Below are 1,051,009 nucleotides of genomic sequence, written 5' to 3'. Positions count from 1 at the left end.
TCTCACAACACCAGGTTAAAGTCCAACAGGTTTATTTGGCAACAAAAGCTTTCGGAGTCTCGCTCCTTCATCAGGTGAGTCACCTGATGAAGGAGCGAGACTCTGAAAGCTTGAGCTGCCAAATAAACCTGTTGGACTTTAACTTGGTGTTGGGAGACTTCTTGCTGTTCAAATCCCACCACAGCAGATGGAATGAGAGTAGCTGGAAAATCCTGCCCTGTGCGTGAATGTAAATGAATGGGTGAACCCGTCAATGGGCAGGTTGGTATTATGGGTAAGTGGGTGGCATAAATGGGTAACTTTGTGGGGACGTACAGAAGAATTTTAAAAAATTCATCTGTGGGACATGGCTGTCACTGGTACGCCAGAATTCATTGTCCATTCCTAGTTGCCTGAAGGCAGTTGAGAGTCAACCCCATTGCTGTAGCTCTGCAGTCACATGTAGGCCAGACCGGGTAAGGATGGCAGATTTACTTCCCCGAAGGATATTAGTGAACCAGATGGGTTTTTCCGACAATTCACAACAGCTTCATGGTCATCAATAGATTCTTAATTCCAAACATATTTTATTGAATTCAAATTCCACCATCTGCCGTGACAGGATTCGAACTTGGGTACCCCGAACATTTTGGAAAATCTCAGCAGGTCTGACAGCATCTGTGGAGAGAGAATAGAGCCAAGTCTGGATGACAAAGGGTCTATCACACCCCACCACAATTCTCCCTCTCTTTAACTCTGAAGGAAAGTCATACAGACTCAAAATGTTAATTCCGTTTCTCTCTCCACAGATGCTGCCAACTCTGCTGAGTTTATACAGCATTATTCTATTTATTTTCTCTTTCGTATAACTGTGTTGACAAGCCTGGCTACCCCCATACCACTACCTCAGCATTGGCTGCTGTTTTCCCTCACACGAGGGACTTGAAAGAGCGGGGGGGGGGGTGCACAGTTTAAAAATAAATGGGCCTTTGATTTTGATTTGATTTGATTTATTATTGTCACATGTATTAGTATAGAGTAGAAAGTATTGTTTCTTAGGCGCTATACAGACAAAGCATATTGCCGATAGAGAAGGGAAGTAGAGAGTGCAGAATGTAGTGTTACAGTCATAGCTAGAGTGTAGAGCAAAATGAGCTTAGTGCGAGGTAGGTCCATTCAAAAGTCTGGCCTACATGTGATTCCAGATCCACAGCAATGTGGTTGACTTGCAACTGCCTTCAGGCAACTAGGGATGGGCAATAAAGTTTTTAGATGTCCAGATCACCAACAACCTTTCCTGGTCCCCCCATGCTGACACTATAGTTAAGAAAGCCCACCAATGCCTCTACTTTCTCAGGGGACAAAGGAAATTTGACAAGTCAGCTACAACTCTCTCCAACTTTTCTGGTTGTATCACAGCTTGGTGTGGCTCCTGCTCTGCTCAAGACCGCAAGGAACCACAAAAGCTCCTGAATGTAGCCCAATCCATCACGCAACCAGCCTCCCATCCATTGACTCTGTCTACACTTCCCGCTGCCTCTGCAAAGCAGCCAGCATAATCAGGACCGCACCCACCCCGGACATTCTCCCTTCCACCTTCTTCCATCGGGAAAAAGATACAAAAGTCTGAGTTCACGTACCAACTGACTCAAGAACAGCTACTTCCCTGTTGCTGTCAGACTTTTGAATGGATTTATCTTCCCCAGAGAGATATTGAGGTAGGATTATTGACAAGGAAATCAAAGGGTATAGGGAGTAGATAGGAAAGTAAGTCCTGCAAGCAGATCGGCCAGGATCGTATCAAATGGTGGAGCTGGCTTGAGGGGCTGAATGGCCTATTCCTGCCCCTCAATTCATATGATTGTGTACATGTATGTTCATATGTTCCCCAAGTACTGATAATGGACAAACTGGTCTGCAATTTTGTACCTAAGGAGGAATGTGCCTGCCTTGGAGAGGGTTCAGGGAAGGTTCACAGGAATAGTCATAGAATCACAGAACCCTACAGTGCAGAAAGAGACCCTTCAGCCCATCGAGTCTGCACTGAACACAATCCCACCCAAGCCCTACCCCCGTACCCCTACATATTATACCCACTAATCCCTCTAACCTATGCATCCCTGGACACTAAGGGGCAATATCTTAGCATGGCCAATCAACCTAACCCGCACATCTTTGGACTGTGGGAGGAAACTGGAGCACCTGGAGGAAACCCATGCAGACACGAGGAGAATGTGCAAACTCCACACAGACAGTGACCCGAGCCAGGAATCGAACCCAGGACCCTGGAGCTGTGAAGCAGCAGTGCTAATCACTTTGTCGTACTGTGACCCTGCGAATAAAAAGCTTGACATACGAGGGCCATTTGAGGAGTATAGGATGGAGTTTAGAATGATGAGGGGGGGATCCTATTAAATCTTACAGAATAATGAAAGGCCTGGATAGAGTGGACGTGGGGCAGATGCTTCCATCAGTAGGAGAGACGAGGATCGAAGGGCACGGCCTCAGAGTAAAGGGACAACCCTTTAGAATTCCAAGACGCCACCGGAGTGAGGCGATGTCTTGCAAACTGTGCCCAGCATACCTGCTAATTCCATCTTTTACTCTCGTATGCTCCTAAAACTTCATTTTAACTCTTTTACTACATTCTGCACTCTCTTGTTTCCTTCTCTATGAACGGTATTCTTGCTCTGTATAGCGTGCACAACACAACACTTTTCACTTTATGTTAATGCAGTGACAATAATAAATCAAATCAAATCAAAGATGCGGAGGAATTTCTTCAGCCAGAGTTGGGGGGGTGAATCTATACAATTCATTGCCACAGAGGGCTGTGGAGGCCAGGTCATTGAGTGTGTTTAAGACAGAGTTAGATATGTTCTTGATCAATAAGGGGATCAAAGATTATGGGGGAAAAGGCAGGAGAATGGGGTTGAGAAACTTAGCAGCCATGATTGAATGGCAGAGCAGACTTGATGGGCCGAATGGACTCATTCTGCTCCTATATTTTGTGGTCATATTTCCTAATTTTCTCTCTCTCTCCTGCCTCAAGCATTGGGATTACAGTTTCTGTCTTCCAATCTAAGTGGACCGTTTTCATATCTGGGGAACTGTGTCGATCAGAACCATTGCCATATCTTTTAAAATGCTGGGATTTAAGCTTTCAGAGCCAGAGGATTTATTGGCTTTTAGTGCCATTAAGTCCTCCAGTACTTTTTGTTTCCTAATATTAATTACTTTAAGTTTGTCTCTGACACAGTAGACCTATGTTTCCTCATTATTTCAACTGTGTAGACGCATACAAAATATTTGTTTAACATCGTTGACATTTCCTTATTCTCTATTGCAGTTTCTCCTGTCTCTGCCTGAAAGGGATTTTCATTAATCTCCCCCTTTTTCTTCAGACTGCTCGAAGCATTTACAATCTGTTTCTTTCTTCCTCGCTGGTTTTCTCTCATAATCTATTTGCTTCCTCTTTATCAATTGCTTACACACATTCAGGTCAGAGTTTAATTACTCAACAGTCGTTTGATGAATTGACCCAAAGCACGATTTTGGGAAAGTATTTGCATAAAGCCATGAAAAAAACAACATTTTACTTTCCTTTTTAGACTAGTTGTTCCCTTAGGGGGCAGTGTAGGCAGCACAGTGGTTAGCACTCACCGATTCAGATACCCGGGTTAGATTTCTGCCATGGGTCACTGTCAGTGTGGAGTTTGCACATTCTCCCCGTGTCTGCATAGGTTCCCTCCGGGTGCTCCGGTTTCTTCCCATGGTCCAAAAATGTGAGATTAGGTGGATTTGCCATGCTAAATTACTCCTTAGTGTCCAAAGATGTGCAGGTTAGGTGGATTGGTCATGCTAAATTTTCCCTTATTGTCCAAACTCGTTCAGATTAGGAGAATTGGTCACACTAAATTGTGGTTTACTGTTCCAAGATATGTGGGTTGGGTGGGTTGGCCATGCTAAATTGCTCCTTAGTATCCCAACGTGTGCTTGTTAGGTGGATTGGCCATGCTAAGTTGCTCCTTAGTATCCCAAGTTGTGTAGCTTAGGTGGATTGGCCCTGCTAAGTTGCTGCTTAGTGTCCAAGGATGTGCAGGTTAGGTGGATTGGCCATGGTAAATTGCCCCTTAGTGTCCAAAGATATGCAGGTTAAGTGGATTGGCTATGCTAAATTGCCCGTCAGTTTGTGAGAGTGTGTGCCCTGAAACAGCCTATGTCCCATCCTGGGTGTACCCAGCCTCTGTCAGGATAACCTCTGATTCCCTGTGACCCTGAATTGATGTGAGTGCTGAAGTGTTCTCCGAGGTAAACAAAAAATGCCAACTCAATCAATTTAAGCAGGTTATATTTTGAATTAGTTAATGAGGTCCACCAAGAAAAACAATAGGCTTTCAGTAATAAAGAGTGAAATAATGCACAGTGTTGTTAATGAGCACTGGACGCTTGTACAATGATGTACTTTTTCTCACTGGGTGTCACTGTTGTTATGTGAGAAATGATGCAGCCAATCTGCAGTCAGAAAGCTCTGACAATGAATGACCAAATAATCCATTCTTGTGCTGGGTTAAATATTGACCAGGGAGCCAGCTACGCTTTAAAATAATATCGCAGGATCTTTCAAACCCACCTAACGAAGCAAATGGTGCCTCAGCTTCATCTATTATCCAAAAGACAGTGCAGCACTCCCTCAGTACTGACCCTACGACAATATGGCACTCCCTCAGCACTGACCCTCTGACAGTGCGGCACTCCCTCAGTACTGACCCTCTGACAGTGCGGCACTCCCTCAGTACTGACCCTCTGACAGTGCGGCACTCCCTCAGTACTGACCCTCTGACAGTGCGGCACTCCCTCAGTACTGACCCTCTGACAAGTCGGCACTCTCTCAATACTGACCCTCTGACAGTGCGGCACTCCGTCAGTACTGACCCTCTGACAGTGCGGCACTCCCTCAGTACTGACCTTCTGACAGGTCGGCACTCTCTCAATACTGACCCTCTGACAGTGCGGCACTCCCTCAGCACTGACCTTACGACAATGCTGCACTCACTTAGCACTGACCCTCTGACAGTGCAGCACTCCCTCAGGACTGACCGTCTGACAGTGCGGCACTCCCTCAGTACTGACTCTCTAACAGGTCGGCACTCTCAATACTGACCCTCTGACAGCGCGGCACTCCCTCAGCACTGATCCTCTGACAGTGCGCCACTCCCTTAGCACTGACCCTCTGACAGTGTGGCACTCCCTCAGAACTGGCCTTCTAACAGTGCAGCGCTCCTCAGTACTGGCTCTCTGACAGTGCAGCACTCCCTCAGTACTGACCCCCTGACATTGTGACACTCCCTCAATACTGACCCTCTGACCTTCCAACAGTGCAGCATCCCCTCAGTACTGACCCTCTGACGGTGCAGCACTCCCTCAGTACTGACCCTCTGACATTGTGACACTCCTTCAATACTGACCTTCTGACCTTCCAACAGTGCAGCATCCCCTCAGCGCTGACCCTCTGACAGTGAGGCACTCCCTCAGCACTGACCCTCTGACAGTGCAGCACTCCCTCAGCACTGACCCTCTGACATTGTGACACTCCTTCAATACTGACCTTCTGACCTTCCAACAGTGCAGCATCCCCTCAGTACTGACCCTCTGACAGTGCGGCACTCCCTTAGCACTGACCCTCTGACAGTGCAGCACTCCCTCAGCGCTGACCCTCTGACAGTGCAGCACTCCCTCAGCACTGACCCTCTGACAGTGCAGCACTCCCTCAGCACTGACCCTCTGACAGTGCAGCACTCCCTCAGCACTGACCCTCTGACAGTGCAGCACTCCCTCAGTACTGCACTGAACCATCAGCCTTGACTTTGCAGCCTAAGGTAGGTTTTGAAAATGTGACCCTGCTATGCAGTTGCAAGCTTGCGGCTGTCGGTGCCACAGTTAACACGTGGTGTTTAAGGACGAATTTAGAATCTGAGTGTGTGGGCTGAATTTCTAAGGAGCTGTGAAGGTCGGACTGGAGTGGACGGGACCGGGTGTGCATTGAAACATAGAAGATAGGAGCAGGAGGAGGCCATTCGACCCTTCAAGCCTGTTCTGTCATTCATTACGTTCATGACTGATCATCCATCTCAATAACCTTATCCTGCTTTCTCCCCATAACCTTTGATCCCATTCATCCCCAAGTGCTATATCCAGCCACCTCCTGAATACATTCAATGTTTTGGCATCAACTACTTCCTGTGGTAATGAATTCCACAGGCTCACAACTCTGGGTGAAGAAATGTCTCCTCATCTCTGTCCTAGATGGTCTACCCTGAATCCTCAGATTATGACCTTTGTATCTGGACACCCCCCATTATCAGGAACATTGGTTTCCTGATTTGACTTCCTCACAGTGGCCTGTGCACTCCCGCCTCCGGAAAATACCATTTTATGGGGAGGCATCGGGGTAGGGGGGGTGGAAATGGTCCCCAATCCACAGATGACTGATAGCCCATCAGAAGGGGCATAGTTTTATGGCGAGTGGGGAGAAGTTTAGAGGGGATTTGAGGAAAAGGCTTTTCACCCAGAGGGTAGTTGGAATCTGGAATGCACTGTCTGGGAGGGTAGCAGAGGTGGGAAACCTCACAACCGCCAAAGAATATTTGAGTAGCACTCGAAATGTCAGAACATTCAAAGCTAAGTGCTGGAAAGTGGGACCTGTGTAGGTTTAGTGTAGTTTTTGTCAGTGCAGACTTGATGGGCCGAAGGGCCTCTTCGATACTGTATAACTATATGACACTATACACTCCTGTACTAGTAGATCTTGTGCAAGAGTTGATCCCAAATCTTTCATTTTCATGTATCACGTGCACAAGTCAACCTCCAATACATTGCCCAAAAATTGCCCACCTTTCTGATACCAGGATCTTGTTCATAATTGCACTTGGGATGGCACGGTGGCACAGTGGTTAGCACTGCTGCCTCACTGCGTCAGGGACCCGAGTTCAATTCCAGCTCTGGGTCACTGTCTATGTGGAGTCTGCACGTTCTCCCCCTCTGCATGGGTTTCTCTGGTTTTCTCCCCCAGCCCAAAGATTGATTGGCCGTGGTAAATTAACCACATCAGGGAGATAATCAGGATAAGTATAAGGGGTTAATGGAAATAAGGCCTGGGTGGGATCGTGCCTGGTGAAGATTTGATGCCGTCCTTCTGCACTGGATTCTATTCTATGGTTCCCAGAAATGGATAACCTGGCAGTTCAGCACCATGGACAGCAACCACTAAGACAGTTATTATGGCGTGGAGATGCCGGCATTGGACTGGGGTAAACACAGCAAGAAGTCTCACAATACCAGGTTAAAGTCCAGCAGGTTTATTTAGTAGCAAAATACACTAGCTTTTGGAGCACTGCTCCTTCATCAAGTGACTCACCTGATGCCTGAAGGGGATTTTTCAGTGCTAGCCAGTGAGTGAACATAGAACATAGAACCCTACAGGGCAGAAAGAGGCCCTTCGGCCCATCGAGTGTGCATCGACCACAATCCCACCCAGGCCCTATCCCCATACCCCTATACATTTATCCACTAATCCCTCTAACCTACACATCCCAGGGTGCTAAGGGGCAGTTTTAGCATGGCTAATCAACCTAACCCGCACATCTTTGGATAGTTAGTGGTCAGGGCATCTACCTATCATCCAAGTAAGGATGGTAAGGAATACCTGAGACTGGAGTTCCTGGAGAAAGTCCTTCAGGTCTAAAAGATTGGCATCACCACCCTGAGTTTATGCTCGTCCAAACATCAAGCTTTTGAGGCCAGATATGTAGACAAGATGGGGGGTGGACTCACCTGACAAAGGGGCAGCGCTCTGAAAGCAAGTGGATTTTGGGGGTCAGTGGATTCTGGGGGGAGATCTGTTGGGGATGGGGTGTCCTGCTGCATTTGGGATTGGTGACAGAGGGAGGGATGGGCTGATCGGGTCTGTAAGGGGTGGTGGATTGGGGAGATCCGGACTGCCAGGGGGTAGGGTAGAGGAAATGGGGGTCATGAGGCTGGCCAGTGATTGAGCTGGCCAGCAATTGGAAGGCTGGCAGTGCTGTCTACTGCACGTGCACCAATTTCCGGTCTGAGAGATCAGCGCATGTGCGGTGGCCCACTCAGTGCTATGCTGCTGGCCTCTCCAGCGGGAATCGTGCTGGTTAGGTGCATTGGCCATGCTAAATTCTCCCTCAGTGTACCCAAACAGGCATCGGAGTGTGGTGATTGGGGGATTTTCACAGTGACTTCATTGCTGTGTTAATGTAAGCCTACCTGTGACACCAGTAAATAAATCAACTTTGCCTTATAAAGTGGATACCCATCTGTAATGACTTTAATCAGATGTGGAGATGCCAGCGTTGGACTGGGGTGGGCACAGTAAGAAGTCTCACAATACCAGGTTAAGGTTTATTTGGAATCACGAGCTTTTGGAGCACTGATCCTTCCTCAGGTGAGATCTTGATCAGGTCTTTGCAGTTGGCCTATTTCAATACAAAGACCCCGATTAAGGGGCCAATTGATGGACTAATCAGGGAGACTTTACTTTGTATGTAAACAGGAGTGTCAGTTCCTTTGGCACTCCCGGAGGTAGATCGTTGACTGATGGTACCCTGTTGGAATTGTAAATAAAGAGATTCTAGCGAAGGGATTTCTTCCTTCATGAACTTATTACACCATCTTGCCGTCTCAACTTTCAAATATCACTCCGAATATCAGTCTCCAAGGCCCCTTTTAGGACGCTGGCATGTTTATGACATTTCAAACTCATTGCAAGTGCACATGCAAAAAAAAATCCTAATTTTAGAATTTTCTCTGACAAACCTCTTATTGCTGCATTGCATAGACTGGCAGAGTGCTTTAGAAATTTGATATCAAACACAGCAAAACAGTACCTCAGGGCTCTTTGGTGATAATCTTACAACGACAGATCATCCTTATTATATTGTATAAGCCTTTGGGATGTCTCATGGGGTTCTTGCTTCTAATAACTTTCTCCTTCATGCTGTAGTTGGAGGTGGTTGTTCATCTTACACTCATACAGTGTGGGCGTGTGATCACAGTCCAATGAGAAGTCCCTTCTGAGTGACCTGCATGCAACAGGCAAAAAGAAACTGATCCAGTCCCTGTGCAATTGATAAAGTGACCCTTTCTTCACCGCTGTTAAGTTTTCACATTGGGTTACACAGCACAGAGAAAGGCCATTCAGCCCAACCAGTTCATGTTGAGGTTTATGCTCTATTTCAGCCCCCTCCCAATCTATCAGTGTAGTCCCCTATTTCCACCTCATAAGAACATAAGAAATAGGAGCAGGAGTAGGCCATCTAGCCCTTTGAGCCTGCCCCTCCATTCAATAAGATCATGGCTGATCTGAAGTGGGTCAGTTCCACTTTCCCACTTTCTCCCCATAACCCTTAATTCCCTTGCCTATCAAAAACCTATCTACCCGTGACTTAAATATATTTAGCGAGGCAGCCTCCACCACTTTAACGGGCAGAGAATTCCAGAGATTCACCACCCTTTGAGTGAAGAAGTTCCTCCTCAACTCCGTTCTAACCTGCTCCCCCCTTATCTTGAGGCTGTGCCCTCTAGTCCTACTGTCCTTTCTGAGCGGGAAGAATCTCTCTACCTCTACCCTATCCATCCCTTTCATTATCTTATACGTCTCTATAAGATCCCCCCTCATCCTTCTAAACTCCAACGAGCACAGACCCAGTCTATTTAGTCTCTCTTCATAGTCTAAACCCCTCATCTCCGGTATCAGCCCAGTGAATCTCCTCTGCATTCCCTCCAAGGCCAAAATATCCTTGCGCAAGTGCGGCGACCAAAACTGCACACAGTACTCCAGCTGCGGCCTCACCAGTACCCTGTACAGTTGCAACAAGACCTCCCTGCTTTTATATTCAATCCCCCTCGCTATAAAGGCCAGCATTTCATGCGCCTTCTTCATCACCTGCTGCACCTGCAGACTGGGTTTTTGCAACTCATGCACAAGGACCCCCAGGTCCCTCTGCACCATAGCACGCTGCAGCTTTTCACCTTTAAATAGTAATCCCTCCTACTATTATTTCTGCCGAAGTGGATAACCTCACACTTGCTAACATTATACTCCATCTGCCAGGTCCTCGCCCACTCGCTCAGCCTATCCAGATCCCTCTGCAGACTTTCCACACCCTCCGCACAATTTGATTTTTCGCTCATCTTCATGTCATCAGCAAATTTCGTTACCCTACACTCAGCCCCCTCCGCCAGATCATCTATATAATTGATAAATAGCTGAGGCCCCAGCACCGATCTCTGCGGCACTCCACCAGTCACCAACCGCCAATCAGAATAGCACCCATTGATACCAACTCTCTGCCTCCTATTAGACAACCAATCCTCTATCCACGCTAACACCTTACCCCCAACTCCATGCCCCCTAACCTTCTGAAGCAACCTTTTGTGAGGCACCTTATCAAATATCTTTTGAAAATCAAGAAACACCACATCCATCGGTTCCCCTCTGTCTACCGCACTAGTCACATCCTCATAGAAATCCAATAAACCTCCTTTGTAAGCTTGTCCAGTCTCCCCCTAAATACATCCACACTATTCCCTTCAACACCTCCTTGTGGGAGCAAGTTCCCCATTCCCCCCAACTTCCTGTAGGAGCGAGTTCCACATTCTCCCCACTCCCCGTGGGACCAAGTTTCACATTCTCCCCACTCCCTGTGGGAGTGAGTTCCACATTCTCCCCACAGGGAGTGGGGAAAATAAGGAACTCACTCCCACAGGGAGTGAGGGGGATGTGGAATGTGCTCCCACAGAGCCGGGGGGGGGCGGAATGTTGAACTCGCTCCCACGGGGAGTGGGGAGAATGTGGAACTCACTCCCACAGGGAGTGGGGAGAATGTGGAACTCGCTCATCCATGGAGTAGTGAGAATGTGGAACTTGCTCCCACAGGGAGTGGGGGGAATGTGGAACTCACTCCCACAGAGAGTGTGGGGAATGTGGAACTCACTCATACATGGAGTAGTGAGAATGTGGAACTTGCTCCCACGGGGAGTGGTGAGAATGTGGAACTTGCTCCCACAGGGAGTGGCACTCACTCCCATTATTGGGACTGCCTTTCAATTCACGATGTAATGATTGAATTCTAGTGTGTTGACATTTATTTAAGCAATGACCCTGTGATATCATGTAATAGCTCCCATGTTGACCTTTCTGACCTCTCGTGTGTACTTGACGAACCATCTGCTGTGTAGAGTATAAGATATGAGAAATCTTGCAATGATTGTGACAGTAATTGAATCCAGGATGTTCTGCTGATGTTGAGAAAGTGCCTGGTCTTCATGCCATTATCAGCGTTGCTGAGTTGAATTATTGTGTTGTAACTCAGTGACTGCTCTCTGTTATTGCTAATAATTTCCTCCGTCATGTAGACATGACCAGGATGGTGAAGGACATAATGGCCCTCTGATGCATCCAATATTTTCCCATCAGCACAATTGTCACTCGACACAAGGGAGACGACAAAGCCTTATTGGCTTCTCCTTTATCTAGGTAACCACTCATGAAAGATGTTCTCACTTTTGGTCCTGGGGCTATAACCAGTCATTTACAATAACCCTTCCCCAAATCAGGAACGAAGTGTCCAATGCTGGAAAATCATCCTCAGCTCTTTCAATGACAAAAGGAACTGAATTATTCATGCTCCCAGTTTGACCTCCATTTCTCCTTAAAACACAAGCAATCCATTTTTTGATTACATCTGGAGCCAGTTGTATGGTTTCAGCAATTTTAATTTAGAACCTCTTGCATCATCACCAGCTGTACTTAACCCCCTCACGACTCTACGCCAAACCCAAGATCTTGTGACGGTTCCCATTGCCGAACCATCAGTAAGCTTTCTGACTGACCTCATAGTGCGATTAGATCATGAGACAAAATATAGGAGCAGAATGAGTCCATTCGGTCCATCAAGTCTATTTCACTATGTTTCTCATCTCCATAACCTTTGATCCCCATATCAATCAAGAGCCTATGTATCTCATTCTTAAAGACACTCAATGATCTGGCCTCCACAGTCTTCTGGCAATGAATTCCTTAGATTCACCAAACCCTCTGGCTGAAGAAATTCCTCCTCATCTCAGTTCTGAAGGGTCAGCCCTTTATTCTGAAGCTGTGCCCTCAGGTCCTAGTCTCACCTACTAATAGAAACATCTTCCCCACGTCCACTCTATCCAGGCCTTTCAGCATTCTGTAAGTTTCAATGAGATCCCCCATCCCGATATCCTTCTAAACTCCATTGAGTACAGACCCAGAGAGCTCAGATGCCTACCTACAAACTCCACATAGACAGTGACCCAAGCCAGGAATTGAACCTGGATCCCTGGCACTGTGAGGCAGCATTGCTAACCACTGTGCCATTGTGCTACCCCATAGCCTATCCTCATAGCCAATGACCTCAAGACCAGGCACATCCTGGTGAACCTTCTTTGCACTCTCTTCAAAGCTTCCATGTCCTTCTGGTAGTGTGGTGGCCAGAATTCTACTCTAAATGCAGCCTAACAAGGTTTTATATAGCTGCAACATGATTTCTCAACTCTTGTACTCAATGCCCCGGCTGACGAAGACAAGAATGCCATATGTTTTCTTAATCACTTTGGCCAACATTTAGGGAACTATGGACCTGCACACCCAGATCCCTCTGTACATTAATGTTCCTAAGGGTTCTACAATTTACAGTATAATTCACACCTAAATTTGATCCCCTAAAATGCATCACCTCGCATTTGTCCGAATTAAACTCCATCTGTCATTTCTGTGCCCAAATGTCCAATCTATCTATATTCTGTTGTATCCTCTGACAATTCCTGGCACTATTGGCAACTCCGTGTTGTCCGCAAATTTACTAATCAGACCACCTACATTTTCCTCCAGATCATTTATATATACGACAAACAATAGAGGACCCAGCACTGATCACCACTAGCTACAGATCTCCATTCTGAAAAACACCTTTCCGTCGCTACTCTCTATCTTCTATAACCAAGCAAGTTCTGTATCCATCTGGCCAGCCTACCCTGAATCCCATGTGATTTTAGTTTTCTCACCAGTCTGGGACCTTGTCAAAAGCTTTACTAAAGTGCATAAAAACTATGTCCACAGCCCTTCCCTCAGCAATTATCTTTGTCACCTCTTCAAAAAACTCAATCAAGTTGGTGAAACATGATCATCCTTGCACAAAGCCATGCTGCCTGTCACTAACTTGTCCATTTTCCTCCAAATGTGCTTATATCCTCTCCCTCAGTTTCTTCTCCAATAGCTTTCCCATCACTGATATCATCGGCCTATACTTTCCTGGATTATCCCTACTTCCTTTCTTAAACAATGGAACAACATTGGCAATTCTCCAGTCCTCTGGAGCTTTGCAAGTGCAGTAAAAAGTCTGACAACACCAGGTTTTAGTCCAACCGATTTATTTGATAGTAAACGCACAAGCTTTCGAGGTTTCCCTCTTCGTCAGGTGAATGGAGAGTTCTGGCCTCGGACAGAGCATACAAAGCACAGACAGTTTAGAGATTACTGATTAGAATGCGAATCTTTACACCTAACCTGCTGTTCAAGTCCGAAAGTGGCTGACAATGTGAGTGGAAGGAGCACTGATCACAGGTTAGAGAGATGTGTATTGTCTCCAGACAGCACAGTGAGTGAGGTTTTGCAAACCCAGGCAAGTCACGGGGGTTACAGATAGTGCGACATGAACCCAAGATCCCTGTTGAGACCGTCCTCATGGGTGTGGAACTTGGCTAGCAAAACCTCACTCACTGTGCTGTCTGGAGACAATACACATCTCTTTAACCTGTGATCAGTGCTCCTTCCACACACATTGTCAGCCACTTTAGGACTTGAACAGCATTCTAATCAGTAATCTCTAAAATAAATCGGTTGGACTAAAACCTGGTGTCGTCAGACTTTTTAATGTGTTTACCCCAGTCCAACGCCAGCACATCCACATCATGACTACTATCGGCTTTGCAAGTGGTCAAAGAGGATGTGAAGATATCTGTTAAGGCCCCAGCTATTTCTGTCCTTGTCACCCACAGTAACCTAAGATAGACAACTCCCCAGAATCTAATCTGGCCCTGGGGACTTGTCTACCTTAATGCAATTTAGGATACTCAACATTTCCTCCTTCAATATATTGGCATTCTCTAGAGCACTCATAAACCTATCCCTGCCCTCAACATCCATCATGTCCTTCTCCTTGGTGAATACTAATACAAAATAATCATTAATGATCACTTCTACTTCCTGCGGCTCCACATATAACTTCCCCCCATTGTCCTTGAGTGGGTCTACTCTTTCTCTTGCCATCCTCTTGCTCCTAATATATACATGAAAAGTCTTGGGATCCTTCTTGACCCTGTCTGTTAAAGACATTTTTGGCCCCTTTTAGCTCTCCTAATTCCATATTTAAGTTCTTTCCTATTTTCACTATATTTCACAAGGGCTTCACCAGTTTTTAGATGCCTAGACCTATCGTATGTTTCCTTTATCCTTTTTGCAAAGCTTACAATTTCCCTTGTCTTCCATGATTCCTGAATTCTGCCATTTCTATCCTTCATTTTTGCAGGGATATGTCTGTCCTGCACTTCATTTGGTTCACCAATGCTCTTTAGGGAAGGAAATCTGCCGTCCTTACCCGGTCTGGCCTACATGTGACTCTAGAGCCACAACAATGTGGTTGACTCTCAACTGCCTCCAAGGACAACTAGGGATGGGCAATAAATGCTGGCCAGTCAATGACTCCCATGTCCCACGAATGAATAAAAATAAAAGGTCCATGAGAGATTGGTTGCTGCTGGGCTTCCTGTTGGGGGGAGGGGCAGAAATATCTACCTTAAACCAGGTAATCAGCTGGAATCAGGTCCTCACCCACTTTGGGGAGGCACCTGATCGGGACAGGCACCGTGGGCTAGGGCTAGGAAACGAGTTTGATGCCCAACGAGAACTCCGATTTGGCCCCCATGTCCGATTCAACAGGCAAATCCCAGATGGGGGAAGCGGCCCGGAGAATCACTCCCACCATTTATTCAGTTGCCAAAGAGAAAGGACCCCATGCTATTAGAAAATACAAAGAATAAGTATTTCTACCTCGATATAAAAAGCCTATTAGGCTAGAATTATGACACACGGTGTATCTACAACCACTTAATGTACTGTTTAAACACTTCACCAGTTAAATGCAAATGTACAGCCTCGGGCTGCACTTGCATCAATTTTTTGCGGAGTTTAAGGGTATCTGGCAGAGCATGAGTAAAGTGTCAGAATTCCAGCAAATCATTCATTACAAGCCTCAGAAACTCCAAACTAAGAAGTATTAACTGAGGCCTGGGTGAGTACACCCTGGGAATGAAAGGCTCTCTCTTGCTCTTGAATGTTCAAATCTTTCAAGAAATTAATTTGCGCATTGTTCCTAATATCAGAAAGAATGTGCATTTGTATAGCGCCTTTCACATGTTCAGGGCATTTCCTCCCCACCTACCCACCCCCGCAATGGGAAATCCAGCAGCAAACAATGTTTCCTGGACCTTTCATTTTATTCGCACTTTACAACTACCGATTCACTTTGAAGAGCCGTCATTCCTAATCAGGCAGCGTGGCGGCACAGTGGTTAGCACAGATGCCTCACAGCCCCAGGGACTCTGGTTCGATTCCACCCTCAGGTGACTGACTGTCTGTGCAGAGTTTGCACGTGTCTGTGTGGGTTTTCTCCAGGTGCTCCGGTTTCCTCCCACAGTCCTAAGATGTGCAGGTCAGGTGGATTGGCCATGCTAAATTGCCCCTGAGTCTGCAAAGATGTCATGGTTAGATAGATTAGCCATGTTGACTTGTGTGAGGCTATAGGGATAGGAAGTGGGGTTGGGTCTGGGTAAGATACTCTGTCGGCGAGTTGGTGCAGACTTGATGGGCTGAATGGCCTCTTCCAGCGTGGTAAATGACTGTGACTCTAAAAAAAGTGCCTCCAACACTGCAACATTTGATAAATCCACAGAGGGACATAGAAATGGGAGTAAACCATGCAGTCCCTCATATCGCATGGTCTGGCATAGAACAAAGGCCAATGGAATGTTATAATTTATTGCAAAAGGGAGTGGACTATAAAAGTAATGAAGTTTTGCTACACTTACACAGAGCGGGAATACAATTGAAGTACAATGCATAGTTATGGCCTAACGGTATTGGAAACAGTGCAGAGACTAATTACTAGGTTGATTCCTAAGGTGTAGGTTTTTTTAGTTTATTTATTAATGTCACAAGTAGACTTACATTAACACTGCAATGAAGTTACTGTGAAAATCCTCTAGTCACCACACTCCAGCGCCTGGTCGGGTATACTGAGGAAGAATTTAGAATGCACCTAGCCAGCACATCTTTCAGAATGTGGGAGGAAACTGGAGCACCGGAAGGAAACCCCACGCAGACACAGGGAGAATGTGCAGCCTCCGCACAGATAGAGACCCAAGCTGGGAATTGAACCCCTATCCCTGGCGCGCTGAGGCAGCAGTGCTAAGCACTGTGCCACCAGTTGTTTGAAAAGCAAAGGTTCAACAAGTTGGGACTGTATCCATTACAGTTCTAAAGAGTGGCAGGGAAGGTGATGGCCTGGTGGTATTATCGCTAGACTATTAATCCAGAAACTCAGTTAATGTACTGGGGACCTGGGTTCAAATCCCGCCTTGGCAGATGGTGGAACATGAATTCAATAAAAGAAAAATCTGGAATTAAGAATCTACTGATAACACTGTCAATTGTCCAGAATAACCCATCTGGTTCATTAATGCCCTTTAGGGAAAGAAATCTGCCATCCTTACCTGGTCTGGCCTACATGTGATTCCAGAGCCACAGCAATGTGGTTGACTCTCAACTGTCCTCAAGCAACGAGGCATGGACAATAAATGCTGGCCAATCAGCGACGCCCATGAATGATTTAAAAAAATCAATAATATAAGATCCTGAGGAGTAAGGGGGTGGATTCTGAAATGATGTCTCTCCATGTTGGAAGAACTAGAACCACAGCTTAAACAAAAGATGTCTCCCGTTTAAGACAGAATTTATTTCTCTCAGATGGACACTTGTCTGGAATCCTGTTCTCCAGAGAGTTTTGAAGCAAATTCATTCATTATTTGTGAAGGTGAGCTCGATAAATTCTTGATTGATGGGGTAATCAACAGGTATGGTCAGTACAACCTTTCAGGCTGTATCACAGCTTGGTATGGGCTCCTGCTCTGCCAAAGACCACAAGAAACTACAAAAGGTCATGAATGTAGTCCAATCCATCACGCAAACCAACCTCCCGCCCATTGACCCTGTCTACACTTCCCGCTGCCTTGGAAAAGCAGCCAGCATGATTAAAGACCCCATGCACACTGGACATTCCCTCTCCTACCTTCTTCCATTTGGAAAAAGGTACAAAAGTCTGACATCACGTACCAACCAACTCAAGAACAGCTTCTTCCCTGCTGCCATCAGATCTTTGAATGGACCTACCTTGCACTAAGTTGACCTTTCTCTAGCTATGACTGCAACACTACATTCTGCACTGTCTCCTTTCCTTCTGTATGGGCACAGTAAGAAGTCTCACAACACCAGTGTAAAATCCAACAGGTTTATTTGGACTCATGAGCTTTTAGAGTGCTGCTCCTTCGTCAGGTGAGTCATCTGATGAAGGAGCAGTGCTCCGAAAGTTCGTGATACCAAATAATCCTGTTGGACTTTAACCTGGTGTTGTGAGGCTTCTTACGGTGCCCACTCCGGTCCAACGCCGGCATCTCCACATCTTCTCTATGAATGGTATAGTTTGTCTGTATCGTGCACAAGAAACAATACTTTTCACTGTGTACTAATACATGTGACAATAATAAATCAAATTAAGTAGACAGGAAAATGGAGTTGAGGCTACAATCCGATCAACAAATTGTTCTTCTTGAATAGTGAGAGCAGGCTCGAGGCCTACTCCTGTACTTTGGTCTCACACCTTAGTGTGGATTTATACCAGTGAGTGGTTTAATATCCCAGGCCCTGTAGGATTCTCCCCCAGTAGATGAATGAAATCCATTACATCAAAAGTATCCTTCAGAGCGGCCTTAAGGCTGGATGTGGCTGGTAATTTATGACCACTGTTTTGCATTTATGAATGCAGAAGATCAGAAACCAAAACCATTTCGCCAGGGGATATTCCACAGCTTTCAATTTTAAGCATGAACGGTTTTGGATTCTGCATAATCACAGCACATAATTAAACTCCACACATCAGCGCAAGGAAACCTCAGAGCACTGGACACGAGGCATACATCTGTAATCAGACTATGTTGTTAGACGCTGGGGGGAATGTATCGAACGGTGGACAGATCAAGTATATCCAAGGGGCTGAAGGTCACTTTCTGGATAATAACGAGAATTTTTTTTCTCTCTCTCCTCTTGCTTTTAAGATTAATGAGAAAGTAGATTCAAGAGAGCAGGAAGGGAAAAGTGGTAGAAAATGTTTAGGGATGTTTGGCTGACTTCTGCCGTTCCGTTGTGCCCGTCGTAGAATGTTTGGAAGGAACAAAATCTTCCTTACTTCTTGGTAAATCTCAGTAAAGGAATCTGTTCAGAATTATAGGGGGTGTTTGAGTGGCAGACAATGTGAAGTAAAGGAGAATGATACACTATTTATATGAAGGAAGAGCTGAGATAGAATCCTAGAATTCCCATAGTGCAGAAGGAGGACATTCAGCCCATCGAGTCTGCACCGACCACACACCCACCCAGGCCCTATCCCCATAACCCCATGTACTTACCCTACTAGTCCCACTGATACTAAAGGGCAATTTATCATGGCCAATCCATCTAATCCTTTACATTTTCTCCCACGTCTTTGGACTGCGGGAGGAAACTGGAGCACCCGGAGGAAACCCATGCAGACACGGGGAGAATGTGCAAACCCCATACAGACAGTGACCCAAGTCAGGAATTGAACCCAGGGCCATGGTGCGTGAGGCAGCAATGCTAACCACTGTGCCACCATCCCAGGCGACTGAATTTTTAAAAAAATCATGGAAGGGTTTGATGATTTTTGATCTTTTTATTGTCACATGTTTTAGTCTGCAGTGAAAAGTATTGTTTCTTGCGTGATATACATACTGTTCATAGAGAAGGAAAGGGGAGAGTGCGGAATGTAATGTTACAGTCATAGTTAGGGTTTTGAGGACGACCAGCTTAATATAAAGTAGGTCATTGTATAGAGTGAAAAGTATTGTTTCTTGTCTGTATATTGCGCAAGAAACAATACTTTTTACAGCATACTAATACATGTGACAATAATAAATTAAATCAAGAGACCCATTCTCTCAATCTCAACCCAATCTCTCAATAAATCTGGCTTGTTCTTTTCCCCCAAGGTTTTGAAGCAATTTCCTGGAGTTTGTTCTACTGTGCTGTGTAAGAATGAGTTAAGTCTTTACTCGCTATGCTGGGCTGGCTGATGTTGTGTAGAACCATTCACTTCAACTTCACGTCAAAGTTAATCCATGCAGATTTTGATGGAACGCTGCAAGATTACCGAGTTCCATGGCAGCTGTCAACATGTCACATTAGAGAAGACACACTTGTTGCGTTTGATCGACAATACTTCAAACTGGCTTTTAGTTCTAACTTGTGCGTTTGAACTGCTCCAGTGAATGGTGTGTGTGTGTGTGTGTGTGCTATTTTTAAATAAGTACCAATTTCCTGTTGTTTTCTCAGCTATGAGGAAGAAAAGGTTTAACCTCAGGACTTGCTGGAAATAAATATCCATTACATTGTGCTGTTAACTGTTGAGAGCCATGGCTAGTTATTCTAAGAGAATGGCTTTGCCAGATATAGGGAAACAGGACATAGAACAGTACAGCACAGGAACAGGTCCTTTGGCCCACAATGTTGCCATTTGATTTATTATTGTCACATGTATTAACATACAGTGAAAATTATTATTTCTCACGCACTATATAGACAAAGCATACCATTCATAGACAAGGAAATGAGAGAGTGCAGAATGTAGTGTTACAGTCATAGCTAGGGTACAGAGAAAGATCAACTTAATGCAAGGTAGGTCCATTCAAAAGCCTAATGGAGCAGGGAAGAAACTGTTCTTGAGTCGGCTGGTATGTGATCTCAGACTTTTGTATCTTTTTCCCAACGGAAGAAGGTGGAAGAGGGTATGAACATGATGCCAAATTAAGCTAATCCCTTCTGCCTGCCCTTGGTCCATATCCCTTTATTCCTTGCATATTCATGTGCTGATCTAAAAGCCCCTTAAATGCCTCCATTGTATCTGCCTCCACCACCGCCACCCCTGGCAGCACGTTCCAGGCACCTACCACTCTCTTGGACAGCACAGTGGCAGAGTAGTTAGCACTGCTGTCTCACAGTGCCAGGGACCCAGGTTCAATTCCCAACTTGAGACACTGTCTGTCTGGAGTCTGCACATCCTGCATGTGTGTGGCACAGTGGTTAGCGCTGCTGTCTCACAGTGCCAGGGACCCAGGTTCGATTCCTGACTTGGGTCTCTGTGTGGAACTTGCACAGTCTCTGTGTGAAGAATTGGAATCAGTTACCAACTTTCCAGATGCGTTATTTTCGGTTTGTCTGAACGTGGTCAGTCAAACCACGTCTACATTCGCACTTGTTGCAAAATTATGGACCAGTTTATTTATGTGCATTAAGCTCACCAGACTCTCACTGACAGATATCAGTGGTTGTGTTACTTGTACCAAATGATAAGTTACATTTATTTATTCCGCTGACGATTTCAAAACTTCGCATTTTTACTCAAATCTGACACTTTCATTCAGCCCCTTAAATGTCTTCCTGCTAACTGACCCAATGTTTAGTCTTGTTTAATCAGTCTCCTTCAAGAATATGTCACTGTCTTCTTAAACCATGTTTTAGGATCTTTCAATTCTGATTTTGAGACTCATTTGCTCCTGGCATCTAGATTGGAATTTTTGGGATAAGTTAAGTTAAACATGTACATAGATCCCAGTTTGCTTTATCTTGTAAATGCATTTGACCATAATAGGACCAAACTCTGTCCCATAACTGAAATGTCACAAGTAGGCTTACATTAACACTGCAATGAAGTTACTGTGAAGATTCCCCATCGCCACAGTCTGGTTCAGGTACACTGACGGAGAACTTAGCCTGGCCAATGCACCTAACCGGCGCATCTTTCAGAATATGGGAAGAAACTGGAGCACCCGGAGGAAACCCATGCAGACACGGGGAGAACAGTCTGCACAGACAGTGACCCAAGGTAGGAATCGAACTCAGGTCCCTGGTGCCGTGAGGCCACCCCTTGATTTTGATTTATTATTGTCACATGTTTTAGTATATAATGAAAATTATTGCGTGCTATATAGGCAAAGCATACCATTTACAGCTAGGGTGTAGAGAAAGATCAACTTAGTGTGAGGTAGGTCCATTCAAAAGTCTGACTGCAGCAGGGAAGAAGCTGTTCTTGAGTTAGTTGGTATGTGGTCTCAGACTTCTGTATCTTTTTCCTGACAGGAGAAGCTGGAAGAGAGAATGTTCGGAGTGCATCAGGTCCTTAATTATGCTGGCTGCTTTGCCGAGGCAGCGGGAAGTGTAGATAGAGTAAATGGATGAGAGGCTGGTTTGTGTGATGGATTTGGCTACGTTCATGACCTTCTGTAGTTTCTTGCAGTGTTGGGCAGAGCAGGAGCCATACCAAGCTGTGAAACAACCAGAAAGAATCTTGCCTATGGCACATCTGTTCAAGTTGGTGAGAGTTGTAGCTGACATGCCAAATTTCCATAGTCTTCTGAGAAAGTAGAGGCAGTTTTGAGAAGGTATTTAAAGGTTTGATTTGATTTATTGTGGTCACATGTATTAGTATACAGTGAAAAGTATTGCTTCTTGCGCGCTATGCAGACAAAGCATACCGTTCATAGCGAAGGAAACGAGAGAGTGCAGAATGTAGTGATACAGTCACAGCGAGGGTGAAAAGAAATATCAACTTAATATATGATAGGACCATTCAACAGTCTGAGCACAGCAGGGAAGAAGCTGTTCTTGAGTCAGTTGGTACATGATCTTAGACTTTTGTATCTTTTTCCCGACAGAAGAGAGTGGAAGAGAGAATGTCCGGGGTGCACGGGATCCCTGATTATGCTGGCTGCTTTGCCGAGGCAGTGGGAAGTGCGGACAGAGTCAATGGGTGGGAGGCTGGTTTGTGTGATGGATTGGGCTACATTCGATCAACTTGTTTAGAAAGGCAGTTCCGAAAGTTCTGTAGTCAGACAATAGGATGGGTCTGGATGGAAGAACTACATATTTTGCAAAGAGGAAAGGTCCAATGATTAGAAGTTTTCGATTGTAACATAATTAGAGACACAGTCCAAATGTTACGTTCAAAGGCCAGTGACTCTAAACGTATTTTTTTCATCCTTTCCTTCACTTGCCATCAATCTGTTGTCTGACTTCAGATCAATTTCTTTTCAGTCAAATTAATCAATTTTGTTTCTCTGAAGAACATATCGACAGGAAGTTGGATACGGTTAATGTTTTTAGTGCCAGCTGAGCTTTTTCCTGATGTTGTAAATGTTTGATTTGATTAGAAATATTTGGCCTCATTTTTGATTCTTGGCAGCCAAGGCACAGGGCAAGCTCTGGTTTCCTCCAGGTGCTCCGGTTTCCTCCAGGTGCTCCGGTTTCCTCCAGGTGCTCCGGTTTCCCCTGTGTGCTCCGGTTTCCTCCAGGTGCTCCGGTTTCCTCCGGGTGCTCCGGTTTCCCCTGTGTGCTCCGGTTTCCTCCAGGTGCTCCGGTTTCCCCTGTGTGCTCCGGTTTCCTCCAGGTGCTCTGGTTTCCTCCGGGTGCTCCGGTTTCCTCCAGGTGCTCTGGTTTCCTCCAGGTGCTCTGGTTTCCTCCAGGTGCTCCGGTTTCCTCCAGGTGCTCCGGTTTCCTCCGGGTGCTCCGGTTTCCTCCAGGTGCTCCGGTTTCCTCCGGGTGCTTCGGTTTCCTCCGGGTGCTGCAGTTTCCTCCGGGTGCTCTGGTTCCTTCCCACAGTCCAAAAGATGTGCTAGTTAGGTACATTGGCCTTGCCAAATTCTCCCTCAGTGTACCCTAACAGGCACTAGAGTGCGGCGATTAGGGGATTTTCACAGTAACTTCATTGCAGTGTTAATGTAAGCCTATTTGCGTCAGTAATAAATAACTTTATAAACTGTGTGGCCAGGCCTCGGGTAAATGAGCTGTGAACACGTTGTCTCCAAGCCAACTTTACTTCTGGTGGGAGGGGGCATGCCGCCCCTCTGTGTGATCTGGCCAAGACCGCAGGAAAGTTGTGAACGTAGCCCAGTTCATCACCTCCCATCCATTGACTCTGTCTACACTTCCCAATGCCTGGGAAAAGCACCCAGAATAATCAAGGATCCCATGCACCCTGGATATTCTCTCTTCCACCTTCTTCTGTCGGGAAAAAGACATAAAGGTCTGAGGCCATGTACTAACTGACTCAAGACCAGCTCCTTTCCTCAGACTTTTGAATGGGCCTACCATATATTAAGTTGATCTTTCTATACACCCTAGCTATGACTGTAACACTCCATTCAGCACCCTGCCCTTTCCTTCTCCCTTATGTACTCTATGAATGGTATGCTTTGTCTGTATAGCGCGCAAGAAACAATACTTTTCACTGGATGTTAATACATGTGACAATAATAAATCAAATCAAATCAGGGAACTATTTAGTGTTCAGTTAATTGTATAAACTTAGAGGGAGAGAGAATGTGTGTCTGTCTGGTTTCTGTTGCTCCTTTATCCTGGAACATGTTGCGCTAGCCAGGAGGAGGAGACAGTTGCCCGGGTGCCACCCCACATCAAGCATGGCTGTCTCAGAGCCTCTCTCACTCTTAGCGCCTGCCACAGGAGAAACTGCAGCAATGGTGGGCAATCTGGGAGTGTGACCGGGAGTCACATTAAGCTCTTGTTGGTGCAGCCTATGAGACATTCTGTTGACCGTTTCCAGTATGCAGGGTCGTCACATTCCACTGATTTCCGTCCATGTAGTTTCTTTCTCAACTGGTGTGGCTGAAGTGATTCACACATAAAGCAAGAGCAAGTGAAATGAGGTGCCTGCTGATTGCTCACAACATTGACTGTGAGAGGTGTGTGCCTCCTTCTGTCAATATTTCCTTTGCTTTTACCAGTTCTATTAATATATAAATGATGAAGCATTTTCTATTACTCATTCTGAAATATTCAGTGTGTATTCAATGTATTGAATCTTATTCTATGGGATCACAGTGAGTGAACAAACCCAATTTTAATCTTGCGTCCCATTGAGATGAAGGAGGGTCACTCGTGCTGTCCGCTCACTAGCCTAGGCAACCCATCACTGATTTGCAGTATGATGCTTAACCTGTTTGGCTGTGTTATGAACATATCTTCTGTGGCCATCAAGTCTCGAAGTGGGACTCGAACCTGGAGTTTCAGGCTCAGAGGCAGGGACGCTACCCACTGCACCACAACACTGGCCTCTTAAAAGTTTATTTATTAGCGTCACAAGTAGGCTTACATTAACACTGGTCTAGCAGCGCCAGGTTCAAGTCCAACAGGTTCATTTGGAATCACGAGCTTTTGGAGTGCTGCTCCTTCATCAGATGAGTGGAGAGGTAGGTTTCACAAACACAGCATATTAGACTGGAGTTTGTCTGTCTATAAACAGAACTATGTATACGTATATATAGGTCTATATGTGCCTCGTTTGTGAAACCTACCTCTCCATTCACCTGATGAAGGAGCAGTGCTCCGAAAGCTTGTGATTCCAAATAAACCTGTTGGACTTTAACCTCGTGTTACGAGGCTTCTTACTGTGTTTACCCCAGTCCAACACTGGCAACTCCACATCATGGCTTCCCTATGAATGATATACATTGTCTGCATTGCGCACAAGGAACAATACTTTTTACGGCACACCAATACATGTGACAATAATAAATCAAATCAAGAAAAGGACATTGGGTCATCTTGTGGGGGGCAGCTTTAAAAAAGAAGTTTATTTATTATTCGCAAGTAGGCTTACATTAACACTATAATGAAGTTACAGTGAAAATCCCCTAATTTAGAGCCAACATTGTCCACAGGAGTCCAGCTGTGAGTTTGAGTTTGCAAATGAGGTCAAAGTTCACAGCTGGAGGCCATTCAGCCTCCATCTAAGCTAAAAATCAGCCTCACTATCCGTACCTGACTCCCCACTGTTATTGACAAGCTTACGTTGGCTGGATAATTTTAATGGAATTCACCATCATCCCATCAAAGTTGCTTCTGACTAAAATCCCAAGCACTGGTAATATTTGGTGCTTTAAGTTCCATTGTTACCTTAATCCAAAATTCATCTGTTACTTATTAACCGACACAAAGCACTCCATCAATTTCCTTTGCTCCAGTTACCTGACTGGACTGGTTGGAACTATCTCAAGTTTTATCATATTAAAAGTAGTTCCCTCAATCAAATCGTTTATATGAATAATGGAAGCTGTACAGAAGCTCAGATAATTCCCTGCACTGCGCTGTTCCAAGCCACAGATTGCTTTGTTTTCCAACAGACTCTTAATTCTCTGGGGAGTTAGTTTTCAATCAAGTTCACCTTCCTCCATTAATTCTATGAACCTTATTCCTTATTAAAAGCAGCAAGTTAAATGTTACCACACAAAATGTCATCTGCACTCATTGTCCTCTACTGCTACTCATCAGAGAATCCCTACAGTGCACAAGGAGGCCATTCGGCCCCTCGAGCCCAACAGCAATCCCAGGCCCTATGCCGGTAACCCCACGTATTTACCCTAGCTGTGTTTACCCTGGATAATCAGTGGCAATTTTAGCACAGCCAATCCACCTAACCCTCACATCTTTGGACTGTGGGAGGAAACCGGAGCACCCGGAGGAAACCCACGCAGACATGAGGAGAATGTGCAGACTCCACGCAGACAGTGACCCAAGACCGGAATTGAAACCAGATCCCTGACGCTGTGAGGCAGCAGTGCGAAGCTTTGTGCCACCGTGATGCCTGTTTGTTATATTCAGCATGGAATGCTTTCATAGAACCCCACAGTACAGCAGGAGGCCATTCAGCCCATCAACTCTCTCTCCTAAGGAGCATCTTACTCAGGCCCAACCCCCTGCCCTGTCCCCATAATCCCATGCATTTGCCATGGCTAATCCATCTAACATACATATCTTGGGACACTAATGGACAATTTACCATGGCCAATCCATCTAAATGTACACATCTTTGGACACCAAGGGGCAACTTAATTTGGTCAATCCACCCAATCTGCACATCTTTCAGACTGTAGGAGGAAACTGGAGCATCTGGAGGAAACCCACAAAGACACAGATAGAACGTAAAGACTCCGCACAGGCAGTGACTCAAGCCGAGAATTGAACCCAGCTCATTGGTGCTATGAGGCAGCAGTACTAACCCCTGTGCCACCACTCCACCCAAGTGCTTCCTTTGAGTGTAGAATGCTGGACCTGCTCAAAATTTTTACAGTAACTTCATTGCAATGTTAATATAAGTCTACTAGGTGACAATAATAAATAAACTTTAAACCTACCCAATAAATAATGGAAATTTAAATAAATTCGCTCACCCAAGATCAAAAGTCTTTGCAGCAATCAATGTTTCATCAGAAGAAACTCTTCAAATGCAGACAATACAAATATAACATAACATATTCCAACTTATAAATCAAAGAAAGGAATTAATAAAGAAACTTTATTGCTCCAAACTTGGGGCTACACCCTGGGCCAAACCAAGTTCCCACACAATTTCCAATAGGTTCTTCATAGAAATCATAGAATCCTACAGTGCAGAAAGAGGCCCTTTGGCCCATCGAATCTGCACCGAACACAATCCCAGCCAGGCCCTACCCCCCCATATCCCTACATATTATACCCACTAATCCCTCTAACCTCAACTACCCTGGACACTAAGGGGCAATTTCTTAGCATGGCCAAACAACCTAACTCGCACATCTTATTTTCTTATTTTTGGTGGGTCAGCTGACCCTGACATCATTCTATCATTGGTTCCATGGGTCAGCTGACCCTTACAGCTTGTTACCATTGGTCACCTTACATCTAATGCAAAGTTGTCACCAGTTACGTTTGAACAATCAGAACATTTTATCCACTGCTCAAATTGACCGGAGGAAATTATTTCTGACAGTGTACTTGTCAAAGAAACTTGGTGTGGGTATGCCGGCGTTGGACTGGCGTAAACACAGTAAAAAGTCTGACAACACCAGGTTTTAGTCCAACCTATTTATTTGATAATATACTCACAAGCTTTCGAGGGACACCCTCATTCACCTGACGAAGAGGGTGTCCTTCGAAAGCTTGTGAGTATATTATCAAATAAATAGGTTGGACTAAAACCTGGTGTTGTCAGACTTTTTACAAAGAAACTTGGGTCAGATCCTGGAATTCCAAAAGTTCAAAGGGCAAGTGACACCCATTACAAAACGTTCCAGATTTATTTGCACTCACTTTGCATATTGCAGTAATATCGCTAATTTTGAAAATTAGATATAGACTTAGGCCATTTGTTTTCAAGTTCATCGCTTTGCTCTCACTGAGGTTTATTTACCGAAAACACACATCATTGTGTGACAGATTGAAATTCCTTCAGAAAATTCACAGGAGACGGGCTGAGAATTGTGAAATTTTTCAGTGTTTAGTCTTAAACGGTCAATATTTAGTCCTTTCTAGTTTTATGTGGAATGAGGGGGAAAGCATTCAACCAACACCCCTGTCCTGGTGAAAAACTGACTCTTTATTTAAAACAGAGCACAGCCGAGAAACAGAAATGTGACCAATTCGCACACACAGGGCAAGTGACACTGCGCTGAAGTGTTTGGTATAACTCCCATTTATGTGCATCGATACATTTGCAACCAATTCCATTGTATTTCAGGCCAATGTTTCCTCTAGTCATAGAATTATAGAGACATACAGGTCAGAAACAGGCCCTTCGGCCCAACTTGTCCATGCTGCTCATGTTTCATGGATTCATAGATCATTGACATGGATGCCATCATCTCACGTGAGAACACCATCCACCAGGTACACAGTACATACTCTTGCAACTCAGCCAACATTGTCTACCTGATATGGTGTAGGAAAGGATGTCCCGAGGAATGTTATATTGGGGTGACCGTGCAGACGCTACGGCAACGGATGAATGAACACCGCTCGACAATCACCAGGCAAGAGTGTTCTCTCCCTGTTGGGGAACACTTCAGCAGTCATGGGCAGTCAGCCTCTGATCTTCGGGTAAGCGTTCTCCAAGGTGGCCTTCACGACACACGACAACACAGAGTCACTGAGCAGAGACTGGTAGTTAAATTCCACACACATGAGGACAGCCTCAACCGGGATCTTGGGTTCATGTCACACAATCTGTAACCCCCATGACTTGCCTGAGCTTGCAAAATCTCACTAACTGACCTATCTGGAGACAATACACATCTCTTTAACCTGTGCTTAACCCTCTCTCCATTCACATTGTCTGTACTTTCAAGACTTGATTACCTGTAAGGACTCGCATTCCAACCATTATCCTGTAAATTGAGTTTGTGTCTTTATATGCCCTGTTTGTGAACAGAACTCCCACTCACCTAATGAAGGAGCAGCGCTCCGAAGCTAGTGGCTTGCGCTACCTGTTGGACTTCAGCCTGGCGTTGTGGTCTTACACTCCAATGACATTAATTGGCTCTAGGGAAGATTCCGTCCCTCATTTAGGAGACAGTCTGGCCTTAGAGGGATGCTGGCCAATCTGATTGGACCATTCAGCCCCTCGAGCCCGCTCCGCCATTCAATGAGATCATGGCAGCACAGTGGCACGGTCGTTAGCACTGCTGCCTCACAGCACAAGGAACTCAAGTTCAATTCCAGACTTAGTCACTATGTGGAGTTCGCACATTCTTCCCATGTCTGCGTGGGTTTCCTCTGCGTGCCTCGGTGTCCTCCCACAGTCCGAAAGACGTGCTGGTTAGGTGCATTGGCTGTGCTAAATTCTCCCTCGGTGTACCCAAACAGGCACCGGAATGTGGCGACTGGGGGAATTTCGCAGTAACTTCATTGCAGTGTTAATGTAAGCCTACTTGTGACACTAAACAACAGACCGAAACTTAATGTAAGCGGAGACCGGGTAAACTGTGTATGTTTCTCGCCGTAGACCAGTGAAGGTGCAGCTTTGTAAATATGGAGAGTGAGGTTAATTATGTATGTGACACATTTACAAACCTATAATTATTGGTTTTCTGTAGTTAACAGAGGAGCAATTTTGAAATATTGGCAGTTTGAATACTGAAGGAAGTAAATTGTATTGATTTCTACATAACGTATTTAATGAAATATTATCAGTCAGAATCATAAATAGCAAGCCTTGATCCTCAGCTGATTATTTTTTTATATGCATGTCGCTCACATCAGTGAAGGGATAAGTAAGGTCAAAATGTGTAGCGATGTTTAACGTACCTGAACAGGAGGCCAGAAATCTATTTTTTCTTAATAAAAGTAAATTACCGCAGGTGCTGGAATCTGAAACCAAAAGAGAAAATGCTGGAAAATCTCAGCAGGTCTGGCAGCATCTGTAAGGAGAGAAAAGAGCTGACGTTTCGAGTCCAGATGACCCTTTGTCAAAGCTAAAAGGCAGAGAAAGTGGATCTATCTTTTCCTAAGAGTGTATACATCCTTCAGTAAGGGTTCACACTCAACTCTTGGCTCCCTTGTGCCACTACCTCCGCTCCCTTGTTGTTCACTGCACTGTTGGTGTGCCATGAGAACATCCTTCCACGTTCAGAAGAAGCCGAACAGGGTGGCACAGTGGTTAGCACCGCCGCTGCCTCACAGCACCAGGGACCCGGGTTCAATCCCAGCCTTGGGTCATATTCTCCCTGTGTCTGCACAGGTTTCCTCCGGGTGCTCCAGTTTCCTTCCACAGTCCAAAGATGCGCAGCTTAAGTGGATTGACCATGATAAATTGCCCCTTGATGAACAAAGATGTGTAGGTTAGGTGGGTTAGCCACAGTAAATGCGTTGGGCTGTGGAGACGGCCTGGGTAAGATATTCTGTCAGAGACCAAATGAGAAAATGCTGGAAAATCTCAGCAGGTCTGGCAGCATCTACAAGGAGAGAAAAGAGCTGACGTTTCGAGTTCAGATGACCCTTTGTCAAAGCTAGAAAATGGGAGATTTTTATACTGCAGGATTTACATATGTCTCTCCCCCCCCATCCACCCTCATTCATCTTCCATTCCCTCCTCCTGCAGTATCAATATCTCCCACTTTCTATGCCTTTTCTAGCCATGGTGATTTTATTTGAAGTCAGCATCTTGCAGAACAAAGTGAATTAAATGTTTGGCCATAGCTGGAGTTACGACTTAATTTCCACACACTCACCATCCCGACTTGGAAATATATCAACCGTTCCTTCACAGCCGCTGGGTCAAAATCCTGGAATTCCCTCCCTAATGGCATTGCGTATCAACCCACAGCACGTAGACTGCAGCGATTCAAGAGGGCAGCTCACCACCACCTTCTCAAGGGCAACTAGGGATGGGCAATAAATGCTGGCCAGCCAGTGACACCCATGACCCACGAATGAATAAAGAAATTGGGGTCAGAATAGTCAAAAGGCAGAAAATCTTGCCAATTTCATAGACTCATAGAACCCTACAGTGCAGAAAGAGGCCCTTCGGCCCATCGAGTCTGCAGCCAACACAATCCCACCCAGGCCCTACCCCCCATATCCCTACATATTGTACCCACTAATCCCTCTAACCTGCCCTACCCTGGACACTAAGGGGCAATTTCTTAGCATGGCCAATCAACCTAACCCGCACATCTTTGGACTGTGGGAGGAAACCGGAGCACCTGGAGGAAACCCACGCAGACACGAGGAGAATGTGCAAACTCCACACAGACAGTGACCCGAGCCTGGAATCGAACCCAGGACCCTGGATATACTGGAAAATTACATTCCAGGGGTATTGTTTCACTCTTTTTAAGTTAGGTTGCTCAGATGCCTGAATAAAAAGTTGTGCTCCACCCATTTTCTGTCTTTTGACCATGAGAGCAAATTTGCCTTTATCAAGTGTTTTAAAGTATTTTCATTACACGTGCTTTAGCAGACAATGCAGAGTTATACTGCAGTGAAGTGTGCTCAAAATCTGGTGATTTTGGAATCCACTTTGAATTTATAATGGATTTAAAATTATATTTAAATTTGACTGATGTGAACATTTTTAAAAGTCTGTCCAGCGCACTCATACTCAAAGCTTTCCATCACGCACAATGGATAATGTCAGAATGTCTCATTTCCACATACGGTGAAGCAATACTTTATCCTTTCAATCACTTAGTCGACGGAATGTGCTTCCCACAGGAATCAAAATGAAGCAGTCGCTTATCCCTTTTTAAACAGAATCAGTGCTCACATGAGAAAAATGCGTACGGACGTATTTAAACTAAGGACTGCAGATTTACTCCAATACTGCATCGCGCATTAAATGCATCTGGTTTCAGACATTTAGTGCAGTTTTAAAACAAGATTTCACCTAAGGACAAAGCTTGAGCCAGTGTGGAAACAGAAAATGCTGGAAATATTCGGCAGGTTTGACAGCTGCTGTGGGGAGAGCAAACGTTTCGAGCCCAGGTGTCTTTGTTGGACTCTGACAAATGGTCATCCAGACTGGAAACGTTGGCTCTATTCTCTCCCCACAGATGCCATCAAACCCGCTGAGATTTTGCAACTTTTTCTGTTTCAGATTCCAGCAGCCACAGCATTTACCTTGGGCTTGTTTCCAATGAAGCAAGCTTACAAACCAGGCATGTCCAATCTTACTACTCAAGGGGGGATACATTTGCATGTTCTTCTCACTCAAGTGGCCAATGAGCGCATATCGAAAAGATGCACAACAAGAAGCTGCATTTCAAACCAAGTTTGAAGTTTTAATTGGGAAAAAAATTGCTGAGTAAAGTTACAGTGATGTCTCAGCAATTCATTGTTAAAGCAGACTGACTCAGTCTCTCGCTCTCTCTCTCTGCCTCCACACACTCACTCAGTCTCTCTCCCTCCAAACACTCTCTCAGCCTCTCTCTTTCCCTCCAAACACTCTCTCAGTCTCTCTCTCTCTCTCCCTCCAAACACTCTCTCAGTCTCTCTCTCCCTCCAAACACTCTCTCAGTCTCTCTCTCCCTCCAAACACTCTCTCAGTCTCTCTCTCCCTCCAAACACTCTCTCAGTCTCTCTCTCTCTCCCTCCCTCCAAATACTCTCTCAGTCTCTCTCTCCCTCCAAACACTCTCTTAGTCTCTCTCTCTCCCTCCAAACACTCTCAGTCTCTCTCTCTCTCCCTCCAAACACTCTCTCAGTCTCTCTCTCTCCCTCCAAACACTCACTCAGTCTCTCTCTCTCTCCCTCCACACACTCTCTCAGTCTCTCTCTCTCTCTCTCCCCACACACTCACACTCTCTCTCTCCCCTCCAAATGCTCACTCAGTCTCACACTCCCTCATTCAGTTTCTCACACTCCCTCCTCACACTCAGTCTCTCTCTCTCTCTCCCTCCTCACACTCACTCACACTCTCTCTCGCTCCCTCCACACACAGTCTCTCACACTCAGGGCCCTATTTTATCATTTTAAACTGGGAGTCTTTCAGATCCGACTATTAGACCTGTTCTCAGGCCCCCCCATACACACTCCACCTGAAAAAGTCTCAGCGATTCCGAATCGCGCTGCAAAGCCCTGTGGGCGAGGCTTAACGCCCCCGAAACCCTACAGCTCCAATCCTCCAACTGTGCATGCCCAGGAAGAAATGGTAGAGTACTGCTCCCCCGCCACGTCCCTCCCTCTGGCCCCCTCAGACACTGCCCCAGCCCCACAACATTACTATCCCCCCCCCACACCCCCACCACCCAGACCGATCGCAGCCTCCTCCCCACTTCCCCGTCACTGATCAGAGGTAGAACGGTATCGGATCCCCCTCACTGATCTTGGGCAGGATGGCAGAGGACAACCCCCCCCTCCCCACTTTCCCACCGATCTCAAGCAGAGAGCCATCGGACGCTCAACATTTACCTCCTCACTAACTGGAGGCCCGGATAGGGCTTCTGTGGAGCATGTCTGTTTCCTGCCGATTTTGGATTGGCGAACGCGGTGGTAAAGGGAGAAGGGGTGGTGAGTTTGGGCGTGCAGCCCATTAAGTCAATTTAACTTCACGTAAATGCATTTAAACTGCCGTCGTGCCCGTTTTGGGCACGGTGCCAATCAGGACCATTTTCGGGCCTTGGTAAAAGGGGAACCGGCGCGGAGACGGGTACGGATCGCCCTACTTACCTCACGCCCAACTTTGCCAAGTTTCCACACACCCAAAAATGGTCTCAAGTTGATGGTAAAATCGGGCCCTCTGTCTCTCACGTGCATTTTGAAAGCAGAATCTGGGAGCTGCGAAGGAGGGTCTCATCTTAAGATAAAGTGGGGGGGCAGTTTAGATTGGAGTTGAGAAGGAACTTCTTCATTCAAAGGGTGGTGAATCTCTGGAATTCTCTGCCCATTGAAGTGGTGGAGGCTGCCTCGCTAAATATATTTAAGTCACGGGTAGATAGGTTTCTGATAGGCAGGGGAATTAAGGGCTATGGGGAGAAAGCGGGAAAGTGGAACTGATCCACTTCAGATCAGCCATGATCTTATTGAATGGCGGGGCAGGCTCGAAGGGCTAGATGGCCGACTCCTGCTCCTATTTCTTATGTTCTTATCTTGTTGTTTTGTACAAGCCTGTTTTAAATTTGAAGGATGTGTTTTTTTTTAACTAGATGGGGTGCATCAACATTTGTAACGCCACAAAGAACAGCAAGAGATAGTTGAGGCCATTAGGCTAATCAGTGCATTCTCCAAGGGCTACGCTGACAGTAGAGCAACATTCAGCCATCTGTGGTACCACAGAACCTGTAGGAAACAGGATCTGTTGTGTATGAATCACAGTGCAGTACGCTGCAAGGTACATCCCAGCGACTGACGATCAAATCACAAACCATCTCCGCTCAGTTGTTTGGGGAAGGCAGATTGCATACTGTCCTCAATCAACACACACTGGAAAAACACCAAACAAAAGTCTACTGTTAGATCTGATTCCACGATTGGGCAGCATTTATTGAACAATCCCGAATGTGCTCATAGCTACACTAACAACCAATTTAAAATAATCAGACAAGCCTTTAATATGGCTCATTTATACTCACTAGAAACGTACAGATCCTACAGTGAAGAAGGAGGCCATTTGGCCCATCGAGTCTGCACTGGCAACAATCCCACCCCAGGCCCTATCCCTGTAACCCCACATATTTACCCCACTAACCCCTTTAACCTACACATCTTGGAACACTATGGGCAATTTAGCATGGCCAATCAACCTAACCTGCACATCTTTGGACTGTGGGAGGAAACCAGAGCACCCCAAGGAAACCCACACAGACACAGGGAGAATGTGTAAACTTCACATAGACAGTGACCCATCCAGGAATCGAACCCGGGACCCTGGTGCAGTGCTAACCATTGTGCCACCGCACCGCCAGAAGTGGCATAGATTCATATTCTCTGCAAACAAAAGGAATATGTTCAAGCCTGGCACCTTTTTTGAATTACCCAACAATGTAATTAGAAAGCCCTTTGCTTCCTCCCTGGCAACACTTTGGCCAATCAGAGTTGACTTGCCAACCAATCAGCACCCTTTCCTCCTGTAGTCAAAAATTGTTGTGACGGTTTGAAATTTGGAATCCTTGTGTTTGTTCTGATGAGTGCGAGATACAAAGATTCGGCGACATATCTCTTCAGCAAGATTATCCATTTGTAATGTCTCACATTGTGAATAAATCTAAAACCAAGTAAAGATTGATTTCTTCACCATTTGACTGCCAGAGGTTTAACAATTTAAAAATATTATAACATTTCATTCAGTTTATCTTACGAATAAAAGAATTTTTTTTCTAGGCCACATAAAAAACTATCAGCTTTAGTTAAGTATAAGACCATAAGATACAGGAACAGAATTAGGCCATTCAGCCCATCAAGTCTGCTCCACCATTCAATCATGGCTGATATATTTCTCAACCCCATTCTCCTGCCTTTTTCTCGTAACCTTTGGCACCCTTACCAATCAAGAACCTATCCATCTCTGTCTTAAATATACCCAAAGAATTCCATACATTCACCACCCTCTGGGTGAAGAATTTCCTCCTCATCTCGGCTCTAAAGGGTTGCACTTTTACTCTGAGCCTGTGCCCTCGGATCCTAGTCTCTCCATCTAATGGAAACATCCTCCCCACGTCCATTCTATCCAGGCCTTTCAAGTTTCAGTGAGATGTATTGAAAACATTGCCCAGATTAACTCAGCCTATTCCTATTCTGCATAACAATTAGTTACATAAAGGTTCATTAACCTTCAGAGCTCACAATATAGAACTCAGTGTATTATTGATGCTTCTTCTCAATTAGGCAGTAGTTCTGTCTTGGTGGGGGGTGGGGGGGTTGGGGGGAGCAAATAATTTTTGCAATTGAGCTCAGCTGCAGCTGCATTGTGGTACTTTTACCATTGGGTGTTGCTATGGTTTTACCAAGTGTCTTCCAGAGCAAACTCTTAAAATTCATAAGGAAGATAGAAGCCTATCATTGGTATTCACAAGTAAGGATACTCCCCTGATTGCTACTAGCATCACAAAAAAGCAACAATATGATTAGCCAAATCAACACCAAAGTCTTGCATGTATACAAATCCTAAATGGGTGGCATGGTGGCACAATGATTAGCACTGCTGCTTCACAGCTCCAGGGATGTGGGTTCGATTCCTGGCTTGGGTCACCGTCTGTGTGGAGTTTGCACATTCTCCTTGTGTCTGTGTGGGTTTCCTCTGGATGCCCTGGTTTCCTCCCACATTCCAAAGACGTGTGGGTTAGGTTGATTGGCCATGCTAAAACTGCCCCTTAGTGTCCTGAGATGTGTCGGTTAGGGGGATTAGCGGGTAAATGGGTAGGGATAAGGGGGTAGGGCCTGGGTTGGGATTGTGGTCGGTGCAGACTTGATGGGCCGAATGGCCTCTTTCTGTACTGTAGAGATTCTAAACATACTAAAAATGGCTTTATATTTTAAAAATTCCTTCATGGGATGTGGGAGTCACTGGCTGGGCCCAGAATTTATTGTACATCCCATGGTTGCCCTTGGTAAGGTGGCGGTGAGCCACCTTCTTGAACGGCTGCAGTCACTGAGGTGTAGGTATACCCTCAGTGCTGCTAGGGAGGGAGTTCCAGGATTTTGACTCAGTGATGGAACGGCGATATAGTTCCAATTCGGATGTTGTGTGAGCTGGAGGGGAACTTGTGGGTTCCCACGTGTCTGCTGCCCTTGTCCTTCTAGATGGTAGCGGCCATGTGTTTGGAAGGTGCTGCTTAAGAAGTCTTGGTGAGTTTTTACAGTACATTTTGTAGATGGTTCACACTGCCGCCACTGTGATTCGAGGATGCGGGGAGTGAATGTAGATGTGGTGCCAATCAAGCAGGCTGCTTTGCCCTGGAAGGTGTTGAGCTTCTTGGGCGTTGTTGGAGTTGCCCCCATCCAGGCGAGTGAGGAGTATTCCATCAGACTCCAGACTTGTGTCTTGTAGATGGTGGACAGGCTCTGGGGAGTCAGGAGATGAGATCATCACTGCAGGATTCTGAGCCTCTGACTTGTTCTTACAACCACAATATTTATACAGTTACCTACAGGATGTTGACAGTTGGGGATTCAATGATGGTTAAAGCCATTGAATGTCAAAGGGCAATGGCTAGATTCTTTCTTGCTGGAGATGGTCATTGTCTGGCACTTGTGTGGCACGAATGCCACTTGCCACTTGTCAGCCCAAGCCTGGATATTGTCCAGGTCTTGCTGCATTTGGACATGGACTGTTTCAGTATCTGAGGAGTTGTGAACAGTGCTGAACATTGATCATCAGCGAACATTTCTGACCTTATTATGGAGGGAAGGACATTGATGAAGCAGCAGAATTTGGCCAGGCCTCAGGGATTCCTGCAGAGATGTCCTGGAACTGAGATGACTGACCTCCAAACACCACAACCATCTTCCTTTGTACTAGATGACTCCGACTGTCAGGAGTTTAAGAGAAAATTAGACACCCAAGATCACAGAAGGAAATATTAAGCCAGGTGACCAAAAGCTTGGCCATTGAGCTAAATTTTAAAAAGAAGAAACAGAATTTGAGAGTTGCAGAGATTTAGGGAGAGAATTCCAGAGCTTAGAGCATTGGCAAATAGGCTGCCAATGGTAGAGAGGCTCAAGAGGCCAGATTTTGGTGACGGTGAGGTTGGAGGAGAGTGTACAGTGAGGGAGGGGCAATGTCATATAGGGGTATGAAAATAAGGGTCACTGCTTAGCCACAGGGAAGGGTGATGGAACTTTGTGCAAGTTAAGACATTTGCTTTGGAAAGTCCCAGGCTTCCCAAGGGTAGTTTGTGGGAGATCGGCCAGGAGTGGATTAAACCCTGGAAGTAATGAAGGCCTGATTGAGAGCAGCTAAGCTGAGGTGGGACAAAGTCAGGCAACATTACTGCAATGGACATGGGGGGGGGAGCTGTAATGATCGGATGTGACCTCAGGATCAAAACTAACAGAAAGGTAGAATTGGCCTAGTTCAGCCTCAGAGGGAATGGAGTTTCTGATGAGGACTGAAGGCAATTTAGAATCCCTATGATGCAGAAGGAGGTCATTCGGCCCATCGAGTCTGTACCGACAACAATCCCATCCAGCCCCTATCCCCATAACCCCATGAATTTACCCTGCTGATCCCCCTGACAATAAGGGGCAATTTAGCATGGCCAATCCACCTACCTCGCACATCTTTGGATTGTGGGAGGAAACCCAGAGGAAACCCAGGCAGACACGGGGAGAATGTGCAAACTCCACACAGACAGTGACCCAAGCTGGGAATTGAACCCGGGTCCCTGGTGCTGCGAGGCAGCGGTGCTAACCACTGTGCCGCCGTGCTGCCCAATGGCCTGTGTGCTCCCAATATGTAATTATATTTAATAATAGTCACTACAGCGTACTATGCAAAGAAGCATGCTAAGTGACATTGAGTTGTCATAGTCTCTCCTTGGGGGATATGGAGCTTGACTGGGGAGGGGGAAAGCAGGCTATGAATGAATGGTTTGTACATCCTGTCAAAGCACTTCATCCAGGCTCTGAATAGTTTCAACGCTGTGTGCTCTTTACACTTTTACTCCTATTGGATGGTAATGTAGATGCATTAGTCAAAAGGTTGACACTTATTACTGTGGATAATTACTGCAAGTGAAAACCAAAGTCGTATATTACGCGATGGAACATAAAGACAAGATGATTTACTTCCCACGGGTTTTGGCATCAAAAGGATTTTTAGCTGCCAATCATAGATGTCACTCCAGTTTACGCCAAGATACTTAAATGCTGCAAAGTTCCACAGAAACCTTTGGTAGATTTTACGTTTCAGAACGAGGGTGTGTCATTATCCAGGAGTTGCAACCATTTGAGAAACATTTTTGCTTTAGTTTTTTTTCATTCATTCATGGGACACGGGTGTCACTGGCTGGGCCAGCATTTATTGCCCATCTCTGGTTGCCCAAGGGCATTGCTGTAGTCCTGGAGTTGCATGTGGGCCAGACCAGATCAGGACAGCACGGTGGCACAGTGGTTAGCACTGCTGCCTCACAGCACAGTAAGAAGTCTCACAACACTAAGTTAAAGTCCAACAGGTTTATTTGATAACACAAGTCACAAGCCAAATAAACCTGCTGGACTTTAACCTGATGTTGTGAGACTTCTTACCGTGCTTCCCCTAGTCCAATGCTGGTATCTCCACATCATGGCTACCAACGGCCTCACAGTGCCAGGAATCCGGGATTGAGTGCCGACTTGGGTCAATGTCTCTGCACATTCTCCCTGTGTCTGCATGGGTTTCCTCCAGGTGCTCCAGTTTCCAGTCCAAAGATGTGCGGGTTAGGTGGATTGGCTCTGATAAATTGTCCATTAATGTCAGGGGGATTAGCAGGGTAAATATGGGGATTACTGGGATGGGGCCTGGGCGGGATCCTTGTTGGTGCTCGATGGGCTGAATGGCCTCCTCACAGTCGGGATTCTGTAAGGATGGCAGAGTCCCTTCCCTAAAGGACATTGGTGAACAAGATGGGTTTTTACCTGACAAATGGCAGTAGTTTCATGGTCATCAGTGGATTCTTAATTCCAGATTTTTTTAAAATTGAATTCAAATTCCATCTGCTGAGGTGGGATTCGGACCCGTGTCCCCAGAACATCAGCTGAGTTTTTGGATTAATAGTCTAGCGATTGTACCACTGTACTATTACCCGCCCACCAGATCAGGCAAAGATTCCTTACAATGTATTGTACTTGCAACACCTGATGATATGCATGGAAATTGAATTTAGAAAGACCGGACTGGGTCTAAAGGGTTATTGGTGCTGGAGGTTGAGACTGAGATCTTGGAGCCAGCCTCGCTCTCGGCACTAACCTCCAGAGAACAACCAACAAAAGTCACAGGTCAAAGCAGGAAACACCAGCAGATTATAGCAGCATTTGTGGAGAGAAACAGAGCTATCGGTGGTGGCAGGAATGGGGCAGGCAGATTTATTGCCCCCTGATGGCGTATTTGCAGACGACCAGGTGACCAGCCCACTCTCTTCCCACCAATCCCTGAGCTCTTCTCCATATCGTGGTGGGCAGGTAAGATGTGAGCCTATTGGAACCCTTAAGTGGCCAATTAAAGGCCAGCGAAGGGATCCACTCTCCCTCTGTGGCAATAATACGTATGATTGGGGAAGGCGGAAGAAAAGGGACCAGCATTCTGCTTTTACGACTCAACCAAAAAGGGGAAGGAAGTGGGGGAGCCTCCTGTGGGTGGGAGGGTAGGGGAGGGGAGTCCTGTATCCATTGGGTGCATCACTCACCCAACATGGTACCCCCTTTGCTCCCCCCACTGGTCTCCAAAACTCAGTGCTCACACCCCAAGGCCGTCCCATTGAAGAAAACACGACCTAACTGAGGGTCCGGCATCTGTGATTCTTCCTCTGGGCGATCCTTGTCATCCCAACAATGACCACTAGTGGCTGCTGTTGGGGCAACTCAACCAACCTGGCTGGCCAGAGGCTCTCAAGGGCAGAATTCCTCCCTTGACCACAGAGTGGTTAGCACTGCTGCCTCACAGAGCCAGGGACCCGGGTTCGATTCCCGGCTTGGGTCACTGACTGTGTAGAGTCTGCACATTTTCCTTGTGTCTGCATGGGTTTCCTCCGGGTGCTCCAGTTTCCTCCCACAGTCCAAAAGACGTGCTGGGTTAGGTGCATTGGCCGTGCTAAATTCTCCCTCAGTGTACCTAAACAGGCGCCGGGGTGTGGCAACTAGGAGATTTTCACAGTAACTTCACTGCAGCGTTAATGTCGGCCTACTTGTGGCACTAATAAATATAAATAAAAATAAATCCTGGCTAGCACACCCTACACCACAAGGACTGCAAGGATCCGAAGTGATGATCTTATAGGTCTGTCTCCACCCAGTGGAGGGTCCAGGTAGTTGCCTGGATGTTTTGTCAATGGGATGGGAAATGGTCCCCGTGCGTCTCTTTCAAGGCAATCGTTCCAGGTATGACTTTGCTGACAGGTTGTCTCCATTTCAATCATTTTGGAAAGCAGAAGGTGGTGATATAAATGTGCTTTCACTGTATCCCAATCATAGGGTTTAACGTTTCAAAAAAAATTACATTAGGATTCACTAATTCAAAAATAATTTTCATGATCTAAAGCATGGTTTCAAAACACAAACCTTAAAAGCACAGTGCCTCACTGGTTAGCAGTGCTGCTTCCCAGTGCCGGGGTCCCAGGTTCAATCCTCGGCTTGGGTCACTGCCTATGCAGAGTTCACCACGGAGACTCTATGAAAAACCAGCTGGTTGAATGAACTAGGATTGTTTTAATTGGAAAGGTGGAGGCTGAGGGGGAGACCTGATAGAGGTCTACAAAATTATGAGAGGGCCAGAGTGGATAGTCAGAGGCTTTTCCCCAGGGTGGAAGTGCCAATTACAAGGGGGGCACAGGTTGAAGGTGAGAGGGGGGAAAGTTTAAGGGAGGTGTGGGGGGGGGGGGAGGTTTTTCACGCAGAGAGTGGGGGGTGCCTGGAACGCGCTGCCAGAGGAAGGAGGCACATTAGCGACATTTAAGAGGCATCCGGATGGGTACGTGAATAGGGAGGGAATAGAGGGATACGGACTGAGTAAGGGCAGAAGGTGTTTGTTTTAGTTTAATTAGGGGATCATGGTCAGCACAGACTTGGAGGGCCGAAGGGCCTGTTCCCGTGCTGGACCTTTCTTTGTTCTTTGTCCTTTAACTAATCGGGTGACCAGGTTAGCTATATAAGTGACTTTGTGTCTTTTTTTTATCTTAATCTGTTTCTGTGAAGTGCTTTGGAGAATAGTTAAAAACCCAATACAAACATAAACTTTCGACAATGGCTGTATTTCACTTTATTGCTCCCCAGGATGGTTTATTATATTAAGGATGTTTTATAAATACAAGTTGCTGTTGCATTACAATGTTATTCTGTTTATTAATGCCAGTATTACAATGCTGTCCTCACTCATGTTTCCTACATATGATGATGACTTATTCCAGCTCCTTGCTTCCGTGGGGCACAGTGCGCCATCTAGTGCTACTTCCTAAAACCAGCAGATCAAATGGCATCGCAAAAAGCTTTTCAGTCAACCTTTAATCCTAAACAAACAAATGGAAAGGGATTAATAGCTCTTTGATTTGAGTATTTTCTGCCACCCATCTCGCCCCAAATTCCCCTTCACATATCACCCGTGTAGCTCAGTGACCCTCACTGGCTCTCAGTTCATAGAATCACACAGTGCAGAAGACCGTTCGGCCCATCGAGACTGCACTGGTCCCAATCCCACCCAGGCCCTATCCCACAACCCCATGCATTTAATAAAAGCAAATTACTGCGGACGCTGGAATCTGAAACCAAAAGAGAGAATGCTGGAAAACCTCAGCAGGTCTGGCAGCATCTGTAAGGAGAGAAGAGGGCTGACGTTTCGAGTCCAGAAGACCCTTTGTCAAAGCTCAAAGGCATAGAAATATATTTATCCTAGCTATGTCCCCTGACACTAATGGCCAATTTAGCATGGCCAATCAACCTAACCTACACATCTTTAGACTGTAGGAGGAAACCCATGCAGACACGGGGAGAACATGCAGACTCCACACAGGCAGTCACTCGAGTTGGGAATTGAACCTGGGTCCCTAGCATTGTGAGGCAGCAATGCTAACCACTGTGCCACCGTGCATCCCAGTTCAACGCTGCCTTAATTTTAAAATTCTTACCCTGGCTTTCAAATCCCTCCAGAGCCTCAACAAGTCCCATAGACATAAATCCCTTCTTCAGAACCAGTTATCACAAAAACAGATGCACTCACATAGAGGTTCGATTCCAGCCTTTTCACCCCTCTGGAGAGAGATCCAGACAAACACTTGTCTTCTGTCTCCCATGCAGAAACCTCCAAAGAAAGATCCACCCCCAAACAGCAGAACCTCAGAGAAAGAGATTTATTTCCTGGTAGGTTTCATCTTAAAATCCAGAGAGCGAGACACAGAGAAAGCAACTTTTCTCTAAAGATTCCAAGCAGCAGACTGAGCTTAATTTCCCTGTGTAAACCTAGCCCCACCTGATATTACTGTCAATCAGCCCAATTAAGATCTACTCTGCAAAATCCCAGGGGAAAATGCTAAAATAACAGAATGGCATTAGTCCATATTAAAACAAACATTCTAGTAATTAGGAGCAATTATGCTGCTGCAGTAACAGCATAGGCTGTTGGTTACAGTCACTGGTGTGTAACACGGTTACTGGTGTTAGAACAGATTATTAAAGAAAAATCCTGCGCAGTAACATGACTAAAATACACTTATTGAAGGCACAGTATTGTCGCACATTCCTGGAAACATAGGAACAGTAGCAGGCCATTCAGCCCCTCGAACGTGGTCTGCCACCCAATGAGATCATGGCTGATCTGTAGCCTAATTCTAATACCTGCTTGCAGGGCTTCTGCAGCACAGATTTGGTGAACCATCCAGTTAGTTTAGAGGTTGCTGGGCAATATTTAAAATCTGACATTTTGAAACCCCAGACATAACTTGACTTCATGCATGAGTGAGATTGATCAGTTTAAATTGTTCATTTTCTAAGTCAGGAAAGGTTGTGAACGTAGCCCAACCCATCACACAAACCAGCCTCCCATCCATTGACTCTGTCTACACTTCCCGCTGTCTCGGCAAAGCAGCCGGCATAATTAAGGGCACCACGCACCCCAGACATTCCCTCTTCCAACTTCTTCTGTTGGGAAAAAGATACAAAAGTCTGAGGTCATGTGCCAACCGACTCAAGAACTTCCCTGCTGCCGTTAGGCTTCTGAATGGACCTACCTCGCATTAAGTTGATCTTTCTCTACACCCTAGCTATGACTGTAACACTACATTCTGCACCCTCTCCTTTTCTTCTCTATGAATGGTATGTTTTGTCAGTATAGAGAGCAAGAAACAATACTTTTCATGGGATGTTAATACATATGACAATAATAAATCAAAACAAATCAAATTGATTGGCACTGCATAAACAATTGTCATATTGTAATAGGAATGCTGAACCCATTAAACATAGAAACATAGAAGATAGGAGAAAAAGGAGGCCATTCGGCCCTTCAAGTCTGCTCTGCCATTCATCACCATCATGGCTGATTGTCCAACTCAATAGCCTAATCCTGTTTTCTCTCCATAACCTTTGATCCCGTTCACCCCAAGTGCTTTATCCAGCCTCCTCTTGAATACATTCAATGTTTTGTCTTCAACTACTTTCTGTGATAATGAATTCCACAGGCTCACCACTCTCTGGGTGAAGAAATGTCTCCTCATCTCCATCCCAAGTGGTCTACCCTGAATCCTCAGACTCCGACCCTTGGTTCTGGACTCCCTCCACCATCAGGAACACCCTCCCTGCATCTACCCTGTCTAGTCCTGTTAGAATTTTATAAGTCTCCATGAGATCCCCCCTCATTCATCTGAACTCCAACAAAAATTGAGGGATTGAGTTTAGGAGTTGGGAGATAATGCTGCAGCTGTACAAGACCCTGGTCAGACCCCATTTGGAGTATGGTGCTCAGTTCTGGTTGCCTCATTACAGGAAGGATGTGGAAGCTATTGAAAGGGTGCAGAGGAGATTTACAAGAATGTTACCTGGATTGGGTGGCATGCCTTATGAGGGTAGGTTGTGAGAACTCGATCTTTTTTCCTTAGAGAGATGAAGGATGAGAGGGGACCTGATGGAGGTGTATAAGATGATGAGAGGTATTGATCAAGTGGATTCTCAGAGGCTTTTCCCCAGGGCTGAAATGGCTGCCACAAGAGGACACAGGTTTAAGATGCTGGGGAGTAGGTACAGAGGAGATGTCAGGGATAAGTTTTTCACTCAGAGGGTGGTGAGTGAGTGGAATCGGCTGTCGGTGTGGTGGAGGCAAATTCGTTAGGGTCTTTTAAGAGACTTCTGGATGAGTATATGGGACTTAATAGGATTGAGGGTTATAGGTAAGCCTAGTAGGTAGGGATAGGATTGGCGCAACTTGTGGGCCGAAGGGCCTGTTTGTGCTGTAGTTTTTCTGTGATTCTATGAAAATGATCCTAACCTAGTCAATCTCTCCTCATACATCCGTCCCACGGGATCAGTCTGGTAAACTTTCGCTGCATTCTCTCAAGAACATCCTTCCTCAAAAAAGGTGAATGAAACTGCACACAATATTCTAGGTGGGGCCTCACCAAGGCCCTGGTATAATTACAACAACACATCGCTGCTCCTGTACTCGAAGCAACAGACTTAACTTTCTGTCACAAGTTAAATAGGCGATAAATGTGACAAATGCTTCGTGTTCTTTAAAATAAGAGAGAGTTTAAGAATGACACGTCGATTATAAAAATCAAACAGTCAGTGAGGTAAATCAAACAGCAAGTTCCGGGGATCTGTCACTCAACCTATTCCTCAATCCCACAAATCTGCCACCCGATTTTATGTTTTAATAAAGATGTGCGTTGTCAATGGTTTATCTCGGTTGGCTGGATGGCTGGTTCATGACGCAGAGTAACGCCAACAGCGTAGGTTCAATTCCCGCACCAGCTGAGATGATTCATGAAGTCACCTCCCCCCATCTTTGTCACCCTCGCCTGAGGTGATCCTCAGGTTAAATCGCTCCCAGTCACTGTCCCCCTGAAAGGGGAGTTTAAAGTTTATTCATTAGTCACAAGTAGGCTTGCATTAACACTGCAGTGAGGTTACTGTGAAAATCCTCTAGCTGCCACACTCTGGAGCCTGTTCGGGTACACTGGGGGAGAATTTACTACCCAACCAGAGTGTGGGAGGAAACTGGAGGGAACCCATGCAGACATGAGGAGAACATGCTGCACAGACAGTGACCCAAGCTTGGAATCGAACCTGGGTCCCTGGCACTGCGAGGCAGCCACAGTTGGACAGTAGGTTGTGATCATCAGGAACGATGGTGATTTGACCTTTATTGAAAACATTTTCCTGGCAAAACCTGGCAGATTGGAATGCGCCAATTCCTTCTTTACCTCTGCCCTTGTGGTCGCAGTGAAAGCTCTGGCCACCTGCAAACGAGATGGCGACCATAGATTACTGACAAGAAACTGTGGAGAGAAGCCTCACCTCCTTTTCAAAGCTTTGCCATTGTAGCTGCAGCATTGCCAGGGTGACATTTCCACCCTTTGATCTGAGAGCAACGTCAGTCCGAAAAATGTGCCACTTTGTGACGTACATTTGTTCACCGTTTCGGTTCAGAGAAGGGAAAAAAACCCTGGTTTCACCAAAGACCCAGGTCTGACTGATGGGTTTAATGGATAAACTGAACAAACCCCCTCACAGCAGGGCTAAAGGTGTCAGAAGATGAGTGGGATACTTATAAACGGATGGGCCTGCCAGTGACGAAAGCTGAAGATCTGTTCCAACAACTCGGCGAGGCAAATGGAGCCTGAACTCATGAATACCTAAAATAATAATGATTTCACTCATCTTTCTGTGGTCCCCACATGGGAACATCTCCTATTTTTTTTAGCTATATCCAGTCAAAGTCTAAGGTCTCAGCCAGTGAGATATTACAGATCCAAGGTGACATGACAGGAAAGCCTCTTCCTATAAGATCTACATGATCCAAGCTGATGGGAACAGGCATTACACCCCCTCCAGTGCTTGATCTCATTTGCATCTTAGCCAAAAGGCCTAGATGCCGTTTTAAAAACTTGCTTCAGATGAAGCCTCAGTGTAACTTCATTGAATTCTATCAAGTGCAGGACTGCCGATAATACACTTGACCTTAGCCGAAAGGCCATGTCCTTGTTTTCTTTTTATTTCAAAAATATACTTCATTCACACAAAAAAACTATTGCAAAACGACAGATCCAAAAATTACAAACAGTGCAAAAAAAAGAATCATTTTTCCAGTACAATACTATGCTTATTTACATGACCTTACATTTTGTTGCTTAAAACCATATCCATGCCTCAGATTTCACTGTGCGCTGTTATCTCTCAGTTTCACACACAGCTTGCGCAGGTCGAGGGTATTCTGCAGTTCCCGGGCCCTCGGTCTGCCTCTGTTGAAAGGCTTTACACTGTGGCCTTTCCCCATTGTGCCTTTGCGACGGCTGCCCCAAGCTTGAGTGCGTCCCTCAGCAGGTAGTCCTGGACCTTGGAATGTGCCGGTCTGCAACACTCGGTCGAGGGCAGTTCTTTCAACTGGAAGATCAGCAAGTTTCAGGCAGAGCAAGGCCATGTCCCTGTTTGTAGGCCTGCACACTCAGAGACAAAAATATACTCCACCAATTGGTACCGGGCTTATTCCTTTGTGGAAGATGAGGCACTTTACAGTCTCGCTGACTTAACGGGTGCAGGTTTTCCAGCACTGATCGATTGGTGCAACCAACTGGGAAGAATGAGCGCGAGGCTTTTGCACCAAGAGCAAGCCAGTCCCGTGTCGGAGGCCTTACTCCTAGCCCTGTTTCACCAGAAAGCCAATTGAAACATCCATGTTATCATTTAAAAGACATTAACGGGTCTGGCACGGCTGTTTCTGGCTTCCCGGAATCTTCACACCACTTGCCAACAAGAATCACTCTTGGTCCCCACCAGGGGGAACAGTGCAGGATGGCCGCGCTGGGGGAGAGCAGAGGTCATTGAAGCCCCCCAGGTGATCTGGGGCATAACCAGACAGTTTCCTCGCTCATTCGGCAATCATAATTTCTTTCGTAAGATTGTGCCCAACATTGAGTTCAAGAATTTCAGATTATGAACTCTGTCTTTCACTTCGATTACTTTTTATTCATATTCGTCTCCTGCTATTAACACATTTCACTTTTTGATCTTTAACACCGCTAATAACACCCACTTTAGTCTTTAACTCTATCATTACCACTGCCTTTGACTTGTGTCCAGGGCATCTTTGTCATTTTATCTCTCCCAACCTCCAATCTATTTTTGACCTTCTATAGTAAGCGAAGCGCTGTGGATGCTGGAACCTGAAAGGGGAACAGAGGATGCTGAGATGCTGCCAGATCTGCTGAGACCTTCCAGCATTCTCTGTTCTTAACCTTCTATTTTGCCCCACCTGCTTCACACCTCCCTCTTCACATCTCTTCAACTCCGAAGATGAGTGATATGGGCTTTTTAAAATTCATTTGTGGGCCATGGATGTCGCTGGCTGACCAGCATTTATTGCCCATCCCTAGTTACCCTTGGAGGGCAGTTGAGAGTCAACCACATTTCTATGGTTCTGGAGTCACATGTAGGCCAGAACAGGTAAGGACGGCAGATTTCCTTCCCTAAAGGACATTAGTGAACCAGATGGGGTTTTTCCGACAATGGTTTCATGATCATCAGAAGATTCTTAATTCCAAATACTTTTTATGGAATTCAAATTTCACCATCTGCTGTGGCAGGATTCGAAGCTGGATCCCCAGAACGTTAACTGAGTTTCAGGATTAATAGTCTAGCGATAACACCATCAGCCTCCCAAAACTTTAAACGTTAACGCTATTTTTCTCTCTCTGTAGATGCTGCCAGTCCTGCTGAGTTTATACAGCGTTTTCTGTTTTTATTTCAGTCTTCCAGCAGCTGCAGTATTTTGCTTTTATTTCCTCTGTGCCTTTTGCCTCCTGCCTGGAACTCAAACTGAACTCGAGCCTAAAATATCACAAACACAGACAGATTTCCATTAAATTACCTCTAATATACCTCAGGGGAACACTTCATTTTATTTCTCTAATCAACAAGTGGTACAAAATTGCAAAATAAAGTTAATTTTAATGCAAAGAACTTGTGAATAATACCAATCAACGGTGTAACTCATCAAATTTTCTTTCCAAATTTAACTTCTGATATGTTTATCTTTTTAATGGACAACTGTGGTAATGAGGTTATTAAACGATTGATTCCAGGATTTGCGTAAGACCACAGAGCCAAAAGACATAGGAGCAGAATTAGGCCACTCGGCCCATCGAGTCTGCTCTGCCATTCAGTCATGGTTGACATCTTTCTCATCCCCATTCTCCTGCCTTTTCCCCACAACCCCCGATCCCCCTTATTAATCAGGAACAGGTTGGCCGGAATTCTACGACCTCGCCCACGGCTGGGATTCTCCGAACCCGCTGCTGTGAATGAAGTTTTGGCTGAGCGCCAAGTTCTCCCTTCTCGCTGGCGGAGGCGGCAGGGCGTGGAAGAGCGGGGAATCCTGGCCGTTGTCTTTAATCCCCTTTTTTGAACTTCTTCCCCTTTCCTCTGCGCGCGCGACCGAACACCCGGTTCTTCCACATAACCGACTCCGTCAGTGCTCGGATTCAACACTCAGCTATTGAAAAATTCATAGAGTGCATGACCACCAGACTGGCTTTGATCTGTTTTTGTGCTGAAGCTTAATTTGTTGAAATATCAAAATAGTTGCATGTCATAAGGTCAGATCTTCGCACTCCTCATAAATAATAAATCAGGATTTGTCTCTGGCTTTGCTCTGTTCATTAGTAAGGCATCAGGCTTGAGTCCGTTATATTTTCTGTTATATGTAACCAGAATTCCTTGTTAGTTTTAACACACTGTCCTTACAAATTGGGCATTCTTCAGACCGGTGTTTCAATGCGTTTCTGGTCTAATTGTCCTGGCTAACATTCTTGCAAAACCACTTTCCGTTCCAGCGTTTGATTCTCTTTTTCTTTCTGATTCACGGGCATATTTTGTTTAGCTGGCAGGAGCTTATTTCCAGCCTGGAAGGAAGAATTCGTAAACGTGAGCCGTGTGAGTGACACCGTGGAGAATTATTTATACAATCTGAGTCCGCAGGAGGGTTCGAGCTGTGACACTGACCACAGCCCATCCTGGCTTGGGCCCCCGTTGTTTTGGGTAGTTTGACGAAGGTAAAGCTTTCTCGTCCCGATTGACTGCACGTGTGCGTGATATAGTCAATCCGTCAAGCTGAGGGTCTCTTTAACGAGCTGCGAGCCTGCTCAGTCACAAAGCTGTGGCGTGGCATCTCTTGGCAACTTCCAGGGCTGGCATTCCCGACCTGTCACTCACCCGGAGCCAGCCTTGCTCAACCTGGTGCAAAGCAATGTGACCAATTACTGCCGGGATGGCAACGATGACAAAATCATTAAAACACATGATCAAAGGAAGAGCGATTGAAAACCCAGCTAATGATAATGGGTGGCTTGGTGGCACAGTGGTTAGCACTGCTGACTCACAGCGCCAGGGACCTGGGTTCGATGCGGGAGTTTGCGCGTTCTCCCCGTGCTTGCGTGGGTTTTCTCCGGGTGCTCTGGTTTCCTCCCACACCCCAAAGATGTGCTCTTAGGCTGATTGGTGTAAAAATTGTCCCTAAATTAGTCTTCCCTCAATGTGGAATGCCATAAGCATAGACAAGGGTCATGGGTAGAGAGGGGACTCAATGTTAAAATGGCGGCACGGGCTCGTTGGGCCGAAGGGCCTGTTTCCCGTGCTGTGTTGTTCTTTGTTCTTTGATTCCAGTCTCAGGTCACTGTCTGTGCAGAGTTTGCATGTTTTCCCCGTGTCTGCATGGGTTTCCCCCAAGTGCTCCGGTTTCCTCCTATACTCCAAAGATGTGCAAGTTAGATTAATTGGCCTTGATAAATTACCCCTTAATGTCAGGGGGATTAACAGGGTTAATGTGTGGGGATGGGGCTGTGGTCAGTGCAGACTCAATGGGCCAAATGGCCTCCTTTGGCACTGTTGGGATTCTATGTTTCTTTTCTGGTGGGAGCTGTAACTGAATAAGTCCAGTGTTGCAAATGAGTTACAAATTGAATGGATCAAATTGAATGGGGCATGGGTGACACTTGATGGATTGAATTGCCTGTTCGAAGGAAGAATCATTGTAACGACAGGGACAAACAATGAAATGCCACATCTTTCACAATATTGTGTGAGGAATTTGAAAGGGAGACCTCTCTGGCTGTGGAGGATGTTGGGGAATAGAACATAGAACATAGAACATTGAACACTACAGCACAAACAGGCCCTTCGGCCCACAAGTTGCACCAATCACATCTATACCTACCAAGCCCTAGAACTATCTGTAACTCCCAATCCCATTAGATCCCATATACTCATCCAGAGGTCTTTTAAAAGACCCCAGCGAGTTCACCTCTACCACCACCGACGGAAGCCGATTCCACTCACCACCCTCTGAGTGAAAAACTTACCCCTAACATCTCCTCTGTACTTGCTTCCCAGCACCTTAAACCTGTGTCCTCTCGTAGCGACCATTTCAGCCCTGGGAAATAGCCTCCGAGAATCCACCCTATCTATACCACTCAACATTTTATAAACCTAAATCCTCCATGTGACACACATGGGCAACCCAGTCCGGCCGAACTCTGATGGGCATACTCTTGGCACCAGGAGTATGGTCGAGGATTCTTAAAAATTCATTTGTGGGACATGGGCATCGCTGGCTGAGAAGGTGAAGGACAATTAGAGATGGGCAGTAAATGCTGGCCTAGCCATGAACACCCATGTCCCACAATTGACTAAAAAGAAGGTGGAGTATAATGTGGGGAAATATGATTTTATCACTTTGATCATGAGAATAACAAAGCAGAATACTTTTGAACTCGCTAGGTCATTTCAGAGGGCAGTTGAGAATCAGTCACATTGCTGTGGCTCAGGAGTCACGTGTAGGCCAGACCGGGTAAGGATGGCAGATTTCCTTCCTTAAGGGACGTTTAGAGGACCAGATGGGTTTTTCTGACAATGGTTTCATGGTCATCATTAGATTTTTAGTTAATTCCAGATATTTTTTATTGAATTCAAATTCCACTATTTGCATGGCGGGATTCGAACCTGGGTCCCCAGAAGATTAGTTGAGTTTCTGGATTAATAGTCTAGCAATAATATCACAAGATCATCGCCTCCCCTAGTTGCCTGAGGGCCTTTGAGAGTTAGCCACGTTGCAGTGGCTCTGTAGTCACATGTAGGCCAGACAGAGTAAGGATGAACAATTTCCTTCACTAAAGAATATTAGTGAACCAGATGGATCTTTCCAACAATCAACAATGATTATCAGTAGATTCTCAATCCCAGATTTTTTCCTTTATTGAATTCAAATTTTGTCATCAGCTGTGGTGGGATTTGAACCTGCGACCCCAGAACATTAGCTGAGTTTCTGAATGAGTAGTCTAGCAATAATACCACTAGGCAGGCCATCGCCTGCCCTGAAGTACAGCAAGCACTTAGGAAATCAAATGGCACATTGGTCTTTATTGCAAGCACACTGGAGTACAAGAAATATAGAAGTCTTGCTACAATTTGTACAGGGTTTTGTCGAGACCACATCTGGAATACTGTGTGCAGTTTCAGTCTCTATACTTAAGGACGATATATATTTACATGGGAGGCAGGAGAGCTGGGATGAAAGTTGACATGTGGTGAGAGGCTGAGTGAATTAGATCCATAATCTCTGGAGTTGAGAAGAACAAGAGATGCTATCACTGAAACATTCATGGATTTTGAAGGGGTTTCACAGGGTAGATACCCTGGGAGGCTGCTTCCCCCAGGTGAGTGAGACAGAGGACATGTTCTCACTCATTTAGAACTGAGATGAGAAGTTTATTCACTCAATGGCTTGTGAATGATGAAGCTGTCTCCCATTTCAGTATTTCCAATTGTTCTGCAGAGACATGCCTCATCATTATTTGCTTTTGACAATGTGCTTATATAACCTAATCACAACTCTCAAAGGCATTCCATAGAGCTGCCACTTACAATGGGTTACTCAACAAACCTCATCAATTATAAATAAAACGCATTATTTTCATCCAACTTTAAAAAAAAGTCATTGCATGTGTCACGCTCAATAATGGCATATCATACTTGTAACTTTTAAAACATAAACTGTGTGTACTTAATGCTGACGTTTCTGTTAAAAGTGGACCACAAAATGCTGCAAATGTTGGCCGCTGGCTTGGTCTATAGATTCAAAACTGCCGCACAGTTTCGGCACGTCTGAAGGACTATGGAAGTGTCACTACTCATGTCCTCCAGCCATCCAAAAGTCAAGTAGTTCCTGACTTGAAAAGGTCATTCTGAAATCAGTAAGAAGTCTCACAACACCAGGTTAAAGTCCAACAGGTCTATTTGGAATCACGAGCTTTCAGAGTGCTGCTGCTTTATCAGGTGAGTGATGAAGGAGCAGCGCTCCGAAAGCTCGTGATTCCAAATAAACCTGTTGGACTTTAACCTGGTGTTGTGAAACTTCTTTCTGTGCCCACCCCAGTCCAATGCCGGCATCTCCATATCATTCTGTTAATCATAGAATCTTTACAGTACAGATAGAGGCCATTCAGCCCATCGACTCTGCTCCGCCATTCAATCATGGCTGATATTTTTCTCATCCCCATTCTCCTGCCTTTTCCCCATAATCCCTGATCCTCTTATTAATCAAGAACCTATCTATCTCTGTCTTAAAGACACTCAATGACCTGGCCTCCACAGCCTTCTGAGGCAATGGATTCCACAGATTCACCACCCTCTGGCTGAAGAAATTCCTCCTCATCTCTGTTTTAAAAGATCGTTCCTTTAGCCCAAGGTTTTGCCCTCAGGTTCTAGTTTTTCCTACTAGTGGAAACATCCTCTCCATGTCCACTCTATCCAGGCCTCGCAGTATCCTGTAAGTTTCAATAAGATCCCCCCTCATCCTTTTAAACTCTAACGAGTACAGACCCAGAGTCCTCCACCATTCCTCATATAATGCTACATGCTTTCTTCACCACCTTTTTCACAGGCGCTGCCATTTTTAAGGATCTATGGACCTGTATACAGATACTTGTGACAATAATAAATCAAATGAACAGGGACCATGCACATGGACACCGAGGATCCTACTGTGCTATCTGAGGAAGAGCAGGGCCATTCCTTCTGGTGCTTTGGGTGAAATCGTTGCCTCAATTAACAGATTATCTGGCCCCTTAACTCATTCTTGTCTGAGGCAGTTTACTCTCTGCAAATTGCCTCTTTCTTCCGTTGTGACAATGACGGCACTTCACATGGCGGAATGCCCCGCCTCAGAGAGCTGCTGGCCAATCAGCACCAGACACTGCAGTGGACAGGACTGAGAGTGTATGTGCGGCGTCCACAGCCTCTGTCCCAGGATGGGGGGGAGTACTGGGGGGGGTGGGGTGGTCTTGGTGGGGAGGACAGGTGAGGCCTAGCTGGGCAGACAGAGATGAACGGGGCCATGAGATCATTAGCTATAGGAGCAGAGTTAGGCCGTTCGGCCCATACATTGGGAGCCTCTTCAGTGGACAGACCTTTCAGGCAGGCACTTCCCGCTTCCTGGACAGGGTTAAATGCTAGAACATAAAATCATCGCATCTACAGTGCAAAAGGAGGCCATTTGGCCCATCGAGCCTACAGCCACAACAATCCCACCCAGGCCCTATCCCCAAAACCCCACACATTTACCCCAGCTAGTCCTCCTGACACGAAGGGACAATTGAGCATGGCTAATCAACCTAACCCACACATCTTTGGAGTATGGGAGGAAACCAGAGCACCCGGAGGAAACCCACGCAGACAACATGTAAACACCACACAGACAGTGACCCAAGCTGAGAATTGAACCCAGGTTCCTGGGCACTGTGAGGCAGTAGTGCTAACCACTGTGCCACCATAATTCTAAATACCTCTGCAACTTACTTAGGAACAAGAGTTAGGCCATTCAGCTTGTTGAACCTTTGAGTAAGTCTATTTTGGTGATAAATTTCAACTGTCCAACACTTTCAATGAGGTCTGCCAAACGTGGAATAGGAAACAAGTCCCTCGTAACTACGGTAATCCCTGTACGTCTCTGGGTTTAAAGTTTATTTATTAGTGTCACAAGTAAGGCTTATGTTAACACTGCAATGAGGTTACTGTGAAATTCCCTTAGTTGTCACACTCCTGTGCCTGTTTGGGTCAATGCAACTCACGCGCACATCTTTTGGACTGTGGGAGGAAACCGGAGCACCCAAAGGAAACCCATGCAGACACGGGGAGAATGTGCAAACTCCATACAGACAGTGGCCCAAGGCCAGGAATTGAACCCAGGTCCCTGGCATTGCGAGGCAGCAGTGCCACCATGCTGTCCTATCTGGTTCCATTTTGTTTGGTTACTATGACAATAGGGAAGCTCCTAACACTCTGCCGAGTGGGATGGAAGTCCTGCCCGGTATTTCTAGCCACCTCGTACTCCAATTTGTCCCTCCTTTTTTGTTCGTTCTTTGTTGATCTTCTATATTCTGTCAAAACCTTCCGTCCTGACAGCCCTTGGGCCTACCCCCAGTTGCCATCTTGGCACAGTTGTCCGATGTTTAGGTGTCCATCTCATGCCTGGCGTGTACAGCATCAACAAATATCCAGGCCAGGGTCTTTCTCCTATGGAAAGGATAAAAAAAAATTGCAAATCAAACTGTTCTTGGGACACAGTTGTGGACCTGCATGTGTCTGCTGGAAACAGGCATCTACGAGGACAGAAAACAAATCTCCCATCCCACCTCCTCCCCCATCCTGAGGCAAGTTAATCAGCCAGATCAATTATTGTGAAGTACAGTTCAATTTGCTGGCTGAGATTGCCATAAATGGTAGTAAATAATATACTAACTGTTTACCATTAATTTGTATAGTAATTACAAAGTCATCATTGAATACTACTCCCACACACAGGGATAACGTGCTACTTGAAAATAACACTGGCCTAATAAATATTCATTTTAGACAGCCGCGTGAAAGATTTGAGATTCTAATTTTACAGTGCAATTTCACAGTTAAAAAACTGCGCCCAGAAGTGTTTCTTTCCTCTTTCGGCTGGGAAGCTAACCAGGGCTGGGTGTCACGGTGGCACAGTGGTTAGCTCTGCAGCCTCACAGAGCCAGGGACCCGGATTCGATTCCAGCCTCAGGCGACTCTGTGTGTGGAGTTTGCACTTTTCCCCGTGTCTGCGTGGGTTTCCTCCGGGTGCTCCGGTTTCCTCCCATACTCCAAACACGCATAGGTTAGGTGGATTGGCCATGCTAAGTTGTCCCTTAGTGTCCAAATATTCGTAGGTTAGGTGGATTGGCCATACTGAATTGCCTCTTAGTGTCCAAAGATGCGTAGGTTAGATGGATTGGCCATGCTAAGTTGTCCCTTAGTGCCCAGAGATGTGTAGGTTAGATGGGTTGGCCATGCTAAATTGCCCCTTTGTGTCCAAAGATGCATAGGTTAGGTGGATTGGCTATGCTGAACTGCCACTTAGTGTCCAAAAATATGTAGGTTAGGCAGATTGGCCATGCTAAACTGCTGCTTAGTGTCCAAAGATACATAGGTTAGGTGGATTGGCCATGCTAAATTGTCTCTTAGTGTCCCAAGATGTGTATGTTAGGTGGATCGGCCATGGTAAATGCGCAGGGTTATGGGGACAGATTGGGGGGGGTGTGGGCCTGGGTAAGATACTCTTTCAGAGGGCTGGTGCAAACTTGATGGGCCGAATGACTTCCATCTGCGCTGTAGGAATTGTATGGGTCTAGGACTTTGGGAATCACTTGTTGATGATTGGAGATTTTGTATCAAAGGTCATTGTTTTCAAACTCGAGTGTCTTTAAAAAGTTGCAATCTTAAAAATCTAGCGTACGCTCACAGGTAAAAGGGAATCAAATTCACTTTTAGACTGTGAAATATCTCAGAGATATTGATAACTGTATATAGACGCTTTTGGAAAATAGTTCATTACTTACAACTTGGTTGACCCTTACTCTTTAACCTCCTATCAGTAACATTTTTCTTGCTTTCTTTAATCTTCAATGGCAGCAACCCAACCCTATGTTTTATGGATAGTGCAGTTGGATTGGAATGGACCTTCAGCTTAGTGATGGCATTCCTGTCTCTATGTCAGATACTGGAAGTGTTCAAACTCTTCTTTTTACGTGTGAGACTAAATGGTCTCTAAATGCAAGATTGATATCCAGCTGCATACTCCCATCTAGATGTCCTGACCAGTGGTTAGGGGTAATATTCAATGAACAAATCTTTGGATTACAGAGAGCCATCGAATCCATACACTGCAGACAGAAGGAGGCCATTTGGCCCCATCAAGTCTGCAGCAACTCTCCAAAAGAGCTTCTTAGCTAGGTTAAACACTGAACACTCCTGCAACCCTCCCTACCCCCACCTTATCCCCATAACCCTGTGCGTTTAGCATGGCTCATCCATCTTCACATTCTTTGGACATAAGGGAGCCATTTAGAACGGCCAAAGCATTGAACTTGCACATCTTTGGAGTGTAGGAGGAAGCCGGAGCACCCAGAGGAAACCCACGCAGATACTAAGGGCGGGATTTTCCGGCCACCCTCGCCCCAAAGTTGGAAAATCCCTCCCCCCACCGCGGTCAATGGACCTTCGCATGGTCCGTGCCCTGCCCGCCATGACTCCCGTGGCAGGTGGTGCAGGAAAATTCTGCCTCTCTTCCTTCCCCTGACTCAATAATGCAGCTTTGTGACACGAATTTAAGTTTATTATTGTCACAAGTAGGAAACCCACGTGGACATGGGGGGAATGTACAAACTCTGCACAGACAGTGACCTGAGGCCAGAATCGAACCCGGGGCCCTGGCGCTGTGAGGCAGCAGTGCTAACCACTGTGATCACAATTCACCTGACTAGGTATTAATTAATCACCATTTTGGCAAGTAAATACTTGTGTATGAATACTTCTTGCCAATGGGTTTTGTTGGCCTGCTTTCAAGAAGGCAGCTTAGATTTTTCAAGTAAGTGCAAACGCTGACACCTAGTGGCTGCGACAGGGTATTGAACTGATCCTTTTTCTCCAAGGATCCTGTTAGATATCAAAAATAAAATGAACTTGTATATGAATAGCAAGGGTTAGCACTTTCATAACCACCCCCCCAGTGACTCAAAACATTTTGCAGCCAATGAAGTACTTTTCAAAGTATGTTCAGGGTTGCAAAGCAGGAAACGAGAGGGGAGAGTTATCGAAAGAATTAAGTTCCTTTGTTTCCTATGGTAATGGCAATTTGAGAGATCACTGCATTTAAAATAATCATAGCTAGGGTGCAGAGAAAGATCAGCGAATGCAAATTAAATCCACTCAAAGGTCTGATGGCAGCAGGGAAGAAGCTGCTCTTGAGTTGGTTGGTACATGACCTAAGACTTCTGTATCTTTTTTCGAAGGAAGAAGACAGAAGAGAGAATGTCTGGGGTGCATGGGTTCCTTAATTATGTTGGCTGCTTTTCCAAGGCAGCAGGAAGTGTAGACAATGGATGGGAGGCTAGTTTGTGTGATGGATTGGGCTTTGTTCACCTCCCTTTGTAGTTCCTTGTAGTCTTGGTCAGAGCAGGAACCATACGAAGCTGTGATCCAACCGGAAAGAATGCTTTCTATGATGCATGTGTAAAAGTTGGTGAGAGTCATAATGGACATGCCAAATTTTCTTAGTCTCCTGAGAAAGTAGAGGCGTTTGTGGGTCTTCTTAACTATAGTGTCAGTGTGAAAGGACCAGGACAGGTTGTTGGTGATCTGGACACTTAGAAACTTGAAGCTCTCGACCATTTCCACTTCATCCCCATTGATGCAGACCGGGTCATGTCCTCCATTACACTTCCTAAAGTCAATGACTATTTCCTTCATTTTACTGATATTGAGGGAGAGATTTTTGTTGTTGCACCAGTTCACCAGATTCTCTATCTCTTTCCTGTACTCTGTCTAATCATTGTTTGAGATCCAATCGCGCTGGAGGGGAATTTGACCACACAATCATAGGTGTAAAAGGAGTATAGGGAAGGGGCTGAGCACACAGCATTGTGAGGCACTGATGTTGAGGGTGATTGCAGAAGAGGTGTTGTTGCCTATCCTTACTGACTGCAGTCTCTGGGTTAGCAAGTCTAAGATCCAGTCACAGAGGAAGGTGCTGAGCCCCAGGCCATGGAGTTTGGAGATGAGTTTCGTGGGAATAATAGTGTTGAAGGCTGAGCTGTAGTCAATAAACAGGAGTCTGACATAGGTGTCTTTGTTATCTAGGTGCTTCAGGGTTGAGTGTAGGGCCAGGGAGATGGTGTCTGCTGTGGACCTGATGTGGCGACAGGCGAACTGTATTGGATCCAGGGTACCTGGGAGGCTGGAATTGATTTGTGCCATTTGTAATTTTTTGAAGTACGTCACAATGATGGATGTTAGAACCACTGGACAATATTCATTAAGGCACACTGCCTGGTTTTTCTTTGGTACCAGGGTGATAGCTGGCTCCTTGAAGCAGATAGGGACCACAAAATGGTGTAAAAGGAGGTTAACGATGTCTATTTCTATGTCTAGATTCCCTCCGCTATCCCCCAGAAAAGAGTGCCAGCTTGGCACCTGAACTGATGGATGGGATTTTCCAGTTGCCCTGCAATGTGTTTTCCAGTGGCAGAGGCAGTTCGCCATTGGCTCCCAGCTGCACCTCATGGCCCCACCAATGCCTACAGCATTTTGTGTGGCTCACATTTCCAAATGCCATTGGTGGGTCTGGAGACACCTCTGTGGGAAGGGCTGGAAAATTCTGCCTGGTAGCTTGAGGAGCAGCACTGCACATCAAGCAAGATTGACCACACTCTCCTTCTCTTCACTGTCTGCCCAACTTGAAGGATTTACAGGTTGATGCTCGACCTATTTGACCACATTATTAATGCACCTTCCTTGACCATCAGGCTCTGGGGTGGGACTCAGACCCGGAGTTACTGGCTCAGAGGCAGAGATGCTACCCACTGTGCTACAAGATCTCCAACCAAGGTCAGGTTTATCTCCCCATTGACTGGAGTTTAGATGTTGATGAATCAGAGTTCTCTTTTCCCATAAATGTTCAGAATGCTAAAACATAAGAATTATTTCACATGTTCTATTTTGAATTAATTTTAATTAACGCAGAGATTTAATAAGACAACTTCAATTTGACACTTACTGACAACAAATTAAATTGATTCCTACATTGAATAAATTGCTAACAACACCCTCATTTTGATCTCTACAAACAAGAAAAGATTTGGCGATATCAAAACAACACTCGGTCTTGTGAAGAGGCAAGGTTCCTTATAATGTATTTTCATTAAAGAAGGATGAAAATGGAATCACAGGTGGACAGAGTGGTGAAGGTAGCATTCAGCATGCTTGGGTTCATTGGTCAGAACACTGAATACAGGAGTTGGGACGTCTTGTTGAAGTTGTACAAGACATTGGTAAGGTTACACTTGGAATACTGTGTTCAGTTCTGGTCATCCTATTATAGAAAGGATATTATTAACTAGAAAGACTGCAGAAAAGGTTTACTAGGATGCTACCGGGACTTGATGGTTTGAGTTATAAGGAAAGGCTGGACAGACTGGGACTATTTTCTCTGGAGTGTAGAAGGCTGAGGGGTGATCTTCTAGAGGTCTATAAAATAATGAGGGGTGTAGATTAGCTAGATAATCAATGTCTTTTCCCAAATGTTGGGGAGTCTAAAACTAGAGAGCATAGGTTTAAGATGAAAGGGGAGAAATACAAAAGTGCCCAGAGGGGCAATTTTTTCACACAGAGGGTGGTGAGTGTCTGGAGCAAGCTGCCACAGCTGGTAGTAGATGCGGGTACAATTTTGTCTTTTAAAAAGTATTTAGATAGTTACATGTATAAGTTGGATCTAGAGGGATATGGACCAAATGCAGGCAATTGGGAATAGCTTTGGGGTTTAAAACAAAGGGCAGCATGAACAAGTTGGGCCGAAGAGCCTGTTTCTATGCTGTAAGCCTCTATGACTCTAACAAGATAAAGAGATATTAGAGATAAAAGAGAGAGAGACATAAAGAGAGAGAGATAAAGGGAGAGGCAGTGTGCAACATTCACACACTCACAAACACACAGCCAATAAAACTGTTCTCCTTCAATCCTTCATCCCAAAATGTTCCAATTGTGTTCGTCTATTGTTGCCAGAGCAGGCAATAATACAGTAATTGTCTCACTAAATAGCTTATAGAATCCCTACAGTGCAGGAGGAGGCCACTCAGTCTATTAAGTCTGCACCGACAACAATCCCACCCAGGCCCTATCCCCCTTAATGCCACGTATTTACCCTGCTAGTTCCCCTGACGCTGAAGGACAATGTAGCATGGCCAATCAACTTAACCTGCACATCTTTGGACTGTGGGAGGAAACCCACACAGACACGGGGAGAACGTGCAGACTCCACACAGACAGTGACCCAAGCCGGGAATTGAACCCAGGTCCCTGACATGTTGAGGCAGCAGTGCCAACCACTGTGTCACTTTATTATTAACATTTATAAGCCCAAATTCAGCCTCACTGAAACATGACTGTACAAAAGTATTATTACTTTTAGGGCAGGACAGTCATACTTCCTTGCTTTGTTCAACCCGCTGCCCCCTGAACCATATGGAGGAGGTGCTATGGTCAGGGGTATCAGTTGTGGCAGGAAGGTTGTGGAGGTACGATGTGTCACAGTCACTATCAAACTCCTTCCTGGGTTTCACACAGTGTTCTTCCAATTCTGTGAGAGAGGCAGTAAAGAGGCAGACATCTGTGAGCCTCAGGAGTGAGGGAGAGTTGACACTTTGCCAGAAGGGCAGGAGAATATAGACACAGAAGAACAAGCTTCATTGGATGGCCTTTCCAGTTTTCACATAATCATAGAATCCAAACAATGCCATTTGGCCCATTGAGACTGCACCCACTCCCTGAAAGAGCATCTTAACCCAGCCCAACAGCCTGCCTATCACATTTACCCTGGCCAATCTATGTAACCTGCACATCTTTGGACATTAAGGGGCAATTTACCATGGCCAATATGCCTAACTACACGTTTTTGGACACTAAAGGGCAGTTTACCACGGCTAATCCCTCTAACCTACACACCTTTGGACTCTAAGGAGCAATTTTATATGGTTAACCCACTCAACCTGCACATCTTTGGACTATGGAAGGAAACTGGAGGAAACCCATGCAGTCATGGGGAGAATGTGCAAAGTGTGCACAGTCAGTGACCCAAGCTGGGAATTGAACCCAGGTCCCTGGCACTGTGAGACTGCAGTGCTAACCACTGTGCTGTCCATAATGTGTCAGAGTCTTTTTAATCACTCATAGGTGCATTGTGATATTATCATCCACGCATCACAAATTGATATTTAAAGCTGTTTAGACATAATAAGTGAAATCAGTGACTGAAGATACTTGGTATTGGTAATCCTCCTCAACTTTATACCTCAGGAGTGAATCAGTCTGAGATAGATGGCTAATGTAGATGCACCATTAAACTCTCACACGGTAAAGGTGGGGTGAAGATCAGTCTTCAACATGGAAGCCCTTTCATTCGAACACGTGCAGCATTTTATAACAGGGAGATATTGCTGGGGAATTGCTGCCAGCTGTATGCCAGTGCAGTTCTATCCGAGGCCACAAAGAGGTGCAGATGAGCAACTCAGTCATTTGTTGCTGGATATATTCATCGGTGAAGAAGGAGTTCCGAAACTACCCGGGTTCGGTCACGACAGGGAACGTGCCGTAGGGGGAGTGGGGAAACCAAGGAGTTACTCCATCTCTCGCCCTTTCCCTGATACTCTGAGCAAAATCATCGGGCCACCTTCCATGGAAGATCTTTGCATCTGTGACAAATTAGATATATTTTTAAAAATAAAGGAATATTTGACTAAATCGCAGCACAAATCTAAAGACAGACGCAGTTCAAGAAAATATCAGAAAGGAAGACCAGAAGAAATCCACAATCATGCCTCCCACGTTAGGTAGTGGAATAAAGTAATAAAAGGCTAAAAAACAGACTTAATTACTCAATTGTTTGTTTTCAGGGTTGGGGTGAGTTACATGAATGTGAGTGACATCCAATTCTCATAGCAGCATAAAAATGGGCAACACAATGGCACAGTGATTAGCACAACTGCCTCGCAACGCCAGGGATCCAGGTTCAATTCTGGCCTTGGGTCACTCCACACTAAGAACATAAGAACATAAGAAATAGGAGCAGGAGTAGGCCATCTAGCCCTTCGAGCCTGCCCCGCCATTCAATAAGATCATGGCTGATCTGTCGTGGCTCAGTTCCACATTCCCGCCCTCTCCCCATAACCCTTAATCCCTTCTCTTATCAAAAACCCATCAAATCTTAAAAATATTTAGCGAGGCAGCCTCCACCACTTCAACGGGCAGAGAATTCCAGAGATTCACCACCCTTTGAGTGAAGAAGTTCCTCCTCAACTCCGTTCTAAACCGCCTCCCCTTTATCTTGAGGCTGTGCCCCCTAGTCCTACTGTCTTTTTTGAGCGGGAAGAGTCTCTCCACCTCTATCCTATCCATCCCATTCATCATCTTATACGTCTCAATGAGATCTCCCCTCATTCTTCTAAACTCTAACGAGTACAAGCCTAGTTTATTCAGCCTCTCCTCATAGCTCAACCCCCTCAACTCCGGTATCAGCCTAGTAAACCTTCTCTGCACTCCCTCCAGGGCCAAAATATCCTTGCGCAGGTGCGGCGCCCAAAACTGCACACAGTACTCCAGCTGCGATCTCACCAATGCCCTATACAGCTGCAGCAAGACCTCCCTACTTTTATATTCAATCCCCCTCGCTATGAAGGCCAGCATCCCATTCGCCTTCCTGACCACCTGCTGCACCTGCAAGCTGGGTTTTTGCGATTCATGCACAAGGACCCCGAGGTCCCTCTGCACCGTCGCCTGCTGCAGTTTTTCGCCACGTAAGTAATAGTCCTTCCTACCATTCTTCCTACCTCTGTGTGGAGTCTGCATGTTCTGCCCGTGTCTGCATGGGTTTCCTTCGGGTCCTCTGGTTTCCTCCCGCAGTCCGAAAGATGTCTCAGTTAGGTGGATTGGCCATGCCAAATTGCCCCTTAGTGTCCCAAGATGTGTAAGTTAGGTGGATTGGCCATGGTAAGTTGCCCCTTAGTGTCCAAAGATGTGTACATTAGATGGATTGGCCATGGTAAATTGCCCCTTAGCATCCCAAGGTGTGTAGTTTAGGTGTATTGGCCATTATAACTTGAAACGTCGTGTCCCAAGATATGTTGGTTAGGTGGATTGGCCATACTAAATTGTACCTTAGTGTCCAAAGGTGTGTAGGTTAGGTAGATTGGCCATGATAAATTGCCTTTTAGTGTCCCATGATATGTAATTTGGGGGATCAGCAGGGTAAATACATGGGGTTATGGAATAGGGCCTATGTGGGATACTCTGTCAGACAGTTGGTGCTGAGTCGATGGGGTGAATGGCCACCTTCTGCACTGATGGGATTCTATGAAACAATCAGTGCTCCCTGCTAAATTCCCTATCCTTTTTCACCAAAATGCCATCCCACATTTCCAGATGAAATCGTATGGAATCTATCCTGAGGTGGAATCACATTCAGTCAAGGTAGGAGCCCAACTATTGCTCTCAGTTTACATGGCCTCTTGTCCCTTGTGGTCCTTGTTACTCTTCAGATTGACTTCACCTTGCGAGAAAATCACACTGCCTTTCTCTATAGAGACCAGAGTTAAACTGCAGCTGGGCCGACATATCGCAAAAGTCTCAAATTATTGTTAGCCAAACAACCACATTAAATCAGTATCGCAACTGGTTAATTTCATAGGTCAGTATTAGGGAGAAAAATACAGCTATTCAGTGATGTTGTATTTCACTTTCTCACTCAAAAACTAGACAAAGACTCTTGGAGTTTCAGATAAGGCCTTTATTATGAACTATAGTTCTGGCCAAAGCCCACCAATGCCTCTACTTTCTCAGAAGACTAAGGAAATTTGGCATGTCAGCTACGACTCTCACCAACTTTTACAGATGCACCATAGAAAGCATTCTTCCTGGTTGTATCACAGCTTGGTATGGGCTCCTGCTCTGCCCAAGAAGATCACAAGGAACTACAAAAAAAATCATGAAAGTAGCCCAATCCATCACTCAAACCAGCCTCCCATCCATTGACGCGATCTACACTTCCCGCTGCCTCAGCAAAGCAGCCAGCATAATCAAGGACCCCACACATCCCAGGCATTCTCTCTTCCGCCTTCTTATTTTGGGAAAAAGTTACAAAAGTCTGAAGTCACATCCCAACAATCTCAAGAACAGCTTCTTCCCTGCTGCCATCAGACTTTTGAATGGACCTACCTTGCATTGAGTTGATCTTTCTCTACACCCTATCAATGACTGTAATCCTACATTCTGCACTCTCCCCTTTCCTTCTCTATGAACAGTATGCTTTGTCTGTATAATGTGCAAGAAACAATAATTTTCACTGTATACTAATAGATGGGGCAATAATAAATCAAATCAAAACTAGTGGGTTCACCAGGGAGAGTGCTGATTCAAGAATTGTACAGAAAGTTATTATTAAGATTCAGTTACAAGAAATGATCATATACCAATCAAAAGATGCACATTTGCACTGGTGTTTATCAAAATTGTGATTACACTGTGTCTTTAAGAAATGTTTTTCCATCATGTTTCTTCTTTTATACTTCAACCTGGATTATGGTGCTTAATTGTCTGCGGTTGGCACCCATCTATTGATCCTGCAGAAGGTTAATTGCTCCTAATTACTGGAGTGTTTGTTTTAACCGGGCTAATGCTGTATTGTTATTCTTAGAGTTGTTTCCTGGGGTTTTCAGAATGACATTTGATTAGGTTGTTTGACAGAGGAAAATCAGGTGTGGGGGTGGAGCTAGGCTGACAGTGGGAGGAAAAGTAGGCAGTTATAGCATGAATTTGACAAGAACAGTCGCTCTTGTTCTCTCTTTCTCTTTCTGAGTGGAAATTGAAGTCTGAGGACCTACGAGAAAAGAGGTATCTCTCCAGAGGGCTGGAAAAGGCAAGAGGCATTTTCCTCCACTCTCGCTCTCTCTCTCACTGGAGTTCTGCTCTGTGAAGATAGATATGCACCTGGAGACTGCTGTCTGGGGGTCAGAAGATGAGTGTCTTTCTGTATTTCTGTCCAGTGAGTTTACAAGGCTGGAAGACTGGAAATTCATGTAAGCCCATGTATCTTGCTAACTGATTCTTAAGATGTTTGTATCTATGGGAATATTGCTTAAATTGGATATAATAGAACTAGCTAGCAGTTAAGAATTGTAACTTGTCAATTGGTAAAAGTAATGCTAATTATTTTTGATATATTGTAACTGTTTTCTTTAATAAAGTTTGTTTTGATAAAAGCTTCCTGGTAGGTCAATGGAATCACACCTGGAGTGAAACACCTTATGCTTACACTGATGCCAAAATCAAAAAAAATCTAATATCCACTCACAATTATTGATTACGTTTACATTATGCCGAAAGTACAAATGTAATTGACCGATGACAACACGTGCACATCCACTTGATAATAATATGCAATCAGTGTAAGGATTCATGCATGTTATCAATTCTGATTTATGGTGGCACTGTGGTTAGCATTGCTGCTTTATAATGCCATGGACCTGGGTTCGATTTCCAGCTTGGGTCAAAGTCTGTGTGGACTCTGCATGTTTTCCCTGTGTCTGTGTGGGTTTCCTCTGGGTGCCCTTGTTTACTCCCACGGTGCAAAAGATGAGCTGGATAGGTATAATGCCCATGCTAAATTCTCCCCCAGTGCACTCAAACAGATATTGGAGTGTGGCAACTGGAGGATTTTCACAGTAGCTTCATTGCAGTGTTAATGTAAACCTATTTGTGACTAATAAATTAACTTTAACTATTGGCAACCATTGGTTTTTAACATAACTTGTGTCTAGCTTATGATATCAATTACACTACCTCGTCCAGTTTTCCCAGTGCTTAATAAGTTCTATAACATTACCTCCCTAAGTTATCTCCAGATGATTTGGTTGTCAGGGCAGATGGTAAAGCCACCTCACACTGTTTTTATAGGCACATGTGAATTCCTGACTGGGAACTAGCCCCGGCTGACTGGATATTATAATCAAGTAGATGTGTACGAGTTGTCATTGGACAATTATATTTGCACTTTAGGCATGATGTGAACCTAATCGATAGTTGTGAGAGGATATAGTTAGGGACCAGATCAGAAACTCCAAGGAATATTATGAAAAGTTGAAAGTTAAAGTTTATTTATTAATCATGGGCAGGCTTATATTAACACTGCAATGAAGTAATTGTGAAAATCTCCTCGTTGCAACACTCTGGCATTTGTTCAGGTACACTGAGGGAGAATTTAGCATGGCCAATGCACCTGGCCAGCACTTTTTTTTTCGGATTATGAGAGGAAACTGGAGCACCTGGAAGAAACCCACACGGACATGGGGAGAATGTGCAGGCGCCACACAGACAGTGATCCACGCCATGAATCAAACCCGGATCCCTGGTGCTGTGAGGCAGCAGTGCTAACCACTGTGCCACTGTGCTGCCCCTAGTTCATCTAGGCCCCAACTTTTTTTGATTTTGGTATTAGTGTGAGTGTAAGATGCTTTGCTCCTTGGGGTGCCTGCTTGCAACTAACAGCTTTGTCTCTTGCAGACTGATCTGAAGATTTTCAAATCATGGTTAGCACTGCTGCCTCACAGTGCCAGGGACCTGGGTTCGATTCCTGGCTTGGCTCACTGTCTGCGTAGAGTCTGCACATTCTCCCCGTGTCTGTGTGGGTTTCCTCCAGGTGCTCTGGTTTCCCCCCATAACCCAAAAAGAAAAGTGCTGGCCAGGTGCATTGGCCATGCTAAATTCTCCCTCAGTGTACCCGAACAGATGCTGGAGTGTGGCAACTGGGAGATTTTCACAGTAACTTCATTGCAGTGTTAATGTAAGCTTATTTGTGACAATAAATAAACTTTAAACAAACCCCTTTAGTAAATAGCGGAGATGACAAACATATAAAAGTTAATTTATTCATCACAAGTAAGGCTTGCATTAACACTGCAATGAAGTCAGTGTGAAATTCCCTCAGTCCGGTGCCTGTTTGGGTCAATGCACCTAACCGGCATGCCTTTCAGAATGTGGGAGGAAACCCATGCAGACACGGGGAGGATGTGTAAACTCCACACAGACAGCGACCCAAGCTGGGAATCGAACCCAGGTCCATGGTGCTGTCAGGCAGCAGTGCTGAACACTGTTCCACCATAGAGTTGGAAACTAATCTTTCTGATATAATGTCCAACACCTGCTTTCCCCACCTTCCCACATCAATCAGTCCATTCGTCAGCCAATGTTCATCTCACTGCTACTGAACTGCATAAATGTCAGATTTAATGGGTTACTTTGATTTAAGAATCATTCAACAAGTTGGAGTGCTGAGAGGAAATACTGCCTTTTAAATCTTCCATAGCATTGCTCGTTAGTGTCATTAAGTATGAATGAGGTGATATAATTCCTTCCCACACACATGAGAAACAAGCTCAATGTGTATTTTGTTGCAGGATTTCACAGTTAATGCGAGCCAGGGATATCCGTCACTGGACTCTGAAAGGTTTGTATGAACTTTAATGTAATGTGTTCAGATGGTGTGTAAAATTTGGAGCCTGCTTTCGTTGTTTATTGAACACTGATTGGAAAGTTTGCCATCCAAGAACCAAAACCTTCAAATGAAATTCTGGACAAATGTGAGCTAAATGCATCTTGGAAGGTCTAACACTTCATATGGGAATATACAGTAAATGGCAGAACCCTTAAGAGTACTGATAGGCAGAGGGATCTGGGTGTACAGATATACAGGTCACTGAAAGTGGCAACGCAGGTGGAGAAGGTAGTCAAGAAGGCGTATGCCATCCTTACCTTCATTGGCCGGGGCATTGAGTTTAAAAATTGGCAAGTCATGTTGTAGCTTTTTGGTCACCACACTGCCAGAAGGATGGGGAGGCTTTGGAGAGGGTACAGAAAAGATTTACCAGGATGTTGCCCAGTATGGAGAGCATTAGCTATGAGGAGAGGTTGGAGAAACTTGGTTTGTTCTCACTGGAACGACGGAGGTTGAGGGGCAACCTGATAGGTGTCTACAAGATTACGAGGGGCATTGGACAGAGTGGATAGTCGGAAGCTTTTTCCCAGGGTGGAAAAGTCAATTACTCGGAGGCATAAGTTTAAGGTGTGAGGGGTAAGGTTTAAAGGAGATGAACAAGGATGGTGAGTGTCTGGAACTCGCTGCTGGGGAAGGTAGTGGAACCAGAATATGCTGGTGACTTTTAAGGAGCATCTTGACAAATATATGAATAGGATGGGAATAGAGGGAGAGTAGGGGGTTTTAGTTCAGATGGGGCAGCATGGTTGGTGCAGGCTTGGAGGGCCGAATGGCCTGTTCCTGTGCTGTAATTTTCTTTGCTCTTCTTTGTTCCTTAAAATAGAGAAAACTAACAGGCTGTTAATCTTTAGAAATAGCGGGTGGGATTTTCTGTGCCCTCCCCTCAACTTTCTGGTGGTGGAGGTGAGTCACTGATGGTCTTTTCTATGCCATTTTTGCGAGGCTCAATCTTCCTACTGCAGCTGCAGATCATCCTCAGTGGGACTGGAAGATCCCAGCGGCAGGAAGGGCAGAAAAATCTCAACCAGTCAAATCAGTTCTACATGAAACAGAATATGTGAGCAATGGGGAGGCAATGTCCTGGGGTAGTATCCCTAGACAATTAATCCAGAAACTCAGCTAATGTTCTGGGGACCTGGGTTCAAATCCCACCATGGCATATGGTGGAAATTTTTATTCAATGAAAAAAAATCTGGAATTAAGAATCCACTGATGACCATGGAACCATTGTGGGAAAAACCCATCTGGTTCACTAATGTTCTTTAGGGAAGGAAATCTGCCATTCTTACCTGCTCTGGCCTACTTGTGACTCCAGAGCTACAGCAATGTGGTTGACTCGCGACTGTCCTCTGAACAAGGAAAACTAGGGATGGGCAATAAATGCTGGCCCAGCCAGCGATGCCCATGTCCCACTCACAAATTAAAAAATATACTCAACCTGTCAGCTAGCCTCTGCAAAGATTATATCTTATGCACATCCGTAATCAACAGAGGGAAATCTGAATACTTGAGATTCCATGCTTAAAGTTCAGACGCAACATATTTCCAGTGATAGAATGGCTTCTGCATTAATCTTTAAGTAGTGGTTGCCATAAGTTTAATGAGATCTGAATAATGTTTTCCAGCTCCAACACACTCAAAGATCTAAGCATCCATCTCACTCTGGCCTTCCCAATCCCCGATTTTAACCACTCCACCAATGGTTGTCATGCGTTCCACTATCTATTTCTTTTAGAAACTACAAAGGTTTATGAACGAAGACCAGTCCCATCATGCAAACCAAGTTTCCCATCCAATAACTCTGTCTACACTTCCCGCTGCCTCGGGAAAAGCAGCCAATATAATTAAGGACTCCATACACCTTGGACACACTCTCTTCCGCTGGGAAAAAGATACAAAAGTCTGAGGTCACGTACCAATCGACTCAAGAACAACTTTGTCCCTGTTGCTGTCAGACTTTTGAGTGGATCTACATCGCACTAAATTGATCTTTCTCTACACCCTAGCTATGACTGTAACACTACATTCTGCACCCTCTCCTTTCCTTCTCTATGAACGCTATGTCTCGTCTGCATAGCGTGCAAGAAACAATACTTTTCACTAATACATGTGACAATAATAAATCAAATCAAAGCAAATTATCCAAGCCTTTAGCCAGCTGCATTAATATATTTTATTGAAAATTGATTTTCTGAGATGTGGGCCTTGCTGGCTAGACCAGCATTTATTGCCCCATCTCTTAAGAGTCATTATATATAATTTTGCTGTATAGCAGTCCTGCTAAGTGCCTTGGGATGTTTTATTTTGTTAAAAGTGCGACATAAATACCAATTGTCAAAACTAGATATTTCATTCCCTTCATTGCAGCAGCACTTTGAAAGTATTTCATTGGCTATAAAACATTTTGGTCACTGACTGGCATGATATAAATGCAAGTCTTTCTTTTCATAGAAGATGCAGCTAAACAATAGACCAGAAGATCAGGCTGCCTTGTTGAGAACTTACATAAGAATATAAGAACTAGGATCAGGAATAGGCCATCTGGCCCCTGGAGCCTGCTCCGCCATTCAATAAAATCATGGCTGATCTTTTCATGGACTCAGCTCCACTTACCTGCCCGCTCACCAAAACCCTTAATTCCTTTACTGTTCAAAGATTTATCTATCCTTGCCTTAAAACCATTCAATGAAGTAGCCTCAACTACTTCACTGGGCAGGGAATTCCACAGATTCACAACCCTTTGTGTGAAGAAGTTCCTCCTCAACTCAATCCTAAATCTGTTTCCCCTTATTTTGAAGCCATGCCCCCGAGATCTAGTTTCACCCGCCAATGGAAACAATCTCCCTGCTTCTATCTTATCTATTCCCTTCATAATCTTATATGTTTCTATAAGATCTTCCCTCATTCTTCTGAATTCCAATGAGTATAGTCCCACTCTATGCAGTCTCTCCTTGTAAGCCAATCCTCTCAACTCCGGAATCAACTTAGCGAATCTCCTCTGCACCCTCACCTGTGCCAGTATATCCTTTCTCAAGTAAGGAGACCAAAACTGTACACAGTACTCCAGATGTGGCCTCACCAGCACCTTATACAGCTGCAATGTAACCTCACTGTTTTTAAACTCCATCCTTCTAGCAATGAAGGACAAAATTCCATTTGCCACCTTAATTCCCTGCTGCACCTGCAAACCAACTCCTTGAGATTCATGCACAAGGACACCCAGGTCCCTCTGCACAGCAGCATGCTGCAATTTTTTACCATTTGAATAATAAGCCATTTTGCTGTAATTCCTACCAAAATGGATGATCTCACATTTACTTGGCTAACATCACCTTTTGATTCTTATTCCATCATAATAAAGAGCGCAAAGAAGATTCGCGAGGATGTTGCCAGGACTAGTGGGCCTGAGTTATGGGGAGAGGTTGGCCAGGCTAGGACTTCATTGCTTGGAAGGTAGGAGAATGAGGGACAACCTTGTTGAGGTGTATAAAATCATGAGGCTAGGGTGAACGTTGGTCCTTTAGAGGATGAGAAAGGGGACCTAGTGGTAGGGGATGGGGATATGGCTAAGGTCTTGAATAACTTTTTTGTTTCTGTCTTCACGGAGGAGGACGTGAATAATTTGCCGGGTGTTAGCGATGGAAAGGTGGTAGGAAAGGAGGGTCTTAATGACATTACTGTTACTAGAGAGGTGGTGCTCGACAGACTGGAGGGGCTGATTGTGGACAAGTCCCCAGGACCGGATGGAATGCATCCGAGGGTTCTGAAAGAAATGGCGGAGGTTATAGTGGATGCCTTGGTGGTTATTTTCCAGACGTCGCTGGATTCCGGGGAAGTGCCGGAAGATTGGAAAACGGCTAATGTTACGCCGTTGTTTAAGAAGGGTGCCAGGCAAAAGGCGGGGAATTATAGGCCGGTTAGTTTAACGTCTGTGGTAGGTAAAATGTTAGAATCCGTCATTAAGGAGAAAATTGCGAGGCATCTTGAAGGGAATTGCTTGATAGGGCGGACGCAACACTGTTTCATTAAAGGGAAGTCGTGTCTGACAAATTTACTGGAGTTCTATGAGGATGTGTCTAGGGCGGTGGATAGAGGAGAGCCGGTGGATGTGGTCTTTCTGGATTTTCAGAAGGCGTTTGACAAGGTACCTCACAAGAGGTTATTGCAGAAGGTCAGGGGACATGGAGTTGGGGGTAGGGTGTTAGCGTGGATAGAGGATTGGTTGTCAAATAGGAGGCAGAGAGTGGGGGTCAATGGGTGCTATTCGGATTGGCGGTTGGTGACTAGTGGAGTGCCCCAGGGGTCGGTGCTGGGGCCTCAGCTATTTACCATTTATATAGATGATCTGGAGGAGGGAACCGAGTGCAGGGTGTCGAAATTTGCTGATGACACCAAGATTGGGGGAAAGGCAAATTGTGCGGAGGGTGTGGAGAGTCTGCAGAAGGATCTAGATAGGCTGGGCGAATGGGCCAGGAAATGGCAAATGGAATTTAATGTTGGCAAGTGTGAGGTGGTCCACTTTGGTAGGAAGAATGGTAGGAAGGACTATTACTTACGTGGCGAAAAACTGCAGCAGGCGACAGTGCAGAGGGACCTCGGGGTCCTTGTGCATGAGTCGCAAAAACCCAGCTTGCAGGTGCAGCAGGTGGTCAGGAAGGCGAATGGGATGCTGGCCTTCATAGCGAGGGGGATTGAATATAAAAGTAGGGAGGTCTTGCTGCAGCTGTATAGGGCATTGGTGAGGCCGCAGCTGGAGTACTGTGTGCAGTTTTGGGCACCGCACCTGCGCAAGGATATTTTGGCCCTGGAGGGAGTGCAGAGGAGGTTTACTAGGCTGATACCGGAGTTGAGGGGATTGAGCTATGAGGAGAGGCTGAATAAACTAGGCTTGTACTCGTTAGAGTTTAGAAGAATGAGGGGAGATCTCATTGAGACGTATAAGATGATGAATGGGATGGATAGGATAGAGGTGGAGAGACTCTTCCCGCTCAAAAAAGACAGTAGGACTAGGGGGCACAGCCTCAAGATAAAGGGGAGGCGGTTTAGAACGGAGTTGAGGAGGAACTTCTTCACTCAAAGGGTGGTGAATCTCTGGAATTCTCTGCCCGTTGAAGTGGTGGAGGCTGCCTCGCTAAATATTTTTAAGAAGCGGGTTGATGGGTTCTTGATAAGAGAGGGGATTAAGGGTTATGGGGAGAGGGCGGGAAAGTGGAACTGAGCCACAACAGTTCAGCCATGATCTTATTGAATGGCGGGGCAGGCTCGAAGGGCTAGATGGCCTACTCCTGCTCCTATTTCTTATGTTCTTATGTTCTTATGAGGCGCATAGAGTGGATGAACACACGTAGGACGGGATTCTCCAGCTGTGTTTGGCCCAAACTCAGAAAATCAAGCCCACAGCGGATCTCTCCATGGTCCACCCCACCCCACCAACCTCCCCCCCCCCCCCCAACAACCACCACCAAAACCCCCCGCCTCTCCCCCACCCCACCAACTACGATTCCTGTGGCAGGCGAGACAGGAAAAATCCCCCCATACTTTTTTCCCAGGGAAGGGGAATTGAAAACTCGACGGCATAAGTTTAAGGTGAGAGGGGAAAAATTTGAAAGGGACCTGAGGGGCCACTCCTTCACGCAGAGGGTGGTGTGTCCATAGAATGAGTTGCCAGAGGAAGCGGTTCGGGGAGGTACAAAAGCAACATTTAAAAAGGGTTTGGATAAGTACACGGATGGGAAAGGATTTAAGGGATATGGGCCAAACGCGAGCAACTGGGAGGGCACCAGGGTTGGTTGGCATGGGCTGGTTGGGTTGAAGGACCTGTTTCTGCGCTGTTTTGCTCTCTGAGTCTAGGTTGGGAGGTCAAGACTTACCTTGGCCAATTTAACAGCGGGAATATGTTGAAATATCCATTTCAGGATCGAAATCAAGCCTTGTCGACCAGGCAAGGCTTATTTCATCTGCGGTGAGCAAGGGTGGGATTTTCTGGACGTTCTTGCCAGCAGGTTGGATATCAGCGGGACTGGAAGACCCTGCCACCAACCAATGGCAAGCTATCTCCAGCTTTGCTGCAGGGGTCTGGGGGGGAGGAAGCAAGGGGGGATGGAGTGGGGGGAGGGAGGGGCAGGGTGGGTGGAGTGGGGGTGGGGTGGTACTTAACTCCCCAGTACTTTACAGTAAATACAGATATTTGTAAAGCGCCATTAAGCTAATAAAACATCCCAAGGCCCTTTACAGGAGCATTTTTTAAAATAATACTGAACCACATAAGGAAACATTGAGTCAAAAGACTAGAACTCGAGGCCAGCGTTTCACTGCCGGCGGGTCTGGAGAATCCAACCGGTGTGAGCAGCCGGAGAATTCCAAAGAGTATTGGTAAAATGTTAAAATATCAATTTCTCACGAGTTTCCTTATTTGGGACATAACTGTGGTACAGAGGGATCTGGGTGTCTTAGTGCATGAACCGCGATAGGCTTATATGCAGGTACAGCAAGCAATTAGGAAAGCTAATAGTAAGTGTTGGGAAGGAAATTGAATACAAAGATAGGGAGGTTCTGCTTCCATTGTACAGGGCTGTATTGAGGCAACATCCAGAATATTTTGTACAGTTTTGGTCTCCTTATTTAACGAAGGATGTTCAGAGAGGTTCAGAGAAGCTTACCTAGACCAATACCAGGAATAGGAGGGTTGTCTTCCAAGTAAAATTTTTCATAGAATCCCTACAGTGCAGAAGGAGGCCATTCGGCCCATTGAGCCTGCACTGACGATAATCCCACCCAGACTCTATCCCCTTAACTCCACATATTTACCCCACTGAGTCCCTGGCACTAAGAGGCACATCTTTGAACTGTGGGAGAAACCGGAGCCCCTGGGGGAAACCCACGCTGACACGGGGAGAACGTACACACAGACAGTGACCCGAGGCCAGAATTGAACCCGGGTCCCCGGTGCTGTGAGTGCAGCACTGCTAACCACTGAGTCAGCGTGCCACCCTAAATCACCAGGTTACAAAGAGTCGGATAAAAGTTAAAGGCGGGGGAGAGAGAGGGAGTCTAACAGGTGGCGTGGCGGCACAGTGGTTAGCACTGCTGCCTCACAGTGTCAGCAAATCAGGTTCAATAATCGGCTTGGGTCACCGTCTGCACAGAGTCTGTACGTTCTCTCTGTGCGTTTCCTCTGGGTGCTCTGGTTTCCTCCCACGATCCAAAAGAAGTACTGGTTAGGTTGCATTGGCCGTGTTAAATGCTGCCGAAGTGTACCCGAACAGGTGCCCGAGTGTGATGACTAGGAGGCGACACAGACAGTCATCCGAGGCAGGAACTGAACCTGGGTCCCTGGCGCTGTGAGGCAGCAGTGCTAACCACTGTGCCACCATGTCACCCAACTAAGAGTATTTCAGAAATATTGACAAGGTGACTCGATTCACATCAAACCATTGAAGTGTCCTCTTTGTTAATTCATGAGACATGGGTGTTCCTGGCTGGCCTGCATTCCTTGCCCATCCCTAGTTGTCATAGCGTCATAGAATCAGAGTATCCCTACAGTGCAGAAGGAGGCCATTCGGCCCATCATGTCTGCACCAACCACAATCCCACCCAGGCCCTACTCCCATAAGCCCACATATTTACCCTGCTAATCCCCCTGACGCTAGGTTCAATTTAGCTTAGCCAATCCAACTTAACCCGCACATCTTTGGAGTGTGGAAGGAAACCAGAGCACCCGGAGGAAACCCACACCGACACGGGGAGAGACCTGGGTTCAATTCTGGCCTTGGGTCACTGATGGACCAGCTGGACCCTGGATCGAAACCCTGAAGTGTCACAAGAGGCTGGTTGACTTCACGAGGGCCTGATTATTTAGGTAAGGAGCAGCTCCAGATTCCCGCAGTGATTTTCAGTGATCTGAGGCCGCTCAAATACCGTCATTCACCTACCACCGGGTCAGATCTCTGCTCCACAAAATAAATTGGAAAATAAAAATTCTAAATTGTAAGGTTTAACTGCTAATGGCTGCTTGAGATTAGCACTAAGGTTAGCCTTACAGGCATAGATTACTTTGCTATAAGCGCTGGGCGGTTTAATTAATGGCTTACAAAATTTCTGCTCAAAATAATGAGCACATTTTCTGCTTCAGTGAAGAATTGGCTGTAATCTTAACTTGAAATCACTTGAAATAAAAGCCCATTTTATCTCCCAGCTGAAATGAAATTATCTCTTCCCGTTCCAGTTCTTGAAATTAAGTGACATTTTCAAAAGAGTTACAAGAAAGTATTTCACTCACAATGGGCTGTCTCCGGTTTAGTTCATTGACGCAAATATTAAATCTTGGTTTAAAGTGTCTACTTTACGAACAGTGAAAGTTGATAAGTCAGGCGATTACTGAAGTTGTGTCTCCTCATGCAAGGTTTTGCCAATTAATAACAGTAAAACTGCAGTGTTGGGTTAGCTTTGCTCCAACTTGGGCGGCACGGTGGTTAGCACTGCTGCTTCACAGCGCCAGGGATCCGGGTTCCATTCCCAGCTTGGGTTACTGTCTGAGTTTGCAAGTTCTCCCCATGTCTGCCTGGGTTTCCTCCGGACACTCCAGTTTCTCCCCACACTCCAAAGATGTATGGGTTAGGTGGATTGGCCGTGCTAAATTCCCCCGTAGTGTCAGGGGGACTAGCTAAGGTAAATACATGGTGTTATGGAGGTAGGGCGTGGGTGGGATTGTGGTCAGTGCAGACTCGGTGGGCTGAATGGCCTCCTTCTGCACTGTAGGATTCTATGACTCAGTGCTAAGTTCACTTCGCTTTGGTTTAACACTGTTCTTTTTGATTTTCTAAAATTTGATTTATGTTATTGTTGTCACATGCATTGGGAAACAGGGAAAAGTGTTGTTTCTTGTGCACGATACAGACAAAACATATGGCTCTTGGCAGCATGATGGCACAGTGGTTAGCATTACTGCCTCACACCTCCAGGTTTGATTCCAAGCCTGGGTCTGTGTGGAGTTTGCATGTTCCCCCCGTGTCTGCGTGGGTTTCCTCTGGGTGCTCCGGTTTCCTCCACAGTCCAAAGATGTACAGGTTAGGTGGATTGGCCATGCTAAATTGCCCCTTTGTGTCCTCAGATATGTAGATTAGAGGGATAAGTGGGGTAAATATGTGGGGTTAGGGGGATAGGGCTTGGTGGGATTGTTGGTGCTGCAGACTCGATGGGCTGAATGGTCTCCTTCTGTACTGCAGGGATTTTATGATTCATAGACTACATAGGGAGAAGGAAAGGAGAGGGTGCAGAATATAGTCACAAGAAGAGAAAAGGCTGGAAAATCTCAGCAGGTCTGACAGCATCTATGAGGAGAGAACAGAGCCAATGTTTCAAGTCTGGGGTGGCACAGTGGTTAGCACTGCTGCCTCACAGCGCCAGGGACCAGGGTTTGAATCCTGGCTTGGGTAATTGTCTGTGTGGAGTCAGCACATTCTCCCTGTGTCTGCGTGGGTTTCCTCCGGATGCTGTGCTTTCCTCCCACAGCCCAAAGATGTACAGGTTAGGTGAGTTGGCCATGCTAAATTGCCTCTTACAGTCAAGGGGATTACCAAGGAAAATGCATGGGAATAGCACCTGGGTGGGATTGAGGTTGGTGCAGATTTGATGGGCCAAATGGTCTCCTTCTGCACGGTAGGATTCGCTGATTCTATACAGATGACCCTTCGTCAGAGCTGGAATTGAACCCAGGTCTGACAAAGTGTCATTCAGACTCAGAACTTCTATTCTCTGCCCTGTCAAACCTGCTGAGACTTTCCAGCATTTTCTGTTTTTGTTCCAGATCCCAGTATTTTGCTTTTATCTTAGTGCAGTATATAATGTTGCAGTTACAGCTTAGGGTGTGGAGTAAAATCAACTTAATATATGATCATTTCATTCAAAAATAGCAAGGAAGAAGTTGTCCCTGCTCTGTGATACAGGAAGCCAAAATGACGTCTGCAATGATAGCTGCCCCTTCAGCACCAACGCATGACTTGGACTGTCACCTCCTTCAACACAGCTTGTCTTGAATGTCTGTCTTTTTAGAACAAAAGAAAACAAAAAACAAGCCTGTGCCGATCATGATTCCCTAACTAAGCTGAAAAAAAACCTCTGTCCTTACTTGGTCCAAATTCCTCTATTCCCCCCTATTCATTTTGATTTGATTTGATTTATTATTGTCACATGTATTAACAGACAGTGAAAAGTATAGTTTCTTGCACGCTGTACAGACAAAGCATACCGTTCATAGAGAAGGAAAGACGAGGGTGCAGAATGTAGCGTCACAGTCAAAGCTAGGGTGTAGAGAAGGATCAACTTAATGCGAGGTAGGTCCATTCAAATGTCTGACGGCAGCTAGGAAGAAGCTGCTCTTGAATCAGTTGGTACGTGACCCCAGAATTTTGTATTTTTTTACTGATGGAAGAGGGAATGTCTAGGGTGCGTGGGGTCGTTAATTAAGCTGGCAGCTTTGCTGAGGCAGCGGGAAATGTAGACAGAGTCAATGAATGGGAGGCTGGCTTTCAGAGAACAAAAGCTGATACTGCACAATCTAACATTTATGGTGCAAATATCTTAGGCATCACGTTACATAATATACAGATGTCATCTCCCCCAGATTTTGCATACCCTTGTCCAAATGGAGTTTCCAGCCTCCATCCATCTCGGAATGGAGGAGAAAGCTTTCAATAATCTGAAGAGCCCAATTACAGGGTTTCCATCCAATTGCTATTTCCAGCTATCTTTGCTGGCATGGGATGAGGATGTGGGTAGCATGCCCGCACATAGCACGCCCAGTGTTGCCTGAGAGATGTGTATTTCAGACCCTTCGGAAGTTTGAGGGAGTTGGGCAGGCTTTTACAGTAAATCATCGGAGTCATGAACCATGGGGAACCTTTGAAAGACCCATTGAAAAATACTTAGTCTCATCCGAATAAACACACAGACGTTGAAGCTCACTTTAAAGAAATATCAAGTTATTACAAGATAATAAAACTGTCAATCGAACCAAGTATGCAAATCCCTTGCACCTGTGTAAAGAACCGTGTAAAGGACTGTTAAAGGTCCAAAGTTGTGCCGGTTAAGTGGATTGGCCATACTAAATTGCCTCTTAGTGTCAGGGATTAGAAGGTAAATACGTGGGATTGTGATCAGTGCAGACACAATGGGCCAAATGTCCTCCTTCTGCACTGTAAGAATTCTATGAATCTATGATTGCCTCATAGAGTTACGTGAGTAATTATTGGAGCTCAGCCAAGCATTCGTAAGAAAATAATTTGAGAGCTCTATCAAGAGAGCAGATGGAAGAGATGGCCTTCTTATGAATTCTTGGCTGAGCTGCAAAGCTGTATTATGCATTTAGCCCTGTGGGATGTTGTTCACATAGCTTGCAGGGAATGCTATCTTTATTTAATTGACAATATTATTAACTCACCATAACTTTATCTTTCTTTTCAATGCCTATGTGTTTATTTGGACAAGATAAAGTGCTGTTGAGGGGAATAAAGATTGCTTCATACACACTCAAAAGATTTTGATGCACGACTGAAGAAAGTTGGAATCAGAGTGCTTCAACTTTGATTATTTTGTATTTTTTAACATCATTCTAACTTGGGTTACTGGTGCAAATGTTTCAATTTTTGTTTCATATCAATTATACTAGTTATCCTCAATTCTTAAAAGAAGACCTAGTTAAGGAGTACTAAGAAGAAAAGAGTCAATAATGCATTTTATTGGCGTGGCAATCCAACGGTTTAAGGATCTTTCTTTCATTGAGTCCTTGTCAGTAGACGCATTAACACATCTTTCAAATGCAATTGTAAGTTAATTTAAAATCAATCTCACTTTGTCAGGAGATCATCAACTCCATTTCACGTCAGTGACAGCAGTGGTGTGGAATCTAATCTAACGAGAGGAAATTCACAAATGTCTTTGATGTTATTGGGGTGGGAGAGGTGGAGAAATGATTAAACTATTACTTTCTCACTGGGCTAAGCGCGGAGTCCCAGGAAAAGCTGTGGTTGGATTTTATGTTCATTTGCTGGTGGGTTTGAAGGCAGGATGGCATGTGGCACCCATGCCCACCCACTGCCTATACGCCAGCCTCCAACCTCTCTGGAGGATAGTGCAAGCAATGGGAGGCCTGACCATCATTGGGCCTACCGCAACCCTTATCCAGCCAAATAATGATGATGTAAGGGCTTTATCCTGCCACCACTGGCATTTTACCCATGGCAGGGAGGTGTATACCAAGTGGGATGCCTGGTAGCTTGAGCTCCACGGATATATATTGGGCAAGTAGGGAGGGACTTCTGCTTGGTGTCTCCTCAACCCATTGAAGGCACTTCCCCCCACCCCCTCCCACAAGGTTAGTATGGTGGCACACTGCTGCCTCTTAGTGTCAGAGATCCAGGCTCAATTCTAGCCTCGGGTGATGATCTGTGTGGAGCCTGCATGTTCTCCTCGTGTCTACGTGGGTTTCCTCCGGGCGCTCCAGCTTCCTCCCACAATTCAAAGACGTGCGGGTGAGGTTGATTGGCTATGCTAAATTGCCCCTGAGTGTCAGGGAGACCAGGAGGGTAAATATGTGGGATTACGGGGATAGGATCTGTTGTCAGTGCAGGCTTGATGGGCCAACTGGCCTCTTTCTGCATTGTAGATTTTATAATTCTATGATTCTATAAAATCATATCTCTTCTAGGGGAGGCGATGGCCTGGTGGTATTATTGCTAGACTATGAAACCAGGAACTCAGCTAATTGGGGACCCGGGTTCGAATCCCACCACAGCAGTTGGTGTAATTTGAATTCACTAAAAAATATCTGGAATTAAGAATCTACTGATGACCCATTGTCGCAAAAACACATCTGGTTCACTAATGTCCTTTAGGGAAGGAAATCTACTGCCCTTATCCAGTCTGGCCTACATGTGACTCCAGAGCCACAGCAATGTGGTTGACTCTCAACCGTCCTCTGACCAAACGCAACTAGGGTTGGACAATAACTGCTGGCCAGCCAGTGACGCGCATGTCCCACAAATGAATAATAAAAAAAAGTCCACCACCATGGCCTCTTGAACCCGATGCTCCTCTCTCACTCAACCCTTGTTCACAAGCTCAATTGCCCCATTAAGATTGAGGGTGAGCTGCTGATTTTGGCACCTGGGCCGATCTGGTTCTATGGGGGGGACCAGAGCGGGGTTGGACTGGCCAGTGATGGACCAGCCACCTTGGTATATTTTACGAGCCCGTAAAGTGGTAATTGGGCAGTTGTTGAAATCGGCAAAAACAAAACTTAACAGGTCGGTTGAGATTGCGAACACTCCAATTAATCTGCCAACAGCGTAATTCTGTTGGTACAGTGATCAAAGGCCCTTTAGTAACCCAACTGGTTCCAGGGTGGGAAGGAATGGGGAAATATTCCTTTGAGGGCGAGGAGGAGTTGTTCTTTGCGTATCAAGGCACCTCAGACACTCTGCAGTCCATCAAGATGTTACCCCTCCCCTTTGTCACAACGCTGACCCATTTAATTCTAAAAGAAATATGTTTGGCATTGAACTCCAATTCTGGCTGATTGTAATAGCTGTATTTTTAAATGAACAAGCTTTGGAGAAGCCGTACAAAAGCAAAATACTCCGGATTCTAGAAATCTGAAATACCCTAGCCAACAACCATCCGCCCCTCCCTGCCTGAAGCAAAGCTGGCAGAGACGGGGGGAGTATAAAATCGTACCCCATGCAAATGAAGTTTCGACAAAGGTTATTATAGAATTCCTACACTGCAGAAGGAGGCCATCTGGCCCATTAAGTCTGCACCGACCACAATCCTACCCCCATAACCCTACGCATTGACCCTAGCTAGTCCCCCTGACACTAAGGGCCAATTTAGCATGGTCAATCCACATCTTTGGACTGTGGGAAGAAACCAGAGCATCCAGGGGAAACCCACACAGACACGGGGAGAATGTGTAAACTCCCCACAGACAGTGACCCAAGCCGGGAATCGAACCCAAGTCCCTGGCACTATGAGGCAGCAATGCCAACCACTGTGCCGCCGTGCCACCATTGTCACATGACTTCTATCAATGGAGGGAGCCACCCAAGTCTCTCCCTAAAGCTAAGTCAAGTATTAATTTATGGTTATTGTATTTCTAATATCCAAACGTTCTGTCTTTAGAATAATCCACGCACCGTTGGTGTGTGGAAATTGTTTTAAGGTATGGCCAACTTTGCAATTATCTCGGAGTACAATTAAGAAAGATAAATTATACCGCAATCTGCTGTGCTCTCCAACCCTATCCAATTATACCGTACATGTTTTGTCAGCTTATTAGAACAATAGTCAAACATCAGCACTTAGTCACGAATCTTAAAGCAACAATCTATAATGAAAGGGACATAGATTGAAATAATGGCCACGATTCTCCCATCGCGACCCACAACTTTACTGGTGGGTCGCGGTGGGAGATGTGCGTTGCCAGCCTTGTACTGGGATTTGCGCGTGTGCCGGGAACACATCTCCCAGAGCTGGAGAACGGTTGCCTGGTCAGACCATGCAAAAACCAGTGGGAAGGCACGTAAGAAATTTGAATCTTTTCAAAATGTATTTTCAATATGTTTTAAATCTAATTGTCCCCGTTGAATCTCCCACCCTCCCAAGAAGTACTTCATTCCGGTGGGGTTTATAATAGCTCCCCAAATTCGGGGAACTAGTGGGAGACCCTGCCGGAATGAAGGGTGGGGAATCGGAGCCCCCGAGGGGGTCCGGCAGCGGGGAGGTGGTGTCCCTGGGCATGGGCAGCCCAGGCAGTGTCAGCCTGTGCCAGCGATCGAGCTGGCCAGCAAGCAGGGACTCTGACAGATTGGGACCTCTGCACATGCGCAGAGTTCCAGAACCGTCAGACTCCAGCGTGAATAGGAACCCCCCACACCCAGGGTTTTTAATGATATTCACGACTGGGACTTGTGCACAGAGTGGGCAGAGTCAAGTCTGAAGCTTCATTGCAGTGTTAATGTTAGCCTACTTGTGACACTAATAAATAAACTTCAGAAAATTTGGTCAGTCGTTTTACAGCTTTCTGCTCTCAACTGTGAAACAATAATTTCAGATCATAAGAACATAAGAACATAAGAAATAGGAGCAGGAGTAGGCCATCTAGCCCTTCGAGCCTGCCCCGCCATTCAATAAGATCATGGCTGATCTGTTGTGGCTCAGTTCCACTTTCCCGCCCTCTCCCCATAACCCTTAATCCCCTCTCTTATCAAAAACCCATCAACCCGCTTCTTAAAAATATTTAGCGAGGCAGCCTCCACCACTTCAACGGGCAGAGAATTCCAGAGATTCACCACCCTTTGAGTGAAGAAGTTCCTCCTCAACTCCGTTCTAAACCGCCTCCCCTTTATCTTGAGGCTGTGCCCCCTAGTCCTACTGTCTTTTTTGAGCGGGAAGAGTCTCTCCACCTCTATCCTATCCATCCCATTCATCATCCCTGCTCCCTTTCCTTCAGACAACATCCATAGGTAATAATTCTACATTTGCTGTTTTCTATCCCTTTATCTCCCATCTTTTCTTTTCCCAATTTTTCTCCTCGCTACACCGATCGTAGAATCTCTACAGTGCAGAAGGAGACCATTTGACCCACTGAGTCTGCACCGATCACAATCCCACCCTGGCCCTATTCCCGCAACCCCACATATTTACCTTGCTAATATCCCTGACATTAGGGGGCAATTTAGCATGGCCAATCCACCTAACCTGCACGTCTTTGGAGTGTGGGAGGAAACCAGAGCACCCTGAGGAAACCCATGCAGACATGGTGAGCATGTGCAAACTCCACACAGACAGTGGCCCAAGGCTGGAATTGACCCTGGGTTCCTGGTGCTGTGAGGCAGCAATGCTAACCACTGTGCCAGCGTTCCACCCATAATGAAGCAATGGTAAGACGTTGATGGTGATTTGGACACCTGTGAACTTGAGGCTCTCAACCATTTTTATTACTTCGGCTCCTTTATCTTGAAGGGTGTTTTCTGGTTAAATTATCTTATAAATTGATACCAAGTGAAACTCTGTTAACAAAGTGTTAATTACCAGAATCCCAACAAAATCAAACTTATGACACTAAAATAGTCTTCAGGCACTGGGCAATGTTTGTATGCACTCATTTTGGTAGATTGAACCAGGGCAGGAGTTACTCAGTTAATGGTAGGGTGTTGGGGAAAGTTACAGAACAAAGAGATCTAGGGGTACATGTTCATAGTTCCTTGAAAGAGGAGTCACAGGTGGACAGAATGGTGAAGAAGGCATTCGGCATGCTTGGTTTCATCGGTTAGAGCATTGAATACAGGAGTTGGGACGTCTTGTTGAAGTTGTACAAGACATTGGTAAGGCCACACTTGGAATACTGTGTGCAATTCTGGTCACCCTATTATAGAAAGGATATTATTAAACTAGAAAGAGTGCAGAAAAGATTTACTAGAATGCTACCGGGACTTGATAGTTTGAGTTATAAGGAGAGGCTGGATAGACTGAGACTTTTTTTTCTGGAGCGCAGGAGGCTGAGGGGTGATCTTATAGAAGTCTATAAAATAATGAGGGGCATAGATCAGCTAGTCAATATCTTTTCCCAAAGGTAGGGGAGTCTAAACCAGAGGACATAGGTTTAAGGTGAGAGGGGAGAGATACAAAAGTGTCTAAAGGGGCAATTTTTTCACACAGAGGGTGATGAGTGTCTGGAACAAGCTGCCAGAAGTAGTAGTAGAGATGGGTACAATTTTGTCTTTTAAAAAGCGTTTAGATCGTTACATGGGTAAGATTGGTATTGAGGGATATGGGCCAAATGCGGGCAATTGGGATTAGGTTAGAGGTTTAAAAAAAGGGGCAGCATGGATAAGTTGGGCCAAAGGGCCTGTTTCCATGCTGTAAACCTCTGAGTCTATGACTCATAGAGAAGGGAAGGAGAGAGTGCAGAATGTAGTGTTACAGTCATAGTTAGGGTGTAGAGAAAGATCAACTTAATGCTTCTAAAATTCATTTCAGAAAAGGTAGGAGTCTTAATAGAGATGATGCACGCAAGGTTAGTGTATCAAGTCCGCACAAGGAGTCTTAACATTAAGATCACTGGGTTATGTTACTGCTTAACTAGACATTGAGCAGGAAAGGCATGTTCCAGATCATAAGGGTTGCCAGGTCCATTCGCAATAGTGATAGGTGACATTGATCCCAAAAGGATGTCTATTTTAGAGTCATGAACAATGATTTTCCAACAAAGTGTCCAAATACAAATACAGAGGATTTAAATTGACAGCATTTAATTCCAGTCCTTCTCCCGGCCTGTCACACAATAACAGATAAGAGCAGGATGAAGTGGAATTATGGCCGGGATTTTCCAACTCCCTCCTCCACTAGTGGTGTGTTTTCCAGCCATGATGGCGGCTCACCAGTGGAATCTTCCAGTCCTGCCAAAGTCTATGGCATTTGGTATGGCTCTCCCACTGCGTGGGTTGCCTTTGGCAGGACTGGAAGAACCTGCTGGTGGTAAGGGACTGGAAAATCCTGCCCTGAGGGGTGAGATTAGAACCCGAGTCTCCCGAATATTAGCTGAGTTCCTGATTTAACGGTCTAGCGATAATACCACTAGGCCATCGCCTCCACTGGTGATTTTATCAGCCCAGCCACTCTCCATTTGTCAAACAGAATTTAAATAAGAGAATATGGAAGTGAGGGAGATTTTTAAGATTCTTTCTCTTCATGCCTTATTGGCTTGACAATTTGCATCGCTTTTAATCCTAACACTTTTTCATTACAAAATCGTGAATGAAGTCATTGCAGGTAGTATCTGGTAAAGAGCCACTTCCAATTGTCAATATTGCCGCACTTGTCAAATGTTCCTGACTCATCACGTCTCGCAAACACTTCTTAACTTGTTTCAGTGCAAGAAAAGAATGCTCAGCAGAAACAATTTTGTGACAGGTGTTGTTAAAAATATTTTCAGAATGGTTTTTACATTTGGAAAGGTTGTCTATCAATCATCATGTACAAGTCTGTTGAAATCAACTGGCAGTGTGGAAGTCCAGACCTCATCACATCTGATAAAATGAATGAAATGTTTCATTTCACCTCCAAAAAAGATTTGTGCCTTTTTCCTCTCGATAGAATTCACTTAGTTTCTTACTGCAGCGGCTTTGGGCATTTTTGTTCCCACCTCTGTCAAAAGACACACCAAATAAATCAATAGCTTTCTTGTCCAGACATTGTGCCATGCTGGAATTAAATACAAGTGAGGGGACAGTAGTTCGTGAACAGACATGTTTTCCCCACTGCTAGTCAGAAACCTGATGAATCAATACAGTCCTACATCCCAACACTGAAAATTCTGGCAAAAATAATTGGGTGCTATCACGCATGAGCTTGTTAGAGAGCATATAGTATGCGGAATATAGAGTGACAGTGTGCGCAAGCAGCAGCTCTGCAAGAAGACTCCACATTGGAATCCACCATTAATATTGAAAGAACAGGCCAAGAGTGACACTAAAGAATGAAGAAGGGAAGCTGACAACTTTCCAATCCAAACTCTGCAGTTGCAGCATTAATGTGTCGCAAATAACATTGACGGTCTCAATGATGATCTTCTCTTTTTCTTGTAAATTGATCCCATTGTCACTAGTTCAATCAAAAAATAACTTCCTGCTTTTTTGACGCTTCTCACGAGATCAGCAAAATTTATTTATAAAGTTTATTTATTAGTCACAAGTAGGCTTACATTAACACTGCAATGAAGTTACTATGAAGTTCCCCATTCATTATTGCTGAAGAAACTGGCCTTGATTTTTGGCAGTCAACATAATGCCTGCGGAACAGGATTTCACATGGACAATCCCGTGCTGTGGGATTTGTCTTTTAACAATGAGGCCGTGATACCAATATTGGATATCCTCTAACACTTCCTTTTGATTTGATTTAGGAACATAAGAACTAGGAGCAGGAGTAGGCCATCTGGCCCCTTAAGCCTGCTCTGCCATTCGATAAAATCATAGCTGTTCTTCTCATGGACTCAGCTCCACTTACCCGCCCGCTCACCATAACCCTTAATTCCTTTACTGTTCAAAAGTTTATCTATCCTTGCCTTAAAAACATTCAATGAGGTAGCCTCAACTGCTTCACTGGGTAGGGAGTTCCACAGATCCACAACCCTTTGTGTGAAGAAGTTCTTCCTCAACTCAGTCCGAAATCTGCTCCCCCTTATTTTGAGGCCATGCCCCCTAGTTCTAGTTTCACCTGTCAGTGGAAACAACTTCCCTGCCTCTATCTTATCTATTCCCTTCATAATCTTATATGTTTCTATAAGATCTCCCCTCATTCTTCTGAATTCCAGTGAGTATTGCCCCAGTCTACTCAGTCTCTCCTCATAAACCAATGCTCTCAAATCAATTTGATTTATTATTGTCACATGTATTGGGATACATTGAGAAGTATTGTTTCTTGTGTGCTGCACAGACAAAGCATACTGTACATACAGTGGGAAAGGAGAGGGTGCAGAATGTAGTGTTAGAATCATAGCTAGGGTGTAGAGGAAGAGCAACTTAATGCGAGGTAGGTCCATTCAAAAGTCCAAACTAAACGCAAAATACTGGTTGATGCTGGAATTCACAGCTCTGACGAAGGGTAATCCAGACTCGAAATGTTGGCTCTGTTCTCTCTCCACTGTCAGAGCCTGCTGAGATTTTCCAAAAATTTCTGTTTTTGTTCCATTCAAAACCCTGACAGCAGTAGGGAAGAAGCTGTTCTTGCTTCGGTTACGTGTCCTCAGACTTCTGCATCTATTCCCCGACGGAAGAAAGTGGAAGAGAGAATGTTTGGGGTACGTGGGATCCCTCCTCCCCCTCGCACCCCACTAACCTCAGACTTTCTCCCTATACAACTCTCGGGCTTTTTCTCTCATTTCAACTGGGGTCCACTGATTCATCTTGGATCAGCTGCCTTGCCTGGTGTTCTGTACACTGCTCCTAATTATTCTTGTTTGAACTTCCTTTCTTAAATACTTGCCCACTCACTTGCTGAGAGATATCGGCAAAAGAATGGGAGATCATAGAATTCCTGCAGTGCAGAAGGAGGTCATTTGGCCCATCAAATCTGTACCACCTATTCCCGTAATCCCACATATTTATCTTGCTAATCCCCTGGATCAGTTTAGCATGGCCGATCCACTTAACCTGCACATCTTTGGACTGTGGGAGGAAACCGGAGCATCCAGAAGAAACCCCCACGCAGACACGGGGAGAAAGTGCAAACTCCACACAGACAGTGACCCAAAGCCAGAATTGAACCCAGGTCCCTGTCACTGTGAGGCAGCAGTGCTAACCACTGTGCCACCCACTCAGTGGGGTCTGAGTGCCAAGTTAAAACTGATACTACAGGGGCAGCGAATGACTGCCTGGCTCACTACTGAGCCAATCAGCAGCAAAGCCGGAGAGGGATTTGCCTGTCATTGGCTGAATAGCTTCATTCACATTTTTCAAACAGTGGGCTGGTCTGTCGTGACTGCTCGGAAGCAGGGAATATCGGTTTAATCCGACACCCAGGCACCTCATGTTACTTTGCTGATATCTCACGGCTGGGTTCAGGAGGAGGGAATTGTATTCGTTTCAAAGACTTAACAAGAGGGAATGTTTTGAAACTCCTGGAAGCCCTGCACCACTGAACCATTCTGAAACCATTGCACAATCCCTACAGTGCAGAAAGAGGCTATTCAGCCCATCGTGTCTGTACTGACTCTCTGCCAGAGCATCCCACCCAAGACCTATCCCCACAGCCCCACATATTTCCCCCACAAATCCCCTGAATCTACACAAGTAATGATAACCTGTAAAGACTCGCATTCCAACCATTATTTTGTAAATTGAGTTTGTGTCTTTATATGCCCTGTTTGTGAACAGAACTCCCACTCACCTGATAAAGGACCAACGAGTGCTCCGGAAGCTAGTGGCTTTTGCTACCAAATAAACCTGTTGGACTTTAATCTGATGTTGGGAGACTTCTCACAGTACCAGACCCAGGTTCAATCCTGGCCTCGGGTCACTGTTTATGCAGAGACTGCACATTCTCCCATGCCTGCATGTGGTTCCCTCTGGGTGCTCCAGTTTCCTCTCACAGTCTGAAAGACGTGCTCATTAGGTGCATTGGCTAGATTGCCCCTTAGCGTACCTGGACATTTGTGAGAGTGTGGCCATTAGAACATTTTCACAGTAACTTCATTGCAGTGTTAATGTGAAAACTAAAATTAAAGTTTATTTATTAGTCACAAGCAGGCTTACATTAACACTGCAATGAAGTTATTGTGAAAATCCCCTAGTCGTCGCACTCCAGCGCCTGCTTGGGTACATTGAGGGAGAATTTAGCACGGCCAATCCATCTAACTTTGGAGTGTGGGAGAAAACTGGAGCACCCAGAGGAAACCCACGCAGACATGGGGAGAACATAAGAACATAAGAAATAGGAGCAGGAGTAGGCCATCTAGTCCCTCGAGCCTGCCCCGCCATTCAATAAGATCATGGCTGATCTGTCGTGGCTCAGTTCCACATTCCCGCCCTCTCCCCATAACCCTTAATCCCCTCTCTTATCAAAAACCCATCAACCCGCATCTTAAAAATGTTTAGCGAGGCAGCCTCCACCACTTCAACGGGCAGAGAGTTCCAGAGATTCACCACCCTTTGAGTGAAGAAGTTCTTCCTCAACTCCGTTCTAAACCGCCCCCCCTTTATCTTGAGGCTGTGCCCCCTAGTCCTACTGTCCTTTCTGAGCGGGAAGAGTCTCTCCACCTCTGTCCTATCCATCCCATTCATCATCTTATACGTCTCAATGAGATCTCCCCTCATTCTTCTAAATTCTAACGAGTACAAGCCTAATTTATTCAGCCTCTCCTCATAGCTCAACCCCCTCAACTCCGGCATCAGCCTAGTAAACCTCCTCTGCACTCCCTCCAAGGCCAAAATATCCTTGTGTAAGTACGGCGCCCAAAACTGCACACAGTACTCCAGCTGCGGCCTCACCAATGCCCTATACAGCCGCAGCAAGACCTCCCTACTTTTATATTCAATCCCCCTCGCTATGAAGGCCAGCATCCCATTAGCCTTCCTGATCACCTGCTGCACCTGCAAGCTGGGTTTTTGCAACTCATGCACAAGGACCCCGAGGTCCCTCTGCACCGTCGCCTGCTGCAGTTTTTCGCCACGTAAGTAATAATCCTTCCTACCATTATTCCTACCAAAGTGGACCACCTCGCACTTGCCAACATTAAATTCCACTTGCCAGTTCCTGGCCCATTCGCCCAGCCTATCTAGATCCTTCTGCAGACTCTCCACACCCTCCGCAACTCCACACAGACAGTCATCTGAGGTTGGAATTGAATCTGGGTCCCTGGAGCTGTGAGGCAGCAGTGCTAACTGACTCAAGAATAGCTTGTTCCCTGCTGCAGTCAGAATTTTGAATGGACCTACCTTGCATGAAATTGATCTTTCTCCATAACCGAGCTATGACTGTAACACTACATTCCACAATCTCTCCTTTCTTTCTCTATGAACAGTATGTTTTGTCTGTATAGCGTGCAAGAGACAATATTTTTCATTGTATGTTAATACACGTGACAATAATAAATCAAATCAAATCAAACCACTTTCCTGGCCCTGCAAATAAAGAGATGACAGGGACACTAAAGAAATGTTTCGTAGCTGCCTGTAGGATCCATTTATTCCTTTGAATAGGTGAGGACAGCACTGGCACGATGAATTTTTTAAAATTGAACAGAACTTAAAGAAAATTAAATTACTACAGAAGCAGAGAGAAAGCAAACTGTACTGTACTGGACAGGATCTTGTAAAACAAACTGCGACTGAACACACTGTTCCAAACTATACGTGAACTCTTATCTTGTTATTGTGAGTGTCCTTGTCTCTATCTAGAGAAAGCATGTTTTTCAGCTGTTGTTATCAAAACGTGTTTTGCTCGCTATGTACATTTCAGGAATGTGGTCTATTTTCAGCTAACCCAGCAAGCCTTCTGAGTTTTAAAATGTAGTCAATTTAGCTTTATAAGTTAGCAGTGTTAGCTAACCCCTACAGTCTAGCATTTCAATGTTATTGCATAGGCAGCAATATCTTAAAATGAAGTCTTTGCATAGACTGGAGCAAACAGAGCTAAGCATACATAGGATCTCTCATTGCCTCGTCATGGAACATGACATTCTGCAAATAGTGGGAAACCTGGGGTCGAGTGAGTATGGTAAATTTAAGGAATAAGGCTTGGATGTGAAGGGAGTTAAGGGATCTGGAAAAAATGTGAGTAGCTGGAGTTGAGGTTGAAAAATCAACTGCAATCTTGTGAATATCAGAGCATGTTTGCTTCCTTGTTCATCTCAGCCCATGAGTGAAATCCTCCGTCCCTTCGCTCTCAAATATTTATCGAATTTCTTCTTAAATGTACATTGACAGTTGACCTTACCCTGCAGTAGTGAGTTCTGCGTGCTCACCACTCTCTGGGTAAAGTGTGCTGTTCTGAAACTCTGAATTGGTTTCTTGCTGACTATTGTACATTCATTATTTATCCCGAGCTACAACGTTTAAGCTGTGAAAAAAAATCAGAAATGAGTTGATTAACTAAGAGCGCTATTTCTTGTGTTCATAAATAATCTATCTGGTTCTGAGTTGAAAATATTTTCTTGTTGCCATGGTAGTTGCAAAAGGTTAGTTAATCTTGCCCGCCACTTATAAATTGTCAGAATAATCCAAAGGCAAATATTTATCATTCGGAGTGGGTGGCACAATGGTTCACACTGCTGCCTCGCAGCACCAGGGACCTGGGTTCAATTCCCACCTGGGGTCACTGTCTGTGTGGAGTCTGCACGTTTTTTGAAATAAAATGCAGACAAGCTCCTCTAGGTTTGATGTATGAGATGGGATAGGCAGCCATGTGTTTAGAAAAGGAACAGCTAGTTATTATAATGTTATCTGATAGAGTTTGTCAATATGGTGTTGTATCAAGTTAGTTGTCAGGGTGAACTAAGCCCACTTTTCAAAAACTGGAGGGTAATTCCTGACTAGTTAGAGCTCCTTCCTTGAGATAAAATGATAAATTTCTTACTAATGTGATCAGTGGGTTGGTGCACAGTGCCACAGAGTGGCAACATTCAGGTCTGCACCCATGGATAACCCGACATTTATTCCTGTGATGATTTCAGCCAGGCTAACAAGGTTGGCTTGCTAGAGTATAAACTACTTAATGAGCCTTGCACAAAAAGGGGTACCTGTGAGTCTTAATTGATGGTTAAATCAGGGAGCCTCAAGCTCCCTATTTAAAGCAGGTGCGTCAGACTCCCTGCCTGCATTCAGCAGGGAGCAACTGGAAAGCTGGCTGTGTATAGATATATGATGTAAATAAAGAAACTTGGTGATGGGACTGTCGCCACCACACCCCCCCCCCCCCACCACACACGCCCTCTCCCCACCCCCGCTATGGAGGAATTATAATAACTCCATGGGGGTGTGGGGGGGAGGGGCAACAGACCTGTCACCAAGTTACTTTATTTACACCATTTTTTTCGTATTGTGGCCTTTCTTGCAGTTGTTTTATCCATTAATAAACCTTCCTTTATTTGAGTGGTCACAACAAGACTGTGTTTTCCCTCCACGGTTTGCATATCTTTCCTCACGAGATACCAAACTGAAAAAAAACACACTTGAGAACTAGCTTTCTAAATTTTGAGATATCCTGGCATCAAACATTGTCAGGGTTCTTCGCCTATCTTTCAAGTGGACAAGCTTACCCTCACCATGGCAAACAGAACAAAGTTTAAAAGTTAAAAGTTTATTTATTAGTCACAAGTAGGCTTACATTAACACTGCAATGAAGTTACTGTGCAAATCCCCTCGTCGCCACACTCCAGCACCTGTTCGGGTACATTGAGGGAGAATTTAGCATGGCCAATTCACCTAACCTGCACATCTTTTGGACTGTGGGAGGAAACCGGACCGCCCAGAGGAAACCCACGCAGACACAGGGAGAATGTGCAGACTCGCACAGACAGTGACCCAAGCCGGGAATCGAACCCGGGTCCCTGGCGCTGTGAGGTAGCAGTGCTGACCACTGTGCCACCGTGCAGCCCAGAATGCAGAACATCCGCTGCAGCAGCAATGGGTCAACAAAACAAAAGGGATGAGTGATCTTCCCGCTATCCTGAAGGACTTGCAACATTTTGTGCGTTTCATTTCAATCCCCGTTACAATGTGCAGCTGGATAATTATGCAAAATATTTTGTCAGGTAATCATAAAGCAGATAGCATAATCGTGCACTTCAGGTGCTGCGGAATATTCATTGTGTGAAGGGCGACCCTTTGCTCCACATCCTACACTTCCATCAGATTTCAAGTGCTATTTAGAGGAGTAATTCCGGCTGGATAACAGGGGTCACAGTGATGAACGACAAGGATCATTGAATACAGCTGATTATATTAAAATGAATGTCGTTGTGATCAAACCTGTAAGAAACCAGTAAATTGAAAAGCTGCCTCATGCTCCGCTATGACAACAGAACGCGTCTGAATTTTATTAAAATAAAACAGCAACTGTGAGCGTGGCTTGGCTCACAATTCTGGGTCAGTCTGACCTGAACTGGCCACAGCTGACCCGATGATTTGATTTTGATTTATTATTGTCACATGTATTAGCATACAGTGAAAAGTATTGTTTCTTGCGCGCTTTACAGACAAAGCATACTGTTCATTGAGAAGGAAACAAAAGAGTGCAGAATGTACTGATACAGTCATAGCTAGGGTGTAGAGAAAGATCATCTTAGTGTCCAATCAAAAGTTTGATTTGATTTATTATTGTCACATGTATTAACATACAGTGAAAAGTATTGTTCCTTGTGCGCTGTACAGACAAAGTATTCTGTTCGTAGAGAAGGAAATGAAAGAGTGCAGAATGTAGTGTTACAGTCATAGCTAGGGTGTAGAAAAAGATCAACTTAATGTGAGGTAAGTCCATTCAAAAGTCTGACAGCAGCAGGGAAAAACATGTTCTTGAGTTGGTTTCGTGACCTCAGGCTTTTGTATCTTTTCCCTGACGGAAGAAGGTGGAAGAGAGAATGTCTGGGCAGCATGGGGTTATTAATTATGCCGGCTGCTTTGCCAAAGCAGTGGGAAGCGTAGACAGAGTCAATAGATGGGAGGCTGGTTTGTGTGATGGATTGGGCTACATTCATGACCTTTTGTAGTTCCTTACGGTCTTGGGCAGAGCAGGAGCCCATACCAAGCTGTGATACAACCAGAAAGAATGCTTTCTATGGCGCAAAGTTGGCGAGAATCATAGCTGACATGTCAAGTTTCCTTTGTCTCCTGAAAAAGTAGATGCGTTGATGACAATGAGGCCATAGATAGATAACCATTGAAATAATGAATTCATTGTTATCCAACGGAACATACTGTTCTCCCCCACCCCCTCCACCACTGGTTTCAAAGAACAAAGAACATAAAACAAGGAATGTTACAGCACAGGAACAGACCCTTCGGCCCTCCAAGCCTGCACCGACCATGCTGCCCGTCTGAACTAAAACCCCCTACCCTGCCAGGGACCATATCCCTCTATTTCCATCCTATTCATATATTTGTCAAGACGCCCCTTAAAAGTCACATGAGGCATTTCTTAAGAGAGCTGAACCCAAAACATGAATTAACCCCTCCCAGGGTTTGGGTATAGACTCCACTTACATCTAGAAGGACAAGGGCAGCAGATACATGGGAACACCACCACCCGCAAGTTCCCCTCCAAGCCACTCACCGTCCTGACTTGGAAATATATCACCGTTCCTTCGCAGTCACTGGGTCAAAATCCTGGAATTCCCTCCTTACCGGCATTGTGGGTCAACCCACAGCACGTGGACTGCAGCGATTCAAGAAGGCGGCTCACCACCACCTTCTCAAGGGCAACTAGGGATGGGCAATAAATGCTGGCCAGCCGGCGACACCCATGTCCCACGAATGAATAAAAGAAAACACTTCTCTACACCGTCCAGTTACCTAATCAATTAAAGAAAAAAGATGATTACATTTTTCTGTAGAGTTGATTCTTTTGAAATCTACTTAGAAGTTTTATCCCAAGGCCTTGATATGTCTCAAGTCCAGAAGGCAGAGCTCCGATAAAATCCAACTTAGCCTATTTTTAGACTTTTATCTATCTGATTTGCGACGCTTGGCTTGAAGCTGACTCGAAAACCATTTGGAGAGGTTCTGAACGTGACGTTTGGGTAATTCTCCAACAGAAATGATTACAAACTGCTCATGCACAGAGAAAAAAGATAGAATGTGGCTCCCCTGCCACATCGCTCTCGGATAATGCCTCCCCCTGGCCCCCACAGGCATTGCCCAGCCCCCAAAATGTTATTGACTTCCCCCCCCCCCCGCCATTCCCCACCTCCTCTGACACCCAGACCGATCGCGGGCCTCTCCCCCTTCCCCCCTCACTGATGTCAGGCAGAGTGCCAGCACCGCACTCCCCTCCCCCTGCCCCCCCACCGATCTCAAGCAGAGAGTCGTCGGACGCTCGGCACTTATCGCCTCAGGAAGGATGTGCTGGCTTTGGAAAGGGTCCAGAGGAGGTTCACAAGGATGATCCCTGGAATGAAGAGTCAGGTCATTGAGTGTCTTTAAGACAGAAATAGATACGTTCTTGTTTAATAAGAGGATCAGCTGTTATGGGGAAAAGACAGGAGAATGGGGATGAGAAAAATATCAGCCATGATTGAATGGCAGAGCAGACTCGATGGGCCGAGTGGCCTAATTCTGCTCCTATGTCTTATGGTCTGATAGTACTGAACCGCAGATGGGTTTGTTTTAAATGTATCATTAACTGCTCTTTAAATGCTATAATTTATTACTAAACGTCACATCCCTACTTCTAATGGGCTATATATTGTCTGGAAACTTCCAGGTTAACAAAACAAGACTTTTAAAATAAGTAAGCGCTCAAAAGAAATACATTACACCGATCAGTTAGGGACCATCATTCATGGTTCCCATAAAAAAAGGGAGCAGAATGTGGGATTTAAATCCCAAATCACCAATAAAAATTCCATAATAGCGAGCAATGAAATGGATGTATTCATGGTTAGGCACTGTCCTGATTGTATATTGTGCATTACACAGTGTGGCACCAGGCACTGTAACAGTGTGAGACACTAACTGGCTATGGGCAACTCTGCGGGCGTTCCGCTGGGTAATTTCCCAAAAATGGCACATCTGGCACTTATTTCCTGCCATAAAAACATGTAGCAAAGGCTGAAAAGATGGAAAAATTGCAGTTACAGGGATCTGCCTGGCGCTCCAAGGAAATCGATTGGTACCCACTCATTTTTGCATCATTATTTCACGCATGTGTTAGCTGTTTGCAGACAAGTTTGGGGAACGCAGTTTTATTGTGCGCCGTTTAGAAAATCACAATCATAGAATCCAGTGCAGTATAAGGCCATCTGACCCATCAAGTCTGCACCAACCACAATCCCACCCAGGTCCCTATCCCCATATATTGACCCTGTTAATCCCTTGACAATAGGGTCAATTTACCATGGCCAATCCACCTAACTCATGCATCTTTGGAGTATGGGAGGAAACTGGAGCACCTGGAGGAAACCCACACAGATACGGGGAGAATGTGCAAACTTCACACAGACGGTGACTCAAGCCGGGAATCGAACCCGGGTTCCAGGAGTTGTGAGGCTGTAGTGCTAACCACTGTGCCACTGTGCACAGTGATCGAAGATGATGGAGAAAGCCAGCCAAAGGAAAGGACGACGTGGGAGCAAAATCAGACAGAGTTGAGGGTGGATTAAAGGAGGAGATGTTAGGAGAGTTTTTAAGCAGGGCCTTAAAGGTGGATAAAACGGTGGAGAGGGTTTTACAAAGTGTCACAAGAAAGCTTACATTAACATTGCAATGAAGTTACTGTGAGAACCCCCTAGTCGCCACACTCCAGTGCCTGTTCAGGGACGGTGGGGGAGAATTTAGCCTGGTCAATGCACCTGACCAGCATATCTTTCGGACTGTGGGAAGAAACCAGAGAACCCGGAGGAAACCCACGCAGGCATGGGGAGAATGTGCAGGCTCTGCACAGACAGTGATCCTGGGAATCGAACCCAGATCCCTGGTAGCTGTGAGGCTGTAGTGCTAACCACTGTGCCACCCTCACATTTATGCAAAAATCGCAAATTGTTGGAGTCTGGTCTGACTTCATAATGTACCTCGCGCTTTCTGATCTATACTCTAATACAGCTTAAAGGGAGCGCACTCTGGTGAGCTGTCGTCTTGCTAAGAGCTTCTTGAAAGAGGATGAGTGATGTTACAAGTCAGGTCGGATACTTCAAGGTGTGACGTTTTGTGTTGAATTTGGCTAGGATGAGCATGGGAGATTTCACTCCAGGTATGATTGAACTGACCCACGAGAAGCTTTTATCAAATTAAGAATATTGTTGACACGTACAATAAGACAATTAGCAAGAACAAAGAGCAAAGAAAATTACAGCACAGCAACAGGCCCTTCAGTCTGCACCGACCATGCTGCCCGACTGAACTAAAACCTCTACCCTTCCAGGGACCATATCCCTCTATTCCCATCCTATTCATGTATTTGTCAAGATGCCCCTAAAAAGTCACTATCGTATCTGCTTCCACGACCTCCCCCGGCAATGAGTTCTAGGCACTCACCACCCTCTGTGTAAAAAAACCTGCCTTGTATATCTCCTTTAAACCTTGCCCCTCGCACCTGAAACCTGTGCCCCCTAGTAATTGACTCTTCCACCCTGGGAAAAAAACTCCTGACTACCCACTCTGTCCATGCCTCTCATAATGTTGTAGACTTCTATCCAGTTGCCCCTCAACCTCTGTTGTTCAATTACAAACAAGAAACATAACAACCACGATAAGGTATAACTCTTTGGAAGTATCTCTGTGTTCCAATCAAAGCCAACCTTCAATACACAAAGCCCTTCAAATAAGTATAGTACAGCATAGATTAATACACACTTGTTACAGGAATCCAGCCTACTGGGTTGAATACTGCAAATTCTTTGTGAACGAACTTAGAAGAGGTTGTAGTCGAATCTGTTTCCCAAAACACAGCTTCTTAAAGAGAAGAACCAAATAAAGAGAAAAACACAGGGTGAGAGGGAGAGGGAGACTGCATCTTAGCTTTCTGCTAAACTGCTTCCCAAAATGAACCTGAAAGCTTACTCACCTGACTGCCACAGCTTAGATCCACCCCCTAATGGAATCGCTGAAACTCCATGATTTAAAAAAAAACAAGCTTTCTTAAAGGTACATGACAGTGACAATGCCCATCCTACATTGCATGTAAATGCTGTGCATTTGTTCGCAGGGATGGAGAAAGGGGGGGAAGAAAATCAAAGCTCATTGTGGCATTTTGTCTCCTGCTGAGAGAAATAGAGTCAAACACAGAGACTGCTTTTAGATGTCCTTTGTTTCTCCACATAAACATTAGCTGTAGCTAATTTGACAATAATTGATGTGGTTCAGTATCTTTCTGCTGTAGCAGGTTGGCTGATTTATAGATTTTGATCACTTAGCAAACGCTTTTCATTGAGCAACTCAATCTGAACAAAATTTTACATGTGATTGAAATTGAAATTGTTCTGATCACCGAATGTGCTAATTGTGTGGAACATGAGGGAATTGTATTTCTTTTTCAATTTTCTAAGCCATTCTGTACGATCTAAGTCAATTGGCAGAGGTTTAACACAATGTAAATCAATGTTTGCTTTGGACCTGAGCCACCATTAAGTTTTATTTCAGTTGGAATTGAACAGCTTGGGTTTGCAAGTGGCTGCACTGTTCCAACCTTCTCGGTTCAGGGGCCAAAGATGAAGACGAGGCAACTCCCTCCACTTTCCAAGGGCACTGAATCTTACTAATGGGACATTTTGGTTTAAAAGGTGCCTACCATGGTTCGATTCACTTTTGGGTCTGTAACAACATGTCATCTCTGTTTGGGTTTTCAGCAGTTAACTGCATTCCTCTTTGGGCATGAGTAATTCAATCATCTGTTCACCCACGGTCTTCCAAAATGGAGAGCTGTATGCGCTGTCATAGAATCCCTACAATGCAGAAGAAGGCCATTCAGCCCATTGAGTTTGCGATGACTCTATGATAGATCATCCCACCCAGGCCCTAACCCCCAGAACCCCACTACAAAGGAGAAGAAGATCATTCGGCCCATTGAGTCTGTACTGACTCTCTGACAGATTATCCCATCCAGGCCCTATTCCAGAACCCCCTTACCTACACGCCCTGGAATGCTAAGAGACAATTTAGCATGGCTGATCCCCCCAACCTACATATCTTGGGACGCTAAGAGGCAACTTAGCATGGCCAATCCCACTAACCTATACACCTTGGGACTCGAAGAGGCAATTTAGCATGGCCAATCCCCCTAACCTACGCATCTTGGGACACTAAGAGGCAACTTAGCATGGCCAATTCCCCTAATCTATACATTTTGGGACGCTAAAGGGCAATTTAGCATAGGGCAAACAACCTAACCTGCACATTTTTTTGGACTGTGGAAGGAAACCAGAGCACCCAGAGGAAACACACAGAGAGAACTTGCAATCACCAGAATTGAACCTGGGTCCCTGGTGCTGTGAAGCAGCAGTGTTAACCACTGTGCCACCGTGCCACCTCGGCCTGACTCTGGTCTTGACTAGGCTTCACTGTAGATGCCTTGCCCTTGATGTACCATTTCTTGCAGTTCCACCATCATCACAGATGTGTGTGCTGTCGACACTCAGTCGCTGCACCCTCTCCAATAAAAGCACAGAACCAGGGAATTTCTACAGTGCAAAAGGAGGCCATTCAGCCCACCAAGTCTGCACTGACCCTCCGAAAGAGCATCTTATCTAGGCCCAAGCAACCCTCTGCCCTATCCCCGTAATCCCCATCATTTACCATGCCTAATCCACCTAACCTAGACATCTTTGGAGTGCGGGGAGAAACTGGAGGAGACCCACACAGGCAAGGGGAGAATGTGAAAACTCCACCCAAGGCTGGAATCAAACCCGGGTCGCTGGTGCTGTGCAGCAGCTGTGCCAACCACAGTGCCACCGTTCTGTTCCAATATTTAGCCTATCTCAAACTCTCCCTTTCTACTTATGGGCTTTGGAACACCTCCAAGCCCAGCTCTTTCTCCAGCCCCGATTTGAATCTTTCCAGGAAGGCCACTGTCCTGTCCATGGCGATTAAGACTGACCTATTACTGACAATGACAGATTATTACTGCTGGGCTTGGATGGCTTGGTGGCACAATGGTTAGTACTACTGCCTCACAGCGCCAGAGATCCGGGTTCAATTCCCGGCTTTGTTCACTGTGGAGTTTGTACATTCTCCCCATGCCCGTGTGGCTTTCCTCCCACTCCAAAGCTGTGTGGGTTAGGTGGATTGGCCATGCTAAATTGCCCCCGAGTATTAGGTGGATTGGCCATGCTAAATTGCCCCCGGGTGTTAGGTGGATTGGCCATGCTAAATTGCCCCTGAGTTTCAGGGAGACTAGCTGGGATAAATGCATGGGGCTGTGGGGACATGGCTTGGGTGGGATTGTGGTTGATGCAGACTCGATGGGCTGAATGGCCTCCTTCTGCACTGTGTGATTCTATGACCTCTGCAGCTTTTAACATTATCTTACCTTCCGTTCTCCTTCACCCCATTGCTAAATTGCCCTTAGTATCAGGGAGATTAGTCGGTTAAATAGGTGGGGTTATGGGGATAGGGCCTGGATGGGATTGTTGTCGGTGCAGGCTTGATGGGCCAAATGGCCTCCTTCTGCTCTGTAAGGAGTCTATGATTCCACCTGTCAAATGTACCCAATGCATTTCCTACAATGGCTTCTGTTCTGCCCACATCCTCCTATTCCAAGTATTGGACGCAATGGCCTATTGATATTACTACTAGACTATTAATCCAGAAACCCTGCTAATGTTCTGGGGACCTGGGTTCGAATCCCGCTGTGGTAGAATTCAAATTCAATTTAAAAAATCTGGAATTAAGAATCTACTGATGACTGTAAAACCATTGTCAATCATCATAATAACCTCTCTGGTTCACTAATGCCCTTTAGGGGAGGAAACCTGGTTTTATTTTTGTTAGTCACAAGTAGGCTTACATTAACACAGTTCCTGTGAAAATCCCTCCAGTCGCCACATTCCGGGGCCTGTTCGGGTACACTGAGGGAGAAGTTAGCATGGCCAGTGAACCTAACCAGCACGTCTTTCGGAGGAAACCGGAGCACCCGGAGGAAACCCACGCAGACACGGAGAGAATGTGCAGACTCTGCACGGACAGTGACCCAAGCCTGGAATCGAACCCGGGTCCCTGGTGCTGTGAAGCAGCAGACCTAGCCACTCTGCCAACGTGCCTTCACCACTTTACCCATCTCATGGCCCTTCCCCCAATCCTCACTCTTCCAACTCAGCCACAAGGCTTGCTCTCAGCTCCCCAGCTCTTTGGTGTTGGAGCCTTCAGGTATTTTGTGCCTTTAAAATCCTTACCCTTGCAGCAGACTTTTGAATGGACTTACCTCGCAGTAAGTTGATCTTTCTCTACACCTTACATTCTGCACTCTCTCCTTTCCTTCCCTATGTACGGTATGCTTTGTCTGTAAAGCACACAAGAAACTGTATACTAATACATAAATACATGTAAACTGTGTCCTTTTCACTGTATATTAATACATGTGACAATAATAAATCAAATCAAAATCTTTGGCCATCTATGAACCCTTTCCCAATAACGTTGTTAACCCCTTCTAAACTCTTTCCAACTCAACTCAACTCTCCAATTATGAGGTCCATCTACTTCTCTTAGGACTGAGGGAGGACAAATTTGATTCTCTCGCACAGTTGTATCTTTGCTGTGAAGACTTTCATTCTAATACAACACCCGCGGGGCAAACTTCTTTCTGTTTAAGGATTCTCTGCACCACTTGTACCATTGAGGAAGCAGTGAGGAATGTATTCATGCATTACTTGTTTGATTTTACTTCATGGTAAATAGTGTGAATCAATAACTGGAACAAAAACTCCACTCATTGTACTGAAACAGTACAGAAAAAGGGGCTGGTGGTTTTGCACTTGCCTACGGCTAACCAAACAAGAACTTTAGCAAAAGTTGCCTTTCTCAAAACTTTTGATGGGACAATGAAACAGGAGGAACTGGTTGAAAGAACAATGGGGCTATTTTAACTGCTCCCGTTCAGTGGAAAGGGAATTATAGAATCTCTACAGTGCAGAAGAAGGCCATTCGGCCCACCGAGCCTGTATCAACAACAATCCCACCCTAGCTCTATTCCTGTAAACCCATATATTTACCCTGCTCACCCTCCCTGGACACTAGGTAATTCTACCATAGCCAATCAACCTAACCCATACATCTTTGGGCTGTGGGAGGAAACTGGAGCACCCGGAGGAAATCCACGTGGACAATGTGCAGATGCTACACAAACAGTGACCCAAGGTTGGAATTAAAACCTGGTCACTGGTGCTGTGAGGCAGCAGTGCTAACCACTGTGCCACCATGCTGCCTCCATGGAAATTCAAAGAATGAGGGGTGACCTCATTGAAACTTACAACATTCTTATGGAGCATGGCTGGGTGGATGTAGCTGAGATGTTTCGCTCAGTCGGTGAAAGTGAAAAGGGGACGTAATCTCAGGATAAAGGACTGAGGTGAGAAGGAATTTCTTCACTTACAGGGTGGCGAATCTTGGGAATTCTCTACCCTAGAGCGCTGTGAAATCTCAATCATTGAGGGCATTCAAGGCAGAAATCCATAGATTTCTGGATGTGAATGATACCTGGGAGATATGGAGATAATTTTTGACCAATAAGGGAATTAAGGGTTATGGGGAGAAAGCGGGAAAGTGGAACTGAACCACTATCAGATCAACCATGATCTTATTGAATGGCGGGGCAGGCTCGAGGGGCTAGATGGCCTACTCCTGCTCCTATTCCTTATGATCTTATAATGTGGGAAAGTGGTGTTGAGTTGGGTGATTAGCCATGATTTACTCGAATGGTAGAGCAGACTCGATGGGCTGATTGGCCTGTTCCTTTATTGCAATGTTCTTAGCAATTGGGATGGCTTTCTTTCCCACTGTGTTCCCGCCAATCTATAAATTCTAGTATGCCTCGTTTTGATGCCAAGTGAGGTGCCTGTGGAATTTTGACCAACTCCAGAAAAATTACACTGTCAAAGATGTGATATTTTTAATAAGTCATTAAACCAGCACTTCAGGGAGGCGTTGTCCCCGGTGGTATTATCGCTAGACTATTAATCTAGAAACTCAACTAATGTTCTGGAGACCTGGATTCGAATCCCACCACGGCAGATGGTGGAATTTGAATTCAATTAAAAAAATCTGGAATTAAGAATCTACTGATGACCATGAAACTGTTGTCGATTGTTGGAAAAACCCATCTGGTTCATTAATGTCCTTTAGGGAAGGAAATCTGCCGTCCTTACCTGGTCTGGCCTACATGTGACTCCAGAGCCACAGCAATGTGGTTGACTCTCAACTGCTCTTGGGCAACTAGGGATGGGCAATAAATGCTGGCGAGCCAGCGACACACATGCCCCACGAATGAATAAATTAAAACAAAACTTCATCCCTCTCTCGGTTGGACATCAAGTATTCCATGGCATTGTATCAGAGAAGAGTGAGGGAGTTGAATCCTAACCAATATTCATTCCTTAACTAATAAAATGTCTTCCCTGAGCATTATTAGCTGTCTGTGCAAGTTTGCTGTGTGAACACTGGCTTCTGCGGTTCCTACTTTGCAACAGTACTACATTTCAACAGTACTGTAACACACTTCGGCGCATCCCGTGCTCATGAAAGGCGCTATATGAATGCAAGCCCTTCTCACTTAGAGTGCCACTGCAACCACATACAAGTAAATCCAGCTGGAAGTGCGTGAGCCTCACTGAGGCAAATTAAAAATAACCTGCCTTGGTATAGAGCACAGAAGAGCAGGAATGCTGTAGTGCACCTCATTAAAGCAGTTAGCACTGCCGCCCCACAGCTCCAGGGACCCAGGTTCGATCCCGGCCTTGGGTGACTGTCTGTGCGGAGTCTGCATGTTCTCCCCGTGTCTGCGTGCCTTTCCTCCCGGTGCCCCTGTTTCCTCCCATGGTCATAAAGATGTGCAAGTCAGATGGATTGGCCATTCTAAATTGCTCTTCAGCGTCCCAAGATGTGTAGTTTAGGGGGATTAGTAGGGACAGGGCCTCAGTAAAATATTCCATTAGAGGGTCAGTGCAGACTTGATGGGCTGAGTGACCTCTGTCTGCACTGAAGGGATTTTAAAGGATTCTAAAGGAGTCTTTACTCCTTTTCCCAGTTGTGACTTAACTTCCAATTGCAGTGAGGAGCCTGAAGGCTGGTCTGCGACTGCTTTAGAACCAAAAAAACCATAAAATCCCTGCAGTGCAGAAAGAGGCCATTCAGCCCATTGAGTCAGTACCGACCCCCTAAAAGAGCATCTTATCAAGCCCTTTCTTTCTACCCAATCCCTGTAACCCTGTACATTCACCATGGCCAATCCACCTAACCTACACATCTCTGGACACTAAGGGGAAATTTAGCATGGCCAATCTACATAATCGGCACATCTTTGGACACTAAGGGACAAATTAGCATGGCCAATCTACATAACCTGCACATCTTTGGACACTGGGGGCAAATTAGCATGGCCAATCCACTTAATCTACACATCTTTGGACATGAAGGGGCAATTTAGCATGGCCAATCCAGCCAACCTGCACATCTTTGGACACTAAAGGATAAGTTAGCATGGCCAATCCACCCAACCTACACATCTTTGGACACTAAGGGGCAATTTACCATGGCCAATCCACCTAACCTGCACATGTTTGGACTGGGGGAGGAAACCGGAGCACCCGGCTCTTACTCATGGATCTGTCCTTGCAGTCTCTTTATCTCCTCCTACTTCTCTTTGCCAAGCTGATCTGTTCAGTAGGATCAGCAGTTGGGTGCGGAGCATCTCAGAACATATGATCAGGAGGAGGCTATTTAGCCCCTCACACTGTACTACCATTAAATTGGATCTTGAAAGTGGAGATGGACACCTTTGCTCCCCATGCCTTTGTTCCATAACCTTCAACATCTTTCACCAACAAAAATCTATTCACCTCGTATTTTAGAATTCCACCTGAAGGAAACTCAGTATCTTTTTGGGAGAGAGAGAGCAAGGATTCCAGGATCTTTTTCTGAGCAGTCGTGTTTTCTGATATCATTCGCAAAGTGGTCCATCTCTCATTTTGAGGTTATTTCCTCTTGTTGGACTCTTTACCAGAGGAAATAGATTCTCTTGGGCCACTTTCTCCTTTAATCAGCTTAAAGATATTATTTGAATTATAGAAACATAGAAACACAGAAGATAGAAGCAGGAGGAGGCCATTTGGCCCTTCGAGTCATTCATCACGATCATGGCTGATGTTCCAACTCAATAGCCTAATCCTGCTTTCTCCCCATAACCTTTGATTCCATTCGTCCCGGAATATACGTTCTGGCCTCAGGTCACTGGCTGTGTTGAGTTTGCACATTCTCCCTGTGTCTGCATCTAACCTGTCTAGACCTATTAGAATTTTATAAGTCTCTTTGAGATCCCCCCTCATTCATCTGAATTCCAGCGGACTGTATCCCTACTTACGCATTATCTATCTCCATGGACGGACAGTGAGAGCGCCTTACCCCATCTTCCCTTTCTGTGACGCTGTCTCTTCCCATCCATTCTTCTTGCAGCCATGTCCTTCTTGCCCAACCTCTTGCCGTCCGTAGACCTCCGTCAGCTGCCCACCTTCCTGTGATCTGACCTATCGACCACTGTGCATCTCATCACCAAGGGCAACACGATGGCACAGAGGTTGGCACCGTTGCCTCACAAACTGTCACCCAAAGCTGGAATGGAACCTGGGTCTCTGGCGCTGTGAGGCAGCAGTGCTAACCACTGTGCAACATATAATAACAAGGCAGTGTGCTATTTCACACCCGCCTACCCACTACCCCAGCCATGCTGGAACATATAAATGCATTAATTGGCAAAGATAAGTCATCTATTTCCTAAGGTATTGTACCATGCAATGTGACTGTTCTACTTGACAGACACAGTGGACTTATTTGGAAGTTACGGTAATGTTTTCTAATGAGTAGATATTAAAATGCACTCTGTATTGTGCTATGGGTTCCAGCACAATGCATCTTTCTAAATTAGTTACACTGATGAGCATCTGCTAAATGAGAGCTGTTATTAGCCTTAGACTTTTAAACTATTAATGTTTAGGAGAGAAATTTAACCAATTTATTTCCTTTCTCCATCAGAAAGATTCCTTTCTCTGTTAGAGCAGAGCAGCTTATTAACAATCTACTTTTAGCGTAGTTTTAAATATATCAGATTGACTTCAGTTCAATCAGAAGTAGGTATCTGTCAAAACAAAACTTATATAGAATCCCCACAGTGCAGAAGCAGGCCATTCGGCCCGACAAGTCTATACCAAACTCAACATCTAATCACCGCCCACCCATTGCCCGCATCCCCCAACATCTTTGGACACTAAGGGGCAATATAGCATGGCCAATCCACCTAACCCACACATCTTTGGTCTGTGGGGGGTGGTGTTTATCAGAAAAACTTAGACCGTAATGAACATGAAATTAGGAGGAGATTTAATAGAGGAATATGGAACGCATAGAGGCAATAGGTCTTTAATTTAGAAAGGTGTTGTGTGTCAGCGCAGGCTTGGTGGGCTGAAGGGCCTGTTCCTGTGCTGTTCTTTGCCCTTTGAAATGAAATTCCTGGCTTGAGTGGGAGCAGCGTTATCAAGTCAAGGGATGGCACGGTGGCACAGTGAGACACTGCTGCTTCACTGTCGCCAAGGACCCAGGTTCAATTCCCAGCTTGGGTCATTGTTTGTCTGGAGTCTATGTGTTCTTCCCGTGTCATAAGAACATAAGAACATAAGAAATAGGAGCAGGAGTAGGCCATCTAGCCGCTCGAGCCTGCCCCGCCATTCAATAAGATCATGGCTGATCTGAAGTGGATCAGTTCCATTTTCCCGCTTTCTCCCCATAACCCTTAATTCCCCTGTCTATCAGAAACCCATCTACCCGTGACTTAAATATATTTAGCGAGGTAGCCTCCACCACTTCAACGGGCAGAGAATTCCAGAGATTCACCACCCTTTGAGTGAAGAAATTCCCCCTCAACTCTGATCTAAACTGCGCCCCCCCCCTTATTTTGAGGCTGTGCCCTCTAGTCCTGCTATCCTTTCCAAGCGGGAAGAATCTCTCTACCTTTACCCTATCCATCCCCTTCATTATCTTATAAGTCTCTGTAAGATCCCCCCTCAGCCTTCTAAACTGTAACGAGTACAGACCCAGTCTATTTAGTCTCTCTTCATAGGCTAACCCCCTCATCTCCGGTATCAGCCTAGTGAACCTCCTCTGCATTCCCTCCAAGGCCAATATATCCTTTCGCAAGTGTGGCGACCAAAACTGCACACAGTACTCCAGCTGCGGCCTCACCAGTGCCCTGTAGAGTTGCAACAAGACCTCCCTGCTGACAGACGCACGTGTCTGCGTGGGTTTCTTTCAGGTTCATTGCTTCCCACCCCAGCACTTTTCCCCTCAAACTGAATGACAAAACCAGAACCAATAGCTCTCATTTTCACAAGAGTAGAGTTGTTTATTGGGGTAAGGGAGATGATGGAGTTGATGAACCTCATCCAAAACGTACCTATATTTAAAACACGTTTTCTCTAGTGAATGCCACAGATGAGGCAATTTTCCTCTTACTCATTGATTAATTGCTCTGGGTTTAATTTTGACCTCCACAGATACAGGAATGACCAATGCTGTCCATCGAATTCATCTGGTTTCCTCCCACAGTCCAAAGATGTGCGGCTAAGGTTGATTGGCTAAATTACCCTTGGTGTCCTGGGGTGTGTAGGTTAGAGGGATTAATTAGCAGGGTAAATGTGTGGGGTGATGGGGATAGGGCCTAGGTGGGATCGTGGTCGGTGCAGACTCGATGGGCCAAATGGCCTCCTTCTGAACTATAGGGATTTTAAGTCACGGAGCTCATAGTGGGAAAAGACTCTGAAAACTTAATCCAATTGAAGGAATTGAGCGGTGAGGTGGCAGGGGTTTGCAGATTACTTTGCCAACGTATGTTAAATTCAAAGCCCTGAAGGGAATGAAGAGATGATTTGAGATGGCTGAGAACACTAGTGACTTAAATTGCCTACTCCAATTGATGAGCATAACCTGATTCCGGTCCACAAATGATTTTAAATGCATCATCCATCGTCCCTGGGGGACTGTGCAACTAAGAACCCCCAAAGTGCGTTTTAACTGTGTCCATTTGCTGCCTTACAGCGCTGACATCCCAGTGCTGTTGCACTTAATGTGAAAATCTTCACTTGCCATTATGTTCGGTGCGCTTCAGTGAGGTTTGATGCCTTGTTGTCATCAGCCTGCGTAATTGAATGAGTGCAGTAAAAATAAATTTGCTGGTGTCCTCTGCAGCCGTGATCATTTGAAATGATCAGATAGGTTTTAGTTAATTAAAACATTTCCTAAGAAGAGGGCTCTTTGCTTTGAACCTGCCTTCAGAGTCAATGCAGAAGGCCACCGTGTAAAGGGTAGTTTGATTACTTGTTTCATTTCAAAAGTACCACCAGCGTTTTTGCAGTCGCCTCGATACATAGCTGATTTTATTCTCGTAATGTAATTAAAACCCAGTTCTTTTGAAGCAGATTGGAGACCCGTGTTGGTCCAAAGTTTAATGCAAAATACATGCCGCTGACAAATGAACTCATCCTCTTTAGATTTGCTTTTGACTGTGCGAACAAGAGAATAAAAACTTAACCTGAGTGTGTGTAGCAATCATGGACTTGTCAGCCGTTGGTTACGACACTGCTCACTACACGCACAATTAGAAAGTTGCTAATTAACGATGGTATAGTGGGAAATGCTAAGAGGTTACAGATATTCCTGATGTAAGATGTGACAAGAAATATCTTCCAGTGCCTGAGGTTGGCCCTCTGATACTTTCTTGACACATTCACAGGGTGTGGGTGTCAATCACAAGGCAAGGATTAGTGTCTATCCCTGTGCTGGTGGTTTATTTCAGAAAGCAGTTAAGATTAATCATACTTAGAACATACATAGAGCAGGGAACAGTACAGCACAGGGACAGGCCCTTTGGCCCATGATGTACCAAACATGACGCCAAATTAAACTATCCCTTCTTCCTGTCCTTAGTCGATATCCCTCTATTCTTTGCATATTCATACACTTATTTAAAAGCTCCGCAAATGCCGCTATCCTATCTGCCTCCAGCAGGTTTATTTGTTAGCACGAGATTTCGGAGCTCATCTGATGAAGGAGCAATGCTTTGAAAGTCCAGTTGGACTTCAACCTGGTGTTGTGAGACCTCTTGCTGTGCCCACCCCAGTCCAACGCTGCCACCACCACCCGAGGCAGTGAGTTCCAGACACTTCTCTTGTGTAAAGTAATTTGTTCCTCACATCTCCTTTGAACTTTTCCCCTCTCGCCTCAAGTGCATGCTCCCCTAGTATTAGACATCTCAGCTGGGATTTTACCACCCCGCTCCACCCATCACGGTGCGGGCAACGGGTGAACAACGGGAAGGTCCGTTCACCTCGGGTGGGGTTTCGGGAAGAGCGAGACTGTGACATCCTGCCCTTCAACTTTGGCTAAAAGATTCTGGGGGGAGTTTTCCCATCCCACATGCCATAGGAATCGGAGCAGGGGGCGGGGGAGGAGGGGGTGGGGGACGGAGAGGCAACCATCGACCTCACGGAGGGGGGTGGGATTTTCCAGTTTTGGAGTGAAAGTGGCTGGAAAATCCCACCCTCTGAATGTCAACTCTATCTGTCCCTCTCATAATTTTATAGACTTCTATCGAGTATCTTCTCAGCCTCCAGTGCTCCAGGGAAAATAACCTAGTTGTCCAGCCACTCCTGATAGTTCATACCCTCTAATCCAGGCAGCATCCTGCTGTATACCTTCTGCACCCTCCCCAAAGCCTCCACATCCTTCCTGTTTTGTGGCAACCTACAGTCACCATCGCCCAAAGTACTAGAACTAGAGTGCTCCTGGACTTGAAAAGTTCAGCGTTTGTTTATTAGTGTCACAAGTAGGCTTACATTAACACTGCAATGAAGTGAAATGCAATGTGCAAAGTATATATATATCAGACAAAATATATGGAATGAGAAAATAGATTTTCCAGAATCATCCTTGAGTTGAGGAGGGTTCAAACGTCACTAATGTTCTGTTGAAGGGACAGTTATGAAAGCCGCATACAATATTGCAAAATTGACCTCAAATGATCTGTTTCAACCACTAATGATGTGTCCTCAGGATTCAGTCCCACATTATTAACCTTCCTGATGCAGCTTTACTCTGTTATTGCTTAAAGTTTATTAGTATCACAAGTAGGCTTACATTAACACTGCAATGAAGTTACTGTGAAAATCCCCTAGTCGCCACACTCCGGCACCTGTTCGTGTACACCGGGGGAGAATTTAGCATGGCCAACGCACCTAACCAGCGCTTTTTTGGACTTTGGGAGGAAACCCACAGGAGCACCTGGAGGAAACCCACGCAGACATGGTAAGAATGTGCAGTCTCCACTCAGACAGTGGCTCACTCCGGGAATTGAACCTGGATCCCTGGTGTTGTGAGGTAGCAGTGCTAAGCACTGCACCACCATGCCACCCACATGATCACAACATCATCAATGAGAGAATTAATCACAGGTAAAGTGGTTCTCAAACATTTTGCCTCCTGTGCCCATGGCTGCAGGTCTTTGAACATTCGCCTGGACACACTTTGTTAGCATTGGTTGTTAACGGGAACTTAGTAACATTGGGGGGTGTACTTCAAAGTTATGATGATAGATAATTCAGTTTTTTGGACTGCACAAAGAGCCCTGGGGGCTGCCCAGGGCATTTTATGTCGATATTCAGAGCAAAACCAACGAAGCAGGAAACAAACATTCACATTCATCATCTCTCTCAGATTAACTGCTCTGGAGTGAGTTCAGAAGATGGCTATGTGGACACCACCAATGTGCAGTTGGAAAAATAGACCAATTTCAGCACGGACTGTGTGCCAAAGAGCTTTAATTTTGAACAGGTATTGAAACTGTTATTCAAGTAGCATCAAGGACAGCAGTGTGGCACAGTGGTCAGCACTGCTGCCTCACAGCGGCAGGGACCCGGGTTCGATTTCCCCGGCTTGGGTCACTGTCTGTGTGGGGTTTGCACATTCTCCCTGTGCCTGCGTGGGTTTCCTCTGGACGCTCTGGTTTCCTCCCACACTCTAAATTTGTGCAGGTTAGGTGGATTGGCCATGGTAAATTACCCCTTAGTGTCAGGGGACTAGCTAGGGCAAATGTATGGGGATAGGGCCTGGGTGGGATTGTGATTGGTGCAGACATGTTGGGCTGAATGGCCTCCTTCTATACTGTAGGGATTCTATGAACACATTAAATAGATGGCACATTGCACCCCTCAACATCGAACCCTATCAACATATCCTTCATTGCCATTCATCCTCATTGACTTATGTCCGTAAGTGCATCTACGCTATTCACCTAAATTACTCCCTGTGGCCATTTGAACCACTTTTTGGATGAAGAAGTTTCTCTTGACTTCCCTATTGGATTTATTAGTTACTGTTATAGTCGTGAGCTTTCACATCTGATAGAACTATAGAATCTCTTAACGGCAGAAAGAGACCATTCGGCCCATAGACCCTGCACTGATGACAATCCCACCCAGATCCTATCCCAGTAACACCACATATTTACCATGCTAATCCCCCTGGCACTAAGGAGCAGATATGGAAAGAATGTGCAAACTCCGGGCAGACAGTCGTCCAAGCCGGGAATTGAACCCGGGTCCCTGGCATTGTGAGGAAGCAGTACTAACCACTATGTCACTGGGTACTGCACATAGTCATCAAGGACTTAAAAGGTTCAATTATGGCACCACGTTGCATAAACTTAGCATGGATTTGTTTGACTTAAGAATGTTGAGAGATGATGGCTGGAAAGCTCCAGCCATTCACGCCAGCGGGATTCTCCAGTCCCGCTGCAGTAAACGGCGATTTGGCGGAGCTCCAAATCCTCTGTCCTCGCTGGCAGCTGCGGCAGAGCATGAATGGATGGGGAATTCCGGTCAGTGTATTTGAGGGAGTTAAAGTGATTCAATAGGAGAGAAATTGGGAAGTGTTTCTTTGGCCAACATGCAGTTAAAATCTGGAACTCTCTCCTCCAAGAGGCCACGGATGCTGAGCCCATTGGGAACCTTCAAGTTTGAGATCTGGCTTTTTGGTTGGGATATGGGGGCAGAGAGGAAACTGGAGTAGAGGCCAGAACAAACTGGAAGGACTGAATGGTCTACATCATAGAATCATAGAGGTTTACAGAATGGAAACAGGCCCTTCAGCCCAACTTGTCCATGCCGCCCCTTTTTTTTGAAACCACTAAGTTAGTCCCGATTGCCCACATTTGACCCATATCCCTCTATACCCATCTTACTCATGTAACTGTCTAAATGCTTTTTAAAAAACAAAATTGTAACCACCACGACTAACACGTTTGGCAGCTTGTTTCAGACACCCACCACCCTCTGTGTGAAACAATTGCCCCTCTGGACACTTTTGTATCTCTCTCCCCTCTCACCTTAAACCTATGCCCTCTAGTTTTAGACACCCCTACCTTTGGGAAAAGACATTGACTATCTAGCTGATCTGTGCCCCTCACTATTTCATAGACCTCTATAAGTTCATCCCTCAGCCTCTTACGCTGTCCCAATGTTCCACGGCCTGACGTGTGAGTGATATCCCTCTGAAAAGATTTAAATCTGCAGGAAAGTGGGCAAGCTTATTCATGATTCTCATTGTTTCAAGGCAGGGTTTGAATAAAAATCGAAATCAAGGCAGGAGAAATGCGCTGAGAGACTTATTAACATTTTGCCTTTATTTATTTGACTTTGCTCGCATCGTTAAAGGGGGGGGGGTCAGGTTTTTCTCTCAACAGATTAAGTCAACTGGTTTGCTCTGCTGCTGGTGAGACAGAGCAAATCCTCTGAACAGTCCAGATAATGGACAGATATAATGGTGTCATCAATAACTGACAATTTGCGGATTGCAACTTGGTTGCAGACACCTCCTTCTTACACGTAATTTATTACCTCGGTAATGATGGAGTGGAAAAGTTGGCAGTTGGTAGTAAAGTAATCCTTATGCTACATGGCAGCGTTTAATAAATGGTCGGATCATAACTGTCGTCATTTCATTAAAGCCCTCTCGTACATTTCAACAGGCTGTTCCAGCTGTTTGGCATCTTTCCATTGACCTTCCCTGACAAGACCATGTAACTTCCTGCAATGAATTAATTTTCCATGACTGCATCCTACACACAGCATTAATCACGTCTTATTCATTTCAATTCTAATCTGTCCAAAAATTCCGAAAATACCACATTTGCGCACCACAGGGGCGGGATTTTCCGGCCTGCACTCGCTGAAAATCCAGCCTGAGGCCAATGGATCTTTGCACGGTCCCCCTCACCCCCTGGTGGGACAGGAAGACTCCCTCCCAAGTATTAGAGTAGGGCGCAAAGGTGCGCAGCCTGAGTTTCAGGGAATTAAAAGTTTATCAACACTGCGATTATTAAAAAATCTCAAGGTAATGACTCAAACTAAGTTTTAAACGTCAACTCAGAACTTTGACAAGAGTAATAAAGTCCTTCTGTGATGTTTTCCTATTCTGCAGTCTTTGGTTACATGTGCCTCAGGCCATTTCAATCTCCTAGATGCTCTGAACCTGTTAGCACAGTTTATACGGGCAACTAAGGAAATTTGGCATGCCCGCTACGCCTCTCACTAACTTTTACAGATGCATCATTGAAAGCATTCTTTCTGGTTGTATCACAGGTTGGTATGGCTCCTGCTGTGCTCAAGATCACAAGGAACTACAAAAAGGTCATGAATGTAGCCCAATCCATCATGCAAACCAGCCTCCCATCCATTGACTCTGCCTACACATCCTGCTGCCTTGGCAAAGCAGCTTGCACAATTAAGGACCCCTTGCAGCCTGGGCATTCTCTCTTCCATCTTCTTCTGTAGGGAAAAAGATCCAAAAGTCTGAGGTCACGTACCAACTGACTCAAGAACAGCTTCTTCCCTGCTGCTGTCAGACTTTTGAATGGACTTACCTCGCATTAAGTTGATCTTTCTCTACATCCTAACTAAGACTGTAAAACTGCATTCTGCACTCTCTCATTTCCTTCTCTATGAACAGTATGCTTTGTCTGTATAGCGCGCAAGAAACAATATCCCAACAATATCCCACTGTATCCCAATACATGCGACAATAATAAATCCAATCAAATCCAATCAATTTTTTACTTCCTTTATCGGACTCGTCCTTAGTACATTAAGTAGCATAACATAGTGGAAATGGAAACCAGTGGAGAGTGAGGTGATATGAACACGACTTTGATAATTGGAGGACTTGGAAAAGTTACTGCTGTCTGCAATACTTCCTGTAAATATTCTAATAATCATGGTTCAGTGAAATATGGGCTTGAATACCGAGAGACCGAGATAGAGTGAATGTGGGGGAGGATGTTTCCACTAGTGGGAGAGATTACAACTCGAGGGCACAACCTCAGAGTGAAGGGAAGAACCTTTAACACAGAGATGAGGAGGAACTTCTTTAGCCAGAGGGTGTTGAATCTGTGGAACTCTTTGCCACAGAAGGCTGGAGGCAGATCATTGAGTGTCTTTATGACAGAGATAGATAAATTCTTCATCAATAAGGTGGCAAGGGTTATGGAGAAGGCAGGAGAATGGGGTTGAGAATCATATCATAGAATAGAATCCCAAACATGCACAAGGGGGGCCATTCGGCCCATCGAGTCTGCACCGACCACAATCCCACCCTGCCCCTATCCCCGTGCTTATTTATCCTATTAACCCCTCTGACACTAATTTAGCACGGCCAATCAACGTAACCTGTACTTCTTTGGACTGTGGGAGGAAACCGGAACGCCCGGAGGAAACCCACGCAGACACGGGGAAAACTTGCAAACTCCACACAGACTGTGACCCAAGCTGGGAATCGAACCCAGGTCGCTGGAGCTGTGAGGCTACAGTGCTAACCACTGTGCCACCGTGCCGCTCCATATCAGCCATGATTGAATGGCAGAGCAGACTCGGGCTGAATGGCCTAATTCTGCTCCTCTGTCTTATGGTCTTATGGAATTCTCTGGCCATTCATGCCCCACCATCAGGATGGAAAATCTGATGCTCAGCCGAATCTCTGTTCACTGCAGTAGAATGGGAGGCTCCCAGCAGTGAGCAAAGTCGGAGAGTGATTTCCTCTTTGTTGAGATGTGTGCAACAAGGATTCTGCATATTCTTAGACAGCTGCATGGATGGAGAATGGCCAGAACTTTACACTGATCGAGTGGACGCACAGCTGATCCAGCACTGCATGAATTTGCACAGGAGGAGGTCAGGTGCGTGTCCGGTGTCACCTTGCTAGTGTGCAACACTACACTCCGCAGGGACATGGGCGAGTCTGAAGTGTGCCCAACAATTGGCAGCAAATGGCGGTGATTTTTCGTGGTCTCTCCACTTTCTTTGGCTGGCAAGCAAGCCAATCAGCCAGACAGCCTTCATGTATTCACAGCAAACACAATCAAAGTGATCTGAGATAAAATAAACTGCTTTGACAATATTAACATTCACAATATTGTCCATAGCCTATTTCCCCTCACCCACCTACCTCCCTCCCTCCAGTTCCTTGGGTCATGGAATCCCTCCAGTGCACAAAGAGGCCATTCAGCCCATCAAGTCTGCACTGATCGCAATCCCACCCAGGCCCTATCCTCCAAAACTCCACACATTTACCCTCCTAATCCCTCCAACATACACATGAATTGACCCTAGTGTCAGGGGGATTAGCAGAATAAATGTGTGGGGCTATGGGGTTAGGGCCTGGGTGGGATTGTGTCCAGTACAGATTTGATGGGCCAAATAGCCTCCTTCTGTACTGTAGGGTTTCTATGATTTCTATTACATCCTGGGACACTAAGGGGCAATTTAGCCTGGCCAATCAACCTAACCCACACATCTTTGGACTGTGGGAGGAAACGTGAGCACCCAAAGGAAACCCACATAGGCACAGGGAGAATGTGCAAACTCCACACTGATAGTGACCCAAGCCAGGAATCGAACCCAGGTCCCTGGAGCTGTGAGGCAGCAGTGCTAACCACTGTGCCACCGTGCCACCCTCTTCTGGAACGGTTGTGCCTGCAAGTCTCTCTTTCTTTGCACTTAGAGGTTTGGGTGGTCTGGATGCCTTGTAATCCTTCCACATCTTGTTCACTTATCCAGTTGGGAGAGTGGTGTAGCTTGTTCTTTATGTTTGCTCAGAGGTTGGACTGGTGTTTGGGTATGCCTTCATCCATTTGCGATGATCATAGTGCAATTGGGTAGAAATATCTTGTTACTTTGTGTTTAGGGGAATATTTAAAAAATCAGTTTTCTTCTACAGGTAACTGGTATGTCTGGTCGGAATGCAGCTCATTTTTTTGGGACATCAGGATAATTACTAGTTTTAACCTTGCATGTGTTTATTTTAAGTAGAACTAATGGACTTTGGTTACTTAAGCTCCCCTGGGATTTCTGAATAGAATGATTGACAGGGTCATGTGATGATGTGGTTAATGAGCAGAGTGAAAAAAAGCTTTTGCAGAAAACAGGTGGTTGCAGAGGAAGTCTGGTTGAAGGTAGAAGGATTTTGCATGGTCTATTTCTATATTATAATGTTCTATGTTTTAGAACTCTATCTCTCTCTCTCTGAAGGCAAATATGCCTGGTTTTGCTAATTGCATTAATTTAAAAATGTGTTTGATTTATACATGAATGAGGCTTATTTTGAACTGGAACAGTCAAGGTAGAATATTAAGTTTCTTCCTTTCATGTTTAAATGTTGTTCAACTGTGAATGGATAAGCTCATTCATTTGTGAGAGTTATATCTACACTGTGTTATTAATTATAGTTTGTTTCACAGTAAAAAATCCCTACATTATTGGTGGAATTATTCCAGGAGTGAAATATTTTATCCTCACACTAATGCTGAAATAGAAATATTATTGGGGTTGACTCTGGCTTTGTAATATACTTTGGGGTTCTGGTATATTGCTTAAGGTTAATCAACTCCTGGTTGGTTTGATGGCAGATGGCTGTTGTTACTCCTTACTGGGGTGGACAAAAATGTTATGTGTCTGCTTGGTGGTGTGTTTTCTTCCTTCTCCTCCAGAAGCTTGCTGAGGCTAAGGAAGAGCATTCCCATCTAGGCCCCATTTCTGTAACCCCACATATTTACCCCACTAATCCACGCCTTCCAGGACACTGAGGGGCATATTGGCACACTGAGTGGCATGATGGCACAGTGGTTAGCACTGCTGCCTCACAGCGCCAGGGATGGCTTCAATTTTGGCCTTGGGTCACTGTCTGTATGGAATTTGTACATTCTCCCTGTGTCTGCGTGGGTTTCCTCCAGGCGCTCCGGTCTCCTCCCACAGTCCAAAGGTGTGAGGGTTAGGTTGATTGGCCATGCTAAATTGACCCTTAGTGTCAGGAAGACTAACAGGATAAATATCTGTGGTTACAGGGATAGGGCTCGAGTGGGATTGTGGTCAGTGTCAATCCAATGTGCCAAATGGCCTCCTTCTGCAATGTAGGGGTTCTATGAATTTAGCATGACCAACGCACCTAACTGGCACATCTTTCGGACTGTCGGAAGAAACTGGAGCACCCGGAGGAAAGAACAGAGAGAACTTGCAAATGCAAACTCCACACAGACAGTGACCCAAGCCAGGAATTGAACTCAGGTCCCTGGTGCTGTGAGGCAACAGTGCTAACCACTGTGCTGCTCATGATGTATCTCTTAACCCAACAGTGTCCATCTCCAAACGAACCCTCGCTCTGGATCAAGTATCCTCATGTTGTTGTGTGAGTCCCACCTTCACTTTTTGTGTGTGTGTGTCTTGAACATGGCAGAGAACCAGGAGATTTGCACAAGTGCAACTTACTTTTCACCACAGAGATGTGTCAGTTAGAGATCAAAAACATGCTCCAGAAAAAGATAACACTTGGGACTAAGAATGATTGATTGGGAAAGATCTAGAGACAAGGGAACAAAGCTGAGCTTAAGGTCTAATTCACTTTCTCCATCTCGCCTGCGTTCACTTCACACTGTATGTACACCATCCGTCACACTGCAATTGGTCTGATCCTCTATCTCTCGATGAGGTCTGCAGCAAAGTGACTCGATACTTCTCGCCTTCCCTGATGTGTTGGGGTACCTTCAACAAGCACTCTAACTCAATGACACTGGCATTTCGATGGCATGGTGGTTAGCACTGCTGCCTCACAGCTCCAGGGACTCGGGTTCGATTCTTGGCTTGGGTCACTCTCTGTGTGGGGTCTGCGCATTCTGCCCGTGACTGCGAGGGTTTCCTTTGGGTGGCCTGGTATCCTCCCACTGTCCAAAGATGTGCAGGTTAGGTGGATTGACCACGCTAAATTGCCCCTTAGCTGGTTAGGCAACCAAGTGCAAAGATGTGTAGGTTAGGTGCATTGGCCATGCTAAATTCTCCCTCAGTGTTACCCGAACAGGCACTGGAGTGTGGCTACTAGAGGATTTTCACAGTAACTTCATTGCAGTATTAATGTAAGCGTACTTGTGACTAATAAATAAACTTTATTGGTTTGGGATAATCTCATGAAACACAAACGCCCACCTACTGCAGTCCAGAGACCTTAACAACTTCAAGAAGGCCAGAATTCAATGCTTGCAATGTTCAGAGTGCCCATCTGCATTCAGACTTGGGCAGCATACTGTTTGCTATGGAGATCCCTCTAATTCCAATAGCCACAGTCAATTGAACTTAAACCCTTATAAATTACTGGCAGCTAACTTACAAAATCTCTTTGTTATACTGGTGCAAAAGCTTTGTATCCTGGAAAATATTATGCACATAAATCTCACAAAGCCTCAACAGAGGAATAATGCAGAATGGCCCTTCAGCATAAGTTTCGTAATGATTCATAATTTATTTGTCGACTGTAAATCAATCACAATTCCTCATGGCAGGATCCATACAATCATTTCTTTCACTCTGCTGAATTCCTCTCAGCATTGACATAATGCTGTAATTATTGTCAAAATTGACACATTGTACAATTATTTTCATTTAATTCTCAACTCCGAGTAAAAATGCCCGAGAGATCTTGTATAATTCATTGGTGCGGATGGTTAAGGGGAAGGGAGGGGGGAGAGGACAGAACACACACTCCTTTGCAGCAACGTTTAAGCTGGAAAGTGTTCGAGGTGCGGTGGCGCAGTGGTTAGCACTGCTGCCTCACAGCACTAGGGACCTGGGATCGATTCCGTGCTTGGGTCACTGTCTGTGTGGAGCCTGCACGTTCTCCCCGTGTCTGCGTGGGTTTCCTCCGGGTGCTCTGGTTTCCTCCCACACTCCAAAGGTGTTCAGTTCAGGTAGATTGACCATGCTAAATTGCCCCTTAGCGACAGGGGGGGCTAGATAGGGCTTGGGTGGGATTGTGGTTAGTGCAGATACGATAGGCCAAATGGCCTCCTTCTGCACTGTAGAATTCTATAAAAGTTTTAACACTGCGAAAAACGCATAACTGCACATGTATAAATAATCAGTTTGCGATCCTGCACGGGTGATGTAATGACCCCAGTGGAGCGTGATGCCTCCAGTTGTCAGAAATCAGCTGCCGTTATGTCTTGCTAAGCATCGATTCCCTCATCCTTTGCTGCATGCAGAGAAGATACAATCAATATTAGCTGGTCTCCTTGGCAATGCTCCTCCAAACACTTAAAAGGAAGCATTTCCCCTCTAACTTCTCCTCTCTTCATTGCCCACGTCCTAATTCTTTGTCTCAGCCTCTCTGCCTTCATTATCTGTGCAGTTTGGCACTCTGGTTATCTGTGTGTGTGTGTCTCTCTCTTCCTTTCTCACTGTCCTGATTGCTAACTTCTCCCTACTGCTATATTTCTCTTTCTGCCATTTGTTTATGTCTCAAATACTGTTCCTTCCCTTTTGTAAATCATCAGCAGCTTGTAAGACTCAGATTGGTTTAAACAGAACTAGCCAAGAGCTAATTGCATCTTTACTTTCTCAGAGCCTAAGGAAATTCAGCATGTTCGCTCTGCCTCTCACCAACTAACTAAAGCATTCTTTCCGGATGTATCACAGCTTGGTATGGCTCCTGCTCTGAACGAGACCATGAGAAACTACAAAGGGGATTTTCACAGTAACTTCATTGCAGTGTGAATGTTAAGCCTACTTGTGACTAATAAACAAACTTTAAAGGGTTGGGAATGTAGCCCAATCCATCACGCAAACCATCCATTGACTCCGTCTACACTTCCCACTGCCTTGGAAAAGCAGCCAGCATAATTAAGGACCCCACGGACATTCTCTCTTCCACCTTCTTTTGTCGGAAAAAAGATACAAAAGTCCGAGGTCACATACCAACCGACTCAAAAACAGCTTCTTCCCTGCTGCCATCAAACCTTTGAATGGACCTATCTTATATTAAGTTGATCTTTCTCTACGTCCTAGCTATGATTGTAACACTACATTCTGCACCCTCTCCTTCTCCCCTATGTACTCTATGAATGGAATGCTTTGTCTGTATAGTGCGCAAGAAATAATACTTTCCCTGTATCCCAGTGCATCTGACAATAATAAATCAAATCCAATCTAATTGAAAAAATCATTCGCTTTATTGATTGGATACATGCTCGTGGACTGTGAGGGGAAACCAGAGCACCCGGAGGAAACCCGCACAGACATGGGGTGAACATGCAGACTCTACACAGACAGTGACCCAAGCTGGGAATCAAACCTGGGTCCCTGGCACTGTGAGGCGGCAGTGCTAACCACTGTGCCACCAGGTCTGTGATGCAGAGCGACTCCAACAGCGCGGGTTCAATTCCCTCAGTGGCTGAGGTTATTCGTGAAGGCTCAACCTTGCACACCACCACCCCCCTCCCCCTCCGTCAGTGGTATGGTGACCCTCGGGAGAATGGGTCAGCTTTCACCTTTGAAGGGGAAAAGCAGCTTATGGTCACCTGGGGCAATGGCGACTTAACCCTTCACAGTACTGTAAAATAAAGGCTCATCCAGACTCGGAGCTCTATTCTCTCTCCACAGATGCTGTCAGACCTGCCGCGATTTTCCAGCGTTTTCTGTTTTTGTTTCCGATTCCACCATTTTGTTTTTAATTAAAGGCCCTTTTAAAGTTTGCTGACTCGATTCTCTGAATGCACAGCTAGGCCTTACCCACAATTCCTTCCCGCAGCCAAGTAATAACTGATTAAATATCAGGGGCGCTTGCTGCCTTTCATATTTTCCTGTTTCTTTTCTTCATCAGGACATGAGTTGTTCGAAAAGATGTGAGCGTCGAGGGACGGAGAGGGACAATGTAAAATTGATTTCTTTTTTAAATTGAGAGTTTGTTTTGGGCTTAATCTCAATTTGATTGCCGATTTGGTCTGAAGCAAGTCTAACGTTTCATAATTTGGATCTCCCCGGGCAGCCCAAAGCACATTATCAATTAAACAAAATCCGTTTTATATTCTCCCTCTCCATTCGTCCTTTTTGAACACCTCGTGCCCGGTTGGACAATGATTCATTCAAGCTGCTGTCAGTCAGGTTCATCGATCGCTTCGTGATTGTCTTTTGACGACAGATGTAAGAGTAGAATCTGTAGAAGCAATTCCATCGGGCTCCCCACAGATCATTCTGGGCATGAACCAGGAGCAGAAACTGTTATTTTTCTATAAAGGATGGTGCGCGTACAAATGAAATTACTCGATTCCCGGTTTGGGTCACTGCCTGTGTGGAGTCTGCACATTCTCCCTCTGTCTGACTCATAGAACCCTACAGTGCAGAGGAAGGCCATTCGGCCCATCGAGTCTGCACAGTCGCACCCAGGCCCTATCCCCGTAACCTCGTGCACTTACTCTAGCTAGTCCCCCTGACACTAAGGGGCAATTTAGCATGGCCAATCCGCCTAACCCACATGTCTGTGGACTACAGGAGGAAACCCAGGCAGATGTGAGGAGGATGTGCAAACTCCACACAGACGCTGGCTTGAGCCAGGAATTGAATCCGGGTCCCTGGTGCTGTGAGACAGCAGTATTAAACACTGTGCCACTGTGCTGCCCCAGTTTGCTCCCATGGCCTGAAAGATGTGCTGGTTAGTTGCACTGGCCATGCTAAATACTCCCTTAGTGTATCTGAACAGGTGCTGGAGTGTGGCGACTAGGAGATTTTCACAGTAACTTCATTGCAGTGTTAACGTAAGCTGATTTGTGATCTTAAATAAATTTAAAAACTTCTACTCCCTCAGAATTCTTTTAACAAAGATCCACTGTGCCAGTAACAGCTGTACAATATATAGGGAATGATTTTAACATCTGTACAAAGCAGTTTCCGATTCAGTCAGAATGCAATAGAATTTCTGAGTCAAATCCATGCAAGGATCAAAAAAAAGCTAAGCTGAGATTCCATGTTGGATTTGATTTGATTTGATTTTATTTGATTTATTATTGTCACGTACTGGTATACAGTGAAAAGTATTGTTTCTTGCACTCTATACAAACAAAACATACGTTCGTGGAGTATGTAGGGGAGAAGGAAAGGAGAGGATGCGGAATATGGTGTTGCAGTTACGGACAGGGTGTGGAGAAAGATTAGCTTAATAAAAGGTAGGCCAATTCAAAACTCTGATGGCAGCAGGGGAGAAGCTGTTCTTGAGTCGGTTGGAACATGGTCTCAGACTTTTGTATCTTTTTCCCAATGGAAGAAGGTGGAACACAAAGGAACTTGGGAGTCCTTGTTCAAGATTCTCTTAAGGTTAATGTGCAGGTTCGGTCGGCAGTTATGAAGGCAAATGCAATGTTAGCACTGATGTTGAGAGGGCTAGAATACAAGAGCAGGGATGTACTTCTGAGGCTGTATAAGGCTCTGGTCAGACCCCATTTGGGGCTATTGTGAGCAGTTTTGGGCCCTGTATTTAAGGAAGGATTACTGGCCTTGGAAAGGGTCCAGAGGAGATTCACAAGAATGATCTCTGGAATGAAGAGCTTGTCATATGACAAACAGTTGAGGACTCTGAGTCTGTATTCGTTGGAGTTTAGAAAGATGAGGGGAGATCTTATTGAAACTTATAGGATACTGCGAGGCCTGGATAGAGTGGACATGGAGAGGATGCTTCCACTAGTAGGAAAAATTAGAATCAGAGGGCACAACCTCAGGCTAAAGGGATGATCCTTTAAAACAGAGACGAGGAGGAATTTCTTCAGCCAGAGGGTGGTGGATCTGTGGAACTCTTCGCCGCAGAAGGCTTTGGAGGCCGGGTCATTGAGTGTCTTTAAGACAGAGATAGGTAGGTTCTTGATTAATAAGGGGATCAGGGGTTCTGGGGAAAAGGCAGGAGAATGGGGATGAGAAAAATATCAGCTATGGTTGGGTCTACTCAGCCGTTCAATGGGCCAAGTGGCCTAACTCTGCTCGTGTGTCTTATGGTTTTATGGAAGAGAGTATGTCCAGGGTGTGTGGGGTGCCCGATTATGCTGGCTGCTTATCTGAGGCAGCGGGAAGTGTAGACAAAGTCAACGGATGGGAAGCTGGCTGACATGATGGACCGGGCTATGTTCGCAACTCTTTGTAGTTTCTTGCAATCTTGGTCAGAGCAGGAACCATTCCAGGATCTGATGCATCCGGAATGAATGCTTTTTATGGCACACCTGTAAAAATTGATGGGAGTTGTGCCAATTTCCTTATCCTCCTGAAAAAGTGGAAGCATTGATGGGCTTTCTTAACTATAGCGTCACCATGGAGGGTCCAGGACAGGTTGTTGGTGGTCTAGACCTGGAAACCTGAATCTGTCGACCGTTTCCACTTCATCCCTGTTGATGTAGACAGGAGTATGTCCTCCACTGCGCTTCCTAAAGTCAATGACTATCTCCTTCGTTTTATATCCTTCTGTAAGGACCTCATGACGCTTGGGTTTGATTTACACTGATTAAACTCTGTGTGATGTCAAATGGAGCTGGAAAAGTACTTGTAAAAAAAAACCCTTTGTTCTCCCAAATACTTTCCCATTTATCTGGGAGTTAATGAACATTTCAGTACAAGTGGGCCTCACACTCCCAGGCAACAGAACTGGCACTTGCAGAAGGCAATAACAGTATATGAAACGTTAAGGAACCACTCATTTAATCCTTCAGGCATCAGGTGACTTAATCAACTTATTCTCATATATACTTGAGGACAGATCCTGGTTGATAATCTCCCCCTCCCTTTTTTTCAAATTGAAACGTTATCCCTGGATGGCATTTTTCCCTCCCACTGACCACGGGAATTGTAACGGGCAGGACGGGACCATGCAATGAATTCCAGCGGAATTTTCTGGCCTTGGGGTGAACGTGGCAGGAAAATCTCACCCTCTGTTTCTCTCTCCGCGGATGCCGCCAGACCTGTTGAATATTCCCAGCACTTCCCATTTTTATTTCGAACTCTCCCTCCAGGTAGTCCGGTTAAGAGGGAAAGCAGTGATCCCGTTATATCTTGATTACGTTTCGTTCGGCTGCTGGAGAGATGCATTTCAATTTGTTGAACGGAAGCGTCGCTTGCTAAATACTTTAAGAAGTGGGGCCTCGCTTAGCAACCCTTGCACATTATCTTCCAAATCAGTAACAGACAGGGCAGAATTTTCCCACCTCGCCTGCCATGGGAACTGCAGCAGGTCCATGCAAAGATCCGTTGAGCTCCGGTGGGATTTTCTAGCCTGGGGGATGAGAGCAGCCGGAAAATCCCACCTCTAGTCTTCATTCTCAGCTTTCTTTCTTCATCAAAGCATCTATTTTCTTGGGTACCGTTCTGTCTCACCCACTCCGAAGAGATCACATCTGAAGTGTAGCGTAAGCAAAGGGCACAATCGCCCTGAGGGGATCATGAATGTACCAAGAAGAGCTGGTGCTTGTTTGCATTAGATTTTACTTAAGCTCACATATCCTTTTGAAAATATGTAACATTTTTGAACGGTTTTGCCTGGGCAACATAGCACTTGGGCCTGTCGTTGTCACCTTATCTTACATTTTAACACTCTTGTTCCATTACAGTGTGCCTAGAAATAATCTGCCTCCCTCTTCACGAAACTGAGTCACTAAATGGACTCAGACTGCTGCTCCGGATATTTAACCAGTCCCCTCTAAGATTCCAAATCTCTCTGGTTTTAATAGGGGTGGCATGGTGGCACAGTGGTTAGCACTGCTGCTTCATGATGCCAGGGACCTGGGTTCAATTCCAGCCTCGGGTGATTGTCTGTATACTGTTTGCACATTCTCTCTGTCTCCTGTCCGGTTTCCCTTCATAGTCCAAAGACGTGTGATTTAGGTGGATTGGCCATGCTAAATTGCCCTTTAGTGTTCAAGTAGGTTAGGTTGATTGGCCATGCTATATTGCCCCTTAATGTCTAAAGATGTGTAGGTTAAGTTGATTGGCCATGTTAAATTGACCCTTAGCGCCCAAAGATTAGGTTAGGGAACTTTGAAAAGCTAACCACGTAACCATCTCAAAAATCTAATGGCTGGCCCTACACTGAGGCTAGTCAATGTAGCCCAGTCCATCCATTAACTTTGTCTGTAATTCCTGCTGCCTCAGAAATGCAGCCAGCATAATTAAGGACCCCACTCACTCCGGACGTTCTCTCTTCCCACTTTTTCCATTGGGACAAAAAGATGCAAAACTTTGAGGTCAGTACCAACCAACTCAAAAACACCTTCTTCCTTGCTACCATTGGATTTTTGAATGGACCTCCCTCTCACTAAGTTGATCTTTCTCTAAACCCTAGCTATGACTGTAACACTACATTCTGCGCTCTCCCCTTTCCTTCTCTATGAACGGTATGCTTTGTCTGTGTAGCGTGCAAGAAACAATACTTTTCACTATATGTTAACACATGTGACAATAATAAATCAAATCAACTCAAATGAAACGCTTACATTCTGTCCCAGGCTTTACTTAACATGAGCTGATGCTGCTTGTAGTTACTCCTACCAGGAGATCTGTTGTCATGATTTAACACATTGATTTGTCTTGCAATATCCTCACACATCTACTGTAGCTCATCTGTAACCGCTCTGTGGTGTCTGTCATCCAGTTACACCGAGGTCAATCCCTCTTTCTGCTCTCTCCACGTAACCCTCTGGAAAAGATCTCATTAACTTCTCAGCTCTGATCAAAATACTGACTTTTTTTTCCCCTGGAGGTCAGTTTTTAAAACACAAACAGAAAATGCTGGAAAATCTCAACAAGTCTGACAGCATCTGTGGAGAGAGAATAGAGCCAACATTTTGAGTAGGGATCATCCTTCGTCAGAGTTAATAGTCGTCTGTCGAAGGGTCACCAGACTCAAAACATTGGCTCTATTCTCTCTCCACACATGCAGTCAGACCTGTCACGATTTTCCAGTATTTTTGTTTCAGATTCCAGCAACCACAGTCAGTTGCTTTTACCTTAAGTCACCTGGGGGGGGAAGTTTTCCCCTTTGGCCCACCATGGGAATCGTAGTGGGGGGGTAGTGGGTGGACCATGCAAAGGTCAGAAAATCCCGCCCACTTTTTAAGAGTTCTTTTTGTTCTCCCAATTTCAAACAGCTCTTCATTTTGTCTTCTGGTCTGTGGTGGAGTTTTAAACACACGTCTTAGCACCCACATTTCAAAGATCTCAATTTCCTTCCACAGATCTTTAGTCACTGTCCAGGTTTCCAACCGACAGAAAAGTGGATAGAATGCAGCATCTTTTGATTTTCTTTTTCTCTCTTGGTACCAGCTTGGGTTGGTCAATTCCATTCTGCTGTTGGTGTGGGCTCGATGGGCCAAAGGGCCTCTCTTGCGCTGTACGATTCTATGAACAGTTTGCCTGAGAACAATTGGATGAGCTCATGGCTGCTGTGAAAGTGAGCCAACGTTGCATGAGAGGCAAGTGTTACGAAGCAGAAGTGTGGTCCCCCCCCTCTGAGAACTAACACCTAACCACTCGCCTCATAATCTGTTGAAGTGAGTATGACATGGTACGATCTGCTCTTCAATAACTTTTAGTGGTTATATCAAAATAACACCCTGACAATCAACAAGTAACAATTTATTTATCCAACAGTGAACAAGTTAATAAACTATTAACAAACCGAAAAAGAAAGATTCTAATGGAATGCTGTTTAGATAAATACAATTCCTACTTATCAGCAGAAAAAATAGAATTTTAGTTACTCTCTGAATTACAATCAGATTTGGCTTTTTTTCTGGAATATTCTAGGCTTTCTCTGTGGATTCTTTTGTCTGGAACTTCTGTCTTCTTTGAGACTTTCTCTTAAGACATTAATGAGGCAAAGCCAGCAATTGCTCTCTACTTTTGTCCCACTGCCGCCACCTTTTATAACTGTGATGACATATCAATATCTTCCAAATAGATTGGTCTCAGGTTGCGAAAACAATCAAATCTAAATCTAATAGATTGTTGGTATCCAAGTGCTGGATTTAAACTGGCTGAATTTTTAAAAAATTCAGAAGCCTGTTTGTTGTCGTGGAAACACTGCTGCCTGGCCCTCCAACACAAATGTTTCATTTTGGGCCCCCTGTGTACTTGCATTTTTTGAACTTTCTAAGCACAGAAAAAAACATCACTTTTTTAAAGGGACCAATGCAATATTTCCACATCTTAGCATTTTGCAATTTTTTTCTATAATTTTACAAACAAATTTTAACATTCTACTCAATGTCGCAACACAAGTTAGAGCTCAACTTCAGTAATGAATGTTTCAGTTGGAAAGCAGATGAAGAGATATCTTATCACTTAGAGCAGAGTCTGGCAGGTGTATACAGCAAGATGATAGAATCCCTACTGGTTAAAGTTCTGATCACCCTATTATAGAAAGGATGTTATTAAACTAGAAAGAGTGTAGAAAAGATTTATTCAGGTGCTACCGGAACTTGAAGGTTTGAGTTATAAGGAGAGGCTGGATAGACTGAGACTTTTTTCTCTGGTGCGTAGGAGGCTGAGGGGTGATCTTATAGAGGTCTATAAAATAATGATGGGTTTAGATCAGCTAGATAGTCAATATCTTCTCCCAAAGGTAGAGCCTAAAACTAGAGGGCATAGGTTTAAGGTGAGAGGGGAGAGATACAGAAGTGTCCAGAGAGGCAATTTTTTCACACAGAGGGTGCTGAGTGTCTGGAACAAGCTGCCAGAGGTAGTAATGAAGGTGGGCACAATTTTGTCTTTTAAAAAGCATGTTGGTAGTTACATGGGTAGGATGGGTATAGAGGGATATGGGCCAAATGTGAGCAATTGGGATGAGCTTAAGGGTTCAAAAAAGGGTAGCATGGACAAGTTGGGCTGTTTTCATCTATAAAACTCTACGATGTTATGACAGTGCAGGAGGAGGCCATTCAGCCCATCGAGTCTGCACTGACCACAATCCCACCCAGCCCACATATTTACCCTGCCGATCCCCCAACACAAGAGTCAATTTAGCATGGCCAATCAACCTAACCCACGCATCTATTAGACTGTGGAAGGAAACCGGAGCACCCAGAGGAAACTCACGCAGACATGGGGAGAACATGCAGACTCCACACAGACAAGTGACCCAAGCCGGGAATCGAACCTGGGTCCTTGGTGCTGTGAGGCAGCAGCACTAACCACTGTGCCGCCCACAAAGATGTTGAGTAATCTCTGTGTTTGCTTTAATAAATCTCTGAGCGCCCTCAGGGCACGGTGCAATCAAATTGTGGCGCCGACCCATGTTGCTTTATGATTTGGCAATGGCAAGTCAGTGTAGGGGAGTCATTGTCCTCTAACAATCCTATGAATGCCCTGGTGTAAGAACCTTTATTCAAATGGGTTAGCCACACTACAGCACTTCCCAAACTATTCCCCAATGCCATTTTAATGGTTGAAAATGAATGCAGCCTAAATGCCAGCAAAGCAAAACAGCAATAAAACAGCTTAGCAACATTCAGGATGTAATTATTAAAGTTCACTCTGATAAATCAACATATAATTCATCATGTAAATAGGAACATCTGTGTGTTTAATGTGTTTTGTATGAAATATTATTATTTAATGTGCTCCCCACCACCTTATTTGAGCTGATGGGGCAACTTTACCAAATTAGTAACCCAGAGATCCCAGTTAATGTCTCAGGATCATGGGTTCAAATCCCAGCATAACAACTGGTGGAACTGAAATACAATCCATTAAGTAATTCAATTTTACAAAAATAATCTGCAGTTGAAGGCTGTTCTCAGTAATGTTGCTGTGAAACTTTCATTAATTGTGGCAAAACCAGAATGCCTTTTCCAAAAGGATTTGATTTGATTTATTATTGTCACGTGTATTGGGATACAGTGAAAAGTATTGCTTCTTATGCACTATACAGACAAAGTATACCGTTCATAGAGTACATAGGGGAGAAGGAAAGGAGAGGGTGCAGAATGTAGAGTTACAGTCATAGCTAGGGTGTAGAGAAAGGTCAACTTAATGTAAGGTAGGTCCATTCAAAAGTCTGGCAGCAGGGAAGAAACCGTTCTTGAGTCTGTTGGTGCATGATCTCAGACTTTTGTATCTTTTTCCCGATGGAAGAAGGTGGAAGAGAGAAGGTCTAGGGCGCGTGGGGGTCCTTAATTATGCTGGCTGCTTTGCCTAGGCAGCAGGAGGTGTAGATGGAGTCAATAGATGGAAGGCTGGTTTGAAGATGGACTGGGTTTCGTTCATGACCTTTTGTAGCTCCTTATGGTCTTGGGCAGAGCAGGAGCTGTGATACAACCAGAAAGAATGCTTTCTATGGTGCATTTGCAAAAGCTCGGCGCTGGTCTAGGGCTTTGTCTCGGAGGACGGGAAGCTTACGGCCCAAGCTGTTGTTTCGGTGACCCCAGCTGGGTCACAGCTTGCAGTTTGGGAAGCATTGCTTCATTGAATCTTTCTGAAGAGGCTTGATTAACATTGGTTACTTCAACCAGGGTGCTTTGTTTCAGACTGTGTGGTCCGATGGATTCTGAGATAGCTGAGAAGTTTGAAGCAGACCCTATCACGTGCAGGGCAGGTGGTGCTTGGAGTATTGGGTAGATGAGGTGTTTGGAGGTGAGTGCGTTGCCTCAACTTCACCTGGACTTGTTCTCTCCGTGTGTTCGGTGTCTTCCCAAATAAATCTTCCCGGTTTGATTGGTCACAAAGCCAGAGAGACTCACATGAATCAGTGGGGGAAACTTGATCACTTCAGAGGACATTCCTAAACTGTTTCTGCTGCCCCCCTGAGAATCCCCCATCATGGCCACGTTCCGAGTTGAGCAATTTTGAGAGTCTAGTGTCGAGCAAATAAGCTATCCAGCTCAGTGGAGTTGCTTTTGAGAGATCAGTACCTTCATGCTGGCCTTGTTAGCTTGGGGGAGGTCACTGATGTTGGGCTATCTTTATATGGTAATACTGTGGCATTCAGTGTAATAACCTAAACTTGAAGGGGTGGCATGGTGGCACACAGTGCCAGGGACCCGGGTTCGATTCCCGGCTTGGGTCACTGTCTATGCAGAGTCTGCACGTTCTCCCTGTGTCTGCATGGGTTTCCTCTGGGTGGTCCGGTTTCCTCCCGCAGTCTGCAAGATGTGCTGATTAGGTGCATTGGCTATGCTGAATGCTCCCTCAATGTACCCGAACAGGCACCGGAGTGTGGCAACTAGGGGAGTTTCACAGTAATTTCATTGCACGGTGGCATAGTGGTTAGCACTGCTGCCTCACCAACGCCAGGGACCTGGGTTTGAATACTGGCTTAGGTCACTGTCTGTGTGGAAACTGCACATTCTCCCTGTGTCTGCATGGGCTTCCTTCGGGTGCTCGGGTTTCCTCCTCCAGTCTGAATGACGTGCTGGTTAGGTGCATTGGCAATGCTTGAGTCACTATCTGTGCAGAGTCTGCACATTCTCCCCGTGTCTGCGTGGGTTTCCTCTGGTTTCCTCCCAAAAGACACGCTGGTTAGGTGCATTGACCCGAACAGGCGCCGGAGTGTGGCGACTACGGGATTTTCACAGCAACTTCATTGCGGTGTTAATGTAAGCCTACTTGTGACATTAATAAATAAGTAAAAAGAGGTGGAAAAACTGGAAAAATACACATCAGTTTGCCAGTGTCGTTAACTTCACATCCAGTCAGTTCTCCCCAGTTAAAACAGAAAGGGTGGGGGGCAGGGGGGGGGGGAAGGTAGATCAGTAGTTCATTAGGTACAGTGAAACTTTAAGTGTACAGGGAAGAGGCATGTACATCTTGAAGCATAGCAGATGGGTATAAACCATGTACAGAGATAATCAAATCATTGTCGCTCTTGGCACACTCAATCTGAAACAGTTGGCAAGTCAAGAGGGCTTTGAAATGTTAAACATTATGAGTATGCTAGACTGAACAGATGTATTATACAAGTTTTTAATTAAAAATTAAGTTTCAAACGGGCTTACTATTGGAGTACATCCAGCTCTTCATCACCAGAAGAAACTGAGTGATTAAACTGGTTCAATGTAGGAGAAAATCTCTTTGATTGAATCTGTTCACCAAGTGAACTCTGGACAGGGTACGGAATATGTTTTAGTGGAGGAGACATGGCAATCTGTATCAAGAAAGAACAAGAACATGGTGGCACAATGGTAAGCACCGCTTCCTCACAGCACCAGGGTCCTGGGTTCGATTCCCAGTTTGGATCACCATCTGTGTGGAGTTTGCAGGTTCTCCCTGTGTCTGCGTGTGTTTCTTCCAGGTGCTCTGGTTTCCTCCCACAGTCCAACGATGTGTAGGCTAGGGTGATTCGTCATGCTAAGAAATTGCCCCCTTGTGACAGGGGGGGTTAGTGGGCTAAATATGAAGGGTGACAGGGGTAGGGCCTGGGTGGGATTGTTGTCAGTGCAGGCTCAATGGGCCGAATGGCCTCCTGCACTGTAAGGATTCTGAAACAGTAATTTATAATACACTAAATTGCCCCTTGGTGATAGGGGGATCAGCTTGGGTAAATGTATGGGATTATGGGAATAGAGCCTGGGTGGGATTGTGATTGGTGCAGACTTGATGGGCTGAATGGCCTCCTTCTGCACTGTAGGGATTCTAATATTTTGGTCAGGGGAAGCATGATTTGTGTTACAAGCTTCCTACTCAGATATTGATAGTTTGCACTTAATCTCAGAAGTACAAGTTAGGATTTGTGGCTGAAATAGTTTTAGAAATATCCATAGAATTTTTAATTTGAGATTCTTTCCAATTGTCTCAGCATTTGCTGCCCATCCCTAATTCCCCTTCAAAAGATGGTGATAAGCCGCCTTCTTGAATTGTTGAGTTGTTGATGTACCTACTGTTCTCCGTGGAAGAGAATTCCAGGATTTTTATCCGGTGATGTTGAAGGAATAGTAATGCAGTTCTAGCTTGGGATGGCGTGTGGCTCAGAGGGTAATTTACCAGAGCTGATGTCCCCATGCATCAACTTATCCTTATGGGACTCACCTGATGAAGGAGCAGCACTCTGAAAGCTCGTGATTCTAAACCTGTTGGACTTTAACCTGGTGTTGTGAGACCTCTGTGTGTGCCCACCCCTCTCCAACGCTGGCATCTCCACATCATATACTTATAGGTAGCAGAGATTGCAGGTTTGGAAGGCACAGTTGAAGGAGGCTTAACGAGTTACTTCAGTGCATCCAGTAAATGGTACACACTGCAGTCCCCATGCATCAGTGATGGAGGGAGTCAACGGTTAAGGTTGTGAATGTGTTGTCAATTAAATGGGTTACTTTGTCCTGGAAGGTGTTGAGCTTCTTGAGTGTTATTGGAGCCACACCCACCAGGAAAGTGGGGAGTAACCCTCTGACTTGTGCCTTGTAGATGGTAAACATGCTTTGGGGAGTCAGGAAGTGAGTAACTCTTTGCAGAATTGCTCTTGCAGGAACTTATATGGCTAGTCCAGTTCAATGGTAACCCCCCACAATGTTGATAGCGGGAGATTCAGTGAGGGGAATGGTTCTGAACATGAGGAGGAAATGTTTAGATTCTCTCTTGTTGAAGATGGTCATTGCCTGGCACTTATCAGTGCAAGCCTGAATGTTGCCCAGGGCTTGCTGGAATGTGGGCAATGTTTCATTATTGGAGAATGGTATTGAACACTGTGCAATCATCAGTGAACTCCTGTACTGCTGATCTTATGACGGAGGGAAGCTCATTGACAATATAACTGAAGATGGGTGGACACTACCCTGAGGAATTCCCATGGTGGTGGGCAGAATGGTTTCCAGAAACCCCAGCCTTTGTGCTCAGTATAACTCCAATCAGTGCAGAGTTTCTGCTGATTCCCATTGAGTACACATTTCCTTGGGCAGTCTCTCAAAAAAACAGATACAATAGAGCCCAAATTCACTCCCCCATGTCTCTTTACTGAGTGAGTTTACTCCACTTAACCACCCACAATGTAAATGACACTACTTCAGACCAATCCCATGAGGTCAAGTTAAGCCTGAGGACGGCCTCAACCGGGATCTTGGGTTCATGTCACACTATCTGTAACCCCCCTGACTTGCCTGGACTTGCAACATCTCACTTACTGTCCTGCCTGGAGACAATACACATCTCTTTAACCTATGCTTAGTGCTATCTCCACTCACATTGTCTGCACATTGACTTGATTAGCTGTAAAGACTCGCAATCTGATCAGTATTCTGTAAACTGTGTGCCTTTCTATGCCCTGTTTGTGATTAGAACTCCCCACTCACCTGACGAAGGAACAGCGTTCCGAAAGCTAGTGGCGTTTACTACCAAATAAACCTGTTGGACTTTAACCTGGTGTTGTGAGATTTCTTACTATGTGATGCCTACTCTACACCGGTGAATGCTATTTTCTTTGTATTTGCAACCTGCCCCAGTGTGATTTTTAATATCAATCTGTAGCACAATTCAAATAGCTTTTATTTGAGTTCCTTGAGTAATTGAAATTCAGTGCAAGATTCACACCTATGATAGTCTAGTCTGTCACTGCGCTCTATTAATGGCAATAATTATGTTTTGGATAGGAAGTGGACTGAAAGATGTAAAGATAAGCAAACATTGAGACAGTATACACAGCACGACAATCCTAAACCTTGGAAATCTTCAGGTTGAGCATGGGAATGGGTTTGTATAGATATTGCATGTTGCTGGAAAGAAAGGCAAAGTTTTTCATCTCGCACTCATCAGGACAAAAGTATCAAAGAAGGAGATTGAAGCACTTGGATTTGATTCCCACCTTGGGTCATTGTCTGTGTGGAGTCTGCATGTTCTCTCCGTGTCTGCTTGGGTTTCCTACGGGCGCTCCAGTTTCCTCCCACAGTCTGAAAGATGTGCAGCTTAATTGGATTGGTCATGCTAAATTGCTGCTTAGTCTCCCAAGATGTAGATTAGATGTCTTATCCGGTCCTCCCCCATAACCTGCGTATGGCCCATGGCTAATCCACTCTAACAGAGAGTTGGCAGACTCGATCAGCCAAGTGACCTCCTTCTGGATAGTAAACCCATGCAGTCACGAGGGGAATGTGCAAACTCCACATGGAAAGTCACCCAAGGCTGAAATTGAACCTGGGTCCCTGGCGCTCTGAGCCAGCAGTGCTAACCACGGTGCCACCAGGCTGCTCCATCAATCTTTGATTTCCTCCAAGCTTCACAAATAATATTCAGGTATAACAAGTGCACTCGAGGTCTTGCTGCAGATCACCTGAGATGTCCTCCCGCACAAGCTTGCAGCCAACCCTTGCCCTCCCCGTTTACAATCTCGATACATCCTCAGCCACCGCTCTGCTACGTACCAGCCCCATCCCTTCATTGGGACAATGGCTTAACAGTGCGGGGAAAAGAATGGCAGTATTACACCACTGGATTTCCAGAGACTTTGGGTGAAATTTTCTCACCTTTCCTGCTATGGGAATCGTAGGAAACTTTGGGTGGGATTTTCCGGTGTTGGGGAGAGTGCGGCTGGAAAATCCCACTCCTTGTGTCTCATTCCGTTCTCCCAGAAAAATCTAAATCCCAAAGATGTACATTTTGTGACTGGCTGCTGCATGATTGGATATCAGTTAAAGACAAGGGAAGTAACAGTTTAATGGAAAAAGTTGGTAGGACTTCTGCAGCACTCGGTCAGAAAGGTTACACAAAGCTACAGCTCAGGAGCAAATGGTCAACAATGATATTTTTTAATATTCATTCATGGCACATGGGTGTCACCGGCTGGCCAGCATTTATTGCCCATCTCTAGTTGCCCAAGTCAACCACATTCCTGTGGATCTGGAGTCACATGTAGGCCAAACCAGGTAAGAATTGCAGACTTCCTTCCCCAAAGGGCATTAGTGAATCATATGGGTTTTTACAACAATCAATAATGGTTTCATGGTCATCTTTTAATTCCAGATTTTTTTTTTTATTGAATTCAAATTCCACCATGATGGGATTCAAACCCAGGTTTTGATTTGATTTATTATTGTCACATGTATTAACATACAGTGAAAAGTATTGTTTCTTGCACGCTCTGCAGACAAAACATACCGTTCATAGAGAAGGGAAGGAGAGAGTGCAGAATGCAATGTTACAGTCATAGCTAGGGTGTAGAGAAAGACCAACTTAATGCAAGGTACATCCATTCAAAAGTCTGACAGCAGCAGGGGAGAAGCTGTTCTTGAGTTGCTTGGTAGGTGACCTCAGACTTTTGTATCTTTTTCCCGAAGGAAGAAGGTGGAAGCGAGAATGTCCGGGGTGCGTGGGGTCCTTAATTATGCTGGCTGCTTTACCGAGGTAGCGGGAAGTGTAGACAGAGTCAATGGACGGGAGGCTGGATGGATTGGAGTACATTCATGACCTTTTGTAGTTCCTTGCATCTTGGGCAGAGCAGGAGCCATACCAAGCTGTGATACACCCAGAAAGAATGCTTTCTATGGTACATCTGTTCCAGATCCAGTTTCCCAGATCATTAGCTTCTGGATTAATAGCCTGGCAATAATACCATTAGGCCATCGCCTCCCTTTATTGTCCCAGTTGCTTGGGGAGATGATGGTACTATTGGTATCAATTATCTGGTATTATCAATAACATTAGGCCATCACCTCCCAGGGGAAATGGGACTAGCTTAGCGAATAAAGAAAAGGGGCGGTATGGACGAATTGGGCCAAAGGGCCTGTGTCCATGCTGTAAACCTCTCTGACTCTTTTGACTTTCGCATTTTGGGGTGTACAGTATATCAAGTTCAGAATGACCCATAATGGCTTCAATGTGAATATGAAGCTGAAAAATCTCCTTTACGGTTGTTCTATTAACTTTGAAATTAAATTCAGATTCAACCCTTGGCGCTACACGATTAACATAAACCATTTCACTGCAGAGCTGATAAATCACCTGTCGCCGGGGTACATCAGATCAGAATGCATATTAAGAGGCGTATTTCAGGCACCACTTTTTTCTCTCCCCATTTTCAAGCCTTCACACGACGAGCACTTTGCTGAGAGTACCTCAGCAGCTTGTAGCAAAGAACAAGGACACTGGCACTATACAATGAGAGTGCTTGTGTCGCAGGCAAAGCTGTTAAGAGCACTCCACGCACTGCTTAAGTGGCTCTCTACTTATGGACCTTTTCTCACACCCTGGTGGACCCCAATTGAAAACTTGGTGGAGACTAACCCAGCTGTGCTTTATTTTTCAAATCTTAGTCCGTCTTGGTAGGATACAGTTTTGCAAAATGGGTCAAGAAGGTAAAGCATTGTTATTTTTGTACCAATTACAGCGAATTTCAATCTGAAGCTCTGAATTATTTTCTCCCTTTTGGAAGACATTGACAAAGGACGTGGAGACTTTGGAGAGAGCACAGAGAAGAGGAGAGATTGAATAAACTGGGATTGTTCTCCCTGGGAAAGAGAGAGGCTGAGGGGCGACCTGGATAGAGGTTTATAAAATTATGAGGGGCATAGATAGGATGAACAGTCGGAAACTTTTTCCCCAGGGCAGAAGTGACAATTACAAGGGTGCATAAGTCCAAGATAAGAGGGGAAAGGTTCAGTGGAGATTGCGGGTGAAGTTTTTTACACAGTGGGTTGGTATGGGCTTGGAATTAACTGTGAGGTGGTTGAGGCAGATATGTTAGCAACAGTTAAGACTTTTCTTGATAGGCATATGAACAATCGGGGAACAGAGAGAGATATAAGCAGTTGGTTTAGATAGGTAAACATGATCGGCGCAGGCTTGGAGGGCCGAAGGGCCTGTTCCTGTACTCTGCTGTTCTTTGAATGAGTACTAAGCACCGCACAGATTGTCTGCCCCAGGGTGTGTGACTGAATGTTCCACTGACTGAAATCAGGCACTGCCTTTCTCAATACTCTCCACAACACATACGTACGCACAGATATAACAATCAGAAGCACTGGGGAGTAAAATTTGGCCAGACGCGCAGCCTCTTATTTAACTGCAGAACTCAGCATTAATCTCCATCAGAGTATTGCGTGCTGGCACATTGGTTAGCACTGCTGCATCACAGCGCCAGGGACCTGGGTTCAATTCCGCCTTGATTCACTATCTGTGTGGAGGTTGCACGTTCTCCTCATGTCTGCGTGGGTTTCCTCCTGGTGCTCCGGTTTCCTCCCACAGTCTAAAGATGTGCAGTTTAGGTGGATTGGCCATGCTAAATTGCCCCTCAGTGTCCAAAGATGTGCAGTTTAGGTGGATTGGCCATGCTAAATTGCCCCTCAGTGTCCAAAGATGTGCAGTTTAGGTGGATTGGCTATGCTAAATTGCCTACAAGTTAGCATGGCCAATCAACTTAACCCGCACATCTTCACAGCGCTAGGGACCTGGGTTCAATTCCGGCCTTGGGTGACTGACTGTGTGGAGTTTGCACATTCTCCACATGTCTGCATGGGTTTCCTCTGGGTGCTCTGGTTTCCTACAACAGTCGAAAGATGTGCAGATTGGATGGATTAGCCATAGTAAATGCCCAGTGTTACGGAGATAGGATGCGTGTGAGGAGTTGGGGGGGGGTGTGGTTAGTTGGGCCTGAGTAAGATGCTCTTTGGAGAGTTGGTGCAGATCGTTAGCAGAAAGCTACAGAACAAACAACAGATTTTGAAAAGAAAACAGATATATCAGTGTGTGAAACATTGCCAGGCATAAGTCATTGTATCTGGAAGGGCTGCACAGAGTCACTGTGACCTTTCAAATTTAATTCTTTGAATTTCTCAATTTCCATGAGGCTTTGCACAATTTGAGTTTGGGCTAACAGAGACTGACCTCATCTGTCTCTCGCCATACATCTGTTTCTGTCATTCTGCATTCACTTGTGTCACAATCCCGGCGAACAGAGGGATAGAAACCATGTATCGGTACGGGCTTGGTGGGCCGAAGGCCTGTTCCTGTGCTGTATTGTTTAAGTGGTGGACGTTCCCATGAAAAATTCTTTAAAGTGAGCTGCCATCTGCTGGAACGTCACGGTCACCGATTTCATCTCTGTGTGATATTTTTGTTAGCCTGCGGGGGGAAATCTCACCAGAAGTTTGTGTCAATCCTGTTGAGAAAACTGGTATGGAGCTCTCCCGCTCCGATGGCCTGTTTTCTCCTGGAATATTCACACTTTGACGACTAAGAAAAGAGTGGGCGGTGTTTGTGCCAGCTGTAAACAAAATAAAGTTTAAAAAAAAAGTCAAGAAATACACTTTCCACCACCATACGTAAACGTTCCCCGAGAGTCTCCCGCTAATGCCCACCCTGGCAATGCAGCAGAACTGCCACCCCGGCACAGGTTGGCACTGCCAGGCCTGTACCAATAAGTGGTTTGTATCCCTCTGTTCACCTCCGATTCATGTGTCTACCAAGATACCTTGAATGTTGCTAATGCGCCTGCTTCCATCACCTCCACTGGCAGTGCATTCCAGACACCCACCACCACCCTCTGTGTGGAAAAACTTTCCCCGCACCTCTCCTCTAAACCCATCCCCTCTCACCTTATACCTATGTCCTCTTATAATTGACCTTTCCACTCTGTGAAAAAGCCTCTGACTGTCCACCCTATGTATGGCTCCCATAATTTTGTAGACCTGTTTACGTCCCCTTCCCCTGAAGGTGGCACTGTTACCTCAGCGCCAGGGATCCGGGTTCGATTCCCGGCTTGTGTCACTGTCCGTGCAGAGTTTGCACGTTCTCCCCGTGTCTGCGTGGGTTTCCTCCGGGTGCTCCGACAGATGTGCTGGTTAGGTGCATTGGCCGTGCTAAATTCTCCCTCAGTGTACCCGAACAGACGCCAGAGTGTGGCGATTAGGGGATTTGCACAGTAACTTCATTGAGGCGTTAATGTGAGCCTACTTGTGACTAATAAATAAACTTTCAACTTTAAGTTGTTGCTTGTGAAGTGTGTCAGGCAAAGGTTGATTGGAAGAGAGGCCAACGTGAACGAAAGTTCTGCAGTTTTGTTTGATTGCATTGTTAAATCTAAAGTGCTGCCATAAATCAGTTCGAATTTATGCCAAACTTTTCTCCTAGAGATTAATTAAATGCAATGAAGTCCATTATAAAGTAAATTGTCCTTGTCCTTCAGAGGAGAAAGTGTGCATGTACCTGTTCCATTGTTTCTTTGAAAAATTGGCAAATAATAAAAAGCTGGTCAGATTTTAGAAAGAGATTTTAGATATAATATAATATAAGACCTAGGAGCAGGAGTTGGCCATCTGGCCCTTTGAGTCTGCTCCGCCATTCAATAAAATCAGGACTGATCTTTACGTGGACTCAGCTCCACTTACCCGTCCGCTCATCACAACCCTTAATTCCTTCACTGTTCAAAAATTTATCCACCTTTGCCTTAAAAACGTTCAATGAGGTCACCTCAACTGCTTCACTGGGCAGGGAATTCCACAGATTCACAATCCTTTGTGTGAAGAAGTTCCTCCTCAACTCAATCCTAAATCTGCTCCCCCTTATTTTGAGGCCATGCCCCCTGGTTCTAGTTTCACCCGCCAGTGGAAACAACTTCCCTGCTTCTATCTTATCTATTCCCTTCATAATCTTATATATTTCAAAAGATCTCCCCTCGTTCTTCTGAATTCCAATGAGTATAGCCCCAGTCTACTCAGTCTGTCCTCATAAGCCAACCCTCTCAACTCTGGAATCAACCTAGTGAATCTCCTCTGCACCCCTTCCAGTGCCAGTGTATCCTTTCTCAAGTAAGGTCCCAATCTGCCTACCATGTTTTGAGGACATGGGAGGGTGGCAAAGAACGTAGGACAGGAGTAGGCCACTCAGCCCTTCGAACCTACTCACCGCTCCGCCATTCAATTCGAAGATGGCTGATCTTCCCCTCAACACCTTTCTTCCAACACTATCCCCATATTCCCGATGAAATCTTTTGCATCTGGAAACCTATTGAGCTCTATTCCCATCACACCCGATGGCTGAGCCTCCACAGGTTCACCGTCCCTTGAGCGAAGAACGTCCTCTTCAACTCAGTCCTTGAATGTCTATGAGCTAGCCGCCTGTTTCACATACCCCACCCACTCCAGCTAAAAACACTGGGTGGGGGAGGGGGCTCGTCAAACCAGCTCTACACTTTAGAGGTAGTTTATTAGCCATGATTCTTTTTGGAGTTTCCGGAGATTGTGAAATGCATTATCACGATTTCTTGTATTTACATTCAGGAAAACAGATTCAGAAGTTTGTTGTAAGAATCAGATGGCGCCACTACGCAAAAATCCATTTCTTTCATGCATAAGTTTGGAATGGCAGGAACTCCATAGAATCCTTACAGTGCAGCAGGAGGCCATTCAGCCCATCAAGTCTCTGACAGAACATCTTACCCAGGTCCACCTCTGCCCTATCATTGTAACCCCACACATTTACCCTGATAATCCCCCAACCTACACATCTTTGGACACTAAGAACAATTTAGCATGGCCAATCCACCTAACCTGCACATCTTTGGACACCAACGGGCAATTTAGCATGGCCAATCCACCTAACCTGCACATCTTTGGACACCGAGAAGAAATTTAGCAGTGCCAATCCACCTAACCTGCACATCTTTGGACACCGAGAAGAAATTTAGCAGTGCCAATCCACCTAACCTGCACATCTTTGGCATGTGGGAGGAAACCTATGCAGACACAGGGAGAACTTGCAAGCTCCACACAGACAGTCACCCAAGGCCAGTATCAAACCCAGGTCCCTGGCGCAGTGAGGCAGCAGTGCTAACTATTGTGCCACTGTGCTGCTCTGGAAAACTGCTAACAGTCAGTGCGGTTACCGGAATATCATAAGCATTGTCAGGGAACGGGATCACGGTTCGGAAATATATACTTCCTCCCTCTCCACGCAATGTAAAACCAGGTGGACACTTTACATGGAGCCACTGTCCTATTGAAAGCAGTTGATGTTCAATTTGCAAAGCGTACGAAGTGTATCAGGCAATGCAGTGTTCATTGTCTATCAGAGACACAGTACAATAATATCTCCAATGTGTTCCTTAAACTTCCAGTTTATTTTCCAAAACCGTTTCCATGAAATTTTGTTAATTCACGTCAGGTTGTTGTGAAAATGAGATTTCTGATAATATTGCTTTCAATATTTGCTTGTAACAGTAAGAATTCATTTTACAACATTTAAGAAGGGGAGGCAATGGCCTGGTGGTATTATCAGTAGACGATTGATTCAAAAACTCAGCTGATGTTTTGAGAACCCAGGTTCAAATCCCACCACGGCAGAAATTGAATTCAATAAAAAAAAAATCTGGAATTAAGATTCTACTGTTGACCGTGAAACCGTTGTCGATTGTTGGAAAAACCCATCTGGTTCACTAATGTCCTTTAGGGAAGGAAATCTGCCGTCCTTACCTGGTCTGGCCTACATGTGACTCCAGAGCCTCAGCAATGTGGTTGACTCTCAACTGCCCTCAGGTAACTAGGGATGGGCAATAAATGCTGGCCAGCCAGTAATGCCCATGTCCCATAAATGAATTTAAAAAACCCATCAGATTCACTCATGTCCTTTAGAGAAGGAAATCTGCTGTCTTTAATGGTCTGGTCTATGTGTAACTTCTGAGCCACAGCAATGTGGTTGACTCTCAATTGGTCTCAGTAGCTAAGGATGGGCAATAAATGCTGGCCAGCAATGCCCACGTCCCACGAATGAATAAAGAAAATTGAAACCAAAAAAAAAGCCTCCTTCAATGATAGGTTTTGAGTATTCTTGGTTACACCTGGAAATTCTGGCTTAACAGATTGCCCTATGTAAAGCCCTCAAAAATCTCATTAGTTCACAACAACCCTGAGCTAACAATCATTTCATGAAACGAAAGACAGAGATAAATACAAGAACGATATCGCCTAAGCGAGTAAAACTCCATCCCATTTCTCCTGTCTGAGATTCATAAATACTGCATGCAAGAGAGAGCGAGCTCAAGGCAAGGACTGTAACTTTCTGCTCACTATATATTATTAAACCGGGGAAAAGTTTATCAAACCTGAGTAAGTACAAAGTTGTAAGCAACAACAGAATTACAGAGCTCTCATGTATGTTTAAATTATTATTTTTAAATGCAGAAAGCTTCATCTGCTCAGTTTGATGGATCTTTTTCTCTGACTGTTACAAAATGACTGGTTAGTGATGCAGAGAGACACCAACAGCGTGGGTTTAATTCCTGTATTGGCTGAGGTTATTCACGAAAGCCCCTTGTCAACCTTGTTCCTCGCCTGAGACGTGGTGATTCTCAGTTGCCTCAAAAGGGAGAGCATCCTATGATCATCTGGGATAAGGCGACTTTACCTTTTTACCGCTCCATAGTTAATTCCAGCTGGAATTAGTTTATCCACCGCCAGTGAGTGACAGATGGTTCTGGCTTTGCACGGTGGCACAACGGTTAGCGCTGCTCCCTCTCCGCGCCAGGGACCAGGGTCCAATTCTGGCCTCGGGTGGCTGTGGGGAGTTCGCACATTCTCCCAGTGTCTGCGTGGGTTTTGTCTGGTTTCCTCCTACACTCCGAGGATGTGTAAGTTAAATGGATTGCTAGATTGTCCCTTAGTGTCCCAAGGTACGTAGGTTAGGGGGAATAGCAGGCTAAAGGTGTGGTGTTCCGAGGATGGGGGGAAGGAGATTGGCGAGGAGGTTGGGCCTGGGTAAGATATTCTAACAGAGTCGATGCAGATTCCATGGACAAAATGGCTTCCTTCTGCACTGTAGGGATTCTAATGTTCAGAGTGCAAAACACACGGGTTGTAGGTACAAGGTACTACAGTGCTAGGGACCCTGGTTCAATTCCAGCCTCAGATGACTGTCTTGGGTGGAGTTTTTATGTTCTTCCCATGTCTGTGTGGGTTTCCTCCGGGTGCTCGGGTTTCCTCCCACAGTCCAAAGATGTGCAGGTTAAGTGGATTGCTAAATTGTCCTTTCATGTCTCAAGATGTGTAGGTTAGGGGGATTAGCGGGGTAAATGCGCAGGGTTGGGTGGGAAGGGGTTGGACCTGGGTAAGATGCTCTGTCGGAGAGTTGGTACAGACTCGATGGACCAAATGGCCTCCTTCTGCATCGTAGGGATTCTATGATTTTAACTTGAGAGTCCAAAACACACAGGTGTTTTCGCTACAAGGTGGCACAGTGGTTAGCACTGCTGCCTCAAAGCCAGGGACCCAGGTTCAATTCCCAGCTTGGATCACTGTCTGTGTGAAATTTGCACATTCTCCCCATGTCTGCGTGGGTTTCCTCTGGTTGCTCCAGCTTCCTCCCACAGTCCGAAAGATGCGCTGGGTAGGTGCCATGCTAAATTCTCCCTCGGTGTACCCGAACGGGTGCCAGAGTGTGGCGACTAGGGGATTTTCACAGTAACTTCATTGCACAGTTAATGTAGGCTTGTGACACTAATAAATAAACTTTAAACTTACAAATGGCCCCTGCCCTGGGCCTGCTCACTGCCTTTTCAACAAGAGTGTACACGTTTCGATCGATAGAGCAAATATTTTTAGGAAGTTAAACCTGATTCTGATAAAAGTCTTGATGACTTGAATTATAGCCTGATTTGCCCCAGTGTTAGCAGAAACTCAGTGATCTCTGAGTGACCCACCGAATCTCAAAGGGGAACTGAGAAGCCCAGTCGCGCCCGAACGCTGTTTCATTCCCCTATCGGCTCTGTAGGAGGGAAATAAAATGAGTTGAGCCTTGGAGACAATGTCAAACTTCAAGAAAAGCTTTACTCCACATACGTGAGGGAAAGGCTGAAATCTCAGGCTGCCTGCGAGATCGCCTCTGTCCCAGTAGATTGGATGAGCAGATACCAGAGTTGGACTGGGGTAAACACAGTAAGAAATCTCACAGCACCAGGTTTATGTCCAACAGGTTTATTTGGTAGCATTTGCTCGATTGGGTGGCACGGTAGCACAGTGGTTAGCACTGCTGCTTCACAGCTCCAGGGTCCTGGGTTCAATTCCCAGCTTGGGTCACTGTCTGTGTGAAGTTTGCACATCCTCCTCGTGTCTGCGTGGGTTTCCTCCGGGTGCTCTGGTTTCCTTCCACAGCCCAAAGATGTGCAGGTTAGACTTAGACTTAGAATCTTAGAATTAGACTTAGACTTGGAATCCCTACAGTACAGAAAGAGGACACTCGGCCCATCGAGTCTGCACCAAACACAATCCCACCCAGGCCCTACACCCATATCCCTATAACCTATACCTCCCAGGATACTAAGGGCAATTTTAGCATGGCCAATCAACCTAAGTTTAGATTGATTGGACATACTATAAATTGCCCCTTAGAGTCCTGAGATGCGTAGGTTAGGGAGATTGGCAGGTAGATATGTGGGGATATAGGGATGGGGCCTGGGTGGGATTGTGGTCAGTACAGACTCGATGGGCCGAATGGCCTCCTTCTGCACTGTAGGGTTTCTATGATTTCTATAGATTGGTACAGTTTAATATACTGTTTTGAGTCAGAAAGGTTTACATTAGCATATTAATTCCTCGAGTTGGATACAAGATGGTTCTTCTAATCTCATTATGCAGACTGCATTGTTCAGTACAACTTTGTTAATCGTTTCTTGGACAGTTCCGTTTACCCAATTATAATGATAGAGCATTGTATTTGCCCAACCAATTTGCACTGATGTGTTAATAGGTTCCCCCCCCACCCCACCCCTCTGCTAGATGATCGTGTTTTACAGAAGATTATACCCTCCCTAGACTGTATGGAACCTGGCCGTCTTAATGCCGGTTCTCCCATTGCCGTGATAATTCGGAATGATCTCCTGCACATCAGAAGTTGATGGCATACATTTGTTGTTATTTGATCCCTAGCTGCCTGCGTTAACCCTTTCCTTCCCTCTGGCGAGGCCTGGCTCTCTGGGCCTGCTCAATGTAGCCCTACATGTATTACACAGAAATTAAATAAAACATGAACGGATATATAAATTAGAATATAAAAGACTCCATCCCTGATATTGCCTCACAACAAGCTAGAAGCTTGTTTCTCGCAGTCTGCTGCGTTTGATAAATAGACCATTTATATCCCATCCACTGCTTTATACCTCTGGTTATAGATACTTTTCTTACTAAAGACGCCGGATGCTGCTATCCTCAGTATTTAATCGATACTAGAAAATAAAAAAAAGTCAACAATCGCCGGTTATGGTGCAATTGTCAATGATTTCTGAAGTGGAGCCTTGGTAGTAATCAAATACACATCAGGGAACTGCTCACTGAGTCATCACTGCTGACATTTCAATTTTGTCTTGTGAGCTCCTTGCATCGTCGTGTAGAAACAGCAAGAAAGCCCCGGCACAAAACGGCAGATAATGAAGGATGAAGGTCACTGGCGATTGGAAGTATGTGTTTCAAACTCATCTTGAAAATATCCTCAAGAAGCTGAGAACGAGTAAAATACCAGCGATTTTCCCTGTACGGCAGCCTCTCGCAGCTTACATCTTTAGTGTTACATTGACCTGGGGGAAGCTAACGCTGGCTTCAGTGACTGTCCAATGATGCAGTTTTACACATTAATCCATGGAGTGGAAAATCTCACAAATCGCCATTAACTTTCACAGCTCGGCTGCCAGCCAGTTATCTATTCTCGGGTCGTGGAAGCAGCCACTTGCATGTGTAGCTGTGGCTAGCAATAGCTTTGGAGACAGTACGTTCAATTGTAGAATTCCTACAGTGCTGAAGGAGGCCATTTGGCCCATTGAGCCTGCACTGACAACAATCCCACCCAGGCCTTTGAGTGAAGAAGTTCCTCCTCAACTCAGTCCTAAACCCGCTCCCACTTATTTTGAGGCTATGCCCCCTAGTTCTAGTTTCACCCACCAGTGGAAACAACTTCCCTGCTTCTATCTTATCTATTCCCTTCACAATCTTATATGTTTCTATAAAATTGCCCCTCATTCTTCTAAATCCCAATGGGTATGGCCCCAGTCTACTCAGTCTCTCCTGATAAGCCAACTCTCTCTACTCCGGAATCAATTACATCTTCCTGTCCTGATCACCATATCTGCCTGCTATCAGAACAAAAAGGGGCCAGCTCCAGGGAGCTGGTCAACACTACAGCAATCACAGCCTCTCTGACTCATTGCAAAAGCGAGCTTTAAGAATCCTCTCTTTTAAAGTTACAACGGTCTACAAAGCCCTTCTCAGCAAGAGGAAGTTCTCAATGCTAAATGTGAACCTGTCTTTATAAATGCCAACAGACACTTTTAGTGAATCATAGAATTCCTACAGTGCAGAAGGAGGCCAATCGGCCCATCAAGTCTGCGATCACTATCCCGCCCAAGCCCTATTCCCATAACCCCACACATTCACCCTGCCAATTGCCCTGACACAAGAATCAATTTAGCATGGCCCATCAACTGAACCTGCACATCTTCGGACTGTGGGAGGAAACTGGAGGAAACCCCTGCAGGTACGGGGAGAACATGCAAACTCCACGCAGACAGTGACCTGAGGCCGGAATTGAACTCGGATGCCTGGCGCTGTGAGGCAGCAATGCTAACCGCTGTGTCACCGTGCCAGCCCCAAGTTCTTTGATTATATCTTATATCTCCAATTATTTTCTTGGTATACCATCAAGTGCATTAACCCTACTACCAGTGTAGAGTTCTGAGTCGCAGGAGCTTGTTTCCATATGACACCGTGCCATTAAGTAAGTGGAAAATATCATAGAGCATCTCGTCACATTAGTTCAATGTAGTTATTTTCAGAATCATCATTATCAAATGAAACAGATTTATGCAACAGAGGGTTCTGACCTCTTTAGCATGATTAATTCCACAATTATGCATAGATTTTCCAATGATCAACCATTCTTTCACTGAAATTAAGTTCAATTGAACCTTTGGTCAGTTGGAGATTAAGTACAATTGAGTGGATAAAATCCATGTCGAATTGTAATGAATGGGTGAATTAAACGCGTTCACTCCTCTCCCTGGCCAGTTAGGATTCAGACCAGAGATAATAGGCAAACAAAAATGTATCGTCCTTAAGCTGGATATTTGGAAAGCAGAGGAGATAACGGAAAACAAGTGGGGAATGTGTACGCATGACGTAATCCTGGGCAGGCCACATCACTGGGACACCTCTTCACGGAGGCCAGTCAGCCCATCAAGTCTATACCGACCACAATCCCACACAGACCCTATTCCCGTAACCCTCATTTACCCTACTAATCTCCCTGACACTAGGGTCAATTTAGAATGTCAACCTAACCCCGCAAATCTCTGGGAGGAAATCGGAGGAAACTCACGCAGACACGGGGAGAAAGTGCAAACTCCAGACAGACAGTCACTCGAGGCCGGAATTGAACCCGGATCCCTGGCGTCGAGGCAGCAGTGCTAACCACCCTGCTGCCCATCATTGGCGCCGAGGAGACACCTTTTCAAAAGCTACAACTAGGATTATATGAGGTGGAGTTGAAAGCAGGGCAAACTGTGTCCTCATTCAGAGTAATGTCAGCACTTTCGAGATCTTTGGTAACAGAAATGAGCCTTTTGTGTAGATTTGCATTGCACTGCAGATGTCACGTCTAGAATATTACATTTGTACTCTCAGCATACTCACCTAGAATGCTTTCCTATCCTTCTGATTTGATTTATTATTGTTACAGTATTAGCACACAATGAAAAGTGTTGTTTCTTACATGCTGTCCAGGCAAAGCATACCATTCACAGAGAAGAAAAAGAGAGGGTGCAGAATGTAGTGTTACAGTCATAGCTAGGGTGTAGAGAAAGATCAACTTAATGCGAGGTAGGTCCTTTCAAAAGTCTGAGCAGCAGGGACGAAGCTGTTCTTGAGTCGGTTGGTACGTGACCTCAGACTTTTGGATCATCAAATTCAATATCTTGATCCCCCTTTCCCTCCAACTATCTCCTATCCCTTGATCCCTTTAGCCCCAAGAGCTATGTCTAATTTCTTCTTGAAAGCAGACAACATTTTGGCCTCAAACGTTTTCTGTGGTTAAAAAATTTCACATCCGTTAGAAACTCCATTCCTAGCCTTGTTTATATTGTCATGTTTATATCTCCCCCCGACAAAGCTTAAAACCACAGAATCCCTACAGTGCTGATGGAGGCCATTTGGCCCATTGAGTCTGCACCGACTCTCCAAAACAGCATCTTAACCGGACCCATTCCCACGCACTATCCCCACAACCCCACACATTTGCCACGTCTTTGGACACCAAGGAGCAATTCAGTACAGCCAATCCACCAAACCCGCACATCTTTGAAGTGTAGAAGTAAATTGGAGCACCCGGAGGAAACCAACGCGGGGAGATCATGGAGTGACACGGTGGCACAGTAGTCAGCACTGTTGCCTCACAGCACTAGAGACCCTGGTTCAGTTCCAGCCTCAGGTCACTGTCTGCGTAGAGTTTGCACATTCTCCCCATGTCTGTGTGGGTTTCCTTTGGGTACTCCAGTTTTCCACTCACAGTCCAAAAATATATGGGTTAGGTTGATTGGCCATGCTAAATCAACCCTAGTGTCAGGGGATTAGCAGGACAAATATGTGGGGTGACAAGATTAGGTCTGGGTGGGATTATGGTCAGTGCAGACTCAATGGCAGAATGGCCTCCTTTTGCACTGTAGGGATTCTATGAATGTGCAAACTCTACACAAACCAAGGCTGGAATCAGATCCGGGTCCCTTGCGCTGTGAGGCAGCAGTGCTGACCACTGTGCCACCGTACTAGTCAGTCATCACCATGTGCACATTGCAGCCCAAGGAACCGGAAACCACGAAGAGAAGTTAAAGGGAATATGGGATCTCTGAATTTCTAGGCCCTGTCATGTCAGACCATGTCTGGTCAATCATGATCTCATTGAATAGCGGAGCAGGTTTGATGGGCCGAATGGTCTCCCTTTTTCCCCTAGGTCTTACAGTCTGTCGCATGCTGAGAATCTGAAATTGGATAATGTGTAACTATTTGGAGAGGGTGATGAGCCTGAAGCTGCTGGTTAGTAAGCAATTGTTTTTCATTGCCTTCCATCAAATGATGGGCTGGAAGGTTGATAGGTCAAAGAAAACTGTAAGAAAATCAAAGCCATCAGCCAAGTGGCTCCTGTTCAACATCTAGTCCTTAAAATTCTCATCCTTGTTTTCAAATCCCACCAGTGCCTCTGCGGAAATTAAGTTATGACAAACAACTCTGTTAAGTAATGGAAAATGATTATGAGTCGACTAGGCCTTTAGTGAGGCCATCGCTTATGTATTCAGGACAAGGGACTAATATAACCTTGCTTTGACAAATGGTCATCTGGACTCAACGTCAGCTCTTTTCTCTCCTTACAGATGCTGCCAGACCTGCTGAGATTTTCCAGCATTTTCTCTTTTGGTTTCAGATTCCAGCATCTGCAGTAATTTGCTTTTAATTTAACCTTGCATCAGTTTCATAAGCGCTGCATTCCAGGCTAGGCCACAGGATGAAAACAGGGACAAGTTACTGTGACAAATTCCAAATAACAAGATATGATGCTAATGAAAGAGATGGTTTTTCTATTGGATAAGAAAGGGCAAAAAGCTATGATTGGTGGACTATGTATGTATAAAGGATGAATGAAGTGACTGCTAATTATATGTATGAATCAATAGAACACCATAGTGAAATTCATTATGTCTGTTCTTCCCACTAGCAGTTAATAAAAAAGCTTAAAGGATTTGCATACTCTTCATTATTTAGGGTAATTCTCAAAACTTCCTCCCTCCCTATGTCTGTAATCTCCCCCAGCCCACCAACCCTCTGAGAGGTGAGCCTGTGGAATTCATTACCACAGGAAATAGCCGATGCCAAAACATTGAATATATTCAAGAGGCAGCTGGATATAGCATTTGGGGTGAATGGGATCAAAGGATATGGGGAGAAAGCAGGATTAGGTTATTGAGTTGGACGATCAGTCACGATCATAAAAAATTGGTAGAGCTGGCTCGAAGGGCCAAATGGACTTCTCCTGCTCCTATCTTCTATGTTTCTATGAGATATCTGCGCTCCACTACTTCTGGCCTCTTGTGCATTCCCTATGTGAGTAGCGTTGCCCCTAGTGGCCATGCCTTAAGTTGCCTCAGTCCCAAGATCTAGACTTCTACGCTCCCCATCCCCACTACACCTCTTGACCTCACTTTCCTCCTTTGAAACAGTTCTTAAAACTTAGGTCATCGGACCTAATAATGCCTTATGTAGCTTGCTGTCATACTCCGTTTTATAATGCTCTAATGAAACGTCTTGGGATGATTCATTACATTAAAGATATTAAATAAATATACATTGTTGTACATTCATTAATAAAGAAAGGATCTGTATTGTGATTCCTTAAATCCTGATAAATTTAACCAAGAGATTTGAAGTCCCAGTGACAAATGCTAAGGAATTGCATGATGACATTTCATGCTTTAAGACATTGACTGTAACAAACAAATTAAAAACAATATTGACTAAACATTATCTAGTATGCAATGAATACTCTAAACTATAGAAACGTTAGCCCTTATCAGTGCCTTGACATGATCAATAAGCCCATGCCGCATATATATACACATCACAACATGCTCTCCACAGGAATAGCCTTTACAAGGAACTTTCCATCATCATTTCCAGCTTCAGCAAGTTCTCATTTCCCCACTTCACTGAGCGATAACATCAAGTAATCATTGAAAGGTGCTTCCCTCAGTTTCTGGAGAATTTTCAAACCATCAGTAAGATCCAGTGATTTCTTCTCCTTGCATTGCCAAAGCAAATCTTCCTGGGTCTTTAGACTGCCATGGAATGCATCACTTCAACATCCTCCCTTCCAAAAATCTGCAATGTGACTTCAAAAGAAGTCATAGCCTCTTATTGTCACTGAAGGGTGTGTCCAGGACCAGAGGTCACTGAGAATACAGGGTAGACCATTTAGAACAGTGACAAGGAGAAACTTCTTCACCCAGAGAGCCGTCAGTCTATGGAATTTGCTACCACAGAGAGTAGTTGAGGCCAAAACATTGAATGTTTTCAAGAAGTAGTTAGATATTGCAACTGGAACGAAGGGGATCAAATGATTTGGGGGGATGGTGGGATGAGATTATTGAACTGGATAATTTACCATGATCATCAGGAATAGTGGAGCAGGCTTGAATGGCCTCCTCCTGCTCCTATTTTCTATGTTTCTATGACCACACTCACTCGGAGACTTCCCTCGCTCTCTCAACCTTTCAGTCCGAAATCTCAGAGACTACAAGTCCACCCGTAGTCAGCACAGCTGCTCTTGCCTGTTTTCCTTTGAGACTTTACTCCTAGTAAGTCACACCTTGTGGCCTCCCTAACCCCATTCTAACCAGGCTTGTTGTCAGCCAGAATTTGGATCAGATCACCTGACCCTCTTTACAACTTCATTGACCTTTAAATTAAAGAGACAGTTTAAAGTATAACCATCTTATAAACTCTGCGTTCATAACACCAAGTAAATCTTTCACCAGAGCTTCTCACTAAGGAACATGCTGACCGTGCTGAGCTGATTATTCTGTTAAATGTGACTCAGTTCAACAATCTTACCCAATCTGTCAAAACCAAATTTTATTAACCCTTATGCAAACCATTTTCAGAGATTAACTGCAGACCAAGTGAATGAGTTAACCTCAGTTTGCCCATTAACGTCATCAGATAGAAAATCAAACTCAAGGGGAAGGTGATGGCCTAGTAGTATTATTACTAGACTATTAATCCAGAAACTCAACTAATACTCCGAGGATCTGGGCTCCCAAACTTGCTATGGCAGGTGGTGAAATTCGAATTTAATAAATGAAATCTGGAATTAAGAATCTACTGATACCATGAAATCATTGCCAATTGTCAGAACAAGGCATTTGCTCCACTAACATCCTTTAGGGAAGGAAATCTGCCATCCTTACCTGGTCTGGCCTACATGTGACTCCAGAGCCACAGCAATGTGGTTGACCCTCAACTGCCCTCTGAATAAGGGACAACTAAAGTTTATAAAGTTTATTTTATTAGTGTCACAAGTAGACTTGCATTAACACTGCAATGAAGTTACTGTGAAAACTCCCCTAGCCGCCACACTCCGGTGCCTGTTCGGGTACACTGAGGGAGAATTTAGCACACACCTAACCCGCACGTCTTTCCAGACTGCGGGAAGAAACTGGAGCACCCGGAGGAAACCCATGCAGACTCCGCACAGACACTGACCCAAGCCGGGAATCGAACCCGGGTCCCTAGCGCTGAGAGGCTGCAGTGCTAACCACCGGGCCACCCTGGGGATGGGGAACAAATGCTGGCCGACCAGTGACGCAAACACTGGGAGGGCATGCAGACTCTGCACAGACAGTGACCCAAGCTGGGTATCGAACCCAGGTCCATGGCGCTGTGAGGCTGCAGTGCTAACCACTGTGCCGCCCTGGAGATGGACAATAAATGCTGGCCAACAAGCGATGCCCACGTCCCACGACTGAATACAAAAATGTCAGGATCTAACTCCCTCACTTCAGTTTCTCTGCACCAATTTCTCCTTGCTTCTCCTGCCCTGAAGGTACTGTCTCCCACTGAAGTAAAGATCAATAAATGTCAATCACTGTCACTTTCTCCTTCATATGTGCGCACACACACAAAATAATCTGGACCTGAAGCACTAATTGTGTCATTGCTTTATAGCCCGGGGCCGCCTCTTGAGGTACCGAGAAAACTGATGCAACTCGCTGACTAAATAGGCCATCAGTTCTCATTATTTAAATCAATTCTTTTCCTGTTGTTTAAATGAATAAGGAATTCTCATTTACTGGACATAAATAATGTATGTTTTTCAACTGATTTGCTTGCATTTTATGTTGTCAGAAACAAAATTACAAACATCAATATTCCCTTATCTTTCTACAAATGTAATTTGTTGAATTGCGGGGGTTTTTTTTTGCAGTTGAGAAATAATGTTATTCTATTTCGGTAATGAAGTGGGACACTTTCCAAACAGACCATCGTTTCCTTCCCCTCCCCAAACTATTGAGACCATCCTTTTTAATCAGGTAAATTTGCTGATTCCCGTCTCTCTGCAATGTAGTTTTAAATAACCATGGGGAGAGTGGGGGGGGGGGATGTAAATCGATTGCTGTAATTTAACAAAAAAAAAGCAAAATACCATTTGTTCATTTTCACCTCAACATTATACAGCAGCAGGACAACCTATTTTTCCCCTGCAAACTAGTTGCAATTGCCTAAATAATTTAGGCAAATAATGTTCTCCGTTAAATACATATATATGGGCTTCATTTTGGGGCAATGTGGTTTATCACTGTCAAAGATAATGCAGTCATATTTTAATAATCATAGAATACAATCCATACAGTTCAGAAGGAGGCCATTCGGCCCATTAAGTCTGTATCCCACAGAGAGACTAACCCATAACCCCACATATTTATAGAATCATAGAATCCATACAGTGCAGATGGAGGCCATTTGCCCCATCAACCCTATACTGACAACTATCCCACCCAAGCCCTAACCCGTAACCCCACAAATTTATAGAATTAGAGGATTCATACAGTTCAGAAGGAGGCCATTCGGCCCATTAAGCCTGCACTGACAACAATCCCATCCAGACCCTAACCTCTAACTCCACAAATTGAATCATAGAATCCATACAGTGCAGAAGGGGGCCATTTGGCCCATCAAGTCTACACCAACAACTATCCCACCCAGGCCCTAACCTGTAACCCCACCTATTTACCCTGCTAATCTCCCTGACACGAAGGGGCAATTTAGCATGGCAAATCCACATAATCTGCACATCTTTGGACTGTGGGAGGAAACCAGAGTACCCAGAGGAAACGCACGCAACATGGGCAGAATATGCAGACTCCGCACTGACAGCCACTCGAAGCCAGAATTGAACCCGGGTCCCTGGTAGCGTGAGGTAGCAGTGCTAACCACCGTGCCACCCCACTGCCCAGTTGCAATAAGTAGGGAAGGTCAGTATTTTACATCAACACCAGAATTTTCCCACCTCACCTGCCAAGGGATACAGAGCTGGTGGGATCAGACCATGTTTGTTGACAGCAGACAGGGTTTTCCAGTTGTGGGGTGAGCGTGGCTGGAAAATCCCACCCTTAGTGTCTGGTGGTACAATGGTTAGCACTGCTGCCTCACAGTGCCAGGGGCCCGGGTTCAATTCTGGCCTCAGGTTGCTGTTTGTGTGGAGTTTGCACGTTCTCCCCATATCTGTATGTGTTTTCTCCAGATCTCCGATTTTCTCCCACACTCCAAAGACGGGTCAGGTTGATTGGCCATGCTAAGTTGCCCCTTAACGTCAAAGGATTAGCAGGGTAAATATGTGAGGTTAAGGAGATAGCGCCTGGGTGGTTCTGTGGTCTGTGCAGATTTGATGGGCCAAATGGCCTCCGTCTGCACTGTAAGGTTTCTCTGATTCTATGGCTGCTATCATTTGCTTGTCATTAAAAACCAATCTGGTTCACTGATATCTTTTAAGGAAGGAAATCTGCCTTCCTCATCTGGTCTGGCCAACATAAGACGAGTCATATGGTTGACTCTTTACTGCCCCCCTGAGGTAGTTTGGAGATCCACTTGATTCAAGGGCAATTAGGGATGGTCAGCGAATACTGACCTTGCCAGCGACGCCCACAGAAGAATTATTAAAAATTAAATGTGACGATACTCTGGTTGGCCATTCCCTTCACAAACCTCAGCTCATCTGAAATTTTGCTGCCCTTGTTCTGTCATCAGAGACAGTTAAAATCAGGTCAGTCACATTTCTCAGGAGGTGTTTGGGACAATGGTGCAATAAATCCTCAGAGGCCGGTGTCCCTTCACCAGGTTCCCTTTATTTATAACCTTACCTCCGCTCCTCAGAGTGCTTCAGGTATGAAGTCAGAATCCAGAGTGTCAGTAGCCCTGACACTCTTCAATATATTTGCACGGGTGAGACTCCCTGATTGGGCAGGCAACCATTACCTCAATCGGGGACATTTTTTATTAACATAGAACACTACAGCACAAACAGGCCCTTCGGCCCACGAGTTGCGCCGATCACATCAACACCTACCAACCTACAGACCTATCTATAACCCTCAATCTCATTAAACCCCATATACTCATCCAGAAGTCTTTTAAAAGACCCCAGCGAGTTCGCCTCCACCACCACTGACGGCAGCCGATTCCATTCACTCACCACCCTCTGAGTGAAAAACTTACCCCTAACATCACTTCTGAACTTCCCTCCCTGCACCTTAAATCTGTGTCCTCTCGTAGCAACCATTTCAACCCGGGGAAATAGCCTCTGAGAGTCCACCCTATCTATTCCTCTCAACATTTTGTAAACTTCTATCAGGTCGCCTCTCAACCTTCGTCTCTCCAGGGAAAAGAGTCCCAGCTCCCTCAACCTAACTTCATAAGGCATGCCTCCCAGTCCAGGCAATTAAACAACAATTATTACAAAACAATTGCAAAATACAAGTGCAAAAGTTACACTATTCAATAACACTGACGGCCAACGCCATCCATTTACCAATAACCGCCAATAACTACCTTTCATTAAGGAAGAGTTTGTTGTAAGTTATCTTTCTCCAGGGCGTTGCCCTCTAAGTACACCCCGTAAACCGAAAAGTATGATAAACTAACTCTATACACTAGAAATTAACATTAAAGATTATCGGGTACAGTCCAGGGCAGGGTGTTTCCCCTGCAGGGGGGCTGGGGGCCTCCTGAGGTACTAGTGTCTGGGGGTTACACCTTACGGGGGTTCAGCTGGAGGAGGGGAGGGGGCAGCACTGCTCTGTCCAGATCTCCCTTCTGGATTTTTCGGTGGGGGGGGGGCTCTCCGGTATACTCAGTCCGGGCTACCCTAGTCAGGAAGCTCATACTCCAAGAGGCCCACCTCATGGGCCTCGTTGCGATCATTGCAAATGGGCTCCAGAGAACTCGTTCCCTTTTCTCATTTCATCGTTTAACTTTTTGCAAACAGCTGGAGAGCTGTTCACTTCGCAACATTTGGAATTAACTGAGTGTAATGTCCGTCGCCGGCCGTCAAGCTATTTAAATACATCAGCGGCGGATACAATGGTAAAGCTGGAAGTTAACTTGCATGTGGGGAAGTGGTGCTTGAGCAGGGAGACAGCGAAAGGTTAAACATCTCACCAAATTGTACATTGCTACAACAGCCCCACTTGCATAATTGATGAATGCTGATTAAGTCTGATTAAGATTAATGATTAGTACAGCTTTCTACACAGCGGCATGTTTTCGCACTGTATTCTGTAATTATAACAATTAACCGCTATTGTTGGTTTATCCGATTTAAAACTATAATCCTCTTCCAAACATTCTCATCTAGGAGATAATGTCATAGTCATTTTGTATTGTAAACGCGATGGACTGGAGTTTGGACAGAATGGCAAACAGCTGCAATAATGGACCAGAGTGTGCCTTCCATGTAAAGTTAAAACGATTGAATGGTGGAGCAGACTCGATGGGCCAAATGGCCTAATTCTGGCCCTATATCTTATGGTATTATGGGCTTAGCACGAGCAGCTGTAGGAAGATTAACAACTATTATATTGCGACTGGCAAACTGTTGTTTCTATTCAGGAAATCCTGCACTGTAAAAGGTTCTGTATGTTTGCAGATTACTTTGTGCCTTGATACACAGTCGTGCAAAAACACTTGCTGCTTAACTGGGTGTCGATGTAGGTCAGTGCGTACAGGGTGAGTGGGACTCGGTACGAATACCGACATAAGAACTAGGAGCAGGAATAGGCCAATTGGTGAAGTTTCAAAGTAATTTTTCACTCTGCTCAGCAAAAATATATACCAGTGATAAGGAAGGACTGTAGGAAAAAGAAAATCAACCATGGATATCTAAGGAAATACAGGAGAGTGTCAAATTGAAAGAAAATGCATTCAAAGCGGCAAAGATTAATGGGAAGCTAGAGGATTGAGAAATCTTTAAAGGTCAACAGAAAGCCACGAGAAAAGCTATAAAGAAAAGTAAGATTATAAGAGAAAAGTGGCTCAGAATATAAAAACAGGTAGCAAAGGTTTCTACAAATATATTAAACGAAAAAGAATAGCTAAGCTAAACATTGGTCCTTTAGAGGATGAGAAGGGGGATTTAATAACGGGAAATGAGGAAATGGCTGAGGCATTGAACTGGTATTTTGTGTCAGTCTTCACAGTGGAAAACACAAATAACATGCCAAAAATTGATGACAGGAAGGCTATGGCAGGTGAGGACCTAGAAACTATCATTGTTACTAAAGAGATAGTGTTGGGCAAGCTAATGGGGCTAAAGATAGACAAGTCTCCTGGCCCTGATGGAATGCATTCCAGGGTACTAAAGGAGATGGCAGGGGAAATAGCAAATGCACTAGTGGTAACTTACCAAGATTTGCTGGACTCTGGGCTGGTTCCCACAGGTTAGAAAACAGCAAATGTGACGCCACTGTTGTAAAAAAAAAAAGATAGACAAAAGGTGGGTAACTATAGGCCGGTTAGCTTAAATCCCTTCATGCGGAAAGTTCTTGAATTTATCATCAAGAAATAAAGTGCAAGACATCTAGGTATAAATTGTCCCATTGGTAAGACGCAGCATGAGTTCATGAAAGGCAAGTCACGTTTAATTAATTTACTGGAATTCTTTGATGACTTTATGAGTGCAGTGGACAATGGGGAACCTGTGGATTTGATGTATCTGGATTTCCAGAAGGCATGCAAAAAGGTGCCTCACCAAAGACTGTAGCATAAGATAAAGGTGCACACTGTTACAGGTAACGTATTAGCATGGATAGAGGATTGGTTAACTAACAGGAAACCAAAGAGTGGGGGTAAATGGGTGTTTTTCTGGTTGGCGATCAATGACTAGTGGTGTGCCTCAGGGATCAGTGTTGGAACTGCAATTGTTTACAATTTACATAGATGCATTTTCTTTCAATTTGGTACCCAGCCAGCAATACCCACGTCCCAGGACGAATACTTAAAAAAAAGATGAGGGCCGAGTTAAAACAAGGTGACCTAATTTTTGAAACTTCTCCTCCTCCACCAGCTACCAATGGAATATCAATCAGTACACAATACCTCCAAAGATGTGGGGGTTAGGTGGATTGGCCATGCTAAATTGCCCCTTACTGTCAGGGGGACTAACTAGGGTAAATGCATAATGTTATAGGGATAGGACCTGGGTGGGGTTGTGATCAGTGCAGACTCAATAGGCCGAATGGTCTCCTTCTGCACTGTAGGGACTTTATGATTCTATGATTGTGACTGAATCGCTAATAGATAATATTCCCTAATTGTGGGAATATTGTCCCACAATTAGCAGTGACGGATACACCATTATTTCATCAGCTTCTCCGATGACAAACAGTTGAAATGACAATCTAATTGAAGGGTTGGTAATGTTCCTGTTTTCTCATTTTCCCCAGCATGACTAACCATCCCCGTTGTTTTATTTTACTGAGAGGATCATCACTCTGGACTCACTAGGGACGATTCCATGACCAAAACCTTCACAATGCATGAATCACAAAAGATGAGTATGCATCCATCTCATAATTAGAAAAGCTAACAGAATGTTACCATTTATTGTGAGAGAAATTGAAATTGAGTTAGGGACGTTATGCTTCAGTTGTTCAGGGCTTCCCAGTGTGACAGGACAGTTGGAATCAGCATTTCCGCCTCATGAGTTGAGACACCGCAATGCAAGCTCTTTTTCAAGTTGTTCAAACCTCCCCAAACAATCCATCAAGCCCATAAGGGTGGCATGGTGGCACAGTGGTTAGCACTGCTGCTTCACAGCACCAGGGAGCCGGGTTCGATTCCTGCCTTGGGTCACTGGGAATAGAGGGATACAGTGCCCAGAAGGGTAGAGAATTTTAGTTCAGTCAGGCAGCATGGTCGGTGCAGGCTTGGAAGGCCAAAGGGCCTGTTCCTGTGCTGTAATTTTCTTTGTTCTTTTGTTCTTTAGGCTTACATTGACTGCAATGAAGTCACTGTGAAAATGCTGTCCATTAAAAGCAACACACCTAGTCCCACTCCCTTGTTATTTTCTGTAACCCTGCTTACTTCTAGATAAAGGGTCAGCTCAAAGCTTGGTATCAGCAAACAAAAATGTGAATTTCTCTCCACTATGTTTATTGGATGAAAATAAATTGACACAAGAAAGTCACAAAATCATTTACCCTTGTGCAGAGTGAATTGTGCTTTAGTCAATGGGTCTATCATTGTTGGTAGCAAATTTGCCTATCAATGATGCTTTTGTATTAAGAAGTCTCACAGCACCAGGTTAAAGTCCAACAGCTTTATTTGGAGTCACGAGCTTTTGGTCCTTCGTCAGGTGAGTGGAGGTTAGTTTACAGACACGACGTATCTAGACAAAGACATGTGAATGTTCCAACCATTCTTCATATTCCAATCTGTAATTATCTTGCAATTGTATCTCTGCCTATATAGGCTGTGTTTGTGAACCCAACTCTCCATTCACTTGATGAAGCTCATGCTACCAAATAAACCTGTTGTACTTTAGCCTGGTGTTGTGAGACTTCTTACTGTACCCACCCCAGTCCCAACGCTGGCATCCCCACATCTTGATTTTATATTAGGAAATGACTAGCAGGAGTTAAAGTTCCACCATCTCCATGGATGACAGGGGGCAAGTCCACTGAAATGGGTAAAATACCAAAGAGCTCAGGGCTATTTGTAATCCTGCTAAACGTGTTGCTTCAACAAAAGATGTGCCCAAAGAATCAAAAGCTCAGACTGCTGCGACTAATAAATCCTTGAAACGTTTGATTGGGAACTAAGAGTTAAACTCAACCTGTCTGCTTTCAACTTACTCCAACAAAAAGTGTCCAAAAAGAGAGAGAGGGATGTCTTAACCCAAAATTATTTGGGTAACTGATGTAGTTAAGAAGTGGAGATGCCAGCATTGGGACTGGGGTGGACACAGCAAGAAGTCTCACAACACCAGATTAAAGTCCAACAGGTTTATTTGGAATCACAAGCTTTTGGAGCACTACTCTTTCCTCAGGTGAGTGGTAAAGTTCCCCTCCTGACTCTCGAACAGAGCATCACTCACCTAATGAAGGACCAGTGCTCCAAAAACTCACGATTCCAATTAAACCTGTTGGACTTTAACCTGGTATCGTGAGATTGGATTTCATTTGATTTATTATTGTCACATGTATACAGTGAAAAGTATTGTTTCTTGCATGGTATACAGACAAAGCATACCATTCATACAGAAGGAAACAGGAGAGTGTAGAATGTAGTGTTACAGTCATAGCTAGAGTGTAGAGAAAGATCCTGGGGGTCTTGATTATACAAACTTCTTTTCTGAGGCAGCAGGAAGTGTAGACAGAGTCAATGGATGAGAGGCTGGTTTGGGTGATGGATTGGGCTACATTCACAACCTTTTGTAGTTCCTTGTGGTCTCGGGCAGAGCAGGAGCCAATACCAAGCTGTGATACAAGCAGAAAGAATGCTTTCTATGGTGCATCTGTAAAAGTTGGTGAAAGCCGTCACAGCTGACATACCAAATTTCCTTAGTCATCTGAGAAAGTAGAAGCATTGGTGGGGCTTTCTTAACTATGGTGTCAGCATGGGGGGTCTCAGTAGTTCCCCACTAAGGAGCAGGAATGCAGTTGCCTTGAACATCCACCTCAGGTTGGTGCCCTGTTTAACTTGTAGCTCTTCTGGGCAGCTTTTAGACAGGAAGTGACTGGAGATCAGCTCCTCATACAATAGAAACAATAGACAAGGGAAATGTATCCTTTGGGTCAGTTGTTAAGTTGGACTGAGAGGAACAGGTAAGGGTTGACACAAATGTACCATCAGAAGAGAGCTGACCAAGTATTAGCTTTGGATTGGTTCAGTATGTGTCATAAGAACATAATAATAAATAGGAGCAGGAGAAGGCCATTTGGCCCCACGAGTCTACTCTGCCATTCAAGAAGACCCAGGCTGGTCTCATTGTAGCCTTATTGCAATTTTCTTGCCACTTCCTCATAACCCTTGTTGTGAAGTTGGTGTTTATAAAATTATTTTCAAAATGTAAAATGCTAAGACTTCAAAAATTCTGTTAAAAGAAAATGGTATTTTTGCAAGAGACGTAGGTGCAAGTGCAAGTACACAGAGAGCGTAGAGTGAAACATTGTTTCGCGAGGCTAGGCAGTCATGTTTCCAGGACAACAGGCTGTTTTTGAATAAAAAGCAAATTACTGCGGATGCTGGAATCTGAAACCAAAAGAGAAAATGCTAGAAAATCTCAGCAGGTCTGGCAGCATCTGTAAGGAGAGAAAAGAGCTGACGTTTCGAGTCTATCTGGACAGGATGTTTTTGAAGTTTGCTCCATCAGTTTAAACTAGGCACTTGAACAACAGCAGCCTATAAGATTTGATTTTGATGTTTTGGTAACCTGAGATCCAATTCTATTGTTAGGATGTTGCGATGTAGAACAGCGTGCTCCCAGCTCCAGAGAGCCAGCTGGCAACTGTCACTGCCACTGCCTCTGCCACATTCATGTCTTAAAAGAAAGCCTAATCTCAATAGTGAAGGCAGAAGAAATCAGCGAAAAAGACAGAAGATTCTGGAAGATAAAACCTGATTGTATTTTGATAGTGACTGGAATTTCTATTTTTTTGTTAGTAAGTGGGAATTGTAATTATCCAAATAGCATTTAATTAGAATTATGTTTTATTTGGTTTGCTAATAGGTCAGTTAACCTGTTCATGTTAGTTAGGTAAATAAATTGTTACTCATTGATTTTACAGCAGGAGTCTCAGGTAGTTATTTCGACTTAACCACTAAAAGTTGCTGAAGTGCTGATTATCCCCCTTCTCACACTCACTTTAACAGATTATGGAAGGAGGTACTCCTCTTTGAGTGAATGAGTGTTAGTTCTCAGACAGGGGATCAATCTCCCCCTTCATAACACCCTTTGTCAATCTGTCTAAATCAGCCTTGTATATATCCAGTGATCCAACCTGCACTACTCTCTGGGGAAGAGGATGACTAATGACCCCCTGAGAGAAGAAATTCCTCCACACCTCCGTCTGAGATGGGAGAACCCTTATTCTTGAACCGTGTCCCCTTTTTCATGAAGCCCCCATGAGAGGCAACATTCTCTCAGCATCTAAGGGTAAAAGCTGCCAATAGTCCCAGCTGACTTTATCTGCTGTTTCCCTCAAAGAGAGAGGTGACTGCTGGCGATGTAACCTGAGAATCGCCACACCTCAGGCGAGGGGGCAAGGCTGAGAAGACAGGGCCTTCGTGAGTAACCTCAGCCGGGATGGGAATTGAACCTACGCTGCTGGCGTCATCTGCGTCACTAACCTGACGTCCAGCTAACTGAGCTAACCGCCTCTGTCTAATGAAGGATTGACCAAAATAAGGTTATTTAGCCTGTAAACAGGACTGCGCGGTGCCGTGGAGTTTGTTGTTTTCTTTATTCAGAGAAGGGGCTGAAATTAGATTAGAAAAAGGTGAGATTTTGTACAATTGTTATTCTAGGCATTTAGCTACCGACAGTAATATAGAGCAGCTTAATGATATGCATCTGGCCTTGTATTAATCCATGGCAATGATCTTTCTTGGCAAGAACACGGCACAGATGGTGCAGCGCTGTCCTAGATTACAAGTGAGAGTTGGCAACCTCCCATGTACAAAACTTGGATCCGTGTACCTGCAAACCCCTTTGGGCATTGATACTGCACAGAAAGAAAGGTCAGTTTGGCTACAGTTTGCTATTCACCATCTGTTCACAGTTTCAATCAAACTCTGAACTCCCATCCATAAAATACAATCACCTAATCTGACATTCACAATGTCACTTACTGCCATGAGGATGGGGGGGGGGGGGAGGGGAAAGAACAAATAATTCTTTGGTTGGCTGGTCCGATTTGTGTTGGGTGGGTCGTATGGTTAGAATGTGGACAATTTTTTAAAGACTTTTTTATTTTTCATTCCGGCAAGGCTAACGTTAAGTTCCCGTCGCGATTGGCATTTGAGAAGGTGAGCTGCCTTCTTGAACCGCTGCAGTCCATGTGGTGTTGGTACACCCACAGTGCCATTGAGAAGCAAGCTCCAGGATTTTGACCCAGCGACAGTGAAGGAGTGGCGATACTGTTCCAGGTCAGGATGACGAGTGGCTTGAAGGAGAACTTGCAGGTGGTGGTATCCCCATGTGTCTGTACCCTTGTCCTTCTAGGTGATAGAGGCTGTGGGTTTAGAAGCTTTGGTGAGTTGCTGCAATACATCTTAAGTCATAGAAGTTTACAGCATGGAAACAGGCCCTTTGGCCCAACTTGTCGATACCACCTCTTTTTTAAGCTAGTCCCAATTGCCCATGTTTGGCCCATATCCCTTTATACCCATGTAACTTCTAAGTGCCTTTTAAAAGACAAAACTGTACCCGCCTCCACTACTATTTCTGGCAGCTTGTTCCAGGCACACTCCATTCGAAAAAAGTGCTCCTTTGGACCCTTTTCTATCTCTGCCCTCTCACCTTAAACATATACCCTCTAGTTTTGGACTCCCCTACCTTTGGGAAAAGATGTTGACTACCCAGCTGAACTATGCCCCTTGCTATTTCACGGCCCTCTATAACTGTGTGGGTTCGATTCCCGGCTTGGGTCACCATCTGTGCACAGTCGGCACTTTCTCCCCGTGTCTGCATGGGTTTCCTCTGGGTGCTCCGGTTTGCTCCCATAGTTCGAAAGATGTGCTGGTTAGGTGCATTGGCCATGCTGAATTCTCCCTCAGGTTCCCGACCAGGCGCTGGAGTGTGGCAACTGGAGGATTTGTATCTCTTCCATGTTGGAAGGAGGTGGAAGAGAGTATGTCAAGTGTGTTCTTGATTATGCTGGCTGCTTTCCTGAGGCAGCAGGAGGTGGCGACGGTTGGGAGGTTGGTTTGCGCGATGGACTGGGCTCTGTTCACAACCCTTTGCAGTTTCTTATGGTCTTGGTCAGAGGGGGAGCCACCCCAAGCTTGATGCATCTGGAAAGGATGCTTTCTATGGTGCACCTGTAAAAATTGGTGAGAGTTGTAGCGGACATGCCTACTTCATTGCAGTGTTAATGTAAGCCTACTTGTGACACGAGTAAGTAAACATAAGCTTTGAACTTAAATGGTCTAGCAAGCCACTCAGCTCAAGGGCAATTAGGGATGGACAGCATCAACGCCCACACTCCATGAAAGAATAAAGATTATTGAAAGTTGCTTTGACATTGTGCTGGATTGATGTCAAACCCAAGCAGCATGAGGTGACCTTCATGTTTTCCTTTATTGAAATGTTTACACTAAAAGAGCAATTCAATTTGAATTAAGTACAGGCATGAGTGTGCTATCTGTCAGTACTAATTACATCAAACCTTCACCAAGTAAATGGAAGATTTTAAAATTGATGGTTTTCATCATTTCGGTAAGATTAGTTCAGACCATATTGAAGTCTCCAAAATGAAATTACTATCATCCGTTGCAGTTTTAATATTTAGTTTATCATGTTATGTATGGGGGTAATGTGTCAGAAAGGTCAACGCCTGTTGTGATATTTGCCCATATTTACTTAAAATTGCCAAGCTATTTCATTAAAGGCTTTTCAAATAATGGCAGGGATTAGCTTAACAATTCAAATCAAACATTTCTGCATGCTTGGTAAGAATTACAATCCGACAGGATGGGAATGTAATTATAGATAAATATTTAAACAAGTATTAAAATAATCAAATCAAAGGATGCCATAACTCTTTCTGTGCCTGCGAGGGAGCGAGAGATAATTTTTCTGCTTTTCTAATGAGCATGGAGTAGCAGAGGACGCTGAAAGAGCACTGTGTAATATCGCAAAAAAAGGGATTTCTGAGGAACACATACGTGGATGGCAACGTGGCATAGTGATTGGCACCGCTGCCTCACAGTGTCAGGGTCCCAGGCTCAATTCCAGCCTCAGTCACTGTCTGTGTGGAGTTTGCACATTCTCCCAGTATCTGCATGGGTTTTCTTCAGGAGCTCCGGTTTCCTCCCACAGTCCAAATCTACACAGGATTGTCCCTTTGGGTCCTTGGCTATATAGGGTAGAATAATTTGTCATGTCCGCTTCAACTCTCACCAATTTTTACAGATGCACCATAGAAAGCATCCTTTCCGGATGCATCACAGCTTGGGATGGCTCCTGCTCTGACCAAGACCGCGAAAAACTACAAAAGGTTGTGAACAGAGCCCAGTCCATCACGCAAACCAGCCTCCCAGCCACTGACTCCATCGACACCTCCTGCTGCCCCAGGAAAGCAGCCAGCATAATCAAGAACCCCACCCATACCAGACGTACCCTCTTCCACCTCCTTCCACCATGAAAGAGATACGAAAGTTTGAAAACATGTACCAACCGACTCAAGAACAGCTTCTACCCTGCTGCCATCAGACTTTTGAATGGTCCTATTTCATATTAAGCTGATCTTTCCTCACCTTAGCTATGACTGTAAAACTATATTCTGCACCATTACCTTTCCTTCTCTCCAAGTACTCTATGAACAGTATGCTTTCTCTGTATAGTGCACAAAAAACGATACTTTTCAATGTATCCCAATATATATTTAGCAACAATATGTCAAATCAATTCAATAATTAGCCATGGTAAATGTTTGAGGTTACAAGGAAGCATGGGAGAGGGCTTCGTTAGAACCGTAGAAATTTGCAGCGCAGAAACAGACCTTTTGGCCCTTCTTGTCTGTGCCGAACCATTTTTTGCCTAGTCCCTCCGACCTGCACTTGGACCATATCCCTCCACACCCCTCTCATCCATGAACCTGTCCAAGTTTTTCTTAAATGTTAAAAGTGACCCCGCATTTACCACTTTATCCGGCAGCTCATTCCACACTCCCACCACTCTCTGTGTGAAGAATCCCCCCTAATATTCCCTTTAAACTTTTCTCCTTTCACCCTTAACCCATGCCCTCTGGTTTTTCTCTCCCCTAGCCTCAGTGGAAAAAGCCTGCTTGCATTCACCCTATCTATACCCATCAAAATTTTATACACCTCTGTCAAATCTCCCCTCATTCTTCTACGTTAAGATGCCCTGTCAGAGAGTCAGTGCAGACTCAAAGAACAAAATCAGCCCGGGAAACAGGCCCTTCGGCCCAACGAGCCCGCACCGCCATCTCAAAACCACCAGTCCACCTCTCTACCCATGACCCCTATCTAATGTTTTATGGCCATCCAGATTGAGGGAAACTGATTTAGGGACAATTTATTCCTGCCAATCAGCCTAACAGCACATCTTTTGGGTGTGGGAGGAAACCGGAGCACCCAGAGAAACCCACGCAAGCACGGGGAGAATGTGCAAACTCCCACAGACACCGGCCCAAATCCATGTGTCTGCACAGCAATCAGCGATAGTCACTGAGCTGTCGTCTTGCCCAGTATCTTGTCCAGTTTAGGCACACACTAACAACATGAAGCACTAGGCCAATCTCGAGCAACCAAGAGCAGCCCCAGTATGACCCATCGCCCGTACGCACCTCGTTGGACACGAGGTGGACCGACTTAAAACCTGTGAATGAAAGAGAAAAAAAACATTATTATCATACTATACCCATTTACATTACCAGGGACGCCCCAAAGCTAATGACCCTTATTTAAAAGGTTCTCCTATATCCACCCATCTCCAACTCAGTCATGTGCCTGTCTAAGTTACTCTTAAAGGATTCTAGCGTGTTTGTCTCCACCACCTTACTTGGCATAGCATTCCATACCTCCACTACCTTCTGTGTGAAAAACCTCCCTCTAATATCTGTGTTGTACCGCTCCCCCCTCACCTTAAGTCCATGGCCCCTTGTCCTACGTGTCTCTATTATAGGAAATAGCTTACCTCTGTTTACTGTATCTATACCCTTCATAATCTTATATACCTCTATTAGATCCCCCCTCAGTTGGCGTCTTTCAAGGGAAAAGAGCCCCAATTTCTTCAATCTTTCCTCATACCTCAGTCCTTCCATACCAGGCAACATCCTGGTAAACCTCCTCTGCACTCTCTCCAGATGGGCTAAACAGCCTCCTGCTGCACTGTAGGAAGTCTATGAAATTCTGTGGCACAAATTTCTTTCACATTCTTGGTGTGGTTTTGTGTGCAAAATGACACACACACACACACACACACACGATTCTGACCCAGTGACAGTGAAGGAACACACTATTGTGCCGAGTCAGGATGGAGAGTGGAGGGAGATCTTGCAGGTCATGGTGTCCCCACGCACTTGCTGCTCTTGTCTTTCCAGGTGGCTGAGGTGACAGGATTGGAAGGTGATGTCGAAGGAGCCTTGGTGAGTTGCTACAGTGTGTTGTGTAGATTGAATTAAGCATGATGAGGGCTGTAAGGCAGTACATGCTGAAGAATGGAAGCAGAAGGAAGATATTTTATTAACAGTGCAGTGAGATCTGTCGAACACAACTTCCAATGAGAAGAAAGTATGTCACAGAGCACATGAAGCTTTATGCTTTTTAAAAAGCTGTTTTGCGAACTCAGAAAATATTTCACTGGGCAGGATCTGACTATTTGATTTGATTTATTGTCACATACATCAGTATACAGTAAAAATTATTGTTGCTTGTGCAGAATATAGTGTTACAGTCATAGTTAGGGTGTAGCAAAAGATTAACTTAATGTGAGGTAGGTCCATTCAAAAGTCTGATGGCAGCAGGGAAGAAGCTGTTCTTGAGTTGGTTGGTGCATGGCTTCAGACTTTTGTACCATAAAGATTTACAACATGGAAACAGGCCCTTCAGCCCAATTTGTTCATGCCACCTTTTTTTTAAATCCCCAAGCTAGTCCCAATCTTTTTCCCAAAGCAAGAAGGTGGAAGAGAGAGCCTCTGAGGTGCATGGGGCCCTTAATTATGCTGGCTGCTTTTTCACAGCAGTGGGAAGTGTAGATGGAGTCGATGGATGGGAGGCTGGTTTGTGGGATGAACTGGGCTACATTCACGACTGCTTGACCGTGATGGGACTGTTTCACAGTCAATGCGATGCACAATTCCACTTCAGTAACCTTGAATGTTGCAAGGAAGTGGTCGATGTTCTCCTACAGGGTCCTAAAAATAAACTACAAGGTTATAAAGAAAAAAGTTACCAACCTGTGACAACAGCAACCAGAAAAAAGAACATTTCTCCCACTGTCACATTGTGATGCATCAGCTACTAGTTCCTAGTCTTTGATTTGTTATTGTCACATGTATTAACATATAGTGAAAAGTATTGTTTCTTGCACACTATGCAGACAAAACATACCGTTCATAGAGAAGAAAGGACAGAGTGCAGAATGTAGTGTTACAGCCATAGTGAGGGTGTAGAGAAAGATCAACTTAATGCAAGACACGAGGTGCATACGGGCGATGGGTCGTACTGGGGCTGCTCTTGGTTGTTTGAGATTGGCCTAGTGCTTCATGTCGTTAGTGTGTGCCTAAACTGGACAAGATACTGGGCAAGACGACAGCTCAGTGACTATCGCTGATTGCTGTGCAGACACATGGATTTGGGCCGGTGTCTGTGGGAGTTTGCGCATTCTCCCCATGCTTGCGTGGGTTTTCTCCGGGTGCTCCGGTTTCCTCCCACACAACTCTCCAAGTGTCCTTAGACTGCACCTTCCAAACCCAAGAACACTTCCATCTAGAAGGACAAGGGCAGCAGGTACATGTGACCCCACCATCTGCAAGTTCCCCTCCAAGCTACTCCCTGTCCTGACTTGGAAGTATATCGCTGTTCCTTCGCAGTTGCTGGATCAAAATCCTGGAATTCCCTCCCTAACGGCATTGTGGGTCAACCCACAGGACGTGGAGTGCAGCTCACCACCACTTCTCAAGGGCAACTAGGGATGGGCAATAAATGCTGGTCTGAACAGGTGCCAGAGGTGCATATTGCAATGTTAATGTAAGCCTAACTTGTGACACTAATGAATAAACTTTAACTTTAGAAATGTTGAAACATAGAAAATAGAGCAGTAGTAGGCCATTCGGCCCTTCAAGCCTTCCCTGCCATTCAACACCATTATAGCTGATCCACAGCACCGCACTCTAGTGCTCTCCCAAACAAGCCATATCGTCTGGACCTGCTCCTACTTCTTGTATTACTAATTACGGATCCTCGTCTTAAGCTATGTAATATAGAAACCTCAGTGCTGATACATTTCCTAAAAACAAAACGCTGCGTATTTATTGTGATCCAGCTGCGTTCAAACTGACCTGCCCACGCTTGGCAACCCCCAAGAGAGTTGGATGTTCAAGACCACGCCTGGCAGCTCTTGCAATGGAAGCTCTCGGAGGAAATCTTCCAATATTGGAGACGTCAGTGCTGGCGGCAGAGAGTTCAGTTTTTATCCATTGCTCAGAACTCAAATAGACTGATATCAGTGTGCCAGCAGAGCAAAAGAACAAAATCCATCAGCATCCCCTCTATTTTGAGCTGGTTTCCTCCAAGAAGCCACCTTGGCAGGAAGGAACAGTGGAAGTTTCTCACCAGCCATCTCAAAGCCAGCCAGCATTTTGATGTTGGGTTTGGCTTCACGTATCGAGGAGTTCACAATCTCAAGATGTCTCAGTGTGTCAAAACTCTTCGGCAGTTGAATAAATCTGCTTACTCAGCCGAGAAAAAGAATATCATTTTGTTGATTTGAATTGATTGGTTTGATTTGATTTATTATATTAGTGCATATATTAGTTTAAAGCGAAAAGTATTGTTTCTTGTATGCTGTACAGACAAAACATAATATTCATAGAGAAGGAAAGGAGAGAGTGCAGAATGTAATGTTACAGTCATAGCTCGGGTGTAGAGAAAGATCAACTTAATGCGAGGTAGGTCCGTTCAGAAGCCTAACAGCAGCGGGGAAGAAGCTGTTCTTGAGCTGACATTTCGAGTCCAGGTGACCCTTTGTCAAAGCTCATCCAGACTCGAAACCTCAGCTCTTTTCTCTCCTTGCAGATGCTGCCAGACCTACTGAGATTTTCCAGCATTTTCTCTTTTGGTTTCAGATTCCAGTCATTTGCTCTTAAGCTGTTCTCGAGTCAGTACATGACTGCAGACTTCTGTATCTCTTTTCCTGGTGGAAGAGAGAACGTCCGGGGTGGGTGGGGTCCTTGATTATGCTGGCTGCTTTCCCGAGGCAGCAGGGAAGTGTAGACGGAGCCAATGGACGGGAGGCTGGTGTAGTTTTTCAGAGTGCGAGAAACATCAGATAAATGATGAGGGATGCCTCCACTGTCTGTCCTGTCTCGAATTTCAATCTAACAGTTTGGATAGCTGTCAGTGGATGAGTCAAAACTCTGACATTGTCAGAGTTGATTACAGAGTGAGGGGAGCCCTTTGACAAACTTTGAAAAAGAGATGGAACATTGAAATCTTGAAATTGAACAACTGAACTTTGATTCTGCCTATTTGATATTAGGCTCTAGGATTGTCATTGCGAATCTCTCTGAATTTCAGATCAATAATGCCCTCAAACACTCTCGGCCTCTTTGAATGATTTTCTGATCTGTAGATCTGCCACAGTTGAGTTCCCCACTGGTCTCACAGTTCCCTTCCAGCAATAACATAATCTGATCTTTCATTAACTTCCTGTGTTCATTATTTTGATTAATAAAATTATGTAGAAACAAAGACATCTCTTCATAGAATCCCTACGGTGCAAAAGGAGGCCATTCAGCCCATCACTGGATACAAGCAAATTACTGTGGATGCTGGAATCTGAAACCAAAAGAGAAAAATGCTGGAAAATCAAAGGGTCATCTGGACACACAATGTCAGTTCTTTTCTCTCCTTACAGATGCTGCCAGATCTGCTGAGATTTTCCAGCATTTTCTCTTTTGCATTGCGCGCCAACAACAATCCCACCCAGGCCCCCATTCCCCCTAACCCCATGTATTTACCTTGTTAGTCGCTCTCAAGTAAGGGGCAAGTTAGCATAGCCAATCCCAACTGACCCACACATCTTTGGACTGTGGGGGGGAAACCGGAGTACCTGGAGGAAACCCACGCAGACACGGGGAGAACATGCAAACTCCACATCGACAATGACCCAAGGCCAGAATTGAATCCAGGTCTCTAGTGCTGTGAGGCAGCAGTGCTAACTACCGGGCCACTGTGCCAAACCAAGAGATAGATCTTGTATTTTTCACTGTATGATTATAAGAGTTTGTCACATATTAGATGAATGAAGGTTCTATCACATAGAATCATAGAATTCCAACAGTGCAGAAGGAGGCTACTCGGCCCATTGAGTCTACACCAACAACAATCCCACCCCGGCCCTATCCCCATAGCCCCACCTATTTATCCTGCTAGTCCCCCAACAGTAAGGGGCAATTTAGCATGGCCAAACCACCTAACCTGCACATCTTTAGAGTGCTGGAAGAAACCCTGGCAGTCATGGGGAGAACATGCAGACTCCATACAGACAGTGACCCAAGCTGGGAATCGAACCTGGGTCTCTGGCGCTGAGAGGCAGCAACGCTAACCACTGTGCCACTGTGCTGCCCATGATTAATGCTGATTAATTGAATGGAAGAGCAGACAAGACGCTTTGATTATTTCATACATAATGGGTAGGGATTTTTTTGACCACACTCGTCCCAAAACTGAACAATCCCGTTGCGGTCAACGAACCTTTGCATGATCTGCTCCCTCCCCTGCCCACTAGGATTCCCATGGCTGGCGGGACGTGAAAATTCTGGTGATGGCATACTCCTGCTCCTATTTCTTATGTTCTTATGCCATGGAGATATGTAGAGATGACACACCAGCTGTGATGGGTGCAGCAGAAATTTTACTCAGTGCTTTACAATGCCTGCTGTCTCACTGCTTAGAGCAATCTTGCCTCGGTTTAGTTTGGTTTTTGTTTCTAAGTGGCCAGTCCCAGGCTTAACTAATCACGTACGATGAGCACAGAACAGATAGCAGACACACGTAATTGAATAATGAGCAACTGAGCACTACATCCACATTCTGGATATCTTGAGCAAACACTGGTCTTTTTTATTGTTGAAATGGAATACAGATCGAGTCAGACTTTGAATCTTCCTGTTCAGTGGTAAAGAGCTAAACGTTTGGGCTTTGGAAAAATGCCAAGGATTTCTGCCATCCTTTGTTGCCAAGGTGAGGTTTTCTTTCCAGTGATCCTTTTGGAATTCATACGAGAGGGTCTAACACTGAATGTGAGTCTGACCCTTTTTCTTCCTTACTGTTATCTAAGCACTGCACACTTATTTGTCAATGTCGGCGGAAGATTCTTTAGATTCCCATTGCATCGTTCAAGGGATTGTTATTGACTGCAATCCGCTGAGGTTTAGTTCCCTGTCGGAAGTAGCTATCTATTCCTGCAATGTGTTGCTTTCTGGAGTGTCCCTTTATGTCAGAGTGACATACTTAGTCCCCAAACATTAATTCTCCAATGTGAGAAGAATTAAAAACATTTGTGTTCGTATATCAGATGCAATTGCTTTATAGGGACTCTATAGGAGTCCCTATCCAATTTTGTTGTTTAGATATTGAAGATTGTAGCAATGTTTGAGAGTTTTCGTAGGAAGGATCTATCGTGCTAAATCTCTCAGGCTATTCATTTCTTGGATAACCGTGTCTTGTCTGACAAATAAATAGTCTTGTTTTTCTTGGTCAGAATTGCAACGGTTATTGGAAGTTTATTTCACCATGATGTGGCGATGCTGGCATTGGACAGGGATGGGCACAGTAAGAAGTCTCACAATGCCAGATTAAAGTCCAACAGGTTTATTTGGAATCATAAGCTTTCGGAGTGCTGCTCCTTCTTCAGGTGAGTGGCTCCTTCATCATCTCAGGAAGGAGCAGCACTCCGAAAGCTTGTGATTCCAAATAAACCTGTTGGACTTTAACCTGGGGGTTGTGAGACGTTTATTTAGAATCAGGATTTTGAAATGCTATCATGCATCTGTAAAAGTTGGTGACAGTTGTAGCTGACATGCAAATTTCCTTAGTCTTCTCAGAGAGTAGAGGCATTGGTGGGTTTTCTTAACTATAGTGTCAGCATGGGGGGACCAGGACAGGTTGTTGGACACCTAAAAACTTGAAGCTCTCGACCCTTTCTACTTCGTCCCCACCTTTGGTGTCCTTATCTGAGGAAGGATGTCCTTTTTATAGAGGGAGTGCAGCAAAGGTTTACCAGGCTGATTCCTGGGACAGCGGGTCTGTCATATGAGGAGAGGCTAAGTCAGTTAGCATTATATTCACTGGAGTTTAGAAGAGTGAAAGGGGATCTCATAGAAACTTATAAAATTCTAACAGGGTTAGACAGGATAGTATCAGAAAGAATGTTCCTGATGGTGGGGAGTCCAGAACTAGGGGTCATAGTTTGAGGATAAGAGGTAAACCTTTTACAACTAAGAGGAGAAATTTCTTCATCCAGAGGGTGGTGAATGTGTGGAATTCACCTCCACAGAAAGTAGTTGAGGCCAAAACGTTATTTGATTTCAAGAAGAAATTAGATATAGCCCTTGGGGCTAAAGTGATCTAGAGATATGTTGGGGAAAGGCAGGATCAAGTTATTGAATTTGATGATCAACCATGATTGAAATGAAAAGTGGGAATAAGTTTGAAGGACTGAATGGCCTATTTCTGCTTCCATGTTTCCCACTTTGACAATCCATAGGGTCCAGTCCAATGGGTGTGGGGTGGGGAGAGCAGTCAAGTATTCATCAATCTGCGTTTGGGACTTAATCTCTGATCCTAAAAGTTCAGTGTGCCTAATCCACTGAATCTGTGGCTTTAAGAAAATGTAATTTAATTGTCCTTGCTACAGTTAAAAGTATCTCCACATGGATTAAAAGAAAACACATTACTCTGCCAATTTGGCAGCCACCGTTGTATAAAGATAGACAAAATAATAAAGTTTGACACTTGTGTTTATATTATTACACCAATAAACATGATGTAGCACAGTTATTTACAGTGCCAATTAACACTGTTTTAAAACTCAATGGTGCTTTCCAGCTGCTTTAAATGCAATTATAATCACTCAGATATCTAACCATTTCAATCAAAAGGATATCTGGTTCCAATGTCTTGAAACCCAATAAAATGCCTCAATTATGTATTAACAGCAAGCTACAACCATGTTAGCTGCAAGTTAATTACCTGTAAGTCGTAAGCTCAGGTTTTATTAATTTATTTATTAGTCACAACTAAGCTTACATTAACACTGCAATGAAGTTACTGTGAAACTCCCCTAGTCGCCACACTTCGGCGCCTGTTTGTGTCACTACACTTAACCATCATGTCTTTCTGACTGGGAGGAAACTGGATTACCTGGAGGAAACCCACACAGACATGGGGAGAATGTGCAGACTCCACACAGATGGTGGTCTAAGCCAGGAATCGAACCTGGGTCCCTGGTGCTGTGAGGCTGCAGGGCTAAACAAATCGAACCTGGGTCCCTGGTGCTGTGAGGCTGCAGGGCTAAACACTCTGCCGTCCCTGAGGTAGTAATTGAGGGCTACATTCAATTTAAACATTGAAGATACTTTCTCAATTCCCCACAATTACCTCAGAGGTAGCAGCACGCTCTGTTCCACACAATCCAGACTTGATTCACAGAATGACTCAGTGCGGAGGAAAGCCGTTTGGTCCTTTGTATCTGTTCCAGGTCTACGATGGAGGTATCCCATTCCCTTGTTCCTTTCCCATCACCCTGCAAAACATTCCTTCTAGTAAAATGAAAGGAAATAGCTGTGGATGTTAGAATCTGAAACCAAAAGAGAAAACGCTGGAAAATCTCAACAGGTCTGGCAGCGTCTGTGAGGAGAGAAAAGACATGCCCACGTGTCTGTCCTTGACCTGCTGCAATGTTCCAGTCAAGCTCAATGCAAACTGGAGGAACAACGTATCTTCTGGCTTGGCACTTTACAGCGTTCTGGTCTCAACATCAAATTCAGCAACTTCAGATGATACGCTCTACCCCACCTCATGTTTATTTAATTCTTAATTGTTCTCTACCTTTTATTTCTTTATTGTCTTTCTTTATTTTTCTTTCCTCCCACACTCTTTCCCTCCCTTTGCTTCCCCTTTCTCTAAATTTTGCCTCTCTCCCACCCATTTTCCTCCTCCCTCCATATCTTCATCTGTCCCAGTTTACCCTCACATTTCAGCTTCTCTGCTGTTTAGACAGTCACACCTTCTATTCTCTCTGTGGACCGTCATTAGACCCTCTTTGCCTTTTCCAATGCTTTTGTGACTATGACTCATCTTTTATTCTCTCCTTACAAAGTGCTGCCAGACTTGCTGAGAATTTTCTCTTCTAGTATTTATCCAATGTGCTTTTGAAAGTTACTATTGAATCTGCTTCCATTGCACACACAGGCAAAACATTCCAATGCAATGGTTCAAGATCTTGTAGGGTTCTATTTGTTATTGTTTAGCTCAACAACTTGTATTTATGTAAGAATTTGAATAAGATCTCTCAAGGTGCAGCATATATTATTGCGCTGCTGAGTTAGCACATTATAGAATTCCGACAGTGCGGAAGGAGGCCATTTGACCCATCAAATCTGCACTAACTCTCTGACAGAACTGGGGAGCTGATGACCTCATGGTATTATTGCGACACCATTAATCCAGAAATGTACCTAATGTTCTGGGGACCTGGGACTGAACCCTGCCATAGCAGATACTAGAATTTAAATTCAATAAAAATATCTGCAATTAATAATCTACTGAGGACAATGAAATGATTGTCAGAAAAACACATCTGGTTCACTTGTCTCCTTTGGAGAAGGAAATCTGCCATTCTTACCTGTTCTGGCCTACATGTCTCTCCAGAGCCATTGCAATGTGGTTGACTCTCAACTGTCCTCCAAGGGCAACTAGGGATGGGCAATAAATGCTAGCCAGCCAGTGATGTCCATGTCCCACAGATGAATTAAAAAAAAAACTTACCTAGATCTTATCCCTGTAATCCCACTAATTTAACCGCTAATCCCCCTAACCTACTTACCTTGGGACACTAAGGGGCAATTTAGCATGGCCAATCAACCTAACCCGCATGTAAGAACATAAGAACATAAGAAATAGGAGCAGGAGTAGGCCATCCAGCCCCTCGAGCCTGCCCCGCCATTCAATAAGATCATGGCTGATCTGTCATGTCTCAGTTCCACATTCCCGCCCTCTCCCCATAACCCTTAATCCCCTTGCCTATCAAAAACCTATCAACCCACGTCTTAAATATATTTAGCGAGGTAGCCTCCACCACTTCAACGGGCAGAGAATTCCAGAGATTCATCACCCTTTGAGTGAAGAAGTTCCTCCTCAACTCCGTTCTAAACCGCCCCCCCCTTTATCTTGAGGCTGTGCCCTCTAGTCCTACTGTCCTTTCTGAGCGGGAAGAGCCTCTCCACCTCTATCCTATCCATCCCATTCATCATCTTATATGTCTTAATGAGATCTCCCCTCATTCTTCTAAACTCTAACGAGTACAAGCCTAGTTTATTCAGCCTCTCCTCATAGTTCAACCCCCTCAACTCCGGTATCAGCCTAGTAAACCTCCTCTGCACTCCCTCCAAGGCCAAAATATCCTTGCATAAGTGCGGCAACCAAAACTGCACACAGTACTCCAGCTGCGGCCTCACCAGTGCCCTGTACAGTTGCAGCAAGACCTCCCTGCTTTTATATTCAATCCCCCTCGCGATGAAGGCCAGCATCCCATTCGCCTTCCTGACCACCTGCTGCACCTGCAGGCTGGGTTTTTGCGACTCATGCACAAGGACCCCGAGGTCCCTCTGCACCGTCGCATGCTGCAGTTTTTCGCCATGTAAGTAATAGTCCTTCCTACCATTATTCCTACCGAAGTGGACAACTTCATACTTGCCAACATTAAATTCCATTTGCCAGTTCCTGGCCCATTCGCCCAGCCTATCTAGATCCTTCTGTAGACTCTCACCACCCTCCGCACAATTTGCCATTCCACCAAGCTTGGTGTCATCAGCAAATTTCGACACTCTACACTCAGTTCCCTCCTCCAGATCATCTATATAAATGGTAAATAGCTGAGGCCCCAGCACCGACCCCTGGGGCACTCCACTAGTCACCAACCGCCAATCCGAATAGCACCCATTGACCCCCACTCTCTGCCTCCTATTTGACAGCCAATCCCCTATCCACGCTAACACCCTACCCCCAACTCCATGCCCCCTGACCTTCTGTAACAACCTCTTGTGCGGCACCTTATCAAACGCCTTCTGAAAATGAAGAAACACCACATCCACTGGCTCTCCTCTATCCACCGCCCTAGACACATCCTCATAGAACTCCAGTAAATTTGTCAGACACGACTTCCCTTTAACGAAACCGTGCTGCATCTGCTCTATCAAACAATTCTCCTCAAGATGCCTCGCTATTTTCTCCTTGATCACGGATTCTAACGTTTTACCTACAACAGACGTTAAACTAACCAGCCTATAATTCCCTGCACATCTTTGGAGTTATAACCCCATACTGTTACCATGGTTAATGCTACCCCCCTCCCCCAATCTACACATCTTGGGATACTCAGGGGCAAGTTAGCATGGCCAATCCAACTAACCTACACATCTTGGAACTATAGGAGGAAACAGGAGCACCTGAAGGAAATCCATGCAGACACGGGAGAACATGCAAATTCTCAGTCACCCAAGGCTGGAATTGAATCCATGATTTTTGAAGACTGCTGGGGTCATAATACTGTAGAAAAAAAAATCAAATTACAACTGCAAATATTGGACTTTTTTTTTTTATCATATAGGCACAGACCTACTGGCTGAATTGTTGCATGGTAATTTTCTAAGAGACAATGGAATCCCACCCTATTACCAGTCAAGTTACTTCTAAAAACATCCAGAATCTAACTACCATCTCCTGTGGAGACAATGGGGGCATAATGGTCATCTTATTGAAAGAATTCCATGTAATGCCCAGGCAGATTTAATTGATTCACCTTCTAACATGGAATATACAAAGAATGGGTTGAAGACTAGCTGATAAGCTGCCCCAGCTTGTAAATCTGCACGTTCTATGAGAATAAGCGCTGGAAGTTTGACGCAGAAGTAAAAGCTAAAATCTTACTCAAAGCACTCCTGTGAGTAGCCATGTGCAGGTATATTCACGATCTCGCACTCTTTTGCCTGCCCCAAGTCAAAGCAAGGACCTCAGATGAGAAGAGAACTGGGAAGCCTCCTCACTAACGATAGAACACTGGAATCACAAAACCAGCTATTCGCCTGCTGAAGTCAACTCTACTGGAATCTTGAATCGCAACAGTTGCAATGCTTAATCATCGATTTCTCACAAGCCAAAGACTGTTCTGTATGCCTTTTTAAAAATATTTACTTACATAGAACTCAGTTCTGCCTTCTGTTCTGTATCAATGTCTATGCATGTGTTTTACCATTTTCTCACCTTAATAAACTCACTCTAACTCGAGAATGCCTGGTTTACATTAGCTCCTTTTCGAACATAATTATTGAGTCTGAGAAAATGGTATCCATGGAAAGGGATTCTTTCTAGATTCAATTTTGCTGAGACCCTCTGTAGCATCAAAGTCATTCGAAACTGTGGGCAGCACGGTGACACAGTGGTTAGCACTGCTGCCTCACAATGTCAGGAACCCGTATTTGATTCCCAGATTGGGTCATCGTCACTGCGGAGTCTGCATGTTCTCCCCGTGTCTGCCTGAATTTCCTCCCACAGTCCAAAGATGTGCAGGTGAGGTAGATTGGTTGTGCTAAATTGCCCCTTAGTGTGAGGGGGACTGGCTAGGTTAAATGCATGGGGTTACAGGGATAGGGCCTGGGTGGGATTGTGGTCGGTGCAGACTCGTTGGGCCGAATGGCCTCCTTCTGCACTGTAGAATTCTATGATTCTATGAATCTCTGCTGCCCGTGTCTCTATTCACACAATATCCCACTGTCCCATCTTGGCTGCACCATGAAGTTACGAATCCTCACATTTTTCAGGTCCTCAAAACCATGTAACCACTTGGATGAGTTGAAAATCCCAATGACTCAAAACCATAACAAAACTATCTGTAAAATTCCCCTTTAACTCCATCCCGATAAATGTATTTACCCTGTTATACATAAAACCATATTACAACAGTTATATCAGACTGCCTCTGCCAAGTACTGTTACACTCAGCAACCTCTTCTCTTTACTACCCTGCACCTTGGCACGGTGGTTTGCATTGCTGTCTCACAATGCCAGGGCCCTGGGTTCAATTCTGGCCTCGGGTCACTGTCTGTACAGAGTTTGCACATTCTCTCCATGTCTGTGTGTGTTTCCTCCAATTTCCTCCCACAGTCCAAAGATGTGCGAGTTAGGTTGATTGGCCATGCTAAATTGACCCTAGTGTCAAGGGGATTAGCAGGGTAATTGTGTGAGGTTACAAGAATAGGGCCTGGGTGGAGTTGTGATTGGTACAGACTTGATGGGCCAAATGGCCTCCTTCTGTCCTCCAGAGATTCTATGGACCAGCATCGATGTACTTCCTCACCAACTTCTCCCAAAGCCATACAGAGCGTCTTCCAAAACACTTGTGAACCTATTCCATTCCTCCCCAAATCAGGATTCTCCAAATCTGACCATGTCTTCCTGCAGCAATTCACCAAGGCTCCTTCAACAGCACCTTCCAAAGCCACAACCGCTACCAACTGGAAGGACAAGGGGCAGCAGAACATGGGAACACCACCACCTGCAAGTTCCCCTCCAAGCCACTCACCATCCTGACTTGGAAATACATTGTCTGCTCCTTCACTGTCGCTGGGTCAAAATCCTGGGAATCCCTCCCTAACAGCACCGCGGGTGTACCTACAGCATAAGGACTGCAGCAGTTCAAGTTAACGACTCACCATCACCTTCTCAAAGTCAATTTGGGACAGACAAAGAACGCTGGTTTCGCCAGTGACATGCACATTCCATAAAAGGATAAAATAAAACACCGATAGCCCTCTCCTAACTTGAACAGATATTTGTATTCTTCTTCACCCACCTCACTGCCCTCAACGTGTTCCCACATTCAGCCACCCATCTCTTTATTCACAGTGTTTCTTTCTCTCAACAACATTGATTCACAGAGCCTACTTATGATCCACTAAATTGAATGTAGTTCTTCCATCCTACCCACCTGTAATGTGGACCATCGTATTCTTCAAGCTGCGCTTTGAGGAAAAAGTTAAGACAAAGTTAACTGTAGAACTAAACCAATTTAGTGAAACAGTAAGAGGTCTCACAACACCAGGTTAAAGTCCAACAGGTTTATTTGGTAGCACGAGCTTTCGGAGTGCTGCTCCTTCATCAGGTGAGTGGAGAGTTGGGTTCACAAACAGGGGACATAAAAGACACAGACTCAATTTACAAGATAATGGTTGGAAAGCCCATTCAGCCTCTGATTTTTGTGTAAGCTTTCTCCAAGGCGGCCTTCACGGCTCTTGACAACACAGAATCGCTGAGCAGAAACTGATAGCCAAGTTTCGCACGCATGAGGACAGCCTGAACTGGGATCTTGAGTTCATCTTACACTGCCTGTAGCCCCCCCCCCCCGACCCCTCAACTTGCCTGGGCTTGCAAAATCTCACTAACTGTCCTGGCTGGAGACAATTCACGCCTCTTTAACCTGTGCTTAACCCCCCTCTCCACTCGCATTGTCTGTACCTGTAAAGACTTGATTACCTGTAAAGACTCACATTCCAACCATTATCTTGTAATTGAGCCTGTGACTATATAGACCCTGTTTGTAAATCCAGCTCTCCACTCACCTGATGAAGGAGCAGCACTCCGAAAGCTCGTGTTACCAAATAAACCTGTTGGACTTTAACCTGGTGTTGTGAGACTTCTTACTGTTTCATTAAGTTGGTTTAGCTCTACAGTTAAACTTTGTCTTAACTGTTTTCTTAAAGCGCTGCTTGAAAAATACGATGGTCCACATTACAGGAACTCCAAGCCTGCGCCAATCACATTTACCGATCTAAACCTACTGCTTATATCCCGCTATTCCCCGTTTGTTTGTATGCCCATCAAGATACGTCTTAAGTATCGTTGACGTAACTGCCCCAACCACCTCACTTGGCAGTGCATTCCAAGCCCCCACCACCCTCTGTGTAAAAAAAAAACTCCCCCTGTACATCCGTTGATCTCAGATTGTGCTTACTGAGGTGTCAGAATTTGTTGGTGTCACAAGTAGGTTACATTAACACTGCAATGAAGTTACTGTGAAAATCCCCTAGTCGCCACACTCCTGTGTCTGTTTGGGTACACTGAGGGAGAATTTAACACGGCCAATGCACCTAACCAGCACGTCTTTCAGATCAAGGGAGAAAACCCACGCAGATACAGGGAGAACATGCAGACTCCGCCCAGTCACCCAAGCTGGGAATCGAACTGGGGTCCCTGGTGCTGTGAGGCAGCAGTGCTAACCACTGTGCCACTCCCATCACCATATCCGTGTCGACGAGCATGGATAGCTTCATGACAGCTACACAATGCACGCCGCATTGGAGACCGGGGCATTGTGGTAACATCGCTGGGCTAATCATGCAGAAGCCCAGGCTCTTGCTCAATAATATAAATTAGGTTGACTAATTAAAAAGAAAATCTGGAATCGAAAGTTCATCTCAGTCCATCTGTGTCACTAATACAGTTTTAGGGAAGGAAATCTGCCATCCTTAGGTGGTCTGGCCTACATGTGACTCCAAACCAGCACCATCGCCCCCAACTCCCCAGCAATGTTGTTGAATCTTTATTGCCCTCTGAGATGGTCCCAGCAAGTCACTGAGTGCAAGGATGGGCAGTAAATGCTGGCCTTTCTGTCACCATACGACAGAACAAAAACATGTGAAAACAATGCATCAGCTGATAGACGGTGAGCGATAAACCAATGGGTTATCCTCACGCTTCCAAATGTCCCCAGTGACTCAGCCAAATAGAACAGTGAGTCCTGGTGCCATCCCATCAGCAACAGTAACAGGCTGGGTTTGACTCCAGCCTGCGCCGGGTTTACTGATAAAAGCAAAATCGCCGCAGATGCTGGAATCTGAAACCGAGAGAGAAAATGCTGGAAAACCTCAGCAGCTCAATGCTAACTGGAGGAACAGCATCTCATCTTCCAGCTCGGCACTTTACAGCCTCCCGGTCTCAATATCAAATTCAACAACTTCAGATGATGCGCTCTACCCCACCGCAACCCTTTTGTTTTCATTTTATTTCATTTTTAGTTGTTCTTTACCATTTATTTCTTTATTGTCTTTCTTCACTTTTCATCCCCCCACCTTTCCCCCGACTTTATCCCCCATTTCCTTACCTTTTCTCTCCCTTTGTTCCCTCTTTCCTCCTTTCTTTCAATTTTACCTCTCTCCCATCCATCTCCCCTCCACATCTTTATCTGTCACAGTTTACCCTCCGATTTCAGCTTCTCTGCCAGTTGGCCATTCACACCCTTTATTCTGTCTGTGGGCTGCCATTAGCAGCCTTTCCCCTTGTTTCAGTGGCTGTGACTCATCTTTCATTCCCTCCCCCTGCAGTATAAACATCTCCCACTTTCTACGCCTTTCAGCTTTGACCAAGGGTCACCTGGACTTGAAACATCAACTCTTTTCTCTCCTCACAGGTGCTGCCAGGCCTGCTGAGATTTTCCAGCATTTCCTCTTTTGAGTTTACTGATGTCAGCCTTGGCAAAAGTAAAGCTGCCCTGCGCTGGGGGGAGAGGGCTGAGAGGAGTGATCATAGAAACTCTACAGTACAGAAAGAGACCCATCGAGTCTGCACCGATCACAATCCCACCCAGGCCCAACCCCCAATCCATACATATTTTACCCACTAACCTATGCAATAACGGTCAATTTAGCACGGCCAAGCAACCTAACCCACACATCTTTGGACTGTGGGAGGAAACCGGAGTACCCGGAGGAAACCCATGCAGACACGAGGAGAATGCACAAACTCCACACAGACAGTGACCCAAGCCGGGAATCGAACCTAGGTCCCTGGAGCTGTGAAGCAGCAGTGCTAACCACTGTGCTACCGTGCCGCCCATAGTGGGGGGGGAAGAAATGTCCTGACTATCTGCTCCCAATCATTATCCAGTGAGTCTCGCCAGAATGCTACAGCATTAGGCTCGAGTGTTATTCAGAACCTGGTGAGTAGCGATAGTCAAGGCTTGTACACAGAAAAGCTCATACACATACAATCAAACCCACCCACAAATACCCTGAAAAGCAGTCAGCAGCCAGAGGAAGATAGTTTTTGATGCTCAATTCTGCATCCTCTTTCTTCATAATTTATTTTCAGAACATTGAAGACAGGAGTTGGAATGTCTTGTTGAAGTTGTACAAGACATTGGTAAGGCCACACTTGGAATACTGGGTACAGTTCTGGTCACCCTATTTTAGAAAGGTTATTATTAAACTAGAAAGATTGCAGAAGAGATTTACTCAGATCCTACTGGGACTTGATGGTTTGAGTTATAAGGAGAGGCTGGATAGACTGAGACTTTTTTTCTCAGGAGTGTAGGAGGCTGAGGGGTGATCTTATAGAGGTCTATAAAATAATGAGGGGCATAGATCAGCTAGATAGCCAACATCTTTTCCCAAAGATAGTGGAGTCTAAAACTAGAGGGCATAGGTTTAAGGTGAGAGGGGGGAGATACAAAAGTGTCCAGAGGGGGAATTTTTTCACACAGTGGGTGTCTGAAACAAACTGCCAGAGGTAGTAGTAGAGGCGGGTACAATTTTAAAAAGCATTTAGGCAGTTACATGGGTAAGATGGGTATAGAGGGATATGGGCCAAATGCAGGCAACTGGGACTAGCTTAAGGGTTTAAAAACAAGGGTGGCAGGAAAAGTTGGGCTGAAGGGCCTGTTTCCATGCTGTAGACCTCTATGACTCTATAAGAGGCGAAGGACTCTGAAGGAGCGGTGGCTGGAATTCTCCACCCTTGCCCGGGGCTGGGATTCTCCAGTCCTGCCAAGTATTCCGTTCTCGTCGGCAGCGGGGTGTGCGAGACTGGAGAATCCCGGCCGTGACTCCCTGTTAATCATCAAATGATTGTTAATTTTGAACTTTTAAAACATTTGCACACAAAGCTTGAGATGAGATGTTACAGGACACCGGACCTATTAATCTATCAACATGAAACAAAATCAATAAATGGCTGTAAGCGTTGTGAGCTGATGAATGAGCAGTGAAAATATTTTGAGACCACACCCCCATGCCGACACTACAGTTAAGAAAGCCCACCAACGCCTCTACTTTCTCAGAAGACTAAAGAAATTTGGCATTCACGCTGTGACTCTCACCAATTTTTATAGATGCACCCGAGAAAGCATTCCTTCTGGTTGTATCACGACTTGGTTAAGACCTCAAATAACTACAAAAAATCATGAATGTAGCCCAATTCATCACGCAAACCAGCGTCCCATCCACTGACTCTGTCTACACTTCCCACTGCCTCAGAAAAGCAGCCAGCGTAATTAAGGACTGCACGCACCCCGGACATTCTCTCTTCCACCTTCTTCCATCGGGAAAAAAGATACAGAAGTCTGAGGTCACGTACCAACCGACTTAAGACCTGCTTCTTCCCTGCTGCCGTCTAACTTTTGAATGGATCTACCTCGCACTAAGTTGATCTTTCTCTACACCCTAGCTATGACTGTAACACTACATTCTGCACTCTCTCCTTTCTTCTCTATGAACAGTATGCTTTGTTGCAAGAAACAATTCTTTTCACTGTATGTTAATACATGTGACAACAATAAATCAAAACAAATCAAAATGGTCAGGGCTTCTTCATAGAATAAAATCATAGAATACCGACAGTGCAGAAGGAGGCCATTCAGCCCATCGAGCCTGCACCGGCCACAATCCCACCCAAGCCCCATTTCTGTGAACTCACATATTTACCTGCTAATCCCCCTGACACTAAGGTCAATTTAGCGTGGCCAATCAACCTAACCCACACATCTTTGGACTGTGGGAGGAAACTGGAGCACCCGGAGGAAACTCACGCAGACAGTGACCCGAGGCTGGATTTGAACCCAGGTCCCTGGCGCTGTGAGGCAGCGATGCTAACCACCTTGCCACGCCGGGTTCTGTAGCCTCATATTGCAGTTGAATAGCGCCTCACTGACCATGTCATTATCAAAGATTTAAAAAAAACGTCTACTTAACTGGTTTAATTTAGATTTATTTATTTTTTGTTATCAAAGACAGTGTCTGGAAACATTATGTATTAAAGTTTCTGTCCATGATTTTTGCTTTTACAAAAAACTTGTGAAATGGCGATGGACACTGGATTATTCAGGCTTTTCCTTCCTCTACCCTCAAGTCAGGAAAAACTCTTATCACTTCTTGAGAAAAAAGAGAGAGAGAGAGAGAGAGAAAACGTTCGAACAGGCTGTGGAATAGATTCAAGTCTTTGCGATCGAATCTCGTGTTTGATAAGGTTCAACCTCTTTTGTTTCGAGAGGTCAGGGTTCAAATGCACCTCGGAAGGTTAAAGGGCGAAGAGTGTTAGGCACCATGATCGAACACACACTTGCTCATGCTCTAACCTGCACAACGGGAGGAAGGGGCAGTGTCGTTCACTGAGGGTTACAGTGAATTAATGGCAGACAACAAGAAACACGGTCAACAGCGGGACAATGGAGGGAGACGGGTGCATCTGCAGAGGCCAGAACATTTCAAAGTGAAAAGTTGGCTGGATTCCAGATTTATGGCAAGAATACATTCACTGAGGCTGCGGAGTGTCTTTGTCGCTACTGTGGCTTCTCGTTGTCAGCCTCTGGGTAGGTTGGATATTTAATAGTCTCGACATTTTCCTTCACTTTGTACGACGGGTACAGGCCCGTTCGTCCATTTTTCCGATTGATGCCTTTAGAATAACCGTCCCAGTGGTTGCCAGCGACTCCGATCAGATCCCCGGGATCCAGTACAATTTCCTCCGGAGTCTGCGGCTTGTGGGGGTAAATTGCAATCTGATTGTGTGCGTTCTGCCCGCCAAAGTAGTAGATGTCGTCCAGAGAACGGAAATTGGCTGAAGCGTCTGGGTGTAACGTCTGCATTATCTCGTAGGCCACGCGACAGACCTGAGGAGGAGAGGCAGAGGTTAGTCAACGGGACGTAACTTCATTTAAAGTTGCCATAACGCAAGCAATAAAAACGGGTAACGTCTCAGTTGGAACGCACTTAAATTCACTTGGCAAGCTTATAAAAGAATTCAGTTTACATACTGACTGTAGTGAAACAAAAACGCACAGGGCGGCATGGTGGCACAGTGGTTAGCATTGCTGTCTCACAGTGCCAGGGATCTGGGTTCGATTCCCGGCTCGGGTCACTGTCTGTGTGGAGTTTGCACATTCTCCCCATGTCTGCATGGGTTTCCTCCGGGTGCTCTGCTTTCCTCCCATAGTCCCAAGATGTGCAGGTTAGGTTGATTGGCCATGCTAAATTGCCCCTAGTATCAGGGGAATTAGCAGGGCAAATATGTGGGGTTACAGGGGTAGGGTCTGTGTGGAATTGTGGTCGAACCCCAGTCCCTGGTGCTGTGAGGCAGCAGTGCTAACCACTGTGCCACCTCCATAAGGGCTCCATTGGTTGATACACTCACTTCTAAATCACAAGGCCTGGATTCAAAACCCACTTGAATGCAAAAATCTAGGCAGATACTCCACAGCAGCGCTGCGGGAGCACTGCATTGTCAGAGATGCACTCTTTCAGATGTGACATTAAAGCAGAGACATTTCCCTGCTTAAGTTTTTATTTATTCGTTTAGAAGTGTCACAAGTAGACTTACCTTAATACTGCAATGAAGTTATTGTGAAAAATCCTCCAGTTGCCACACTCCATCACCTGTTCGTCTATGCAGAGGGAGAATTTAACATGGCCAGTGCACCTAACCAGCACGTCTTTGAGACTGTAGGAGGAAACCCACGCAGACACGGGGAGAATGTGCAGACTTCACGCAGACAGTGACCCAAACCAGGAATTGAACCCGGGTCCCTGGTGCTGTGAGGCAGCAGTGCTAACCACTGTGCCACTGGAAAGATCCAAAGCCACTATTTGGAAAAAGAGTAGGGGAGTATATTCCTGATGTTCTGGTCAATAGTTTTCCCTTCAATCAACATCACAAAATGAGAATGACAAATTTCAAACAATCACAGCAATTATATTGGGGCTGACTGATTGCTTTCTCCATGACAATCCACATTGACTTGCCAATGAGGAACTATAGGTTCCCCTAGCTCCCGGGTAATTCAAAAAAGGCACAAGGTTTGAACATATTCCTTTTCTTTGCAGAGAACGGGTAATGCGTATTACTTCGAGCGACTATAAATGAGACATGTGTTGAGCTCGATTGATTACCTTAAGTTGGTTGATAGTGTCGCTATTAACACACTCAGGACTGTTTCGCAAGCAGTCACATCAAACTGTGGGCGTTTTGGGGTCTTGCCGGCTTGCATCAGGACTGCCGTGGAGAGAGCCTGAGGGCTTTGTTGGACAAATTTTGCCTCCTGGGGCAACAGATGTCCTGCAATGGCTCTTGCCCACTGAGGCTGCGGACTTGTGGGTAGAAGCTCATGTCAGTGCAGGCTCGATGGGCTGAATGGCCTCCTTCTGCACCGTAGGGATTCCATAAACACACCTCATCAGCCCACCAAGCAATTTCTTAATGGCATCAACCCACTTCCAATTTCTGTTCACTGTGGAAAACAGCCAGACTCTGACTTGTGGTCTCGAATGTCAATCTCTGCACGCAAACTTACAGGGGAGGGAAACTCATTAACTTTGATGCATGAAGTACATCTCATGCCAGGAACCATTTAAGGCTCAACTTTTATTATTCCAAAGAGTAATTTCATTCTTCAGATTCTTTCTTTTCCAATTTTTTCTCCCCCCTGCATGATTTGACTTCAGGTATAAATTGGTCGAAGGAATGTATGGCTTTCAGCGTAGGATTTCCTTTGTGAGATTAAACCATAAATTCAATGTACTCGCGTTAGTTGTGTGGAGTTATTACTGCGTAGCGCCACGTTAACGTTCTAATAGTAATTCTTCTATCTAAAGATTGCTTAACAAAAGGGCCAATTTCAGCGTTGATTAACCTCGATTCCGTACTGAATAAATTCTGCACCTTTTGTGTTTCTTTGATTGTCTGTGTCATCTGCCGTGATAACGTTTAACATTGATTTGGGAATCTAGAAGCTCGACAGCAAACTGTACTCATCTTACAGGATGAAATAATGTGCATGTTCTATAACGTACAATCTCATCAAGATCAGCAAAAAGACATAACTTAATAATTCACTGGTCATACACTCCAACCAGATCAACTAATGTTATGTGGCAGTCAAATTTACATAGTGTCATAGAAATGGAAATGGTCGAGAGCTTCAAGTTTCTAGGTGTCCAGATCATCAACAGCCCATCCTGGTCCCCCCATGCTGACGCTATCGTTAAAAAAAAAGCACAACATTGCTTCTACTTTCTCAAAAGGCTGAGGAAATTTAGCTTTATCGGCTTTGACAAAGGGTCATCTGGACTCAAAATTAGAATACAAGAGCAGGGATGTACTTCTGAGGCTGGAAGAGGCTCTCGTCAGACCCCATTGAAGTGCTGTGAGCAGCTTTGGACCCCATATCTAGGGAAGGATGTGTTGGCCTTGGAAAGGGTCCAGAGAAGATTCACAAGAATGACCCCCGGAATGAAGAGCTATGAGGAACAGTTGAGGACTCTGGGTCTGGTACTCGTTGGAGTTTACAACGATGAGGGGGATCTTGTTGAAACTTACAAGATACTATGAGGTGTGGATAGAGTGGACGTGGAGAGGATGTTAACCGCTGTGCCACCAAGTGGCAGTCAAATCTACATAGTATGCTGTTTACTATTTAGCTGAGTGTTTATTGGTGAGTATGCTGTATATATTAATGGATTTATTTCTGTGTATAAATGAACATTGTGGAGATGTTAAATTTGGCCGCATGCATAATTTATTATGCAAAGTTACAGCACTATCAAAATTAGAAATAGGGGCTGGGATTCTCCCAAAAAAATTCTAAGCGCCAATTTCACATTAAAAATGGAGTAATTTTCAATGGGACTTTCAAAATGAATCTTCCACACTCTGTGCATCACAGAGAATCCTAGTGTGAATCATGCTGAGCAGGGCCACTGCGCGTGCGCTGATCTGTTAGAGAGGAGATTGGCACACGCGCAGTAGCTCTGAACTGCCAGCCTCCCGATCGCTGGCCAGCACAGCCACCCTGCATGGCTGGCTTCTACCCACACTCTCATTTCTAGCTTCCTGGACATCTCCCAATGTCCCCCCCACCCCGCCGCCTGTCCTGATCTCTCCCCCCACCGCCCCTACCACAGTCCTGACCCCTTCCCCCCCACCTCAACCCGAGTGGCAGCCCTGATCAGCCCTTTCCCTCCCTCTGACCACGATCCTGACTGTAGAGTGGCAGCGAGTCTCCTCCACTGATCTCCCATAACGGGCCCCGTCACCTCTGATCCCACCCAGTGGGCAGTGCCGAGGAGCCCCTTGGGCAGTGCCGGGGGGGCCAGGTTGGCACTGCCAGGCTGGCAATGCCCAAGGGACACCCGTCTATCATCCCCTACCTTCCTTGGGATGGTGGTGGGGGGGGGGGGGGGGGGGGTCTCCATGACCTCCCTTCACTCCAGCAAGGTCACCTTCCTGGGGACCTATTGTAAACCTTGCTAAAGTGAAACATTTTTGGCTGGTGAGGGGTGTGGGGTGGTGGTGGTGGTGGGGGTGGGGCGTGGGGGGAGGGAGCGTGTGGAAGGCCAGCAGGCCTGGAGACTTCGGCAAGGGCGTAAATGCCTATCTTAATATTTAAATCAGCTCCCCGCCGATTTCCGGCACGGAGCTGATGATGCCAGACATCTGGGCTCCAGAAACGAACGGAAGTTGTGGTGTCCAGCAGGAAGCCTGCAAAACATCTTCCGCTGATATCTCCCAGCTCACTGGGAGAATCGCCCCCAGGGGTTTTTAAAAAAATGAACCCACAAGTGGAACAAGGAATCGCTGAATCTTGTAACTTAATGACTGCAGAGTATTAATGCAGCACCACATTCGTTGGGTAGGCAATGGCGTAGTGGTACTGTCACTGGACTCGTAATCCAGGGGTGCAGGGCAATGCTTTAGGGACCCGGGTTCGAATCCCACCAAGGTAGAGGGTGATACTTGAATTCAATAAAAATCTGGAATTAAGAATCTACTGATGACCATGAAACCATTGTCGACTGTCGGAGAAACCCATCTGGTTCACTAATATCCTTTAGGGAAGGAAATCTGCCATCCTTATCTAGTCTAGCCTACATGTGACTCCAAAGCCACAGCAATGTGGGTGAATTTCAATTGCCCTGTGAAATGAGGGGCAGTTCGGGATGCGCAATGAAAACTGGACCAGCCAGTGATGGCCACATACCGTATGTGAATAATAACAAAAAGGTACTTGGAATGTTATTACTACTATTTCATTTAATCATAGAGTCAGAGAGGTTTACAGCATGGAAACAGGCCCTTCGGCCCAACTTGTCCATGCTGCCCTTTTTTTTTAAACCCTGAAGCTGTTCCCAATTGCCCGCATTTGGCCCATATCCCTCTATACCCATCTTACTCACGTAACTGTCTAAACGCTTTTTAAAACACAGAATTGTACCCGCCTCTACTACTACCTTGTTCCAGATACTCACCACCCTCTATGTGAAAACATTGCCCCTCTGGGCACTTTTGTATCTCTCCTCTCACCCCTTAAACCTATGCCCTCTAGTTTTAGACTCGCCTACATTTGGGAAAAGATATTGATTATCTAGCTGATCTACGCCTCTCATTATTTTGTAGACCTCTATAAGATCAGCCTTCTGCACTGTAGAGGAAAAAGTCCCAGTCTATCCTGCCTCTCCTTACAACTCAAACCATCATGTTCTGGAAGCATCCCAGTAAATCTTCTCTACACTCTTTCTAGTTTAGTTTAAATAATATCCTTATTTGATATGGTATTTAAGTAAGTAACATGCCAACTTCATAGCCAATCCTCCACAATACTCTCCAAAGCATACAATTTGAGCCAAGTGGCCTCCTTCTGCACTGTAGGGATTCTATGATCCTAAACCTTCTCTGAACTGCATCCAATGCGTTTATATCCTTCCTCTTATAGTCCAAAGACATGCAGGTTAGGTGGAATGGCCATGCTAAATTTGCCTCGTAGTGTCCAAAGATGTGTAGGTTAGGGAGATTAGCGAGGTAAATAGATGGGGTAAACTAGATAAGAGCTGGTGCAGATTTGGTGGGCCGAATGGCCTTCTTCTGCACTGTAGGGATGGTATGTTTCATTCATTTTGCCTGTGATGCTCCTTTGAAAAGGGCAATCCGTTGGTCTCACTCGCCTGTGCCCTTCAAGTCTTTACATCGTCCCCGCGAGAAATCTGTAACATCTTTCTGAGGAAGCCCAATGTTAATCTGTGCTTCTTCAGTAAGGCAGACCTATTGAGAGCATGCATTCAAAATTCAAGTATTTTTTCTCAGAACTGGGAGAAATATTAGTATCACAGTTCAATCCTTCCAGGTGGTTGTGTTTAAAAAAATGAAAGGTGCATTTTCGTTTGAAGATTTCTCCAAATAAGAGTTGGCATCAATGTGTCTTGAAGGGCATCAAATCTCACGCTCTGCTGAAACTCAGTGTGGTTCCATCGACAGCGAGTTCTGTAGCATTTTCCCTCTTGTCTTTATCAATTCATTCACTCTTCCTGAATTTCATTTAATTGCTTGCTTTAAATTTGTAATTCAAGAAACTTCAAACATGATTAAAGACTGCCACAGTTCTTGACTTCACAAGGTTGTCAAATGGCTTGCTCTGCATGCGCATGCACGCACAGTGAATAGATTCTAAGCATTGTTGTGTTGTTAGACAAAGTTATTGCATATTCGAGCATTTTCTCTTCAACTATCTTTTAGGTTTTGAGTTCTCCTGTGCAGTTTATCCTTCAACGGCTAGGAGACAACATCTATAAGGGTCTCCCGGGGCACTGAAAGAGACTTTCCACAGGAAAGTTACTGACCAAAGCATTCAGCTTTCGCCTGGGTTTTTTGGGGCGGCACGGTGGCACAGTGGTTAGCACTGCTGCCTCACAGCACCAGGGACCTGGGTTCGATTCCGGCCTCAGGTCACTGCCTGCGTGGAGTTTGCACATTCTCCCCCAAGTCTGGATGGGTTTCCTCCAGGTGCTCCGGTTTCCTCCCACAGTCCAAAGATGTGCAGGTTAGGTCGATTGGCCATGCTTAATTGGCCTTTAGTGTACAAAGAGGTGCAGGTTAGGTCGATTGGCCGTGCTAAATTAACCCTAGTGTCAGAGGGATTAGAAGGATAAATATGAGAGATGACAGGAATAGGAATTGGGTGGGATTGTGGTTGATACAGACTTGATGGGCTGAATGGCCTCCTTTTGCACTGTAGGGACTCCATAATGTTGGGTAAAATGGAATTTGTGGAGGGTAGCAATTTTTGACAACGTTAAAACTTTAACGAAAGGTTACCAGTGTACACCACAAACAGGCGCCTCCACATTCTGATTGGGAACCCAAGATAGACAGCAGCCAAAATGGTGATCTTTTTCCTTCAACCACCCTTTTCTCCTCATCACCTTTGACTTTCCCACTGCTCCACCTAAAAGCCCGTTTCTAGATGGTTAGCACACGGCAATGATGTATCACAGGCTGAGATCAATCCCCTCCTATAACTTAAAGAGTCACCCGCTGGGAGTATATCACAGGAATTCCAGAACATGATGGGCAGCTCGGTGGCACAGTGGTCAGCACTGCTGCCTCACAGTGCCAGGGACCCCGGTTCGATTCCAGCCTCGAGTCACTGCCTATGTGCAGTTTACACATTCTCCCCGTGTCTGCGTGGGTTTCCCCCGAATGCTTCAGTTTCCTCCCGCACTCCAAAAATGTGCAGATTAGGTGGATTAGTCATGATAAATGTGCAAGTTTGCGGGGATAGGGCGGGCCTGGGCAGGATGCTTTCTCGGAGAGTTGATGCAGACTCGATGGACCGACTTGATGAGGCACAGTGGCAGAGTGTTTAGCACTGCTGCCTCACAGCACCAGGGACCTGGGTTCAATCCCCGGCTTTGGATCACCGTCTGTGTGAGAGTCTGCACGTTCTCCCCGTGTCTGCGTGGGTTTCCTCCGGGTGCTCCGGTTTCCTCCCACAGCCCATAGATGTGCGGGTTAGGGGTGATTAGCCGTGCTAAATGTGGGGTTACAGGAATAGGGTGGGGTTGTGGTTGGTACAGACTCGATGGGCTGAATAACCACCTTCTGCACTGTAGGAATTCTATGTTCTATAATTTTCAATCCATTCCATCTGGCTGACTTGCTTCAGTCTTCAATGATATTGAGCGAGATAAGTTCCTCCCTCACACACCCTCCACTACTGAACTGCCTTAATAAATAACCCCCATATCCTGGTTGGCGCTTCCCAGCACTATTTGACAGTGCATCGCTAGATGTAGTAACAAGGCCTCATCAACGTTACGCTTTGACAAAGGGTCATCTGGAATCGAAATGTCAGCTTTTTCCTCACGGATGCATCAACGTTACTGATATTTTCAAGGAAGGATTCCTGCATCTACCATCTGTCAGTCTCAATCTGTAACGTCAGAGAATTTTATTCTATAACATCACAGCAGGAAAATTTCATTTTGCAAACTAAATACATCCGGCAAAATGAAAAACCTATCAACTACTAGCGAGGAACAGGCATACAAAATATCTGAACATACAAGCAAGGAGGAGTAGGCCATTCCATCCTTCGAGTCTACCCTGCCATTCAACAAGATCATGACTGATCTGATAGTAATCTCAAATCGGCATCCTGCCTACCCCCCTGAATAGGTACGGCCCCCCTCACCGCTTACCAAGAATCTATCCATCTTTGCCTTAAAGCTATTCAAAGGATCTGCTTCCACTGCCATTTGAGAATAAAAGTTCTAAGAAACTAAAGGCACACATCCCTCTGAGTAATAAAAATTTCTCCTCATCTCTGTTTTAGTGGGGTGACCCAAATTTTAAACAGTGCCCCCTAGTTCTAGATTCTCCCCTAAGAGGAAGTGTCCTCTCCACACCCACCCTGCCTACGCCCCTCAGTAAGATGTCTCACAACACCAGGTTAAAGTCCAACAGGTTTATTGGTAGCACAAGGCACTAGTTTGGAGTGTTGTCCCTTCATCCTGAAGGAGCAGTGCTCCAAAAGCTAGTGGTTTTTGCTACCAAATAAACCTGTTGGACTTTAACCTGATTGTTGAGACTTCTTACTGTGTTTACCCCAGTCCAACGCCGGCATCTCCACATCAATGCCCCTCAGGACACGAAAGATCTCAAAATAGTTGCCACATACACTTCTCAACTCGAAACCTGTCCAGCCTTGCCTCATAATATAATCTGCCCTTTGCAGGCATTAGTCTAGTAAACTTTCTGTAAGCCGCTTCCAACACATTTATATCCTTCCTTAAATAAAGAGACCAAAACTGTTCTCATTACTCCAGATATGGTCGCGCTAGTGCCCTGTTTATAAGGCTCTGGTGAGGCCACTTTTAGAATATTCTGAGCAATTTTGGGCCCCGTATCGAAGAAAGGATCTGCTGGCCTTGGAGAGGGCCCAGAGGAGGTTCACCAGAATGATCCTGGGTCTGAAAAGCTAGATGTCTGAGGACTCTGGGTCTGTACTCCATTGGGTTTAGAAGGATGAGGGGGGACCTCATTAGAACTTATAGAACAGAATCATAGAGTCATAGAATCCTACAATGCAAAAGGAGGCCATTCGGCCCATCGTGTCTGCACCAACCACAATCCCACCCAGGCTCTATCCCCCATAACCCCATGCATTTACCCTAGCTAGTTCCCCTGACACTCAAGGGCAATTTAGCATGGTCAACCCACCTACCCTACATATCTTTGGATGTGGGAGGAAATCAGAGCACCTGGAAGAAACCCACGCAGGCATGGGGAGAACATGCAAACTGCACACAAACAGTGATCCAAGCCGGGAATCGAACCCGGGTCCCTGGCACTGTGAGGCTGCAATGCTAACCAGTGTGCTACCGTTCTACTGAATACCGAAAGGCCTGATAGATTGGATGTGGGGAAGATGTTTCCATTAGTGGGAGAGACTGGGATCCGAGGGCACAGCCTCAGAGTAAAGGGACCACCCTTTAGAATCGAGATGAGGAGGAGTTTCTTCAGCCAGAGGGTGGTGAATTGTACGTTGAGATTGGTGAGCGTAATGAGTGCGATATGTCAGGCAAGGGAATCAAAGGTTGATGGAAATGGGGACACGTGATCTTTCTCAATGGCGGGACAGGCCTGAGGGGCCGAATGGCCTACTTCTGCTCCTATTTCCCATGTTTGTGCGCCTTGGCCATGCCTGAGGTGATGCGCGCTAAGGATGTGAATTTTCCTGTCACTCCCGAGTGCGGGCGCCTCACTGTCATACCTGTGATGAGAAAGTACAAACTAAGAAGTCCGCCTGAGACAGGAAATGGATGTCTAGAATCACTCCTCGCAGCGAATTCTCAGTGTATCGGTTGTGCAGGCCAGCTGACCACGAGATGGAATTATCGCTGATGAATTCGAAGTCGGGATATCTGGGGTGCAGAATCGGGTGGAGAGAAAGAGAGAGAGAAAAGTGGGTTTACACAATAATCTTCAAATACAGTTGTAACCTCCTGTGAAAATAGCACAGAACAGTCAGAAATCCTGGGTTCAATATTATTCTCCAGTGGACATTATTTATAATTGGTCTCACAACCATCCAGCTCCACCCTCCCTACAGCGGCCAGTCCAGTTCAGCAGTGCCATACACGTGTTAACTTGTGTCCGTCATTCTGGTCACATTTTGACTAGAGCGACAGCTACGGAAATGTGGTTCTAGAACAACCAGTGGTTAGCACTGCTGCTCCACAGAGCCAGGGACCTGGGTTCAATTCCGGCCTCGGGTCACTGGCTGCGTGGAGTTTGTACATTCTCCCCGTGTCTGCGTGGGTTTCCTCCAGGTGCTCCACGTTCCAAAAACAGGCGGGTTAGGTGGATTGGCCGTGGTAAATTGCTCCTTAGTGTCAGGTATTAGCAGGGTAAATAAATGGGGATACGGGGAAATTATGCAAGATATTTTTCTTTCTTCAGTTTATTTCAAGCTTGTTCATGACACGGCATTTTATACCTGTAAGTGGAGACAGCATTGAAGGATACTAGAGATGTTTTAATACTCACAGCCGTTCTGCTGGGGAATTTGCATTTTGAAAGTCTGTCCGTTGGAAAATTGTTAACTGATGGCATGAAAACAAACTGGGTGGCATGGTGGCACAAAAAGCAGATGCTGGAATCTGAAATCACAAGAGAAAATACTGGAAAATCTCAGCAGGTCTGGCAGCTGGGCATCCGGACTCGAAACGTCAGCTCTTCTCTCTCCACAGACGCTGCCAGACCTGCTGAGATTTTCCAGCATTTACTCTTTTGGCATGGTGGCACAATTGGGTGGTAGTCATGATGTGGGTATGCCGGCGTTGGACTGGCGTAAACACAGTAAAAAGTCTGACAACACCAGGTTTTAGTCCAACCTATTTATTTGATAAATACTAACCCCGAAAGCTTGTGAGTATATTATCAAATAAATAGGTTGGACTAAAACCTGGTGTTGTCAGACTTTTTACAATTGGGTGGCACAGTGATTAGCATTGTTACTTCACCAGCGCCAGGGACCTGGGTTCAATTCCCAGCTTGGGATCACTGACTGTGTGGAGTTTGCACATTCTCCCCCTGCCTGTTTTCTCCGGTTTCCTCCCAAAGATCATAGAATCCCTACAATGCAGGAGGAGGCCATTCGAGCCAGTACCGAACACAATCCCACTCAGGCCCATTCCCCCCATGCCCTACTTATATACCCTGCTAACCCCCTGAAATTAAGGGGCAATTTAGCATGGTCAATCAACCTTACCCACGTTCCTTTGGAGTGTGGGGGTAAACCGGAGCACCCGGAGGAAACCCATGCAGACGTGGGGAGAACGTGTAAACTCCACATAGTGACCCGAGGATGTGCCAGTTGGGTGGGTTGGCCATGGTAAACTGCCCCTTAGCGTCAGAGGGATTAGCAGGGTAAATACATGGGGTTATGGAGATAGGGCTTGGGTGGGATTGTTGCTGGGGCCAAGCGCATTGAGTGATACATACCTGTGCCCACTGTGGAATGTATCATTGCACAGCCAATCACGGCTCTTCAACAGATACCGCTGGCGTTATGATATTAGTGAATTCAGTGGGATTTATAACCAACAACAAGGCAGGATTAGAAGAAGATAATGGTCAACCAAGCATCATGTTCTGAATTCACTGCCAACTGCTCCAATATTTCTGAGGAAGGATGTTCTTGCTCTCGAGGGATTGCAGCGAAGGTTTACCAGGCTGATTCCAGGAATGGCGGGATTGATGTATGAGGAGAGATTGAGTCGGTTATTGTGGAGTCCAAGAGGCATAGGCAAAAGTCATAGGAGGATTGGAATGAGGCAATCGCTGAATGTTAAAATGGCGGCGCGGGCTTGTTGGGCCGAAGGGCCTGTTTCCTGTGCTGTGTTGTTCTTTGTTTCCACTGGAGTCCAGACCAATGAGGGGGATCTCAAAGACATATAACATTCTAACAGGACTAGGTAGGGTCGTTGCAGAGGGGATGTTCCCGATGGTGGGGGAGTCCAGAACCAGGGGTCTGAGGATTTGGGGTAGACCATTTAGGAGGGAGATGAGGAGACATTTCTTCACCCAAACAGTGGTGAGCTTGTGGAACTCATTACCACAGGAACTAACCGACGCCAAAACATTGAATGTATTTAAGAGGCGGCTGGATATAGCACTTGGGGCAAATGAAATCAAAGGTTATGGGGAGAAAGCAGGATTAGGCTATTGAGTTGGATGATCAGCCATGATGGTGATGAATGGTGAAGCAGGCTCGAAGGGCCAAATGGCCTCCTCCTTCTCCTATCTTCTATGCTTCTACATTTTCTCTTGTGGGAGAAAGTAGAACTAGGGGTTACTGTTTAAAAATAAAGGGTTGCCCATTTAAAATGGAGATGAGGTGCACTGTTTCCTTTCAGAGTGTGGTTTGTCTTTGGAACTCTCTTCCAGAAAAGATAGTGGAAGCAGTATTGGAATTTTTTTTAAGGCAGAGGTGGATAGATTCTTGATAAGCAAGGGCAAAGTGTCATCGGTGGGATACAGATTTGAGCTTACTATCAAAACAGCCACGTTCTTATTAAATGATGGAGCAGGCTCGAGGGGATGAATGGCCTCCTCTTTCTCCTTGTTCATATGTTCAGATAATATTATGGAATTAATATCGTTCCATTAACGGGTAGCAGAAATAAGATCTGTTACAATGAATGGTAGATAGCTTGGCCGAAGGAAGCAGCCAGGATAAGAATTAAAAATTTGTCCACCTCGTCGTTAAATTTATTCAATGTCCTGGCATCCACCACACTCCCTGGGGAGGTGATAGCCCAGTGGTATTATCGCTAGGCTATCAATCCAGAAACTCAGCTAATGTTCTGAGGACCTGGGTTTGAATCCCGCCACAGCAGATGGTGGAATTTGAATTTGATAAAGACTATCTGGAATTAAGAATCTACTGGTAAAATCATTGTTGATGATCAGAAAAACCTGTCTGGTTCACTAATGGCCTTTCGGGAAGGAAATCTACTGTCCTTACCTGGTCTGGCCTACATGTGATTCCAGGGCCACAGCAATGTGGTTGGCTCTCAACTGCCCTCCAAGGGCAACTAGGGATGGACACTAAATGCTGGCCCAACCATCGATGCCCACACCCCATTAAAAGAAAGCTCTAGGGTAGTGAATCCCACACATTCACCACCCTGTGAGAAGTAATTTTCCCTCATCCCCATTTTAAGTCTGCGATCCCTTATCCTAAACTAGGACCTACAGTTCTAGATTGCCCCACAAGAGGAAACATCCTCTCTATGTCCATTTTGTCAATCTCCTTTAGATCTTATATACCTCAGTTGGATCCACTCTCGTCCTTCCAAACGTCAGATAATATGGGCCAAGACTGCCCAATCTTTTTTCATAGCACAAACCCCTCCTCTCTCTGGAATCAATTTAGTGAACCCCCTTCTGAGCTGCCTCAAACGCAACTACATTCTTACGAGGACGAAGTAGAAAGGGTTGAGAGCTTCAGGTTTTTAGGTGCCCAGATCACCAACAACCTGTCCCCCCAGGCCACACTACAGTTAAGAAAGCCCGCTAACGCCTCGACTTTCTCAGAAGACTAAGGAAATTTGGCATGTCCCCTACGACTCTCACCAACTTTTACAGATGCACCATAGAAAGCATTCTTTCTGGTTGTATCACAGCTTGGTATGGGCTCCTGCTCTGCCCAAGACTGCAAGGGACTACAAAAGCTCGTGAATGTAGCCCAATCCGTCACACAAACCAGCCTCCCATCCATTGACTCTGTCTACACTTTCCGCTGCCTCGGAAAAGCAGCCAGCATAATTAAGGACCCCACACACCCCGGACATTCTCCCTTCCACCTTCTTCCTTTGGGAAAAAGATATAAAAGTCTGAGGTCATGCAGCAACCGACTCAAGAACAGCTTCTTCCCTGCTGCTGTCAGACTTTTGAACGGACCTACCTTGCATTAAATTGATCTTTCTCTATACCCTAGCTATGACTGTAACACTACATTCTGCACTCTCTCCTTTCCTTCTCTATGAACGGTACGTTTTGGCTGTGTAGCGTGCAAAAAAAAATACTTTTCACTGTATGTTAATACATGTGACAATAACAAATCAAATCAAATCAAAATCCTTCCCCAAGTATGGGGACTCAAACTGTACACAGTACTCCAGCTCTTCCTAGAGCTGCCTGGCCACAATTCCTGCCGTAACCTCAGTGCTAATCCTTCAATTTGACCAATTAGTGTGAGCTTCGAATTGAAGACTTCCAAGATTTTATAGAGCAATGTCCAGACTTGGTGTTGCCAAGGAACTGTGCAAATTTAGCGTCTGGGTCCTTGGGGGAATAAGAAAACTGCCGAAATATTCCAACGGTTAAGTAATTGTGAACGGAATAAATGCAAGTTGACATTACAAAGTTGTGACAATATATTGCGATGATTGCATGTCTGGATTGCACACAGATTCGGCACGATTTAATAATACATTTGCTGCTGGTAAAATTATGCGGTGCACCCATACCCTAATCAACATTCAACACTGTACACATTTCATACGCTATTTTAAGATTTAGAATCATAGAACCCTACAGTGCAGAAAGAGGCCCTTCGGCCCATCAAGTCTGCACCGAACACAATCCCACCCAGGCCCTACCCCCCCGCATATCCCTACATATTCCACCCACTAATCCCTCTAACCTACGCATCCCTGGACACTAAGGGGCAATTTCTTAGCATGGCCAATCAACCGAACCCGCACATCTTTGGACTGTAGGAGGAAACCCACGCAGACACGAGGAGAATGTGCAAACTCCACACAGACAGTGACCCCGAGCCGGGAATCGAACCCAGGACCCTGGAGCTGTGAAGCAGCAGTGCTAACCACTGTGCCGCCCCAAATTTAGCTCCCGTACCAAACATGGAAACAAACTCTTATCTTTCCTGCACATTTTTTTCAACACATCTGAAAATGGAATTAAGAAGTATGGACCCAAACTCACCATCTGAATAAAATTAACTGCAGTTTGCTTTCTTCGTTGTCATTCTTTTACAATGTTATTCATTGGAGTTTAGAAGATTGAGAGGGGATCTCATAGAAACTCATAAAATTCTAACAGCGTTAGACAGAGTAGATTCAGAAAGGATGTTCCTGATGAGGGGGGGGGAGCCTAGAACCAGGGGCTATAGTTTGGGGATAAGGGGTAAAGGATGAGGTGAGGAGACATTTCTTTCCCCAGAGAGTGGTGAATGTATGGAATTCACTACCACAGAAAGTAGAAGAGGCCAAAATGTGTAATTTCAAGAAGGAATTAGATATAGCTCTTGGGGCTAAAGGGATATGGGGAGGAAGGGGAAAATCAGGATATTGAATCTGATGATCTGCCATGATCAAAAAGAATAGCGAAGCAGGGTCAAAGGGCCGAATGGCCTACTCCAGCTTCTGGTTTCTATGTTGCTGTGTTTCTATTCTGGTTGGTCCCTTTGCGTCTGGGCGTTATTTCATTTCAAGTGAATAAAATTCTTTAGCTACATATCCGTTCACCTGTAGCTGTATTTTCCTGGAATCCCTGCAGTGTAGAAGGAGGCCATTCGGCCCATCGAGGCTACACCGACAACGATCTCACCCAGGCCCAATCCCTGTAACCCCACGTATTTACCCTGCTAATCCCCCTGACACTAAGGGGTGAATTTGTTTGTCCCGCCCGCCATGGGAATCGTAGCGGGCAAGGGGCGGGAAGTTCCACTGATCTCGGGCGGGATTTTCCTGTGCAGAGTCTGCACGTTGTCCTCGTGTCTGCTCCGGTTTCCTCCCACACGCTGATTAGGTGTACTGGCTGGGCTAAATTCTCCCTCTGTGTACCCGAACAGGCGCCGGGGTGTGACGACTAGGGGATTTCCACAATAACTTCACTGCAGTGTTAAGGTAAGTCTACTTTCTGACAGTAGTAAGTAAACTTTAAGCTTAAAGTTAATTCACAGGCACTAGAAGCTGCTTACTTTGATTTGGCTTCCTGGAGTAGGGTAGGATCGTCCGTGGCAAGGTAAACCCGTTTTTTGTCAACCTCAGTCTTGCGAGCGAGAAACTTGTAGTGTTCTTCCACATGCACCATGTATTCTTCAATTGGGTGGTAGGCTGCTTCAGTTCCAACTTTGTCCGTGCGACGTACATGAACACTGGGGAAGAAAGCAAGAGGTTAGCTTCTCCCCCAAACTGCAAGCCCTCTTTGCTTTGTGAAGCTGGCGGTCGCTATTGGAAATAGTCCTAATCGAGAAATAATAATGTGGTAATTGTGTTAATCGAGTAGCTGTTTCACAGAGCCAGCAGAGAGACGATGGGCCGGATGGCCTCCTCTGTGCTATATCACTGGGTGATCTTCCCTGCAAACTAATATTCACGCTTAAAGCGTCAGCTTGTCACAGGCTGAAGGGTTCGAGCATTTTGATATTAATGTTGTGTGACCCTTGTTACCAGCAAATAAGCCTGTCGCCAGGAGGAATAAATAAAGATATTTTATAAACACTCAAATGTGAAGTGACAGAGGAAGATGTTAATGCTAATTGAACCACATCTTTCAGTGATATGTCTTAATGATCGCATGTCTTACCCTCATAAATGTTTTAGTGGGGTGGAGAGACCCTGTCGAATGAGGTGGATTCAGTGATCAAAACCATCAAAGTGAAATCTACGCATTGCTGTTCTTGGTAAATTTGAAAATCAAAACAGCAAAAGTAGCCAGCTGAACTTTAATTAGAGAAACATGCACACTGAGTAAAATCTTTTCTCCTCCCCCACCCCGTGCTCCTCTCTGCAGTGTGTTTGCACAGTAACGTGCACCCTGTGGATCTTCACTCCTGTATCCCTGATTCATCTGAGTCCTGACTGTGAACACTGGCAGGCAATTCATAGCAGGGAGTATCACAGCCAAGCCTTATAATATGATTCACATGTGGCAGACACACACACACACACACACACACACACACACACACACACACACATATGCAGACACACACACATATGCAGACACACACACACACACACGCGGAGACACACACACACAAACATGCGCGCACACACGCGCGGACACACACACGCAGACACACACACGCAGACACACACACGCAGACACACACACGCAGACACACACACGCAGACACACACACGCAGACACACACACGCAGACACACACACGCAGACACACACACGCATGGGCACACACACGCATGGGCACACACACACACATACATATGCAGACACACACACACACACACGCGGAGACACACACACACAAACATGCGCGCACACACGCGCGGACACACACACGCAGACACACACACACACACACACACACACACGCATGGGCACACACACACACATACATATGCAGACACACACACACACACACGCGGAGACACACACACAAACATGCGCGCACACACGCGCGGACACACACGCAGACACACACACGCAGACACACACACGCAGACACACACACGCAGACACACACACGCAGACACACACACGCAGACACACACGCAGACACACACGCAGACACACACACGCAGACACACACACGCAGACACACACACGCAGACACACATGCAGATACACACACACATGCAGACACACACGTGGAGACACACACACACGCAGACACACACGTGGAGACACACACGTGCAGACACACAGACACACACACGCGGACACATACCACACACACGGACACACACAGACACATACATATGAACACACATACACGGACACACATATGGAGAGAGACACACGGAGATGCACACCACACATGACATATGCAGATACATACATAAACACAGACACACACATGCAGATGCACATCACACGCAGACGCACATACATGCGAATGCTCAAAGACATACACAGACACCTCAAACAAGCCGAGCCCAGTACATGATAATGTTGGTCACCTTGTTGCTGTGTATGGCTCAGTGACTGACAGGAGTAACAAGCTGAGCTCTGTAAAGAATTCCTGCAGAATTACAGGAGACCATCCGGCCTACTGTGTGTGCACTCATTTTCCCACCTTCTCCCGGTAAATCTGCACATTCGTACTTTTCAAACATTCAGCTAATTGCTTTTTGCAGCCGCGATTGGACCTGCCTCCACCGCACTCCAGGCAGTACATTCCAGACCTCATCCATCACTGCCTGAACAGATTTTCCTCTTGTCACTTTTACTTCTTTTGTGAATGACTAAGTCTGTGCCTCTCGTTCTCAATGTTTTCCTGAATTGTGAGATTCTCCCTGTTCAGCCCCTGTCATATCATAGAATCCCTACGGTGGAGGCCATTCAGCCCATCGAGTCGGCACCCACAACAATCCCACCCAGGCCTATTCCCGTAACACCACATATTTAATCTCCCTGACACTAAGGGGCAATTTAGCACGGCCAATCCACCTAACCTGCACATCTTTGGAGCGTGCGAGGAAACCGGAGCACTCGGAGGAAACCCACGCAGACACGGAGAGAATGTACAAACTCTGCACAGACAGTGACCGGAGGCTGGAATTGAACCTAGGCCCCCTGGCACTGTGAGGCAGCAGTGCTAACCACTGTGCCACCCTCTCATCTCATCTCCCAGCCTTCTTTGCTCTGAGGGAAACAATCCTAATTTCTCCAATCCTCGTAACTGAAATTCCTCATCACTGGAATTATTCTCAAGAATCTTTTCTGCATTCTCTCCAAAGCTGTCATATCCTTCCTAAAGTGCGAAATCCAGAACTGGATGCAGTACTCCAGCCGAGGCGGAACAAGTGTTTTATACGGGTTTAACATAAGCTCTTGTACTCTATGCTCCTATTAATAAAGGCTAGGATTCTGTGTACTGCATTAATCACTCTCCCAACCATTGCCATGGTCAATGACTTATGCACATATACCCCCAGGCACCCACCCTTGCAACTCCATTTGAATTGTACATTTTATTCTGTCTCTCTGAGCTCTTCCCAACAGAATGAATCACTCCTCACTTCTCCACATCGTACTTCATCTGCCATCTGTCCGCCCATTCCACAACTAGTGTCGACAATCCTTTGAAATTCTACACAATCCATTTCACAGTTCACAATGCTTCCAGACTTCATATCGTCCACATATTTTGAAATCGTGCCCTGGACGCCAAGCTCCAGGTCGCTATCAGGAAAAGTAACACTGCCCTCAAACCCCCCACACTCCCCTTTCCACCTGGAACTCCACTAAAGCCCACCACCACTCTGCTTGCTGCCTCTCAGCCAATATAGTGTTGCCACTGAACAGTCTGGAAACATTCTAAATTTATAACATTTTTAACTTGGGGATACAATATCATAGAATCCCTACAGTGCAGAAGGAGGCCATTTGGCCCATCAAGTCTGCACCGACAGCAATCCCACCCAGGCACCACTCCCGCAATCCCAAGTATTTACCCTGCAAATCCTCCTGACACTAATGGGCAATTTAGCATGGCCAATGCACCTAACCCGCACATCTTCACAAGGACCCGGGTTCGATTCCCGGCTTAGGCCATTGGCTGTGTGCAGTTTGCACATTCTCCTCGTGTCTGCGTGGGTTTCCTCGGGATGCTCCAGTTTTCTCCCAAACTCCAAAGATATGTAAATCGGGTGGATTAGACATGTTAAGTTTGTGGGGTCGCGTTTTTAGGTTAAGTTTATTTCTTAATTCACAAGTAAGGCTCACATTAACACTGCAATGAAGTTGCTGTGAAATTCCCCAAGTCGCCACACTGTGGTGCCTGTTCACGTCAACGCACTCTACCCAGCACGTCTTTCGGACTGTGGGAGGAAACCTACGCAGTCACGGGGAGAATGTGCAGACTCCACACAGACAGTGTCCCAAGCCAGGGATCGAACCCAGGTCCCTGGTGCTGCGAGGCAGCAGTGCTAACCACTGAGCTATCTTGCCAACCACATGTGTATAGAGTGGGATTAGGGACTGGGTATGATGCTCTGTCAGAGAACCATTGCAGAAGTGATGGTCTGAATGACCGCTTCTGCACTGTAAGGATTCTATGATCTTTGGACTGTGGGAGGAAACCGGAGCAGCCAGAGGAAACCCATACAGACATGGGGAGAATGTGCTAATTCCACTCAGACCCGAGGTCAGAATTGAACCTGGCTCCCTGGCGCTGTGAGGCAGCAGTGCTAGCCACCGTGCATTACATTTGGCAGAATTGGTCAGGATACTCTTCAAGCAAGCAGTAGCCATGTAACTACTTGTGCCTCCATTACTACCGGGGGAGGACTGATTTGCATCAGTAACCATGCAGTTGCGGTGTTCACTTTAAGCAGGTGGCCTTTGAGCCAATGGCCAGATTAATCTTGGGTTTGTGGCTGGGAGTAATACTCTGCGGAGTCCCTTCACCCAAACCCCTTTATTTACAAACTCTAACAGCAGCACACAACATGCTCGCAGTCAGCAGTCTACCTCCGGGGCTGCCAGAGGAACTGGCACTCCTGGTTAAATACTGGGCAAAGACTTTCTGATTGGCCCATCAATTATTGTTGGGTGCATTGGCCATCCTAAATTGCCCCTTAGTGTCTCTGAATGTGTAGGTTAGAGGGATTAGAAGAACAAAGAAAATTACAGCACAGAAACTGGCCCTCAGTGGGGTAAATACGTGGGGTTATGGGGATGGCGGCTAGGTGGGGTTGTTGTTGGTGTAGACTCAAAGGGCTGAATGGCCTCCTTCTGCACTGTAGGGAATTGGATCCTTAATCAGGGAGCTCGTACTCCAATAGGCCAACCTCAAAGACCTGACTGAACTCATTACAGGAGGCTATTGCCACTAACATTCAAAGACTGGGTTCTGGCAGATTTGGATTGGCAGCGGAGGATGGAAAGTTCTAACTCTTGCCGAGCTTTTCACATGCTAGAATCCGATGCAAATATAGAAATGGGTGCAAGGTAATACTGGCTGCTGTTCAATGAAATGGAATAAGGTACATTGTGCTGCTGCCAAATTATGTTTTTTTAACACTCAAGAGGTTTCTAGCGTGTGCTGAATTTAGAACGGAGGTGGATTGCCCCATGACACTGATAAGAACCTGAAGTCTTAATAGGTACTTAAAAATATCTTATTTTTATTTTTACACTCCAATTGTACGAGAATAAAAATAAACATTTATCTTTCTCGTTTCACTTTCCAAAGGAAGGCAAAAGCAAGTTGAATTAGTTTTGCGTTGTTGAACTTGATGCCAGCCCGCCAACAACAGCTCCACATTTATATAGCGACTTTAGTGTAGAAAGTATCCAAGATGGTTCAGTAAGGGGGTATTGGGAACATGCTGACCCAGATAGAGAGAGCAGGATGCACGATCGAATACATGACCAAAGCACATGGCTTTAAGGGGGGTTTTAAAAAGACGGGAGGGAGGTGGGGAGAGCTTCCCACACCTGGTGATATACTAAGGCAGACTTTCATCTGTTTCCATAGCTAGTAATTCCTGGAATAGGTCACTAATTTGTCACCAGGAGGCTTATAGCTTAGAATCATAGAAATCCTACAGTGCAGAAGGAGGCCATTTGACCCATCGAGTCTGCACCGACCACAATCCCACCCGTGCCTTATCCCCGTAACCTCACTTGTTTACCCTGCTAGCACCTGCACCCCTCCCCAACACCAAGGGGCAACTTAGCGTGGCCAATCCACCTAATTCGCACATCTTTGGACCGTGGGAGGAAACCAGAGCACTCGGAGGAAACCCACACAGACACCGAGAGAATGTGCAAAGTCCGCACAGAGTGGCCCAAGCCAGAAATCGAACCCGGGTCCCTGACGCTGTGAGGCACAGTGCCACTATGCCACCAAGCCACTTAAGAGGCACCACTCCACACCAAGCGTGGTTGACCAGGAGTCTCTCCCACTCTTATCACCCAGCCACTCGTGTGCTTGGAAGGATTTGTAGATTGATACACTTAACCTGTTCTTTCTTGGCCATCAAGTCCTGGGAAGGGACTCAACCAGTATCTTGGGTTCATGTCACACTATCTGTAACCCCCATGACTTGCCTGAACTTGCAACATATGACTTACTGTCCTGTCTGGAGACAATACACATCTCTTTAACCTATGCTTAATGCTATCTCCACTCACATTGTCTGCACCTTTAAGACTTGATTAGCTGTAAAGACTCGCATTCTAATCATTATTCTGTAAACTGTGTGTGCCTTTATATGCCCTGTTTCTGATCAGAATTTTCCACTCACTGACGAAGGAACAACGTTCCAAAAGCTTGTGGTGTTTACAATCAAATAAACCTGTTGGACTTTAACCTGGTGTTGTGAGAGTTCTTACTGTGTTTACCCCAGTCCAACGCCGGCACCTCCACAACTGTGGGACTCAAACCCAGGGTTTCTGCCTCAAAGGCAGGGACACTAACCCATTGCTCCACAAGGCCTACTTCACTGTCCTCTGCCATTCCCTAATTATTTCACAGATTTGCAATGCAACCATACGGCAGTGCAGAGTGTGGAATGAAGAATGGATACAGAATGAACACAGATAACGATAGGGGGATTGTACAAATACAAAAGAAGACTGCATTTCATTGTGGCACCATCCAGATGTTAAAAGAACATCTGGACGGTACCATGCAGCCTGTGTATCTTTGGACTGTGGGAGGAAACCGGAGCACGCGGAGAAAACCCACGCAGACACGAGGAGAATGTGCAAACTTCACACAGACAGCGACCCGAGGCTGGAATTGAACCCAGGTCCCTGGCACTGTGAGGCATCAGTGCTAATCACTGTGCCACCCAACAATATCTCATTCAACTTAATTACTTCATAATAGAGCAAGGGGTAATAGTGCAGCTTTAAGAATTTGCCTCAACAGCAGCTATCTAGTAACGCACATTGTACTTACGGAGTTAGAACAGTTCCTACCCAATTATTGGATGCCTGAAGCCAAGCTTTCTCGTTGCCTCCTCAATTTCCTTCTCCAACCAGCTTTGCGGACGTATCAAGTACTTGACGAACTGTGAAACCCACCAGACTGATGGATCGCCGTGCAGGTGAGTCAGTCGACCTGCGAGGTCCTCGGGGATAGCCAGGGGCAAGTACGGCGGTCGTGGGTGCAGGCTGTCAACTATAGGCAGTTCCACCACCTGGATGTTTTTATCGTTGGCCTCACCTACAAACAAAAAGGAGCAGAGATCTGAATTTTGGATCCACTTTGTCAAATCGCGGCAGGTTGGCTGTAGTGACTGGGTGGGAGTGCGAGGATGCTTCCAGAACACATCCATGGCCCTCAAGCTGAGTCTCCATGAAGCTCGGGCTGGTTCGAGAGTGTTTAATGTTTTTCTGCTTGGTCTTGAGCTTGGGAGCGGCACGGTGGCACAGTGGATAGCACTGCTGCCTCACAGCGCCAGGGACACAGATTCAATTCTGGCCTCGGGTGACTGCCTGTGTGGAGTTTGCACATTCCCCCCATGTCTGCATGGGTTTCCTCTGGATGCTCCAGTTTCCTCCCACCCTCCAAAGATGTGCAAGTTAGGTTGGTTGGCCACGCTAAATTGACCCCCAGTGTGACGGGGATTAGCAGGGTAAATATGTGGGATTATGGGAATAGGGCCTGGGTGGGATTGTGGTCGGTGCAGACTCGATGGGTCGAATGGCCTCCTTCTGCTCTGTAGGGATTCTATGATTCTATGGACTGCCACGAACCTTGGGCTGGTTTGAGAGCGTCTAACATTTTTTTGATTGAACTGCAGTTAACCTGTTGTCAAAAGAGCCACAAACCTTTATTTGGTGGGACTTAGAAAGAGAAAAACAGCACAAGGAAACAGTGTGAAAAACTTGGATAGAAAACATTTGAAAAATAAAATGAATAAAGATTACTTTTTTTATATAAAAGCCTGAAAACTGCAATTCTCTTGGGTTAAGAGACATTTCTTTCCTGCAAACAGCTGTAATTTAAATTGAAAACATTCTTTCTAGTTGTATCACAGCTTGGTATGGCTTCTGATCCGACCAAAACCACAAAGAAACTACAAAAGGTTGTGAATGTAGCCCAGTCCATCACGCAAACCAGTCTCCCATCCATTGACTCAGTCCATACTTGGAATCAGAATCCCTACAGTGCAGAAGGAGGCCATTTGGCCCATTGAGTCTGCACCGAAAACAATCCCACACAGGCCCTATCCCCACAATCCCATGCATTTACCCAAGCTAGTCCCCGCTGCCTTGGAAAAGCAGTCAGCATTATCAATGACCTCATGCACCCCGGAAATTCTCTCTTCCACCTTCTTCCATCAGGAAGGAGATAGCAAAGTCTGAGGTTACGTACCAACAGACTCAAGAACAGCTTCTTCCCTACTGCCATCAGACTTTTGAACGGACTTAGCTTAGATTAAATTGATATTTCTCTACGCCCTAATAATCATAGCTAGGTTAATGGGACCGTGGTGATGTTAATGATGTAACAGTGACTTCAGTGATCAAATGATTGAAATGATCTAAGGGAGCCTGGTGCAGAATAGTCTGCGGTGAGGAGAGATTTCTTAACCCAGAGGGTGGTGAATGTGTGGAATTCACGACCACAGAAAGCAGTTGAGGCCAAAACGTTGTGTGATTTCAAGCAGAAATTAGACATAACCCCTAGGGCTAAAGGGATTGAGGGATAGCGGGGCAGGAGGAGGGATCAGGGTCTTGAATTTGATGATCACAATGAATGTTGGAGCAGGCTCGAAGGGCTGTGTGGCCTCCTGGTTTCTATTTGTCCCGAGTACCATGTGCTCACACTGACGTCTTTGTATATCATTCTTAATTGTTTGAAGTTCTATATCAACTATCTCAAACCTGTCAAAGAGCAAGAAAGCAACATCCAGGTACAGTAATCAACAAAACGTGTTAGAAACATAGAAACTAGAAGGAGTAGGCCATTCAGCCCTTTGAACCTGCTATGTCATTCATTTGGCACAGCTGATCATCAAATTCAATATCCTTCCTCCCCTAATACTTGATGCCTTTAGCCCCAAAATTTATATCTAATTTCTTCTTGAGATCAGAATATTTTGATAATTGTATTGGTAATAATAAAACATGGTCATAAGCAAAGCTTATTAAAGGAGTAAACCATAGATAAGGAGAACATGCCCCTGTCTACATCAACGGGGACAAAGTAGAAAGGGTCGAGAGCTTCAAGTTTTTGGGTGTCCAGATCAGCAACAACCTATCCTGGGGTCCTTCCCCCCCCCCACCCCCACCCCCACCCACCCCCCCCCCCACCCCCCCCCCCCCCACCCCCCCCCCCCCCCCACCCCCACCCCCCACCCCCCCCCCCACCCCCCCCCACCCCCACCCCCCACCCCCACCCCACCCCCCCCCCCACCCCCACCCCACCCCCCCCCCACCCCCACCCCACCCCCCCCCCCCACCCACCCCCACCCCACCCCCCCCCCCCACCCACCCACCCCCACCCACCCCCCCCCCCCCCCCCACCCCCCCCCCCCACCCCCCCCCCCACCCCCACCCCCCCCCCCACCCCCCCCACCCCCACCCACCCCCCCCACCCACCCCCCCCACCCACCCCCCCCCCCCACCCACCCCACCCCCCCCACCCCCCACCCCCCCCCACCACCCCCCACCCCCCCCCCCCACACCCCCCACCCCCCCCCACCACCCCCCCCACCCCCCACCCCCCCCCCACCACCCCCCACCCCCCCCCCCCACACCCCCCACCACCCCCCACCCCCCCCCCACCACCCCCCACCCCCCCCCCCCACACCCCCCACCACCCCCCACCCCCCCCCCCCCACCCCCCACCCCCCCCCCATGCTGACATTATAGTTACGAAAGCCCACCAATGCCTCTACTTTCTCAGAAGCCAAGGAAATTTGGCACGTCAGCTACAACTCTCACCAACTTTTACAGATAGAAAGCATTCTTTCTGGTTGTATCACAGCTTGGTATGGGCTCCTGCTCTGCCAAAGACTGCAGGAACTACAAAAGGTTGTGAATGTAGCCCAATCCATCACACAAACCAGCCTCCCATCCACTGACTCTGTCTACACTTCCCGCTGCCTCGGCAAAGCAGCCAGCATAATTAAGGATCCCAGACATTCTCTCTTCCACCTTCTTCCTTCAGGAAAAAGATACAAAAGTCTGAAGACACGTATCAACCGACTCGAGAACAGCTTCTTCCCTGCTGCCTTCAGACTTTTGAATGGACCTACCTCGTATTAAGTTGATCTTTCTCTACACCCTAGTTATGACTGTAAACCTACATTCTGCACCCTCTCCTTATGAATGGTATGTTTTGTCTGTATAGTGTGCAAGAAGCAATGCTGTATGTTTTTACTGTAAGTTAATACATGTGACAATAATAAATCAAATCAAATCAAATAAAGCTCGGTAAAATTGTGGAAAAACATAAAAGCTGACCTTTTGGTTCTATAACTTTAAATACTTACCAGAGTCTCGGAGGACACAGGTCTTGTTCTCTACTCCTGTTGTTCCCAATGATAAGAGCCATTTCCATGAAGTATTTAAAGGGAGCAGTTCAGTGTCTGCTCTCTAAAATAGCCAACTATTCCAGCTGTACGTGTGATCCTTCTCAAACAGCCTTCCTGCCAAATCCTAATCCAGACCATTCTGCACAAATCCCCACATCAAGCAGCTACCCCCCATCACTCACAAGCATTTAGTTCTTGTGGCGCAGTGAGTTAGCATCCCTGACGCCAGAAGCTCTGAGTTTGAGTCCCACCCCAGGACCTGATGAGCAAGGAAGGTGTGTTTGAACATGTGGCAAATACTAGGATTTTATAGGGTGGCACAGTGGTCAGCACTGCAGCCTCACAGCGCCAGGGACCCGGGTTCGATTCTGGCCTTGGGTGACTGGGATTGTGGTCGGCGCAGACTCGATGGGCCGAATGGCCCCCCCTTCTGCATTGTAGGGATTATGGAAGGCAGGACTAGCGTTCACTTTCCAGCTGAGTCCTGACATCGTCATGTCACGTTGTTCCAAAGTGTTCCATACCGGTGCGGTTTCCCACTGCTCCCATTGTGGAGAAGCAGACGCGGGTTGAAAATTCCGAGCAGACCATCAGTTTCACCCCGGTCTCCAGTGGGTTTCCCAATCAGCCAGAGCAGGGCAGTTACCATGGGAAATTCATGCCAGCGTGAAAGTGATATTTGCATCCCTGCCATCTCTCCCTTCCCATCATTGAACCCGGCGGTGGGTACCAATGGGATAATCCTGCTCACTGGCTGAAAAAAACCGGCCTTTCACACCAGCAGGGTTTTCCAGTCCTGCTGCCAGTTAATGAAGGTTTGGCTGAGCGCCAAATTCTCTATCCTTGCTGGCAGCTGTGACAAGATGTGAACAGCTGGAAAATTCCGGTCATGGTTTTCGAAATGCTATTGCTACAGATTGATTAGAAACATACGTGATACATATTGGGAATTTTTTTTACTCATTTGCAGGACATGGTGTCACTGGCTAGGCCAGCATTTATTGTCCATCCCTAGTTGCCCCTGGAGGGCATTTGAGAGTCAACCACATTGCTGCGGCTCTGGAGTCACATGTAGGTCAGACCAGGTAAGGATGGCAGATTTCCTTCCCTAAAGGACATTAGTAAACCAAATAGGTTTTTCTGACAATCGGCAATAATCTCATGGTCATCAGTAGATTCTTAAATCCAGATATTTTTTATTGAATTCAAATTCCACCATCTGCTGTGGCGAGATTCGAACCAGGATCCCCAGAACATTAGCTGAGTTTCTGGATTAGTAGTCTGGCGATAATAGCACTCGGCCATCGCCTCCCCTGGAAATCGATCTTCTCCTCGTTTTTGCCTACCAGGACCTCCATACACCTACCCGAGACTAACGAAGCAAGTTTCCAACTTGAATAAAGGGATCAGCGACTGAGCTAAAGTCTGCTCTGCCGACTTCTGTGGCAGGCAAATAACATTGTATTTCAGCCCTCAGATAACGAAGGAAAAGGACACCGTCTGATATTGTGCAGGGCCATTTCATACAATTCGCTATTGATTGTTATTTCTGCAGGCTGGTTTCCAACGAAACAAGCACTTCCTTTTCAAGAAAGGTCTTTCTGCCTCTGCACACTGCAGAGAGAGAGGGTTCACGGGGGCAACCGTCGCAAACAGCGCTGCTGAAAATGGCCACTCGCTACAGCTGAGGATGTGAGTCCTCTTGAGACATATTCTCCGGAGCTGCCTAATCTGCGGAATTCGCCTTTCAATCTCTTTCTTAACAGCTGCTCCATTTGATAGTAGGCTGTGGCTCAGACTGCACTGTTCTCATTGTTGAACAGAGACACGAAGCTCACTTCCAGTGGTTTAATTCCTTTTCTTTCCAAAACATTCATCCTCGAGAGAGAGAGAGAGAGATGTTGCCTGTCCCTGGTTTCCCGAGAAAGTGCAGACATGGTCTGCTACAGGCCACTCCGAGGGCTGTTCAGAATCATGTCATTGAGGCGTCACAGCAGTCAGCACTGCTGTCTCACAGCGCCAGGAATCTGGGTTCGATTCCCGGCTTTGGGTCACTGTCCGAGTGGAGTTTGCATGTTCTCCCCATGTCTGCGTGGGTTTCCTCCGGGTACTCTGATTTCCTCCCACACTCCAAAGATGCGCAGGTTAGGTGGATTGGCCATGGTAAATTGCTCCTCAGTGTCCAAACATGTCAGGTTAGGTCGAATGGCCATGGTAAATTGCCCCTTAGTGTCCCAAAATATGTAGCTTAGATGGATTAGCCATGGTAAATGTGTGGGGTTATGAGAATAGGATGGGGAAAAGGGCTGGGAAGGTACTCTGTCAGAGAGAGTCAGTGCAGACTCGATGGGCCAAATGACCTCCTTCTGCACTGTAGGGATTCTATGATTTATGTTTTCCTATGAGCAAGCCCAATAATTATCAATAATAAATCAAATCAAAAAGCCTCGAGATCAATAAGGCCATTGACCTGTACAGGAATCGAACTAGCAACCTTAACGTTACTAACATCATGCTTTAACAATGTCAGCCAACTGTCCTTCCCTAAAGGACATGAGTGAAATGTTCATTTCTGCTGATGCTAATGTTTTTCAATCCATTTTCTTTTTGAAACCAAACTCATTTTTTCAGATTGCCACAGTGACATGTTGACTTACATTTTCTGGATTTTAAATTCAGGGTTACAAATCCACCAGCTCATTGAGCCACTCTGCTGCTACCCTGCGGGCAGATAGCTTTGACTACTTTGGATTTATTTTAGTAATTCCTCTTCACAGAACTGTTGTGGCACAGCAGGAGGCCATTTGGCCCATCATATGTACACTGGCTCTCAAAATGAGCATTAGTGAACAGTACGGTGGCACAGCGGTTAGCACTGCTGCCTCACAGCGCCAGGGACCCAGGTGCGATTCCTGGCTTGGGTCACTGTCTGTGTGGAGTTTGCACATTCTCCCCGTGTCTGCGTGGGCTTTCTCTGGGCGCTCCGGCTTCTTCCCACAGTCTGAAAGACGTGCTGAGTAGGTACATCGGCCGTGCTAAATTCTCCCTCAGTGTAACCCGAACAGGCGTCGGAGCATGGCAGCTTGGGGATTTTCACAGTAACTTCATTGCAGTGTTAATGTAAGCATACTTGTGACATGAATAAATAAACTTTGCTTTACTTACCTTTTCCCTATAACCCCTGCACACTGTTTCCATTCAATTAATCATCCAATACTTCATCAAATGTCTCCGGACAGGGATCAAAGTGAGAAAGCAGGATTAGGCTGTTGAATTGGACGATCAGCCATGATCGTGATGAATGGTGGAGCAGGCTCGAAGGGCCAAATGGCCTCCTCCTGCTCCTATCTTCCTTCCATCGGGTAAAAGATACAAAAGTCTGAGATCACGTACCGACGGATTCAAGAACAGCTTCTTCCCTGCTGCTGTCAGACTTTTGAATGGACCTATTATATATGAAGCTGATCTTTCTCTGTACCCTAGCTGTGACTGTCTTCTCCTTTCCTTCTCCCCTACGTACTCTATGAATGGTATGTTTAGCCTGTATAGCATGTAAGAAACAATACTTTGCATTGTGTCCGAATACTTGTGATGAAATAAATCAAATCAATCAAGTTTAAAATTAGAGATCGGCTACGCAGAGATGTCAGGAAGCCCTAGTTCACACCAATAATAAATACGATGTGGAGTTGCCAGTATTGGACTGGGGTAAGCACAGTAAGAAGTCTCACAACACCAGGTTAAAGTCCAACAGGTTTATCTGGTAGCACGACCTTTCGGAACGTTGCCTCTTCATCAGATGAGTGCCCAGGAGTGGCTCCGAAAGCTCGTGCTACCAAATAAACCCGTTGGACTTTAACCTGGTGTTGTGTAACAGTAATAAATACAATCAAATCAAAAGTTTGAACCTGCCTCCATCAGATTTTTGGCCAGTGAATTTCAGACCCCAAGCACTCGCTGTGTTAAGAAGTTTCTCACATCGCATTTGCTCTTGAAAAACACTGAGACTGAGAAGGGGAATGAATAAGTAGTTGAGAAAGGAAAAAAAATCAGGATATTGGGAAGGAGCGGGGTTATCGGATTAATGTGGATTGGGAAGGAGCGGGGTTATCGGATTAATGTGGATATCACAACAGAGACTATGAAAATTGATTAACTGGCACTCAGATTGTGAATGATGCTTCATAAATACAAGTCATTCTTCATTTATTTTCCTATTCTCTGTAAATGAACTGACCTTTCGGGGTAGGCACAGGGTATGATAACGGAACGGTGCCGTGAAATTAGAGGATTCGCTGCCCCAATAAACATTTGAAATGGGTAAACGGGCTTGCAAGGCAACTTAGCTCACCAGGCTGGGACAGAGACAGAACAGAGTGATGTTGAGGCACTGTTCAGATATTTGCTGACGTGTATCTATTAAGTACGTCTCACATGGAAAACAAGAGGGGAGATATTGTGAAATTGCCACCTGCTGGGTTCCTGACCTTGCCATCCACTGGGACAGTCCCAGGTGAATTTGAGACACCAACTCGCCCCAGGGGAGGGGAGAAGAGAGGGGCACAGCTGGAGGGCTGCCGGTGCCACCTTTGAAACCATCTTGGACTCTGGGGACATCAATGATGAATGTCGATTCTGAGGAATGTGGGAAAGTGGTGATGCAGCTGGAGTGTGGGTCCATTACCCCGGCAAAGTGCTGAGTGGGACAAGTCACGTCTTTGCAGCAGGTCACAGTAGGAGGAAAACCTCCCCCCCACACCCCCCCGAAACATCCAGTTTGCTGGTGAGGCAAATTTACCATGAAGATTCGCAATTGTGCTCTGCCCACAGAACGCATCGGGAAATACAACCTGTGACAAGACATTACACAAGGGAACGAGGGGGGTGAGAAATTTACCAGGTTTCTTTTTTTAACCTTTTTATAACGTAATTAGATGCAAATCAACGGGTTTACACAAAGGTCAAACGAGATTGACAACCACTGAGAGGGAATGGGAATTTTAATTGCCAAATTTGGCATTTGCATACCAAATATAAAGGTAGCGCGAAGAGGCGGTTCACATCCCCAACACCTCCTCAGTCAGTCAAACAACATCCTTCTGGGGCTGACTGCTTCCTACTCTATTGTGAGCCGTTGTAAAGGCACCATGGCTTGAGGGGGGGTGGGGGGGTACCTGAATCTGTCATCTGTTGGACTAAGTGGAGCAAGTTATCAGTGCCGTCCCCGTAACCTGTAAACAGGAGGGGGGCTGGTTTGCCTCTGGTTCCTGCTGTTGTGTCTCAGTGCTCCATCAGTTGTGTCGACTGACGGGAGCGCTTGTGTTCGCCGAAGGGATTATTAACAAAGGTTAGCACAGCGGGCTGTAATAATTAACGGAAAAATTTCAGGCTCCAGCAGGACATCATAATTAAAAAGGCAATTTGAAGTCGTGGCATAAATTTCGATGATTCAAAACGGCATCCTCGACTTTCAGGCTTGCTGCATCGGTTTTCTCTCTCTGTTGTGATCTCTCCATCTTGCCGCCTGCTTGGGTTTTCTTTTCATTTGTTCCTGGGACATGGGCATCACTGGCTGGGCCAGCATTTACTGCCCATTCCTAGTTGTCCCTGGTGGGCAGGTGAGAGTCAACCATCTTGCTGCGGCTCTGGAGTCACATGTAGGCTGGACTGGGTAAGATCCTGACCTCTCACCCTCCACTGGGACAGTCCCAGGTGAATCTGACCCTAACCATCTCACCCCGTGGGTGGGGAACGGAGTGGGGCACAGCTGGAGGTCTCTCAGGTTGCTGGTGGCACATTTGGAATAATCATGGGCTCCGGGGAGTAGGTGACTGTGTTTGGCCAAAGGATCTCTCTATTTGTCCCTCCGATACTCCCCCCCCCCCCCAGTCCTGAGCCCCCCATTCTCCCTTTAGAAGTCATCGAAGGAATCCCCCCTCCCTTGTTTTACTCTACAAGCCAAACCCCTCCCTGTAGCTCCTAAGAATTAAACTACTGCCTCACAGAGCCAGGGACCTGGCTTTGATTCCTGGTCGCCATCTGCGCAGAGTTTGCACATTCTCCCCGTGTCTGCATGTGTTTCCTCCGGGTGTGTTGGTTTCCTCCCACTGTCCAAAAGATGTGCTGGTTAGGTGCACTGGCACTCCCCCTCAATGTACGCGATCAGGCACCGGAATGTGACGACGAGGGGATTTTCACAGTAACTACATTGCAATGTTAATGTAAGCCTTACTTGTGACACTAATAAATAAACTTAAATTTCAACTTAAAACTAATGGACCCGTGGATTGCTAACCACCCAGATGTAGCCTATTGTCCATCGAGGTTTTTAAGAAAATATTTTCTTGCCCAGGAGATGGGCTTGGCTGGCGATGCCAGTGTTTATTGCCCATCCTGAATTGCCCTTGGGAAGGGTAATTGTGTGCACTCTTGCCCACCCATCTGGCCTGCTGCTGGGCAGAAGTCTGTGGCATCTCTGTTAAACGAGGCATGGTCATTGCCATAAGACATAGGAGCAGAATTAGGCCATTCGGCCCATCAAGTCTGCTACACCATTCAATCGTGGCTGATACTTTTCTCATCCCCATTCTTCTGCCGTTTCCCCATAACCCCTGATCCTCAAAGACCTATCTATCTCTGTCTTAAAGACACCTGGCCTCCACAGCCTTCTGCGACAAAGAGTTCCACAGATTCACCACCCTCTGGCTGAAGAAATTCCTCCTCATCTCTGTTTTAAAGGATCATCCCTTCAGCCTGAGGTTGTGCCCTCTGGTTCTGGTTCTAGTTGCGATCAGCAACGTCAGGCTCGGTGAGACTCTGCAGGGTTCCTTGGCCGATTGTGGCCTTCGAAGCACCCTCCCTCCCTCGGTGCCCATGCATTCCATTCACACAACACCCGAAAACGGAATCTCAACTGATTCATCTCATGACATTCAAACCTCCGCTTGTATATCAGACTCTTCACCAAGACTGCAAAGGAACTACGAAAGGTCGTGAATGTAGCCCAATCCATCAGGCAAACCAGCTTCCCATCCACTGACTCCGTCTACGCTTCCCGCTGCCTTGGCAAAGCAGCCAACATAATTAAGGGCCTTACGCACCCCGGACATTCTCTCTTCCACCTTCTTAATTCGGGAATAAGATACAAAAGTCTGAGGTCACGTATCGACTCAAGAGCAGCTTTTTCCCTGCTGCTGTCAGGCTTTTAACTAGACTTGCCTTGCATTAAGTTGCTCTTTCTCTACACCCTAGCTATGACTATAACACTATATTCTGCACCCTCTCCTTTCCTTCTCTGTGGATGGTATGCTTTGTCTGTATAAGTGCGCAATCAACAATACTTTTCACTGTATGTTAATACATGTGACAATAATAAATCGAATCAAGCTTAGGTTCACTCTCCACCTGAAAGATCAAGGTGAAATCGGAGCCCTTTCAGTGAATGAAACTTGCTCTGTTCTGTAATACTGGCTCCTTTGCCAACGCGGACCCTTACTTATTGCATAGAGAGCGAGATCGAGATAAGCAAGCAGGTCAGTAGCCAACACAAATGAATGATCTGCCGTGCCCAGCGTGTAACATACCCCCTTTCCCATTAAGGCAGCGTTGGAAAATCATATCAAAGCACGCAGCTTCTGCACCCAGCTCCTTTTCAACAACCCCTGATGGTGAGAATGCGAAAGAGCCTTTCATCTCAGCTTGCCCTACCTCATGGCATTCCACATCCGTCACGGCCACTGACTCGGACCTCGGGATCGTACGGGACTGAATGGTTCCCAGTTTAACCTCGCAGGGAGAACAGAGGACACTCTCAGGGGTGTTGTTCAGGCTTAACATATCAGATAGCTGGGGGAAAAAGGCCACAGTCTCATGAGGGGCTTGACACTCCTGCTAACGGCTTGAATTGCAGTGCAGAGGAGGTCATGGCCCACTGCCTTTCAGATACACAGGAGCTCTTTGTCAAGTGTTGGGACTGTGAGATGTACTTAACATTCACTAGCAAGGATATTCTGGACAGAGTTGTATGCAAAACGTCACACAAAGTACGCAATGCACGCAAAGGCAAATTGGTATGTTGGCCTTCATAGCAAGAAGATTCATAGAAACCCGTAGAAAATCATAGAATCCCTACTGTGCAGAAGGAGGCCCATTGAGCCTGCACTGTCAACGATCCCACCAGGTCCTATCCCCAACATCCCACATATTTACTCCACTAATCCCTCTAAGCTACACATCCTGGGACACTAAGAAGCAACCTAGCATAGCCAATCAACTTAACCCGCACAACTTTGGACTGTGGGAGGAAACTGGAGCACCCAAAGGGAACCCACGTAGATGCGGGAGAACGTGCAAACTCTACACAGATCCAAGCCGGGAATTGAACCCGGGTCCCTGGAGCTGTGAGGGAGCAGTGCTAATCACTGTGCCAACGTACCACTCACACAAAGACAGAAGTAAGGATGCTTTGCCTCAATTATCCCTGGCATGATGAGGCCACATCTGGAATATTGTGCACAATTCTGGCCTCCCTATCCGAGTAAGGATGTTCCTGCCAAAGAGGGAGAGCAACGAAGGTTTACCAGACCCATCCCTGGGATGGCGGGATTGACGTACGAGGAGAGATTGAGTCGGTTAGGATTGTATTCACTGGAATTCAGAAGAATGGGGGAGGGGACTCTCACTGAAACCTATAAAATTCTAACACCACCAGACAGGGTAGATGCAGGAAAGATGTTCTCGATGGTGCAACCAGGGATCAAAGTCTACAGATATGGAGTAAACCATTCAGGAGGGAGGTGAGGAGAAATTTCTTCACCCAGAGAGTGGCGAATGTGTGGAATTCACCACCACAGAAAGTAGTTGAGGCCAAAACGTTGTACATTTTTAAGAAGGGATTAGATATTGCTCTTGAGTGAAGGGAATCAAAGGATATGGTGGGGGTGGCTGGGAGGCAGGATCAGGCCGTTGAGTTTGATGATCAGCCATGACTGTAATGAAGCTTCCTTCTGTGCCAAATGGCATGGTTTTCCGAGAGTGATAATGTTCCAACAGCCCCAAGAGTTGATCAGAGGCTGCAGCAAGCTCGAAGGGCCGAACGGCCTACTGCTGCTCCTATTTTCTATAATAGTTAGATTTCCTATCCTTCCTTCCCTCCTTCTGGTTGATCTTTCTGATTGGACTCTTATTTTGGACAGCCTATGGTTCACAAGAAAAAAAGCCTCTGCATTGTGAGTCACTTTGGTTAAGAAAAGACTGCAGCCAATGTCTGCTACAACTCTCACCAAGTGTTACAAATATGCCATAGAAAGCATTCTTTCTGGTTGTATCACAGCTTAGTATGGGCTCCTGCTCTGCCCAAGACTCTGCAAGAAACTAAAAAAGGGTTGTGAACATAGCCCAGTCCATCATGCAAACCAACATCCCATCCACTGACTCTGTCTACAAATCCCACTGCCTTGGAAAAGCAGCCAAAATAATCAAAGTGCACCCCGGACATTCTCTCTTCCACCTTCTTTCTTCGGAAAAGTTGTACAAAAGTCTGAGATCATATACCAACCGACTCAAGAACAGCTTCTTCCCTGCTGCCATCAGACTTTTGAATGGACCTACCTCGCATTAAGTTGATCTTTCTTTAAACCCCAGCTATGACTGTAACATTACATTTTGCACTCTCTCCTCCTCCCCATGTGCTCTATTGCTTTGTCTGTATAGGATGCAAGAAATAATACCTTTCACTGTATCCCAATACAGGTCATCATAATAAATCAAATCATATTTTAAGTTGATCTTTCTCTACACCATAGCTATGACAGTAGCACTACATTCTGTACCCTCTCCTTTCCTTCTCCCCTATGTATTCAATGAAGAGAATGCTTTGTCTGTATAATGTGCAAGAAATAATACTTTTCTCTGTATCCCAATACATGTGACAATAATAAATCAAATCATGTATGAAGCTGATCTTTCTCTACACCTTAGCTATAACAATAGTCTGCACCCTCTCCTTTCCTTGTCTCCTATGTACTCTATGAACAGTATGCTTTGTTGGTATAAAGTGCAAGGAATAATACTTTTCACCGTATCCCAATACACGTGACAATAATAAATCAAATCATATATTAAGCTGATCTTTCTCTACACCCTAGCAATGACAGTAACACTACATTCTGCACCCTCTCCTTTCCTTCTCTCCTATGTACTCTATGAACAGCATGCTTTGTTGGCGTGAAGTGCAGGGAATAATACTTTCCATTGTATCCCAACACATGTGCCAATAATAAACCAAATCAAATCAACCAATTTACATTTCCCTGAAAGGTACGCCATGGTAAAAACACACTGGTTTGCCTGGTCTCAGAACTGTACTCCAGCATTCTGTACTCTCCTCCTGCCTCACCAATATACAATGTTTCCACTGGCTGATCACTCACTTGACATTTTATTTTAATGTGGGTTACAAGATACATCAAAACAAATGGCAGTCGGGCCATTGTTACAGAAGAGAAGAGTGGATGGTTCTCTCAAGAATTCTCCAGATCACTGCAGCCTCTGATCAACTCTTGGGGCTGTTGGAACATTATCACTCTCGGAAAACCATGCCATTTGGCACAGAACAAAGCTTCGTAATGAGTAGTTGGCAGCTGCAGATTCGCGGCTAATTTCTCCCACTAAAAGCGCTGACAGAGTTTCCAGTCTTCAGCTCCCACGGCTGACATCAATATGTTTATCCAAGAGATGGATTTCCTAATCAACTTTAACCGAACTGAACTTCACTCCTGCAATAACTGGAAGGCGACCTGTTGTGCATTGAAGGCTTTATTACGGACTGTAAATAGATGTATGTACAAACAAGGGTCCAACAAACCTAAAGATGCCACTGTTCTCCCTGGCTCCAACCGAGGGTCCTCCCTGACCCAAGACCCCGCACCCAATTGGTTGGTCTTCCTGTGCTGCCCCTCCACTGGGTCCGGCCTAATCACGTGAGCCTCAGGGATCACCCGCTTAAAAAGAGGGCACGTTACCGCAACTCCCAAAAAATAAGGTTTGGGAAATCCAAATGAGCTCAGAACTGCATAGGGATCTCCTCGGGGTGCAGTCCTGGAGATTGTGCCAACATCACGACCATTGTGGGTGGCACAGTGGTTAGCCCTGCTGCCTCACCGCGCCAGAGACCCGGGGTTCGATTCCCGGCTTGGGTCGCTGTCTGTGCAGAGTTCGCACATTCTCCTCGTGTCTGCGTGGGTTTCCTCCGGTTTTCTCCCACAGTCCGGAAGACGCGCTGATTGGGTGCATTGGGTCATGCTAAATCCGCCCTCAGTGTACCCAAACAGGCGCCGGAGGGTGGCGACTAGGGGGTTTTCACAGTAACTTCATTGCAGTGTTAACATAAGCCTACTTGTGACTAATAAATAAACTTTACATGACTTGTGAAGGCAAAAAAGGGTTCAGGTGAACACTTGGCATCTTTGGGAGGGTTCAGCTGTTTTCTGGATCTTACCTCGCTCCCTACCTGTTGGGACTAGAGTGCACACACTGGAGATCGGTGTGATCTGACTCAGCACCTCGGATTCATTTTATCAGCGGCAGGAACTTGCAGCGCAGGGCATCCGCACCCCTGGCACTGCCCACTCTGCCTCAGTTGGCCTTGTCAGGAGCAGGCTGTGGACATGACCCTTACAGCGCCAGTTTGCGTGTGGAAACTGCACGTTCTCCCCATGTCTGTGTGTGTTTCCTGTGGTTTCCTCCCACAGTCTGAGAGATGTGCTGGTTGGGTACATTGGCCGTGCTAAATTCTCTCTCAGCGTACCCGAACAGGCGCCGGAGTGTGGCGACTGGGGGATTTTCACAGTAACTTCATTGCGGTGTTAATGTAAGCCTACTTGTGACACTAGGAAATTGAAAAAACAATGGTCTCCTTCTGCATTGTAGGGGTTCTACATACCAGAGTAGCTAGTTTAGTTAATCGGAATAAAACTAAGGTGGAATTTTTTTATTCGTTCATGTGACATGGGCTTCGCTAGCTGGTCAATATTTATTGCCCATCCCTTAGTTACCTTGGAGGCAGTTGAGAATCAACCACATTGCTGTGGCTCTGGAGTCACATGTAGGCCAGACCGGGTAAGGACGGCAGATTTCCGTCCCTGAAGGGCATTAGTGAACCAGGCGGGTTTTTCCGACTTACGAAGTCAGAAGATGAAAGTTTCCGGATAAAGGTGCGCCAAACTGAAAAATCATCATTGCTTCTTTCTCCGCTGGCACTGCCGATTATTCCCAGCATTTTCTGATGGCATTTCAGACTTCCAGAGTCCACAGAACTGCAAAAAGGGCAGTTGATTCCTGTGATAATCCTGACAATAGGAATTGTTCTTTTAAAGATGAAGGTTCCGTCCCAATGTTTTCGTTGCAATAAAACTGTCAGCATCCCCACGATTAACCAGAAAGGGCTTTAACGCAGACAGAAAGCAAGGGATGTCCCAGGAATACAAACAAGCCATTCACCATCGCGAGTTTGACTTGTAGTTAAATCGTGCCTTTCAATGTCATTTACTTTTTGGTAGACATAGCTCCCCATTGCAAGTTTAATTTGCCACAATATATTTGCCTAGAGCTCCATCTGTCAGAGTGAATCTCCCCGTTAATTCCAAATTATCCAGGTGACTGGACATTTGATTCTAAATGTTACGCAACTGGACATGAATGTTAAAGGTGTCCATAACACACCTGGAGTTTCGCGTGTCCGATGGTCAGTTGTCATGGACGACACCTTGACGCACTGAAATCCATTGTTAAAGTAAAATCTCCGCTTGCTACCCAACTGTTGGATAGGGTAATTCATTTATTAGTCACAAGTAGGCTTACATTAACACTGCAATGAAGTTACTGTGTAAATCCCCTAGTTGCCATATCTGTTCGGGTACACTGAGGGGAAATTTAGCATGGCCAATGCACTTAACCAGCACGTCTTTCGGGCTGTAGGAGGAAACCCACGCAGATACGGGGAGAATGTGCAGACTCCACACAGACAGTGACCCCCAAGCTGGGAATCGAACCTGGGTCCCTGGCGCTGTGAAGCAGCAGTGCTAATCGCTGTGCCACCGTTTCCCAGGAAGTGTAGACGTAATCAATGGATGGGAGGCTGGTTTGTGTGACGGACTTGTTTTGTCTGCATAGCACGCAAGAAACAATACATTTCACAACCCTTTGTAGTTTCTTGCAGTCTTGGACAGAGCAGGAGCCATACCAAACTATGATACACCTGGAAAGGACGCTTTCTATGGTGCACCTGTAAAAAGCTGAAGGGAACATGCCAAATTTCACGTTTGTGGATGGGGTGCCAATTAAGCAGGGCTGCTTTATCCTGGGTGGTGTTACGCTTAAGTCATTAGGATGACATTTTTATACCCTCTGACCTATACCCGTGTCTAATAAAGTTAACAAAAGAGGTAAAGTAAACCTTGAGCTAACTGGTCAAGGGATGGCAACACTATGAGTATTTGTCCTGAGCTATTCGAACACATGACTGACATTGGGTGATCAACAAGGCCCAGGTACATTCCCGGGAGCTGAGTTGCGGGGGTGGGGGGCGGTCATCACTGGGCCTTCTTCAGATGGAAGGTGACCAGGGAAGATGGAAGAAAACCTGGGTAAAAGTTTCCCAACACTTCCACTGGAGATCAGAAAGCTGTCGCCACCAGCAATAAGGAACAACAGAGTCTGCAACATTGGATTGTTCATAAGATATAGGAGATTGGGCCATTTGGCCCATCAAGTCTGTTCCACCATTTGATCATGGCTGATATGCTCCTCATCCCCATTTCCCTGCCTTCTCCCCTCAACCCTGCAACCCGTTACCAATTAAAAATCCGTCTAACTCCATCTTAAATTTAAGAAGGAGTTAGACAGATTGTTTGCGATGGGTAAACCACGCTCGCTGTCCTGAGTTCCATAATTTGCTGTCTATTTAACTTATCTAAATTGTCACTTGGTAACAAACTACTTTAAAATCATCTGTAAATTTTCGATTGCCTCTTGTTCAATAGGGGCTTGCCATTCAGAATAATGCCAGGCCAGTACAATTGACGATCGAGGGGCAAGTACGTTATTAGTGAATCGCTCCCTCATTTTCCTAACTAAGTTCCAATATCAAGGAATTTGAACAAGAACCATTAAAACTGCTCTACCTTTGCCAACCAAGTTTATACAGCACTCAGTTTGCAGAGAATACAAACCAGGATTAAATGCTTAACACGTTAGGAGATACCAAACTGGAAAATGACAAGCTTTTCATTTGATGGTGGTTAATAGTCAAGGATTTCTGTTGCTGTGGGACACAACCAGGGCTTGGATTTATTGGCATGTTACTTGTGGTTGGACGGGGCATGCTGCGGGGGGGGGGCCTTTTGTTGCACTGACAACACCCAACGCTGCCAGGAAACCTGCGGCAGGGTGCACCATTGGCGGGACTGGAAGAACCCGCCAACACAAACACCTGGAAAACTTCATCCATAGAAACCTTAATGAGGGTCCACCCTTTCCTTCATAAAAGTCCGATACATAAGCAGCCCTGTTTATTTCATGGGGCGTGGCTTGGATCTTGCACTTAATGGTGAACAAACAATACATTTATCGTGGCTAATCATTTCGAACCTACACATCTTTTGGACACTAAGGGGCAATTTAGCATGGCCAATGCACCTAATCCACACATCTTTCACCGTGGGAGGAAACGGGAGCACCCGGAGGAGCCCATGCCAACATGGGCAGAATAGAAAGATAGAAAATAAGAGCAGGGGAGGGCCATTTGGCCCTTCGAGCCTACTCCATCATTCATCACGATCATGGCTGATTGTCCAACTCAATAGCTAATCCTGCTTACTCCCCATAACCTTTGATCCCATTTGCCCCAAGTGCTATATCTAGCCGTCTCTTCAGTACATTATAAATGTGCAAACCCCTCACAGACAGTGACCTGGGACTGGAATTGAATTTGGGTCCCTGGCACCATGAGGCAACAGTGCCACCCTGCTGTCCATAAACCAAAAGTAGAGAATGGAATTTAAGCTGAATCCCAATGATGATAAACGGGAGGTAGCCGGTTCTAAATGTGATCTACAATAAAAATATTCAATTTACTGTGATTGAACATCTTGCGCTTGCTGGAGGAGTTAAGATATCTGAGTCAGTAAAGCTCAATGTGTACTATCAGTGGAGTCTGCCAGTGCACCAACATGTCTGCCAAGAAGTGTTCTCCAATCTTAGGTCATTGGAATATGACACATGAGACATTTAATTAATACACTCTTTCACAAATTCATTCACTTTGGCAGACTGGATTTCAGAGCAGAAACTATGTATAAAAACACAGAAACTAGAAGCAGGAGGAGGCCATTTGGCCCTTCCAGCCTGCTCTGCCATTCATTTTGAACATGGCAGATCACCAAACTCAATATCCTGATCCCCCCTTTGCCCCCATATTCCTTGATCCCTTTAGCCCCAAGAGCTATATCTAATTTCTTCTTGAAATCACACAACGTTTTGGCCTCAACTACTTACTGGGTGAAGAAAGTCCTCCTCACTTCAGTTCTAAAAGGTCCACCCTTTAACCTCAAACTAGTTCTGGACTCCCCCACCATTGGGAACATGCTTTCTGAATCTACCCTGTCTAACCCTGTTAGAATTTTATAAGTTTGTCTGAGATCCCCTCTCACTCGTCTAAACTCCAGTGAATAGATTCCTGACCGACTTAGACTCTCCTCAAATGGCAGTCCTGCCATCCCAGGGGATTAGCCTGGTAAACCTTCTCTGTCCTCCCTCTATAGCAAGGACATCCTTCCTCAGATAAGGACAGTAAAACTGCTCACAATATTCCAGATGTGATTTGACCAACACCCTAGATAATTGCAGCAAAACATCCCTATCCCTGCGCTCAAATGTATGTATGCTTTTTTCGACACCAGGTTTTAGTCCAACCTATTTATTAGCTTGCGAGTATATTATCAAATAAATAGGTTGGACTAAAACCTGGTGTTGTCAGACTTTTTACTGTGTTTACGCCAGTCCAACGCCGGCATACCCACATCATGCTTTTTTCGAAGCAGTGGAACATAGTGTTGTTCTGCAGATGTTTCACTTCCTACCTAAACGCACGCACATCTGGTTTTGAATCTGAATGACGAAGAAAAGGTGCTTAACTGTAACGATTCACTAGATCCACATCAAAGAGCATTTGGATTTGAGTTGGCAAGCAGTGAGTGACCTAAAACATCAAGCCACCGTGTTAGCAGTGCCACGACACGCTCAATCTTTCCAAACATGAGAAGTAAGCGGCGAGGATACAAAAAATCATTATTTTTATGAAGTGCCTTTTCAACTGCTGTCTAACTATAGCCACAGTGTCTGTCACTGACAGCTCATTTCATTCTTTCAGGCTGTCACTCACAAACACGGGAACTGTCACTCAACCTTTCACTCACTTCTCCCTCGATTCCCCTCATCATCAGGTGCCAGTCGCAACTCCATCTGTCAACATTTCGGGCCATTAAAACTAACCGCAAAAAAACGGCGGAGTCACTGGGATGGCATTTGTAGAATCAGAGAATCCCTACAGTGCAGAAGGAGGCCATTCAGCCCATCGAGTCTGCACTGACCACAATCCCGTCCAGGCCCTATTCTCGTAACCCCACTTACTGACCCTGCAAATCCCCCCTGACACTATTTAGTGTGGCCAATCAACCTAGCCCACACTTCTTATCCATCAGCATCAAGTTGTATCAGATCAATTCAAATCTTCTGAGGAGCTATCGGAATGGGTACAAGACTTGGACTGAGCTGCAAGTTAACAGGAGCCCCCCTTAGCCCGGGGGTCTGGATTACTAGTCCAATGGCACTACCAATATACCTTGATGCAGAGGCACTGGAAAATTTCATTACTAATCTTGCTCGTGATTCATAAAATGTTTCAAGTGAGCCATCCTGGTTTCTCAATCCAATCCAACTATCAACATCCTGGGGGGTGGGGGGTCACCTTTAACCACTGGACTAGCCATCTAAATACAATGGCTACAAAATCAGAGACTGCAGTATCTCACCTCCTGATTTCCCAAAAGCTGTTCACCTTCCTCTGATTTTGATTTGATTTGATTTATTATTGAAACATACAGTGATAAGTATTGTTTCTTGCGCGCTACACAGGCAAAACATGCCGTTCATAGAGAAGGAAACGAGAGAGTGCAGAATGTAGTGTTACAGTCGTAGCTAGGGTGTAGAGAAAGGTCAACTCAATGCAAGGTAGGTCCATTCAAAAGTCTGGTAGCAGCAGGGAAGAAGCTGTTCTTGAGTCGGTTGGTACATGACCTCAGATTTTTGTATCTTTTTCCCAAAGGAAGAAGGTGAAAGAGAGAATATCCTGGGTGTGTGGGGTCCTTAATTATGCCGGCTGCTTTTCCCAAGGCAGCAGGAAGTGCAGACAGAGTCAATGGATGGGAGGCTGGTTTACGTGATGGATTGGGCTACATTCACGACCTTTTGTAGTTTTTTGTGGTCTTGGGTAGAGCAGGAGCCATACCAAGCTGTTTCTTAACAATAGTGTCGGCATGGGGGGGACTGGGACAAGTTGGTGATCTGGACCCCTAAAAACTTGAAGCTGTTGATCCTCTGAAAGCCGGGGAAATGTTAAATGAAGATTAAGGGCGGGATTTTTCAGATGGTGAGCTTTCTTAACCGATTTGACAGGGAGTGAGGTGGAGGTGAGCTGCCTTCTTGAACCACTGCAGTGCAGGAGGTGCTCCCACAGTGCTGCTAGGGAGGGAATTCCAGGATTTTGATCCGGGAACAGTGAAGAAATGGCGATATATTTCCAAATCAGGATGGCGAGTGACTTGGTGGGGAACCTGCGGGTGGTGGTGATCCTATGTGTCTGCTGCTGTTGTCCTTCTAGTTGGTGGCGGTCATGAGTTTGGACAGTGCTGCCTAAGCAGCCGTAACGAGTTCCTGCAGTGCATTTTGTAGATGGTATACACGGCTGCCACTGTTCATCAGCAGTGGAGGGAGTGAATGTTTGTAGATGTGGTGTCAATCAAGTGGGCTGCTTTGTCCTGGATGGTGTCAAGCTTCGAGTGTTATTGGAGCTGCACCCATCCAGGCAAGAGGGTAGTATTCCATCACACTCCTGACTTGTGTCTTCTAGATTGGAAAATCAGGAGGCTGCAGGATTCCCGAGCCTCTGACTTGTTCTTGGAGCCACAATATTTGTATGGCTAGTCCAATGGTTAATGTCCCAGGATGTTGATAGTTTGGATTGGATTGAGAAACCAGGATGGCTCACGTTAAACATTTAATGAATCTCGGGCGAGATTGGAGAATTTCTTTTGGGATTTACCAATGCCTCTGCATTGGGCGTAGCGGTAGTGTCCCTGGGCTAATAATCCAGAGGGCCAGGCTAATGCTCAGGGGTCATGGGTTCACGGCTGCTGGAATATAAAGATAATCTCGCTAACGGTGACCATGACAACAACCACCGATTGCTGCAAAAACTCATCCGCCTCACTGGCGCATTTTCGGGAAGGAAATCTGCCATCCTTACCCAGTCTGGCCTACGTGGGACTTCAGACCCCACGACAACGTGGTTGATTCTTAACTGCCCTCTGAAACGGCCAGCCACTCGCCCAGCCAGCGATGCCCACATCCCCACGAAAGAATCAACCAAAGAATAATCAGGAAACGGACGGAAAATGGTTTGTTTGATTAATACTGATTGCACGGTGGGATTTTGACACACCATTTCTTACATTTTCTTTGGAGCTCAGCGCGTCATTAATCTCGCAAGCCGGTTTGTTCCTTTAAGAACACAAAAGGCGGTTTTGTTTCCTGATCGGTCAAGAGCTTAATTGCTCTTTGATGAGGGGAACTCGCAGATTTTGGAGGTGCTCGTAAATTTCCTCCGCCAGGATCGAATAAATCAACATGAAGTGGCTGTCCTTCCCTTTATATACTTTTGACAGTTTAAAACATGGTTTGTTGAGAGTAATGAATGCTCTCGGCAATTTCTATATATAATCATGGCTTCCTCAACGCGATGCCTGCCTATTAAAACCAGCATTTCTCAATACTTCCCACAATAAATAAAGCACGCACAACTAGCAATTTATAGACTGACTGGCTCACTACAAAATGTACCATTTACCCATTGTTCCCCTGGTTCAGGAAGCTGCAGAATTCCATTCTCACTGCCAGAAATTGTGCGCCTTCTTGTTCTGCATCAGAAATACGCAGCAACCTCACGGCTAAAAAAAAATAACAATTGCGTGACCGTTTGATTATCGTGCGGTCAGTTGGAAAGCATTTTTACTTCATCTGCCATCAATCACGTCAACTTTCCCTCGGTTTTCCTGCCTCGTGCTATTTTCTCAGTTTTAACTCCGACTTGCCGATAGCTCTCGCCCACCCTCCGCTCTGCCCCTACTCCACAATCGGCAGAGGGACAGCTCACCCGTGTTTGCTGCCTGCCTACTTCCACCGTCCGGGTTAAAGTTATTATTTATTCATCAGTGTCGCAAGTCAGCCTACATTAACGCCGCAATGAAGTTACTGTGAAAATCCCCCCCAGTCGCCACACTCCGGCGCCTGTTCGGGTACACTGAGGGAGAATTTAGCATGGCCAATGCACCTAACCAGAATGTCTATGGACTGTGGGAGGAAACTGGAGCATCTGGAGGAAACCCCTGCAGACACGGGGGGAATGCGCAGACTCCACACAGACAGTGACTCAAGCCAGGAATCGAACTCGGGTCCCTGGTGCTTTGAGGCAGCAATGCTAACCACTGTGCTACCCTCAGTAATGTGAATCGATATTTGCATCTACCTGTCTCTCTTGGCTTTTCTTTTGTCTGGGTGAAGCTTTAGGCACAACCAAGGACATACACCATGGATTTTATGCATTGCAAGGTTCCTAACTCTCCAAAGATCCTGCAAGGCTCCCGAAAAGCCATCCAGGTTAAGAAAACACTCCATTGCACTCTTCACAATCCTATTCTTTTGGCCTCCTGAGACTTATTATTATTCATTCTCATCTACACAAACACCCAAACAGAATCACAGAATCTCTACAGTGCAGAAGGGGGCCATTCGGCCCATCGAGCCTGCACTGACAAAAATCCCACCCAGGCTCTATCCCTATAACGCCACATATTTTCATTTATAAATAAATACCTTGCTAATCCCCCTGACACTAATGGGCAACTTACCAGGGCCAGTCAACCTAGCCCACGTGTTGCTAGACTGTGGGAGAAAACCGGAACAGTTGAGAAAACCCATGCAGACACGCGGAGAACATGCAGACTCCACACAGTCACCTGAGGCTGGAATTGAATCCGGGTCCCTGGCGCTGAGAGACAGAATGGTGACATAATGCCAGGGACCCGGGTTTACCCCTTATCCTCAAACCATGACCCCCTAATTTTGGAATCCCCCATTATCGCAAATTCTTTTTCAACCTACCCTGTCTAACCCTGTTAGAATTTTATAAGTTTCTTATAGTAAGGAATTAGTCTGATAAACCTTCGCTGAACTCCCTCTATAGCAAGGACATCCTTCCTCAGATAAGGACACCAAAACTGTACACAATACTCCAGCTGTGGCCTCACCAACGCCCTACACAACTGCAGTAAAACATCCTTATATTCAAATCCTCTCACTATTTGCCTCGAGAGAAAAGAGCTGACGTTTCAAATCCAGATGACCTCTTGTCAAAGGGTCATCTGGACTCGAAACACCAGCTCTTTTCTCTCCTTCCAGATGCTACCAGACCTGCTGAGGTTTTCCAGCATTTTCTCTTTTGGTTTCAGATTCCAGCATCCGCAGTAATCTGCTTTTACACCGTTTGCCTTCTTTACCGCCTGCACCTCTCTCTGGCCTGCCTCCTCTCCCTGTAAGAAGGGAAAAGGCCTACTGAGGAAATAGAGTAACTGGTGTGAAAAACGCCAATATCCATAAAGCCCGCTCAACACTTGAGCAACCAGCAGTGACAGTAAATAAATCAATCTGAATTTCTCCTCATCCTGGGGAGGGAAACTGACATTTGATTTTGCATTGCTGGAAATCTCTGGTCATGAAATGTGTGCGCGTGATAAACTCAAGTCATTTCTGTGAACATCCCACAGCACAGCACATGTCAAATGTCAGTCAAAAGTTGATATTTATGTATCGTGAATCTTCATCTGTCACTTGAGTAAGCACTGATAATTTGGGTCAGGAAAACTGAAGGGACTAGCCCAATGATTTGGTACTAACGCAGGTTTTTATTGCAACGATACATCACTGACAAAGCAAGGTCATTTTCCAAGAGTCCTGCATTGCCAATGTGTCTCATGATGCTAAGTGGCAAATATGTTATAAGGAGAGGCTGGATAGACTGGGACTTTTTCCTCTGGAGCGCAAGAGGCTGAGGGGTGATCTTATAGAGGTCTATAAAATAATGAGGGACATAAACCAGTTGGATAGTTAATATCTTTTCCCAAAGGTAGGGGAGTCTAAAACTAGAGGGCATAGGTTTACGGTGAGAGGGGAAAGACACAAAAGGGTCCAGTGGGGCAATTTTTTCACACAAAAAGTGGTGAGCGCCTGGAACAAACTGCCAGAGGTAGCAGAAGAGGCAGATACAATTTTGTCTTTTAAAAAGTGTTAACATAGTTATGTGGGTAAGATGGGTATAGATGGATATGGGCCAAATGCAGGCAATTAGGACTAGCTTAGGGGTTAACAAAAGGGGCGGCATGGACAAATTGGTAAGAAGGGCCCGTTTCCATGCTGTAAACCTCTGTGACTCTAAATTCTTGTTCCTCTGTTGAAATATACCAGCGAAATGCGGCCCTTCAAATATAGGACCATTTTAAAATTAACTTCTTTATGCAAAACACATCGGAAGGCAGACACAGAATCTGGCATTCTCCGATTTGGCCCATGGCTTTGATTCTCCAGTCCCGCTGCAGTGAAAGGAGTTTTGGCTGAGCGTCAAATTCTCCATTCTCGCCGGCAGTGGGGCCAGAGGATTCCGGCTATTATTTGGGTTCAGAAAGTCTTGAAAACGAGCACCATTTTCGTGACGTATTTAGTGACAATAAGCGCTGACCTCTGAAGCTGGCTCTGTAGACCTCGATCCGCTGAATGTGTGCAGGGTGAGGGAACTGGACTGGTTACAGGCTGGAGAAGAGCTCTCCCTGTACAAAAGCCTAAGTTCTGCTGGAAGATCTGAGTTAGAGTGATCTCCTCTCTGGATTAGTTAGTGCCTATACCAGTCAAAGAGATGAGAGTCGTAGCGGACATGATGGATTTCCTTCACCTCCTGAGAAAGTAGGAGGCGCTGGTGGGCTTTCTTAACTGTAGCGTTGGAATAGTCTTGGCAAAACTCTCTCCAAGGCAAGCAAATTCTAATCTCGCATTCCTATCCGAGGCCTGTCCGTGATGTGATCGAATGTGACCAAATCCCAGAGAAATACGGCCAAGGGAAAATTGAATCCATGAATTCTGTGCACAAAATCCTGCTCAACTATATTCATCCCTTTCTGAAGATTTACACTGGTGCTTCAACTATCTTGTAACTGGTGCATCATGAGCTATGACAGGGACTGTAATAAGCAAAAGTCAGCAACTGCTGTCCACTTCAAAAAATAACTTAAACAATTCACCTCCTGATAGCATAATTTTTAAAAAAATTCATCTATGGAACATGGGTGTCACTGGCTGGGCCAGCATTTATTGCCCATCTCTAGTTGCCCGAGGGCAGTTGAGAGTCAACCACATTGCTGTGTCTCTGGACTCAGATGTAGGCCAGTCTGGGTAAGGATGGCAGATTTCCTTCCCTAAAGGACATTAATGAACCAGATAGATCTTTCCGACAATTGACAATGGTTTCATGAGTAGATTCTTAATTCCAGATTTTATTTTATTCAAATTCCACCATCTGCCATGGCAGGATTTGAACTCGGGCCCCCAGAACATTAGCTAAATTTCTGGATTAGTCATCTAATGGGCCATCGCCCCCTCCATGAAGTTACTCTCTGCGGCGAATGCCTGACCTTTGAAGCCACAAAGTTGGTGGCAGATTATCATATCAGATCAGTCAGGATGGTCTAATTGAATGGTGGTGCAGACTTGATGGGCCGAATGGCCTGCTCCTGCATCTTCCGATCTCCAGGGTGTGGGGGGGGAGATGACAAACGGAAAAGGAGTTAGTTCCCGCACGGAGCGAGGGAGAGGGCAGAGGAGTTACCCCAGGTTGCTGGATGGTAACCAGTCCAGCACTGGCAGAGGGCAACTAGCCTGCAGTGCTGGAGGAGAGAAGTAGATGAACCGGGATTAGGACATTGGAAAGAAAACTCACTTATAAAGTTGTCGAAAAAAGAAGAAATTGATAAGGGAGATAAACGGGTCCCAAGGCAGCTGGTGATGTAAGGATACTAATCCTTTTCTGGATAGTTGGTGTATTTACAAGATGCAACATATGTCCATCTATCCACTTACCCAATGTCCCAGCAGTCTCTCTTTAGAAGTGCTCTATGTAATAACCTCAATGAGGCCCATGAGGTGGGCTCCTTGGAGTATGAGCTCCCTGATTGAGGTTATGATTGTGCAATCAGAATGTCTCACTTGTGTATATAAGGAGTGACAGTACTGTTTCTAACTTTGGGGTGGCATGGTGGTACAGTGCTTAGCACCGCTGCCTCACAGCTCCAGAGACCCAAGTTTGAATCCCGGTTTAGGTCACTATCTGTGCGGAGTCTGCACATTCTCCCCATGTCTGCGTGGGTTTCCTCCGGGTCCTCCAGTTTCCTCCCACAGTCCAAAAAATGTGCCATTTGGGTACATTGGCCATGCTAAATTCTCCCTCAGTGTACCCGAACAGGCGCCAGAATGTGACCATTAGAGGATTTTCACAGTAACCTCATTGCAGTGTTAATGTAAGCCTGCTTGTGGCACTAATAAATAAACTTAGACTGAAGTACTCTTAAGAGAGGAGACACATTTGTAAATAAAGGGAATTTGGTGAAGGGATGCTGGCCTCTGAGGAGTTATTTCACTCTAAATATTTAATTAAATATTTCCTTCACATAAGTTCATAAGATATAGGAGCAGAATTAGGCCATTCGGCCCATCGAATCCGCTCCGCCATTCCACCATGGCTGATATGCTCCTCATCCCTATTTTCCTGCCTTCTCCTCATAACCCTTCAACCCATTACCAATTAAAAATCTAACTCCTCCTTAAATTTACTCACTGTCCCAGCATCCACCGCGCTTTGTGATAGTGGATTCCACAGATTCACAACCCTTTGGGAGAAGTAGTTTCTCCTCAACTCTGTTTTAAATTTGCTGCCCCTTATCTTAAGATTATGACCTCTCGCGCCAGAATGCCTCACAGGAGGAAGCATCCGCTCCACATCTACTTTATCCACACCTTTTATCATCTTGCAAATCTCAATTTGATCTCCCCTTATTATAAATTCTAGAGAGTAATAGCCTAAACTGTTCAATCTCTCTTCATATGACAAGCCCCTCATAGAGGTTTTAGCACGGAAACAAGCCTTTTGGCCCAACTTGTCCGTGTCATCCTTTTTTTTTTAAAAACCCCTAAGAGTCACAGAGGTTTATTGCAATGGAAACAGGCCCTTCTTACCAACTTCTCCATGCTGTCCCTTTTGTTAACCCCTAAGCTAGTCTCACATGCCTGCATTTGGCTCATATTCCTCAATATCCATCTGGCCCATGTAATCGTCCAAACGCTTTTTAAAAGATAAAATTGTACCTGCCTCTATTACTATCTCTGGCAGCTTGTTCCAGACACCCACTGCCCTCTGTGTAAAGAAATTGCCCTGCTGAACCCTTTTGTCTCTCTCCCCTCTCACCTTAAACCTATGCCCTTTAGTTTTAGACTCCCCTACCTTTGGGAAATGATATTGACTTCCTAGATGATTTATGCCCCTCATTATTTGATAGACCTCTAATAAGATTGCCTCTTAGCTCCTACGCTAAGTCCCTGTCTATCCAGCCTTTCCTTATAACTCAAACCATCAAGTCCCGGTAGCATTCGAGTAAATCTTTTCTGCACTCTTTCTAGTTTAATAATACCCTTTCTATAATAGGGTGACCAGAACTGCACACAGTGTACCAAGTGTGGCCTTACCAATGTCTTGTACAACTTCAACAAGATGTCCCAACTCCTGTATTCAATGTTCTGACTAATTGAATCATCCCTGGAATCAATCTAATGTGTATCTAAGCAACATAATTGACATGCTATTAACAGAAGGAGCATCCTTGTACTATCTGGAGGAGAGTTACGATCAAACATTTGTAAGTCTGAAGCCTTAACTGAACCATGTGAAATAGGAGTCAGTGCCTATATCTCGAGATGTTCTTCTGATGTCACTCACCGTCTACTGCCTCCAAACATGAGGCATCACTCACTGTTCAACCGGTAAGAAAGGGCAGATATTGGCTAGAGTCTCACCTGACCAATGGCCAGAGCTGGTGCCAGATCTGTCCGTACAGGTTTCACTGACTGGTTTGAAGACTGTCTCCCATCCCCCGGTGGAATAGCGCCAGTTCTGAGACTCCAGGATGAGCGTGCGTTGGGTACCGTACGCGATCATGAAGCAGTAGACCACATGATGCAGCTGGCAACCGTAACCGCACCCCTTGTTGATGTTACACACCAGCTTCTTGGCTTTGCTGCAGTCCTTGGGGTTCTGGGGACAGAACAGGGAGAAAGACGCAATTTAAAGGGAGAAAATTCAGAATTAGACAAACGCGGCCGTGTAGCATTCCCTCATCCAGAGCACTGGAAACGTTTTCCCCCATCACCGTGCACACTCGCCAATATCGATTCATAGAGAACATGAAAATACTGCAGATGCTGGAATCTGAAACAAAAACAGAAAATGCTGGAAAATCTCAGCAGGTCTGACAGCATCTGTGAGGAGAGAATAGAGCCGACGTTTCGAGTCTGGATCACCCCACATTAGAGCTGATTTATTGAAAAAAACTGCTGAGGCACTTACTACCAATCAAAAATTGATGCCAATACACGGAGCCAGTGGCCTGAAAGAAATGGGTTTTTAATGGAATTCCTTCAGAACACAAGTACAAAAGAATTTGAAGCAGGAGTAGGTCATATGTTACTCTTATACTTATCAGTAAGAGCAAGGTTCACCTCAGTCTGGATTCCACTTTCCTGCAAGATCCCCACTCCCCTTTATTCTCTTAGAGTCCAAAGATCTACCAATTGGTGGGGGAGTAAGAGGTGGAGATGCCTCAAAGAGGGAATGTCACAATGTAGGGCCCAGCAACTGGAGGCAAGGACTCTGGGGATGCGCAAGAGGCCAGAATAGATGGATGAAAGGAGCGTTCTCGTGGGGGTATAAGACTGGAGAAGATAGAATCATAGAATCCCTATATTGCAGAAAGAGGCCATTCAGCCCATCGAGTCTGCACCAAGTCTCCATCAGATCATCTTACAGGCCTACCAGCAACGCCCCCCCCCCAACTCCTGCCCTATCCTCTTAACCCCATGTATTTATCCCACTAATCCCCCTAACTTGCACATTCCGGGGCACGAGCGGGAAATTTAACATGGCCAATCCACCTAACCTGTATATCATTGGACTGTGGGGGGAAACCGAAGCACCTGGAGGAAACCCACGCAGATATGGGGAGAATGTGCAAACCCCACACAGACAGTGACCCAAGCCGGGAATCGAACCCGGATCCCTGGTGCTGAGATGCCCTTCATTCACGGACATTTCTCTATACAGAAAAACTGTCACGCCCCACACTACTGAGCTTTGCAGTTAAAATCTCATCTCAGAAGTAAGGAAACAGCAAAATTGACAAATCAACGACAAATGAGGCTTTTATTTTGCAAACCAGATGTTGGATCAAAAATTGTCATCCAAATGACTTTGGACTCTGCTTTTCTTTTCAATACCTGACAAGGTTTCAGGGATCATATTTATATTACTCTGTGACTCATGGAAATATGTTATTTTTGTTGACCATTTACAGAAGAGCACATACTAACCTAAAAATATAAACAGATACTCAAAATGACAGAACAGCTCTGAATTTTAAAAAGTTTATTAGTCACGAGGAGGCTTATATTAACTCTGCAATGAAGTTACTATATAAATTCCCTCGTCACCTGTTTGGGCGCACTCAGGGAGAATTTAGCACGGCCAATGCTCCTAGCCCGCACATCTTTGTGCTGTGGAAGGAAGCTGGAGCATCTGGAGGAAACCCACGCAGACACGGGGAGAATGTGCAAACTCCACACAGACAGTGACCTGAGCCGGGAATCAAACCCTGTTCCCTGGCGCTGTGAGGCAGCAGTGCTGACCACTGTGCCACTGTGTGTAGGGAGAAGCAAAGCAGCGGAAGATGCCGGAAGCAGGGATGAGAATTTGGCAGGAATTACTGCAGCTTTTGGGTATTTGAATGAAATGTGAAAGCTCTTTGGGGCTGGGATTCTCCGGTGCGATGTGGATGGAGTTTTGGCTGGAACGCCAGATTTTCCATTTTTGCACAACGCAGTGTTCCACCGTAATCTTTGATCCCCTTACCAATCAGGAGCCTATCGATCTCTGAGTTAAAGACACTCAATGACCTGGTCTCCGCAGCCTTCTGCGGCAAAGGTTTCCACAGATTCACCACCCTCTGGCTGAAGAAATCCCTCCTCGTCACAGTTCCAAAGGATTGCCTCTTTACTCTGAGGCTGTGCCCTCGGTTCTTAGTCCCAATGAACAATTAAACTTTCTCAAAAACTCCAAATTACTTTGGGATTTGGTATTCCAGGCATGTACTGGCACCAGAGAATGAGAATGCCACCACAGATGGCAGCAGAGAATCCTGCCCACTGTGAAAATGAGACAATTCAACATCGCACACAGAAAAACATCGAAACTAGAAGCCGGAGGAGGCCATTTGGCCCTTTGAGCCTGTTCCACTATTCATTTCAATCATGGCCGATCATCAAATTCAATGTCCTGATCCCCCCCTTTCCCCCACATGCCTCAATTTCTTTAGCCCCAAGAGATACATCGAATTTCTTCTTGAAATCAGGTAACGTTTTGGCCTACATTCTGTGGGAGTGAATTCCACACGTTCACCATCCTCTGGGTGAAGCGATTTCTCCTCACCTCAGCCCTTATCCTCAAGTTATGACCCCCTTGTGGGTGGCACACTGGCATAACGGTTAGTGCTGCTGCCTCACAGTGCGAGGGACTCGGGTTCAATTCCGGCCTCGGGTGACTGTCTGTGTGGAGTCTGCACGTTCTCCCCGTTTCCGCGTGGGTTTCCTCCGACTGGTTAGGCGGATTGGCAGTGCTAAATCGCCCCTTAGTTTCAAGGGGATTTGCTCGGGTAAATGCATGGCATTACAGGATAGGGCCTGGGTAGGATTGGTGAAGACTCGATGGGCCAAATGGCCTCCTTGTGCATTGCTGGGATTCTATAATGATTCTATGAACCCTAGTTCTGGGCTCCCTCATCATTGGGAACATTCTTTCTGAATCTACCCTGTCTAACCCTGTTAGAATTTTATAAGTTTCTATGAGATCCCCTCTCACTCTTCCAGACTCCAATGAATACAACCCAAACTGCCTCAAATTAGAGATCTTGATTTTTTTTAAAAAGGAGCCTGCTTTAAAGAACAGAAGGAATTCCAAAGTTGCTTTATTTTTATTATGTAATGACCTGGAATTAAAAAAAATGCAATGCCACGAACCAGAAAGGTGCCACATGGAAGGAAACAGATACAGATGGAACACAGTTTAATAAATTGGGATTTTTGGCACAGATACAAACAAAAGGCTTCCTTCCGCCCATAAATTTCTCTCATTCTCTAGTGCCAGTACATGCCTGGAATACCAAATCCCAAAGTAATTTGGAGCTTTTCGGAGAGTTTAATTGTTCATTGAGACAAGGATCCAAGGGCACAGCCTCAAGAGTAAAGAGACAACCCTTTGGAACTCTGATGAGGAGGAATTTTTTCAGCCAGAGGGTGGTGAATCTGTGGAACTCTTTGCCGCAGAAGGCTGTGGAGGCCAGGTCATCGAGTGTCTTTAAGACAGAGATAGATAGGTTTTTGATTGGTAAGGGGGTCAAAGGTTACGGGGAAAGAGTGGGAGAATGGAGTTGAGAAACATATCAGCTGTGAGCGGATGTCGGAGCAGACTCGATGGGCTGAATGGCCTATTTCTGCTCCTATATCTTAAGGCCTTATTTATAAATACACCAACGAATAAAGCATAACTTCTTCATTTTCAGAATGACAAATACATCCCACTGCCCACTAGTGGGATGTCCCCATCATGCTGGACATTTGAATGGCTCCCCATATCCGTGTGGGGAAAATTGCCGCATCGGGGCTGGAAAATCCTGGCCTTAAGGACATTTACCTATCCAATTTTGTTCTTAACAATTTATGCCAACCACTGAATATGGAAAGTATTCTGAAAAGGGGAACGATTTAATAAAAATGTCAGGGTCCAGTGTTGGGGGGTATTTGAGTTACCTCGTACGGGAGGGGGGGGTGCAATTTGAATCTTTATTGACAGTATAAAATGGACAAAATTGGACTGATTGCCCTTCAGATACTGTCGGATTTTCTGTCCAATTGAAGTCAACTGAATGTGACATTCAGTCCCCAAGATATCAGTCCCATTTCAGGATATATTTTAATAAATAGGATTTGACTGATCCATTCACTGTAAATCTGTGACCCTGCCATTCGCTCTCTCACAGCAGAAATACCCCCGAATAAAAAACACTGCAAAGCTCTAACCCACTTTGCAAAAACATCCTGGGTGATTTTAGTGTTAAATAAACATATTTAAAAGGACAATCCTTTAAAACAGAGATGAGGAGGAATTTCTTCAGCCAGAGAGTGGTGAATCTGTGGATAAATATTTAAATAAATATTTAAACATACTTCTCCACTCACCTGACGAAGGAACAGCGCTCCGAAAGCTAGTGGCGTTTGCTACCAAATAAACCTGTTGGACTTTAACCTGGTGTTGTGAGACTTCTTACTGTGTTTACCCCAGTCCAACGCCGGCATCTCCACAGCATTTGTTGCCCATCCCTAGCTGCCCTCAAGAAGGTGGTGGTGGTGCCTTCTTGAATTGCTGCAGTCCCATGCTGTGGGTGCTCTGGTTTCTTCCCACAGTCCGAAAGACGTGCATTGGCTGGGGTAAATTCTCCCTCAGTGTACCCGAACAGGCACCAGAAAAAGATACAAAAGTCTGAGATCAAGTACCAACCAACTCAAGGACAACTTCTTCCCTGCTGCCATCAGACTTTTGAATGGACCCACCTTACACTAAGCTGATCTGTCTCTACACCCTAGCTATGACTGTAACACTACATTCTGCACCCAAAAGAGAAAATGCTGGAAAATCTCAGCAGGTCTGGCAGCATCTATAAGGAGAGAAAACTACATTTTACTACATTCTGCACCTTCTCCTTTCCTTCTCCCCTGTGTACTATAAGACCATAAGACATAGGAGCAGAGTTAGGCCACTCGGCCCATCGAGTCTGCTCCACCATTCAATCATGGCTGATTTTTTTTCTCAACCACATTCTCCTGCCTTTTCCCCATAACCGCTGATTCTCTTATTAATCAAGAGCATGTCTTAAAGACACTCAATGATCCGGCCTCCACAGCCTTCTGCGGCAAAGAGTCCCACAGATTCACCACTCTCTGGCTGAAGAAATTCTTCCTCATCTCTGTTTTAAAGGATTGTCCTTTTAGCCTCTATGAATGGTATGCTTTGTCCGTATAGCGTGCAAGAAACACACGTGACAATAATAAATCAAATCAATCAAGTAAAAGCTCTCTAGTGATTTATGGAGAAGTAGTTATGGAGTAGGTCGTTATCCCAGTATTCAGATCCATATCTATTCCTCAACCAACCTCAGCAAGTTATTTAATTTCTCATTTATCACAGTGCGAGTTCCAAACCATGACCAAACTTGACAATGAGCTCTGATGAAGGGTCATCTAGACTCGAACCATTGGCTCTATTCTCTCCCCACATTTGCTGTTGGACCTGCTGAGATTTTCCAGCATTTTCTCTTCTTGTTTGAAAAGTGACGAATTGGTGGTGAAGAACAGTGAGACATCCTGAGGTCTGGGAAGGGGTTATATCAATGCAAGTTCTTTCTTTCATTCTTAGGCGTGTTTTTTTTGAAAAAAGATACCATCTGAGTTGCTGTCAGAAATTGTGGCTTGTAATATTTCAGCTGTTCCTCTCTGCAAGAGAGCAAAACACGAGGACAAGGTGCCAACAAATAAATTCACAGCTCAGGTTCAGAGTCTAAGCTTCCTGAACACAGCCACAGATCTTTTTATACACAGGCTTCTGTTGGCATCTTCTGAATAATATAACTGCTGTTTCAACGATTTATGATAACAGCTTTTAAACAAATAGGCAGATGATAAAAGCATCAAAATTTCAATTTGGAATTCCAATTTTTCCTTGCTGTATTACAGAAACTCATTGAGCTATTGTTCTCAGCCACAAAGTACATCTTTTTCATAGAATCTCCATGGTGTAGGAGGCGGCCATTTGGCCCATTGATCCTGCACTGACAACAATCCCACCCAGGCCCTATCTGTAACCCCACATATTTACCTCAACCGTCACCCCACTTATTTACCCTCCTAATCCCCTGACAATAAGGGGGCAATTTAGCATGGCCAATCCACCTAACCAGCACATCTTTGGAGTCTGGGAGGAAACCGGAGCACCTGGAGGAAACCCATGCAGAAACGGGGAGAATGCGCAGACTCTGCACAGCGTCCCGAGGCAGGAATCGAACCCGTGTCCCTGGCACTGTGAGGCAGCTAACACTGTGCGTAATTCTGTACAGTATTAATAAATGTCTCTTTTCCTTTCTGATTGCTGCCTTGGCCAACTCTGACTGGAGAGACCTTGGCAAACAACAAACGCATATCTGCTTTAGATTTGTCACCAATGGCAATCATCTCCGATCATGAGGGGTCAGATGCAACAATTTCTCTTCCCTTTTCCAGCAGCATGCCTTCAGAATGTATCATATTATTTGTCTGTGAGCATCTATTATTAACTGATATTCTCATAGCTTCCTGTTCACTGGAGGAATTTCTGCTTCACGTATTTGAAGCAGGACAGTAAATGATTCAAACCACTCGCTGTCCTGACTTGGAAATATATCACCGTTCCTTCGCAGAAATCCTGGAATTCCCTCCCTAACACATAGTGGGTCAACCCACAGCACATGGACTGCAGCGATTCAAGTCTCACCACCACCTCCTCAACTAGGGATGGGCAATAAATGCCCATGTCCCACGAATTAATAAAACAAAAAGGGCTCAGGTTCTTGAAGGGGCATTGCACTAGTGGCGTGTAAAGCCCCGTTACAAGTTAATAATGGGCGGCATGGTGACACAGTGGTTAGCACTGCTGCTTCACAGCGCCAGGGACCCGGGTTTGATTCCTGGCTTGGGTCACTGTCTGTGTGGAGTCTGCACAATCTCCCCATGTGTTTTCTCCGCTGTCCTCCCACAGCCCGAGAGACGTGCTGGTTAAGTTGATTGGCCATGCTAAAATTGCCCCTTAGTGTCCTGAGATGTGTAGGTTAGAGGGATAAGTGGGGAAAATATGTAGGGATATGGGCGGCACGGTAGCACAGTAGTTAGCACTGCTGCTTCACAGCTCCAGGGACCTGGGTTCGATTCCCGGCTTGGGTCGCTGTCTGTGTGGAGTTTGCACATTCTCCTCATGACTGTGTGGGTTTCCTCCCACAGTCCAAAGATGTGCGGGTTAGGTTGATTGGCCATGCTAAAATTGCCCCTTTGTATCCTGAGATGTGTAGGTTAGAGGGATTAGTGGGGAAAATATGTAGGGATATGGGAGTAGGGTGTGGGTGGGAGTGTGGTCAGTGTGGACTCAATGGGCCGAATGGCCTCTTTCTGCACTGTAGGGTTTCTATGGTTTCTTCTATGATTTTCACAGCAACTTCAGTGCAGCATTAATTAAGCCTACTCATGACACTTTTTTAATTAAAGTGATTATTTTTTGATGACACAAACCACATCTCTGCATTGTACATTTACAATTCAGCAAGTGCGGCAATTATACTGGATTCCAAAGATGTCTCTCCTGCAGCCAAACATTCTCCCACTAATGTTAGCCTCTGGTGAGGCGTGCTGACATTTATTCATCAGAATCTTGAATAACAACGTTTCTGACCACTTCTTGAGAGGGAGGCAAAACTAAACAAGCTTTCTGTGCTCAGTGCGTGGGTTTCCTCCGGGTGCTCCGGTTTCCTCTATCAGCCCGAAAGATGTGCAGGCGTTAGGTTGGTTGGCCAAGCTAAATTGCCCCTTAGTGTCCCTACATGTGTAGGTTAAGGTCTGGGATTACAGGGATGGGGAGGCCTGGGTACTCCTTCTGCACTGCAGAGATTCTATATTCACGGAATGGGAAGAAGTACAGTTCGGAGTTGTTGACGGTGACTTGCAGCCTCTGTGGAGGTCGTTTATCCTTGGGTATAGACAGCAGGAAGGTTCAGGAAGAGAACATTGAGACAAAGGACGTCACTGTGAACAGAGATTTGAAGTATTCCGCACAAAATGGGGCTTAGTGAGGTAAATACGTGGGGTTATGGGGATAGGGCCTGGGTGGGACGCTGTGTTAGAAAGTCAGTGTAGACTCGATGAGCCAAAGGTTCGGTTCCTTTGTAGCGCTCAATCATAGGGTCCCTGCAGTACAAAAGGAGGCCATTGGGCCAATCCACCTAATCTGTATATCTTTCGGACGGTGGGAGGAAACCGGAGCACTCGGAGGAAACCCAGACAGAAACTGGGAAAACTCCACACAGACAGTCAGCCAAGGCTGGAATCGAACCCAGGTCCCTGACACGGTGAGGCAGCAGTGCTAACCAATGCGTGATGGACTGGACTTTGTTCACAACCCTTCATTGTTTCTTGCTGTCTTGGTCAGGACAGGAACCATACCAAGTTGTGATACATCCAGAAAAGAATACTTTCTACTGTGCACCTGTAAAAATTGGTGAGAGTCATAGTGGACATGCTGAATTTCCTTCGCCTCCTGAGAAAGTAGAGGCGTTGGTGGGCACTCTTAACTATCGTGTCAGTGTGGGGAGACCAGGGCACGTCATTGGCGATCTGGACATGTGGAAACTTGAAGCTCTTGACCATTTTGACTTTGTCCTCATTGATACGGACAGGGCCACGTCCTCCTAAAGTTGATAACTATCTCCTTTGTTTTTCTGATACCGAGGGAGAGATTATTGTCGCCGCACCAGTTCACCAGATTCTTTATCTCCTTCCTGTACTCCATCTCATCACTGACCCACTATGGTGTACGCTACCTCTTAATGTTAAAGCCTTAAATTCCCATAGCCATTTCAGCTGATTGCTTTTCACTGTGTTTAATACAGCCTCAGCAATTCCACTGGTTGAGTTTCACGATTCCTCGATTTAACTGAGGTTAGGAATTGCCTGAATTAAGGGCCCTTCGGTACAGAAACATAATGAGTGTTTGTACAAACTCAGCACAGACAGTTGGGAGATGTGTCTCTGTCAGGCGGCTGCCAAAGTCCTTAAGTGAAGAGAACTTCAGCCATCTCAACCCAGGCGACCCCCGTGGAACTGCAGCATCAAGCTGAAATGTGTTCCCAAATTCAGCACAGCTGGCACTGTGTTGGCCGTTCCTCTCAGAGCCTTGACAAGAACAGATGTTCTGGGAGATGAGGCCACTCACCATCTAGTATATCAGCAATAATTGTTCCCCTATCTGCCCAGACCTCAATCAGCAGATGGCCTCCATGGATAATGCCTGCCGCTCATCTTCACCCAGTCCCACCAACATGACTCTTTGACAAAGGGTCATCTGGACTCTAAACGTCAGCTCTTTTTCTCCTTATAGATACTGCCAGACATGCTGAGGTTTTCCAGTGTTTTCTCTTTTGGTTCAACATAACATAAGCCTATTTCAACCAAACCTGATATCCAACTCTCACAGCTGAGCCAGCAAAGGATTTAGAGTCAACATTGACACGTGACTAGTCAACTAGCAGAACAACATCCTTGTCATTTAATTCTGAGAAAGGCTTCAGCAGAATTACAAATCAAACACAAAACAATTCCCAAGATTACCCAAGCAATAGGTAAATGGTTTTGTACAAACTAATGCCCCGTGGCAGCGATGGAGTAACACCATTTCTGGTAGCTGCAGTAATTCTGTATATTAATAAATATACTACTGCTGCAATTAAGCAGGATTCAAAATGCAGTTTTCAGATTTTTAATATCACATAAACTCCTGTAAAAACAGACCTCTTCTGCCAACAGGAAGGGACATAATACCCATGAGTGACTGTTGCTTCTCACTGTATAAATACAATGAACTGTCTTTGGTAAAACACTCATGCTGCTTGCAAAGGTAACAATAAAAATTAAAATAAAAAGTCATCCGCAGTGGTGCTGTGATGATACTGTGCCTTTACGAAATATATTTTAGTCATGGTTCAGTACTGAATGAGTTTACTAGTCTCTTCCATTTTATCAGAGCCATTGTGCCTGGATCCAGAAGCACTGTACTGTTACTGCAGCAACATAATTGATCTTAATTGATGCAGTGTTTTTTTATCCGAACTAATGCCAGGTTCTGTTATTTTGTGTTTTACCCTGGGATATTTCAGAGTAGGGCTTGGTTAGATTGATTGACAGGCAAGGTCATGTAACTGGCTACAACTAGGCTTATACAGAGAACTCAAGCAGTGCGCTTTAGGGATTTTTAGAGAGAAGTCACTTTCTCTGCATCTCTTGCTCCATCAGAAGTGCAAACTAGAATCTATCAAGAAATAAGCTTTTCTCTCCCAGATTCTATTGTCTAGGGATTGGAGCTTTCTCTGGAAGTTGCTGCATGAGAATCAGAAGACAGGTATTTGTCTGGATCACTCTCCAGAAGTGTCAAAAGGCTGAAAGTCCAGTACCTATGTAAGCAGCCTGGGTTTCTTTTCTAAAGAAGGGATTCATGTCTGTGGGGGAATACTGGAAAATTGGAACAATAGAGATAGCTAGCTGTAAAGATATATAATTTGTCATGTTTAAATATTTTAATTGGTAAAAGTTATGCTAATTGGTTTTGTTACATTCTCACTGTGTTCTTAAATAAACTTTGTTTGATAAAAGCTCCCGAATGGGTCACTTGAATCATACCTGGAGGAAAACGCCTTACGCTCACCAATGCCAAATATAAAAGTTAGGGTCTAGGCTAATTTTATAAAATACCTTGGAATTTCTGATCTGGTCCTTAACTGCGGACAACTGACATCACAGCCTAGACTGGTGACCAGCAGCTCCACTGTATGCCTGCTAACTAAACTGCAGCACCTCAAACAGACAAATCTACGTGCGTTGTACCTTGAAAAGAAACACAGATGTCAAACAATTGACATTTTAAGAACTATCAATTGCTAATGTAATGTTGTTTGACTGGTTTAAATTACCCAAATAGATGAACCAATAGCTCACTTGTGTCTGCAGTGGTGAGTGACCAGATGTGATTCCTCGAGTGAATTCCTGCAAAGGGATCAACTTTGTATTTCTACTGCTACGAAATGTGTACACTCCCACCAACCGCCACCCCGCACATACACACACTTATCCCTAGATTAATAAACATTCAGTGACCGATCAGATTCACCCGCTCAGTCCCCGAGGTTCCAGAACTGTTCGCATGTTCATTACGTCACAGATATAGATTGAGTGGTGGTATAGTTAAAGCTTTTTTTAACAAAGTTTATTTATTAGTCATAAGGATACATTAACACTGCAATGAAATTACTGCAATAATCCCCTAGTCGCCACAGTCTGGCGCTTGTTCGGGTACACTGAGGGAGAATTTAGCATGGCCGATGCACCCTAACCAGCACGTCTTTGGACTGTGGGAGGAAACCGGAGCACCCGGAGGAAACCCACGCAGACACGGGGAGAGAGTGCAAACTCCACACAGTGACCCAAGTCGGGAGTCGGCTCCTGGCGCTGTGAGGCAGCAGTTCTAACCACTGTGCTCTACCCCCCTTTAACGTGGAGATGAGGAGGAACTACTTTGCGCAGAGGATGGTGAATTTTTGGAACTTGCTGCCCCAGAGTGCAGTGGAGTCTGAATCATTGAATGGTTTCAAGAAGGCGATAGATATATTTCTAATTTTTAAAAATGGGCTAAGGGGATATGGGGAACATGTAGGGAGGTGGATTTGAGACCAGGGAGAGATCAGCCATGACCTGACTGAATGGGGGAGCAGGCTCCAAGGGTTGTATTTGCCGACAGTTAAAGCCTGGGTGGCACAGTGGTTAGCACTGCTGCCTCACAGCGTGAGGGACCCGGGTTCAATTCTGGCCTTGGGTCACTGTCTGTGTGGAGTTTGCACATTCTCCCCGTGTCTGCGTGGGTTTCCTCCCACAGTCCAAATATGTGCGGGTTCAGCTGATTGGCCTTGCTAAATTGCCCCAGAGTGTTAGGGGGAATAGGCAGGGTAAATGCATGGGGTTACGAGGATAGGACCTGGGTGGGGGCTGGTGCAGGCTCGATGGGCTGAATGGCCACCTTCTGCACTGCTGGGATTCTGTGATTTATTAGTGTCACAAGCAGGCTTACATTAACACTGCAATGAAGTTACTGTGAAACTCTGAATTTCTGTACTTTATTTATTATTAGCATTCAAGCCACTAAGAGTGAGGTACACGTAATTCTCAGCGATAATTAACAGCTATTCGTCAGTCATAAAGCCACACTCTGGCGCCTGTTCGGGTACACTGAGGGAGAATTTAGCACGGCCAACGCACCTAACCAGCACGAGAAGGGTTTTGCTCACACGGCATTTCATTACCAGGCATGCGCTGCTGTCGCACGTGCGCTTTGGAACATCGGCGCACGGTCCCCAGTGTCTCGCTCCAACTGCACGTCTTTGTGACCTCTCTATCACACAGTCAAACAAACTGAGCTAAAATAAAACTCTACCTGAGTAAGCTGCATGAATCAAGAACAGACGGTATGGAGTAAACATGGCGGGAGTTGGGGGGGGGGTGTGGGGGAACGGTGGGGGAGGAGGGCTGTTCATTTGCAACTAAAGGCACTAAAGTGTCTGAGGCTAATATACTTCATGTATATTAGGCATCAGGCATCGATCATACCCACCTCAGGCAACACATGTAATTATTTGCATAGTGTCTTAATTAAAAGTTGAGCTTTCCACTTTGCATTTGGAGTTTCGTGCTGAATACAATCCGCTGCATGAATTAAAGATATCGCTTTCTGCAGGATCTGCTGTCCTGTGTGACATTATAGGGTAGAAGGCAGGTTGTGCGGGTGATGCTTCTGTTTCCTTGGGTTCAGAATATTAATCACCAAATCTTTACAATGCAAAAAGGAGGCCATTCAGCCCATCGAGTTTGTACAGGCTTTCTGAACAAGCTTTCTACCCACTCTCACTCTCCTGCCTTAACCTCACATAGTCTTTCTCTTCAGATAGCAATCCAATTCCCTTTTGAGTACCTCAAACGAACCTGCCTCTACTGCCCTCTCAGGCACTTTGCTCCAAATTCCAACCACCCTCTGGATGGGAAACGATTTTCCGGAGATGGTTCCTGGCTTGTGGCTCCAAAGGCAGTGTTAGCCTTCACATTCTGCCCCCAATCCAGCACACATGGAGTCACTCTGTTTGTGCGTGAGCAGCAACAGTGGCTGTGGGTAGATAATGTGGTTGTTAGGGGCATGGCTGCCACTCCAAAACCTCTCCTTGTCCAGTTCTTATACATCTTTCAATAGGGTGGCACAATGGTTAACACTGCCGCCTCACAGGGATCCGGGTTCACTGCTGCCTCACAGCGCAGCTTCCGGGGGAAGCGATGGTCTAGTGGTATAATCGCTTGACTATTAATCCAGAAACTCACGTTCCGGGGACCCGGGTTCGAATCCTGGCACGGCAGATGGTGGAATTTGAATTCAATTAAAAAAAATCTGGAATTAAGAATCTACGGATGACCATGAAACCATTGTCGGAAAAACCCATCTGGTTCACTAATGTCCTTTAGGGAAGGAAATCTGCCGTCCTTACCTGGTCTGGCCTGGTCTACATGTGACTCCAAAGCCACAGCAATGTGGTTGACTCTCAACTGCCCTCAGGCAACTAGGGATGGGCAATAAATGCTGGACAGCCAGCGACACCCGTGTCCCATAAATGAATGAAAATTTCAGCCTTCCTTATGGAATACTCTGTACAGTGACGCCAATCGTCCCCTTTACCGCAGCTTGAACTGAAATTAAGGTCCCCCCACCATCCCGATGAACCTCATCAGCAATGATGTGAAAGGTTAACTGGAGAAACAAAAGTTTTCTTTAACAATATTAGTGTTGTTAAGAGAAATTGCAGCAAGAATGAAGGATAGATAGTCAGCCCAGTGGAATACTATGGTAATGGTCTGGATCCCCAGACCATTACCCTGGGTCTCTGAATTACCAGTCCAGTGACTATACCACTACCCCACCGCCTCTCCGAAGCAACAGCATGACTTGGCTGAGTTGTCCAGTGGCAAAAAGGCATCATAGGACGGGGGCTGAACCTGAACTCTGTTTTCCAGCACCACACGACAGAATACAAAACGACATTGTAGAAAAAAAAAACTTCACTCGGAGCCGATTCCACTCAAAATTCTTCCTTCAGGGTCAGATAATGGTTAAAGTTTTAGCTGGATTCGGAGCGTTGGGATTCAGACAGGGAAATCTATCACCCACATCCCTCCATTAATCAGCCTGTCCAACCCAATCTCAACATCTCCACTTCTACAGGTCAACCAAAAGTAAACAAATGATTGTTGCTTCTCTTCCCCGCCTCTCCACTAAATTCTAATTTAGTTTCCTCTCATGGTTGGTGATAGGTATAGCAACCGCTCTCCTTCCCCAGGCCCTCCGATAATAAAAATACAGTTTTTGATCGGACAACCATAAGTACCTCAGAGAACGAGCAACATTTTGATTCTCCTTGTGATTATGCTTTCATCCGTCAAGCTCAGTCCAAGATCGAATAAAAGGACTGCTCTCTTTGTGAATGGAGTTCATTCTGTGAGGCCCAGAATCCCAGGCGTTGGCCTCTGTACTCAATGGACTGCCATCACACCACGATGGCACAGTTATCGCCAGACTGCTCTCTCGTATCGTCTGGCCTGCTGTCATTTTAACCACGTGCTCGTTCGCCAAAGCAGACTGATTACGTTTCGAGTTACCCTGCTTTCTATCTGGCAAACATGGGTGGCACGGTGGCACTGCTGCCTCACAATGCCAAGAACCCAGGTTCGATTCCAGGCTTGGGTCACTGTCTGTGTGGAGTCTGCACATTCTCCCCATATCTGTGTGGGTTCCCTCTGGGTGCTCTGGCTTCCTCCCACACTCTAAACATCGTAGAAGAATCACAGAATCCCTACAGTGCAGAAGGAGGCTATTCGGCCCATCGTGCCTGCATCGGCCACCCAGCGCTTATCCCCGTAACTCTTCACGTTTATCCAACGAATCCCCCTGATACTAGGGTTAACTTAGCATGGCTGATCAACCTAACCCGCACATCTTTGGACTGTGGGAGGAAACTGAAGCACCCAGAGGAAACACGTGCAGACACGGGGCGAATGTGCAGACTTCACACAGACAATGACTCAAGCTGGGAATCGAACCCGGGTCCCTGGTGCTGTGAGGCAGATGTGCAGGTTAGGTTGCTTGGCCGTACTAATTTGCCCCTTAGCATCAAGGGGCTGGGAGGGATTGTGGTTAGAGCAGATGCGATGGGCCAAATAACCTCCTTCTGCACTATTGGGATTCTATGACACTGACTGGCTGCAGTCCTGTAGGCAGCAACTCCGATGAGATGTGATCTTCCCTTGGGTGTAGTGTGTTCCCATAAGCAGCGTCCATGGTGATATCCATCCCATTGAAACATTAGCTTTCCCGTGCTGCTCTCAAGTGGCTGCTATTCAATGTGTCAGCTCAAACCCAATTTTAAAGCCAGCCCTAATTGTACCAGATTAGTTCCTTCAACGTGACTTGTCCACTTGGTGGTGGGTGGGTGGGGGCATAAAACATCATGAATGACGGCGGCACAGTGATTAGAACTGCTGCCTCACAGCGCCAGGGACCCGGGTTTGATTGCAGCCTTGGGCGTGTGTGTGTGTGTGTGTGTGTGGAATGTACACCTTCTCCCCATGTCTGCGTGGGTTTCCTCCAGGCGCTCCGGTTTTCTCCGAAGATGTGCGGGTTAGGGTATGTCTGGGGTGCGTGGGGTCCTTGATTACGCTGGCTGCTTTCCCCAAGGACGCGGGGCGTGTAGATGGAGTCCACGTAGGGAAGGCAGTATGCTAGCAATGTGACTGGCTGAATCAGCTGTTTAGTTAACTACAACACGAACAAATTGCCAGCAATGTGATGTACGGGAGCATCTGTTCTCTTGACTGATGGTAGTCTATAGCCTTCCTCTTTTTAGAATGACTTTATATGAGATGACTACAGCTGTTGGCAGCAGGTGCCCTGTTCTCTTGACGTATGAGTGAGCCGTGAATTTGAAAAATAGCCCGACGGATACCCCTTGGCAACCATCAGTTTTGACAGGACAGACAGGCACTGCAGGGTGGAAATTGCTTCATAGATCACGGTTCTCTCTCTAGACAGCCATGACTGTGGAACTGTAACCATAATCTGATACTGAGCTACGTTACACCGTATGATGGGATGATGATGAATATGCATGAGGACCCAACGACACAAGGCAAAATAATCCATTTATACCACGTCATTCCTTCTTGCAGCTTTTATACTATATCACAATGAATCTATCGGCCAGTTTTTCTTCCTCTATCTCGATATATACTTTCCTGCACTTTGGGTTGATTTATTAAACAGCCTTGTTATCACCACTGCGCTGCAGAAATCAAACTGTCCAACGCAGGAATCAATAGCCCCCACCTGTCCCCCCCGGGGGTCATCCAAGAGAAAGCAGTTTCTGATCCTCAAGATCATTCGCCAAGTTTGTCAGTAATAATTAGTGGGCCCTCATCACACAATGGGTGACAAATCGTGTCAGAACTCTCGTCAGGCAAAAGGTGGTGACTGTCTGGAACAAGCTGCCTTGGGCGGCATGGTAGCACAGTGGTTGGCACTGCTGCTTCACAGCTCCAGGGTCCTGGGTTCGATTCCTGGCTCGGGTCACTGTCGGTGCGGAGTTCGCACATTCTCCTCGTGTCCGCGTGGGTTTCCTCCGGGTACTCCGGTTTCCTCCCATAATCCAAAGATGTGTGGGTTAGGTTGATTGGCCATGCTAAGAAATTGCCCCTTAGAGTCCAGGGATGTGTAGGTTAGAGGGATTAGTGGGTATAGTATGTAGGGATATGGGGGTAGGGACTGGGTGGGATTGTGTTCAGTGCAGACTCGATGGGCTGAATGGCCTCTTTCTGCACTGTAGGGTTTCTATGATTTCTATGAAAACCTCAGCAGGCCTGACAGCATCTGTGGAGAGAGAATACAGCCAATGTTTCAAAACGTTGGCTCTATTCTCTCTCCACAGATGCTGTCAGATCTGCTGACATTTTCCAGCAATTTCTGTTTTTGATCCTGGTGACAATCACAGACCGTATTAAAAGATGATCAGTTGGATAAGACACTGGATTATATTGGGCAGCACGGTGGCACAGTGGTTAGCACTGCTGCCTCACAGCACCAGGGACCCGGGTTCAATTCCAGCCTCGGGTCACTGTCTGTGTGGAGTTGGCACATTCTCCTCGTCTGGATTTCCTTTGGGTGCTCCGATTTCCTCCCACAGTCCAAAGATGTGCAGGTTAGGTGGATTGGCCACACTAAAAAAAAGGCCCTTATTGTCCCAAGAGGTGTGCATTAAGTAGACTAGTCGCGGGAAATGCATGGGGTTATGGGGAAAGGAGAGAGGGGAGGGTCTGGGTGGGAATCTCTTTCGGAGGGTCAGTACAGACTCGATGGGCCGCATAGCCTCTTTCTCCACTGTAGGGATTTCTATGGTTTCAGTCTTGGCCCCAGCATGAACCTTCTCAAGCACAGAGAGAAGAGAAAATTGCAGCAAGAAATTAAATGCGCTGAAAGGAAGTGATTATTCCATGAGTGGTGAACAGTGGCTTGGTGATATAGTTGCTAGACTAGTAATCCAGAGACCCAGGCTGATGCTCTGTGGACCCGGGTTCAAATCCCTCCACGGCAGATGGTAGAATTTAAATTCAATAAAAATCTGGAATTAAAGCCTAAAAAACGACCGTGAAACCATTGTCGATTGTCATAAAAACCCATCTGGTTCACTAATTCCCTTTAGGGAAGGAAATCTGCTGTCCTTACCTGGTCTGGCCTACATGTGACTCCAGAGCCACAGCAATGTGGTTGACTCTCAACTGCCCTCTGAACAAGGACAGTTTGTAGTTTGTAAAGTTATGAAGGCTCACTTTATTAGTATCATAAGCAGGCTTACATTAACACTGCATTGAAGTTACTGTGAAAATCCCCTAGTCGCCACACTCCAGAGCCTGTTCGGGTACACTGAAGGAGGATTTAGCATGGCCATTTCACCCTAACCAGCAGGTCATTCTGACTGTGGGAGGAAACCGGAGCACCCGGAGGAAGTCCAGGTAGACACGGGGAAAGTAGGGATGGGCAATAAATGCTGGTCAGCCAGCGACACCCCGTCTCATGAATAAATAAAGAGGTTAGAGGGGTTAGTGGGATAAATATATGGGGTTATAGGGATAGGGCCGAGGTGGTACTATTGTTGGTGCAGACTTGATGGGCCGAATGGCCTCCTTCTGCACTGTAGAATTTCTATGATTCTATGAATTGAATAGACCATCATTCATCCCAGCTGTGTTTTGGCAGGGACTCAAATGATACGTTTACGCTACAGACTGATTTCGAAAAGCTGGATTCAGGACGGGAAAAGTTTGAAATATAAAAAAAGCAAGAAGCCCAGAGCTGGTTAGCACACGCCTGTAGTGCAGCAGCACTCAGAGACGACGGGAGAGTGACAAGCTCCAGGCAAAAACTGGGACACTTATCAGAGCCGACACTAATTGCTTTTTATTGAAAGTTGATAATCCGGAGAGCTCTGAGATACGGTTGTGTGTGTGTGTGGGTGAGTCACATTTGAATCTTTATCATGCTGACTGAGTGAGCACTTAATAATTATTCATTTAGCGTGCCGAGAATTAACCCAAAGACAAGTGAGTGGAAGGGTTCCTCGGAATGAAAGCAGCATGTTTTAAAGTGCAATGAGAAAGGGTCACCTGGACTCGAAACGTCAGCTCTTTGCCAGATGCTGCCAGACCTGCTGAGATTTTCCAGCGTTTTTCACTTTGGTTTCAGATTCCAGCACCCGCAGCTGTTATCCGCTGTTTTAAAGCATGGTGTGCATGATGTCGGGCGGCACGGTAGCACAGTGGTTAGTACTGCTGCCTCACAGCGCCAGTGACCTGGGTTCGATTCCCGGCTTGGGTCACTGTCTGTGTGGAGTCCGCACATTCTCCCTGTATCTGTGTGGGTTTTCTCCGGGTGCTCCAGTTTCCTTCCAGAGTCCAAAGATGCGTGGGGTAGGTGGATTGTTCGTGCTAACTTGCCCCCTTTGTGTCAGGCAGACTAGTTAGGATTAAGGCATGGGTGATGGGGTTAGGGCCTGGCTGGGATTGTTGTCGGGACAGACTTGGTGGGCTGAATGGCCTCCTTCTGTGCTACAGTCACATGGAGGCCAGACTTAGCTGAGGTAACAGTTTCCATTCCCTGAGAAGCATTTTTAAAGTTTATTTTTTAGTGTCACAAGTAGACTTACATTAACACTACAACGAAGTTACTGTGAAAATCCCCTATTTGCCACACTCCGGTGCCTGCTCGGGTACAGAGGGAGAATTTCGCACGGCCAATGCACCTAACCAGCACGCCTTTCCAGACCGTGGGAGGAAACCAGAGCACCTGGAGGAAACCCACGCAGACACGGGTAGAATGTGCAGACTCCACACAGACAGTAACACATGAGGCAGGTTAGGTCGATTGGCCATACTAAATTGCTCCATACAATCAGGGGAATTAGGGGGGTAAACGTGTGGGATTACGGGGTTGGGGCCTGGGTGGGATTGTTGCCAGTGCATGCTTACACAGCGTCTCTGGTCAGACTGTTACGTGACGTTATTCCTCATCAGCCTCTGGAGAGAGATTTGTTCATCTGCCTCCTGCCAGTCATCGGCTGTTGATTGAGGGTTCGGTTGAGTTGTTGAGTCAAAGGAACCGAAATGACCACAGGTCTTGCGGCTTTTCAGGTTGCTTTTTTCAATTAAAATAGAGACTGGAGAAAAATAAATACTGAGGGCTGAACAACAACTGGCAACGGATAGAGAAGTTAATGCTTCTCCCTTCACGGTTCATGCTCAGAGTGTGACAATGATCGAGACACAGCTTCTGCAAAAATATAACTCCTCGATGATAAACAGTCGCTGAGGCCAATACACTTGGAGTGTGAAAGCCATTAACTAAGCTCCTGGATGGCGAAGCGCTCGGTGAACTGGGCAGGTCAGTACTGGATAGCCTGAAGCATAAGCATCACTCAGAGTGATCGGCCAACGTAGCTGAGAGGTTGCAACTCTCGGCTTATTACTTGGGGGGTAGAACAGGACCATTCGGAGTGTGTGAGTACTGAGCGCCAGTTCCACTCCAGCGCCACTACATAAATCATCATCGGCACAACAGAAACTGCAAATCCTTTAATGGAAAACACAGCTAAAAAAAGCCAAATCTGAAGTCACCATACTGTAGCGAATTGGAATCATAGAATCCCTACTGTGCAGGAGAGGCAAATCGCACAGTGAAGTCTGCACCGACCCTACAATGGAGCATTCTATCTAGGCCCGAGCCCTGTAACCACGCACATCTATTGTAGCCAATCCATCTAAAAAGGGCAATTTAGCATGGCCAATCCACCAAACCTACACATCTTGGGGCACTAAAGGGCAATTTAGTATGGCCAATCCACCGAACCTACACATCTTGGGACACTAAGGGGCAATTTAGCATGGCCAATCCTCCAAACCTACACATCTTGGGACGCCAAGGGGCAATTTAGCATGGTCATTTCCCCTAATCTACACACCTTGGGGCAAGAAGGGGCAATTTAACAGGGCCAATCCCCCTAACGTACACATCTTGGGGCACTAAGGGGTAATTTAGCATGGCCGGTCCACCTAATGTACACACCTTTGGAGTGTGGGATGAAACTGGAGGAAACCCATGCAGACACGGGGAGAATGTGCAAACTCCACACAGACAGTGACCCGAGCCGGGAATCGAACCCGGGTCCCTGGCGCTGTGAGGCAGCAGTGCTAACCACTGTGCTACCCACCGTGCTATTCCTGTGCATTAGTGGCCTTCATCATTCAATGTTACCTTTCCCTGTCTTCCAACATCATCTTTTAAAAGAGTTCTACAAGGCCCAAATTCATTTCCCTGGAAAATTGCCCCTTTGCTGAACCATAACTCCATAGTGTTTATTCTTTGATTAGACTCAATGCAATTTATTACTTCCTGTATTTTTTATGTGTGGATCCTGCCATGCATTTAATCTTAAATTAATGATGTTTAATCATTTAAAAATGCCACACACAATAAAAAGCGAACGGCACTAAGCGGAATAAATTTATTAGCCCGCTATTGTTACTCAGAAACCTCAAAGGTCTTCATAACACCTTGAACCGTGTTTCTTTTGCCCTGCACCTCATCATAATCATAAATCGTTTCATGATTTGTTAGTTCACAAATGTTTCATTAAATATCTGTATCATTTGCTTTGAACTTGCTTCCAAAAATCATGTATACCTTTATGATGACATACTTTAGGTAAAAAATAATAATGATTCTCAATCCAGCCGGAGCCATGAATTTAGCTTTTTAAAACTAACTTTTTAAAACACCAGAGGGCAGAATCATAGAATCCCTACAGTTCAGAAGGAGGCCATTTGGCCCATCGAGTTTGCACTGACCACAATCCCACTCAGGCCCTGTTCCCATTATCCCATGCACTTACCTTTGCAAGTCCCCCTGATACTAGGGGGTAATTTAGCACGGCCAATCCACCTAACCTGCACATCTTCGTGGGACTGTGGGAGGAAACTGAGGCACCTAGAGGAAGCCCATGCAGACATGGGGAGAACGTCCACAGTCACCCAAGCCGGGAATCGAACCCAGGTCCCTGGTACTCTGAGGCAGCAGTGCTAACCACTGTGCCACTCAGTCCCTCCTGCCGGTGGGATATTCCACTCCTATCGAAGCCAAGGCAGTTTTGAATGCCTCGCCACAGGGTGGCATGGTGGTTAGCATTGCTGCCTCAGAGCGCCAGGGACCCGGGTTCCATTCCCAGCTTGGGTCACTGTCTGTGTGGAGTTTTCCGGGTTTCCCCGTGTCAGCGTGGGTTTCCTCCTGGTGCTCTGGTTTCCTCCCACAGTCTGGAAATGTGCAGGATCGGTGCATTGGCCACGTTGAGTTGCCCCTTGGTGTCCCCTGGTGTGTAGGTTAGGAGGAATTAGCTAGATAAATGTATGGGGTTATGATGTGCAGACTTAATGGGCTGAATGGCCTCCTTCTGTAGGGATTCTATGACTTTATGACCCTTTCCTCACCACATCAGGGCTACAAACGTCAGCCAGAGACTAAAGCAACTTGAGATCACAATCCTAGGTGACGAGCCCAATGTGCGTTACTGTATATTTCACATTCCACACCACTGGAATAGGGACAGCAGGGCTGCAAAACTCAGCAGACAATAACTCCTGTGGAATGCAAAGAATCCACTATCCCGTTAGCAAGGCATTAAGGCAATCACTGGAGGTATTCAACTGTTGGTGATGGACCAGTAAGCTTAAACATTTGGACTAAGGGATCCCAGCTAAGAAGGCTTTCAGGAAATTATCTTTGGATCCTTCCAGCAGTTGGCAGTTCACATGAGCAACACGTCTTTCGGACTGTGGGAGGAAACTAGAGCGCCTGGAAGAAACCCACGCAGACACGGGGAGAATGTGTAAACTCCACACAGACAGTGACCCGAGACCGGGATTGAACCTGGGTCCCTGGTGCTGTGAGGCAGCGGCGCTAACCACTGCTCTTGTGCCACCATGCTGCCCTCAGTGTACCCGAACAGGCGCTGAAGTGTGGCGATTAGGGGATTTTTCACAGTAACTTCATTGCAGCGTTAATGTAAGCCGACTTGTGACGCAAAGAAATAAACTTGAAGAAGAAGAAAGCTATTTAACCCTTTCTCACCTCATCAAAACAACATGCTTGCATGTAGATAACCTACACATTACAATGCAGTTTACAACTCCACCCATGATGCCTTGCACTGATGTTTTCAGTATTTGGTCAGGTTCAATACATCTCTACTCTTCATATCATTTCTCCTTCCCACCCACCGGACGATAGCCCTTGAACAATTTCCACCATTGTTTCTCACTCCCACCCGTTTCCTTGAGTTTGCCAATTCGTTATCAGTTTGTTTTTATTCATGTGTGACATGTGGACATCACTGGCTGGGCCAACATTGATTGCCCATCCTTGAGGGCATTTGAGAGGCAACCACATAGAAATTAGTAGCAGGGGTAGGCCGTTCGGCCCTTCAAACTGTTCCGTCATTCATTTATAATCACGGCTGATCATCAAATTCAATATCCTGATCCTCCCCCTCATTCCCCCATATCCCTTGATTCCTTTAGCCCAAGAGCTATATCTAATTTCTTCTTGAAATCAGACAATGTTTTGGCCTCAACTACTTTGTGGTAGTGAAGGGGCGTTTTGGTGGCACAGTGATTAGCACTGCTGCCTCACAGCGCCAGGGACTTGGGTTCGATTCCCGGCTTGGGTCACTGTCTGCGTGGAGTTTGCATGTTCTCCCCGTGTCTGCCTGGGTTTCCTCCGAGTGCTCCAGTTTCCTTCCACAGTCCAAAGATGTATGGGTTAGGTTGATTGGCTATGCTAAGTTGTCCCTTAGTGTCCCAGGATGTATAGGTTCGAGGGATTAATGGGGTAAATAAGGGGGGGGGGGGGCCACAGGATAGATCCTGGATGGGATTGTTATTGGTGCAGACTCAATGGGCCAAATAGCCTCCTTCTACACTATGGGGATTCTATAATGGCTGATCATCAAATTCAATATCTCGATTCCCGCACTCCCTCTCTCCAAATCCCTTTACCCCCAAGAGCTACATCTAATTTACTCGGTGAATCTAGAGTCACTTGTTGACCAGACGAGGTAAAGGGGGCAGATTTTGTTCCTTAAAGGACATTAGTGAACCAGATGGGTTTTTTTTATTTGAACTTCATCAGAATTTTTCTCAATTCCACATTTCTATTGAACTCAAATTTCCCCATCTGCTGTGGTGGGATTCGAACCCTGGTTCCCAGAACATTACCCTGGGTCTCTGGATACTGCGGCTCCACCACCTCCCCAAATCACCTTTCTCTTCATGGCATCTGCTTCCAATTTAGTCACAAATCTCGTGTGTGGTACTTAAACCAATTGCTTTCTAAAGTGGTGGGGGAAAGCCTTACCCACCTTCCACTCCACTTCCATCCAACAATCCAGTTGCTGCCACATAGGATTCCAATCGGTTTAATGGATACAGGAAGTCTTTCGAAATCTAACGCAGCTTAGAATTATTCCTTTTGCACTCTTCGAATCCCTTGGCATTACTACAAGAAGCGCCAGCGATTCTGAAGTTAACAGACCTCAGATATCTAAGCTCGCACACACTGCTAAATAATTTATTTTCCAAAAGGCTCAAATAACATTCCCAATTGTTAAAGATTTATTTCCGCACTCTTGCGCACAGCGAGCCACAAAATGGTTCGACCCAATCTCCTTCAATACTCTTGGACAAGTTCCTTTTGGAATATCCAAGCGCTTCCCACATTTCATTGCTGTTCAAGTGACTGGAAATGGGAAGACGCCGCGGTGAGATTCTCCGGCGTGGCTCTCCTGTCGGTTGTTTCCGACCAGCAGGAGGTGGCGTGTTGCTTGCTAATGGCGGGATTCTCTGGTCCCAACACTGTCAATGGGAATTCCCACTGGCGTCTCCCCACTCTGGCGGGAAATCCATGGCCGGGGGTGTGCTGCCAGCGGGACCAGAGAGCCCCTTGGCATGAATGGCAGGAGAATTTTGGCCCGAATGTTTCCTGTTAAGACTGAGACATTAAGACTAAGGAAATTTGGCATATCTGCTACGACTCTCACCAATTTTTTTTTTACATAGAAAGCATCCTTTCTGGTTGGATAAAACCATAAGACACAGGACCAGAATTAGGCCACTCGGCCCATCGACTCTGTTCCGCCATTCAATCGTGGCTGATATTTTTCTCATCCCCATTCTCCTGCCTTTTCTCCATAACCCCTGATCCTCTTATTAATAAAGAACCTATCTATCTCTGTCTTAAAGACACTCAATGACCCAGCCTCCACAGCCTTCTGCGTCAAAGAGTTCCACAGATTCGCCACCCTCTGGCTGAAGAAATTCCTCCTCATCTCTGTTTTAAAGGATTGTCCCTTCAGCCTGAGGTTGTGCCCTCTGATTCTAGTTTTTCCGACTAGTGGGAACATCCTGTTACTCAATCCAGGCCTCACAATATCCTGTAAGTTTCAATAAGATCCCCCCCCTCATCCATCTGAACTCCAACGAGTACAGACCCAAAGTCTTCAACCGTTCCTCATACGATAAGCTTTTCATTCCAGGAAGTGGAATTCCAGGTATTCATTTCAGGTATCACAGCTTGGTAAGGCTCCTGCTCTGCCCAAGATCACAAGCAACTACAAAGGATCACGAATGAAGCCCAGTTCTTCATGCAAACCAGTCTTCCATCCACTGACTCCTGTTGCCTCAGAAAAGCAGCCAGCATAACCACGGACCCCACGCACCCCGAACATTCTCTTTTCAACCTTCCTCGGTCGGGAAAAAGATACAATGGTCTGAGTTTACATACTAACCGACTCAAGAACAGCTTCTTCCCTGCTGTTGTCAGACTTTTGATTGGATCTACCTTGCATTAAGGTGATCTTTCTCTACACCCTAGCTATGACTGTATCAGTACATTCTGCACTCTCTCATTTCCTTCTCTATGAATGGCATGCTTTGTCTGTATAGTGCGCAAGGAACAATACTTTTCACTATATAGTAATACATGTGACAATAATAAATCAAATCAAATACCATTGTAAAATATCTTCTTTGGCAGCAGGGAAGAAGCTGTTCTTGAGTTAGTTGTTATGTGACCTCAGACTTTTGTATCTTTGCACTACCCTCTGGTTAAAGAAATTCCTCCTCATCGCGGTTCTAAAGGCTGTGTCCTTGAATCCCAGTCTCTCCAAATAATGGAAACATCTTCCCCATGTCCACTCTATCCAGGCCCTTCAGTATTCCCTCAGAGGCGGATGCTGTGGGTTTGAGTCCCACTCTGTGACTTGATGGCAACAGAAGATACTTTCACAGCATGGCCAAACAGATAGATTACCAACCTGAAAATCCTTCCAATAAGGCCAGCCAGCCAGAGTAGGAGAGTCTCCCTGTCAACCATTTACAGAGGCCAATGACAAGACACTGTTGTGATCCATGGCTGTGATCTTGCCCATCACAACCATGGATCAACACAGAGTTCTGCGGTCACCGATGCCTTTTCTGAGTATGTTACCCAAAGAGAGAGAGAGTGTAGGAAAAAGAACAAAGAAAATTACAGCACAAGAACAGGCCCTTCAAGTCTGCACCAAGCATGCTGCCCATATGAACTAAAATCCCCTACCCTTCTGGGAACCATTCCCACCCTATTCATGCATTTGTCCACATGCACCTTAAAAGCCACTGTCGTATCTGCTTCCACTATGTCCCCCGGCAGCGAGTTCCAGGCACCCACCACTCCCTGTGTAAAAAACATAGCCTGTACATCTCTTTTAAACCTTGTCTCTTGCACCTTAAACCTGTGCCCCCTAGTAATTGAGTCTTCCACCCTGGGAAAAAGCTTCTGACTATCCACTCTGTCCATGCCCCTCATAATTTTGTAGACTTCTATCAGATTGCCCCTCGTTCCAGTGAGAACAAACCAAGTTTCTCCAACCTCTCCTCGTGGCTAATGTGCTCTATACCAGGCAACATCCTGGTAAACCTTTCCTGTACCAAAGTCTCCACATCCTTCTGGTAGTGTGGCGATCAGAATTGAACACTATATTCCAAGTGCGGCCTAACTAAGGTTCTATAAAGCAGCAACACGACTCGCCAATTTTTAAACTCAATGCCCCGGCCGATGGAAGCGAGCATGCCGTATGCCTTCTTCACTACCTTCTCCAACTGTGTTGCCACTTTCAGCGACCTGTACATCAGATCCTTTGTCTATCAATACTCTTAAGGGTTCTGCTATTTACTGTATATTTCCTGTCTGTATTAAACCTTCCAAAATGCATTACCTCACATTTGAAGGGAAAGGCATAAACCCATGGACCAATTGGGCTTGGTGAACCATTTCTGTCCCCTACAAGAGATGTAAACAGGCCAAAAAACAACAGAGAAAACAGCCATATCAGATTCACTTCTCTCTCTCTCTAGGCTCCCATGTTCTCACTGCGATGACACATTCAAATGGTCCAAGAGGGGAGGGCTCTATCATTAAAGCATAACCACAATTCAATCAAACTTTACTGGCTATAACATGCATTGGGATGTCCCGAGGTCATAAAAGATGCCATAAAAATGCAAATTCCTTCCTTCCCAAGTCAGCCTAAAATTTGGCAACGAGTTAATTTTTGGGAGCATGAAGGGGACTAACTCTTCCAGCTTCCAACAGTGCAGGAAGTGCCAAGAAAAATTATTGACAATCATGTGGGTAATTTACAACTGAAAACCTCTGTTAAAATTACCAACAATGTCCCCATCAAAGAGCAGCCATGTTCATGGCCAAATTCCCCCAACTGGTAACTAATGGTCCATCAGTTAGTTGTCCTACGTTGGATGGTAACACACTGACCTTGTCCTGTAGCTGAGGAATATCAGTGTATGATTGGGGCCAAGAATTTACAACGGGCTTTCCATTTAAACATCTATCTCTGGAGGCAGTTCACAGGAGGTCCACCAGATTGATTCTGGGGATGAAAGGGTTGACGTACGAGGGAGAGATTGGACAATTTGGGCTCATACTTGCTGGAGTTCAGAAGGACGAGCAGGGATCTGATTGAGGTATCTAAAACTCCAAAAAGGGATTGATAAACACAGACCAAATGTTTCCTCTTGTGGGTCAATTTAGAACAACAGGTCACAGTGATTAGCACTGCCATCTCACAGTGCCAGGGACTCAGGTTCGATTCCGGCCTCAGGTGTGGAGTCTGCACATTTGAAGTTTTAAAGTTCATTTATTAGTCACAAGTAGGCTTACATTCACACTGCAATGAAGTTACTGCCCCTGGTCACCACATTCCGGTGCCTGTTCGGGTACACGGAAAGAGAATTTAGCACGGCCAATGCGCCTAAAATGCACATATTTGGACTGTGGGAGGAAACTGGAGCACCTGGAGGAAACCCATGCAGACACAGGGAGAACGTGCAAACTCCACACAAACAGTGACCCAAGCTGGGAATCGAACCAGGTCTCTGACACTGTAAGGCAGCAGTGCCAACCACCGTGCCTTGTGTCTGCATGAGTGTCCTCCAAGTGCTCCGGTTTCCTCCCACAGTCCAAAGATGTGTGGGTTAGGTTGATTGGCCATGATAAATTGACCCTGGTGTCAGGGGTGTAGCAGGGTCACCCGGGGATGGAGCTTGGGTGGGATTGTGGTAGGTGCAGACTTGATGGGCCATGTATAGGCTGAGAGATGGTAGATTTGAAAGCGAGATGAAGAGTTTGCAGAACCCGCTGCCCCATAGCGTGATGGAGTCTGAATTATTGAATGGTTTCAAGAAGGAGATAGATACAATTCTAATTTTAAGAAACGGATTAAAGGGATATGGGGAACAGGTGGGGAGATGGGTTTGAGACCAGGGAGAGATCAGCCATGATCTGATTGAATGGCGGAGCAGGCTCGAAGGGCTGAATTTGCCCACTTCTGCTCCTAATTCCAATGTTTCAGAATCTCGGTCCCATCATTAATATCAATTTCTTGAATTTCCAGAAAGCTCCAAGCTTTGGTTCCAATGTTGTTGAACTGTTACCTCTGAGTAACTGACTGGGTGCCCGTGTTTGTGAGTTAAAGTGACTATAAGAAAATGAAAATTAAAATTAAAGGCCCCATTCTCCTGCTGGAATGGTGGAGGGAAATTGTGGGCACCATCCTCTTCTGCATCTTTGCAACTACTTACATTCTTACTTATAAAGTAGTTTAATATACGCACATAGAAGACTTTAATTGTCCGATTTATAAAAACGCTCACAAGGTTCATGATTCAAAATGCTCTGTGGATCTCTGCTTTCTATACTGACCAAATCTTTATATTGTCAGTGCTTCAATGAATACAGATCCAACTCAATGGCTATAAAGATGCATACAGGCCAGGAAGGGACAAATGAATTAATATTATGAGGCAGTTTTTTTTTATTGGGTCAACAGAGTTTGTACATCACTGGTGTATTGGTATTCAGTTGCGTTTAATGACCATCTCAATCGTTGCAGGATCTGGCAAGCAGGACAGTGACTGGGAGCCAAAAGACCATTCTCAAAGCTTTAAAAAGTGATTTGATGGATAAATCTATCTGGTTGCAGTTTGGTTCTGCACAGAGATTACAGTTCCCCAAGTACTCAAAGTGAAAATGCTCCCCAGCCCGTTTGGTTCATTTTCTTATTGAAACGTCTCAGAAAGAAGCTTGACACTACAGCCATTCCCATTCCCAATGGAGTCTCTATGGGGTAACTTCAAAAATCTAGGTAAGCTAAAACTTCAGCGTGGTCACTACAGCAGTGACGGGCAACAGTAATCCTCACAGCTGTAGCTGGGGGTACCTCCCTCAAAGAAGTGGGGCATTCTTTCCAAGGTGTGGCTCCCTCATATCCAACTCAAACACTTTGCCGTGCCGAGTACTGGGACTTGGCAGACAGTTTTGGTGTCTGGATTTAACGAGTCATTTTAATTCTCCACACTCCAAACGTTAACTGTGTTCAGGGCGGTCCCCGTCCAGCTCACCCCACACCGAGTCACACCCCTTAAAAGGGGGCTACGCCCCAACATACATGACAGAAAGTTACTCATGTAGATCACTCTGATGGCTGCTGCCCAAAATGGAGAGTGAACACTTATCTCCAGAACTTTGTGGTCTGTCTTCAAACTCCGCACCCAATCTCGCAATGGCAGCGGGAATGGAAATGAGTGGGATGAACAGTTGCATGAACATGATAAAAATAGAGGGAATGGGAGAAGTGGCCAGAATCATAGAATCCATACAGTGCAGGAGGAGACCATTCGGTCCATCAAGCCTGCACTGACCACAATCCCACCTTGGCCCTATCCCCATAACCCCATGCATTTACCCTAGCTAATCCCCCTGACACTAGGGGGTAATTTAGCACGGCCAATCCACCTAACCTGCACACCTTTGGACTGTGGGACAAAACCGGAGCAGCCTTAGGAAACCCGTGCAGATACGGGGAGAACGTACAGACTCCACAGACAGTGACCAAACCTGGGTCCCCAGCGTGTGAGGCAGCAGTGCTAACCACCGTGGCACATCCAACTAGCTTAGTCACTGTCCTGTACACGATCACTTCATTTCACAGGGATCCATGACCCTCAGAAGGGCTGAATTTGCCTACTTCTGCTCCTAATTCCAGTGTTTAAGAGGGACATCAATGCTTTGAATTGAAATTGTACCAATTTACGGCAGGAATTTCTACTTCAGTTTAACAGACACATGTCACATTCACAGTAGCCAGTGACCCAGGGTTACTGTATCGGGGATCTCCGTCCTCTACACTTGGCTCAATTCAGTCGTGCATTAATCACCCTGTCCACCCTTAATCTCCACATGAAGCGCCTGGAGATATCTTTAAATTGCCGCCGTAACAAAGGCCGTCATTGCAAACCTATCCTGCAACTCGAACACGATGCCTGGAAGTCAGCGCTCTCCGTCTCTGCGCTCGGCAGAATTTAAATATTGGTTCTGCCTCTTCCGAACCGCTCCGGTGACCTTCTGCGCCCGCTTTTAGGTTACAGGCAAAAAAAAAAGACACAGCAATTAATTCTGCGGCGGCCTGCGGAACGGGGTCGGGACGCAGAGGACGAGGCAGCTGCCTCCAGAGTCCTGGCAAGAGGAGTAATTTGATTAGATAAACGGCTGCTTCGAGAAGTGGAGAGGAGATTGATGGCAGCAAAGGCTGAACTGGCAGCAGCGAGGAGGGGGTGAGGGCTGGAAGATGAGAAATAAAAAGGTTAATGAGGGTCGAAATACTGTTTTTCTTTTCTCAGTTTGGAGGTGGGGGGGGGGGGTTCATCGAATGCGCAGTGTTTTTCTGGCACTGATTCCTCTCAAACAATTCCACCAGGAACACCCAATGTTTGATGTCAGTAGAGTTCGCGATGACAAAGGTGTGTAAAGAGACAATCACAGTCCCGGAATTAATAAAATTACATCCCAACTCGAACTCTCTGACATTCTTTACTCGCGTGCCTATTACCCTGGTAATGAAGTGTGAGAGTGACAGCCTGTTGGCCAATGCAAACTCCTCTGATTAAACCTCCCACACGCACAGGCTTTTTAAAGTTATCCTGGGACACCAGGGGCCTTCACATTCCCTCCACGTCGAGAGAGAGAATATGCCGGAAGTTCGAGGAAAATCCCATTCAAATTCCTGCCGTAAATCGGTACAATTTCAATTCAAAGCGTTGATTTCCCTCTTAAACACTGGAATTAGGAGCAGAAGTAGGCAAATCCAGCCCTTCGAGCCTGCTCTGCTATTCCATCTGATCATGGCTGATCTCTCCCTGGTCTCAAATCCACCTCCCCCACCTATTCCCCATATCCCTTTGATCCGTTTTTTTTATTACTGCACCCGCACTGCGCAGATGTGGAGGTTAGAATCATAGAATCTGAAGTGTGGACGGAGGCCATTCAGCCCATCGAGTCTGCATCAGTCACAATCCCACGCAGGGCTCTATTCCCACAATTCCACATATTTACCCTGCTAATCCCCCTGACACTAAGGAGCAATTTATCATGGCCCATCAACTTAACCCGCACATCTCTGGACTGTGGGAGGAAACCGGAGCATCCGGAGGAAACACACACAGAGACGGGTAGAACATGCCAGCTCCACACAGACAGTGACCCGAGGCCGGAATTGAACCTGGGTCCCTGCTTTAACCATCCAAATGCCTTCTGTTATTAAGGTCCCCCTGGTCTAATCCATCACCCAAAGATGAACCTCACATTTTACCCTCATTATTAATAAAAGTATAACTCACAGGACTGTCTGCTTAAAAGAAAAATTGTTAACTTCTTGTCATCTTTCCTCTCGCCTCCTGTTCCTCACCTTGCCTGTTCTCCTGCTCACTTGTGTTGGGTAAGACTGGATCCATTCTCAGTCACTGACTGTCCCTGACCACTTTCTGCTCTGATGCATTGTCCTAGCGTCAGCTGGGAGACATGCAAACACTGTCCTGCGATGCATCAACGTACAAATCTAACCTTCTGTTCTCGCTTCTTCTTTCACTGTTAGACAAAATCAAGCACAAAATGAGTGTCTGGTATTTTACAGTTCAGAAGAACAGAAGTGAATGCAAACTATTCGAGTTTAAGTCTATTTATTAGCGTCACACATTAACACTGCAATGAAGTTACTGTGAAAATCCCCCAGTCGCCACATTCTGGCGCCTGTTCGGGTACACAGAGAGAGTTTAGCACCTCTTTTGGGCTGTGGGAGGAAACTGGAGCACCCATAGGAAACCCACGAGGACACAGGGAGAACAAGTAGACTCCGCAAATGATGTGGCGATGCCAGTGTTGGACTGGGGTAGACACAGTAAGTAGTCTCAGAACACCAGGTTAAAGTCCAACAGGTTTATTTGTTGGAGCTATCTGATGAAGGGGCAGTGCTCTGAAGGCTTGTAGTATCAAACAAAGCTGCTGACTTTAACATGATGTGAGACTCTACACAGAGAGTCACCCGAGGTTGGAATTGAACCTGGATCTCTGGCGCTGTAAGGCAGCAGTGCTAACCATTGTGCCACAGTGCCGCCCATCGTGCTTCAGACTTCCTGAGAGGCAAGACTTGGCTTGCAACTAAATCCCAGTAAATTAATTTAAGAAGTGCATGATTTATAAAAAAAAAAGATGGGATAACATTTCCATTCGATTCCTATTGGGACAGTTCCGAATACCTGATGTTAAATCAAAAACGTAGCAAATTAATTCTACATTTTGAAAATAATTTTAAAGGCGCCTCACATCATAGTCATTAAACATGTGTAACTTCAGGGTCTTTCAAGTCAAACCAAGCAGACAAACTCAGATTAAATTAGGACAAAGTAAAAGGGGCAGCTCCCCAAAAGGAAGGGGAACAGCCCGAACAAAAACAAAAATACAAAGGAAACTTAAGACACATCAAATCACACACTGTAAATAATGAATATAATTCACGGTAGACTTCAGAATCATCCCTCGTATCTCATCAGTAATATTATCACCTCTGATTGAATCTATTATCTTACGTTTAAAATTGTTGTACAATTTAGGAATGCAAAGTTACAACTTGTTTGGAAGTTTTAGAATGTTTAAAAATATTGTCGGCGATACCACATCACGGCACTTTAACTGAGTCTCAAGATTTTTAAAAAAAATGCATGTGATATGGGCATCGCTGGGTAGGCTAGCAATTGTTGTCCATTCCTAGTTGCCTTTGAAAAGGTGGTAGTGAGCTGCCTTCTTGAACTATTGCAGTCTGTGTAGTGTACGATAGTGACTATTACAGGGCGTCTTGACAAATACATGAATAGGATGGGAGTAGAGGGATATGGTCCCTGGAAGGGTAGGGGGCTTTAGTTCAGATGAGTAGCATGGTTGGTGCAGGAGGGGCAGAAGGGCCTGTTCCTGTGCTATAAGTTCCTCTCTTCTCTTTGTTCTTTGATTTGGCTACAGTGTCAGCAACTTAAACCTAGTCATGACTTAAGTCAAAGAGTTATGCATTATAGAGTTCACTTACAGAATAAGAAATTATGCATTCCATGCTCGCAGAGTGCTCCTGGAACCTGCAATGCATCTTAAATGTACTGTCTGTAGAACAGCCGACCCAGCCCTGGAAACTTCCAAAGATCTCTCATGGGATTAGATTTTTAACAGAAATGTTACGCCCAGTCACAGACAAAGAGACAGCTCAACTATAAAGCAAGAGCAAACTTGCATTTATTCAGTGCTTTTCATACTCTCAGGGTACTGCTTCACACTGAACTATCACAGAATCAAATCACACAACTGTTAGGGCGCAGAAGGAGGCCATTTGGCCCATCGAGTGTGTACCTGCTCTCTTCCCAATTTTGTTTTATTCATTCATGGGGCATGGGCATTGCTGGCTTGGCCAGCTGCCCGGGCCTAGTTGCCCTTGAGAAGGTGAGCTGCTTTCTTGGGACGCTGCAGTCCACGTGCTGTGGGTTGGCCCACAATGGCATTCCCAGCCCCCTGCCTTTCCCCCATACCCCCGCACAATGTTTCCGTTTAAGTCGCTGCATTTAAGGTCCCGTAACGGAAGCAGTTGATTTCCTACTGTCAGGTCCCACATACACGTGGTCGGGTAACCTGTTTATTGATGGTGGGGCGGGGGGGGGCTTAGTTTTGTGGGGTGGTGGGGGGAGAGAATGTTGGCCAGCTCATCGGGAGAACTTTGGCAGCATCTGCAAGGAGACAAAACGTCAGCTCTTTTCTCTCCTTACAGATGCTGCCAGACTTGCTGAGATTTTCCTCTTTTGGCACTGGGAGAATTCACCGCTCTTAAAACAAAGCCATGGGATCCTTCACATTGAGCAGGCAGAGGGGCAATCGCAGAGGAACGTTATCAGAGTCTTACTACCTCTATTTCAGCCCAGTCCTCCCAGCCCACTGGCCTCCACTTCACACTGACATTTCAATCAGTCGGAACTCGAGCAATGCTTCACTGCAACTCCATACAAATCAAGAAGCGAGGTTTCACTACTTAACTCTATTCCCATTTAGCAACTTAACAGATTCAGCGAAGGAACGCCTCCATGGTTTCTGGAGAAACTCCTTCCCTAGTCTTTAATTATCTTCCCGTAAACATTGCTGACTCGAGTCATTCTTAACATCTGCGGCTGGCCTGTTCCTCAGCCAACAGCTCAACAAACATAACTTCAACAATATCTGCATTACTCATCAGCTAAGTAACTTCAGTGCCAGCAGTCTAAAGATGTATCAGACACAATTATCATTGCGGGATTCATATCAATAACAACTCCTGTGTTGGAATCCTTTGGAACGGTCCATGTTGTCCACCTTGTCCATCCTGGTCTATCGAGAGCAGCCATAGAGGCGCGTGAGGTGTACAAACAAATCAAAACAGCTCAGATCAGTACTTTCATATCCTGATTGACTGGTGTTCCATTTTAAAGTATACAAGACAAGTTCAGATCACTATTCTTATTTTCACATTTTACTGTTTTTTTTAATCCCCTCCCCCCCCCCTTCTGGGTGAGCACATTAAGAGTGAGCAGAAGTAGGCCATTTAGTTACTCAGGTAGTTACTGAAGATAGTGTGACTGTTGGGTGATATATTGCAGGCATGTATGTCACACTGATGACTTTCTCAGCAACAAAAGCAAACTAAATGCAAGAAGCTGCCAAGGAACATCTTTTCCAAATCTGATGATATTATGCCTTTAAGAAATGTGTGTATATCATGTTTCTTGCAAGGGACATATTGCAGATGCAAATCTGTTTTGCAGGATTTGTCTAGCAAAGCCTTTAAATTGGTAGTTGGGAGCACAGGATAAGTATTCATTTTAGACCTGGAATGTTTGTTTTAAGCAGAGCTAATGCATTTGTGTTTACTTGGGCCTCCCCTGGGGGTTTCAGTGTAGAGTTTTGATTAGGTTGATTGACAGGGACAGAGTCCTTTGCTTAATGGGAGTTGCAAGGAAGAAATACTGTTTCAGTTTCATTTTTAAAATAGAAACAGTTGCTGTTTGGACTGCCAGAAGAATCTGATTCCTCTCTCTCTCTAGAAGTGTTCTGAAAGCTCTAGGGCTATTAACCTGAGATGGGTAAGGTCACTGGTTTGCCATGTTCATGGACAAAGGTGTAGAATGATAGAAAACAGATCCCAAAACATTTATAAAAAAGCTTGTCCAGTCACAAAGAGGAATGCAAATTATTCAGCCAGGAGTGATCCATTATGCAGTGATCCTGCTCAAAGTTGATCCTGTTCCCACCATCATCCATGCCCATATTCACGGAATATGGAAACTCACGGGCAGTGATCCACCTCACGGAATACTCTGCTCTGTGCACTGAGACCAATCACTGCAGCTCGAACTGAAATTAATGTCCCTCCCACCATCCCGATGAACCTCATCAGGAACGATGTGAAAGGTTAACTGGAGAAACTAAAGTCTTCTTTAATAATATCAGCATCGATAAGAAAAACCACAGCAGGAGGGAAGGATTGTCCAGTGGAACACTGTACAGCACACTGATTGACAAGGGCACCCGATTTCATATACACACAGCTCAGCAAAAGGCAGTGTAACAGGAGTGTCAGTCCATTTAGTTCAATAGTGCACTTGTTGGAGTATTGCAACCTTAAACATAAATAAAAATAAGATGATAAACAGCGGCACAATGATTAGCACTGCTGCCTCATAGCACCAGGTACCCGGGTTCAATTCTGGCCTCAGGTCACTGCCCGTGTGGAGATTGCACATCCTCCCTGTGTCTGCGTGGGTTTCCTCCGGGTGCTCCAGTTTCCTCCCACAGCCCAAAGATGTGGGGGTTAGATTGACTGGCCGGGCTAAATTGTCCTTTAGCGTTGGGGGGGATTGGCAGGGTAAATACATGGGGTGACAGGGATAGGGCCTGAGTGGGATTGTTATCGGTGGGCCGAGTGGCCTCCTCCTGCACTGTAGAGAGTCTATGAGTCAGAGGACGTGCAGTTTAACTGCTCACGTGCTCACACTGCAACAGCCCATCAATGTGAAAGATTAACCCAACAAACTAAAGGCTTCTTTGTTAAAATTAAAAACAGCTTTTAGTTTTCTAAGTCGTGTAAAGGGTTAATGCCAGATATCTATCAAATGGTAAGTTTAAGCACTTAAACGATTCACCTCTGTCGCTCACCCGAAACTGCTGCAACATTCACACTGAAATAACAGTGAGGCTTTTGCTGCATGGACATAGTGCATAAGCTTGCCAGCCCTTTGGAGTGTGGAGCTTCCCTAGGCTTCTCTCCATGGTGCTGAATATTAAACTGGGCGATGCTTTGTACTGCAATGGAGTAAACACTGCAACAACGCTGAAATTATTGACTAGGCGAAGCTTTAAAAAATAACTTGAATAATTCCACAAGTCTGAAGGCCAGCATGTGAAGTACTCATTATAAAGGCAAACAGGATTCCTCCACCAGAATGTTTATTTATTAGTAAGAAGTCTCACAACACTAGGCTAAAGAAGCTTTGACAAAGAGTCATCTGGACTCAAAACATCAGCTCTTTTCTCTTCTTACAGATGCTGCCAGACCTGCCGAGATTTTCCAGCATTTTCTCTTTTGGTTTCAGATTCCAGCATCCGCAGTAATTTGCTTTTATTTTTTTAAAGTCCAACAGTCAGCCAACTCACTCCCTGATGATGAAGGAGCAGTGCTCTGAAAGCTCGTAATTCCAAATAAACCTGTTGGATTTTAAGCTGGTGTGAGACTTCTTACTGTGCCCACCCTAGTCCAATTCTGGCATCTCTACATCATTATTTATCAGTGTCACAAGTAGGCTTACATTAACACTGCAGTGAAATTACTGTGAAAATCCCCTAGTCACCACACTCTGGCGCCTGTTTGGGTACACTGAGGGAGAATTTAGCACGGCCAAAGCACCTAACAAAGCACATCTTTCGGACTGATTTGATTTGATTTGATTTATTATTGTTATATGTATTGGTACACAGTGAAAAGTATAGTTTCTTGCTTGTTATACAGACAAAACATACCATTCATTGAGAAGGAAAGGAGAGAATGCAGAATATAGTGTTATAGTCATCGCTAGTGGAGGAAACTGGAGCATCTGGAGGAAACCCAGGCAGACATGGGGACAACATGCAGAGCAGTGACCCAAGCCGGGAATCAAACCCGGGTCCCTGGTGTTGTGAGGCAGCAGCGCTAACCACTGTGCCACCAAGCTACCCTTTAGATAAGGGTGGTTTGGATATGGTGAATCTAGAGATGAATGTTGAGGCTTCCCTGGGAATCGAGGTACAGGGAACAAATGGAATTCCACAAAGCTATTAGTCTGAATTTCATAGTTACTTTTCACACAATGGAAATCTTGTCACATTCATCCCAAATGAATATTGTAACCTTTTGCACAACATTTTGAGGAAAGCCTTGATTTGTTGACATTGCACCAGGTTTGCAGAAAAGGCGGCTCCTGCCATGCATTCACTCTCATTGTAGGTCAAACAATCATTACCTGCAAGTACGTTATTCTCCGCTGAACCAGGTCTGTCAGATCCTTTGCCTCTTTCTCTCTCCACTTATCAGCCCCGTCTGTTTGGCTGAGGTAGTATACATCAGTCATGATCGACCTAAACAATTGCAAAGAAACACAAATAAGAGCCAAAAGATTCAAATGTCAAGTTGCCATATCACAACTGGGGAGGCGGTGGCTTTGTGGTATTATCACTAGACTGTTAATCCAGAAACTCAACTAATGTTCAGGGCACCCAAAGGTAGGGGAGTCTAAAACTAGAGGGCGTAGGTTTAAGGTGAGAGGGGAGAGATACAAAAGTGCCCAGGGGGACAATTTTTTCACACAGAGGGTGGTGAGTGTCTGGAACAAGGTGCCAGTGGTAGTAGAGGCGGGTATCATTTTATCTTTTTAAAAAGCATTTAGACAATTACATGGGTATGATGAGTATAGAGGGATATGGACCAAATGTGAGTAATTAGGATTAGCTTACGGGTTTTAAAAAAATAAGAGCGGCATGGACAAGTTGGGCCTGTTTCCTTACTGTAAACCTCTCTGACTCCCGGGTTCGAATCCTGCCCTGGCAGATGGCAGAATTTGAATTCAATAAAAAAAAATCTGGAATTAAGAATCTACTGATGACCCACTGTCGATTGTTGTAAAAATCCATCTGGTTCAATAACCTCCTTTAGGGAAGGAAATCTGTCGTCCTTATCTGGTCTGGTCTACATGCGACTCCAGAGCCGCACCACAGAATCCCTACGGTGCAGAAGGAGGCCATTCGGCCCATTGAGTCTGCACTAACCACAATCCCACCCAGACCCTTTCCTCATTACCCCATGCATTTACCCGAGCTAGTCCCCCTGACACTAACGGGCAGTTTTGCATGGTCAATTCACTTAACTCGCACATCTCTGGACTGAGAGAGGAAACTGGAGCACCTGGAGGAAACCCATACAGACACGAGGAGAATGTGCAAAGTGCACACAGATAGTAACCTGAGGCCGGAATTGAACTGGGTCCCTGGCACTAAGGCAGTAGTGATGAACACTATGTCACCGCGCTGCCTGATGTAGTGACTCTCAACTGCCCTCCAGTGGCAACTAGGGATGGGCAATAAATGCTGGCCAGCCAGCAACACCCATGTTCCACGAATGAATAAAAAGAAAATCGCCAATAACAGGGACTGATTTAACATAAAATATTGGAAAAATCCCAACCCCCCCAAATCTCTTCATGGAACAAGTTTTAATTTAATGGATACAAAAGGGAATGAAACTCAAAAGCAGATTGTTCTGGAAGATTCATACAACTTACTCGGGAAATCCAAATTGTGGTGACAAAGTTAGAAACGTAGAAATGAGAAGCAGAATTAGGCCACTCGGCCCATCGAGTCTTCTCCGCCATTCAATCACAGCTGATATTTTTCTCATCCCCATTCTCCTGCCTTTTCCCCATAACCCCTGACCCCCTTATTAATCAAGAACCTATCTATCTCTGTCTTAAAGACGCTCAATAGCCTCCACAGCCTTCTGTGGCAAAGAGTTCCACAGATTCACCACTCTCTGGCTGAAGAAATTCCTCCTCATCTCTGTTTTAAAGGAGCGTCCCTTCAGCCCGAGGTTGTGCCCCCTGGTTCTAGTTTTTCCTACCAGTGGAAACATCTCTCCACTCTATCAAAAAGCAAAGAACACAGAACACAGCACAGAAACAGGCCCTTCGGACCTCCAAACCTGCACAGATCATATGATCCTAACTGGACCATTTGTTTGTATCCTTCTATTTCCAGTCTGTTCATGTGGCTATCTAGATAAGTCTTACATAATCCTAGCGTGTCTGCCTCAACCACCTTGCTTGGTAGTGCATTCCAGACCCCCACCACCCTCTGTGTAAAATACGTCCCCCACATATCTGTATTGAACCTTGCCCCCCAGCCTTACCTTGAACTTGTGACCCCTTGCGTTTGTCATTTCTGACCTGGGAAAAAGCTTCCAACTGTTCACCCTATCTACGCCCTTCAGAATTTTATAAACTTCTATTAGGTCGCCCCTAAACCTCTGTCTTTCCAGGGAGAACAACCCTAGTTTACCCAATCTCTCCTCATAGCAAATACCCTCCATACCAGGCAACATCCTGGTAAACCTTTTCGGCACTCTCTCCAAAGCCTCCACGTCCTTCTGGTAGTGTGGTGGCCAGAACTGGCCGCAGTATTCCAAATGTGGCCTAACCAATGTTCTATATAACTGTAACATTATATGCCAACTTTTATACTCTATGCCCCATCCAATAAAAGCAAGCAGGCCATATGCCTTCTTGACAGACCCTGTTGACAGTGACAGGGCCAGAAGGTCCCGCTGCCAGCCAATGGCGGGCTGCCTGCGCTGCCGCAGCAGCACACGGAAAACCCCTCCCATAATCTTCCATGTTTAGAAATAAATATTGGGGGCGGCACAGTGGAATGGTGGCACAGTGATTAGCACTGCTGCCTCACAGCGCCAGGGACCTGAGTTCAATTCCCAGCTTGGGTTACTGTCTGTATGGGGTTTGTATGTTCTCCCCGTGTCTGCGTGGGTTTCCTCCCACAGCTTGACAGACGTGCTGGTTGGGTGCACTGACCCGAACAGGGGCTGGAGTGTGGCGTCTAGGGAATTTTCACAGTAACTTCATTGCAGTGTTAATGTAAGCCTACTTATGACACTTACAAATTAATTTTATTGCAGTGTTACCTGTTAACTGTTCATGATAGAGAGTGTCTGATTCTGCTGTAATTCATCTAAAATAATAATTTCCTACTCCCTTACACATACTTACTTAAGATTAGGAGGGTATATCCCTTTGGATGGTTCCAAAATTGTGCAGAGAGAAACATGACCTCTGCACTGTAACAACTGGTCATGCTAAATTCTCCCGCAGTGTACCTGAACAGGCGCTGGAGCATGGTGACTAGGGGATTCTCATAGTAACTTCATTGCAGTGTTACTGTAAGCCTTTTGTGACATTAATAAATAAACTTTAAAAAAAGTTTTAACTTTTAAAAAATAACGCTATCCCACATTTCACAATTCTGCTGAGGACATAGAGATTTACAACATGGAAACAGGCCCTTCAGCCCAACTTGTCCATGCTGCCTTTTTTTTTAAACCTCTGAACTAATCCTAATTGCCTGTGTTCGGCCCATATCCCTCTATACCCATGTAACTGTCTAGATGCTTTTTAAAAGATAAAATTGTACCCGCCTCTACTACTGCCTCTGGCAGCTTGTTCCAGACACTCATCAACATCTGTGTGTGAAAAAATTGCCCCTCTGGACACTTTTGCATCTCTCCCCTCTCACCCTCTAGTGAGAGGGTAAAGCCACTCCCCTCACCCTCTAGTTTTAGACTCCCGTACCTTTGGGGAAAGATATTGACCAACTCCCCTGTCTATGCCCCTCATTATTTTATAGACCTCTATAAAAGATCCTGGAAGGCCATGGGAAAAGGCAAGAACAGGTGTACTGCGTGTGCAGCAGACCCGGGGTGGCTACAAGATTCACTTGGAAGAGCACTGAACTTCTCAGAAACAGCCAAAACTGCAACATCTCTTTCAAAAGGAACATACAGTCTGGTTGATGATGGAAGCTCTCTGTTGCTGCCTGATGTCTTTGTTTTTACATTTGACTTAGGATTGAAAGCCAACTGTTGTGATGATTCAGGTCTGCGTGCTGCACTTCGTCATTATACAAAGGAATGTGCGGCGCAAAGTTGTTATTAAGCTGCGGATTGTGGGACCATCTCAGCCCGATCTAAAATTGTCCCCAGTGTTGCGCAACGTGGTGCTGGCCTGGAATCCGCTGCCTGGGAGGGTGGTGGAGACACCATGCCTCACATCCTTTAAAAAGTAACTGGGTGAGCACTTGGTGCCAAGGTTACGGGCCAGGTGCTGGGCGAGTGGGATTAGGTGGGCAGGTCAAGGCAGTTCATGCGTCAGTGCAGGCTCGATGGGCTGAAGTGCCTCCTTCTGCACTGTAGCATTCAGCAGTGACGTGCTGCCCTGTGAGCTGTAAGAGACTTCGAACGGCCCTTGACTTTTAACGGTTGTGCAAAGAATAAAAAAAATTAAAATAAGGCGATGTCAACAGTGCTGTGTTGTCGAGGAGCAGGTGGACCTTACCTCTGTTGGTGGCCTAGGTTCTCCAGCAACGAGTCCGCATGCCTCTGTGCCTCCTCGCCCTCCAGGTGCTTGACTTTCTTGATTTCGCTCTGTACAAAGAACCAAAGCTCCTTCACGCCATTCTCAATCTTACGTCGCAGCTCCTCATGCTCCTTCCCGGGACCTGCTGCAACGCGAGAGAGAAGCTCCAAGTCAGTCACTTCCCTTCACCGATGGTGCTCGCTGTCCCGAGAAAACGGCCAAAGACTAACAAATCTCATCCGGCCCCCTGGCGAGCTTGTTCACATGGTTATGTTTGCAGGAGAGGGAGCATGCAGTGTCCACTGATATGTTGAAGGCCTTTCCCGACAGGTGGGCTCCACAAGGACTGGGTTGCACCGTCAGGTGAGTGAAGAATTGGGTTCACAAACAGGGCATATATAAACACAGACTCAATTACAAGATATTGGGTGGAATGTGAGTCTGAACAGGTAATCAAGTCTTTACAGGTACAGACAATGTGAGTGGAGAGAGGGTTAAGCACAGGTTAAAGAGACGTGAACTGTCTCCAGCCAGGATGGTTAGTGAGATTTTGCAAGCCCAGGCAAGTCGTGGGGATTACACATAGTGTGACATGAAGCCAAGATCCCGATTGGGGCTGTCCTCATGTGTGTGGAACTTGGCTATCGATTTTGCTTCACAATTCTGAAGATTATGAAGACAATATATTAAGATAGAAGCAGGGAAGTTGTTTCCACTGGCGGGTGAAACGAGAATTTGGGGGCATAGCCTCAAAATAAGGGGGAGCAGATTTAGGACTGAGTTGAGGAGGAACTTCTTCACCCAAAGGGTTGTGAATCTGTGGAATTCTCTGCCCAGTGAAGCAGTTGAGGCTACCTCATTGAATGTTTTTAAGGTAAGGATAGATACATTTTTGAACAGTAAGGGAATTATGGTGAGCAGGCAGGTAAGTTGAGCTGAGTCCACGAAACGATCAGCCATGATCTTATTGAATGGCGGAGGAGGCTCAAGGGGCCAGATGGCCGACTCCTGCTCCTAGTTCTTATGTTCTGCGTTGCCATGTGTCCAGCTGGAGACAATTCATACTTCTTTAACCTGTATTTAACCCTCTCTCCACTCATTTTCCGCACCTATAAAGACCTGATCACCTGTTCAGACTCCCATTCCAACCATTATCTTGTAATTGAGTTTGTGTCTGTATATGTCCTGTTTGTGAAACAAATCCTGCACTCGCCTGATGAAGGGGCGGCGCTCTGAAAGCTCGTGCTACCAAATAAACCTGTTGGACTTTAACCTGGTGGTGTGAGACTTCTTACTGTGCTTACCCCAGTCCAACGCCGGCATGTCCACATTATGGGGATAGAGTGGAGGAGAGGGCCAGGGAGGGATGCTCTTTTGGAGAGGCAGTACAGACTTGATGGGCCGGATGGCCTCTTTCTGCACTGTTGGGATTCAACAGGTGATGAAGAGAATAACAAATATTTCTTGACAGTTAACCCATTTTATGACGCTTTGCAGACAAATTAAACAAACTTACCACGGCTTGGCTGTTTCTTGTAGATTTCTAGCTGCTCTTTGGCCTTTATTAGTTGCTCCTCTAACGCGCGCATCCTTCCTGCAGCAGCGGGTCCCTGGTCAATGGGTCCTTCAGGAATCCTGGATGGAGATAGATTAGTTCAATCAAACCAGCAGTGTCTGTACATTAGAGCATTGGAACGCACTCCAGCACGCGAGCTAAATTATTATGACTGGAATCTTAGCAAATTATTTCCCTAAGCTGCCACAAAGATGTAGGAGCAGACTGAGGCCATTCAGCCCCTCGAGTCTGCTTCACCATTCGATCATGGCTGCTATGTTTCTCAACCCTTTTCTCCCGCCTTTCCCCTTTGATCCCCTTACCAATCAAGAACCTTGAATTTAAGACTGAGTGTCTGAAACACGCTCAGTGACCTGGCCTCCACAGCCTCTCGTGGCAATGAATTCCACAGTTTCACCACTCTGAAGAACTTCCTCCCCATCAAAAGGGTCGTCCCTTTACTCTGAGGCTGTGTCCTTGGATCCTCGTCTCTCCTTCTAATGGAAACATCTACCCCACATCTGCTCTATCCAGGTCTTTCAGTATTCTGTAAGTTTTAAATTCTTAAACTATGCCTTGGAACAGCCAACGAGTACATACAGAGTCATAGAATCCTACAGTGCAGAAGGAGGTCATTTGGCCCATCGAGTCCATACCGACCACAATCCCACCCAGGTCCTATCCTCATAACCCCATGCATTTACCCTGGCTAGTCCCCCTGGCACTGTGGAGCAATTTAGCACGGCCAATCAACCTAACCTGCACATCCTGCGGGAGGAAACCAGATTACTTGAGGAAACCCACGCAGACATGGGGAGAACATGCAAGCTCCACACAGACAGCAACCCAAGGTTGGAACCGAACCCGGGTCCCTAGTGCTGTGAAGCAGCAGTGCTAACCACTGTGCCAACCACTGTGCCATCATGCTACCCTCCAATGCAAACTGGGTTTGGGTTGTCTCAATTTTTTGTGGGCCAGAGGCTAGGGCGCAAAACTATGTCCAAATTCACCAGAAAAGCGCAGTCTGACCCAGAGAAACCAGAGGAGAGCAGGTGTGGGAAATGGGGAAAATGGTGCAGGGGATCCTCTCTCGAGAATAAAACCATTTAGTGCAGAGCAGAATGTGCAGATTTCTGCATTTGACTGTGTTACATCTAATCTGGTGGCACAGTGGTTAGCACTCCTGCCTCACAGCGCCAGGGACCTGGGTTCAATTCCCGGCTTGGGTCACCGTCTGTGTGAAGTTTGCACATTCTCCCCGTGTCTGCATGGGTTTCCTTCGGGTGCTCTGGTTTCCTCCCAGGTGTGCAGGTTAGGGGCACTGGCCAATGGTAAATGGGTGGGTTTACTCCGTGCAGGGACAAAGTAAAGTAAAAGGTAAAGTTTATTGATTAGTCACAAGTAAGGCTTACATTAACACTGCAATGAAGTTACTGTGAAATTCCCTTAATCGCCACACTCCGGCACCTGTTTGGGTCAATGCATCTAACCAGCATGTCTTTTAGACTATGGGAGGAAACTGGAGCACCTAGAGGAAACCCATGCAGACACGGGGAGAACATGCAAACTCCATACTGAGAGTGACCCAAGCTGGGAATTGAACCTGGGTACCTGGCGCTGCAAAGCAGCAGTGCTAATCACTGTGCCACCGTGTTGCCCATAAGTCAGCGATCTGCCCATTCAACTGAACATGCATATCAATAGGGTCCCTCAACAGTACCTCTCCAGTACCGGTCTGTAACACACTGGGAAACACGAAGAAGTTATAGATTAAGACTGAACGTAAATGCTTTGAGTTCCTGGATTGTTACCCTGGATCTCTGAAATACAAGTCCAGTAACAATACCATTACACCACCGCCTCCCCACTACATACTAACGTTTGCCCAATTCTGCAGAAAGGTCACAGACCTGAAATGACGGCCTGAGTTTTACTGCCTTGCTCATCCCAGAACGGGGGTGGACAAGGCTCGTAGAACGGTCTTCTTCATTGGCCTCGGGCAGGATCTTATGAGCCTCGGGCGGTAAAAATTCCGGCAGTTAACTCTGCTTCTCTCTCTGTCTCTTGTAAACGCCGCCCGACCTGTTAATTGCTTTTGCTACTTTTATTTGAGATTTCCAGGAGCTATGGTAATTTGCCTTGAAATGAGCTATTAACTTGATAGATTTGGACTGGAAATCCTATTTCAGAGGTGAAAGGGCACTGACAAATACTCAGCACCACCCAGCCCTGTGCTTGCCCTGTGTAAGAAGTCTGACAACACCAGGTTTAAGTCCAACCGATATTGTCAGGCTTGTTTACCCCAGTCCAACGCCGGCATCTCCACATCTTGCCTACAGTGCAGTGTTCTTATCTTTCCTGTTAACTGTGTAGCTGGTGGGTTTCACACAACCACATGCGAAGATGGTACTTAAAAAAATAAATGGCTTAGTCAGGAAATACAACTCCCTCACGCTTGATTGTGAAAGGAAAAGTGGCCCAAAGTGAGAGGCACATAACCTTTGTAGGAGCAAAGGTGCCGACCTTTGAAATACTCTTCATCATCCCGTGTTTCGAGTTACTCAAAGTGCAAACACAGAGGATATTGACTGCAAAACAGGAAGCAAACAGTCTAATCAAACCCAAAACACCTTCATTCCGCCGACACCTACAACTTTCCTGTCATGTTACAACGGTGACGTCACGTCCGCAGTGTTGAGGGGCTCATCGATCTCTGTTCTGCTGCAGCTTTCACCAGTGCCGTCAAACCACAAGCATACATTCACAAACACAGAATAAGAAATAGTCACGGAGAAACATCCGCCGGTGAAAGGGATAAGGGTGCATCATGATGGGAACATCACGATTTGATTTTTTTAAGAAAAATGTTGATTTGAGTTATTATTGTCACATGTATTAATGTACAGTGAAAAATATTCTTTCTTGCACACTACACAGGCAAAGCATACCGTTCGTAGAGAAGGAAAGGAGAGTGTGCAGAATGTAGCGTGAAAGTCAGAGCTAGAGTATAGAGAAAGAGCAACCCAATGCAAGGTAGGTCCATTCAAAAGTCTGACAGCAGCAGGGAAGAAGCTGTTCTTGAGTTGGTTGGGATGTGACCTCAGACTTTTATATCTTTTTCCTGAAGGAAGAAGGTGGAAGAGAGGATATCCGGGGTCCTTAATTATGCTGCTGCTTTGTCGAGGCAATGGGAAGAGTCAATGGATGGGAAGCTGGTTTGTGTGATGGATTGGGCTACATTCACGACCACAGTCTCCAAGTCTCACCACTGTCTTGACTCAGGCATAGTGCAGTTTCTCCATCAGAATCTTTGGTAACCCTCCCTGGCAGCACAGTGGGGGGGGGAAGTGGGTATGTCCAAAACATGTAGTGGATCCAGGCTCCCCCTGAACTTCTCAAGGGCAGTTAGGGACAGACAATAAATACCAGCTTTACAAGAGACACCGGTATCCCTGGAATTAATTTTTTAAAATTGTGCAGTGCAGCACTGTAGAAACAAAGCAAATCTAAAATCGGGTTGAGGAGAAACTATTTCTCCCAAAGGGTTGTGAATCTGTAGAATTCACCACCCCAGAGTGCGGTGGATGCTGGAACAGTGAGTAAATTTAAAGAGGAGTTAGATTTTTAATTGGTAATGGGTCAAAGGGTTTTGGGGAGAAGGCAGGAAAATGGGGATGAGGAGCATATCAGCCATGATAGAATGGCGGAGTGGCCTTGATGGGCCGAATGGCCTAATTCTGCTCCGATATCTTATGAACTTTTGCTTCTGCACTTTTACCATCAATTCCTCTGCAAGAAGCTGATCTGTCAATTCTGCAGATTGTAATCCTCTTCAATCGCTGATCCCATCAGGACAACTTATACCAACGTGTGGCACGTCCTCCAAAGAAGCAGCCTCGATCAACAAGCTAATAATTTCCGTTTTATTAACCAAAGTGAACCAGGTCGTACATTGCTAGTAATTTTTGGAATCTGTAAGCCTGCCAGGCTAATTAAACCACCGAAGTATCTTATTAGAGGGAAGTGTTCAAACAAAGTTCTGAACTGTCAGCAAACACTTGTGTTGTTATGTTTAACCCATCCGTTAGGCTGACTTTTATTTGTTTCTTTTATTGGCAGTATTGTAACTAACAAAAGAGGCAGTATTCTTTTATACGCTACAATAGTCACTGTCACCTCCACGAGATTCAGCCCAATAGTTTTATTTTGTGACTTAGTGGCATTCCTATGACTTTTCCCTGCGCATCTGCACTGATTGTGGCATGGTGGCACAGTGGTTGGCAGCGCCAGGGACCCGGATTCAATTCCCAGCTGGGGCCACTGTCTGTGCGGAGTCTGCATGTTCTTCCAGTGTCTGCATGGGTTTCCTCCAGATGCTCCAGTTTCCTCCCATGGTCTGAAAGACGTGCTGGTTAGGTGGATCGGCCATGCTAAATTCTCCCTCAGTGTACCCAAACAGGCACCGGAGTGTGGCGACTGGGGGATTTTCACAGTAACTTCATTGCAGTGTTAATGTAATGCTTATTTGTGACGCTAGTAAATAAACTTCGAATTTTTAAACATTGCAAACTTATTAAAGATAGTGCTGAGGGTCAAACCAGCAGCAAGAGAAAGCTAAAACCAAGATTTTAAAATTCATTAGCGGGATGTTGGCGTGGCTGATTGGGTACTAACATTTATTGCCCCTCCTTAATTGCCCTCAGCCAGACCATATCAGAGGGTGTTTCAGATTCAGCCACATTGCTGTGGCTCTGGAGTCACATGTAGGCCAGACAAGGTAAGGATGGCAGATTTCCTTCCCTCAAGGACATTAGTGAACCAGATGGGTTTTTTACAACAATCGACAATGGTTTCATGGTCATCTGTAGATTCTTAATTCCACATTTTTTTCTGTTGCGTTCAACTTCTGCCATCTGCTACGGCGAGATTCGAACCTAGGTCCCCAAAACATTAGCTGAGTTTCTGGATTAATAGTCTGGCGATAATACCACTAGACCATTACCTCCATTCCAATTTAGTTTGACAGACAGGTTCTGATGGTGGCACAGATATTGTGTATCCGTTATTGTTAGTGGCAACTACGTTTTATGCTTTTGAGTTTCGATCGTACCAAAGTGAGTTTATGATGTGGAGGTGCGGCATTGAGCTGGGGTGGGCAAGAGGTTCACAATAACAAGTTAAAGTCCAACAGGTTTATTTGGAATTACGAGCTTTTGGAGCACTGCCCCTTCATCAGGTGAGAGAACCCAACTCTCTACTCACCTGAGGAAGGAGCAGTGCTCCGAAAGCTCGTGATTCTAAATAAACCTGTTGGGCTTTAACCTGGCGTTGTGAGACTTCATAAAGTGTGAGTTTACAGCAATCTTTGGACCACCTTTTTTAAAAATTCATTTTTACAGGATGTGTGCATTGCTGGCTGGGCTAGTATTTATAGGCTGATCCCAAACTACCCTCCATTTGAGAGTCAACCACATTGCTGTGGCTCTGGAGTCACATGTAGGCCAGACCAGGTAAGGACGGCAGATTTCCTTCCCTAAAGGGCATTAGTGAACCAGTTGGATTTTCACAACAACTCTAAGTGGTCATCTGCATTTTAAATTCCAGATGTTTACTGAGTTCACACTTCACCATCAGCTAGGGTGGGATTCGAACTTGGATCCCTGGAGCATTATCTCGGGTCTTTGGATTTCTAGTCTAGTGCAAATATTACTTTGCCATCAGTCTGTCAGGAGGAGGTACAATTGGAACTAAAACAGTAACAGGGCTTTCAATCTTAATATCAAGTTTGCTCTCATAAACAGGCCAAGGACAATGACTGATACACAACATCTGTGCTGCCATCAGTCAAACTAAATCTACATTGGCTAATTCCCTCCATAAAAGAGCTTGTTCCATCTGTTCTCATTAAAGATCTTTATATAAAAAAATGTGTTTGCAAATACTCTGGAAGGAACGTGGTAAGCGCTCGTCCATCTATTATTGAAATAAGCCATGGAAGTATCACTATTAAAATGAGAAATGAGAGTTCTGTCGTTAGTTATATGCATAAATTAAAGACTGGACTTCTTCGTTAACTTGGATTGGATTCGCTTAATGTGGAAACCAAGTATTGTGGTCTGAGTAGTCACTAAAGTTAGTCCACTTCAAATTCGAAGTGTGCTCTGATCCATTTAACAATCATTAATCTCATACCGGGCCACTCTTGCTTGTAACTTTGATCAGGTTTCCTCATCAAATTTCAGCTGATGAAGGAGAAACATTGTTTCCAAAGGCCATTGCTCCTCTGACTTGGGAGTGTTGATATTAAGCAGCATGAGGCAGCACACCACTCCCTTCACTTCCTTATTGCTTCACAAGATCGCCACAATTTAAATCCAGTCCCGGGAAGTAAATCTTACCACCAGATCAAACTGGGGAGCTCGAGGCCCCTTGGAAATTGAGCAGGCAAAGTGGTTGGCACTGCCAGCTCTCAACGCCAGGGAGCTGGGTTCGATTCCCGGTTTGGGTCGCTGTCTGTGTGGGTTTCCTCCGGGTGCTCCGGTTTCCTCCCACAGTCTGAAAGACGTGTTGGTTCGATACATTGGCCATGCTCAGTTCCCCCTCCGTGTACCTGAACAAGCGCCGGGGTGTGGCGGCGCCAGGGGGATAGAGAGAGAGAGAGAGAGAGAGAGAGAGAGAGAGACACACAGACACACACACACACACACACACACACACACAGACGTGGTGACAATGACTTTTTTTATTCATGGGACACAGACTTCTTGCCCCATCCCTAGTTGCCCTTGAGAAGGTGGTGGTGAGCTGTCTTCCTGAAACACGACAGTCCCATTCGGGAGGGAATTACAGGATTTTGACCCTGTCACTGATCCAGTAATCTAGAGACCCAGGGTCAAATCCCATCACAGCATCTGGTGGAATTTCAAATTCAATTAGAGAACAGAAATCTGGAATTAAAAAGCTTGTCTACTGATGACCACAAAACCATTGTTGATTGCCGGAAAAACCCATCTGGTTCACTGATGTCCTTTAGGGAAGGAAATCTGCCACCCTTACCCGGTCTGGCCTACACGTGACTCCAGAGCCACAGAAATGTAGGTGATTCTTAACTGCCCTCCGAAATGGCCTAGCAAACCGTTCAGTTGTTCCTGGAAGGTCTAAAAGGAATGCTACCGGACAGAGAAGCCAGCATCATGGGTGTTCCTACAAAAACATGGACTGCAGCGGTTCAAGAAGGTCTCTCTCATCACCTCTTTCTCAAGGGCAATTAGTAATGGGCAATAAATGATGGTTAAGTCAGTGATGCCCATACTCCATAAACAAAAAAAACGCACACATCTCACATACACTTACGTGCAAATGTATACCCATATGAACACACGTACATGCACATATGAACATACACACATGAACATACACACATACGCTCACATGCATGTGCACACACACATACATACCAAGCAATGATTAATGATCAGAAGCAGGAATCAAACCAGATGTTGATCTCTCAAGCTAAGTGTATGACACTAATTACCATACCAGTCTTGATCAATTCATCAAGAAATTTAAATTTAAATTCTATTTTGCACATCAGATATCCAAGTTTCAACGATCATTTCAAACATTTAACAAATTCAGGAGCATCCCAATGCAGCTTTTAAACAATGTAGATACAAGCTCTCATCCCAGTGGATGACAAATCCATTCTTTTCTTATATTATTTTTGACACAAATATCTATCAAATACTCACTCCCAGGGATTCATTATTAAAAGACACAGTTAGATGATAAACGCTGATGATAGAGTATGAAACCAGAGCTGTGTGTTCATTCTTCCATGTGTTTAGCAGACTCAATGTTTCTCTTCCAACAGAAGTCTAGCTCGTGATGGTAATAGCTGGGGATCGAAGGAAATCCAGCTTCATCAGCTGTCATTATCCAATCATATCAGAGATCAAACTGGGCTTGACCTGACACCACACATCTGCTCATTGGATAGATCACTGAACCACTGGTGAACCAACATCACAAGGGGATGAGTGAGTGAGGAGCTGCTGTACCTCGCCTCGGGGCCTAGTGTTACTATCATAGAACCCTACAGTGCAAAAGGAGACCATTCAGCCCATCCAGTCTGCACCGACCACAATCCCAACCAGGCCCCAGTCCCGGAATCCCACATATTTATCCTCTTAATCTCCTTGACACGAGGGTCAATTTAGCATGGCCAATCCACCTAACCTGCACATCTCTGGGGTGGGGGAAACCCACAGGGAGAGTGTGCAAACTACACACAGCCGCCCAAGGCTGGAATTGAACCCAGGTCCCTGGCGCTGTGAGGCAGTAGTGCTAACCACTGTGCTACCGTGTCACTCACTATCACTAGATTATTAATCCAGAAACTCAGCTAATGTTCTAGGGAGAGGCAAGATCACTGAGGGATCAGAGAACAAAAAGGCCAATTTTAAGATTAAGGTGTTGCTTAACTGTGAGCCTACGTAAGACCACAAGGACAGGAAGAGAAGTAGGCCATTCGGCCCATCGAGTCTGCTCAATGAGATCATGGCTGATTTGATGAGATATTCCTCAACTCCACTTTCCCACCTTATCCCTGTGCTCCAAGTCCAAAGATGTGCGGGTTAGGTGGATTGGCCACGCTAAATTGCCCCTTGGTGTTCATAGATGCATAGGTCACGCTAAATTGCCCCTTATTATCTAAAGATGTGAGATTTAGGTGGACTGGTCATGCTAAATTTCCTCAGTGTCGGGGGACTAGCTAGGGTAAATGCATGGGGTTATGGGAATAGGGCCTGGGTGGGATTGTGGTCGGTGCAGACTTGATGGGCCGAATGGTCTTCTGCACTGTAGGATTCCATGATTCTTGATTCCCTGACTGGTTAAAAATCTATCACAGCCTTGAACATACTTAATACTGATGAGTGAATGATGCTTACTGCAGGTTAAGACACCAGGGACAGAGTTCTGGATAATCTCAAGTCTGTGAAGGGTAGAATGTGGGAAGGAATCCAGGAGAGGGTCGAACAGACTGAAATTGTACTCCCTTTTCCCAGGGCTGATCTCAGATTTCCAGCAATTTTTTTCTTTCCCGAACCTTCAAATACTGATTGCTTGCAGAGATAATATTTACATCTTTGGCACTTCAGAGTCACATTATGCCACTCTCACAGGGCTGGGACTTCTACTTAGGCAAAGGGAAGGAAATTGGAGTTGCTGGCTCATTTTCACAAACACACTTCAGTGGCCAAATGGCAGCTACAGAAGAAATAAAATCACAATTACAAGCAAAAGGCTCCTCAAGGATCAAAACAGCCATCTATCTTCCGAAGAAAGCCAAGAAGCCCTTTGAGAAGGGAACACTGCCCCTTTCTGCTGGGGAAAAGTGTGCTCAGCTTATGTTCCCTCAACTCAATTACGAAGAACAGGATCAAACGCAACAAAATACTCCCGGGGGATGTACATGAGGAGATGCAGACAGTAAAAACAGAGGCAGGAACCTGTGAACCTATTAACCCAAGTAAGTTTAGACTGATTCAATCTGACACTCCGTGGACCTTTGGAGAGCAAAAAGGTCAAAGGGAATCTCCAAACTCTATGGCACCTCATCCTGCGGTCACTCGGTGCTCCTCACAGCGCCGGGGACCCGGGTTCGATTCCCGACACCTCCGTGCTGAATCTGCACTTTCTCCCCGTGTCTGCACGAGTTTCCTCCAGTTTCCTCCCACAGTCCAAAAGATGTACATCGGCTAAATTCTCCCGCAATGTACCCGAACAGGTGCCAGAATGTGGCGAGTAGGGGATTTTCACAGTAACTTCATTGCAGTGTCAAAGCAAGCCGACTTGTGACAATAATAAATAAACTTAACAACTTTAAACTTAAATCATATTAGGATGCACGGGTGACGGGCAATGTTAATTAAGTACTCAATGTCCAATGACGTGCTTGTTAGGTGCGTTGGCCATGCTAAATTCTCTCTGTCTATCCAAACAGATGCCAGAGTGTGGAAACTCGGGGAGTTTCACAGTAATTTCACTGCAGTGTTAACGTAAGCCTACTTGTGACAACAATAAATAAACCTACAGTGCAGGCCCCACTTGAGTGCCACTTTAAATCAGACTAACTATACAGTGAAGACCAAATCAGCAAGCACTTCAGAAAACAATTACTTGGCCCATTTGAATGTACTTTATGTTTTGTATCATTTGAGTTGTATCTTTAACATTCAGGATGTATCTCTGGGTTCGGAATGAGAATATCTGGACAAGTTTCCAATGGTCCCAGAGGAGATTACAAAGAGTTTCCAGTAACCACATTGACTTTCTCTGCAACTGTGGGAAGGCCGTGTCATAGTTGTACTATCAGTGGACTAGTAAACACAGCAAGAAGTCTCACAACACCAAGTTAAAGTCCAACAGGTTTATTTGGTAGCAAAAGTGGCGTTTACTACCAAATAAACCTGTTGGACTTTAACCTGGTGTTGAGAGACTTCTTACTGTGTTTACCCCAGTCCAACACCGGCATCTCCATATCACGGCTGGACTAGTAATCCAGAGACCCAGGGTCAGGGGACCTGGCAGATGGTAAAATTGGAATTGAAAAATAATCTGGAATTAAGAATCTATTGATGACCATGAAGCCAATGTTGATCGCTGGAAGAATGCATCTGGTTCACAAATATCCTTTGGGGAAGGAAATCTGCCGTTCTTATCCAATCTGGCCCACATGTGACTCCATTCCCATAACAATGTGATTAGAATAAAATCCTTACAGTGCAGGGGGCGGCCATTTGGCCCATCGAGCATATACTGACCACAATCCCACCCATGTATTTACTGTAGCTAGTCCCCCTGACAACAAGGGGAAATTACCATGGCTAATCCCCCCGAACCTACACATCCCGGGACACTAAGGGGGAATTTAGCAAGGCCAATCCACCTAACCCGCACACCTTTGGAGTGTGGGAGGAAACCAGAGAATCCAGAGTAAACCCACATAGACATGGGGAGAATGTGCAAACTCCACACAGTCACCCATGCCTGTAACTGAACTCCAGGTCCCTGGCACTGTGAGGCAGCAGTACTAACCACTGTGCCACCCTTTACTTTTAAATGCCCAAAGACAATTAGCGGTGGACGATAAATACTGGCTAAGCCAACAACGTCCACCTCCATGAACAAAGAAAAGCTTCGAGGGATTAGGGTGGGGGGTGAGGTGGGTGCAGGAGGTACTAATTAGATATTTCTACTCAAACCATGCACTTATAGAGAACATTGAAATATCCAGATGTTGTTGTGAGTTTCTGTCTTATGTAACATTGGTTAAATTGGCATCCAATGGATAGAAGCAGCTGGCTGATGGCCTAGTGGTTTAATCACTAGACTACTGATCCAGAAACTCAGCTAATGTTCTGGGAACCCGGGTTCGAATCCCGCCACAGCAGATGGTGGAGTTTGAATTCAATAAAAAATATCTGGAATTAAGAATCTACTGATGACCATGAAACCATCGTCAATTGTCAGAAAAACCTGGGGCGGCACAGTGATCAGCACCGCTGCTTCACAGCACCAGAGACCCGGGTTCGATTCCGGCCTCGGGTCACTGTCTGTGTGGAGTTTGCACATTCTCCCCATGTCTGCGTGGGTTTCCTCCGGATGCTCCGGTTTCCCCTCTCAGTCCAAAGATGTGCAGGTTAGGTGGATTGGCCGTGCTAAGTTGCTTCTTAATCTCAGGGGGATTGGCAGGGTAAATATATGGTGTTATGCGGATAGGGGCTGGGTAGGATTGTGGTTAGCACTGACCTGATGGGCCGAATGGCCTCTCTCTGCACTGTATTCTATGATAACATATGGGCAGTGCTTACGCTAATTTTAATTTGGCTTTATTTTTTATTTCGAAGAGCATCTGTTTTTTTATTCATTCGAGATGATTACTCACCGGCTGTCTCTTTTCTCTTGCCCTTCTGCTGCTGGAGTTCAATTCCCGCGGTTAATTCACACCGACTCCCCTCTCCCCACCCCCGCTACAGAGCAACCTATTGATTTCTGTTCTTTTCAGGCATTTCTGGGACTTCTCCCAATCACCAATCTCCTGTCACTCATCTGGATTGAACTATTATATTCAAAGCTGGACATCACTCCAATCACACTCTTCCAATTCCACTAATGACTGGATTTCAGCCAGCCAGTTAAAAAAAAAAACCATCAATCAGTCATCATCCAAACCCTAAACTCTCTCCAATAACTGTGCAAAATCACACCGCCTTATTCAGGGCTATTCTTAACCTCAGTAATTTTAGACTAGTTTATCCAGATACTCTGTAATTCAGAGTGTGATTGGGACAGCCATGCACCCATTCTGCCTGAATGTCACATCTGAATTCTCACTTTTTCCCCCCCCACGGATACTTTTAAATGTAATTTAGTCAACTTCATACAATCCTTAGTGCCATTCGGCCCATCGTGTCTATATCGACTCTCCGATAGCACATCTTACCCAGGCCCATCTCTCCATCTACCCACCCCCTATCCCTGCCATGGCTAATCCCTTCTAACCTATACATCTTTGGACAATTTAGCACCATACGTTATCATAGAGTACAGTGCAGAAGGAGGCCATTCGGCCCATCGCGTCTATGCCAAACACAATCCCACCCAGGCCCTATCCCTGTAACACCACATATATACCCTGCTGATCCCCCTGATACTGTGGGACAATTTAGCATTGCCAATCAACCTAATCCGCACATCTTTGGAGTGTGGGGGGAAACCAAAGCAGCAGAAGGAAACCCACGCAGACACGGGGAGAACATGCAAACTCCACACAGATAGAACCGAACCCGGGTCCCTGACGCTGTGAGGCAGCAGTGCTAACCACTGTGCTGCCCACAAGCTTGTAGTGAAATCTATTCGATTTATCGAATTAATGCAGTTCCTGATGCCATTTGTAGCTTGCTCGGAACTTTGACACTGACAGTATGTTACATTCTCTCCCCACCCCCGTCGCACTCTCACCAACACCCCCCACCATTGAAACGTCACGTGCAGAGCTCTCGTCTTCAGAGAGCCAAATTGGCACAACTCAACATTTGGCGTAAGGCGGAATTCTCCAGTCTGATTTACCCTCCCCCCACTGCCAAGAAGAACGGAGGGTCCCGGCGGTGAGGTGAGGCCGGAGAATCCCAGGCGCGGGGCGAGGCTGGAGAATCCCAGCTGGGGGGGGGGGGGATCTCCATCTTCAACACCCCACCTCCCCGCTTCATTTTGGTCCATTCGAAAAGCAGACCCATCCACGCAACACTTTCAATTCCATCAAAGAGACTCAACACAGTCCACTTTCCTGTATCGATGTTCTTAGGGGTCCAATGGGGATGTTGGACTTGCCTTTGTTTCACATTGCCGGTCTTTGTAAACTTTATTTTTTTTTCTTTTCAGCCTCAACCCAGTGTCATGGCTCGCCCCAGGAGCTTTTATAAAAACAAGTCTAGATCCTTGATCCGGCTTCCCTCAACCACACACTGAATTACGAGTCACAGCTGTTGTGAACGCCTGCTGCATTGATGTCCTTGTATCCATCTCCAGGGGGAAGGAGCTCAGTGTTTTAGATATTGGGCTGCATCAGCCTTGCTGGTATTTGGAGAATTACACTGAATGATAATACATTACATGTTTCACATTTGCCAGATTGGCAGCACATCTGTCAGGACCTGGGAGAAATAAACAGCTATTGGCTGGGTGAATGAGTTCGGGAATGGCAAAGTGCTAGCTTAAATTTACTGTGGTTGTACTTTTGAGACTTCATTCATGGGATGTGGGCGTCCCTGGCAAGGATTTGATTTATTATTGTCATGTGTATTAGTTTACAATGAAAAGTGTTGTTTCTTATGCGCTATATAGAAAAAGCACAGAGAAGGAAAGGTGAGAGTGCAGAATGTAATGTTACAGTCGTTGTTAGGGTGTAGAGAAAGATCAATTTAACGTGAGGTAGATCCATTCAAAAGTCTGATGGCAGCAGGGAAGAAGCTGTTCTTGAGTCAGTTGGTACATGATCTCCAACTTTTGTTTCTTTTTCCCGATGGAAGAAGGTGGAAGAGAGAATGTCCAGGGTGTGTGGGGGCCTTGATTATACTGGCTGTTTTTCCGAGGCAGCAGGAAGTGTAGACAGGATCAATGGATTGGAGGCTGGTTTGCATGATTGGCTGGAATGGCCAGCATTTATTCACAGAAGCATTGAATCCCTACAGTGCAGAAGGAGGCCATTCGGCCCACCGAGCCTGCACTGACAACAATCCCTCCCAGGCCCTATCCCCGTAACCCTACATATTTACCCTGCTAATCCCGCTGACACTAAGAGGCAACTTAGCATGGCCATGTTTGAAGGAGATCGGAGTACCCAGAGGAAAGCCACGGAGAACGTGCAGACTCCACACAGACAGTCACCCAAGGCTTGAATCGATCCAGGGCTCGCTGTCAACGGGACTGGAGAATTCTGACCAGTTCCTGCATTTTAACAAGGTGCGTTAGAGTGGCACAGCAGTTCACACTTCTGCCTCAAGCCATGCTAAATTGCCCCTTGGTGTCCACGGTAAGTGTGTGGGGTTAGGGAGATAGGGTGGGGGAAGAGGGCTTGGGTAAGATGATCTGTCAAGAGAGTCGGCGCATAGTTCTGACAAAGAGTCATCTGGACTCGAAACATCAGTCTTGTCTCTCTTTACCGATGCTGCCAGACTTGCTGAGATTTTCCAGCATTTTCTCTTTCAGTGCAGACTCGATGGGCTGAATGGCCTCTTTCTGCACCGTAGGGAATCCTATGATCTGACATTTCAATAGCAGTTTTTTTTAATGTTGATGATTCTTGCTGGTAAAAGGAAACTGACAGTCTCATATTGTCCCTGCATCCAAAACCAAGCAGGAAGTGAAGCCCAGGTGGGGCAGAGTTCTGCTCTGCACATTGCCAAAATCACTGGAAGTCTCATTCACTGCTGCCCGGAGATTGGATGCAGAGCCAATAACAATACCCGGGGTGAAGTTTCACCCTCGATTCTCACTTTAGAAATTGACCCAACGAGGTGATTGCACATCGCAAGAACAAAAAAATCGATTCAGAATCACAACAGACATTTGCACTCAGTTCTGCACACGGCCGCAAAGCACACCGGATATGCCATTAGAATAAAAACAAAATACTACGGATGCTGGAAATCAAAACAGGAAACGTTCAGCAGTCCGAATTTTACTGTCCCACCCACATAGCAAACGGAGCGGGCGAGGGGCGGACAATGGGAAGGTTTCATTGGCCAATGCACTTAGCCAACACACCTTGCCTCATTGTGGGAGGAAACTGGAGCATCCGGAGGAAACCCACACAGACACGGGGAGAATGTGCAAACTCTGCACAGTCACCCAAGCCGGGAATTGAACCTGGGTTCCTTTCGCTGTGAAGCAGCAATGCTAACCACTGTACCACTCTGAACTCCGTATATAATATGTGGTGCCACATTAATGGTTAGTTTTTTTGACTAATGTTCTGTTTTCAGGTCTTGCCATCATGTTGCTCTCCAGCCCTTCCCACGCCAAGTTTAATCATAATTAAATCTGATTTTAATATAAAATCTGCCCTTTGAAACCTGATCACAGTTTACCAAGAACATTGACAACTTGTCCAACACGAACGCAAAGACATACATGAGAGCAACTCCAGCAATGTAGATGGGTGGCACAGTGGTTAGCACAACTGCCTCACAGCGCCAGGGACCCGGGTTCGATTCCCGGCTTGGGTCACTGTCTCTGCGGAGTTTGCACATTCTCCCTGTGTCTGCATGGGATTCCCCTGGGTGCTCCTGTTACCTCCCATAGTGCAAAGATGTGCAGGTTAGGCCATGCTAAACTGCCCCTTCGTGAGAGGGGGATTAGCAGGGGCTATGGGGATAGGTGGGATTGTGATCGGTGCAGACTCAATGGGCTGAATGGCCTCCTTCTGCATTGTAAGGATTCTAACAAAATGCCCTTAATGTTCGCATTACAAAGCTGTCATCTTGAAGGGAGCAAAGTTTATTATTTCTCTTTATTCCAACTCAACAGACTACAGGGTTGACGCTGGTTCCAATTCTGACCTTTAAAGTCCACCAGGGAAGAAAATGGTTGTGTTATAACTGGGCTTAAATGAAGACAACAAGTGAGCACGGAATCCTGACCTTCAGAATTCAATAAGAAAACTCATACATTAACCTTTCAGGGACTAAACAGAAGCATTTATAAAACCACGCACAATAAGGCTCAGATATTAAGATTAATTCCACCCAATTCGCGAGGCCCTGGAAAAACTATAAATTAAACGTTGATGTGATTTCTATATGATACAGTGCTGTCAGGGAGAGTTAGCTACGTGCCACAGTTTCATCTTGGGCTTGTTATGTGCCCGCGCTCATTTCCGAAGGGGCAAGGTGCCCTTTGTGCACCAGCGGCTGCACCCCCAAGCCTGTGCTCCCTTCCTACCCTTCTGTTCCCCAAACGCCACAGGCGGGATTTTCCATCCACCCTCGCTTCATAACTGGAAAATCCCACCCAAGTCCAACCCCCTCCCCTCCTCCCCACACACTCGGCTACGATTCCCGTGGTGGGCAGGACATGATAATCCCTCCCTCATCCCCCCCAGTCTCTCCCACCCACCCGCCAAACCCTCCCTGAATGAATACTCTGCAATTTTACCACGACTCCTACATGCTCTGGACCGCCTTCTCCAGATTGGCTGCAATGGCAGTAGCGTCCAATGAGCTCTTGGCGTTGCTGGCCAATCCAGTTGGTTGGAAGATCCCGAAGACTTGACTTCCTCTCCCACCCCAACTGAGACCTCCCAGTCCCGCTCTGAGATCATAAGACCATGAGGTGTAGTCGCAAAATTAGGCCATTTGGCCCATCGAGTTTGCTCTGCCGAAACTAATATGATTCTTATCCTCATTCTCCTGCCTTGATCCCCTTATTGAGACAATCCATCTGCTGTAACGTACTATGGCTGCAGGGCAGGTTTCCATTGAATGAATGAACTTCCTTGCCACAAATCCTTGATCTCCTGCAAATATATTGTCCCATTTTGGATGCAGCAAATAAGATGTCTGGGACAGATTCCATCTGAGCATCACAGGTGGCAGAATGTCCACCCTTCCACCATCAATTAGCCAAAGCCAGCATTCTATATTCCCACTGATCTCCTGGAAGCTGTGTCCATGTGGACACCAGTAACCAGGCTTCATCATTCCAGCTCACCCGTAGGGATTGCTGACTCAGGAATAAACAGGAAAGTTTTCATTCCCCATACGTTTCTTGTTATCAAAAATAAACGTATTATTAACAGAACAAATGAATTCACAGACTGGTGAAGTTTTATAATTTTCTCAAGCCTCTCTCCTTTCCAAGATGTTCTGGCTCACCTGGTCAAACCAGCTCCAGAATATTAAAGAGCGATCCCATCTGCGTTATCTAACCTGAGCTGTGCATTACAACCTGTCCTCAGTATCTCCCCCACCATCCCTCCACATCTCTCCCACCCACTCGCCCATGATGACCAAACCCTCCCTGAATAAGTACTCAGTAAGAACACACAATCAAAAAAAAAAACAGCTCACTGTTTCCACTCACCATTGCCTGCCAGTGATCTCAGGTGGATGTATGTACGCATCTGCGAATGTTACAGAAAGGATCTCGATTTCATTTTACTGCCTCGTCTATCCCAGCATCCTTTGTTGGCCTCGGGTGGATCTTACAAACCACGGGCCGGCGAGGTGGTAAAACTCTGGCAATAGGGTGGGATTTTACTCAGGCCGGACTGGAAATTCCTGCCTGATTCTTGAATCACGCCTGGGGTGAAACATCCTACGTTTAAGCCGTGCCAAATTCAAAAGGAAAACTTAAGTTCACCTTGGAGTTTCCGGCCTGGGTCTTAACACTGTCTATTGGTCTGTCAACAGCACAGGGGCTGGGGGCTGGGGGGGGTGGTGTTAAAAAAGCCTCGATGAGATCTCAGGAGTGGCCTAGCATTGTACAGCATTGGCGCTCAAGCAAAGGTTAGTCCTTCCAGCAGAACAGAAAGGGAGACAAAGTAAAAAGGACCCCTTGTCAAGCAATCTGGCAAAGAACCCGGAATCTGAAAGCATGGTTCACCACAATGTACATCACAAAAATAAGACTGCCATGCTTGTGCAAAGAATAATGGCGCCAAAGTGAGAACAGCCACTCTCTCGAGGTAACCAGGCAGCATTGCAAGTTTACAAAGGCAGTCAGTTCTAATAACTGATTCACTATTCACAGAATAAAGTTGACACAGAGTCATAGAAACATAGAAGATAGGAGCAGGAGGCCCTTCGAGCTTGCTGCGCCATTCATCACGATCATAGCTGATTGTCCAACTCAACAGCCTAATCCTGCCTTCTCCCCATAACCTTTGATCCCAATTGCCCCAAGTGCCAGATCCATGCGCTTCTTTGAATACTTTCAATGCATTCAAAGTCAAACAAAACAGAAACAGGCCCTTTGGCCCAACCAGTCCATGCTGACCATGGTGCCCTCCCAATTGTCCGTGATTGGCCCATATCCCTCTAATCCTTTCCCATCCGTGTACTTATCCAAACGCTTTTGAAATGTTGCTACTGTATCTGCCTCAACCACTTTCTCTGATGTAAACTTCTTCAGCTCATCTATCCAGCCATCAGCACTTTGGTGATTTAATTAGCACTAAATGGTGCTTTTAAACATTTATTTAGTTAACACAGAGAAGGATAACGGTGCAGAGGAACCACTTCATACTAAGTCACTGTGGAATACGGACAAGCGTACACGGTGCTCTGAACCTCAACCTCTCCAACTGCAACAGAACATCAAATGAAGATTTATTATCAATTCCTTGGGTTTGTCATTGGTTTAATTAACTCAAACTAACAGCAGTTTCGTGCTATAAATCAGGCAACAAGGTTCTTTATGGAGACTGCCAAAATTCTGTCAGGGACAGTACTCTCAGCAAGTGCTGGAAATGGTGGTTTTCGATTCAATTGAAAATGCAGGAACCAGAAGATCATTCTTGCACTGCTGCCCCATCATATTTGTGTCAGAGTCCTTTCATCGACTTATTTCAGCATTCTAGTACACACAGAGCTCATCTTAAAGAAGGCACCTTCAGGATGATGTAGAGCAAGTTTATTTATTCGTGTCACAAGTAGGCTTACGTTAACTCTGCATCGAAGTTGCTGTGAAAATCCCCCAGTTGCCACAACTCTGGAGCCTGTTCGGGTACACTGAGGGAGAATTTAGCACGGTCAATCCACCCAACCTGCGTGTCTTTGGACACAAAGGGGCAATTTTGCATGGCCAATCCACCTAAACTATACATCTTTGGATACTAAAGGACAATTTAGCATGGCCAATCCACCCAATCTGCACATCCACGGACACTAAGGAGCAGTTTTGCATGGCCAATCCACCTAAACTATACATCTTTGGATACTAAAGGACAATTTAGCATGGCCAATCCACCTAATCTACACATGTTTGGACACTAAGGGGCAATTTAGCACGGCCAATTCACTTAACCTACATATCTTTGGACTCTGAAGGACAACTTAGCAATGACCAATCCAGCTAACCTGTACATCTTAGCAGTGTGGGAGGAAACCAGAGCACGCAGAGGAAGCTCACGCAGGGGGAAAATGTGCAAATATGCAAACTCCATGCGGTCACTGTGGGGTGGGGTGGGGTGGGGGTGGGGGGAGTAGAGGGGACATCTCATATTACTAACAACCACTTGCTAGCTGAACACATCAGAGGGATAGACCTTTCAGCCGGTTTGAGTCGAAGTACCTTCACTGCGGGAGCTTTGCGGCATGTTCATTGCTAATTCGCTGCAAAGAGCAGGACTTAGTTCATCAATCACTCTGCAGAAGATCACAGTGCAGTCAAACCTCGAGACATCATCCATATGTATGCCACGGCGCAGCGCAAGGTTCTGCACTGCATCCATAAATCTGCCCGTTAGATTTCAGAATCTTCACAAGGATACTTTTAAGGACCGTCTACTTTCTGGTCAACACTCAAGAAATTATTTATTATTTTACAGAGTAACCAGAAGGTTAAAATAAATAGATTCCAAATAAAATATATTTCAGTGTTTTATATTCAAGAGCATATTTTCTAAATTGGAAAAACTGCACTTAAAATGTTAAATCTTTAGATTCTGATGAAATGCTGTTCTCTTTCAATATTTTCTCTCTTACTTTTAAGATTTTTTTTCTTCCTGCTTTATCCACGTCTCTGTAAAAAGGTTACATTAATTGGCACTTAATCGGAACTGGAAGTTGCTCCATGACATCCGTGAAGTAACTCGATTGTTCTCCCTTCACTGTGACAGACACTGAATATCCAATATTATCCTCAAATGAAGACGAGCAACATAAAATTCTGTCTGCGATGGTGGCAGGCGACAGAATAGGGTGGCACAGTGGAACAGTGGTTAGCACTGCTGCCTCACGGTGCAAGAGACCTGGGTTCAGTTCCGGCCTTGGGGTGACTTTCTACGTGGAGTTTGTATGTTCTCCCCATGTCTGCATGGGTTTCCTCCGGGTACTCCAGTTTCCTCCTGCGCTTCTAAGGTGTGCACATTAGGTGGACTGGCTATGCTAAATTGCCCCTTGGTGTCCCTAGATGTACAGGTTAGGTGGATTGGTCCAGCTAAATTGCCCCTAGTGTCCCAAGATGTGCTGGTTTAGTGGACTGGCCATGCTAAATTGCCCCTTGGTGTCCCGAGATGTACAGGTTAGGTGGATTGGTCCTGCTAAATTGCCCCTTAGTGTCCCAAGATGTGGGGATTAGGTTGATTGGCCATGCTAAATTGCCTCTTAGTGTCCCAAGATGTGCTGGTTAGGTGGATTGGCCGTGCTAAATTGCCCCTTAGCGTTCCAAGATGTGTAGATTAGATGGATTGGCCATGCTGAATTGCCCCTTGGTGTCAGGGGGATTAGCAGGGTACATATGTGGGGTTACAGGGATAGGGGCTGGATGTGATTGTTGGCAGTGCAGGCTTGATGGGCCGAATGTCCTTCTGTGCTGTAGGGATTCTATGAATAGTAACTCACTGGTATCGCAAAACGTAGACAATACCAAATTGAGGTTTGAATGGACCTGGTGAATACTTCCCTTTGTTAGGAAGAGAGGGGAAATTTCTTTTGCTGAAGGATATAATAGAAACTATGCTAACTGTGAAAACTATCCCATCTTGACTGACGTATGTGTAAAATAATTAACACCGCCATCCTGCAGGTACAGAGGAGATGTTAGGGGTAAGTTTTTCAGTCAGAGGGTGGTGAGTGAGTGGAATCGGCTGCCGTCAGTGGTGGTAGAGGCGAACTCGCTGGAGTCTTTTAAGAGATTTCTAGATGAGTAAATGGGATTTAATGGGATTGGGAGTTACAGGTAGTCCTATGGCTTGGTAGATATGGATGTGATCGGCGCAACTCGTGGGCCGAAGGGCCTGTTTGTGCTGTAATGTTCTACGTAACATGGATGACTGAACCCAGCTTCAGCTGCAGCCAAAATTTGGACATACAGTGTTTACGATTACATAAACTCTGCCTTTTATTGCCTGCTTTATTCAGTATTGCAGAAGTTGCCTGCATGCAGTCTTGTGTGTTAGAAACATACAGAGTTTGGCACGGGGGGGGGGGGAAAAAAATTAGTCATTTTTGTTTAATTATTTTCATCTAAAAAAACCGACAAAAGCGAACTTCAACTCTGAGAGAACTATCTTCGATTTAATAAGCGCCAAAAGGCAATCAAATGTGACAACGCTGCTCCCTCAGACAGTACCACAAGAAGCAGACAATGCTTTAATTATCACTTTGCTCGCTCTGGGTGCTAGTGACTGCCACATATCCGACATTACAGCAACAGACCACATTTTAAAAATAGTCCATTTAACTGTAAAGCTGACCACGAGCTTTTCTTTCGTTTAATAACTTAAATTCATGCCCCCCGCCCCCGAGCTTTGTGTTGTTCCAAATTAAATTCGGGGCTCACCCCATCTAACCTCACTTAACTCAATAAAACTCCCCCATAAACAAATCCTTGCCCGAGTTCAAAGCTTCCACTCCTCTGCACCGCTCGTTCTGACCGCTCGCCCTATTTTAGTGCCACTTGCAGAATTGATAATCCCACAATCGGTTTCTGAACCCAGTTCATTTGCGTAGAGCAGATAAGAAACAAAGTCCCATCTCTGTCTCGTCTCGCTCTGCTTCAAAATTACAGCACTCTCTCAGAGGCGAGCTGAGCCGAACACAAAACGTGGGTTAACCAACTGAATCGCAGAAACTCAGATACGGCAGCAGACAACTTGGTCCACTGTGCAAGTGTTAATACTCATTCACCCAACAGTGTGAGCCCAAGGTTCCTCTCCCACTCGACATCGCTAACAGATGGCTAGATCGTGACCTGACTTCTATTTGTGGGGCCTTGCCAATATCCTAGAATCCTACAGAGCAGAAGGAGGCCATTCGGCCCATCGGGTCTGCACTGACCTTACTCCCACCCAGCCCCTATCCCCATTACCCCACGCACTTACCCCAGGTAGTCCCCCTGACAATAAGGGACAATTTTCGCATAGCCAATTCACCTAACCCACACATCTTTGGAGTGTGGGAGGAAACTGGAGCACCCGAAGGAAACCCGCGCAGACATGGGGAGAATGTGCAGCCTCCACGCAGTGACCCAAAGCTGGGAATTGAACCTGGGTCCCTGGTGCTGTGAGGCTGCAGTGTTAGTCACTTGTGCTACCATGACACCCTTCGATCCTGTATATCATTTAAGAGTGATTACGTTTTGAACATACCTCATTGATTCTTTAGTGCATCCTGATCAAGGGCAGAATTTTCCCATCCCTGCCCCCGGCACAGGAATCGCAGCGGGTGCGGCACCCATCACGCAAAGGTCTGTTGACCTAGGGTGGGATTTTCCAATCTTAGGGTGAGTGCAGCTAAAAATTCCATTCTAACTACGGAATCTTCCTGTCCTGCTCACCAGCAGAATCGTAACGGGCGGAATACGGACAACGCAAAGGTCCCACTGACCTCGGATGGGATTTTCTGACCTTGGGGCAAACGTGACTGGAAAATCTTGTCTCGAGTATCAGATCAAGCCCAAGATGGGGCTTATCTTATTAGGTTGGATTTTGTTCTTTTTTTACATTTATTTATTAGTGTCACAAGTCGGCTTACATTCACACTGCAATGAAGTTACTGTGAAAATCCCCGAGTCGCCACACTCCGGCACTTGTTTGGGTGCACTGAGGGTCAATTTAGCATCGTCAAAGCATTTAACCCGCACACCTTTGGAGTGTGGGAGGAAACCGGAGCACCCGGAGGAAACCCACACAGACACGGGGAGGTTCCACACAGTGACCTAAACCGGGGATCGACCCCAAGTCCCTGGCGCCGTGAGACAGGAGTGCTAACCACTGTGCCACCAATAATGTTCGTCTCTCTTGTGGGGACCACGAATTGGATTCAATTGGATTTTGAATTTGGTTTTTGGAGCAAGCAAGCAATGGATTTGGGTTTGTCCAGTCCATTCTGAGCATTGGCTTTGTAACTTTAAGGGTGAAATAAAAAGATTTAGATACAAGTTCTTTTCTTTCCTTCATTCTCCTGTTCTTTGCTCACGGAGTTGAATCTTTTTTCTAAACTTGTTCTTATGTTTGCGATTAACCTGGGGTTTAGTAGTCCCTGAAGGTTCATACAGAAGGTATGAAAGTCCTGGTAATCATCTCCTTTCTGCTGAAGGGCCAGTTTATGTACACTGGCTATTTGAAATTCCAGGATTTATCACTCAAATGTTTCTGAATACATCTCTGGTGGCAAAAAAGGGTTTTTGTTTGTGTTGAGTTGGGATCCACCTATCATGACCTCTACACGTGGGATTTTATTAGCTGTGCTGTAGAGATACACTGGAATCTGCGAAACACATGTTGGTTAGCACTTTATCTAAACAGGTTATAGAGGAAGCACATTGCTTCCGGGCACAAGTCCAGCCTTTCTCTCTCACTCTCTCCAAAGAGGAAATCTAACACATCAAACCATACAATCCCTACACTGCGGAAGGAGGCCATTCAGCCCAGCGAGTCTGCACCAACTCTAGAAAATAATTTGCATATTCTCCCAGTGTCTGCGTGGGTTTCCTCCAGGTGCTCTGGTTTCCTCCCACAGTTCGAAGATGTACAGGTTAGGTGGATTGGCCACGGTAAACTGATAAATAAACTTAAACTTGATTTTATTTATTAGTTTCACAAGTAGTCTTACGTCAACATTGCAAATAAGTTACTGTGAAAATCCCCTAGTCGCCACATTCCGTGGCCTGTTTGGGTCAATGCAACTAACCTCCTGTGGGAGGAAACCGGAGCACCCGGGGGAAACCCACACAGATATGGGGAGAAAGTGCAAACTCCACACAGACAGTGACCCAAGATGGGAATCAAATCCGAGTCCCTGGTGATGTGAGGTGGTGTTAACCACTGTGCCACCCACAGACCAGGTAAGAACGATAGATTTCCTTCCATAAAGGGCATTAGTGAACCAGATGGGTATTTACGACAATGGTTTCACTGTCATAAGTAGACTTTTAATTCCAATTTTTTTATTGAACTCAATGTCACCATTTGCCATGGCGCGATTCGAGCCTGGGTCCCCAGAGCATCAAGTCGGGTCTCTGGATTGCTATTTCAGTGATAATACCATTACGCCACTGCCTCCCCTTGACGTATGAATCAGATTTGAGAGGTAATCGACCAGTCAACCCATTGTAATGAAGAGGAAGCCAAGATGAAGATATTAACCGTCAACGCATCCTTGTTGCTGGCCTAAATTGCAGTCCATGCATCAAATAGAACCACACGCTCTGACTTTCAAGCTCAGCTGTTTGAAACCAACCTTGTAGATTTAAAATAGATGGCAAGAATGCAGCATACGGTTGACATTGTCAGGCTGCAGTAAGCAATGAACACTAATCTACTTTCAAGAAATATGGCACAGGAAGATTACAAGGTGACTTCAGATGCCTGAAGGTTAAATGGTTCAGACTTAAAGTTATTAAATCATGACCAAAGAAGGCTGTACAAACAGGCATCAAAATAATATTTCTACGCAGCCCGGGAGAAATGTCAGCACATATTGAAGAAAAATGATTTGTTGGATATTTAAGTAATAATTACACACTGGGACCATCCATTTCAATGGGTTTAAGAAGTGCCAGAGAGGCAATGCCAACTCATTCCTTCAATGCATTCGATTGAACTATGGGATCCCTACAGTGCAGAAAGAAGTCATTCCGCCCATCAAATCTGCACCGACTACAATCCCACCCAGGCCCTATTCCCGTAACCCCACATATTTACCCTGCTAATCCCCCGATACTAAGGAGCAATTTAGCACGGCCAGTCAACCTAATCCGCACATCTCTGGAGTGCAGGAGGAAACCGGAGCGCCGGGGAGACACGGGGAGAATGTGCAAACTCCACACAGGCAGTAACCCGAGGCTGGAATTGAACCCGGGTCCCCGGCACTGAGAGGCAGTGGTGCTAACCGCTGTGCTACCCCGAACCAAAGCAACGTGCGATATAGTTTTCACGTTGCTTTCCAGGCGCATAATAACCTGGTAATAATCACATGGGCTACTTTACGGCATTCGAATTAAAGTTGCTCTCAAATCCAGGAGTGGTGATGAATCCGAGCAGGAATTATCTCTGCAAAGATCAGTGCATGAACTGTCTCTTGAACACATGCCGGAATTCTGCCATCCTGCCCGCCCACCACGAGAATCGGAGCAGGCGAGGGGCGGACATTGGGAAGGTCGGTTGACCTCGGGTGGGATTCTCCAGTCTTGGCTAAAATCCCGTCCTGGGACGCTATCTGCTGCGGCACAGTGGTTAGCACTCAAAGTACCAGAGACATGAGTTCGATCCCTGGCTTGGGTCACTGTCAGTGATGTGTTCCACTCTTAAATCAGCCTGGTGGATGTCCGTTCACCCTCTGCTGAAGGGAGGAAGTACAGAGTGACCTCTCCTCCTTCAATACCGCTCCTCGCTCACCATCCGGACAAGGGCAGCAGACATATGGGGCCAAATTTTCCCATCCTGCCCGCTATGGGGATTGCAGCACTGTGGGTGTATCTACATGATGTGGAGATGCCGGCGTTGGACTGGGGTAAACACAGTAAGAAGTCTCACAACACCAGGTTAAAGTCCAACAGGTTTATTTGGTAGCAAAAGCCACTAGCTTTTGGAGCGCTGCTCCTTCTTCCGCTTGACAATCACCAGGCAAGACTGTTCTCTTCCTGTTGGGGAACACTTCAGCGGTCACAGGTAGTCGGCCTCTGATCTTCGGGTAAGCGTTCTCCAAGGCGGCCTTCACGACATACGATAGCGCAGAGTCACTGAGCAGAGACTGATATCCAAGTTCTGCACACACGAGGGTGGCCTCAACCGGGATCTTGGGTTCATGTCACACTATCCATAACCCCCAAGACTTGCCTGGACTTGCAACATCTCTCTAACTGTCCTGTTTGGAGACGATACACTACCGTTAACCTGTGCTTAATGCTCTCTCCTGTTTGTACCTTTGAGACTTGATTACCTGTAAAGACTTAGATTCCAACCATTATTTTGTAAATTGAGTTTGTATCTTAATATGCCCTGTTTGTGAATAGAACTCCCACTCACCCGATAAAGGGGCAGCAAGTGCTCCAGAAGCTAGTGGCTTTTGCTACCAAATAAAGCTGTTGGACTTTAACCTGGTGTTGTGAGACCTCTTACTGGGTGTACCTACATCACAGGGACTGCAGCAGCTCAAGAAGTCACCAAGTTCTCAAGGGCAGTTAATGATACGCAACAAATGCTGGCCTAGGCGCATCCCATCAATGAATTTTATAACACAACTCTGCGTTAAAATATTCTGCTTTCTCCCAAAACATCTTTTCATGATTGGCTTTCACGCAGTGAGATGTCAGCTGACCTGACTTGATTTACTCTGATGCAATTAAGCCATATTCAGAATCTGAGTTGTCTAAATATTGACTGTAGATTAACAATTGTAACTCACAAGACAAGGGATCAATCTTGGAATACAGCAAACAAACCATTTTTGATACAAATCAATAACCAGAGCAATGCACGATTAGGCGGCAGACACACCTAGCAAGCCTGAATTGAAGCAGTGTTATATTAGCTGCACCAGAGTGGATCTCTATTCTGTTCTCTGGTAACTGCGTCCACAATTCAGCTCTTTCACTCACTATCTATATCCAGCACGGCGGCACAGTGGTTAGCACTGCTGCCTCACAGTGCCAGGGACCCGGGTTCAATGCCCGGCTTGGGTCACTGTCAGTGTGGAGCCTGCACATTCTCCCCATGTCTGCATGGGTTTCCTCCGGGTGCTCCAGTTTCCTCCCACAGTCCTAAAGACGTGCTGGTTAGACCACTGGCCATGCCAAATTCTCTGTGTACCTGAACAGGCGCTAGAATGTGGCATCTAGGGGATTTTCACAGTAACTTCATTGCACTGTTAACGTAAGTCTCCTTGTGACAATAATAAATAAACTTAAAACAACTTGCACGGCTATCACCGCATGTAAGAACATAAGAACTAGGAGCAGGAGTAGGCCATCTGGCCCCTCGAGCCTGCTCCGCCATTCAGCAAGATCATGGCTGATCTTATCGTGGACTCAGTTCCACTTACCCGCCCGCTCACCACAACACGTAATTCCTTTACTGTTCAAAAATGTATCTATCCTTGCCTTAAAAACATTCAATGAGGGAGCCTCCACTGTTTCACTGGGTAGGGAATTCCACAGATTCGCAACCCTTTGTGTGAAGAAGTTCCTCCTGAACTCAATCCTAAATCTGCTTCCCCTTATTTTAAGGCTATGCCCCCTCGTTCTAGTTTCACCCGCCAGTGGAAACAACATCCCTGCTTCTATCTTATCTGTTCCCTTCATAATCTGAAATGTTTCTGTAAGATTCCCCCCACATTCTTCGGAATTCCAATGAGAGTAGTCCCAGTCTACTCAGTCCCTCCTCATAAGCCAACACTTTCAACTCCGGAATTAACCTCGTGTAATATTGCAGAGATTGCACATTCTCCCCATGTCTGCCAGGTTTCCTCTGGGTGCTCCGGTTTCCTCTCACAGTCTAAAAACGTGCAGGTTAGGTGGATTGGCCATGTCCATTAGTGTCAGGGGGATTAGCAGGGTAAACATATGGGGTTAGAGGGACAGGGCCTGGGTGGGATGGGCCGAATGGCCTCTTTCTGCACTGATTATTCCCTAAACGTCATGTTTGGGAAGCCAGATTTGAGAGGGTTAACACTGAACAAGCTGCGTGGTCTTTTTAAAAATCTGCCCAATATAAAGCATTGGATATAACAATTCTTAATTAAATTCAGCACAACAGTGTCCCACAAGTGTGAACATTTGTGACAGCAACTATTGCCCCAGATTACAAATTAAACTGAGAATTCACAGCCCAATAGTTTTTGATTGCGACAGTGTGGGGCTAATTAATTGTCAATTGTGAGACAGAGAAAGCAATTGTTTTTAATGCTGTTCTATAAAATTCAATTTCAATCCCTTAAAAAAAAATTTCAGCTGACTGACTGAATTTCCATGGTGCTGTTTGTTAAGATTTGCAAATTGATTTCCAGGGGAAAAAAAAAACAAGCCAGCTTTAATATTACAACCCCAAACCGGAGCTTGCGTGAGACAATAAGTGAAACAAGGAACAACACAGCACGGGAAACAAGTCCTTCGGCCCAATGAGCCCACACCGCCTTCTTAACAATGTGTCTTTCCTCTTCCATCCTTGACCCATGTCCATGCTTTTGGTACCCCCATTGGAAACCAGATTAAGGGGAGAATAATTTAGGGACAATTTGTTACACCAATCAGCCTAAGAGCACATCTTTGGGGGGTGGGAGGAAACTGGAGCACCCGGAGGAAACCCACACAACCACAGGGAGAACGCGCAAACTCCCACAGACACCGGCCCAAATCCATGTGTCTGCACAGCAAACAGTGCTAGTCACTGAGCTGTTGTGGTGCCCACCTGCTGGTCCAGTTTTAAGCGTACACAAACGACGCGAAGTGCGAGGCTACTCTCGAACTTCCAAGAGCAGCCCACGCACGACCCACCGTGTGCATGCCCCTCGTTAGACAACAAGGTGGGCCGGCGCACCTGCGGAGTAAACTATGGAATAAATCAGAGGCCTTTGAAACGTAGATCCAACGACACAAATTCAACTTTCCGTAAACAACCAAACGAAAAAGGTGTTTGAACGGATAAAGATTCCTGATAAGAAGTCGACAAGATGATGAGGGGCATGGACAGAATGGATAGTCAGAAGCTTGGTGTTCCTAGGGTGAAAGATCCAATTACTAGGGGGCATTGGTTTAAGGTGTGAGGGGCAAGGTTGGAAGGAGATGTACAGACCATTTGGCCCTGCCATTCATTACGACCATGGCTGGTCGTCCAACTCAATAGCCTAATCCATAATAATAATCCATAATAGCGTACAATATAATATAATAGCACAGGAGGTGGTGGGTGCCTGGAACTTGCTGCCGGGTGGAGGTAGTGGAAGCAGATACGTTAGTGCCTTTAAAGGGCATCTGGACAAATACAGGGATAGGACGGGAATAGAGGGATATGGTCCCCGGAAAGGTTCTTCAGCTCGGTATGGTCGGTGCAGGTTTGGAGGGCCGAAAGGCCTGTTCCTGTGCTGTAATTCTCTTCGTTCTTTTGAAATTGGAAGAGCAAAAAGAACGCCATCGGGCAAGGAAATGTTAACATTTCAGCCACTTGGTTGTAGCTGAGACGTTACAGAGATCTGTCCCTGAGGGTACAATCGAGAGCAGCAGGAAGTGGCTGGATGATGGATGTCACAGAATGGTTGTAGATGAGCTATAGTGGACTAGTCAGGAGGGAGACAGACAGATGAGTGTGACACACCATGACAGCTGATCTCCTGGTACAAGCTGAGTTCGTGCAGCAGGCGATGGCCTAGTGGTATTATCCAGACTATTAATGCAGGAATCCAGATAATCTTCTGGGGACCTGGGTTCGAATCCTGCCACAGGCAGATGGTGCAATTTGAACTCAATTAAAAAAAATCCGGAATTAAGAATCTACTGATGACTGCTGTCAAAAAATCCGCCTGGTTCATTAATGCCCTTCAAAGAAGGAAATTGGCCTACATGTTACTCCAGAGGCACAGCAACGTGGTTGACTCTTAACCGCCCTCCAAAGGCAACTAGGAATGGGCAATAAATGCTGGCCAGTCAGCGACGCCCATGTCCCATCAATGAATTTAAAAGAGTTCTACAGAGCAATTAACAGTAATTTCAGGTCTAGCTATTCTAGACTGGTGTGAATTAAATATATTGAGCTGGTTTTAAGTAACATTTCCATTCATAGGATCCCTACTGTGCAGGAGGACATTTGACCACAATCTCACTCAGGCCATATCCCCATAATCCCACTTATTTACCCTGCTAGACCCCCTGACGCTTAGGGGTAACTTACAATCAAACTAACCTGCACATTTTTAGACTGTGGGAGGAAACCCATGCAGACATGGGGAGAATGTGCAAAACTCCACACAGTAAACTGAGGCTGGGATTCAGCTCAGATCCCTGGTGCTGTGAGGCAGCAGTGCTAACCACTGTGCCACCACCCCATTCTCTGTACAGGGTCTCTCTCTTCTATTAAATTATATTGGCCCCTGGCCTTTAGTTCCCACTGAATGCTCAACACTGATCACCTTAACCACTTCTGGAGCATCAAAGTGGCAGAAGACTTAATCCTTTGTGTTTTGAAATTAGCTGGAAGATGTCAGGCTTCTGCACTGTGTTATCATGTTGAAGATATAAAGGGCTTTAAACAAATCAGCATGTGAACCTGGATTTCTGGGAAATTGGCTTGCTATCTGTCAAAACAACAGCTAGGAAATAGGAGTGAGCATGCGGTGAAGGTGAGAGAGGCACAGTTAGGATTCTGTTTCTATTACTTTCCAACAGGAGACAATGAAAAACAAGCCAATTACCGAGGTTAGCACTGCTGCCTCACAGTGCCAGGGACCCGGGTTCGATTCTTGGCTTGGGTCACTGTCTGTGCAGAGTCTGCATGTTCTCCCCGTGACTGTGTGGGTTTTCTCTGGGTGCTCCGGTTTCCTCCCACAGTCCGAAACATGAGTTGGTGAGGTGCATCGGCCATGCTAAATTCTCCCAGAGGGTGGCGACTAGGGAATTTTCACAGTAACTTCATTGCAATCCAGAGATGTGCGGGTTAGGTGAATTGGCCAGGCTAAATTGTCCCTTAGTGTCAGGTGGACTAGCTAGGTCAAATGCATGAACTTATGGGGATAGGGCCTGGGTGGGATTATGATCGGTGCAGATGTGATGGGCCAAATGGCCTCCTTCTGCACTGTAGGATTCTATGATGTAAGCCAACTTGTGACACTCATAAACAAACTAAAATTGCGAGGCTCACCCTAATTGTGACACAGGTATGGAAACATGGAAGATAGGAACAGGAGGAGGCCATTCGGCCCTTCGAGCTTACTCCGCCGCCATTCATTACGATCATGGCTGATTGTCCAACTCAATAGCCTAATCCTGCTTTCTCCCCATGACCACTGATCCCATTCGCCCTGGCTGCCTGACTCACCTGACGAAGGGACAGCGCTCCGAAAGCTAGTAGCTTCTGCTACCAAATAAACCTGTTGGACTTTAACCTGGTGTTGTGAGACTTCTTACTGTGTTTCTTGCCTCAGCCAGCACTCATTTGATTTGATTTATTATTGTCACTGTATTAGTATACAATGAAAAGTATTGTTTCTTGCATGCTCTACAGACAAAGAATACCATTCATAGAGAAGGAAACAAGAGAGTGCAGAATGTAGCATTACAGTCATAGCTACAGTATAGAGAAAGATCAACTTAATGAGAGTTAAGTCCATTCAAAAGTCTGATGGCAGCAGGGAAGAAGCTGTTGTTGAATCGATTGGTTGTATCCTCAGACTTTTGTATCTTTTTCCTGATGGAAGAAGATGGAAGAGAGAATGTCTGGGGTGTGTGGGATCCTGAATTATGCTGGCTGCTTTACTGAGGCAGCAGGAAGTGTAGACAGAGTCAATGGATGGGAGGCTGGTTTGTGTGATGGATTGGGCTACATTCACAATTTTTAGTAGTTCCTTGCGGTCTTGGGCAGAGCAGGAGCCCATGCCAAGCTGTGATACAACCAGAAAGAATGCTTTCTACGGTGCATCTGTAAAAGTTGGTGAGTGTCGTAGCTGACATGCCAAATTTCCTTAGTCTTCTGAAAAAAATAGAGGCATTGGTGGCTTTCTTAACCATAGTACCAGCATAGGGGGGGGGGTACCAGGACAGGTTGTTGGCGATCTGGACACCTGAGAAGCTCTCAACCATTTCTACTTTGTCCCCATTGATGTAGAGAGGGGATTGTTCTCCATTACTGAGTGGTCTTACATTACCAATCATATGCTAAACTCTCTAAGAATACATCCAACAAGAGTTGGCAACCCTTATTATTCTTGTGATTTAAACACACGCGTGAAGTGCATGTGAACCTGCTCATGTGCACAAACATAGAAACGCACACGTGTGTGCGCAGATCATCCCAAGGATTACCACAAAAAGGGCAAACTGGTTTGAAAACTTAACTGAAATGCGTAACTTAAAACCCGTGATTATAATTTCATCCAAGCCTTCTCACTAAAATCACATTAAATCTGACCTGAGCTAAAAATAATTGCAATCCTGTCGCCAATCGAATCATTATTTGTAAAATTAAGGAACTGTGGATTTCACTGCAAATTAATTAAAGGAGTCATACACGCAAGTATCAGAGGTACAACAATCGCCAGCTTTTTTCCTCAAATAGAAACAGTAAACATAAAAAGCACAGATTTAACTCAAATAATATGAATATAACAGTTAAGGAGATCATTAGGGTGCAACTAATGTTAGATACGTTTTTGAACAGTGAAGGAATTAAGGGTTATGGTGAGTGGGCGGGTAAGTGGAGCTGAGTCCATGAAAAGATCAGCCATGATCTTAGTGAATGGCGGAGCGGGCTCGAGGAGCCAGATGGCCTACTCCTGCTCCTAGATCTTATGTTCTTAACGGTGGCACCGTGGTTAGCACCGCTGCCTCACACTGCCAGGGACCCGGGTTCCATTGCAGCCTCGGGTCACTGTTTCTGTTGAGTTTGCACATTCTCCTCGTGTCTGTGTGGGTTTCCTCCGGTTTCCTCTCTCAGTCCAAAGATGTGCAGGTTAGGATGATTGGCCATGCTAAATTGGCCCAAATGTCAAGGGGGATAAGCAGGGTAAATAAGGGGGTTACGGGAATAGGGCCTAAGTGGGATTGTTATTGGTGCAGACTCGATGGGCTGAATTCCCTCCTCCTGCACTGTAGAGATTCTATGATTGAATCCCTACAGTACAGAATTTGATGTATTATTATCACATGATACAGTGAAAAGTATTGTTTCTTGTGTGCTATACAAAAAAGCATACCGCTCATAGAATATGTAGGGGAGTAAGAAAGGATAGGGTGCAGAATATACATTGCAGTTACAGGTAGGGTGTTGTGAAAGCTCAGTTCAATACAATAAGGAGGTAATTTCGCCCATTAATCCCACCCAGGCCCTAGCCCCATAACATCACATATTTGGCCTGCTAATCCCCCTGACACTAAGGGGCAATTTAGCATGGCCAATCCACCTAATCCGCGCATTTTTGGACTGTGGGAGGAAACCGAAGCACGTGGAGGAAACCCATGCAGGCACAGGGAGAATGTACAAACCTGATAAAGTCACCCAAGGCCAGCATTGAACCTGGGTCCCCAGCGCTGTGAGGCTGCAGTGCTAACCACTGTGCCACCCTTAGAGTCTATAAATCGGACACAAAGTGAAGAACCCCCCGCAGGTCCTTCTGGCAATTGGCAGTATGGTCTGAAGATGAATTTTACAGTAAGAACTCTTTCGATGGCCTGCAGCACATTGAAATAGGTCAACGCAGGACAGAGTCATTCATTAGTGACAACAATGCCAGTGAGGGTAACTAATTAGCATGGTTGCAACCCCTTTTCCTGGAGCCAATCGTTGTGTCAAGACATTGTCAGTGAACCACTTGGAGGTCACTCCGTCTGCATTTAATGAGCCTTTTTAAAGTCCTTTCCGTAGATCTTCAAATAGTTTTGTATCTAAAGTGAGGGCTCCTCTTAGTGGGAAGTGACTTAATCCCAGTTATCTGGTATTTCAATACTTGAAGCAATAAATTTTACTTTGCGTTATCTGTGATCCTCAATTTAAACTATTGGATTTCCTCCAAAACCAAAAAGCTTTGAATTGTCAGACGTAAATGGTGATATCTTAGCTTCTATATCATCATGGACTGAATCCAAAGACAGACACAGTTTTGTGCAATGGGTGTGTATTATAGCTTCCCATGTTACTGTATTATCAAATATATAGAAAAACATAGGATCAGGAGTCATACAATCCCGACAGTGCAGAAGGAGGCCATTCAGCCCATCAAGCCTGCGTCGATCTCAATCCCACCCAGTCCCTTTAACCCCACTTGGTTACCCTGCTAATCCCCCTGACACTATGGGCAATTTAGCATGGCCAATCCACCTAACCTGCACATCTTTGGACTGTGGGAGGAAACCGGAGCACCCGGAGGAAACCCACGCAGACACGAGGTGAATGGACAAACGCCGCACACAGTGCCCAAGCCGGGAGTCAAACCCGGGTCCCTGGCGCTGAGAGGCAGCGGTGCTAACCACTGTGCCACCCCAGCCGACCACTGATCCCTCCAGCCTGATCCACCATTCAATACGATCAACCTGATCTGATACCTAACTCCATCTACCTGCCCAAGTCCGGTATCCCTCAGTAGACTTGGTTATAAATTTATCAATCTTTAATTCATCCCTCAATCAAAATTCCAGGCTATTACAACTGGAGTTTGCGGTTTATTAGTTTTTAAAGTTATTTTATTAGTGCCATGACACAGTATGGATGGCATGGTAGCAGGATGGTTAGCACTGCTGCCTCACAGCGCCAGGGACGTGGGTTTGATTCTGGCTTGGGTCACTGTCTGTGTGGAGTCTGCACATTCTCCCCATGTCTGCGTGGGTTTCCTCTGGGTGCTCCTGTTTCCTCCCACAGTCTGAAAGACGCGCTGGTTCGGTGCATTGAGCTGAACAGGTGCCAGAGTGTGGAGACTAGGGGAATTTCACAGTAACTTCATTGCATCGTTAATGTAAGCCTTACTTGAGGCTAATAAATAAACTTTAACTTCCAGAATCTTTGCTTCGAAAACTGAATTTGCCTGACATCCTCTGCGCGGCTGTATTTCCAATCTGAACAGCTTCTTTTTTTTTGGCTTACACTACCCACTGCAATGAAGTTACTGTGAAAATCCCCTAGTTGCCACACTCCGGCGCCTGTTCGGGTACACTGAGGGAGAATTTAGCCTGGCCAATGCCGCCGGCCAGAACACCTTTCGGACTGTGGGAAGAAACCGGAGCAGCCAGGGGAAACCCACGCAGACATGGGGAGAATGTGCAGACTCCGCACAAACAGTGACCCAAGCCAGGAATCGAACCCGGGTCCCTGACACAGTGAGGCAGCAGCGCTAACCACTGCACCTCCGTGCTGAGCACTTATTTGCCCAACTATTTAAATACTTTCAAGTTCCTCGTTGGTTACTCGGTGCTCCCGGGTTGAGGGCACATCCTTTCCCCGAGTCAGTTGCAGGGACAATCTCGAATCGGATTCGGAGCATTCCGACTGTAAACGCATTACCGGGACGCTAATCCTCTTGCTGAAACAAGAGGGATGTCATTAGGCAGACCTAATTACTCAGTGTTTGCAGAAAAAGAGGTCACCCAAGTATCTTCGATCTCAAAGTAATGAGAAGCCTGACTTAATGAAGGGCAGGCAGACAATCATTTTCAATAATTAAGTGCTGGGCTAAGAGCAGGAAGTAATGAGATGGAAATAGCAACAGCCCTTTGGTGGCTCAGTCCCCTCCTCTCAGACAAGATCAGCTGCCAATCGCTCTGCAATCCCACCCAAGTTTGCTTGCTTCTCAAAGAGAGAAGAGACAGTTTTCTGCTTCCGATCTAAAACAGGTGGGAATTTGACACGATGGCTGGAATTTCGTGCAAAGGTCTGTTGACCTTGGGCGGGATTTTCCAGTACTGGTGTGAACGCAGCTGGAAAATCCCACCCATTTGCCAGAATTCTGCCCCTTCTGCCCACCACGGGAATTGGAGCGGGCAAAGGGAGAATCACAGAATAGGGTGGGATTTTGCAGCTTTGGGATGAGCGAAGCCGTAAAATCCCGCCCATTGAGTGGGATTTTCCAGCCACGCTCAACTAGAGACCAGAAAATCCCACCAGAGGTCCATGGACTTTCCCATTGCCCGTCTGTGGCAGGCGGGGCAGTAAAATTTCGGTGAGTGGGTGGGATTTTCCAGCTGTTCTTGCCCCGATACTGGAAAATCCCATCCAAGGTCAACGGATCTTTGCATGGTTCACGTCCCTGCCGCGCTGATCCCCCTGGGAGGCAGGATGGGAAAATTGGGTGGGATTTTCCTCTCCCTCTGCGATGATTTTCACTGCAGTGAGGTATCACTCGCTGGAGCTGGGTTCTTATGGTCCGGTCATTATCAATAGGGTTTCTCACTGAATGCATCCTTCACCGCAAGCAAGCCAGTGATAGGTGTGTGCCGCAGGTGAGACTATAAGATCCCAGCGGTGTAAACGGCAGCAAGATTTCGGCGAACGTGAGCCTCAGGTTTTGTGGGGTCAGGCAACATTTGTAATTCCCCATCGGGCTCCGAATGCTGCTACGTTTCACCGGCAGTGAGGAAAACTGAAATTCTCCATATGGGCTGGAGAGCAGGTGGGATCTCGGGGGTGGGGAGACAGGAGGGGTCAATGAGAGAGTCAATCCTAAAGAACCTAAAGTAGTTCCACAAGGAATTACAAAGGATTGTGAATGTAGCCCAGTCCATCACACAAACCAGCCTCCCATCCTTTGACTCTGCCTACACTTCCCACTGCCTCAGCAAAGCAAAGCACCCCACACATTCCCTCTTCCACCTTCTTCCATCAGGAAAAAGATACAAAAGTCTGAGGTCACGTACCAACCGACTCAAGAACAGCTTCTTCCCTGCTGCCGTCAGACTTTTGAATGGACCTACCTCGCATTGATTTTTCTCTCCACCCTAACTATGACTGTAACACTACATTCTGCACTCTCTCCTTTCCTTCTCTATGTACGGTATGCTTTGTCTGTATAGCGCGCAAGAAACAAGATTTTTCACTATATGTTAATACAGGTGACAATAATAAATCAAATCAAATCAACCGTCAACAGCAGAGTGTGCCTTGACGTTACACAAGGGTTTGTGGTTACTTTCTAAGCAGCTACCGGAGCCCCCACTCAGGAACGGTGGTCAGGACACCACGGGTGTGGAGGAATGGGAAGTATACAGATTGGTGTCGGACCCTGGGTTGCAAGCTCACCTTACATTGAGGGCTGGCAGCTTTGACGCCCTATTACCAGCCCATTTGAAAACTGTATGAAGCAGGCCCTGGGTGGCTGTGGGATCCTTTGTACAGTTTGCTTCAGTTAAAAGACTTCACTTTAAGATATTTCTGCCTATGTAACTAACGATGCTAAGCTTCAAAGCTAACTTGGCCACATTTTACAACTCAGCTGGGAATTCTGGGATGAGCTTAGAAATTGACTGCATTCCAAGCAAAACAAAGCTTAGCTAAAGTTTATTTATTAGTGTCATAAGTAGCATTACATTAACACTGCAATGAAGTTACTGTGAAAATCCCCTAGTCGCCACACACTGGTGCCTGTTTGGGTACACTGAGGGAGAACTTAGCATGCCTTTGCATCTAACCAGCACATCTTTCGGACTGTGGGTATCACCTAAGAGCATAAGAAATAGGAGGAGTAGGCTACCTAGCCCCTCGAGCCTGTCCCGTCATTCAATAAGATCATGGCTGATCTGAAGTGGATCAGTTCCACTTTCCTGGTTTCTCCCCATAACCCTTAATTCCCTTGTCTATCAGAAATCTATCTACCTGTGACTTAAATATATTTAGCGAGGTAGCCTCCACCACTTCAACGGGCAGAGAATTCCAGAGACTCACCACCCTTTGAGTGAAGAAGTTCCTCCTCAACTCCATTCTAAACTGCTCCCCCCTCCCTCCTTATTTTGAGGCTGTGCCCTCTAGTTCTGCTTTCCTTCCTAACTGGGAAGAATCTCTCTACCTCTACCCTATCCATCCCCTTCATTACCTCTCTCTCTCTCTCAAGTAATCCTTTTTTGCTTTCTATAACGTGTTAATTTTAAATGATGCTCAATAAAGAAAGTTCACCTTCGGACCAGTGCTGCCTACACCTATTTTAAGAAACGAACCGACCTTACAGGGTCACAATCTCGTTTATCCCAGATTTCCAGCTACCAGCTGTCCATAAAGCATTGGACTAACTGCTGCAAATTGTTCCATTGTATTTTAAAGATTTGGAGAGTACAATGAGGTTGATAGGATAGGAATGACTGAAGCTACAAAGTGCTCAATGGGCCAAAATTAGGCCGGACAGCGTATAAATTGCTGGGAGCCAGAGGACAAGTAGTCTTTCTCATCATTTGCAGGATATGAATGTCAATGGCTCTTTGATTGTCTCTGCCTTTGAGACGGTGATGGTGTGGATTGGAGGGGAGCTTGCAAGAGATGGGTGTTCCCAGCCATCTTCTTCCCTTGTCTTTCTGTAAGATAGAGGTCACGGGTTTGGAAGGTTCAATTGGTGTATTATGACCCTTTAATAACTTGGCCTTCCTTGTCCATTCTACAATGGGGCATAAAATAACAAGACCTGAAACTCAGGGCAGGTATCACCTCTAAAAAAAAATCAACTACAAAATTCATGTACAAACACTCGCTCTGACATAGAATTGCACATTAGAGTTACTTAGGTGCTCTCAAAATTTCAACACTGTATTGCTAGTTCCAGGATAAGGTACAATTTCGATAGAATGGGATGCACACACTGGAAACACAGTGGTTAGCACTGCTGCCTTACAGTGCCAGGGATCCAGGTTTGATGCCCAGCTTGGGTCACTGTCTGTGTGGAGTCTGCACGTTCTCCACATGTCTGTGTGGGTTTCCTCCAGGTGCTCTGGTTTCCTCCCACCATCCAAAAAAATGTGCGGGTTAGGTGAATTGGCCATGCTAAATTGACCCCTAGTGTCAGGGGGACTAGCTCGGGTATATGCATGGGGTTATGAGGATAGGGCCCGAGTGGGATTGTTTTTGCTGCAGACTCAATGGGCCAAATGGCCTCCCTATGCACTGTTGAGATTCAACAAGAATGGGAGGGCGCGCGCACTGGAAGGACAGGGGGGCACTCGCACGCACTGTAAGAATGGGGGGCGCACTTTGGAAGGGTGGCCTCAGGAACTCAAGATGTCCAGACATTGGGTGCGCTGGGTAAAGTGGGGAAGAATCAAAGTTCTCTTCTAGAACCAAGACTGGGATAATACTTTTCACTTTCTTTCTTTTTCCCGCAGCTTACTCTCTGACTCTGGTATACATCACGCCACACAATACATCACTATAAATAAACAACACTTATCCAAAGAGCAAGGATTTAGAGCACAGGTACCAAACTCAAAGGGAGCAATGAGGTAAAGAAAAGATTTAACAAGAGCCAGAATTCTCCAGTTGTTCACGCTCCAAAGCTGCTGCCAGCGAGGATGGAGAATTTGGCGCTCAGTCCAAATCTCCGTTCACTGCAGCGAGACTGGAGAATCCTGCCGGTGGGATTGGCCGGAGAATTCCGGCCAGTGTCTTTCACATTCCCCGGGTGGTTTATCCAATGCGTTTTGAGTGCTGTTGCCATTCTCGTGTTGTAGGTTTGACATTTATTCCTCAATGAACACCCACAACCAAGTCAGTATCAAACACACGGATTGCTCATCAACCCATTACACACAGGCAATAAACTGGGTTCCGCGTATGGCCAGATGCTTCATTTTTTCCATTTCAACATAAGGTGCCAACGCACGCCTTGTTCACCTTAGTCTCACTGATAGACTGAAATATTGCCACTGGGATGTCTTAAAAGCAGGTCCAGCATTCATGGCGACACAAGGTGGCACAGTGATTAGTGCTGCTGCCTCAGGGACCCGCCTTCAATATCGACCTCAGGTGTCTGTCTGTGTGCGTGTGGAGTTTGTATGTTCTCTGCATGGGTTCCCGCTGGGTGCTCCAGTTTCATCCAAAGACAGGCGGCACAGTAGCACAGTCATTAGCACTGCTGCTTCACAGCTCCAGGGGCCTGGGTTCGATTCCCAGCTCGGGTCACTGTCTGTGTGGAGTTTGCACATTCTCCTCGTGTCTACGTGGGTTTCCTCTGCGTACTTCGGTTTCCTTCCACAGTCCAAAGGTGTGCGGGTTGGGTTGATTGGCCATGCCAAAAATTACCCCTTATTGTCATGAGATGCGTAGGTTAGAGGGATTAGCGGGTAAATATGTAGGGATATGGGGGTAGGGCCTGGGTGGGATTGTGATTGGTGCAGACTCGGTGGGCCCAATGGCCTCTTTCTGCACTGTAGGGTTTCTATGGTTCTCTGTGCAGGTTACATTGATTGGCTGTGCTAAATTGCCCTTAGTGTCAGGGAGACTAGCTAGGGTAAGTGCTTGGGGTTATGGGGATAGGGCCTGGGTGGGATTGTGGTCGGCACAGCCTCGATGGGCTGAATGGTCTCCTGTAGAGATTCTCTGATTCATTTTAGAGGAAGAGGGGCTGGACTCTGCAGCTTGATTCACTGAGGTTGAGCAGTAAGTTGGTATCAGGGGAACAACATTATGGGCTGTTGGGCGGGAATACTTTCTTTGCACTTGGCTTGGCAGCACGGTGGCACAGTGGTTAACACTGCTGCCTCACAACGCCAAAGACCCAGGTACGATTCCCGGCTCGGGTCACTGTCTGTATGGAGTCTGCATGTTCTCCCCATGTCAGCGTGGGTTTCCTCCAGGTACCGCAGTTTCCTCCCACAGCCTGAAAAATGTATTTATTTATTTATTTACATTTATTTGAGGCATTTCATTTCAACTGTGTTCTGCTCCAAGTTCCCCCACCCCTCACACCTTCGCAGAGCCTCCTGCTTAAGAAGTGTTGTACATCGTCTCAAAAGAAGCAAGTGGTTTAATCATAATGTGATGGGTCTAAGTGTGACTGACACCAAAATGCAAACGCAGCACTTCAACTCAGCACATTCATTAAATTGCAGCAGTTCCAAAATGGCAACTAATCAACAAACAACTTGATTTTATTCTCAATTACATTGTAATTAGCTTCACCTGACTAGCACCATGCCGTGCCTCAACAGAGGAGAGTTATTCTTCTGGGCGAAAGCGACCAGGCTGAACGGGCACCGAATTTTTATTTCGACACGTCCTGACATGGCCAAGGGATCGATGTTTGCCATGAATATAAATTAAATTGTCCGTCATCCTTCTGTTAAACGCTACATTCGGGTTTCTTTCACAGACGGCTTTGCAGTTCGGAGTTCTGCAAATATCCAGATATTCCCAATATGATGATTATTCCTACTTATTTATCTAGGAGTTATTGATCAAGAATAAACTCTGGTTCCATGGAGGACTCAAGTGCAATCTGACTTGATCAGAGGACTGAGAGACCCAGGAGCAGAAGGAGACCATTAAGCCCATCGGGTCTGCCCCGCCATTCAACGAGATCATGACTGATCTGATACAATAATCATCGACTCCACTTTCCCGCCTTATCCCCATAACCCTCGATTCCCTGACTGATTAAAAATCTGCCTCTCTCGGCCTTGAACATATTTAATGAACCAGCCTCTATGTCCCTCTGCGGTAAAGAATTCCACAGATTCACTGCCCTCCGTGACAAGAAGTTCCTCCTCATTTCTATCTTCCTCCCCTTGCTGTCCGTTACTCTGATTAGACTCTCGGATCCTAGACTCTCCTAGAAGGGGACACCTCTCAGCATCGACCCTGTCACACCCCTTGAGATTCCGATATGTCTACGTGGGAGAGTATGAGCAGTTCCTGTATCCGACTGCAATAATGGGCTTTGTGGAATTCACTACCACAGAAAGCAACTGGGACCAAAACGTTGTCTGATTTCAACAAGAAATTAGAGATAGCTCTTGGGGCTAAAGGGATTGAGTAATATGGGGGTATGGGGAGGGGGTAATCAGAATATTGAATTCAATGATCAGCCATGATCGAAACGAGTGGTGGAGCAGGCTCGGAGGGCCGAATGGCCTTACTCCTGCTTCTATTCGAGTACAAACTTTCATCCCATTGATCTCGGTAAGGTGAGGACCTGATCCACAGGTTAAAAGTCAGCATCCAACTCATCCTGACCGGAGTTGACTAACTCCTGCCTGACTCTTCCGGTCAACTCCGCTTCGGAAAAAGGAGCCAAAAATCCCCCGAGGCAATTGAACCACATGTGACTGTCCAACAAAGAACTCCCTTGAGGAACTGGCTGGTTGCAATGAGTGCCCTCGGCCTACGATGTATTTTGTCAACCGCAGGGTGCACCAGCGTGCCCAGCTGACCCCTGGTGCTTCTGAAGGGCAGGGACAAATTCAATTAGTGTGGGGTGTGCAGTCACCAACCTAAAGTTAGCAGAAAATTGAATGAGGCCTTTACGAGGCTCAGAGAAATAACTGACACCAATGCAATGGGTCAAAGATCAAAAGTGCCCTTTGAACATGAGGAGCAGCGGTTGCCAACCAACCAAGACGCCAATTCAGAACTAATCATATGTGGGCTCTATTCATCCAACTGCTTAATTTCATTTTGAGTGACAGCAAACTTTAGTCAGGCTTGATTTCACACATATTGTTTGATGCAAATTACATGGAAGTGTTTTTACAAAGAGAAAGCCACCAAAAAAAGGCTTCTGTTTTGAAAGAATGCTTCAATTAAAAATCAGTAGGAAGTCGCACATCACCAGGTTAAAATCCAACAGGTTTATTTGGAACCACGAGCTTTCGGAGCGCTGTCCCTTCATTGGGTGAGTGACGAGTCTCACCCGAACAGCACTCCGAAAACTCGTGATACCAAACAAACCTGTTGGACTTTAACCTGGTGTTGTGAAATTACTTACAGCGCCCACCCCAGTCCAACCCGGATATCTCCGCATCAATTAAAAATGATGAAAGGGATCAAACTGACAATGTAAAGACCACTGAAGTACAATTCTGCTTGATATAGTTTGGGGGTGGAGGGTGGGGAGGGACCCAAACTGCAATTCTCTAAGAAAATAAGTAGGCAGGGTTTTCTGGTTGGTCAGGACCCACCGAAAGTGACCCCCCCCAAAGATGTACCGCAGTGGCGGGTGTGAAAAATGGCGAGCTGTCCCCACATCAGAGGGAGATGGGAGGGGAATCCTGCCAGTAAAATCAATAAGCAGCCGGCATCATTAAGGACCCCATGCACCCCGGACATTCTCTCTTCCGCCTTCTTCCATCGGGAAAAAAGGATACAAAAGTCTGATGTCATGTACCAAGCGACTCAAGGACAGCTTCTTCCCTGCTGCCATCAGACTGTTTCCAGTGACCTACCTCGCACTAAGCTGATCTTTCTCTATACCCCAGCCATGACGGTAACACTACATTCTGCACACGCTCTCCTTTCCTTCTCTATGAACGGTATGCTTGTAATAATACAAGAAACAATACTTTTCACTGTATAATAATACCTGTGGCAATAATAAATGAAATCAGATCAAATCAAGGTGGGGGGGAACTAGCAGGGTAAATACACGAGGTTGCAGGGAAAGGGCCTGGGTGGGATTGTTGTTGGTACGTGCTTGATGGGCTGAAAGGCCTCCTTCCGCCCTGTAGGGTTTCTATGATTCTAACTTCCATCATGAACAGTTGCGGTCAATGTGGCGTTAGTCAGGAGGCAGATGGGTTTTAACACAGCTCTGTTCAGAATGGTGCGGGGCATTCCGTACTTCTGCAGCTGCACTCATCCCAAAAAGTGAAGAGTATTCCAGCAAACCACTGACTTGTGCCTTACACTCTTTCCAGTTCAATGTGCCCACCGCTCCCACTGTGGGGGTGTCCTGGGATCAGAGTCTGAGGATACAGGGTAGACAGAGATGAAGAGAAATGTCTTCACGCAGAGAGTGGTCAGCCTGTGGAATTCACGACCACAGGAAGTACTGAGGGTAAAATACTGAATGTTTTCAAGAAGCAGTTAGATGTTCTCATGAGGCGAAAGGGATCAGGTTATTGAGTGATCAACCATGATCATAATGAATGGCACAGCAGGCTCGACGGGCTGAATGGTCTCCTCCTCCTCTTGTCTTCTATGTTTCAATGTTAATCCCTCTTGATTTACACCAATTCTTATCTGCATTTGTTTCCTCCGTTAGCTCTAATAATAGTTCTGGTAACCGACAGGTTAATAATACTGTCTGCATGGGCAGCACAATGGCACAGTGGTTAGCGTTGCTGCCTCATAGTACCAGGGACCCGGGTTTGATTCCCAGATTGGGCCACTGTCTGTGTGGAGTTTGCACATTCTGTGTCTGCGTGGAGTTTGCACATTCTCCCCATGTCTGTGTGGGTTTCCTTCGGGTGCTCCGGTTTCCTCCCACAGTCCAACGTTAGGTTGATTGACCATGCTAAGTTACCCCTTAGTGTCAGGGGAACTAGCTATGTGAGGATATGGGGAGAGGGGTTAGTTGAGATTGTGGTCGGTGCAGACTCGATGGGCCGAATGGCCTCCTTCTGCACTGTAGGGATTCTGTGACTATAATATAGCAACATGAAAGAGGAGTAACAGGCTAAACAACGGTACTCAAGAAATGTTACAAGCTCACTTTCAGAAGGAACTAAGATAGCCTTCATTGAAATAAAACCAATGATAAACTGTGCGAGCTTTGCAACATTTTTTTACTATGAGGTACTATGATAGCTTAGTGGTATTAGGCTATTAATCCAGAAACTCAGCTAATATTCTGAGGACCCGGGTTCGAATCCCACCACAGCAGATGGTAGAATTTGAATTCAACAAAAAACATCTGGAATTAAGAATCTACCAATGACAATGAAATGATTGTCATAAAAACCCATCTGGTTCACTAGTGTCTTTTAGGGAAGGAAATCTGCTGTCCTTACCCAGTCTGACCTACATGTGACTCCAGAGCCACTGCAATGTGGTTGACACTCAACTGCCCTCCAAGGGCAACTAAGGATGGGCAATAAATGTTGGCCAGCCAGCGATGCCCATGTCCCACGCATGAATAAAATAGTTAGATCTGATAGCTTTCAGCACTGCGTACATACAACTATTTCTGATCAATTTGACGACAAGGAACGGTGATTTCCGAGCTGCCACTGGGTTACTTAGAAACACAATGCAGCATTATGTGAACTCTCCAGCCACACACGTGCCAAAATTGGAAATTCCTGCCTGAGGTCAGTGGACCATCAAATATTTTGTCGCGCTTGCTACAACTCCCGCAGGATGGGAAACCTCCATGTTGCCAGATTGAAGTCCAACAGAGAAGTGAGTTCAAAACCTGCTAACGCCCCTGGTGCCATGTGACTAATCACATGGAGATGTTTCACTGTACAGTACGCAACAAGCCAACACGGTTGGAGAGACGCGGACTGCCCACATTCTCTTGTAAGACCATAAGACATAGGAGCAGAATAAGGCCACTCGGCCCAGCGAGTCTGCTCTGCCATTCAATCATGGCTGATATTTTTCTCATCCCCATTCTCCTGCCTTTCCCCCATAACCCCCTTATGTATTACAGAAGGACGTCAAGCTCAGTTATTCAAAGACATCAGTCAATAGAATTTAGGAATTTTCACTGGACTTCACATTTCTCAAGTTGACACCATACCGACCACACACAATTCAATTGAATCGAAGCAGTTTTATTAACTGCAAATCACCCGTCAACACCCAGAGAGCCCTCAGAACGGATGCAAAAGCGTTTGGTGCGTAGGTTACAATATTGATTTGGTGAAATAATAGTCCTGCTGGATTGGTGTGCAAGCAATATCAATTATCTCATACCAATTTGCATTTGCTTCATACAGACGCTGTTTTGCAAACTCCACACCAATACCCGTCCGTTTGCTCCTGGTTACCAGAGAAAATTAATCGCTTCTGGTTCAAGTCAATGTTAATTTATAGACCTTGACCTGTTTCCCAAAGAATTAGCAGTGTATGGAAGGGCAGATGTGAAAAGCCATGTTGTGCATTATCACGTGATCCACATCTACATTACAAGTCAAGAATTCACAGTGAGTGTCACTACGCTATGGTCAAGCCTTTCCAGAATCACAGAATACTACAGTGCAGAACAGGCCCTTCGGCCCATTGAGTCTGAACCAATGCACAAAAGGCCCTGATCTGCCCACCTAATCCCACCTGCCAGCACTTGGCCCATTTCCTTGAATGTTATGGCGTGCCAAGTATTCATCCAGGGACTCTTTAAAGGATGCGAGGCATCCCACCCTCCCAGGCAGTGCATTCCAGACCCTCACCACCCTCTGGGTAAAAAAGTTTCCCCTCAAATCCCCCCCCAAACCTCCCACTGCTCACTTGTAACTCGTGCCCCCTCACGACTGATCCTTCATTAAGGGGAAGGGCTGCTCCCTATCCACGCCCCTCAATCTCGAACACCTCAATCAGGTCACCCCCTCAGTCTACTCCGCTCTTGAGAAAACCTATCCAATCTCTCTTCGTAACATAAGCGTTCCACCCCAGGGCAGCATCCTGGTAAACCTCCCCCGCACCCCCTCACATGCAACCTGCTCTCACGCCGTAAGCGTTCCACTTTGGTGAGCCAGTGTCGGGAAGGCAGTGGAGACTGGAAATCTTACAACCTTTAAGAAGCATTTGGACGAGCACTTTGAAATATCGTAACACTCAAGGATATGGGACAAGGGTTAGAAAATGGGAGTAGTGCGACTTTAGTAGTAGTTAGTGTTGGTAGAGATTCGATGGGGCGAAGGGGCTTTTTTGCACTGCATGACTCTGTTGATTCTCTGCTGAACCACATACTTGTCAAGTGCTCAGTCTCACTGCCCATCATTCTAGGTTCTAGTAACTTCCCCGTAACTAATGCACAACTAACAAGTCTACAATTATTTGGTTTCTTCCTTAACAGGGTACATCTAAAAGGACAAGGGTGATGGATACTTGGGAACACAAACCATCTGGAGGTCCCTCTCCACGTCACTCACCATCCTGACCCTTCACTGTCGCTGGGTCAAAATCCTGGAACTCTCTCTCTAACAGCATGGTGGATGTACCTGCACCTCAGGGACTGAGGGTCCAGGAAGGTAGTTCACCAGCCCCTTCCCAAGAGTAATAACGGATGGGCAATAAATGGTGGTCTTGCCAGTGGCACCCATATCTCAAAAAACAAATTAAAAAAACATTGTAATCACTCTTGGGTGGCTCAGTGGTCAGCACTGCTGCCTCACAGCGCCAGGGGCCTGGGTTCGATTCCCAGCTTGGGTCACTGTCTGTGTGGAGTTTGCATGTTCTTCCTATGTCTGTGTGGGTTTCTTCTGGGTGCTCCGGTTTCCTCCTACAGTCCAAAAAATATGTGGGTTAGGTGGATTGGCCATGCTAAATTGCCCCTTAGTGTCAGGGTGACTAGCTTGGGTAAATATGAGGGGTTATGGGGATAAGGTGTGGGTAGGATTGCGCTCGGTGCAGACTTGATGGGCTGAATGGCCTCCTTCTATACTGTAAGGGTTCTATGATTTCCTTCAAAATAGCTCAGTCAGTCCACAAAATCTGATAGTTTGAATAACCGCAACTTGCTGAGGTTTATCCTAAAATTATATTTCTTCGATGTATTCCAGGTTCCATTTTCATAGAATCCTTAGTGCAGAAGGAGGCCATTCAGCCCATCGAGTCTGTTCTGACCACAATCCCACCCAGGCCCTATCCCCATAACCCTATGTATTTACCCGGCTAATCTCCTGACACTAGGGTCAATTTAGCATGGCCAATCCACCTAACCCACACAGACATGGGGAGAATGTGCCAACTCCACACAGACAGTGACCCAAGGCCAGGAATCGAACCCGGGCCCCTGGCGCTGTGAGGTAGCAGTGCTAACCACTGTGCCACCCTTTTAAAGAGATAGATGGTATGTCCCGATGTTAAATGGGTATTTCAACAATGTCCCTCACCTCATCGACATGGCGAAGGGATTTGGGAAATGATAGCTGACAAAATGGCGCCTGCCATTGTTGGAGGCAATGCCACCAACTGGTGCACTCTGACCCCTCCCCAGCCTCTGTGCCTACCTCAGCGACTCTGCCATCCTCCGCAGATCTTCATTCTGCTGTTTCAAGCGCTCGAGTTTCGCGAGGATCTTGGACAGTTCTCTGCTGGAGCGATCCGGCTGCTCGCTGTCCCTGACTAAATGGCCGCCGATGTAGAACAGCAAGGTCCCCCAGGCAAGAAGGATCAACATAATCCAACGCCAGGATCCGGTCCATGGCCGCATCTTGAGCTGGTCAAGCCCCACAGTAGCTGCTCACAGGTCAGAAACGCGACGGCATGGCTTCCCAGCTCCTCGCGGAGATGAACGAGACTCGGGCCTGTCTCGCCCTCAGTGCATCGTGCCGGGGCGGGGTGGGCGGGGGTGGGGTCCCACACGGAATCTTCCGCAGCCTCCTTCCTCTCTCCCCCAAAAGCGAACCGGCTCCTCCGTTTGACAACCAGAAAATTCACTTCTTATTAAAAGCCTCTCATCGCGACACTCTGCGGAAAGAGAAGAAAAAGAGCACATAATTGGATTAATTATATGACTTACAAATAACGGGCCATGTGTGAGAGCAATTACACTGAAAGCCGAGATAGTGTGGTACGGGGGAGTGCCAGATCACACTGCCTGCCCTCGGAGCTCCAAAAGGGCACGTCACTTCAGTTCGTCTGGCTAATCCACACAATATATTAAAAAAAAAATCATTACAGATAAACAGAGAAAAATCACACTCGCTCGCACTCGATTTTGGAAGGCATTACGTTGGCAGAGCCATCCAAGGCTGCTGCACCGAGATAGAACTCATGGCATCTTAACTCGCAGTGCCGAGAATTATTCAAAGGCCAACTCACAAATGGGGGACGTGAGTTAACCTACAACCGAGTCGGAAAATATATTCAGTGTGCTTCACAAGGGTACATTATACCACGAATGCATTGTTCACTGCTGGAAAAACGCATCTGGTTCACTAATGTCCTTTAGGGAAGGAAATCTGTCATCCTTATCTGGTCTGGCCTACATGTGACTCCAGAGCCACAGCGATGTGGTTGACTCTCAACTGCCCATGACATGGCCTAGCAAGACATTCAGTTCAAGGCAACTAGGGATGGGCAATAAATGATGGCCCAGCTAGTAATGCCAATGTCTCATTAATGAATTTAATAAAACGATTCACAAGGCCAAGAGTCTCCGATAAAAGCAAATTACTGCGGATGCTGGAATCGGAAACCAAAAGAGAAATGCTGGAAAATCTCAGCAGGTCTGGCAATATCTGTAAGGAGAGGAAAGAGCTGACGTTTCAAGTCCAGATGACCTTTTGTTAAAGCTAAGAGGCAAAGAAAGTGAGGGATATTTGTACTGCAGGGGGAGGGAATGAAAGATAAGTCATAGCCAAAGAAACCAGGGGAAAGGCTGCTAATGGCAGCTCATGGAGAGAATAAAGGGTGTGAACGGCCAAACGGCAGAGAAACTGTAAGCTGCGACAGATGAAGATGTTGGGGGAGGGGGTGGAATGGGACAGATATAGAATGTAGGAAAGGGGAAGCGGGGGGAGGAGAAAAGGTAGGGGAAGGGAGTGAAATAGGGCTAAGAGTTGGGGGGGGGGAAGAAAAATGAAGAAAGACAATAAACAGTCGAGAATGGTAAAGAATTAAATAAAATAGAATAAAAACAAAGGAGTGGAGGTGGGGTACAGCAATTCATCTGAAGTTGTTGAACTCGATGTTGAGACTGGAAGTGCTGGATACTGTTTCTCCAGTTTGCTCCACTGGAACATTGCAGCAGGCTAAGGACAGACATATGGGCAATCTCTGATATTGGACTGCAGTTATCCAGTACACTGTCCAGAGTGGCTAAGGCTTCAGCATTATCGTTTCAATCCCCTGAAGCAGATTGCCTTCGGACCTTTGCAAATGAGCATTAATTGTGACAAGGGGGGGTTGCCACACTGAAGAGTCCCACACCCATTCTGCTTCGCTCTTTGATTTGCAAAGTGACTCGCTTTTACCTCGAGCGCCCACGGACACAGGGCTTAAGTTTCAAAATATTCCAGAAGAAGGGCAAATTGATTTGGTGTGTGTTTTGGGGGGGGTGGTGGAGAGACCCAAAGAAAAGCACCACATTTAACGAAAGAAACAAAAAATCTACATTACAAGAAGAATTTCAACTTGGCCTCTCAAGGTCAAACCTAATAGAATTTAGACTCGGACGTAACACAATTTTGAAATATAATGAGGAATTTCCAAATGCCAGGAGAACATTTAAAAAAATATGTTTGGGCAGTGCTGTGGAATTATGAATATATCTGTTGGTTTCTAGTAATTTTTTTAAGTCTTACCCTCACATTGCAACATTACAGAATTCCCTTTGACAGTAAGGGACAAACATCAATTGTAAAAGTCTTAGCTACGCACTATGCATTAATCATAGGAACCCCTACAGTGCAGGAGGAGACCATTTGACCCATCCAGTCTGCACCGACACTGACCCAGACCCTACCCCTGCAACTACATGTATTTTACCCCACTAATAGTAGATCTTGGGACACTAGGGGGCAATTTAGCATGGCCAATCCACCCAACCTGCACATCTTTGGGAGGAACCCCACGCAGACATGGGGGGAGAACGTGTAACCTCCACACAGACAGTCACCCAAGGCTGGAATTGAACTCGGGTCCCTGGCACTGTGAGGCAGCAGTGCTTAACCACTGTGCCACCGTGACGCTCCCAGATTGACAGCCTGACTTTAGTCAAGTGTGAGGTGGTGACTTTGAGGATTTTGGTAGCAGTGCTAACCACCATAACTTTCTGCGCTGACAAAAAAACGCGTTAGTTAAGCTCGGTGGGCCAGAATCCAACGCAATAACAACAATACAAAATGCAATGATGAGGCAAAAACACGCCAGCTTTGGCACGGTGTGTACATTATTACACATGTAACTGCTTGCTGTCAAAAGCAATGCTGGAAAGAAAGGAATAATGGAATCAGAGTATCCCAATCGACAAGGGCAGATGTTAATACCTCCTGAACTTGCACACTTAAACATTGGTTCATCAAGAAAACACTTCAAAGGTCGAGAATAAATGATATAGGGTATACAACTGAATTGCATTTGGACCGATAAATATATGCAAAGCCTTTCAACAAATGAAAGGCCTTCAGAACTATATATAAAAAAGGCATGGATTTATGCAGTGAACTTGGTTACAAATTACTAGCTGCTTGACTCCTCCAGATTCTGGAACAGAAATGGCATTATCTGATTTGTGAGGTGCGATCGGACGATAAGACTTGCTGCGTTTCAGAGATTTGATTTGCTACACTCTTTAGTAATGTTTAAATCATCGCACCATCCTTCATCTCCAGGCTCACGGCTTGTGCCAAAGAAGCAGTAAGTGGCGAATTTGTGGCTCTCAAACTTCTCTGAGGTAGATTCCCAGCCAGTGAGGGTAGGTCTGTGCCAAGCGCTAGTGACGCCCGGGCACCTCCTGCAAACGGCAGTCCCCAGGTGGAACATCTTTCCTGTTCGTGGCTCAGTCACTTCTGGGAAAACACCCAACTCTTCAGCATCTCCGAGCTACTCACAAAGCTCTCCAGGTTTTGGATCCTTTCCGCCAGAACGCACAGTACCTCCCAGAGCTCCTGTGCCTGCTTCTGCCAAACAGAGGATCCAAACAGCTTCCTCAGAAGAATTCCCAGCATATCGCTTCCTGTCTCATTCCCTCTCCTTACTGACCTACGATGGAGCTCTGTCAACAATGTCCCTGTCTTAAAATTCCCATCCTTAATGACAAATCCCTCCATTCCCCCTTCCTCTCTGTAATCTACAGATGAACAACTCTCTGTTCTACTCCAGTGCCGGCCTCTTAACCACCCTCAATTTTAATTGCTCCATTATTGACACCAGTCCTCTTATACTTTGGAACTCCCTCCGCAAACCTCTTTTCCCTCCTTTAACAGCTGCTTCTTGCTTGCAAATGTTCGGTCCTCAGCGCTGATGGCTCAGCGTCACACTTGTTTGATAATGCTCCTGTGAGAGTGCGCCGTCAGAGGCGCTATACAAATGCAAGGTGCTTCTGGATAGTCACACAAGACCAAACATAGTGTTGAGCTAAGGGAGAGGCCAGTCTCACTTTCATTATATTGGGATGTAAATCAGATTGATGTGCACGGACATCTGGATAGATATTGGACACCTAGGACATCTAGATACAACCGAGAGCCATTTACCTTAAACATGCCCAATGTAAAACAAACCACGCACCCAAAAATGACAGAATCGACTTTCTACTCAAACCCATGCAAAGTTTCTCCAGAAACCATGGGAACCAACTACCAATTAGGAGTAGGCAACTTGACCTCTCTGGCCTGTTCCGCCATTCAAGAAGATCATGCCTGACCTAACCTCATCTCCACATTCCCACATACCCCAATAACCTTTCACCCCACCTCCTCATTTATCAAGAATCACTCCCATTCTTGTGCTCTCCATGGACGCAGAGAGAATCAACAATTCCCTGCAGTGCAGAGGAAGGCCACTGAGTCTGCATCAACTCGCTGATAGAGTCCAACCCAGGTACTTCCCTCTGTACTATCTCCATAATCCCACACACTTAACATGGCCCATCCCCCTAATCTGCACATCTTTGGACACTAAGGGACAATTTGGCATGGCCAATCCACCAAACCTGCACATCTTTGGACTGTGGGAGGAAACTGGAGCACCTGAAAGAAACCCACGCAGACATGGGGAGAATGTGCAAACTCCACACAGACAGTGACCCAAGGCCAAAATTGAACCAGGGTTCTTGGTGTTGTGAGGCAGCAATGCTAATCACCATGCCACCGTATCTTCAATTAAATGGAGCAAAATTTTCTTTTCACTGTACTTTGCAAGAATAACCTTCCGTGACAAGTTAGTGATGTAAACTAGAATCACATTCGAACTCACATCTGCTGCATATGCCAAGACCTCAGTTTACTCTCTTCCAATGAAGGATAAGGCAAGAATGGCCAATCTCCTAGCTTCTTGACCCTAGATGCTGAAGCCCTATTGGTAAGTCAACCGAGTTTAGATTTTCACTACGAAGAGGGTGGAACAGCAAAATGTAACGTATCGCTATGGCAATGACCCACCAACTTAAATGTCGAAACTCCGCACCGCACTCCCCCAAATCTCCTGTTTCCAAAGTAGAGGCTTTGTGATTCCAAACCTAACTCTGTATTTCCTACTCCGGCCATTCCCACATGTACTTAAGAGTTCCATCCCTCTGCATAGATAGCATCTGGGTTCAAATACTGAAGAATCAGAACAGTTCCCAATATTGCGAACCCCCCACAAAATAACCCATGATGCATTTCTATTAGTCTAAGGATAGAGCACCCTGGGAAGTACATTAGGAATGAATTTATTGCCTTGCCTCTCCCAACTTAACTGCAAGGGGTAAAGGGGATCTTGACAGGTTTATGTGGACAGGTAAGAAATGCCTCAGTGCGTTCATCTCCCGAACAGCCTCGCCAATCTACCAGATACAACCAGAAAGAATGCATCCTATGGTGCACACGTAAAAGTTGGTGAGTGTTGTATGCCGAATTTGAACCCGGAGCCTCTGACCAAGAGTTAAGGGTGTTGTCCACTGTGCCACAAGACTCCCTGGTCAACAGACAAAGACAGGAAATGGGAATTCTGCTAATATCCTCTCTCTCGGGGTATGGATGCCACTGCCTTAAGCTGACATACAGCAATTTCCCTACTCTGTACATCTCAAACATTCCTGGCCTGAATCAACCGAGTTTATTAAAAGAGGGACAACATGTTAAAGGAGCTGAAACACTTTCTCTCCTTCGGGTTTGGTTCATAACACACTTCACAAGAGTTGCAGGATACTGGGCAGCACCGACAGAATTGGAAGGTACTGACGGTCACTAAATTCTCCAGGCGCATTTACAAAAATAAAGTTGGTTTCATTTAATTTACCACCACTGCACTTACAAGTTCAGGCTGGTAAGTTCACAATGTAGAGTTCGTACTTGCTTGTCTGAGAGTTATGGAGGTAGTGATGGTTGGGGGTGGTGGGGCGTGAAATGACTGCAGGGGAGATTGGAGTGGACTTACTTCAAAGAAACGTCCTCACAAAATGTTGGGTCCAAGTTGTACGAACATTAAAAATCACTTCGTTATGGCTTCCACTTGAAGTTTTTGAGTTTATTAGTGACACAAGTAGGCTTACATTAACATCGCAATCAAGTTCAAATCCCCTAGTTGCCACACTCTGCGCCTGTTTGGGTACCACAATTTAGCATGGCCAATGCACCTAACCAGCACGTCTTACGGACCGTGGGAGGAAACTGGAGCACCTGGAGGAAACCCACGCAGACACAGGGAGAACGTGCAGACTCCGCACAGCCAGTGACCCGAGCTGGGAATCGAACCCGGGTCCCTGGCGCTGTGAGACAGCAGTGCTAGCCACTGTGCCGCCGTGCTGCCCACTTTTGTAGTAGCTTGCCACCTGAGCAAGAATTTCATTTTCAGTTTTCATACAGAAGTCATGAGGATAAGTCAATAATCTGCAGGCACGGATTGTGATTCTCAGCATCGCTGTCCATTAAAAGCTTTATTTCCAATAATCTCTGGGATCACTGGGCCTATAGTGGCAAGTTCGGTTCAAGAACTCAGGCGAATCATTTTATTGATGTCTGAATCAATTGCCATTTCTTTTTTTATGACCCAGTTTGCAAGCAATCTGGCTTTGGTTTGGAATAAGAGGCAAGAATGTGTTCACTCTTTCACCTGTGATCTTGGGTTGTTCTAGCCAAATCAACGTGTAACAAAAAGCATCCAAAAGGAAGCAAGAGTATTCATTTTATTCTGAAGTTCTGAAAATGCCCACCTACTTAACGAGATTCAATGTTACACATCTTATGAGTAACAAAATTCAAGATCAAGTATGTAAGCTAGTGCTTAAGTATTTAAGCAAGTATTTAAGCTACTTTTAAAGAACTGTGAGAGGTATTTCATTACAAGGTGATCCAATATCAAATTTAAGGGCAGCATGGTGGTTAGCACTGCTGCCTCACAGCGCCAGGGACCCGGGTTCGATTCCGGCCTCGGGTCACTGTCTGTGTGAAGGCTGTACATTCTCCCCATTTCTGTGTGGGTTTCCTCCGCGTGCTCCGGTTTCCTCCCACAGTCCGAAAGACGTGTTGGTTAGGTGCACTGGCCATGCTAAATTCTCCCTCAGTGTACCCGAACACCGGCACCGGAACGTGGCAATTTTCACAGTAACTTCATCGCAATGTTAATGTAAGCCTACTTGACCCTCTGTGTCAAGGGAACTAATAGGGTAAATAACATGGGATTATGGGGATAGGGTCTGGATGGGATTGTTCTCAGTGCAGGAGTGATGGGCCAAATGGCCTCCTTCTGCTAATCCACCTGACACTACAATTTAGCATGGCCAATCCACCTAACCCGCACATCTTCAGAGTGTGGGAGGAAACCAGAGCACCCAGACGAAACCCATGCAGACATGGGGAGAATGTGCAAAATCCACACAGTGACCCGAGGCCAGAATTGAACCCAGGTCCGTGGTGCTGTGAGGCAACAGTGCTAACCACTGTGCCACCGTGCCGTACAACCCCCCACCCCCACCAAAATGGTCACACCAATCACTAGTGCACATGGGGTAAATGTTACACCTCTGTCGATGATGGAAGGGAAGGCGATGGCCTAATGGTATTATCACTAGGCTATCAATGCAGAAACTCCGCGACTGTTCTGGGGACCAGGGTTCAAATCCCACCATGGTGGAATTTGAATTCAATAGAAAAAAATCAGGAATTAAGAATTTACTGATGACCATTGTTGATTGTTGGAGAAACCTATCTGGTTCACTATGTGAGCAGCACGGTGGCAAAGTGGTTAGCATTGCTGCCTCACAGCGCCAGGGACCCGGGTTTGATTCCCGGCTTGGATCACTGTTTGGGTGGAGTTTGCACGTTCTCCCTGTGTCTGTGTGGGTTTCCTCCAGATACTCCAGTTTCTTCCCACAGTCTAGAAGATGTGCGGGTTAGGGTGCATTGACCCAAACAGGCACAGAGGAATAGTAACTTCATTGCAATGTTAATGTAAGCCTTACTTGCGACGAATAAACAAACTACTTTTTTACTTTTTACTTGCTGGCCACACCCCCTTATTGCTGAAAATTTATATTTTTATTAATTCTTGGGTCATGGGTGTCGCTGGCTGGACAGCATTTATTGTCCATCCCTAGTTGCCCTTGGAGGGTAGTTGAGAGTCAACCACGTTGCTGTGTCTCTGGAGTCACATGTAGGCCAGACCAGGTAAAGGCGGCAGATTTCCTTCCCTAAAGGACATTAGTGAACTAGATGGGTTTTTACAACAAGCATTGGCGGCATGGTAGCAGCCGTTAGCATTGCTGCTTCACAGCTCCAGGGACCCGGGTTCAATTCCTGGCTTGGGTCACTGTCTGTGTGGAGTTTGCACATTCTCCCCACCTCTGCGTGGGTTTCCTCCAGGTGCTCCAGTTTCCTCCCACAGTCCAAAAATGTGTGGGATAGGTTGATTGGCCAGGCTAACTTGCTCCTTAGTTTCCTGAGACGTGTAGGTTAGAGGGGTTATTGGGTAAAATATGTAGGGATATGGGGGTAGGCCTTGAGTGGGATTATGGTCGGTGCAGACTCAATGGGCCAAATGGCCTCTTTCTGTAGTGTAGAGTTTCTATGCTTCTATTGATAGTTTGATGGTCAGCATTACTGAAACTAAGTTTATGTTCCAGATTTTATAAACTGAATTTATCGACAATGGTTTTGTGGCCATCAGTAGATGCTTAATTCTAGATTTTATTTTGATTGAATTCAAATCCCACCATCTGCCGTGGAGGGATTCGAACCCGAGCGCCCAGAACATTAGCCGAGTTTCTGGATTAGTGGTCCGGTGATCATACCACGAGGCCATCGTCTCCCCAAACAGGAAGCGCTAAATTTGTTGAGAACAAAATGTTTCAAAACTTTAAGAATTTCCTGAAATGCTCTTGAAACCAGTCGTAAATATAAAAAGAACAAAATGACTCAACCGCACATTATGATCAACAGGGAAACCGTTTGCCCGACTTCTGAACTTACCAGCTAAAAGAAGACACTTGAATCACACCAACCGATTTATTTTTATTTATTAGTTTCACAAGTAGGCTTACATTAACACTGCAATGAAGTTACTGTGAAAATCCCCTAGTCACCACACTCCAGCACCTGTTCGGGTACACTGCGGGAGAATTTAGCACGGCCAATGCACCCTGACCAGCACGTCTTTCGGACTGTGGGAGGAAACCTGAGCACCCGGAGGAAACCCACGCAGACGCGGGGAGAATGTGCAGACTCCACACAGACAGTGACTCAAAGCTGGGAATCGACACCAGTTCCCTAGCGCTGTGAGGCAGCAGTGCTAACCACTGTGGTACCATGCTGCCCTGATGGAGCAGAGGGAGAGCCTCGAACAATAAACAGACACTCAATCCATACGCTGCACGCAGAATCGAAAGCTCGAGAGCCATCACTGTGGACACCTCTGCATCGAGGCAGCTTTCTCTAGAAAGACCAAACCAAACACATTGCTTTCCAATTCAAAAATGATGTCTTTATGTCTTTGAATCCCAATGAGAGATAGTCCTTTGTGAAAAAGGCTGTTAAATAGGCAATAAAAGGAAGAGTTGTCGGTCTGTAATCAGATAAGTGCGCGTTTCATTTGGCATTTATGTTGGAATAAGTTAGCCTTCGGATGATAAAGCCAATTGCTCATATTCTTGCATCGGATCACTGAGCTTTTAAGATATGAAGCAATTCTTTCTGCTGCCGGGTGCAGAATCTGCTCCATCTAGGAATAACTTTGAACAGGCAAATTTCTAGGTTGTCACAACCGTTCCTTATTGCTTTTGATGCAGGTACGGCAGGACAGAAATCACACCCAAATATGGAAACCTTTCACAAGACGATGTGGCGCTGATTCTGAAGCACGTTGTGGTCTCACTTACTGCGTTAATGAAAAAAAAATACACACTTCCTCCAGCTTTTATTGCATTCTTATCATCAATGATAGCCACTTGCATCGCTCTGGTAATAAGTAGCCGCTCTCATTTCAGGAATTCTCTGTCAAAGATTAAGAAAAGCGATGCAAGAGAAGTGAAATTGCTGCAAAGTCCTCGCTGGGAAAGTGGGCCTTGTTGCATTCAGTTCAAAATAATTACTATAAAGTTTAAAAAAAACCCCACAGAACTGTCAACTTCCAGGCAGTGTGTAGCTCCAACAGCACGCTAGAAGCTTGACACCATGCAGGACAAAGCAGCCCGTTTGATTGCCACTCCTTCAATAAACATTCAACCCCTCCACAACTGACAAACATCTTGTGTACCATCCATGAGATGCACTGCAGGAACTCAACAAGGTTCCTTAGGCAGCACCTTCCGAATCCACGACCACTACTGTCTAGAAGGACAACGGGGGGACAGCAGATACCTGGAAACACCGACAGGTTCCCTTCCAAGCCACTCATCACCCAGACTCGGAAATATGTCACCATCCCTCGAAAGTTGCTGAGTCAAAATCTTGGAGCTCCCTCCCTCACAGCAGTGGGTATACCTACACATTCCAAATGGACTGCAACAGTTTAAGAGGGCAGCTCATCACCAGTCTCTTCACTTTGACAGAGGCACCATAGAAAGCATTCTTTCTGGATTTTATCACAGCTTGGGATGGCTCCTGCTCTGCCCAAGACAGCAAGAAACTACAAAAGGTAGTGAACGAAGCGCAGTCCATTACTCAAACCAGCCTCCCATCCACTGAAACTGTCTACAATGCCCACTGCCTCGGAAAAGCAGTCGGCATAATCAAGGACTCCACGCACCCTGGATATTCTCCCTTTCACCTTCTTCCTTCGGGAAAATGATACAAAAATACCAACCAACTCAAGAACAGCTTCTTCCCTTCTGCTGTCAAACTTTTGAATGGATCAACCTTGCATTAAGTTGATCTTTCTCTACACCCTAGCTATGTCTGTAACACTACATTCTGCACGCTCTCCTTTCCTTCGCTATGAACTGTATGTTTTGTCTCTATAGCGTGCAAGAAACAATACTTTTCACTGTACACTGATGCATTTGACAATAATAAATCAAGAGCAATCTGGGTTGGGTAACAAATGTTGGCCAAGCCAGTGACACCCACATCCCAAAAATGAACAAAAACAAAAAGATCCTTTTGACAATTTTGCCCCAAATATCTTATTTCATTCATAGAATCCTGCAACGCAGAAGGAGGAGGCCATACAGCCCATTGAGTCTGCACCAACCACAATCCCACCCAAGCCCCATCTCTGTAACCCCATACATTTACCCTAACTTGTTCCCCCGACACTAAGGGGCAATTTAACATGGCCAATCCACCGAACCCACGCATCTTTGGACTGTAGGGAGAAACTGGAGCACCGGGAGGAAACCCACTCAGACATGGGGAGAATATGCAAAATCCGCACAGACAGTTACCCAAGCCGTCAATCGAACCCGGGTCCCTGGCGCTGTGAGCAGTGCTAACCACTGTGCCACCCCTATCTGGGGGATCTACTTTAAGTCATGTATTTACACAAAATTGTAATGCCACGTGTTGTAAGGGTCCACTGCTTGCGATGGATGTGAAGCAGTGCCAACCACTGTGCTACCGTGCTGCCCGTAAAGTTGGCCGATGGTCACCTGCATTCCATTTGAGTCAAAGGCGGATTCAGAGAAATTGGGTTTCGTTCAAAACTGATCTGTTTGGATGCCAAATCGAAACACTAACTCTGTTTCTCTTGCCACAGATGCTGCCAGGCCTGCTGGGTTTTTCGAGCACTTTCTATTTTTATGAGGGATGAACGCTCTCACTCGTCTCCTGGAACATCAGCGATACGGCCTCTGGAGACCCTTGCTCCGACACCTATTGCTATCCAGCTCATTCAAATACCGAACCCAAGATTCCAGTCACATGTGTTTGCCTATAAATAGCATGAAGTCATCTTCAATGGGGAGAGGTAAGAAACTGAACCAGACTGATCCATAAATAACTTTCGGTGAGTGTATCATACTGTTTTCACTTAAAACACTGAATTTTTAAGTGAACTTTCGGAACATGTCATCTATCACAGAGTCTCAACAGCTCTGTCAAACTTTTGCACGTTGCATTTAAAAGGAAATCTACTATCTGCAAGAACAATTATTATTCCTTTCTTAAAAACCATGAGATGAGTAGGCAGTAAAGGCGGCAAATAAAAAGATTTTGTTTTATTAGTGTCACAAGTTGGCTTACGTTAACACTGCAGTGAAGTTACTGTGAAAATCCCCCAGTCGCCACACTCGGGCGCCCGTTCGGGTACACTGAGGGAGAATTTAGCAAGGCCAATGCACCTAACCAGTGTGTCCTTCGGACTGTGGGAGAAAACCGGAGCACCCGGGGGAAATCCACGCAGACACAGGTAGAACGTGGAGACTCCACACTGACAGTGACTCAAGCCAGGAATTGAACTCGGGTCCCTGGCGCTGTGAGGCAGCAATGACTGTGTCACCGTGCTGGCCTGGTATTTTGGTTGACATAGCGTGAGGATTTGAGTACAGAAATAGGGATGTTTTACTGCAATTGTACGTTGGTGTTGGTGAGGCCACAGCTGGAATAATGTGTGCAGTTTTGGTGTCCTTACCTAATGAAGGATGGCCTTGCTGTAGAGGGAGTAGAGCAAAGGTTTACCAGGCTGATTCCTGAAATGGCAGGTCTGTGAAGATCATCAGTGAGGATTACATTGACTGGAATTTAGAAGATTAAGAGAGGATTTCATAAAAACTTATGAAATTCTGACAGGGTAAATTCAGAAAGAATGTCCCCAATGGTGGGGGAGCCCAGAATTAGGGTCCTAGTCGGAGGATAAGGGGGTAAACCCTTTAGGACTGAGGTGAGGAGAAATTTCTTCATCCAGAGGTTGGTGAATGTGTGGAATCCTCTACAACAGAAAATAGTTGAGGTCAATATATTGTGTGATTTCAAGAAGGAATCAGCTATTGCTCTTGGGGCTAAAAGGGTCAAGGGACATTGGCGGGGGGAAGGAGGGATTAGGATATCGAATTTGATGATCAACCATGACCCAAATGAATGGTGGAGCAGGCCGGAAGGGCCAAACGGCCTACTCCTGCTTCTAGTTTCTAACTTTTTCTCTCAGAGAGCCATAAATCTTTGGGATGCTCTTCCCTGGCGAGCAGTGGAGGCAGCGTCGATGTAGACTTTTAAGGCAGAGGTAGCAAGATTCTTGGCTAACAGTCAGAAGTTATCGGGGGTGGGCGGAAGGAATGTGGAGCTCAGGCTATAATGAGAGCAGCCACGGTCTAATCGAACAGCACAGCAAGCTCGAGGGGCCGAATGGTAGAGTGGGCGCGAGGGGACAAATGGCCCACAACTGATTCATAAATTCATCTGTCTGTAACCTAGTTTTTAAACACTCCATCCAATAAAACCAACCCCACGAGCTACGAAAGGAAAGTTATTTTTAGACCAAGAGAAATATTCTGTCCTTTGGAAAACCGCCACTGGCTGTTTATCTGAGATTTAGTTAAGTATGTGGGACCATTAATATACCTAAAAGGAACTGAGGTCAAGGGTTATACGTCGAACCATAAAAGAAGCACTGCATTAAATCAGGCATGCGTGTCCCCGCACCACATGTGATGAGAATATGATTTATCACATTTACCTAAACTCATAACCATGGAAACGCTTTCCGTACTGACAATGTCATAACAGATTGCTGTACCGAGGCAATCGTAACGAGGGAATGTTTATACAAGGGCACATTTCAGTTAATTTCTTTCATTATAATCGCCGTATAATACCTCATGGTAATGAGGTGGAATCAAAGAGAATTTGGTGATTGTTAAAACATCTTTCCGAAGCACTGATTAAAAAAACACAACATTCAAAGTTTGCATAAATGCAAATAAATCCAGGGGATTTCAGCGAGAATAAATTTTAAATCATCCTTTGAAATCCTTCCTATTGGAGATGGGAAAAAGTTCATGAACTGGACAGGAAGAGAGAGACAGACTCTATGATTGTGCAATAACACCTCCCCACCCCCCCCAAACCCCCCGTGATCTGCATGGGGGAAATTACTAATTGACCTCCCGGTTGGAGTTGTTGAATATGAGCTCCCTGAGGATTGGCAATTAGTCAGCCAGGTGGAGCGAATACACCGAGCACTGCATAAAGCAAGACCGTGAGAGGGTCCATTAAGCTTACAGTCCCGGATGGGACCTCTTGCATTCATCACAAGCTTGCGGTTGTTGTTTACTTACCCCGTGCGCAATAAAAGCACTGCTCCTTCACAGCCGATTCCTGGGAGTTGTTATAGAGTGAAACCCCCTTGAAGTTAAAATCTGTCCCCAGCATTATGTTATCCATGATGTGGAGATGCCGGCATTGGACTGGGGTAAACACAATAAGAAGACCCATGAGTCCAGGTTAAAGTCCAACAGGTTTACTTGGTACCACAAGCCACAAAGCTTTTGGAGTGCTGCTCCCTACCTGGTGAAGGAGCAGCACTCTGAAAGCTAGTGGCTTGTGCTACCAAATAAACCTGCTGGACTTTAACCTGGTGTTGTGAGACTTCTTATCATGTTATCCCCGCATAAGGTGATTTTCTTTTCGTTCCGGTCAATACAATAAAGAAAATACGGACTCAAAACTTTTGACAGAAAATGAGGAAGGAGATAGAATGCCTATAGTGCAGAAAGAGGCCATTTGGGCCATCGAGTCTGTACCGACCACAATTCCACCCAGGCCCGATCCCACAACCCTGTACGTTTTCACAAAGGTTCATCTGGACTCGAAATGTCAGCTCTTTTCTCCCCTTACGGGCGCTGCCAGACCTGCTGAGATTTTCCAGTGTTTTCTCTTTTGGGACCCAAAGCATTTATCCTAACTGGTGCCCTTGACACTAAGGGGGCAATTTAGCATGGTTCATCCCCGCACATCTTTGGACTGTGGGAAGGAAACCGGAGTACCCGGAGGGAACCCACACAGACACGAGGAGAATGTGCAAACTCCACACAGACAGTGACCCAAGCTGGGAGTAGAACCCAGGTCTCTGGCATTGAGAGGCAGCAGTGCCAACCACTGCTCCACTGTGCCACCCAGGGGTGATAGCAGAGGGGCAAATCCATTACTGGCAAGATCGATGCTCCTAATCTACATAAGACCAGCTGATGGAATTGAATGATTTGCGCAACGAACCCACTTTTGATAAGTGGCATCATGTCAACAATTCAGAACATCATGCAAGCATTTTTTGGAAGGGTACATCTGCAATAACATGAAAAAGCAACCAGTGATTTTGTACAAGTACATTAAAGAGTCACACACACACAAGTGGGGCGATCATTGCTCCGTGGACAAGCTGACTTACAGCACTTTATTTTTAGCGTCTACAGGTCCTTGGGATTCTGAGCTCCATGCGTACGGCAGAGCGTCACAGCAGAGTGTTCTGCCTCTGCGCACCATATCTTCGATAAAGCCACAGGATGGGATTTTCCAGCTGCGCCCCGCCTGAATATGGAAAATCCCACCTGAAGTCTGCCTGCTCCGATTGCTGTGGCAGGCAGAACGGGAATATTGACCCCACACTATCAACCTGGCACAGGGCTCAGAGCTCAGACCCTATCCATTCCAGCATGGAGATAATGTTTGATCCTGTCAACACGTTTGTAGATCCACTGTCTAATATCAATTTAGGGTCATAGAGTTTTACAGCAGGCCCTTCAGCCCAACTTGTCCATACTGCCCAGTTTTTTAAAAACCTAAGCTAGTCCCAATTGCCCGTGTTTGGCCCATATCCCTCTATACCCACCTTACTCATGAAACTTATTAAAAGACAAAATTGTACCTGTTTCTACTACTGCCTCTGGCAGCTTATGCCAGACACTCACTACCCTCTGTGTGAAAAAAAATTGCCCCTCTGGACACGTCTGTCTCCCCTCTCACCATACACCTGCCCTATAGTTTCAGGCTCCCCCACATTTGGGATTATTTATTTATTTGCATCTTCCATTGCAGCATTAAGTTGAAGGTTTTGAGGGTTAAAAGTTTATTCATTAGTGTCACAAATAGGTTTACATTAACACTGCAATGAAGTTACTGTGAAAATCCGCCCCCCCGTCGCCACACTGCGGTGTCTGCTCAGGTACAGAGGGAGAAATCAGTATGGCTAATGCACTTCACCAGCACGTCTTTCGGACTGTGGGAGGAAACTGGAGCACCCGGAGGAAACCCACGCAGAAATGGGGGGAACATGCAGACTCCATACAGACAGTGACCCAAGCAGGGATGAAATCCGGGTCCCTGGCGCTGCGAGGCAGCAGTGTGCTGCTGGTCCGGGATGTGTTTTTTCCGTTGGTTTTGATTGTGGCTGAGATGATGAGGTGATGTAATGAAGGTAAGGAATGTGGGATTATTGGGCAGTGGAGAATTGAGTTGAGGTTACTGGCATCGCCCTTGAATTAGATCATGTTTCTCATGATAGCAAGGCTGTGTATCGCTCAGTAAGCCAGCACAAATATTGAGATCTTCAATATATTGAATCAAATATTGACCGTTCTGTCATGCTTACATACTACTATTAACACCTACTCTTGATCCCAATGCTTCGTCCCTTCAATATTATCATTACTACTGACTTTTGCTTTTTGTTCCGTGATATCTTTGTCATTTAATCTCTCTCACCCTTTAACCTATTGCTGACCTTCCCTTTTGCTCCCTTTTTCAACAGCTTAGAACCCACCCCATTTCTACCTCTCTTCAATAATGAAGAAGTCATATTGGACTCAACGAAACATAGGAGAAAGGAGTAGGAGGAGGCCATTTGGCCCTTCGAGCCTGCTCTGCCATTCATCACCATCATGGCTGATCATCTAACTCAATAGCCTAATCCTGCTTTCTCCCCATAACCTTTGACCCCATTTGCCCCAAGTGCTATATCCAGCAGCCTCTTGAATACATTCAATGTGTTGGCATCAATTACTTCCTGTGGTAATGAACTCCACAGGCTCCACCACTCTTTGGGTGAAGAAACGTCACCTCATCTCCATCCTAAATGGTCTACCCCGAATCCTCAGATCTGACCCCCACCATCGGCACCATCCTCCCTACATCTACCCTGTCTAGTCCTGTTAGAATTCTATGAATCTCCATGGGATCCCTTCTCATTTCTCTGAACTCCAACGAAAAAAATCCTAACCTAGTCAATCTCACCCCATACATCAATCCCGCTATACCCGGAATCAGCCTTGTAAACCTTTGCCGCACTCTTTCAAGAGCAAGAACATCCTTCCTCAGAAACGGAGACCAAAACTGCACACAATATTCTAGGTGCAGCCTCACCAAGGCCCTGTATAAAACTCATAAGGTTATCTCTGTTTCTCTCTCCACAGCAGTTGCCAATGTTTTCGTTTCTGATCTCCAGCATTTGCAGTATGTTGCATTTATTTTGGAATAATGACGGCTGCCAGCTTATCAGGCTTTGATCTGGATGTTGTGTTACTGAGGGTCACAGACCAGCTGTATGTTGGCGGAATGGAATGAGTGCCAGTGTTGGCACATGGCACACACAACTCAATGTCCGTGCTGTCAACTGCATGCTAAACTGCGGGGAGGTTTGTAAATCTTGGTGCTCGCTCTTCCTGCTTCTTTCTGGCAAAAGAGAATGCACCATATTTTCAGAAAAGACACAGCACGAACTTGGCACTGCTCACAGCTTTCTGCACAGAGTATTTTGAATTGTAAGCCTTAAATGATCTCCTGATGCAATCATGCACTGCAAAGTTCATAATGTTGCTCTTACCTCCAGCGCCAGCCTAGAATGAGCCAACCGCATAAGAGTTTTATCGCTAGGTTCATTGTAACTGGAAACATGATCCTTTCCCCGCCCCGAAGTTAGGCGTCATCTTCTTCCAGTCAGGGTTCAGATTTCCCTTACACGTGCCAGACGGCCATGGCCTCCTGCTGGGATCCTTCTCCCCATTCTTCTCCTCCCTCTTCTAGCAACCTGTCCCAGTCAACAAGGCCTCTATTTACGTGGTTCGCACTGCTGCCTCACAGCTCCAGGGACAGGGGTTTGATTCCTGGGTTGGGTCAGCATCTGTGTGGAGTTTGCATGTTCTTCCAGTGTCTGCGTGGGTTACCTCCAGGTGCTTTGACTCCTCTGCAAACCCCCCCCCACCCCCCACCACACACACACACACACACACACACACACAGTCCAAAGAGGTGCACTGGCCATGCTAAATTGCCCCTTAGCGTCCCAGGATATGTACATTAGAGGGATTAGCAGGGTAAATATGTCGGGTTACGTGTATAGACCCTGGGTGTGATTGTTGTTGGTGCAGACCCGATGGGCCGAGTGGCCTCCTTCTGTACTGTCAGGATTCTCTGATTACTTTTCTATGGTCTCTATGATTACAAAGAACAAAGAACAAAGAACAACCCAGCACGGGAAACAGGCCCTTCGGCCCAACAAGCCCGCGCCGCCGCATCACCCTACACCTATTCTACCCTGCGTATCCACAAATAGAACCCCTGACTTAGCCAGATTCAGGGGAGAATAGTGTCAATCTGATTCTCCTAGTCATGCTCGATTCCAGGAGGGACGATAACTGGTGCACTCGAGTCTATAGAACTGACTAATGGAGAAGCCAGGAAAATCTACCCTGTCCCTACTGACTTTTGAAACAAACATGGAAAAGCACAAAAAAAAATGTTGGATTATAGAAAATGCCAGAAGAAATCAAACAGTAACTCCTGAATGCAGAAGATGATCTTGTAACCTTCATCTCGAGTAATCACTCGCTAACGAGTGTGATTATCCAGCTAAGAAACTGTGTTAGTGGTCATGTGGGTTCTTGAGTGGCTAATCCGCCTGATCCTGGAGCTGTATCTTGGCCCACACACTTGGTGGATGTTTTTGGGAAGTTGGTTCGATTCTTGGACTCTACGTCACTGGGATTCCCTTCTCAGGCTCCTTTCTGGGCCTCCTCTTGCCGTTGGCTGTCTTCACAGAATTGAGGCTCTTCAATCAGGACGTTCCTCCAGGTAGACCTCTTCTGACCAAGGGTCCATTGACGCCAAAGTTACATTTCTTGAGGCAAACCTTTGCGGGGTCTTTGTAGCTTCCCGTTAATGTATTCAACTGCCGAGTTTAAAAGACGGCCCTGGATGAAACTTTGTGCTCCAAAACAACAGCATTGGTTTCGAGTCAGTGTTCAATACTGACTGTGACACCAATCTGATTTTGCAGACCAGTGGTTAGCACTGCTGCTTCACAGCTCCAGGGACCCGGGTTCGATTCCCGGCTTGGGTTCGCTTTCTGGACGGAGTCTGCACATTCTCCCTGTATCTGTGTGGGGTTCCGCCGGTTACTCCAGTTTACCCCAACAGGCAAAAGATGGGCTGCTTAGGTGAATTGGCCGTCTTAAATTCTCCCCCAGTGTACCCCAACAGGTGCCGGAGCGAGGCAACTAGGGGATTTTCACAGTAACTTCATTGCAGTGTTAATGTAAGGCTACTTATGACACTAAGGGCAATGGATACATGGGAACACCATCACCTGCAAGTTCCTTCCAAACCATTCATCCTGACTTGGAAACATATCGCCATTCCTTCGCAGTCGCTGGGTCAAAATCCTGGAATTCCCTCCCTAATGGCATTGTGGGTCAACCCACAGCACGTGGACTGCAGCGATTCAAGATGGCAGCTCACCACCACCTTCTCAAGGGCAACTAGGAATGGGCAATAAATGCCGGCCAGCCAGCGACACCCATGTCCCACTAATGAATAAAAAAACCTAAATAAGTAACTAAATAAATGTACACCCGGTAAGCCTCATAACGACACGGCACTTGCCACCAGAAGAAGTTTGCGCGCAGGCCACAATTTCCATTCTCAGCCTTCAGGGAGTGACCGATCCAAGGAGTTTTGCAAGGATCTTATGAACAATTTTTGAGCAGAGGGGGAACGAGAGCTTTGTGTCAGTTTTGTCATCCTAAAAACAAGCCAAAATAATGGATTCATGTGTTCTTATTTCGAGTATCTTTACATTGACCTTTTGCTAAGCAATAAATCATGAATATAATGCCCTTCAGGCTATTCTTTGTGTTCAGTCAAATATCAGCAAGCTTTCAATGATGGGCAATGATAATGTAGCCATCTCCCTCTGGCTAAACATACGAGTGTTGAAAGATTCATTTTGTCGAGAATTTTGCCCCGTGCTCTTCCTATCCCCTGTCCCAATAAACGACGCATCAAATTATTTCAAATTAGTAAGTAGAACCAAGCGGCACAGTGGTTAGCACTGCTGCCTCACGGCGCCAGGGATCCAGGTTCAATTCAAGCCTTTGGGTTACTGTCCGAGTTTGCACACGCTCCCCGTGTCTCCTCCGGGTGCTCCGGTTTCCTCCCACACTCCAAAGATGTGCGGGTTAGGTTGATTGCCCATGTTAAATTGACCCTAGTGCCAGGGGGATTAGCAGGGTAAATGAGGGCTCGGGGAGTAGGGCCTGGGTGGGATTGTGGTCCATGCAGACTTGATGGGCCGAATGGACTCTTTCTGTACAAATTCTATGGTCTACAATCAATTCTATGATCTATGAAAGACAGACGAAGCATAGAGGTTGTTCAAAGGATCTAGTGGATTACCAATTGCAATAAGCTGGTCAGATTTCATCTCAGTGCAGCAAAGTAATTCCAACTTTCAAAGGGTTAATTTTCCTTGTTGCCAAAACGCAGCTTCAGTTCTTGAAGAAGGTGGAAAAGTACATCATCTGCCATTTAAAGGGGACCATTTTCAGTTTGCCACTCTATCGGCTATTGGAAGATGGGCACCAATTTTCAAAACCGCCCACCACTTCTCAACATTCTTATGGGGAGGCCGTGGCCTAGTGGTATTATCATTAGACCATTAGTCCAGAAACTTAGCTAATGTTTTGGGGACCCGGGTTCGAATCCCGCCATGGCAGACGGTGGAATTTGAATTCAATAAAAACTATCTGGAATTAAGGATCTACTGATGACCACAAAACCATTGTCGGAAAAACCCTTCTGGTTCGCTAATGTCCTTGAGGGAAGGAAATCTGCCAACCTTACCTGGCCTGACCTACATGTGACTCCAGAGTCACAGCAATGTGGTTGACTCTCAACTGTCCTCCAAGGGCAACAAGGGATGGCCACCAAATGTTGGCCCAGCCAGCAATACCCATGCCCCACGAATGAACAAAAAGAAGGGAAAAGAAGAATCATCTGGTTTTTGCTCGCTTCCAATGCTGGTTTGTGACATGGTAGCACAGTGGTTAGCACTGCTGCTTCACAGGGCCAGCGACCTGGGTTCGATTCCCGGCTTGTGTTCACCATCTCTGTGGTGTCTGCATGTTCTTCCCGTGTCCGCGTGGGTTTCCTCTGGTTTCCTCCCATGGTCCAAAAGACGTGCTGGTTAGGTGGATTGGCCGTGCTAAATTCTCCCTCAGTGTACCCGAACAGGCGCCCGAGTGTGGCGAATAGGGGGTTTTCACTTCATTGCAGTGTTAATGTAAGCCTACTTGTGACACTAAAAAATAAATTAAACCGAATAAAAATAAATTTAAAAAAAACTGAGTGACAAACGCTCCCAAAGCCTCTTCCCAAATTCACACCACACTCCACATTAGAGCCTGACAGACAGCACCATCTTTGTTGGGTGCAGTGACTGTCAGCACCAATGGGGTGGCCTTGCCTTCAAACTATTACTAATAGACAAAAGAATTACAGCAAAATATTTACCTGCCATGCAGCTTCTTCTCACCTGTGCACATGAGACATAGCCTGCAATGCTTCTAAATAATTAAAAACACATTTTCACAAACAAAGCCTTGCTGTGGGCTGGCTGAGCAGTCTAGTTAAGGGAGCATCATGCTTTATTAACCGGTTGACAGCAAGTCTCCCTTTACCTGTCACCACTTACACCTCAACCAGACAGTGCGTATTATTCAAGGCTGCAATTATCCTCCACTTCCAAAACTTATGGGATTCAAAATCCTGGACGTCACCACCTCACACTTGGCTAAATAAGGCCATCAGTTTGGGGGCGGCACGGTGGTGCAGTGGTTGGCACTGCTGCCTCGCAGTGCCAGGGATCCGGGTTCAATTTCAGCCTCGGCTCACTGTCTGTGTGGAGTCTGCACATCCTCCCCGTGTCTGCGTGGGTTTCCTCCGGGCGCTCCGATTTCCTCCAAGACGTGCAGGTTAGGTTGACTGGCCATGGTAAATTGCCCCTTAGTGTCAGTGAGACTAGCTAAAGTAAATAGGTGGGGTATCGGGGCTGGTGGGATTGAGGGTCAGTACAGACTCGTTGGGCTGAATGGCCTCCTTCTGCTCTGTAGGGATTCTATGTTTCTCACTGCCCAGGAAAAGCAGCCAGCATAATCAAGGACCCCCCACGTAACCCAGACATTCTCTCTTCCACCAGAAAAAAGATACAAAAATCCGAGATTACACACCAACCAACTCAGGAATAACTTCTTCCCTGCAGCCATCAGACTTTTCAATGGACCTACCTTATATTAAGTTAACCTTTCTCTACAGTCTAGCTATGACTGTAACACTATATTCAGCACCCTCTCCTTTCCTTCTCCCCTATCTACTCTATGAACGGTATGTTTTGAACGGACCTACCTCACACTAAGTTGACCTTTCTCTGTACTCTATGACTGTAACACTACATTCTTCACTCTCCCCTTTCTTTCTTTATGAACGGTATGCTTTGTCAGTATAGCACGCACAAAACTATACTTCTCACTGCGCCCCAATGCACGTAACAATAATAAATCAGTTAAAAAAAAGTGCACAAGAAACAATACTTTTCATTGTATATTAATACTTGTGACAACAGTAGATCAAATCAAAAAATGAGGACTTCATTCATATACAAAAACAAATAGAATGGGCCATCAACCCCACGATTAATTATATTTGTAAAAAAACAGCCCATTTTCGCCAAATAGCACCGAGAAGCCACAGAGGCATCCGATTAAAAATATTCACTCTTAATGAGCCTGAAGTGTGTTGAATGTATCCAATTGAAGTCTGTCTTTAACACATTATAAGCTAATGCTGCCGGAAGAATCAAAAGTCTGAATAATTCAGCACCTTAAAAGCATTATGATAGTCCCCCAATTTATTATCTAATATTACAGTACATTTATCTTTGCACACACATCGTGTCAAAGATGTCAAAGCAATAAATTTCCTTTTTCTTTTGCTATCCGCGCCAGGCTGATGCACACAGTATGCACGAGGCAAGGGAATACACTCCCCCTCAGAGAAGAGGGGTGTGTTTAGGAATGGAAAATGTGAATATTATTGAAAAGAGACACATGCTGTTCAAGCTTTTCATCTTGCATTCACTCGGTAGAATAATGTTGAAAGAATACCAAATCTCCAAGGGAACAAACAATTTGTGCAACATGAGAAGAGGATACTGACTGGTTGGCAGGTGGATTCTGATTGGCAGAGGCCTTGCCACAGAAAAAGCACCAGGGAACAGTTAATCGCCAAGCTTTGGTTTCAAGTCAAAGTTGGCTAGTGGACCCTGACAGGTCAATTCATTGCCACGGGGAACAAATCAAGGAATGGCTGTCCCCATAATCAGCACTCCTATCCCCAAATGACTATTAGTGAGGAAAAATAATACAATTATAGCATTGACAATGTAAATCTGTCAAAATGGAAATAAGGCATGTAAGCCATGATGGTATTTTCATGCATGAGAGAGAAACATTTTTCGACACATCTAAAACATGTCAAACTTTGCAACCAGGAAAGGTCGGAAATAATAATTAGGGTCGTGAACGTAGCACAATCCATCACACAAACTATCCTCTCATTCATCGACTCTGTCTACACTTCCCGCTGCCTCAGCAAAGTAGGATCCCATGCGTCCCGGATATCCTCTATTCCGCCTTCTTGCATCGGGGAAAAGATACAAAAGTCTGAGGACATGTACCAACCCACTGAAGAACAGCTTCTTCTCTGCTGCCGTCAGACTTTTGAATGGACTTACTTTATATATCAAGTTGATCTTTCTCCACAGTCTATGGACTGTGGAGTCTATGGCTATGACTGTAACACTACCCTCTGCGCCCTCTCCTTTCCGTCTCTATGAATGGTATGCTTTGTCTGTATGGTGTGCAAGAAACAATACTTTTCACCGTATCCCAATACATGCAACAATAATAAAATCAAATCAAATCTAAGATCTTGTTAGGCTGGTGCTCTGCTCCAGAGAAAGAAACATTGCAAGATTGTACATCACGATTTGGGAAGTGACTCATTTGCTATATACTGCCGAGGGTGTACAAGACAGGAGTGCCCCAGTGATGGGGGTGAGAAGGTAGGAGAGGGTGTTTACTCAGTGCTGTCACACACCTTCCAGCAGTGAGGTTCTGAACAGATCCAAGTGAGAACCTCCCACTCCTGACAAAGCAGCAGAATGAACCCGATTTAAATAAACTTAAAGCGCCTATTGGTTTCCTATTGAATGGCGAAGCAGGCTCCAGGAGCCAAACAGCCTATTCCTGTTTCTATTCCTTATGTTTTATAAAGGTGCGTTGAAACATGTTACTGTATCAGATGCATGAAAATACTGTCATGGCTCACATGTCTTATTTCCATTTTGACAGAGTTACACTGTCAATGCTATAATTGTATTATTTTTCCACGTTGATAGTTGTTTGGGAATCTGAGTGCCGAGTATTGGGGCATCCCTTCCCTGATTCATTCCCCATGGCAATGCCTTGAACAGTCAGGGTCCATCTGTCAACTTGGAATTGAAACAAAAGCTTGGCGGTTGACTGTTCCCTGGTGCATTCTCCAACATTACCCAATCCATCACACAAACCAGCCTGCCATCCATTGACTCTGTCTACATTTCCCGCTGCCTCAGCAAAGCAGCCAGCATAATTAAGGACCCTATGCATCCCGGACATTCTCTCTTTCACCTTCTTCCATCGGGAAAAAGGTACAAAAGTCTGAGGTCGTTTACCAACTGACTCAAGAACAACTTCTTCCCTGCTGTTGCTAGGCTTTTGAATGGACTTATCTCGCATTAAATTGATTTTTCTCTACACCCTAGCTATGACTGCAACACTACATTCTGCACTCTCTCCTTTCCTTCTCTATGAACAGTATGCTTTGTCTGTGTTGCGCGCAAGAAACAATACTTTTCACTGTATGTTAGTACATGTGACAAGAATAAATCAAATCAAATCAAATCAAATCAGACTCCATCTGCCGACTTTCATTTGAAACAAAAGCTTGGTGGTTAACTATTCCCTGGTGCATTCTCCATGGCAAGTGGATGGTTTTCAGAAAGGAGTCAATTATCTGCGACAAAAAACTCAATGAATTGGTTCAGAGCAAGCACAGGGCAGGAAATGGATTTTGATTTGATTTATTATTGTCACATGTATTAACATTCAGTTTTTAGCACACAGTGCATACTTTTTAACATACAGCGCGTTTCTTGCACGCAATACAAGCAAAGCATACCACTCACAGAGAAGGAAACAAGAGGGTGCAGAATGTGGTGTTAAAGTCATTAGCTAGGATGTAGAGAAAGATCAACTTAATGCAAGGTAAGTCCGTTCAAAAGTCTGACAGCAGCAGCGAAGAAGCTGTTCTTGAGTCGGTTAGTGTGTGAGCTCAGACTTTCGTATCTTTTTCCCGATGGAAGAAGGTGGAAGAGACAATGTCCGGGGTGCGTGGGGTCCTTGATTATGAATTCCCCTGACTTGAAATCCTGACCCAACTGGTTATGGAGCTTTAAAATGCAACACCTCAATCTATTGAGCAAGTTCGATATTTTAACAAGATGTGAGATTCAAATGAACAGACATTCTTTATTTAAGTGTCTGTCCTCTCCGATTATTTTTATGGTTTATTACAATAGAAAAAGATACATGCTCTTCTCATGAATGTCAAGTGCGAGGGTGAGGGAGAGGGATAATTATCCTGAGGAATGGAAGACATTCCTTCAAGACACTCAGTGACAGAATTATGCAGTGTAGGTTTGGTTAAATTGCCCCTTAGTGTCCAAAGCTGTGCAGGTTAGGTAGATTAGCCATGTTAAATTACCCCTATTGTTCCAAAGATGTGCCAATTAGATGGATTGGCCATGCTAAATTGCTCCTCAGTATCCAAAGACATGCAGGTTAGATAGATTGGCTATGCTAAATTGCCCCTTAGTATCCCAAAGATGTGCAGGTTACATGGGTTGGCTGGGCTGAATTGTTCCTTAGGATCCAAAGATGTGCATGTTAGCTGGATTGGCCATGCTAAATTGCCCCTTAGTGTCACAACATGTGCAAATTGCCAATTAGTGACCAACGACGTACAAGTTCGGGGGATTGGCCATAGTGAACGCACAGAGTAATGGAGTGGGGAAGATGCTCTTTCGGAGAGTTAGTGCAGACGCGATGGGCCGAATGGTGTTCTTCTGCACCATGGGGATTCTATGATCATCTGGAAGACGTGATGCTGAGAGTGGGACAGCTTGCCCAACCCTGGCACGAACCCCCAGATGTTCATGAGCAGGGGGTTGCTGGGTCAACAAGGCTGAGTCTGCCAGCGGGGGCTCCAGCTAGGAACAGAGAGGAACCTGGGAGAAGGAAAGGGCAGCAGCAAAGCAGTAACTGAGTGTTGGCGTCTGCGATTGATGTACAGAGCCTTTCCCTCATCTCCTACTCCTGCGATCCAAAGTCCTTCATATATGTCATTTTAATCAAAGCCTCCACTGATCTCGTCATTAACCTTGCATCCACTGAAGAATATGTCGCAGTTAACATTGATTGCACTTTTATTTATTGGGCTATTTAGGCAATTAATTCCATTGTCCTTCACAACATGGTTTCCTGATGTATTAAGGCCAAGGGCATCACACATTATTAATGGAGGACTATAAACAGAGAAAGCATATAAAACTGTCATTTCGCAACCAATGATCCTTACAAAGTTGTTTTAGCATATTATCCTGATACCTAATTGTTTTATTGAGATTAGTTTCAGGCAGGAAAGGTGCCTTCATCTGCTTAACTGATGCCTTTTTAATCTTGCGGATGTCTTTTGCATTACCCCCGACATGCGTGTCCACACGTTTACCCGCGTTAGGTTCCATCAGCCACTCTTACGGCCATTTCATTTCACAGGGGTCACTCACCACTTGCCTGGCGGTTACCTGAGCACTTCCAAGGAATCATAGAGTGCCAAGAACACAGAAAGGGACTATTTGGCTCATCGAGCCTGCACCGACAACAATCCCACCCTACTCCTGTAACCCCACATATTTACCCTGCTAATTCCCCCAAAACTAAGGGCAATTTAGCATGGCCAAAGAACCTATTGCACATAATTTAGGACTGTGGGAGGAAACCAGAGGAAACCCACACAGACACGGGGAGAATGTGCAGTCTCCACACAGTGAGCCGAGCTGGGAATCGAACCCAGGCTCCCTAGCGCTGTGAGGCAACAGTGCTAACCACTGTGCCACCGTGCAGCCCACCTTCTTGATCATGTTTACTAATTGTGATTGTCCTTGATAAGACAATTGTCTAAAATGCTCGACCGCATTAAAGGCTTGATTGTTTTACTTCTTTGTGGGATATGGGTATCACTGGCTGGCCAGCATTTATTGCCCATCCCTAACTGCCCTTGGAGGGTAGATGGAAGTCAACCACATTGTTGTGGCTCTAGAGTTACATGTGGGCCAGACTAGGTAAGGATTTCATAGAATCACAGAAGGTTCATAGAATCCCTACAGTACAGCAGGAGGCTATTCGGCCCATTGAGTCCGCACTGACCACAACCCCACCCAGGCCCTATCCCTGTAACCCCATTTATTTACCCTTCTAATCCCACTGACACAAAAGGGTAATTTAGCATGGCCGATCCACCTAACCCGCACATTGTTAGACTGTTGGAAGAAACCCATGCAGACACGAGGAGAGAGTGCAAACTCCACACAGAAAGTCACCTGAGGCCGGGTTTGAACCCGGGTCCCTGGCGCCGTGAGGGAGCAGTGCTAACCACTGTGCCACCCCAATGCAGTTACTGTGGAAAATCCCCTAGTCGCCACACTCTGGCACCTGTCCAGGTACACTGAGGGGGAATTTAGCACGGCCAATGCACCCTAACCAGCCAATGGACTGTGGGAGGAAACCGGGGCACCTGGAGGAAACTTATGCAGACATGGGGAGAATGTGCAGCTCTGCACAGACCCAAGGCCGAAATTGAACCTGGATCCCCGGCACTGCGAGGTAGCAGTGCTAACTGCTGTGCCACCCGTTCTGTGTGCAATACACAAACAATTCCAGTCTTGCTCAGAGAAATTAATTAAAATGGAACCTGCAAAAGTCTCCTGCCATTTTTTTGCTTCACTCTATTGGCACTTTACTGTTTTGGGTTCAATTCATTTCATGTTAAGTTTCAGTAATAGCCTGCGTTCTGACTCAACAGTTAATCCCCTGGTTCCTTTTTTGACGCAATTAAGGACGAAATTTACAGGAAAGATCAGGCATTTTAAAATCAAGTTAATTGGATTTAATTAATGCCATCAGTAATAGACAAACAGGCGCGAGGATCTGAAATAATGTGGACCACTGCATTACCCGCACCATGTTTTCTGTTCTCACTCAAGATAAATGAATAGGTTCAAATTGAGGTTTCTCTGACCTAGGCCCAGAACTTGTCCCTGGCTCAAAAAAAAGGATAATGTTTTGAGGAAACACAGAAGACAGGAGCAGGAGGAGGCCATCCAGCCCTTTGAGCCTGCTCCACCATTCATCACCATCATGGCTGATCGTCCAACTCAATAGCCTCATCCTGCTTTCTCACCATAACCTTTGATCCCGTTCGCCCCAAGTGCTATATCCAGCCGCCTCTTGAATACATTCAATGTTTTGGCTTCAACTACTTCCTGTGGTGATGAATTCCACAGACTCACCACTCTTTGGGTGAAGAAATGTCAGAGGCGTCAGAGGGAGATAAGAAGTACAGCAAGATACGTAGCAAACACAGAAAACACTGGGAATACACAGCAGTTAGGCTGCCTCTGCAGGGGAGAAAGTGGTTATAATGTCTGATAGGAGCCTTTTTCCTTTCGCTAACTGACCACATTTCCCCATGGGGATCAGCTGAGACTAATGACAAAACACTTCTTGCCCTACCTGTTGCGGGGGGCCACTCCTTAACTTGTCATGCCTTCACCTGAGATTGCACATCGTGATTAGCTAAAGAACCCTTTCTTTGTGGGGGTGGAGGGTGAATCCCCTGTGAAATTGACAGCCGTTACAGCTAGTGGATACAAAAGCCTGCGGCCACGCACCAACCGACTCAAGAACAGCTTCTTCCCTGCTGCCAGCAGACTTTTGAATGGACCTGCCTTATATTATGCTAATCTTTCTCTACACCCTAGCTATGACTATAACACTACATTCCGCACCCTCTCCTTTCCTTCTCTATGAATGGTATGCTTTGTCTGTATAGCGTGCAAGAAACAATACTTTTCACTGTACACTAATACATGTATCAATAATAAATCAAATCATATATTGAGTTGATCTTTCTCTACACCCTAGCTATGACTGCAACACTACATTTTGCACCTTTTCCTTCTCTATGAACGGCATGCTTTGTATCGTGCAAGAAATGATACTTTTCACCGTATACTAATACATGTGACAATGATAAACCAAATCATATATTCAGTTGATATTTCTCTACACCTTAGCTACGACTGTAACACTGCATTCTGCACCCTCTCCTTTTCTTCTCTATGAACGGTATGCTTTGTCTGTATAGCACGCAAGAAACAATACTTTTCACTGTATACATGTGACAATAAATCAAGTCAAATCAAAAAGTCTGGGTCAGGTAGGGATGTGTTTCCCACCTTGTTTAGACCAAAGATCAGGTTTGGGGAAGTACTCTCGCCTTTTCTCAATCTCTCTACTAGATGTGTTCCTGTGCCTGTAATGTAGATTATTAGGTGCTATCAAGGCATTAAAGGCCGTGCGCAGCTCCCTAGTCACCAGAGAAAGAATGATACCCGTAACTAGGATAATGTTGCCATTTGTGGGAATGCTTTTCTCACCTACACTAAGACTGCAATTCAAGAAGAATGAAGCAGGTCAACGCAGCAATTCTTGTCTTTAATACATCACAAAGTGACTCACAGACAATGAACTACTTTTACACAGAAACATAGAAACTAGAAGCAGGAGTAGGCCATTTGGCCCTTCGAGTCTGCTCATGACTGATCACCAAATTCAATGTCCTCTTCCCTCCCCATAATCCCTTTAGCCCCAAGAGCTATATCTAATTTCCTCTTGAAATCACACAACGTTTTAGGTTCAACTACTTTCTGTGGTAATGAATTTCACACATTCACCACCCTCTGGGTGAAGAAATTTCTCCTCATCTCAGTCCTAAAAGATTTAAGCATTAGTACTGTTGCCTCATAGCTCCAGAGACCCGGGTTCGATTCCTGGCTTGGGTCACTGTATGGATTCTGCACGTTCTCCTCGTGTCTGTGTGGGTTTCCTCCCACAGTCTGAAAGACATGGTGGTTAGGTGTTTTGGTCATGCTAAATTCTCCCTCAGTCTACGCAAACAGGTGCAGGAGTGTGGCGACTAGGGGATTTTCACTGTAATATCATTGCTGTGTTGATGTAAGCCTACCTGTGTACTTTAATAAAAAAGGCACAATTGCCAATTTATTGAACTAGAATCATACGCAATGGAAAATGATTTAGGAGGGACATTAGGAGTGAAGAGGAAGTGGCTTGCAAAATAGATTTCAAATGATTGGGATCTAGTGGCAGGCACACAGGAAAAGAAGCTCAACTTTGATGCCTTGCAAAAACCACCAAAACAGACGTTAACACATCAAATGTCACTCAGCACTGAACCCTTAACTTCAGGCAGCATGTGTACAGGGGCAAGGATTTTGCTTGCTATGAGCATCCCCAGTGAAATGGAACTTCACCCCACCAAACTTCTGGGCATTGAGTGCCAGAAGTCAAAACAATGGGGAGGAAAACACAAAGACTTCACTCCAAAGATGTGCGAGTTAGTTGGATTGACTCTCACCATCTTTTACAGATGCACCATAGAAAGCATTCTTTCTGGTTATATCACAGCTCGGTATGGGTTCCTGCTCTGCCCAAGGCCGCAAGAAGCGACGAAAGTTCATCCATGTAGCCTAATCCGTCACCCAAACCATTCTCCCATCCATTGACTCCGTCTATACATCCTGCTGCCTCAACAAAGCAGCCAGCATAATTAGGAACCCCATGCGCCCCGGACATTCTCTCTTCCAACATCTTCCATCAGGAAAAAGATACAAAAGTCTACGGTCACCTACCAACCGACTCAAGGACAGCTTCTTCCCTGCTGCTGGCAAACTTTTGAATGGACCTACCTCGCATTAAGTTAATCTTTCTCTCTACCCTAGCTATGACCGTAACACTACATTCTGCACCCTCTCCTTTCCTTCTCTATGAACGGTATGCTCTATCTGTATAGTGCGCAAGGAACAATACTTTTCACTGTATACTAATGCACGTGACAATAATAAATCACCACATTCTGCACTCTCATTTCCATTTCTATGAATGGTATGCTTTGTACAGTGCACAAGAAATAATACTTTTTACTGCGTACTAATACATGTGATGATAATACATCACCACATTCTGCACTCTCTCTTTTCCTTTTCTATGAACGGTATGCTGTGTCTGTATAACGCACCAGAAACAGTACTTTTCAAACTTACATCTACTAATACACGTGACAATAATAAATCAAATCAAAATTGCCCCTTAGTGTTGGGGGGGTATTAGCAGGGTAAATACCTGGGGTGAGGGAGATAGGGTGGGATTGTTGTCAGTGCAGGCTCGATGGGCCGAATGGCCCTCTTTTTGCACTGTCGAGATTCTGTGATTCTATAAACTTGGCACTCTGGGACAAGTGCAATTGCAATCATAAATTGGAATGAATTCTGTGCTTGAATCAGCCGCACATTTGCATGCGATTGTATTTTCTTGACTGCTGGCCAACTGTCGAGATGAAAAATAGGCTGCGTCAATAAAACTTCAGAGTTTTTCTTCCCCCCTCGCCCTTTTGTGAAACTGTCCTGAGTCGATGCGCAGTTAGATTTTGGGAGCGGGAGTTGTGTGCTATGCCAGAAGCTAATTGGTGTGTATCCTCCTCACATGCATGAGAACGACAAGAGAAACCTAATGAAAAACAGCACGCCTTAACTGATTATATTTGTGAACAATGCGCAGTGAGGCAAAGAAAATTAAACAACTCCAGCAATGTAACCGAAATTAAAAATCAACGAGCAAATGCCAATCAAACATTTATTCTTTGCTTAATGGGGGTCATTATAAAGAGAATTGCAACTTTGGTAGTACTTTCCAAAAGCCCAAATGAGTGGCAATTAAGTTTAAAAGCTTTTACGTTTCTGCACATCTCGAAGATTCAGCAAGTATCGGGCTGTTAAATCAATGAGGAAATGAAAAGAACAGAATGCAGGGGCGTAAACAAACTCCAATCTTTGAAGTACTGGGCTGTGGCTTTATAAATAGAGCCAAGAAGCATAAGAGATGACGCTCAAATTCAGTCCCCACTTTGACATCAACTGGGCTATTGTGCAGAATCCTGGCACCAGATCTCAGGGAAATTTAAAGCCTCAGAAAGAGGACGGAGGTATCTACAGGGATGAGGGATTGCCGTTACGAGGAGAGATTGGAAAAGTTAGGGGTGGTTCTCAGGGGCACAGAGAAGTCTAATCAAGGTTTTGATAGCTGGCAGTGAACTGGCGAGCGAGCGACTGAAAGGTCGTAAGATTTAAAAATCACAGATAAAGTCAGTGGCACAGCGCTGCCTCACAGCACTAGGGACCTGGGTTCGAATCCCGGCTTGGGTGACTGGCTGTCTGCATGTTCTCCGAGTGGGTTTCCTCCGGGTGCCTCCCAGAGTCTGGAAGATGTGCTGGTTGGGTGCATTGGCCATGCCAAGACCTCCCTCAGTGTACCCGAACAGGCACCGGGGTATGGCGACGAGAGGATTTCGCCCATAAAACACAAGGGGTGGGATTATCCCACCGCACGTGCCCCAACTCTGAAAAATCCTGTCCGAGGTCAGCAGACCTTTGTGTGGTCCGCCCGCGATGATTCCCACGGTGAGCGGAACGGGAAAACTCCCAAGATTTTCGGAGCTTTATGTTCGGTTTTGCAGATGCAAATTGTTTCGTAAATGCTAACTATCTGTCCTCTGCATCAGACCATTAAAAACTTCCTGCGCTCGTTAGCCTACAGTAAATGCAAAAAAGGCTGCCAGTTGAGAGAATATCACAGCAATATTTTATTTTCTCTCAGCGCTCGATCCGGGATCTCATGCTCCCATCTCATCTCGTGTTATTTATATACGCCAGAGTGCCACAAAAGGGAGATTCAACTAAAGCGCCCAATGATTGAAATATTCGGATAAGTAATTTGGGAATTATATCATCCTACGCAGGGGACTGCTCTGCCCATTCATCCTACACTGGCTCTTTGAAGGAACTGTCCAAGTTAGTCCCACACTTCACTGATCCCACAGCCCTGAAATTAAGTTCTCTTCAACTTCCTGTCCTGCTACCTTTTTCAAATGTCTGATGTGAAAAATCAGATTTGAATCTGATTCCTGCATGCTGCCAGGCAAGGCCTCACCAATCCACCACCTGCAAAGATTTCTCATTTCCCCTCTAATTGTCCTGCCTTTTCTTTCGAGGACTGTATGTCTAAGTCTTCTAGGTACTAACGTGCCGGTCTCCCCTTACCCTTGAGGTGGTTAGCACTGCTGCCTCACAGTGCCAGGGACCCAGGTTCAATTCCAGCCTTGGGTCACTGTCTGAGTGGAGTCTGCACCTTCTCCCCGTGTCTGCGTGGGTTTCCTCTTGGTGCTCCGGTTTCCTCCCGCAGTCCAAAGATGTGTGGGTTAGGTGGATTGGCCACGCTAACTTGCCCCTCAGCAGAGTAAATATATATGTGGGTTACAGGGACAGGGCCCGGGTGGGGTGCTTATCAGTGCAGGCTTGATGGGCCAAATGGCCTCCTTCTGCACTGTAGGGATTCTATGATTCCATGAAAATAGCACGTTTTGATTATGTGCCCTCTCCACACTGCATTTTTGCAAAGGGCATCACTTAAGACTTATGAATTTGCATAAATCGCCATCCTCTGCCCATTTCACCAAGTTGCCATTTTGTCCTGAAGCATGGTTCGCCCTGCTGTTTTGGGGTGGCAGATTTGGTGAGCATTTGCCAATCTAAAGGTCCTGGCCGGGAATCGAACCCAGGTCCCTGCTGCTGCGAGGCAGCAGTGCTAACCACCATGCCACTGTGTAAGAGGAATGGAATACAGAGTGAGGGAAGTTTTACTGTAGCCGTACAGGGCCTTGATGTGGACACATCTGGAGTACCATGTGCAGTTTTGGTCTCCTTATTTAAAATATATATATATTTGTTTTTGGAGCAATTCAGAGAAGGTTCACTGGACTCAATTCTGGGTTGAGGGCTCTGTCTTGCGAAGAAAGATTGAATAGATCTGGCCTATACCCACTGGAGTTAGAAAAGTGAGACATTCTTCTTGAAACATAGCAGATGCTGAGGGGACTTTGATAAGATGGGTGGCCAGAGGATGTCTCTGTTTGTGGGCAAGACTAAAACTAGGAGATATTAGAGGTCTATCTTTGAAGATGGAGATGAGGAAAAGATTCATCTCCCAAAGGTTGTTGGTGTGTGGAACTCTCTTCCTCAGAGAGCCATGCGGGCTGAGTTACTGAATTTATTCAAGGCAGAGTGATTTGATTTATTGTTACATATATTAGGATACAGTGAAAAGTATTGTTTCTTGCGTGCTATACAGACAAAACATACTGTACACAGAGAAGGAAAAGAGAGTGCAGAATGTAGTGTTACAGTCATAGCTAGGCTGTAGAGAAAGATCAACTTAATGTGAGGTAGGTCCATTCAAAAGTCTAATGGTAGCAGGGAAGAAGCTGTTCTTGAGTCGGTTGGTACGTGACCTCAGACTTTTATAATTTTTTTCCCGACGGAAGAAGGTGGAAGAGAGAATGTCTAGGATGCATGGGGTCCTTAATTATGTTGGCTGCTTTTCCAAGGCAGCCAGAAGTGTAGACAGAGTCAACGGATGGGAGGTTGGTTTGAATGATGGATTGGGCTGTATTCACGACCTTTTGAAGAGAACATATGGAAGAAGTAAAAAGAGAAGGTGCAGAATGTAACGTGAAAGTCACAGTTAGGGTGAAGAGAAAGATCAGCTTAATGTAAGATAGGTCCTGACAGCAGCAGGGAAGAAGCTGTTCTTGAGATGGTTGGTACGTGACCTCAGGCTTTTGTATCTTTTTCCCGATTGAAGGCGGCAGAAGGGAGAAAGTCCGGGGTTCGTGGTGTCCTTGGTTATTCCTGAGGCAGCGGGAAGTGTAGATGGAGTCAGTGGATGGGAGGCTGATTTGCATGATGGACTGGGCTACATTCACAACTCTTGGTAATATGTTGAAACAGACTTCTGTTTGGCAAGGGCGTCAAGGGTCCTGGGGGAGACAGACAGGAAAGTGGAACCAAGACCACAGTTCAAACATGAACTTACTGAATGGGGGAGCAGGCTTGAAGGGCTGAATGGCCTACTGCTGCTCCTATGATCCTATTCCCTTCCCTGCTTTCAAACTGGTGGCGTTGGGGGAGTAACGTCCGCAATCTTCCTGTTCCCTGACATCTTTTCCCCAGCCAAGGAGGATTAGGTCAGAGCTTTCGCCTCTACTTTCTCAGGAGGCTAAGGAAATTCGGCATATCCGCTATGACTCACCAACTTTAACAGATGCACCAGAGAAAGCATCCTTTCTGGTTGTATCACAGCTTGGTACAGCTCCTGCTCTGACCAAGACCACAAGAAACTACAAAGGGTTGTGAACGTAGCCCAATCCATCACTCAAACCAGCCTCCCATCCGTTGACTCCGTCTACACTTCCCGCTGCCTCAGAAAAGCAGTTTGTATAATCAAAGCCCCAACACACCCCAGACATTCTCTCTTCCACCTTCTTGTGTCGGGAAAAAGATACCAAAGTCTGAGGTCACGTACCAACCGACTCAAGAACAGCTTCTTCCCTGCTGCCATCAGATTTTTGAATGAACTTACCTCGCATTAAGTTGATCTTTCTCTACACCCTAGCTATGACTGTAACACTACATTCTGCACTCTCTCCTTTCCTTCTCTATGAACGATATGCTTTGTCAGTATAGCGTGCAAGAAACAATACTTTTCACAAATCAAAAAACATCTGTATGATCCTAATATCTGCATCATCCAGGAGACAGCAACCATTGGGCTGGCATTGCATCCATCATTTTCAGCACTCAGTCTCCATCATCTATGAACACATTGCTGCCACTGTGCATCGACGGCACAGTGGTTAGCACTGCTGTCTCACAGTGCCAGGGACCCGGGTTTGATTCCCAGCTTGGGTCACTATCTGTATGGAGTTTGCACCTTCTCCCCGTGTCTGTGTGGGTTTCCTCCAGGTGCTCCAGTTTCCTCCCACAGTCTGAAAGACGTGCTGGTTAGCTGCACCGGCCATGCTAAATTCTCCCTCCGTGTACCGACAGGGGAGTTTTCACAGTAACTTCATTGCAGTGTTAATGTAAGCCTACTTGTGACAATAATCTTTAGACTTTAAACTACAGGATGCACTCCAGGAACTCATCCAGGATCCCATCCAGGATCCTTCAACAGCACCTTCCAAACTCATAACCACCATTCTCAAAGGACAAGAGTGGCAGATGCCTGGGAATGCCGCCACCCGGACGTTCCCCTCTAAATGACACACCATCCTGACATGGAACGCCGCCAATGTCCCTTCACTGTTGTTGGGACAAGATAATGGAATTTCCTCCCTAACAGCGCTATGTACCTGCACCACGTGGACTGCGGCGGTTCGCTACCACCTTCTCAAAAGCAGTTAGGGATGGGCAATAAATTCTGGGCCTAGCCAATGACAGCCATTCCTCATAAAAGTACAAAAAAACTAATTGGTATGAAGTGCTGTCACACTGTATTGCCCACACTGTCTACACTCTGGGAAATAAGATCTACATGTAATCTAACTAATTGTCCTTTGAATGGATCACTGTAACTCAAGTGCCTGATACAATCTCCCCGCATCCCTATTAAATTCAGAACTCATTACACTCTCTCTGACTTGGACATAAGCACTGCTCAAACCTTGGTGTGACACGGTGGCATAGTCATTAGCATTGCTGCCTCACAGCACCAGGAAACCGGCTTCCATTCCTGGTTTGCATCACTGTCGGTGTGGAGTCTGCATGTTCTCCCCGTGTCTGCCTGGGTTTCCTCCGGGTGCTCCGGTTTCCTCTCGTGTGGGGGTTAGGTCGACTGGCCGTGCTAAATTGTCTCTCAGTGTCAGGGGAACTAGCTGAGGTAAATGCATGGGGATGGGGCCTGAGTGGGATAACATTCAGGTTCAGTTGGCAGTTAGGAAGGCAAATGCAATGTTAGCATTCATGTCAAGGGGGCTAGAATACAAGAGCTAGGATATATTTCTGAGGCTGTATAAGGCACTGGTCAGACCCTATTTGGAGTACTGTGAATAGTTTTGGGCCTCTATCTAAGGAAGGATGTGCTGCTGAAAGGGTCCAGAGGAGGTCCAGAATGATCCCTGGAATGAAGAGCTTGTCGTATGGGGAACGGTTGAGGACTCTGGGTCTGTACTCGTTGGAGTTCAGAAGGATGAGGGGGGATCTTATTGAAACTTACAGGATACTGTGAGGCCTGGATAGAGTGGACATGGAGAGGATGTTTCCACTAGTAGGAAAAACTAGAACCAGAGGGCACAAACTCAGGCTAAAGGGACGATCCTTTAGAACAGAGATGAGCAGGAATTTCTTCAGCCAGAGAGTGGTGAATCCGTGGAACTCGTTGCCGGAGAAGGCAGTGGAGGCCACGTCATTCGAGTGTCTTTAAGACAGAGATGGATAGGTTCTTGTTTAATAAGGGGCTCAGGGGTTATGGGGATGAGAAAAGTATCAGCCATGATTGAATGGCAGTGCAGACTCAACGGGCCGAGTGGCCTAATTCTGCTCCTATGTCTTATGGAATTGCGGTCAGTGCAGACTCAATGGGCCGAATGGCCTTCCTTCTGCACTGTGGAGGTTTTATGAGTCAAAAAGTTCAGACAGGAAAGGGGGATGGCAAATATAAAAACTCCACCTAAGTAATGGCAAGTGTGATTCAATCTCAACTCTGGGTAAACTCCTGATAACAGCCACATCTATCTCGGTGTAAGTGGGAGTCTGTGCATGATCCACCTCCGTCCCCAGCACCTGAACTCCACTCAAAGAAATAAATCCATCGCCACTGGGTTTTCAGCGCAATGCTGAAATCAGCAGGAAGCGTTTAAAGAAAGTTGACAGCAAAACCTGCAATGAACGAACCCAGCAAATTTTTACCGACCACCACTGCGGAAACAACTTTTAAGAAAGGACTGAATGTACTAACATGCTGTTAAAGCTGCCTTTCACACAGACACACACACACATGCACACGTAGGGAGGGAATAAAGAAACAGGTACTGTATAGGGGCTTTTGGCAAAATTATACCTTGCTCAGAACATTACTCTGAAACCAGCAGCGATGCTAGAACCCAGCAGACAGTTGGTACAAAACCCTCCGATTCAACAATTAGCAGAATGGAGTACTTTCTTCCTCTCGATGTGTCTGAGCCCTAATCGATGAAATTTCCCTCTGTTTAAATTTGATGGGAGGTATTGTAACATTGGTGACAGCCTAAAGTAAGCACGTAGGCCATCAGTGTAGATAAGCCATCGGCTAGAACTGCAGCACCCAATTTAGAAGCAATGGACTCTTCGAAAATCATCATTCGGGACTGTTCCTTATTCTGCGGTAAATTAAAACTCGATACCTCGGAAGTAGATCTCTGCTGAGGATCATTTAAAAAGGGTTTACCTTCTTGTTCCAGCTACTTCCCCTCCACTCCGGAGTTCTGCTCGCTCAAGCTGTCGAAAGGAAGTGTGTTGCAGTGAGCACTTCGATTACATCCTGTGTTACTAGATTCTCCACACAGGTTTCCACCTCCACAGTTACAACACGTGTGTCTATTCTCAGACATGCTGCAGCTCTCAGAATCGGCAGCTCGCCCGAGAATACCGCACCGTTTATTTACCGCTTTTATCATTTCACTTCTGGCAAACAAGTAACATTGATTGCCAAATTTGTTTTCCCGAGAAGGAGGGAATCATTTCTTTTTTGTTCGAAATCCTGAATTAATTATTGTAGCTCATTTGGATTTCTGGGACAGAACATTCCAAATGTCACTGATAAAACAACAGTGCAACACGGACTGAGAAGTTGAACAGAATGCAATACATTGTGACCTTTTAAATGAATGGATACGTGAAGCAGATACCCCAATTGCTGGCACACAGGTTATTTCATTTACCTCAAATCCATGTAAAGCACTCTCTTAGCCACTGTTCGGAATAAAATTGAGTCGAGTTTTCGACTTGAATGAAATAATCCCCAGTAGCGCATGAGGAGAGACTAAGCCTGTTAGACCACAGAATAGATCAGAATCCCTACGGTGTAGAACAGGCCACTCAGCCCATCGAGCCTGCACAGACTCTCTGACAGAGTATCTTACCCGGCCTCTCTCCCCCACCCTACCCTACTAATCCTCCTAGCCGACAAACCTTGGGGTGCCAACGGGTATGGCCAATCCACCTAAACTGCACGTGTTTGGAGTGTGGGAGGAAACCCCACGCAGACATGGGGAGAACGTGCAAATTCCACACAGTGGCCCAAGCCGGGAATCGAACCCGGGTCCCCGGCGCTGCGAAGTAGCAGTGCTAATCACTACGCTGCCCACTTTAGTTTACCGGAGTTTAGAAGAGCGAGAGAGGATCTCATAGAAACTTATAAAATTCTAACAGGATTAGACAAGGTGGATTCAGAAAGAATGTTCCCAATGGTGGGGGGAGTCCAGGACTAGGGGTCATAGCTTGAGGATAAGGGGGTAAACCTTTTAGAACTGAGGTGAGGAGAAATTTCTTCATCCAGAGACTCGTGTGGAATTCACTACCACAGAAAAGTAGTTAAGACCAAAACAGTGTGTGATTTCAAGAAGAAAAGAGATAGAACTCTTGAGGCTAAAGGGACTAAGGGATTTGGGGGAAAGGGGATATTGAATTCGACGATCAGCCACGATCAAAATGAATGACTGAGCAAGCTGGAAGGAGCAAATGGCCCACACCAACACAATAGTTAGCACTGCTGCCTCACAGGCATTGATTCCTGGCTTGGGTCACTGTCTGAGTGGAGTTTGCACATTCTTCCTGTGTCCATGTGGGTTTCCTCCAGGTTTCCTCCCGCATTCTGAAAGACGAGCTGGTTAGGGTGCATTGGCCTGAATAGGCGCCGTTCTGTAGCGGTAAGGGGAATTTCACTTCCTTGTGGTGTTAATGTAAGTCTTACTTGTGACTAATAAAGCAACTTTAACTTTTTAAACTTTAGTTTCTATGTTTTTTTTATTCACCAGGGTAAGATGTGGCATGAATCTGTGCACAAGCAACTGTGTGCCCATCTTGGACGCACATACATATCAAGGAGGTATGTCTTGTGTTTACCCTAGAAGGTTGGCATTGAGGTAGACCCTCAGTTACTTTTTAATGAAAAATTGGATAATGCTAAACACTGCAGGCAAAATTTGGTTCGTGATTACAGCTGCTATTTTGCGGTTATGTTGGACTGGCAGACAAGGTGGGGCAAGCAGACTAGCTATGCTTTATGATCGTAGCATTCTACAGCGCAGAAAGAGGCCATTCGGCCCATCGAGTCTGCACCAACCACAATCCCACCCAGGCCCAATCCCAATGCATTTACCCTAGCTAATCCCCCTGACACTAAAGGTCAATTAGCCTGGCCAGTCAACCTAACCTGCACATCTTTGGACTGTGGGAGAAAACCGGAGCGCCCGGAGGAATCCCACGCAGACACGGGGAGAATGCAGAAACTCCACACAGTGACCCAAGCCGGGAATCGAACCCAGGTTCCTGGCACAATGAGGTAGCAGTGCTAACCACTGTGCCACCATGCCGCCCCAACCTGTCAACTGTCTGTATCTTCCAAGGATCAGTCATCACTGGAGGATTGCCAATGCTCTCTTCCACATCCTGTCAGAGCTCCGTATTCCTGGCCAGGTCTTCCCATCCCAGATTCTTCAAAAAAGCAACGTCTAATCCAATGGGGCTGCTTCCTCATAGCACTAGATTGACAGGGAAAGATAAGTCACGCTTCCTCTTTACAGCACTAGCTGGCATACTCTGTCAAAGTTAAAAAGCTTTGGGACATTAAAATAGTGAGAGAGGTGGGAGCGCAGTTTTGTGAATCCGATGGAACGCAGTCTCAGGAGGACGGGTCGAATAAACGGGAAAGAAGCAGTCCAAAGATGTGTGGGTTTGGTGCACTGGCCACGTTAAATTGCCCCTTAGTGTCCCACAATGCGTTTGTTAGAGGGATTAGCGGGGTAAATAAGTGGGGTTACAGGGATAGGGCCTGGGTGAGATTGTTGTTGGTGCTGACCCGACGGGCTGAATGGCCTCCTTCTGCACTGTAGGGATTCTACGATTGAGGCAGTCCATGGCAGAACGGTTTTAGACGGAATTCAGAGGCTAGATCTTTGAAAGTGAAGACCTGAAATCCGTTTCGAGGAAGACACAGCTTTAGCAAGATATTGTGACTCGTAGGGGTCACTGACATCTGGGTGTGCTGCGGAGAAATCCACGGGATCTGTTTTGGTTGCATCGACTATTTAATGTGTAGTGTATTTGTCCACAGTTTGCCTGGTAGTGCATATTTAACTCTGGTTAGAGTATGAGATAGATACTGGGTTTTACTTTTCTGACTTTGCACAGTAAGATTTATTTTGTTTCTTTATTAGAGTTCTTTGGATTTATTCTCCCAGTGGCTAACTGGGATTTCACACATTGTCTCCTTTAAAGCAGAGGCAACTGGCAGATCTTAACAGGGGAAGCACTTTATGAGTTGCATTGCAATGTGCCATCGCACAGTTGGTTCTCTCTCATTCTAACATGGTAATACCCTATGCAAATATGAGATGAAAGATTTCCCTATGATCGTCAATAACAGCACTTTCACAAATAATGATGTCTGTCTATGACAGGAAATATCCGGGCTTGTGGTCGCTTCGATCCAACAGCTGCTAAGAACCTCCACCTGTGCGATGTTTGACTGTTATTAACAAGGCTTGGGTTCCAAACTCAACCTCTCCTGTAACCTGGTGCTTTCCGAAGCATTCTAAGGTATCACAATTAAGGGCCAGAATCCATTCGAAAACTTTCATAGAATCCCTGCAGTGCAAAAGGAGGTCTCGCGGCCCATCGAGTCTGTACTGACAACAATCCCACCCAGGCCCCATCCCCATAACCTCACATACTTACCCCGCTAATCCCTCTGACCTAGGACACCAAGATGCAATTTAGCACGGCCAATCAACCTAGCCCGCTCATCTTTGGAGGAAACTGGAGCACCCGAAGGAAATCCACGCAGACACGGGGAGAATGTGCAAACTCCATACATACGGTGACCCAAACCAGGAATCGAACCCAGGTCCTGGAGCTCTGAGGCATCAGTGCTAACCACTGTGCCGCCCTTCAAATGCCTTAATGCTTGACTTCTTCATTTTAAACGCACCAGACTTTTTTGGGTGGCAAGGTGGCACAGTGGTTAGCACAGCTGCCTCGCAGTGTCAGGGACCTGGGTTCGATTCTGGCCTTAGGCTGCTGAAGCATATCATTCCAGTCCACAAATAATTGAACAACGATTCACATAAGGACGACAGATTTCCTTCTCTAAAAGGACTGTACTGGCTTACGTTGCATTAACACTGCAATGAAGTTACTGCTAAAATCCCTTAGTCGTCACACTCCGGCACCTGTTTGGGTACACTGAGGGGGAATTAAATAAGAATATAAGAACTAGGAGCAGGAAGAGGCCATCTTGAGTTTAGAAGGATGGGGGGGGGGGATCTTATTGAAACTTACAGGATACTGCGAGGCCTGGATAGAGTGGACGTGGAGAGGATGTTTCCACTAATTGGAAAAACTAGAACCAGAGGACACAACCTCAGGCTAAAGGGGCAATCCTTTAGAACAGAGATGAGGAGGAATTTCTTCAGCCAGAGAGTCGGGAATCTGTGGAACTCTTTGCCGCAGAAGGCTGTGGAGGCCAGGTCATTGAGTGTCTTTAAGACAGATAGATAGGTTCTTGATCAATAAGGGGATGAGGGGTTATGGGGAAAAGGCAAGAGAATGGGGATGAGAAAAATATCAGCCATGATTGAATGGCAGAGCAGACTCGATGGGCCGAGTGGCCTAATTCTGCTGTTATGTCTTATCTGGTCCCTCAAACCTGCTCCAATATGCATTAAATCATGGCCAACCTTTTCGTGGATTCAGCTCCACTTACCCACCCGCTCACCACAACTCTTGATTCTTTTACTGTTCAAAAATTGACCTATTCTTGCTTTAAAAACATTCAGTGAGGGAATTTGGCCAATGCATCTAACCAGCACGTCTTTCGGACTGTGGGAGGAAGTGGGAGCATCTGGAAGAAACCCACGCAGACATGGGGAGAATGTGCAGACTCTGCACAGACAGTGACCCGAGCCGGGAATTAAACACAGATCCCTGAGGCAGCAGTGCTAACTGCTGTGCCGCCGTGTGGGTTAATGCGTACGACATTCGCTCACTCCCCTCTGTCGCGGCTCAAACTCACTTAAGCCAAGGTCCCAGGAATGTGCTGTTCCACTTGAATGAATCGCCATAGGAGAACAGTCAGCTTCCTGGTGTTTCTCCTCATCTCCAGCCAGCCCATCTTTGCCGCTGCCTCCTCACGGTCGACTGGCTCGTCTGCTCGCTGGACGGCGTCAGACAAATATCTCATTCCAGTTCTGCTTTCATTACTTAAGCTTCGCCTCAGATGGTCGTTGACCCAAACCATCCTTGGCGTACCAGTCCAGGAAAGTAAAGCTGAGGCCTGGATTAGCATTCTGCTTCAGGGCAGCTGAATTCTACCTTCAATACGAGTCAAACAAATCTTTGATTTCTATACAGTAGTTCTCAATTCTGTGGATTAGATGCAGCCCACACTGGGTAACTTTATCTAGTTCTGAGGAGCAAAGGGCCCAGGTTCTATCAAACGTTCAGGGCTGTTTCATGAAATTGAACTGACTTTTTTGATTGGAAATGAAAGACCAAAAAGGAACCAACTTAAAAATAAAGGAACTATGCCTCCCACAGCTCTGTGCAGGTGATGGGCCAATATATTGTTGTAAACTGTGCAAAACTTACACATACTGACATGATGTGGAGTTGCCGGCGGGGTGGGCACAGTAAGTCTCACAACACCAGATTAAAGTCCAATTTGGTAGCACGAGTTACCAAATAACCCTGTTGGACTTGAACCTGGTACTTGCACACTGATACAGAGGGTAAAGGTTATGGCTAGGTGTTGCTGCCGGGGCTGGGTTTTGACTCTACATTGCTGGGACTCTAGAGTCACATGTAGGCCAGACCAGGTAAGGACGGCAGGTTTCCTTCCCTAAAGGACATGAGTGGACCAGATGGGTTTTTCTGACAATGGTTTCCTATGGGTGCTCCAGTTTGCTCCCACAGTCCGAAGGATTAGTGCTGGTTAGGTGCGTTGGCCATGGAAAATTCACCCTCAGTGTTCCCGAACAAGTGCTGAGTGTGACGACTTCGGGGTTTTCACAGTAACTTCACTGCAGTGCTAATGTAAGCCCACTTGTAACACTAATAAATAAACTTTAAACTCCCTGACACTAAGGAGCATTTAGCATGGCCAATGCATTAACACACACATACTTAGAGTGCGGAAGGAAACTGGAGCACCTGGAGGAAACCCACGCAGACAAGGGGCAAACACGCAAACTCCACACAGGCAGTGACCCAAGCCGGGAATCGAACCCAGGTCCTGGCACTGTGAGGCAGCAGCGCTAACCGCTGTGCCACTAAAAACTCAACTGGTCTACGGACATTCAGCAAAAACCCCAGCACCTCTACAAAGGCTGACCTACAGCTCCAATCCTGTGTAATAAAGTTGACTCTTAATGCCCCCTGAACACCTGGAAATAGGGGGTAAAAGCCATGTTGCCACTCACAATAATAGCCCTGGAACTAATCTTTTGAAATAGTAACCTGGAACGGGTGGAGTTTTAAGAATAATTGAGAGAGAATGAATGATGTGCAAATCTCTGCCTAAGGTGCTGATCCACCTGCAGAATAGAAGCACTTGTACACCTAACAACACAATCCCAGGTAGTTAATTAGATTGTCAAGCCAGCACTGGAGAAACGTTTCTGTGAAATCACTTGTATATTTTGTTTCCAAGGCTCAAAGTATCCCAATAGTGTGTCCACGAAATAGCCAAACAGATTGCTTAACCCGTAATTCCTTCCATTATGCCTGACGGTAGATTGAGAGAACGGGAGTCATTCCGGGTCAGCAATGGCACGGAAGGCAATGGCAAAACCCTGGCAGGACTTTGGCAAGCCATAACCTTAGACTAATCCAGGGGAAGTCCATGATTGTCGATCATGGGACACGATATCTGAAGCAAGAGGAGGGACCATTTGAATGGCTGGACAGTGATTCGTCTCACTGTGTGCACACAATCACTGAATACTACAGTGCAGAAGAGGCCCTTCAGCCCATTGAGTCTGCAACAATGCATGAAAGGCCCTGACCTGCCCACCTAATCCTAGCACTTGGCCCATTTGAAAAGGATGTGAGGCATCCCACCTCCACAACCCTCCCAGGTAGTGCATTCCAGACCCTCACCACCCACTGGGTAAAAAAGTTTTCTCTTAGGTCCCCCCTAAATGGCTATGATCTCCTATTGGCTAAGTGACTTTTTTTCCCCCCCCCACTTGATTCTCCTGAAGCACCACAAGGTGGCCTTTAGGCTAGCGTCGGGATCAAGCCCAAGATGGGGACACCATCTTGGATTTTATCCGTGGCTCTCGTGGGGACCCTGAATCGGATTCATGTGGATTTTGAATTTGGGTTTTGGAGCAAGCAGGGAATGGATTTGGGGTTTTCCCGGTCTACTCTGAGCAATGGCTTTGTGACTTTAAGAATGGAATAAAAAGTAAAATAGATGTTGTGGCCATGGGATTGGGGGGAGGAGGAAATGCTCTTTACCCTCCACTAACAATCGCTACATCCCAAAGCTGGTATGACTGCACTCAATCCTGTGCATGAATTTTACAATTGCAACTGCATCTTCTCCGTGGCATTTCTAAACTCAGCTGATGAAAGAAGGTTTAGCCCGCAGTGGTGTGCATAATAAGGTAGCCAGACCATTAGATTTAATTAGTTTCAAACAACTGTCAGTCAAAACCCCAATTATCCTAATGAAGGAGGTCATTCAAATACCTAATAAAAATATTTATTCAGCGTAAAATACACAGTATGGAGTCCTTAACTAGCGATTCATTAGGAGATAGAAGCAGCGAGGAAGATCATTTCCCAACACCAGAATTCTCCTCAAAGCCCATTCTTGCAGGGGAAATAAGAATTAATTCATAGTTGAAAAATTTGCACAGTTCCACTGGGCTACACCCCTGGCTCACTGCGGATACTTTAAAGTTTATTTATTATTCACAAGTAGGCTTGCATTAACGCTGCAATGAAGTTACTGTGAAAATCCCCTAGTCACCACACTCCGGAGCCGGTTTGGGTACACTGAGGGAGAATTTAGCACGGCTGACACACCTACCCTACACATTTTTGGATACCAAGGGGCAATTAGGCATGGCCTATCCACCTAACCTAGGCATCTTTGGACACTAAGGGGCAATTTAGCATGGCCAATCCACCTAACCTGCACATCTTTGTGTGACTTTAGGGGATATTCACAGTAACTTCATTGCAGTGTTAATGTAAGCCTTATTTGTGACTAATAAATAAACTTCACTTTGAACACTAAGAGGCAATTTAGCATAGCCAATTCACCTAATCTGTGCATCTTTGGACACTAAAGGGCAATTTAGCATGGTCAACCTACACATCTTTGGACTGAGAAGAATCCGGAGCCCCTGGAGGAAACCCACATAGACACGAGGAGAATGTACAAACTCCACACAGACAGTGACTTGAGGCCAGAATTAAACCCAGGACCCTGGCGCTGTGAAACAGCAGTGCTAACCACTGTGCCACATTTCAAATGTATACAATAACACAAATATATAACATTTACGTAAGAGACAAGGTTTAAATATCGGTATATACTTAAAAAAAACCCACCATGACATCCTACCAGCGAACTTCAACCATTTCAAAAAGGTACCCAGCCAGTCAGTGCCTATTTAATACGAGCGGAAGCGAGAATCGAGGCTGGTTAGGAAGTGTGCGGGGCTGGTGAGGTAAACAGTTTAAATTCAGGCAGGGCTGGCACTTCATCATAATTTATCCTGACCTCTATCATTTACAGCACTACATCAAACTGGGGCACTGAATTCACAGAGCTTTTCGTTTCAGTCACAGTATAAAAAGACGCTGCTTTGCCCCGTCGGAGCAATTTATTACACCAGTACCACTGATTGACATCTTGATGTATTTAACCAGCTTCCTTTTATAAATAATACCCCAGTGCGAATCAAGGAGCGACACATTAGTACACACCCCGAAACCAAGTGCAATCGAAGATCTTAACCCAAGCCAGATTATTTCCTGGAAACTCCTAAATCTAGAGTAGACTACTTACAAATGGTTACTCCACACTTATATTTCTGACTTCTGCATTTGCTCACATTTCTTTTTAAGACACCCTTTAGTTTGCTGAACGTCTTACCACGTACTAGCACTGCCAAGTACAGTCCACCAGTCCTGAAATGCAAGGGACAGTTGTTCCCTGGACAACTGCAGCAACTGTTCTGCACTCGAGCATGCCGCAAACAGAAACGTGACGGCTGCCTGGAAAGGCCACAGACCTGAAAGCTTCCTCTCCACATGCGCAGCTGACCCGCTGAGTACTGCCGGCGTTCTCCCGCTTGCATCGCCGCGCCTTGCGGCCCCTCTCGGAGGGAATAACGAGGGGCCAGCGCGAAAGGCCGTGCTGAGTGGGGAGGGAACGAGACTGGACAGCGAGCACAGATCCAGGTAATCGGATCAGGTTGTTAACTGGTTCACGAACAGTTACCATCGAATCAACCACACGCCCATCAGGTGTTTGGGAATAAGGGCCACTTGACAAAAAGCATATATATGGAAGACATTTCACCATATTATCAGATCACAAACCATTGTTGGGTTTATTCCAAGAGGATAAACCAGTATGTCTGGGGTGCGTGGGATCCTTGATTATGCTGGCTGCTTTTGCGAAGCAGCGAGAAGTGTAAACAGAGTCAATGGATGGGAGGCTGGTTTGCCTAATGGATTGGGCTACATTCACAATGCTTTGCAGTTTCTTGTGATCTTTGGAAGAGCAGGAGGCATACCATTCCCTTTGCCACACGTGAATCATTTCATCAGGAAATCCTGTCTCCCTTCCAAAGATACCTTTCTATCTTTCATAGACCACGGAAGGAGAGGACATGAACAAGTAAGCACATCTTTCCCATTACGAGGCAGATCCTGCTGAGGTATTGAATGACTTGACAACTCTCACTGTGTGTTCCTTAACTTTGCCAATGACGTGGTTTTTGTTGTGACCTGGTGGCACGCTGCTGCCTCACAGCGCCAGGGACCCAGGTTCAATTCTGGCCTCGGGTCACTGTGTTGTGCAGTTTGTACATTCCTCCCTGTGTTTCCTCCAGGTGCTCCAGTTTCCTCCCACACACAGTTCACCAGATGAGCTGGTTAGGTAGACTGGCCACAGTAAATTGCCTCTTAATGTCCCAGGATGTGTGGGATTAGTGGGGTAAATACATGGGGTTACAGGGATAGGGCCTGGGTAGGATGCTCTGTTGCAGGCTCGATGGACCAAATGGCCTCCTCCTGCACTGTAGTGGGTCTATGATTCTAATATTAATGTTTTTAAATGATTGTGGAGTTCTACTTCATGTACAGAACAGGAGGATGCTGATGATCCACTAAAACAGCTTCAGTTCTGACTCATGTTTCAAGCATCTAAAATTATCCTCCATTGTAAAAATAGAATTTAACAAAATAAACAAACAGAATAAGACGTCATGATGTATTAAAAATGAAGGCTCCAGGTTTATTTTGGTGAATGTTACAGAAGAGTGTGGCTATTAAACGTGACTACAAAGTGTTATGTATCATCTCTTCTGCGGCTCATTCGAAAATAGGGCCTGGGACCTAAACCATACGAGATGAAATATTGAACTGTGCCCACTAATTAAGATGCGGAGCTGCTGGCGTTGGACTGGGATGGGCACAGTAAGAAGTCTCACAACACCAGATTAAAGTCCAACAGGTTTATTTGGAATCACGAGCTTTTGGAGCGCCGCTCCTTCCTCGGGTGGGTGACTCACCTGATGAAGGAGCAGCGCTCCGAAAGCTCGCAATTCCAAATAAACCTGTTGGATTTTAACCCCGTGTTGTGAGACTTCTTACAGTCCCCGCTCACTAAGATTGCCAATTTTGTGAAGTTCATCACTAAAGATGAAGCTTGTTGCTTTCAAAAAGAGGGTCGATTTTTAAAAACAAAACAAAATCGCCAATAACTGTGCGGCAAATAGGAAGTAATCGGGTAATTCAAGGGGGCATCTCCAAACGGATGTGCGTACTCAGTCTGACAACACAGATCGTTACACAGCCTGGGTTAAGCTGCCTGGAGCTAATGGCAAAAGATACAATATGCTGGTAGGTCTGGACACATGTACTGGAGTCACATACAGTTACAAACAACAGGGATAGAGTCATCTGCTACTTATCATCAGCGCAACATGGCCCTACATTCTGTTGGGAGCACACATACTTGTACACACATAATACTTGAAATCCGCCCTCTCCTATCACCTCGCCAGCCAACTGGGTACATCAGCTGATGATAGTTAGCAGGTGGGAGACGATCCCTGCCAACCACACCCCCTCCAGACAAACACTGGCACAAAAAGGACCCGAAAAGTGTTTGGTTTGATTCATTATTGTCGCATTTTCTATAACTCGTTCCGAAATATTCCGTGTGTATTGAATGTATCTGATCTTATTCACTGGGTCATGGTGAGTGAACAAGCCTAATTTCAAACCAAAAGAGAAAACGCTGGAAAATCTCAGCAGGTCTGGCAGCACTTGGAAGGGGAGAAAAGAGCTGACGTTTCGAATCCAGGTGACCCTTTGTCAAAGCTTTCCAGATGACCCCTTGAAGGGTCATCCAGACCCGAAACGTCAGCTCTTTTCTCCCCTTCCAGGTGCTGCCAGACCTGCTGAGATTTTCCAGCATTTTCTCTTCTGGTTTCAGATTCCAGCATCCGCAGTAATTTGCTTTTAAGCCCAATTTCAATCTTGCAGCCCACTGATTTTATTTGATTTATTATTGTCACATGTACTGGGATTTCATGAAAAGTATTGTATCTTGCGCACTATACCGACAAAGCATACCGTTCATTGAGTACAGAGAGGAGAGGGAAAGGAGAGAGTTCAGAATGTAGTGTTACAGCCACAGCTAGGTTGCAGATAAAGATCAACTCAATATAAGGTAGGCCCATTCAAAAGTCTGATGTAAAAGACCTAAAACTGTGGGAGGAAACCAGAGGAAACCTACACAGACACGGGGAGAACATGCAAACTCCTCACAGACAATGACCCAAGCCAAAAATCAAACCCAGGACCCTGGTGCTGTGAGGTAGCAGGGCTAAGATGTGCAAGTTAGGTGGATTGACCATGCTAAATTGCCCCTTAGTGTCAGGTGGACTAGCTAGGGGAAATACATGGGCTTGTACTCGTTAGAGTCTAGAAGAATGAGGGGAGATCTCATTGAGACGTATAAGATGATGAATGGGATGGATAGGATAGAGGTGGAGAGACTCTTCCCGCTCAAAAAAGACAGTAGGACTAGGGGGCACAGCCTCAAGATAAAGGGGAGGCGGTTTAGAACGGAGTTGAGGAGGAACTTCTTCACTCAAAGGGTGGTGAATCTCTGGAATTCTCTGCCCGTTGAAGTGGTGGAGGCTGCCTCGCTAAATATTTTTAAGACGTGGGTTGATGGGTTTTTGATAAGAGAGGGGATTAAGGGTTATGGGGAGAGGGCGGGAATGTGGAACTGAGCCACGACAGATCAGCCATGATCTTATTGAATGGCGGGGCAGGCTCGAAGGGCTAGATGGCCTACTCCTGCTCCTATTTCTTATGTTCTTATGTTATGGGGAATATAGGGCTTGGGTAAAAGTTTGTAAAGTTTATCTATTAGAGTCACTAGTGGGTTTACATTAACACTGCAATGAAGTTACTGTGGAAGTCCGCCAGTCGCCACACTCCGATGTCTATTCAGGTACACTGAGGGAGAATTTAGCACGTCCAATACACCTAACCAGCACATCTTTCGAACTGTGGGAGGAAACTGGAGCACTTGGAAGAAACCCACGCAGACATGGGGAGAGTGTGCAAACTCCACACAGACAGTGACCCAAGCTGGGAATCAAACCTGGGTCCCTGGTGCTGTGGGACAGCAGTGCTGGGATTGTGGTCAGTGCAGACTCGATGGGCCAAATGGCCTTCTTCCGCACTGTAGGATTCTATGAATCGAGAGGATTGGCATCAGAACCAGTTTGATTTCAGTGGGGAGTAGAAGAGTTTGGATTTTTTTTCCCCACCGGGTGGTGGGGGGTTGACTTTTCCATGAGAACCACTATTATTCGGATCTAAACGGTCCTGAAGTATCATTGGAAACAAAACCTTCCGCTGGAACAGTAGGAATTTGATGCAAATGCTCCCTTTGGCCAGTTGTTCAGTGCGACTCACACCCTTATGTCCTTTTTGTGTTGAATGTGGGATGATACCTCGATTAACTGGCTGCCTTAACTCGGTGGTGTCACTCTGAGTCAGAACTTGTGGGGTCCAATCCACTTGTATAGATAACCCATACTGAGGGTGTCATGGCATTATATTACAAAAACAAAGTGCTGGAAAAACTCAGCAGGTCTGACAGCACCCATGGAGAGAGAATAGAGCCAACGTTTCCAGTCAGGATGACCCTCTGCCAGAGCTAAAGACAGTAGAAAATAGGACAAGATTTGGCGCAGGTTGCCAGAGGACAACCTGAGGAATGAGGCCACTGACCCTGGGAGGCAGGGTTTGGAAGACCAGATGGAGGGTGAGATTTCAGAAGTAAAAATGAGAATACGAAGTAATAAAAATGGACACGTAAGAGGAAAAGAAGGAATGAAATAAAAGAAATGAAAATGAGGTGAAAGCGGAGGGGACAGCTCATGCTCTGAAGTTGTTGAACTCAATGCTCAGTCTGGAAGGCGGGAAAGTGCTCAATAACACCCAAGGTCATCGTTCATCTCCTTTCGCTCGCTCCGGCCAACACGCCTCCCACACAAAGGGTGAAACGTGAAGAGTTTGGGCTTCCTAATTTGTGCAACGCTCTCTCTCCACAGGCAACCTGCAAAAAGGCATCAATCAGTGCCGACTGGGCAGATCTCGAGTCGTGGCATTTTCAAACTACCCTCAAGACGCTGACGGGGACAGCCTGAGGTGGACAATCTGTTCATCAGTTTACGGATCAAAAGAGCTGAAGGAAATCAGATTTCTGTCATTGACTGTTTGAAAGCTGTGCGGGTTAGGGTGCGTTGGCCGTGCTAAATTCTCCCTCGGTGTACCCGAACAGGCACCAGAGTGAGGCGACTGGGGGAATTTTCACAGTAACTTCATTGCACTGTTAATGCAAACCTACTCGAGACACTAATAAATAACCTTAAACTGTTCAATCAGGGCCAGGCTCCATTTGATCCAGGCAACAGAGTCAACCTGTGCCCAAAATAAAACAGTTTATGGTCTTTCTTCCGACGTGGTTCCAAATGGTGGTTCTAATCGCCTGACTCACGGAGCCGGCAATGAAACGGACAAGGATCTGCCGGCGAACATTAAACCAATGGGTGACGTAATGAGAAGAGGAGGTTAGGATGCACTGGCTCAGCAAGTCCACCACTTTGGGAAGAGTTTTACTTCACTGAATGTGAGCAGTAGAAATGTCACATGCCCTCCTTGGCCTGCTCCAACATTCAATATGACCATGGCTTAATGTCAGAGGGATTTGTAGGCTAGACAAACGGGGTCACGGGGATAGGGCCTGGGTGGGATTGTGGTTGGTGCAGACTCAATGGGCCAAAAGGGACTAATCTTGGGCTTTGACTCTTCAGCGGCACAGTGGTTAGCACTGCTGCCTCACAGTGTCAGGGACCTGGGTTCAATTCTAGCCTCGGGTGACTGTGTGGAGTTTGCACGTTCTCTCCGTGTCTGCATGGGTTTCCTCCAGGTGCTCCGGTTTCCTCCCACACTGCAAAGATTGAATAGCCGTGCTAAATCATCACTCAGTGTACCTAAACGGGTGCTGGAGTGTGGCGACTAGGTGATTTTCACAGTAACTTCATTGCAGTGTTAATATAAGTCTACTTGTAACAATAATAAATTTTAAAAGAATCACAGAATCCCTATAATACAGAAGGAGGCTATGAGTGTCCCAAGGTGTGTAGGTTTGAAGGATTAGCCATGGGAAGCGTGTGGGGTTATGGGGAGAGGGGCTGGATAAGATACTCTGGCAAAGAGTCAGTGCACATCTGATGGGCTGAATGGCCACCTTCCGCACTGCAGGCATTCTACGATTCTAGTCTCTGACTCTCCAGAAGAGCATCTCAACTTATTCACATAAAGCAAAAAGAAAGAGGAATCAAGTACGTTCCGGGAGGAATAAAGAAAACACAGAATTCTGGATGAAAGAGAAAGCTCCCCCCCCATAGTAGTGGCTTTTGCGTACCATAATTCGGACAGAGGGCTGTCCAGCTCATGCAGCTGGGAGTGACACCAAGCTCCCAAAAGACAATGGCAGCAGGGCAGGAGTGCCCATATTCACATGACCTTGCTGGAGGTCAACCTTCAAGAAGCCAATGGGATTCCACCCTTTGTAGACTTTACCATGAAGACCATAAGACATAGGAGCAGAATTAGGCCACTTGGCCCATCAAGTCTACTCTGCCATTCAATCATGGCTGATATTTTTCTCATCCCCATTCTCCTGCCTTTTCCCCATAACCCCTGTTCCCTTATTAATCAAGAACTTATCTATCTCTGTCTTAAAGGCACTCAATGACCTAGCCTCCACAGCCTTCTGAAGCAAACAGATCCACGCTCTCCACTCTCTGGCTAGAGAAATTCCTCCTCATCTCTGTTTTAAAGGATCGTCCCTTCAGCCTGAGGTTGTGCCCTCTGGTTCTAGTTTTTCCTACTAGCGGAAACATCCTTTCCACATCCACTCTATTCTAGCCTCGCAGTACCCTGTAAGTTTCAATAAGATCCCCCCCCCCCAAATCCTTCTAAACTCCAACAAGTACAGACCCAGAGTTCTCAACCGTTTCTCATATGACAAGCTCTTAACTCCAGGGATCATTCTTGTGAAGCTTCTCTGGACTCTTCGCAAGGCCAACACATCCTTCCTTAGATATGGAACCCAAAACTGCTCATAGTACTCCAAATGGGTCTGACCAGAGCCTTATACAGCCTCAGAAGTACATCCCTGCTCTTGTATTCTAGCCCTCTTGACATGAATGCTAACATTGCATTGGCCTTCATAACTGCCGACTGAACCTGCACATTAACCTTAAGAGAATCTTGAACAAGGACTCCCAAATCCCTTTGTGTTTCCGCTGTCTCGGGCAGCTCTAGGGCTGTGGGATCACTTGCTACTGACACCAGCATCATGGAAACGTACAGCATTGGGGATGAACTACAGACAGTCAGGTCCAGCAGTTAACAGAATGGCATTGAACACACATTAAAAAAAAACAGTTGGAGAAATACCCACATAGAAACGGGGGCACACTCGCACATCTGTGAACTGTTAATGAGCAGGTTCTGCCATGACAACTCCTCTATTATGGAGTTTAGAAAGTCAGCCATGGCTGAATCGCCCCCAAAATAACACCGACGCTGAACTTCTTCAAGGTGACATTCTCGGTGCTTCAACAGGGAAGGTGGAGGCACGATGGGCCGAGTGGTCTCTTTCTGCACTGTAGGGGTTCTAAATATGCGGTTGAACTGGGAGCAAAATTACCTTACTACAGCGGTCACTGCTGTGACATCGGAAACCGTACCTGCAGTAAATGCCAATGGAGACTATTAGCCTTGGTCACTGCCTGTGTCTGCACATTCTCCCTGTGTCTGCGTGGGTTTCCTCCCACAGTCCAAAAGACGTGCTGGTTAGGTGCATTGGCCATGCTAAATTCTCCCCCAGTGTACCCAAACAGCCGCCGCAGAGGGGATTTTCACTGTCACTTCATTGCAGCGTTAATGTCAGCCTACTTGTGACGCTAATAAATAAACTTGAAGGTTCTCCCGGGAATAGCCATGAACTCAGCAGCACTTTGATCAGGTTTCATTCCTGCGAACGACTCGAGGCTTCAGACGTCTCCTTGTATTCGCAGCCTCTCTGCTTTTTGTGAATAATTCCCCACAAGCTATGAACTTCTTTATCTTGCTTGGGAATAATCTCTCATAATCCTTGGTTATCTTAATCAATGCACTATTTGTGTAGTTAATCCTCTTTCAGTCTATCCTTTAATAAGGCTATTTGCCAGGGTTTCTTTATATTGTCACTGCAGCTCCCTTCTCTCATTTCCACCAAAATCTTCATCTTCTACATGACATTCTGGGATGTAATTAATTTACAACATGCAATACAACACTGATCAGGATCTAATTAAATCTAAAGCAATGCAACTGTTTACCCTGATCTCAATGTTGCAAATCCGACATGGACTTGTCCAAAGCACCTCAGTTTGAAACAAGGATCTAAATGGTTTTGCAAAGGCTCGAATTATCAAAGTGCTTTAAAGCAAAGGTTTGCGCACCAGTCAGTGGCGAAACGGGCAGCATCGCAAGCTGCACTTCATTTTTTCTTAAATTACAACCTGCCCTGAGCGAAGTTAACTACTGGAGATTAAGGTGTGGCACGGTGGCACAGTGGTTAGCACAGCTGCCTCACAGCACCAGGAACCCGAGTTCGATTCCCGGCTTGGGTCACTGTCTGCGTGCAGTTTGCATGCTCCCCCCCCCCCCGTGTCCACGTGGGTTTCCTCCCACAGTCCAAAGACGTGCGGGTTAGGTGCATTGGCCGAGCTAAATGGGCTCTTAGTGACAGGGGACCAGCTAGGGTAAATGAATGGGGTTATGGGGATAGTGCCTGGGTGGGATTGTGGTTGTGCAGACTTTATGGGCCAAATGGCCTCCTTCTGCTCTGTAAGGATTCTATGAGATTCTTGCAAAACAACAAAAATTACATCTATTTTTAAACCTTTTGTGTGCAACTGGGCAGATTCTCACCAGCTCAGAGGCATTGCTGTCACGGAATCCTCCACTAACAACATCCTGGGGGTTACCACTGACCAGAAACTGAACTGGACCCAGCTATTTAAATATTGTGGCCACAATAGCAGGTCAGAGGCTAGGAAATCTATGGTGAGTAACTCACCTCCTGACTCCCCCAAAAAGTTAAAGTTTATTTATTAGTCACGCAAGGCTTACATTAACATTGCAATGAAGTTACTGTGAAATTCCCCTAATCGCCACAGTCTGCCGCCTGTTCGGGTCAATGCACCTAACCAGCACGTCTTTCAGAATGTTGGAGGGGACTGGAGTAGCCGGAGGAAACCCACTCAGACATGGGGAGAATGTGCAAACTCCACACAGACAGCAACCCAAGCCAGGAATCGAACCCAGGTCCCCGGTGCCGAGAAGCAGCAGTGCTAACCACTGCGCTACCATGCCAGCCTGTCCACCATCTATGAGGCACAAGTCAGGAGTGTGATGGAATACTCCCCTCTTGCCTGGATGGGTGCAGCTCCAACAACACTCAAGAAGCTCGACACCACCCAGGACAGAACAACCCACTTGATTGGCACCCCATCCACAAACATCCTCTCCCTCCACCACTGATGCTCAGTAGCAGCAGTGTGTACTATCTACAAGATGCACTGCAGCAACTCACCAAGGCTCATTATACAGCACCTTCCACAAACCCATGACCATTGCTACCTGGAAGAACAGAGGCAGTAGATACATGGGAATACCACCTGTAACGCCCCCTTCAAGTTTCCCACCACCCTGACTCGGAAAAATACCAGCCGTTCCTTTACTGTTGCTGAGTCAAAATCCCGGAACACTCTCCCTTAACCACATTGTGCGAGTACCTGCACCAGATGGACTGTAAAGGTTCAAGGCGATGGTTCGGCACTTCTTCTCAAGGGCAATTAGGGATGGTCAATAAATGCCCACATCCCATAAATGAATTATAAAATACACTTATGGGGGAAAAGTATAGTCATAGCATAGTAAAAATCTCCTCTGATTTTCTTTGCTCTTAGCTCTGATGAAGGGTTATCTAGACTCAACACGAGGGTTCGATTCTCTCCCCACAGATGCTGTCAGACCTGCTGAGATGTTCCAGTATTTTCTGTTTTTCCATTGAAAAATACTTCTCAGCTAAAACACGCACCCACCATGTTTGAGTATTTTAAAGGCAGAGTTAGATAGCTATCGGATTAACGAGGGGGTGAAAGGTTATTGAGGAGGAGGCAGGAATGTTGGGTTGTGGTTCCAATCAGATCTTATCGGATGGTACAGCAGGCTCGAGGGGCCAAGTGGCCTACTCCTCCTCCTAATTCGTACGTTGTACGACAAATGCCATTTGAGTTGTGTTAAATTAATCTTCAGGTTTTAATAATCAGCCTAAGTTTATCTTCTAACGTGAGATAATAAAAATGTAAATTCAAGAGACTCTGATCGAAATGTTGAAGAACATTGATCTAAACATTGAGGAAGGATGTTCTTGCTCTCAAGGGAGTGCAGCGAAGGTTTCCCAGGCTGATTCCAAGAATGGCGGGATTGATGTACGACAAGAGGTGGACTGACTTAGGATTGTTTTGGCTGGAGTTCAGACGAATGAGGGTGGGATCTCATGGAGATTTATAAAATTCTAACAGGACTAGACAGGGTAGATGCCAGGAGGATGATGCCAGGGGAGTCCAGAACCAGGCGTCACAGTCTGAGGATTTAGGGTGGACCATTTAGGAAAGAGATGAGGAGACATTTTTTCATCCAAAGAATGGCGAGCCTGTGGAATCCATTACCACAGGAAGCAGTTGATGCCAAAACATGGAATGCATTCAAGAGGCAGCTGGATATAGAACTTGGGGCAAATGGGGTCAAAGGTTACGGGGAGAAAGCAGGATTAGACCATTCGGTTGGATGATCAGCCATGATCGTAATGAATGGCGGGGCAGGCTCGAAGGGCCAAATGTCCTCCTCCTGCTCCTGTCTTCTACGTTTCTATGTAAAAAAAAAACAGCAATAATGATTTCTTGGCCAAAAAGCTCTGAAACAGCAACATGAACCCTCCTTCCTCTTTCCGACACCGTGGGCGGGATTTTCCAGCTGTGCTTGTCCCAAGGCCGGGAAATCCTGTCCGAGGTCAACGGGCCTTTGCCTGGTCTGTTTCCCGCCAGGTGGGACAGGGAAACTCCGGCCTACTGGGTCTCCTGCATTCCAGTTTATCTCAAATACAGATTTCCATCAGTTCAGCCGACAGCGGATTGCGAACCGTCTCTGCAGAACGTAAGGAATCACCTCAGAATGACCAAAAGCAGCTTTAGTATCTTTAGCTCACAAAAGGCAAGGAGCAAAAGCTACTGCGGTTGACAGGCAATTTGTGCAACTGCATTGCTGTCTCCCTGGCAACAAAACGCGAGCCATTTTGCACTGTTACGAGTCAACCATTAAACTATTACGACGGTAAAGCAATCTACCTTCAAATGTAGTCTCCTCTAAGCTGACCTACAGAGGCAGCAATTTGGAACAGTTATGTATTACATAACACTCTTTTTCTGTGCGTGTGCGCACCACTGCTTCAGTGAGGGGAAATGAGGAGAGAGCGACAGGGGCCTGGGTTCGATTCCGGTCACTGTCTGCGTGGAGTTTGCGTATCCTCCCCATGGGTTTTCTCCGGGTGCTCCGATTTCCTCCCACAGCCCAAAGATGTGCGGATTAGGCGGACTGACCACGCAAAGTTGCCCCTTAGTGTGCCAAGATGTGTAGGATAGAGGGATTAGTGGGGTAAGTATGTGGGGTTACAGGGATAGGGCCTGAGTGGGATTGTTGTTGGTGCAGACTTGAAGGGCCAAATGGCCTCCTTCTGCACTATAGGGATGCTATGATTCAATGGAATTCAACAATTTTTTCTTTGAATTGACTTGTAATTGCCCCGCACAATTTATTCCAAGCTGAGTTGGACAAATTTTTGACCGACAACAGGGGAATCGGACCAGGAAAGTGCAGTTGAGACCACAGCCAGAGAAGCCATGAGCTTATCGAATGGCAGAGCAGGTTCGAGGGGCCAAATGGCCTCCTCCTACTTTTATTTCTTACGGTACACCTATCTCAGCCCCTCATAATTTTATACACCTCAAATAAATCTCCCCTCTGAATCCTCGGCTCCTAAGGAAACAACCCCAGCCAACAGGGAAAATATATTAGCTGACACCCACTCCCATAGTACGTTCCCCGGTGAAGGGGCAAGCAAGCGGATCACGCAAAATGCCACCGAATCCAAACCTTCCTCCTGCTAGCTAATGGCAAGTCTCATAAAGGCAATGCCTCTCCTTTCTCAGGAGACTAAGGAAATTTGGCATGTCCGCTACGACTCTCTCCAACTTTTACAGATGCACCATAGCAAGCATTCTTTCTGGATGTATCCCAGCTTGGTATGGGCTCCTGCTCTGCCCCAGACTGCACGGAACTACAAAAGGTCGTGAAAGTAGCCCAATCCATCACCCAAACCAGCCTCCCATCCGTTGGCTCTCCCGCTGCCTTGGAAAAGCAGCCAATGTAATCAAGGACCCCATGCACCCTGGACATTCTCTCTTCCACCTTCTTCCATCAGGAAAAGGATACAAAAGTCTAACAACACATACCAACCGACTCAGGAATATCTTCCTCCCTGCTGCCGTCAGACTTTTGAATGGACCTACCTCGCATTAAATTGATCTTTCACTACACCCTAGCTATGACTGTAACACTACATTCTGGACTCTCTCATTTCCTTTTCCCTTATGTATTCGATGGACGGTATGCTTTGTCTTTATAGCACAAGAGAAATAATACTTTTCACTGTATACTGAACAGGTGACCATAATATCCTCCATCGCCACAAAAAAAACAGTGCCACAAAATCCTGGCCACAGGGTGAGATTCTCCAGTCTCCCAGCCGTGTGTTTGCCGCTGGCGGGATTCTCCAGTCCCACCGCCGTCAACGGGGCTGCCACTGACATCACCTCATGATGGCGGGAAACCTACGGGCTGCCGGCAGGACTGGAGAATCCAGCTGGAGTGAGAATTCCAGAATTTTGCCCTTGGTGCATGATGTCAAAGCTGTGGGTGTCCTTTCTATTTTTTTTTTACACAGCAAACATCAGCAACGATAACTTCTAGGTCGCAGAAGAATGGGAACACGGCGCAGGACTGTTTATGCTTCAGTTCCAATGTACATTAACAGTCCCCAGAGGGGTAATCTTGACTCCACCAGTCTGACATTTACCTTTATCGTTTATATCGGAGTGACAAATCCAGCGGCACCTCGCATTCTATTTCCACAATTCAGATCGCCGGCATCCGCCTACTGGGAACTGTGCGCCGATTGAGTGAAGCGGGTAATTAGAAATCCCATCAGCGAGGAAAGAGACGCTTATCTTGACATTTTGGACTGCAATCAAACTTGACTCCAGGAGGTGGCAACGCGCCCACCCCCCGCTCCGAAATGGAAAAGCGTCCAAGGGCTCGTCACATTTTCGAAAGAACCAAATCGTTGACCGCGTCACCGAAGGTACCGGCGCGTGCAAAATCCCTCGGCCAACTCTGGCAGAACGCGTTCGGTCGAAGGGAAGCATAACGAGAGGCTTGCATTTCTGCGGACCCTTCCAGCGCTCCTGTCTGGCTGACACGCCGCACAACATCTCCAGCTCGGAGTCCGCCATTCTCTTCTTCTAAAATGGCCACCGTTTAAATACGCTTCTGCCCATCACTGTCAAACCCAGTTCATAGAAATCATAGAATCCCTACAGTGCAGAAAGAGGCCATTTGGCCCATCTATGCCCGTCACGGGTGCTGTTCCCTTCCAGGGAACTGCGATTCTATATACCCTTGGAGGCTTCATCACATCATTTCCCACTCGCCACCATTTTTCGGCCAACATGTCCAATCTCGTGAGGCGCTGCCTTCCAAAGCCAAATCATAGAATCCTACAGTGCAGAAGGAGGCCACTCAGCCTGTCGAGTCTACACCGACAACAATTCCACAGGCCTTATCCCTGTAACTCCAGGTATTTACCCTGCTAATCACCCTGACACCAAGGAGCAATTTAACATGGCCAGTCAACCTGCACATCTTTGTACTGTGGGAGGAAACTGGAGCACAGGGAGGAAACCCACACAGACACGGGGAGAATGTGCAGACTCCACACAGACAGTGACCTGAGCCGGAATCGAACCCAGGTCCTTGGTTTAATTTATTATTGTCACGTGTACTGGGATACAGTAAGAAGTTTGTTTCTTGCACTATACACACAAAGCATACCGTTCATAGAATACACAGGAGAGAAGGAAAGGAGAGGGTGCAGAATACAGCTTTAGATTGGCTAGGAGGGAGTTGAAGAGTGAGTTGAGAAGGGCTAAAAGAGGACATGAGAAGACTTTGGCTGATAGGATTAAGGAGAATCCTAAGGCGTTCTATAAGTATGTCAAGAACAGAAGGTTGGTCAGGGCAAGATTAGGGCCAGTTACAGACAGCAGGGGGAAGTTGTGTGTGGAACCGGAGGAGATTGGAGAAGTATTGAACCAATATTTCTCTTCGGTGTTCACGCAGGGGGACATGAATATAGCTGAGGAGGACATTGGGTTGCAGGGGTGTAAAATAGACAGTATTACGGTTGATAAAGAGGATGTGCTGGAAATTCTTGAGGGGCTGAAAATAGATAAGTCCCCTGGTCCGGATGGGATCTACCCTAGGATTCTCTGGGAGGCTAGAGAGGTGATTGCAGAGCCTCTGGCTCAGATCTTCAGGTCGTCATTGGTCTCTGGTGTAGTCCCGGAGGATTGGAGGATAGCGAATGTTGTCCCATTGTTTAAGAAGGGGAACAGAGACTTTGCCGGGAATTATAGACCGGTGAGTCTTACTTCTGTTGTGGGCAAGGTCTTAGAAAAAATTATTAGGGATAGGATTTATAGTTATTTGGAGTGTAATGAATTGATTAGAAATAGTCAGCATGGTTTTGTAGCAGGTAGGTCGTGCCTTACTAACCTTATTGAGTTTTTTGAGAAGGTGACCAAAGAGGTGGATGGGGGTAAGGCAGTTGACGTGGTATACATGGATTTTAGTAAGGCGTTCGATAAGGTTCACCATGGTAGGCTTCTGCAGAAAATGCAGATGTATGGGATTGTGGGTAATCTAGGAAGTTGGATCAGGAATTGGCTATCAGATAGGAGACAGAGGGTGGTGGTGGATGGTAAATATTCATCATGGAGTGCAGTTACGAGTGGTGTGCCTCAGGGATCTGTTTTGGGGCCACTGTTGTTTGTAATTTTTATTAATGATCTGGATGAGGGTATAGTTGGGTGGATTAGTAAATTTGCTGATGACACCAAAGTTGGAGGTGTGGTAGATTGTGAGGAAGGGTGTCATAGTCTGCAGGGAGACTTAGATAGGTTGCAGAGCTGGGCCGAGAGGTGGCGGATGGAATTTAATGCGGAGAAGTGTGAGGTAATTCACTTTGGTAGGAGCAACAGATGTGTCGAGTATAGGGCTAACGGGAGGACTTTGAATAGTGTGGATGAACAGAGGGATCTAGGTGTGTGTGTACATAGATCCCTGAAAGTTGGGAATCAAGTAGATAAGGTTGTCAAGAAGGCGTACGGTGTCTTGGCGTTTATTGGTAGGGGGATTGAATTTAGGAGTCGCAGTGTAATGTTGCAACTGTACACTACTCTAGTGCGGCCGCACTTGGAGTACTGTGTGCAGTTCTGGTCCCCGCATTACAAGAAGGATGTGGAGGCGTTGGAGAGGGTGCAGAGGAGGTTTACTAGGATGTTGCCTGGTATGGTGGGGAGGTCCTATGAGGAGAGACTGAGGGATCTAGGGTTGTTTTCGTTGGGAAGAAGGCGGCTAAGAGGGGATCTTATTGAAACATATAAGATGATTAGAGGTTTAGATAGGGTGGATAGTGATAGCCTTTTTCCTCGGATGGAGAAAGCTAGCACGAGGGGGCATGACTTTAAATTAAGGGGGGGTAGCTACAGGACGGATGTCAGGGGTAGGTTCTTTACCCAGCGGGTGGTGAGGGATTGGAATGCCCTGCCTGCTGCAGTTGTAGATGCGTCTAGTTTGGGGGCGTTTAAGAGATCTCTGGATAGGTTTATGGACGAAAAGGGATTGGTATAGGCTAGTGGGTCATTGTTTTTGTAACTGGTCGGCGCAACATCGTGGGCCGAAGGGCCTGTTCTGCGCTGTAATGTTCTATGTTCTATGTTCTATGTTCTACAGTGTTGCAGTTACAGATAGGGTGTAGAGAAAGATCAACTTAATGTATGGTAGCACTGTTCAAAAGTCTGATGGCAGCAGGGAAGAAGCTGTTCTTGAGTCGGTTGCTACATGACCTCAGACTTTTGTACCTTTTTCCCAGTGGAAGGAGGTGGAAGAGAGAACATCCGGAGACAATCTGGTGAATCTCTACTCAAGTTATTTCAGGATCACTATTTATATATTGCGTACAGCACTCCCGGTGTGGCTATGTGGCAAAACATTTGCCCTTTATATTTTAAACTTTTACTTATAAAGGCTCACATTCTTTGTTGATTAATCTTTACCTCAACCTCTACATTTTACTGATGTGAATACACAGTCCCCCAGATCCCTCTGGACGCACAGCTTTCCCTCATTTAGTATCGTACAGAAGGAGGAGGCATCTTGCGAGAGTCTCTGATACTGACACAAACAGGCTTTGTTGCCAGTAAGATAGAAAGATCTCAACTGTTTTCTGTTTTACACCAACAGTGCTGGCAGCTGCCGTTCCCACAGGCCAGGGATCTCCATGAAGCATTCAACGAGCGGTAGAACAAAAAGCAGACAAAATAGCAGTCACGCCTCATGGGTGCAGGTCAAAGAGGCCAAGATTCGCAAACCTGACACACCTGCAAAAATAAGAGGCGCTCCTCCATTATGTGTGCGAATTAAGAACATAAGAAATAGGAGCAGGAGTAGGCCATCTAGCCCTTCGAGCCTGCCCCGCCATTCAATAAGATCATGGCTGATCTGTCGCTGCTCAGTTCCACTTTCCCGCCCTCTCCCCATAACCCTTAATCCCCTCTCTTATCAAAAACCCATCAACCCGCGTCTTAAAAATATTTAGCGAGGCAGCCTCCACCACTTCAACGGGCAGAGAATTCCAGAGATTCACCACCCTTTGAGTGAAGAAGTTCCTCCTCAACTCCGTTCTAAACCGCCCCCCTTTTATCTTGAGGCTGTGCCCCCTAGTCCTACTGTCTCTTTTGAGCGGGAAGAGTCTTGACTAATGCACATCTCTAATGTGGCATGGTGGCACAGTGGTTAGCACTGCTGCCTCACACCGCCAGGGACCCGGCTTCAATTCTGGCCTCGGGTGACTATCTGTGTGGAGTTTGTACGTTCTCCCCATTTCTGCATGGGTTTCCTCCGGGTGCTCCAGTTTCCAGGTTAGGTGGACTGGCCATGTTGAGTCGCCCCTTAGTTTTAGGTGGACTAGCTAGGGACTAAATGCGTGGGGTTATGGGGGTAGATCCTGGGTGGGATTGTGGTCAGTGTAGCCTCGATGGGCTGAATGGCCTCTTTCTGCACTGTGGGATTCTCTGATCCTATGATCACAATTCGCCAGAGTAAGATATGATGTGGAGATGCCGGTGTTGGACTGGGGTGGACAAGATGAGAGGTTATACGACACTTCCAATCAACTTCAAATCAACCTGTTGGACTATAACCTAGTGTCATGTGATCTCTCACCTAGAATAAGATAAGCAACATACGACAGGTCAGGGTCTCCAGCCTCCCCACAGCGTGTTTGTAGGTGGCATCAGGCTGTTCCCTACTGGCGGAATCCTCTGGTCCCCGTCACTGTTAATGGAAATTCCCATTGAAGCCACCCCAGAGAATCCTGCCAGCATGAATGGCCGGAGAACTCCAGCCGACATCTGTCCTTCCCACCTCTTATCCCGTCTACACCACGCAAACATCAGATGAAATAAGCCAGTTGGCGAAATGTCCTCCCTCGATCGTGGGCCGAGATATCCACTGTGCAATCTTCAAATATTTATTCTCCATCATGGACAAGGATTAAGAACATAAGAAATAGGAGCAGGAGTAGGCCATCTAGCCCCTCGAGCCTGCCCCGCCATTCAATAAGATCATGGCTGATCTGAAGTGGATCAGTTCCACTTTCTCCCCATAACCCTTATTTCCCTTGTCTATCAGAAACCTATCTACATAAATATATTTAGCGAGGCAGCCTCCACCACTTCAACGGGCAGAGAATTCCAGAGATTCACCACCCTTTGAGTGAAAAAGTTCCTCCTCAACTCTGATCTAAACTGCCCCCCCCCACCCCCCTCATTATCTTGAGGCTGTGTCCTCTAGTCATGCTATCCTTTCTAAGCAGGAAGAATCTCTCTACCTCTACCCTATCCATCCCCTTCATTATCTTATACATCTCTATAAGATCCCCCCCTCATCCTTCTAAACTCCAAAGAGTACAGACCCAGTCTATTTAGTCTCTCTTCATAGGCCAAACCCCTCATCTCCGGTATCAGCCTCGTGAACCTCCTCTGCACTCCCTCCAAGGCCAATATATTGTTTTTATAGTCCATCTGTTTGTTTTGTTATTAGATGTATTGTTTTTTGGAGTATCTCATTGGCGGGTCTGGGGGAAATTTGACGGTAATCTTTATTCATTCAGGTGGAAAGGAGGATGGATTACAACTCCGTGATGATCGAATTGGGATGGGAATTCTACCTGGGGATGTGGTGGGTGGGGAAGCAGTTTAGCTTGGAAACAAACCCCAGAGACACACTTGGTGTTAGAAACTTAGGGCGTGATCTTACCTAGCGCTCACGTCGCACTCTCGCTATAGCGGAAAATTTGGTGGCCAGCCGATTTGCTCACAAGCGGAAGATGACAGCCCTCACTCTGCGGCTGATTTCAAGGGAGGCCAACAACACAATTAGACGTCAAAGAAGAGAATGCAGCACAGTCCGGAGACCGAGCCTGCAACATGAATACAGCTCACCTACTTAAACTTGCGATGCATTCCATCACTGATTTAATACTGAGCAAACATTGTATGGTATTAACTGAAGATTGAGTACATATTGACAAACGGATGTACAGTCTCATTGACACTCAAAGGCACTAGGAGCTACAACCTTGTAACTTTAATAGGAAAAGTCAGATAAGACAACGTGGCATCAAGTCACATCTCCCTGTTGGGAAGAACTGAGCCGCAACTGGCACAGTCAACCACTCAAAATTGTTTGAAGTATCATATTTTCTTGAAGACTTTTGGGCAGTTTTATACAGTGGTTTTAATTATTTGCGATACTAAGGCGTCTATAATATTAAGGGGGGATCTTAGCAGTTCGTCCTTCCATGATTTGCACATGCCCGACTGCTGCAAGCAGCTGGCTTTCCGGTGAGCCTAGCCCCACCTCTCCCCCTACTGGCGGGAAACAGATTGTGCACCATTTTTTGGCATAAGATTTCATTGTGGCCTCGCTGAAAAAAACAGATCCAAAACTCACCCTTTTTCACGTTAGTTTGGCATTTAGAAACTTTTTTGGTAAGATAACACCTAAGAGTTTAAAAAAAATTGCTCCAGAATGTACATCCTCTTGAAGTTGTATCTATACTTGCCACAGATGCTGGCCCTGAGGTATCACATAATCACAGGGGCTCCCAATACATTTACAGTCCTGTTGGTTATCACAAATCCTGCTGAAACATATAGTTATGTGGTCTGGCCTACATGTGAGTCCAGAGCCACAGCAATGTGGTTGACTCTCAACTGCCCTCCAAGGGCAACGAGAGTTGGCCAATAAATGCTGGCCAGCCAGTGACTCCCATGTCACACGAATGAATAAACAATAACTAAGGGTCAATTTAACACGGCCAATCCCCCTGAACTGTACATCTTTCAGACTGTGGGAGGAAACCGGAGCACCCGGAGGAAACCCACGCAGACATGGTGAGAACATGCAGACGCCACACAGACAGTGACCCAAGCCGGGGATCGAAATGACATAGTCACCAGAGGCCGGAATCGAACCTGGGTCCCTGGTGCTGTGACACAGCAGTGCTAACCACCGCGCTGCCCAGACAGGCGACATGACACAAGCTAGAAAAGTAACAGGGGGACGAGTTAGGGTAAAAGGCATGGAGTTAAGGGGGTAGGGCCTGGGTGGGACTGCCGTTGGCGCAAACTCGATGGGCTGAAAGGCCTTCTTCTACACTGTAGGGAATTATTCTATTCAGAAATGTAACAGCACAAAAGGAGGCGACCTCCTCGTGTCAAAACTAGTTAATAAACACAGACAGCTCCCTGTGAGGAGACGGGAACACTTTGGAATATTATGTTTGATGGAGAGAGAGTAGAAATCACAATAGAGCACAACCCCGGGCTAAAAGGACGATCCTTTAAGACAGAGACGAGAAGGAATTTCTTCAGCCAGAGGGTGGTGAATCTGTGGAACTCTTTGCCAGGAGGTCATCGAGTGTCTTTAAGACAGAGATAGATAGGTTCTTGATTACTAAAGGGATCAGGGGTTATGGGGAAAAGGCAGGAGAATGAGGATGAGAAAAATATCAGCCAGGCAGAGCAGGCCGAATGGCCTACTTCTGCTCCTATATTTTGTGGGCGACCCACCCATCGCACCACAAATTGAGGCCCTTAAATGGGCAACTTATGGGAGTCATTCCTCCGCCACTTGAAGCCCCGCACCATCAGCAGGTGGGGGGTCTCACATGCAGGAGGCCTAGAAAACAAACCCTGTTGCCTCTGCTTGTGGGCTTCCGAGTGGAGTCCCTTCGTTCAAAGGCAAGAAAATGGGGATGAGAGAAAAACCAGCCATGATTGAATGGCGGAGCAGGCTCGATGGGCCAAGAGGCCTAATTCTGCTCCTACGTCTTACAGTTTTACATCCTGGGTAATCACGTCGATTTCTGAGACTGTTAAAACTTTCTTTCAGCATTTATTTAAAAATGGCTCAGTGAGGTTGGAAAACGCAGTAATTAGTGTTGCAAAGTCTGACAGCTCCAAAGATAACTTTTTCCACGTGTCACAAGTTCACTGGGGTTTTTTTTTTAAATATCAAACTATTGTGCTCCTGGATAGAAGTGACTTTCAAATAGAAGTGACATTATATCAAAGGCTGATGGCAGTGCCCAGTGCGGAACTGTTCCAATTTAAATCTCGCTCCTGAGAATATCAGAAAGGCTCAAGATCAACTTAGCTCACACCCGTTGGCATGCACTGCACTGGGTAACAGCACCTGAAGCAGTTTTGTCTGACATACAACGGAGTAACGAGGAAAATCGCTGGCAATGATCGTTAAGTCTTAAATGAAAAAGGCTAACATTTAAAGAATGCCAGTGTCCCAAAGTGCTTCACAGCCGAGGAAGTATTTTTTTTTAAAGTTTAACGTTTTAAAGTTTATTTATTAGTGTCACAAGTAGGCTTACGTTAACACTGCAATGAAGTTACTGCGAAAGTCCCCTAGTTGCCACACTCTGGCGGCTGTTCGGGTACACTGAGGGAGAATTTAGCACCTAACCAGACTGTGGGAGGGATACAGAGCACCCGGAGGAAACCCACGCAGACACAGGGAGAATGTGCAGACTCTGCACAGACCCAAACTGGGAATCGATTTGGGGCATCGAGCACTGCGAGGCAGCAGTGTTGACCACTGCGCTACTGAAATGTATTCACTGTTGTAATGTGGGTAATGTAGCAGCTTATCTAAATCAGTTAGGATTATATTCACTGGAGTTTACAAGACTGAGAGGGGATCTCATAAAAACTTATAAAATTCTAACAGGGTTAGACAGGGTAGGTCCAGAAAGAATGTTCCCAATGGTGGGAGAGTCCAGAACTAGGGGTCATAGTTTGAAGATAAAGGGATAAATCTTTGAGAAAAATAAACAAACACCAGGCTTCTTTAACAGCATCTTCTAAACATGCGACCTCTACAACCTGGAAAGATAAGGCACGCAGATACATGGAAACACCACCCCCATTTGGAAATTTCCCTCCAATCCACGACTTGGAAATACATCACCGTTCCATCACTGTCACTAGGTCAAAACCCTGGAATTCCCTCCCTAACAGCACTGTGGATGTATTTACATCACATGGACAGCAGCCATTCAAGAAGGCAGCTCACCACCACCTTCTCAAAGGCGGTTAAGATGGGCCAGCCACATTTATTTTACAGGATATGGGCGTTGATTGCCCACCTGGAATTGCCCGAGAAGGTGGTATTGAGCTGCCTTCTTGAACTGCTGCAGTCCATGGCTTGTAGGTACACTCACAGTGCTGTCAGAGAGAGAGTCCCAGAACGTTGATGTGTAATTATAACGCTATAGTTAAGAAAGCCCACTCACGCCTCTACTTGCTCAGAAGACTAAGGAAATTTGGCATGTCCACAACAACTTTCACAGATGCACCCCAGAAAGCATTCTTTCTGGCTATGTCATTGCTTGGTATGGCTTCTGCTCTGGTCAAGACTACAAGGAACTACAAAAGGTCATGAACCAAGCCCAGTCCATCACACAAATCAGCCTCCCATCCATTGACTCTGTCTATACTTCCTGCTGCCTCGGGAAAAGCAGCCAGCATAACTAAGGACACCACGCATCCTGGACATTCTCTCTTCCACCTTCTTCCGTCAGGAAAAAGATGCAAAAGTCTGAGGTCACGTTCCATCCAACTCAAGAACAGCTTCTTCCCTGCTGCCATCAGACTTTTGAATGGAGCTACCTTGCATTAAGTTGATCTTTCTCTACACCCTATGACTGTAACACTACATTCTGCACCCTCTCTTTTCCCTCACCCCTTTGTACTCAATGAACAGTGTGCTTTTTCAGTATAGCGTGCAAGAAATAATGCTTTTCACTGTATCCCAATACATGTGACAATAATAAATCAATAAAAAAAAGACAAGATCAGGTCCATATCGAAATACTCAGTGAACTGTAATTTTCTGTTCTTGAATAGAATCGGCCAGATTAGCTCAGGGAGAATGCAAACAGAATTTTATTTGAGAGATGTACAATTCAATAAACAGGTATCTAAAGAGGGCTTTACTTTGTTTGAAATGCAATAAATCCAGTTATATGCTGAGATGGTACAACACTCCGCTAAAATGTTTTGTGCAAACTAGTTTCTATTTAAATGTCTCCCGTTTCTGTACAGCTGGCTATGTTCCAGGAACAACACCCACAGTAAAATGGTTACCAGAAAATTTGAAATTACAGTCCTCGCTGTTCAGAGTACCACAGAATCCCTGCAGTGCAGAAAAAAAAGCCATCCACAGCCCATCGAGTCTCCAAAAGAACATCCCATTGAGACCCCCATAACCCTGCATATTTACCATGGCCAATCTGTCTACCCTACACATCTTTGGACACGAAGGGGCAACTTAGCATGGCCAATCCCCCTAACCTACACATCTTTGGACACTGAGGGACTGTAACTTGTATGTGGTTACTTACAATTTAGCAATTTGTATGTGATTACAAGACAATTTAACATGACCAATCCAATTTAGAATGGTCAATCCGTTTAACCTACACACCTTTGGACACTATGGGCAATTTAGCCTGGCCGTTCCACTTAACCTGTACATCTTGGTGTGACTTTAGGGGAATTTCATAGTAACTTCATTGCAGTGTTAATGTAAGCCTTACTTGGAACTAATAAATAAATAAACTTTACTTTGAACACTAAGGGGCAATTTAGCATGGCCGATCCACCTAACCTCACATCTTTGGACTGTGGGAGGAAATCCATGCAGACATGGGGAGTATGTACAAACCCTACACAGTCACCTGAGGTTGGAATTGAACCCAGTCCCTGGCGCTGTGAGGCAGCAGTGCTAACTACTGTGCTGCTCAGAGTAATCACTTACAAGTTACTGCCCAATGAACTGGGGCAATATTCAGATCAAAAAATCCACTCCTTCTGATTTGGGAACATTTTCCAAATTGTCACTTGATGTTTTTGCTTTCAATCTCTGACAGCATTACCTGGGCCACTCAGAAGTGGCACATACAGGCACAAGTAAAACATCCACCATGGCTGAGAAATAAATGATGTGGAGATGTTGGTGTTGTGAGACGTCTTACTGAGAAATAAGTCACATTCAACAAAGAACAAAGAAAATTACAGCGCAGGAACAGGGCCCTTCAACCCTCCAAGCCTGCAACCAAACATGCTGCCCACCCGAACTAAAACTCCCTACCCTTCCGGGGACCATATCCCTCTATTCCCATCCTATTCATGTATTTGTCAAGACACCCCTTAAAAGTCACTACCATATCTGCTTCCATTAACTCCCCTGGCAACGAGTTCCAGTCACCAACCACCCTCTGTGTAAAAAACATGCCTCATACATCTTTAAACCTTGCCCCTCGCACCTTAAACCAGTTCCCCCTAGTAATTGACTCTTCCATCCAGGGACAAAAAGCTTCTGACTATCCACTCTGTCCATGCCTTTCATAATCTTGTAGACTTGTATCAGATCGCCCCTCAAACTCTGTCATTCTAGTGAGAACAAATCAAGTTTCTCCAACATCTCCTCATAGCCAATGCCTTCCATACTAGGCGAAGGCCCGGTAAATCTTTTCTGTAGCCTCTCCAAAGCCTCCACATCCTTCTGGTAGTGTGGCAACCAGAATTGAACACTATATTCCAAGTGCGGCCTAACTAAGGCTGCAACATGACTTGCCAATTTTTAAACTCAATGCCCCGGCCAGTGAAGGCAAGCATGCCGTATGCTTTCTCGACTACCTTCTCCACCTGCATTGCCGCTTTCCGAACTTGGGACAGGGTGAATGTTATTAATCCCAATGTGCTGTCTTGGATACATTCTGGAGCTGGAGAGCTTACCTCAAGTCAGGCAGCGGGCAAAAGCAAGTTGGAGATTCCAATCAAGGCTGGGTTGTCTTCTCCCTGAGGGAAGGAAAAGAGATATTGAGAGCCTATCCCATTTGAGGAGAAATATCCATCTTCCACACTTCCATGGGAAAACAGCATCACTGCTCCTTAAAAGGTTACCTTTACGGGGAATCAAAGAACCCAAGTTGGACGGAGGACTTCCAGAGAATATAAAGCACTGTTTGCCTTTCGCCACCTCAATAACCAGGTTAAGCAGGGTTGGCCGTTCTGTGGAAGCCACTTCTTAATACTGTTTGGTGTATTCCACAGCAATGGAAAGACGACAAACACAAAGAATTATTTGTCAATCAATTTGCTTATTTTGTTTTGCGTGGCTGTTGAATGGTGTAAATTAGGAACCCAATTTAGACAAGGGAGGATTAATCTAGACACAAATCTGTTTTCTCGACGGTTGTTTTATTCAACTAAAGTTAACGTCTATTTATTAGTGTCACAAGTAGGCTTACATCAACACTGCAATGAAGTTACTGTGAAAATCCCCTGGTCGTCACACTCTGTTCGGATACACTGAGGGAGAATTTAACATGGCTAGTGCATTAAAGGTGTACATTTTTAGACTGTGGGAGGAAACCGAGCACCCGGAGCAAACCCGCTGGGAGAACGTGCAAACTCCACAAAGACAGTCACCCAAGCCGGGAATCGAACCTGGGTCCCTGGAGCTGTGAGACAGCAGTGCTAACCACTGTGCCACCATGCCACCCGTTACTTATCTCTTCCTCCTTTCTACCATCACCTCAGTGTCCCAACAGTCTCCCTTTTATACACTTTTGAGTACTAACACAACTCTCCACATACACCAATAAAAAATTAACAAATTGACTTTGATTTTGATATTATTTAAGTTTAAAGTTTAGTTTAAAGTTTATTTATTATTCTTCTCATATGTCTTGGGATGCAGTGAAAAGTATTGTTTCTTGTGCGCTACACAAACAAAGCACACTGTTTATCGAGTACACAGGGGAGAAGGAAAGGAGAGTGTGCAGAATATGGTGTTGCAGTCACAGTTAGGTTGAGGAGGAAGATCCACTTAATGCAAGGTAGGTCCATTCGAAAGTCTGACAGCAGCAGGGAAGATGACGTTTTTGAGTTGGTTGGTACGTGACCTCAGATTTTATATCTTTTCCCTGACGGAAGAAGGTGGAAGAGAGAACGTCTGGGGTGGGTGAGATCCTTAATTATCCTGGTTACTTTACCAAGGCAGCAGGAAGTGTAGACAGCGTCAATGGATGGGAGGTTGGTTTGTGCGATGGACTGGGCTTCATTCACGACTCTTTGTAATTAAAAAAAATTTGTATTCATTCATGGGACATGGGAATCACTGGCTGGGCCAACATTTATTGCCCATCCCTAGTTGCCCCTGGAGGGCAGTTGAGAGTCAACCACATTGTGGTGGCTCTGGAATCACATGCAGGCCAGACCAGGTAAGGACGGCAGATTTCCTTCCCTAAAAAACATTAGTGAACCAGATGGTTTTTTTCCGACAATTGACAATGGTTTCGTGGTCATCAGTAGATTCTTAATTCCAGATTTTGTTTTATTGAATTCAAATTCCACCCACTGCCTTGGTGGGATTTGAACCCGGGTCCCCAGAACGTTAGCTGAGTTCCTGGATTAGTAGTCGAGCAACAAAAGCACTAGGCCATCACCTCCCCACACAGGCTGGACATTCTCTCTTCCAACTTCTTCCTTCGGGAAAAAGGTAAAAAAGTCTGAAGTCACTTACCAACCGACTCAAGAACAGCTTCTTCCCTGCTGCTGTCAGACTTTTGAATGGACTTACCTCGCACTCAGTTGATCTTTCTCTACACCCTAGCTATGACTGTAACACTACATTCTGCACTCTCTCGTTTCCTTCTTTATGAACGGTTTGCTTTGTCTGTATAGTGCGCAAGAAACAAAACTTTCCATTGTGTGTTAATACACGTGACAACAACAAATCAAATCAAATCAAAATCCCCTCTTGCAATCTTGGTCAGAGCAGGAACTAGACCAAGCTGTGATACATCCAGCTAGGGTGCTTTCTGTGGTTCGTCTGTCAATATTGATGAGAGTCGTAGCGGACATGCAGGATTTCCTCTGCCTTCTGAGAAGGGGCCCTAAAGGGGCGATCCCTCTTTGTTTGTACTCAAGATACTTAATCAGCCAATACCCTCCAGCTCTGAATCTTCAACCTCAACAATACAATTATACAACATTAACATGTCTCTTCTTCCATATCACCAGTCTGCCTACCCGTGGCCAGAGAAGATGGTGTGTTTGTGCCACCGTTTCTACTGGCATTAACGCACTGGTATCTCAAAGGGGGCCCCGCAAAAACTCACCCTTTGTGGTACATCCTAGCGACTTTAATGCAAACTGCCTTGCCTCACCATGAATGTCACCAGCGACAAGGCTGCTCTTAGTGGCAGTGCGATAATAAGTTTTTTATCACATCATTATTTTCCACTGCAGAGAATTCCAAGGTTACATTGCAGTAAATGTGCTATTTCACAGTTTAGAATAACATCTCTTCTCCCTCCATGACCTTACCAGCTGGGAATTTTACCATCTGTGGATGAAGTTGCCTATCTTTTGATTAATTAGCTGTTGACCAATTTCTGATCTTTCAAGAATATTTCCTTGCTTCCTCCACAGTTATTTTCTCTCCATTCCCGCGGTGGTAGATTGCTCCAAGGCAAGGTTGGACCCCCAACATTGAATATACATGATTTAAACTATTTGCTTGTAAGAGAGACCCGTAGCAAACTGTAGTAATTCTATGATTTTGTGTGTTCGCGGCTGACCATCGATCTCAATGCCACATCCTCCCCATAGTCACATTAAAATCCAAAAAAAGATCTATCTCTTCCTCGAGTCCATTTGGTGACTTGTCCTCTTTAGCTTTCTGTGGTAGAGAATTCTACAGGTTCATCACCCTCTGGGTGACAATATTGTTCCTCACCTCAGTCCTAAATGGCCCACCCTGTACCCTGACACTGCATCGCCCTGGTATTGGATTCCCCTGATGTGGAGATGCTGGCGTTGGACTGGGGTAAACACAGTAGGAAGCCTCACAACACCAGGGTAAAGTTTATTTGGCAGCACGAGCTTTCGGAGCGCTGCTCCTTCATCAGGTGAGTGGGAGTTCTATTCACAAACAGGGCATATAAAGACACAAACTCAATTTACAAAATAATGGTTAGAATGTGAGTCTTTACAGGTAATCAAGTCTTAAAGATACAGACTATGTGAGTGGAGAGAGGGGTAAGCACAGGTTAAAGAGATGTGAATTGTCTCCTGACAGAACAGTTAGTGAGGTTTTGCAAGCCCAGGCAAGTCATGGGGGTTACAGATAGTGTGACATGAACTCAAGATCACGGTTGAGGCCGTCCTCATGCTCGCGGAACTTGGTTATCAGTTTCTGCTCAGCGATTCTGGGTTCCCCAACCGGGGAAGACAGCTCCCCTGCATGGAGTCTGTCCAGTCCTGTCAAAATTTTATAATGCTTCAATCCGATTTTCCCTCACCCTTCTAACCATTTTGATCTGTTGCTTAAGTAGATTCTCAACTCTGCTCAGACCTGCCAAGTCCTGAGCGATGATCCCTCATTCAGGTTTTAAATTGTCATTCATTCTATTTTGTGGCTTTCGAGTTTTGATTTATTATTGTCACATGTATTAATATACAGTGTATTGTTTCTTGCGTGCTCTGGAGGCAAAGAATACCGTTCATAGATAAGGAAAGGAGAGGGTGCAGAGCGTAGTGTTACAGTCATCGCTAGTGTGTAGAGAAAGATCAACTTAATGTGAGGTTGGTCAATTCAAAAGTCTGACAGCAACAGGGAAGAAACTGTTTTTGAGTCCGTTGGTACATGACTGTAGACTTTTGTATCTTTTTCCCAATAGAAGAAGCTGGAAGAAGGAATGTCCGGGGCGCGTGAGGTCCTTAATTATGCTGGCTGCTTTTCCCGAGGCAACGGGAAGTGTAGACAGAGGCAATGGATGGGAGGCTTGTTTGCGTGATGGGCTGGGCAATGTTCACAACCCTTTGTAGTTCCTTGCGGTCTTGGGCAGAGCAGGAGCCCATACCAAGCTGTGATACAACCAGAAAGGATGCTTTCTATGGTGCACCTGTGAAAGTTGGTGAGAGTCATAGCTGACATGCCAAATTTCCTTAGTCTTCTGAGAAAGTAGAGGTGTTGGAATTATATAATGTGTCATCTCGTGAAGCAGTTTACCAAAACCAACCCAACAGTGGGGTGGCCGTACAGCCTTGGATACACCTGCCATCTCCTTTAAACCTGAGGGCTGGATTTAGTTGGTGTGACAGCAACTTGGGCCATTGCATTAGCACTAGGATGTGTTAGATAGTTCCGACATACAATAAGGACTTGAAGAATTTTACACTTCATTCAAACTTCAGTGTAGTTGAGACTTCTCTTTCTAACCATTTTGATCTGTTGCCTAAATAGATTCTCCACTCTGCTCAGACCTGCCAAGTCCTGAGCGATGATCCCTCATTCAGGTTTTAAATTGTCACTCATTCTATTTTGTGGCTTCCTGAGAATTAAAAGCTCCATTTTATGACACAATTCTGCAATCTATCACTCCCTACGGATAAGGCATCGTGAACAATGTGGAATGTAGATCGGGGAGAGTCTCATCACTGGTTGGAGAGCTGGTGGGAGTCCCGTGTTGCCTCTTTTTCCCCCTGTTGTACCAAGTGCCAATCAGGCACATAACTGGGCAGCCACAGTGACTGGGCACTGTGCGCTCAACTGATGCTCAGTGTAGGACCCGGGCCACAGGTCAGTGATGGCAGGAGGGAGATCACAAGGTGGGGGTTTGCGAGAGTACAGGGACAGTAGGACTAACTTGTTCATGGGATGTGGGCATCGTTGGCTGGAACCCAAAGAGAAAATGCTGGAAAACCTCAGCAGGTCTGGCAGCCTCTGTAAGGAGAGAAGAGAGCTGACGTTTCGAGTCAGGTGACGCTTTGTCAAAGCTCATCTCAGCTGTGTGGAGTCTGCACATTCTCTCCGTGTGCCTCTGGGTGCTCCAGTTTCCCCGCATCATCCAAAGATGTGCAGATTAGCCTCAGAAAATGTGTGGATTACACGGATAGGGCAGGGGAGAGGGCCTGGGTGGGAGGCTCTGTCGGAGAGTCAGTGCAGGTTTGATGGGCCGAATGGCTTCTCCTGAATTGTAGGGACTCTATGATTCTGGGAAAATCTTCCCAACAGTTGCATAATTTGTACACATGAAATAGTAGAGAATTATTGCAGCAATTTGATGCAGATTTATTTAACTGCACTTTTTATGCAGGTATATCATGACAACGCATAGGTTGATTGCTGTTAAGTTCCCCCAGCTCCCTGCTTTTATAACACCCATAAACTGATATCAAGGCATAAAGGAAAACTAGTAGATGGAACAGTGAAAACATCTGTTCTTTAATATAGACACAGATTCTGAATTCTTTCTCAATATCCCTTGACCACCCACATGTCTACAAAGATTTATCAAACTACTGAGTCACATCTCCGTCTGTGGGATAATCAGAGAGTAGAATCATCGAATCTCTCCAATGCAGAAAGAGGCCATTCAGCCCAACGAGCCAGCACCGACAACATTGCTACCCAGGCCCTATCCCTGCAGCCCCACATATTTACCCTGCTAATGACACTACGAGGCAATTTGGCATGACCAATCAACCTCACCTGCACATCTCTGGGGGTGGGGGGGCCCACGGTGGCACAGTGATTAGCATCGCTGCCTCACAGCGCCAGGGACGTGGGTTCAATTCCCGGCTCGGATCACTGTCTCTTATGTGAAGTTTGCACATTCTCCCCGTGTCTGCGTGGGCTTCCTCCAGGTGCTCCAGTTTCCTCCCACACTCCAAAGACGTGCGGGTTAGGTGGATTGGCTGTGCCAATTGCCCCTTAGTGGCGGGGGGGTTAGTAGGGTAAATAAGTAGGGTTATGGGGATAGGGTCTGGGAGAGATTGTGGTCAGCGCAGACTTGATGGGCCAAATGGTCTCCTCCTACACTATAGGGATTTTAATGATTCTATTCAATGATCTTTGGACTGTGGGAGAAAATTGGAGCACCCGGAGGAAACCCATGCAGACACGGGGAGAACATGCAGACTCCACACAGACAGTGACCCAAGCTGGGAATCGAACTCGGATCCCTGGCGCTGAGAGGCAGCAGTGCTAACCACTGTGCCACCCCTCCTGGTATGGCTATGGCTGGCCACAGATACTCCTGATTAAACATCTACCATGCGTTTAAGGACATTCTTGTCCCATGAAGATATGACACGAATGCAAGTAGCTAAACACTTTTCCTGTCTTTAAACACTCAGACTGAAGGGGATACCAGCTCTTTGTCGCTACTTTTGTCAGTGTGAAAGATGCAAGTCCAGAAATCTTTTGAAATTGACAGCAGGCAGGATCAAATCCCACACGTTATTAGATGTGTGCCTTCTATCTACGCAGCGCTAGATGTAATTAACTGCAGCGGTGTGTCTGCCGCTAACACCCGTTCACTGCACTGAAAAAACCCGTTCTCAGTTATTTAAAAAAGATTCAACTCTTCCCTGGTGAGAGTTTTTATTTAAATAGCCACGTCAGGACGCAGAGCTTCTGGTAAAGCTTACCAACTGGCAGCAACCAATAGTGGCCCCGCGCAGCACTGAGCTTTGAACTGTGGCATTTCCAAAGGCAGTTTCCCCGTTCGAACCCGTCTCCCATCCCCTCATAAGATTATGGAGGCACTGCTCTCTAAATACCAGCCCCCCGCTCCTCCTCCTGCCAGCCTTCCTGGAACACCCCCACCGCTCCGGTTCAGACACGACTTCTCTTGTCTCCTCACTTCCATTCATTGTGCATCAAACATGGAATCCCTACAGAAAGAGGCCATTCGGCCCATCGAGTCTGTGCCGACCACAATCCCACCTAGGCCATATCCTCATGCACTTACCCCAGCTAGTCCCCCTGACATTAAGGGGCCATTTAGCCTGGCCAATTCACCTAACCCGCACATCTTTAGAGGAAACCTACACCGACACGGGGAAACATGCAAAATCCACACAGACACTGACCCGAGGCCGGAATCAAACCCGGGTCCCTAGCATTATGAGGCAGCGGTGCTAACCACTGCCACCCCCCCCCCCCCCCCCCCCACTGGTGCACACTGACAAATGTGTAACATTCACTCTATGACAGAAGGGAAGGCAATGGCCTAATGGTATTATCGCTAGACTATTAATCCAGGATTTCAGCTAAAGTTCTGGGGGCCCAGGTTCGAATCCCACCACGGCAGATGATGGAATTAGAATTCAATAAAAAATATCTGGAATTAAGAATCTACTGATGACCATGAAACCATCGTCGATTGTTGAAGAACCCCATCTGATTCAGTAGGTGAGTGGCACGGTGGCACAGCGTTTAACACCGCTGCCTCACAGCACCAGGGACATGGGTTTGATTCCTGGCTTGGGTCACTGTTTGTCTGTGTGGAGACATGGACTCTGGGGAAGTAAATGATTGTATTTGGCCAAAGGATGTCTCTGTCGCCTCTCCCACCCCCCACCCCCCAAACTTAAATTGCTGCTTCATAGCGCCAGGGACCCAAGTTCGACTCCTAGCTCGGGTCACTGTCTTTGTGGAGACTGCACATTCTCCCCGTGTCTGCATGGGTTTCCTCTGGGTGTTCTGGCTTCCCACAGTCTGAAAGACATGCTGGTTAGATGCATTGGCCATGCTAAATTCTCTCTGTGTACCCAAACAGGCGCCAGAGTGTGGCGCCTAGGGGATTTTCACAGTTACTTCATTGTAAGTCTACTTGCGACACTAATAAATGAACTTAAAACTGTCCTTTGGGGAAGGAAATCTGCCACCCTTACCTGGTCTGGCCTATACGTGACTCCAGAGCCACAGCAACGTGGTTGACTCTCAACTGCCCTCGGATATCAAGGGAATAAATGCTAGTCTTCCAGCGAGACCCACGTCCCACGAATGAATGAGAAAAAGGTAACTGTTGGGGTTAGTGTTGGAAGCAAGGAGTCCATCATATCACAGTTGTGTGTGGGAGACACTGAGTGAAAACTGAAAGGTTTCCACCTTTAGCCAGCCAACTTTCAGAGGTAATGGAGCCAAAACTGGCAAACAGAAAATGGATTCTGCAGCTTTACAGGCAAAGAAATCTGTCTGGATATGGCTCCTGGACCACGTAACTGTCAGTATTTTAAAATCTCAACCCAATCTTTCCAATACCTCCTGCCAACCAGTCCGCAAGTGACACCGGGGGTGGGGAGGGTCTCATGGGGAAGAGAATGCAGCTCATAAATATACAGGCTGTGGAAAAAAAAGTTGAAGGAAGATACAAAGCGTAATGGAGAATTTAGAGATTGAAAATACACTCTTCTTGTCTGCATAGCGCAAGAAACTATATTTTTCACTGTATGTTAATACATGCGGCAATAATAAATCACATCAAATCACTGGTCAACAAAAGAATGAAGCTGGCTTTGTTTTGTACTGTCAATTGCCAACACAAGCTGTACAAAGTGCTGGTGAGGCCACTCCCATACAGTTTTGGTCTCCTTACTTGAGAAAGGATATACTGGCACTGGAGGGGGTGCAGAGGAGATTCACTAGGCTGATTCCGGAGTTGAGAGGGTTGGCTTATGAGGAGAGACTGAGTAGACTGGGGTTATACTCACTGGAATTCAGAAGAGTGAGGGGAAATCGTACAGAAACATATAAGATTATGAAGGGAATAGATAAGATAGAAGCAGGGAGGTTGTTTTCACTGGCAGATGAAATTAGAACTAGGGGGCATGGTCTCAAAATAAGGGGGAGCAGATTTAGGACTGAGTTGAGGAGGAACTTCTTCACACAAAGGGTTGTGGAATTCCCTACCCAGTGAAGCAGTTAAGGCAAGGTTCAATAAATTTTTGAACAGTAAAGGAATTAAGGGTTATGGTGAGCGGGCAGGCAAGTGGAGCTGAGTCCATGAAAAGATCAGCCATGATCTTATTGAATGGCGGAGCAGACTCGAAGAGCCAGATGGTCTACTCCTAGTTCTCATGGGCTAACATGTCGGCCATTTTGAAAATCACACTGAATGTTGTGCCACGTTCAAGGTGTGGGTAAGTTATTCTGCTCCTTGATTGAGGAAGGGGAAGCTTGTAGAAGTCTGCTTGAAATGTCTGAACACCGGACATGGGATTTAGCAGCACAGATTGGCACACAGCCAGTTAAATTGCCAGCGCTACATAATTAGTCACATTATTTACCATCACCGTAGAATAGCCTTTGGCAGGAATCAGCCTCAATCAATTGAGCTTAGTTTGCAACCTGTCCCCTAAGCTTTGGCGCATACAACGCTTAAAAAATATATTACCACCGCCCTTGACTGACCTCTTGCTGAAAAGAATCCTGAGAATACGTCTGAGGTGGTTTGATTCAAAGCCAGGATATCCTCGGAATTGCTGTGATCTTGGGGAAGGCTTCTTACTGAGGTTTGCTTGTCCCAGTTGTTATTAACCTTTGCACCCAGCCCATCTGTACAATCCTGCAATATCAGTCTCTGTGGCATCAATCTCAGCAAGGAAACTGAACACTTGCAGTCCGGCAAAAAGGTATACCAAATGTATACTGCTCCATCCACCCAATCGCCTACCTCAACACTGATTACAGAATCCCAACAGTGCAGGCAGAGACCATTCGGCCCATCGAGCCTGCACCCAGCCCCATCCACATGGCCTCTGTTAATCCCTTGACACTAAGAGGCAATTTAGCACAGCTAATTCACCGAACTCATGCACCTTTGGACTGTGGGAGGAGACTGGAGCACCCGGAGGAAACCCACGCAGACATGGGGAGAATGTGCAAACTCCGTATGGACAGTGACAAGGCTGGAATCGAACCTGGGTCCCTGAGGCTGGGAGTAGGTCGTGTGCGACTGTCAACTGTTCGCCCACATGACACTGTTCGCCATTACCTGGTCAACGCAAGACATGGGGAGGCAGCCACATAGTGACATCACCCCTGGATTGGTAATCCAGAGGCCCAGGGTAACACGCTGGGGACCCGGGGTAATTAGAATTCAATAATGAAAAAAATCTGGAATTAAAAGTCTAATGATGATCAGAAAACTGTTGCCTGGTGTCATAAAAACCCACTAACATCCTTTATGGAAGGAAATCTGCCATCCTTACCTGGTCTGGCCTGTGACTCTAGGCCCACAGCAATGTGGTTGACTTTTCAAGCACCCCCTGATGTGATCAAACTAACCACTCAGTTCAAGCGCAATCGAGGATGGACAACAAATACTGACCCAGCCAGAGACACCCACATCCCGGTTTAGAATAAAGGAGAAGCAGAATACACAACATGATGGCAGCAGAGCGGTACTGTGGTTAGCCTCGCAGCACCAGGGACCTGGGTTTGATTCCTAGATTGGGTCAGCATTCACCTAGATAGTCTCCCTAGCACTAAGGGGCAATTTAGCACAGCCAATCTGCCTAACCCGCACATCTTTGGACTGTGGGAGGAAACTGGGGCACCCCCGGAGGAAACCCATGCAGACACGGGGAGAATGTGCAATCTCCGCACAGTCAGTGACCCGAGGCTGAAATTGAACCTGGGTCCCTGGCACTGTGAGGCTCGGAGTAGGTTGCGTGGGACTGTCAACTGTTCTTCCACGTGACACTGTTCGCAGTTACCTGGTTTCTACAAGACATGGGGAGACAGTGGCATAGCGATATCATCCCTGGATTCCTTAGGTGGGATTGTGGTTGGCGCAGACTTGATGGGCCAAATGGCCTCCCTCTGCACTGTAGGATTCTATTCCTGCTGTGAATGGGGCATTAGGAGAATACCAGAGTCTTAGCCCTGGGTAAAAATGATCGGAATAAAGATCTGCGACTTGCATCTTTCTTTGAAAAGTGGCAGGAGTTTGGACAATTCCATTCTTGTAACCGTTACTAATTAAACCGGATCTGCAAATTACACAGGTCAGCCTCAAGAATCCGAATCAGTGGAGATGTTCGCAGTGCTGTGGTGTAATTGGACCTCTCTTAGCGGAAATATAATTTCTTCTCTCATTCTCCATCTCAGCAAACACTAAACATGCCCTTTGGTGCTCTGTCATCGCAGGAAAAGGGCAGAACTATCTGGAAAGCACACGCTATCACTAATTTAAATGCCAAGCTTCGTCTCTGCTCCTTTTGCATGGGTATTTGTTGATCCTTTCGCAGCAACTCTTGCATTGTGTCTTGGGGGAAAAAAAAAGAGATTTTCTGCAGAGAAAGTGAATGCGTAGGGATTGCAGCAAATCTTTTGATTTGATTTACTCTTGTCACATGTATTAACACACAGTGAAAAGTATTATTTCTTGCGCGCCATACAGACAAAGCATACCGTTCATAGAGAAGGAAAGGAGAGGGTGCAGAATGTAGTGTTACAGTCATAACTAGGGTGCAGAGAAAGATCTACTTAATGCGAGGTAGGTCCATCCTGACAGCAGCGGGGAAGAAGCTGTTCCTGAGTCAGTTGGTACGTGACTTCATAGAAATCATAGAAACCCTACAGTGCAGAAAGAGGCCATTTGGCCCATCGAGTCGGCACCGACCACAATTCCACCTAGGCCCTACCCCCCACATACCTACGTATTTACCCACTAATCCCTCTAACTTGCGCATCTCAGGACACTAAGGGGCAATTTTAGCATGGCCAATCCACCTAACCCACACATCTGACCTCAGACTTCTGTATCTATTTCCCGATGGAAGAAGGTGGAAGAGAGAACGTACAGGGTCCTTAATTACGCTGGCTGCTTTTCCGAAGCAGCGGGAAGTGTAGACAGAGTCAATGGATGGGAGGCTGGTTTGCGTGATGGATTGGGCTACATTCACAATCTTTTGTAGTTCTTTGCAGTCTTGGGCAGAGCAGGAGCCCATACCAAGCTCGGACACAACCAGGAAAAATGCTTTCTACGGTGCATCTGTAAAAGTTGGTGAGAGTCGTAGGTGACATGCCAAATTTCCTTCGTCTTCTGAGAAAGTAGAGGCGTTGGTGGGGTTTTCTTAACTATAGTATCGGCATGGGGGTGGGGACCAGGCCAGGTGATCCGGACACAAAAACTTGAAGCTCTCCACCCTTTCTACTTCGTTCCAGTTGATGTAGACAGAGGCATCACCTCCATTACACTTCCTGAAGTCGATGATCATCACTTCTGTTTTGTTGACACTGAGGAAGAGATTATTGTTGCCGTACCAGTTCACCAGAATCAGCAACAAAAGTACAAGAAGTACAGAAATAGCGTGTCACATCTTTACACCGTGGCCGGGTTTCTTCCGCCGCGCTCACCAGAAAACCCCGCCTGAATTCAACAGACCTTTGCATGCTACGATTCCCATGGCAGGCGGGACAGGAAAATTCACGCTGTAGAGTAAATTCATGCAGGGGGATTTTCCGGCCGCTTTCGCCACAAGATCTGGAAAATCCCACCCAAGGTCAATGTACCTACAAGTGGCCTCCACAGTGAGAGGATTCGAGTATTGGGATAGGGATGTTTTGCTGCAATTGTACAGGGTGTTGGTGAGACCACACCTGGAATATTGTGGTTTTGGTGTCCTTGTCTGAGAAAGGATGTCCTTGCTGTAGAGGGAGTGCACCAAAGGTTTATCAGGCTGATTCCTGGGATGGCAGGTCTGTCATTTGAGGAGAGACTAAGTCAATTAGGATTATTGTTAATTTGTCAGTCACAAGTAGGCTTACATTAACACTGCAAATGTAATCACTGTGAAAATCCCCTAGTCACCACACTCTGGCGCCTGTTCGGGTACACTGAGGGAGAATTTAGCACGGCCAATGCACCTAACCAGCACGCCTTTTGGACTGTGGAAGAAAACCGGAGCACCCAGAGGAAACCCACGCAGACACGGGGAGAATGTGCAAACTCCGGACAGATTCTGGGAATTGAACCTGGGTCCCTGGCACTGTGAGGGAGCAGTGCTAACCACTGTGCCACCGTGGCGCCCACTGGACTTTAGAAGAGAGTGTTGTGAAGTTGAGTTTGTAAAGATATAAAGGCTGCTTGTAAAAATTTAAATAATTGTAAAAACCACTAGAGGGGAAAAAAAAGTGTGGTCCCTTTAAAAGCTGTTTTTGAGTTCTGTGCTAAATTGCAGAGTAAAGTTGGGCCTTAACTTGTTGATTATAACATTTATTTCAAAAGGACCAAGCATCAGGGTTGCCTTGGTAACAGGCTTTTGCATTCTGCCAGCCTATCAGTTTGAAAAGGACAACCAACTATTAAGAGCCTATCGGATCTGAATTTGATCGCGTTAAGAGCATCAGACCAATTCTGGTGTGAGGAAATTGGAGACCATCGCAGCTATAAAGGCCAAAGCAACAGCCTTTCTTGCAGAGAACATCTCCAGAGGCCAGGGCAGTCAGTCGAGAAGCCAGCATCCATCTCTGGAGCAGCTCTCCATCACTGCCAGTTTAAATAGCACTTAAGAGAATTATTCAGCTACCTAATAGAAGGATATTGAGTCAGAAAGACCTTACAGACAGCGGATAACTACAGAAGAACTCCAAAAGCTCCCGAATTCCACCAAGCCTGATTGTATACTTTCTTTGAGAGTGACTAAAATTCTGTTATTACTGTTTTGGTGATGAATATATTGTTTGAAAAACATTTCAGTCGACCTGTAACTTAAATAATATTTTACCATGGCTAATCAGTTTTTCTGAGTCTACCCTGCCTAATCTTGTTAGAATGCGTGTATCATTGAACCCTACATAAAGGTGCCCTTCGAGTCTGCACCGAACACAATCCCACTCAGGCCATACCCCCATATCCGTACATATTATACCCACTAATCCCTCCAACCTACGCATCTTTGGCCAATCAACCTAGCCCGCACGTCTTTGGACTGTGGGAAGAAACTGGAGTACCTGGAGGAAACCCACGCAGATACGTGGAGAATGTGCAAGCTCCCCACAGACAGTGACCCCAGCCGGGAATCGAACCCAGGACCCTGGAGCTGTGAAGCAGCAGTGCTAACCACTGTGCCACCGTGCCGCCCAAGTAACAAGAATGAGAGGGGATTGCATAGAAACATTCTAACAGGACTAGGCAGGGTAGGTTCCGAAAGAATACTTGGCCATGGTGAAAAAAAGCCCCTTAGTGTCAGGGGGATTAGCGAGGTAAATACTTGGGGTTATAGGGATAGGGCCAGTGTGGGATTGTTGTTGGTGCAGGCTCAATGGGCTGAATGGCCTCTTACTGCATTGTAGGATTCTACGACTAATGAGGAATACTTTATTCAGAACATGCAATCCAAACATTCATCGGTGCTTCAATAGAGGAGACATTTAAGCTCATTGCGATGTCAACTCCTTTGGAGAATCCCAGTGGGTAATTAAGGTATTAATGAGAACCCAAGACCTCCACAATTATTTGGGTTCCTCCTGAGGCCCAGAAGCATCAGTCACAACTGGTAAAGCAAAAGCCGAGAGCAAGGCTCTGAGGTTCGATGTTCGAATCTCACCGAGATAGATGGTTAAATTTCAATTCTGAAATAAACCGCCTCAATTATTAGAGGTTTACAGCATGGAAACTGGCCCTTCGGCCCAATGTGTCGATACTGTCCTTTTTTTAACCAATAAGCTTGTTATTTATAGGCAGCAAACCACAATGGTCTTTCTGAAAAGAAAAATCGAGTTTATTTATTAGCGTCACAAATAGGTTTACATTAACGCTGCAATGAAGTCACTGTGAAAATCCCCTAGTCGCCACACTCGGGTACACCAAGGGAGAATTTAGCACCTAACCAGCATATCTTTCGGACTGTGGGAGGAAACCGGGGAACTCGGAGGAAACCCACACAGACATGGGGAGAACATGCAGAGTCTGCACAGACAGTGACCCAAGCTGGGAATCGAACGTGGGTCCCCGGCAGTGTGAAGCAGCAGGGCTAACCACCGTGAAATCTACTTGACAACGTTGAGGTCAGTTTTAGCCGTTTGACATCTGTACCTTGACAGATCCACAAAGCCTCAAACAACTCATCATAATTCTCGATACAGGTCAGGGCATCGAACAGGGGGAGACGCGATTGTACTCTTTTAACTGAGGCCCCCGTGTTGAACAAGAGACCGGAGAAACCAATAATGCAACTTCCATGGGGCCATTAGTGAATTAATTTGCTCATTCTTTTGGGTAACTGATCTGTCTACATCATTATGTGGATCAGCACGAAATGCCTCACAGCACCATCCACCCTAAGAGGTGCATTCTGCATGTAGATATGAGCTAATTATAAAATGCAGATTCTCCCTGTGGCACTTTTAATGGAATCGGATGGAAATTTCCATTGACGCTGCAAGTAAAACAGAGATTTACAGCCTGGAAGAAAGACTGTGACAGGCCCCGTAAGCTCCGAGGGCGGACAGCACTTTGCTTCCCCTATAGTCCACAAGCCAGATCGCAAATTACAACGTTGCATTTTTAAACAGGCTTTTCAAACAAAATGCAGTTGTTCGGGAATGAGGAATTGGAACCAATGGATCATTAAGAACAAGCTCTCTTTAAAGTTTAAACAAACTTTAGATTTTTTCAGAAAGATCGTTGTGGTTTGCTATCAATGAATAACGAGCTTAACGTTTAAAAAAAAAAGGCAGCATGGACAAGTTGGGCCAAAGGGCCTGTTTCCATATTGTAAACCTCCGTGACTCGAATAATTGAGGTGGTTTATTTCAGGATTGAAATGTAACCTTCGATCTCTGGAGCCTCAGAGCCTTGCTTTTGCTTTACCAGCTGTGATGATACTTCTAAGCCACAGAAGAAAGTCGAATAATTGTGCAGGTCTTGGGTTCTCATTAATACCATAATTACCCACTAGGATCCTCCAAAGCTGAATATTTGATCATCGCTGACCAAAGGAGAGAATGAGATGGTTAGTATTTCGCCTCACAGCGCCAGGGACTCGGGTTCGATTCCCGGCTCGGGTCACTGGCTACGTGGAGTTTCTCATTCTTCCTATGCCTGCATGGGTTTCCTCTGGGTGCTCTGGTTTCCTCCCACAGTCCAAAGATGTGCAGGTTAGGTGGATTGGTCATGCCTAATTGTCCCTTAGTGTCCCAAGATGTGTAGGTTAAGGGGATTAGCGGGGTAAGCAAGTGGCGGTACAGGGATCAGGGCTAGGTAAGATGCTCTATTGATGAGTCAGGGCTGATCCGATGGACTGAATGGCCTTCTTCGGGACTGTAGGACAGAGAACCCAGCACATTACCCTGGTTGTAGTACTCTCTTCAGTATTATTGCTCAACACTTCAAACGTTACATCGACAAATTTGCATCAGAGCTTGGAGTGGGAACAGGGATTGTGAGAGAGCCCACTAGAGTGTGAGAGAGAGAGTGAGCAAGAGCATGCAAGAGAGTGAAAGAGAGTATGCAATAACTGAAAGAAAATACATACAAAGTGGAAAAGATTAGTGGGAAAGTAGAGGATTAGGAAATCTTTAAAAGGTCAACAGAGAGCCACAAAAAAATGCTATAAAGAAAAGATGGATTATGAGAGCGTATTAGCTCAGAGCAGCAGATGGCAAAAGTTTCTACAAATACATAAAACGAAAATGATTGGCCAAGGTAAACATTGGTCCTTTCGAGGATGAGAAAGGGGATTTAATAACAGGAATGAAGAAATAGCTGGAACGTCCTGGAAGCAAATGACTGCAGGATAAAAGATGAACATAATTTATTTATATGTTTGAACTATAGTTATAAAAGTGGAACATTAATTTCCGAGTTCGAAGAGATGGCTCTATTTTAATTGTTACGATCCCTTCAAATTGTTCAAACATCAACGCTCTGCTCTGCCACTCTGCTGGGTGACTTTGAAGAATTAATAACAGAATCCTTCCATTTCTGTTTGAAACTAATATTAGATACCTGTCAGCGATGCAAAGGACAACTAAAATACGCTGCTCACTGCTGAAACAGAACATTTATGGCACATAATGAAAACTGCTGAACTTGTAAAGTTAAAAGCTAACTTTATTATTCCTATCTGATCAAAGAAACAGACAAACATTGAAGATAGGAGCAGGAGGAGGCCATTCAGCCCTTCGAGCTTGCTCCATCGTTCATCACCATCATGGCTGATTGTCCAACTCAACAGCTTAGTCCCGCTTTTTCCTCATAACCTTTGAGCCCATTGGCCCCAAATGCTATATCGATGGTTAAATTTCAATTCTGAAACAAACCACCCCAATTATTAGAGTCACAGGAGCTTTACAGCATGGAAACAGGCCCTTCAGCCCAACTTGTCCTCTTGAATACTCCTTCTCCTAATCACAGAATCTCTACAGCGCAGAAGGAGGCCATTCGGCCCACTGAGCCCACACCAACAATAATCCCAGCCTATCCCCACATATTTACTCTCCTAATCTCCCCCAAAACTAAGGTATATTTAGCATGGCTAATCCACCTAACCCGCATATCTTTGGAATGAGGAAACCGGAGCACCCAGGGGAAGCCCACGCAGACATGGGAAGAACATGCAGACTCCACACAGACAGTGAGCCAAGCTGGGAATTGAACCCGGGTCCCTGGCACCGTGAGGCAACAGTGCTAACCAGTGTGCCGCCTGTAAATTCTTTCCCCTCATCCAGGGAAGGGTATTCCTGGATTTGGGCCCACTTGCGTCAGCAACTTATCTAAGCACGAGTCCCGACAGTAAGCTCCGCAGATATTGAGATCCAGGGAGGGGTGAAGAACAAGTTACAGCCAAGAGTTCATCCTATCCTCAAACGATGCCTAGAAAACCACACCTCCCAGACAATGCCACGACAGTGGTCAAGAGCAGGATTCCTTGGCAAATATTTTCCCTTGCAGACGACTGTTACCATCAGCTACTCAGCCTCCGACATTAAGTCTGAGACTGATGTGGAGATGCCGGCGTCGGACTGGGGTAAACACAGTGAGAAGTCTCACAACACCAGGTTAAAGTCCAACAGGTTTATTTGGCAGTAAAGCTTTGGTGGTAAAGTCTGAGACGACAGGGGGAGTTAGCTCCAAAGAGGTCACGTGGAGAAGCGAGCCACAGGAATGATAGGGTTTACTGAGGAACTGTACTCCGTAGGGCCGGCTTCCCGAGCAGGTCAACCCCATGCCCAGGGTCACCTGACCTGTTCTCTTAAAGGGCTACTTCCCTCACACATAACAGACATCATCGCACTGAGCGTAAGAGCTTTTGGTCTCTAATAATCCAACACTCTTGCTGAATTCTACCGCACGCAGGTGAGGGCAGACAATGGGAATGTCCATTCATCTCAAATTTCTGGTCTCACTCGAGCGAGGCCCTAAAATCTCGCCCAATGAGTTTATTTATTTAAGTAAATGTGGTCTTTGAAGAATCTGTAAAAACCCTCTGGATTCCACTTCTTCCCCCCCCACTCCATTCACCAATTAAATCAAAGTCACCCAATTGCCAAGTTCCAAAGTCACTGATGCCGCCCTTCAATGGTTCACTGCCTGAAGGCAGGGCCTACCCACAGCACCAGAACCTCCCCCCAGGAGTTAGGGCCGGGGTCCTTAACGCACCCCAGCCGAAACGAGGATCGAACCGCGTGCTGCAGGCACCAATCTGACCCGCACTGACCGTCCAAGCCAACTGAGCCAAACAGCAATGCCCCCGCCCTCCATCCCCCCCACCAGGAGTTCAAGTTGCCGTAACAACACACTCCTACAGGCATATTTTGCACACACATTCACTCCCTCTACCACCGATACTCAGTAGCAGCAGAGTATACCATCTATAAGATGCATTGCAGCAATTCATCAAAGATCCTTAGATAGCGCTTTCCAACCTCTCAACCACTTCCATCTAGAAGGACAAGGGCAGCAGATACATGGAAACACCACCATCTGCAAGTTCTCCTTCAGGCCACTCACCATCCTGATGTGGAAATATATCGGCCGTTCCTTTGCAGTCGCTGGGTCATAATCCTGGAATTCTCTCCTTAATTGTATTGTGGGTCAACCCACGGCACATGGACTGCAGTGATTCAGGAAGGCAGCTCACCACCACCTCCTCGAGGACAATTAGGGATGGGCAATAAATGCTGGCCAGCCAGTGACCCTCATGTTCCACGTGAATAATATAAAAACAATATTGTAGTCTGGAGCTATAGATCATGATGGGAGAGGCTAGATTATTCTTTCTATTACAATGGCTGATCAGTGCAGGGTCGGTTCATTCCATTGAACAGATGGGGACAGCACTCCTACGATGTTGGAAATGAATTTCCTTTATTGAAAAGAACTTAAAATTAAATCATTACAAAAACGGAAAGAAACAGAAAAGTCTGAGACTGGCTGTGAATTCAGTTCCTGTACTGATCACACACACAGATCAAAACCAAAGCTGAACTGAACTGAAACTACAATAAATATCATTTGCTTTCTTGTTATCGAAATTGTTTGGCACATGCTGCCTCCAACTTGGAGAAACTGGCCTTGCAGATGTTGTTTATGAAAAGCCCATTTTGCTTGCATTGTACCTTTCAAAAATGCAGTCAATTTCTGGCTAACCCAGCATACCTTCTGAGTTTTAAAATGTAGCCAACTGTTGGTTAATTTTTCCAACTTGGCAGGATTAGTTAGATAGGCAGAAATGCCTTAAAATGAAGTCTCTGCATAAATGAGGCAAACAGAACTGAACATTAATGGAACCTCTTAGCAGCAATGTCTCCCGCACCTACTGCCTGCCGCTGCGGTGTGTTGGAAGGGTTTACAGGCTGTTACCTATTTGACCACGTTATGAACGCACCTTCCTTGGCCATCACCGATACCATAGCTCCAATTTACTTAATGAGTGCATCTGCGGGAAGCATGGTGGTACATGGTTAGCACTGCTGCCTCCCAGCATCAGGGACCCCAGGTTCGATTCCCATCTTGGGCGAGTGTCTGTGTGGAGTTTGCACGTTCTCCCCATGTCTGCGTGGGTTTCCTTTGGTTTCCTCTCACGCTCCAAAGACGTACTCAATGCTAAGTGTCAGGGGGGGCGAGCTTGGGTAAATGCATGGGGTTAGGGCCTGGGTGGGATTGTGGTCGGTGCAGACTCAATGGGCCAAATGGCCTCCTTTGCACTGTAGGATTCTATGATCTGGCGAACATGATCCCCCCCCCAACAATCGCTTTCATTTTCATAACAATACAGCTTCAAATGACAATAAATCATGGAGTTATATTATAAATATTACTGCTCTTTATCAGTCCAGGCATATCTCCTTTCACCACTGAACCATTTGAGTGATTAGATCCACAGGCTTTCAAACACCCAGTCTGTATCCAAACACTTTGGACTGCTCAGCATTGCAATTGATAGATTTAAATGCTTTGTTAATATTAAATTGCAGCACACAACTTTCAAAGTCATTACAGAAAATGCAGCTCCTCAAATGGTGTTTAAGAACTATGGGTTTATGTCAAAGTAGGTATTTGCTAGGCAGAGCTCTCGCTGATGGTTCAGGTAGCTAATCCGCTCCGTAGCGATTGATTGGGCCCACGTGAATCTGAAGATTCTTGGGTTCAATCCTTGTTTAGGGTCAACATTCGCTCATCTAAACAGGGGCCACTAAGGTAATGTCGCAATCGATCCTTCTCCCTCACAGTTAGAGGGTTCCTGCACCCGATCACCTGTTTATTCATTAGTGTCACAAGTAGGCTTACATTAACGCTGCAATGAAGTTACTGTGAAAATCCATGCTCCAGCGCCTGTTCGGGTACACGGAGGGAGAATTTAGCATGGCCAGCACGTCTTTCGGACTGTGGGAGGAAACCCACGCAGACATGAGGAGAATGTGCAGGCTCCACACAGACGGTGACCCAAGCCGGGAATCGAACCCGGGTCCCTGGCGCTGTGAGGCAGCAATACTAACCCGTGCCACCATGGCGAGAAAGGGTGAGGGGGGGAAAAAAATGCCTTAATCAAGATAAAATGTTGTTCTTACAGAAGAAACACAAGAAGCGTTGACACGTACCTGTCACCTTTCACACTCAGTAACCACAATACAGATCAAAGTGGGCCTGTTCGGGTACACCGAGGGAGAATTTAGCATGGTCAATGCACCTGATCAGCACATCTTTCAGACTGTGGGAGGAAACCGGAGCACCCAGGGGAAACCCACGTAGACACAGAGGGAACGTACAGTCTCCACACAGACTGGGCCCCGATGTGCAGGTGAATGTAAAAGCTCCCATCAGACTATTTAAAGAATGTGCAGGGGAATTATGTAGAATTATACCCCCCAGCAAACATTGCTAAACCAGACTGTCGGTGTTCTTATTGCTTCTGCGATCTTGCTCAACACTCAATGCAATTCATCGAATCATAGCAACCCTCCAGTGCAGAAAGAGGCCATTTGGCCCATCTCGCCTGCACTAACGACAATCCCACCCTATCTCAACTTTTCCATTGATAAGTTAGGAAATGGCTGTCAATAGTGTGGGATATTTAGAGGTTGAGAAAGGGACTATATAGAATCATAGTATAGAATCCCTAAAGTGCAGAAGGAGGCCATTCAGCCCATTGAGGCTGTGCCTACAACAATCCCACCCAGGCCCTATCCCAGGTAACCCCACGTATTTACCTTAGCTAAATAAAACAAATTAACGTGGGTGCTGGAATCTGAAACTAAAAGAGAAAACGCTGGAAAATCTCAGCAGGTCTGGCAATGTCTATAAGGAGGGAAAAGAGCTGACATTTCGAGTCCAGGTCTCCCTTTGTCAAAGGGGCAATTTAGCATGGCCAATCCACCTAACCTGAACATCTTTGGACACTAAGGTGCAATTTAGCATGGCCAATCCACCTAACCTGAACATGTTTGGACTGTGGGAGGGAACCGGAGCACCCGGAGGAAACCCATGCAGACACGGAGAGAATGTGCAGACTCCGCACAGACAGTGACCCGAGCCGTGAATCGAACCCGGGTCCCTGGCGCTGTGTGGCAGCAGTGCTAACCACAGTGCCACCGAGCCGCGAGTTCATTCTTTCTTTCTGGCGAATGTATGTTTCCGAAGGGCTAAATTGAAAGCGACAGTGATAAACGATGTATCCTCTTTTAATAGTGAAGTGGGATTTGGAACACGTACAAGAACCTCCAGGAACAGTAGACAGGACCTTGGCTTGTTGCCTCATGTGAAAAATACAGTCACATTGCAACATGCAGGACGTGTGCGAGCCCGATATTTGTAAAGGATGTCAGAAGTGAGACCAGTAAATAGATAAGAAACCGGATAATTCCTCGCCAGAAAAAGGGGAATTGAGAGAAAAAAAATGTCCATTATTGCAACAAAATGTCGGGTTAGGTAGCTGCGTCCTTCCAGCCCTTTAATAAAAGCAAATTACTGCGGATGCTGGAACCTGAAACTAAAAGGGAAGATGGCGTTTGATAAGGTCCCCCATGCAAGACTTCTTGAGAAGGTGAGAGGGCATGGGATCCAAGGGCCTTTGGCCTTGTGGATCCAGAACTGGCTTGCCTGCAGAAGGCAGAGAGTGGTTGTGGATGGGGCTTTTTCTGAATGGAGGTCAGTCACCAGCAGAGTGCCTCAAGGATCTGTTCTGGGACCCTTGTTGTTTGTCATTTTCATAAATGACCTGGATGAGGAAGTGGAGGGATGGGTAAGTAAGTTCGCTGATGACACTAAGGTCGGTGGTGTTGTGGATGGTCTGGAAGGATGGCAAAAGTTGCAGCAGGACATAGATAGGATGCAGGACTGGGCGGAGAAGTGGCAGATGGACTTCAACGCGGATAAATGCGTAGTCGTCCATTTTGGCAGAACCAACGGGATGAACGAGTACACTATCAAGGGCAGAAGTCTGAGTAGTGTTGAAGAGCAGAAGGATCTAGGGGTCCGGGTCCACAGGACTCTTAAATCGGCCTCGCAGGTGGAGGAGGTGGTCAAGAAGGCGTATGGTGTACTGGCCTTCATTAATTGAGGGATTGAGTTTAGGAGTCGGGAGGTAATGCTGCAACTTTATAAGACCCTTGTCAGGCCTCATTTAGAGTATTGTGCGCAGTTCTGGTCGCCTCACTATAGGAAAGATGTAGAAGCTATTGAGAGGGTACAGAGGAGATTTACAAGGATGTTGCCTGGACTGGGAGGCATGCCTTATGAAGTTAGGTTGAGGAAGCTAGGACTCTTTTCCCTGGAGAGACGAAGGTTGAGAGGCGACCTGATAGAAGTTTACAAAATGTTGAGAGGAATAGATAGGGTGGACTCTCAGAGGCTATTTCCCCGGGTTGAAATGGTTGCTACGAGAGGACACAGATTTAAGGTGCGGGGAGGGAGGTTCAGAAGTGATGTTAGGGGTAAGTTTTTCACTCAGAGGGTGGTGAGTGAATGGAATCGGCTGCCGTCAGTGGTGGTGGAGGCGAACTCGCTGGGGTCTTTTAAAAGACTTCTGGATGAGTATATGGGGTTTAATGAGATTGAGGGTTATAGATAGGTCTGTAGGTTGGTAGGTGTTGATGTGATCGGCGCAACTCGTGGGCCGAAGGGCCTGTTTGTGCTGTAGTGTTCTACGTTCTATGCTGGAAAATCTCAGCAGGTCTGGCAGCATCTGGAAGGAGGAAAAAGAGTTGACTTTGAGTCTTGATGACCCTTTGTTAAAGCTGGAGGTTGAGTAAGGGAGTATATAGAATCACATCACAGAACCGCACCCCCCCCAAACAAAGTGCAGAAGGAGGCCATTCAGCCCATCGATGCAGTGCTAACAACAATCCCACCCAGGCTTGATCCCTTGACAAATGGTTATCTAGACTTTTTTTTACCCCTCCCCTGCTGCCAGGCCTGCTGATGTTTTCCAGCATTTTCTCTATACGTTGCTCGAATATTTGGGGTGGTAATGACAGCACGATCCTATCATGTGAGCCCTGAGGGCAAAAGTAACGTACAATTTTCCCCCCAGCACTGTTTAAAGAGCAGATTCAGCCTCTATCCGAAACCCCATCCCTTCAGGAAACGGGGTTTTGTCCCGAACGACGGGATCCCTCCTTCCTGTCTTGAGAGATCTGATGGGAATAAAGTTGGGTGCTTTATAACAAATTGGCACAGAAAAGTTCACAGGTCAAGATTGCCAAGAACTGAACACACACGGAACTGCCATCGTCACCCATTCAGATCCGAGTAACGAGCGGGTAAAGGAAAAGGAAAAATGCGACAGTCTTTGTGATTCAGACATTTTTAAAACACACGAGGGAACAACATCTTGGCAGGGTTTATATATTCCTGTCACAAGTCGGCTTACATTGACACTGCAATGAAGTTACTGTGAAAACCCCCTAGTCGCCACTCTCCGGTGCCTCTTCGAGTACACTGAGGGAGACTTTAGCATGGCCAATGCACCTAACCAGCACGTCTTTCGGACTGTGGGAGGAAACCGGAGCACACGGAGGAAACCCACGCAGACATGGGGAGAACGTGCAGGTTCCACTCAGACAGTCTCCCAAGCTGGGAATCGAACCCAGGTGCCTGGCACTGAGGGGCTGCAGTGCTAACCACTGCGCCACCATCAAACCATGATCCCCTGGCAGGGGGCTGATTCCGGCCTTCTGGCTAAGGTCAAGTGTCAGATCAAGCCCAAGATGGGGTGCAATGCCTTACCTTATCATGCTTGGATCTTGTTTGTCTCTCTTGTGGAGACCATGAATTGGAATTGGTTTATGGAGCAAGCAAAGACATTGATTAAGGGTTTGGCTGATCTGCTCCGAAACTTTAAGAACAGAGTTTAAAAAAAAAATTTAAAAAGTGCGTCAAGACCGACTTAGAAATGTGGACAAATGTCTATTCAAATACACTGGGAATGGAAGCCAAGGCAATAAAAATGGAAAACTCTCTACATATTTGATGAAGGTTCATAGCTGAGCGATTTAACAATATCACCCTGCATTGGATTTAGGACATGCATCACCTCAGAACATCTGAGATCCAAAATGCTTGTTCGAAATAGAAAAACACTCCATTCCTATCACTGACATTCCAGCTATAGTTAGGCCCAAAACCTGATCGAAGTAAAATCGAACCTGATCAAGGATGTGTTCAATTTTCAGTGATATGAAAGGTAGAGATATGCTTTGCGATCTCAGTGGTCAGACATGGATTCATGCATACTTTTCTCCACACACTAGTGGGACTTTCAAAGAAATGTCATTGCAGTGTTAATGTGAGCCTACTTGTGGCTAATAAATAAACTTTACTAAGGCCAGTACTTGTCCATAGGGTCAGAAAGATAGCCAAGGCTTTTCTTACGTGCTTTTGGTTCGAGGCCTTGGCTCAGACCTCCTCTCTCTTAGATCAATAGAATAGTGCAGAATGAGGCCATTCGACCCATCAAGCCTGCACTGACACCAAGGCCCCATCCACGTAACCCCATGTATTTAGCTGCTAATCCTCCTGACACCAAGGGAAAATTTAGCTCGGTCAATCAACCTAACCAGCACATCTTTGGAACGTGGGAGGAAACCGGAGCACTGGAGGAAACCCACATAGACACGGGGAGAATGTGCAAACTCCACACAAACACCCGTGGCCGGAATTGAACTCGGATCCCTGGCACTGTGAGGCAGCCACCATGGTGAGAAAGGGAGAGGGAAGTAAAACCCTTTAAATCAAGTTAAAATGCTGTTCTTACAGAAGAAACACAAGAAGCGGTGACACATGCCTGTCACCTTTCACACTCACTAACCACACTACAGATCAAAGTGGGAATGAGATTTTATAAAATTGCAGGTTGAAAGAAAGATGACAATTACTGAGAGGGTTGTGCTCCATGATGACAGGTTTTGCATCGTTAAATGAGGGTAGATCCAAGATTGCTCAAGCATGCATAGATAAATAACTTTTTCCTGAAGTGAACAGGCCACAAAAAATAATGGGTCGGCACGGTGGCGCAGTGGTTAGCACAGCTGCCTCGCAGTGCCAGGGACCCGGGTTCAATTCCCGGCTTGGGTCACTGTCTGTGCGGTGTCTGCATGTCCTCCCCGTGTCTGCGTGGGTTTCCTCCAGGCGCTCCAATTTCTTCCTACACTCTAAAGACGAGCAGGTTAGGTGGGATTGGCCGCGCTAAATCGACCCTTAGCGTCAGGGGAATTAGCAGGCTAAATATGCAGTGTTGCGGGGGATGTGGTCTGGGTGGAATTGTTGTCAGTGCAGGCTCGATGGGCTGAATGGTCTCCTTCTGCACTGTAGGATTCCTCCCTTCCAGTTGGGGTGCCACAGTGGTTAGCACTGCTGCCTCACAACGCCAGGGATCCGGGTTCGATTCCCAGCTTGGGTCACTGTCTGCATGGGTTTCTTCTGGGTGCTCCAGTTTCCTCCCAAGTATTGGCAGCTATTTATCTATGCATGCTTGAGCAATCTCGGATCTACCCTCACTTAATGATGCAAGACCTGTCATCATGGAGCACAACCCTCTCAGTAATTGTTATCTTTCTTCCAACCTGCAATTTTATAAAATCTCATTCCCACTTTGATCTGTATTGTGGTTACTGAGTGTGAAAGGTGACTTGTACATGTCATCACTTCTGGTCTTCTGTAAATTCTCCCTCAGTGTACCCGAACAAGTGCCAGAGTGTGGCAACTAGAGGATTTTCACACCAACTTTATTGCAGTGTTAATGTAAGCCTACAATGCTTCAGCGTGATCAACTGACAGCTTGCTTCGATGTAGCATTCCAAACATTTTCCAGCATTGCAATCCATGCCTGCTATAACTCTCACCAACCTTTACAGATGCACCATAGAAAGCATTCTATCTGGTTGTATCACAGCTTGGTATGGGCTCCTGCTCTGCCCAAGACCGCAAGAAACTACAAAGGGTCATGAATGAAGCCCAGTCCACCACACAAACCAGCCTCCCATCCACTGACTCTGTCTACACTTCCTGCTGCCTCGGTAAAGCAGCCAGCATAATTAAGGACCCCACACACCCCGGACATTCTCCCTTCCACCTTCTTCCTTTGGGAAAAAGATACAAAAGTCTGAGGTCACGTACCAACCGACTCAAGAACAGTTTCTTCCCTGTTGCTGTCAGGCTTTTGAATGGACCTATCTTACATTAAATTGATCTTTCTCTGTACCCTCGCTATGACTGTAACACTACATTCTGCACCCTCTCATTTCCTTCTCTGTGAACGGTGTGCTTTGTCCGTACAATGCACACAAAACAATACTTTTCACTGTATACTGATACAACAATAAATCAAATGCATCTAAACTAACAGAGATAGCATGAGGACTCCGAGATGGTAAGGGCAATTTTTGAGCCTTCTTGGTTGTAGTTCAGTAGAGGAGACACGAGTTCTGCTTCTTCAGAAGCAAACTGTATTTTTTTTGACTCAACTCCATGTATAATTCTCCCCCAACACCCAGTGCCATCGACAAACATCCAGTTCAGAACTTAAGTGGATGGTGACTGTTCACCCAATACTAATGGTGGGTGGGGAGGCGGGGGAGGGGTGGGGTGGGGTGGGGTGGCAGGGGAGGGGTGGCAGGGGAGGGGAGCCAATTCACAGAACCAGAACAATCCCAACTTAGAAGCAGGAAGAGAGTGTTCTACGTCGCCTCCTGTGCCACAGCACTGCCCGCAGGAGATTATTCAGCCCTTGCAATATTCGGAAAGCACAGACACTCTACAAATTTTAAACATGATCAGGAAGTGAGTTTGATAAAAATAGGCGTGCGTCCACTTACTCTGGTGTTTTGTCAGATGCAAGTGAAATCACCGCAATCCAGTAATGCTGACACACCAGGGACTTCCCACACTAACAGAGAGAATATCCACTTCGGGACTCCCCCAATCCTGGTGTTAAAATCGAGTTCTGACTTGACTCACAGTGGGGCGGCACGGTGGCACAGTGGTTAGCACTGCTACCTCACAGCGCCAGGGACCCGGGTTCAAATCCCAGCTTCCCAATCCATAAAGGACTGGTGCCATTGACTCTGCATTTAAACCATCTCTGTACTGGTTATGGATTGGGGTCAGTCTGTCAGCATTCACACCTCGACTGAATGAACTTTGTACCGCACTTGATGAAGGTTCACATATCCTTCCAAGAGCAGGAACTGAACAGAAGATAAGCTTCACCGTCTGTGCGGAGTCTGCACATTCTCCCCGTATCTGCATGGGTTTCCTCCGGGTGCTCCAGTTCTCCTCCACATCCTGAAAGACGTGCGGGTCAGGGGCACTGACGTGAACAGGCGCCAGATTGTGGTGACTAGGGGACTTCCACAGTGACTTCACTGCAGTGTTAACGTACTTGCGACTAATAAACAAACTTTAAACTTTGACTTTAAAATCGAGTTCCGACTTGGCTTTATTCCCCGCATTGGGGAGGGTGGCGTGGTGGTTAGCACTGCTGCCTCACAGCGCCAGGGACCCGGGTTCAATTCCAGCCTCGGGTCACTGTCTGTGTGGAGTCTGCACGTTCTCCCCGTGTCTGCGTGGGTTTCCTCCGGATGCTCCGGTTTCCTCCCACAATCCAAAGATGTGTAGGTGAGGTGGATTGGCCATGCTAAATTTCCCCTTAGTGTTCATAGATATGTAGGTGAGATAGATTAGCTATGATAAAATATGTGTGGTTATAGGAATAGTGTGGGGGGGGTGGGCCTGGGTAAGACTCTCTGTCAGACAGTTGGTGTAGATAAGATGGGCCAACTGGCCTCTTCTGAACTGTAGGGATAGTATGATTCAATGAAAGGCCATTGGCTTAGGCTAGGTTGATTGGCCATGTAAATTGCCTGAGTGTCAGGGGGATTTGCAAGATAACATGTAGTTACGGGGATAGGGTCTAAATGGGATTGTTGGTGGAGGCTCGATGGGCCAAATAACCATCTCTGAACTGTAGGGAGTTCTCTGATTCTACTGCAGGCCATTGGTTTAGGTTAGGTGGATTGGCCGTGCTAAATTGCCTCTTAGCGCATTAGCAGGCTAAATAACTGGGGTTATAGGGATAATCCTGGGTGGGATTGTTGTCAGTACAGGCTTGATGGGCTGAATGGCCTCTTTCTGCACTATAGGGATTCTATGGAGGAGATGAATATCAGTTCAGCGCACACTGGGAGTCCCACAGTGTTCTGATCTTTGGGATTTTAACTGTACGGCTGGCCTGCTGCATGCAGCATCCTAACATCCCGATCCAGAAAGGACTTGCGCCGTTGACTCTGCATTCAATCCCGTATCAGCTCCCATCTCTGTACTGGTTATGGATTGGGGTCAGCGTGTCAGCATTCACACCTCAACTGAATGAGTTTTGTACCGCACATGATGAAGGTTTGCATATCCTTCCAAGAGCAGGAACTGAACAGAAGATATGCTTCACCGAATGGCATTTTTTTAAAATTCTTTCATGGAACACGAACATCAATGGCTGGCTAGTATTTATTGCCCATCCCCAGTTGCCCTTGGAGGGCAGTTGAGTCAACCACATTGCTGTGGCTCAGGAGTCACATGTAGGCCAGACCAGGTAAGGACTGCAGATTTCCTTCCCTAAAGGACATGAGTGAACCAGATGGGTTTTTCCCACAAGAGTTTCATGGTCATCAGTAGATTCTTAATTCCAGATTTTGTTTTTTTTATTGAATACAAATTCCACCATCTGCCGTGTCGGGATTCGAATTCAGGTCCCTAGAACATTAGCTGAGTTTCTGGATTGATAGTCTAGTGATAACACCACTAGGCCATCGCCTGCCCCAGTCAGCTTGTGAAACTTTGTTATTGGCACAAATCCTCATGGGACAATGAAGAATATTCAGTCAGCTTTTTGATACCACGCTGCCTTGGATGGTTACACATTTATACACTTTGCAGCAACGTTGTGGATCAGGGCCCAGCCTGAATGTTTCTCCCTCCACCTCAATATCCACTGAAGCCAACCAAGATCATCCCAACTCAGCAAATCAGGGGGCTCACAGAAACAGAGATAGGAGGAGGAGGCCATTCAGCCCTTCAAGCCTGCTCCCCCATTCATGGTGGATTGTCCGACTCAATAGCCTAATCTTGCTTTCTCTCCATAACCTTTGATCCCATTCGCCCCAACATCCAGCCGTCTCTTAAATACATTCAATGCTTTGGCATTAACTACTTCCTGTGGTAACAAATTCCAGACTCTTTGGGTGCCGAAATGTCTCCTTATCTCGGTCCTACAAGGTCTACCCTGAATCCATAAGCTCAAAGCTGTTTGATTTTGTTTTGATTTCATCTGGTTCATTATTGTCACATGTATTAACATACAGTGAAAATTATTGTTTCTTGCGTGCTGTACAGACAAAACATACCGTTGAGAGAGAAGGGCAAAGAGTAGAATTTAGTGTTACAGTCCATACAGTCACAGCTGGAGTGTAGAGAAAGATCAACTTAATGCAAGGTAGTTCTCTTCAAAAGTCAAATGGCAAGAAACCATTCTTCAGTCGGTTGACGCGTGATCTCAGGCTTTTGTATCTTTGTCCCGACAGAAGAAAGTAGAAGAGAGAATGTCCGGGGTGCGTGGGGTCTTTAATTATGCTGGCTGCTTTTTTGAGGCAGCGGGAAGTGTAGTCAGAGTCAGTGGATGGGAGGCTGGTTTGCGTGATGGATTGGGCTACACTCATGACCTTGTGTAGTTTCTTGCAGTCGTGGGCAATGCAGGAGCCCATACCAAGCTGTGATGCAACCAAAAAGAATGTTTTCTATGATGCATCTGTAAAAGTTGGTGAGAGTCGCAGCTGACATGCTAAATTTCCTTAGTCTTCTGAGAAAGTTGAGGCGTTGGTGGGCTTTCTTACCTGTGGTGTTGGCACGGAGAGACCCAAACCTGCCCTGGTACATCAGCCTTAGTTCTGATGCTCTTGGCATTCCAACCACCCAAAGGATCTCCTAAAATCTTGCAACTGTGTCTCTGTCTCTATATGCCGTGTTTGTGAACCCACCTCTCCACTCACCTAATGAAGGTGCACCGCTCCGAAAGCTCGTGATTCCAAATAAACCTGTTGGTCTTTAACCTGGTGTTGAGAGACTTCCTACTGTGCCCATCCCAGTCCAACGCCAGCATCTCCACATCATCGCCTAAAATGGGCGCGATATCAAGTAAGTTGACCGCTCGTTCGACTGAATCAGTTAACAGCTCCTTCAACCGTCCTCCAGCATGCAACACTGCTCTCAAAAGAACAACTGAAGCAGAGGAAAACATTGGAGAAAGGAAGCACTGTTCTACCCCCCTGGGTGGGCCTCAGGCCTGTAGAGCATGACACACAAGAACGAGAGGGGTAAAAGCTCGTTCCTACGTGTTGCACTCACCTCTTAGTCACTGCAATCCACATTCCACCACAGCGCAGCTCAACAGATTAGTTTAAAAGGCTGTCTTCTGCCATAGCCTGGGGACATCAGCTGCCTCTCCGCCTGTCCCTCATGTTCGGAGCTGTCGGGAGTTTGGGAGCAGCAGTCCCGTGGTGCACTCAGAATGACAATGCAATCCTTTATCAGTACGCGTCCCCGATAGGAGCAGCAATGTCTGACTCTAACAGTGCCGTCATTCACTGGTAACAAACCAGCTCCCATCAAACTTCCAACAGCACATCAGAAGCAAGTATCTGACAGCACAATAAACCTTTCTTGCTTGAGCTGCTTGGCTCAAACATACATCACGCCCCGTACTCTACTCTAACCGAATTGCCCCCTTGCTTCTCAGCTACCAGAATAAAAGGGAGAGGTGTGAATTATTGAAAAGCGCAAAGCTCCGGTGAAAAATAGCTGACTGCAAATGAAGTTTGAACCCCAGGGAACACAGGAAGCAAGTAACAAAAGCAAATCTCTTTCCCCAGCGGCACTCAGGAGAGATTCGGCAAACTGAGGAAGCCTTTGATTTGATTTGATTTATGATTGTCACATTTATTTGTATACAGTGAAAAGAATTGTTTCTTGAGCGCTATACAGACAGAGCATACCGTTCATAGAGGAGGAAAGGAGAGTGCGCAGAATGTGGTGTTACAGTCTTAATTAGCGTGTAGAGAAAGATCAACTTAGTGAGAGGTAGATCCATTCAAAAATCTGACGGCAGCAGTTCTGGAGTCGGTTGGGATGTGTCCTCAGTGCATTACTCCACATCTTTGGAGTGAACTCAGGGGCTGCGGCTTTTGCAGGAGCACGGTGTAAGCTTAGGAGGGAGGCTCGAGCAACCACTTCCTGCTCAGAAGCCCTGTAGGCACTGTAGAGCTCAGGGTGTGCTGCATGGTTAGAGATAAGTGGCCACAACGTTCCTGCCCCTGATGTGCACAGCAGGACTTCATTCAGGAAACGAAGCCACAAGACCAAGGCCAAAACACCCATTTGCCTGCAATAGGTAGAGCTTTTCTAACTCCTGGTCTAGTGCGAGATCTTGCGGATTGGTTCGGCAACAATAATCTCTCCCTCAATGTCAACAAAACAAAGGAGATTGTCATCGATTTCAGGAAGGGTAAAAGAGAACTTGCCCCTGTCTACATCAATGAGGATGAAGTAGAAAGGGTCGAGAGCTTCAAGTTTTTAGATGTCCAGATCACCAACAATCTTTCCTTGTTTCCCCCATGCCAAGACTATAGTTAAGAAAGCCCCACCAACGCCTCTACTTTCTCAGAAGACTAAGGAAATTTGGCATGTCAGTTATGACTCCCACCAACTTTTACAGATGCACCATAGAAAGCGTTCTTTCTGGTCGTATCACAGCTTGGTCTGGGCTCCTGCTCTGTCCGAGGCTGAAGGAACTACAAAAGATCATGAATGTAGCCCAATCCATCACGCAAACCAGCCTCCCATCCATTGACTCTGTCTACACTTCCCACTTCCTCAGTAAAGCAGCCAGCAAAATTAAGGCCCCCACACACCCCAGGTACTCTCTCTTCCACCTTCTTCCATCAGGAAAAAGATACAAAAGTCTGAGGGTATGTACCAACCGACTCAAGAACAGCTTCTTCCCTGCTGCCATCAGACTTTTGAATGGACTTACCTTGCATTAAGTTGATCTTTCTCTATACCCTAGCTGTGACTGTAACATTGCATTCTGCACCCTCTCATTTCCTTCTCTATGAATGGTATGTTTTGTTCGTATAGCACGCAAGAAACAATACTATTCACTGTATGTTAATACATGTGACAATAATAAATCAAATCAAACTGCACAGCCCAGGGATAGACCTGGGGGGATGAGTGCATGGACATGAAGAGTTATACTGGCCTCGGCAAGAGTTTCAGCACCAATTTTCCAAATGAAGCCCCTTCTACAAAGGAGATCACCTGGCTATTGGGTGGGATAGAGTAGGAGTGTATATATTATGGCACAGAATGGTTTGAGATATTTGAAGATGAAAAGGTGCAAGACTCTGGTTAGGCCACATTTGGAGTATTGTGTACAATTCTGGTTGCCACACTACCAGAAGGATGTTGATTCATCGGAAAGGGTGCAGAAGAGACTTACCAGGATTTTGCCTGGTTTGGAGGATCTGAACTACGAAGAAAGGTTGGAAAAATTTGAATCGTTTTTGTTGGAGGGTCGGAGGATGCGGGAGGATCTGATAGAGGTTTACAAGATTCTGACAGGCTTGAATGGAGCGGATAATCAGAGTTTTTCTCCCAGGGTCGAAGGGTCAATTACTCGAGGACATAGGTTGAGAGGGAGACGGAGAAAGTTTAGAAGAGATATAAGGGACAATTTTTTAGGAGAGATATGAGGCTAGTGAATGCCTGAAACGCGCTGCCAGAGGAGGTTGTGGAAGCAGATTCTATAACTACATTCAAGAGGTATTTAGATAGATACAGGAATAGAGGGATATGGACCATGTGGTGGCAAGAGAATATTAGGGAGACATCAGTGTCAGCACGGACTTGGTGGGCCGAAGGGCCTGTTCCCGAGCAGCGCTGTTCTTTAATTCACAATCGTGTGGGGAACAGGCTGGATGGGCCAGTGCCATCTCCACCCGTTGGTTAGTGTCTGTAAGCTCGAGACGGGTCGTTTTGGGTACATACGGAAACGGTGCCTTCCAAGGTAGTGGTCAACACGCCTCTCAGTGCCATGACTGTCCACGGCAACACGAACAGATCGAGAAAACAGCCCCACTGTCGTTACCTGGTGAACAGTCCCAAACCCATCTCGGGGATTCAGTTTTGAACGGATGATACGGTGAAATTGTAATCGCCAGCGCCACATCTGGTTACCGCACCAGACCAAGAAACAGCTGGCCCACATTGCAACAGCTGGGTCTGCACACCCAGTCATTAACAATTCACTCTCCAAGGGCTTCATTTAACTTCAGACTGGGAATACTGTCGATTTATAAGAATAGTTGTGCTAAGTGACAGGAGACAGAATCCCTACAGCGCAGAAGGCGGCCATTCAGCCCATTGATTCTGCACCAACTCTCCGGCAGAGCATCTTACTCAGGTCCTAACCTGTAACTCCACATTTTTACCCTGCTAATCCCCTAACCTACACATTTTTGGACACTAAAGGGGCAATGTAGCACGATCAACCCACATAGCCCACAATTCTTTTGACATTAAGGGACAATTTAACATGACCAATCCACCCAACCTACACATTTTTGGACCCTAAGGGGCAATTTACCACAGCCAATCCATCTAACCTGCACATCTTCTGACACTAAGGGACAATTCAGCATGACCAATCCACTTACCCACACATCTTTGGACCCGAAGGGGCAATTTAGCATGTCCATCCACCTAACCTACACATCTTTGGACTGTGGGAGGAAACCAGAGCACGCAGAGGAAACCCACGCAGACATGGGGAGAACGTGCAGACTCCACACAGACAGTGACCCAAGCCAGGAATCGAACCTGGGTCTCTGGTTCTGTAAGGCAGCAGTGCTAGCCACTTTAAGGGGACGATCGTTTAAGGGCCATGTGATCGGGAAGGACCCAATGGCGAAGCTGTACGGGAGGGCATGCATCCTGGGATGGAGAGGAACCTCAGTTGGAGCCAGGGAGGAGGAGAGAGTAGGCATGTATTGCAGCTCAGGTCCTATCCCATAACTCCACATTTTTACCCAGCTAATCCCCTAACATTTTTGGACACTAAAAGGGGCAATGTAGCACGACCAATCCACCTAACCCACAATTCTTTTGACATTAAGGGACAATTTAACATGATCAATCCACCTAACCTACACAATTTTGGACCCTAAGGGGCAATTTACCATGGCCAATTTACCTAATCTGCACACCTTGTTTATCTTGTTTCTATATATACTATTGTTAATCAATCAATTATTACTTGAAGCCACAGCTAGTTAACTTCAACTCCAATAGAGCAATCCTTTATTGAGTACAGGTATAATATTAATTCAGATTTACTGTTGCGTGTTCCTCAGGCATCACCGCAACTGAAACAAAACTGCTACTTGCAAGGTATTGGGAATACAGCATTAGACAGGCACGAGTGCTTATAAGTGTTTCACTGAACAACATTGCGCATGTCATTGCTGTTACAAATTCCGCTGACCAGAATAAAACTCTGGAATGAAGCCGCAGAATTTTAAATGCTATATTCCAACGCCCTGAGGGGAGATGGGGGAGCGGGGGGAACATGGGTGGGAATAATGAAAGAAAAAGTAGAAAGGGAGAAACCATCCTCCAAGCTGAGAACTTTGCAACAAGAATTTACAATTACCCCAGGAAAATAATTGATTTGATTTGATATTGTCACATGTATTAGTACAGTAACAAGTCTCACAACACCAGGTTAAAGTCCAACAGGTTTATTTGGGAGCAAAAGCCACAAGCTTTCGGAGCGCTGCCCCTTCATCAGGTGATGAAGACCCGATGAAGGAGCAGCGCTCTGAAAGCTCGTGCTACCAAATAAACCTGTTGGACTTTAACCTGGTGTTGAGAGACTTCTTATTGTGCCCACTCCAGTCCAATGCCAGCATCTCCACAACATGTATTAGTATACAGTGAAAAGTATTGTTTCTTGCACATGATACAGAGAAAGCATGCCGTTCATAAAGAAGGAAAAGGAGAGAGCGCAGAATGTAGTATTACAGTCATAGCTAGGGTGTAAAGAAAGATCAACTTAATGCGAGGTAGGTCCATTCAAAAGTCGGACAGCAACAGGGAAGAAGCTGTTCTTGAGTCGTTTGGTATGTGACCTCAGACTTCTGTATCTTTTTCCTGACAGAAGAAGTTGGAACAGAGAATGTCTGGGGTGCGAGGGGTCCTTAATTATGCTACGCTGAGGCAGCGAGAAGTGTAGACAGAGTCGATGGATGGGAGGTTCGTTTGTGTGATGTGATAACCCCCAGAATTTGCGTGGGGAAGTGACTGACCTCCCACTGGAGGGATCGAATAGGAGCTCCCTAGGGATTGGTAATTACCAGGTGGAGCTCGTATATCGAGCCCTTTATAAAGCAGGCCCCTGAGTGGGTCCATCATTGCATTATCGTGGTTGAGACTTGTGTGTGGTCACCACAAGCTTGTGGGTTTGCTTTACTTTATTTTGTGCAATAAAGCACAATACGTTTACAGCCGACTCCACTTATAATAACTATATAACAAGACACTATCTGCTTGTTGTGTGCCATACTCCAGTACTGTCAGTCTCCATTAGAGTTAGAGGATAATCAAGAACCCATGCGACAGCACGAATGTGGAGTCTCATTTTGTCAGGTTTTAATTGTTGGTGGAGGTCTTAACAGTACAAAATTTAAAATTAAAGGATTTATTTTTAATTTCCTCTCTGTCTTTCTCTCGATTAATCCAAGCTTTCTTTTAAAGTTTATTTATTAGTGTCACAGGTAGGTTTACATTAACACTGCAATGAAGTTACTGTGAAATTCCCCTAGTTGTCACACTCCAGCGCCTGTTCGGGTACACTGAGGGAGAATTTAGCACGGCCAATGCCCCTAACCAGCACGGCTTTCAGACGAAGGAGGGAAACCGGAGCATTCAGAGGAAACCCTCGCAGACACGGGGAGAATGTGCAGAGTTCACACAGACGGTCACCCGAGCTGGGAATCGAACCCAGGTTCCTGGCACTGTGAGGCAGCAGTGCTAACCACTGTGCCACCCTAATTCTCACCTATTTCTTGTTCCATGCCAGGTTGTGACATTGAATTCACCCCGCTCTAATTTACACTTACTTCTCAGTCAGTGCGCTGTTTATTTTGCAAAGCTTCAATCTGATCACAGAGATGTAGAGACGCTTGCCTCATTCACTCAGGTCTCAGATGCTGCAACTTTGTGGTTTTACTGAGCAAAGACATAATGTAACACTGAGAACATACAAGGACAAGTTGACCCAGTGGCAAACGTCATTAGATTCACTCCTGCAGCACGTTACGCTCCCTCTTTTAAGCATAAAGACAAATAAATGAGGCTTTGGGCGGCAGGGAGGCGATACTGCTGCCTCACTGAGCCAGGGAGCCGGGTTCAATTCCAGGCCTCGAGTGACTGTCTTTGCGGAGACTGCACGTTCTCCCCGTGTCTGCGTGGGTTTCCTCTGAGTGCTCTGGTTCCCTCCCACAGTCCAAAGATGTGTGGGTTGGGTGGATTGGCCGTGCTAAATTGCCCCTTAGTGTCCACAGACATGTAGGTTAGGTGGATTAGCCATGGTGAATTAACTCTTAGTGTCCAAAGATGTGAACATTAGGGGATTTTGTTGGGTAAATATGTGGGGTTATAGGGATGGGGTGGACCTGGGTAAGATGCTCTTTCGGACAGTTGGTACAGGCCCGATGGGCCAAATGGCCTCTTTCAGCACTGTTGGGATTCTGTGAGGATTTGCATTCTCACAGCTAAGGGCACCTGACGTGGATTTACTTCTGATGGTTTCTTAACTCAATGATTAATCTTTGCAGATGCTACTCTGATAGGATCGAAAATTTTACCACCTGCATGAACTGCTCAGTTATTATGATAGGTTTATTTTTAAATTTATTTGTTACTGTCACTAGTGGGCTTGCATTAACACTGCAATGAATTTACTGTGAAAATCCCAGTGGCACAGTGGTTAGCACTGTCGTCTCACAGCACTAGGGATCTGGGTTCAATTCCGGCCTCGGGTGACTGTCTGCGTGGGGTTTGCACATTCTCCCCGTGTCTGCGTGGGTTTCCTCCGGGTGCTCCGGTTCCCTCCGTACTCCAAAGATGTGTGGGATAGCTAGACTGGCCATGCTAAATTGCCCCTTAATGTCAGGGGGATTAGCAGTGTAAATAGATGGGGTTACAGGGATAGGGAATGGGTGGGATTGTCAGTGCAGGCTCAGTGGGCTAAATGGCCTCCTCCTGCACTGTAGAGATTCTATGACTCTAAAACTACGACGCGCAAAAGAAGTTTCAGCAGGGAAATAGTTACACTAAACCAATTCCCACATAGGGATACGGTGAGGAAGAGGTTTTACGACATCATTTGTTGGATGAATGGATTCTGAAAGTCAATGACTCCTCTTCTCTCCCAACTGGCACAGCACTTCATTCCACAGGTACTCAGTGAACGTGCGAGGAATCACCTGCGGTGCGCTGAACTCGGTCAAAAAGAAACAGGGACAAAGTGAGGTCCTTCTCGCTGCTGAACCAGGGCCCCAAGGAGGCGAACTCACTCATTCTCACCAATGGCTACACAAAGTCACGCCGCCCACATTCCACTTTTAAATACAACCTTCCCTAGAAACCACATCTAAAATTAATCGAGTGTCGAATCAAGTCCCATTTCCCACCAGTGAGAGAAGTGGGTCAATAAGAGAGGCAAGGCCAGCCAGCAATGACAATATTATACAAGCAGCGGGAATCATTTCAAAGGAGCAATAAGTAAGGAAAATACTTAATCCCATCCCCACCCAGACACTTCCCAACACAACAGAAGCCTCTAGGCTCTAGAACAAACTACGTCAATGCTTTAATCTGAATCAGGATGGGGAGATGCCAGTGTCGGACTGGGGTGGACACAGTAAGATGACTCACAACACCAGGTTTAAATCCAACTGGTTTATTTGGAATCACGAGCTTTCGGAACGCTGCTCCTTCATCAGATGAGAGGTAGGTTTCCCAAACACGGCATATAGAGACTGGAGTTTCTGTCTGTCCATAAACAGAGCTTTGTATATATAGGTCTATATAATGCCGTGTTTGTGAGACCTCCTCTCCAACCACCTGATGAAGGAGCAGTGCTCCGAAAGCTCGTGATTCCAAATAAACCTATTCGACTTTAACCTGGTGTTGAGAGATATTTTGTTTTAATCTCAATCAACACTCGAGAAAACTCTCAGGCTGACTAGAATCAGACCCTGCATAAAAGACGGATGCTTTAGTGATGCACTTGTATGTCTCCTCACACAGCAAGACAGAGGGGGCAAAACAGTGGTGAACATTTCTTACAGGAGAATACGAACAACACACTTAGAAACAAATCTGGTAACTTGAATACCCCAGCGGGGAGTTAGAAACTATAAACTAATGTATGTTCGAAGTTGGATTGGGGTTCTGCAAAGCAAACTCTCCGTTTCACAGTAAAACTTGAAACTCTTGTACGCAAGCTCTCGGGCTTTTATCATGTTGATATGGAGAAATCTCCGCACTATATTTCACAGGGATTGCAGGATACAATACAGCAAAGCTGTCAAAAATAGAACCATAGAAATTTTTTACAACAGGAGGCCATTCAGCCCCACTATGTCCATGCCAGCCTGAGGATACCCAGACGCCCTTTCTAAACCCATCTTCCTGCACCGAGCCCTTAATCCTGGAGCTTACAGCAACTAAGGACGCAGATCCAGGTACTTTTTAAAAAAGAGTTAAGCATCTCCGCCTCCATCACCAATTCAGGCAGAAAATTCCAGACATCCACCATCCTCTGCATAAAAAAATGTTCTTCCTCATGCCCCCTCTACACCAGTATTCTGAATTTACGTCCCCTGGTTTGAGAATTCTCCACCAAAGGAAACAATTTTATTCTGTCCACTCTCTCTCTTCCCCTCAATTCTGTGCACCTCAATCAAGTTACCCCTCAGCCTTCTAAAGACAACAACCCAAACCTATCCAATTTCTCCTCATAGCTACACTTTTCTAGCCCTGGCAACATTCTTGTGAAGTGGAGACGCCGGTGTTGGACTGGGGTAAACACGGTAAGAAGTCTGACCACACCAGGTTTAAGTCCAACCGATTTATTTGATAGTAAACTCACAAGCTTTCGAGGTTCGCCCCTTCGTCAGGTGAAGAAGGGGGCAAACCCCGAAAGCTTGTGAGTTTACTATCAAATAAATCGGTTGGACTTAAACCTGGTGTTGTCAGACTTCTTACAACATTCTTGTGAACCTCCTTTGCACTCTCTCCGAAGTAATTATGTCCTTCCTGGAATACGGTGACCGGAGCTGCACATAATACTCCAGTTGTGGTCACACCAGTGTTTTATACAATTCCAACATTATATCCTTATTTTTATATTCTATACCTCTGACAATGAAGGAGAGCATTCGATATGCCTTCTTTATAACCTCGAGCTACTGCCTTTAGGGACAGTGAATCTGTTTTCTCGGAAGGGGATGGAGGGAACACTACAAAATGTATTAATAAATAGCAGGCTTCAAACGACCTTTGAACACAGAGGTGCAAATGATCTCACCTGTCAGGCAGCTTCTTGCCCCCTCCACCCCCCCCAAAGAAAGAGATGAGCCTTCCCCCCCTTCTCTCATGGGGTGTCCCGAGGTACAGTCCCACAGGCAAGAGGAGTCCTGGAACACTCTGGGGATCCCATTCAGTAGGGGGCGTGTTGCTCAACTTTCTAAACCACGATAGACGTCACAAACCAACTCAAACCCTTGCCCATTGACGCAGGAGTCACCCGAATGGGGGTCAGAAGGAAGATCTTGGCCTGATTTCCACTCTTGTGGCCCAAGTTGTTGGCGCCATTTGTCAGAACACACTGTCACCCAGCAGACGCCAACCAGACGCAGGAGAGTGCCTGGCGTGTTTGCATTCATAGGTCGGAATTTTACTGGCACGCCCTTCCCAATTCCGGAGGCGGGCGAGGCTCAGAGAATGGTATTCTCCATTAAACTCGGGCGGGGACCATACGAACACAGGGTGGATGCGCTGGTAAAATTCTATCCATTGAGTCATAGAGGTTTACAGGATGGAAACAGGCCCTTCGGCCCAACTTACCCATGCTGCCCTTTTTTCCCGTTAAGCTAATCCCAATTGCCCACATTTGGACCATATCCCTCTATATCCATCTTACCCGTGCAACTATCTAAATGCTTTTTAAAAGACAAAATTGTACCCATCTCCACTACCACATCTGGCAGCTTGTTCCAGACACTCACCACCCTTTGTGTGAAAAAACTGTCCCCCTGGACACTTTTGTTTCTCTCCCCTCTCACCTTAAACTGTGCCCTCTAGTTTTAGACTCCCCTACCTTTTGGAAAAGATGTTGACTATCTACCTTATCCACGTCTCTCTCTATTTTGTAAATCTTTATAAACCACTCCTAAGCTCCAGGGAAAAAAGTCCCAGTCTATCCAGCCTCTCCTTACAACTCCAACCATCAAGTCCCAGTAACATCCTAGTCAATCTTTTCTGCATTCTTTCTAGTTTAATAGTATTCTTTCTACAACAGGATGACTGGAACTGTACACAGTATTCCAAGGGATGCCTTACCAATGCCTTGTACAACTTCAACAAGACGTCCCAACTCCTGTATTCAATGTTTTGACCGATGAAACCAAGCATGCCGAATGCCTTCTTCACCACTCTGTCCACCTGTGACTCCACTTCCAAGGAGCTATGAACCTGTATCCCTCGATCTCTTTGTTCTATAACTCTCTCCAACGCCCTACCATTGACTGAGTAAGTCCTGCCCTCGTTCAATTAACCAAAATGCATCGCCTCACGTTTATATAAATTAAACTCCGTCTGCCATTTGTCAGCCCACCTGACTCTGTACTTCCGTCCTCCACCCCACAGTAAGCCGATGGGCAAGGAAAATACAGAACCTCTTCTAAAAATTTGTTAGTGTCACAAGTCGACTTACATTAACACCTCAATGAAGTTACTGTGGAAATCCCCTAGATGCCACACTCCGGCGCCTGTTCGGGTACACTGAGGAAGAATTAAGCATGGCCAATGCTCCCTAACCAGCACGTCTCCCAGACTGCGGGTGGAGCCTGGATCCCTGGCACCGTGAGGCAGCAGTGCTAACCACCGTGAAATCTACTGGACAGTATTGAGAACGGTTCAGCCCTTTTTTTTCCATCTGTACGTTGATAGATCCGTGACGCCCCTCGTACAGCCAATTATATAAGTCTTGGCGCAGGTCAGGCCGTCAAACCGGGGACGGCGATGTGATTACCTTTTCGGACTGTGGGAGGAAACCGGAGCACCCACAGGGAACCCATGGGGCGAACGTGCAGACTCCAGAGTGACCCAAGCCGGGAATCGAACTGGGGGTCCTCCTTAAGTTAGGTCAAGTTAATCCGTAAAGTAAACGTTTTGAACTCAGATCCCAGCACAAGTACTTCAAGTTCAGGCAGGCAGTGTGAGTAATGCACAGCAATTCAATGCACTCCCCGTACAACAGAAGTCACAGTTGCGTTGTTTCGTCTGCTTTTCTCAGACAGATGTTTGCGACCGGTTACACTGCGCAATGTCTGGCAGCCGTACTCGATTCACCTTTCAAAGCAAAACACTCTTATCTGTGTTTAATATCATTATGTACTCTGTCTTAATTTGACACCACTGACAAACTCAATTAGCCAAGCACTTTAATGATGCCTGCTCTCTTCCTACAGTCCCCATCTCCCGGGCCCTCCCGCTGCTCCGAGGGTAACACGTTGTCAACACCGGATAGATCCTGATTTACAGCAACCACAAGGCACAGCCGAGGCAAATCTCACCGACGGCCAAACTAATTACGCTGAAATATGCTCACAGAAATCTGCGCAGGCTGTTTAATAACACAGATGACATATTGTTCCGCTTGAAGGAACCCATTATTAATGTGGCACAGGAATGAAATTGACATCTTTAAGTTCTGAAAACTAAGTGTCTCACCAAAACGTCAATTTTGCACAAAATGGAACAACGAGATGCATATGCAGGACTAATTTGCCACCAGTTCCCATCCCTTTTTTTAAGAAAAAGTTTATTAGTGTTACAAATAGGCTTACACACTACGAAGTCTCACAACACCAGGTTAAAGTCCAACACATTTATTCGGAATCACGAGCTTTCAGAGCACTGCTCCTTCATCAGGTGATTAATAAATAAAGTCCAACAGGTTTATTCGTCACAAGTAAGGCTTACATTAACACTGCAATTAAGTTACTGTGAAATTCCCCTAATCGCCACACTTTGGTGCCTGTTCGGGTCAATGCAACTAACCAACTTCTTACTGTACCCTCCATCGTCCTACGCCAGCGTTTCCACAGCATACATTAACACTGCAATGAAATTACTGTGAAAATCCCCTAGTCGCCACACTCCGGTGCCTGTTCAGGTACACCGAGGGAGAATTTGGCACGACCCCAGCGCACATAACCAGCACGTCCTTTGGACTGTGGGAGGAAACCGGAGCATCCGGAGGAAACCCCACGCAGACGTGGGGAGAACATGCAGACTCCACACAGACAGGGACCCAAGCTGGGAATTGAACCCGGGTCCCTGGCGCTGCGAGGCAGCAACGCTAACTACTCTGCCACTGTTTTATGACATTATTATAAAATTCACTGAGCTTGTTTCTTTACGGTTGAGTGCATGGTACCAGTGACTCCACTTAGTGCAGTGACTGTAAAACACTTCAGATGGTCTGAATTTGTGGAAACGATGTATAGACGCCCACTATCTGCAAGACACAGGTCAGGAGTGTGATGGAATACTCTCCACTTGCCTGGACAAGCGCAGCTCCAACAATGGCACGGGTGGCACAGTGGTTAGCACTGCTGCCCCACAGCTCCAGTGACCCAGGTTCAATTCTAAGTTAGTCCCAATTGGGAAAATACCCACTCTACTATTACCTCTGTCAACCTGTTCCAGAGAATCACCACCCTGTGCGTGAAAAAATTGCTCATCTGAACCTTTTATATCTCTCCACTCTCACCTTAAACCTATGCCCCTCTAAGTTTCAGATTCCCCTAAAGCCAATGGGTGGGATTGTCTGACGACGTCCAGGCCCGCCTCCTGCTGCAACTGAGAATTTTCCAGCCAAAACTCCATTCAGGAGCAGCGGCGAGAGTGGAGATTTCCAGTGGACGTTTCAAAAGGCCTAACCTCAACCGAGACACAGCGTGGCTTCCAGACAGAGGAAACGCAAAGTTTCAGACCGGGATTTCATAATCTTGCCGGGGCAAGACCCGGGAAACGCCACCCGAGGCCAAAGGAGAATTCCGTTTTGGGAGGCGCGCGTGCTCGGATTCCGGGATGGGCGTGGCAGTAAAATTCCGGCCTTTGTTTCAATAATTCCACCTTGAAGCGAGGAATAATTCACCGCGAGGAAACAGCAGAAGAGCATCACTTCTCGCACAGTGGCACGGTGAACAATTTTCATCTCAGTCGGCTCAATTGAAGGCAGTTTTTCATTTTAAGAGCTGTGGTTCCAGGTTCAATTTGCTCCTGCTGTGCTAACAGACACTGTTGTTTCCTACACAAAAGACACAGGGAGGCAGCTCCCACCTGCCTGGGGAAACATAAAGGATTGCAAGTACGGACTCTTCACTTAAAAGATCAATACCACCTCAGTGGAGGAGCTTCAAAGACTGAGTTACCCAAAAACAGCAAGCTCTCGGCAATGTTGTATGAGAAGATTTTCTTCCAACGGCCGCTGGTCACTGCTCTAACATTTCACCCAACAGTCTTCCTGGCTCTCTCAGTGACACTCATACAGATGAGCTTGGGTGGCCCAGTGGGTTAGCACTGCTACCTCACAGCGCCAGGGTCCCGGGTTCGATTCCCGGCTCGGTCGCTGTCTGTGGGGAGTCTGCACGTTCTCTCAGTGTCTGCGTGGGTTTCCTCCGGGCGCTCCGGTTTCCTCCCACACTCCACAGATGTGCTGGTTAGGCGGATTGGCCATGCTAAACTGACCCTAGCATCAGAGGGATTAGCAAGGTAAATATGTGGGGTTACGGGAATGGGTGTGATCGGTGCAGGCTCAATGGCCTCCTCCTACACTGTAGGGATTCTATGATCTTTGCCAACAACCCGGCCACCCTTCAATTCCTTTTTATCTCCTTCATCTGAAGGGCTACCCCTTCCCTGCTGATGGAGTGAAGGGGAAGGTGGTGGACGGAGGGTGGTGAGCAGCGGGGCTGGGATAAAGAAATACCTAGAAGGGTGACACATTGGTTAGCACTGTTGCCTCGCAGCACCAGCGACCCGGGTTCGATTCTGGCCTCGGGTCACTGACTATGCTGAGCTTGGATGCGAGGCCTTGCATTTATTGCCCATCCCTAATTGCCCTCCATTTTAGAGGGCATTTGAGAGTCAACCACACTGCTGTGGGTCTGGGCATTAATAAGCCAGTTGGGTTTTTACTTCCATAGCTAATGGTTTCTTGGTCATCAGTAGACATTTAATTCCAGATATATATGGAATTCAAACTTCAACATCTGCCGTGGTGGGATTTGAATCCGGTTCCTCACAGTGTTACCTCTGGGTCTCTGGATAATTAGTTCGGTGACAGTATCACTACACCACTGCTTCCCCTTAATCTACATGGTGCTGCGTTCCATTGCGACCACACTTTATAATGGTCAGTGAATGGAAGTATTAGAATTGAACCTGAAGTGGTATCATTATAGGAAAACATTCTTTCTGGTTGTATTACAGCTCGGTCTGGGCTCCTGCTCTGTCCAAGGCTGCAAGGAGCTATAAAAGGACGTGAATGTAGCCCAAGCCGTCACGCAAACCAGCCTCCCATCCATTGACTCTGTCTACACTCCCCGCTGACTCGGAAAAGCAGCCGGCATAATTAAGGACCCCACACACCCCGGACATTCTCTCCTTCACCTTCTTCCGTCGGGAAAAAGATACAAAAGTCTGAAGTCAGGTACCAACTGACTCAAGAACAGCTTCTTCCCTGCTGCCAACAGACTTTTGAATGGGCCTGCCTTGCATTAAGCTGATCTTTTCTCTACACCCTAGCTATGACTGTAACACTACATTCTGCACTCTCTCCTTTCCTTCTCCATGAACGGTATGTTTTGTTTGTATAACGCACAAGAAACATTTTCCCCTGGTTTCTGTGACTATGGCTCATCTTTCATTCCCTCCCTCTGCAGTATAAATATCTCCCACTTTCTCTGCCTTTTAGCTTTGACAAAGGGTCACCTGGACTCGAAACGTCAGCTCTTTTCTCTCCTTACAGATGCTGCCAGACCTGCTGAGATTTTCCAGCGTTTTCTCTTTTGGATGCAAGAAACAATACTTTTCACCGTGTAATAATACATGTGACAGTAACAAAATAAAATCAAAATCTATAGTTAAAGGACTGGGCACAGTTCAGACCTGTGTGTTGACTGGTAGAGTTGATGGCGTGCGGCATTGCTGTGAGTCACAATAGCCCAGAAGCACAACCTTGTGGAATTGATGCTGTTTCTTGGCTAAAGAGAGACACAGGGCTTTTGGAAGTCACAGAGGAATTTACAATCTGCTTGCCCACCATGCAGGGTGAAGGACAGCAGATGTCACAGAGCTGCAATAGGGGGTAAAAAAACATGGCTAAAAATATCCGAGAGGAGCAAACTTCTCATTCATCAGGATAGATATAGCTTGCTGCCAACTTACACTGCATGTGGCCTGGGAGCTCTGTCTGCTTTGGTGGGAAGAGCCAAAAAGCACTCTGGAACCAACTGGCACTGCGAAATGTGCTCCATGATTAATGAGCAAAGCAGGCCCAAGGTCAAACTCATCAAATATAACATCTCCTAAATGGCTGCTGTTTAAAAAGGAGGAAGGGATTGAATATGGACTTTTGCCTCTGATTGTCCACTGGTCTTTACTGTGTCAGCGTCGTTGTGCTTCATGTGAGAAAGTCAGTCAGCTCTCAGTACTAATGTAGCATGATTACTGGTGGCGTACTGGGACTGTCACTGGTCTCATAATCCAGAGGCCCTGGGGACATGGGTTCGAATCCCACTGTGGCAGCTGGTGGAAGTGAAATTAATAAGTCTGGAATTATAAAGCTAGTCTCAGTAATGGTTCATTAATGCCTTTTGAGAGAAGGCAAGCTGCCATCCTTACCCAGTCTGGTCCGGCTGACATGTGACTCCAGGCCCACAGCAATGTGGTCAACCTTTAACTGCCTTCCAACATGGCGGAGCAAGCCACTCAGTTCAAGGGCAACCCAAGGATGAACAACAAATGTTGACCTCACCCAGCAATGCCCACATCCCATGAAAGAAAAGACAATGACTGACGTGCCACCTTCTTCAGGGGCAGTGCTCCCTGTCCGTGGGAAGTAGCAGGGTGTGTGAGGCAGGTTTCTGTTTCCATGCTGCCGGTTGGGAACTGTGCTGATTGCTTATAGACCCCTGGTTGCCTCGCTCAGCAGCTGTTTAGATACAAATGCAGAGGAGCAGCGACACCGAGTCTCATTTAATCTTCACTCTACATTAACACACACACTCGCCGTCCTAGCAGGAAACCCACTAACGCCTCTACTTTCTCAGAAGACTAAGGCACCACACTCCGGCGCCCGTTCGGGTACACAGAGGGAGAATTTAACATGGCCACTGCAGCTAACCTGCACACCTTCTGGGCTGTGGGAGGAAACCGGGGCACCAGGAGGTAACCCACACAGACACGGGGAGAATGTACAGACTCTGCACAGACGGTGACCCAAGCCAGGAGTTGAACCCAGGCCCCTGGCGCTGTGAGGCAGCAGTGCTGATCACTGTGCCACCCGGTCCGTAAATGATGAGTCGACAGACGGTACACACCATGAGATCCATTCTGGTGGCCATACTGGAGAGAAAATCAATTAAAATTCTAGATTTTTGCATTTGGCGATCAAATATTTATTGCCAATTACAGGGTGCAAACTTTAACTGATGGTCAAGCAGTCAACTGATTATTCTGCGTTGGTGTTGCCTGTTGCGTTACAAAACAATTCCTGTTCTGCCCAAGACCACAAGAAACTACAAAGGGTCATGAATGAAGTCCAGTCCATCCCGCAAACCAGCCTCCCATCCACTGACTCTGTCTATACTTCCCACTGCCTCCAAAGAGCAGCCAACATAATTAAGGACCCCACGCACCCCAGACATTCTCTCTTCCACCTTCTTCCGTTGGGAAAAAGATACAAAAGTCTGAGGTCACATCCCAACTGGCTCAAGAACAGCTTCTTCCCTGCTGTTGTCAGACTTTTGAATGGACCTACCTCGCATTAAGTTGATCTTTCTCTACACCCTAGCAATGACTGTAACACTATATTCTGCACTCTCTCCTTTCCTTCTCTCTGAATGGTATGCTTGTCTGTATAGCGTGCAAGAAACGATACTTTTCACTGTGTACAAATACACGTGACAATAATAAATCAAATCATATGTCAAACTGAAGTAGAACATGGGGTTAACTGCAGAAATTATTTGACGTTAGCAGGGTAGTAGACATTCGAGCTGAATGGGGACATCATTAGCCAAGACACAGAAGCCTGATATGACATTGCAAGCTGTCCTGTGGGTGCTGGTTTACACATTCAGCAATACAGACAAGATAAACACACACTCCAAACAGATTGCAAAGCATCACATTTACCTCTGAAAGGTTTTGTTAGTATGTGGTGGTTCTACAACTGCTGAAACAAATGACAGGCTTCTAATTGCTCAATTATTTTGAAAACTTTCAATAACTGCCGAATGGAGAAGGAAGAATCATTACAGAAGAATAACCCGAGGATCGGAACATGGGAATTAGGAGCAGAGTTTGGCTCTTTGAGCCTGCTCTGCCATTCAATCAGATGATCTCTCCCTGGTCTCAAATCCACCCCCCCCCCCAACCTGTTTCCCATATCCCCTTATCCCATTTTTTAAATCAGAAATATATCTATCTCCTTCTTGAAATCAATGATTCAGGCTCCACCACGCTCTGGGGCAGTGAGTTCCACAGATTCGCCCCCCTCTGTGAGTAGTTCCTCCTCATTTCAGTTTTAAGTTGACCACCTATACCTGTGACCTCTTGAACAGCTGTACCTGCGAAGCAAATGTACGCACAACCGAAGCTTGTGACCGTAAATAATAGATAAACTTTAAACTCCAGCAAATCCCACAAAATCTGAATACCTCATCACCTGGACATCAGATAAACCAACTTAACTCTGCGTCAACTCAAGGAGCAACATGATTTCTCCACCCAAAGAGATCTAGGGGTACAGGTTCACAGCTCCTTGAAAGGGAGTCATAGATAAACAGACTGATGAAGAAGGCACACTTGATTTCATTAATCAGAACATTGAATACAGGAGTTGGGACGTCTTGTTGAAGTTGTACAAGACATTGGTAAGGCCACACTTGGAATACTGTGTACAGTTCTGGTCACCCTATTGTAGAAAGGATATTATTAAAAGTGGAAAGAGCGCAGAGAAGGTTTACTGGGATGCTACCGGGACTTGATGGTTTGAGTTATAAGGAGAGGCTGAATAGACTGGGACATTTTCCTCTGGAGCGTAGGAGGCTTAGGAGTAATCTTTTAAAATAATGACGGACATAGGTAAGATAGATAGTCAACATCTTTTCCCAAAGGTAGGAGAGTCTAAAAGTAGAGGGCATAGGTTTAAGGTGAGAGGGGAGAGATACAAAAGAGTCCAGAGGGGCAATTTTTTCACACACAGGGTGGTGAGTGTCTGGAACAAGCTGCCAGATGTAGTAATAGAGGCGGGTACAATTTTGTCTTTTAGAAAGCATTTAGATAGTTACATGGGTAAGATGGGTATAGAGGGAAATGGGCCAAACGCAGGCAATTGGGACTAGCTTAGCCGAAGGGTCAGTTTCCATGCTATAAATGACTCGAAGCATTTTTTTTACTTTCCAGTACGACCACAGAGTTCAAAAAGGCAATCCCATGCTAAATCTTCAACACAAATAGCAAACTTTTATCAAATAACCTTAACACATCAGCTTCATCCAATGTGATTGAGTCAAGGGAAGCACTAACCCGCTTATTTTAAATGATTTAACACTTTCTCAAATTCCGGTGAGGAACTTCAGAGAAATGTGTGCAGACCAACACTGTGATAACAGCTATTATTGTCGTGTTGATTGGCAGCTTTGCGCTCATTGATTGCACATTTGGTTACAGTTCAGAACAGAAAGGCTATAGTTGAGATTGTACAAACCGATTGCTGATAGAACATTGAAAGTTGCAATGAGTTTCAGGATGCAGACAAAAAAAAAAATCACACTCGCTCAATGTAGTGTGACTGGTTCAATTTCATACGATCATAGAATCCTGATAGTGCAGAGGAGGCCATTCAGCTCACTGACTGCACCAACTCTCTGAAAGAGCATCTTATCCTGTCCTCCAGCCTATCCCCGTAACTCCACCACGGCCAATCCATCTAACCTGCACAGCCTTTGACATTAAGCGGCAATTTAGCATGGTCAATCTGTCTAATCTGTATATCTTTGGGCACTAAGAGGCAATTTAGCATGGCCAATTCATCTAACCTGCACATCTTTGGACACTAAGAGACAATTTAGCATGGCCAATCTATCTAATCTGCATATCTTTGGGCACTAAGAGGCAATTTAGCATGGCCAATCCATCTAATCGGCACATTTCTAAGCACTAAGGGGCAATTTGGCACGGCCAATCCATCTAACCTGCACATCTTTGGACACTAAGGGACAATTTAGCATGGCCAATCCATCTAACCTGCACATCTTTGGACACTAAGGGACAATTTAGCATGGCCAATCCATCTAACCTGCACATCTTTGGACACTAAGGGGCAATTTAGCATGGCCAATCCACCTAACCTGCACATTTCTAGGCACTAAGAGGCAATTTAGCATGGCCAATCTATCTAATCTACACATCTTTGGACACTAATGGCAATTTAGCATGGCTAATCCAACTAACCTGCATATTTTTGGACACTAAGGGGCAATTCTGCATGGCCAATCCACCGAACCTACACATCTTTGGACTGTGGGAGAAAACCGGAGCACCCAGAGAAAACCCATACAGACATGGGGAGAATGTGCAAACTCCACATAGACAGTGACCCGAGGCTGGAATCAAACCCTGGTCCCTGGCGCTGAGAGACAGCAGTGCTAACCACCGTGCTGCCCCTTGTAGGGGGCAGCTCATTTTTTTGTTTAAATTTGGATGATTGGATATTTAAAACCCTAAAGGAAACACTTCACTGTCAAATAGAAAACACCAATTTTGTCTCAATCTTGTTTAGTTTGGAAAGTGACCACACTTGAAGGCACTGAACAAGGGTTTTTGATTTTAATTCCAAAAATATTTGTGCAAACCAATTAGTCCCAACAGCGAATAAACTAACAAAAATGATCTTCAACCTCACTCACATAAACAAGTTGACTGTTTCAGTGCAAAATTAAAACAGGAAGCTGGCTCTTCTGCGGTCTAATGTCTAATTCCACCAAAAGGGGTCTCATGACCCAACTTTGACCCAAATTTCCATGATATTCCAAAAGTGGAAATGGGCCAAGAACTAACTGCTGCAATCCCATTCCCATGGCGACACAAGCCAAGTGCTGGATTACCCTCAGATCACAGCATCTCAGGGGGCCAAGTATTAGATAGCTGGAACGCAATGAAATTGGGTAAAAAGGAAACTGATGGGGGTTAAGCTGCATTGGGGGCTGGCGAGATGCAGACTAGCCTAGTAGCAGGGCGGAGCAGATACTCTGTTAAGCAAAGTGGAGACTGGAAGTCTAGGGACCCAAATCATAGCCATATCCAGTTGCAAAGCCGTGCTCTGTTACATAGTATCCTTACAGGGCAGAAGGAGGCCATCTGGCCCAACGAGCCTGCACCAACAACATTCCCATCCAGGCCCTATGCCCATAACCCCACATATTTACCCTGCTGATTTCTCCAACACTAAGGGGCAATCTAGCATGGCCAATCCACCTAACCCGCACAAATTCAACAACTTCAGATTATTTCCTCTACCCCACCTTGTCTCCCTTTGTTTTCATTCTATTTTATTTAATTTTTTTTTACTGTTCGCTACCTTTTATTTCTTTGAGGTCTTTGTTTATTTTTCTCCCCCTTCCCCCTACATCATCCTTCTTCCCTTACTTTCTCTTCCCCCTCCACTTCCCCTTTTCTACATTCTACCTCTGTCCCATTTTTGCCACCCCCCAACAACATCTCCATCTGTCACAGCTTCTCTGCCATCTGTTCTCCCTTTATTCTCTCTGTGGACAGCTATCAGCAGTCTTTCCCCTGGTTTCCAAGGTTATGACTCATCTTTCATTCCCTCTCCCTGAAATATAAACGTCTCCCACTTTCTATGCCATTTGGCTTTGACAAAGGGTCATCTGGATTCGAAACGTCAGCTTTCTCTCCTTATAGATGCTGCCAGACCTGCTGAGATTCTCCAGCATTCTCTCTTTTGGCTGCACATCTTTGGACTGTGGGAGGAAACCCACGCAGACACGGGGAGAACGTGCAGACTCCACACGGACAGCGAGCCGAGCTGGGAGTGGAACCCGGGTCCCTGATGCTGTGAGGCAGCAGTGCTAACCACTGTGCCATACAGCTGCCGTCAAACTGTGATGCAGAAAAGCAAGGAGAAAAGCAAGGTTATGCCCCCAGAGATTCTGCTCTAAACTAGAAGAAAGTTTCCCCAAAGGAAAGCTACAGGTCCTGTGTGATAATTATTTGCTGGATTTGGCGCAGAGTGTTAAAACCTATCGGATGTTGTTTGGGGAAAATGTATTCTCAGAGTTTAGCAAAGTAGATAAATTTGGATTTAAGAGTACTTCAAGTGTACAGACTGGGTGACTATGATTGCAGTTAATTGTAAATGCAGTTCTGTACTGTTGCATGTTTTAAACTTCGATAAGCATTTTTTTGTCATTTGAATATTTACTGACTCCTCTCCTCCCCAGATTTCATCCGTTTTCTCACAGTTTTTCCAAATTGCAAAAAAAAGAATAGTTAAGAATCAGCATTCCAAGTTTCCCTTCTGGGATCTGGGATGATCTCACTTTGAACATCAGCAGCAATGCAAACAGGGTTCAAAAACACTACGCGTGACTCGATCATTGCTGATCTCTGGTGTCTCCAGTTTCAATTCCAATTCCTCAGGGAAGGAGCTGCTAAGGGGAAGGCCCACATTAGGGATGGAACCAGCTCTCTGCATCCTTATATGGTTTGCTTTAGTTACAAGACTTCATTTTAAGGTATTTAGGCCGATGTAACTAATTGGGTTAAGTTTTGCAGCTAACCAGACTCAAAACTCATGCTGGGAATTTTGGGTTGAGCTTAGATTAGACTACATTTGAAGAAGTGTTCTAAGCAGAAATGGTTTCTTGTTAGAAACAAGCTTTCATGGTTACAGCTGCCAATTGTTTATGTTAGTTGAGGGCTATGTGTGCCCAGCTTTCTCATACTACGGATAATCAAAAAGTTATAATGAGCTATTTGATTTGATTTATTGTCGTCACATGTATTCGCATACAGTGAAAAGTATTGTTTCTTGCGCTCTATACAAAGCATACCGTTCATAGAAAAGGAAACTAGACAGCGCAGAATGTAATGTTACGCTCATAGCTAGAGTGTAGAGAAAGATCAACTTAATGCAAGGCAAGTCCAAACAAAAGTCTGACAGCAGCAGGGAAGAAGCTGTTCTTGAGTCGGTTGATGCATGACCCCAGACTTTTGTATCTTTTTCCTGATCGAAGATGGTGGAAGAGAGAACGTCCAGGGATGGTGGGGTCCTTAATTATGCTGGCTGCTTCTCCGAGGCAGCAGGAAGTGTAGACAGAGTCAATGGATGGGAGGCTGGTTTGCATGACAGATTGGGCTATGTTCATGACCTTTTGTAGTTTATTGCGGTCTTGGGCAGAGCAGGAGCTCATACCAAGCTAAGATACAACCAGAAAGCTTTCTATGATGCATCCGTAAAAGTTGGTGAGAGTCATAACTGACACGCCAAATTTCCTTAGTATTTTGAGAAAGTAGAGGTGTTGGTGGTCTTTCTTAACTATAGTGTCGGCATGGTTGTATACTGTTATTTGTATTCAGTTGTGCTAAATCCTGTACAAGTTCACATCTGTATTGGAACCAGCTTTCTGGGGCCCCTCTCTCTCACTTCTCTCTCTTTTCTTACTCCAATAAATCACTCTCTTTCATTTCTGTCTGTTAATCAATAAAAGAGGTTCTACTTCGGACCAGCTTTGCCTACGTCTATTCTAAGAAGAAAACAGATCCTAAAACGGTCAACTAAATTGTGGCACACGTAGGCCTGGATAAGCTGACAACACGTTGGGAATCCTCCAATAACCTCAGACCCGAGTCAATGCAGGGGAGGGAGGAAAGGAAGCAGAAACTCCAGTCCCCCCAAAGTCAGAAGTCCACAACTGCTTCAGAGGAGGGAGACACCAACTGGGAGAAGGAACGAGCACTTATCTTACCCAAATTTGTTTTATGTCAGCTGGTAAATGACTTATTAATTTTTGCAATTCTCCCAAAGTGCAGCTTAAAGCACATGCTTCCCACTGGGAGCTCCTGGAAGTATATGTCTGAACAATCTAAAGTGATGAAGAAAAGGCTTTGACGCAGTGAACAATAATAACCCTGTGCGCACGACAGAAATAATTAATTGGCGTACTGCCTTAAACCGGTGGCTACGAGATAGCAATTATATACGATGATCACCAACAAACAGGTGAAAGCTTCCCCCCATCACAAGTAACAAACAACCTGAAACGAGATGAGTTGCTTTTGATCGTGGGTCTCGGAACAGGCAATAGAGTTCGAACGACTGCAGCGCAAACACAAGCCTGTACGTTGCTAATGAGATGAACACAGTGAGGGAGGAACAAATTAATTGAGGCAGCATCGAGATACAGAGCCACGCCAAACCAATGGTGAAGAACAAAGAGCCTGCCATGATTCTCTAAGGGTTCAGCTTTCCTCCATTCACAAAGGAATACTTCTTTTTTTATTAGTGTCACAGGTAGGCTTACATTAATGCTGCAATGAAGCTCACTTTCCAGAACAAGTGATTCATGTTGCGTACATCTTATTTGCCGTTAGGAGAAACACAAGTTTCAATCAATGCCGAGGAATTGGGTCTGTTTCGCGGCTGCTTTCACAGTTTATTTATCAGTCACACAAGTAAGGCTTACATTAACGCTGCAATGAAGTTACCGTGAAAATCCCCTCGTCGCCACTCGTTTGGGTACACTGAGGGAGAAGTTAGCACGGCCAGAGCACGTGTCTTCCGGACTGTGGGAGGAAACCGGAGCGCCTGGAGGAAACCCACGCAGACATGGGGAGAACGTGCAAGCTCCGGACAGACTGTCACCCAAGCCGGGAATCGAACCCGGGTCCCTGGCGCTGTGAGGCAGCAGTGCTAACCACCGTGCCGCAATACTCATGATTTGCCTTGATGCTATCCCAACTTATCTGTTCTTTCCCCATTGCGTTCACTGTACGAGCAATATGTCTTGTGTTCATAGAGTAGAAGCATTCATAGAACGAGGCCATTCGGCCCATCGAATCTGCACTGCTCTCCAACACAGTATCCCATTCTATCCCCACAACCCCACGCATTCACTCTGTTAATCCCCCTAACCTGTACATCTAGGGACACTAAGGGGCAATTTACCATGGCCAATCCACCTAACCCACACATCTTTGGACAATAGGAAGAAACTGGAGCACCTGGAGGAAACCCATACAGACAAGGGGAGAACGTTCAAATGCCAGACAGACAGGCCGGGATCAACTCAGGTCCCTGGCGCTGTGAGATCCACCGTGCTGTTTTAGGTGTTACTTCTTCCTGTATGGAAGATTCCATCTGTCAATTTACTGTGGCCAATCCACCTAGCCTGCATGTCTTTGGAGTGTGGGAGGAAACCCACGCAGACACGGCGAGAATGTGCAAACTCCGCGTGGACGGTCACCCGAGGCCAGAATCAAATCTGAATCCATGGCGCTGTGAGGCAGTGTGCTGCCCAGATTCCACCAAACATTCATACCAAATGGTGCCATTGCGTTCACTCACAGGCACTTTGAGAGGCCGTGGAGGCTGGTGTTTGATCGAATAGGGATTTCAGGCACTCACGCTCAGAGCGAATTCAATTCAGATTCTCCTTCACTTTGACAACAGAAAAAAAAAAGCTTTCAACCTCTTTGTTGGTGAGCATCATTCTTAATTGCTACCTACCAGCTATGTGATGTTATTAGCGCACCACGTTCGTGGTACATCAATTAATTAATTCTGTCTGCTGCACAGAGTTGTTACTCGGTGCATCGAAAGCCTTTACTCCCCACCCACCCCCCCCCGCCGCCTTTTCCAGACAATCAAACAAACATCCCTCGGAACGCCTGGATAATTAAGAATACACAAGTCCATTTGAACCGTGTGGATGTCAAAGTGATTTATCGCGAACGGTACTGGAAATGTTAATTATCTGTAGCACTCCGTTTGAAAAAGGTTGTGATTTTATATGGCCCTAAAATGGATGATTATTCGCACCTCTGTTTGTGCAAATAAATCCAAATTAGAAACAAAACAGGATCGAATGGAATGCAAATGACACAGGAAGCTGGAAATATCATACTCCATCTCCCAACAAATCTCTTGCTAACTTTATACATACTTTTCATCTCTCCCCCTTAATTTAGGCCCCGAATTGACATGAAGAAGGTGTTGCATTCAAATCTATCACAGCTTCTTGCACAGAACAATTGCTATTAATTAATTAAACGGAGCATCGCAACGTGTTTTTCAGTGAGATGTATACTTCAATTGAAAATTAATATCCAGAATGCAACTCCAAAGGGTGAAATTCAACTGCAAAAATAAGAACATAAGAACATAAGAAATAGGAGCAGGAGTAGGCCATCTAGCCCTTCGAGCCTGCCCCGCCATTCAATAAAATCATGGCTGATCTGTTGTGGCTCAGTTCCACTTTCCCGCCCTCTCCCCATAACCCTTAATCCCCTCTCTTATCAAGAACCCATCAACCCGCGTCTTAAAAATATTTAGCGAGGCAGCCTCCACCACTTCAACTTCAAATAAGTACCACAAATACTTGTACCTGCAAATGCCTTATGCTCCCACCAACCAGAAGCCCCATAAGACACAGGAGCAGAATTAGGCCACTCGGCCCATCGAGTCTGCTCCGCCATTCAATCATAGCTGATATTTTTCTCATCCTCCATTCTTCTGGCTTTAAGGTTAATGTGCAGGTTCAATCAGCAGTTAGGAAGGCAAATGCAATATTAGCATTCATACCCAGAGGGCTAGAATACAAGAGCAGGGATGTACTTCTGAGGCTGTATAAGGCTCTGGTCAGACCCCACTTGGAATACTGAGAGCAGTTTTGGGCCCCATACCTAAGGAAGGATGTGCCAGCCTCTGAAAGGGTCCAGAAGAGGCTCAGAAGAATGATCCCTGGAATGAAGAGCTTGTCGTATGAGGAACGGTTGAGGACTCTGGGTCTGTACTCGTCGGAGCTTAAGAAGGATGAGAGGGGAACTTATTGAAACTTACAGGATCCCTCGAGGTCTGGATCGAGTGGACGTGGCGAGGATGTTTCCGTTAGTGGGAAAAACTAGAACCAGAGGGCACAACCTCAGGCTAAAGAGACAATCCTTTAAAACAGAGATGAGGAGGAATTTCTTCAACCAGAAGCTTTTTCCCAGGGTGGGAGAGTCAATTATTAGGGGGTCGCAGATTTAAGGGGCAAGGTTTAAAGGAGATGTACAAGGCAGAGTTTTTACAGAGGGTGCCTGGAACTCGTTGTTGACAGAGGTAGTGGAAGCACATACGATAATAACTTTTAAGGGGCATCTTGACAAATACATGAATAAGATGGGAATAGAGGGATATGGTCCCTGGAAGGATAGGGGGTTTTAGTTCAGTCAGGCAGCATGGTCGGTGCAGGCTTGGAGGGCCGAAGGGCCTGTTCCTGTGCTGTAATTTTCTTTCTTCTTTGTTCAGAGATTGTGTGAATCTGTGGAACTCTTTGCCGCAGAAGATTGCGGAGGCACTCAGTGTCTTTAAGACAGAGATAGATAGGTTCTTGATTGATAAGGGAACAGGGGTTAAGGGGAAAAGGCAGGAGAATGAGGATGAGAAAAAGATCAGATGTGATTGGACGGCAAAACAGTTTTGATGGGCCGAGTGGCCTAATTCTGCTCCTATGTCTTATGGCACAAGGTTATCCTCCTCCCATCACTGAGCCAGCGATAAAATGGCACCATTTTGCACTCACGCCATCTAACCTAAAACTAAAACGCACAAAACTTTCAATTCAACAAAATAACCAAGATGAAGATTGGGAGTAAGATGACTCCCAGGTACGGAGACCCATGGGAGACACTTCCATCACCTCAGTCACACAAGTGGCGCTAAACAAAGCCAATATTCCACAACTAATTTTGTTCCTGTATAGATTTTGCTTTCCTCCCCACAGGAAGCCTTTTCCGAGGAAACACACATGGGAACATCCCGAATCAGTGCGTAATGACACCAGGCTTGTGTGTAGACAGAAGCATTAATGCGATGGGCTGGCACCAAGTTGAAAGTGAATGATGGTGTAGACTGCGCCTGCTCTGGGAGCAGAGAAGACTTATTTTCCACCCATTAGAATTTAGAATCCAATTAAAACAGGAAATCAGTTTAGAATTCCAGTTAAAGAGATCCTTCACAGCCAACCTGGCAACTACAGCGAGCAGAATAGAACTGCGTCACTAGGACAAGGGAGATTGCATATTTGGCTGGTGGAGTTTGGGTTTTCTTAAATGGAACAGTAGCGGAACTAAGGTTATGCTCAATGCTGAGGGGAATCATAGACTCCCTACAGTGCCAATGAGGCCATTCAGCCCATTGATTCTGTACTGACTTTCTGACAGTGTATCTTACCCAGGCCCTCTCTCCCTTCATCCTTTTCCTGCAACCTCACACACTTCCCGTGATTAATCCATCTAACCTACACATCTTTGGGCACCAAAGGACAATTTTACCTGGCCAATCTACCTAACCTGCATATCTTTGGCCTCTGTCTATATACACCGTGTTTGTGAGACCTACCTCTCCACTCACCTGATGAAGGAGCAGTGCTCCGAAAGCTCTTGATTCCAAATAAACCCATTGGACTTTAACCTGGTGTTGAGAGACTTATTACTGTAGATCTGAACTGAGAGAGGAAACCCACGCAGACATGGGGAGAATGTGCAAACTCCACACAGACAGTCACCCAAGGACGGAATTGAACCTGGGACCCTAGCGCTGTGAGGCAGCCGTGCTAACCACTGTGCTGTTTCATAGCACCAGGATCCTGGGTTCAATTCTGGCCTTGGGTGACTGTCTGTGTGGAATCTGCATGTTCTCCCTGTGTCTGCGTGGGTTTCCTTTGGCTCTTCTCACAGTCTGAAAGACGCGCTGGCTCGATGCATTGACGCAAACACACACCGGACTGTGGCAATTTGGGGAATTTCACAGCACCTTCATTGCAGTGTTAATGTAAGCCTTACTTGCGACTAATAAATAAACTTTTTTTAAACTTTAACAGTGCTAACCATTGTGCTACATGCCACCCCAAGGGGGCCAAGCAAGGGGGACACCAAGAGCAAAGAAACAGCGAGGGGTCTTATTTGAGGATTATCCAAGAACCACTTGGAAAAGTGTCTGTACGGTTAAGTAGTTGTATGATGATGTTTGGATACGGCCGTGACCAATAAGACCATACGGTATAGGAGCAGAATTAGGCCAGTCGGCCCATCGAGTCTGCTCTGCTATTCAATAATGGCTGATATTTTTCTCATTCCCATTTTCCCCATAACTCCTGGTCCCCTTATTCATCAGGAACCTATCGAGCTCTGTCTTAAAGACTTGGCCATAGGACTTTCCTCTGAGCTAGCACTGCAGCAGATGGAATGGAAATTCGGGTAGTGATCCTTACACCAGGTCACAGTCTATCTGTCCCAACGGGTTGCTGTCAGCTCTTGTGGACACAGCCACCAAGTTACAGGCAGGTAACTTCGCTGAGGCGTTAATGACAAGCTGACACATTTCCTGTCAAGTATAACCATGATGTTGAGTGCTGTTAATGCCTGTCACCAACAGGTATCCAAGGTTACTAGGTGACAGGGAATCCATACTGAAGTGTTTTTGGCCACAGCAGGCCAAGGGCTCATGAAGGGACATGGGCCTCACTGGTCCCACCTCTCATTACACGGCGAAGAAGCCTTATTGAATACAGCGGTGGCTGTTAGAATCCTCAAGGGAGATAACCCATTTCTCACCCAATCATATGTCATGCTGCAGTCACGTGGAGTTAGACAGTTGGACAAAAAGTCCTTCCCATCATTTGACTTATTATTGTCACACGTATTGGGATACAGTGACAAGTATTGTTTCTTGCACGCTATACAGACAAAGCATAAGAACGGCACGGCGGCACAGTGGTTAGCACTGCTGCCTCACAGCGCCAGGGACCCAGATTCAATTCCTGCCTTGGTTTACTGTCTGCGTGGAGTCTGCACATTCTCCTCGTGTCTGCATGGGTTTCCTTCGGGTGCTCCAGTTTCCTCCCATAGTCCAAAGACGTGCAGGTGAGGTGGATTGGCCATGGTAAATTGTCCTTTAGCGTCAGGGGATTAGCAGGGTATATATGTATGGGGTTACAGGGATAGGACCTGAATGGAATCACTATTGGTGCGGGCTCGATGGGCCGAATGGCCTCCTTCTGCACTGTAGGGATTCAATAGATTCATAGAGTACATTGGGGAGAAGGAAAGTGAAGGATGCAGAATGTAGTGTTACAGTTTCAACTGGAGTGTGGAGAAAGATCAGCTTAATATTTCATTTGATTTATATTGTCACATGTATTGGGATACAGTGAAAAGTATTGTTTCTTCGGTACTGTACAGACAAGGTTCATAGAGTACATAGGCCAGAAGGAAAGGAGAGAGTGCAGAATATAGTGTTGCAGTTGTGTTGTTGTTGTTGCATGGGAAGTGGGTGTGGGGATTACTGTGGAAATCCCACCTTCAGTCTGATTCCTCACAAGAAGAATGCAGCGCATTACCACTGTTTTGACAGGTCAAAATGAATCATTTACGTAGAGTCGTTAATGTTCCCAGGTCATTCCGACCTGCTTCACAGCCTATGAAGCACTTCTGTAAAGTCTACTCAGTTACAAAGGTGGCGGGCAATTTTACTGACAGCCAAATTCCACAATCAGCTATTAAATACACGGTCATATCTCTAAAGAATGAAGGTTGGTCAGTGGTAACGTAATGTTAATTGTATTTTCACAGTAACTTCGTTGCAGTGCTAATGTAAGCCTACTTGTGACTAATAAATAAACTTTTACAGTTAAGGATGAACAAGTAGGGGATATTGATTGATTCAATATCTTGAGTACATATAAAGAATGATTGCTGAGACATCTGTTGTTAGTAGATGGGACGCAGCAATCCTTCATTCTGTGAATAAATCCACTATAAAGAAAATGATCAGTGTCTAATTTCATATTCCACCTTTTGGTTTGGATACGTAAACAGCCAGTGCACCAGGACAATGCTTGGACAACTCAGTTAGTGCCACATTACCTGTTGGGGTAGGGCTACCACTCACAGTGGTTAGCACTGCTGCCTCATAGCGCCAGGGAGCCGGGTTCGATTCCCATCTTGGATCACTGTCTGTGCGGAGTTTGCACATTATCCCCATGTCTGCTTGGGTTTCCTCCAGTTTCCTCCCACAGTCCAAAGGTGAGGTGGATTGGCCATGCTAAATTGCCCCTTAGTGTCAGGGGGACTAGCTGGGGTGAATTCATGGAGTTATGGGGATAGGTCCTGGGTGAGGACAGACTTGATGGGCCAAATGGCCTTCTTCTGCACTGTAGTTTTCTATGATAATATTGCCAGCAGAAATCAGCCAATCCATTGCTGAAGATTGGGAAATTTTAAGCCAACATTCCATGATGCACAAATCAAGTTTCTGTGATAATGGTTTAAAAATAATGTTGCCTTAAAAAAAAGCGTCAACCACAAAACTGACCACAGCCTCACAGAGAAGTGAGGAGGATGACAAACTTCGGTCTGTTTGACAAGAGTCTTCACGCTGCTCATTTCAGGCACAAAGGTATTTGTGGGCTCGTTTTAGAAATTTATACTTGTTATAAAAGATTTAATTGACTTGGGATGTGAATAGGGTTCAACACTTAAGTATTTAATGACGCAGAACAGTTTTAATAAGTCGTTTTCAGCGCTTTAAAATCATGTTAATCACAGATGGAGGAGCGGATACTTATTAAAAGTGCTTTTTTTTGTGTGGTGAACGCATTTTCAGCCGTATTACTAAAACTGCGCTAGCTTACGGCTCTTAAATACTTCAGTGAGTGTTACTTAATGTGAAGGGAAGTACTTGCGTTCAATTACGGTGTCTAATTGTGCTGGCTCACGAATGGAATTAAGTGTGCGGCTTTGCAAACGAGCTGAAACTGATTTCACTTTGTAAAGACAAATCAATTTCGCGCACACTTTATACTTTTCATCAAAGCAGAAATACTATCCAACACTGTTCACTTCGATAGGACTGGGGTGGGCCGGGGGTGAAAATTTCAAGGTGATAGGGATCTCTTCGTTCATTGCCACTACCCGAAAATGTTGCATTACTTGCGCTCAACAGCAACCGTTCAGCCATCGTTTGGCATCATTTGCAGTCAGGTGAAATCATTTGACATCCCAAGTAGCAATCAGCTGACATCATTTGGCACCAAATGAAATCACACAGCACGCTCAAGCTTGATTTGAGATCATTTTGCATCATTTAAACACTCCCAACGCTTTCAACTGAGATCAAAAACAATCAGAAGCCAACACTTCAATTTCTAGCAAACATTTCTCACCAACTTTTACAGATGCGCCATACAAAGCATTCTTTCTGGTTGTATCACAGCTTGGTTATGGTTCCTGCTCTGTCCAAGACTGCAAGAAACTACAAAGGGTCATGAATGTAGCCCAATCCATCACGCAAACCAGCCTCCCAACCACTGACTCTGACTATAATTCCCACTGCCTCAGAAAAGCAACCAGCATAATTAAGGACCCTACGCACCCCGGACATTGTCTTCCACCTTCTTCCATCAGGAAAAAGATGCAAAAGCCTGGGCTCACGTACCAACCAACTGAAGAACAGCTTCTTTCCTGCTGCCATCAGATTTCTGAATGCACTAAGAATGTAACACTACATTCTGCACTCTCGTTTCCTTCTCTATGAGCTGTATGCTTTGTCTGTATAGTGCACAAGAAACAATATTTTTCACTGTCTTCTAATACATGTGACCACAAATCAAATCAAATCAATAAAATTTGACCAATTTGCAGGTGTCAACTGACATCAATAACACCGCATCACAGATGTTTTTTGAATCCCGCTGAACACAACATAACATCTGGAAATTGTCATAAGTGACGTTGCAGTGACACTATGGCCCTCACTGGTGGAGAATGACACTGCACTCACCATAGCTGGGAAAGGAAAATGCAGGCCATTAACAAAGATATCATCACAAAACTATTGTATTTTCTGCAGCCATATCTGGACACACAATCAACGAATAACATTGTTTTAAATGTGGCAATAAAAGTGAGGATCCCATCGAGGTTCATACTTCAAGGCCCCGCCACAGAGGCTATGGCCAGAATGTTAACCATCAGAGCATAAGGAAACTGTAGTCTCCTTGTCCACTTTACCATGAATCGCCTGCAACAATATGAAAGATGTTATGAAGTTGAAGTTGTAAAGAATGTAAAATACAAGGAGAACAACATGCATGGTCCTTTTAACAGCTGGTTTGGAGTTTGGTACTTGGGTGCAGAGTATATCAAGACTCCAAGTTGCAACATTTGTTTCAAAGGCCAAGCATCAGGATTGCCTTGATAACAGGCTTTTGCATTTTAATAGCCTATCAGTTTAAAAAAATTCAATCAGCTACTAAGAGCCGATCAGATTTGAATTTGTTGTTGTTGATAATCTCAGACCAATCTGAGGCTGTTGACAACGGTGCCAGATCATACCGCAAATATAAAGGCCAGAGCAACAGCTATCTCAGAGGAACATCTCCAGCGCAAGAGCCAGGGCGAAACAAACTGAAGCAGCTAAAGGCAGTTAGTTCAACTGGAACAGTTAGTTCTTAACTCTGTCAGCTTCAGAGAATCCCTACAATGCAGAAGGAAGCCATTCAGCCCATTGAGTCTACATGGACCACAACCCCACCCAGGCCCTCTCTTCACAACCCTGTGCCTTTACTCTAGCTGACACTATGGGGCAATTTATCATGGCCAATCCACCTAACCCGCACATTTTTCAGACTGAGAGAGCAAACCCACGCAGACATCAGGAGAACGTGCAAACTCCACACAGACAGTGACCGAAGCCAGGAATCGAACCCTGGTCCCTGGCACTGTGAGGCAGCAGTGCTAACCACTGTACCACTGTCTGCCCTTCAGATACGTTTGAATAGAACTCACCACTTAACTAGCGGACAGTAGCTAATAAAATAGTCCTTACAGACTGTGGACAGCTACAGAAGAACTCCATATCTTCTCCAAGCCATCAGACCTGTTTTTATGTGGTTTTTTTGAGAGTGACTAAGATTCTGTTATAACTATTTTGGTACTGAATGGTCCTTGTCTTTATTTGAACAGCATTTCAGTTGCACCGTCCTTCAATTAAAAATGTTACTGGTTTAGTTAAATTTGGTTGAATAAAATAATTTGTTAATTATTCACTTAAAGTGAGTGTCAGGTCTTTATATTAATGAACATCAAAACATTCATATAGAACAGTTAACAACGTCCCAAACACTTGGACCAGATTATGAAGTGAGGTAAAGGGGATTAACCTGTGTTGTAACCGTACTTAAATGGAGGACAATGCAACCTGCCCTGAGTATAGGTACAATAGATGACAAATATGTAATTATTTCAATTCCCAACGCACTCCTTCATTGTCTCTTCAACAAGAACTTGTACCATATGACCACATCTCACAAGCACACACATGGTTGCATGCATTGCTAGCCAGTCATGACAGGGAGATGTTAGAGTCATGTGCGGCCTAAAGGGTGCCTTCCTGGGCTGGACTGTCTTCCTGGTGCTGCCTCCTCTGTGTGCATAACTGCCACTAGGAGGCAGAGCACAGGGAAGGATATGGAAGATTGAATGTCGGTTTAAGACATGGAAAGAATATGGGATCACCACTGGGGAGGAGAATTCCGGATCCAAAGATGTGCAGGTTAGGTGGATTGGCCATGCTAAAATTGCCCTGAAGTGTCAGGAAGACTAGCTAGGGTAAATGCATGGAGTTATGGGGATAGGGCCTTGTGATTTGCTGCAGACTTGATGGGCCCAATGGCCTCCTTCTGCACTACAGGGATTGTATGATTCTATCACAAGACCTGGGGCAGAGAGTTATGCTGGGGGGGAGGGGGAGGGGGGAGGGGGAGGGGGGAGGGGGTTGGCAGTGGTGGCAGCATGTGGGAAACCTGGGCCTGGGGCAGGGCGACACCGTGGGGCTGCAGTTCCAGAGCCTGGGGAGGAAGGTGGGGAGGGTCGAGGAGGAGGAGGAGGAGGAGGAGATGAGTGGGCAAATGGAGTCTGAAGGGGTGAGATTGGAAAGTACGATTGAGGGCTGAGATGGAGGGAAGGCGGGAGTGAGTTAGTGAGGGCTGAGGGAGAGGGAAGGTGAGAGTGAGTTAGTGAGGGCTGAGGGAGAGGGAAGGTGAGAGTGAGTTAGTGAGGGCTGAGGGAGAGGGAAGGTAAAGGTGAGTTAGTGAGGGCTGAGGGAGAGGGAAGGTAAAGGTGAGTTAGTGAGGGCTGAGGGAGAGGGAAGGCGAGAGTGAGTTAGTGAGGGCTGAGGTGAAGGGACAGCGAGAGTGAGTTAGTGAGGGCTGAGGGAGAGGGAAGGTAAAAGTGAGTTAGTGAGGGCTGAGGGAGAGGGAAGGCGAGAGTGAGTTAGTGAGGGCTGAGGTGAAGGGACAGCGAGAGTGAGTTAGTGAGGGCTGAGGGAGAGGGAAGGTAAAAGTGAGTTAGTGAGGGCTGAGGGAGAGGGAAGGCGAGAGTGAGTTAGTGAGGGCTGAGGGGAAAGGGCGATGAATGTGTGTGGGGGAGAGATACTGATCTTTTGAAGCCAGTGACCATTTGTGACGGTGTCACCACTTTGATATCTTGGTGGCTTTGATTGTATTGGATGTCAGAAGATTGCAACGGAGATTGATGAAAAACTCACTCCTACTTCCAGCTTTTGATGTCAAACAATGGAACGTAATTCCTCATTATTTCTGAGTGCACTTCTGAGCACCGGAACACAGAGTCAAAATCTCCTGGTCGGGATTGGGAAACGGGGGAAAAGAAAATCAGTGTTTCAGAACATGGGGTTTGAAAGTATTAAAATAAAAACAGGAAAAGTTGGGAACACTTAGCGGATTACACAGCAACAGGAGGTCATACAGTAGGTCACTAACTCAACACATTGGGCAGGATTCCTCAGCTCCTCCCTCTGCGGTGGGTTTTCCAGCAGAAGACGCAGCTCGCTGTTGGCCACTGACAGAATCTTCCAGTCCCACCGATGTCTACGTCTTCGAACGACTCGCCAACCCTGGGGAACCCGCCGCAGTGCATTGCCTTTGGTGGGGCGGGAACTTCCCACCGGCAGGGCAGGACAGAGACTGCCACCAATTGACCCTAACTACATGCTTTGAACAGAAGACAGTTGAGGTGTGGGTGCTTAGAGATCTCAACACAATGAAGATGATAAAAGGACAGAGGCGATGAGTGAACAGGACATGGTGTGGTACAGAAATAACCAGAGTTTGAATGGAGAGGCCATGGCCTAGTGGTATTATCACTGGACCATTAATCCAGAAACTCAGCTAATGTTCTGGGGACCCGGGTTCGAATCCCACCATGGCAGGCGGTGAAATTTGAATTCAATAAAAAAAAATCTGGAATTAACAATCTACTGATGACCATGAAACCATTGCCAATTGTTGGAAAAATCCATCTCGCTCACTAATACCCTTTAGGGAAGGAAATCTGCCATCCTTACCCGGTCTGGCCTACATGTGACTCCAGAGCCACAGCAATGTGGTTGACTCTTAGCTGCCCGCAGGAACTAGGGATGGGCAATAAATGCTGGCCAGCCAGTGATGCCAATCTCCCACAAATGAATATAAAAAAAAGCTGAAGGATAGGGAGATTGGAAAACTGGCTTTGAAAGCATTGGAGCACTAAACGCTGGAGGTGACGGATGTACAGATAGAGTGGGCTGGGAAAGGAGCAATGTCAGGTGATGTTTCGGGGGTGGAGGTTTAGTGGCAGACAAGATGTGGGGTCAGAAATTCAGGTGCAGACTGAATGCGAGGCAGAAGTTGCAGACAGTTGGGTTCAGCTAGGGACAGTGACTGAACTTAACCACATTTAAAAAGGGTACCATTATAAACAGACAAGGACAAACACTACCTGGGGCTGGTTACAGTCTAAAGCAAGCTAAAATAGTGGCTTTGTAATCAGTTTTTTTTAAATAAACAGAAGCGTGCCTACACACAGTTTGCATCATATAGAATCTACAGTACAGAAGGAGGCCATTCGACCCATCGAGCCTGCACTGACCACAATCCCACCCATCCCTGTAACCCCAACCATTTACCCTCTTAGTCTGTCAGACACTAAGGGGCAACTTAGCATGGCCAATTCACCTAACCCACACATCTTTGGACTGTGGGAGCACCTGGAGGAAACCCACACAGACACGGGGAGAATGTGCAAACTCCACATAGATTGAGCCCTGATGCTGTGAGGCAGCAATGCTAACCACTGTGCCACCTTAAAGCGTCGCCCGAACAGGGACTTGAACACTGGAGCCTCAGGTTAAAAGTCTACCGACTGAGCTGTTCGGGCTCGCTGAAGTTGACTATATTTACTAAGACTTTTTAAAAAATGCCAAACTGGACAATTGCTCAGCAACTTTCTCCCCTTGCCTCCTGAAAACTTTGTACTCCAATCACATGATCCAGGATGTTGCTATTTATAGCTGTGACTGGGCACAGGCTGGACATTATGAATTATCATTCCTACAAAGAGTCTAAACCCTTTTGGATCTGAATTCTGGAACAGAGGCCCCTGTGAGAATCTATATAACTCTGAAGAAATCTGTTAGGGACCAGGACAGAAACTCCAAGGTATATTACAAAGTTAAACTAGACCCCCCAACTATTTTTGATTTTGGCATTAGTGGGAGCATAAGGTGTTTTGCTACAGGTGTGATTCTATTCACCCATTAGGGAGCATTTATTAAAATAAACTTGATTTAACAACACAGTTAAATTATAACAAAAAGAATTAGCATTATTTGTACCAATTAAAATACTTAAACATGACAAAATATAATGCTTATTATTGATCTATAGTTCCAATTTAAGCAACACCCCCATAGACATACATCCTTCTTCAGATAAGTTAGCACTAAAACAGATGTGTTGACGTAGGTGTTACATTTCCAGCCTTTTAACCTCTCTGGATAGAGATCCAGAAAGAAACCTACATTCCAACTCCAATACAATAGCCTCCAGAAAAGGATACATTCCCAAACAGCAGAACCTCAGAGAAAGAGAACTTTTTCTGGCAAAACCCTGTCTTCAAACTTCAGAGAGAAAATGTATTATTTCTCTCTGCAGCTCCGAAGCAGCAACTAAGCTTGTTTCTTCACGGTGAATTTGACAGTTTGATTTGATTATTATTGCCACATGTATTAGGGTACAGGGAAAAGTATTGTTTGTTGCGCACCATACAGGCAAAGCAGGCGGAGGAGGGGGGCTGGCAGGCGGAGGGGGGGGTGCAGGTGGAGGGGAGATTTAAGGCGGAGAGTTACTCCGTCTACATGTACAGTGATGAGGGAGGGTCACCCCAACACTGGCATCTTCTCCAAGGCCAGGGCATCATGACCTTGTTTGTCAACGACATCTTTGAGTTGTTTGGTGTATTTTTTTGTTTTTAGCGCATTGCACAGTTCTATTTGGAGCTGGTGTACTTGGGCACTGCCTTTGCCCCCTCCGACATGGCGCGCTTGGCCAGGTCCCCTGGGGCGGCAGCAGACACACACGGACTGGATCTCCCGGGAGCTTCCTGCCTGGCCCATTACAACCAGCACAGTATAATCAGCTCCCGGGAGATGCCAGCTGCTGCCCCAGGGGAACTGGCCAAGCGCGCCATGTCAGAGGGGGCAAAGGCAGTGCCCAAGTACACCAGCTCCAAGTAGAACTGTGCAATGCGCCAAAAACAAAAATACACCTAACAACTTGAGATTGTCAGTGTGGACTACAGCGGCCTTGGAAAGTGACCGTGTTTCTTAGCACATTTCACATCCTCAACCATGAGGTGCCAGCGTTGGACTGGAGTGGGCACGGTAAGGAGTTTCGCAAGACCGGGTTAAAGTCCAACAGGTTTATTTGGAAGCGCGAGCTTTCGGAGCGCTACCCCTTCATCAGCTGAGCGGAGAGTTGGGTTCGCAAGCACAGCACGTAGAGACAGAGATGGTATGAGTCACGGAAGTGTTTAATGTTCCTTAGCTTCAAGCAGGCACGTGACTGTGCTAATGTTACAACAGTCACCGCCAAAAACAAGTTCTTAGGCGTGAGGTAAATCACCGCAAAACCCATACTGAAAGTATTCAGTTTGCAAATTGTGCATTCCAATTGGATTTGTACCAGCGTCAGGAATGTGATTGAGCAAACTTATATTGTCTTTCCAATTAGTTGATGACTATAGATGCAACTACTTATTGCCATTCATCACTGACAAAGTGACAAAGCGCAGCTGCATCATGTTCAAATGTTACTCGAACAGGTAGTTAGCACCCCTGTACACCGACGGAGGCCTCATTAGGGTCCCGCCTGACACCGCAAAAATTAAACACTCCCAAATTAATTTGGCAATTGTTGTTTTCATTGTTGTTTTAATTGAAGTGCTTCATGTAGCAAATCCCTCGAGGAATCGCCGAGGTAATGGCCAATTACTGCGGATGCTGGAAAATCTCAGCAGCTCTGACAGCATCCGTGCAGAGACAAGGATTATCCAATCTTGAAACGTTGGCTCGATTCTCTTTCCACAGACGCTGTCGGACCTGCTGAGATTTCCCTGCATTTTCTGCTCATGCCTCCAGGAATCTCGTCCTTTTCTTTGCGATTTCTGTCAGATATCAACTGCGATGACTTCAAAGGCTCCATTAGGTTTGGGGAAGTCCAAAGGTGTGGAGGTTAGGTGGATTGGCCAGGGTAAATTGCCCTTATGTCCAAAGACACTCAACGTAAGAAGACGAACATCTCGCCAAGGCCATCCCCACACCCCCACTTCTTGCCTTCAAACAACCGCGCAACCTCAAACAGACCACTGTCTGCAGCAAACTACCCAGCCTCCAGGAGAACAGTGACCACGGCACCACACAACCCTGCCACAGCAACCTCTGCAATATGTGACACTGATACCGCCGTCACACACGAGAACACCATCCACCAGGTACACGGTACATACTCTTGCGACTCAGCCAACGTTGTCTATCTGATACATTGCAGGAAAGGATGTCCTGACACATGGTACATCTACGAGACCATGCAGACGCTACGACAGCAGATGAATGGATTTCCCTGCATTTTTGCCTCCAGGAATCTCTCTTTTCTTTGCGATTAGATATCAACTCCGATGACTTCAAAGGCAGCATTAGGTTTGGAAAGTCCAAAGGTGTGGAGCTTAAGTGGATTGGCCGTGGTAAATTCATCTTAGTGTTCAAAGACACTAAACGTGTGGAGTTGAATCTCGGGAAGAAGGTCAAACTGCACAGTGCTTTCTTTACACTCACGTGGGAAAGGAATGGGAAAAGTTGTGATTTGGTGAGTGTGCGCAGAGATCAGGTGCTTATGGTTGCCATCTGTGCTGAAAGGCGACCAGTTAGATTTCGAGTCAATCCAATTTGAGTCAATGTAAACTTCCCCAGACCGGGAGGTGTCTTTTAATCACCTTAAAACTCCCAACAATCGCAAAGCAACAGGAACACCAGAGATTGAGAGGTGACAGCATCTGATCCAGCAGGCAAGAATAAGAGGGGTTTTTTTTATATACAGCGGTCCTGGAAAGAAAACACTTACGGAAACAACATAAAAGATTACAAAAGTCGGGACACTGCACTCCCAGGTTGCATTTTTCACCCAACTCTAATTGCCCGACAAGTCTGATGTTGTCGGAGATTATTACGAATCTCTTTTGGAAAAACAGTCGCCTCAGATTGATATTGAATAGAATAGGATCCCTACAGTGCAAACAGAGACCATTTTGGCTCATTGAGTCTGCACTGACCACAATCCCACCCAGCTCCTATTCCCGTAATCCCACCTATGCTACTCCTGACACCAAGAGAAAATTTAGCATGGCCTATCGACCTAACCCACATCTTTGGACTGTGGGAGGAAACCAGAGCACCTGGAGGAAACCCACGCAGTCACGGGGAGAACGTGCACACAGACAGTGACCCAAGCCGGGAATTGAACCCAGGTCCCTGGCACTGTGAGGCAACAGTGCTAACCACTGTATCGTGATCTTAATCTTAAAACTAGGCAGAGACCATACTCAATACTCCTTACAGAATAGGGGAAAATTACACCCACTATTTCCACAACGGAAGTCTGTTATAATTGTGTAACCAACAGATTGGAGGGAGCTAACATGGGGCTAAAACCTGGACAAAGGTATTTTGCTAATATCGCGAGTGTCCAGAGAACAGACAGAGCAACAGAGTCGACCTAAAAACATCATTTAAGTGAGGCGAGGGTTTAGCTTGCTGCAAACATCAGAAAGATTACTTCATTCCTCCCTCTACAAGAATTGCAAAGATAATCTGGTTACAATTCTAATCAGTCTTCTTAAAGCTTTAATTCCCTTCCAACTTCATCTTCGAATTACAGATCTTATCCTTCCGACAGGTGAGCACCGCACCTGGATCTCGTATCCATTCACAAAGAATCCAAGATTAATTTCTGCTGTTGTTGTGTTTTGGTGAACACTTTTGGGTGACTGGCAATGTTTTATCGCGAGATCTAGGGCAGCACAGTGGTTAGCACTGCTGCCTCACAGTGCCAGGGACCCGGTTCGATTCCCGGCTTGGGTCACCGTCTGTGTAGAGTTTGCACATTCTCCCCGTGTCTGCATGGGTTTCCTCCGGGTGCTCCGGTTTCCTTCCACAGTCCGAAAAACGTACTGGTTAGGTGGTGTAATTCCCTCTCTAACGGCATTGTGGGTCAACCCACAGAACATGGACTGCAGCGATTCAAGATGGCAGCTCACCGCCACCTTCTGAAGGGCAATAAGGGATGGGCAATAAATGCTGGCCAGCCAGCGACACCCACGTCCCAGAAATGAGTAAAGAAAAAGGTGTATTGGCCATGGTAAATTCTCCCTCTGTGTACCCAAACAGGCGCCGGAGTGTGGTGAGTAGGGGATTTTCACCGTAACTTCATTGCAGTGTTAATGTCAGCTTGCTTGTGACACTAACAAATAAAACTTAGCTCTGCTGGTTCTGGGTTATTGAAGGTATCCTCCCACATTCTGAAAGACGAGCTGGTTAGGTGCATTGGCTGTGCTAAATTCTCTGCGTACCTGAACAAGTGCCGCAGTGTGGCGACTAGGGGATTTTCACAGTAACTTAATTTAGAGAAGAAGCTGTTCTCGAGTCGGTCAAATTGGAACTCAACTGGCAATCCATAACGCGCTGTAGAACTCAGTGGTCAGTGCAACAATCTGATTGCTGCAGCGAGGGAACAATTAAACAGACTCGTGGATCAACTGTCATTTTGACTCGAACAAAGAACAGTGAAATGGTCCCCGACTGACTGTATCAAATCCAAATGCTGCAAAGATTTGCTCTCATCAGTTCTTTATTGGATTACTTCCATCAAACTATTAGATCCCAATCACACTGAAAGGGAGGTCACTGAGGGTTTTAAACACCGAGTTTCCCTTCAATGGGAGGTGGCTGCTATTTGACTACTTGTCTTTAACGTCCGCGCGTTTGACAAAGAACGGTCTTTTGCCTCATAAAATGAGCTAAAAATTGCTTGCCGCGTCTGGACAATCGGTGGGTTAATTGGAAATTGGCCCCTCTATAGCATTGTTGGACTGCGGAGGGCTGTGGTAGCGATCGGAGAGTAGATGTTTCAGGGTCTGAAGGGAGAGAGTTTGTAATCCATTCCGCTCACTGTCACAGCTGATTGCCATCAATTTGATGCACTAACAGCAATGCGCCGAGACCAACTTGCAGAGTGGAAAAGGATCCACATTCATTTCATCGATAAAACTTGTCTCAGCACGTGGGTTCCAACAATTTGGAATCTGAGGTGACATTGGGAGCATCCTTTCGTTAATAGTCTTGGAAGAAAAACGGTAAGAAAGGTTACAGTGACTAAAATCTATTTGTGAATAAGGCAAACATGGACTCAAACACAAACAGAAAATGCTGGAAAATCTCCGCAGGTCTGACAGCATCTGTGGGGAGAGAATAGAGCCAACATTTCAAGTCTGGATGGCCCTTAATCAGATTCTCTCCCCACATTTGGGGTGATGGGGTGGAGGATGCGGGGGCATCAGAAGGCAGGGGAGCTAGCTCTCTGCGGCATCTCAGCTGCCAGATGCTAGGTCCCTTGCTCAGGCACTGAGCACCGCTGAATGAGTCAACCCCCTGGCAACCCATAGGCAAACACGCCAGGGTTTGTTGGCCACGCACACCACATGGCTGCTATGTTGACACCAGCAGTGGAGTGAGGCCCGTAACTGGTGCTCCACCCAGTTCAATGTGCCCTCCCGCCAGCAAACCTGCCATGGGTGACAGCTAATCCAGTCCATGCCCTGTGCTGGGGCATGCCAATGGCACAACTGTCCCTCAGAAAGATCACAAGAAAAGCCGCTTCACTGGACTTCCACGCAATGGGAGTTGAAACACATTATTCCTAACATCAGATGGGGGCGGCATAGTGGCACTGCTGCCTCATAGCGCCAGGGACCCAGGTTCGATCCCTGACTTGGGTGCCTGTCTGTGTGGAGTTTGCACCTTTCCCTTGTGTCTGCGTGGGTTTCCTCCGGGTGCTCCAGTTTCCTCCCACAGTCTAAAGATATGCGGGTTAGGTTGATTGGCCATGTTAAATTGACCCTTAGTATCCCAAGAGGTGTAGGTTAGGCGGATTGGCCATGCTAAATTGCCCCTTTGTGTTCCAGTATGTGTAAGGTAAGGAATTAGTGGGATAAATACATTGGATTACAGGGATAAGGCATGGGGAAAACAATTCTTTCAGGGTGTCAGTGCAGACTTGATGGGCCAAATGGTCTCCTTCTGCTCTGTAGTGATTCTATAGGGCCCAGACTGTACTCGATCTGAGAGCTCAGAGAGTCCTTATCCTGATTCAAGCACAAGGATTATTACAAATCTGCAAAATCCTTTGCAAGTGATTTGGCAAATACTTTCCGATAAAAGAAAATGCAAGAGATTTTATTTAGCTTTTACGCTAAAATGCGCCGCCACTAACCAACAGAGTTGTGGGAAGAAAGTCAAGTCATGAATAAAAGAGCTCAAGTCATTTTCAGGTGTCTGATTTCCAATAAAACCTCTTCTAAGCTGATGATAATCAGACTGGGGTGAATGAAGCCCAGTCTCTTATTCCACAGAGAGTAAAACAAGAATATACAAATGGATGCGCACACATCAGAATGGGTTTCAGATTCCAATTCTCAGCAAATTCTTTAGTTTCACTGATTAATAAAATATCAACAGAAAGCTCACATTCCAGGTTAATAGAATCCCGACAATGCAGAAAGAGGCCATTCAGCCCATTGAGAATGCACCGACTACAATCCCACCCAGGTCCTACCCCCATTACCCCATGCCTTTATCCTAACTAGGCCCCCTGGGACTAAGGGGCAATTTAGCATGGCCAATTCACCTGGTCCGCACATCTTTGGGCTGTGGGAGGAAACCAGAGCACCCAGAGGAAACCCGCGCAGACATGGGGAGAACGTGCAGAGTCAGAGCAAAAAGTGACCCAAGCCCCGAAGTAAGAAGTTCTTACCCAAGCAATGTTAACCACTGTGCCGCCCATTAATGCTGGAACACAAATGATGGTCTTTGCCTATGCATCATCTAAACCTTAAAGCTCCCACAGTTAAGGCACTTACTAAAATAGTCAAAATAAATTCTCATACGTTCAAGAAATTGCAGTGTTGACCATTGCTCAGCTGGGAGCAATCTCAGGCCTGGAGTCTGAAGGTCGTGGTTTCAAATCCCTCGGAGACTTGAACTCTGGTGCACTACTGAGGGGGTGCTGCACTGTTGGGGTGACATTAAACAGAGGTCCATTCTACCCTCTCAGATAGGCATGTAACATCCCCTGGCACTGCTTCAAGGTGTGGAAATGCCAGCGTTGGACTGGGGTAAACACAATAAGAGATCTCACAACACCAGGTTAAAGTCCAAGTTTATTTGGAGCAAACACCACTAGCTTTCGGAACTGGCTGTTCCTTCATCAGGTGGGTGGGAGTTCTGATCACAAACAGGGCTATATGTACACACATATATAAGACTTGATTAGCTGCAAAGACTCGCATTCCAATCATTATTCATGTAAATTGAGTTTGTGTCTTTATGTGTCCTGTTTGTGATCAGAACTCCCACCCACCTGATGAAGGAACAGTCAGCTCCAAAAGCTAGTGGTGTTTGCTATAATTAAACCTGCTGGACTCTAACCTGGTGTTGAGAGACTTCTTACTGCTTCAAGGAGCAGGGAAACTCCCCAGCACAACACAACTCCAGCTGTATAGAACTTTAGCTGGGCTGCATTTGGAATATTGCGTGCAGTTCTGGTCCCACACTACCAGAAGGACGTGGATGCTTTGGAGAGGATGCAAAGAAGGTTTACCAGGATGTTGCCCAGTCTCAAGGGTTTTAGGTATGAGGGCAGGTTGGATAAACTTGGATTGTGTTCATTGGAAATACGGAGGCTGGGGAGACACCTGATGGAGGTCTACAAAATCATCAGGGGGTGCACAGTCAGAGGCTTTTTCCCAGGGTAGAAGGGTCAACTACAAGAGGGTGCAGGTTCAAGGTGAGAGGTGCTTAAGTCTAGGGAAGACGTGTGGAGGAAGTTTGTCACACCAAAGGTGTGGGTGCCTGGAATGCACTGCCAATGGAGGTGGTGGAAGCAGGCACATTAGCAACCCGCTTCTTAATAAGATGCATTTATATATTTATTTGTGTCACAACTAGGCTTACATCAACACTGCAATGAAGTTACTGTGAAAATCCCCGAGTTGCCACACTCCGGCGCCTGTTCGGGTACACTGAGGGAGTATTTAGCATGGCCAATGTAGCTAACCAGCACGTCATTTGGACCGTGGGAGGAAACCGGAGCACCCGGAGGAAACCCATGCAGACATGGAGAGAATGTGCAGCAGGTCCCTGGCACTGTGAGTCAGCAGAGAATTTAGCACGGCCAATGTAGCTAACCACCGTGTCCCCCTCCCCACATCATCTTGGATCTTCCACTCCAACCTGTCCGTGGATATTTCCAAATTACTGGCCGTTCCAGGACTATCACACTGAATTCAACATCTAACATGGTGCCCAGATAGATATACACCCAGCACTTCTTGTTAAATCAGTAAACTAATTAGATTGGCTGAGAGCTTCATTCACATATCTGCTACTCAGTGGTGAGGAAGGTTCTAATCCCGAGTCCGACTTGCTAACAAACTTACGTCCTCCAATTGCACGCTCAACACAAATTACCTAACCCACTTAGATCAGATTTATCCATCCCTCTTACTGGACAGGATTAAGGCCGTTATACTTCACAAGACGCAGTGTAGCAACTCACCTGCAATAGCACCTCCTACACCCTCGACTTCTACCCAGGAGGGTTAAGGACAGGAGGTGCACGGGAACACAGCAAGTTCCCCTTCAAACTCTCACACCGTCCTGACTTGGAACATTCGCTTCACTGTCGAACTCGCTCCCCGACAGCACGGTGGGTGTACCTACGCCCGACAGGCCCACAGCGGTTCGAGACAGGGGCTGACCAGCACTTTCCCAAGGCCCATTAGTGAATGGGGAGGAAATGCTGGGTCTTGCCAGTGACAACTACCATGACATGAGCGAATAATTAAACATTCACAAGGATGAAATCTATGACGTTAACATAGTTGATGCTTTGAGTGGTGCGAAGGTGCACGGGGGCAGTGGTTCCTTATACGGTAACGGTTCCATTCTTTCCTGGGATTGCGGTATCGGCAAGGTCAACAATTGTTGCCCATCCCCACGTCCTTCAACTTAGTGCCTTGCTCAGCCATCTCGGAGGCAAGTTAAGCCACATCAGGGGTTATGAGGAAAAGGCAGAAGAATGGGGATGAGAAAAGAATCAGCCACGATTGAATGATGGATCAGACTTGATGGGCCGAGTGGCCTAATTCTGCTCCTATGTCTTCTGGTCTTATCCCTCAGTTGTTGCGTGTAGCCCAGACCAGATGGGCAGCAGATGTTCTGCCCATTTTCTAGTCTTTTTACGTGGCCAGAATCTGGGACTGTCAAGAGATGCTTCAGACTCTGTCAGGAACGATTATTTATTGAGAAGAGAAGTTTCGGTACAGGAGGAGCCTGCAGGCCTCAGCTGCCCTGGAGCAGCAGCTCCTGTCCTGACTACATAGCAACGATTCTACCTGAGAGGGGGCTCCACCCTCTGGTTTCATCGCTCACTCTCAGAGTGGGATTTTCCAGTCCCGCTGCAATTCCCGTGGCAGGCAGGACATGGACCATGCAAAGGTCCACTGACCTCGGGCAGGGCTTTCCAGCCGCGCTTGCTCCAGGCTGGAAAACCCCACCCTCAGTTTCCATTGGTCCCTCAAGTCAGGTGACTCTGTATTCTCTTAAAGAAACAGACACGTCATTCACAACATTTCTGGATGTTAGCGAACCAGATAGGTTTTTAAATCGATGATAGTTTCACGGTTGCCATTATCGAAATCAACTTTATATTCCAGGTTTATTAATTGAATTTAAATTCCACCAGTTGCCATTGGTGGGATTTGAACCCATGTCCCCAGAGCATTAGCCTGGGGCTTCTGGATTACTGGAGCTGTGACATTACCACTACGCCACCATCTCCCCCAGGCAATGAGCTCAGGTTAAGTGCTTCCCTTCAGGGCCAAAGCTTAGATAACTGAACAGGCTTCACAGAACACATTGTCTCCCATAGAATCCCTGCTGCGCACAAGGAGGCCATTCGGCCCATCAAGTCTGCTCCAACTACAATCCAACCCTGATCCCTATCCCCTTAACCCCACACATTTACCTGCTAATCCCTCTGATACTAGTGTCAATTTAGCACGTCCAATCCACCTAACCCGCACATCTTTGGACTGTGGGGGGAAACTGGAGCACCTGGAGAAAACCCACGCAGACATGGAGAGAGCGTGCAGTCTGAGCACAGAAGTGACCCGAGGCTGGAATTGAACCTGGGACTGTGTAGCTGTGAGGCAGCAGTGCTTACCACTGTGCCAACTTAAAAAGAGGTCTCCTGAACCTCTCTCCCATTTATCCTGCAGGGGAGACTCTTCCAGTAAATGCCAAAAAAAAGCACAAAAACAAAACTCCTGAATGGTTCCTGGCAACATGGCATGGTGGCACAGTGGTTAGCATTGCTGCCTCACAGCGCCAAGGACCCAGGTTCGATTCCAACCTCGGGACACTGTCTGTGTGGATTCAGCACATTCTCCCTGTGTCTGCCTGGGTTTCCTCCAGGTGCTCTGGTTTCCTCCTATACTCCAAAAGATGTGTGGGTTAGGTTGATTGGCCATGCCAAATTTCCCCTTCGTGTCAGGGGGACCAGCTGGGGTAAATGCATGGGGTTATGGGTATCGGACCTGGGTGGGATAGCAGTCAGTGCAGACTTGATGGGCTGAATGGCCTCATTGTGCACTGTGGGATTCTATCATAACATGTTCAAACTAAATTCCACAATGTTACTTCAGGTAACGCCTGGAAATAATTTTATTCCACGTATTGGACAAGTGCGCAACCAGTTTGCACTGATACCAGAAGTATTGAAGCAATTACCTCAACACAATAACCTCTCGCAGTGAGATATCGGTGTTTCCTCAGGGATTAGCTTTGTTATGCCTGGCTTCTTCAGCTGTTATTGATCCGAATGCTGCAGGGTAGTCCAGCACTCGCAGGGAATTTAAGACTGATTTCCCCGACACTGCTGTGAGCGAGGCCAGAGGGAGAATCAGATGGCACCGAAACATCGTCATTCGTAAAAAGCAAATCGTTTGGGGTGGCGGACGCAGCAAAATTGTCGACGACAGCGTGCATCGGTGGGCGGCACAGTGGTTAGCACTGCTACCTCACAGTGCCAGGGACCCAGGTTCGATTCCCAGCCTGGATGACTATCTGTGGAGTCTGCACATTCTCCCCGTGTCTGCATGGGTTTCCTCCGGGTGCTCCGGTTTCCACCCACAGTCCAAAGGCGTGCAGGTTAAGTTGATTAGCCGCGCTAAATTGCCCCTTGGTGTCAGGGGAATTAGGAGGGTAAATATACATGGGGTAACGGGACTAGGACCTGGGTGGGATTGTGTTGATGCAGGCTTGATGGGCTGAATGGCCTCCTTCTGCACTGCAGATTCTATCAGCAGCAGAATGGTGAACTGAGAATTTGATAAGAGTGGGAATTTGGTGCAGAAGGGGAGGGAGGGGCTGTTTTTACCTGGTGTGGCTTGTATAAGCTCGAGGCAGCAATTATTTACAACCCGGAAGGCATAACTAGTATTTTATATGTTAATAAACTAAATAAGTTTAAATAGTCCTTAAACCAAGCCCCAGGGAATGGATCACATTAAGCTTTAAATAATTAAACGCACAGAATAAAGCTAGTTAAAGATGACATTGAGACTTTTATACCTGCGGAGGCGCTAACAGCCATCATCTAAGGTGTACTATTGACTTTGGCCAGAGAAACAGAAATGGATTTTTAACCTGGTTCATGAACAGGCAACACCGAGTCGCTAAAATATCAATCTCACATTGTTGTATCATCAATTTTGAAGGAATCTGCCAACTCCTGCTTCCAGCTAGCAAAACTCACTTTAATGTGAAGGATCTCTCCTTGGGCTCTGACATTCCCGACTCCAGCATTCACACAAATCAATATTCCTTTCCCTTTTTAATTCGAAGTTTTATTTTCTCCTTACGTTTATGCACGAAGTTGTGCTGAACAGTCAAATAAACATTACTTCCAGGAGGATAGAATCCCTGCAGTGCAGAAGGAGGCCATTCGGCCCATCAAGCCTGCACCGACGAAAATCCCACCCTATCCCCATAACGGCGGCACGGTGCTTAGGCACTGCTGCCTCACAGCACCAGAGACCCGGATTCGACATCCAGGCTTAGATCACTGTCTGTGTGGAGTTTGCACATTCTCCTCATGTCTGCGTGGGTTTCCTCCAGGTGCTCCGGTTTCTCCCGCAGTTCAAAGATGCGCTGGTTAGGCTGCATTGGCCGTGCTAAATTCTCCCTCAGTGTACCCGAACAGGCGCCAGAGTGTGGTGACTAGAAGATTTTCACAGTAACTGCATTGCAGTGTTAATGTAAGCCTACTTATGACTAATAAATAAATACACAATAATAATTATCCCCCTGAAACTACGGTCAATTTAGCAAGGCCAATCAACCGAATCCCACACATTTTTGGGCTGTGGGAGGAAACCGGAGCACTCGGAGAAAACCCATGCAGACATAGGGAGAACATGTGGCCCAAGTCAGGAATCGAACCCGGGTCCCTGGTGCTGTGAGGCAGCAGTGCTAACCACTGTGCCGCCTTGGCACCCCCAAATCAAAGCGGAGAATGTAGGCAACAATCCCACTACCTCTGATTCAACTCGATAGTCGCTGCAAATCACTTTAAACTTGATCTCAGCAACAGAGGTTTTGGGGGAAACAAGACACAGTTTATTTCAAATGTTCAAATGCCTCAGCCTGCTGACAGAGGGTGAGAAAAATAAAGCCAGTCCGTAAGCCTGAGTTTCAGCTACTGTGATCCATCAGGGAGGGAGTAAGTTACATGGACATGACTCAAGAGGCAGTCACATGAGTCAGGCTAGTTCCTATTCTGTGGGTGGCACGGTGGTTAGCATTGCTGCCTCACAGCACCAGGGACCCAGGTTCGATTCCCGGCTTGGGTCGCTGTCTGTGTGGAGTTTGCACATTCTCCCTGTGTCTGCGTGGGTTTCTCCGGGTGTTCCTGTTTCCTCCACGTTAAGTTGTCCCTTAATGCCCCAAGATGTGTGTGGGGGAGGGAGGAGGGGAGGGAGGTGGGGAGGGAGGTGGGGAGGGAGGAGGGGAGGGAGGAGGGGAGGGAGGGAGGAGGGGAGGGAGGGAGGAGGGGAGGGCATGGGTAAGATACTCTGTCAAAGAGTCAGTGCTGACTCAATGGGTCGAATAGCCTCATCTTCACTGTAGGGTTTCCATGATTCTAAATGCTGCAGAAGGGAGGACAAGTTATTAATGAGCTAACGACACACTCACTTCATCTCGGCAATCCTGTCACCTGTGAGAAATACGTGGCATAAACTGAGCTGGTTTAGAAGTGAAAAATCAGCCACACGCTGGCACGGGGCTGGGACACGATGCTGCAATCTGACAGGCCAGCACACTGGCTTGCAATTACCCTCTGACTCATCCACTTTCTGTGGCAGCCTCTAATACCAGCCTGTATCTCGACAGCCTTAGCAGCAGCATTTAATGCACGGCTACCCTACTCTCCCCACACTCTTATCTTCTCTCAGGCCCCCAGCCTGTCAGCTGGAGGCTTCTCTAATTCCCATTTCTGACAGAGTGCTCTTATTGACAATCAGAAAGAAAGCTTTCAACGTCCACGGATCAGCATCCTGCTGGGATGTAAAAACCCCGCTGATCTTTGCTGTCCGCACTGAGTCAGGTCAGACTGGCATATCGGAGATCTGGGACGCGCTGCACAAGGTCCAATTGCGGCAAAACAACTTAGACCCGGCTGTCACCACCTTCGCCTTTCAACCCTACTCAACACCAGGCAAGGTGACAAAAGCCCGGTCAGCTTCCTATTGAAGTGAGTCACGCAACCTGATCTCCTATTAAGTAGTGTGAATATGCCGTGATTTGATGGGCGGCACAGTGGTTAGCACTGCTGCCTCACAGCGCCAGGGATCTGGGTTCGATTCCCAGCTTGGGTCACTGCCTGTGTGGACTCTACACATTCTCCCCATGTTAGTGAGGGTTAGAACAAAGAACACTATAGCACAGGAAACAGGCCCTTTGGACCTCTAAAGTCCACAGTCCGAAAGACATGCTGGTTAGGGTGCATTGGCCGTGCTAAATTCTCCCTCAGTGTACCTGAACAGGCACCAGAGCGTGGAAACTCGGGGATTTTCACAGTAACTTCACTGCAGTGTTAATGTAAGCCTACTTGTGATGAATAAATAAATTTTACTTTACTTTTACTTTCTAAGTCCATTATAGAGTCCCATGCTGGAATATTACCACCTCGCCCACTCAAGAGAAGAATGCTGTTCTGTGTGCCGGTAAAATTCCAGCAACCGAATCATAGCGATTTATAGTACAGAAATAGTCCCTTCTGCCCAACTTGTCCATGTCACCCTTTTTTTTTAAATCTTTAAGCTAATCCCAATTGCCCCCTTTGGTCCATATCCCTCTATACCCATCTTACCCATGTAACTAACTGTCTAAATGCTTTTTAAAAGACAAAATTGTACCCACCTCTATTACTACCTCTGGCAGCTCGTTCCAGACAGTCACCACTCTCTGTGAGAAAAAATTGCCCCTCTGGACCCTTTTGTATCTCTCCCCTCTCACCTTAAACCTATGCTTCTAGTTTTAGACTCCCCTACCTTTGGGAAAAGATATTGTTATCTAGCTGATCTGTGCCCCTCATTATTTTATAGACCTCTGTAAGGTCACCACTAAGCCTCTGACGCTTCAGGGAAAAATGTCCCAGTCTATTTAGCGTCCCCTTACAACTCAAAACACATTTTTAAAACAAAAATAGCTCACAGCGAAAGTTGACTCAATTGTGTTAAAAAAATCATGCAGTGTGCTGATGTTAATAGCAATCTGTGCATGATGTCTGTCAACGACAAGAGGGGATTCCAGTGAAACATCTAAAATGCTGAGGGGGTCTAACAGAGCACATACTGAGAGCCATTTTCCCCTTGTTGTTGAGTGTAGAGTTCAAGGATTGGGTATTTAAGGTCTCAGAATCGGAGTGGGTAATACTTCACTGTCAAACTTTTGGATTGTGGACAAAACACGTCCTTTTTTTGCCACATTGCATTATTCACTCAGATGCTTACTGGATTTGTTTAAACTTTATTTAAGTTTATTTATTAGCGTCACAAGTAAGGCTTACATTAACGCTGCAATTTAGTTACGACGAAAATCCCCTAGTTGCCCCACTCAGGCGCCTTTTTGGGTACACTGAGGGAGAATTTAGTACGGCCAATGCATCTCATCAGCCTGTGGGAGGAAACCAGAGAACCCAGAGGAAACCCACGCAGACACGGGGAGAATGTGCAAACTCTACATAGACAGTGACCCACACCAGGAATCGAACCCGGGACCACAGCGCTGTGAGGAACCAGGGCTAACCAGGAAACTGGAGGGGCGCAGAGGTTTACAGCATGGATCAACGAAGAGGGAATCTATTAACTTAGCAGAACACAATCCGAGCACTTGTACGTGGCAGCGCCAGCCCAGTTCAGATGGTATAGCATGGGCAAAATCAGCCTGAATATTAATCCAAGGCCCAAGCTAACACAGAAGAGCCAGCATTCTCAGAGCAAAGGTGTCAGAGTCAATCCAAACCTTCAAATTAAGACCACAACATGAAGCATGTGTATGTGCCTTCAGTCCAAAGAAAGAGACGAAGTCTGTTGGGATTATATACAGGAGCAGGTCAGGGGTTAGGAATCCTATGGTGAGTAACTCATCTCCTGGTCCCCCAAGGCCTGTCCACCATCTACAAAGACACAAGTCAGGAGTGTGATGGAGTACCTCCCACCTGCTTGGATGATTGCATCTCCAACAACAACACAAGAAACTCAACACCTTCCAGGACAAAAGTGGCCCGCTTGATTGGCACCACATCTGTTCCCTCCACCACCAACGCTCAGTAGCAGCAGTGCGTACTATCTACAAGATGCATTGCAGCAATTCACCCAAGATCCTTGAACAGCACCTTCCAAATACATAACCACATTCATCTAGAAGGACAAGGGCAGCAGATACATGGGAACCTGCGAGTTCCCCTCCAAGTCACTCACCATCCTGACTTGGAAATATATCACCATTCCTTCAGAGTCACCGGGTCAAAATCCTGGAATTCCCTCCCTAATGGCATTGTGGGTCAACCCATAGAACAGGGACTGCAGCGATTCAAGAAGGCAGCTCACCGCCACCTTCTCAAGGGCAACTAGGGATGGGCAATAAATGCTGGCCAGCCAGCGACACCCATGTCCCACTAATGAATAAAAACTCATTGGAGTTCTGAAGAGTGAGAGAGGATCTCATAGAAACTTCTAAAATTCTAACAGGTTAGACAGGGTAGATTCAGAAAGAATGTTTCCAATGGTGGTTGAGGAGAAGGGAAAAACCTTTTAGGACAGAGGTGAGGAGAAATTTCCTCACCCAGAGGGTGGTGAATGTGTGGAATTCACTACCACAGAATGTAGCTGAGGCTAAAACAGCGCGTGGATTTCAACAAGAAATTAGATAGAGCTCTTGGGGCTAAAGGGATCAAGGGATATGGGGGAAAGGCGGGGGGATCAGGATATTGAATTTGATAATTGGCCACAATCAAAACGAATGATGGGGCAGGCTCGAAGGGCCAAATGGCCTGCTCCTGCTTCAAGTTCCTATGTTTCTATGAAAGCAGTACAGAAGGGTAACATCGTAAAATAAATCAAAAGCTTAGAAAGCAAAGGCAAATACAACATTTTTGAAACATTTGACATCACTTAACAGCATCGAGAGCCCAAACCAAGGGGCTGGCCAGATCCAGCCAATTGCCACTGCTCTCTCGAGTTGTCCAAGAGGAGGTGCCAGGAAGCAACGGAGGGTGGCGAACATGGTCAACGCAACTGTGCTCCATTCACTCAACAAATTACACTCGGTCGGTGGTGGTTCTGGGGGAAGCTAATTAATATCAGGGTTCAATCGGCATTTGAGGCTGTTAGCAGTTGGTAAATTACGGCACCCCAGTGAAGCTGCAAAGGTTTAAAGTTGACAGAAAGTGCTTTGCCCCCGCCACCACCCCCCTCTCCCGGAGGAAAAAAAGACACTTTACCTTTTTGTCTTGGGGTTTTTGCTTATCTTCAGATACCAAGAGCATAAGGCACCTCCTTGGCAGACAGGCGTTCTGTGACTGCAAACAAAAAAAAACGACAGCCATTAATACTGGCGACGAGACACAACCGTGTTCAGCAAGAATGGCAACTACAGGAAGGAGTGAGAAAGAACATCTCAATGCACTCGCTTTCTTAAGACTCAGGAGTCATAGAGATTTACAGCATGGAAACAGACCCTTCAGCCTAATGCGTCCACACTGCCCTTTTTTTAAACCATCATGCTAGTCCCAAATGCCCGCATTTGGCCCATATCCATCTATACCCATCTTATCCATGTAACTACCGAAATGCTTCCTAAAAGACAAAATTGTACCCACCTTCACTACTGCCTCTGGTAGCTTGTTCCAGACACTCACCACCCTCTGAGTGAAAACATTGCCCCTTTGGACCCTTTTATATCTCTCCCCTCTCACCTTAAACCTATACCCTTTAGTTTTAGACTCCCCTACCTTTGGGAAAAGATATTGACTGTCTAGCTGATCTGTGCACCTCATTATTTTATAGACCGCTATAAGGTCACCCCTCAGCCTCCTAAGCTCCAGGGAAAAAAATCCCAGCCTAGCCAACCTCTCCTTATAACTCAAACCATCAAATCCCAGTAGCATCCTAGTAAATCTTTTCTGCACTCCTTCTAGTTTAATAATATCCTTTCTACAATAGAATGATCAGAACTATACACAGCATAGCAAGGAAGAGAGAAATCAAACTCTGCAAAATAGTTTGTTTGAAGATGTTCAGGAGAAATGTTTGTGTTCCCATCCCTCTGCAGTTCCTTCAACCTCAATCCTCATCTCTTCATCAGTTCCAATGGGAATTCCCAACAACTGTGCGTGGACATCCGGAGCCAGTTTTGGCCAAGAGATTAAAGCTCTGAAAAATGACTTGGATTCACTTTGGAAAACTTCCAAGCAATTAACAAAGGGGTCTTAATAAAGTGTTGGAACATGAGCTAAATGTGTTGATTAGTCCTTACCATTGTATTAGCTCCAGTTTGTTTATATCCAGAAGCACTGTATTGTTACTGCAGCAACATAACTGATCACCTGATGAAGGAGGAGTGCTCGGAGGGCTCATGATTCCAAATAAACATGTTGGACTTTAACCTGGCGTTGTAGACTTCTTACTGAATTTAATTGATGCACTGTTCAATTTTTAATTTGAACTAATAATGCAGGCTTTTATTCTTTGCATTTTTCCCTGGGATTTTGTGGAATGAGGCTTATTTGGGATAATTGACAGGTAAGGTTAAATGACCGGGTACAGCCAGGCTCACACAGACCTCAAGCTCAGTTTGCTTTTGGGGTTTTGAGAGAGAGGTCGCTTTCTCTGCATCTCTTGCTCTGTCTCAAATGGAGACTGAAATCTGCCAAGAAGAAAGCCTTTTCTCCCTCAACTATTTGGGGGTGGAAATCTTTCTGGGAAGTTGCTGTGTGGAAATTGAAAATCTAGTACCAATGTAAGCATCTTTGATTTCTGTGCTAAATGGTTCTAAAGAAAGGATTTATGTCTGTGGGGGGATACTGCTAAACTGGAACAAAAGAGATAGCTAGCTGTTAAGAATTATACTTTGTCATGTTTAAGTATTTTAATTGGTGAAAGTTATGCTAATTATTTTTGTTATATTCTAACTGTGTTCTTAAATAAACTTTGTTTGATAAAAGCTCCCTGGTGGGTCAGTGGAAACATAACTGGAGCAAAACAGCTTATTCTCGTCCTGATGCCAAAATCAAAAGTTATGATGGAGGCTAACTTCACAAAATACCTCGGAGTTTCTAATTGGGTCCCTGGGTGACGCAAGATGAACTCAATATGCAGATTTCTAAGTCTCAAATTATTGATCATTTTTCAAAAGTGAACAGAAATTGCACTTTAAGCCAAAGGCACAACAAATCCGTTGAAAAAGTCAAACAGGAGTTCACACTGATGAAATCCATTGTTTGGATCCAATTTTGATTTGAATAATAAGATAGTTTCTTGCCTCTAAGACCACGGTCTGACTTGCTTGGTTTGACACTGTGATGTATGAGCTTAATTGTAGATTCGTCATAAAACGATGCATTCAGAATTCCATTGACTTAATTCGAAGCTTGGACTTGTACTGGATTTTCTCGCACAACTGATGCATCTAAATGGTGTTTGAACATTGTCCACCACAATCAATCATCATCACTGGTGACAGGAACCACAGAATTTGATACAGTAAAGTTATAAAACCTTCCACCGCATCAAATGACAGAACAGCATTAGTGACTAAACACTGTTTCCTTCATAGAATTCTATTGTTCAGAAGGAAGCCATTTGGCCCATCAAACCTGCAATCCTACGGAAGCCCTATCCCTGCTTAGTTACCCTGCAAATCCCTCCAACCTATCACATCCCCGGATCTTAAGGATTAATTTAGCACGTCCAATCAACTTAAACTACACATCTTTGGACTGTGGGAAGAAACTGCAACATTCAGAGGAAACCCACGCAGACACAGGGAGAACATGCAAACTCCACACAGACAGTGACCTAAGTCAGGAATCGAACCCTGATCCCTGTGAGGCAGCAGTGCTAACCACTGTGCTGCCCGGTTTACGCAACTTATACTTTTAAACTGCAGAAAGAAACAGATTCTCATTCCTCATCATTCTCCAATCCATTGATTCTGTCTACACTTCCCTCTGCCTCAGAAAAGCAGCCGGCATAATTAAGGACCCCACGTATCCTGGACATTCTCTCTTCCACCTTCTTCCGTCGGGAAAAAGATACAGAAGTCTGAGGTCATATACCAACCAACTCAAGAACAGCTTCTTCCCTGCTGCCATTAGACTCTTGAATGGACTTACCTTGCATTAAGTTGATCTTTCTCTACAGCCTAGCTATGACTGTAACACTACATTCTGCACTCTCTTCTTTCCCTCTCTATGGCTGGCATGCTTTGTCTGCATACACGCAAGAAGCAATACTTTTCACCGTATACTAATACATATGACAATAATAAATCAAATCTATTCTAATCCCCAGAATTATAAATTTCATAGTAAATTGTTTTCAGTTGCCACCCAACATGTTGCTTCCTTTCTACTTCCCCAATTGGGTAACTTTTAATTACAGAATGGTCTCCCATTGTAAGGGTAGATCTATCTCCTTAGCTCAAGCTAGGCAAATCTTCCAGCCTCTTTTAACTTCTCATAAACAGAGTCTTCAAATTGATAGTAAGCTTCCGTCTGCATTTTGGATGGTGAATGAGAGACAACATTTTCTCTGCAGAAGGTGCAAGCTTAGGTAATTGTATCTTTTTCTTGCTCTCAGTTGGCTACAGACTTCACAAGTAAAACTGCAACTCTCTTCTAGGATATTTCTTGGTTTTTAGGGAAGCCTGTAGCCCGATCTCAAAATGGCTTCCTCTATCCTTTTCTCCATGGCAACGGGAAGCACATTAGTTTTTGTATCGAAGTAGAGATGCTGTCTTTGATTACAAATGCCTTTCATATTAGAAGTAAAAGGATACCTTACGGCACACTTTGTTTGCAATTGATATGATATTATTTCTCTGGGACTTTGGGAGACTTCTGGTCTATTCACAGTAGACTTAGAATCTATTGTTTTTATCTTCAAGTGGAAGAAACGTGCACCTCTCTCTCAATAGGAAAAATATGCGTCTATTGCAATGTAACAATTAACCACCCAAGCTTAGTGGCGAGTATGCATTCACGGGGCAACCCCGTTGACAACAGCAGGACTGGAAGATCTCGCTGCCGGTCAATAGCAAAGTAAAGCAAAATTTATTTGTTAGTGTCATGGGTAGGCTTACATTAACACTGCAATGAAGTTACTATGAAAATCCCCTGGTCGCCACGCTCCAGCGCCTGTTCGGGTACACTGAGGGAGAATTTAGCAAGGCCAATGCGCCTAACCAGCACGTCTCTTGGACTGTGGGAGGAAACCCACGCAGACACGGAGGGAACATGCAAACTCCACACAGACAGTGACCCAAGCCGGGATTGAACCCAGGTCCCTGGCGCTGTGAGGCAGCAGTGCTGACCACGTGCTGCTCCAATAGCAGGCCGCCTCCACTGCAGGAAAGCATGTGGGGGTTGCAGAGAGTCCCAAATCATAGCTCTTTTATAAACCAAAAAATATAGTTGTAATCTTATAAAGCTCAGGACTGTAACAGGAGGTGTCGGGGCTGGGTGGAATCAGACAAGAGCCTTGGTTTGCACAAATAGAAACACATATTGCAACAGCAAGGAAGTTTTGGTGAATATTTTAAAATTGTACTCATGTGTTTACCCCAGTCCAATGCTGGCATCTCTACATCGTGACTAAATGTTAGCCACCAGACCTTGGGAAGGACATCAGTTGTGGAGGGTTACTTGGGGTGAAGAAGCTCAGTTACCTGGCCAGACTGGAGAAGCTGGGCTTCCTTCCTTTGAAGGAGACAAGCTGAAGGAACGGTCTTCAAACTTATCGGAGCGTTGATAACGGAAATGAAAAGGAGTGACTTCTTCACAATTACTTCAGCAGCTTGTTTATTCTGCCCAGTCAAGTGTGGCAGTGATGCCCAGAAATCCCACCCCAGAACTAAATCACTCCAAAGCAAACAATTAAAATGTGCACGCAAGTACAATTTCCATCTGTCCGAGATTGTGAATGCATCCTCCCTCCAAAGGGACACCCCCCCCCCACTGTAACCAAATAGATCATAGAACTCTCCAGTGCAGAAAGAGGCCCTTCGGCCCATCGAGTCTGCACCGAACACAATCTCGCCCAGACTCTACCCCCATACCCCTACACACTTACCCGCTAATCCCTCTAACCTATGCATCCCAGGACACTAAGGGGCAATTTTAGCATGGCCAATCAACCTAACTTGCACATCTTTGGACTGTGGGAGGTAACAGAGCACCAGGAGGAAACCTACGCGGACACGAGGAGACAGTGACCTGAGCCGGGAATCGAACCCAAGTCCCTGGAGCTGTGAAGCAGCGGTGCTAACCACTGTGCTACCGTGCCGCCCATCTCAATGACGTTGGCCATACACTAGCAAAGTTCGAGGCTTCTGAATATCTACAACTGCATTGTGGTACTACAGCACGTTTACCAGCAACACAGTTTCTCTAACAACTATTGCGTATGAGCCACCAATGCAGCCTCCCTACATTCTACTGCATATCAACCAGCTTCTCTACCAACTCCTGCAAACCAACCAGCAATGCAGTTTCCCTGCATGTCACTGCACGTTACCCAGCAGTGCAGTTTCCCTGCATGTTACTGCACGTTACCCAGCAGTGCAGTTTCCCTGCATGTTACTGCACGTTACCCAGCAGTGCAGTTTCCCTGCATGTTACTGCACGTTACCCAGCAGTGCAGTTTCCCTGCATGTTACTGCACGTTACCCAGCAGTGCAGTTTCCCTGCATGTTACTGCACGTTACCCAGCAGTGCAGCTTCCCTGCATGTTACTGCACGTTACCCAGCAGTGCAGTTTCCCTGCATGTTACTGCACGTTACCCAGCAGTGCAGTTTCCCTGCATGTTACTGCACGTTACCCAGCAGTGCAGTTTCCCTGCATGTTACTGCACGTTACCTAGCAGTGCAGTTTCCCTGCATGTTACTGCACGTTACCCAGCAGTGCAGTTTCCCTGCATGTTACTGCACGTTACCCAGCAGTGCAGTTTCCCTGCATGTTACTGCACGTTACCCAGCAGTGCAGTTTCCCTGCATGTTACTGCACGTTACCCAGCAGTGCAGTTTCCCTGCATGTTACTGCACGTTACCCAGCAGTGCAGTTTCCCTGCATGTTACTGCACGTTACCCAGCAGTGCAGTTTCCCTGCATGTTACTGCACATTACCCAGCAATGCAGCTTCCCTCTGTACGACTGCTTTCTTCCTATTTTGTCTGGTTCTGGTTTGCCTGTACATTTAAAAGGATTAACTTGCAATCTTATCCGAGGGCAGATTCAGTCACCGATGATTACCGCAGCTCTTCAGGGAAGCAAATTGAATCACTTGTCATCGATAGCGCTGCCGACTATTGTGGACTAGCCCGACACAGGAATTATATTTCCAATCCCGACACAGGGGACCGATTTGGTTCCAATCTCCTATCACCAGGCATGTCATCCTGGAATCTATCGCATCCCGAGAGATCTCGTTTTGCATTCTGAAAGGCTCGAACTTTGTGTGCATTTTGAGATTTTAACCAATTGTAATCTCAATCGTACAACACGTATACAGAGGAAAAGCAGCTTTTAATCTCTTAATTCACATCTCTCCCTCTTCCAGGAGTGCACAAAAAAACAGCATGCTGCATTTATATAAGAGGGAATATCACTGGCAAAGTGATAATGTAAAGTTAAAGATTTTTTTAAAATTTCATTTATTAGTGTCACAAGTAGGCTTAAATTAACACTGCAATGAAGTTACTGCGAAAATCCCCTAGTCGCCACGCTCCAGCACCTGAGGGGGAATTTCACATGGCCAACCCACCCAACCAGCACGTCTTTTGGACTGTGGGAGGAAACTGGAGCACCCAGACGAAACCCACGCAGACACGGGGAGAATGTGCAAACTCCACACAGACAGTGACCCAAGCCAGGAATTGAACCCGGGTCCCTGGCGCTGTGAGGCAGCAGTGCTAACCACTGTACCACCGTGACGTCCTTATGTCACTGGGCGACTAATGCAGAGGCCCAGGCAAATGCTCTGGGGGGGACATGGGTTCAAATCCCACCACGGCAGCTGGTGGGATAGGAATTCAAATCTGGAATTGAAAAGCTAGTTTCAGCGACGGATTCAACATTCTGGATTGTCGGAAAAACCGATCTGGTTCACTAATGTGCTTTGGGGGAGGAAATCTGCCATCCTTATCCGGTCTGGCCTACATGTGACTCCCGATCCATTCTGTTGGCCCTTATCAGCAAGATACTCAGATTAAGGGCAGTTAGAGATAGGCAACAAATGCTGGCCAGCATTACCCACATCTCATGAAAGAATAAAAAAAACCTTTGCTGTTGTAAAGGAACATTTAAAGCAAAATTTTCCAACTAGTCACAGAGAGGTGAGAACTGGCGACCAAAGGCTTAAGTCAAACATGAGTATCTCAAAGATGAGAGAAAAACAGGGAGATTTAGGGGGTGAATTCCAAAGCTTAAGGCCCAAGGCAGCTGGAAACCAGGCTCCCAACGATGGAACTAAAGAAGTCAGGGCTGTGAACACTGCAGGAGTTAGGAGTGTAGATATCTTTGAAATGTGGAAGGGCTGCAGGAGGTTAGAACAGCAGAGAGGCCACAAAGGGATTCGAACACCAACATGAGAATCTTAAACTCAAGGCATTGCTGGGTCAACGTAGGTCAGCTAGAACAGGGGACGTATCGCTGGTCAGGACTTGGGGTATACCTGGATACGGACAGCTGAGTTTTGGGTGAGTTGAGTTTCACGAAGGTGGTAGACAACACAGAATCATAGAATACATCCAGCCCATCAAGTCTTCACTGGCCACAATGCCACCCAGGCCCTATTCCCGCAATCCCGCAAATTCACCCTACTAATCCCCCTGATTGTTAGGGGTAATTTAGCATGCCCAAGCAACCTAACCCACACATCTTTGGACTGTGGGAGGAAACCGGAGCACCCGGAGGAAACCCACGCAGACACGGAGAGAATGTGCAAACTCCACACAGACAGCGACCCAAGCTGGGAATCGAACCCAGGTCCCTGGCGCTATGAGGCAGCAGTGCTAACCATTGTACCACCCCATGTCTGCATCGGTTTCCTCCGAGTGCTCCAGTTTCCTCCCACAGTCTGAAAGACGCACTGGTTAGGTGCACTGGGCATGCTAAATTCTCCCTCGGTGTACCCAAACAGGCGCCGGGGTGTGGTGACTAGGGGATTTTCACAGTGACTTAATTGCAGTGTTAATGTAAGCCTACTTGTGACACTGATAAATAAAATTTTAAAAAAACTTTAACTTTATATGATCACTAGGGGAAAATGTACAAACTCCACATAGACAGTGACTCAAGGCTGGAATCGAACCTGAGTCCCTGGCACTGAGAGAGAGCAGTGCTAACCACTGTGACATAAGACCCAATTAAAATGGTATTTGCAAAATTTAGACGATTGATGCTGGCCTAATTTTTGGCTAAATATACCTCAAAAAGTATGGTTAATAAACCTCAAAAAATATAGTCAATCCTGTTCTCAGAAATGGCCAATCCTACAGTTTTATTTAAAGAAACACCACATCCCTACCTGTGAAAAATAGTCACACTAAAACTTTTCTGGTCAGAAAAGTAAAAGAATTTAAAATCAAAGTGGCAGAGGCTTCGCGGAGACTCCTGACAGGAAACACTTCTCAAAATCTGACCGCCTGACGTACCTGACCCAGAATTAATGAGACCTCCTTCTTCCTAGGATGTGAAGAGGTGACTGCACCCATCTAAAATATAGAGCAGAGACTCCCTCGAGTGTTCCCACTGCTGGCAGATTATAGATCCGCGCAGCAATTAAAATGTTTTTTTTTAACGCTACGAATTGGAAATGTTTGGGACTCACGCAACTCAAGTCAGCCTAGCTGTTGTGTTGAGTTTGACTTAGGGCAACGGAGATAGAAATCAGAACCCGAGAATCAACAGAAAGATATTGAAAGCTTCATTTAACCAAAGGTGAAGTCACACAGATTAGAAGGCTGGCAATTTAAAGGGAGAACATTTTAAAGTAATTTTATTAATTCGAGCTGCTTTGTTGGAAGGACTGCAATTGTCCATTTTTCTTCATTGGAATATAAGGTAGAATTTTCTGAGTTTTCTTCTTGTTTGAAAATGGGAGAGTTCCAGATCCATTTTTGGGTTTTCACGCCCAATCATGTGGACTCCGTCTCTGAAAAGATGGGCTCGCCAGTTTCTAGCCAGTTGTGGACAGGGCGTAACCCGCCATTCAGCCTACAGAGGGAGCTGTTGCGCATGTGCAGATCTCTGATGCTGCACATGCACATTAACAGTGGCAGGGGCCTGACAGACAGAGAGCTGTCAGGCCCCTGCTGCTGCAGGCAGCCTCAAACACCAACCAATCGCACGGGCCAACAGTTCAATATGCAGCTCCCACCGAGCCCTCACCACCCAGATCGCAGGCAGAGTATCAGCGGGCTCCCCCCCCCCCACCCATTTGCACGCCCCCACAGTCCTAACCCCCCATTTCCGAGCTCTCGCATGATTTTACCGCCTCTCTTCACCAGTCGAGCCATTAAAATTCCGCCCATACTCTCTACAAAATATGTCGCCAGTATCCCTAACAGATTGTGGTTAAAGAGAGTGGGGGGAGATTTTCCCGTCACGCTCGCTACGGGAATTGGAATGGGGGGGGGGGGGGGGGCGAGGGGCAGATCAAGCAAAGGTCTGTCGACCTTGGGTGGGGTTTTCTGGTTCTGGGACGAGCACGGCTGGAAGATCTCACCCAGCGACTGAGCCACGCGGAAGTTTGATTCCAGGTTCAAATACATTCAGAGTTAAACCATTCCAGCTGATGTCATGTTTGGAGCACCACCATTGACCATCGGGCCTCTTGGGTTTGAGAGGAGAGAAATGGCCAACGCTCCTGCTCAAAAGGTTGTCACCATATGATTGGCGCTGGAAATGTGAGACTGGGATGACAACAATCTTAGGTTCTGCCACTTCATGGCCAGTCTGCCAATTGTGATCGACTAGGTGAACACTTGAGGCAAGCCAAGAACTAAAAGAACCTGCACACTCAAACATATCCTAAATAGCATTCAATATATTCACCGGTAGAAAGACCAGTCAAAAATCCTGGATCAAAATCCTGGAATTCCCTCCCTAACGGCATTGTGGGTCAGCCCACAGCGTGTGGACTGCAGCGATTCAAGATGGCAGCTCACCACCACCGTCTCAAGGGCAACTAGGGATGGGCAATAAATGTTGGCCAGCCAGCAACGCCTGTGTCCCACAAATTAAAAAGAAAAATCTTTCAAGTTAATTTATTTCTGCTCTGATGACACACTCTTAACGGCTTTCTTTCATTGTGTCGAATGCCAACAGGATCGGAGACGCACCAAGCTTTGTAGGGGACAAAATTCTCCACTGCTAGACTCTCAAATAATAAATACACTGCTGTCCCCTCATTAACCCACAAATGTCAAGTTTACAGTGGAGGACCACATAGTAACATTGCTGCTTGTGTGACGCTTGATGGTATCCCCGTTTAGGATGTGTTGTTCCACTGCAGTCCTACTTGATGTCCTACTTTTAAAAGGCAGGCTGTGCTTGCTAAATGAGCTGGAGATTGAATACGACGGGAAGTAGAGGAGGGATCCAGGAATCAGACCCTTGCAGTGATCCCAGACTAATTGTACATTATTAACTTCACGCACACACCGACCTTTCTCCAAAGGCAAACCTAATTTCCTATTCCGTCATCTGCTGTGGGCTAATGCCCACACGTGGCAAACCTTTCCTAGTCTCCATCGTCACAAAGTACGGGGCAGCATTGCTAAGCTATAATCAGATCACACAACGCCCAGTGTGATTTGCTCCAAATGCATCCATTTATTCATCAGCGATTGGATTTAGGAGCTCTGAACATTACTCCAACTGACATATCCTAAACCATTTCTGCAGGCATGCCTTTTTCTCCCCTATCTCCTACTTAAAACATAAGAACATAAGAAATAGGAGCAGGAGTAGGCCATCTAGCCCTTTGAGCCTGCCTCGCCATTCAATAAGATCATAGCTGATCTGAAGTGGTTCAGTTCCACTTTCCCGCTTTCTCCCCATAACCCTTAATTCCCCTGTCTACCAAAAGCCTATCTACCCATGACTTAAATATATTTAGCGAGGTAGCCTCCACCACTTCAACGGGCAGAGAATTCCAGAGATTCACCACCCTTTGAGTGAAGAAGTTCCTCCTCAAGACTGATCTAAACTGCACCCCCCGCCTTATCTTGAGGCTGTGCCCTCTAGTCCTGCTGTCCTTTCTAAGCGGGAAGAATCTCTCTACCTCTACCCTATCCATCCCCTTCATTATCTTATATGTCTCTATAAGATCCCCCTCATCCTTCTAAACTCCAACAAGTACAGACCCAGACTATTCAGTCTCTCTTCATAGGCCAACCCCCTCATCTCCGGTATCAGCCTAGTGAACCTCCTCTGCACTCCCTCCAAGGCCAATATATCCTTCCGCAAGTGCGGCGACCAAAACTGCACACAGTAGTTAAACACAGGTTAAAGGGGCATCAGAATGTGGTGACTAGGGGATTTTCACACTACCTTCATCGCAGTGTTAATGTAAGCCTACTTGGGATACTAATAATTAAACTTTAAACATTGAGAGGTGTATTCGTATATTCTAACACCAATGGAAAAGATGTGATTACCCATTATTGAGAGACCAATTGCTGAAACTGTAGCCAGCAACAGGGGCTAAGATTGAGGGTGACATTATACTCACATTGAATTCTTTTTTCCATCTTCCTCCACCCTCATCCCATTGTAAGTGCGCACCTCCACTCTCCATCCCTATCTGCCACAACCTAACCCTCATATCTTCTCCACCCCACCCCCCCCTCCCCAAGATATACAAGAGGAGCAACATGGCGAGGCAGCAGTGGGGCATCAACAATAAAGATGAAGACTCAGCACTGTCATGGTAATGTCCTAATTATGTTGAGCGTTGTGGGATTTATATAGGAAGAAAAGCAGTCGTTTGCACACGGAGATTCAAAACAACAACACACCAGGTTTTATTGAGGAGCTGCTCTCTCTGCACTGCAGAATACAAAACTGCAAGTAAAGCAGCAGCCTAAGCACACATCCAGTTAAGTTAAAGTTAGTCAATTTAATCGTGTCACGTGTAGACTTACATTAACACTGCAACAAAGTTACTGCGAAAATCCCCGAGTTGCCACATTCCGGCGCCTGTTTGAGTACACCGAGGGAGAATTTAGCATGACCTAACCAGCGCGTCTTTTGGACTGTGGGAGGAAACTGGGGCACCCAGAGGAAACCCACGCAGACACGGGGAGAATGTGTAGATTTTGAACGGATAGTGACCAAAGCCAGGAATTGAATATGGATCCCTGGTACTGTGAGGCAGCGGTGCTGACCACTGTGCCACCATGCTCCCCAGGGGTGGGGGACGGTAAGTTCCTCTACCTAATACATCCTGATTTGTGTGAGGTTAAGAGAGGGTATTGATTGGAGCATTGCGCTCCAAAATGGCACTACTGGCAACACATTGGCATTGTTCTGTGTACGGTTCTATCATCTGAACTCCAACACTCAGAACTTTAAACAGGACTTCTGCATTAATTGATTGAGTTGCCCCAAGAGCAACATCAGGGAACATAAAGGTGGCCCCATTGAAACTGTCCCAATATCTGAGCAAAGCAACGTCAAATTTATCCTCCCAAACTGCTTCATCAATATTCTTTCACCTGGACATCAATAGACTTCAGCCTCTTTACTCATTTGCCTGCATATTACCAGCGCTTCTCATTGTCCCTCCCTAACAGGTAAATAGGTCACTTTCTCTATAAAATGCAAAAGCGACTGTTGCTATGGGAACGCTGGCACATCTGATCAGGACACAGTGCTAACTGCGCACGTACATTCACACCCTGACTGATCACCTTGGACTAAAAGACAAAATAATCACAATCAAATTACATACGAACGCCACAAGAAACCGGGTATGGTGATGTGATGATGTGATCCACCCACAGTCACTGGCTGTGCACAGCCTGCACGTTCTCCCCGTGTCTGTGTGGGTTCTCTCCAGGCGCTCCGGTTTCCTCCCACAGTCCGAAAGACGCGCGGGTTAGGTTGATGGGCCGTGCTAAAATTGCTCCGTAGTGTCAGGGAGACTAGCAGGATGGGGGTTGGGAGCGCTGCTGATGCAGGCTCGATAGGTCGAATGGCCTCCTTCTGCACTGTATGAATTCTGTTCTATATTATTGGGTTATAATCCGGAGAATAAGAGTTCAGAACCCACCAAGGCAGTTGGAAAATTTGATATCTGTTCTAAAGAATCTAGAAACAGATGGCCGTGGTATGATGGGGGAAGAGGGCCTGGGGAAGACACTCTGGCAGAGAGTCGGTGCAGACTTGATGGGCCAAATGGCCTCCTTCTGCACTGTAGGGGTTCAATGAACCCCAATGGAGATCACAAGGGGAAAGTGCAAAGCCTGCGGTTCCTTGAGTCTAAATGACAATGTCCTGGAAGTTTTCTGCCATCTTTCCCCCTTCGCACTCCAGCAACACTCACAACACAAGGACAGACCTTCGGAAAGACGGGATCTAAAGCACGAGCAACTGCAGGAAGGGGAGTCAATTATTCTTCAGTCAATATGAAGAGAATTGGGAAAGATCCCATTTTACAGTTAAAATCAAACGGTCCGGCAGAGCTACTAGCAGCTGTGACATGGTCTCCTGTGATCTATTCAGAGGTAAATTTGATCTTATGATAAACCAAGACCAGGAATGAGAAACAAGAGCAAATTATGAGCTATCAGGTGAGGTTAGGGGAAATAAAATCTGCAAGCATAACCAGAAACCTGCCTCGTAGCAAGGTACACATGGATAGCAATCACAAGTAAATGCAAAGATAAGCAGGCAGGATAGATGATAAAAAGCAGAGAAAGTGGCAAGGGAGTCATTTAGTTAAAGACAGCGGGTTAAAGACTAGATTTGTCACTTAAGAGTAAACATTTTTTGTGGGAAGAACAGAAACATATATACAATGAATTCTTCACATTAGGGTTAGGTAGCTTTGACAAAGGGTCATCTGGACTCAAAACATCAGCTCTTTTCTCTCCTTACAGATGTTGCCCAGACCTGCTGAGATTTTCCAGCGTTTTCTCTTTTGGTTTCAGATTCCAGCAACCGCAGTAATTTGCTTTTATTGGGGTGGATTGGCCATGCTCAATTGCCCATTAGTGCTAAATGGATTGGCCATGGTAAATGTGCAAAGTTACAGGGATAAGATGGTGGAAAGAGGGTATGGGTAAAGCAGAGAGTCAATACAGGCCCAGGCCTATTCCCCCATCCTATCCCTGTAACCCAGTACATTTACACCATCCACTGATGATAGGCTGGTAAGATTGGAACACGGGATCTCACTGGCGTGAATTGCGCTCTCCGGATTTTGAGAATTCGCCACCATTCTTGCAGACAGAGTACAGGCTCAAAATTGACCCCTACATTTCTTTAGCATCCACTGAATCAGCAAATATATTTCTTAGTTGATAAGTGATAAGTAAAGTGGACACAAGAACTTGCACACAATTGTTCCTGCTGCACAATATTGTTAGTCTGTGTCAAGTCAACTTGTTCATTGTAATGCAGCAGCTGTTGTTGAGTCGGACACTGCGCTTGTGTTGTGACACAATTAAATACAGCCTGTTAATTGTCCTGGTATATATTGGAACGATAACGGTATAAAGGTGGGCGAGAAAGAAAGGATCACGAACTGCATTCAGGAGAATTGTCTTGGCTACGGTCACCTTTCCCCACTCATTCCTCAAAACCAGACCCAACCCACCAAGGAAGGAGGCATCACTGTTCTGCACTGCAACCATTCTGTGATTCATCTGCCCTTGAGAAAGCAAGGCAGATTTAATTATGGATAAATATGACATAGTATAGATAGGTATATGGTGACGTTGAAAGTCTCCAACCAATTTAGATATAGATGATGTTACAATTGGAATTGACCCGAGGAAGGAATACACCACCTCAATTTTGTGTATGCTGTCAGAATTCTAGCAATATGAGAGCACTGCGCTTAGAGATTTTAATAGACACCCCACAGTGCAGAAGGAAGCCATTCGGCCCATCTTGTCTGCACTGACTCTCCAATAGAGATCTTACCCAGGCTCCCACTTCTGTAGCCCCACATAGTTACCCTGCTAATTCCTCTAACCCGCATATCTTGTGACACAAAGGGGCAATTTTGCATGGCCAATCTAACCTGCACACCTTGGGACACTCGGGGGCAACTGAACATGGCCAATCCACCTAACCCCATGTCTGGGTGGGTTTCCTCCGGGTGCTCCCGTTTCCTCCCTCACTGCAAAGATGTGCGGGTTATGTGGATTGGCTGTACTAAATTGCCCATTAGTGTCAGGGAGACGAGCTGGGGTAAATGCACGGAGTTACGGCCATAGGGCCTGGGTGGGATTGTGGTCAGTACAGACTCAAATGGGCCAAATGGCCTCCTTCTGCGGGGTGGGATTGTAGGATTCTATGATAATTGGAGTGTGAGGAAACCCTCTCAGACATGGGGAGAACATGCAAATCCCACAGTTGCCAGAATCGAAGCCGGGTCCCCGGCGCAGTGAGGCAGCAGTGCTAACCATCGTGCCATTCTCATTTCCTATTGTTAATTTTGTTTTTAAATGCAGCAATTGTTGCTCACCAGTGAAAACCATTTGGAATTAACAAAGAGACACCAATTAACTTACACAGCGTACAATTCAGCATTTTATGCAGTAACATGCGTCCCGTAATGCAACAGCAAGTTTACAAACAAGTGGGTCAAGAGGCTAAGCACTTCTTAGCAATAACTCATGACTCCATTAGCAAGTTGCTGAGGCGAATGCAAAAAGAGGCTGATTACTCAACGTTACAGAGTTTGGATCATAATCCGCTTACACACAGTGCAGCTTCTGTCAGGTTCGATGGGTTACATTATTAGAGGATTAACAAATATCTGATATTTTTGGTTCGCAAGTTCACGCGCAGCACGCGATGAAATCAGCCAAGATTGAATGACATGCCTCCCGAATTCGCAGGACACCAGACCAGGGTAATGGGGCGCAAAGGGATGATTTAGCACGGCCAATCCACCTAACCTGCACGGACTCTTCCCACAGATGGTGCAAAGGCAAAGAGGCAAAGGCAAGAGAGAACAGCTGTGGGAGACAAACCGCCACAGGAGAGACATAACCTGCACGGATAAACAGGAAAACAGAAATAAAACTGGCGCTAACACGAGCAGAAACAAATCGGAGTTCACTGTGTTAATCAGGGCGGCACAGTGGTTAGCCCTGCTGCCTCACAGTGCCAGGGACCCACGTTTGATTCCGGCCTCAGGTCACTGTCTGTGCGGAGTTTGCACATCCTCCCTGTGTCTGGGTGGGTTTTCTCCGGGTGCTCCGGTTTCCTCCCACAATCCAAAGATGTGCGGGTCAGATGGATTGGCCATGGTAAATTCCCCCTTACTGTCAGAGAGATTAGCAGAGTAAATACATGGGGTTGCGGAGATAGAGCCTGGGTTGTTGTCACTGCCGGCGCAATAGGCCAAATGCCCTCCTCCTGCACTGTAGGGATTCTATGGGTAGGGGGGGCCGGTCTGAAATGCACTGCCAAGTGAGGTGGTTGAGGTAGACAGATTAGCGACATTTAAAGCTTATTTGGATAGACACATGAACAGGCGGGGTATAGAGGGATCCAAGCGTTTGGTCTAGATAGGACAATGCGATCGTCACAGGCTTGAAGGGCCTGTTCCTGTGCTGTACTGTTCTTTTTATGATTCTATGTTAAAATCATCTGAGTGTGACTATGTGGAAGGTGGCTGTTTAACCCATTGTGTCTCTGTCAGCAATGAGCAATGCACCTCCAGTTACATACCCCTAATCCCTGACAATAAGGGGCGATTTGTCATGACCAATCAACCTAACGCGCACATCTTTGAAGTGTGGAGCACCTGGACGAAACCCACGCAGACACGGGGAGAATGTGCAAACTCCACACAGTCACCCAAGGCCAGAGTCGAACCCGTGTCCCTGGTGCTGTGAAGCAGCCGTGCTAACCACTGTGCCACCCCTAACAATGCACCCTCTCCCTGTAACCCCGCGCACGATTCCTTTTCGAGCGATGATTCCCTCTTGATATGTCTTCTTCCTGAACCTGCCTTTGCCACACCCTCAGGCAGAGCATGAATAACTAAACAGATAAATAACAAGCCCCAGCTGAGTTTGTTCCCAATGGCGCTAACCAGTGGATCGAGGGCGAACCCACTTTCCATCAAGGCCCCGTTGATCACCATTCTGAGTACAGAACAACCTACCATCAAACTCAAAGTACACAAGTAGTGTTGAGTCAATTGCAAGGACAGATGGAACAGTCACACCATGTAATGAATACTCTAGTACATTGTGACACAACGGTGCTACCACACTCAGCCCCTGCAGAGGAAGAGGCTTGTTCAGTACTTGTTGATGATGAGCTAAATACAGCCCACAGGTGTTGGCTTTTGCTGGTGGCTTCACAGACCCTGTCACTGATTAAGCTATTTCAAGCTTGAGTCGCATCAGGAGACCAAATAATACGGGCATGTAGTGGGAGGATTCGTACAATCATAGAATCCTTACAGTGCAGAAAGAGGCCATTCGGTCCATCGAGTCTGCACCGACAACAATCCCACTCAGGCCCTATCCCTATAACCTCACGTATCTACCCTGCTAATCCCCCGATGCTAAAGGGTAATATAGTATGGCCAATCCAACTTGCCCCAAAATTGGAATGAGGCCAATTTTGATGGCATCAGGCAGGAACTTTCAACAGTTAATAAAGGGAATGTTTGGGGAAGCAAAGGGACGTCTACTAAGTGGGAGGCTTTCAAAAGTGTATTAACCAGGGTTCAGGGTAACCACATTCCTCCTGGAGTGAAGGGTAAGGCTGGTAGAAGTAGGGAACCCTGGATGATTCGGGATATTAAGGCCTTGGTCAAGAAGAAGGAGACACACGACAGGCATAGGCAGCAGGGATCAAATGGATCCCGTGAAGAGTATAGATGGTGTAGGAGTGGAGTTGAGAGAGAAATCAGGAGGTCAAAAATGGGACACGAGATTTGATTTGATTTAATTTAATATTGTCACATCTATTTGCATGCAATGAAAAGTATTGTTTCTTGAGCGCTATCCAGACAAAACATACCATTCATAGAGAAGGAAAGGAGAGAGTGCATAAGATAGTGTTACAGACACAGCTAGGGTGCAGGGAAAGATCAATTTAATACAAAGTAGGCCCATTCAAACGTCCGACGGCAGCAGGGAAGAAGCTGTTCCTGAGTCAGCTGGTACACGACATCAGACTTTTGCATCTTTTTCCCAACGGAAGAAGGTGGAAGAGAGAATGTCCATGGTGCATGGGATCCTTAATTATGCCGGCTGCTTTGTCAGGGCAATGGGAAGTGTAGACAGAGTCAATGGATAGAAGGCTATTTTGCGTGATGGATTGGGCTAATTCATGAGATTATTTAGGCAGATAAAGCAAAAGAGAATCTAAAGGCTTCTACAAATATATACAGGACAAAAGTGTAACGAGGGAGAGAGTAGAACTTCTTAAGGGTCAACAAGGTCATCCATGTGTGGATCTACAAGAGATGGGAGAGATCCTAAATGAATATTTCTCATCAGTATTCACTGTTGAGAAAAGCATGGGAGCTTGGGGGAATAAATTGTAATGACTTGAGGAGTGTATACATTACAGAGAAGGAGGTGCTAGAAGTCTTAAAGTACATCAAGGTAGATAAATCCCTGGGACCCTGCTGAAATACATCCCAGATTGTTGTGGGAGGCTGGGAAGGAAATTACGGGTCCCCTAGAACAGATATTTGAATCATCTTTAGTCACAGTGGGGTGCCTGAAGATTAGAGGGTGGCAAATGTTGTGCCTTTGTTTAAGAAGGGCTACAGAGAAAAGCCTGGGAACGACAGGCTGGTGAGCCTCACATCTGTATGAGTATGTTGTTGGAAGGCATTTTGGGAAATAGGCATTGAGATGCAAGGACTGATTAGGGACAGTCAGCATGGCTTTATGAGTGGAAAATCATGTCTCACAAATTTGATTGAGTTTTTTGAAGGGGTGACCAAGAAGGTAAATGAGGGCAGTGCAGCTGATGTTGCCTACATGGACTTTAGCAAGACCTTTGACAAGGTACTGCATGGTAGGTCGTTGCGCAAAGTTAAGTTGCATGGGATCCATGGTGAGGTAGCGAAATGGATACAAAATTGGCTTGATGACAGAAGACAGCAGGTGGTTGTTTTTCAAACTGGAAGCCTGTGACCAGTGATGTGCCTCAGGGATCAGTGCTGGGTCCCCTGTTATTTGAATTAATGATTTGGATGGGAATTAAGTAGGCATGGTTAGGGTTAGGGTTACTAACCATAATGCAAACTTGGTTAATAAGTTTGCAGATGACACCAAGCAGTGGACAGTGAAGAAGGTTATTTAGGATTACGACGGGATCTTGATCAATTGGGCTGACAAATGGCAGATAGAGTTTAATTTGGATAAATGCGAGGTGATGCATTTTGGTAGATTGAGCCAGGGCAGTACTTACTCAGTTAACAGTAGGGCATTAGGGAGACTTACAGAACAAGAGAGATCTAGGGGTACAGCTCCTTGAAAGTGGAGTCACAGGTGGACAGAGTGGTGAAGAAAGCATTCGGCATGTGTAGTTTCATTCGTCAGAATACTGAATACAGGAGTTGGGACATCTTGTTGAAGTTGTATAAGACATTGGTAAGGCTACACTTGGAATACTGTGTACAGTTCTGGTCACCCTACTTTAGAAAGGATATTATTAAACTAGAAAGTGTGCAGAAAACATTTATGAAGATGCTACCGGGAGTTGATGGTTTGAGTTATAAGGAGAGGCTGGGTTGACTGGGAGATCTTTTTCTGGGCCATAGGAGGCTTAGGGGTGATCTTATAGAGTTCTTTAAAACAATGAGGGGCATAGATCAGCTAGATAGTCAATTTCTTTTCCCAAAGGTAGGGGTGTCTCAAACAAGACGGCACAGGTTAAAAGGAGAGAGGGGAGAGATATAAAAGTGTCCAGAAAGGCAACTTTTTCACACAGAGGGTGGTGAATGTCTGGAACGAGCTGCCAGAGGTAGTAGTAGAGGCGGGTACAATTTTGTATTAAAAGTGTTTAGACAATTACATGGGTTAGAGGTGTATAGAGAAATGTGGGCCAAACGCCAGCAATTGGAACTAGCTTAGAGGTTAAAAAAAAGGGTCAGTGTGAACAAGTTGGGCCAAAGGGCCTGTTTCCATGCTGCAAGCCTCAATGACTTTGATGACTCTATGACCCGACCTGCCAATCACTGGACACCAAGAGGCAATTTAGTTTGGCTAATCCACCTAACCTGCACATCATTAGACACTAAAGGGCAATTTAGCATAGCTAATCTATGTCAAATGCACACCATTGGACACAAAGGGGCAATTTAGCATTGCTAATCTACTTAACCTGCATGGTGGCATGGTGGTTAGCACTGCTGCTTCACAGCTCCAGGGACCTGGGTTCGATTCCCGGCTTGGATCACTATCTGCGTGGAGTTTGCACATTCCCCTCGTGTCTGCATGGGTTTCCTCCAGGTGCTCCAGTTTCCTCCCACAGTCCAAAGATGTGCTGGTTAGGTTGATTGGCCATGCTAAAATTGCCTGTGTCCTGAGATGCGTAGGTTAGAGGGGTTAGTGGGTAAGTATGTAGGGATATGAGTGGAGAGGCTGGGTGGGAGTGTGGTCAGTGCAGACACGACGGGCCAAATGGCCTCTTTCTGCACTGTAGGGGTTCTATGATCTTTGAACACTAAGGGCGCAATTCAGCATGGCCAAGCCACCTAGCCTGTACATCTTTGGGCTGTGGGAGGAAACCCACGCAGAGAGTGTGCAAACTCCGCACAGACAGTGACCCAAACTGGAAATTGAACCCAGGTCACTGGCGTTGTGAGGCAGCCACGTTAACCACTGCGCAACCGTGCCTACACATCTCAAGCTGTCCCACTTCACAGCATTTAACAGCCTACTGAATCCCAGAGTTGTTGCTAAGATGCGAATATTGTACAGTTTCAGCGTGATGCGACAGAGATCACAGACACGATACCCGAACTCAGCATACGTTTAAATTTAGTGATTACCGCTCAGAAATGATTAAGCATTTAACGTGACGATCTCAATGTCACTCCCGGTTTTCTTTCAGCCTCCCTTTCAACTGCTTCAATATGTTTACTTGAGACCGACTGCTTTATACATCGTACTTCATCACATTGAATTTAACTGCCTTGGTTCAGCCCTCTCCAATGATTTTATCTCCCCTCTTCTGTCATTATCACCTCTCATGTCAAGCAGGTCCGCTAGAACGAGTACATTTTACCAAACTGCACTTTGGTTTCTCAATCCAGGTCAGTTGCCTGGATGAGGAATAGTTGGGACCATCACATGAACCTGGGATGCACTTTTCCCCCCAAAACAGGGCTCTTGAGAACCTTTTGCAAGCTACTCACTTCAAGATCTTATAGAAACATAGAAGATAGGAGCAAGAGAAGGCCATTCAGCCCTTCAAGCCTACTCTGCCATTCATCATAATCATGGCTGATCATCCAACTCAATAGCCTAATCCTGCTTTCTCCCCATAACCTTTGATCCCATTTGCCCCAAGTGCTATGTCCAGCCACCTCTTGAATGCATTCAATGTCGTGGCAACAACTACTTCCTGTGGTAATGAATTCCACAGGCTCACCACTCTTTGGGTGAAGAAATGTCTCCTCACCTCCATCCTAAATGATCCATCCTGAACCCTCAGACTGTGACGCCTGGTTCCGGACTCCCCCACCATCGGGAACATCCTCCCTGCATCTACCCCTGTCTAGTCCTGTTAGAAATTTATAAGTTTCTACGAAATCCCCTCCTCATTCACCTGAACTCCAGCGAAAACAACCCTAAACCTTGTCAGTCAATCTCTCCTCATATATCAGTCCCGCCATATCCTGAATCAGCCTGGTAAACCTTCGCTGCACTCCCTCGAGAGCAAGAACATCCTTCCTCAGAAAGAGAGACCAAAACTACACACAATACTCTAGCAGTGGCCTCACCAAGGCCCTGTATAATTGCAACAACACATCACTGCTCCTATACTCAAAACTCTCTCGCAATGAAGGTGCCTTCTTTACCACCTGCACGCTCACCTTCAGTGACTGGTGGACAAGGACACCCAGGACCCACCCAGTGCCTGAAGCATCTCTAAACACCTTCCACACTGAACCTTATCAGCAGCATTCTCATTGTCGGACAGCACTATAATTTCAGATTTCTCAGTCAGCATGGGAAAAGAAAGCAAGGAGTGGGTCGACATTCCTCAAGCTCACTGATTGCATTTCCCAAGTTATTTTCACACCGGGAATCTTTCACAGAGTTTCCAGATTAAGTTAGTTATTTTTCTAGTTGTTAAGATTTGAAATTTATTTTATTTATTCATTTGTGGGGCACGGGCATCGCTAGCTGGCCAGCATCTATCGCCCATCCCTTGTTGCTCTTTGAGAGCAGTTGAGAGTCAACCACATTGCTGAGGGTCAGGAGTCACATGTAGGCCAGACCAGGTAAGGACAGCAGATTTCCTTCCCTGAAGAACATTAATGAATTAGATTTTTTTATGACAATCAATGATTGTTTCATGGTCATCTGTAGACTTATGATTCCAGATATGTATTGAATTCAAATTTCACCACCTGCTGTGGATTTCGTACCCTGGACCTCAGAGATTTACCCTGTATCTCTGGATTACTAGTCCAGTGACAATAGCCCTTCGCCACTGCCTCCCCTTCAACTTTGTTAAAGGAAAGACATATAATTTATTGCAGAATGCAAAACAAAGTCACTACTGTGGTATACACACACTACTCCCTGTCTGAGACCACAATTCAGTCCTGCCTTCGAACAACCTTATAATGTGACCGGTGACAACTCTGTATTGGATGTAATGTGACCAATGGGAGCAAGATGTAAGGGTCAGCTGACCCAGTAAAACATGGAACCAATTACAGGGTGATGTAATAGTCAGCTGACCAGCTGATTCAGTATAAATAAGGAACTACGTGGAATTGTATGGAGCTTGGAGGCACCAAGTTATGGAGTAATTATGTTTCTTTATTAAACCCTTTCTTTGATTCGTAAGATGGACTAAGTTTTGTAGTATTTTCGTTAACTGCGTTTTGAAGAGTTCCTTCTGAACAAACACAGATAATGAAATTTTATTGAAGCTTATAAAATACAAGTGTGTATTTGGCGAGGAAGCAGAAATTGTTTAAAATCCTTTGGACAAAGTTTGTTACTTTTTTGCAAGATGTAAAACGGATGCCAAAAACAATTTACATTTTAATTGTTTGAAATATATCTATTTCATACATACAAAGACTCTATTTTGATTCATAGCTGCAAGCTCATTTGGTAAATGCCAATTTCCTAAGAAAAATTGCAAAAAAATTGTACAAAATACTGGAAGAAACTGCATCATTGCTCCCTATATAAATGTAAGCAGATCAGCTGCCCCAATACCAACTGGTGTCATTTCATGGTCTATGTAACGCAGATAAATCCCAGCTTCTTTTATCGACCTACTGCTAATTGAGGAAACCTTTTTTTTTTGAGATAAATTGTCACAATAAATATATAAGCTGCTAATTTTCACATGTAATACCTTGCTTTGTGAGCATTCTTACTGTTATTTTCAGTTTGCTATTAAAAGAAAAGAAAGCCACAGTCCTGTGCCTGCTCGGGTACACAGAGAATTTAGCAAGGCCAACGCACATCTTTTGGTCCAGCACGCGGACTTGGGGAGAAGGTGCAAACTCTGATGACCCAAGTCGGGAATCGAACCCATGCACCTGGCGCTGTGAGGCAGTAGTGCTGCTAACCACCTAACGGCCACTGCCCGTTACCAGGGGAACTCATGCTCAATTGAGATCAATCAATGATTTGCCATGGATCTGGTGGGTGTCAACAATGCAAGATCTCCAAATACGCACACATCTTTAAATTGTTATTACTAAATTAGAAAAAATATATTTATCAATCTCTGCATTTCATGTTTCTCTTTCTCTCACACACAAGAAATAAGTGACTAGGTTTCAATTTGATAGGGAGTACTCTCTCTTTAACTGGATGCCAAGTCATCCAAAGATACAACAGATGCTTTCATCTTCCCATCCAGCTTTAAGTGAACTGTCATCCCAGGCAATAAGATTCAGGCCATTAAACAGTCACCACTCCATCAAGTCACAGACCCAGAAGGCTACTTAGAGAGCTGTCCGTTCCCTCAGCAAGCAGAAGGTTATTACAGAGGTGTCTGCCCTACAAAGGCAGTCAATAGCTTTTTCCAGAGAACTGGGCTGTTACAAGGAGACATCAATAATATAAATGTCACCCAGACACTTAGAGGGAATGCTGTTCTTTTATAGTTACTGCAGCAAGCTCCAGGAAACGCTTATTCAACCTAAAAAAAAATGTCAAAACGCACTTTTAAATCACTGGGAATATTGAAGGGCATTTCTAATGCCGACAGCAGGCAGTCGGAATCCGCTGAAAAAGTTCCAAACAACCAACTGAAGGGGTTTCGTCTGCAATAAAATAAAAGCAAAATACTGTGGATGCTGGATATTCCACCACTGCTACAATTGATTTACAGGTGGCACGGTGGTTAGCACTGCTGCCTCACAGCACCAGGGACCCGGGTTCGATTCCCGGCTTGGGTTCACTGTCTGTACAGAGTCAGCACATCCTCCCCATATCTGCATGGGTTTCCTCCAGGTGCTCCGGTTTCCTCCCACAGTCCCAAAGATGTGCTGGTTAGGATGCATCGGCCATGCTAAATTCTCCCTCAGTGTACCTGAACAGGTGCTGGAGTGGGGTGATGCAGGGATGTTCACAGTAGCTTCATTGCAGTGTTAACGTAAGCCTACTTGTGACACTAATAAAGAAACTTTAAAACTTTAGACTGGAAGTTCAGGCTGCGATATTGTACCTGCAAGGTTGAGACTATCGTAATTCCATTTCCCTGCTGTGGTGTTAGGTTTTGGTCCATCTCACTTCCAACGGTGATAATGTCATTCTATAATTAATCATTTCAAAAGTAACTGCGCTCTCACGCAGTTGACATGGCATTCATGTGCATTCCCCGAGATTTTTCCCTTCAATTGACAAATTGCTGCTAATTCTGTAGCAAGGAAGGCTTTCTGTGCACTTCTCCAGAAGTTACTCATTAATGCAAAGACGTACTTTTCTCCTAAAGGGCCACTTACAAGAATTTACACTCATCTACAATTCCCAGCTGGTTTATCTCGCTGTCACTATGTCATCATGACTCTAGCGAGAAAGGGACTCAGGATAGAGAAATTAGCTGCTGACATTATCCTGGAATATAACCAATAGTTAGTGTCAACTTTTTGATTTGATTTATTATGATCACATGTATTGGGATGCAGTGAAAAATATTGGTTTTTGTGCGCTATACAAAGCATACCGTTCATAGAGCACATAGGGGAGGAGGAGAAGACAGGGTGCAGAACAGTGGGTGGGATTTTCCAGCCACGCTCCCCCACCCCCCCCCAAAGATCGGACATTCCCACTTGAGCTCAATGGATCTTTGCTTGATCCTGTCCCGCTCGTTATGATTCCTGTGGCAGGCAGGGTGGGAAAATTCCGTCCATATTCTTGCAGTTACAGGTAGGGTGTAGAGAAAGATAAGTTTAATACATGGTAGGTCCATTCAAAGGTCTGATGGCAGCAGGGAAGAAGCTGTTTTTGAGCTGGTTAGTACGTGACCTCAGACATTTTCCCGGCAGAAGAGAGAATATTCAGGGTGTGTGGGGTCTTGGATTATGCTGGCTGCTTTTCCAAGGCAGTGGGAAGTGCGGACAGAGTCAATGGATGGGAGGCTGGTTTGCGTGATAGATTGGGCTACATTCATGACCTTTTGTAATTCCTTGCCGTCTTGGGCACAGCAGGAGCCCATACCAAGCTGTGATACAACCAGAAAGAATGCTTTCTATGATGCATCTGTAAAAATCAGTGATGGCCATAGTGGACACGCCAGTTTTTCTTAGCCTTCCTCCGTCCAAAGATATGTGGGTTAAGCGGATTGGCCATGCTCAATTGCGCCTTAGTGTCAGGGGGACTAGCTAGGGTAAATACATGGGGTTATGGGCATAGGGTCTGGGTAGGATTGTGGTCGGTGCAGATTTGATGGGCCAAACAGCCTCCTCCTGCACTGTGGGATTCTATCACTCTAAAATAGAGGCATTAGTTGGCTTTCTTAACTAGAGCATCAGTATAGTTTTGGCAAAACTCCCAAGGCAGCAGGAAGCAGAGATGGAGTCAATGCCAGGGTGAGTGGGGTGGGTATAACAGGCTCAAGAAGTTAAATGGTCTCCTTCTGCTCCTACATTCCTATTAGAGGTTCGAGTTCCTTCAATAGTTTGGATACCATTACAGCAATAGAGCTTGCTGTTAAATTATAGAGCAGCAGTGTGAAGCCAGATCTGATCTTAATCAGCATTCATTTCATTGTAGGTTTTCATCTCACTCGGTTTTAATGAGGCTCTGACACCAAATGAACGCAGTTGCACCAAAGGACGGAGATATAGCCACCAGAACAATCCAAAAAAAAAGTCATCCAGGAATGTTTCTCACATGCGTAACTGCAGAAATTCAATAGCGAAGAGAAGTTAAATTTATTTATTTGTGTCACACTGCAATGAAGTTACTGTGAAAATCCCCTAGTCGCCACACTCGGGCGCCTGTTCGGGTACACTGATGGAGAATTTAGCATGGCCAATGCACCTAACCAGCATGTCTTTCAGACTGTGGGAAGAAACCGGAGCGCCCAGAGGAAACCCACGCAGACATGGGGAGAATGTGCAGACTCTGCACAGACAGTGACCCAAGCCAGGAATCGAACCTGGGTCCCTGGCGCTGAGGCAGTAGTGCTAACCACTGTGGCGCCCTAAGGGCCAACCATTGATTTTGTGCGAAAAGGAGAAATAAAAGGAATTGGTTAAGGTAACTTTCATTTATGCTCAGACTACACTGCGATAAAACTAAGTTAGCCAGCCACATAATTGCCTTCAAAAACCTGAACGGCTGAGGACAGTCACAACTTAACAGATGCTTGTGATTACCGGACTACATAGGGCAAAGATTAAAAATCTCACAAATTCCGTTTTGCAAAGGGCATGACATTTTCAATTGAGTTTCTTATTTGGTCTTATCTGTGCAGGAATTGAACAGGATAAGCACAATTCGATCAAATCCTGGAATCAATGATAAATCAACCTGAATAAAGCTTTCCTCCTTCCTTTATTCTTGCAGGCTTCACTGTTTCACATCATCTTGACTGGTTAAAGACATCACACGACACTGCTCTAAACTATCTTGCCACTTTTTAAGGGCACATCTCAATCCCACATGCATTCACCCACTCACAGCAATAATCACTTCCCTCGCCTCGCTGTTCTCCTGCCCGAATCCGTCTCTAAGTCGCTTGGTGGCACAGAATTAGAGTATTGCAGAAAACAAAAGAAAAGAAACATGCTGTCAAAGTTTTCCATCCTGCACTCAACAGGACAACTCACAAGAAACTACCAACAGGAGGAACGGCAGTTTACGTTGCATAAGGGAGTGCTGATTGGCTGGCAAGTTGGACTCTGATTGGTGGAGGCTTTGCCAAACTTCCTGGCAAATCAAAAACTGAATTAACCAAACTGAGGGACAAATTAAAGTGGGCGGCCTCTTAAAGCGGGGAGTGGACTGCCCAAAATTTTTTTAAAAAGCGTAAAGGAAACTTAAAACATCGAAACAAAATGTGATTGTAGGGGTCAATAATACACTCCTGTCCCTGTGGGGCCCAATGAGCACAGAAGTCCTCAGTGGTGGCCGTGGACAGGTTCACAAGATGCACCCCACCCCCTCCCCAACCAAGCGATGGCGGATGCAGCATGGAACAGTTAACTGCACAGCCGAGTGCAAATTCAAACCAACCAGACTGGTCAAGGCATTGCCGTGGGGTTGAATCGGGGAATGGCTGCTAACCAACCTACTGTTTAGCTGGGCATATTCCTTTGGGGGTATGTGACTCACCCCTCACCACTCTCCCAGCTCTGAGTTTGTCTGCTGATATCAATCCACTCAATTCTTGTTATCTCTGAAGGGAACTGGCAGTGGTTCACCAGAGCCACACAAGCAAGATAAAACACCCTCCAGTCTCACAACCATCCTCATGAAAAACACCTTACATTCGTGATTTCCGGATTATGATAAACTGAGTTCTCACCAACAAGCTATGAAGTTCAAAATACAAAGGATAGCTAAATGAAAATAGTGTGCAATATGTTCCGCATTGGTCCTCATCCATTTCTAGCATTCTAAGAGTTAGATTTGCACGGTGTCAGTTATTAAATGTTATACTCTATATCACTATTTCTCCAACTCTGGAATCTCCTCCAGGCCTGTGACCCTCCAAAGGTCTCTGCGCCTCTCCAATTCTGCTCTTCTGCACATCGATTTCAGCAAACCTGTAGCTGACTACATTCCAAACTGTAGAATCTCTCCCTGAACCTCCTGCTGTTGTAGCACAAGTGGTTTTAGCTGCCTCACAGCTTCAGGGACCCCCGGTTCAATTCCTGGCTTGGGTCACTCACTGTCTGTGTGGAGTCCGCACATTCTCCCCATGTCTGCATGGGTTTCCTCCAGGTGCTCCGGTTTCCTCCCACAGTCCAACTGACGTGCTGGTTAGGTGTACTGGCCATGCTAAATTCTCCCTCAGTGTACCCGAACAGGCACTGGAGTGCGGCAACTAGGGGATTCTCACAGTAACTTCATTGCAGTGTTAATGTAAGTCTACTTGTGACACTAATAAAGAAACTTGCACCTCCCTCTTTCTTTCTTTTCCTTTAAGATGCTTCTGCTCCAAGCACGCGTTCCCCTGTTTCAATATCATCTTCTGCAGCTCAATGTGAAATGCCTTGGGATGCATCCTACATTTAAGGTGTTATATAAACATAAGTAGTTGTTGGCATTGGCCTTGGGTAACCACATCACAGAATCATCCCAAAAATGCAGGAGGCGGCCACTGGGCCCATCGAGCCTGCACTGACTCCGACCAGGACCTCTCCCCACCCTATTCCCTGTAATCCCACACGTTTATCACGGACAATCCATCTAACCTACACATTTTCGGACAATAAGGGGCGATTTATCCTGGCTAATCCCTCTAACCAAACATCTTTGGACTCAAAGGGACAATTTAACACGGTCAAGCCACCAAACCAGCACTTTTTTCAGACTGTGGGAATCTGGAGTACTCAGAAGCAACCCATGCAGACACGGGGAGAATGTGCAGACTCCACACAGACAGTGACAGAAGGATGGAATTGAGTCTGTGTCCCCGGCTAACCGCTGTGTCTCCTCACTCTCATACAGGGGGCAGACCTGCACTCCAAGGACACGCTGGGATAGCAGAATACTGGTTCCTTTTCCCTTTTTGTTATTTTTAATTCCAACAAGCACTCACACACTGAGATACCAATCAAGTATTAATGTTGCATTAGGAGACATTAGTCAGTAACTTCATTAGCTGCACGTAGTAACAATTTAGTGTACTGCTCATCGACGGAACAGGAGCTGTTCTCAGAATCTTGCCACACAGGTATTGTAATTTAGCCAGAGATTTAAAAGCATTCAAAGCAATGAATGCAAAATTGTGAGGGGCACGGAGAGAATAGATAGTCAGGATCTTGTTCCCAGAATAGAAATTATTCGATGCATCATTGTCAAATGAGAGAACATTCATAGAGAACACAGGGGAGAAGGGCAGGGTGCAGAATATAGTGTACACAGTGAGGGTGTAGAGAAATGTAAATTACTAGGGGACACAGGTTTAAGCACAGTGGCACAGTGGTTAGCACTGCTGCCTCATAGCACCAGGGACCCAAGTTCAATTCCAACCGTGGGTGACACGTCTGTGTAGAGTTTGCACGTTCTCCCCGTGACTGCGTGGGTTTCCTCTGGGTGCTCCAGTTTCTTTCCATAGCCCAAAGAAATGCGGGTTAGATGGATTGGCCAGGCTAAATTACCCCTTAATGTCAGGGGGAGTCAACAGAGTAAATATGTGGGGTTACAGGGATAGGACCTGGGTGGGATTGTTGTTGGTGCAGGCTCAATGGGCTACATGGCCTCCTCTTGCACTGTAGGGATTCTATAAGGTGAAAGAGGGAAAGTTTAAAGGAGATGTGAGTGGCAAGTTTTTTTTTTACACAGAGGGGATAAGTGCCTGGAATGTGTTGTGAGAGGAGGTAGCAGAAGCAGACACAATAGCAATGTTTAAGAGGCATCTGGACGGATACACAAAGGCCAGGGAACAGAAGGATATGGACCGCATAGAGGCAAAAGGTCTTTAGAAAGGTGTTATGTGTCGGCGCAGGTTTGGTGGGCCAAAGGGCCTGTTACTGTGCTGTAATGATCTTTGTTCTTTCTTGAATAAGTCACGATGTGGACTGTTCCCTTCCTGTTGGCGAACACTTCAGTGGTCACGGGCATTCAGCCTCTGACCTTCGGGTAAGCGTTCTCCAAGGCAGCCTTCACGACACACGACAGCGCAGAGTCGCTGAGCAGAGACTGATAGCCAAGTTCCACACACGAGGACGGCCTCAACAGGGCTCTTGCGTTCATGTTGCACTATCTGTAACCCCTGTGACTTGCCTGGGTTTGCTAAACCTCACTTGTCTGGAGACAATACACATCTCTTTAACCTGGGCTTAATGCTCTCTCCACTCACATTGTTGGCCATTTTAAGACTTGAACAGCAGGTCAGGTGTAAAGATTCGCATTCTAATCAGTAATCTGTAAACTGTCTGTGCTGTTATATGCTCTGTCTGAGGCCAGAACACTCCATTCGCCTGACAAAGGGGCGAACCCCAAAAGCTAGTGAGCTTACTATCAAATAAATCGGTTGGACTAAAACCTGGTGTTGTCAGACTTCTTACTTTCTTGAATAAACATACAACTCATGTTATTGTGTCATGGTAGCTATTTACATCAAGATTACATTGAAGGCAATTTGATTCACAGTATGTGTCAACAGAATGGAAACAATCAATATTTTGTCCATGTAATTTTGAGTAAATTAAATCTTGAAATACAAAATGTATAAAAGATCAGTTGGTGGATGAGTAATACAGGACAAACAATACATTCCATTTAGCTGCTTTAATCCCTGCTGCACAACATCACATTAATAGGATCAATTAATAAATTTAACAGGAGGAAAGAGCATTAAAAAGTCTCAAAAATCTTTCCCACCTCACCAGGAGGATGTTGAGCTTGATTAATGGAATGACACCAGGAACCTTGAGAGACATCTGAATTCTTGTGAAATTTAAATAGTAAGGGCACAGGAAGAAGATTGTCCCTGCCAATGACTGAACTTTGACTGCTCGAGAGAGCTCCGTCTCGATGTACAATTCCAGTGCAGAGTTGCCACTGGGATATTCTAGGCAAAAAAATGGGTGAAGCTTTTCTGCGTTGGGCATCAACATTTGGCTTCACCTACATGGGTGGCACAGTGGGTTAGCACTGCCACCTCGCAGCCCCTAACCAGGGACTTAGCTTCGATTCCTGGCCTCGGGTCACTGTCTGTGCTGAGACTGCACGTTCTCCCCGTGTCTGCGTGGGTTTCCTCCGGGTGCTCCAGTTTCCTCCCACAGTCTGAAAGATGTGTTGGTTAGGTGCTAAATTCTCCCTCAGTGTACCCGAACAGGCGCCGGGGGGCAGGAACTAGGGGATTTTCAAAGTAACTTTGTTGCAGTGTTCATGTAAACTTACTTGTGATACTAATAAATATAAACTTATCCTGTTACTGCATTCTCACATTCCATTTTCCCAGCCTGAGGAAGCAGCCTCTCAGTGTCTGTCCTGTCCAGGGACTAGCACTGTTGCCTCACAGCTCCAAGGGCCTGGGTCGCTGTGAGTGCGGAGTTTGTACATTCTCCCCATGTCTGCGTGGGTTTCCTCTGAGTGCTCCGGTTTCCTCCCACACTCCAAAGACGTGCAGGTTAAGTGGATTGGCTATGATAAATTGCCCCTTAGAGTCCCAAGGTGTTTAGTTCAAAGGGATTACCACGTGTGGGGTTGTGGGGATAGGGCCTGGGTGGGAATGTCGTCAGTGCAGACTTGATGGGCCAAATGGCCTCCTTCTGCACTATAGGGATTGTATGATTCCGTCCATGGGGAGGTGATGGCATTATCGCTAGACTATTAATCCAGAAACTCAGCTCAATGTTCTGTGGACCTGGGTTCGAATCCCGCCACGGCAGAGAGTGGAATTTGAATTCAATAAAAATATCTGGAATTAAGAATCTACTGATGACCATGAAACCATTGTCAATTGTTGGAAAAACTCATCTGGTTCACTAGTGTCCTTCAGGGAAGGAAATCTGCTGTCCTTACCCGGTCTGGCCTACATGTGACTCCAGAGCCACAGCAATGTGGTTGACTCTCAACTGCCCTTTCAACAAGGGCAACTAGGGATGGGCAATAAATGCTGGTGAGCTGGCGACGCACATGTCCCATGAATGAATTTTTAAAAAGCCCCTTCAGAACCTCATATGTTTCAATGAGATCATCTTTTATTCTTCTAAACTCCACAAGGTCCAATTTACTCAGTCCCTTAGCATTGGGCAATCCCGGGATCTTTGCTGTATTGTCCCAATGCAAATATATTCTTTCTTAGCTGTGCAGAGCGAGTTGCAGGAAGTACTAAACCCAATAGCAACTGTAGCAAGGCATCACTTTCTTGTATTCCTATTCCTTTGCGACAAAAACTAAATGCCATTTGCCATTCTAATTGCTGTTGGATCTGCATGCTAATTGTGCGTCACTTATAGAAGTACTTCTGAACATCAATGTCAAGAGCTTTCATGCCTTTTAAAGGATATTCTGCTTTTCAATTCTTGCCACCATAGAGAATAGAGTCATAGAGGTTTTCAGCATGGAAACAGGCCCTTCGGCCCAATTTGTCCATGTCACCCTTTTTTTTAAACTCTCTAAGCTAATCCCAATTGCCCCCATTTGGTCCATATCCTTCTATATCCATCTCACCCATATAACCGTCTAAAGATTTTTAAATGACAAAACTGTACCCGCCTCTACTACTACCTCTGGCAGCTTGTTCCAGACACTCAGCACCCTCTGTGTGAAAAAATTGTCCCTCTGGACATTTTTGTATCTCTCCCCTCTTACCTTAAACCTATACCTTCTAGTTTTAGACTCCCCTACCTTTGGGAAAAGATATTGACTGTCTAACTGATCTGTGCCCCTCATGTTTTATAGATCTCTATAAGATCACCCCTCAGCCTCCTATGCTCCAGAGAAAAAAAAACTCAGTCAATCCAGCCTTGCATTACTCAAACCATCAAGTCCCAGTAGCATCCTAGTCAATCTTTTCTGCACTCTTTCTAGTTTAATAATATCTTTTCTATAATAGGGTGACCCGAACTGTACACAGTATACCAAGTGTGGCCTTACCATGTCTTGTACAACTTCAACAAGACGTCCCAACTCCTGTATTCAATGTTCTGCCCAATGAAACCAAGCATGCTAAATGCCTCCTTCAACACTGTCCACCTGTGACTCCACTTCCAAGAAGCTATGAACCTGTACCCCTAGATCTCTCTGTTCTGTAACTCTGCCCAATAACCTTACACTATCCCTCACTGTACTCAACCTGTCACCTTGGAATCACAGAATCCCTACAGTGCAGGAGGAGGCCTTTCTGCCCATCGAGATTGCACCAACTCTCTGACAGAGATCTTACCCAGCTCCTATCCTCGTAAACCCACATATTTACCCTGCTAATGCCTCCAACCTACTCATTTTTGGGACACTAAGGGGCAATTGAGCATGGCCAATTGACCTAACCCTGCATATCCTTAGACTGTGGGAGGAAACTGGAGCACCCGAAGGAAACCCACGCGAACATGGGGAGAACGTGCAGACTCCGCACAGACAATGACCCGAGGCCGGAGTCGAACCCTGGCATGGTGATGTAGCAGTGCTAAACACTGTGCCACCGTGCTGCCCACGTACATTAGATTTCAATAGCTAAGCCAACTGGGCAATCTAGAAGTCTAAATAAAATGGGTAGAAAAACAAGGAGTATCGCAGAAGAGTAAATACAGGGGACCTGAAATCCATTTCCTTCTGACACGTTTACCCCCAAAAATCCAAGGCAGCACGCAGTGGTTAGCACTGCTGCCTCACAGCACAGGGACCCAAGTTCAATTCCCAGCTCGGGTCGCAGACTGTGCGAAGTCTGCACGTTCTCCCTGTGTCTACGTGGGTTTCCTTCGGGTGCTCTGGTTTCCTCCCACAACCTGAACGACATGCTGGTTAGGTGCTAAATTCTCCCTCAGTGTACCCAAACAGGTGCCGGAGTGTGTCGACTAGGGGATTTTCACAGTAACTTCATTGCAGTGTTAATGTAAGCCTACTTGTGACAATAACAAATAAACATTACGAGAGAACGTGCAAACTCTGCACAGGTGTTCACCCAGGGCTGGAACTGAACCTGGATCCCGGGCGCTGTGAGGCAGTCGTGCTAACCACTGTGCCGGTCCTTGTTGCCTCCTTACTTGTCTATATCTCTTTGCAGCCTTGTATCCACAGTTTACACTTCCACCAGGATTTATATCACAAGAAGACAAGGATTAGGAGCAGGAGCTGACAACATGACCCATGAAGCCCACTCCGCCACTCAATAACATCACGGCTGGCCTACCTGGGTAGAAATAGAAGTGTCAAGTTGGAAATGTTCACCCAGCGCTCCAATAACCTCGGCTCCCAGTCCACCAACAACTTCATTTTAACATTCTCACCCTTGCCTCCTCAGTCCCTCTGTGGCCTTGCCTTCCCCCCCCCCAATACCAACTCCCCCCACCCCGGCAACTCCGCCTCTCCTCCACCTTTACGACAACCTGTGACCCAAGCCCAAACCTGGGCCCCTGGCGCTGTGGGGCAGCAGTGCCAACCACTGTGCCACCCTGCTGTCCCCATTTTTCACTTTAAAAATCAAACGAGAAAGATGCTGATTTAATGCGTCATTAAGGAAACAATCGAACTTTGGATCTGCTCTCAAAAGGAATCGAGTGAGACTCGCCAGTTCATCTTCACGTCAGGCCTCTCGCAAAGCTGTGGAGCTAACACTTCCATCTGTTCAGCGCCCATTGGTGAACAGCAGTGTTCTTAGAATCCCTACAGTGCAGAAGGGTGCCATTCGGCCCATCGAGTCAGCACCGACCACAATCCCACCCAGGCCCTATCCCCATAACCCCATGCAGTTACCCTAGCTAATCCCCCTGACACTAAGGGGCAATTTATCACGGCCAATCCACCTAACCCACACATCTCTGGAGAGTGGGGGGAAACTGGAGCACCCAGAGGAAACCCATGCAGACACGGGGAGAATGCGCAAACTCCACACAGACAGTGACCCGAGGCCGGAATTGAACCTGGGTCCGTGGTGCTGTGAGACATGATATTGGACTGGGGTAAGCACAGTAAGAGGTCTCACAACACCAGGTTAAAGTCCAACAGGTTTATTTGGCAGCACTTGGTTTCGGAGTCTCAAGCTCTTTCATGAGGTGAGTGAGGACTTGCGTTCACAAACAGGGCATATAAAGACACTGCGAGACAGCTAACTGCAAGTGACCTTGCCTGTTAAAGGATTTCAGGGAGATTCTCGTCACTTCACAATCAGATGAAATGCAATGATCTTCGTAAAGGAGTCAAGAGAAAGAAAACTGGGGCCTACTCATCAGAGGCCGCAACAGCTTACCCTACTTTGAGGCTTGATTGAGGTAAACTGATGATCCCAGGATCTCAATTCCATAGAAACCACAGAACCCCTGCAGTGTAGAGAGATCATTCGGCCCATCAAATCCGCACCAACTCTCTGATCAAGCATCCCATTCAGGCCCCTTCTCCCCCCAAAACCTAGCACATTTACCATGGTTACTCCACCTCACTAACATATCTGTGGACACTAAGGGGCAATTTAGCATGGCCTAACCTACATCATCGTGGGAACTTAAGGGGCAATTTAGTGTGACTAATCCACCTAACCTGCACATCTTTTGGCCACTAAGGGGCAATTTAGCATGGCCAATCTTCCTAACTTACCACATCTTTGGAATGTGGGAGGAAACTGGAGCACCCAGACAAAACCCACGCAGACATGGGGAGAACATGCAAACCCCGCACAGATAGTGACCCGAGCTGGAATCGAACCCGGGTCCCTGGCGTTGTGAGATAGCAGTGCTAACCGCTGTGCCGCTCTTATTGGTCACGTAGCTCAGAAACAGGGCTCTTTTGTGTTGAGATTGTGAAGGACAAAAAACACTTCAAGGCATCACCAAAATCGCCAGACATGCTCCATTAAATTCTCGCTTTCAAAAGGTGACACTTAAAAAAAAACCCATCCAGACAGATTTGAGAGAAAATGACTTTGAAGCCTATTGTTTTCTGAGCATTTGCACAGTGCCACTGTCTGAAACACTTAGCTTCAGTTGCATTTTTAGCACCTTTCATTGTCTCCCTTCCCCGCCCACAGCTATAATTCCTTCTAAAGTGCTTTCACGATCCGAGCGGTGCTGGTAAAGTAACAAATTTATTGTTTTCAGAGTGTGTGAAATATCTGCAGTCCCTCCACCAATTTTTAGTTTAATTTTTACCTCATTCTTAAAGTTACCAAGCAACTTGTGGGAGGAAACCAAAGATGTGCAGGCTAGGTCGATTGGCCATTCTAAATTGCCCTTAGCATCGCGGGATGCACAGCTTAGAGAGATTAGTGGGTAAATATGTAGGGATGTGGGCTTAGGGCCTGGGTGGGATGGTGGTTGGTGCAGACTCAATGGGCCGAATGGCCTCTTTCTGCACTGTAGGATTCTATGATTGGATTAATCCATGTCTTTGCCGCTCCCCAAACCAAATTCAAATCAACTCCAATACATGGTGCCCAAAAGAGAGAGACAAACAAGACCCAAGCTGGCAGGATGAGGCATTGCACCCACACCCAGCCTTGATCTGAGCCAAAACCATATTTTTCAATTCTCATCCTTACTTTCTTCCATAGTCTGACCATTCCCCATCTGTAATCCCCTCCACTCCCACAACTTGGTACATTAAGAGTGGCTGCCATCCATGGCAAGACAGGATTTGACCAAATGTGGCATTGAATGAGCCCAATTACCCTTAGGACAATGGAGGTCAATGAGAGGAAGGGGTAGTGGATGTGTTGATAGCCTTCATGGAGTCATGACCAGCACAAGCGAAAATGGCTGTAGTTATCAGGAGCCAATCATCACAACATGTCCCAGGATATTTGGGTGGCATGGTGGCACAGTGGTTAGCACTGCTGCTTCACAGCTCCAGGGATCTGGGTTCGATTCCCAGCTTGGGTCACTGTCAGCGTGGAGTTTGCACATTCTCCCCATGTCTGCGTGGGTGTCCTCCGGGTGCTCTGGTTTCCTCCACAATCCAAAGATGTGCAGGTTAGGTTGATTGGCCGTGCTAAATTGCCCCTTAGTGTCCCAGATGCAGAGATCAGAGGGATTAGCGGGCAAATATGTAGGGATATGAGGATAGGGCTGGGTGGGATTGTCGGCACAGGCTCAAAGGACTGAATGGCCTCTTTCTGCAGCGTAGGGTTTCTATGATCGCTGCAGTTAGTGTCCTTGACACACCTATCTTCAACTGCTTCATTATAATGATCTCCTCTCTGTCAGAAGATGATGCTTGAAGTGTTTCTTCCATTCGCACCATCTCAGATCATGAAGCAGTTATTCTGGAGCTAGACCTGGACAATGTTCGGCTTTGAGCGGACAAGCAGGAATTAACACAAGCATCAGGCAATGACTATCTCCAACAGCAGAAAATAAAACCATCGCACCTCGACATTCAATGGCATTACCATCACTGAGTTTCTCAAAATCAACAACATCGAGGTCGCATTAACTGGAATTTTTGTTTATTCATTCATGGGACATGGGTGTCGCTGGCCAGCACTTATTGTCCATCCCTCTTGGCCCAAGGGCTGTTCAGAGTCAACCACATCGCTGTGGCTCTGGAGTCACATGTAGGCCAGACCAGATAAGATGGCAAATTTCCTTCCCCAAAAAACATCAATGGGTTTTTCCAACAATTGGCAATGGTTTCCTGATCATCAGGAGATTCTCAATTCCAGATATTTTTTATTGAATTCAAATTCCACCATCTGCTGTGGCGGGATTCGAACCTGGGTCCCACATTCAGTCCATCAAATCTGCTCCAACCACAATCTCAGCCAGGTCCTATCCCCATAATCTCATACATTTACTCTAGCTAGTCCTCCTGACACTAAGGGGCAATTTATCTTGGCCAATCCACCTAACCTGCACACCTTTGGACTGTGGGAGGAAACCGGAGCACCCGGAAGAAACCCACGCAGGTACAGGGAGAATGTGCAAACACCACCTAGACAGTGACCCGAGCCAGGAATCGAACCAGGGTCCCTGGCACTGTGAGGCAGCAGCACTAACCACTGTGCCACAATACCATCCACCATGTACTTTATGAGAAAATGAGAGATATGAGACACACAGAAGAATTTCTGTGGTCGGCACAGTGGAAAAATGGCACAGCTGCCTCACAGTGCTATGGACCTGGGGTGACTGTGTGGAGTTTGCACGTCCTCTCCATATCTGCGTGGGTTTCCTCCGCGTGTTCCAGTTTCTTCCCACAGTCCAAAGGTGTGCGGGTTAGGTAGATCGGTCATACTAAATTGACCCTTGGCGTCAGGGGGACTAGCTAGAGTAAATGCACGGGGTTATGGGGATAAGGCCTGGGTGGGATTATGGTTGGTGCAGGCTTGATGGGCCAAATAGCCTCCTTCTGCACTATAGAGATTCTATGACTTCTGAGACACTGAAGGAATAATTGGTACGCGCTGGAATGATCTGCTTTGGTGAACATAGAGGTAATGGGATCTGTATTGAGGCATAGAAAGTGGGGTGGGCCTACTAAAATGCACTTTTGGAGCTGACATGGTGGGCCAAATGTCTCTGCGTTGTGTAGGGATTCTGAGGGCAGGGTTCATTCTATTTTATTTAATTTTTTTACTGTTCTCCACCTTTTATTTCTTTATTGTCTTTCTTCATTTCTCTTCCTCCCCACTCTTTCCCGTTACTTTAATTCCCCCTTCCCTTATCTTTCCTCCCCCTTTGTTTCCCCTTTTCGAAATTTGACCTTTGCCCCGTCCATTCCCCGCTTGCCCCAACACCTTCATTTCAGCTTGTCTGCCGTTTGCCCATTCACAAACTTTATTCTCTCCATGGGCTGCCATTAGCAGCCTTTCCCCTGGTTTCTGTGGCTATGACTCATCTTCCATTCCCATCCCCGACAGTATAAATATCTCCCACTTTCTCTGCCTTTTAGCTTCGATAAAGGGTCACCTGGACTCAAAACCTCCTCGCTCTCCTTACAGGTGCTGCCAGACCTGCTGAGATTTTCCAGCATTTTCTCTTTTGGTTTCAGATTCCAGCATCCGCAGTAATTTGCTTTTATCTATATTTAGGCAGCTGTGGAAGGGATAAAAATGGTGCTGGAAGCAATTGAAGAGCAGGTAAATGAAGGACTTAACCTGGAGATATCCTGCTGAAAGTATGAAGCAGTCAGTCAAAGAGGCAGTCGCCCATTTATCAGGAGTTGCACTGCACTGTTATAAGCAAGCTGGTTCAATAGTGAACATCCTGCATTGAATGTTTCTGAGCGTGCCAATTTATCAAGGGTGCCCCTTGTGCCTCTCCGAATAAATGACTCTCACCCGTGCAGTTCTATTCTGACGAACAGCAGCATCTGGCACTGCTCTTCAAACCTCAAGCCAGCTGCTTTCCAGATGCTCTCCCAGTGGTGCCCTCTTCACTTGAGTGATTGTTCACAGGAATTTCGGTGACATGGTTTTTAATAAAAAAGGAAAACTAAAGACGACAAGAGAGACAGGAGGAAAGAAACTGGCATATCGTGCACGCAAGCTTATGGGAGTGTGCGTGCAATCACAGTCTTGGTGCATCAGGGAACCAACAGCACAGAGAAGTTTCATTCTGGTCCAAATGACCCATAGCTCTTTACTCAGAGGGTAGTAAGGGTGTGGAATGCCCTGCCTGCAGCAGTTATGGACTCGCCAACTTTAAGGGCGTTCAAATGGTCAGTGGATAGGCATATGGATAACATTGGAATAGTTTAGATTAGAGGGTCATTAGATTGGTCCCACTGGTCGGCGCAACATTGTGGGCCGAAGGGCCTGTACTGCGCTGTAATGTTCTATAGCGGGATTTATGTTCCACACGAGCCTCCGTACAACACCTTACCCTATCAGCAGATTTCTCCATTCCTTTCTCCAACATCATTGCTTGCTTCCACACTGATCACCTCGACTATTCCAAGTTGTAGCAAGTTCCATATTCTAATCGCTGGCATTATCAAGTACGCCGTGAATGCTATCTCAGTTTAAAAGCTAAACTGGACATTCGCGACACAAGGACAGGATTGAGAGTTACTTTGGTTTGAAATTTCTAACCCACGTTTTCAAAGCCCTCCTTGGTGCCACCCCTCCCCCTCACTGTAACCCCCCCCTTTCAGCCCCGACATGGCTCCGAATTTTAAATGCCCCGACCTCAGAACCCCTACGCAATGTAGAAAGAGGCCGTTCAGCCCCCCATGCCAGCTCCAAAAGTGAATCTTGCCAGGCCCACCCCATTGCCCAATCCCCAGCCACGGTTAATCCATCTAATCTACACATGCTCGGACACTAAGAGGTAATTTAGCATGGCCAATCCACCTAATTTACACATCATTGGACACTAAGGGGCAATTTAGCATGGCCAATCCACCTAACCTGCACACCTTTGGACACTAGGTGGCAATTTAGCATGGCCAATCCACCTAATTTACACATCTTTGGACACTAAGGGGCAATTTAGCATGGCCAATCCACCTAATTTACACATCTTTGGACACTAAGGGGCAATTTAGCATGGCCAATCCACCTAATTTACACATCTTTGGACACTAAGGGGCAATTTAGCATGGCCAATCCACCTAATTTACACATCTTTGGACACTAAGGGGCAATTTAGCATGGCCACTCCACCTAACCTGCACATCTTTGGACACTAGGTGGCAATTTAGCATGGCCAATCCACCTAATTTACACATCTTTGGACACTAAGGGGAAAATTAGCATGGCCAATCCACCTAACCTACACACCTCTGGATGCTAAGGGGCAATTTAGCATGGCCAATCCACCTAATTTACAGGTCTTTGGACACTAAGGGGCAACTTAGCATGGCCAATCCACCTAATTTACAGATCTTTGGACACTAAGGGGCAACTTAGCATGGCCAATCCACCTAACCTACACATCTTTGCACACTAAGGGCAATTTAGCACGACCAATCTACCTAATTTACACATCTTTGGACACTAAGGAGCAATTTAGCATGGCAATCCACCTACCCCGCACATCTTTGGACACTAAAGGTAATATAGCATGGCCAATCCACCTACCCTGCACATCTTTGGAGAACTTAGGAATTCTGTCTGGAAGGTCTCTTCACTTCACCCTCTTCTTCGAGGGCACTCTTTTAAGCCCACCTCCATGACCCAACTTCTGATAGCCTGAGATATTAAGACAGACAATCTCTCTGTTTGATGCCACTATTGTGAAGCAGATAAGAGTTGTTTTATAATGCAGATCAGCACAGGGTTAATCATTTACAGCATCTGCAGTCTTTGACCCTGAAGAGCTGTTGTAATCTTCTATTAAAGCTGTTTAACCTCAAATATCATGAGGTTAAGCGTTTATTTAGAAAAGACACAAAAAAAACCAGGTCATCTCACTAACATCTGCCAAGGGTGATCAACATTGAGGTCTTAATATACGAACACAATATTATTTTCCAAAGTGAAACTTTATACCCGAGTCAAGCTGAACTGTTTAAGTTTACTTGTTACTGTCACAAGTAGGTTTATATTAACATTGTGTTAGAAGAATTTGAAATACCTTGGGATTAAAAGACTAACAAAGACTTTTCAAACAGAGTGGTTTAATTTCAGATAAGAATCATAGACTGCCTTATATATTTTACATAGATACTGTCTGCATAGAAACACATATAACCACCATTAAACATGTATTATTGAAAAGCCATACAGTTTGGCTAATGGCACAGGCTTCTGAGGCATCATGGGAAATAGGCCAGTAAAGTGAACCACATTTCTTATTACAATACACCCGTAGAAGCATAGCTGTTATCAGCGTAGATAACAGACAGTTCAGTGAAGGAGACATTGAGCAAGGACAAGCAAGTGGTACCAAACAGTTTAATGAGTAAGGGGGAATTTGAGAAAAACTTTTTGTTTTAAAACAGAGGGTGAAGGTCTGGAATGCGCTGCCTGGGAGGGTGGTGGAGACGGGATGCCTCACATCCTGTAAAAAGTACCTGGATGAGTACTTGGCACGTCATAACATTCGAGGGTATGAACCAAGTGCTGGCAAGTGGGAGTAGGTGGGCAAATCAGGGCCTTTCACGTGTTAGTGCAGACTCGGTGGGCTGAAGGGCCTCTTTCGCACTCTAGGAATCTGTGATACTGAGTCTTCAAGCAGATAAGAAAACCTGGAACCGGCAAAGGTGGCCATGGGAAAGTCAGGCAGAAGTCACTAGAACTTATTATTCCCATGCAGTCAAGGAATATCTGTAATTGGCCAAGGTATCTGACATTGACTAATGATGACTGACCTGTCCAAAGAATGATTGGCTCGTGATGAGTCAGAGGATGGGTAAAATGCCTTTTGGAAAATGTATAATTGTATAGCCACTGATGTAACTTCACAGACTTGCTGGACTCCCCAGCTCCTTCTCTCCCACCGTGCGTTGGTCAATAAAGAACGTCTTTCACCTGGATACTATGGTCCCCAGTCATCGTATTAGCTAAAGCTGTGCTCAATACTTAACCTTCCAAAATAAACTCTCACATATTGCAATGAAGTTAGTGTGAAAATCCCCGAGTCGCCACACTCCAGTGCCTGTTCAGGTACACAGAGAGAATTTAGCATGACCAACGCATCTAACCAGCTTGTCTTTTGGACTGTAGGAGAAAACCCATGCAGACATGGGGAGAATGTGCAGACTCTGCACAGATGGTGACCTAAGCCGGAAATCAGAACCCAGGTCCCTGGCGCTGCGAGGCAGCAGTGCTAACCACTGTGTCACCATGGTGTTCGTAAAGTATTTCAAGCCAGTCTGAGCCAATATTTAATGTCATCATCTCAGCCTTTCAACTTACATTTGTAAGTACATCAGAATATCTAAAGCATCGTCAAGACATTTGCCTTTGTGCCCTTGTGTCCACGTTTTCTCTTTGCCTTGCTCCTCAGTTATAACACAAAGCGGGGGGAAAAGGGGCAGCTTTCCACCAGAATTTTGACAGAATTCCCAGAAGACAGCATTTAAATGAGCAAGAGACCTCTATCGGAATTATTGCAGAGTTCAACTCTCCACGTGAAGGCAAAATACTGCAGATCCTGGAATCTGACACAAGAGAAAATACTGGAAAACCTCAGCAAGTCTGGAAGCATCTGTGGAGAGAAAATAGGGAGACTCGAAACGTTGGCTCTACTCTCTCTGCACAGATGCTGTCAGACCTGCTGAGATTTTCCAGCATTTTCAGTTTCGATTTCACCTTCTGACGTTCCTGGCAGTGAACAATGAAGGGAAACTTTCTTCCCTTCATCGAACAATGGGAGAAGATGGAATAACGTAATTAAAAGCAGGATTGGATGGAGGGGAACACGAGCAAAAGCTGTGTAGATTTAGCCACAATAAAGCAACCTTAAGTGGCAAACAGCCTGAGTGACACAGCAAAATCATGAATAAATAATTCCCAACAGTCCAACTTCCCAAATAGACTTTACAATAGTAATTTATTGAAGAAATATAAATCAGCACTGCGCAACAAAAGGCAATTTGTCCATCGCGCTTTACCATCTCCCAAAAACCACGCTCAATCGTGGAGTCCACCTGACTGGAACTAAGCAACACACTTACTCCCCACAGACACACCGCACATGTAGAGAGAAAGTGGCTCCAGAACGGTATGTTAACCAGGGTGTAGAGCACTGGATGGACAAGCTGTAACTGTGGTGGAGTTAGGTAAGTTCGCAATTAACGATGGAGCATTCAACTGTAATCAGCTACCAGAGTTTCCAATCAACCAAGTTTATCCATCAGTCACAACTAGGCTTACATTAATACTGCGATGAAGTTACGGTGAAAACCCCTAGTCGCCACACTCCGGCGCCTGTTCGGGTACGCTGATGGAGTATTTAGCACGCCCAATTCACCTAATCAGCACCTTAGGTGCACTGGTCACAGGTAATGCTCTGGGGACCCAAGTTTGAATCCCACCATGTCGGATGGTGAATCAAAAAAAAAACTGGAATTAAAAGTCCAATGATGACCATAAAACCATTGTCAGTTGTCGTAAAAAAAACCAATCTGTCTCACTGATGCAATTTAGGGGAGGAAATCTGCCATCCTTACCCGATCTGGCCTACATGTGACTCCAGGGACACAGCAATGTGATTGATTCTTAACCCTCCAAGGGCAACTCGGGATGGGCAATAAATGCTGGCCAGCCAGAGATAACCACATGTCATGAATGAATACAAGAAAAGTCAAACTAATGGGAAGATCCACAGCCACAATTGATAGGTTGCTTTTCATAGAATCACAGAAAAGCCTACAGCACAGGAGGAGGCCATTCAGCCCATTCAAGTCTGCACTGACAACAATCCCATATAGGCCCTATTCCCGTAACCCTACATATTTAATCCCTCTAGCCTATGCATCCCAGGACACTGAGGGAAAATCTGGTACGGCCAATGCATCTAACCTGCACATCTTTGGAGGAAACTGGAGCACCCGGAGGAAACTGAGGGAGAATGTGCAAACTCCACACGGACAGGGACCCAAGCCAGGAATCAAACCCAGGCTGTGAGACAGCAGCACTAACCACGGTGCCAGCGTGCTGCCCCCAAATGTTTGTGAAATATGATGGGCCAAAGAAGATAAAATTCACTGACAGAAAACAGCTGTCACTGATAGTAAAAGATACCGAACGGCAGCTCCAGCTCTGCCTGACAAACTAAACCAATTTAGCAATAACGGTAATTATATTTGCTGCAGTCAACATTAAAAGTTATTTTCTCGTCTAATCACCGAAATCAGCTAGCTTTATATGATTGTCTTGTTATAACACTGCAGAGAATATTCACACACTTAGTTTTAATTGTCCATTGTTATCTCCAGTTTATGGCAAAGTACAACCTGAATAGAAATACAAAATGAAACTCTAATTAAAACGCAACATTATTGTTGTGAGCTAGCAGGTGGGAAAGGTACTCCCACTTGCAGCGTTCCGGGAGGCAAGGTAAACTTTTATTAGCACTAGATGTGGCTTTGCAACTCAAGTTCACGATAGACGGGAAACCAGGAGTCACGCAAACACAACAGAAATGCCAAAACCAAGAAAGATCCTGCATTTATAAAGCACTGTCTACAGTCCCCCAAAGTACTCAACAGCCAATGAAGTACACTAGAAAAGTGTGGCCACTTGTAACGTCAGCAACACAATGAAATCCAGAGAGATTGCAAAGCTAATTCCTTTCTGTTATTTAACTCAATGTTACAATCAAACACACACCGCGAGCAGGTCAAGTGGCACTTACAAAAAGGCGGGAAGCGCATCGACAGAATCAAGTGGATATGACTAAAGAACAAAGTACAAAGAAAAGTACAGCACAGGAACAGGCCCTCCAGCCCACCAAGCCCGTGTCAATCATGTCCTAACGCAACTGGAAAAAAAACCTTCTGCGGACCATACACAGCTCTGTTGATCTCAGGCAGGAATTTCCAGTTTCCAAAATCAGGATTGAGTAGATGGCTCCTTCAATAAATACCCTGCCCATTTAATTAACGGGATGGTTATTCAGCAGTTCTGAGGTCAGTACTGATCCTCAACTTCAGCTTTTTTCCCCCAAAATACCGCTTGACAATTTATTTACAGGATTTAAGTGGCAGAGGACCAATGAGGACAATGTTGTCTCTTTTCCACAACCCACGAAGCACCAACTTTACTTGCATTTTGTTTAAAACGTGGAACCCTATTCTCGTGCCTCCAGAATTTCTCCGCACGGCGTCAAAAGGTCACACAATAATTACAGGTGAAGAAGCTCGTTCAGCCCATCTTAACTTATTCACTCATTCCAGCACTTTGTCCCCACTATTTTATCTCAAAATTTTATCCACATTTATCGGTCTTCGTCAGAAAAATTTCTGTGCGTTCACCATCTGATGGCACAGTGGTCGGCACTGCTGCCTCACAGTGCTCTGGACCTGGGTTCAACTCCTGGCTTAGGTCACTATCTGTGCTGAGTCTGCATGTTCTCTCCGTGTCTGCATGGGTTTCCTCTGGGTGCCCCAGTTTCCTCCTACAGTCCAAAGACGTGCAGGTTAGGTGAACTGGCCATGCTAAATTACCCCTCAGTGTACCTGAACAGGTGCCTGACTGTGGCTTTGAGGGGATTTTCACAGTAACTTCATTACAGTGTTAACATAAGCCTACTTGTGACACAAATAAATGCATTTCACAAAAATAAATTTTAAACCTTGACCAGGTATTGAATGTGCAGATTACAATTTCTTATCCACGAGCATCAGGAACTCAAATCTGTAAAAAATATCACTTAAAGCTGGCCATTTGGAAAATACTTGAATTATATAAAATTAATGGTCAACTCCACAGAAACATCTGCTGCTGTGGAAATTCAGTTGTAATTCCAGCTACGGCCAAATATTTAATTCACTTTGTTCCGTAAAATGCTCACTTCAAATAAAGCACCATGGGGTTGCTGGAATTTGAGAAACTATAGTTAGAAGCAGTTAAAAACTGCAGATGCTGGTGTGGAAAATTAAGCTACAACAATTGTGGAAATTAAGTTATGACAAACAACTCTGTCAAGTAATGGAAAATGCTTATTAGCAAACATGGCCTTCAGGGAGGCCAACGCTCGTGTGCTCAGGATAAGCAACTAATCTAAACCTTGTGTTAGTTCCATAAACACTGTGTTCCCAGCCTTAGCAAAAGGACAAAAATAAGATCCTTTTTAATAACAAAATTCCAAGGAGCAAGATATGGTGAACTATAACTGTTACATTTCCTGTATGAATTAACAAAACACCCAATACTTTGCACTATATTGTCTTCTCACTTGTGCACAAGTAATTAAAGATTGGAAGTCTGAGTACTCTTAGTGCCTATTGTTGTTTGTACCAAGGTTTTCTACACAGGTTAATCCTGCTTCTGTAACACCTCAATGGCCATGTTCAAATGCCTGCATCCCTTACTGAACTGCTTCAAAAGGATCATTTAAGTTTGCAATCGTTAAGATATTTCCGAGTTGCGAAATCATCACAGCAAGCATCACCGTAGAAGGATTAAGCTGTTCTTAACACATCTTTCCCACATTTTCTGATGAAACTCACTGGGGTAAATTGTACAATATTGGATCAGCATGGTAACAAGTGAAGCCTCACACTCTCAAATCCCTGTACATTGTACTCCAGCACAGCACTGAAGAATCGCTACAGTGTTGGAGGTGCTGTTGGCAATATTTATCATGCAACACCCAAGGCTCATTTAATTCATCACTGCTCATGGAGTCTTGCTGTGCACGAATTGGCTGTTTATACAACTGCAGTTCCAACAAACACTTAATTTCTTCCTGGTTGTATCACAGCTTGGTATGGGCTCCTACTCTGCCCAAGACCGCAAGGAACTACAAAAGGTCATGAATGTAACCCAATCCATCACGCAAACCAGCCTCTCATCCATTGACTCTCTACACTTCCCGCTGCCTCAGCGAAGCAGCCAGCATAATTAATGCACCCCGGACATTCTCTCTTCCAACTTCTTCCACTGGGGAAAAGATACCAAAGTCTGAGCTCACGTACCAAGCAGCTCAAGAACAAGTTCCTCCCTGGCCATTTGAGAAACACTTGAATTATATAAAACTAAGGGTCAACTCCACAGAAACATCTGCTGCTGTGGAAATTAAAATGTAATTCCAGCTACGGCCAAATATTTAATTCACTTTGTTCTGCAAGATGCTCACTTCAAATAAAACACCATGGGGTTGCTGGAACTTGAGAAACTATAGTTAGAAGCAGTTAAAAAAATGCAGATGCTGGTGAATGGCCAAATTAAATTCCCCCTTTTGAATGGACCTACCTCGCATTAAGTTGCTCTTTCTCTACACCCTAGCTACGACTGTAACGCTACATTCTGTGCTCTCTCGTTTCCTTCTCTATGAACGGTATGCTTTGTCTGTAGAGCGCGGACAATACTTTTCACTGTGCGTGTGACAATAATAAATCAAAATTTAAAAACATCAAATCAAAAGGTACTCCAACGATGGTGAAGTATTCTGGGAAACCCCGGGATCACAGAAGATGAAAGAAAATTGCGATTCCTTTTTATCCTGAAGGGATATTTGGAACACAACGGAGTCTTGTAGCCTGGGAGATTCAACAAAGGAATTAAGTCCAGCTTGCTGGGGAGTTGGAGAGACAGATGATGGAGCAATGTCTCCTGAAATCACTAAAGTGGTTCAAATTAAGACAAATGACAGCCTTAATTAGGGCCAGAGCAAAAACTAAGACAATAGGCTGATTAATGAACAGGCAGGACTAATGTGATAAGCGGAAGCCTGAACAGCCTTCATATCAGGAAGGCTGTCCACATATTATGAATTAGGTACTAGAAACTGAAAGAGACAAGACCATCTAATTGGAGCCCTGTCCTTCAGCGAACTCATTAACATCTCCCAATGAAGTTTCTGAACTGCCTGTCCTGGAATGATTCCTTCTAGAAGGATCCGAATGATAGAACTGCTCACCTTGGATGACAGGAACTTCCGAGTGATGGAGCTGTTTCCAATCGTACTTACCTAGCACCTCCGCACCAACCTCAAAATCAGAAAGACAATGTTGTTTTAAGAAGGAATTTTCAGGGAATCATAGAATCCTACAGTGCAGAAGGAGGCCATTTGGCCCATCGAATCTGCGCCGACCGCAAGCCCACCCCAGGCCGTATCTTCAAAACCCCATGCATTTACCCCAGCTAGCCCATGACACGAAGGGGCAATTTGGCATGGCCAATCCACCTAATCCGCACATCTTTCAGACTGTGGCAGGAAACCTAAGCACACGTGGGGAGAACGTGCAGACTCCACACAGTCAGCCAAGCCAGGAATCAAACTCGGGTCCTGTGAGGCAGCAGTGCTAACCACTGTGCTGCCCTGTAACATGTAGGCCAGACCAGGTAAGGTCAGCAGATTTCCTTCCCTAAAGGACATTCATGGACCAGATGGGATTTCCAACCATCAGTGAGTGGGGTGGCACAATGGTTAGCCCTGCTGCCTCTCAGCACCAGGGAGGTGGGTTCAATTCCCAGTTTGGGTCACTACCTGTGTGGAGTCTGCATGTTCTCCTCGTGTCTGCACGGGTTTCCGCTGGATGCTCCTGTTTCCTCCCACAGTCTGAGAGACGTGCTGATTAGGTGTATTGGTCATGCTAAATTTTCCCTCAGTGTACCCGAACAGATGCCGGAGTGTGGCGACTAGGGGATTTTCACAGTAATTTCACTGCAGTGTTAATATACTTGTGAGACTAATAAATAAACTTAAAAGATTCTTAATTCCAGATATTTTTAACTAATTCAAATTCCACCACCTGCCACAGCAGGATTTGAACCCGGGTCCCCAGAATGTTAGCTGAGTTTTTGGATTGATAATCTAGCGATAATGCCATTGGGCCATCGTCTCTCCAAATATTCATATGGATCGGAATAAGTAAAACTTTCCAGCCCAAGATTGGGAAAGGTGGAAATGGTTATTTCCCACCCAAACTCGTGCTCGTTCCTGCCAGTCTAAAGGTTAAGCCTGGGTGCAATAAGGCCCTGAAGCATCCAAAGCTTCTTTGAAAAGCCACGGATAGATGGTAACTGTGTAATGGGGCAGGGAGGACAAGGGGATGAGGAGGCAGAGTGGCAGGTGGGTAGTGAGGGCAGAGGGGGAGCAGGGTCAGTTTGGGTCAAGGGACGAGTGAGAATGGGGATGGAAGAGCCAGCGTTGGGTTGGGTGGGTTTGGGGGAGGGCGAGGGGGTTTTATGAACCCGGTGTTGGAGATATTTTCAGAGGGTCATCGGGAGCAGGGGAATTTCCCATCGGAGGTTCAAAACTCCCAGTCAATTTCCTTGGAGACCTTGCGCTGTGACCTCTGAGGGGGTTCCTTGGCACACCTTCCAGGCCATGTCTGTTCCCTGATTGTCCCAAATCTTCAGCCTCTGGACTAAGGGTTCATAGAATCCCTACAGTGCAGAAGGAGGCCATTTGGCCCATCGAGCCTGCACTCAACAACAATCCCACCCAAGGCCTATCACTGTCATCCCATATATTTACACTGCTAGTCCCTCTGACACTAAGGGGCAATTTAGCAAGGCCAATGAAAGCAAAAGACTACAAATCCAAAATGAAAATGAAAACTGCGGATGTGGCAACTTCTTCGGCGTGAGAAACAGAGTTAACGGCAGGAATATCCGGCTGAGTTTGCCCCAAAGCTGGAAAATCCCACCCAGGGTCAACGGACCTGTACACGGTGCATGTCCTGTGATTCTGTGTGGCAAGTGAGATGGGAAAACTCAGCCCCATGTTCCAAGTTCAAAATGACTCCATCACAACTGAAGAGAATGAGCTCAATCCTTTCTCCCCAAATTAAATCATAATGAGACAACGCCTGTCACAAGTGGAAGACAATGTTCTGCAAACTAAATTAACTAGTTGTAAATCATAGAATCCTACAGTGCAGAAGGAGGCCACTTGGCCCATGTGCATTGACCACAACCCCACGCAGGCCCTATCCCCATAACCCCCAGTATTTATTCTCTTATTTCTCCCAACACCAAGGACGGGATTTTACAGCCTCACTCGGCCCGAGGCCAGAAAATCCCACCCAAACTCAACAGACCTTCCCACCGTCTGCCCCTCCCCCACTCCGATTTCCATGGCAGGCAGGGTGGTAGAATTGCGGCATCTGGGTCAATTTAGTCCGGCCAATCCACCCAACCAGCACGTCTTTTGGACTGTGGGAGGAAACTGGAACAGCCGGAGGAAAACCACGCAGACACAGGGAGAATGTGCAAACTCCACACAGACAGTGACCTGAGCCTGGAATGGAACCCAGGTCTCTGGCGCTGACAGGTAGTAGTGCTAACCACTGAGCCACCCATTCATCAACATCTCTGTATTAGTATCTGTTGGAAATAAAGACTTCAATACATTTCACAAGGCAGGAGAAAAATAGTTAAGAATCTGCAATATTGTGGAATTCAGCCAGTATATTCTGTAACACAACAGACGCAGGAGTGTGTCAAGGAGGTGGAGGTACAAAGATATTTTGGGCCCAGGCTCGATTCCCGGTTTGGGTCACCGTCTGTGTGGAATCTGCACTTTCTCCCTGTGTCTGCGTGGATTTTCTCCGGGTGCTCCGGTTTCCTCCCACAGTGCAAAGATGTGCGGTTTAGGTGGATTGGCCACGCTAAATTGTCCCTTAGTGTCTGGGGGACTAGCCAGTGTAAATACATGGAGTTACAAGGATAGAGCCTGGATGGGATTGTGCTTGGTGAAACGCGATGGGCCGAATGGCCTCATTCTGCACTGTACGGATTCTATGATTTGAATACGAAGTCTATAAGGGAACACAGATAACGCACGCTACAGAGGGAATGTAAAGCTGGCTGTAGTTTAAAATTCTCATCCCAGAGCTTGTCAAGATCAGCGTAACATAAAAAGTAATTATCCTTTCGATGGATTAGCTGCAGGTTAAGATGTCAAACAAACAAAAATCAATGTAAAAAGGTAAAACGGATGATTGAGTTGGGGCGGGGGGGGATTGGGAGGGAGTTAAGGAGTGGGGGTACAAGGGACCTGGGGTACAGGGGAAACTCGGTCTCTCTCCTGCGTCTTGCTCGAATTAACAAGAAAGGGAAGGCCATATTAGATTAAATGCTGTAACTCAGTAATAAAGCAGATTTAGTTCACAAGCTAACAGTGCATGAAGATTTAGCTCATAGCAATCTTAATGTGATCAAATTCAACACTGGGCTTGAAAGGAGGAAATGCAAGTTCACCACCGAGATTGTCAATTTTGATAAGGTCAAGTAGCTTTAATGGTGTTGCAATCATATCATATTTAAAAGGAGAAATCGGAATTGTGCAATTAACCAACTGAACTGCAGCAGGAGATTTTACATTTTTGAACTAAAACAAACTTTATTGTACTTCAAAAAGAATTGAATAAAGTCATTTATTATGTATTCAATGAACTCTGTTCTACTTTTAACTACCCCCCCCAACACACACACACAAAGAATTATTCTATACATTACAATAATCTTGGAAGGGTCATTCGCTGTGTTAAAGATCAATCCAATGGTATGCCACAGGCCTTGGGAATTCACTTTAATTTCCCCAGTGTTCGGCAAGGTAAGTTTTTATAGTGCCTCTTCCATTAGCTTTTGGCAATACAACACTTTGCCTTGTTGGTTTAAGCTAACTTCACAATTGTGGATGCCCCAGCCCCTTACCTAGGTTTCTGACAGAGTGCCAACTTGATACTTAACTGCTCTCCAAAATGGTCTAACAAGCTACTCAGTTCAAGGGCAATTAGGGATAGGCAACAAATGCTGGCCTTGTCAGTGACACCCATGTCCCACAAGAGAACTAAAGAAATACTGGTCTGAATTTCACATTGTGTTAACACCAAATGAACCAACCTGACCACAAAGCATGTGTCTTACACGTACCATTCACTGGAACAGGTTTGATATTGGAAATGCACTAGAATTAGAAATTGACAGAAAGAACATAATCTTTCTGATACTGTAATCTGGGTGATTGAATGCAACTCTGATATAGTGATTAAATAAAATCCAGATAATGTTGCGCTCCTGCGCTGCAGGTTTGTCGATAGTGATGTTAATGTTAATGTTGAATGTTGAAGCCGCTGCCAACATCAGTGGAGATGAAGTAGAAAGGGTCGTGAACTTCAAGTTTTTAGGTGTCCAAATTACCAACAACCCTGTCCAGGATCCCCCCCCCCGTGCTGACACTGTAGTTAAAGTTCACCAATGCTCTACTTTCTCAGAAGACTAAGGAAATTTGACATGTCAGCTATGACTCTCATCAACTTTTACAGATACATCTTAGAAAGCATTCCTTCTGGCTGTATCACAACTCGGTGTGGCTCCTGCTCTGTCCAAGACCACAAAGATCTACAAAAGGTCGTGAATGTAGCCCAATCCATCACATAAACCAGCCTCCCATCCATTGATTCTGTCTACACTTCCAGCTGCCTTGGGAAAAGCAGCCAGCATAATCAAGGACCCCATGCACCCCAGACATTCTCTCTTCCACCTTCTTCCTTCGGAAAAAAGATACAAAATTCTGAGCTCACGCACCAACCGACTCAAGAACAGCATCCTCCCTGCTGCTGTCGGACTTTTGACTGGATCTACCTTGCGTTACGCTGAGGGTGAATTTAGCACGGTCAATGTGTCTAGCCAGCACGTCTTTCGGACTATGGCAGGAAACTGGAGCACCCGGAGGAAACCCACGCAGACATGGGGAGAACATGCAGACTCCACACAAATAGTGACCCCAGCCGGAATTGAACCCAGGTCCCTTGCATTGTGAGGCAGCAGCGCTAACCACTGTGCCACCACGCTGCCGCATGGCAGTGTGGTATAATCAGGTATCTGTTTATCTCTCAATACACTACGTATGTGTGTACAAGTCCATGAGTGCATACTTCCTGCATTCGCTGTCTTACACTGGAGGATTTTGATACTTCGTTGACTGTATCCAGCCCGAACTGCAAAACCCCAGTGAGCCAGGCTAGGTTTTACAAAATATATTGCTTCAACTCCCATTCGACACTGTAAATAAATCCATTCCCAGCACATTGCACTGAAGACTGTGTGAAACCTCCAGAGATCAGCGCCTGAATATCTCAAATAGAGGCAAGAGGCTTTCTCAAGCTGAAATGATTAATTAGCCAAACTGCTCGCTACGGTACAATAACGCTTTGTTTCATTTAACGGAAAGTTATCGAGCGCAGAGAGAACGGAGAACAGGGATAAAGTTTATCAGTTTTAGATTTTATGCATTTCATGCATAATGAGCTCTCCCAATGATGCATGGCTTCATTAACCTTAACTGCACAGGAACAGCCCATCAAGTCTGTGCTCGTCTTTCCCTCCACTTGGAACACCCCACTCTCCAAAACCCAAAATCCACCACTGTTCCTCTTTTTCAAAATAAACTCAAAACCCTCTGCACTTTAATTCCTTCTGTGATTATCCCAGATGACTCTAGATCTCATTGAGACGTATAAGATGATGAATGGGATGGATAGGATAGAGGTGGAAAGACTCTTCCTGCTCAGAAAGGACAGTAGGACTAGGGGGCACTGCCTCAAGATAAAAGGGGGACGGTTTAGAACGGAGTTGAGGAGGAACTTCTTCACTCAAAGGGTGGTGAATCTCTGGAATTCTCTGCCCGTTGAAGTGGTGGAGGCTGCCTCGCTAAATATTTTTAAGACGCGGGTTGATGGGTTTTTGATAGGAGAGGGGATTAAGGGTTATGGGGAGAGGGCGGGAAAGTGGAACTGAGCAGCGACAGATCAGCCATGATCTTATTGAATGGTGGGGCAGGCTCGAAGGGCTGGATGGCCTACTCCTGCTTCTATTTCTTATGTTCTTACGTTCTTAAATCCTCGGGGTTCTGGATGGTAAGGGATAGGGGTGCAAGTTGGGGGGGGCGAAGGGGATGATGTATGAGGAGAGATTGAACAGTTTGTGCCTGTACTCGCTGCAGTTTAGAAGGATTGAGAGGAGACCTGATCGAGGTATCCAAAATATTAAAAGGGATTGATAAAGTTAATATAGACTAAATATTTCCTCTTGTAGGGCAATCAGAGAAAGAGATTACAGGTATAGGTTTAGGTTTAAAGCTGATACGAGGAGGAACTACTTCTGACAGAGGGTGGTAAATTTGTGGAACTCGCTGCCCCCATAGCACAGTGGAGTCTGAATCATTGGATGGTTTCAAGAAGGAGATAGACATATAAAAGAAAGGGATAAGGGGGTATGGGGAACAGGTGGGGAGGTGGATTGGAGACCAGGGAGAAATCAGCTATGATCTGATTGAATGGCGGAGCAGGCTCGAAGGTCTGAATTAGCCAACTTCTGCTCCTAATTCCGATGTTCCAGAAGTCTTGACCCTTTGGAGCCCCTGACACGTGGGGAAGTTGCCTGGGATGGTCATCTCCGGTCCAGAGTTCAGGATACAGACAAGGGCCACATTCCTCGGGTCTACCTCCACACCTACTCTAGGAATGCTACCTGGTCTAACTCAGTGGCCAGCCAACTTAATTCATCGGAGCGCCACAACTGACTCCCCACCCAATCATACGACTACCACCACCCCCTCCACCTCCCTGACTAGTCCCCAACCACCCACCTCGACCAAATTACCCATCTCTCCACCCCCCCATCCCCACTTCCTCCATTCCCCACCTCACTAACTCATTCACTTATCGTTGGACCTTTAAAAACCTAGCTGGACACGGTACTGACTGTCATGAAAAGGGTTCGTATCCTCTCTTCTTGCACAATCTTTTGCACCCCCCCCCCCCGCAAGTCTTCCCCTAGAAGGAGAGCCAGATTTTATCCGTCGAAGTTTCAGTCATGGGGTCAAACGGGCCACCTACGATGGCGATTTACAAAGCACGCTGGGATAACTGGCCAAGTACAGAGACAGACAGGCTGAAGGACAGAGATAAAATAGGCTGCAGTTCGGCCTACAGAGTACACAGGATATAGGCCATCTCAAAGACAATGGACACTTTCTGATCAAAGAGTTGTTTACCAGACAAAAGGGAGCCTTAGTCCCTTATTTGGGAGAGAGGTGCGTGATCTACGTGCCTCCAGCACCCACAGGCCTAGCTGTTGAATACATACCCAGAGATTGGTGTAGCAGTAGCTGATTGGACTCTATGGATCAGGGTAATCAAACCCCGACCGATTGACTGGCGATAACTAAAAAGAGGGCGCAAAACCAACAAGGGATAAAAGGTGCTGTACAACAGAACGATCGCCCCCTCTCCACCAGCCATGACCAGCACGAGGAGGGCCACCACATCAATGGTGGAAGGAAGATCAGAGCCAGAGTATCAGAACAGAACAAAGGACCAGACTACGCAGAGGACTACAGAGACCAGCATGCAGATAAAGCCCAATATCTGCCTGGGTCTTTGCCAATCACGCAAAAGTTAAGTCAAGCTCTAGCACCGGACTTGAACTTTAGTATTCTGTAAATAACTTCGACTTGATTGTGTGGGTGATAAATATCAGTTGTGTGCGAATAAATATTGCTGCACTAACAAGAAGCTGACTCGCAATTCTTTGTCAGTACAAGCGACTGTGCGGCAAACACAGAAGCCAGCATCGGAAGATACGGCTGAAATATCGTCAAGGGGGTGGTTCGCAAAATCGTCGCGGGCAACACCAATGTATTCACTATTTGTTTTACCTCATTCGCAGGGCATGGGGATCGCTGGCTGGGTCAGCGTTTACTGTCCATCCCCATTCCCCTGAAACAGAGGGGCTTGCAAGGTCATTTCAGAGGGCAGTTGAGAGTCAACCACATTGCTGTGGTTCTGGGGTCACATGTAGGCCAGACCGGGTAAGAACAGAAGATTTCCTTCCCTGAAATACATTCGTGGACCAGATGGGTTAGAAGATTTGAGCCTATAAAATTACCAGATCTTAACAGTCTTGCAACCCTCTAATCGGGTTATGTAAGACTCTCAGTTCTAATGAAAAAATTTCCAACTTGGCACATTTCTCTTCAGGATTGTAACACCTCACCCAGCTAGGGTCAGAGTGAGTCGTAACTGGACACTTCTCATTATTGCTCTCTTTCTCCTCTAAGAGAAAGATGAAAACTGTGCCTTGAAATCCAGCTGCAGCAATACCAAGATAAGAAGTTCAACAGGGGCAATTTAGCATGGCCAATCAACCTACCTTGCACATAGAATTCTTACAGTGCAGAAGGCGGCCAATTTGGCCCACCGAGTCTGCACGATAACAATCCCACCCAGGCCCTATCCCCATAACCCTGGACTGTGGGAGGAAACTGGAGCACCAGGAGGAAACCCTCGCAGACACGGGGAGAATGTGCAAACTCCGCACAGGCACCCAAGCCAGGATTTGAACCTGGGTCCCCAGTGCCGTCACACAGCAATGCTAACCACTTGTATCTGCACATATCTCTTACCGACAAAATTTTACCTCCAACAGTCTTTTCACAATGATACACATCTATCGTGGAAACTGCCCTTGAGTCTTTCTTTCCATAGAGCCAGAAAGTATTGGAAATGCACAACTTTCTGGAGATGGGAAACAGTTAATTTTTCAGGTCTGTGAGATTTCACCAGCATTGATTAACTGATATAATTAACATCTTAGGCAACAAAGGCAATTCCCACGTTCTTCAATAACTAAGTTTCCGCTGGACTTAATTGAATGTGGTTGTGACACTGATTGTCAAATATTGACCAAACCGTTAAATGTTGATTGGACTCTTTAATCTCACATTTCATAATGAGCCAAATATCTAGTTAGTCCAGCAAAATCTTCTGGGCAGCATGGTGGCACGCATCGCTACCTCACAGAGCCAGGGACCCAGGTTCAATCCCCAGCTTGGGTCACTGACTGTGCGGAGATTGCACGTTCTACCTGTGTCTGTGTGGGTTTCCTCCGGACGCTCTGGTTTCCTTCCACAGTCTGAAAGACATGCCATACCATATTCAGTGTACCTGAACAGGGGCCGGACTGTGGCGACTAGGGGATTTTCACAGCAACTTCATTGCAGTGTCAATGTAAGCCTTACTTGTGACGCTAATAAATGAATGTCAACAAACTTTACTTTAAACTCATTATTTCACAGCTTCAGCAATGATTTCTGGATCTAAAATAAATTCTTCTTGTGAGTCAGTACAGCATTGTTTGAGAGTTGGCAGAGTTTTGAGGCTTGATTTCGGCGAATTTTGCCTAATTCTGGGATGTTTAAATTTGCCTTCTGCTGCAATCCCAGCTGATGCTAATACTGGGCAGGTCAGATCCCGAGAGTGAAACCTGGCTTGACAGAGAGAATCATAGAGGTTTACAGCATGGAAATAGGCCCTTCAGCCCATCTTGTCCATGCTACCCTTTATTAAGCCACTAAGCTAGTCCCAGCCAGACCCAATAGAGGCTAATCTTATTTTTTTGTTACAGAACAGTGGAGGTCAGTTACCAAACATGTGCAGGAGAAATATAAGAACAAAGAACAGTACAGCACAGGAACAGGCCATTCGGCCCATCAAACCTACTTTCAACACAAAGAATAAGACAAATGAAATGTATTATGTTGGACTAAACATTGGAAATATTTTAATACAAATACCAGAAAATGATTCAATCTCACCCTGTTCCTTTTACTAGCTACACCCTTACAGACACAAAAGCCCCAGTGAAGATTTACCACTATTCTCAACATCAAGACTTGGGCAATCTCAGTTTCAAATAGTGTTCCTACACTGAATTCAAAATCCAGGCTAGTTTGGTCACACCTTGCCATGTGTTTGGTTCAATGGCATTCCCTGAAGGTTAGACTAACAGTTGTTGCAGTGTGCTCAATAAAGGCTGACCGGGGGTGGGGGAGCTGCCAGTTCCCAAAACTACCTATCAACGTGAAAAATGCAATCTCTGCTGTAAGTATTATGAATGCCCATCTTCTAAGGGCACACTGGTGCAGGATGTAGGAAAGAATAGAGTCACGGAGTGAGTTTTCCCATCTCGTCACAGGAGTTGGAACAGGCGAGGGACAGACCGTGCAAAGGTCCACTGACCTCGGGCGGGATTATATGGTTTTGGGACAAGCACATCTGTAAAATCCCGCACACAGAGTTTTACAGTACTGAAAAAGGCCTTCAGCCCATCATGTCTCTTAATGTCCCTGACATTAAGGGGCAATTTAGTATGGCCAATCTACCTAACCTAAATATCTTTGGACACTAATGGGCAATTTAGCACAGCCAGTCCACCTAACCTAGACATTTTGGAACAGTAGGAGGCAATTTAGCATGGTCAATCCATCTAACCTGCACATCTGTAGACATTATGGAACAACTTAGCATGGCCAATCAAAATAACCTGTACATCTTTGGACTGTGGGAGGAAACCGGAGCACCCGGAGGAAACCCACGCAGACACAGAGAGAACATGCAAAGTCCATGCAGACAGTGACCCGAGGCCAGCAATCAAACCCGGATCCCTGACACCTTGAGGCAGCAGTGCTATCCACCGAGCCACCTAAACGGTGACACCAAATTTGGATGGAAGAGGCTGAAGAAAACAAGCTGATAGTTAAGAACATAAGAACATAAGAAATAGGAGCAGGAGTAGACCATCTAGCCCTTCGAGCCTGCCCCGCCATTCAATAAGATCATGGCTGATCTGTCGTGGCTCAGTTCCACATTCCCGCCCTCTCCCCATAACCCTTAATCCCCTCTCTTATCAAAAACCCATCAACCCGCTTCTTAAAAATATTTAGCGAGGCAGCCTCCACCACTTCAACGGGCAGAGAATTCCAGATATTCACCACCCTTTGAGTGAAGAAGTTCCTCCTCAACTCCGTTCTAAACCGCCCCCCCTTTATCTTGAGGCTGTGCCCCCTAGTCCTACTGTCTTTTTTGAGCGGGAAGAGTCTCTCCACCTCTATCCTATCCATCCCATTCATCATCTTATACGTCTCAATGAGATCTCCCCTCATTCTTCTAAACTCTAACGAGTACAAGCCTAGTTTATTCAGCCTCTCCTCATAGCTCAACCCCCTCAACTCTGGTATCAGCCTAGTAAACCTCCTCTGCACTCCCTCCAAGGCCAAAATATCCTTGCGCAGGTGCGGCCCTTTAAGAGTTAAGGGCAGTTGGCCCTTTAAGAGTTAGAATACATTCACAAGTGAGCTAATTAATGTTTAAATTCCTCAAATGTCCCAGCAGTTCTGGTTTTAAAGTGCTCTAATGGCAGGGAGGCACTCAGCTCAGCCGCATTTAGCAAAAAAGATAATGTTTCTCACTGATAAAGACAAGAAGTTGTTCAGTCTTTTGGTGTGTCATTCAGAGTCTCATTATGAATGGAATTTCCTATGTTTTTGGGGGTCAGATAATTAATACCGCGGTGGTACCAATCCCCCAGGGACAGGCTTGAACACAGATCAAAACATCCAAAAGCTTGCCCCAAAATCCGTTCCTCAGAGGATAAAGTATTTCACAACAACCTCCCTGCGATAAACCATGAGTCACACTCGTCTTTAACAAAAGCTACTTCAAGTTATTCTGGTATGAAAAACAATCCTCTTGGTATTACTCATTTAAATGTGACATAAATTTACTTTATATTCCACAACAGAGCACCAATATTCCTAACACGGTTGTGCTTTGTGATTAACGGACTAGTATATATACCGGAAACAGGATTTCCGCAACTCATGGGCCGGAGTTCTCTGACCTCGGGGGTTCTCCAGTCCCGCTGCAGCGAATGGAGATTTTCCGTTCTCACTGGTAGTAGTGGGGGTGAGCATTCAACATTGGAGATTTCCGGACAAAGAGTCAGAAATGTTTTCCGACATACCTTCAAATTGTATCCACTATAGTTCACTCATTAAACAACCTCATAGGCGCACAGTTTTATATCTTGTTTCATAGGATTGTAGAAACTCTACAATGCAGGAGGCAGCATTTAGCCCAACATGTCTGCACTGACTCTTCAACAGAGCATCCCACCCAAGTTCCATCCCTGCAAACTTACATATTTATCCCGCTAATCCGCCTAACCTACACATCTTGGGACACAAGAGGGTCAATTTAGCATGGCCAATCCACCTAAGCTGCACATCTTTGGAAACCGGAGCACCCAATGGAAACCCACGCAGACACGGGGAGAATGTACAAACTTCACACAGACAGTCACCCAAGGCTGGAATCAAATGCGGGTCCCTGGCGCTGTGAGGCAACAGTGCTAACCACTGTGCCCACCCCAATTTAAAAGATTAAATTCTTAATGCTGGCCAGAAAAAAGCTCAACAAGGAGGAGAAAAGATCAAATAAAATAAAGAAATAGTAGTTAAATAAACTGTGATATGGGGATGCAGGAATTGGACTGAGGTGGGCACAGTAAGAAGTCTCACAACACCTGTCCAAACAGGTTTATTTGGAATCACGAGCTGTTGGATCGATGCACCACTCACTTGATGAAGGAGCAATGCTCTGAAAGCTTGTGTTTACAAATAAACCTGTTGGACTTCACCTTGGTGCTGTGAGATTTCTTCAATGAGTTGGAGAAAGCTTTAAATTCTAAGTCCAAAGCAAGAACGACGGAGTTAAAAGTTCCATGTTCGGAAAAAGCTGGGAAAGACTGATTTGGAACGAGAGCAGTTTTGTGGCAGACAAGTCTTGATTTCAACTCAGTTAGGATGCAGTTAGCAAGAAAGGGATGGCGGACAACATGTGAGGGTATAGGGAACAATAACCGGAAGATTAAGGATGCAATGTCCATTGGGAAAACAAAGTGGTGCATAGATTTTCCCTAGTTCTTCTTCAGAGGAAGAAAACATTATCCATTTCCTCGTTGAAAGGAAACGTCAAGAGACCATCACTACTTCTTATTTTAGTTTCTAATCTATTGAAATCTACCACCACTCCTGTAGCCATTTGCTCTGGCCTAGTTCTCATCTGTGGCTTGGACGGGGTGATACGCATGAAGGGTTGTCACAATTGTGACAATATTGTCCCTTTAAGATATGAACTTGGACCATGTTTCTGGTGCAGCTTATTTTATTATCACTGCCATTTTGTCTGCATCCAGCATCCCTGTTACTGAAGCAGCATAATTGCTCCTAATTGCTATAATGTTTGTTTTAATCCAGGCTTTTGCTGTTCTGTTGCTTTAGTGTTTCCGACTGGGGTTTTGAAGAGTAGGGCTTAATTAGGTTGATTGACAGAACAGTTATGAGACTGGGTGGAGCTAGGCTTACACACACAAATCAAGTTCAGATGCTGCTTGGAACTGTTAGAGAGCAGCGCCTCTCTTTCTCTCTGGATTTGGAGACTGGAATCTGCCAGGAAATAAGTCTGTTTCTCTGAGAATCTGCTATTTGAAGGTAGATCCGTCTCTGAAAACTGCTGTATGAGTGTCAGAAGGCAGGTGACTTTCTGTATCTGTCCAGAGGGGTTACAAGGCTGAAAACATTGCACTCAAATGAGCATATCTGTGTTGTACTGATTCGTAGAAGAATGTGTATCTATGAGGATACTGCTTATATTGGAACTATAGAGGTAGCTAACTGTTAAGAATTATACCTTGTCATACAAGTATTTCCAAATGGTAAAAATTATACCAATCTTTTTGTTATATTTTAACTGTGCTATTAAAAATAAAGTCTGTTTTAATAAAAGCTTCCTAGTGAGTCAATTAAATCATAGCTGGAGCAGAAATACTTATGCTCGCAGTAATGCCAAAATCAAAAAAAAAATGTTGGGATCTAAGCCAGTTCCATAACATACCTTGCAGTTTTCGGTCTGGAGCATGGTGGCACAGTGATTAGCACTGCTGCTTCACAGCACCAGGGACCTGGTTCGATTCCCAGCTTGGGTCACTTTCTGTGCAAAGTTTGCATGTTCTCCCCGTGTCTGTATGGGTTTCCTCCCACTTTCTAAAAGATATGCTGGTTAGGGTGCATTGACCCGAACAGGCACCAGACTGTGGAAACTAGGGGAATTTCACAGTAACTTCATTGCAGTGTTAATGTAAGCCTTACTTGTGACTAATAAATAAACTTGACTTTTGATCTGGTCCTGAATACAACGAGCTTAAGGGAAACTGTACATAGGAAGCAGAATAATTATGCTCCAGAGACCATGACTTTTAGGTATTGTCTCAATCTCTGGGCTGATTTTAACCTTTACCCTGTTAGCAGTAAACAGACCTTATCAAATTGGTTTCTGCTTTATTTTACTTTTCATTCAGTTCAAACAAACTCCCCGTAAAATGAGCACCCGATGCGATCTGACCCCATTATTTGCTGCTAAGCGGTTAAGGTTAAAATATCCATTATTTCAAAATCTAACTCTAAAAGCTGACATTAGTCTTTGACTCATCAATTTCACATTAGGCTCAAGTTCACATCACAACCAAAATCTAAATTAATTCAATTTTTATTCCTGTGAAAGTATCGACCAATTTGCCCAGAGTTGTAGCACAACCCAAGAGCAACAAAGCCCATTTTAATTAAATATCCATTTTCAGCCTCTTTAGTGCATTTTTAAAGTACAATGCTAATTACTATTTACATTTCCCAAACAATACTCCCTCTTTCTCAACACAAGTTTCCTCCATTGATAGCTCATGCTTAAAATAAAGTTTATTTATTCGTCACAAGTAAGGTTCACTGCAGTGAAGTTACTGTGAAATTCCCCTAGTCGCCACGCTCCAGTGCCTGTTCGGGTCAATGCACCAAACCAGCATGTCTTTCAGACTGCGGGAGGAAATCGGAGCACCCAGAGGAAACCCATGCAGACATGGGGAGAACATGCAAATTCCACATAGTGACCCAAGCTGGGATTCAGAGCACCTGGAGGAAACCCACACAGACATGGGGAGAACATGCAAATTCTACACAGATAGTGACCCAAGCTGGGATTCGGAGCACCGGGAGGAAACCCACACAGACATGGGGAGAACATGCAAATTCCACATAGATAGTGACCCAAGCTGGGATTTGGAGCACCTGGAGGAAACCCACACAGACACAGGGAGAACATGCAAATTCCACATAGATAGTGACCCAAGCTGGGATTTGGACCACCTGGAGGAAACCCACACAGACATGGGGAGAACATGCAAATTCTACACAGATAATGACTCAAGCCGGTTCTCTAGCACCATGAAACAGCAGTGCTAACCACTGTGCAACGATGCCCCTTAATCTCTTTATTAAATCCCTTTATTTACGGGAGACGATGGCCTAGTAGTATTATCGCTAGACTATTAATCCAGAAATTCAGCTAATGTTCTGGGGACCTGAGTTCAAATCCCAGATGGTAGAATCTGAATTCAATAAAAGAAAAATCTGGAATTAAGAATCTAGTGATGACCATGAAACCATGTGAAAAAAATCCATCTGGTTCACTAATGTCCTTCAGGGAAGGAAATCTGCCATTCTTACCTGGTCTGGCCTACACATGACTCCAGATCCACTGCAATGTGGTTGACTCTCAACTGCCCCTAGGCAACTAAGGATGGGTAATAAATGCTGGCCCAGCCAGTGACACCCATGAATGAATAAATAAAAGCCAATTGGATGTCATCAAATGGATCTCATTGCTGTCAATGAGGTTCTTCAAGACACACAAGTGCAAGGATAGTTCCTATCAGTTTGACTTCTCTTAGGGTGGAGGGGTCTGCAGGAATGGATTCTGGTGGCACAGTGGTTATCACTGCTGCCTCACAGCGCCAGGGACCCGGGTTCAATTCTGGCCTCGGGTCACTGTCTGTGTGGAGTTTGCATGTTCTCCTCGTGTCTGTGTGGGTTTCCTTCGGGTGCTCTCGTTTCCTCCCGCAATCCAAAGATGTGTGTGTTATGTTGACTGGCTGTGCTAAATTACCCCTCTGTGTCAGAGGGATCAGCAAGGTAAATATATGGGGTTACAGGGATAGGGCCTGGGTGGGATCATTTTACTGCAGGTTTGACGGGCCGAATGGCCTCCTTCTGCACTGTGGGGATTCTATGAAGCAGAGTGATAACTTCAACCTGAACAGGTCATGGAACCACCGAAAAAGTCATCAGCTTGAGGCTATGATACCAAAACTGGCCTTGTATCAATTCCATTGGCAAAGTGGAAGAAAGGTGGCTGGCAAGCTCGAGAGAAATCCAAATTGTGGACCAAGTGCAGACCCACACCGAATCCAACCAGCCTCCCCCAACTCGCCCCCCCCCCCCCCCAACCAAAGCCTGCCCCATACCCCCACCCCACCAACCCAGCAAACAACTGCCAGCTTCACAGCAAGTCATTGTGTAGGACGGCTGTGCAAGTGGGAATTGAATCGGAAAATCCCTACAGTGCTCAGTAAGAGGTCTCACAACGCCAGGTTAAAGTCCAACAGGTTTATCTGGAATCATGAGCTTTTGGAGCGCTGCTCCTTCATCAGGCGAGTCACTGCAGCAGCCTGAGAGCTCGTGATTCCAAATAAACCTGTTGGTCTTTGACACGGTGTTGTTAGACTTCTTACTGTGCCCACCCCAGTCCAATGCCGGCATCTTCACATCATGGCCCTTACAGTATAGAAAGAGGCCATTTGACTGCACCAACCATTATCCCACCCAGGCCCTATCCCCACATGGGTTGATAGGAAGGGAAAGCAATTCCAGATAAGCAACGGCCCAAATATTTCTTGGGGGCCTAAAGGAGCCCCAGTGCAAAATCTTTCACAGGGCCTCCGCTCCAACCCCACCTGCGTTTCCTGCTTCATATCGAGGTGAATTGGTGCCGTGAACCATCCCGTTAGCGTATTATTGGCAAAGGTTTCAGTCTCTCTCAGTTCATCACATATCGTCTCCAACACAAGAAATCCTGTCAACGTGGGATCTTTATATATCGACAAAGCATTGAATTATGAAGTGATGTGAAGGAATAAAGATCTGTTAAGTCTCCAGTTTGATCTTTGCTGTGAGCTGAATCCGCTGCTCCAAATCCAGGTGGAAAACAGCAACGATCTCAAAGTCTTTGGATTGAAATGATAAGAGGATTAGGCTGGCTGGATCGAAGATTTGGGGCAGCGTGCTGCATCTGATGATTCGGCAAAGTGTTAGGGTCGAAAGGTTGCAATTATTTCTTTTCAAAAAGAGGGCTGAAGGTCTCAAAACAGAATTGCAAAGCAAACAGCCTGAGTGGAATCTCTGCCAGACAGCTCTAGGCAGAGTCCCCTATAGGCTCTCAAAGGTCAAAAGACTCCCACCAACTTTTACAGATGCACCATTCTTTCTGGTTGTATCACAGCTTGGTATGGGCTCCTGCTCTGTCCAAGACCGCAAGAAACTACAAAAGCTCATGAATGTAGCCCAGTCCATCACGCAAACCAGCCTCCCATCCGTTGACTCCGTCTACACTTCCCGCTGCCTTGACAAAGCAGCCAGCATAATTAAGGACCCCATGCACATTCTCTCTTCCACTTTCTTCCGTCGGGAAAAACATACAAAAGTCTGAGATCACGTACCAACTGATTCAAGAACAGCTTCTTCCCTGCTGCTCTCAGACTCTTAAATGGACCTGACACAAAGTTAATCTTTCTCTACATTCTAGCTATGACTGTAATACCACATTCTGCACCCTCTCCTTTCCTTCTCCATGAACAGTGTGCTTTCTCTGTACAGTGTGTAAGAAACAATACTTTTCACAGTATGTTAATACATGTGACAATAATAAACCAAATCACGATCAGAAGGTACATTGTTGCGTAGCTGAGAACAGGGTAGGAATCAGAAGCAACTTTTCATAGCATCATAGAATTCCTACATTGCAAGAGGAGGCCATTTGGCCCATCGAGTCTGCACTGACCACAATCCCATAACCCCAGGCATTTACCCTAGCTAGTCTCCCTGACACTAAGGGGCAATTTAGCACGGCCAATCCATCTAACCCGCGCATCTTTGGACGGTGGGAGGAGACCGGAGCACCCGGAGGAAACCCATGCAGACACGGGGAGAACCTGCAAACTCCACACAGACCTGAGGCTGGAATCGAACCCGGGTCCCTGGCACTGTGAGGTAGCAGCGCTAACCATCATGCCAAAGTGCTGCCTCCTTAACTCCATCGACAAAGTCTTAAGCCCTTCTTTATCTAGCTCTGTCTGAAATTTTGTTTCATAATGTTCTTGGTATCAGATTAGCACAAGTTGTTGTCCAACACTAGCAGCACTGTTGTAATGCAGTTACATTACAGAGATGACCTCCTGACTAACTGACGGATATGGTGGCCCTGTCAATGTACTGGCGCACGAATAGAAGACCTCAGAGTAGCTGCGAAAGATCTAACGACAATTGAAATATATTCAACATCGTTTTTAAGAAAGGTTATTGGAGTGAAACACTGTGGGAATAAAGGCATTTATTGCTTTTCTGAATGACCCCGTACATTTATATAGGGCAACACAATGGCACAGCCATTAGCACTGCTGCTTCACTCAGCTGAAGAAGGAGCGACACTCCAAAAGCTTATGCTACCAAATAACTTTAACCTAGTGTTGTGAAGCTATTTATTGCACTTACCCCAGTCCAACACCGGCATCTCCACATCATGGCTTCACAGCGCCAGGAACCAGGGTTCAATTCCCGGCTTGGGTCACTGTGTGTGGAGTTTGCACATTCTCCCCGTGTCTGAGTGGGTTTCCTCCCACAGTCTGAAAGACGTGCTGGTTGGGAGCATTGACACCAGAGTGTGGCGACTAGGGGAATTTCACAGTAACTTAACTGCAGTGTTAATGTAAGCCTTACTTGTGACTAACGAATAAACTTTTAACTCTATTTTTACACAGACCGATCATTATTTCACGGATATTCATTTCACAAGTGAATTTACGTCGCAGCCTCCTCCTCCTGCCCCACAGAAATGAACATTTTTAACATTCGACCTGCACTGCCCAATGTCACAGCTGTGAAATGTGGAAGTGTTTTTGAGGTGAGGAGCCCCCCATTAAAAATAGGCGGCAGCATTGCACGAACAGTGAATATAAACACAGAATCCCTACAGTGCACAAGGAGGCCAAAGGCACCTCACAAGAGGTTATTGCAGAAGGTCAGGGGGCATGGAGTTGGGGGTAGGGTGTTAGCGTGGATACAGAATTGGTTGTCAAAAAGGAGGCAGAGAGTGGGGGTCAACGGGTGCTATTCGGATTGGCGGATGGTGACTAGTGGAGTGCCCCAGGGGTCGGTGCTGGGGCCTCAGCTATTTACCATTTATATAGATGATCTGGAGGAGGGAAGCGAGTGTATGGTGTCGAAATTTGCTGATGACACCAAGATTGGTGGAACGGCAAATTGCGCGGAGGGTGTGGAGAGTCTGCAGAAGGATCTAGATAGGCTGGGCGAATGGGCCAGGAAATGGCAAATGGAATTTAATGTTGGCAAGTGTGAGGTGGTCAACTTTGGTAGGAAGAATGGTAGGAAGGACTATTACTTACGGGGCGAAAAACTGCAGCAGGCGACGGTGCAGAGGGACCTCGGGGTCCTTGTGCATGAGTCGCAAAAACCCAGCTTGCAGGTGCAGCAGGTGGTCAGGAAGGCGAATGGGATGCTGGCCTTCATAGCGAGGGGGATTGAATATAAAAGTAGGGAGGTCTTGCTGCAGCTGTATAGGGCATTGGTGAGGCCGCAGCTGGAGTAGTGTGTGCAGTTTTGGGCGCCGCACCTGCGCAAGGATATTTTGGCCTTGGAGGGAGTGCAGAGGAGGTTTACTAGGCTGATACCAGAGTTGAGGGGGTTGAGCTATGAGGAGAGGCTGAATAAACTAGGCTTGTACTCGTTAGAGTTTAGAAGAATGAGGGGAGATCTCATTGAGACGTATAAGATGATGAATGGGATGGATAGGATAGAGGTGGAGAGACTCTTCCCGCTCAAAAAAGACAGTAGCACTAGGGGGCACAGCCTCAAGATAAAGGGGTGGGGGGGGGGGGGGGGGGGCGGTTTAGAACGGAGTTGAGGAGGAACTTCTTCACTCAAAGGGTGGTGAATCTCTGGAATTCTCTGCCCGTTGAAGTGGTGGAGGCTGCCTCGCTAAATATTTTTAAGAAGCTAGTTGATGGGTTCTTGATAAGAGAGGGGATTAAGGGTTATGGGGAGAGGGCGGGAATGTGGAACTGAGCCACGACAGATCAGCCATGATCTTATTGAATGGCGGGGCAGGCTCAAAGGGCTAGATGGCCTACTCCTGCTCCTATTTCTTATGTTCTTATGTTCTTAAGTATGCACCAACTCCCCAAAAGAGCATCCCATATCCCTTAACCCCACTTGTATACACACTGCTTAATAAGAGGCAGCGGTGCAGTGATATCATCACTGAATTATTACTCCAGAAATCCAGAGTAATGGGATCAGTATCCCACCATGGCAGATGGTGAAATGCAAATACAATAGAAACTCTGGAATTAACAGTGTAATGATGACCATGAACAGTAAGTAATCTCATAACACCAGGTTAAAGTCCAACAGGTTTATTTGGCAGCACGAGCTTTCGGAACATTGCCCCTTCATCAGGCGAGTGCTCCTTCGTCAGGCGAAATCTCGTGCTTCCAAATAAACTTGTTGGGCTTTAACCTGGTATTGTGAGACCTCTTACTATGCTTACCCCTGTGCAACACTGGCACATCATGATGACCATGAAACCATTGTTGTAAAAACCCATCTGGTTCACTAATGTCCTTTAGGGAAGGAAATCTGCCATCCTTACCCGATCTGGCCTACAAGTGACTCCAGGGCCACAGCAATGTTGTTAACTCTCAACTGCCCTCTGAAATGGAGGGTGGTTAGGGATGGGCAATAAACATTGGCCCAGCCAGCAATGCCCATGTCCCGTAAATGGATTTTTAAAAATTCGCCCTAACCTATACATCTTGGGATACTAAGGGGTGATTTTAGCAAGGCCAGTCCACCTAACCTGCACATCTCTGGATTAAGCTGAGTGTACTAACTTCAATATTTCTGCATGAGTTTATGGGGCAGTAGTACTGCCCATTTCCTCAGAGGTTCTCTTGTTCCTGTGGTTTGTGAAGCAATAAAGAAAACTCCCAGACGACAATGAGAGTTAACTGGTCCCTAGTGTAATGTATTCACCTATCGACTTATGGTGTCTAAAGAACTACGAGGGTAGGCTTGGTAACTGGAACACTGGGGAGCTCTTTATGGTGGGTGTGGACTGGTCCACAGTCAGATCTAAGATTGCACGTGCGCTTCCCACACTGGGAGCAGCTAATCCTCCAGCGGGGAATCACCTTATCTGCATTCTTAAAGGGGCAGTATGTACCCCAAACCCTTACAATTCAGCATTACAATGACAGGGGCCTGGTGTGTCACTTTGACTATGACACCTGAACTGTATTATTTCTACCTCAGCACTCCCAAAGATATCGACAAGGAGAAGAAAATAGACAAATCTTCCACTAGAGAACACAACCAACAAACGGCTCTACTGATGAGAGGCAGGATGAGTTTCCGTTATCTGGCGTCACACCTGCACATAGCTGTCCCTCAGCTCGCTACCTCACCCCAGTTCATTCCCACTTATTCCCCTTGGCTTCACACATCAAGAGACACTGATCTTATTGTTAGATGCTGCAGTCTCCTTTATCCAGGGAAAAGCATTCTCAGCGTTCAGCGAGTGTAACAAAGGCTCACTGAATCAATAGCTGGGCTGGAGGGAAAGGGAGGGGGGGGGAAGCGAAGGGAAAAGGGAAGGAGCGAGGGAGGGAGGGGGATGGGGGAAGGTTACTTCCCTGGAGTTTTGAAATTCTTGCAGGATTCAACAGGGCAGATGGACGTTTCCCCCTTGTTGAGGTGTTTAGAACCAGGGGGACATAGTCCCAGAATAAGAGGCAAGCCAATTAGGCTTAAGATGAGGAGGTGTTTCTTTGTCAGAAGCTAGTAGATCTTTGGAACTCACTTCCACAGAGGGCTGCGGAGCCACGGTCACTGGATTTGTTGAAGATTTGTACAGTTTAAAACATCAAGGGGGAAGGGGGTAGTGCAGAAGAGCAAGCATGATCTCACTGAATGTTGAAGGGAACTCAAAAGGGCTGAATGGCCTACTCCCGCTCCAATTTCTTACTCTCAGTGCAGGGAGTTAGCAACGTAAAAATCAGCAGCTGGGATGGCAAAGTATTTCTGAATAAGAGGAAAATTCTGGCCAATATCTTTTCTTGTGAAGTGTCCATATACAATGTGTGTGTGTGTATATATGTATGTGTGTGCGTGTGTATATACATGTGTGTGAGAGAGAGTGTGCGAGCGAGTGTGTGGCTTTGCCTGACACAGTGTATCCCTCTGTACAGCTGCGTGCAATGCTATGACTGAGTGCCAGTCTGTCTCAGTGTTGTTAGGAGTCCCACACCATCGTCCCACACACTCCGGAGGGGTTGTTCTGAATTGAAATGAGGTTCTGGAAGTAGGGAACTGTTTATCATCAGCAACTAATGATTCCTGCTGCAGGACCAAACTTCTGCTGCCCTTTTACTTCACATAGCAGACACTGAAAGAGAACTGCATGTGCTGGTATATCACTCCCATAGTTATAGAATCCTGTCGGCTAAACAAAGTGGCTTTGGATATTTTGGCCCTGGAGGGAGTGCAGAGGAGGTTTACTAGGCTGATACCGGAGTTGAGGGGATTGAGCTATGAGGAGAGGCTGAATAAACTAGGCTTGTACTCGTTAGAGTTTAGAAGAATGAGGGGAGATCTCATTGAGACGTATAAGATGATGAATGGGATGGATAGGATAGAGGTGGAGAGACTCTTCCCGCTCAAAAAAGACAGTAGGACTAGGGGGCACAGCCTCAAGATAAAGGGGAGGCGGTTTAGAACGGAGTTGAGGAGGAACTTCTTCACTCAAAGGGTGGTGAATCTCTGGAATTCTCTGCCCGTTGAAGTGGTGGAGGCTGCCTCGCTAAATATTTTTAAGAAGCGGGTTGATGGGTTTTTGATAAGAGAGGGGATTAAGGGTTATGGGGAGAGGGCGGGAAAGTGGAACTGAGCCACGACAGATCAGCCATGATCTTATTGAATGGCGGGGCAGGCTCGAAGGGCTAGATGGCCTACTCCTGCTCCTATTTCTTATGTTCTTATGTTCTTATGTTCTTATGACAGCTGATGGATATTAGCTTCCATTCACAAAGATATCTGTCATCTCCATTCAGAAGGTTGCAAATCGATGGGATGAAAATCTCTCCAGTTTGGAGTGTGATTGATTCAGCACTTCACACAATCCGTACAGTGCAGATGGAGACCATTCAGCCCATTGTCTGTACTGATGCTCCGAGGAGTATCTTACCAGACTCTCTTCATACTCCCTGTTCCTGTAATTCCGTGCATTTACCATAGCTCATCTACCTAATCCGCACACCTTTCAACTTCCAGCTCAAGTGGGAAATAGAATCCCTTCCCACAGTCCCTACATTTACAAGACTGTCAAGGGGCAATTTAGCATGGCCAATCCACCTAACCTGCACATCTTTGGACACCAAGGAGCAATTTAGCATGGCCAATCCACCTAACCTGCACATCTTTGGATACTAACGAGCAATTTAGCATGGCCAATCCACCTAACCTACCCATCTTTGGATACTAAAAGGCAATTTAGCATGGCCAATACACCTAATCTACTAACCTTTGGACTGGGAGGAAACTGGAGCACCCCAAGGAAACCCAAGCAGACATGGGGAGAACCTGCAAACTCCACACAGACAGTGACCTGAGCCAGGAATTGGATAGGGGTCCCTGGCAAAGTGAAGCAGCCGTGTTAACCACTGAAGGTCAATGGCGGATTCAGCAACTACTGATTTGCCATGACAGAATAAAGGGAAATCTAGAAGTTGGGGATGAGGCAAAGTGGCAGGACGTTTAAATTCCTATTTTCCAATTTATTCCATTTTCACCTGACGTTGTTTGCAAGCGTCTTTATGAGTGAAGTGAAAAGCAGGGTCCACTGAGAGCCAGGGTAATTACCTGTACCTGGGAGAGGAGGTTGTGTGTTTTTATCACTACCTGTTCACGTAAAGCCACGCACCACCTGTGACTGGAGCTGCCTGCTCCCATGGCACCCTTCACCTGATACTGTGGATGCATGAAAGGAAATAGCACTCGGCTCTGCTTCTTTCTGCTGTTAAATTAGAAGTGAATAAATTGTAGGGTGTTTGTGGAGCCAATTCTGCATGCATCAATAACCACACTGCCAATTCACTCACTGCTTCCCTACCCAGCCTACGGCTGCTGTTACACACATCACGACACGTTCTTGCTTAAGCTATATTCATAGAATCTCACGGTGCAGAAAGAGGCCATTTGGCCCATCAAGTTTGTACCGACAATCCCACCCAGGCCCTATCGCCATAGTGGGGCACACTGCTGCCTCACAGTGCCAGGGACACGGGTTCAATTCTGGCGTCAGGTCACTGTCTGTCTGGAGTTTGCACATTCTCCCCGTGTCTGTGTGGGTTTCCTCCGAGTGCTCCGGTTTCCTCCCACAGTCCAAAGATGTGAGGGTTAAGTTGATTGGCCATTGCTAAATCGACCCTAGTGTGAGGGGATTAGCAAGATAAATGTATGGGGTTACGAGAATAGGGATCTGGCTGTGACTGTGGTCGATGCAGACTCGATGGGCTGAATGGCCTCCTTCTGCACTGTAGGGATTCTATGATTCAATGCTGACCCCATGCATTTACCCTATTGAGTCCCGCTGACACTAAGGAACAATTTCGCACGGCCAACCCACCTAACCTGCACATCTTTCAGACTGTGGGAGGAAACCAGAGCACCCGGAGGAAACCCATGCAGACATGGGGAGAATGTGCGAACTCCACACAGACAGTGACCCAAGGCTGGAATCGAACCTGGGTCCCTGGCACTGTGAGGCAGCAATGCTAACCACTGCGCCACCATGCTGCTCTATTCAAGATGGTTCTGTGATCAAAGTCTATGTCTGCTTTTAATAGCTGCACAAGGTAAACATCTGCTCTACATTCAGCGCTTGCAGTTTAGATTAAGTAGCCTATGTTTTTGCACCGACTAGTACTGTGGCTTGGGACGAACAGTGGAAGAAATCACAAGCGGAATTTAATGTAGGTGAGAGGGGAACTTGTCTGCTGGTTGGAGAACCAGTGGGAGGCTCTTGGATCCTCTATGGGAAGCCCCATTGAATTCAGCCCTGACCAGGGACGCAGAGGTGGCGGACCTGCCAGCAGAGGACTGGTTGCCAGAGTCGCACCCTTGCTCAGCAGCGCCACCACAGAAGCATGACTATTGCCGGTATTGCACTCAACTCGTGCCGAGGATAACCAAGGGGTGCGGGGCACAGATGAACAACGGCGGATAGAGCAGATCTGATTGTGTCAGGATGTGGAGTTGCCAGTGTTGGACTGGGATAGGCACAGTAAGTAGTCTCACAACACCAAGTTAAAATCCAACAGGTTTATGCACCTTTGGTAGCACGAGCTTTCAAAGCACTTCCCCTTCATCAGGTTGTATCACAGCTTGGTACGGCTCCTGCTCTGCCCAAGACCACAAGGAACTACAAAAGCTCATGAATGTAACACAATCCATCACGCAAACCAGCCTCCCATCCGTAGACTTTGAATACAGTTCCCATTGCCTCGGGAAAAGCATCCAGTATAATTAAGGACCCCACACATCCCGGACATTCTCTCTTCCACCTTTTCCCGCCGGGGAAAAGATACAGAAGTCATGTACCAACCAACTCAAGAACAGCTTCTTCCCTGCTGCTGTCAGACTTTTGAATGGACCTACCTCGCATTAAGTTGATTTTTCTCTACCGCCTAGCTATGACTGTAACACTACATTCTGCACTCTCTTGTTTCCTTCTCTATGAAGGGTATGCTTTGTCTGAGTAGCGCGCAAGAAACAATACTTTTCACTGCATACATGTGACAATAATAAATCAAACCAGATGAGCCAGAGCAACACTTCTTGAGAATTAAATAACACGCTTAATAATCAACATGCTACATAATTAAGTGAGCCTAACGCACTGCAACTTGCTGCAGGACACAATTGGAGATGGCTCTTATTACAATGGATTCTTAACGCAGTTAATTCTCGCACAATACTCCTACAGCCGTATCCCATTGTTTCAAGATGCCTGTCATAGATAAAGACAACAGTGTCAATTGGCTCCCACATCACTTTAGCAACCTAATCCAGAATGACATGTGCAAATACGCTGACTGCAAAGGCAAAATTTGTTTCCGACATCTCATCTTTTCCTGAATTAATGCAACCCTTTAAACGGTAACACACACGCCAGCAATGCAGCCCCAGGTCTCGAGGAGTTGCTGGAATATACAATGTTATCGAGCAGCTAGAGTCAGAATTTAACCAACTCTCCAAATTACCAGTTATTTCACCAATAAATTGCTGCCTTAAAAACAATCATAGAATCTCTACGGTGCAGAAGGAGGCTGTTCAGCCCATCGAGCCTCTACCGACAACAATCCCACTCATGCCCCAACCCCACAACCCCGTGTATTTACCCTAACTAACTCCCCAGACACTCAGGGGCAATTTAGCATGGCCAATGCACCTAACCAGCACGTCTTTGGGGTATAGGAGGAAACCGGAGCACCCGGAGGAAACCCGCGCAGACACGGGGAGAATGTGCAAACTCCACACAGACAGCAACCCAAGCCGGGAATCGAACCTGGGTCCCTGATACTGCGAGACAGCAGTGTTAACCACTGTGCCACCAGGGCTAAAGACGGAAGAACTGAGAATCACTCATAGCATTGAAAGCAAGGTATCCATCATTTCTGGGGATGGGGAGAATGTGGCACACTCCAGCCAAAAAGACAGAGCTTCTCTCAAAGTACCATTGTAGTTTGTGCCTGTGCAAGTATTTGACTCATTTCGTAATGTTTTTCTCCAGTACTTGCATGCGTGTTGATGAGGTCATTTAAACAACAAAATGTTGTTTGTTCTAACAAATCCCCAGTGCATCCTCTGCCAAAGCCTCCCTTCTCCTGTAAACACCCAGCTAGGGTAAACACAAAATACTGCGGATGCTGGAAATCTGAAATAAAAACACAGCAGGTCTGGCAGCATCTGTGGAGAGAGAAGCAAGGGTACTTTTTCACTCATTTGCAGGACATGGGCATCGTTTGGGGGGGGGGGGGGGGGGGGGGGGGGACACCATTTCTATTTCCCAGGGGGAGAAATGATAATGACAAGGGGGCACAAGTTCAAGCTAAGTGGGGAAATGGAGATGTACGGGGAGTTTTTTTTTGCACAGAGGGAGGTATGAGCCTGGAATGCATTGCCAAGTGACGTGGTTGAGGCAGCCACTTTAGCACATTTGAGACATATTTGGATAGATGCATGAACAGGTGGGGAACAGAGGGATACAGACGATTGGTCCAGATGGGACAACACGCAGCTTGGAGGGCTGAAGGGCCTGTTCCTGCCCCGTACTGTTCTTTGTTCATTTACTGCCCATCCCTACTTGCCCTCGAGGAGGTGGTACGAGCTGTCTTCTTGAACCACTGCAGTCCACGTTAATGCCTCTTCCGCAGATGGATCATTCAGTTCCGAAACGTTAACTCGAGCGAGCGTTGGGTTCATCTTTCTGAGGGAGCCCCCGCGGGATCGAGGATGCCTTTGCTTCCAGTGGAGTTAGACGGCTCCCAAGATTGGGCAGCAGGATGACACAGTGGTTGGCACTGGTGCCTCTCAGTGCCAGGGAGCTGGCGCTGGGAGGCCGCAGTGCTAACCATTGTGTGTAGCAATAACACCACTACGGTATGGCCTCCCCAGTGCCGAGTAAAGAAAACTTCACTGAGTTCGAGCACTGGAAGGAGATACTCTTAGTTAGCCACTAAGCGAAGTTCTGACCTGTATTGGAGCTGATGTCAAGGCAGTGGTGGTGGGTTTGGTGCTATAAAGCAAAGTAAAAAGTAAAAGTTTATTTATTAGTCACAAGTAAGCCTTACATTAACACTGCAATGAAGTTGCTGTGAAATTCCCCGAGGCGCCACACTCCAGCGCCTGTTCGTGTCACTGCACCTAACCCGCATGTCTTTCCACGTGAGAGAAAACCGAAGTGGACGGAGGAAACCCACGCAGACACAGGGAGAATGTGCAAACTCCACACAGACAGAGACCCAAGCTGGGAATCGAACCCGGGTCCCTGGCACTGTGAGGCAGCAATGCTAACCGCCGCGCTCTCAACCCCAGGCTTGCACAGGAAAGAATTCTGTGTCACGGCAAACACAGGCAGTGACGTCCCTTCTCACACGGTGGCACAGTGGTTAGCACCGCTGCCTCACTGCGCCAGGGACCTGGGTTCGATTCCGGGTTTGGGCCACTATCTGCGTGGAGTCTGCACATTCTCCCCGTGTCTGCGTGGGTTTCCTCCGGGGGCTCCGGTTTCCTCCCACAGTCCGAAAGACGTGCTGGTTCGGTGCATAGGCCGTGCTAAATTCTCCCTCAGTGTACCCGAACAGGCAGCAGAGAATGGGGATTTTCACTAACTTCATTGCAGTGTTAATGTAGGCCTACTTGTGACACCAATAAATAAACTTTAAAGTTTTCTTGAACACTGATATTACTGCTAAACATCCAATATGACATTCCTTTTGCCGCACTGTGTGTCCAACTGTTCAAAACCACAACAGCTGTTCCACCATTCAATCCACTCTCTTTTTTATTCATTCATTGACAGGATGTGGGCGTTGCTGGCTGGGTAGAGGACTTTAGATTACCTTTCAACCTTCTAAACACAGGGTGAAATACAACCTTTATATAAAACGACCTCCAAACCCCAGCACCCTTTCTCTTTTAATGATTCTGTGCTGTATCCATTCAGAAGCTGACGTTACTTTCCCGAGGTTCAGGAAAGTTCTCAACATGGGGCCTGACCAAGGGTTCTGCACTGCTGAAACGCAAGGTAGGATTTTCCAGCCCCTCCCACCAGCAGGATCTTCCAGTCCCACCATGGAGACGACCCCCTCCCCCACCATGATAGATTCATCAACAGTGGGACAGACAAGCCCAGCAAAACACCGTAGACTATGATTGGAACAGAAGATCTTGTCCTGAGCCAACGGCCAGCCACCTCCCCATCGCTGGAAAACAGTCTATGCGGGGGGTCTGGAAAATCCCACACTCTCAGTTCCTCAGTCTTTTATTCCAATCCACTCGAGATACAGGAATATTTCATGAGCCTTGTCGGTAGCTTCATGAATCGATGTACTAGCTCTTTGCGATGTTAAAAATTCATCCATGGTGATATGGGCATCACTGGCTAACATTTATTGCCCATCCCTAAATGCCCTTAAGGTGATGGTGAGCGGTCTTCTTGAACCATTGCAGCTCATGTGGTATAGGTACACCCACAGTGCTGTTAGGGAGGGAGTTCCAGGATTTTTACCCAGCCACAGTGACGGAATGGTGATATATTTCCAAGTCAGGATGGTGAGTGGATTTGTGCAGACTTCCTTCCTTCGCCACAGATTCTAATCTCTCCCCATTTCAAAAACATACTTGCTTTGTTAGTTTCAGTTTCAAACTGAAGTTCCTCATATTTCCCCCACATTCAACTCTGCCTACTGTAACTTTTGATTTGATTTATTATGATCACATGTATTAGTATACAATTAAAAATATTGCTTCTTCCGCGCTATACAGCCAAAGCATACCGTTCACAGAGAAGGAAAGGAGAGAATGCAGAATGTAGCGAGGGTGTAGAGAAAGATCAGTTTAACGTAAGGTAGGTCCATTCAAAAATCCGATGGCATCATTAAGGAGGGGCAGGGTAGATTGTTGGTGATCTGGACACTAAAAAACTTGAAGTTCTCGACCCTTTCTACTTCGTCCCCATTGATGTAGACAGAGGCATGCCCTCCACCAAGCTTCTTGAGGTCGATGCCTATCTCCTTTTTTTTGACCTTGAGGGAGAGGTTATTGTCGCCGCACCAGTTCACCAGACTCCCCATCTCTTTCCTGTACTCTGTCTCGTCATGGTTTGAGATCCGACCCACTACAGTAGTGTCGTCGGCAAACCTGACAATCGAATTGGAAGGAAATTTGGCCGCACAGTCATTGGTGTGTAGTAGGGGGCTGAGAACACAGGCTTGTGGGGCACCGGTGCTGAGGATGATCACAGAGGAGGTGTTGTTGCCTATACTTACTGATTGTGATGTGGGTTAGGAAGTCTAGGATCCACTTGTAGAGGGAGGAGCCGAGTGTTAGGCCACAATTCACTTAATCTCTCTCTGTCTCTTGGTAATTTCCTGCTCCCATTGACACTTTTTATCCCCTAACCTGAGTGTTCTCTTTAAATCAAGACACATAACTCTTTATTCCTTTACCCAGATCATTCATATATGTGCTGAAGAGCTCAGCCAAGATCGCTGGCCAATGCATGACAGATCTTCTCAGAAGACAAATCAATTTTAAGTAACATTCAGCATGTTTAAACCAGCTTGTTTATCACAATCACATTATTTACAAAAGGGTTTACAGTGAGTTTACAGTTCTGACTTCAACATGTGAAGCTACACATCTTCAACATTTCTATATGCTCAAACTAAGCAACCAGTCAATCTAAAAGCACCCTCAGATCAGCCTTAATATCCAACCCTCCCATTCGCTATGTGACAGCAATTTTTAAAAATTCATTGACAGGATGTGGGCGGCATTGGCTAGGACAGCATTTATTGCCCATCCCTTGGGCGGCGCGGTAGCACAGTGGTTAGCACTGCTGCTTCACAGCTCCAGGGTCCTGGGTTCGATTCCTGGCTCGGGTCACTGTCTGTGTGGAGTTTGCACATTCTCCTCGTGTCTGCATGGGTTTCCTCCGGGTACTCCGGTTTCCTCCCAAAGATGTGCAGGTTAGGTTGATTGGCCATGCTAAGAAATTGCCCCTTAGTGTCCAGGGATGCATAGGTTAGAGGGATTAGTGGGTATAATATGTAGGGACATAGGGTAGGGCCTGGGTGGGATTGCGTTCGGCGCAGACTCGATGGGCCGAAGGGCCTCTTTCTGCACTGTAGGGTTCTATGATTCCAATTGCCCTTGTGCCTTCCCAGGCACTGCTGTCCTGAGGTGTAGGTACACCCACAGAGCTGCTAGGGAGGGAGTTCCAGGATTTTGACCCAGCGACACTGAGGGAACAGCTGACATATTCCCAAGTCAGGATGGTGAGTGACTCGGAGGGGAGCCTGCAGGCGGTGGTGTTCCCAGGCATCTGCTGCCCTTGTCCTTCTCGATGGTGACACTACCCACAACCGCCACCAAGATTGAGAACCCAGTGGAAGGAATTGCGAATGACAAACCCACAGCCTCGCCCTCAAATAACAATCCAACGAAGGAGAACGAGAGAAACCACGTTCACCTATTCACCCTCTCCACAACCCCAAACATTTCCTGTCAAACTTTGCCCATAACTCTCGGGATAGCATTTCCTGCTGAGTTGTGCAGTTTTTAGAATGTGCACTTTGACTTGAGATCTTTTTCTGCATGGACTTACTAGTCCAGACAAAATCCTTCATCGCAACACATCGTGCGAGAGGCATTCAACTGATCTCAAAATGGCCGCCTGCTGCTTTCAAAATGGCGGTTCCCTCAGACATTTTTATTTTCGTTCCAACCACCCCCAGTTGCAAATACACGAGGCTTTTTAATTTCTTTGGAAAACGGCAACGTTCACCATTTTAAAAAAAGTGTACAAAATGCCTGCCACATCCCCGAGGTTGACGGCCTTGAAGAAGATTCACTGACCTTTATAAAAGGAGCCTTACCACAGCACTTTTGCAAAGGGTTTTTACAATGACAAGCTGATGAAAGCACCTCCAGGGGTGAATATTTTACCTTCGCTGTCAGATGATCTGGGCACTCGGCAGAGGAAATAAGTTTCGGGTCTTGCAGTTGTCTCAGTCTTTTACATTGTCTTCATTTGCTATAAAATTCAAAGCACAGGATAAACAATCTAGCCAGCGACAGTTCAAATGATTTTCTTTTTAAACCAGTGTGAAATATAGTCATCACAACAGCCAGAATCCATCTGTCCATGGGCCAGAGCCAAGGGATTTTCGGCTGACTAAACATTTTTCAGTTCTGTTGGTTCGCAAACATGAAGCTGTTTCCTGAAAGTCACACATTTCACCTGCAAATACATGAATAAATTTCCACTCACTACATCAGCAGCATCATTCATCGGATCCCCACAACGCAGGATGAGGCCATTCAGCCCATCAAGTCTGCACCGATAATGATATGGGGAGGCAGATGTCCTAGTGGTGTTATCGCTAGGCTATTAATCCAGAAACTCGACTAATGTTCTGGGGACCTGGGTTCGAATCCCGGCACAGCAGATGGTGGATTTTGAATTCAATAAAAAAAAAATCTGGAATTAAGAATCTACTGATGACCTTTGTCGGAAAAACCCATCTGGTTCACTTTGGGGAAGGAAATCCGCCGTCCTTACCCAGTCTGGCCTACCTGTGATTCCAGGCCCACAGCAACAGGTTGACTCTCAACAATTTCCCTCTGAATAAGGGCAACTAGGGATGGGCAATAAATGCTGGCCAGTCAGCGACACTCATGTTCCACAAATGAATAAAAACAAATCCCCAAATCCCAACCCCATGTTTTTACCCAGCTAACACAAAGGGTCAATTTAGCATGGCCAATCCATCTAACTACACAACCTTGAGACACTAAGGGTCAATTTAGCGTGGCCAATCAACCTAACCTCCACATCTTTGGACTATGGAATGAAGCCGGAGCATCTGAAGGAAACCCACGCAGACATGGGGAGAACATGCAAACTCCACACAGACATTGACCCAAAGCCGGAATTGAATCCGGGTCCCTGGCGCCGTGAGGCAGCAGTGCTAACCACTGTGCCGCCGTGCCACCTTAAATTTTGAAAGCCTTGTGTTCGATACAGGTTAAAGGGCAAGATTAGCGTACAGCAAGTCAGAAAGGATGGCGGTTATAGATTCAGTTTGAAGACAAGAGGGTCAAACTTACAGACAAGGTATGTCAAAAGAGAGAGGAAAATAGAGTAGATTTTTGTTGGAATCAAAGGGGAAAACGGAGGATCAACCTTTCAGTAACATTTTTTTAAGAAGGATGGCAAAGTTGAGGATGGAGTTCCGATGCAAGTGATGGAACAGGGAGCACACACACCAACCTCCCATCCATTGACTCTGTCTATGCTTCCCGCTGCCTCGGTAAAGCAGCCAGCATAATCAAGGACCTCACACACCCCGGACATTCTCTCTTCCACCTTCTTCCATCAGGAAAAAGATACAAAAGTCTGAGGTCACATACCAACTAACTCAAGAACAGCTTCTTCCCTGCTGCCATCAGACTTTTGAATGGACCTACCTAGAGAAAGCTAATCTTTCTCTACACCCTGAGTATAACTGTAACATTACATTTTGCACCCTCTCCTTTCCTACTCCCCTATGTACTCTATGAATGGTATGCTTTGTTTGTATAGTGTGCAAGAAATAATATTTTTCACTGTATCCCAGTACACGCAACAATAAGTCAAATCATATATTAAACTGATGTTTCTCTACATCTTTGACTGTAATACTACCCTCTGCACCCTCTCCTTTCCTTCTCCTCTATGTACTCTATGAACAGTATGCTTTGCTGTATAACACGCAAGAAATAATACTTTTCACTGTATCCCAATACATGTGGTAATAATAAATCAAACCATTTATTGAGCTGATCTTTCTCTACACCCTAACTTTGACTGCAACGCTACATTCTGCGCTCTCTCCTTTCCTTCTCCTCTATGTACTCTATGAATGGTATGTCTTCTCTGTATTGGGTGCAAGGAACAGTCCTTTTCACTATATTTCAATACGCGTAACAATAATAAATCGAGTCAAAGTCAAATCAGATCAAATTCTGAGATGTAGATTGAGAAGAGGCCAGAGACGCACTAAGGCCTTGAATCAATGATATTAGCTCAGAGAAGTTACTACTTTCAATCAGCGTACAAGAATGTTTACCATGCTAACACTGCTGAAGGAGACAACAGGGAAATGTGGCAGGAAGGTATTAGTTATTTAAATTATTCAAACAAAGCCAAATACAGCAACTATTGCAATCGTGGATAAAAGAACGTAACACAAATGGTTGCTTTTTATCTGTGGCCGCATGTGGCAAATTAGATTGCTTTCTGCAATCGCTACCAGACTGTTATCTATCCATAGCCCCGATTACAGCAATATAAAAGGCACTTGATTAACAAACCAGCTCAGATCCCCACCCAGGAGAGTCAGTCCACAATCTTTCTCAATACTTTGGTTTTTGATCACAGTTGGGTCCATTCATTCCTTTGAACAGACGAGAGGACAGCACCAGTAGGGGGTTTTAAAATGAATTTCTTTTATTGAACAGAACTTAAGAATTAACATGACAAAAAGGACAAAACTGGGACTCTGGCTAGGCCAGGCCCTGAGTTGAACTTGGACAGGATTTTGAAACTGAACTGAAAACACACACTAAAATCCACAATATATCTCAACCCTTATCTTGTTATTGGAAACATTCTTCCCTGTTTATGAAAACAGGTCTTGCAGCTGTTGTTATGAAAAACGTGTTTGCCTGTGTACCCTTCAGGAATGCAGTCAACTTTCAGCTGACCTGTAGCCTTCTGAGTTTTATAATGTAGTCAAGTCAGTAATCAGTTTTTTAAGCTTAGCAGAGTTGGTTACATAGGCAGAAACATCTTAAAATGAAATCTTTGCCTAGATTGAAGCAAACAGAGCTAAGCACATATAGGATCTCTCAGTCACTCTTCATAGCTCCCTTTGTGCCTTGGCAATGCATTTTGGGATGGTGTCCGTAGCCAAAAGGGTCAGTCATAAGACATGCAGGTTAGGCTAATGGGCCATGCTAAGTTGTGCCTTAGTGTCAGGGGGATTAGGTGGGTAAATAGATGGGGTTACAGAGGATAGGGTCTGGATGGGATTGTTATCGGTGCAGACATGAAGAGCCGAATGGCCTCTTTCTGCACTATGGGGATTTTATGATCAAGTGAGAATGGTACAGAACCTGGGGGCAGCGCTTCTTTGTCTATGGTCACAGCGAAGTGCAAGCACTTTCCTTCTTTGCTTAACTGTTGCGTGCTGTGATTATGTCGGAAAACTAATGAGCTGTGAGTCAACCGGTGTGAGAGGAAGCCCAGTCATATGTACCCACTCAACCACAAATAAATAGCAGCAATTAATCTGCAGACTTACTGGTGAATAATAAACTCCAGCCTGCTTCTGGACACTCGGGGAAATGGATCCTCGCGTGTGTTCGAATTATTGAACCTTGTCTCATGTAATTACAACAGATGAGAAATCTGTTGTAATTAAATCAGAATTTATGAATGAGAGATCTTGTAAATGGAATGCTCCCCCCCTCAACCTTCATGTCCACGGGGACAGCAGGATATACTGATGGAGGCAACTGCACTGAGGAGTGGCATGTACCAAATGTTGCCTTCCTGGTTGCTGGGGAACAGAGTATATTTTGGAATAATTATGGGATGGGTGATTCAGTCAAGGGACATGGATGCCCCCGGCTGGGCCAAAATTTATTGCCCATCCCTAACTGCCCTCCATTTCAGAGGGCATTTGAGACTCAACCACATTGCTGTGGCTCTGGAGTCACGTGTAGGCCAGACCAGGTAAGGACGGCAGATTTCCTTCCCTGAAGGACATTAATGAACCAAATGAGATTCTCCTCCAATCGACAATGGTAACGCGGTCACCAATAGACTTTTAATTATAGATATTTTTCCTGTTGAATACAAATCTCATCATCTTAATGCGGGTCCCCACATCCAGATTAGGCAGAACAGTGGTTAGCACTGGGCTCGATTCCCAGCTTGGGTCACCATCTGCGTGAATCTGCACATTCTCCTCAGTATCTGCGTGGGTTTCCTCCCACAGTCCAAAAGACGTGCTGGTTAGGTGCATTGGCCGTGCTAAATTCTCCCCCAGTGTACCCGAACAGGTGCCAGAGTGTGGCGAGCGGGGGATTTTCACAGTAACTTCATTGCAGTATTAATGTAAGCCTACTTGTGACACTAACAAGTAAATTTAAACTTATCTGGCCCTGGGATTCTGGGTTACTAGCCTAGTGACAATACGCCACTGCCTTCCCACGTGGGGCACCAAAAAGGGAGAGGTTGACATAAATGCCTTGGGGTCTGGGGTGGAAAGATTGGCAGAGGGAAAGAAGCAACAGAGACCAAAATCAGGGGAAAGACAGAAGACAAACACAGACAGAAGAGAGGCAGAGAGGGATGATGCACAAACATTGGAAAGAGAAGAGCAAATCAACGTAAGCAGTGAAGGGATGACTAGTGTGAATATATGGGGGAGGAGGGGGGTTGTCACAAGGGGCCAGATAAGCAGAGGAGAGGGAATAGAGATGCACACAAAGAATAGAAGGTGCCAAGAACGGGCAGACACAGATATCTGGGTGGAACGGCCAACTTGGATTTCGCTTCACACATTTGGAATATATTTAATTTCAATCTTTGGAAACACTAACCGACTGGACAAAATCTGATCACAATTCTGGATCATTACTTTTATTCTCTGGAAAGCAGCCACTTTTTTGACCATTGTTAGAGAGTGGCCTTAGTGTAAGGAACAAAGCTAGCCTGACACGGTTCAGGGTCATCTCAATGTTGGTGGTCTAGATGATTAAGAGGAGCCATGTTGTGAATTGGTGCCAGTTTCTGATGTTGGAAACACCTACAATGGTTGTTAGTCACTCGGAGGACAAGGTTAAAAATGCAGGGACGCGCTCTTTGTTCAGAGGTTTTTAATGATGCCTAAATGTTTCCCCCTGTTCTCTCCCAAGGACAGCGGTTTATAATGCGGCAGTTCCACAAACAGTGGCAGACCATCAGGGTCTGGCCCTGGAAACCATTTCCCAGGCATATAACGAAGATAAGGGGAGGCGATGGCCCAGTGGTATTACCGCTTGACTATTAGTCCAGAAACTCAGCTAATGCTCTCGTAACCTGGGTTCAAATCCCACCACAGCAGATGGTAGAAATTTTAATTCAACATAATAAAAAAAATCTGGAATTAAGAATCTTCTAATGACCACAAAATTACTGTCAATTGTCAGAAAAACTCATTTGAGTCATTAATGTCCTTTAGGGAAGGAAGTCTGCTGTCCTTATCTGGTCTGACCTACTTGTGAATCTAGAGCCAAAGCAATGTGGTTGACTCTCAATTGCCCTCAGGTAGCTAGGGATGGGTAATAAATGCCAGCCTGCCAACGGCAATGTCCAACGAATAAATCTTTAAAAACATGCATCAGGAAAGTCGAAACCAGCTCAGGAAGATGGTGATGATATCATTGCTGGACTAGACATCCAGAAATCCAGGCTGATGCTCTGGGGACAAGTGATGGGTTTTAAATTTGATTAATAAATCTGGAGTATAAAGCTTGGACGGGAACCATGTCAATGATCAATGATTGTTGTAAAAACCCACTGGGTTCACTAATGTCCTTTGGGAAAGGAAATCTGACATCTTTGCCCAATTTGGCCAACGTGTGATCTAGTAATGTGATTCACTCTTTACTCTGAAAGATGTTGCCAACTGTGATTCAATATATTCCTGGAGGTTTCATCACACGACTTCCCCACAGTCCAGCCCATTAGTCGCCCAACACATCCATCCTATTGGCATCTTGCCTACCCTACACCAACGGGAGAAGAAAAAAACTCTTACCCAACTGCATGGCATTGGAGTGTCAGCCAATTAACCTCCTTTTTCGATAATTTTTATATCTGGTAAAGGAAAATGCCCAAAACAGTGGGAGTGAGAAACTCTGCCTCTGAAATGGCCCAGCAAGCCACTCAGTTCAAGGACAATTTGGGATGGGAAATGCATGCCAGCCTTGCCATCCTGAGAAAGAAGGAATGAAGAAAGGCGGAGGAACCTCCAATCTCAGTGTATCCACAGGAGGACTCACTGTCCAGCCCGCTCGTGCCGCTGTGTGGCTCTCTGTTAAGCTTGGAAACTTACCTCGCTATTAAGTGCTCACTAAGTAATGACTCGAGGGATTGCAAAAGCGGAGGATCAGCTTACACAGAGCAATGATCGTCCATGATCAGGATGGGTGACCTTAGATTACTAATAATGTGCACTTGATTCAGGAATGAACGATGGGCTGCGAACAATACATACAGAACTCACTCAGTGATCACCAACAACCCGTTCTGGTCTCCCCCATGCAGACACTGTAGTTAAGAAAGCCCACCAACGCCTCTACTTTCTCAGAAGACTAAGGAAATTTGGCATGTCAGCTACGACTCTCACCAACTTTTACAGACGCACCATAGAAAGCTGGTTGTATCACAGCTCGGTATGGTTCCAGCTCTGCCCAAGACCACGAGAAGTGACAAAAGGTCGTGAGTGTAGCCCAATCCATCAGGCAAACCAGCCTCCCATCCACTGACTCCGTCTACACTTCCCGCTACCTCGACAAAGCAGCCAGCATAATGAAGGACCCCACGCACCCCAGACATTCTCTCATCCACCCTCTTCCGTCAGGAAAAAGGTACAAAAGTTTGAAGTCATGCAAGACTCAAGAACAGCTTCTTCCCTGCTGCTGTCAGACTTCTGAATGGACTTGCCTCACATTAAGTTGATCTTTCTCTACGTCCTAGCTATGACTGTAATACTACATTCTGCACGCCCTCCTTCCCTTCTCTATGAACAGTATGCTTTGACTGTATAGCATGCAAGAAACAATACTTGTCATTGTTTGTTAATACATGTGACAATAATAAATCAAATCAAAATCAATGGCAAGGAGCAACTGGAAGAGTCTAGAAGTGGCTGGAACAATGGTGTGTGTGCTCGGAGTAGAAGGGTAATTGGGACAAGCAGAATAATAGAGGGAGCACACAAGGTCAGCTATTGAAAGCTGTCACACTGTAGTAGACAATTGTTAACTGTCTGAGTGCTGGCTGAAAGTCAAGAAACCAGGCTCACTCTCGGAAGGACTTTTGGGTGAATCAGCAACGGAGGAGGCAAAGTGGGACCCTCGCTGGAGGAAGTGCCACCAAAAGACGGACGAATGAATCAGCCCACAGGCTGGCACTGTTGCTTTACAGTCAACAGAAGAGATACCCATGTTCAGTCTGGGTTCAAATCCCTGCCTTAAGGGATGGAGGACAATCCGAGGAGCTTCCCCCTCTGACTGGCAATGATGACTAGAAAGAAACATTGAGGAGAGAGATTACAGAAGGAGGGAAAGACAGAAGGAGAAACATAAAAACAGACTGAAAGCTCAATGATGGAGAGAAAAAGGGAGAGAAAATGAGAGATAGATACAGAGAAAGGAAGTGGAGAGAAACAACGAAGGTAAAAAGTAACAGACATAAGGGATAATGATAATGACAGTTCCTACTGGAAGAAACAACATTTCGGCTTATATTTGATTTATTATTGTCACATGTACTAGGATATAGTGACAAGTATTGTTTCTCACGTGCTATCCAGACAAAGCATGACGTTCATAGAGTACATAGGGGGGAAGGAAAGGAGTGGGTGCAGAATGTAGTGTTACAGTCATAGCTAGGGTGTAGAGAAAGATCAACTTAAGGTAAGTCCATTCAAAAGTCTGATGGCAGCAGGGAAGAAGCTGTTCTCGAGTCAGTCGATACGTGACCTCAGACTTTTCCCCCATCGGAAGAAAGTGGATGAGAGAATGCCCGGGGTGCATGGGGTCCTTGATTATGCAGGCTGCTCTTCCGAGGCAGCAGGAGGTGCAGACAGAGTCAGTGGATGGGAGGCTGGTTTGTGTGATGGATGGGGCTACATTCATGACCTTTTGTAATTTCTTGCAGTCTTGGGCAAAGCAGGAACCCATACCAAGCTGTGATACACCTGGAAAGGATACTTTCTATGGTGCATCTGTAAAGAGAGTCATAGCGGACATGCAGAATTTTCTTCGGCTCTTGAGAAAGTAGAGGCCTCTCGTTGACCTTTCTCTAAGAGGGGCAAAGTCAGTACTGGCGATACAAAACAAAATTTGAGAGGGGAGAGCTACTATTCACTACATAGGGAAAATGGCAGATCTTATCTGAACACAATTTGGAATCTATAAATAATGAAGGCAACAGGGAAATACATCAGACACAGAACACCTGTTCCAAACATTAGAAAGAAAACTTCATTTCCCAACGTGCTAACATTGCCCTGACACATGACATCTTCAGCCGAGGGAATGGGCAGCTGTCAGTTCTTGCAGGTACCTCTCGAGGTAGGCCCAAGGCTGCGGGAGCTGTCACATTCACACCTGAGCTCACTCTTACCCAACTCCCTGGAGCAGCTAAGGTTGCTCGAACTGCCATCAGGTGCAGGAACTTGTATCCTGTATCCTTTACCCAAAGCAGTGCTTTTTTAAGTTTACTTATTAGTCACAAATGCCTGAGCTGCCACACTCCGGGGCCTGTCCGGGCAAACCAAGGGAGAATTTAGCATGGTCAATCCATCTAACCAACATGCCTTTCAGACTGTGGGAGGAAACCAGAACACTCGGAGGAAACACACGCAGACACGGGGAGAAGATGCAAACTCCACACAGACAGTAACCCAAGGTGGGAATCGAACCTGGGTCCCTGGCGCTGTGAGGCAGCAGTGCTAACCACTGTGCCACCCCAGGCTGCGTCCATCACTTGTCTGACCTGAGATCAGAAAACTCATCAGAAACAGGACAACAAACTGTCCACAAAATGCTTTGAAACACTAGGCCACAAGATAAGCTCCAAAGAGAAGTGAAGCCAGGTGTTAGCGCAGAGAGTCAAGATCTGTCCTCCTTCTATACACACAAAACTCGAAATAAAGTTAATTTTATCTCTGCCACCTTCTCATGAGGGACCAATTAACTTACCACAGACCAGATGTCGAAACCTGTGTTCTAATTGTCTTTCTTGAAAGAGATTGAAGCCTTCTTTTTAAAATGTGGTTTTAATTATGGGCGACACAGTGGTAAGTACTGCTACCTCACGGCGCTAAGGATCCAGGTTCAACTCCGGCCTCCAGTCACTAACTGTGTGGAGTTTGCATACTCTTCCTGTGCCTGCGTGGGTTTCCTCTGGGTGCTCCAGTTTCCTCCCACAGTCAAAAGATGTGCGGGTTAGGTTGGTTGGCCAGGCTAAATTGACCCTGGCGTCAGGGGGATTAGTGGGGTAAATATGCGGGGTTACGGGAATAGATCCCAGTTGGGAGTGTGGTTGGTGCATACTCAATGGGCTGAATGGCCTCCTTCAGCACTGTAGACCAACGATTCTATGTGGGGAATGGAGCAGAAATATTGGGAAAGTGGCATTTCTCAAATTTGTGAAAGGTGGTTTTCCCCCTTTTTGTGACACCCCCACCCCCCCACACCACACACACACACACACACACACCCCCTGTGATCAGTGTCACACCTCGGTCTCAATGTTTCAGATGCTTGTCGACTGCATTGTAGAGTTGGTTCAATCTACGCTAAGAATGTTCCTGGCTGGACATCAATACCAAGGTAACTAGAATTGCCTTTTTGTTAATGTTATAAATGGATAGGAAGATCCCAGGATGGAACTCTGGCTCAAAAGATTGTAACTTTTCCTTTTTTAATAAGGCGGAAGAAGATCAGAATCAAAATCCTCTGACAAGGGCTCACCTAGACCCAAAACATTGCCTCTATTCTCTCCCCACAGGTGCTGTCAGACCTGCTGAGATTTGCCAGTATTTTCTATTTTAGAATCACAGGACTGCTAGTTTTAACAAGGGAAGCACATTTATTACACACTAAAAAGTTGGATTATACACTACTCTTTTACTCCACCTTTATTTTAACAATCTTAGAATTAACAATCTTAAAATTAACAATGTTAATTTTAAGATTAACACGAATTGCAACGTATATCTTAAGCTACAATGGTCTCATTAACAAACAAAGTCCCTTTGATGCACACAGAATGACTGTGGTCAAATACACACTCTGCTCCGAACCCAAATTAGCGCCTGTGGTTTTCTTTGAATGCCTCACGTGAGTCCCATGTGAGTTACAACTCCACTCTTGAGAACATGCTTTAAAATTTTCACATGTAATAATGCTTTCTCTTGATCCTTTCCATTCCAAAGTCCAGTGCAGGATCTTAAATGTCGCTTTTAACCAAAACTCTCATTCCACTTTTAACAGAAGATCCCAGGTTAGGCAGCAATTGCTCAGAAGGTTTAATTTTCTCTGGGCAATTGCACTGTGCTGTTAGCCAATGTCTGAAAGCACCCTGCCAGGAGGCTTTATGTGTACTAACTATTTCACAGTTCTGTATAATGCTGCGGCACAGTGGCAAGCACTGCTGCCTCTCAGCGCCAAGGATCCAAATTCGATTCCCAGCTTAGGTCACTGTCTGTGCGGAGTCTGCATGATAAAGTAAAGTTCATTTATTAGTCACAAGTAAGGCTTACATTAACACTGCAATGGAGTTACTGTGAAATATCCCTAGCCAACACAATCCACCACGTGTTCGGGTCAACGGAGCTAACCAGCATGTCTTTCAGAATGTGGGAGGAAACCAGAGCATCTGGAGGAAACCCACGCAGACACGGGGAGAATGTGCAAACTCTACACAGGCAGTGACTAGGGATGGACAATAAATGCTGACCAGTCAATGACGCCCATGTCTCATGAATGAATAAAAAACTGAAACCACTCAGAGGGTGCAGGAAAGATTTACTAGGATGTTGCCTGGTATGGAGGAGTATGAGGAGAGGTTGGAGAAACTTGGTTTGTTCTCACTGGAACGACAGAGGTTGAGGGCCAAGGGGCTAGAAGTCTACAAGATAAGGGACGTGGACAGAGTGGATAGTTAGAAGCTTTCTCCCAAGGTGGAAGAGTCAATTACTAGGAGGCAATAGGTTTAAACCTTGCCTCTCGCACTTTAAAGATGTGCAAGGCAAGTTCATTTTTACCCAGAGAGGAGTGGGTGCAGGGGACTCGCTGCTGTGGGAGGAGGTCGAGGCGGATACAGTAGTGACTCTTTAAGGGGCATCTTGACAAAATGAATAGGATGGGAATAGACGGATATGGTCCCCTGAAGGGTAGGGAGTTTTAGTTCAGATGGGCAGCATGGTCAGTGCAGGCTTGGTGGGCCGAAGGGCCTGTTCCTGTGCTGTAATTCTCTTTGTTCGTGTCAAAGCTCCTTTCATGCTTGGATTTAGCATCTGCACAGGTCTGAACCCAAAACCAACTGGACGGATCAATATTGTGATGACGTGGTTGAAATTCCCTGAAGACTGAGTTGAAATCAGAGCTGGGGGATGGGGGTAGGGGGAGAGAGAGAGAGAGAGCGCCATGATCATACTTTTAAATCCTTATCGAGTCGCACCAATTGCTCCAGAGTAATGGGCTGACTCTGATTGTGAAAACAGAATCAATTATCCTGACAATGGTGTTTTGTTCTGAATTCAAAAATCCATTGGAAATTATGGGCTGTAATTAGCATACATATTGCTTATCCGAGCTCCACTGCAAACTGCGCAAACCTCTCCTCAAAGTCACGGCAAAAACTCACACAGGTCACCCATCAATCTCTACCAGACAGTCCGCTGCTGACACTTCCTACCAGGGGTGTGTGTTAATGTGAGGCAAGGGTGAGTGATGGCCCTTTACACTTCACAACACTGCAGGGAGTTCACTTCAGCAATATCAGAGGGTTCACAGAGTTATACAGCACTAGAAAGAGGCCCTTCAGCCCATCATGTCCATACTGGTCTCAAGCACCTATCTCTTTTAATCCCATTTTCCAGCTCTCGATCTGTATTCTATGGCCTTTCAAGTGCGTATCTAAATGTTTCATAAACACATGGCAATGTTCGCTGGTGACTGCACAATATTTGGTACAATCCACCACTCCTCAGATACATAAGAACATAAGAAATAGGAGCAGGAGTAGGCCATCTAGCCCTTCGAGCCTGCCCCACCATTCAATAAGATCATGGCTGATCTGTTGTGGCTCAGTTCCACTTTCCCGCCCTCTCCCCATAACCCTTAATCCCCTCTCTTATCAAGAACCCATCAACCCGCTTCTTAAAAATATTTAGCGAGGCAGCCTCCACCACTTCAACGGGCAGAGAAATCCAGAGATTCACCACCCTTTGAGTGAAGAAGTTCCTCCTCAATTCCGTTCTAAACCGCCTCCCCTTTATCTTGAGGCTGTGCCCCCTAGTCCTACTGTCTTTTTTGAGCGGGAAGAGTCTCTCCACCTCTATCCTATCCATCCCATTCATCATCTTATACGTCTCAATGAGATCTCCCCTCATTCTTCTAAACTCTAACGAGTACAAGCCTAGTTTATTCAGCCTCTCCTCATAGCTCAATCCCCTCAACTCCGGTATCAGCCTAGTAAACCTCCTCTGCACTCCCTCCAGGGCCAAAATATCCTTGCGCAGGTGCGGCGCCCAAAACTGCACACAGTACTCCAGCTGCGGCCTCACCAATGCCCTATACAGCTGCAGCAAGACCTCCCTACTTTTATATTCAATCCCCCTCGCTATGAAGAAATTTATGCCCAAATTCAACACTATCCAGGTTTGGGTGGACAAGTGACATTTGTGCCACACAGGTGCCAGGCAATGACCATCTCCAACAAGCCAGGATCTAACCATCACCCATTGATATCCAATGGCATTACTAACGCCAACTCCCCCACTCTCAACATTCTGGGGGGTTACTGTTGGCCACAAATTGACTAACCAAATAAATACAAGACTACCACAGCAGGTCAAAGGCTCAGAGTCCTGGAGTTCATAAGATATAGGAGCAGTATTAGACCATTCGGCCCATCGAGTCCGCTCTGCCATTCGATCATGGCTGATATGCTCCTCATCCCCATTTTCCTGCCATCCCCCCATAACCCTTCAACCCATTACCAATTAAAAATCTGTATAACTCCTCCTTAAATTTACTCACTGTCTCAGCATCCACCGCACTTTGGGGCTGCGAATTCCGCAGATTTACAGCCCTTTGGGAGAAGTAGTTTCTCTTCAACTTTGTTTTAAATTTGCTGATCCTTATCCTAAGACTCTGACCTCTCATCCTAGAATGTCCCGCAAGCAGCAGCATCCACTCCACGTCTACTTTATCGATACCTTTCATCATCTTGTATACCTCAATTTGATCTCCCCTCATTCTTCTAAATTCCAGAGAGTATAGGCCTAAATTGTTCAATCTCTCTTCATACGACAAACCCCTCATCTCTGGAATCAATCTAGTGAACCCCCTCTGAACTGCCTCCAATGCCACTACATCTCAACTCAAATAAGGGGACCAAAACTGTGCACAATACTCCAGGTCTTATGAAGTGAGTACATCGCCTCCTGTCCCCCATCTACAAGACACAAGTGGAATGGAATAGTCTCCACTTACCTGGATGGGTGCAGCTCCAACAACACTCAGGAAGCCCAACACCAAAGCTCAAAGCAACCCTGCTTGATTTGTTACCCCTTCCACAAACATTCAATCCCTCCACCACCAATGAACAGTGCCAGCCGTGTGTACCATCTACAAGGTGCACTGCAGGAATTTACCAAGGTTCCTTAGGTAGCACCTTCCAAACCCATGACTGCTACCATCTAGAAGGACAAAAGCAGCAGCAGATACCTGGAAACAACACCAGTTCCCCTCCGAGCCATTCACCATCTGGACTTGGAAATATATCACCGTCCCTCTAATGTGTCAAAATCCTGGAATTCCCTCCCTCACAGCGCTGTGGGCGCACCTACACGTTATGGAGGTGCCGGCGTTGGCCTGGGATAAACACAGTAAGAAGTCCCACAACACCAGGTTACAGTCCAACAAGTTTATTTGATAGTAAACCCACCGTTTACTATCTAATAAACTTGTTGGACTTTAACTTGGTGTTGTGGGACTTCTCACTGTGTGCACCTACACCTCAGGGACTGCAGCGATCCAAGATGGCAGCTCACCGTCACCTTCTGAAGGGGCAATTAGGGATGGGAAACAAATGCTGGGCCCAGCCAGCGATGCCCACATCCCGCCAAAATGAGTCCTAAAAACTCTGGATAGAGTTGTGGAATTACTGAGCGCAACGAAGTGTAGACGGGATCCTGGTCGCCAACAGACAGAGGACACCGCTCATTCACCTGTGCTGCACTGGGGGAGAGGTGGACCATGCTTACACTGCAATCTTAGACACACCCAGGCTCAGTCAAGACAGGCAAGATTTCTTTCCAAAACAGATGCTTACCGCTCGAGACTCGGAAATTGTTTGGGTAAGCTCAGAGAAAGTCTCTTCCCCCTGATTTAATTCATAAAAGTTCATGATTTCATCAAGATCATACTTACTGTTTCATCCCAGCCTTTGCAGCAAATCATGCTGCTTTATTTGATTTGCTTAACCAATAGACACACCACTGAAGTATAAATAATGCTAAAATGATATATTTCTTGTGAAACAGCCTGTGACAGGTGGAGAAATGTATTGCAATGCTCATTTCATATTCCAGTTGTTCACCAAGCGTGTATTTATCCCTTTGTTTGATATTGCTGAGTTTGCCTTGTTGATAATTGATGCCATATTTTTATTTTTGGAATTCCTCACAGCTGACAGCCAATAGCGTGGCAAATGGCTCTCTGATCATACAGAAGGTTTAGTCCACTGCCAGCGTGGCTTGAATCCTAGCCTGTACCACATTAAACCATAAGGTTTACAGGCAGCAAATTGGCACAGTGGTTAGCCCCGCCACGCCAGGGACCTGGGTTCAATTCTGGCCTCGGGTCACTGCCTGTGTGGAGTTTGCACATTCTCCCCGTATCTACATGGGTTTCCTCCTATAGCCTGAAAGACATGCAAGTTGGGTGCATTGGCTATGCTAAATTGCCCCTTAGTGTCCCAAGATGTGTAGGTTTGGGGGATTAGCAGGGTAAATATGTGGAGTTACGGGAAACAGGCCTGGGTGGGATTTCTCCTTCGTGTCAGGGGATCATGTGGAGTTACAAGGTTAGGTAGGATGTTATCAATGCAGACTCGCTGGGCCGAATGGCCTCCTTTTACACTTTAGGGATTCTGTGATGTGGAAGCAGAAGTAGGCCATCCAGCCCATCGAGTCTGTTCCAGCACTCAATGAGAACATGACTAATTTGATCTGATATTATAACCCTCAACCTAATTTTCTCACCTTATCCCCATAACCTTTGATTCCATTCCTGTCTCAACTTGGAACATACTTAACGACCCGACTCTGCAGTAAAGAATTCCACAGGTTCACCACCCTCAGAGGAGAAATTCCTCCCCATCTCGGTCTTTAATGGGTGACCCCATTACTCTGAGATTATACCCTTTGGCCCCAAACCGTCCAATAGGGAGAAACAACCTCTCATCGTCTACCTTTAGTTTGCTTGTATCAGCCGGGCACGGGGTCGGGCAAAGGAGGAAAGAACCTGAGCTCTCTCTGAGGCAGACGTGAGTAAGATTTACCAGGATGTTGCCTGGTATGGAGGGCATTAGCTATGCGGAGAGGTTGGAGGAACTTGCTTTGTTCTCAGTGGAATGGTGGAAGTTGAGGGGCAACCTGATAGACGTCTACAAGATTTGAGGGGCATGGACAGGGCGGATAGTCAGAAGCTTTTTCCCAGGGTGGGAGAGTCAATTTTGCTAGGGGGCACAGGTTTAAGATGCAAGAGCAAGGTTTAAAGGACATATACAAGGGTGGTGGATGCCTGGAACTCTCTGCCGGGGGAGGTAGTGGAACCAATATCATAGTGACTTTTAAGGGGCAGCTTGACAAATACATGAACAGGATGGGAATAGAGGGATATGGTTCCCGGAAGGGTAGGGGGTTTTAGTTCAGATGGGCAGCATGGTTGGTGCAGGCTTGGAGGGTCAAAGGGCCTATTCCTGTGCTGTAATTTTCTTTGTGAATCAGTCTGGGTCTCCTCCAGTGACTCCCTGAGATGGAGGCCCAGGCCTGGAGATGGCAGGACCACACTCTGGGGCCTGTTCAGGTACAAGAAGGGAGAATTTATCACGGCCAATGCACCTTTCTTTCATTCATTCGTGGGACATGGGTGTCGCTGGCTGGCCAGCATTTATTGCCCATCCCTAGTTGCCCCTTGCGAAGGTGACAGTGAGCTGCCTTCTTGAATCGCTGTGGTCCACGTTCTGTGGGTTGACCCACAATGCTGTTTGGTGGGGGGGGGGGCGGAGAATTCCAGCACCTAACCAGCACATCTTTTGGACTGTGGGAGGAAGCTGGAGCACCCGGAGGAAACCCACGCAGACACGGGGAGAATGTGCAGACTCCGCACAGACAGTAACCCAAGCCAGGAATCAAACCCAAGTCCCTGGCACCGTGAGGCAGCAATGCTCACCACTGTGCCACCCTTATTATCCCTCAGTGAACTCCTACTGCCGTGCCAAAAGGAAACTGGGCGTGAAAATTGGATGAAAACAATTGAAAAGTGCAAGTAAATTTTGAATCCATTTCAGGATGTGTTAAAGCTCCAGTGTTTAATCAGTTACACATTTAATATTAATCTTGCAAATTATCATCTCAATGGACAGCATTGAATGTGGACTTTTATTGAATTCTGTGTAAGTTATGCACTGAATATCACGGTCCATTCATCCTGTTAACACCTCAATGAATCCAATTGGTTTGCGAGGCCTAATTGTTTGCTCTGGAACTGTACATCAAATCCCATTTGCAGCTGTGACGTTAACTAGCATCCACTGAAAGTTGAGCAACTTTTCTTTCCTGCTATTCGAGTCAGGCTAAATGGTCACTTATCTTCAAGTTCTCATTCCAGCACTGAGACACCATAGCTACATCCCTGCACTGAGACACCTGCCCATCCCGTGTATCCAGAGCTCTTGGGAGCATCCAGCTGTGTCTCTTTGTGTATTAAGCTCCGCAAGATGTTCCGGCAACAAGGCACTTCAAGGTGGAATGGAGACCACAGCTCTGAAAGTAAGGCTGCAGCTTCCAGGATCCGACTCCTTCCTAATCCTGGAATCCCTACAGTACAGCAGGAGACCATTTGGCCCGTCGAGTCTGTGCCAACCACAAACCCACCCAGGCCCTAGTCACAGGCATACCCAACTAATTCCCCGACACTAGTGTCAATTTAGCATGGCCAATCAATCTAACCCACACATCTTTGGACTGTGGGAGGAAACCTGAGCACCAGGAGGAAACCCACACAGACACAAGGGGAACTTAGCATTAGAGGGATTACGGGGAAAGGACCTGAGTGGGATTGTTATTGGTGCAGGCTCGATGGGCCAAATGGCCTTCTTCTGCACTGTATGGACTCTATGATTCTACAAAAGGCAGAGGAGAGAAAACAGGGAATGATAGGCTGGTTGGCCTCGCTGTTATATCTCACTGCTCATTCGCTGAGTGGAGAAGGAATCTGGAATCAGTCTTTCCTTGACAAAGGTTGACTCAGATAATCCGGAGACACACAGATTTCCTCCTCCAACCCCCTTCACAGCTGCTAACTGGCTGTGTCTATACTTCAGAATAATGCCTTACCCTTTCCCCAGTTAGTGACAGCTGATCTCACTCACAGCAGGAGCACATACTTCACTGCGACAGGATTGCAACGCTCACATTAATACCAACGTAGGAAAAATGTTACAAGCTGCCATTGTCTCAGAATGAGGAGCTGGCCATTTGTGACTGAGAAAGGGACATCCTTTCACTCTATAAATCTCTGGAATTCTGTATCCCAGAGAGATGTGGATGTTCAGTTGTTGAGCATATTCAAGACAAGGGACGGGATTCTCCAACTGTGCTTGCCTCAAAATCGGAAAATCCCGCCTGACGTCAGTGGGCCATTGCATGGACCATCCCCATCCTTGCCCCCTCTGGCCATAATTCCCGCAGCAGGTGGGACGGGAGAATTCCAGCCAAGATTTTTGGGAACATAGAAAATTAAGGGAAGGAATGATAGTTCGTGCAGGACAGTAGCATTGAACTGGATCAGCCATTACCTTGTTGAGTGGTGGAACGGGCTGGAAGGGCCATACAGATTTCTCCTCTCCTCGTCCCTACAATCTTTGAGATTTGAAGCAAAAGCAAGTGGAGTGGAGATACAAAATCAGCTATGATCTAAGGAGATCAACATCGACTTCAGGAAGTGTAAAGGAGAACATGCCCCTGTCTATATCAATAGAGACCAAGTAGAAATAGTCAAGACCTTCAAGTTTTTCAGTGTCCAGATCACCAACAACCTGCCTTGGTTACCCCCCCCATGCTGGTACTATAGTTAAGAAAGCCCACCAACACCTCTACTTTCTCAGGAGGCTAAGGAAATTTGGCATGTCCGCTACAACTCTCACCAACTTTTACAGATGCACCATAGAAAGCATTCTTTCTGGTTGTATCACAACTTGGTATGGCTCCTGCTCTGCCCAAGGCTGCAAGAAACTACAAAAGCTCATGAATGTAACCCAATCCATCATGCAAACCAGCCTCCCATCCTTTCTCTCATCTCATGAGGTGTAGGTACACCAGCACTGCTGTTGGGGAAAGATTTCCAGGATTTTCACCCAGCGACACTGAAGGAATGGCCATATATTCCCAAGTCAGGATAGTAAGTGACTTTAAGGGGGACCTCCAGGAGGTGGGGTTTCCAGGTATCTGCTGTTCTAGATAGTTTGGGAGGTGTTGTCTAAGAAATCTTGGCTGTATGTAGCAGTGTGTCGTGTAGATGGCACACACTGCTGCAACTGAGCATCAGTGGCAGAGGGAGTGAATTTCGATTTAATTTATTATTGTCACCTGTATTGGGATACAGTCAAAGGTATTGTTTCTTGCGTGCCACACAAAGAAAATTGCAAATGGTGACATTTATTGCAAATATTGGCATTGCTTATATTTTGAAAAATTGTCTACTGGGGATCTCTGGTGATATGTAGGTTCCTCCAGGGGTTATTTTTCCTGCAGTAGTTATTACATTCGCATCAAATTTCTGGATTCTGTTACGGGAATAGGGAGGAAGGAGGAAGCCTGGGTAAGGTACTCAGTCAAGGAGTTAGTGCAGACTCAATGGGCCGAATGGCAATGTAGGGATTCAATGAATTTAGTTTTCAATTCCAGATTTGTCAGTCAGATCTGAATTCTATTGACTGCCACTGAGTGAGAAGTCTCACAACACCAGGCTAAAGTCCAACAGGTTTATTTGGTAACAAACGCCACTAGATTTCGGAGCACTGCTCTTCGTCAGGTGAATGGGAGTTCTATGTATATAGATATATGCCCTGTTTGTGAATGGAACTCCCATTCACCTGATGAAGGGACAGCGCTCCAAAAGCTAGTGGCGTTTGCTACCAAATAAACTGTTGGACTTTAACCTGGTATTGTGAGACTTCTTACTGTGTTTACCCCAGCCGGCATCTCCACATCATGGCACGGAGTTCCCAGAGCAATAGTCTGGGCCTCCGGATTACGAAGCGGGTGAGATTATCACAATGCCAGTGCATTCACCAATAGCGTCAATCCTTTTAAATGTCATGTCACTAGCAATAAATTCGAGAGCTTTGTGATTATTTCTTATTGTTTCTGCTTCCCCCCAACCCTTATATGTCAGGGTACACTTGGCACAGGCATGAAGAGCCTTTAAATAGCCATTCCTAGGTCACTCGAGGGCCTCAATTGGCCCACGCTGCAGGTAGGCCCAAAGCGACCTTCCCCAGCCCCCCCCCACTTCATCAAGGTGTATTCAGACAAACCCCCAGTGGATTAAGAATCACTTAAATCGGGCGGGAAAAATTGAATCCTAGAATCCCTACAGTGCAGGAGGCCATTCGGCCCATCGAGTCTGCACTGGCCACAATCCCACCTTGGCCCTATCCCTATAACCCCATACATCTACCCTAGCTAGTCCCCCCGACACTAAGGGGCAACTTAGCATCACCAATCAACCTTACCCGTACATCTTTGGACTGTGCAAGGAAACCGGAGCACCTGAAGGAAACCCACGCAGACACGGGGAGAACGTGCAGACTCTACTCAGGCAGTGACCCAAGCCGGGAATCGAACCAGGGTCCCTGGCGCTGTGAGGCTCAGTGCTAACCGCTGTGCCACCCATTCCAATTTACAACCTTCCTGCCCCCAGGAAACTCCAAGCAGCAATACCTGAACACTCCCTCACAAGCTCGCTGGGAAGACATTTACGAGGTGGGGGAATTGTGATTATTGTAGATGAGGCTTCTTGCCACTGGGGATCGAGAGAAACAGGTTTTCTATTACACAATGTTTCAGCACTTTAGCCAACTTCAAACACTCCCAGATCAAGTAAAGCATAGCTTTAAGGCAATGCCATGTTTATGCTTTTCCCTCGCAGCGTTCATTGATCCCGCTTTCTGAAGTGCGTGTACCACTGCACCGCACTGAGGTTTCCATTTCTCACGGGCCACCTCAGGATCTCAATGAGAATGTTAATTCACTGTCGAATCACACTTTCCTTCCACGGATTCAAATCCATCCCTGTTCCGCATCGTAAGCATCCCAAGCACGTTCCGAATTGGAAACCGTGGCCACGGGTTTTCCCACAGCTGAGGCGGCTCATCATCCGCCCCCCACAGGGTCTTCCAGCCCCGTCAAAGGCAATGACCATTTGCGTTACTCGCACCACTGGGGCAGGAGGGGGTGTGGCCCTCGATGGGACTGGCAAATCTCTGCCTTAAGAGGAGGGGGTCCAAATTGGGGAGGCGATGGCCCCGTGGTATTAACACTAGACTATTAATCCAGAAACCCAGCTAATATTCTGGGGACCTGGGTTCGAATCCCACCACAGCAGATGGTGGAATTTGAATTCAGTAAAACATATCTGGAATTAAGAATCTACTGATGACCGTGAAACCATCAATCGTCAGGAAAACTCTTCTGGCTCACTAACATCCCTTTATGGAAAGGGATCTGCCGTCCTTACCTGGTCTGGCCTACATGTGACTCCAGAGACACAGCAATGTGGTTGACTCTCAACTGCCCTCGGGCAACTAGGGATGGGCAATAAATGCTGCATAGCCAGAGACACCCCATCCCACAAAAATAATTCATCCCATAGCATTTCAGGCTCCAATTTTCTTCTTATTTCAGCTCTCCTCAATACTGCACCTGCCATTTTCCATCCGATCCCACATGTCGCTATTGGAGACAGTCTAGGAGTTGGCAATCCGTGAATAACATGGACATGGCCAACAGATAATCACCATTAATTAGTGCAACTCAAGTCAACGGCATTGTAGAGTAGTTTTTGTTGGCTGCTATCTAGCACAGCGCAGTGGCGCAATGGTTAGCACTGCTGCCTCACAGCTCCAGGCACCCGGGTTCAATTCCAGCCTCGGGTCACTGTCTGCTGAAGTTTGTATGTCTGTCTGCGTGGGTTTCCTCCCATGCTAAATTGCCCCTTACTGTCCCAAAATGCCTAGGTTAGGGGGATTAGTAGATTAAATTCATGAGGTTACAGGGATAGGATCTGGGTAAGATGCTCTGTTGGAGAGTCGGTACAGATGCAATGGGCCTTCTTCTGGACTGTAAGGATTCTATGATGCTATGTATGAAACGCAAAATGCAAACACAAATTGAGAGAGAGAAAGAAAATTGTTCTGGACAGACTATAGGGGAAAGGTTAGCAAAGTGATAATTTTCCTGGATTAGTAATGCAGATAGCCAGGCTAATGTGATAGGGACCCGGCAGCCGGAGGAAGTTAAAATTCTGGAATTGAAAGCTCCTCTCAGCGATGGTGACCATGAAATAATCATCGACTGTTGTAAAAAAACCCATCTGGCTCACTAATGTCCTTCGGAGAAGGAAATCTGCCATCTTTACCCGGTCTGGCCTACATGCCATGTAGGCCATGTTTATGCTTTTACAGCAATGTGGTTGACTCTTAGTTGCCCCTCTGAAATGGCCAAGCAAGCCACTCAGTTCAAGGGCAAATAGGGATGAGCAACAAATGCTGGCCTAGCCAGCGGCGCGCACAGCCCATGGAAGAATCAATAAAAGACAACATTTGCAGTTCTGCGAAGTCAATCAGAGTTACGTTCAGATGAGTTCAACCACTGGGTGTACAGGGAGACATGTCAAAATATGAGGCAGGAACAATAAAGTGAGCATTGACAGCTCCATTCATCTCATGAAATAAAGGGCTTAAGAACAGCTAAATAAATTTGTGATTTGTTGTCACACGTGTTGGGATAGAGTGAAAAGTATTGTTTCTTGCATGCTATACAGACAAAGCATATCATTCGTAGAGTACATAGGGGAGAAGGAAAGGAGAAGGTGCAGAATATAGTGTTACAGTCATAAATAGGATGTCGAGAAAGATCATGGCTAATAAACCTAACCCATCTTTGAACTGTGGGAGGAAACCGGAGCATCCGGAGGAAACCCATGCAGACACGGGGGAATGTACAAGCTCCACACAGACAGCGACCCAAGACGGGAATCGAACCCGGGCCCCTGGCGCTGTGAGGCAGCAGTGCTAACCACTGTGCCACCCCATAGGGCAGAAGGAAAGGAGAGGGTGCAGACTGTAGTGTTACAGTCATAGCTAGGATGCAGAGAAAGATCAGCTTAATATAAGGTAGGTCCATTCAAAAGTCTGACAGCAGCAGGGAAGAAGCTGATCTTGGGTCGGTTGGTGTATGGCCTCAGACTTTTGTAGTACCTTTTTCCCCGAAGGAAGAAGGTGGAAGAGAGGATGTCTGGGGTGCGTGGTGTCCTTCAGTGCGCTGGGTGCTTTTCCCAAGGCAGCGGGAAGTGTAGACAGCGTCAATGGATGGGAGGCTGGTTTGCGTGATGGATTGGGCTGCATTTATGACCTTTTGTAGTTTCTTGCTGTCTTGGGCAGAGCAGGAGCCCAGACCAAGCTGTGATACAACCGTGCTGCTTTCCATGGTGCATCTGGAAAAACTGGCCCACATCCAACTCTGCATTGCACCGGTCACCAGAAGGAAACAGAAGTCTGAATATCCCTTTTAATCATCCATTGGGTAAGTTAAAGTGACGGCAAAGGAAACACAGTTGTTGCAGAAGCACAGATCTGGCTGCAGCTTTCAAATTCAAGTGGGAATCAATATCTGGACTCAAGCCAGTTCAAATCATTACTCCAGTGTGGACACAAGTGACTGTGCTGCTCACACCTGAACCGCAAAAGGTTAACATACAAGTAGGCAGCAGTTATTTCAACGGATGTAAACAGCAGCGTGTTCTGCTGGAGATATCTAGTCGAAAGTTGATTAAAGCAAATCAATACACTCTCCGATGCACAAACGTTCCTTCTCCCTCGAGGCTTGTCAGAACAGAAGATACATATTTCCACAGAAGGTTACTTCCAGATTAGCCTTCGAGAGGTTGGCAGGCATTCTAATTTCCCGTTTAACATTCTGTCCACTGACTGAAAAAAAAAAATCGTCGTTTAAAAATTCCGATGCTGGTCAAATTGGCACCAGTTTTAATACGTGCAAATTTCCCATTTATCGTGTCGTTCCGCATCCGGCAGAAGGATGTTGGTCGGAGACCTTGGCCAAAGGTGGATAGAGGACTCGCAGCAGGCAGAGCTGTTCAGGAAACGCTTTGGCACGTAGGGCTTTTACCCAGAGTTGGCACGTGCTTCGAGGATCTCACAGGGAGGCAAAGGTAACCGTGCCCACTTTTCAGAAGCACACGGGCAGAATCTGCCTCTGTTTTAAATCAGAGTCCCATCTGCTGTATCGGAGGCACCAGCCAGCGTTTAATCTGCGCAACAGGGGGTCTCGCCCAGGGAACCCAGTGTCAATTGGGGTGGCACGGTGGCGCAGTGGTTAGCACTGCTGCCTCACAGCGCACCTGACAAAGGAACACCGTTTCCAAAAGCTGGTGGAATCACTATCATATAAACTGGTGGGACTTAAACCTGGTGTTTGTGAGACTTCTTACTGTGTTTACCCCAGTCCAACGCCAGCATCTCCACATCATCACAGCACTAGGGATCAGGGATCGATTTTTGGCTCGGAGTCACTGCCTGTACGTTCTCCCCACGCCTGCGTGAGTTTCCTCCGAGTTTTCCGGTTTCCCCTCTCAGTCCAATGACGTGCGGGTTAGGTGGATTGGCCATGCCAAATTGCGCCTTAGCGTCGGGGGGGGATGAGCTAGGGTAAATGCATGGGGTTATGGGGACGGGGCCTGGGTGGGCAGACTCGATGGGCCGAATGTCCTCCTTCTGCGCTGCAGGGATTCTGTTGAGTTTTCGCTGGGAGGCTGTTAATGTTACATCTATTCACAAAATTGTTACAGTGCAGGAGGAGACCATTTGGCCCATCGCATCTACACCTGCTCCCTAAACTGGCATCATGGTTTAGTGTCACTCCCTTGCTGTTTCCCCATACCCCTGCACATTAATTATCCAACGCTGTCTTGAATGTCTCAATTGAACCTGCCTCCACCACACTCCCAGGCAGTGCGTTCCAGACCCCCAACCACTCGCTGTGTGAAGCAGCTTTTTCCTCACAACACTCTTTTCCAAAGTCATCTCAAATCTGTGCCTCCGCGTTCTTGATGCTTTTACAAATCGGAAACAATTTCTCCCCATCTACTCTGCCCCCCTGGCAAGAATACACAGCCTTTGTGTCTTCCAGAAATGGGCGCGGCACAATCTGCTCACCTTTCGGTGTTTTAAAAACGGGATTCACACCTCCTCCGAATGGAGAAGGTTGCTCGCGGACGTGGATTCAGGCAGGATTTGTTCAAGCACTAACATCTGGCCAGCCCCACGTGAGAAAGTGGAAAGCTCACAGCCCCAGCTTCCTGGAGACGTTGGCTCCGAACCAGGCCTTTGTTTCTTTGTTGGAAATACCTGGCCAGTGCCAGCCTCTGAAGGGGAAATCCAATTACCGCCCCACAACCGTAGAGATACGAGTGGAAAGGTGAACTCCAATTCGCCTGAGCACTTCTAAGTCTTCAAATTGTGCCTCCAATTGTCGCATGGAAACAGTGTGATCTTTCAAATTGCAGAGTTGCCTTTGATAACAAAATTGTTAGGTGCAATCTCCAACCAATTTCATTTGTCAGCCTCATTCCCTTTTAAACAGTTGAACTGCAACATGAATTCGTACTTAATGTAGGAGCAGAAAGACACAAACACAAGAGTGCTCATTCTCTCCAGAGACGGAACAGAATCAGAATTCCTGCAGAGGCCATTCAGTCCACCCAGTCTCCACTGACTCCCCCAAGCATCTTACTCAGGGTCACCCCCATTTCCAGTAGCCCCAAGCATTTACCCGCTGATCCCCCTATCAAGAACGGCACAGAGGCTGGCATTGCTGCCTCACAGCGCCAGGGACCCAAGTTCAATTCCGGCCTTGGATCACTGCGTGCGCACATTCTCCTCGTGTCTGTGTGGGTTTCCTCCGGGTGCTCCGGTTTCCTCCCACAGTCCAAAGATGCGCAGGTTAGGTTGATTGGCGATGCTAAATTGCCCCTTAAGGGGACAAGGTAGGGTAAATAAACGGGGCTGTGGGGATAGGGGCTTGGTGAGATTGTGGTTGGTGCAGACTCGATGGGTCGAATGGCCTCCTTTTGCACTGTGGGGTTTTTATGTTTCTATCCTGTGCATCTTTGGACCATGGGAGGAAACTGGAGCGACAGAGGAAACCCATGCAGACACGGCGAGAAGGTGCAGACTCCACATAGACAGTCACCTAAGGCCGGATTTGAACCTGGGTCCCTGGTGCCAGTGAAATACCAGGGCACCCAACCCAGAATCCAGACAGTTGGAAGACACAGGGGCACAGTGGTTAGCACTGCTGCCTCAAAGCGCCAGGGGTCCGGGTTCGATTCCGGCCTTGGATCACTGTGAGTGCACATTCTCCTCATGTCTGTGTGGGTTTCCTCCGGGTGCTCCGGTTTCCTCCCACAGTCCAAAGATGTGCAGGTTAGGTTGATTGGCCATGTTAATTGGCCAGCTTGGGTCACTGTGCAGAGTCTGCACGTTCTCCCCATGTCTGCGTGGGTTTCCTCTCAGTCCGAAAGACATACTGGTTAGGTGCATTGGCCATGCTAAATTCTCCCTCAGTGTACCCAAACAGGCATTGGAGTATGGCAACTGGGGGCATTTTCACAGTAACTTCATTGCGGCGTTAATGGAAGTCGACTTGTGACACTAATAAATAAATAAGTAAACTTTACTTGCTTCAAACAAGTAATCACAATGTTTCACATTCTGACAGGTAAAGTTCAGAGGCGGTGCTGAAACATAGATCTTCACTCCCCTCTGCTTTTTATTTTGAAGTGTAGACATTTTAACGAGGCGCTGTGATATCAGAGGAGGGGACAGTGCTGAGTTCAGTGCAAACAAGGACTGATCTAAACTAATAAAACAGGCCATTATGCACAAATCTAACAAATCAACATATTCTAAACTCAGCCTCATTGATGCTTCGCACAGGAAGTCTAATTGTTGCTGCACTGTTTACCTTGCGATTTTAGTGGTAAACACACCAAAAGGAAACTTATTTCAAATCCCCTGTACTTACTATCCTGTGATACACCCTGTTTTTCCAGCCTGTTATTTATTTACTTTAGATTTATGGATTACCCAAGGCTTAAGCTAAGATTATATATGGGCAGCCTGTTGGCACATTGGTAGGGGCGGCACAGTGGCAGATTTGTTAGCGTTGCTGCCTCACAGCACCAGGGACCCAGGTTCAATTATGGCCTTGGGGTGACTATCTGTGTGGAGTTGGCACATTTTGCCCGGGTCTGCATGGGCTTTCTCTGGGTGCTCCAGTTTCCTCCCAAACATTGAGTAGGTTAAGTGGATTGGCCATGCTAAATTGCTCCTTGGTGCATAGGTTTAGTGGATTGGCCATGCCAAATTACCCCTTTGCGTCCGAAGATGGGTAGGTTAGGTAGATTGTCCATGCTAAGTTGCCCTTAGTGTTTAAAGATGTGTAGGATAGGTGGATTGGCCATGTTAAAGTGCCCATTAGTGTCCAAAGATGGGTAGGTTAGATGGATTGGCTATGTTAAATTGCCCCTTAGTGTCCAAAGATGTAGTTAGGTGGATTGGCCATGCTAAATTGCCCCTTAGTGTCCAAAGATGTGTAGGTTAAGTGGATTGGCTATGCTAAATTGCCCTTATTGTCCAAAGATGTGCAGATTAGGCAGACTGGACGTGCTAAATTGCTTCTTAGTGTCAGGAGGATTAGCAGGGTAAATATGTAGGGTTACAGGGATAGGGCCTGGGTGGGACTGTTGTCAGTACAGGCTGGATGGGCCGGATGGCCTCTTTTCATAGGGATTCCATGACTCGAAATGATCTGCAATGCATTTCCGAAAGGCAATCAGGCCCAAGTGTTTTAGATAAAGGATACCCAACCTGCATAAACGAGTGAAATCAAGTTTGAAGAGGGCTGGCATTACACACTCCTCTTAGTACAGAAATCACTTGCCTTTTTAGCACCCTATCGCACCTTGAAAGACGTTCCTGAGTGCTTCATGAATCAATATTATAGTCTAATCATCATTATTACAGTCTGCCTTTGGTTCCACGAGCTTCACGACTCCAGCTACCCACGAGAGACTACATTAAACGCCTTCGGGAAGTCCATATAAATCACAGCAGCCCTATCTCACCACTTCAGTGACCTCTTTGAAAAATTCATTCAGACTTATCGGGCTTGGCTGAACCTTTACTAATAAATCTCTGCCGGTTTGCACTGATCAGCTGCGAGATTTCAAGGTGTTCCCTGGTAATCAACTCCTCCGCCCTGGGAAAAAGCTTCTGACTATCCGCTCTGTCCAGGCCCCTCAGAATCTTGTAGACTTCTATCAGGTCACCCCTCAACCTCCGTCATTCCGAAGAGATTTCAAGGTGTTCGAATTACGCAGTGCTCCATTTATAAGCGCGGGCAACTGTCGGAAACGAATATTGCGCTCACTGCTCTGTAGCTCCCTGGTTGTCCCCTCTCTAAAACGTTTCTGGGGAATTTAGCTCCAACGTAGGGCTGGAGAACTAGCAGTCGTCCACCTTAGGCAAAGGGGATGGAGGAAAGATTTGACAGAGGCATACAAGATTACAACAGGTTTAGATATGGCAGCAAGGAAAAAGCTGTTCCTTTGCAAGGAAACGGGACACAAAAATTAGAGAAAATACTTCACCACGAATATTGCAATTAGCTACAAGGAGAGATTGGAGGAACTTGGTTTGTTCTCACTGGGTTGACGGGAGTTGAGGGGTGACCGGATAGAAGCCTACGAGATTACAAGGGGCGTGGTCAGAGCGGATAGTCTGAAGTTATTTTCCCAGGGTGGAAGAGTCAATTAGGAGGCATAGGCTTAAGGTGCGAGGGGCAAGGTTTAAAGAGATGTACAAGTCAAATTTTTTTTTTTTACACAGAGGGTGGTGGGTGCCTGGAACTCGCTGCCAGGGGCAGGTAGTGGCAGCTGATAAAATACTGAGTTTTAAGGGGCAAATACGTGAACAGGATGGGAATGGCAAGGTAGGGGGTTTTAGTTCAGTCGGGCAGCATGGTTGGAGGGCTGAAGGGCCTGTTCCTGTGCTGCGATTTGCTTTGCTCTTTGTCCTTTGGAGGAGAGATTTGATTGAGGTGTGCAAGATTATGACAGGTTTAGAAATGGCAAGCAAAGAACAGCTTCTTCCCTGCTGCCATCAGGCTTTTGAATGGACCTATCATATATTAAGCTGATCTTTCTCTAGATCCTAGCTATGACTCTAACACTACATTCTGCACTCTCTCCTTTCCTTCTCTAAGAACGGTATGCTTTGTCTGTATAGCGTGCAAGAAACAATACTTTTCTCTGAATATTAATACATGTGGCGCTAATAAATCAAGTAGTATGTTGAGTGGTAACCAAGTACCCGATTTAAGGTGCCTCTGGGGACAGGTTAAATGCCCATTCCTAATCAGAAACAAGCCATGGAAACAGGGACAAGGGAGTGCTTTGTCTGCCTCATGTTTGATTAGGAATGAGGAAGGTCTAAATCCAATGCTGCATGTTTGAAAAAAAAATGTGGCAATGTCCTTTGGCTGTTAAAGTCACAGGCTGTTTGGGCAATAACGTATTTCCAAACTCCTAATATTCTAAATGCTATAATTCAAATGTTTGCAAACAGAACCTTCTGGTACCCTCCCTGCAATGAGAATCCAGTTGATGTCTCCACAACGGAGTAGGACAGATGAGGCAGAGGTGGCGGTTCCGGCAACGCATGCTGGGAAGGACTGATGTGGAGATGTCGGCGTTGGACTGGGGTAAACACAGTAAGAAGTCTGACAACACCAGGTTAAAGTCCAACAGGTTTATTTGATAGTAAACCCACAAGTTTTCGGAAACACTGTTTGTCAGGTGTGTGGAAGGTTTGTCAGAATTGTGGAACCTTTCACACACCTGACGAAGGAACAGTGTTTCTGAAAGCTTGTGGGTTTACTATCAAATAAACCTGTTGGACTTTAACCCGGTGTTGTCAGACTTCTTACTGTTGGGAAGGAAGACAGACTTGCGTGTTCTTTATCTGCAGCTTTGAAGTTCTGCCGAAAGAGACCCGAGTCAAACTTAAAAACAAAATACCACCTCGTTTATCTGGTCAAATCTTAACGGAAAATTTGACGCAAACAGGTGGCAGCAATGGGGCTAACTTTCTCAGGGTGGGTTACCCTGCCAAAGACAAAGGAGATTCTTAACTGAAAGCCCGAACGCTGGAGTCAATCCAACAGTGTCTGTGCCCACTCACAAGAGGTCATCAGCCTGGAAGATGCCAGGCCTGGAGATGGGCATCCCACTCAGCTCAGGATAAGAGGCAACATCCTTGGCAGGTAGAGAGTGGAGCCTGAGCCCAGGTGGTGGTCTGACTGAGGGGACTGGTGCTGATAGTCAGGCTGAAGAAATTGTGGCTCAGTATTTCACGCTCCAACCTTGCTTTCTAAGTAGTCAACATGCCGAGTTTAGATCAGTTTCACAACATGCAGCCACTCTGCAAGTTTACTGCATTGTTCCCAAGTCAACCTACGGTGCAGAGCTATAAAGTAAAAAGAACGGTGTGCAGTAATTACACACCAACACACCACCACGGTTGTTTGGTGCACTTAGTAGCGGACATTTTCCTTCTTTTTAAACTAAGTTGTAGCTCAGTAGTAACACTCCCTGCTCGGAATTAGAAAAGTCTCACTTGAGAGAGACTTGAGTGTGTTTTGATTTGATTTATTATTGTCACATGTGTATACAGTGAAAAGTATTTTCTTGCGCGCTATCCAGACAAAACATACCATTCATAGAGAAGGAAAGGAGGGAGTGCAGAATGTAGTGTTACAGTCATAGCTGGGGTGTAGAGAAAGAACAAATTAGTGCAAGCTAAGTCGATTCAAAAGTCTGATGGCATCAGGGAAGAAGCTGTTCTTGTTTTAGTTCAAATGTTATGAATGACAAACACTCGAAACTGCGTGACGCGGGCGCGCGCACACTCGAAACTGCGTGATGTGCCCACGCACACACACTCGAAACTGCGTGATGTGCCCACGCACACACGAAACTGCGTGACACACACACACACACACACACACACACACACACACACACACACACACACACACACACAGTGCCAATCCTAGAGTGAGTCATGTCACTGTCAATGTGAGGTTGACAGTGAGAGAAAATGGGAATTTACTAATGTTACCACACGGGGCAAATACACGTGCCCAGGAGAGCAACATACAGGACATGTGGTGACAGTCAGGCAGATGATGAAACTGCAGAGAAAAGATTATAAAAGATAAAGAGGAAGGTAGCTGGATAATACGGAAGTGACAGGGCGATCACTCCAGCAGTTGTGTGTAGCTAGTGTTGGCTTGTGTCAAAGTGACGCATCTCAAGAAAGAAAAGCAGAGAAATGTAGTAAAGATAATGATAAATGTAAATGACTCTCAATGTCACTGCACCCGAGTTCCACGGCACTGATCAGAGTGATGGCTTTCATTATCTTTTATTTGCATATTCAGGTATTTTATTTTCGACTTTCGAAACAGAGTGAAATTACTCTCGTTCTGGTTTTATTTGGGTTCCCAAGCAAAGTATGAACATCTCTCATGAATCATTAACTCAGTGGAGCCAGTTTTGACTTTAAGACCACAAGACACAGAAATAGGCCATTCGGCCCATTGAGTCTGCCGTTCAATGACATCATGACTGGTATGATATAATCCTTATCTCCACTTCCCTGCTTTACCCCCTCCATAACCTTCGATTCCCTTACTGATCAAACATCTGTCTATCTCCCGAAAGAGAACAGACTCATAGAATCCCTGCAGTGCAGAGGGAGGCCATTCAGCCCATCGAGCTTGCACTGACTCCCCAAAACATCTTACTCAGGCCCACCACATCCCAAGCGTTTACCTCACTAATCTCCCTATCCTGCTACAGTGGCACAGTGGTTAGCACTGCTGCCTCACAGCGGCAGGGACCCAGGTTCAATTCCCGGCTTGGGTCACTGTCTGTGCAGAGTCTGCACATTCTCCTCGTGCCTGCGGGGGTTTCCTCCGGGTGCTCCGGTTTCATCCCACAGTCCAAAGATGTGCGGATTAGGTGGATTGGCCGTGTTAAATGGCCCCTTTGCATAAGAGGGGGCTAGGTAAGATAAATACATGGGGTTTTGAGGATAGGGCCTGAGTGGGACTGCAGCCGGTGCAGGCTCGATGGGCCAAATGGCCTCCTCCTGCACTGTAAAACTCTATGATTCTATGATTATTGTCACATGTATTGGTATGCAGTGAAAAGTATTGTTTCTTGCGCACTACACAAAGCATACCATTCATAGAGAAGGAAAGGAGTGAGTGCAGAATGTAGCGTTACAGACATAGCTAGGGTGTAGAGAAAGATTAACTTAGTGTGAGGTAGGTAGGCATGAGTTTCCTCCGGGTGCTCCGGTTTCCTCCCACAGTCTGAAAGACATGCTGGTTAGGTGCACTGGCCATGCTAAGCTCTCCCTCAGTGTACCCAAACAGGCGCCAGTGTGGCGACTAGGGGATTTTCAGAGTAACACTATTACAACATTAATGAGAACCTATTTGTGACATGAATAAATAAACTTTTAATAAAACTTTAAACTAAACTTTTCTGGAGTAATGGTGGAAACTGGATCACCCAGAGGAAACCCACCCAGACACGGGGAGAACGTGCAGTCTGCACACAGACAGTAACCCAAGCCGGGAATCGAACCCGGGTCTGTTGTACTGCGAGGCACTGTGCCACCACACCGTGACAGGGATTCAGGGGCAAACTATAAAAGATAAAGAGGAACATAGATGGATAATGCAGAAATGATAAGACTTGCACTCTCACAATCGAGTGTTTTGTTATGCACACATGTGCATCCCTCTTTTATATACGAGTTCCCATGATATTCCTCCGAATGTCTCTTTTATCCACCCACTCTTCTCAGATCTTACTTTATTCTGTGTCCTGTCACTCTTTGCACTGTGTCTCTTCTGCCCCCCCCCTTGATATCTCTCGTCTTCATGTAAACCATTCTTGTTGAGTAGACACAAGGACATAACAAGATTTTTCTCGTTTGATAAAGGGACTCGAACTGACATCCTTTGCTGTTTTGAGAAAGAGGTAAAGCGTTCCTGCACTACGCCTCTAACCCGAGTGTGAGGGAGAGAAGAAAAACACACACGCAACACAAGCCCAAGGCTCCCAGTGTGGGATGAAATCAAAGCAAAGATTCAAGGTTTAAGGACAAAAGGCGTTCCCACCCTTTTCAAATTCCTGCAGCACCAGCGAAAGGTTTCTCGGTAAACTGCTCTCGAGCTGATGTTCAGAATCAAATGGCTCCCTAACTCAAAAGGAACGATTAATTTCGCCATCATAAATGCATCAGCAATGGTGACTGATTTGTAATTAGCACGCAGAGTGAGGGCATTCAGAATTAAGTCCCCTTTCACAAAGCAGCCTCCATCAGCTGGGTAATAGTGCACGGCTGAAAATGGATCATCATTTCAGAGAGGGTCCCACTTAATGGCACAAAATTTACGTCCGGAGGCAAAACATGTTGCACGTGTCTGATACATGATTATAGCTGTGCTCTGTTTATTTTCACCAACGCTCCACAACAAATACTCAAACTTCTAAAATTCTAACAGGGTTATTATACAGGGTGGATTCAGAAAGAATGTTACCGGAGACTGAAGTTAAGAAAGCCCACCTACGTCTCCACCTTCTCAGAAGACTATGGAAATTTGGCATGTCCGCTACATCTTAATGTGGAGACGCTGGCGTTGGACTGGGGTAAACACGGTAAGAAGTCTGACAACACCATGTTTAAGTCCAACCAATTTATTTGATAGTGAACTCACAAGCTTTCGCGGTTTCCCTCTTCGTCAGGCCAGTACTCTCCGCGCATCTGACGAAGAGGGGAAAACTCAAAAGCTTGTGAGTTTACAATCGGTTGGACTTAAACCTGGTATTGTCAGACTTCTTACTGTCGCTACATCATATATAGATGCACGATAGAAAGCATTCTCTCTGGCTGTATCACAGCTTGGTATAGCTCCTGCTCTTCCTAAGACTGCAAGGAACTACAAAGGGTTGTGAACAAAGCCCAGGTTATTCCACTGGCCGTGCTAAACTCTCCCGAGTATACCCAACCAGGCGGCGGAGTCTGGCAATTAGGGGATTTTCACAGCAACTTCATTGCAGTGTTGATGTCAGCCTACTTTGTGACAGTAATAAATAATCTGAACTAAACTCTTGCGAACAGATGGAGAGGTTGTCAAAGTTGAGGGGGTTGAACTATGAGGAGAGGCTGAATAAACTAGGCTTGTACTCGTTAGAGCTTAGAAGAATGAGGGGAGATCTCATTGAGACATATAAGATGATGAATGGGATGGATAGGATAGAGGTGGAGAGGCTCTTCCCGCTCAGAAAGGACAGTAGGACTAGAGGGCACAGCCTCAAGATAAAGGGCGGGCGGTTTAGAACAGAGTTGAGGAGGAACTTCTTCACTCAAAGGGTGGTGAATCTCTGGAATTCTCTGTCCGTTGAAGTGGTGGAGGCTGCCTCGCTGAATATATTTAAGACGCGGGTGGATAGGTTTTTGATAGGCAAGGGGATTAAGGGTTATGGGGAGAGGGCGGGAATGTGGAACTGAGACACGACAGATCAGCCATGAACTTATTGAATGGCGGGGCAGGCTCGAGGGGCTAGATGGCCTACTCCTGCTCCTATTTCTTATGTTCTTAAAGTTCCTGCCATACAATTGAGTAACATCGTGTGTGAATTTGAGTGTCAGCTTGATACCAGATATTCTGGTCATACATCCCAGTGACTGGCTGATCGAATCAGACTTCATGTCCCTTTGGTAACCAGCGGGAGCTGGGAGAGGTTGTAACAAAGAGCCTGAGACTCCAAAAGCGTGGGCTGCCAAATAAATCTGTTGACCTTTAACCTGGTGTTGTGAGACTTCTCACTGTGCCCACCCCAGTCCCACATCAGCGTCTCCACATCAGAGCTTGTAACAAGCATGGAGCAAAACACAAGAACAAATGACTGATGGCCCAGAGAGGGAGGGAGGACTTTTGCATTGGGACAGGAAACATTTGGGTTTTATATAATAACCCACCAACACTTCTACTTTCTCCGAAGGCAATGGAAATTTGGCATGTCCAATACAGCTCTCACCAACTTCTACAGATGCACCATTGAAAGCATACTTTCCGGTTGTATCACAGCTTGGTAAGGCTCCTGCTTTGCCCAAGACCGCAAGAAACTACCAAGGGTTGTGTTTGAAGTCTAGTCCATCACACAAACCAGCCCCCCATCCACTGGCTCATTCCACACTTCCCACTGCCTCAGAAAAGCAGTCAGCATAATCAAGGACCCCCATGCACACCAAACACACTCTCTTTCGCCTTCTTCCATCAGGAAAGAGGTACAAAAGTGTGAGGTCATGTGACAACGAACTCAAGAACAGTTTCTTCCCTGCTGTCATCAGACTTTTGAATGGACCTACCCTCACATTAAGTTGATCTTTCACTACACCCTAGCTATGACTGTAACACGACATTCTGCACTCTCTCATTTCCTTCTCTATAAATGGTATGCTTTGTCTGTATAAGCACACAAGAAACAATACTTTTCACTGTAGATCAATAAATGTGACAATAATCATAGAATCCTACAGTGCAGAAGGAGGCCATTCGGCCCATCGAGTCTGCACTGAACACAATTCCACCCAGGCCCTATCCCCATAACCCCATGCATTTACTCCAGCTAGCCCCCCCTCACACCAAGGGCAATTTAGCATGGCCAATCCACCAAACCCGCACATCTTTGGACTGTGGGAGGAAACGCACGCAGACACAGGGAAAATGTGCAAACTACACACAGACAGTGAACCAAGCCAGGATTCAAAGCCAAGTCTCTGGCACTGTGAGGCAGCAGTGCTAACCACTGTGCCGCCAGTGGCACAGATCAAATCAAAAGGAACCATAGTTTGAGGATAAGGGGGAAACCTTTCAGGACTGAGGTGAGGACAGTGGCGAGTGTGTGGAATTCACTCCCACCGTATGTAGTTGAGGCCAAAACATGTGATTTCAAGAAGAAATTAGATACAGCTCTTGGGGTTGCAGGATTGAGGGATATGGGGGGGGAAGGCGGGAATCGGATTTTGAATTTGATGATCAAAACAAATGACGGAGCAGGCTCGAAGGGCTGAATGGTCAACTCCTGCTTCTAGTGTCTATGTTAACGTGCTTCTAAATACAAAGGTTTCAACAGATTTTATTATAACCTGGATTTGACTTTCGATGGGGGCACCACTTTTCCTCGCACGCTGACATTCAGAAGTTAAAGCTGTGCTTCCACTCAACTTAAGACATTCCCAGATCTGCAGCCCAGAGGGACAGGGCTTCCCCCGTCTCGGACTTCCATCAAAGCCATCGCCCAAGTGTTGGCATGGCATCTGCCAGCTACTTTGGAGGGTTACAGATTCCATTGAGGTGGGGATGGGGGAAGGGGGGGGTGAGCGAAGAGGTTGTGGGGTGAGGTGGGAATGGTTATCCTTATTGTAGATACATTGGGTGTGCCTTGGGGATGGATAAGTCACCAAAGAAGCAAAAGGTTCCTTCAGAGAGGCACAATCGCTGGACTATGAATCTAAAGTAAAAAGATTATTTATTTATTAGTCCCATTAACACAGCAAGAAGTTACTGCAAAACTCCCCTAGTCGCCACACTCCAGTGCCTGTTGGGGGTCAATGCACCTGGGGTAATGCTCTGGCACCCCAGATTCGAGTCTCATCACATCTAATTGTGAAATTTGAATTCACTACAAATCTGGAATTAAAAATCTAATGATTGCCGTGTATACCCAACTAGTTCACTAAATGTCCTTTAAGGAAGGAAATCTGCCATTCTCATCTGGTCTAGCCTACATGTGACTCCAAAGTTAATTTATTTATTAGTCACAGCTAGGCCTACATTGACATTGCAATGAAGTTACTGTGAAACTCCCCTAGTCGCCACACTCTGGCACCTGTTCGGGTACACTGAGGAAGAATTTAGCATGGCCTTTACACCTAACCAGCACATTTTTCAGACTGGGGGAAGGAAACCGGAGCACGCGGAGGAAACCCACGCAGACACGGGGAGAACATGCAGACTCCGCATGGACAAGCCGGGAATCAAACCCAGGTCCCTGGTGTTGTGAAGCAGCAGTGCCAGCCACTGTGTTACCATGCTGCCCACTACCCCCACCCCCACACAGCAATGTGGTTGACCCTCAACTACCCTCGGGCAACTAGGGACGGGCAATAAATGCTGGCCAGCCAGTGATGCCCGTGTCCCATGAGTGAATACAAAAAAAAGACTATTAACATTCCAGGTATGTCAAGTTTGCCTCAACCATCATGTTCTGCACAGCAGAAGTCTGGCATTTATAGATTTCTGCTGTTCTATACGCTACTGTTTGCAATTAGAGGTCATTGTAAAGCGGGATGAGAGAGAAGTGGTCACAGTGGGGGTTTTCAGCAGCTAAAAATGAATAACACGACAGCACAGGACAGATCTGAAAGGATTGATTTCTGCATAAAGGAGCTTAAAGCTCTGCTGGGATCAGAGATTCCGCGTTTTGCAGATGGATCAAAAGAGGGAATTTCCTTTGTACCGTATGTGTGTGTGTGTGTGTGTGTGTGTGTGTGTGTGTGTGTGTGTGTGTGTGTGTGTGTGTGTGAGATATATATATATATATATATATATATATGTGTGTGTGTGTGTATATATGTGTGTGTGTGTGTGTGTGGTGTGTGTGCGTGCGTGTGTGCGTGCCTGTGTGGAGCATAATATACTGGTTAACATACTTACAAATTCACCGCACACCCTGCAGACTGAGAAATCTGCCCCTCGTGGAGAAATTACCTAATCTTCGCATTGTTATATTAGCTAAACAGATTGGTCTTGGCTTCAAAGACACCGGTTCATCAATCCAAACAAACGGCTGCTTTGCCAATATTTTCATCTTTCTTTGTTACAAATGTTACAAAGGAGGGAAAATCACCCTCTCTGACACCACGCAACAATCGCCAGGCAGGAGTGTTCCCTTCCAGTCGGGGAACACTTCAGCAGTCACGGGCATTCAGCCTCCGATCTTCGGGTAAGCATCCTCCAAGGCAGCCTTCACGACACATGACAATGCAGAATCGCTGAGCAGAAACTGATAGCCAAGTTCCGCACACGAGGATGGCCTCAACCGGGACCTTGGGTTCATGTCACACTACATGTATCTCACACCATTTGAGCTGGGTTTGCAAAATCCTATTAAACTATCCTGGCTTGATACAATTCACATCTCTTTCACCTGTGATTATCCCTCTCTCCACTCACACTGTCTGTACCTGTAAAGGCTCGATTACCTATAAAGACTCACATTCCAACCATCATCTTGCTCTGTGTCTTTCTATGCCGTAAGAAGTCTCACAACACCAGGTTAAAGTCCAACACGTTTGTGTGGAATCACGAGCTTTCAGAGCACTGCCCCTTCCTCAAGTGAGTCACCCTGTCCAACGCCAGCAAAACCACATTATATGTGCCATGTTTGTGAACCCACCTCTCCATTTACCTGAAGGAGCAGTGCTCTAAAAGCTCGTGATTCCAAATAAACCTGTTGGACTTTAACCTGGTGTTGTGACACTTCTTACTGTGCCAACCTCAGTCCAACACTGGCATCTCCACATCTGTCAAATATGGATAGGGTAACACGACAAGCTCGCAGTATTTCTCATTCCTTTGCCCTAATTTGCCTGTGCATTTTCTCTTGCACATTTTTTTTTCCTTCTGTATCTCCAGTTTATTTATTTGCCTTTCGTTTTGCATCTTATTTCTTCCAGCCATTTTATTCCCATGACTTGTCTGAAAATATAACACGTTTCTCTCAGTGAGACATGGAAATAAATCAAAAATTGTATACACCAAAACTTCATTCTTTTCTTAAATGGACTTTTACTGAACCAAAATATGGCTGCCAGAGGTCACATGACTGAAAATTAGCCACATGTTCTGAAAGCTTCCAACAGATATTATAAGAATAAAACACAGAGTTCCAACCCTCATTGGAATCTCACACCTCATTGTAAGGCCAGAGTAAAATCACAAAGTTAGAAGGCAAACAGATGAATTGGCTAAGCAGTCAAGCAAAGACAAGGGACACTGGGTGGGATTTTACAGCCGCGCTCACCCCAAGACTGGAAAATCCCACCCGAAGCCAACGATTCCCATGGTTGGTGGGATGGTCAAATTCCGCCCATGAAACTCATTATACCTGAAGTGGTGCCAACAGCCATCATTTCATTCCCAAGGGAAACAATGGATTTTGGCCAGAAGCACAGAAACCGCTTGTAAAGCTAAATTAACTCATTGACGGACTATGCTTCCAGCCTCTCAAGACAGTTTGAAGATGACATTTTCTGGCTTGCCAAATCAGCCTGTTGACGTAACATCAACCAGAAAGAACAGCAGGTTTCCAGACCGAGCAGGCATCTCTCAACTCCCCTCTTATTTTGAAAGCAGCTAATCATTGCCTACTAAACAGTCTATGTATGGAAGCACTCCAAAGCTGCATTTTCATTCACTTCTGGGCTCCCGTCTCCAACCAGGAACTCATTTGAACTTCACCACAAAGACCACTGGGACTCTGGAAATCACATGAATTAATATTTATTTCCGTGATTATTTTACTGTTGTTATCTATGGTCCTAAAACTCCCTCCATTCTTCTGCACGCGTACGTGCATATGAGTGCGTGTGTATGTGTCAGTCATTGCAAATATTCCCAACCCAACTCCATCCCCCGTTTTGAACACTTTTTTAAAATTCTTTTGTGGGTGTCACTGGCTAGGCCAGCATTCGTTACCCAGCCCTAATTGCCCCTTGAACTAAGCAGCTTGCTCGGCCATTCGGAGAGGGCATGTAAGAGTCAACCACATTGTTACGGGATCTGGAGTTAGGTCAGATTTCCTTCCCTAAAGGACATTATTGAACCAGATGGGTTTTTATGGCAATGGTTTCATGGTCATCATTAGACTTTTAATTCCAGAGCTTTTATTGAATTTTTATTAGGGCAGCACAGCGGTTAGCGCTGCTGCCTCGCAGCACCAGGGACCCAGGTTCGATTCCCAGCTCGGGTCACTGTCTGTGTGGAGTTTGCACATTCTCCCTTTGTCCACGCGAGTTTCCTCCAGGTGCTCTGGTTTCCTCCCACCGTCCAAAGATGTGCTGGTTAGATAGATTGGCCATGCTAAATTGCCCCTTAGTGTCCCGGGATGCCTCGGTTAGAGGGTTTAGCGGGGTAAATATGTGGGATTATGAGGAAAGGGCCAGGGTAGGATTGTTGTCAGTGCAGACTCGATGGGCTGAGTGGCCTCTTTCCACATATAGGGATTCTATGAATTCAAATCTCACCACGTGCCGTGGCGGGATTCGAATCCAGGTCCCTTGAGCTTTGCTCGGGTCTCTGGATTACTAGCCCAGCGACAATAGCACTACGCCACTGCCTCCCCATGGAACATGGAATAAACTAACCTTCTAAGTTGATCATAAGGGAGAACGTGCTGTGTATCATCTCACACGAACAGAGTTTGGAGAAGCAGTCTGCAGCTTAAGGAGAGATGGTGCTCAAAAAAGTTTATTTTCCCTCTCTCTCCTGTCTGTGGCGTTCTCTTTTTGACTTGTTCTACCTCAGATTTTTTCTTTCTCCCTCTCCATTGCCAATTCCTTAATCGCTGCCCACCTCTATCCAACACAGGCTCTTCAAGCCTGTCTTTCAGTATTGTTCGAGCAGCTCAGTTATGGAATAAGAGCTGCGGTTAAAGCCCTCCGTTATTTCCTGGGCTTTGAAAGCTGCACGATACCCTTAATGGTTTTGGTGGCATTTTGCCATCTCCCGAGACGGGGATGAAACAATTGGGAAATCCATTAACTTTTAAAGTCACAGAAGCCATTCACAGGCAGCAGCTGAGTGAAATAATTGCCAATGGAAATCAGAATCCAAATTCCGACTGCCTCTTCAGACCCAAATCTGCCGAGGACAAAAGATCCAAGGGTTTCTGTGATGTGAGCAACTGGTGTTAATCTTCTACAGATCCGTAGATATATGCAGGCTATGGTGTGCTTGCTGTTCAACTGGGTTACACTGCACTTTTTCATAGAATCCCTACAGTGCAGAAGGAGGCCATTCAGCCCATCGAGCCTGCACAATCACCCAGACCCTATCCCTGTAATCCCATGTATTTACCCTGCTAATCCCCCTAACAGCAAGGGGCAGTATAGCACAGCCAATCAACCTAACCCTCCTGTCTTTGGACTGAGGGGGAAACGGGAGCACTCAGAGAAAACCCACGCAGACACGGGTAGATTTGATTTGATTTGATTTATTACTGGTACATGTATTAGTGTACAGTGAAAAGTATTGTTTCTTGCGCGCTATACAAAGCATACCATTCATAGACAAGGAAAAGAGAAAGTGCAGAATGTAGTGTTATACTCATAGCTAGGGTGTACAGAACGATCAAAGTAATGCAAGTCCATTCAAAAGTCTGACAGCAGCAGGAAAGGAGCTGCGCAAACTTCCACACAGACAGACAGTGACCCTAGACTGGAATTGAAACCCGGGTCCCTAGCGCTGTGAGGCAGCAGTGCTAAACACTGTGCCACCCATGTGTAAACTTAGATTTTAATAGTCTAAGCCCTAAGCAATCTATAAATCAAAGTAAATACAAGGGTTATAAAAGCAAGGTGTGTCACAGAATAGTAAATACAGGGGACCTGAAATCAGTTTCCTTTTGACACATTTACCACAAAAATTGCAAAGTAAATAGTGTAGACAGACTTACCGTGCTAAAGGTCGATGAGGGTCAGTTTTTAAACGGGTTCAAGTTTTCAGTACTAACCACCATGCCACTTGTGACAGCACTCTGTCACGAGGAGCATTCATGCTAGCATAGACCAGTTGGGCCGAATGGCCTGTTTCTGTGCTGTAAAGCGAATGTAACAGTGGGGTGCAGGGGAGAACATGTGTGCAGATATGAAGCTGTGCTGGCATCCCTTGCAGATATGATTTCAACTGATGCATAAACATTCCGGTGCCAGTATATTTTTATAATGATCAGAGAGCTCTTGGGCAAAGATGAACTTTGCATTTTGTTATCTAGTGACTGGTTATCTGACGGATTGAACAATGAGTGGAGGAAGCTGGGAGTAGCAGCATGTAGCTCGTGTTTGGCCTGTGCAGTCAATCAAGAAGGGAACTTCAATACTGCTAACGAGACGCATCAAAATTTTCATCTTACATTCATCAGCACAAACACAAGAATGCCAAATTTCAAACATGATGTGGAGATGCCGGTGTGGGACTGGGGTAAACACAGTAAGAAGTCTGACAACACCAGGTTAAAGTCCAATAAATCGGTTGGACTTAAACCTGGTGTTGTCAGATTTCTTACCAAATTTCAAACATACAGCGAAAAGTGTTTTTTCTTGCACGCTATACAGACAAAGCACACCATTCATAGAGAAGGAAAGGAGAGGGTGCAGAATGTAGTCATAGCTAGGGTGTAAAGATCAACTTAGCGCGAGATAAGTCCATTCAAAAGTCTGTGATGGCAGCAGGAAAGAAGCTATTCTTGAGTCAGTCGGTACGTGTCCTCAGACTTTTGTATCTTTTTCCTAACGGAAGAAGATGGGAGAGAGAATGTCCAGGCTGTGTGGGGTCCCTGGTGCCTTTGCTGAGGCAGCGGGAAGTGTAGGCAGAGTCAGTGGATGGTTTGTGTGATGGATTGGGCTACATTCATGACCCTTTGTAGCTCCTTGCAGTCTCGGGCAGAGCCGAAGCCATACCAAGCTGTGACACAACCAGAAAGAATGCTGGAAAGAAACCCGGTATGGGAACTGTTCTTATTGTAAACATCCCAGTGGTACAAATACCACGATTATCAAAACACGGACAAGCTGAACCTCACCAAGGGTATCTTGTAATGACTTCTGATTCCAGGGTCAAGGCAGCAAGGAGCCTGAACAGTGTGAAGGAAGAGACTGGGGTGATAACTCTGCTCTGTGCCTGATGATCAAAGATGTTCTTTGCAACAGTCAAAAAGGACATTTTGAAACACCTCCTAGGGTCTCTGCCAGGTGGGGGTCCCATCCCCCTTAACCATGTACAGAACTAATAGATCCCTTCATTGCCTTAGGTTCAACACACGAACAGAGGGGTACCAGAACGCCATACCTTCCTTTCTTTCACTGAATTGCGAGCCCAGAATGTCAAAAGTCACATCTTTTTTCCCCCCAGGCATCCATGAAAGCTCCAGGTGTGAACAGAAACTAGTCCGGACCACCTGAACTGGGTAAGAATAAATCTCCAAGTTATCTTTTGGGAAACATGTAATCCTTTAGCTTGGATAAAAGCAAATTACTGCGGATGCTGGAATCTGAAACCGGAAGAGAAAACGCTGGAAAATCTCAGCAGGTCTGGCAGCATCTGTAAGGAGAGAAAAGGGCTGACGTTTCGAGTCCAGGTGACCCTTTGTCAAAGCCCTTTGAGGGGTTGAGGGGATAGGGTAGAAGTGGGATTGTTGTCAGTGCAGACTCAATGGGCCGAATGGCTCTGTAGGGAATCTACGATTGTGTGGCTATTAGCACAACCAGCATTGTTCAGCAAGTTGCTGTCTAATCGTGGAATCACAACTAACAGGAGATGTTTTGTGGTCTCTTCCACACAAGGAGGAAACAAAATGCGGATCAGGCGATCACTTTGCGGAACACCCTCACTCAGCCGGCAAGCATGGTCCCAACCTTCCGGTCGCTTGTCATTTTAACTTAGCATCTTGCTCCCATGTTCACAACTGTCCTTGGCCTGCTCCCACGCTCCAGTGAAGCCCAATGCAATCTCAAGGAGCAGCATCTGATCTTCCGATTCGACTCATTACAGGACTCACCGTGAAGTTCAACAGCTTTCTTCTATTTGATTTGATAAAGCATCAAGACATTGCACGCATCACCTTACATGCTCTTCGAATCATAAAATCCATGTTAGTACAGAGGAGGCCTTTCGCCCCATCACATCTGTACTGATCACAATCCCACCCAGGCACTATCCCCATAACCCAACCCTGTTAATCCCCCTGACACTGGGGTCAGTTTAGCATGGCTAATCCACCTAATCAGCACATCTTTGGACTGTGGGAGGAAACCGGAGCACCCAGAGGAAACCCACGCAGACACAGGAAGACTGTGCAAACTCCACACAGACAGTGACCCAAGCTGAGAATTGAACCCAGGTCCCTGGCACCGTGAGGCAGCAGTGTTAACCACTGTGCCGCCTTTGTCTTTTCTTATTCTCTATTTTCCAGGCTGGATGGCATTTTTTTTTCAGCAAGTTGATTTTTTTTGGTCAATATAAACCTTGTTCCATGACTTGTTTGTTTGTGCTGGGAAGATGCACTGATAAACTGAATTGAGAGATTATGAGGCAGTAATGCCATTTGAGGGGTTTACTGTCATGCTTTATCATCATCACCTGATCTGGGATAAGATTACCACATCCAAGTCTTGACTATGTTTGCCCGGCACAGACCACTGTGTGCTGCGTTGAGATCATCGGCACGCGTAAAGGCTGTTTGCAATGTAATTGAAGAATTCCATTGACTGATAATCTCCAGTCAATCAACGGGCAGTCACATCAGGTATGGTACCTCAGTGTACCCGAGCAGGCACCGGAGTGTGGCGACTAGGGGATTTTCACAGTAACTTCACTGCAATGTTAACGCAAGCCTACTCGTGACATAAACTAAACTTTTACGAACAGGCGGAACGGCTGTCAAAATTCCTGCCATGCAACTGAATAACATTGCGTGAATTTCAGTGTTAGCACGACACTAAATATTTTGGCCGTACATCCCAGCGATTGGCCAATCGAATCAGACATCATGTTCCTTTGGCAATGAGTGGGAGCTGGGAGAGATTGCAACAAAGATGGAGCAAAACTCAAAAACAAGTGATAGATGGCCCAGAGCGGGAGGGAGAACTTTTGCATTGGGGCAGAAAACGTTTGGGTGATATATATAACCCACCAATACCTCTACTTTCTCAGAAGACTAAGGAAATTTGGCACATCCACTATGACGCTCACCAACTTCTACAGATGCACCATTGAAAGCATTCTTTCTGGTTGTATCACAGCTTGGTATGTATGGCTAGGGGTTGGGAGGGATTGTTCTCGGTACAGGCTCGATGGGCCACACAGCCTCCTTCTGCACTATAGGGATTCTACATGCAGGTTAGGTAGATTGGCCATGGTAAATGTGTAGAGTTATAGGGATAGGTGGAGGACAGCACTTGGGTAAGACAGAGTATCGGTGCTAACTCAATGGGCCAAATGGCCCCATCTGCACTATCAGAATTCTGTGATGTACACAGAGTGGGGCAACACTTCTGGGTCTTCCTATTGTTGCAAAGTTGGTGTCTGTAAAATCAGTTGAAAAAAAAGGTAGTTTTTTTGTTCTGTACTTAGAAAGGGAAGGTGCGGGTGCATACAGAGTACACAAAGTGAAACATTTGTATCAAGAGGCCAGGGCAGTAGCGTTGCCAAGATAACAGGCTGTTTTTAAATTTTGCCCAATCATTTTAAAACTAGGCACTTGGCTAACTGCAGCCTATTAGATTTAAATTTGATGTTTTGGGAACCTGAGAACCAATATCATTGTGTGGATGTCGGCATGTCATCAGCAGGGGTACAAGAGACAGCTCTCAGATCCAGAGAGAACAGCCAGTAACTGCCTCTGCCACAGTTATTTATGTCTTAAAAGAAAGCGTCACTCAATAGCGGAGATGACAATTCCGGAAGATAAAACCTGGTTGTATTTTGAAAGTGACTAAAATATCTATCTTTTTTGTTAATAAGTTGGAAATGTATTTATCTAAACAACATTCCATTAGAATAGTGCCTTATTCGGTTTATTAATAGTTGAGTAACCTGTTCACTGATTGGTAGATAAATAAAGTGTTACTTGTTGATTCTACAGAGAGTGCGTCAGGGAGTTATTTTGATTTAACGATTAAAATTTGCTGAAAAGCAGATAACCCCCTTCTCACACACTTTAACAGATTATAAAGCAAGGTACTCCTGGGAGTGGTGAGGTGTTAGCTCTCAAGACAGGGACCAACCTCTCCTTTATAACACTTACCAACACAAAACTTCATTATCTAAATAAATCCCCACTCAAAGAGAGAAAAGGTGCAGCAATCAATGTTTCCATTGGCCAAAATGGAAATTACAATGGAGATCCAAGGAGAATTACCAGTGAGGTTACATGAACAAGAGACGGCAAATTTGATAAAAGGAAGCATTGTAATCGCAATTTCTTGCATAGATGCTATCCCATCTCAAAGTATCTTTCAGTTGCAAATTGTGGATCTCAAAAGCAACCTCAAGTAGCTTTACTTCCAGATCAACAACCAACTAATTAACAGGTCGGGCTGCTTTCTGAAACTAGTCAACAAAATAATCGAGAGTTATTAATCATAGAACCCTACAGCGCAGGAGGAGACTATTCAACCATTGAATCTGCACCGACCACCCAGACCCTATTGCCAAAACCCCAAGCATTTACCCTAGCTAATCTCCCTGACACTAAGATGCAATTTACCACGGCCAATCCACCTAACCTGCCCATCTTTGCAGTGTGGGAGGAAACCAGAGCACCTGGAAGAAACCCACGCAGACACGGGGAGAATGTGCCAACTCCGCTCCGACAGTTACCCAAGCTGGGAATTGAACCTGGGTCCCTGGTGCTGTGAGGCAGCAGTACTAACCACTGCTCTGATGCTTAGTGATTAACCAACTTCAGGTGGGCTGTAACTACAAGGGCGCTGAATAGAATCAGGGAGAAATTCAAAACCTCCTCCCAGGCTTCATGGCAAAGGAATTGAATGGAATGTATCTTGAGGTAATGCAACTTATTTAAGCATGCGTTACATTTCATACACATACAATCAACTCCTGCTCCTATTTCTTATGTTCTTATGTCATCAAGCTTTGTACACGAATATTTCAATTAACAGCCTGGGGGCTACCACTGCCCAGAAACTCACCTGCTCTGGTAGCCACAGTATTTACATGGCTAGTCCAGTTCAGGGGCTGAGAATTCACCATCCCCCCAAAGTGCAGCGGATGCTGGCACAGTGAGGACATTTAAGGGGGAGTTGGACAGATTTTTAATTGGTAATGGGTTGAAGGGTTATGGGGAGAAGTTGTTAGATGGATTGGCCATGGTAACTTGCCCCTTTAGTGTCAGGGGGTTATCAGGGTAAACATGTGGGGTTACGATGATAGGCCTGGGGAACTGATGTAGATCAGTAAACACAGGGGTGCTGCAGGCCTGGGATGCGGTGTGAGTTAGGAGGATATGGGCAGCAGGATGATTTCAAGCCCATGGAAGGTGGAAGAGGTTGGCCAGGAAAGCAGCTAGGGTAGCCAAGCTCAGTTGCCAACGTCATGGGAGAGAGTTTCAACAGCAGACGAGCTGACACAAGGATGGTCAAACACCAAAGTGGGAACCGTCTCCAGTTCGGCCTCAACCAGGAACCGAGGAGAGAGATGGAGTGGGCGGATAGAGGTAGGAGTTTGTGGCGAGGAAGACAAGTCTTTATTTATTTGGAGGAAATTTGGGTACCAGCTATCTGCCAATTTAAACACAGCAGACACAACAGTGATACCACTCAGCTTAACAAGTCTGTCCACGAAGTATTAACATTTTTATATATCGAGTCAATCGCAAGACAGAACAACACAATTGCCACAGCGCAGTGCAGGTGGTAATGAGCACAGATGCCAAACTGTTCTCCTCAGGCCCAATCAAATCACAGACATAAAAGTTATAGTTGTTATTTCCATAGTCAAGAGTTCCCAGAGGTGGTGTAAGCGAGATAGACTGTGGCAGATGTCAGAGGAGTCTAACACAAAAATGGATCTTTAGTGAATACATCTGGTTAAATAAATCCTCAAAACGTTAAAATTGCACTCGGAAGATTGAAATTCAAATAAAGTTTGTATTTGCAAAAACGTTTGGCAGTCAAAAGGCTAAAACCAATTTATATATTCCATTTAGGACATTTCAATGGAAATGTTCAGAGCTGTTATTACATTGAATTAAAGTTGACATTCAATTTTCCAACTGAGCACTCGCGTGTTATCGCTGTACATTATTTCCTTTGCCGTTACTTCACACCTGGACTGGAGCAGTTGTCCGTTTGGTCTGCCCCAGGAAGGTTGGAGGCACAAAAATCACTGAATATTATTCGGCAGGGTTCAAAGGGGCACTTTGTCCCCCTTTCCTCCAGGTGCTCCAGTCTCCTCCCACAGTCCGAAAGACCTGCTGGGTTAGGTGCATTGGCCGTGCTAAATTCTCCCTCAGTGTACCCGAACAGGCGCCAGAGTGTGGCGGCTAGGGGATTTTCACAGTAACTTCATTAACATAAGCCTACTTGTGACACTGGTAAATGAACTTTAACCTCCCTCCTGGAGCTGATGAGCTGCGTTGGTCACCGTTCTGTCATTCTTCTTGGCAAATCAATTCAACCAAACGAAACAAACTGAGGGACAAAGTAGAAGGGGCAGCCCCTTAAGGGGAGGGGGAAGGGGAGAAGAACCTCATCCAGCCACGAGACCCCCATGCCAGCAGAGTGTGGAGACGTCCACCTCTTGTTAACAGTCCAAACCTACTCAACACTCAGGACCATTAGGGACCCTCCTCCCTCTTTGGCCTGGAAGCAGCAGAGGGGGGGGGGTGGGGGGGGAACAAATTGGCCACTGGACCTACCACCCCGAGCCCCCGCAATGCCTAAGGCACCAGGCCAGGTCGTCAGTACTGGGATGCCAGGGGACAGTGTACTGTTGGCACTGCTAAAGCACATGGGGGGGGGGGAAGTCACCTGCGTTGAGTGTGTGGGGGGGGGTGTTGAGTGGGAGTGGGGGTTGTGGGGGGGGAGTCACCAGTGATTTCGGTGGTGGGGAGGGAAGGGGTGAGGGAGGGAGGACACCCCTCATTTCTGGAGGAGTTGGTGGCACTCCCGTGGACCCTCGAGGTCTGGCACACCATGCCACCGTTTGTGGGTAGCAACTACCCGGTGCTCTTCCCGCTGGCAGGCCGGGGGAATGACGGGAGGCTGTCAAACTGGCTGTTATAGAAGCCTCACAGTGCAGGAGGCCATTCGGCCCATCAAGTCAGCACTGACCACAATCCCACCCAGACCTTAGTCCCATGACCCCACGCATTTACCATGCTAATCCCCCTGACACCAAGGGGCAATTTAGCATGGCCAATCCACCTAACCCACACATCTCTGGACTGTGGGAGGAATACCCACACAGACACGGGGAGAATGTGCAGACTTCACACAGACAGTGGCCCGAGGCTGGAATCGAACCCGGGTCCCTGGCACTGTGAGGCAGCAGCGCTAACCACTGTGCCACCCCTGCCAATGACATTCTCATTAGCAGGTTGCCGTCCACTCTGGGCAGGAACCCGATCTGGGCCGGTCCAGAGTCCTCACCCCTGTCGGGAATCCCGATCTTCAGCCGATGCCCCATTCACCGGGACATCAGGGATCCTGCCAACTGGTTGAGGAGATCGGAGAATCGCCAGTAATGTTATCGGACCTTCCTCAGCTCAGCTGCTCAGGGCTCCTCCTCATCAGCTCTGCAGAAACCCAGGGGTTATTCCGAAAAATACTTGAGCTACAAGCAAGCTTCCAAACACAAGTATCTTTGGCGATTTCACCCAGCAAAATCAGTTTAAGGAAGTGGCAAGACAAAAGGAAATACTCCAGCAATGATAACTTTAAAGCTACGAAATGCTCATTTATATATTTGTTTCTTAGCGTCACAAGTCAGCTTACACTGCAATGAAGTTATTGTGAAAATCCCTTAGTCGCCACGCTCCGGTACCTGTTCGGGTACACTGAGGGAGAATTTAGCACGGCCAACGCACCTAACCAGTCTTTTGGGCTGTGGGAGGAAACCGGAGCACCTGGAGGAAACACATGCAGACACGGGGAGAACGTGCAGACTCCACATAGAACATAGAACATAGAACACTACAGCACAAACAGGCCCTTCGGCCCACAAGTTGCGCCGACCACATCACCTACCAACCTACAGACCTATCTATAACCCTCAATCTCATTAAACCCCATATACTCATCCAGAAGTCTTTTAAAAGACCCCAGCGAGTTCGCCTCCACCACCACTGACGGCAGCCGATTCCATTCACTCACCACCCTCTGAGTGAAAAACTTACCCCTAACATCACTTCTGAACCTCCCTCCCCGCACCTTAAATCTGTGTCCTCTCGTAGCGACCATTTCAAACCGGGGAAATAGCCTCTGAGAGTCCACCCTATCTATTCCTCTCAACATTTTGTAAACTTCTATCAGGTCGCCTCTCAACCTTCGTCTCTCCAGGGAAAAGAGTCCCAGCTCCCTCAACCTAACTTCATAAGGCATGCCTCCCAGTCCAGGCAACATCCTTGTAAATCTCCTCTGCACCCTATTTTATACATTCTATTCTACACATGAACAGTGGCCCAAGCTGGGAGTCAAACCGGGATCCCTGGTGCTGTGAGGCAGCGGTGCTAACCACTGTGCCGCCACTACAGTGCAGGAGGCGGCCATTCAGCCCATCCAGCCTGCACCGACAACAATCCCACCCAAGCCCTATCCCTGTAACCCCACATATTAGCTCTGCTAGTTCCCCTGAAGGGTCAATTTAGCATGGCCAATCCACCTAGCCCGCACATCTTTGGACTGTGGGAGGAAACCGGAGCCTCCGGAGGAAACCCACACAGACACAGGGAGAACGTGCAAACTCCACACAGACAGTGACCCACGGCGGGAGCTGAATCCAGGCCCCTTCTCTGCACTCCCTCCAAGGCCAATATATCCTTCCGCAAATGTGGCGACCTAAAAGTTCCTCCTCATCTCAACTTTTACGTCTACCCTCTCTCAACCTATACCTGTGACATTTTGTTTTAGATTGTCCCATAAGAGGGAACATTTGGTCTCTGAAGGAAGTGGGATTTGCGGGGGGGGAAACGGAATTACAAAAGGACCGAGGTTCACTTGACAATCTTGATTCCTTCGCGCTCACAATCCACTCTGCAAGGTGAGAAAGCGGGTGCAGCCAGAGTCGCTGGCAGAAGGCGGCACGGTGAGACGGAATGACTGGCATCCGATTCCCGAACCGTTATCCATCTGCTGCTTCACCGGGTTTTTACAAGTTTTGGAACGCGGTGACGGGTACGCGTTGCATCGTCACGTCCCCTCACCGCGAACACGCACTTGCTGACTGTCGCTTTGAAGGTGACATATTTACGTTCAGTGCAGTGACCTGCATTTTTATTGCTGAAGGTGGCAGTCGCAGTTTTACCCTGGGAGGAAGCAGACGGCTGCTATTTTTAGATTCCCATTAAAAGTGCGCGCACTCTTGGGAATTTTCTTGAGCCTCACTCCCCCCGCCCCAGGCTGAGCCGTCATCACTGGGTGGTTGGTGAACCCAATTTCAAAAGGTCTCAAAAATCCGTGTGCGTGTGTGTGCGCGTGAGTAGATTTGGGGGGGAAGGTTAGGGGTGCTGGGGTGGCTGTTAGATTGGTGGGACTGAACCTCTGCCACTTCAGAAGACAGACAGACCAAAGCATTCTGCAGAAGAGCAATGCAGACAAATGAGGTGGCCTGACCCTCTGTTCCAGACAGTATCTCTTCTATAGAATAACAGAACTGGACAAACTATGAATAAAAGCAAGCTTGGGTATCTGTACAAAAGCAGAATTGCTTCAGGACTGAAGTTATCAGTGCGGGGCCAGAAGTAGATTACTTTCTTGTCAGTTGTGGCACAGTCGGTGGCGTTCTTATCGCCCCTCTGAGTTATAACGTTCCACGTTCTGCAAAACCTGGACACAAAAGTCAAGGTTGACATTGCGGTGCAGTGGTGAGGGACTGCTGCGCTCTCAGCGATGCTGTCTCTCAGGTGGGAGATCTAACCGAGGCCCCCGTCTGCCCCCTTTCCATTCACCCCGAGCTCCCAGTTTCCTGTCATTCCAATTCTCCACTTTGCCCATGGCTGCTGCTCTGTTCCAGTGAAGCTCAAACATAAGAAACAGCACCCTCATCTTACACTTCAGCCTTCTGAACTCAATATTGACTTCCACAGTTTCAAACACAAACATTGCCCCCTTGCCCCCACCAGTTTGTTTCCTTCTCTTTGCATATTTTGGGTTTTTTTTGCTTTCAGACAGTAATGTACCTGCTCCAGGTACATCTTTTATTTATTGGTTCCATCACTGTCCCCATCACCTCCCCTTTGGTTCTGTAAGCACCACAGAACTGTAGAAAACCTACAGCTCAGAACGAGGCCATTCAGCCCATCTAATCATAGAAACCCCACAGTGCAGAAAGAGGCCATTCAGCCCATCGAGTCTGAACCAACAGTGATCCCACTCCAGGCCCTATCCCCGCTAATCTCTCTAAACTGCACATCCCGGGACACTAAGGGCCATGTAGCACACCAATCAGCCTAACCTATACATCTATGGAGTGTGGGAGGAATCCGGAACTGGAGAAAACCCACACAGACACGGGGGAGGACGTGGAAACTCCTCACAGATATAGTGACCCGAGGCCAGGGATCGAACTCAGGTCGCTGGCACTGTGAGGCAGCAGTGCCATCATTCCACCCAAACTTCTTAAACTTTTTAAAAGGGTTTAGAGTCTCTGTCTCCACCACCAACTCAGGCAGTGAATTCCAGATGCGCCCCACCCTCTGCGTAAAAAGGTTCTTTCTCATGTCCCCTCTACACCTAGCTCGGATCTGTGTCCCTGGTTCTAGAGTTCTCCGCCAAGAGAAACAATTTTATCCCGTCCGCTCTATCACTTCCCCCTCACAATCTTGTACATCGGCACAGTGGTTAGCACTGCGGGACCCGGGTTCAATTCCCGGCTTGGGTCACTGTCTGTACGGAGTTTGCACATTCTCCCCGTGTCTGTGTGGGTTTCCTCCGGGCGCTCCCGTTTCCTTCCACATTCCGAAAGGCATGTTGGTTAGGTGCATTGACCTAAACAGGCGCCATAGTGTGGCAACTAGGGGAATTTCACAGCAACTTCACTGCAGTGTTAATGTAAGCCTTACTTGTGTCTAATAAACAAACTTTGAACTTTTAAACTCAATCAAGTCGCCCTTCAGCCTTCTTTGTTCCAAGGAAAATACCAAACTGAATGACAGAACAGAAATACAAGTGGATGAATGGTCCACTCCCTGTTCCAAGCCTAACCCAAGATGTGCAGGTTAGGTAGATTGGCCATGCCAAATTGCCCCTTAGTGTGTGGTGGACTAGCTAGGGTAAAAGCATGAGTTATGAGAGTAGGGCATGGGTGGGATTGTGGCCAGTGCAGACTCAATGGGCTGAATGGCCTCCTTCTGCACTGTAGGGATTCTATTACTCTATGATATCCGCAAATAAAAAGTGGATATGACTCCAATCTATCCAATCTCTGCTGATAGCTACACTTCTGTAGCCCTGGCAACAAGACTCTTTTGTCATTCAAATGTCTTCTGACGGTCCTCAACTGTTCCTCATACGACAAGCTCTTAACTCCAGGAATCATTTTTGTGAACCTCCTCTGGATCCTTTCCAAGGCCAGCAGAGGATACTTTAGATACAGGGCCCAAAACTGCTCACAATACTCGAAATGGGTCTGACCAGAGCCTCATACAGCCTCTGAAGTACATTCCTGCTCTTATATTCTAGCCCTCTCAACATGAGTGCTAACATTGTATTTGCCTTCCTAACTGCCAACTGAACCTGCACGTTAAAGGAATCTTGAGCAAGGAATCCCAAGTCCCTTTCTCTTTCTGATTTCCTAAGCATTTCCCCATTTAGAAAATAGTCTCTGCCTCTATTCCTCCTTCCAAAGTGCATAACCTCACAATTTTCCACATTGTATTCCTTCCGCCTCTTCTTTGCCCACTCTCCTAACCTGTCCAAGTCCTTCTGCAGCCACCCCTGCTTCCTCAATACCACCTGTCCCTCTACATATCTTTGCATCATCTGCAAACTCAGCAACAGTGCCTTCAGTTCCTATTCCTGAATAAAACAAGATTCTCATGGAACACTGTTCAAATAAATACAATTCTCACTCATTAACATTATCGAATTTTAATCACTCTCTAAATTACAACCAGGATTTGTCTCTACCAGAATATTCTCAGCCTTTTCTGTTGATTCTTCTGTTTGGAATTTGTCTTCTTTGGCACCTTTGCTTGTTAGATGGTGCTTTCTCTAAGACATACCTTCATCTATGACAGCCAGCAATCTTCAAGAGAGAAAGAGAGCTGAGAGCTCTGGTAGTTGGAGTTGCCCTCTTTTCTTTGTCCCGCTGTCTCCTTCTTTTACACCCATGATGACAGATCAATGTTTCCCACAATAAGATTGGTTCTGGTTTGTAATAACCATCTGATTTAAATTTAATAGGTTCTTGGTATCTAAATGTCGGATTCAAATTGATTGGCTAAATTCAAGAGCCTGTTGTCTTGGTAAAATTGCTGCTCAGCCTTTCGATATAAATGTTTCAGTCTGGACTCTTTATGTACTTGCATTTTAAATCTCTAAGTACAGAGAAAGCACTGCCTTTTAACGGGACTATGCAATGCTTCCCCTCCCTAGCATTTTACCATCTTACATAAGAAGAAATAGGAGCAGGAGTAGGCCATCTAGCCCTTCAAGCCTGCCCCCCCATTCAGTAAGATCATGGCTGATCTGATAGTGGTTCAGTTCCACTTACCCACCTGCTCCCCATAACTCTTAATTCCCTTATTGATCAGAAATCTATCTATCCGTGACTTAAACATATTCAACGAGGTGGCTTCCACCTCTTCAATGGGCAGAGAATTCCAGAGATTCACCACCCTCAGAGAAGAAGTTCCTCCTCAACTCTGTTCTAAACTGACCACCCCCCCCCCGCTTTATTTTGAGGTTGTGTCCTCTAGTTCTTGTTTCCTTTCTAAGTGGAAAGAATCTCTCTGCCTCTACCCTATCTCGCCCCTTCATTATCTTCTATGTCTCTATAAGATCGCCCCTTCTAAACTAGTACTTAGGGTACGTACAAATTGGTGATACTTTCACAATTGGTGAGGCCTGTGGTACATCATCACCCTCCCAGAATGACATCCGATTTAACTTGGGGGTTTTTTTGATATTATGTTTTAGTTGCACTGCCCCACCAGGAACTGACCACTTCATTTGTGTTTAATGTATTGATTCTTTATCGTTCTAATAAAGAGTACATATAGGAGACACCGAGTGTGTTCGTAGAGCCACGAGGCTCAAACTTAAACTCTCTCAGTAAAGAGAGGCGCTCTGTCTTGGTTTCGACTTCACCAACTGCCTTGGATTCTACTGATAACCCACACCATTCCCGCTACCTAAATCTCAAAGCATGAACACTGGCAGGTGCACATAATTCCTCCCCTGTAAAGGGGGAAGCTCTAATGATCAATTCCCAGAATGATGTTCCTTCTATTCATTCCTGATGAGCAGGAACAATGGGGGGAGATTTTCCAGCCATGCTCGCCCCAGGACAGGAAAATCCCACCCGAGCTCAGTAGACTTTTGCATGGCCCGTGTCCTGCTCACTCCGATTCCCGTAGGAAAATTCCACCATATAAAGCCAGAAGGCTAACCAACTATTGGGGGGGGCGGTGGGGGGGCTCCTTCGTTTCAGATCTTTTACATTCCATTGACATAAAGCCGGGAAACTTAATTTGCAGCTTGCTCAGATTGTTGTGTAGTCCTGATTAATCCTTCTTAAAAGGCAAAGTAGTTCTGAATTTTAATAGATTTCAGAATCAATACTGAGAATCCATTATAAAATTTAATTATCTTACCAGCCTGTTTTGTACATTTCTCGAGGCTTCTCCAAGCCCTCAGGCATCTTTAACCATGAAAAACCTGACTCACTGAAACATTACCTCGCTTACTTGGTCCACACCCCTACCATCTTATCCATTTCCATTTGTCTCACCATTTATTTGCTGCCTGAAAATTTTTCGCTTTAGAGGTAGAAGCAAGAGATGGGGGTTTTTTTTCAAGCCTCAACGCCTCCCACCCAGAGCATAAGCACTCAAGTGGCCAGGGATTTTCACTGAGGCAGCCTCTTAGTTGCGGCATGGTGGCACAGCGGTTAGCACTGCTGCCTCACAGTGCCAAGGACCCAGGTTCGATTCCAGGCTTAGGTGACTGTGCACAGATTGCACATTCTCCCCGTGTCTGTGTGGGTTTCCTCTGGGTGCTCCAATTTCCTCCCACATTCCCAAGATGTGTGGATTAGGTTGATTGGCCATGCTAAATTGACCCCAGTGTCAGGGGCAATTAGCAGAGTAAATATGAGAGGTTACGGGAATAGGGCCTGGGTGGGATTGGGGGTCAGTGCAGGCTCGATGGGCCAAATGTCCTCCTTCTGCACCGTAGTGATTCTAGTTTGATGGGCCAAATTGTACCTTAGTGTTCCCAGATGTATAGGTTAAGGGAATTAGTGGGGTAAATGTGTGGGGTTATGGAGATAGAGCTTGGGTAAGATGCTCTATTGGAAAGTCAGGGCAAACTCAATGGATCAAATAACCTTCTGCACTGTTGCGAGTCTATGATAAAAACTCTCTCTGACTATCTACAACAATAGGTGCCACAATATCAAATTTGATTCAATAATGCTCCTGTAAAGCACTTTGAGATATATTACTGTGCTGTTTTGTCAAATAAATGCAAGCTATTGATTCATATATCTTCTTTAATCATGTTCTTGACTGAACATGAGGCCCGGACCCTGTCTACAAGTTTTCCCTGGCCTCACTCTTTGATGTTGGGTGGTGTTTTGCACTCAGTTTCGTAGCCCTTTCTCAAGTGGACATTATATGACAATCCCTGACACATAAGCAGAACAAGCTCATGTGTGAAGCGAGGCAGCCAAGTGGCTCATTAGCATTTCTTCAAGGCCTGAAGTGAACTAAATACAGAATTATTACTGACTCAATCAATAAGTCCCTGTCTAACATTTTGCCAAAAAACTTGAAAATTTGAGGCTGGATTTTGCTTGAACAGGGGAGGTTATGAAATTATTTGATAACACTTAAAAGTATGAAGGGATGAGATAAGCTGGATAGAATATAGAATAGAGCAGAACAGAATCCCTCCAGTGCAGGAGGAGGCCATTCAGCCCATCAAGTACCAACAACACTCTCACCCAGGCTCAATACCTGTAACTTAATATATTTACCCTGCTAATCCCCCTGACACTAAGGCGCAATTTAGCATGGCTAATCAACCTAACTCGCATATCTTTGGACTGTGGGAGGAAAGCAGAGTAGACCTGTCCAACATCACCCCTCAGCCTCCAATGCTCCAGGGAAAAATGTCCCAGTCCGTCCAGCCTCTCCTTATAACTCAAACCATCAAGTCCCGGTAGCATCCTAGTAAATCTTTTCTGCTCACTTTCTAGTTTAATATGTATCCTTTCTATAAAAGGGTGACCAGAACAGTCCACAGCATTCCAAGTGTGGCCTTACTAATGTCTTGTACAACTTCAACGAGACGTCCCAACTCCTGTATTCAAATGTTCTTTCCAGAGGAAACCCACGCAGACACGGGGAGAACGTGCCAACTCCACACAGTCAACCGAGGCCGGAATTGAATCCGGGTCCCTGGTACTGAGGCAGCAGCGCTAACCACTGTGCCACCATGCTGCCCAACCTCAATCACCTTTCTCATGTATCTGAAGGTTCTAATACAGACATACAAGTTAAGAGTACGAGTAGGCCATTCGGCCCCTCAAGACCGCTCTGTCATTCGACAGATAGGAGACAATCCAAGTGTGGCCACATTTGCCCAACGCTGCCCCCCCAACCTGGACATAGATATGAGGTCACAGCAAGGTAGAAATCTGTGGGACGCAGTGTTATTGACTGGAGCCGGCTCAAACTCCTAAGTGAGGATAGGCAGATATCTGGGCAGGACAGATATATGAGATTAAAACAACTGCTCACATTGAGGAGGGACAACGATACACACGGGTTGGACCAATGGACTATTCACGTTCCATAATTTTCTAAGCCATGGCGAAAGAAGTTTTTCACTCAGCCCTGAGTGGGCTTTGGAGACCCGAGACTGCACCCTTCCTCATTCTCAACTCGCAGCCAGAATTCCACTCTCATTCTCCCACCAGTAAGTTTGGCGAATTATATTGTGTTAAAGCGTGCCAGTTTCACGGAATGCCATAAAACTGGCCTAATGCACATTATAATATCCAATTTGCATTTAACAAGGAACTAAGAAATAGGCCCTTTGGCCCTCCAAGCCTGTGCCGATCATCATGCCTGCCTAAGCTAAAAGCATATGCATTTAGAGTCCGTATCCTTCCATTCCCATCCTATTCATATATTCGCCTCAATGCTCCTTAAATGCCACAATCTTACCTGCTCCCACCTCCTCTCCAGGCAGCACATTCCTGACATTCTCCACCCTCTGTGTAAAAAAACTTGCCTCGCACATCTCCTCTAAACATTTCCCCACGTACCTTAAACCTACGTCCCCCAGTACTCGACTTTTCCATCCTAGGAAAGAACATCTGACTATCCAGTCTGTCCGTGCCACTCAATCTTGTAAACCTCTATCGTTCCAATGAGAGCAAACCGAGTTTATCCAGCCTCTGCTCGTAGGCAAGACTAGGTCATCTAGTCACAAAAATATCACTGAATTATGTGCACAATTTCATACAGCTAAAATGATGCATTACTCTTCCAAATGATTAAAATCAGTTCATTTATTTTTAAAAGCAAACACTTGTATTTTGAGTGATTAGTGGTGTGCCTCAGGGATCAGTGTTGGGGCTGCAATTATTTACAATTTCCATAGATGATTCGGAGTTGGAGACTAAGTGTAGTGTGTCAAAATTCGTAGGCGACACCAAGATGAGTGGCAGAGTAAAGTATGCAGGGGACACAAAGTCTGCAAAGGGATATGGATGATCTAAATGAGTGGGCAAGGGTCTGGCATGTTGGTAAACGTGAGGTCATCCGTTTTGGTAGGAATAACAGCAAAATGGACAATTATTTAAATGGTAAAAAATTGCAGAGGGACCTGGGTGTCCTTGTGCAGGAATCTCAAGTAGTTGTTTTGCAGGTGCAGCAGGTAATTAAGAAGGCAAATGGAATTTTGTCCTTCATTGCTAGAAGGATGGAGTTTAAAAACAGCGAGGTTATGTTGCTGCTGTATAAGGTGCTGGTGAGGTCACACCTGGAGTACTGTGTACAGTTCGGTCTTCTTACTTGAGAAAGGATATACTGGCACTGGAGCGGGTGTGGAAGAGATTCACGAGGTGGATTCCAGAGTTGAGAGGGTTGGCTCATGAGGAGAGACTGAGTAGACTGGGGCTATACTCATTGGAATTCAGAAGAATGAGGGGAGATCTTATAGAAACATATAAAATTATGAAGGGAATAGATAAGATAGAAGCAGGGAGATTGTTTCCACTAGAACTAGGGGGCATGGCTTCAAAATAAGGGAGAACAGATTTAGGACTGAGTTGAGGAGGAACTTCTTCACACAAAGGGGTGTGAATCTGTGGAATTCCCTGCCCAGTGAAGCAGTTGAGGCTACCTCATTGAATGTTTTTAAGGCAAGGATAGATACATTTGTGAACAGTAAAGGAATTAAGGGTTATGGTGAGCGGGCGGGTAATGGAGCTGAGTCCACAATAAGATCAGCCATGATCTTATTGAATGGCGGAGCAGGCTCGAGGGGCCAGATGGCCGACTCCTGCTCCTAGTTCTTATGTTCTTATGAATGCAAAGGGACAAGTGGTGTGGAATCCTGATGAACCTTCAACTGAACGGTAGAGCGTTGGGGAGAGTTATAGAACAAAGAGATCTAGGGGTACAGGTTCATGAGAGATGAGTCATAAGCGGACAGGGTGGTGAAGAAGGCATTCAGTATGCTTGGTTTCATTGGTCAGAACATTGAATACAGGAGTTGGGACGTCTTGTTGAAGTTGTACAAGACATTGATAAGGCCACACTTAGAATATTGTGTGCAGTTCTGGTCACTCTATCATAGGGAGGATATTATTAAACTAGAAAGAGTGCAGAAAAGATTTACTGGAGTGTAACCAGGACTTGGTGGATTGAGTTATAAGGAGAGATTGGACAGACTGGGACGGTTTTCCTCTGGAACATACGAGGCTGAGGGGTGATTTTATAGAGGTCTATAAAATAATGAGGGGCATGGATAAGGGAGATTTGAGGGCATAGGTTTAAGGTGAGGGGGAGAGATACAGAAGGGTCCAGAGGGGCAATTTTTTCACACACAGGATGGCAAGTGCCTTGAACGAACTGCCGGAGGTAATAGTACTGGCAGGAAGGATTTTGTTTTCTAAAAAGCATTTAGACAGTTAGAGGTAAGATGGGTGTAGAGGGATATAAGCCAAATGTGGGCCTCTGGGACTATCATAGTGGCAAAAACTGGGTGGCATGGACAAGTTGACTAAAGGGCCTGTTACATTGCTGTAAAACTCTATAACTCTATGAATCCTGATTGATATTCCAGTTTCTTCCCATGATACACCAGAAGTGTCCAAAGGGATTTTCTGTCCAACCCTGTTCAAAATGATAGAATCGTACAATCCCTTCTGTGCAGGAGGCCGTTCGGCCCATCAAGTCTGCACCAACAACAATCCCACCCAAGCCCTATCCCCATAACCCCAAGTATTTACCCTACTAATCCCCCTGATACTAAAGTGGCAATTTAACACGGCCAATTCAACTAACCCACGCAGACACGGGGAGAACGTGCAAACTCCACACAGTGACCCAAAACCGGAATTGGACTCGGGTCTCTGGGGCTATGAGGCAGCAGTGCTAACCACTTGGCCACCGTTCCACCCTTATTTCAGGCTGCGCGAGCCCCTAACTCCACAGCCATGCGTGAAAACCGATGTCAGCTGAAGATTAAGAATCGCTGGAAGACCTTACACTTGCACAACTATCAGTCTGGCCGTTTGCTCCGAAAAGCTCATGACCAAAATATAGGCTGGGTTTGAAGTCCGACTTTCGAGCGATTGGGTTTCAGAGTCATTGGCCGGAATTCTCTGACCAGCGGGATTCTCCAGTCCCATCAGCAGTACAGCCCCGTCGGTGGGTTTCCCGCCAGCGTGGGGTGACATCAATGGGAATTCCCACTGACAGCGGCGGGACTGGAGAATTCCACTGCGAGCGGCGGGACTGGAGAATTCCGCTGCGAGCAAACAACGTGCCACGTCCCAGTGGCGGGAAACGGAGTTTCTAAGGAATTAAGCGAGCCTCCCCTTCTGACTGAGGAGGCAGCTGCAGTTAACTCTCACCGAGGTGAAGCAGTTTGCTGTAAAACCAGCAGCATTCTCCAAACGTCAGAGAACCTCAAATTTTCATCAAACACGTTTGACACTTTTCTTGCTGCTTTATCGATTGTGAGAGCTTCTCCCTGCACATCAGTGGGCGTGAAAAGATCCAACTCCATCAACACGAAGCCTGTCCTCCTACAAAGGTCAGTCTCATTTCTCATTCTGTTTACACCCGGTCTTTTTTCAGTGTAGTGTGTCAATGAGAATTGGCCTCCAGCGACCCAGACACCACAAGTTCTTTACCTTCAGTAACCCTGAGCTCCCTGCTCAGTAACCTCGCAATGCATTAACTCTTCCAACAGGGGAGGTGGTGGCGGCGTAGTGGTATTATCATTGGACTAGTAATCCAGAGACCCAAGGTAACGCTTTGGGTTCAAATCCCACCAGGGCAAGTGGTGAAATTTGAATTCAATATAAATCTGGAATTAAAAGGCTACAGATGACCATGAAACCATTGTCAATTGTTATAAAAACCCATCTGATACAGTGAAGTCTTTAAGGGGAGGAAATCTGCTGTCCTTGCCCAGTCTGACCAACATGTGTCTCCCGAGCCACAGCAACGTGGTTGACTCTTAAATGCCTCAGGGGTGGACAATAAATGTCGATGCCCACATCCCACAAGCAAATAAGTAAGGAAAAACAGGCTAATCCACAGTATACTGAGCAATGATAACTGAGGGTTCTGCTTAACCATGAACGTGCTTGATGTAGATCACAATCAAAGAATGAGTGGTCATCATAGATTCCCTACAGAAGCCATTCAGCCCACCAAGTCTGCGCCAACCCTCTGACAGAGTTGATTAGCCAGGCACTCTCCCTCACCCCTAACGCCCACACACTTACCATGGCTAATTCTTCTAACCTACACGTCCTGTGACTCTAAGGGGCAATTTAGCACAGCCAACGCACCAAGGAGGACGAAACCGGAGCACCCAGAGGAAACCCACGCAGACACAGGTTGAACGTGTCAATTCCACACAGACACAGTCGCCCAGGACCGGGATTGAACTCAGGTCCCTAGGCCTGTGAGGCAGCAGTGCCAACCACTGTGCCACCCCTGGGAGCAGGAATCTTACTGAAATGCGAGAATGAAAGGTGACCTTATAAGAAGCCTGAGGGTACTTCAAAGGATGGGATGCTGAGGAGGGGATAGGGAGGTCCAGAGGTAGGGGCGACAGGTTAAACATGATAACTCTCCCAGGCTGGGAGGGGGTGAACTTTTTTTTATCTCTCACAATGCCAGGAGTTTGTGATCTCTGAAGGCAATAGGGTGGTGAAAAAGGCAAATGGCACACTCGCCTTTATCAATCAGGGTAAAGATTACAAAGCATAAAGGTCATGATGGAAGTGTGTAGAACTAGGGTAAGGCCATAGCTGGAGTACTGTGCGCAGCTCTGGTTGCCACATTGTAGGAAAGATGTGACTGCCCTGGAAGGGGTGCAGAGGAGATTCCCAAGGGTGCTGCCTGGGATGGAACATTTAAGTTACGAAGAGAGATTGCGTAGGCTTGGGTTGGAGCAGCGAAGACTGAGGGACAACCTGATTGAAGTGTTCAAGATTATGAGGAGCATGGACAGAATCGATAAGGAGCAGTCGTTCCCCTGAGTTGAAAGGTTAGTCATGAGAGGATACAAGTTAAAAGTAAGGGGTGGGAGGTTTGGGGGGGGATTTGAGGAAAGTTTTTTATATATAATCCAGGAGGTGGTGACAGTCTGGAATACGCTGCCTGGGAGGATGCCTACCTGGATGAATACTTGGCACATCACAACATTCAAGGTTATGGACCAAGTGCTGGCAAATGGGATTAGATGGGCAGATCAGGGCCGTTCATGCATTGGTGTAGACTCGATGGGCTGAAGGGCCTCTTCTGCACTGTAGTATTCTGTGATTCTGTGGAATTCTCCTCCCCAGAGAGTAGTGGAGGACTCGATGGTGGCATATATCCAAGGCTGAGCGAAGTTAATATTGGATCGATAAGGAAATGGAGCTTTACGGGGTAGGAAAGTAAAGCAGCCATGCGCAGACAGATGATGATCTTATTGAATGGTGCAGCAGGCATGAGGGGGCTGAATGGCCTACTCCTAATCTCTCACTCTCATGCTCCTGTGGTTCCAGCTGACCCTTCACCTCTGACATTATTTACAGAGATTAAAGATTTATGAGTCTCATAAAGAGACTTACATTAACGTTGCAATGAAGTTACTGCGAAAATCCCCTAGTCACCACACCCCAGCACCTGTTCGGGTACACTGAGGGAAAATCCAGCATGGACAATGCACCCTAACCAGCACGTCTTTCAGGCTGCAGGAGGAAACCGGAGCACCCGGAGGAAACCCACGCGGCACAGGGAGGACGTGCAAACTCCGCACACACCAGTGACCCAAGCCGGGAATCGAACCTGGGTCCCTGACGCTGTGAGGCAGCAGCGCTAACCACTGCGCCGCCCCAGTGAGGTGGGGAGTCATCACCAAACCAAAATATGTTCCTAATATTTTTAGCATCTTTCAAAAGTGCCTCTTGTCCTCATCTAAAGTTTCCCAACGGTGGAATTCCCCTTCTTTTCTTCATTAATAAAAGTAGTACAGGGAAAACAACTTATTTCCACACAGCATTCAGGTAAAACAGGATTCTGATGCTCCAAATACTGAAAAGGTGGGCGGCATGGTGGCACAGTGGTTAGCACTGCTGCCTCACAGCACCAGGGACCCGGGTTCGATTCCCAGCTTGGGTCCCCGTCTGTGTAAAGTTTGCACGTTCTCCCCATATCTGTGCGGGTTCCCTCCGGGTGCTCCAGTTTCCTCCCACAGTCCGAAGATTATTTTGAATTGAGCGAACGTAGAATCCCTACGATTCAGAAGGAGGCCATTTGGCCCATCGAGTCTGCACCAACCACAATTCCATCCAGGCCTTAACCCCACAAGTCCACCCCCACTAATCCCCCCAACACTAAGGGGCAACCATCCATGGCCAAATCAACCTAACTCGCATGTCTTTTGGACTGTGGGAGGAAACTGGAGCACCCGGAGGAAACCCATGCAGACATGGGGAGAACGAGCAAATTCAACACAGTGAGCTTAGGCTAGATTCGAATCCAGGTCCCTGGCGCTGTGAGGCAGCAGTGCTAACCATTGTGCCACCATGCCATCCTGGGTGCGAGTTCAGTTGATTGGCCATGCTAAATTGCCCCTTAGAAGGATAAATGCATGGGGTTACGGGTATAGGGCCTGGGTGGGATTGCTGTCGGTTCAGGCTCGATGGGCCAAATGGCCCCTTCCTGCACTGCAGCGATTCTTGTCTATCGCACGAGGTGCCACATCTGCTCCTGGTGAACGTTACACGGGATCCCAGTTTTTTTTTATTTTTGGGAGAAGGTACAAATAATACTGGCTGCTCACTTTGGGGAACTGAATATTGCATCAGCTGCGAGTTGCTGAAGATGCGTCAGGCACATTGCAATTCACATTGCTAATCTGAAATATTGGGCATTTGTGGGCAGAATCAGCAGATTTAGGAGTATTTATAACGAGAGGTCAATGACTGCCATTAAATTAGTGCTGAATACAGCCTGCATGCACAGAATGGGAATTCAATATATATAAAAGGAGAGAAGATTATTCATGCCTGGAGGGTTCTGAAGTTTCTCTGTGTGTTCAGAACTGCAAATGGAAAAAGTATTTATATAACATATAAACATCTATAAAATATACACACACACACGCACATGTGTACTTTAGGGCCTATTCTCAGCACTTTTGCAGTAACAGCTGTCAAATAAATGAGGCCATTTGGCCCATCGAGTCTGCACCGACTCTGAGCAAAACCACAACTACAAAGGGTCATGAACCAAGCCCAGTCCATCACACAAACCAGCCTCCCATTCACTGACTCTGTCTACACTTCCCGCTGCCTCGGAAAAGCAGCCAGCATAATCAAGGACCCCACGCGCCCCGGACATTCTCTCTTCCACCTTCTTCTGTCGAGCAAAAGAGGCAAAAGTCTGACATCACATATCAACCAACTCAAGATCAGCTTCTTCCCTGCTGCCATCAGACTTTGGAACAGACCTACCATCACAATGTTGATCTTTCTCTACACCCTAGCTATGACTGTAACACTACATTCTGCACCCTCTCATTTCTTTCTCCCCTATGTAGTCTATGAATGGTATGCTTTGTCTGTATCCCAATACATGTGACAAACCAACTCAAGATCAGCTTCTTCCCTGCTGCCATCAGACTTTTGAATGGATCTACCTTCCATTAAGTTGATCTTTCTCTACACCATAGCTATGACTGTAACACTACATTCTGCACTGTCTCCTTTCTTTCTCTATTAACGGTATGCTTTGTATAGCGTGCAAGAGACAATACTTTTCACTGTACGTTAATATATGTGACAATAATAAATCAAATCAAATTGAGCATCTTACTCAGGCCCATCCTGTGGATTAAGGATACGATATTCATTCAATACCATTGAGACTGAACTCCTGTTGCTGCTAAGAAGGAAAGCTTTGCAGGTTCCTCTCTGCATCCTTCTCGGAAATCCTAACTTTAGACCACCGCTGTTCCCAACTCATGATAAAGCCTTTCCCAGACTGAGGGTGCTCCAATAGCACATAAAATGACAAGGTCCATCGAACCCTTTGAAAAATTGACAATTACTACAGGGGGGCCATACCAGTGACGTGAATTATATCTCAGAGCATAAACGACCATCATATTACTTTATCCATTTCCAAAGTCGGTCAGGATTACATTCACTGGAGTTTAGAAGAGAGTGAGATGGGATCTCACAGAAAATTATAAAATTCTAAAAGGGTTAGACAGGGTAGATTCAGAAAAAATGTTCCCAATGATGAGGGAATCCAGAACCAAGTTTGCAGATAAGGATTGAGGTAAGAAGAAATTTCTTCACCCAGAGGGTGGTGAATGTGTGGAATTCACTGCCACAGAATGTATTTGAGGCTAAAATGTTGTCTAATTCAACAAGAAATTAGATATAGCTTTCGGGGCTAAAGGGATCGAGGGATATGGGAGAGTGGGGTGGGGGGGGAAGAATCAGGATATTGAATTTGATGATCGGCCATGGTCAAACAGGATGGTGAAACAGGCTTGAAGAGCCTCCTCCTCCCTCTAGTTTCTATGTTTCTGAATGCTGGCCAACAGCACACCTACTGTGATCTGGCTGTCCCTGCATAGTGTGGATGTGCCGGCGTTGGACTGGGGTAAACACAGTAAAAAGTCTGACAACACCAGGTTTCAGTCCAACCGATTTATTTGATAGTACACTCACTAGCTTGAGAGGTTACCCCCTTCATCAGGTGAATGGAGAGTTCTGGCCTCACTCAGAGCATAGAAAGCTGTCTGTGCTTTCTATGCTCTGAGTGAGGCCAGAACTCTCCATTCACCTGATGAAGGGGGTAACCTCGAAAGCTAGTGAGTGTACTATCAAATAAATCGGTTGGACTGAAACCTGGTGTTGTCAGACTTTTTACTGTGTCCCTGCATATACATGAAATAGACAGTGCAGACAAAGGAGGATGTTTCCCTACGTCTGTCAACAGGGCACACCTGAATACTCTCGTTAACAGCACCAAAACTGTAATAAAGACATGATTAAGTGACCATTGCCTGAATGTCCGTCTAAAGATTATGACATAAGCTGTTTAATCGCATCCCGTCAGTACTGCTCTGGGCCTACCTCTTTGTATCATATGTAAATAATTTACTGATGTGCGTGACTAGAAACAATTATCTTTACTAGACATTGTGCCCTATTAAAAAGGCTGACTGTACACAATTGAACACAGCAGACTGAAGAAGCCTAAGGAATTCTCCAGTTTTCCTCTCCTAATCATAGATCATAGCTTCCTACAGTGCAGAATGAGGCCATTCAGCCCATCGAATCTGTATCGAGCATAACCCCACCCAGGCCCTAGCCCCATAACCCTACACATTTACCCTAGCTAGTCCCTGACACTAATGGGCCATTTACCACGGCCAATCCACACATCTTTGGAATGTGGGAGGAAACCAGAGCATCCAGGGGAAACCAATGCAAACATGGGGAGAATGTGCAAACTCCACAGAGACCTGAGGCCGGGAATTGAACCCAGGTCCCTGGCGTTGTGAGGCAGCAGTGCTAACCACTGTGCTGCCCTAATCGATAAGGCAGCAATAACGGATCCATCACTCGCGAACACTGTGTCCAAATATCTTTCAAGCACAAATGGAATTTTCACCCACGTGGGCACACGTGTATCAAGAATTGTGCAAAACGCGTTATATCACATGAGAATTAGCAGTGGTCGCTCAATCCAAAACTGGGGACGGTGCTCCCACATCAAGGACATCTCCTCCAACATCTTTCCCACGCTTTCTGGGCAGCTTACAAAGAAACTTGCTGTGCGAATCTCTCACTCAATCTTTAGTCTTCGATGCCTGTCTCAACTATTACATTTCTTGTCACTACTTTATCATTACTGATCAGTCCAAAGATGTGTGGGTTAGGTTGATTGGGCATGCTAAATAGATCCTTGGTGACTGGGGGACTAGCAGGGTAAATAGAACATAGAATCCCACAATGCAGAAGGAGGCCGTTTGGCCCATCGAGTCTTTACCGACCGCTATCCCACCCAGGCTGAATCCCCTTAACCCCACACATTTACCCTGTTAATCCCCCTGACACTAAGAGGCAATTTAGCATGGCCAATCAACCTCAGCCACACATCTTTGGGCTGTGGGAGGAAACCCACGCAGACACGGGGAGGATGTGCGGACTCCACACAGACAGTCACCCGAGGCCAGAATTGAACCTGGATCCCTGGCACTGCGAGGCAGCAGTGCTAACCACTGTGCCACCCATATCACTGTGCCACTCATAGGTAGAGTTACAGGGAAAGGGCCTGGGTGGAATGGCTGGTGCAGGCTTAATGGGCTGAATGGCCTTCTTCTGGGCCTGTCAAATTTATAGATAGCTCAGGAACACAGCACTGCGCCACACATTTAACCAACATTAGGAGCAGAAATAGGAATCGAGTCCTTCGAGCCTGCTCTGCCATTCAATCATGACTGATCTCTACCTGGTCTCAAATCCACCTCCCTACCTGTCGCCCATATCTCATTAACCCATTTCTTTTTAAATCAGGAGTACATCTATCGCCTTCTTCAAACCATTTAATAATGCAGACTCCACCGCGGTAAGGGGCAACCAAAGTAAAAAATGATACTCAAAAAAGGACCCTCAATAGTGTCAGTTACATTATTGAGATTTGTTACTTTCACGTCAATTACGTCATTATGGTTAAGAGGAACAGATGACGGTCTAGTCCCCGAGCACACATAAATAGGGGATGGCTGGGGCACTGGGCTGGAGTGAGAGGAGAGCCCCGAGACTGAACAAGTCAATAAACACTCTCAATAAAGGAAAAACTCTATGCCTCGGCTTTTGACTTCAGCAACCGGCTTGGATCCAAATGCATTTATTGAGGGTAATATGTAGCAATTTGCAAACCCTGATGGGATGGGAATGAAAGCAAAGTGGAACATGTTCTCCAAATGCTACACAATCATATGGAACAAATCGTGACCTTACAGGCAAATTCTGATGCCGGAATTTTCCAGCCTGTTTGGCTGAATTCCCCACTCTAGCTTGCTGGGCTTGAACAGTTTGAAAATCACAGTCCTAATCTTACCAAGCCAGAGAGTTAGCCCTTCTATCAGAAGGTGCCTTCTTTCCTGCCTGGAGAAGGATATTGAACATTGAACTGCATTGAGGGTTTTTTTTTTAAAAAGTAGTAGAAGAAAAGTGGTGGATTGGTGGCACTGTGGTTAGCACTGCTGTCTCATAGCACCACAGGCCTGGCTTCGATTCCAGCCTTGCGTGATTCTCTGTATGGAATATTCTCCCCATGTCTGCATGGGTTTCCTCCGGGTGTTCTGGTTTTCTCCAAAGATGTGCGGATTAGGTGGATTGGTCATGTTAAGTTGTCCCTTAAATGTCCAAAAATGTGCAGATTGGGTGGATTGGCCGTGCTAAATTCACCCTTAATGTCTAAAGATATGTGGATTAGGCGGATTGGCCATGTTAAATTGACCCTTAATGTCCAAAGATTTGTTAGTTAGGTGGTTTCGACACAGTAAATCATCCCTTAATGCCCAAGATTTGTTACTTAGGTGGATCGGCCATGTTAAATTGACCCTTAATGTCCAAAGATTTGTTAGTTAGGTGGATTGGACATGGTAAATTGCCCCTTAATGTCCAAAGATGTTCAGGTTAGGCATATTTGACGTGGTAAATGCATGGAGTTATGGGGAAAGCGCAGGGCCGGGGTAAAATGCTGTTTGAGAGCCGGAGCAGACTTGATGGGCCAAATGGCCTCCTTCTGCATGGTAGGGATTCTACGGACTGGAAGCAGGAGGCACGACGTCTAAATTATGCAAAGTCACCACATTACAACAGATACCAATGGACGCAGGAGCCAATTTATATTCCACAGCACTGCAATATAAAATATGCATTCAAAAATATTAACTGGTAGAACAAGCTTCCTTGTGATATGGGATTAGCACAGCAGTCTCTCTGCACTTGATGCATTCGTGTTATCAATTCTGTTCTGACAATACACCTACCAGTGCTTAAACTCCACAGCCAGCCACATAATACACCACGTGAAAGTGTTTTTGTATTAATCATGCACAACCATTCAGTCCACAGAGTACAATAACATCAGCACACTGGGGGCATTAATGGTCCGTAAACACATGGAAATTTAATGCGACCATAAAGCACTCCTTTTCACTGAAGGTGCCCAGAATGTTACGGAGTTTCTCTTCAAATATCGATATTTAGCAAAGTGTGACCGTGAAGATCTTTAAGCCAATGCATTTCTTAATAACAAAATACAGAACTGCCTTCCAAACGGAGATACATGGAGCTTAACAGATAAATAGCTAGTGGTACCTGTTATTGATACGAGGAGCTGGCAAAGGAACTTTCGTCGGCAATCAATAATCCTAAAAATGAAAGAAAATAATTAATATAGAATCACAGAATTCCCCACAGTGCAGAAGGAGGCCATTTGGCCCATCGAGTCTGCACCAACCACAATCCCACCCAAGCCCTATCCCCACATATTTTCCTGCCAAACTCCCTGAGCCCTGTAAGAAGTCTCACAACACCAGGTTTAAGTCTAACCAGTTTATTTGATAGTAATTCCACAAGCTTTCGGAAATGGTGTTCCATCTACACCCGTTTCCAAAAGCTTATGGGATTACTATCAAATAAACTGGTTGGACTTTAACCTGGCGTTGAGGGACTTCTTATTGTGTTTACCCCAGTCCAACGCTGGCATCAATCTCCCTGACACTAAGAGGCAATTTAGCATGGCCAATCCATCTATCCTGCACATCGTTAGAAGGTGGGAGGAAGCCACAGCACCCGGAGGAAACCCACGCAGACACAGGGAGAACATGCAAACTCTGCACAGTCACCCAAAGCCGGAATCGAACACGGAATCCCCAGCGCTGCGCGACAGCAGCGCTAAGCACTGTGCCACCCTGGTAAATAAATTTGAGTTTATTCATTAGTCACAAGTAAGGCTTACATTAACACTGCAATGAAGTTACTGTGGAATTCCCCTCCTCGCCACACTGGGGCGCTTGTTTGGGTCAATGCACTTAACCGGCACATCTTTCAGAATGTGGGAGGAAACCGGAGCACTCGGGAGGAAACCCACGCAGAGAACATGCAAACTCCACACAGACAGTGATCTACACGGGAATCGAACCCAGGTCCCTGGCACTGAGAGGCAGCAGTGCCAACCACTGTGCCGCCCATGTACCTGGGTCTTCTGCTCCATCTTATTATGCCCTTCTTTAATCTAAAGACATATTGTTCCGTCAGGCAAATTAAATTCACTACAGATCTTTACTGGCCAACTAAAATACAGTGTCAAGAACAAATAAACTCCTCCTCATTTATTTCCTGTAAAAAAAAAACATGAACTCATCATTGGACCACTGCAGGAACACATCTCCAACAGTCTCCCACAGGAAGCTGGGGATGAATCCGTTCCTGCCCTGAAGCAGAGTGCTTGAATAGCTAACATCAACTCAGACAGGGTCATCATTTTTAGCTTCTCCCGTTGCTACAGCGATTGCAGTGTCACGGAAACACAGGAGTGTTTGGGAAAAGACGGCATAACATTAAAAAGGGCACCAACAAAGGCTGGAGCAATCATTTGTAACTGCAGTTACACAGGGTCAACGCAACCCCGAGTCTGTACAAATCTTTAGAAGAGAGAAAAGGCTATTTGCTTTATTCCCCGAGTTGCGTCCTCCCTGTTAAAGGCTCGGCTCGTGATGTGTGCCTCAGCTGTGGTTCAGTTGGCAGGATTTCCATCTCTTGAGTCACAGGATTCTGGAGTCAATTCCCATTCCCAGGCTTTTGATTTGATTTATTATTATCACATGTATTAACATACAGTGAAGAGTGTTGTTCCTTGCGCGCTACACAGACAAAACATACCGTTCATAGAGAAGGAAAGGAGGGAGAGTGCAGAATGTAGTGTTACAGTCATAGCTAGGGTGTAGAGAAAGATCAACCCAGAGCAAGGTAGGTCCATTCAAGAGTCTGATGGCAACAAGGAAGAAGCTGTCCTCGAGTCGGTTGGTACGTGACCTCAGACTTTTGTATCTCTCTCCTGATGGAAGAGGGTGCAAGAGAGAATGCCCAGGCTGCGTGGGGTCTTTAACTATTCTGGCTGCTCTTCCGAGGCAGCGGGAAGTGTAGACAGAGTCAATGGACGGGAAGCTGGTTTGCGTGGTTAAACAAGGCACTACAACACAGCACTGAGGGAGAGCTGCACTGACAGGTGAGACATGAAACCAAGGCCCTGTCTGCCTACAAGGGCCATTTTAAAAGATGCCATGGCAATATTTTGAAGAGGAGAATTATTGATACTCCGGCCAACATCTATCCCTCAATCACATCGCAAAAACAAGAAACACGCGATCACACTCTGTTTCTGGAAGCTTGCTGTGTCCCCAACATTACAGAAGTCCTTTCTTCTCTGGAAAGTGTTTTTGGGGCATTCCGTGAGGGTATAAGGCGCTATATAAATGCAAGTTTTTTTTTTACCTGGGGAAAAAAACTCAGAATGATTCTACTTCTTTTAATTTATGCATTTGTGAGACATGGGCATCGCTGGCTGGCCAGCATTTATTACCCATCCCTAAGGGTGGCATGGTGGTTAGCACTGCTGCCTCACAGCACCAGGATCCAGGTTCGATTCCCAGCTTGGGTCACTGTCTGTGTGGAGTTTGTACATTCACCCCACATCTGTGTGGGTTTCCTCCGGGTGCTCCAGTTTCCCCTGTCAGTCCAAAAGATATGCTGGTTAGGTGCATTGGCCACGCTAAATTCTCCCTCAGTGTACCCAAACAGGCACTGAAATGGGGGATTTTCACAGTAACTTAATTGCAGTGTTAATATAATCCTAATTGTGACACTAGTGAATAAATTTTGAGTTGCTCTGGTTCAGAGGGCAGTTGAGAGTCAACTACTGTGGTTCTGGAGTCACATATAGACCAGATTTCCTTCCCTAAAGGACATTAGTAAACCAGATCGGTTTTTCCGTCAATCGACAATGGTTTCATGGTCATCAGTAGATTCTTAATTCCAGATATTTTTAATTGAATTCAAATTCCCCCATCTGCTGTGGCGGGATTTGAACCCGGGTCCCCAGAACATTAGCTGAGTTTCTGGATTAATAGTCCAGTGATAACACCACAAGGCCATCAATTCTCTCACCGCAGCAAATTATCCTCAACAAGGGCAAGCGCACATTCTGGATTCCCAGCATCATCACCACCACCAGCTAGGTGGCACGCTGGCACAGCGGTTAGCACAGCGCCAGCGACCCGGGTTCGATTCCAGGCTTGGGTCACTGTCTGTGTGGGATCTGCACATTCTCCAAGTGTCTGCGTGGGTTTCCTTCGGGTGCTCCGGTTTGAAAGATGTGCGGGTTAGGTGGATCGGCCATGCCAAATTACTGTCTGTACAGCACACAAGAAACAATACTTTTCAGTGTGTACTAATACATGTGACAATAATAAAATCAAATCAAGATTCTCTGCTCAAACCATGGGGCACCGAGTTAAAACAGTCATGTTACATTGAAGAAAAACTCTCCTGATTTGTAGGTATGCTGCGTCTTTGTTGCTAGTGGGAGAACCTGGGAGCCGGCATTGTGTGTGGAGCATCCCCTACTGTGACATTGTTAGGTTCTGCACCACTGACCTTAGACAGCAAATGCAGCCCACAGCAAAACATCCAGGTTCGTTTTATCACAGCGCCAAACACCAGCGGACAAACCATCTGTTCCCACTTTCAGAGAGCAATTGTAAAGCTCCAGAGCAGGTTGAGAGAGAGATACCAGCAATGCTCAAAATAATCTTTTTACCTCCCCAAAATTTATCATTACAAGCATTTCGGCATTTTGTTGCGGGGATCAGTTTCCCTACAACAAAATGAGCAAGTCTGAACGAGGACAGCAGTGACCAGCGCCGTCCCTTTGTTGGTCTCTCCAAGCAGTTAGAATCATAGCATCACTAGTGCAGGAGGAGGCCATCTGGCCCATCAAAACTGCACTGACTCTCCAACAGAGCTCCTACCAAGGCCCTATCCCCGTAACCTCACATATTTACCCCACTAACACACATTTCTTTGGACCATAAAGAGCAATTTAGGCATGGCCAATCCACCTAACTGACACACCTTAGGTGCATTGGCAATGCTAAATTTCCCCTTGGTGTCGCGGGATGCATAGGTTAGAGAGATTAGTAGTGTAATATGTGGGGTCATGGGGATAGGACCTAGGTGGGACTGCTGTCAGTACAGGCTCAATGGGCTGAATGGCCTCCTTCTGCACCGTATGGATTCTATGTTCCTATGGCATCTTTGCATTCTAAGGAGCAATTTAGCATGCCCAATCCACATAACCTGCACATCTTTGGGTTCAAAAGAGATGACGATAAGTTCACTTATTAGTGTCACGAATAGTCTTATGCTAACACCGCAATGAAGTTACTGTGAAAATCCCCGAGTCACCGCACTCTGGCGCCTGTTCGGACCAATGCACCTAACCAGCACATCATTCAGATTGCGAGAGGAAACCCACGCAGACACGGGGAGAATGTGCAGACTCCGCACAAACAGTGACCTGAGCCAGGAATCGAACCCGGATCCCTGGTGCCGTGAGACAGCAGTGCTAACCACTGTGCTGCTGTGTCTCCCCGCGTTGAAAATAGATGATGACAGGTGAGAAAAATGATCTGTCAAATGCGTGGGCCACCAGTCTAATTGTGACATGAGTCAGAGAGAGAGAGGGAGGGAGGGAAGCAAGCCCCCCCTCGCCAGCCAGGGGAAGCAATGCTTTCAGCAGCACTGCCACACAGCTTAATGAGGCCCAAGTTGCAACTGAATCTCCTGTTCAACGCATCACGCATTCAAACACAGCAGCACTGGAAGATCAACCAGAATATTGTATGGATTGTGATTTTAAAAAAAAGGGAGAAAAAAAATCAAGTGTGATGAGTGCTGACAAGTCAAAAGAAAGCGTTCTCAGAGAAGGATATTGGGCAGTTTAATATTTGTAGCCTACCAAAATAATTCTGTAAAGAATTCAGTGGCTCGAGATACCACCGACCAGAAGGCCCAAAATTCACAAATTCCGACACTTCAAGTTTACTTTCAATTGCAAATAAACTCCTAGGTGGAATTAAACCCACGGGCCATACTCTCAATAAAGATCAAGTGAAAACTCGTCTCGGTGTCTCTAAGTCGAGGAGGGAACTGTCAACGCAAGTTCCTGGTATATGAGACCGACTGGTAGGTCTGTATACTAAGCTACTGATTCCAACTAGAGTTGAACCTTGTCCATACAGGAATGACCAGTTGAACAAGGTGCCAGGCAGCAGCCAGGAGCCCGAGAAAAACTTGAAAAATTCTAACAGGGTTAGACAGGGTAGATTCATAAAGAAGGTTGCCAATGGTGCAGGAAGCCCAGAACTTAGGGTCATACTTGGAGGATAAGGGGTAAACCTTTCAGGACTGAGGTGAGGAGAACTTTTTTCACCCAGAGAACAGTGAATGTGTGGAATTCACTACCACAGAAAGTAGTCAAAGCCAAAACATTGTGTGATTACAAGTAGTAATTAGATGTGGGTTCAATGGATCAAGGGATATGGGGGAGGGGGGAGGGGCAAAGACATCAGGAATTTGATTTATTATTTTCACATGTAATAGTATACAGTATATATTGTATCTTGCACACAATACAGACAAAGCAAACCACTCAGAGAAGGAAAGGAGAGAGTGCAGAATGCAGTGTTACAGTCATAGCGAGGGTGCAGAGAAAGATCAACTTAATGCAAGGTAGATCCATTCAAAAGTCTGACAGCAGCAGGGAAGAAGTTGTTCTTGAGTCGGTTGGTACGGGACCTCAGACTTTTGTATCTTTTTCCCAATGGAAGAAGGTGGAAGGGAGAATGTCTGGGGTGCGTGGGATCTTAATTATGCTGGCTGCTTTTCCAAGGCAGCGGGAAGTGTAGACAGAGTCAATGGATGGGAGGCTGGTTTGTGCGATGGATTGAGCTACCTTCACAACATTTTGTAGTTCCTTGTGGTCTTGGGCAGAGCAGGAGCCCATACCAAGCTGTGATACAACTAGAAAGAATGCTTTCTATGGTGCATCTGTAAAAGTTGGTGAGAGAGTTTTGCCAAATTTCCTTAGTGTCCTAAGAAAGTAAAGGCATTGGTGGGCTTTCTTAACTAGTGTTGTCATAGGAGAGGGAGGTGGGGGGGCAGGATCATGGTCAGCTATTATCAAATTGAATGGCAGAGCAGACTCCAAGGCCGAACAGCCCACTCATAGGTTTTGTTACTGGCAATTTCAAATTTATTTTATGTTTGACATCAGTGAGATTTCACTTCCTTCGCCAAATGCAATACTGGTTTCTGACCAAGTGAGATGGAATCATAGAATCCCTCAAGTACAGAAGGAGGCCATTTGGCCCATCAAGGCTGCACTGGCAACAACCCCACTCCATTCCTGTAACCTTACATATTTACCATGCTAATCCCCCCCATAACTAAGGGGCAATTTAGCCTGGCCAATCCACCTAACTTGCACATCACTTGGACTGTGGGAGGAAACCGGAGCACCCCGAGGAAACCCACGCAGACACGGGGAGAACGTGCAAACTCCACACAGACAGTGACCCAAGGCCAAAACTAAACCCGGGTCCCTGGCGCTGTGAGGCAGCAGTGCCAACCACTGTGCCACCGTGCCGCCCACAGGTCTGTTGATGTGCGAGACACAGCAGAAATATAGAGAAACACCCACGCAAAATCTTTTTAATGGTACAAGCAGGCACAACAATACCCCCACGTACAGCCGATTGATTAATATTGTAGGATTTCAATTGCAAGACACGTCCGTTCTGTGGTGTTAAAAAGACCTCACTTCGGCTGTTGAGGCAACATTCCCACATCGATCTGTCGCAGCACGAGGGAGAAAGCCTGATCAATATCATGGTTATTCCTCAAGCAAGATAGGAAGACAAAGAACAAGAAGCACAAACGTCAAGTCTAATACACAAGGCAGGATTCCCTCACCGTTACGTAACGGGTCTGGCAATAACGAGACATCATTCAGACAGAGTGCAAGCTTAAGCATATCTGGCGAAATTTTCCACTCAAACGCAACAGCCTTGCTCAACGGTTTCAGAGAGGCAGTGACAGGGTCTGTTATTGATAACACATCAATCGTTTTACGATAGAGTAATTGGTGCTGCACTCACATCTCAATCATCGGTTGATGGCGGCACCCTAGTTAGCCCCAAGGTTCGATTCCCAGCTTGGGTCACTGTCTGTGCAGAGTCTGCACATTCTCCCCGTGTCTGTGTGGGTTTCCTCCCACAGTCCAAAGATGTGCAGGTTAGGTGAATTGGTCATGCCAAATTCTCCCTCCGTGTACCCGAACAAGAGCCGGAGTGTGGCAACTAGGGGATTTTCACAGTAACTTCATTGCAGTGTTAATGTAAACCTACTCGTGATACCAATAAATTAACTTTTTAAAAAATTGAATTTACTAATGTGTTATGCTTTTGAATCTAAAAGGCTTGACTATTTGTTTTCAAATCATCAAGCTGGAATTATATATTCTTTTTGCAGTTGATGGGGTTATAGTACAGCACTGAAGACTTTCTCCAGAGGTAGCAGGGTCCCCACCCCAAGTTACAACACAGCGATCTACCAGACAATATGAAAAAATGTCTGGGAGCAATAGTCCAACCAATTACAATCCATCAGTCTATTCTCAATCATTAGTAAAGCGATGGAAGGTGTCATTGAATGTTCCAACATAAGCAGCATTGACATAGCACCTCTCAAAGAAAGCAACCAGCGAATCGTTTGGACTCTGGGAGGAAACTGAAGCACTCGGAGGAAACCCATGCAGACTTGGGGAGAGTATGCAGACAGTTAAAGGCATCAGGGTGGCACAGTGGTTAGCGCGGCTGCCTCACAGCACCAGGGACCTGGGTTCGATTCCCGACTTGGGTTGTTGTCTGCGTGGAGTTTGCACATTCTCCCCACGTCTGCATGGGTTTCCTTCCACAGTCCAAAGATGTGCGGGTTAGGCGGATAGGCCATGCTAAATTGCTCCTTAGTGTCCCAGGATGGATAGGTTAGAGGGGCAAATGTGGGATTGCAGCCTAAGTGGGATTGTTGTTGTTAACGGACCGAATGGCCTCCTTACGCACTGTTGGAAGTCTGTGGAGTGAACCAAGCTAGGAATCAAACGCTGCAAGGCAGCAGTGAGGCACCATAACACCCAACAGAAGAGGGCAAAGGGAAGGCTGATACCGGAGTTGAGGGGATTGAGCTATGAGGAGAGGCTGAATAAACTAGGCTTGTACTCGTTAGAGTTTAGAAGAATGAGGGGAGATCTCATTGAGACGTATAAGATGATGAATGGGATGGATAGGATAGAGGTGGAGAGACTCTTCCCGCTCAAAAAAGACAGTAGGACTAGGGGGCACAGCCTCAAGATAAAGGGGAGGCGGTTTAGAACAGAGTTGAGGAGGAACTTCTTCACTCAAAGGGTGGTGAATCTCTGGAATTCTCTGCCCGTTGAAGTGGTGGAGGCTGCCTCGCTAAATATTTTTAAGAAGTGGGTTGATGGGTTTTTGATAAGAGAGGGGATTAAGGGTTATGGGGAGAGGGCGGGAAAGTGGAACTGAGCCACGACAGATCAGCCATGATCTTATTGAATGGCGGGGCAGGCTCGAAGGGCTAGATGGCCTACTCCTGCTCCTATTTCTTATGTTCTTATGTTCTTATGTAATGCTGAATAAAAGGGTGGAGGGAAGCAAAGTAACTTGGAAGAGAGACAGAGAGATAGGCAGCTACGGCAAAAGACATTAGGGACTGTTAAAATGGCCATGTTCTGCAACTTTACTCAGAAAAGTGACGAGTAAGATAATAAAAGTTGATGACACATAGGTACGGAAGCTCTAATCCCCTCCTCAAGGAGTATTCTCAGCTTGATGAGATCCTTGGCATTTATGGATGGTTTTTTTTTTAAAGTCCCGAGTATCAGTTCCAGGATTAATTAGTACCAGCAGAAATAGGAATGCCTGTTTCAGCGAGAGCCGAGATTAGCAGTGTTTTCAATGACTAAAGAAAGGAGATATCGGCACAGAAACTGAGCGGTAACACTGAACCAGGGCTGACTTCTCAATAGCGTGAGGTACGACACCGGGTGGAAAGAACGATTGTCACGTGGGATGTTTTTTTTTCCCCCTCAGGAAAGACGAGATTACAAATGTGCAGATAAACAAATTCCATTAACCACAAGCAGTTTGAGGACAGATAAAGGGAGAGGTCAGGACTGAACTGAGGGTCGAAGAAGCCGGTAAGAATAATAATGAAGGAAGTGAAGGTGAACGAGAGAATAAACCAAAGGTAATATTTGCTGAGCTCCTCGCATCAGTTTTCAAAAGGTAAAGTTGTCAGGGTCGCAGGTGACCGTAGACTCTTTTCCCCTCTGAGGGGGAGAGCTGGCCGGTGGTGATTTAACCTAAGGGTCATCACACCTCAGGCAAGAGGCAAGGTTGAGAAGGCTGGGCCTTGATGAATAACATCATCCAGCATGGGAACTGAACCCGTGCCACTCTGCATCGCAGACTAGTCCTCCAGCCAACTGAGCTGAACCAATTCCCAAATAAAGACAGCATCAGAAAACAGCTGATTATTGGGAAACACAATAGTTAAAGAAGCCCACCTACTTTCTCAGGAGGACAAGGAAATTTGGAACGTTCATCAAGACCCTCACCAATTTTTACAGATGCACCATAGAAAGCATTCTTTCCGGTTGTATCACAGCTTGGTATGGGCTCCTGCCCTGCCCAAGACCGCAAGGAACTACAAAGGGTCAAGAATGTAGCCCAGTCCATCATTCAAACCAGCCTCACATCCATTGACTCTGTCTATACTTGCTTGGAAAAGCAGCCGGCATAATTAAGGACCCCTGCCCACCCCAGACATTCTCTCTTCCATCGAGAAAAAGATACAAAAGTCTGAGGTCACATACCAACCGACTCAAGAGCAGCTTCTTCCCTTCTGCTGTCAGACTTTTGAATGGATTTACCTCGCACTAAGTTGATCTTTCTCTACACCCTCGCTATGACTGTAACCCTATGTTCTGCGCTCTCTCCTTTCCTTCTCTACGAAAGCTATGCATTGGCTATATAGCACGGAAGAAACAATACTTTCTCTTCATGCTAATACATGTGACAATGATAAATCAAATCAAAAATTTTAAATAAATGAGTCTGACTCAAGAACATCTCAGCACACACGATCTGATGGGATATGTCCAATGTGTGGATATGAAGTGATTCCAGGAAAGTTTAGCAGCTCTAGGTTGTACTGTGTATGAACGCATGTCAGTAAATGCCACCAATGTACTCTGTTGCATTCTTCTATTCCAAACATACCAATGGTACAACAAAGATTGATAAAACAATAATATGGGTTACTTATATGAAGGTAACACTATATACCTGAGAGAGTATGTATATAGTTCTAACCTATAGCTCTGCTGCTGTCTTCTATCTAAATCATTGGATTCTATATTCTGCAGTTTAACATGCGCTCTCTTAAAAAGGTACATATACATCAGATCACATCAGTAACCAGTCTATTAGAGTGCAGGTGATTACCAGCTGGTTAGTTTAATACCTGTAGGTGAGGAAAATTGGAGTATCTCAAATTAAGAAAGAAATTTGCACGTAGCAAGATACAGGGTGAAACAAAAAGAGGAAAATCGCAGAATTCCTACAGTGCAGAAGGAGGCCATTCAGCCCATCGAGGCTGTACCGACCACAACCCCACCTCGGCCAATCCCCACACCCCCATATATTTACCCTAGCTACTCCCACCGACACGAAAGGGACAATTTAGCATGGCTAGTCCACCTAACCTGCACATCTTTGGATTGTGGGAGGAAACCCACGCAGGCATGGGGAGAGCATGCAGACTCTGCGCACACACAGTGGCACAAGCCGGGATTGAACCCGGGACCCTGGCGCTGTGAGGCAGCAGCGCTAACCACTGTGCCACCATGCTGTTCAAGGTTCCAGGGAAAGAGATGCCAGAAAAAGGCAGATAGGGGAACGGCAGAAGGTCTGGAGCGGACAAAGATTTGTGGAAAAGACTTGGACAAGGTGCCACACTGGAAATTACTAGAGAAGATTAGGAGCTTGGCATTAAAGATGCTTCCCTTGGTCGGGGAGTCTAGAACCAAGGGGCAAAATTTCAAAATAAGGGGAAGCAACTTAGGACTGAGAGCAGGAGAAACTTTTTTACATAGAGGATTGTGAGTCTTTGGAATAATCCACCCCAGAGGGCTGTGGAAGCTCACCTGAGTATGTTTAAGATAGAGATTGATAGTTTTCTGATTCGCAATAAGAGTGAAAGGGATAGTGGGTGTAAAAGGCATTGAAGTCTTTAATTAACCATGATCATATTGAATGGCGGAGCTGGTTGAATGGCCTACACTTGTTCCCATAACTAGGTCAAGAATGGTAGCCCTTGTTTTAACAGAATACGAAGTCAAGTGACTAAGGAGCAGTGCCCCGAAAGCTGGTGATGTTTACTACCAAATGAACTTGTTGGACTTTAACCTGGTGTTGTGAGATTTCTTACTGTGTTTACCTCAGTCCAACACCAGCATCTGCACATCAGCCTTGTTTTAAAACAAACTGGTTAAGACCGAAAACACACATCAGAAGTTAGGGGCATTTTCCACGCTTGCAGACGGCACCAAACTAAAAATTCTTGGGAAAGCTAAGAGATGTAGCAAAGGATTATCGATAATGAGTTAAAACATAGCATGGGGCGCATTTTCCTGGCTGAACACATGGCGAGCTGCTCAAAAGTCTACTGACTTTGGAAAATCTCACCACAGAATCCCTACAGTGCAGAAGGTGGCCATTTGGCCCATCGAGCCTGCAGTGACACCCAGGACCTATCCCCGTAACCCCACATATTTACCCTAATGATCCCTCCGGCACTAAGAGGCAATTTAGCATGGCCAATCCGTCTAACGTGCACCTCTTTACAGCTATGTCCCTTCCCACAATGGGAAGGGCTGTAAAATTCCACCCACGGGATTCAGTGGAAGCAAGTACAAAGTAATACATTTTGGTTCTTAAAAAAAAGAGCAGTTAACGGAAGTAAGCCCAATGCTGCGGAAGATTAAAGAGATTTGGGAAATACACTAAAGGCAGTGCCTCAGGCTGCACAGAGCTCTAATGGAATACTAAGTTTTAGTACACGCAGCACAGAATATGAGAAGCCAGAACCCGTGCGCTTTTTTCGAATAGGAGCGACGCAACCTTCACACTTTGAACAAGACGCCGCTACTGTCACTCCTGGGAGATCGGGAACTTTGCACAGGCGAATGTACCTTCCCCGTCCACGTGCTCCACCATCACACCGAGTGTAAATAGGCAAAACGGCCATCGAAAAAAAGATTTGAAAAATACATCCAGTGGGGTCAGAGCTCAACATTTAAGAATGGAGATACAGCTGAATATGTTAGCATTTGGCTGTCAGCCCAGCTGTACACATCACATTCAAAGGTGCTGCGGCCAATTATAGCATTTTTGATCCTATTAATCTCCAGGTCCTGACAATCTTCATCCCAAAATACTTAAGGGAGTGGCCCTGGGAATAGTAGAACCATTGTTGGTCATTTTCTGGAGTAGTTCCTACAGATTGGAGGGTAGCTAATGTAAGCCCGCTATTCAAAAAGGGAGGTTGAGAGAAAACAGGGAACTATAGACCAGCGAGCCTAATGTCGGTACTGGGGAAGTTGCTAGAGTCCATTATAAGGATTTCATAACTCGGCATTTGGAAAGCAGCGGGATAATCAGACAAAGTCAGCATGGCTTTACAGAAAGGAAATCACGCTGCACAGATCTATTGGAAAGCTTTGAGGAGTTAACTAGTAGAGTTGACTGAGGAGAGCCAGCGGATGTGGTTTATTTAGACTTTCAGAAGGCTTTTGACAAGATCTCACATAACGATGTAAAGTTAAAGCACGTGGGATTACAGGTAATGTCTCGAGAGGAGTAGAAAGCTGGTTAGCAGGTAGGAGGCAAAGAGTTGGCATAAATGGATCTTTTTCTGATTGGCAGTCAGTGACTAGTAGGGTTCCGAATGGAAATGCAGTATAAAACCATAGAACATTATAGCACAGAAACAGGCCTTCCGGCCCTTCTTGGCTGTGCTGAACCATTTTTCTACCTAGTTCCACTGACCTGCACCTGGACCATATCCCTCTCATCCATGTACTGTGCAAGATTTTCTTAAAAGCGAGCCTGTTTTCACCACTTCATCTGGCAGCTCATTCCACACTCCCACCACTCTCATTGTGAAGAAGCCCCCCCAATATTCCCTTTGAACTTTTCCCCCTTCACCCTTAACCCACGTCCTTCAGTTTTTTTCTCCCCTAGCCTCAGTGGAAAAAGCCTGCTTGCATTCACTCTATCTATACCCATCATAATTTTATACACCTCTATTCCCTGGTGCGTAGAAGAATGAGGGGAGATTTGATAAAGTCCTAATCTATTCAACCTTTCTCTGTAACTCAGTTTCTCAAGTCCCAGCAACATTCTTGTAAACCTTCTCTGCACTCTTTCAACCTTATTAACATCCTTCCTGTAATTAGGTGACAAAAACTACATACAATACTCTAAATTTGGCCTCTCCGATGTCTTATACAAGCTCACCATAACATTCCAACTCTTATACTCAATACTTTGATTTATAAAGGCCAATGTTCCAAAAACACTCTTTACGACCCTATCTACCTGTGATGCCACTTTTAGGGAATTATGTATCTGCATTCCCAGATCCCTCAGTTCAACTGCACTCTTCAGTGTTCTACCATTTACCTTGTATGTTTTACCTTGGTTTGTCTTTCCAAAGTGCAATACCTCACACATGACTGCATTAAACTCCATCTGCCATTGTTCAGTCCATTTTTCTAGCTGGTTCAAATCCCTCTGCGAGCTTTGAAAACCTTCCTCACTGTCCGCTACACCTCCAATCTTTGTATCATCAGCAAATTTGCTGATCCAATTTACCACATTATCATCCAGATCATTGATATAGATGACAAACAACAGTGGACCCAACTAGTCACAGGGATCAGGATATTGAATTCAATGAGCAGCCATGATCAAAATGAATGGCACAGCAGGCTCAAAGGGCTGAATGGCCTACTCCTGCTTCTAGTTTCTATGTTTCCAACAGAATCACAGAGTGTAGAAGAGGCCATTCGGCCCATTGAGTTGATATCAACAAGAAACAAACAGCTGACCTCCCATCTAATCCCATTTAGTGTCATGGAATCCATTTGGCTCATTGAGTCTGCAATGACTCTCTGATGGAGTATCTTACCCTGGCCCTCTGCCCCACCCTGTCTCCATAACCACACAAATTTACCATGGCTAATCTCGCTGACTACATATCATGTGACACTAAGGGATAATTTAGCACGGCCAATTCCCAAACCTGCACGTTTGGACTGCGGGAGGAAACTGGAGCACCCGGAGGAAACCCACATAGACACAGGAGAATGTGCAAACTCCACACAGACAATGACCCAAGCCGGAATTGAACCCTAGTGCTGTGAGGTAGCAATGCTAACCACTGTGCTACCCTTTACTGGCACTTGGCCCACAGCCCTCGATATTATGGCCTGCCAAGTGCTCATCCAGGTACTTTTCAAAAGGATGCAAAGCATCCTGCCCCCACCACTCTCCCAGGCAGTGTATTCCAGACTGTCATCACCCTTTGAGTAAAAAGGTTTTTCATCACATCCCCCATAAACCTGCCCCTCACCTTGCACCTATATCCCCTGGTAACTGACCCTTCAATTAAGGGAAACAGTTGCTCCCTATCCATTCTGTCCATGTCCCTCATAATGTACACAAAACGGCCAACTCCAATATGCTTCTGAACTTTCCACATTGCGTTAATAAACATTTATTGTTGTCCCATGTATTGGGAGACAGTGAAAAGTATTGCTGCTTGAGCACTATACAGACAAAGCATGCCATTCATAGAGTATATAGCAGAGAAGGCAAGCAGACGGTGCAGAATTTAGTGTTTACATAGCATTATAGAATCCTACAGTGCAGAAGGAAGCCATTCAGCCCATCAAGTCTGCACTGACCACAATCCCATCTAGGCCCTGCGCCCACAACCCTACGCACTTACTCTAGCTAGTCCCCCACACTAGCAGGCAATTTAGCATGATCAATCCACCTAACACACACATCTTTCGCACTGTGGCAGGAAACCGGAGGAAACCCACGCAGGCACGGGGAGAACATGCAAACTCCATACAGACAGTGATCCCAGCTGGGAATCAAACCCAGGTCCCTGGCGTTGTGAGGCAGCAGTGCTAACCGCTGTGCCAAATCAATTACAGCTAGGGTGTAAAGAAAGTTCAACTTAATATATGGTATAATATATACACGAACATGCATATATACAGTAAGTAGTCTCACACCACCAGGTTAAAGTTTATTCGGTAGCACGAGCTTTCGGAACGCTGCCCCTTCGTCAGGTATGCATATAGAAACAGAGAGTGCCTGCTGTTCTGTGAAGGGGCCTGCAGGAAATTTACCACTGATATCCCTAAATTAAATCAATTAAAAGAGACACCCAACAGTTTCATCAAAGTCAAAAAGCACAAGTGAGAGATTGTGTTTTCAATGCTGTTGCGGTCGATGTACCATTTAATGACGATCGATACTCATCGCTTGCAGGATTGAAGTTCACGTCACACTAGGCCGTAATCCCGCTCCAGAATTTTGGCTGAGAAAATAAGTCACGTCAACCAGAAGTGTCACGGCGAGGAATTTGAGAAACTCAACTTCATTTGCATTACTAAGGCTCGGTTGCCAGGAGACCCGAGCATCACGCAGGCAACTTCTTGCTGCACCACTTGCCCATGTTTCAGACCATTGTAACTCCAACCAGCCTTCCCCCGACCACCACACCCCCACTCCTCCCCTGATGCATCCAAGCTGCTCTGGTTAATCCAGGGAACAAAACATCCTCTTGTCTGCGGCAACGCAAAGAAAAAAAACGTAACAGGGACAAGCGGACCTTTATGGCCGTCTGTAGCTGGTGGAAGGTAGGTGCAGAGGCCCACGTTGCCCAGCACAAAAGTAGTTCGCTCAGAAACGCGGCAGCGGGAAATTAGCTGCGCTGCGTTGGAGAAGAACGACAGCCAAGATTCCCTCCCACTCCACCAGCGGTACCAGTCCAAGACTGCAGGGAGAGTCGAGGGACGAACGCTCGGAGCGAGGGCTGCCTACATTCCCCAGCAGTTTGAGGACACCAAGATGGCGCCCAAGGCCAACAGCAAGCACCAGACAGTGAAAACAGAAGCAACTTTTAAAAAACAAAACGTGTTTCGAAAAGCCTCAATAGGTCAACATCAAACAAAGCAACCAATCAGATAATCCCACGGCAGACAAACCGCGCAATGATCCTGAATTTAAAGGGGTAAATCGCAGCACGTTAAACCTCAGCAAATTAGAAGTGAATGGTGAAAAGGAGCAATGGTTGATTATTTATATAAAAGGAACAGAAAATACTGCTTAAACTCAACAAGTTTGGCAGCATCTGTGAAGATGGGGGGCGGGGGGGGGGGGGGGGTGGCCCAGCCAGTGATGCCCACATCCCACTCAAACAGCCATCTACCACCACATTTTGTGTCCTATCACTCAGCCAGTTTTGGATCCATCTTTGATTTATTATTGCCACATGTATTAATATACAGTGAAAAGTACTGTTTCTTGCACACTATACAGACAAAACACACCATTCATACAGAAGGAAGCGAGAGAGTGCAGAATGTCGTGTTACAGTCATAGCTAGGGTGCAGCGAAAGATCAACTTTGTCCGAGGTGGATCCATTCAAAAGTTTGACAGCAGCGGGGAAAAGCGGTTCTCGAGTCGGTTGGTACGTGACCTCAGACTTTCCAACAGAAGAAAGACTGGGAGAGAGTATATATGGGGTGCGTGGGGTCACACTCGCTGCTTTTCCAAGGGAGTGGGAAAGTAGCCAGCATAATTAAAGGACCCCATGCACCCCTTACATACTCTCTGTTGGTTCCTTAATTATGCTCACCAAGTTTGCCTCAATTCCAAGTGCTTCAGAACCATGTAGGACCTTGTCAAAGGTCTTGCTAAAACCTACATAAACTACATCGACTGCACCTCCCTCCTCCACACACACACAAACACACACACACACACACACACACACACACACACACACACACACACACACACACACACACACACACACACACACACAATCACTTTTTCGAAAAATTCTAACAAGTTTCTTTGGCAGGCCTCCCTCTGACTACCCCTGATACACCCACGCAGAGATTAACTCACTGCGTCAGACCTTTCCCCAATAATTTCCCAATCCACTGACGCGAGTGTTTTGAGATGACCAGCGGGTTGTGAAAAACACAACTTAAATATAAGGCTTTATTTTGAAAACTGAGAAAGGAAATGAACCCCAGAGAGACTGACACATCTATAAGCTCGTTTGGCAATGGGATGGTGTTAACCGTTGTACCGCCACTGATACTCTTCCTCAGTCACATTACTGGAAGAACACCAGGGCACAAACAAGGCACAAATTAACCTGCATTTTGAACCCTAAGATCTGCCACTAAAGCACTATTTCTTATCGCTGTAAGAAAAAAATGTAACTTCACCCAGGATCCCTCAGTTATGGTTATGTGGAACTCTGTTGGTAGCTATGGACGTAATTAGTGGGCATAGGACGGGGGCAGCACAGGGACCTGGGTTCGATTCCCAGCTCGGGTGACTGTCCGTGTGGAGTTTGCACCTCCCCCCCCACCCCTCCCCGGTGTCTGCCGTGTTCCCAGAATCCTGCTCAATAGCCGGGAGCTAAAGTTGGCTTCACGTTCGCGGTCAGCAATTAGTAGGGCTAGATGGCCTACTCCTGCTCCTATTTCTTATGCTCTTATGTTCTTACTCTACAAACTCGCCGGTAAATATTGGAAAATCACAGCTAATTCCACATGACTGACACAGCAAAGTCCCCAGCGTTAAAATGCTGGCTGGACAACTACACCTCAGGTCCTGCCCCTGATGTTAATAAACTTGTTATATCTGGAATAATTGAACAGAGCATATAATAATTGCTGAACCAATTAGATTCCCAATGACTGGCTTATCTTTTGCGGGTAGAAGTTGATTATATTCTTCCAGCTGGGATAATAATTTATCTCCCAGAATACCTAATTAGAGAACAATCCGCTCGCGACAGTGATCTGATTTCATTACACGAGCTGCAAAGACTCAACATTTCCACCTTTCAGTCTCCTTTACGCAGCACAACTTGTTTCTGTCCCATTTATAATGATAGTGATTAAGCAGTGAAAAAGCCAAGCTAACAGTAACTCACTTGAGTAACTCCCCTCCTCATTATTTGCAGGCTTGGCCGTACTTTCATTACTTTGGCCTTTAGAGATAGTTCTGTTCTCCTAACCTGAGCACACCTTCCTGCAGTGTCTCGGTAGGAGAAGTGCCTGGCCCTCATTTAACAGTTGACCTGGTGCTGAGTCCAAAGTTGCGACACGGCGATACGCGGGCTGGTCCAGTCTGAGATAGAGACTGGAAGGGGTGAAGACAACAATCATAGAATCCCTGCAGTGCAGGAGGCCATTCAGTCCATCGAGCCTAAGGACACGCACCAACTGACTCAAGAACAGCTTCTTCCATGCTGCCATCTGACTTTTGAATGGACCTATCTCACATTAAGTAGATCTTTCTCTACACCCTAGCTATGACTGTAAAACACTGCATTCTGCACTCTCTCCTTTCTTTCTCTACGCACAGTATGCTTTGTCTGTATCGCGTGCAAGAAACAATACTTTTCACTGTATCGCAATACATATAACAATAATAAATCAAATCAGTCCCATCCAGGTTCTATTCCCATGACCCTATGCATTTACCTTGCTACTCCTCCGACATGAAGGGGCAATTTAGAATGCCCAATCCATCTAACCTATGCATTTTTACACAGTGGGAGGAAACCGGAGCACCCGGAAGAAACCCATGGAGACACGAGTAGAACATGCAAACTCCACACAGTCAGTGACCAAAGCAGGAATCGAAGCCAGGTCCCTGGCTCTGTGAGGCAGCAGTGCTAACCACTGTGCCACTGTTTCTGAGTTCAAGGGTGCGGTACGCTGATACGGGGGCTAATTCAGTCCGAGGCAGAGACTGGAAGGTGTAATAAAAGACAATCACAGAATCACTAAGTGCAGAAGGAGACCATTCAGCCCATCAGGTCTGCACATATTCTTCGAAAGAGCATCCTACCAAAGCCCTATCCCCGTAAGCCCAGGTATTTACCCAACTAACCCCCATTGGGAATTAAGGGACAATTTAGCATGGCCAATCCACCTAACCCGCACATCTTTCGGACTGTGGGAGGAAACTCATGTAGACATGGGGAGAACATGCAAACTCCACACAGACAGTGACTCAAGGCCAGAATTGAATCTGGATCCCTGGCAGATAACGGTATGAACCACTATGGAGAATGGGAAGGATTCTCCAGACGTTCTCGCAGGTGAGATTCTCCAGTCCCGCTATAGTGAACGGTGATTCAGCTGAGCGCCCAAATTCCCCACCCTCTCTGCCCACAGCAGCAAAGCATGAACGGCCAGAGAATTCCAGCCAATAACTTTGGTCTTGCCAATGTTTAACTTGGGGAAATTTCAATTTGTTGGTGACAGGGTGTTGGACAAAGCACTCTGGGACTCAAGAACATCTTCTTCCCTGCTGCCATCAGACTTTTGAATGGACTTACCTCGCATTAAGTTGATCTTTCTCTACACCCTGACAATGACTGTAACACTACATTCTGCACTCTCTCTCCTTTCCTTCTCTATGAACGGTATGCTTTGTCTGTATCGCGCACAAGAAACAATACTTTTCATTATATACTAATATATGTGACCCAATAAATCAAATCAAAAAAGACAACAAAGGGATAATGGAGAAGTTGAAAGAGTTGGTGGACAGTTAGACCCAATTGTCATTAAAGTACATTCTAAAACTTGTTCCAGGTCTTTGACTGATGCTGGCAGGGATCAGCATAGATGGAAGATAGCCAGAGGAGCGAGAAGCCAAGGATACATCCTTATCCTAACCTTCTGTGTCTTGGCACATCTGTGTATTATGCAAAAAAAAATTGAGATACATTTCCTAATATCTGTTTTCCTCCCTTGCTGGGAACTTTATTTTTAACTTCTCGCTATCCTCTCATCTGTGTTTACTTAACCTCTCCTTGTCTCTCTCTCTCTCTCCCACTTTATTTTAACCTCCCCTGTCTCTGTCCCATTATTTTAACCTCTCCGTCTTTCTCCCACATTATTTTAACCTCTCCCTGTGTCTCTCCCCCATTATTTTAATTTTTCCCTCTCTCACTTCTCCCGGGATTTTTGTGCCCTTTGAGTTTTCACTTTTTGCGTGGGCGCGTGGGACCTGTGTCTTCAACTCCAAGTCCCGTTGGTCAACGTGTTTGGGCCTGATCAAAGTTAAAAATCTAAACGGCACGTTTTTGTTTAAAAACAAGGTTTTTTAAATTAGAGTTTATTTATTAGTGTCACAAGTAGGCTTACACTGATACTGCAATGAAGTTACTGTAAAAATCCCCTAGTCGCCACACTCTGGCACCTGTTCGGGTACACTGAGGGATAATTTAGCATGGCCAATTCAGTACTGCGGGAGGAAACCCACGCAGGCACGGGGAGGATGTGCAAACTCCACACAGACAGTGACCCAAGCCGGGAATTGAACCCGGGTCCCTGGCACTGACAGCCGGCAGTGCTAACCACTGTGCCCTTTCCCAGCTGGCGCATGCGCGGGAGGCCCGAGATACCGGCCTCAGGTCCTGGAGATACCAACCACAGTGCTGAAGATGAAGGTTAGTCTTAGCTTGGAATCAGTCTGTAACTCATTCCTCTTTCATGAGGTACCAGGCTCTTAGAAGCCATCAGCAACCTTGGACTTCCATTGAATCGCTGAGCGATTATGTCTGGCAACATACAGACATGGTCTGCTGTTGCCTTTTGAGGTGTGGCTGACCAGGACCATTCATTCATCAACGGGATGTGGGCCTCGCTGGGCGGGCCAGCATTTATTGCCCATCCCTAATGGGGCATTGAAGAGTCAACCACATTGTTGTGGCTCTGGAGTCACAGGTGGGCCAGACCGAGTAAGGACGGCAGAATTCCTTCCCTAAAGGATATTCGTGAACCGGATGGGTTTTTGCCATTACCATTGGATTTAAATTTCACCAGCTGCTGAGGTGGGATTTGAACTTGTGTCCTTAGCCTGGGTTTCTATCCTAGACAGTAACATTAGTAAAGCGGATGGGTTTTCTGACAATTGACAATGGTTACATGGTCATTATTAGACTTTTTTAATTCCACCTTTCAAATTTCACCATCTCCTGAGATTCGAACCCTCCCGAGCATTATCCTGGGTCTCTGAGTGATTAGCTCAGCAATAATACCACTACAGAGCCACCTTCCACTTTTTTAGTGCCTGCTAAGTTTATTGAAGAGATGTTACAGGCTGCTTTACCTCAATAAGATACTTACTTCCTAAGGACATGATAGCATCCGTATTCTCCTTCCTAAAAGTGTCCCCACGGCACACTTATCTATAATGTTCACTTAAGTTTAACACACTTGCAGAGTGGGTGTTTATGTTCTCCATGACATTGTCTCAGCCCTTTGCCATATTAACTACACTCTCAAATTCATTGGCTAAAAGCAAATTACTGCAGATGCTGGAATCTGAAACTAAGAGAGAAAATGCTGGAAAATCTCAGCAGGTCTGGCAGCATCTATGACGAAAAAAAATCTGATGTTTCGAGTCCAGGTGACCCTTTGTCAAAGCTAAAGGGCATAGAAAGTGGGAGATATTTATATTGCAGGGGGAGGGAATGAGTCATAGCCAGAAAAACAAGGGGAAAGGCTGCTAATGGCAGTCCACAGACAGAATAGAGGGTGTGAATGGCCAACTGGCACAGAAGCTGTAAACAGATACTGGGGGTGGGGGTGGAATGGGACAGAGGTGCAATGTAGAAAAGGGGAAGTGGGGGGAGAAAAGGTAAGGGAAAGGGGGATGAAGTAGGGAGTAAGTGTTGGGGGGGAAGAAAAAAAGAAAGACAGACAAAGAAATAAAAGGTAAAGAACAGTAAAAAAAACTAAATAAAATAGGATAAAAACCAAAGGGGGCGCGGTGGGGTAGAGCAAATGATCTGAAGCTGTTGAACCCAATACTAAGAACGGAAGGCTGTGAAGCTTCAAGCCGGAAGATGAGGTGTTGTTCAATTCATTGATGACTGCGTGGTGAGATCAGGGAGTTCTCTCTCACAATGGTTTCCATCCGCAATGTGTTGTAACATCCAGCATCAGTCAAAACGCACAATATGGCAGATGCCAGGAATCTAAAATTCAAAACAGAAAATGCTGGCCAGACCTGCTGAGCATTTCCAGCACTTTCTGTTCTAATTTAGCAATACCTGGCTGTTCCTTTCCATTCAGAGAAAACAACTTCTTTGATCATCATCATCAGACATTACACCGAGCTTCGCTGATTACAGACACCAATCTCGCAAACTGAAATAAGATGTTGAAAGAACTGTGCGCTTACTGTGGAATTCTAATAAACTCTGCATTTTCAGGCCAGCAATTTATTTCATATCTCTTGCAAAACATCTGGGTTCAATTTACAATTCCTCTTTAAAACAAACATTGTAAAATTCAGAGGATGAGAACGTAACAAGGCAGGATCAGTGGGTTTGCAGATGACAGTAAAATAGCAGGTCTGGCAGACAGAGAGGAAGGTTACCCAAAATTGCAGCAGGATCTTGATCAAGCTGGGGAAGTGGGCCGAGAAATGGACAATGGAGTTCAATATGGATAAGTGGTGAGGTGTTGTATTTTGGAAAGTCAGATCAAGAGAAGACTTTCACGGTGAATGGTAGGGCTTTACGGAGTATCATGGAGTAGAGGGACCTTGGAATTCAGGTGCACGGTTCTCTAAAGATGGAGTCACAGGTAGATAGGGCAATGAAGGCAGCTTTTGGCACGAGTCTGAGTATACAAGTTGGGAAGTTATGTTGCAGTTTTACAGGATATTGGTGAGGCCACACTTGGAGTACTGTGTTCAGTCTTGGTCACAGGAAAGATGTTATTAAGCTGAAGAGAGTGCAGAACAGATTTATAGGGATGTTGCCAGGACTCAAGGGACTGAGATACAGGGAAATATTAGACAGGTTAGGACATTTTTCTTTGGAGCGAAGAGGATTGAGGGATGATCTTGTAGAGGTATAGAAGATCATAAGAAGCATGAATAGGGTGAATGCACTCAACCTTTTTCCCAGGGTTGGAGAATCGAGAACTAGGGCATAGGTTTACGTCAAGAGGGGAAAGAATTAATGGGAATCTGAGGAGCAACATATATTTTTAAACAGAGGGCGGCACATATGTGGAATAAGCTGCCGGAGAAAGTGATTGACATGATGTGGAGATGCTGGCGTTGGACTGGGGTAGGCACAGTAAGAAGTCTCGTAATAACAGGTTAAAGTCCAACAGGTTTATCTGGTAGCATGAGCTTTCGGAGCGTTGCTGCTCCTTCCTTGGAGGAGAAGGATTACTCCGAAAGTTTGTGCTACCAAATTAATCTGTTGGACTTTAACCTGGTGTTGTGGAAGTATTTGAGGAAAAGACTTTGACAACATTTAAAAGGCATTTGGACAGATACATGGATAGGAAAGGTTTAGAGGGATATGGGCCAAATGCACGCAAATGGGGTTGGCTTGGATGGGCATTTTGGTTGGCATGGACAGTTTGGCCAAAAGCCAAAGGATTCTATGATTCTATGAGTCAAAAGTACTCTTGGTTCTAAACCCGAGGGGTCAATATCGGCAGGCGTCTTGGACAAGAGTAGGGGATTGCGACTGTGTGGTTCTTGCAAAGAACTAGCACGAGTTCAAAAGGGCCAAATGGCCTTATTGTGGCATTTCAGGTCTCAGGTCGTAAGTCTGTAAGCCATTCCTGGCCATCACCACAACTCAAACCTGCTCTCACCAAATATCCCTACGTCCCAGTTGCGGTTAGCAAACTATCAGGACCAAAACGCCTGGCTTATCTTTCACTTCCTTCACTCACAGACATCCTAATTGCTGACAACAACTATCGTAACACAGCCGGAGAACCGAGTCTTCTGTTTCAGAGTAGACGACTTTGACACAATCTCCCAAACCAACAACCTTGACCACCGAGTAGGCCCAGGATAGCAGGTCTGAGGGAAAACTACCACCGAACAACTCACACAATAAGACATTTCCGCAGATCGTAATCTCACAACTCCCTTGCCAATAGCACTTCTGGATGTGCTGTCAGAATACAAACTGTACTATTTAGACTCAAAATTCTACAGTGCAGAAGGAGGCCATTCAGCCCATCGAGTCTGCGCCAATCACAATCCCACCCAAACCCTAACCCCATACATTTACCCTCATAATCCCCCTGACACCAAGGGGCAATTTAGCACGGCAAATCCACCTAATCCACACATCTTTGGACTGTGGGGGGAAACCGGAGTACCCGGAGGAAACCCACACAGGCACGGGGAGAACATGCAAACTCCACACAGACAGGGACCCAAGCCAGGAATCGAACCCAGGACCCTGGAGCTGTGAGGCAGCAGTGCTGACCACTGTGCCACCCCTAACCACTTCAAGGTAACTCACCAACTTTTCCCTCCACCCCCCAGGACAATTTGAGATGCCACCAAGCTCACCATGAAGACCTACATCCCATAACAAATACAAATAATTTAGCATTACAGACGAGGGGTGAAAACAGTTTTCGATCACTGGGCCACCTGTAGACTTAGATCAGTAGCGGTTAAGTGCAAGTTTGTTCACAATAGGTTTAAGAAACACTTGTGCTGTTTCAAGTACAACGTGATGTACAAATAAGCAGAATTCGCGAAGGTACTTTGTGTTATTTCAGCACCTAATGCACAGTGCCACAGAAACACTTCCAGCCCCAAACCTACCTCAATGTTCAAGATTATGAGGGGCACGGACAGGGTGGGTAGGGGGGCAACTGTTCCCCTTTGTTGAAGGGTCAGTCGCGAGGGGACAAGTTAAAAGTGAGGGATGGGAGGTTTGGAGGAGATTTGAGGAAATTTTTTTTTTACCCAGAGCGTAGTGACGGTCTGGAATGCACTGCCTGGAAGGGTGGTGGAGGCAGCAAGATGCCTCACATCCTTTGAAAAGTACCTGGGTGAGCACTTGGCACAGCATAACATTCTGACGGGCCAAGTGCTGGCGAGTGGGATTAGGTGGACAGGTCAAGGCATTTCATGGGTTGATGCAGACTTGATGGGCCTCTCCTGCATTATAGTATTCTGTGATTAATATGCATTGAGATCGCAACTAATCTGCAGCTTAAATCCATTTACCCAACTTGGTTCTGTAACCCACAATACTTTCACCTAACAAAGGGGGAATATGGGACAGCAGGACGGCACAGCGGTTAGCACTGCTGCCTCACAGCGCTAGGGACCCGACTCCCAGCTTGGGTCGCCGACTCTGTGGAGTTTGCACATTCTCCTCGTGTCTGTGTGGGTTTCCTTCGGATGCTCCAGTTTCCTCCCACACTCCAAAGATGTGTGGGTTAGATTGATTGGTCAGACTAAATTGTCAGAGGATCAGCAGGGTAAATATATAGGATTATGAAGATAGGGTGCGGGTGGGGTTGTGGTCAGTACAGGCTCGATGGACTGAATGGCCTCCTCCTGCACTGTAGGGATTCTATGGATTCTAATATATTTGCATTTCCGGTTCCACAAACAGTCCATCTTAGCCAAACAAGTGAAGGAGTTTCTCCGTAATGAGAGACAACTCTCAGCTCTTCTCCATGTCCTGTTTAGCCAACGTGACATTGGCTGTTGAACAGCATGTGTGCAGGAGAGTGAGGGGGCGTAAGAGTGTGAAAGCGATTTGCAAGGACTGTGTTTAAGTCTACGTTGACAAAAGCTTTCTCCAAGTGGTGTCTACAGCAGAAACAGCCACAAAGGGGATGGAAAGCATTCGATCAAACTGCGCTGTTAACTGATTGACATTCAGATGGTCACTTCACACACACACACAATCGCAGTAACCAGTTTTTTTTTTTACACAAAGAAGAGATTTATCCGCTGTTGCTTCATTTGCGGGAAGTGGCAGGTATGAAGAGAATCATAGAATCTGCAGTGCAGGAGGCCATTCAGCCCATCGAGTCTGCACCGACCACGATCCCACCCAGGCTCCATGCCCATAACCCCATGTATGTACAGTCCTAATCCCCCTGACACTAAGGGGCAATTTAGCATGGCCAATCAACCTAACCCGCACATTGTTGGACTGGAGGAGGAAACCGCAGCAGCCAGAGAAAACCCACGCAGACACGGGGAGAATGTGTAACCTCCACACAGGCAGTAACCCGAGGCCGGAATTGAACCGGGTCCCTGGTGTTGTGGGGCAGCGGTGCTAACCACTGCATCACCTCGATTGGACTGGATTGGTGCGAATACTGTCTTATTAACCTTTTAACAATGGCAGCACTGACTGTGTCCCCGTTGTTAAAACTGCAAAATCTGGGTCAATATTACAACTGGAAGCTAATTACTGCCTCCTCCCTGGATATCCTCAGATAGTGTGTGACACGGTGGTTAGCACTGATGCCTCACAGTAGATCTCTGCATATCCTCAGAAACACACGCAATTAGTTCCAACTCAAGCATCCAAGCTCAGCCCAGGAAGAATTCTAAAGGAGATGTGCTTAAGAACCCAGTGCATTATCCTGCTAGCAAGTGATATGGGCGGCATGGTGGCACAGTGGTTAGCACTGCTGCCTCACAGCTCCAGGGACCTGGGTTCAATCCCAGGCTTGGATCACTGACTATGCAGTGTGCATGTTCTCCCCATGTCTGCGTGGGTTTCCTCTGGATGCTCCGGTTTCCTCTCAAAGTCCAAAGATATGCGTATTAGGTTGATTAGCCATGCTAAGTTGCCTGCAATGGGTGCATTCGAGGAATTAGAGGGGTAAATATGTGGGGATAAGGCCTGGGGTGGGATTGTGATCGGTGCAGTCTCAATGGGCCAAATGGCCTCCTTCTGCACAGTAGGGTTTCTATGATAGAAGCATTTTACCTTTCACAGGGTTGTCACGTTCCTCTGGAAGTCAAACAGTATTTGATGCTGCAATATTGTTTGATATCCGGCAGTAATCTATTCAATATCCAGCAGCAAAAATAACATAACTGCTTCAAGGGGGTTAGCTGTGTGCATGAAGCAAAAAGAAAAATCACAGCAAGTACAAGCTTTATCACATCACCATAGAGAGCAGTGATGCTGGGCCATTTTGATCGGAATGACAGCAAAATGGACGATTGTATAAATGGTAAAAAATTGCAGCATGCTGCTGTGCAGAGGGACCTGGGTGTCCTTGTGCATGAATCTCAAGGAGTTGGTTTGCAGGTGTAACAGATAACTAAGGAGGCAAATGGAATTCTGTCCTTCATTGCTAGAGGGATGGAGTTTAAAAACAGCGAGGTTATGTTGCAGCTGTATAAGGTGCTAGCGAGGCCACACCTGGAGTACTGTGTACAGTTTTGGTCTCCTAACTTGAGAAAGGATATACTGGCACTGGAGAGGGTGCAGAGAAGATTCACTAGGTTGATTCCGGAGTTGAGAGGGTTGGCTTATGTGGACAGACTGAGCAGACTAGGGCTATACTCACTGGAATTTAGAAGAATGAGGGGAGATTTTATAGAAACATATAAGATTATGACGGGAATAGATAAGATAGAAGCAGGGAAGTTGTTTCCACTGGCGGGTGAAACTAGAACTAGGAGGCATGGCCTCAAAATAAGGGAGAGCAGATTTAGGACTGAGTTGAGGAGGAACTTCTTCACACAAAGGGTTGTGAACAATTCCCTGCCCAGTGAAGCAGTTGAGGCTCCCTCATTGAATATTTTTAAGACAAGGATAGATACATTTTTGAACAGTAAAGGAATTAAGAGTTATGGTGAGTGGACAGGTAAATGGAGCTGAGTCCACAATAAGATCAGCCATGATCTTATTGAATGGCGGAGCAGGCTCGAGGGGCCAGATGGCCGACTCCTGCTCCTAGTTCTTATGTCCTTATAAACTGAATTCTTTGCTCCCTCTCATTTTGGGCCCACTGACTCAATGGCCTTCACCTTCTGCCCATTAACCAGGTCAATTAACCCTTCCGTTCCTCCATATCTTCACTACCCAAATGGGAAACTGCCTTGATCCTCGAGATATTTATCCATTTACTTTAGCAACACTGCATCCAAACAGGAATTGGAACTTGCGGTGAAGTACGGTTGCGACTAATCCAAATAGCGCACGATGCTACCAACTGAGTCCATTGCAAGAATCGAGCCAAATGCTTCAAGGCAAGAATTCAAAATCACACGAAATCTATGTTTGTGGTCAGAACTATTTTAATTGGACCTGTGGGGGAAAAGGCCCATGTCACCTGACACTGACAGGATCACGAGTGCAACAATAAAACACCTGGCCCAGTTGAGAAAGGCACCGAATATAAAGAGGGAAGTTCCAACAAAATCACAACGAATCTCAACAGCCAAATCACAGTGACATTACCATTTGATTCACACAGTGCTTACAGGGTGCAAAAGGCTTGGATAGGTGAACACGCTGTCTTATTTAACCTTTTAAACAATGGCAATCACTGACAGTGCCCCCATTATTAAAACTACAAAATCTGGGTCAATATTACAACTGGAATCTATCAACTGCCTCTTCCCTGCCCTTGTCTGGATATCCTCAGATAGTGGGGCAGCAGGGCAACGCAGTGGTTAGCACTGCTGCCTCACAGCACCAGGGACCCGGGTTCGATTCTGACCTCAGGTCACTATCTGTGTGGAGTCTGAATATTATCCTCGTGTCTACGTAGGTTTCTTCTGGATGCTCTGGTTTCCTCCCACAGGGCAAAGATGGCATAGCGGTGTTGCTACTGCATTAGCAATCCAGGGACCCAACATAATGCATTGGGGACCGAGGTTCAAATCCCACCACAGCAGATGGAGAAATCTGGAATTAAGAATCTACTGATGACCATGAAACTATTGTCACTTGTCGTAAAATCCTATTTGGTTAACTCATGTCACTTTAGAGAAGGGAATCTGTCATCCTCACTTGCTCTGGTCTACATATGACTCCAGCAATGTGGCTGACTCTTGCAAATGCTGGCATCTGAAACCAAACGAGAAAATGCCGGAAAATCAGCTCTTTTCTCTCCTCACAGATGCTGCCAGACCCGCTGAGATTTTCCAGCACTTTCTCTCTTGTGGTTAACTGCCCCTCAGATCTGGTCTAGCAGGCCACCCAGTTCAAGGGCAATTAGGGATAGGAAGTGAATGTTGGCCCAACCAGCGACACTCCCATCCCCTGACAGAATTAAAAAAAACCTCAATCACACAAGTTGCCCACACCCCCTGTAGTGGGCGTCACGCTGAAGTCCGTCTCTAATTACCGTGAGACTCTGCACAAACCCCCTCGACAAGTTGGCAAGATTTCAAGAACTGGTTCACGGCACAATTCTGAAATTCAACACCACTGAGGCAGCTGACACAAAAGTGCTCAATTTAAAAACAAAATTAATGATGCTTCTGGTTTACTAAATAAACAGCAAAGTCAGCTTTCAAACACTTATCTAAAAGCTTTGATGAGTCAGCGTGCAGCTTTATATTTGATAAACTGCCCTGCACTGGAACAGCACAGTTTTACTGAACATCATCGAATGACAATATAATTAAATACATAGACACAGTCTACTGGGTCATAAGATTGCTATCAGACTGTAACTGACTACATTGCATGATCATTGAAAAAAAAACCCTGTATCTTGCAGTACAAGCAAAATGAGAACTATAGAATCCCTGAAGTGCAAAAAGAGGCCATTTGGCCCATTGAGCCTGCACCAACCACATTCCCACCCAGGCCCTATCCCTGCAACCCCACGTACTTACTCTGCTAATCCCCCAACAATTAAGGGGAAATTTAGCATGGTCAAATCAACCTAATCTGCAAAGTGGTTACACTAGGTGTCATGACTTGAATGAGGTTGGATTCTTGGAGTCCCTGATTGGATGGAATTATGGCCTCCATCTGGGAGCTCATACTCCAACATTTTCAGCTTTTACAGATGCACCATAGAAAGCATTCTTTCTGGTTGTATCACAGCTTGGTATGGGCTCCTGCTCTACCCAGGACTGCAAGAAACTACAAAAGGTCGTGAATGTAGCCCAATCCATCATGTGAACCAGCCTCCCATCCACTGACTCTGTCTACACTTCCCGCTGCCTCGGCAAAGCAGCCAGCATAACCAAGGACCTCACGCACCCTGGACATTCTCTCTTCCACCTTCTTCCATCGGGAAAAAGATACAAGAATCTGAGGTCATGTACCAACTGATTCAAGAACAGCTTCTTCCCTGCTGTCGTCAGACTTTCGAATGGCCATACCTTGCATTAAGTTGATCTTTCTCTACACCCTAGCTGTGACTGTAACATTGCATTCTGCACCCTCTCATTTCCTTCTCTATGAACGGTATGCTTTGTCTGTATAGCAATACTTTTCACTGTATACTAATACATGTGACAGTAATAAATCAAATGCCAACCTCTTGGGCCTCACTGAAGTCAATACGGCGGGTCTGGAAAATCCCAGCCCAACAAACATTAGTCCAAGTCCCTAGTCACTAGTCCAGTAATGTAACCAATAAACTGAAAAACTCGGTGTCAGGGAAGGCATTTGCCCAGGGTATAAGATCAACAAATTTCACTGCAAACCATAAATACCATCATTCCACTGATAAACCAACAGTGACACTGGAGGTTGGAGATGTCTTAATAAGGTTCAGGCTGCATTACACCTGTCAGCAGGAGGACTTTAAGGTATATTTTTTGTTTGTGTTACGGTGTAAAAGTCAAACACTTGTCATCTGTACAATTTGGATCGGGCAAGTCCAATGTCACCATCTAATGATAATGAATAATTTGTTCCACTATTTAACACTTCCACCAAACAAGCAAGTTAGAGGACGTGGATAGGTTCGGTCCCCACACTCAGCTTGTTAGATGTTTTATCCTTCACCCCCTGAAAGAATAATCCTATCTAATTAAGAAATAAATTTCTGCTGTATAATTATGCCAAAATTACAGTCATTTGCAGGTCTCCAACGTGGAATAACTGAAGCGCCATTAATCAAACAGAGTAACACCTTGGAACTCCGATATTTATCAAATACTTTTCAGTAACAAGAACTACAAACAATATAAACCTCACAGGAAAGGGACTTCATGATAATGAGGCCAGTATGACTGCAAAGTGAGCTGTGGGTCTTGGGAGTCACTTTTTACAATGATTAAACGAATAATGTTCATTCCATGTAGGGAAATCTAGGGGCCATGTATGAAAACGTTAGAGGGAAGTGTCTCCTTCAGTTTATTTGCTGGCAGGTAGTATAGAGTCAGCCTGTAGATGGATGATTCAATCCCCCACCAGAAAGGTTTCACAGCTCGCTAACTCAAGGGAGGGACTTTCACAACACCAGGTTAAAGTCCAACAGGTTTATTTGGAATCGCGAGCTTTCGGAGCCCAGCCCCTTCCTTCCGCGGGTGAGTCACTCACTCACCTGAGGAAGGAGCAGCACTCTGAAAGCTCATGATTCCAAATAAACCTGTTGAACTTTAACCTGGTGTTGTGAGACTTCTTTCTGTGCCCACCCCAGTCCAACACCAGCATCCCCACATCAAGGGGAGGAATGAGAGACTGAGGCCGGAATTCATACCGCGCCGCCGAGGATTTGACGCTCAGCCAAAAATTCATTCGCTGCAGCGGGACTGGAGAATTCCAGCCGCGGATGAAGTCGGAGAATCCGGCCCCAAGTCTATCTACTTCATCTCATTGGTCAAGTTTGGTTTGATGGCCAGTCACTGCTTCTTACCACCTTCATCCCAAACTAGGCCACCCTCACCTGGGATTCTCCAATCCCGCTGCAGAGAATGAAGTTTTGGCTGAGCGCCAAATTCTTGTGATGGGGTCAAACAAGATCGGGGTACCCTGGCCCTAGTCTCCCTCGGTCACTGCAAAAGTCTCTCCCACTTCATCTTGCGAGCGCTACGGAGGAGTCTGTATGAAATGACCTGGGTGCAGTCTTTTTAATGTCAGCACACAAGAGGAAAATACCAACGCGAGGATAGTGTGGTGATGTTTTTAGGCCAATAAACTGCACTGTAGGACAACGTCCCCAAACTTCCTCCACTTTTCTCACTACCCTGAAAGCCTCCTCAAAATGTCCCTCTTCAATCATGCCTTTGGACAGCTCTCCTCTCCACTCACGTTTAAGAATAAGGCGCCACATAAATCCAGGTGCCAGGTATTGTTGAAGTGCTGAGGGTTTACATGGCAATTATTTCTTATCATACCAAGGATACCAGTAGCTATGGAGCCATTGAGGTTTATAGCAGAACAAAGCTGTTCAGTAATAAAAGCAGAAAGTGCAGGACTCAGCCGGTCTGGCAGTGTCTGTAGAGAAGGAAACTGGGTTAACATTTCATAGAATCCCTACAGTGCAGACTAGGCCATTCAGCCAATCGAGTCTGCACCGACTCACCGACAAGAGGATCTTACCCAGACCCTTTTCCTCCCCCCCACCTTATTCCTGTAACCCCACACATTTACCACGGTTAATTCCACTTAACCGACACATCTTGGGTCACTCAGGGGCAATTTTGGCATTGACAATCCACTTAACCTACACATCCTTGGACTATGGGAGGAAACAGAGACGGGGAGAACATGCAAACCTCACGCAGACAGACACCCAAGGCCAGAATCGAACCCCGGTCCCTGGAGCTGGGAGGCAGCAGTGTTAACCATTGTGCCACCGTGCCGCCCATTTTGAGACTCTTCCATTTTGATCCCTTGTGGCTTCGCTATCTCTTCGCTAGAGGAATCCAAAAATGACGTCTGTTACCCTGCTCTCGCCTCCTGTCAGTTTACTCTTGAGCAATCACCTCTGTCTCAAACATGGCTAGTGGCAAAGCATTTCACAATATTACCAAACATGCAAAACAAAATTGTCCTGCGCTCTGTCCTAAATGCATTTCTCCAATTCTAATTGGAAACTGACATGTCAAAGGACATGCTATAATCTTATTGCGAAATTAAGTGATGGAAGCGTTTCATGCACGGGTCCAAAGGGCTCTATCATTTTACTCCCTCCTGCCTTCCATCCCACCTTAAGTTTTAGTCCTGTTCCTCCCGCCTCATTGCTCCACATCTGTTACATCTCAAACTTTTCCCAGCTTTGACAAAGGGTTATCTGGACCCAAAACGTAGGGTTGGATTCCCCGACCATGCCCACAGCTGGGATTCTCCGTTCCCGCTGTCAATGGCGGCGGGGGACGAACGGCTGGAGAATTCCAGTCGTGAACTCTGTTCATCTCTCCACAGATGCTGCCAGACCAGCTGAGTATTTCTGGCATTTTCGCCTCCAGGCTTCCAGCATTTTACTCTTACTCTTGGGGAGTCGTTGGCCTAGTGGTATTATCACGAGACTATTAATCCAGGAACTCAGCTCACATTCTGGGGACCCAGGTTTGAATCCTGCCGGGACAGATGGTAGAATTTGAATTCAATATCAAAAAAAATTTGGGAATGACCGTAAAACCATTGTCGGAAAAATCCATCTGGTTCACTAATGTCCTTTAGGGAGGGAAATCTGCCATCCTTACCTGGTCTGGCCTACGTGGGACTCTAGAGCCTCAGCAATGTGGTTGACTCTCACTGTGTACTGTTCTGGTCACCCTATTATAGAAAAGATATTATTAAACTAGAAGAGTGCAGAAAAGGTTTATTAGGATGCTACCAGAATTTGATGGTTTGAGTTACAAGGAGAGGTTGGGTAGGCCGGGATTTTTGCCCTGGAGCGTAGGAGGCTTAGGGGTGATCTTATGGAGGCCCATAAAATAATGAGGGGCACAGATCAGCTAGATAGTCAATATCTTTTCCCAAAGGTAGGGGAATCTAAAATTAGACATAGGTTTAAGGTGAGAGGAAAGAGGTGTAAAAGGGTCCAGAGGGTGAAGGTGAGTGTTTTTGATTTGGTTTATCATTGTCACATGTAGTAGTATACAGTGAAAAGCATTGTTTCTTACAAAGCATACTCTTCATAGAGATGGAAACAAGAGAATGCAGAATATAGTGTTACAGTCATAGCTGGGGTGTACAGAAAGATCAACTTCATGCAAGCTAAGTCCACTCAAAAGTCTGACAGCAGCGGAGAAGCTGTCCTTGAGTCTGCTGGTACGTGACCTTAGACTTTTGCAACGGAAGAAGGTGGAAGAGAGAATATCCAGGGTGTGTGGCATCCTTAATTATGCTGGCTGCTTTGCCAAATGCAGCGGGAAGTGTAAACAAAGTCAATGAATGGGAGGCTGGTCTGTGGAAACAAACCAGTGTGTGGAACAAGCTGCCAGAAATAGTAGTAGAGGCGAGTGCAATTTTATCTTTTAAAAAGCATCAAGAGAGTTACATGGGATATCTATAGCAGGATGTGGACCAAACGCAAGTAATTGGGACTAGCTTAATTGTAAAAACTGGGCAGCATGAACAAGTTGGGCCAAAGGGCCTGTTTCCATACTGTAAACCTCTATGAATCTATGCCCGTGGGCAACAAGGGATGGGCAATAAATGCTGGCCAGCCAGCGATGCCCATGAATGAAAGAAAAAAATTAAGGATTATTATTAATAATCATTATACTGTACTCTTTTTCTCTCCAACCTATTGAAATCCTTCAATAACATTTTAAAATTGAATTCTGTTAAATCTCCTCTTTGTTCAACAGGGAGTGAGCAAATATTTGTTGGTATAGGATCACTCATAAGTGAGAATTTTGCTCATAATCAGATTCCAGTTAGCCACTCTACCTGACAACTATTCAATAGCAACTAGCAAACAATCCCACCATAGCAATGGAGCGGAAGTGAGTTATCAGTGCAAGTTGCTTCTGCTGACACGGAAGTGCAAAAAGTGACACAACAGGAAATGAGATGTTTGAATAAGGTTAAAACTTACCAAAGAATGGCAAACATCAAAAACACTCTCGGGGAAAGCTCAACGCTATCCTTCAGCTAGAATCTCAGCAAAACAAAACACTCATTAATCTGAAAGGAAATCTTCAGCCCCTCCTTCCTCTTCTCCTCAAGTCTCCTTTATTGCTTCCAACGATAAAGGTTACGTTGGTCAGCTATCATAAGACATAGGAGCAGAATTAGGCCACTCGGCTCATTGAGTCTGCTCCACCATTCAATCATGGCTGATTATTTTCCTCACCCCCATTCTCCTGCCTTTTCCCCATAACCCCTGATCCCCTTATTAATCAAGAACCTATCTATCTCTCTGTCATAAAGACACTCAATGACCTGGCCTCCACAGCCTTCTGCGGCAAAGAGTTCCACAGATTCACCACTCTCTGGCTGAAGAAATTCCTCCTCATCTCTGTTTTAAAGAATCGACCCTTTAGCCTGGGGCTATGCCCTCTGGTTCTAGTTTTCCCTACTAGTGGAAACATCCTCTCCACGTCCACTCTACCCAGTTGATAATGTTATCCTGTGACGTTATTAACTTACGGACATGCGCAGAAATTCATGAGAGTTCAAAACTGATTACACAAACCAGTATCTCACTTAGGGCTCATAACCAGCTTACTGGGGCCTGCACTGCACTGCCAAGTGAGGTGGTTGAGGCAGATACGTTAGCCACATTTAAGGCTTATCTTGATAGGCATGTGAACCAACAGGGAGTAGAGGGATATAAGCAGTTGGTCGAGATAGATAAATGTGATCAGTGCTGGCTTGGAGGGCCGAAGGGCCTGTTCCTGTGCTGTACTATTCTTTGTACCAAGAAGATTTTTACCCTATTACTCTGTGCTGCTCCAAGGCTGCAAACTACCATCAGAATTCTACTGGCTTGCCCGCGCGGAGCGGACAATGGAAATGTCCGGTGACCTCGGGCGGAACAAAGCCGTAAAATCCCACCTTATGTTTCTTGATCCCGCTCATTTTGCTTGACAGAGGAGGGCCAAGTGTAACGACTTCATCGAGGCCCGTGAGGTTGGCGTCTTCGAGTACGAGCTCCCTGACAGAAGCCATAATCCCCTACCCAAACAGGGAGCTCATATTCCAAGAGGCCAACCTCACTGAAGTCATTACGCCAAGTGCAACTTCATTGCAGTGTTAATGTAAGCATGCTTGTGACACTAATGAATAAACTTCAAACTTTGTTATTTTTTCAATAGCGGTACAGCTTGGAGTCCTGTTACATGGCAAGCTAAATTACAATATTCATTTGCAGAAAGGGTTTTTAAAAATTTCGAAAGACAGTGCTACTTTAAATGTCAGGATATGAGGGAACGGTACACCTCGTAGCTTTTGTTGTGTCTGGCAATGTAAATTTGAGGGGAATCGTAATTTTAAACTACAATGACAGAACGCTGGATTCTAAATGATACATCAATGTGTGTGAATTCCGTTATAAAGGAGATTGAATGCTCACTACCCACAGCACATTAGGGTATAAATTACCTTATTTTATTCCCTCTTGCAGGCAATATTCAGGTGGATGACAAGACAGGAGGCAACTGCAAGAGAGACAGAATTCAGCCTTCAGCGGGGAACTCGAACACAAGGTGAAGGTACACAGCAACTTCAGGGAGGGGAGACAAAGTTCGCTTATAGGATCCACACAGTGCAGAAGGAGGCCATTCAGCCCAAAGAGTCTGACGCGACCACTATCCCACTCAGCCCCTATTGTCACCAGCAACAATCCCGCCCAGCCCCCATTTCTGTAACCCCCCCATATTTATCCTGCTGGCCTCCATAACACTAATGGGCAATTTTAGCATGGCCAAATCGACCTAACCCGCACATCTCTGGACTGTGGGAGGAAACTCAAGCAGACACGGAGAGAATGTGCAAACTCCACACAGACAGTGACCCAAGCTGGGAATCGAATCCGGGTCCTTGGAGTTGTGCTAACCACCGTGCTGCCACTCGAAGCATTTTCAAAAATCCAGGAGCAACAGCAGCTCCCACACGCTGGAAGACTAGACCCAGCAGAGAGGATGAGAGAAGAAAATTCTTGACCACGTGGGTGGCACAGTGGTTAGCATTGCAGCCTCACAGTGCCAAGGACCCGGGTTCAATTCCTGGCTTGGGTCACTGCCTGCGCACATTCTCCCCATTCCTGCATGGGTTTCCTCCATGTGCTCTGGTTTCCACCCACAGTCCAAAGATGTGCGGGTTAGATGGATTGGCCGTGCTAAATTGACCCTTAGTATTAGGGGGTGCTGTGAGGGTAATTACACAGGGTTACGGAGATGGGGATTGTTGCTGGTGACCCGAGGCCGGGAATCAAACCCGGGTCCCTGGCGCTGAGAGACAGCAGTGCTAACCACTGCGCCGTCCTAAAACATTAACGCAACAGTGCAAATATTTGGATGGAAATGTGAGAAAAACGGATCAGAAAGGCACTCATCTTTCAAAGACTGAAAAAGGCTAAAGCGTACGAGAGTTGAAAAATATGTAGTCAAACCAAAAATGAACCACTGATCACAAAATTCATCCATCAAACATTCTCCAAGGGGAAAGATTAAGCTGGTGTCCAATTACACACTTTAGGTTTGATCTAAAATCAGAAGTGGGCATTTGCAGAAGTAGAGTTCAAATTTCATTAAACTCTAAGTGGAGACAATTCATTAGCTTTCAGTGGATTTGCACATCCAAGACATTTTTTTCTTGTGTGTTTAACTATAATCACAAGAAGGATGACTAAAGAAAGGCAATTTTGGAAGGACAACAATTTAACACAAGGTGGAAGCGGGCATACCTTACACACAGATCACGGTGGATTCATACAGGTTATTTTGTCAGCTCGTGTTTGATTCTTAGAGTACAATATGGTTGAGAATGGCACAGCATGGTGGCACAGTGGTTGGCGCTGCTGCCCCACAGCGCCAGGGTCCCGGGTTTGATTCCCAGCTTGGGTCACTCTCTGTGCTGAATACGCACTTTCTCCATGGCTGGGTGGGTTTCCTCCGGTTCCCTCCCACAATCCCAAAGACATGCTGGATCAAAGCAAAATTACTGCGGATGCTGGAATCTGAAACCAAAAGAGAAAATGCTGGAAAATCTCAGCAGGTCTGGCAGCATCTGTTAAGGAGAGAAAACAGCTGACCTTTCGAGTCCAGACGACCCTGTGTCAAAGCTGACAAAAAAAAAAGCTTTGACAAAAGGTCATCTGGACTCGAAATGTCTGCTCTTTTCTCTCCTTACAGATGCTGCCAGACCTGCTGAGATTTTCCAGCATTTTCTCTTTTGGTTCCAAAGACATGCTGTATTTTCATGCTAAATTCTCCCTCAGTGCACCCAAACGGGCACCGGAGTGTGGCGACTAGAAGATTTTCACAGTAGCTTCATTGCAGCGTTAATGAAAACTTACTTGTAATGCTAATAAAAATTTAAAAAATAGAATGGGGTAGGCCATTCAGCCCATCAAGCCTGTTCTGCCATTCAACACCAATTTCCTACATTATCTCTACGTCACCTATTGTCAATAGTTTCCAGAAATCTATTAATGTCTCCTATGAACATGCTCGATGATTGACATTCCATACTGCTCTGGAGTAAAGAATCCCAAAGATTTACCACCCACTGAGTGAAGAAATTCCTCAGACCCAAATGGTCCACCCTTCATCCTAAGATGATGCCTCCCTGGTTTAGACTCACCAACCAGGGGAAACATCTTAGCTACATCCATCCTGCAAAAATTTCACACATTTCAGTGAGATCGCCCCTCATTCTTCACAATTCTAGGGAAAGCAGACCCAATCTCCCCAATTTCCCCTTGTGTGTCAATCCTGCCATCCCAGAGATCAGCACTCCCGCTATGGTTAAGTATATCCTTCCTTAGATATGATGTGACAATGTCCTGAAAGTGGCTACAGATCATGAACCCACTCAAGTCAACCTATATGGGTGGCAGAGTGGTTAGCACTGCTGCCTCATGGCGTCTGGGCCTGGGTTCTTTTCTGGCCTTGGGTCACTGTCTGTGTGGTGTTTGTACATTCTCCCCGTGTCTGCGTGGGTTTCCTCCAAATCCTCCCGTTTCCTCCCACGGTCCAAAGATGTGCAGGTCAGGTTGATTGGTCGTGCTAAATTGACTCTATGTCGGGGATTAGCAGGATATATATATGGGAATAAGGCCTCGGTGCAGACTCAATGGGCCAAATGCCCTTCTGCACTGTAGGGATTCTATGATAACACAGACTACGCTGAGAGATTTTACCATCACACCTCCTTCTCACATTCCTCAACCACCTCATATACCAGCCCTAAAGCAGACACCACAACCTGGAAGCCAAGATAGAGTCCATATTCTCGATTTGCGCTCATGACGCAGCAGGCCAGCTGCGAAACACTGCTAAGCGGACACTCCTTACTACTCCCTTGGTCACAATATTCCAGCTGATGCCTCACCAAGGCTCCATATAGCTGCAGCAAGACTGGGTCAAGGTTCTGGGATTCCCTCCCGATTGGCACTGTGGGTCAACCCACAGCACGGGGACTGCAGTGATTCAAGAAGGCAGCTCACCACCACCTTCCCAAGGGCAACTAGGGATGGGCAATAAATGCTGGCCCATAATTGAATAAGAAAAATTACACCTGTACTCAAGCCTCATTGTGAGGAAGGACAACATATCACTTGCCTTCCTAATTGCTTGCTACAACTGCATATTAGCTTTGTGAATAAGGACACCCAGATCCCATTCAACTCCTGCACTTCCCAACCTCTCACCATTTCAGAAATACTCTGCCTGTTTTCCTGACAAAGTGAATAAATTCATTTCATGGGTGGCACAGTGGCTAGTGCTGCGGCCTCACTGTGCCAGGGACCCAGGTTCAATTCTGATCTCGGGTGACTCCCCTTGTGGAGTTTGCACATTCTCCCCATGTCTGCGTGGGTTTCCTCCCGCAGCCCAAAAGATGTGCAGGTTAGGTTGATTGGCCATGCTAAATTGATCAAATACGCGTAGATTAGGTGGATCGGCTACGCAAAATGCCATGAGGTTGTGGGTATAGGGAAGGGCCTGGGTGGGATGCTCTTTTGCAGAGTCAGCATAGACTTGATGGGCCAAATGGCCTCTTCCTGCACTGTAGGGATTCTATGTTTCTACTCTCCTTAACTTTAGTGTTCTACTATCCCGAACTGTACACAATAATCTGTGACCTAACTGGTATTGCATTTGAATTTGATTATACTTCCTGGGATTAAACATTTGAAATTCTTCTGTCTGCCTATTTGACCACATCTTTCAGTGGCTCACTATAGAGATAGAATTTCCTTGTTACAGAGGGAGTGCAGAGAAGATTTTTCAGACAGATTCCTTGGATAGTGGGACTGATGTATGACAGATTGAGTCCATCAGGGTTATATTCACTGGAGTTCAGAACAATCATGGGTTGTGTGGGGGGGGGGGATCTCAGAAACCTATAAAATTCTAACAGGACTAGATAGGGTAGATGCAGGAAGGATGTTTCTGATGGTGCGGGTGTCCTGAACCAGGGGAGTCACAGTCCGAGCTTAAGCGGTAGATCACTTAGGGACAGAGGAGGAGGAGAAATGTCAGAGTGTGGTGAGTTGGTGGAATTCATTAACACAGGAAACACTGGAGGCAAAAACATTGTGTTTTCAAGGAGGAGATAGATATAGCTCTTGGAGCGAAGAGGATTCAGGTATGCGAGGGTGGGGGTAGGGGGGGAAACAGGTTCCTGAGTTGGACGATCAGCCATGATCATGACTGGTGGTGCAGGCTCAAAAAAAATGGCCTCCTCCTGCTCCTATTCTGTGTTTCCGTGAGTGTACGCTCTCTACTGCTGAGGATGCTGTCACTAACTTCCATGTCTTGCGACCACTTTCGTGCCAAACTCAATTCAGCAGAAAAACATAACTTTTGGCACGAAGCCTAGTTGTTCAAAGGGACAGAACTATAATAGGGTTTGGCTGCACAGCTTACACAGAATCCGCGGCACAGCAGTGATTTGAAGGGCTGTCAGCCAAAGCATAAACTACTGGGACACAACGTAAATCATATTGCTGCATCAATACTGCCCTGAATCCACTTAACGTCACAAAAGATACAGAAGTCTAAGGTCACGTACCAACCGACTCAACAACAGCTTCTTCCCTGCTGCTGTCAGGCTTTTGAATGTTCTTACCTCGCATTCAGTTGATCTTTCTCTACGCCTTAGCTATGATTGTAACACTACATTCTGCATTTTCTCCTTTCCTTCTCTATGAACAGTATGCTTTGCCTGTATTGCACTCAAGAAACAATTGAAAAAAAAAATTGTTTGTTTGTCACGGGTACGGCTTACATTAACACTGCAACGAAGTTACTGTGAAAATCCCCAAGTTGCCATACTCCGGTGCTTGTTCGGGTACACTGAAGGAGAATTTAGCATGGACAGTCCACCTAACCTGCATATCTTTGGGCTGTGGAGCACCCGGAGGAAACCCACACAGACACGGGGAGACAGTGACCCAAGAAGTGAATCGAACCTGGGTCTCCTGGCGCTGTGAGGCAGCAGTGCTCACCACTGTGCCACCGTACCGTTCTGTACTTTTCACAGTACGCCAATACACGTGACAATCATATATCAAAGAGGCAACTGAGCACCAGAATTAGGAGCAAGAGTAGGCCATTCGGCCTCCCTCGAGCCTGTTCCATGCCTCACGATTGTGACCTTAACTCCACTCCCCAATGGCCCTTGACTCCTTAAAATCGGTCTAAATCCTGTCGAACTCACCCTTGAATCTACTCAACGTCCCAGTCTCTGTTGCTCTCTGGTGAACAGAACTCCACACTTTAACAATAGAGTGAAAAAAGCACCCCCCCCCCCCCCACATTGTCTCACTCTTCTGGAGATCCCTTATTTTTACACTCTATTTCAATAACTACACCCCCCTCCCACCCCAGTTCCAACAAGGGGGAACATCCACTCAGCACTCACTCTAAAGTCCCCTCAGGATCTTATACTCTTCAATAAGCTGCTTCACTGAGTGGCGCGTAAAGATCACCCTCGGAGTGGAGGTGCCAGCTTCTTCCAATGAGGAAGACAAGAACAGGAGTAGGCCATTCAGCCCATCAAGCCTGTTCCGCCATTCAACAAGACCGTGCCTAATCTGTAGCCCAACTCCATACACCTGCCTTTAGTCCATATCCCTTTGCTTAACAAAAATTTCTCTCTCAGATTTTAAATTAGCAATGCTCCACCGTCAACTGCCATTTAGAACATAGAACACTACAGCACAAACAGGCCCTTTGGCCCACAAGTTGCGCCGATCCTCTCCCACCCTTTATTTAAAGTTTATTTATTAGTCACATGTAGGCTTACATTAACACCGCAATGAAGTTACTGTGAAAATCCCCTAGTCGCCACATTCCAGCGCTTGCTTAGACACACAGAGAGCATTTAGTTGGCCAATGCACTCTAAACAGCATGTCTTTGGATTGGGGGAGGAAACCCACGCAGATATTGGGGAGAACGTGCAGACTGCGCACAGACAGTGACCCAAACCAGGAATTGAACCCAGGTCCCTGGTGAGGCAGCGGCGCTAACCACTATGCCACCCAACATGTGTAGAAGTGCTTCCTAACATCTCTCCTTAATGGCTGGCACTAAATTTTAAACTATGACCCCCAATTCTAGAATCTCCAGCCAGGGGAAATTATTTATCTTGATCTACCCTGCCCTTTTCTGTTAGTTTCTTGAACACTTTGGTCAGGTCACCTTCTAAATTCTAGAGAAAACTGATCTAATTTGTGTAAACTTTCCTTGTAACTTAGTCCAGGTATCATTCTTGTAAACTTACACTGCACTGTCTCTAAGGCCAATACATCCTTCAAATCAGTACAACTCTAACTGGACAGGTTCTTAGTGAGGGGAGCAGGAAGCATAAAGATGTCACTAATATACTTGTCCTCAAAAAGGCAAAGGTGAGACTTCTTGAACTGCTGGAGTCTGCAAGGTTCAGATATTCCCACAATGCTGGCCATGAAGGAGTTCCAGAGTATTGGCCCAGCAGCAAAGAATGGGAATAGCCCGGGAGGTGTACCCATGGGGGTGCTGGTATTCCCATTAGCCTACTGTCCTTGTCCATCCAGCTGGTGGAGGGTGCAGGCTTGGCGAGTTCTGCCCCAAAAGCCTTGGTAGGTTGCATACTTCCATGTTGGACATTTGCAGTGACATCCTGTACTGCAGTTGTGTGTAGCCAAGGGAGACAGATAGAGTTGTTACTACAAAGGTTTCATCACATGACTTGCCACCACTCTCCAGCCATTAGTTGGCCAACACATCCAACCTTGTGATGCACTGCCTTCCTACACCCATTGGGCAGCACACTGGCACAATGGTTAGCACTGCTGCTTCACAGCGCTGGGACACAGGTCCAATTCTGGCATCGGGTGCCTCTGTGGAGTTCACTTCCAGCCTTGGCTCACTGCCTGTGTGGAGTTTGCACATCCTCCACATGTCTGCTTGGGTTTCCTCCCACACTCCAAAGGGATAGGTGCTAAATTGACCCTTAATGTCAGGGGGACTAGCAGGGTAAATATGTAGGGTTACAGGGATGGGATTGTCTTTGGAGCAGGCTCGATGGGCCGAATGGCCTCCTTCTGTAGGGATTCCATTCTAAGAGGGCTCACCATTCAATTGGACGATGCTGGACTGTAAATCACACCAATCTTATACCAACTTTAAACATTTCTTTTTCCCAAATAGAAGAACATTGAAAGAAAAATAAAAGACAAAAAACAGTCCTGATTTTTTTTTGACTCCAGGATTGCCATGACAGTGTCCTGGGGCTGATCTTCAATTTCTGGAGAGTTGGCAAACCTAGAGACACAGGGTCAAATGGGACAGATGTAAAGGATGGGCATTTGGTTGGTGCATTGCCCACCTGAGCACTCCAAGCCATTACGATCTGCCTCTGCGCCCTGGTATCACAGTGCTCGCTATGGGCAGGGTCCTGAGGAATGTAGCTTGGCAGTTCCTACTTAGTTTGCAGGCGATTAGAGTGTTGAATTTGCATATTGAAGCTCTGTATCTGTAGATGGTCTCAACACCACACGGTGTGAAGGCACAGCTGGAATTTGCAGTTACCATGCAGCATTGAATCAAACTGGCACAGAGTGTGAACTATAACACTTAATCAGCAGGATTACTTGCTCAGTGAGTTATGATTCCAGCATGAAAAATGTTGCTTTTAATTATTTATTGAGACTAAATTACACGTCAAAAATCATCACGGATTATAGTAATGGCCAAGGTAGCAACTGGTTTGATAATAGATCCTTCAGAACAAGTGGGTTATGGCACTGGATTAAAAGTGGGTAAACACAGTAAGAAATCTCACAACGCCAGGTTAGAGTCCAACCTGTTTATTTGATAGTAATCCCACAAGCTTTCGGAAACAGTGTCCCTTCGTCAGGTGTGTGGAAGCCCACAGATTGCAAGTTCAAACTCCACTATGGGTGGCACGGTGGCACAGTGGTTAGCACTGCGGCCTCAGTGCCAGGGACCCGGGTTCAATTTTTGACTTGGGTCACTGCCTGTGTGGAGTTTGCACGTTCTCCCAGTGTCTGCATGGGTTTCCTCCCACTGTCCAAAAGATATACGTGCTAGGTGGTTGGCCGTGCTAAATTGTCCCTTGGTGTCCAAAGATGTGTGGGTTAGGTGGATTGGCCACGATAAATTGCCCTTAGAAGAATCGGGGAAATTAGCAGGGTAACTACATGGGGTTATGGAGATAGGGCCTGGGTGGGATTGTGGTTGGTGCTGCCTTGATGGGCTGAATGGCCTCTTTCTGCACAGTAGGGATTCTTCGATTCATGACGGGAAATGTCCCATCTGATCCTGAATTACTCTCTGCCACTTTCAGAAGATCTACTCACATGATCATTTAGTATCTACCATGAGTATTTCTCTTTAAAAATAGCTCAGAGTAGATCGCATTTATAAGTGTTTCTTATAAACAACAAATTTAGGTTAAAAAATAGTTTATTTATTAGTCACAAGTAAGGCTTACATTAACCCTGCAATGAAGTTACTGTGAAATTCCCCCAGTTGCCATAGTCCGGCACCTGTTCACGTCAATGCACCCAGCCAGTACATCTCTAAGCCTGTGGGAGGAAACCGAAGCATCCAGAGGAAACCCACACAGACATGTGGAGAATGTGCAGACTCCACACAGGCAGTGACCCGAGCCAGGAATCGAACCTGGGTCCCTGGTGCTGTGAGGCAGCAGTGCTAACCACCGTGCCGATTTAAGGATAAGTTACAACCAGCATGGGGGCAACTTTCCAGGTTGTTCCTACGCGGAACAGCGCCTGGTCTCCAAATTTAGACGTTTGTCAGAGGCACGGACGGGTTTTTAGAGTTAGCCAAACACCGAATCGCACACCTGTGAGAACAGCAAGTGGAACTCAGCCATAGAATTTTTCACAGCACTTACACTGTGAGATTATTCCAACTGTGCGGCAAGGCTGTGCAGATGTCTCTGGCTGCACACAACAAACCCTCAGGAAATGGTTTCTCTCTGTTTTAGGTGAAGTAAATCTGAATGGCAATCAGGGATACACACTGGGTCCAACGTGACAATTGGTTCTCACTAACAGCGAGCTGAGTTTTGAACCTACCCATCTGGCCATCACAGTTTAAACACTGGTGATGGTCAGAATGGACCTCTCTCTCATCCTTAAAATCAACAGATTATCTGGTCATTACCCACTGCTGCTTGCCACAATTTGTTGAGTACAAATTGGCTGCTGTGCTTCCTACAACATAGTAATTACATCTCAATGAAGAAAAGAGACCAATTCATTTGCGGTACATGGGCACCGCTGGCTGGCCAGCATTTATTGCCCATCCCTGGTTGCCCGAGGGCAGTTGAGAGTCAATCCCATGGCTCTGGAACCACATGTAGGCCAGACAAGGTCAGGATGGCAGATTTCCTTCCCTAAAGGACATTAGTGAACCAGATGAGATTTTACGACATCATTAGATTCTTAATTCCAGTTACTTTTTATTGAATTCAAAATTCCACCATCTGCAGGATTCGAATCCAGATCCCCAGAACATTAGCCGAGTTCCTGGATTATTAGTCTAGCGATAATACCACAAGGCCACTGCTTCCCTGAAACTTTTCATCTCACGCTCATCAGGACAAACACAAGAATGCCAAATTTCAAACAATCTCAACAACTGGTATTACAGGAGAAAGAGGCACTGATTGGTTGGCAAGTCGGCTGTGATTGGCCAAGACATTGCAATCGGCAAAGCAACAGAGAAACCATTTCAAAGGCATAACATAAAATGCTTTGGGACGTCCTAGGTGCTATTTGAATGTAAAGATATCTCCTTTGCCAAGTGAGAAAAGGGGAGGTGGCATATTTCCTCAGTATGAAGTGCACCAAACACGTGCGTCATCAGTTGTTGTTTGTACGTGGGTGCTTCTTGTTGCTGCTTTTGATCTCTGATCCACCCCATTTCTCTCACTTGAAGTGTGGCGAATGTTACAATTCTCTGGTTTTACTAAGCAATTTTCCCTTTAAACGTACATTCCTTTCTCCCTGGGGGGAGGTGGGATTCACACGGGAATCCCAAGATGTAGATTCCTGTCTCCCCTTCTGATGGTCCCTGTCCCTGCCCCGAGATCAAGGGCGCAAAAGGCAATGCCAGCTTTGAAAGTCAGGAAGCCCATTTGAATACAATTCTCAGGCCATCACACCTCATCGTTCCCTCTTTCAACCTCCAGTCCCCCTCCCATCAGATTGTCCATTCGGGCCTCCCTCGGTGTACACCTGGCAAGAGGAATCTGGCAGAGAAAATCAATCAGATGAATGGTGGACTCAGAGGAGGGGTGGGGTGGGTAGATGCAGTGCCCGGGCAGTGTTGGAAGGGTTGTCCCTTGGGGAAGGAGTGTTGCGTGGCTGGGTGTTCCTTGGGGGAAGTGGTTCTTTGTTGGGGGGTTTTCATGGGGCAATATTCCATTGGGGGTTGGGAAGGGGGACTCTATGGGTAGGTGTTGGATGATGGGGGGGGGGCGTCATCAGGAGGGTCTCAAGAGATTTCCATTTTCAATTTCTGATGGTGGAGGGGCCCCTTTAAAAAGATCTTTTACAACCAATGTAGCTGGCAGGCCAGGTTCAAATCAGATGCCAGAGACACGTCAGGGGGCACCCCCTCACTCCTCGTGCCAACCAATACAGCAGGTTAAGCTGACGCTGGGGCTGGCAGCTTCCTCATCACTCTTCCTGCACCTGTGCCACTCTGTCTCCTTTTGAGAAAATTCCACCTATAGTTCGATTCTTTTTTTGATTCCTGGGCATCACTGGCTGGGGCCAGCATTTACTGCCCATCTCTAGTTGCCCGAGGGCAGTTGAGAGTCAACCACATCGCTGTGGCTCTGGAGGCACACGTAGGCCAGACCTGGCAGAGGTGGCAGATTTCCTTCCCTAAAGGACGTTAGTGAACCAGATGGGTTTTACGACAATGATTTCATGGTCATCAGTAGATTCTTAATCCAGATTTTTTTTATATATTGAATTCAAATTCCACCATCTGCTGTGGTGGGATTCGAACCTGGGAACCCAGAACATTAGTTGAGTTTCGGGATTAATAGTCTAGCGACAATACCACTAGGCCATCGCCTCCCTCCATAGATTGCCTCTGATCCTTTCTACAGGTCAAATTTTAGGAACCCAAAGTTAAGTTCATTATTAGTGTCACGGGCTAACATCAACACTGCAATGAAGTTACTATGAAAATCCTCTCGTCGCCACACACTGGCGCCTGTTCGGGTACACCGAGGGAGAATTTCGCGTGGTCAATGCGCATCTTTCAGACTGTGGGAGGAAACTGGAGCACCTGGAGGAAACCCACGCAGACACGGGGAGAACGTGCAGACTCTGCACAGACAGGGAATCAAACCCGGGTCCCTGCTAACCACTGTGCCGCCATTACTCAATATCTAAATGACTCCCATTGTAAACATAGAAGGTGGGAGCAGGAGGAGGCCATTTGGCCCTTCAAGTCTGTCTTGCCATTCATCACGATGGCTGATCGTCCAACTCAATAGCTTAATCCTGGCAGGCTCGAAGGGCTAGATGGCCTACTCCTGCTCCTATTTCTTGGGTTACGTTTTCTCCCCATAACCTTTGATCCTGTTCACCCCAAGTGCTACATCCAGCTGCCTCTTGAATATATTCAGTATTTTGGCATCAACTATTTCCTGTGGTAACGAATTCCACAGGCTCACCACTCCTTGGGTGAAGAAATGTCTCTTTAGCTCCATCTTAATTGGTCTACCCTGTATCCTCAGGCTGTGTAAAGTAAATTTGTTGTCTGTAATTTTGCTGTGCTTTGTGGAGGCGTAACTGTGTACTGAATGGTGGAAGTGGTGAGACTTCACTGTACTGTACAGCATCCTGCCAGGACTCTTCCAGACTAATAATAGAAACAGCCTACGTTTCTCTTTCGAGATCCCACAGCGGAGTGGAACTAAATATTAATTTTCCCTCCTGCCACTTGCCTTCAAGCGGCAGTGAGCTCAATGAAAAGCCGGCGAGGGCCTGTTCAGGGAGCTGTGGCCAGTGAGTGACACAGTTCATTAAAGCTGGCGTGCGCAGTGAGAACAAAAAAAAATGTGTTCGACACTGCGAGCAACTGATAATTTATTGACTGCAAATCACGACTGTAAAATCAAACCAGACACCCCAGTCACACTCAGAAGCAGACAGGCACAGTGCATGGCATGACTAATCTACACTTAACACAGTCCAAAAAAAGATTCCCCGCTTACTTTCTCATTTTCTGCAGTTGTACCGGGAAAACATTGTGCTACCAGAAAATGTCATCACTCAGCCTACCCCCGGAATACCACACTGCAGAAATCCACCTGGGACAGCACCTTCCCAACCCACCACCATTTCCATCAAGAAGGACGAGGCCAGCGGATACATGGGGACACCACCCCCTGCAAGTTCGCCTCCAAGCCGCTCACCATCCTGACTTGGAAATATATCAGCCGTTTCTTCGCAGTCACTGAGTCGAAATCCCGGAATTCCCTCCCCGATGGCAATAGTGGGTCAACCCACAGCATGTGGACTGCAGCGATTCAAGGCGGCAGCTCGCCCCCACCTTCTCAAGGTCAACTAGGGATGGGCAATAAATGCTGGCCCAACCAGCGACACCCATGTCCCACAAATGAATAAAAATAACTGTATTAAAAACGTGTTGACAATGATTCTTTCCTAGCAGAGGTTTATGAGTATGGGTCGAACTGGAGTCTCTAGGAATTCATAGAATCCCTACAGTGCAGGAGGAAGCCATTCTGCCCATCGAAACTGCACCAAACACAACCCCACCCAGACCCTATTCCCATAAACCCACACATTTACACCGCTAATCCTCCCTGACACGAGGGTCAATTTTAGCATGGCCAATCAACCTAACCCGCACATCCTTGGAGTGTGGGAGAAAATGGGAGCACCCAGAGGAAACCCATGCAGACACAAGGAGAATGTGCAATCTCCACACAGACAGTGATCCAACGCCAGAATCAAATCCGGGTCATAGAATCCCTACAGTACAGAAGGAGACCATTCAGCCCATCTGGTATGCAGTGCCTACAATCCCACCCAGGCCCTCTTCCCGTCACCTCACATATTTACCCTGCTAACCTGTGCAACCAAGTCACTAAGGGGCAATGTAGCATGGCCAATCGACCTAACTCGCCCATCTTTGGACTGTGGGAGGAAACCAGAGCACCCGGAGGAAACCCATACAGTTACGGGGAGAAGGTGCAAACTCCACACAGACAGTGACCCAAGGCCGGAATCGAAACTGAGCCCCTGGTGCTGAGAGGCAGCAGTGCTAAGCGCTGTGCACCCCTGAAGATCAGTCTCCAGGACACTGCAACCCTGGAGAAAAAAATCCATCAGTATATTAAAATGGATTGATTTCCTTTAAAATGTTCTTGACCAGACATGGAAATGTTGGAAATGGAGGGAGTGAGTGTCAAGGATCATCCAGTTGGGTAATGAGTCTTCCTGCTTTGCAATGAGTGTAGGAAGGCAGTGTGTCACAAGGATGGATGCATTGGGCGTCTAATGGCTGTAGTGTGGGGAGCAAGTCGTGTGATGAAACCTCCGGGAGTGCATTTAATCACCGTTGGTAAATCCAATGTGGGTGTCTGACTACATTGGAGGGTGGCTTGTTTGTTTTGCAAGTGTACACAGTCTGTGACTCTTCCTCCCTCCTTAAGTTGTGCAGTCTGGTCAACCAGCAAACGGCAACTTTACACGCTAGTCTGTCCCACCCTATTACAGGCCCTGTCTCCCATAGTTAGATAGGGCAGCTGAGGTAATAGGGAACCAAGAGTGTTGAGAAATGGTGTTCCATTTCCACAATGCAGCTTGGCGACATAATGAGAGACTGAAGTCAAAACGTACACAGTAATGAGATGTGTGCCAACTGAACAGCGCATAAGCAATGTAGTTAGTTCTGCTGGATAAATAAACTGAATAGGTAGCTTGACATGTTGTAGTGTACACTGGAGGCCAGCCAATGAATGTTAGCATTAACACTAAACACACAATGCAGAAACTTCAACAGGATTTTTTTTAAATTCATTCATTCACAGGATGTGGGCATCACTGGCTGGCCAACATTTATTGCCCATCCCTAATTGCCCTCGAGAAATTGATGGTGAGATGCCTCCTTGAATGGCTGTGGTGTAGGTACACCCACAGTGCTGAGAGTTTTTTTTGTTTATTCTTTAATGGGACACGGGCGTCGCTGGCATTTATTGCCCATCCCTAGCTGCCCGAGGGCAGTTGAGAGTCAACCACATTGCTGTGGCTCTGGAGTCACACGTAGGCCAGACCAGGTAAGGACGGCAGATTTCCTTCCTTCATGGACATTAGTGAACCAGATGGGTTTTTCTGACAATCAATGGTTTCATAGTCATCAGTGGATTCTTAATTCCAGATTTGTTTTAGCAAACTGAATTCAAATATCACCATCTGCTGTGGTGGGATTCGAACTCGGGTCCCCAGCTGGGTTTCTGGATTAAGAGTCTAGCAGTAATACCACTAGGCCACTGCCTCTCCCTAAAGGAGGGAGTTCCAGGATTTTTGACTCAGTGAAGGAACAGCGGGTGATATATTTCCAAGTCAGAGTGGTGTGTGGCGCAGGGACAGACAGATGCTGGACTCCAACAACGTCAGCCTTTGCCCTGGATTTTGATCGCAACCAGTGGTGAATTTTTGCGCCTTGATTCCCACTGACTCCAGTTTTTCAAGAGCATCTTGATGGCGGGGGTCAAACACTGACTTGATGCCAAGGGCAGGCATTCTCACTTTACCTCTGGAGTTCAGCTCTTTTGTCCATGTTTGGGCAAAGGTGGTAATCAGTTCAGGAATTGGGTGGCCCTTACAGAACCCAAACTGAGCAGGTTATTGCTAAGTGTCACTTGATAACACGGATGATGACATTTTCCATCACTTTGTGAGGAGTTAGCACATCTTCCCCACATCTGCGTAGGTTTCCTCCACGTCCTCCAGTTTCCTCCCACAGTCCAAAAACACGTAGGTTAGGTGGATTAGCCATGCTAACTTACTCCTTAGTGTCCCAAAATGTGCAGGTTGGGGTGATTAGTGGGATAAATATGTGGGGTTACAAGGGTAGGGCCTGAGGAGATAGTCTGTCAGAGAGTCAGTGCAAATTCCGTGGGCTCAATGACCTCTTCTGCACCTTTGGGATTCTATGACTATACTGCTGATGAACAGTGTAAAAGTTTGAGGCGATCAAAGAAACTACCAGAAATAAGATGTTCTGGTTTCTGGATTGTCAGAGATCAGATGTATCCCCCAAGATGCGTTGTATTTTGGGACCCTGCAGAACATCCAATGCAATGACTGTGGGAATAGCGGATGTTTGAACTTTGAATGGGCAATTCGCCTGGGACCTCCAACTCAGAATCAGTGTTGGAGATTGCAGGCAGCTCCGACTTACTAACCTGGATAGTTACCCCGGAATTCTGAGAAAAATTCCAGCCTAACTCCTGAGTAATTATTTCCCCATATCTGCATGGGTTTCCTCCAGGTGTTCTAGTTTCCTCACATAGTCCAAAAGATGTGCTGGTTAGGTTCACTGGCCATGCTAAATTCGCCCTCAGTGTACCCGAACAGGCACCGGAGTGTGGCGACTAGAGGATTTTCACAGTAACTTCATTGCAGTGTTAATGTAAACCTACTTGTGACACTAATAAATAAATTTTAAATAACTGTATACGTTTTAATAAGATTGCCTATTACTCTTGCAAACTCCAAGGAGTATGGGCCCAACCTCCTCAACCTTCCCTCTCAAGGTAGCCCTTTCGTGCCAGGAACCAACCTACTGGATCTTGTCCAAACTGCCTCCAATGTCCCCCTCCTTAAATAAGGAGACTACAGTGTACACAGTACTCTTGGTACAGTCTCGCAAAAACCTAAAAACTTGCAGCAAGACTTCCATACGTTTCCCCTTCATTAACAAGAGATTTACAAGCATGTTGCCTGGATTGGGTGGCATGCCTTATGAGGATAGGTTGAGGGAGCTCGGTCTTTTCTCCTTAGAGAGGCAAAGGATGAGTGGTGACCTGATAGAAGTATATAAGATGTTGAGAGGTATTGATCGGGTGGATTCTCAGAGGCTTTTTCCAAGGGCTGGAACGGTCGCTACGAGAGGACACAGGTTCAAGGTGCTGGGGAGTAGGTACAGAGGAGATGTCAGGGGTAAGTTTTTCACTCAGGGTGGTGAGTGAGTGGAATTGTCTGTTGGTGGTGGTGGAGGCAAATTAGATAGGGTCTTTCAAGAGACTTCTGGATGAGTACGTGGAACTTAGTAGAACTGAGGGTCATAGGTAAGCCTAGTCAGTAGGGACATCATCGGCGTAACTTGTGGGCCGAAGGGCCTGTTTGTGCTGTAGTTTTTCCTTGTTCATTCTCTTTGCTCTCAAGGCCAGCATTCCATTTACCCTCCTAATTACTTGCTTTATCAGCATGTTAACTTTTTGTGCCTCATGCACAAGAGCTCTCAGATCCCTCTATCCTGCTGCATTCCATACTCGTTTGCTATTTAAGGAATATTTTACTTTTCCAGTGTTCCTACCAAGCCAACAGGATTCCACACCATGAAAAGTGCACGTCTGTCGTTCTTCGTTTTTCACTCACTTAAATCTTTACAGACTTTGCCTCAGGGCTCGCTTTCCAACTTTCTGCATTGTCAGCAAACTTGGCTACACCCTGTCCCTTCATCCCACTCATTAATTTGACAACCTAAAAATAATCCACTTATAATGACTCTTTGTTAGTTAGCCAATTCTCTAGATATGCTAACGCACTATCCCCAACACCGCAAGTTATGTTATGCAATAACCTTATCAAATGTCTCTTGGAAATCTAAATACATTAGATTTACTGTTTCTCCTTTATCCACCCTGCTTGTTCTATCCTCAAAGAACTTAATTTGTCAAACGCTATTTCACTTTCACAAAGTCATGTTGTATCTGTTTGATTCAGAAAATCGTAATATCGTGTTCAACAGCTTCCCGAATAATGGATCCCAGAATTTTCCCACTGACACTAACTAGCTTATCCCTTCCTTTCTTGAATAGAGATGTTACATTTGTAATTTTCCAATCCATTGGGAAAAGTATAATGTTCATTTATTAGTGTCACAAGTAGGTTACATTAACACTGCAATGAAGTTACTATGAAAATCCCCTAGTCGCCACACTCCAGCACTGGTCAGGTACGCTGAGGGAGAATTTAGCTTGGTCAATATACCAAACCAGCATGTCTTTCAGACCAAGAGGGGAGACCAGAGCACCCAGAGGAAACCCATGGAGACATGGGGAGAATGCGCAGATGCCACATAGATGATGACCCAAGCCAGGAATCGAATCCAGGTCCCTGGTGCTGTTAGGCAGCAGCGCTAATCACTGACTTTCCAATATCTCAGGATTTTTGGAAAGTTACAATTCAGTGCATGCACTATCCCAGCAGACAGGTCTTTGAAGACCCTCAGATGCAGACCATCCAGTCCAGGGAACCAGTCAGTCCTTAGTTCTAGTAGTTTTCCTTGTACTTTCTCCACTAGAATCATAGAATCCCTACAGTGCAGGATGAGGATTCCAAGCCAGGAATCGAACCTGGGTCTCAGGTGCTGTGAGGCAGCAGTGCTAACCACTGTGCCACCGTGCCACCCTGTGACAAGGAAGTTGCTCTCTCTCCATTTTCCCCTATTTTTGGGAGGTTCTTTTGTCTGCTATTGTGAAGACAGATGCAGAACAGTTAGTGAAAGCCTCTGCCATTTCTTTGGATCAATTTAGCTGCTTCATACTCATTTGCATCATCAATGAACCAATGCATTACAGTTTTCCCCTTGACTGCATAAAGCCGGCACATCCTTCATAATTTAAATACTGTTTGACAGACAAAATGTAATCTGACATTCCTTGTTCCTTTGCAGCTGCCCTACATTGCGTCAACCAAGACAAATCAAAAGATACAAGGGAAAATCTCTTCACTCCAAAAGATAGTTAATCTTTACTACAGGAGGACTGTGGAGGCAAATCACTTATTGGATTCAAGAAAGGGATAGATAATTTATTTTAGATTTTAATGGCACCACGGGAATGTGTTGGGAAAGCTGGAATGTGGCGATTTTATTTCTGACTGGAACATCCTTTAAAATAGCCACCCCAATCTCTGTGGCTGCTGGTGCTAAGAGATCTCCACCCTGTCAGAGTGATACCTAGTCTGTGCAACTGGAAAGCTATACGTCAACTTTCCGTTCAAGTCTGACACTTGGGCGAATTCTGGTAAGATCACCCCAGTGTTTCCATTCCAACGTTCTGGCTGGATTCGAACTCAATTCCCTGAGTTTCTGCAGATGAGTCCAACAGGCCTGCGTTGGCCAAACGCATAACAAAAGCACAGGGGAGGCCAAGTGGTACGAGCTCCAACTACCACCAAAAGTGCAAATTTATTTATTAGCTACAAGTCAGGCTTAACACCGCAATGAAGTTACTGTGAAAATCCCCTAGTCGCCACACTCCTGCGTCTGTTCGGGTCAACGGGCCTAACCAGCGCGTCTTTCAGACTGGGAGGAAACCGGGGCATCTGGAGGAAACCCGCGCAGACACGAGGAGAATGTACAGGCTCCGCATAGACAGTGACCCAAGCCGGGAATCGAGCCCAGTTCCCTGCACTGTGAGGCAGCAGTGCTAACCGTATAATTCTCCTGACGCACAACCTCACATCCTGTAGTCCTGGATCAAAACATTTTCCAAATATACTCCCTCCGAGTAAAATCCATTTCCCAGACCTCGGATTTGTTGCTGTTGTTTTTCACTACTCACGCTGCCCTATCCTCTTCTTCAATCTCACCCCCCCCACCAACTGCACTCCTGGCAAATAACACGCCTGAACATAAGTTCAGCTGGGAGATCTGACATGAGGGGGCTGAGCCACACTTGGAAGGAGAAACACTAAATTATTTAGAGACATTGTCAGGAGCTCAAACCAGTGTTTGAACCTTGCTAACTAAAGAGGAAAGCTGCACGGTCCCCGATGGACTAAGATATTCCGCTCACTGCAGCACTTTCAAAGCCAACTATCCTTTCTGGTGTAAACTGTTGTAATAAATCTGACTTCCACAACCAGAGTATGAGTGACAAGTTAGACCATAAAGACACAGGAGCAGAATTAAGCCACTCAACCCATCGAGTTTGCTCCGCTATTTAATCATGGCTGATTTTTTTTCTCATCCCCATAATCCCTGATCCCCTTATTAATCAAGAATCTATCTCTCTCTGTCTTAAAAACACTCAATGACCTGGCCTCCACAGCCTTCTGTGGCAAAGAGTTTCACAGATTCACCACTCTCTGGCTGAAGAAATTCCTCCTCATCTCTGTTTTAAAGAATCGTCCCTTTAGCCTGAGGTTGTGCCCTCTGGTTCTAGTTTTTCCGACTAGTGCAAACATCCTCTCCATGTCCACTCTATCCAGGCCTCGCAGTATCCTGTAAGTTTCAATAAGATCCCTCCCCTCATCCTTCTAATGAGTACAGACCCAAAGTCCTCAACTGTTCCTCATACAAGCAGCTCTTCATTCCAGGGATCATTCTTGTGAACCTCCTCTGGACCCTTTCCAAGGCCAGCACATCCTTTCTTAGATATGGGGCCCAAAACTGCTCACAATACTCCAAATGAGGTCTGACGAGATGTGTGGGTTAGGTGGATCGGCCATGCTCGATGAGGGGTAGGGGATTCCCACCACCATCTCCCCCCACCCCCCAGCCCCAAGCACTTGGCCCATAGCTCATAGTACTTAGCCCATGCCAAATGCTCATCCAGGCAACTTAGAATCATAGAATCCCTACAGTGCAGAAGGAGGCCATTCAGTTCATCGAGCCTGTACTAGCAATATCTCTGTAACCTCATGTATTTACCCTCCTAATCTCCCTGACACTAAAGGGCAATTTAGCACGGCCAGTCAACTTAAGCTGCACATCTTTAGATTGCGGAAAGAAACCGGAGCACCCAGAGGAAACCCACGCAGACACTGGGAGAATGTGCATACTTCACAGAGACAGCTACGCAAGCTCAGAATTGAACCCGGGTCCCTGGCGCTGTGAGACAACCACTGTGCCGCACACCTTAAAAGGATGCGACCCACTTCCACCACCCTCCCAGGCAGTGTAATCCAGATCACCACCACCCTGGGGGTAAAATGGTTTTTCCTCACATCCCTCCTGAAATCTCTTACCCCTCATTTTGGACCAATGTCCCCTTGTGACTGACCCTTCAACTAATGGGAACAGTTGCTCCCCATCCACTCTGTCCGCGTCTCTCGTAATCTTGTACACCTTGATCAGGTCATCCCTTAGTCTTCTCTGCTCCAATGGAAACAACCCAAGCCTATCAAGCCTTCCTTCTTAAATAGGTTAATTCCACACTTAAAACTGCAAAATGACCCATCGGTTCACCGTCCATGCCCCACCTCCCCTTCCCCTCAGTGCACTGACAAGCCATTTTTATCAAAGCATTAAGGGACATCGCGTAACAGTGATTTGATTTGATTAACGGGGACAAAACAGAAAGGGTCAAAAGCTTCAAGTTTTAGGTGTTCAGATCACCAACCACCTGTCCTGGTTCCCCCCATGCCAACACTATAGTTAGGAAAGCCCACCAAAGCCTCTACTTTCTCAGAAGTCTAAGGAAATTTGGCATGTCAGCTATGACTCTCACCAACTTTTACAGATGCACCATAGAAAGCATTCTTTCTGGTTGCATCATGGTTTGGTATGGGCTCCTGCTCTGCCCAAGACTGCAAGGAACTACAAAGGATCGTGAATGTAGCCCAATCCATCATGCAAACCAGCCTCCCATCCTTTGACTCTGTCTCCACTTCCCGCTGCCTAAGAAAAGCAGCCAGCATAATTAAGGACTCCACGCACCCCGGGGATTCTCTCTTCCACCTTCTTCCATTGGGAAAAAGATACAAAAATCTGAGGTCACGCACCAACTGACTCAAGAACAGCTTCTTCCCTGCTGACATCAGACTCTTGAATGGATAAAAGCAAATTACTGTGGATGCTGGAATCTGAAACCAAGATAGAAAACGCTGGAAAATCTCAGCAGGTTTAGCAGCGCCTGTAAGGAGAGAAAAAAAGCTGATGTTTCGGGTCCAGATGACCCTTTGTCAAAGCTCATAAGTAGGTTAATTCCATGCTCAAAACTGCAAAATGGCCCAGAGTTTTGAATAGATCTATCTCATACTAAGTTGATCTTTCTCTACACCCTAGCTATGACTGTAACACTACATTCTGCATTCTCTCCTTTCCTTCTCTTTGAACAGTATGCTTTGTCTGTATCATGTGGAAGAAACAATACTTAGAACATGGAACATTACTGCGTAGTACAGGCCCTTCAGCCCTCAATGTTGCGCCAACCTGTGAAACCAATCTAAAGCCCATCTAACCTACACTATTTCAATATTATCCACATGTTTATCCAATGACCATTTAAATGCCCTAAATGTTGGTGAGTCCACTACTATTGCAGGCAGGGTGTTCCATACCATTACTACTCTCTGAGTAAAGAACCTACCTCTGACATCTGTCCTATATCCATCACCCCTCAATTTAAAGCAACGTCCCCTCATGCTAGCCAGCTCCAACCAAGGAAAAAGGCTCTCGCTGTCCACCCTATCTAATCCTGTAATCAACTTACGTGCCTCTATTAAGAGATCTCTTGACCTTCTTCTCTCTAACGAAAATATCCTCAGGTCCCTCAGCCTTTCCTCGTAAGACTTTCGCACCATAGCAGGCAACATCTTGGTAAATCTCCTCTGCACCCTTTCCAATCCTTCCTATAATGCGGCAACCAGAACTGTACTCCAACTGCGGCCGCACCAGAGTTTTGTACAGCTGCAACATGACCTCACGGCTCCGAAATTCAATCCCTCTATCAATAAAAGCTAACACACCGTATGCCTTCTCAGCAACCGTATTAACCTGGGTGCCACTGTATGTTAATACACGTGACAATAATAAATCAAAAGGCTCAAAGCCTGTGAACGAGAATTGACACCAGTAGCAGGGAATCGAACCACAGCAATTCTGGGTTCTCTTCTCCCTTTACGGGCATTATTGCATTGCGGAGTAGATGGGAACATTCCATCGGAACACTGGGAAGGATTAAACCCGAATAACGAGAAAGGATCGAAGCGATTTAATCACCCAAATTTTACGAGGCATTAATTAAAAAAGGAGACAATGCCCAAAACAGGGGTGCTGGAAAGAAAAGGAGGTGTGTGCGAGAGCAATGGATTTGTCTCATCCAGTCACCACAGCCCAGCAACGCCACCCCTCCCCCACGGGAATGACTGGAAACACATTCTCCCCAGATTTCCACTGCAAGCCTCATGGAAAACAGCTTGGAATAGTTGGCAAAGGCTGAGAACAAGATCACGCTGAGCCTTCAACTGCACATGTTGCCAGCAGGAGGGAGCGAGGAGGCGTATGCAGCAAACTGACAGGGCGGGCGACAGGAATGTTCCAATTTGAACCCCGTTCCCTTTCTTGCTGAAACAGGGACACGGAGTTACTGAGTCATAGAATCCTACCGTGCAGGAGGCAGCCATTCTGCCCATCGACTCTGCCCTGACCACAATCCCACCCTATCTCCATAACCCCATGTATTTACATGGCTACTCCCCACTGACACCAAGGGGCAATTTAGCATGGCCAATCCACCTACAACGCATGTCTTTCAGATGTGAGGGGGAACCGCAGCACCCGGAGGAAACCAACGCCAAGATGGAGAGAATGTGCAAACTCCACACAGACAGTGACCCAAGCCAGGAATCGAACCCAGGTCCCGAGACGGTAGTGCTAACCACTGTGCCGTCCAACATTAACCATCAGGCCTCCCATGCCAACCTTGCATTTTAATTATAAAACAGCCTCTATAAATGTTAATTATCTTTTCACTAGCACTAACCCAGCCGAAGAAATGGGCACAGGTTTGTGTACCATCTTCTTGGATTGCCTGGATTGGGAGGCATGCCTTATGAGGATAGGTTGAGGGAGCTCGGTCTTTTCTCCCTGGAGAGACGAAGGTTGAGAAGCGACCCGATAGGAGGTGTATAAGATGTTGAGAAGTGCAGATCGGGTGGATTCTCAGGAGGCTATTTCCCAGGGCTGAAATGGTCGCTACGAGGGGACACAGGTTTAAGGTGCTGGGGAGCAGGTACAGAGGTGGTGTCAGGGGTAAGTTTTTCACTCAGAGGGTGGTGGGCGAGTGGAATCAGCTGCCGTCCATAGCGGTGGAGACGAACTCATTGGAGTCTTTTACGAGACTGCTGGATGAGGACATGGGATTTAACAGGATTGAGGGTTATAGATGGGCTTGGTTAGGTAGGGATATGATCAGCACAACTTGTGGGCCGAAGGGCCTGTTTGTGCCGTAGTGTTCTATGTTCTACAGACCAAATGCTGGCCTAGTCAGCAACACCCACATCCCACGAGAAAAATAAAAGAAATACACAGATATATACCACAAAATAAAATGCTAAAATACTCCCAAAATGTATTACTGGCATTGACACCCTGTCTGTCCCTGTAGTATTATTGTATGAATTACTGTGCCGAACATTATGACGGGTCAACACTCTCACCAGTCTCTGAATCCACGACCATTAACAGAATCCACCATTAGACTGAGGGAAGCTATCAAACAGCCACTCCTCCTGTCACCAGCACCCAACAATACTGAAAGCCAGAATCAAAATCGGAATCACAAATAAAAAAGATCTTCCCCTCATAACTTCAAAAGCAAAGCTGGCTGAGCAAGGCCGTGAATTGAAAAATTATCATATGGAGATTGGTGGTGTTGTCGATAGCGAGGAGGATAGTTTTAGGCCACAGACTGATGCTGATCAGCTGGTAAATTGGGCAGAACAACGGCAGGTGGAATTTAATCCCAATAAGTGTGAGGTGTTGCACTTTGGGAGGTCTAATAAGGGTCGGGTGTACACAATGAATGGGGAGGTCCCCAGGGGGAATTGTGGAACAAAGGGATACGGTGTCCAAGTCCACAGATCCCTGAAGGTGGCACTAAAGGTAGACAGGGTGGTGAAGGCAGGCATAGGGAATGCTTGTTAAGTTTATTAGTAGGCTTACATTAACACTGCAACGAAGTTACTGTGAAATTCCTCTAATCACCACACGCCGGTAACTTCATTGCAGTGTTAACGTCAGCCTATATTTGTGCCAGCAATAAATAAACCTAATCGAAATTTGAAAGGAATTAATTGCAAAATAACACAGATAATATATTTTCTTCAGATAATCTTTAAAGGATAACCCTTTATTCCTCAGTTTTCTTCCTCCCTTCTTTAAGTAATCTTCACTCTTTTTCTCCAAATGGAATGAGAATTTGTTCACTTCCATTATTTATAGGTTGGTATTTTCCAACCTCGCCCACGGCTGGGATTCTCTGGTCCCGCTGTACTGAATGGAGTTCTGGCTAAGCGCCAAGTTTCCTGCTCTCACTGGCAGTGACTGCAGGGAGTAAGAGTTTGGAGAATTCTGACGGTAGCCTTTAACCAATTCTCCCCTCCTGCTGCTCTTCCTCGACACTCCCTCATCATGACTCACCTTTCGAAGTGCTTTGAAGGGATAGTCATGGTACAAATCATTTCTAGCCTCCCGGCTAGCTGGATCCACTAATTTGTCTACCGCCACAACAGGTCCACAGCAGACACCACTTCCCTGGCCCTGCACTCAACCCTGGAACACCTAGATGCCACTTTGTTGACTCCTATTTATTGACTATAGCTCAGCCTCCAACACTATTATTCCCAAGAAACTCATCGGCCAAGGCCTCGGCACCTCCCTTTGTGACTGGATCCTGACTCACAGACCACAATCAGTAAGGATAGGCAACAACACCTCCTCCACAATCATCCTCAGCATCGGTGCCCCACAAAGCTGTGTTCTCAGCCCGCTACTATATTCCTTATACACCTGTGACTGTGCGGCCAAAGTCCCCTCCAATTTGATTTTCAAGTTTGCTGGTGACATCATCTTATTGGGTCGGATCTCAAACAATGACGAGACAGAGAATCTGGTGCGGCAACAATAATCTCTCCCTCAACATCAATAGAACAAAGGAGATTGCCATCGACTTCAGGAAGTGGAGTGGAGAACATGCCCCTGTCTACGTCAACGGGGATGAAGTAGAAAGGGTCAAGAGCTTCAGGTTTATAGCTGTCCAAATCACCAGTAAGCTGTCTTGGTCCCCCACCATGCCAACACTATAGTTAAGAAAGCCCACCAACACGTCTACTTTCTCAGAAGGCTAAGGAAATTTGGCATGTCAGCTACAACTCTCACCAACTTTTACAGATACACCATAGAAAGCATTTTTCCTGGTTGTATCACAGCTTGGTATGGGCTCCTGCCCTGCCCAAGACCGCAAGGAACTACAAAAGATCGTGAATGTAGCCCAATCCATCACTCAAACCAGCCTCCCATCCATTGACTCTGTCCACACTTCCCGCTGGCTTGACAAAGCAGCCAGCATAATTAAGGACCCCATGCAGCCCAGACATTCTCTGTTCCATCTTCTTCCGTCGGGAGAAAGATACAAAAACCTGAGGTCACGTACCTACTGACTCGAGAATAGCTTCTTCCCTGCTGCTGTCAGACTTTTGAATGGACCTACCTCGCATTAAGTTGATCTTTCTCTACACCCTAGCTATGACTGTAACACTACATTCTGCACTCTCTCCTTTCCTTCTCTATGAACAGTATGCTTTGTCTGTATAGCATACAAGAAACAATACTTTTCACTGTATACTAATACATGTGAAAATAATAAATCAAATCAAAAAAATCATCCAGCTTTCAGATTTTCTATTTCCCTTTTCCTGTCTTTTTTTCCTAGAATCAGATTATGTCTTTTCCCTATTCCACAGTGTTGGTAATTGCTTTTCCCGACAGCGTCTATAGATTTTATTGGCAATCTAATAAATAAATCAATATTTGTCAAATGTCATAAGTCAGCTTACATTAACACTACGATGAAGTTATTGTGAAAATCCCCTAGGAGCCACGCTCCAGCGCCTGTTCGGGCACACTGAGGGAGAACGTAGCCACGGCCAATGCACCTAACCAGCACGTCTTGCAGACCGTAGGAGGGAACTGGAGCACCCAGAGGAAACCCACGCAGACACGGGGAGAATGTGCAGACTCCGCAGAGACAAGCTCCCAAACCGGGAATCGAACCCACGTCCCTGGTTTGGTGAGGCGGCAGCGCTAATCACTGTGCCGCCCCACTCCTCCCCCATGATGGGGCCGGCTGTCATTTCCAAAATGCACAGCCGTTCCGGCATCACTTTCCCAGAACTCGCTGCGTACCGAGGGTGGTGGTGGTGGAAGTGCAGAGACAAATCGATAAATTTGAATGGCAGCTTGACGAGCATTTAAAGTAATTAAATACGGGGATAGAGTGGGGGGGGGGGGGTTATTGACTGTAGCAGTGAGCACAGCACCAACAGGATAGGCCGAATGGCCTCCTTCCATGCTAGAAATGGCACGATGAGAATTCACATGGCAAAAAAAAAGGGGGGTTAGCACTTGTTCCAACGCACAAGCACACAAATTTCTTACTAGATGATCACCGTACCTTGGTATTTCAGTCACAAACATTAATGTTCCAAAAATATCAGAGTAATAAAACTCAATGCAATTACAAGGAAACCTCCCTCCAATCTCACACGAATAAAAGCAATTTGGCCTGGATGAATAATTTTCCACACGGTGTAATGTTACAGTTCGCTGTACTGAATAACTCAAATACTAGAATAACAACAGTCCTCCTGATCTACTGTTCCACTTCTCCCCGCTGCTCTTCCCCTCTCCTCCCTTAATTAATTAATAATTATGTACCAGCAGACCTCCAGTGGGTGTTAACATAACCGGAATGTTATCAGCAAAGCTTTCTGGGGAGAAAAGCGTAATATAAGCAGGCTGAGATTGTGTGTTATCTGACTCTCAAAGCTCCGTGATGTTTAATTGTAGCAGCACTTGTGTTTGGAATCAGGGCAATTCTTTTCACCAGAGAAAACGTACAGGAAGCGACGGCCCAGTGGTATTATCGCTAGGCTATTAATCCAGAAACTCGGCTAATGTTCTGGGGACCCGGGTTCAAATCCCACCACGGGAGATGGTTCAATTTGAACGCACTAAAAAAAATTTGCAATTCAGAATCTACTGACGTCGATTGTTGGAAAAACCCATCTGGTTCACTAGGCTCCTTTAGGGAAGGAAATCTGCCGTCCTTACCTGGTCTGGCCTACACGCGACTCCAGAGCCACAGCAATGACCCTCGACCCGGGCAATAAATGCTGGCCCTTCATGTCCCATGAATGAATTAAAAAAATGTCTTAAATGCAATCTTCTGCCAGTGCTTTGACAAGGGAGAGGAGAAATCATTCACTCAATTCTTCACTGCAATTTGTAACATAGTGAGAGACCTGCAAGAGTTGTGCGAGGGTGCACGGAGGGTACAAAGGAACAACAGAGGGAGGGAGGGAGGGAGGGAGGGAGGGAGGGCAGAGTGCTGTCGCTCACAAATGATTCTCAGACTGGGATCATACACAGCGGACATGCCAATTCTCCAGGGCAGTGCACCATGCGATTAAGGCATTGTTTTCAATGGTGAACATGACAACGCTAATTATACTCGTCGACTAAAACAGGCATTGAAACCAAGTGTAACTATTGAACCCCTATTTGGAAAGGCTGCCAAAGTTATCAATTGTTCTACTGCATGTTTTCACAGGATAAACGCAAGATTGCTGCCAGTTGTGCAAACTGCCAAGAGTTTTGTACACATTGGGCAGGTACTTCAGTCCAACCATCTCACCACTACTCAGAAATAACAAACCATTCAGATATGAGGTCCACTCATGCAAAGGAAAGGGATTATTTTGCATACGCAAGTGCGAGTCTATCTATTTTGTACATACACCTAGCCACATAGTTCTACTCCAATGGGGTTAAGGTACGCAAGCTTGGCACTACGTCAAAAACATAATCGGCGCAATAAAACAAACCACTGACCCTCTCAGACATCAGCACTCAAATGGCATCCAGTTTGTATGTTTTAGGGTACTGCCTCACAGCACTAGGGACCCAGGTTCAATTCCAGCCACGGGTCACTGCCTTTGTGGAGTTTGCACACTCTCCCCGTGTCTGTATGGGTTTCCTCCGGGTGCTCTGGTTTCCTCCCACAGTCCAAAAGGTGTGCAGGTTAGGTGAATTGGCCATGCTAAATTGCCCCTGAGCGTCCAAAGACGTGAAGGTTAGAACGATTAGTGGGGTAATAGGGAGATGGCCTGGATGGGATGCTCTGGACTGCACAGCGATTAGCACCGTTGCCTCACAGCACCAGGGACCCGAGTTCAATTGGGTCACTTGTCTGTGTGGAGTTTGCACACTCTCCCCGTGTCCTCCGATTTCCTCCCACACTCCAAAGATGTGCGGGTTAGGTTGACTGGCCGTGCTAAATTGCTCCTTTGTGTCAGGGGGACTAGCTAGGGTAGGGGTCACGGGAATAGGGCCTGGGTGGGAATGTCAGTTCAGGATCCATGGGCCAAATGGCCTCCTTCTGCACTGTAGGGATTCTATGATTTCCAAGACAACTCGCCGACGCTGCTCAAAACTAACCCATGGACCCCGTGAGCCAGAGAATAATTGAATGGACAATGCGTTGTCAAGAACGGCCGGTTAAGGAGTTTCAAGCTTGCTATCTTTCTGATATAAATATTGACGTTTCCCGCAGCTGAGCTCTCAAGCATTCACCAGGACATTTGCAGATATTCTATTATTCGATACGCAATTGTTTGGCTGTGGACCCTTCCAACCCAGCCATTTGGCACACAAGCTACCATCTGTCACCACCCTGCTATGACACCTCTGCCAACAGGAAATCAAATAAGTGGAGTGGGAGGGCAAGAGGAGAGAAAAGGTGACTCTTCCCACAAATATGAGACAAGAACACATTCCAGCCTACATAACGGGACTTGCAAGTTGAGGTGACAATTAATTATTTGCACTGTTGGATGTTGTGTTGCTGTTTTCTCTCACAGCCCAGTCTTGCCTGAGAACTTGCATCGAGCACCTAGGATTACACCAGATGCAAAACTGATATTTATTTTTTGAGAACCACAACCAGAAAACCTACCTTTGTTTAAATCAAATAAAATGTCAACCACACACACACACACCAATTTGAAACCTTTCAACCGACACTCCTAATGGGCAGCATGGTGGCACAGTGGTTGGCACTGCTGCCTCACAGTGCCAGTGATCCAGGCTCGATTCCCAGCTTGGGTCACTGTCTGTGTGAAGTCTGCACATTCTGCCCATGTCTGTGTGGGTTTCCTCCGGGTGCTCCAGCTTCCTCCCACAGTCTGGCAGTTAGGTGCATTGGCCGTGCTAAATTCTCCCTCAGTGTCCCCGAATAGCTGCCAGAGTGTGGCAACTAGGGGATTTTCACAGTCACTTCATTGCAGTGTTAATGTAAGCTTACTAATAAATAAACTTGAAAAAAATTAGCATATCTGAAAGTGTCTTTGCATATGGCAAAATGCTCCAGCTCTATTTAATCAACCTGCTGTAAAAGTTTATTAATGTCACAAGTAGGTTTACGTTAACACTGCAGTGAAGTTACTGTGAAAATCCCCTAGTCGCCACACTCCAGCACCTGTTCGGGTACGCTGAGGGAGAATTTAGTATGGCCAATGCACCTCACCAGCATGTCTTTTGGACTGTGGGAGGAAATTGGAGCACCTGGAGGAAACCCACACAGACAGGGGGAGGACATGCAGACTCCGTACAGACAGTGACCCAAGCCGGGAATCGAACCCGGGTTGCTGGCGTTGAGAGACAGCAATGCTAACCACTGGGCCACAGTGCCGTGCTATGCTAGGAGATAGCAAAACAAATGTGTCAAAGTTGCCCCACTTTCATCGTATAGTGGTTAGCACTGCTGCCTCACAGCGCCATGGCCCAGGTTCAATTCCAGCCTTGGGCAACTGTGTGGAGTCTGCACATTCTCCTCGTGTCTGTGTGGGTGTCCTCCGGGTGCTCCACCACAAATCAGTTTAACAAAAAGCAAGTGATAGAGAGGCAGACAGAGAAGCCAAGAAGCTGAAATAAGTTTCAAGTCGTTCTCAAGTACACTGTTGTGCAAGCCACCATCTGTTGGCAGGTTCAAACATTATTTGTGCTTCATTAACTGTAAAGAAGCACTTTACGCTGTCCTGAAGTCTAAAAAGCACTATACAAACACAAGTCCTTCTTGCTCTGATAATACCTTTGCCACTTTAGGTATGGAAAGATCATCAGAAGACTTCAAGTACACTCATGTAATATAGGCATTGATACATCTTCATATGGTAGCATTCAATATTTGTTTCAATTCTAAAAGGTAATAACCATAAAAATTTTGAACCAAGACTGACCCCACGGCACAGCCAGATTTTGACATGGAGAAAGGCCCACAAAAGAATTTTTTCTGGAGACACCCCATCACGTACTGCTGGCTAAATTTTAGAGAGAGCTTACCATCGCTGATAATGGGCCAATGAACCCTGCAAAATTGAAGGGGGTGGGGAGGTGGAAGGCGGGGTATACTGGGCCAGGATGAGTGGTCAGTGGTGAACTGATGGTACAGATCACCCAAAGCCTGCCCTGGTCACCCCCAAGCCGACACTATAGTTAAGAAAGCCCACCAACGCCTACACTTTCTCAGAAGACTAAAGGAAATTTGGCACGTCCACTACAACTCACACCAACTTTTACAGACGCACCATAGAAAGCACTCTTTCCGGTTGTATCACAGCTTGATAAGGCTCCTAATCTGCCCAAGACTGCAAGAAACTACAAAGGGTCATGAACGAAGCCCAGTCCATCACAGCCTCCCATCCATTGACACTTGCCGCTGCCTCGGTTAAGCAGCCAATATAATTAAGGACCCCACTCACCCTGGATGTTCTCTCTTCCACCTTCTTACATCGGAAAAAAAGATTAAAAAGTCTGAGGTCACGTACCAAACAACTCCAGAACAGCTTCTTCCCTGCTGCCATCTGACTTTTGAATAGACCTACATCGCATTAAGTTGATCTTTCTCTACACCCTAGCTATGACTGTAACACTACATTCTGCATTCTCTCCTTTCCTTCTCTATGAATGGTATGCTCTGTCTGTACAGCACGCAAGAAACAATACTTTTCACTGTATACTAATACACGTGACAATAATCAAATCAAAAAAACTTACCGCTGACCCCAAAAAAACTCAACCCAGGATCAGGGGGCTGAGATAAGGGGATTGGGGTTGGGCACATGGGAGACAGGAAACAGAGACCAGAGCTCCCAGGATGGCAAAGATGTAGAGCAAGATGAAACAGGAAGAGGTTGTGTATATCCAAAAGATGTGTAGGTTAGGTGGATTGTCCATGATAAATTGCCCCTTAGTGTCCAAAAGATGTGCAGGTTAGTTGTCTTGAACATACTCAATGACTGAATCTCCACAGCTGTCTGGCACAGAGAATGCTAAAGATTCACAATCCTTAGAGTTAAGAAATTTCTCCTCTTCTCAGCCCTAAGTGGCCTGCTCCTTATTTGAGCCTGCGTCCCCTGGTTCCCCCTACCCCCCTTCCTTTCTGCATCAATTCCATCTAGCTCCCTGAGAATTTTGTACATTTCAAATGAGATCATTCAGGAGAACACAGGCGCCAGTGTCGATAATCTTTCCTCAAAGGAAAACAGCCCTACCATCACAGAAGTTAACCTTTTGATGCGCTCTCTCTTATGGCAGGTATAGCCACCATTAAGCAAGGTTAACAAAATGGTACACAATACTCCAGGTGTGGACCAACCAAGTGTCTACACAACTGAAAGAAGACATTGCTCCTCCTGCACTCAAACCCACCTCACCATAAAAGACAATGTACCATTTACCTTGCTAATTGCTTGCTGCATCTGTGTGTCACCTTTCAGTGATGTATGGACAAGATAACATCAACACTTCCCAGTCTCTCACCAGTTAAGAAACAGTCTGCACCTCTGTTCCTCCATCCTTGCAGAACACCGAAGGTGAGCTTTTCCGGCCCTTCCTGCTAACGAGATCTTCCAGTCCCGCCAAAGGTGACACCCCGCACTGGATCCCCAGTGGTGTCATGATGTAGAGATGCCAGCGTTGGACTGGGGTAAACACCCCAGTGGTGTGCCAGGGAAGCCATATAAAATGCCAAAGGCCCCCTTCTGGTGCTCACTGGAAAACACGCCACGGGATTGGGGAGGGAGAAGGGGGCAGGGGGCGCGGAGTCCCAGCCTAACTTTAAAAACCTGATTTATCAGAGAGACACATCACTGGATCGCCAGCAGTGATGCTTTTTTGACTACATATTTGTAAGAAGCATGGTGTTAGAAGCAAAACATAGAAATGAGAAGCAGGAGTAGGCTATTCGGGGCAGGCGGTGGCTTAGTGGTATAATCACTAGGCCATTCATCCAGAAACTCTGCCAATGTTCTGGGGACCAGGGTTCAAATCCCGCTACGGCAGATGGTGGAATTTGAATTAAGTTTAAAAAACAAATCAGGAAAGTACTGATGACCATGAAACCATTGTTGATTGTCGGAAAAACCCATCTGGGTCCTTTAGGAAAGGAAATCTGCCGTCCTTACCTGGTCTGGCCTACGTGTGACTCCAATGACAACAATGTGGTTGACTCTCAACTGCCCTTGAGCAACTAGAGATGGGCAATAAATACTGTAAGAAGTCTCACAACACTAGGTTAAAGTCCAACAGGTCTATTTGGTAGTTGGACTTCAAGAAGCCTCTCCGCAGCAGGTTACTGTGTTTACCCTAGTCCAACGCTGGCATCTCCACATCACGGCTACAATCAATACTGACCAGCCAGCGACGACCGTGTCCCATGAATAACTAGAAAGTTCAGCCCTTCAAGCCTCCTCCTTCATTCAGTGTGATCATGGCTAATCATCAAATTCAACATCCTGCTTCCCCCTATAAGGCCCATTTTGGTGGTTCTCATTAACTAATGCAAACCGTACAATTTTTCCTTTGTCCGACAGATGAAACATTAATTAACAGGCAACTAATACATGTCGATTTTAGCTTGCGTGTTGCAGTAGAAGTCTTTAAGGTGGTGAAATCTTGTCCATCAGATTAACTTCCATTTCTCATTTGGGAAATTAATCTCATTAAAAACATATCGGTCTCGACGGAAACCGTAACACACCACTTTGAGAGTATTGTGCAGGGAAAAATAAAGCTTTTACCAACTAGAGACCCCTAAACTGAAAGGCGAAATGGAATTGGAAAAGGATATTTGCTTCGAGCAGCAGAGTCCCATAATGAATGTGAAAAATAAATAGTCGGGTTGCTTTAATCTTCTGTAATGTTCCATCCTCCAACGCTACTTAACTGAAGGATGTCAACAGTAGAGATTGAATTGAACTAAAGACATCCAGTTCATGCACTATATAAAAAGGTGGCTAAAAAATAAAGAGAGATACGTCTTAGTAGAAAATTATTCTGGGCAGCAGCAGAGCTTTTTCCATTCATTTGTGGGACATGGGCATCGCTGGCTGGCCAGCATTTATTGAGATGCCAGCGTTGGACTTGGGCAAACACAGTAAGAAGTCTCACAACACCAGGTTAAAGTCCAACGGGTTTATTTGATAGTAAACGCCACAAGCTTTCGGAATGCTGTTTCTTCGTCAGATGAGTGAAGAACCTGATAGCGCTCTGAAAGCTTGTGGCGTTTACTATCAAATAAACCTGTTGGACTTTAACCTGGTGTTGTGAGACTTCTTACAGCATTTATTGCCCATCCCTCAACATCCCTGGAGGGCAGTTGAGAGTCAACCTGAGTCACGTATTGGCTAGACCAGGTAAGGACAGCAGATTTCCTTCCCTAAAGGGTGAACTAAATGTGTTTTTCTGACAATAGTTTCATGGTCATCAGTTGATTCTTAAATCCTGATTTTTTTTATTATTGAATTCAAATTCCACCATCTGTCCAGGACGACAAATAAACCCCAGAATGACAACGTCTCAGAAATGCGTGGCCTCATTTCACCAGCTGCACAGTGGAACAGTCTCCAACTAATCCAATTTGCCGCACAGATCTTTTAAAACAAAAAAAAAGTGAGCGAGGGGTAGAAATATTGCTCATCTGTTTCTTAACCAAAGGCCAAGCTAGAATTCCCAGAAAGCAACTGCCTAACACCAAGCCGAGAGCAGATAACTATTTCACAGACCAGCTCATAATACTGTCCAACGCCCGTCAGGCTTAGCGATACATCAAATGCTGCAAGCATCTGCCGTCTGCGGGAGCAGACTGACACTGCCAGTTTTAACACAAATAAAGCACATCGCTGTGTCCTGGGATTGGCATCCATCGGAAGCAACAGGACTTAATTTTCAAAAGGACGGCGGAAGTTTATCCTGAACCTCATCTGATTAGTTGGACAATGCCAAATATATTGCCCAAGTGGCAATGGTTAGCACTTGCTGCCTCTCAGCGCCAGGTACCCGGGTTCAATTCCAGGATCACTGTATGTGTGGAGTTTACACATTCTCCCCATGTCTGCGTGGGTTCCCTCCGGGCGCTCTGGTTTCCTCCCACACTCCAAAGATGTGCGGTTAGGTGGATCGGCCGTGCTAAATTGTCCCTTTCTGTCATGGGGGTTAGCAGAGTAAATTTGTGGGGTTACGGGTTTAGGTCCTGGGTGGGGTTGTGGTCAGCAGAGTCGATGGGCCAAATGGCCTCCTTCTGCACTGTAGGGATTCTATAACATGGAGATGTTCAAAACGACAAGATACTTATTGGAGCTTGAAGCAGCGCTCACCAACACATTCACTGTTTGACAATGTTGGCCCCACAGCCTCAAACTCCCGCTGGGAACAACTTAGGAAGTCTGGGGGTGATTCTCACAGCCCACTGCGTTGCTGTAGCAGTGTGTAGCAAGCTTCCCGCTGGGCATCGCCAACCACCACGTTTCTGTCTCGGCATGGAACTGTATGAATCATTATAATGAGGATTTGCACTCCGTTAGCGGGCCCAGGACTGATGTCCCCGGGCCTGGTGACATCTCCCCATCCAGCCAGGAGTGCCTCGCTCCAGCGGGCTTTACACAGCTCCCCACTAGCGATGTGCTGGTGGCCTGACTCAGCTGGAGTGAAGAGGAGCCATGGAGTCCACCAGGAAATTGGGGGGGGGGGGGGGAGAGCGTGGCCTGGTATCTCCAGCTCAGCAGTGCCAGCCTGGCCCCCTGGCACTGCCCAAGGGGCAAAGTGGTAACTGCCCAGGGGCCACCTTGGCACTGCCCACCAGGTATCAGGCAGTGCCAAGGGGGCAGGGCCTCTGGATGGGGCAGGGTGATGAGAAGTCAGTGGGGATCGAGAATCCCGCTGCACTCAGTGGTGACAGAGGGAGGGAGGCCAGTGATCAGGGCGGAGGGGGAGGGTAATCGAGGCATGCCAATGGGGGGTGGGGGGGGGTTGGGCATTGCTGGGTGGCGGGGCTGGCCAGCAAGTCTCCATCACCCACACTCAAAATGTTGGCTCTATTCTCTCTTCACAGATGCTCAACAAGGATCTTGGGTTCACGTCGCACTATCTGTAACCCCCGTGACTTGCCTGGGTTTGCAAAACCTCACTCACTGTGCTGTCTGGAGACAATACACATCTCTTTAACCTGTGATCAGTGCTCCTTCCACTCACATTGTCAGCCACTTTAAGACTTGAACAGCACGTTAGGTGTAAAGATTCGCATTCTAATCAGTAATCTGTAAACTGTCTGTGCTTTATATGCTCTGTCTGAGGCCAGAACTCTCCATTCACCCGACGAAGGGGCTAACCTGAAAGCTAGTGAATTTACTACCAATCGGTTGGACTGAAACCTGGTGTTGTCAGGCTTTTTACTGTGTTCACAGATGCTGTCAGACCTGCCGAGATTTCCCAGCATTCCCTGTTTTTGTTTCAGATTCCAGCACGCGCAGTATTTTGCTTTTATTTTGGACTCTATCTGACCCATTCACCAATTCTGGGCTATGTGATTCCTGCCTTGCCTGCACTGAAAAGACTCCAAACTTGTGACCAATTGAGTTGAGTCTTCAAGGCCCTGCAGCCTAGATTAGCTTCACACTGTATCTCGGACAAACAATGAACGGTGAATCATTTTTAGACTTTCTACTTGTACGTTTACCATCTCACTCCAACCCTACAATCAACAATGGGCTAACAACAGCGAATACGCAGATAAAATGCACTCTGCGCCCATTTTGTAGTGAGGGAATTGAAGTCAGAGAAGGACAGGGCCTGCACACGGCTCCCCCCAGCACACAGCATTCCAGATAAAGGCAAAATACTGCGGATACGGGAATCTCAAACAAAAATAGAAAGTGTTGGAAAATCTCAGCAAGTCCAACAATGTCTGCAATCTGATTTATTATTGTCACATTACAGTGAAAAGTATTGTTTCCTGTGTGCTGTAGAAGGAAAGGAGAGAGCACAGAATATAATGTTGCAGAGAGTGCAACAACTCCACACTGTGTGGAGTTTGCACATTCTCCCCATGTCTGTGTGGGTTTTCTTCCAGATGCTCTGGTTTCCTCCCACACTCCAAAAGATGTGCTGGTTAGGTTGACTAGCCATGCTAAATTGCCCCTTTAAACGCCAGGGGGACTAGCAGGATAAATATATGCGGTTACAAGATTAGGACTTGGGTGGAATTGTGGTTGGTGCAGACTTGATGGGCCAAACGGCCTTCTTCTAGGGTGTAGAGAAAGATCAACTTAATGTGAGGTAGGTCCATTCAAAGGTGTGACGGCAGCAGGGAAGAAGCTGTCCTTGAGTCGGTTAGTATGTGACCTCAGACCTTTTCCTGACAGAAGAAGGTGGAAGAGAGAAAGTCCGGGGCGCATGGGGTCCTTAATTATGCTGGCAGCTTTTCTGAGGCAGGAGGAAGTGTTGAGAGTGTCAATGGATGGGAGGCTGGTTCGCATGATGGATTGGGCTACATTCATGACCTTTTGTAGTTCCTTGCAGTCTTGGGCAGAGCAGTGGCCCATACCAAGCTGCGATACACCCAGAAATAATGCTTTCTATGGTGCATCTGTAAAAGTTGGTGAGGATCGTAATGGACACACCAAATTTCCTTAGTCTTCTGAGAAAGTAGAGGCGTTGGTGGATTTTCTTAATTACGGTTTTGGCACAGGGGGACCAGGACAGGTTACTGATGATCTGGACACCTAAAAATGAATCTCTCGACCAGAGAACAAAGCCAACATTTCCCCTGGATGACCCTTTGACTGAAAATAAATGCTTAACTCGTCCAGGGCCGAATTTTGATGGGTGTTTCACTCATCCAATCCCAATCAACAATAAATCCCCGAGGGGACATTACAGGAGACATTTCCCACTCTGCCAGCCAGGAAGCATCAACTTCTCCCACAGGTAGAAACAACAAGCACAACATGCATTTATATGGCACCGTTAACAGAGCAACATCCTTCCTGGGAGTGCAGTAAAATAACGTCAGATGCCAAACCGTGTAATGGGAGGAGGTGAAGCGGTCGTGTTTATGAAGGATCGAAGAAAGGAGAGAGAGAGAGAGAGAGCAGCAGCAAAACGACGAGGATGAGAGAGAACATTCCGGAGTTTCGACATAACACGTCTTTAAAAATTCACTCACCAAAGAACAAGCTGCAATGATTTCTGGCATGTTTACTGGGTATCTAGAGGGCAAGTTCACACATTTAAAAACCAAATCTGGAGAACAGCATCTCACACAACAACTCGCCGATATCAGTATTTCACAATGCATGCAGCATTGTCTAATTCACTGTGCAGTAACCTACATGGCACTGTTAACAGAGCAACATCCTTCCTAGAAATGCAGTAAAACAACAGATGGGGAGCACTGCTGCCTCCCAGGATCAGGGACCTGGTTCGATTCCCGGCGTCAGGTCACCCACCGCCTGTGTGGAGTTTGCACATTCTCCCCATGTCTGTCTGGGTTTCCTCCCAAAGATGTGCCAGGTAGCTTGATTGCCTGTGCTAAAATGCCCCTTCGTGTCAGGGGGATTAGCAGGATAAATTTATGGGGTTACAGGATTAGGGCCTGGTGGGAATTGAGGTTGGTGCAGACTCGATGGGCCAAATGGCCTCCTTCCGTAGGGATTCTAAGATAACTACCAAGACTGCTTCTCTGAGTGGACTTTTCTGGTCGCGAGGAGTTGTCGCGTGTATTTTTCCTCTATTCCTCCTGCCACTGGGAAGAAACACCACGCTGACTCCTTCTCGATTTCAGTGTAACATTTCTTTTCTCCCCTATAATCTTCAGACATTAAACCCAAGCTTGACATCACCTTTCAGTTAGCTTTCCACAGTCATGCCTCCTACTCCTTTCAACCAAGATAGCGCTCTCTACCTTGGCTCTTAACCAAAACCAGACACTCAAAAAGTTGACGGACCCATCAAATATATTAGATAGCTCAGGGACACGGCCCTGCGCTACACATTTAACCAACATTAGGAGCAGAAATAGATAATTCAGGCCTCCGAGCCTGTTCCGCCATACAATCAGATCAGGGATTCTATGAATAATCAGCACTGACACCCTCACCTCAATCCAGGCCCCCCATAACTTTTCATAGGATCAGTGATTAATCTTTTTTTCAGCAATATAAACGGTAAGGGCAAAGATTTAAATTGACAGCTGTTTTTTTTTTGAGGGAGTTAGTACAGATAAGACCAAAGACTTAGAAGCAGAATTAGGCCACTTGGCCCATCGAGTCTGTTCCACCATTCAATCATGGCTGATTATTTTCTCATCCCCATTCTCCTGCCTTTTCCCCACAACCCCTGATCCCCTTATTAATCAAGGGCCTATCTAAAGACACTCAATGATCCGGCCTCCACAGCCTTCTGTGACAAAGAGTTTCACAGATTCACCACTCTGGCTAAAGGAATTCCTCCTCATCTCTGTTTTAAAAAGATTGTCCCTTTAGCCTCAGGTTATGCCTTCTGGTTCTAGTTTTTCCTACTAGTGGAAACATCCTCTCTATCCAGGCCTCTCAGTATCCTGCAAGTTTCAATAAGATCTCCCTTCATTCTTCTAGACTCCAACGAGTACAGACCTAGAGTCCTCAACTGCTCCTCATACGACAGGCTCTTCATTCCAGGGATCATTCTTGTGAACCTCCTCTGGATCCTTTCCAAGGCCAACACAGGATACCTTAGATATGTGGCCAAAACTGCTCACAATACTCCAAATGAGGCCTGACCAGACGCGTGGGTTATGTGGATCAGCCATGCTAAATTGCCCCTTAGTGCTCCAAAATTTCTGCGTTTAACAGGCTAAATATGTGGGATTATGGGGATTGGGTCTGGATAAGATCTGTCAGAGAGTCAGTGCAAACCCAATGGGCCAAATGGCCACTTCTTCACTGTAAGGATTCTATCACTATGTACCAACATACAAACCAGCAGCAGGGGTAGGCTCCACCATTTAACATGATCATTGGGGATCTGATCTGACCTCAACTACACATACCTGCCTACCCCCAACAATCTTTCACCCCCTTGCTTATTCAAAGACTCTGCTCCCACTGCCTTTTTGGTGAAGAGGGTTCCAAAGATTCACCACTCTCAGAGAAAACAAATTGTTCTTTAATTAGTGATCCCTTATTTTGAAAAGGTCTAGGTTGTCCCAAAAAAAGTGTCCTCTCCTCATCCACCCTGTCTAGCAATAATACCTATGGGCCACCAAGGAGGCAATGGCTTAGTGGTATTATCGCTATTAATCCTGAAATTTGGCTAATGTTCTGGGGACCCAGGTTCGAATCCCGCCACGGCAGATGGTGGAATTTGAATTCAATAAAAAATATTTAAGAATCTACTTTTGACCATGAAACCATTGTCGATTGTCAGATAAACCCATCTGGTTCTCTAATGTTCTTTAGGGAAGGAAATCTGCCTTCCTTACCTGGCCTGGCCTACATGTGATTCCAGAGCCACAGCAACGTCCTCTGAAATGGCCTAGCAAGCCAATCAGAATCCCTACAGTGCAGAAGGAGACCACTCTGCCCATCGAGCCTGCACCGACAATACTCCCACCCAGGCCTGATCCCCATAACCCCACATATTTATCCTGCTAATCCCTCTGGACAGTAATGGGCAATTTAGCATGGCCAATCAACCTCACCCGCGTGTCTTTGGACTGTTGGAGGAAACCCGTGCAGACTCTGTACAGTCACCTGAGGCCAGGAATCGTACCCGGGTCCTTGGAGCTGTGAGGCAGCAGTGCTGACCACTGTGCCATCCCTCACCATGTTGCACTCAGTTCAAGGGCAACTAAGCATGGGCAATAAATGCCAGCCACTGATGCCATGTTCCACGAATGAATAATTAAAAAAAATACCTCATGAACTTTGCCTCTTCATCTCCAAAACTCTAGTGGATACAAATCTAACCTTTCCGATCTTTATTCATGAGGCAACGCCCCTTCCTGGAATGGACGCGAATGCACAAATATCCTTCCGCAGTCCATAAAACTTTACGACTGCGATTGCAAGAGCAGGTAATGCAAAGGGTCGACTGCAGCAGGGAGTGCTTTTCAAGAGGCTTGGATTAGACAAATTGTTGGGATTGCATGCGAGGACCATTGCTTACGTCTTTGAGACGACCAGCCTCGAGTTAAAACTGCTCAATGTCAAAGATGCAATCCCAAAATGAATTCCGTATTCCAGCCCACAGCACTGGGCTGACAAGCAAGCAGAAATGGAGAAGCAGGAAAGACCTGCGCATATATCACTGCAGTTTATTACTCATTGTAAAGCTTTCGTTGCCTGATGAACCAACACGAGAGAAAAATATCTTCGAAATCTGCGGTACTCGGTTTGTTCTCATCGGAATGACGGAGGTTGAGGGGTAACCAGATAGAGGTTTACAAGATTATGAGTGACATGGACAGTCTTCCCTAGGGTAGGAAAGTCAAGCACTAGGGAGCATAGGTTTAAGGTGAGTGGGGAAAAGTTTAGAGGAGATGTGTGAGGCAAGTTTTTTTTTGAACACAGAGGGTGCTGAATATCTGGAATGTGCTGCCTAGGGAGGTGGCGGGAGAACCATTTCTAAAAAAAAAGGGTGACATGGACAAGTTGGGCCAAAGGGCCTGTTCCATGCTGCAAATCTCTATGGCTCAAGGTACCATCGTGGCATTTAAGGGGCAACTAGAACGAATAGGATGGAAATGGAAGGACACGGACTCTGGAAGTGCATATGGTTTTAGTTTAGGCAGGCATCATGATTGGTACAGAATTGGAGGGCCGAAGGGCCTAAACTTTTCTTTGGACTTCCAAAGGTCCATCAGAATCAGCCTGGTTCTTGGGCCCAGGCTCATCCGAATGTTTGTGGCCTATTTGTCCCAATTAGTTTCTGCTTCAGGAGGTGGCAAAGATTGAAGCAAGCACCTCAGTGATCATGTGCGCTGGTCACTGAGGTCCCGTGCAAACATTCCTGATGGATTTATCATCAAAGAGGGAAACTGACACCTAACAAAGGCCGCAGTTTGAGGATGAGGCATTCATCCCACTAATGGACACTTCTTGACTTCATAAGTTTAGAAAAGGAAAACCAACGTGTGTGTCCGGGAATGCGGTATTTAGTTTGAGGGTGGAATACTATCATCAGTGACCTCAATGTTCTGTGCATGAATGGAGGAGCGTGACTCATGAGGTTTATATTAAGGGCTGTAAATGCTGCCTCATTAAGGTTTTTGTCAAAATGCTAACTCATTCTTCCAGTGTCCGAGTGGGTCTCCTCCCATTTCCTCCCACGGTCTAAAGATGCGCAAGTGGATTGGCCATGTTAAAGTGCCCCTTCACACTCCAAGATGTGTGAGGGGGAAAATCAGCCATGGGAAATTTGGGGGCAGCACGTTTGCACAGTGGTTGGCACTGTAACCTCACAGCGCCAGGGACCTGGGTTCAATTCCGGCCTCGGGTCACTGTCTGTGTGGAGTTTGCACATTCTTCCTCTGTCTCTGTGGGTTTCCTTTGGATGCTCCAGTTTCCTCCCACAGTCCAAAGATATGCGGGTTACGTTGGTTGGCCATATTAATTTGATCCTAGTGTCAGGGGATTCGTAGGATAAACATGCGAGGTTATGGGGATAGGGCCTGGGTGGGATTGCGTCAGTGCAAATGCGCTGGGCCGAATGGTCTCCTTCTGCACTATAGGGATTCCATGGATTCTATGAAATGTGTGCGGCCTGGGTAAGATATTCACCCGAAATATTACCCATCACGGGAATCGGAGTGGGCGAGGGGCAGACCATGGAAAGGTCCGTTGACCTCAGATGGGATTTGACGGTTTTGGAACAAGCGAGGTTCTAAAATCTCACCCATTCTGTCAGAGAGTGGGTTCAGACTCAATGGCCTAGGCTACTAATCCAGAAGCTCAGCGAATGTTCTGGGAAAGCGGGTTCAAATCCGACCACGGCAGATGGTGGAATTTGAATTCAAAACTCAATTTTAAAAATTTGCAATTACGAATCTACTGTTGATCCATTGTCAATGTCAAAAAAATCCAACTGGTTCATTAATTCTTTTAGGAAAGGAAATCTGCCATCCTTACCTGGTTTGGCCTACATGTGACTCCAGAGCCACAGCAATGTGGTTGACTCTCAACTGCCTTCCAAGGGCAACTAGGGATGGGCAGTAAATGCTGGCCCAACCCAGGTCCCACAAATGAATAAAACAAAAGGCCTCTTCTGCACTGTAGGGATTCTATGATTTCACCATTTTCTGTCTCCTAAAAATTGGATAAATAGCTACCCTGATTTACAAAGAGCTTTTGGGTCTAACCTTGGATCTAACCTTGGATCTTTGCCCCAAAATTACAGTCATAGAGATTTGCAGCACAGAAACAGGCCCTTCAGCCCAACTTGTCCACGCTGTCCTTGTTTTTAAAACTTCTAAGCTAATCCCAATTGCCCGCGTTTGGCCCATATCCCTCTATAGCCATCTTACCCATGTAACTGTCTCAATGCTTTTTAAAAGACAAAATTGTACCAGATGCTTGAAGGAATATGCCTCTCTCTGACCAACTCTCAACTCCAAAGAACAGTACAACACAGGAACAGGCCCTTTGGCCCACCAAGCCTGTGCCGACACACGATGCCTTTCAAGACTAAAATCCTTTTGCCCCTACACGGTCCGCATCCTTCTACTCCCTGCCGGAGTTTGCGAAGATACTACAAGAAAAGCAAGTTCGCATCTTTAGATATCAGTGCAGTTGCAGTCTTGCTTCCAGGGGTCTGCCGACTGTAGATTTGAGCTTAAATGCAAATTTGTATTCCATGTTCAGACAGTGCAGACGTTATCATTGTTCAGATGGGACCACACTCTGTTTCAGTGGAAGACCCATGATGTTATTTCAATACAGGTCAAGTATCCTTCATCCAAAACCCCGGGGGCTACTTGCATTTCAGATTTCAAATCATTTTGGTTGCTAAATGTCACACATCAACACATAACAGCCTAAGCCGAGGCCAGTCATAACGTAAAGTATATAAAATGGTTAGAAAAGTCAGACGCATCACTGACTATAACAAATACAGGGTCCGTGTTATAAAATCGCAAGGGAAACAGTGCAAATAACTAGATTTCCTGCACTAAAGATTGACGAGGTTCAAAAGAATTTGATATGATTTTTAGTTTATTTGTTCGTGTCACAACTAGGTTTACATTAACACTGCAATGAAGTTACTGTGAGAATCCACTAGTCGCTACACTCCGGCACCTGTTTGGGTACACTGAGGGAAAATTTAGCATGGTCAATGCAGCTAACCAGCACATAGAATCCTACAGTGCAGAAGGAGGCCATTTGGCCCATTGAGTCTGCATTGACCACAATCCCACCTAGGCCCTATCCCCATAACCCCATGCATTTACTCTAGCTGGTCCCCCTCACATTAAGGGGCAATTTAGCACGGCCAACCCACCGAATCTGCACATCTTTAGACTCTGGGAGGAAACTGGAGCACCCGGAGGAAACCCACGCAGACATGGGGAGAATGTGCAAACTCTGCACAGACATTGACCCAAGCCAGGAATCAAACCTGGGTCCCCACCTCTGTGAAGCAGCAGTGCTAACCACTGTAAATGATTTCCTATCTTTGGTTCTCCGTTTCCCTGGCCTGTTTGCCCAGTAATAAGTTGCTCGCCTGAAACCAGAGGCTATAGCTTGAGGCAAGCTGACAGCATCTAGCAATGCGAACCAGGAACCTTTCCTATTCAAGTCCACCTGCTCTATCGAGCTCCCGTCAGCAACTGCTATTACTTGCATTTACGTAGAAGAACCCTGCCCTTTTTTTTAAACCTGGTCTGGCTGATATGTGACTCCAGTTCCCCCCCTCCATGTGACTCCGAACTGCCCTGCCAAGTGGCCCATTCAGTTGCCTTGGATCCAGTTAACCAGTAACAGCTGATAAATTACAGCCACATCCACATCAAGACAACTTTAGATTTCCCATCTTCAATGTCGCAAAACATTCCAGGGCACAGTATATATATTTTTTTAATTTATTCATGGGATGTGAGCTGGATCAGCATTTCTTGCCCATCCCTGAGGGTATTTTAAGAGTCAACCACATTGCTGCGGATCTAGAGTCACAGATAGGCCAGACCGGGTAAGGACAGCAGATTTCCCTCCCTAAAGGACGTTAAAGTTTATTTACACGTAGGCTCCCATTAACACTGCAATGAAGTTACTGTGAAAATCCCCCAGGTGCCACACCCTGGCACCTGTTCGGGTACACTGAGGGAGAATTTAGCACAGCCAATGCACCTAATCAACGTGTCTTTCGGACTGTGGGAGGAAACCCATGCAGACACGGGGAGAACATGCAGACTCTACACAATGACCCAAGCCGGGAATCAAACCCAGGTCCCTGACGCTGTGAGGCAGCCGTGCTCACCACTGTGCCACCCCTTAGAAGGCTTTATATGTCTGAAGTTGCAAGCGGCAGTCAAAGCTTATGTCTGTTTCCATGGCTTGTTTTTCCTGGAACAGTTCGCTGACCTGAAGCCAGAGGCTATAGCTTGATGGGCACCAGTTAAGCATGGCTGAGGAGTCTCACTTACCATCTCCCAGAGGATTGACGGGAGGATTTACAGGCTGATACTCAAACTTTAGGCCGTGCTAGGAACGCAACGTCCATGACCATCAAGTCCTCGGGTGGGACTTGATGCCCCCTCTCCTGGCTCAGAGGCTGGGATGTTACCCACTGTGCCACGAGGCTGCCCACTGCCTTACTTCCATGTTAATATCAGGGCAGAGAGAAAGACTAAGGAAAAGATTTGGAGAAGCTGCACCAACCAGGGAGAGGAGAGAGATTGTGAATTTGAATATTCCTACAAGGAGTAAAACACACCAAGGCATTTCACAGGAGCACTCTCAAACAAAACACAATACTACCCAACGAAAGGAGGTATTATCATAGAATTCTACAGTACAGAAGCAGGCCTTTTGGTCTATTGGCCACAATCCCACCCAAGCCCTATTCCCATAATCCCACATATGTACCCCACTAATCCCCTGACACTAGGGTCAGTTTAGCACGGCCAATCTGCCTAACTTGCACATCTTTGGATTGTGGGAGGAAACCGGAACACCCGGAGAAAACCCACACAGACACGGGAACTTATCGAAACTTACAGGATACTGCAAGGCCTGTATAGAGTGGACGTGGTGAGGATGTTTCCACCAGTAGGGAAAACTAGAGCCTGGGGACAACCTCAGGCTAAAGGGGCAATCCTTTAAAACAGAGATGAGCAGGAATTTCTTCAGCCAGAGAGTGGGGAATCTGTGGAACTCTTTGCTGCAGAAGGCTGTGGAGGCCAGGTCACTGAGCGTCTTCAAGACAGAGAGAGAGATAGGTTCTTGATTAATAAGGGGATCAGGGGTCATGGGGAAAAGGCAGGAGAATGGGGATGACAAAAATATCACTCATAATTGAGTGGCAGAGCAGACTCGATGACCTGAGTGGCCTAATTCTGCTCGTATGTCTAATGGTCATATGGTCTTAGGGGAAGAACATACAAAGTCCGCACAGACAGTGACCCAAGGCCAGAATTGAACCAGGTCCCCAGCGCTGTGAGGCAGCAGATGACAGCAAAAGATGAAGCGGATGAGGCCAAGTGCCAATAATTGCCACGAAGCCCAGTCATTACCAAAACACGTTTATGAGTCAACACCATTTTGGTACAAAGGGAAGTTGAAGGATGGGATGCGATTAGAAATGCATTGACAGCAAAAGCGAATAACTTTTTCAGTGTACAATAAGAAATCAAAGTTTATCCTGTCTTAGTGATATTATGGGAATGGAATTTTGAAGCTATCAAACCTTCATTAAAAGCACAGCATGATTTTTAAAATGCAATGAGGAAACTTAGCTTTTTAATGGCACAATTTCCAATGCCATTCAAAAACACTAAGTTTCACTGAGGAATTAGGGAATAATTGCTTAAGTATATATATTATATCCCAATAAAAGGGCAGAAGAAGTGACTTGCTGTGTTGAAAATTTATGTTCATTCAGATGTAAAAAGCAGAAACCCTCAGGGGGGGGTAAATCCAGCCTAACTCATCTGCCCACCATTATTCAACTCCACAGGGAGCTGCATCGGGCCGAATAGAAAACCAGCAGCCACCCAAAACCTGAGAGTTTGCAGCCTAACAAAACAGGATAAAATAACTCCACCACGGCACCGTGGCACAGTGTTAACTCTGCTGCCTCACAGCGCCAGGGACCCGGGTTCGATTCCTGGCTTAGGGTCACTGTCTGTGTCGAGTTTGCACATTCTCCCCGTGTCTGCGTGGGTTTCCTCTGGGTGCTCCGGTTTCCTCCCACTGTCCAAAGGTGAGCAGGACAGGTGGATTGGACGTGGTAAATTGCCCGTGAGTGTCAGGGTGATTTGCAGGGTCAATGCGTGGGGTATTGGGGATAGGGCTTGGGTGGGATTGTGGTCGGTGCAGGCTCAAATGGGCCGAATGGCCTCCTTCTACACGGCAGAGATTCTATGAGTCTATTCGTTGTGGCTGGGTGGAGTCCGTGTCAATCAGCTAAGTTATATTTTGACTGGCACAAGGTCGAGAAAATTCATGCTTGCTGTAAATATAACATAAATTAGTTGTTATTTTTTTCACAGGACATGGGTGTTGCTGCTAACCAGCATTTATTGCCCATCCCTAGTTGTCCTTGGAAGTTCAGTTGAAAGTCAACCACATTGCTGTGGCTCTGGACTCACATGTAAGCCAGACAAGGTAAGGATGGCAGATTTCCTTCCCTAAAGGACATTAGTAAACCAGATGGGTTTTTCCGACAATTGACAACGGTTTCATGGTCATCAGTAGATTCTTAATTCCAGATTTTTTTTTTAAAACTGAATTCAAACTCCACCATCTGCCGTGGTGGGATTTGAACCGAGGTGTTAGAACATTAGCTGGGTTTCTGGATTAATAGTTCTGTGATAACACAGAGAATGCCGTTCTCCAAGCCTTCACCCGTGCTCAGAATCAGGGCGGGATGCCGGTAAAATTCCAGCCAGAATTTCTCAACAACTGTCAGATTAGGAAAGTATTTGCTATATTTGTAGAGGGCGTTGGTGAGACCACATCTGGAGTACAGTATATATAGTTTTGATCTCCTTAAGAAAGGATACGATAACATTTGAAGCAGTTCAGAGAAGCTTTATTCCATTGATTCTTGGGATAAAGGGGCTACCTTCTGAGGAAAGTTTGGGCTTATGTGCATTTGATTGTCAAAAGATTGAGAGGTGATATGGTTGAAAGTTATCAGGCAAGGTTTTACAGCCTCAAAACCACAAAATCTCCCCTCCCATGCACTGCCTCTCGCTCACTCCGATTCCCACGGCAGGTAAAATTCCGGCCCTAGTATCCTGAGGGGACCTGACAGAATGCTTTGCCAAAAGCTTTTCACTCATCCAGACAAATACAAGAATTCCAAATTTCAAAGGGTCACACAACAACTTATAGTCAAATTATTCTTCTGACAATAACAAGGACTAACAACAAAGGATGTTTCCCCTTGAAGGAACTAGGAGACACAGTTTTAAAAAAAAAAATGAGTCTCCCATTTAAATCAGGTAAAAGAATATTTTTCTGTCAGAGGTTTGGAAGTCTGGAATTTTCTTCCTCAGAAAGCAGTGGAAACACAGGTCGGTGAATATATTTAAGGCCAAATTAGATAGATCCTCAGTTAACAAAGAGTCAAAGGCTATAGAGGGTAAAGAGAAAAGGAGAGTTTTTTTTGAAGTTTATTTATTAGTGTCACAAGCAGGCTTACATTAACACCGCACTGAGGTTACTGTGAAAATCCCCTAGTCGCCACACTCCAGCACCTGTTCGGGTACACAGAGGGAGAATCTAGCACTGCCAATGTGCACCTAAGCAGCACGTCTGTGGGAGGAAACCAGAGCACCCAGAGGAAACTCACACAGACACAGGGAGAATGTGCAGACTCTGCACAGACAGCGAACACACTGGGAATTGAACCCAGGTCCCTGGCGCTGCGAGGCAGCAGTGCTAACCACTGTGCCACCGTGCTGCCCTGTTCTATGTATCCTTTGCCTTTTATTTTCTCCTCTGGCTCAATAATGCAGCTTTGTGACATGACTTTAAGTTTATTATTGTCACAAGTAGGAAACCCACGCAGGCACAGGGAGAACTCCACAGAGACAGTGACCCGAGGCTGGAATTGAATCCAGGTCCCTGGCGCTGCGAGGCAGCAGTGCTAACCACTGTGCCGCCCACAGATAAATTATCAGCCATGATCTTGTTTGATGGGGGAGGAAGATTGAGGGGCTGAATATCCTTCTGCTCCTAATTCATACATTCATATAAGGTTGTCAAACAGCCACTTCAAGAAGTGTTCTTCACCACGACAGAAATATTATATGCCACAGGAAAAGAACACAATTATATGGTCACAGGAGTAAAACTGCACTTCAAAATTTCTTACACATCTCGAATCCTACCCATATTCTTGTGAAATTGTTTGTGATTAAGGGAAGCCAGTTGATTAAATACATCATCGGACTCTCCTCAAGTCTCAAGAATGGGGCAAGACAAGCCATGAAAAACTGATCTTATATTAAGTGAGGCGGGAGAAAGATTAATAGAAGGGGGTGACGTTTTTATAGCCCTAGCTCCCTCGCTCTTTCTGCTGATTATTTTCCAATATGGGCGGCAGCCAGATCCTAATCACGTCCTCTCAGGCTGATGACAAAGCCTGCAGTCATGCGGGGCGGGGGTTTGGTGTGGTCGGCACCAATCGTAAGAGATTCGCTTCATTCCAGGCCATTCTCAGCGAAGGAGCCCAGGGTTCCGAATGTTTCAGAAGTTAAATTCCAAACCACTGCAGAGTGGAAGCAACAGCTTTCTTTGGGAGTGCATGTACCCAGGTGGAACTCATCTTCAGTGGCAAGGCATGCTCAGCAAGTACAGTTAGGTGCGGAAATGCTCTCAATGCTGCATGTACTAGTCAGAGTAAACACAAGAGGCTATTCCTGCCTCACCATCTCTCTTTGTACATAATAAGAACATAAGAACATAAGAACATAAGAAATAGGAGCAGGAGTAGGCCATCTAGCCCTTCGAGCCTGCCCCGCCATTCAATAAGATCATGGCTGATCTGTCGTGGCTCAGTTCCACTTTCCCGCCCTCTCCCCATAACCCTTAATCCCCTCTCTTATCAAGAACCCATCAACCCGCTTCTTAAAAATATTTCACAGCCATGGTCAAAAATATTTTGTAAGAGAAACGTGTCTCTTTCATTACCCTTAGACTGTATATTCCACTTAAATAATTCAGCAACAAGCTTTTGAGAGTTCAAAATAAAGAAGGATATTTATTCTCACACACTTGCCCTGAATTAATGCAACATCACACACTCTACCTTGCATGCACGTGCGCACAAAAATTGGATACAGTTAAGGAAAGTGCACTTTTACACCTTATAGTTACTTGATGTCACAAAACATGTTGCCAAGGCTTTCTGTCTTGTTGAAGTGCAGATTGGGCTCAGCCCCAGGGCCTTTTGTTGGTCAAGTGACCAGCAGCTCTGAATCGTGGGCTGTCCCAAGAGTCTCCTCTCTAGATCTGTCACTGGTACCTTCGAGTGGGAGGGGCAGGGGCAGGGTGAGGGTGAGGAGGGGTCGGGCCATTGGGGAACTCTTCCCCTGTTGATTTTACCTCTACCAGGACTCCTCATTGCCATGTTTTATCAAAACGCTTTCTTGATGTCAAAGGCAGGGAATTTTGCTTCACTTCGAGTTCCAGTCTTTTCCCCATGTTTGAGCCAAGGCTGTAATGAGTGTAATAAGTTTTGCTTCATGATTACAAGGTTACTGCCATCAGACTTTTGAATGGATCTATGTCGCATTAAGTTGATCTTTCTCTACACCCTAGCTTTGACTGTAACATTACATTCTGCACTCTCTCCTTTCCTTCTCTATACTTTTCACTATATACCAATACATATGCCAAATAATAAATCAAATAGTTGTATCCACTATTTTACTTGTGGGTATCATAGAATAATATAATCCCTACAGTGCAGAGTCTGCACTGAGTCTGCACCAACCACAATCCCACCCAAACCCCATCTCCACAAGCCCCTGCATTTACCCTAGCTAGTCCCCGTGACACTAAGGTGTAATTGAGCATGGCCAATCCACCTAACCCACACATCTTTGGGTACGTTCTACAGTCAGGCTTGGAACAGGGAGTGGGCCATTGGCCCTGGTTCTGTTATTCAGTTCGATCGTGGCTGATCTGTCTCGTAAATCAGTTCCATGATTGGTACAGGGGGATTAGCATGCACCATTGATTTGCAGGTGAGGTCTCATGCAAGTATCATCATTTAGTACATGTGCGAACTTTGTACTTAGTTTAGGTTTAAACATAGAAAAACAGACTGACTTGTTTAATTATTTGCTGAAGTTATGTCCCTTAGTTTTCCCTTAACGGAAAAGACAGGTTCTTTTTACATCTCAGTGAGAGAACCTTGGCGACACTTGATGTCCAATAAAGGTCAAGTTCATAACATGACGTTCAGTCAATACTTTTAAGAATTTGCCGCAAACAAGGTGTGACAATGACCTCCCTAAATTACGTGCCTTTTGGTATTTGGACTACGGTGCATATTAAGTCTCTATTAATACCTCACTAAGACAGCTTTTATAAAGATTTTCAGTGCCACAAGTCGGCTTACATTAACACTGCAATGAAGTTACTGTGAAAATCCCCTATTCGCCACATTCTGTTCGGGTGCACGGATGAAGAATTTAGCATGGCCAATACATCTAACCAGCGCATCTTTCAGACTGTGGGAGGAAACCAGAACACCCGGAGGGAAACCCATGCTGACACGGGGAGAACGTACAGACTCCACACAGACCCAAACCGGGAATCGAACCTGGGTCCCTGATGCTGTGAGGCAGCAGTGCTAACCACTGTGCCACCATGCTGCCCTCTGTATTGGTTAGCTCAGTGTTGGAATGGCGTTTCACTGAAATTAGTTTGGGAATCACAGTGAAGTTTGAACCAATGCTGTTTCCCACAGACAGAAATACTGGAAAAAATACGTTGATAAGAGAGAGTCTCCAAATAGTCTAGGCACCTCCCTTATTCACAAAATTCAAGATTAAAAGTGAACTGAGCCAAAGAACTTTGGCCGCACACAGCTGCTTGTCACGTTGCCAGAAAGCATAAGGTCACCTATTAAACACATTTACTTCAGTCACCCGCCTTCAGCAGTTAACCAGGTGTTGCCTGTCATCAGTTATTTGCACTGACCCTTCTATAACACACAGTCAATATTTAACTTCAGTCTCTACTTCCCAAATCAAATAGTTCAGGTCATGAACAATGTATCGCTATTGCTGACAGGAGGTGGACACATGCCCACACACGCACAGGCACAGATTCATGCACAGACGTTTGTGGGATCTTACTGTGCACAATATGACTGCCACGCTGCCCACACATACACTGGAAAAGCACTTTATTGGCTAGGAAAGCATTCTCAGATACCTCGACCTCATGAACTTTGTTGAACTTGCTAAAACGCACCTTTTCTTTTTTAAAACTTGCAACTCTAATATTTAACTGTGTTTTTCCCACTTGTTAACCTGCTGCACACTCAATTCTATTCTCCTTTCACTGCTCTACTACTCACCATCTCTGCATCCCCCGCACACTCGGGCAGAGGAGGGGAACAATCTCGCGCACTGACTCAGTCCCTGCTCGGAGAAACGAAGGCCTTCCATTTCATTTCCCAACCATTAGAACCTTAGTTAGGCTGTACTTGGAATATAGTGTTGAATTCTGGTCACCACGTTGCCAGGAGGATGTGGAGGAGAGGGTACAGAAAAGGTTTACCAGGATGTTGCCTGGTATGGAGGGCATTAGCTATGAGGAGAGGTTGGAGAAACTTGGTTTGTTCTCACTGGAACAATGGAGGTTGAAGGGAGACCTGATAGAAGTATATAAGACTATGAGAAGCACGGACAGAGTCAGAAGCTTTTTCCCAGGGTGGAAGAGTCAATTACTAGGGGGCATTAGTTTAAGATGCGAGGGGCAAAGTTTACAGGAGATGTACGAGGCAAGCTTTTTTTTTTACACAGAGGATAATGGGTGCTTGGAACTTGCTGCCGTGGGAGATAGTGGAAGCAGATACGATCGTGACTTTTAAGGGACGTCTTGACAAATACATGAATAGGATGGGAATAGAGGGATACGATCCCCAGAAGTGCAGGGGTTTTAGTTCAGACTGGCATTGTGGTCAGTACAGGCTTGGAGGGCCGAAGGGCCTGTTCCTGTGCTGTAATTTTCTTTGTTCCAATCCTAACCCTAACCTATTGCTGCAGGCGTTAGACAGCATTCTTGCAGATCCATCATTTTAATCGGTTCACCGCTGGGAGTTGTCTCTTCTTCAGCTACAGAGTTCTGCAATTCCCTTCCTAAACCTTCCCTTCTCAAGGCAAAACCCATCTTGTTGGTCTCCTTTCCCAATATCTTCTTGTTATGTGATTAGGTATCATAGAATCCCTATAGTGCAGAAGAAGGCCATTCGACCCATCGAGGCTGCATTGACAGCAATCCCACCTCAGACCCTATCCCCATAACCCCACACATTTACCCCACGAATCCCTCTAACCTACACATCCCAGGACACGAAGGGTCAATTTAGCATGGCCAATCTATAGTGCAGATCTTTGGAAGGTGGAGGAAACTGGGGCACCCGGAGGAAACCCACACGGACACGGGGAGAACAAGCAGACTCCACACAGTGACCCAAGCTGGGAATCAAACCCAGGTCCCTGGAGCTGCCCCAAATCATATTCACTAGGCAGAAAGATTTAAGAGCGTCAGACCATAAGAAATAGGGACAGGAGATGGCCATTCAGCCCCTCGAGGCTACTGCACCATTCAATAAGATCATGGCTAATCAGACATTCCCTATTTTTCTGCCTTTCCCCGTAACCATTGATTCCCTTACCGATCAAAAGTCTATCTCAGCCTTCAATATACACAAGTGCTCTGCTCCCCCAGAGCTCTCTGTAGCAAGGAGTTCCAAAGGACCACAACCCTCTGAGAAGAAATTCCTCCTCATCTCAAGTCTTAAATTAACACTGCTTCATTCTGAGACTGTGCTCTCTGGCTCTTGTGTTTATATTGCATCTTTTTATGACCACACTGAATGCCAAAGCTTTTCACAGCCATTGAAGTGTAATCATTTCCGAATGTGGGACGTGCAGCAGCCACTGTGCACCCATCAAGCTCTCACACAACAATATCCAAATCATCTGTTCTTGATTGAAAAGGTTAATATTGGTCACAGCATACAAAAAACATAGGAAAAAAAAAAGGTACAGCACAGGATCTTCCGCCTTCCTGCGCCGATCACGGTGCCCTAACTACACTAACACAAATTTCCATCCTTACTCGGTCTGTATCCCTCCATTCCCTCCCCATCCAAATGCCTCTGTGCCTGCTTCCACCACCTCCTCTGACAGCACGTTCCAGGCACCCACCACTCTCTCCGTGGAAAACTTCTCCCGCACATCTCCCTTAAACTCTCCCCCTCTCACCTTGAACCTGTGCCCTCTGACTATCCACCCTGTCTGTGCCTCTCAATGTTGTAGACCTCTATCAGGACTTCCCTCAGTCTGTCTTTCCAGTAAAAACAATTCAATCTCTCCTCATAGCCAATACCTTGAGACCAGCATGGGAGAGAACTCCTTTGCTCCTCTTGTCTCTGAAGAATTTTGGGATCCTTGGGGTGTTTTACTCTGCTCCGGATGCTGTGTTAAATACTCGTGTGTATGAGTGCGTCCACATTTGCATGTGCGTGTGTGTGTGTGCAGGCAGTTCGATCTCACAGCAGCCAGGAACGCTGTAGCCCACTACTTTGTTGCCCTTTGCTTATATCAGAATTAACAGCCACCAAACCCAAGCTTCTCCACGGCACTGAGTGTTGGTGCTTTTAAACTCAGTAACACTGCCCTGTGAGAAGTCATACTGGAGTGCGGTGAAAGAGAGCACACAACTCACAGAAGACACAGGCCACGTAATCAAGCCCTCTGACAATTTGCAGTCGATATCCTGTTTACAGGGTGCAGTGACGCAATGTGACTTAAAATTCAAACTCTGATATAGAGTGGAAATTTTGGGGACCACTGGGAGTAGGGTTTTGATTTGAAGTGGTTACATTGCGAAATGCTTAGCAACATTTAGCAATTATTGTGTGGGTGTTAATCAGCTCGTGATCAGGACGTGAACTCTTCCTGGGATGGAATTCAGGTTTGGTCTGTTCGATGCTGCGGTACTTTCAAAGATAAGACTTACCGACAGCAAGAGAGATTCAGTTTTCTTCGATGTGCTGTAGATTCTGACAGCACCCCCAAGGGCAGTGCCAGCCTTGCAACTCAGCACAGCCTGGTGTCACTTGGTGAAATGTCAAATTCTCAGTGCTGGAAGGAGTGGCCCATGTTTGGATCATCACTGTGGTCCCTTTGTCTCACTCACCCAAACAATGCACTTAGGTCGTGAGTGTAGCCCAATCCATCACGCTAACCAGTCTCCCATCCATTGACTCTGTCTACACTTCCCGCTGCCTTGGCAAAGCGGCCGGCATAATTAAGGACCCCTCGAACCCCAGACATTCCCTCTTCCACCTTCTTCCATCGGGAAAAAGATACAAAAATCTGAGGTCCCGTACCAACCGACTCAAGAACAGCTTCTTCCCTGCTGCCATCAGACTTTTGAATGGACTTACCTCGCACAAAGTTGATCTTTCTCAACACCCCAGCTATGACTATAACACTACATTCTGCACCCTTTCCTTCTCTATAAACAGTAGGCTTTGTCTGGACACTGCACAAGAAACAATACTGCACCCTCTCCTTTCTTTCTCTGTGAATGGTATGCTTTGTCTGGACAGTGCACAAGAAACAACCCTCTCCTTTCTTTCTCTGTGAATGGTATGCTTTGTCTGGACAGTGCACAAGAAACAACCCGCTCCTTTCTCTCTCTATGAATGGTATGCTTTGTCTGGACACTGCACAAGAAACAACCCTCTCCTTTCCTTCTCTGTGAATGGTATGCTTTGTCTGGACAGTGCACAAGAAACAACCCTCTTCTTCCTTTCTATGAATGGTATGCTTTGTCTGGATAGTGCACAAGAAACAATACTGCACCCTCTCCTTTCCTTCTCTATGAATGGTATGCTTTGTCTAACAGCACACAAGAAATAATACTTTTCACTGTATCCCAATTCGTGCGACAATAATAAATCAAAGCAAATTCTTGTGTGCTATTGGCAGCTTTTAGCCAGTTCTTGTGGGATTGTCTTTTCGACTCGCTGGAAACACGCCACATTGGGCATTTCCAGCCAGAGGTTTTTATCTGGCCTTGCTGGATTTTAATCCAATCCCCCTCTCCATCATTTACCATTCCCAGAATTGTGCAAATCCCACAGAGGAAGACACCGAGCAGCGTTACTGAATAAAAATTAAATTGCCTTTCCTACCTTTCTCCAACCTGAAGACAAACAAGTATCACTGTACCAACTCCAGCTCAGAAACAATTAGTGGGATTGTAGATATGCAAATCAGATACAAATAGGCAGCAACTTAATGAGTTCTGTAAACCAATACTTTGATACAAATGAATAAAGTAATAACACATTTCAGACATAAATCAGCCAGATCCACACAATGGAATCTTCAATTAATTACGTGTTAGCCCTCGACGGTTAATTCATCCAGGAGACTTCAAAAAATAAAGCAATTTTTTGATGTCATGTTTAATTAAACTGTTTGATTTGAGGAAAAAGAACAATTGGTTTTGGCTCCAAGATTGTCAGCACAGACACAAAGAGCCTCAACTTCACAGGAGATCAGATCTCAATTTCCAAATAAAGATGGAATGGAGCCCTACAGAAGGTGATTAATTGAAACCGAAAGAGAAACTGCTGGAAAATCTCAGCAGGTCTGGCAGCATCTAAGGAGAGAAAAGAGCTGACATTTCCAGTCCAGATGACCCTTTGTCAAAACATCCGCTGTAATTTGCTTTTATTCAGTGATTAATTGTAAGGCTGTTGAAGAAGTGGCACAGTGGGTTAGCACTGCTGCCTCACAGCGCCAGGGACCCGGGTTCGATTCCTGGCTCGGGTCACTGTCTGTATGGAGTCTGCACATTCTCCCCGTGTCTGCATGGGTTTCTTCCAGGTGCTCTGGTTTGCTCCCATATTCTGAAAGACGTGCTGGTTAGGTGAGTTGGCCTGAACAGGCGCCGGGATGTGGCGACTAGGGAAATTTCACAATAACTTCATTGCAGTTTTAATGTAAGCCATACTTGTGACTAATAAATAAACTTTAAACTTTTGAACTGCTTGCTGCAGGGGTCAAATGGTGTGTGTGGAGCAGAGCCTGAACTGGCCAGTAGGCCTCAAACATGACCTGAGCCAATCAAGCTATAGAACAACTGCCTACTTTGAATCATGACACTGGCAACCATGGGCAACTGCCCAAAATCTACCAACTGCCCATCAAAATCTACCAACTGCAAGCTCAGTTTCACATAAGCAACAGTGGAAATTAACTTTAAAAAAAAATGGGCTAAGGGAGACAATGACCTAATGGTGGTATCGCTAAATTATTAATCCAGAAACTCAGCTAACGTTCTGGGGAACTGATTCAAATCTCTCCACGGTAGATAGTGGAATTTGGATTCATCAAAACGTATCTGGAATTAAGAAGCTATTAATGACCAGGAAACCCTTGTCAATTGTTGGAAAAAAACCATCTGGTTCACTAATGTCCTTTAGGGAAGGAAATCTACCGTCCTTACCCAGTCTGGCCTACGTGCGACTCCAAAGCCACAGCAATGTGGCTGACTTAATGGACCAAGTGAGATGGTTGAGGCAGATATGTTAGTGACATTTAAGATTTATCTGGATAGGCGCATGAGCAGTTGGGGTTTAGAGGGATACTGGTGATTGGCCTAGGTAGGACAATGTGATTGGCACAGGCTTGGTGGGCCGAAGGGCCTGAGCTTTGTACTGTTCTTTGATTCTCAACTGCTCTCTGAAATGGGCCTAGCAAGAACCTCAGTTTCTAGGGTGACTAAGGATGGGTAATAGATGTTGGCCAGCCAGTGATGTCCATGTCCCACGGATGAATAAAAAAGAAAATTCTCCGACCTCACCCGCAGCTGGGATTCTCCGCTCCCGCTGCAAGGTTTGGCTGATTGCCAAATTCTCCAATATCACCGGCAGCGAGTGGTGAGACGTGAATCTTTCACCATCTGTCCACCATCTTTCCAACCTGGTACAATTCTGCCCATTGTTCAGTTATTTTAGAGAATAAAGATTTAGAGGGCAGAAATTCTGTACAGTTACCCAGAGTACACCAACTTCAACCCTACTGACTACAGAAGGCTGCAGTGGGGATGAGGGGAAACCCGCAAACAGGGCTCACACTTTGTACTTCCCAGCAGCTGATGAAAAGCAACATTGGACAGCCATCGAAAAGCTAGTTAATACTAAAAATATTTTGTTATTAACCTTCAGCAGTCACTCAACAAATTTATGCAAACAGCCACATGGCACGCGCAAACATATTGCAACGTGCCAACACCCTGCTACTGCCTCACACACTCAATATCAGTAAGTGGTACGCATAATCTGGTGCGGCGACAATAATCTCTCCCTCAATGCCAACAAAATGGAGGAGATAGTCATTGACTCCAGGAAGCATAAAAGGAGAACGTGCCCCTGTCCACATCAATGGGGATGAAATAGAAATGGTCGAGAGCTTTAAGGTTTTAGGTGTCCAGATCACCAATCTGTCCTGGTTCCCCCATGCCGACACTATAGTTAAGAAAGCCCACCAACGCATCTACTTTCTCAGAAGCCTAAGGAAATTTGGCATGTTAGCTATGACTCTCACCAACTTCTACAGATGCATCGTAGAAAGCTGGTTGTATCACAGCTTGGGATGTTTCCTGCTCTGTCCAAAACTGCAAAGAACTACAAAGCATTGTGAATGAAGCTTTGTACATCACTCAAACCAGCCTCCCACCCATTGACTCTGTCTTCACTTCCCACTGCCTTGGCAAAGCAGCCAGCATAATTAAGGACCCCCAGGCATCCCGGACATTCTCTTCCTCTTTCTTCCATCAGTAAAGAGATACAAAAGTCTGAGGTCATGTACCAACAGACTCAAGAACAGCTCCTTCCTTCCCTGCTGCTGTTAGACTTTTGAATGGACCTACCTCGCATTAAGTTGACCTTTCTCTACACCCTCACTATGACTGTAAAACTACATTCTGCATCCTCTCCTTTCCTTCTCTATGAACAGAATGTTTTGTCTATATAACGCGCAAGAAACAATACTTTTCACTGCATGTTAATACATATGACAATAATAAATCAAATCAAGAAATTGCAGTACTAAAATAAGATGATCCAAGTGAAATACATCCTTCCCATAATCAGCTTAAACCTTGCCCATTCCCACATTCACTCGTCTCCTTTCAACCACCTCCATTAGTGGGGCCCATCATTTCCTACATCTCTGAAGACAGGCACTTCAGAAATCAGTCTGTAACCTCACCTGTTCAAGGCAAACGCCCAGTTGGGTTATCAACCACTGGAGGTCCGTGGCGCTGGTTAGGTGCATCGGCCATGCTAAAATTCCCTCTCCGTGCACCCAGCGTCGGAATATGACTAGGGGATTTTCACAGCAACTTCATTACAGTGTTGATGTAAGCCTACTTGTGACTAATAAATAAACTTTAGCCTTTTGTGTCATGTGATGTGAGCGCAGGAATGCTTGCTTTTCATGAGCCCTGGTGCTACTCACCTATAATCCTTCCTTTTATCCTGACGCACAACCTGTAATTAGTTGATTCTGATATATAAAAGCTGTGGAATGTTTGTGGAAGATTTCGATTAACTTATTTCACTGCAGGGAGTGAATTCACTCAAAGAAATCCTTTGTTCTGTAAAGTCCTGCAAATACATATCTACATAATGTAGATAGGGGAAGTGATGGCTAGTGGCATTATCACTAGACTTTTAATCCAGAAACTCAGCTAATGTTCTAGAGACCCGGGTTCGAATCTTGCTATGGCAGATGGTGGAATCTGAATTCAATAAAAAAAATCTGGAATTAAGGATCTATTGATAATCATTGTAGGAAAAAACCGTCTGGTTCACTCATGTCTTTGAGGGAAGGAAATCTGCCATCTTTACCTGGTCTGGCCTACATATACCTCCAGAGCCACATAAATGGGGTTGACTCTCAACTGCCCTCTGAAATGGCCTAGCAAGCCACTCCGTTCAAGGGCAACTAGCGATGGGCAATAAAGGCACAATAAATCCATGTCCCATGAATGAACTGAACAAAAATACACCCATAAATTTTTGAAACCAATGCGTTAGGCCAAGATTTACCATCGAATTTTACACGAATAACATTTGAGGGGGTGAAATGTAAGCTTGATTTGTGCACAAGCAGCACAAAAAACTCTTAAGTGAAATCCAAAAACATACCATCACTCAGCCAGTTGGAGATTTACTCAAACTGTCAGCAGTTATTCTTTGCCTTGTCTGTTGTACTTCAAGATTTCACCATCGGTTTGCATCTTGTAAGCAAGCAACGGGATGAAATAAAGACCAACAAATTGCAGCAGAACTGATGAAAACTAGGGAAATTCATTACATTTGATTTATTATTGTCACATTATTAACATACAGTTAAAAGTATTGTTTTTTGCGCACTATACAGACAAAGCATACCGTTCATAGAGAAGGAAACGAGACAGTGCAGAATGTAGTGTTACAGTCATGGTTATGGTGTAGAGAAAGAGCAACTTAATGCAAGGTAGGTCTATTCTAAAGTCTGATGGCAGCAGCAAGGAAGAAGCTGTTCTTCAGTCAGTTGGTACGTGACCCCAGACTTTTGTATCTTTTGCCCAAAGGAAGGTGGTGGAAGAGAGTATGTCTGGGGTGCATGGGAGCCTTAATTATGCTGGCTGCTTTGCCAAGGCAGCGGGAAGTGTAGACAGAGTCAATGGATGGGAGGCTGGTTTGTGTGATGGATTGGGCTACATTCACAACTTTTTGCAGTTTCTTGCGGTCTTGGGCAGAGCAGGAGCCCATACCAAACTGTGATACAACCAGAAAGAATGCTTTCTATGGTGCATCTGTAAAAGTTGGTGAGAGTCGTAGCTGACATGCCAAATTTCCTTAGTCTCCTAAGAAAGCAGGGGCTTTCTTAACTATAGTGTTGACATGGGGGATTGATGAGCAAGGTCCACCCTCTCATTCTTTGACATCTAGATTTCAGATGTGGATTATGTTGTCTAGGGGGGTGGTTCTGAGGGCTAGCACCCTGACCCTTAGGCCAAAAGGTCCAAATTCAAGTCCCACTTCAAGACTTGATGGCCACAAAAGGTATTTATGTATTAGTATCACAAGTAGGCTTACTTTAACACTGCAATGAAGTTACTGTGAAAATCCCCTAGTCGCCACACTCCAGCGCCTGTTCGGGGACACCGAGGGAGAATTTAGCATGGCCAATGCATCTAACCAGCACGTCTTTTGGAGTGTGGGAGGAAACCGGAGCACCTGGAGGGAACCCACGCAGACATGGGGAGAACATGCCGATTCCGCCTAGGCAGTAATCCAAGTTGGGAACTGAACCTGGGACTGTGAAGCAGCAGTGCTAACCACCGGCCCATTCGGCCAAATCTCCATTCACTGCAGCAGGACTGGAGAATCCCAGTAGCAGGCAGGTTGGAGGATCCCAGTCGCGGGCAAGGGGTCAGAGGATGCTGGTGGCAAGGTCGGAGAATTCCAGTCAAAGTATTTCAGGAATGAATTATTCAAAAAACAGTTTATTTTTTAACACAGCTTTCACGAAGACACATCCAGGTTATTGCCAGAAGGCTTACTACTCGTGAAAAACAACATTGAAGAACAGATATTATTTACCTAATATTTATTTACAAAGATGGTAACCTCGACAGAAACTGAATCTAATCATCTCAGCATGAATGTGATGAAATGCACTGGGATTTTAACATCCGAAACATCTTAAAAAGATCTCCAGGATTGCAACACTCGGCATGTCATAACATTCAAGACCATGAGTCAAGTGCTGGTATTAGGTAGGAGTTCAGGAGTTTCTCACACCCTGGTGCAGACTCGAAGGGCCTCTTCTGCACTGCATGATTCTACGATTATATTTTGGTTCTGAAATTTCTGGCCCTTGAATCTGAAAAACTAAGGCCGACTTTGACACGGGGTACATGAAAAAAGTGCAAGGTTATAAGCCAAAAATCATGGTATGGTTAAAAGTGGCCTCCGCAAAATTGGACTATGATGGTCCACGGTGGGACAGGCTGGGGAGGGCAGGGGAGTGGGCGAGCTGGGCATCAGGGGCAGGATTTCAATGCCCCAGGTCGAACCCCAATGTCGCGATGGCTTAAAATCATTGAATCCTACAGTGCAGAAGGCGACCATTTAGTCCATCGAGCCTGCACTATCCCACCCAGGCCTTATCCCTGTAACCCCAGCTAGTCCCCCAACACTAAGGGGCAATTTAGCATGACCAATCCATCTAGCCCGCACATCTTTGGAGTGTGGGAGGAAACCGCAGCACCCGAAGGAAACCCACGCAGACACAAGGAGAACGTGCAAATTCCACACAGGCGATGACCCGAGCCGGGAATCGAACCCGGGTTTCTGGCGCTGTGAGACAGCAGTGCTAACCATTGTGCCACCGTGGGCTTCCAGGTTCTGACCCTGCACCACATGGGAATGTGTAGGCACCATAAGGTGGAACCCCACCACTACAAGTGGTGAAATGTGAATAAATATCTGGAATTAAGAATCTACTGATAACCATGAAATCATTGCCAATTGTTGTAAAAATTCATCTGGTTCACTAATGTCCCTTTTGGAAGGAAATCTGCCTTGCTTACCTGATCTGGCCTACATGCGACTCCAGAGCCACAGCAATGTTGCTGACTCTTAAATATCCTCAGGGATGGGCAGTGAATGCTGGCCCAGTGACCACATCCCATGAATGAATAAAACAAAGATATTCAAAATGCTTCATTAGCCAGGAGTCACCTTCGCCACTCAGTTAGTAATGACGGCTGTGGGAAGTAAACTGGGCCAAGCTACTAGAGGGCCCCATTTAGAAGGCGAAAAGCTGCCCCATTGCAGATGCTGCTGTCCGTCCACCATAAACTTTGCAAAGAGCAATCTGTACTGTGCTATAAAATTAACACAGGAGGTCCATAAACTGCCCCAAAGGGAAAAGTAACATCTCCGCTGCGGATCTACCCAGTGACAAAAGTTTCTATTTATATAACATCTTTAATTCAGGGATATCTCCCAGAGACAGAAAGAAAAATAAATTTGTGGCACGTGGCACAGTGTTTAGCACTGCTGCCTCAGCGCCAGGGACCTGGGATCAATTCCAGCCTTCAGTCCCTGTCTGTGCAAACTCCACACATCCCCCTCGTGTCTGCATGGGTTTCCTCCCAGTCCAAAGATGTGCTGGTTGGGCAGATCGGCCATGGGAAATGCGCAAGGTTACAGGGATAGACCTGGGCGAAATGCTCTTCGAGAGTCATAGAATCCTTACAGTGCAGAAGGAGGCCATTCGGCCCATCAAGTCTGTACTGACAACAACTCCACCAGGCCCCATCCACATCACCCCACATACTTACCTCACTAATCCCCCTAGCCTATGCATCCCGAGACACTAAGGGACCATTTAGCATGGCCAATGAATCTTCCCCACGCATCTTTGGAGAGTGGGAGAAAACTGGAGGAAACCCATGCAGACATGGGGAGAACGTGCAAACTCTACACAGACAGTCACCCAAGCTGGGAATCAAATCCAGGCCCATGGCACTGTGAGGCAGCAGTGCTAACCAAAGTTGGTGCAGTCTCAACGTGGCAATTGGCCTCCTTCTGCACTGTAGAGATTCAATGGAATCCAAAGGCAGGGGAGAGAAATCAAGTTGGCCATAGAAAGGGCCTCCACTTTAAATATTAGCCTACCCTATTTACAGATGTTAATAATACACTAGCTGGAGAGTTACCAGAATAATCCATTTCTAATTTGGCCCATATTGAATCCCACTTCTCCAGTGTGCCTTGACCATTTGCTAACGATTCTGCATTAGCGTTGCTGCCAACTGTTCAGTACCGCCGGTCACCCCGGTCCCATCCATGCAGTTCACTTCCTGCTACGTCATTGCCTCCTCCACCAAGCCGTGGTTCCGAGGGCAAGTCACACTCGGTCACTAAAAAAACAATCCAAATCTGCCCCCAGAGCGACCTAACCCACTCACTGACAGGTTAACGTGACCGTTTTGGAATTTTGGGTGGGTTCCCTCTTAGAGCCTGCTGACACATTCCTGAATTTAAATGAGTTAGTTTCTCATTGGGGAAGTCTGCATGCCATCTCGAAGGGGCGGCACGGTGGTTAGCACCGCCAACTCTCAGCACCAGGGACCTGAGTTCAATTCCCGGCGTGGGTCACTGTCTGTGTGGAGTTTGCACATTCTCCCCGTGTCTGCGTGGGTTTCCTCCCCCAGTCTAAAGATAGTGAGGGTTAGGTGGATTGGCCATGCTAAATTGTCCCTTAGTGTCAGGGGAACTAGCTAGGGTAAACGCAAGAGGTTAGGGCCTGGGTGCAGTTGTGGTTGGTGCAGATGGACCGAATGGCCTTTTCTGTACAGTAGGGATTGTATGAAATGACCCCCTCCCTCCCCTTGGCCCAGAACCTGCTCTCTGAGGACAGATCAAAACCAGTCACCAAAATGAAAGGTGGCCTTTGATTCCACTCAAGTTATATATAAAAAAATTGGATCAAATATTCAGAGAGTGACACATGCTGCAACCAACTTCTCACGAGCCCTACAGTGCAGAAGAGGCCATTCGGCCCATCGAACCTGCACTCGACAACAATCCCATCCAGGCCCAATCCCTGTAACCCCACATTATTTACTAGTCCCCCTTGCATTAAGGGGCAATTTAGCATGGGCAATCAACCTAACCTGCACATCTTTGGACTATGGGAGGAAGCCCACACAGACATGGGGAGAATGTGCCAACTCCACACAGACAGTGACCCGAGACCCGAAACTTGTGTCCCTGGTACTCTGAGGCAGCAGTGCTAACCACTGTTAGAAAGCAAGTGACAGATTCCATCCCTGCCTGTCGTAACAACACTGCCACGTTCTGAGGGTTAAAAAAGCAGACAGTACTTTTGCCAGCTTGCAGGATCCCTCACGAGTGCAAAGACTATAAATGGAACCGAAGTGATTATGAAGGTGCATCACTAGATACATACATGAACAATGTACTCATTATTGTCGAGGCTGCTTCCAACCCCGACGCCGTCATAAATTGCTTCCTCCGGAGGAAACCCACGCAGACACGGGGAGAACGACCCAAGGCCGGGAATCGAACCCGAGACCCTGGCACTGTGAGGCAGCAGCGCTATCAACGGTGCTCTCTTATCCTGAAGCATCCCAATAGCGCAACAAGTTATGTTTCTATTGCACTCGTAGAGATATCCCTTAACTGTTTTTTGACAACAGTTCAATTTAGGATTTAGCCATCTGGAAATTTACATAACACAGACCAGACAACGGAAGTCAGATTCTAAACTCCAAGTCAGTATTTTTTTTTCCCTCCACTGGTTTATATGACGTGCAGTCTTTAGATATTAAGCTTTTAGATTACTACTGTACATAAACATTATAACCAGACTGAGTTCAGCCTAGAACTCTCCCTATCCTTTCCTCCACACTTCCTCACTCTGTTGAGAGTTTGACAAAAAAAATTGACAGCTTTATATTATGGAAAAATAAAACAAATGTCTCCTGTTAAGGTCTTCCTTTCCAATGAGAAATATTTGACAAGTTGATTATCTCACTTTAGCCTCCAAATCTGAAGCTCTCTCTCTCTCTCTCCTGGAACGTTGAAGCTGTTATTTTTCTTTGTATTCATTCATGGGATGTGGGTGTTGCTGGCTGGGCCTGCGTTTTTTTCACCAGTCCCTGAGGACATTTAACAGTCAACTACATTTCTGTGGCTTTGGACTCACATGTAGGCCAGACGAGGTAAGGGTGGCAGATTTCCTTCTCTAAAAGGACATTAGCAAACCAGATGGGTTTTTCCCGACAATGGTTTCATGGTCATCAGTAGATTCTTAATTCCTGATATCTTTTATCAAATTCAAATTCCACCATCTGCCATGGTGGGATTCGAACCCAGAGTTTTAAGCTGGGTCCCTGGATTACTAGTCCAACAACAATACCATTATACCACTACCTCCCTTTATTTCACCCCCTCCCCCCACCCCCCAGGAAGTGGAATTTCTTCAGCTATTGTTGGGTAGCAACTACATTAAACAGATTGGACCTGCGATCTGTATTAGTGCTTTAAATAGCAAATGTTGATTCTGATCCCATTCAATTTTAAATAGTGGTTAGCATCACTGCCCCACAGCACCAGGGACTCAGGTTAGATTCCCAGTTTGGGTCACTGTCTGTGTGGAGTTTGCACATTCTCCCCATGTCTGCATAGGTTTCCTCCCGGTGCTCCAGTTTCCTCCCACAGTCCGAAAGACGTGCTGGTTAGGTGCATTGGCCATGCTAAATTCTCCTTCAGTGTACCTGAACAGACACCCGAGTATGGCGACTAGGGGATTTTTACAGTAACTTCATTGCAATGTTAATGTCAGCCTACTTGTGGCAATAACAAATAAACTTTAAACAAACTGTGGTAATTAAACATATTGGACCTGCGATCTGCATGAGTGCTTTAAATAAATGAATGTTGATTCTGATCCCATTCAATTTTAAACAGTGGTTAGCATCACTGCCTCACAGCGCCAGGGACTCAGGTTCGATTCCCAGCTTGGGTCACTGTTTGTGTGGAGTTTGCATGTTCTCCCCATGTTTGCGTGGGTTTCCTCTGGGTGCTCCTGGTTCCTCCCACTGTTGAAAAGACGTGGTTAGGTGCACTGACCCGAACAGGCACCGCAGTGCGGCGACTAGGGGATTTTCACAGTAACTTCACTGCAGTGTTAATGTCAGCCTACTTGTGACAGTAATAAATAAACTTTAGGCAAAGTGCAGTAATTCTTCCCTCCACTTCCTCCTCAAACTGTGCAGCACAATTGACCAAAGATGTGCGGGTTAGGTTGATTGGCGATGCTAAATTGACCCTGGTATTATGGGAATTAGTAGGGTAAATGTGTGGAGTTACCGAAATAGGGCCTGGGGCAGGACTGTGGTTGGTACAGATTCAATGGGCCGAATTGCCTCCTTCAGCATTGTAGGTATTCTATGACCACATTATCCTCTGTTAATGCTCCTCTTCCAATTTGGTGGGACTCCCCCTACTCTGTCCCATCCTTATCAATCCTCTATCCAAATATCTGCCCCAGTGGCTTCCGTTCCCAACCACAAAGATCTATCCTTGGCCTCTTTAGTCGACACCAAGATTTGAATCCAGCTTCCATGCCCATGCCAGCGCCAGTTTCTCAACTGCCTCCATCACCACTGGGTTAACAGACTACCCAGTCAATCTCAGGCAAATTGTGTTTCAAAAGACCCTGCGTGACTCCAACTGGTTTTCACTTTGCCCTCATTTCAGCCGTAGATCTGCAGCCACCTCTGAAACACGGCCAAATCAATACAGCATCACCAATATCATTGCAGTGAAAGCTGCTCCCTCTCCGCTACCAAAATACCTTTGAAAATCCATATCAGAAAAGATTGGCAGGCAAGGAAATCAATAGCAAATTTTCTTTCATTTTACCAGCACTTAGTTGCATATTTGGACAAGGTGTGCACTTAATACACAAGCATTCAACTCTATCAAGTGTCATACCGCAGTTGCTAGCGGGTGGATTGATCAGAGCACAAAATCCTTTCCGGCCTTTTGAAAAACTGGAATTGATTGAAAGTTACAGGTTATAAGACCATAACGCATAGGAGCAGAATTAGGCCACTCGGCCCATCAAGTCCGCTCTGCCATTCAATCGTGGCTGATATTTTTCTCATCCCCATTCTCCTGCTTTTTCCCCATAAACCCTGACCCCCTTATTAATCAAGAACCTATCTATCTCTGTCTTAAAGACACTCAATGACCTGGCCTCCACAGCCTTCTGCGGCAAAGAGTTCCACAGATTTCTGATTGAAGAAATTCCTCCTCGTCTCCGTTTTAAAGGATCGTCCCTTTAGCCTGAGAATGTGCCCTTGGTTGTGAGATTCTGTATAAGCCTAATCAACTATCAACATTTTTGAACATTAAAGATGCTATGCATATAGAAAAGCCTTGGGGCAGATGACGGTGTAAGGTAGGCACTTGAATAATGAACCCATACCCTCACCGCATTGTTTAATGGAATTGAAAAGTATAGATTCACAAAAGAATTTGCCCAGTCTCCGTCATAAACTGCATACTTTTAAGTACAAGTAATATATAAACACATAGGAATCTGACACTTGCTGCTGGATAACTCGCTTATAGGAAACAAGAACAGAATATTGCTCTGACGAAGGGGCATCCAGATTCAAAACGTTGGCTCTATTTTCTCCCCGCAGATGCTGTCAGACCTGCTGAGCTTTTCCAGCATTTTCTGATTTTGTTTCCGATTCCAGCATTCGTAGTATTTTGCTTCTAATTTAACAGAAAGTTCTACTTTTTCTAAGCCTGCCCTTCTTCCTGCGGGTATTTGATTTGATTTATTGTTGTCACATGTATTGGGATGCAATGACAAGAATTGCCCCGTGCGCTATACAGAGAAAACACACTGTTCATAGAGTATGTAGAATCCCCACTGTGCAGGAGGCCATATGGCTCATTGAGCCTGCACCGACAACAATCCCATGAGGCTCTATCCCCATTACCACATATCTACCCTCCTGGTTCCCCTAAGGGTCATTTTAGCAGGGCCAATCAACCTAACCCGCACATCTTTGTTCTGTGGGAAGAACCCGGAGGAAGATCACGCAGACACGGGGAGAATGAGTAACCCCCCCCCAAGTTCACCAGACAATCCCCACATTGGCAGAAGATCCTTCTGACTTAGTTAGCCATCACAGCGCTGCTCTCTCCAGCACCAACTAATTAAAAGCATGTCGGTAACGTAAGACATTAGTTCTCCCTGGCTATAACCAGGCAGTGACCTGAGGCAGGAACTGAACCTGGGTCCCTGACGCTGTGAGGCAGCAGTGCTAACCACTGTGCCACCCATGTAGATGAGAAGGAAAAACAGGGTGCAGAATATAATGTTACAGTCATAGCTAGGATATAGAGAAAGATCAGCTTAACATAGGTAGGTCCATTCAAGAGTCTGATGACAGCAGGGAAGAAGCTGCTGCCTCACAGCATCTGGGACTTGGGATCCATTCCTGACTTGGGTCACTGTCTGTGTAGAGTTTGCACATTCTCCGTGTCTGTGGGCTTCCTCTGATTTCTTCCCACAGTCCAAAAGATGTGCTGTTTAGGTGGATTGGCCATGCTAAATAGTGTCAGGGGACCTAGATGAAGTAAATGCAAGGGGTTATGGAGATGGGACCTGGCTGGGATTGTGGTTGGTGCAGACTCGATGGGCCAAATGGCCTCCTTCCACATTGTAGGATTCTATTAACAAAAGCTGTTTCTGAGTCAGTTGCTGCGTGATCTCAGACTTTTGTACCTTTTTCTTGATGGAAGGTGGTGGAAGAATGTCCGGGGTGCGTGGGATCCTTAATTATGCCGGCTGCTTTGCCAAGGCAGGGAGAAGTGTTGACAGAGATCAGCAACAGCTAATGTTATATCTGCCGACATCTAGTGCCTGCTACTGACGTAGGCTGCTAGAACTGGTATTAACTCTGCTTAGATAACAACTGCTGAACACAACCTTCGGAAAAAAAGATGCACAAATGGAACAGGTCTTTTTTCCACCCCCCCCCCCCAAAAGAAAGCACTGTTTAAAAACTACTAAAATGATAAAACAAATACAGGATTGTCTTTCTTTCACATCAGCTCACAGTCTTGATGTCTGAGACAAGTCACTGAAACGAAATGGTTCATACGAAACAAATTATCATCACTTTCATTTGGTGCAATACTCAACTGCAATCCAGAAAGCTTCAGACTCCACATTTCCACCCCACCCCCCTCAAGCCCCACATTGGCAAAAGATCCTTCCAACTCAGTTAGCCATCACAGCACTGCTCTCTCCAGCACCAACTAATGAAACACACATCAGTAAAAAAAAGACATTAGTTCTCTCTGAATATAGCCATAGCTTTAAACTGCCCAGTATTTCCAAAGCAGAATTCAAGTTTTTTTAAAAAACCATCGACTTTAAACCAGTTATAACCATAGTGTTAAACTGTTCAGTAATTCTAAAGCAATATTTAAGTTTTTGTTTTAAAAAGTATTGACATTAAACAGTCTCCCAGCCCGAAGTCAGTTCACAATTTACATCCATCCCCCAGATCAACAAAGACATTGATTTGCTTAAATGGACTAAGTAGTCTCATAACACCAGGTTAACCAGTTTATTTGGTAGCACGAGCTTTCGGAGCACTGCTCCATCATCAGTTGAGTCAAACAGCAGCACTCCAAAAGCTCGTGTTACCAAATATACCTGTTGGACTTTAACCTGCTGTTGTGAGACTACTTACGGTGCCCACCCCAGTCCAACACCAACATCTCCCCATTATCCTTAAATGGAAGGGTGTCCATTTATAACCCATACCTCAGTCTTGCAAAAAGATCAGACAAAACATGGGTTGTACCTGATATAATTTCCTCCTTAAAAAATCAAACTCACGCTGGTCAACAAATAACAATCTGAGGGTTCATATCTTGGGGCTTACGGGGTGGTCTTGGAGTAAAGTGTCACCTTCACAGTACAAGAAGAGTTACGTGGACGTGCTAGAATTCTGAGACAGTAGTCAGTACTAGAATAAAGGGCCACTCAACCCCAGTCCTCCCCCTCTTTCAACATCCCTCATGTTTTTACTTCAACTTTCCCATTCAAAGCTGCTATCATCATCCAGAATGTAGTGCAGTGCCTGAAAGGGCAGTGGAAGCAAAACCAATAGTAATTTTCAACTGAGAACTGGGTAAATACTTCAATAAAAACCACAGGGCTCTGTGGGGGAAGACTGTCATAATTGGATAGACAAAAAGCCAGCACAGACACAGGCTGAAAATGGCCACACTCCGTGCTGTTAAATCAATCAATTTGCTCCAAATACAGACACACAGCAGTTAGCACTGTTGCTTCACAGCACTGGGACCTGGGTCCCATTCCCTGCTCGGTTACTGTCTGTGTGGAGTTTGTACATTTTCCCCGTGTCTGCGTGGGTTTCCTCCCACAGTCCAAAGATGTGTGGGTTAGGTGGATTGGCCATGTTAAACTGCCCCTTAGTGTCAGTGGGGGTTGCAGGGTAAATAGGTGGGGGTTGCAGGGTAAATAGGTGGGGGTTGCAGGGATAGGGCCGGGGTGGGATTGTTGTCGGTGCAGGCTCAATGGGCCAGATTGCCATCTTGTGAATATTCTTTTCCAGCCATTTAATTTCATTGCCTTGTTTTGCTTTCCTGTTTGAGATCCGAAGTATGGATCAGAACGGTATTACACATGGAGTATTCCATCCAATACTTTGGGATGCTTCCTTTCTATACTACACTGTTCCTTCAGTAATACTCCTGACAGCTCACTCAGTCTTTGCAAAGTTACCACGCCAAATAGGAGAACAATTACACGCACACATCCACATACACACACGCGTGCCCCCCACATCACCACCCCATGCGCACCCGCCCGACCCCACGCGCGCGCGCGCCCACCCCGCCCCCACCCCACGCGCGCGCCCACCCCGCCCCCACCCCACGCGCGCGCCCGCCCCGCGCCCACCCCGCCCCCACCCCACGCGCGCACGCCCCGCCCCCACCCCCACCCCACGCGCGCGCCCACCCCGCCCCCACCCCACGCGCGCGCCCGCCCCGCGCCCACCCCGCCCCCACCCCACGCGCGCACGCCCCGCCCCCACCCCACGCGCCCACCCCCACCGCGTGCGCCCCCGCCCTGCGCGCGCACACCCACCCCACCCCCGCCGCGCGCACACCCACCCCACCCCCGCCGCGCGCACACCCACCCCACCCCCGCCGCGCGCACACGCACACCCACACCACCCCCGCCACGCGCACACCCACACCACACACACACACGCACAGACCCTGCAGTGAGAAACATGTCTGAGTATTAGATACAGTATCTCTAAGGGACACCACTGAACACTGGATTGGAGAACAACCCTGTAGCAGTTACTCATTCTGAAACTGCAAGCTCATGTCCAATTCTAGCTTAAATTGAGCTGATAGGTTTATCCAATTCCTTACACTGGCTTTAAAATGTGGTCACTTTTTATTTTAAAAATGTATTTAATGTTATGTGTACGCTTACATTAACACTGCAATGAAGTTACTATGAAAATCCCAGAGTCGCCACACTCCGGTACCTGTTCGGGTGCACAGAGAGAATTTAGCATGACCAGCGCACCTTATCAGCACGTCTTTCGGACTGTGCAGAAAACCGGAGCACCCGGAGGAAACCCATGCAGATCTGGGGAGAACGTGCAAACTCCACACAGACAGTGACCCGATGCTGGGAATCGAATCTGGGTCCCTGGCGCTGGGAGGCAGCAATTGCTAACCACTGTGCCACCCACTTGAGCAATTCTCAAGTAACGCTCAGCGATGTCCATTCCGTGTAGGACACCCCTTTGTTTGCACTGGTGCATCCTTTAACCCAATCCTGACCAACACAGCCCACTCAAAACTGAAACTCTATTGAAAAAAGACACCACACAAACCAGTCGCAGTTTTCGTGCCAATGACTACTAGCTGGTCACAGGGGGGGGGGGGGGCAGCGAGTACAGACCATCCCTTCATCCCTCCCGTTCAGCTCTTGGGCTAACAATTACCCCGCTGTCTGACCTCAGTATCCGAGAACTAAATTGCATTATTTACTTGTGTATCTGGGTCACGAGTGGAGCGCGCTACTCCCACGAATTAAATGACAATTTCCCTAAGCACTGTTCTTGTATTTCACCCAAAACGCAACACATGTTTCCCCGAAAGAAAAAAAAGAGACGTGTTGTCAATTGCAACTTGGAATTTCACACAGTGTTGCCAATTTCAGTTTGGAAATCGACACACTCAATAAAACTCCTGGTTACTGAATAACTGTGAACAGAAATACCTACCAGACCCTCCCCTCTCCAGGCGAATACTGGCTGTTCTCTCGCAAGCAATCGCCCAAAATTTGCATCTTAATTCGCCTCTCGACCAAAATACACCCACCGCAAACTTAGCAGTGGGCTTGGTACAATCCTTCATGTTAATTTGCAACCACAGAAAATAAACTATGCTGAATTTCCACCCCCCCCCCCCCACTTTATTTGGAGGGAGGGTGGAACATTTCATTAATATTTGAGTATTTCACTCAAATAAATCTCCCTCTTTAAAAAAAAAAGTCGATTGCTTTCTTATTTGAAAGGGATTGGAGACTGGGGGGGAGGGCACCCTTGCTGTCTACAATCTGACACATGGAAATGTGTATGTGGGGGAGAGAGAGAAGTCAGCAAAAATATATATATATAAAGAAAGGGGGCCTTCCTTCCAACAGTAAATCCTTAAGAGGCCAGTTTACAGTTAAGTCCCATTGCATAGATTCCGCTTTTTTTTCCCCCATTTCCCTTCCCCACACACACAGAGCAGATAATTGCAAGAATCAGAATAACAGGGCCCCAGAGTTAACGGTAACGTTGGATTATTTGAGTACAAGACCTGACCGCTATTTCCAGGGAGCAGCAGTTAACAACAGGCCGGGGTATAGAGCCTTCAAGATGGGCTTAAGACAGACCGACAGAGCTACCTACGGAACACAGCACCGACACACACACACAAACGAGCTACAGACCTGCCACAGAAGCTCCAGTCCGCTGTTTTCCTCCTTCCTTTCCTCCCCCCCCGCCACCGTTTGGCTTGGAGGATGTGTGTTCTTTAGCTCAATGAATGTGCACGTTATTAGACGGTGGATTCCCACTGCTGTTTGTCCGCGACAACCCAGTGTTCGGCGGAAGCAGGAACTCCAAGGGGGTCTCTCTGTGTATATATATGCGTGTGTGTTGCTGTCTGTGTGTGAGAGAGAAAGGATCCACCGATCAGCTCCAGGGACCCTCCATGTAACGGGGAGGGAGAGGCAGGCACTGTTGGGGAGGTGGAGAGAGACTGTGTGTACAGAACGGCAGCCTGAGTCTGAGTGAACAGAGAGAGAGAGAGAGCACAGTTCTGCTCAAAGCTCAACCCATCTCCCAGGCACACACTGCCTATGTGCGCATGTCTTCCCCCCCTCTGACAAGCAAGGAATCACATGTAGTACAACCCCTGAGAATTTACACTCAGATCTCCCCCCAACTCCCTTTGCTAGATTTTGCCACCCTCAGTAACCAACAGGGAAACCGAAAGGAACAGCTGTACCGTTGCATATACATTTTGAGAATGGGTCCTTGTTGCCACAGTATGAAACATACTGAAATCTACTCCCTATGCACTAGCATGCAGCAAATGGTGCCAATTGATTCTGATAATATATTGGAGCACAAGAGGGAGAACTTGATCTTGCACTGCAGTGTCCTGTTCTGAATATCCGCGTGGACTCAAATCTGTGTAAGAAGCAGGACGGTGGTTGGCACTGCTGCCTCACAGCGCCAGGGACTCGGATTTGATTCCTAGCTCGGGTCACTGTCTGTGCAGAGTCTGCCCCTTGCGGGTTTCCTCTGGGCACCCTGGTTTCCTCCCAAAGATGTGCAGTGGCCAGGCTAAGTTCTCCCTTGGTGTACCCAAACAGGTGTGGCGACCAGGGGCTTCCCACAGTAACTTCATTGCAGTGTTAAGGTCAGTCTATTTCTGACACTAATAAATACACTTAAACATCATGGTCAATCTTCCTGCCATTCCTTTTGGCAAATTAAATAAACTGAGGGACAAAGTAAAAGGGGCGGCTCCTTAAATGGCAGGCGGGCGGGTGGAGGAACCACCCAAAACAAAAAAAAACATAAGGGAAACTTAAAATATCTAATCAGGATGTCCAACCGCCTTTCGTGCTCATTGGGCACCGCAGGGGATGGGGTGCATTATTGACTCGAATAATCACATTTTAATTTGATGTGTCTTAAGGTTCCTTTGTACTTTTGGTTTTGTTCGGGCTGTTCCCCTTCCTTTTGGGGAGTTGTCCCTTTTACTTTGTCCTAATTTAGTTTGAGTTTGTTTATTTGGTTTGAACTTAAAAGAGGATCAAGTTGTTCAACCATTCTGCCATGCCCTTATTCAGGGTCCTTAAGCGGTCAGTTAATGGCCATTTAAGGGACTTGTCCCACCTCCACTAGTCTTAACACGAGTGGGCCTGTTGCCATGTAGCATACACTGCAAGGAAAACAGTGTAGCCAACTTGTCACCACCTGACAGGTTAGTGAGTGGGTGCCCTCAATAAAAGGCTTTCATTGCCTGCTCCAGGGACTGGACATCAGGAAACTGGGGGGTGGGGAGAAGACATGTTGAGAGCCACACCCCTGCCCTTGCTGCCAACCTCCCTGCACACCTTCTTCCTACGACCCCTACCCACTCATACTGCACCCCTCTCCCCCACCACCTCCCAGTGGCCAGGCCACACTCTGTAATCCTGGAGCCCCGGTGCCTGTCTTTCTGGCAGCTGCCACACCCTCCCCAGTGATGCTACTGAGCAAATAAAAAGCTGCCAGCCACTTCAGCAAAATCCTGCAGATGCTGGAATCCGAAACAGAAACAGAAAATGCTGGAAAATCGCAGCAGGTTTGACAGCATCTGTGGAGAGAGAATAGAGCCAATGCTTTGAGTTTGGTTGACGAGAGTGTAATTTGCTTGAAACTCTATTCCCTCACTACAGAAAGAGTCATCCAGACTCGAACCGTTGGCTCTATTCTCTCTCCACAGATGCTGTCAGACCCGCTGAGACTTTTCAACATTTTCTGTTTTGGTTGTAGCTTCCAACTTCCAATTGGCCGCCAATTCTCGGTTGGAGAGACTTCTACCCCCCAGGATCTCAACACCAGAGGTAGGCCCTAAGCCAGCCTCGCCACGACCTGATTGGCTATTGGATTGATGGGCTTTTCAAAAGGAGGCAAAATGGGTCCTACTCCATTTGACAGGCAAAACCTCAGACACCTCAACAAGATTCCACCAATACAATCAGGATTTTAAGTTGCATTAATTAAACAAAGAAAGCGACATTTAAGAACATAAGAATACAAGAAATAGGAGCAGGAGTAGGCCATCTAGCCCTTCGAGCCTGCCCCACCATTCAATAAGATCATGGCTGATCTGTAGTGGATCAGTTCCACTTTCCCACTTTCTCCCCATAACCCTTAATTCCCTTGTCTATCAGAAACCTATCCATCCGTGATTTAAATATATTCAGCGAGGTAGCCTCCACCACTCCAACGGGCAGAGAATTCCAGAGATTCACTACCCTTTGAGTGAAGAAGTTCCTTCTCAACTCTGTTCTAAACTGCCTCCCCACCGCCCCCCGCCACCTTATTTTGAGGCTGTGCCCTCTAGTCCTACTGTCCTTTCTAAGCGGGAAGAATCTCTCTACCTCTACCCTATCCATCCCCTTCATTATCTTATATGTCTCTATAAGATCCCCCGCTCAGCCTTCCAAACTCCAACAAGTACAGACCCAGATTTATTACCTATCATCATCTATCAATTTGTTATAAATACTCTTTATTTGTTATACAAATGGCATTGATACATTTAATGCTTTCATGAAAAAATTAAATAGGAGCAAATCTTCCTATTAAACCCTAAAAGTAGGCATAGAAACGACAGTGAATCTTCCTATTGATCTGTTGCGATTCTCTATCATTGATCAAGAGTTATAAAATTTCATTTAATGCACAATTTGTAGTATTTAGATCAGAATACCCAATTATAGGAAGTTGAACATAGGGGCATAGGAATTAGGAGTGGAAGTAGGTAAATTCAACCTTTTGAGCCTGCCCTGCCATTCAGTCAGATCATGGCTGATCTCTCCCTGACCTCAAATCCACTTGTCCCCCATATCCCCTTATCCCTTTTTTTTATTAGAAATACATCTATTTCCTTCTTGAAATCATTCATCAATTCACTGAGCTATGGTGCAGTGAGTTCCACAAATTCACCACCCTCTGCGAGAAGTAGTTCCTTCTCATCTTATTTTAAATCTACCACCTTTCAACTTGTACCTGTGACCTTGTGTTCGAGACTGCCCCACAAGGGGAAACATTTGGTTTATATTTGCTTTATCAATCTCTTTTAATAGTCCTCTCAATCCCCAATAAACACCTTTTAATTGTTCAACTATTCTGGACATGCACATCATAATTTGTGTTATTTTTCGACGAGTGAAGTATTTGGCATTAAGGTGAGACCAAACTCAACATTTAGATCCTAATCTACGAGAATACATTTGCTTTCGCAAATCATTATCATTCTGTCTAATGTACTGTAACCACACTGCAATAATTATGTATTCCCTTAATATAAAGCTATTAATAATTTATGACGATGAAACAATTGCACTTTATTTTGCAAAGCGACACACTACTGTCACCAATTTGCTGTCGCAAAAGTATTTGTTTTGTTGGAAGCAAGTATTAATGGCAACGATTCATAATAGCATTCCTGGCTTGGGTCACTGTCTGCATGGAGACTGCACGTTCTCCCCATGTCTGCGTGGGTTTCCTCCGGGTGCTCCGGTTTCCTCACACAGTCTGGAAGATGTGCTGGTTAGGGTGCGTTGGCCATGCTAATTTCCCCCTCAGTGTACCCGAACGGGCGCTGGAGTGTGGCGAGTAGGAGGATTTTCACAGTAACTTCATTGCAGCTGTAATGCCAAATATTTCACTCATCAAAAATAACACAAATTATGATATGCACGTCCAGAACATTTAAACCATTATAGGGTGTTTATTGGGGATTGAACGGACTATTAAAAGAGATTGATAAAGCAAATATAGACCAAATCCTTCCTCTTGTAGGACAATCTCAAACAAGAGGTTACAGATATAGATTCAGAGGCGGTAGATTTAAAACTGAGATGAGGAGAAACAACTTCTCGCAGAGGGTGGTGAGTTTGTGGAACTTGCTGCCCCAGAGCGTGGTGGAGTCTGAATCATTAAATGGTTTCAAGAAGGAGATAGATATATTCCCAATAACTAAAAGGGGATAAGGGGATATGGGGAGCAGGTGGGGAGGTGGATTTGAGCCCAGGGAGAGATCAGCCATGGCCTGATTGAATGGCGCTGAAAAGGCTCGAAGAGCAGAATTTTCCTACTTCCGCTCGTAATTCTGATGTTCCTCCTTGGGATACTAATAAATAAACTAGCAAATGCATTATCAGGGTTTGAAATGCAAATATTCCGTTTGCTCCTGGCGCAACTTCACATATTTCACCCGCTCAAAATCACAATAGTATTATTCATTCAGGAGAATCAATTATTGAGGGCAGCACGGTGGCACAGTAGTTAGCACTGCTGCCTCACAGCGCCAGGGATCCGGGTTCAATTCTGGCCTCAGGTCGCTGTGTGGAGTTTCAGGTACTCACCACCCTCTGTTCTCATGTCTGCGTGGGTTTCCTCTGGGTGCTCCGGTTTCCTACCACACTCCAAAGATGTGTGGGTTAGGTGGATTGGTGATGCTAAATTGTCCCTTAGTGTCAGGGGGACCAGCTAGGGTAAATGCATGGGGTTATGGGGATAGGGTCTGGGTGGGATTGTGGCCAAATGACCTCCTTCTGCACTGTAGGGATTCTATGAAGTGGTGGAGGCTACCTCGTTAAATATTTTTAAGACGCGGGTTGATGGGTTTTTGATAAGAGAGGGGATTAAGGGTTATGGGGAGAGGGCGGGAATGTGGAACTGAGCCACGACAGATCAGCCATGATCTTATTGAATGGCGGGGCAGGCTCGAAGGGCTAGTTGGCCTACTCCTGCTCCTATTTCTTATGTTCTTATTCTTATGATCTTATGTTCTTATGATTCTATCGTAATCACCACAGGATATTTACAGCACTTTGTGTGTTTTACAACCTTGTAACATTTGACAATGCAACAGTTACATTGTTGCGGTCTATTCTTTATATTCAATTTGCCTGTAACAAAGGCAAATAACTGTGCTCTAAAATAGCAACAGTAAAATTCCAGTATCGTGGAACAGTTACTAAGCTTCTTTGATATGCTCATTCAGCACTCGATACCTCTTCGGGCTAAGACCATCTTGATGGAGGAACCTAGGTTGTAGGGTTTGGATCCCTCCACACTGTTCCCCCCCCCCCACCCCACACTCCCCACTTCCGCTTTCCGATGTGTGGTTGGGGTCTCAACAGGGGTTTTGGATTGTATCAATTCTCCAAACTACCCCGCTTAAGTCAGCAGACTCAGTATGGGAGGAAATTAGAAACAGCAGGAGTTAGAAAACACTGGGGGGGGGGGGCGGTGGTCAACACCTCTCCCCTTCCCCCTAACGGTAGCTACACTACTGGGCAGAGCATTAAACAATTAATTACTTGAGTCTATTGCAAAGGGCAGTTGGTGTCTTAGTGGTATTGTCACTGGGTTAGGCTTTGGGGTGATCTTATAGAGGTCTATAAATTAATGAGGGGCATATGTCAGCTAGATATTCAACATCTTTCCCAAAGGTAGGGGAGTCTAAAACTAGAGAGTATAGGTTTAAGGTGAGAGGGGGGAGATATAACAAGGTCCAGAGGGGCAATGTTTTCACTCAAAGGGTGGTAAGTGTCTGGAACAAGCTGCCAGATGTAGTAGTAGAGGCGGGTACAATTTTGTCTTTTAAAAAACATTTAGACAGTGACATGGATAAGATGGGTAAAGAGGGATATGGGCCAAATGCAGTCAATTGGGGCTAGCTTAGTGGTTAAAAACTGGGTGGCATGGACAAGTTGGATTGAAGGGCCTGTTTCCATGCTGTAGGCCTCTATGACTCTATGACTCTAGTAATCCAGAGACCCAGGTAATATTTCGGGGACCCAGGTTCAAATCTTGCCACTGCTGTTTGTGAAACTTGAATTCAATTCAAAAAATCTGAAATTAAAAGTCTAATGATTGTTTCATCAGAAGTGACTCTTCAAATGCAGACAATAAAAATAGAACAAAACTTACTCCAACTTCGAAATCAAAGAAAGGGTTTAATAAAGAAACATCATTACTCTAAACTTGGGGTCTTGCCCTGGGCCACTCCAAGCTCTACACAATTCTACATAGGTTCTTATTTATAGTGAGTCAGTTGGTCAGCTGACTATTACATCATTCTGTAATTGGTTCCATGATTCATTGGGTCAGCTGACCCTTACATCTTCACTCAAAGGGTGGTGAATCTCTGGAATTCTCTGCCCGTTGAAGTGGTGGAGGCTTGCCTCGCTAAATATATTTAAGACGCGGGTTGATAGGTTTTTGATAGGCAAGGGGATTAAGGGTTATGGGGAGAGGACGGGAAAGTGGAACTGAGCCACGACAGATCAGCTATGATCTTATTGAATGGCGGGGCAGGCTCGAAGGGCTAGATGGCCTACTCCTGCTCCTATTCCTTAAGTTCTTATCTTGATACCATTGGTCACATTACACCCAATGCAAAGTTGTTTACATCCTAATAATGATGACCATGAAACCATTGTTGCTTGTCAGAAAAACCCATCTGGTTCACTAATGTCCTTTTGGGGAAGGAAATCTGCCACCCTTACCTGGCCTGGTCTACATGTGACTCCAGAGCCACTTGTGTCTTCGGGATGGAATTAGGAATTAGATATCCCACGAACAAATAAAAAATAATAATAATTGTGGGGTGGGGGGGGGGGGCTTTAATCTTCGTATAGACAAGAATAGTCTAGGAGACAAATTTGTAGAATGTGTGTGTTAGTTTCTTGAAGCAATACATAGTAGAACCAATCAGAGATAAAGCTATCTTGTATCTAGTGTTGTGTAATAAGGCAGGGTTAATTAGTAATGAAATAGTAAAAGGTCTACTTGGCAATAATGAATAGAATACGATCCAATTCCACGTTATGTTTGATCTTGATGCATTCCAATCGCAAACAAAAATCTCAAACTGAAACCAAGCCAATTACATAGGTATGAGAGGAGAATTGAGTAAGGTTAATTGGGATATAGATTGGAGATAAATAAACAGTGAGAAACACTTAAAGAGACAATTCAAAATGTTCAACAAAAATACATTAAATTGAAGAGCAAAATCTCAGACCCGTCTGTGGCTCACTCAGGAAGTTAATTGAAGTATCAGGTTAAGAGATTAGGCTTACAATTCTGGGGGCGAAAAGTAGCAAATCTGAGGGTTGGAAGTCTTTTAGAAACTAGTAAAGGGCCACCAACATGACAATACCTGGAACAGTTTTAGTCTCCACGTTGAAGAAAGGATATGCTTGCATTGGAGGCAGTGCAGCAAAAATTCACTAAATTGGCCAGTGGGGTGAGGGATTGTCGTTTGATGAGAGATTGAGTAAACATTTTCTTCAAGAAGATGAGAGGTCATCTCACTGAAACCTATGGACTTCTGAAAGATCTTGATAGGAGGGCACTGAGAGATTGGCCAAGATTTTCTGGTACCGCCATGGTGGGATCTGCCATAGGAGGTTTGGAGGTCCAGCCCAAAGTCTATTGGTTTCTGGCGGGACTGGTAGGAGGAGCTGGTGGGAGGGGCTGGAAAACCCCACCCAATGTTCCCACAGGCCAGGAAAGCTAAAATATGGGGCAAAATCTCAGATAAGGTGTTGATATTTAGGACTGTGATGAGGACACATTACTTCACTGAAAGGGTCACAAAGTTTTGGAAATCTTTCCCCAAATGCTCAATCATTGAAAACATTTTAGACTAGGATAGACGGTGTAATGATTCAGGAAGTCCAACTGGAAATGAATACAGTTTATCACAAAATACGAAGTAAAACTACAACCATGGTGTACACACACAAATCCCTGCCTGGGATTACCATTCTATGATGTTACAAGTAGGCATACATTAACACTGCAATGAAGTTACTGTGAAATTCCCCTCGTCTCCACACCCTGGTGCCTGTTCGATTACATTGACGGAGAATTTAACATGGCCAATGCACCTAACCAGCATGTCTTTCGGACTGTGGGAGGAAGCCGGAGCACCTGAAGGAAGCCCACGCAGACGTGGAGAAAACGTACAGAATCCGTACACACAGTGGCTCAAGCTGGGAATCGAACGCAGGTCCCTGGCACTCTGAGGCAACAGTGCTAACCACTGTACCACTGTGCTGCCCACTTTATTTCCTCCTTAATCTATGAGTGGAAAAATGTAAGGTCTTGGAGAGGATCTCAATGAAGATGCAGCCCTGAGGTGTGTTGCCAATGTTTGCACCATCTTTACAGATAGGGAGAACATGCAAATGGAATATAGATGGCTATAGAAAGAGCTTTGCAATGAGTGGCATACTTAGCATCCACTGTAAATCTTCCATTTTTAGTGATTATTTATTGAGATTGATGTGTAACTGGACCATAAATTTTGCACACTGTTGATTCATTCTCTTAAATTTACTATTAATTCATATTGCCAAAACCATTCTGAAAACATTAGAAAACAACAGCTCTTGCAGTCTACACTGCAGTAAACACTGAGGATTATTACTTAACATCTGTTGTGCTGCAAATTTGGTGGATCAGGTTCGTATGAAGATTTACCCTTATTATTAATAAGAAAAGGCCACCTTCTGAGTCACATTATAGGCTGTCACTTAGTTTACTTAATACTACAAAATCTTCAACTTTCATTCATTGTATAATGGAAAAGATGTGCTGGTTAGCTGGATTGGCCACACTAAATTGCCCCTTAGTGTCCAAAGTTGTGTAGGTTAAATGAATTGGCCATGCTAAATTGTCCCTTAGTATCCAGAGATGTATATTTAAGGTGGATTGCCCATGCTAAATTGTCCCTTAATATCCAAAGATGTGCAGGTTTGGTGGATTGGCCATGCTAAACTGCCCCTTAGTGTCCAAAGATGTGTAGGTTAGATGGATTGGCCATGCTAAATTGCCCCTTAGTATTCAAAGATATATACGTAAGGTGGATTGTCCATTCTAAATTGTCCCTTAATATCCAAAGATGCGCAAGTTTGGTGGATTGGTCATGCTAAATTGTTCCTTAGTGTCTAAAGATGTGTAGGTTAGATGGATTGGCCCTGCTAAATTGCCTCTTCGTGTCCAAAGATGTGTAGGTTAGATGAATTGGCCATGCTAAATTGCCCCTTAGTATCCAAAGATGTATAGTTTAGGTAGATTGGCCATGCTAAATTGCCCCTTAGTATCCAAAGATGTATAGTTTAGGTAGATTGGCCATGCTAAATTGTCCCATGGTGTCTAAAGATGTGCAGGATTGGTGGATTGGCCCTGCTAAATTGTCCCTTAGTGTCCAAAGATATGTACGTTAGATGAGGCAACAGTGCTAACCACTGTGCCACTATGCTGCCCACTTTATTACCCCCTCAATCTATGAGTGGAAAAATATAAGGTCTTGGAGAGGATCACAATGAAGATGCAGCCCTGAGGTGTGTTGCCAATGTTTGCACCATCTTTACAGATAGGGAGAACATGCAAATGGAATATAGATGGCTATAGAAAGAGCTTTGCAATGAGTGGCATACTTAGCATCCACTGTAAATCTTCCATTTTTAGTGATTATTTATTGAGATTGATGTGTAACTGGACCATAAATATTGCACACTGTTGATTCATTTTCTTAAATTTACTATTAATTCATATTGCCAAAACCACTCTGAAAACATTAGAAAACAACAGCTCTTGCAGTCTACACTGCAGTAAACACTGAGGATTATTACTTAACATCTGTTATGCTGCAAATTTGGTGGATCAGGTTCGTATGAAGATTTACCCTTATTATTAATAAGAAAAGGCCACCTTCTGAGTCACATTATAGGCTGTTACTTAATTTATTTAATACTACAAAATCTTCAACTTTCATTCATGGTATAATGGAAGGATGTGCAGGTTAACTGGATTGGCCACGCTAAATTGCCCCTTAGTGTCCAAAGATGTGTAGGTTAAATGAATTGGCCATGCTAAATTGCCCCTTAGCATCCAGAGATGTATACGTAAGGTGGATTGTCCATGCTAAATTGTCCCTTAATATCCAAAGATGTGCAGGTTTGGTGGATTGGCCATGCTAAATTGCCCCTTAGTGTCTAAAGATGTGTAGGTTAGATGGATTGGCCATGCTAAATTGCCCCTTAGTATCCAAAGATGTGCGGGTTTGGTGGATTGGATGTGTTAACTCCCCCCAGGGGTGCAAGGATGCATAGGTTAGATGGATTGGCCATGCTAAATTGTCCCTTAGTATCCCAAGATGTGTGGATTAGATAGATTGAGGGTGGCCATGGAAAATGTGTAGGGGTTATGGATATGTGGCAGAGGAGAGGACCTGGGTAAGATACTCTGTCTGAGAGACAGTAGAGACTCAATGGACTGAATGGCCTCCTCTGCACTGTAGGGATTCAATGATTCCAAGAAATTCTCACTGCACACACGCAGCCTCTACTTCCAATTTCGGGGTCAACCACCTGATAAGCCTATTGACTCTGATGTGTACAGCATTAAGCATTAAAAGACGGCAGAACACTGTGGTTCTGATGACATTCAGAACTTACTCAGACTTTTCAGTCAAGGTAGAATTTTTGAATTTGCTGAAAATCAGTAGACTTAGTTTAGACGCCTTGTTTACGGGTTGAAGTACGAGATAGGCTCATTACTAAATTAGGATGCAGAAGGAATTTCATGTGTAACTTCTAAGTACAACAGATTTGTCAAATAACCTAATGGGAAAGACCTACAAAGAGATCCAACAATTAGTTGGAGAACAAACAATGATTAGAATGGTTAGCTGGTTTGTTTTTGACTGGTGCAGATGTAATGGGCTGAAGAGCCTTCACAGTGCTGTAAACCTGCTGAGGGTTTATAAGGCTCTGGTCAGACCACATTTAGAATGTTGTGAGCAATTTTGGGCCTCATGTTTAAGAAAGGATGCGCTGGCCTTGGAATGGGTCCATATGAGGCTCACGAGAATGATCTTGGCAATGTATGAGGAATGTTTGAGGTCCCTGGGTCTGTCCTGGTTGGAGTTTAGAAGGATGAGGGGGGGATCTCATTGAAGCTTACAGGATATTGGATAGAGTGGACGTGGGTGAGATGTTTTCATTCATAGGAGAGATGAGGATCCGAGGGCCCTTTAGAACTGAGATGAGGAGAAATTTCTTCAGCCAAAGAACCAGGCAAATCACAGCACAGGGTTAGGCCCTCCAGCCCTCCAAACCTGCACCAACCATGCTGATTGTATGAACTAAAACCCCCTACCCTTCCAGCGACCATATCCCTCTATTCCCATCCTATTCATGTATTTGTCCAGATGCCCCATAAAGTCACTGTCATATCTATTTCCACTACCTCCCCCAGCAGCAAGTTCCAGGTGCCTACCACCCTCTGTGTAATAAAACTTGACTCATACATCTTCTTTAAATCTTGCTCCATGCACCTTAAGCCCCTTAGTAATTGACTCTTCCACCCTGGAAGAGTCCACTCTGCCCATGCCCCTCAACTTCTATCAGGTCACCCCTCAATTTCCGTCATTCCAGTGAGAACAAATCAAGTTTCTCCAACCTCTCCTCATAACTAATGCCCTCCATACCTGGCAACATCCTGGTAAATCTTTTCTGTACCCTCTCCAAAGCCTCCACGTCCTTCTGGTAGTGCGGCGACCAGAATTGAACACCAAATTCCAAGTGCAGCCTAACTAAGGTTCTGTAAAGCTGCAACATGACTTGCCAATGGGTGGTGAATCTATGGAACTCATTGCCGCAGAAGGCTGCGGAGGCCAGGTCATTGAGTGTATTAAGACAGAGATAGATATGTTCTTGATTGGTACTGGGATCAAAGGTTACGGGGAAAAAAGTGGGAGAATGAGGTTGAGAAACTATCAGCCATGATTGAATGGCAAAGAAGGCTCGATGGGCCGAATGGCCTAATTCTGCTCTTATGGTCTTATGGGCCTCTATGACTAATTGAAACACTATATGAAATTTAGAAATTAGACTAAAGATCATAGAATTATAGAACCCTACAGTGCAGAAAGAGGCACTTTGGCCTATCGAGTCTGCACCGAACACAATCCCACCTAGGCCCTACCCCCATATCCCTACATATTATACCCACTAATCCCTCTAACCTACGCATCCCTGGACACAAAGGGGCAATTTCTTAGCAGGGCCAATCAACTTAACCCGCACACCTTTGGGCTGTGGGAGGAAACCGGAGTACCCGGAGGAAATCCACGCAGGCACGAGGAGAATGTACAAACTCCACACAGACAGTGACCCGAGCTGGGAATCGAACCCAGCACCCTGGAGCTGTGAAGCAGCAGTGCTAATCACTGTGCTACCGTGCTGTGGGTTAAGTTGGTTGGCCATGCTCAACTGCCCCCGGTATCAGGGAGATTAGCAGTAAGAAATCTCACAACACCAAGTTAAAGTTCAACAGGTTTGTTTGGTAGCAAATAGCTTTATTTGGTAGCAGGACTAGAGGGCACAGCCTCAAGGTAAGGTGGGGAGCAGTTCAGAACGGAGTTGAGGAGGAATTTCTTCACTCAAAGGGCGGTGAATCTCTGGAATTCTCTGTCCGTTGAAGTGGTGGAGACTACCTCACTAAATATATTTAAGACGCGGGTAGATAGGTTTCTGATAGACAGGGGGATTAAGGGTTATGGGGAGAAAGCAGGCAAGTGGAACTGAGCCACTTCAGATCAGCCATGATCTTATCGAATGGCGGGGCAGGCTCGAGGGGCTAGATGGCCTACTCCTGCTCCTGTTTCTTAAATTCTTATGTTCTTAAAACCTTTTGCTACCTAACAAACCTGTTGAACTTTAATTTGGTGTTGTGAGACTTCTTACTGTGTTTACCCCAGTCTAACGCCGACATCTCCACGCCAGGGAGATTAGCAGGAGAAATATGGGGAGAGGGTCAGGTGGGATTGTTGTCAGTGCAGGCTTGATGGGCCAAATGGCCTCTTTCTGCACTTGTAGGGATTCAACGATTCTCTAAAGTTTAAACGCTAATTAGATAGACCCTTTAGAAAAGAAAATCTTGTATCTTTCCACACATTCCTCCTCCAGCATTTTCTGTGTTGTTTCAGATTCCAGCATCCGCAGTATTTTATCGTAGTATATTTCCCGTTGCTTACATTTTAATGTTACATGAATGTAATAATGCCTTTGGATTTTGCACTGCACTCCTGTGTGCATTTAATCCCATCCTCAATCATTAAAATTTTAATGAGATATACTTCCGAATTGAATGCACCAATTGTGTTTCGCACAGTTTTCTCCAAGGAGTGGTTCTGGTTTTGGAATGAACTGGTTAGCCACCTGTTGCAGTGATTATTGGTGTAATATTCATAGATCATAGAATCCCAACGGTGCAGAAGGAGGCTATTCGGCCCATCGAGTCTGTACTGACCACAATCCCATCCAGGCCCTATGCCCATAATCCCGCACATTTACCCTGTTAATCACCCTGACACTAGGGACAATTTCGCATGGCCAATCAACCTAACCCGCACATTTTTGGTCTGTGGGAGGAAAGCGGAGCATTCAGAGGAAACCCACGCAGACACGGGGAGAACATGCAAACTCTGCAGTGACCCAAGGCTGGATTCGAACCCAGGTCCCTGGCCGCTGTGCCATTCTCAAAGAGGCAGCTGCACACCAAGCAACATGATAATTTGGGGCAGGACGGTGGCACAGTAGTTAACACTGCTGCCTCACAGTGCCAAGGACCCGGGTTCAATTTCAGCCTTGGGTGACTGTCCGTGTGGAGTCTGCACATTCTCCCTGTGTCTGCGTGGGTTTCCTCCGAGTGCTTTACTTTCCTCCCACAGTCTAAAGATTTGCAGATTAGGTTGATTGGCCATGTTAAATTGACCCTAATATCTGGGGGGCTAATGGGGTAGATACGGGGGGTTGAGGGGATAGGCCCTGGGTTGGATTGTTGTTGGTGCAGGCTCGATAGACTAAATGACCCTCTGCACTTCTACAGGTACACCATAGAAAACATTCCTTCTGTTTGCATCACAGCTGGGCATGGCTCCTGCTCTGTCCAAGACTGCAAGGAACCACAAATGGTCATGAATGAAGCCCAGTCCTTTACACAAACCAGCCTTCCATGCATTGACTCTGTCTACACTTCCTGCTGCCTTGGGAAAGCAGCCAGCATAATTAAGAACCCCATGCAGCCTGGACATTCTCTCTTCCACCTTCTTCTGTCGGGAAAAAGAAACAAAAATCTGAGGTCGCGTACCAACCGACTCAAGAACAGCTTCTTCCCTGCTGCTGTCAGACTTTCGAATAGACTTACCTCACATTAAGTTGATCTTTCTCTACACCCTCGCTGTGACTGTAACACTACATTCTGCACTCTCTCCTTTCCTTCCCTGTGGATGGTATGCTTTGTCTGTACAGCGCGCAAGAAACAATACTTTTCACTGTATGTTAATACATGTGACAATAATAAATCGAATCAATTCAAGGAGGCAAAGCTCATACTCAGGTATTAACTCAGTAATTTGCATCTGTCTTTATGAGAAGAAGATATTACCCAAAGTATGGTGAAACAAGAGAATGTTGGCACACTTGATGGGCTAGAGATTAGTAAAGAAGGGATATAAAGGTAATAATTTCTCTGGGACTTAAGTATATCAAAAGGCTAATCGATTTCTGGTAACTTAGCCAAGCCCCATTACGGGAGTCTGTTAATATTTATAGAAGATTCACAAGTAGATCAGTAAGGGCGGCGCAGTGACATAGTGGCTAACACTGCTGCCTCACCCCCTCCAGGGGCCTAGGTTCGATTCCGGCCTTGGGTGACTGTGTGAAGTTCTCTCTGTGTCTGTGTGGGTTTCCTCTGGTTGCTCTGGTTTCCTCCCACAGTCCGAAGAGGGAGGGTTGGCCATGCTAAATTGCTGCTTGGTGTCAGGGTGATTAGCAGGGTAAACATGTGGGGTTACAGTGATCGGGCCTGGGTGGGATTGTTGGTACAGGTTCGATGGACCAAATGGGTTCCTTCTGCACTGTAGGGATTCTATGATTCTAGTTTGAAAACTGTTCTATTCAATCACTATCAATAGGGCCCCAAATTATATACAAAGTGCACCAGCTAAATTGTCATTTCCAGCCATTCTTTACCATCTGGAAGAAATAGCACTCCCAGAAGTTCCAGTGTTCTCTTTTCCATCTTCTTTATGTAGACACGGTATATTTAAATATTAAGTAGGCCATGCTGGTGTTTAAATTTTCATGGTATACATTTTAAATGATAGGGAAAACAGATGCTGCTCTGAAACCAGAGCTTTTCAAAAGTCAAGAGCACTTTACAGAGATTCTGATGAATTCTGTACACATAACCTTACAAAGCTATCCAGATGTGCGCTGTGCTGTTGTCACACATGACGTATGATTCTTTTCAACATCTGCGGAGTGCGGAGAAGTTAGGCACAATTCACCTCTCCTGATGAGGAAGGGTTTTTTTTTGTAGTTTTCTCATACTGTGGAAGGGATTATTAGACTGATTAAAAGTGAGAGGTTGTTAGGTATATGTCATTAAGCTGTCTCCCCTCTGAATATAAGAAAGCAAGTGTTGGGGACGATTTTCTAGCCTGCCGCAAATCGCACCAGTCCTGGAAAATTGTGCGCGGGCCTAAAGATGGGTTTAGTGCCCAGCGCCAAGTGGTTTTACAACCATCCTGGTCCCTTTCTACTGGCACAGACCTGATCGCACCCAGAAAGGGCGTGAGACCGATTTGCATATTTAAATGCACTTAGCCTGTTTGAGGCTGGATTCTCCCAACTCCTGGGATTATCCATCTCTTGGACCCAAGGAGAATCACTACTGGGCTCCATTAGAGAGACCAGGCCTAATGGCCATGCCAGGGGGCTCGGAGGACATTGAAATCCCCAGGGTGGTGGGGGATATGATTGAGCAGTACCCATCTGGCAGAGTCCACCTGACAGTGCCCACCTGGAACCCTGGTACTGCCCACCTAGCACCCTAGCAGTGCAACCCTTTGCTCGACAGTTCCCTCTCAGCGTTGTAAATATATTTTGGTATAAACACACATTGTACAATTCAGCGTGCCCGTATTGAAGACATAGATTTGAAGCAATCGGCAAGCAAAGCAAAATCGATTTGAGAAAAAACTTGTTTCACACAGCGAGTGGTTATAGCCAGGAATGCACTACCTGAGGGTGCATACCGTGGAGGCAGGTTCAATCGCGGTGGAGACGGGAGCTCCTGATACCTCCATGGTGGACTGGGGGAGAGGGTCACACTGGTTGTGATCAGTTTAAAGATGGCAGCTGAGTTTTGCCGGCATGTTTAGGCCCCGCCCCCTGCAGTACGGCATGCACCCGTGACTCTTTTTGGCAGAGTGTGGTAAGATCTGGAAAGAAAGTCAAATGGTTTTCTCTCTGACAATAGCACTCTGGTCTGGACTGTTTTTCCTTTGGGGAATCGCGGTGGATGGAATCCACGCTGATAACAGACCATTGAACCGCATTACGAACACTCCTCCTGTGACCAACAAATCCTGGGGTTAGACTCAAACAAGGATCCTTTGGTCCAGAGGTAGGTGGCACCACCACAGTGCCACAAGACGTCCGAATCCAATGAATAAAATCCAGAATTGAGATCTAAACTCTTTAATAGTGATCATGAAACTATCAGCCATTGTTGTAAAGACCCAACTGGTTCACTAATATCCTTTAGGAAAGGAAATCTGCCGTCCTTACCCACCCTGACCTACACATGACTCCAGAGCCACAGCAATGTGGTTGACTCTGAAATGGCCCAGCAAGCCACCCCTGACTGAAGAAGGTGAGAGAGAGAATGTCCGGGGTGTGTGGGATCCTTGATTATGCTGGCTGCTTTGCCAAGGCAGTGGGAAGTGTAGACAGAGCCAATGGATGGGAGGCTGGTTTGCGTGATGGACTGGGCTTCATTCACGACCCTTTCTCTGTGTGACAGCATGCATCTGATGACAATAAGAATGAAAAGAACATGAACTTTATTAAATGGATTAACTTGATACAATACAGAGCTCTCAATCCATCTTCAGTTACCCACAAACTACATTTATAATTTTATCTACCTGAGAAAAGTTGATAAGCATTTATTTTTTTTTGACCTTCCACATATAACATTTGGGCAGCGTGGCGGTACACTGGTTAGCACTGCTGCCTCACAGCATCAGCGACCCAGGTTCAATCCCAGCCTTGGGTCACTGCCAGTGTGGAGTTTGTACATTCTCCCCATATCTGCATGGGTTTCCTCCAGGTGCTCCAGTTTCCTCCCACAGTCCAAATCCGTGCAGATTAGGTGGATTCTCCATAATAAATTACCCTTTAATGTCCCAGGATTTGTAGATTGAGTGGATTAGCCATGGTAAATGTATGGAGTTACACGGATACAGCTGGGGTGAGGGTCTGTTAAGACACACTGGGTGGGATTTTACAGCCTCGTTCGTCCCGAATTAAGGATGGATACAAATCTTGGCCTTGGCAGTGAAGCCCATATCTTAACAATAAAAAGTAGTCCACTCAGGTGTCTTTTTTGCTTGCTTGAAATTACATGGAATCGTAGAATCGCTGCACTGCAGAAAGAGGTCATTCGGGTCAGATAGTCAGCACCGACTCTCCAACAGAGTATTTAATCCAGGCCCTATCCTGTAACCCCACACATTTATTTGCCAACTGTACAGAACTTTGCAGAAGTGAGATCTGGCCATGAAAGGACTTGTTGATGATGTGAAGGATTTTAATCTTAACATAATAGTGCGTGAGAAACTATTTAACGTCAGAAAAAATTGAACTAATTGGCGAATGTTTTTCACATAGAAAGGGTGGCACAATGGCACAGTGGTTAGCACTACTACCTCATAGCACCAGGGTTTTGGATCCCGGCCTTGGGTCACTGTCTGTGTGGAGTTTGCACATTCTCTCTGTGTCTCCGTGGGTTTCCTCCGGGTGTTCTGGTTTCCTCCCATAGTCCAAAGATGTGCAGGTGAGGTGCATTGGCCGTGATAAATTGACACTAATATCAGGGGATTAACAGGGTAAATATTTGGAGTGATGGGAATAGGGCCTGGGTGGGATTGTGGTCAGAGTAGATTCAATGGGCCGAATGCCCTGTAGGGGCTCTGTGAAAAAAGATACAGATGGTGGGATTTGAAATGAGTGACCGTTTCGGGAGAATGACGGTCAGAATGTTGACCGGCAGAGTTTGGGGGAAGTCTGGATTGGTGGAAGGTAACAAAGTCATGAGTGAGAATTGTGGTGGCATTGGGAGACAGTAAGGGCAGAGGTGGAATTTTGTGATCTTGATGTTGGAAAGGGTAAGGTATTTGTAGGTCAACTTCAGGTCAAATGATGTACTGTTTTCAGAGCCTGAGTCAGCTGACCCAACTTATCCAAGGAGGCGATGAAGTTGTTAATGGTATGTTAAATATGTATATGAAGGACATTGTTTAATTAAGTACTTAGAGCACTTATAAAGAGAGACCGCTGAGCCACAAGGCAGAGAGATAGGAAGTAGACATACATTCTGTGAATTCTGTGAATAGATCTATTCTTAGAAATTGATGGGCCCTCGCTGGCAGATTTTCAGGGAAAGAAGAACCATAAACTTCTCCAGGTCACTTTCCCGCTGCCCTCCAGCCTACATTGACCTGTCCGCAATTTTACAGGAGATGTATAGTTCAAGGGCAGAGGGAAGGCTGCTAAGTCAATCTGCTTGGGTCTTGAGCTGTGAGTTGGGGAAGGGGGTGCAGTTGCAGTGCCTCCCTTGCTGTCTTCCTTTCCACATTGGGCATGCCCACTCCCCACAAGATCTGTGCTGCGTGGATGCTCCTTCTGATTGGAAGACCATGACCATTGATGACGTTAAGGAAGATGTGAATGGCTGGAGGAGAGAAATGACAAATGCAGTTGGAAAAATATAGCCAATTGGAGTAGCGGACAGATGGAAAAGCAGGAACAATGGAAAACTGCATTAACCAAAGCTTAGGCTGTAGGGGGCCCTGAGTACTCAACATCTCAATAAGGAATTTGAGTGGCACGGTGGCACAGTGGTAAGCACTGCTGCCTCAGAGTGCTAGGGACCTGAGTTCCATTGCCAGCTTGGGTCTCAGTCTGTGTGGAATTTGCACATTCTTCCCGCGTCTGTGTGAGTTTCTTCCGGGTGCTCCGGTTTCCTCCCACAGTCTAAAGATGTACGGGTTAGGTGGATTGGCCACATTAAATTGCCCCTTAGTGTCCAAAGATGTGCAGCTTAGGTGCATTGGTTATGATAAATTACCCCTTAGTGACCAAAGACATGTAGGTTAAGCGGATTGGCCATGCTAAATTACCCCTTGGTGTCCCAAGATGTGTAAGTTAGGTGGATTGGCCATGGGAAATTGCCTCTTAGTGTCCCAAGCTGTGTAGGTTAGTGGGACAAATGGATGAGGTTACGGGGATTGAGCCTGGGTAAGATGATCTGTTGGAGAGTCGGTACTGTCTCGATGGGCTGAATGGCCTCCTTCTGCACTGCAGGGATTCTATGAGTAGGGCCGTCCACCTTGGTGCTTTCAAAAATAGTGATAAGTTTGAGGTTGAGAGTTGATTAGTAGAAAATGCTATAGACATACAGAGGGATCTGGGTGTGCAAGTCTACAGATCCTTAACGGTGGCAGCACAGGTGGAAAAAGTGATGAAGAAGGCAGATGGCATGCTTGCCTTTATTGGATGGGGCATAGAGTATAAAAGTTGGCATATGATGTTGCAGTTATATAGAACATTGGTTAGGCCACATTTGGAATACTGCAGCCAGTTTTGGTCACCATGCTACCAGAAGGACGTGGAGGCTTTGGAGAGAATGCAGAAAAGGTTTACCAGGATGTTGCCTGGTATGGAGGGTATTAGCTATGAGCTGAGATTGAGTAAACTAGGGTTGTTCTCCCTGGAAAGACAGAGGTTGAGGGGCAACCGAAGAGAAGTTTATAAAATTATGAAGGGCATAGATAGGGTGAACAGTGGGAAGCTTTTTCAGAAATGGCAAACACAAGGGGTCACAAGCTCAAGGTAAGTGGGGGGGGCAAGGTTCAGTACGAATATGCAGGGGATGTATTTTACACAGAGGGTGATGGGGGTCTGGATGCACTATCAGGCAAGGTGGTTGAGGCAGATACACTAGGATCATTTAAGATTTATTTAGAGGCCATAAGAACAGACTGGAAATGGAGGGATATAAATGGATGGTCTAGTTAGGAACACATGGTCAGTACAGGCTTGGAGGGCCGAAGGGCCTGTTCCTGTGCTGTATTGTTCTTTGTTCTTTGTTCACCTGGTTTCTGGTTGAGACCAAGTGGTGACAATTAATGTTCGCACTGGTTGACAGTGAGTGGAAAAGACATTCCCTTCTCCGACATTGACCTCACCTTGATAGGAAAGAACAAAACGAATCGCCCAGAAAATAAGAATAAGAAGACAGGTAGCGTGAATAATTCACATGATTAATCATTGAAAAGGTTATTTCTGCTTTTCGTGGGCCCACCATAATCCAAAAGTAAGTTTGTTTGGATTTCTTGTAGTGGGGGTAGGAAAGGGGATTAGGTTTCATCACGGGTTTATCTAACTGCTGGCCTTAAGTTGCTGCTTGGAGAGGCGCAAAATGGTGGGGGTCCCCAGAGCAGCAGGTGGGGGCCATGGGGGAATCAGGGTGGGTAACTGACCACTCACTGGAAGCTTTTGTGTTCACAGTTAAATGTCCCTACATGGGTCATGGGCGTCAGAATAGCAGCTTAAGGTGCATTGATTTTACACTGGGCTTTTTGCCCCTTCATCCAGTTCACCAACTCATATCCAGGTTGTCAGCTAATGGATCAGGGAATTTTAGGGGGCAACATGGTGGTTAGCACTGCTGCCTCACAGCGCCAGGGATCTGGGTTCGAATCCTGGCTGGGGTCACTGTCTATGCAGAGTTTACACATTCTCCCTGTGTCTTTCCAACTGAGAGTTTCCTCTCACAGTCCAAAAGACATGCCGGTTAGCTGCATTGACCCGGACAGGCGCTGGAGTGTGGCGACTTGGGGATTTCACAGTAACTTCATTGCAGTGTTAATGTAAGCCTACTTGTGACACTAATAAATAGACTTCAATGCTGTTTATGTGTAAGGGAGCACAGATCTGCAAAGGAAGCAAATGCAATATGAGAAAAACCTTTTTCACCCAGCCAGTGATTGGGGTCTCGAATGCACTGCCTGGAAGTGTGGTGGAGGCAGGTTCAGTCGAGGCATTCAGGGGCGGCACGGTGGCACAGTGGTTAGCACTGCTGCCTCACAATGCCAGGGACCCAGGTTCGATTCCCGGCTTGGGTCACTGTCTGTGTGGAGTTTCCACATTCTCCCTGTGTCTGCGTGGATTTTCTCCGGGTGCTCCAGTTTTCTCCCACAATCTGAAAGATGTGCTGTTTAGGTGCATTTGCCGTGCTAAATTCTGCCCCCCCCGGTGTACCCAAATAGGCACCGGAGCGTGGCGACTAGGGGATTTTCACAGTAACTTCATTGCAGTGTCAATGTAAGCTTACTTATGACACTAATAAATAAACTTTGACATCAAATATGAACAACATACAAGAAAAATAGTGTGTGACTATCTCAGAATTTAGCTTCAGGGATTGAGTGTGGGGTTGACAAGTATATTTTGCTGCTTTCTCACTGCACAGCATGGAGCTAAGAAAATAATTGCTAACCTAAATTGCGAATGTCATTTCAAGTCTGTCTTATTGATGTGGATGTTGTATTTCTGAAGTACAAGTTCAATACGAGAGGCAGGCAGTTGTCATTTTAACTGCTCCTCGTGCATGTCTCTCACGGTGAACACACACAGTGGGCCAAAAACATCAACAAAACCTGTCCGGATGTTAGAAACTTGAGGCAAAACCGTTTGCAGAGATCAATGGGATTCATTCATCGCTTAACCTCAAAACTGAACAAAGATTGTTGCACTTTGTGAGGGGGGAACCGAAGCAAGCAGTTGGATCGATTCACAGAAACTAGGAGCAGGAGGAGGCCATTTGGCCCTTCGAGCCTGCTCTCCATTCATTTCGATCATGCTTGATTCTCCATCTCAATACCACACTCCCGCTTTCTCCCCTTACCCCTTAAAGCCACTAAAATCTAAAACATTATCCACCTCTTCCTCAAAGAATTGAATCCCTACAATCCAGAAGGAGGCTGCTCGGCCCATCACGTTTGCACCATCTCTCCGACCAAGAGGCCCTATCCCCACATTTTTACCCCGCTAATCCCCCTATCCTACACATCTTGGGACATCAAGGGACAATTTGTCATGGTCAGTCTGCCTAATGCATGATGTTGTTTTGCCAGGCAATGGTTGATTTTGATATCCATAGAATTCCTGCAATGTAGAAGGAGGCCATTCAGTCCATTGAGTCTGTACTGACTCTCTAGTAGATCATCCCACCCAGGCCCTATCCCCTGGAACCCCACATATTTATTCTGCTAATCCCCCTAACTGGCACATGCAAAGAACAAAGAAAATTGCAGCTTAGGAACAGGCCCTTCGGCCCTCCAACCCTGCACCGACCATGCCGTCTGCCTGAACTATCCTTCCAGGGACAATATCCCTCTATTCCCATCCTATTCATGTATTTGTCCAGACGCATGTTAAAAGTCACTATCATATCTGTTTCCACTACCTCCCCCGGCAGTGAGTTCCAAGTACCTTGGGACACTAAGGGGCAATTTGCAATGGTCAATCTACCTAACCTGCAAATCTTTGGACTGTGGGAGGAAACTGGAGCACCTGGAGAAAACCCACGGTAACACAGGGAGAAAATACAATCTCAACATAGACAGTTACCCAAGGCCGGAATTGAACCTGGGTCCCTGGCGCTGTGAGGCAGCAGTGCTAACCACTGTGCCACCATGCTGCCTTTCTTGAATCCATTCAGTGACATAGCCTCCAGGCCTTCTGTGGTCGCACAGAATTCATTACCCTTTGAGTGAAGCAACCTTTCTTGATCTCGATCCTAAACGGATAGCCTGACTCCTAGATTCCCCGATCAGAGAGAACATCACAGTGGCACAGTGGTTAGCACGGCTGCCTCACAGCGCCATGGATGAGGGTTCAGTTCCAGCCTCGGGTAACTGTCTATGTTGAGTTTGCACGTTCTCCCTGTGGGATTCCTCTGGGTGCTCCGGTTTCCTCCCACAGTCCGAAGATGTGCGGGTTAGGTGGGTTGGCCACGCTAAATTGTCCCTTAGTGTCAGGGGGATTAGCAGGGCAAACGTTCGGGTTATGGGAATAGGGCCTGGGTGGGATTGTGGTCATTGCAGACCCAATGGGCCAAATGGCCTCCTTCTGCACTGTATGTTGATGATCCACCCCCTTCACCTGTCCAGCCCTGTTAGAGTCCCGGTGTGGGGAGTAATCGATTATTGAAGACGATTATCGTGCGCGCAGCGAAATGAAATCAGCACGCCAATAAGCATTCTGAGTCCTGTGAGGAATTGTCAAGCACAGAGTTCTTCACTGGGCTCCAGGGAAATCTCCAAGGTCGGTGGTTGAACATTGCTCTTCGGGTAGCTCTGATACAATTCCTCGCAATCAAAACGGGGTGACAGCTTGGGAGAGACTGATGGGGTTCAGTGGCCAGGTGTACCGTTTACACTGGATCCTGCGGTTCCACGACACGACAACAACATTAATAATTCTGCTTTCATCTATCACAAATAAACCATTGAGGAGGCGGCGGGAAGAGCGTTTGACTGAAAATTAATTGGGAGTCAAAACGCCTGAGGTCAAACTGAAGGGAAAGTAAAACTGGTGTCATCATTCGCTATGATAATAGAACTGTTATATTGATAATTTGATGCAGTCTTGAAGGCCTGTCTGATTTACAGGGAAAAAAGATGGCTGCTTGCGTCCGACTCAGATTAAAAATTTACTCGTTACGATCAAACAGCAATTCCGAACAGTCAAATTATTTTCTTTTTACTCATTCGTGGGACATGGGCGTCACTGGCTGGCCAACAAGGACAATTGAGAGTCAACCATATTGCAATGGAGTCACATGTAGGCCAGACCAGGTAAGGAGGGCAGATTTCCTTCCCTGCAGGACATTAGTGAGGAGTCTCACAGCGCCAGGTTAAAGTCCAACAGGTTTATTTGATAGTAAATGCCACTAGCTTTTGGGGCTTTGTCCCTTCATCAGGTGAGTTCTGATCACAAACAGGGCCTATAAAAGCACACACTCAGTTTACAGAATACTGATTAGAACGTGAGTCTTTACAGCTAATCAGTATTCTGTAAACTGAGTGTGTGCCTTTATATGCTCTGTTTGTGATCAGAACTCACCTGACAAAGGGACAAAGCCCCGAAAGCTAGCGGCATTTACTATCAAATAAACCTGTTGGACTTTAACCTGGTGTTGTGAGACTCTTTACTGTGTTTGCCCCAGTCCAACGCCGGCATCTCCACATCAGGACATTAATGAACAAGATGGCTTTTCCCGGCAATGGGTTCATGATTATCTTAGGTTCTTAATTCCAGATGTTTGTTATTGAATTCAAATTCCATCATCAGGCATGACAGAATTCGAACCCAGGTCCCCAGAATGTTAACTGGGGTCTGGATTAATTATCACGTGAAAATACCATTAGACCATTGCCTTCCTGATAACTTACTTTTATTCATTGGTTCATTGGGATGTGGGCGTCGCTGGCTGGGTCAGCATTGATTGCCCAGTCCTTAGGGCATTTAAGAATCAACCACATTGCTGTGGCTCTGGAGTCACATGTAGGTCAGACTGGGTTCTGACAGTAGATTTCCTTCCCTAAAGGATATTAGTGAACCAGATGGGTTTTTACAACAATCGACAATGGTTTCATGGTCATCAGTAGACTTTCAATTCCAGAGTTTTATTGAATTCAAATGGGCGACACGGTGGCACAGTGGTTAGCACTGCTGCCTCATAGCGCCAGGGACCCAGGTTCAAGTCCAAACTCGGATCAATGTCTGTGTGGAGTTTGCACATTCTCCCTGTGTCTGCTTGGGTTTCCTCCAGGTGCTCCAGTTTCCTCCCAAAGTCCAAAGATGTGCTGGCCGGGTTGATTGGCCATGCTGAATTGCCTCTTAGTGTCAGGGAGATTAGCAGGGTAAATATGACGGGTTACAGGAATAGGGCCTGGGTAGGATTGTGGTCGGTGCAGACTTGATGGACTGAATGGCCTCTTTCTGCACTGTAGGGATTCTAATAATTCCATGAAATCCCACTATTTGCCGTGTGTTCCATCCCCAGAACATTACCCTGGGTCTCTGGATTTCTAATCCAGTGATAATACCAGTCAGCCATTGCCTTCCCAATAGCATAGTTTGAATGGCTGGAAGCCTAAACTAACTCCTTATTCCAAGATCGTAAGCCTAGATTTGAATGCAGGCCACTAGCTAAATCCTCCCACTCTCCCCAACACTTCTGTCTTGTATCCCAGTCGCATAATCCCTCTGTGCATTGCAGTGCATCTCATTCTTGACTAAACAGAGAGTTATCGCAGCTATCGGAACACTCCTCCCTCCCCTTCTTCCCAGAAAAAAAAACGTACAGGAATCCTGCGGTGTAGCCCAGTCTTACAAACGGGATAAAAGTGTGCACTTCCCGAGCTGGCATCCCTCACAGCCCTGTCAACGGAAATGGAATTATGCAGAGACTAATGAAGCTTGGATCACAGAGCAAGCAACTTCTGTTTCCTGTCACAACGCGCTGTAAATGGAGCAGGACGTGCCTTTCCTGGGAGAAGTGGAAGGAAACGGGGAGATTAATTTTCCATCTCACAATAAGCGATGAAGACTCCATCCCTCATAAAACATTTCCAGCTTCATTCTCGGGCAAAGTGTGGATTGCAAACCGCCCGAGGGGAATCATCATTCGTTTGCACGTCTACTTGTGACATTGGCCTTGATATTAGAGAGCTCTGAAAGATGTACTGTTCAGTTGGAGGGAGGGGGGGCTGGGGGTGGGAGTAGGATGTATTTCTCACCTTTTGGCCCAGTTCATCATCTTGCATTTCTCTTTACTCGTCAAATCTCCTCTCGCCATTTTACCTGGTGTGAGGGACGATACGTCATTTTAAAAAGTATATTTCTCTGAAGGGAGTCAAAGCGATGACAGTCTTTCTCGGAGCTCTGAGTTAAACGCTCTGACCCTGAGTCAGTCAACAGCAAAGGGGGAAATGAATCTATCAGTCTTGAAGCAATATCTCCACCTGGTTGGGTGGGGAAACCTTTATATCAGTCATAGAATCACAAAATCTCTACAGTGCAGAAGGAGAGCGGCACGGTGGCACAGTGGGTTAGCACTGCTGCCTCACAGCGCCAGGGACTCGTGTTCGATTCTAGCCTCGGGTCGCTGTATGTGTGGAGTTTGCTCGTTCTCCCTGTGTCTGTGTGGGTTTCCTCCGGATGCTCCGGTTTCCTCCCACATTCTAAGGATATGTGGGTTAGGTAAGGCATTGGCCAGGTTAAATTGCCCCTTCATGTCCAAAGACGTTCAGGTTTGATGGATTGGCCATGCTAAATTGCCCCTTCGTGTCCAAAGACGTTCAGGTTTGATGGATTGGCCATGCTAAATTGCCCCTTCGTGTCCAAAGACGTTCAGGTTTGATGGATTGGCCATGCTAAATTGCCCCTTCATGTCCAAAGATGTTCGGGTTCGGTGGATTGGCCATGCTAAATTGCCCCTTCATGTCCAAAGATGTTCGGGTTAGGTGGATTGGTCATGCTAAATTGTCCCTTAGCGTCCAAATATGTGTGGGTTAGGTGGATTGGCCATATTAAATTGCCCTTTAGTGTCAGGGTGATTAGCAGGGTAAATGAGGAGTGGGGCCTGGCTGGGATTGTTATCGATGCAGGCACAACAAGCTGAAGACCCTCTTTCTGCACTGTGGGGATTCTATGAGGTCATTCAGCCCATCGAGCTTTAGCCAACCACAACACCACCCAGGCCCTATCCTTTTAACCTCACATATTTACTCTGCTAATCCCCCTGACACGAAAGGGCAATTCAGCATGGCCAATCCACCTAACCTGAACATCTTTGGACACTAAGGACATCTTTGGACAGTGGGAGGAAACCGGAGCACCCGGAGGAAACCCACACAGACACAGGGAGAATGTGCAAACTCCACACAGACAGTGACCCGAGGCCGGGAATCAAACCTGTGTGCTTGGTGTTGCGAGGCAGTGGGGCTAATCACTGTACCACTGTGCCGCCCCTGTCATCTTCAGAGTCATCATCGGAGAGTTATCCATTTCAGAATGAGATGCAAAATCCATCCTCAGTAAACTTTTTGATTTGATTTGATTGATTTATTATTGTCACATGTAGCATACAGTGAAAAGTATTGTTTCTTGCGTGCTTTACAGACGAAGCATACCGTTCATAGAGAAGGAAAGGAGAGAATGCAGAATGTAGTGTTACAGTCATTGCTAGGATGTAGAGGAAGATCAACTTAATGCAAGGTAAGTCCATTCAGAAGTCTGACAGCAGCAGGGAAGAAGCTGTTCTTGACTCTGTTGGTACGTGACCTTAGATTTTTGTATCTTTTGACTGTGCATTATAACACTTAAACAACCAAAATATTTAATGGAGTGAGTCCATTTCGTTTTTTTGAAATGGAAGCAAGAAAAGACATCTACTTTCCTGCTAACCTGTTGCATAATGTTTGACTTCTTGTGAACTGCAGAATTATTGCATTTACCTTGGGGCTGTGCTGACATGTTAATGTTTTACCATCATTACTGCTGCACTGAAAATAGCACAATTGAGAGTCACTTAGCAGAGGTCACGCTACAATTACAAGCTGAACTTTACCATAGACAGTTTTACCAATTGGATTTTTATAGGGCCATCAGTTGCTTTGATGTTACTGATTGATCTTCCAGCAATGTGATAGGAAGTCATTAGTAATGTGACAATATAACATTATTGCTCTCGCCTGACATTTTAAAAAGCGCGAACTTCTTTGCCTTGTCCCTAAATGGCTATGACTTTACTTCCGAGTCACTGGTTATGATGTTCACATGGGTCATGAAATTGTGGAGCAGATCCTTCTCTGTGGTGTACCTCCACTGGTGACTGTTGGGTGTTTCTCAGTTGGATAACCATTGTAATTTCAGTACGGATACAGTTCCCGCAGTAAGCATCAGCAGAAAGGGAATGCAGTTCCGCTTTAATGAGGTGGATTTGGCTTCAATGATCAATAGCAAAGCTGCTGAGTGTTGCAGGGTTGGCAATTGCAAGTGTAAGCGATTGGCTAAATATCCAAACTAATGGACCAAGCATGGACGTTCGTGCCCCACCATCCAGCAACTGTTGCACTATTGGCACCCCAGCGAACCATGCTGGTATCAATGCGTGTTCAAATCATTTATTCACCTGGTGAAGGGGCAGCGCTCCAAAAGCTCATGATTCCGAGTAAACCTGTTGGACTTTTACTGGTGTTGTGGGACTTCTCAGCCCCACCTCAGTCCAATGCTAGCATCAGAATCAAGGTTGCGAAACATTGAATTATCCATGCCTGCATCCAAATGCTCTGTTTAAACAAAGTGGAGATGGCTTTTGAGTTTCGAAGTGTCCAGATCACCAGCAATCTGTCCTGGACCCTCCACGTCAACGTTGCAGTTAGGAAAACTAACCAACCCCTCTACGTTCTCAGGAGGCTAAGGAAATTTGGCATACTCACTATGACTCTTGCCAAGTTTTTACAGATACACCATAGAAAGCATTCTTTCTGGTTGTATCATGCTTGGTATGGCTCCTGCTCTAAGACTGCAGGAAACTACAAAGAGTCGTGAAACCTAGCTGTCCTTCATGCAAACCAGCCTCCCATCCATTCACTCTGTCCACACATCCCGCTGCCTCAGAAAAGCAGCTAGCATAATCAAGGACCCCACGCACCCTGGACATTCCATCTTCGTCCACTGGGAAAAAGATACTAAAATCTGAAAACACATAGCAACTGACTTAAGAACAGCTTCTTCCCTGCTCCCATCAAGCTTTCAAACGGTCCTATTATATATTAAGCTGATCTTGCTCTACACCCTATTGGTAACTGTAACACTATATTCTGCACCTTCCTTTTCCTTCTCCCCTGTGTTGTTGATGAATGGTCTGCATAGCATGCGAGAGATAAAACTTTTCATTGTATTCCAATATGTGACAATAATAAATCAAATCAAATCATTCATAACAGATATTTGATATTGATTTTCATTTATTCTGATGTTTCTTCTCTTCTTGTGTTAAGCCCTGCACTCTGGCATAGTTTCACGAATGTGTCTCATCAAAATGTTATTATGCATACTCTGACAGTGCGTGGCAGCAAACAGCCTGAGGGATGTGTAGTTTCAGTCTCTGCAAAGACTTCATTTTGAGGTATTTCTGCCGATGCACAATTACATTTAAATGCTAGACTGTCAGGTTAACTAACTCTGCTAAACTGAACAATTGTAGTTAACTCGACTACATGGAGAATCAGAAGGCATGATGAGTTGGCTAAAAATTGACTGCATTCCTGAAGGGTACACAATGCAGGCAAACAACAGTTTCCCACAACAGCAGCTACAAGGATTGTTTTTCTAGACAGAGACAGCATGTAAAAAAACACTTCTAATAATGAGGTCAGGGTTGAAATATATTTTGATTTTAGAGTGTGTGAGTTCAGTTGAGTTCAGTTCAGTTCTGAGATTCCGTTCATTTCAGCACATGCTTTTTTTGTAGAGGGCTTGGCCGAGAGTTTGCTTTTCTGCTTCTGGCATGTTAATTCTTTAAGTTCTTTTCAATAAAAAAAAATCCATTTTAAAACTTGTACTAGTGCTGTCCTCGCATCTCTTTAAACAAATGAATGGACCCAACCATGGATGGCATGGTAGAACAATGGTTAGAACTATTGCCTCACAGCACCAGGGACCTAGGTTTGATTCCCAGCTTGGGTCACTGTCTATGTGGAGTTTGCACATTCTCCCTGTGTCTGTGTGGGCTTCCTCCCACAGTCCAAAGATGTGCAGATTAGGTGCGTTGGTCATGCTAAACTCTCCCTCAATGTCCCGGGATGTGTAGGTTAGAGGGATTAGTCAGGTAAATGTGTGGAGTTGTAGGGATAGGGCCTGGGGTGGGATTGTTGTCGGTGCAGACTCGATGGGCCAAATGGTCTCCTTCTACATTGTGGGGTTTCTATGATCTTTCTAATAATCGCGGAAGACATCATGGCTGATCTTGTCCCAACTCTTCAGTATGCATTTCCAACAGGGTGACTGTGCGGGAATCAGGACTGGGATTCTCTGCCCACTCCCCATTCACCAGCGCTCTCAGGAATTGAAGGAACGATCCCATTGTTCTTGCTGGGATCTGTTAAAGGATCCCAGCAACATTAGGTGTGACTGTGTAACATGGTCACCCCATTGGTTCAGCATTGTTGTGACGTGCGAGAAATATGTGGTGTACAGCATCACTTCACAAATGATATGAACTTGTTCTGAAAATGATTCCCTCCTGCTGCCTTTGGTTCATTTGTCCATCATCTTAAGTCCATGCGCTCAGGTTACTGGCCCTTCTGGAAACACTTCCTCCTGATTAACTCCATCACCATCCTTCATCATTTTGAACACCTCCGCCAAGTCTTCCCAATAATTTCTCTGCTCTAAAGAGAACAATCCCAGTCACTCTCCGTGTGCCTGGAATTTTCCATCACTGGCACCATGCTAGCAAACCCCCTCTTCATCCTCTCAATTGCTTTGGTGTTTTTCCTGAAGTATGGTGCTCAGATTTGGCCTCAGTACTCCAGCGGGTGACTTGTGTCTTATAAATGGGGGAGGGGAGATGTCCAGTGGCGTGGGTGGGGGAGCTTGGCACAGAGAACGATTGGCAGGGGCTCCCGATATTCATGGAGGGGTGGCAGGGGAGTGAGAGGGGGTCTCGAGTATACTGTGTAAGTGCACTGGGAGATCGGGCGCGTGGGCAATAGTGTCCCCAGAGCTTAGCAGCCGGCTTTCTGGTGAGATTAGGCTCTACCCCTTTCCCTTCTGGCGAGAATCACCTCCTGGCTTCTTTATTCAACTAAGTACGATTGTGAGTGGGAGCTCGCCCAGAAGTTGGCATGATTTTGTCCCATTTTCATTCTCATTTGGCACTTAGAACTTTTTTAAGTAAGATCACCCCCTTAGCCTTTATTTCCAACATACATTTTCCTTTCCCTCGGGTGCTCCCCAGAAGGGTCAACATTTGCCCCTCTCTTATTTCTCACCATGCTGTCCTTTTGCAACACCATCCAAAAGCACAGCATTAGTGTTCACATGTATACTGAGAACCACCCTAAACTCAGCCCTACCTCAGCACCAACCCTCTCAACCCCTCCAACCTTACCAAATTCAGATCAATTATCTGTCAATCAGAGCTGGTTGAACAGAAATGTTCTCCTTTTAAATAGTGTGAAGACTGAAATGATTTGCTGGAATTCTCCGACCTCACCCGTGGCTCAGACCCTCCGGCCCCGCTGCAGTGAATGGAGTTTCGTCCGAGTGCCAAATTCTCCGTTCTCGCTGGGAGCCGAGGGTAGGGCATGCGAGATTGGAGAATCCTGCTCCTTGTTTCGGGTCCCCACTCCAATTCCTGGTTAAAAACTTGGACCGGAATCCCCCAACTCACCCGCAACTGGGATTCTCCAGTCTCGCTGCTGTGAATTGAGATTTGGCAGAGCGCCAAATTTTCCCTTCTGGCTGGCAGTGCTGGCGAGGCACACAAGGCCAGAGAATTCCGGCCTTCACCCCTCTCCCAGGCAACAGCCTGAGACTAAACCAGACCGTTCATCACAAAGAACAATGAAAAGTATAGCACAGGGTCAGGCCCTTTGACCCCCCAAAACCTGTGCCGATCATGATGCCTGCCTAAACTAAACTTCATAGCGAGGGGGATTGAATATAAAAGTAGGGAGGTCTTGCTGCAGCTGTATAGGGCACTGGTGAGGCCGCAGCTGGAGTACTGTGTGCAGTTTTGCTCGCCGCACTTACGCAAGGATATATTGGCCTTGGAGGGAGTGCAGAGGAGGTTTACTAGGCTGATACTGGAGTTGAGGGGGTTGAGCTATGAGGAGAGGCTGAATAAACTAGGCTTGTACTCGTTAGAGTTTAGAAGAATGAGGGGAGATCTCATTGAGACGTATAAGATGATGAATGGGATGGATAGGATAGAGGTGGAGAGACTCTTCCCGCTCAGAAAGGACAGTAGGACTAGGGGGCACAGCCTCAAGATAAAGGGGGGGAGGCGGTTTAGAACGGAGTTGAGGAGGAACTTCTTCACTCAAAGGGTGGTGAATCTCTGGAATTCTCTGCCCGTTGAAGTGGTGGAGGCTACCTCGCTAAATATTTTTAAGACGCGGGTTGATGGGTTTTTGATAAGAGAGAGGATTAAGGGTTATGGGGAGAGGGCGGGAATGTGGAACTGAGCCACGACAGATCGGCCATGATCTTATTGAATGGCGAGGCAGGCTCGAAGGGTTAGATGGCCTACTCCTGCTCCTATTTCTTATGTTCTTATATGCAGTTATGAAGTCCGTATCCTTCCATTCCCATCTTATTCATACATTTGTCTAGATAAATCCGCGATCGTACCTGCCCCCACCACCTCCCCAGGCAGCACACTCCAAACACTCACCACCCTCTGTGTAAAAAAACTTGCCTCACACATCCCCTCTAAACTTTTCCCCACGCACCTTAAACCTGTGTCCCCTAGAACTTGACTTTTCTACCCTAGGAAAGAGCATCTGAGTATCCGCTCTGTCCATGCCACTCATAATTTTGTAAACCTCTATCAGGTCACCCCTCAACCTCCGATGAGAACAAACTGAGTTCATCCAACCTCTCCTCATAGCTAATACCCTCCAGACCAGGCAACGTCCTGGTTCATCTTTACTATTTTCTTGGCTTCCCCCCTCACAACATCCAGTCTACCCTCCACACCCCGCCAGCCCCCCAAATCCCCCACCCAGATATCAAAGAGCGAGGGAAATGCAGCCACAAATGTCCTTTCTACCCCATCAACCTTCGTAAAGAAGGATTCGCTTTATTACTCAACCTGCCATCCTTGGCGAAATCAGTCCAATAAGCTCGGGAGAGAAGGGAGAAAGACGAAACCTTCACCTTATCGGAAATGAGTTATTTGATCTCCTCTGAGGAAGATGTAAATTAAACGCAGACATAGATGGAGGGAGTTGGAAGATTTATTAGTTTCCGCAGAGCTGAATGGGCTCCACCTTCATATCTAAAACTTTCGTCATAAACCGATACAATCTTAAGTGCTGTTGGAGAAAAGACTTGTTTACTGCAGTTGCGAGATAATAAAATTCATGAGGCCCGTTCTTACTGAGTGTCACTCTGTTAACCTGTTATTTATGCAGTCCGGCTGCAAATATGTTGGAACCGTTCTAATGCTTTAATAAAAATTTCTAAAGACATGATAATTTATGCACAATACGGTAACTTTCCTTTCATCGAATGCGTGCGGAGTCTTTTTATCTCCTGGCAGGATGGATCAATAGTGATTTAACAAAACTGAAAGCTCTTACAATCCATTAGCTTCTTTCAATACATTGAGTCCGCGGCAATCTGTTTCTATTCACAGCTTTAAAAATCTGAAAAATACCCTTAAGCTGATACAGGTAATTGCTGAGCTCCTTTGTCTATAACAAATAGAAACATGGAGTGATAAGAATTGACACTGCACTCAAAAATGCCATTTTTTTTATTCTTTTACATCTATTTTCTCATGGATTGGGCATCGCTGGCAAGGCCAACATTTGTTGCCCATCCCTAATTGTCCTTAAACAGGTCCACCCTGTTAGACCATTTCAGTGGACAGTTAAAGGTGACTGTGGGAAGGTGAATGCCGAGTGGCATTATTGCTAGATAATTAGTCCAGAAACTCAACCAATGTTGTGTCGGTCCAGGGTTCGAATCCCGCCACGGCAGATGGTGCAAAATTTAAGTTTGTTTATTTATTATTTGTCACAGGAAGGCTGACATTTACACTGCAATGAAGTTACTGTGAAAATCCCCTAGTCGCCAGACTTCAGCGCCAATTTGGGTACACTGAGGGAGAATTTAGCACGCCTAACCAGCACGCCTTTTGGGCTGTGGGAGGAAACCGCAGAGGAAACCCATGCAGACACGGGGAGAATGTGCAAACTCCACACAGACAGTGACCAAAGCCGGGAATTCAACCTAGGTCCCTGGTGCTGCGAGGCAGCAGTGCTAACCACTGTGTCACCGTGTAGCCCCAACTTGAATTCAATAAAAAAATATGTAATTAAGAATCTCCTCATGATCATGAAATGATTGTCGATTGTCAGAAAAACCCATCTGGCTCATTAATGTCATTTAGGGAAGGAAATCTGCCTTCCTTACCCGGTCTGGCCTACGTGGGATTCCAGAGCCACAGTAATGTGGTTGACTCTCAACTGCCCACGAAGGGCAATAAATGCTGATCTGGCCAGCGAGGCCCATGACTCATGAATGGTCTCATTACTGAGACTAGTTTTGAACTCCAGATTTATTAACTGAATGGGATTTGAAGCTGTGTCCCCAGAGCATTAGCCTTGGGATCACTAAGCCAGTGATATTACCACTACACCACTGTTTATCATAGAAACCCCACAGTGCAAAAGGAGGCCATTTGGCCCATCTGCACCAACAACAATCCCACCCAGGCCCTCTTCCCAGCACCCCATGTGTATTTACCTTGCTAGCCCCTTGACACTAATGGACAATTTAGCATGGCGAATCAACCTAACTTGCACAAGTTTGGAGTGTGGGGGGAAACTGGAGCACCCTGAGGAAACCCACTCGGACATGAGAGGAATGAGCAGACTCCGCACACAGATAGCCACCTAGGGCCGGAATTGAACCCGGGTCCCTGGCACTGTGAGACAGCAGTGCTTACCACTGTGCCACGCCAAAGGGCACCACTAAAGGTAAAGAGAAAATAGTACTGCGTACAGGAATAATCTGACATTGCAGTTTCAGTTCCCCTGGTATCACACAGATCAATGCATTTGTGTAAAATTTCTTTCAATGCTACTTAAATGTTGAGCCATTTAAAGTAACTAAGTGGAAGCCACGGTAAAAGTGCACAGAAAGCAATTTTATCTGAATGCATTAACATGTGGGCTCCCAGAGGCAAACATCTTTCAATCCAATGCAAGAGCCGAGGATGTCCGCGTTGTTACCTTTCCTGGCTGATCACACCATCAGACATCTCAAAGTATTTGGTTTGAATTGAAGCAGCAGTATCAACAAATGCAGTAACCATTCTGAATGATAGAATCCCTACAGTGCAGAAGGAGGCCATTTAGACCATTGAGCCTGCACTGACATTCCCACAGAGCATCTAACCCAGTCCCTATCCCCGAAACCCATGTTTCAACCCTGCTAATCACCCTAACCTAGACATCTTGTGACACTAAGGTGCAATTTAGCATGGCCAATCCGCCTAACCTGCACATCTTTGGACACTAAGGACAATTTAGCATGGCCAATCCACCTAACCTGCACATCTTTGGACACTAAGGACAATTTAGCATGGCCAATCCACCTAACCTACACATCTTTGGACACTAAGGACAATTTAGCATGGCCAATCCACCTAACCTGCAGGTCTTTGGATACTAAGAGCAATTTAGCATGGCCAATCCATCGAACGTGCATATCTTTGGACACTAAGTGGCAATTTAGCATGGCCAATCCATGGCCATAGAGAGGGAAGTTCGCTATGGCTGAGGAAATGAGTAGCGGAGAATTACCTGAGCTCAAGTTTCAGAATTGTGGAGTCCATCCAATAAGGTCAACATTAGAATAATCAACTCTGGAGGCAACAAAGGCATGCATCAGGGCTTCAGCAGTCGATGGGCTGAGGTATGGGTGGAGACAGAAGACATTTTGAAGGCTTGCAAGCGGTGTTTGTGACACAGAAGCCATGAGTGGGCAGCTAATTTCAGCATTAGATAGGGAACTGAGGTCACAAAAAGGGTTGTTTACAGAATGCAGCATTATAAACAGTCTGATTCCTATCTACCAACACAGTGTCTTGGCAGTTTTTCTTTATAAGTGCTCTAAGTACATAATTAAACAACATTTTTTGTGCGTGTATCTTAACAATTTCACAAGCATAATCTTAACAGGGTGGAGGATGCATGTTTAGACATATTAAGAAGTCTCCCAACACCAGGTTAAAGTCTAACAGATTTATTTGTAGCAAACATGACCAGCTTTGAACTGACTGTTCCTTTTCAGGTGGGTGGGAGTTGGTGGGAGCACCTCACTCTACCGCCAGCTCACGAATAATCTCATGATGCTCCACTTCTCCAGCTGCTACCCTAAACACGGTAAAGAAACCATCCCCTATGGACAAGTGCTCCGTGTACACAAGATCTGCTCAGATGAGGAGGATCGCAACAGACACCTCCAGACATTGAAAGATGCCCTCATAAGAACAGGATATGGCGCTCAACTCATCAATCGACTGTTCCTACATGCCACAGCCAAAAACCGCACCGACCTCCTCAGGTGACAAACACGGGACACGGTGGACAGAGTACCCTTCATTGTCCAGTTCTTCATCAGAGTGGAGAGGTTACAACATCTTCTCCGGAGCCTTCAACATGTCATTGATGAAGACAAACATGAAGCCAAGGCCATTCCCACACCCCCATTTTTTGCCTTCAAACAACCACACAACCTCAAACAGACTGTTGTCTGCAATAAACTATCCAGCTTTCAGGAGGACAGTGGCCACGGCACCACACAACCCTGCCACAGCAACCTCTGAAAGATGCGCCAAATCATTGACACAGGGACACTACGCAGACGCTACGACTACAGATGAATGAACACCGCTCGACAATCACCAGGCAAGACTGTTCTCTTCCTGTTGGGGAACTCTTCAGCGGTCACGGGCAGTCGGATAAGCATTCTCCAAGGCAGCCTTCATGACACACGACAGCGCAGAGCCGCTGGGCAGAGACTGATAGCCAAGTTCCGCACACATGAGGACGGCCTCAACCAGGATCTTAGGTTCGTGTCACACTATTTGTAAACCCCACAAACTACCTGACTTGTAAAATCTCACTGATTTTCCTGTCTGGAAACAATACGCATCTTTTTAACCTGTGCTTAATGCTCTGTCCACTCACATTGTCTTTACCTTTAAGACTTGATTAGCTGTAAAGACTCACATTCCAATCACTATTCGTGTAAATTGAGTTTGTGTCTTTGTATGCCCCGTTTGTGAACAGAACTCCCACCCACCTGACGAAGGAATGAAAGCCAGTTCTGAAAGCTAGTGGTGTTTGCTACAAATAAACCTGTTGGACTTTAACCTGGTGTTGTGAGACTTCTTACTGTGTTTACCCCAGTCCAACGCCGGCATCTCCACGTCATGTTTAGACATATCACAGAGGAAGATTGTCAGACAGGGTACAGCAAGACCATGGGAAAATTGGAATTGAGATCAAGTCTTTTGAACTTGGTTCATTAGCACAGAGCGAACCTGAGCCAATAGATGTATGGGAGCACAGAATTCTAGCTAAAGCAATTGGATTTAACACCTCTTCTGCATTAAGCCCATTCCCTAGAGGGAGAAATGTTGGCCAGGAGAAACAGCTTGTACGTGTTTTAAAGAAGTGTAATCAGCCAAAACAATGACACAGTGGTTAGCACTGCTGCCTCACAATGCCAGGGACCCGGGTTCAGTTCCAGCCTCGGATCACTGTCTGTGCAGAGTTTGCACATTCTCTCCATGTCTGCATGGGTTTCCCTCCAGGTGCCCCGGTCTCCTCCCACAGTCCAAAGATGTGTGGGTTAGGTTGATTGGTCATGCTAAATTGACCCTAGTGTTAGGGGGACTAGCAGGGTAAATTTGTCAGGTTAGGGAAATAGGGCCTGGGTGGGATAGTTGTTGGTGCAAGCTCGATGGGCCAAATGGCCTCCTTTTGCACTGTAGTGATTCTACGCTGGTGAATATGTGGGATTATGGGGATAAGGGCCCGGGTGGGATTGTTGTTGGTATAGACTCGATGGGCCAATTGGTCTCCTTCTACACTGTAGTGATTCTATACTGGTAAAATGTAGGGTTACAGGTATAGGGACTAGGTGGGATTGTTGTCGATGCGGGCTCGATGGGCTAAATGGCCTCCTTCTACACTGTAGGGATTCTATGAAAAGTAATAATATCCAGTTTCTTACTTCACCAATTGTCTTGGGATGGAGATCATCTGCATATGTATGTTTTGCACACTCTGATCTACAACATTTGCTATCGCTGTCTGAAATTCTTCCACAAAATAATTTTGTCTGGTTATCAACTTTGCTATTTGAAAGAAGCACTTTCAAAGCCTTCTCTTTGATCACTGCCTTTGGCCTTCCTCACCCTAATGCCCCCACTTTATGGTTCGGCGTTGACTAGTCATCTTCTGAAGAGCTCCAAGGTATTCTTTGATGTGAGGGGCACATTCGTGCTCAAGTTGTTGCTGTTAAATTTCAGATAGCAACACAGTTTGACTTTGAGAACAAAGGAGTGTCATCAAGATTTTTCACATTTGAAGTATCCTTTCCAATTGTCTTCAAGATGAATGAATTGAAGTCTCCCATTTTTCTTGAAGAATGTCTGTTGCCGTTGATGCGCTATGACCATTCCCTGAGTGACGATGAATATTTATTAAGTTTAAAAGGGTTTGACATGTATAATGCATTGTTGTATCAACATTGCAGATTGACACAGCTCTATGTTGCCCCTGCTTGGAATATCGAAGACTGTGCTTGTCCCTTTGAGGTGCGGCACGGTGACACAGCGGTTAGCATTGCTGCCTCACAGCACCAGGGACCTGGGCTCGATTCCCTGCTTGGGTCACTGTCTGTGCAGAGTTTGCACATTCTCCCCATGTCTGCGTGGGTTTCCTCCAGATGCTCCGGTTTCCTCCCACAGTTTAAAAATGTGCGGATTGGCCATGCCGAATTGCCCCTTAATGTCAGGGGGACTAGCTACGGTAAATGGATGGGGTTACGGGGATAGGGCCTGGGTGTGATTGTGGTCAGTGCAGACTTGATGGGCCAAATGGCCTACTCCTGCACTGTAGGAGTCTATGATTCTGTGAACGCTTTAGGAAGAACCAGCATAATGGTACGCAGCATGGGAAGAACTATTTTTTTAAAAAAGCTACAGTCTTTAGCACTGCTGCCTCACTGCGCTAGGGACCCAGGTCTGATTCCTGGCTCGAGTCACTGTCTGTGTGGAGTTTGCACATTCTCCCTGTGCCTGCGTGGGTTTCATCCGGGTGCTCTGGTTTCTTCCCACAGTCCAAAGATGTGCGGGTGGAAAAATTTTTGAAGGACACTGAAAGATTCAAACTGGCTGTGGTTGGGTGATGTGAGAAAACTGGGTTTTGCTACTCATTTGGCAGAAAGAGGATATCAAGTGAAAGAGTTCCATATGACATATTTAGATTGTGTTAACACGGTAAGATGAAAGTACTTAAATCACAGAATCATAGAAATCCTACAGTGCAGAAGGAGGCCATTCAGCCCGTCAAGTCTGCACTGATAACAATCCCAACCAGGCCCTATCCCCATAACCTCACATATTTAGCCCTCTAATCCCTCGAATCTACCTATAGTGGGACACTAAGGAGCAATTTATCATGGCCAATACACCTAAAACTGCACACCTTCAGACTGTGGGAGGAAACTGGAGCACCCGAAGAAACCCAAGCAGACACGGGGAGAATGTGTAAATTCCACACAAGCAGTAACCCAAGCTGGTAATCGAACCTGCCCTCTTCTTATTTAGTTTGGTGTATGTGTTCCTTGTTAAGTAATGCTTGGTCTATATTGGTTTTAATTTGTTACAGTAAATGCCTTAAAATGTGAAATCTAATTTTTTTTGGCAATTTCCATTAGCTGCTGCGAAATTAATGCCTTTTAAAAAGTTATAGGTCTCCACAGGGCTCATGACAACAGTCAATGAATAGAAATTATTGTGACTTTCTGATCCTGGAGTTCAAAGCACAGTGCTGTGGAGTAGATGATATAAAAGCATTGAGGAGAGATTAATCACCTACTTATCCAGTACTCATCAGTTCTATGCTATCTGTGGCATCTACAGAGGTTTGAGGAGAAGGACGGGAACCCAATTTATGGAGCAGAATTGAACTCTACATTTTTCTTTCCTTGCAAGCCGCTGAGGTAATATTTCCAACATTCTGCAAAATCCGTTCACGTGAGTTTAAGGGACAACTGTACAAATCTCTGACAATGGAAGGGCCTGACAACTGCAGTATTGAAAATTTACCCTGGTGATCTTAAACATGTGGACAGCGAGCAAAAGCAAGAGGTGAAACTAAACCCATTGCTAAGGTTATCAATTTGGCTCACATTCATAGAATCCCTACAGTGCTGAAGGAGGCCATTTGGCCCATCAAGCCTGGACTACTCTCATAAATGTAGAGATGCCGGCGTTGGACTGGGGTGGGCGCAGTAAGAAGTCTCACAACACCAGGTTAAAGTCCCACAGGAATTATGAGGTTTTGAAACACTGCTCCTTCATCAGCTGCTCCTTCTGGTGAAGGAGCAGTGCTCCAAAAGCTCGTGATTCCAAATAAACCTATTGGACTTTAACCTGGTGTTGTGAGACTTCTTACCGTACTCTCATAGAGACATAGAGTCATAGAGGTTTACAAGCATGGAAACAGGCCCTTTAGCCCAATGTGTCCATGCCACCCTTTTTTTTTAACCACTAAGCTAGTCCCAATTGCCTGTGTTTGGCCCATATCCCTCTGTACCAATTTTACCCATGTAATAGTCTAAATGCTTTATAAAAGTCAAAATTGTATCCACCTCTATTGTTACTCCTATAGCTTGCTCCAGGCACTCATCACCCTCTGTGTGAAAAAATTGTCCCTCTGGACCCTTTTGCATCTCTCTTCCTCACACCTTAAACCTATGCCCTCTAGTTTTAGACTCCGTACTCTCAGCCAGAGTATCTTACCCAACCACTTTTCCCCGCCACATCCCTGTAACCCCACACATCTACCATTCTTAATCCCCCTAACCCGCACATCTTCAGACACTAAGGGGCAATTTAGCATGGCCAATGCACATAACCAGGGGACATTTGGAGTGTGGGAGGAAACCACAGCACCCAGAAGAAACTCACGCAGACATAGGGAGAACAGGCAAACTTCACACAGTCAGCCAAGACTGGAATTGAACCTGAGTCCCTGGCACGATACACCAGGCCTTTCCTTCCAAGGACATTAGTGAACTAGACAGGTTTTTGATAGTCATCATTAGACTTTTAATTCCAGATTTTTTTTAATGGAAATCAAATTTCATCATCTGCTGTGGTGGGATTCGAACTCGGGTCCCCAGAGCAGTACCCCGGGTCTCTGGAGTGCTAGCCTAGTGGCAATACTGTTACGCAACCACCTCCCACTGGTTAAGTGCGGCAATAGATGTAAATTCTAATCTGCGCAGATTAGATTTCAGGTCAGATTACTGAAAAATAAGAACAGCAAATTAAATTAAAGCCCACATTATGACTAGAACCCAATTTTTGGGGACATTGGAGCCCTAGTGAACAGACAAAGATGATGCGTAGATGTTGCGGAATCAGCTGTATTTATTTCAAGTAGCTAATACTGTACAAACTCACTCCTTTGGGCATCACACAACTGTCCATTGAAAGTTAAGTAATGCTATCATTTGGTGTGACTGCAGCCATTGAATTCAATGGCAAGCAGGACCAAAGACACGGTTAATGTTAGAACATAGAACATTACAGCGCAGTACAGGCCCTTCAGCCCTCAATGTTGCGCCAACCAGTGGAACCAATCTAATGACCCTCTAACCGGGGAAGTGCTGGAAGATTGGAAAACGGCTAATGTTACGCCGTTGTTTAAGAAGGGTGCCAGGCAAAAGGCGGGGAATTATAGGCCGGTTAGTTTAACGTCTGTGGTAGGTAAAATGTTAGAATCCGTCATTAAGGAGGAAATTGCGAGGCATCTTGAAGGGAATTGCTTGATAGGGCGGACGCAACACGGTTTCATTAAAGGGAAGTCGTGTCTGACAAATTTACTGGAGTTCTATGAGGATGTGTCTAGGGCAGTGGATAGAGGAGAGCCGGTGGATGTGGTCTTTCTGGATTTTCAGAAGGCGTTTGACAAGGTACCTCACAAGAGGTTATTGCAGAAGGTCAGGGGACATGGAGTTGGGGGTAGGGTGTTAGCGTGGATAGAGGATTGGTTGTCAAATAAGAGGCAGAGAGTGGGGGTCAATGGGTGCTATTCGGATTGGCGGTTGGTGACTAGTGGGGTGCCCCAGGGGTTGGTGCTGGGGCCTCAGCTATTTACCATTTATATAGATGATCTGGAGGAGGGAACCGAGTGCAGGGTGTCGAAATTTGCTGATGACACCAAGATTGGGGGAAAGGCAAATTGTGTGGAGGGTGTGGAGAGTCTGCAGAAGGATCTAGATAGGCTGGGCGAATGGGCCAGGAAATGGCAAATGGAATTTAATGTTGGCAAGTGTGAGGTGGTCCACTTTGGTAGGAAGAATGGTAGGAAGGACTATTACTTACGTGGCGAAAAACTGCAGCAGGCGACGGTGCAGAGGGACCTCGGGGTCCTTGTGCATGAGTCGCAAAAACCCAGCTTGCAGGTGCAGCAGGTGGTCAGGAAGGCGAATGGGATGCTGGCCTTCATAGCGAGGGGGATTGAATATAAAAGTAGGGAGGTCTTGCTGCGGCTGTATAGGGCATTGGTGAGGCCGCAGCTGGAGTACTGTGTGCAGTTTTGGGCGCCGCACCTGCGCAAGGATATTTTGGCCCTGGAGGGAGTGCAGAGGAGGTTTACTAGGCTGATACCGGAGTTGAGGGGATTGAGCTATGAGGAGAGGCTGAATAAACTAGGCTTGTACTCGTTAGAGTTTAGAAGAATGAGGGGAGATCTCATTGAGACGTATAAGATGATGAATGGGATGGATAGGATAGAGGTGGAGAGACTCTTCCCGCTCAAAAAAGACAGTAGGACTAGGGGGCACAGCCTCAAGATAAAGGGGAGGCGGTTTAGAACGGAGTTGAGGAGGAACTTCTTCACTCAAAGGGTGGTGAATCTCTGGAATTCTCTGCCCGTTGAAGTGGTGGAGGCTGCCTCGCTAAATATTTTTAAGAAGCGGGTTGATGGGTTCTTGATAAGAGAGGGGATTAAGGGTTATGGGGAGAGGGCGGGAAAGTGGAACTGAGCCACAACAGATCAGCCATGATCTTATTGAATGGCGGGGCAGGCTCGAAGGGCTAGATGGCCTACTCCTGCTCCTATTTCTTATGTTCTTATGTTCTTATGTTCTTAACCTAAACTATTCCAATGTTATCCATATGCCGATCCACTGACCATTTGAATGCCCCTAAAGTTGGCGAGTCCACTCCTGCTGCAGGCAGGGCATTCCACACCCTTACTACCCTCTGAGTAAAGAACCTACCTCTGACATCCGTCCTATATTTACCACCCCTCAATTTAAAGCTATGTCCCCTCGTGTTAGCCATCACCATCCGAGGAAAAAGGCTCTCACTGTCCACCCTATCTAACCCTCCGATCATCTTGTATGCCTCAATTAGGTCACCTCTTAACCTTCTCCTCTCTAACGAAAATAATCTCAAGTCCCTCAGCCCTTCCTCATAAGACCTTCCCATCATACCAGGCAACATCCTGGTAAACCTCCTCTGCACCCTTTCCAATGCCTCCACATCTTTCTTATAATGAGGCAGCTAGAACTGTACACAATACTCCAAGTGCGGCCGCACCAGAGTCTTGTACAGTTGTAACATGACCTCACGGCTCCGAAATTCAATCCCTCCACCAATAAAAGCTAACACACTGTATGCCTTCTTAACAACCTTATCAACCTGGGTGCCTACTTTCAGGGATCTACGCACATGTAAAATGTTGGCATCCAAAACACAATTGCAGGGACGAAGAGGAGGACGAGTGGCTGAGGGAAATGTATACAAGTGGTGTAATGCAATGCCATCTCTGACACAATACACATTCAGCATTCTGAATTCCCCTGTCCTAGATAGTGTTCCCCTCCTTTGGGTGCGCACTACACTTGGTCGTGCGAATCAATCCAGCTGTGAAATGAGTGATTTGGCTGCGATCAAAATATCAACTTTTACCATTCACTCTGGGTCAGAAATTCGCCTCCTCTTCCAGTTTTGGAAGGGTTTCTGTTATCATTTATGAGATCATATCCCCCACCTTCAGCACTGCTTCAAGCTGGCATGAAGCTTAAAGTTAATACAGTTGGCTTCTGATCATTTAAAGGTATATCGTTCTCACTGAGAAGCTATTTACTTGTGGCTACAGATTTCCAAAGCAAGTACTGTCATCAAGAATGAACATGCTGGTTTAAAAAAACGACAGTGTAATGTTCCCTGATGCACTGTCACTGTTTCAAGTGTAAACATGATTCTTGGCTATTTACCTTTCCATCATTTTCTGATGTTAGGGAAACACGGTGGCACAGTGGTTAGCACTGCTGCCTCACAGTACCAGCTTGGGTCACTGTCTGTGCGCACGTTCTCCCTGTGCCTGCATGGGTTTCCTCCAGGTGCTCTGGTTTCCTCTCACAATCCCAAAGACATGCTGGTTAGGGTGCATTGGCCGCACTAAATTCTCCCTCAATGTACCCAAACAGGTGCTGGAGTGCGACTAGGGGATTTTCACAGTAACTTCATTGCAGTGTTAATGTAAGCCAACTTGTGACAATAATCAATAAACTTGAAACTTTATTGTAGGATTGTCAATGCGAGCTCTCTACCAATGCAGAAAGGGATACCCTGTATTTATTGAGATCATACCATTCTAATGCCTTGCTCCCACAGTGTTTATCTAGCACATCCACCTATACTGAGTAAATCAGTGCTCATCACCATTAGTGTGAATTACAAAGGGACTACTATGGAGTGGCACAGTGGCACAGCGGTTAGCACTGCTGCCTCACAGTGCCACGGACCTGGGTTCAATTCTGGCCTTGGGTGACTGTCTGTGTGGAGTTTGCCTATTCTCCACGTGTCTCCGTGGATTTCCTCTGGGTGTTCTGGCTTCCTCCCACGCTCCAAAGATGTGCGTGTTAGGTGAATTGGCCATGTTAAATTGTCCCTTAGTGTCCAATGATGTGTACCTCAGTTGGATCGGCCATGCTAAATTGCTCCTTTGTGTCTACTGATGTGTAGGTTGGATGAATTGGCCATAGTAAAATTGCTGCTTAATATGTATGTTTGATAGAATAACCATGATAAATGTGTGGGAGGATGGGGGGGAGGGTTTGGGTAAGATGTTCTGTCAGAGAGTCAGTGCAGACTCGATGGGTCAAATGGCCTCCTTCTGCACTGTAGAGATATTATCATTCTGTGAAATTGTTTTGAGAATGCTGGTTATTCCAAGCACTTGGATATGGATACACACACTATACATGACGGGGATCCACATACAAAGTATCATAGAATCCCTACAGGAGGCCGTTTAGTCCATTGAGTCTGTACCAACTCTCTATTATCTTACCCAGACCCTATCCCCATAATGCCACATATTTACCCCACCAATCCCCTGAACCTTCACAAATTGGGATACTAAGGGGCAATTTAGCATGGCTAGTCCATCTACCTTGCACATCTTTGGATTGTGGGAGGAAATTGGAGCACCCGGAGGAAACCTATGCAGACAGGATTAGAACATACAAACTCCACACACAGACAGTGACCCGAGGCTGGAATTGAACCCGGGTTAGCCATTGTGCCACCCTGTAGGTGGCCAGTGGGGGTAGATTGGGGTCAGTGCACAGTGCAATATGATGCTGTCACGCTGTTCTGGGGTTATACAGTGCCACACTGCCAACATACTGAGTCTGTACTTGCTGGAGGGGTCATCACAAGGGGTGCCTCTTTGCCCCCTTAATCCATCATTCAGAAACATTATGAGCTGCAAATTGCTGAGAGTGTGGCCAGAATTTTACTGCGTCACCTGCCTGAGACCAATGGGGAATGCGAGCCTCACCCGCCCCGATTCCAGGATGGGTGTGCCGGTAAAATCCCGGCCTGCGAATTGGTGACAGAGCATCTGGGACCTCGGGGGGGGCAGCCTAAAGCCAAGGAGATGAAAGAATTGAGAACAACGACAAGAGGCAAGTGGAATTAGTGTTACATCAGTTAGAGATAGAGAAAGAAAGCAAGGGAAAGTAAGCTCGGATCAGGAGCGAGATCGAGACAGCAGAGAAACAGAAAGTAAAAGTGAGATAAATTTTAACTTCTGTGGACGGTTCACAAACCACAGAAATGACACTCCATCGTTTCCGTTTTTGCTTTTCTCAGCTGCAGAGATTAAGTGCGATTGCAGGAACGTAAATCTCATCATTAAAAATATACTTGAGTCGTTGAGTGCTGACCCAAACTGTCTGCAGCCAACTTCCTTCATTATTACAGCACAAAGCAAGCGATTTCTTGAGAATCGTGGGAACATTGATAAAGAGCTCCCAGTTTTCTAACCCAGGGATGCCACAATATGTCCAGCTATGTGTAGCTACTTGCAGCTCACAGGATAGCTCTTCCTCACCGCATATCGCTGAACAATTTACACACCAGTAATAGTGCATTAAATTCTTATTCTGGCCTACCAATATTGACTATCGCTACTGTTTAGTCCAAACACCCTGGGAGGCAATGGCCTAGTGGTATTAACGCCAGGCTATTAATCCAGAAACTCAGCTAATATCCTGGGATCCGGGTTCGAATCCCGGCACGGCAGATGGTGGAATTTGAATTCAATAAAACATATTTGGAATTAAGAGCCTATTGATGAAACCATTGTTGGAAAACCCCATCTGGTTCACTCATGTCCCTTTAGGGATGGAAATCTGCCATTCTTATCTGGTCTGGCCTACATGTGACTCCAGAGCCACAGCAATGTGACTGACTACGCTGTGGCCCGGGGCGGCACAGTGGTCAGCACTGCTGCCTCACAGCGCCAGGGACCCAAGTTCAATTCCAGCCCCGGGCCACTGTCGAGTTTGCACATTCTCCCCGTGTCTGCGTGGGTTTCCTCCGGGTGCTTCGGATTCCTCCCACAGATGTGCGGGTTAGGTTGATTGGCCATGCTAAATTGACTCTAGTGTCAGGGGGATTAGCAGAGTAAGTGTGTGGGGTTGCGGAAATAGAGCCTGGGTGGGATTGTGGTCAGTGCAGACTCGATGGGCCGAATGGCCTCCTTCTGTAGTGTAGGGATTTTATGACCCTCAGCTGCCTCCCAAGGGTAATTAGGGATGGGTAATTAATGCAGGCCAGCCAGCGATGCCCATGTCTCATGAATGAATAAAAAAAATGTACAATTTCCTTCTCTCCTGCCTCTGCCAATGTAAAAACAGGAGCTTTGGCATTTCATCTTATGTCACCATTGTGCTACAAGTAAAGTTAACATGGGTTTTCTTGAAATGGGCTAGATATACAAGTGTCCTTGTTTGCAAACAGAGTTATTCAGCTGTAAAATGAGATAAGCAGCAGGTTAAACAAGGCAACCTCGAAACAGACTTAGATTAGAAGCGGAATAAGGTCCATTTGGTACTTCAAAGGGGGCAGGGTAAGCCCCAATCACCGATGAAACTGGCAAGAAACTTAACCTTTTCAACCCAGCATTTCGATCAGCTTCCACACTATTATCCTTTTTTGTCTGAGGACTCAGGCAGCGTGACAACAGGACACAATCCCCTTGAGGTTTAGCTCTACCCTAGTAACAATGACGCTACTTATCCCTCTCTTTGTGCCGGGTCGCGCGATTGAAAAGTCTGCAAATCTTTAACTCTTCAGTCGGGGAGTGTCCAATTCGCAGCAACTCTGCCCCATTGTGATGGTTATGAAAAGAGAGCAAATCCAGGTTATTAACACTGCAGCAAGAAAGAGATTCTGCAAATAATGGACATTGGAAATACAAAAAAGTAAAAGCCCACTTTTAACGCCTCTACTTTCTCAGCAGACTATGGAAATTTGGCATGTCAGCTACGACTCTCACCAACTTTTACAGATGCACCATAGAAAGCATTCTTTCTGGGTGTATCACAGCTTGGTGTGGGCTCCTGCTCTGCCCAAAACTGCAAGAAACTACAAAGCGTCGTGAACGTAACTCAGTCCATCTCGCAAACCAGCCTCCCATCCACTGACTCTGTCTACAATTCCTACCGCCCCGGAAAAGCAGGCAGCACAACCAAGGCACATACGCGCCCCGGACATTCTCTCTTCCACCCTCTTCCATCGGGAAAAATATACAAATGTTTTTGACCAACCAACCAACTCAAGATCAGCTTCTTCCCTGCTTCTATCAGACTTTTGAATGAGCTTATCTTGCATTAAGTTGATCTTTCTCTAAACCCTAGCTACGACTGTAACACTACATTCTGCACTCTCGCCTTTCCTTCTCTATGAACGGTATGTTTTGTCTGTACAGTGCGCAAGAAACAATACTTTTCTCTGTATAACAGTACATGTGACAGCAATAAATCAAACCAAATCAAATCAAATCTCTTCTAACTTCTGGGTTACTATTGTAAAGATTCAGATGGATCTCCCCCAGGAGCCATTACCCACCTCTCCCGCCCACACCCCCTTTCTACCCAGCCCGTGGTATTCCCCAGCTTTCGAACTCCCCATGGGATTTCCCCCTGACCTGACCTGACCTGACCCACCTGCAGACCCACCCTGACACCCACACCTATTCGAAACCCCATCCCCTACACCATCCCAACAAGTTCTGAACCGCCCCCCCCCCCCAATCACGACCCCTCACCGAGGTATACGGCCAGAATTTTACCACCTCGCCAGCCCTGGAATGGAGGTGGAGGAGGCCCGGAGAATGGAATTCTCTGCCAGCCTCGGGTGGGATTTTATAAGCCTTGCCTGAGTGACGTCCTGCCCTATGTCTCCCTACTCTTGCCCTCAGCCACATCTGATAGCCCCGACCCCTGTATGATGTCCGAATCCGCCATAATGCCTGACCCCAGCGCCCCCCATGACTTCCATTCCCCCCTTCCCCCCCCCCCTCCCCCAAATACTCTCCACTCACCTGAAGCACTTGCCCCCTCCCCCTGGTCTGCCAATTGCAAACGTACTAGCTGTGCTACCAGAAGTGGGGCAGGGACAAGATGGGCCAAATGGTCTCCTCCTGTGCTGCAATTTTTCTTGTGTGTTTCTTTCTTCAGTTCGAAATTGCTGGGCTTTGGCTTCTGGATCTCGCCCAGCCTGAGCTGGACACTGGGGCAGAAAAGGCGCGGAAGATATTCCGGGTAATTGGACACGCGTGGTGGAAATCTGACACCGTTTGCTACTCCAATGGGATTCGAGCCCAATTGCCCCCTTCAGCTCAACAGGCGATGCCTCCCGAGACTGCTTATCAGGCCGTGAGCAGCAAGGTCAGATTTTAAAATGTTATTGATGTAGGTGGAGGAGACTCATTATCAACATAGTTCAGACACATTCTCCTTCTGCCAGTTGGCTGCTGTAGCTACCTTCCCATTCTAATTGTCACAGCAACCCCTAACTCACCAACCTGCTCACCCATTCCCCCCTGCTGGCTATACCGCTGCAGGGGTCACACCCTTTGCCCCCGTCCACCCAAACACAGGCATCCCTGAAACTCTAGGCTGTAACTGATGTTAAGTACAGATGAAATAGGAACAAGACGAGACCATTCGGCCCATCAGACCTGTTCTGTCATTCAATATGCCGATCCTACGCTTCAACGCTATTTTCCCACCCATTCCCTATATCCCTACCCAAAAGCTTTCCATTTCTCTCCTTTTATCCCATATCTCTTGATCTCCTGAGGGTCCAAAAATCCCAACCTGATCTCTATTCGATGATGGACTGTTCGCAGCCCTCTGGGGTTGAACGTTGTACAGGTCACAAATCCTTAGAATGAAGAAATTCCTCCTCACCCCAGTCCCAAATGATTGAGCTCCATTATCCTGAGCCTGTTCCCTGCCCCGTGTCTGAGTTTCCTTGATGAACAGGACGATCTCTCAGAGCCCACCCTATCAAAGCCCCTTCAGGATTTTCTAAGCTTCAATGAGATCAAAGGACAAAGAAAATTACAGCCACAGGAACAGGCCCTTCGGCCCTCCAAGCCTGCACTGACCTTGCTGCCCGACCTATCTAAAACCCTCTACCCTTCTGGGGACCATATCCCTCTATTCCCATCACATCCATGTACTTGTCACGGCGCCCCTTAAAAGTCAGTACTGTATCCACTTCCACTACCTCTCCCGGCAATGAGTTCCAGGTACCCACTACTCTCTGTGGAAAAAATCTGCCTTGTACATCTTCTTTAAACCTTGCTCCTCGTACCTTAAATCTATGCCCTCTAGTAATTGACCCCTTCACCCTGGAAAAAGCTTCTGACTATCCACTCTGTCTATGCCTCTCATAATCTCATAGACTTCTATCAAGTTTCCCCTCAATCTCCATCACTCCAGTGAGAACAATCCAAGTTTCTCCAACTTCTCCTCATGGCTAATGCCCTCCATATCAGGCAATATCCTGGTAAATCTTTTCTGTACCCTTTCCAAAGCCTCCACATCCTTCTGATAGTGTGGCAACTAGAATTGAACACTATATTCCAAGTGCGGCCTAACTAAGATCATCTCTCCTTCTTCTGAACTTCAGAGAATATCAACCCACTTTACTCAACCTCTCATCATAGGCCAACCCCCTCATCCAAGGGACCCATATAGTGAACATATGTTGTACTGTCTCCAATGCAAGTGTTCGGGACTAGTTCAGAAACTCCAAGGTATACTATGAAGTTAGCTTGGACCCCCAACTTTTTTTGATTTTGGCATTAATGTGAGTATAAGGTGTTTTACTCCATGTTGATTCTATTGACCCATGAGGAAGCTTTTATTGAAACATACATTATTTAACAGTACGGTTTAACTGTAACAAAAAGAATTAGAATAACTTACACCAATTGAAATACTTAAACGTGACAAGATACTATTAAGAACATAAGAACATAAGAAATAGGAGCAGGAGTAGGCCATCCAGCCCTTCGAGCCTGCCCCGCCATTCAATAAGATCATGGCTGATCTGTCGCTGCTCAGTTCCACATTCCCGCCCTCTCCCCATAACCCTTAATCCCCTCTCCTATCAAAAACCCATCAACCCGCGTCTTAAAAATATTTAGCGAGGCAGCCTCCACCACTTCAACGGGCAGAGAATTCCAGAGATTCACCACCCTTTGAGTGAAGAAGTTCCTCCTCAACTCCATTCTAAACCGCCCCCCTTTTATCTTGAGGCTGTGCCCCCTAGTCCTACTGTCTTTTTTGAGCGGGAAGAGTCTTTCCACCTCTATCCTATCCATCCCATTCATCATCTTATACGTCTCAATGAGATCTCCCCTCATTCTTCTAAACTCTAACGAGTACAAGCCTAATTTAACTATTCTTAACTGCTGGTCTATTTCTATCAGTTCCAATTTAAGTAATATTCCTCATAGATGTAAACTCCTCTTCAAAATCTGTTCACAAACAACAGGTTTATATGCTGGTACATGGGCTGCTAGTTCTCATCTCTCCAGAGCACCTCTGGAGGGAGAAATCTACTTTCAAGCAAGTCCCAGACTTCAATCTCCGGAGAGAGAGAGAGAGGAGTTGCTGCTTCTTTCAAATCCAAACAGAAACTGCCTGCTTCTTCTCTCTGTAAGCCTAGCTCCTCCCATTAGCATGTGACATACTCTTGTCAATCAACTTCATTAAATCCCACTCTGAAGCCCCAGGGGACAATATAAACAGTAACAAAACTGCATTGTCTCAGAGCAAAACAAACAATATCGAAATCAATTCTGCTGCATTCTCAGCAGGTGGGCTGCCTGGAACAGACAAAGCAGCACCATGTAACAGAATTGAACCTTAACATATCCTTCACAAGAAACATGACACAAAATGCATTTCTTAAAGGCACAGTATTGTCACACAGATAGGTCCCTTATCTGTAAGGAATCTATAAGTGTGGAGAACAAAATTGGACACAATACTCAAGATGTGGTCTCACCAAAGCCCTGTAGAACTTAGCAAAACTTCTTTACCCTTGTGTCTCAATCTCCTTTTTAATAAAGGCCATTTGCCTTCCTCACTACTTACTGCACCTGCATGCTACCTTTCTGTGTCCCTACAAGCACACGCAAGTTTGAGGTTTATTTCTTAGTGTCACAAGTAAGCTTACATTAACACTGCAATGAAGTTGCAGTGAAAATCCCCTACTCACCACAGTCCGGCACCTGTTCAGGTACACTGAGGGTGAATTTAGCATGGCCGATGCACCCTAACCAGCACATCTTTTGGACAGTGGGGGTGAAACCGGATCTTCCAGAAGAAACCCACACAGACACAGGAAGAAGGTAGAAACTCCGCGCAGTGACCCAAGCGGGGAATTGAACCCGGGCCCCTGGCGCTGTGAGGCAGCAGTGCTAACCACTGTGCCACCGTGCTGCCTAAGTCTCTTTGAAAAACAATGAACATCTCGTATTTCGTGAGATTGGGAAAAAATGCATTTTTCATAATGAGAGTTGGGGCAAACAAAATGAGTTCCGTAAGAGACAGAAAAATAAAGTGAACTGAATCAATTATAATACTTTTGTAGAGCTATTTTTATTGAATATTATTATTCTCACATTTTAGATGATACAGCGCTCCTTCTACAAGTAACAACACTTTGAAAAATTATATCACATAATTAAGAAGGCAGAACCCTGCTGAGTAACAACAGGGGCATTGTTCTAGCCGGGAATTGAAAAGGAAGCATCAAATATTTCTTTGGATATTTTCACAGCACGCGGGTGAAAAAAAATGATAAAGTTCCCAAGGGTGACATGAATCAAGCGACCGTGGAATAGCAAACGGACTAAGTGAATTCTTCCTTCCTGCATTCACAAAAAGGTCTCTGCGGGACAATTGTTGAAATTTTTTTTTGCAGGAACGAAATACAATAGAAAAATATTTCAAACACTTGATAGGCTGTGGAAGCAATTGGCTCAGGTTGCATTCAAAGCAACTGAAAGGACTGGCTCACGTGCTAACAGTCACATCATTGCCACCACTTTAGGGAATTGTTAAGAATGAGGCTAATACGAGGAATACTGCAGAAATATCGGACGATGCAAGACTTTGTCCCTACAATGCCCCTACAGTGCAGAGGGAGGCCATTCAGCCCTTCGAGCCTGCACTGACAACAATCCCACCCAGGCCCTATACCTGTAACCCCACATATTTACTCCGCTAATCCACATTAAGAGAATTGTAGCGGAGAGAAGGGAGTGGGGGGGATGGGGGGGTGAGATCAGAGGGTGGGTGGGTAATAGGCAGACCACAAAACTTGCTGGTTAGGCGCATTGGCCATGCTAACTTCTCCCTCACTTTGTACCCAAACAGGCACCAGAGTGTGGCGACTAGGGGATTTTCACAGTAACTTCATTGCAGTGTTAAGTAAATCTACTAATAGATACACTTTAACCTTTAAAACAAACAATGGCAGCAGTGTGTATCATCCACAAGATGCACTGCAGCAACTAACCAAGTCTCCTTAGGCAGCACCTTCCAAACCCACGACCACTAGCATCTAGGAGGACAAAAGCAGCAGATATATGGGAACGCCATCACCTGGAAGTTCCCCTCCAAGCCACACACCATCCTGAGTTGCAAATATATCACTGTTCCTTCACTGTTGCTGCGTCAAAATCCTGGATTTCCCTCCCTACCAGCACTGTGGATGTACCTGTACCTCAAGGACTGAAGCAGTTCAAGATGGCGGCTCACCACCACCTTCTCCAAGGGCAGTTAGGGACGGGGAATGAATGCTGGACCAGCCCTCAATGCCCACAAACCATAAATGAAGAGAAACATCTTGACTTGAGAGGGGGGATCTAATTGAAATTTACGCTATACTGAGAGGTCTAGATAGAGGGGACATGGAGAGGATGTTTCCACTAGTGGGAGAGACTAGAACTTGAGGGCACAACCTCAGAGTGAAGGGACGCTCCTTTAAAACAGAGATGAGGAGGAATTTCTTCAGCCAGAGAGTGGTGAATCTGTGGAACTCTTTGCCGCAGAAGGCTGTGGAGGTCGGGTCATTGAGTGTCTTTAAGACAGAGATAGATAGGTTCTTGATTAATAAGAGAATTTGAGAATCATATCGGCCATGATTAAATGGCAGAGCAGATTTGTTGGGCCGAGTGGCCTAATTCTGCTCCTATATCTGATGGTCTGATGGACTTTTTGGGATTGCTAACGTTAAAAAAAGTGCCTTTTTGTGCGGAGCTTTTGGATTTACAGATTAAGGCTTGCGATGTGCTAATAGGGAGGCGGTGTGGTTACGTGCTTACTCGATTCACAGCCAAAAATAAAGCAACGTGTACAATTCTGGCTGACATACTCAGCCAATCGCTGGAACAGCAGGGCCAGGGAAGAGGTGATTGCCACGTTTGAGCACTGCTGACGCTAAGCTCCTCTGTGAATGAGTGTGTGCCACAGCTCGTTGATAAACCTTGTTGGGATTGCATCCCGTTGAATCAATAAAACTGAGTTATCACTATCAGCCTGTACATCCTTCTTTCGCGCGGCGTGCAGCTGGTAGTAGAGCAGCCAGGGATGGAGGTGATCAGTTTAATTGCGGCACTCAACTCACAAACACAGCAAATAAAAAATCTCTCCATTAATTATTAGCCATCGGTCAAAACGGAGACCCGGGGTTAACAGAAGCTGATGAACCTTTGAATAAGCACCAAGGCAGGACTAAGTCAGTGATGCTATCACCAGGTGCTACATAAGTAGGATATCGTTAAAGCCTCTTTACGTAGAAACATAAAAACATAGATGATAGGAGCAGGAGGAGGCCATTCGGCCCTTCATTATGATCATGGCTGATCATCCAACTCAATAGCCTAATCCTGCTTTTTCCCCATAACCATTCGCCCCAGGTGCTATATCCAGTTGTCTCTTGAATACATTCAATGTTTTGGCATCAGCTACTTCCTGTGGTAATGATTTCCTCAGGCTCACCATTCTGTGTGTGAAGAAATGTCTCCTCATCTCCGTCCTAAATGGCCTACCCTATATCCTAACATAAGAACATAAGGAATAGGAGCAGGAGTAGGCCATCTAGCCCCTCGAGCCTGCCCCGCCACTCAACAAGATCATGGCTGATCTGAAGTGGATCAGTTCCACTTTCCCGCTTTCTCCCCATAACCCTTAATCCCCTTGTCTATCAGAAACCTATCTACCCGTGACATAAGTTTATTCAGCGAGGTAGCCTCCACCACTTCAATGGGCAGAGAATTCCACCCTTTGAGTGAAGAAGTTCCTCCTGAACGCTGATCTAAATTGCCCCGCCCCCCCACTTATTTTGAGGCTGTGCCCTCTAGTTCTGCTTTCCTTTCTAAGCGGGAAGAACCTCTCTATCTCTATCCTATCTAGCCCCTTCATTACATTGTAACTCTCTGTAAGATCTCCCCTCAGTCTTCTAAACTCCAACGAGTACAGACCCAGTCAATTCAATCTCTCCTCATAGGCTGACCCCCTCATCGCCGGTATCCTCAGATAATGACCCCTGGTTTTGGACTCCCCAACCATTGGGAACATCCTCCCTGCATCTACCCTGTCTAGTCCTGTTAGAATTTTATAAATCTCTATGAGATCCCCCCTCAAAAATTACATCACAGAAACAGCCACAAAATCAACAGGCTCACGATCGTGCACACAACTTTGCGTCATCACTTTTGCCTCAATTGTCTTTTCTTTGTATTTATTAACTCATCGACATTGAGTATGGTCTTCAATATTCATTCTCCGAGGATCAGTATATCTACCAATCCGAGATTGATCAATAAAGGGATCAAGGGTTATGGGGAGAAGGCAGTAGAATGGGGATGAGAATCATATCAGCCATGATTGAGTGGCAGAGCAGACTCGATGGGCTGAATGGCCTAATTCTGCTCCAATATCTTATGGTCTTATGGATCAATGTTAATTCTGATCAGAGTGTGAAGAGAAATCGCTGCTCGGTTCATCCCTGCCTTAATGGAAACGTCCCCCTTGGAGGAATGTTACGCTTTGCTGAGATTTCCCCATTATTGTGTGACCCCAATCTATAATATATACAAAGAAGTGAAGGTTTAATAAAAACAAATTACTGCGGATGCTGGAATCTGAAACCAAAAGAGAAAATGCTGGAAAATCTCAGCAGGTCTGGCAGAATCTGTAAGGAGTGAAAAGAGCTGACGTTTCGAGTCCAGATCTCCCTTTGTCAAAGTAGATGCTGCCAGACCTGCTGAGATTTTCCAGCATTTTCCCTTTTGGGTGGAGATTTAATAGTGCATACCCAGAGATCAACTGAAGGGGAGGTGATGGCCCAGTGGTATTATTGCTAAACTGTTAATCCAGAAGCTCAACTAATGTTCAGGAGTCCTGGATTCAAAACCTGCCATGGCTGATGGTGGAATTTGAATTCAACACAACTGGCCTTCATCAATCGAGGGATTAAGTTTAGGAGTCAGGAGATAATGCTGCAGCTTTATAAGACCCTGGTCAGACCCCACTTGGAGTACTGTGCTCAGTTCTGATCGCCTCATTACAGGAAGGATGTGGAAGCTATTGAAAGGGTGCAGAGGAGATTTACAAGGATGTTGCCTGGATTGGGTGGCATGCCTTATGAGGATAGGTTGAGGAAGCTTGGTCTTTTTTGCTTAGAGAGACGAAGGATGAGGGGTGACCTGATAGAAGTGTATAAGATGTTGAGAGGTATTGATCGGGTGGATTCTCAGAGGCTTTTTCCAAGGGCTGGAATGGTCGCTACGAGAGGACACAGGTTTAAGGTGCTGGGGAATAGATACAGAGGAGATATCAGGGGTAAGCTTTTCACTCAGAGGGTGGTGAGTGAGTGGAATTGGCTGCCGTCGGTGGTGGTGGAGGCAAATTCGATCGGGTTTTTTAAGAGACTTCTGGATGAGTACATGGAACTTAATAGAATTGAGGGTTATAGGTAAGTCTAGTAGGTATGGATATCATCGGCGCAACTTGTGGGCCGAAGGGCCTGTTTGTGCTGTAGTTTTTCTATGTCCTATATTCTACAAAGAAATATTGGAATTAAGAATGCACTGATAACCGTGAAAGCATTGTCAATTGTTGGAAAAATCCATCTAATTCACTAATGCCTTTTAGGGAAGGAAATCTGCCATCCTTACCCAGTCTGGCCTACATGTGGCTCCAGAGCCACACCAATGTGGTTCACTCTCAACTACCCTCGGGAAACTAGGCATGGGCAGTAAATACTGGCCAGCCAGCGACACCCATATCCCCCGAATGAATAAAAAGAACAGTCGTATGCGGTACTAACCACTGCTTGACCTTACAGAGAGCACACATCCAGAGATCAAAAGAAGATAGATCCGGGGAGGATTTGACCCCAAAACCGAAAGAACAAAGTAAATTCAGGGCGGGATTTTACAGCCTCGCTCGTCCCGAAACCATAAAATCCCGCCCAAGATCAACGGACCTTCCCATGCTCCATCTCTGATTCCCGCAGCCTCAGCGCTTCAAGGCAAAGTGCACTCAACAGTTTGCAAACGCAGTATGCAGCATGTACACAAATCGAGGGTCTGGTGCCCAGTAAGGCAAAACCCACACACATCCAAAGTGCTGAACTGGGATTGGCAAATGGTATCGCTAGCTTCCTTTTCCCAGGTAAATTGTGAAAGTTTGTGGAGGCGATCCAATCATGATTAAAATGTTTCTATTTGCTCAACCAAAAAGGAACCACGTGCAAAGCAAACAACTGCATGAATGATCAAGTATTCACAGCAAGTTTATTGGCAATCCGTTCTCATACTGATGCATAGGCCAATGTGTGCCATAGCCGACTGCCAACAATGTGTCTTTGGGCAAAAAAGGTAATAAGTTGCATTGTTCCTTCATTCAGGGGTGAGAAGGAGGCACAGAGTAAGCCTGTGATACTTAATACATGTATTAACATGCCTGGGCAATACAAAAGAGGAGTGTGAGTGTCTAGGGATATATGTTCATAGCTCCTTGAAAGTGGAGTCACAGGTGGACAGAGTGGTGAAGAAAGCATTTTTCATGCTTGGTTCCATTGGTCAGAACATTGAATACAGGAGTTGGAACACTTGTTGAAGTTGTACAAGGCATTGGTAAGGCTATACTTGGAATACTGTGTACAGTTCTGGTCACTCTATTATAGAAAGGATATTATTAAACCAGAAAAGATTTACTAGGATGCTACTGGGACTTGATGGGTGGAGTTATAAGGGGAGGCTGGATAGACTGGGACTTTTTTTCTCTGGAGTGTAGGAGGCTGAGGGGTGATCTTATAGAGGTCTATAAAATAATGAGGGGCATAGATCAACCAGGTAGTCAGTATCTTTCTCCAAAGATAGGCGAGTCTAAAACTAGAGGGCATAGGTTTAAGGTGAGAGGGAATAGATACAAAAGTGTCCAGAGGGGCAATTGTTTCATACAGAGGGGGGTGAGTGTCTGGAATAAGCTGCCAGAGGTTGTAGTAGAGGTGGGTACAATTTTGTCTTTTAAAAAGCATTTAACGGTTACATGGGTAAGATGGGTATAGAGGGATATGGACAAAATGCAGGCAACTGGGGCTAGCTTACGGGTTTAAAAAAAAGGGCGGCGTGAATAAGTTGGGCCCAAGGGTCTGTTTCCATACTGTAAACCTCTATGACTCTATGATAAGAATTAACAAAGATATCTTTGTACTGGAAAGCAGGGAAGGACGGGAATAGTTTAACACCCGTTCACATCAGTTGCCATGATTACATCGGAATTAAAAAATGAGTTAATAAACCGGAAAAAAGAATAAATTAATTTACAATTCCTCAGAACGCACAACATGAGACTTTCTTGCCAATATTTTCAGTCAATGCTGTTGCAAAATGATTTTTAGTTGTTCTCTGCTAGTGATATGGGAAGATGGGGGGTTGGGGGGGGATCAGGATACTGAATTTGATGATCAGCCATGATCAGAATGAATGGTGGAGCAGGCTCGAAGGGCCAAATGGCCTACACCAGCTTCTTTGTTTCCATGCATTACGAGATTAGTAACGTGCACTGGAGGTCTCCGAGTTAGTGAGTGCACTTATCTCGTGAATAGCTAAGCCATGGGAAACAATATTTCACTTTTGTAGAAGACCTTTACCATGACAAAATGGGGGCCGGGTTTTGCTCAGTTGGCTCGTATAGTAAGTCAGAAAGCCCAACTAGAATCATAGAATAGGATCGTAGAATCCCTACTGCACGGAAGGATGCCTTTTGGCCCATCAACCGATCACAATCCATCCAGGCCCTATTCCCGTAACCCCACATATTTACCTTGTTAATCCCCTTGACACTGGGGTCAACTTAAAATGGCCTCCTGCTGCATGGTAGGGATTCTATGATTAGTAAGTGTGTAGAAGAGTGCGTGCCGAAGAAGCAAATCCATGTGTTTCCCAACCAAAAATCACGGATGAACAGGGATATCCACTGCTTACTGAAATCCAGGTCTGAGGCCTTCAAGTCGGGTGACCCTGACCGACACAAGAAATCCAGATACGACCTACGGGGGAACCATCGGAGATGCCGAGAGACAGTGCCGGACCAAGCTAGAGTCCCAAGCTAGCCACACCGATCCCCCGCCCACTATGGCAAGGTCTGCATGACACAACAGCTTACAGGATGGAGACACAGTCGGGTGAAGCAGGAGTGAGCCATGTCTCCTTGAAACAGAGCAGTCTCTCCATTCTCTCTGAAAAGTGAGTCTGGCTTTAAGTTTGTCTGGCTTGTTTTCAAGAGATAAAACCAATGTTTCGAGCCAGGATGACCCTTCGTCAGAGAATTTGAAACTAGTGTTACTTACAATGAATTTTGGGGATGTGTAATTGATTTGTTTTGCAAAATAAACACTTTATTTGTAAAATATCTGAAAGAACATCACAAACATTTCAAAATGGCCGTCACAAAAGAGGCAATGATATTCATGGTCTCCGCATAGATCAAATTGCACACTGAAATACTTCAGTATAATTAAAAAACTATTACATACATTTTATTCACACCCAAGATCAATAATAAACCACCCCTAAGTCATATCCCAGATTTGGGCAGCACAATGATATAGTGGTTAGCACTGCTGCCTCACAAGGCCAGGGACACGGATTCAGTTCTGGCTTTGGGCGGCTGTCTGTGTGGAGTTTGCACATTACCCACACAGTCCGAAGAAAGAGTAAAATAGATTCATCGAATTCCTACAGTGCAGTGGGAGGCCATTTAACCCATCGAATCTTCATCAGCCACAATCCCACCCAGGCCCTACCCCCCGTAACCCCACATATTTACCCTGCAAATCCCCTGATACCAGGGTCAATTTAGCATGGCCAATCAACCTACCCTGCACATCTTTGGACTGTGGGAAGAAACTGGAGCACCCGGAGGAAACCCACGCAGATGTGACGAGAACATGCAAACTCCACAAAGGCAGTGACCCAAGGCAGGAATCAAACCTGGGTCCCTGGCGCTGTGAGGCAGCAGTGCTAACCACTGTGCCACCATGCCACCCAAGATGTGTGGGTTAGGTTGACTGGCCATGATAAATTGCTCCTTAGTATCGGGGGATTAGCAGGGTAAATAGGTGGGGTTATGGGAGCAGGGCTTGGGTGGGATTGTGGTTGGTGCAGTCTTGATGGGCTGAATGGCCTCCTTTTGCACTGTAGGGATTCTATGATTTGGTAAAAGAACCAAATATTATAATGAGGATCTTGTTCATATCTAAGAAATGTTCTTCACAATTAATCCCTGAAAACTGAACCTTAGGTAAACATCAAAGGTGCAGTGCTCAGCAAGATAAGAAGACTTAGCATTCTTTTTTATCTGATTGTGCTTTTTGTTATCAAGGTTCGCATTGTATGTTTAAGTGCTGGTGTAATAGCAAAAAGCCATTTTTTATGTGTGTGCATTTCTTATCAGTGAACTCACTCTTGTTGCTGTGAAGGGACTTGCCTACATTGTGCTTGCGAGCTAGTTCTGACTCCTGTTAAAATACGTTTGCTGTGAGTGTACCCGAAGTAACTTCAATCTGATATTCCTGGATTAATTCTGCATTATTTGACCCCTATTCTTTCAGGTTCCAAACTTCCCCACCAACCACCACCTCTCAAAACCCATGGCTTTCCTTGAATCCTCAGTTGGAACAGATGGTTGGTATGGTCATTCAACAGTTCCACAATGCAGTCAGACTCTGAATGACTGCACCCAAGACACGCCAGAAAGCAGTTTGACTTATCACCATTGATTACTTTGCACATTCCCCTCCCCGTATCCTCCAGGTGCTCCGGTTTCCTCCCACACTCCAAAGATGTGCAGGTTTGGTGGATTGGCCATGCCAAGTTACCCATAATGTCCAAAGATTTTGATGTCACATACAATGAAAAGTATTGTTTCATGCATGCTATACAGACAAAACATGCCTTTCATAGAGAAGGAAATGAGAGAGTGCAGAATGAGAGAGTGTAGTGTTACAGTCATAACTAGGGTGTAGAGAAAGATCAACTTAATGCAAGGAAAGTCCATTCAAAAATCTGATGGCAGCAGAGAAGAAGCTGTTCTTGAGTCGGTTGATACGTGACCTCAGATTTTTGTAACTTCTTCCAAAGGAAGAAGGTGGAAGAGAGAATGTCTGGGGTACATGAGGGTCCTTGACTACGCTGGCTGCTTTGCCAGAAGTGTAGACAGAGTCAACGGATGGGAGGCTGGTTTGTGTGATAATGAAATGAAATGAAATCAAACCAAATCAAAAATGTGCAGGTTAGGTGGATTGGCCATGCTACATTACCAAAGATGTATAGGTTATCATAAAATAGAACCATAGAATCCTTACAGAGCAGAAGGAGTCTATTCAGGCCCTCGAATCTGCACCGACAACAATCTCACCCAGGCTCTATCCCTGTCACCCCATATATTTACCCCACTAATCCATCTAACATATGCATCGCAGGATACTGAGGGACAATTTAGCATGGTCAATGCACCTAACCCGCACGCCTTTGGAGTATTTAAGGAAACCAAAGCACCATCTGGAGGAAACCCATGTGGACATCCGGAGAATGTGCAAACTCAAAACAGACAGCGACCCAAGCCAGGAATTGAACCAAGGTTTAAAATTGAAATGAGGAGGTATCAGAGATCCTGGGTGCCAGCAACCTTTGGCACTCTTAATCGCTGAGTACAATCAGCATTGGACCCCATGCATAATCCAACGCGAGGCCTTTAATGACCTGTGCACAAGGAGAAACCAGTTTGCAGTTGTCCTGCAAGTGTTTCTGAAGTTACAAACAAAAAACTTGGCAATTGTAGTCAGCTACAGCAAACCAGAAACAAGCAATTTTTCTAATCTTTCATTTGCATGCACATTCACCAATTAAATCCTGGCTTTTCACCCTTTCTCATTCGATGAAAAACTGACTGCTGCCAATCCTTCATTTGCACAGCACATCCCCATATCGCGCCTTTGGTATTTATCATGGAAAAATCTGGTCTTGTTCACCTTCTGGTGAAGGCCGAAAAGCAGAATGTTGTGGGGCCTACGCAGATGAAGATTAGCCTGTTCGTGCTCAATGGTTGACACTGACCCCTTTGAAGATCTGTAAGCTGATAAACATTTTCCATTTCTGTACAGACGTAGCTTCCAAACTATGAAACTTCAATCTAAACATTTTAAATTCCACAGAGGAACTTTTTCTCGCAGAGGGTGGTGGATTTGTGGACCTCATTGCCCCATAGTGCAGTGGAGTCTGTGTCATTGGATGATTTCAAGAAGGAGATAGATACATTTCCAACTAAAAAAGGGAAAAGGGAAAAGGGAATAAGGTGGGGGGGTGGATTTGAGTCGGAGATCAGCCATGATCTGATTGAATGTCAGAGCAGGCTTGAAGGGCTGAATCTGCCTATTCCTGCTCCTAATTCCAAAGTTCCTATGCACACGGCCATATCTCTCTGACTTATCATAGAATCGTAGAATTCCTAAGGTGCAGAAGGAGGCCATTCGCGTCTGCACTAATCGCAATACTGCCCCTGCCCTATTCCCGCAACCCCACATATTTACCCTGCAAATCCCCCTGACACTAACAGTCAATTTAGCATTGCCAATCAACCTAACCTGCACACCTTTGGACCGTAGGAGGAAACTGGAACACCCGGAGGAAACCCATGCAGACTTGGGGAGAATGTGCAAACTCCACACATACAATGACCCCAGGCCAGAATCGAACCTGGGTTCCTGGCACTGTGAGGCAGCAGTGCGAACCACTACGCCACCGTGTTGTGGAAGCTCCCGGCAAACTTTCAGCAATTGCTGGTGCATAGGAAATATTTTTCTTTGACTGGAGGTGAGGCAGATGGAGACCATAGACTGGGCATCTTAAAGGTCTCTGCCACCTTCAGCAGAGCTTGACCTAGAGAGCAGCTCTCTCCAGTTGGACTTCTCCCTTGTGCTTTCTCTACCTCCCTGTGCTGATCCCTCTTATTTAACACCTGTAATACCCAGTGTTGCCAATTCTATGCTGGCGCTTGAAGGATAAAAATGTGTGACAGTCCATCTCCATGGGCATGGCGGGCTATCTGATGGGCATAAAGAAAGGAGAACAAGAAAGTTTACTATGTCACTCTCTGATGTGCTCCCACGTGGAACCCCTCTGTCCTCAGCCTCTCAGATAGTTCCAGAGAAGGAAGTGCGAGGAACAGTTGCGAAATTATCTGTTCAAAAGGCAGTGCTTTATTCTGTACTTAGAGTAAAACTTAGAGTGTACTTAGTGCGGCAACAATAATCTTCCTCTCAAGGTCAACAAAATGAAGGAGATTGTCATGACTTCAGGAAGCGTAAAGGAGAACATGCATCAACGGGGATGAAGTAGAAAGGGCCGAGAGCTTCAGGTTTTTAGGTGTCCAGATCACCAACAACCTGTCTTGGTCCCCCCATGCCAACACTCCAGTTAAGAAAGCCTACCAATGCCTCTACTTTCTCAGAAGACATAGGAGATTTGGCATGTCAGTTACAACTCTCACCAATTTTTACAGGTGCACTATAGAAAGCATTATTTCTGGTTGTATCACTGCTTGGTATGGCTCCTGCTCTGCCCAAGACCACAAGGAACTACAAAAGGTCGTGAGTGTAGCCCAATCAATCACACAAACCAGCCTCCCATCCATTGACTCTGTCTACACTTCCCACTGCCTCGGCAAAGCAGCCAGCATAATTAGGCACCCCACACACCCCAGACATTCTCCCTTCCACTTTCCTCCAACGGAAAAAGACACAAAAGTCTGAGGTCCTGTACCAACTGACACAAGAACAGCTTCTTTCCTACTGCTGTCAGACTTTTGAATGGACTTACCTTGCATTAAGTTGATCTTTTTCTACACCCTGGCTGTGGCTGTAACATTACATTCTATACTCTGTCCTTTCCTTCTCTATGAATAGCATGTTTTGACTGTATAGTGCGCAAGAAACAATACTTTTCACTGTATGTTCATACATGTGACAATAACAAATCAAATCAAATCAGATCAAATCAAATAAAGAGATGCATATGCAGTACACAGACTGAAACATTATATCAAAGGCCAAACAGTAGTGTTGCTAAGACAACAGGCTGTTTTTGAATTTTAGCCAATCAGTTTAAATTAGGCACTTGGATAACAGCAGCCTATTGGATTTAAATTTGGTGTTTTGGTAACCTGAGAACTAATCCTATTGTGGAGATGTTGACACATCGTCCGGGCGTAAGAGACAGCTCTCAGCTCCAGAGAGATAACCAGCAGCTGCCCTCTGCCACTGCTAATAGCTTTTAGCTCAAGGCCTCAGCTTAAAGAAGACAGCGATTCCAGATAGAAGAAAGAAGACAGAAGATTCCAGAAGACAACAAACCTGGTTAAAATTTTGAGTGTAACAAAACTTTTTTTTTGTTCACAAGTGGAAACTCTATTTATCTAAACAGCATTCCATTAGAATCATATTTTATTTGGCTTGTTAATAGTCGAGTTAACCTGTTCACTGATAGGAAGATAAATAAATTGTTACTTGTTGATTTTACAGAGAGAGTCTCAGGTAGTCGTTTTGATTTAACCACTGAAAGTTGCTGAAGAGCTGATCATACATTGTAAACAGATTATAACGCGAGCTACTCCTCGTTGAGTGGTTAGGTGTTGGCTCTCAGAGAGGGAATCAAAGTCAGGGATAAGAGGCTGTGAATTTAAGATGGTCAATAAGGAAGCAAGAGGAGAATAGTGGGAAGAAAAGTTTTCATCCAAAGGATTGTTGGAGCTTTGATTAGAGCAGGAAGAGGCCATTCGGCCCTTTGAGTCTACTCTGCTGTTCATCACAATCATGGCTCATTGTCCAATAGCCTACTCCTGCTTTCTCCTCATAACCTTTGATCCCATTCACCTCAAGTGCTGTATCCAGCTGTCTTTTAAATATTGTCACAAGTATGCTGACATTAACACTGCAATGAAATTACTGTGAAAATCCCCTAGTTGCCACATTCCAGTGCCTGTTCAGGGGCACAGGAGGAGAATCTAGCATGGCCAATGCATTTAACCAGCACGTCATTCAGATTGTGGGAGGAAACCGGAGTACCTGGAGGAAACCCACGCAGACACGGGGAGAATCCTCGCAGACAGTGACCCGAGCTGGGAAACAAACCCGAATCCCTGGCGCTGTGAGGCAATGGGATAAATGGGATAAATATTTCAAGGCAGATGAAGTTGATGGAATGAGGGGATGGAGGGGGGGCGTTGAATTTACTCGGGGACGCTCGAGAGCGGATCGGGCTCTGAAATGATTACCTGAAAGTCTCTCTTCAGAGCAGTAAAATTCTATAGTTCTAAATTCCATTTCAGTCAGTAATCAACACCGAGACAGCTTGGACAAGTAGCTAATACATGTTTTGCCCCCAGGTATCAAAGAGATAATTTTGTTTGTCATTCGTGCTGACAAGGAGAGTACTGAGATCATAGTCAGGCAATTGGGTTTCCAGAGACACTGTGCGCTGTAATAAATATATCTAACGGGGAAGAGTGTGCAGCGCGATGGCGAAAGGAACAATGTGCAGCAAAAGGAAATAGTAAATAACATTGCATCCATTCAGCATCCTATCACACCATCAAAATGTCCCGAATCACTAAACAAATTATTTACAGAATCTATTGTTGCTGATTACGTAGCAAAACTAGTCACTTCATTTCCCTGACTAAACTCAGCCCCTCGCTCCCGATTAGAGTTCTCACTCAAAGGGGTTGTTATCGGAAATGATTGTGGTTTAAGCTGCATGAAATTAGTTGGTCAAAGTCGATGGGAGTTCCCTAAGGTAAAGTTTATTTATTAGTCACAAGGCTTACCTTAACACTGCAATGAAGTTACTGTCATCCCCATTCTCCTGTTTTTTCCCCATAACCCCTGATCCCCTTATTAATCAAGAACCTATCTATCTCTGACTCAATGACCTGGCCTCCACAGCCTTCTGTGGCAAAGAGTTCCACAGATTCCCCACTCTCTGGCTGAAGAAATTCCTCCTCATCTCTGTCTTAAAGGATCGTCCCTTTATCCTGAGGTTGTGCCCTCTGGTTCTAGTTTTTCTTACTGGTGGAAACATCCTCTCCACATCCACTCTATCCAGGCCTCACAAGACCCTGTAAGTTTAAATAAGATCCTCTCCCCTCATCCTTCTAAACTTCCTCAGTTTAGCGAGTGATTTCCAAATAGACCTTTTGGACTTTAACCTGGTGTTGTGAGATTTCTTACTGTATCCACATTAACCTTGCCACAGGAATCTTGGCCAGAATTCTCTGGCCATTAATACCCCATCGCCATTTTTTTAAACCTTTATTTATTAGTGTCACAAGTAGGCTTACATTAACATTGCAATGAAGTTACTGTGAAAATCCCCTTGTCGCCACATTCTGGTGTCTGTTCGTGTACACTAAGGAGTAATTTAGCATGGCCAATCCACCTAACTGGCACGTCTTTTGGAATGTGGGAAGAAACCGGAGCACCCGGAGGAAACCCACACGGACACAAGGAGAACATGCAGACTCTGCACAGACAGTGACCCAAGCTGGGAATCGAACCCAGATCCCTGGCACTGTGAGGCAGCAGTGCTAACCACTATGCCACCATGCCACCCTGCAAGCAAGGACGCAGAATTTGGTATTCAGTCAAATCTCCATTAACTGAAGCAGACGTTAACAGCTGGAGAATCCCACCTAACTTGAGTCTAATAATTATCAGTGTGTGGCTTCTAATGATCTGATAATTGTTGATAATTTTTTCTTATGGGACACTGGAGTCACTGGCTGGCCAGCATTTATTGCCCATCCCTAGTTGCCCTTGGAGGGCAGTTGAGAGTCAACCACATTGCTGTGGCTCTGGAGTCACATGTAGACCAGACCAGGTGAGGACAGCAGATTTCCCTCCCTCACGGAACAAGATGGGTTTTTCTGACAATCGACAATGGTTTCACAGTCATCAGTAGATTCTTAATTCCAGATTTTTTTTATTGACTTCAAATCTGTCGTGGTGGGATTCGAACCTGGGTCCCCAGAGTGTTAACTGAGTTTCTGGATTAATAGTCTAGCAATAAAAACACTGGGCCATCACCTCCCAGTCAATACTTTGTTCTCGTAGGTGAACAGTGTTAAATGCAAAGTCTCATTCCTGGAGGTTGTGAATTGTTTCATTTTCAGAGTTAAAAAGTGTCAAATATTAATTGCTTGTATCCTTTCATTTTTCCTGTCAGCGTCTTTTTTGTTCTCTCTCCGTCCAAGATTTTTTCCCTCACTTCTTTTCTTCTTCTGTCGCTAACCTGATCTTGAATTCACCTCTGTTAATTCACCCCGCTTTTCAGTCCTTCCTCCGCTTATCCCTTCATCCTTTAATCCCATTGATGATCCAAGGTCCGAGAAGACCCGTCGTCCTCCTGGCCACCATAATCAGCTCGGAATTCCCGCAACATTGTGGGAAAGAAAGTGGAAAAGCTAAAAATGCGTTGTCAGGTCCAACTGATGGGGAAAACCATGAAATGGTCAGCTTCAATCAACTCTTGCCTCTTTTGGTCTCTCTTAGATTTCCTTCATTAACTTTGTTGCTCACTGATTCTCTGAAATTTCCCATTCTTGAGCCGTCAGGTTGAACAAAACAGGTTGGCAGTGCTCCAACCTTGTCTGTAAATCATTCCTTAGGTTATATAAAAACAGCACAGGCATGTTTTTTAAACTGTCCATGGTTCAATTAACTTAATTACCTTAAAGCAGAGCATTCCTATCTGGAAACTGCGGGAAAACAGATTCTTTCTGCATTGTCCACTTCAGACATTGCCGGTTTACAATCTGCCACTGGTTCAAAATAATCATGTTAACTATTGTTATGTTCTCCCAATACTCTGAGTGGATTTTCCAGGCCTTACCACTGGTGGGACCTTCCAGTCCCACCAACGGCAATCCTCCAGTGGCAGGACAGTTGATCCAAGCAAAATAGGCATTGACAGAACTGGAAGATACTGTTGATGGCCAATGACGCCATCAGAAAACATTCCATTGGATGGGGTCTGGAAAACCCACATATATTTTTGTGCAGTTCTGGTCTCCTTATCTGAGGAAGGATGTTCTTGCTCTGGAGGGAATGCAGAAAAGGTTTACCAGACTAATTCCTGGGATGGCAGGACTGACATATGAGGAGAGATTGAGTCAGCTAGGATTATATTTGCTGGAGTTTGGAAGAATGAGGGGGAATCTCATAGAATCCTATAAAATTCTAACAGGACTAGACAAGGTAGATGCAGGAAGGATGTTCCCAGTGGTGGGGGAGTCCAGAACCAGGGGTCAGGATCTGAGGATACAGGGTAGATTGGTTAGGACAGAGATGAGGAGAAATTTCTTCACTCAGAGAGTGGTCAGTCTGTGGAATTCGCTACACAGGAAGTCGCTGAGGCCGCAACATTAAGGGTGGGATTTTCCAGCCACGCTCGCTCCAAAACTGGAGAAATCGATCAGAGATCAACAAACCTTCCCATGGTCCGCCCCCTCGCCAACTATGATTTCTGTAGCAGACAGAATGGGAAAATCCACTCTTTTCAAGAAGCAATTAGATATAGCTCTTGAAGCAAAAGAGGGTTAAGGATATAGAGGGATGGTGGGATTAGGCTATTGAGTTGGATAGTCAGCCATGATCGTGATGAATGACGGAGCAGGCTTACAGGGCCAAACAGTCTACTATTTTCTACATTTCTATACATTTCCTTGTTCCAACGGATGATGTAAAGTGAGCTCTGAAGTGCTGTTGGTGGCCTCATCTCTCTATGCAATCCAGGTATTTAAAGTCCTATGGTGTATCTATAGACTTTTCTTGTTTCTTCCGGAAGCCAATGTTGGAGGAGGGGCAGCAAAACGAGGGGTTGGTATTATTGTAGCTGGATGTCACATCCTCATTGCAAATGAGTTACAGTGGGCATGTGAGGATGGCACTAAATAGTTGGCATAAATATGCTTGGCAGCAGATCCCCTGGTAGGGGAGCAACAAGTGGAGGGGGGCAGATGCTTGAGTGGCATGCTCAGGTGGGAGTAAAGCTGAACCAATCAAATGTCAGAGCCAAAATGATTGGCCACCGGCAAGGCAACAGCTAAAAACTAGAGGCGGACATGTCACTGTGGGATTGTGAAACATTGGGTAGGATTCTCCAGTCTCGCCCATGGCTGGACCCCGTTGCAAGCGAGAATGGAAAATTTGACGTTCCAGCCAAAACTCCTTTCAGCGGCACCGGAAAATCCCAGCCGTGAAGGAGAGACGGACGGTTTAGGCCATTACAAGTACAGGAGCTTCAAGGGCTTGACCCTTTCAAGGAAGGCACAGTGAGATCATTTCTGCAGTGAAGGAACCCTAGATCTACTGCAGTGCTGTGGAGGCACTTAACTGAAATGAGGAGAAGTACAAATCAGCACTTTTCAAATGGGGTTCAAATAAAAATGTTAAGACATCAGTTGATGATAACATTATAAAATTATAGAATCTTAGAATCCCCACAGTGCAGGAGGAGGCCATTTGGCCCATCGAATCTGCTCACCATTCATTTTTATCATGGCTGATCATCAAATTCAATATCCGAATTCCCCCTTCCACCCATATCCCTTGATCCCTTTAGCCCCCAAGACCTATATCTAATTTCATCTTGAAATCGCACAATGTTTTAGCCTCAACTATTTTCTGTGGGAGTGAATTCCACACATTCACCATCCTCTGGGTGAATCAATTTCTCCTCACCTCAGTCCTAAAAGGTTTATTCCTGATCTTCATACTATGACCCCTTGCTCTGGATTCCCCTCCACCATCAGGAACATTCTTTCTGAATCTACCCTGTCTAATCCTGTTAGAATTTTACAAGTTCATAAAAAGCACTTTGAATGGGTTGCCAAGTATTGACGATAGTTGGCACTGTATAGAAAACGGGAATTGAAACAAAGAATTATAGAATCTCGACAGTGCAGAGAGAAGCCATTCAGCCCATCAAGTTTACACCAACAATAATCCAATCGAGGCCCTATCCTCATAGCACCACCCTGCTAATCTCCCTGCCTCTAAGGGACAATCAATGTGACCCACACATTTTTTGACTATGGAAGGATACTGGAACACCTGGAGAAAACCCACGCAGACAGGGAGAGAACGTGCAAATTCCATACAGATCCCAGGCCAGAACAGGCCAGTCTTTGGCGCTGTGAAGCAACAGTGCTAACCACCATGCCACCATGAAAGTGGGATATAAAATATATTCTGATGGCAAACCAAAAAGAAAGCCCTTAACAGAGATTCTGCTGAGTTCGTTCTAGCATCCATTCAGAAATTCCATGGAAGTCTTGGGTGGAACTTGCCAGATAACATAGCAAGAATAATTTACCATTGACCCTTGGTGTCAGGGAGATTATCAGGGTAAATCCATGAAGTTATGGGGATTAAGGGTGGCACGGTGGCACAATGGTTAGCACTGTTGTCTCACAGCACCAGGAACTTGGGTTCGATTTTTGGCTTGGGTCACTGTCTGTGTGGAGTTTGCACATTCTCCCCGTGTCTGAATGGGTTTCCATCGGGTACTCTGATTTCCTCCCACACTCCAAAGATGTGCAGGTTAGGTGGATTAGCCATGCTAAGTTGCCCCTTAGTGTCAGGAGGATTGGCTAGGGTAATGCATGAGGTACTGGGGATAGGGCCTGGTGGGATTGTGGTTGGGGTGCAGGTTCGATGACCTGAATGGCCGCCTTCTGCGATTCTACGATCCTATGAGGGCCTGGGTGGGATTGTTGTCGGTGCAGGCTCACTGGGACGAATGGCCTCTTTCTGCACTGTAGTGATTCTACGATTCTATAAGTGAAGCAGAGACGAGTATGTAAGCTGAGTAAAGGGATATCCATTGAAGACACTGAAATGATACATTGGGTAGCCCTGGCGAATAAAATATCCAACATCAATCAGGGAGTTTAATGAAGCAAAGTGAATGTTTCACTACTGTGTTTCATATTCCAATAAATCCAGGCAGTAATATATATTATAACCTGGCCATATAATCCATCTGCTCACCAGGTTGCAGCCAAACATTTTACATTAGTAGACAAACCTGTAAGTTCAACGGAAAATATAGCTGCCTGGATTCTGATCAGCATTATTGTAACATCAGCAATAAAGTAAGCGGGTTACTGCTGGTGTTAGACTAATCGCAATGAAGAAAACTGAAGTGTTAATAAAAAAAAGTTTTATTATGCGGCTAATGGGCAAAATGTGCCATTTGCTCAAATGAGTAAAATTAAAACTACAGTTACAGCTCCCATTTAATTCTAATTGGATATTAAAGTGAGTTTTTCAATTAGTGACACAAGTAAGCTTACATTAACACTGCAATGAAGTTATTGTGAAAATCCCCTAGTTGCCACACGCTGGCACCTGTTCAGGTACACTGAGGGAGAATTTAGCATGGCCAATGCACCTAACCAGCAGGTCTTTTGGGTTATGGGAGGAAATGGAGATTGCAATCCCACCCAGGACCTATCCCCCTAATCTCACATATTCATTCCACTAATCCCCTTGACACTAAGGGGCAATTTAACCTGACAATCTCCCTTAGAGTGTGGGAGGAAACCAGAGCATGTGGAGGAAACCCATGCAGACACAGGGAGAACATACAGATGCTACACAGACGGTGATGCCAAGCCAGGAATCGAACCTGGCTCCCTAGCGCTGCAAGGCAACAGTGTTAACCACTGTGCCATCATGCTGCAGCAGAAGGCAAAGACACCGATGGCAGTTTAGTGGTGTGATTTCCAAGCTGTCAACACAGCACTATCATCAAGAAATATTTATTAATTAAGGGTTGAGTGACTACAGAAGGGAAGTGTATGTCAAAGGAATATAGAAGATTAAGGGGTAGGATAGCTTTGATTTGATTTGATTTGATTTATTATTGTCACATGTATTAGTATGCAGCAAAAAGTATCGCTTCTTGCGTGCCACATAGACAAAACATGCCATTCATAGAGAAGGAAACGAGAGAGTGCAGAATGTGCTGTTACAGTCATGGCTAGGGTGTAGAAAATGATCGACTTAATGCAAGGTAGGTCCATTCAAAAGTCTGACAGCAGCAGGGAAGTTCTTGAGTTGCGACCTCAGACTTTGTATTTTTTCCCGACAGAAGAAGATAGAAGAGATGATGCCCGGGGTGTGTGGGGTCCTTAATTACGCTGGCTGCTTTGCTGAGGCAGCGGGAAGTGTAGACAGAGTCAATGGATGGGAGGCTGGTTTGTGTGACGGATTGGGCTACATTCACAACCTTTTGTAGTTCCTTGCAGTCTTGGGCAGAGCTGGAGTCATACCAAGCTGTGATACAACCAGAAAGAATGCTTCCTATGGTGCATCTGTAAAAGTTGGTGAGATTCGTAGCTGACATGCCAAATTTCCTTAGTCTTCTGAGAAAGTAGAGGCATTGGTGGGCTTTCTTAACTATAGTGTCGGCATGGGGTGACCAGAACAAGTTGCTGGTGATGTGGACACCTAAAAACTTGAAGCTTTCAACTCTTCTACTTCATCCCCGTTGATGTAGCCATTGATGTACTTGCCATCAATTAGGCCATTCAGCCCTTCAAGTCCAGTCTATCATTCCATCATGGTTGATATGCTCCTCATCCCCATTTTCTTGCCTTCTCCCCGTAACATTTCAACCCATTACCAATTAAAAATCTATCTAACTCCTCCGTTAAATTTACTCACTGTTCCAGCATCCACCGCACTTTGGGGTAGTGAATTCCACAGATTCACAACCCTTTGGGAGAAGTGTTTTCTTCTCAACATCTGTTTTAAATTTGCTATCCTTTATCCGCAGACTATGACATCTCATCCTAGGATGCCCCACAGGAGGAAGCATCTGCTCCATGTCTTTTATCATCTTGTATACCTTGATTTGATCTCCCCTCATTCTTCTGAATTCCAGAGACTGTCGGCCTAAATTGTTCAATCTCCCTTCATACGACAAACCCCTCACCTCTGGAATCAATCTAGTGAACCTCCTCTGAACTGCCCCCAATGCCACCACATCTTTCATCAAATAACAGGACCAAAACTGTGCACAATACTCCAGGTGCGGCCTCACCAATACCTTGTATAGTTGCAGCAATACTTCTTCCCTTTATATTCTATTCCTCTAGCTATAAATGCCAACATTTCATTCACTTTCTTTATTATCTGCTGTACCTGCATGCTAGTTTTCTGTGATACATGAATGAGGACACCCAGGTCCCTCTGCACTGGAGCACTGCAAAGTCCCTCCCCACTTAGATAAAAAGTTGCCTTCCCAATTTTGCAACCAAAGTGCACGACCTCACACTTACCCTTGCTAAACTCCATCTGCCACATTTTGGCCCACTCTCTTATCTATATCCATTTGTAAGGTTCTTATTTCCTCCTTGCAACTTACTGTCCCGCCTATTTTTGTGTCATCTGCAAATTTGGCTATAGAGCCTTCTATTCCGTATACAAGCCATTAATATAGATTGTAAATAGCTGGGGCCCAAGGACTGAAATGTGTGGCATCCCACTAGTTACTTCTTGCCATCCAGAAAAAAACCCATTTATCCTGACTCTCTGTCTTCTGTCCGGTCACCTATCCAAGTTAATAAATTGCCCCTAATCCCATGTGATCTAACCTTGTGAATTAACCTTTTGTGCGGCAGCTTGCCAGGTGATTTGCCAAGCATAATCATGGGCCGATCCAACCCAATGGAAGGTCATGGCTGCCAACAGGGTATGGTAACTGGAGTTGTGGTGAGGAGGGGTAGGTAACTGGAGTTGTGGCGTGATTTGATTGAAGAGTGAAAGAGGCTCGATTAGGTTCAGTTCCATCATGCGTTGAGAAATTGATGGTTTAGTAATAATGATAAAGATTTAAATGTACACAAACTGGGACAAAGCCTCAGGGAACACAAGCATGCTTATCAGGCACCTTCTCCTGAGGTGTTTTTGCCAAGTAGGGTATCTCCAATGACCTGTCTTAACGGTAGAAATCTCCATCTGTATCCTTGTATAGTTGCAGCAATATTTCCTTCCCTTTACATTCTATTCCTCTAGCCATAAATGCCAACATTTCATTCACTTTCTTTATCATCTGCTGTATCTGCTAGTTGCCTGTGACTCGTGAACGAGGACACCCAGATCCCTCTGCACGGAGCACCCCAAAGTGGAGCTGGTTAACTGAACTGGCTAGACGGCTATGCAGAATAATATCAACAAAGCAGGTTCAACTCTTGTACCAGCCAAGGCAGTCCTTGGGACTTGCCTTGTTCCACAGTGATAGCATAAGCCAAAGTTAGCATGGTGGCACTGTAGTTAGAACTGCTGCCTCACAGCGCCAGGGACCCCAGTTCCATTCCAGCCTGCATGACTCTTGTGCCGCAATTCTACTGCCCCGCCCACCATGGATTTGGAGTGGGAGAGAAGCAGATAACAGAAATGTCCGTTGATCTTGAGCAGGTTTTTCTAGTCTTGCTCGAGCGATGCCTTAAAACCTTGCCCTCTGTCTGGAGCTTGCAACATTCTCCCCGTGTCTGCGTGGGTTTCCTCCGGGTGCTCCGGTTTACTCCCACTCTCCAAAGATGTGCAGGTTGTGTGGATTGGCTATGGTAAATTGCTCCTTAGTCTCCAAAGATGTGTAGGTTAGGTGGATTGGCCATGGTAAATTGCTCCTTAGTGTCCAAAAATGTGCAGGTTATGTGGATTGACCATGCTAAATTGCCCTTTAGTCTCCAAAGATGTGTAGGTTAGCTCAGTTGGCCTTGTTAAATTGCACCTTAGTGTCCAAAGATGTACATGTAAGGTGGATTGGCCATGTTAAATTGCCTCTTAGTATTCAGAGATGTACAGGTTAGGTGGGCTGGCCATCGTAAATGCAAGGGGTTACAGGGAGTGGGGGTGGGCCCAAACAAGATACTCTTCTGGAGAGTCAGCACAGATGCAGTGGGTTGAATGGCCTCCTTCTGCACTGTATTATGATTCTATGATTCCCTCAGAGTTTGAACACAATACATGAAGAGCAAGAGAGAGAGAGAGAGAGTGAGCAACTGTACCAAAACTCTTCATTAGTTTGATGACCGTCATTAAATCTCCCTTGAACTTTCCACTTGATAATTAATTATCTTAAAAAGTTCCAGACGGAGACCCACACACAAATAATGGCCGCTTGGAGGAGGTGACAGAGGGCTGCCAGAACACTGAAGGCAAGCCAGGCAAGAAATCAATGTCTTCAAAAGAGACAGCGGGAAACAATGTGAGATAAGAAGAAAAACATATTATCGCTAAATGACTCACACGGGCCTGGACACCTTTGAACACAAAATTAAATGTGGCCATTTGTTTTGCATAATTGCACAGCTGTGGGAATTTACAGATGTATGAACAGAGAATATGCTGTGATCAACCATTAAATACGAATCCATAAGTAGGTTTGACACTACAATTATAATCTGACTCATAAGTCAAACATCATACACTGTAGTTGGCTGCTGCATATTTTATTTGGACCGCTGTTCCATCTTGGCGAATCATTTGTCACATTACCCTTGGGTAGGCGATGGTCTAGTTGTATTATTGCTAGACTATTAATCCAGAAACTCAGCTAATGTCCTGGGGATCTGGGTTCAAATCCAGCCATGATAGAATTTGGAATTCAATAAATAATAACTATCTGGAATTAAGAACCCACTGATGACCATGAAACTATTGTTCACTAAACCCATCTAGTTTACTAATGTCCTTTGGAGAAGAAAATCTGCCACTCTCCTGTTAGTCATAGCTAGGGTACAGAGAAAGGTCAGCTTAATATAAGGTAGGTCCATTCAAATAACTAATGGCAGCAGGGAAGAAGCTGTTCTTGAGTCAGTTGTTACGTGATGTCAGGCTTTTGTATCTTTTTCCCAATGGAAGAAGGTGGAAGAGAGTATTTATACAGACAAAGCATACCGCACATAGAGAAGGAAGGTAGAGAGTGCAGAATGTAGTATTATAGTCTTAGCCAGACTGTAGAGGAAGAATTAGGCCCATTCAAAAGTCTGATGGCAGTAGGGAAGAAACTGTTCTTGGGTCAGTTGGTATGTGACATCAGGATTTTGTATTGTTTTCCCAATGGAAGAAGGGAAGGAGAGAATGTCTGGGATGTGTGGGGTCCTTAATGATGCTGGCTGCTTTTACATAACATAAGAACATAAGAAATAGGAGCAGGAGTAGGCCAACTAGCCCTTCGAGCCTGCCCCGCCATTCAATAAGATCATGGCTGATCTGTCGTGGCTCAGTTCCACATTCCCGCCCTCTCCCCATAACCCTTAATCCCCTCTCTTATCAAAAACCCATCAACCCGCGTCTTAAAAATATTTAGCGAGGCAGCCTCCACCACTTCAACGGGCAGAGATTCATCACCCTTTTCTGAGGCAGCAAGAAGTGTAGACAGAGTCAATGGATGGGAGGTTGGTTTGAGTTCATGTTGAGCCAAAGGGCTGCTTTCTGTGCTGGAAAATTCTATAGCCGGAATGTTACCACTGTTCATACCAGCGGGATTTTCCCAATCCGCTGCAGTGAATGGAAAGTTGGCTGGGTGCCAAATTCTCCAACCTCACTGCAGCAGGGGTGCAGTGTGAACAGCCGGTAAGATCACGCTGCATAACTCTATGGGCGGGATTTTATGGCCTTGCTTCTCCCAAGACCGGGAAATCCAGCCTAAGGTCAACAGATCTCTCGATGGTCCACCCCTTGTCTGCTCCAATTCAGACGGCAGGCAGGGTGATAGAAGTCCAACGTATGATTCTAACTCTTACTTTTACCATGGCCTTGTCCTGTTCCCCTTTTTTTCCCATACCCCTCTTTTATTGTATGTGCGCCAGAGGAGTGGACCTGTCAAACCACTTCCCTCATTTTGTGTGTATGTGTGTAATAAACCAACCCTCATATTTTACCTTATTATGAATTTGCTGTGGGGTTATTGATGGGGGTCATTCCAAAATGGAAGAGTTGTTACAAATACGCCAGCACTTACAAAAGGAGAAATCAAAAAATAAAAACACCTTTCTGTTGGTGGATGGTTATTATGAGGAGAAATTAGGCTTGCTTAAATTAAACCACCTGGTCTCAACAGCAAGGAAATCTTTTACTCAAAATTATCATTACATTTTTTCCAATAAAGCAATTCGTTTTGTTACATTTTGGCCTTGTCCCCACCTTAGTTACCTTAATAAATGACAAAATAGGTGACAGCCATTCTCTGATTTGTTCCCTGGGGCAATGCCTTGACCAGTCAATGTCAACAAGACTGGTTTGAATTTAAACAAAGCTTGGAGGTTAACAGTCAGTCATCAGTTAACTGGTGCAGTCTCCGTGGGAATACCTTGATCAATCACTCTCCACTAGCCAACCAATCAGCACGCTCCTCTCAAGGAGTATAAATGGCTGCTCCCATCACCATTAGTATTCTTGCGAATTGTCCTGATGAGTGCTAGATGAAAAGCTTCGACAACATGTGTCTTTTTCGGTAATACTCAAGATTTGTATTAATGAATTACTATTAAATTAAGAACCAATGAGAATGAGGAAAAGCGTTATAAGTGGCAATCCCCATGACTCAGAGAAACGAGCTTTACTGGTTTTGTAGCAATATTCTCAATATCTATTATAAGGCTTCATGTCCAATAAATTTCTTATTCAATTGGGCAGACTGGTGTTACGTTGGCAAGCATGTTAGCTAAATTGCACAGCAAATCAAATAAATAGCAAGCAAATATTTCTTGGTGGCAGGGTTCGAGTGAGGAATATTGGCTCGGAGATCAGGAGAGCATCCGCTCTTCCTCAAATTGCGCCCTGGGGTCCAATATACACACACACTCACCAGAATAACAGGGTTATCAACCCTCCAGGGTTGGCCTGGAGTCTCTGGGAATTGAATATCCTGCGTGACGCTGGAGAAAAGAAGTTATGGAGATACAGCGTTTTTCTTTGAACATTATTGTCTATGAGATTTTAAAAAAAGATTGACCATGGGGGAGGGGGAGAGGGGTGTGGGAGACTGTTTGGCCAAAAGTCAAGCATCATCCAATTGGGTATTTAGTGTTTTTTTGCTTTCCAATTGGTGTAGGAAGGCAATGTGTCACAAGGATGGATGTGTTGGCCAACTAATGGCTGGAGTGTGATGGAACATCCAGGTTTATGATTAATCACAGTTGGCAACTCCAGTTAATAGGAAAACAGGGCTTTAGTTTAACATTGCAGCTCTCCCTCACCACTGCAGTGAAGAGCAGAGCTCAGGATGGGGGTGCAGACGGTGCCAAGCACTGAACTCAGGGGCTGTGGGAGCAAGGAGTGGGGGATGGTGTTGTAACAAAGTCTAGAGTGAGAAAGCAGCCAGATTTTTGACTTAGTTTCAGTGAGCTTTTGTCTTTGAAACATTTACCATATTTGATTTTGTGGTACTAAATCTCAAAAGTGATATCCCTTAAACTTTGAACACCACTCTAGCCCCCCTCACCCACCCTACTCAACACCTACACACCTCTTAATCCTTCACCTCATTCCCCTATCCCCACCAGTTCACGTCACTCCCAATCCACACCCCCACACAACAGCATTAGTGTTAGAGTTAGAGATAGGGTTAGGGATAAAGTTAGGGTTAGGGTTAGGGATAGGATTAGGGTTAGGGTTAATGTTAGGCTGAAGGTTAGGATTAAGGTTAGTGATAGGGTTAGGGTTAGGGTAAGCATTAGGCTGAGGGCTAGGATTAAGGTTAGTGTTAGGGTTAGGGTTAGGGTAAGTGTTATGCTGAGGGTTAGGATTAAGGTTAGCTTTAGTGTTAGGGTTGGGGTTAGGGTTATGGTTAGCCTGAGGGCTAGGATTAAGGTTAGTGCTAGGGTTACTGTTAGGGTTAGGCTGAGGTTTAGGATTAAGGTTAGTGTTAGGGTTAGGGTTAGGGTTTAAGCCATACCGCAGTGTTGCTCCTGACCTTTGGGCAGTTTTGTGGTTTCATTTTGAAAAGCCCACCAAAAAACCCCAGAAAATGTCCAAAGGTCTGAAACATCAACTGATGATGTTCTTCACTAAAGGCTTGTTGGAAAGCTGGTTCTTCCCTTCATCATTTTAGAGTGAACTTGATGCTTGGGCAAGGGGGTTTGTGTCGGGGTGGGTGGGGGGTGAGGTGAAGAGGTGGGGAATGACTGGTGGTGAGGGTGTCAGAGTGTGTGGGAGTGGGGGGATGAGGTGAAAGTTTGGGAGTGTCGTGGTGAGGTTATGTGAGTGAGGTGATGGGATGGAAGCGTGGATCAGGAGTAGGAATGAGATGAGGTGGGGGGATTGGGGAATGAGGTGAGAGGATGAGGGATATGTAGGGGTTGGGGTAGGGTGGGTATGTAGGGGATGGGGGGCTAGAGTGGGATGCACGGTTTAGGGGGAATCATTATTTAGGTTTAGTATCACAAAATTAATTATTTTAAGTTTATTTATTAGTGTCACAAGTAGGCTTACATTAACGCTGCAAGGAAGTTACTGTGAAATTTCTCTTTTCTCCACACTCCGGTGCTTGTTTGGGTATACTGAGGGACAATTTAGCGTGGCCAATGTATCTAACCAGCGCATCTTTCAGACTGTGGAAGGAAATCGGTACACCCAGAGGAAACCCACGCCGGCACGGGGAGAACATGCAGACAGACAGTGACCCGAGCTGGGAATCGAACCTGGATCCCTGGCACTGAGGGGCAGCAGTGCTAAATATAGTACATGTTTCAAAGTTGCAGTTGAATTTAAATCCACCTAGAAATAGCAGTCTGAATTTTCATGATGTCTTAAAGTAGACACAATTCTCACAACACGCTGTGTCGCTATATCAGAAAATCCTGGGCCTCATCACAATAAATGTAAGCAACTAAATGTTGAGATTGATGCAAAACAGGACGTTGACTCATTACCTTTGCAAAGCCTGGGGATGAAATTCCTACTCGTCACTGGGTGATTCCTTAAAGAAAGACTTTACCAATTTCTACTCCATCCTCGGTTCACCCCAATAGGCTGTAAATTCACAGTGCACAACACAATTTGTATGACATCTTCTGGTGGAAGAGGAAAATATCAAGTCCTTGAGTTATGGCCCTGCTGAGATTTTGTGCCACGGATCATCTTTCTCTGAGAAATTGCGATCTGCAATTCAATATACACTTCTCCATAGCTGCTGGTAAATATCTGGTTGAAAAATCCTGGGAATAGCATCATTCGAGTAAAAGGGGCAGATGCCATTCATGGGTTAGTGTGGGGTAGTGATGGAGAAATCGGAATGGTCGGGTTGTATTAGCTACAGAGTTGAATTCAAAAGAGACAATACTGTAAAATCTCAGCAGGTCTGGCAGCATCTATAAGGAGAGAAAACAGTTGACATTTCGAATCCAGATGACCCTTTGTGAAAACTAAAAGGCGTAGAAAGTGAAAGATATTTATATTGCAGGGCAAGGGAATAAAAGATTGATCATAGCCACAAAAACAAGGGAAAAAGACTGCTAATAGCTGTCCACAGAGAGAATAAAGGATGTGAATGGCCAAATGGCAGAGAGGCTATAGGCTATGCTTTGTGGAGATGTTGGGAATGGGACAGAGGTAGAATGTAGAAAAGGGGAAGTGGAGGCGAGAGAAGGTCAGGGAAGGGGGATGAAGTTGGCAATGTTATTAAAGGCAGAGCAACTTGAGGGCTGAATGGCCAACTCATGCTCCTAACATGTATGTTCGTATGTTATTTGGATGGATGAGATGAGCTAGGCTAGATGCCTTTTGTCATTTATGAATATCTTGCGAACAGAGGATAGAATAATGGCTGGAGTTCTGTTAATTTTCTTGGTAATGATAATGTACTGAGTGGCTTTGTATGCTCGGGTTCGTAGTGTGTAAGATTCTCAAGAGTCTTTTCCATTGATTGAAAACTTGTGATTTTGTCCACTTGCTTATTATCCCGCTCTATCTTGGCACTCTTATGAGATTTTTAGATACTGAAATATGATAAAGTCACGTTGCATAGTAGATATACACTGCAGCAATTCACCAAAATCCTTAGACAGCACTTCCAAACCCACAACCACTTCCATCTAGAAGGACAAGGGCAGCAGATATATGGGAACACCACCACCTGCAAGCTCCCCTCCAAGCCACTCACCATCCTGACTTGGAAATATATCCCTGTTCCTTTGCCGTTACTGGGACAAAATCCTGGAATTCCCTCCTTAACAGCTTTGTGGGTCAACCCACAGCACATGGACTGCAGTGATTCAAGAAGGCAGCTCACCACCACCTTCTCAACGGCAACTACTGATGGACAGTAAATGCTGGCCAACCAGTGAGGTCCACGTCCCACGAATGAATTAAAAAAATTGAAAATATATTGTAGTGAAAAACAGCAATTGGCAGGATCTTCAGTCTTGCTGATCAAGAAAATACAGATACCGTTCACTCTTTGTCATCTGGCCTTTTAAAAGTTGTGTCCCACAGAGACACCTGAGGACTCCAATGCTTCTCACTGACAGTGAAGACCTGTGTCGTTCAATCGTTGCACTTCGATACTCAGTGACATTACTGTTTAAATAGAATCCAATTACATCCCTTGCATGAAATAATTGTATTAATTAATATATATCCAGGCAGGAAAAAGTCTTTTATTTATCCTATACAATGGAAAAGATCTGGGTTGCAAGTATTTAAAAAAAAAGGCCCGGAAAAAGGAAAAGTGCTGGGGTCCATGATATCTCTCCCTGGCCCGGCCAAATGCAGCCTTTTGTCTCTACTCAAGTCTTGGGATGAGTTTCAATCGAAGGTCTTTGGGTCAGAAGTGAGGGTATGGCCAACTGAAGCATATTAACGTAAAAGAGCAAGCAATGGGTGTCATGTACGGATGAAGGTAAACATAAATCAGCTCCCTACAAAATGTATTTCACATGCATCCAGTACGTGACTACAATCACAAATATCTCACTGCTGATTCCTTAATGATGTTTGATGAATACGGGCACTAGTGTTTGGGCCATTTAATGTACCTAAAAGTGGATTACACTGAAATATGATATAACATCATAAATATTTCAGTAACATCATATATGGGATTAGTAATTAAGATAGATACCAGGGATTACTGAACGAGATTTGGCAGCGATGCAATCTCCCCATTAAACAAGCTCCAAGATAAAGAAAAGGCTCATATAATGGATAATTTCCAGTACACTACTCCACTTGAGTGTTACTTTGCTACAAAGCCTTGAAGCAAATCACAGCGCTCACAGAGAGGCAACCCATTTGTATTCCATCAAAAAGAAGTTAAGCACGGAACCTCTGGGGAAAGGGCTTCAAAGAATGGTACCTTATCAAAGAGGCGCAGGAGAACAAGAGCAACAATGTGCTTTCAGAAGGTTGGGTGCGGCCAATGTGACAGAAAGTCATTAGTCAGGTTATAGGAGGAATTTGTTTACTTGAAATTATGGATTCTGTAACAAAACTCAAAGCGCGGCGGATCAACATTGCTAATGTGGCGCAGTTGTTACAACTTGTGCCAAACTGGAATCGACTAACAATGAACCTGGAACCTGAAAGACCTGTTGTGCTGGTAAGCTACTTTTAAGACTACAATATCACTGACATCCTGAATACAAAGAGCTGCCTGGTGGATAACTCTTCTCAGGTAATGTGAACATACATTCTAACATATTGCAAACAAGGCCAACTATTTGTTTTAGTATTTCAGCAGTGATGGCTGGTCGCCTGATGTTACAGGGTAGAGACCCAATCAGTTTTTACGATTATCACAATTCCAGTGGTGTATCCAATCCATTTCCAACTCTTCTGTTGTCCTTAAGACCATAAGATATAGGAGCAGGATTAAGCCATTCGGCCCGTTGAGTCTGCTCTGCCATTGGACCATGGCTACGTTTTTCAGTCCCGCTCTCCTGCCTTTTCCCCATGACCTTTGATCCCCTTACCCCTTAACGGGAAGCGATGGCCTAGTGGTATTAATTCTATACTATTAATCCAGAAACTCAGCTGATGTTCTGGGGAATGGGTTTCGAATCCCGCCTTGGCAGTCCCTTTAGGGAAGGAAATCTGGTGTCCTTGCCCGGTCTGGCCTACATGTGACTCCAGAACCATAGCGATGTGGTTGACTCTCAGCTAGGGATGGGCAATAATTGGTGGCCCAGTCAGCGATGCCCATATCCCATGAATGAATAGAAAAAAATAAAGAATCTATTCATCTTTGTCTTAAGTAAGCTCAATGACCTGGCCTGCACAGCCTTCAGTGGCAATGAGTTCCATAGATTCACCACTCTGGCTGAAGAAATTCCTCCTCATCTTGGTCCAATCCATCTCCATGGGGTGAGTCCCTCAATTAGATACGCTGATGAGACGGCACGCCTCAGATTTCTTTCTCTGGTCCAGCTTAGATAATGACCTTGGGCAACCCGGGAGCTAAAGGCAGACAAGGACAACCAGATGGAACAGGTAAGTGCTTTTACAGGACAGTTTGTTTGACAGGAGCATCAGGAATCCTCTTCCTGCCCACCAAGCAACCCTGTAAAATTCCCCAGAAGAATGAGAGGTGATCTCGATGAAAGATTATAGGTTTCAGAAGAGAATGTTTCCCCTTCTGAGAGAGTCTAGGACCAGAGGGTAGAACAAAAGGGTGCCAATTTAAGAGTGACATGAGGAAGAATTTCTTCTCTCAGAGGGCTGAGAGCCTTTGGAACTCCGTGCCACAGAGAGCTGTGGAGGCAAAGTCCTTGGCAGGATTTTCCGATCGCGCTCCCCAGGGGACTGGAAAATCCTGCCCGAGGTCAATGGACCTTTGCATGGTCAATGGCCCACCTGCTATGGTTCCCGTAGCGAGCAGTACAGGAAAACTCAGCCCCTAGTGTATATGGAAGGCGTAGATAGATAGATTTTTGATCAGTGAGACAATCAAGAGTTACGGGGAAAGGGCAGGAAAGTGGACATGAGGAAAATGGGATCTGCTATGATCTTATTGAATAGCGGAGCAGGCTCAAGAGGCTGAATAACCTAGACCTGTTCCAATTTTTCATAGAATCCTACAGTGCAGAAGGAGACCATTTGGCCTATTGAGTCTGCACTGACTACAATCCCACCCAGGCCCTATCCGCATAACCCCATGCATTTATCCCACTAGCCCCCCCGATACTAAGAGGCAATTTAGCTTGGCCAATCCACCTATCCCGCACATCTTTGGACTGTGGGAGGAAACCCACACAGGCACAGGGAGGATGTGCAAAGTTCACACAGACAGTGACCCGAAGCCGGGAATCGAACTCGGGTCCCTGACGCTGTGAGGCAGCAGTGCTAACCACTGTGCCACCATGCCGCCCGATGGTCTTTTAATGTTTTTATCAAAAAGGATCAGAAACACATTAATGCAATACTCTCCAGTGGTGCACAATCTTGCAATCCTTGCTTTCCTCTCCTATCCCATCTGTGATCTTCTCCCATCCTCCCCCAAGTTCCACGTCCCTCTGCTCTGCCTTCTGCCTGCGAGGTGGATCACTGCTGAATCTGAACGTGCACCGCTAGGGAAATGGATTTTACAATCAGCCATCAGATCCAGCTGTTAAATTCATCCGGTCCGGAGGAAAAGCTATTTCCTCAGGTTTCCGGATAGCAAAGCAACACGCCATCCCCACCCACAATTCCCTCTCTTCTGTTCCCTAAATATCAGGATCCATGATACCTAGTCTGGAGATTCCTGCTCTCTCATGCACGCCCCCGTCCCTCTCCCTCCCTCCTCCAGATCTGCTGACCTTGCACAGGCCCCGAGCGGCAACTCTAACATAATTTAACACTGGATTTCACTGGATTTCTTGGGGGTGGGGGCAGGAGTTTCCCTGACCCGCCCACCATGGGAATCGTAGTGGGTGGGGATGGACCTTGCAAAGACCTCGGGCGGGATTTTCCAGCTTTGGGGCGAGCCTGGTTGGAAAATTCCTGTTTTTTTTTCAAACAACAGAGTATTAGCCCCAAGATGAACAATCAAGGGGGATTGGGGGTGGGTGGGGGGGATTGGGGGTGAAGAGGAGCTCTTAGCAGATGCAAAGGCCAACTGCCCGATTATATCCTGAAAATTGGGAGATGATTTGCTCGTAATGCATGCATGGATTAATTCATGTAATGGCGACGTGTGAGGCAAATGGATTATTAATTATTTGCCGTGGTTTAGCCAAGAGTTGTTTGTATATTTTTGGCAGGAGATCAATCAAAAAGAACACATGCTTCACTCTTTCTGAGCAGGTGCCTTCGCAACATCTTTCCGAGTTCTTTCAGTGCGAATGTGTCCTCGGACTCACTGGGCAATTCTAGTTGAACGATGTCTTGCGTCAGCTTGTGTAACATTATCTTCAGCGATGCTTTGGACGGCACGGTGGTTAGCACTGCTACCTCACAGCGCCAGGGACCTGGGTTCGATTCTCGGCTCGGGTCAATGTCTGTGCGGAGTCTGCACATTCTCCCCGTGTCTGCATGGGTTTCTTCTAGGAAAAGTACACTTTTTACAACCACAATCACCTTATACATGCTCAGTTATAATACTCAATTGATGTGAGGTTTTTACTTGCCTCAGCTGATTATTATTTTCCCCTATCCTTTGGGCATTCCAACTGCGTGGGAATGGAGGAATACAAATGAATGGACTAGTTGGACGTATGAGCGGTGCAGGCTTGGAGGGCCGAAGGGCCTGTTTCCTGAGCTGTATTGTTCTCTTTGTCCTTTGTGTCTGGATCATAGAAACAGGCCATTCAGCTCACTGAGTCTGCACCAATACCCAGGCCCTATTCCTGTAACCTCACATATTTACCCTGCTAATCCCTTTGATACGAAGGGGCAATTTAGCATGGCCAAGCAACCTAACCCGGACATCTTTAGGGGAAATTGGAGGAAACCCACCCAGACACAGGAGAACGTGCAAACTCCACACAGATAGTGACCAGAGCCTGGAACTGAACCCAGGTCCCTGGCGCGCTGAGGCAGCGGCGATAACCACCGTATCGCCCCAAAGGCTGACTTTTAATTCCAGATTTTTATTGAATTCAAATTTCACCATCTGCCATAGTGGGATTTGAAGTCGAGCCCCCAGAGCATTGCCCTGATTCTGCATTACTAGTTCAGTGGCAATACCACTGCGCCACTGCCTCACCACCTTCATATTAGAATGTGGATCACTCCTTGTCAAATGTATGATTTAAAGGCTTCCTTCCAGCTCTTTCACTCTTCGGGATTTGAAGGTCAGGTGTATGGAACTCACTGCTACTATTCTGCAGTTAAACATTGTGTAGGTTTTTGTAGTTTGTCTCTATTAACCCTTTCAGTGGAAACAGTTAGCAATACGACTTACTTCCCTTCATAATTATTAGCGTGGATATTAATCCTCCTCAACGCATTTTTGTAAACCAAGGGGCGGGATTCTCCAGTCTTTCAAAATGACCTCAAAGGTCAATGTTTTTGGCCATTAATCAATTGTAAGGTGAATGTGATTGGTTTTACAAACTGTACTTTCATATAATGCGACCTTAATTGACAACTCTGATGGGGTGGAGATAACTCCTATTCTTTTTATTGGTATATGCTAATTACTTGTAATCGAAGCTGAGACTCTCATTGCCAATGTATTTCTGAATTTTTCACTCTGAATGACTTCATTCAGAGTCCTATAGCTACAGCTTTCTTTCAATAAATCATCTTGAAACTCTGTGACTTTGTCCGGCTACTTGAGGGGAATGATAGCATTAAGCACAACAAGAAAGCTCAGTTGGGTTGAACATGCTTTAACATCAAGATGCCCTTCAAACTCAAAGTTCAAATGAATTGTTGTGTTAAGAATCTGCGCTATCTCACTTTTTATTTTCAATTTGTGATTGATGAGGACTGATGGGATCATCTGACTAAGATAAACAATAGTGTCAGGGAAGTGATTTTACATCCACAGACATAAGGCGAAACCAGGAATCCTTGACAATCTGGTCATCTCAGTTTTACTTCTATTTAATTCAGCTTCCTCATGCCAACAGCCTGACTATCGGCGCCAAATCTATCCCAAAAGAGTCAATGTTCAATTAAAATATGATAAAAAAAAACACAAAAGCAGACAGGGTAAGGAAAAAAAAAGATATTAAAGTCAGCATAATTTTAATTGATGGCAAGTCTATTGCTTTATGCATGCAGAAGATTCGCTCATTTGAATAAATAGGTCTTGCTCCCAAGTGAGATCCAATTCTTCATAGCGGAGACAAGGACAAGGGCAGAATTATTGATGCTGTTTTCATAAGCAACTACAGTTGTAGCTTCCTCGACACTCAAAGGCATTCATCTGCATTGGGTAATGACAGGGAACAAAGAAAAAGAGAATAGCTAAGTTTCTGGGGACAGGCGTTCAAATCGCACCAGGGAGACTGGTGGAACTTAAAATTAATTAATAAAACTGGAATATAAAGTTAGTCTTGGTACTGGCAGTCATGATTACTGTGATCGGTAGTTAGCATTGCCTGCCTCACGGCGCCAGGGATTCGGGTTCAATTCTGGCCTCAGGTCACTGTCTGTGTGGAGTTTGCACATTCTCCCCGTGTCTGCATGAATTTCCTCTGGGTGCTCTGGTTTCCTCCCACAATCCAAAGACGTGCAGGTTAGGTTGATTGACCATGGTGTCAGGGGGATTAGCGGAGTAAATATGTGCTGTTATGGGAATAGGGTCTGGGTGGGATTGTGGTTGGTGCAGACTTGATGGGCCGAATGGCCTCCTTCTGCACTGTAGGGATTCTATGATTCATCTAGGAGAAAGAAATCTGCCAAACTTACCCCCCAGTCTGGCCTGTATGTGATGCCAGACTCACAGATCAATGTGGCTGACTCTGAACTGCCCACTGAAATGGCCTAGCCAGCCACACAGTTCAAGGGCAATTAGGGATGGGCAATAGATGCTGGCCCAGTCAGTCATGCCCACATCTCATGAAAGAATAATGAAAAAGTTATAGGGTGAGAGATGGGGTGGGGTGGAGGGGCTACTGCTTGAACCCAATTCCTTTGGCATTGGGTCCAGACAGAAGCTCCCCCAAACATCAAGTATCAGGATCCATGTGCTGACACCCATGTCCACTCCTCCGTCACACTCAATTCCTCATCCCCTTCCCACAGCACCTTCCCTTTCAATCGCAGAAGGTGAAACGCCTGACCTTTTACCTCCTCCCGCCTCACTATCCAAGGACCCAAACATTTCACTTGAGCCTCCTTCAATTTTGTTTACCATATTCACTACTTCCAATGTAGTCCTCTCCACACTGGGGAGATAAAATGCAGATTAGGTGACCGTTTTGTGGAACACCATTTATTTGCCAGCCTGGCTGGAATTTTACTGCCCCACCCGCCACGGGAATTGGAGCGGGCGCGAGACTGCGGACAATGGGAAGGTCTGTTGACCTCAAGTGGGGTTTTATGGTTTTTGAACAAGCGAGGTTGTAAAACCCTGCCCCATGTGTCTGAGATGGCTGCACCTTCCACATCAAGTGATATTGGGGGTCAGTCTTTAAGCATGACCCCCAGCCTCCCTGTCGCTTGCCATTTCAACACACCATCCTGCTGCCGTGTCCACATGTCCATCCTTGGCCTGCTGCAATGCTCTAGTGAAGCTTAATGCAAACTGAAGGGACAAAAATCCATGTTCCCATTAGGCACTCCACAGTCTTCCAGGCTCAACAACTTTAGACTGTGACATTTCTCCCCCATCTTAACTTTTTGTTTTAATATCCCAAGCATTTTTTTTTCCCCCTAATGCAAAAACCCACCACCCCCTTCCCCCTTAAGATCACTGTTCTTAAATTTTGCTTTGAGTTTGGTGCAATCTCTCTCAGCTCCCACCAACCTTTCCAGCACGCTTTCTGTTCTTGTACATTGATTGCCCTGTTCTGGGTCAGGTTAGAAACTCTAAAGTACTTTATGGAGACCACCCAAAATCATAAGTCTTGCATCTTGAATTTAGCTAGGATGAGCATGATATGTTCCACTTCAGGTATGATTTAAATGACCCACCAGGGAGCTTTTCTCAAACAAAGTTTATTTAAGACTATAGTTAACGTGTGTAGAAAGAAAATTAGCAATACCTATTATCAAGTCAAACAAAAAAACAGAAAGAAAATAACCACAATAATGTATTATCCCTTAATTGAATATTAAAGCTGTTCTAACAAACCAAAACCTTTCATAGACAAAACCCTTTTCACAGGCTTAACACAGCATAGAGTAAAGTCTCACTTGACTGGAACTGAATCGTTCAAAGCCTGCACTTTCCTTTTCAAAGGCAAAATGTTGCCTTGAGATAACCAGCAGAATTTCCAAATAGAACAGGGAAACAGAGAGAAAGAGACTTTAGCTTCTTTCTTGCTTGATGCCACTGCTAAAACTAAAAATTAAGCTGCAGTCTCAGAACTCTCAAAACTGAAACTTTAAACTCATGGAAAGAAATAAAAGTGTCCAAAAACACATGATCTTTTCTCCTAACAATGCAGGATCATAAAAATAATCCCAGAGTAAACACAAACAACCCCACTCAAGCTATTGAAGTAGCGATAAAAGGACCCACCGTAGTCAGCCTGGCAACAATAATGAAATCACTGAAGCTGTGAGCTAAGAAACCACTGAAACTGTGAGAGCCGCAGAGATCATGATTTAAAAAAAAACTTTGTTAATCATTGCAATGGGTTTTCTGCAGCAGATATGGCAAGCCATCTTTCCGATCCCTCCAAAAGCTACAAAAGCGCATATCTCATCCGAACAAAATAAAAGCAAATTACTGCGGATGCTGGAACCTGAGACCAAAAGAGAAAATGCTGGAAAACCTCAGTAGGTTTGGCAGCATCTGTAAGGAGAGAAAACAGCTGATGTTTCAGGTCCAGATGATCCTTTGTCAAAGCTGAAGGGCCAATGGGTCATCCCTCTTTACAGATGCTGAAAGACCTGCTGAGATTTTCCGACATTTTCTCTTTTGGCTCATTGAACTGCCGCCACAGTCACCATGGTGGGGGGTAGAGGGTGGGGAGGTGGGGGGAACTGGACCAGTGAACGTAGGCAAGCAGATACCAACCAGAGAGCACCGTGGCCTTTTCTGTGAGGTAGTTTGCAGAGTGTGCGCTCTCGTTGTTTCTGGACAAGCTGCTTTTTTGTTCCATTTATTTGCAAGCCTGGCTGGACTTTTACCACCCCACCCGCCACAGGAACTGGAGCGGGCATGAGGGGTGGACAATGGGAAGAGCTGTTGACCTCAAGTGGGGTTTTACGTTTTTCGAACACGCGAGGTTGTAAAACCCTGCCCCGTGCTTCAGAGATGGCTGCACCTTCCACTTCAAGTGATATCGGAGTTATGACATCTGTTGGCTCTTGAACTGTAACTCCGTTCACCAGGAGCACAGCACATCCAGTGGATGTAAAAGTTACAACTCCTTTGAATTCTAATGCCATTAAATCTTACCGGGCTGCTTCTGCGCTGTAAGTTAGGCTGCGGAGCACATTATCAAAGCAGTGGAACAGAGGCACTGTGCAATTAGCCTTTACTGAGTTAGCTTTTCCCAAGGTTCAATGCCTGCATAAAGGACGAAATGTATGGTGCCTTTTTCCTATTTATTGGGTTAAAGTGTGTTAAGCACACCCCAAATTAGTTAACCACCACATTAAGCTAGCAATTTATGATCCATTGTAATTACTAATTTTCCTTGGCCACAGAAATAGTGCAAAATGAATTGCTAAATGGGTATTTAAATTGCAAATTTTACATTACTGGTTTGATTTTAATAATAAAACCTGAACACGTTACTGTGACTAAGCGCTGCCAGTGCTATCAATGCAGTATAGCCACTATATCTGTGTGTGTTTTTATTCTTTTTTCCATAACATTAGGGAGGTCTGAGCAGTTAATTAGCAAGAAACACCAATAGACTGCTTCTGTACCTCACAACAATTTCAGAAAACTAATGTGCACAATTGCTTGGCAATGAAGAATTGCAGTTACCTTCTTCATATCTGGAACTGATCCATAACTTGCAACAATAAATTATCTTCCATCTCCCGGAAAGTTAATTCATGCATTTGGTTGCAGATCTTTTGCAATGCTAAACTCTTATTTCAGGAAATATGCTATTTAACTTTTGTAGTCGGTGTAATTACCTCAATGTGGCCTGTGAGTTTGGCCTCTCAGAGTGTGAGCTCCCTGATTGAGCTGTGGATAGAGAAAGAATGGCTACAACAGTGATTTAACAACAATAACGACAATTGTAATTTTAAAATGGTTGTTCTGGCTGAAGCATGCTGGGAATTTTGGTCAACTTATAGATTAAAACCAGATGCGGGTCAGAAAGAGGGTCTGGCCTGGGAGCTGTGATCTGAAGCTTCCTGTGTTGGTCAGATCGGGGAAGTTGTTTACATTAACCAAGACATTGTGACTCCGATTTTTATGGCTGCTATGTATGGCGTATACAGTTTAAACTAAGTGTAATGGCTTTGTTCAAAAATAATTTCACTGGATGTTCAAGCCATGTGATCAGTTTTTGGTTACATAGTTGGCTAGATGATAAAGAATCTTCCAGAAGCGAGCGCAGAATTATGGATAAAAGACATGTGAGCTCTTTGTTTGGCAGCAATAACTCGAAGAGACCAGCCATCGCAACAAGACCTTGTACCCTGAAGGATGCTTCAGAGAAGCAGAAGATAGATTCTGCATTGAGGATATTTCTTGGCCAAGGTTTTCTGAAACTCAGTGGTATCTATTTTCAGTTAAATATTAAAGTTGATGTTCAATTGAAATCTAAAGTGCAGTTTAAGAGTTAAAGTTCAGTTGAGAGTCGATGTTCAGTTTGAGTTAAAGTTCAGGAAAGAGTTAATGAGTTGCAACTGCTCATGCTTGAGTTGGTACTCAAAGTGTTAAATGAAGAAATAATTGAATTACTCTCCTTGTTTGTCTCATTAAACTGGAATGCTTATTTAAATTCAAGCCGTATAACAGAGCTTGCCCAATCTTCTTGGAATACTGTGTACAGTTCTGGTCACCCTATTATAGAGAGGATATTATTAAACTAGAAAGAGTGCAAAAAAGATTTACTGGGATGCTACCAGGACTTGATGATTTGAGTTATAAGGGGAGACAGCATATCTGGGGCTTTTTTTCTCTGGAGTGTAGGAGGCTGAGGGGTGATCTTATTGAGGTCTATATAATAATGAGGGGCATAGATCAGCTAGATAGCCAGTATCTATTCCCAAAGTTCGGGGAGTCTAAAACTAAAGGGCATAGGTTTAAGGTGAGAGGGGAGATACAAAAGGGTCCAGATGGACAATTTTTTCACTCAGAGGGTGGTGAGTATCTGGAACATGCTGCCAGAGGTAGTAATGGAGGCAGGTACAATTTTATCTTTTAAAAAAGCGTTTAGACAGTTACATGGGTAAGATGGGCATAAAAGGATATAAGCCAAATGCAGGCAATTGGGACTAGCTTAGGGGTTTAAAAAAAAGGGCGGCATGGAAAAGTTGGGCCAAAAGGCCTGTTTCTGTGCTGTAAACCTCTATGACTCTATCTGGGTGTACATTGAGGAATGTCACGTCTATTGGCACTCCGGCTTCTGACTTTGTACCTGAAACACTCTTACGATTAGAGATAAGTTTATTAGTGTCACAAGTAAGGCTTACAGTAACGCTACAATGAAGCTACTGTAAAAATCACCTAGACGCCACACTCTGGCGCCTGTTTGGGTCAATGCTCCCAAGCATTGGGAGTCTTTCAGAGTGTGGGAGAAGACCGGAGCACCTGGAGGAAACCCACGCAGACACGGGGAAAGCGTGCAGACTCCGCACATACAGTTACCCAAGCCGGGATTCGAATTCAGGTCCTGGTGCTGTGAAGCAGCAGTGCTAACCGCTGTGCTGCTGTGCCGCCTGATAAGTTTGTAAATAAAGGGAATCTCGTAAAGCGACACCAGCCTCTGAGGAGTTATTTGAGTCCGGTTTATCTGAAACTGGACAGCTGTTTAATGTTATCTTGGATGGAATTTAACCTTGGTTAAGCCACATTTGGAGCATTGTGTGCAAGTTCTGGTTACGAAACCACCAGAAGGACATGGAGGCTTCGGAAAGAGGGCAAAGAAAGTTCACCAGGATGTTGCCTGGTCTCGAGGGTGTTGGCTATGAGGAGAGGTTGAATAAACCAGAGATGTTTTTACTGGAAAGATGGAGGCAGAGGGAAGACCTTATAGGAGTCTACAAAATTATGAGAGGCATGGACAGGGTGGATAGTCAGAGGCTTTCTCCCAGGGTGGAAGTGTCAATGACAAGGTTCAAGATGAGAGGGGAAACGTCGAAGGGAGATGTATGGGGAAGGTTTTTCATGCAGAGGGTGGTGGGTGCCTGGAACGTGCTGCCAGAGGGGCGATGGAAACAGGGACATTAGCAACATCTAAGAAGCATTTGGATGGATACATGAATAAACTATAGAATTTATTTATTAGTGTCACAAGTAGGCTTGCATCAACACTGCAATGAAGTTACTGTGAAAATCCCCTAGTCACCATACACCGGCACCTGTTTCAGAGGAGAATTTAGCACGGCCAATAGACCTAATTAGCGTATCTTTCAGACCATGAGAGGAAACTGGAGCACCCGGAGGAAACCCATGCAGACACAGGGAGAACTAACTTCTGTGTGGGTTTCGTCCGGCTGCTCCAGTTTTCTCCCACAGCACGAAAGACGTGCTGGTTAGGTGAGTTGGCCATGCTAAATTCTCCCTCAGTGCACCCGGATAGGCGTCGGAGTGTGGCGACTAAGGGATTTTCACAGTAACTTCATTGCAGTGTTAATGTAAGCCTTACTTGCGACTAATAAATAAACTTTAAGTGTGATTCTCATGTCTTTAGTAAAACTATTGACAGGATGGTTTCTTGCATGCCTTCTCCAGTCTGATGTGTGTCTAATTCTGCTTCAGATGTGGCACTCATGTGACATATTCCTCAGAGAGGCTACGCTAATGGAATGATTTCGGAAATTGAACTGCAAACATTGTAATCAATGTGTTCAACAGGTGTTCACACTGTCAGGTGTCACGGCAACAAGGTTAACTTGGTAATTCCTATGATCTGCGTGGTATACGACATCTACATCACAGACTGACAGCTAACATTAGCTTAAACCTAGTTGAGAACTCAACTTGGAAAATGCTAGAATAAAGTAGTGAGTCCATTTTAAGGGATAGTTTACACATTGGTTCAATTCAGTCCTGACCAGTAATGGTACGTCAAACCAGTTGAAGAAGTAACTGAGGTCCGAGGGAAGGATTTGGGTAAAAAGAGATAATGCAATGGCTGAGCTAGAGGTGGCCAAACTTTAATATCAAGAAATTTGAGGTAATGAAATGTGAATTTACACCGGATGATAAAAAGAGAGTGAAAACTTGCCATTAGCTCGCTAAGATAGTGAAGGATCAAGTTGAAAGAAATCTGGATTCAACTTGTGAGTTTAAATGAATATTGTGAGAAGTGTCACCACACCAGGTTAAAGTTCTGTAATAATTTCAGGGAGCTGACAGTCCCGTCACCAAGTTACTTTATTTTCACCATTCATCTATACACAGCCAGATCTCCAGTTGCTCCTTGCTGAATGCAGGCAGAGAGTCTGACATACCTGCTTTAAATAGGGAGCATGAGGCTCCCTGATTTAACCATCAACTAAGATTCATCAGGTACTCCTCTCTGGGTACCAACAAATTAAATAAGTTGAATTAACTGAGGGACAAATTAAAAGGGGCAGCTCCCCAAAAGAAGGGGGAACAGCCCGAACTATAAATCAAATCACAAAGGAAACTTAAAACAGCAAATCAAAAAGTGATTGTCGGGGTCAATAAGATTCGTCTGGTAGTTTATACCCTAGCAAGCCAACCGCATTAGGCTGGCTGAAGTCATCACAAGTTCCACAGGTTTATTTGGAATCACGAGCTTTCGGAGCACTGCTCCTTCATACGATGAGTGGCCCACTCGCCTGATGAAGGAGCAACGCTCTGAAAGCTCATGATTCTAAGTAAACCTGTTAGACTTTAAGCTGGTGTGGTGAGATTTCTTTACTGTGCCCACCCCAGTCCAACGCCGGCATCTCCACATTTTACATGAATATTACTTTCTTATTCATGCTATTGGCCAGTTCTACAGTCCTCATTTTATTTTCAGTCAATACTATGCATGTGTTTGCACCATGTGGACATGCTGCTTTCTCATTTACGAAATGAATTGATAAAAAGATAGCCGAGGAATTAGATGGCGAGATGGGTGGGGAGAAAGCTATGCTGCTTTAAAGCACATAAGGTTGTCAGGGATAATGGGGCAATTAGGAGATCCGGTGTAAATTAGAACTCTCAAATTAGTGGTCGGGCACAACTCTGAACAGAACTAACTATTCCGTAACATGGATTCACTATTTCATTCTGGCATTTTCCGAGTTCTCAACGGTGTTTAAGATACTGTTAGCTGTTAATCTGTGGTGCGGATACCACACAGAGCATAGGAATTACCAAGCTAACCTCGTTGCTGTGATACCTGACAGTGCGAACACCCATCAAACACGTTGATTACAGTGTTTGCAGTTCAATTTCCAAAATCATTCCATTAGTGTGGCCTTTCTGTGGAATACGTCACATGAGTGTCACATCTGAAGCAGAATTAGACACACACACATCAGACCGCATTTATAAACCAGAAAAGCCGCGCAAGAAACCTTCCTGTCAATAATTTTAATAAAAATATGAGGATCACCATTTTGGTTCGCAATTCTATTCCCTTCCCTCACCTAGCAGTGCACTAAGGCAGACTTTTCGCTTCCATAGCCAGTAATTCCTGAAACAGATCATAGTCTGTCGCTGGGGGTGGGGGGTATAGCTGGAAGGGCGCCATTCCACATCAAGCATGGTTGACCAGGAGTCTCTCCCACTTTTACCACAGCCATTGGCAGACATTCTCTCTTCCACCTTCTTCTGTCGGGAGAAAGATACAAAAGTCTGAAGCCATGCACCAATCGACTCAAGAACAGCTTCTTCCCTGCTGCTGTCAGACTTTTGAATGGACCTACCTCACATTAAGTTGATCTTTCTCTACACCCTACACGTTACTCAGCATGACATCAAGGGCCGATACTGTTCTATGATATTTATTATTGTTACAAGTAAGCTTACATTAACACTGCAACAAAGTTACTGTGAAAATCCCCTAGTCGCCACACTTCACTGTTCAGGTACATTGAGGGAGAATTTAGCACAGCCAATACATCTAACTAGTGTACCTTTGGAGTGTGGGAGGAAACCCATGCAGTGAACATGCAAATTCCACACAGACAGTGATCAAACCTGGGTCCTTGGTGCTGTGAGTCAGCTGTGCCAACAACCACGCCACTTCCCATGTTCTTTAGTGGGGGAAATCTGGTCTGACCTACATGTGACTCCAAACCCATAGTGATGTGATTAATTTGCAACTGCCTCTGAAAAGGCCCAGCCAAGGACCACTAGAGATGGCAATAAGTGCTGGCCAGCTAGCGACACCCATGTCTCACAAATTAATAAAAAATATGGAAACCTTCCATGCCTATCGGTCTTAGTCCAACAGTTGCATTCTCCTGATTATAAGGTGTGAGCTCAGGCAACATCCCAGAGTGCATATATCTTGGCCATTTCTTCCATGTGATACTGAGGGAGTCAGATGTGTCATCTATTGGATGATACATTAAACCAAAGTCCCATCTCTCCTTTAGGATTCCATTAAGGACTTCAATCTACCATTAGAGGAAGGGAATGGGAAGTTCAAGGACAAACTGGAAGCTATTCATCCTTTGACTAACATCACCAAATTGGATCATTTACCGCACTACAATTTGTTGACCTGAAGCTGCATGAAGTCTCATTCTGGAACAACTTGAATACTGGAATTTTACCACCACGTCCATCCCGAATGGCTCACAGAACGGAATTCTCCATTGGCCTCGTGCGGGATTGTATGAGCCTCATCCAAGCGAGGTCATAAAATACCAGCCGAAAAGTGAAAGTTCCCAACTTCTTTTACCAAACTCAGGGCACAAGTCCGATCTGAAACTAGGGTGTGACCACAGATCCTAAATGAGGAGATTTAAGTGCCCAGATTAAATCGCAATGCTTAGCGGTGTGTGCAAATGTTTCATGCACATTTTTATTTTATTTTGATCTGATTTCTTATTGTCACATGTATCAGTGCACAGTGAAAAGTATCTCTTTTTGCGTGCTATACAGACAAAGCATTCTGTTCATAGAGAAGGAAAGGAGAGAGCGCAGAATGTAGTGTTACAGTCATAGCTAGGGTGCAGAGAAAGATCAACTTAATATAAGTTGCAAGGATATCCTTACTTTAGAGGGAGTGCAGCGAAAGTTAACAGGCTGATCCCTAGGATGGCAGGTCTGTCATATGAGGAGAGACTAAGTTATTTGGGATTATATTCACTGGATTTAGAAGAGTGAGAGAAGATCTCATAGAAACTTATAAAATTCTAACAGGGTTAGACAGGATAGATTCAGAGAGAATGTTCCCGATGGTGGGGGAGTTCAGAACTAGGGGTCATAGTTTGAGGATAAGGGGTACAACTTTTAGAATTGAGGTGAGGAGAAATGTCTTCACCCAGAGGGTGGTGAATCTGTGGAAGTTACTGCCACAGCAAATAGTTCAGGCCAAAATATTGTCTGATTTCAAGGAGAAATTAGACATAGCTCTTGGAACTAAAGGGATGGAGGGATATGGCAGGAAGACGGGATCAGAGTATTGAATTTGATGATTGACCATGATCAAAATGAATGGTGGAACAGGCTCGAAGGGCCAAATAGCCTACTCCTACTACTAGTTTCTTTGTTTCTATTCAAAACTCTGATGGCAGCAGGGAAGAAGCTGTTCTTGAGTTGGTTGGTATATGACCTCAGACTTCTGTATCTTTGTCCCGATGGAAGAAGGTGGAAGAGAGTACGTCTGGAGAAAGTAAATGAGAAAGTTGCCTCATCAAGGTATCTGCCACAATTTCATTTTTACCTCTGTGCTGTTTTGAATATCAATGCTCCAACACCGGTGTGGTGTTATCAACAATCTATTATCTACAAATTGCATTATACATCAGCTGAAGGGGTCTTCAGACAATGGACAGTGCAGCGTTCATTGAAAACCCCAGCTGGTAATGTTTGAGTTTCGGATCAGGGCATGGAGCCGTCAACTCTGCTTCAAAGGAGATTGTCGATTCAATCCAGGAGAATTCACAGCCCACTGTTAATAACAGATCAAAAACTCCCTGCAGCAGTGAGAACGTTTCATACCTGCCCATACCAATTCTGATAGAATATGTGAAAGGATGGAGATGGGCACAGATATCACTAACTTAGTTCATTCCACTTCAGCCGTCTCCTGCTAAAGAACTTAACATGGTGAAAATGTACAATTACAGCACCAAAGGCTCTTTATTTCTTTACAGGATGTGGGCATCACCAGTGTTTATTGCCCATCCCTAATTGCCCTTATACCAAATGGCTTGCTCAGCCATTGCTGTGGATCTGGAGCCATATGTAGGCCAGACTGGGTAAGAACGGCAGATTTCCTTCCCTAAAGGGCATTAGTGAACCAGGAGAGTTTTACAATGACAGTTGTCATGGCCAGTCAAACTAATAGAAATGTTCGTGGAATCTTTCTTAGTTCATTCGTGGGACGTGGGCGTCTCTGGATGGCCAGATTTTATTGCCCATCCCTAGTTGCCTTGTTAAGAGGGCAGTTGAGAGTTAACAACATTGCAGTGGGTCTGGATCACATGTAGGCCAGACGAGGTAAGGATGGCAGATTTCCTTCCCTGCAGGATATTAGTGGGTTGTTACAACAATCGACAATAGTAAATTCATCAGTGAATTTTTAAGTCCAACTTGAGGAAGCGTAGTCATCTACTTCAGGAAGCGTAGTGGAGGGCATGGTCCTGTCCACATCACTGGGAGTGGACGAGAGATTCAAGATTCTATGTGTCCAGATCACCAACAACCTTTCCTGGTCCCTCCATGCCGATGCTACAAGTAAGAAAACACATCAATGCCTCTAATTTCTCAGGAGACTAAGGAAATTTGGCATGTCCGCTACAATTCTCACCAATTTTTACAGATGCACCATAGAAAGGATCCTTTCCGGATGTATCACAGCTTGGTGCAGCTCCCACTCTACCCAAGACCACAAAGCCTCCCATCCATCGGCTCCATCTACACTTCCCGCTGCTTTGGAAAAGCAGCCAGCATAATCAAGGACCCCACACACCTCAGACATACTGGCCAGATTTTTACCACCCATCTGCCACAGGAATCGGAGCGGGCGAGGGATAGACCACAGAAAGGTCCGTTGACCTTGGGCGGGATTTTACAGTTCCGGGCCAAGCAAGGCCGTAAAATCCCATCTACTTTCTTCCACCTTCTTCCGTCGAGAAAAGGATACAAAAGTCTGAGGCCACATACCAACCGACTCAAGAACAGATTCTTCCCTGCTGCGATTAGAGCTTTGAATGGATCTACCCTGTATTAAACTGATCTTTCTCTGCACCCCAGCTATGACTGTAACACTACATTCTGGGCCCTCTCCTTTCCTTCTCCTCTGTGTAGCCTATAAATGGTATGTTTTGCCTGTATAGCACACAAGAAACAATACTTTTCACTGTGTCCCAATACATGTGGCAATGATAAATCAAATCAAAAAAGTGAAAAATTTAAGGAAATGCTGTAAGGCCCTTGAGCCAATAGAAATTCAATGTACAAGACAAGCAAATAAAAAGGAGAAAGTGATAGGAGCCAGTTTCAGATATGAATGGTGTCAGTGCACTAAAACAAAATGGCAGAATAGCCAACATTCCTGAGAAAGACAGATGTAATGTGTGATCTCAGCATATAGACAGCACAAAGGCTTTAAAACAATATTTGCTCATTCCATTAGCACCAAGTAAAGTGTAACTCCAGGAAACAGTCCTGCCCAGCTCCTGACCGCTGTTCTCTCACTCTCTTTCTGTAGCTCTGTGTATTTACCATTTCAAATCCCCCTAACCTGCACATCTTTGGACACTAAGGGTCAATTTAGCATGGCCAACCCCCTAACCTAAACATTTTTGGACACTAAGGAGCAATTTAGAATGACCAATCTTCTTAACCTACACACCTTTGGACACTAAGGGGCAATTCAGCATGGCCAATCCCCCTAGCCTGCACATCTTTGGACACTCAGGAGCAATTCAGCATGACCAATCCACGTAACCTGCTCATCTTTAGACTGTGGGAGGAAACCGGAGCACCCGGAGGAAACCCACACAGACATGGGGAGAACATGCAGACTCCACACAGGCAGTCACCCAAGGCTTGAATGAAAGCTGGGTCCCTGGCACTGTGAGACAGCTAACCACTGTGTCACCGTGCCACACAATAATCAAGTGCTTACATTTTGAATTGACTTGATGATGGATTTAACCTTCTGGTATCAGCACTAATATTTCCTTCAGAGAAGTAGGAGCAACACATAACTGAAGTGTAATCGAATCAGATCAGGACAGCAGAAGCGAACAGATTCAAAGTCTAATCGTAGATGACTAGCTTGTAATCACTCAGAAATTTTTTTCTTTAATGTGACTCGTAGGCTTATAAACACTTGTCTATGTCCAATACACATTCTCTGATGCAGAAAGGAATTATATGAAAAGCAATTCTGAACATTTTATGATTTTTTTTCAGGCATAGAGCATGCAGCTAAATTATAGGTCTGATTCTGAATGTGAAATTGCAGGCATTACATGTGAAAATGACAATAATATTTGCTCTACGAGATGGTTTGATTCCATTTGTGAGGGAAGCAGTTACCAGTGGAGAAGGCAGCATCAAGTTGACATTTACGCTGAAGGAGTGCTAATTATAAGTCTGTTACCACAGGTTTATTAATAAGTGTTGGTTAGCTAATTAATAAACGGTTTCGCAGTCACTGTGTGCAGCAGAGCAAATTCTTCAGCTGTCTTGGCCATTTAAGTATAAATATATTTGTGCATTTGCGTGCTGCAGTAACAGATACATTAAACAATGATGTTCGTCAGCATGAAATGATCCAGAAAATACATGATTACATGGAACTTTTACAGATGCACCATAGAAAGCATTCTTTCAGGTTGTATCACAGCTTGGTATGGGCTCCTGCTCTGCCCAAGGAATTATTAACCGTCGTGAATGTAGCCCAATCCATCACTCAACCTAACCTCCCATCCACTGACTCTGCCTACACTTCCCTCTCCCTTGGCAAAGCAGCCAGCATAATCAAGGACCCCACGCACCCCGGACATTCTCTCTTCCACCTTCTTCCATGGGGAAAAAGATACAAAAGTCAGAGGACACGTACCAACCGACTCAAAAACAGCTTCTTCCCTGCTGCCGTCAGACTTTTGAATGGACCTACCTCGCGTTAAGTTGACCTTTCTCTACCCCTCAGCTATGTAACACTGTATTCTGCATTCTTGTGTTCCCTTGTCCATGAACAGTATGCTTTGTCTGTGTAGCGCAAGAAACAATACTTTCCACTGTCTGCCAATACACGTGACAATAATAAAGTAAATCAAATCAAAAAATATATATATAAAGCGCTTTCTTGTTGGATTCACCAAAGTGTCTATCAAAGAGGTATTCGAATGTTTAGGCACCAAAATGCAGAATGCATTTCCACTCAAGCTATGGTAGGTTAACAAACTTGTAAACCAAATGTTGTGGGCAGCACAGTGGTTAGCACTGCTGCCTCACAGCTCCGGGAGTCCGGGTTTGATTCCCGGATTGGGTCACTGTCTGTGTGGAGTTTGCACGTTCTACCCATGTCTGAGTGTGATTCCTCCGGGTGCTCTGGTTTCCTTCCACAGTCCAAGGATTTGGAATTCACTGCCTGAGTTGGTGGTGGCAACTCTTCTAACAAGTACCTGGATTTGCACCTTAAGTGCTGTAAGCTTCAGGGCTACGGGCCAGAGGGATTAGAAAGATCACTTGGTTGTCCTCAGGCTGGCATGGACAAGAAGGACTGAATGGTCTCCTTTTGTGCTATAATGGTTCTATGGTGACACAGTGGTTAGCATTGCTGCCTCACAGCACGAGGGACCCGGGTTTGATTCTGAGCTTGGGTCACTGTCTATGTGGAGTTTGCATGTTCTCCCTGTGTCTGCATGGGTTTCCTACAGGTGCTTCAGTTTCCTTCCATAGTCCAAAGGAGGTGCATGTTTGGTTAATTGGGCACTAAGGGGCAATTTAGCATGGCCAATCCACCTAACCTGCAAATCTTTGGACACTTAGGGGCAATTTAGCATGGCCAATCCACTTAACCTGCAAATCTTTGGACACTTAGGGGCAATTTAGCATGGCCAAACCTCCTAACCTGCATGTCTTTGGACACTAAGAGGCAATTTAGCGTAGCCAATCCCCCTAACCTGCAAATCTTTGGACACTTAGGGGTAATTTAGCATGGCCAAACCTCCTAACCTGCACATCTTTGGACACTAAGAGGCAATTTAGCATAGCCAATCCACCTAATCTGCAAATCTTTGGACACTTAGGGGTAACTTAGCATGGCCAATCCACCTAACCTGCAAATCTTTGGACACTTAGGGGCAATTTAGCATGGCCAAAGATGTGCAGATTAGGGGGATTGGCCATGCTAAATTGCCTCTTCGTGCCCCTCGATGTGTAGGTTAGGTGGATTATACATAGTAAATGCACAGGGTTACGTGAATAGGCAGACAGGGGAGTGGGCCTGGGTAAGATGCTCTTTGGAGAATTGATGCAGACTCAATGGGCTGCATGGCCTATTTCTGCATTGTAGAATTCTACGGAGTCACTTTCATCAGCTGTTTCTATTGTAGGCCAAGATGCAGTGGTACAAGCGACACGTTACACACACAGAAACCATTGCTAACCTTTTTTAAACCCAGAAGATGATAACAGGATTCCAGCACAGCGAGCAATTGAGGCAGAATGTTTGTTGTTTGCGTGTTTAAGCTATCACTTGTTTCAAACATCCTTCGCAACCTCGCAAAGTGTTGGCAGCAGGGTTCCAGTGGAATCTCCCCCAAGACTATTTGTAAAGATTTTCACGGTTAGGAGGCTTTGGAATTCCAGAAAGGTGCGCTCATCCCTAAGAAGAATCAATTCCTCCTGTAAGCTCTTCACACAAGATGCCGAGCGCTGGAACTGATGGAGAACCACAATCTGCTGCAAGTCACAGTCCAGGCAGAGCAGTTACTTCAAGTCTGGTAATCCAATCGAATAAACTGCTGGCTGACAAAATGCATCGGAGCTACACAATCTCACAAATACAGCTCACCAACTGTTATCAGCGCAGGGAAGCCGACAGATTAAAAGGTTTATTTATTAGTGTCACAAGTAGGCTTACATTAACACTGCAGTGAAGTTACTGTGAAAATCCCCGAGTCGCCGCACTCGAGCCCCTGTTCGGATACACTGAGGGAGAATTTAGCATGGCCAGTTCAGCTCACGTAGGGCGTCACGGTGGCACTGTGGTTAGCCCTGCTGCCTCAAAGCACCAGGGTTCGATTCCCCGGCTTGGGTCACTGTCCGTGTGGAGTCTGCGCGTTCCACCTGTGTCTGTGTGGGTTTCCTCCCACAGCCCGAAAGACGTGCTGGTTAGGTGTATCGGCCGTGCTAAATTCTCCCTCAGTGTACCCGAACAGGCGCTGGCATGCGGCGACTGGGGGATTTCCACAGTAACTTCATTGCAGTGTTAAGGTAAGCCTATTTGTGACTAATAAATAAAACTTTAATATCTTTTAGACTGCGGGACGAAATCAGAGCACCTGGAGGAAACCCAGGCAGACACGGGGAAAACATACAGACTCCGCACAGACAGTGACCCAAATCAGGAATCGAACCCGTACCCCTGGCGCTGTGAGGCAGCAGTGCCGCCGTAGATTGTGTCCAAGGCTCAAGATTTCTTCCTCTCGCATCAACAATCAGGTTGAAAATTCATTGGCCGAATGAGAAATAAACAGCCCCGAAAAGATGATGGAGAAAATTTGGAGAGTTTTAATAAAGGGACAAATGGAGCCACCGCAAACGAGGGACAGCACAGTGGCACAGTGGTCAGCACTGCTGCTTCACAGCACCAGGGACCTGGGTTCAGTTCCCGGCTTGGGTCATTGTCTGTGTGGAGATTGCGCGTTCTCCCTGTGTTTACGTGGGTTTCCTCCCACAGTCCAAAGATGTGTGGATCGGCTGTGCCACATTAACCTTTATCGTCACAACGATGTGCAGGTGGATTGGCCATGGTAAACGGGGGGATTGGGTGGGTAAATGCTGATTCTGGGAGCCGGTGCAGACACGGTGGGCTGAATGGCCTCTTCCTGCGCTGTAAGGATTCTCTGGTTTTTGTAAGATAGCAAATGCAGCAGTAAACTTGAATTTAACAAAGCTTCACGAAAAAATAATGAGGCAATATTATTGAAAGGCCTGAGACCACTTCATTGTTCAAACAGCCTCTGTTTTTGTGCTTTTTATGAGGCTTAAAAATACCTTCTCCATCCAGAAATTTTACAGGAATCTTTGAGATGATTTTTGGTGGTGTACACTGCCCCCTTCTGGATCCTGAAGAGGCATTGCAGCTTTTGGTTCAAATTTCCAACATAAATTTAGGGATTTCTGAACCGGGTTAAAATAAAAGTCCAAAGGTGTGCAGGTTCGGCAGATTGGCCAGGTAGATGTGCGGGGTTACAGGGATAGGGTGGGGGTGAGGGCTTGGAGGGGATCATTTGGAGGGTCAGTGCAGACTGAATGGGTTGATTGGCCTCCTTCTGCGCCGTGGGTATGTGCGTGTATACAAGTGCTTGAAGTGTGGTAAATAAGATAGCAGAGGTGCAGGGGCAGACAACAACACGGGAACACGGCGCCACAGCGATGACAGAGAATCATAGAATCATACAGCACTGATGAGGCCCTTCAGCCCATTGAGTCTGCACCGACACAGTAGAAACTCCTGAACTCCCACCTAATCCCATCTGCCAGCACTTGGCCCAGAGCCCTGGATGTTTTGACATGTTAAGTGCTCATCCAGATTTTTTTAAAGGATGTGAGGCAACCCGCCTCTACCACCCTCCTAGGCAGTGCAGTCCAGACCGTCACCGCCCTCTGGATAAAAACGTTTTATCCCTAAACCTCTCACCCCACACTTGCGTCACCTCGTGACTGACCCTTCAACTAAGGAGAACAGCTGCTCCTTATTCACTCTGTCCATGTCTCTCATAATCTTGTACATCTCAGTTGGATTGCCCCTCAGTGTTCTCTGCTCCAATGAAAACAACCCAAGCCATCCCAGGCAGCATCCTGGTAAATCTCCTCTGCACCCCTTCCAGTGCAATCACATCCTTCCAATAATGTAGTGACCAGGACTGCAGATAGTACTCTAGCTGTGGCCTCACCAAAATTCTCTACAGCTCCAACTTGACTTCCCTGCTTTTTTAATATATGCCATGATTGATAAAGGCAAGTGTCCCACATGTCTTTTTCATCACCTTATTAACATGGCCTTTCCACCTTCAGAGATCTGTGGACAAACACGCCAAGGTCCCTTTGTTCCACAGAACTTTCTAGTGTCTTACCATTCATTGAGTACTTCCTTGTCAAGTTACTCTGTCAGAGGCTTTGCTGAAATCTATTTTAACCACGTCGACTGCACTACCCTCATCTACACACCTGGTCACCTCCTGAAAATATTCAATCAAATTTGTTAGGCATGACGTCCCTCTGAAGAACCCATCCCTGATCAAGCTTTCCCTCTCCAAGTGGAGACTGATGCTCATCTTCAGAAGTTTCTCCAGTAGTTTCCCAGCACTGACGTGAGACTCATTTGGTCTGGAATGCGCTGCCTGGGAGGGCAGTAGAGGCGGCTTTATCTCTAAAATCCTTCTCAAATAGCGGAACCACCTTAGCAGTTCCCCAGTCATCTGGTACCTCCCTGTGGCCAGAGAGGAATTGAAAATTTGAATCACAGCCCCTGTAATCTCCTCCTTTATCTCCCACATCAGTCCAGGGCACTATTCATCTGAACCTGGAGATATATCTACTTTTAAGGCTGCCAGCACCTCCAATACTTTGCCCTTCTGTATGTCCATTTGCTCAAGAACCTCACAGTCTCTTTCCCTGAATTCCATACCATTGACCTCATTCTCTTGGGTGAAGACAGATGTGACGTATTCATTCAAAATTCTACCAATGTCCTCTGCCTCCACCATAGATTTCCCTCTTGCTCCTTAATGGGCCCTAATTTTTCCCTGGTTATCCTCTTCCCATTTATATACTTATAGAATAGCTTGGGATTTTCCCTATTTTTACCAGCCAGAGTTTTCTAATATCACCTCTTTGCATTCCTAATTGCTTTCTTAAGCTCCCCCCTACACTCTCCATACTTCACTAATGTCTACCACTGATTTGCTCCTTCTGTACTTTTTAAAAGCCTTTCCTTTCCTTCTCATTGTATCCTGAATATCTCTGGTCATCCATGGTTCTCTGGGCTTGTCATTCCTACTTATCACCTTAGAGAGAACATGCAGGGCTTGTACCCTCCTCATTTTCTTTTTGAACGCCCCACCCACTGCTCTTCTATAGATTTTCCCATTAGTAGCTGTTCCCGGTCTACCTTGCCCAGATCCTACCTTATTTTACTAAAATCCACTCTCCCCCATCCAAATTTTTGCAGCTTGTCTATTTCCTTGTCCATAACAAGCTTAAATTGGACCATGTTATGATCGCTATCACTAAGATGCTCCCCCACCATCACCTCAACCACCTGTCTGGCTTCATTTCTCAGAATTAGGTCCAGCACAGCTCCCTCTCTTGTTGGACCCTCTACATATTGATCTAAAAGATTCTCCAGTGCACATTTCAAGAAATCTACTCCATCCAAGCTCTTCACACTATGTATATCCCAGTTAATATTGGGAAAGTTGAGATCACCTAATATAGTAACCCTATTGTTATTGTTTTTACACACTTCCGCAAATTGAGCACGTATTTGCTCCTCAATATCCCTCTGAGTCTCTGAGGGAATATAATAAACACCTAACAATGTGGTTGCCCCTTTTTTATTCCGAAGCTCCACTCATAAAACTTCATTTGATGATTTAGCAGCACAGCAGGTCGGGAGACTCAAGCGAAGGTTATTTTATTGGGTTTTTAGTTGGGTGCCATGGGCTTCCGAGAGTCTCCGGTTGTTGGATTTCTGTCAGGTTTAAGTCAGAAATCCGCCGTGGAGCTGACGGAAATCCATCCGACTCAAACTTAAACAACTGTAACTCTAACTCTTTTACTAAATTTTAACTCTTAATTGGATATTACCTTTAACTGCACATTAACTTTAATTATTTAACTGTATTTAGATACTGCCGGGTTTAAGAAAACCTTGGCCAAGAAATATTCCCAAAGAAGAACCTATCTTCTCTCTGAAGAGTCCTTCAAGGCACAGTTCTTATAAAGGTTAATCTCTAGAGTTGTGGTTAGCAAAGGACTGCAGATGTCTTTTATCTACAAATTCTTCACCTGCTTCCAGAAGATTCTGCCATCCAGCCAACTTTGTAACCAGAAACTGATCACAATGCTTGAACACCCAATGAAATTACTTGTAAGTGACACTTAATTCAGACTGCAGATCCCACACATAATGGCAATAAAATTCGATGCCATCCAGATGATTCAAAAGTAAAGAACTTCCCATATTTGGTCAACACAAGGAGTTTCTGATCACAGCTCCCAGACCAGATCCCTGACTCAGAGTAACCTTACAACCTGCATCTGGTTTTAATTATAAGTTGGCCAAAAATCGCAGCATGATTAACCCTCAGCCAGAATTGTTATTTTAAAGCCACTAATGCCATTATTGTTGTTAAATATTTGTTGGTAGTCATTCTTTCTACGTCTACAATCTCTACAATAACTCTCACCAACTTTTACAGATGCACCATAGAAAGCATTCTTTCTGGTTGTATCACAGCTTGGTATGGGCTCCTGCTCTGCCCAAGACCGCAAGGAACTACTAAAGGTCATGAATGTAGCCCAATCCATCACACAAACCAGCCTCCCATCCATTGCCTCTGTCTACACTTCCTGTTGCCTCGGCAAAGCAGCCAGCATAAAGGACACCACGCACCCTGGGCATTCTCTCTATCACCATTTTCCATCAGTAAGATGATACAAAAGTGTGAGGTCATGTACCAACTGACTGAAGATCAGCTTCTTCCCTGCTGCCATCAGAATTTTGAATGGACCTACTTTGTATTAAATTGATCTTTCTCTACACCCTAGCTATGACTGTAACACTACATTCTACACTCTCTCATTTCCTTCTCTATGAATGGTATATTTTGTCTGTATAGCGCGCAGGAAACAATACCTTTCACTGTATGTTAATACATGTGACAATAATAAATCAAATCAAATTGGTGAACCAGTTGTAAATGATGCAGGTATGACAGTAAGCTGGAACCCACTGAATATCGGTTAAGTGGGGGGACGTCTGAGAGGCAGTGCTCACTAATGACATGCTAATATATTAACATCAGCTTTCTGTGGTCCTGCAGCATGTTTCATGCCACTCCATTGACAAGGGGCATTAAGATTGGAACTCGGAAACTCTCTGGTATGAGTCACACTCTGGATTTTAAGCTCAAGCCATCATTCTCACAAATGGAGAATGCGGAATAGAATCATCCCCACATTGTGTGTATTTTTACTGTTTCAGGAGAATGTACTAAAAATTTAGCTTTATGCTATAGGTAGTCGGTACGTCTGGAAGGAATACATTTCAGGTGCTGGGAGAGCTGAATCTCAACCTTGCAAGTGGTTATGTTACATAGAGTTAATGGATCCTGTTTACCTAAGTTCCCCCTGAGGTTTTGGATTAGAATGATTGACAGGATCAAGTAATGATGTGTGGTTTATGTACGGTCTTATATCTGTAACAGAGAAAGAAATAGTTTGTGCAGAAAGGAGTTGAAGTTTAACTGTTCTGGTCAAAGTTAGGAGAATTTTGCAGGCATCTGAAAGCTCTATATCTCTCTGAAAACCCTAAGGCTGTCTACACTTATAATAGCAAGTATAGTTTTGATTGCAAACTATATTTAAGGTGTTTTAAGTCTGTAAGAAGAATGTTGCTTATTTGGAACTAAAATTGTGATAAGTTAAAAATTAAGCGTTTTTCTTTTCATGTTTAAATATTGTGCAACTGTTAAGAGTTAAACTGTTTATTTTGTTAGAGTTACACTAAACTGTGTTATGAATTAAACTCTTTTGATAAAAACAATCCTCAATTTGTCAATGGAATTACTCCTGGAGTGAAGGATCTATTCCTAACATTAATGCCAAAATAGAAAAATTGTTGGTGTCTAGTCTGACTTCTTAATAAATCTCAGTGTTTGGGTTTGGGACTCTAACTTAACATGAAAGGAAATCTAGCAGGTTTCTATAGGAAATAAACAGTAAATGGATAATATGAGAGGGATGATATGGATCAGATCAGAAACTTCAAAGCGTTTTATGGAGCCTGCCTGGCTCGTAAGTTTTGCAGTTTAAATTTGGCCAGGATAAGCATGAGATGTTTCATCTCAGATATGATTCAAATGACCCACTAGGGAGCTGTTATCAAACAAGGTTTATTTAAGAATAAAGTTAACATGTATGGAAAGAAAATTAGCAATAACTTGTATCAATTACAAACAAAAACAAAAGAACTACAATAATGTATAACTCTCAACAAATATATTTAAGATGTTCCAATCAAACAAAACCCATTCATAGGTTTGACACAGCAAAGGCTAATGCCCACGTGATATTGGAATTGAATCCTTTTGGATGAATGCTGTAATTCTCTTGGCGCATTGAGAATAGTTTGAAGTCAGAATAGCTTCTTGGAATGCCAGAGACAGACTCTGGTCAAGCCACTGACAGTAGATTTTCTACTGCAGGAAAGCAAGACCTGTTGTTTTCAGATAACCTGCAGAATTTCCAAAAATAGAGAGAGAGATTTTCAGTTTGATGTCCCTTCTAAAACTAAAACACTGCTGCCAGCCCCAAAACAGAAAATGAAACTAGGGAAAATAAACTGTCCAGAACACATGACCTTCCTCATAGCAATGTAGGGTCACAAAACAACCCAGGGTAAAAATAAACAAACCCCATTTAAATCCCTGAAGGAGCAATAGAAGGAGGCCTAGAGACAGCCCAGTGCCACAATGAAGAACACTGAAGCTGTGAGAACTGCAGAGAATATGATTTAAAACAAAATTTTCTCAAAGGTACACTAACATCAAAGGGATGGTGTCGATTTTGGAGCAAAAAGCAAATGTATACATGGAAGCAAAGATTATGACTGAGGCAGTAAATGAACACATTTCATGAGTCTGTACCAAGGAAGGAGATACTGCAGAACTCATGATGAGAAAGGGGATATTTGATGTACTGGATAGTATAAAAATTGATTTTTAAAACGGGGAGCACTCAATTGGCTGGCTGTACTTAAAATGGGTAAATTATCTGGAGCCTATGGATTGCAAAGAACTATAGAATCCCTGCAGTGCAGAAAGAGGCCATTTGGCCCATCAAGTCTGCACTGACTCTCCAAAAGGGCTCTCTCCTCCGCTCTTTGTAATCCTGTGTATTTATCATGGTCAATCCCCCTAATCTACACAGCTTTGGACACTAAGGGGCCATTTAATGTGGCCAAGCCACCTAACCAGCACCTCTTTGGACTGTGGGAGGAAACGGGAGCACCCAGAAGAAACCCATGCAGGCATGGGGAGAATGTGCAAACTCCACATGGACAGTCACCCAAGGTTGGATTTGAACCTGGGTCTCTGGTGCTGTGAGACAGCAGTGCAAACAACTATGCCACCATGCTGTCCCAAATTGGCTTAACAGCAAGGTAGATCACAGTTGACAGAACGAAAGGAAAGAATTGTTTTTCAGACTGTTGTCCAGTGGACTACAACTACAAAGGACAGTTGAGAGTCAACCATATGGTACAGTACACGTACGCCAGACCAGGTAAGGAGGGCAGATTTCCTTCCCTAAAGGGAATTTAGTGAACCAGATGGATTTTTTCCAACAATGGTTTCATGGTTATCAGTAGATTCTTAATTCCAAAGTATTTTTTAATGAATTCAAATTCCATTTTCTGCCACGAACGGGATTCGAACCCAGGTCCCCAGTCGAGTTTCTGGATTAATAGCCTAGCGATAATGCCACTAGGCCAGCGCCTCTCAGAGGATTTCATTGCATAGTGATTATCAACAGCTTGATCTTTCATTCAGAGAGAACATGTTGTATTAGAGAGTGACAAAAATTGATTTAAAGGGAGACAGAGAAGTCATTTTACCAGCACCTGTCCTTTATTTTTGCTGGGTTTTTCTGCTTCTCTCCCCTTCCACCCTGGACAGCTTGTCCCCCTATTGTGATTTGCAAGCTTTTCGTTACCTCTGCCTGTTTTTTTTAATATTCATAATTAGGGCAGTCACATTTATTTTTCTGCAAAAAAATAATTGCAATTAAGCTCTCAATTAAAAACTTTAATCTCAGTTAATTTAGGCTTTAATCACATTTAATTGATAAAATTATTGCATCTATCTCATTCAGGTGTGTTTCATTATTATGCGACTGTTATTAATAATGTACAGAGATAGAAAACTGTTTTTCGTCATAAACAGATACTACATTATATAGAAAATATAGCAGGGAAAAACAGGCCATTCAACTCATTTTCTATATTGTTCTTTATGCCTTACTCAAGTTTAACATCCTTTAACTAAACACCCAGATTTCTTTGCCTGACTTTGTTATCCTGCCTTCCACCAATACGCAGAATCAGAAACAGGTTACAGCACAGAAGCAGACCATTCAGCCTGTCGTGTTGTTGCTAGCTCTCTCATAGGAACAATTCACCTATTGTTCCTTCCACCCCCTGACTTTTCCCCTGTACAGTCTTCATTTTCAAGTTATCATCGAATGGCTACAGGCCTGAAGGAGACTATTCAGCCCATTAAGTCTGAGCCGACTCTCTGAAAGAGCATTTTACACAGCCCACCCCCCCCCCTTCCCATCTTATCTCTGTTGCCCCACACATTTATCATGGCTAATCCACCTAACCTACACATCCACCTAATCCCCCCACCTGGCTCCCAGCTACAATCTTCAGGATGCATCTCTTTAACCAGAGCCTGTCTTTATTTTCCTGCATTTCTGCTTGGGAACTCTCGGGCAACTTGTAGACTTATTCTCTCCGCTCGCTACACGAGCTGTAACCTTGCCCATTCTCTCTCGTTCTGAAGCCTCCCTCTCTTCTGCCCAGAACTTGAGCGATTGGAAGTCTCTCCACAATCAGCACAGCTGCTCTCGCCCATTTTACACACTGCACCCAATCAGTCTCACCCTAGGCTTCCCTGTCCCCATAGTAACCATGCTAGCTACTAAATTAAACAAAAATGACAAGGGTGACAGCCCTTTGGTGGAGTACCGTAATTAAAATCTAATGTCAAATGGAAATTTAAGTAACTGAACCAAAAGTTGCAGAAGGCCTGAAGCATGCCAGTGTCCCCTATTTATACATGCTCAAGGTACATAATTAAACATTGCCCTTCAGTGGTGTATCCTAACAGTTTAATTAACAAACCCATAACAAGCTCATGGAACTCATAGAATCCATTAAGCGCAGACACATTTGGCCCTTCAAATCTGCAACAGCTCTCCAACAGAGCATCCTATTCAGACCCTTTCCCCGCAACACCACATATTTACCCTGCTAATATAACTAACTTATATGCCTTGAGACACTAAGGAGCAATTTAGCACAGCCAATCCACCTAAATTTCAGACTGTGGGAGGAAACCGGAACACCTGGAAGAAACCCATGTTGACATGGGGAAAAGTGTAAACTCCACAGAGGCAATCACCCAAGGCTGGAATTGATCCCAGGTCTCTGGCGCTGAGAGGCAGCAGTGCCAACCACTGTGCTACCCTAACAGATTAATTAACAAGCCCATCAGCAAGCTTATAGAACTCATAGCAAAGGTAGGATAGAGTTGGGCAATATTATCGGAGTGGAATGAAAGATCTCTGTGATGGTGCGACTATGTGGTTGGATGCTCATCTTGAGGTTAAAAATAATGCCAAGATAGCAAAGTCTAGTTCAGGCTCAGATGAGAAGATAGAGTTATAGGGTCATAGGGTAGGAGTTTACTGACCCACTGTGGATGGGGCTATAAAATGCCATTTAAAAATCCATTGACTTCAATGGGAGTGCAAAACCCCGCTGGAGTAAAATTCCATCCATTGTCTAGGGAACTGGATTCATGTTGAGGAGCCTCTGGCTTCGTTCTCCCCAGAATCTAGTTGAAATTTCTGTTCAGCTAGTTCTGAGCGACGGACCAGCAGCCTATTAGTTTACAGCTAGTGAAGTGTGAAATTCAAAAATTCATGAAAGTATTTATTTCATATGTGAGAGAGTTAAGACAGTCATACTCGAAAAACAATTGTCAGAAAATTGCCTTTGTAATTTAAAATTAAAGTGTCATGGATTTATGTTGACTGAAATAACACTGCTCCATACATAAAGCATTTATTTTCAAACATGTATAATCAGCTTTGAAGAAGCTATTCTGGAAACTGTGATTGTCTGATTAACTCCGTCTCTGATCACCAGCAAGAAATGATTAACCCTTAACAACAGCAGAAAATGCTGGAAAATCTCAGCAGGTCTGTCAGCATGACAGGGTCGGCACAGTGGTTAGCACTGCTGCCTCACAGCGTCAGGGACCTGGGTTTGAATCCCGGCTTGAGGCACTGTCTGTGTGGAATTTGCACATTCTCCTCGTGTCTGCGTTAGTTTTTCTCTGGGCGGTCCGGTTTCCTCCCACAGTCCAAAAATGGGTGGGTTAGGTGGATTGGCCATGCTAAACCATCCCTTAGTGTCAGGGGGACTAGCTAGGGTAAATGCATGGGGGTACAGGGATAGGACCTGGGTGGGATGGTGGCTGGTGCTAAATCGATGGGCTGAATGGCCTCCTTCTGCACTGTAGGATTCTATGATCTGTGGAGAGAGAATAGAGCCAATGTTTCGAATCTGGATGACCCTTCGTCAGCTGAGTTTAAGGGTGCATGGAACACGCTACCAGTGGAAGCTGGCACATTAGCAATGTTTGAGAGGCATCTGGATGGATATGTGAATAGGGAGAGACTAGAGGGATATGGACCAAGTAAGGGCAGAAGGTTTTTATTTTAGTTTAGTTAGGGCATCATGATCGGTACAGGCTTCGAGAGCCAAAGGACCTGTGCCTGTGCTATACTTTTCTTCCTTCAGATATTCAGACAGTCCATTCTATTATTAGACAGTAATGAGAAATAATCTGGGAGATTGATGGCATTTAAAGGCATTTTTGACTAAATTCATCAGGTGGTCCTAGAATTGCTGAAGATATTGGGTGATATTTTCCCACAAAAAGTGTCACATAGCTGAGAAAACCGGAGCGACCTGCACCAGTCTGCCTGTGTGGACCATATCGCAGTTGTCCCACACTTAGTCATTTTTTGGGAGAGGGGTGAGCTGGGCATTGGTTTTGGGAAGGGCAAGACCTAAACCTGCCGCAAAGCAATCAGGCGTCATTGTGAAAGTGTGTGCTAATCTCACAGTGCACCGGGAAATCTCCTCCCTCCCTCCATGAACATCGGGTCCTCGCCCTCTTAATGGCGACATGTTCCCCCACCAATTGCTGGCACTGGGGCCTTCCCGATGGGTCCCCTTCATGATCCCTGACATGCTACCCCCTTTCATGCCCCAGTCCCTGATTCCCAATCAGGCCCCACTTGATTGGCACTGCCCCAGGCACACTGCCAGTCCCCAAGTGGCATTGCCAGTGTGCCAGATGGACACTGCCACTTGGCCACTACCTAGCCATGCCTCTGACCACCCGTGGTGTAGTCATTACACTTGGTCTCCAAGTGACTCTCACCAGGTTTTGGCTGCCCCCGAGGGTAGAAAGATCCCAGGAGCTGGGAGAACCCTGCATCGAACAGGCTAAATATACTTAAATGCTACTTTAAATATGCTAATTGGCCTTGTGTCCTTTCTGGGCGCGATCCAGTTTCCATCAGCAACAAGGAACCATGATAATTGCAAACCATTTGGCACTGGGCCATTTTTAGGCCAGCAAGCAATTTTTCCCGGATTAGTGTCAGCAAGGATGGAATATCGCTCCCATTGTTTTGACCGCTGTATGTTGTGATATTTCTAAGGCAAACAGTGGATTCAGGCTGGGACCAGCAATGACAAGTTTCCACACATATCCAGAATGAGGAAATCTGGAATATTGCATATGCTGTCACGCAACCAGTGGAAACCAGCTGGTTCTGGTCTGGGATCTAGGCCTGGAGGCACACCTGGATGTGGCATTCTTTAGAACAGGCCTGGGAAATGGAAGCTGTTACTGACATTTTAGATGGCAAAATGGGTTTCATTTATGAGGCTACGCTTAAGTATGGGGTACAAGAGCTATGAACTGTCCATTTTACTGCACGGACATGAGGATACGATAGCTGTTTCCCTATGCATATGCCACGTGCAGAAGGTGTGGGTTTCTCTAAGAACTGACATTAATGAAATTAATACTTTAAAATGGGGGGGTGCAGTAAAATGTATCATCCGTGTTTATGAAGGAGCTTGAAATGAGGCTAGGGAAGTACAAATAGAACTACTAATCTTAGCAGCAAGAAGTCCAGTAACACTTGGGATATTTTTTTAAAAAGTTAAAGGTTTATTCACAAGAAAATTTAAACACACAAGATTACAGTTACACAGTTAAAATTAATCTTACAATACATTCCACTCAAATGACTCCCGACTTGGTCAAATGCATAAATGAGTACCTTCCAAGCAACAGCTGCACCTATAGATGTTTAACTATAAATATCCCATATGGCCCAAGGCAAAGCTGTTGTCACTTTAATAAGGTATGGTATACAACGTCTCAAACTCACTTCCACTCTGCTGTGGAAATCCAAGAAATCAAACAAGATTGCTTTTTATAGCCCAGGACTTTTCTGGCTTTATTGATTCAAACTTCACCTTCTCCCAGTTCAGAGTGGTTTCTAAATCTGCCTCGCACAGCCAACATTAAACCAACTCAACATCTCTCCTTAAATGTCTTTCTTCCCTTTCATCTACAATCCTATCGTCCTCAGCACTTCTTTGAACTCAATTTTTCCAAACCGTAAAAAATTATTCATATTTTCCTATAGTCTTCCCACTTTCAGGTCAAATACAATTTCATAACCTTCCCTCATTTACGTATGAAACCGTTGCAAGTTGTAAAAGTTCCTTACTCCCCTTTAAAATTTTAACAGCTGAACTAAATTCCCTGTGTATCTCCTAATGCAAATATCTATTCCTAGCCTATTGACTTATAAACTGCAGCAGGAAAGTCTCATTACAAATGCAAACATCCAACACCTTTTTCATGATAGAAATTAACCTTTCCTAGCTTAATTAAATCATGTCTACACACAACCTTTTTTCACTGAATAACACAATGTTCCCCAAAAATATTTTTTTTTTTAAATTCTCACACAGCAAGTCAGCTTGTTAACTGTATGAAGTTATGTATCCTTTTGAAGTGACAGTATTAAAATATAAATGGTATACACTTTATTGGTTCAGTCTGCTTCAGGATCTCTAAAGCCCCTATGATATTCAAGTCTGAAAAGTAATTGAACACTTTTTGCTTCCACAGATAAGGGAAGCTATAAGATTGAAGAAGCTTGACTCCATCTGAGCACAATGCAGTCCACTTGATCAGTAGTCTGTCTACCACTGGCAAACTGTGGCTTACAATGCCTCTCGTGACAAGTTGCACTGCAGCAATTCACCAAAGCTTCAACAGTGCACACCAAGCTTGCGAATGCCACTAACCAAGACAGCCAGCAGGTGCAAAGATATTCCATCATCTTCAAATCATGCACTTCCCTGTTTTGCTCACGTATCTTTGCCAAACAAAAAACAAAACAGCACCAGTACAGGCCCTGCCCCTATACACGGTCTCTATCCCTTTGTTCGCCTCCCATTCATGTCTCTATCAAGGTAAACCTTGGATGTTGCTACCATGCCTGCTTCCACCACCTCCACTGGCAGTGCATTCCAGGTATCCGCCATCCTCTGCGTGAAAAGATTTCCCTGTGCATTTCCATGAAACTTATCCCTGCTCACTCTAAACCTGTGTCCTCTTGCAATTGACACTTCCACCCTCAAAAATCACCCCATCTATAACTTTCATAATTTTGCACACCTCTATCAGGTCACCCACCATGTTCCGTCATTCCAGTGAAATCAATCTGAGTTTATTAAACCTCCCCGGCCAGGCAATATCCCGATGAACCTTCTTTGCACTCTCTCTACATCCTTCTGGTAGTGTGGCAATCAGAACTATTGAATATAATGGGAGTTACCTTCACAACATGAACTGCAGTGATTAAAAATGGGATCCACCAACACCTTCTCAAAGGCAGTTAGTTAGGCATGGGCAAATGCTAATCTTGCCAGTGGTACCCACACCCCATAAATAAATTAAGGGGAAAAAAAGCAGGGCTGAGATTTTTTCAACAGCCTTTGGAGCAGAGGAGTGGATGAGGTAACCAGATGTATAGAGTGACTGCCAGTTTTATTTTAAACGAGTTAAGGGATTTAAAAACAAAGTTCTGAAAAATGCAGGCGTACAGAGTTTTCTGTGGACAGCGGAGGTAAAGCTGGTAATTATCTTAAGGATCTTGGAATACATTGGCCTTGCATGACCGAGGTTTATCTCATTATAAAATGACGAGAGCTTTATCTAGTTGAAGCGACAGAGTTGATATTGGAAAGGATGTCTGGGTGCAGCTTCATGATAAGGCAGTCTTGGACTTTGGCAGCACTGGGGATGGAATGTGATATCTGTCTCTTTGCTGGATTTCTGCCATTGAACCTCGGTGAACAGAGATATGAGAGAGGCTCAATAGCACAGCAGGGCCAGGAATGATAGCCCTAGTTTGCAAGTTTTCAAGGCATTTCTCCAACATCGGAGGCATGGTGGTATTGTCACTAGACACAGGATAATGTTCTAATCCCACCATGGCAGATGGTGAAATTTGAGTTCACTAAAAATCTAGAGTTAGAAGTTTAATGATGACCATGAAACCATTGTTGTAAAAACCCACTAATGTCCTTTAGGGAAGGAAATCTGCCGTCCTTACCTGGTCTGGCCTACATGTGACTCCAGGTCTACAGCAATCTGGTTGATTCTCGAATGTCCTCCGATATGGAGGGCAGTTAGGCGTGAGCAATAAGTGCTGAACCAGTCAGCAGTGCCCATGTCCCATAAAATATATAAATAAAAAAGATTCTGCACATTTGTGTTTGTCAGAATTATAGAAGAAGTCAGATTCGGATTAGCAAATGGTCTTTCTGATCTGAAAATGAAATATTGCAGATGCTGGAATCTGAAACAAAAACAGAAAATGCTGGAAAATCTCAACAAATCTGAGGGTCTGTGGAAAGAGGGTAGAGTAAAAAGTCTCACAACACCAGGTTAAAGTCCAACGGGTTTATTTGGTAGCACAAGCCACAAGCTTTCAAAATGCTGCAATTGGCTTAAAAGCTATTCTGAGACAGAATAGAACCAATGTTTTGAGTCAGGATTACCTTTACAAAGGATGACCCTGAAGAGCTCTGACAAAGGCAAGTGGGACATAGAAAGAAGAAGCAGGAGTTGGCCATTCGAGCCTGCTTCACCATTCATTTCAAGGCTGGCTGATCATCAAATTCAATATCCTGTTCCCCCCCCCCATCCCTTCAGTCCCAAGAGCTATATCTAATTTTTTCTTGAAATCAGGCATTTTGGCCTCAACTACTTTCTGTGGCAGTGAATTCCACACATTCACCATCCTCTGGGTGAAAGAATATCTCCTCACCTCACTTCTAAAAGGTTTACCCCTTATCCTCAAACTATGACAGCAGCACAATGGCACTGTGGTGAGCAGTGCCAGGGACACAGGTTCAATTCCCGGCTTGGGTCACTGTCTGTGTGGAGTGTGCACGTTCTCCCTGTGTCTGCGTGGATTTCCTCCAGGTGCTCTGGCTTCCCTCACAGTCCAAAGATGTGCAGGTTAGGTGGATTGGCCATGCTAAATTGACACTTTATGTTGGGGACTAGCTAGGGTAAATACATGGGGTTATGGGGATTGGGTCTGTGAGGGATTGTGGTCGGTACAGACTTGATGGGCCAAACGGCCTTATTCTCCACTGTATGATATTTCTGGACTTCCCGCCATTGGGAACATTCTGCATCGATGCTGTCTAACACAGTTAGAATTTTATAAGTTTCTATGACATCACCTCTTAGTCTTCTAAATGCTTTAGGATTATAGGGACTTAAGGCCACAATCAGATCAGCAATGGTCTTATTAAATGGCACAGCAGGCTCAAGGGACCATAGGGCCCACTCCTGCTCCGATTTCTCATCATGCTAACAAATAATACAAACTCAAGATTTGCGAGATCTGCATTCTGATAACAGAACTGTAGCTGTATTCAATCCAAACCTAACCACATGTGAAATAAGCAGCAGGTCTGGCAGAATTTGTGGAAAGACAAAATTCAGTGAACATTCATCAGGGCAAAATTCCAAGGCACGCTTATGCAAGGACTTGGCTTTCAACGTTAAAAATGGAGAGTCATGTTATTGTGAAATGTGTAGCTTTTATTTTCTTTAAAGTAGAGGGCTTTAAACTTTCCAATGAAAGTGAAAATGCTAGTTTCAAAAAAAAACAATGGATAAACAGGGTATTATTTTTGGCTTGGCACAGTGGTTAGCACTGCTGCCTCAGCTCCAGGGACCTGGGTTTGATTCCCGGTTTGGGTCACTCTATGTGTGGAATTTGCACATTCTCGCCCTGTCTGGGTGGGTTTCCTCTCACAGTCTGAAAGACATGTTGGTTAGGGTGCGTTGGCCGTGCTAAATTCTCCCTCAGTACATCCGAACAGGCGCCGGAGCGTGGCAACTAGGGGATTTTCACAGTAACTTCATTGCAGTGTTGATGTTAACCTATTTGTGACTAACTTATAAACAAACTTAATAAATTAACTTATAAATAAAGGTTAAACTTTTAAATGGAAAGAGTATATAGAATCCTTCTGCGGTGCAGAAAGATCTGGGTGTCCTTGTACATGAGTCAGAGAATGTTAGTTTGCAGGTCCAGCAAACAATCTGGAAGTCATGTGGAACATTGGCCTTTATTCCAAGCAGGGAATTCTGGCTACAGCTATATAAGGCAAAGGGATTATCCCAATCCAGTTGAGATTGCAGCTGTGAGCAGTGAATACAGTACACTTAATAAAAACAAAGAAACCCCTGCTTCAGGAGTGTTTGTGATCTTTGACACTGGGAAGAAAGGAGGTGACTGGGTGAGCATTGCATCTCCTGGACCTGCGTGGGATGGTGTGCAGCAGGCGACGGTGCAGAGGGACCTCGGGGTCCTTGTGCACGAGTCGCAAAAACCAAGCTTGCAGGTGCAGCAGGTGGTCAGGAAGGCGAATGGGATGCTGGCCTTCATCGCGAGGGGGATTGAATATAAAAGTAGGGAGGTCTTGCTGCGGCTGTATAGGGCATTGGTGAGGCCGCAGCTGGAGTACTGTGTGCAGTTTTGGGCGCCGTACTTACGCAAGGGTATTTTGGCCTTGGAGGGAGTGCAGAGGAGGTTTACTAGGCTGATGCCGGAGTTGAGGGGGTTGAGCTATGAGGAGAGGCTGAATAAATTAGGCTTGTACTCGTTAGAGTTTAGAAGAATGAGGGGAGATCTCATTGAGACGTATAAGATGATGAATGGGATGGATAGGATAGAGGTGGAGAGACTCTTCCCGCTCAGAAAGGATAGTAGGACTAGGGGGCACAGCCTCAAGATAAAGGGGGGGCGGTTTAGAACGGAGTTGAGGAGGAACTTCTTCACTCAAAGGGTGGTGAATCTCTGGAATTCTCTGCCCGTTGAAGTGGTGGAGGCTGCCTCGCTAAATATTTTTAAGACGCGGGTTGATGGGTTTTTGATAAGAGAGGGGATTAAGGGTTATGGGGAGAGGGCGGGAATGTGGAACTGAGCCACGACAGATCAGCCATGATCTTATTGAATGGCGGGGCAGGCTCGAAGGGCTAGTTGGCCTACTCCTGCTCCTATTTCTTATGTTCTTATGTAGGAAGTGGGAAAGGGTGTTGAGGCTGATGGAAGAATGGGCCAGAGGGGAACAGTCCCTTGGAATGATGAAAAAGGAGGGATGACAGGGCCCTCCACTCTTTCTGTTCCATTCCCAGCATTGCTTTTCCACCTATTCCTCTGCCTCCCAGAACTTTATCCTCACTTACCACCCCATCAGCCTTCCAGTCCTATGAATCATCTGCCAGCTTCCTCTCTTTGCCCCATCTTGTTTCTTCAGCTCTTCATTACGCTCCTATACTGCAGTGAGATGCGGACTGCATATCAATGATACACAAGAACCCCAGAGAAATTCCAGCAGCAATGCCACTGCTGTATACTCCGGATTCAGTGGGAAGACCATTGAACAAATGGTAGCCTCCATCCTGAAGCCAGCTCCACCAGCATTCTGCCAAAACTCCACCAAAATCAACTTTTGGATCAGACACTATGCCAGATGGCCACCTCACCCACCAGATCCTGTGCTCTCAACTCTCAAATGGCCAACATTCCAGCGGATAAAGAAACTGCTTCAAAGACACTCCTGACACCTTGAAACATGGCATCTTTGACCTTAATGGAACAGGGACAGTTTGCTACAAGTGGTTCTGAATGGTGAAAACCTTTTCATCAAGGTGCATCATGCTTGAAGTCCGTAAATGAAGCAGAAAAGTGGGGGAGAAAGGAAAGAAAGGTTGCCTTTATAGCTAAGCTTTTGATCATCTGACCTAATATGTTATGTGGCTTGGCATCATGTTTTATCAGTGCTCCTGTGAAGCACCTTCAGGGTGACCATCTCTCTTGTATTTTTTTATTCCTCATTTTGATAGTTTACCTCATATTCATATTTGTCAGATGGTTGGTGGGTGACTGATACTAGGATGTCCAGGGATGGGTCTGAGTGAAATGAGCAAGACTACAAGGGAGCCAGTCAGAGATGAAGTTGCAACTCAACAAGTTGTAAGCTTCAGTTGACTTTAAGCTACCACCCTTTACTTTTCAAGTCTCAAAACAGCCTACCCATCCAACTGCTGTGAAAATTAAGGGATACACTTTTAATTGGGGGGGGTCCAAACAGGCAGGCACTGTCAGAGCTGAGAGGTAGGATTGTAATGCTGTGTATAAAAGGGGGTGGAATGGCAGAGTTCTACAAAATAAGGGACAAATTGGTCCCCTACTCCCCAACTCCTACCATTCGGCCAATCAAGTCTGCACCGACTCTCTGACAGAATATCTTATCCAGGCCTTCTCCCTGTAACCCCAAACATTTCCCATGGCTAATCCATCTCACCAGCACATCTTGGGGCAGAAGGAGCAATTCAGCATAGCCAGTCCACCTAGGTTGGCACAGTGGTTAGCACAGCTGCCTCACAGCACCAGGGACCTGGGTTTGACTCCCAGCTTGGGTCACTGTCTATGCAGAGTTGGCACTTAATTCCCATGTCCACATGGGTTTTCCTCCAGGTGCTCTGATTTCCTCCCACAGTCCTAAAGACATGCTGTGAAGCAGCAATGCTAACACTGTGTACCCTACATTAAGTGCAATGGCCATGTTAAATTCTCCCTCAATGTAGCTGAACAGGTGCCGGAGTGTTTCACAGTAACTTGTAAGCCCTACTTGTAACAAAGAACAATACAGCACATGGTCAGGCCCTTTGGCCCTCCAAGCCTGCACCGATCATGTGTTCCTAATTAGACCATCCATTTGTATTCCTCTATTCCCAGTCTGTTCATGTAGCTATCTATATAAGTCTTAAATGATCCTAGCATATCTGCCTCAACCACTTTGCTTGGTAGTGTATGGTAGTAACAATTGGTAGCATCATCATAGAGTCTCCACAGTGCAGAAGGCAGCCATTCAGCCTTCTCCAACAACATATTTGTATTGGCCTGGAGTAATAAAACTATAAATAAATTTATCACAGAATCCATGCACTGCAGGAGGCAGCCATTCAACCCATCATGCCTGTACCGACCACAATCCCATCCAGGCCCAATCCCAGTAATCACACATATTTACCTTGCTAATCCCTTGACACTAGGGGCAATTTAGCACAGCCAGTCCATCTAACTCGTACATCTTTGGACTGTGGGAGGAAACAGGAGCACCTGGAGGAAATCCACACAGAGGAAATGTACAAACTCCACACAGACAATAGTCCCACCCAGGCCTTAATACCGTATCCCTATGTAGTTACTTGCTAACCCCCCGACACGAAGGGCAAATTAGCATGGCCATTCAACCTAAACCGCACATCCTTGGAGCTTCAGAAACCACCACCCCCCCCCCCCCGAGTCACCAGCAATAATCCCCCTTCACCTCACCCCCCCCCCAATCCTATTTTAATTCCTCAAGAACCCTGGCCTTGGGACATTGCACTACACTGGAGGAGCCGGATAAACAGGAGCTGCTACTTCTGAGAAAGCTGCAAATGCAAAGGAGCTTCGGAGTCCACACTGAATTCAACCAGGAGGCTGAGGGTTTTTCCTTCAGTCCAATGCAAGAGAAAGTTATCTGTGTCCATGGTCAGCTTCCTTAACTCCTTCCCTCTCCAACCCACCCGCCATCTTGCTCAGCTATGAACCTCGGGAAATGGAGGCCACTGTACGGGCGGTGAGGAACTACAACTCCCATACGGTCCCCGCGCTATGACGCAACTTCCGATTCCTGGGACAGCTTTCAGTCCGCCCCTAATGGATGGCAGACAGAGAAGAACTACAACTCCCATAATGCCCCGCGCTCTGACGAACTTCCGGCTTCTGGAGAAACTTCCCGTCCTTGCCCTGATGGTCAAGGGAGCACTGAAGCTCCCATACTGCCCCGCGCTCTGACGCAACTTCGATTCCTGGGACAGCTTCCTGTCCTTGCCCTGAAGGGTGGCGGCCGGGGGGAACAACAATTCCCATACTGCCCTCGACGCTCTGACGTAATTCCGGCTCCTGGAAAAACTTCCGGTTCTTACCCTGACGGCCAGGGGAGGAAGAACAAGTCGACTTCCTCCCCCCCCCCCCGCGCGCATTGAGGCAACATCCGCTTCTTAGAAGAACTTCCGGTCCTTGCCCTCGCCGGAGATCGGGAGGGATGATGGGAAATGTAGTCCAGGGACCGGGAGTCCAGAACGGAGAGCGGAGGGAGGAGGGGACTACAACTCCCGGCAGCGCCCGCCGCGCCCATGCGCAGTGCCGCCGGAGGAGGAGGAGGTAAGCCGCGGCCTGTCGGGCGGAGCTGGTGTCGGAGTCACGAGCGATTTTTTCCTGTCGGGTTTTCTCCCTCTTTCTCCCGTCCCCTGTGCGTGCGCGTGTGTGTCTAGTGTTTTTATTTTAGTTTTTTTTAAATTTTTCTCCTCAGAGATAAGTTTTAAAATCCCCTGGTTTGTTATTTTTGAGGGCTGTTGTTAGGGAAAAGCATGAGCGATAACGATGATATCGAGGTCGAAAGCGACGTAAGTCTCGCCTGCTCACCCTCCCCCTTCGCTATTATTCAGTAAAAAAAATCTTCCGAAATTCGTGTCGAAAATAACGAATAAATAAAAAAGTAACGTGTTGGGATTTCCCTCGACTGTGGGAAACGAAATAATTTTTTCTCCCTCCCTTTAGTTATGGATTCTCTTTCCCCTTTCTCTATTATTATCCTCTTTCTCTCTGTATATTATTCTCTTTCTCTTTTTCTCTATTATTCTTCTATCTATTGTTATTCTCTTTCTTTCTATATTATTCTTTTTCTCTCATTCTATCTATCTATCTGCCTCTATCTATCTATCTGCCTCTATCTATCTATCTCTATCTCTATCTATCATCCTTCTCTCTCTCTCTGTTACAAAGCTCTCCCGGCTTGTGTGTGATCATTGTGTGCACTTGTCTGTTTTGCAGGAAGAACAGCCGAGCTTTCAGACAGCGGTACGTAAATGGAGGGATTAACCTCGACCCAGTCCCCCCTACCACCACCACCACCAAAAAAAAACCAGCCGTCGTTGCCTTAATTTTAAAATTAAGTCCTTACATTTGACACCCACCCCCTCTCATCAAACTGCAGTAGCTTTTAATTTGGCTTTTCGTGTCTTTTTGTGTGTGTATGTGAAATGAAACCAGATTTTGGATTGTTGGTTTTGTTTTTCAGTCAATGCTGCCTTCCCTACAGCTTTTGATCATTTAAAAAATACATCATAAGCCAAATATTTAGATTTTTTTTAATGCCCTGTAAAGTTTTTTTAGTGAAAGGAAAATATCAATACCCCCCACAATCTGGGCACACATCCAGCTAAGGACTCAGGAGTTAGCGAGTGACGCCTTAGTGAGTGACACCACCTAAGACGTTACAAAGGCTTAGCAATCTTTCGATTTAATAAGAGCAAAACTATCATGGATGCTGGCATCTGAAACAAAAGCAGAAAATGCTGGAAAATCTCAGCAGATCTGATGGAGAGAGAATAGAACCAATATTTTGAATCTGGGTGTCCCTTCCCCAAAGTTAGGACTCGAAATGTTGGCTCTATTCTTTCTGCGCAGGTGCTGTCAGACCTGCTGAGATTTTCCAGCGTTTTCGATTTTTGTTTCAGATTCCAGCACCTGCAGTATTTTGCCAGCTTTCAAAAGTCATCCAGAATCAGTGTTGTCTCTAATCTTTTGATTTTATTTATTCTTGTCATGTGTATTAGTATACAGTGAAAAGTATTATTTCTTGCACTGTATAATTTATACAGAGTTCATCTTTAAATTTAGCAACTTGACCCTCTTGTCTTAGGGAAAACCTTTCTCTATCTCATGCTTTTTTTATGTTAGGAGATTCCCCCCACCGCTGTGTTTTAGAAGCGACTCATTGTGCCCACAAGCCTCAGCATGTCCTATTTATATCGATCCAACCCTTGAAGTGAAGCCAAACGTTCAGTGGCATTTTGTTCTTTTTTTTAATCTCTCTTCTCCTTTACCCACTTTCCATTCCCCCCCCACTACTTTTCACGTGAAAGGGGGTTCAACACATGAAGAACCTGCACTAATGGGAAGAGTAACAAACTCATCGTGATGCTTTTTATTCCCTCCCTTCCTCTTTTGCAGTTATGTAAATATGGTCAATACAGCGGTTTCGGATGACCAGCTGCTGAGAACTATTCTTCATCTTCGTCCAGAAACTTAAAAAAAATTCAGTAACAAATGTAAATAAAATTGATGTACTATTATAATTACTAGAGTATTTCTCAATGGTGTGCCTAAAACAAAATGGATTCCAGGAAGTGTGGGTAAATAATCTTTGATCAGATAGAATAATGCACTTCTAAATCAGCTTATGTTTAGAAAGATAATGACTGGGCTTATAAACATGATGATCCTAGCTTATGTGCCCTTTCGAATTTTGAAGTATAACTAGTTGGTAATGTAACCTTGAGATCATGTGGAAATTTGTTTTTTTGTGATGTATAGTGTTGTGTATGTGTAAACTTTGTCTGTGCTTGATAGCCAAGATACCAACTGCATCATTTGAAGTCTTAGCGTTTGACTGATGTTCAGATCCTTCAGCCCATGCATCTGTATGTTTATTGTCCATTCTTAGGCCTTAAGAATGTGTTGCATCGATCAGTGACACTTAGTCCTTTTATTTATCTCCCTCATAAATTTAGCAAAAATGGTACCAAGTTGTTGAGATTTCTGTGATCTATTTGCCTAACTCCCGACCTTAAGTATTGAGGTGAGACTTTTTTCAGAGTCTAGTGGGAAAAATATTAGCAGTCATTGGGTTGGGCGTGATTAGGTTAAATTTATCTCATAACTACTATTTAAATGTACAGAAAAATAGGCAAGTGGTTCTTGACATGAAAAAATAAGTCAGAACTTGAACCATACAAATATGAAGAACATTATTGAGAATAAAATGTTTAATGGGGACTATACTGAGAAAATAATTGCATTTTAATGCACAGTTTATGGGAGAAACACGACAGGGGCACTAAATCTAAAACTTTTATCATTTTGAGATACTATTGTACCGAGCAGGTTTAGTTCTTGCAATGAACTGTAAATTAATTGGAGCCTATGCTCTTTTTATCACATTTTTCTTCTTTTGAGTTCCAAATGGTTGATAATGAGAAGCAAATTGTGATTTTCCCATGCCACTCCTGTTGTCATGGGGCATTTGATTCCCAAGTGTTTGTGTGTGTACCAATACTTCTAATGGAAAAGTGCACTTGTCACATTTTCTCAGCTAATGGAATTCATTACAGCGCAATTTTGTTTGCTAATCAGGTAGGGATCTGCGATAAGAAATCGATAGACTAAGTTCTGTTCAAAATTCTCTTGACAAATGGAGTAATTGGCTGTCGCTCCTTCGTGGAGAATTGGAATATGTCAAAATGGTCAAACAATATAGTGACAGTATTCATAGAATCCCTACAGTGCAGAGACAGGCCATTTGACCAATTGAGTCTGCACCAACTCTGACAGAGCATTCCACTCAGGCCCTCCGCTCCACAGTACACTACCTGCATTTAAAGCTTTAATTTGCCTGTCATGTTCCATGTCATTGTATAACCAAACTGAAAGTAACAATTGGCAACAAAATATAGTACATGTTATCGCACATATTATGTATTGAACTACAAGATGTTTGCCTGTTCTTGTCCATTGCTTTATCTTGCAAATAGTTTTTTTTTAGTTATTAGCTGTTGTGTGCCTTTGTAGTTGGCATGCATCTCTCATTACCCTTGTTTATAATTGATAACTGCTTTTAGTAAATGTTAGCTGCTCGAATAGGGAAGCAAATGATTTGATTGCCATGGGTGTGAACCCTATAACTGCATAACCAGTATGCCAATTTGTTCTTCAGTATCTTTGGCATTTTTCCCCCAGCACAGAAATGTGTTTAAAGATATTTTCTTTGAGATACAAAGAGAAGAAAAACTTCTGTAAATAATGGAGTTTCTTCTGCAGAAATATTGGGGTCAGTTAGTTCTGTTGGCTGGATGGTTGGATTGTGATGCACAGCGATGCCAATAACACAGGTTCAATTCCTGTACCTGAGGTTATTTAAGAAGGCCTGCCTTCTTGACCTTGTCCCTCACCTGAGATGTGATGATCCTCAGGTCAAATCACAACCAGTCCTCTGTCCCTCAAAAGAGAGAGCTGCCTATGGTCATATGGTGACTATTAGCTGTTCCAGTTTCATTATAAAAAGTGACTTGCTCTGTCAGTATCACAGGTGCCAAAAATGGTGATTTTTTTTTTAAGAAAATGTTTTGACCACCAGCTTGAGTGGAAGTTAGATTTTAAATCCAAATCTTTCAATGAAATCTGTGGTGTTCATTGCCATTGATAAAATCTACAGCTAGAAATGTGAAGAATGTAAATTGCTGGAACTTCAGTGGTCCTGGTAATCTGATTCTGGAGCAGGCACAATACAGGCTCTTCCCTCATTGAGGAGACACAATAAAAAACATGAAAAACAAGTTCATTCACTAGAGAACTTGGACTGTTGAAATTAATCACTTGGAGATAAAATTCATTACACATAAGCAAACCACGTTGTGTTTTAACTCAATTTAATGTTTAAAATGTGTACCACAGGTAAACTGAATCATTGCTTTGAAATTTTAATAATAGAAATCTGGACTGAATGAGAAAAGTATTGCAGTCGGGTATGTTGGAGTGTGAACTAGGGAGAAAAAAAATCTTACTCCCTTGGTCTCAAGGCACTCTTTTTATTCAGAAGTGATATTATTTGTTTGACCAAAGTAGTTTGCAATTTCAGCAATGTTAAAGACATTATGAACTTTGGGTTTATCTTTCTGGAGCAGTAATTCATCGAGTGTGATTCTGTTTTTCAGGCAGACAAACGAGCACACCATAATGCATTGGAGCGCAAACGCAGGGATCACATTAAAGACAGCTTTCACAGTTTACGTGACTCCGTACCATCGCTCCAGGGTGAAAAGGTCGGTGTTCTAGTTAAGTTCCGCAGCTTTTTTACCTTCATTTTTTGTGTTTTGATGTTGAATGTAAAAATGATTTGGGGGCGGGGGGGATGTGGGCGCGGTTGGAAAGTAGTTGGGAAATGCCTTAAAGTTGTGAATTTATTCAGAATTGATGTTGCATGGTGAATTGGGAGAAAAAGTTGTCCTTTTGGCATCCTGTGCCCGTTCTTCTATTAGTGTTTTAGACTTTTAATTGCTTCTGTATAGACACCTGTTGGATATTATGCTAAGAATGCATGTTGGGGAGCTTGTATCTGTCACCTTGTAGCTTTTGCTTTTTGGAAAAAAGGGGTTATTTTTGTAAATCTTCTGACCATTTGTATGTTCATCTCTTTCCCTTTCTGCCTTACGTCTGATATAGAAACAACAACGCTGTGGCTCCCTGTGTATTTGAGAGTCAAACATTGAATCGTCATATGTCCCATGGTTTTTTTTTCGGGGACTACTTGCAGCGTTTTTAATTTTCCATTTATACATCGTGTGTCCACATCTGTGCATATGTGCCCATGGGCTTTACTGAAGATTGAAGCCAGGGATTTTCATTTTTAATTCCATTCACAGGATATGGTGCATCACTCACTAGGCCAGCATTTTTATTGCCCTTAACTGCCCTTGAGAACGCAGTGGCGAGCTGCCTTCTTGAACTGCTGCAGTCATGTGATGAAGGTACAGCCACAGTGTAAGAAGGAACTTCCAGGCTTTTGATCCAGTGAGGGAAATCTATGTAGTTCCCAAGTCAGGATGGTGAGTGGCTTGGAGGAGAACTTGCAGGTGGTGGTGTTCCCCTGCACCTACAGCCCTTGATCTTTTAGGGAGGAGGGGTTATGGGTTTGGTGGGGTGCTGTTGAAGGCGCCTTGGTGAATTGCTGCAGTGCATCTTGTAGATGGCACACTGCAACCATTGTGCGCCAGTTGTGGAGGGAAAGGATGTTGGAGCACATGGATGAGGTGCTGGTCAAGCAGGTTGCTTTGTTCTGGAGGGTGTTGAGATTCTTGAGTATTGATGGAGCTGTAAGTGAAGAATATTCTATCTCATTCCTGATTTGTGCCTTGCCGATGGAGGAGAAGCTTTGTGGAGTTGGATGATGAGTTACTCGCCGCAGAATTCCCAGCCTCTGTCCTGCTTGTGTCGCTGATCCAGTTCACTTTCTGCGTTGCATGTTTCACAAGGCGTTTGTCTAACTTGTGATCTCCATTTGGCTTTCCAAATTACTTCAGAGTTGAAGTTACATTGGCGTGTTTAAGTTGGGCCTTAAGGGCTGTTTGCTTTCAGTGTTAAGGGGCATTATCAAAAGAGGAAATAACTTCAGTTTGGGGTGGAGGAGGCATGGATTTGGTGACTAATGTTGATTTCTCATCCCTAATTATTTTAAAAATGGTATCAATGGAGCAATTTAAATCATAAGCTACTTTTAAAAATGTGTTTGTTCCTGTCGAGTCACTAGCTAGGCCAGCATTTAGTGCCCATCCCTAACTACCTTTGAGAAGATGGTGATGAACTGCCTTCTTGACCCTCTGCTGTCCATGTGGCGCATATACACCCACAGTGCTGTTTGGGGGGGGGGTATTCCAGGATGTTAACCCCAAAATTTAAATTGCTATCAATGTGGACTGGGGTAAACATAGTGACTTACTATATTAACTTGTTCTAATCTTGATGCAGTCCAAATTAAATTTAATTCCACATAACACAATTACCTTTGAATGTAGGAATTGGTCTGAGGTAATGGTTGAGGAGCTTTGTCAGGTTGCTTGGGTGCTGGATGTAGTTGCAAGGTATCAATTGGAGGTTAAGCAATACTTTCAGTATTTTACTTCAGAAATTTAAGATAAGCATTTGTGTACCAGTAGCCAGTGTTTAAATCATTTATTGTGCATGCTTTCTTTTAAAATATCTGGAATTACCTAATTTGGCAAAGAAGGGGCCTATCAAGTAGTGATGGTGGGATGTTTTGTGGAGTGGTGGGTCAATTGTTATCTTTTTTAAAAGCAGCAGCATGCTTTTTTTTTGCAGGGTTTCTATTGTTGGCCATGTTTTCTGAGCTGTGGGAAGCAGGCAGGTCAAGGAGATGAGATGGGTTGGATCCATCAGTTGTGTGCCTTTATAGCACTGCTGCACAAAGAGGAACAGGAGTATTTTCCCCCATCCCAACAAGCTAATCCATAATCACCCCATCCTTTCCATTGTGCAGAGGCCGCAAATGTCCTGTCCGAAACAAGGCTAATACTTTCATTGGTGATAAGTTGAAGACCACAAGACTTCTTTTGGAAAACTACTTTAAGCATAGGAGCAATTGGTAGACAATTATAAAACTTCCGACACAGATCAACTGTTGCTCATGACTAGCTGGAGTCTGGAGCATGGAGCTGCTAAATGACATGTTGTGTTAAGACTGTTCTCTAAATAGACAAAGAATAGGTAATAACAGCTGGTCATAAATTACTGAGGTAATTGACAGATCATCTATAATTATGACTAAACTTCAGGCTCCAAGCCAATGACTGTCTGTCTGTCTAAAACAAATGCATGCGTACACATAATTTGGAATTTATTACAATGCTATAATTAAATTGGGAGAACTATTGTAATTGTGACATGCCTGAGAGGATTCAGTATCATGCATATGCTTTTAAAACAATCATTTCACTTCTGTTTGATAATCTGTATCATAAATTACTGCAATGGGCAAAGTTCTTTAAAAGTAGAATAATATTTGAATCAGTTTATTATCCTGCAATAAACCACTCATCATCGTTGCTGGGAATGCAAAAAATAACTCTTGATTTCAAGGAAAAAGGAATTGAATGGCATGAAAGTATCTTGCACTTGACGGACAGGGCTAAAATTATTCAACTAGAAACCTGACAATGAACGCATGAAGTTTGCACAAAAAGGAGCAGCGCTCCAAAAGCTCATGAATACAAATAAACCTGCTGGACTTCAACCTGGTGTTGAGAGACTTCTTACTGTGCTCACCTCAGACCAATGCTGGCATCTCCAGATCATGTATGAGGTTTCTAATTTTAATTGCATATTCTGAAAACTAGATCTCCTTGTGGAGGGGTGGGGATAGAGCAATCAAGGTATTTTGCTCACCCTAAGTGAAACTACTTGTGTGGATCAATGGGAAAAGTCAAGAGGTATGGGATAACAAGTGACACTAGTGTGACACACACTCAATGGATTCCATCTTTGAGCGTACAGTGGTAGCTTCCCTGTAAGCAGGTGTATTTGATCATAATGTTCCATGCCACAATTCTATCCGTCTCAATGATTTTTGTATAATTTTTCTTCGAGGAAGAGGTTTTGGCAGTTGAGGTTACATCTAAATTGTTTCAAATACAGCTCACTTAGTTTTTTAGAAACAGCTGTGGGCACTGAAGGATTGTATTAAAGGCACTGAGGCCAGTTTGTGGAATTACAATTTTGCAAGGTAGGTCATTGGGTGTAATTGTCCTGCGTTCATTTTGAGAGCAGCACCAAGATGGTTGGGGAGGGGAGAAAAGAGAGTCGCCCTGTATTAGAGAGTTGGCAATAAAACAGGAAATGTAGGAAGTACTCCAGTCATGTCATATCTGTGGAGATAGAAATATAGAGGAAAGTTAGAAATACTAAGACAAAGCAATTTGCTGCGGATGCTGGAAATCTGACATGGAGACTCTGTGGGTCAGGCAGCATCTGTGGAAAAAGAAACAGTTAATGTTTCAGTTTGAGATGACTCTTTATCAGTTCTGATGAAAGACCATCTTAACTTAAAACATCAACTCTGCTCTACAGACACTGCCTGAGCTGTGGAGGTAGAAATGTAATAGGTTTTGAGCTCAAGAAAAGGGGAAGAACAATGGGGTGGAGGCGGCGAGAGATGAATTGCAAAACATCTGTGAAGCAAAAGCCAAAGGAATGGCAATAGGACAGATAAAAAAACAAAAGATATGTTCAGATGAGATATGAATGGCTACGTAACTGCTGTCCAAATGTAAAGGAAGAAAGGAACTGGGAAAAAAGCAAAAGAAACATGAAACAGAATGGAGAATCTCAAAACTATTCAGTTTAAATGTTGAGTCCAGAAGGCTCCAGAGAGCAGACTCAAAAGATGAGATGCTGTTTGTGGAGTTTAATGACATGAGATGTTCTCTCTCCACTGATGCTACCTGACGTGCTGAGTGTTTCCAATATTTTGCCCATCTCTCCCATTGCTGTCACACAGTTTTAAAATGCTTGCAATTGAAGCTGACCCATTGATACGAGAAAGGAAGTGGTTAGGCGAGAGGAGGTAGAGAGCAAAGGAAATGACGATACATAAATTGCCAGGATGTGACTTGTGGTGTCTGCGGGGATCTGCAATAAGACATTGGATTTTCATTATATTTATAAATGACTTGGATGAAGGAATCAACCATATATTCAGGTTAGCTGACAACGTTAAGTTAGATGGGACAGTAAATAGTGTGGATTTGTATCATTAAAGGTGTTGTGAATGAAAGGTATTAATTAGAGCAGAACATTACAGGAAGCACTGATGGATTATGAGTGTGGGCAAAACTGCCAGATGGAGTTTAACATGAAGTACAAGGTCATCAAATTTGGACCAAGATAGATCACAGTACTTTCTAAATGGTGAAAAGCTAGGGACCGTGGTGGAGCAGAGGGGCCCAAGTACAGAAATCACACAGTTGGAGTATTAGTTCAGAAAATGAAAAGACTAATAGGATGTTAGCCAGTATTTTAAGGAGGCTGGAATACAAATGGTTAGAATTAATGTTGTAGCAGCATAGAATAATCTGGAAAGATTGTTTTCCACTCAGGACAGGGAAGGCATCATAGATTCATCATAATGCTGCGGTTACAAGGGCTAAATTGAGATAGGATTACATTGACCTTAAATATAGACAATGAAGAGGTATTTATGATCAAAAGATTGTATCTATAAGTGGAGTGAAACAATTTCCTTTGGCCTGGGGAAGTCCACACCAAAGAGTATTAACTTTAAATTAAGAATTGGGCAGTTTAGGGGTGATGTCAGCAAACACTTGTAAAAAGGGTGGTGGGATATTTCTGAAAAGCACAGTTTGAGCAAAAATTCTCTCCACCTGAATATCAGAAATACTGGAACCATCGTCTTCGGTCCCCTCCACCAACTCCCCCCTTCTCTCAGGTAAATGCACGAGCTTGAACCAGACTGTTCACAGCTTTGTGTCACATTTGACCCGCAAGCTCAGCTACTGATGAAACATGTGCTCTGTTTCTAGGGGGTGGCACAGTGGTTGGCCCTGCTGCCTCACAGTACCAAGGGCGCAGGTTCAATTCTGGCCTCAGGTGACAGTTTGTGTGGAGTCTGCACATTCACCCGTGTTTGCGTGGGTTTCCTCCGGGTGCTCTGGCTTCCTCCCACACTCCAAAGATATGCAGGTTGAGTCGATTGGCTATGCTAAATTGCCCTTTAGTGTCAGGGATTAGCAGGGTTAATGCATGGGGTTACGAGAAAACGGCCTGGGTGGGTCTGTTGTCAGTGCAGGCTTGATGGGACAAAAAGGTCTCTTTATGTACTATAGGGATTCTATGATCGCCTATTTCCAGCTCTGTGGCATTGCCTGGCTCATCATTGCCTCGGCTCAGCTGCACCTAAAACCCTCATCTGTACTTTTGCTACCTCTAAATCTGACTGCACGTTTTCCTGCCCACGTATTCCTCTATCCTGCCCACCCACATTTACATGTGTAAACTTGAGGTCATCTCAAACTATGCTGCCTCTGTCCTAACCCTTACCAAGTCTAGTTGCATCCATCACTGACACATTGATTCCTGATTAAGCAACACATTGATGTTAAAATTTTCACCCTTGTTTTCCAATCTATCCATATTTCTGTAATCTACAATCTTCGCATACTCGCCTTGCTCTAGTTCTGATCTCTTGAACATTCCTGTCTTTAATCACCACCATTTATGAGCCTGCCTTCAATTGCTAGACTTTTATCTGCTGTAATTCAGTCCCTCGACTTCATCTCACTTTTTTCATTAAACAAAGCATTCTTTAAAGCCTATCTGTCCGACCATGCATTTGGCATCTGCCCTAATATCTTCTTAGTTTGATAGGTCAATTTTTCATTAAATGCCTTGGGAAAGTTATTGTGTTCAAGGAGCTATACAAATACAAGTTGTTGAGACTAGGTTAATTGAGATGTTAAAACTGTGAATGATTAATCTTTGGGTATTGAGGAATATGGAAGCAAAATGTAAATGGAGTTAAGAAATAGGACAGCCCTGGTTCAATTGAATGGCAGAAGAGGCTCGATTGGCTAAATGACCCCCCCCCCCCCCCCCCCGTTCTATCCTATTTCAATGTGTTTGAGTTACAAAATGTGCATAGAAAGTTTATACAGAACAAAACTAGTAACTTTTTTTATGATGCTTTTTTTTATTAGTGCTGGTTGGGAAATAAACATTGGCCGCAAAACTGGTAAGCTACCTAGCTACTGATATGGTCTGCAGTGGTTCCTGTGTATTGGAGTAAAGGAACAGACAGGTGTTTTAAGTTTATTCATTTATTAGTTCACAAGTAGGCTTACATTAACACTGCAAAGAAATTACTGTGAAAATCTTAGTCGCCACACTCAGCCTTCCACCTGTTTGGGTACACTGAGGGAGAATTTAGCATGGCTAATGCACCTAACCTGCACATCTTTGGATTGTGGGAGGAAGTTGGAGCACTCAGAGGAAGCCCACGCAGACACAGGGAGAACGTGCAGACTCCACACAGACAGTGACGCAGGCTCAGAATCAAACCCGGGTCCCTGGCGCTGTGAGGCCGCCCACCTGGAACTGGGAACTAAAATGTAGGTGGTCCGTTTTTGCAGTTGTTAAAGAAAATAAATACCAAAAAGGGCAAAAGTGCAAGATTTATTATATTTTTTCGCCAGTTCTCGAGAGAATTGAGAGTTGATTAAATTTGTCATACAAAACCAACTTAATCCATATCTGGCCTCACTTCACTGCACATTTTAGGCTGCCTTTAATAGACTTGAAGTGCACATGAAGGCACGTAAGTCACAATATCCCATTTGGGTGGCTGGAAAATTCTAGTCTTTGCTGCAGTGTGGTTTTAACAGCACGGAAGTTTATTGTCAGAATCTAGAACTGATTTTTTTTCTTGTTTATAAAGACCGACTGTGGGAATGCATTTTTCGGATGGGTTATGGTGCAGGATCGATGGAAACCAAGTTTGGGGAAGTGGAGATTATTGCAATGTTTGCCATGTTGGTAAACATACTTTTATTTTACCTTCTTGCGGCCTAAGACACCACTGATTAGTATCAAGCAAGGTTCTTTGCTTTTTAAGTTACTTTTGAATAAAGACCAACTTATTGGTGACCTATTTTGGTTGAGTGGTGCACTTATTTTGTGATTGCTTAGTTACTCCCCATTTTGTTGGGAGTATTGGTAAAATATTAAACCAAATACAATGAGGAAGAGTAAATATAGTCTTCAGCAGTGCAAGAATTCGAAACTATGTCAATTTTTAATAAATTGATTACTTGCAGGGCAGACTGAAGTTTAAATATTGATGTTTGTGCAAGCCTCTCTTTAGTCACATTTTTTAATGTTCCTAACTGAAAATAGTTCTGTGCCACCAGAGCAACACTGAAGGAAGGCAATGTATTTCACTGTATCTTGGTAAACCTGGCAAAATACGTAATGGTTTCACACCAGCAGTGTAGTCAGTTGTACAAGGCATGGATATGTTAAAATAAACAACCTCCTTTTAGGAAAGATATCAGGATGTCTCACTACAAATGAGCATAAGAACAGTTATGCAAGAACATCTTAAGCCATTATTCAGAGGTAAATGCATTATGGAGATTTGCATGGCAATTTATTTCATAACTTCCTTCTAACAAGTTAAAAACATTAACTTTTAATTTAAGAATTTTTCAGCTACATTCCAATATGTATCTATTGCACAAAATGTACATGTAGCTGAATGGAACCAGCATGTTTCTCATTTACGATGCTGAGGTTTTTCTCTACAAGATTCCAAAGCCTTTTTGAGATATAGCTCTATGTGCCAGCCACTTTGTAATACCTCAGGAAGTAGTCATTATGTGAGCCTTGTATTAGTTGGGCCCATGGGGAGAACTGAATCTCATTCTCTTCTATTAGGCCAACTGTAAAGGTTGCCAATGTCAGTCCCACCCCCATACAAGATTAAAAAGTAGTTCATCATAAGATTGTGCATACACCTTTGCTTCAGTTACTCACTGGAAAAGCTTCTGGCTAATAGAAGCCCATCTATTTTGCATGTTTAAGCTCAAATTGATTAGAAGTCTACATTTTGTGGGGTTCATTCAATTAACAAATGTTTAGTTTGGCCTTTGTTTAGTTGATTAGTAACTGCTTTCGACGTTTTGCTTCCTTGATAGAATGAAGATTTGGATTTGAAAGTTGATGCTGCACGAAGCAGTTCAATAACTTTAACTTGATCTTTATTGAAACTTGTTTCAATAGGCATCCCGTGCCCAAATCTTAGATAAAGCCACAGAGTATATTCAGTATATGCGACGGAAAAATCACACACACCAGCAGGACATTGATGACCTAAAGCGACAGAATACTCTGCTTGAGCAGCAAGGTAAAATTGTATTAATTTCACCTTTTTGAAAGAAATGGATTGTTTGTTTAAAGCCACTTGTCACATTTTGATCTCCAATCTGGAAATTGTCACGGGCTTAGTTATTCTAACTAAGATTTTGTGTTGTGTACCTTTTTAGTTACCCAGTTACAGATTATCTGTTCAGTGCAGGAAGTGTTCTACTATTGTGGCTAGCTAAATTGGTGCAGTTAATACTCCCCTTCATGTCAAATGCTTTTCCAACATTAAATAGATGCAATTTTAAAAGTAATAAAGAACAGGGAGCACTCTTTGATCATATAACACAAAAGACTTTGGAAAGATAATTTTATGTCCTTGGTCGTAAGAGCAATTATTTTCATGGACAAGTGTTCTGAAGGTTTTTATTAATCCTTCGCTTTGCTGTTTAAGGGCCTCAATTGCGGTTTTAAATATTCTAGGGAGCTTAGATGAGCGAATCTGCATTTGGGATTTGATGGGTGTATGAATAGAATTGCCTAAGAATCCTTGGAAAAGCCCAGTAATTAAACAAAACACTTGCAGCTATTTTAAAAATGTTCTAAATTTGAAATCTGTGCTAACGATTGTCTAGCTTGGAGGTTGGCATTGAAAAAATAAATGTTTCTTTTACATATGTTTTTTGACAGTGCTAGAAGGGAAAAGATTACTTCACTGAAGAACTCATTTAAATTGCTATTTTCTTTTAGGTTGGCAGAGGTTGACTGACTAATGTTTATAACGAGATGTAGAAGCAGTGTATATTTAATGATGAGCAAATGTGGAGATGTTAAAGTCAGAAATTACAGTAGTGATTTTATATTCGTATACTTCATATTGAACTAGTGGAATCATGCCTCTTTTTGTACCCTATAAAATACTCTCATTACTTCTCATTTTGAAGATATCATCACCAAAGTGACACTTGGGGCACATAAAACGTGGGATCAGGAGTAGGCAGCCTGCGTTTCGATTAGATCATGGCTGATTTTCTTTTTGCTTAAGACTTCTGTTGACGTGTTTTTTTCCTTCAAGTGTTGATTTGCCCCAAAAGTATTACGTCTGGTTTAATAATTGACTGCAGGAGAGTATTTTCAAAGCAGCAAGTAAATAAGTTGCCTTGAACACATTTTCCCTGGAGTAGTACTTAGCATCGTGTGATTCCTGCTTCGGATGGAAAATCAGCAAAAGTATCAGGAAGCAGTCAGTAAAACATCAGATCATTTTCTTTCCATGTCTGGCTTTGGCCTGGTGTTTTATGCTGATAGAGATTCTAAAAATTGAAATCTGAGATTAGATTTTGAAAGTTCTGATTTATCTGCCACCCTCAAAAAGGTGAATTCCTTCGAACCTGCTGTACTTGATGACATTTGTAGAAAAACAAAACGTGGCACACCCAGACTCTTGTTAATGAATGAACAGAATCCCTTTCTGAGCTGTATCAAAGTTATTGTCACAGTTGTCCATTAACTTGTGTGAGTTTCTGACACTGTCATTGCCATGTGTAGCTCAGTTAGGATGTCTCTTGCCTCCCATTTGAAAGATAAAGTTCAAGTCACACTCCAGAACTTGAAGCGCAAAAGATGAAGCTGGCACTCTGATGTAGCACTGCCAGAGATGCTGTCTTTCAGTTGAGACATTAAACCAAAAGATCACCTGGTACTATAAAAAAAGAAATGGGAGTTTATACATGGCCCGACTAATATCCCTTAATTGACATCATCTGAACAGATAATCTGGGTATCATCACATTGTTTGTGAGAGCTTGCTGAGTGCAAATTGGTTGCTACATTTCCTACAAAAGTGACTATACTTCAAAAGTACTTCATTGGCTATAAAATGTTTTGGGATATGCTGCCTGTAAAAAAAAAAATTCTCAAAAATACAACTCTTTCTAAGTTTTAAAGTTTATTTATTAGTGTCACAAGTAGGCTTACATGAACACAGCATGGAAGTTGCTGTGAAAATCTCCTCGTTGTCACACTCTGGCGCCTGTTTGGTATGCTGAGGGAGAATTTAGCATGGCCAATGCACCTAACCAGCATGCCTTTCGGACTGTGGGTGGAAACCAGGGCGTCCAGAGGAAACCCATGTAGACGTGGAGAACGTGCAGACTCCGCACTGTGACTCGAACTGGTAATCAAATCCCGGTCCCTGGTGCTGTGAGGTGGCAGTGTTAACCACTCTACTGCCCCTCAATACTTCCAGTTTAAAATCGTGTGCAAATCAGCAGAAGCTAGATTGTACAAAGCAGCTGCTTTGAATCATCAGTTGAATAGCTCGTATGAAAATATTATGTTTTAGGTTGCCTCCCAATCTTGGCATTTCTTCCTGGGCACTGTCTTTAAAAGACGAATTGTGTCAAAGGCAGCTGGAATAAAGTTGCAAATGAAACAGCTGTCTGAAAATGATTGCAGCATTCCCGTGAATAATTATTGAAATCCAAGCATTTATTCTGTGTTGTAGGCTGTGGATTGGCACGGTTCCTTTTTGTTTTGGGGGTGGGCATTAAAACGTGTTCCAGAAAACTATTTGAGTCAAATATATTCCATGTACGGTCATGCCCCTTATGTTGAGTGTTTTTCCCAATCCGTCTATTTTCTCGCCTTGCAGCCTCATTTCCTGTAGCTGTGTGGACACATTTTGGTTAGTTTCATTTCATTTGTTTAATGCTCCTGTTCTTATTGACATAGGAAAAGGTTGATTCTTTTACAGTCTTAGGGTTCAGCTTTCATTTAAAATTCCCTGATGTCAGAGGCACAGCTGCCCTGGTCGACTGATCCTGCATAGCTTCACTGCTCAGCAACTGCTTTACCACAAGGTGGTAGCAATAGTACAGTGCAAATGGCCCCTACACAGTTCAGCAATTAAAAATAATTCAATTTTAATATGCCAAAATCAAACTTGTAGTGATTTACTCAGTGTCATCAAACCTGGAACAATAACAATGTCAACAACAGCTTGAAAAGTGTAATTACCCAGAACCTATTCTGAATAGAGATGGTGCCAGATCCCTTCTCCCAATACTTTAATAGATGGATGCTCAACAAGAGAAAAGGAGAATCCAGACCAGATGATGTCATCTGATCCCTGATGTTAGACCAAATCTTTATTTGCATAGCCAATTGTAAATGCAGCATAAGAGGGCAGTTTTGGAAGGATGGATGGAGATGTTGAGTTTGCACCTCAATCACTTTGAAGAAGACTCTTACCTCTTCTCCTAAAATGTCAAAATCGCTTGAGGACAGCGTCTCTGTGATTTTTTTCCCTCCCCCATGTATGGGGTCCCAGCTTGCAAGCCCTAACATTAGCTTTCAGCATTGGCTGTGCTGTGATACCTGGAAATGGAGCATAAAGAGAGCTGCCAGCAGAATAGAAGTGGATCAACACATAAAACTGTAGCGTCAAGCTAAATTATACATAATGCGATGGGGAGGGGGTGAGATACAAGTGACTGCGGTTGTATAAATTTTGAGGAAGAGGAGGTAGTTTTAAACACCACTGGTTCATATCAGTAAAGAGATTGCAAGTTCGCTACAGAGAGCATTTCTTCTGTGTCCGGCTGCAATTAACTTGTTTGACATACAGTTTTATAAGGTAGCAGATTTAGTATGGTGAGCCGAAATGAGTTTTAGATCAGTGCAGGTGGAAGTCAGTTGGAGCAAGGGATTTCGCTGTGGCAGTGTGTGGTAAATGGATTTGTTGCTTTGGTTTTATCAGTGAACTGCCTTTCTTTTTCAGTACGTGCACTGGAAAAGGCACGGGCAGCCGCCCAGCTACAGGCCAACTTTTCATCCTCCGACAGCAGCTTATACACCAATCCCAAGGGCAGTGCTGTTTCTGCCTTTGACGGAGGCTCTGACTCGACTTCAGAGTCAGAAACTGAAGAACCCCAGACCAGAAAGAAACTGCGAATGGAGGCAAGCTGAACCCCTTCAGGCAATAAGCTGGCTGGCTTTTACTAGGGATTCTTGTGTATAGCTTTACTTTTCAGTTTGTCTTCTGTCAGACCCCTGTTGTGCTCCAAGGATTATAACAATAGATGCTGTTAGCAGGGTAGCATCACATTTCATCAGTAGAAGGACTCCCTGCTCTTCCTTACGAAATTACAAAATGGCAGCTGTCAAACTATTAAGGACTCCGTCTACTGCAACAGGAACTTTGCAGCAATTCTTAAGACTTATTCACTAGCTATGGCACCCAGTGGGGGCGTGAAGGTCTAGATTTGAAAATGTATGTTGTTAAAAGATTAAAGAAGCAAGGCACAAGTTATTTGATGCACTATTAATCTGTATGGGTGTATATTGCAAATGGTTGGTCGTGCTTAACCAATCTTAAATCCTATTTTGAGACCCTTTTGATCTTATTTTATTAATTTCAATTATGAAACAGAAGTTCGATGTCACTGATATTAAAAAGTCATGAACTTCAAAACTATTTACTTCAGACAAGTTTTTTTTCATATTTCTTCAATGTTTTACAGATTTAAAAATAATCAAATATTCTGTGCCTTGAGTTGCTTTTACGTAACCCTACGAAATGATGGAACAGCTTAAGTGCCCTAAAGCTATGCTTTAAGGCACTGAAATAACATCTGTCAATACATCCAAAATGGGTATGTTGAGGTTTGTGTTTTAGCAGGAACCAAAATAATTGTACTTAAGCCTCAGTCTGCATAATACAATGTACAAAATTAAATTGATTTCCATTACTGCTAATTATTGATGTTTGAACAATCAACTGGCTGCCAAGCACCATTCAGGCTGTGTCGGGGGTGTGTGTGTACATTTGTCTGTCTTTGCCTTTTCAATTATTGGTCTAAGCTTAAACTAGCTTGTAGCATTATGTAGATTTGTCTCTTGTTGTTATTTGATTCCATTCCATGGAAATTACAGGTATGTTGTACATACTGCCAAGAATTGTCTTGCAAGTTGAGGCTGACCTTTACTATGAGACTATAAATAAAAACTATTTTATCCTTGTTATTTGTGGTATTTACTGTGGTTTTTAATTGTGGCAGTAGTCACTTAACCTACCTGCATCAAAATAACTTTTGCTGTATAGTTTACTAGAAGATGAAAAAAATCCCAAAACATGGGATTCATGCTAAATTAAAGTATGAAGTGCTTCGCTCGCAGTAGCTGTTGTATAGCAATAGCCTTTGAGGTGAACAGCGTAGCTTTAAATTTAAAAAAAAACTTCAATGTATGTAGCACTTTTTATGCCCATTGCATATCCTGAAGTACTCCGGTCAATGAAGTATTCCTGAAATGGAATCTCAGTTATCCTACTGAACAACAGTTCACGGAAGGGTGCCTCTGCAGTTCTTATATGATTCTTCATTGTACATGTCTGCAGGCAACTTTGAAAAACCCTTCCAATTGAAGATTAAGTAAAATTAGATTTTGGAGAAGTATTTTAAAAATAGGTATGTACATCTCTGACAAAAGCACCATAGAAATGCAACATGTTTGATAGAAATATCTTAAGACCAATGGATTATTTCATCCAGAATTAATTGTGTATGGTGCTATTGTAATTTGCTTTTGATCGATCTTTGTAATTATGGCTTAGAATATATCTAATTCTACTCGTGGCTTTAATCCATTGCAGCCCCATGTGACACTAAGGATATCTGTTTAATTAGAACAGCATTTCTAATGCAGAGGATGACTTTACACCCTAAATCCACCTCCCAACTAGGAAGATTCTTCATAAGAAATGTACTTGTTTGAGAGCTGTTTACATTTAATTTCTGTATGAACACAACCCACTGGTACAATTAAAAGTGTCTCTGTTGGTTGTACAAATTGTACATAAAATTACTTTGGGGAGTAAAGTAAATTGGAATTGTATAAATCTGCCCATATGTTTGTGGTTCATGCAAGACGATCTGGGAGTGACGTTTTGTCTTGGGTTGAAGGAGGAGTATAGGAGCACATTTCTCTGGCTTAAAGTCGGAGCTTTATATTTTTCCTGTTGTATTTAACGTACTGACAAAATGTTACAAAATCTTAAACTGTATTTGTTTCAACTTGCAAGAGAACAGTGACTTCAAAGTGCTTATCAACTGTCCCCTCAACACATTGCTGTATGTTAGCAAAGTCTGGACAACTCACTACTACCCAAAAACAAAGCTCAATAACTTCCATTTCCAATGTCTACAATTTAAGCGTGGAAAAATAAAGTCTTCAATGCAGCAGTCCTTTCTGGAACAAACTTGCAAGCATGCTTGTGCGAGTCAAGCAAAGAAGATTTTGCCAGCTTGGGCGTGCATCCAAAATGAAAGATTCCCATGGGGTGGTAGCCTGTGCCAAGAGATCGCCAAGGTGGCAGCCAAAGCTCTGATTCAAGGATGCTGTCAAATGAGTGAGGAAACCTTGACTGACCGTCTGTGCAAATGGTGGCACCAGCTGTGAGCATGAAGTCACAAACAGCATGTGGTTTCAGAGGCTCCAAAGCAGGCACCAGCCCTGCAAACAACAGCAAAGATTGTCATCACCAGCAAGGGACAACTTCACGTGTGACACTTGTGACAGACTTTCTGGAATCGATGTGTTGAGCCATTAAAAAAAGTGCAGCAGATGATCTTATCCAATCTTACCAAAATTTAGAGACTCCATTCTTGCTATTCCTTGCAACTGGAAGAATGATAGTCATCATCCATTTATGACCCTTCATTCTCCGCATAAGTAGAAAAATCTTTGCAACATCTACCTTATCCTACCCTGTTGTAATTTTAAAGGCTTCTGTTAAATGATACTTCTAAAATGTTTAAACACTTTAGAAGACCTTATTGTTGCAAAGGAGAATTATTTCTCTGCATTTTCTAGTACATCACGGTTGCTCCCTATTTTGTGGTTCAGAGGTGCTAGGTGCAGGTAATTTGTGTCCAAATCTCCTCCCGTGAAAGTTGAGAACCACTGCCTATTGGGCAGAGTGCAGCAAGGAACTGAGTACAAGCTTAGAGTTCGGGAAGTGGGAGAATGTGGTGTTTATTTCCCTTTGCTCTTTCTATCTCACCTTTTAGGATTGGTTCTCACCTCACCACTGGGAAAGGAGTTGGTTGTAGTAAGGAACGAGAGTCGTGTGTTGCCTGCCCTGTCTCAAGGTTCAAGATATCTGCTCAGGGTTGGAGAAGAGCTTGCACTGGCAGGAGGAGAATCCAGTAGTCATGGTCCATGTGGGTACTAATGACATAGGTAGGAGGGAAAGGAGGTTCTCTATAGAGAGAATGAGGAATGAGATACCAAATTAAGGAGGAGACTGCAAAGGTTCAAGTTTAATTGGTGTCACAAGTAGGCTTGCATTAATAGTTAGTGAAAAGTTCCTAGTCACCACACTCCAGTGCCTGTTTGGCTACATTGGCTATGCTAGATAGTCCCTCAATGCACCTACCAGAATGCCTTTCAGACGTGTTATGGATAGAGGGCAACTGGTGGATGTTCTGTCCTTGGATTTCCAGAATGCATTTTCATAAGGTGCCACATCAGAGGTTACTGTGGAAGATAAAAGACCAAAGTGTTGATTGGCTAGCTGGGTCTTTTCCTGGTTGGAAGAATGTGATGACTGGTGTGTCGCAGGGATCAGTGCTGGCCTCAACCTTTACAATTTATGTAAATAATATGGATAAAGTGACTGAAGGTATGGTTGCTAAATTTGCTGACAACATAAAGATACAAAAGTAAATTGTGAAGAGGGTGTAAGTAAGCTATGAAGGGACATGGGTTAAGTGAGTGAACAAAAATGTGGGCAGATATGAAAATGCCCATTTTGGCAGCAAAAATAAATTGATGAGATTGCAGAGCTCTGAGGCACCGAGGGATCCTGGGTGTCTTCGTGCATGAATCACAAAAGGCCAGTATACAGGTACAGCAAGTAATTAGGAAAGCTAGTAGAATGTTACTATGAGGAGAATGGATTTCAAAAGTAGCTTATGCTTCAGTTATACAGGACAGTGGGGAGACCACATTTGGAGCACTGTGTACAGTATTGGTTTCCTCATTTAAGGAAAGATGTAAGTGCGGTAGGAACAGTTCAGAAGATTTACTTGACTAATTCCAGCAGTGGGCGGGTTATCTTATGAGGAAAGGTTGGAGAGATTAGGTTTGCATCTGTGGAGTTTAGAAGGATATGAGGTGACTTGATTGAAAGCATTCAGTTCCTGAAAGGCAGTGACAGGGTGGATGGGGAGAGGATGTTTTCTCTTGTTGGAGAATCTAGAACTAGGGTCACTGTTTAAAAATAAGGTATCACTCATTTAAGACAGATGGGGAGAATTTCTTTCTGTAAGGATCGTGAAACTCTGGAACATTCCCAAAAGGCAGTGTTAGCAGAATGTTTGATTATTTTTAGAGTGGAAGTGGATAGGTTCTTGATTAACAAGGGGGGTGAAAGGTTATCTGCAGGTTGGCAGGAATGTGGAATTGAGGTTACAATCAGATCAGTCATGATCTTGATTGGTGGAGAGGCTTGAGGGGCCAAGTGGCCTACTCCTAATTTGTACGTTTGTATATAATGTTAACCTTCCGGTCCATTTTTATTTGGAACACTGCATTAAATATCAGGGATGAACCCGCAACTTATGTATCGAGCACAGAGCTACCTACTAACGACGGACACAACCACTTCACTGAGTTCTGTATCAAATACTCAAATAGCAGGTATGGCCTATGGTGAAAATATTCCAATCCTTTTGTAAGTTTCCCCGTCCTTTAGGATGTTTGATTCCCAATTATCAACATTCAGATTACACTTTCACTGGCAGTATCATCGTTGTCACTCTTTCAATAGACTGTACTCTTGGCAAAAATACATTTTATTTATTAATTATTAGCCACAAGTAGGCTTACATTAACGCTGCAATGACGTTACTGTGAAAATCCCCTAGTTGCCACGCTCTGGTGCCTGTTTGCATATACTCAGGGAGAATTTAGCATGGCCCACACACCTGATCACGTCCTTTGGACTGTGGAAGCAACCCAGAGGAAAGACACGCAGACTTGGGGAGAATATAAAGTGCGCACAGATAGTGACCTCAAAGCTGGGGTCAAACCCAGTCCCTGGCGCTGAGGCAGCAGTGCTAACCACTGTGCCACCATCCTACCTTTTGTTGTCAAGGTAGGGAAAACGTGCGTATATGCTGTTTTTGCATGCATTGCACTGAGAAATCTGCTTTCTCAGCCAGCTGTACATATATCTAACTTCAAATTTTACCATTTTCTCAGTTCCTTTAAACAGTGAAAATGGCAGGGGTTCAAAGGGCAAATCCTAGTACTCTAGGCATGTAAGTCTGAGTGATATGGAGGACACAGAGTAACACAATGAATAACAAAACAGTCTAACGTACAGTTAGAATTAGTCTTATACATCTTATACATTGGGCAGCATGGTAGCACAATGGTTAGTATTGCTGCTTCACAGCTCCAGGAATCTGGGTTCGTTTCCCAGCTTGGGTCACTGTCTGTGTGAAGTTTGCACATTCTCCTAGTGTCCGGTTTCCTCCCACAGTCCAAAGATGTGTGGGTTAGGTTGATTGGCCATGCTAAAACTGCCCCTTAGTGTCCTGCGATGTGTAGGTTAGAGGGATTAGCGTGTAAATATATAGGGATATGGGGGTAGGGCCTGGGTTGGATTGTGGTTGGTGCAGACTCGATGGGCCCAATGGCCTCTTTCTGCACTGTAGGGTTTCTATGATTTCTATGTTTTTGTGACCTGATAGGAAAGAAAAAGTCAAGGTTACACACAAGATGGTGACTGCCTGGAACTCGCTGCCTAGGGAGGCAATGGAAGCAGATACAATCGTGACTTTTAAGGGGCGTCTGGACAAATGCTGGAATAGGGGGATATGGTAGAGGGTTTTAGTTCAGTCGGGCAGCATGGTCGGTGCAGGCTTGGAGGGCTGAGAGGCCTGTTTCTGTGCTGCAGCTTGCTTTGTTCTTTGTGAAGTCACCAGCCTCGCTTTTTAAATAAGGTTCAAAACGCATGAGCTTTTAAAAAAGAATTAACTGCCCTGCCTTCAAGCAGACAATGCCAGAAGCTGACATCCCACTATTTACATTCTTTGACCCCCTGCAACTTTGGAACAAAGCTAAGTTATTTGACCCGAAGGAGCTGGCAGTGAATTCAGATAGTTTGAACAAACCCCTGACAGCAATGGTATTGAGATACTTCTCATATTCACACACACGTCAAAGGTCAGCCTTAATCTGCTCCGTAGTTGTATGTTTATAAGGAGCACTTATTTAATTTGGGCAGCCATGCTGAGATTTTTAAAACAGTTGCGACTACACAACAGCGTGCACTCGACTGCTCTTTTGGTGCCAGTGTTGAAAACATCCAAAAACTGTAATTTTACTGTCTTCTGCCCTCTTATTCGGCCCAGCTTCCACTCCAACTCTAGCAAGCACAGAAGGTTAAAATGTTTGAAAGGCTCAGCGGATGTGACAGCACCCATGAATAGAGAAAGAGTTTGCATTTCCATTTGATGATTTGAACTTAAGGACGTCCCATGCCCAAGGCTCCAGGAATCTGGGTTTGATTCCTGTCTTGGGCCACTGTCTGTACAGAGTCTGCATGTTCTCCTTGTATTTGCATGGGTTTCCTCTGGGTGCCCTGGTTTCCTCCCACAATCTAAAAGATGTGCAGGTTAGGTGCATTGGCCATGCTAACTTCTCCTTCAGTGTCCCCAAACAGGCGCTAGAATGTGGCATCTGGGGCATTTTCACAGCAACTTCATTGCAGTGTGAATGTAAGTCTACTTGTGACACTAATAAATACACTTCATTTCATCTTGCTCTTGGCTAAATTTATCATAGCTATGCTTAGACCTTTCTTCATTTGTCCACAAGTACTTGTCCCTCCTTTAATGCCTTCTCCTACAGCAAGTGTTTCAGATTCTCTAGTCCATGTTTAGATGTGTAGATGCAGTAAATGTTTGCTGCTTCTTGTCTCTGCCAGTTTGAACTTGTTCTAACCTGGGAGAGAGCTCTCAACTCCGCTCCTCCTCCAGATTAACCTAATCAAAATGGGACCCTAGGTAGTTCCAACCTCTGTCATTTTGTCGGATGTATAAGACACACTTTTTGGCTGTCATGTGATTTAAAGCAGTGTTTGTTGATGTGAAGTTCAATCAGGATTGCCCAGATGCTGGGGAAATGCTGTCTTCAGCATTTTATCCTAGGCTTTCCCCCACCGCCCCCCCCCCCCGCCCCTGCCACCACCACCACCACCACCATTGTCTGTTTTCTTGCATTTATGTGTGTGGATCACCTTTGACTTCTAAACTTCAACTATATGCTTTTGACCTTTCAATGTCTGTCCATCACTTAATTGATCTTTATCTCAGCAGTTTTCTGTCAAGCAGTTTTCAACTTGTGCAATCCTTCAACTAGGCATCAAATTTCTCCTCCCTCTTTTTTTCTTGATCTTTTCAAAAATAATTGCCCATCTTTCAGCATCAGTTCTGTTGACGAGGACAACCCTGAAATTTTTAAACCTTCCTATTGTTTTTATGTCTATCTGATCTAAAGTGTATTTCTGGCATTTTCTTTTGCGTCTAGTACAGGTGTTCACTAGCTGTGGATAGTGGCTGCCAGTTAGATCTAAATCTAAACAAAAATGATCACTGCCACCAAAATCCTCTCACTAATACCCCTTCTGCCTGCCCAGAATTATTCCCTAAAACGGGTCTCAGAATTGTCCCTTCTCTGGGCTTATTACATACTGGCTAAAAAAAATTCTCTTGAATCCATCTTGAGAATTCTGCGCACTCTATATCATTGATACAGAATTTATCCTTCTTAATTTGAGAGTTGAAATCCCTCTACTATTACTGCCCTTTCATTTCTCAGCCATTTGCCTTCATATTTGCTCTTCTATCTGAATCCGTTTGGGAGTTATCTGCAGTGTGACTGCCTCTTATTCCTCAGTTCAAACCCAAATAGCTTCATTTGATGACCATTCAAGCGTATCATTCCCTTCTCACAATTGTAATTGTTTCTTTAACCAGTGTTGGGACCCCTGCAGAAACCTGTCTGTTCCCCAACTATTGAATTTCCTTGTACTATTGCCCTCTCCCTTCTTACCCTTCCCCTCCCCTGCCCCTTACTATCTGCTTGGTTCTGCTTCACTGGTTGGTAGTCATTTCCTCCCTACCTGCACACTCTCAAGTTGCATTGTGTTCACCTCCAGAAATGTACTGTCCAAATAAAGTTCAACTTCATGGATGCATTGCGGTGACATCAGCTGCTGCGCGATCTCTGAAATCCTCCAGCTAATAACACTTTCTACTTGTCTTAATCGTTCAGGGTGTTGAGAAGTTTCCTTGAGTTCCCACATAGAACAGGATGTGCATTCAATGGAACCGAGATGCTAGACTAACTAAACCTAACTGACCTAAACAAAATTTATTAAAGACTTGCATAAGAAAACTCACCAACTACTCTCCAATCAACATCTCTTGAGCTAATGCCATTTTTCTGAAAATCATTTGTCTTGATTCTTATGCTCCCTCTCATGGCTCTGGTTGTTCTGCCCCAAATGCCGTTAGGCCCTGTGCTCCTTACCTCCAGTCTCTGATTTAATGACGTATTTCCCTAGCCACTAGTTCATATAGAGGCATTGCAAAAGATCTTGGGCAGAATTTTCCTGTCCCGCCTGGCATAAGAAATGTAGTGGGTGGGACATAGATCATGCAAAGGTCTGTTGACCGCAGGTGGGATTTTCCACCTTTGGGACGAGCATGGCTGGAAAGTTCCACCCCTTGTCTCAGTTGTGGCTTGGCCTTGGTCACAAGGTTCCAGGTCTCACTACAAAGAGATGTAGAGGGTAGTGTTGAGGAAATGGGCGTGGTACATGCTGCAGAAGGATTTGGACAGGTTAGGAAAGTGGGTGAAGAAGTGGCACATGGAATACAATGTGGAAAAATATGAGGTTATGCACTTTGGAATGAGGAATGGAGGCATAGGCTAATTTCTAAATGGGGAAATGCTTTGGAAATCAGAAGCACAAGTACAAGGGGATTTGGGAGTCCTTGTTCAAGAGTCTGTTGAGGTTAACATGCAGGTTCAGTTGGCAGTTAGGAAGGCAAATGCAATTTTAGCATTCATGTCGAGAGGGCTAGAATGCAAGAGCAGGGATGTACTTCTTAGGTGGTATAAGGCTCTGGTCAGACCCCATTTGGAGTATTGTGAGCAGTTTTGGGCCCCATATCTAAGGAAGGATGGGCTGGCCTTGGAAAGCTTCAAGAGGAGATTCACAAGAATGATCCCTGGAACGAAGAGCTTGTCGTATGATGAACGGTTGAGGACTCTGAGTCTGTACTCATTGGGGTTTAGGAAGGTGAGGGGGGAATCTTATTGAAACTTACAGAATACCGCAAAGCGTAGATAGGATGTGGAGAGGATGTTTCCAGTAATAGGAAAAAACAGAACTGGAGGGTGCAACCTCAGGCTAAAGGGGCGATCCTTTGCAACAGAGATGAGCAGGAATTTTTTCAGCCAGAGAGTGGTGAATCTGTGGAACTCTTTGCTGCAGAAGGCTGTGGAGGCCAGGTCACTGAGTGTCTTTAAGACAGATAGATAAGTTCTTGATTAATAAGGGGATCGGGGTTATGGGGAAGAAGCATGAGAATGGGGATGAGAAAAATATCACCCATGATTGAATGGCAGAGCAGACTCGATGGGCTGAGCAGCCTAATTCTACTCCTTTCTCTTATGTCTATAGTCTTTTACTGACAGTTGAGGACAAGATTCACGCCAGCACTCCACTGCAGTAGTTGATGGAGTGCTGAACAATCAGAGATGATGCTTTTTGGATGGGAATTTAAAGACAGGTGCAGCCTGTCCTTGTGGTGTGGGTGTGGCCAAATGTTATTCTGGAGACATTGTCACTGAAAACAGAATCTGGCCATTGTTTCATTGCTGTTTGTGGAACTTTAATTGGCTATTGGATTTCCCTGCATCACAACACTAATGATACTTCACCAGTACTAAAATAGCTATTGAGATTTGGGACTCATGGAGGTTCCAAAGATACTACACGGAGTATGAATACCCTCTGTTTGGAAGGCGGTAGAGGTAGATCATTGATTATTTTTAAGATGGAGATAAATTCTTCAGCAAGAAAATTAAAGGTTATTGGGAGTAGATGAGAATGTGGAATTTGGAACTCAACTGTGAATGGTGAGGCAGGCTGAAGGGGCCAAATGGATTATTTTGTACATTTGAGTATGAGAAACTAGTTTTACATACTACTATTTTGTATGTTTATGTGAAAATTAGACTGCTCCAGGATTTTAATCTTCATTATATGCCTCCAATTTCCTGATTGTCTGTCTGAGATGTCAACTGTTGTAGAAGGCCCACAACCACTTGCTTCTTAGCTCAATTTAAATTGATTCAGCACTTTGATTTTCCAAATCAGTTTCCTTCCTTCTGGCTTTGTTCTATCTTGTTTTCCTATCTCAAGTATCCTGGAATATTAATTCCCAATCTTGCTTATTCTGCTACACATCTCCTTAGAATCGCTAGAGTGCAGAAGGAAGCCATTTGGCCCATGGAGTTTGTACCAATTCTCTGAAAGAGCAATTACCCAGACCCAACCCCTTGTCCCGTGCCCATTATCCTGTGCATTTAGTGGTGAATCCACCTAATCTGGACATTTTTGGACGCTAAAGGGTAATTTAACATAGCCAATCCACCTAACCTACATATCTTAAAAAGTTTAAAGTTTATTTATTTCTCACAAGTAGGCTTACATTAACAAGTTACTATGAAGTTACTGTGAAAATCCCCTAATCACCACACTCTGGAGCCTGTTTGGATACACGGAGGGAGAATTTAACATGGCCAATGCACCTGACCAGCACATCTTTTGGACTGAGGGAGAAAACTGGAGCATCCGGAGTAAACCCATGCAGACACAGAGAGAACGTGCAGCCTTTGCATAATGACCCAAGCCAGGAATCGAACCTGAGTTCCTGGTGCTGTGTGATAGCAGTGCTAACCACAGTGCCACCATGCTTTGGGCTGTGGGAGGAAACCACATAGACGTAAGTAGAGTGTGCAAACATCACACAGGCACCAGGTGCTGTATTCAAACCCAGATCCCTGGCCTGTAAGGCAGCAGTCCTGATCACTGTGCTGCCTTATAACAGACATTGCATCACATTCTTAATTCATCTGTTTTGTTGCAAATGTTTTGTACATTCAAGTATAGCATCTTTATTTTTGCTTTTCCCCCTTTCCCCTTGTGTTACCCTGATCTCTGGTATCCTCTTTCCTTTGTTATGCTTCCCACATTTGCCTAAGGATGGTTGGAACTATTTAACATGCATTTGGAGTTTTAACTGTTTATTCAAAAAAAGGTATTTCTTGAATCTGAGATTTTGAGTTTTACTTTTTTGAACTGAAAAAGGAACAAGTGCCTTGACTGGATGAGAAATTGAGAGCCGAATTTGGGAGAACATGAAAAGCTGGTGTCTGAATACCAAAGTTGATATATGATGAAATAAATGCTATCTCTTTTTGAAAATATGCTGTATTATTCAATTTTGGGGACTTAAAATGGAGTAAATATCTGGAACTACAGGATTTTCAGTATTAAGTTTTCATGATGAGTTGCAAAATGCTGTGGATGTGCGATATCCAAAATATAAAACAGAAAATGTTGAAACTAATCTACTTTGCTTACTATATACCCTGGCTTTTGTGGTCATTGGAATCTCCCGGACATGGATTTCATTTTTCTTCAATTTGGTCATGCTTTCAACTAGGTGAGATTTTCATCCTCCAGTAACATCAGTGTCACTGAACCAGCTAAACAGACCAATCAGATTGAAAAATTTTCAGACATTACCAGGAAATAAAATGTGCTACATCAAAAACAGGAAATGCTGGAAAATCTCAGCAGCAGTGGAAAGAGAATGGAGCCAACGTTTCGAGTCTGGATGACCCTTTGTCAGAGCTGAAGACTAGGAAAATTGGACAGTATTTACATACTGTGTGAATGAGAGGAGGCAGGCTGTAATTGATAGGAATGGCACGGACAGAAAGACAAAGGGAATGTAAATGGTGGTGATAAAGGCTGAGAATGGTGCTAATAGCATCCATTAAGAGATCAGAATGTGTAACTGGCAGAACAAAAGGTACACGAATGCAGCAGTTGGCCCTAGTTTTTGGGGCGGGGGGGTGAGATTTTAGAAATGGGGAAAAAATAAGAATATAAACTAATAAAAAAATGAATAAGATAAAAAGAAGAAATGAAATAAGTGGGGATGGAGGAGAGAGTTCATGCTCTGAAGTTGTTGAACTCAATGTTTAATCTGGAAGGCTGTAAAGTGTCTAATCGCAAGAGGAGGTGGTGTGCCTCCCGTTTGCACTGGGCTTCACTGGAACATTGCGAACAAGTACATGTGGACAGAGAGGAGGGTGGTGTGTTTGAAGTGACAGGAAGGTCTGGGTCCTGCTTGCGGACAGACCAAAAGTGTTCGGCAAAGCGGTCACCCAGTCTGCGTTTGGTCTTTCTGATGTAGAGTTGACCATCCTGGGAACAACAAATGCAACAGAACAGGTTGAAGGTGGTGAATGTGAAGCACTGCTTCATCCGAAAAGAATGTTTGGGCCACGGAATGGTGAACATCGAAGAGGTGAAGGGACAGGTGGTGCACCTTCTACAATTGAAGGGTCCCTGAGGAATGCTGACAGGGGAACTGGGGGAAGACGTGTTGAGTGGTGACATTATGTTGGAGTTGGCAGAATGGCACAGGATGATCCTTTGAATGCAGAGGAGGACGGCATGACAAAGGGGACCTGTCCTGGTTTTGGGAGGGAGGAGAGAGATAAGAGCAGTGGCCTGGAGGTTGGGGTCAGACACATTTGAGAGCCCTGTCAACCATAGTGGGCAAAAACCACAATTTCTAGATCTAAGATCTAAGCAAGATTAGAAATTCAAAACAGATGCAATATTTTACATGATTTTATTTTAAATCACTCAAAAAGGTATAAAAATTGCACCATTTTGTGCTGTAACACACGAGTTCACAAACTGAAATAAAATGTACTGATTATTTTTCACTTTTTAACCATTTTACAAATCGAAACAAAGATTGGGACTTAGACCGGGGATTAAAGTAGTGGTGGAAATATCATAAACAAACTTTAAAATAATTATTAAAAACCTACAGCATTTATATCATGAGAAAGTAAGGTTTCTGTAGTTTTTCAGGATCAGAGAGGTTGTTCAGAAGTAATTACGAACTTGGTGTGCTGTTAAAAAAAAACCATTACACTTCATTTAACAATGAGTGTGTAAAAGTAGAAAATAAATGTTGGACTGAACTCACAAAAGGTTGTTGACTTGAGTTTTTCTCTTCATAGATAAAAGCTGAATATTTCCAGCATTTTCTGTTTTTATTTTGGATTTCCAACATGCACAGTATTTTGCTTTTGCATCAGTGGATGCTCCTGTCAATTCAAGCCATTTCTCAGGATTTCATCTGTGGAAACTGTAACAACACAGCCTGGAAGCACTGGGAATCTCTGACAGCTTTTAACACTGACCGCTTTGATAAGATTACAGCTACAAAATACAGGCCAATCTTTGCACCAAGCAAAAATGTCAACTTTTATTAACATATGCCAGATAAGGACAAGGTGTGAAAAGTTGTAACAGAAGTGTTGCTGTGGTGTTACTTTGGTGCTAACCTTTGTCCTATCACAGCTGATGTTATTTTAAGAGCTGGTTCACCCTCTCTGATTCAGATATCAAAATATAAACCTTTTATCAGCAAGATTAGAAATTCAAAACAATTGCAATATTTTACTCGACTTTATTTTTAATCAGTCAAAAAAAAGATATAAAAATCGCACCACTTTGTTGGGAAAAAAAAGGCAGACAAGGTCACAATGTCCGAGCAAACGTTTCATTTCAATAAATCAGTTTGCACCTTTACTTGTCATGTTACAACAATTTTGACCTTTTTTTTTAAGAAAAAGAAACACGTTACATGTTAATCATTGTTTACAAACTGGATGAAGCCGAATTCCAATGGCAAGCAAACCAAACGGCAATGAACAGCATTTACACATTTTTAAAAAGGACGCGGATAAATATCAACATGATGGTCAGAACCAAATATGGAAGTTCAATATTTAGAGCTACAATCAAACCGTTGAGAATAAGTTAGCCGAAGAAGCAAAGAGGAAAGGTTTTAAACTCAGCATCTAGTACACCCAGCTGTGGGTGCAGGAGGATTGGAATCGCAGGCAAAGTATACTGAGGAGGCACCAAGTGAAGGTTAGGCACTTATCTGTTAACGTGACTTCACAACTAATGCATTGTGAAGAGGGGAGAAATTGCATTCACATTCAGCAAATACTGTCAACTGCAATTAGAAAACCATAATCCTCGCAATGCAAGATCTTTCCATTTGACAAAGAGCATGGTGCTGCATGCATACAGGAACAATTCTATAGCCTGGCCATAATTTGAACGGTTGGGACTGATGGAGTAATATCCACATCTTCTCAAGTTCCAGGAGACACAGCTGTTTAGAAACTTGGACAGTTCTCAAACATTGGGGTCATCTACATTTTGCAACATGTGTGTAGAGTGGTATGAATAGTGCTGGGCGATACAAATGCGCACCCAGAATTCTCTGGCCGTTCATGCTGGCAGGATTCACTGGTCCTGCCGACGTTTGGTGGCATTAGCAGGAATTCCCGTTGACAGCAGCAGGACCAGAGAATTCCACCACTCCCATTGGGAAACATGCAGCTGGGAGGCCGGAGAATCTCCTCCCTTGTCTTTGAACCTCAAATAATCTTGCACCTCTCTGTCATTGAGCAGTGCTGGAGGCCCCTCACATAGCACAAAACGTGATGGCAAAGTTTAATAAAACGGTTACTTTGCCTTCCTCAACATGATTCTCACATACAGTAAAGGTCCTACGACTGTCCATTCTCTCCGTTAAGCCCATTTTATTATATACTGATTCACAAACTATAGTGAACCGTTCGAACCAAGTTTGATATATTTTCTGCAGTTACGCAACATGATCCTTTTCTTTGGAAAAAGCGCAAAGAACTGTTCTGAAAGACTGAAAATTAATCCAGACCAAATGAAAATGCTTGGAAAGATTACTTTTATTGCAACTGTGATAAATTACTTCTGAAGCCAGTAAAAAGCACAGTGCTCTATGTACACCAATCCCTGCTCACTTCTCTGAGATTCAGTCATGGAATGAAGGACGCTTCACAGACACCAGTCTCTGTTCCTGCGGCATTCAGAGGCAAGTTGTTGAACATTGACTGGTCTAGTCAAGCCACAGCTTAGGCAGTGCTGATGGCTCTTTTGTTTCTTTGCTGTCGTAAGAAGCAAACAACTTGATACTGGTTCCTGCGTCACACTGAATCATTTTACCTTACAAACCACAATTCTTAGCACTCAGGTTACACAACTTAATTATTTTGAATGCATAATGAATTTAATTTGAACTATTCTTCATCTGTGGAACTGGCAGCTTGAGGAAGTGCATAACAGCTTGTGCTACTTTTTTGGGACCAATGTTGTACACTGGATGGATTGGTTCCTGTTGAAAAATAGAGGTATTTTACAATATTTAAAACAAAGAAAAGCGCAGCACAGGAACAGGCTCTTCGGCCTTCCAAGCCGGTGCTGGTCACAAAACCCCTACTGAAAATAACCTTCTACTCTTACTCAGTCCGTCCATATCCCTCTATTCCTGTCCCATCAAGCCCGTACCGACAACAATCCCACCCTGGCCCCATCCTCCTAACCCCACTTGTTTACCCCAGCTAGTCCCCCTGACACTAAAGGGCAATTTAGCATAGGCAATCCACCTAACCTGCAAATCTTTGGAGTGCAGGAGGAAACCCACACAGACATGGGGAGAATGTGCAAACTCCACACATTTACACAACACATGACCTCAGGACATCCCAAAGCACTTTTCAGCCAATGAAGTACATTTGAAGTGAAGTTACTTCTGTAATGTACTCAAATGTATTCACAGCAAGCTCCAGAAACAGCAAAGTGACCAGATTTTTAAAAATGATGTCAATTGAGGGATAAATACTGGTGGTAACATCAGGGATAAACGGTGCCATGGGATCTCTTACTCCCTCAGTCCTGCATTGGAGTGTAAGATTAAGGTTGTGTGCTCAAACCCTTAATTGGAATTCCAAGCCACAACCTAATCGATATGACCGACATAGTGGTTAGCACGGCTGCCTCAGTGCCAGGGATCCTGGTTCAATTCCTGGCTTGGGTCTCTGTCTGTGCAGAGTCTGCATGTTCTCTTCATCTGAGTGGGTTTCCTCCAGGTGCACCGGTTTCCTCCCACAGTTAAAAAATGTGTTGGTTTGGTGCATTGGCTGTGCTAAATTCTCCCTCAGTGTACCCGAAGTGTACATGAGGTGCCAGAGGAATCTCAGTCATGAGGTGGCGACTTAGGGATTTTCACAGTAACTCCATTGCAACGTTAATGTAAGCCTACTTGTGACACCAATATAAATCTAACCAAACTACGATCACTACCACCAAAGTCCTCTTTCACCGATACCCCTTCAGCCTGCCCAGATTTGTTTCCTAAAATGTGTCTCAGAATTGTCCCTTCTCTGATTGGGCTTGTTACATACTGGCTAAAAAAAATTTCCTGAGTACATCTTAAAAATTCTGCACTCCCCATACCATTTATATTGTATTTATCCTTCTTAATTTGAGGGTTGAAATCCCCTACTTCATTGCAGTGTTAATGTAAGCTTACCTGTGACACTAATAAATAAAACCTTAAAACTTGAAATAAATGGCTGTAAATCAAGAGCTTTAATGACTGTCGTTTAGATTGAAGATTTGCAGTTAAGGTGATTAAAAAGTCATGGAGGTGGAAACAGTTCTCAGCTGAATTGAGAGCAAGTTCCTGCCTTAAACTTGTGCGGAGGGTTACAATGGAGGAATTCCTCACACTTGTACAGCCATATTGCTCAGCGTTGGGCAGCACAGTGGTCAGTACTGCTGCCTCTCAGTGCCAGGGACCCAGATTCAGTTCCCAGCTTGGGTCACTGTCTGTACGGCGTCTGCATGTTCTCCCCATGTCTGCCTAGGTTCCTCTGGGTGCTCTGGTTTCCTCCCACAGTCCGAAAGACATGCGGGTTAGATGCATTGACTGTGCTAAATTCTACCTCAAGTGTACCTGAACAGGCGCTGGGGTATGGCGACTAGGGGACTTTCACAGAAACTTCATTGCAGTGTTGATGTAAGCCTACTTGTGACACTGATAAATAAATTTTTTTAAGAAGTTATGCCTGAAATATTTTATCTTAAACGAGTGCTAGTATCCATCTTAGGTACAAAACTATGCTGAGTGGCTACCTATATCAGGAGAAGCAGCCTACAATTTGGGAGAATTCAGTACATAATTAGGGTTTGGCAAATGTCAGTCTATGTTAAAATGATCTTTATTCATGGCAATATTGTTAAAAACAGCACAAACGTTAGGTTAAAAACAACAATGGGAAAATATTTTGAACTTGATAACTCTCCAATATTTATTGCGAAGTTCAAGGCCATCCTTTCGGAGTTGGTTTACTTGCCCCACAGTTCCTCTACCAACCAAGCATCACTTACCAGCCGGTTGTTCTTGTCACCCACAATGACGTCGTGCAGCAGGTCTCCACCACCAAAGTGCTGTGCCACCGAAAGCCCACTTAGACAATAGCAGGTGTGGTAAAAATCCCTTGATCTGTGGGGGAGGGTGCAGAGAGAAAAATACATACAATGAGGTTCAACATCACAAGTATTGAAGTATGGAGTCCCATCATTTGGTCCACAAAAGTTAGCATGTCCAATTGCCCACATTCAATGCCTCTAGTTGTCAAGTAGAAATGGTCAAGAGCTTCGAGTTTTTAGGTGTTCAGATCACCAACAACCTGTCCTGGTCCCCCTATGCCGATACTATAGTTAAGAAAGCCCACCAACACTTCCTCTTTCTCAGGAGGGTGAGGAAATTTGGCATGTCTGCTACAACTTGCACGAACTTTCAGAGATGCACTATAGAAAGCATTCCTTTTGGTTGTATTCGGTGTGGCTTGTGCTCTGCCCAAGACCGCAAGAAACTACAAAGGGTCGTGAATGAAGCCGGGTCCATCATGCAAACCAGCCTCCCATCCACAGATACTGTCTACACTTCCTGCTGCCTTAGAAAAGCAGCCAGCATAATTAAGGACCCCATGTACCCCAGACATATTCTTTTCCACCTTATTCCATTGGGAAAAAAGGTACAGAAACCTGAGGTCACATACCAACTGACTCAAGAACAGCTTCTTCCCTGCTGCTGTCAGACTTTTGAATGGACCTACCTCGCATTAAGTTAATCTTTCTCTATATCCTAGCTATGACTGTAACACGACATTCTGCACCCTCTCCTTCTCTATGAATAGTATGCTTTGTCTGTATAGCACGCAAGAAACAATACTTTTCACTGTATACTAATACACGTGACAATAATAAATCAAATCAAAAGTCTCCTTCGGCAGATCTATTGTGAGACCAAAGTTGGCCATTGGTTGAATAGGAGAGAAATTGAGACGGCACGGAGGCACAGTGGTGAGCATTGCTGCCTTACAGCGCCAGAGCCCAGGTTCAATTCCAGCCTTGGGTTACTGTCAATATGGAGTTTGCATATTCTCCCCGTGTGGGAGAATGTGGGTTTCCTCCGGGTGCTCTAGTTTCCTCCCACATCCCACAAAAGATATGCAGGTTAGATGGATTGGCCATGTTAAATTCCCTTGTAGTGTCATGGGGATTAGCAGGGTAAGTATGTGGGGTTATGGGGATAAGGCCTGGGTGTGGTTGTTGTCAGTGCAGACTTGATGGGCCAAATGGCCTCTTTCTGTACTGTAGGGATTCTATGAAAAGGCTCACTATGCTGATACACTTGGTTTAACAGTTACCATGTCAGCAAACTACCAGATTATACCTGGTATCAACTGACACCAAAGGCCTGAGATTGTACTTTCCTTTACAAATGTTGGAACTAGTTTGCTTTACTGCAGGTTACTGCTGCATTATTCTAAACTGCAGTTACCCTGTTTCTGTGATTTCCATCTGAATAAAATGGATAATGCATTTCTACAGCTAGTTTGCACGACTGCCTGTAGCAATTTGCTGATTTAAATGTCTATTTAATTAGGATGTTTTTGTAGTAAAACATAAAAATTTGAAAAATCTTGTAGCTGAAGCCATCTTGGAAACTAACAAAACCACCAAATGGACAAACTTGGTGAGCCTGACCAGTACCCTGGGACACGCGCCTGACGTAGAAGCTTTGGAGAGAGTGCAAAGAAGGTTCATCAGGATGTTGCCTGGTCACGAGGGTGTTGACTATGAGGACGGGTTGAATAAAGTAGGATTGTTTTCACTGGAAAGACAGAGACTGAGGGGAGACCTGATAGAGGTCTACAAAATTATGATAGAAATAAAGAGATTGGATAGTCAGAGGCTTTTTCCATGGGTGGAAGTGTCAATGACAAGAAAGCACAGGTTCAAGGTGAAGGGGGGAATTTTAAGGGAGATGTGCAGGGCAAGTAGTGGGTGCTTGGAACGCCCTGCCAGAGGAGGTGGTGGCAACAGGCACATTAGTGACATTTAAGAGACATCTGTTTGGGTACTTGAATAGGGAGGGAATAAGGGATATGGCCTGAATTAAGGGCAGAAAGTTTTTTTTAAGTTTAGTTGGGGCATCATGATCAGTAGGGCTTGGAAGGCCGAAGGGCCTGTTCCCACGCTGTACTTTTCATAGAATCTCTACATTACAGCAGGAGGCTATTCAGCCCACTGAGTCTGCACTGACCACAATCCTTTCAGGCTCTTATCCCGTAGCCCCACATATTTACCCTGATAATAAGGGGCAATTTATCATGGCCAATCAATCAAACCCGCGCACCTTTGGACAGTGGGAGAAACCGGAGCACCCGGAGGAAACCCACACAGACATGGGGAGAACTTGCAAACTCCAGTAACCCGAACCAGGAATCGAACTCGGATCCCTGGCATTGTGAGGCAACAGTGCTAACCACTGTGCTACCGTGCCGCTTTGTTCTTTGTGTTGAACAGCAGGATCCAGTTAGCGAGATAGATATTCAAACATTGACAACAAAAAAAAAACTCGAACAGAAAGTAGTCTGTCATGACTCAGAAGTGATGCGCAGGGTGTAACTAAAAGTTGAGGGAGCAATTTTAAAACATGCTGTGCGATGAATCAATGCACATCATTCTTGTCTGACAACAAACTAAGACAGCCTGATCTTGCATGGTAAGTTTTGCTCACACTTCAGTAACACAGTATGTCACAAAATCATAAAACCTGTCTCCTCTCCCACCAACTAAAATTTCTCACTCAGTCTCCTGACCCATGCTACAGTTCATCCCACAATCGAGCTGTCAAGGAGGCACCTTTACCACAGCCACTCATTAAGGATGCATCTCCAATTAGTACTTAAAGCAGTCAGAAACCAGTTAGAACACCCACAGTGACATGATACTGTGAAACCAGTATAAAATTACCACTCACTTGCCAGGTTTGTCAAGCAGTCCTCCAGTGGAATTCTGACAACACAGTAGGATATACTCTTGTAGTGCTTCTTGATGGAACATCCAGTGTGTCATGCTGAGAGAATTTTTCCCTACAAAAGCATTACAGCACAGTACAATTACTACATGTCTATCTGAAATAGGAAAAATAAAATTGATATCCTATTCTGAAGGATAATTTGGGACCAACACAAATGCTGGCACTGCCAACCACACCACATCCCATTAAAAGTTCCAACTGCTCTGAAACAAATAAATTTACTTGTGTCGACTGACGTCAGTGCCTTCATATTTCTATGACTTACGAAAGGACTTGCAGAACTGTCCTGGAATCCAGCCGTGAGCAATGGGATTTTAAAAAAAATTCACGGGACACAGGCATCGCTGTCAAGGCCAGCACTTTTATTGCCGTCTCTAGTTGCCCTTAAGGAGATGATGATGAGCCGTCTTGAACAGCTGTAGTCTGTGCGGTGTGGATGCACCCACAGTGCTGTTTAGGAGGAAGCTCCAGAATTTCAACCCCTGTGAAGGCACGGCTGATATATTTCCAAGTCAGGATGGTGAGTGACTTGGAGGGGAATTGGCAGATAATGGCGTTCCCACGCATCTGTTGTTCTTATCCTTCTACATGGTAGAGGTTGGGGGTTTGGAAGGTGCTGTCAAAAGGGATGAAACACTCCTTCCTCTACTGAACTAAGTCTCTGCATCTTTGGCCCAATTAAGTGTGGAAATAATTGATAAGCTACCGTAGAAATGCCAGATTGGTGTCATGGGGAAACTTCAGAGGTTAAAATTCAAGAAGAACCTTTGAATATCATTAATATTCTGAATGAGGACAGATTATACATGGATTCTGAGTAATGTAAGCCAAGGGGAAAGGAAAGGCGGCAAGATGAGAGGAAAGCTTTCTACAGTATTAATACCCTTCACTGTGAGAAAAACAAATCCTCCAATCATTAAAAATCAAAATAACAAAATTAGCAGAACTGGAACTAACTTCATCATCAACAAATTCAGAGAGAAAAACCCTGATGTCAATATGACTCAGCTGTTGAAATGAGTTACAATGCCATTAATTATCATCTGACGACTTCCTGGTATCTCTCTCCATCCACATCCCACACCCTTAATCGAAACACACTTCCTTCTACGTCCACTCTTGGGAAACACTCTCCCATGGTATTTACAACTGCATTTGAAAGTTCCCAACTACTTAACCTCTGGCTGTCCACAGAATGCCTACAGTGCAGAAGGACACAATTTGACCCATCAAGTCTGCACCCAGTCTGCCTCTTTCCCTGTAATCCTACTTATTTATTCTGCTAATCCCCCTGACACTAAGGGCAATTTAGCATGACAAATCCACCTAACCTTTACATCTTTGGGAGGAAACCAGAGCGTCCAGAGGAAACCCACACAGACATAGGAAGAATGTGCAAACTCCACACAGACAGTGACCCAAGGTCAGAATTGAACCTGGGTCCCTGGTACTATGAGGCAGCAGTGCTAACTACTGCGCCATGCGTTCAATCCAGTACATCTACCATCGCCCATTCACTCAATGACACCATTACCTCCATCTTTGATGGCTTGGTCCCCAGTAAAACCTTTTAATCTCTTCCACCTTGGTCATGCCCCTGAGAGGGGCCTATATCCTCACTCACTCTAGTATATGGGAACTTTCTTCAGTGTATCTGGTTTAACCACATCACTAGATCTGGGAGGACCACATCAAGCAGTGAATAGGAGCTTCGCTTTCCTATTTCAAAACTACCCCACTGCACCTGTTCCATCCTGTTAAACAAAGATAACCACTGTTCCTCCTCCATTATCAAACTTCTCCTAAACCTCTCTCCCTTATTTCCTTGAATTCTTTTGTCACTAAGAACGAATCCATCTAGCTTCCATCTGCATCCCATCTGGCACACTGGAAGATGACTGTAATCTGCAACGGCAAATCAGCTCAATCTCAGGGCATCACTGTAGCACTTTGTGTCCAGGCCTGAGTGTGGGCATTGCTGTTTCATTAATGACTGTTTCCTTCCTCAAAGTCAAAGTGGGGATGTTTACTGATGATTACACAATGTTCTGCACCATTTGAGACTCCTCAGGTCCATATGCAGCAAGACCTGGACAACATTCAGGCTTGAATTGATCAGCGGCAAGTTACATTCATGTCACACAAGTGCCAGACAATGACCTTCTCCAACAAGAGGGAATCTAACCATTTCCCCAATTACATTCAAAGGAATTACTCTTGTTGAATTCCATACTATCAACACCCTGGGGGTTACCATTGACCAGAAACAGAACTGGACTTGCCATTTAAATACTGTGATTACAAAAGCAAGTCAGAAGCTGGGAATTCAGTGGGAGTAACTCACCTCCTGACTCCCCAAAGACTGTCCGCATCTACGAGGCACAAGTCACGAGTGTGATGAGATGCTCTCCACTTGCCCGGCTGAGTGCAACTCCAACAACACTCAAGAAGCTCAACATTTCTAGTTAAAGCAGCCCACTTGATTGGTATCTTATCCACTATCTTAAACATTCACTCCCTCCACCACTGACAGAGTGGCAACTGCATACATCATTTACAAAATGCAACTCGCCAAAGTTCCTTTGACAACTAATCCAAACCCTCACCCCAGTTGTTGACATCCACCACAATTCCTGGTTGCCTAATGCCTGAAACGTTAAATTCTAAGTGGTTTTTTAAAAACCTGTTGATAATCTTGCCTCTGTAATCTCTCAAACCCAAATATTGTCTCAAGTCCCCCCTGTCCCACAACTCCTGTGCATCAGTCTCTCCCTTTGCACCTCCACTGGTGCCTTTATTTATGGGTTGTGGACATCGCTGGCTAGGCCAGCATTTATTGCCTATCCCTAACTGCCCTCGAGAAGGAGACGGGGTATGTTGGCCTTCTTGAACCCCTGTAGTCAGTGTGTTGTAGGAACACCAACCGTTCTGTGGGTCTTCCCATTCTCTGGAATTATCTCCCTAAACTTTCAACTTCAAGACCCCCCCCTTCAAACCCATCTCTTTAACCAAATGGTATGTGGCACAGTGGTTAGCACTGCTGCCTCACAGCACCAGGGACCGGGGGTACAATTCTGACCTCAGGTCACTGTCAGTGTGGCGTTTGCACATTCTCTCCACGTCTACGTGGGTTTTCTCCGGGTGCTTCGGCTTCCTCCCACAGTCCGAAAGGCATGCTGGTTAGGCGCATTGTCCCTTAGTGACAAGGGGATTAGCAGGGTAAGTATGTGGTGTTACGAGGATAGGCCCTGTGTGGGATTGTTATTGGTGCAGGGCTCAATGGGCCAAAGGCCTCTTTCTGCACTGTTGGGATCGTATTCTATGTTCATCTATATAGTGAACCATAGAACACAGCCACCAATGGGTAACACACAAAATGAGATGACAGAAAATGACTCGAAATGTTGGCTCTAGTCTCTCCCCACAGATGCTGTCAGACCTGCTGAGATTTTCCAGCGTTTTCTGTTTTTGTTGCAAAACTAGTTCAAATTGGCTCTCTCATTTCATTAGATGAAGCCCAAGCTCTCCTGACTGGTGTTTCCAATACCCACTGGTTCCCTTCACACAAAGGTTTGTGAATCTGTGGAATTCCCTGCCCGATGAAGCAGTTGAGGCTACCTCATTGAATGTTTTTAAGGCAAGGACAGATAAATTTTTGAACAGTAAAGGAATTAAGAGTTACGGTGAGCAGGCAGGTAAGTGGAGCTGAGTCCACGAAAAGATCAGCCATGATCTTACTGAATGGCAGAGCAGGCTCAAAAGGGCCAGATGGCCTACTCCTAGTTCTAATGCTCACCAAATGGTCTTTTTGTCAATTTCAGCAGTGACTGCAGGATATGGAAGTGTGCCCATACGTTATTATTGGGCCATTGTTGTTGCACTCACCATCCATATGGAGCGCACGGTGCAGGAGAGGTAAGAGTCCAGCTTGCCAAAACGAGTAACAGCCATCCACCAGCTTGTTGCATCGACCTTGAAATCCACCTTCAAAGCGCATCTGCCGACTGGTGACCCAGCGCTGTGAGAAACACAATGTCAGTGTGTAACAGGATATCAAGATTGCACACCAAATCATTCCATTTTCCTCAAGCTTCCATGACAGATCCCCCAAATGTTTACTCAATATTGAGTTGGCAGCCCACCCATCATCACTTCACAATTTTTATAGACTCTTGGTCGGAACCCTCCTCAGCTCTCTATGAGGGGGCAGGGTAACCATTCACTCTCACAATGCTAAGAAAAATAACCCATTTTGTTGCAAGAAATTATAAAAGCAAAATACTGCAGATGCTGGAATCTGATCCAGAAACAGAAAATGTTGGAAAATCTCACCAGGTCTGACAGCATCTGTGGAGAGAGAATGGAGCCAACGTTGAGTCCTGACTACCCTTCCCCACAGCTGCTAGCTTTGATGAAGGGTCATAAAATCCCTACAGTGCAGAAGGAAGCCATTTGGCCAGTGAATCTGCACTGACCACAATCTCACCCAGGCCCTATTCCCGTAACCCCACTTATTTACCCTGCTAATTCCCCTGCACTAAGGGGCAATTTAGCATGGCCAATCCACCTAAGCAGCACGTCTTTCAGACTGTGGGGGGAAACCGGAGCATCTGGAGAAAACTCACGGAGAACGTGCAAACTCCACACAGACAGTGACCAAGACCGGAATTGAACCCAAGTCTCTGGCACTATGCTAACCACTGTGCCACCCACTTGGGTCATCTGGACTCAAAATGTTGGCTCTATTCTCTCCCCACAGATGCTGTCAGTCCTGCTGAGATTTTCCAGCATTTTCTGTTTCTTTTTTTTGCAAAATTAGTTCATTTTACTGAAGTGACTAACTTTCAGCTTACTGACCGCCATTAACACCATCCCTACAGGAATTACACAGAGCTGCTGCGTAGGTTAACTACTATTGTTAAATGCTGGATATTAGGGGTTCCTGAGTGCTGAGAGTGGGAAGAGAAAGGATACGATAGTGTGCAAGAAAACCGGCAGTAAGGCAGCATACCGGTTGCTGCAATGACATGTTACTTCCAGGTTTGCTGGTCAATTCAGTTGAGTGGGAACAATAGCAACACCGTGATTAGAAAATGGAAAACGTGAAATTTAAAGGATGATGGAGTTGGATACAAGATAGTGACTGAACGGAGTGCACAGGTTCCAAAGCTGTTCCCCAAACGTTTAAATTCATCTATTTATTAGTGTCACAAGTAGGCCTATATTAACATTGTAATGAAGTTACTGTGAAAATCCCCTAGTTGCCACACGCCAGCACCTGTTCGGGTACACTGAGGGAGAATTTAGCATGGTCTATGCACCTAACCAGCACGTCTTTCAGACTGTGGGAGGAAGCTGAAGCATCTGGGGGAAACCCATGCAGACACAGGGAGAACGCACAGACAGTGACCCAAGCCAGGAATCGAACCCGGGTCCCTGGCGTTGTGAGGCAGCAGTGCTAACCACTGTGCCACCCCTATCTGGGGATCTGTTCTAAGTCAAGTATTTACTCAATACTGTGAGGCCACATGTTGTAAGGGCCCACTGAGGGGATACTGCTTGCTGTTGATAGGGTAAGAAGCCAGCCAGTGGAACTAAAAGTAGTGGAGGTGGTCGGACAGCTGGAGCGTGATGCCACATGACAAGATTCAACGTCAAATACAATTTAATGACTTCAACAGGGCAGGAAAGGGAAGTAGAGTGTTACATTCGATTACTGATGTGTGTCACACCAATTTCTTCATCCTGCCTTCTCAAACCTACTTCAGCACACACCATTTCTCATACCAACCTATCGTGCAGGTGCACCCACGCTAGATGGATTTTTGGTCTCTCAGGGGAAAACGAGGGATCTGGGGAGCAGGCAGGAAAGTTGAAAGGCAAGATCAGCCATGATCGTATTGAATGGTAGTGCAAGCACCATGGCCTGTGTGGTCCACTGCTCCTACTTCACATGTTCTTGTGCACTCTCTCACATCTCCACCTGTCCATCCACTGCTGGCACTCACCCTCATCTTTACACAAAGCCCTGCCTCTCCCTGATAGTCATTCTCACCAAATGCACACACCCATACCATCATTCACAGGTCTCTTTCCTTTACCTCCTCTTACAGAAGGGAGCACAGAACACTAGGAAGAGGCAGAGAGAGACCTGAAGGTGGCCCTTCAGCCAACTCAGAGCGCCAGCATGCTCTGACAGCTACCTGGGGACAGAATTAAATATTAGATAGCCACACAGCATACAACACCCCCTCATGTTGACTTGATGTTAACAGTGACTAAAATATGGTCATTTGCATAATGATCACTTAAAACATTGTTAATTTATGGACCTGCAGGTGTCCTTCTGAGGGAGGAGGCTAATGACTCCTCAGAGATAGTGCACTGACTCAGAGGGTGCACTGTCATAGAGCTAATGCAGACTATGTACCAACTCAGATACTCACACTTCAGTGGGACTGGTGAGTCTTACATCAGAAAGTGAGCAAGAGAAGGACAATATGGGGAGATTCTGCTTTGGAGGCCACACGATTCTCCAAGCTCAACTGGAATCTGATGCTGAAGCATGGGGGCTGTACACAAAAAACATATTTATGAGGCCGAACGTGCAGTGTAATGGCAGGTTTTAGGAACATAGGCCTTTGGAGCAGGAGTAGGCCATTCAACCCATCCAACCTGCTCCACATTTGATGAGACCACAATCAGATCAGCCATGATCTTAATTCCACTTGCCCCTCCACAATCTTTGACTCCCTTGTTGATAAAAAGTCTATCCAATTCAAGTCTTGGATAAATGCAATGACCCAGCCTCCACTGCTTTCTGAGGGAGAGAATTCCACAGACGAACAATGACTTTCCAGCCTTACTGTACACACTCTGCTGGGAGTCTGGTGGAATCTGTATCAAACCCAATGTCAAAAACCTTCAGCTACAGAAAGAGTGGCCATCTGTATGGAATATCAAGCAGGACAAACAAACAAGTATAAGGCGACCCTCACCAATGGCTTTCACACTATGAAAGCACCCTTAAAGAGGGTTCAGGAAACTTGAGCTGGTCACTATCTGGCTGATCAGGAGTCAGGTGTTCTCCAACGTACGGCTATCAAGGAAATACATCTAGCCCACGAGAAGGATGATGTCGAAAGTGGACACTTAAGTGGGGACTTGATCCAAAACCTCTGCCCTTCCCAACTGTTTTCCCAACTTTGGTCCAGGACCTGCGTGCTGCCTCACGGCACGATGGCCAGGTTTGCCCTGACATAGGTGCACCTGTAATAGCCTCTGTTGGGTTTCAGAATCTAGAGGATGTTGACCAATAGCAACTCATCAGTCCGAGGAGGGATCTGCGCATCTTGCTTCAACCTCAGAGATTGCATCAAGTAGGAAGAGGAAGAGTTGGTAGTTGCACAAGAGTGTGCACATGGATGTGTAACACTCTAACAGAGTGTTGAATTTCTGTTTAATGTTTGAGCCACAAATAGTACCTGCAATTCATTCCACCACTTCTGCATCTTACCCATGTTTTAGTTGATGCCTGGCACTCGAGGTGAATGGCAAGATATAAAGTGACATCAAGCAATGGCAAGGGGTGGGGGGGGGATGTTGGCTGTGAAAGTTTATTTTGGGAGTTTACAGCATTGTTTGGTGTTGGAGAGGGGGTTGGAGGGAAAGTAGCTTTTACATGGTGTTATCAGATTGATTGGACAGGTGGAATCCAAGTGAACATCACAATAGCACAGGACATCCTGGGCAACGTGCCCACTGCTGGTACCTTGACCTCATCGCTCTGCCTCCTCCTCAAAACTGTCTGATATGCTGTACTTTCTGCCTAGGTCCAAACCTGACTGCTGTGTAATGCCGTGCAGCATCTGAACAGCCATTCACAGAGACCTTGGGTGGCGCTGATTGAAGCGGGTCTCCCGATTTGTCCAGCTACCTGAAGCATGCTGATAACTTGGTCTTATGGTTTTGATTATATTGCTCCTTTCTCTCAGTGGTTGGGTTCCCTAAGGATGTCACCAGCTGTCTTAAGTGGGAATCCCTCACCTCCAAGCAGTCAGCTGGCAAGTCTGCTTCAAAGTACAAAGATGTTAGATGCGGACTACCACAAGAAACAAAGCATTGGGGAAAATGCCTGGGAATCTTGTGCACAGCTGCATTAGCATCTCTTTCATGGCTGAATGTCAGCTACATATTGATGTTGAGGAAGCCACTGCACTGGATGAATATTCCTTGGTGATCTCGGGGTACCTGATTTGCCAGATGCGTGCAATTGACAATGACATGCGCCAGTCAGAGCCACAAAGCAAAGTGCTCGCTCACACTTATCATTTGTCTGACCTGGCAAACAAGTCATCACTTACCCATCTGACACAGCTGTTGGTCAGGAGATCCTGCAAATGTCTCAAACAGAGCACTGGAAGGATCCAAAGTGAGAATGGTGGGGACTTTGACAGCCCCTGGCAAAGCACTGCCACCAGAATCAGTTGGCAGCAGGTCTTTTTCTAGCAGACCCTGACCATCCTTAGACACTGATGCCAAGGAGGCTGTTCTCTGTCTGTATACCCAGTGTTGGGGGCATGGCCTCCAATGACTTGCATCACTCTGGTCATCTCCTCTACACTATGGGGCAGGAGGTGTGTGAGGGGCGAGGTGCTGCCGCTCCTGTTAGTTAGTTATTTTAGACCTCACCCGAGGTCCAAAGCAAAAGTGGATTCTGTGCTGAACTGACAGGTCACATCTCCAAACTAGAGATCAGACATGCAATCGCCTGAATTTGTGACAGGAACCATTCAGTATTATCAAGTAAGAAATCCACTGTGACTTTTCAGTGCTTATTGTCCCAGAGAAAAATTCAGAAGCTGGTTTGATATTGCTTTCATTGAGCGATGAACACATTAAAATTTACAACTCATTTCTCTTGAAGGGGTAACTCACATGCAACTGACCATACTGCTGTTAAATACAGAAAGAGGGAAGTTGCAACTGGCTTGCTGACATAGGTTGAGTTCTGCACAAGCCATTTACAATACATCCTGAAAGCAGTGGGACCCTCGCACTGACCCTTGGGGAACATCAACATTTACCATCCTCCATATAACCAATTGTCACAACTTGCTGTGTTCTGTCCTTAAGCCAATTTTTATACAAGCTCACTGAGCCTCCTACTCCATGAGCTTCAATTTTGATGATCAGACTTTTGTGGGGTTCTGTCTCAAAATCCACACGGATAACATTCAATGTGTTTCCCTCAAACTTCCCTGTCAAAAATTCTATTGGATAACTCAAATGCATGCTGGCTTTCATTAACTTTTAATTAATAAATTCAATGATTTCTTTCCCCCTGAATATTGTTTCAAAACTTTACCCACCACTGATGTTAAACTGACTCTGGAGTTACTAGGGATGCTCTTACATACACTCTTGAATAAGGGTGCCACATTTGCCACTCCTGAAACCAGCAGGAGGTGCCAAGGATAACAGTAACCATTTAAACTGCAAAATTGAGAGGTTTAGTCAATATTGAGAAAGGCTGCGACTAGTTAAAAGAACAGTTAAAGTTAAAAGTATTAGTCACAAGTAAGGCTTACATTAACACTGCAATGAAGTTACAGCGAAATTCCCGTAGTTGCCACAATTCGGTGCCTATCCGGCTCAATCCACCTAACCAGCATGTCTTTCGGACTGTGGGGGGAAACTGGAGGAAAGCCACGCAGACACAGGGAAAATGTGCAAACTCCACACAGACTGCGGCCCAAGCCGGGAATCGAACCCAGGTCCCTGGCATTGTGAGACAGCAGTGCTGACCACTGTGCCGCCCAAACGTTGGTGAACTTGCAGAATAGGCTCATAATTGTGGAGATGCCAGCGTTGGACAGAAGTGGGTACAGTAAGAAGTCTCACAACACCAGGTTAAAGTCCAACAGGTTTATTTGGAATCACTAATGAAGCAGCAGCAGCACCCCGAAAGCTCGTGATTTCAGATAAACCTGTTGGACTTTAACTTGATGTTGTGAGACTTCTTACTAGGCTCATAATTGGCAAACAAATGCAGTATCGTTAATTTTGAGGTGGTGCATTTTGTCAGGAAGAATGAGGAAGGCCAATACTGCTTGGTCAGTAAATGGGATAGGGAATTGAGAAACATAGGGGTACAGATATATCAATTGCTAAAATTAGTGATGCAGGTTAATAAGACCAGGGAAAGTGAAGAATAAAACACTGGGGTTCATTTCTGGACGGGAGAATTGAAATGCAGAGAAGTTAGGTACTTGTGTCAAACATTACTTAGAGCACAATGGGGTACCATACACTGCACTGGTCCCCACTGGAAAAGGTGCAAAAAAGATTTACAAAAATGTTTTCAGAACTGAAAAAAAAAAATCATATTTATCAGGAAAATCTAAAAGGCTTTCTTCCTGCGAAAAGGCAAGACTCAGGGGTGATTGAGAGAGGTTTTCATTGACTAGGAAAGGACCATATGGAAGGGCTGAACGCATTTTACTGAAATATTTCACCTATTGCATTACACTGAGAATCCACGTCAGTTCCCTACCAACTTCACCCTCAATTCCAGTTGGTGAAACAAAGAACAGCAAGGAGTACGTGAAAGTATTCACTTGGCAACATTGTGCACGTTCTATGAATGACAGACCTTCATTGTGTTTCTAAACCTCAGACCCAGTATCCTATACTCCTCCAGTGTTTAGCTTTGAAGTCCCACCACAGAGTATTAGCAGGATAAACATGTGGGGTTTCAGGGCCTGAGTGGGATTGTGGTCAGTGCAGGTTTGATGGCCTGAATGGCATCCTCCTGTATTGTAGGGATTCAATGATTCTTGATACAAACGCCTCCCCCCCTCAAAAAATAAAATGGTCAAGATTATTCACGAGACTCATTAACTCATTAATTCTTGCATCTATGACCTTCAGCAGCTTATAACAAATAGGGAAAGGAGTAGGCCCACGTGAGCACTCAAATCTGCTTCATCATTCGATAATACCATGACCGATCTTCAACCTCAATTCACTGCCTTGCCCTATTCCCAAATCCTTTGGTTTCTTGGGTGTTCAAGAATCTATTAATTTCCATCTCAAACATACACATCGTCTGACTATTCGTCACCCTTCGGGCTGCAGAATTCCAAAGAGTCACAACATTGAATGAAGACATATCTCATTTCCCCAAATCTTCCTTTTCCTAAGTCTACGACCTTTAGATTGAACTAATTTGAGTAACCAACCTCTCAGCATCTACTCTGTCAAACCCGCTAAGCGTTTTATACATTTCAATGATATCATCTCTCATTTTGAGAAACTCTAGGGAATACAGGTTCATTCTACGCAACCCACTCAGGAACAAATCAAGTGAGCCTTTACTGCACCCCCTCTCAAGTAAATATATCCTTCCTTAGCTAAAGAAATTGACATAAGACTTGAGGTTGTAGTCTTACCAAAACTCAAAAGTTGCAGCAAAACCTCCTTGCTTTTGTACTCCAAACCCCTTGACTAACATAGTATTTGCCTTCCTAATTGCCTGGTGTACCTGTACGTTAAATTTGTTCTTTGGGTACAGAGGTCCCTTCTGCACACTGACATTTACTTGTTTCTCATCTTTACTTTTCCCACATTATACTCCATCTCATTTGAAATGTCAAGACTTTTACAGCATGTCTGAATTCTTCTCAGAGCTTAACTTTCCTATCTAACTTCGCATCATCAACCAACTGTTTACATTACACTAGGTCCCTTCATCTAAATCACTGATGGGAGAGTTGTAGACAGTAAGTAGCTGAGGCCCAAGCATTGATCCTTAAGAACCTCACTGGTTAAAACCTAACATGAAAATGACTCATATATGACCGCTGGTGATCTTGCGTGCAGGACTGTTCCAGTGTAGCTGTGTTATCTTAAATATGCACAGTCTAGGATCCAAAAGGCCACATGATTACTCAAGGAAAGCTGACTTTTAGTGCCTTGAGTTGTTTACTCGCTGAAAGTGTTCTATAAATATATAAAATATCTGCAAGCTTTTGTTGCTGAAGTTGTTCAGTTTTTCATTCAATAATTTGTTTCAGAGTGTACTATAGTTATATCTTGTCTTCTTTAATTGAATGAGCTTGGATTTAAGGAGGGAGAGATAGTACTGGAATGAAGTCTTCATGCCTTCCTCTCTTTCACTGTATTAATATATAAACCAGAAGTGGAACAGAGAACTGTAAGTCGTCCTTCTCGCAAGAAAGCTTTTAAAAAGTTTATTTACGTATCACAAGTAGGCTTACATTAACACTGCAATGAAGTTACAGTGAAAAATCCTCTAGTCACCACACTGTGGTGTCTGTTCAAGTACACTGAGGGAGAATTTAGCATGGCCAATGCACCTAACCAGCACGTCGTCTTCAAGGTTGCATGGTTGAAGTTGTGAGTCAGTGCAGCAGAAAAACGTTATTAGATTCTTGACATTTACTTTGGGAGGAACATTGAGGAACATTATTGCAATCCAATTTCTTTAGCTGCTGTTAATCATAGTTCTTAGTAACACTATTTTCAGTCCAAGATTGAAAGCCTGTCCACCAGCTAGTCTTCCATACATTTTCCAAGGAATAAGTCATTGGCAAAGTTTGAGTTTAAGTTTATTTATTAGAGTCACAAGAAGGCTTACATTAACACTAATGAAGTTACTGTGAAAATCCCTTTGTAACCACACTCTGGCGCCTGTTCAGGTATACTGAGGGAGAATTTAGCATGGCCAATGCACCTAACCAGCATGTCTTTTGCAGTGTGGGAGGAAACCGAAACACCCTAAAAACCTATGGAGATATGGGAAAACGTGCAGACTCTGCAGAGTAACCCAAGTCAGGAAGCAAATCTGAGTCCCTGGCACTGAGGCAGCAGTGCTAACCATTGTGCCACCGCGCTACCCACTCCTTATCCATCTCATGACATTATCTGTTTCATAGAGTCACAGTTTTGCTCACAGGGTGTGAGGGTTAATTGATGGAAATTGATTTTTAGGAAGTTATGCACAAGAAAGAAAATTGGAACAGAGACCGGAATATAAACAGCTGCTGGTGCTCTTATGAACTGACCAGCAACATATTTGAAGACCTCTGCACTACTGCATTGAATACTGAAAGTATAGTCACCCACAGAACTCAAAGCACAAGAATGGCACAGTGGTTAGCACTGCTGCCTCAAAGCTCCAGGCATCTGGGTTCAATTCCAGTCTCGGGTCTGAGTTTGCATGTTCTCCCTGTCTTCGTGGATTCCCTCTGGATGCTCCGGTTTCCTCCCGCAGTCCAAAGATGTGTGGACGAGGCAGATTGACCACAGTAAATTGCCTCATTAACATCCCAAAATGTGTGGGTTAGATGGATTGGCCATGTTAAATGTTTGGATAAGGTAGGGGAGACAGCCTGGGTAACATATTGTGTCAGAGAGTCAGTGGGCCAAATGGCATCCTCTGCACAGTCGGGATTCTATGATTCTAAAGATTCAAGTCAATATTGGACCTTGGATAACACATCCGTCAGAGAACCACAAAGGAACTTGGCAAGCATCCCAAAATTACAACCCAGAGAACGCCACAATGCTTCCCCTGAATTGCAGTTCATGTGACATTCCTAGCATGTCAACAGTGAACAAGATCAGCCTGCTAAGGTTCAGTTAGGAGAATTCTCACCCCTTGAGTCAGAAGGTTCCTGGTTCAAGACTCACTCTAGGACCTGAGCACAAAAATCAACACTGACACAATGTGCAATACTGAAGGAGTGCTGCAGCCTTGGAGGTACTGTCTTCTGCACAGGGCATTGTCTGCGCACTCAGACAGATATCCCATGGTATCAAAGAAGAGCAGGGGAGCTATCCCTAGCATCCCAACGAATACTTATCCCTCAATCAATATTACAAAAATAATCTGGTCATCATTTTGGGTACTTGCCTGGCTGTTGCATTTCCTACATTACAAAACTTATAAATGCACTTCAAAAATAACTTATTTGGCCATAAACCTCCAAAGTTGCGAAATGTAGCACTGTGGCACAGTGGTTAACACTGCTGCCTCACAGCGCCAGGGACCCAGGTTCAATTCCAGCCTTGGGTGACTGTGTGGAGTTTGCACATTCTCCATGTCTGCGTGGGTTTCCTCCCACAGTCCAAAGAACTGCAAGTTAGGTGGATTGGCCATGCTAAATTGCCTCGTAGTGTCGATGTGCAGATTACATGAATTGACCATGGGAAATTTGTGGGGTTATGGGGGATAGGCCTGGGGAGAGGACTTGGTTAAGACAGTCAGAGTCGGTGCAGACTCGATGGACCAAATGGTCTCTTCTACACTGTAGGGATTCCATAATTCCATGATTCTGTGATTCTATGCAAAATAAAGATGCCATAGAGACCAAATGAGAGAAATCAAATAATCTATTTTGGAGCTACTGTTTGAGCAATTAGTTTATGGCAAAGACATTTGGCTAACACTCCTGCCTTCTTCAAACACAACATCCATGTCCACCTGATAGATCAAGAAAATGCACTTGCAAAAATATGTTGCTCTTACCACTTGTGTCAAGCTAAATTATGCGCTCATGTCCTGGAATGGATTTTGAATTCACAATCTCCTGAAATTAAGGCACAGAATCATCTCAGACAGAAGGGATAAAGTAAGGATTTGGCTAGGCACAGGCCTTAAGTGGAGGAAGGGTCTAATTAGACCTTTTAGCAAGGGGACAAGGGGCACCTTTCCCAAACTTGAACCCTCAACCCACTCCACTGATCCAGGGTGAATACCTTGCACTCCACTGTTTAGGAGGTAACTTCAGAATAGGCACAGTCTGCCCAGAAGAATTGGAGGGAAACGACAATACCCCGGTGTACACTCTGGTCATTATTCAATTACCCTTCAGCTCTCTCTAGGTAATTCCCCTCTCAGAGTGCTGAAAAGCAGAAGCTCTACAGTATTGTGGGAAATCATCCAGTGGTGGCCTATATCTCTCTCATCGTGATCTTTACCTCTGCCAAACTATGCATGTAAACCCAGAGGAATCTGACACAAAATATGAAAGTATGGAATAGAGAACCCTGAAAAGGGAAGCATTCACACTTTTGGTTCCTTTCTAGCCCTTATTAATCAAGATCATTTTGGCTCTCATGCCTGTTGGGTGAGCCCCAATACCCCATATGTTTGACTGCATCTATCCTTGCCTTGCCAGCTAGTTAGGCTTTCAGTAATGTGCCTGGGTGGTGAACAGCAAACTCTGTTTGGTCATTGCTTTTAGCTGCAGAATTTATTTTGTGCCTCTAAGATCTCACTCCAGGTTTCAAAAATAGTAGGACATCACATTAGACCTAGTTTTAAGTTAAAAATATCGAGTGAATTTATTTAACAGAAGATGAATAAGCAAATAAGTAATCACATCATGCACACAAATACAGATGGTAGACAACATTCTCGCACCTACTTCCTTGAATGAATCTTCAAAAAATATTTACTCTAAAAACTGAGCTAACTTTTTGCACGAAAACTCTGAAATGGCTATTTCTTTTCATTGAATTTTTCTACTGTAGGAGCCATGTTAACATAAAATATCCCTTCAAAATTTCAAATAATGTTTTTATTTCTTCCTCAGATTTATAGACTGGATCTGCCATCTTTTGCATTCCCAACTAAAGAATTAACAGGTCCCCTGGATTTTGAACATCCTTCCATTTAGGAAGGAGCTGTAGAATCTTGTAACAAATGGAACCAAATCACCACAAAGTTGTTAAAGTTTGAATTAATCTTTTTTCCATCCATGGTAATTCAACAAATCTTGCAATTCTGTAAGATAAGATTGGTTTAGGAATGCAAGACTTTTTAAAAAAATTCTTTCTTGGGATGTAGGCGTCGTTGGCTGGACCAGCGTTTGTTGCCCATCCCTAATTGCCCCTTGAACCGAATGGCTGGTTTGGCCATTTCAGAGGAGAGTTCACGGTCAAGCACATTGCTCTGGCTCTGGAGTCAACATTTCCTCCAGAACCCAATAATATTTCATGGGCTCGGCAGAAGCCGCCCCTGCAAGTCCAGATCTCCTGCTTCTAAAACAAAAGCATAGAAAACCTAGACAAACTGCAAACAAGATATAGGCCGATGGTTAATGGAGGAGGCAGAGCAAGGGGTTTGTAATCAGATACTCAACACAATTCCGCAGCAAAATGGATTGAGGCCAACTCAAGATTATACAATGTGCACATATGTCCTATGCGAGGGCCACAAATCACACCCTTCTGTTTCCAGATGATTATTGGGTGTTCTGTAGCCAGAAGAACAGTGAAGATTCTGAGCCATTCCTTATGGAAATCAAGATGACCACAAAGGTGATTAACCACATCTGTAACTAAAGAATGAAGTCCAGTGCCTGTTGAGCCTACCCCTCAAGAGAGGCACAATACAAAAGGCTTTAGGTATTAGCTGCAAGACACTGAAATCCCCCTGAAGTGAACATAACCAAATGTATGACTTATTTGAAACCAAGCAAGTGATGATCAGCCACTGTACAGAGTTGAAGATACGTAATAACAATCTGGGCTCACTCTTGAAGGCTTAGTCACTCTAATCGGACATTCCTCAACACCAACCTACCCATTAGAACAATGCATGTCCTGCATCTTTACCCAGACTAACTTGTTGCTAATAACTAGCCACATTGATCCTATTCCAAGCATAGTCATATCAAAACTGTACTCCTCATCGCAAGATATGTAAGCTAATCTATCATAAATTTAATAAATTTGTGTGCAAGAGTATATTCTTGGAAGTTCTTTTTTCTCCCAAAAGCACCAGTCTATAAGTCTCAGGTCACGTACCAACCGACTCAAGAACAGCTTCTTCCCTGCTGCCAGACTTTTGAACGGACCTACCTCACATTAAGTTGATCTTTCTCCACATCCTAGCTGTGACTGTAACACTACATTCTGCAGTCTCTCCTTTCCTTCTCTATGAACAGTACAGCTTTGTCTGTACAGCATGCAAGAAACAATACTTTTCACTTTATACTAATACGTGTGACAATAAATAATCTAATCAAATCAGCCCTTACCAACAAATGTTTTCCATTTATGGGATGTGGGCATTGCTGGCTGGCCAGCATGTACTGCCCATCCCTTGTTAATCTTGAGAAGGTGGTGGTGAGCTGCCTTGAATCACTGCAGTGCCTGAGGTGTAGGAACACCCACAGTACTGTTAGGGAGGGAATTCCAGCATTTTGACCTAAAGTGACAGTAAAGGAATGGCGATATATTTGTCAGTCGGGATGGTGAGTGACATGGAGGAGAAACTTGCAGGTGGTGGTATTCTCAGGTATCTGTTGCTGTTATCCTTCTAGATGGTAGTGGTTATGATTTGGAAAGTGCTGCCTGAAGAATCTTGATGAGTTGGTGGTGGAGGGAGTGAATGTTTGTGGAAGGGTTGCAATCAAACAAGCTGCTTTGTCCAGGATGGTGTGAGAGTGTGTTATTGGAGCTGCACTCATCCAGGCAAGTGGACAGTATTCCATTACAGTCCTGGTTTATGCCTTATAGATGGCGGGTAGGCTTTGGGGAGTCAGGAGGTGAGTTACTTGCTGCAGGATTCCTAGCCTTTGACCTGCTCTTGTAGCCACAGAATTTATATGGCTAGTCCAGTTCAGTTTCTGATCAACGGTAAACCTCAGGATGCTGCAGGTAGAAGAATTCAGCAATGGTAATGCCATTGAATGTTTAGATCCTCTCTTGTCAAAGATAGTCAATGTTTGGCACTTGTTTAGCACGAATGTTTCTTGCCACTTGTCAGCCCAAGCATGGATATTATCTGTGTCTTACTGCATTTGGACACAAACTATTTCAATATCTGAGGAGTCATGAATCATAGAATCATAGAAACCCTACAGTGCAGAAAGAGGCCATTCGGCCCATCGAGTCTGCACCAACCACGATCCGACCCAGGCCCCATCCCCATATCCCTACATATTTACCCACTAATCCCTCTCACCTATGCACGTCAGGACTCTAAAGGGCAATTTAGCGTGGCCAATCAACCTAATCCGCATATCTTTGGACTGTGGAAGGAAACTGGAGCACCCGGAGGAAACCCATGCAGACATGAGAAGAATGTGCAGACTCCGCCAGGAATCGAACCCAGGTCCCTGGAGCCGTGAAGCAGAAATGCTAACCACTGTGCTACCGTGCCACCTAACACAAACACAATGGTGTTGAACATTTGTGCAATCATCAGTGAACATCCCCACATCTGACCTTATGATGAAAGGAAGGTCATTGATGAAGCAGTTGACGATGGTGGGTCTAGGATACTACCTGAGGAACTCCAGTGATGTTCTGAAGTTAAGATGAATTACCTCATTTACTTAGTCAGTAAACATTTAATTACCCACTGTGCCAAGGCCTCAGTCATGTTATTCTATTTATTATGAGCTGAACGCATTTCATTAAAAGTTTGTGTTGATGAATTATGTTCAAAATTACATTTCCTTCAAGAGTTCCTGCTTCATGCATTTCCAAGTGCAAACTTTGGGTTCTACTGTTTTCTATTTAAAACAAGCTACTTACACTCCATTCAACATATAGAAATGTTCAAATACAGTCCCATCCTAAACAAGTTTCTCAGCAAAAAGCCAGCAGCACAAACACACGAGCTGTACCAATGATATTGTACCAACTTCACTAACAAGAGATGGATGAACAATACGTGTGACGTCTGTCAGACAAAGGATCGTGAAGAACAGCAAGTTGGCACAATTTCTTTCGCAATCAAGCATTCGAAGAAGTCTGAATTTGAGGAGTCGTACCTGTGCGCCTAAGTGAATGGATTGCAATTTAAAAATAAAAGCTAGATGGTGCCATACCGTTACTTTCATGCCAATAACACAGCATGCCCAAATGCAAGATCGCAATGAATTTGGCAATTTATGCACCTAAATTATAACTTGCCAAGTTGAATTTCAGTCAGTGCGACTGGACAGATATTCTTTAACTGCATAATTAAATTACTTGCAAAAATGCCAGTTTATTCAAAGATGCGTCAGTCACTCCAATTAATAGCAATGTTACAAGTTCAAATGATGATTCAACAGTGCCAGAAAATATGCTTAGAAAATCTGTCACATTGCCTTTCAACCAACGAAAGCACAAAACTCTAGAAATGACTAAAAATTTATTTATTAGTCACAAGTAGGCTCACATTAATGAAGTTACTATGAAAATCCCCTAGTTGCCACACTCCAGCGCCTGCTCGGGTACACTGAGGGAGAATTTAGCATGGCTGATGCACCGAACCAGCACGTCCTTCAGACTGAGGGGAAACCAGAGCACCCAGAGGAAACCCACGCAGACGCAGGAAGAATGTGCGGAATCTGCACAGCCACCCAAGCTGGGAATCGATCCTGGATCCCTGGCACTGTGAGGCAGCAGTGCTAATCACTGTGCAGCCCACTATGAAACATCTTGGGCTGGTTTACGATATTGTCGGTGCTCTGTAAGAGTACGTTGCTGTTAAATGCTGACACGGTGTCAGATTACATAGAACTGACTGCTCAGAACTATGGAACTTATGAACAGGGCTGGGTAAACCACAATCCGCCTGGATCGTAAACAGACTGGAAGCTGAGAATCTGGTAATAGCAGGAACTCGGAACGTGTTGTAACCACTTCTTCAGATAGTCCCACTAAATCTGCCGTCACCACCTTCTCTGCAAAAAGCCAATGCTAGAACTCTCACTGAATCATAGAATCCCTACAGTGCAGAAGGAAGCCATTCAGCCCACCGACCACAATCCCGAAATCCCTCATACTTACCCTGCTAATCCCTGACGCTAGGGTTAATTTAGCATGATCAATCAACCTAACTCGCACATCTTTGGAATGTGGGAGGAAACCGGAGCATCCGGAGGGAAACCACACAGACACAGGGAGAACGTGCAGACTCTGCACAGACAGTCATCTAAACCCAGATTTAAACCTGGGTCCCTGGCCCCAAGAGGCAGCTGTGCTAACCACTGTGCCACCGTGCTGCCCAATAAAATCCTCGTAATTACTATATGTTCAAACGCACTTCCCTTGCTCATTAAGTCCTGGATGGGACTCACACCTACAGCTTCTGGCTCAGAGACAGGGAGGTTATCCACTGTGCCACAATAACTAAGTGCTTGTATATGACCCTCAGTGACATCATGGAAAGCAGTGTCAGTTTTTACACTGACAACACCCATCACCACCTCTCTCCACTCCTCCATTTTACCAAATTATCAGACTGCTCTCTGACATCCAGGACTGGATGAGCAAAATTTCCTCCAGTCATCTATTGGTAAGACTGAAGCCATCATTTTGGACCCCTGCTCCAAACTTCAGTCTGAGCCACCAACTTCAACCCTTTACCTGACAACCAGTTTACTCCCCAGCTCAGTGTCACTTCTGACATCGACATGAGCTTCCAATTTCAGATTCGTGTCATCATTAAGACTACCTATTTCCATCATCATAACATTGCCCAACTTCACCCCGATCTCAGCTCATCTGCTGCTGAAACCCTGATTCATGTCTTCATTACCTCGAGACATATCTATTACAGAGATTCCAGAGATGAGGGGTTTGTCGTATGAAGATAGATGGAACAGTTTCAGTCTATACTCTCTGGAATTTACAAGAATGAGGGGAAATCAAATTGATGTATACAAAATGATAAAAGGTTTGGATAAAGTAGACGTGGAGCAGATGCTTCCTCTTGTGCGACGTTCTAGGATGACAGTCATAGTCTTGGGATAAGGGACAGCAAATTTAAAACAGAGTTGAGGAGAAACCACTTCTCCCAAAGGATTGTGAATCTGTAGAATTCGCTACCCCAATGTGCAGTGGATGCTGGGACAGTGAGTAAATTTGAGGCGTTAGACAGATTTTTAATTGGTAATGGGTTGAAGGGTTATGGGGAGAAGGCAGGAAAACAGGGATGAGGAACACATCAGCCAAGATCGAATGGTGGAGCAGACTCGATGGGTTGAGTGGCCTAATTCTGCTGCTATATCTTGTGATCGCAATCCTTACTGGTCTCCCAAATTCAATTCTCCGTAAACCTGGAATCATCGAAAGCTCTGCTGCTTATATCCTAACTCACACCAAGTCCAGTTTCCTCCATCAGTCTTGTCAGTGTCACCTGGTCAATCAGCAGTTTGATTTTTCAATTCTCATCCTTGATTTCAGATCACTCCAAAGCCTCCCCCTTTCTAAAGATGTGTGGGTTAGGTTGATTGACTGTGCTAAATTGCCCCTTAGTGTCAGAAGGATTAGGAGGGTAAATATGTGGGGTTATGGGAATAGAACCTGGGTGAGACTGTTGTCAGTGCAGGCTTGATGGGCCGAATGGCCTCCTTCTGCACTGAAGGGATTCGGTGATTCCTGTGTAATCTCCCCTGGGAATATTTGCTCTCAGCTAATTCCAGCAGCTGGGGCAACCACTATTTTAACTGTTGCACTACTGGTGATTGGGCCTTCAGTTGCCCAAGTCCTATGCACAGAAATATCCTTCCTACACCTCTCTACCTCACTGCCCTTCTTTAAGGCACTTAATATTAAGACAGATGCCTAAAAAATAAAGTGATTTGGTGTTCACATCTTGTTTAATAATGCTGCTGTGAAGTGCCTTTTATTCCATTTACACAGCACTGTTAACGTAGCTTATTGTTATTGTATTTTCTACTCACGATACACTGGGGAGTTCAAACACAGATTAGGTGACTGCTTTGTGGAATACCTCTGCTCAATCCTAAAGCCTCATCCTGAGCATTGGGTTGCCTGTCATTTTAACTCTGTCGCATTCCTAATTTGGCCTTTTGTGGAATCCCTACAGTGCAGGAGGCCATTTGGCCCATTAAGTGTGTACCGACTCTCTAAAAACGTATCTTACCCAAGCCTTTCCCCCACCCTATTCCTGTGACCCTGCTCATTCACAATGTCAAGTCCACCTAACTTACACATCTTGAGACACTAAGGGGCAATTTAGCATGGCCAACCCACCAATCTGCACTTTGGACTGTGGGAGGAAACCGGAGCACCTGGAGAAAGTCCACACAGACACAGGAAGAATGTGTAAACTCCACACAGTGATCCGAGCCCAGAATTGAACCCAAGTCCCTGATGCTCTGAGTTAACCACTGTGCCACATCCTACAATAGCCTCCTACAATGTTGTAATGCAGGAGGAATTGTACTGCATCAATAACACCCTTCTGGCCTCAACATTAATTTCAATAATTTCAGATGAGAAGCTGTGCTCCCATACATTTTTACAGCAGTTGCTGGTAGTAAGTTCTACTGTACAGTGAACTGTCCAGACTGGAATGCTTGGGATCAAGTCACTATTTGGGATTGTGGAATTTTCTGAATTACAGAATAATGTTAGAACACCTAACTACAAGCATGTGAACCATAAAATCACACAGATATAAATGTTCACCTGAATCACAGAAACTGATAAAACATTATAAAGTAGCAATAAAAATCGTTTTACTTATCCATATAAAAGTGTCTTCGCCCAAAGTACACTAAAATGATGCTGATGACATCCGGGGAGGCATTAAAATATTAAGGACTTAGGAAAACTAAGGAATGGATCGGAGATGCAATGCCAATTTTGAACCAGGAACAGGAATAGGGAGATGGCGGGGGTTAGGGCTGTGCAAGGTGAACAACAAACCCTTCTCTACTGGCCATGACATCATTCCACAATAGGTGCACGGTTGCAGCTGTCTAATGGACAGAAACAACACTTCCCCACTCTGTCTCAAGAGCAGCTGGAGCCCGTTTACCCTGATTTTTTGTATTCACTCATGGGACATGGGCGTCACTGGCTGGCGAGCATTTATTGCCCATCCTTAATTGCCTGAGGGCAGTTGAGAATCAACCACATTGCTGTGGCTCTGGAGTCACACGTAGGCCAGAGCAGGTAAAGACTACAGATTTCCTTCCCTAAAGGACATTAGTGAACCAGATAGGTTTTTCCCACATTCGACAATGGTTTCACGGTCAGCATGGTGGCAAAGTGGTTAGCACTGCTGCCTCACAGTGTTGGGGACCCAGGTTTGATTACCAACTTCGATCACTGTCTGTGTGGAATTTGCATGTTCTCCCTGTGTCTTTGTGGGTTTCCTCTGGGTGCTCCGGTTTCCCCCCTCAGTCCAAAGATCTGATGGTTGGGTGTTTTGGCCTTGCTAAATTGTCCCTTAGTGTCCTAGGATGTGTAGGTTAGAGAGATTAGCAGGGTAAATGAGTGGGGCTGTGGGAATAGGGCCTCGGCTGGGGTTGTTGTTGGTGTAGACTTGATGGGCTGAATGGCCTCTTTCTGCACTGTAGGGTTTTTATGATTTTTATGATCATCAGTAGAATCGTAATTCCAGATATTTTTTAATTGAATTTAAATTCCACCATCTGATTCGAACTCAGGTCCCTGGAACATCAGCTGAGTTTCTGGATTAATAGTTCAGCGATAATACCACTAGGCCATCACCTCCCCTTATCTGCATATTTTAAAAGGAGGTCCTCACCTGTTTCAGGTAGGGTAATATTGAAGAGATCAATGGGAATGTCACCCAGCAGTTTTAACCCAGGGTCACTCAGGCAGTTAAGGCTAAACAAACAAAATGCTGTTCTTTTTGTGGGACAATACAAAGGAAGGAGTGGAATACTGAGCTCTGATTGCTGCAGGATCAAAACATTTGAATCCAAATCATTTCACGACACCTTGAGCAGGATTCTGTGGAAATTCCCATCTGACTTCAATGGATCTTTACATGGTCCTCTCCCCTGCCTGCTAAAATTCCAATGGCGGGTGGGATGGGAGAATTCCAGTCCTTACGTTCCTGCACCGTAGATTTCCAAAATGGCAAGGTTACAGCTATTATCACTTAGATCTCACTTACACACAACTTTTGTTACTTGTCTTTATCCTCTTGATTTCATCTTACCCCATCATCCCTTTTGTCTTTGATCTCTCCGGCCATCCACAGCCCCTCCCTTTCAGCCCCCTCCCCACTTTTCCCTTTGCCAGCATTTGCTTAAAACGGGTGACATCTTTTTTATAAACTATTTTTAACAATTTAACTATCTCCTGCTTTGAGGACAGGTCACCAACCTGAAACATCTGAAAACACGTTTGTCCCTCCACAAATGCTGCCTGACCTGCTGAGTGTTGAGTATTTCCTGCTTTGAGTCCTCCAGCATCTGCAGCAATTCATTTCCCATCTTATGTATAGTTCATTAGGTCTCATGGTGATTTACTAGGGACTCCCATTTTAGTATCATCTGCAAATGCAGACACCGCTCCCTCTACCCTATATCTTTAAAGTTATTTATTAGTCACAAGTAAGACTTGTACTAATACTGAAATTAAGTTACTGTGAAACTCCCATACTTGCCACAGACTGGCGCCTGTTCAAGTCAATGCACCTAACCAGCACGTCTTTCAAAATGTGGGAGCACCCACGCAGACATGGGGAGAACATGCAAACTCCACACAGACAGTGACCCAAGCCGGGAGCCTGGGTTCCTGATGCTGTGAAGCAGCAGTGCTAACCACTGTGCTACCATGCCATTTGGGATCCCCAAACAGAATGGTGAAATCCAATTCCAATCGTCTTGAGAAATCACCCTTCCTTTAATCTGTGTTCTCCCTTCTGACAGGCTTTTAAAACTAAAATCAAATTTGCTACCCTCCCCACAACTGCATACCAGTCAATACTCTTTCGTTTCCTGTGTCATACTTTGTCAAAGGCTTTCTAAAATGCAATGTTGTTCCTCACCGCATTTCCTTCACCCACTAAAGCTTCAACTTCTCAAGGAGCACCATCAGGCTTGCACATCTGACCATTCTTTAGGAAATCTTTTCCTTAATTACTTCCTCTTAAGCTAGATGCTTGTGAGTGCATTTTGAATCAAAGAATCTAATTTCTCCCCTACCGTAAATGTTAGTGTTAGCTACTGTGTTAGTCACAGGTTAGCATGGCACACGAACAGGCATTACACTGGCCAAGTTCCAATTCTAGAAATCCAGGTCCAAGAGTGGACATGGATTCAACATGGAACAGTTGGGCAGCACGGTGGCAGCACAGCAGTTAGCACTGCTGCCTCAATTTCGGCATGGGTCACTGTTTGTGTGGAGACTCCACGTTCTTCCTTTGTTTGTGAGAGTTTCCTCCGGGTGCACCAGTTTCAAAAAACAAGGAACAGTACAGCATAGGAACAGCCTTTCGGCCCACCAAATCTGTGCCGACACAGATGCCTCTCTAATATTGTCTTGCTTCTACCTGGTCCATATCCATCTATTGTCTGCCTATTCATGTATCTATCCAGAAGTCACTTGAACGTAATTATAGAATCTGCTTCCACCACCTCCTCCGAAAGTGCATTCCAGGCTTTCACCACCCTGTGTGAGAAAAAATTGACCCTTACATCTCTTTTAAACTTTCCCCATCTCACTTTCAATCTATGCCCCCAGTAATTGACCCTTCAACTCTGGGAAAAAGATTCTGGCTATCCACTCTATCCAGACCTGTCATAATCTTGTAAACCTCGATTAGGTCCCCCCTCATCCTCCAACTCTCCAATGAGAACAATCCAAGTTTGTTCAACCTTCCTTCATAGTCCATATCCTCCAAACCAGCCAACATCCTGGTAAATCTTTTCTGCATCCTTTCCAATACATTAACATCCTTCCAGTAGGGTGGTAACCAGAATTGCACACACTACTCCAAATGCAGTCTAACCAAAGTCTAATACAGCTGCAACATGATTTTCCAATTCCGAAACTCAGTGCTCCGACTGATGAAGGCCAGCACGCCATACACCTTTTTGACCACCTTGTCCACCCGAGTTACCACCTTCAGGGAACTGTGGATCTGCACGCCTCAATCCCTCTGTATCTAATATTTCTAAAGGCTCTACTATTTACTGTATACTTTCCTTCTGCAGTAGACCTTCCAAATTGCATCACCTCACATTCGTCCGGGTTAAATTCCATCTGCCATCTTTCGGCCCTGGTCTCTAGCCGATTTCTAACTTGCTGTATCCTCAGACAATCCTCCTCACTATGTGCTAGTCCTCCAATTTTTTTTATTATCATCATTTACAGATTTACTAATCAGGCCACCTACATTTTCCTCCAAATCCTTATATATATATACACACATATATGTAGGCCCCAGCACTGATCCTTGTGGAACACTGCTTGTCACAGACCTCCAGTTAGAGAAGTACCCTTCCACTGCAACTCTCTGCTTTCTATGCTGTTAATGAAAATTTTTAAACAACAACCTACATCGCAGAAAATCCAAACAGTATTACTTTATTTTGTGCATACAACGACCACTGAGTGTGAACAGAAGACTCTGCTCAAAGTTATTCTGTTACAGCCATCTTTTATGCAGATCATTCAAGTATATTCAAGCCTGTACAGATCTAATCACATCAGCCATCTTTTATACAGATCTATTCAGACAAGTATATTCAATTCTGTATAGATCTAATCACGTTCCTCAATATAATGGATTTCCTACCTTGTTTACCCAATAGATGTTTACGAGAATACAACAACACCCATAACTAAATTACTAATGTCACTGTAGCTTTTTCCCCCCCCCCCGAGAGCATTCCATTCTTTATAGAATCATAAACTCCTACAGTGCAGAAGGAGGCCACTCCACCCATCGAATCTGCACCGACCACAATCCCACCCAGGTCCTAACCCCATAACCTCATGGAGTTACCCTAGCTGGTCCCCCTGACACTAAGAGGCAATTTAGCCTGGCCAATCCACCTAAGCCACACATTTTTGGATTGCGTAAGAAAACCGGAGCACCCGGAGGAAACCTTTGCGGACACGGGGAGAATGCACTGATTCCACAAAGACAGTGACCCAGGCCATGATTCGAACTTGGGCCATGGCACTGACAGGCAGCAGCGCTAACCACCGTACCACTGCTTTATTTGCCTTCATTTTATTTGAGTCATGCTATCCTCTCTAACTTCTGTCAAACCATCCTAACCCATATTTTCTGAGTTAGTCCTTTATTGATATTCTACTTTCTCAATGCCCAAGATAGTTTTGTATCCATCTTACCAGCTCACCTCCTGAAAGACATTTGGGTTAGGTGCATTGACCAAGGTAAATTCTCCCTCACAGTACCCTAACAGGCAACAAGAGTGTGCTAAAATTGTTCCTTAGTGTCCCAAGAAAATACTATGAACAAGCCATGAAGATGACTTTAGACTTGAAGACGACAAATTGGTTGAGATTCAAGGAGAATACAGTTTTAAAGCTCTTTTGGCAGGTTTTGTACCTGCTGTCACCCAAAGGTCAGATCTGATTTAGTTCAAGCGACAATCACCATTTTCCAGAAAATAAAATGTCCCCAGATGTTAAAAATAATCCCAGCTCCATTAAGTTTTGATAGGTTTCCAAGATTGATAACAAACACAAGCTGCCATCATTTTAATTTGTTTGCCCTTTGCGATCATCCAAAATTCTGTGTACACATCTCCATGAAAATAGTGGAAAAGATTAATATTTAGTGACTGTTAAAATGTTACTGTGGGTTATGACTTAAAAAATAAATTTTTTATGGAGATGTACAAGTTTATTTATTAGTGTCACAGGCTTACATTAACACTGCAATGAAGCTACTATGAAAATCTCCTAGTCGCCACACTCCGGCGCCTGTTAGGGTGGTACACTGAGGGAGAATTTAGCATGGCCAATGCACCTAACCAGCACGTCTTTCAGACTGTGGAAGGAAACCGGAGCATCCAGAGGAAATCCACGTGTAGGCAGGGAGAACGTGCAGACTCCACACAGTGACCCAAGCTGAGAATCGAATTTGGGTCCCTAGCGCTGTAAGGCAGCAATGCTAGAACTGTAAACTCTTGAATGCAGTAGTTGTGAGTTTTGGAACAAATGAAAGTGGAATCAAACTCAATCGAGTATCGAAGAATTGCAAAATTAATATACTGGTCTACCTATTGTTGACTGGATAGTGATTCAATGCTGCAACATGGTAGAAATATGATAGCAGTCTATTTATTTGTCCTAAGGTCAAAAGCAAGATAGCTCTTTGGTAATAGGAGCCAACATTTAATCCAATATGTTCCTTCAGCGGATGTGTCTAATCGGAGAGACATTACTATTTTGAACCAAACAAAACATGCCAACAAAAAAAGCAGAGAAGGTCTGACTTACTAACAAAGCTTTGAGGTCCAGCATCCATTCCTTTTTAAGGATGACCATGGCAGCCATACCGCAGAACGTGTAGCCACCGTGTGCTTCCATTCCAGGTACACCGCCAATCCCACCCTCCCAATTCTGACAGCTGCAAAGGAAAAGAAAAGTTATCAGAGGAGTCGCAGACAATTATGCATTTTCTCTCTCTGAACTGCTCCTTTCCATGGAGCATACCAAGGCATGCACTTAAATTTCTGGTTCAACATCTCCCTCTTATTTTAATCAGTGGTTTTTCAGCCTTTTGCTTTGAAACGATCAACCCGAAGTGGCAAATCCTGAAGTTGTGTTACAAAGTGGAATTGGATACCCCCCTCCGAGAACTAACGCCTAAGCACTCAAAGAGAAGTACCTCACCTCATAATCTGAATGTGCTGTGGTATGATCTGCTCTTCAGTAACTTTTAGTGGTTAAATCAAAATAACTCTCTGACACTCTCTAAAATCAACAAGTAACAATTTATTTATCTAATTTACAGTGAACAAAAGTTAACTAAACTCTAACATACCAAATAAGATACTATTCTAATGGAATGCTGTTTAGATAAATACAATTCCCACTAATTAACAAAAATAATAGTATTTTAATCACTCTCTAAATTACAACAAGGTTTTGCATCTTCTGGAATATTCGTGTCTTCCCTATTGATTCTTCTTTGGTACCTTCGCTATCATAAGAACATAAGAAATAGGAGCAGGAGTGGGCCATCTAGCCCTTTGAGCCTGCCCCGTCATTCAATAAGATCATGGCTGATCTGAAGTGGCTCAGTTCCACTTTCCCGCTTTTTCCCCCATAACTCTTAATTCCCTTGTCTGTCAAAAACCTATCTACCCGTGTCTTAAATATATTTAGTGAGGTAGCCTCCACCACTTCAACAGGCAGAGAATTCCAAAGATTCACCACCCTTTGAGTGAAGAAGTTCCTCCTCAACTCCGTTCTAAACTGCCCCCCCCCACCACCTCATCTTGAAGCTGTGCCCTCTAATCCTGCTGTCCTTTCTGAGCGAGATGGTAATTTCTCTTAAGAGTTAAATGAAGCTGTTACTCTGGCAGACGGCAGTTGCTCTCTGCTTTTGTCCCATTGCCACCTTTCTTTTATATATGTGAAGACAAATCAATACCTCCCCCACAATAGGATTAGTCCTAGGTTGCCAAAACCATCAAATTTAAATTTAATTGGTTCTTGGTGTCTAAGTGTCGAATTAAAATTGAATTAAAAAAAAATTCGAAAGCCTCTGCCTTGGTAACACTGCTACTTGGCCTTCCAATATAGATGTTTCAGTTTTTTCATTATATGTACTTGCATTTTTTTAAAAACTTTCTAAGCATGAGAAAAACACACACCGCCTTATAAAGGAACCATGCAATTTTCTTTTTTTCACAAATTTTTTAAACAATTTTCAAACTTCCTGCTCTTATTATTTTATAATTTTACGAACACCAATCTACAATTACTCTACTCAACTTTGTGACACTTGATCCAAAATCATGAACAAACTGTGAAAACACTGCCTCTCAAAAGAAAAAAGCTCACTTCTTGAATTTTGTACACTCTCAGCAAACAGATTTTTTCAAATACTGTCACTGCCTGAAATCAGTAATTATTCAACTTGCATTTTAGTTTGAATGCTATTAGGAACAGATTTCAAAGTCTGATCTAAGGATGAATTCCCTTGAGGATAAAAAAAGTCTCAGAACATAATGGTTCAGAGCCCCTTCTTGACCCCCTTCTAACAGCAATTCCATACTTATGGAAGGATCAGCTGAGTAATTTTTGGATGCAGGAGGGGGCAGAGAAAACTACATGCTGTAGTTATTTATTGGTCCAGCCAACAGTTGTAAAATGATAGTCAGACGGGCGGGACGTTGGCGCAGTGGTTAGCACTGCTGCTATACAGCACCAGGGACCCAGGTTCAATTCCCAGCCTGGTCGCTATCTGTGTGGAGTCTGCACATTCTCCCGTGTCTGCGTGGGTTTCCTCCATGTGCTCCAGTTTCCTCCCACACCTCAATGATGTGCAGGTTACATTGATTGACCATGCTAAGTTGCCCTTTAGTGTCACGAGGTCTAGCTAGGGTAAATATGAGAGGTTACGGGGATAGGGCCTGGGCGGGATTGTTGCCAGTGCAGACTCGATGGGCCGAATCACCTCCTTCTTCACTGTAGGGATTCTATGATTCGATGTGCAGTGGACTTGGGAAGCATTTTAGCTTAAATAACATGTGGTGAAACAGAGATGTGGTCCAAATTCCAATCCCAGTCTCCACTGTGCATCTTTTTCAGGTTCACGGGGAGAAGAATGAAAGCACAATCTGAGAAAGGAGGAAATGTTTCTTCACAACAGCTCAACCGCTGTTCCTGCTGTGCTCAACTGGTCATGGGATGCAATTCAGCAGAATTCTCATCCAAAGAAGAACATGGAGGAATCTAAAACTGTGCAACTGAGTAGAGATGTTAGCAAACCTGAGTGGTTTGAATATAGCATTCACACATTGATTGATTACTTAGAAGCAGGGTACAGGCAATACATTTTGAACGTTAACAGTGTTAATTCACAGTTTTGAAAACAACTGAGTTGTCTATTGATCTTTCTCCGCTTTAAGGTACTGACCTTAACACCCACTCTGGTGTCCCTTCAAACAGTGTTGGCGTGATGATGTTTGTCAAGGACGCAACAGATGCCGCACAGTAGGTACTCCTAGAAAATTGCAGAACAGTGAATTTGCTTCCAGTTATCATTTAACCAACAATCGTTAGGGAACATTCTAAATCAATTTTTATACTTCGTATCATGGCTGTCAAAAAAGGGAGCTTAAGCCTTTGAACAATGTATTTTCTCTTACGGTAAGTCGTCCAACAGGTTTATTTGGAATCACAAGCTTTTGAAGCGCTGCTCCTTCATCAGGTGAGTGGCTCCATCAGGTGAATCACTCACCTGATGAAGGAGCAGTGCTCTGAAAGCTTGTGATTCCTAATAAACTGGTTGAACTTTAACCTAATGTTGAGACTTTTTACTGTGCCTACCCCAGTCCAACGCTGACATCGCCACCTTTTCTCTTACAAATCAGCAATTTCTGCTGTTTTAAGTAGGCAAGAAGAGAAGAATAGTAAAAGCTAAGCACCCGATATGTTAATAATTTGATTTTCTTCCTTTGCATTGTCAGAGTCTGTTGGCCTCAGGAAGAGTAACACTATTATAAACAAAAAAGATAGTTACTCTGAAGAGTACTCGCTTCTTTAGAACAATATTATTATTATAATGGGCAGCACAGTGATCAGCACTGCTACCACACACCACCAGGGACCCAGGTTCGATTCCAGTCTTGGGTTACATTCTCCCCATGTCTACGTGGGTTTCCTCTGGGTGCTCTGGTTTCCTCCCACAGTCCAAATGTGTGCAGGTTAGGTTCAGTGGCCATGCTAAATTGCCCCTTAGTGTCAGCAGGATTAACAGGGTAAATGTGTGGGGTTATGGAGACTGGGCCTGGGTGGAATTGTTGTCAGAGCAGGTTCGATGGGCTGAATGGCTTCCTTCTACACTGTAGGGAATCTGTGATCAATCTGTGCAACACTGATGCCATTTCTATTTTGGCCAAAGTTCTGCATGCATCAATACTGAAGCACTCAGCATTAGTACTGTCAAACAACAAATAAATAAAATTCCTCCCACCCTGTCCCAGTAATGCATCATAATCCCAAGCTCCAATGTCACAGCCTACCAACTAATAGAAAACAGTACCTCTTCCATTTCAACAACTAAAGCTCTCAGCAAGTGACCAGTGGTTTTGTGCTGCAAGCTGATTGCTTAATGAGAGCAGTCAATGAGACAAATTCGTTCCCCAAAAGTCACCCGCAACCATGTAATTCATCCTCTAACTCTAGTCCTTGGTGTGAAAGGTAGAAATGAAAACATATTGCTCTTCACAGCCTCCTTGTCAAATAATCTTTTGGAGTCTGCATGGTCTGTGACTTTTCATTCAGGATGTGATCAAGTTTTCCTTCCTGTATTCTTTTCTTCCCCCCCCCATTCAGTTTCCCGAGAAAGGAACAATTACTAGAGTGTCTCAAAATCGGCAACCTCTGGTCTGAATCCACATCAATTCCGGGATCTTACTGATTTTCAAAGCTGGCACACTGTGGATTGCTGGAGGCCAGGAATCTGCTGAGTCCCAGTCAGGTGAGGAGGCTCTGGACTCGGTCGAGCCTCAGTGCTGGAGCTGCAAAGACAAGCGCAGGGTGGCACAGTGGTTAGCACTGCTGTCTCTCAGAGCCAGGGTCTGATTCCCAGCGTCGGTCATTGTGCAAACTCCACACACATTCTCCCCGTGTCTGTGTGGGTTTCCTCTGGGTGCTCCTGTTTCCTCCAACACTCCAAAGATGTGTGGGTTAGGTGGATTGGTCATGCTAAATTGCCCCCTCGTGTCAGGGGGACTAGCTAGGGCAAATGTATGGGGTAAGGCCTGGGTGGGATGTGGTCGGCGCAGACTTGATGGTCCAAATAGGCTCCTTCTGCCCTGTAGAGATTCTATGATTCTATGAACATCAGGACAGAATCCTCAGTTTTATGATCCCATCTGCCTTCAGAACAAGTTAACAGCGCTGACATGCCAACGCACCAAGATCAACACTGACAAAGTGGCAGCTACTGTGGTGACCTTGATCCAGGAGATTGGTCCTGGACTGCTGCAGGAACCGCACTCCTGCTGAGCCATTTGCTGGCATCCATCAGTGTCAATGCAAGGAAGGGAAGGGCAACTTGAACTCACTCGAGCCTCTCAAGAAGGCAGCCGTGTGCCCTTGGGCCCCAGTAGGGAACAGGATCAACAGGTACATAACCTGTGGCCATCCACCCAGGTGACACTGGGAGTGTCCAGTCCATTCAACCCTCTTCTTTTGTGACCCCATCAGCTACAGCTCCACAGACTGAGGAGGGTGGCACTGCTACACAGCAGCCCAAAAACAGGCTGGGGCTCTCCAGGTCTCAGCCTTCCAGAGGACATCACCTCTTCTGTGGATGTTGTGAATGCACCAAGACATAGCCACAGGGTTAGAAATGTCAAAGCGCAGTTACACATCATGGGCATGGGTGTTAATCACTTGTACATAATGTTGACCATTGCAAATACATCCCCAAGAATGTCTCCTTGCTATGATGAGCAGTGGTCACGTCAGTCAGATGTGAAACTTTGGTTCCTGCACAAAATGAAGCCAAGTGTCACAATCCAGGGCCTCTCCCTGTGCAGTGTGTGGAATTCTGAGCATAGTAGATATCCAGCTTCAAAGTCACTGTCCACGTCAGTGATGCCTACACCTTGACGTGGCTTGTGTTTGCTGCAAGAATCTCATACTCAAGAATTCCTTGATGTTCTGCATCTGCTCTCAGCACCTTAAGAGGCGAGACTGCCCATCAGCCCCCATCTCATCAGCAATCCTGACACGTGAAGGTGTAGCACTGAATGGAACAGGTGATGAAGCCTGCCATGATGTCAAGCGCTGTTGAAGTCCATGTGCCCAGTGTGCCACAGCTGGAATGACCCTCTTCACAGAACATACATATACTGTAATCAGTCAGATAAGGACAATCATCAGCCATTATCAAAATGAATGGCAGAGTAGGTTCAAAGGGCTGAATGGCCTACTCCTGCTTGTAGTTTCTATGAAATGCAATGTGAAGATCTCAGGAGCATCCTCACTGCCATCATCACCGCCTCCCCCCCCCCCCCCCCACCCCCCGCCCCCAGAATCTTGTAGCTATGAAGGCTTCATGAACATGCCTGCCTTGTCTGTCCAGTGCAATGGCTTCATTATAGATTCATAGAAACCCTACAGTACAGAAAGAGGCCAATCTGGCCCATCGAATCTACACTGACCACAATCCCATCCAGGCTCTACCCCCATATCCCTACACATTTACCCACTACTCCCTCTAACCTATGCATCTCAGGACTAAGGGGCAATTTTAGCATGGCCAATCAACAAACCTGCACATCTTTGGACTGTGGGAGAAAACCGGAGCATCCGGAGGAAACCCATGCAGATACCAGGAAAATGTGCAAACTCCACACAAACAGTGACCCAAGCCGGGAATCGATCCCAGGTCCCCGGAGCTGTGAAGCAGCAGTGCTAATCACTGTGCTACCATGCCACCCCATTATCTGCACCCTTGCCTTTCAGAACCGCAGTGCCCTCACCAGAGAAGACGTGCAGTGGTTCCGTCTCCTCGTCATCCAGGTCTTTCCCACCCCTTTCCATCGCCAGCTTCTGGTGACTGTATCAGAGTGCTCTACTGGGTCAATCGAGGCCTCATTTTCAGGATGCTAGAACAAATCCTGGGTAGCAGCATGAGGCTGGTCATAGGTCCCCTCAGCAGGAGCCTGAGACTGCTATATGGGTGTCATCAGCCACGTGCTTTGCAGTCGTGCCCTCATCTCCGAGGAGCCAACTCTGCAGCCTGTGTCATTCCTGGAACCCACTCAGGACGTACAAGTCATGGATGCTGCTGAGGTATCATGCATAAACCTGTACAATCTGTTTGTTACAATTGCAGACCAGCTGGACACTGAGTTAAGCTTTGACGATTCACATATTGAACTGCTTGATGCCAGGGAGATTTAACAGCTATATTTCCGGTGAACATGTGGCAACAAATATTGCACTTAATCCTGGTAATGAAACAGCACCAGCTATGGCATATTTAAGGTTTCACTTGAGTTCACTGGGAACAACTGATGGAGTGGCCTTTCACACTTAGCACAGTATATCTGCTGCAGCTGGAAATCTTAACCACCCTCAGAGGGTTTGTTGCTTTTATTGTGCTTCATAGTTCAAAAACCAAAGACAGAAAAGCAGTAAATGAGACAGCAAAGCGACCATATCACCAAGATGTCTTGAGTGGAAAAGAGAAAGAACTGGAAAAGACTCTCACCGATAAAATTAAACGGAGTCAAGAAAATGCATCTTTTCCATGAATTATAAATGGAAGGTGAGTACTGAACCCAAACATTGCTCTGACATGGACAACACAGACACAACAAAAAACACTCATGCAGATTAATATCCTTGATTTCCCAGGATTGTAGCTGTTGACTGTTCACTGTGCGCAGGGAAATAAGTAAAAGCCTTGAGATGCCACATGAAAGCAGGAAAGGTCAAAGAAGCAAAAAAAAGATTTGCCATGGGCAACCAGGGACAAACAAAATCGGATTTACTCAAGTTTTATTTTCAAGGAAGAGCATTCAATCACAAAGGCTCCATGAAATAGGCCGACTGATTCTATTGCCAAGTACTGAGCCTGTTCTAAGCATGTAACTGCTGCATTTATCAACTGAAAATCCCCGGCAAGTTCAGATTCTTACATTTGCTGCACAAGGGACATCATTTTGTTACAAAATTCAGACTGCCCTACGCTGCATACTCCTCCACCCCACCCGTGTATGCCTTATCCTCCCAGAAAGTCAGACTAGAGGTGGTAGCATGGTGATATACAATTGGGAAGGGATGACCCTCAGAGGATTCAATGTTGACTCCACTCATCAAGAGGTCGCACGGTTTCAAGTCAAATAGAGGCAAGGAAACCTCTTGCTGACTTCCACCTGCCACTCTCCCTCAGCTAATCAATAATTAATTCTCCTTGTTGAATACTATTGAACATTGAAGATTGCAAGGGTACAGAAAGTACTGTGGGTGATTCACATCATAACAGCAGCTCAATGGCACAGGCCGGAATTTTGCAATTTTTTTCCAAAGTGTTAAAGTAAAAGTAAAGTTTATGTATTAGGGTCACAAGTAAGCCTTACGTTAACATTGCAATGAAGTTACTGTGAAAATCCCCTAGTCGCTACACTCAGGCACCTGCTCGGGTCAATGTACCTAACCAGTATGCCTTTTGGACTGTGGGAGGAAACCCATACAGACACAGGGAGAATGTGCAAACTCCACACAGCCAGTGACCCAAGCCAGGAATCGAACCCAGGTCCCTGGTGCTGTGAGGCAGGAGTGCTAACCACTATTCAACCGTGCTGCCCCAAGTGTTGCCTCGAGGTGGGAAAAGAGGAAGCCAGCCCACCAGTTGCCTTGCTGGGTTTCCCCACCATGTTTTCAAACATTTTTATGTGGAAAGAAATGGAAGGAGCCCACAACATCACTCCACTGGGACATCTCAAAACAAAAAGAAAATCAAAATCAAAACATGACCCCCCCTCCAAACAAAACCCCTGCCCCACTGCCCCCCTACTCTGCCATTGCCTAGGCCAGCAGTATCCAGTCATGCCCTCCGCCCAACCCGAGAGCTATACTCACTTGAGCAACTTTGGCAGGTTCTGTTCGCCAGATGCACTGTGTGAGGGAAGTGTCGTGATTCAGATCGGTATGATTGGACAATTGAAGGTTTGGGGTGGGGGGGGTGGCAGAAGGAGTAAAAGGCCTGATAACGAGATGCGAGCTGACATACAAGGGGATCCGGACTTTCAGAAGCTGGGATTTCCATTACATCATTGGCAAAGGGTGGGGACAAATCAGGTGGAGAATCCTGCTGGGTCTCCTGTTCGATTTTCTGACCGCCATCCCACCCCACCTCACCTCTTCCATTCCCCCAAAGTGGGAGTTGAAAATCCAGCTGCTCTTACTGAAGTGGCGGACGAGGTTTGAAGGGTGTAGCTACCAGACTGAACTTGTAGCAGGAGGAGAGAGAAAAAAATTTTGTGAGACCTTGTCCACACCAGGCCATCAGTCTCTGGTGCTCCTGTTAATGACAATATTAGTGACCACTGCCCAGTCACTGTGGAGACAAAGTACAGGGGAACCTTCACACCAAGGACACCCTCCTTTCTGCTACGTAATGGCGACATGGTGGCACAGTGGTTAGCACTGCTACCTCACAGCAACAGGGACCTAGGTTCGATTCCCAGCTTAGGTCACTGTCTGTGCAGAATCTGCACATTCTCCCCACCGGGTACTCCGGTTTCCTCCCACAGTCCAAAGATGTGCAGGTTAGGTTCATTAGTCATAATAAATTGCCCCTTAGTATCCCAGGATGCGTAGGTTAGAGGGATTAGTGGTGCAAATATGTGGGGTTACGGGGATAGGGCCTAGGTGGGAATGCTGTCGATACAGAGTCTATGGGCCGAATGGCCTCCTTCTGCACGACTGGGATTCTATGGTTTCTAGGTAATATTACTTCTGAACTAAACAGGATAGATTCATAATAGATCTAGCAGCTCAAAACTGAGTACCCCGAGACAATGTGGGCAGCAATCAGCAGCAGGACTTCATTCCACCACAATCTGTTACCTCATAGCTTTGCACATTCCTCACTCGACCACCATCATCTGATCAGGGTTCTAATCCTGGTTCACTGATGAGTGTCGAAGAGCATATCATTAACAACTCAGGCATGCTAAAGAGCGGAAACAATGTGCCATAGACTCAATAGCAAGAATGTCCTCACTCAGACTTGGAGACCAAAACTGCACACAATATTCGAGGTGTGGCCTCACCAAGGCCATGTATAACTGCAGCAAGACATCCTTACTCCTACACTCAAATCCTCTTGCTACAAAGGCCAGCATGCCATTAGCTTTCTTCACCGCCTGCTGTACCTGCCTGCCAACCTTCAGCGACTGTTCCACCATGACACTCAGGTCACATTGCACTTCCCCTTTTCCTAAACTGCCACCATTTAGATAATAATCTTCCTTCCCGTTTTTGCCACCAGAACAGATAATCTCACATTTATCAACATTTTATTGCAGTTATCAAGTATTTGCCCACTCAGCCAGCCTATCCTGCAGCCTCTTAGCATCCTTCTCACAGCACACACTGTCACCCAGCTTAGTGTCACCTACAAACTTGGAGATATTGGTTTCAATTCCTTCATCCAATCTTTAATGTATATTGGACAAAAGAGCTGAATCCCTGAAGTGATGCGAGGGTGACAATGCTTGACGTAAAGGCATCAGTTGACTAAACGTGGCATTGAGGACCCCTAGTAAAACTGAAGTCAATAGGAACTGGGGGAAAACTCTCAACTGGTTGGAGTGACACTTAGCACCAAGGATGATGGCTATGGCATCTGGAGGCCAATCCCAAACCAAGCACACCACCACAAGGATACCTCAGGGCAATCTCCCCAGCCCAACTACCTTTTCGTGACTTCCCTCCAAGTTCACGTAAGAAGTGGAGATGCTCATTGGAAGTTGCAGTGTTAAGTTCCGTTTATAGTTCCTCAGATCATAAAGGTTTGTACACACATGCAGCAAGACCAGCACAACATCCAGCTTGAGACCGATAAGTGGCAAGAAACACTTGTTCCACTTAAGTGTGAGGCAATGACCATCTCCAACAGGAAAGGGGAGTCTATAATACTTCTGCATGATATTCGATGGTATTAGAATGGTCAAATTAGCCACCATCAACAATCTGGGGTGGTGGTGGTGGTGGTGGTGGGGGGGGAGGGTGTCCACCATTGACCAGAAACTTAACTGGAGCAGTCATGTAAATACTGTAGTTACAAGAGCAAGACTCCCCACAGCCCTTCCACAAGGCACAATTCAGGTGCAAGATGGAATCTCAACTTGCCTGGATGCATGAAGCTCCAACAACATTTGACAAGCTCCAAAACACCCAGGACAAAGTAATCTGCTTGATGGGTACTATATCTGCCAGCTTAAACATTCAGTCTGTCTAGCACCAGTATACACCAGCTACCAGAACATGGGCTCTCCTAAGCGTTTATAGGAACAAACAAGACAGTTTTCTCCCACAAAGCAATGCTGCTTAAGATAAAGAATTCAAATAATCTGTTTTATCCGTGTATATCTTAACAGAAATAGTGCAATGGAAAGAAATATAATGGAAGATTTTCTGATGTGACGTGAAGAGTAAGTTATCTGACTCTTAAAAGGAAATTCAGAATGATAAATGTAAAATATTGAGACCACGGCACAACACGCTGTCCATGCCACCTGAATTATTGTATTTCACAGTGAATAGACACATTTTGAAATTATTCATTGCTCTATCTTAAAGTTTATTGCTTAGTTAGATTACTTTAAGCGTGTTTAAACACCGACGTCAACGCCTTGCAATAGGAAGCCAATCATAATCAAAACTCACCTGACATCGACCTCTCCACTCACGTGCATGGTGAAGGAACCATTCGGCTGCTTCACAGAGTATAGAAATTCGAGCAGTTTTTCCCTGTAATGAGAACAAAGGAGTACGAGTGAGACTCTGTTCAGCCTTAATTAAATTATGACACTTTGAAATTAACTTATCCGTTGCCTCGAACGATCAGGCACTATGCTGATGAAAGCAAAGTGCTGCAGATGCTAGAATCTGAAACAGAAACGGAAAACTGCTGGAGAGTCTCGGCAGGTCTGACAACATCTATGGGGAGAGAATAGAGCCAACATTCCAAGTCAACTCTGACAAAGAGTCATCTGGACTCGAAACACTAGCCCTATCTTCACTCTGCAGATGCTGTCAGACCTGCTGAGATTTTCCAGCGGGCAATACATGTAGATTGTTTTGCCCTGTTAAAAGTTTACATTTGAAGCGACAGTGTCTGTACCGCAATCAAAATTTGGTGCAAAAATTGCACAGGCTCAATCATTTATAAATTGTTGCAAGACTACATTGATGATGAATTGAATCATAGAATCTCTATAGTACAGGAGGCCATTCAGCCCATCAAATCTGAATCGACCACAATCCCACCCAGGCCCTATCCCCATAACCCAATATATTTACCCTGCTAATCCCCCCGATATTAGGCTCTATTTAGCCTGGCCAATCAACCTAACCCGCACATCTTTGGACTGTGGGAGGAAACCGGAGCAGCTGGGGGAAACCCACACCGACACGGGGAGAATATGCAAACTCCACACAGTCAGTGACCCGAGACTGGAATTGAACTCAGGTCCCCGATGCTGTGAGGCAGCAGGGCTAACCACTATGCCACTGGAAGTCAGATTCTGTATTGCTTGGTGCTACTGGAATGTTTAAGCAATAAAACTGAAGGCTGGGAAAAAGGATATTACATTCAGAAAGCTTTAACTCTTCTTACAGCCCAACCCCTTTACTACCATACAGCAAAGAAACATGTTCACTGGCTTCTTCCCTCTAAACATTTACAGGAGTTACGTGGTAGTGACTTGGGTTATTGGAAGGAGTGGGGGGGGGAGAAAAGAAAGAGGAAGGGCTAGTAAATCACTTCCTACATTGAACAGAGGTTAGGGATGTGAAACAAACTTGTACCCTGGGAATCAATTCATGGCAATCAATAATTCAGCAAGTTTGACAGATCCTTGTTTGTTAGTCATGATCACTGTCAAAAGAACCATTGGTGAGAACGTTCAAACTACAAATAATAACATCCAAATGTCCTACTTCTAAAATACATTTGCAGCCTCAGGAACATTAACCATGCATGCAGAAACGATGGAGAAAAAGCTCCACACAAAGTATATATCAGCTTTATTTAGATCTTACTACAAAAGTTCATTTCATTCTCTGATTTGCTCTGGGCTTCTGCTTCTCTCTGAACAGGCAGACGGTATTAAGAGGTCATACTGCATGTGTTACACGTTTGAAGGCGAAATGCAATCAACCCACAGGCATCCTACATTTGTCCATCGAGTGGTGGGCATTCCTGGTGTGTGCTAATTAACCTCAAGAACTGGCCTAAGGCTCTCAAGAATGGTATGAATAACTCCTATCTGAACCAAAGCTTGGAGCTTTACTACTGGCGGAAATGAATCAATATTGTGTCTCTGTTAGATGAAAAACATTTTTCTAACTTCAAACTGGCCAAGCCTTTAAACTTAGGTTGTACAGAATTCCTTGCATCAGCATTTTTACCATTTTTTTTTCGCTGAAATGTACCCAGGCATACAAGTAGATAAAAGAAATTGTAATGATCAACGCAGGGTAGTTTGGTGGGAGACTGCGCTACATTATGATCCAATCAAAGCAAAACACTGCGGACACTGGAAATCCAAAATGCTAGAAAAGCTCAGTACATCTGGCAGCATCAAATAGGGTGGCAGAGTGGTTAGCACTGCTGCCTCACAGTGCCAGGGACCTGGGTTTGATTCCTGGCTTGGATGACTGTGTGGAGTTTGCAAGCTGTGCTCTGCACCTGCATGTTTTTCCCCCGGGTGCTCCGGTTTCCCCCTTCAGGCAAAAGTTGTGTGGGTTAGATGCACTGGCCATGCTAACTTCTCCCTCAGTGTACCTGAACAGGCGCCGGAGTGTGACGATTAGGGGATTTTCACAGCAACTTCATTTCAGTGTTAATGTAAACCTACTTGTGACACTAATAAAAAAAAACTTAGAAGTCCAAAATGACTAGACTTAGTTCAGATAAATCATCATATTAGACTCAAAGTTTTAAGTGTTTCCTCTCTTTTTAGATACTGCCAGACCCAAGTATTTCCAGCATTTTCTGTTTTTATTTATCACACTTTCATTCAGTGCCATTAAGTGTGCCACATCTTTCATTTTTAACGCAAAAGACTTTTTGATATTTTTGTCACAAATTAAGAGCGAACATATCCAGTTTATGCAAACGCATTGGTAACCAACACCAACATCTATGTTTCATTTGATTTTTGTTTGCACATTTGAAATAAAAAGTTGCATAAATCTGCTCTTTGCCATTTCATATTATACTGTACGAGCTTCAAATCCCATTGTCCACAAAAACTGGTTTGTAGCTAAACAATGGAGTGGATCCCCAAATATTAACGTAATTCCATTAAAATAGATGCGCAAAACTTTTAGTTTAAGTTTAAAGCTTATTTATTAGTGTCACAAGCAGGCTTACATTAACATTGCAACGAAGTTACTGTGAAAATCCTGACCCATGTGACTCCACTATGTATACTCCAGACCCATGGAAATGAGGTTGACTTTTAATGGAATGGCTTTGCAAGTCTCTCAGTTCAAGGGTGATTAGGGATGGATAGCAAACACTGGCCTCGACAGTGACGTCCTCATTCGATGAAAGAGTAAATAAAAAAAAATATAGGATGGAAATCATTTGTTCCAGCATTAATTAGTGCCATTAGTGTCTTCATTAATTTTGAGAGTTCTTCTCCTTGATGCAGTATTAGTTCCTACTATCCAGCCTGCAGACCTTGTCCTTTACTGTAAATATTGACTCAAAGTAAGTATTCAACACGTCCACACTCCAGCGCCTATTCAGGTACACAGAGGGAGAATTTAATGCGGCCAGTGCACGTAACCAGCATGTCTTGCAGACTGTGGGAGGAAACCTGAACACCTGGAGGAAACCCACGCAGACATGGGGAGAACGTGCAGACTCCACACAGACAGTGACCCAAGGCCGGAATCGAACCTGGGTCCCTGGGGCTGAGAGGCAGCATTGCTAACCACTGTACCATCCCATTAGTTTTGTTTAGTTGTTAGCAGTGATTATCTTTCACTGAGAAACCTAATTGCTAATTCACAGCGTTAAACAACGAGCACATTATTCCATGATGCTCCGATAAGCAATAATCACATCAGTAGGATAGTAAATCAGGAACATTATCAGCTATGTAAATTTAGATGCCAGCACTCTGCAACTGACTGAAAAGTGATTTCTCTGCTCCATTTATTCAGTTACAGCACTTGGCATTTTCATCGCTGTAGAAGATATTTTCTTTAGTCTGGTGGCAAATTTTATTTTTGCAGCAGCAATGAGATGAGAAATAAAAATAACAAATAAAGACTGCTATAAATATGCTTTTGTTGCAAAGAAACACTGACAAAATGGAGTTTTTCCCCCTCAGTTTATGTCTTGCTCCCCATTTTCTAGTTATTAATTTAAAATGGGTTTGTTTCATGAATGCTATCCTCAAAATAGAAGCTGCATGTCCTTCCAAGTGCTCAAGAAGCCATGGTGGTTAGCACTGCTGCCTCACAGTGCCAGGGACCCAGGTTCAATTCTCACCTTGGGTCACTGTCTATGTGGAGTCTGCACCTTCTCCCTGTGTTTGGTGGGTTTCCTCTGAGTGTTCCAGTTTCCTCCCACATTCCAAAGATATGCAGGCTAGGTGGATTGGCCATGCTAAATTACCCCTTAGTGTTCCAAGCTGTGTAGGTTAGGGGGATTGGTGGGGTAAATACATGGGGTTACGGTGATAGGGGCCTGAGCTGGATGCACAGTCAGAGAGTGGGTGCAGACTCAACGGGCCGAACGGCCTCCTTCTGCACTGTAGGGATTCTATGACTTAACTGGCATTTATATACTTCCCGAGGCATTTCCCAAACAGGTGTAAAAAGAGACAGATGAGGAGCCAGGAAAAGTTTAGAAAAAGTGTCTGAAAGTTTGATCAAAGTAATGAGCTTGAGATTTTTTTAAAAACGTGGATGGGGGAGTTTGTAGGGTAAGGTGAGGCACTCAAGTTATAGGAAGAGTCGAGAAGTTGCGGAGGAAGGAACAGCGGGAAGACGGCAAGTATAACAACACAGTGCATTTAGTAACCTACCATGGTGCTACAGGGGAATATTAAGAATATTATCAGACACAAATTGAAAGCAAGCTAAAGGAGGAAATATTAAAAGGGGTGAATATTAACTTGTTGAAAGAGGTCAGTTTTAAAGGGGTGTAACAAGGGTGGCAAGAAACAAGTTCTTCAACCAACCAGCCCGTGAAATCTTCACTGAGACATGCAGGGCCTGACTTTAAGCCATTCAAAAATCCACCCTCAAGCAAAGAGTTAAAATTAGTCCTACAGTCCAAACCAAAATGTTAAGGTCAGATTTAAATTACTCGCAAGTAAGCTAAATCACAATGGGGAAAAAGCCAGCTGGTACAAAGAGAACAAGATAAAAGACAAAGACAGAAAAAGTAAAAACATATTTTTTAAACGTCTGATACTGACACCTGAAGGGATGAGCTCCATACTTGTAAAATTGAATTTTCAGGGCCAGAGAAGTCTTTAAAAATTCACCCATCCTGAAAGCACCTGTTCTATCCTCACCTGGCACTTTTAAGGGTTAACTAGAAATATCCAATTTCCCATTATTTTAGAGTGGTACAGTGGTCAGCACTGCTGCCTCACAGCGCCAGGGACCCAAATTCAATTCTGACCTCAGGTGACTGTCCGGGTGGAGTTTGCACATTCTGTGTCTGCGTGGGTTTCCTCCAGGTGCTCTGGTTTCCTCCCACAGTCCAAAGATATGCAGGTTAGGTTGATTGGCCAGAATAAATTGCCCCACAGTGTCAGGGGGATTAGCAGGATAAGTATATGGGGTAGGGGAACAGAGCCTGGGTGGGATTGTAGTTGGTGTAAACTCGATGAGCTGAATGGCCTCCTTCTGCACTGTCAGGATTCTATGATAATTTCATGGATTTAAATGCTGATACAGACACTGGGCCAAGTCTAACAGGTGATGACAGAAAATAAGAAATCATTTTATTGATCTTGAGTTGAAGTGAAGCCTTTGCAATCTACTCAAATCTGATCCATTTTCCCTGGCTGCTGCTTATTCTAAGAGCAAACCTGATTTCCAGATTGCAAAGCAAGACACATCAGAATGTTAGTTACGTATTGGTTAGACAAATTGAATGAAAGTTCTTAATTAGCAATATAACGGTTGAAGAATGAGGAGTGATAGAAACATATAAGATTATGAATAGATAAGATAGAAGCAGGGACAATCTTTCCGCTGGCAGGTGAAATTAAAACTAAGGGGCATGGCCTCAAAATAAGGGGGAGCAGATTTAGGACTGAGTTGAGGAGGAACATCTTCATACAAAGGGTTGTGAATCTGTGGAATTCCCTGCCCGGTGGTGAAGCAGTTGAGGCTGCCTCATTGAATATTTTAAGGCAAGGATAGATAAATTTTTGAACAGTAAAGGAATTAAGGGTTATGCTGAGAGGCGGATAAGTGGAGCTGAGTCCACGAAAAGATCAGCCCTGATCTTATTGAATAGCGGAGCAGGCTCCAGGGGCCAGATAGTCTACTCCTGCTCCTAGTTCTTATGTTAAGTTCTCACTGAACTTATTCATCACATATTAATCCAGGTAATGAGGAATTTCTCATGGAAACAATCTTTGGTTCCTGACACAAGAAATGTAGTTAAGCAAACTGAACGAATGTTCTTAACCAGCTGTTAACATAATTTATTATTCAGCACATATTAATCCGTAGGTAATGAGGAATTGCTTAGGTAGCAATATTTGGTTCCTGACACAAGAGGAGAAATCTAAAGAATGTCTGAAACCTAATGATCTGTTTAAAAGGAAATTAAAATAAAGGTCACCATAAGCAAACATCATTCCATCTAAAATAAGCCTTAAAGTATCACATTTGGTCAACTGACAAATGCTGCTTTTAGCAATACAAAAGTAACAGTTCCCCAAACAATCCAATGAAGCACAAGTTAATATGGCCTGGAAGTAATAAAATGCGACTCAACCGCTGCAGAGGAGCTTTAACCTCGAGCTGTTGAAAGAGACCAACAGCTCTGAAGTTGGATTTATCCTCTCCACACAAAATGTTCCAAACACAGACGGATATAATGGGTTCCCCTGAGGAGGAGAGCAAAATTCTCAGATTTATTTCCTGGAAAGGTAGCCAGACTGAGGGATCAGCACCATTTCCTGCTCCTGGCTGCTAACCCAGTCACTTCAGTCCTAGCTGGGTCCGAACGCCAGGGGGGATTAAAGTTAAAGTTCATTTATTAGTCACAAGTAGGCTTACATTAACACTGCAATGAAGTTAGTGTGTAAATCCCCTAGTTGCCACGCTCCGGCGCCTGTTCGGGTCAATCCACCTAACCAGCACGTCTTTTAGAACGTGGGACGGAACCGCAGCACACGGAGGAAACTCAACGCAGACACGGGGAGAGTGTGCAGGCTCCGCGCAGACAGTGACCCAAGCTGGGAATCGAACCCGGGTCGCTGGCGCTGTGAAGCAGGTACACTGTGCTACCGTGCCGCCCCGCTATCCAAAATTGGAAAAAATGTTGACTTCCTTCCAAATTACGGCAGCCAGTCAGAGTTGGAGCATGTTAACAGAGCATGATTTTCATACGAGACACACCTACTGTTTTCCACTTGATTCCTGCTGCCTTTTGGTATACACAGCAGTAACAGGAGCTGTGGAATTCCCTGCCCAGTGAAGCAGTTGAGGCTACCTCATTGAATGTTTTTAAGGCAAAAGCAGATGGATTTTTGAACAGTAAAGGAATTAAGGGTTACGGTGAGCAGGCAGGTAAGCGGAGCTGAGTCCACAAAAAGATCAGCATGATCTTACTGAATGGCAGAGCAGGCTCAAGGAGCCAGATGGCCTACTCCTGCTCTTAGTTCTTATGTTCTTGTACAAAACACAATGCATAAAGTTCACATCCAGTAAACTGGGTGTAATGTTTCTTGTTTGGAGCATCATAAAAATCCAACAAGACGCCAGTTAGGATAGTTTTTGTACTATCCTTTTATCATAGTTACCTGTTAATAACACTATATGCCTCTTCTGTGCCGATAATACAGAGCGCATTCACCGCTGCATATGTTGGAGCAAGATGTGGCTCTTGGCCCGGTCCACCACCAAATCCACCTTTGGGACTTTGACATCGTGTCAGGAATTGACAAATGCTGTTTCGGAAGGAGGGAAAAACATAATTGAGAACTGACAAGACAACCAAAAAGTCAAATCATTATCAAGTTTCAAATCTGCCACAGAGTATATAATTTTGACACAGAGCTCGTAGGTGACTGATCAAGACAAATAACTCATTTCAGTTAAAATAGGAAGTATCTGTATATTTTCCCATGTAAAATATCTACGCGCTGGCTGCCCCTCTAATTCCAACTGTCATCTGCACGGCCTGGTGTTTCCTCTATAGGCACAACATGGAAGCTAAATCTTGATGGGCAGCATGATGGCACAGTGGTTAGCACTGCTGCCTCACAGCAGCAGGGGCATGTGTTCGATTTCAGGCTTGGGTCACTGTCTGTGTGGAGTTTGCACATTCTCCCTGTGTCTAAGTGAGTTTCTTCTGGGTGCTCCGGTTTCCTCCCACATTCTGAAAGACATGCTGGTTAGGTGCATTGACCTGAACAGGCACCGGAGTTGGTGACTAGGGGAATTTCACAGTAACTTTAAAGTGCACCCAGTATCACACCCACTTTGCATCGACTTACGCCCAAGCATCTTCCAAACTCACTCCAATACACTGGAACTTAAAATGGGCAAAAGTCAGTGGAAACAATCCTGGCCTGTGAAAAATGTCAAAGACCTCCATAAATATTTATCCCCAAGCGTGAAAGCTTAAGTTTCAATTCATTTTAGTAGCACATTCAAATTTTATGTAAGAGGTAATAAAGATCATTCAGAAGTACAGAACTGGAGTACTGCTGAAAAAAGACATTTCGTCGAAGCTTCACAGAATCCCTACAATGCAGGAGGCTAGTCTGCCCATCGAGTCTGTACCAACAACAAACTGTACAAGCTAACTTATAGTAAGGAAAAAAACAATGAATCAAACAAAGCCCTCCAATTCTTATATCCCGTTTGTCTAGCTAAGCTTGTCCTGCTTTGCTTTATAATGATTGGATGAAATATTACCCCCCCCCCCCCCCCCACACACACACACACACACACACACACACAGTTGCTTCAAGATGGCGGAACCATCTTCTTGAACTGCTGCAGTCCCTGGGGTGTAGGTATATCCACAATGCTGGTAGGGAAGTAGTGGCACCACCCAGCGACACTGAAGGAACGGTGATATATTTCCAAGTCAGGATTACGCGTGACTTGGGAATATTCAGCTTGTGGTGTTCCCAGCTATCTGCCGCCCTTGACCTTCTAGATGGTAGTGGCCCTGGTTTGGAAGGTGTTGAGCCTTGGGGAGTTCCTGCAATGCATCTCGTAGATGGTACACACTGCTGGCACTGTTCATACGTGGTGGAAGGATTGAATGTTCGTGGAAGGGGTAACAATCAAGCAGGGCTGCTTTGTCCTGGATAGTGTCAAGTATCTTCGGTATTGTTGGAGCTGTACTCATTCAGTCAAGTATTCCATCGCACTCCGGACTTGCACTTTGTTGGTGGTGGACAGGTTTTGGGGAGTCAGGGGACGAGTTACTCACTGCGAGATTCCTAACCGCTGACCTGGTCTTAATAAGAACATAAGAAATAGGAGCAGGAGTAGGCCATCCAGCCCTTCGAGCCCGCCCCGCCATTCAATAATTACAGCCATCGTATTTATATGGCTGGTCCAGTTCAGTTTCTAGTCAACAGCTAGTAGTCAATATAGATAGTGGGACATACAGATTCTCTCTCCCAAACTGTTAATCGAGTTCTCTAATATAGTGAGCCTCATTAGTCCCTCAAATCAGTAACACCACACCCTGCTCCGAAATATCAGCAGCTACTGTGCGAGCCTGTCCCTTACTACAACATAGATGGATGGGACGGGGATTGCAAGATTAAGCCAAGGATGCTTGTGAAAATGTTGAAGCGCAAAGTAGGTCCATGCAAGATATAAATATACAAACTTCAAATATAACGCAAAACCAAATTTTGGACATTGGGCATTCAAAATCAAAAATGACCTGAGGCTTTGCATACTCACTTGGAAGCTGTACAGTCATCAATTGGCTCACCCAGAAGTTCCAAGCTGTGCAGGATCCAGTAACAGAGCCAGGGTCGACTTGCATCCAAACACTGAAGCAAAACCAAAAACATTATTTACAGCCACATAACAACAAGTGGAACACAGCTGGTTTAAACTAAAACATAGAAATACCTGATATTACTCAAGATTATCAAATGGATAGAAACATTATTGCATTTTTTATGCAAGTTGTGATGCCAAATTTGTCCAAATCCAATGCATTGACCATTTAACGTATGCTTATCTAGAAATACTGAAAACATCAGCAATCCTCAAACTAATGATCTATAGACCAAGAACCAAATACTCTTGCTCAAAGTAGCATGTAAACAGAAGATTTGTTGCTGGTTTTAAATGAAGACGTGTGGTTGAATCAGGTATTTTAGGATATTTCAGATCAGCAAGAAAGGAATAGAATTCTGGTTCAACCTCACCTGAAGCTTTGTATCTAATTCTGGGAACCGCACTTTAGGACGGATGTGAAAGTTTTGGAGAGGGCGCAGAAAAGATTTACTGAATAGTTCCAGGGATGTGGGGCTTTGATAATGTGGCTAGATTGTCAAAGCAAGCTATATTCTCCCACGGAGCTTGGATAGAGGTGTTTAAATTATGAAGAGAGTAGATTGAAATAAATAGACCGTGCCTTAAAGTGGTTGGCAAAAGCAACATTCGTAAAAACAATTTATACAGCGAGTGATTAGGATCAGGCCGCACTCACTTGAAAACCAGAGACTCTCACCCAACTTCAATGGACCTATACATGGTCTGCCCCCTACCTGCTAGAATTCCAATGGCGTGCGGGATGGGAGAATTCCAACTCTGGGTTGCAGTGACTGATGGTATAATAGAAGCAGTTTCAGTCACGGCTTTCTTAAAGACTTCTTTTAAACTTTATTTATTAGTCACAAGTAAGGCTTACATTAACACTGCAATGAAATCACTGTGAAATTCCCCTAGTTGCCACACTCCGGCACCTGTTTGGATAAATGCATCCTACGCAGCATGTCTTTCAGACTGTGGGAGGAAACCGGAGCACCTGGAGGAAACCCACGCAGACATGAGGAGAATGTGCAAATTCCACACAGACTGTGACCTAAGCTGGGAATCAAATCTGGGTCCCTGGTGCTGTTGTGAGGCAGCCAGTGAAAACCACTGAGCCACCATGCTGCCCGAGTGGGAAATGGATAATTATCTGAAAATAAATAAATCGGTGGCGGGGGAAGTAGTATTAGTGAAGTTGCTCTTGCAGAGAGGCAGCACAGACGCAACAGACCCAATAGCTACCTTCTGGGTGCAAACATTCCGCGGTTCAGCATCACTTGTTAATTCCCTCTGCTCTGCAACCTCTTCAGAACCACCCAAAATTGACTCTCTGATAGTAGAAGCTTTCATCTCTCTCACTCCCCATCTCTGACAAACATCTTCACTACGTTAACTTTCCCTGGATGTTCATTGCTCTCCGATTACCTTTGTTCCAGTGTAGAGAAGCTTCACTTCCTTCTATCAAGTTTTCCCATTACTCAGCTTGTCCTATCAACATTCAGGCCCTTTTTGAAATCAAAATCTGCCACATTCACTCCTTCACTCTTCCCATAGCCACGCCATCTATAATATATCCCATACAAATGTTGCATGGGCTTGTGTGTCTGACTGCCATCTTGTACTGAAAGCCCCTCTTCGTTGAGCTCACTGCCATCTTTCCCTCAATCAATCATACTCTGCATCACCTCTTCCAGACATAACTGTTAATTCCAATAATTGTATGCTGAGGAAGAATGATCCTTTATCTTAAAAGGTTTATTTCCAAGACAGCAAAGTAAAATCACAGACTTCCCCCAGTTCCTCCCTGACGCTCGGTGAATTGGTTCATATACTCTTACAATGACCTCCTAATTAAACTAGGAGAACAGTACAGTACAGGAACAGTTCATCACAGCATGGGCAGTGTTGCAGACTAAGGCACCTGAGAGTGCGTGTGTGCGTGCATGGCTAACAGTGCATGGCGACACTGTGCCACTTAACAAGAAGCGGCTTTCAACGTACTCACTTATTAACCAGTCTGTTTTCAATTTTGTTCCAGTTTGTGTCTCAGTTTCCACAACACTGACACGAGGCTAACTGGCCTTCAATTGCAGGCTTTATCTCCCCCCGCCCCCGGCTTTTTGAAAGGTGTAACACTTGCAAAGCTCCAGTCCTTTCGTACAATTTGGATATCTGAGGACCACTGGAAGACTCCCAAGAGCCCCCATAATTTTAACCTCAACCTCCCCTCAGTGATCCAGGATACATCCCATCTGGACCAGGTGAATCTTCTCCTTTGGAATGCTGCTAACCTTTAACTCCCTCCCCTCTGGCTACTTTTTATCCCATCCAATTTTTCCATTGTCTCCTTCTTTACTGTGACATTGACAGCATCTTCTTGCACAGTGAAAACAGAAGCAAAGTACTCACTTACAGCCAGGTCCCATAATCTTCCCCAGCTTTTACTATTCACAGATCAATTCTTAAAAACTTTGTGTTTCCTTTGATGTTGCTAACAAAACTATTCTAATCATTTCTGGAACGAAGGACGCTGAGGGGTGACCTGATGGAGGTTTACAAGGTCATGAATGATGTGGACAGATTGGGTGGTCTTTCCTAGGGTAAAAAAAGTCAAGTACTAGAGGACATGGGTTTAAGGTGAGTGGGGAAAAGTTCAGAGATGATGTGCCAGGCAATTTTTTTTTTTTTTTTACACAGGAGTGGCGAATGTCTGGAACACACTGCCCAGGTGGTGGGAGCAGGTACAACCAGAATCCTTGCTGACATTATTCATAGAACCCTACAGTGCAGAAGGCGGCCACTCAGCCCATCGAGGCTGCACCAACCACAATCCCACCAAGCCCTATCCCCATAACCCTAGCATTTACCCTAGCTCAGCCTTCCTGACCCTAAGGGGCAATTTAGCATGGCCAACCTATCTAATCTACCTAAATTATTCTTCCTAAATCAGAGACAGTAAGGCAGTCTCATTGCCACCACTGATAAAAATCAGCAAACAAAATGGAATAAGGATCAAAACTGGTGAAGAACCTGAAACCATCCTTCTCTTCAGAGCTCAGCTGTTCAATTGCGAACCTGCCAGCCATCATTGAAGATTACATTAAGCTTTAAATAGTAGGGCAATCTCTAAAGGATTAAATACATTTAATCTGTAGTGGATCATTTGGACTAAATGCTCCTTCAACTCATTTCTGTTAGATAAAGTGAAGGAGCAAAACAAGCATCAGGTGGACAAAGTGGGGGCAATTCTCCCCCAAAAATTCCAAGTGTCGAGAAAACTGGAGTAATTCATGCTGGTTTTTTCAGTGGGAGTTCACACTAGAATCTCCCACACTCTGGGCAATGCAAAGAATCCCAGAGAATCTCTACAGTACAGAAGGAGGCCATTTGGCCCATCGAGCCCAACCACAATCCCAGCCAGGCCCTATCCCCATATCTCTGCTACTACTACTGCTAACCCTGCCACCTAGTGGAATATTCTCTGTAAACATATTTCTTCTCAAATATTCACCCTGCTAATCCCCCAACACTAAGGGGCAATTTAGCCTGGCCAATCAACCCAACCCACACATCTTTGGACTGTGGGAGGAAACCCATGCAGAATACTAGCCTCACCTCCCAGCCGATTTCCGGTACTGTGCAGACGCTGCCAGAAATCCAGCCTTGGGAGATACAAACGCGGCGCGAATGTTTGCGGGAATCCCACAATTGGCTGATCCGTGGTTCTTCCTGCCCACTGCACCCAAAAATTAGCTCAGCAAGATGGGAGAACTGCCCCCAGTGTTTTGATCTTATTGAGTGGCGGGGCAGGCTCGAAGGGCTAGATGGCCTACTCCTGCTCCTATTTCTTATGTTCTTATGTGATTACTATATCATCTTAAAGTTTTTGCAATTTGAATGTGTCATTTCTCCCTTTCATAATCCAACAGGGACAATGTGCTTTCCTCCCCCCCACGCCCTGGAAATACACACTACAAATCACTAGTGTTGCTGTTTGGAAGCAGGAATTTCTTGAATAATCTGGTAAAGGTTTGTTTGATAAAATTGAGCACAATGTTAGAACAATCAAATCAATGGCTTGCAGGTTGTAAGGATCATGACAACTGTCAGCTTTCATGGTTTTTACTGTACAAGATTGACAGCGATTTCCAGCATCAGCGCACACACAGTTGGATGCATAAGTAAAGAAATCACTACTAATCACCCCTGTGCTCCTGCACAGGGTGCAATGTTGTAAACATCACAAATCCACAGAATCAGTAATTTGATGCAGACTTAATTTCTTCTTATGCACTACATTTTCTGTAAAATCCCATCAAAATATTTACATTTAAATGCTTGTTGAATGAGGTGCAATGCATTTTATAACATTATTTTAACTCAAACTTTTCTGGTCCTAAAAAACTAATTTTACAAGTCTGGAGTATCACTCCCTCCAAGACAAGAATCCCAGGGTGGCATAGTGGTTAGCAATGCTGCCTCACAGTGCCAGGGACCCAGGTTCAATTCCAGCCTTGGGTGACTGTGTGGAGTTTGCACATTCTCCCTGCGTGTGTGGGCTTCCTCCCACAGTTCAAAGATATGTAGGTTAGGTGGATCGGTCATGCTAAATTACCCTTCGTGTTCAAAGATCTGTAGGTTAGATGGTAAATGCATGGAACTACAGGGATAAGGCAGGTGAGAGAGTCAGAGTTGGTACAGATTCAATGGGCCAAATGGCTACTTTTGCACTGAAGGGATTCTATTTTTAAAAAGTACAGATTTTTTAAATATAAAGATTATAGTTTTCATTTTACACCCTCTTTATGTCCCAATCTTTAATTCCCTCTCTGTGAAACTGAATGATAACCACTGCCTTTTATTTCTGAGTTTGCTACCTGAGAGAATTAATTCTTCGATCTGGTTCAGTACTCAGATGATTTCAGTATTTCTAGATACTGGAGTTCCTGTACAGGTGGCACCAGAAAGAAACTGAAGTCTTAATAGAAAAATCAATGCCACAATCGATTTTGAACATTGCTAAAGCTTTCTGTTTGCTATTGACTGCAAAATCTGGGCCAGTATCCACCTCCGGCACAAACATTCAAATCGCACTCAATAGTGTAATCCTCAATACCAAATCAAAATAACATCCAAAAGATGTGCAGTCAAGTTAAGTGCCAATGGGGGAAAAAAATCTATTTTGACAGTTTATAGTAAAGCTAATTTTATCACTACCATCGAGTCTGAATGTATTTTCCCCCTCGAGATTTAATAATAAAATGTTTTCGGCACCTTCCAAAATGGGAATACTGCTGTGGAAGCTGACTCACAGATGTCAAGCATAAAATAATATACAAAGGAAAAGCAGATGGGTGGCACAGCAGTTGGCACTGCTGCCTCACAGCATCAGGGACACGAGTTTGATTCCGGCCTCGGGTCACTGTCTGCGTGGAGTTTGCACATTCTCCCCGCGTCTGCACGGGTTTCCTCCAGGTGCTCCGGCTTCCTCCCACATTCCGAAAGACGTGCAGGTTAGGTGCACTGGCCGTGCTAAGCTCTCCCTCAGTGTACCCAAACAGGCGCCGGACTGTGGCAACTAGGGGATTTTCACAGCAACTTCATTGCGGTGTTAACGTAAGCCTACTTGTGACTAATAAATGAACTTTAACTTTAGATTAAATCACCGGGTACAAAATGCATTTAGATACAACAGTGGTAAAATTTGCTTCACTACAAATAGGTTCGCCCCCCCCCCCCCACCTCCACCCGCCTCTGGCTGCATATCTACTGTATTTCACACATGAGAGGGACATGTGTGAAGATAATTCACAGAGACATTGTGACTATAATATTTATAATCAAAGGAAGAACAGTTATAGAATTCACCCCAAGTCAGGCCACATTTGATGGTCACACATCCCATCAACCATGCTGAAATTACTGCCAAAATTCTCCACGACTCAAACTATAAATGCTCGTGAGCCTGCTCATGTCAGTCTCTGTTCCTGAATTAGTTTCACTGGTCACCCACTTTCAGCACACCCCCACCCTCGGGTCTCCTGACAGCATGAGGTGACTTCAATGGGAATTCCCAATGATAGCGACGGGACCAGAGAATTCTGCCACCAGCAAACAGCACGCCGCCAAGAACACACAGCTGGGAGGCCAGAGAATCTCTCACCCCACCACACCCCCCAACCCACTGTCCTGAATTGAAAACAACATTTTTTCAACATTTTTTTAAAAATTCATTCATGGGACACGGGCGACGCTAACTGGCCAGCATTTATTGCTTATCCCTAGTTGCTTGAGGGCAGTTGAGAGTCAGCCATATTGCTGTGGCTCTGGAGTCACATGTAGGCCAGACCAGGGAAGGACGGCAGATTTCCTTCCCTAAGGAACCAGATGGGTTTTTCCGACAATTGGCAATGGTTTCATGGTCATCAGCAGATTCTTAATTCCAGATAATATGTTTCTATTAAACTCAAATTCCACCATCTGCCGTGGCGAGATTTGAACCCGGTTCCCCAGAACATTAGCTGAGTTTCTGGATTAATAGTCTAGCGATAATGCCACTCAGCCTCCCCTTAGGTTAAGAGACTGTGAAGGGCATTGTCAAAATTAAGTACCTAGAGCACCTATGAACAGAGACTTTGTTCATTTGATCTGTTAGTGCCCATTTTACTGGCATATTCAACAGAGCATAAAGTGAGATGGGAGCTATCACTTAAAGGTAATTTACCAATTAGTCATTGTCATTCACAGAGTGTAAATAGAGGCTGCTAGAACACTGTGGGTGACAGGTTAGAAGGCAGACATATGTACTGCTGCGTTCTGTAAATAAACCTACTATCAAGGAAAAGGATTAGTGCCTGGTTTCATTTTACCGCATCAAGCTTGGGATCCATTTAACACCCAAGTTCAGTCAGTGGACTGTGCATTGGTTTGCGGTGGGAGATTCGTGTCCAGTGAGAGGGGAAGCTGCCTCCCACACTCTCCCACCTTGATTACGTTGTAGGAGCCCATAAAACCCTCACAGTTTATTGGACTAACCACACTACAGATAGTTAAAATGATCCCCAAGTTCGTAGTAATAATTGCTTTCACTTTGCCCTATCACATTGTTAATTTATCATGCCTCCTGCCACTTCCTCATAGCATTCTCCAAGAGTACAAAGAATCGAAAATGAAGCTGTTCTTATACAGGATCTGTACAAAGCACTAGCTAGTTTTTTGTTATATGTTTTCAAATAACGCTAAGAGGTTGGAAGTAAAGTGTACCCTGATAAAACAATGCATGGGACGGCACAGTGGTTAGCACTGCTGCCTCACAGGGACCCGGGTTCAATTCCGGCCTTGGGTCACTGTCTGTGCGGAGTTTGCACGTTCTCCCACGTCTGCATGGGTTTCCTCCGGGTGCTCGGGTTTCCTCCCATGGTCCAAAGATGTGCGGGTTAGGTTGCCTGGCCATGCTAAATTGTCCTTCAGCATCAGAGAGACTAGCTAGGGTAAATAAGAAGAAAGGCTGAACAAACTGGGATTGTTTACATTGGAGCATCAGAGGATGAGGGGGGATCCGATAGAGGTTTACAAGATCGTGACAGGCTTGAATAGAGTGGAGTGTCAGAGTCTTTTTCCCAGGGTTGACGGATCAATTACTCAGGGGCATAGGTTGAAAGTGAGACGGGGGGGGGGGGGGGGGGCAGTTTGAAAAAGATGCAAGGGGCAAGTTTTTCCACACACAGGGTGATGAATGCCTGGAATGCGCTGCCAGAGGTGAGGGAAGCAGATTCTATAACAGTGCAAGAGGCATCTGGATAGATACATGAATAAGCAGGGAATAGAGGGATATGTACCATGTAGAGGCAAGAAAAAATTAGATTAGAGAAGCATCTATGTCAGCACAGACTTGGTGGGTCGAAGGGCCTGCTCCTGTGCTGTACTGTTCTTTGTTCTAAACATGTAGGGTTACAGGGGTAGGGCCTGGGTGGGATTGTTGTCGGTTCAGGCCTGATGTACCAAGTGGCCTCCTTCTGCGCTGTATGGATTCCATGATTAAGTTTAATCACACATCAACAGCTAAGTTCCAAACTTCACATTGAATCTGCACATTAAAAATCCAAGGCGCACGATCCTTCCCCCTCCACTACCCCCGCTTGAAATCTTACCGAGTACGATTCCGAGAGGTGTCTCAGACCTTTCTTCAAGTACTGGAAATGTTTCTCCCTTTGAAGGGTAGGCCTGGAAAACAGCAGACACGATTGAATCAACCGATGCAGATAACTAGGCAGCACTGAACCTCCAAGGGCTGTTGTATAATTCATATTTTCACTAATACATTCGGGCTGTACTCAATGTTCCAGTTTGAGGGTTCAAAGACAACTGCAGGCTGCAAAGTGCATAATTTTGCAGTACAAGGTCCCAGGCCAGACCAATGGATGGATGCACTGCATCTTTTAACATCCAGTTTGGTAAACTTTTAAATATTTTGCACTCTTACATCCAAGTAACAGAAAGAAAATTACAGTACTGTCATTAACAATTCTGAACATAAGCATATTGCGTTTAGATTGTAGCATAATGCGAGTTTATACACTTAATATGTTACACACTTAATGGAAAGAATGGTTCAGAGAGTCAGAGTTTTACAGCATCGAAAGAGGTCCTTCAGCCCATCGTGTTTGTGCTAGCTATTAAGCACCTATCTATTCTAATCCCATTTTCCAGCATTTGGCCCATAATGTTGCGTGTTATGGTGTTTCAAGCTTTCATCTAAGTACGTCTTAAAATGTTGGGAGAGCTTCCAACTCCACTACTCTTTCAGGCATTGACCTTGAGATTTCCATCACCCTCTGGCTAAAAAGTTTTTTCCTCTACTTCTCCTACAAACCTCCAGCTCCTTAAATTAAATCTATGCCCCCTGGTTATTGACCCTCTGCTTAGGGGAACAGTTGCTTCCTGTCTATGCCCCTCATATTTTATCCAGCTTAATCAGATCCACCCTCAGCTCTCGCTGCTCCAAGTGCAGCATGGTGCCTCAGTGACAGGGACCTGGGTTCGGTTCTGACCTCGAGTCACTCCCTGTGTGGAGTTTGCACATTCTCCCTGTGTCTGTGTGAGTTTCCTCCAGATGCTTCTGTTTCCTTCCACACTCCAAAGATGTCCAGGTTAGGTTGATTAGCAATGCTAAATCAGCCCTAGGTGTCAGGGGATTAGCAGGGTAAATATGTGGGGTTACAGGAATAGGGCCTCTGCAGACTTGATGGGCTGAATGGCCTCCTTCTGCACAGTAGGGATTCTATGATTCACTCAATAAAAGTGAGAGCTAGCCACAAAATTCTTTAAAAACTGGAAATTTACTGTTTCCTCCTAGAATTTGCAATAGATTTCAGGTGTGGAAGATCAAAAACAGAACTTATTTAACAGCCATGAGCAAGGATGTCATAACGCGGAACATTGTTATATGTGTGACTATTTCCAAGCCCATCTCAGTTTATTAGATGAATTTCAAGGAACTGAAAAGCTTATTAGTATTTAAAGTCTTAAATTGGGCAAAATGAGCTTGTTTAGCTACAGTTGCTAAACAGAAGTGAAACACAACACTTAGTTCATTGTAAGTCTCCAAGCAGAACCTCAGCTGACAGCATATGACTCTGCACCATTGTTATATATGAGCTGAATAAAATATCCCTGGCAAAGCATATTCTGGACAATGCATAGGTTGGATGGAGCATGTGGCACATCACAAATCCATAAACATATTGAGAGGGAGTCGCAACCGGCAAGATCAAAGCTCAAACCATACATCAACTGAATTAAGAGAGCTTGAAAAATTATACAAGCCACATTGCCACATAGTGCAGCACAGTGATACAATGATTAGCACTGCTGCCTTGCAGTGCCAAGGACCAGGTTCGATTCCCAGCTTGGGTCACCGTCTGGGTGGAGTTTGCACATTCTCCCTGTGTCTGTGTGGATTTACGCAGATGCTCTGGTTTCCTCCCACAGTCCAAAGATATGCGGGTTAGATTGGTAGGCCATGTTAATTGGCCCTTAGTGTCTCGGGATGTGTAGATCAGAGGGATTAGTGGGGTAAATGTGTGGGATAGGATCTGGGTGGGACTGTTGGTGCAGACGTGATGGGCCAAATGGCCTCCTTCTTCACTGTATGATTCTATGATCGTGGAATTAACAAAGGTCAATTTTGTGGAAATCCCACATCCCAACCTTACGCCACAGTCACAGCAGGTAGCAGAGTCCCAAAGTGAGAAAAACAACACAGCAGGGGTAGAGCGTGAAATCTGTCACTCAGTTGGAGGACGGAAACACAAGAATTCTGTCAAGCAGGTAGGTGTTCAGATTATGAACAAAAATTTGAAAAACTGGTATGGATTACATTAGACCTGAAAACGGTCATTATGATTTGAGAGATCTTCATAATTATCAATAGTTCTGCCGGGATTAACATCAATAGACTCATTCCGCTGAAGTAGAGCAGAATAAATCTAAGAGGAAGAATTGCTATAGTGCTTTGAATATCACTGGTTCCCTGGTCTTTCAACCAAGTTGCTGCAAAGTTCAGAAACAGAGAGGGGCTCTCAAAAAATAATTTCACTCTCCACAAAAGAAACTTATCCCTCCAGAAGGATTGCAATTACACAGACATGGCTGCAGGGTGACCAAGACTGGGAGCTAAATATCCAAGGGTACACGATATTTAGGAAGGAAGTCAAAAAGAAAAAGGCGATGGGGTGGTATTAATAGTTAAGGATTAAATCAGCACAATAGTGAGGGGGTATTGGCAGGAAACCAAGATGTAGAATCAGTCTGGGTGGAGTTAAGAAGCATCAAGAGAGAAAATAAACATCTGTGGGAGTTGTCTATCGGCCTCCAAAACGGTAAAAAAAAGTTTATTTATTGGAGTCACAAGTAGGCTCACATTAACAAGGCAACGAAGTTACTGTGAAAATCCCCTAGTTGCCACACTCCAGCGTCTACTGGGATACACTGAGGGAGAATTTACTATGGCCGATCAACTTAACCTGCACATCTTTGCACTGTGGGAGGAAACCTACACAGACACAGGGAGAATGTGCAAACTCCACACAAATAGTCACCGAGGCTGGAACTGAACCCAGCCCCTGCTAACCATTGTGCCACCATGCCTATGAGAGGAGATCTCATTGAAACATATAAATTCTGCCAGGGCAGGACAAACTGGATGCAGGAATGTTTCCTCTGGTTGCTGGGCGGAGGTCACAATCTCAGGATGCAGGATCAGCCATTTCAGACTGAGGAGATGTGAAACTTCTTCACTCAGAGGGTGATGAACCTGTGCAAGTCTTTACCATTCAAGATTGTGGAGGCCAAGTCACCAAACGTATTCAAGAAAGAAATAGATAGATTTCTAGAATCTAAAAGGTGTCAAGGGAGAGCACTGGAGTATGGCATTGCGATGGAGGATCAGCCGTGATCATATTGAACAGCAGAGCAGGCTTGAAGGGCTGAATGTTCTACTTCTGCTCCGAGTTTTGATGTTGCTAGGATTGCGTCACTAGTACACAGAAACACACAACATGCATTTAGATTTTGTTTGGCCAAGCAATTAGGGAGCTGGAAATATACCTCCGCAGAGCAAGTTATTAAAACGTTCAGTCGTTTGAGGGATTTAAATTCCAATAGTGTTCAGTCTTAACACTCACCTACAGGATTTGTTTACAGGGAACCAGTAAATGCTCAAGTTGGGACCAGAGAGAATCTGTTCAGCGTTCAGTCATCCAGCACTGTTTCCAAGTCCCTGAGCACTTGAACATTAGCAGACTAAATGACTGAAATGAGGCTCAAAAATGCAATTTACAGGAGCCTTTGTTGAAGTGTCACTTGAATATAATAACCAATTTATTGCAGTTACAAGAGTTTTCAAGTGATACCCTTGCATTAATACAAAATAAATTACATAAAGGCACCAGAGAGACAAACCGTGCTCAGTTCAGACAGCTCACCCCGCCTTGCCCCTTGCACAGGGTTGATGCTGGGACAAGGTACACTTCTCCATCAGGGAAGCCAAACTGGGCAGAATTTTCCGAATCTTTTCCAAAGTGTCAGCTGGGGCTGGAAAGTGGAGTGTAGCCCGCCATTGTGCTGCCAGCTTTTTGAAAAGAAAAAAGTTGAGTGGGCACCTACACTGAAGACTCTTGAAAGAACCTTTTTTATGAAGTGTGTTGATCGAGAAAGAAACTAAAAGGAGGAACACCCCACCCCACTCCCTAACCACTACCCACCTCCCTCTCCCAACCTCCTCATGGGAACAGCACCCCTTCCCCCTACACCTCCCCATGGGTTCAGGCCCCTCCCGCCCCCCACACCTTCCCATGGAACAGCACCACCAGCCCCCCACCTCAAAGGAGCAGACCAACAGACCACCCTATCATGGGAACAGACCCCACCTTCGCACAGGAACAGACTGCCCCACCTCCCCCAAACAGAAGTCAATCCCTGCACCCCCGCCTGTCATCTTCCCCATGGAACCTCATCCCACCGCCTTCAGTAGGTCCTGTTCGGTATTGGAGGGGGTGGGGGTTGCTATCGTGATGCATTTCAATATGAACAAACAGTCCAACATGCAGGGGGTGGGGGGAGGGCCCAGTGGCAAAGGGCAGCTGGGGACAAATGTGCAGATGCAAACAGGGGAGAGAAACAACAAAAAATGTTCTTTTTTCCTGGTCCATGGTCATGGAAGCAGTGCCTTATGATTTATTCGCATAGGAGGAACTGAAGCAACGGACAGAGAATGGAGCCTTGGGACCTTCCAAGGTAGCGGTGTCATCACAGTTGCTTAAAATTTCAAACCAGTTTGAGGTGGATCTCGAACAGCTCTTTCCCTGCACGTGATCAGCAATTACAGGGACAATCCTAATTCGCTACATAAAACAAGTCTAAATAGTTAGATGGAGGTACAAGACAATGGCAAATGAAAGCAAAAGATGCAAACTTAACTCTAGGGAACTCAAATAAACTCAAATCCTGCGATCTCCAGTTCACTGCATGAGTCACTGTGGCCTGTGGTGTAATGGCCCAGTATCCAGTTAACGTCACTTATGGTTTCATCTGCAGCAATTCTGCAGCTTTAATAGAAACTGAAAGGTCAGAGGCATCAGATTTCTGATCAGTGACAGCCTCCGCTTTTTAATAGCTTAGTTTCTACAGAGGGACAACATAGGCATATGCATCATCAGAGCTTACTGATGGCACAGCACCATCAGCCCAAGTATCTCCTGGTGGACTTTTCTGTAATTTCTTTACAACCCACGGTGTAACGCATTTTCTATTTAATTCACGTAGTCGCAGGTCTAGAAATACAGCAGGTCTGAGAGGAGATGCTGAACATTCTTGTCAGCTGAAATTGGCAATAACGTGAAGTTCGAAATGGTCCAGAAACCTGGCAAGATACAGGCTTCTCAATTTGAAATATCTAAGTCTTTGAATGAATATCTGACAGCATTTTGTTTCCTGATTTTTCAGATCCGTTTTATAAAGTTTTTTCTCTTCTCGTCTGTGCTGGCTAGGTGGATTAGCTGTGCTAAATTCTCCCTCAGAGACTGCTGCCTCACAGCGCCAGAGACCCAGGTTCAATTCTGGCTTCAGGTCACTAACTGTGTGGAGTTTGCACTTTCTCCTGGTGTCTGTGTGGGTTTTCTCCGGGTGCTCCAGTATCCTCCCACACTCCAATGATGGGTTAGGTGGATTGGCCATACTATAAACATGTGGGGTTACGGGGATAGGAACTGGGCGGGATTGTGGTTGGTACAGACTCGATGGGCCAAATGGCCTCCTTCTGTACGGTAGGGATTCTATGGTGCCCGAACAGGCGCTGGAGTGTTGCGACTAGGAGATTTTCACAGTAACTTCACTGTGATGTTAATATAAGTCTACTTGTGACACTAATGAATAAACTTTAAACTTAGAAGCAAGGAATCCTCATTAGTGGACAAATGCACAGGCACCACTGTCCTGTGATCCTTTCCTCCGGTGGCCATCATTCACGCTTTGGTTTTGACAGCCAACGCTGGTGGTCTAATAAACTGCGAGTGGCATTACACTCCAACTTGATCTTGAGTTCAGTTGAACATCACACAGATGTAAAGTTATTAAAAAGGAGCTGCTGAAGAGCGATCAAGTGGATCAAGGCTCTCCCTTTTCTGTATCTTAGGGCTGATCTCAGAATCTGGGGGGTTAGCACAGTGGTTAGCACTGCTGCCTCATGGCGTGCAGGACCTGGGCTCAATTCCCGGCTTGGGTCACTGTCTATGTGGAGTTTGTACATTCTCCCCTTGTCTGCGTGGGTTTCCTCCGGGTGCTCCGTTTTCCTCCCACAACCCGAAAGACATGTTGGTTTGGTGCATTGACCCAAACAGGCACCGGAGTCTGGCAACTAGGAAAATTTCACAGTAACTTCATTGCTGTGTTAACGTAAGCCTTACTTGTGACTAATAAATAAACTTTTACTTTCAGGGCTCTGGTGCATTTGAAATGGCATTGCTAACGAGTTGGCCAACCCTTGGTAATATAACTCAAAACTGGGAAATCAAACTTGAGGCAATCTTAGTCTCAAAGTTAACAAATTTGCCAAATTATCAAGGAACTCTGACAAAAATATAAAGCTATGCTCTGTGCCAAGTGAAATCATTACCTTTTGTACACTGCCAAACGTCACATCAACATTAAAATCTGAAAATCTACAAATTATAGTTTAGCCCAGATAAAGAGAAAGCCCCCAGGTCTATTAAGAGGAGGATAAAAGAAAAAAGTTTAACATAAAAAAGCTAAAATGTTAACTCTGTGAATAGAAATGTACTTTCAGACGACAATGTGGAAACAGAAAACTTTGCAACAATTCCAGACTCATCTAAAACCAAGCTGTTAACACTAAAAGCAAAAGCACAGCTGTAACATTAATGACGAAAGAGGCCTGAGTAGAACAAAAAAAACAAGCAAATTGCCTCTTTGCCTCCATCTGCTGAAAAACTTTATGAACAGGCTTGGTTATGGCCCCATTTCTCACTGGCACGCCACGTGGAATCAACAAGAACTGTACTTCCTCTAAAACAACCAGATGCATTCCACCCTCCAAGATCGCTGACAGATAATAGAGTCTAAGTCACCACAGTGTTAATTGTATAATTGTATAAAACCCACATTCACGTTCTGGTTAGTTAAAAGCTTTGAGTCTTGCCTTGGACGGCCCTGTAGAGTCAGGACTATCTCAAGAAACATTACCGTTGGGTAACACTTTCTGTTAAGAGAAAACTCAGAACAATAAATTGACTCATTTTGAATAAGGCACACAAAGCTGAGGATAGCATAATTGAAATACTACATCATCACTTCCAGGGAGAAATAATTCTCTAGCAGTACAAAAGAGACAATAATGCATTAATTTACTCCACATTTCAAAGGTTGCAAAAATTAGTGATAAGCTCTAAAATGGATGATTAGGATGGTTAGGATGAATATTTGGGGTGGCAGAGTGCCACAGCGGTTAACACGGCTATCACACAGCACCAGGGACCCAGGTTCAATTCCCAGCTTGGGTCATTGTGCGGAGTTTGCACATTCTTCTCGTGTCTGCGTGGGTTTCCTCCGGGTGCTCCGGTTTCCTCCCACAGTCCAAAAGACATGCTGGTCAGGGGTACTGACCCGAACAGGCGCCGGAATGTGGCTACTAGGGGAATTTCACAGTAACTTCATTGCAGTGTTGATGCAAGTCTTACTTATGACAAATAAACAAACTTTAACTTTTAAAATACCGTAAAGCAAACTGGAAAATTTGAATTTAACGTTTGAATATTTGTGTAATGCACTGGGCATTTTGGTACATGTTGGACCTAGTTTTCTGCATCATTCTCATGGAATATACCTAGCGTGACTGATCCTCGCTCAAGTGCTGGATTAGTGGGGAGGCAGTGATGAGTGGGTAAAAGGACCAAAGAACTCACACAAAAACCATCCCCTCATTCAAAGTTTGATGCAAGATATATGATTAATTTCCTGTGTAGAGGAAATTAATTGTGTTCTTGAAGACAGGGGGTTGTTATTAGCGGCGGTGATTGTGTATGGAGACTTCACTAATGGAGTCCAGCCAGGATGCGTGTTAGGATCATTATTTTTGCTTTCTATAATAACATTCTGATAAAGGCATTGAAGCAACTTTCAGCAAGTTTGCTGATGATACAGAAATGCGTGCTGGTGTAAGGCTTATTGGTAGCATCAAAATCAATCGTTAAAGTTTATTTGCTGCTGTCACAAGTAGGCTTACAGTAACACTGCAACAAAGTCACTGTGAAAATCCCCCAGTTGCCACACTTTGGCACCTGTTCGGGTACACTGAGGGAGAACTTGGCATGACCAATGCACCTAACTGGCACGTCTTTCAGACTCTGGGAAGAAACCGGAACACTCTGGAGGAAACCCACGCAGACAAGGGGAGAACATGCAGACTCCGCACACTCTGTGACCCAAGCTGGGGATCGAATCTGCGTCCCTGGTGCTGAGAGGCAGCAGTGCTAACCACTGTGCCATCGTGCCACCCCGTTTAGTGTGCCTATCAGCTTATTATTTAGAATTTTGTACTAAATTGATAAAGGCCATTTAAAAAAAAGCTAAACCTGCATTATTGGAAACCAACTGGATTAGTTAAATGGACAGCCTTAATTGAGAGGCAAATAAAGAAAAGTAATTCATTGATAGATGTGTTGGTAAGGCTGGTAAAGTAACCTGTAACATAAAACATTCATAACTTTTATAATTATAAACATATTATACAATTAACTCTTGACTTAATATGAACTCTTAAAATGTCATGAGAATTTTAAGACGGGCTAAAAAGATAACATGAACTTTGTTTGACTTTTCGTCAACCTTGACTGAAGGGATGAGTAGGTTTTTTTTCAAAATGTCTCAATGACACACAGTTAAGCGATATCTCTCACTTGAGTTAGCCTGAGAGCTACAAACAATTCTTAATAAATTCATAGACTGGCTGCTTTCCAACAGTTGTTTTTGATTTTTAAGGGGCTTCTCAACAAATACATGAATAAGATGGGAACAGAGGGATACGGACCCCGGAAGGTAGGGGGTTTTAGTTCAGATGGACAGCATGGTCGGTGAAGGTTGGAAGGCCAAAAAGCCTGTTACTGTGCTGAAATTTCTTTGTTTAAGTGGACATTGTAAGGTGATTTTTGAGGTATAAAAAAGGGTCTCAAGGAGCCATACTGGGAGAGGGGTTGTTTAACATATTATTCACATTTTTGGAGGCTTCACTTCTCAACCCGGTCTGAGAAGGGTAGTGAGAAGTCTGTTCAATTGTTAGAAGTTCAGCTTCCTCCTCTTACTGTTAATTGGCACTGCTTTTTAACTTCCTGAATTGTTACCTTCTTAATAGTAAACTTTCTGAATTCTCCTTTGCCATGTGGTGAAGTTTGTGGAACTGAGTGTGATTTACAATTGGGGAGTTATTGCAAACAAGTGAGCCCCATAAACCTTAGTTCAAATAAATCTTGTTTTAACTGGCTTGAAGCCTTGACTAACTGAACCAAGAGACCGGAGTGTTAGCACTGAGCCAAGGCTGACACAAAATTAATCCACAAATACTGGATATCAGAAAAATAAAGTGAAGGATTTATAAATATCTGAGGGAGGGTTTAAAATGGACACTAGTGTGACTGTAGATATGTTAATTTCAATGTCAATTGGAGGAGCAACTAAAAAGGCAAATAAAATGCAGGGATAAATTGCCACAACACAGGAGTTTATATCTACAAGGATTTGCTGAGGCTTTGGATAACAATTGGAGTAGCGTGTGCAATTCTGAGCCCTACACTTCAAAGCAGGGACAGAGATGCAACAGAGACAGCGCAGAGAGCAGTATTTAGGCCTAAATGTAAGTAGCATTATCTACAGAGGAATGTCAGAGAAGCTTAAGTTGTCTATCAACATATTCACACTGCTCACAGAGATGCTGTACTGAATTTCATTCTTAATCCATGTTGGTACACACAATAATGAAAACATCCTTCGTGAAAGAATGTTTTCACAAATATTTGGAACAATATTAATAGCTCATTAAACTAACGGTCAAGCAGTAAGAACCTGGCAAAATATCCTCATTAAGAACATTTTTCTATCCTTGATTTATTTATTAGTGTCACAAGAAGGCTTAACGTAACTGCAATGAAGTTACTTTGCAAATCCCCTAGTCACCACACTCCAGCGGCTGTTCAGGTACATCAAGGGAGAATTTAGCATGACCGATGCACCTAACCCGCATGTCTTTCGGACTCCTGCACACATGAGGACGGCCTCAACCTGGATCTTGATTTCATGTCACACTACTTGTAACCCCCACCATACTACCTGGGTTTGCAAAATCCTACTAACTGTCCTGGCTTGAGACAATTCACACCTCTTTAATCTGTGATTATCCCTCTGTCCACGCACACTGCTTGTACCTGTAAAGACTTGAGTACTTACCAATTCCAATCATTCTTCACATTCCAATCTCTAATTATCTTGCAATTGTGTCTTTACCTATATATACCATTTTTGTGAACCTACCCCCACTCACCTAATAAAGGAACAACACTCCGAAAGCTCATGATTCCAAATAAACCTGTTGGACTTTAACCCGGTGTTGTGAGATTTCTTACTGTGCCTACCACAGCCCAATGACGGCATCTCCACATCTTTCGGACTGTGGGAGGAAACCCACATAGAACACGCAGTCCGCGCACAGATAGTGACCCAAGCTGGAATCAAACCTGGATTCCTGGCGCTGTGAGGCAGCAGTGCTAACCACTAGGCCACCGTGCCACCCCTTGCCTGCTACCGATGAAGCTAAATTATTTTTGAGCTGAGTTTCAAATAGTTTTGACACAGGGCTATGTAAAAGACACAGCAGAAATTCTTTCAAGTATTTCACGTCAGCACTCGGTCAGTCATTCAAAGACCACCAAAATTTAGTTTAGAAACAAGTTTCACAGAAACTTCAACCTCCAGGCCAGGAAAAAGCACAATGACTGCAATATGATATTGGAGAAATGTTAGGTACACCAGCATCAGTTATTTACTGCAGTGCACAGAAAATTCATGTAAAGCCTGTGTTCAGGTTGGGGGAGAATTAGTGCATCAGGATTACTAACAGGCAGTCTGACACTAAATACACAGTGACTACCTACTGAAGCCAACATTATAATTTTCACGTTATACAGTGTTAAGCTGTTCAAATCCAGCTGATGCCACATATCAGATATTACTAACTGCACTGTATGGTAATGAAAATATTTCACTTTAAGGTGTTGCAAGCATATCCAAGGTTAGTTGAATGGTAAGCTGATGAACTTGTGGAGTTAAGTTTCACGTTAAAGGTTAATTCACCGCACAGCCGTGGACGGCCTCCTGAACATACTGGACAATTATAGGGTTGATGTGGTTTCAATTCATGTACTTACTGCAGCATACTCTGACCAATTCCAAAAGCATCATACGCCTCTTCCACATTTTGTTCTACTGTTTTCTGTTTATGGAAACAAACAGGAAAAGGTTAAGTTCGACACATTTTATTATGATTATAACTGCATTCAAAAAAATGTAGAATCACTTTGAAAAACCGAATCCCTCTATCTCAGCACCACTCCAGGATAACAGGATGAGAGAACATTTGCTAAACATAGAATCCCTGTAGTGCAGGAGGCCATTCAACCCATCTAGCCTGCACCGACATCAATCCCACACAGGCTCTATCCCTGTAACTCAGCATCTTTAGCTTGCTAACTCCCCTGACATGAAAGGGAAATTTTGCAAGGCTAATCAACCTAATCCACACGTGTTTGAAGTGTGGGAGGGAACTGGAGGAAACCCACGCAGACACAGGGAGAATGTGTAAACTCCACATAGACAGACAGTCACCCAAGGCCAGAATTGAACCTGGATCCTTGACTTGAGAGGCAGCAGTGCTAACCACTGTGCCACCGTGCCACTGTGAGTAAGCAGTCTACACCGTAGATAACCTAGCCTTCTGAATCCCACTTAAAGCGAAACAAGCGAAACACTTGCTTTTCTCAAAGCAGCAATTCCAGGCATATTAAAGGCAGCAAGCTTTCCCCCTGTCAATTCAAGATGATGTGTAGGAATAGTTTCAGAAGTGTTGCCTCAGAAGACCTATTCTGTAAGGGATCAGCAAAAACCCTGACAAATCTGCAAAGGATTAGCTGTCACACATAATCTAATATGTATGAGGATTGGCTGCCTTGGTACAGGTAATAATAAACATCATAATTGGTAAAGAAGGGGAATAATTCAGAAAGCAATATTTCTGAAGGTAACATTTTGTACAGACTAATATTTAGTGGGATAGGCCATAGGCTCAAAACCCATTGAGACAATTAATAATATGTTCTTTCCCAACAGGAAGAAAACCTACAAACATTTTAGGGAGGGCCAATGTTCAAACTAAAATATCGTTTTAAAAAAATGGATATTTTTTAAAAAGTTCATGAACAGAATTGAATCCCTACAGTGTGTAAGAGGAGGCCATTCGGCCATTGCACCAACAATGATCCCACTCAAGCCCCAACTCTGTACTTACCCTCCAATCCCCCTGACACTGAGCGGCAGTTTAGCATGGCTAATCCACCTAACCCAAACATCTCTGGACTGTAAGAAGAAACCAGAGCCTCCAGTAGAAACCCACGCAGACATGGGGAGAATGTGCAAACTCCACCCACCCAAGTCGCCCAAAGCCAGAATTGAATCAGGGTCCCGGCGCTGTGAGACAGCAGTGTTAACCACTGGGTCATCATGCCGCTGCTAAGACCTTTTTTCTTAAAAAACTGAAGTGCCGCGCCCCAAAGATCAGAATATGGGGAAACGGTCAGGCACACCATGTCTGGTCACGCTCACCATTTTCCACAAAATCTCACCAACTTTTACAGATGCACCACAGAAAGCATTCTTTCCGGTTGTATCACAGCTTGGTACGGCTCCTGCTCTGCCCAAGACCGCAAGAAATTACAAAAAGTTGTGAATGTAGCCCAGTCCATCACGCAAACCAGTCTCCCATCCACTGATTCTGTCTACACTTCCCTTTGCCTCTGAAAAGCAGTCAGCATAATCAACGACCCCACGCACCTCATACATTCTCTCTTCCACCTTCTTCCATCGCGAAAAAGATGCAAAAGTCTGAGGTCATGTACCAACTGACTCAAGAACAGTTTCTTCCCTGCTGCCATTAGACTTTTGAATGTATTTACCTTGCATTAAGTTGATCTTTCTCTACACCCTAGCTATGACTGTAACACTACATTCTGCACTCTCTCCTTTCCTTCTCTATGAACGGTATGCTTTGTCTGTATAGCATGCAGGAAACATTACTTTTCACTGCATACTAATACATGTGACAATAATAAATCAAATCAAACACGGGCAGGTTAATGGAATGGAGGGACACCTGGCAGATGAACTTTAATGCAGAGAAGTGTGAAATAACAGTTTATGAGGAAGAATGTGGAGAGGCAACAACAAAGAATACAATACAATTCTAAAGGGGCACAGGAGCAGAGGGAACCTAGGGAATGCATAGTCAAATCAATGAAGGCCATGGAACAGGTTGAGAAAGTGGTTAATAAGGAATCTGAGATCCTCAAGAGACCAGGATTAGAGGAAGGCAAGTATCTCAGAGGATTGTCAGACAGAGAGAAGTTAGAGATAAGGAAGGGTGAGATCCTGCTTGGATCAGGAAGCACAAGGGTGTTGGGTGAAGAGAGTTAGGACATGGACGTTGGATGATCTCAAATTTAAGGAGGCCAGGAGTGTGTTGGAATAGTCCAGCCTGGAGCTAACAAAGGCATGGTTAGGGCTCTGACCTAGTGTTGTGAGACTTCTTACTAGGACTTTCAGCAGCAGAGCTGAGGCAGGGGTGGAGACAGGCAGGTGCATGAAGGTGGAAATAGGGCGTCACAGTGACAGCATAGATATATGGCTAAAAGTTCATCTCGGGGTCAAATACAACACTAAGATTCAGTCCAAAACATTTGCCAGGGAGACGGATGCAGTCAGTGGTGAGACAGCAAGAGATTGTGGTAGGAATTAAATCAATGGCTTCCGAATATTTAACTGGAAAAAATTTATGTTTATCCAGTGCTAGATGTTGGATAAGCAGTCTGACATCACAGAGTAGTGCAGGGAATTGAGAGAGGTGATGGCTACATAGAAGCTGGCTGTTGTCACTCATGGTGTGTGGTCAGATTATGTCACCGTGAAGCCGACTGCAGTTCAAAATTGGGGGGAGTCCAAGGATAGATCCGTTGAAGACACCTGTAGAAGAAGAACAGGAGCAGGAAGGAAAGCTTTTGCAGCAGATTTTCTTACTATGATTAGATAAATAAGAAAGGAACAAGGTGGGTACAGTTCCTCTCAGCTAGATGAAAGTGGAGAGATGTTGGGGTGGGCGGAGTGGTCAACTGTGTCAAAGGTGCAGACAAGTCAAGAAGGATGAGTAGATGCCTTTGCCAAGCAAGCCACTCCATTCAAGGGCAATTAGGAATGGGCAACAAATGCTGGCTGAGGGATAGCCCTGTTCGCTTCAGTCTGTACAAAGACTTCATTTTAAAATATTACTGCCTGTGCACAGTTACATTTAAATGCTAGACTGTCGGGGTTAACTAATTCTGCTAAGCTGAATAATTGTAGTTAACTCGACTACATGGAGAATCAGAAGGCATGATGGGTTGGCTAAAAATTGACTGCATTCCTGAAGGGTACACAATGCAGGCAAACAACAGTTTCCCATAGAAGCAGCTGCGAGGATTGTTTTTCTAGACAGAGACTATGCGAGAAACACTTTCAATAATGAGATAAGGTTTGAAATATATTTTGGGATTAAAGTGTGTGTTTAGTTCAAGTTCAGTTCACTTTTTTCACTTCTGACATGTTAATTCTTTAAGTTCATTTCAGTTAAAAAAAAGCCATTTTAAAACTCGTATCAGTGCTGTCCTCTCATCTCTTCAAACGAATGAATGGACCCAACACTGGTCTAACCTTTGAACAGTCAGATGCATTTGTTTATATGTGTTTGTGTGCACAGATGTGCATTTATAGTATGTGAATTAGTGTGTCCATTCATTTGTTAACATGAGCATGTGTACATGTCTGACAAATGTGTGTGTGGATGTGCATATCTGAATGACTTGGCGCATGTGTGCGCACATGTGTACATCCTGGCAACTGCGCCTATCCACATGCATGCATTTGAGTGAGGATGCATGTGTAACAGTGTGCATATATCCGCGAGTGAGTATACACAAATGCACCTGTATGTGGGTTTGAGAATGTGCATCTGTGTATGTTTTATCCATATGTTTTATTCATTGTGGATGTTGCTGATTAGGCCAGCGTCTGTTGCTCACTCCTAACTGCCCACAAACTGAGTGGCTTGCTTGCCATTTTCAGTCAATCAGAGTCAACCACATTATTGTGGATTGGAATCACATGCGGGCCAGACCAGGTACAGACAGCAAATTACTTCCCCAAAAGGGCATTAGAATAGCCTTTAGAAGGCAACTATTTCCACCTTCCTAAATTTGCCCAACTCCTCCGCCCCTACTTTAGCTCTTCTGCTGAAAGCTCTATCCATGCGTTTGTTAACCCCAGACTTAACTATTTTACGTACGCACGTGTGTGTGCATGTGCAGTTTTTTTTATTCCAAACATGGGTGTACAGGAGGTTGAAGGAAGCTTGCAAAGTAATCAGGAGAAAAAAAGGCTCAATTCCTGTCCATCTATGTTCAGCAACACTACAGTCTAGTAAGGCTTGCAGCTTTTAAAACTCCCAAGACTAATGGATGTAAAGTAAAAAGTAAAAGTAAAGTTTATTTATTAGTTACAAGTAGGCTTACATTAACACTGCAATGAAGTTAGTGTGAAAATGCCCCCAGTCACTACACTCCGGTGCCTGTTTGGGTACACCGAGGGAGAATTTGGCACGGCCAAAGCACCAAACCAGCACGTCTTTCAGACTGTGGGAGGAAACCAGAGTACCCGGAGGAAACTCATGCAGACATGGCGAGAACTTGCAAATTCCACACAGACAGTGACCCAAGTTGGGAATCGAACCCGGGTCCCTGGCGCTGTGAGGCAGCAGTGCAATTATTGCCCATCTTCTTCCATCACTTCAGCAGAAGAATTGACATCTGCAGCAAGCTGAACATCACATGAAGCATTTCAATTTTCCACACTAGTTTTCTGGAATTTTGATGACACCATTGTTAAAGCTGAAAGGTTAATAGTGTAATCTGGATCATTTGGTAGTTTTAAGGCCCAAAGTAATTAGGTACTTATAGAAACAATATTTGTCTCAACTCATTTCATTACATGCTCCTGCATACCGTTCAATTTCGTATAGACTTTGCCCCAAATTCATGCCAATGTGGCAAAGCTAAGTGCAGATATTAACGCCCTTTTCACTTTCATTGCTGTGTTAATTTATACAGCAAAGACCAGAAAAATTATCGTGATTCTATTAAAAACAAAGCTCCTATGTGGACTCTCATCTCAATGTAAATCATGGTGTTGTAATTCTTATTATTCAGTGTAACTCTGTGCCAGACTCTAAGCTAATTGGTAATGTTCGCCTTCAGTAATATTACAATTAAACTTCAATTTCTATCTAATTTCTAGCTCCGCTGCGCTTTCCTTTTGAAAGGTTAAAACTCGCAAGAGTCAAAGTGTTCTGTTGCGTACAGGTAGTTTATATGCTTAAGTTTTTTCATGACTATTACAATATCGAAATGAAAATGAATATATGAATATGAATATTTGGGCAGCGCGCTGGCACAATGGTTAGCACTGCTGCCTCAGTGCCAGGGACCCGGGTTCAATTCCTGGCTTGGGTAGCTGTACGTTCACACATTCTCTCCGTGTCTGCGTGGGTTTCCTCTGGGTGCTCCGGTTTCCTCCCAAAATCCAAAGATGTGCGGGTTAGGTTGAGTTGGCCATGCTAAATTGCCTCTTAGTGTCAGGGGGACTAGCTAGTGCAAATGCATGGGGTTATGGGGTTAGGAACTAGGTGGGATCGTGGTCAGTGCAGACGTGATGGGCTGAATGGCCTCTTTCTGCATTGTATGATTTATCCAGCACAAAGGAAACATTACAATACCATGAATCAACTGTTTTCAAACAATGGAGTTGTTTGTTAACATTCGGGACTGTAAACCATTTAAAAACTTAGCTAATAAATAAATTCTCATCATTAGAATGCATCAATTCGTAAGTTCCAAGTTGCAGGATATTTTTCCCTTGGAGTTGTTTAAAGACACTAGTCTAAAAGGACAGCCAAATAGAACAAATGGTTCAAATTGCTATGTGCTATGCCTCAACGTAAAAAAAATTATCTATTGCCAACACACATGAACATACGCTTATAATTGTCGTATTTACAAAGCAAACGGAAGATTACCATAGATTGATGAAAAGGGTAACTTTTTTTCTCCTCTCCCCTTATTTTGACTCCGACAGTTCAAAAGAGTCTGAATGGTCTCTTTTATAAAAAAGATTCTCCATTAAAAAAAATCACATTACTTTCCATGTCATCAGCTGGTTTGATGAATTTCAAACACATCAGTTAAGAAAGACCCTTCTCTCTGATCCTTCATTGCTACTGCAACACATAAAATGCACCACACAAAACAAAGCACTGCGGTATAAATATAGTCACCAGCATGACGGTGCCTGCTGTTATGGAAAGCACAAATAAAAACAGGGGAGAAATGAATGCCTATTTATTTTATGCTGATGAGTTGATAAGCTTCAAGCTTCTTCCTAATATTTACTGCAAAAGGCAATGTGCGTGTAAGCCTGTGAATTATGAACTTTCTTACAAGGTGAAACTTAATAATTCAGCATGAAATATATTGATTACGTCACAGAGAAATTCATAAAACTCTTATCCTCTTGACTGCATGCCCAGCTAGCGTCCAGATTTCATAGAATCCCACAGTGCAGAAATAGGCCATTCGGCCCATCGAATCTGCACCAACCACAATCCCACCCAGGCCCTATCCCCATAACTCCATGCATTTACCCTAGCTAGTCTCCCTGACACTAAGGGGCAATGTATCACGGACAAGCCACCTAACCCGCATATCTTTGGATTGTGGCAGGAAACCGGAGCACCTGGAGGAAACCCACACAGACACTGGGAGAACGTTCAAACTCCACACAGACAATGACCCAAGCCAGGAATTGAACCCGGGTCCCTGGCGCTTTGAGGCAGCAGTGCTAACCACTATACTACCATGCCACCCTTCAAAGATCATGCTGATTGACCAAGCTTGAAGGGCCTGGTAACCTACGCCTGCTTCTATTCTTTGTGTTCATGCAGCACAAAAGGTTAAAAACCCCTGAGTGCAATTTTGTTGTCAGCAGTAATATACAGAAGCAAACACAGCATACAGCTTAGTTACTTAAAAACTGTTTCTCATGGTCATCGTCTTGTTGAAGTTGTACTAGACATTGGTAAGGAATATTGTGAATATTGTGTACAGTTCTGCTCACCCTATTATAGAAAGGATATTATTAAACTATAGAGTGCAGAAAAGATTGACCAGGATGCTTCCAGGACTTGATGGTTTGAGTTATAAGGAAAAGCTCGATAGATTGGGACTTTTTTTCTCTGAAGCGTAGAAGGCTGAGGAGTGATCTCCTAGAGGTCTATAAAATAATGAGGGGCATAAATCAGCTAGATAGTCAATATCTTTTCCCAAAGGTGGGGGAGTCTAAAACTGGAGGTTTAAATTGAGAGGGGGGAGATACAAGAGAGTCCAAAGGGGCAATTTTTTTCACCCAGAGGGTGGTGAGTGTCTGGAATAAGTTGCCAGAGATAGTAGTAGAGGTGGGTACAATTTTGTCTTTTAAAAAGCATTTAGACAGTTACATGAGTAAGAAAGGCATAGAGAGGTATGGGCCAAATGTGGGCAACTGGGATTAGCTTTGGGGTGTGGAAATGTGGAATGTGGAACTGAGCCACGACAGATCAGCCATGATCTTACTGAATGGCGGGGCAGGCGCGAAGGGCTAGATGGCCGACTCCTGCTCCGATTTCTTATGTTTAAAAAAAAAGAAGCGTGGCACGGACAAGTTGGGCTGAAGGGCCTGTTTCCATGCTGTAAATGTCTATGAGTCTATGATTATCATGTAATCAGCAAGGAGAGGTGATGGCCTAGTGGTCTTATCGCTAGACTATTAATCCAGAAACTCAACTAATGTTATGGGGACCCAGATTCGAATTCCGCCATGACAGATAGTGGAATTTGAATTCAATAAAAAAAATCTGAAATGAAGAATCTACTGATGACCATGAAACCATTGCCAATTGACGGAAAAACTCATCTAGTTCACTAATATCCTTTAGGGAAGGAAGTCTGCCTCCAGATCCACACTAATGTGGTTAACTCTCAACTGCCCTCTGAACAAGGGCCACTAGTAATGGTCTATAAATCTTGGCCAGCCAGTGACATCCATGTCCCATGAATGAATAAAAAAAATTTCAGAATTCATAATATTGCCTTCCAAATAATTTAGCTTAAAGGTATAGTTAAAAATACCACATATAGGGCTCGCAGGATGATTGGCTATATATTTGAAGAATTGCTCACTACTCAAACTGCAACATCCTGACCTTGAACCTCTCTCTCTGCTTTAATATACAAGAAAGCATCATGGAAAGTTCTATAAAGAGCATCCTTCTTGACTGGCAAAACAGATCCATTTGGAATTGTTTGTTGCAGTGACAGACCACAAGAACAAGAGGTCAGCAACTTGGATTTTGACTTGGATCTCAGCTAATTTATTTGTAAATTGTCCTTCTTTTGACTCAAACTAATTAACCTTTGGACCATGCACTAAGCAGGACCACTTCAAATTTGTCATTTTCAATTCCATATTAGATAGGGCGACATAGTGGTTAGCACTGCTGCCTCACTACACCACAAACCCAGGTTCAACTCTGACCTCAGGTGTTGAGTTTGCATGTTCTCCCCATGTCTGCGTGGGTTCCCTCTGGTGCTCTGGTTTCCTCCCACAGTCCAAACATGTGCACGTTAGGTGGACTGCCATGTTAAATTATCCCTTATAGTCCAAATTCGGGGGATTAGCAGGGTAAATACGAGGGGTTACAGGGATAGGGCCAGGGTAAGGTGCTCTACTGCAGAGTTAGTGCAGACTCAATGGGCTGAATGGCCTCATTCTGCACTGTAAGTATTCTATGATAAATATACAGGGCAACCAGATAAAGCTTCATTTTGCCTCCAGGTTTTCTAGTCAAGATGAAGGAACCCACGGCAAAGGCTTAGCTCTTCACTTTAATGTCCTAATGCTGGCACCAAATGCATTTTGCAAGCAGAAACATGGGTGGCATGGTGGCACAGTGGTTAGCACTGCTGCTTCACAGCGCCAGGGACCCGGATTCAATTCCCAGTTTGGGTCACTGTCTGTGTGGAGTTTGCATGTTCTCCCTGTGTCTGCGTGGGTTTCCTCCAAGTGCTCCAGTTTCCTCCCACACTCCAAAGATGTGCGGGTTAGGTGCATTGGCCATGCTAAATTGCCCCTTAGTACCAGGGGATTAGCAAGGTAAATATTTGGGGTTACAGGGATAGGGCCTGGGAGGGACTGTTGTTGGTGCAATCTCGATGGGCCAAATGGTCTTTCCCTCTGTATGGATTCTATGAATTATCAAACAAAAGTGGACACAGTCAGAATTCTCAGAACACTAGGTTAAAGTCCAATAGGTTTATTTGGAATCATGAGCTTTTGGAGTCCAGCACTCCGAAAGCTTGTGATTCCAAATAAACCTGTTGGACTTTAACCTGGTGTTGTGAGACTTCTTACTGTGCCCATCCCAGTCCAACCCTGCATCTCCACATCATGGCTACCAAATAAAAGTGGGCATAGCCCCATGACAACAAATACTATGTAACGTAGCATTAAATCCATCGTATGCAACAACACAAATGCGGTCCAAGGGACAATGTTTTAAACCAAGCTTTTGTTTTTCCAATTATTCAATCTGCACTCATCGAGTTGCAATCTGTAAGCTTCTTTATTTGAAGCCGATGTATTGTTTGTTTTTCCAGACACGCAACTCAGAACAAAAAAAAAGGAAACCGCTGTGGATACTGGAGATCAAATAAAAACAGCTGCAAACACTGGCTAGGTCTGGTGGCATCCGCAGAGAAAAAGTAACATTCCTCTCCTCAAAGAGGCTGTCTAACCTGCAAAGCCCTTTCTGTTTGTTCTTAGGGGGCCTGAGTCATAGCACAGGTAACTCAGCTCTGGATCAAATCCAACACCAAGGCTTCGAGGGAGAGGGAAGGATTCAGTGGTTAGGAAGTGGGAAAAGTGGCTTCAGCCTTTCCAGTCTTTAGTTTTACAAGCAATCTTCAATGTCTCTGCCACCACCCACCCCCCATCTCCTGGCACCAAGTGGCTCCCTGCCCTCCCAGTTAGCTTCTATGGTTGTTGGTTGACACCATTTCATGCCAAATGTCACAGCAATGCGGCAGTAGGGCACAGATAGCGCTGCTGTCTCACGGCTCCAATTCCTGTCTTGAGTCACTATCTGTGCGCAGTCTGCACGTTCTCCCCATGTCTGCGTGGGTTTCCTCCAGGTGCTTTGGTTTCCTCCCACAGTCCCACGATGTGTGGGTTAGGTGGATTGGCCTTGCTAAATTGCCCCTTAGTGTCCCGGGATGCGTAGGTTAGAGGGATTAGCGGGGCAAATATATGGGGATGGGGCCTGGGCGAGGTTGTTGTCAGTGCAGACTCAATGGGCCGAAAGACCTCCTTCTGCACTGCAGGGATTCAATGATGTCACAGAAATTGACCTGAATGTGAAAAATATGTTATTAGCAAGTAATCAACTGTTTTTTTTTGCCAGATGTTGTTTATATATGTTCTTAAAGTAACTTTGTCATTCAATATTCCAAGCGCATAAAATAATTATAAGCCTGTTGCCATGAAAATTAGAGTCATATTTGAAAGCACAACAATATTTAGCAGTCTACAGCTAATCTTCTCAAAATAACCACGGCAGTCCCATTGATTTTTTTTCCCCAAAGGATAGTTACATAACTGTCATTTCTCTTTAGACACCCTGGCATGACTCAGAGCATCTGTCGAGAAAAGTGGTATTGGAGAATAGGTGTCTCTCAAATTTACAACCTTCACATTTAGATCCAAGTAATGAAAACTGTGAGGACACCGGCTGCTCACTCGAAAAGCGATGCCAAGTTCATCAAAAATAATTGTGTAAGAAGTTTCAGTGAGCCTAATGAACTGTTGGCTTCCAATTACAAAATGGTGGAAGGAGGATTTCACTTGGCACATGTCAACTTAAATCATGATTCCTTTTGGACACGATTCTGATCCGCGATTGACAGCAACAAAACCCGAGATGATAATAGTTGTTTGCTCTTGGTAGAATCTTTAAACTAAAACTGTGGCCCAGATTTTGTGGGCAGGTTTGCTGATGGCAACTTGCGCGTTTCCACAGGGGGGCATTCCAGAAGTTGCTGACAGTTTCAGAGGCACAGGTATAGTGAACACTTGACATTTTCACCATCACTACTGTCACAAAATAGCAAACTTTCAGTCCCAGTTGCAGAAGTATTCCACCCAATGTTAGGTGGAATTTACAACACAGAATCAAGCCATTTGGCCCAACTGGTATATCAGCATTTAAACTCCACAAGGACCCCCTTCCACCCCTCTTCTTCCAACCCATTCATCTTGATCATGGCTGATCATCAAATTCAATATCCTAATTCCGCTCCCTTCCTCCCATCTTCCTTGATCCCTTTAGCCCCAAGAGCTATATCTAATTTCTTCTTGAAATCAGTCAACATTTTGGCTTCAACTATTTTCTGTGGTAGTGAATTCCACACAATTACCACCCTCTGGGTAAAGAAATTTCTCCTCATCTCAGTTCTAAAAGGTTTACCCCTTATCCTCAAACTATGACTCTTAGTTCTGGACTCCCCCACCATCAGAAACATTCTTTCTGAATCTACCCTGTCTAACCCTGTTAGAATTTTGATCCCATCTCACTCTTCTAAACTCCAGTAAATATAATCCTAAGCAATTTAGTCTCTCCTCATATGACAGACCTGCCATCCCAGGAAGCAACCTGGTAAACTTTGCTGTACTCCCTCTATAACAAGGTCATCCTTCCTCAGATAAGGACACCAAAACTGCACACAGTGTTCCAGGCGTGGCCTCACCAACACTCTGTATACAATCTCAGCAAAACATCCCTATCCTTAAATCCTCTTACTTCAAAGGCCAACATACCATTTGCCTTCTTTACTGCCTGCTGTACACACGCACTTACTTTAAGTACATACCAACTTCTATTTACTCACTCTTTGTAGTGTTGAGTCCGACATTCTTACCATTCTTTGGACAAAGAAGTTTCTCCTGAATTTATGGGTAGCTATCTGTATTTAAAAGCTTTTCTCTGTTAAGCTTTTTTGGCAACATACAGTCATGTAAGAGCATCATAATGCATCCTCCCTCTTCAGGAGAATTATTTAACAAACTATGCGTTTCTGCCCTGCAAACAATTTCCATGAAATTCCTTGAATCAACTGGGCAGCACGGTAGCACAGTGGGCGGCTCTACTACCTCAGTGCCAGGGACCTGGGTTCAATTCTGGCCTCGGGTGACTGTCTGTGTTGGAATTTACACGTTCTCCCCATGTCTGCGTGGGTTTCTTCCGGATGCGCCGGTTTCCTTCCACAATCCAAAGATGTGCAGTTAGGCGGACTGGCCATGCTAAGTTGCTCCTTAGTGCCCCAATATGTGAATAGGACAAGTAGGTGGGGTTAAAGGGATAGGGTCTGGGGTGGGATTGCTGTCGATGCAGGCTCGATGGGCCAAATGGCCTCCTTCTGCACTGTAGGGATTCTATGAACCTTCTATGAACTTCAATTTGAATGGTAGGAAATTTACAATGAGCCACAAGTACTGATTTCAGATCAAGTTCTTTACAAACACAGGGAGTATATTTCGTGGAAGACTGCAGTGCAAACATTGATACTATCAATGGTGACAGGTGAGGAACAAGCATTTTCATCAGCAGCAGGAACTGTTCCACAAAGAAATGGACATTTGTGTAAAGGGGGAAAGTAGAAATTTAATAGAAGATTCCTTATGGTGGTTCAATAGCTTTCAGACACAATAACACCAAGTAATCAACATTTACGTTTCACACATCTGTCAAGTGAAATGCATCGAGAGAGATACTCTCTCACTACTTAACCCATTTCTTGCACGATTTTCCCGAGGGATAAAATATTTCAATATTTCAAGCAGTACTAGTTTGTGCCCTCGTAGCCACGTTCAATTCTGGCCTCGGGTCACTGTCTGTGTGGACTTTGCACATTCTCACCATGTCTGCCTGGGTTTCCTCCGGGTTCTCCAGTTTCCTCCCACAGTCCAAAGATGTGTGTGTTAGGTTGATTGGCCATGCTATATTGCTCCTTAGTGTCAGGGGACTAGCAGGGTTACAGGTATAAGGCCTGGGTGGGATTGTTGTCAGTGCATTCTTGATGGGCCTCCTTCTGCACTGTAGGGATTCTATGATGCTATACAAACTCCTTTAAAATAATTAAATGAACTCCATGTTCAAATAAAAATACTCTCTTTGGCACGCTACAATACTAGATTGCAGCGTCGTGGATCTTAGAATTCTACAGTGCACAAGGAGGCCGTTTAGCCCATCGAATATGTACCAACCACAATACCTATAACCCAAAGCATTTACCCTGCTAATCCCCCTGACACTAAGGGCCAATTTAGCATGACCAATCCACACATCTTTGGTCAGTTTAATTTTCAGTTGGCTGGACAACTGGTTAGTGACACCAACAGCGCGGGTTCAATTCCAGTACTGGCTGAGGTTGTTCACGAAGGCCCCAACTTCTCAACCTTGACCCTCGCCTGATGTGTGGCGATCCTCAGGCTAAATCGCCACCAGTCAGCTCGCCCCCTCAAAAGGGGAAAGCAACCTGTGATCATCCGGGACTACGTAACTTTACCTTTGCCTGATCACAGTGTACAAGTCAACCTGGGGTGTTAACAAGATGACCCATTTTTCGGTGCCTCATTGAATATTTACGTCGATACTCGGAATTCTCAGACCACCATTTTCTGCTAATAAATGCATGTTTGGAGCTATAATCACATTAGCGTTCAGCCTTAATTTTTCAGCTCAGAAATATGTTTCTTTGTTTTTTTTTCCTATATAAGCTGCCAGACCCATTGAGTGTTTCTTTGTTCTTGTTCCAGATTCCAGCATCCTCCGTATTTTGCTCATATTAGGGTCACAAATACACAATTCAGAAGTGCGCACAAGTCAGGAGTGTGATGGAATACTCCCCACTTGCTTGAATGGGTCCAACAACACTCAAGAGGCTTGACATCAACCAGGACAAAGCAGCCCCGCTTGACTGGCACCACATCTACAAAGAGCAACTCCCCCACCATTGACGCAGAGTAATAGCAGTGTGTGCTATCTACAAGACGCAGTGCAGAAATTCACCAAAGATCCTTAGACAGCACCTTCCAAACCCACAATCACTTCCACCCAGAAGGCCAAGGGCAGCAGATACATGGGAACATCACCACCTGTAAGTTCCCCTCCAAGCCACTCACCATCCTGACTTGGAAATATATCACCGTTCCTTTGCAGTCCTGGGTCAAAATCCAGGAATTCCCTCCCTGACGGCATTGTGGGTCAATTCACAGCATGTGGACCGCAGCAGTTCAAGAAGGCAGCTCACCACCACCTTCTCAAGGGCATCTATGGATGGGCAATAAATGCTGGCCAGCCAGTGACGACTATGTCCCACAAATGAATGAAAAAAAATTAATGTCCATCTCAACGGACGGAGAGGAAGATGATTTGAATTGGAGGGATGATTATGAAATTGAAATTGCCACCGCTGGCCCAGGGTGGGATCCGCGTGATGAGGCCAGAGCCAAAGTGTTTCTGGATGAATCCAATGAATCCTTTGCAGTGGACTCCAAAGACAATCAATGTGACTGTTTTTTTTTTACGATTTTGTGATTGCCAAACTATTTGATTAATAATATATGGCGCATTGATTCAAAGTACTTGTGCTCTGTGTTTTCTCACATTTCAGAACAGCCATCATTTCCATGGCTCACACTTTGTTCCTGGCATTTATATCAACTCCCACTTTGGAAGGATCTTTCAAAGCTTCAGAAGTAGACTTGTATATCACGATCTATGAAACTTAACATATCTGGTCATTCTCCTTGAATTTTGAGGAGCAAATGCAAAAGAAAATAATGATCTTTCCATGTGATTCTCAAACATCTGCCACAAACTATTTTGCAAATCAAATAGTGGTTCACACTGCTGCTTCACAGCGCCAAGGACCTGGGTGCGATTCCCGACGTGGTTCACTTGTCTGTGCAAAGTCTGCACATTCTCCCCGTGACTGCATGGTTTCCTCCGGGTGCTCTAGTTTCCTCCCACAGTCTAAAGCTGGTTAGGTGCATTGGCCGTGCTAAATTCTCCCTCAGTGTAGCTATACAGGTGCTGGAGTGTGGCAACTAGTGAATTTCCACAGTAACTTCATAGCAATGTTAATGTAAGCCTACTTGTGACACTAACAAATAAAGTTTAGAACACAGAACTCATACAGTGCAGAAGAGATCATTCAGCCCATCAAGTCTACACCGATCCTCTGACAGGATATTTTACCCAAGCCCCGTCCCCCTGCTCTATTTCTGCAACGTCATGCATTTACCACACTAATCCCCCTAACCTACACGTGTTGGGACACTAATGGACAATTAAGCATGGCCAATCCAGTAACCTGCACATCGCTGCCCCACAAGGCTGTGTCCTTTTCGAGACTTCTTATGCACCTATGATGTGTGGCTAAATTCTCCTCCAACTCCAATTTCAAATTTGCTGATGACACCACCACAGTGGGATGAATCTCAATGATGAGATAGAGTACAGGAAAGAGACTGAATCTGGTGAAATGATGCAATGACAATAATCCCTCCCTTGATGTCAGTAAACGAAGGAGATAGTCGACTCCAAGAAATGTAGTGGAAACTAACCCTAACCACGTCTATATCAACGAAGATGATATAGACAGAAGAGACAGTTTCAAGTTTCTAGGCGTCCAAAGCATCAACAACCTGTCCTGGTCCCTCCACCCTGACCATAGTTAAGAAAGCCCACCATTGCCTCTACTTTCTCAAGAGGCTAAGAAAATTGGGCATGTCCGCTACGACCCTCACCAATTTCTAATTTCTACAGATGCATCATAGGAAGCATCCTTTCCAAATGTACCACAGCTTGGTATAGCTCCTGCTCTGTAGTTCACTGCGATCTTGGTCAAAGAGTCGTGAATATAGCCCAATCCATCACACAAACCAATGTCCCATCCATCGACTCCGTCTGCACTTCCCGCTGCCTCAGAAAAGCAGGGAGCACAGTCAAGGACCCCACAATACCCACACATACTCTCTTCCACCTTCTTCCATTGGGAAAAAACACAAAAGTCTGAGAACACATACCGAACAACTCAATAACAGCTTCTTCCCTGCTGCCATCAGACTTTGAAATGGACCTACCGTATATTAAGCTGATCTTTTTCGACAGAAACTGCAGAGTTTCTCTACAAACTTCACAGTTACCCAAGGCCCAACTGAACCCGGGTTCCTGGAGCTGTGAGGCAGCAGTGCTAACCACACTGTGCCATTTTTCTTTGTGACTGTGAAACTGCATTCTGCACCCTCTCCTTTCCTTTCCTCCATGAATGGTATGTTGTCAGTATAGCACAGAAGAAACAATACTTTGACGTATACCAATATATGTGACAATAGTAAATCAAAACAAATCTTTGAACATGGGAGGAAATTGGAGGAAATGCATGCAGATATTGGGAGAATGTGCAAACTCCACACAGTCACTCAAGGCCGGAATTGAACCCGAGTCCTTGGAGCTGTGAGACAACGGTGCTGACTACTGTGCCCTTTTTCTCAGAAAAAAGGGGAAGGAAATATTCCTTTTATATGTTATTTCCACCTCCCACTTTGTAATACCTTTCTTCCTCTTCTGAAGGGATAATTGCACTGCTGTTTCTTCAGAGGTCAGTACTTGATTCAGTCGTGCTTAGGCACGAGTCTTCTTGTGCGTGGACATATGGAAGTGTGCTATCCCTATCAGGGAATGCACGGCAACAAGTTCGATCCTTTCATGGGCTGATACGTCCAAAAGACATTATCAACGGTGAGGCGCCTCTCTCACATCTGGGGCAATGATCAACTACTGCCAGTCTAAAGTAACAACTAAATCGCTTTACAAGTGGGATTACATTCGGAACCCTCCTTGTTATTTCCTTGTCCAATTATGCCTATTTCCTTTCATTAAGTTAGTATCAACCATACCCCTCCTCACTCCAGAGACAAATTTCATTGCCTCAAGAACACAGTTGCAGTGAACGCTGATCTCGATAAGCTTCCAGGGCACATTATTCCACAATTTTATTACCCTGCAAGTGAAAAAGAATCTTTGCCCAACCTCCTTTCTGACTTTCGAAACACTCTTCCACAGTGAGAGAACTGCCTGATCAAATTGGTTGACTTCCCACAAAACCTAATTAACTTTTGCAATTATGGTCTTCATTGCTTTGTGGTAAATTATATTATGCTTTAAATGGCAAAATGTCACGGGCTACAGAACAAAATGCCTTTAAATCACCAGTTAAAACAAATGTCATGGTTCACGGAACTAAACGCCTTCAAATCTTGTTAAAATATTGAGAGCATTCAACAATGTAACAAGGAATTCAGCATCGAAATATCTCAAAGCACTTCGCAGATTCATTTATTACTGTCACAAGTAGGCTTACATTAACACTACAATGAAGTCACTGTGAAAATCCCCTAGTCGTCACACTCTGGTGCCTGTAAGGGTACACAGAGGGAGAATTTAGCATGGCTGATGCACCTAACCAGCACGTCTTTCAGATTGTGGGTGGAAACCACAGCACCCGGAGGAAACCCATGCAGACACAATGAGAATGTGCAGTCTCCACACCGACAGTGACCCGAGGTCGGAGCTCAACCTAGGTCCCTGGCGCTGTGAGGCAGCAATGCTAACCGCTGTGCCACCATGCCATCCAGGCATAATCAGACAAAATGAACACTAAGGCAGAACAGCTATTACAGGATTAGCCGCAATGTGCTTTTTAGCAGAGCAGGAGGGCAGGCCAGGAAATTTAAACTGTCAGATGCTGTGAAATCTGCACTGGCTGATTTAGAGTACAGGAATGAGATAGGGAATCTGGTGAGTTGGTGCAGCAACAATAATCTCTCCCTCAACGTCAACAAAAGGAAGGAGATTGTCCCCGACTTCAGGAAGCGTAAAGGAGAACATGCCCCTGTCTACATCAATGGAGACGAAGTGGAAAGGGTCCAGAGCTTCAAATCAACAACCTGTCCTGGTCCCCCCATGCTGACACTATAGTTAAGAAAGCCCACCAACACTTCTACTTTCTCAGAAGACGAAGGAAATTTGGCATGTCAGCTACAATTCCCACCAACTTTTACAGATGCACCATAGAAAACATTCTTTTTGGTTGTATCACAGCTTGGTATGGCTCCTGCTCTGCCCAAGACCACAACGAACTACAAAAAGGTCATGAATGTAGCCCAATCCATCACACAAACCAGCCTCCCAGCCACTGACTCCATCTACACTTCCCGCTGCCTCGGAAAAGCGGCCAGCATAATTAAGGACCCCACTCACCCCAGACATACTCTCTACCACCTTCTTCTATCAGGAAAAAGATACCAAAGTCCAAGGTCACGTACCAACTGACTGAAGAACAGCTTCTTCCCTGCTGTCAGACTTTTGAATGGGCCTACCTTGAATTAAATTGATCTTTCTCTATACCCTAGCTATGGCTGTAAGACTACATTCTGCACTCTCTCCTTTCCTTCTCTATGAATGGCATGCTTTGTCTGTACAGCGCACAAGAAACAATACTTTTCATTGTATGTTAATACATATGACAGCAATAAATCAAATCAAACAAAACCTTCAATTTAAAATGATGATTGTACCGAAACTGCCTCAGCCCTCCCGAGCCAGCCCTCTCATTTCCCCACACGTGGCTTCGAGAATATCCTTCTTCATTCTTCCCATTGTTGGTTTTAGCATGCAAACAACAAGCCACTTCCCTTTTCCAAAAATTCTTTGTCAGGATGCAGGCATCGCTACTTGCCCACCCATCTAGGTTTGACACTGGGAGATCGTTTTCTGCTGGTCAGGGAAACCGAAAAAGCAAGGGCCAAGTTCTCAGCATTAAGGGCCCAATCATTTGACACCGAGGAGGAGGAGAACTTGCTTCAAAAGGGACTGTGAATCTTTAGAATTCGCTACTCCAGAGGATTGTGGATGCTCCATCGCTGAATACATTTAAAGCAACAGGTTTTTGTCTCTTGGGGAATTAAGGCATTTGTGGATGGATGAAAAAGTGGAGTTAAAGCCCAACATCAGCTGGAATGGTGAAGCAGGTTCAACAGGCCCTGTGGCCTACTCCTGATCCAATCTCTTGTGTTTTTGAGAGTGATAGTGCAGAAGTGTTTGATTTGATTTATTGTCACATGTATTAACATACAGTGAAAAGTTTTGTTTCTTGCATGCTATACGGACAAAGCATACCGTTCATAGAGAAGGAAAAGAGAGAGCAGAATATAATCTTAGTCACAGCTGGGGTGTAGAGAAAAATCAACTTAATGCGAGATGGGTTCATTCAAAAGTCTGATGGCAGCAGGGAAGAAGCTGTTCTCGAGTCAGTTGGTACGTGACGTCAGACTTTTGTATCTTTTTCCCAACGGAAGAAGGTGGAAGAGAGAATGCCCGGGGTCCTTAATTATGCTGGCTGCTTTTCCAAGGCAGCGGGAAGTGTAGGCAGAGTCAGCAGACGGGAGGCTGGTTTGCGTGATGGGCTGGGCTACATTCATGACCTTTTGTCGCTTGTTGCAAACTTGGATGTTGGAGGAACATGGAGTGATCAAACATGCCAAAAGGCGGATGCAGCTCAAGACAGATGACAAGAGATACCATTGGTGATAGTCACTTGGATTGAAACTTAAAGAGCAGTTTCGGTCCAATGACAGAGCCAGATTGGAGGGCCTCGCATAAGAATTCAGGAAGAAAATGGGCATGGATTTGGGAGTAAACAGCATGTTCAAGGATCTTGGAGATGGGATGATACTTTGCAAGAAAAGAGGGGTTTGTTTTTGAGGAGAGAGTTATAATGGCATCTTTTAGAGAGGGAACGGTACCCAAGGAAAGCAAACCATTAACCACATCAGTCAAATGGGAACTTTGCATTCTTGCCAACACCAAGACTGCCTATTTCCATCTCCATAATCAAATTCACTACCATCTTCGCTCACCTACTACTGCAACCCTCATTCATAACTTCAATACCTCTTGATGTGACTGTTCCAACATACTCTTGGCTAATGCCCCACATCCAAATCTTCATAAATTTGAGGCATCCAAATCTCTGCTGCCTATGTTCTACCTTTCAACCTCCAAACACACCTATCACCACTGTGCCTGCTGACATACAATGCCTCCTGGCTCCAGCAAATTCTTACTTTAAAAATTCTTTTAGTTCCTTCATGGCTTGCCACCCCCTATTTCCACCAGCCCCATAATTCTCTGCAATATCAAGTGTTCCCCCAATTCTGTCCTCTTGAGCACTCAATTTTAATTGCTCCATCTCCAGTGGCCACAACTTCAAGTGCCTGGGCCCCGAGCTCAAGTGGTCTCTCTACACTACTCTGCTTCACTCCTCATTTTCCAGCATCAAGATATTCTCTAAAACTTAGCTCTGTGACCGAGCTTTTGATCCATCTTGTCCAATTTCTCATCGTGTGGACTGGTGTCAAACGTTCCTGTGAATCACCTTGGAATGTTCTCTTACAGTTGAGGCACATTATAAATACAGGTTGTTGTTAAAATAGGTCAACAGTTTAAGGAGAAATAGCATCAAGTGAGCAGGAGGTGGGTCCTGAGAACAAGCTGACTCAAAGGGGTCATGAGGGAGATAAGAGAGAAACTAGAGAACAATGAGTTTGATTCAAGGTCAGAAGGGATCCTCCAAGGAGGTGTGGCCCAGATATAAATGGGAGGAAAGCAGCAGAGGTATTGGATCATATAGTCTCAATCATAGGTGACAGAGAAGTAAATAAGTCCATGAGCTCCTCAGATGCATTGTAAACTAGAAAGGCATTATACTTGGTGATTGTACAATAGTTCCAGATGAATAAGCTGCACCCACAGTTCTGGTATTGTCAATTCTAAATGAATGTTTGCAGGATTAGGGAGGATCAATTTCTCAAATACCAGACTCTGCTCATCCACTCTGTATAAAGCTAGTTAATCCAGAATTCTGCACTGGAGTTCATCCCTGCTCCACTTTTGCCAGCCATACAAAGCCACACCTTTCTCAAATTACTTGATGCTGATTACCATTCCAAAGTCATCTTTTAACTTCAGTCATTTGCTAAAATATAAGCAAAATGCAGCAGATGCTGGAAATCTTGAATAACAACAAAAAATGCTGGAAAATCTCAGCAGTTCTGGCAGCATCTGTGGAGAGTGAAACAGAGTTAACGTTTCGTGTTCACTATGACTCTTCCTCTGCAAAGTTTCAAACTGTTCTTTATTGAAACATTAATTCTGTTACTCTCACTCAATTTTTCCAGCATTTTTAGTTTTATTTCAGTTACCCTGCTGCCTTGCTGACTCCCTTCAGCTAGGGTGGGTCCTTAATTAAGAACCCCACGCGCCCCAGGGATACTCTCTTCCACCTTCTTCTGTCAGACAAAAGTTTGAGATTACATACTAACTGATTCAAGAACAGTTCCTTTCCTGCTATCATCAGATTTTTGAATGGACCTACCACACATTGTGCTAATCTGTTTTCTACAGTCCAGCTGTGACTGCACCACTATATCTTGGAGCGCCGAAGGGCCCGTTTCCTGTGCTGTATTGTTCTATTCCGTACCCTCTCCTTTCCTTCCCCCCATGTAGTCTATGAATGATATATTTTGGGTGTATAACACGCAAGAAACAATACTTATCACTATCTTTTAAAGTTTGTGTCACACTGAGCTTACATTCTTAGAATCACAGAAACCCTACAGTGCAGAAGGAGAGCATTCGGGCCATCAAGTCTGCACCGATAAAAATACCACCCAGCCCATACTAACACTGCAATGAAGTTACTGTGAAAATCCCTTAATTGCCAGAGTGCCAGTTTGGTTACACTGAGGGAGAACTGCACCTAATCAGCACATCTTTCAGACTGTGGGAGAAAACTGGAGCATCTGGACGAAACCCACACAGACACAAGGAGAATTTGCCGACTCCACACAGTCACCAAAACCGGGAATAAAACCCGGGTTCCTGGCACTGTAAGGCAGCAGTGTTAATCACTATGCCACCCGTATCCCAATACATAATAAACGAAATCCAATCAAAAATAGATTTCAGCATGCAAAACAAGTGCAGAGTGGGGGGGCTGGGGACCTACAGTCCTAGGTGCAAATAGGTTAACTGTAAACTCCAATATTTTCACAGTAACTTCATTGCAATGTTAATGTGAGCCTACTTGTGACACCAATAAATAAACTTAAAAGACATTACAAGCAAAGTGGTGGTGAGGAGGGGGAACATGTTACCCTTCATCATGTGCCGGGGGAACTGGATACTGGCGATAAGGATTCTGGGGATTGTAGTTCCCCTTCCTGTCTTCATGCAGCGCTTCCGGCGGCCAAAGTACTACAGCTCCCAGAAAGCAGTGGGGCCGGAAGCCAGCGCTTCCCTTCCCCCCCCCAGCACCGGCCGCCGGCCCGCACGCGTTGCCTCTATCTCTCTCACCTGCTCCACTGAAGTTACCGTCGGCAGATTGTCGTCTTTCATTCTCTCTTTGGAGTGCTCCTGGCGCCAGCATCGCAGCGCGTTGGCCATGGCGCAGGGAGCCGAGTCGGACGGATTCTCCCCTCTCCTCACCCTCCTCGCCGGGCCGCTCAGCCACCTCTCTCCGGCATTACTCCCACCCGACAGCCGCTCGGCGGGGACGGTCCTCCGGGCCAGTGCGCAAGCGCGTTGATGCGCCCCCTGTGGCCATTTGAACACCTGTCAGCCACTAGGCTGCTAACCTGGGGAGCTCAGCAAGAGGAACAATCTTGTTCCAATGATCCAGTGGATTATCACTAGACCATTAATCCAGAAACTCAGCTAATCTTCCAGGGGCCTGGGTTCAAATCCTGCCATGGTAGAATTTGAATTTTTTTTTAAATTAAGAATCTACTAATGGGTGGCATAGTGGTTAGCACTACTGCCTCACAACACCAGGGATCCAGGTTCATATTCCAGCCTGTGTGGAGTCTGCACATTCTCACTGTATCTGTGTGGGTTTCCTCTACAGTCCAAAAAGTTCAAAGCTTATTTATTATTTAGTCACAAGTAAGCTTACGTTAATACTGCAATGAAGTTACCACGAAAATCCCCTAATCGCCACACTCTGGCACCTGTTCAGGCACACTGAAGGAGAATTTAGCATAGCCAATGCGCCTAACCAGTACATCTTTTGGACTGGGAGGAAACCGGAGTATCCAGAGGAAACCCACACAGACACGGAGAACGTGTGGACTGTGTGCACCTGGAGTGCATGAGGGAGAACTTAGCATGGCCAATGCACCTACCGGCACATAGAATCATAGAATCCTTTTGATTTGATTTATTACTGTCACATGTATTAATATACAATGAAAAATATTGTTTTTTGTGTGCTATACAGGCACAGTTCATAGAAGAGGAAAGAGTGCAGAATGTCGGGTTACAGTCATAGCTAGAGTGTAGAGAAATATCAGCTTAGCGCAAGGTAGGTCCATTCAAAAGTCTTACGGCAACATGGAAGAAGCTGTTCTTGAGTCAATTGGTACGTGATCTCAGACTTTTGTATCTTTTTCCTGATGAAAGAAGGTGAAAAAGAGAATGTCCAGGATGAATGGGGTCCGTAATTATGCTGGCAGCTTTTCTGAGGCAGCAGGAAGTGTAGACAGAGTCAATGGATGGGAGGCTGATTTGCATGATGGATTGGGCTATGTTCATTACCTACAGTGCAGAAGGAGGCCATTTGGCCCATGGATCTACACCTATCACAATCCCATCCAGGCCCTACCCCCATAACCCCCATTTACTCTATCTAGTCCCCCTGACACTAAGGGGCAATTTAGCATCACCAATCCACCTAATCCACACATCTTTTGGACTGTGGGAGGAAACTGGAGCAAACTCACGCAGACACGGGAAGAACATGCAGACTCCGCACAGACAGTGACCCAAGCCGGGAATCGAACCTGGATTCCTGGTTCTGTGAGGTAGCAGTGCTAACCATCATGCCACCCAGTTTGCAATGTGAGTGGGAATGGTTAAGCATATGAATGTTAGGTTGAGACCAAACTGATTGGCATTGTTGATACGTGAGTAGTAGAGGTGTGATGAATTGAACAGTGTGAGAGGCTGGTGATGCAGTTAGTTAGACAACAATGTTTGGGGTGAACTTACCCTTTAAATACTGTGACTCAAGAGCAGGTCAGAGGCTCTAGAATAACCACGATCCTGATTCCCCAAAGAATATCCAGCACCTGGGAATGTGATGGACTACCCTCCACTTGCCTGGATGGGTGCAGTTCCAAAAACACCCAAGAAGCTTGAGACCATCTTGAACAAAGCAGCCTGTTTGATTGGCATCTCATGCACAATGACAGCAGTGTGTACCAGTGACAAGATGCACTGCAAGAACTGACCAAGGCTCCTTCAACAGCACTTTCCAACCCCATGACCTCAACCACGCAGAAGGAGAAGGGCAGCAGGTAGATGGGAGCACAACCACCTTCAAGTTCAAGTCTCAGTCACTCACCATCCTGACTTGGAAATATATCATAAGAACATAAGAAATAGGAGCAGGAATAGGCCATCCAGCCCTTCGAGCCTGCCCCGCCATTCAATAAGATCATGGCTGATCTGTCGCTGCTCAGTTACACTTTCCCGCCCTCTCCCCATAACCCTTAATCCCCTCTCCTATCAAAAACCCATCAACCCGCGTCTTAAAAATATTTAGCGAGGCAGCCTCCACCACTTCAACGGGCAGAGAATTCCAGAGATTCACCACCCTTTGAGTGAAGAAGTTCCTCCTCAACTCCGTTCTAAACCGCCCCCCTTTTATCTTGAGGCTGTGCCCCCTAGTCCTCCTGTCTTTTTTGAGCGGGAAGAGTCTTTCCACCTCTATCCTATCCATCCCATTCATCATCTTATACGTCTCAATGAGATCTCCCCTCATTCTTCTAAACTCTAACGAGTACAAGCCCAGTTTATTCAGCCTCTCCTCATAGCTCAACTCCGGTATCAGCCTAGTAAACCTCCTCTGCACTCCCTCCAAGGCCAAAATATCTTTGCGCAGGTGCGGCGCCCAAAAATGCACACAGTACTCCAGTTGCGGCCTCACCAATGCCCTATACAGCTGCAGCAAGACCTCCATACTTTTATATTCAATCCCCCTCGCTATGAAGGCCAGCATCCCATTCGCCTTCCTGACCACCTGTTGCACCTGCAAGCTGGGTTTTTGTGACTCATGCACAAGGACCCCGAGGTCCCTCTGCACCGTCGCCTGCTGCAGTTTTTCGCCCCGTAAGTAATAGTCCTTCCTACCATTCTTCCTACCAAAGTGGACCACCTCACACTTGCCAACATTAAATTCCATTTGCCATTTCCTGGCCCATTCGCCCAGCCTATCGAGATCCTTCTGCAGACTCTCCACACCCTCCGCACAATTTGCCGTTCCCCCAATCTTGGTGTCATCAGCAAATTTCGACACTCTACACTCGGTTCCCTCCTCCAGATCATCTATATAAATGGTAAAAAGCTGAGGCCCCAGCACCGACCCCTGGGGCACTCCACTAGTCACCATCCGCCAATCCGAATAGCACCCGTTGACCCCCACTCTCTGCCTCCTATTTGACAACCAATCCTCTATCCACGCTAACACCCTACCCCCAACTCCAACTCCTTCCTTAACTGTGTTGAGTGTGTACCTACACCACATGGACTGGCACAATTCAAGAAGGCAATCAGGGATGGGCAATAACTTCTGGCCTATCCAGCAGTACTCACATCCCATGAACAAGTAGAAAATGAAACATGCTAAAACGCCCCTTAATGTTTAAAGATATGTAAATTAGAAGAAATAGCCATGGATTAGAGCGAGACGGTGAGTCTCTGTCAGAGAGTTGGTTTACTCTCAATGCGTTGAAGGGCCTTCTTCTGCCCTGCAGTGATTCTATGATTCTAAACTTGAAACAGAGTTAATATTTTGAGTCTGTGCGACTTCTTCGGAGCTAAAGAAAGGGAAAAAAATGACGCATTTTATACTGTTTAAGAGAGGGGGGAGTAAACTAGGTCAGAGATAAGTGCGAGCTCGGAGAGATTTGTAACCGAAACATCTTTGCCCCATCCTTTCTTAAACAGCGTAAAATCCACTTCTCCCTCTGACTCAGAAGAAGAGTTGTGCGGAGCTTTAAAGTTTATTTATTAGTCACAAGTAAGGCTTACATTAACACTGCAATGAAGTTACTGTGAAATTCTCCTAGTAGCCACAGCGCAGCGCTTGTTCAGGTCAATGCACCCAACCAGCGCATTTTTCAGACTGTGAATTGAGAATTTCAGAGAAATAAAATTCCAAAATGTTGCTGGAGTGAGATGACTTCATGTAAGCTGTGCCCAGCATAACTTCTAATTCTACCTTTTACTCTCGTTCTTACACCCTAGCTATGACTGTAACACTACATTCTGCACTCTTTCCTTTCCTTCTCTATGAATGGTGGGCTCTGTCTGTATAGCACACAAGAAACAATACTTTTCACTGCATTCTAATACATGTGACAGTAATAAATCAAATCGTGGGAGGAAACCCACACTGTCACGGCGAGAGTGACTCAAGGCAGGAATCAAACCCAGGTCCCTGGGACTGTGAAGCTGAGTAAGGCTGAGATTACAGGAATATTGTGGAGTTTGCACATTCTCCCCGCGTCTGCGTGGGTTTCCTCTGGGTGCTCCGGTTTCCTCCCACACTCCAAAGAGGTGCGGGTTAGGTTGATTGGCCGTGCTAAATTGACCCTAGTGTGAGGGGGATTAGCAGAGTAAATAAGTGAGGTTACGGGAATAGGGCCTGGTTAGGATTGTGGTCAGTGCAGACTTGATGGGCTGAATGGCCTCTTTCTGCACTGTATGGATTCTATGAACAATGCATTTGTCCATGAATGTATTTTTTTTACCCCTGGAGTGAGTATTTTAATTGTAAATAACCCAGCAGCAAAGTCATTTTTCACTTAATGAAAGCTAAGAGGTGGGATTCACTGGCCAAGCTCGCCCCAAAACCAGAAAATCCCACCCAAAGTCAACACACATTTGCATGGTTTGCGCTCCCCCACCACCCGCTACATTCCCCGTGGTGGGTGGGAAGGGAAGGGAAAACCCCCATCTAGAGCAGGAACTTTCTGCCAATCCGACCGGAAGCATCTTCCTGTGAACCCCTGCAATGCATACAACGGGAAACCCTGTTGACAGCAGCGTGACCAGAAGATCCCACCGCTGGCCAATAGGGGGCTGCCCCTGCTGCCATGTGACACGCCGCAGGGAGACGGAGGATCCCACCCAAGGTTAGTTTTTTTAATTTGATTTTGTAATTTATTTTATTCATTTGTGGGACGTGGGCATCGCTGGCTGGCTAGCATTTATTGCCCATCCCTAGTTGCCCTTGAGAAGGTGGTGGTGAACTACCTTCTTGAATCGCTGCAGTTCACGTGCTGTGGGTTGGATTGAATATAAAAGTAGGGAGGTCTTGCTGCAGCTGTATAGGGCATTGGTGAGGCCGCAGCTGGAGTACTGTGTGCAGTTTTGGGCACCGCACCTGCGCAAGGATATTTTGGCCCTGGAGGGAGTGCAGAGGAGGTTCACTAGGCTGATACCGGAGTTGAGGGGATTGAGCTATGAGGAGAGGCTGAATAAACTAGGCTTGTACTCGTTAGAGTTTAGAAGAATGAGGGGAGATCTCATTGAGACGTATAAGATGATGAATGGGATGGATAGGATAGAGGTGGAGAGACTCTTCCCGCTCAAAAAAGACAGTAGGACTAGGGGGCACAGCCTCAAGATAAAGGGGAGGCGGTTTAGAACGGAGTTGAGGAGGAACTTCTTCACTCAAAGGGTGGTGAATCTCTGGAATTCTCTGCCCGTTGAAGTGGTGGAGGCTGCCTCGCTAAATATTTTTAAGACGCGGGTTGATGGGTTCTTGATAAGAGAGGGGATTAAGGGTTATGGGGAGAGGGCGGGAAAGTGTAACTGAGCCACAACAGATCAGCCATGATCTTATTGAATGGCGGGGCAGGCTTGAAGGGCTGGATGGCCTACTCCTGCTCCTATTTCTTATGTTCTTATGTTCTTATGAATTCTGGGATTTTGCCCCAAGACTGAGAAGGAACGGCAATTTATTTCGAAGTTGGGATGGTGAGTGGTTTGGAGGGGAACTTGCAAGTGGTGGTGTTCCCATGTATCTGCTGCCCTTGTCCTCCTAGGTGGAAGTGGACATGGATTTGGAAGGTGCTGTCTAAGGATCTTTGGCGAATTGCTGCAGTGCATCCTGTAGATCGTGCACACTCCTCTGGATGTTATTTGAGAGAAGGTAAAGGCCTGAATTATCCAGTCTCACATGCCCCGCTACAACTGCCAACAGGAATGGAGCATTTGGCACTTAGAAAAATCTCCATTCACAGCGCAGGGCCAGGGAATCGCAGCCATGGGCAGGGTCGTGGAATTCTGGCCAAAGTCACTAGTGCATGCACTTAATAAGGTTAGTCAAATAGAAACAAAAGATACCTATTAACAAAATCAAAAGGATCTCAGTCTCTGTCCTGCTGCAGGCCTGTTATTTCATGATTAACTCATTCCGCTGGCCAAAGTGAAGGTTTCAAGGCTGTGGAATTTCTTCTGCAGCTGTGATGGCTTCTGGAGTTGATCTGTAGGAAGTTGGTTTTCTCAGGTAAGCTTGAAGGTGAAATGAGTTGGGGGGAGCAAAGAAATCCCTTATTTCTCTTTTGAGAAACTGTGGTGTGGCCATTTTCTTAGCCTGGCTGATTGCAGCAGGACAGTGTTCTTGTTAGACCCCCCTCTCTCTGTGTGATGCAGTCTTTCTGTGGTGGAGCTCTGTCTCAAAGCAGCTTGCTGAGTTTTTTGTATTATTCTTAATACGGTAAGCTAAAATTGCTGCTGTACCATTTGACCTGGTCAAGATTACGAAGTCTCTTTCCAAATAAATATTGGTGGGGGAAGGTAATATTAATTACTTACCTGAAGCCTTTTTCTACTTTTTTAAAACGTATTTTAATAGGATGTGGGTGTCACTGGCTGGCCAACATTTATTGCCCATCCCTAATTGCCCTTCATTTCAGAGTCAACAACATTGCTGTGGCTCTGGAGTCACATGTTAGCCAGACCAGCACGTTTTGTTCCCTAAAGGACATTAGTCCTGATGTGGAGATGCTGGCGTTAGACTGGGGTGGGCACAGTAAGAAGTCTCACAATGCCAGGTTAAAGTCCAACAGGTTTATTTGATGTCATGAGCTTTCGGAGCGCTGCTCCTTGATCAGGTGAGTGGAGATGTAGGCTGTAATCTACAATTCTGGTTTGCTATTCTGGGAACATATGTTTCACCATCACTCTGGTCCATCACTGATAAAGGAGCAGCGGTCTGAACTCTCGTGATTCCAAATAAACCTGTTGGACTTTAACCTGGTGTTGGGAGACTTCTTACTAAAGGACATTAGCGAACAAGATAGGCTTTTAACAACAGTCAACAATGGTTCAATGGTCATCATTAGACTTTTAATTCCAATTTTTTTTTTCAAAATTCATCATTTGCCATGATGGGATTCGAACCCAGGTCTCCAGAGCATCTCTGGATTCTAGGCTAACGACGATACCATTATACCACTGCCTTCCTCAGTGGTCAAATCCTTTGTTCTTGCCAAGGCAGGATTTACATTCCACAATGTGAACCTCGAGACTTTATTATATACTGGACGAGATTACAATGAGTCATAATTATATTAATGATTGTTTTCGTGCCATTGAGAGTGGAGTGCAGGCTGCAATCTACAGTTCCGGTTAGCTATTCTGGGAGCATAAGTTGCTTGTTTTGTGAAATGTAACCTTTAAGAATACAGTTTTCCAGATTGATAATATTGTCATGCAAACACATTGTGACTCACACTCCAGTGGAAAGAAATGAAATCCCAATTTTTACACTTTTCCTCATGAAACAAAAGCTAAAAGAAAGGCACACACTGAGATTCATTTCCACACACTGATGCAATACAGTTTCTTTATCTCTTATTACTTCCCAATTGACAATGGCTAGAGCACGGAATTTTAAAGCTAAAAGCAAATTATTGCAGTGCTAGAATCCAAAACAAAAACAGAAAGTCTCAGCAGGTCAGACAGCATCTGTGGAGAGAGAATAGAGCCAATGTTTCGAGTCTGGAAGGCCCTTCATCAGACCTTCAGAATCTAAGAACTCCTTAACTCAGCTGCCAACTCACTAAGGATTTGAATTTCAAGGGCAGCGATGGGCCCTTGCAGGCACCAGGGGTCGCTGTTGGCAGGAATGGAAGACCTTGCTGACGGGAACAGCCAGAAAATTCCAGCCCGTGTTTCAGGGCTGAAGGCAGTGAACGCAGTAAAGCTCCCCTGTGAGCTGAGTATAGCACAGTTCCCTGGGAAGCTGGTGTGAAGATGTTTCAATGCAACTCCCACACTTACAGATCTTAGAAATCTTAGACACCCTACAGTACAGAAAGAGGCCATTTGGCCCATCGAGTCTGCACCGACCACAATCCCACCCAGGCCCTACCCCCATATCCCTACATATTTATCCACTAATCCCTCTAACCTACACACCTCAGGACACTAAGGGCATTTTTTTTTAGCATGGCCAATCAACCTAACCCCCGCATCTTCAGACTGTGGGAAGAAACTGGAGCACCCGGAGGAAACCCACGCAGACACGAGGAGAATGTGCAAATTCCACACAGACAGTGATCCAAGCCAGGAATCGAACCCAGGAGCTGTGAAGCAGCAGCGCTAACCACTGTGCTACCATGCCACCCAAAACATTACTGATGCGATGGCCGGGAATCGAACCCTCGATGCTCACCACTATACCACCATCATTCACTCTAAATGATGAACAGTACAAACAAGCTGACCCAAGGAAAGGAGGGTGAGAACACTGATAATCACAAGGTGGTAACCATAGCAGCAGGCGTACTTGGATGACACGGTGGCACAGTGGTTAGCACTGCTGCCTCACAGTGCCAGGGAGCTGGGTTCAATTCCCGGCTTGGGTCACTGTCAGTGTGGAGTCTGCGCGTTCTCTGCGTGGGTTTCCTTTAGGTGCTTGGGTTCCCTCCCACAGTTCGAATGATGTGCTGGTTAGCTGCATTGGCTAAATTCTCCCTCAGTGTATCCGAGCAGGCACTGGAGTGTGGCGACTAGGGGATTTTCACAGTAACTTTAGCGAAGGAAGGCAGCTCTTAGTTAGTATCCCCATTTGTCACAAGGGGCACCGGGATCCAATTCCTCTATGAGGAATTCTGAATTGTGGGATGGCACGGTGGCTCAGTGGTTAGCACTGCTGCCTTACAGCACTAGGGACCCGGGTTCAATTCCAGCCTCAGGTGAGGAGGACATTCTCGTCGTGTCTGCATGGGTTTCCTCTGGAGGCTCCAATTTCCTCCCTTTCTCCAAAGACTTGTGGGTTAGGCTTATTGTCTGTGCAAAATTTGTCGCTTAGTGTCAGGGAGATTAGCAGGGTAAATACATGGGGTTACAGGGATAGGGGCCTGGGTGGAGTTGTTGTTGGTGCAGGTTCAATGGGCCAAATGGCTTCCTTCTGCACCGCAGGGATTCTATGATTCTAGGTATAGATGTTTGCATGGTGTAACAATGTGGGTATACCTTGCTGTTGATTAGCTATTATAACAGTATTCACCTGACATAAATGAAGTAATCGTAGCTATTAGTTGTAATTGAGTGTCAATGACTTAACAACAAATGTATACTTGCGATTGGTTTATACAAATTACTTGTAAGATGAGCAAAGGTATAATTGTTCATGCCAAGTAGCACTTAGCAAGTCTGTACGCCATTTGCAGAAGGCAGACTTTCTCACTATAGCTTGAATAAAGGCTGATTTAATCTGGTCTGTCGAAGGTACGAAGTATGAATTTCGCTGGATAGCGGCGAAATTCCGTATCACAGTCAATGATCTTTCTTTGGACATTTGCTCTAAAGATCATCAATCTGAAACATTAACTCTGTTTTTCTCCATAGGTACTGAGCTGCTGAGTACTTCTGTTTTTACTTCAAAAGTATTTCATCGGTTTTGAGACTTTCTGAAGTGATGAAAGGCACTTCACGAATGTAAGCCTTTCTTTCTGTCCCTTTTGTAAACACCCACATGCGTGCTCCCTTTGTCTAATCACACGTCTCTAGCTAGTGCCTGGCACTTCTTCTTTGTCCTTGAAAACTTATACTTGTTGAAGACTCAATTTGTAAATTGGAGGGGTCTAATTTTGACTTTTTGCCTAGGGAACCAGCTGCCCATTTTGCGTGGCATCCTGAGCCTCATTTCCGTTGAAGCCCAAAAGGTTGCAAGGCACAAGATCTAATTTTGGGCAAATCTCAATCCTCCCAGTTCAGATTGTTAAGACCCACGCTGGAAATGCCAAGGTGTTTTGGGAAATTAGCCTAGACCCTAAGGGTGAGATTTTCCGGCTGCGCTCACCCCAAGACTGGAAAATCCCGCCCGTAGTCAACAGACATTGGCATGGTCCTGTCCCATCCTCCACGATTCCCGTGACAGGCAGGACTGGAAAGCTCCGCCCTAAGATTTACATTTGATTTTGGCATTAGGGTGAGCATAAGGTGTTTCACTCCAGGTACGATTCAAGTGACCTCTGGAGAGCTTTAATCAAAGTTTATTTAAGATCAGAGTTAGAATATATCAAAAAGAATTAGCATAACTTTTACCAATTGCAAGACTTAAGCATGACACAGTATAATTCTTTACAGCTAGCTATCTCTGTTGTTCCAATTTAAAAGCAATATCCCATGGACATACACCCTTCTTCAGAATGAATTAGCGCTAAAACAAGTTTGGTCACATGATACTAGACTTCCAGCTTTTTATCACCTATGGACTGAAGTTTTCAGACAGCGAAACAGAGTAGTAAACCTACAGTGACATCACACTGCATTAATTGTAAAGTGCTTCGGAATGTCCAATGGTCAGGATAGGTGCTGCATAAATACAAATCATTCTTTTCTTCACATTTGAGATCAACAACTACAGAGCATGAACTTTCAGCCCCACCTCCACTCCAACTCTCTTTATTTTATTTCATTTCTTATTTTCATAGATGTCATCCATTTTTATATTCTTATTTTAATTTTTCAACTTCTAAAATCTTGCTTTCCCCCTTGTTTCACACCCCCCTAACCCCACTAGGGTGATATGGCACATTTCTGCACTCTGCACCCATGCTCTGCCATTGACGCATTCCAATCTCTTAATGGACACTATTAACACCATTCCTACCTTTATCATCACCAATGACTTTTCCTTTGTCTTTTTGTCTATGCCATTCCTATCAATTATAGTCCCCCTCCCCTCGCACATATAGTATAATTCTTGTACGATTTGCCTCGTCTTCAACTCTGATGAAGACTCACCCTGACTCGAAACATTGGCTCCATTCTGTCTCCACTGATGCTGTCAGACCTCCTGAGATTTTCCAGCATTTTCTGTTTTTCTTTCTTTACAGTTGTCATGGTTCAGGTCGGAAACTCCAAAATGCGTTATGGAGCTCGCCTGGATCATAAGTTTTGCAGCTTGTATTTGGCTAGAATAAGCATGATAGGTTTCAATATGATATGATTCAAATGACCTACTAGGGAGCTTCTTTCAAACAAGGTTTATTTAAGAATATAGTTAACGTGTATGGCAAGGAAGTTAGCAAGAACTTTATCAATTACAAACAAAACAACTACGATAATGGTTAACAAATATATCTAAGATGTTCCAATCAAGCCAATCCCAAAAACAAAACCCTTTAAACAAGTTCAACATAGCAGTCTACTGCTCACATGATATTGGAATTGAATCCTTTGGTTGGAGAATTGAAAACTCTCAATCTTGTAAGTTCTAATAGCCGTCCTGACACACCCAGAACAGTTTGAACTCAGAACAGCTTCCCCGAACCCCAGGTAGACCCTGGTCAAGCCACCAACAGCAGATTTTCTACTCCAGGAAGGCTTTCAGCCAACTGGCAGAATTTCCAAAACCACAGAGAGAGAGAGATTTCAGCTTACTGCCCCCCCCCCCCCAACTAAAACTCAAACCGGCAACTCAGAACTAAAAATGAAACAGATCTTATCATCTGACGTGCCAACCAGTTTTCCTCCAAACAATACGGGGTTATAAAAACTAATCTCAGAAAGTATCCGAGGCCCCCATTTAAGCTACTTAAGGACAATTAAAAGGACAGTGGGTAGACAGCTCAGCAGCAATGAGAAGTACTGAAACTATGAGAGCTTCAGAGATCATGATTAATAAAAAGCTTTCTTAAAGGTACACTAACATCACACATCATAGAGGCTGTATTCATAAAGATTTATTCTGTATTTAACCGCATTGAACCTATCTTGAGAGTACTTTTAATACTAACAGTGCTAACAGGGAAGTACTTTATTCCCAGCCCGCCATCCCGCATGCTCCTGAGTGAATATTTACCAAAACAAATGGGGTGCATGTTGTTCATAGAATTCCTACAGTACCATATGGCCCATCGAGTCTGCACCAACCACAATCTCAGCCAGGCCCTTTTCCCACAACCTCACACATATACCCTGCTAATCCCCCCGACACTAGGGTCAATTTAGCATGGCCAATCAACCTAACCTCCACATATTTGGACTGTGGGAGGAAACCAGAGCATCCAGAGGAAACCCACACAGACACGAAGAGAATGTGCAAACTCCACACAGACAGTGGCCCAACGTCGAAATTGAACCTGGGACCCTGGCACTGTGAGACAGCAGTGCCAACCACTGTGCTACTCATGGTGTTGAGTGTATTATCAGAAATCCCACTTGAAATCGCCAAACAAAATACAAAGGACTGGAAGTCTGAGTGAAGAGTAGTTGCTCCCTTGTTCTTGAAACGTTTGCCGGAGGATTTGAACACAGAATTAGCCTAAACTGGGATTTTAGGCTTACTTCGGAAGTCACAGATTGCCTTGTTCAGGACGTGGATGATATGATCTCTGTCTTCAGCTGAAGATAATTTTGCACAAAGCTCAGTGTGATTATCCCTTTGCAGAAAAACCATGAGTCATACCTTGTGTGTTCGTGCACAACCTATAAAGGACAGCTCAGGAAATTAAAAATCAGGGGTCTGGGTGATGCTTCATACTGTGTGGGTGGCTGGGCATTTTCTTTTGCAATTCATGCTGAGATTTCATTCTGTGCATTTGGAAACGCCTGGCTTGTGAATTGAATGGCTTGACATATTTGTGACGTCATTCAGGTGCAGTGTTATAAAGCATTAGCTGAGCACACCAGGGCTGGAGACACGCTTGAGAATTAGATATTGAACCACTGATTCCAATAGAAAGCATCCTCATTGAGAATTCATCATGGAGTCATGGACTCATAGAGGTTTACAACATGGAAACAGACCCTTCGGTCCAACTTGTCCATGCTGCTCCCTTTTTTTTCTCAACTAAGCTAGTCCCAATTGCCCACGTTTGGCCCATATCCCTCTATATCCGTCTTACCCAAATAACTGCCTAAACACATTTTAAAAGACAAAATTGTACCCACCTCCGCTACTACCTCTGGCAGCTCGCTCCAGACACTTATCTCCCTCTGTGTGAAAAAGTTGCCCCGCTGGACCCTTTTATACCAATCCCCTCCCACCTTAAACCTACGCCCTCTAGTTTTAGACTCCCCTACCTTTGGGAAAAGATGTTGACTATCTAGCTGATCTATGCCCCTCATTATTTTATAGACCTCTATAAGATTACCCCTAAGACTCCAGAGAAAACAATCCCAGTCTATCCAGCCACTCAAACCATCAAGTCCCAGTAGCATCCTAGTAAATCTTTTCTGCACTCTTTCTACCTTAATAATATCCTTGGAGAGGCGGGTGTACAAAGTTCCTGGAGTCTTTTACTCCAAGCTATGTAAAAGATCATTGCCTTGCCCTCCTCAGATGGTCTCATGGTCCGGAAAGAACAATAACCCAAGCCCAAAAGGCCCCTTCCTATTTACATGTCTGTTGCAGTTATTCCTTTCCCCAATTCTCTTCACTCACCTACTGGTGCACTAAGGCAGACTTTCATTCATTTCAGAGCTAGTAACTCCTAGAATGTGTTGCCAGTTGGTCACTAGGGGCTTATCATGTGAGGGACGCCACTTCAGGGTGACACCGTGGCACAGTGGTTAGCACTGTTGCCTCAAAGCGCCAGGGACCTGAGTTCAATTCCAGCCTCAGGTCACTGTCTGTGTGGAGTCTGCACATTCTTCCCGTGTCTGCGTGGGTTTCCTCCGGGTGCTCCGGTTTCCTCTGACACTCCAAAGATGTGTGAGTTAGGTAATTGGCCATGCTAAATTGCCCCAAGTGTCAGGGGGATTAGCAGGGTAAATACAGTCCGAAAGGCATGCTGATTAGGTGCATCGGCCATGCTAAATTCTCCTTCGGTATACCCAAACAGGTGCTGGAATTTTAAGTTTAAGTTTATTTATTAGTGTCACAAGTTGTCACAATTAGTGTCAAAATCCTCTCGTCACCACACTCCAGCTCCTGTTTGGGTACACTGAGGGAGAATTTCGCATGACCAATGCACCTATGGAGATTTTCACAGTAACTTCATTGCAGTGTTAATGTACACCTACTTGTCACACTAATAAATAAACTTCCTTCATATTTGCCATTAAGCGGCTTTTTTTTCTGGGAAGACAATCTACCACTTTTTGCACTATGATTTAATGTGAATCACTCCAGTGCCAAACAGTCCACATCAGGTGACAAGTTAAAGCCCTCTTTGTTCCAGCTCAGCAATGTATCTTGAGCTTAACTTCAAATCTCTGTGTACATCAGTGCAATGTTTCCACTTCCCCTATGATTTACTTGTGTCTCATCCCAAAGGCATGTTGATGCCAATCACAGGGACTTTTGCAAAGTTGACACGTATCCAATATTGATTATGCTGAAATTACTAAAAGCTAATTTCCTGTTTAACCTCTGCAGTTGGAAGAGCAAAGATCCTATCAGTATTGGATGAATTTTCACCCACATCTCAAAGATGAAAGGTCTGTTTGCAGGTCTGCAGTGTGGATCACTGTCGCATTATTTAATAAATCAGTGCATTGTTCCAAACCAGGGTACTATCACTTCCCTTGAAACTTTATGTGGCTGGAGAAGCGATTTGCACTGCAACAGTATCTGTGGAAATTGACAGAATTCACTGCAAATCCGAAGCTCTTTAAAGATTGTTAAAGTTTATTTATTAGTCACAAGTCAGGCTTACATTATCACTGCAATGAAGTTACCGTAAAAATCCCCTCGTCACCACAATCCGGTATCTGTTTGGGTCCATGCACTTAACCAGCACGTCTTTCAGACTATGGGAGGAAACCGGAGCACCCGGAGGAAACCCAGGCAGACACGGGGAGAACGTGCAAACTCCAAATGGACAGTGACTGAAGCCGGAAATCAAACCTGGGTCCCTGGTGCTCTGAGGCAGCAGTGCTAACCACTGTGCCACCGTGCCATCCATAATGAGTATAAATATAAAGCTCATATTTATGAAAATATTAATATACACTTTTTAGTAATTGTGCAATATTAGCAATTTATTACTCATGACCTACAATAGTATTTGTAAAAAAAAGTTCCTCAGTTAAAAAAAATCAAAAATATTTCACTCTTCCTGAACTTTTTTTCAGTTTTGACATAATAACAACACTCGAATAATTGAAAGTAGCTCTCTAACCTGCATCAAGATGGATGGTATTTCTCTTATTTTTTGGAATATTCTGTATAGAAGGCACTGTGAATGTGTGTGTGTATCCATGATTAAATAAACTGGGCGTGGTGGAGGTCATTAGAGATAGCTTGTCCATGAGAACTGAGAAATAAAAGATGTAAAAGTCTTAGGTTCTTGCATTTGTAATGAAAAGTTATGGTGAGGTTGGATTTACATGCCAATAGATTGCGTTTAACATTTGCATTAGGAGATGAGTAGGGGATTGACTTTTCAGCTGTTGAATTTCAAAGGGGAATTCCGAAATTGTAAGGAACTTCTACAACTTATAAAGGTTGCGTAAGCAAACAGAAGAGGGTATAATAAATTTCATTGACTTAAAAGTAGCCCACACAGCCCAGACATTCACTCTTCCACTTTCTTCCATTGGGAAAAAGATACAAAAGTCTGAAGTCACATTGCAACTGACTCAAGAACAGCTTCTTACCTGCTGCTTTCAGTCTTTTGAATGGATCTACTTCACATTAAGTTGATCTTTTTCTACACCCTAGCTATGACAGTAACACTACATTCTGCACTCTCCCCTTCTCTACAAACGGTATGTTTTGTCTGTATAGCGCGCAAGAAACAATACTTTTCACTGTATCTCAATCCATGTGAGAATAATAAATTGAACAGAACAGGAAGATATGGGAGGTTTTTATATTTTGGAAAAGTTGACATAAGCAGGGTTTTTTACCTGGCAAAGATTCATTCATGAAGCGAATGTCACTGATACAAAAGACATCTTTATTAAGGCCAGAAGCCACTGGGAGAAGTTACCTCGAGAGTCACAGATACAGAATACCTGGACCCCTCAGACAAGTTCTGAATGATCAGCAGAAGGTCGACACAGTTGTACATTTTCTTTATCAAATTATCCGCATTCTCTTAGCATAAAATCAAATGATTCTTAAAGAACACGAGTCAATAATAAACACTGGCATGTATTTCAGCTAGTCAGCAACTGGTCCTTTCATGTCTTGATTTCTATTTGGCCCAAGTCTGGGCCTCAACTCCCCTATTGGCAAAACTCCAGTTTCCCTGTTACCATGCCTCCCAGGAAGGCTGTTCTCATGAGTGCGAATTCAGTTCATTATAAATGCAGATAAAGTTGATACCCCAGGTCTGGGAACCAAGCCAACTGAATTAAACAACTCCAGTTGATACATATTTTCATTTTCCACCCTAGATCTAAACTAGTTTCCATGAGATTCTTTTAATAATTCTTTTATCTAAACCATAATTCCCGGCAACTTCTGTCTCTTGGCTGAAATGGTCAATTTTAAACATAAAAGATTTGTCATAGAGGTTTACATGGAAACAGGCCTTTTGGCCCAACTTGTCCATGCCTCCCTTTTTTTAAACCACTAAGTTAGTCCCAATTGCCCACTTTTGGCCCATATGCATCTATACCCATCTTACCCATGTAACTAAATGCTTTTTAAAAGACAAAATTGTACCCGCCTCTACTACTGCCTCTGGCAGCTTGCTCCAGACACTCACCACTCTCTGTGTGAAAGAATTGCCCCTCTGGACTCTTTTGTATCTCTCTCTTCTCTCCTTAAACCTATGCCTTCTAGTTTTGGACTCCTCTACCTTTGGGAAAAGATATTGACTATCTAGCTGATCTATGCCTCTCATTATTTATAGTCTTCCATAAAATGACCCCTCAGCCTTCTACGCTCCAAAGAAAACAGCCCCATTTTACCCAGCCTCTCCTTATAACTCAAACCATTAAGTCCTGGTAGCATCCTAGTAAATCTTTTCTGCACCCTTTCTAGTTTAATAATATCCTTTCTATAATAGGGTGACCAGAACTGCACACAGTATCCCAAGTGTGGTCTTACCAAAGTCTGGTACAACTTCAACAAGACGTCCAAATTCCTGTATTAAAATCATTTACAGCATTAGCATGTTGTTAAATAATTTGCCCTGTTAGCTTCATAAATCCAATTTGAAGTCAATAACCTTTCCTGGTAATCTTGTTAATGCCTTAACATCTAAAAATGAAGAAAAATGTAAGACAATCACTTTGAGTTGAGATCAAAGAGGGGAACGGAAGTTGAGATAAACGGGAAAAAGGATATTGAAGGAAAGCTGTTTAGCAGAGTGAGTTAACTATGTGGGGGAAATGTTCAAACAAAACCTGCGTTGGGAGAAGGTGAAAAAGTTGTGAATTTGAAGCAGTCGCCGGTTTGCAAACCAGGAAAGGCTTTGCTTTCAAGAAGCAGTCTGTTTCTGAACCTTTCTTTGACTTGATTTGATTTATTATTGTCACATGTATTAGCATACAGTGAAAAGTATTGTTTCTTGCACGCTATACAGAAAAAAACATACTGCACATAGAGAATGAAAGGAGAGGGTGCAGAATGTAGTGTTACAGCTTTGACAAAGGGTCATCTGGACTTGAAACGTCAGCTCTTTTCTCTCCTTACAGATGCTGCCAGACCTGCGGAGATTTTCCAACGTTTTCTCTTTTGGTAATGTTACAGTCATAGCTAGGGTGTAGAGAAAGATCACCTTAATGCAAGGTAGGTCCATTCAAAAGTTTGACAGCAGCAAGGAAGAAGCTGTTCTTAAGTCAGTTGGTTCATGATTTCAGACTTCTGTATCTTTTTTTCCAATGGAAGAAGGTGGAAGGGAGAATTTCCAGGGTGTGGGGGGGGAGGTCTTTAATTATGCTGGCTGCTTTTCCGAGGCAGTGGGAGGTGTAGACAGAGTCAATGGATGGGAGGCTGCTTTGTGTGATGGATTGAGCTACATTCACGACTTTTTGGAGTTCTTTGCGGTCTTGGGCAGAGCAGGAGCCATACCAAACTGTGATACAACCAGAAAGAATGCTTTCTATGATGCATCTGTAAAAGTTGGTGAGAATCGTAGCGGACATCCCAAATTTCCTTAGTCTTCTGAGAAAGTAGAAGCATTGGTCGGCTTTCTTAACTATAGCGTTGGCATGATAGAGAGTAAAGACCCACAGAACCGTACCCTAGCCTGATTCAAGTCCTTCGGGATAGAAGTGGAGGTGGTAATACATCATTACTGAACTGCTTGGTTGGACACTAGAACCAGAACGTTTTCTTCTTGCGTAACCCAACTTCATCCGCCTTTCAGTTTACAATCCTCACAGCCACAATCTTGACAATGCTTCAACACGGTTTATTCAAGCAATGACATCTTGCAAACACTCACAAAGAAAACTGGCTTAAACTCCTTCCTGCATCTGTGCTGAAGCACTTATCTGAGCAGCCAGGCTTTGTGTTTGATTATCTTCTCTTGAGCTTTCTCTCCTGCACTCAGTGGCTGCATCCTGAAGATAATCACACGAACTGAAAGCAACCACTTGGCACAGCTTCCATCTGGAAATCCATATTGCTGTGACGGTTCGGTGAACAGGTGCCCAGTAAGCATTCTCAGAAATTAGAACAGAGAATGATAGAAACAGTCAACAGATCTGGCAGCATCTGTGGAGAGAGAAACAGAATTAACCTTTCAAGGTGATGACCTTTCGCCAGATATGGGAAACAAGTTGGAGACGTAATAGGGTCTTAAGCAGGTAAAGGGGGGATGGGGAAAAATGAACAAAGGGGAAGGTCTGTGATAGGTTCATAGATTCATAGAACCCTACAGTGCAGCAAGAGGCCCTTCGGCCCATCGAGTCTGCACCGAACACAATCCCACCCAGGCCCTACCCCCCTATCCCCACATATTATACCCATTAATCCCTCTAACCCTACACATCCCTGGACACCAAGGGACAATTTTTTAGCACGGCCAATCAACCTAACCCGCACATCTTTGGACTGTGGGAGGAAATCGGAGTACCCGGAGGAAACCCATGCAGACCCGAGGAGAATGTGCGAACTCCACACAGACAGTGATCCGAGCCGGGAATCGAACCCAGGACCCTGGAGCTGTGAAGCAGCACTGCTATGCTAACTACTGTGCTACCATGCCGCCCCGTAGATTGCAGGAGAGATTAAAAGACAAAAGAAATGTGGTGTAAGGCAAAATGGTCGAGAGCTTCAAGTTTCTACATGTTCAGATCGCAAACAACCTGTCCTGGTCCCTCCACGCCAATGCTATAGTTAAGAAAGCCCACCAATGCCTTTACTTTCTCAAAAGGCTAAGGAAATTTGGCATGTCCACTATGACTCTCACCAATTGATGCACTGTAGAAAGCATCCTATCCAGAAGTATCATAGCTTGGGATGGCTCCTGCTCTGACTCAAAGGATTGTGAACTTAGCCCAGTCCGTCATACAATCCAACCTTCCATCCATCCACTCCGTCTACACTTCCCGCTGCCTCGGGAAAGCAGCCAATATAATTAAGGACCCCATACACCCCGGACATTCTCTCTTCCCCCTTCTTCCGTCGGAAAGAAGATACAAAAGTCTGAGAACACATACCAACCGACTCAAGGACAGCTTCTTCCCTGCTGCCATCAGACTTTTGAATGGACCTACCTCGCACTAAGCTGATCTTTATCTACACCCTAGCTATGGCTGTAACACATTCTGCACTCCCTCCTTTGCTTCTCAATGAACGGTATGCTTTGTCTGTACAGCATGTGAGAAATAATACTTTTCACTGTATTCATGAGACAATAGTAAATCAAATGAAATCAAAATCAAGAACAGCTTCTTTCCTGCTGCCATCAGACTTTTGAACGGACTTGCCATATATTAAGCTGATCTTTCTCTACACCCTATCTGGAACTGCAACACCAATATTCTGCACCCTCTCCATTCCTTCTCTTCTGGGTATTCTATGAATGGTATGTTTTGTCTGCATAGAACACAAGAAACAATATTTTTCACTGTATCCCAATATATGTGACAATAATAAATCAAATCAAAATCAAATACAGTGCAGAAGGAGGCCGTTTGGTCTGTCAAGCCTGCATCGACTCTCTGACAGATTAACCCAATTCTCGCGACAATAATAAGTTGAATCAAATCAAAAGGCAGTGTGAATAAGATAAGTAAGTAACTAAAAGATGGGTGTGCATGAGATTTTGGCCAGGATTCTCCGATCTCGTCTGCTACTGGGATTCTCCAGTCCCACTGCTGTGAATGAATATTTGGCTGAGTGTCAAATTCTCTGTTCTTGCTGGCAGCAGTGGCAAGGTAAGCAGAATTCTGGCTGTAGATGGGAATAATTGAGCCATCGCAGCAGCCCCTTTGAAAGGAATAAGGACAGAGGCTGTGATTTGTGATTGTGGTTCTCATTGTTGAGTCTGGAAGGCTAAATTGTAGCCAGTCAGGAGATGAAGTGATGTCCCTCAGGATTACATTGAGCTTCATTGCAACAGGATAAGGAATGGAGGACAAGAGACGGAAAATTATACTGATGGACAACTGAATGCTAAGGGTCACAGACTGAACTGAGGTTTGTTTTTATTCATCCGTGAGGCATGAGCGTCACTGGCTGCGCCAGCATTTCTTGCCCATCCATAGTTGCCCTTGGAGGGCAGTTGAGAGTCAGTCACATAGTTGTAGCTCTGGAGTCACATGTAGGCCAGACTAGATAGGGATAGCAGATTTCCTTCCCTAAAGAACATTAGTGAACCAGATGGGTTTTTCCGACAGTGCTTTCATGGTCATCAGTAGATTTTTAATTCTAGATATTTTTTATTGAATTCGAATTGCACCATCTATCGTGGTGGGATTTGGACCCAGGTCCCCAGAACATTAGCTGGGTTTCTGGATTAATAGTCTAGTGATGACACCACTCGGCTGTCACCTTCCACTATATGTCCCACAACGTGATTATCGAATCTATCTCCTCAGGGAACACCGCTTGGTGGCTTTAGCGTACTAAATTGAAAGGTATAGAGGTAACTTGCTGTTTAACCAGAAGGAAAAAAATGGTAAAAGGATACTGGTTTGATTGCTTTTTTCCTGCTGTGTCTGGGACCCGTGGACAGTGAGAAGGAGAAGGTAAAAGAACAGGTTTTGCAACTCCCCCAGTTGAATGGAAATCTGTTATGGAACAGGGAGTGGCTGTTTGGGTAATTCATTCAAGGACATATAAGCGAAGCAAGTGGAAGAAAATACACTTCATAAGTGTGCCTGAACCTCCGTAAAAAAAAACTCAATAAAATGTATTTATTAGTGTCACAAGTCGGCTTACATTAACACTGCAATGAACTTAATGTGAAAATCCCCTAGTTGCCACATTCCGGCGCCTGTTCAGGTACACTGAGGGAGAATTTAGCATGGCCAATCCACCTAACCAGCACGTCTATCGGATTGCGGGAGGAAACCGGAGAACCCAGAGGAAATCCGTGCAGACATGGGGAAAACATGCAGACTCCGCGGAGACGGTGTCAAGGTCAGGAATCGAATCTGGGTCCCTAGCACTATGAGGCTGCACTGTGCCATCATGCTGCCCCTTACTCAGCAATATGATCTTTTGTTATTGTTTGCCATGTTGTGGGGAGAGGAGATTGAAAGAAGAACCATTTAAGGTTTCAATCCACATTTTCCAGCCAAATACAAGCCTTTGAACAACATACCAAAAGCAATTATGACCACTGACTGTCCAGACAAATCATAATTCTCATTGTCAACGTGATTTAAAAGTTGAAGATTTCAGTATTGCAGATAATCTATTTAATCATATTCAACATTGCAACTTCATTGTTTGGCTGATATAGAAGTAACTGTGCCTTTAAGAAATGTATTTGTGTCATGTTTCTTCTGAGGATCTGTTTTAGCAGTTTGTTTTTTTATTGGTGCTGTTTTGTCAGCATCAGGCAGCCTTGTTTCCACCACAGCAGCATAATTGGTCCTAATTGCTAGAATGTTTGATTTAATCTGAACTGGACTTTTCTGTCATTTTAGTGTTTTCACCTGGGGTTTTGCAGTGTAGGGTTTGATTGGGTTGATTGAAAGCAATCTCAGGTTGCTGGGTGTGACCAGGCTCGCTGAGAGAAACCCAGCTCAGCTGCTTTTTGGGAGCCATAGAAAGAAGAAATAGTCCTGTGTCTCTCTGAGGTCTGGAGACTGGGATCTTCCAGGTACTGTTTATTTCTCTGAAGTTCTACGTTTGAAGATATATCCTCCTGTGGAAACTGCTGTATAGGAGTTAGAAAACAGGTGTCTTTCTGTATGTGTACAGAGTGGTTAGAAGCCTGGAATCTATCATCCACATGAGCATACTTGTGGGAAGACTTTATGGAACTGTGTCACCTTGGTTAGGAACCATAGGCCCAGGGTACTGAGCATATGACTGACTCCCCGATGTCAGGGCTACATCATCATGTGCCTCATTGATTAGCACATCAACATTTTTACTCAGAGAGTGGTGATAGTTTGGAATGCACTGCCTGGGTGGGTGTTGGAGGCAGGTTGCCTCACATCTTTTAAAAAGTACCTGGATGAGCACTCGGCATATCATAGCATTGAAGGCTATGGGTTATGTGCTGGTAAATGGGATTAGTTAGGCAGGTCAGATGTTGATGCAGCCTCAGTGGGCTGAAGGGCCTCCCTGCATTTGATTCTGTGATATCCATCCTGCTGACCCTTTCATATTACAAAACCCACAACCTTCAGACTTAGAGGTGAGAGCGGGCAGCACAGTAGTTAGCACTGCTGCCTCACAGTGCCAGGGATCTGAATTTGATTCCAGCCTTGGGTGATTGTGTGGGGTTTGCACTTTCCCTCCCTGTCTGCATGCATTTCCTCTGGGTGCCCTGGTGCAAAATTGTGAGGGTTGGGTAGTTTACCTATTAACTTGCCTCTTTGTTTCCCAAGATGTGTAGGTTAGAATCATTGAATGCCTACAGTGCAGAAGGAGGCCATTCGGCCCATTGAATCTGCACCGACCACAATCCCACCCAGATCCATATTCCCATAACCCCACATATTTATCCTGCTAATTCCCCTGACACTCGGGTCAATTTAGCATGATCAATCCACCTAACCTACACATCCTCGGACATTGAAGGGGCAATGAAGCATAGCCAATCCACCCTAACCTGTACATCTTGAGTGTAGGAGGAAACCCACAAAGACATGGGGTGAAAATGCAAACTCTATTCAGACAGTGACCTGAGGCTGGATTCGAACCCGGGGTGAGCTTGGGTAAGACGCTTTTGATATAGACTCAATGGGCAGAATTTTCCTGGGAATCGTAGTGGGCTGGGGCGGGCGGGCAGACCAAGAGCAGGTCCTTTGACCTCGGGTGGGATTTTCCAGTCTTGGGGTGGGCGCAGCTGGAAAATCCCGGTCAATGTGTCCAATGGCCGCCTCCTGCACTGTAGGGATTCCCTGATCCTGGAAGAGTGCTACAAGCTGCGACGTGGCTAACACTCCCAGTTTCAGTTTGTGACATTTATATAACTAATTTTCAACCCTCTAAAGAATTGACGTGAAGACTTTGTGGCAGAATTTTATTGCCCTAAGAGATCCGGGGCAGACAAGGCTCGTTGGAATTCTCCACTGGCTTTGGGTGGGATTTTCCGAGTCTTGCCTGAGTGAGATCATAAAATACCAGCCCTTATTTCTACTTCAAATCATGCGGCCAACAATTCACTGGTTAACTGTGGACAATCAATTTATACCTTTAATCTAGCGTTATCAATGCAATGATTATCTCAATTGAAATTGATGATGTGTAACCAGATGAATGCTTTGGTCACTTAAGATATTACTTAAGTAGTTCTTTCAACATCTATTGACAACAAAATTAATAATGGAGAAAGGAGGTCTCATTGTATTAGTAAGCATTTCTTTTCAGAAATATTATTATTTCTGACTTGCTGCACTTAGTCCTACTTTTTGTTCAGTAAAATTTGAAAGCCCTCATTATTTATATTTCATGAAACCATGTTATTACACTCAATGATTTGTTTATAGCGCTTTTTGAGAGTTAAAAAGTAATAGATGAACGAATGAATTGAAAATTTCTGCAATTTTCCCCAGAGACTCAAAAGCACTTTATCGCACCAGTACTTAAAGTTGAAACAAGTACAAAAACACAGTCAAAAAATTTATTTTTGGAGTAAGTGTCTGCTTGTTTTGATGTATAGCACAGTGGTTAGTGCCGCTGCCTCACAGCGCCAGGGACCCCGGGTTCGATTCCAGCCTTGGGTCACTGTTTGTGCAGAGTCTGCACATTCTCCCCGTGTCTACATGGGTTTCCTCCGGGTGCTCTGGTTTCCTCTCACTGTCCAAAAATGTACAGGTTAGGTGGATTGGCCATGCTGTGTGGGGTTATAGGGATAGGATGGGGGGGAAGGGCCTGTCAAAGAGAATCAGTGCAGACTTGATGGGCTGAACGGCCTCCTTCTGAACTGTAGAATTCTATGAAATTCATCACTTTTGACTTAAATCTATTTTTAAGTTATTGTTTAAGTTCAAATTAGAAAAGGTCTAGAAAGTCTAGTCTTCTTCAGTGTTATCATTCCGGTCAAAAACTCCAAAGTATTTTATGGAACCCACCTGACTCGTACGTTTTGCATCTTGAATTCAGCTGGGTTAAGCATGAGATGTTCCGCTTCAGGTATGATTCAAAAGACTCGCTAGGGAGCTTTTATCAAACAACATTTATTTAAGAATATAGTTAACACGTACAGTAGAAAAAAAACAAGAACTTTCATCAATTGCAAACAAGAAACAAAACAATCACTATAATGTATAACTCTTAATGAATATCTCCAACGTGTTCCAATTAAAACCAAAACCCACAGACAACAAAAGCCCCTTTTCACAGGTTTCACACAGCGCAGACTACTGCTCGCGTGAAAATGGAAATTTGAGTCCCTTGGTTGAAGTCTGCAGTTCTCTGGATTCACTCCAAACAGTTTGAAGACAAGACAGCTTCCCAAAGCACCAGAGCGAGACTCTGGTTCATTCCTCATCTACAGCAGATTTTCACCCTTCAGGAAACCAACAGAATTTTCAAAACAACAGGGAGAGAGGGAAAACACTTCTTTTTAGCTTGCTGTCCCTTCTAAATCTAAACTCCAACCTGCAGCCCCAAACTGAAACTGAAAATCAATTCTTGTCACCATTTTTTTTTTCCTCCAAACAATGACATCATCTAAGGCTGTGAACACGAAGGGGAAAAAAGACTCTTAAAGGTACACTAACATCAAACAGGGGCGTCAGTTATTTGGGAATTTTGTCCTCTTTTGTTTAAGGTCCGTTTGTCTCTGGATCTCGCTGTTCTCCCAAAACATGTGTTTTAAATGCCAGCCCACAAAATGAAAACAAGGCCAGACTGGTCATTGTTAGGAAACATTGGTTCTACATAACCTCCCAGCTATTTATCTTTGGATGACCCCCTTTGGGCGACCCCTTATGCTCTCTGGTCCTGGACTCTCTCTCAAGGTGAAGCAGTCTCTTGGTATCAACCCTGTCAAGCCACCTGAGAATCCGATACGTCTCAATCAGGTCGCCTCTCATTCTTCTAAGTTCCAATGAGTATGGGCCTAATCTATTTAACCTCTCCTCATAGGAGAATCCATAAGAAAATGGCGAATTCCCAACACCTGCTATATTGTGTTGGTGAGACGCTGTGAGGTAATTTTTCACAAGAGAAAATGAAAGGATGAGATGATTCAATTTACTCATGTTTTCTTATATCTGGTTCATTGTGGAGACAAGGCCTCCATGATGGAAAACTGTGCCTGACTCTGAGGCTAATTATGGAATTTCAACAGTGCAGAAGAGGCCATTTCATCCATAGTGTGGAATTTTCCTGTCTCACGGGAATTGTAGCGGGCGGGACAAAAAATTCGACAGACTGTTGACCTCGGGTGAGGATTTCCGGTTTTGGAGCAAGCAGAAGATCCCACCCATCATGTCTGCACTGACTCACTGACAGAATATCTTAACCAGGCCCTCTTCCCCATTTGATCCCCATTAACCCCATGCATTTACCATGGCCAATCCACCTAACCTACATATCTTTGGACACTAAGGGGCAATTTAGCTTGGCCATTCCACCTAACTTATGCATCCTTGGATGCTAAGGGCAATTTAGCATGGCCAATCCACCTAACCTGCACATCTTTGGACACTAAGGGACAATGTAGTGTGGCCAATCCACCTAACCAACACAATTTAGGACACTAAAGGGCAGTTTAGCATGGCCAAACCACCTAACCTGTACATCTTTGGATGTGCAAACTCCACACAGTCACCCAAGGTGGGAATCGAGCCGGGGTCCCTGGTGCCGTGAGATGGCAGTGCCAACCACTATGCAACCGTGCCACTTAACCTTTTCACTAAAAGGTCACTCCTTTGATGAGGGTTCATTTAAGCATTAAAAATGTGACTGACTTAAATATTTAATTAATTGTGCAGGCAAAATTGTTTATCTTTTGTTCATCTTCAATTAAAAAACCTTCCTCCACGTAAACACGTACAAAATAAATCTGGCTGGTTTGACATCACTAGAATCAACTTCCAATTCAATATAAGAGAGTGAAAAGGCATTCTTTAAAAATTTAGTCAGTTTCTTCCCCTGTGAGGTGGAGGGGAATCCAGATCAGTAATGAAAAACCTGTCTCTTAGTTAAATATTCAGTACCATTAAGGATGCACCATAATCTGCTTAAACACATTAGGACTTTGCCAGGATCTAATATTTGAGTTACTGTCCAGAGGGAGTTAATATTGCAGCAGTTCTTATTAGCACTGGTGCTACCAAAGGCAGTGTAATTTATACATTTTACTTTGAAATCTATAAATTAAGAACAGATAGTTTATCTCTTTTCTTCATTCTTTTTGTGTCAAGCCAGTGACTGAGTTTATTTTGTTAGTGTCACAAGTAGGCTTCCATTGACACTGCAATGAAGTTACTGTGAATATCGCCACACCCTGGCGCCTGTTTGCATAGAATTTTAGATGGCCGAGGCATTTCTTTCAGACTGTAGGAGGAGACCGGAGCACCCAGAGGAAACCCGTGCAGACATGGGGAGAATGTGCAAACTCCATGCAGACAATAACCCAAACCAGGAATCGAACCCAGGTCTCGACAGGTGTGAGGCAGCAGTGCTAAACACTGTGCCACCATGCTGCCCTCACTGTTGCCTCATAGCGCCTGTTGTATCAATATAGGAAAACTTCTTTGCACCTCCTGCAAGGCAAGTTTTTTAAAGTTAATTTGTGGGGGTCGCTGACAGGGCAGCATTTGTTGTCCATCCCTAATTGAGACTCAGCCACATTGCTGTGGCTCTGGAGTCACATACAGGCCAGACCGGGTAAGGATGGCAGATTTCCTTCCCTAAAAGGACGTTAGTGAACCAGATGGGTTTTTCTGACGATCAACAATGGTTTCATGCTCCTCAGTAGATTCTTAATTCCAGATTTTTAAAAAAAAATTGAATTCAAATTCCACCATTTGCCGTGGCAGGATTCGAACCCAGATCCCCAGCATATTGGCTGATTATCTGGACGAATAGTCTACCGATGATACCAGTCGGCCATCGCCTCCCCACAAGGCAGTGTGTATCCTACAGGGACCAGAACTGTACTCCAGGTATGTGTCACCAAAATCCTGCACAATAGCAGTAAGCACTTATTTCTGTGCGCCTTTCAGAACCACTTTTAAAAATCTAAATGTGAAAATATTTTGATGAATGTGAACTTTTAAAATTTATGCATCATATTCTGAATGTGTCATAGGAAAATTACTGTGGGATCGTAAGGACATTAACCAGTTTGAGGGAGCCGAAATAACAATTGTAGTGATTAGATTGCAGAGTTAATTAGTATGTTGATTGATGTTAATTCAGCTTTCATATTGCCAAGAATATTAAGTTTTCTAAGCCAGTTCCCCCGAAGATATTATCAGTGCTTGTTATTTACAATAAATTTAATTCTAATTTGAATACAAACAGTCAGAAAGGAATATTTGTTCAGGTATTCCTAGCTCTACGTATAATGTTTTCTTTTGAAATTCTGGTTACAAGATGCCTTCCTGAACACCAAGCCATCCCAGTTATATGTTGAATTTTAGCTTCCCTGTCCTTTAACTCAGCAACATTACAACTGGAATCATAGAGTCATACAATCCCTATAGAGCAGAAGAAGGCCATTTGGCCCATCCAGTTCCAGAGACACTCCATCATCGAGGAAAAAGAATTCTTGATCTTAAATCTGTCTCTGGAATTCTCTGCCCATTGAAGTGGTGGAGGCTACCTCGCTGAATATATTAAAGTTACAGGTAGATAGGCTTCTGATAGACGAGGGAATTAAGGGTTATGGGGAGAAAGTGGGAAAGTGGAACTGATCCACTTCAGATCAGCCATGATCTTGTTGAATGGCGGGGCAGGCGTGAAGCGCTAGATGGCCTACTGCTGCCTCTATTTCTTATGTTCTTAAATAGGTGACCCCTTATTTTTATGCAGTGGCCCTTAGTTCTAGATTAGAACATAGAACATTACAGCGCAGTACAGGCCCTTCGGCCCTCGATGTTTCACCGACCTGTGAAACAAATCTAAAGCCCATCTAACCTACACTATTCCAATATCACCCATATGTTCATCCAATGACCATTTAAATGCCCTTAATGTTGGCAAGTCCACTACTGTTGCAGGCAGGGCATTCCACGCTCTTACTACTCTCTGAGTAAAGAACCTGCCTCTGATATGTGTCCTATATCTGTCACCCCTCAATTTAAAGCTATGTCCCCTTGTGCTAGCCATCTCCATCCAAGGAACAATGTTCACACTGTCCACCCTATCTAATCCTCTGATCATCTTATATTAAATCACCTCTTAACCTTCTTCTCTCTAGATGTTCCCACAAGAGGAAGCATCCTCTTCACATCCATGCTGTCAACACCTCTCATAATCTTGTATATTTCAATCAAGTTGCCTCTTGCTTTTCTAAGCTCCAGCAGCTACAAGTCTAGCCTGTCCAAACATTTCTTGACCACAATACTACCCAGACCCTATTCCCACAACCCGACATATTTACACTGCTAATCCTCCCAACTCTAGGGTCAATTTAGCATGGCCAATCCACCCAACCCGCATATCTTTGGACTGTGGGAGGAAACCGGAGCACCCGGAGGAAACCCATGCAGACAAAATTGGAATTCTCCGACCGTTCATGCCCTGCTGCCGCTGCCAGCAAAGACAGATGATTTGGCGCTCAGCCAAATCTTCATTCACTGCAGCGGAACTGGAGAATCCCACTGGCGTGAATGGCCAGAAAATTCTGGCCAGTACCTAAAAACTCACACAATTCTTAGGTCCATTATTTGTTTAGCTGCTTCAGACATGAGTAAAGGTTGCCCTTTGTTTGTCCCTAACCAGTACGATAGGCATAACACTCCTAGTTAAAGCTTTGTGCTAATGTCCTCATTGTTTTGGCACTTAAGAAGCAACATAGCATCCGAACAACAGGTGGCGATTGTTCCATGGGCTAAGTGTTGTCTGGCAGAAGAACAGCCTGATATTCAACCCAAATCTGTCTTCCACAACATGTAAGCACGACCCTTAATCCTTGGTCGCCTGCCCAGTTGAAATAATTGATCTCAACCGACCCACTCGAGCAGCTCCTTCCCTGCTGCCGTCAGACTTTGAATGGACCAACCTCACATTAAGTTGATATTTCCCTACACACTAGCTATAACTGTAACAACACATTCTGTACTCTCTCCTTTCCTTCTCTATGAATGGTATGCTTTGTCTGTACAGCACGCAATAAACAATGCTTTTGGCTGGATACTAATACATGTGACAATGATAAATCAAATCAAAAATCGATCTCATTCAAATCACCTCTAATTCTCAGCTTCTTCATTGTGTTGGTTTTTTACCTTGGTCTTCCATTGGGTGACGCTGGTAAACACAGTAAGAAGTCTCTCAACACCAGGTTAAAGTCCAACAAGTTTATTTGATAGTAAACCCACTAGCTTTCGGGATCTGCCCCTTGGTCAGGTGAGTGGAGAGCTTTGGTCACAAACAGTGCATATAAAGACACACACCGTTTACAGAATACTGATTAGAATGCGAGTCTTTACAGCTAATCGATTCTTAAAGGTGCAGACAATGTGAATGGAGATAGCATTAAGCACAGGTTAAACAGATGTGTATTGCCTCCAGACGGGACAGTAAGTGAGATGTTGCAAGCTCAGGCAAGTCACGGGGGTTACAGATAGTGTGACTTGAACCCAAGATCCTGGTTGAGGCCATCCTTGTGTGCGGAACTTGGCTATCAGTTTCTGCTGAGCGACTCTGCGTTGTCGTATGTCGTGAAGGCCTTTTTGTGGGCAGTTAAGCATCAACCACATTGCTATGGGTCTGGAATCACATGTAGACCAGACCAAGTAAGGTTGGCAGATTTCCTTCCCTCAGGGACATTAGTGAACCAGATGGGTTTCCACCAATCATGGTCACCAATACTGGGATTAGCTTTCAATTCCGAATTCATTGATAACATTTAAAATTCCACCAGCTGCCATGGTGGGATCTAAACCCGTGTCCCCACAGTGGCACAGTGGTTAGCAGTGCTGCCTCACAGTGCCAGAGACCCAGGTTCAATTCCAAACTCGGGTCACTGAATGTGTGGAGTTTGCATGTTTTCTGCGTAGGTTTCCTCCGGGTGCTCCAGTTTCCTCCTACAGTCCAAAGATTTGCGGATTAGGTGGATTGGCCATGATAAATTGACCCTTTGTGTCGGGGGGCAAGCAGGGTAAATATGAGTGGTTACAGGATTAGGGCCTGGGTGGGATTGTGGTTGGTGCAGACGTGATGTGCCAAATGGCATCTTCCTGCACTGTAGGGATTCTATGATTAGTGTGGGCCTGTAGATTACTGGTGCAGTGACAGCAGCACTACACCACAATCTCTCCCCATCACCTCTCCCCTCCGTCTCCCCACTTATCTGAGTAACCAAGTTACTTTTATCTGTGGATTCATTTGATGGCCATTCTTACCAGAACCTTAGTATCCCCGACCACATTGTGCATGAGTTGATGGTTGTGTGACCAGCGAAAAGCTTGCCTTGCACGTCTTCTCAACCAATGATGGTGCTCACTTTTGAGGAAACCACTAGAGAAAGACATCCTGAAATAACTCCTCGGAGGCCGGTGTCCCTTCACCAGATTCCCTTTATTTTCGAACTCTATTCCACTTCTAAGAGTTCTTCAGGACCAAGTTAGAATCCGGAGTGTCAGTAGCCCTGACACTCTGCAGTATGTACACAGGTGAAAATCCCTGATTGGGCAGGCAATCAGGGAGCTCATACTCTAAGGGGCCATCTTCTTGGGGCTCATTGAGGTCATTAGACATCCGTTGAAATGGACTTTCCCGGATAATGAATTGTCTATAGCAAATTATATATTTGGAAAAGAGAATGAATAAAGGCTAGTGATGAATAGTATGAACATTGGCAGTCTTGGAGTCCATCAGTACAACTTACCTGGCTAGCTTCCAAACTATATTGAGGAAGGAGGCAATCTTACCAGAAGATATTTAAGTGTCAAATAAAGTGAAGCAAGATTTGTTTCCTGCCAGGGGGAGTGGGGGCAAGGTTTACGTTAACCCAAAAGCCAATATACTACAGCAGAGGGTGCTATTGCACATGCGTGGATCTCTCTGTTCTATGTAATAACACAGAACAGGAAAGTCTATCACTACCTTCCCCCCACCTCCCCCCCCCCCCCCCCCCCCCACCCCACCGAATATCGTTCATTCCTGCGCCATTTTGGGTGTGAGGTTGATCTCGCCAGATATCCACGAGAGGCAAGAAATTGGGCACAAACCCAACTTTTTTAGCTCTCTCGCCATCTTATGGGCTGTTCCCACCCATCAACTGATGGGGCGAGAAGGAAAGATCAACACCCCCGCCATAGAGTTAACATCACAGTTACCCTCAGAACCAAAGGAGTAATACTTTGTTTCAGGACAGCGCTGCGAACAGTCAAGAAAGAATGAAACGTGGTCACCCAGATGTGGCAGCTGATGCCATGCCAGCATTTTTACAATCATTGTACAATATATTAACTTGCATTTATTTATGTTTCAATGACTTTATTGCTGCAATTCTCCATGAAAAACAGTACTGTATTACTCTCAAATCTGAAGAACGGCAGAAGAGAAGAAACAACTCATTGGAATACTGATTTTAGTTCTGTGTTGATTAAAAATGTCTGAAAATAGATCTGGCATTAATTTAATCCATTTTGAAATCTAATCCACTGCAGCAAGTTGGTTTGACCCACATGGTGAATCATGGCCCTAAATGAAAATAATATTGCGAGGCAATGTAATGCAGCAGAATGTAATTTTTAATAAAAATAATTCTCTATGTCATGTTAGGATAATTTGAGATGAATTGCTAACACTTCTGATTTTCATTAATGTACTAGATAAAAAATATGTTTATTAATTTTAATTTTCACCCCTTTTCCTTTCCAGAAAATGCTCCTTACTGTTAACATTTAATTTCAACCAGCCCCCTGTTAAGCAGCAGGGAGTGATAGCAGGCCATTCAACAATGGAAACCATCACAGTACAACCCCACTGGTGAAAGGATCGAGGATTCAGTTCTGGCCTCGGGTCACTGTCTGTGTGGAGTCTGCATGTTCTCCCTTTGGATTTACTCCTGGTGCTCTGGTTTTCCTCCACAGTCCAAAGATGTGTGGTTACACCATAAGACATAGGAGCAGAATTAGGCCATTCGGACCATCGGGTCTACTCTGCCATTCAATCATGGCTGATTTTATTCTCATTCCCATTCTCCTGCCTTTTCCCCATAACCCCTGATCCCCTTATTAATCAAGAACCTATCTATCTCTGTCTTAAAGACACTCAGTGACCCAGCCTCCACAGCGTTCCACAGATTCACCACTCTCTGGCTGAAGAAATTCCTCCTCCTCTGTGTTTTAAAGGATGGCCCCTTTCGCCTGAGGTTGTGCCCTTTTGTTCTAGTTTTTCTGACTGGTGGAAACATCCTCTCCATGTTCACTCTATCCATGCCTTGCAGTATCCTGTAAGTTTCATTAAGGTCCCCCTTCATCCTTCTAAACTCCAACAAGTACAGACCCAGAGTCCTCCACTATTCCTCATACGACAAGCTCTCCATTCCAGGGATCATTCTTGTCAACCTCCTCTGGACCCTTTCCAAGGCCAGCACATTCTTCTTTAGATATTATTAGGTGGATTGGCCATGCTAAATTGACCCTAGTGTCAGGAGGGTTAGCAGGATAAATACGTGGGGTTACGGGCATAGGATCTGGGTGGGATTATGGACGATGCAGACATGATGGACCAAATGGCCTCCTTCTGCACTGCAGGGATTCTATGAACGAGAGGGCACAGATTTAATTTTAAAGTTTATTTACTAGTGTCATGAGTCAGCTTTCATTAATACTGCAATGAAGTTACTGTGAAAATCCACCAGTCAACACACTCAGCACCTGTTCATAGAATGATAGAATCCTACAGTGCAGAAGGAGGCCATTCGGCCCATCAAGCCTGCACCGACAACAATCCTACCCAGGCCATATCTGTATAGCATATCATATTTACCCTTCTAATCGCCCTGACACAGAAGGGCAATTTAGTGTGGCCAATCCGCCGTACCACCGAGAGGTGTTCGGGTAAACTGAGAGAGAATTTAGCATGGTCAATGCACCTAATCCAGCACGTCCTTCGGACTGTGGGAGGAAACCAGAGCACCCAGAGGAAACCCGTTCAGACATGGGGAGAACATGCAAACTCCACACAGACAGTGACCTGAGACTGGAATCGAACTCGGATCCCTGACGCCGTGAGGCAACAGTGTTACCATTGTGCCACCGTGCTGCCCTAAAGAGATTTGTAATGGCAACATGAAGAAAAAGTTTTTCACGTCAGCGAGTGGTTGGGATCTGGAATGCGCTGTCTGAGACCATGGTGGAGGCAGGTTCAATCGAGGCTTTGATAAGGGAATCAGGCTGTTATCTGAAAAGGGAGAACGTGCAGGGTAACGAGGAGAAGGTAGAAGAATGAAACTAGGTGATCGGAGAGCTACTTCAGACATGATGGGCTGAATGGCCTCCTCCTGCCATGCAACAAATCCATGATCCTTTTCATCTGTGATGTCCAAGTAAACATGTTATCCAACAAGAGTCACTGGATGGAAACAGAGAGGACTGGAAAATTACAGCAGGTCTGACAGCATCTGCAGGGAGAGACTAGAACCAATGTTTCCAGTCTAGATGACTGAAGGGGAGGTGGGGAGAGGTGGAGGACCTCCTCATGAGCCTGCTCCAAACAAGTTATAAACAGGTCCAGGCAACGGGAAGCCCAGGGGGTCATCCAGCCTGGCTGTCTGCCCCTCTACCCTGGGTATACTTGCAGCTGGGTGTCCCTGGAGAGAGAGTATGTGGTGACTGAGGGCACCGTTGAGACCCTCCATGCCTGTTGGGCACCGCAGGGAGTGGTGTGCATTACCAACCCCTTTAACCACATCTTGATTTGGCACTTCTCCTTTCTGCTTCGTTTTTCTGTTTCGGGTGGTCCTCTCTTTTTTGGGGGGGCTGCCCTTCTTACTTTGCCCCCTTTTAATTTGTTTAATTTTGTTCATTTGATTTGGCCAAAAGAAATACAAGTCAGCAAGACAAAATCTTTGGCAGATGGAACCTAACAGATGTAAAACACAACATGTAGGCAGAAATTGTTGCTTGACTCAGTTTAAGCTTGAGTCTCTCCTCTTCAGTTATACATTCACATCCTGTCACAGGATTTGGGGCACATTGAGCAGGTCTCACCTGCTGGTTGGTGAGCTGGCAAGAGATGCACATCACTTTCTATGGGCAAGACCCTGTTCTATTAAACACCAACCAGGCACTTAGGTGGCCAGCATTGAGTCTTTCCAAGATCAAGGGTAGAAATCCCACTCTCCTCCAAGAGCTGACAAACCATCAGCAGCTCCCTCATTCCATCAGCACCACCAGGGGAATGGTTGTTGGCAATTCACCTCGTCCACCCCTCCCCCTGCCCCGCCCAGAGGCCTAGGATCAGGGAGGCAGCAGGTGATTGAGAGCAGGGTGGGAGTTGAGGGGAGGGGGCTGCTGACTGGGAAGGGGGATGATGCTCAGATGAAAGGGTAATGGGGTAGCCCTTCCTGACTCCCAATCCCATGAACAAGAAGTGAATGTCTGGTGATGAGGAATGCCCTGGTACACCAGAAGCAAACTCAACGAGGTTTGTTTTTCAGGATCTCCACCTGGTGACTTCCCACCTGCCACTGGGTAAATACTAACGGTGACTGAGACCCTTAAGTGGGCATTAATTGCCACATTAAGGGTCTCAATTGGCATTTGGATGGGACGATTGTCCATTGGGGTGACATGGTGGCACAGTTGTTAGCCCTGCTGCCTCAGAGCACCAGGGACCCGAGTTCAATTCCGGCCTTGTGTCAATATCTGTATGGACATTGCATCTTCCCCCCGTATCTGTATAGGTTTCCTCTGGTTTCCTCCCACATTCCAAAGATGTGTGGACTAGGTTACTTGACCGTGATAAATTGTTCCTTAGTGTCAGGGGGATTAATATGGTAAATATATGGATTTGCAGGATTGGCCTTGGTGGGATTGTGGTTGGTGCAGACTCGATGTGCCGAAAGGCCTCTTTCTGCTCTGTAGGGATCTATGAGCCTTCCTGTCCTGGAATAATGGGGGTGGACGCAGGAAGGCAGTGAGGTCCCATCCCTGCACTCCTCCTGCCTGAATAATGTCCCCTCATCTGACAAACTCACTTTGATGTTCCACCTGTAATCTGGGCTGATGTTCCAGTGTCACACTGAAGGAGTTGTTCAGTTTGGAGATGTTGGGTGGGATTTTCCAGCTGCACCCGCCCCCAGGATTGGAAAATCCTGTCTGAGGTCAACGGGCCTTGGCAAGCTGCGTGTCCCACCCAGTAAGATTCCCATGGTGGACGCGATGGGAAAATTCTGCCCACTGTCATCTACGTGAGACATCAGGCTGTTGTGTTGTTGACCTATTCAGGCATCACTGACTGTATGAAACTTTTCAAATGTGAGCAGTGCTAATATTCCTCCCTTAAGCAGCTGAGCCAATCATTCAAATGCAAACTTTGCATAGATTGACTGCTGCAGAAGTAACAAGTTGATGTGAAATGCTGCAATATGCTCTGAGTATCTGGAAGGTGCCTTTCATTGAATCCCTACAGTGCAGAAGAGGCCATTCGGCCCATTGAATCTGCATTGAATCTCCAATAGAGCATCTTACCCAGACCCACCCTCCATCCTATCCCCATAACCCCACACATTTACCCCACCAATCCTCCTAACCTGTACATCTTTGGACACTAAGGGGCAATTTATCATGGCCAATCCACCTAACCTGCACATCTTTGGACTCTATGGAACAATTTTACTTGGCCAATCTATCTAACCTACACACCTTTGGATACTAAGTGGCAATTTAGCATGGCCAATCCACCTAACCTACATATCTTTGGACATTAAGGGACAATTTAGCATGGCCAATCCACCTAACCTACATATCTTTGGACATTAAGGGACAATTTAGCATGGCCAATCCATCTAACCTACACACCTTTGGACACTAATGGACAATTTACCATGGCCAATCCACCTAACCTGCACACCTTTGGACTGTGGGAGGAAACTGGAGCACCCAGACGAAACCCAGGCAGACAGAGGGGAGAACGTTCAAACTCTGTGCAGACCAGAATCAAACCTGGGTCCCTGGCCCTGTGAGGTAGCAGTGCTAACCACTGTGCCACCATGCCATGCTTGAGGAAAGGCCACAGTTTTTTTTTATCTTGCCTGGATATCACAAATAATGGGTAAAATTCTTCTCACATTGTTGATATCTTTCTCATCATCTGCTGATTGAAGAGACCAGTGAGAAATGATTTCCAAAATGCTTTTGCCCAGGCTGATGTTGTCCCTTTAAATTCACAGCATGCTGCAGTGTCTGGTTGCCATGTATGAGTCACCAGTCTGTGAGATTTGACTTCTTAATTGGAATTGGAATTGAGTATCTCACAAAAATGATCTCAATCTTCAAGTTTTAAATTACCATTTTTGAAGCAATGGAAGTCACAAAAGCAAACAATAATATCATTAAGCTCTATTTAGTCATCACTTTTTATTGTGTTTAAGATTACAATAATTGAGGCTGGGAGTGTTTAAAACTCAGTCCAAACTGAGCCCATTTGCAAAGTAAATAATTTGTCCAAATGACTCAGTGGACTCACCCAGTGTAAGATATCTTGCACTTGGAAGGAGAAGCTAAGTTAACGGTTAGCACCACTGCCTCACAGCTCCAGGGACCCAGGTTCAATTCCCAGCTTGGGCCACTGTCTGTGTGGAGTCTGCACGTTCTCCCCATGTCTGCGTGGGTTTCCTCCGGGTGCTCTGGTTTCCTCCCACAGTCCGAAAGGCGTGCGGGTTAGGTGCATTGGCTGAATTGCCCCTTAGTGTCCTGGGATGTGTAGATTGGAGGGATTAGTGGGGTTATGGGTATAGGACCTAGATGGGACTGTTGTCGATGCAGATTCAATAGGCCGAATGGCCTTCTTCTGCAATGTAGGGACTCTATAATTCTAAGTTAGGCTCCTTCTGCACTGTAGGGATTCGATAATTCTGTGCACTGTAGAGATTCTATGGTTCTATAGACTAAGAAGTAGAGGTGTAGAAGAATTGTATAGTATAGAAGGATTGGCTATGCTAGATTCTCCCTCAGTGTACCCGAACAGGCACCGGGGTGTGGCGACTAGGGGGTTTTCACAGTAACTTCATTGCAGTGTTAATGTAAGCCTACCTGTGACACTAGCAAATAAACTTTACTTTTATTTTACTTTAGGTGTAGGTTCTTCATAGTAATTGTGTTTGAAAGTATGAATCTACAAGCTAGAAATGTCATCCTGAATTGTTGTTTATATAAAATATATTTCCGCAGACATTGAAGACTAAACCTAAAGTGGGTGCCTAAAGTATAAGGTCAAGGCTGAGAATAGCAAACATGTTCTCAATAATAGTTTGCAGCGAAAGATTATGTCATATCGCAGGCACACAGCCAGGTAGTGAGGGGAATGAGGGAGTTAATGATGTGAATAGAGCCACTTGTGGATGCATTGGTAAGAGTCCAGGAAGGAAGCTGACGTCCATTCTTTCAAATTAGTGGTACGACAAACAAGGAACATTTGGCGTTAGACAAATAGAAAGGATCATCCAATAAAAGCCACTTGACGCTGTACGCTTCTATTTAACTAGAAATTGAGAGGACATGTCAGCATCATGTTACAGTAAGTGATTAATCTTATAAAAAGTAGAACACACCAGAGTTACTCATAAACTTTCATGTCATCTTTTTAATGATACTACTGAAAGTAAGGAAATTATGGACACGTTGAATACTTACTTTGAGTCAGTATTTACAATAAAGGACAAGGTCTGCAGGATGGATAGTAGGAACTAATATTGCATCAGAGCCAAGAACTCAACAAAATTAATTAAAATGTTAATAGCACTGAAGCGTGGTAGATTGCAGGAACAAATGATTTCCATCCTAGATTTTTTTAAGTTATTCTTTCATTGAATGAGGACATCACTGGCAAGGCCAGTGTTTGTTATCCATCCCTAATTACCCTTGAACTGAGACTTGCAAAGCCATTCCATTAAAAGTCAACCTCCTTTCTATGGATTTGGAGTTCTGAGTTAAGGGCAGCACAGTGGTTAGCACTGATCACAAGCCCCTACGACATAGGAGCAGAATTAGGCCACTTGGCCCATCGAGTCTGCTCCCCCATTCAATCATGGCTGATATTTTTCTCATCCTCATTCTCCTGCTTTTCCCCATAACCCCTGATCCCCTTATTAATCAAGACCCTACCTATCTCTGTCTTAAAGACGCTCAATGACCTGGTCTCCGTAGCCTTCTGCGGCAAAGAGTTCCACAGATTCACCACTCTCTAGATGAAGAAATGCCTCCTCATCTCTGTTTCAAAGGAAGAATTGCTGCCTCATGGCACCAGGGTCCCGGGTTCAATTCTGGCCTTGGGTCTCTGTCTGTGTGAAGTTTGCATGTTCTTCCCATGTCAGTGTGTGTTTCCTCTGGTTTCCTCCCACAGTCCAAAGGTGTGCGGGTTAGGTGGATTGGCCATGTTATATTGCCCTTTAGTGTTAGTGGGATCAGCAAGATTACGGGTTTCGGGCCAGGGTAGGATAGTTGTTGGTGCAAGTTTGATGGGCTGAATGGCCTCTTTCTACACTGTCAGGTTTCTATGATAACATTGTGGAGTCAGGATTTTCACAGTAACTTCACTGAAGTGTTAATGTAAGCTTACTTGTGACACTAATGAATACACATTAGGTAGAACACACAGGTAGGCAAGGCTGGGGTAACAATGGCAGATTTCCTTCCTTGAAGGACTTTAGTGAACCAGATGGGTTGTCATGACAACCGATGGCAGTTTCATGGTCACCATTACTGAGACTAAGTTTCAATGCCAGATTTGGTTAGTGGAATTCAAATTCCGTCAGTTACCTTGATGGGATTTGAACCCAAGACTTAGAGCATTAGTCTCTGGAATGCTAGTCCAGTGACATTGTCATCGTACAACCACCTTCCCTTAAAGGAGGTAGTGAGATCATTACAAATTCCCTAACTATAATATTCCAAAGTTTCTTTGATCTCCAAGCAGTTCCTTAAGATTGGAAAATTGTGCGTAACACACTGCTACACATAAAAGATGAAAGAGGGCCCTCTCTCCAGCCCTATCCCTGTGATCCCACACATTTACCAAGGCTAATCCCCCTAACCTACACATCTTGATTCAATAACAGGCAACTTAGCATGGCTAATCCACCTAACATGCAAATCTTCAGACTGTGGGAGGAAACTGGAACACCTAGAGGAAACCCACACAGACATGGGGAGAATGTGCAAACTTCACACAGATAGCCGCCCAAGACCGGAATTGAATCAGAATCCCTCGCACTGTGAGGCAGCAGTGCTAACCATAGTGCCACCATGCTGCCCAAATTACGTGATCCAAAAGCCAGTTAGTGAGGATATGGGGCAGAATTTCCTGTCCTGTCCTGCCCGTCACGGGCATTGTAGCAGGCAGGCGCGAACTATGCAAAGTCCGGTGACCTCAGGCGGGATTTTTCCGACCTCGGGGGGGGTGAGCGCAGCCGGAATATCCCATCCAAGATCACTAGAGCAAATTTGCATCGCCCAACCCAGCCAATCAAATAGAAATGAAAGCAAAAGTCCCAGCTACAAAGTGGGCGTTTCTGTCTGGCATTGCTCAGTCTCCTTGGTAACACTATTGAGTGAAGTGAGCACTGGATTCGCCCCACGTGCCAGGGTAATGTGAAAGAAGAAGGATAGAGATTGAAGGATAATCAACCAACTACAAACTGCTTAATAAGGTATAAACGGCAGAATACATTGTCTCCCATCATGATAAAGGATGGTTTAGTGTCCTCCCTGCTTCTCTGATATAGAATAACAACCCACACCAGATCAGGTTAGTGCCGTTTAATGACTTCCCTCAATCGCTAATTGAACAAGATGTGCTTTTCAAGGCCATTAGCCGTACTTGCAACCAGATCAGTCCTGATATCAATAATTTGTTATCTTGGTCTTGGTGGGAGAAGGCAGAAATCTGTGGATAGTTACAGCATCAAAGGAGACCATTTAGCCCACCACATCCATCCTACCCCCTGAGGCAGTAAGTAGTCTCACAACACCAGGTTAAAGTCCAACTGGTTTATTTGGTAGCACGAGCTTTCGGAATGCTGCCCCTTCATAAGGCAGTCCACATACCCACCTAAAGTTTTTTTGAAAAAGTTTATTTATTACAGTCACACCATTTTACTCCTTCTACAAAGTTAAAGTTCAAAGTTTATTTATTCGTGTCACAAGTAGGCTCACGTTAACACTGCAATGAAGTTACTGTGAAACTCCTCTAGTTGCCACACTCCAGCACCTGTTCAGGAACACTGAGGGGGAATTTAGCATGGCCAATGCATCTAGCCGTGATTTGCACAGTGAGTTTTTATTCAGAAGCAGACTCATGAAAAGAAAGCTCAATTCTACCATTTAACTTAAAGAATAAAAATGCTGGCACGGTGGTTAGCACTGCTGTCTCACAGCACTAGGATCCTGGTTTGATTCCCGGATTGGGTCACTGTCAGTGTGGACTCTGCACATTCTCCCTGTGTCTGTGTGGGTTTCCTCCGGGTGCTCCAGTTTCCCCCTACAGTCCGGAAGATGTGCTGGTGTAGTGCATTAGCCATGCTAAATTCTCCCGGGACGGGCGAGCCGCAGAAAAACACACAGACACCAGCGGGACTGGAAGATCCCACCAGTGTCCAATGGGCAGGCCTCACCACCAGAAAACACACCTTGTGCGTCTGGAGTTTTACCTTTTCGTCCTCCTGAATTTTCACTTCCCTCGCTATCAACGCCCATTCAGACCATCTATAAAGAATAAGCAGGGCAGTTTCAGCATGTTACCAATAAGCACATATCATTCAGAGTCCAGGAACATCCTGACAAACTGCTTTCCATTATGTTTCACTGCAGTGTGATCAATGGCCACCACTACCATCCAGTCAGTTGCTGATCATTAAGAGAACCGACAAGCAAGTCACTGTTTAAAAGACCTGGGGCAGGTCTACATGCCCTGTTGGTGGCAGAGGGATGTGTTGGAATGACGGATTTGAAAACAAAGGAAGGGATAATCGTAGCGATTTTACATTCTCATTCCAATGCATTTACAAAGCAAAATCTGCTCGTGTTTTGTTCTCTTTGCTTGGCTTAATGGAAACAAAACACAAGAGTTGCCAGATTCACCTACTAACCTGGCGGGTAATGTTACAATAATAAGGGAGTTGCTGACTAATCATAATGACTAATCTGCAGACCTGGACAGGTGAGGAAACCTCCATGGTGTAAACATTGAGATGCAATCACCCAAAGGCATTTGGTCTTCTCAAATGTGTTACATTTAGTAAGTAGTCTCACAACACCAGGTTAAAGTCCAATATGTTTATGTGGTAGCACGAGATTTTGCAGCATTGCCCCTTCATCAGGTGAGTGAAGATTTCAGTTCACATCCAGGGCATATATAAACACAAACTCAATTACAAGTTCAATTACTTATGGACTGTTTCCCAATATATTGTTTCTGAAATAAATTATTTGATTTGATTTATTATTGTCACACTTATTAGCATATAGTAAAAAGTGTCATTTCTTGCTGCACTAGACAGTTAAAACGTACCATTCATAGGGTACATGGGGGAAAGGAAAGGAGACGTTGCAGAATGTAATGTTTCAATCATAGCTAGGGTGTAGAGAAAGATCAGCTTAATATATAGTAGGTTCATTCAAAAGTCTGATGGCAGCAGGGAAGAAACCGTTCTTGAGTTGGTTGGTACGTGATCTCAAATAGTGATGAACAATGTTTTTGATTTGATTGATTTATTATTGTCACATGTATTGGGATACAGTGAAAAGTATTGTTTCTTGCACTCTATACAGAAAAAGCATACTCCTGATAAAGTACAAAGGGGAGAAGGAAAGGAGAGAGTGCAGATTATAATGTTCCAAACATAGCTAGGATTGGCGAAAGATCAACTTCATATATGGTAAGTCCAATCAAAAGTCTGATGGCAGCAGGGAAGAAGTTGTTCTTGAGTCGGTTGGTGTGTGACTTTTGTATCTTTTTCCTGATGGAAGAAGGTGGAAGAGAGTACGTCCAGGAATGTGGGGGTCCTTGATTATGATGGCTGCTTTTCCGGGAAGTGTAGACGGAGTCAGTGGATGGGAGGCAGGTTTGCGTGATGGATTAGGCTACATTCATGTCTACGGTGCAGAAGGAGGCCGTTCAGCCCATTGAATCTGCACCGACCACAATCCCACCCAGGCCCTATTCCTGTGACCCCAATATTTGCAATGCTAATCCCCCTAACACTAGTGTCAATTCAGCATGGCCAATCAACCTAACCCACAAATGGACTGTGTGAGGAAACTGGAGCACCCAGAGGAAGCCCAAGCAGGCACGGGGAGAATGTGCAAACTTCACACAGCCAATGACCTGGGGCTGGAACTGAACTCGGGTCCCTGGTACTGTGAGGCAGCAGTACTCACCACTGGGCCACCGTGCCACCCAAGAAGATGGAAGAGAGTGTGCCCGGAGTGTGTGGAGTCCTTGATAATGCTGGCTGCTTTTCTGAGGCACTTGAATGTATCAACACTTTGTTTCCACATCTCTCCTGAGAACATCTTACTACAAACTTGTCTCCCAGCACAGTCCATGTCCAATTCTGGACAGGATGAAATAGTTTATTGTGGTCTACATTATCCAGTCCCTAATGAATCCAGAGAGAATTGAATCATGTTTCCATCTTCTATATTCCAATGAGAGACTCTCAATTCAGTCCCTACAGCCCCTCATTCTGCTTCTCAACCTCTCCCATATCTTTCCAACAGCAGCAACATTTATTGTATACTGTGGTGATCCGATCTGTACACATTCTGAGTACAGTCACATCAGTGATATATGAACTGGCAGGATTACCTCAGCATTCATTATTGACTGAAGCTAAATATATCGAATAAATCTCTGCTGAAAATAACCATTTTCTCACCCATTTAAGGTGACACTTGTTTTGATGACTTTTGGCATATTTAAAAGCACTGTATATCGAGGCAGAACTGTGGCACAGTGGTTAGCACTGCTGCCTCACAGGGCCAGGGACCCGGGTTCAAATCCCAGCTTGGGTCACTGTCCATGTGAAATTTGCATGTTCTCCCTGTGTCTGTGTGGGTTTCCTCCAGGTGCACTGGTTTCCTCCCATAGTCCAAACGATGTGCTGGTTAGGTGCATTGGCTATGCTTAAATTTTGCCTTGGCATACCCTAACAGGTGCCGGAGTATGGCGACTAGGGGATTTTCACACTAACTTTATTGCAGTGTTAATCAAGCCTACTTGTGACACTAATAAACAAACTTAAAACTTTAATGAACCTTATGTTGGGAGGTGGTGTTGTGGCTTGGAACGAGGGAGCAGAAAATAATTAAATAAAATGTCCATGATGGAAAAAGCAATAAAGATAATCAAACCAGAGCAGAAGCAGAAGGACGGTGGGGGGTACGGTGGCACAGTGGTTGAGCACTGCTGTCTGACAGCACCAGGGACCTGAGTTTGATTCCCGGCTTGGGTCACTGTCTGTGTGGAGTTTGCACGTTCTCCCTGTGTCTGCATGGGTTTCCTCCAGTTTCTTCCCATCGTCTGAAAGACGTTCTGGTTAGGCGCATTGACGTGAACAGGCACCAGAGTGTGGTGACTAGGGAATTTTCACAGTAATTTCATTGCAGTGTTAATATTAACATGTGGCTAATTAATAAATAATAAAGGAAGACTTGAAAAAGATGAAATCAGTGAAACAGTTAGACTGATGGAAGGTGTAATGTCCTAACTATGTTAGGGGTTGTGGGTTTTAAGCAAAGAGGAAATGAAGTGGTTTGCACATATAGATTGAAACTAACAACAACAGGGTTATTGAAGGAGCTGTTGTTTGTATGGGATAAAAAAAATGAAACTAATGCCTGTGAAACATCCCAGAGACATCTCCACCAAATCATGGGGCCAGCTCTTAAAGCAACCAGGCAACCAGTTAACTATATAACAATGGAAAAGAGAATTGGTTAAAAAAAGGGAAAAGCAATGGGTTAAAGGAAAAGGCAAGGGATGAGTTAAGTGAAAGGAGTTAAGAGAATATAGATTGTCATAAAAACCCATCTGGTCAGTTAGGGATGGGCAATAAACGCTGGCGACACTCGTGTCCTGTAAATGAATTTTAAAAAAGGGCTATGGGAAGGGACGGGGTTTAAGGGAAAATGGAAGGAATGGGTTAAGGGAAAAGAGGTTAAAATGAATGGAAGGAATGGGTTTTTGATTTGATGTATTATTGTTGCGTGTATTAATATACAATGAAAAGTATTGTTTCTTGTGTGCTATCCAGACAAAGCATGCCATTCATAGAGCACATAGGGGAGAAGGAAAGGGGAGGGTGCAAAATGTGGTGTTGCAGTCA

General features: G+C 45.4%; 3 protein-coding genes across 11 annotated transcripts; 1 reads left to right on the top strand and 2 right to left on the bottom strand.

Annotated features, from left to right (window-relative positions):
* Nucleotides 1-186,235: 186,235 nt before the first annotated feature.
* LOC145352783 (alpha-(1,6)-fucosyltransferase) lies at nt 186,236-751,404 on the bottom strand. Of its 6 annotated transcripts, XM_080203100.1 has the most exons (16): nt 751,021-751,404; nt 677,211-677,266; nt 674,360-674,432; nt 640,742-640,794; nt 570,561-570,648; nt 489,710-489,787; nt 403,990-404,052; nt 331,324-331,783; nt 282,781-282,899; nt 281,244-281,409; nt 277,095-277,209; nt 238,818-239,055; nt 209,749-209,995; nt 202,827-203,003; nt 196,587-196,737; nt 186,236-187,157 (listed from the first exon to the last, which is right to left on the bottom strand). In XM_080203100.1, the coding sequence occupies exons 8-16, from the start codon at nt 331,524-331,526 to the stop codon at nt 186,828-186,830; spliced, it is 1,746 nt and encodes a 581-aa protein (XP_080059226.1). In that variant the 5' UTR covers nt 331,527-331,783; nt 403,990-404,052; nt 489,710-489,787; nt 570,561-570,648; nt 640,742-640,794; nt 674,360-674,432; nt 677,211-677,266; nt 751,021-751,404; the 3' UTR covers nt 186,236-186,827. The 6 variants fall into 6 exon arrangements, with proteins under 6 accessions (XP_080059226.1, XP_080059227.1, XP_080059228.1 ...); XM_080203101.1 differs by lacking the exon at nt 674,360-674,432; XM_080203102.1 differs by lacking the exon at nt 677,211-677,266.
* A 125,181-nt stretch (nt 751,405-876,585) lies between these two features.
* On the top strand, nt 876,586-894,959 carry max (myc associated factor X). 4 transcript variants are annotated; one of them, XM_080203095.1, is made up of 5 exons: nt 876,586-876,835; nt 877,263-877,289; nt 881,204-881,323; nt 889,854-889,977; nt 893,716-894,959. In XM_080203095.1, exons 1-5 carry the CDS (start codon nt 876,800-876,802, stop codon nt 893,901-893,903), a joined length of 495 nt encoding a protein of 164 aa, XP_080059221.1. In that variant the 5' UTR covers nt 876,586-876,799; the 3' UTR covers nt 893,904-894,959. The 4 variants fall into 4 exon arrangements, with proteins under 4 accessions (XP_080059221.1, XP_080059222.1, XP_080059223.1 ...); XM_080203096.1 differs by having other exon boundaries at nt 876,587-876,835; nt 881,204-881,311; XM_080203097.1 differs by lacking the exon at nt 877,263-877,289 and having other exon boundaries at nt 876,587-876,835.
* A 12,829-nt stretch (nt 894,960-907,788) lies between these two features.
* On the bottom strand, nt 907,789-1,005,823 carry fntb (farnesyltransferase, CAAX box, subunit beta). The gene is made up of 12 exons (XM_080203093.1): nt 1,005,624-1,005,823; nt 983,071-983,135; nt 971,734-971,806; nt 963,500-963,591; nt 961,369-961,515; nt 954,020-954,103; nt 945,519-945,605; nt 942,869-942,998; nt 918,512-918,644; nt 914,567-914,678; nt 911,623-911,737; nt 907,789-909,565 (listed from the first exon to the last, which is right to left on the bottom strand). Exons 1-12 carry the CDS (start codon nt 1,005,711-1,005,713, stop codon nt 909,461-909,463), a joined length of 1,233 nt encoding a protein of 410 aa, XP_080059219.1. The 5' UTR covers nt 1,005,714-1,005,823; the 3' UTR covers nt 907,789-909,460.
* Nucleotides 1,005,824-1,051,009: the final 45,186 nt, after the last annotated feature.

This window comes from Carcharhinus amblyrhynchos, chromosome 14 (assembly GCF_965287045.1).
Source record: "Carcharhinus amblyrhynchos chromosome 14, sCarAmb.v2.hapA, whole genome shotgun sequence".
In the NCBI taxonomy this organism is placed as follows: domain Eukaryota; kingdom Metazoa; phylum Chordata; class Chondrichthyes; order Carcharhiniformes; family Carcharhinidae; genus Carcharhinus; species Carcharhinus amblyrhynchos.
Note: the sequence above shows the minus strand (reverse complement) of the source record. Positions and strands in the feature narration are given on the sequence as shown.

Bases quoted from the DNA above. Each gene is read 5' to 3' on its own strand.
- LOC145352783 (XM_080203100.1), bottom strand. From the start codon at position 331,526: ATGCGGCCATGGACCGGATCCTGGCGTTGGATTATGTTGATCCTTCTT. The intron at 282,900-331,323 runs GTAGGCACAGAG...ATCTCCATCCAG, and splicing joins AGGATGGCAGAGTCGCTGAG to GATTCCTGAAGGACCCATTG. The intron at 203,004-209,748 runs GTAGGAACTGTT...TTTCTTCCCCAG, and splicing joins TTCAGGCATCCAATAATTGG to TGTTCATGTACGTCGCACGG.
- max (XM_080203095.1), top strand. From the start codon at position 876,800: ATGAGCGATAACGATGATATCGAGGTCGAAAGCGAC. The intron at 877,290-881,203 runs GTACGTAAATGG...TCTGTTTTTCAG, and splicing joins AGCCGAGCTTTCAGACAGCG to GCAGACAAACGAGCACACCA. The intron at 881,324-889,853 runs GTTAAGTTCCGC...TTGTTTCAATAG, and splicing joins GTGAAAAGGTCGGTGTTCTA to GCATCCCGTGCCCAAATCTT.
- fntb (XM_080203093.1), bottom strand. From the start codon at position 1,005,713: ATGGCCAACGCGCTGCGATGCTGGCGCCAGGAGCACTCCAAAGAGAGA. The intron at 961,516-963,499 runs GTGAGTATGCAA...CTTCCGAAACAG, and splicing joins GATGACTGTACAGCTTCCAA to CATTTGTCAATTCCTGACAC. The intron at 942,999-945,518 runs GTCAGTACCTTA...TTTCCTTTGCAG, and splicing joins ACACCAGAGTGGGTGTTAAG to CTGTCAGAATTGGGAGGGTG.